The sequence below is a fragment of the Homo sapiens genome, chromosome 1, assembly GCF_000001405.40.
Source record: "Homo sapiens chromosome 1, GRCh38.p14 Primary Assembly".
Lineage (NCBI taxonomy): Eukaryota > Metazoa > Chordata > Mammalia > Primates > Hominidae > Homo > Homo sapiens.
Genome location: NC_000001.11, coordinates 83,422,384 through 84,474,773, shown reverse-complemented (window position 1 = coordinate 84,474,773; position 1,052,390 = coordinate 83,422,384). Strand labels below are relative to the sequence as shown.

Here is a 1,052,390-nt window from a genome sequence, read left to right as displayed (position 1 = left end):
CTGAAACTATAAAGGTTCCAGAAGAAAACCTAGAGAAAAAGCTCCTTGACGTTGATCTTGACAATAGTTTTCTGGATATGATACCAAAACACAGGTAATAAAAGCAAAAATAACTAAATGGGACTATTTCAAACCAAAAACTTCTGCACAGCAAAGGAAAAACAATCAACAAAAAAAGCAACCAATGGAATGGGAGAAAATATTTGCAAATCATATTATTTGATAAGGGGTAAATATCCAAAATATATAAGGAACTCATACAATTCAATAGCAAAAAACCAAATACAGTAGTCCCCTGTTAGCCACAGTTTCCTTAAGTTGCCCTCAGTCAACTACAGTCCAAAATATTAAATGGAAAATTCTGGAAATAAACAATTTATTTTATAAAACAGAGTCTCTCTCTTTCACCCAGGCTGGAGTGCAGTGGCGTGATCTCAGCTCACTGCAAGCTCTGCCTCCCAGGTTCAAGCGATTCTCCTGCCTCAGCCTCCCAAGTAGCTGGGATTACAGGCATGTGCCACCACAACTGGCTAATTTTTATATTTTTAGTAGAGATAGGGTTTCACCATGTTGGCCAGGCTGGTCTCGAACTCCTGACTTCGTGATCCACCCACCTCGGCCTCCCAAAGTGCTGGGATTACAGGCGCGAGCCACTGCGCTCAGCCATAAACAATTTATAAGTTTTAAATTTTGCACCATTTTGAGTAGTATGATGAAATATCATGCCATCCTGCCCTGCCTGATGAAATAGCCATTTCGGTTATTAAATGGATTGGCATAGTGTATATAGGGTTGGATACCATCTGCAGTTTCAGCTATCAAGTGGAAGTCTTGGAAGGTATCCCCTTCAGGTAAGAGGGGACTGTTATAATCTGACTAAAAAGCAGGAAAACTATCTGAAAAGATGTTTTCCTAAAAAAGACATACAGATGGCCACCAGGCATATGAAAAGGTGCTCAGCATCACTAATCATTAAGGAAATGCAATCAAAACCACAATGAGATATCACCTTACACCTATTATACACTATTATTATATTATACTATATTTACTATATACACTATTATATTATACTAATATTATACACTATTATTAAAACAAAAGGTAACAAGTATTGGCGAGGATGTGGAGAAAAGGGAACACTGTTACGCTGTTGGTGGGAAGAAAACTGGTATAGCCATTATGGAAAACAGTATGGAGATTTCTCAAAAAATTAAAAATGAAACTACCATATTATCCAGTAATTCTACTTCTGGGTGTTTATCCAAAGGAACTGAAATCTGGATCTTAAAGAGATAACCACACTCTCATTTATTGCAGCATTATTCACAATAGCCAAGATTTTGGAACAACCTAAATGTCCGTCGATGGATGAATTGACAAACAAAATGTGTTATATACATTCAATGGAATATTATTCAGCCTTAAAAAGAAGGAGACCCTGCCCTTTGGGACAACATGGATTGACCTGGAGCACATTATGCTGAGTAAAATAAGCCAGATACAGAAAGACAAATATTGTATGATTTTACTTCTGTATGGACTCAAAAAAGTCAAATTCATAGAAGCAGCAAGTAGACTGGTGGTTGAGTAGTAGAGGTTGAGGGGAGAGAAAAATGGGGATATTTTGAGCAAGGATATGGATTCTCCATTATGAGATGAATAAGTTCCAAAGATCTAATTATAGCATGATGACTATAAGTAAAAATGCTGTACTGTAAACTTGTAATTGACTAAGAAGGTAGAAGCATTCTTTTTTCCTTTTTTTTTTTTTTTTGAGATGGAGTCTCGCTCTGTCACCCAGGCTGGAGTGCAGTGGCTCGATCTTGGCTCACCACAACCTCCGCCTCCCGGGTTCAAGTGATTCTCCTACTTCAGCCTCCCTAGTAGCTGAGATTACAGGCATATGCCACCATGTCCGGCTCATTTTTGTATTTTTTAGTAGAAATGGGGTTTCACCATATTGGCCAGGCTGGTCTCGAACTCTTGACCACCTGATCCTCCTGTCTGGGCCTCCCTAAGTGCTGGGATTACAGGTGTGAGTCACCTGCCTGGCCAAGAAGGTAGAAGCATTCTTAATGTAGGGGGATAAAAAAGTAGCTGTGTGAGGTGATGGATATGTTAATTAGCTTGATTATGGTGGTTATTTCACTATATATGTATATTAAATCATCAAGGTGCATATATAACCTTCAATATATACAATTTAAGAAGTTAAAGTTGGCTGGGCATGGTGGTTCATGCTTGGCCAGCATAGTGAAACCCCATCTCTACTAAAAATACAAAAATTAGCTGGGCATGGTGGCACATGGCTGTAATCCCAGCTAATCGGGAGTCTGAGGCACCAGAATTGCTTGAACCCAGGAGGCAGAGGTTGCAGTGAGCCTAGATCGTGCCTTGCACTCCAGCCTGGCTGATAAAGTGAGATTCTGTCTCAAAAAAACAAACAAACAAAAAAAGTGAAGTCAACAAGAGTAGAATTAATACAGTTTTATGAGGAGGCATTGGAGTCACACAACCTCCCACCCAAAGCTGAATTGGAGTGCTATTCAGATATTGAAAACCTGGGAAATAATTGTATGCTGAATACAGTTATCTCTATATACTCCATGCTATGAAACAGACATAATACATGTGCTGGCTTTTTAGAAACCAAAATTATATTAGCAAACCAACAGGTCTTCATATTATGTCTTTGGTATAGTTTCCAATCATTTCCTTCAGGCGTTTTACTTTTTTCAGGAGACCCTAAACTTGGCCATGATGGTAAAGGATGCAAGGACAATCCTCCAAATATTTTCCAGGTAGCTTGATTGCTACCAACAAGGTGAGCCATTTAGATAAATGGGAATTTTTATGCCTGTTAATATTTCCAGAAAGTGCATAGTTCCACACGAGTCTTCTCAGTTGATCCAAATTTCTGAGCAGAGAAAGAGCAGGGCAACAATCACATTGCAGTTTCACTAAAATATCATCTCTTAAAAGAATTTCTGGTTGTATGAGTCCATCAAAGGAGCTTCTATTTATATCTTTGGAATGTGTATGGTGCCTCTGGCTGGTGTTTCTGACTATAGGACTATAGATCAACCATAAATATAATTTAAATATCAATCTGGAATGGCTTTTTGGTGTCTAAGTATTTATTTTGTTGATTTATTCATTAAGCAAATATTTCAGTCATTCTTGTCCTCTGGATGTAGCAGTCAAAAAGACACCACTCCCTGCCCCTGAGGAATTCCAGTACACTAGCAAGTGCAAAAAAGAGGTTATTTAACTGCCATCTTGTTGTATAATCAAGAACAAATTTAGAATTACAACTTCCTAGTGCCTTCTTCAAAGAGCCAGAGTAGGTATATTTGTAAGTTCCTTTTTGGTAGTTCAGTTATATATTTTCCACAGAAATTCACCTATGTGTAGTGATTAGATTATCCAGTCCAGAGACACAAATATTTAAAACACAAGGTAATAAAGCATAGTCCTTAGCTTAGTCTAGTAGTCCTCAAATTTTTTGTCTTATAACCTCCGCACATTATTAAAAATTATTGAGGACACCCAAAGAGCTTTTGTTTGTGTGGGTTATATCTGTTAATATTTGCCATGTAGACCTTAAAACTGAGAAAAAATTAAATATGCATTTATTTAAATATAATCAAATAAAACCATTATAAAATGTATATACTTTGTGAAAATTACTGTATTTTCTTTTTCAATTTTTTTCTGCCCTCTGTAAACAAAGAAAATGACTATATTTTCCAAAATAAAAAAATGAGAAAAATAACATTAAAAATATCTCTTCAAGTCTCTTTTATAATTAATAGAAGATAGCTGGATTTATATCTGCCTCTGCATTTAATCTGTTGTGATATACCACTTTGGTTGAAGTATATGAAGAAACTCTGACTTCAAACAAGTATGTGGTAGGACAAAGGAGGAGTATTTAAGAGCTTTTTCAGATAATTGTGAATATTCTTCTTTGATACTGCATCAAAATGTGAGAAGTGGTAAGTTTCTTAGATGTTAGTTGCAATGTGGAATATGAAATAATGTCAATGAGCTTTCCCTGTTCTATTACATTAAAATCTATTGGTCTATCTTGCATTTTGAATGGACCTTTTACCCATGCATAGTTTTATAACAACGTGCATTCATTGGTTATTTGGAAAATATTGGTTCGCAGAGTTTTATGTATCTTCTAAAAGTTGACACGTTCATTATATAGTTTCAAGAAATCACATTAAAAAATTACTACTAATTTTATCAGGGAAGTCTGGAAGTGCTGGTAAATTGTCAAGCTAACAGTGATGGATACAGCTTTTCTTACTTAATCCCTAGGTTGCATAGAGATTTTCACTTGAATAAGGGCTTTCTTGGCTCCAGGTCACTGATAGTGGTTCTCTGCAATGCAGGATGTGGAGGTAGGAATTTAAGGGACTGAGGAGTTTGGGGTGGTAAGGGCCTCTTGTTGATGTAAACTTTCCAGGGCTATTTTTCAGGCTAGGCCATCTCTCAATTATCTTCTTTCATGTGTGGATCCCTGAAAATTGGGATACTTACTTTTCCATTACTACCCATTAGTTAACAAGAGCAACCTTACATAAAGCCTTAATATATTCTGGGAGATTGTTTAGGGAGGCAATCTGAGGAATGTTTTGTGGTGGTCCTTCCACTCTACTCAGTTGTGCAGGATGGAAGCCACCATCTCACTGTATGATAGATCCTAGGGCAGCATCTTGGGAGAGTCAAAGTTTATATACCGTTTGTTGTTTCTGGCCAAGGTTTTTCTTTTTTCCTGGCCCACTATAGAAAATAATGTTTTCTCAAGGCCTCTTCTCTTATCCTTGAGGCAATCAATAAACTTTTTCATTTTTTTCTGAAGTTTTTTTTTTTTCCTGTAAGGCAAACAGATGAAATAAAGTAAAAAGGCTCCTCATCCCTTATCTCTTTATACTCCAACAGTGATAAGGTCCTATAAAATGTGGATCTTTGACTCAACAAAAAAATTGGAAAAAAGTTAAGCTTCATTTAAGGGGAATAATGAAATTTAATAGCTTTCTTGGAATTCCAATCACAAGAGCCAAGAGGGCTTCCTTGGCAAAGGGAAAGGTAAGGAGAGGAAGAGCAGTCTGAGGAACTGAAGATGTGTATGGGATCAGCATTAACAGTGGTGATACCGTCAGAATACAGAATTGGATGACTTTTCCTATTTTTTTTCCCTATGTTACTGTTACTAGACTGATACTAGAGTGAAGAAGTAGGGATTATATAAAGGACTTCTCAGTAAGTGATTAGGTTCTAAAAGTTTCTATTATATTCCAGTACACTCCAGGGAGATTTTGTTGACTTAGTTTCCCTAAAATTGTTCCTTTTTTATTCTAAAGCCTAGAGTTCAGGATAGAGACCAGCATATCCCAAAATCTGCCTTGGTCAAAGGCATTAAATAATGCCCATAACTGAGACATGGTAGAAATTTCCAGACATCACTAGGTGCTAGAAGATCTTGCACTTGCTAAAATCTTGCCAAAGCCCTATAGAGCTGTTTTAAGTATGATCCGTGGACGAACAGTAATGGCATCATCTGGAATTTTAGGAGAAATGCAAAATCTTGGGGCTTATCCCCAGACCAACTGAAAGATCCCCAGGTGGTTCATAAACACATTAAAGTTTGAGAAGCATTATTGAAGAAGATGTGTCTTACATCCCTTATCCCCACTAATTTCTGTTTATCAATCAGAAGCTTTGTTTTGGTCCAAACATTTGTGATTGATTTTAAACTATAGTTATTTTATTGTTGTTAAAAATGGTATTTTATTATTTTAAATATGATTGCATTACCTAAAAGGAAGACAGACTGGTAAAACTATTGTGAGAAACTAATATATTTGTTTTGTTTTCTCATTTACTCCTTGCACAGATTTGGAATGAGATTTAACAGATCCCTGATCTAACTGGTAGGCAACATATCAATTCAGGGACCCATGATTATACGTTGTAAGAAAAATGGCTTTATTTCTCTTTCAGTCAATTATCCATGAAGGTTAACTTAGGGAAGTTCTAGAATAGTGATCCTCAAAGTGTAGTCCTTGGATCAGCAGCATCGGCATCACCTGGGAATTTGCTAGAAATGCAGATGCCTGGGCTCTAAGGAATCAGGCTCTGGGGATGGGACTTATAAATCTGGATTTTAATAAAGCCTCCAGGTGACCTTGATGCATGCTCAATGGTCTTGATCTATTATTATCTTCCGATATCCGTAAGCTGACCATTTAGGGCTTTGTTTCTGTGGTGTCTGTGTTAAGCCTTCCTAATGGGCAGATTTCATAACCAAATCAGCCTCTTTTCATGTACTTATGTAGGAAAATCTAGGTGTTCACACTAGTTCCCACTACTCTAGCAATGGTGGTAGAGCTTGATATAATCAGCACCTTTAACTAAATAAAGTAGACATTAATGACTGATTACAAAATCATGTTAATTTTCCCTGAAGTTAGTTAAAAATCTGACACTATGGTATGCCCAGGTGGCTCTTGGACTGTTATTCATATTTATTCCTGCTCATATTAATATCTAACACTGATTAGCTGCATTGTTCAGAAATAGCTGATTTTTAAATCTCAGCAATAAGACATTAGAGTCTTTTCCTCCCAAATGCAATGTGGTATCCTAGATTAAATCCTGGAACAGAAAAAAAACAACCCAAAAACAGTAGTAGAAAATGGATGAAATCAGAATAAAGTCCAAAGTTTATCTAATAGTAATGTACCAATGTTGATTCTTAGTGTTGAAAAATGTACTTTGGCCATATAAGATGTTAACATTAGGGGAAACTGAGTGAGAGTGTATAGGAATTCTTTGTTTATTTTTGCAACTTTTCTGTAAATGTAAAATTATTCCAAAATAAAAAAATTATTTAAAAAGTCTCTTCCTGATTCTTCACTTAAGAAAGCCCTTGACATATTACCAGGTAAAGGAACTTAAAGAACTGCCTTACATCAACTCAGGCTGCCTATTTGTAGGTAGACCAACAATTGTTTAATTTGTTTTGTTGGAGTGCTTGCAAACCTGTTAACAATCACAAAATGCATTTGCTAAATATATAGGACTGGCAATTAAAGCAGGGTTGGTGCTTTCTTTACCCTTCATTCCTTGTACTTTCATGTATAGAGTTTCTGCTGAAATACTTTGTTCTTGGTGATATGTTGTTTTAATAATAATCCTTAAATCATTTTATGGGTGACTGTTCCCATCCACCCCCATCCTCCTCCAGAGCACTTAATGCAATGTGCTGCAGGAAGTAGGTATTCACAGAGCTCAGATCTCTCTGACTAACTGACTGACTCAATGTGCTACCTGTAATTATATTTTAAAATTTAATCAGGGCAGGTCTAGGAACTCAAGGGGATAAAGTCAAAATCAACTATTCAAGTTAGGTGTGCATAAATTGTCTAGAATGAATAGGCTTCATCAAAACTTGTCAAAATGCAGAGTTTGTCAGTGGAAACCAGAATATAAAAAATTTAAATCATGCTTTTGAAATACACTCAAGACTGAAGGTGAATAGTTCGTGGTGAAGTTAACATTTCTAGAATAAATTTTGGGCTAAACACAAAGTTAGCAGTCTTCTTTCATGCTTGTTATTTTATTTCATTTTGCTTTTTGTGATAATCAAGAATCATAAATATGTCTTGCTGTGGTTGTTGCCATGTCTTGAGAAATTCTGCAAAGAGCTGTAATAGAAAGGACCATGTATCTCTCTTATCTTCCTCTATAGAATTATGTGAACTAAAGCCAAAGCTATGTAAAGATATCCAGAATTGGGACTGAGTTCTGTGTAAAACAGAAAAATAAAAATAAAAAAGATACCAAGAATTTGATACATCTAACATTAGAGATTCTCCAAGTGTTTCTAATTTATCTTCTCAATCTTTCTAAAATTCCTATAAAATAGATGCAAGACAGGAATTATCATCATTTTCCAGTGGGAAAATGGAAATTCAAAGAGATTAAAAATAGTACCCAGATTAAACTACAAATTGTAATTTTTAATCACTGCTTTTTAAACTAATCATGTGGCATATTTTAGATCCGTATTATTTAAATTATTAAATGAATACATCCCCATACATGTGCATATAACTCATTTTCTTAATTCTGTTAAGGAAGAAAGCTGAGCTCTGGGCCATATGGATCCTTTAAAAGAGACAGATGCATGAAGTTTGGAGCAGTGAATGTAAGAGCAATATTTGTTTTTCATTTAATGATTTTGATTTTTTATTGTAGAGACAGTAGAGCTTGATATAGTTTTGGCAAAATGAATTTAATAAAAATTATATATTTGATCTATCATTTCCTATTTCTGTGATTAAACTAGGGAGATTTACTTCAGGGGTTTCCAATTATAAAAAGTGGGAAAATTATCTTTGATTTCCTGTGGGGAAGTAATAAATTGGAAATTATTTGGTTGGCACAATTACAATATTGTTGTTCAGAGGCCAGAAAAATTATTGATTTTTCTTCCAGGTTTCCTTCTCAGGAATAAAATAGTTTTCAAATACCTGAGTAAGATTTTACATTCAAATCATTCACAGGAAGGTTTAATATTTGAGCTGATAAAAGGAGGTTACCAATTTGAGTTACATTGAACTGCCAGAAAACTGTGCCTTCTAGCCTTCTACAAAGTGAAGATGTAACCTAACATACTTTACATATCTGATAAAATATACCATCTATTTTATATTCTGTCTCAAATCTAACGTGAACATTTCTGCATTTGTTGTGAAACCAACATTTAACATAAAGAGGTCATAAGGTTTGTTGTTCCAGATAAGGAGATACAGTGTGTAATCATTTCCATGGGCACATTTAATTATTATATTCCATATTAAAATAGGAGTCACAGTATTGATCCACAGGCATCTTCATTAAAAATAGAAATCTCCCTAAACCTGGAATTGTGTTTAATGAATATAGCATATTTCATCCATATAAACTATTAAGTGAGATTGTTCTGGTACTCATATATTGATTCATACTATAAATATTTTTGAGCACTCAAACCAGAAATGGACCTTATAAGGAAACCAAAGATGCACAGCACAGTAAAGACCCCTCTCTGCAAAGAACTTAGCATCTAATGAAGAACCAAAATATACAAACATTAAATCTTAGATCTCAATCCAGGCATTGAATGGCATTGGAAAAGAACAGTGCTGTAGAAGTCAGAAGATTGTCTCTACCAGTAAATGCTGAGTAAGTGCTGTGATCTTAAGTAAAGAGAGATCCCTGTGTTTTGGAAGCTGTGTTTTATAATGGTTAAGAACACAGGTTTTAGAGTCAGCCAGATTTGGGTTCCAGTACCAGCTCATCCTCAGTAGCTGTGTGATCTTGGGCAAGTCCCTTAACTTCTCTAGGCCCCTGTTTCTTTCTTCTGTAAAAATGTAGATAATAAAATCACCTAGCCTATGGGGTTGTTGTGAGGAATAGATGAGATCAACAATGCACAGAAAAGCTCTTAGCATAATCTATCTAGCACTCATATGCTCTCACTAAATACCTCCAATTATTAGTGTTTATTATTATAATCAGAAGATTTCCCAAAGAAAACAAACACTAAGGTGGACCTGCCTCGTGTTTGAGCTGAGGGAAGGCCCTACCTCATTTGTTGCTGATACTCAGGATAAGAGAAGATCAGTGATGCCTCAGTTGGAGACCTACTCATAACTTTGAGTAAATGCATGTAATTTCACTTATGTATTTATTCATCAAATATTTCTTGTGTGCATTCTCATTGATGGCTCATGTGCTATTTACCAGGAATATAAAGGTAAGTAACAACACTTGGAGTCTTACTTCAGACTGCTGGAAAAGACAGACATCTGAAAAATGATTATATAAAGATATTATTATAATTGGTATTATGAAGGAGACTGCTGTGTCTTCAGAGTCTATAATAAGGAAACACCTGCTTAGTTCAGGGAAGACTTTCCTGAGAAAGTGATTTATGAGCTGAAATCGAATGGACTGGATAGGATGGGAGGAGTAGGAAAGGATGTTTTGGCAGGTGGAACAGCATATATGAAGGCTCAATTTGGTATGCCTGAGGCCCTGAGAAACCAATGTGGATGGAGTACAGAGAGAGTGGAGGCAGATCCATGAGTCTGTAAGCAGAGCTTTGGGGTAGTGGAAGGACTGAGATCTTTATCCTAGGTATGTTAATGGTATACCATTAAAAGGGTTTAAGTAGGGGCATGACATGGTCAGATCTGTGTCTGAAAAAGCACTCTAGCTGTAGTATGGGGAGGACCAATAGTACTATTAGAGAGGTATCTCTGTGATTGATTGTGTAACCAAGTGATTGAAGGGACTGAACTCAGTGGAGTTTAAACATAAAAAGATTCTACTTTTGTTGCTGACCACAATCTTCAAATGTGCTGATAATATTTCCCTTCAAATTCCTTAAAATCTTCAGCAGATTATTGTAGCTTCCATATTACTTTCTGTTATTAAAAGTCCAGTCTGACCTAGTCCAATCTTATATGTCCAACTTAAACCTTTCCCTCACCCTTCCCTCAGTGTCCTTCCAGTCCAATCATGTGTCAAGGACTGAGGGGCATCCTTGGAAGTGGAGTTGGCAGATGGTCTGTGCTCTTACTTTTCTCTATTATAAATAGGTTTTGCTTTGTTCCCTGGCCTGTGGAGCTGAGTGGAGGACTGGGGACAAGTCACAAATGTCTCCCACTTAATGTGAGCTGCTGTTGATATACTTGGTTTGGTAGGCATCCCCATGCTGCCTCTGATGAGGCATTCTTCAGGAAGCCATACAAGGGCCTCTGCACAGTTCCCTTATGCGGGACAGGCCACCTCTTCTGACACCTTCCTTAGCAATGTGCTCCCTAGCCTCTTGGTGTTGGGGTCCCATCACTTGGTGCACAGCCCCCTTGGGCAGGTACCAGCAATTAACTTCAAGCTTGGCTTTCTTCTTCAGTGTCTTCTGGAAAATCCAAGCATCTTGCTCCAATCCAAGTAGCATCTCAACTGGTGCCACTTCTTTTTGTTCTCCAATACTTGTTTTTCTCCTGTTCAGGTTAGTGCTGAGAGCAGATTAGCAACTCCACTGCCTACATAGATGTCCAACCCAACAATGAGACGCTTTTGTCTCCTTCTTATGGGTATATCTAGTCCTTACAAGTAATTTTACTGGGTTCTTTAACTTGGCTTTGAGGGAGAAGAAGAGCCACATTACTTGTCCCCAGTGACTCCCATGTGTTCCTCTAGTCTACGTACAACACATAATATGTAGATAACGCAGTAGGGAGGAGGAAAGGATGGGAGACTGATGCTTGGAGGAGGAACGCCAGTTCTGTTGCCTCTCAGTAGCCCACTGGTTCTCTTTAAATGATGGGGGTTCCTTGATGTATATTGTCTTCAGCTTTGGAGCTTTGATGGCAATTCTGAAAACATGGGAAGAGAACAGTTTACCATCCTGAATTATTAAATGTGGGAGAAGAGAGTCAATGATGATCCCCCATTTCTGAACGAGAAAATGGAAGGATGGTGAGATAGGGAAAAGTCAAGAGGATTAAGTTTTTAGGATAGAAGGGAAGCCCTGAATTTGATTTTGCACATTTCACGTGTGAGGTACCTTTTGAACATATAACTAAAATTATAAATAGGCACTTGGACATGTAGCCTGGAGCTCCAAGAAGTCTGAGCTAGAGGTATAACTGTAGGAGTTATTGGTGTATAGATAATTATCAAGAGCATCAATAGGCATATAACTCCCTAAGGAGGGCATAGAGTAAGAAGAACAGTAGGTCTAGTATTAAGGAATTCCAACAATTAAAGGCTGAAGAGAGGAGGAAAAGTTGGCAAAAGAAACTAAGAAAGAATGGTAGAAGGTAATCAAGGAGGGTGCTGAAAGGTCAGGTAAGCTGAGGACTAAATATCCATGGGATTTAACAACCTGGAGACCATGTGGCCATCTTAGTGACAGTCAGTTCAGGCAAGTGGAAATGGAAGTTAGATCAAAGTGAGTTTAAAAAGAAATGTGGGCCAGGCGCGGTGGCTCACGCCTGTAATCCCAGCACTTTGGGAGGCCAAGGAGGATGGATCACGAGGTCAGAAGTTTGAGATGAGCCTGGCCAACATGGTGAAACCCCGTCTCTACTAAAAATACAAAAATAAGCCGGGTGTGGTGGCACACGCCTGTAATTGCAGTGGTGGTGCATGCCTGTAATTGCAGCTACTTGGGAGGCTGAGGCAGGAGAACTGCTTGAATCCTGGAGGCAGAGATTACAGTGAACTGAGATCACACCACTGCACTCCAGCCTCGGTGGCAGAGCAAGACTCTGTCTCAAAAATAAAAATAAATAAAAAAAAAAAAGTGTAGTGAGAAAAAGAAGGCAGAGAGTAGACACACTCTTTATGTTTGTCTGTGGAGGGGAGGACAGAGATAGGGTGGCAGCAAAAGGAGGAAGTGGGGTTAGGGAGTATCTTTATGGAACTGAATATGTTTGAAAGCTGATAGGAAGGATCCAGTATGGGGGGCCAGGAGGAGCAGGAATTGAACATGCAAGAGAGAAGACAGGTGGGGTGGAATCCAGAGCACAGCAGGAGAAACTGGCCTTAGGGAAAAAGGAAAGCAGGAAAGGGTTGGTACAATTTTATGTAGATGTATACGTTTCAGTTTGTGGAAATTGAGGGAGTTTCTGACCCATTTGTATAGTAGAGGTGAAGTTTTAGGGAGAGATTTTAGCTACACTAAAAACAAAGAGCATTCATTATTACTGCTTTATGGTCATCTTAAAAGCCTTCAGATTTCAAATTCCATTTGACCCATAACATTTTCCAAGGTAACATGTGTCTTTCCCCATGTATTGTTCCAAATTTGCTGAAATAGGCCAGGTGCAGTGGCTCACACCTGCGATCACAGCACTTTGGGAGGCCAAGGCAGGAGGATCACTTGAGGCTGAGAGTGCAAGACCAGCTTCAAGTGAGGCTGTGTCTACCACAATATAGCGAGACCCTGTGTCTACCAAAACAAAACTTTTTTTAGCTGGGTGTGGTGGTTTACACCTGTGGTCCTAGCTACTCAGGAGGTTGAGGCAGGAGAATCGCTTGAGTTTGAGGCTGCAGTGAGCTATGATCACACCACTACACTCCAGCCTGGGCAACAGAGAAATATCCTGTTTTAAACATAAATGAAGATTTAAAACATTTTAAATGCTAAAACAGAGGGTTTTTTTTTTGTAGTCAGTATTAGTTTACTCATTAATACATATCCCAACAAAAGCTAACCGTATGAGATTAAGAAGGAGGGCAAAGTATTTCAGTGATCTCAGTAGTTTAAAGGCTTGGTTCTAAGATCACTTTATCTTTGACCATAGACTTTAGTGCCAGGGCTTATTTTCATGACTACCATAAAATACAATGTCCTTAGTCAACTTGTAATAAGCAAAAACTACAGAATAAGTTTGGATTTCTAAGCATCTTCCCATAGAAATAAAGTTGGAAACTCCTGAATAACTATAACATATCTCGTTATTAAACATCAGAGTGACCAGCATGCCTAGAAAACCAGGACAGTGAGTTTTGTATGGCCCCAATTTCAACTGGACTTACAGACCTAGTGGTGAAAGGACAAATTATTTAAATTTTCTTTAACAGAAGTCAGTTTCTGAGGACAGTAGTCTTCTCTTATCTGTGATTTTGCTTTCTACACTTTCATTTACCTGAAGTCAACCATGGTCTGAAAATGGGTGAATACAGCATAAGATATTTTGAGAGAGAGGGAGACCACATTTTCATTACTTTTATTATAATATATTGTTATAATTGTTCTATCTTATTAGTTATTGTTGTTAGTCTCTTACTGTGCCTAATTTATAATTAAACTTTACCAAAGTTATATATGAATTTAAAAAACCAGTATATATAGGGTTTGGTACTATCTGCAGTTTCAGGCATTCACTGGGGGTCTTGGAACGTATCCCCAATATAAGGGGGGGACTATTATAAATGAGATGGGACTCTCTGTCATATATCTGATTAGTAAACCTTGTAGTTCTGATCCCAAGAAATAAGACTGACTGAGAACATAAATAATAATTCATGAAGTAAGTGGACTCATTAATTAGTTCTAATTCCCCAAGCTATGTGGGGCAAAATTGTTTTTCACAAAGTTCAAGACTCTTTTTTTTTGTGGGGAAGTGGGTGGGGAAGATGGAGTCTCGCTGTGTTGCCCAGGCTGGAGTACAGTGGTGTGATCTCAGCTCAGTGCGGCCTTGACCTTGCAAACTCAAGCAATCCTCCCACCTCAGTGGAGTAGTCAGGACTACAAGTGCATGCCACCATGCCCTGCTAATTTTTTTTCCCCATAGAGACAGGGTTTTGCCATGTTGGCCAGGCTGGTCTTGAACTCCCAAGCTCAAATGATCTGCCCACCTCAACATCCCAGCGTGCTGGGATTACAGGCGTAAGCCATTGCTCCCAGCCGAGACTCTTTTAACTGCTGCTTTCCTCCCAAACTAAAGGGCAGTTCCCTTCCTCTCTCGTTACTTCAGATTAGGTAACCTCTTTTGAATCATATTTAATTATTTCCCCCTTACTAACCTCTTGCACAAAAAGGTATGTTGAAATGTTGCTGGGTAGATGGGTGTTCTCTTTATCCTATTTCCCTCATTCATTTATTGATTCCTTAAGGGTCATTCTCTATTGCAGTGGTTTTGAATTGTTTCTTATGTCCTGAAAATTACTTCACTAAAGAACTTGGATCCTACTATGGTGGCAACAAATAAAACTCCTGCTTACATACATTCTGTTATTATACTTCTCATTTGCTGGATTATTGAAATGATTAAAAAATTGTGATACTATGGTAGGGAGTACATTTTATTGGAATAATAATGGCAGCTAGCATTTATTTAGCTATTTTTAAAGTCAAACAATGTTCTCTGTGCTTTCCATCTATTACTGATTTAATCCTTTCACCAATCTAATGGGTTGGGTACTATTATCGGCCTCATTTTTATAGATTAGGTATCTGAGGCACAGAGAGGTTAAATACCTTGTGGAGTCATGCAACCAGAGCCAGTATCCACACCCAGGCCATCTGGTTCCTGAGCCCATATTCTTAGGGGCTATGCTATGAAATGATTCACTATATAAAACCAAGTATTTCATTAGTAATTAAACATATAATATTTTGGAGTATAGGTTTTATCACTATAGATCTGAAATGAAGATAGATAAAAATTTACAGAAACAATATGGGCAAATAAGGGAGGCAGAGGCATAATGGTACATTTTGCTTGCAAGTGAACATGGGGATTAAGGAGAGTGAATATTTGGAAATTTTAATGAAACCATGTGTCCCTCCCCACTGACGATCTGCCTACCCCTGGCAGTGAACTACTGCTTTAGTAAACATTCTTCCTTATTACACCTGCTATGTATGATTCCAGGCAAAGTGGGCCCTTGGGGAATGTTGGTATCTGCTATAACTTGGTTTATCTGACTCCTTCAAACCTCTGGTTGAAGTTTGATTCTCAGGGTTGGAGGTGGGGCCTGTTGGGAGGTGTTTGGGTCATTGAGATTGATCCCTTATGAATGGCTTGGTGCTATCTTCATGGTAATGAATGAGTCCTCACTCCCTTAGTTTCCAGGAGAGCTGGTTGTTGAACATGGCCTCTCCCTTTCCTCTCTCTTGCTTCCTTTCTTGCTTCTCTCAACATGTGATCTCTGCACAGCTGGCTCCCCTTCACCTTCTACTATGAGTGGAAACAAGCTGAAGCCCTCACCAGAAAGAGACACCATCACCATGCTTCTTGTACAACCTGCAGAACCGTGAGGCAAATCAACTTCTTTTTAAAATAAATTACCCAGGCCGGGTGCAATGGCTCACGCCTATAATGCCAACACTTTGAGAGGCTGAGGTGGGCAGATGACTTGAGGTCAGGAGTTTGAGACCAGCCTGGCCAACCTGGTGAAACCCTGTCTCTGCTAAAAATACAAAAATTAGCTGAGTGTGGTGGTGGATGCCTGTAGTCCCAGCTACTCAGGAGGCTGAGGCAGGAAGATGGCTTGAACCTGGGGGGTGGAGGTTGCAGTGAGCCAAGATCACTGCATTCCAGCCAGGGCAACAGAGCCAGACTCTGTCTCAAAAATAAGTAAATAAAATAAAATAAATTACCCAGCCTCAGATATTCCTTTATAGTAACCCAAATGGTCTAAGACAGTGTCTGATTGGAAAGTTCATTAGTTCTTTCACTCACTTAACACTCTTTTTTTCAGAACCTGTCCCTAAAAGCTCACAGACTTGTAGGGGAGACAAACATATAAACAAATAATTACAACACAGTAAAATAAAAAATAGAGGCATGTGCAAGATATACAGTGGGGAAACTGAGATGAAGAAAAAAAGTGGTGGGGGAAACAGTGTTAGGGAGAAAAGGGTACCCTGGAAGTTTCCCTAAGGAGGAGGTGTTTGGATTGAGTAAGTTCTCCAGGAAGACAAGGAATAGGGAGGGAGATTCGAAACAGAGAGAACAGCATGTGTAAAGAGTCATAGATATGATACAGGATAATGTGTTCAAGGAAATGCAAATCCCTTAATATTATGGGGATATAGGTGCAGGCAAGGAAGAGAATTAAAGTTGAAAAGGGTTGACTAGGAGAGACTAGAAGAATATGAAGGAATTTGGAGCTTTACTGGAGGTAATGGTGAGCCAATAAGTAGTTAGAAGCAGGAATGACACAATGAATTTAGTGTTCAGACAAATTGAACTCCAACTTCTTCCAATTGATTATCACACATAAGCAATGTATTTAAAAGTAATTAAATATATGAGATTTTTATATCTCTAAAGTGGCCGTTTGCAGTGAGCATATGTTTTTATGCCTACCCAGCATCCATTCTTTTTTTTTTTGTAATAGCACCTGATTTTCTTTTGGGGACTTACCCACCCCCAATGCCTACAGTGTCCTATAACTATGAAATAAATTGTTTTACCCTCCTTGGCTGAAGGTTGGGAAAGGGATGTAAGAAAGGGTCCTCCAACTCCTTCAGAAATTTAAATTTTGTGAGCGGTGACTCAAGGATAGGACTCAAGGATACCAGATAGATTTGATCCATCTGGTATCAGCACCCCGAGGGGATGGTGCTGCACTTTTGGTTATCCAGGTTACCAAAGTGATTTCACTTTCTGAAGCTAGGTGTTCCCAGATTGCCTTTGATTTCCTGAACTTCTCCATAATCTTCCAGTAAATTCCATGTTTGCTTGAGGTAACAAATTCTGCTCAAGTCAGGTGCAGTTTGCTTCTAAGCTAAGTACCTTAATTTATATATCACCTGGGAGAATGATCAGCTTACTTTTATCTGCTGAAAATTGCTGGAAAATTTGTACTAAGGTTGTTGTACTCCTATCAGCATAGACAAAGCAGGCAGCCTTTCTCTCTCTGGGTCTTGGTGCTGAACCTGTGTGCTGGCAAGAAATGGGCTCACATTTGCTTTGCTCTCAGAACCTGTAGACCTTCTTCACTCTCCTTCTCTTCTCCCTTAGCCACCAACCTGAAACAGGAAGAATCTCTACTTGTGAAAGTCCTTTTAATTTTATATTTCTGATCATGACACTTTTTTATGTTTAGTATAGAAACATCTCCTTCACAAAAACACCCATGTTATCCCAAGACTTTGGAAGAAGAATGAAAAAGACTTGCAGCCCTCTTCTGCTTCCCATCCTGCCACAAAGCTACTCAGAGGCCATAAACACATAATTATCTATGTGCTTGAATGTTGGGGGATGGGAGGTTCAGGTTGAAGATAGAACAAAAATGAAAAGGCACAAGGAAAGAAAATAAAGCAAGTTAACAATTCACAATACCTCAGTAGCTTAGTAATAAAAATAATGGTGCCTTTCAACATATCTTTATTATCATTCTTTATAATCATTTTGTTTTTATGTTTTGTCTTATATTTTACCCACAGATGGAGAGTATAAATTTACTACTTCATATATTGGGTTGCTTTCCTGGGTACATAGTAGCTCTTTTAGTCACTGTAATATCAGCAATGATGATGCTTGTATCTGAAGATGAACAATAGTCATGCATTTTCCAAATCATCTGAAAGAGCTATTGGAAGCCACACTTCCCATCACACAGCCTGTCCATCTTCAACACTGGCTTTTCAGTCACTGGCTAGGGGTTATTTAGTCAACTTTTTCATGCACACCTTCGACTTCTGGCATGCAAAGCTTTCTGCATGCTTTTATGTAATGTGAATCCAGATGGTGGATTGTATGTGGGTGCAATAAATGACTGAATGTTTTCACATGTTTCTTGGCTGGAATTTATAATGGTGGAGTTTCTTTCCTAAGCCTCCACGACTGCCACATTCTGCAATAATTTTCACCAGATTACATAGATGTTCTGATAGAATCAGGGACCAAGGAAGCTAAAATGGTTCTTCCTCTAATCCTGATCACATCTCTTTCCCTCTCCTTAGCTAATTTATTTCTCTGCTACAGAAACTTGGAACTTTGCTGTACAGAGAAGACTGAGGTAAACAGGGAGAATAAACGCGCTGAAAGGAAGGGAAAGCCAGTAAAGGAAGTTGGAGAGATAATTGAAAATTTGAAAGAGAAGGTGGAATCAATACCCTTAAAATATTTTTAAGTATTCAAAAGCAAACAATTAGAATTAGTGAACGACAACAATAAAATACTAAAAAAGGGGCACTTATGCCTCCTCTCCTCATACACCTGCACCCCCGTTCCCCCATCCATTTCCCCTTCCCAAGCCATACTGATACATGATGTTTCAGCTGCATGTTGTGTTAGAGGCCATTTCACAAAAGTCACAATGGTCTTGAATGTTATTTTAATATGCATCTTAGAGCTATTGCTCATTTTTACAGTATTGGGATTCCTCTAATAAACAGAGAACTGCTTTGTCATTACTAAGCAGTGAAGTTATCCCTCTTACAGGGGACTGCTTGAGAAGATAACCAAAGACGGGAATCGAGATTTGGACCTACCTCTTACCACTATCCTCATGATGGAGGTAACTTATATTCTGGACCCTATAGGACCACTTTGTATTCTTGTTCATGTTTGTAGTTTACTTGCTGTGATTTCTTTTGTGAGATGAGGTCTCACTCTGTCACCCAGGTTGGAGTGGAGTGGTTTGATAATGGCTTACTGCAGCCTTGACCCCTGGGCTCAAGCAATCCTTCTGCCTCAGCCTCCTCCTGAGTAGATGGGACTACAGGCACATGCCACCATGCCTGGCTAAATTTTTTTTTTCTTTAAAGGGCTGGGTTTCCCAGCGTTACCCAGGCTGGTCTCAAACTCCTGGGTTCAAGTCGATCCTCTCACCTTGGCCTCCCAATGTTCTGGGATTACAGGTGCAAGCTACCGCTCCCAGCCTATGATTTCTTTTTACCTGTATATCCTTGGTAGTATTTGAAAACTTGTGTTTGACTTCATCTGTTTTCTTTGGATATGAATGTAGCTAGTAGTAATATAAATGGTAGTTTGCTTGAGTGGTGGCAAAGAAAGCCTATTTCATTCCTTTTATTATAGGTTTGCCTTCTAAGTGGAAGCTACCTTGAGATGAATTTAGCATTATTTTTGCTAGCAAATGCTTGTGTCATTCTGATATTTCTTTTCTCTCTCTCTCTTTTTTTGATTTCCTGATAAAATAATAAATCCCTTTATTCTTTCATCCAGTCGGCTTAGAAGGGGAATGTGAAAGATGACTTCATCCATTTTTTTCTTTGGAGATTTGCTTTACTAATTACCCAGGCTTTGATGTCCACATTTCCACATTTGTTACCATTCCTTGGTGCTATAGTGGATTTCTCTCATAATCTCTTATCCTTTTAACTTTACTTCCCAGAGGCAAAGGATTTGCTCTGTACCTGACTGCATTATGAAACACCTATTTGCCTGACCCACCCCTCCTCAGGCTGCACCACCCAGGACACTATGAAAATGAAGTTGCAACTGACTGGAAGTCAGCAGTACTACACCGGGTCCAGATGAACGTAAACCAACATGGAACCCCAAGGCCATGCTCTAGAGGGTCAGCTCTGAACCTCCTTGAAGTAAGTGTTCAGCCAGGTTATTAATTCGTTTAGTGTTGGTTTTTGAAATGCTACTTTATTGGGTCTTTAAAAATTTGATGCTTGGCATAGAGGACAAGGTCTCTAAATGTAGGACTTCACTGAATGAAGGTGATCACTACCAGGCTGTCTCTCTTTTTTCTGTTTATAAATGCCTTTTTCTCTTTTGTTGGCCTTTTTTTTTTTTTTTTTTTTTTTTTTTGACAGAGTCTCGCCCTGTCACCCAGGCTGGAGTGCAATGGTGTGATCTTGGCTCACTGCAACCTCCGCTTCCCGGGTTCAAACAATTCTCCTGCCTCAGCCTCCTGAGTAGCTGGGATTACAGGTGCCCACCACCACGCCCAGCTAATTTTTGTATCTTTAGTAGAGACAGGATTTCACCATGTTAGCCAGGCTGGTCTGAAACTCCTGACCTTGTGATCTGCCCGCCTTGGCCTCCCAAAGTGCTGGGATTACAGGCGTGAGCCACTGTGACCGGCCTTGTTGATATTTTATACTCTGTGCCTTGGAAGAAATACTTCCTAGGAATTTATTTTATTTTACAGCAGGCTGGCAAAAATGAAAAAGAGACTTGACAGGAAATGGAGGTAAAAATTCAAGGATTAATTAAATTCATACATTTTGTCTTAGATTTTATATGGCTCACAGACAATCTGTATAATTTGTCTGATTCTCACAGATTATCCCAAATGTTATTTATTATTCATTCAACAAGCATTTATTTATTTATTTATTTATTTTTGAGATGGAGTTTTGCTCTTGTTACCCAGGCTGGAGTACAGTGGAGCGATCTCAGCTCACCGCAACCTCTACCTCCCAGGTTCAAGCGATTCTCCTGCCTCAGCCTCCCAAGTAGCTGGGATTAAAGGCGCATGCCACCAAGCCCAGCTAATTTTTTATTTTTAGTAGAGACAGGATTTCTCCATGTTGGTCAGGCTGGTCTCGAACTCCCAACCTCAGGTGGTCTGCCCGCCTCGGCCTCTCAAAGTGCTGGGATTACAGGCGTGAGCCACGGCGCCTGGGCTAACAAGCATTTATGAAATTGAGCACTTTGAAAATAAAGAGGGAGAGATTTGAACTAGAAAGTGAGCTCCATGAGCACAGGATTTTTGTTTATTTTGTTCACTGCTCTATTCCTAGCACTTAGAACAGTGCCTGGCATGTAAGTGATACTCAATAAATATTTGCTGATATATAAATAAATGAATGAACACTACTGTGATTTAAAAATATTCATTTTAGAATAAGAGGTGTATTATGTACATCAGATGTAGGATTGTGAATATAATAAAGCCTATCAATTAGAAAAGGGCCCTAGAAAGACTTGACATGCAAGTGTCAGAGGAGATATGCTCCTTTGTGTTCAGAGTGGGCAGTTATTTGATGGTCCAGATGGTTTTACCTCAAAGGAAGAATGTGGTTAAATTTTTGTTGTTGTTGTCATTGTTGTTGTTTTTGGAGACAGAGTTTTGCTCTTGTTGCCCAGGCTGGAGTGCAATGGCGCGATCTCCACTCACCACAACCTCCGCCTCCCGGGTTCAAGCAATTCTTTTGCCTTAGCATCCCGAGTAGCTGGGATTACAGGCATGTGCCACCATGCCCGGCTACTTTTGTATTTTAGTAGACATGGAGTTTCTCCATGTTGGTCAGGCTGGTCTTGAACTCCCAACCTCAGGTGATTTGCCCGCCTTGGCCTCCCAAAGTGCTGGAATTACAGGCATGAGCCACCGTGCCTGGCCGAATGTGGTTAAATTTATCTTTTTCATTTTTACTCCTATTTAGAAGGTAAAAAGACTCTTATTTATAAAAACAATGAATTAGTTCTATTTATTAGTCTTTCTGTGTTCATTTAATGCCGGTGTCTAAGGAACCTAAGGCATTGACCAGGGGGTCTTATTAAACGTCACAGCTCAGCAAGGAAGTTGTGAGCAGAGCCAGCTCTTGGGGTAGGCAGTGTGTACTTCTGCCTATGGCAGAAGCTCCTACGGCAGTGCCATGCCAACTCTCACTATAGTTTCTGTTTTTGAATTTTGTGTTGGCTGTTCCTCTATTTCTGTATGTTTCTTAGAACCAGAAGTAAAGAGATGGGGAATTAGAGATGGAGATCTGCAATGCTGCTGAAGGGCTTGGCTGGCACCCTCTCTCACCCCCCTTCTTTCCTCTCTACCTAGTTCTGAGCATCTTTTTCCTCCTTTGATCCTCCAGTGGCAAAGTCAAAGTGGGCACCAAATGCAGACTTGGCCAAGTGAGCTACCCAGGTTGGGGGGGCACCATCACCTCTTTTTTGTTGTCTCAGGATTCACAACTTCAGAATAACCTTTTGGAAGTTAGGCTGTGTCTATGGCAGTAAGAACAGAAGTTCTGCCTTAGGCTTTAGCCATTATACTGTGCTATAAAGAGCATGTAACATAGCCTAATACTTTATGTTGCAGTTGAAGTGTTACGGGATTTTATTTTATAAGAACTTAAATCCAACACATAAATCTCTCTCAGATCAGCCAGGCTTTGTGTTTTTTCCTTTTGTAACTCATTCTGAGTTGATCTAAGACAAACATTCCTAAACTAGCTGGGTAGAAAGGACACTGTGGTGTAGCGGGAAAAGCCCAAGAAGGCAAATCAGGGCTCAGTTCTAGATTGGACTTGGTTGCTAACTAGCTTTTTATCCACAGTGAGTCAAGATTCTGGGCCTCACTTTCTTGGTTTATAAACTAAGAGAATTGCATGAAATGAACTATAGCACTGCTTTCAGCTCTCATCTATTTAGGCTCAAGACCTTTTGCCCCTTCTTTCTACCATTTTGAATAATGGAATATAAAGTGTTGGAAAGAATCCTAGCATTGGCTGAGTAAATGTTAGTTAAATCTGAGTTAAATTGAATATAGTCAACCCACTCAAGTTAATAGAGGAGGGAATTACATGAGTACAGAAAAATCAAGTTACTTGCTTAGGTCACACAACTAATTAATGGCAGAAACCTGACGTTCTAATCACAAATCATGAGTTTTTTTTCTCAGAAAAAACTTTGGTGATCACGGTGGGTGTAGAGGAAGCAGTAGTTTTCATAAAGGTGTTAAATTCTTATTTCTGCTAAGTTGGTTAGCATTGCCTATTATGACAATCCATGAATATCTTGTGCCAAAATGCTGCTGGCTGTTGTGCAGAGACACGTGTTGGTTGCTTTAGAATTAAACACAGACCAGAAACTCCTGGAGAAAAAAGGCCACCCCTTTTTTAATCACTCTCTTTAATTTTTCCTTCTGACTTAACTTTTAAAATTGGGCTGATTGTTCAAATAGTAGAAGAGGTTAGAAAAATCTGTTCAGGAAGACAAGAACCAGGAGTTCTAGTCCAGTCTCTACATGGGGTTTGGAGAATCTGGGTGGCCGAGTGGCATAAACTAACATGAAATTGGTAGCTCTCTTCTCCATACACTATTTCCCTGCTTAGAAATGAGTGTTGTCTAAGTATGAATTCATCTTCCTCTCCGAGGCTGGGCTCTTTCTGACCTCCCTGTTTCTTTGAACAGTGTCACTTCTTCAAGTTACTCACCCCTCAAACCTTAGTAATCTCTGACTCCTCCCCTTTCTCTGATACACTGAAACAGTTGCTAAACTTCATGGATTCCTCCTTCACAATGTGTCCTGCATTGGTTTTACTTCTTCATTCCTATTATTGTTCACATATGTCACTTAAAGTCATATCTTGTGAGTAGTTAAGAATGTGAGTTTGGAATCAGGTAGAACTGGGTTTGAGTCCTAGCTCTGCCACTTACTACCTGGTGTCATTGCTTAATCTCTTTGTTCCTTAATTACTTTATCTTTCAAATGGAAATAATAATTGTGTTGATCTCAAAGAATTGTGAGAATTAAAGAACATATGTAAAATACTTAGTACAGTGCCTAACATATAAGTGTTCTAGTTTTTTTTTTTTTTTTTTTGAGATGGAGTCTTGCTCTGTCGCTCAGGCTGGATTGCAGTGGCACCATCTGGGTTCACTGCACCCTCTGCCTCCTGGGTTCAAGCAGTTCTACTCCTCAGCTTCCCACATAGCTGGGATTACAAGCTCCCGCCACCATGCCTGGCTAACTTTTGTATTTTTAGTAGAGATGGGGTTTCACCATGTTGGCCAGGCTGGTCTCAAACTCCTGACCTCAAGAGATCCGCCTGCCTCGGCCTCCCAAAGTGCTGGGATTACACGCATGGGCCACTGCACCCAGCCCTGGATTCTAGTTTCTAGACTAGGCTTGACTAGGGGGAGGATGAGGGGTGAGAGACAGGAGGGCAGGAGAAGGTCAGAGAGAGACTTTGCTCTGAGGCTGCTTCTTAGGCCTTCACTTTGGGGTATTTTTTTTGAACCCCAACATTAGGCAAGAGCATATGGTTAAAGCTATCTTATTTGTGTATAATAGAAAAAAATTATATCTAACTTCAATGAACTTTGAAGTATCTTGAGTTTTCAATTAAAAAGATTCTGCTTTTAATAACAAAGCATGCTCGGGTTACCCTGATATCTGAAAAGTTTCCTGCAATCTACTTTTCATCAAATTCAAATATATGTCAACATTGATTTGATATAGAGGGGAGAATTGAAAAAGAAATGATGTGTAACAGTTGGAAGAGGGATCTTTGGATATACTTATAAGAGTCTAGGGAGAGCTCTGCACACACTCCTGTTCTCCAGAAACTAATTTGTGAAAATGCAACTCATTGGGTCACCCAGCCTCCTGGATTAGGCTTTAGGAGTACACCAAGAGAAATATCATCTATCTTCAAAAAAGATATAATTCTATTAGCAATCAGTTTTTGGTGTCATAAATAGTAGGACTGTGGTGCTAATTATTCAAAACTTTGAACCAGTAGCTTGTTTGGACTTGGGATGCATTGCATTATTGTCCTGTAGCAAATTTTCCCTTCTAATTTTGATCTGTTTTAGGCAGATGGCATTTAAAATGACTTTACTTTGGGGAGCACCCACCATCTGAGAAGAGAGTAAGTGGGTTTGGGAGAAAGCTAATAGCAGAAGAAAGCCAGCTTGTTATTAATGTTCTATGCAGAAAATATACCTAGTAGTAATAATTCAGAGTTAATTTTGCAAGCACAACTCATTACTCCAGCTGATTTCTGAGTTTGTTGAGTTGTAACTCTAATCTCCCTGGCACACGTTGTCAATACCTTTATGTCTAAGGGTGAGTTAATCAGATATTGATAGAATTCCAGAAGGAAGATACTGGGTACTCACAGTGGGCAAAGCCCTGGACACCTGCAGATTCCATTTAAATGAAGTAAAGACTTGAATTACTGCTGAAACAAGTTTAACATTTCAAAAGTTGTAGATTTATTTTTGTAGACATACATTTTTATTTCTTTGTGGTAGACAGGTAGGAGTGAAACTGCTAGGTCATATGGTAAATGTGTTTTTTTTTAAATTATACTTTGAAGTTCTGGGATACATGTGCACAATGTGCAGGTTAGTTACAAAGGTATACACATGCCATGGTGGTGCGCTGCACCCATCAACCCGTCATCTACATTAGGTATTTCTCCTAATGCTATCCCTCCCCTAGCCCCCCAGCCCCTGACAGGCCCTGGTGTGTGATGTTCCCCTCCATGTGTCCATGTGTTCTCATTGTTCAACTCCGACTTATGAGTGAGAACATGCAGTATTTGGTTTTCCATTCCTGTGTTAGTTTGCTGAGAATGATGGTTTCCAGCTTCATCCATGTCCTTGCAAAGGACACGAACTCATCCTTGTTTATGGCTGCGTAATATTCCATGGTATATATGTGCCACATTTTCTTTATCCAGTATATCATTGGTGGGCATTTGGGTTGGTTCCAAGTCTTTGCTATTGTGAACAGTACTGCAATAAACATGTGTCTTTATAGTAATTTATAATCCTTTGGGTATATACCCAGTAATGGGATTGCTGGGTCAAATAGTATTTCTGGTTCTAGATCCTTGAGGAATTGCCACACTGTCTTCCACAATGGTTGAGCTAATTTACACTCCCACCAACAGCGTAAAAGTGTTCCTATTTCTCCACATCCTCTCCAGCATCTGTTGTTTCCTGACTTTTTTTTTTTTTTTTTTGCTATAGTCTTTTTAATGACTGCCATTCTAACTGACGTGAGATGGTATCTCATTGTGGCTTTGATTTGCATTTCTCTAATGACCAGTGATGATGAGCTTTTTTCATATGTTTGTTGGCTGCATAAATGTCTTCTTTTGAGAAGTGTCTGTTGATACTCTTTGCCCACTTTTTGATGGTGTTATTTTTTTTTCTTGTAAATTTGTTTAAGTTCTTTGTAGATTCTGGATATTAGCCCTTTGTCAGATGGATAGATTGCAAAAATTTTCTCCCATTCTGTAGGTTGCCTGTTTACTCTGATGATTGTTTCTTTTGCTGTGCAGAAGCTCTTTGGTTTAATTAGATTCCATTTGTCAATTTTGACTTTTGTTGCCATTGCTTTTGGTGTTTTAGCCATGAAGTCTTTGCCCATGCCTATGTCCTGAATGGTATTGGCTAGGTTTTCTTCTAGGGTTTTTATGGTTTTAGATCTTACATTTAAGTCTTTAATCCATCTTGAGTTAATTTTTCTTTAAGGTGTAAGGAAGGGGTCTAGTTTCAGTTTTTTGAATATGGCTAGCCAGTTTTCCCAACACCATTTATTAAATAGGGAATCCTTTCCCCGTTGCTTGTTTTTGTCAGGTTTGTCAAAGATCAGATGGTTGTAGATGTGTGGTATTATATCTGAGGCCTCTCTTCTGTTCCATTGGTCTATATATCTGTTTTGGTACCAGTACCATGCTGTTCTGGTTACTGTAGACAATTAGTAGAGTTTGAAGTCAGGTAGTGTGATGCCTCCAGCTTTGTTCTTTTCGCTTAGGATTGTCTTGGCTATACGGGCTCTCTTTTGGCTCCATATGAAATTTAAAGTAGTTTTTTTTTCTAATTCTGTGAAGAAAGTTAATGGTAGCTTGATGAGGATAGCACTGAATCTATAAATTACTTTGGGCAGTATGGCCATTTTCACATTATTGCTTCTTCCTATCCATGAGCATGGAATGTTTTTCCATTTGTCTGTGTTCTCTCTTATTTCTTTGAGCAGTAGTTTGTAGTTCTCCTTAAAAAGGTCCTTGCATCCCTTGTAAGTTGTATTCCTAGGTATTTTGTTATCTTTGTAGCAATTGTGAATGGGAGTTCACTCATGATTTGGCTCTCTGTTTGTCTATTATTTGTGTATAGGAATGCTTGTGATTTTTGCACATTGATTTTGTATCCTGAGACTTTGCTGAAGTTGCTTATCAGCTTAAGGAGATTTTGGGCTGAGATGATGGGGTTTTCTAAATATACAGTAATGTCATCTGCAAACAGAGACAATTTGACTTTATCTCTTCCTATTTGAATACCCTTTATTTCTTTCTCTTACGTGATTGCTCTGGCCAGAACTTCGAATACTATGTCTAGTAGGAGTGGTGAGAGAGGACATCCTTGTCTTGTGCCGGTTTTCAAAGGGAATGCTTCCAGCTTTTGCTCATTCAGTACGATATTGGCTGTGGGTTTGTCATAAATAGCTCTTATTATTTTGAGATATGTTCCATCAATATCTAGTTTATTGAGAGATTGTAACATGAAGAGGTGTTGAATTTTATCAAAGGCCTTTTCTGCATCTATTGAGATAATCATGTGGTTTTTGTCATTGGTTGTGTTTGTGTGATGGATTATGTTTATTGATTTGTGTATGTTGAATCAGTCTTGCATCCCAGGGATGAAGCCAACTTGATCATGGCAAATAAGCTTTTTGATGTGCTGTTGGATTCAGTTTGCCAGTATTTTATTGAGGATTTTAGCATCGATATTCATCAGGGATATTGGCCTGAAATTTTCTTTTTGTGTTGTGTCTCTGCCAGGTTTTGGTATCAGGATGATGCTAGCCTCATAAAATGAGTTAGAGAGGATTCCCTCTTTTTCTATTGTTTGGAATAGTTTCAGAAGGAATGGTATCAGCTCCTCTTTTTACCTCTAGTAGAATTCAGCTGTGAATCCATCTGGTCCTGGGCTTTTTTTGGTTAGTAGGCTATTAATTACTGCCTTAATTTCAGAACTTGTTATTGGTCTATTCAGGGATTCGACTTCTTCCTGGTTTAGTCTTGGGAGGGTGTATGTGTCCAGGAATTTATCAGTTTCTTCTAGATTTTCTAGTTTATTTGCATAGTGGTGTTTATTCTCTAAGGGTATTTTGTATTTCTGTGGGATCAGTGGTGATTTCCCCTTTATCATTTTTTATTATGTCTATTTGATTCTTCTCTCTTTTCTTCTTTATTAGTCTGGCTAGTGGTCTATCTATTTTGTTCATCTTTTCAAAAAACCAGCTCCTGGATTCATTGTTTCTTTGAAGGGGTTTTCGTGTCTCTATCTCCTTCAGTTCTGCTCTGATCTTAGTTATTTCTTGTCTTCTGCTAGCTTTTGCATTTGTTTGCTCTTGCTTCTCTAGTTCTTTTAATTGTGATGTTAGGATGTCGATTTTAGATCTTTCCTGCTTTCTCTTGTGGGCATTTAGTGCTATAAATTTCCCTCTAAACACTGCTTTAGCTGTGTCCCAGAGATTCTGGTATGTTGTGTCTTTGTTCTCATTGGTTTCAAAGAGCTTATTTATTTCTGCCTTAATTTTGTTATTTACCCAGTAGTCATTCAGGAGCAGGTTGTTCAGTTTCCATGTAGTTGTGCAGTTTTGAGTGAGTTTCTGAATGCTGAGTGCTAATTTTATTGCACTGTGTTCTTAGAAATTGTTATGATTTCCATTCTTTTGCATTTGCTGAGGAGTGTTTTACTTCCAATTATATGGTCAATTTTAGAATATGTGTGATGTGGTGCTGAGAAGAATGTATATACTGTTGCTTTGGGGTGTAGAGTTCTGTAGATGTCTATTAGGTCCACTTAGTTCAGAGCTGAGTTCAGGTCCTGAATACCTTTGTTAATTTTCTGTCCTGTTGATCTGTCTAATATTGACAATGGGGTGTTAACAGTCTCCCACTATTATTGTGTGGGAGTCTAAGTCTGTTTGTAGGCCTCTAAGAACTTGCTTTATGAATCTGGGTGCTCCTGTATTGGGTATCTATATACATTTATATATTTAGAATACCTAGCTCTTCTTGTTGTGTTGATCCCTTTACCATTATGCAGTGCCCTTCTTTATCTTTTTTGATCTTTGTTGGTTTAAAATCTTTTTTATCAGAGAGTAGGATTGCAACCCCTGCTTTTTTTTGCTTTCCATTTGCTTGGTTAATGTTTCTCCATCCCTTTATTTTGAGCCTATGTGTGTCTTTGCACATGAGATGGATCTCCTGAATACAGCACGCCAATGGGTCTTGACTCTTTATCCCATTTGCCAGTCTGTGTCTTTTAATTGGGACATTTATATTTAAGGTTAATATTGTTATGTGTGAATTTGATCCTGTCATTATGATGCTAGCTCGTTATCTTGCCTGTTAGTTGATGCGGTTTCTTCATAGTGTTGATGGTCTTTACAATTTGGTATGTTTTTGCAGTGGCTGGTACTGGTTTTTCCTTTCCATGTTTAGTGCTTCCTTCAGGAGCTCTTGTAAGGCAGGCCTGGTGGTGACAAACTCTCTCAGCATTTGCTTGTCTGTAAAGGATTTTATTTCTTCTTCACTTATGAAGCTTAGTTTGGCTGGATATGAATTCTGGGTTGAAAATTCTTTTCTTTAAGAATGTTGAATATCGGCCCCCACTCTCTTCTGGCTTGTAGGGTTTCTGCAGAGACCCGCTGTTAGTCTGATGGGCTTCCCTTTGTGGGTAACCCGACCTCTCTCTCTGGCTGCCCTTAACATTTTTTCCTTCATTTCAACCTTGGTGAATCTGATGATTATGTGTATTGGGGTTGCGCTTCTCGAGGAGTATATTTGTGATGTTCTCTGTATTTCCTGAATTTGAATGTTGGCCTGTCTTTCTAGGTTGGGGAAGTTCTCCTGGATAATATCCTGAAGAGTGTTTTCCAACTTGGTTCCATTCTCCTCATCACTTTCAGGTACACCAATCAAATGTAGATTTGGTCTTTTCACATAGTCCTATATTTCTTGGAGGCTTTTTTCATTCCTTTTCATTCTTTCTTCTCTAATCTTGTCTTCACGCTTTATTTCATTAAGTTGATCTTCAATCTCTGATATCCTTTCTTCTGCTTGATTGATTCAGCTGTTGATACTTGTGTATGCTTCACTAAGTTCTCGTGCTGTGTTTTTCAGCTCCATCAGGTCATTTATGTTCTTCTCTAAACTGGTTATTCTAGTTAGCAATTCCTCTAACCTTTTTTCAAGGGTCTTAACTTCCTTGCATTGGGTTAGAACATGCTCCTTTAGCTCGGAGGAGTTTGTTATTACCCACCTTCTGAAGCCTACTTCTGTGAATTCGTCAAACTCACTCTCTGTCCAGGTTTGTTCCCTTGCTGATGAGGAGTTGTGATCCTTTGGAGAAGAGGTGTTCTGGTTTTTGGAATTTTCAGCCTTTTTGTACTGGTTTTTCCTCATATTTATGGATTTATCTACCTTTGGTCTTTGATATTGGCGACCTTTGGATGGGGTTTATGTGTGGACGTCCTTTTTGTTGATGTTGATGCTATTCCTTTCTGTTTGTTAGTTTTCCTTCTAACAGTCAGGCCCCTCTGCTGCAGGTCTGCTAGAGTTTGCTGGAGGTCCACTCCAGACCCTGTGTGCCTGAGTATCACCAGTGGAGGCTGCAGAACAGCAAAGATTGCTGCCTGTTCCTTCCTCTAGAAGCTTCGTCCCAGAGGGGCACCTGCCAGATGCCAGCCAGAGCTCTCCTGTATGAGGTGTCTGTCAACCCAATGCTGGGAGGTGTCTCCCTGTCAGGAGGCACAGGGGCCAGGGACCCACTTGAGGAGGCAGTATGTCCCTTAGCAGAGCGCAAGCACTGTGCTGGGAGATCTGCTTCTGTCTTCAGAACCAGCAGGCAGGAAGGTTTAAGTCTGCTGAAGCTGCACCCACAGCTGCCCCTTCCCCCAGGTGCTCTGTCCCAGGGAGATGGGAGTTTTATCTATAAGACCCTGACTGGGGCTGCTGCCTTTCTTTCAGAGATGCCCTGCCCAGAGAGGAGGAATCTAGAGAGACAGTATGACTATAGTGGCTTTGCCCAGCTGCAGTGGGCTCCACCCAGTTCAAACTTCCTGGTGGCTTTGTTTACACTGTGAGGGGAAAACTGCCTACTCAAGCCTCAGTAATGGCAGATGCTTCTCTGCCTGCCAAGCTCAAGCATCCCAGATTGACTTCAGACTGCTGTGCTGGCAGTGAGAATTTCAAGCTAGTGGATCTTAGCTTGCTGGGCTCCATGGGGGTGGGATCTGCTGAGCTAGACCAGTTGGCTCCCTGGCCTCAGCCCCCTTTCCAGGGGAGCGAACGGTTCTGTCTTGCTGGCGTTCCAGGCACCACTGGGGTATGAAAAACTACTCCTGCAGCTAGCTTGGTGTCTGCCCAAACAGCCGCCCAGTTTTGTGCTTGAAACCCAGGGCCCTGGTGGCATAGGCCCCAAGGGGATCTCCTGGTCTGTGGGTTGTGAAGACCATGGGAAAATAATACTAACTGGGCTGGAGTGCACCATCCCTCATGGCACAGTCCCTCATGGCTTCCCTTGGCTAGGGGAGGGAGTTCCCCCAACCTTTATGCTTCCTGGGTGAGGTAATGCCCCACCCTGCCTTGGCACGCCCTCCATGGGCTACATCCGCTGTCTAACCAGTCCCAATGAGATGAGCCAGGTACTTCAGTTGGAAATGCAGAAATCACCCACCTTCTGCATTGATCTTGCTGGGAGCTGCAGACAGGAGCTGTTACTATTCGGCCATCTTGCCAGCCACCCAAAAGTTGTAGAATTTAAATGGTGATAAGAAACCATCACTTTTTTTACATTTAAAGTTACCTTCTTAAAAGCTTTTGCAAAGAAAATCTTATGGAAGTTCCTACAGAAGGCAAAATCTTGACCTGAAGCAAGATTGCATTCTTAGTGCATATTCACACAGAATACCTTCCAGTGGGGTTTTATAAATGCATCTGTGTTGGGTTTCTTGCAACATCAACTTTCATTGAGAAGATAATTTTGGAGAAGTTGTACCAATAGTCATACGGAAAATTATGCTGTTTTTTTTCTTTAGTGGTTTTGGGTTGATGGTGATGATTCATGTCTGTGACTTAGCTAAGGAAGTAGAATCTTTGGTTTTTCTGCACAACACTGCCTCCTTGTGTAATGAGAATTATCTTCTAGTCCTTGAGTGTGTATATATACGTGTATCTGTGTACATACTTATGTATCTATATATATGTATATCCATTGTAATTCAGTAGCTTCAGCAGCTGAAACCAGATAGGTTGTCTCTTTAAAGAAAATTCGTGTTGTGCCCACACTTGATAATTTCCATTGATAAGACAAAATGTCTTTTTTTCTGAGATTGTTTGCCCAATTTGACATTATCTGTATTTTTTGCTCTTACTCCTAATCTCTCTTACTGTACCTTTAAGTTGGTGTTGAGGAATAGACACAGTGGATGAAAAGCAAAGCACTGCTTTTGCTATTTACTACATCATCTTTGGGAGGTTTTGTGGGATAGAAGATAGAAACCTTTGGATAAATGAAAAAATCCACGAATCAGAGGATGTGATTTATATAAGTGTTTTAATTTTATCAAAAGCAATTGGTTGGCCAGGTGTGGTGGCTCATGCTTGCATTCCTAGCACTTTGGGAGGCCAAGGCAGGAGGACCACTTGAGGCCAGGAGTTTGAGACTAGCCTGGGCAACATAGTGAGAACTCGTCTCTACAAAACTAAAACATTACTAAGGCACAGTGGCATGTTCCTGTAGCCCTAGCTTCTCGGGAGGCTGAGGTGAGAAGATTGCTTGAGCCCAGCAATTCAAGGCTACAGTGAGCTATGATCATGTCAGTGCACTCTTACCTGGGTAACAGAGAGAGACCCTGTTTAAAAAAAAAAAAAAAAAGGCATGGGCAAGGACTTCATGTCTAAAACACCAAAAGCAATGGCAACCAAAGCCAAAATTGACAAATGGGATCTAATTAAACTAAAGAGCTTCTGCACAGCAAAAGAAACTACCGTCAGAATGAGCAGGCAACCTACAGAATGGGAGAAAATTTTTGCAATCTACTCTTCTGACAAAGGGCTAATATCCAGAATCTACAATGAACTCAAACAAATTTACAAGAAAAAATACCAAACAACCCCATCAAAAAGTGGGCGAAGGATATGAACAGACACTTCTCAAAAGAAGACATTTATGCAGCCAAAAAACACATGAAAAAATGCTTGTCATCACTGGCCATCAGAGAAATGCAAATCAAAACCACAATGAGATACCATCTCACACCAGTTAGAATGGTGATCATTAAAAAGTCAGGAAACAACAGGTGCTGGAGAGGATGTGGAGAAATAGGAACACTTTTACACTGTTGGTGGGACTGTAAACTAGTTCAACCATTGTGGAAGTCAGTGTGGCAATTCCTCAGGGATCTAGAACTAGAAATACCATTTGACCCAGCAATCCCATTACTGGGTATATACCCAAAGGATTATAAATCATGCTGCTATAAAGACACATGCACACGTATGTTTATAGCGGCACTATTCACAATAGCAAAGACTTGGAACCAACCCAAATGTCCAACAATGATAGACTGGATTAAGAAAATGTGGCACATATACACCATGGAATACTATGCAGCCGTAAAAAATGGTGAGTTCATGTCCTTTGTAGGGACATGGATGAAGCTGGAAACCATCATTCTCAGCAAACTATCCCAAGGACGAAAAACAAACACCGCATGTTCTCACTCATAGGTGGGAATTGAACAATGAGAACACATGGACACAGTAAGGGGAACATCACACACCAGGGCCTGTTGTGGGGTGGGGGGAGGGGGGAGGGATAGCGTTAGGAGATATACCTAATGTTAAATGACAAGTTAATGGGTGCAGCACACCAACGTGGCACATGTATACATATGTAACTAACCAGCATGTTGTGCACATGTACCCTAAAACTTAAAGTATAATTTTTTTTAAAAAGTAGTTGGTACAAAGTAGTAAAGCTTAATGAATTTGTTACATATTTTTTCACTTTTTCCTATTTATTTTTGGTTCAGGCAGTTGGTGCTATTTGGCTTCATTCAATTCATTCAACAAATATTTGTACCTGTTTAGGAACCAGGCACTCTTTTACTGCAGAGAACAAAATAGAAACACCCTGCCCTCATATAGCTTATTTTCTAGTTGGGAGGACTGACAAAGATACTGAAATAAAATATATATTATGTAAGATGGTGATAAGTGCTAAGGAGAAAAAATAAAACAGAGAAAGGGGAGAGGTAATGTCCATAATGGGGAGTAATACTATAGTGTTAGATAGAGTGGCAGGAAATCCCTTACCTAAGAGGTGAAATATTTGAGTGAAATTGTTGAGGAGTCGGAGAGCAAACCATGGGGATATATGGAAGAAGAATGTTCCATGCACAGTTAATAGCACTTGCAAAGATCCTGACTAGAAAATATGTACTCTACTCCAGCTATGCTATGCAGTACACATGGGGTAGAGTCATAGAAGATGAGGCCAGACAGGATCTAAGAGACTCTATAAAGATTTGGCATTTTAGGTATTGTGCAGTTTTGAGTAAAGAAGTGAAACGTTCTCATTTTTTTTTAAATAGGCTGTAGTGCTAATAATGGAATTAAAGACGGCAAGGGTGAAAATAGAGTGGATGTCTAGAAGACTGGATTTTGATTTTTTTTTTTTTTTTTTTAGACAGAGTCTTGCTGTCACCCAGGCTGGAGTGCAATGGCACGATCTCGGCTCACTGCAACCTCTGCCTCCTGAGTTCAAGCGATTCTCCTGCCTTAGCCTCCTGAGTAGCTGGGATTACAGGTGCCTGGCACCACGCCTGGGGCTAAGTTTTGTATTTTTAGTAGAGCTGGGGTTTCCCCATGTTGGCCAGGCTAGTCTGGAACTCCTGACCTCAGGTAATCCACCCGGCTTAGCCTCCCAAAGTGCTGGGATTACAGACGTGAGCCACTGTGCCCGGCCTGGATTTTGATTTTATAATCACCCCATCATTTATTCTGGAATATGCATGCCCTCATGAACTGAGAATTTGTTACTAATTTCCAGGGGTATTTGTCATGATTAAGGTTTGTTATTAATAATGAGTTACCATATAGTAAAAAAGTTGAACACAAAGTAGGGAATCCTTTCTAGAAATTGAACCATTGGCTGAATAGTAGTCATCAAGGAGATTTTTATTTAAAAAACAAGTGATCAGATTTGGGAATAGAAATACAATCATGATTCTAATTAATATTATGTGTTTTTAAAAACATCCCATGTTACGAAATTGTGACATGTAGAATGAATTTAGGACATTTAGATGGAAAAGAGCAGTTTGTTCCTGACTATTAATGTAGGTTCACACGATTTCAACTAGGAAGATCTGTTGACAAGAAACAATGTTAAAAGATGCTTTCTTTACTTTTATATATAGAAACTCACACCAGTCACACAGCTGGTGTGAAACTTACACCAGCTTTCGCACCAGTCCTACTTTCCAGAAAAATCTTTATTTACATTGCACTGTTTGTGTTTTCCTAGAATTATATTAAATGCACTCGACTGCACTGCATTGCTATCATACTGAATTCACTTTATTTTTTGTAATTAATGCTTGGAAAACTTTAACATTATTACTCCCCAAACTAGTCCCTGACAGCAGACTGCTGTTTCTATATATACTGTAAGAGGTTTAGCATATTTTTTAATTTGCAGAGATTCCTTATGGCACCTTTCCACACAGGTATCATTAGAGTCTTAAAATCTGTAATAGTGTTGAAGATCTTCCACTAACACTGAGATGAGAGCTCCCAAGGATCCACCTTCCCCCACCACCCACCGCCAAGAGACTCTATCCCATGGCTTGATACTCACAAAAATCTTTCATTATTTGTTCATTCAACATACATCTGTTGAACACTTACTACATGCAGGCTGCTGTGGGAGGATGAAGATTTTCAAGAGTCAAAAGAAATAGCCTAGTGAATGTATAGATTGCCTCCCATTTATACTTTTCTACTAATAGCAACTGTCCTTAGGTGTTATTAGCCATAAACTAAAAATGAATCCTAGCTACATAAAATATTACAAATATGTGTAGAACATCACCTTTTCTTTATTGACCATGGATTTGAGTATCACTGTCTTATCTCTTCCTCAGGCTTAGAATAGACAAGGATCTATTTTCATTTATCCTTCTACTTCCCATCCATTTCCAAAGTTCTTAAACATTTATTTCACCTTGTCTTATTATAGATGCTAATTCCCTCTCATTAGCCAAGCTTGTTAGTTTGACACAAACCCAGTATTCAGACCTTGAGGAATAGCTCTGTCAATTCTAGGAAGGATTATCACCTGTGTTTCCTTAATTATGTTTCCCTTGATACCAGAAAGAATCCTAGCTTTTTGCCTACTCTGGGTTTAGGGCCAGTTTTAGTTGCAGTGTGGAATTTTCCTAAGCACTCCATAGTCTTGTTCAAGGCCCTTCTCCTTTACAGGCCCTCAGGGCCCCCCACACTGCCCTTTGACTCCTTGAGTTCCCTCAGGATCACTTGACAGACCCCCTTCATCCCAAGAGCACTCTGGGTCTCTCCTAGCCACCTTCCCTTCTTCAATCCTCCATCTAGAATTTTACAGGATAGATTTTTGAACAAACAGATCTTTATGGATCTCCTTAAACCATGGCAAATATCAGCGTTCCACCTTTAGGGTAGCTGCTTCATAGAATTATGATCATAGCATATTTTTAGAACTAGAAAGAACGTTGGAGCTTATCTGTGTTTTTTTTGTTTGTTTGTTTTGTTTAATTAGCATGATCTTTGCTTAAAAGAAACCTTATTTGGATATCTAGTTTATAAAACAAGTAAGAGTGGAGCTGTGCTGGATGGAGGGGCAGTGTGTCCCCACTGTCCTTCAACTTCTCACCTCTGAATTCCCAGAACAGCCTACACATGCCATCAACATAGTACTCTACAGAAGACCTCCGAAAACTGCCTGATTTGCTAGATGAAGATTGCCAAAGAGTTTCACTTTGTACTTCCTCCTTCCCCTTGGAGGTCTGATCTCTGTTCTCATGAACTTGAGACTATTGTCTGCCTGCCTCCAACCTACTTAGAGGGTCTCACGCCAGCTCCCTGCCAGTCACAGGCTTAACAACACTTTGCAGCAGTGAGTGTCATGAGGCTAGGTTTGGTTGACGAGGGTCCTTGAAAATATTCCAAGAGCCTGTACACAAGTGCTAAGTTTTCTCTTATTATAACATTACACTCTTAAAAATATTTAGCAAAAATAGAGACTTGTGAAAATGTTCTCCCTTCCAGCGACTGTGGTGAGAAAGCACTTCCCTGGGAGTCTGCAAAGACACAAAACATTTCTTGTTCTCACTTCAGCTTTTGACCAGCAAAATCCAGCTGAATTTTCTTTCATATCAATTGTTTCTGTCCTCAGAGACATCTAGATGCATTTGCATTACTTTAGTGGAAGCAGAGGGAGGATTGGCATGAAACTGGTAGTTGTGATAGTTTCTGGAAAGGTCCATGTTAGAGAAGAACAGATTGTTTTATTTACGTGCTCCATATGACAATTTAGGACAGATAGAAGATAACCAGGAAGGCTTGATGTAGAAATCTTAATTTAGCTTAGGCTCTGATTTAAAAATAAAATCTATGTGAATGGTGGGGGAAGAAGAAGGGAGCAATTGGAGGACTTCTTCATGTTTTACAGCTGGTAATTAAATTTTGCCATCCTGTTAGACCATATATTTTGAGAAGGCAAGGGAATATAGAAGAAAGCATGTGGGCTGTCAAGTCCTTCCTTCCTTCCTCTATTCATTTTTTTTGTCAATAATTTATGATTTATTTTTCTTCCTTCTTCCCTTTCTTTCTTGAAAAATTTTTTAGGCTCCTAAAATGTGCTTGGCATTGTTTGCTGCTAAGGACACAAGACTGAACTACACAGTATGGAGCTTACAGCCTGGGGAACATTATCATTCTACCTTTGTCATTTACTAGCTGAGTGACCTTGGGAAAAGAATAACTTAATCTTTCTGAGCTTCAGTTTCATCTTCTGTAAAATGGGAATAATACTGACTTCTCACGTGGGGGCAACAAATAAATGAGAATTGAATGAGTTAATGTGCCGATTACTCCCACAGTATGCCAGGTACATAGTAGGGGCTTAAAAAATTGGAGCCTATTCCCCTCTTACAGTCATTGTAACCTGATATTTAGGTTCATCTTCCCACATTCTACAAGGGTTAGGGCATCAGGCTCTTTATTCACTCTGCCTCAGAGTGCTCCTGAACATCCCCTTCAGCAACCTATAGGCCTTCCTAGCCATCCTGAATTCTCAAAACCCCTTCCAGACTTCAGCTCTTTCAGTCTCCCATTGAATCAGCATTTCAGTCCCTTCAGCCTCTCTGTTCTCTGGATCCCATCTTAGTGTCAAAAACTGTCAACCTCACCCTTCCCCCTTCAGCCCATCCTTTCTCTCCATGATGACTTTATTTCCTTTCATGTTCCTCCTGTATGCCACAGCCAAACATTCACTGCTGCCATCTCACCAGGATACTGCTCTTTTGTCTGCTCCATTGGCCATGGCAATCTATAACTCTGAATCTACCCAATTACTAGTTTTTTTTTTCTCTCACCTTTGGTTTACCTGTTGCTGCTGGAGAAAAGTGCTCAACCACACCAATGTTCATCTCTTTTAGTTTTATATTTCTTGTTTTACTGTTCCCTTTATACTGCCTCGAGAAGCTTTTACACATTTTTAGTTGGTTTGATCTTCCTTTCCTTCAATAACAACTGCTGTAGCATGCAATCTTTGTCTCTCTTTGCCCTCATCTCCATGCTATCTTCCTAAAATCATCCTCCACCATTCAAAAGTCACGTGTACCTCCTTTCCTACTTCCTAGTTGTCCAAGAAGAAAATGTATTCTTACTCTTTTCCAAACTCAATTAGTGCTCTTGTTCCTTTCCTCCCTCCCAGCTTCTCTTGAATCTGGTAGAACCAATAATTTCTTCTCTTGTTTGTCTCTCCCTCTTCATTGGCTCTTCCTCATTAACCTTCAAACATGTTCAAGTCAGTCAGTCTCTCATCGGGGTGCTACCTTGCTTCTCTTGATTATTGCCAAATGTCTTCATTGTGTCGTTTGTCCTCATTACTTTCACTTTCTCATTTATCATTTAAAGAGCCACTAAAATTGGGCTTTCACCCAATTTTCACACTACCATACTGAAACTCTCTTGGGGTGACCAGGGTCCTCTTAACAAAGCCAGTGGTTTCTTGAAGTTCTCATCCTTCTTGGCATGTCTTTGGTTTTTAACACTGTTGACTTCTTTCTTGAAATTTTCTTCTCCTTTGACTTCAATCCAATAATAATTTCTCTTAGTTTTTCTCCAAAATCTCTAAGCTTTCTGTTTCACTTTTCCATTAATGGTTCCTCTTCTGCCTATTCTTCAAGTGCTGGTGATGTTCCCCAAGTTTCTATGCTCAATCGTCTTTTCATTTTCTACATTCTTTCTTAGGATGATCTCATGCATACTCATGATTTCAACTGTAACATATAGGTTGATGACTTAAAAATTGGTAACTCCATGCCCCAGTCTTTCTCCTGAACTCTACTCCCTCTGCTAATAGCTAACTGGATAAATTGCAGGCACCTCACATTCGGTGGGGCTCACCTGCCCCACCACAAGCTGACCAGGCCACTCCTACCACTTCTCAGCTTTAATGTTAGATGCATTCAATAAAACCTGAGGTGCAAGACACTTAAGACCTCTGTGGAATTCTCTCTCTTTCTCCTTTTCCTTCATTACAAGTAACTAGTGCTTAGTAAAAGTCACTAGTTAATATTATAAGCAATTTCCTGTCCTGGGCCTTTACAAAAATTCAGTGGCATCCCAAAATAATTAGTAAGGTGAGAAGGATCTGAGTCACCAGGCCCACCCTGAGTTAGAAAAAACAGGCTGGGCGCGGTGGCTCATGCCTGTAATCTCAGCACTTTGGGAGGCTAAGGTGGGTGGATGACTTGAGGTGAGGAGTTCAAGACAAGCCTGGCCAACGTGGTGAAACCCTGCCTCTACTAAAAATACAAAAATTAGCTGGGCCTGGTGGTGCACACCTGTAGTTCCAGCTACTTGGGAGGCTGAGGCAGGAGAATTGCTTGAACCCGGGAGACTGAGGTTGCAGTAAGCCGAGATCATGCTACCATGCTACTGTACTCCAGCCTGGGCGACAGAGCAAGACTCTTAAAAAAAAAAAAAAAAAAGAGCAGGAGAGAGAGAAGAAACAAAGACAACCTCAAGCAGTGGCACATGGTCAGAATTTGCTTTTTGTCTCATATGTAGCAGGAAAGAACATTTCAGGCATCATTTCAGTAAGTTTCTGATATTCTTGCAATGCAATACAGTTTTGCAGGTAAAGCCCAAAGTTATTTGCTAAAGATGTCTAATTGCCCTTTTCATTTTGTTTTAAACTGAAAAAAAGCAAAACAAAGCAAAACAAGAAAACAATATCCTGGACTTCTTGGTCAGCAGGGGGAGCACTATCACTTTGCTCCGGGAAGATTTTCACCAAGGCAACAACTGTCTTTTAATATAGACCACATCCTAGCAACGAGGAGGAAAAAAATAATGACACGATCGATACATTTGCTCCCTGGTGGTTGCAATTTTTAAACACAGCTTTTTTTTTTTAGCCTTTGTATTTGAAAAATGTTTGCTTAGGAAGGGGTCATCAGCTATCTTTTTTTTTTTTTTTCTGTCCTGCCTTTTAGTCACTTTCTAATTTGAGAGAAAGGTATTTAATTCAGAAGACAGGGTTTTAAATGTGTCGTGGAGGCTGGTGTTACAGCACCTGGTTAGTATATGGGCTATGTCTGTGTGACACAGAAATAAAGACACTGATTTGCTCATTTTATTTAAACTAGTCAATACAGTGAGAGAAATCAGTCAAACTGGATTTCTGTCTAAAGTGACCTTTTGTTTGAGTGAATTGATTCAAGGAAATTGAAATGGGGACATGGTGTCCTTCTCAGACTCAGCTGGAGCAAAGCCTATCAAGCGAGGGTGGCAGCATCGTCAACAGGGAGCATCGGGCAACCGGGCTCTCATCTGGCTTCTGCTCTGTGATCTCGGACAGAACGTTTAACTTAACTCTTTGTACCATGATTTCTTCTCTTATAAACATCTCACACTTTTATGATGAGGAAATTATAAAATGGATTTGGAAGCATCTTGAAATATCAAGAAATGTCTATATAATAATTTACACAAAAGACCTAGCTTAGCTCATATACATTCAGACATATATAAGCTATAGAGGCATATATAGTACATATATACCCTATGTGTACATATGTATATATGTGTGTATGTAGCTAAATCCACATATTTATATATATGTAAGATATATATACACACATATATAAGAGATATTATAATTATACACATAAAGGAGGTGTTTAGGTGAAGACAATTCTTTCTGAAAGTATGACAGTTTATAGTAATTTCCCCACTTACAGAATAATAATAGCTTACAGGCAGAAATAATAAAGAATCCAGGACTCTTTTGATAATCTTTTATTTCCTAAAATTCTTATTTGGTGAAGAGAAGTTTATATCACTTATTTTCCATGAACATTTTAAAAAGAAGGAATTCTAATCTGTAGATGCTGCTTTAACTAAAGCTATCCTTATCTAATAATATACCTGATTAAATACTCTGCCAGAGTATTTTTCTTTCATCTCCTTTGTACCCTGAATGGAAGCATTGCATCAAAATATTTCTACAAGCATTTTAAGAGAAATAGATGAATAAGGGGAAATCTAGTTGGCACCAAAGAAACATGCATTTTATTCACTCAGGATCTAAAATGGCTGACTCGTTCTTTTTAAGTAAATCTTTCTCTTTTTCCAAATGACAACAAATAATTTAACATGTGACATTAGGCCTTTTTTTTAAGTAATGAATTTTTAATAAACAAATGGAATGGCTTTCATTTTTAATAATATATTATTCCATTATAAAGTGCAATTTGATCTATTTGATCTGTGGCTAGTTAACTCAGAGGTTAAGAGTGAGGTGCTAATGAATTCCAAGTAATAAGTTTAATTCCTGTGAGGTTCAGGGTTACTCGATACTATGGCTACAGACATATCCCTAATCCTAAATAATCATCCATCTTAAAAATTATTATTGCTATCCAAATCTGAGACCACGCAATGTAATGTCAGGTAAATAAGGCAAAACTATTTCTACCGTTAAGAGGCAACCAAGTCCATCTGCCCACTTGTAAGTGTTTTCAGTATCATCTTGGGATAGCTCCTTCATAATTATATTTTATATTTTTGGAGTACTTAGGAAAGGTATAAGTTGGGGAATTCCAGGTATTTTAATTAAATCCTACAGGACAACTGTGGTATCATACCTGACAAAAAGCTGAAGTACAGTGAAAAATATCTAGACTGGGAACTAGACATACTGTGTTTGAATCCCAGCTCTTCCATTAATCAGCTTTGAGCACTTAGACAAGTCATTTAACCTTTCCCAGCCTTGATTTCCTCGTGAAAATGAAGACAGAAATACCTATCTTCCAGCTTACTGTAGGGTTTAAATGAATTAATATATGTAAATATATGTAAATGAGTTTTTATATATACTTAGCATGGTGCTTGGCACATAATAAGTACTTAGTAAATAGTAGCTATCTCTAGCCTTCTGATCATTATCGGAACTCCTACATAAGAGGTATTGTAAGAATTAAATGAATATTGAATATGGACCACATTTTTTTTCTTTTTGTTTTTTGAGGTGAGTCTCCCTCTCAACCAGGCTGGAGTGCAGTGGCTCGATCTCAGCTCACTGCAACCTCTGCCGCCTGGGTTCAAGCGATTCTTCTGCCTCAGCCTCCTGAGTAGCTGAAATTACAGGCATGCACCACCACGCCTGCCTCATTTTTTTGTATTTTTAGTAGAGACAGGGTTTCACCATGCTGGCCAGGCCAACTCCTGACCTCAAGTGATCCACCTACCTTGGCCTCCCAAAGTGCTGGGATTACAGGTGTGAGCCACCATGCCCGGCCCACATTCTTTCTTGAACTGAAGGTATTTTGTTTATCGGTGAGCATTAAATTCATAGTAAAATATTACTATCTCACTGGGGGCAATTATCTCTTTATTCATTAATTAAAAACTCGCATGACAAGTTATTGTGTATTATGCACAAAATATTGAGATAGGAATAACAAGGGATTTTTTTTTTAAAGTGTGAGTATGAGACTTTCACTTCTGGGTAAAATGTAGAAGTCCATGGAAGGCCAACACTCTCAGTGCAACAACTTGGGGTAACCTGGATAAATGTAGTCCCAGCTACTCGGGAGGCTGAGGCAGGAGAATGGCGTGAACCCGGGAGGCGGAGCTTGCAGTGAGCCGAGATAGTGCCACTGCACTCCAGCCTGGGCGACAGAGTGAGACTCAGTCTCAAAAAAAAAAAAAATTATGTTTTAAAGGCATCAAGTTTCTGTGGAAGCATGTGGATTAGATGAACCAAAATTCCAGATAGAGTAGAATCCTTGCCAAAGTGAGCTGACACTATCTTATATTTTTTCACCAGATATATGCCAATCCTGAGTGTGGGTTGAAGGATTTGCCTACACAGAGAATCTCTGCTGGGACAAAGAAAAACCAGTAAAGTTCTTGACAGTTATAAAGGGATGACGTGACAAATAGGAAGAAGGCAACTCAAACACATGACTGATTTTCCCGTAACATATTTGCTGAATTCTGGTACTGCACAGAGGGATATGAAACTAGGGCAAGAACTTTTAAAAGAGTGAAATCTATCTCTCATTGTCTTGTGATGCTTAGGAAACAGGTCCCCTGGAGACCTTCCCTTACATACACCTCCAGTTTTTTCTTAAGACATTTGCCAAGTATTGAAGCTATGAGGGACAGAGGGCTAAAGATCTAGGCTGGAACTTCTGAAGGACAGAGCTGGATCTCCTGCAGTCTTTCAGGGCTGAGGAGATGAAGACTCCAGGGCTCACAATCACAAGCCCAGAAGGAACATGCTCTAGAATAGGAGCAAATTAGAGGTAGAGAAAGTCTTAATAAAAATGCAGCTCACACTCAACACAGTTTCTCGTTGTATCAATTTCTCATGTAATCAAAAGGACCAACTCCTTACCCTCTCTGCCTAACAGAGGAAAGGGAGAACCCTCTCTGTAGAAGATAGCATTTGGAATCTTCACATTTTTTTATACCCTATGTCTGACACATAATAAAAAACTAGTAGATATGGGACAAGGCAATAAAATGTGGCCAGTAATAAAGAGAAAAGGCAGGCAATAGAAGCAGACTCATAGATGATCTGGATATTAAAGCCAATAGACAAAAGCTTTAGAGCATAAGGCAGAGGCCAACAAAAGAACCAACACTTCCAATATAGACTAATAATTATTTATGGTTGAGTGATGGTTTGTAGGGGGCTGTCCTCAGTTGGGAGAAATTTTCCTGTTTCTCTTGTCCTTATTGAGGGAGGGGCATTGGTAAGAATAGAGGAGAAGTGGTCCTTGGACTGTACACCAGGACCAGGCCTTGTGGCCTAGACTGTGAGTGAGAGTAAATCTTCCAGAGTTCCAAAAGAGTGGTAGTGAGGCAGATTGGGAGAGCTGGGTAACCAAGTCTCAAATACCAAAGAGGAGCAAAGAAGCAGAGGCAAAACGTCCAGGAATCAAAGAGAACTGATGCATGAAGGTGGAGACTAAAGACATTTCCTGATTCAAAACACAGATAAAGCAGCACATAGGAGGCAAGCTGGAGGGAATAGATTTGAGATGTTAACGAGGCACAATCAAGCGGTGGTGGTGATTGTTTGGATGAATGAATGAATGAATGAATGAAAAAAAAAGTCCATATGTCTCCAAAGCAGGGTTACTGGATTAATGGTTCCCAGAAAGGGAAACTCAAGGAGGGGCTGTTCTGATGAGCAGATAGGAGTCATGGATATGGTATGTTTTCAGTGTCATCTAGGTGGAGGTATTTACTACACGGTTTTTCACATCCACATGCATGTGCATGCAGACACACACACCCCCAGTGAGAACTTTGTCAGAAATATAATATGGGTGCCATCATGATAGTGGATAAGATTGCCCAGGGAAAATATTTCAAGTGAGAAGAGATCCAAAGATAAAACCTAGAGAAGTATTGACATTTAGAGTTCAGACAGAGAAAGAGAAACTTGAAAGGAGACCCAGGTAAGTCAGAGGAAGAAATAAAATAAGGTAAAGCAGAATCTCAGGGATGTGGAGGAGAGTCTGGCTTAAGAAAGGGACACAGGCCAATGGGCAAAGGATACAAACAAATCTTTTTTTTTCTTTTTTTAAAGCACTGGAAATTAGCAAGACAAGAGTCATTGGAGAGGTGGCCACAAGATTGAGAGCTTTTCCTACAAGTTTGATTGTGAAGGGAAAGAGAGGTATAGGTCAGTTCTAGGATAGGGTGTGGTGCTATAGAACCCAGGCAGGTTTTTTGTTTGTTTTCTTTTCAAGGTGGGAGAGCCTTGAACATGTTTATGTGGTAAAGAGAAAGATCTAATAAAGAGCAAGTGGCCGAAGAAGTGGGAGGAGATAAATAATGGTGTCAAGTCCTGGAAGAAGTAGGAAGATATGAGATCTATTTAATAAAATAACCAGTGGTGAGATTCGATTAAAAAATACACACTGTGTGGCCATGTGTGCATGTGTGAATGTATATATGTGTGTATAATATACTTATATATCAATAAGAACATATAAGTAAAAATCAATTCTTTCTGGATGGGGATTTTTAATAATGTAGTCTATCTAATATATTAAGTGGTGGTACTATTAATTGTCAACATATTATAACCTAAACTTAAATGCCAATTTAAAAATTTTATTTTAGAAAGTGATTTTTCCAAAATGTTTTACGTAGTATGTTGCCTTCTTAAATGAAATATTCGGAACACAATTTGACCTTTTCTCGATGACTCACTTTGAACATCAATCATTGTTCAATTCTGTAATACTGCCATGCCCTCAGGAGCCACTAAGGTCCACAGGGCCGTTCACCCAATGTTAAATGGCTCCAGACAGCTGTGCTGTTAAGAGTTCTTCTGTCTTTCCACCCTGTCATTTGTCACTTCTCTGCTGTTGTCATTGTTTGCCAAGGCATCCTGCTGCTTTTTCTTTTTCTGTTTTTTTTTTTTTTTTTTTTTTTTGAGACAGAACTGTGCTTTGTCGCCCAAGATGGGAGTACAATGGCGTGATCATGGCTCACTGTAGCCTCAATGACCTGGACTCCAGTCCTGCCTTAACCTCCCAAGTAACTGGAACTACAGGCATGCACCACCATACCCAGCTGGTTTAAAATTTTTTGGTTTTTTTTTTGTAGAGACAAGGTCTCACTATGTTGCCCAGGCTGATCTTAAACTCCTGGGCTCAAACCATCCTCCTGCCTTGGCTTAAGACTTCCTGCTTCTTATATGTTGCCTTCACTCTGTATAAACCTGCTGAGTGAAGACCAAAGAGCAGCTGCAGCCATTCCTAAAGTGCAGACACAGACACAGGGACAACTTGTTCAGCCACTCGGGTGTCTTTTTGCAGAGCCCTGATGGGAAGATGGTTGGACTGGCCTGCCTCCGTTCCTACTGGGCCGAGGAATGGACTGAGGTTGGCTGCAAGTCTGACTTTTTGGATATAGGGAAACAACTGGCTTGCAGCATGTACCAGTCTCTCCTTGGTCACCAGACACTGCTCCATCTCACAGAGGTGTGTAGACCTGAGTCATCAGGAGACTGGTTAAACCCTTATCTGCATATGGTCGTGAGCTACTGGATATTACAGTAAATTAGTCATGAAATCTGACCAGTGTTTTGTTTTTGTTTTTCTGATGGTGGGGACAAATTATTTTGCCTGTGGCAAAAGTAGCTGGATTTTTATAGCTCCTTTTCCTGCTCTCTAGGACCAGCTACCCCAGAGACAAATTGTCCCATTGTTAAAATCTTTGTCTAACACCTCTGGGAGGAAAAACTACCTCCCTGGCTCATACATCAAAGTGTGGGATTGCCATTTTCTTCCTTTGCCCCTTACCTCTCGCTCATCATTTGGCTGATCCAGAGTGGCCGAGACCAGCTCTATCTCTAAAGTCAGAGCTCACAGCCCACTCATGAATCAGCAATCTTTTCACCCAAAATGAAAACAAAAGGAAGCAGTCCCCTTTCCAGAAGGTTGTAGATATATGACATTGATATCAATCTATTATTTAGGATAACCATTTAAATTATACCTCTCCTTCAATTCTGTTTTTTTTTTTTTTTTTTTTTTTTTTTGAGATGGAGTCTTGTTCTGTTGCCCAGGCTGGAGTGCAGTGTTGCGGTCTCGGCTCACTGCAAGCTCTGCCTCCGGGTTCATGCCGTTCTCCTGCCTCAGCCTCCTGAGTAGGTGGGACTACAGGTGCCCACCACCACGTCCAGCTAATTTTTTGTATTTTTTAGTAGAGACGAGGTTTCACTGTGTTAGCCAGGATGGCCTCGATCTCCTGACCTCGTGATCTGCCCGCCTCAGCCTCCTTCAATTCTGCTTTAAACACCTCTCAGCCATACAGTGATAATTCGAACATAGGGGAAGCTTAAGACAGTCCAGGTATATTGAAAAGATTGTCTTCTGTGGCTAGCTTTCCTGCCAAACCACCAGAAACTTCCTGATATTACAGGAAATGAATAAAAACAGTGGTGAATGGAAGAGATAGGATCTTGGGATTAGATTAGGATACTGCAGACCTAGCAAACTGGTGGCTTCCCTATCTACAAAGGTAATGAAGAAGATCCTGGACTAGCGATTGCATACACAAAGTACTTCCATTAAAGCCAAAACAAATGACCAAATATTTATTGAACACTTGACTGCCTAATACCCAGATACAAAGTCTTCATTTGTACTAAAGCACCATGTACACTTCAGATGTTGCAGCCTAGAAACCCTGATCAGAACACACAATTTTATTCAGCGAACATTGCCCTAAGAGGGTAGGGATGCATTATAATACTGCCTGTTTATCTTGTGTAAGAACCTTATATATATTATTTTTCTTAATTTTCTCCATTTTACAGATGAGGAAATCAAGGCTTTGAGGATTTAAGAAAATTGTCTGAGGCTGTAAAGTGCCAGGACTGTAATTTAAAATTCTAAAACCCTATTCACGTGGTGTCATGTGTGTTTGCTCTGTAAATAATTACAGCAGCACCTGGCCAGGTGCGGTGGTTCACGCCTGTAATCCCAGCACTTTGGGAGGCCGAGATGGGCGGATCACGAGGTCAGGAGATCGAGACCATCCTGGCTAACACGGTGAAACCCCGTCTCTACTAAAAATACAAAAAAATTAGCCAGGCCTAGTGGCAGGCGCCTGTAGTCCCAGCTACCCAGGAGGCTGAGGCGGGAGAATGGCGTGAACCCGGGAGGCGGACCTTACAGTGAGCCGAGATCGCAACCACTGCACTCCAGCCTGGGCGACTGAACAAGACTCAATAATAATAATAATAATAATAATAATAATAATAATAATAATAACAGCAGCACCCTTTAATCTGCTTGTTAATGTTATAGCAGAAACTTTTGTTCATACTGACAGCATTTGCAAAGAACTTCATGGATGTTTATAAGGCATTCGGGCTTGTGTTTGTAGCTTCCTCTTCCTTGAGAAGATTTCTTCTATTTATTTCCTCTTCATTCGTCAAGTATGAGATAAAGTAAGAAAAAGATTGTTTTTTATCTATTTGTCTGTTATTGAGAAAACACTATCACCATGGAGAAAGGGAACAATTTCAATAAATAGCACTCTCAGTTCCTTTATTTCTACCAGTCTCTTAGACTGATTTCTTCATGGAATTGAGTACTTGTTAGAATGTGGTACAGACAGAGCATTTGCTTTCCCTCAACTTCGGAATTAATATGATTAATTAATATAGTTAATATTTATTGTTGTCCTGCCAGTTAAAAATGGAAGATAAAGTTTTTATGTGCTAGGCACTGAACTGTTTTACATAGATTGCCTTAATGCCTATTATTAACATTCTTGTTTTTCAGTTTAGAAACTGGCTTAGAGAGGTTAAGTAATTTGTTCAAGGTCACACAGCTGGTAATTGCTCAAGGTTGACAAAGCTAGGTTTTCACCCACGCTGTGTGATTCCAGAGCTGTTATCTTGTACTCTGCTACCACCCAAATCCAACTGGGTTCTCATGGGATGTCATATTTAATTGATTCAAATAACACTAATATATTTAACATTTCCTTCAAAGAGCTTTGCAAAAAATATGGGGAAACAACGGGAAAACAATCAAGCAATATTAGAAATAAATCGGGCATGTGGAAAGAGAAGAAAAGAGAGGCCAGTTAACAAGGAAGAGAGAGTGTAGTGGGGCTAGGGAAAGCCTGGATGTTGATCTCTAATCATCACTGCTTAAGGCAAGGAGTTGAGTGGATGCTTTAAAGGGTGTTTGGCAGAGAGTTACATGGCAAGAGTTACGTGGCAACACCCTGCCTACAGAGTGATGAGACATTTTTCTTGTTTGGCTGGTATGGGGCTTCTGAAAGCCTTTTCTAAAGAGAACTGTCAGAAAGGGTGGAAAAAAATGAGACTAGGGTATGGGCTTTTAAAGTGATTAACTCAAAAGAACTACATTCATTTGGCTGCATTCAATTTTAAAGTGATTAATTGGAAAAGACGACATTTATGTAAGTGCTGGTGAGATGGATAAGACATTTAAATCTCAATATGGCACTCCCTCGTATATCAGGTTATAGCAACTGGTCTGTATGGAGCGTGATTCTAATAGGGTCATAGTCATAGGTCACAGATGCTGTCTATTTACAGTAGAGGACATCTTTTCCACCTGAACATGATGAGCCAGCTACCTGCAGGACACTGATGACAAAGGAATCTGACTGACAGAGTATATGCAAATTCATTTTCATTCTTACGCAGGCTTGCAGATAGCCTGCCGATGTTCAATAATATGATCATTTTATGATAAATAAGCAAATATTTATTGAGCACCTACTATATATTAGGTTCTTATTATGGAAATAACTATAGATATTATTAATTTAGGCATGAAATCATGGTGTTCATCTATCTCCTCAAGAATTTTCAGTTTGCTCACTGAGTTTAATTCATTGCTTGGTTTTGAGGTCCTACCTGCATTGCAGCCCCACTCTACCTGTCTATCTCATTTTTCTCAATTTCCCAATCCACATTCTCTCCTCTTGTCAAGCCTAGCTCATTACAGTCTTCTCCTTGTATGGTACTTAGGTCTGCCTCTGAGACTTTGCTCACGCCAGTCCTTCCTTCTAGAAATCCTTTCCCTCCCATTCCAGCTGTCCAAATTGTACCCATCCTTGAAGAGCCCTCAATTTCCACCTCTTCATTAAAGGCTTCTTGACTGTTCTGGGTTTTATTAACCATATCTCTCTGAACTGATAGTATAATTATAATGTGTTTCACAATTTAGTACTTAATCATAGAATTTCAGTACTGAAAAAGACTTTAAGATTGTCCTCAATTTATGCATGAATCCCCTCTACACAACCCTCCCAATGAGCTTTTAGTCTGCACTCAAACATTTATCTTGGGAGATATTGCTGTCGTTTATATTCATTCTTTCAACCAATATTTACTAAACAACTATGTTTCAGGCATTACACTAGGGACTGGGGATTCAATAGTGAGCAAGACTCTAAAATCCATATCCCCTCATAAAGATAATATTATATAGTGGTAAATGCTAAAATAAAATAAAGTACTGAGTTGTGTTGGAAAGTGATTGGAGATACTAATTTAAATAGGGTGACCAGGAAAGGCCTCGCATAAACAATTTCTTTGATATCGAGGGCCTTGATGATGAGAAGAGGCCAGCTCTGAGCACATCTGGAAGAAAAGTTTTTTAGACAGTGAGAACAAGTGCATGACTTTGAGGTGGGATTGGATTTGGTGAGTTTGAGGAATAGGAATAAGGACAATGGATGAAGTGTAGCGAGTGGGTAGGTGAGAAGTAGAGATGTAGCTACAGAGAGAGCCCAGGGAAGATCCTGTGGAGCTCATAGGCCGTGGCAAGAGATTTGGACAATATAGTTTGCACTTAATTTGAGCTGAATCTGGCTCACTTGACTTTTTATTCCTTTTTCTTAGCTCTGCTTCTAGGCATCATATAGAACTAGTGTAGACCCTCTGGCACAGAACAGCCTTATATATTTGAAGACACCTATGCTATCCCTAATGAGACTGTTCAGGGATAAATAATTCCATTTCTTTCTGCTGTTCCTTCTGCAATCTCAGGAGCTGTCCCCATTCTGGCTAATTTCTTTTACACATCACCTGTATTACTCATAAGGGTGGCACCTAGACCACAAATACAGGATACAGTCAGCCTATTTCCTCACCCTTTCTAGGATATGTTTTGTTCATACAATTAAAAATTGTATTTTTTTCTTTTTTCAGCCAATTACACTGTTTAGTCATGTTGAGTTTTCTGCCAAAACCTTTGGATAATTTTCTACATCATCTGTTGCTAAACTATATTTCCCTTCAACCTATATATCTGTGGTGAACATTGTGTTTTATTTTGTTTTGTTTAAAGGGAAGAATCTTAACATTTATTCTTATTATACTTAATATTATTTGACTTAATCCATATGCTAGCCTTTCAAGATCCCTTGGGATGCCAATTTCATCATCTGCTGGATCTGTTATTTTTCTTATCTGCATGTCATATACAAATTTAATAAGTGTATTTTCCAAACACTCACAAAAATCATTTAAATGTTTTTGGAAGAGGGCTATGGACAGAGTCAAGTAAAAGATCTATAAGAGCACGAACTATCTGTTTCGTTCCTTCTTCCTTCTGTTCATTACAATGCCTGGTAAAGAGTATGTTTAATGGATTCAATTGGAAAAAGTGCTTGGGATCTGTTATAGTTTGAATATCTTCTCCAAACCTCATGTTGACATTTAATTGTCATTGTGATGATATTAAGAAGTGGGACCTTTAAGAGGTGATTACATCATGAGGGCTCTGCCTTCATAATTGGATTAATGCTATTATCACAAGAGCAGCTTAGTTATTGCAGGAGTTTGACTCCCTTTTTCTCTGTCTTGTGCTCTATGGCCCTCTCACATCATGTAATGCTTTTTGCCATGTTTTGATGTGGCAAGAAGGCCCTCACCCAGTGTGGCCCCTAGATTGTGGACTTCCTAGCCTGCAGAATCATGAGCCAAATAAATATCTTTTCTTTATAAATTACTCAATCTGTGATATTCTGTTATATCTGCAGAAAATAGACCAACACAAGCTCCCTTTTAGCCATACTGATCTCTTTAGTAAATGGTTGTTCAGATACATCCTCAGATTTCTCTCCTGAAAATACTCTTTCATTCTCTAACATATGGCTAGGCAACAAATTTTCCAAATTTTTACCCTCTGTTTCTCTTTTACTTACCCTCTGTTTCAAATTTCACTTGAAGGTCAATCTTTTGCTGCCATAACTGAATGTAAGCTATTAAAATACCCCCGCCACTTCTTGAGTGCTTTACTGCTTAGAAATTTCTTCCACCAGATACCCTGTCACTCCTAACTTTGGCTCTCCAGAATCCAGGGTCATGCCCTAGAACTTCCCTGCCTTCAGAGCCATGATCTAAACAAAAACTCTTTTCTTTATAAATTATCCAGCCTCAAGTATTTTGTTATAGCAACACACACAAAACCAAGACAAATGCCATTCACCTTTACTGAGAAGAAAGAAATAAAAGAGACAAAGATTTTTTTTTGGTATTCATAAACTACTATTAGCTCCATTGTAATCCTGATCCACACATAAATATAAACCATTTTTTTAACTTTAGCACTTTTTTTTTTTTACAATCGGTAGCATTGAGGTGTTAGCCTGCATATAACTCTATGTATAAGTTGATGCCATTCTTTTATTTTTCCTTGTTCATTGATCTCTTTTTTCCATAATATGTACATAGTTAGGTTGTATATATATGAGTTTGTGAGAAGGTAGGCTATGTAGTTACATTGCTTTCTCTAGATTCTTCCTCCCTTTCCTCCTTATGGAGAAATAACATAGAATTTCATTTTAATCTCTTGAGCGTCATTTCCTTCAAGAGTCTTTTGCCACTGAATCACATTTTCTTCTGTAGTTCAATCTCAGACTTTTAAAACTTCAACTGTATTCAGTTTTTCTTTCCCTGCTGATCATCCAGGGACAGTTTTCTCCTAGGACATCATTTTTTCTTTTCTTTTCTTTTCTTTTCTTTTCTTTTCTTTTCTTTTCTTTTCTTTTCTTTTCTTTTCTCTTTCTTTCTTTCTTTCTTTCTTTCTTTCTTTCTTTCTTTCTTTCTTTCTTTCTTTTTGAGACAGGGTCTCATTCGTTGCTCAGGCTGGAGTGTAGTGGTATATTGCTCACTCTAGCCTTGATCACCTCCCAGGGCTCAGGTGATCCTCCTACCTCAGCCCCTCTAGTAGCTGGGACTACAGGCGCACGCTACCATGCCTGGCTAATTTTTGTTGTTTTGTTTGTTTGTTTGTTTTTGGTAAACATGGATTTCGCCATGTTTCCCTGGCTGGTCTTGACCTCCTGGGCTCAAATGATCCACTGCCTCAGCCTCCCAAAGTGCTGGGATTACAGGCATGAGCCGCTGTGCCCAGCCCATTAGTTTCATTTCACCAACAAACCTCTCCTTGTCTGTAAGACTTAGGTTCAGAGTGGAAGTTCCTCTAGTTATTTCATCTCTTTTGAAGATGGCATTGTCAGTGAAGCCAAAGTTAATCAAGAATTATACTAGCTGAATGAAATCCTTAGTAAATGTCTGAATATTTAAAGCCCCATCATTGCTCTTTCTTATTCGTTCCCACCAAGTTCTTTCTGTTGCTTCCTATGAAAGCATGTTCTCCATCCTATGCTACAATCGCAAGTTTACTTCTTTTATAACTCATGTTCTGTGTCAGTCTGTAAAACATCTGAGATTATGAGACTATGAGAATTGTTTATGACCTATGTCTTAATGATTATTTCAATTGAAATGATTTGGATCTGCAATCACAATATCATTCTTGTTTCTATATGACTTAGACAAGAATTGTTTGCTTGCAGAAAACAGGAACCTACTGAGACTAACTTGAACTTAAAATAGGGGCATTTAATGAGAGACTATAGGGGTATGTCATAGACTATATAGCCAAAGAGACTAGTTCAGCTCTGCAAGGAACTCAATTGACATCTGGACAGTTGGGGATTGATTTCATTCTTTCTGTTCTCCTGTGCTTCTTGCAGTGTGTCTGCACCATTCTCCAGCTTCTGCAGCCCCACATTTTCTGCTGTGGCATGCATATAGCAGAAAACAACAATTTTATCTCCAATGCACATGACCTTCAGATCAAGTGTCCAATCCTGGAAGCTCAGTCTTGGTACCTCTACTTTAAACTCTCTCCCACATCTGATTGCCTTGGCTTGGCCTATGATTTACTTTCTTTGGTGTCACAAACCACTCTTGGTCCAGTCATTTGGAGCTGGAGAGAAAAGGGTTGTTGAATACCAACAGACTGTGGAAAATTATTTTTCTAAGGAGGGTGTGAGGGCAGAGCAGAAATGGTTTGGCATTTCCACATTAGAACTGCCATTCTCTACTCTGTTTATTTCTGTTTTTATTTTACTTTCTCCACAATCACATTAAGTAGTTTCCAGCCAAACACAATCTTATACTTTTTTGTAAGATACACTCTCATCTTAGACTTGTCTTTCATTACAATATTTTTTTGTGTGTGAATATAATCAAATTATTTATTTATTTAATTGACACATAATAATTGTACATATTCATGGGGTACAGCGTGATGTTTTGATACATGTATACATTGTGTAATGATCAAATCATGGTAATCAGCATATTCATCACCTTAAACATTTATCATTTCTTTACTGTGAGAGCATTCAAAATCCTCTCTTCTAGCTATTTGAAATATACAATGCATTTTTATTAGCTATAGTCATTCTACTCCACAAACAGAACACCAGAACTTACTCCTCCTAACTGTAACATTGTTCCCATTGACCAACCTCTTCCCATCTCCTCCATTCCCACATTCTTCCCAGTCTCTGGTAACCACTATTCTACTGTCAACTTCTATGAGATCAAGTTTTTTAGATTTCATGTATGAGTGAGATTGTGTAGTATTTGTCTTAATGTGCCTAGCTTATTTCACTTGGAAGACTGAATATCAACATGCAAAAGAATGAAATTTGACCCCTATTTCTTACTATATAAAAATCAACTCAAAATAAATTAAAGATTCAAATGTAAGGCCCAAAACTATGAAATTACTAGAAGAAAATTCAGGAGAAACACTACACAACATCAGTCTGGGCAGGGATGTTTTTACACTAGGCCTCAAAAGCATGAGCAACAGAAACAAAAATAAACAATTGGGACTACATCAAACCAAAAAGCTTCTTTATAGCAAAGGAAACAAATCAGTAAAGTGAACAGACAGCCTGCAGAATAGGAGAAAATATTTGTGAATTATACACCTGACAAGGGATTAATATCCAGTATTTATAAGGAATTCAACTCATTAGTAAAAAACATAATCTGATTTAAAAATGGGCAAAAGACTTGAGTAGTCTTTTCTCCAAAGAAGACATACAGAGGGCCACCAGGTACATGAAAAAATGCTCAATGTCATTGTGTTAGTCTGTTCTCATGCTGCTCATAAAGACATACCAGAGACTGGGCAACTTATAAAGAAAAAGAGGTTTAACGGACTCACAGTTCCACTTGGCTGGCGAGGCCTCATAATGATGGTGGAAGGCAAAGGACGAGCAAAGTCATGTCTCACCTGGCAGCAGGCAAGACAGCGTGTGCAGGGGAACTGCCATTTATAAAACCATCAGATCTCTTAAGACTTATTCACTATCATTAGAACAGCATGGGAAAGACCCACCCTCATGATTATGTTACCTCTCACTGGATCCCTCCCACAACACATGGGAATTATAGGAGCTACAATTCAAGATTTGAGTGGGGATATGGCCAAACCATATCAGTCACTAACCATCAGAAAAATGCAAATCAAAACCACAATGAGATATCATCCTGTTTTTTTTTTTGTGTGTGTTTTTTTTTTTTTGAGATGGAGTTTCGCTCTTGTTGCCCAGGCTGGAGTGCAATGGCACAATCTTGGCTCACCACAACCTCCGTCTCCCAGGTTCAAGCAATTCTCCTGCCTCAGCCTCCTGAGTAGATAGGATTACAGGCATGAGCCACCATACCCACCTAATTTTGTATTTTTAGTAGAGACAGGGTTTCTCCATGTTCATTAGGCTGGTCTCGAACTCCTGACCTCAGGTGATCTGCCCGCCTCAGCCTCCCAAAGTGCTGGGATTACAGGTGTGAGCCACCGCACCCAGTGATATCATCTTACCCCAGTTAAAATGGCTATTATCAAAAAGACAAAAAATAATGAATGCTGGTGATGATGAGGAGAAAGGGAAACTCTTACACACTGTTGGTGGGAATGTAAATCAGTACAGCTATTATGGAAAACAGTATGGAAGTTTCTCAAAAAATTAAAAGTAGCTCTACTGTATGATTCAGCAACCCCACTACTAGGTATATATCCAAAGAAAATGAAATTAGAATATCAAAGAGACATCTACACTCCCATGTTTATTGCAGTACTATTCACAATAGCCAAGATGTGGAATCAACCTAAATGCCCATTAATGGAAGAATGGATAAAGAAAATGTGGTATATATACACAGTGGAATACTATTCAGCTATAAAAAGGGATGAGATCCTGTCATGTGCAACAGCATGTATAAGCCTGGAGGACATTACATTAAGTGAAATACGTCATTCTAGTTTTGGAGGGGGTTTGTTTTTGTTTCTGTTTTGAGACAAGGTCTTGCTCTGTTGCCTAAGCTGGAGTGCAGTGGTGTGATCATAGCTCACTGTAACCTCAAACACCTCGGCTCAAAGGATCCTCCTACCTCAGCCTCCTGAGTAGCTAGGACTACAGGCACTCACCACCATGCCTGGTTAATTTCATTCCGGTATTTAAAATCATGATTTAGAACTTAAATTTCATTCATTAATATCTCCCATATTCTCCTCGTTTTTCCTAAAGGGAATCAATAAAATTATCCCGTTTTCTAAAATATATCAGTTTCCCTCCAATGATATTATTCCCAAAGATAGTTCCTCAGTCTCCCTGCAGGTATCAGCATGACTGGGTAGCCGTCCTGGGCATATGCCTGAGAAAGATTAGCCCTCTTTGGTTTACTGTGGTTGCCTTTAGGTTCTACAACAAGGAGTTACCATCACCAAAATATACCAACACCCCTACCACGGTAAGTATTAGGTATTCTTGAGCTACCAGGACTGTTCAATTCCTTTCCAGCATTTTTTTCTTCCTCAAGGAGAGTCTGGCCACTTCCTATTTCCCCTTCAGCACATCCGTAATGTGTGTCTCCAGTGGGCCAGCATGTTCTTTTTCTTTGTTATACTCCTACACTCTTAATTACACGAATCTAATTATGATTCTCCTCTCCTTCAGATTCAGGGGAGAAGGCTCCTACCTATTATGTATTTTCAGTCCAATAGAATTTCTTCACTTTTGCTTTTTTTTTTTTGCCTTTTCATTCATCTCTCTATTTACCATTGGATCAAGTTTTGGCCCTCTTTACTTTTAAAGTCAGGATCTTGTACTTTAAAATTTTTCTCTTATATTATTTGGATTACTTATGCTTTTTTGGCCTCAGATGCTCTCTCAGAGGCCAAATAATTTTTTTCAGGCCTCTTTATATTTGCAAGAATGTTAGTTAGCTAGATAGCATACAACATAGTTTATGCTTGCTCCTGACAGGAAAACCAAGTTAGTTTTTTCTCTGTTTGTCATTGAACTAGTGCCATGAATTTTGGTTGGTATTGAGATATTAAGATCGATAGCCTCAGAGGTAAGATGGACCTCTATGATACTAGGCAAGTTCCTAAAACTCTGTAGGCCTCAATTTCCTTGTCAGTAAAATGGGGATAATAACAGTTCCTACTACATAGAATTGTTATGAAGATTAAATAAAAATGTAATTAATCGGCCGGGCGCGGTGGCTCACGCCTGTAATCCCAGCACTTTGGGAGGCCGAGGCGGGTGGATCGTGAGGTCAGGAGATTGAGACGATCCTGGCTAACACAGTGAAACCCCGTCTCTACTAAAAATACAAAAAATTAGCCAGGCGTGGTGGCAGGCACCTGTATTCCCAGCTACTCGGGAGGCTGAGGCAGGAGAATGGCGTGAACCCTGGAGGCAGAGCTTGCAGTGAGCCGAGATCGCATCACCGCACTCCAGCCTGGGCAACAGAGCGAGACTCTGTCTCAAAAAAAAAAAAAAAAAAAATTGTAATGAATCCTGAATTACTATGAGTTGAATACTTATTACATAGTAAGTGTTCAGTAAGCGCTAGCTTTATTATTGTTGTGATTACTTTTTCTAGGTTGTAAGCTGCTTGAAATTGTGAACAACACATATGTCAAATATTATTAAGCAATTAGTACTTAACACAAGTTTATTATTATCCATTTATATAACAGTTACAAGTAGTGATAAGAATGCCAGAAAAAGAAACACATTGAAATTAAGATTATTGCATTTGGCTGGGTGCAGTGGCTCATTCCTGTAATCCCAGCACTTTGGGAAGCCAACGTGGGAGGATTGCTTGAGCCCAGTTCAAGACCAGCCTGGGCAACAAAGCAAGACCTCATCTCTATTATTAAAAAAAAAAAAGACTATTGCATTTGATTCTGGTTTCATTATGTTACACTTCTTTATTTCCTTCAAGTTGATGAGTCACACTTATGCAGTTTTTTTTCTCCTAATGTGACTTTAACATTCTTCTTGTAAAATATCACTCATTTCTGAAACTTATTTGTTTTTTTTTTTGCTGGAATTCAAACTCAAATGCCACCATTATTTTTAAGTGTCATCTATGTGCCGGGCTCTGTGCTAGGTACTTGAACATACCTAGCTATTATCTCCCTTTCATAGATTAAAAAAAACAAGGTTCAGAGAATCCAAGTGAATGGCTCAAGATCATCCAATTAGTAAGTAGTAGCTGAAAGAATGACAAATAAGTCTTAACCATAAACCAGTGAGAAAGAACTTTAGGAGCAATATGATCAAATAGTATGGAAGAATACGCAGAGAGAGTTATTTGCTTTTCTTCAAAAAAGGGTGGGGAAGAGAGTCAGGGAAGTCTTTGTGAAGGAGAGGAAATGTAATCTACTAGGTGGCCAGTCAATCCATAAACAATTGGAGTTGACTAATGTGGAAAAATATTTTTCTTTTTATTTCTTCTATTCTCAGTTGTGTATAATGGTTTATGTCTATGATATATAGTGCAAAGTAAATAAATTACCATTAAATAGAAGATTAAATGGTAAACATGAGAGAAAAATGTTTTATTTTGTGATATGCAGGTTATAAGTATATTCACAGGCCTTTAAAATATAAAGAAGGTGTAATGGAAGAAGACCCATTGTCAAGGTTTTCAATGATAGTACCTGTGTCCTTTCACCAAGTTTACTTACAGCTTTCATAGTATAATACTAATCCTTGAAATGCTTGGTAAATTTGCCAATTCTGGGTACAAATGAATCCTCCACTTCTGAAGGCTTGGTGTGGACTCCGATTTAGGTCTCCAATACATGTCCAGCGATTTTTGGTGCCCTTTTGGGAAATACACCACTTGGCATGATCTTGATAAGAACTGAAATAAGAGTGTCGTGATAATTTAATTGCTTTTATATTGTAGACATGGTAAGGAAGGGAGCAGTTTGAAGGAAGCTCTTGTCTTTTTCGCTGCCAGGTTTCTGTTAACAAGTGTGTCTTCAGCCGTTGAGCCATCCAGGCTGCAAAGATGTCTAGGGTTTAGGAGGAGAAAGATAGTGAGGTTGGTATTTACACTTAGATTAGTCCCTGAAAATATACTCTGGAATGGAAATCATCTTTCACCCCTGATATGTGGATGTCACGAGCACAATAATAACAACATAATTGAGATAGTGGATGAGAAAACATTTTGTAAATGCTAAAGTGATGTGCAAATGTAAGTTATTATCATCATTACTATGATGATGTTGGTGTTTGCAAACATCTTCTGTTCTATAAAACGAATGAAGCAATATATGTCTTTGTCCTGGAAAGACCTTTGGAAAAAATTAGTCTAGAGAAGGAATTAGGGCCAGTTTCTAGGGAACTTTGTAAATCATGCCAAAGTGTTTGGATTTTCCTGAAATCAGTGGAGAGTTTTTAAAGGAATGTTAGTAAAGAATTAATAGAAACTGGTTTATGATCATAAATATCAGTTGAGAGGCAATGGGCAGGATGAATTGGGAAGGACAGGTTAGAAAGAAGAAAGGAAAAACATAAGGCTGTCATAATAACTGTGTCAATAAACACAGGTGTGACCCATGGCAGTGGCAAAGAGTTTGGAGAAGATACAATACATGTGAGTGTTATTAAGGATCTGGAACTGACTGAATTTGATGGTTTGATAGAAGGGTCAGAAAAAGAAGAGATGGGGAGTGACTGGGTAACTATGCAGAATACAAGAAAAAGTAGATTTGTAGGGGATGATGACGCAGTGAGTTTGGCATGTTGAACTTGATGTGGCTGTACCACCTTCAAGTAGAAATGTCTCACTTGCTGTTAAATACATCAGTCAGTATAGAGGTCTGGGGTAGAGATCAAGACTTGAGAATCATTGGAGGGCTTGCTGGAATTGCCCAGCATGGGTATGTAGAATGAGATAAGGAAGGGTAGGGGCCACATGGCAACCCAGTCACCTAAAGAGTAGTCAGAGGAAAAGGACCTGGCAGAAGAAACTTAGAAGTGGGAGAAAGACCAGGGGACTGCGTGTTCCCCAAAATCAGTGAAGGTGAGAGTTTCAAAAAGGAAAGAATTTCAACAGTGCCACATTCTGCAGAGACTGTCTCTGTCCTGTCAAGTTTAAGATCTCTAGTGCCTAACACAGGGCTTGGCTAGTAGTAGGCATTCAGTAAATTTTATTCAACGTATAAAGGAAGGAAGCAAATAAGCAAGGAAGACAGTGAGGTCATCTAAGACAGCCATTGGTGACTGGGGAGAGATTCAAGTGTCTACAGACAGAAGCAAGACTGCAGTGAAGGAACATTGAGCAAGTGAAGGCCCTGATGAGTTTTAAAAAAATAAATCTGAAAGAAAAGGAAAAATAGAGCTATAGATGCTTTAGAGTTGAGGGAGGGTTTTTAGGCATGTTTGTATGTTATGAGAAAGTAGCCTGGGGAGTGGGAGAACTGAAATGGAACACAGAGAACAGATCAGGTGGACAAATCAAGGTATGCTGAGGCTGAGATAGGTTTCAGAGCATAGGGGGTGCATCACTTCTTTGGGGGTGGGAGAAACCCTGCAAAAAGGAAGGAGAACAGATAAGATTGTTGGAGGGGTGGGGGGGGGGTAGCATATAGAAGTGGTTTCTCCCTAGTGAACATTGTTCTATTTATGAAGGAAAAAAGGAAGCCATGAGTGAGGGTGCAGAGTAGTGTAAAGGGCTTGAGAGTAAAGAAGGCTTAAAATAACCACTCAGGGAATGGAAGAAATGGAGATGGCTATGGCCCCTTGCCAAGCAGAGGATGGAGACTGAGTTTTCACTGGCCCGTGGCTGGATGGTTGTGAGATACTTTTGTGGTTGACTCATATAGCCGGCTGATGTTTGAACTGATCCGTGACTTTCCTTTTTCCTTTTCTTTTGCTCCCTTTTTTCATCTCTCTTTCTCTGAATACTCAAAATATTTCTCTAAGCTATCCCTAGTCAGTTCAACAGCAGAATTATACAGCATGTTGTTTGATGATGGTCTTTCATACCGTCAAGAAAAGAATCCGACTTTGCAAAATGGAGGAATTTTTGTCCCTGGGCCGACTGAAGTGTGGTGAGGAGCCTGCCAGGAATCTCTGATGAGCTGGCCCTGGTGCACAGCTGGGGCATGTGAATGAGCTCCTGGTGAAAGGTGGCTGGGATGGAGCAGCTATAGACGTTGGGGTTGCAGACCAAGAGCTGAGAATCTGAATCAAGAAACAGTAAAGAAAAGTTGAGAATTAAGACACAAATGGAAATACCTGCTGTTATTATAGATCTTTTTGTGGATTTAAAAACAAAACAACACAAAAACAAAGGCATTTCTTTCTTTAAACCAATAGCCTTCAAATAACTTTTTGTTTAAATAACTAACACCTGTTAAGCACTTCCTAGTTTCCAGACATGGTCCTACAAGTTTTACATGGGTTTATTCATTTAATCCTCACAGCAAACATGTTATCAGGCAAATTCTGTTGTTATCATTATCTTTACTTTATAGATGAATTAACTGAGAATTTACATCACACACCCAAGATTATGAAGTTTGTAATTGATGAAATTGATATTCGAACCCAGGTAATTTGGCCTTGGAGACCATATATTTTTTCTTCTAAATGTACATATACATATACAAAAGTTGAGAACTCCATGTACCAAAAAGCTTTAAGAATCATCATCTCCTCAGTGTGCATGCCTAATCTCTGTGATATTCGGCATCATTACATGATTTCAACTAGTGAGACTAGAGCTTGACTTGGGTGAGGAGCTCAGTGATCCTTGCCATAAGATGGAAATTTGATGAGAAACATTTTCTAAATCTCCTGTTTCTATAGGCAAGTTGCTTTTCACTACTATTTAGCTACCAACCTGTCCCTACTTCTCCTTTCCCACCACAGTTTGCCAAATCTAAGAATTTTTCGCTGAGCTTGAAATCTTAAAAGGAGATTATCTGGCTCAGAGGTGTCATGTTTGTGGCCTACAAGGAACATGTGGCCTGGAAAACTTCAAAAACAAAATTAAGATTGAACTCATATTTGGAAATCAGTTTCTCTCTCTCTCTCTCTCTCTCTGACACACACACACACACACACACACACACACACACACACACACACACACACACACACACCCTAGGTTTCTGGTACTTCATGAGAAATAAGGAGATCTGTAATCATTAGGCTTGTATTCCTGTAGAGCCACAGTATGATGGAACTGAGGCTTTAAGGGAAGCTAGGTGAGTCAACACCCCAGTTCATCACTATCCTCACTTCCCATGTAACATGTCTGTTTCACTCATATATGTTATCTACCAGGCCCCTGAATACATTTGAAACTACTGCCCTGATCAAGTTCAACAACTGCACTGGTAGATTAAGAGCCAAAGCCCAGTAAGCGAGCCTGCCCAAGACCTCACCATGGCAAAGCCAGTATTAGAATCTAGGTATCAGAGGGTCTATGAATAGATTAACAAATGAAGTGACACATTTATGAATATATTTCCAAATCATTTCTTCAACATAGTTATCGTTTTTTTTCTCACATACTTTAGTTTTACCTATTGCCTCATACTGGTTGTACTTGAAAGTTATGCAGATGCCACTTTGTCCATTTCGTCTCCCTGTGGGTGGATAATCATAGCCTTCTTCCGGAATTGGAGGAAACTGAGGGATGGAATGAATCAGCCAGAACCCTTGAACTCTGTTCCACAGCAGTAAACCTACCAAAGACACATTTAACAAAGATAAATCAGAAAAACAAAGCTTCTTTTATAATAGGGTTCACAGTGGCAACATTTAAGCCCATTTATGCTTCAGACTAGTGTTTTATTAGGCTAATAATCACAAGGATCATGCTTATTTTTCAAAGATTTCAAATACAATTCTGGCACATATCACATTGCCTGATTACTGATAAAAAGCCACCACGAAAAGGGAACCAAGGTAGCCATCCTGTGAAGAGTTAAGAGGAATTTCATTTTGAAATCACAAGGAAAATTTGTTTTGGCAGAATGCAAATTTGCTAAATTGGAATTGGACCTTGTTAAACTATACAGTCACCTAGCAAGATTTAGATAGTGTCTTCACTGCTAAGCAGCTAGGCTCTTTTCAAAAGCTGACTAAAAAACAGAGTTGAAAGAGAAAATATCAAATGAAGAAATGTACTCACAATAATTTGTTATAAAAAACTGCTGCCCATTTATTGGCAGAAGAGTCACTATTTCTACAAGCCCAATAAAAGAAGCAAAGAGACAAAAAGGAAGCTGTGCTAAAGCATCCTAGTTAATTACGTTTGTAAAAATCTCTAGAGCAAAATAAACAACTTGAAAGCCAATAAGGAAGAAAATAGAAAGATTTTTATCATTTTGTGACATACCAAAAAGAACTTTGTAAAACAGACATCTGACTATTTTTGTGTTTAGAAATTTATCATGGTAGGTTTGGTATGATAGCTAGACTTTCCAGTTTGCATATGACTATGCAAACATAAGATTCACTCGTGTTTGCCTAAGTGTTAGATTAAAAACCAAATGCCTTCTAGTTATTTTTTTTTCAAAGTGCCTATTTTAAGAAAGCATACTGTTGTTCTTTGGGTGGAAATAGAATCAATACCTGTGTCAAGGTGGAAAATATTGAAAGTTCTGTGTGTAACAGAACTGGATAACCTTCAAGAGTTATCCTCTGTGCAGATGAGTGTGCCAATTTGCTGGAATCCTATCCTCCTGGTACAAATGCCATAGGATATTAGGGCATCTGTTGGCCAAGAGAACCCCTCCACTTGATATTGTGCCCTACTTCTTTAGAGCCATTTCCCCAAAGCCTTGTGGCAGTTAGCAGGGTAGAGCAGGAATAGTGTGGGAGATTGTTGGAGGAGAGGTTGAAGAATGTAGCATGTTATGAAAATTGTTGGGTTCCCAGTAAATAGGGTATTCAGGAGAGCAACTTTGCTAAATAAAAAGCTTTCAAAGTTCATGACCTTTGTCAGCCATTACAAACTATATTCTAAATCAGAGGCTGCAAACTGACATCCTCTGAGCCAAATCCAGCCTGTGGATACATTTTATTGCGCTTGCAGAGTATTTTTTAAACTTTGAATTTAGTGCCAACATTTAAAAACTGGGGAGTTTTTCCACAAATATTAATTTTCAACATCTCCTGGAAAATTGTGTCCGTATCAGGCAAGTTGAATAGTAACTGCCTCCTTTCACTTGCTGACATCATTTGCCTGCTCCCTTGAAGGCATTTGAATTTGGAATCTTCTGAATACTTGTTGCCATGGAAAGTTATTTATGATATATGAAATTGAAAAAAGGTTGAAAAATAGTCATTACAGTAGTTTTGTAAAAATGTTTTAAAATATGTATTTTAGAAAAAGTAGAAAGGATTAAATATGGTTTATCTAATGGGCATTAGGATTATAGATTTTTTTGTTTACCTGTATTTTGAATTTTTCTGTAGTTCACAAACACATATGCAAAGTTTAGAAATAAAAAAATTGTGAAAGGATAATAAAAATTATATGTGATAATGTAAATAACATGATAAAAATTAATATAAAAAGCTATTTAAAATACTTTTTCAAAAATGTATATTTCCAAGGGAACTGTATGTTAAGAAGAGCTCGTTTTACTCTCTATAAATCATACTTCAATAAATCTGACTAAAATGTGTTTGTACATATATACTACATGCACATATACATATATACATATTCATGTGCATATATATATATATATATATAAAATTGCTGGTGTGTGTGTGTGTCCTCAGTATCAGTACCTGGATTCCTGCTGCTGCAAAGCAAATATTTTAAAATATGTTAAGAAATAAAATGGGATTTCTAAAAATGAGATTGCCAAGTCAAATCATATAATTATATTATAACCAGTGATATAGAAGTCATACATTTCAATAACTCAAATAAACTATTAAGAAGAAAGGCTATCTATTTAGTATGGAATATAAGGATACTCAAGATGAAATATTTAAGAAATTGTTGATTTCCAGTAGGAAAGAGAAACCAAGAATCTTTGTCATACCTTTGGTGTGTCCATACTTTCTGCTGTAATTCACAGGTTTAGGGACTCCATCATTGTATATTAGATAGGCTGTGTTGTTACTCTGCAGGAATATATTAGGGTTATAATGGCGTAAATCTTCCACTTACAAACGCCCACAACATTTCTACCAGCTACCCAGCCTGCAATACATTGCTTTCATTAATACACATGAGAAGTCATCTATTCCCCTAATAGGCAGCTTCCCCATCAATATGAAGCCTGTGACATGAAAGACAGGGGAAAGAAAGTCCATTTTTAACTGTGCATGATTTTTACTCATGTGACAGGAGCCCTGTGCATTGTGATCTGTGTGTGAGGGCAATGTTCCTATTTCTCTTGGTTGTTTTGGAACCAAGTTTCTGATTAAGCAACCAGTGTATAATAAAGGAGTACTGAATTATTTGTTCAGGAAATGAAGTAGGAACAACCAACCAAGGATTACATCTGAGGTTTTTTCCATTGATATTATAGGCACAGTGCAGAACTGGCTGTCAGGATCTGATTTTCTCTGCACACTTTGTGCTTCACTTCACTGCTGGGTAGTAGCGTTGTGTTTAATCAGGATCCCTCATTATCTGCTCTCCCTTCCTCCCATTATGAGAGGATTTTTCTGCAATCCATTTTTCAGTGTCACTTCACCTTTCCAACTTGATATTTTCCTGCTTAAAAAAAGTGGTGAAATTTACTGTGTGATATTGGATTTCCTCTGGTAAGGCCAAATATGAGTCAATTTTCAAACAGCCAAATCTTAGAGCCAAAATAAAGCTATTATTTCGATAGTATCTATTTTTCATGTTTTAGAAACTTGCTAATATTTGTTCTAGGTGGTTCCATTTAATTTGTGTGATGATACAACTTTAATTGAAGCCAATAATGTCAATATTAAAAAAATCTGAGTGACATAATTAAAAGCAGGAAAGGATAACCTATGTCCTTAAAAAAGGCCCTTGCTTTTTTCTTAGAAAACAAATTCAATGAAGAAGCCTCTCACAGTTGCTTAATTATATGATGTGATAAAATTTTTTTTTCAATGCACAACATAGTCTGTTGGAGCATTCTTGTCTACTGTGCTTAGGAATGCCCCGAAAAGTAAGCTGTTTTCTTACCTTCATTTTCCATAATTGATCATAGCTACTGAATGGCATTCATATCATCATTTGGAGAACTCTGAAGAGTTAGTTACTCTGTGAACCTGCATTGAATGTGGTAAGGAGGCCATTTGTGTGCCTTTGGGGTACAACATGGAGGAATTCTGGGATGATCCAGTGAGGAATTTATTTTTTATGATAAATGAAGTTTATTGTTCTAACTGAGTGTAACTGCCAGCTGAGGTTAAGTGGATTGTAGCCTTAGTTGGAAGAGAGGCTATTGATAAAGGGAAAAGATCATGGACTTAAGAGTAGGTAGATGTAGGCATGTGCCTTTGAATAGCTTTATTCCTTTAACACATATGTTCAGTATTGTTTTGACTATTGAGTGTTGAACAAGAGGGGTACAGTCTCTGCCCCCTGTCTAGCAGAAAATATAGTCACACAAGTGCAGGCAATATAGTTTGATAAATGTTTATGAAGGTACACGGAAGATTCTTATTTGTAAAGGCAAGAGAAGGGAAACAATTCCAAATGTAACCCAGCTATTGGCCTTGGTCACCTTCACATTTGAGATTTAAACCAGTTGGTCTAATCTTGCATTTCACTCTCTGTCAGAGGTTCAATTCCAGGTCAGGGGGTGGAGGAGTAATATTCTCACAGTCACTTCTGGCACATAATTCCAGCTTCCAAAGAACACTGAGTCATACCTGGATATCACCAACTGCTGTTGCTCTCTTCTTTTGGCTCTATGCCAATCAGGCATGGAAATCAGTCCCTTTCCTGTCATTTTCCCCCCAGAACCAATCACTCAAGACATTGCATGTGGCAGGTTTTACTAAAGGTAAGAAATATTGAATGGTTTTACATCACCATAAGGCCTTACCCCAGTCTTTCTCCATGTTTCTTATGCTTTTTAATCCCTGGCTTCTTTCTGTCCCTTTTTTGTTTAGCAGAGCAGTTTAACTGTGTCTCCCTGCTAGGGTGTGGGGCTACCTTTGCACCTTCAAAGATCATTATTGTATTCCGGCAAGTGAAGGCCTATCTACTCCAACTAAGGCAAATGATAGAGGCTTTACAATGTTGCTCTTTCCTTCTTCCTCCCCTAGCAGTCTCGTTGATGTGGAAAGGAACAATGTAGGCATTATTTTCCCACTAATAGATATGCTTCTGGTCCCCATCCCCAACCTGGAAAGCAGAAGCAGCTGCAGGCGTTTTCATTTTATATAATACGGTTGGCCCTTGGGTTTGAACTGCATGGGTCTATATGTATGCAGGCCTTTAAAAACATATGTTGGAAAATTTAGGGGGAGATTTTTGACAATTTGAAAAAAAAAACTCACAGATGAACCACATAGCCTAGAAATATTTTTAAAAATTAAGAAAAAGTTAGATACATTATGAATGCATACAATATATGTAGATACTAGTCTATTTTTTCATTTGCTGCCCTAAACTATGCACAAATCTATTATAAAAAGTTAAAATTCATCAAAATTTACATATACAAACATAGACCAAACATGGTGCCATTCACAGTCAAGAAATATAAACAAACATAAATATGCAGTACTAAGTCATAACTGCATTAAATTAACTGTAGTAATACTGTACTACTGTAATAATTTTATAGCCACCTTTTGTCACCATTGAGGTGAGCTCAAGTCTTGTGAATATCTGCTGAAAATGCCACATGACACTAACAACCTCCACGTGAGCAGTTCTCTCCAGTAAATTGCATACTGTAGTCAAAAGTGATCTCTCACAGCTCTTGCATATTTTTCATCATGTTTGGGGCAATATCAGAAACCTTGAATAAAACCGTAGGACCTATACTGAGTGCCACTGCTGATGCTGGAAATGCTTCTAACAAGCAAAGACAAGTCATGACATTATAAGAAGATGTTGAATTGCTTGATATGTACTGCGGATTGAGGTCTGCAGCTTCAGTTGCCTGCCATTTCAAGTTAAGTGAATCCAGCATAAGAGCCATTGTGAAAAAAGAAAAGGAAATTTGTGAAGCCCTCACTGCAGCTATGCCAGTAGGCATGAAAACCTTGCACTTTTTACAAAATACTTTTATAGCTCATACTTAAAATTAAAATGCAGCTTTTATATGGGTGCAAGATTGCTATAAGAAAGGAATACTATAGACTCTAATATGATTGGAGAAAAAGTGAAGTCACTATATGACAAAGCAGAAGGAAGGTAGATCATCTAAAGCTGGAGAATTTAATACCAGCAAAGGATGGTTTGACAATTTTAGAAAGAGGTTTGGCCTAAAAAAAAAAAAATTAAGATAACAGGAGAAGCAGCTTTTGCTGACCAAGAGGCAGCAGATGAATTCCCAGATGCCATCAAGAAAATCATTGAGGGGAAATAATTTCTTCCTGAGCAGGTTTTTAATGCAGATGAAAATTCCTTATTCTGGAAAAAAGTGCCACAAAGGACACTTATTGGTAAGAAAGAGAAGCAAGCATCAGGATTTAAGGCAGGAAGGGACAGACTAACTGTACTGTTTTGTGCAAATGCAGTTGGGTTGATAATCAGGACTACACCTATCTATAAAGCTGCTAACTCTTGAGCCTTGAAGGGAAAAGATACATACCAGCTGCCAGTTGTACAATAAGAAGGCCTGGGCAACAAAACCCTTTTTCTAAATTGGTTCCAGTGATGCTTTGTCTCTAAAGTTAGAAGGTACCTTGCCAGTAAGGAACTGCCTTTTAAAGTTCTTTTGGTATTGGATAGTGCCACCGGGCACTAAAAGTCCCATGAGTTCAACACCAAAGGTGTCAAAGTTGTCCACCTGCCCCCAAACATAATGTCTCTGATTCAGCCTCTAAATCAGGTTCATAAGAACCTTTAAGACTCATTACATATGATGCTCTCTGGAAAGGATTGTCAGTGCTATGGAACACATGATAGAACACATGAAAGGATTACAGCGTTGAAGATGCCATTTCTGTTATAGGAAAAGCCATGAAAGCCATCAAGCCCAAAACAATACATTCCTGCTGGAAAAATCTGTGTTCAGATGTTGAGCATGACTTCACAGGATTTATGACAGAGTCAATCAAGAAAGTCATGAAAGAGATTGTGGATATGGCAAGAAAGGTTGGGGGTGATGGATTTCAAGATATGATTCCTGGAGAAATTCAAAAGCTAATAGACACCACACTAGAGAAATTAACAGAACATAACTCAATGGAACCAGAGCCAGATGATGAGCAAGAAGACATAGAAGAGGTGGTGCAAGAACACAGATCAATATTAGACGCAGTCTGATCATTCAAGGCTGCTTTTAGGCTGGGTGCAGTGTCTCATGTGTATAATCCCAGCACTTCAGAGGCCAATATGGGTGGATTGCTTGAGTCCAGGAGTTTGAGACTAGCCTGGGTAACATCATGAAACCCTATCTTTACCCACCCCCTCCGCCAAAAAAAAAAAAAAAAAAAATTAGCCAGGCATGGTGGTGCATGCCTGTAGTCCCAGCTACTCCAGAGGCTGAGGTGGGAGGGTCACCTGGGCCTGGGAGGTCGAGGCAACAGATAGCTCTTATGGTGCCACTGCACTGCAGCCTGGGTGTCGAATGAGATCCTGTCTCAAAAGAAAAAAATATAAAGATTGCTTTTAACTTCTTTTACAACATGAACCCTTCTGTGATACGGGCACTGAAACTAAAGCAAATGGTGAAAAAATGATTACTACTGTATAGAAACATTTTTGGAGAAATGAAAAAGCAAATAGATAGAATTCATTATGTATTTTCATGTGAAAGTTACACTGAGTATGCCTGCCTCTCTTGCTTCCCCTTCCACCTTCCCCACCTCTCCCATCTCTGCCACCCCCGAGATAGCAAGACCAGCCCTTCCCCTTCTTCCTTCTGCTCAGCTGACTCAACAGGAAGATGACAAGGATGAAGACACTTATGATGATCCATTTCCACTTAATGAAGAGTGAATATATTCTCTCTTCCTTAATGATTCTCTTAATAACATTTTCCTTTCTCTAGCTTACTTTATTGTAAGAATATAGTATATAAGATATATAACATAAAAATTACATGTTATTCGACTATTGATGTTATCAGTAAGGCATCCAGTCAAACTGATGTTATCAGTAAGGCATCCAATAGGCTGTTAGTAGATAAATTTTTAGGAAGTCAAAAGTTGTACATAAATTTTTGACGGCATGAGGGCCGGCACCCCTACCCCAGCATGGTTCAAGGGTCAGCTGTCGTCTGTTTATTCAAAGCAGGTTTGTTGAGACAAATAATTTTGAAAAGCATCTAGAAAAGTGCTTGGCACATCACATGTTCTCAAATAGCCTACAGATAAGCTTTAACTTTGTAGCTTGGCTCTGAAGGCTAGTCTTAATGGCAGGTAAATAACATGAATATTACCACACACCATGACAGTTCCGTGTGTATTTTGAGTAAATACTCAGATACACATGTGCAGTGCCAGAGGCTAAAACAGGATTGTTGTGGGCATTAAATTACTTGACATATGTAAAGGCCCAGCATACAGTCCAGCATATTATAGGAGCAGAGTCATGTTATATATTTACTTGTCTATAAGTTATTGTTAGGAAATGCATACATGAGTATAATTGGATGTTAATCATGGCTTGATTTTACTTGCCACTCCTGGTTGGAAAGCAGTATCTTGAAACTAAGCAACAGATGATGCCTAGAATATTGGGAGCATGCCCATAATAAGCCAGCAGGCCTACTTACCTGTGTCTCTTTGGCTGATTAGCTCATTGCCTGATAAAGTCCAGATATAGCAGGGATAATCTCCATCCAGACAAGTTAGTTCTAGGGCCTTGAACTAGAGTCCTAGTTTTCAACATATCATTTTGAAAACAATTAATGAAAAGGAAGATCAAGTAGAACCCTTTACTGAGCTCACCACCACTGATCAACACCATGATATAAACAATCCATAACTCATAGCATGTTAATCACAGTTCTGTATTGCCCTGTAACAGCAGAGGCTCCTCTCCCTATTTCTATTAGATGAATAAGCAAACTGACAGACATTTTGGCAGCCAGAAGACTTCAATATACAATTAATTCACACCTTGCCTAGTGACACCACTGGACATGGTGCCAAGTAAATTTGGCATTGCTGTAGAGTATGATGACATGTTTCCTCAGGTCTTAGTCAGATTGACTCAGATAGTTGTCTTGAGCTGGTCCTGAGCTAGCTCACTTCAAGGTGCTAGGATTGGGGGTTGGGTGGGTGAACAGAAAACTCTGGTGAAGGCTTTGGATTCAGTTTTATGCATTTTATATTATTCAAGTGAACAATTAACTATATAACATACCTTAGAGGCATATGCTTCATATAGCTGTTGTAATGTCCTTCCCAAAACACTCTTGGTGTCATTCATTAGTTGCTCACTCTTCCTCCAGCTTCTAGTTGTAGAGTCTAGGTACAGGTACTCTAACCCAGTCTCTCCACTTTCCTTGTTTTGTCTTTTAGGTAACTTATAAAAAGTAAACCTAACAGACAAAATGATTATGAATTACTAACATTTATTGACTGTTTTCCTGTGGCAGTAACTGTATTACACACTTTAATATATCTCTCATTTCTGTTTCATGGAAGGCCTCTAAGGAAAGGGATTTGCTCAAGCTCTTTGCCTCTTTCTTCACTCTTATCTTTGCTCCTCCCCAGAGAAGAAAATAAAAATCTGATTGGATATGTTCTAAGACCTTGGTTATACTGGTGGGTGGAGTCCCTGAAGTGGAAGTCCATATACATTGAGAGTGGCTCTTTCTGTTGCTTCCATGATCCATGTGGCTACAGTGGAGAGAAGGCCAAGGCCCAGACCATGCAGTTGGCTGACTGGATATGAGATTTGGGTTTGGGCTTCAGGAGAGGTGGAAGGTACTTTGAGCCCCTGTCATAAGCTGCATTCCTCAGCTCAGTTTATCCGAATACTCTGCCTTGAAGATTCAGGGCTAAAACCAAGTAATTAAGTAGGCCCTTTCCTTCCTTTACTGTTGTTTTCCATTTGTATATCTCCCTTGGATATCTCACAGGGAGGAGAGGTAGCTCAGCCAAGACAGCATTAAGGCATTATTGGATTACCTAGCTCAGCGTTTCTCAGTGTGCTCTATTCACATTTTCAGCCGATCATTCTTTGTTGTGGGAGCTGTCCTGTGCATTGTAAGATCCCTGCCCTCTACCTATTAGATGCCAGTAGCACTGCCAAGTTGTGACAATCAAAATTATCTCCAGACATTATCAAAAATCCTCTGAGGGCAAAATTACCCTCGGTTGAGAACCACTGATCTAGCCAAATACTTTCTAATAGCATGAACCCCACCATTAACCCCTAAACACTCACAGTGCACCAAACATTATAATATATACACTATTACCATACAACAGTGTCACAAACCCGTAAAAGCTGCACACTCTTCACTTGGTCCCCTTCGGTCTTATACTTAATTTAAGTGAACTCTTTCCTGCCCTGCTTATGCTTTCTTACAGGGTCAGGTCCTCACATGTGGCAGGAAACATGAAATTATTCTTTGGTGCTGACTTGATGGTCTCTTTCCTTACCTTTCTCAATAAATGTTAGCAGCTTGGCAACAAGTTGCTTATATTCTCTCTAACAGACATTGCTAAGTAATATGTCCATTCACTTGTGGCAAAAATGATTTTCCATATCAATCACAATTTGGTGGCCCACCAGTGAAGGGTTTGTGAACTATCAGTGTGCCGTGGCACACCAGTTGAGAGCTAGTACTTTTAAACATTTTTCCTGGGTGACTGTCTCTAATTATGTACTCAAGAGTCCTCAGTCTGTTTCTAGCCCAGACCTTTCTGCTGAGGTCCAGAGAAACCTAAACTCAAAGATGTCCCATTAACCCCCAACTCCGTATTTTTGAAACCAAATTTATAATATTTTGCTCCAAATCTGCTCATCCCACACTATTAGGGAACATATTCATGCAGTCTCAGAAGCAGAAGCCTAAAATTATTTCTTTCTTTTTCTTTCTTGTTTTGTTTTTTGTTTTTTTTTGAGACGGAGTCTCATTCTTGTTATTCAGGCTGGAGTGCAATGGCACGATCTTGGTTCACCACAACCTCCGCCTCCTGGGTTCAAGCAATTCTCCTGCCTCAGCCTCCCATGTAGCTGGGATTACAGGCATGCGTCACCATGCCTGGCTAATTTTGTATTTTTAGTAAAGATGGGGTTTCTCCATGTTGGTCAGGCTGGTCTTGAACTCCTGACCTCAGGTGATCTGTCTGCCTAGGCCTCCTAAAGTGCTGGGCTTACAGGCGTGAGCCACCACGCCTGGCCAACCTAAAATTATTTCTTAACATCTCCCTTTCTCCTACTGGCTGCAGCCCATCCATCACCAAGTCTTCTCAGCATGTCCTTCTTTCTATTTCCATGACCGCTTCTTTAACTCAGGTCTACACCTCTTCTCACCTGTAATGCTGCAAAAGTGCTCCTGGTCTCAGTGATTCTAGGCTGCTCCCCATCCATCCAGCCCTCATAGTACTGCCAATGGGTTTCCTAAAGTGCAAATCTGACCATTCACACCCCTGCGTGAAGTCCTCCAATAGCTCCCTTTCAATGTCAAGTTCAAACCTTGTAGCTCAGCACACAGACCCCTTGGCTGTCCCCACCTCTCTAACCTCACCTCCGGTCATCTTCCTGTATTCTCCTGAAGTTCCAGCAATACCAAACTACTTTGCAACTCCCAAATTTCCATGTTGCTTCTTGCCTCTCTACCTCCTCATTGCTCCTTCATTGGCCTGAGATGCTCTTGCACATCCCTTCTTTTTCCAGCTACTTCTTAATTGTTCTTAAAACTTAGCTCAAAAATTACATCCTTAGAGAAGTTTTCTGGGCTCTCTGTTCCCCAGTGTTCCACCTATGCCCTTACCACATAACTGTGAGGTCCTTGAGGGTAGGAACCATGTTTCGTTCATATTTATATTTTCAAAACTCCACACAGACCTCTGTTGAGCTCAGTAACTGAGGAAAGACTGACTACTGCCTTGAGTATATCTGTGTTCTGTAGCCTGAAGTTTACACAAAAAGCTTGACACCAACCATTATGGCAAACCTAAATATCCCAATTAAAGGGTGAAAAAGTAGTTAAAGCTTTAGGAGAACCCATGACTATAATGCAACACAGCATTTAATGTCTTTGACACTGTACAACAGGCCAGTGGCCTACGTACCAATCATGGCAACAGCTGCCTCTGCTTCCAAACAAACCGATGTTAGGCAAACAGTGCTGTGTGTGACCAGGTCCCCCTTCTCTTTCTCATAAGGAGCAGCACATGCTCCATTTTCAGAAAAAAATAATCTGCCTTCTTTACTCTGTCAGTCTTTCAAAGGATGTTGGAAGTGTTCTGTTAGGAAAAGCCATGATGTAATTAAAAGAAATTGCCAGCTCACAGAAGCTGTCAGCTCAATCCCACTTCTGTGGCTACCAGCCTTGCCCCGCTGAGAACAGTGAATCAGGCCCAAGAGGGGCTGCTCAGCTCTTTTTCAGGGGGAAACTCCGTCACTCAGAAGCCTACCCCTGCCTGGGAGTTTGGCCGATTTGCACACTTTAACTTCCTTTATTTGTAAAGGGAGGAAAGAGAATGGACATTCCCCTTAGGAACTTCGCAGTGAGCCAGGCCAACTCTGTACCGAGGCTGTTTGCATGCAGCAGTCCTTCCATTTCATTTACCTACCAGTCCACAGCTTTCCCTTCTTCATTTCTGCATGAAATTGTTGCTGCCCCCAGCACCCCAAAGAGGCCAAGGAAGAGCAAAGCAAAGGATGTTCTTAGCAGTCTTGCCATCATTTTCTGTTTCATTTATTTCATGCCACAGCAGGACACTTTCCCCATAGATTGTGGAGTCTGAGTTTCAAGGCGCTCTCAGGCTGTGCTGGCTCTGACGTTTGATTTGATTTACCTGTGCTGTTCGCTGTTCGGGGCATTTTCAGAGTGGGATGGATCCCATGTAATTGTGCGATTCTGTCACAACATGCCAGCGTGACTCTGGATGCCTTTGTGCTGAATTGTTGACTGGTTTGCAAAGTCATCAAAAAGTTCTGCAGAAAAATAGGGAAAGATAGTTCACTCTTTGGAGTGAACATTGTTGTATGAAATTCATTGGGCAGGGGGACTTCATTTTAATAAGTAGATGTTAAATATATTTCATGTCTTCTCCTGTTTGACTCAATGAATGAGAGCAAATGCAGGTGGTTCGTACATTAAACAGAAATGATAAAACCTTATGTCTTAGTAATAATTAGGATCTGTCACTTAATAATCTCTGTCTTAAGGAACCAGTTGCTAAGGGATACTTCAAAGGGTTGCTTCAAAGTAACAGTAAATTTAACTGTATTTTACCAAAGATGTTTACATATTCTCTCCATCTTCCTGGTTTTAGCCACTCAATGTGGTGCTTCAGGCTGCTATGCAATAGGTAAACATATTGATCACCCACTCTTCAGGTTAATAAAAAATGTTACAAACATCTATTTTGCCCAAACTATGCTTTCTCATTCTCGAAGCTGAATCTGAAGTAGAAAACCAAAATAAAATGGCCCACTACCATAACAACTATAAAAAGGTGAGACCAATTTCTTTGTGAATCAGGGAAGGAGTAGATAGACATATGAAAATAATTTCTTTAATGCATACTTTTGCATCAATTATTAAAGCTGCCATCATAATAAATAGCAGTTTACATCATGCCTGGAAATAATGCTGCCCCTAATCTGTCTCTCTGATAATCACAATGATAACTATAATAGTTCCAGATCAGAGGATCCAGACCAAACTGAACCCTTGTAAATCAGATTACCTCTGTGGTTGCACTAGAACTGTTCACAATTCTCAGGATTCATAGAAAAGGGGAAGGCTTGTGTCTCTATCCTAAGACAGAGTTTTGGGAGGAGGACTCTGTACCACCTGCCCAATTACCTGTGGTGCCTGCAAAAAAGGCAGAATTCTAGGACTTATTCCAAACCTGCTACATCAGAATTCTTCCAGTTGGGCTCAAGAATCTATATTTTTAATAAGCTTATTGGTGATGCTGGTGTACCCTAAAGTTTGAAACTCACTGCCCTGAGGCCAAGACTATGCTGTATTTGGTAGATTCACAGCTTTCTGCAGGTTAAATGAAGAAATATTTTTCTTACCCATTCCTCCATTGGTATTATTATTATTATTATTTTGAGATGAAGTTTTGCTCTTGTTGCCCAGGCTGGAGTGTACCCACCTCGGCCTGGGAATCCATCCACCTCGGCCTCCCAAAGTGCTGGGATTACAGGCATGAACCACTGTGCCTGTTCTCATTTTGTTTTATATATTTTCTTCCTGTGTTCAGAAAAAAGGATTTCAACAACCCCAACCTTTTTGTCAATTTTTAAAAGTTTTTTTAAAAATTATCAGCTGGACGCAGTGGCTTATGCCTGTAATCCCAAAACTTTGGGAGGCTAAGGCAGGAGGATTGCTTGAGCCTGGGAGTTCAAGACCAGCCGGGGCAACATAGCAAGAATGTATCTCTACAAACAATAAAAAAAAAATTAGTCGGGCATAGTGGCACATGCCTGTAGTCCCAGCTGTTCAGGAGGCTGAGGTGGGAGGATTGCTTGAGCCCAGGAAGTGGAGGCTGCAGTGAGCCATGATGGTACCACTGCACTTTTGCCTGGGTGACAGAGTGAGATTGTCTCAAATATATATATATATGTATGTATGTATGTATGTATGTATACTGAGAGAGAGAGAGAGAGAGAGAGAGAGAGAGAGAGAGAGAGAGAGAGAGATTACTCTTCTCTGTTAAAGTAAACACAGAGTCTTGCTGTGTCGCCCAGGCTGGAGTGCGGTGGTGCAATCTCAGCTCACTGCAACCTCCACCTCCCACGTTCAAGTGGTTCTCCCACCTCAGCCTCCTGGGTAGCTGGGATTACAGGTGCCCACCACCAGGCCCGGCTAATTTTTGTATTTTTAGTAGAGATGGGGTTTCACCTTTGGCCAGGCTGGTCTCAAATTCCTGACCTCAGATGATCTACCCGCCTCAGCTTCCCAAAGTGCTGGGATTACTGGTGTGAGCCACTGCACCAGGCCAAAATAATTTTATTTATTTACTTATTTATTTACCTGTGAGACTTTTTGGTATTACAACTAATAATAGAAACATACCAGTAGGATTCACTGATGCATTTAGAGAATGTAAGCAAATTGTTTTCAGTTATGTAGGGCTAAAGACAGTTTGTTGAGTAGGATTTAAAATCATTCCTTTTTTCTTCTCCTTATTACACTTAGCACAGTGCCTGGTAATAGTAAGTGATTCATAAATGTTAGCTAAGATTATTCTTACTACAACCTGAGCTTTTCCTGTAAGGTGGTTGGGGGACATCTGTATTAGAATGATATTTGCTAAATCCAATTTTATTTCAAGGTCTGGGAAGACACTGTTAGGTTGGTTTCTTTCAGATGTCACTTTCAATAAACTTCCTTATCTCCCATTATTGCTAACCTGATCATGCTGGTTGTCAGTCAACAACCTTTCTTATGCCATCACTACTGTGTCTAATATTGTACCAGACACTGAAGATCTCCAGGGATTTCAACATTACCTAAAACCTAGAGTCCAGTCTGTTTCAGTTTTTACTAAAAACAGTGAAGTAATTTGGAAAAAAACCTATGAATTTGGTGAGTGAGGAAAATGCAAACTGTGCAGAATGTTTTTCATAATATTATCTGCTTTTGAAGCCCAAGAAATATAATGTTATGTAAGTGCCATAGTTCCTTCATAACCTGATTGCCTCTAAAAACAGTAGAAAACGCCTTCATTGTAACTTGGCCAAGTACTATATAGTGTACAAGTAAGAATTCTTTCTAGGTAATGGGCTTTTAATTTCATGATTGAAGTTTTGTAGTCACCCAATTATTCTGGAAAATCTCAGTCTTGAGCTCTTCAAATAGTGCCTTTTCCACATTCTCTTTATTATATCTTTCTAGTACATTTTATGTGTTGTTCATATATTCTAGCTCCTTGTATGTCTGCATTAATCCTTATGATTATTTATTTAGATCTGTCTTCCAGTTCTCTAATTCGCTCTTTGGCAGCATTAATCTGTTACCTAATCTATCTCTTCCAAATAACTAATTCTTTTAAAAAATATTTTCTTGAAAAATCTTACTTTTTATTTGTACATTGACAAACTATACTTACATATATTTTAATTCTTTTTTTGAGTTATGTTTAATGTGTTTCTTAATCCACTTATTAATGCATTTTTACAAGTTCTATTTTTTTTTTTCAAATTCGCTTGGTCTTTCTTATGGTCTTGTTTCTTGCTCGTACACCCAATCTTTTCTTTTATTTCTGTAAAAATATTAAATATATTATTTTATATTTTTGTATCTTATTCAAATACCTGAAGTCTTTGCAGGTCAGACTTTGCTATTTGTTATTTCTGAAGCTCTTTGTTATAATACCTTGCTATTGTATGTACTTTTGATTTTTGGCTATGAGTTCACATTCTGTGAGGATTTTTGAGGGTTGAGATAAAGTTGGGTTTCTCAAGAACCTGGTCTCTACTGGCTTCATCAAAGTTCAGTTGTCCTTTGAGGACTCCTGGGAGTCAGGATGCTGGCTTTATTTATTTATTTCCAATAGCTTTTTGAAGTATTATTTACACACCATAAAATTTATCTGTTAAAGTTCAGCTTATTTTTGTTCAGATTTTTAGAAGACTGTTGATGGATTGAGTAAAATCTAGAAGTTGACATACTGAAGGAAAAAGCTGATGTACTTGTTGTGGGAGGATGGGGAGAGGACTTGAATTATTTTGATGAAAAGGAATGAGACAAGCAAATGATTCAAGTATTTATAGATTAAAGAATTTGAAGATTAAAAGAATTGTTACCGAGAAATGCAGTTAAAGGAAAACATAAATACAGTAAGTGGAAGAGGACCAGAAAATTACGTTTGGTTAATTCCTACTCATCCTTCAGGTTGCTTTGAGGATGCCAATTCTTCCTGGAAGCCATCCTTGATCTCTCCCAATCTGACTTAGGTGTCCCTCCAATATATTCCCAGATCTCACTATTTTCTCAATTAGAGTAATTATCACAATGTGTTGTTAATTACTTGCTTACCTTTCTGAGTCTTCCTCTAGAGAGCAGGGGTCAGAAAACTCCTGTGCCTATTTTTGTAAAGTTTTATTGGAATACATCCACACCCATTCATTTATGTATTACTTATAGATGCTTTTATGCTACAATGGCAGAGTTTAGTTGCAACAGAGACCCCACAACCTAAAAAGCATACAAATTAACTTCTGATTCTTTACAGAAGAAGTTTATTCTAGTCTATGAAGGCAAAACAGTGCTTGGCTTGTTTACTGTTGCATCTCCAGCACATACCACAGTGCTTGTCACCTAGAAGGAGCTAAATAAATACAAGTGAATATATTGATTGAATGAAAAAGTTTTCAGATCCTGCTGTAATTGAGTTGGGGAAAAAAACAAGAAAAAGTTTTCAGAGACATCTATTTTGGGGTTATATGGAACTTAGAATGAATTTAATCAGAAGATATATAAAAGTGGGTATATAGTAGGTAAAAATCCCATTAGAAAGAATTTTAATACAATGTTTATAAGTCAGAGAGGCAGCTAAGCATAGTAAGAAGAATCAGCCAGACCTGGGGTCCATGGCTGCCTCTCACTCGCCACGTGGTTTCCATCAAATAATCAACCATGTTGAGCTTCAGCTTCCTTTTCTAAGGGTGGGGCTTATGATTTCTACCTTCATAGAGTGCTCTCAGGATTCAGTGAGAGGCTATGTGCACAGTCCCTGTCACATAACTGACTCTCATAAATGCTGGTTCCTTCTCACTTGTTTCCTTTCCTTCCATGACAAAGTAACTTTCTTTTCCTTGCAGATAGACTGGAATCAGTCCTTTGGTGAGGTTTTAAATGACCTCAAGCCCATGTTATTTGTGTTTTCAATGCTCTTTATCAGATAAAAGTCTGTGTTCCACTCAAATGAGTGCCATGTTGTTGAAGGCATGAAGCCAAAGGGGCAACCACCCTAAGATTTTCCTCCTGTTTCACAGCTTAAACCTTCCCACCATAAACACAGAATTCATCTGAGTTCAGGATCCTCTGTAACTAAAAAAAAAAAAATGACTGAAGTGCTAGAAAAAGGGATGGTTTGTGCAGGGGCAGCTCTTGGTGTGGGGTAAGTTCTGCCTAGCACAGTGTCTTTTCCATCTCAGCAGGACTTTTTCCACTGTATCAGTCTGCCTGTCATCTGTGTGACTTTGGGTAGCTCACTTAACATCTCTGGGCTAGTTTCTTTCTTCCTTTTTTTTTTTTTTTTGGAGATAGAGTCTCTCTCTGTTGGCCAGGCTGGAGAGCAATGGTGCTATCTCGGCTCACTGCAACATCCACCTCCTGGGTTCAAGTGATTCTCCTGCCTCAGCCTCCCAAGTAGCTGGGATTACAGGCATGCGCCACCACATCTGGCTAATTTTTTTTTTTTTTTTTATTTGAGACAGTCTCGTTTTGTTGCCAGGCTGGAGTGCAGTGGCGCAATCTCGGCCCACTGCAACCTCCAGCTCCTGGGTTCAAGCGATTCTCCTGCCTCAGCCTCCTGAGTAGTTGGGACTACAGGTGTGTGCCACCATGCCCAGCCAATTTTTGTGTTTTTAGTAGAGACGGGGTTTTGCCACGTTGGCCAGGCTGGTCTCCTGGCCTCAAGTGATCTACCCGCCTTGGCCTCCCAAAGTGCTGGGATTACAGGAGTGAACCACTGTGCCTGACCTCTCTGGGCTAGTTTATTTTCAAATAGAGTCTCTCTACCAAATCACAGGGTGCTTGTGAGGTAGATAAGGTAATATCGATCCCAGAGGGTGGAAATTTTAAAAATGGTTAAGTGGTATAGAAATGCAACTTTCTACAGCAGCATGGCCAATTCCCTGCTTTGCTGGAATCAGAATAAATGCTTCCTTTCTTTCCCTAATGAACGCAGGAGCCAGCCATCAAAGTGGGTGTAGGGCCTATGATGTAGTGGGAAAGAACATGTCGTCTAGGGGCACATGGGCTGAGCTCTCATCCTGTCTCTGTCACCTAGTAACTATGTGACCTTGGGATATTACCTAACCCTACTGTCTTTTTTGGTCAAAGTTGGATAATAATACATATTTTACAGGGCTTGTCAAGAAGTAGAGGAAATAATATATGCTAATTTCTTGACATATCAAACTCTTAATAAATGGTTGTTGCTATTTTATTTTCAAGACATACATTAGGAAACAGACATCTTTCAATGTATGAATTTCAGCAAAATGTTCTTTCAGCTGCGTTTTTGGTGGTCTCCATCAATTCTTTATTGTGGGATCTTCTGCCCCTAATCCTAGAAGCTCCTGTGGGCCTTGTTCCAGGTTCAGTGCCCTAAGCCTGTTGATGCTGTGGAAAGGCTGGCAAGAAAATTAGTATTTCTCCTGGCAATTAGCGATGAGTTTCTCTTTCTTGGTAGTAGGTGAAAGAATGAAAAGAAGACTCCTGTAAATGGAGTCTTTGTTAGGTAACAGGTTACCGTTTCTGCCATAGTTATGCAGATGAGTTGTTATACTGTTTTTGAAACATCTGCTTGACAAATCCCTTTAGAGTCACTCTTTGAACATAACATATATCTTCCCCCATGATAGCAATAATAGGCCACTCTGCAGGTTAAAGCAACATGCCTTTCCCTACTGGATATCAGTATTTTCCCATCAACATTTAGTAGATCCTAGGCAATCAAAAAGATACCAGCTGTCACTAAGATTAGCCACCATTATTGTTCTTATCATTATTGTGTATTGTTAAAATCTACCAAAGTGATATTAAGATTGTCCACATGAGTGCTCATTTTTCTCATGTTAGCTCAGCATTTTTCTCTGAAGTCTTTTTGTTCGTGAATGCCCAAAAAATAGCAGGCAAAGGAGAAACCTGGGAAAATAATTGGAAGAACTTCTCTACCACATTCCAAAGACAAAAGAGGCTGTCACCATGAATAATTTTTCCTTCTATCATGGCACACTGCAACTGAATTGATATTTATCTATATGTGATGGGTCCTACATAGCTAGTATTTTTGTATTTCTCTCTATTATATAGAAGAGAGATGATGCTTTAGAAGCTCTTCTAAGACTTGAGAGAAAATTCTAGTCATTTTAAAATTTATATTTATAAGTTTCCCCTTATCTTTCCTAATATTTTCCAGTCATTTTTCTCTAATTAAAACTACATACATAAACACACATTTGGTGAACATACACATACACCAAATGAAAATTCATATGTAAGTATTGGGAAAAGCTAAAATTAAACACAACAATAACCTTTAATACCTGCCTTTGCCAGCAGAGTAGAGAAATTTGATGTTGAAGAATGACATGCTAGAATCAAAAACATAAGACTATAGCTAAAAGAAGCCTCTAAAATGAGGCAGTTCTGTGTAAAAAATAAATGAATATGTGCCAAAGGTTTAGGTAGTTGGAAACTGTGTTATAATATTACTACCTCTGCTAATATTTAATAATATAGAGGCCCATGGGTAGTTTCACAAGGATTTTTATTTTCTGAGAATGATTTTGAGCTCACAAGCCACAAAAATCAACCTTATTTCTTTTCCCTATAAGAGTTCTTGTAGGAAAATATGTACTGATATAGGCTGAATCTCCTTATACCCCTCCACCTCATCCTGTAACTTGAAAATATGAACCTGAGGCTCCATTGATGAGTGACTTAGAGCTGAAAACTATGTTTTTCCTGCCAAAATAAAAATGACCTAAATTTTCTGAACTAATCTGCAAAATGAGGAAGCTTGTTTCTTGGACAAATAATTTATGACAATTTTCAAAGCACTGTCAAGTGCTATGGGCAAATATAAAGATGACTCAATCTGGCCTTCAAGACATTGATATTGGGAATACTAAGACATGTACACACATGAGAATAATAAAGAGTGACCTCAGCAGCTAGTAACTCTTCACCTAAAGTGCACTGGAAGTTCAAAGGCAAGAGGTGTCATTTCCTCTTGGGGGCATTGGGAAAGTTTTATGGAGAAGGTCCAATGTGGAATGAACCATGCTCTGTGGAGAGAGGGCATTCTAGGCTGAGGGTAAGAGTGTTGATTGGTGGTTAAAATCACAGAGACTTGAAGTCAAATCTTGGTAGTTTGGCCAGAGAAATGTACTTCTTTCTGCCTCAGTGTTTAACTAGAAAATGGAGAAATTCATTTGGTACCTGGTGCATGTAAGTACAAATATGTGAGTGCTATTATTAAAAGGAAGCATGCATAAATACTCACAGAGCTAAAAAGTATGGCCCATGGGTGGAGAAGAATATTAGCTTTATATAACGATTTGCCCTCAATGTGTATAAGCAGCTAGGATTCATGTAAAATACAATTAGTATTGACAAGGATTTGTTTTATTAGTTGTACATCTATAGCACAAAACAGTGTGCACCTGTGTGGGATCCTCAGTCTTCTTTATCAAAAAGAGATGAAACTCCTGTACTGATCAGTAGTGGGATCACGCCTGTGAATAACCACTATGCTCCAGCCTGGGCAACATAGTGAGATCCTGTTTCTAAAAATGAAAAAAAGAAAGAGATAAACAAGGATGTCTCCCTACCACTTACTGATGGAACTGATTTGAAGTATCCTTTTTTTTTTTTTTTTTTGGTCAAATTGGCAGGTCAGATAATAATAAGAGCTAACATTTACTGACACCATGTGCAAGTCACTTTCAACCTCATGACAATTGTGGGAAACAGCTGCTGTCATTACCATATTTTACAGATCCAAAGGGGAGGGAACAAAAAAAATTAAGTAACTTGCCTAGGGCCATACAGCTAGCAGGTGGTGGAGGCAGAAATTAAACTCAGGCAATCAGACATTAGAGCCTTCACTTTTACAATACTGTTCCATTGCAGTTGTACACTGAAATGACCAAGTCTTCTCCCTCCTGCCGCCTCGTGGCTAGTTGTCAGACCGTGGCAAAGTCAGTTTGATCAAAGTGATCCTAACAATTTGGACACCAATTACACAGAGCAATGGTTCTTAAACTTTTATAAGTCATGAGGCCTTTTGGAATCTAATGAAATTCTACGAATGCTCTCCCCAGAAAGATTCACCTCTCCCCTCCCCTAAACAAATAAACTTTTAGTTACAACTTCATGGAGTACACAGTTCCAACCCAAATCCATCCACTGAGACTTCTGGAGGCTAAAAGACTCTAAGGTAAGAACCCCTAGACCTGTAGTGACATCTATATCACTTTCATTATGGCCTGAAAATAAGAGAACACTTACTATCTTATTGCAGAAGTGAAAATACATGAGTCATTTAAAATCCCTGAGAGCTCTCCCCAACATTACTTGCAGACAAGTAATCCCTTTACATTTTAAGACATGTGTAGAAAGGGGATTTTTCTTATGTAGAGCCAGGTAAAGATTTATTCCTGGCTGGGCATGGTGGCTCACGCCTATAATTCCAGCACTTTGGGAGGCCAAGGTGGGAGGATCGCTTGAGCCCAGGAGTTTGAGACCAGCCTAAGCAACATAGTGAAATCCCATCTCTAAAAAAAAACTACAAAAGTTAGCCAGATACGGTGGTGTACACCTGTAGTTCCAGCTTCTTGGGAGGCTGATGTGAGAGGATCACTCAAGTCCTGGAGGTTGAGGCTGCAGTGAGCTGTGATTATGCTACTGCACTCTGGCTTGGGTGACAGAGCAAGACCCTGAAAAAAAAGAAAGAAAGAAAGAAAGAAAAGAAAAAAGAAAGAAAGAAAGGGAAAGAAACAACAAAGAAACAAAGAGAAAGAATGAAATTATTCCTGCTAATATTTTTTCCAGAGTATTATTCTAAGAAATCGATTCACTTTTATAACTTCTCAAACCATACAAGCCTGAGGAAGGACAACCAAAGGGGTGAGTGTCAGTAATCATGAACATTTAAAGAAGGCCAATGTACCTGAGGGTAGGCAGGCAGAAGTAGGCCTTATCATAGCAGCAGCCCTTTGATTTGACCACTCCAGCTCTCGATTGGTGTGCATTCTAGGTATTTATCTCTGTCAGTAACTTTATCCTTTAATGCAAAATTTGACGAGTGATTATTATTTATCAATGATAATTATGGCTAATAAGTGCTGATTAATCGAGTGCTGATTATTGGTAAAACACTTTTCTAAGTTCTTTATATTTTTTCTCATCCTCACATCAATCCTCAGAGATGGACACTACTATTATTCCCATTTTATAGATGGAGAAATTTGCCTCTGTTCAGAGCTAATATGTGGCAGAACAAGGATTCCGCCTGGGCTGCCTGACTGCAGAGCCCAAAGCCTGTCCTTTCAGCCACCTGCCCACTCTCCAGAAGAGAGCACCCTTTGTATTTTACCGTATGAGATCTCTGCACCATTCCCTACATTCTACACAATGGGGCTCTGACACCTACTTCTGATTTATCTGATTAGAGAACTGGGGGAGAACAGCCTCGGTTATGGTCCAGGCCATTATCTGCTCTTTGGGTGCAGGGATGCTTTTGGGTGTCCCATGCCAGGCTTGTTCCACCTGCTCCAGGATCAGATGATTGGTTCCCTTCATACAGACTCATTGCCAGTAAACTTGATTACTCAAACTTTGCTCAAGGGCCAACTCTGCTTAGTCCAGTCAGGGTCCTGCAAAGGAGCGCCGACCTGTCCCGCACATGTCTTGCATGATCTCCAGTCTGGGATGGCTGTGCTGCACTGGAAGGCTGTCTTATTAGCCATATGAACACTTTGTGCTGCCTTACCGACTCTATACTCAATTCTGCCCTTCCTCGGCTTTTTGTTCTTTGGTCAGCTGTGCCTGTGATCTCCAGGCTGTGGTGATCATTGGGCATAAATTCCTTGCCCCACTTTCCCCGGAAAAGGACTTCCTAATTGGGGTCTGAGCTGAAGTGGCTCTTCCTGTATTGAAATCCTTTGTGTGTTTTCATTAACTATGCTGTGTCATCACACAAGCAGTGGAGGTGGTGGTGGCACCATCCATTCATTCATGACACATTTATTAAGCACCTACTTATGTTCCAGGCATTGTGCTGAGTGCTGAGGTTGCCATGGTGACCAAGATCAAACTTGTTCCTGCTTTCATAGTTTACTGTTTTTGAATGAATCAGACACATAAAGAGGCAGGTGCAATACAATTTGATAAATATTCTGATAAGGCAATAACAAATATTTTGAGAGCACCTAAAAGGGGCAGCTATTCCAGACTTGAAGGGCTGGGGTGGACCCTGGGAGAAGTGGCATCTGAGACCTGAAGGGTATCTAGAAGAAGCTAGGCAGGCAAAGAGGTTGGTAGTTGGGTAGTAAGGAGGAGAAAGTGTTCAAGAAAGACGGAATAGCAAATCCAAAGGCCAACACACAGAAAAAGCATGTAACACCTGGGCAGCCGTGATTAGATCAGCATAGCTAAAGCAGAGTTTGCAATGACGTGTGGCCAGATATTATGCTGGTGAGCTGAACAGGAATGGGGATAAGAAGGGTGGCTATCATTTAATCTTTCTATGTACCATGTAGGTACCACTTGTCTTCATAGGCTAAACTACTGTTTCTTGAATATATAGGGGCAGGGATGAAGCTAAGGAGTAACATTTGTCGAGTCCTGGTACATGTTGGGGATGATGGATGATCTCAGAGACCTTTCATTCCAGACTCCAGCCCATACCACTCAAGGGCCCCAACCCAGCCAAATGCCTTCCTCCTTCAGGTAGAGTCCCTTGTGGCTCAATATACACCAGAGTCTTCCACCTGTTACTGCTCCCAGTGCTGTTCACTCTGAAAACTGGCGCCCTTAATCACAGTCCCCTCTGCTACCTCTGCTGCTGCTGCTTCCACAGCCAGGCCTGGCCTCTATTGCTGGGATTAACCTCAGTGTACCACTAGCTGCTGGGAACTAAGCCAGGCCTTTGACATTCACCAGCAGCCCTACAAGGTAGAGGTGCTTCTTTCCATTTGCACAAATGGGGAAACTGAGGCTCAGAAACATTAAATTACTTGTTGCAAGCCACAAAGCTTTAAGTGGCAGGGTTGAATTTGAACTTCGTTTAATCCCAAAGCCACTACCACACAACAGTTTCTCTTTCCCCGACAGTCTTGTAGTTCTTACTGAGATCCCTTGAGTCTGCTCCTTTGGTTTTCTTATTGACCCTTTTCTTCAGCATGAGTCCCCAAATGTTGGGCCAGAGGCTTTTCAGAGGCCTCTCCAAGAGTTTTCCTTAACCTCTCACAAGAAAGAACTGAATTCAGATATCTCAACCCCCGAGGGCATGTTCAATGACCAACAATAGCCTGCCCTGCCCAGCTCTATCTCCAAGATTGGAGGCAGCCTCCCACCCCCTACTTTAAGAACAGCAGTACTTTCTGACTTTGGCTAGTATTCTTAAATTCCCCTCAGAGGGTCTGGTGATTTTTTATTCAAATAGATATTTAGGCAGCCCTTAGTACACCTGAACATCCTAAGTGTGATTTGCAGATGAGGTTCCTTCTTTGTCTCCTACCCAGACTCTCACTGCATGCTGTTTTTCATTTACTTTTATTTTTGTCACCTTCTTTCATTATCATTTTAATGTTCAATTTCTGTGCTAAATAAAATAAGGTTTTTCTGTTCTTCTGCTCCCTCCTGCCTCTTTCCTCAAACACCAGTAAAGCCCAGGGACAAATCTTATGGATTCTACCAGTGGAGATGAATGTGTTCACTAGCCAAGGCTCCAGCTTCAGACAAGGGTAGTAATGAATCAATCACTAGGCTTTTATTAAGTGTCTCTTCACTAAAAGCATAGCTCTTCCTGCAGCCAGACAGCCTTGGCTCTGCACTCCTGAAGGTAATCTGGACCCTGTCACTAATTACTGTTCTTCCCGGCAGCAAGTAGAAAAGGCAATTTTCAAATTGTTTCTATTGATCACAGGGCATTTTCTCCAGAATGTCACTCTCTATAAAAAGGGCATGCAATTATTTCCAGGTAACATAGTGAAGATATTTTATAGAAGAAAAGCAGTTCACCTACTGGCCATTCTACAATTTAGAGTCAATAGACTTGAGTGCAAATCCTGGCTCTGTCCTTTACTAGCCGTATGAACTAGGGCAAATCACTTAATATCTTTGAAACTCACCTCCTCCCTCCATAAATGGGAATATTAATTCCCATTTTACACTGGGATTATAAAGATTTTACAGTGCTATTACAAGGATTAGGTTAGTGGGGATTAAATAAAACAGTACAGTTTTGACCCAGGAGGTCCTATTAATGTATTTATTATTATTATCAAAAAAGCCCTGTACCTGTCAGTCTTCAGAACAATCTGATATATTTTCATTTGCTGCATGGGATTCTCTTTTTCCTATACAAGTTCTCATTCTTCTTCAAAAGTAGAATGTGATATTGCTTCCATATATACTCTGAATCTCATCTTTTACAATTGTATGATATAATGAAGGTTTAAGTAAATTTCACCTAACTTTTGGCTTTCATTGAGCCTTCTTCAATAAGATGCCTGTGTTTTCATTGCAGAATGATGAGGTGGAGTTTGTCCGAACTGGCTATGGGAAGGAAATGGTAAAAGTTCTCCATATTCAGTGAGATGGAAAATATCACAGCATTAAAGAGGTGGCAACTTCAGTGCAACTTACTCTAAGTTCCAAAAAAGATTACCTGCATGGAGATAATTCAGACATCATCCCTACAGACACCATCAAGAACACAGTTCATGTCTTGGCAAAGTTTAAAGAAGTATGTGTCATTCTTCTTAGATGCCGCCTATCTTGATGCAGAATTTGCCATAAAACAGCATGAAGTGTTACTTGCTTATTTCCAGTTCCCTTTGCATTTTAATCTATTTTTACATTTAAGCCATTTTTTAAAAAAATGTTCTTTTCTAGCCTAAAGGTCTCAGGATTGAAGAAAACTTTGCAGAAAAGCAAACAAACACACAAACCTCACATCTTTGTTTCCTTGGCTCTTATCTCACTGCAATCTTTTAGGCAGAGAATCTTATTGGACAAAATACATGTTATCTCTAATTAGAATCAAAGGAAAATCAAGGTCCTGAAAGAATTTCAGAATAGAATTTTACACATTTTTGTCATGCATTTCTTTGAGTCTTACCATTTAGTTTTTATTTTTTTAGAATGGTGTGCATTTATAGAAGAAAATATCATTTCACTTCTTGTTATTAATACAGAAGAATATCTTGAGTATGAGATACATTTATTTTTATTGTTGAAATCTATTTTCCAAATTTTAATGCCATTCTAACTTTCCCAACTCTATTACCACTTACTGTTCATATACAGTGGTTATTAGGACTTTTCAAGAGAGACTTAGATCTGATAGAACTGATATTTTAGCATTTCCAGCTCTGGTTTCTTTTTTCTTTTTTTTTTTGAGACAGAGTCTCGCTCTGTCACTAGGCTGGAGTGCAGTGGCGTGATCTCGGCTCACTGCAACCTCCGCCTCCTGGGTTCAAGTGATTCTCCTGTCTCAGCCTCCCAAGTAACTGGGACTACAGGCGCCTGCCACCATGCCCAGCTAATTTTTTTTTTTTTTTTGCATTTTTAGTAGAGATGGGGTTTCACCATGTTGGCCAAGATGGTCTCAATCTCCTGACCTTGTGATCCACCTGCCTCGGCGTCCCAAAGTGCTGGGATTACAGGCATGAGCCACCGTGCCCGACCCCACTTATGGTTTCTTTAAGTGTGAGTGAAGCTATGCTGGGTCACCCAGATTTCTGGGCAATTCAAGCTGATTTTTTTTTTTTTTTACTTGCCATGAAGTCTAAAAAGACAAGAAATGTAGACTGGAAAGCTTCTTTTCTCATGTTTTCTCATGAAATCCATACCCATAATTCATTAAATGAACAAACATTGCAATATAATTTCTGCAACTCCTATTTTTACCCTGAACCTTTCTCTTGCTAATCAGAATGACCCAGCAAACATAGATGGGGCTATGGAAAAAGGTACTGCATTCTTTAAAAAAATCGTTTGAAAGTAGACCTGTGCTGTGATATGGACAAGGGCCAGGTACAACAGATTCTTGTATTTCCTGTACTGTGTAGGAGTTTGCAGAAAAGTGAAGAATGGACCTGAATGTTAAAAACTACTTAAAGTCATTCATTATGGATAGAGTGATTGTATAGCTTCTTATCCAAACCAGGACACTTTTGAGCTCAAAATAGGATGCTATTCGTAATTATTCTGGGCCAACAGGTATAAAACAGAACTATACTGGGGAAGCCTGTACAAATACTTCACTTTAATTATAGGCAAAGCCATTAATAATTTCCAGACTGTGCTAAGACCATAAAATATTACCTAGGGATTAATATGGAAGCTGCATTATGGGGGTGGAGAGCTGGGATCAATAGAAGGACTGTATGCAAGGTAAGGAGTGAGGTGGCCCTTCATTAACATTTTTCCTTGGGAAAATGGGAAGCCTCATAGAGTTTAGAGTGTTGTGGTGTGCTGTGGTTGATACAAGTGATGACTGAACGCACTGTGAGAAGAATCTGAATGTTAAGTTATTTTTTGCTCATCCACTGACACATCCTCTCCTGCAAAATGGGTTTCTTTTAAAAACGAGAGTCTCACCTGGTGATGGTGATTATTAACTTCATTTGGGAGCTCTAATAAAAAAGTGAGATAAACACCTTTTTCTCTTGAGGTAGACTCTATTCTCTGCTTGTCTAGTTCTAAAAAGCAATTCATCAGGAAAGAGAACATCATGAGTAATATCAAAAGACAAAATTACAACAAGTTTAGTTATAGAGTGAATTGGTTTTTATTTACCATTGGGGCAGCTTCTGTTCTACAAAAAAGAGTAAGAGCTTCCACTGGGCATTGGGTTTTGTAAGGTGGGAACAAGAAACAGAACAATGGAAAAAAAAACTGATTGGTTAACATCGGGTTTCAGATTACTTTTTTAGTAAGAGTTAAAGCAGAGGGGACTTCCTTATCGCACTGACTCAGATAGACTGGAATCTCCTGTTTTCAGGAAAAACTGGTCTGTTTTGGTATCTATCTGCTTCCTTAAAGCTTCAATTTGATTATGTGGAATTTAGCATAAGTGACTCCATTTTGGTCTGGTCTGTTGGGGTCTAATGCAGGAGCTTAGTCCAAAGCAATGACCTCCCATCGTTTCATTTAACAGTATTTATAAATTATTTTTAAATGGGACAATTATTTCTGCTTTGAAGCATTTTGTTTCTTTTTACAAATCAAAAGCATAGAAGCCTTTGGTGTGAATATTTGTGAGCATTTTCTTTCTTCTTTTAACCATGTAATCCGAGCTCAAGTCTACATGGAAGAAATCCCTTGGAAGCATCTTGGAAAGGTTAACTCACTTATTTGTGCTCTCAGTTTAATTAAAGAAATTGGCTTTATGGCATGAACTGAAATTTTCCTGGAAATAATTTGTTTCCCTAATTTTCAGAATGGAGTTAAGCATGTCCATGCATTTATTCACACTCCCACTGGAACACACTTCTGTGAAGTTGAACAGCTGAGAAGTGGTAAGAAACTATTTTTCATGCTTTGATTATATAGTAGCAACTTCAGGGTGGCTTTGTTTTCTTTTTTCTTCATTTCTTCTAAACAATGCTGTTTACTAACATGGAGGAAAACTGTAGAGACTTTTTAAGGCTTTTAAATCTGAGATAGAAATGAATATTGTGACTTTGAATTATATTAAAGAATTATCTACTTTTTGTCTTAAAAATATAAAAATGAAATAATTCATTTTGCAACAACCCTGGGGATTGAGTCAGGCAAATCATTTTTATTACCAGATTTTGAGGTAAGGCAAAATAAAAAAAGGCCCAGCCTGAAAAGAACGCAAATCTCTGGATTTTCTGACCAATATTTTTTGTGCCACATCATGTTACAATTATAGTAACCTTCATAGGAAATATTTACTAAATAATAGTCAAGTTTTCCTGAAATTTTATTTTGTGTAATAAAACCACTAATATTGTAATTCCTATAAAATGCATCTCATTTAAGATAGCAATGGCAATTATATAATTCTATTTCCTAAGAAATTTCCAAATTAATTATGAAACATAATTATATCATAGGTGTTATTAGTACTGATAACTGAACTTAGCAAATATTAAAATTTCCACAGCTTGTATTCCACAGATTTGTTGAGCTTGTCAGAGCAGAGTTCAATAATTGGCTAAGAGTTAGGCTAGAGGACCTCTAAGAACCATGGAGACAAAGCTGGTAATAATGTCTTTATCCCAGTAAAAAAATAAACTTTACTGATTGTTATAAAATGAAAGGGTGGACTCTAAAATTTTTCTATTTTCTTTCCCTCCCCTCCTTTACTCTTCCCTTTTCTTCTTTGCTGTTGCCTTCCCTTCCCTTCCCTTCCCTTCCCTTCCTCCTTAGTAGGAATTTGAAGTGGCATCTAATGAATATCAGATTTATTATAAGGTTAATAAAATATAAGATCCCTTCTCATTCTGAGTTCTTTTGGATAATGCCCTCCTTAGAAAGTTCTAGTGTATTAGCTATTTTTAAATATTTTCCACTATGTGAATTAAAGTCTATACATAACTAGGGCCTTCTCAACGTTTGATAAACAGTTATAAAGTTAATGTTATATAAAAGAGACTAAATAGCTGTTGTATTTGGTTAAAAAGATGATCTTTATCACCCAGATGTGTAGTCATATGCTATATTAGCTTTCTGAGCTATTTGTTAAGTTAAATTGGAACTAACTTCTTTCTTTCCTTCCCTCCTTTCCTTAGCCCTTCCTTCCTTCCTTTCTGTCTCTCTGGTTCCTTCCTTCTTTCCCTCTCCTTTCTCTTCCTCCCTCCCTCCCTTCTTCCTTCTTTTCTTTCTTCCTTCCTTCTTGTCTTAGATATGTGGCTTTGGAGGAGAAAGAAAAGTTTCCTGACTCAATGTTATCCTACCCAAGCCTCATTAACTACCCTCATAAAACTAGAAACTCGAAATCAGCTCTGCCCAACTGAAATATAATGCAAGCCATATATATAATTTAAAATTTTTTTCATAACCACATTAGAAAAGCAAAAAGAAATTAGGGAAATTAATTTTAATAATATATTTTATTTAAATAACATCAAAAATATTTCAGTATGTAATAAGTATAAAAATTACTAATGAAGTATTTTACATTCTTTTTACAAAATTGTCTTTAAAATTCTGTATTTTATATGTGTAGCTTATCTCAAGTTATGCTAGCCATAATTCAAGTGCTTAATAGCCACATGTGGCTTAGTGGCTACTGTATAGATCAGCATAACTTAAAACTGCTTTTCAGTGACGTTTGGGATGCTTTTTTACATTTTTTACATTTTTCAATAATGTAAAATAACAACAGCAGCTAGGATTAGGCCTCAAGAGAGCTAATTAACAATGAGAGCATTTATGAAAAGTGCTTATGTCATTCATTCATATACTATTCATTCAACAACTAGATTTCGAGGCCCTATTATGTATGCAAAGGGCTGTAGGTAAAGAGGGGAATAAGATGCTCCCTGACCCTAGTGAGACAGATTGACTGCAGTATGAGAGGCTAGAGACTATGATGAAGGGATAAAAGGCATGCTATGGGAACTGAGAAGTGAAGAAACTCTTTCCAGAGCAGTCTGTCTGGAAGGCTTGACAAAGGAGGAAAAAATATTCCATTTGACTTTTGAAAAATGATTCAGAATATGCTGCGCATTAAAGGAGGAAAGGGAATTACACGCAGAAGAAACAGGATACATATGAGTACAGTCCATGAGGAGTGAAAGAGGGGAAGTAAAATATTTTGAGCACTTGCTTCATGCTGAAGACTATGCCGGGGAAGTAATTTATTTAACTGTGGAAAGGGCAAAGCATTTGGGGGACAGTAACAAATTCAGTGGGTCTGATTTCTAGAATGTAAGAAGGGAGATGAAGATAAATAAGTTGGTGGTTTGGGCTGGAATCTGAAGGGCCTCATGTGTTATACACAAGTTTAGTATAAGATGAAGGCAGTTTTGCACAGTGGTTAAGCAAGAGGCCTTGAGGTCAGAATGAATCATTTGAATTTGAGCTCCACTACTTAATAACTTTGTGATTAAGAGCAAGGTTACTTATACTACACTGGTGGGTTTTAATTTGTAAAACAAGGATACCAGTGCCCACTTCAACAACTATCCAGAGAAACAAAGGAGATAAATGCTAATTTATTTTATTAAGGCATTTAGCATAGTACTTAGCATAGTACTTGGCACACTAAGCTCTCCTTAACTAATAGCTATAGTTATTGTTTAGAATGACAACAGAGAACCAGAGAAAGCCTCTAATGGTCAGATTACTATGTGCATGTTTTTGTTCAGAAACTCTGAACAAGGTATGGTGACAGATTAAAGAAACAGGCAGTAGTGAGACATTTGGAGACTTGCAAAGATGAAGTGATGGGGTCTAAACTAAAGCAGTAGAAATAGAGCTGGAGAGACTGAGAGGTTGTGGGAAGCATTATGTGAGACATTTTTGAAGTGTAATCAATAGGTCTTAGTGGTTGATTAGAGATGGAAGATTGGAGAGAAAGAGGAGTTAAAATTGACCCTAATCTGGGAGGACTGGGCAACTGACTAAGGAGATTACACACAAGGGGAAGTTTTCAGGTGGGAAGCTGGTGAATGTGGGACTATGTGATGGAGATAGATTTGGGGCCCATCAGCAGATTGGTGGTAGGTGAAGCTACAGCAGATTGGTGTTAGGTAAAGCCACAGGGAAGAAGGACCATTCCAGAAAAACACACAAAGTGAGAAGAGTTTGAAAGAGGAGATGGCCTGGGAAAAATTCCCCACTGTAAGGGTTGGGCAGTTTAAAAACTGAGACAGAAGAATGTTTAGAGAGATAGAAGGAAGACGAGGGATGATAGTGTCATGGAAGCAGAAGAAAAAGACATTTCAAGAAATTAGGGATTTCTGAATTACTGGGGAACAAAGATGCATAAAAAATAGGCCCATGTGCAGTGGCTCAGCACTAGAAGTTTACTTCTTTTTGCAGAAGTCCAGTTCAGTGTCTGTGTGGGGGGCTAGGGGGGTCAGGGGGATGCTGTGCTCCATGAAGTTCTTCAGGAACCCAGGTTGATGGCAACTTTATATTTGTAATCCTTACTTTTTGGTGTCACCTTGAAAGTAGACCCTCATACCAGACAACCAAAGAAAGAGCTTAGAGGGGCAAAGTCCTTGAAGCGTAAGCTCCCGGCCTGGAAACAGCATGGATCATTTCTTCTGGAGAGAGCTCAGTCACATAGTCACACCTCACTGCAAGGGACACTGTGAAATGTCATCTAGCTGAGTGCCAGGAGGAAGAGCAAGTAGATTTAGCCTCTGCCATAGGAGAGTTAAGAAGTTGGGGTTCCGAGAGGACTGATGAGAAACTATGTAGTCAGTAAATAGGCGTCATTGGTGACTTCCCAGAATACTTTTAGCAGAGCCAGGGAGGTGGAAGTCAAGTGGCCAAGTATAGGGCTGTGCTGATCATGAAAAGAAAACGGACTTCTCTTTATATCCTGTTCTTTCCAGGAATGACCAAGAGTTGCTATCAGCTTGAATTCTAATCACCTGGCTGCAGCTGAGTGGAAAAACTAGCCACCATAATCAGGTTAAAACTTTTTCTTTCTGCAGAAAGCTGCAAAGCTTCAGGGTATTGAGATCATTGTGGCAGTGTTCCCAGAAGCTCCAGCTTGACTCATCTAGAGTCCAGCCCCCAACTCCCCCTCTGATTTCATGCAGGGCTGGCAGGGATTGGGGTAGCAGAAGAGATATCTGTTGCCTTAAGTGTATACAGGTATGTGTGTGCACATGTTTATGGGTGTGTGTATCTTTCAGTGTTGTGTATATGAAGATGACATTTCTACTCTGTCCCTCTTTGGAGAGTAGGGATGTATGCTCTTTTGGTAGCAAAGTTTAATTCTTTATTTGCTTATTATCCAAGAGCTGAAACTGTAGGAATCGTAATGTGAGAGAATGTTACAATCATTGTCATAAGAAATGCCCTTGTAAAGGCTTAACTAAAGAAAATAGTAATTATATTATACACACACCACTCACAAATTCACATGGGGAAGGCTATTGTTACAAACACCTGAGTAGTGCCTTTGGTGGGGGACCGGCTAGAATGGTAAGACTTTTGCCCCCTCAAACACATGTGCTTATTCACACGTTCAGTCACGCCACTCCCAAAAGGACTCTTCCCAGGAGGAGGTGTGACTGAGTTTCTCCCGATGGACTATATTCATTCTTACTTAGCAAATGAACAAACATTTCTAGAAATGCTGCTGAACCTCAAGCACCACTTTAACCCCTGGGAATTGCTCTAAAACTCCCATTACACTGTTTCTTCCTAGTGGATCTTTTACAGCTACATCACTAGGCTGTATTTTAGTTGTTTCAAAGCCTACTGATTCCACAGGAGAATCTGGAAGAGAGAAAGAAATTTGTTTGCCCAAAGGAATGAGGGCTGGTTTTATGTTTGTGACTTCTCAAGCCCTGAGAGGAGAACTAGGCCCTATGTGTATGAAGCAGGCTGTTGGTTTAGGTATCATATGGCATTGAATCTTCAGAACTCTTTCTATCAAGTATCAGTGAGAAACTACAAGCTTAACGGAGCTGTAAGTCATTGGTATGATTGAGTCACTAATTTGAACTAAACTGACCCCCAAACCTCTGCACTATTTGAATTATAACTCACAATTTCTTCAGCATCAAATTTCTCCCATTTGACACTAATTATGAAATTCAGCTAAAGCATAGCTAAATAGAGGAATGGAAGATGGAGAAGAGGCCTCAAATACTAGATTGTGTCTTCTGATAGTGAAAAATACTTCCTATATTTCTATTGACATGAAGGGTAGTGAGGGTAGGGGGATGGTTGTAAGGAAGGCAACTGATGAAATCCGACCTGGAGGAGAACAGATTTAAGAGGTGACAAGATGGGCAGATGGAAGAAGTGAAATGGGAGAAGTGGGAGATCCAGGACAGAGATGGCTACTGCCAAGAAGTCTGTTTATGTCGTTTTGATATCAAGACTAAAGTGCTCTTCGGTTCCTCTGTAAGAAAAGTTCTTGGCAGATTCGTGGTCTTTTAAAATGTTCTTGGTCATCACCTGGTTGTACAAAAGCCCAGTTAATTTCCTACCATCTGGATGATGTCATCTCTTTCCATCCACAGTTGCGCAGAGGGAGCTTTCGCTCTTCCTGCATGAGCTAAATGGACTCTCCAAGGCAAATATTTAATTGATCTTTACTTTTTCTGGCACTTTACAAGTTTGAGATTTTCTACTAGAATGATTTAATATGGTTTTAAAATATCTGCCTTTCAGCTATTTGTGTCCTTTTTGGAGGTGTTAAATGTGGAAGCAATTATCCTCTTATGACAAGATCTTTTTCTTGGCTCAATAAAGCTTTGTGCTTTGTGACACCTGATGCGTAGGTAAGGAATTGGGCTTATTTTCTATTAATTCGCAGTGAGTTTCTTTCCCTTAGATAGCTAAAGGGTAGGATGTATGATTCTCTGAGAGATAAGCCACAATCTGCTAAGTGTGTAGGAGGACACTAAAAGCTGGAAAAGATTATGTTCTAGCAAAGTGAAATGTGAAAAATCTTTCTTTTGCATTACTCCATAACCAAGGCAGAAAAACAAAACAAAACAAAGCTGATTAAGTGATTTCATGGGGTGTAACCTAGAAAAGGACAGTTTTTGAATTACTTCTTGTTGGTCTAAATGGGAATCTTTTTTAGAGTGTGTTAGGCATCATATTTTTAGTTGATGGGCCCATGATTTTGAAAGCCTCAGGTTCTTACCAATGTTCAGAAAGCTGGGGCACCGCCAACAGAGAAGATAAAATAAGCTCTCTGATTTCATCCAGCATGTCTAATGTGTGCCAGGGAAAAATTCTTTTAACATTCAGAGAATAGTTTTTGTTGTTGTTGTTGTTGTTTTTAATAGAATGATGAGAGCACCAGAGTAGATGGTGTGTGTTCTGCCAAAACTGTGGCAATAGTTAATTGTCTTGGGGAACATGAGACATTTTATTCTGTGTGAAACTGATGCCAAGACACATTTTAAAAATACAACTGCTGTCTCCGTTTTTAGATTCCAGTGAGAAAGCAGATCATTTCAAAGTGGCCTAGTAGGACTGACATTCGCTTAAGGTCAATAAATCTTATCCCAGGGCTGGAGATGGATAGGACGGCACATTAGAAGTAGTTTTCAGAACCCAGTAAGACTTTGTGAAACATGGGAAATATTTATAAGTTGTTGAAGTCATTGGGAAAAAGTCAATTATGGCAAAATCATCATCATCACATTTGTAGAGCACTTTCGTAGGTCAGCAATTCTACTAAGTTCTTTATGTGCATCCTCTTAGACATGTGGCAACTCTAGGAAATATGTATGATTATCGTCTCCATTTTACAGATGACAAAATCAAGGTAGAGAGGGGTTAAATAATTCCCTCAGGAGCATAGAGCTCATAAAAATGGGGGTTGAGGATGCAGGGAGAGCACTGGGATTTGAGTTCTAGGAATCTGAGTCTCAAAGCTGTAGATTCAACCACTATGCAACATTGCATCCAGGAATCCTTTTATGGTTAACACCTTTGGAGGAGCCAAAGTTTGACTGGCTTACATGGATGCCAGCAGTCAAGGCCAGATGAATAGGAAGAAAACAATGTAGATAAAGTTTGTCTTTGGTTCTTTTTCACCTTCTTTTCATTCTCCTGCAAGGGTTTCTGCTACTCATTTTAACCCCACTCCTGATTGCAAACCCATGTTTCATTTCTATAGGATTTTGTTTTCTAGAAAGGCTTACCATGGGAAGTAGATTATCATAGTACCTTACAAAGGCTTAAGGAGTCACTTCTTTAAGGGATATTTATTTGCATTTCAATAGGAAATGTTTAAGGAATACAAAGGTTTTTAGATACATAGGAGCCAACTCTAAAAATGATTATTCAATCTCTGTTTCTGACCAATGGAGATGGTATTTTTCAGGCAGGGGGCTCTATCTGAGGTCCTTAAAGCACGCTGTGAATAGAAGGTGGCAACCTTGTCTCCTGGAAAGGCCACGTATAGAACACAAATGGGGAAAGGGTCAAAGGAAGGAGGAACCATTGCATAGATGGGAAGTGATCCAAAAAGCAGGAAGAAAAGCATGGGATCTCATAATGTGGTGCTGAGTTTAAATTCCACCTGTGACAGTTTCTAGCCATGTGACTATGGGCAAATGATTAAAAGTCACCTACATTAAAATAACTGCTTTATAGAGTGTTGAGAACTAAGTAAGATAAAGACTGAAAACTGCAGCAACCAAAGTCATGTCTACAGAGAGGAGGTTCTTAGCCAAGGTTAACACCCTTCCTTTCACCCCCTGCCACACTATGTGTGAGTTGGAGGGGACCAGAAAGGGAAATGGTAAAGACTGATGGGGCTGAACTGTCTAGAAAAGAAAGATACTAAATTGTGCAATGCTTATTCCTTGACATGAATCAATCTTGCTAAACTCATTCATTCATTCATTCAACAGATACTTATTGATTGTTTCTGTAGTTCTGCTGGGTTTGAGGCTTCCACTCACTGCATGTAGCAATGCTGATTTTGTGAGATCATGACTTCATACATTTAGAATCTGATAAACCCAGCCAGCTGAAGGCTTTAAGGCATTGTTGGTATCTTTCTCTTGCTCCTTCTTCAGATGTAGCTTCCAGTAAGTACTTCGGAAAGTTAAACAAGGATCATTTCCAGTTTCACCGCATTATCCTGGGACACTCTGCACAGAATATCTTCTTTAATCAGGACATATTTAATCAGCAGATCTACCACTAACCACTGGCTATTGTTCTCTCTGATAGGAGTATACTGAAGCATGGAAAAACAGAAATACAGACTTTATTTACCTACTTTTGAAACTCCACAGCTCCTGAGTTAACTGTAGCAATAGAAACCACATAGGTGATGTAAACCATTGGATTTTTAAGAGCTTCCTTGGATTTTAATTGAGGATCATGAGTTATATTCTTGTTCTTCAACTAAGACCATGTGTGTGGTGATACCTGACATCTCTGGCCCTTGATTTTTAGACTGAACAGTCCAAGAAGCATAGATATTGGTTGGAACTAACAAAGAGACTGAAAAGAGGTGATCTTAATAATCGTGCCATGGCACTTTGCTATTAGGGTTTGCCAAGTGCTCCCGGAATGTCCCCAATCCTTGCCAGCCTGTGCAGACAAATAAAGTCATAGTGATGTTAATATTGTTCTTTTTTAGATGATGCCTGTCACCCTTCCACCTGCCCCATTACCTTATGAAAGCACAGCAGAGACAGAAGGAGAGCCATATCATTCCCTCCATTGTTTTCAACTCTCCCTTCTCTCCCCCCAGGTACCCATGAACCAAGTTCGTCCCTTCTCCTTCAGCAGAAAAAACAAAAGCCTTTATAGATATCAACTTAGGCAGATCTATCCCTTGTGAGTCACCAACTCCATCTTCCCTGTCTTATTTAGGCTCAGCCAGGCCCACGCTGCTACCCATTTATGAAGTTGCCTGGTTTTGCTGAGCTGATAACCGTAAGGGAACTGGGATGCTGGGATGCCATCAGGGCTTACTGGAGATTGGGATCATCAGCTACTGTAGATGATCAGCATGAGGACTACCCCCAGTAAAGGGGTCACAGTAGCAGGTAGAGGAATGGCTCTTAAGGGCCGTATTAACACATTTCAGCATGATCACCTGTTGGAGGAGATGGAGCTCAAAATACATAAGGTGAGTTGGCCAAGAAGACACTCCCGCTTGTAGTTGAGAGGAATGTATTCATTTCTGTGGCCTTCAATACGGAATGGAGGTTATTCTTAGACCTTCAGATTTTCGAGGGCAAGACAGGGCAGGGAGTCTTGGAATCCAGATGGAAGCAAAGGCACACCATCCTCTTCACTTGGACTTCAGAGGAAATAGGATGACAGAAAACACGGGCGGTGATGTAGTTTTTGTACAGAATGTGTCATGTTTTAATGACCAGGATCCTCTGTGCTAGGTATCAGCAACAAGACACTGTTTATGACCTCAGCCACTCTTGACTTTCTACTTGAAACAGGACCCCAAGTCATTCATTCTGGAATCAAAGACCTCAAGGTCTTGAAAACAACACAGTCTGGATTTGAAGGTTTCATCAAGGACCAGTTCACTACCCTCCCTGAGGTGAAGGACTGATGCTTTGCCACCCAAGTGTACTGCAAGTGGCGCTACCACCAGTGCAGGGATGTGGACTTCAAGGCTACCTGGTATGAACACGTGCATGTAGTGTCTACTCTTGTCCCAGGGGCCCAGACTTCATAGAATCTTAGATGTAAAAGAGAAACTTAGAGGCCATTCAACTCAACTTCCCACTATTCAGAAATCCCTTCTGTTTATTCAATTTATTAAATTGGTGGTTCTCAAACATGCATGTGCATCAGAATCACACAGAACCAGAAAATGAAGCTTGCTGGGCCCATCCCCAGAGATTCTGATTCTGTAGGACTGAGGTGGGGCCCAAGAACATGCATTTCTTGCAAACTCCCAGGGGATGCAGATGATGCCACTGGACCAGGGACCACAGTTGAAGAAACACGGCATCAAATGAAGAGAATATCTGGCCTTACTACCTCATAGTGATGCAGAGAGGGCTAAACGAGGGTGACCAACTTGTTGTAGTTTGTCACGGACTTCCTGGTTTTAACACTGAAAGTCCCATGTCTCAGGAAACCTCTTGGTTCCAGGCAAACTGGGATAATTGGTCAATCTAGGCTAAACTCAAAATGATATGATGTTCACAAAAGCATTTTATAAGTTATAAATGCCTTAAAAATATTGTTAACTGAAATAACAGAGAGAGATTCTACAAAGATAATGAATTTATTTAGGAAAACACGGAATCTGCAAATTTGTGGGCTGCAGGAACCATAGGCATATCCTAAGAGGTTGAAGCAAGGGGAAGCTTTTAAAAGCAAAAGGAAAAAGTGTATGTAATTTGTTTTCAGACAAAGAGAACACTGGTTATAGTGGCTATCGCAGGAATTGACGCCAGCTCATTAGTGAAGACTGTGGCAGGCAAATGTTCTTGTACATCTGGCTAGCTGTCCTTGTGACTCACGTCACGAGCCACTGTTTGAAAAGTCCTTTGCAAAATTGTTGTTACAGGCATATGTACATAAGAGCCCTTCAGAGAGTCTTTGCAATAGTTCTTACAGGCATCTGTGCCTGAGGGCCCTCCCTCAGCTTCCTGGCTTTATTTATTTATTTCATTAGCATCTGACACAAGTGACTCCATTTTGATTCTGACAACTCACAATATAAAGGTATGATTATTGTTATATCCTGACAGGGAGTAATTAGGCCTCTGAACTTTCAGAACTTGCTTTTTGATTAGGTATCTCATTCCTTTGCTAAAGCTCTTTTAGAAATTTCTACCCTACCATAAGCTAGAATCTGCATGCATACCCTTCCCCCACCACCCACTCCCACAGCTGTCCCTCCCACTAGTGTAGTTTTTCTCTGCTTCTTTTATTATGTGATAGGTTTTTAAATGCATGATGAGAACGTTACCTCAGTCTTCTTTCCCTTTTATTTCAAGTGCTCTCCATGGGCAGCAGCCTGATGTATTTATGTTGAAAAGAGCTTGAAATTGAACATGCCAGAGGCAGGATAGTACTGTAGGCTGGGCCTCCTTCTAAAGAGAGGGACTTAGAGCATATCATGTAACTTTTAAGCTCAGGTTCTTCTTCTCTAATTGGGGATAATAATAGTACCTACTTCAGCTATATTGAGAGAATTCAATGACATCATCACATAAAATGCTTAGCACAGAAAAATCTGTCTAACCTAAAAAACACAGAGTCTGGCACAGAGCAAACCCCCAAATGTAACAATTCAATGAGCCAGCCAAGCAGAGCAGCAAGATGGTGAGAATACTTGGGAGTCTTCTTCTTAGGTTCTTCAAACATGACGGGAAATTTACCCTAAAATGCCCACTGGGCCCTGGTGCCAAACTATGAAGACAGTCTAGTGATGCTCAATATGTTTGTTGAATGGTGTATGTGTGTGTGTGTGTGTGTGTGTGTGTGTGTGTGTGTGTGTGTGTGTGTGTAGGGGAATGGGAAGTGAGGTGTTTTGTTTTTGGCATTGCAAGATACTAATATCTTCTAAAAACATCAATAACATTGTTTTCTGGGGGACAGACAGGTCACTGCTTCTTAGCTTCCTAACACATTACTAAAATTCCTTTCAGTATCCTCAGTGACCTTCTTTGTGTTTTAGGGACACCATTCGGGACCTTGTCATGGAGAAATCTGCTGGGCCCTATGACAAAGGTGAATACTTGACCTCTGTGCAGAAGACCCTCTGTGATATCCAGGTGCTCTCCCTGAGCCGAGTTCCTGCGGTAAGTTCTGTCAGTTGCCATTCTGAGGACTGGGAGAACGTGTGTCTTCTGTCAGCTCTGAGAAAGAGTTGAGAGTTAAAATAAGAAAGTGGAAGACACATGAAAAATGACATCTGTTGTTGTTCAAAAGCTTGTTATAGCAAGTGAAAAGAGAGCAAAAATGGAAAAATCTGTCTAACCTGAAAACACAGGCCCCTGTTGTAGTCCTTGAGTTTTGTTGAAAATTCTTTGAGTCCCTTCAACCTGCCACTGATTTAAGCCTCATAGTCAGGACACTTGAATGCCTTGAGGGAGAGGGGTAATTAGACAAAGGTTCTGTGTTTCAGAAGAACCAGACAATGAAAGATAGATGTAGAGAGATTTCATCCATCCATCCATCCATCCATCTGTCCATCTACCCACGTCCCCACCCATTCATTCATTCATTCATTCATTGAATGGTGATTATGTCTCTGGCAGCATACGAAGGATACAAAGATAAATTAGATAGTCACTACCCTCAAAGAGCTCATCATTCAGTGAATGAACAAAATAAGTAAATGAACAATACAATAGAGAAAAGAGTATTATGAAAGTACAGAGCAAAGCACCTAACTCAGGTAAAGGAGATGGGTTCCGCCAGGTTTTCTAGAGGGAAGGGTGTTTGAGTCTAGAGGTTATCTGAGTTTACTCTCAAGGGTGAGGGAGCAGGGTAGGTATGGAGACAAGAGATAGCATGATACAGTCGTTTACTGTTGAGGGTCTACCACGTGTGACTGAATATATATGAATGAATTATAGTCATTCCATGTGCCTGGAAATGAGGCAGGAACCACAGGAGCCAGTCAAGAGGGCCTTTTTAGGCTTATTTATAGAGTCTGTACCTTATCCTGAAGGCTTCTGGGAGCCACCAAGGGGTTTAAGCTGGATGTTTTGTTTCAGATTTGTACTCTAGAAAAAACACGCTGACAGAAATGTGATGAATGAAAAGGTTGATGGACCATAGGCAAGGAGACATGTTGGGATCTATTTCAGAATCTTGTAAAGAGAGTCTGGGCCATGGTGGGGCTGGAGAGGAGGAGTATCACTCTTAGACCTGGACAAGAGGGACTCTGGCCATGGCTCAGCATTCTACAGGCCCCCTTCAGGCCTTCCTCTGGCTGTGCCTCCCTCCACTAGGTGAAGAATCAGTGGGGCCACAGCAACATACTCTGCAGAGGCCCATGCATTCCCCAGAATTTCCTGTCCAAATAGCCCTGAGACTACTTCGGGAACGTGGGCAAATCTCTTCTCGAGATCTGTCTTCCAGAGGGCGAATCATGCTATTGGTGTTCACCCTTAGGCCTGAGAGTAGGCAAAGGGGCAGATGTTTGCAGGAGGTATGGATGGCACTTGACATGCAAGCTGGAGTGTCTACCCCTGTGAGTCCAAGAGAGAAGGTGGGATGGGCCAGGGGCGAGGGGCTGGCTCTTCCCATGCTGCCATGCCCTGGCATGGTACTCCATGCCAGGCAATGAGGAGAAAAAAAGATTCTATTTTCACTTTCTTCCATCATTCCTACCTTTTGATTAACTAGTCAATTCAGTGGCATAAAATACACACAGGAAAACATGAAAGAGTATTTATGTTTCTAATTGCAATCACAGTTAGAGAATTTTAAATTAATGCTTGGCCTTCCAGGTTGTTATGAAGGGTATATTTGTCAAGTTAGAAGAGTAGAACATATTTCACTTAAAAAAATTTTGGCTTGATTAATAGAACTTTAAAGTTTTTATACCTTTGGTATGTGGGTCTCCAATTATACTCTTACTGCAGGGCCTATAAATGTTAGATACAGGCCTGGAAAGGAAGGAGTGGAATGAGGAGGAATTTAGAAGGTTGACTGACCAGTACCTGGAGGCCAGTTGGATGTTGAAGAGGTCTCCCAGGTTTCTGACCCGAGGAGCCCTTTCTTTTCAGAGAAACAGATTTTGTACACTGAGGGGAGAAGAGCAGACCCACCATCTAATCACAGAACTAGCAGGAGAGAACAGTGTCGGGCAGTGGAGGAACATCAGAGGGTGTCTCCAAGTCAGAGAGAGAACCTGAGTAATGGGTGCGAGGTTAGGGGAGGTGAGGGTAGCTGGAGTGACGGAGATGGAGGCTCGCAGCTCCTAATGTGATGCATACCACTGTGGTTTCCAGATAGAAGATATGGAAATCAGCCTGCCAAACATTCACTACTTCAACATAGACATGTCCAAAATGGGTCTGATCAACAAGGAAGAGGTAAGAGGTAAGAGAACTTTAAATATATTTAAAGCACATCTCTGTCCCACCCCCTTTTGCCCCTTTATGAGCCTGGGATGATAATGTCACTGAATAAAACTCTTAAGCAACTGTTGCTTTGGGGAATATTTATAGTTGCCAGTGATTACAGCCCTCTTCAATTCTGGGCCTTTCAATGCCTGAGGTTGGAGTGCCTTCGAAGTGGATGAGTGATTATAGAAGGTTGGAAGTCCAAGAGAGAAAGACAGAGAAGGAACAGAGTGTGCCCAAGGAAACAGCTTTGAGATCTGCTTCTCTGAAAGTGCCATGCAAGGACACAGCTTCATTATTCTTCCATCATGAGGCAATGAGGAGAAAAAAAGATTCTATTTTCACTTTCTTCCATCATTCCTACCTTTTGATTAACTAGTCAATTCAGTGGCATAAAATACACACAGGAAAACATGGAAGAGTATTTATGTTTCTAATTGCAATTACAGAGGTAAGATGTGGAAATTAATTTTTTGAAAACAACCCTTTGTCTTGGAGAAACACTTCTCCTGTTTTTTTGTTTTTTTGTTTTTTTTTTTTAAGCCATGGCAGAATGTTAAACCACTCAGTGTGTCTGACTAGACAGCCTGAAGTACTGACTGGTGGGTTGGTGTGGTCAGTTCTTGGGAGATCAGAACCATTCTTCCCTCTTGGACCACATTCAAAATAAGATTTCTCAATTTGCTCCAGCTCCCCACACATTCCTATTAACTAGAAAACATTGTTTCGAGTAACTTCTTTTAGTATGTGTTGGGGAGTAAGATAGGGAAGGAGCCATCTATTAGCATGGCTCTGCTCCCATAGACTCATATCCTTTGGCGGATAAGGGATAATGAAGGGGTTAAAGGTCCCACATTCTGCACCTGATGGCCCAGAAGCCTCACAATCCTTCGGGCCAGGTACCTCCTTTCTGTTTTGCAAGTAATGTGAGTGGCCTCTAGCAGGCTTTGACCACCATCAGCTGCAGGTGGAGGCTCGGGAGTCGCATCTGGAAACAAAGGTCATGCTTAGGTGCCTGGCAAAGGTGATCTAGATTCTGAAAACCTCCAGGGATTCAGTTCCAGTTCTCTGGGAAGCAGAGCTGCCCTTACCTTGGTCCCACATGCTGTACATCCAGCCACAAGGAGAGGCAGCAGTATTTACTTTAGAGGAAGGAAAGGACATGGCTACCAGAATGCCATTAATTAGAATCTGAAGCCTTTTTAAAGCCTTCTAACGGGCAGGAGAGCGACCTGAAAGTAATCCTGGCCAAGTCCACCAGAGGCAAAACAAATGGACCCTACATAGAAAAAAGGATCAGGTGTCATGGCTCAAGCAGTGCTTAGCTCAGGACCCCAGGCAGAGAGAGGAGGGCTCCTGAGGGCCCCCGACACCTCAGGTCTGCACTAATCCCAGCATGCTGGGGGGCTGCGCCCACAGGGTTCTTCCCTCTAGGAAGTCAGACTTGCAGCTCCCTCATGGAGCCCAGCTGGGGACTTGGAGTCAGGAAGGCCTAAGTTCCTTTGGGTCAGGGCTCTACATAAAGGCACCTGAGTGGCTGAACAAGCTGTCCTTGCGTCTGTACTTTGAGGATGTCTGGAGCCACTCTTGGACTCTCACCCAGCAGATGTGTACAAAGTGAACATAACACATGAGAAACAGGAAGTTGGACACATTAACACTAGCAGAGAAGTGACAAATGACAGGGTGGGAGGGTGGAAGAACTCTAAAAGCACCGCTATCTGGAGCCATTTAGAATTGAGTGAACAGCCCTGCAGACCTCAGACACTTCTGAGGCCATGGTGATCTTACAGCATTGGACAATGACTCATGGATGAGGTGAGTCACCAAGGAAAGGTCAATTGTGTTCAATACACTGCATTTACAAAGCAGGGATATGGAATGCATCTTAGAAACATTTATATCTCAATGATTAACATTTTTCAAAAGCTTTTAAATTTTCTAGGAAATTGACTCATCTCTCAACTATTGCCAGAATAATAAGGCATTACCATGCTTGAAGTAACTTTAGTGGAGGACATACACATTTTCCTGTTTAGTAAGTTGTTGTTTTTGTTTTTAATATTGAGTCATAGAAAGGAGGAGAGGGCTATTTTAATGTCCTTTAAATTACCATGTGGTTTTTCTACAGGTCTTGCTGCCATTAGACAATCCATATGGAAAAATTACTGGTACAGTCAAGAGGAAGTTGTCTTCAAGACTGTGACATTGTGGCCACCAATAGGAGTCCACTCTCAGCTGAGGAATTCCTTAAGTCATTTGTGATGCTGGAGATGATAGCATGTAGCCATGCAAAATTTCACACTAGTATATTGATTTATAGTGTTCACTTTCCTCCAATATGAAACAGTTTATTTCTTCTACACCTAGCTCAGCAAGGCATTCTGTGGATTACCTTATTAGTAATTATAACAGGCTTTATGGCTATAATTTACTTTAAAAATGCTGAGCAGTATTAGAACAGTTATAAATCAATATTTCTTTTTGGTTATCTTATGCCTTCCTATCTTGGAGAAGCTTTAGAATCAATTCATTAAGAAAATAATCATGAATTAATGAGTGTGTCACATCAATTAATTTGTGCACAGGTTTAAGAAACAAATATTGTTTTCATCCTACTGATGCTTCTAAGTAATGCAGAAAATGAAATAAAATTATATTGAAAAATATCACCATTGTTACTTCATTTGACTGAATATTTGATTTTAAGAATGCTCTAGCATATGTATCATTGATTATTTATTTCCACTCTGATAGTACTTCTGTGATCTTAATGTTTGATTTTAAACTTTTTCAATCCTTAGAGAATATTTAGTACATATGAGGGTACTGAAAAAGAGTAGAAATTTTCTTTGAATAATGCATCCCTTATGTGCACAAAACGTCACATTTAATAAATGTTAAGCCAATATACAGATGGGTGGATGTACATTTAGAAAGAAGACTAGAGAGTATAGATGTGAAAATATCAGCAATGACAATTTCTGGATGATGAGATTATGAGTGATTTTCATTTTTCACCATGTACTTTTCTGAATCTTCCAAATATGAACAATTATTCCTTTTATAGCCAGAGAAACAAATATAGTTGATGATTTAAAGATGTTTACAGATTTGAGGGCTGATTATATCAATTGACTAACACTACCATTGTATACATGTAATAAAGCTTCACAAATTACAGCTTTAGAAACCCATGATGAAAACTTGTCCACGTTAACATTCTGGGTAACCTTTTCCATTTTAAAAAATCTTCATTTAAAAAATAAAATCAAATCTCCATTTTTAAGAATTGCTTTCATATGAGCCCTTAGTATTATTTGTTAATACGGCTTCATTCACCTTTATGATACTGCTACTTAAGGTTGCATGGTATAGTGGTTAATTGCACACTCATTTAAATCCTGGCTCCACCTCTCAGTAAATATAAGACAAGTTTCTTCATCTGTAAAATGGAGGTGAAAAGAGAACCTACCTTATAGGTCTTTTGAGGATTAAATGGGTTAATGCTTGTAAAGTGCTATGGTAGTATTTGGCCTGACACAGAAATTTCAATATACGTGTGTGTTGAATGTAATAAATGTCCTGTCTTCTTTTCGTTTGTTATTAGGCCCACATAGAAAAGCTGTCATTGGCCTCCGGGTCAGGCAAGAGATGGGAGGTGTTCAGAGCAGCAAACCCTACAAGATGTTGGAGGCCATTCACAAGCAAGCGCCTGCTTGGAAAATAACGTGGGATAAGAACAATGAAATAATTTGATGAGGAAAGTGTTGTGCTACATTGAATACTCACGTCACAAAATGTGCTTCTACATTATGTAACTTACATGGTCAAATGACTGGTACATTTTATTCCTGTGCTAATTTGTCAATTCTGTTCCAAGAGGAAAGAGTCTAACATGACTTTTCAAAAACAAAACAAGACAAAACAAAACAAAAACCCCGACTTAATTAGGCCTTTCTTACTTGATGTTCTCTTATTCTTGTAAGTTTTAGAAACACTGTATTTGCTTCAGAGAAGAAACCCATGTTAGAGCAGAATCCTTAGAAATTGTGGCCCATTTATACATATGTGCATTTTGCTTCTCCTTAGCTCTTAGCACATTTACTGCAATAGATTGCAAATGAGCTATTGGATGTTATATCCCAGGTATGTGGCAGGAAAGCCTGTAGTATGTGAAATTTTCAAGGACAAAGTTCCTGTTTTGTGAAGGATGTTTCCTTCTTAGAATTGTGAACGATGGGGCTGAAAACCAGCTTTGGGTTTCACCTGTTCCTTTCAGTTCGGCAGACAGGCAGGCAGAACTGAACTGTAAACACTTGTGAGGCAATTTGTTTTAAAAACACTTCATGATTTTGCTAGGAAGCCTCCAGGGATTCAGTTCCAGTTCTCTGGGAAGCAGAGCTGCCCTTACAACACTCTTCTGTCTCCTCACTCACTCTCTCTGCTTACCCCAACCCTATCTCAAGTACTTTCATGGAGGAATCGTGCAAGTAGTTCCAAGCCCACGTGCTGCCGGGGAGGCAGTTTCCATGGCATTCAATGGAGCAGGCTGTCATGTGGGGCTTGTGGTTTTGGTAGCCAAGATTCTGCCTGAGGTTTGTTTCATATTCTTTAAATTTCATCTCATAATTTTCATAGTGATAGACTCAGAAAATATATCTCCTTCCTTTTCCTTTTCCTTTTTAGAGTCAGACTTAAGTTCATACCATTCCTTATTTTTAGACACCAATGTTTTCCCTTTCTTTTTTCTACCCCAATATAGAAGCGTAATAAGTCTTTTGAGGCAGCATTTTATTGATTTGTCATTGTAACAGAATTTACCTTCTTCAATACCGGCAGATTTTAACTAGAGAAATTTGAAATTTTCCTAACCTCTTTATACTTTGTCCAGAAGGAGCGTTTCCTTTCCTCCGGACTCTGAGCTGTGTGGAGTTGGCCCTTTGCAGTCGCCTTTGCTAGACCTTTACGAGTTCTGCTTTCTTGTCTGAACTCATGAGGAAGGCAAAGCTTCTTTCCCAAAGAGATTGACTTGAAGCCTTCTAACCAGACACACACAGGACCTTCCGGCTTCCGCATACTTGAAACTTATTCTCTGTATGTTTCACAGTCTTAGCACTTGTTTCTCTTAGAGCTTAGCTACCTGTCATTCTTCCATTTGCCCAGGCTCCCTCTCAGAAATTCTTAGTTTTGTGGAGCCTATCAAGACCCTATTGAGAATATGATGGCTATGGACCTTCTTCCCAGAAAAATGCTCATTCATGTCTCTACAGGTGCCTCTACCTCTGCTAAGGAAGTAGTTCACACATTATCTTTAAAGTATAAAGGATTCCAACAGAAATTTGCCACATGAGGAATATATTCAATCAAACTTAGAAAGTATACTGCTCACCTTTACATAAGAAAGAAATAAACGTAGTATTAGTTTCCTGAGGCTGCCATAACAAATTACCATAAACTTGGTGGTGTAAAACAATAGAGATTTATTCCCTCATAGTTCTGGAGGCCAGAGTCCAAAATCAAGGTGTGGGCCGGGTGCTACTTCCAAAGACTCCAGGGGAGATTCTGTTTCTGCCTCTTCCAGCCTCTCATGCCTTCAGGGGTTCCTTGACTCACAGCTGCATCACTCTAGTCTCTGCCTCCATGGCCGCATTGCTTCCTCCTTTTTCTGTCTGGCAGGTTTTCCCTGTATGACTCTTATAAGGACACTGGTCACTAGATTTGGGGCCCACCTGGATAACCTTAAGACAAGATCCTCAAGATCCTTAATGACATCTGCAAAGATCTTTTTTCCACGTAAGGTCACATTTGCAGGTTCTGACAGTGAAGGCATGGTCTCTGTTTTGAGACCCATTCAACCCAATACACAAAGTAAGAGGTCAGTGAGCTGTTTAAGGGCAGCTCTTCTGGTGTATGTGGATCTTAGCTATACATAAGCTCCTCTTCCCTTCAGATCTGGGGGATGGTGCCATACCCCTCCTGGTTTGATCACTTGTCACATAGATTTTTATAAAAGGGTAAAGAGCACGGACTTTGGATGCAGATAGTACTAAGGTTTAGACTGGGCTCCACCAATTTCTAGTTGTGTGATCTCGAGCAAGTAATCTCTAAGCTTAAGCTCTCTTGTTTATGAAATGGGAATAATAATAACCCCTACCTCACAGCACAGGGTAGTGAAGCATTAACTGAGATTAGAGCTAGAATGCCTTTGGCTGCAAGTAACTGAATACCTAAGAGTGTCTTAAACAGAAAGGACATCATGCTTGCTTCAGAAGTTTAAGAAGTAGGCTATCCCAGGATGGGATGGCTAATTCAGTCATGGCATCAGGACTCAGGCTCATTCCACCCTTTGCCCTGCTATCCTCAGTATATGGTAATGTTTTCTCTATGGCCACAAAATGGGGGATAAAGCTCCTGTTAAAGATGCTCTGGTGCCTTCTGCATGACAATCTCAGGGTCTTACTGTATTTTTCATGGGGATGCTGACCTGTGATACTAAGAGTTCCAGGAAGGAGACTCGAAAATGGGATTTTGGAGCTGGATCACCCGCTGGCTCACTAGCAATGAGCCTTTGTAATACTGTAATCACACAATTGTTAAAACCGTCTGCAGAGGTGAATTGGGATAAGATACTGGAGAAAGGAATACATTGGCAGGGGCAAAATCTCAAATGCTTGAGAGGTGTGGGGGAAACGGTTATTATAAGCACTATGGAATTTGAATGGGTGTCACTGGGGACCATTAGTAAAGAAAGGCAATGAAAAATTGAGGATGATTAATAACTAATATAAAGTGAGCATGAAAGCAAGAGGGCCTCCTTGGCAACATATAAAGACAGTATACATCTAGATGGCAGAAAAAGCTTAGGAGACCCAGGTCTTAATTATTAGAATAGCAGAGCTCCAAGGAAAATTGAATTCTCCACCCTTGACAGGTCTGTCACACTAAGGTCAGGGTCCAGATTGATGCACTTGAAATCTTGAATCCTCAGCTTTACCTGAATTCTCTGTGCCTGCAGAACTGGCCTATTTCTCCTTGTTAAAAGCTAGCACTGCCCCTCTTGCTTGAAGACAATGCAGAAGCTTCTGCCTACAAGGAAACACATGCCTCCTTGTGATATATCCCCACCTCCTGACCACCAGATCTATAAATAGGGTAAGTCACATCGTACACCAGCTAGACATATGCTGGGCTTGTTAAGGAAAGAAGGAGACCACAGGCCAAAAGAGTGGCAAAGGCCCAGCTAATATATATAAAAGCTGGAAGATTATACATGGGTGCTGGATAAAGCCCATCTAATTTTCAAATCAAGAAGCAAGAAGAGAAGCAGTTTCCATTCACATGGATGGACAGTTGCATACATTTATGGTCTTGCCCCAGGATGACATTAAATTTTCTAGCCTTTGTATATGGGACCACGATCATCAGGACATTCCCTGGGACATTAAATTGGTCCATTATACCCATGAGACTATGTTAATTGGACTGAATGACCAAGAAGTGACACTTGTACTCTGGAGAATGGTAGATAAACCCATCAAAGGCCCACCACATTAGTGACATTTTTAGCAGTCTGGTGGTCTAGGACAAGGATTGGTGAAATCTGTCCCACCACTTGTTTTTGTAAATAAAGTTTTATTGGAATACAGCCATGCACATTTGCTTATATATTGCCTATGACTGTTTTCATGTTATAATGGCAAAGTTAGTAGTTGAAACAAAGACTATTTGGTACACAAAGCCTAAAATTTTTTACCCTTTGACCCTTTATAGGAAAAGTTTGATGAGGGTATTATAGGACATCCCTTCCCAAATAAAGGACACATTATTGCATCTCAAGTTTTCTACCACTAGGAAGAAAGCACAGTGCTTGGTATTCTCTTTGGTTTTGGAAGACTCATATTCCACACATGGTAATACTGCTCCAACACATTTACTGGGTGGCAAGGAAGGCTTCCAACTTTGTGTGGGGCCCAGAGAAGTAAAAGGCACTGGAGTAGGTCCAGACTGGATACAAATATTCCTTCTGCTTGAACCACGTGAATCAGCAAATTCTATGCTATTAGAGATGTCTCTGATTGGGGAAGATGCTGTGTGGGTCCGTGAATGGACAAAAACACACTCACAAGTATTTATTCTCTCAGTCAACAATAACAATCAACATAGAACACTTCTGTGACCAAATGTTTGGGGATTTCTCTCCACCAACAAGCAAGCAATCAATTCTGCAGCAGGCACCCTTTAAGTATCCTCTAATTCCATTCTATTCTTACTCTATCTACCTAGAGATAGCATCAGATCCCACAGGTTAAGGAATTAATGCCCAAGACTGCCACCACCGCCCCACTCCATGCAGCTTTCAGACACCAATCTCAAGCTCCAGGTTGTTTTACCTGTGCTTCTGACCAACTGGCTATAAATCAGGGATCCCACACACACCCCTCCTTGGGTTAGATTAATTTGCTAGAGCAGCTCCTGAAACTCAGGGAAACACCTACTTACATTCAGCAATCTATTATAAAGGATATTACAAAGGGTTCAGATGAAAAGATGCATACGGTTAGGTATGGGGGAAGAGGCACAGAGTTTCCATGCTCCCTCCAACCCCCAGGTGCACCATCCTCTAAGAGCCTCCATAGGTTCAGCTATTTGAAAGCTTTTCGAACCATGCCCTTTTGGGTTTTTATGGAGGCCCCACTACATAGGATTGATTGATTACGTCATTGGCCATTGGTGATCAACTTAACCTTCAGTCCCTTTCTCTTTCCCAGTGGTTGAGAGTGGACTGAAAGTCCAAACCCTCTAATCAAACCTCAGTCTTTCCAGTGACCAGACCTCATCCTGAAGCTACCTAGGGACTGCTTGCCATCAGTCAATTATTAGCATACAAAAAGACATCGTTTTAGAGATTCTAAGGATTTGAGGAGTTGTATGCCAGGAAGTTGGGTGAAGACCAAATATATGTTTTACATATATCTGCCAAGACCCAATGGGAAATTTACAACATAAACTCCCAGGGTTCTGGAGTAAGGCTGTGCTATCGGTAGCAGGGAATCATTCACCATTTGAAAAATAGCTCCTGGTGTGTTACTGGGTTTTAGTAAACACTAAAGTCTGACCATGGAACTTCAACAGATTTTGTGGCCAGAGCTGCTCATCATAAGCTGGTTTCTATCAAACCCACCAAGTATTAGGGTCTGGCAGGCCCAGCAGCAATCCATAGCAATATGGAAATGAGAGAGCCAGGAGTAGGTAGAGGTAGGGCTAGAGGGCACAAGAAAGGCACATGAGCAGGTGGCCCAGATCCCCATGTTACCCACTGCTGTTTCTCCAGTGCCTCTCACACTATGGCCATTAAGGAGAAGGTGGTTCTTATGACAGTGGTGAAGGAAAATCCTCCCAATGAATACAGTTTTAGGAAATACACCAAAGAATCATCTACTTTGTGTGTAATGTGTTTCTAGGTAATAATATATACAAACTTGTGGGCAGTGGCAATTGGCTTGGTTGGTTGGTTAGACACTTGGAATGAGAAAGATTAGGAGATTGGTCAGAGGAAAGGAGCTTGTAAAGGGACCTGTGTGGGTGGACATGAAATGTGAAGATTTTTGCTTTGCATCTTAATGTCCACCGAAGAGCATCAACCATGGATGAGACACTAAACAATCAAGCAGACAGATTGATTTTGCCAGTGGATGTCAGTCGGCCTTTGTCATTGGCAATCCCAGCGCTGGTACAAGGAACTCATGAATAGCCATGGTGGCAGAGGTAGAGGACATACACGGGCCCAAAAGCCAGGGATCTGGCTTTCCATTACTAATATTAACGGTTGCTAACAAATATCCAAACTTCCAGCAGTAGAGACCAATAATGAGGGAGACCTTGATATGGCACCTACTTGGCAGCAAGTTAAACACATTGGGCCCCTTTTACTTTGAAAAGGTTAGTGATTAATCCTGACTAAAATGGATACATATTTTGGATACGGCTTTGTCTTTCCTGCCCGCAGGGTCTCAGTCAGCACCACTATCCAAGGGCTTACAGAATTCCACATAACGTCACTCAGACCAAGGGACAAAGAGACCCTCTTTAAAGTAAAGGCAAGCTGTAAGTGATCATATAGTCCTATCACATACTTTACTATCCCAAAGCTGCTGGCCTGAGAGAGCGATGGAATAATCTCTTAAAGGCACAACTGAGATGTCAGCTTGGAGATAATACCCTGTGATGATGGGTTACTGTCCTCCAGGATGCAGTGCATTCCCTAAATACTTGGCTCTTGTATTGTGTTATGTCCCCAATAGGTAGAACATGTGGATCTGGTAACCAAGATGTAGAAATAAGAATGGTCCCACTTGCTATCACTCCCAGTGATCTACCAAGGAAATCTGTGCTTCCCCTACCCCCTGAACTCTAAGATCTGATTGTGTAGAGGGCCTATTCCTGGGGGATGCTTCTACCATGGAACACAGTGAGAGTGATTTAAACTTAAAGCTATAGGGTTATGCAATCAGCCAACTTGACAATTCTCAAGATAAAACAGCTGTTCCAGCTTACTTCACAGAGAGAACCATAATCAGACCAAAACTTTAGAACATTTATGAAAGGGAAATGACGTTGTAGAATGTGACAGTGCTGTGAGTTTTAATTGAATGGTGGAGGGGGCCAGTGACACATATAACTCAGATCATTGCATTTTTAGAAAATCATAGAAATTGAGTGCTGAAATAAACCTCTAATTGGACATGTTTATTTTAGTAGCAACTGAAGCAAGAGAGGTTAAGACTTGTACAAAGTCTTGTGGATATGTTAACGGGAGATCTGGGACCAGAACCCAGGTCTTCTGACCCCTAGTCCAGGATTCCCTGCATCCACCACTGTGGATGCATAGCTCCACAGTTTTCCTTTTTAACTATGTGTGGATTAGGCCAATGTTAACTTACTTTGCATTCTGTATACACACCATACGGAAGGCTGATTAATAACCTGTAGACATTCTGGTGGCAAGAAGTCACCTTAGTATTAAAAATTCTTAATAGAAATTTGCCCAAATAGACAATTTAGCAGACTAGTGTCAACCTAATTGGCTCAAATTAATGAATGCAGCTCCACTCAGGTTTTTTCAATTTTATTAAAATTTTTTTCTGTTTGTTTATGACCCACATATACCTTCATTTAAATCACAACAGTATCAGGACCTCCCTTTCATTAGTCTCACAAAACCATTTTGAATGTCATTGAACACTCATTTTGGATTGGGGACAGGATCCATTTGGAATTCACCAATGCCTCAAACCAACTTCTCTAAGTCTTTGGGGACCAATAAAAATGTATATGCATTTTGCTTAGCACATTTCCCTTAACTCAACATAACAATTTTTCAGGGAGCTTAAATGATGCAAGTTTTTTGTTTTTTTTTTTTTGTTTTTGTTTTTTTGTTTATGTGGCCTTTTGAAAACAAAGCATCTAGAACCACCCAATATCCATTTTCATCCACCTATAAAAATAATTTTGTTTTTTAGCGGTATTAGGATGCATCCAATCAGCAGTATTTAGGTTCAGCATACATTAATTCTGTGACAGTACTGAGCTTGAAATGGAATGAGATCATAGTAATAAAACTATATTTTAATGCACTTTTAATGTAATACAAACAACTGTACAGTGTACTCTCATTCAGTCCTCCATCACCTTATGAGACTGGTACTATAGAAGAACTGCCGGCTTCTCCAAAGTATCCACCCTCCTGTCCTTGTTTATCTGGATACTTGGCTTCCTGAAATAAAGACTACAGTTCCAACCTCCGCTACAGCTAGGTATCACCAAATGACTAAGTTCTTGTTAAAGGGATGTCAGGGAAAGAGATAAGCACAGTTTCTCATATGAGGTGTCCTTCTTTATCTCTTTTTCTTGGCTGGAATGCAGTTGTGATAGCTGAAGCCCAAGCAGCCACGTTGGACTACATAGGGAACTATGTGTTGAGGATGGTGGAGCCACACAAGAGGAATGAGACCCAATCATTATGTAGCAGCCCTGCCATCCCTGAACTGCTCACCTTCAACTCATATGCATCATAGAGAATTTCTATCTTAAGTCACTGTTGTTTTTATCAACTAAAACTAACCCTGAATGATACACTTGAGCTACATTGTCCTAATTGAGGTGTGCAGTAAGTATGAAATACACACTGGATTTCAAAGGCAAATGAAAAGATTTTATAAAATATATGATCAATAATTTTTGCATTGATTATATATTAAAACTATAATATTTGGATAAATTGGCTTAAAATTATATTATTTAAATTATTTTTTCCTGGGTCACCTTTCCAAATGTGACTACTGGAAAATTTTAATTTATATAAATGGCTCACATTCTGTTTCTTTTGGGCACTGCTAGGCTGGTGCTGCTCCACTCTGTTTCTGCATCTGCACTAGAGAATAGATGAAGTTCCTGAGGCTAAGAGGAGCCATAGGACTTACCCAAGTTCCCATGTCAAGTAAATGTCGGGACTGGATTCAAGCTCAAGTCTATCTGGTGCAACCTCAGTGACTTCACCCACTACCTACTGTGTATCTCAACTGGTGTCGTTGGGTTCAGGTATAGCAGACAGAATACTATCCCAAACACTAATTATTATAGGCAGAAACTGCTGGTGGCTTGGAGTTTTACTGACTTTCACTCAAAATGTGCTTATAATCTGATGAATTCTATAGTATTATTCCCAAATCACATATTCCCCAGCACATAAAAATAGAATGTAATCATTGAAAAAGGCTATGAAACACAATTTGCTGAATGCTTCTGCTGAATGCTTCTGCTGCCTTTGATTCAGAAAGAAGACATTTAATTTGGAAAACTTTGCCACAGATATCCAGTGACAGAGCTGGAGGCCCTCATGGCAAAACTTTCCTTGGTTGCTTTATCTCACTTTGCTGGAAGCTTAAGGCCTCTAACCCCTCTGACCAAAGATGCCCCATGGATGGTGCCTGGGTAATAACATCAAACATTTTGCAGCATATTTCCCTTTATCTGGTTGAGTGAGGCATCCTCTGCAGGTAACGAGTATGTTCAGTATTATTTACACCTTTACTTACCCTTTTCCCACTTCTTTAAAAAAGGTGGTAGTTTGGCTCGTGTACTTGTCCTGTGGAAGAGGGGCACAGTTTCTATTTGGAAATGGCCTGGCATCCCCAGCTTTCTTGATTTCTCCCTGAAGACAGTTGTGGACAGGAACACTCTGACTTAACTGAAGTGCAGGGACATCAACTTGCTTTAGCCACAAGATCCTCCATTATTATGCTCCAGTGCTAGGCTAGACACAATTCTTCCTTGGGGTTCACCACCTCCAAGGGATTCTAAGATGTAAGACAGCCACACTCACCAAATGAACTTGGATGTGATCATTTTAATCTTCTTGCTGTATAGTACTGCCATGACTGGCTAGAAATGGTACCCAGACTCCTTAATTTCCCATGGAGCTACAGCATGAAACTAACGAGCTGTTCATTAATGCATCCATTGCTCGCTCTCTCCTTCCTGTGGCTTCTGTTCCTGGTTTAGAAGCAGAATTAACAAGTTTTCTCCTAAGAGGCATATCTGTCCTGCAGCAGTCAGCTCTTTGAACATTTAACTTCATCTTCCAAATCATTCCAAAAAACACTTAATGGCTCTGGGCCCAGACCTGACCCCTGCAGATCCCATTTACAAGGACTGTCAAAGACAGATGAATCACCACCAGTAAGTCCTTTTTGCATTTGGCTTCCAAATATGGGAGTGGCTGGGCAACTGTGGGTCATTAGACTTTTGCAAATTAAATTCCCCCAAAGATATATTTCACTAATGCAACTGAAGGACAGTGTGTGTCCCTGACTGCAGATGCTAATCTCAGAGGGACAAAAACCTGTATTTGGCCGGTGCGGTGGCTCACGCCTATAATCCCAGCACTTTGGGAGGCCGAGGCAGGTGGATCACGAGGTCAGGAATTCAAGACCAGCCTGGCCAACATGGTAAAACCCTGTCTCTAATAAAAATACAAAAATCAGCCGGGTGTGGTAGCGGGTGCCTGTAATCCCAGCTACTCGGGAGGCTGAGGCAGAGAATTGCTTGAACCCGGGAGGCGGAGGTTACAGTGAGCTGAGATCGTGCCACTGCACTCCAGCCTGGGCAACAGAGGGAGATTCCGTCTCAAACAAACAAACAACAACAAAAACAAACAAACAAAAAAACCACCCTGTATTCACGTAGGATATTTGTTGAGGACAGAAAGAAAAGACTGCTACCAATTGGCCTTTTTTTCCTCATATTCATCAGGCCCACTAGGTATAAAAAATGATGCTCAAATCTGCTGCACATTCTAATGTGATATGCTAGCTTGTTTTCTTTTCAGTTGAATCTATTTGCAATTTTCAATTCCTGAATGAACTCACTGTTTTTCTGTTTTTTGTTTTAGATCGGGTTGGGTGTGTGTTTGGCGGGGGGGTGTCTAAAACTGATGTCTCAATTGCCTTCAGAGGCCCATTAACTTAAGTGTGAAGTTGCTGGTTTTAAGAAATTAGGGAATGGAAGAGTAACAAATTGGAGTTTTCAGCCTCACTAGAAGTGTGTAAATGTGGTTTTTAAAACACACACATACTGCATTGGCCAAAGTAAAACATGTTGGCTTAGATTCCACTGAAAAGTGGCCAGTTTGTGACCTCACCTTTAAATCAATTCATTCAATCTCCTCTGCAGAGTCTGAATCAGAGGTTCAAATGTGGGGGCGGCGGGGAGTAGCAATTACTTTCTTAAATTCCTTCTGATTCTGATATCCTGTCTGCTTCTCTGGTTGAGAATAATCAAATTCAACATTAGCCAATTCTCATATAAACCTTCACCATTATGGGCACATCACAGCCATGAAGTGCTTCCCCTCACAGCACATGTGTCTGCTACTCATTGCAGATCTAGATCACATGAATAGAAATCCAGTGTGATCTGAAAAGAAATCAGACGTTTCTGGTTTTTACAGCTGTCTGGAGACAAAGGCTGCCTACCTGCTGAATTTCAAGTACTTCCAGCCTCTCTTTTTGGCCTATTTTGATCACATTGGTTTTCCCCTAAACAGAGGAAGATGAAATCACCTTGAGCTATTGCCAAGGTGTGCAGGCCTGCCTGTCCTAGGCCTTTATGCTGACTGTAGGAGAGGCAGATTATCTTTAAATTGCTAATTTTGCCTGAAAGCTCTTATCAGAGACTGAGGGATGATTTTATACTTTTCTGTTTGCTTTTCAATTCCCCTCACCCCCAAGTACTCCTAGAGCAGTCCAAATCTGAGGTTTAGTTGACTTAGTTGAACGCGAGTTCAAATCTCAAGAAAAATACCACCAAAGAAACCCTTTTAGTGTCATTTGCTATGAGTGTTTAGTGGTCAGCTGACATCGGTAACAGCAAGTTGTCCCTCAATATCCACTTTCCTTTATCTACAGAATAATGGAACTTTGAGTTTTGATTGGGCTCATGGTTTCCAATAAAAACATGAAATATTTCAAGTAATGTGATTGACTTCCAGTCCACAAGATATGAAAGGAAGTAGTATGAACAACTTCTTGGAAGTATCCTTAAAGGAAGGTCTGTTCCTTTCCCCTTTCTTCTCCCCACTGGTTGGAATTCAAATGATGATGGCAAAGAAGCAGCATCTATTTATGAAATGATTCTGGGAATGGATGTCATGCATGGTGGAAAAAAAACATAGGCGGAAACTGTGTTCCTACCATCATGTAGGGCCACACCACCTCTGGTCCCCCTATCTGGACATTTCCATGAGAGGGAAGTAGGTGTCTATCTAGTTTATTAATTGGTGGGGGTGGGAGAGACAGTTTCCATCACTCACAACCAAACCTATTCCAAACGACTACAGAAGGTATCAGGTGGGTGCACAAAAGTTAGGGCTCAGAAATACCTCATACTATCCCTTTGAGGTAGAGACGGGTCAAACATCATCAGATTTTACAGCAGGACACTCCTTCACAGAGGTTTTCATCAAGATCCTCATTCCATCTTCCTTCTGCTTGATCCAGGAATCCCTTCTTTCCTATCCAGGTCTCCAGCAGCTGCAGTTGTCACCTTTTGTCTCCATCACTCCTCACAACACTTAACTATATATTTTGCCTTTTACTTGCGTTTTCTGTCTTAGGTAGACTGTGGGAACTTGGAGATTTAAAAAAAAGTCTCTTTTGTAACCACTTTTCCCAGTTACAGTGAAAACAAAGCATTACTTAAATTTCAGATACTCCGTACGCTCTATAATTGAATTAATTTGGAATGCATTTTTAAACCCACCTACTATCTATACCACTTCCTGTGTTTTTTTTCACTGTCATCTTCAGACTTTCTGTTCTTTCAAGAAATTATCTCCACAGGGGACTGAATTATGATATTCTCTAAAATAGGAACTCTTAACTTGAGGAGGAGGAAGAGGGAAATTATGAGTCCACCAACTCTCTGCAAGTTTTGTATGTGGAAATGTGAGCTTTTGTCTGCAGAGAAAGTCAATAGCTTTTATTATTAGAATTTCAAAAAAATCATGACCCCCACTGGCCTACAGCAAACAAAAAAATCTTTGGCTAAAATAATACCTAAAATTGGGGATGAGAGAAGAAATGAGATCTACTCGAATGATTCACTTTAAAAAGAAGATAAATCCACACATAGATTTGTATAATTTCTACCTCTAAAGTTTTTTCCCCAAAAAATGCTTAATTTTCTTTCCCTGGTTTCCAGGAGACCTTAATCCTTAATCCCAACTGAAGAAGCAACCAAACAGAAAAGATCAAAGATACACTGGCAATAAACTGAAGCAATGCTTTATTGCAACCACAAAGCACCAATTCAACAAGGCGTTGACACACAGAGATTGAACAAATGTCTCTTTGAACAGAGATGTAGCAAGCCCACTTTTTCCAAGCTCTTAAAAACAAGTACTTAACCCAGGAACCGAACAAAGCATAGGACAATTAAAAAAAATTACACCATCATGAAGGAATATATATAAAAATATTCTGTACTAGTAACAAGGCTTTTTGACCTGTAACTCTCGGCAAATTTCTTCAGAAACAAATTATTATAAATAAAACCATGAAGTTAAAAAAAATTCTTTCTTCAGAAACAAAGAACCAATTTAAAAGAAAATCTATGCAGAAAATATCGTTACCCCATTTGAAAGCTAGCTGAATATGGATGGATATCCTCAGTACACAACGGAGCTTCTCTTTTCAGAGCTATGATTCTGCTCCTGAAGGGGCCATGATGCATGTTCATTTCAAACACTGCAGCATATCCCAATAAAACCTTAATAAGGTCAAGTGGAGAACCCTCTATAAAAAAGGGTGTTGGCAATTCCGTCCAAGTAACACAAGCTCTAAGGAACAGAGGAATTCAAGGGAGACAGCAATCCCTTTCTTCTTTCTCCCCCTCCCCAAATTTTCTTGTTTTTACTCATCCTAAGTCTGTAACCAAAAGACTGTCATTTAATTAAATTCTTTTTTAAAAGATTTTGGGAAAGCTATAAAGAGATGAGGAAAATCCTTATGATTTCAAAGCCTTTGTGGGGAGGAGTGTCTAATCGTGTCAAAGATCATCTATTTGACAAAATCCATGAGGAAAACCACCCTGTGCGCATCTTGTCCTTGCTCCTCCTGGCTGATTTCAGGTGAGCTGATGAATTGCCTAGTCTATCCAATAGGATAACGTTTCATTTGATTGAAATTCTTTACATATACACATGTATGTATTCTGTTTACAAAGTTTCATTACATGAAACTAAATTATGTCATTATGTATTTTTTGAGGTCGAAGACCCCAATTTGACTGTACTATGAAGAGTTGTTCTTTAAATGCTTTGTCTGCAGAGGTTTTACATGATATTCGTAGATTTTCAGAGCAGGCCCCAATTTTAACTGAAGTCCTGTCAACACATCATTTCTTGTCATCAATAGCAGGGATTTTCCATCAATTTCCTATAATGGAAGCAGAAGGTAAAGCCAACATGTGAGTCCAAAAGCTCAAGGATAATGAAGACAAAAGGAAGTTCAGAGGTAAAAGTCACACCACTTGTGCCCAAGCTAAAAACATTACATTTGTAGTAGTGCCAAAATGGAAAAAATGCAATCCTCTATTTTTATCTTACAGCTTTTAGCTATACTTTGGCATTAAACACAATCTATAGCTGATCTTGCTTTCAAGATCCTATCACAAACATCACATCTTAAAAAACAGATCGCAAGCTTACTGCATGTACCCTTAAGGATCAAAGATGCTGCTTCTGAAAAGAATAATGACACTTTCCATTTATAAAGTCTATTAAAGTTTATGCAGAATTTTCCATGAACTTAATTTCTAAAACAACTCTGTAAATTAGAACAGGCAGAGATGATCATTTCTATTTTACAGGCAAGCGAAGGATCAAGCAAGAAGTTCACCCTCTAAGATCAAGAAGTTAGGAAAGGGGTGCATAGAATTTGAACTCTCATATACCTGCAGCCAAAGCCAATGTTCTTTTTATAATCCCCCTCTGCTTCTCCTGATACTTAAATATATGTTTTTTAGATGGTCCGATGGGGACTAGAGTCTTAGGTTTCCTGGAGTCCTCACAATTGCAACATTGGGCATTAGAAAAATGACTCAACCTCTGGGAGACTTTCCTGCCCTTTAAAGGGGGAACCATCCTGCCTCAACCCAAAAATCAACCTCTCCAAGATAAGTTCCCCTACCACACTCCCTCTCAATGGATCCTCAAACTTCCAAATAAGGTAGTGAGGGGTAGGGCCCTGCCAGCTGAAAATCCCTTCCCTGTTCTGCTCAGAGTCCATTCCCTGCACCCTTAGGCACAGAGTCAGGTACACTGCACTCCAGGTATTCTGGAGAGACTACAAAGCTTTGGGGTGAAATAAAAACAGGCTTCTCACAAAAGAGATGGGGATCCCAAATATACAAAGTGGTTTGAAACTTTTGGAAAGGAAGCACTGAGAAGAATGCTGAATGCCACATTATTTTTGTTATTGTTTGCTATGGGGACCTTACGTCTCTTAAGAACCTGAGCTGGTTCCTAGGTGACTTGGATTCAAGAGTTAAACCAGCTGTGCATGGTCGGTGAGTCACGACATTTCTGTGCATGGTTATAACCACATACTTCTGTACCTACCTCCTCCACTGACCGACAGACATGGGGACACCGTGTGTAGCTGCAACTACGTAAAACGGACTCCCTCCCACACCATCCCCAGGGCGGCTCCTCCAACTCTCATGTGCCTTGCTTGCCAGGCTGGGAAGGAAATGTGCTTTGAGTTCCTGAGAGTGTGGGAGAATTAGCAGCAGGCTAGGCGGCTGAAGAAACACCCACTTTGTGACCTTAGGCAAGTCCCTTCTCTTCTCTTTCCTCCTTGGCGGGGTTTCTGACAAGATTCTGTGAGAAACCGCTCTTGCAAATGCTCCCTGAGCTATGAGTTATACAATCACTTGTCATTATCCCTTCCATCATTCTCGACAGGACCAGGTCCTCATTTTACTTGTCAACCACCTAATATGAACCAGAGCAGAACAAGGAATTACTTCTACCTGGTCTATGGTGGTTTTGAGTTTGGGAAATCTTTATTCTGTCAGCTACCAGAACACAAAATGTCTCATATTAATTTGTGAGAGACTATAACATTAAAAAGCAGCTGATTCATAGTACAAAGAGCAGAAAATTCCTTAAGGACACAGGAATTGACTCAATAATCCTAAAGTACTTTGCTTCTTATTTAGGCAAGTAGTAATCCTAGAGATTGCTGATTAGTGAAACCTGCATGTCTGAGAGTTGGGAGAGGAGCCTCTGGCCCCTGGAAACCACAGTAGCCGTGCTGAAGACACTGTGAGGTCAGAGACCAAATTAGATGTAACCTTAAAGCTCACGCTGTGTCTTGCACACAGGCTCGGAATGTTTTACTGAACGGTAAAGCCCTCCTACCCTCCATCTTTCCTCGGCTGTTGTGTGCTCACACTTCACTTACTACATGTTTTAAACAGGCATCAGGAAGAGATGACACTGCTTTCATTTCTATACACCAAGAAAACTTCCTCGACTAACTCAAAGTGAATTTTTAAAAAATCTTTGCTGGCAAAAAGTCCTTTGACAACTCAGCATTTCTGTCAAAAGCCAAGTATGCCTGTGAAAAATGCTGAAATTTGGATTTTACTTAAGACAAAATGGAAAAATCATGTTTCATGCTCCAATCTGATTTTCCCTTTGTTCAGTAGACACACTGCAGTTCACCTCAGACCAGGGTTGGTAAAAGAAAGCTCCATCTGGAAATCCTCATTTTAGAAATGTTGAAATAAATATAGTTAATTCATACATACAACCAAACATTCCTCTTAAACCCTGACTAGAGCAGCTCAAAGGAATGACAGTGGAATAGAGAATAATGGAAATGAAGCTTACAGTCAGGCAAACCGCAATCTGAATCCTGTCTCCCCAAACTGCTATGTGACCCTGGGTAGGGGACTTAACTGCCCTGAGTCTCAATTTCCTCACCTTAAGATGGAAATAAACCAGTAAAGGACTTTAGGGATTAGAAATGCTGGATGCAAAGCACCGCACACAGTGCCTGACATGTAGGAGGTTCTCAATGACTACTAAGTGGAAATGGATAGGCTTCGAAAGAAATGGGATGTGTTCTGATTCCAAATCCACCTTCTGCTTCCTTTCTGCCAGTGTGCTCCCCTTTGCCAGGAAGATGTAGGCATGTTCCTATTTAGGCTCAGAAAATTTACTGAGATTAAAGAGTTCAAAGACTACATAAAACATTCGTTTCATAAAAATTGTACACACAGGAAAGTTCCTTGATTAAGAAAGCTAATAATTTGATACATAACGTCCATGGGATGCAAGTGAAATCCAAATTCTACCAACAGCATGCTGTGCTACAATGAGCTTGGGACTGGAAACTGGAAGACAGGTTCTTGCAGACTCTATCAGTAACTTTCCGTAAGGAACAACTCCTCTGGATCCCAGTCTGTGTATTAATATAAATGAAGTGATTGGAGTGTGACCAATTCCAGCTAAACAAAACAAAACCAAGATTTTGCATGTACATCATGATGAAGTCCAAAACAAAAAGATATTTCACATCTTGGGAATTGTGTGTTAACTGATAATCATTTGTTAGTGTCAGTAAAACTTTGACATTGATTGTGTCTTTATGTAAAATTAACCTTCAGGTTCCCGTTGGGCAATAAACAATGTTTACATACTTATTAAGTTCCAGCAAGTACTCATGCATGGAAGTAAAGTTCCGAGATGATAGGTTTAAATTTCCAATGAGGGCAAGAATCTAGATTTAAAAATAAATGAGTAGGATTCATAGATATTATAGCTCACTAGCTAAGCATGTGCTTTAGACTAAGACACTACTTTATTGCTTATTAGTGGGGCCTGGGGCACATTACTGAATTTTTCTAAGCCTCATTTTCTTATCTATGTGATGGGGGAAAGTAACTACTGTGTTTCACTGCTGCAAGTATTATTGAGGTAACTTTTGTGAAGTAGAATTCCTGACATGCACTGATCACTCAATAAATGCTAGTTATTGAAAAAAGCATATAAAAGCTGAGTATGGTGGTACATGCCTGTAGTCCCAGCTACTTGAGAGGCTGAGGTGGGAGGATTGCTTGAGCCCAGGAATTCAAGGCCAGCCTGGGCAACATAGTGAGACCCTATCTCTAAAAAATTTAAATTAAAAAATATGTATAAATTTTAAAAGCATATAAAGATCTCAACCCATTTACTTTTCACTCATTCTCTCTGCCAGCATTAATCTATACTAGGTAACTCTGAATTGAAGCTATTTGTGATATGGTCCATGGGAAATGTATAGGAAGAAAGAATAGGTGGGAACAGAAGTAGCAAAGAGAAAAGAGCCTAGGAAGAGACAAAGAGTAGCCATCAAGACAGGCAACTAGGCAATTGCAAGGTAGGGCAGGAAAAACACATTGAAGAGAAGTCAATGGAATTTATGAAGGTCGGGCTCTGCGCTGACTGGGAAGGCCATATTTGTGGTGGTGGCCTCTACTGTCCCAGATGGTGCATAAGGGAAAGAAGGCTCAATTTAGAATCAGAAGACTGGGGATGGATGCTCTGCCTGCTACTTACTAGGTTCTTACACAACATCTGGCACATTCCCCTCCTCTGTGAAATGAGAGGTTTGAACTAAGCTGACCTCTGTCCATCCTAGTTCAAAACATTCTCAAACACCAATTCAGTCTTTCATAAGCATCAGAACACCCCAGCCTCATATGAAAATCTCCCTGTTAAAGAACACAGCAGCAACTTCTTACCAATGATGTGGAGGAATCTCATGAAACAGTCTTTTTCTGCTTCATTCTTCCCCCTCACATCTTCTAGCACTTTCTTTGTAACAACTCTCTTGCCATTTACTGTCTGGCTACAAATGGTGACCAGTCTGAAGTTTCTCAGTCTGCTGCTTACAAAGGGTTCAAATGTCTCAGAGGTAGAGGTACTTGCTCTGGAGCCCAGAGATAAAAAAGTGGAAAATCCTGTGTCCAATATGGGAGCCACATCAAAGATGGAGGAGTGGAATCTCCTGGCTTTACCCACAAGGCCAAGGGAAAAATCATCACCTGAGAATCCTGAGAATGCATAGTTCCTCCTCCAAATGTTTTTTGTCTCTGCCATCTCCTCTGTTTCCCTTTTGGTTCGGTTCCTTCTGGACTTGTCATACTCATTTCATTTCCTGGCATCAGACAAGACCTCATAGGCCTCTTGCTACTTGTTTGAATTTCTCCTCAGATGCCTCTTTGTTCCCTGGGTTCTTGTCTGGGTGTACCTGCAGAGCCAACTGGTGATAAGCCTTCTTAATATCAGGGGAGGAAGCATTTTGAGGCACACCTAGTACTTTGTAGTAATTCACCATGTTTCTTTAAACAGCCTTTCCCCACCAAGACAGGGTTTATTTTTGGAAGAATTTCCATATAAGGTTGGAAAGGAAGATGGTGAACTATTCAAGTTTACACCAAGCCCTTTTGAATACTATCACAAGGCTCTTGGGATGAAGTATCTTCTGGAGAGAAGTTCCTCTTTGTTGTATGGATCCTTCACATGCCTCCACTCCCGCCCACCTTCTGTCAGCAGCTCCTTGTGGGTGGAGTGACTATGAGCTCAACATTCTCAGCCAATGACTCTCAGCTGATGGCTGTGCTTGCCTTGCCTTCCTATTGGTGGGAAATTTAGAGTGGATAATATACACTGTGGGGAGGCTTCACCTTATTTAAAAATCAACACTGAGCAGCTTATTCAGAGAGAAGCTGTTTGTGTGGCTCAAAAGTATTTCATTTGTTGAAGTAACAGTCACAAGCAAAATGGCTTTTGCACTTAAATCGGACACAAAATCCATTTTGGCTCACTGTAAGGGCTAATGCTTTCAGTGACTTCATGAGTATTTCCTAGTGCTATTTAATATTTTCTGCTGGCACAAGGTAGGTGATAAAGGGTCTGTATTACAAAAAAAAAAAAGCCAAAAAAACAAAAAACAAAAACCTGAAACACATTTCTGATGAAGGAAAATACATAAGGCCCATTTTATCAAATGAGAAAACTGGGTCATAGAGATGAAACTAGGCAGGCTTTTCAAAATAGTAGATTTACAAAATATAACTAGAATTGAAGACCTCCCATATATTGTCAAATAAGTCTTCTTCAGCTGATTAAAAATTTTTTTTAATTTAAATTTAAATTTTATTTTAAGTACATGTGCAGGATGTGCAGGTTTGTTACATAGGTAAATGTGTGCCATGGTGGTTTGTTGCACTATCAACCTATCACCTAGGTATTAAGCCCAGCATGCATTAGCTATTTTTCCTAATGCTCTCCTTCTCCCCAACCCACCCCTGACAGGCCCCAGTGTGTGTTGTTCCCCTCCCTGTGTCGATGTGTTCTCATTCTTCAGCTCCCACTTACAAGTAAGAACATGCAGTGTTTGGTTTTCTGTTCTTGCATTAGTTTGCTGAGGATAATGGCTTCCAGCTCCATCCATGTCCCTGCAAATGACATGGTCTCATTCCTTTTCAGGGCTTCACAGCATTCCATGGTGTCTATGTACCACGTTTTCTTTATCCAGTCTATCATTGATGGGCATTTGGGTTAATTCCATGTCTTTGCTATTGTGAATAGTGCTGCAATGAACAGACATGTGCATGTATCTTCATGATAGAATGATTTATATTCCTTTGGGTATATACCCAGTAATGGGACTGCTGAATCAAATGGTATTCCTGATTCTAGATCTTTGAGGAATTGCCACACTGTCTTCCAAAATGGTTGAACTAATTTACATTCACACCAACAGTGTAAAAGCATTCCTATTTCTCCACAACCTTGCCAGCATCTGTTGTTTCTTGACTGTTTAATAATTGCCATTCTGACTGGTGTAAGATGGTATCTCATTGTGGTTTTGATTTGCATTTACCTAATAATCTGTGATGTTGAGTTTTTTTCATGTTTCTTGGCTGCACTAATGTCTTCTTCTGAGAAGTGTTTTTTCATGTCCTTTGCCCAGTTTTTAATGGGGTTGTTTGTTTTTTTCTTGTAAATTTGTTTAAATTCCTTGTAGATTCTGGATATTAGACCTTTGTCAGATGGAGAGATTGCAAAATTTTTCTCCCACGCTATAGGTTACCTGTTCACTCTGATGATAGTTTCTTTTGCGGTACAGAAGCTCTTTTGTTTAATTAGATCCCATTTGTCAATTTTTGCTTTTGTTGCAATTGCTTTTGATGTTTTCGTCATGAAATCTTTGTCCATGCCTATGTCCTGAATAGTATTGCCTAGATTTTCTTCTAGGGTTTTTATAGTTTGGGGTTTTACATTTAAGGTTTTAATCCATCTTGAGTTAATTTTGTATAAGGTGTAAGGAAGGGGTCTAGTTTCAGTTTTCTGCATGTGGCTAGCCAGTTCTCCCAGCACCATTTATTAAATAGAGAATCTTTTCCCCATTGCTTGTTTTTGTCAGGTTTGTCAAAGATCAGATGATTGTAGATGTGTGGTCTTATTTCTGAGTTCTCCATTCTGTTCTATTGGTCTAGGTGTCTGTTTTTATACCAATACCATGCTGTTTTGGTTACTGTGGCCTTACAGTATAGTTTTAAGTCTGGTAGCATGATGCCTCCAACTTTGTTCTTTTTGCTTAGGATTGTTTTGGCTATATGAGCTTTTTTTGATGTTGTTCTTCCATCTGAATTTTAAAATAGTTTCTTGTAATTCTGTGAAGGGTCTTTCAATGTTAGCCTTTTCAAAATTTATCTTTGGACTTAAGAACTAAACTAAGCAGCAGCATCAAAACAACAAATGCTTTTAAAAAGGGAGGTGCTGGTTGCTCTTTTTGCAGGATACGCAACTACAGATTTCCCAGGCTTCTTTGAAACTTAGTGTGGCCATGTGACTAAGCTCTGGCCAATGAGATGGGAAGGGATGATGCATGCGTCTCTCAGGCCCATAAAACTACCTGCACAGTCTTCTTATTCTTTTTCCTTATGCTAACTTATGTCAATGCCCAGATTATCTTGAAAGCTATTTAACTGATAACAAGGCCTCCTTCACCTGGGTCTTTGAATGACAGTGAAGCAGAAAATCCCCACCAGCTACCTTGGACTATCTGTATGAGCAAGAAATAAAATTCTACTATAATTAAGCCATTATATACTACTGGTAATATCTGTTGGTCTACTTTAATACACCAACCATTTCTACAATTTCCCCTTCCTTTTACAACCTCTTCTTATCATGTCATCAACCAAAAGAGTCCTATCTCTGCAACACTGAAAGCCCAATATCCTGATCTGTCTCTCACTCCTCATTCTCATTAAACCCATTTTTTTTATGTCAACTCCACTTTCTCCAGGGTTATCAGTCCCTTTCTGACTCCTCTTTCATACCAAGTCTGAACCCAATGATTGACCAGGGAGCTATTCTTTTATTAGCCCTCTATAAAGTAGCCCTCTTAAGCCATTAGCTTTTTGCAGTGTCCATCCCACAAACCCCCCATCCAGGATGAGTCCAGCAATCCAGCTTCTCTAACTCCTCTACCTAGTGCAGCTGGGGAAAAAAATCAAGGAACCATGAAGATGAAACACATCACATTTGCAGTGTACCAATCTCAGCTGGCCAGTAGAATACCTCAACTGTTCTTTTGTTATCCTTGGTCATTGCCCTCTCCCATTCCCCTTGGTGGCCATTCTTAACCTTCACTGCTGTCCTCCAGTTCCTTATTAAATCTCTACCAATCCCCATCTACCCCAAGCAGAGGAGCTTGACTCTTGTTTAGCAAAGGAAATAGAGGCTGTAAGGAACTCCCTTAATGTCCATGAAGACAAAGTGTATTAGTTAGGGTTCTCCAGAGAAACAGAACCAATGAGATACTGGTTAGATATGACCAACCTGCATGCTGGGAAAACAGGAAAGCTAGTGGTATAATTCAGTCCAAGTCTGAAAGACTGAGAATGGGAGGGTGAGGTGGGGCTGATGATATAAGTCCAGTCAGAGTCTGAAGGCCTGAGAACCAGAAGCTCTGATTTCCAAGGGCAGGAGATGATGGCTGTCTCAGGTCAAACAGAGTGATTTACCGTTTCTCCATATTTTTGTTCTATTAGGGCCATCATGGGATGAGGTGATGTTCACCCACATCAGTTAGGGCCATCTTCTTTATCCAGCCTACTGATTCAAATACTACTCTCCTTCACCAACACTCCCACAGACACCCCCAGAAATAATGCTTTACCAGCCATCTGGGCATCTCTTAGCCCAGTCAAGATGATACATTAACCATCACATAAGGACAATCTTATTTATATCTGTACACAACTTCACCTATGCTCCCAACTCAGAGGAAGAGAACCCTGTCTTGCTTGGTGCTAATTACTTAATATTTTTTAAAATAAAATACTTGAATATTTTATTTACCAAATTGAATCATGACATATATTATGGCTGGCATTACATTTTAAAAACTTTATTGGGATAAAATTCATATAACATGAAATATGCCATTTTGACCATTTTTAAGTATATGGTCACATTGATTACATTTATAGTGTTATGCAATTATTGCCACTATCTATTTTAAAAACACTTCCACCATCTCAAAAAGAAATTATCCACACATTACTTAATAACTCCCTACTCCCCCAAACCTCTGGTAACTTTTAATCTATGTTGTATCTCTATGAATTTGCCTATTTTAGATATTTCATGTAAGTGGAATTATGCAATATTTGTCTGGCTTATTTCATTTAACATGTTTTCAATGTTTATCCATGTCGTAGCACATATCAGAACTTCATTCCTTTTTATGGTTGAATAATATTCCATTATATGTATACAGCACATTTTAAAAATCAATTCATCTGTTCATGGACACTCGGGATATTTCCACCTTTGGTTATTGTGAACAATGCTGTAATAACCACAGCACAAGTACAAGTATCTGTTTAATTCCCTCTTTTCAATTCTTTTGGGTGGAATTGCTGGGTCCTACAGTAAAGCTATGCTTAAGTTTTTGAGAATCTACCAAATTATTTTCCACAACAGATGCACCATTTTATAGTTCTACCAGCAATGTACAAAGAAATTTCTCCACATCCTTGCTCCTCCGTATTCTTTTGATCTCATCCCTTTCTATAACCTCAGGGAGTTTGCTTCACTTAACTTTCCTCAATTTATTTCAATTTTAATCTATCCAATTCTTTTAGCTACTTTCCTGGATGTGAGTAAGTCTGGATGTCTCCTCTCTTAGAAGAGAACTCTCTTGCCTACATGACTCTCCAGTTGCTGCTTCTCCCTTACTGGCCTGCCTCCCACTCACTCCTCAACTTGGAGAGAAAGTTCCTCCCCAGCTGATGTGTGTGCACCCTGACATGCTGCTGTGGCTGCTGGCATGCATGAGCAAGCACAGATCCCGTTGCCACTGCCCCAGTGAAACTCTGTGGCCAGCAACCCCCATTGGAGTGTTGTGGCCAGCAGACAGGGAATACCTCGACCCCTCCAGTAAAGCAGGTTGCTAACCACAAGGGGCCAGAGAACAAAGCTGTGGCCCGGTACCAACCCCCTAGAGTTACAGCATGCAGCCCAGAAGTGCCAAGCTGAGCCTTGTCCCCCTAAAATCTTGCAGAAATGAAGCCAATCACCTTATACCACAATCAAAGCCTGAAGGGCATTAAAGAAGATAAAGGCAAAAAAAACACATCCAAAGGACAGCAATTTCAAAGACTGAAGAAGAATGAGCCCACAGAGATGAAAAAATAAAAAAATAAAAAACACAAAAAACAAAAAACAAAACAAAACAAAAAAACCTAGTGCAATAACTCTGGCAACTCAAAAAGTCAGAGTGTCTTCTTATCTCCAAATGACTGTACTAGTTCCCCAATAATTGTTCTTAACCAGACTGAAATGGCTGAAATGACAGACATATAAGTCAGAATATAGATAGGCATGAAGATCATTGAGGTTCAAGAGAAAGTTAAAGCAAAATCCAAGGAATCTAAGGTATATATGGGAGCTGAAAGATGAAATGGTCATTTTAAGAAGAATCAAACTGATCTGGCAGAGCTGAAAAACTTACTTCAAGAGTTTCATAATACAATCTCAGCAGAATAGATCAAGCTGAGGAAAGATTCTCAGAGCTTGAAGACTGGCTGATATGGTTTGGCTGTGATCCCACCCAGATCTCGTCTTGAATTCCCACATGTTGTGGGAGGGGCCCAGTGGGAGGTAATCTAATCATGGGGGCAGGTCTTTCCCATGCTGTTCTCAGGATAGTGAATAAGTCTCAGGAGATCTAATGGTTTTAAAAAGAGGAGTTCCCAGCCGGGCACGGTGACTCATGCCTGTAATCCCAGCACTTTGGGAGGCCGAGGCAGGTGGCTCACCTGAGGTCAGGAGTTTGAGACCAGCCTGGCTAATGTGGTGAAACCCTGTCTCTACTAAAAATACAAAAATTAGCTGGGTATGATGGAAGGCACATGTAATCCTAGTTACTGAGGAAGCTGAGGCAGGGGAATCACTTGAACCCGGGAGGCAGAGGTTGGAGTGAGCTGAGAGCACGCCATTGCACTCCAGCCTGGGTGACAGAGTGAGACTCCATCTTAAAAAAAAAAAAAAAAAAAAAAAGAGAGATGAGTTCCCCTGTACCAGCTCTCTCTCTTTTTGCCTGCTGCCATCCACATAAGATGTGACTTGCTCCTCCTTGCCTTCCTCCATGGTTGTGAGGCCTCCCCAGCCATGTGGAACTGTAAGTCCAATTAAACCTCTTTTCTTTGGTACATTGCCCAGTCTTGGATATGTCTTTATCAGCAGTGTGAAATAGACTACTACAGTAAGTTGGTACCAGTAGAGTGGGGCATTGCTGAAAAGATACACAAAAATGTGGAAGTGACTTTGAAACTGGGTAACAGGCAGAGGTTGGAGGGCTCAGAAGAAGACAGGAAAATGTGGGAAAGTTTGAAACTTCCTAGAGACTTGTTGAATGACTTTGACAAAAATGCTGATAGTGATATGAACAATAAGGTATAGGCTGAGGTGGTCTCAGATGGAGATGAGGAACTTGTTGGGAACTAGAGCAAAGGTGACTCTTGTTATATTTTAGCAAAGAGACTGGTGGCATTTTGCCCCTGCCCTAGAGATTTGTGGAACTTTGAACTTGAGAGAGATGATTTAGGGTATCTGGTAAAAGAAATTTCTAAGTAGCAAAGCCTTCAAGAGGTGATTTGGGTGTTGTTAAAGGCATTCAGTTTTATAAGGGAAACAGAGCAAAAAAGTTCAGAAAATTTGCACCCTGACAATGTGATAGAAATGAAAATCCCATTTTCTGAGGACAGACTCAAGCCAGTTGCAGAAATCTGCATAAGTAATGAACAGCCAAATGTTAATCCCTAAGACAATGGGGAAAATGTCTCCAGGGCATGTCAGAGGTCTTCATGGCAGCTCCTGCCATCACAGGAGGGCCTAGGAGGAAAAGATGGTTTTGTGGGCCAGACCCAGGGTCCTCATGCTATGTGCAGCATAGGGACTGGTGCCCTGTGTCCCAGCCACTCCAGCCATGGCTGAAAGGGACCAATGTAGAGCTTGGGTCGTGGCTTCAGAGGGTGCAAGCCTCAAGCTTTGGCAGCTTCCATGTGGTGTTGAACCTGCGAGTGCAGAGAAGTCAAGAATTGAGGTTTGGGAATCTCTGCCTAGATTTCAGAAGATGTATGGAAATGCCTGGATGTCCAGGCAGAAGTTTGCTGCAAGGGTGGGGCTTTCATGGAGAATCTCTGCTAGGGCAGTGTGGAGGGAAATGTGGGGTGGGAGCTCCCATATAGAGTCCCTACTGAGGCACCACCTAGTGGAGCTGAGAGAAGAGGGCCACCATCCTCCAGACCCCAGAATGGTAGATCCACTGACAGCTTGCACCGTGCACCCAGAAAAGCCGCAGACACTCAATACCAGCCCATGAAAGCAGCCAGGAGGGAGGCTGTACCCTGCATAGCCACAGGGGCAGAGCTGTCCAAGACCATGGGAACCCACTTCTTGCATCAGCATGACCTGGATTTGAGACATGGAGTCAAAGGAGATCATTTTGGAGCTTAAAGATTTGACTGCCCTGCTGGATTTTGAACTTGCTTGGGGGCCTGTAGCCCCTTTGTTTTGGCCAATTTCTCCCATTTGGAATGGCTGTATTTACATAATGCCTGTACCCCCACTGTATCTAGGAAGTAACTAACTGCTTTTGATTTTACAGGCGCATAGGTAGAAGAGACTTGCCTTGTCTTGGATGAGACTTTGGACTGTGGACTTTTGAGTTAATGCTGAAATGAGTTAAGACTTTGGGGTACTGTTGGGAAGGCATGAATGGTTTTGAAATGTGAGGATGTGAGATTTGGGAGGGGCCAGGGGTGCAGTGATATGGTTTGGCTGTGTCCCCACCCAAATCTCATCTTGAATTCCCACATGTTGTTGGAGGGACCCGGTGGGAGGTAATTGAATCATGAGGGCAGGTCTTTATCATGCTCTTCTCATGATAGTGAATAAGTCTCAGGAGATCTGATGGTTTTAAAAAGAGGAGTTCCCCTCAAAAGCTCTCTCTCTTTTTGCCTGCTGCCATCCACATAAGATGTGACTTGCTCCTGGTTGCCTTCTGCCATGATTGTGAGGCCTCCCTCCCCAGCCATGTGGGACTGTAAGTCCAGTTAAACCTTTTCTTTTGTAAACTGCCCAGTCTTAGCAATTTACATGTCTTTATCAGCAGCGTGAAAATGGACCAATACACTGGCTCTCTCAAATAACTCAGTCAGACAAAAATAAAGAAAAAAATTTAAAAAGAATGAACAAAACTGTTAAGAAATATGGGATTATGTAAAGAGACCAAATCTACAACTCACTGGTGTCCCTGAAAGAGAGGGCAAGAAAGCAAGCAACTTCGAAAATACATTTGAGGATATTGTCCGTGAAAGTTTCCCCAACCTTGCTAGAGAGGGCAACAGTGAAATTCAGGACATGCAGACAGCCCTTGTGAGATACTATACAAAATGACCATCCCCTAGACACATAGTCATCAGATTCACCAAGGTTGAAATGAAATTAAAAATGTAAAAGGCAGATAAAGACAAGGGGCAAGTCACCTACAAATGGAACCCCATCAGGCTAACAGCAGACTTTTCAGCAGAAACCCTGCAAGCCAGAAGATATTGGGGGCCTACACTCAGCATTCTTAAAGAAAAGAAATTACAACTAAGAATTTCATATCCAGCCAAACTAAGTTTCCTAAGTGAAGGAGAAATAAGATCCTTTTCAGACAAGCAAATGCTAAGGGAATTAGTTACCACTAGACCTGCCTTTCGAGAAGTCCTTAAGGGAGTGCTAAATAAGGAGAGGAAAGGCCATTACTGACTGCCACAAAAACACACTTAAGTACATAGACCCACTGACACTATAAGTCAACTACACAATCAAGTCTGCCTAATAACCCCCTAACAATACAATGACAGAATCAAATCCATACATATCAATAGTAACCTTGAATGGAAACAGAGTAAATGTCTCAATTAAAAGTCACAGAGTGGCAAGTTGGATAAAGAAGCAAGACCCAACTGTATGCTGCCCTCAAGAGGCCCATCTTACATGTAATGACACGCACAGGCTCAAAGTAAAGGGATGATGAAAAATCAACCTAACAAATGGAAAACAGAAAAAAAGCAGGGTTTGCTATTCTAATTTCAGACAAAACAGACTTTAAACCAACAACGATTTTAAAAAAAAGACAAGTGCATTACACAATGGTAAAGGGCTCAATTCAACAAGAAGATGTAACTATCCTAAGTATATATGCACCCAAAACAGGAGCACCCAGATTCATAAGATGAGTTCTTAGAGACCTAAGAAGTGACTTAGATGACTACAAAATAATAGTGGGAGACTTCAACATCCTACTACCAGTTTAGACAGACCATCAAGGCAGACAACTAAGATATTCGGGACTTGAACTTAACACTTGACTAAATGGATCTAAAAGACATCTACAGAACTCTCCACCTCTAAGATGGCAGAATATATATTCTTCTCATCTGCACATGCGATATACTCTAAAATCGACCACACAATTAGCATAAAACAATTCTCAGAAAATTAAAAAAAAGGGAAATTATACCAACTGTACTCTCAAACCACAGCACAATAAAAATATATATCAGTAAGAGGAAGGTCACTCAAAACTGTACAGGAAATTAACCTGCTCCTGAATGAGTTTTGGGTAAACAAAGAGATTAAAGGAGAAATCAAGAAATTATGTGAAACTACTGAGAACAAAAATACAACATACCAGAATCTCTGGGACACAGCTAAAGCAGTGTTAAGAGGAAAGTTTATACTGCTAAGTGCCCACATCAAAAAGTTATAAAGATCTCAAATTAACCAACCTAACATTACACATAGAGGAACTAGAAAAACAAGAGCAAACCAACCCCAAGGCTACCAGAAGACAAGAAATAACTAAAATCTGAGCTGAACCGAATGAAACTGAGACATGAAAAACCATATAAAAGATGAACAAATCGAGGGGTTGGTCCTTTGAAAGAATAAATGACATATATAGACCATTAGCTAGACTAATAAAGAAGAAAGGAATGAATATCCAAATAAATACGATCAGAAATGACAAAGGGGACATTACCATCAACCCCATAGAAATATTTTTTAAAAAACCCTCAGAGACTATTACAAACACCTGTATGCATACAAACTAGAAAACCTAGTTGAAATGGATAAATTCCTGGAAACACAGCCTCCCAAGATTGAACAAGGAAGAAACTGAAGCCCTAAACAAACCAATAATGAGTTCTGAAATTGAATCAGGAATAAAAAGCCTACCAACCAGAAGCAGCCCAGGACCAGATGGATTTACAGCTGAATTCTACCAGATTTATAAAGAAGAGCTGGTACCATTCCTACTGAAACTATTCCCAAAAATTTAGGAGGAGGGACTCCTCCTTAACTCATTCTATGAGGCCAAAATCATTTTGATACCAGAACCTGGCAGAGATACAACAAAAAAAGAAAACTTCAGGCCAATATCCTTGATGAACATTGATGCAAAAATCCTCAACAAAATACTAGCAAACTGAATCCAGCAGCATATCAAAAAGCTAATCTCCCACAATCAAGTAGGCTTTATCCCCGGGAAGCAAGGTTGGTTCAACATATGCAGATCAATATATGTGATTCATCACATAAACGGACCCAAAACCCCAAGCCACAAGGTCATCTCAATAGATGCAGAGAAGGCTTTCAATAAAATTCAACATCCCTTCATGTTAAAAATCCTTAACAAACTAGGCATCAAAGTTAAATACCTCAAAATAATAAGAATCCAAATAAGAAGAAAGGAACTCAAACTATTCTTGTTTGCAGATGATATGATTCTATACCTAGAAAACCCCATAGTCTCTGACCAGAAGCTGCCTTGAGCTGATAAACAACTTCAACAAAGTTTCAGTATACAAAATCAATGTGCAAAAATCAGTAGCATTCCTAACAACACCCATACACTGATAGCACCTAAGCTGACAGCCAAATCAGGAATGCAATCCCATTCACAATTGCCACAAAAAGAATAAAATACCTAGAGATACAGCTAACCGGGGAGGTGAAAGATCTTTACAATGAGAACTACAAAACACTACTGAAAGAAATCAGAGATGACACAAACAAATGGAACAACATTCCATGCTCTTGGATAAAAATAATCGATATCATTAAAATGGCCATACTGCCCAAAACAATTTACAGATTCAATGCTATTTCTATAAAACCACCAATGACATTCTTCACAGAACTGGAGAAAACTATTCTAACATTCATATGGAACCAAAAAAGAGCCCAAACAGCGAAGGGAATCCTAAGCAAAAAGAAGCTGGAGGAATCACATTGCCTGACTTCAAACTGCACTACAAGGCTACAGTAACCAAAATAGCATGGTACACATAGACCAATGTAACAGACTAGAGAGTACAGAAATAAAGCTGTACATCTATAACCATCTGAGCTTTGACAAAGTTGACAAAAACAAGTGATGGGGAAAGGACTTCCTATTCAACAAATGGTGCTGGGAGAACTGGCTAGCCATATGCAGAAGATTGAAACTGGACCCATTACTTACACCATATATAAAAATCAATTCAAGATAGTTTAGAGACTTAAATGTAAAGCCTAAAAGTATAAAAATCCTGGAAGATAAACTAGGAAATACCATTCTGGACATACGCCCTGGCAAAGATTTCATGATAAAGACGCCAAAAGCAATTGCAACAAAAACAAAAATTGACAGATAGGACCTAATTAAACTAAAGAGTTTCTGCATAGCAAAATAACTATCAACAGGGCAAACAAACAACCTACAAAATGGGAGAAAATATTTGTAAACTATGAGTCCAACAAAGGTTTAATATTCAGAATCTATAAGAAACTTAAATCAACAAGCAAGAAAACAAACAACCCATTACATATTGGGCAAAGGACATGAACAGACACGTCACAAAAGAAGTCATAAATATGTCTAATAAGCATATGAAAAAATGCTCAACATCGTTGATCATTAGAGAAATGCAAATCAAAACAACGAGACACCATCTTGCACTAGTTAGAATGGCTTTTATTAAAAAATAATAAAAACAGATGCTGGTGAGGTTGCTTAGAAAAGGGAATACTTATACAGCAGTAGTGGTGGGAATGTAAATTAGTTCAGCCATTGTGGAGAGAAGTTTGGTGATTTCTCAAAGAACTTAATACAGAACTACCATTCAACCTGGCAATCCCATTACTGGGTATATTCCCAAAAGAATGTAAGTTGTTCTACCATAAAGACACATGCACCTGTATGTTCACTGCAGTACTATTTGCAATAGGAAAGATATGAAATCAACCTAAGTGCCTATCAACAGTAGACTGGATAAAGAAAATATGGCACATATACACCATGGAATACTACATAGCCATTAAAAAAGAATAAGATCATGTCCTGTGCAGCAACATGGATGGAGCTGGAGGTCATTATCCTATGCGAACTAATGCAGGAACAGAAAACCAAATACCTTATGTTCTCATAAGTGGGAGCTAATCATTGAGCACATACGGACATGAAGAAAGGAACAATAGACACTGGGGCCTACTTGAGGGTGGAGGGTGGGAGGAGGGTAGACTGAAAAACTGCCTATTGGATACTATGCTTATTACTTGGGTGATGAAATAATCTGTACCTCAAACCCCCGTGACACACAATTTACCTATATAACAAACCTGCACCTGTACCCATGAATCTAAAATAAAAGTTTAAAAACTTCAACAAGTTTTTTCCTTATCAGTTTTCAATTTTCTTGGCTGCTTTCTTATTGCTAGCATTACCCACTTATTTGAGATTTCACCTCTTTTCTAAATTTTCATGGGTTGAAAGGACACATCAGCAGAGATTGAGTTGCCACTTCCCCTGTTCATTATGCTACAAAATATTTTAAGCATTTCAGTAACCTTCAATTGTTAAAAATTATCAGGCATCAAAGCACCTCAAATATTTTCAATACTTGGTATTATTAGATGCTGATGAAGTAAATCAAGTTATTCTCAATTTGTGAGGTTTTAATTGGTCTAATTCAAAGCCAGATTTGCCATGAAAGCTAATGATGTTTAAGTTTCACCTTAACAAGTTTGTATCCATAATTTTTTTTTTTTTTTTTTTTTTTTTTTTTTACCAAGGAGGGCTGTTAGAATTGCATAAACTTTAGGCTCCACAGAACCTGGATTTGTCCCTGTTCTAATTAGAAATCTCCATCTAGAATCACTACAAGTGAATTCGATTTGGCCGTGATTAGAACACTATGCTCAGGGTTGCTCTGATTGGCATCCCCACCCTACAATTCCATTTTGAGGTAGTTAGTATTACTTGGCAATATGTAGCCATAAGAAATTTTATTTATTTTTTATTAAGCCAGTGACTTCAGAAACTTATCCAAAGTTAGCAATAAGTCATCTGTAAAGAGATGTCAATCTTTGCATTTCAAATGAATGACTTAAGCAACCAGTTGGGCATTTCAGAGTAAAGATACTATTCTTATTCATGTGGTTTGAGAAAAATGAAGAGATAAGAGAGTAAAATTAATTTGTCACCTTGAGTTGCATATTATTTTGTCATGATTATCTCAGAGATACATATTGTTCTAGAAATAAAACCATGAATGTTGCTTGTAAGTTTGAGAAATCTGAAAAATATGAACTATATGACATTGATTGAATGGCAGATCTGTCTTCCATCTTCTTCTTATATATTCTAAGTATGTGAGTCAAACAGACAAAGACATAGAAATGAAGTGACTACACCACAACAGGCAGAGCTGTCTTTGTGACTTGCAATTAGGGTCCAATTTGAGTGGTGAAGTTACTGTACTAGATTGCCACAGTTCCTTAAATGGCAACTAAAAGCACTGCCCACAGTTGGCTTTACAACAGAGAATGCTGCTCATTTAGCCTTCAGAGTCTGACAAAGCAAACTTTATCCTAAATGTTCTCTGTGAGGAAGGGAAGGATGCTTTTGAACAAGATTAGTCAAAATAGTGTCTTAAAAACCAAAGCTCTTAGCAAAGTAAAATTCTTGAGGTACCTTTGACTCTTGAAAGCTAAGCAGGCCATACCCATGGACAAGTGCCATTAAAAACAAAATATCTATTCACAAAAGTTCAACTGCGTCTCAAGTGGTTTTGTGCCGTGTTGTGCACTGAAAGCATACTTCTTGAGGACCAGTTTTAAGATTACATATTTTGACTCTTAAAGCAGGAGCTTGAGCAGTATTCTGTTTGTTTAACTCAGTATTAACTTTATAGAAATCTGAGTCCTAGAAAGGCAAATTCTCCAGGACCATCCACTAACCATGAGAAAACTGGAAGAAAACATATCAGAAGTCATGACTTTCACTCATTCCCTTCACCACAGCCTAAAATGTTTGTCTGCTAGAAGGTGCTTGGGAAAATAGCCCCCACACCACAGTGTCTGTGGGAAAGAGAGGTGGTACTGACAAGGCTGTAATCACTACCTTCTCCAGGGCTCCCACTGCCTCCTGCTCTCATAGGCCAGTGAACCCTTTGGATTGCTAGCTGAATGAGTGCAGTACGCCAGACTCCCTACATGGTGAGCAACTGCAACCCTGATGACACAGACCACATGCCAACCCAAGGAGTAGCGACATCACTGTCCAAAACATACGTGCTATTGACACTGGGTTATTTGTGATGGGCTAGGCAGGGACTTAGGCCTTCATTCTTGATGATTCTTTTGACTTGTAATTGCTACTAACACAGAAGACTCAAAAGAGGATTGCCAGAAGAGAATTTGATGAAGATAATTGCAGCAGATGAAAACTTAATGGAGATCATTGTTCTGTGGCAGTGGGGTGCCTGCACAGGGAAAAGGAGGTTAGGCAAACACCACCACCTTAATCCAGCTGCTTCTCCATACCACAGGAACACAGGACAAATCTTGCCCTCTGATAAATCTTGCTCAATGGCCTGACATCTTCCAAGAGGTCACGCTGCTAGAAAGCCACATCCAAGTCTAGTTGCCACAGCCATACAGTTTCCAATACTGTGCTATGAGACCACACCACAAAGATAGATACTGTCCTGGAAGTCAGGCCATCTGATGGTGGACATGTTTGCCATCAATACCAGTATTTTAGTCAGTTCAGGCTGCTAGGACAAGATACCATAGATTGGGCAGCATAAACAACAGATATTTCTCACAGTTCTAGAAGCTGGAGGTCCAAGACCAGGGTGCCAGCATGGTTGGGTTCTTGGTGAGGGCTCTCCTGCTGGCTTGTAGAAGGCTGTCTTCTTGCTGTATCCTTACACCTGAGAGTAAGCTCTCTGGTGTCTTGTTCTCTTCTTATAAGAGCATTGATCTCATCATGGGGGTTCCATCCTCATGACCTCATCTAAACCTAATTACCTCCCAAAGATCCCACCTCCTAATATCCTCACTGTGGGTTAGGTTTTCAACATAAGAGTTTTGGGGGCACATAAACATTCAGCTCATAATAGCCATGAAACAATAAGCTCCCCACATCACTGGCAACCGTGCTGCCCTTTCTGGACTTGCCCTTTTCAAAAGTGGTTTAGGGGATGCTCTCCATCCCTGTCCTGCTTCTGTCAAGTGGAAGGGCAAAGCTTTCCTGAGGAGAGTTTAAGGAGGCAGTTGTTCTAATTGTTTCTCAGCGCTGTGACCTTGCATGTACCTGCATGTACCTTGGAAGGGCCATGTGCTTGGGCTGGAGAAGGCCTGCATTTTCTAATCAGGATGATGAGTGGGTGCTAACCAACTAGGTTCATTGCCAGGAAGACTCCAGAGGTAAAATGCTGATGCCCTCTGTAGTGTGATGATGGAAGAGGCAGGTTAACATGGTAGAGGATCCAATCCTCAGTCCTCATGAATATCACAGCAGCGACTTATCTTACCATCCTAAGCCTGGCCAGTGATTCCCTCCCTGCCCTCCAGTCCTTTAATGGGAAAAGGAGAAACGATATTTGAATCACTGCCAGAGACAAATTCAAGGCAGACTCTTCCCTGACCCAATCACCCTTCCATGAGAATGAAGAAACTCAAGCTTCTGGACCATGCTTGCAAAACTCTGATCCTTTGAGAATTCATTTCTCAGGCTTCCGAGTTGGCAGGTTGAACATAGTAGCAAGACGATGCTCACTTCTCCCTTGAAGGATTTCTGAATGAAATGCTTTAGAAGAGTTTATTCCCATTATGGTTCCCAGTGTCCATTGGGACAGAATGAGATCATCCATGGGAGAAAGTGCCTGCTCGTGGGCCAGGCTCAGAGCTGGCAGTCCCATTTCTGAGGTAAGTCACAGAACCTGGAAGGTCCAGAGACCATCGTGTGCCCCCAGTCTGGGATGTCTGCCTCCAAGGAGTCTGAGCAAAAGCTCAACCTGCAAAGGGCTTTTGGTCAGCTGGGAATCTGGCCAAGAGACCTTTTAGCTAAGTATTTTTTTGTTAACCATTTACAATATTATCTACATTTAATTTTAGAAGAGTGCTATTCAATTGCTGTGACACAAATGGACATTGTACCAGTGAAAAACAAAATAAAATATGTTCCAGCTGATCAGCGGCCTTCCACTTTCCAACCTGAGCAGTTTTTTCCATCACAATTCATAAAAGTTTTTCAAACATAAAGAAAACTCATCAGAGTTTTATAGTAAATACCCATATTCTGAACACCTAGATGCTACAATTAACATTTCCTGTACTTGCTTTACCACATATATGTCCACATAGTCACCCTTCTATTTAATTGCCAATGCATATGTTTGATGCATTTTAAATTGACTTGTATATATCAGTATACTTTACCCTAAACACTTCTGTTTTTATACCACTGTTTAGGTGTTTTTCATAGTTCTTTTCTTTTTGAAGTAAAATGTGTATGTTCTGTAATGCACAAACCTGAATCATTTGCATATGCCTGTGTATTAGCAAGCAGTGACCCATGCATACCTGTAACCCAAGCCTGTATCAAGATACAGAATGTTACCATCACCCAGAAATTTCCCTCATACTCCTTCCCAGTCGTTTTCCACCCCCACGCAGCCAGAGGCAACCCCTGTTCTGATTGTTTTTTTACCACTGATTGATTTTCCTGTTCTGAAACCTTATCTAAATGGAACCATTCAGTATGAACTCAGTTATGTAAGGTTTCTCTCAATCAGTAATATGTTTTTGAGACTCATGCAAATGGCTGCACATAACAGTAGTTCATTCCTTTTTATTACTGTGGAGTATTCCACTGTATGAATATATCACGGTTTGTGTATTCATTCTCCTATTGATGTACACCTAGGCTTCAAATTTTTGACCATTGTGATAAAGCTAGTAAGAACAATTTTGTACAAATCTTTTTACAGACATGTGTTTTCATTTCCCTTGGGTAAATACCCAGGAGTAAAACTGCTGCATCAAGGGGTAGATGTCTGAATGTTGATTTCACAGTCTCACCAACAACAAAAGAGTTCCAGTTGCTCCACATCCTCGTGAATGTTTAATATTATCAACCTTTCTCATTTTAGCTCTTCTGGTAGGTATGAAGAAATTTAAGCTGCTATTTTAGCAAGTTTTCCAAATTAGGAAAAAAATACTTATGTACAAAGATCAAGTCTGAAGTAAATATAGGTTGAAGGAAATCTAGAAATTGGCGTGTGCAATTTTAGAAAAGTTTACCTTATCCAAACTCAGGCCATACAGCTAATAGTTTGAGAGAATGAACAATGGCTGAAGGGATATGGAACAAGCAGCCAGACACATTTTTCAGTTTTTAATTCTCCCTACAATATTATGATATTAGAAAAGAAAATGTAATGCTTAGAAAACTGCAGCCTTCGTTGGTAGAGAAATAGGAACTCTGTGTTTACCCACAGAACTGGCCTGGTGTGAACCACACTGTGTTGCCCCCACTTGCCTCCTCAGGTCAAAGCCCCTTGAAGACCAACCCTGCAAACCTAGCACAGCCTGCAACATGGAGCTATGAATCACCTAGACAATTGGGATGGACTCCTGCCACTTTCTCCCTCTTTCTAATACCATCCCTGGACCTGAGGAAAAGGAAATCCCATTTTTTGAGTATCAACACTATGCCAGAACCTATCATAGGCACTGTGTGTATATTGTCCACTAATCCTCACAACAACATCCCTATAAAGTTATTGACAGTCTGATGTTATAGATATGAAACCAAGACTCAGAGAGACATAGTAACGTGCCTAGGGTCACATAGAGATAGAAGAACCAGGATTCGACTATCAATCCTGTGCTTTTTCCACTCTACCTTGCTAAGCACCCAGAAAGCAAACTGCAAAGGGCTTAATAGTCCATTGGGTGCTGAGGCCAGTAGTAGGAGGTGGTGTATGTCTCTCAGTCAGGTTTGTCCCTGCTTTTCCTTTCTTTTCTGTTTCCTGCTTTCTAGTGTGTTTTCATTGAAGGTAGGGCTGATTCACTCCACCCTTGAGTATGATCAGTCTTTCAGAGGACACAGATGTAAATGAGCTTTAGCCTTCTTCTCCACAGCTGCCACTGTCTCCGGCTTTGAGTTTTCCCCTTGCACAAAGGGATAATTCACCTGGTACATCCATTCTCCTTCCCCTCAGTTTCTCAGAGCCTCACTGATTCCTCCCTGCTCTTTGGTCCTCTTCCTCCTCACTCCCTTCTGCCCACTGTTGGGAAGGGAGGTAACTGTGGGTTCATCACATGTTCATCACGTGTTTCTCTAGACCAAGTTACCTGTTCCTGAAAAGCACTAGCTTGCTCCTCAAATCCCACGGTTCGGAAATAATTGACGACATCCATCACGGCCCAGTCTGCAGGATCAGGTGGTCTCCCATTTTCCATGGAACTGCAAAACACAAATCCAGACAGTTGTCATGGCAGTGCCTGCACAAGGGTGTGGCCAGGCTCACAAATGGGTCTTCTGGGACAGGCCTTTCATGTTTTTTGGGTTCAGATGATGATTACTCTCACTGGCTTAGTCACTGCTAATAAACCATTTGACATTTAATGTAAATTATTTCCTCTGGTTTTTAATCCAGAGACATTGAGAGTGGTCCAGTGACTGCTGGCAGCCCAGAGTATGATATTCATACTTCTGAGTTCAGAACACCTGGCCTTTTACGATATGACCTCAACATACCGCTCTCTCTTCCTGTCTTCCTAACACCTTCCCTAGCCCCATCCCCACACATCTAGGGATAAAGCCCTTCCACAATAGGCCAAGTCCTTTCATAGATCTGAGCCTCTGCACATTCTGTCCCAGCCACTTACAATGCCCCCACACCTGTCTCTATTGGACAAAACTCTACCATTTCTACCAATACAAAACTACCTCCTCTTTGAAGCATTTTTTCTGGCTCTTCCAAGGGTGTGTTTTAGTCATAACCTCCTTTGACTTCTAGAACTTCATTCAAACTCCCATTGTAGCACCTTCCACACTGAATTATACCCTCTGTTTATTGAACAGTCTCTCCCACTAGAGTGGGAGATGCAGGTTGGAGAAATGCATTTGAGCCCGGACCACTTCTCATTTTATTATTCCTAGTATCAAGTGTGTACTTAGGAACTTAACCCATATTGTTCAAATAAATAAACAGATGACAAGATAACAATCAAGCATTTGTCTGAGTGGGTCTATGGGTAATGCTCCTCATTGGATTCAGAGAGGAGGGAAAGGAGAAGTAGAATAAAGAAAGACTGGTAATGACCTGCAGTTACTGGGACTCTGCCTCATTTCTGCGTTGGGAGTATTTGTCTGGCTTTCTCTATACCTCATCCAAGATGATTTTCCCAGAGTGTACATCCAATCACATAGCCTAACTTTGCTTTGGAGGTCCCTCAGGACAAAGCCTCTCCTCTCTCCAACTAGGAATACACTGGAGAGCAAAACAGACACCACCCTTATTCTTACGGGCCTTACAGTCCTGTGGGGAGTAGACACTGATCAATAATCATACAAGTAAATGTACAGCGGCAAGTTATGCTAAATGCTAAGAAGGACAAGCATCATTTACTATGATAGTTAAAGGGATAGGGGAAGCTTTCCCGTGGGAGTTTCTTTTCAGGTACGATCTAAAAGACAGCCAGAAATTAACTGTATGAAGAAGTCACATGAAGAATATTCCAGGCCCTGTGACAGAAACACATACAGCCAAGGGAGCCATGCAGGTCTTGGAGGCCACACTGAGGATTCTGGATTTTTGCTAAGAGCAATGAGGAGCTGTTGAATGGTCCTATGTAAAGGGGGTGACCTGATCAGATTCACATTTTGAAAAAGAGGATGCTGGAGAGGAGCCAGTGGGGAAGAAGCCAGTGAGAAGTCTATTGCAGTCATGCAACCCAGAGATCATGCGTAGACTAGGGTGGTGTATGTGAAAAACAAGAGGAGTGTGTGGATTTAAAAGAGAGTTAATGAATAAAATCAGTGTAACTTAGTGCTAGACCAGACATAGAGAATGGAGGGAGTAGAAGTGTCATGGAATTGGATGGATGGTGGTAACATCCATCCAGCTAAACATGCTAAATTTGGTGTACTGTCTATATCCAAGTGGAGATTTAATGTGGGCTATAAGTCTACAGCACAAAGCAGAAGAGTGGGCTAGGTACACCTGTGGGAGACAGAGGCATTTAGACAGTAACTGAAATCTTGAGAGAGGAGGAGAAGAGAGCTGGGCCTAGAACTAAGCTTGAGAGGTTCAATATTTAGTGGAAGTTGAAAACATCCAGGTTACTTTTAGTGGAAACAAAATTGGCTAGATTTGGAGAGATTTCTGAAGGTCTTTAAAGGTCTAAGAGTCAAGGATCCAGCCACCTCATCCCCCAGCATAATGTTTTGCCCATAGCAGGAACCTAAAATATTTGATTTAAGAAAACCAAACCAACTTCTGTACTAGTTAAAGGGAGTCACTGATCGATGGCACATGTGATCGTTAATTTCTCAACAGCACCTAATTTAAAAACACCTAAAGCCAATACTCTAAATGTCTTCTCTTTTGGGCTTAAAGATGGTGAATCTATAACCACTGCATGCCTGTATACACACATACCCATATGCACACATGCACACACACAATCTTCCTACCATTTAACAGGCAATATACATCGAGAAGAAAACTATTTTTCACCCTAATGTTACTAAATATTAACTATGTGTTTTTAAATCAATAGTAAATTTTAAAAAAAATTATCTATGTGCTGGAATTTTCCATACACTAGCAACATAAGCAATCAGCAACTGGCACTGAGGACCCTCTTCAAGCTACCATTTTCCTTCCCTCTCTCTTAAGGTGTCCTTGAAGAATGTTCAGAAAGGAGTTCATTGTTCCAACAAATCTTTTCAGTTTTCTAATTAGCTCACTTCTGGTAGTGAACACAGAGTCCCATCGAACACACTTTTAAGTGCCCCCAGAAAACATCTGAATTCAATCTCCCTGTGGTTGACTTCAGTTAGTCGCCTTTCCTCACCAAGAATAGTTATCAGACCTTCACATGTACCCCCAAACCTAAAATAAAACATTTTAAAAAGAATATTCAATTGTAATAACAAAATAAGCTACATTGTAATTTTAAGATGGGAGGCTTTCCTGATTTTTATTCTAGTGGGATATAACATCATGACTTCCATAATTTTGAAATATTCTTGAGTATAGCAATGCCACAGAGAAGAAAGACTTGTAAAACTGCTGGCAGTGTACCATGAATAGCAGCAACGTGGAACGGGGCACTCTTTCATATGGAGGGTAAGGGAATTCACCCAGAAGAAACAAGGGGTTAGAAACCAACCAATACATTTAATGATTGATCTACCTAAGTTTAAAAGCCTGATATCCCCCCAAAGCCAAAATAACCAGGAAAAAAATCACATTAGACTATCGATATCCTGAGAAGAAAAACCTATCTTCATCTTTGTAGCACCAGCACCTAGCACAGTCTGACTGGTGCACAGTTGATACACAGCAAAGTATTACAATGGACTAACAACCAGAGAGCACTTACAACTTAAAATCTGTTTTTCACACGTTACTCAGTATCAGCCTCCCACCTCTTTGTGAACTGGCTACTGTAACCTGCTTTTGGGAAACGAAGGCTCAGAAAGGTTAAGAAACACACCCCAAATAGCATGGTAGATAAAGCTAGGATTGGATTCCGGATATGCTTGCCTCCAAGTCTCTGCTTTTTTTCCACTATACTTATTCATTGACACAACAGATATTTATTAAAAGCCTGTCTTCTCAGTATTATGCTAGATGCAGGGTTACAAGGACAGGGAATGCATAGTCCCTGCCCTCAAGGAGCCGGCAATCTGGTGAGGGAAACCAGATGTGGAAACAGCTAGCTCTGAGGAATATTCGAATCGAGGGGTGAACAAAGTGCTGTTGAGGACGTATTTACGTAAGGGAGGGCTGGTTAGTTCCGCCTGCCTAGAACACTTGAAGATTTTCAATGGCAGTTTAAAAAGGCATTTATTGCCCTCAACACTCTCTGAGCGGGGCCCCAGAGTGGGGATGGCTTGCAGAGGCACGTCTCCACGGGCATAAACCATCACTTCTAGGTTGCTCGTGTTAATGCACGATGGATGATTTCACTGGGCTCTTCCAGTGGTTTCAGCAACAGTTTTAAGGAGAAAGCTGGTGATGATCCAAAATAACATAACAAGCGTAAGCCAAGTGGAAGGGTGTGCGGGGCAGGAGCCAGAGGGCCAAAGCCAGATAACATTTGACATGGGAAGATACTGGAGGATAGATTTAAGCAGCACCATTCTCTGCTAGGAATACAATATGTCTCCCCAAGGACTGATATTTTGTCCAAATTGAGACACTTAGCTTTAGTTATTTCCTTATAAATGGTCCATTCTCGCCACATCTTTTCTTATGACCTATGCATATCAAATTCCAGAGGGAATTTAAATGTCACTGTTTAAAATACCTGACAGGTGGTGGTTCCATTGTGGCTGCTAATTTTGCATTGATAAAATGAAATGGCAAATACAAAAGTGCCCCTTTCATTTGATATTTATTATTCACTAACGTCATAGCAAAATGTTTCTTAGAATATAATACATGTTAATATGATAAATGTATGAGCATTTTCCAGGCACAGAATCTTTAATATATATATTTATATATAGCTTTATTATTAAAAATTAGCAAGAAATCTCAGCACTTAATCAAATTATCAATGTTTCCATTTAGCCCAGTCACCTTTTAGTCCTTGTGCATATGGTTAGGTACATCAAGTATTGATAAAAATTATATCATGGGTGAATAATTCACACTAGGAAATGATTATACCCTAATTAAACAATCACCTGATTTTTAATGAGCGTTAAAGAGACACAACCACGGGGACAGAAATGCAATAATAACAAATTTGGCAGATACAAGCAGATCAATTGAGCCTTTATGATGAGGTTTTCATGTTGGCACATCATAATTTTAAGTTCTGGCAGCAAAAGTCTCCATTTCCCTTTGTAAGAAGGCAGGCAGAAAATAGTTGAAACTGTTTTTCTAAATCTAGCATCTGTACATTTTATGGTATTTATGACATTATGGATGCTGAGAGTTGTTCAGGCCAAAAGGATACTCTGGGTAAATGCAATCCACATGTAATATCACAACTCCATTATATTCATCAATTGTATTTCCACTTCAAAGTTCAGAGCAAGTTACTTTAGACACTGGTTAACATATTATGATGATATATTTGCCACATTACTTTTTTTATAAGGCTAATTCTGTTACTTATTTTTACACTGAGCAGTGCACTCTAACTTTGTGCTGCCTAGATATTTATAACTTATTTTCAAAATGAAATTAACCTATTCTTTGCTCATGTCTTAAAACAGCCTCTGGCTAAAAGCAATTTAATTCTGATTCTAATAAATTAATATTGATCTCTTTGCCTATGACAAACCTGAGGATGAAGCAACTAAATGAGCATTAGCGTTATTTCCGTTCCTTTCTCCCTCTCCCTTCATGCTAACAAGCAGGGATCTGGCTAAATGGCAGGCCCAAAAAGAGAAAGGATGATTCAAAGATTCTGGACAGAACATTTTTCATTTTTAAATATTCAGATAAATAAGAGTTGACTGACTTAGCTGCATCACATCAAAATGATGAAAGCATTGAAAAGGCAAATAATTCATCAAACCTTCTATATATTCCAAATTCTTTAGCTTAGAGTTCAGATGCTTGATTCAAACCTAACTGGGCAACATCCTAGACTTTCCCATACCCGTGGCTTTGCTTATGTCAGTCAAACCCTTTCTGTTCAACTTCCAGGGATTAGTCCTGCTCATTATAAAGAAACCAGTTTAATTTCTCCTTAATTAATTTTAACCTGTCTACTATGAGCCAGGCACTTAATAAGCATTGGAAACTCATAGTCTAATGAAGACGATAATCTCGGGTCAGTTGTGGGATGAAGAAGGTCATGATGTTTGTTTCCTGCTCTATTCCAAAAAGTGGTTAAGGAAAGGGGGAAATAGATGGTTGAAAGAAGGATGGAAAGTCAACATGGCAATGTGAGTCAGGCTGTGCTAGGTGTGTGGATGAAAGGCTTTGGAGCCCTGGGTCACCAGTAAGACTAGGAGCAGGCACTCCAGACAGATGGAACATCTTCCTGCAAAATTTCTTTCCTCCGTATAGGTATCTTCCCTCAGGCAAATGGTTTTCCTCTGAAATCATACAGCATTCTGTCCTTGGCATACCTCTGCCTGGAATGTCTTCCCAACCCATCTTTCTGAAAACAAAGGATCTTACAAACAGCCTCCTTTCCTTTTCCTCTTTCTATCTGTACATTCTAGTACAAATAAAATCCTCTAGTGTAAATAACAATGCTCCTTTTTTTTTTTTTTTTTCTTTTCCTGTCACCCAGGCTGGAGCGAAGTGGAGGGATCTCAGCTCATTGCAGCCTCTGCCTCCTGGGTTCAAGCGATTCTCCTGCCTCAGTCTCCCAAGTAGCTGGGACTACAGCTACAGCATGCCACCATGCCTGACTAATTTTTTGTATTTTTTGTATTTTTAGTAGAGATGGGGTTTCGCCATGTTGGCCAGGGTGGTCTTGACTTCTGACCTCAGATCCACCTGCCGTGGCCTCCCAAAGTGCTGGGATTACAGGTGTGAGCCACTGCACCTGGCCAAGAACACTCCTTTCAAGCAGACTCAATGAATACTTTTTGTTTACTATCAGATACAATTCATGCCAAACACAAACATAAACATTTCTTATCCTAATCATTAATACTAAACACAACAGTCTAAAGACTACCTGAAGAACTTTTCCTCCCTGCTCTGAGCCACAGCACAATGGTCTCTGTTCCAAAGGATTTGGGTATGGCTTCACTGCTTAGAGAAACTTGGTTTTCCTTCTGTAGGGATCTCAATAGCAAGAAAGAAACTATATAAGAAACAGCAGTCCTTGAGGGCTGACAATGTATAAAAGATATATAGTCAATGTCTGTGAATTCTGCTGGCAATGATTGAAACTCCTTTTGTTTTCATATTTAAAATACGATGTTTTAATATGTTTAACTGACTGTATAGTTTTATACACTTTACTCTTGAAATGTACACTTCAAGGCAGTTATTTGCAATGGAAAAATCAGTATAACTCAAAATAATAAACAGACTCAATTCTTAATCCATTATCATTTAATTGAAGGGAATAATCAAAGACTTATTTATCATGAGACCATATATCAGAATGAACAGATAACTATAACATATCAAGGAATGAATTTTAGTTTCAGTAAGAAAAATAAAATAGTGCCATTTACAAGTATCACTATTAATTCCCGTATATTATCAATATTCAAGAAACCATTCAACAAAGAAACAGTGAACTTGAACAACACTGTAGACCAAGTGAACCTAACAGACATATAAGGAACATTCAACCTAACAACTGCAGAATATACATTTCTTTTCAAGCATACATGGAACATTATCCAGGATAGATCACATATTAGGTTACAAAACAATTTTTAACAAATATAAAAATAATGAAATTATACCAAATATCTTTTTTGATTGAATGAAACTAGAAATCAATGGCAGCAGGAAAACTGAAAAATTCACAAATACATAGAAATTAAACAACACATTTTTGAATAACCAATAGGTCAAATAAATCAAAAGTGAAAGTGGAAAGTATCTTGAGACAAATAAAAACAAAAACACAACATATCAAAACTTATGAAATGAAACAGAAGCAGTATTAAGAGGGAAGTTTATAGTCACAAATACCTACATTAAAAAAAGAAAGATATAAAACAACCTAACTTTCTACCTTAAGAAATTGGACAAAGGAGTAAAATAGAGAATAGAAAAACAGTAAGATAAAATCAACTCAGACTTGGGCTTTTGAAAAGATAAACAAAACTGACAAACCTTTAGCTAGGCTAAGAGAAAAGAGAGTGAAGACTCAAATAAATAAAAGCAGAAATGAAAAAGACATTACAACTGATGCTACAGAAGTAAAAAAGGTCATACAGACTACCATAAATAGTTACAGGTCTACCAACTGGATAGTCTAGAAGAAATAGGTCCCTAGAAGCATACAACCCACCAGACTGAATTATGAAGAAATAGAAAATCCAAGCAGACCTGTCTAGTAAGGAGATTAAATCAGTAGTATAAAATCTTCCATACAAGAAAAGCCCAGGATTAGATGGCTTCATGGAGAATTTTACCAAACATTTAAGGAAGAATTAATGCCAATCCTCAAACTTTTCCAAATAATTGAAGAGGAGGGAACATTTCTGAACTTTTTTTATGAGGTCAGTATTACCCTCATACCAAGCCAGATAAAGACACACAAGAAAAGAAAATTATAGGCCAATATCCCTGATTGAACATAGATGTAAAAATCCTCAACAAAATACCAGCAAACCGAATTCAACAGTATGTTAAAAAGATCATTCACCATGACCTAGTGGGATTTATTCCTAGGACGGTTCAACATATGAAAATCAATTAATGTGACATATCACATTTACAGAATGAAGGATAAAAATCACACGATCGTCTAAGATAAAAAAAGTGTTTGATAAAATTCAAAATCCTTTCATGATAAAAAAAAAATCTCAACAAAGTAGGGATAGAGGGAAATTACCTTAACCTAATAAAGGCTATCTATGAAAAGACCATAGCTAACATCATACTCAAAGGTGAAAAACTGAAAACTTTTCCATTAAGATCAGGAACGAGGCAAGGATGCCCATTCTTGCCACTTCTATTCAACACAGGACTGGAAATCCTAGCCAGAGCAATTAGGCAAGACAAAGAAATAAATAGCCTCCAAATTGAAAAGGAAAAAGTAAAACTGTCCTTACATTTACAGATGATATGATCTTATATAGAGAAAACCCTAAAGATTCCACAAAAAAACCTGTGAGAATGAATAAACAAATTCAGCAAAGTTGCAGGATACAAAAATCAACATAGAAAAATCAGTTGCATTTCTATACAATGATAATGAACTATCTGCAAAGGAAATTAGGAAAACAATCCCATTTACAATAACGTCATACTTAGGAATAGTCTTAACTAAGGAAGTGAAAGACATACATACTAAAAACTATGAAACATTGATGAAAGTAATTAAAGAAGACACAAACAAATGCAAAGACATCTCAAGTTCATGGATGGAAGATTTAATATTGTTATAATTTCCATATGACCCAAAGCAATCCACAGATTCAATGCAATCCCCATCAAAATCCTAATGATATTTTTATAGAAATAGAAAAAAAATTCTAATATTCATATTGAACCAGAAAAGATCTTGAATAGCCAAAACAATTTGAAAAAGAACAGTGTTGGAGGCAACACACTTCCTGATTTCAAAATATATTACAAAGTAACAGTAATTTAAACAGTATGGCAATGGCATAAAGACTGACATATAGATCAATGGAACAGAAGAGAGAGCCCAGAAATACATCCATGGATATGTGGTCAAATGATCTTTGACTGGAATGCCAAGAACACAAAATGGAGAAAGATGAGTCTCTTCAACTAATGGTGTTGGGAAAACTGGATATCCACATGCAAAAGAATAAAACTGGATTATCTTTTACCATACACAAAATATCAACTCAAGATGGATTAAAGACTTAAACATAAGACTTGAAACTGTAAAATTTCTAGAAGAAATCACAGAGGGAAAGCTTCAAGACATTAGTTTTGGCAATAGTTTCATGGATATGACACCAAAAAGCATAGGCAACAAAAGCAAAAATAAACAAGCAGGGCTAAATAAAACTAAAAAGCTTCTATACAGCCAGGGAAATATTCAATAGAGTAAAAAGGAAACCTATGGAATGAGAGAAAATACTTGCAAACTATATATCTGATAAGAGGTTACTTTCTAAAATATATAAGGAATGCTTACAATTCTATAGCAAAAAAACTAATAACTCAATTGAAAAAATGGTCGAAGGACATAATAGATATCTCTGAAAAGAAGACACACAAATAGCCAATATGTATATATATGAAAAGAGGTTCAAAATCACCAATCATCAAGGAAATGCAAATCAATGCCACAATGAGATATCATCTCATACCTCTTAGGATACTATTACCAAAACAACAATGACAAATGTTGGCAAGGATGTGAATAAATCATAACCTTTGTATACTATGGTAGAAATGGTAGAAATGCAGAATGGGGAAGCTGCTATGGAACTGTAGATTCCTCAAGAAATTAAAGATAGAACTACTATGTGACATAGCAATCCCACTTCAGAGTATTTATCCAAAGGAATTGAAATCAGGAACTCAAAGAGATATTAGTACTCCCATATTCACAGCAATGCTATTCACCAAGATATGGAAACAACTGAAATGTCCGTTGACAGATTAATGAATTTTAAAAATAAAATGTACTAGATGGGCTTGGTGGCTCATGCCAATAATTCCAACTACTTGGGAGGCTGAAATGGGAGGATCCCTTGAACCAGGAATTTGAGACCAGCCTAGGCAACATAGGGAGACCCACCGCAAAAAAGACATGCTGTATATACATACAATGAGATATTATTTAACCTTAAAAAAGAAAGAAATCCTGACATTTTCAACAAAATGGATGAACCTTGAGAACATTGTGCTAAGTGAAATAACCAAGTCAAAGAAGGACAAATATTGCATGATTCCACTTATATGAGGTATCTAAAATAAACTCATAGAAGCAAAGAATAGAATGGTGGTTGGCAGAGTCTAAAGGAAGGGGGAAAGGGGGAGTTGATAATCAACAGGTATAAAATTTCTGCCTGGAAGATGGATACGTTTTAGCGATATGCTGTACAACATTGTGCCTACAGATAATAATACTGTATCGTACACTTAAAAAATCTGTTGAGTGTAGAACTCATAGTAAATGTTCTTACCACATTAAAAAAGAAAGAGAAGAAAAAGAAAGAAGGAAGGAAAGAAAAACAAAGAGAGAGAAAGAAAGAGAAAGAAAGAGAGAAGGAGAGAAAGAGAGAGAGGGAGGGAGGGAGGGACAGAAGGAGGGACGGAGGGAGGGAAGGAAGGAAGGAAGGAAAAGAAGAACCATAGCACACTCTAACTTATCATACGTATCTGGAAAACGGTTTACAACATCAGATCCTGGCTAGAAAGGTCACTTTTCAGGTTTGAATTATTGGCTCAGTTTGTTTCTTTCTTTTCATTTTCTGACAGACTGTTAAGAGATATTTAATAATTAGCCACTTACAATGTCTTGGGAGCTAATAGTTTCCCTGGCTTTTAGGATACAACATCTTACCATCATGATCACTGCCACGCCCCCTCCCACCCCTTTCCACATTGCTGTTTTTTTGGGAAGAAGAGCATTCCAGGAACCATCACACACATCACTGCATTCAGGTAGGGTGAGGGCAGTGAGGCTGTGGGGACAGGGAAGAGTGGACAGAACAGACAAGACTGGGCCTGATGGAGAGATCACCCAGAAACTACCTAGCAAGCTAAATAAAATCCCCTCATTGTTTTCAAAGAAGATACATCTGAGGCTTGATAATTATTTATGCTCTATACTACAAGAGGACAGGCTTAGGAGTAAATAAACAAATGCTGAAGTCAGTGATCATGCACATAGTTACTTCAATCGGTTTCCCATTCCTTTTTTTCATGAGAAGCCAGACCAGGCTTCCAGGCAAACAATCAAGTACCCTGTGAGGTTTTTTATTCATTTCTAGATGTGACTGCTTCCCAAGGAGATGGAGACCTGACTGATCTGTAGATTGCTGTACATGTATGCACGGTTGGACTTTTTTTAATGAGCTAAGTAATAGTAGCCATTGTTTTATTATTGTTATATGAAAAGTTCTCTTTTCTACAATGTTTTATACAAGTTCTTTTAATTCTACAATAAAGTCAGAGTTTTGAAACTCTAGCAATACCATAATAATTTCTAAGTCTACCTTAATATTTTACTTCTGTCATTCACTTTCTAATCCTCTAATTCACATGAGCAAAAATAGTAATTTCTTTAACATAATACATAGCTTAACAGGTATACAGTTAGGTTTCAGAGAGGGCTATTTCAAAAGTAATTATTTTAGTTAGTTCAAAACCTTACAACATTCATTACCAAGAAAAAAAAGCATCACATTACTAATTATGAAAGGAATGTTAGTTCCAAAATTTTTTTTATGCCTTTGCTTCAAAATGAAACAACACACTGAACACAAAGGCAGAGGAATATGGTGAAGACACATGTGCAAGAAAAGAAGTGGCATTAATAAGAAATGGCTTGCTTTGAAAGTCCTTGCTAAACTTCATCACTGGGAACTTTCTACTGCAGTAGTTCTCCACTGAGGGGCTCGGGGGCATGGTGGTGGTAGGGAAATAAACTGCTTCCTGTTGAAAAGGAACTTACTACATGCATCTGTCATGTGGGAACATCAGTTCCTTCTCCCATCCCAGGATAAAATGAAATAGGGGGAAAAAGACATTTTTCATCTGAAAAAGGGAGTGAGAAAGACTAAGCAAATGGGGAAAAAAAATTGAATTCTCATGATTTGAATATATATGCACATACATCTTAAATACATGGATTTAAAAAAATTTAGTCAAAATTCTAACATGAATCTAACATGGCCAAACACAGATCAATGATAAGAGTGTGTCACGTACCAAAGTTTATAATTCATCCCAAATCTGTGCATCTGAAATCCACAAAAAAGAGAATACTATGATCCCATTTGTTCAATAAAAGCTTATTTGTATGTGTGCTTTGAATATATGTATACATTTTTGTGTATGCTCCCATATATATGTACATTCTTTAATGCATGTGAATATATGTATATATTCTTGTGTTATGTATACATGTGGATACATAGAGTATGTGCACAAAAACTGTCAAAAAGGATATATCAACTATTCAGATGGCTCCATCTTAGTTATTTAGGTAGCTATTTTTAATAATGAAATAAATACTCATGAACCTACTAGGTAAAATAAAATCTGGAATCTTAATAATAATCATGTCTATCTATATGATTCAGAGCTCCCCATTCATGCTCTCCCCACCTGAGTTAATCATCAACCTCAATCTTATGTTCATATAACATTTCCCCTGATGCAAGAATTTATTTTGGGTACATAACTGTGCTTTTCAATATGGTAGCAGCTAGTACCATGTGTCCACTGAGCATTTGAAGTTTGATTGAGGAACTAAGTTTTAAATTTAATTTAGTTTCAATGTAAAAACTTGAAGTGGTATAAAATATGTTTATGTTAAACACAATTCCATTGTTTTGTTTTGCCTACATTTTACTTGAACTGTTCCATCCTATAGGGTACTATTGTTGAAGTTCTCATGGCAGGTTCATGTGTCCTCTCTGGTAGTACATCCCCCGTTTGATTTGTGTCAGAGATTGATTCAGTTCAAATTAATTTTTTCCTATTCACCCAGGTAACACTGTAATATGTTTGTTGAACGCTTATGGACAGCAGGAGTTATGAGGATCCCTTTGTATATTGTAATTGGAAATTAAATTGACATTTTTGTTATTATCTTAATTATTATATAATTAAATATTTTTAGTTAAAAATAAGCATAGAAAAATTTTAAAATCTAAAAAGAGCAGAATTGAGAGGAGATGCAGAAACTAGTAACACACAATAAAGAAAAAAGGGACCGAAAGAAGGTATGTTGGAAATTTCATGATGAATAGCAATTGCAATTTGTTGGAACATAGCAAGAGAAAAAAATGCTGTTTGTTGTGTAAAAAAAGGTAAAGATAATATGATTTAAAACAGAATCTGAGCTTATAATTTTGCTTAGCTATAAATGGCTTGGATCTTTACATAGACAAAAAAAACAATTTTTCAATGGACATATGGTTGTTTCAGTTATAGAAGTTTTGCTAGAATATTATCAGAAAAGACTAGAGAGGTATGTCACAAAAAGTAAAAGATTTTCCTATCAAGCCACCAAACAATTGCCTGAAGAATACAAGGTCTTTCTAACAAAACCTAAGACCAACTGATTCAAAATGTAAAAGCCATTAAAACTTTATTTATAGATGAAAGTACAACATAAAGATACTGCCTAATCAATGCCTGAGGTATGTTGTATCTCAAAAGACTTCCTAATTCATAAAGAAATGTCTATTTACAATTTGAAAAACTAAATTCATGGTTTAGATATTTTCAAATCTTTTATCTCTGTCAAAGAATTTTAGCTAGATATACAAAAATTAAATTCTATCCAGATGGATGGTGCTTCAGCAATGCTAGTTTTTAAAAAGATCTGAATTTTAAGAATTGGAATTTGTTGTAATTTTAAAACAAAAAGACCAGTGTTTTCTTACTGCTTCATTCCACTGTATGGTATCTATGTTCCGTTTTCTGAAGCAGACTCTTGAAAAGTGTTACAGATACTACTGTTGAATTGTTCAGCATATATTTGCAAATGCTATGGATCAATCCCAGTTAATGGAACTGTTAAAAGAAATAGAAGACAGTGAATGTAATAATCTGTGTTCTTTGCCAATGCACGTTGATTAAGTAATGGAAAAGATTTACAAAGATTTGCTGTACTGTTCAAGATTTTACTGAAACAGAAGGAATGCTTGTCAAATATTAATTTTTTTTTCTTTTTCTTTTCTTTTCTTTTCTTTTTTTTTTTTTTTTTTAGACAGTCTCACTCTGTTGCCCAGGCTGGAGTGCAGTGGCACGATCTCAGCTCAATGTAACCTCTGCCTCCTGGGTTCAAGCGATTCTCCTGCCTCAGCCTCCCAAGTAGCTGGGATTGCAGGTGCCCACTACCATGCCTGGATAATTTTTGTATTTTTAGTAGAGATGGGATTTCACCATGTTGGCCAGGCTTTTCTCGAACTCCTGACCTCAAGTGATCTGCCTGCCTCGGCCTCCCAAAGTGCTGGGATTACAGGCATGGGCCACTGTGCCTGGCCAAATATTCAAAAATTAAAGACAAAAACGACTGAATAACTTTGATATCACACTGCATATGAAACAGCTAAATTTGAAGTTCCAAGGAAATGAAAAGCTGACTTGTGACCTAGCTAAAGAGGAACAAAATTTTAGGCTAAAATTGCAACTTTTCAGAGTGCAATACAATATACAATAATAATTTCATACATTTTCTAACATGAATAAACTTCAAGAAAATTTGCAGATTTATTGAAATTGATAAGCTTATTGTTGCTTATCAATTTATGCAAAACCCCTTTGAATTCAATGTTGGTAATATTGACATGTGTTAGCAAATTGATTTAACTTGAACAGACATAGTTTTGAAATCAATATGCTTTTGCTTCCAAGTTGAATCAAGACAAATCAGTTGTCAATGTGGATGTAAATATTACAAGAAAATAATTTCTTACATAATTCAGTTATCGGAAAACTTTTAAATATGTTTGGAATTATTTGGGTATGTGATCCTACCTTTTGAACTGTAGATTTTAGGAAATACAAATGCAGATTAAATATGCCCAATGAAAATTTTATGTCCAAAATGAGAGATCCTGTAAGTCAAGCTTGTCCAACCTGTGGCTCACGGGTTCCATGCAGCCCAGGATGGCTTTGACTGTGGCCCAACACAAATTCCTGAAGTTTCTTAAAACATTATGAGATTTTTTTTTTTCTCATCAGCTATTGTTAGTAGTAGTGTATTTCATCTGTGGCCAAAGACAATTCTTCTTCCAATGTGGCCCAGAGAAGCTGAAAGTTTGAACCCCCCTACTATAAGTGTAAAGTACACAACAGATTTAGGAAATTTAGCACAAAAATGTAAAATATTTCATTGATGATGTCATGTTGATTACATGTTTAAGTGATATAATGAGTTAAATAAAATATATTATTAAAATTTATTTTACCTATTTAAATATGACCACTAGAAAACTGAAAATTACATATGCGGCTCAGATTTTATTTCTGTTGGACAGCACTGACTGATACATATATCCAGAAATTGAATTGTTAATTTATAAAATATTTGATTGTTTAACACTAGAAAAAATACCAAACCCTTCTGCAAAGCTGCCCTATCAGTTAATATTCCTACTAGCATTATATCCTATCCATATCTCACTAATGATTAGAATTGCCGCATTTTAAATTTTTTGCCAAGTGAATGGGTACGTCATTATAATCTTTACTTGCATTTTCTTGGTCACTAATGGTACTACACACCTCTTCATATGTTAATTGGCCATATATATTTCCTCTTCTGTGAAATGTTTGCTCATGTTTTGGACATTTTTCTCTGGTATTTTTCTGTTTGTGCTTTTCTTATTTATTGGTTATTACTATTGAAGACTCTGAATATAAAATTAAATATAAGGTTCACTTACTCTTCCATTTCAGAATGTGTTCAAGTAGAATCTAGGCCTTGGTGATTGTCATGCCAAAATCATATTGACCCATAATATACAGAATAACAGAGATCTGAACAAGGGTCCACATCAGAGATCTAAGAATTTTGTGGGTCAAGGCTGGGAGACTTTAGAAGGAATAAATGAATTTGAGGAGAGGAGTCCAGCATGACATTTGTTTAAAATTCTCAAGGTAGCATTTATCACAGTCATTTAGGTCAACAAATTTGAAATGAGAAGACCTGACATATGTGTCTCAATTATCCTTTTCCTCCTCTTGCAGCAACGACACAAGAACCAGGATCCAGCCTTGAAATAAGCCTGCCTCAAGACTCCTTAAAACCAAACTCATTCCAGTTTATGGGACTGAGTGAGGATAGTTATAAAACAAAAATTGTATGAAGAAAAAAGAGTTATCTTGGAGTCAGAAGAGCCAGGTTCAAACTTCAGGTTTGCCACTTTCTCATGTCATTTTTAAGTATTCACTTCTCTGAGCTTCTGTTTACTTACTTGAAAAAAAGTTTGCAATATATATAGTTTATCACTGCTGTTTCACTCTGTAATTTATAACTGTTTCCTTTTGATTCCTCACAACAACTCTATATTTTATATTTAAGAGAACTGACGCAGAGAGAAATTAAGAGATTTATTTATTCAATATTATTCTACTATTTAAGAAACAAAAGCAAGGTCAAACCCAAGTGTTCTTAACTTGAGACTTGCCATTGCAATGTCATGCTTAATTCCCCCTGGTCTCCAAATTTGGGTTAGGAGTTGCTTCTTTCCTAAAGGAAGAAAAATTTTCTTTCTCAATTAATAAACTGGCTTTTTTTTAATTAAAAAATTTTCAGATTTACAGAAAAGTTGCAAGAATAGTACAAAAATCCCGTATGCTTTTTGCCCAGATTCTCCAAAATGTTAATATTTTACCTCTCTTCTTCTCTGCCCTTCTCTTCTATGATATATAAAGAAAGAAAGCAGAAGCTTCAAATTGGAATATTTAAAATTCCATGATCTTTAAAGAGTTTTAAGAAGAAATAACCAGTACAAATATGTAAACTTCTTTCTGATGCCCAGAAGCAACCCTGTCACACATTACTCAGGTAAGAGTTAGCCTGTGGTTCTCAATTGAGGAAAATTTTTCCCCTCAGGGAACATTTGGCAATGTCTGGAGACATTTTTGATTGTCAAGGCTGGAGAGGGGTAATGCTGGCATATCATTGGTAGAAGGTGGGGATGCTGAGAAACATCCTACAATGTATAGGGGCAGCCCCCTCCACAACATAGCCTTAAGACTACATGTTATCCCTTTCTGGAGTCTGCATTATAATCTAACTCTGCCCTGTCCAGTGCTAGCCACTAGGAACCTGTGGCTATATAAATTAAATGGAACTTCTACTTCCAGTCAAGATGGAGTAATGGGGGCAATATTTACTCTTCTAACTAAAACAATAATTTAATAAAAAAGATGAAATATATGAGGCAATGGTACACAAGACATTGGTCATTGGGACAGTAATCCTTGAGAGATGGGTAAGCCATTCCACTCACTGCCTGAAGAAGGCTTTTAGGCTGTGCAAAGGTCAGTCCTGAAGAGGAGAGAGCTACAAAAAAAGAGAACTCTGGAGGTCTGCAGAGGGTTCCCTTCAAGTGTTTGGCAGAGTCCTGATCAGCACCTGCATATGAGGAAACTACCTGAGGCAGGGGAACAAACCTTGAAGGTTTAGAGGGAATGAGTCTTGGAGACGATGCAGGGATGGATATAGTGCCTTTTTCACCTGCCAGAGATGAAAATCTCAATTCAGGAGCATAAAAAAGGGTCTTAAAATATAAAAAAGGGTCTTATCACAGTAAAAGGGGAAAAAATACCCTCAGTCTAAATGCGGCTCTGTTCCTAATAAAACTTAAAGGCAAGACTTAAAAGGATCAAACTATTTCTAGTGACTTAATAGCATCCCAGGGCAAAGATCAAGCATATTTACAGAAATACAAAAACAGCCAGCACCCAACAAGGTAAAATTCACAATGTCTGTCATTCAACCAAAAATTACCAGGCATCCAAAGATGCAGAAAAATATGACCACGCAAGAAAATTCAGTTAATTGAAACTGACTGAGAAACAATACAAATAATATGGGACAAGGAGATTGAGAGAGTTATTAAGGCCATATTCTATATGTTCAAGAAGCTAGAGGAAGGATTGGATATGTTAAGTTGTGCCATGGAAGATACTCTTAAAAAGATCCACATTGAACTGCTAGAGATGAAAGCTACATTGTCTGAAATGAAAAATGCATTGGTGGAATTGACAGCAGATTCAACATTTTAAAAGAAAAGATTAGTGAACACGAATGCAAAGCAATAGAAGCTATCAAAAACGAAACACAGAGAAAATGACTTTTAAAATGAACCAATCATCAATGAATTATGGGACAATATCAAGTGGTCAAATCCACATAAAATTGGAGTCCCCAAAGACAAAGGGAGAGAGACCAAAAGTATTTGAAAACGAATGGTTGACAATTTTCCAAACTTGATGAAAACTAGGCCCAGGCACAGATCTTAGAAACCAAACAAACACAAAGCACAAGAAACATGAAGGAAACCACACCAAGTCTCATAACCAAATTGCTTAAGACACCAATGATAAAGAGAATATCTAAAAGTATACAGAAAAAAAGACACATATATACAGAAGAACATAGATATGAAAAAGATGAGGAACAAAAAGATGCCTGTTTTCACTTTTTCTTTACTTTTTCTTATTTTATTTTATTATTATTATTATTATTATTATTTTGAGACGGAGTCTCACTGTCACCCAGGCTGGAGTGCAGTGGCACAATCTTGGCTCATTTCAACCTCTGCTTCCCCAGTTCAAGGGATTCTCCTGCCTCAGCCTCCTGAGTAGCTGGGATTACAGGCATGTAACACCACACCTGGCTAATTTCTCTCTCTCTCTCTCTTTTTTTTTTTTTTTTTTTGGTATTTTTAGTAGAGATGGGGTTTCACATGTTGGCCAGACTAGTCTCGAACTCTTGATCTCAAGTGATCTGCCCACTTTGGCCTCCCAAAGTACTGGGATTACAGGTGTTAGCCACCATACCCAGCTCACCACTTTTTTCAACTTTTCACTGAAGGTTCTACTCAGTGTAATAAAGGAGAAAGAAATACAAGGCATTCAGACTGGGAAGGAAGAATTAAAACTGTCTTTATTCACAAGACATAATTGTCTATGTTACAAAATGTGGTGTAATCTACTAAAAAGCTACTAGAAGTAATAAGTGAGTTTAGCAAGGTTGTGGCATATAACATCAATATAAAAAATCAATTGTATTTGTATATGTTAAGATAATTGAAAATTCAAATTAAAAAAGCAATACCACTTAAAATAGCATCCAAAACATGAAATATTAGGGATGCAACTGGCAAAAAGGTGCAAGATCTTCACAGTGAAAACTACACAACATTGCTGAGAGAAATTAAAGAAGACATAAGCAAATGGAGAAAAATACTGTGTTCATTTGTTGGAAGACACAATATTGTTAAAATACCAACTCTCTTCAAATTGATATATAATTCAATGCAATGCCAGTCAAAATGTCAACAGATTTTCAAAAAAAAATTTGGTGGAAACTGACAAGCTAATTCTAAAATTCATATGGAAATGTACAGAGGCAAAACAACCTTGAAAAAAACAAAGTTGGATTGCTAACACTACCTGATTTCAAGTTATATTTATCAAAACAGTGTTATATTGGCATAAATATATGCAAAAAGATCAATGGAATACAATAGAGAGCCCAGAAATAAGCCTGCACATATGTGATCAATTATTTTTCAGCAAAGTTGCAGAAGTGTTTGAACAGAGGTGGAAAGATTGGATATCCATAGCACCACTACCACCACCACACAAAGCACTTCAACCCTTCAAACCCTTATCTCACACTACAAACAAAAATTAACTCAAAAACCATAGTCCTAAACCCTGAAACCTAAAATTGTGAAACTTCTAAAAGAAAACAGAGGAGACAATAATTGTAACCTTGCATTAGGCCAAGATTTCTTAAATATGACACCAAAAGCACTATCCATAAAAGAAAAAAATTGATAAACTAGACTTCATTAAAATTTAAAAACTTTGATACTTTGAAAGATGCTATGGAGAGAATGAAATGATAGGTCACACACTTAAAGAAAATATTTTCAAATAATATATATGATAAAGGACATATTCATAATATATAAAAACTCTCTATACAATAAATATGAAAAAACCCGATACAAATATGGGCAAAAGATTTGAACAATACTTCATCTAGGAAGATACATGAATGGCAAATAAGCACAGGAAAAGATGCTCAACATCATTAGTCATTAGGGAAATAAAACTGAAAACATAAAACACCTGATATAATGTCTAATATGAAAGTGATTGATCACACTAAGCTCATGAGCATGTGGAACAACTGGAACATGCCACACACTGCTAGTGAAAATGAAAATGGGACAACCAGTTTAGAAAACAGTTTGGCAGTTTCTTAAAAAGTTAAACAGACACCCACCATAGAGCCCAACCAATTCCATTCCTAAGTAATTATGAAAGAGAAATGAAAGCATATGTCCACACAGAGACCTGCACGCAAATGATCAAAGCAGCTTTATTTATAATACCTAAGAAACAGAAACAATTCAAATGTCTATCATCATTTGGATGGTAGTAAACAAATTGTTGTAGATCCAAACAGTGAAATATTACTCAGTAATTAAAAAGTAATGATATATTGATATACACAATAACATGGATAAATCCCAAATTAATTATGCTGAGTGACAGAAACTATATGTGTGTGTGTGGGGGCGGGGGATGTATACACATTCATTTATATAAAATTCTAGAAGAAGCAAACTAATTTATAATGACAGCATAACAGTGGTTGCCAGGGGATATGGGGGCAGAAAAGGACAGGAGGGAGAGATTACAAAAGGTCGTAAGGAAATTTTGGAAGTGATGGAAATATTTGTCATCTTAATTGTGGCAGTAGTTTCAAGAGGGGATAAAAATATCAAAACTTACTTTACACACATGCAATTTATTATGCAAGGATTATACTTCAGTAAAGCTGCTAATTTTAAAACTAATTACAATTAAGTAAAATTAAAAGTTCAGTTTCTTACTTAAACTAGTCACATTTCATATTCTTCGTAGCCACATGTGGCTAGTGGCTACCATTTTAGACAGCACAAATACAGAACATTTCCATCATTGTTGAAAGTACTGTTGGATAACACTGATCTAACTCACACATAAAACAGCATCTGTTTCTTTCATTTCTCCTCCACCTACCTACCCCAAACTTTAGGGATGGTAATCAGCATGGCAGTATGGCACTGATATATAAATTACCCGAGAACTTTAAAAAACAGATTTTATTAAGTTAGTTTTAATGTAACTTTGCTGTGAAGCAAAATATACCTTCTATTCATAAACATATAGCACACTGTTTCCTCATTTAGATATCACAGCTTCTATGGATTATATTTAATTAGTTTCCTCCAAAGCTCAAGTTGACGGCAATTTTAAACTAAATGATATGGAAAGAAATGAAACAGATAACTCCCTCTTGGAACTCACTTTCTCCTTGTAATCAAAGTACTTATTGCTTTGCTATAACTCCTAAGTGAGAATATACATTTTTCATATACTCATAAATATCAAAATATTATGTTACATGTGCAATTGAATTTTCCCATTTAAAATAATCAAATATATAACTCTTACATGACACATATAAACACAAGTTTCAAATGTGAGAACAGACTTTAAAATAAACACCATGTATGCACAGAAATGTTTCACATTCATTAAACAGTTCATAAAATTAGGACGGAGGAGTTGTTAAACTATATTCTTACTGAAGCTTTTTCCCTTCCTGCACTATAGCTCTTAGTTTTCAGAGTTAGAGGTGATTGTATTTCAAAAAAAAAATTTGAACTCTATTTTCTGCCCCCATTCTGTGTTGTCTATGGAAGAGTCTCTGCTTGGAGTTTTTGTTTCAATATACAGAATGCAGGGCTGAAATCCTCAACCATCCTTGTTCCAAAGCCTGATACACAAACCTTTCATATATATTTTGATGTCTGAGTCATCTCTGTCTTAGAAATGCAATACAGAAAAAGGTAACTGGGGTAGGGGGGAGAAGGGAGGCTGCTGGCCAGTGTAGACAAACCAAGGCGACCCCCAAACTGTGTATTGTAGTAGATAAGCAAGAAGTACGAAAATAGAAACTAAGTCCCTCTGTTGTTTGCAGAAGCAGAACTCAGAAGCCAGCTTCACTTACTTTTTTACACCGACAGAGCCATTTTCCTTGTTTTCCATGTCAACAGATAGCATGGGAAGGCTGCAGGGTTCCTTTACTTCAGCAACTAATCAATAAGGGAGAAAAGCTTGTGTTTAATTCTTAGAAAGTGAGAGAAGAATATATATTCTGAATCGGAAACATAATGGTCCCTTTTACAGCTTCACACCAGTTCACGTATGTTTGTTTAAATCTCCAGTTCCCTCGGCGATTGGAGAGATGTGATTAAACCTAAAGAACTGGAGGAGACGGATTGGGGTGCTTTCATCTGTACTGGCACTCCCTGCCTTGACAATAAGCATTTGCAAATGAAATTGAATCCTCGTTGAAAACAAGTGCTGTGTGAACTGGCACAGCTTCTTCTGGGTGCCTAGCTCTCACTTAAGACACTGCAACTCATAAATGAGTCAAAGTAGAGAAAAACAATCCCCCTTTTCCTGCCCCCCTCCCATTATGGGCTTTGATTTGTTTTTTCTTATTGTGTTTGGTTTTTTTTTTGTCCACTCCCCCTTGCTCCTAGATTTTTTCATTGCAATGCAGAAGGACACTTAAAGCTTTTGTCAGCAAGTATTCCCCTACCTCACATTCTCAACGAAAGCCTCAAAAACCCGTCTGTGAGATGGCCATGCTGTGGTAAAGCAGGAAGCTCACAAAAAATGCCAGATAGCCCTTAGCACAGAAAGGTGGTGCTGGTGTGTGTGTGTGTGTGTGTGTGTGTGTGTGTGTGTATGTGTAAGAAAGAGTAGGTAACTCATTAGATTTATGAAAAATCATCAAAACATTTAAGGAGATATTGTAGCATCCATCACTCTGTCTTTTTGTTTAGTAGGATGAGGGCTGTGGAAAATTAAAAGCCTTCCACAATTAATATGCAATTAGCAAAATGAAAAAGCTACGAACAAAACTGCTTTAAGAAAAAAAAAAAAAAAAAAGGAAGAAACAGTCCCGAAACGTGTTTGCTCTTATTCAGCTGAAGCCATAAATTAAATACATTTCCACTCAAATCACTTTATACTTCGGCACTCCTTCTCTAGGGATTACTCTGACATGGCAAGTGCATCATTTAGTATATTCGCAAGATTTTATCACTGTTAGAGAAGTAGATGATTAACAAATAACACTGTAAGTGTGGGATAATTTTCACTCCTGAAACACACACATACACACAAACTTCCAGCTGCAAACCACTTAGATCATTGATAGAGAAATCCAACATTTAATATATATATATAGATATTAGCATACATTCACACACCGTTAGAGAGTAGACAGGAAGATAGTGCTGCTGCTCCATGCTAACAGAATATGATTTCACTTCAGTTGGAAACTGTTACACATTCACCATTTTCTAAGCATCTCAGAAAACAAAACAAAACACTCACAATGATACTCTGCAACACCACACTACATTGTCTTATTATTATTACTATTATTTTCTTTTCTGTGGAAGAGTAAAAAGAAAACCTACCTATAAGCAACTAAAAAATATCATTTTTTATAGGCTTATCAAGAACAGCCAAAGAAACCCCAATGTTTTCTTTCACAAAGTAGGCTGGCAAAGGAATTCAATAAGGAGGTACAATTTGACACAGTGAAATAAAACCAGGCTGGCTCTCAGCCAACATGACGTTAGGAATCACACACAAGCTGCACCAACTGCCTTCTGGTTCATGGCTGACTTTTTAAAGCTACAGTGTGCCTGTTCACTTTTGCTAACTACCTTCAGCACAATTAGTGCAAGAAATGAGTAAGGAGTCCAAAACCTGCAGAATTCTCCCTGCACCTGTCTTGTACAAAGAAAAACAAGCTGTCTCAATAGCTTCTTATTTTCTCCCTCCCCTTCATTGTTGCTGCATGATAGGTCTTAGCTGTTGTTCTGAGCATGAATGTCATGTTTCAAACTATTTCCTTTTCTCCCCAGAGGGAAAAATAAGAGTGAGAAGCCAGTGCTTATGGGCTATAACCAGAGAACACTCGGAAGCTGCAGTCCCATGTTACTCTTTTTTTCCTAATAGAGATTCATGGACAAAGTTCCCAGGGCTGGCTTTTAAGTAATCTCTTTGTGAGAATAAGGAAAGCACTGCCCAGCAGCAAATCCTTTTACTTCATTATGCAGGAAGTAACATATTTCGGAAAGGATGCAAAATAGATGACCAGATCTCCTGAAAACGCCCACATTCTTTTATTTTGGCATTTATCCTGCCAAATGAAGCCAGCAAAAATTCAAACTGAAACAAACAAAACCTTATTCTACAAAACGAAAACAATTAGTTCTGGGAGGTTTAATTTTAACTGTTTATCCCAGTTGGACAAAAAGCATAATTCAAGAAATTTAACCAACACTTACAATCTATGAGTACCCGGTACTATATTAGTTACATATGAATAGAAAGACATTATGCCCACCCCAAAATTCATAGTCTCTCCCGCCATCATCCTAAATACCAAATCAGAAAACTGGGAGGTGGAGCAGAGAGGCTGGGCAAGATCTTTTGTTTAAGTTACCCTGGTCATTCTCACAGTTCCCTTGCTTGGCTTAAACCACTTTTCCAGGAGAATAATCTCATCCCATTAATGTTCTGCACATACACAGAAAACATACATGGTTGCCTCTTCATTGAAATAAACATCAATCAACATTTGGACACTTTTAGGTCAAGATGGTCAACAAAACCACTCAAGACAGGGCACAGAACACAGGTTCCCCAGAAAGATCCTGGAAAAAGTTATCACTTGCTGTAATATCCTGTAGAATTCAGGTAGAATCTGAGGAAAAAGCTGCCTGCTTCCCTTTTTAAAAATAATCTTTTAGGACATTAGGAGATTACCTTTGATCTAAATTTGGAACCTGAATTTCAAGGTCAAAAAATTTGTTCTTTACTTATTCCAGGAATTATATTAGAAATTTTTGACTTCCTTGAAGATCAGTGCCAAGAAAGATTTCAAATATTTGCCATTGCTCCCTTGAAAAGGCAAACAATAGTAATCTAGGAACCAATTAAATATTTTTGAGCAGTATTTTTTGAGCATGGGTCAGGCATGTGGATCTTTCACCAGTGCTGATCTCAAAATGATGGACTTTTATGTAGATAAAGAGCTCTTTCACTAACAGATTCCTTAACGCTTTTGGACTTGATCTGAAATTCCTGAACTATTCTCCCAGTAAATCCAAATTGGAAGCGAGTTGGACTGGGAGTTCTGTGTCTTGGGGAGCTGGGGTTGTCCTGACAGTGCTGCTCAGAACAAAAGCATGTTCAGCTCTCCACTCTTGACGGGGAAAAGGCAAAGAAACTGTAGTTACACCCAGCTCTTCCTTAGACACAGCCACAGGAGAAAGGATTCTGTGAAGTTTTTCCAAGCATCTCTTCCTGCATATACAAAGGGACATCCCCTCCCATCTGGCCTGCTGTGATCAAAAGTTTGCCTGTTACACAAGAGTAAAGTTTCAGAAAGTGTTGTAGGAAGTTAATCCCGTTTTATAAAAAGTGAGCCACAAAGACACTCTAAATTATGACAACAGGTTTCACTTACCAGCTAGTTTCTAACTTTGGTAGTAAACTGACACTTGTGAATATAAATAAATAAATAAATAAATATATATATATATATATACACTAGTACTCACACACTCCCTCCAACAAACTGTTTGCCATCAATCCTCTGCTGATAAAAAGTTGTGTGTGTAGTATGTAGCATAAAGTATGTGAGTGTGATGTGTGCACTATGTGGTGTACTTTGTGTGTGGGTGTGGTACGTATGTGGGGGTGTGTGTGTATGTGGTGTGTGGGGGTGAGGGGGAGAGGCAACCAAACAAGACCTTCCGATCCAGCACATTATGGGATATGCTGAAATAACTTTAGAGATCCTGAAATCTCCAAATTATATGCTGAAATAACTTTGGTGTCAGTATTCTGGAGCAGAACTGTCGACCCACTTGGGAATGCGCTCAGATAGGGAGAGGGGAGGCGGTTAGGAAGGGCGGGAAGCTGTTGACTTTGATTGGCTTCTTTTCTAGATCAGCATTCGTCCCCCAGGCAGAAAGGACTCGCCTAGGGAGCCAGCGCGGTCCCAAAGGAGCCGCCGGCCCTGCCTCCCGGGATCCGACCCCCGGTGCAGCCAGCCTGAAGTCGCCCGAGGGCAGGGCCGACCTCACCGAGCCGGGAATGGCGTCTCAGGGGCAAGTGAGAACTGGCCTGAGAAGGGGACGGTAGGGGCAGAAGACGCCAGGCTGCCTCTTGGACCAGCAGCGCCGGCCCAGAGCCACACGACTCTCTGTGGCACTGGCGACAAAGCGGGGAAAGTTTCTGGCTAAGACTTTCACGGAGAGGCAGTTCGCTGGCGTTTAGTGTGGGGGCTCCCCGGGGAAGCCGGTCTTTGGAAAGTGGAGGGTGGAGGTGTGGCGTTCTCGGGGTCCCCGCCGAGTCGTGCCACCACCCCGTCCCGCTCCCCGAGCACTGCCAGCAGCCCCAGGCGAGCCGGGGCTCTCCGTGGGGCAGGGCACGCTTCTGCCCCCACTCCACTCCACAGTGAGAGCCCACGTCCGTGGGTGCAACGAGCTGCAGGAGCACCGGACACACGGCCAAGATGTGTTTTTGGGAGGGCAGAGCGGTTTTCATTGCGGCATTCTTCGTTTCCTTTCATCCTGGAGAGAGGAGAGGGCGGGCGCCTTCCCACGCCCTGGGCGCACAGGCAGATCACTTACCTCCCCGCATGGCCGCGCCGGGAGGTTTGCCCCGCGCGGAGCTCGGCGGCCGCCACGCGCAAAGCCCCGGTGCAGCCGGCCGGACGCGCGCGGCACGCCGGGAGTTGTAGTCCAGCGCCGGTCGGCGGGGGTCGGAGGGGCGGGGGCCCCCAGGAATGGGGAAGGCCAGTACTAGAAGGGACAAGATCTGGGCAGGACAAGGGAGGATATTTGCAAAAACTTAAAACTTCCAGGAAGATGGGGGGAGGGGAACCCTCCTAGAGAGATTTTTAAAGTGAGGTTTTTTTAGGTTAATGCCATTTTCTTCCTGTCTTACTCGCTTATGACAACCCCAATGAAGTTTTAAGCTGGACTCTGGCAGTAATGTTAAGTAGAGATTTTCTCGGCCAACTTCATATTATTTAGGGTTCTATTCTTCCTTCACCTTGAACACAGATGTGCCATTCTCTGCTTGGATGCACACAGAATATTCTTGCTCACAGAATAACTCAGTTGAAGCCCTGAGCATGTAAAAGGAGGGTGAGTAGTTAGTTGCACCTTACACATGCAGGGTGCTTTATAGCTCTCTTTACAAAGCACTTTGTACTTGATTGATTCATTATATAAGAACCGTAAAGCAACTCTGAGAGTTAGTCAGAGAAAAGCTAAAGATGCAGGGAGTTTTTTGTTTGTTTGTTTGTTTGTTTGTTTTTTGAGACGGGGTCTTGCTCTGTCGCCCAGGCTGGAGTGCAGTAGCGCGATCTCGGCTCAATGCAGGGATTTTTGTGTATCTGCATCTGCAGAGGTTGTTGGAGCCATCCTGTCTATTCGTTTCTTTCTCCAGCCTCTCTTAGCAGCTGGGAAGAGAGAGTGGAGAGAAAGAGGGATCAGGACAGATGTGGACACGGCAGAAGAAGAGGAGCCTGCTGTGACGGACTTCCTTGAAATGACAAACAAGTAAATATTTAAGGGAATAAGTAAAACCAAAAGAAGGACTCATGGGTTGGAAGAATGGAAGGAGAAGGAAAAGGCAGATGGGATAGGGATAGACATTGAAGATTGCAAACAGGCTAGTAGCAAAGAAAGCAAAAACAAACAGGGTTTTTAGAAGCCAGATAAACCTTGGATTCCTGGTGTTGTCACTTCTGAGCTATCTCTGTTACCTTAGGTAAGTTCTTTAACCTCCCCAAACCTCTTTTGCCTCATCTGTAAAATTAAAAAAAAAAAAGTTCTGACTTTATCATGTGGCTGTGCCTATTAAAAAGAGACAGGAAGCACATAGTATAGTGCTGGGCATATGCTAGGCAATTAATGTTATTTACTATTATTATCTGCAGAAATTCTCTTTGTGTTAGTATCAAAAAATAAATTGGAGTGGAAGTACCAGTTAGGAGGCTGTGACAATACTCTAAGCTACTGGCAATGATAGCTTGAACTACATTGACAGAAAGGCAACTATGTTGCCATATGAGATAGGGAAAACAGAGTACAATCAATTGGATGTGGGGAAGGAAGAAAAAGAATCAAATTGGTTGTTATTTCTAGATTAAGTAGATGATGTTGTCATTTTCATAAATAGATACAACTGATGGAAAAACAGGTTTTGGAGGAAGATGACCACTGGCTTTCCTCATTTTATTGTGCTTTGCTTTATTGCAGTTCACAGACAATGTGTTTTTGTTGTTGTTGTTGTTGTTTATTTTACAAATTGACAGTTTTTGGTAACCCTGTGTTGAACAAGTCTATTAGTGCAATTTTTCCAGCAGTATGTGCTCACTTCATGTCTCTGTGTCACATTTTGGGCATTCTCATAATATTTGAAAGTTTTTCATTTTTATTGTATCTGTTGTGGTGATCTGTGATCACTGATCTTTGATGTTACGATTGTAATTGTTTTAGGGTGCCACAGACCATGCCCATTAATCTATAAATGTTGTGTGTGTTCTGACTGCTCCACTTACCAGCTGTTCCCCTCCTCTCTCCCTCTCCTGCTCCTCCCTATTCCCTGAGACACAACAATATTGAAATTCGGCCAATTAATATCCTTACCATGGCCTCTAAGTGTTCAAGTGAAAGGAAGAGTCATACTTCTCTCACTTCAAATCAAAAGCTAGAAATGATAAACTTAGTGAGGAAGGCATGTCAGAAATCCAGATAAGCAAAAGTTAGACGTCCGGTGCCAAACAGTTAGCCAAATTGTGAATGCAAACAAAAAGTTCTTGAAGGAAATTAAAAATGCTGTTCTAACGCATACCTGAATGATAAGAAAGTGAAACAGTCTTATTCCTGATATGGAGAAAGTTTTAGCGGTCTGCATAGAGGATCAAACCAGCCCCAACATTCCTTTAAGCCAAAGCCTAATCCAGAGCAAGGCCCTAACTCAAGGGTGGAGAGGTAAGGAAACTGTAGAAAAGTTTGAAGCTAGCAGAGTTTGATTTCTTAAACGAGGTTTAAGAAAAGAAGCATAACAATGAAGTACAAGGTGAAGAAGCAAGTGCTGATGGAGAAGCTGTAACACGTTATCCGGAAGATCTAGCAAAGGTAGATGGAGGTGGCTACAATAATCAGCAGTTTATCAATGTAGACTTAATAGCCTTCTATTGGAAGAAGATGCCATGTAAGATTTTTCTAGCCAGAGAAAAGTCAAAGCCTAACTTCAAAGCTTCAAAGGACAGGCTTATTAGGGGCTAATGCACCCAGTGATCTTAAGTTGAAGCCAATTTTCATTTACCATTATGAAAATTCTAGGGCCCTCAAGAATTATGCTAAATTGACTTTACTTGTGCTTTATAGATGAGACAAAAAGGCCTGGGTGACAGCATATCTGTTTACAACATGATTTTCTGAAAATTTTAAGCCTACTGTTGAGAACTACTACTCACAAAAAAAGATTCCTTTCAAAATATTAGTGCTCATTGACAATACACCTGTTCAGCCAAGAACTCTGATGGAGATGTACAAGAAGATGAATGTTGTTTTCATGCCAGCTAGTAAAACATCCATTCTGTAGCCCATGGATCAAGCAGCAAATCTGACTCTCAATTCTTATTATTTAAGAAATCCTTTTTATAAGTCTATAGCATCCATAGATAATGATTCCTCTGATGGAGCTGGGCATCATAATTGAAAGCCTTCTGGAAAGGATTCATCATCTTATATGCCATTAAGAACGTTCATAATTCATGAGAGGAGGTCAAAATATAACATTAACATGAGTTTGGAAGAAGCTGATTCCAAGCCTCATGGATAACTTTGAGGGGTTCAAGACTTCAGTGGATGAAGTCCCTGCAGATGTGATAGAAATAGCAAGAGAAATAGAATTGGAAGTGGTGCATGAAGATATGACTGAATTGCTGCAATCTCATGATCAAACTTGAATGGATGAGGAGGTGCTTCTTATGATTGAGCAAATAAAGTGGTTTCTTGAGATGGAAACTATTCCTGGTGAATATGCTATGAACATTGTTCAAGTGACAACAGAGAATTTAGAATATTTCATAAACATAGCTGATAAAGCAGCATCAGGGTTTTAGAGGATTGACTGCAATTCTGAAAGAAGTTTTACTGTGGTTAAAATGCTGTTCAGTAGCATCACATGCTACAGGGAAATCTTTCATTAAGGGAAGAGTCAATTGATGTGGCAAACTTTACTGTTATCTTAAGAAATTGCCACAGCCACGCCAACCATCAGCAACCGACTACCCTAATGAGTTACCAGCCATCAACATTGAAGCAAGACCCTCCACCAGCAAACAGATTACAACTTGCTAAAGGCTTTAAGATCGTTAGCATTTTTTAAGCAATAAAGTATTTTTAAATTAAGATATGCACTTTTTAAAAGATATAATGCCATTGCATACTGAATATACTACAATATAGTGTAAACATTTATATGCACTGGGAAACAAAAAAATGTGTGTGACTTGCTTTATTGCAGTGGTCTAGAACTGAGCCCACAATGTTCCCGAGGGGCCTGCAGTTTGATTTTGGACATGCATAACTTAAGGGTTTATCTGTGTGAATGACCAAGTGGAAGTTGGAAATGTGGATTTGGATTTTTCATGTAGAAATGGGACTTTGAGAGTCAATTACTTAGGAGAGGAAGTTGAAGAGCATGTGAAGAGGAAAAAGGGAGGACAGCAGGCATGGGCATGGGGAGGTGGGAAGTCAGATAATAATACCAGGCAGGAATTGGTTAAGGAGGAAAGGAAAGCTGCAGGGGTGTAGTAACATGGGGTGCAAGGGAGGATGGAGAGATGAGGAGCAGCTTCTTAACAGGTCATATGCTCTAGAGAGGTAGCCAATGACAACAGAAAAGAGGCCTCTGGATTTATAGATCAAGAAACTATTGGGATTGAACTGCTTCCAGGGTTTTTTTTTTGAAATTTACCAGAGTGATTTTGCTTGTCCCAGTGATTGGGGAGTGTATTAGTGCGTTTTCACACTGCTATAAAGAAATACCCAAGACTGAGTAATTTATAAAAAGGTTTAATCGACTCACAGTTCCACATGGCTGGGGAGGCCTCAGGAAACTTACAATCATGGAGGTAGGGGAAGCAGGCACTCTCTTCACAACATGGCAGGAAAGAGAGAAGTGCTGTGAAGGAGGAACTTCCAAAGTTATAAAACCATAAGATCTCATGAGAACTCACTCACTATCATGAGAAGAGCCTGGGGGAAACTGCCTGCATGATCCAATCACCTGCCTCCCTTGACACATGGAGATTACAATTTGAGATGAGATTTGGTTGGAGACACAGAGCCAAACCATATGAGGGAGTGGGGCACTACTGGAATATAGTTGGTGGGGTCAAAGATTCTAGACATCTTCCATTGACCAGGACAGTCGCGCAGAGCGAAGAATTGTCCTGCATCCTGTGTGACTTAGTTGTCCCACTGCTCAGCTCATTTATGTAGGTGAAAAATCTGTTTATAATTATCTGAGCCTAGAATCTATTTTATATATAAACATAAATTGTTTTCCACACAGTTTTAAGTTATATCAAATTTTCCTGGAATGTTGTAAATTGGATGGCAATATCATTTATGGAATTTGAATCACCAATACAGTTCATTTTGTGGCTGTCTCTTTCATGGTGATTCTGCATATGGAACAAGTATCTGACTACTTTATTGTGTCTTTTAGCTTAGGGATGCTTGAGCAGTTGCATGTTGGATCATGCAGTTTTATTATTATTATTATTATTTTTTTTTTTTTTGAGACGAAGTCTCACTCTTGTCATCCAGGCTGGAGTGCAATAACGCTATCTCAGCTCACTGCAACCTCTGCCTCCTGAGTTCAGCAGTTCTCCTGCCTCAGCCTCCCGAGTAGCTGGGATTATGGGTGCCTGCCACCACGCCCACCTAATTTTTGTATTTTGAGTAGAGACGGGGTTTCACCATGTTGGCCAGGCTGGTCTTGAACTCCTGACCTCAGGCAAATCACCTGCCTTGGCCTCCCAAAGTGCTGGGATTACAGGTGTGAGCCACCGCGCCTGGTGGATCATGCAATATTTTATGGTAAATTACTTTATTTTGTACTTTATATTATAGTTAAGGTATTGCTTTAATTTTAGAAAATTACATAGGTAGGTAGCTTATGGCTTCTACTTCACAATGGTAAAAAGCATATTGTTTCATATTTGTTATGAAAAGGGATCATTAAGATTGACAAGATGGAGAGCTATTTATTCCTTCAGTCAATAAACATCTCTGGAGTCCCTACTCATTCTGGGTACTTGAGATACATCAATATATGAAACAGAAAAAGTTTATTGCCCTTTTGGAGTTAATATTGTAATGTGGGAGAGGCAGATGATAAATAATAAACATAAACAAAATAAGTAAATTCTCTATTAGAAAGTTATAAATGCTGTGAAAAATAAAAGGAGGATAAAGGCAGTTGGGAGTGCAGGAGAGGGTGTGGGTTGAAATGTTAAATATAATGATCAGGGTAAACTTCATTGAGAAGGTGATAATCAAGGAAAGATCTGGAGTTGGTAAGAGAATGGCCTTGTGGATTTCTGAGAAAAGAAATAGCAAGGATGCCAGTGTGGTTGGATATGGGCAGGGGTCAAGTAGAAGGAGGACAGGAAAACCCCGGGGCTGGAAACAAATAATGTAGGGCTTGTGGGCATTGCAAGAAATTTCAGCTTTCACTCTGAATGAAATGGGCAGCTGTTGGAGAGTTCAGAGCGGAAGAGTGACATGGTCAGGCATAGGTTTAAAGGATTATTCTGGCTGCTCTATCAAGGATAAATCTTAACAGGCAATGGTGGAAGCAGACTAGGCAAGATGCTATTGTAGTAATCCAGGCAAGAAATATTAGTGGCTTGAACTAGAGTGGTAGCAACGAAAAGTGATGGTGTGGATGTGGAAAAGAAATCAAGAATTCTATAGGGCATATTGGAAGAGTTTCAGGGGTTTGGGAGGGACGGAAGATGGAGATACATTAAAGTATGTTCAGGGCCTTATAGGAATGGGACTTGGGGGATGACCTAGTAGTCTAGGACTTCTTGTGGTGACTCACATAAACAGGGATAAAGGGTATAATGAAATCAGTCCCAGAGAAGGCAAGAAATAAAATGGTGAAGAGGTTGTGAGTGTGGGGGGTATTGATGAATGTTTGAGTTCCCTGACTCTGGATGGAGCTGAGAATCAGGTGGACTCTTGATCCACGTTGATGGAATGTTGAAGGCCTGGGGAGAGGAGGACTCAGTTCCTAGGCCAACGCTTATTCATCACTCCTGTCAGGAGCAGGCTGACTTGTTCAGAGTGAGTAGTCCTCTCTACCTCTGCTCTTGACCTTTTTGATGGACTTAGCCCTTTTGATGCAGTTGAGGATTGGGGCAAGCTGGTAATTACTCTAAGCACAAAGGCCCAGAAACAATGATGATTCAATAAAGTATATTCTAGAACACAGACTGAGGTAGACTTAAAATTCTGGAAATGGAGAAATTTTGAGAAATTTGGCAAATGGGGAATTTTGGCAAAGAAGGGCAGGAGAAGGTTTGGTCCTTAATGTGGAAGGATGCTCTAAGATTGGGGATAGCAGACAACTGTGTTTGTACAGTGAAGTGAAGAAGCCACTAGATGCAGAAATGTGAAAATTCAGAACAGAGGGTGTAACTGATGTAATATTTTCCTAGAGAAGAAGGAACTATTGATTGTTGATCTTTGGAAGAAAAGTGGCATAGTTTCTTCCTATAAGAAAAGAAAGAGGCCAGGCGCAGTGGCTCATGCCTGTAATCCCAGCACTTTAGGAGACTGAGGCAGGCAGATCACTTGAGGCCAGGAGTTCGAGAACAGCCTGGCCAATGTGGTGAAACCCTGTCTCTACTAAAATACAAAAATTAGCCGGGCGTGGTGGCAGGCACCTGTAATCCCAGCTACTCAGGAGGCTGAGGCAGGAGAATTACTTGAACCCAGGAGGTAGAGGTTACAGTGAGCTGGGATCATGCCATTGCACTCCAGCCTGGGCGACAGAGCGAGACTCCAACTCAAAAAAATAAAAAAAGAAAAGAAAGAAAGCAAATGGAATGATTTAGTAATATTGAGGGAAATTCTAAAGAGAAAAGGGGGTATAACATTATTTAAAGATTATTTTTATTTATTGTGAAAATACACTGTATGATAAAAAAAATTAAAGCAATCAGAAACTTAAAATAGAAAGTGAAAATTCCCAATAAACCCATTCCTAAAATAATCCCTGTTAAATGATATATATTGTCTAAATTTTTATCCTGTGCTTGTGACTTCTTTTTGTAAATGTTACATGAGGTATTAATCCATTCTTTCATTGCTGTAAAGAAATACCTGAGACTGAGTAATTTATAAAGGAAAGAGGTTTAATTGGCCCATGGTTCTGCAGGCTTTTTGGAAGCAAAGCATGATGCTGGCATCTGCTTGGCTTCTGGGGATGCCTCTGGAAGTAAAATCACAGCAGAAGGCGAAGGAGCAGCAGGCACCTCACATCGCCAGAGCAGAAGCAAGAGAGAGTGGGTGCCACACTTTTAAACAGCTAGATCTCACCAGGACTCATTCACTATTGTGAGGACAGTACCAAGGGGATGATGTAAAACTATTAAAGAGAAATCCACTCCCATGATTCAATCACCTATCACCAGGCCCCACTTCCAACATTGAGGATTATAATTCAACATGAGATTTGGGCAGGGAAACACATCCAAACCATATCGTGTGAGTACCTAAAATATGAGTATTTTTTCTTTGCAGGCTCTCAGGTTAAATAATAAATAAAAATTTGTTGAGCTTCTATTACATAACAGATATTATTGCATCAATCTTTTCGATAATTGTTATTCACATCTTCCATATAATATCTAATTTTTCTTGATTATTCAAGAATAAAAAGAAATTTGTTAAAGCCTCCTAACATTTATCTTGTTGTTTTCTTATTTCTTGAAGTTTTGCTTTATGTATTTTAATGCTGTTATTTGATACATAAGCATTTATACTAATAATTTATTTATTGTGAGCTGTGTCATTTGCCATTACAAAGTGACTTTCTTTGTTCCATGTATTAAAAAGCTTTGTTCCAAGCTTTTTAATAGCTTATTCTATCCCACTTGAAATTATTTGAATTAGATATGTTTAACCTTATCTCGATCATGTGTTTATTTTTTGAATTCACATTGTTCTTTTTTTCTCTTTGGCTTTACAATCTGTACTTTCTTTGCTTTTGTTTTGTCTTGGTTTTATTTTTATCTTCCTCTATATTTTAGTATCAAAGATTAACAAAGCTGGACTCTAAAGTGGCAAGGACAGACTTTAATCAGTAAGTAATAGAGACAATCTACAATAGAGTAATCAGAGAATAGAGATAAGCATCCAGCATGAACTGAACTCTGATTTGTATAGAGATGACCAACTAAAATAGGAGTAGGACGGGGGTGAATGAGGGCTCAGGAGAGTCAGAGAAGTGAAACATAACAAAGGGTTCACATCACAAAGTGGTAACGCCAGCTGTTTCTGGTAGGTGATAGTTACAAACACTAGGATTCTATCTTCCTACAGACTGGGAGACAGGGGCCCTATTCTTCTTGATTGTATTTCAAATAAATGGCTTTTGGGTCCTTGAGAAAGACACCCCTGAGTTGTAGGAGATACATGTACATCTCAAAGAGACAGAGGAAGGAGTCACAGTTGCAAGCCCTTTTTAGTAAATGTTCTAAGAAAGGGTGGTCAGGGCATACTGCCAGGTGTTGGCTCAAACAAATAGTAAGTTATTTGGCATTCTTGAGCTTTCTTAGTGAGGCACTTTAAAAGGAGCTAATGTCAACCTAGTGATGTGGCCTTGAAATGGTGGAGGAGAGAAAGTTCTTAAAAAAAAAAAAAAAAGAAAGTATGTTAGTTTTTGTACAAGTCTTTATAGGCCAAGACTGATACCTTACCAAGAAGAGGGCTTAGAGGAGAAGAGCTAGTCTGGTCAAGGAAAATATTTGTCATTAGTTATTTATTGCTGTGTAACAAACTACCCCAAAACTTAGCAGCTTCTAACAACACACACTTATTATCTCACACTTTCTGTGGGTCAGGAGTCCTGGTGTGGCTTAGTTGAATCCTCTGCTTCAGGGTCTCTCACACGGCTGCAATCAAGGTAATGGACAGGGCTCTTCTCTCCTGAAGGCTAGATTTGGGGAGGATCTGCTTTCTTACCTATATGGTTGGAGGCAGGATTTGGTTCCTTATGGGCTGCTCAACTGAAGTCCTCAGTTTTTGTCACATGGGCTTCTCCATAGGGTAGCTCACAACATGGCAGCTGGCTTTATCAAAACAAGTGATATGTGGGGAAAAGTCAGAGTAAGAGTGTAAGCAAGACAGAAGTCCTAGCCTTCTATAGCCCAACTTCAGAAGGGAAATCCTATCACTTTTGCCACATTCTTTTTGGTAAGGGCAAGTCATTAGGTCTAGACTAACACAAAGGCATGAATGCCAGGAAGTGGGGACAATTGGGAGCTGTTTAAGAAGGCTACCTGCCACACTCTAGCAATTGGGGAGTTGTAAAGTCTGTTTTAAATAATATGCTTACATTTTTATTTTTCAATTAACTTTAGAAATGCAATGATGATGAAATGATGAAATCAGTCTACTTAACTTCTCTCTTTTCTCTTCCCACCTCTTAGTTTGGAAAGCAAATATGATTCTTGTTCCAGTCTATTGTCATCAAAATATTATGATTTATATTATGTATTTTTTTAGTATTAAAACAACTATATTTAATTTTATGACTTAAAATGCCAATTACTTAAATATGTGTAGTAGACTTAAAGCTCACGGCTTAACCTTTTGTACATCATGACTTTCTCATTCATGAATTTTATTTTATGGTTACTTATCTGTTTATTGTCTTAATTTTTTTTCCTGACAGATTTTTCAGAGGTGCATAAATGCTATTTTTCTTGAATTCTTGCATATTTGAGAATTTATTTCTGTCATGATTACACATGAAGGTGGTTAGACCAGATAAGTATCGGGGGAACCAGCCCCCAATATTTCAATGTAGGTTCTTTTCTATTTTCCCTAAGTGTCGGCCGGTCTAAGAAATAAAGGGAAAGAGCACAAAAGAGAGAAATTTTAAAGCTGGGTGTCCGGGGGTTACATCACAGGTCATCAGGTTCCGTGATGCCCCCAAGCCAAAAAACCAGCAAGTTTTTATTATGGATTTCAAAAGGGGAGCGGGGTACAAATAGAGTATGGGTCACAGAGATCACATGCTTCAAGGGCAATAAAATATCACAAGGCAAATGGGGGCAGAGTGAGATCACAGGACCAGGGAGAAATTAGAATTGCTGATGAAGTTTCATGTCCCACTGGGCACGCATTGTCATTGATAACATCTTATCAGGAGACAAGTTTTGAGAGCAGACAACTGGTCTGACTAAAATTTACTAGGCAGGAATTTCCTAATCCTAATAAGCCTGAGGGCACTGCAGGAGACCGGGGCTTATTTCATCCCTTATCTACAACTGTATAAGACAGACACTCCCAGAGTGGCCATTTTAGAGACCTCCCCCTAGGAATGCATTCTCTTTCTCAGAGCTGTTCCTTGCTGAGAGAAAGAATTCAGACATATTTCTCCTATTCACTTTTGTAAGAAGAGAAATATGACTCTGTTCTGTCTGGCCCAGCAGGCAGTCAGGCCCAGTGGTTATCTCCCTTGTTCCCTGAAAATCGCAGCCATGCTGGTCCTTTTGGATGCCCAGATTTCATATTGTTCAAACACACATGCTCTACAAACAATTTGTGCAGATAACGCAATCATCACAGGATCCTGAGGCGACATACATCCTCAGTTTACGAAGATGACAGCATTAAGAGATTAAAATAAAGACAGGCCTAGGAAATTATAAGAGTATTGACTGGGGAAGTGATAAATGTCCAAGAAATCTTCACAATTTATGTTCAGCGATTGCAGTAAAGACAGGCATAAGAAATTATAAAAGTATTAATTTGGAGAATGAATAAATGTCCATGAAATCTTCACAGTTTATGTTCTTCTGCCATGGCTTCAGCTGGTCCCTTCATTCAGGGTCCCTGACTTCCTGCAACAGATATGGAATGTTTTTTCTTCCTATGTTTGTTAGCCATTGCTCCATTTTCTTCTAACATTTAACATTGCTTAGAATATGCCTGATTCCTTTGTTTATGAAGATGACCTTTTTCCTTCTGCCTAGATGACTATAGGATTCTATTTCTTTTAGTCCTTAAAGTTCTAGAAAGAAAGCTTTTATTAAATTTGATTGGAATATGGTGAGCCTTTTCAAAATTCAATTTGAAAACTTACTTTAGTTCATAACATTCTTCTATTGTGTAATTTTTCATTTCCATTTGCTCATTCACATCTTCAAAGATAAAAGTCACTCATGTTTTAGTTCTCCATTGTCCATGGTCTACAACTTTCATCTTCTTTCTGATCACCTTCATTCCATGTCATTTTCCACCAAATTCCATGTGATTATTTTCTTCAATAGCTTCCTCTTCATGTCCAATTTTCTGCCGTTTAAATTCTCTTCCTTGGTACTTTTAATGTGATTTTCAGTTATTTAATTTCTTCTCATTTGATTCCTCTGCTTTTCTAGATTTCTCTTATTTTTACTGTTGCATGGGTTCTGTGATTTTTTTTTTCTAGATTAAAAAAAAAAACTACCTAAACTCTTTGAAGGAAGTCGATGAGATCTAGTTGATTTGCTTAAGAATAAAGGGAGTGATTTTCCTGCTTTTCCCTCTGTTTACCTGAGTAGTGTTTGAATCATCCACTTATAATGTAAGCTGGAGCACTAATGTTGATGGCTTATAATGTTTGGTTAGTCACTCAGTGATGGATGAGCTGGGTCAGGAGGAAAATTTGCTATGAATGAGGAAGAGACTCAGGAAGAGATTCATACTTTTTTTTTTTCCTACTTATTACCCACTTTTTTCCACAAAGCATTGGGAGGGAATTGTAATAATATAAAAAGCAATTTAAAAAACTAACATCAGAAAGAAAATACCAACACAAGAGGAGAAGAAAAAAATGAAGATATGTAGCTGTAGCATCCTACAAAGTTATTAAAATTAACTTACAGTGAGATGTTTAAGCTTCCTGACAACCAAATCAAGAAGAAACGTGTAATTAGATATATGATTCTCATTGACTCTAAAAGAAAACCTAACAGTTATTCAGGGGGAAAAATTTAACACTTACTTCTAAAAAAAAATCAAATTAGGCATGATTCTTAGTGAATTTTATTTAGTGAATTCAATAGTTCCATTCATTAAGTCATTTCTTCTTGCTCTGCTTGGTAAAAGGTGAAAACATGGCATCAAAACACAGCCCAGAGAAAGTCAATTCCTGTATTTCTAAGACAGTAGGATCCAGGCTTATTTGGAAGATAAAATATCTCTGGAAGAACAGATAGTGTTAATGGATTGAATCATTTTCCTCAAAAAGATATAACCCCCAGAACCTCAGAACGTGACCTTATTTGGAAATAGAGTCATAACATATGTAATTAGTTAAAATTAGTCCATATTGGAGTAGGGTGGACACTAATCCAGCAAGACTGGTGTCCTTGTAAAAAAGGAGAGATAAATAAAAGAATGCCATGTGAAGACAGAGAGACACAGAGGGAAGACAGAAGCAGGAATTGAAGTTGTGCTGCCACAAGGAAAGGAAGACCAGGGGCTACAAGAAGCTGGAAGAGGCAAGGAGAGATCTTCCTCGAGAAGCTTCAGAGGGAGTGCTGCCCTGCCAGCCCCTTTATTTCAGAATTCTGGCCTTCAGACTGGGAGAGAATAAATTTCTGTTGTTTTAAGCCACCCAGTTTGTGGTACTTTATTACAGCAGCCTTAGGAAACTAATACAGATAAACTGCATTTCAGTCAACAATGTTTTATAAATGTTAGCTCTCTCAATCAAGATTTGGTATGTGCTGGACAGTAGAAAGTTTGATAAGTGACTAAAGTAAGTTTTATGTGCTGATATTGAGGATAGATCCATATGCTTTAAATTTTAAACCTGCAAATATTGCTAAGGTTGACATCCTTGAGAACATTGGGACACCTGAGGTTCACACTTGGGCTGTTAGTCATCACACTACATGTGGGGAAGGGCCAAGTGTATACTTTAAAACAAGTCCAGGGTTATTGCTGCTGCTTCTTCTTCCTCTTCTTCTTCTTCTTCTTCCTCTTCTTCCTCCTCCTCCTCTTCCTCCTCCTCCTTCTTCTTCTTCTGACTTCTTCTCCTTCTTCTCCTTCCCCTCCTTCCCCTCCTTCTTCTTCTTCTTTCTTTTCTTCTTCCTCAGTGTGGGATCTGTTTTATCATATGTAATAAATGAACATTACTGAGATGATTTAGTTTAGAAAGTTTACAAAATGGGTGATACCTATACTTACTATAAGAATTGGAGTGACATATATTATTAGCTATAAATCGGTTAGAAATGCATGATAATTTTAGGTAGTTGATATGCCAAGATTTATAGCAAAGTATGGATAAGGAAACCGAATTCTCTGTGGAAACCACCGCTAGTCATTGAAAAGTCATCACTGGAATACAGGATATGTCCTGTATTCCATGCCCTCTTAGATTTACAGATTTTTCCAAAAGTTGTCTTCTTTTCTTCCTTCCTTTATTTCTTCCTATCTAGAGGTTTTTATTCCTAGGCAGATGGTATTAAGAAGCAAAATTTGTACAGCCTCATCCCTTTATCCAAAGGTCAAACTTTTGGACATTCTCCAAAATACAGCAGCAGTCTAGAAATATGGAAAGAGGGGCAGGTCTCTGAGCATTAGAAAGAATCATAAACCTTCTGAATTAAAATAATGAAGTTTTTTGTAGAAGGATGACCAGTTGAAGACAAGCTCACTGACAAGGGAAAGATATATTAAACAGCAAATATAAGGTGATATTGGTTTACTTAAAATAGTGGGTATCCTAAAGGAATCAGGCATCTAGGGACAGGGAAGGACCGAGGGATATGTTCCTTATATCCCAAGGTATAAACAATCTGAAATAATAAAAATACAAGTAAAAATATAGAGAGGGGACTTCTCCTACTCTGAAGAACTTAACATGAGTAATAAAATATATAAATCTTTTAAATGCAAGGATAAATTTAAAAGTAAAATATATAATAGAAATATAAATGCAAGGAAGAAGAAAAAGACCATAAAAATGTCTATCATATCTGAAAAAGAACAAAATAGAACTTATAAATAAAAAATAAACAGATTGGAATTAAAAACTCAGTGGAAGAATTAACAGTAGACAAGACCACAGCCGAAGAGAGAATTAGAGAGTGGCAATTATAGACTGGAAGACCTTACACAGAATGCAGCACAAGGAGACAGAAGCTGGAAAATATGACAGAGAGGCTGAGGGACTTGGAGGATAGAGTGAAACGCTTCAATGTCTGTAACCAAAGTTTTTTAAGAGGCAATAACAGAGGAGAGGATGAGGCAATAACTGAAGAGACAATGAATGAGACATTCTTAGAATTGATGAAAGATAACCTCAAATTCCAAAACCCCAAAAGATTCCTAGTAAGACAGATAAATTGAGACACACACACAGAGACACACACACACACACACACACACACATGCACACACACACCCCAAACACATTGTTAGAAAACTTCAGAATGCCAAAGACAAAGATGACATTAAAATTAACTGAAGAGAAAATAAAATTACCAATAAAGGAATGGAAATTAGATAGTTGACTTCTCAGCAACAAAAACATAAGAAGACAGAAGATTGTGGGAAAATATTTTTAATGTATTGAGAGAGTAACTCTCAAATAGAATTATTTACCCATTAAAATTATTGGTCACAATATGTTACATTATGCTTTGGTAAAAAATTAACTCTGAAACCTCTGTGGCCTCTCACATCAATCAACAATTAACTCTGAAACATTTCAAGTTACACATCCAGCATGGGTTGTATGGAGCTCTGCTCACACCATTACTAGGGACTCAGGCTGAGAGAGTGCTGCCCTCTGTAACTCCAACATCCAGGGCTGTAGGGACATGTGAGATCACTGCAGAAGGGAAAGGGGATGCGCAGGAGCACAGGTCCCAGCTGTCTTTGTCTAGTAGTGAAACCTATCACTTCTAGTCATAGTTCATTGGCCAGAATAAGTCACAAGGTCCCAAACTAACTGCAAGGGAGAGTGGGAAATATAATCACATGGATATTCAGTAATACTGACTTTCTCTGCCACAACTATTTTTCAACATGGGGATGAAATAGAGGCTGTTTAGATAAACACTTAAAAAGTTTAACATTAAAAAACTCTTAATAATGGAACTTCTTAGCATGTCTTCAAGCAGAAGGAAAATGATCTGAAAAGGAAAGTCTGAGATACAAAAAACACACTGAGTAAAGTAAAAGACAAACTGTTGGGTAAACATACTGCTGGTGAAAACCATATAAATAAATAATGAAGCGTAACTTGTGGGGTTCAGAAATAATAGCTGGTAAAGTGGAAGTGCTGATAGGCATTAAAACATTCTTAGCTCTTTGCATATTTGGGAAGATTATAAAGATTGTAAATGTAGAGTTTGTTAGGTTTAAGTATCCATGTTCTGATTTCAAAGGAACTGCTTAACAGAAGAGAAGTAAAGCCTATACCTTCAAAACTAGAGGGGGAAAGTTGGGACTTAAGAAATTTAATCTGCCGGGCGGCGCGGTGTCTCACACCCGTAGTCCCAGCACTTTGAGAGGCCAAGGTGGGCGGATCACCTGAGGTCAAGAGTTCAAGACCAGCCTGGCCAACATTGTGAAGCCGCATCTCTATTAAAAATACAAAAAAAGTTAGCCGGGTATTATGGTGACGGGCGTGCCTCTAGTCCCAGTTACTCGGGAGGCTGAAACAGGAGAATTGTTTGAATCCAGGGGGCGGAGGTTGCAATGAGTCAAGATCACGCCATTGCACCCTAGCCTGGACGACAAGAGAGAAACTCCATTTCGAAAAAAAAAAGAAAAAATTAATTTAATCAATTGAAAAGAGGCAAGAAGGAGAAAAAAGAAACAGGAAAGCCAGAAAAAATAGAAAGTTAAAAAACTGATGACAGGAGTAAATTTATCAATGAAATAAACCCAGTTGAAAGGGAAGCTGTGAGATTGGATTAAAAAAAACAAAATCTATTGGATAAAAGAAACAAAATCTATGTTTGTGCTTTCTATAAGAGACATACCTAAGACATTGAGAAAGAATAGTTGAAAGTAAAAGAATAGAAAAATATATTTTAAGCAAATATTAAGAAAAAAGAGTTGGAATGTCTATATATATAAAATGTAAAATAGATTTTATGGCAAAAAAACCTTATGATAGACAAAAGAGATTATTTAATAATGATAAGAGGTTTAACTCCCCAGGTGGAAAAAATTCTAAAGTTTAAAACTTGATAACCTAACTTCAATAAGATAAAGGGGAATTTGACATACTTACAAGGAGATACTGTTGAATTCTCCACTATTGTGAGTCATTAAATATATATATCTCAATAATTGATAGGTAAAATGGAACTAAAGCATTAAGGATATGATTAATTTAAGCAATACAGAAAGCTAATCTACTGAACATATATATTTCTACACTCCAAATTAAGGTATACAAATTAGTTTTGGTTATGCAAGAAACACTACAATAATTTATCATGAATTAGGCTATAAATCAAGTCTCAACCACTTTTAAGAAACTCATCTTAAACACATTATATTTTTGACCACAATTCAATTAATAAAGATATCTTTAGCTAAAAGGTTATGTTTTAAAAATTTAGAAAATTCAGAAACTTTTGAATAACTCATCAATCAAGGAGTAAATCATAATGCAAAATAGAAAATGTTTAGGATCAAACAATAATAAAATCCACTTTACCAACTTCACTAAAACAAATGGTTAAAAGAGGCTTGGAGGGAATTTTAAGTCATAAATGCTTATACTAGAAACTGAGAAAGGCTGAATATTGCTGAGCTAAGCATTCATGAGAAATTATTTTACAAAATAGAATTAATTTAAAGAGAGCAGAAGAAAGAAAATAATAAGGATAAGCCTAGAAATTAATGTAATAGAAAAAAGTATAAAATAAAAAAGATCAACAATGCCAAAATTAAGGTTTTTGAAGAAGTGAGTAAAATTCATTGATCTGGCCTGGTTGAACTAAAAGAAAGGAGAAAGAGGAAGGAGGAAGAGGAGGAAGAAGAAGACAAAGATGACAACAAAAATGTTAGGAATTAAAAAAATTCAGAGAAGTAAAAAAATGGTAAACTAGTACAAACAACTTGGTATCACATTTGAAGATTTAGACAAAATGGTCAAATTATTAGAAAAAAAAGTAAGTTACCAAAACAAACTCGGGAAGAAATAGAAATTCAGAGTCATTGTAAAGTCCTTAAAGAAATTGGTTCACCAACTTTAAAATCTTACACAAAGACCTGGCCCAGATGACTTTATAGGTGACTATTAATAAACACCTAAAAAACATAATTCCAATGTAAGGCACGCTTTCAAAAACTTGAAACAAGGAAAAACACCCCAATAAAAAATATAATGGCCTCATTCCATGGAAAAAATATGTATTATATATAGCACACTATAGAAGGATGATACAAGAGGTAAAAAATGACAAACCAACTTCACTCATGAATGTAGAAGCAAAACTCTGCAAAAAAGTATAAAAATGTAATCCAGCAATGCACAGAAGATAACATATTATGATTAAATACATTATTTAAACAAATTGAGTTTACTCTCGGAACACAGGACGGTCTAACTTTAGAAAATCAAATGGATACAATTTGCTAAATTACAGATTAATAGAGAACAAACACATGCTAATATGAATGGTTGCAGATAAATTATTCTATACAACTTATTTTTTATCCACGTTAAAACAAGCAAACAAAAACTCTTAGGCAACTATGTAAATTAAAGCAAAGGAAGGATAAACACATAATTTAGCAGGGTGGTTTGCCTGAGGAGGCAGGCTATACAGATTGTGGGGCATACATAGGAAGCTTCTGTGACACTGGCATTTGCTTACCACACAAGGCTTTTCATGTTCTGGCCCCTCACCATCCCTCTAGTGTCACATCCATCCAAACCTTTAAACCCATTCTTTATTTCCATTTGTATGGATCTTCCAAAACCACACGTAATGGCACTTCACACCTCCATGCCTTAGTACACGTTGCTTTCTCTTGGCCAGAAATGCTCTTCCTCCCCTCCCCGTTTAGCCAAATCCTACTCATCCTTCAAATTCTGGAACTTCATTTTACACCTTCGCTAAATATTGATTTAGAAACCTTCCCTTCTTCTGTAACATCCCATGCTTTCTTATGTCGTGGCACTAATTGCACTACACCAAAACCTTCAGTTAGGTCTCCTCCTCTAGTAGTCTTTCATAATAGTAATGTGTTACTTATTGAGCATTCCAGGGAATTTACTTACATTATTTCTAATCCCCAATACAACTGTCAAAAGTACCTATCTTCAGCTACAATTTTAAGCTGAGGAAACTGAGGCTTAGAAAGTGAAGCAATAAGTCCATGGCCCTGTAATTATAATGGCAGCATTACACTCGCATCTGTTTCTATAATGTCTTATTGACTCTGTCTCTTCACCACCAAGCACAGTGCCTGAGAGTTTCCTGGTTAGATGGATGTGGATGGATGCATGGTCTGGGTTGAAATAGATCCTAGTTTAGAAGACAAAAAAAAAAGCCAAATTTGAAGTCAGATGAAGACTTGTGCTCAAGTTCTGCCTCTACCTCTAGCTGCTAGGATAGGAGAGTTTCCAAACAGTTGAGCATGTTCAGATGTGATTAGTATGGCAAGTAGGCTTCCTGGGTTGGGGACGACTTTGTCACTACAGTCTGCAGATCAACAGAGAGGATAGAAAGAGAGTCTGAACTCAGAGGCAAGGCACCTGTTGGTACAAGTTTTCTTTGCGGAAGAGCTATGTTGTCGCGCAATATTTATCTTAGATCCTTAGACGGTAAGATAATGATTTGCTATCTGTGTGTGCAGCTGTTACTAGAGAGATTGATTTGGGACTTGGTCTCAGTGCCGATTGCATACACATTGCCTGCCCTTTGGTTTGTGTCCAAGGCTTCTGTTTTCTGAAAATAGTACCTGATTCTGCCTCTGACGCAGTCCCTTTCTCCTCATATTCCCTCTGGTACATTAGTTCTAAGAAAATCAACTCATCTCTGATTGTTTGCTACATGCCTTTTTTTGTGTGTGTGAAATTTGTGAGTTATTACCAAGATATTTAAACTTTCTTTTATTAATTCCTGGAAGTTGGTGTCATGTGAATCAGTGGAAAGATACACACTTTCTTGTTGCCTCTCTAATGATTTACAAAGTCCTGAGGCATCCTTTACTCTGAATCTTTAAATAATGTAACATAATTCATCAAAACTATCCCCTTGGAATCCATTCCATTGCCATTTGGGGTGGGCTTCTGCCTCTGGATTAGCCTTCTTTTTTTTTTCTTTGAGATGGAGTTTCACTCTTGTTGCCCAGGCTGGAATGCAATGGTGTGATTTTGGCTCACTGCTCCCTAGGTTCAAACGATTCTCCTGCCTCAGCCTCCCAGGTAGCTGAGATTACAAGCGCCTGCCACCACACCCGGCTAATTTTTTGTATTTTTAGTACAGGTGGGGTTTCACCATGTTGGCCAGGCTGGTCTCAAACTCCAGACCTCAGGTGATCCACCGGCCTTGGTCTCCCAAAGTGCTGGGATTACAGGCGTGAACCACTGCGCCCGGCCTGGATTAGCCTTCTTAACTTACATTGACTTGCTAAACCCCTCTTTGCTTCCTCTCCAGGCACTCCTCTCCTTTAATATCTCCCTTTTAAGTGACTGTTTAATGGGGCTTTTCTGCAGCCCACATAACTGGAAGTGGTGATGCTGCACATTCTGAGCACCTGCTAAGCCTCCCTCTAAATTCTAGACAGTTGATGCCAAGTCTCCATTCAGTACCTTGAGTAGGATTCTGCACTCCTCACCCCTAGACTGTGAGGATTCAACATGAATGATTGCTTTTTTAACCCTTTTTGTATTTTTATTGACTGGTTAGACTTTGGGCATTTAATTCCCTGTGATGCAAACTCTCTCAGTTGTACATACTTAAGTCTGTCCATATCTCACTGAATTACTGACTCAGTCAATATAGTTTTGGTTGGCTTAACCATGGAACCTGTTCTGTTTGCTATCTCTAACTATCTTTTCTCCCTAACAAGGAAACCAGGAAGTTGGGGGCAGGCAAGTATCTGGTACATTCAGTGACTAACTTTCTTCTCTTTCCTTTTTTAATTTAGTATTTTATTATGAAAGTAATACATGCTCATCATCAGTAAATGGTTCAGAATTGGGGGATTTCCCAATCCCATCTCCTGCCAGCAGTGTGTTAAGTATTCTTCCAGTTGTTCTCTAGTCATTTACTAAAAACAAAATAAGATGAAATAAAATAAGGCAACATAAAAATCACACAAAACACACTGTATACACAAATAGAATACTACCAAAAACACTATTGCGTAATTTGACCTTTTTCATTTAATAATTATTGTGATCATTTTCTATATCAGTATATTTGTCCATTTTTTTTTCCAGATGTTTATTTCTAATGAATTGGACATTACATTTCCAAAGTTATAAGATGGCCAACAGACCATGAAAAGACAATTATTTAGTCTCCTGCTTGAAACCAACAGCTTCAGCAAACTGCTGGCCTTGAATCAGGACCAACCATTCTTTTTAATACATACGGAATACTTTTACTAGAACATTCTGGCTTCAAGGTATAGCAACCCAACTCATATACTACTTTAAGCAAAAAAGATAATTTATTGGTTCACAAGAGTAGGAGGAAGAGATGTGGGGTTGACCTTGGAAGGTATCAGTCCAGGGAGCCAGTGGTGTCATGGGGATGCCCTTTCTTTCCATTTCCAGATTGGTACTAATGATTTGTTTGGTTTCCTTCTTTTCTACAGCAAAGCATACTTATTTCATGCAATAGGGACAGAGGGTCACTCCTGCTGATATCTTCTTTTGCATCATCTCACATCTACCTACCTACTGGTTGGATGATCCTAAGCTAATTACCTCACTCCTCTAAACTGCAGCTGTCACATAAGCAGGTATTCTTGGGCTCTCTCTCCTTAGCTCTTTCTTGTGGTCCAGCCAGAATCGTGCCAGGTGTGGAAACTGGAAGTCTAGAAAGAAAAGTTTCCCACTGCTCTGATGCAGGTCCTCCTCCTGGGTGAGGAAAACAACAACATCCTTGAACCTAGGGCAGCACCTTGGTGTCCATCTCCTCTTGCCTGTGCCTGGTCTTGGGATATTGGTGCTGGGCCTTCATTTTATTGGGTGCACCTTTGAGAGTAGATGAAGAGCTACCAAATTATAAATCCCTGATTGGGTGTCTCTCTTAATAATGAACAGCTTAGGAACCCTTCTACCTTGTTTCTGGGGCCAAGGCTACTCTTCTCACAGGAGTTTCCAGAGTTATGTTTCATTCTTATAAAATTATGCTTCAGAAGCCATAATACATGGGTGCCCACTGGTGAGGATTTCTTAAGATAAAGATCCTGGGCTCTACCCCTTGAGACTGAATCAGTAGGTCTGGGGTAAGGCCCAGAATTTATACTTTAAAAAAGTAACACACCAACTTTCAGTTCCAGTCTGGCATGTAAGAAGCTTGGAAGTTGTCACTCAGCCCTAACAACAAGTAAAAAGCTGAATAAACCAGGCACAGCGACTCTCATCTGTAATCCCAGCACTTGGGGAGGTTGAGGCGGTTCCAATCACTTGAGCCCAGGAGTTCAAGACAAGCCTGGGAAACATGGTGAAACCCCATCTCTACAAAAAAATACAAAAATTAGCCTGGTATGGTGGCGCACACCTGTAGTCACAGCAACTTCGGAGGCTGAAGTGGAAGGATCACTTGAGCCCAGGAGTTGGAAGTTACAGTGAGCCATGATAGTGCCACTGCACTCCAGCCTGGGTGAGAGGGTAAGACTCTGCAACAACTCTTTTTAGATCTCTAAGAGAGGTTAGATTATAGGGCAAACTGCTGTCCCCCAAATTGGAGAGACCAACAGGGGAATACAGAGAATCACAACTCTGTGAGCAGGAAACCATGAGTAGTAACCTCTGCAGCAACCGGTGCCCATGTAGGAAAATCTTAACTGTAATTGATGAATTGCTGGAGGCTGAGTGTGGGCAAGTCAAAAACTCCAGGGGGACTCAGTCATTAGGAGACCCCCACATTTTTGTGTTTTACCTTTAGAAGCTCTACCACACCCCCACAGTGAATATTGGAGAAAAATCCTGTCATGCTTCTGCCAGGGGAAGGGGAAAAGAACTATTTAAAAATACACCAGAACACTCTGTTCTTCTGAACGTGGTCTGCTCTTAGGAGGAACTGCTTAGCCAGAGCCTAAACTTCAGGGGTTTTACCAACGCCTAACTGACCTGGAAGAAGGGAAATACCCAATTCTAAGTAAACTAGGAATAGAGGGAAATTTCCTCAACTTGATAAAGAATATCTGAAAAAAACAAAAACAAAAACAAAAAAAACCCAAACACCCTACAGTTAACATCATACTTAATGATGAGAAACTTGAAGCTTTCCCATAAAACCAGGAGCAAGGCAAAATGTTTCCTCTCTCCACTGCTTCTGAAGAGCAGATGAAAAATTCTAGATAATACAGCAAGAAAGAAAAAAGAAATAAAAGCTACAGATTGGGAGGGAAATAACAAAACTGTCTTTGTTTGCAGATGACATGATTGTCTATGAAGAAAACCTGAAAAAAATTGGCAGAAAAGTCTCCTGGAGCTAATAAGTAATTATAGGAAGGTTGAGGAATACTAGGTTAATATACAAAAGTCAATTGTTCTCCAATATACCAGTGTCTTAGTCTGTTTTATGCTTCTACAACAGAATACCCAAGACTAGGTAATTTATAAAGAACAGAAATTTATTTCTTACAGTTCTGGAGGCTGAGAAGTCCAAGGTTGAGGGGCTTACATCTGGTGAGGTCCTTCATGTTGTGTCATCCCACGGTTGAAGGCAGAAGGGCAAGAGAGCATGTATATAGAAGGAAAAGGAAGGAGAGGGCAGGGGGGAGGGAAGGAAGAGGAGGTGGGAGGGAAGGAGGGAGGCGGAGGGAAAGGGAGGGGAGGGGAGCCAAATTCATTGTTTTATTAGGAACCCTAACCCACAAGAAGCATGAATCCATTCATTAGAACAGAGCCCTTCATGTCCTAATCACCTCTTATAGATCCCACCTCTCAGCACTGTTGCAATGGGGATTAAATTTCTCTTCATAATATATTCAATCCATGACAACCAGCAATGAACAAATGAAATTTGAAATAAAAAAAAGTATTTCCCCAAAATAAAATATGTATAAATCTACCAAAATAAATACAAGATCCATGTGAGAAACACTGAAAAACTTTAATGAAAGATATCAAAGAGGAACTAAACAAATGGAAAAATACTACGTGTTCGTGGATGGGAAGATTCAATGTTGTCAAGATGTCAGCTGTTGCCAACTTGATCTATAGATTCAGTGTAATCAAAATTAAAATCCCAGCGAGCCATTTTGTGGAGATTAACAGGTTGATTCTAAAGTTCATCTGCAGAGACAAAAGACCCAGAAGTGCCAACACAACATTGAAGAAGAATAAAGTTGGAGGACTGACACTATCTGACTTCAATAGTTAATATAAAGCTATAGTCATCTAGACAGTGTGGTATTGGTAAAAGAATAGACAAATAGATCAGTGGAACAGAATAGAGAGCTCAGAGATAAACCCTGCAGATAGTGTATGTCAAAGGAGCAAAGGCAATACAATGGAACAAAGAGTCTTCAACAAATGATCCCAGAACAACTGGACATCACATACACACAAAAAATGAGTAAGACACGACCCTTACTTTCTTCACAGAAATTAACTCAAAATGGATCGCAGACCTAAATGTAAAATGTAAAACTGTAACACTCCTAGAATGTAATGAGACAGGAGAAAATCTAGATGAGTATGGGTATAGTGATGACTCTTTAGATACAACACCAAAGACATAATCCATGAAAGAAATAATTGATAAACCAGACTTCACTAAAATTAAAAAACTTCTGCTTTACAAAAGACAATGTCAAGATAATGAGAAGATAATCCAAAGACTGGGAGAAAATATTTGCAAAAGACACTTCTGATAATGGACTGTTTTCCAAAATACAAAAAAAACAAAAAACAAAAAACAAAAGAAAACCTCTTAAAACTCAGCAATAAGAAAACAAACAACCCAATTAAAAAAATGGGCCAAAGATCTTAACAGACACCTTACTAAAGAAGATATGCACATGGCAAATAAGCATATGAAGAGATGTTCCATATCATATGTCATCAGGGCAATGCAAATTAAAGCAACAATGAAGTACCACTACATACATATTAGACTGGTCCAAATCTGGAACACTGACAACACCAATTGGTGGTAAGGATGTGGAGCAACAGCAACTCTCATTCATTGCTGGTGGGAATGCAAATTATACAGCCACTTTGGAAGATAGTTTTGTAGTTTCTTACAAAATAAACATTCTCTTACTATATAATCCAGCAATCATGCTCTTTTGGTATTATGTCTACACATAAACACGCATATGGATGTTTATGGCAGCTTTATTCAAAATTGCTAACACTTGGAAGCAACTGAGATGTCCTTCGGTAGGTGAATGGATAAATAAACTGTGGTACATCCAGACAAGGGAATATTATTCAGCACTAAAAAGAAATGAGCTATCACATCATGAAAAGACATGGAGGAAACTTACATGTATATTATTAAGCGAAAGAAGCCAGTCTGAAAAGGCTACATACTGTAGGGTTCCAAGTATCTGAGATCCCGAAAAAGGTAGAACTACTGAGACAGTAAAATGATCAGTGGTTGCCAGGGCTTAAGAGGAAAAGGGAGATGAATAGGTGGAGCACAGAGGATTTTTAGAGCAGTAAAACTATTCTATATGATACTATAATGGTGGATACAGGTCATTATGAATTTGTTCAGACTCAGAGAATGTACAACACAAAGTGAACCCTAATGCAAACTATAGTCTTTGGGTGATAATACTGTGTCAATATAGTTTCGTCAATTGTAACAAATGTACCACTGTGGTGAAGATGTTAAAATTGGGGGATGTTGAAAATGCCTGTGTCAGCACTGGGAATATATGAGAAATCTCTACCTTCTGCTCAGTTTTGTTGCAAACCTAAAACTGCTCTAAAAAAATAAAATCTACTTTTTTAAAAAAAGCAGCACACCTGATTTTATAACTAACCAGGTTGGGAAGGGCAAACATATAAATCTTCTGGATAGTCCTCTTTGTTTAACTTCACCTTTCTAAAGAGCAGCAGCTGGGTAGGTGTTGGCTGCTTTTCCTGCTATGTAAATGACAGGCCCTGGCCAGGAATGCTTAACAGACAGGTGTGTCCCAGCCTCTCCCCTACTTTTACCCGTCAGTTGTTTTTATTCCTAGGCTAGGTCTAAGGTGGAAAGCTTTTCCTAAGTAGGGGGTTGTGTTGGTCTTAAGGCTTATCTAACTTGGACATAGCCTCTTTAAGGAAAAAAAAATCAATGTATGAATATAAAATTAAGTACAAAGGCCCTCAGAAGAGGTCTGTAAAAATGAGGATTCTAAAGCTTAAGCTTTATTACTTTCACAGCAGATTTACCTCTGTACAACTTTCTCATTTTGGAGCAAATCAAAAGACTCTGTTTTACAAATTGTCTATGTTTTCAATATATATTAGTTAAACTGAATTTTTGAAATAAAAAGAAGAAAAAACCCCCATAGAAATGGATCATTTTGGCTGAGAACTGCAAAAACTCTGGGCACAAACACGTTATTCACCCTCTCTTGAGAGACTTAGCCATACTTTAGCATGGCTTTTAGCAGCCTGAGCCTTGTCTCTGGGAAGACTCAAACACTTTTTGAGTTCCTCTCCGGAAGAGTTCAGTCCCTAACCTCCCTTTCTTGCAGCATTTACTAAAAAGGGCTGACAATTGTGAATCTTTCCTCTGTCCCTTCCAGATGTGTATGCATCTCCTGCAACTCAGGAGTGTCTTTCTCAAGGACTTGAAAGCCATTCCTTTGAAATATAATCCTCAGGAAGGTTAGGGCCTCTGTCTCAGTCTCTGTGGGAGGATAGCAGCCTAACTTCAATAACTGCCAGCAAGCATTCACAGTTGGCTTAACTGTATTTGCATTGACCAACCTTTTGTAATTTTTCACTTCCCTGATTCCACTGAGCCTCCGCTCACGCCTCTCCTACTCTCTCATTCTCCTTTAAAAACACCCAGTCACCTCTGTGCAAATCTGAATGGAGCTCAGCCCTTTCCCTTGTTGTCGGTAGCTACTGAACAAAATCAGTTTTCACTGTTTTAACTAACATCTGGGTTTGTTTATCTTTTACATGACCCGGAAGAGTCTGAGGCTGAGTTCTTAACCACAGCCCAGTGGCACAGGCTTCGTTTGTGGGTGACTTTACTCATTATCCCCTGTATACTCTGAATTTGTAGAAAGAGCAACATAATCCCTTTATAAACACCTTCCCATCACCTTTCTGACCCTGTCTCCTACCACTTTGCTCCTTGCTTGCTCCTCTGCAACTATGCTGGCTTCCTTGTCCTTCCTGGAACAGACCTGGCACGTTCTTGCCTCTGCATTTTGCAGAGAAGTATATATGGGCTTGGAAAATTTAAATGTTGTGACCAAGTGATTAAAACCTGAGAAACGCTTCATAATGTTTTTTCCCACTGGCTTCATTCTCAACACCCCACTTCCTCTCATGATCTATTCAGTCAGTCAGGAGACCCTGTTGGCTCCACCTTTGAAATGTGTTCTGAGTTCCACCACTTGTCCCACCTCCACTGTTGCAATGAAGGTGGGACCACTACCACTTCTTGCCTGCATGACTACTGGAGCCTCCCATCTTGTCTCCCTGCTTCTTCCCTTGTCCCTGTAGTCTATCTCAACACAGCAACCAACACGGTCCTTTTAAAATACAAGTTAGGGCCGGGCGCGGTGGCTCACGCCTGTAATCCCAGCACTTTGGGAGGCCGAGGCGGGCGGATCACGAGGTCAGGAGATCGAGACCATCCTGGCTAACACGGTGAAACCCCGTCTCTACTAAAAATACAAAAAAATTAGCCGGGCGTGTGGCTGGGACTCCTGAGTAGTCCCAGCTACTCAGGAGGCTGAGGCAGGAGAATGGCGTGAACCCGGGAGGCGGAGCTTGCAGTGAGCCGAGATCGCGCCACTGCACTCCAGCCTGGGCGACAGAGCGAGACTCCATCTCAAAAAAAAGAAAACAAGTTAGATCATGTTGCTACTCTGCTCAAAACCCTCTGATTGCTTTGTGTTTCCTCCAAGGCAAAAAAACTTTGAAAGGCCTTACAAAAGCCCATCAAGCTCTACAGTAATGCTGTCCAAGGCAGTCACAACAGGCCACATGTGGCTATAGAGCACATGAGATGGGGCCAGTTGGAATTGAGATGCAAAATACACACCGGACTTTGAAAACTTAGTTTGAAATAATGTAAAATAAGTAAGAATGTAAAATATCTCATTAATAATTTTCATAGTAATTATACATGGAAATTATAATATTTTTGGTACATTGGATAAATAAAATATATTATTAAAATCAATTTTACTTGTTTCTTTTTACTTTTTTACTGTGGCTACTAGAAAATTAAAAGTTACATATCTGGTTCATGTTTGTGGCTTGAATTATATTTCCATTGGACAGAGCTGGTCTATAGTAACTGATCCCTCCCTAAAACCGCTCCTGATCTTATCTCCTGCTCACTTCTGTTGCTGCCACATTGGCCTCCTTGCCATTCCTTGAGCATCCAAGCACACGAGACATGCTCCTACCTCAGGGCCTTCACACTTGCTATTTCCACTCCTAGAAAACCTTCCCCTGTTATCTGGATGTTTCTTCATCTTCCCTAGACTTTATTCAAACTTTACCTTCTCAGTGATACCTTCCTGAGAGCCTACTGAAAACTGAATTCCTCACCCACCTCCACTCTCATATCCACTACCCCTTTCCCTGTTTTACTGTTCTCCATAACATTGTCACCATGTAACATACTGTATATCTTTCTTATTTATTTTATTTATTGTCTAACTTCCCCTGTAGAATCCACCAGGCAGGGAGTTTTGTTTAAAGTTGTGCTCCCGAAATCTAGAACTGTACCTGGTAGGTAGTAGATGTTCAATAACTTTGTGGAATGAATTACTGAATGAATCTTAATCAACCACTTCATTATACAGGTGAAGGAACTGAGAATAAGTGGCTTTCCCAGGGTCTCACAGCTTTTTTAGGGGCAGAGTGGTTGTACCCTCCGTAAGATCAGATGCCACCGTCTAGAACCCAGCCCTTTACCTATATTTGAATTTCTTTACTGGACTCTGTGCACATTTTTATGTCTCTTTTAAACTTTGCACTCAAGGAAATAGACTTACTCTAGAAATAATCTACTCAGTCACACCCAGGGGATGACCTCCAACATTCTTTCTTGCTCCAAGGATATGCCTTTGATATTTTTTTTCCCTAGGCAGGAATTCTGGGTCTGTCTGGATCACAGGAAACTAATTATTTCACCAGGGAAAAAAATTTGCTTGAAGGAAGCCATTACATTTGATTGTATAATAAATAAAATATTTAAACTATAGCCTGAAGGATTTAAATAGTTCATTTATTTGACAAAAAGACACATTTTTATTGAGCACTTTGGCATGTTGATATATGCCAGGCATTGCTTTAGGTGCTGGGAATGAACAGAGAGATGTGACAGTCTCTCAGGAGCGAACAGTCTAGTGTGTATGTGAGGGGAAGGAGGGTAAGCAAACAATTACAGGGTGCATTAGTTTCCTATTGCTGCTGTGACAAATTACCACAAGCTTAGTGGCTTAAAACAATGCATATTTATTCTCTTACAGTTCTGGAAGTTAGAAGTCCAAAATGGATCTTATTCTGCTAAAAATCAAGGTGTCAGGAGTCTGTCCCTTACGGAAGCATTATGGGAGCATCTGTTTTCTTGTCCTTTTCAGCTTCTAGAGGCTGCCTGTATTCTTGGCTCATAGCCCTTCCTCCATCATTAAAGGACATCTCTTCAATCTCTGCTTCCATCCTCACTGGCCTTCCACTCTCACTCTGACTCCTCCTGGGTCACTCAAGATCTTTGACTTAAATGTATATAGCTATATATTTTTTAATATATTTATTTATATTTAATATATTTTCATGATCTATATTTTAATTGACAGAAAATAATTATCTATATTTCTGAGGTACAATGTGATGTTTTGATATATGTATACATTGTGGAATGATTGTATCAAGCTAATTAACATATCCATCATTTCACACATAATCATGCATTGCTTAACAAGTGGGATACATTCTGAGAAATGGTATGGCCTATTGCTCCTAGGCTACAAACCTGTTCAGCTGGTTACTGTACTGAATATTGCAGGCAGTTGTAACACAAGCTAGGTATTTATATGTCTAAACATATGTAAACATAGAAAAGGTATAGTAAAAATACAGTATTATAATCTTATGGGACCACAGTCATCCATCGTGGGCTGAAACATTGTGTGTGTGGATGACTGTGCTTATTCTTTTTGTGTAATGAGAACATTTAAAATCCATTCTTTTAGCAATTTTGAAATATACAACTTATGACTATTAACCATAGCCACACTGCTGTGCAATAAATTCAAGATCCTTAACTTAATCACATCTACAAATTCCCTTTTGTCACTTAAAGGAACTTTACCATTCACAGGTTTGGGGATTAGCATGTGGATATTTTGGTGGGGGTAGGGGGGTGGGTGGGCGGCATTACTCCATCACAAGACAATGTGACAAGTGCTACAGTTGAGGTAAATATTAGATGCTATGTAAACAAAAATGACAGATCAGAGAGGATATTGAGGAGAAGCAAGGTAGTTTTGTAGAGCAAGTGGCTGCTCAGCTGAGGCTTGCATGGTGCAGTGAATGGTACCATTCTTAAAGGAATACACGAAAAAAATGAAGTGTAAATGAAGATGAGATTTGCATTCATTGTCTATTGCTAGGTCACAGATTACTGCCCAAACTTAGCAGCTTAAAACAATAAATGTTTAAGAGTTCATCATTTCTGAGGGTCATCAATCTTAACCATCTGATCCTGCCCTATGGTCAATCATGAGATTGCAGCCAAGTTGTTGGCTGGGGCTGCAGTCATCTGAAGGGGCTGAAGAAGCAGTATCTAAGCTCACTCATGTGACTGCTGCAGAAGGCTTCAGTGCCTCACCACATGGGCCTCTCCATAAAGTTGCTTATAGGACACAGCATGGCATTTGGCTTCCCAGAGAGTGAGTAATTGAAGAGAAAGAATCAAAGACAGAAGCCACAGTTATTTATAACCTAATCTCAGAACTGACATATCCTCACTTCTGCCATGCTGTTGGTCATACAGACCAACCCTGGTACAATATGGAGGTGGGAGAGGACCACAAAAAGGGTGAACTCCAGGAGCAGGGATCACTAGGGCCATCTTGGAGTCTGGCTACCACAGTATTCTTGGGATTACAAACAGTTTCCCATTATTGACATGTAGGCAACCAGGAAAGATTGGTGGGGGTGAGGTTGGTGGGGGTGACGTTGGTAGGGGTGAGGTTGGCATGGGAAGGAAGGGCTAGAGCATGTGGAGCCTGTACACTTGCCCAAGAGTTTGTAGATAATTATTTTCTTGATAGGGAGGGATTGCAGGGGCTTAGTCACGGTAGTAACATGACCAAGTTGCTTTTTAGAATGATCACTGCAGTAAGAGTGTATGGAAGGAGGTGGTGCAGAAGGCAAAGAGATTAGAGAGAAAGAACCACTAAGAAGCTATTGCAATAGTGCAGGAGAGAGAAGAAGAGAGTCCTGATATAAGGCAGTAGTGGTCAAGGAGTGGTGAGGATGATGGCTTTAGGGCACATTCAGGAGGTGGAATGGTTCATGGTTCAGGAGGGAGAGTTAGGGAGGCCATAGGGCGCTCTGAAGTTGCTTGTTTGCAGGAGGGATTGGTAACATTAAATGAATATAGAAAGAAGGGCAAGGTCCACATGAGGTGAACAAAAGTTAAGATGCCTAATTTGAATACATTGTGCCTATAGGGCATTCAGGAATAGAGATAACTAATGAGTAGTTTGAGTGAAATAAATTTAGTTTAGACTAACTACAGCAAGAGCTTCTCAGCATTTGTCAAGAGACTCTGTGCACTTGGGCCAGAGAAGAGCTCTTCTCGCTGTGTTAGTGTGATATCAGAGCCTAAGCTGAACAGCATTTTCTAGACACCATCTTTATGTTTTTATTATCCTTGTAACTACCATTGATTAAGTGTCTGCTGCATAGCGCACTCTGTGCTTCACACATTGCATGCCCTTTCATTTCATTTCATCTTCCCACTAACCCAGTGAGTCGTGTAATGTTATTTCTTTTTTACAGGGGCAGAAACTGAAGAAGGTTCTACTGCTAGCCCCATTTTACAGATGAGAAAGCAGGCTTACTTCATGTCAATAACATTGCTCAGGGCTATACAGGGAATCAGTATGCAGCTCTCAGGTCTAGATCTTCCTACTCTAGACCAAGCTTGTCCAACCTGCAGCCTGTGGGCCACATGCAGCCCAGGACAGCTTTGAATGTGGCCCAGCACACATTTGTAAACTTTCTTAAAATGTTATATTTTTTGCAATTTGTTTTCTTAGCTCATCAGCTATCATTAGTGTTAGTGTATTTTACGTGTGGCCCAAGACAATTTTTCTTCCACTGTGGCCCAAGGAAGCCAAAAGTTTGGAAACGCCTGCCTAGATCCTATTCCTTTAATTGAGCAGCCACCTATCGTATGCTTTATAGAATTAGAGAAACTTTCCAGCATGGTTTGGGTGGAGTGATGGTTTATGATCTGATGTGTGAGAGATAGCAAATAGAAAGCAGGAACAAGGTCATGAATCCACATATGCAGTGGTGTGAAAAAAGGGTCAAATGCCCTCTTGCTGGTAAATATAGATGTCTACATATTGGCAATGTTTTCAGTGTTTTTCCTAAAACTCTCTTCTTGTTTTTGCTATTTCTGAAGAAATGTGAGGAAATGCTTTCATTCACTTAAAAAATTAGCAAATTGTTCATTTTCTTGTCACAGAAAAATGCCAGCATCTTGCATTAGCAAGATGGCTTTTGAAGCTTAAGATTGATGCAAAGGGAGTTTTACCGCAGCAGCATTTTTCACTAGAAGGGATAAAAGGGAGGGGAGAGATGAAAGATGTCGACAGATCCTGTCTTTTTTTTTAGGGAAGGTTCCCACAACAGCAGATAGACTGGTCTAGAAATAGCTACCCGTCATTACTATATATATATATATATATATATATATATATATATATATATATACACACCTCTATTTCTTAAAAAAGTTCCCATATCCGAGGTTCTACTGTGGAATTTAAGAGACGATAAAGGGAATAATAGTCATGCACGCTTCATAAATGGCTCCCAGATTATTCACTGTCCTAAAGAAGATGCAGGCTCTGGACTGCAGACTTCCTGTAGGTCAGAGTATGAAAGCACAGGGTCCCACTGAGGCAAGAGCAGCTTTACAGCTTCTCTGCAGTTGTCTAGAATTTCCCAGAGAAAGCAAAAGATGAGGCTAAATGTAGACTTTCACCTTGAAAAGCTGTAAAGGTAATAAAAACAGGGCATAGTGGGTTGGTTTGCAAGACTCCCACTTCACATTTTATGTGCGTTTCCAAGCAACAGAGCTTCCTAAAACTAGAGAAGTGAGGACGTGAGTGATGAGCACAGTAGGCTCAGCCACTGGCTGCACCAGATAACTTTGGACACAAGAGAACTCCTTGCTTCATCTCTGTCCATTGTGGAGTCAGCTCCATCCCTGACTCACTCCTCCTGCCCACCATCCTTCCTCCTCATCTCCACCCCACTATCCTCAGAGCCTTGGGAATCCCTGCACATATTAGCTGTCTAATCAGTACTCATTTTGTTTCTTTCTTTTATTTTTTTTAGACAGAGTCTCACTCTGTCGCCCAGGCTGGAGTGCAGTGGCGCGACCTCGCCTCACTTGAATCCAGGTTCAAGTGATTCTCCTCCCGAGTAGCTGGGATTACAAGCACGCACCACCATGCCCAGCTGTTTTTGTATTTTTAGTAGAGGCAGGGTTTCACCATGTTGGCCAGGCTGGTCTCGAACTCCTGACCTCGGGTGATCCACCCACCTCCGTCTCCCAAAGTGCTTTACAGGCGTGAGCCACCGCGCCTGGCCCAATCGGTACTCATTTTCTGGCTTTCACTGATATCTTTCTATGTTGATTTATCCAGGAACCATCTAATGTTTCCTTAGGTATTTGTTGATTAGGTAAATGAAGCAGCTCAGTATTTGGGGGAGTCCTAAGTTTGGGATGAGGCGTTATTCAACTTTTGGGACACAACTCTTCCTATTGCATGTATCCTGTGGGCCATAACAGAATTTCTGGTTCTGGCTTTACGTTTCAAGGCATTAGCACTTCATTAAAGTTAACTTAAAAAATGCATCGACTGAGTTTTCTTTCTCAACTAATTTTAACACATAATGTTTTTTATTTCTTTAACTTTTCCATTCAGTGAAATGCACATTAAATGAAAGAAATAAAATTATGAAACTTCTGTAGTCTAGGCTTATAATTAATAAGATGCTTAGGTGCCTGTCAATATACTTGTTTGTAGTAACATCACAAAAACATATTATACAACTTCCTGCAAATGGGCTAAGGATAGCAAAGACTGTGGAAAAACTGCCTAACTGGAAATGAATCTTCGTCGCAGGAGGCCCACAATAATAAAGTCAAATGATGAATATATGAAGATTTATATGACATGCCAGCACATTATTACCACATATTCTATTAATTAATAGTTAGCCATAAGAAATCAGCTCAGGGGTAGAAGGAAGTCAGTTTGTGGACAAATTCAGCCTTCAGTCTGAAATTCTTCCACTGCCATAATCACTGAAACCTTCAAGGTTCTGAATGGCCAGCACCTACTAAACGTTAGGATTAGCTCCTTAGCAAATATTGGTTTGACAAGACCTTCGGAATAATTTTCTATTTGCACAACTTGTCCAACTTTTCTGTAATTGTCTTTTTAATTCTACTATTTTTAACTTTGCTTGTGAAGAAGTCATTTTATGATATTAGTGAAATGGATATTGTCTGAGAGGTTTTCAGATAACTGAATTTCCTAAGTGTATTTCAGAGTGGAATCTGTGATGTGTCTGGAATTCGCCCCCTTGTTAGGGACATCTCTGGCCCAGGGAGAGGAAGCACCCCACACCCACGGATGGCAGGATACTCAGGCTGGTGCTCTGTGATTCTGAGGTCCACGTAGAAGCAGCCATAGGAACCCCAGCACCTCATTTGGACTCTACTTCCTCTAGTTTAACTCTTATCTTCTCCCTCCAATTTATCATTTCATTAGTTCTTCCCATTTAGTAACTCTATTCCAACTAATAGACTTCTTCCTTCTTCCTTATCCTTTTACCTTCTTCCATATCCCTTGCCTGTTTGTCTCCTATTCTTTTATCTGATGCTTCTTTCAGACACCGTTCTTGGTAACTGACGTGTCCTGCTTAGTCCAAGACCGCTCCTGCAATATGCCCCTGCGAGCACTGCTGCAGTGGGCTCCTGGCCCTGTTGCTGTGAGGCCCACCTCTGTGTTTCAGGGAGATCTCAGCCAGCTCCTGGGTTTCTTGCTCTGGTTGGAGGAATTTCTGGCTCTCCAGGTGACCTGGGTCCCAAGTGAGACATAGCATGTATGATAAGTGGAGTTCTACCTGAGCAGCGAGGCCCAAACAAAGCACCCCCATGGAGGAGGGTGTTCCCTGCTCAGAAAATATGAGGTCTTACCTGTCTATATCTGTGTGCTATACCTGTGATCCAGATGTTATGATGTACCGCATGGATGCAAGGATATACAGTGTGGTCCAGGTGTGCACCCGGCCAGTTACCAGTCCTCTGAGCCTTGTGGGGGAGCCCACATCCCCAGAAATAACATTGAAGTCTCAAGCTTTGTCATGTGTATTCCCCTTTACTGCACAGGTCTTTTCTTTTTCCTTTTTTTGGCAGAGTCTCACTCTGTCGCCCAGGCTGCAGTGCAGTGGCACGATCTCAGCTCACTGCAACCTCTGCCTCCCAGGTTCAAGTGATTCTCCTGCCTCAGCCTCCGGAGTAGCTGGGATTACAGGCGTGTGTCACAATACCTGGCTAATTTTTGTATTTTAGTAGAGATGGTGTTCTCCATGTTGAACTCCTGAGCTCAGGTGATCCACCTACCTTGGCCTCCCAAAGTGCTGGGATTACAGGCACGAGCCACTGTCTCTGGCCTGCACAGGTCCTTTTAATCCTTCTGGGATTTGACTGCTTATGGGTGGAATTGTAATCTATTCTTGGATAACATAGTAATCTACTGCTTAGATGTGGGCTCATGTGAGCCCTTGTTCATATGCCTCCTTTGTTGTCATGGAAACAACATTGTCAAACCCAATGTCACTGCATAGTCCTATTCTATCTTTTTCAAGAAAAAAAAGGGAAAGTCAATTATTTATTATTATAAAATATACGCCACATAAAATTTACCATTTTCACCATTTTTAAGTATACATTTCACATTATTGTGCAACCATCACCACCATCCACCTCCAGAACTTTTTCGTCTTCCCAAACTGAAACTCCGAGACCACTAAACAACAACTCTTCATGCTCCCCTCCTACCCCACAGCAAACACCATTCCACTTTCTGTCTCTATGATTTTCACCTCATAGAAGTGGAATCACATAAGATTTGCCTCTTATAATTGGCTCATTTCATTTGGTATAATGTCTTCAAGGTTCATCCACGATGTGACATGTATCAGAATTTTCTTCTTTTTTAAGGCTGGATAATATCCATTGTATGCATGTATCATATTTTGTCTATCCATTTATCTGTCAGTGGACACTTGTGTTGCTTACATCTTTTGGCTATTACGAATAATGCTGCTATGAGCCTGGGTGTATAAATACCTGCTTTCAATTATTTTGAGTACATACTCAGAAGTGAAATTATTGTATCATATGTAATTATATTTTTAATTTTTTGATGGAAATATCATGCTGTTTTTCACAAGGGCTGCACCATTTTACATTCTCACCAGCAATGTACAAGGGTTCTAGTTTCTCCAGGTCCTCAGCAATACTTGTTATTTTCTGTTTGGTTTGTTTATTTTATATAGTAGCCATCTTCATGGGTGTAAAGTGGTATCTCATTGTGGTTTTGATTAATATTTCCCTAATGATTAGTGATGTTGAGCATATTTTCATGGGCTTGTCGGCATATCTTCTTTGGAGAAATGTCTATTCATGTCCTTTGCCCATTTTTTAAATCAGGTTGTTGTTTTGTTGTTAAATTGAGTAGAAAATCTGATTTTTTAATGATCTTTCCCAGATGTTAAATATTGACATTAAGATTTCCAAATGTTAAATATTGGGGAAAAAAAAAACAAAACAAAAAACCAACTGTGGAGATCAAACAAATCACATCAGCCAGGTGACTCTGGCCTAAGGGCTGCTGGTTGGTTCACCACCTCTTTCTCAGACAGGCACTGAGGAGTGTTGTCTAGAAAACAAAGAGCAGTGGGAAGGACTGAATGATGGGCACCTGCATTGTGGGGCTTCTGCTGAACACATTTAGTGCTTTCCAAAGTCCCATTTTCCCTCCTTTGTTACAAAAGCCAAAATCCATGTGCCTGACCTGTGTTTACCTTGGCAATGAAAGCAAATGATATATTTGGCTTTATTTAAGGGAGGGCCTCACCTGGTGGTGGGGCGGTCAGAGAAAATTTCCCATCATCTGAATGAGAGACATTGAGCCCTTTGCCCTACTCTACTACTTTTCACCAGCAAATATTCCTTTGTAAGGCATCTGTTGACTCACTCTGTTTACAGAAGGGGAAAATGGCACGTTGATATGGAAGTATATTAACTAGATAACTCAAGAAGACAGCAACTGACCTCCACACTGATCTCTCCAGTTCTGCTGGGAAATGTGCTTTGAGTGGGCTCAGTGATAACGTCCTGAACTGGGAGGTCCTAAGATTGATTTCTGTGGCTGCTACTAGATTGCTGTGTAAACTTACTGCTCTGAGCTCAGTTTCTGCTCCCATAAAATAGGCTTAATAATACCTTCCAGAGGGGCTTTTGCTAAGAGAAAATAAGATTTTTTAAAAGTATAAATTGTTTTTAAACATAATATTTTTCTCAGCCCTGGTTAATTCTCATTTTTCCAGGTAGTCCTAGTCCTGGGGACAAGTAGAGGAGTGGGTAATGCTTGTAATGGTATTTGGTCTGAGCCTCTTGAGTGTTATACTAAAATTCTGAGACCTCTCAACCTTGCTTTTTTAGGGCCAATCATGGTTTTTTTTCTGCCGTAACCATGATTGTCCTTGACATTCTCCACTTGGCAGCCTGCATGCTTCTCCTGGCTCCCCAGCCCACCCCTGGCAAAGGTAATGCTGCCATTAGCCAGGGTGGCCCCTGTCCTTTGTGATCCACACCACAGCAAGCTCAGCACTCATGCCTGAAGCTCCTGTGCACACCTGCTCAGGGCTGAGTGTGGGCATCTCCCCACAGGCAAGCACTGTTCTCCAGGATAAGGTCTCTGGAACTCAACTACAGGCTCTTTAAAGGAGGAAAACATTCTCACAAACCTTGAAGATATTTTTGAGGACCTCCAGGAATATTTGGATCCCAATTTAGGGAATGCTGTTCATTCTAGAACACCGTTCTAGGATGTTCCAGTTATGGGAAGCAGGAGGGGAAGTGACAGACAAAGGCCTGTCTTTACACACACCTCAGCCCCTCTCCTTGCTAGCTGTGTCACCTTGGGCAAGTTTATCAGCATCGTGGGCTTCAATGTCCTCTTCTGCAAAATTAGGCTAATAAGACCCATCTTATCAATGTGATGAGAGGGCTAAATGAGATGTCAAATTTAATGTGCCCTATATTCAGTAGGAACATCACAAAAGACAGTTGAAAGCTAACAGGGAGAAAAGCACAAGGGACAGGGCCATGAAGCATTTGCCAGGCGCCAGCCAAAGGTGCAGCTTGCACAGTCGTCATCTCTAATGTGCCAGGGACCAGAATAGTCCGAGCACTGGGCAATGTGAGGCCACTCAATGAGTTTCCTGTCTACAGTGGGGGGTTTCCTGAGATGTGGTGGGTCATGTCACCTCAACCCTGTGTCACAGAGCTCACCTGCTGTTCCTCTTCATCTTTTCTCTTGGGAGGCTTGAGAGCCCTTGTACAAATACAACTCCTGGGGATCTGCCTGATAGCCTAATTGCTCCAGAATGGGTAGGAAGATTGGGCTCCCCACTGTGCCCTTTCTACACAAATGGCCATAGCTATCATTATTCAGGACTGAGCCTGTGGAGAAAATTGTACAATTGCGCAGATTATGGCTATGACAAATTCATGGTTTTCAAAGTCAGTTAACTCGTAACAATCTTTTTGTCACTATCAGCTCCTTCTCCTATTCCCTCTGCTGCTCTTCTAAACCTTAACTCTTTCCCACCAGTCTCCCAACTGACCTCCACTCCCACCCTCTCTGCACAGGCACCGGCCTCCACTTCTGTGGAGAAACCCAGTGTGCTAGGGCTCATTGTCATGCCTGCATCTTCAAAGTTGTCTACTTTGGCACCAGCCCTTCCCTCCTCCCCTCTAGTCTGAGGAGATAAGAGGCACTTCTTTCTGTTCAAGAGCAATCCTTCTTTAGTAGACTCATATTCTTTCTGCCTTTCTGGTGTCCCTTCTCTGGCCAAGAAGCCCAAACTGCCATTTGGAACCACCCTCTTCTGTTCTCAGCCCATGTGGTTGAGTTGGCATAGACCCCACTCCTCCCCTGCCCCAGAGGTGGACATGTGACCATTCAGGGCCAATCAAGACACTGTTTCCCCCTGGGCAGAGTTTTTGGGTCAGAAGAGATACATACATAAGCCTGGGTCAACCAGAGTCCACCCAGTCTTGACAGAGCCATTGAAAGGCAGGCTACTTATTTTACTGAAACAGTGGGCCTTAAGGACCATATAATGATGGACATAGTGAGCACCATTTTTCTACCACATGGATGCAGACTGCCTGAGAATGAAGTCAATAGAGAGGAAAGTGAAGCCGAGAGAGAGGAAAGAAGCGGGAAGGGGAGAGAGAAGATGTAGAGAAGAGACAGAGGGACAGGGAGACAGAGGGAGAGAGAGAGTCCTGAGGACATTTTGCTGAGTCTTCAGAGGCAGTGTTTCCTGAGTTTTTTCAGTTACATGGGTTGGTCAGTTCTCCTTTTCTCTTAAGCTGGTAGAGTTTATTTTACTTGCAACTAAAGAGGACTGGAAATATACTTTATCTGGACTGTAAATGTCACTAGGAAAGGACTATGTCTGTCTGTGTTGTTTATTCCCAGACTTAAGACTGTGTCTGGCACACAGTAAGTGCTCAATAACTAGTTATTGACTAACCCCATCTATGACTAGTGTTGATCCCATCTCTTCACCTTACCTTCATCTTTGTTGCTTTCATTTTATTTCCTATGTTTTAAGACTCTCCCTTTCTCAGATAATATATTTGCTCAAGTCTCTAATCCTAAAAATAAAAACCAAGTATTCAACTAAACAAACAAAACAGAAATCTTCCTTCATTATGGCATTTCTTCCTAGCACCCTGACCTACTTTCCCATCTTGTCTGAGACTTTCTGAAGCATATTCTTAACCCACTGCCACCTGGTTTCTGTCTCGACTCTTTCACCGTTGTTACAGTTTTCTCTGACATCACTGACATGAACGCATATAGCTCTCCCTTTCACCCACTCATTCAATCCACGCAGTCGTTGAGCCCCCCTTCCTCATAGAAGGCAGGATGTCCCTCATTTTCCCAGACTCTACCCTCTGGATCTCAGTTCATGGGGCTTCCTTTTGCTAAAAGTGTGGCTTGGAATTCTAGCCTTCTATTCACAGACTATTTGGAATTCTTCTCTTGCAGTGGGACTGTGGCAGCACAGCACAGATTCTCCTTAGCCTTGGCAACTTTTCCCATGTGGCAAAGTAGATCAGGCTTTCATCATCTAGCATGTCCGGGGCCCACATGATGTCATGTTTTGACGTTTATAAGTAGGCCAAGCCTCCAAGGAGGATGGCTATTGTGCCTCAGCCTTCTCCCCTTGACCACAAGACTGCTTCTTTTAGCTCAGCAAGTATCAGAGGCCAGTCTCTAATGTTAGATCTTTAGGTGTTGAACTGGGAATATGCTCTGCAACACCCAGGATTAGGATAGAGATGGATTTCATTTTATATGGGCTAGCATATTATTATTAAAGACCATTTCAGGAGTGGGACTGTGAAAGGAGGTGCTCTGTTATCTGGTCCAAGAGCTCCTCTGGGAATTAATCCTGGCTGGTTCTGATGAGCTGGCAAGGAGCAGAGGATTGCAGTCTTTAAGTAGAAAATTAGAACCCCATCCATGTAACAAGTGAACGTGCATTAAATAGCTTGAATTGTTTAATTTATAGGAGCTTACGAGAGAAAAGATCTCTGCTCATTCTGCTAGCTTTAGAAAACAATAGAGTCCTTGAATGGTTACATTCATTTATCTATTCAACAAATATTTAGCAAGCGCCTACAACCTGCAAGGAGTTTATTATCTACATAAGGACAAAAAGTTCAGATAAATGGCTTTAATAGAATGTGCTATTAAATTTTAAATGGGTTTTCTTCTGTTAAAAGGCCACAAGGAGCCTTAAAAGTGGGCATTATTAAGTCAACAGTGTGAAGTGCTCATTTAGCTAATAAAACACCAGCCCATCTCACTGGCTGTATATCAGAGTCTAGAGCAGTAGCCTGCAGTGAACCTGGGAATTGGTCTTTCTGACAATGTCCTTGGGTGATTCTGATGTGCCTCTAGGTTTGATCATTGATACAGTTCATCATTTGCCATCATAACTGGACTTGACATCTCAGTGTCATTTGATGGTATCTCATTCTTGAAAATGGGCCATGTCTTGATTCTCTAACTGCATTCCTGGTTCTCTCCTCTCTTTCTGGTTTTTTGTCAATCTCTTCCCCTGGCTTCTGCTTTCCCACCAGCCATGCATTAGTTTTCTAGGGTTGCTAAACTACCTCAAACTTAGTGGCTTGAAGTCACACAAAGTTGCTATCTTATAATTTGGTAGGTTAGAAGTTCCATCCAGGGCTGACTGGGCTAAAATCTAGGTGTTGGCTGGGCTGCATTCCTTCTGGAGCCTCTAGAGGAGAATGTTTCCTTCCCTTTCCCAGCTTCTAGAGGCTGCCCACATTCTCAGTTCGTGGTCCTCTTCCATCTTCAAAACCCGTAATGGCTGGCCAAGTCTTTCTTGCATCGCACTGCTCTGACTGCGCTTCTGTACTCACAACTCTTTCTCTACCTGCTTTTCTTCCTCCCTTTTTCATTTTTAAGGTTCTTCTATTCTTCCATCTTCAAAGCCAGCAACATCCGGGCCAAGTCCTCCTTAAAGATTTTTGTGATGATATTGGGCCTACTTGGGGAAGCCAGAATACTCTCCCTGTTTTAAGGTCAGCTGATGAGCAGCCTTAATCTCATCTGCTGTCTTCATTTGCTCTTTGCCGTGCCTCATAAGCTATTCACAGATTCTGGGGATTTGGCCATGGACATTTTTGTGGGGGGCCTTCTATTGCTAAAGCCTCTTTATTATTGTTCTTCTGTAGCCCTCTCTTTGCAAACTCAGACCTACAGGGGCCAACAGGCAGTGTAAGTGAGTGAAGCTGGATAGGGAAACACAAGTGTTGAACTGGATGCTCATTTTTGCTATGTGAGAATGTGGGCCCAGCATTGCCAGATCTGATTTTTTTGGAAGAGCTAAAACTTTAGATTTTCTTTAATATGTCCCCCAACTTTTAAATGTTGGCAATGAATTTAAATATTTCAAGGCATTATGCAGGCCAAACCAAACATATCTGCTGCTGTATTTGGCCTTGGGTTGTCCATTTGTAACCTCTGCTCTTTTTGCTCCCCTTGGAAATGATCACATTATGTCTAAGGATAATGTAGTGTGCACAATGACTTGTAAGCCTATCAGTCCAGCCAGACCTCTATGATAAGCTGAGAACAACATCTCCAACTACATGCTGGACAGCCACACTGACTTATTATCTCCCTATACAAACCTGCTGCTCAAGCCTAAAACCTGAGAGTCTCTTGCTTGCTAATCCAATGGTCTCCAACTCCTGCAATCCATTCCCTTCTTTGCACATTACCTAGGGCCTTGATTACCTCTTTACTGGATTATAACAACTCTCTTTTAATTCATCTGTTAGGATCCATTCTTCTTTCTGATTTCAGCCTGCCTTAGTCAGTCAGCTTCAGCTGCTATAATAAGACACTGTAGACTGGGTGGCTTATAAACAAGACATTTATTTCTCACAGTTCTAGAGGCTGGACATCTGAGATCAGAGTGTCCTCACAGTCAGATTCTGGTGAGGGGTCTCTTCCAGGTTACAGACTTGAAGACATGACTATTACTATTTTCACATGGCAGAAGGAAAGCCAGTTAGCTCTCAAGCCTCTTATTATAAGGGCAATGGTCCCATTTATGAGGGCTCCACTCTCATGACCTAATCACCTCCCAAAGGACCCACCTCCAAATACCATCACATTGGGGATTCAATTTCAACCTATGAATTTTTGGGGAACACATTCAGTTCATAAAACAACCTAATCTCTAAAAGGCAGCTCAGATCACATCATGTCTCTCCTCTACTTAACATCCTTCAGTGGTTTCCAACAATGTACAGGATGAAGTCCAAAGTCCTTAGTATGGCATTCCACGCCTCTTATGATATGACTCTGCATTACCCTCCAACCTAATTTCTTACCACTTTCTCATTGCTATCTGGTGTTCCAGTATTACAGAACATTAGTTGCAGCTCCCTATACATAAGGGTATAAGAGAACACTTGCTGTTCTCTCTGACTGGTATGCCCTTCCTCATTGATATGCATGGAGACCTACTCATCCTTAAACAAAAGGCCAGCTCTTTGTGAACTGTTCCCTGACTCTTTCCTTGATGCAACTTCCACAGCCCTTTCTCCAGGCTATCACTGTGTTTTGATTATGAGTTTTTATTGCACCCATCTCATGTGACTTTAATTTTTTGTTCACATGCATGTCTCCCATCTTTGTGTCTTAGCGTCTTTGTATTAGGAGTACTTAGCACAGGGCCCTCACAATGGACATGCCTAGTAATGTTTCTGAATGAACAAGTGAATGAATGAAGTCATACTAGACAGATGGCATCTGTCCTGTTTATGATCAAAATTACCCCCAAGGAGGTGTAATTCTTTGATGAGTTTCTCGTTCCTCTCTTTGAACAAGTTGCTATATTCCACCAGCCGCAGAAGTGCTTCGAGTGATTTCAAATGCAGAATTCAAAATTGGCTGCCAAGAGATGCCACTTCATTTCCTTTCTAGAATAACATGATTTTCCCCATAACCCAGACAAAATAACAACCCTTGGCTAATGTTTCATATAAGGGGATTTTTCAGAAGGGATAAAAGGGTTAACAGGAGTGGAATTTGGCTTTGCTTATTTCCTCCGTGTTTCCTTGGTGTTCCCAGGTGTTCCTGTCCAGGTATGAAGCCTCCTGTGTAGAGTGCACAGGGGAAGGCCACTCCAGGTCAGGCTTTTAATCCCATGGTGATGCCATCTCAGGAAGTGCCAGCACCCTGTGAACCTTGCAGGATTCTGCAATACAGTCATAGATCTGGGCAAGGACCACAGTTTACACAGCATTGCTCTCTCAGACGGAGACAGGATTAGTCATCCGTCTAAAAATGGAAGGAACAGGCATAAAGGGGCACTTGTCTTCACAGGGAGCCCAGCCAGCAAAGCCTGTAGACCGACTAGAAGAGCTGGGCCGAAGATCAGCCTCAAGGGTGCTCCCCCAGGCACTCAGTCTGTCCAACTGTAGGGCAGATGCCAGGTGCAGAAAAGAAAAACCAGATCCTGGACGTACATAGTTACTAAACGCCACATTTTTGATTTTGAAGTTTTATCTTCCCTGTGTCCCTGAGCATATTATCTACCTGTCTTCCTTGAGGGAAAGAGAAAAGAATGAATGTCCACTGGATACCTACTATGAACCAAGACATGTTCTAGATGGTTTTCCTTTCTAAATGTATTTTAATTGTATTAGCATTTTTAATCTCCATTTTACAAATGAGGAGAGTGGGGATCAGAGAGGCTAAGTCACTAGCTCAATTTTACACAACCAGTAGATGATAGAGCCAAGATATGGTTCTAGGGAGATGCTATCTTAAAGTCCATGCTTGTTCCATTTTTGCTACTGCTGATACAGTTGTAAAAATCAAATTTTGGGGTTTGTGTACCAGAATCAACAGCTAATATTACCCACCCACTTATAACCTTATTGGGCCAATGGGTTCAGAGTATTCTCAGCCCAACATTTGGGCAATCAGTCACTATATATTATGTGAAGAAACTGCAGGTTGATCCAAAGAGGCCTAAGACCCAGCCCCTGCCTGCCAGGTTCACACTACCTGATGTGACACAGACAGTGAGGAAAAGGCAATGTGATAATACAGGAGCTGTCTCAAAAAAGCACGTCAGCAATTCCACACATATCTACAATCACGCACACAATGATGGTGATCTCATGTGTGATACACTCCCCTGGGTATTTGTGGGGCCATAGCTATCATTCTTTTTTTGCCCATGCAGGAAAGTGTGTTGTACTAGAATGCAAGTAACTAGGAAAATGCTGTTAAAGGGATTACTCAAATCTGCTTTAATGTTAAATCACAATAAATCAATGAGGATCTTTGGTGTTTTAGTTATTAGTAACTAAATACCAACTGCTGTCTCACAACAGATGACAGTACATTCATGTGCTCAGAGCCATTGTACCTGAGAACCACTGCAGTGGTCAGCCAAATGTCTAGTGTGGACAAAACATGCTGTAAGCTGAGAGGAAGGGGAACTCAAGGGGCCTGAAGCAGACTGGGATAACTTATGGGAAAGTGCAATGACTTAGACCAGTGCCTAGCATAGTGCCTGGCATGTGGAAGAGCTTAACAAAGGAAATGAAAAATGCAGGGCATACATGGGTCTTATGCCAAACAGCTGCAGATGCTGGCCAGTCACTCCCAAAGTCCAGCACAAGGCAAGGCCCCTTTTCCCCCATGCAATGAGGATATACAGATAAACCCTGCCCTCTCCCTACCTGCAAACATGTCATCTTAGTTGAAGAGTCAGGTGGAAGAGGTGTTCTCTGAGAGACTATTTTCTAAGAAGATGCTTGATTTATCAGACTGGATTATGCTTGAAAATGAATAGTATAAACACTAATTATTTCCTCCCTTAGCCAGCTGGTGGGGGCTTGGGAGAAAAGCCAGACTGATAAGGGATAAAGTAAAGGAGCTACATTTTCTCTGCCCTGAGTGAAATGTGAAATAAACTTTGTGACTCAATTACATTCATATTGCTATTTGCTGATTTTTCCTTTCTAGATATTATCTTATATCCCCAAGTCCCCCTCTCCTTCTTCATCCTAATTATTTTTAATAGTCAACACCAATATCTTTAGTTCTTTTGTGGATACCTTTGTGTAACTTCATACCTACTTAAATATCTCTTTCTTGTTCTATTAACGTTCAGTGATGTCTCTGAGCTCTAATTTTGTAAGACAGAGGCCCTCTTCCATCTGTTACGTCTTCCACCTTGTAATTTCTGTCATTTGGATCATTAATGTTTATCTTCTGTTCTGTAACCATATTTTAGTCTTATTTTACATTATATGTAGGTTGATTCTAAAAGGTTGAGAACCAAAAATAAATTTATGCAATTTTAAGTGTGGAAATATTTTTTTACGGCAGGGCTACATGTCAATATCATAACTCCGCTTCTCTCAGACTGCAGCTAGTACACAGCTGCTACTATAAGAACTACTACAGACTTAGTGGCCTAAAACAACACAGATCTACTATAGTTCTTAAGGCATAAATCTGCCATGGGTCTCATTGGGCTAAAAGCAAGGTGTCAGTAGGACTGGTTCTTTTTGGAGGCTCTAGGGAGGAATTCGTTTATTTGCCCTTTCCAGCTGTTAGAGACCACCTGCTCTCTTTGTTTTATGGTCCCCTTCCTCCATCTTGAAAACCAACAAACACAGAATTTCTCTATATCTTCTTCCAGCATCACATCTATCTCTGACCATAGCCTGGAAAGGTTCTCTGTTATTAAGAACTCATAGGATTCAACTGGGCCTACCTGGAAAATCCAGGATAATCTCCCCATCTAAAATTTCATAATCAGGCTATTATCCTAAGTGAATTAAGACAGGAGAAGAAAACCAAATATGGCATGTTCACACTTATAAGCGGGAGCTAAGCACTGGGTAAACGTGACATAAATATGGGAACAATACACACTGGGGACTACTAGAGGGAGGAGAGGAGAAGAGCAAGGGATGAAAAAGTACCTATTGGGTACAGTGCTCACTACCTGAGTGATGGGATCATTCACCCCTAAACCTCAGCATTACACGATATAGCCATGTAACAAACCTACGTGCATATTCCTTAATCTAAAATAAATGTTGAAATTATAAAATAAATTTTGAAATTATAAAATAAAATTTCCTAACTTTAATCACATATGCAAATTCCTTTTTGCCATGTAAAGCAATATATTCACAGATTTCAAGGATTAGGACATGGGCATATTTGAGGAACCATTGTTCTGCTTGTAATACAAAACAAAATGTTTCTAGTGTTAAAAAAAATGAGTTCTCCTTATGTACCATCAATTCAACGCAAGGAAGAGTTCAGTGAGAGATTAATCAAACTATCAAAATTCAAAGACAAAGAAAGAATTCTGAATGCAGCAAGAGAAAAGAAACATACTACATACAAGGGAGCCCTAGTTCAATTATTATGGGATTCCTCAGCAGAAATCTTGCAGGCCAGAAGAGAATAAGATGATATATTCAAAGTGTTGAGGAAAAAACCTGCCAACCAAGAATTCTTTACCTGGCAAACCTGTTCTTCAGAAATGACGGAAAAATAAAGGCTTTTGCAGATAAACAAAAGCTAAAAGCATTCATCACCACTAGATCTGTCTTAAACCATAAATTTAAAATTTATGAAGCAAAATGCTCCACTAACAAAATTTAAAAATAAATAATATTCTGGAAAAAATGTTGCAATATGTACTACAAAAGATTACTCTCTGGTATACATAAAATAGCTCTTGCGAAAGACAACCCAAACACAAATTAGAACAAAGAACATAAACAATTAGTAGAAAAAATGTAAATGGCAAATAAAACCATATTAGGAATCTGAATCAAGGAAAGGCAAGTGAATAGAAGGTGAAACAATGTAAAAAAAATGAGAGAGGTAACTTTTCACACAGTTGCTTGGAGATTGGAGGAAAACAACCAATATAAATATGTGAAAGATGTAGAATGTAAGAAATAGTGGGTTTGAAACAGGAGTTCAAGGACAAGAAATTCAGGTGAAAACATAACAGCAGGACTAGAAAGTATTTTATCCTACAAGTCTCTTAAACTATTATATTTTACACACTTTTAACCTCTCTATGCTGCATTTGAGTTGTTTATTCATTTCTTTCCAGTTTGCAAGATCTGTCTTCATTTGTGTATAGGTAGCTACGCAATAGTCTTCTGTTTTACTTCCCAATGGTTATGTTTTGTTTCTAGAATTTCCATTTGGTTCTTTTCCCAGTCTTCCATCCTTTAAAAATTTAGTAAGATAAATTACTTTGTTTTTTGTTTTATTTCCTCAAATTTTTGGAGTGCTGATTTCCTTTTTTTTTTTTTTATATTTGCCAACTTTCCCTTATGATAGTTGATTTCCTTATGTGATTTGCAAGTTTTTTAACATCAGTTTTTAGGTTTATTTTTTCAGGCGAAATATTGGGTTATGAAAGCATGACCATCATAAGAATTTGCATTTGTATCTGACAAAGGGGTTTAACTAGCCAGACAAGTGTCTATATCAATTGCTCTGCTTGAAGTCTCACACTGTACATTTGATCCCATATTTCTGTAAGTTCCAGGCTTGGAGATGTGATTTCTCGAACTTTTTTTTTTTTTTTCCCTACCTTTACCACCAAATGACAAACTTCTTTTCTGCCATTGGCCAAGGATGAAGGTTGGATACTTCTAGTACCCTTTTCATTGATATTCAGTTTTTAGACTGCAAGTTTAATGCACAAGTATCCATCACCGTTACTCTTTTTGTGTGTGCCTAAGGCAACATCTTTTGACCTAGTGGGCAATAAAACTCCAATGGCCAGTTCCTAGAGCTTCTAGCCACTTCACTATCTCCATGAACCACAAGAGTATCAGCTTTGGCTTGCACCATGGCTTTGAGTACCCCTTTCACTTATAGCACCTGGAAATTTTCTTTATTTTTTTTTTGAAAATTTCTGAGCATTTGAGCTGTTGTTCTGTTTTGCCCAGCATTTCTATGTTTTTATTTATTGATAGAAGCATTTCCACATTGTCTCAGTCCAGAAGTGTCATTTTTTAGATTTAATATGATCATTTGGTTAAGATTTTCCCAGAAATCTCATAGTCCTTGTTGTTTTCAATAATTATTATGAAATATTTAAGGTACACAGAAATGTACACAAATACAATTAACATCCTTATATGTGTCATCCGGGTTAAGAAAGGAAGCACTAATAATAAAATAAAATAGAATAATACACAGGATAATTCCTGTGCCCCCAGCTCCTGAGTTTCATCTCCATTTCTTTTCTTTTCTCCACCCTATAGGTAACCATTACCCTTCATTTGGTGTTTATCATTTCCATGCACTTCTTTTAATTTTTCAATTTACAATATTAGCCAAAGGAGCACTTTAATGTTCCAGGCACTCTTGCAAGAGCTTTAAAAATGCTAACTTCTTATATCTTCTATAAGATAGGTATAATTATTATTATTATTATTATTCCCTTTTTTTTTTTTTGAGACGGAGTTCACTCTCTTCGCCCAGGCTGGAGTGCAATGGTGCGATATCGGCTCACTGCAACCTCCGCCTCCCGGGTTCAAGTGATTCTCCTGTCTCAGCCTCCTGAGTAGCTGGGATTACAGGCATCCACCCCCAGGCCCAGCTAATTTTTGTGGTTTTAGTAGAGACGGAGTTTCACCACGTTGGTTAGGCTGGTCCATTTTGCTGGTGAGAAGAGTCCATAGAGATTAAGTAACTCTTCCACAGACACACAGTTGGTGTTCATGTACAATTTGAACCCAGTTAGTTTGGCTTCATAATCTTTGCAATTAATTAACCACTATGCTGCTACATATATGTATATCCTTAAATATTATAGTAATAATAATAGTCTTATTTCATAAGAAATCAAACTTTACATAAACTGTATATTTAGAAAATTTTCTGCAATTATCTTTTTTCCATTCAGCATTATACTTCTGAAGTTTATCCATATTGATGTTTGTAGGTCTAATTCATTATTTTCTCACCTGTATATAATTTAATCATGTAAATTTACCTCTACTTATTTATTCATTTTCATTTCCATGGCTACTTAGATTGCTTCCAATTTTTTGCTACTACAAATAATTTTGCAAAGAACATTTTAAATACCTATCTCCTAGTAGACAAATGAGTTTTCCTAGGCTATATTTCTATAAGTGAAACATGTGGTCACAGGACATGTGCTTAGGCAATGTTATTAATACTAGATTTTGCCAAGTTTTCCTTTTAAAATGGTTGACCAATTTACATTTCCAATGCAGCGTATGAGAGCTTTTTTTGATTGCTCCACGTCTTTGCTATAGTTATATCATTAGGCTGTTCAGTTTTTGCCCAGCTGATGTGTACACAACAGAATTTTACTGTCATTTTACCCATTACATGCTTAACAGTTCGGCATATCTGTTCCACTTATCTATTGCTGCCTAGCAAATTACTCTAAACTTTAGCCTCTTAAAACAATCAGTTTTTGATGTTTAGAAATTTCATGGATCGCAAATTTAAACAGGTAACAAAAGAAATGGCTTATCTCTGCCCCAGGATGCCTGAGGCCTCAGCTGGGATCACTGACCACTGGGGGTGACTCAACGGATGGGGCTGGTATCATCTGGAGGAATCTTTACATATGCTGGCCATTGGTTCAGATTTCACATGAAGATACTACTGCTGTGAATACTATGTACGGCTTCTACGTTTGGCCTGGGCTTTCTCACAGCATTGTGCTTCACGATAGTTGAACTTCTTTCAGTTTTAGTATATGTGCTGCTGACGTAAGCACGATAGTTGAACTTCTTGTATGGTGACTCAGATCTCCGAATTAGAGTATCTCAGTAAACAAGGTTGAAGCTGTATTATTCTTTTATGACCCAGCTTTTATAAGTCACACTATTGCTTCTCCTGCACTATATGGGTTAGAAGTAAGTCAACAAGGTAAGCACACGTTCAAAGGGAGGGAAAATAGGAGAAATGTCCCCTCTTCTCAATAGGAGGAATGTCAAAGAATCTGCAAACAAGTTTAGAACTGCCATAATGTCCCACAAGTGTTTAGTCATTTTCCCTAAAATAACATTCACTTAACAAAGTATAGTTTGTTTTGAATAATATTTCACATTAATTACGTTATTGTTAAATGTCTTATTGTTAAAAAGTCTTCAAAATTTTTATTAAAAGATAAAAGTGGTGATGAATATAATGAAATTGATACTTTTAACTCATAATAATTTTTAAATCCTAAATTGTGAAGCTGATTCTATTGAGAATATTAATTTTGAATCTATGTATTAGGAGAAACAAATCTTTGAGTTTCATGATTTCTCACAAGTGGTAGAAAAATAAAAGTGGGAGGAGGAGGAAAAAGTCATAAATATTTGAGAGCAAGATCTTGTAGGATTGGGCAATTATTTGCTTCTCATCCATCATGTTGTTTATTAGGATAATTTCTTAACAAGTGGTATGGTATCAGTGAAATGTTACATCTATCACCCTCATCAACCCATAAAGTTTTCCCAAAACAACAGGAAATAATTATTTTATTTTAAAATAATTATTTTCTATACAAAATTGTTGGGTTTTATTTTTAAAGGTGAAGAAGAGATTTTAGTGAACATCGGCTATTTTCTTGTCTGACCAGCACATCTTTCTTTGGAGGACTACCCCTCTCCCAATGCACATAATTCTGATGAGGCTTTCAATCATGTATTTCTCTTTGTCCAGCCACAGAAGCAGGCTCTGACCCAGGCTGGACAATCAGAGTCCCTTTTCGGGCTTGATATAGTGCAGGAGACTTCCTTCTCCTTTAACTGGGACCAAAACTCTTTTGAAAGTGTGAGTCTGGAGTAGCTGGTGGTTTCATTTTCTGCCCCATGGAGAGTGCTTATTGAGGATGAAGTCAATTCTGAGGAAAGCATGGCCCAGAGGTGGAGAGAGAAAGGCAGAGTTCTGATTATATCTTCTGATCTTTTAGATCTTATTGGACAGAAGTCCCTCCTCAGCCTTCCTGGTTATGAGAGTCAGCTGCTGTTCTGTTTTTGCAAAAACGACTTTTCATTGTGTGGTCCGCCACTTGCTAGGGAGAGTGTGTTTGATCACTATCAATTCCAGAAGTACAAAAGCACGATTCAAAGTCTAACTCCTTAGCAAAAATCAGTACTGGACACACTATTATTAGGAAATCTGTAAAACCAGTCCCAAATAACTGACAAGTGATATCTATGGAGGGAAAGCAAAATTAGAAAAAGCTTATCAGTGGCATATAATCTAGAGCAATGTATTTTTACCTTAAAGCTAGGTAAGATGGCTGATGAGTAGATTCTGAATTGGATTTTAGGAGCTGGTGATATATGAAGGAAAAACACTCAGCAGCTTTTTATCACATGGAAAAAAACTTCTGTTTGGTTAGTGATTATTTTCTGAACCATGGTATAAACAGGAATAAGGTTATCAACAGATAAGTAAGTGACAAAGAAGGACATTGCTACTTGAATAAAAGAGGCTTTTTTTTGGATGTCCAATTAACCACATGATTTATTGACAGAAAACAGTCCAACTCAGCCATGTGCTTCCTGACTTTGACTCACTATTTAAAAAATAGTAAAAACTTTAATAAAAAGTTGGTTGTGTTGATTACGTGTTTTTAGCATATTGTGGTGAAGAAATTGGCAGTGAAGATAAGAGGGTTTTTTTTTTCCCTCACATGACGGTGGTCTGGCTGTTAAAAGAAAGGGTTCTCACGAGTTTGAGATATGAAGAATGAGAGGAAACATTTCTTCATGGCAATAATAATGCTAGAGAAGCCATTTTAGTGACATCTGGTGGCTTGCACAAAAGCATATTGATGATGTAGTATCACATTTTCCATCTTGAAATTAAAGGATCAGGCTGGGTGCGGTGGCTCACGCTTGCAACCTTAGCATTTAGGGACGCTGAGGAGGATGGATCACCTGAGGTCAGGAGTTCGAAACCAGCCTGGCCAACATGGTGAAACCCCATCTCTATTAAAAATACAAAAAAATTAGCCAGGAGTGTTGGCATATGCCTGTAATCCCAGCTACTTGGGAGGCTGAGGCAGGAGAATCAATTGATCCTGGGAGTACGAGGTTGCAGTGAGCCGAAATTGTACCACTGCACTCCAGCCTGGGTGACAGAGCGAGACTCTGTCTCAAAAAAAAAAAAAAAAAAAAAAAAAGAAATTAAAGAATCAAGATTTCTTAAGACTGAACTCTGGTGAAAATGGCTTGTTAAGAGTAGGACTCTTACAAGATTGATGATCTAAAAAAAATGTATTAAATCAATGCTCTGTTATTGGGCGTGTTTATTTTTATCTTTGATTAATTACTTTATCATTACAAAGAATGCAAACAACTCAACAAGGTATAAGGGAAGAATTAGGAAATAACCTCAAATCTCATACCATTGATAACATTATTACACTATTCTCGGTGCACATATTGAGACAGAAGGGTAGAGAGGTAGAGAGGTACCTAACTAGATAGCACTAATTTTTTTTTTTTTTCCAGGAGGCCAGGAAATATTTTATTGACAACCAGGGACACAGCCATAAGAGAGAGAAGCACACAGGACTCCAAACTAACATCCAATAGTCAGCAAGGGCCCTCTGGGCCAGGAATACTGAATCCTGGTGTCCTCACAGTCTCCCACCAGTAGACATACATTACTGGGCATCCAAGGGAGGGGGCAGTGGCTCTGGTGTCCCAGAGAGTGAGAGGATATATGATGCCTCATTACGAGCGACAGGGTAGGGAGGTAAAATGGAGGGTCCATCACTGCCTAAGACCACCTCCTCCTCTCAGAGCCAACACCAGGTGAAGGACTGAACCACCTAAAATCTTGTAATCAGCTGCTGTCTTCTCATCATTCATGTTTGCCACTGTAGATGAGCCTCTGCTGTTGTGGAGGGATTCCCTCTTTCTCCTCCACATGCTCCTTGATTCACTCCACCTTGTCTGTAGGTTCAATATCAATCTCAGTCTCCTTTCCAGTTAGTGTCTTCACTTTAATTAGCATCTTCTTTCCAGTTTGGGGCTGCACACGGATAAATTGCTGCTCCTACCACTCCGGTCGCCACTGCTGCTCTTCCAGATAGCACTGATTTTATAAAATTGTATTATACTTTTTTTTTTTGAGACAGAGTCTCACACTGTTGCCCAGGCTGGAGTGCAGTGGCGTGGTCTCAGCTCACTGCAACATCCACTTCCCAGGTACAAGTGATTCTCCTGCCTCAGCCTCTTGAGTAGCTGGGACTACAGGTGCACACCACCAAGCCCAGCTAATTTTTGTATTTTTAGTAGAGACAGGGTTTCACAGTGTTGGCCAGGATGGTCTCGATCTCTTGGCCTTGTGATCCACCCGCCTTGGCTTCCCAACCTGCTGGGATTACAGGCGTGAGCCACTGGCGCCTGGCTTATACTTTTTAATATAAAGTGTTCAGTTTAATTTTGTCTATATTACAAAATCTAATTCACTAGAAAAAACTGAAATGAAAATAAATTTAACGCAAGGAAAAGAAGTTGAAGGGAAAATGAAAACTGTTTATATATGTTCCTTCCTCACAAAAAAATTACAAAACCATAAAGAAAAAATTGAGAGGTTAGAGTTATTATCTTATTTAATCCACTTCAATTTTAGACTCCATTAATTGACATCCTGCTATAAAATGTATGGATGTTAGAAGTTTTCTACCTTCTCTCACTTCTTTCTTTCTCTACCTTCCAACTTTGTTAGTTATATTATTCTAAGTTTGCCAAGGTTTAAAACATTTACATTCAGTTCTATGATTGTAATCATCATAGGTGCTTATAATTAGAACTACATTAAGACAGATTCAGAGTTTACCACAAGCTTTACATCACTGCTTCTATATTACTACATTCTTCATTTGGTTTTCTATAATTTTTCTTTTTGATATTTAAAGGTGTCTGCTTTGTGCCTTTAAATTAAATGCAACTTGGCTGGGTATAATATTCTTGGCTTATACTTTCTTTTCCCTAGAACTTTATAGCCATTATGTAATTATCTTTTGGCATGGAATATTATTGTGGAGACTTCTGAGGCCAGCCTGGTTCCCTCCCCACCCCCACCCCCAGTCTTGGGGGTTGATTTTTATGCATAATATTTTAATTGTTAAAATGCAAAACCTTCACCAGAATATGGTTTGGTGTTGAAAGCAGTATGTCAATTTTTCCTGAAAAACAGGTGTTCTTTCAGCATGTAAATTTAGTTCTTCTTTCATTTTGGAGATGAACTTTCTGTATGATATATTTGAATAATTTTTCTATTGTATTTATTAGCTTCTTATACTAACTGTGGATCATCTTTGTTTTCAATATCCATTACCATCTCTGAATTTTCTTTAATCTTTTTATTTTGCATTTGCTGAAATTATCTCACTATAATAAAAGCCTTTTCTGTATATTAGTGTCTGTGGCTTCAGCCACCACTTAACACCATTTCCATTCTGCGTCTGGTGTCTGGAGACGTTTATCTTGTTCTGAGTGCAATGTATGTCATTAAAGATATTTTAAAACATGCTCTATCATTGTATCAGCGTGTTTGGGGAGGGAGAGTGGAGGGAGGAAAGGATGGGTTTGTGTTTTTAAAGTTTTAACCTGACCACAATTCTCTTCTAAGTTTTACAAGCTATTCTGTAGCTAAATTCTTATTCCTAATGATGTTTATTTGGGGGGTTTGTTTCTCTTTTTTTATTTCTTTCCTTCAGATTTCCCTGAGGCTGTTTCTTCTTTGTGGGACCATTTTCCTAAAGCACAATTTTGGAATTCCTTAATGAGAATCTATTGGTAGTAAATATTCTCTTTCATTTGGAATGGTCTTCATTTTACCATTGTTGTTTCTTTTCATAGAGTGATGGCTAGGATTATTCAGTACAACGTAGAAGGGAGTGGTAACACTGGAAATGTCAATTGGTTGTCCAGTCAGGAAAATAAAAACCATTCTTGGTATTTCAACTGAGAAAATGTATTAATAGAATAATTTTGTTACAGAGGTCATGACGAATAGAGAGCCAAACAAATATACTTCAGATTAAAAAAAAATCAGTACCAGTCATATTATTATTAAGAAGTTTATAAAACCAGTACCAACATGGTAGTGGTATAAAAATAAGCACATAGACCAAGGGAAGAGAATAGAGAACGCAGAAATAAAGCCAAGCATTTACACCCAACTGATCTTCGACAAAGCAAAACAAAAACATAAAGTGAGAGAAAGACACCCTATTTAACAAATGGTGCTGGGATAATTGACAAGCCACATGTAGAAGAATGAAACTGGATCCTCATCTCTCACCTTATACAAAAATCAATTCAAGATGGATCAAAGACTTAAATCTAAGACTTGAAACCATAAAGATTCCAGAAGATAACATCGGTAAAACTCTTCTAGACACTGGCGTAGGCAAAGACTTCATGACCAAGAACCCAAAAGCAAATGTAACAAAAACAAAGATAAGTAGATGGGACTTAATTAAACTAAAAAGCTTCTGCACAGCAAAGGAAATAATCAGCAGAGTTAACAGGCAGCCCACAGAGTGGGAGAAAATCTTCATAATCTATACATCCGACAAAGGACTAATATCCAGAATCTACAAAGAACTCAAATCAGCAAGTAAAAAACAAACAATCCCAGCCAGCCATGGTGGCTCACGCCTGTAATCCCAGCACTTTGGGAGGCTGAGGCAGGTGGATCACTTGAGGTCAGGAGTTCAAGACTAGCCTGGCCAATATGGTGAAATCCCGTCTCTACTAAAAATACAAAAAATTAGCCGGGCGTGCTGGTGCATGCCTGTAATCCCAGCTACTTGGGAGGCTGAAGCAGAAAAATCACTTGAACCTAGAAGGCAGAGGTTGCAGTGAGCCAAGATCGCGCCATTGTACTCCAGCCTGGGAGACAGAGCGAGACTCTGTCTCAAAACAAAACAAAACAAAACAAAATCCCACCAAAAAGTAGCCTAAGGACACATTCAAAAGAATATGTACAAATGGCCAACAAGCATATGGAAAAATGCTCAACATCATTAATTATCAGGGAAATCAAATCAAAACCACAATGCAATGCCACCTCACTCCTGCAAGAATGGCCATAATGGAAAAAAAAAAATAGATGTTGGCGTGGATGCGGTGAAAAGGGAACACTTTTACACTGTTGGTGGGAATGTAAACTAGTACAACCACTATGAAAAACAGTGCGGAGATTCCTTAAAGAACTCAAAGTAGATCTACCATTTGATCCAGCAATCCCATTCCTGGGTATCTACCCAGAGGAAAAGAAGTCATATGAAAAAGATACTTGCACATGCATGTTTACAGCAGCACAATTCGCAATTGCAAAAACACAGAACCAGCCCAAATGCCCAAAAATGAATGAGTAGATAAAGAAAATGTGGTTTATATACACCATGGAATACTGCTCAGCCATAAAAAAGAATGAATTAATGGCATTTGCAGCAACCTGTATGGGATTGGAGACTATTATTCTAAGTGAAGTAACTCAGGAATAGAAAACCAAACATCATATGTTCTCATTCACAATTGGGAGCTAAGCTATGAGGACACAAAGGCATAAGAGTGATACAATAGATTTTGGGGACTCGGGGAAAAGGGTGGGAGGGGTGTGAGGGATAAAAGACTACACACTGGGTACAGTGTACACCGCTTGGGTGATGAGGGCACCAAAATCTCAGAAATCACCACTAAAGAACTTATTCGTGTAACTAAACACCACCTGTTCCCCAAAAACCTATTGAAATAAAAAATAAATTTTTAAAAATAATAAATAGATAAAATAGGGAGATTAACTTGGATTACTGAGGTGGGTCTAATATTATCACAAGGGTCTTTAAAAGTGAAACAGGGAGGCAGAAGAGAAAGTGAGAGTGATGCGGAGAGTGATGCGGCATGAGAAGGACTTGGCCCAATGTTTCTGGCTTTGAAGATGGAGGAATGGCATCATGAGTCAAGGAAAGCAGGTGGCCTCTAGAAGGTGGAAGAGATGTGGAAATGGCTTCTTCCCTAGAGCCTACAGAAAGAAATGCATGCTTGCCAACACCCTGATTTTAACCCAGTGTGGCTTATTTTGGTTGTTAGAACTCCTGAACTGTAAGAAAATAAATTTATGTTGTTTTAAGCTACTAAGTTTGTGGAGACTTGTTAGAGCAGCAGTAGAAAACTAATACATTAAGGTCATCATTTGCTGTGAGCATTACTAACCTCTGATAATCAGGAGAGGAAGAACCAGCTGGGGTATTCTCATTAACCCTTTATTTGCACTCCCACTTTCCTTTTGGCCATTTCATTGTTAGTATCACCACTAAAAGATGAGCAGAGACTGTAAACTCAATGAATCTGGTGTGCTTAATTTTATGTTATATTAGCACTGCTTTGAGAGAAGGGCTATCCTTCCATGGGTAAGTCTGACCTGGAAGTAGTAGTGGTTTGAGTTACTCATGCCTTCCCTTACTCCCAGTATCTCAGTGGCTACTGTTTCCTACTTCCTGCTTGTATTCCAGGAAGAATAGAAACAAGATAGCAGGTGCACTGAGGTTTGTGACCACACTGATTTTTTTTTTTGCCTGTGGTAAATTCAGTTTTGCCCACGTATAAAGCATATGAAGGGAAATCAATGCAAGTCTTTCACCATGAGAATACTTAGCTCAGCGGGTGTATTATAGTTTGTTATGGCTGCCATGATGAAGTATCACAGACTGGGCAGCTTAAACAACTGAAATTTATTTTTCACAATTCTTGAGTCTAGAAGTCCCAAGTCAAGATGTTGGCAAAGTCAGCTTCTTTGGAGGCCTCTGTCCTTGCCCTATAGATGGTCATCTTCTTCCTATGTCTTTACGTGGTCCTCCCTTTGTCTGTGTGCTTCTTATGAGGACATCAGTCATCTTGGATGAAGTCTTCCCATATGACCTCATTTTACTTTAATTACCTCTTCAAAGGCCTTACCTCCTAAAACAATCACATGCTGAGGTACTAGTGGTTAGAATTTCAGTATGAATTTTGTTCACAGTTCACAATCCAGGTCATAACAACAGGCATAAAGGCTATTAAATAAGCATATGGAAAATCTTCAGGAAAGCTTAAATGAAAAGTACTTAACTTCACATCCAGTATTTGTGCACAAGAGAAAATTTACAGCTAAATAGATTTCAAATGATGATAGTTCTTCAGTAAAGACATACCTAGATTTTTGTAATTAGTTTTACAAGGAAATGAGAAAACTGCATTTATATTAAGCCCTGATAATGATAAAATGAAGCGAGCACTGGTATAAAAATAGTAAGCTCCATGTTATAAAATGCATAAATAGAAATGTTTGCAAGAACAATCATACAAAATGGCAAGCCATTAAAATAATTACCTAAAGAAATGATTATTTCTTGAGGTAAAAGACAACTATGGAAATACACACTAATTAACCTGTCTAAAATGAAAAGAGGTAATGTGAAGCTCAAAAACACTCCTGAAGAAAAAATTAGAAATTAATATTTCATTGTTACAATAGAAGGATGAGTGCTCTTGAAGAATCAAATCCTTTAAATATGAATATTTAGAACATTATGTTAGCAGTAATCTGAACCAATATGAGAAATGAGAAAGAAGTAGAAACACTTTTGAGAAACTATTAAATGAATCTAGCAGTTTCTTAGTAAACATCCAGTGTGAGTAGACTGGCGGATATATTCCTCCCCAATGTGCTCTGCTCCCACCACCCAGAAATCAACCCAAACACATAAAAACTAGGAATCTATAAGCATCTCTTGTATCAGCGGAAAATAAATCAGGAGATGAGGGCACCAAGTAGAATTCACGACTCAATCAATTGTCTTATCCATTGAAGGTACTTTAATTTTGCAGTTATTGATTAATTAAAAAACACAGTTGTTTTCAGCATTTCCTAGCTACAGTAGTGCATAGGAAATTCCATTCTAAACAAAGAAGTAATTAATGAAATAACAACACACCTTAACATTTTACATTGATAGGTTACAGTTTACAAGGTGCTTTCACATACATTATTTCATTTGATTCTTACAACAAGCAGAAAAAACAGTGGGAAAGATTTTTTTTTTCAGGCTTACAATGAGTATTTTCAGGCCAATGGGCAGTTAACACAAGAATATACCAAGAATGAGACAGCAATACCCATAAGCCACAATATCGTTTTTGGTAGGTTGACAGTTTGATTCAACTGGGTATTCAGCATCGGTGAGTGAGAAAGGAATTAGGACAGACACCAAGGCTCTTATGATATTCAAATAATTTTAAGAACACTGTCAGAGATAAGAAGAAAGATGCCCTAAAATATATTGCCTTATTGAGACTTACTTCAAAGCAATATACCCTTCAAAATATCAGATAAAAAGACAATCTTGTCATCGACTGTGAAAGTTAGGAGGAATCTTACAAACTGCCTAATCCAGTTCTTCCATTTTACAGACAAGAGAACTGAGGCTGAGATCATACTGATAGTTTTCCAGCCTGAAATTCAGATGTCTTGACTTTCAGTCTAGGGCTCCTTCTTACACAATGCCATCTCTTAATTATTTACTGAGCATAACATAATATCTTCTGTTTCAAATATGTAATTTTAGGTTAAATACTGATTTATGCTACTTACTTCTTATTCAAGTTTTTATCTTATTCTTGGCTAAATTGTGGCTGAAACTGGGAATGTTACATACTTTAAAAATATTCTAATTTAGTGTACTTGATTGGTCAGAAATTGACTCCCTTGACATATTTGCTCATGACAAGCTTGCTCACGGCCTTTAAATAGAGAGTAAAATGGAATGGCTGAATAGCCCTCAAAACCAACGTATGTCTAGGGATCATCTACCTAAGGTAGATTCTACAGCTGGGCACTAGTAATTTCATAGAAAAAAATATTTTTTAGAATTCATAGAAATCTTTTTGATTACTGAAAACTAAATTGTAATAATCAAATTGTCATCCCCATGACTTATTAAAATAATTTTACAATAATATACAACAAAGCTACCATAGAATTTGTAGTTTACATATAGAACACATTGGTCAGCATGTTCTTGGGTCTAAATGAAATACAAGAAAATTAAAATATTTTATACGAATGATGTTTTAAATTTATTAACATGACGATATGCCTTTGTTACACAAAACTTGCTAGAGCAGAGTATTTTATTTTTTTCTTGCACGTTTTAAATATAGATGGACCAGTGAAATCAATATCAGCATTTACATGACATTACCATGCAGAAACACTTGATAACCGAAAGACATATAGATTGGTAGAAAGAACATCTCAGACAGGTTTTTTTTATGTCTTCAAAGGTTTCACCAGGGTGTGGTACAGATGAAAAGAAGTGGTGTTAATGACCTACCTGCACCGATAATAAAGCAAATAGAATGATTATATACATTAAGATCAGCTTGATTAAAAATAAATTTTATATGCAGGTAAATTGATCATTAAAATGAACCCAGTTTAACTCTTCTCGTGTGTTGTTTTAAGGTAGGTCACTGAAACGCAGAGATAAAATCAGATGGGGAAAATTAAAAGCAAAGAAAAAAATAGCAAAACAAGTGGGTTAAGCCATGGATTCTCAACAAACACTGAACTAAATGTGCAAAAGTGCTTGAAATTTCCACCTGACAGCAATGTTGTTAAGTCAGTTGGCAAAAAAAAGTGTAGGAAAAAAACTAACCTCTCAAATACCAACATTGTATCTGCATGATCGATCAGACATTCTGTTTACTGAGAGAACAGAGGTTAGAAATTATGAAATATCTGAAAATATCATACCTCAAAATTAAAATACAATTGTGGCAGTTTTATACACTTTGTTCCCTTTCCTCATTGATGAGGCATGGGATGAAAGCAGAAGTTGCAGCAGTGCCCCTACCCTAGGCTCACAAATATAGTACACCACAATAATTAGCTGGAAACAACTTCTTTTTAACGGTTACAAAACAAAACAAATGTAAACCCTCATTTAAATATGAATACCTCTATATTGTTTCCAAAAATCAAGCCATTTTTGACTTTGCAAAGTATAAGTATTTATCTAAACCAATGTTCTTTTTAGTTTGCTTATTTTCCTTTAAAAAGTTTATGATGAGGACTATTAGAGAAAATTTAAAATTTGTCACTTTCATTAATCATGTTCTATTAAAATACTGGCTAAAATCCTTAAGGAACAGTTAAGGTTTAGAAAACTTAGAACTCTTCTCTAATACCTACAGAAATGCTGGTACCAAGTGAGAGAATCTGGGTGATGATCCATATCATTAGTTTTTCCTGCTGAATGAGACACGTTTGTCACACTACACAGGCTGGTCACTTCATTACTCAAGGAGAGGAGGATATAAAAGGAGGGAAAGGGAACTAGAACCTCTGATCTACAGCCTTCCAAATTTCTGGGTCTAGCTGTACTGTATTAGTCTACCAAAATTTATTGCCAGAATAGTGAATTCCAAGAAAGTTAGTCTTAATTTGTATAAATTTCCTTGGTGATAAGACAGTCTATCTTCAAAAATTACCAAGAGTTTTGGCAAAACCAAGTCTGAGCTACTCAAAGAAATAATAATTATTAGAAAGTTTATCTTCAAGCCATTGACCAACAACAATATTGGCAATAACTACTGAAAGCAACACTTATCCTTCCCTTCAAATATCACGTAGCCATAACACTGCCCATCTGAAACACCAACAAAATAAAATGGAGCACTGTTTAGAGAAAACCAATGAAATTGGAAAAGGAAGAAATGGATATAGGAGAGGAGAAAGACAACCCAAAGAGAAGTAAGAAAGTGGTCTAGTACTGTGTTATGGCACAGACAATGCTTGCTTAGCGGTGCCTTGTTACATAGGTGGATGCAGAGTGCGCACACGGGATGATGGCAATAAAGACCTCACTCAGTCGTTGGAATGAAGGAACTAGGTAACTGCTTCAACAAGGACGGTCTCAGCTCTACCTTATCTCTCAACAGAGTGCAAACACTGAGTGTGAGCTCAGATGTCATCTTGTTCCTCTTTAAAATTCACCAAATTCTTTTGCACATTTTTCTGTTATAGAGACACGGATATCTTCTTCTTCATAGTCATCAAAGTTGCTGGTATCTCCAGAGCCTCTAAACTTTGGTATGAATGGAGCTTCAACCTATAATTGAGAGGGAGAGAAAAATAAGAAAAAGGAAAAAAAAATTCCTGAGAGTTTCCAAACACCAAGAAAAATAAATTCCCACTGTTATTACACGGTGAAATCCTTAGATGCCATTAGGTTCCTAAAATATAATAGTGCTAGAAGAAGCAGCAAGCAGTAGGTTAGCTATTAACCTCAACATTTTGATTCAAGGAAGTATGCAGGTCAACAAAATACTTAAGAAATTTCTGGGATAAGAGGAGAAGCCAAGATGGCCGAATAGGAACAGGTACGGTCTACAGCTCCCAGCGTGAGGGACACAGAAGACGGGTGATTTCTGCATTTCCATCTGAGGTACCAGGTTCATCTCACTAGGGAGTGCCAGACAGTGGGCGCAGGTCAGTGGGTGCACGCACCGTGTGCGAGCCGAAGCAGGGCAAGGCATTGCCTCACTCAGGAAGCGCAAGGGGTCAGGGAGTTCCCTTTCCTAGTCAAAGAAAGGGGTGACAGACGGCACCTGGAAAATCAGGTCACTCCCACCCGAATACTGCGCTTTTCCCACGGGCTTAAAAAACGGCGCACCAGGAGATTATATCCTGCACCTGGCTTGGAGGGACCTACGCCCACGGAGTCTCGCTGATTGCTAGCACAGCAGTCTGAGATCAAACTGCAAGGTGGCAGTGAGGCTGGGGGAGGGGCGCCCGCCATTGCCCAGGCTTGCTTAGGTAAACAAAGCAGCTGGGAAGCTCGAACTGGGTGGAGCCCACCACAGCTCAAGGAGGCCTGCCTGCCTCTGTAAGCTCCACCTCTGGGGGCAGGGCACAGACAAACAAAAAGACAGCAGTAACCTCTGCAGACTTAAATGTCCCTGTCTGACAGCTTTGAAGAGAGCAGTGGTTCTCCCAGCACACAGCTGGAGATCTGAGAACGGGCAGACTGCTTCCTCAAGTGGGTCCCTGACCCCTGACCCCTGAGCAGCCTAACTGGGAGGCACCCCCCAGCAGGGGAACACTGACACCTCATAGGGCCAGGTACTCCAACAGACCTGCAGCTGAGGGTCCTGTCTGTTAGAAGGAAAACTAACAAACAGAAAGGACATCCACACCAAAAACCCATCTGTACATCACCATCATCAAAGACCAAAAGTAGATAAAACCACAAAGATGGGGAAAAAACAGAGCAGAAAAACTGGAAACTCTAAAAAGCAGAGCGCCTCTCCTCCTCCAAAGGAACGCAGTTCCTCACCAGCAACGGAACAAAGCTGGACGGAGAATGACTTTGACGAGCTGAGAGAAGAAGGCTTCAGACGATCAAATTACTCTGAGCTACGGGAGGACATTCAAACCAAAGGCAAAGAAGTTGAAAACTTTGAAAAAAATTTAGAAGAATGTATAACTAGAATAACCAATACAGAGAAGTGCTTAAAGGAGCTGATGGAGCTGAAAACCAAGGCTCGAGAACTACGTGAAGAATGCAGAAGCCTCAGGAGCCGATGCGATCAACTGGAAGAAAGGGTATCAGCAATGGAAGATGAAATGAATGAAATGAAGCGAGAAGGGAAGTTTAGAGAAAAAAGAATAAAAAGAAACGAGCAAAGCCTCCAAGAAATATGGGACTATGTGAAAAGACCAAATCTACGTCTGATTGGTGTACCTGAAAGTGATGGGGAGAATGGAACCAAGTTGGAAAACACTCTGCAGGATATTATCCAGGAGAACTTCCCCAATCTAGCAAGGCAGGCCAACATTCAGATTCAGGAAATACAGAGAACGCCACAAAGATACTCCTCGAGAAGAGCAACTCCAAGACACATAATTGTCAGATTCACCAAAGTTGAAATGAAGGAAAAAATGTTAAGGGCAGCCAGAGAGAAAGGTCAGGTTACCCTCAAAGGGAAGCCCATCAGACTAACAGCGGATCTCTCGGCAGAAACTCTACAAGCCAGAAGAGAGTGGGTGCCAATATTCAACATTCTTAAAGAAGAGAATTTTCAACCCAGAATCTCATATCCAGCCAAACTAAGCTTCATAAGTGAAGGAGAAATAAAATACTTTACAGACAAGCAAATGTTGAGAGACTTTGTCACCACCAGGCCTGCCCTAAAAGAGCTCCTGAAGGAAGTGCTAAACATGGAAAGGAACAACCGGTACCAGTTGCTGCAAAATCATGCCAAAATGTAAAGACCATCGAGACTATGAAGAAACTGCATCAACTAACGAGCAAAATAACAAGCTAACATCATAATGACAGGATCAAATTCACACATAACAATATTAACTTTAAATGTAAATGGACTAAATTCTCCAATTAAAAGACACAGACTTGGCAAATTGGATAAAGAGTCAAGACCCATCAGTATGCTGTATTCAGGAAACCCATCTCACATGCAGAGACACACATAGGCTCAAAATAAAAGGATGGAGGAAGATCTACCAAGCAAATGGAAAACAAAAAAAGGCAGGGGTTGCAATCCTAGTCTCTGATAAAACAGACTTTAAACCAACAAAGATCAAAAGAGTCAAAAAAGGCCATTACATAATGGTAAAGGGATCAATTCAACAAGAAGAGCTAACTATCCTAAATATATATGCACCCAATACAGGAGCACCCAGATTCATAAAGCAAGTCCTGAGTGACCTACAAAAAGACTTAGACTCCCACACATTAATAATGGGAGACTTTAACACCCCACTGTCAACATTAGACAGATCAATGAGACAGAAAGTCAACAAGGAATTGAACTCAGCTCTGCACCAAGTGGACCTAATAGACATCTACAGAACTCTCTACCCCAAATCAACAGAATATACATTTTTTTCAGCACCACACCACACCTATTCCAATATTGACCACAGAGTTGGAAGTAAAGCTCTCCTCAGCAAATGTAAAAGAACAGAAATTATAACAAACTATCTCTCAGACCACAGTGCAATCAAACTAGAACTCAGGATTAAGAATCTCACTCAAAACCGCTCAACTACATGGAAACTGAACAACCTGCTCCTGAATGACTACTGGGTACATAACGAAATGAAGGCAGAAATAAAGATGTTCTTTGAAACCAACGAGAGCAAACACACAACATACCAGAATCTCTGGGACACATTCAAAGCAGTGTGTGGAGGGAAATTTATGGCACTAAATGCCCACAAGAGAAAGCAGGAAAGATCCAAAATTGACACCCTAACATCACAATTAAAAGAACTAGAAAAGCAAGAGCAAACACATTCAAAAGCTAGCAGAAGGCAAGAAATAACTAAAATCAGAGCAGAACTGAAGGAAATAGAGACACAAAAAACCCTTCAAAAAATTAATGAATCCAGGAGCTGGTTTTTTGAAAGGATCAACAAAATTGATAGACTGCTAGCAAGACTAATAAAGAAAAAAGAGAGAAGAATCAAATAGACGCAATAAAAAATGATAAAGGGGATATCACCACCAATCCCACAGAAATACAAACTACCATCAGAGAATACTACAAACACCTCTACGCAAATAAACTAGAAAATCTAGAAGAAATGGATAAATTCCTCGACACATACACTCTCTGAAGACTAAACCAGGAAGAAGTTGAATCTCTGAATAGACCAATAACAGGATCTGAAATTGTGGCAATAATCAATAGCTTACCAACCAAAAAGAGTCCAGGACCAGATGGATTCACAGCCGAATTCTACCAGAGGTACAAGGATGAATTGGTACCATTCCTTCTGAAACTATTCCAATCAATAGAAAAAGAGGGAATCCTCCCTAACTCATTTTATGAGGCCAGCATCATCCTGATACCAAAGCCAGGCAGAGACACAACCAAAAAAGAGAATTTTAGTCCAATATCCTTGATGAACATTGATGCAAAAATCCTCAATAAAATACTGGCAAACCAAATCCAGCAGCACATCCAAAAGCTTATCCACCATGATCAAGTGGGCTTCATCCCTGGGATGCAAGGCTGGTTCAATATATGGAAATCAATAAATGTAATCCAGCATATAAACAGAACCAAAGAAAAAACCACATGATTATCTCAATAGATGCAGAAAAGGCCTTTGACAAAATTCAACACGCTAAAAACTCTCAATAAATTAGGTATTGATGGGACGTATTTCAAAATAATAAGAGCTATCTATGACAAACCCACAGCCAATATCATACTGAATGGGCAAAAACTGGAAGCATTCCCTTTGAAAACTGGCACAAGACAGGGATGCCCTCTCTCACCACTCCTATTCAACATAGTGTTGGAAGTTCTGGCCAGGGCAATTAGGCAGGAGAAGGAAATAAAGGGTATTCAATTAGGAAAAGAGGAAGTCAAATTGTCCCTGTTTGCAGACATGATTGTATATCTAGAAAACCCCATTGTCTCAGCCCAAAATCTCCTTAAGCTGATAAGCAACTTCAGCAAAGTCTCAGGATACAAAATCAATGTACAAAAATCACAGGCATTCTTATACACCAACAACAGACAAACAGAGAGCCAAATCATGAGTGAACTCCCATTCACAATTGCTTCAAAGAGAATAAAATACCTAGGAATCCAACTTACAAGGGATGTGAAGGACCTCTTCAAGGAGAACTACAAACCACTGCTCAAGGAAATAAAAGAAGATACAAACAAATGGAAGAACATTCCATGCTCATGGGTAGGAAGAATCAGTATCATGAAAATGGCCATACTGCCCAAGGTAATTTATAGATTCAATGCCATCCCCATCAAGCTACCAATGACTTTCTTCACAGAATTGGAAAAACTACTTTAAAGTTCATATGGAACCAAAAAAGAGCCCGCATCGCCAAATCAATCCTAAGCCAAAAGAACAAAGCTGGAGGCATCTCACTACCTGACTTCAAACTATACTACATGGCTACAGTAACCAACACAGCATGTTACTGGTACCAAAACAGAGATATAGATCAATGGAACAGAACAGAGCCCTCAGAAATAATGCCACATATCTACAACTATCTGATCTTTGACAAACCTGAGAAAAACAAGCAATGGGGAAAGGATTCCCTATTTAATAAATGGTGCTGGGAAAACTGGCTAGCCATATGTGGAAAGCTGAAACTGGATCCCTTCCTTACACCTTATACAAAAATCAATTCAAGATGGGTTAAAGACTTAAACGTTAGACCTAAAACCATAAAAACCCTAGAAGAAAACCTAGGCATTACCATTCAGGACATAGGCATGGGCAAGGACTTCATGTCTAAAACACCAAAAGCAATGGCAACAAAAGCCAAAATTGACAAATGGGATCTAATTAAACTAAAGAGCTTCTGCACATCAAAAGAAACTACCATCAGAGTGAACAGGCAACCTACAAAATGGGAGAAAATTCTTGCAACCTACTCATCTGACAAAGGGCTAATATCCAGAATCTACAATGAACTCAAACAAATTTACAAGAAAAAAATAAACAACCCCATCAAAAAGTGGGCAAAGGACATGAACAGACACTTCTCAAAAGAAGACATTTATGCAGCCAAAAAACACATGAAAAAATGCTCACCATCACTGGCCATCAGAGAAATGCAAATCAAAACCACAATGAGATATCATCTCACACCAGTTAGAATGGCAAACATTAAAAAGTCAGGAAATAACAGGTGCTGGAGAGGATGTGGAGAAATAGGAACACTTTTACACTGTTGGTGGGACTGTAAACTAGTTCAACCATTGTGGAAGTCAGTGTGGCGATTCCTCAGGGATCTAGAACTAGAAATACCATTTGACCCAGCCATCCCATTACTGGGTATATACCCAAAGGACTATAAATCATGCTGCTATAAAGACACATGCACACGTATGTTTATTGCGGCATTATTCACAATAGCAAAGACTTGGAACCAACCCAAATGTCCAACAAAGATAGACTGAATTAAGAAAATGTGGCACATATACACCATGGAATACTATGCAGCCATAAAAAATGATGAGTTCATGTCCTTCGTAGGGACATGGATGAAATTGGAAATCATCATTCTCAGTAAACTATCGCAAGAACAAAAAACCAAACACTGCATATTCTCACTCATAGGTGGGAACTGAACAATGAGAACACATGGACACAGGAAGGGGAACATCATACTCTGGGGACTGTTACGGGGTGGGGGGAGGGGGGAGGGATAGCATTGGGAGATATACCTAATGCTAGATGACGAGTTAGTGGGTGCAGCGCACCAGCATGGCACATGTATACATATGTAACTAACCTGCACATTGTGCACATGTACCCTAAAACGTAAAGTATAATAATAAAAAAAAAAAGAAATTTCTGGGATAATTAACTGTTGGCATCAAAATCCTGGCTCCTAAGGTTACAAAACTTCAGTCTTAATTTTTAGTTCCTTGTTTTTAAGACCTTATCTTTTCCTATCCCTCTTGTAAAAATTCTTTTCTCCTCAAGTTACAGCTAAATCTCAGACTTACTTTTAATTGCTTTCCTTTTTTAATTCCCAAGTTTATTTTGTTTAAAATATCTGGCCATCAAAACTTTCTGAGAGTTTGGAAAGAAATATAACTCTTTTAGAATTAGAGAATTGTTAAACCTTAAACATTTTTCTCCTTTGATCCTAAAAGTAAAATGTCTTCCCACTACTTCGAATATGGTCTTCTATAAAGATTAAATGTGGGTACTGAATACATTTGAGGAAAAGATTTTAAAAGCTAAAAAAAAAAAATCATAATCTGCACAGCCTTTATAGAATTTACAAACAATTACAGTTGCTTTATTCTGTTCTCAGTACAACACTGTGAGGAAGGAAGGACTGGTGTTCTTACTCCCATTTTACAGATTATAAAAGAGTCGATTGACCAAATTCACATGACTGATAAGCGGCTAAAGCAGGTTTCATATTCATGATTCTCCACTTCTGGCCCAGAGCTCTCCAAGGGTTTTTAATTTATATCCCTTTCATTAAAACATTTTCTAGTACACATAATCAACATATATATAGTTATTTACTTACAATTTATTTAGATGTATGACTATACTATTATAAGATACACACACAAATAAGGTATTGAAAAAGAATAAGGTAAAAATAAGTAGGAATGGGACTTCTAATATTATCTTTTTGTTTGAGAGCTGGTTGCCTTGCACGCCCTGCTTTGGGGACTGCTGTTTTGCACTACCCAGAAGAATGAGCTAAGCAGACAGTTGCTTCACGTCTAGCCAGCCAGCAATTTAGAATAACAAACCTATTGGGGCAATCATGTGTAGAAAATGATTGTACAGTTTGAGTTGTTCAGGCTACTTCTTTCTTCTGCCTTTTTTTTTCCTTGATCATTTGGAGATGCATCAGAGAATAAAGAAGACAATTAAAACTATTCATATTTACTATGATTTTTGCACTGCTGTGCATAGTTATAATACTTGAGAAGATATTAAAACAAATGGTTAAAGTACTCTGCTATTTTTATTTGTAAATTGTCCATGGATCCTTACATCTGTTTCATTGATAATTCAAGATTTGGCTGTCAATCAATTTGTCCATTACTACAATCTGTATGTTACAGTGTGCCACTTGTTGGTAGGTTACCTGTTTACTACCTGGGATAAGTCAAGCCCTCTGAAAAGCACATACACTTTAAATGAGTAGTGGCCTTCCTGTTCTATCCCCTTTTAGGAATAATTATTAAAAATTAAACACATAATAGGAATAGATAAGTAAATGACTGCTATTTGGCAGAAGATTTTATTTCTAAATATAAATATGAAAAGATTCAAATACACCATAAATCTTTAGCATACTAATAAAGTTGACAAGCCTCAAGGCAATCTAAAGAATATACCTCGAAATAGCATTAATTAACAATAAATACAACAATAAAGATAATATAAGCAATGATAATTAGAAAGGGAAATGGATGATTTTATTGGAAATATAAATTTCTTAAATTGAGTCAAAAAGTAAAAACTTGAAGAGACCAATACCCAAGAATTAGTCTGTTAAAATTTATAAGGAATAGATATAAGATGACTCTATGTTCCTAAATTTTCTGCAGAATAAAAGCCTGGAAACTTTCTAAACTCATTTTATGAATCCCATATAATCCCAACTTCAAAAAAACAGAAACTGTAGACTAATAAAACTTATGACTACAGAAGTAAAAACCCTAAATAAAATTTTGGCAAATAGATTTCAGGCAAATATTAAAATGTTAATACCCCATGATTAATGGTATTCATTCCAGGAAAGTGAGGATGTCTCCCTCATATAATTCATCACACTAACATGTCAAAAAAGATAAAATACAGTGTATTAGAAATCAACAATGTTTTGTTAACCTCATAAAGAATACCTATCTCAGCCAAATGGCCAACTTTATATTTGGTGGTAAAACATGAAAGGCAACAAATTATAGAAATGATCCCTGAAAGTATATTCTTGGGCACTTCCATTCAAAGCAGGAACAAGACAAGAAAGCTCAAGGGCCCTACTGCATTAAAATATTGTTTTAGACATTCTAATATATGTACTAAAACAAAAATGGAAATGAGATGTAAATACTGAAAAGGAACAGACAAAATGATATGCCAATCTCCTATGATTGTCAATAAAAATCCAAAGGAATCACTGAAAAATGTGGAAATCAATAACAGAATTTAGTAACATGGTCAATTATAATATAAACATAAAAATGATGTTTTGCCCATATCCTACTATAACGGGAAAGCAAACACATTAATAATAGCAACCAAAATATAAATTTAAGCAATAATTTTAAGACATAAATTCCTTCCTATATGGAGGAAGGGGGGTTCTCTAAAACTTTACTGAATGACGAAAGATATTTGAGTAAATGCAGAAGCAACATGTTCATAATGGTAAATTCTCAAGATTCAGGTTCTCTCCTAATATGCAACTTTACTGTTAATCCCCAAATTCAATAAATCTTTAGAGAGACCAAAAAAAAAAACAAAAAACCCACAAACCATTGGCAAGTCTAATCAAAAAAGGAAGAGAAAACATACAGGAGATAAGGATGATTTTCTAGGAAATATAAATTACCTAACTTGACTCTAAAATAATGCATATGGGGCAAGAGAACAGAACATTTGGAAAGGGTAAACAAGGGTGAAGAAACTGGACCCATCTAATATTAAAATATTTTAAAGCTACATAAAGCAGTGACATATACAGTACAAGAACAGACAAAAAGAACTCCTAAAAAATAAAGGTCAGGGCTTCAAGATGGCTGACTCAGAACTCTCCTCCACAAAGAAGGACCAAAACAGTGAGTAGATAATCACATGTTGAATAAAGCCTCTAAGAGAGAACACTGAAATTTAGCAGGGAAGTGACAGGGAACATCTGAGGCAGATAAGCAAAAGGAAGTGAAGCAGCTGGCCTAGCTGGGACCAGCTGGCAGCCACAAGAGGTTCTCCAGTATGGGGAAAGGGTAACTGAGAGATCCCCAGTGGTCCACATTTCCACCACAGACTCTTGCAATCCTAGCCATGTAAGATCCCCACAACCCTCGTGAATTCTGAGACAAGTATAGGGACCTGCCTGGAGTTCACACAATAGCATTGTTCCAGAGAGGGAGTTTGTTCCAGGTCCCACACCCACCCCCAGGACCCAAGAAGCTGAAGCACAGTGCCATTTTGAGAAGCCAACTACCATTAGAGAGTATGCATCTCTATACACCTGGAGCCCAACTGACAGTGCCCCATGTCTATCAAAGGGGTTCCAGTGGTACAGTGCTGGCTGGACCCAATGGTGCGGCTGGGTCCCCAGCACTCGAGCCCACACAGTGTCTTATACTCCAAAGAACAAGCAGGGCAGCACACTAGGGAAGGCTGTTTCTGGGGCCGGAAGCCAAAGCATACACTCCCCAGAGTCTGAGGGCCTCCTGCCTGGGGCCACTGCCACTGATAGCAATGCCCAGCCCCCACAACAGGACTGCCAGGTACTTGCAGCACCTTCAGTGGACCTGGGAACTGGCCCAACTGGATGCTATTTGGGGGCATGAGGACAGACTCACTCTGCCTACCACCTCTCAAGTATTTTATCCAGGGGCCTAGGAATAGTCCTTCCCTGCCTACCAGAGTCTGTATCTGTGTGCACCAATAGGGGCCTGAGGACAGGCCTGTCCCTTTAAGTGCCACCCCTCCTAGTGCCCTAGCACACCACCTGGGAGGCCTGGGGAGTGCCCCCCTCTGTCTATCACTCTGGGTACACATACATATGATCAAGAAGCATGACGAAAGACTCAGGCTATCAGCCACTGGCATCAAAATATGCTGTCCAGTGGCCCAAAGACTGCCCTGTTCACCACAGCCTGCACCCACAGGTACAACAGAGGAGCCTGGGGACAGGCCTTCCCTGCCTGGTGGCACCTCCCACAGTGATTGAGTGCACTGTCTGGAGGCTTGGGGATCCATCCACCCTGCTTGCTGCTTCTGGCATGCACTGCACCATCAGGGGGTCTAACAACAGACCCAAACCACTGACTGCCTGCACTCAAACACATTGTTTGAGGGTCTGGGGATTGCCTCACTTGGTCCAACACAGCCTGTGCCCACGTGCACCATTGAGGGGCCTGAGTAAATGCCTGCACTGCCTGGCACTGCAACCCCAATGCTCAAGCATGCCATCTGAGGGCCTGGGGATTGCCCTGCCCCACCCACTACTGGCCTGAGGCTGGGCCTGCCCAGTCTGCCACCACTACCACTGCTGGCGCTTACCCACATATGCCACCTGAGGGTTTAGGGTCTGGCTTGCCCAATCTGTTGCTACCATCACTAGCAGCAGTGTGTACTGCCTGGGAGCCTGAGGGTTGGCCTGCCATCACTATTACAATCGCTTATGCCACACATGCTGCACAGGAGACTAAGGTCTCATCCATATGCTCAGCCTACCACTGCCACTGCTGGTACCTGAGCAAGCCACATAGAGGCCTAAGAATTGGCCCTTGCAGACCTGCTAAAATTGATGCCAGTGTATGGCCACCAGGGGCAGGTATGCTTGGCCTGCTGCTACCACCACTGGGGCCTGAGGATCAGGATGCCTGGTGTCCCTGTCCCCAGCAAAGCCTCACCACAGGCTACACCAATAATGCGGCCTAAGCCACTGAGGAAATCGCAGACACCCACTGAGGCTAATTACAGCTGAAGAAATCATAGAGACTACACTACTGCATGCACCCAGAATAAAAGCTAAACTGCCCAACAAACCAACATGATAATACATCCACAGAAAAAAGTCTTACCCTACAAAAGCCAATCCTAAAAACTGGAGGAAATGACTGTTACACCAGATGTGGAGATGTCAATGTAAGTATACAAGAAACATGAAAAAGCAAAGAAACATGACACCTCCAAAAGAACATAATTCTCCACCAACAGATTCCAATTAAACAAAAAATGATGAAATGTCTGAAAAAGAATTCAAACTAATGATATTAAAGAAGCTCAGTGAGATATAAGAGAACACAGACAAACAATACAAAGACATCAGGAAAACAATTCAGGATATGAGTGAGAAATTCAACAGAGAGATAGCATAAAAAAGAACCAAACAGGCCGGGCATGGTGGCTCACGCTTGTAATCCCAGCACTTTGGGAGGCCAAGGTGGGTGGATCATGAGGTCAGGAGATCGAGACCATCCTGGCTAACATGGTGAAACCCTGTCTCTACTAAAAATACAAAAAATTAGCCGGGGCATGGTGGCGGGTGCCTGTCGTCCCAGCTACTCAGGAGGCTGAGGCAGGAGAATGGCGTGAACCCAGGAGGTGGAGCTTGCAGTGAGTTGAGATCACGCCACTGCACTCTTGCCTGGGCGACAGAGCGAGACACCATTTCAAAAAAAACAAAAAAACAAAAAAAAACAACCAAACAGATCCATCCCAGAACTGAAGAATTCAATGAATGAAATGAAAAATACAACTGAGAGCTTTGTCAATAGACTATATCAGGGAGAAGAATTGAGGACAGGTCTTCTGAAATAATTCAGACAGACCCACCAAAAAAGAATAAAAAATAAAAATTAATGAACAAAGCATACATGACATAGGGGACACCTTAAAGCAACGAAATATTCAAATTTGGGGTTTTCCAGAAGGTAAAGTGATGGGTAATGACATAGAAAAACTCATTTAATTTAATAATAGTTGAAAACTTCCTAGTTCTTTTAAGAGATTTAGAAATCCAGATACAGGAAGCTCAAACATCAAATAGATACAATCCAAAAAGGTCTTTTCCAAGACACACTTTACTGAAACTGTCAAAAGTCAAAGACAAGACAGACATCTAAAAACAGCAAGAGAAAAGCATCAAGTCACATATAAGGGAACCTCCATCAGACTAACGTGGATTTCTCAGGGGAGACCCTGCAGGCCAGGAGAGAATTGGATGATATATTCACAGTGCTAAAAGGAAAAAAACAAACCCTGCCACCAACGATAAACTACTAGACTAACCAAGAAACCTTTCTTCAAAAATGAAGGAGAAAAAAAGTCTTTCCCAGATAAGCAAAAACTGAGGGAATTACCACTATTACAGCAGCCCTACAGGAAATGCTTAAGGTAGTCCTACATCTGGAAGTGAAACAATGATATTTACCATCATGAAAACAAGAAAGTATAAAAGTCACTGGTAGGGCAGACACATAAATGAGAAAGAGAAAGGACTCAAATATTACCATTACAGAAAACCACCAAACTATAATGATAAACAATTAGAGAGAAAGAAAGGAATGAAGGATATACAAAGCAACCAGAAAACAATTTTTAAATGATAGGAATAAGTCCTCACCTATCAATAATAACTTTAAATGTAAATAAATCAGATATCTACTTAAAAGATATGGACTGTCTGAATATATAAACATAACATGATCTAACTATATGCTGCTTACAAAAAACCTCACTTCACCTGTAAACACACAGATAGACTGAAAGTGAAGAGACAGAAAAAGATTTCATACAAATGGAAAACAAAAACAAGCAGGAGTATCTAAATTTATATCAGATAAAGGAAACTTTAAGTCAAAACAGTAAAATGAGACAAAGAAGGTCATAATATAATGATAAAGGGATGAATTCAGCAAAAGGATATAACGGATATATATGCATCCAATACTAGAGCACACAGATATAGAAAGCAAATATTATTAGATCTAAAGAGAGAGACAGACTCCAATACAATAATAGTTCAGGACTTCAACACTCCATTCTCAGCATTGTACAGATTATTGAGAGAGAGAATCAACCAAAAAAATTGGACATAAACTGCACTGTAGACAAAATGTACCTAGGAGACATTTACACAACATTTTATCCAATAGTTGCAGAATACACATTCTTCTAATAAGCACATGGAACATTCTCCAGGATAGACCATTTATATTAGGCCACAAAACAAGTCTCAACAAATTTTAAAAACTTGAAATCATATCAAGATTTTCTCAGATCCTGATGGGAAAAACTAGAAATCAGTAACAAGAAGCACTTTGGAAACTGTACAAATAGATGGAAATGAAACAATATGCTCCCGAATGACTATTGGGCTAATGAAGAAATTAAGAAAGAAATAAAAACAATCTTAAAGCAAAGAAAAATGAAAACACAATATACCAAAACCTATGGAATATAAGAAAAGCAGTGCTAAGGGGAGGTTTATAGCAATAAACACCAAAAAGTATAAAGATTTCAAATAACCTAATAACGTACCTCAAGGAACTAGAAAAGCAAGAACAAACCAAACAAAATTAGTAGAAGGAAAGAAATAATAAAAATCAGAGCACAACTAAATGAAATAGAGAAAAAACATACAAAGGATCATAAAAATGAAAGGTTTTTTTTTTAAAAAAATAACCAAAATTGATAAACTGCTAGCTAGACTAACCAAGAAAAAAAGAGAGAAGATCCAAGTTAACAAAATCAGAAAAGAAAAATATTTTACAACTGACACCACAGAAATACAGGAGATCACTGGAGACTATCATGAACAACTATATGCTAACTAACTGGAAAACCTAGAGGAAATAGATAAATTCTTGGACACATACAACCTACAAAGACTGAACCAGATAGAAACAGAAAATCTGAACAGACCAATAATGGGGAACAGATTGAATATGTAATAAAAAGATTCCCATCAAACATTAAAGAAAAGCCCAGGGCTGCATGGCTTTACTGCTCAATTCTATCAACCTTATAAAGAAGAACTAGCATCAATTCATCTCAAACTATTCCAAAAAATTAAAGAAGAGAGAATTCTTCCTAACTTATTCTACGAGGCCAGCAGTACTCTGATACAAAACCAGACAAGCACACAACAAAAAAAGAACACTACAGACCAACATCTCTGAGAAATACAGACACAAAAATTTTTAACAAAACACTAGCTAACAAAAATCCAACAACACAACAAATATATAATACAACATGATCAAGTGGGATTTATCCCAGGGATGCAAGGATGGGTCAATATATGCAAATCAATTAACACGATACATCACTTTAGTAGAATGAACAACAAAAATCATATGATCATCTCAATAGATGCAGAAAAAAGCATTAGATAAAAGCCAACATCCCCTCCTGACAAAAACTCTCAACAAATTAGGCATAGAAGAGGCATTACTCAACATAATAAAGGTCATATATGACAAACTCACAGCTAACATACTGAATGAGGAAAAGTTGAAAGCCTTTCCTCTAAGAATTGGACCAAGACAAGGATGTCCACTTTCACCACTCCTATTCAACATAGTAATGGAAGTCCTAGCCAGATTAATCAGGGAAGAGAAAGAAATACAAGGCATCTAAATGCAAGGCATCTAAATACAATGCCCCTCCTTTCAGATGACATAATCTTACATATAGACTCCACCAGAATATTCTTAGAACTCATAAAAAAATAAGTAAAGGTGCAGAATACAAAATGAACATAAAAAATCAGTGACATTTCGATACACCAATAATGATCAAGCTAAGAAAGAAATCAGTAATATAATTCCATTTATAATAGCTACAAAAAAATAAATAAAATACCTAGGAATAAATTTGACCAAGAAGGTGAAAGACCTCTACAAGAAAAACTACAAAACACTGATGAAAGAAATTAAAAAGGACAGAAACAAATGGAAAGACATCCCATGGTCATGGTCATGAATCAGAAAAATAAATATATTAAAATGATCAACTATGCAAATAAATTTACAGATTCAATGCAATTCCTATCAAAATACCAATGATAGTCTTCACAGAAATAGAAAAAAAAATCCTAAAATTTGTATGGAACCACAAAAGAGCCTGAATAGCCAAAGGAATCCAGAGCAAAAAGAGCAATGCTGGAGGCATCACACTACCTGACTTCAAAATATACTATAAAGCTATAGTAACTAAAACAGCATGGTAGTGGTATAAAAACAGACACAGAGACCCATGGAACAGAATAGAGAACCCATAAATAAATCCACATATTACACCTAAGTGATTTTTGACAAAGGCATCAAGAACATACAGTGGGGAAAGGACACTCTCTTCAATACATGGTGCGGAAAAACTGGATATCCATATGCAGAAGACTGAAACTAGATCCCTCTCTCTCACCATATCCCCAAATCACTCAAAATGAATTAAGTACTTAAAAATAAGGCCCCAAACCATAACAATACTAGAAGAAAACATACGGGAAATGCTCTAGAACATTGGTCTAGTCAAAGATTTTATGGGTGGGGCATGGTGGCTCACGCCTGTAATCCCAGCACTTTGGGAGGCTGAGGCAGGTCAGGAGTTCGAGACCAGCCTGACCAACATGGTGAAACTCTGTCTTTACTAAAAATACAAAAATTAGCTGGGTGTGGTTGTGGGCACCTGTAATCCCAGCTACTCAGGAGGCTGAGGCAGAAGAATCACTTGAACCTGGGAGGTGGAGGGTGCAGCGAGCCGAGATTGTACCGTTGCACTCTAGCCTGGGCAACAAGAGCGAAACTCCAACTCAAAAAAAAAAAAAACCTAATAAACAAACAAAAAAGATTTTATGGCTAAGTCCTGAAAAGTACAAGCAACAAAAACAAAAATAGGCACATTGGGCTATATTAAATTAAAAGCTTTTGCAGAGCAAAGGAGACATTCAAAAGAGTAAAGAGACAACCTGTTGAATGGGAGAAAAAAATATTTGCAAACTATTCATCCAAGAAGGGACTAATATGCAGAATATACAAGGAACTCCAATAATTCAGTAGCCAAAAATAAACAATCTAATTAAAATGGGTAAAGGATATGTGTACACATTTCTCAAAACCAGATTTACAATGGCCAACAGGTACATGAAAAAATGCTCAACACCATTAATCATCAGGGAAATGCAAATCAAAACCACAGTGAGATATCATCGTACCCAGGTGGAATGGCTATTATCAAAAAGGCAAAAAACACCAAGTGCTGGAGGGGATGTGGAGAAAAGGGAATTCTTATACACTGTTGGTAAAAATGTAAGTTAGTACAGCTACTATGGAAAATAGTACAGAGATTTTTCAAAAATCTAAAAATAGAACTATCATACAATTTAGCAATTCCATTAATCCAAAGGAAATCAGTATATCAATGCAATACCTGAATCCTCATGTTTATTGCAGCACTATGCATAATAGCAAAGATATGGAATCAACCTAAGTGTCCTTCAACACATGAATGGGTACAGAAAATGTAATATATATAGGAATACTATTTGGCTGTAAAAAAAAGAATGAAATCTTGTCATTTGTAGCAACATGGATAGAAACAGATCATTCTGTAAAGTGAAATCAGCCAGGCACAGAAAGACAATATCACATGTTCTTACTTACATGTGGAACCTAAAAAAGTTGATCTCTTAGAGGTAACGTATAGAATGACAGCTACCAGAGGCTGAGAAGGATGTGTGTGTGTGGGGGAAGGGATGAAGAGAACTAAGGTACTGAGAACAAACATACAGTTAGACAGAAGGAATAAGTTCTAGCATTTCATAGCACAGCAGGCTGGTTATATTGTATATTTCACAACAATATATTATATATTTCAAAGTAACTGGAACAGAAAATTTGAAATGTTCCCAACACAAAGAAACAATAAACGATCAAGGTAGTGGATATGCTAAATACCCAGCTTTGATCACTACACATACTACGCATATATTAAAATATAACATGTACTTCATGAATATATAAAAATAGTATGCAGCAATAAAAATTTAAAAAGTTCAGAAATAGACAGATGTATATATTAATTTAATATTAGTAAAGGTAGAATTTCAAATAAGAGGCCAAATAAGAATTATTCAATAAATATGGAGGGGACAACTGGTTAATTACAACAACAAAAAATAAGTTAGAGTTCAGAAAGCACTAAAAGAAAATAGAAGTTCGATAGATACACTTATTGTGGAGTAGGGTTTTTTTCTTCTTTCAGAGACAGGGTCTCAGCTCTGTAGCCCAGGCTGGAGTGCAGTGGCATGATCATGGCTCACTGCAGCCTTGACCTCTTGGGCTTAAGTGATCCTCCTGCCTCAGCCTCCAGGGTAGCTGGGACCAAGTGTGTGTTACCACACCTGGCTAATTCTTTTTTATTTTCTGAAGAGATGATGTCTCACTATGTTGCCCATCTAGTCTTGAACTCTTGGCTCAAGTGATCTTCCCACTGTGGACTCCTAAATTGATGGGATTACAGGTGTGAGCCACTGCACCTGGCCTGTTTTAAAACAATTGTATAATATGGCAGTAAGTCACTCAGATGTAATTATGTAGTATGTAGCAACTGTGAGATAAGAGACTGAAGGAAATGGTAAAGTGCAGGGTTGGAGGAGGTAGATTTTAATTGGCTACTGAGATCATAGGACTGAACTGCAGTGATGAAGGGCACAGGGAAAAAAAAAGTAAAAAGACATATATCAAATACTAGGTTCTATTTGGATGGTGGAATTATGATAATTTCAAATTCATTTGCTTAATAAATTACCTGGTTATAAGTATATGAAACATATCTCAACCAGAAAGGAAAATGGAGCCTGGGCCAATCCATCTAATCTTTCTCACCAAACTGCTCTTCCTTTTGTATTCTCTATCCAAATTCAAATTTTAAGGGTGATAAAACTGATGCTTTAGAGAGGTTAAATCGTTTGTTCATGATCATACTGCTAATGATTGGTTGATCAGGGATTCAGATCAATGTCTACCTAACACCACAGTTCATTCTCTTTTTTTGCTGCCTTTTGAGACAGAGTCTTCCTACTCCCAAAATGCTCAAAGCATAAAAGTTAAGAAGATGATACACGTAAAATTCATGAAAATCTTGTGAAACAATTTATTGTTTAGTGGTTTGGAGTTTCATTTTAAGAATCATGTCAAAAGGACTTTAAAGGGATAATGTGACCTGGAATTGAGAATCTGAAGAACCTGGGATCAAATATAGGTATTATTTAGCAGCTGCATGATTATGTTTAAATTAATTAACCTCTCTGAGCTGATTTCCACATCAGTAAAATGGGGAAAATGGTATCACTTATTTCACAGGATTATTTTGAAGACTGAAAAGAGAAGTTATAGGGAGTTGCTTTTATTAATTATACAGTATTGCATTGGTGTTAGCAAATTTAGAAAAAATATAAAAAATAAAGTTTTTTATGAGATCTAAATCTATTTTAAAGTGCTATCAATCTTGTTATTGACTATATAACATATCTATTTGCGATAATAATGCTGACAGCCATGATTCATGAACTTAACAGAGAGTTTCTGGATCCCTCTTGTGAGATAGGCTGTATTGCATTCACATTGTTTTGGTCTGGCTATATGTTCTTTTTGCTGCATTTTAAAATTCTTTAATTGTTTTGTTTTTGTAATCTTTATTTATTTATTTATTTCTTTGAGACGGGGTCTTGTTCTGTCACCCAGGCTGGAGTGCAGTGGCATAATCACAGCTCACCGTAGCCCCAATCTCCCAGGCTCAAGTGATCTTCCTGCCTCAGTCTCCCAAGTAGCTCGGATTACAGGGATGAGCCATCATACCCAGATAATTTTTGTATTTTTTGTAGAGACGGGGTTTTGCCATGTTTGCCAGGCTGGTCTCAAACTCTTGAGTGAGACTCAAGCAATCCACCCACCTTGGCCTCCCAAAGTGTTAGGATTTCAGGTGTGAGCCAGGGCACCCAGCTTGTTACTGTAATCATTTGTAAAATATATAAATTAGAAAAACTGTGCTTTTAATACTTAATTAGAGCATTAAATTTTTTTTTCCTTAAGGAAACTCAATCATGTAGTTGCACAGCATTATTAAAGATGACATGTCTCTAAAACATTAGAAGTTTTGGTTTTATGAAAAAAAAGAAGAAAAAAATTAAATATATTCAAAATGAAAACACTTTATTCATGCAAATCATCTTTAAGCATGTAAGAAGCAAAATGAGAGATAAAGGTAATTCAGTGCAGCAAAATCTTTTCTTAAATGTCTCAAATTATTACAAAAGTGAAATGATAACTGCTATCAATTAATATAGTACTGTTACCACAACTGTCATACTGGCAACTTGTGTAGCAAAAAACAAAACAAAACAAAATACTAGTTTCTTTTAAATATGCTACAGTTTAGCTGGGGTTTCTTCTCTATTTTATTATGGTGGTATAATAATGCCAGCGATTAACTTGATCTATACTTATATTCAAGTCTTCAAGTTGCCTGAATTTCTAACTCTAAGAATCCCTTTAGCGAGCAAAGAGTCAAACAAAAGACCAAACAAAACAAATCTCAAAAACTCAGGTGCAAAGTTATTCTGAATTTCCACATTTCTCACAGTATAGTACTTTTACATTTATTTATACGACCATCTGACTAATCTCCCTGTCCCCTGGAAGTATAAGCTTCATATGGGCAGGAATAAAGGTTGGTTTTGCTCATCATTGTATTCTCAGCACCTTGCAGAATACCTAACATACAAGCAGGGACCTGATAACTATTTGGAAAAAATCTTACGTGAATAAATAATTGTTAAAAGGAAAAAAGTAGTAACTTCAGATAATTTGCTTTGACCTTCCAAAAATGCATGAATTAAAACCCCTAATTTGTATGAATTATGTTCAAATTAGCTTTCAAATGGATAAAGGAAAGCTGTATCTCTAAAGAGAGACCAATATGCCACAAGAAGGTGAAAATGAAGACTAACAAGGAATGAAACTAGCAATTTAATGTTATTATATATCTGGCACATGCCAATTCTGGATGGGCAACTACATTTATTTATATATCTTCCTAATGTGGCTTCACATCAGTTTTGAAAACCCTTAGGACATTGTCTAATATATAATTTCCACAGTTTTGTGAAGCGTAACAAGCATAGATAGGAAAAATTTAACAAAGGAAACATTTCAGGTTGATGGTCAAAATAGCATATATGCTTTCTTTTTAAGCTAGGTAAGGCCAGGTGTGATGACTCATGCCTGTAATCCCAGCTCTTTGGGAGGCCGAGGTGGGCAGATCACTTGAGGTCAGGAGTTCAAGACCAGCCTAGCCAACATAGTGAAACCCTGTCTCTACTAAAAATACAAAAAAATCATCCAGATGTGATGGCATGCACCCATAGTCCCAGCTACTCGAGAGGCTGAAGCAGGAGAATCACTTGAACTGAGGTGGCGGAGGTTGCAGTGAGCAGAGATTGTGCCACTGCACTCCAGCGTGGACTACAGAGTGAGACTCCACCTCAAAAAAAAAAAAAAAAAATTCTAGGGGGAAACTCATTTTTAAGTTATGGGCTGTAAAGTACTTTAGATCCTGCACAAGATTAATTCAAAAGGTAAAAAAATTAAAACTATGTGTTAAGTTGAAAATATCTCCACCACATATAATTTAAACACCAACTTTAAAAAAGCTTTTAAATTAAAAAAGAAAGTCTCACCTTCCTCTGGTAAATAGCAATCCAATCTGTCGTGGCAAACCACTTGTGAGTTTTTATATCACTGACACCATTCTTTAGATTTCCAAATCTCTTGGTCAAATCCACCTGCAGCAGGTTCCGTAGAAGGTCCTTGAGATCTGAACTGAAGTGGGATGGGAATCGGACCTACACAAACACACCATTTGGTAAAACACACATTCTAAGACTCATGATATTTCTGTTTTGATTTCATAAAGTTTTTTTTTCAAGGCAACAAGCCATTATATAAACAAAAATATGGAGCGATGACCTTCACATACTTTTAACTACATGTTACAGTCCCCACAGTAGCCATAAAGAAGAGAATTACTTGGGTGAATGAACTAAACCTGTTCTCTTAGGGCCTTGCTTTGGTTATGATGTCTTTAAGAACATGGAGCAGTCTCCAGAAAAATGTGCACACCTACAGAACTTTTGCAAAATATCAGAAAGTTCACCTATCTTTAAGAGCAATCTCTTTGGATCATACATTACAAACCTGTGTCTCAAAGATACATAAATTTAACTTTGTAATATAAATAGAAGAACCAGCATATGAAGGAAATCAGTATGTACATTTTGAAAAGAGATCTATCAAAAAGGAAGTCTAAAAATGGTTGTAAAAACCCACACTGCCTTTCACAGTATAGGAAAACATTTTTCATTTATCAGAAGTTGGCTTTTAAAAATAATTCTCCTATTATGCAACAGTATAAAAATGATTTAGATTGGTTTAAAAGCATTTTTCTACCTACTAAATTGTGAAGACTTTACAATTACTAGACTGGCCTCTGGCCTTAAAAATAAATGGAAAACCCCCAAATAAGTGAAGATTTTTGGCAATCGATAAGGTTAAAGTAACATTTATAGGAGACCTAAGTCTATTTTTCATTTTGTTTTGTTTAAACACATTCTTCTCCTCTATACCAATCTAACTTCTGGTTATTACTGTTTCATTGATATGGGTACCTAAAAAATTAAAATGGGTACCACCAAAGGATGAAGGAATAGCTGCATCTATGCCTCCTTATTCTTTTTTGTCATCACTACCACCTCTCCACTATCCTTTCCAGCTTGTGTTCAATCCCTTTCATTACCCTCTTCCCTGTCATACATACATATGTATGCACACATGTATGTGTATACATATCTGGATTATTACAGCCTCAACTACAAATTGATCATAGCACTTTGTAGAAAACACTTTAAAGGGTTAAGAGGCGCATCCCCAAACTCTCTGCATTCTTATTTTGTTTCTCTACAAGTGCTACCACTACAAGTACTACCATCACTTCATAACTTACATAGTGCATCATTACATTACCTCAGTTGCTCTTTATAATACATTTATTTATTCAACTATGCTATAGTATTTGTGCATATTTCTGTCTCCCCCAGGCTCTGAGCTTCTGAGGGAAGGTATTGTGCCATTTTTATTCTCAGTATTTATTAGACTATTTCAAATACTGTAGTTCATCCATTTTACAATTATTTATTGAATACCTACTATATGCCAGGCACTATTTTAGGTGCTGGATATATAGCAGTGAGCAAAACCTGGCAAGTCTCTGATTTCATGGAACTTACATTCTAGTTGGATAGGACAAATTCAGTGAATATGGTATTAACTCCAATTTAAAGATGGAGAAACTAAGATTCAGCAATGTTACTGGGTATAGCTTCCCCAGTCATCAGGCCATAAAGTGGCAGAGTTGGGACCAGTAATCTAGTCATGATTTGTAGCTTCATGAATTTTGCTCTTTATTACACTGTCTTCAAATATATAGACTCCTTAATTTATATTCTGACTTTCTAAAAGCTCAACCTACTTGACATACATTCTCATGTTCTCAAAGTAGAAGTTAAATCATGCATGCAAAGATAGGTTTTATAGTAAAGTTAAATTCATAACCATAGCTTTTGACTGCCACTTTTGTGCTAGTCTATAAGTAAATTTTTTCAAAATCTGGTCCTAGGACCCATGCACATCAGAATAAACTGGGAGACAAAAGGATAAAAATGTAGATTCCTGTGGCTTGCCTCAGATGATGGGGGCATTGGGCCTGAAAATCTGAGCTTTTATCTCCAAGGGATTCATATGTACATAAAAGCTTGAAAAGCACTATTCTCAACTCTGTTCACTACTTTATGCAGAGGTTTTATTTTCTATGCTAGTAAAAGATCATAACATTTTAAATGTAAATAATACAGTACTGTAAATTGAAATCATTATCATACCAGAGGAAAACTAATATTCTATCAACAACTAAAGACTATTTAAAGGGTTAATAGTTAATAAATGACCAGGATTTAGGCTCAACTCATATAAATTAGCAACTCAAAATCTCATTTTTGCAAGGCCCTTTATTATCCTAGATTATGAGCAGTTTTATGTTCTAAAATAATAAGATATGTGAACTTCTACCTTCTCTAGTTTTATTCTTGACACAGTGGTTTACTAGAAGCTAGGCATTATGCTAAACACTTTCTGTACTGGCTCATAAAATCCAAAACATAGGTATGATTATTATCCAAATTTCATAGGTAGGGGTGAAGCAATTGAGACCTACAGAAATTATTTTGCCTAAGATTACAGAGCTAATAAATAGTAAAGGTGTAATTCCAAACTGGGTACACTGACTTCAGGGTACTTATTTTTAATTATCTATTCTCCTTCCATGATTCAATAACCTAAAAATAGTCATTATCAGGAACCTTCTAAAAGACTGAAATTTTCTTAAAAATATTTTGCTGCACATTTCCTCATTTACCTAGATGAAGTAATAACTAGAGAATAAGGGGTTTTCAAAAGGCACACTGTCTACTTTAAAAATAACATGACATTTTTCCAGTGGGTATATTAGCTCAGATTTTTCCAGTGATAAATCTAAACTTTATTTAGATTCCAAAGAAATAATTTATTTGAAGTACATCTATATTTAAGATTAAATTTGTGTGAACTGTTCCATGGTAATGTACCAGTTATCTCTTTCATTACATTCAGATGGCAGACAGTAATGTACTACATATAAATTATCTTTGGAATTCAGGTAATATGCAGTGGAATGCATGAAAAATAAAATCATCTAAATAATGTAATTCTTTATTTTGGAATGCAAATAAAGTGATGGTCTTGAACGTGTGTGTGTGTGTGTGTGTGTGTGTGTGTGTGACAGTGGAGTGGTGGTGGGTTGTGACAGCAGATATCAGAACGATTTGGGAACCTTTTCAAATCATAGACATATCCTCCTCACCTCCATATCACACCCTCTTCCCCAGAGATTCTCATAGGTAGCCCACACTCTCATAGTGGTTCATGTTAATAATGGGAATCCATCACATATTTAAAGTATTTTGGGGGAGAAATAATGAAAGTCATTGTGAAAGTATTTTTTCCCATGATTATTCTGAAATTTAACCTGAAATGTAATTTCCTTGTTGACTGAACTTTTCAAAGAGTCATGTTGATTTATCAAACTGGAATTAGTGAAAAACAGAAAATAACTTCAACAAAATTGTTTTAAGTGTACAACCTTTATTTGTAATACATCAACCTGGAGACACTAAAGATTTCTATGATGGGAAGAGCGACTATCTAATTTTTCCTTTAAAACTATATCAAAAGGGTATTACTTTTATCATTATCAATTATAACTACTATAGAAAGTGAAATGAGAATCTTCTAATATTGGAGCTAGAGGGAGCTTAGTTTAATTGAGTCTAAACTCTCATTTTAAAGATAAGGAATCTGAGCTCCTGTGAGGCTACCAACTCCGTTAGTAGAATTATTGGGAAAATAACCTAATCTTCCTGACATATACCTATGAGCTTTCTGCCAGTCCAAGATAGGCAAATAATGTGAAAGTAAATGTAAAGAGTCAGATATTGAAAAGAGAAAGTCTAAAATCATTAAGCCATTAGGTCTGAGAGATAAGGTTATGGGAAACTGGCATCATTTAACATGGAAGAGGTGTTTGTACAACATAAAAGAGGTGTTTGTGATATATACACTTCCCAACGTGTTTTCTTTAATATTTTTTCTTCAATATTATTTATTGTTTAGGATTGTTTTCCAACCATTAGAGACCATATTACTTCTGATTTTTCTAATTATATTTTCTTGAGAATAAATCTAATTCCCCAGTGAGGTACAGATACACAAAACAAGCTCTCAACACATGGTGTTTATCAGAATCACTTGTGATACTTAAAAAAAGTTTTGAATCCACAGAAGGCCTCTTGAGTCAGTATGTCTCTGGAGAGATACCAAAGATAGAGTACACTTCATGAAAGCTTCATGAAGGCAGAGACCACAACTGACTTGCTGTATCCAGCATGTAGAACTGGTCTGGCACATACTAGGAGCTTCATAAATATTTAATGAATGCATGAATTGAAATTCAACAAATATTGATTGAACCTCTACTATGTGTTATGCTTGAATTAAGCAAGTACTATGTGCTTACTAATATATCTCAGGAATTTGTGCTTGGATTATATAAGTAAACAAAATAAGATGAAGATTTCTGCCTTCATGGAGTTTACATTCTAGTGAGGAAGACAATTAAAACTTAGCAACCGAGTGATCCTTTAACAATGTTATCCTATCTTTTTCATGAAACTTTGCATAGTAAGGTCTTCGACTTTTACTCTGAAGAAAACGGGGAATCCTTGCAAGGTTTTGAAAAGAATAATAGGATATTATTTAACATTTTTAAGGAACCACTCTAGTGACTCACTTAAGAGTGACAGCAGTGGATGTGGTAAGAAGTGGCTGAATTCTGTAAATTCTAAAGACAAAGCAAAAATGGTTTCCCTGTGCATTAGATATGAAGTGAGGACTCGAAGGTGTCTTGGCCTGACCAACTGAAAGGGTGGAGTTGCCATCAGTTTAGATGGGGAAGGCTTCGTGGAGGGGGGTGGGTGGAGTGTAGGAAAGAGGACAAAAACTTGTCAGTTTTAGACAGGTTGAATTTGAGGTATCAGATATCCAAGTGAAGATTTCAAGTTAGAAACTAGATACAAGAGTATGGAATTTGGGAATCAGGTATGGACTGGAAAAATGAGTTTGGGAATTGTCCTGAGTCATGAGACTGGATGAAACCACCCATTGAGGAAGTGCATAGAAAGAAGAGAAGGGGATCAAGCCAAGGAGATTGAGAGGGAATGATTAGTGATACAAAGTCACTGAAGCCAAGTGAAGGAATAACAAATGAATCACTGAACTAGATTCTTCTATTTCCTGCTTTGCCACAAACTACCTTTTGTCTTTGGGTAATTCTGAGTTTTGATTTACCTACATATAGGACTAGAGAGTTAAATGAAATAAAAGTGAACATCCTTGCCACCTAAAAAATTCTACCAAGCTATTTCTTTAGTAGAAAGAATTCCTGGGTTCCAATCCCAACTCTACTTACATACATGCTCTGCAATCTAGGGAAAACTTTTCTGAGTCTCAGTTTCCTCATTTATAAAACAATGAGAGTATATCTCATCTGGCAGGTATGAAAAGAAATTATGTGACTTAACATGAAACTGCCTTGTATTATGCCTAGTATTCTGTAGACATTAATTCAACACAGTTTTTATTTTTTAAGCCTTCCCATTAGAATACTATTTTAATGATCTGAAACTGAATTTTTGAATTAAAGAAAGAACGTAGAAGACAGCCATATCTATCATTATTTTTACAGATGCGCCAAGGACAGTCTGTGCTAGAAAAGTCATTGGGAAAGTATAGGAAGTTCCTCCTTTCATCTTGTCTCAGGCTCCACCTGTTAATTTATAGAATAAACACTTTCATCTTTTCTTAAGGTCCTAAGTTTGATAAAGTGAGGGAGAAAATGTCTTACTATAAATTTGTTTTATAAAGACACCATTGTCAATATGGCTGATATCCTAAACTACTGTCAAATTACATTATGTAATATGTTAAACGAACTATAAAATTCACTCTGAATTGAGCAAACTCAACAGAATATTTTTTCTGCTTTCAGCACTGATTATAAAGTCTTGTACATTTGAGTTTTAGAAATAACTATTATCTTCTAAAAGTTCAAGATGAAGTTACAACCAAAAAGTAAATCCATTCATGTTGTTCATGGTATCCATACTGAGTGATTTAAACTCACTATCTAGTTTACTGACTTCAAATTACTACTCCCAGTAATTTGAGACGCCAAGACAGGTGGATCACTTGAGGTCAGGATTTCAAAACCAGCCTGGCCAACATGGTGAAACCCTGTCCCTACTAAAAACACAAAAATTAGCCGGGCGTGGTGGCACATGCCTGTAGTCCCAGCTACTCAGGAGGCTGAGGCAGGAGAATCACTTGAACCCAGGAGGCAGAGGCTGCAGCGGGCCAAGATTGTGCCACTGCACTTCAGCCTGGTCAACAGAGCAAGATTCCATCTCAAAAAAGTAAAAAATAAAAATGAATAAGAAGAAAATGAAATAAAATAAAGCCAAATCAAATTTGTTTACACTAAGCTTAATCACAGAAATTACAAAGTTGATATTCGAAAGGAGGGAAAAATCTTACTGCTATTCTGCAATTATTGGCAGGAGAAATGATCATTTAACTAGTAACATTATCTTTTATGAATCAGGATAAAATTATTAGGCTTACATGACTCAAAAGGGTTTATATACAGCCAAGAAGCAATAATCTACTAACTACTGGCTACGAGCATGTTGAGATAAATTTTAACAAATTATTTATAAATTAGGTACAGTAAGTTCTCAAAATATCTGCAATCCCAGTAAAGAATTGATTGATCAAAAATGAACATACACATTAGACAATTTTTCAACAGGCATAATAACTTTTCATACGCTAGGCATGTTATAGATATGGTGCCGAGTTCCACACTACCTCATAAGACCTGGGCATCTTTAATCAGCCTGGATTCTATATGTGAAAAGAAAGAGCTAAGACATTAAAAATATTTATAAATATTGGTACTGCATCTGTGGGCTCTCTAATCTGTTCCCTTACCTATGCAGAAACAGTGGTAGATATAATGAGTCTACAAGGTTGCAGAGGATTATGATCCACCCCATTCTCCCTCCCCCTGCTCTCACATAAGAAGCCAGTTTTGCAATTATTTGCTCATAGGACCACAAGAGCTGTCAGAAAGAAGGTATTAATAAGAATTTTAAATAGCCACAGTGAAGTGTTTAAAACTGGCCCTGGGTTTTATGAAAAGAGTAAAACTGCTTTTGTGTTTTATGAAAATGATTTCTGAATACTTCTAAGTCTCTTTAACTATGGCCATAGCAAAATAGTAAATGACATTGTAATTTCCCCAAAAGCATTAACAATAGTATCTTAGAAAAAGTATAGTGGAATATCTGCATATGTGTATGTTATTTAGGAAACCGAATGTGTGTAGAAAAGACTTAACATAGTAGGCCTGAGACTGCTACCCTTAGAAAGAACTGCTTACAAGTTTGGCCCTTGAGAGATGTCTGGCAACTTGAATAGTACCAGTGCCCTTATACCAACATGAAACTTTCCCTAAAGGATTAGAGTGGCTCACTGTGCCTACACTGTTGGTACAAACAACATAGTTTATTCTGAACAACTACTTTTGTTCTGGGAGGCTGGGATTTTGGCATGTGCTAGGCAGAGGGTGCATATGTGACCAACCCCCAATGAAAACTTTGGGCATTGAGTATTTAATGAGTGTTGCTGGTAGATAAAATTTCACGCTTGTCACAGCTTGTTGCTGAAGGAATTATGTGCATCCCTTGTGAATGCCCTGGGAGAGGACTCTTGAAAGCTTGTGCCTGGTGTCTTCTGGACTTTTGCTATCTTCACTTTGTACCCTTTTGTTGTAATAAATCTTAGCCTCAAGTACCACTGTATGCTGAATCTTGTTGAGTCCTCCTGGTGAATCATCAAACCTGGAGACAGTCTTGGGGACTCCTGAGACAGAAAGGAATAGCAATTGGGCTGATAATCAATTACCCTTCATGTAAATATTGAATTTCCCTTCAGGAAAAATTAACCAACTCTTTGATCATTCAGTATATACTTATGTTTATACTTCTCTATGTTGCATGTCTCCTTATATATTGTTACTCATTAGGAGTGGAACAATATTTACATTAGATATGTTGAAGCTAAGAATTTTTTTAAATTACATAAGCCAAGGGCTCTAAAGTTATGGTTTCCATAGTAGCTGTTACTTGAGTACCTTATTTGCAAGTATAATTTTTGACTGCAATATAAACTTTCTATATTTCCATGGGTAACGCAGCCAGACAAAGGTGCTATAGAGACCATAACTGATTCTTGTCATGGAGTACATGACACTGAGACATGAAATTTAAAGACTACATACAGAAACTCAGCATATGTATTGTTAGGATGAGGCATAGTTAATGCAGGAATCATAAATCTTTTCTTTCAACTATGAATTTGTAGACTCAAACCTTAACATTGCATGAATAATGTGACATTTAAATACCACCTCCTCTGTTTTTTTAAAGGCAAAATATGTGTAGGAGAGAATCTAACAAGTTGATTGATCATCTTTGTGTGCATTTAAAAATACCAGCTTGAGTTAAAATATTGTAATAGAGAAAGTATTTTACAATCTAATATTCATATATATGTACTTTAGTGAATTTATCACTTAATTAATAAATTTAACTTTGATAAGTCATTGATACCTATAATCTTTATAACGTGACTTCAGAATGGTGGATATAATCAATATAAGATGCTGTTTCATAAAATAATATGCTTCTAAAATCAACAAAAACAATTCTGAATGAAAAGCATATTCTTAAATGATATATCATTAAAACCATTAAAAGTTCAAATGCAAATATAAATATAAGGATCCACAAATATAAGACCAAATTGGATTTTTAATAATTTGCACAATTTAAAAAATTTAAAAAACTAGTTAGTTTCCAATTTGGCTTTTAGCCACTAACCAGAGAGACAATAATATTTTTGCAATGTGAATAGAGACACATTCTAGTTTGAATTTGAGTTTTGAAACAGATGATTTATTGGGAAATGGTTAATACAATCTAACTTCACATAATACAGAGCCTTTTAATGGCAAAAATTCCACTTTCATGACTTCTACTTTAGATGAGTAAAGGGAGTAAGAGATGGGGATAATTTTATATCCCACATGGGGAGAGATAATCTGGTACTTTTAGTTAAAAAACAAAAGTACACCAAATATCCTGTCATATTTCTAAATAAATGAAGGGGAAAACAGAATATTGTGATATAATAAGGTTTTCTGGTGTCATTCTTCTAAGGTGCCCAGGATTTAGACTGTTATGATTTTAGAATATATGCTGATTATTAGATACAAAATTTTAAAGTTTGATATAAAATGAATATATATTCATAAACAGCTGAATATAAAATTTAACCAATAGAGAATGATTGGCAAATCGAGGCCAATGCATAAAAATGAAGACACATTAATTTTAACTAAAGCAGTTTTTCTTAATAAATGTAAATTTAGTTATGACAGTATCCTTGTTAGAAAATTGGATTTCTTATATGAATATAAATAAAAGTAATATAGTAAAGATTCAAGAACTTTATAATTACTGTCAATTAAATGATTTGAAACAATTATTATAACATTTACATTCTTAGTTTTTGTATTAGTAAAATATTCTTCTTCCATTTGTGATTTTAATGTATTTTGGTTCTCTCATCATTCTTCATATGACCTTTAGTCCTCTTGAGAGTCTACACTTCTCAAATTCTTCAAAAATAAATCACTGCCTTGTCTGTTAATTTTTCTCAAAGTTTTGTTTTGTTCATATCAAAAGTTCTGCTGGGAGAAAACAATTACAAAGATAAGAAGTCTGAAGCCAGAGATCTACAAATGTAAGAAGAACAGCAGTGATACTGATACTTGTTTAAATAAGTACTGCATTCTGCTTTTCTGTATTGCCTTTATCAGTGCACAGCATTCAACACCTAGCTAGGTTTATTTATCTGTAAGAGGTATTTATTTTTTTACCTTTGACATAGTTGGAGTATAAATTCTTTAGTCAGTCTCCTAATTTGTGAATACTGATAATAAATAAAACTTTCTACATAAAACGTGGCAAAATACAAGGGAAAATCTCATGACCCAGGTAGAGTGCATATGTACTATGAGATAGGGAACAATACTGTGCTGAAATGTATGTTCTAGGTGATTGGATAGACTAATTCTATTGGCAAATGTCTTGTTGCTACAGCCCAGCTGTGCAGCATCTATGATTTAAATTTGAGTGTTGGCAAAAAAAATAAATTACCACATTAGAGACATTCAGGGTACCTTGTGAATAGTTAACAATGGAAATTGTAAGTTGATAGATGCCAAGGGTAAGCTTTCACACTAAATGTAGAGCTTGAATATGGCTGAGATACAAAGAAATAAAGACCTTCCCTCTACTATCTCCTTCCGGCTTATCTCTGCCTAAGAAGGTCACAAAATACAAAGCAAACAAATAAAAAATAAAACAAAAAAACCTCAACTCTATAACATCTCAGGCTAATGTGATAAAGATTGATGCTCTATTTCCTGATCATATTCTAAATGGGACTATGTGGGAAAGAAAAGAAAAGACAAAGCAGTACCACATGTAGAAATAGAAAGAAGGGAAAATAAGCAAAATATCCCTTCCCATATATTTTGTCATTAATGTATAGAAGGTCTCCTTCTGGGAATGTTTAAAAGCCTATTCTTTCATTGCTGCATGGTAGGAAATTCAAGCTCATTTCTATTGAATTGACAATGGTCTTTTAAAAAAAGATCCGAGGTCTGAGCTAAGGCAACAGCAAATGACTGACCCTAAACAAAACACTCTTGAAAGCAAATTAGAGGTTATAAGTGCAAAAGAAGGAAGGTTTATGAAGAAATTTACAAAATGTAAAATACTACAACACAGTAAGTCTACTCATGTTGAAGAAAAATTAATGTTATTTCCATGTTTGCTAAAAACCAATGACAAGTATAATCACAATCTATATGAACAATTCTGTTAAAATCAATTCTATAAATTTCCATCTGAAAAAGGCTTATTCATTTTATATTTACTTTTACTTCCAATGTTATAGTATTGGACATAATTAAAACAAGAAGTCTCTCCTGAAAATGGAAGGGCATATAAAACAGCCCCTAAAACTTTTCTCCATGAAGATAGACACATGAAATAATAAACTATTTTTATTTATTTGAAGGAATATCGAGAATTATGGCTATGATCCTGTTCTTTGTGATAAAAATACTAAATACAGAAATTGCTTTACTGTTTTGTTAATTTCTTTATAAAACTGCCCTTTTTTTCTTAAGAGACTGAAATGATTCAATTCTTATGATAGTAAGAGCAGCAACTGTAGATTTTTCTATATTTTTCCCAATGTAGAATAATAATTATGACACAATATAGTTTCAATTCATGAAGCTTAAAATTCATATACAGTAATAAGAGAGGAATAATAAAATGTTTTACTTACCTTTCCAGAAACAATCTTTTCATAAATCTGAATTGGTTGGTCTGCAAAGAATGGGGGATAGCCAGCTGCCATTTCATAGATTAGCACTCCTAATGCCCACCAATCCACTGCCTTATTGTAGCCCTGAGATAAACCAACACCAATGTCAATTGTTACTTAAGTTACTCAAAAGAGAATGAAGTCAAAGATAATTTCAAAATGATCTGGAAGCATATAAAAATTTTTTTAAAGCAATTGCTGAGCAGCTATTCAGGACAGAATTTAAAAATGAACCAAATGTATCAGGTCAGATTTAAATTAAACAAAGGAGAGGATTTCCAGATACTGAAATTGGATATTAGGAAAGAGTATTAAATCTTCTTCCTAAAATTATTAAGAATATTATAGACAATGAAATTTTCTTTATTTCACTGGTATAATTTAGTTCTTGCTCAATAACAGGAAGGCAGTTAGACCACATTACTTCTTAAGGCCCACTCTAGGTCCATAATCTTATGAAACAGATTTTCCACAGCATGCCTAGAAAGATCAAAAGTTTTCAAAGAAAATAATAGAAACTGGACTACATAGTAAATAATGAAGTTGACTTCAAAATACTCTATATTTTTGGAGTTAGGAGGGTGAATGTGCTAGGGATAATCCCATCTGCTTCATAGGATTTTGTGAAAGCAAAAAGTTTAATGTAAAATTCAATTCATGTAAATATTTAGGTATACTTTACTTCTGCTATCTACTGTCTTGCTTCCTATATCTAAAAGATATGCAGGAAAAAAATGAATTCACAGAGTTTTGTGAGGACTGTATCAAATGAAAGGGAGTAACGTGTGTAAAAAGTGCTTTGCAAACCAAATGTAAAAATCACAGGTTATGTTTGTTTTTTTCATATTAAGCTTACTAAAATTAAAATTTGTAAGTATTCATAAGAAAATAAATAAGAATAACATCTTCATATTAACATGCTAATATAGTTTATTAACTATGGTCAGTATCAACTGACACAAGAGATTTTTTAACAACCCCAAAAACCTGTCATGAAGAGAAATAAGCTGAATTCTACCCAGATCTATTGCTCTGCCCTCAGAGGTACCCTCTACCATCACGACTCACCACATTCCACCCTTTTGTCAAAATTTTAGCTTTACAAACTACTTAGTTTTCAAAATTCTAGCAAAAATATAATACTTTAGCGCTATAGAGATTTTCTTTTTCTCTTTTTTTTCCTGATACTGTGTATATCTTTTTAAGGGAAGGAGTGGTATAACAGGAATAGCACTTTGTTTTTTAATAGAAATAGGCATTAACTCTCTTTAACTTTTTGATTCATATGTTTAAATTGTGTGCTAATGTTTATAGTAAATATGTCAGACACAAGTTAATACCCAAGGTATAGAAATCAAAACACATCAATAAGAAAAATGTTAAATTACAATAGATAAATGGGCCAAGGAAATGAACTAATAATTTACAGACACATAAAGAAATACCAAATGGCTATTAACCATTTGAAAAATAAATAAAAAACATGAGAATTAAAACAATGAGATACAATTTATTGCCTATGAAATCAGTAAATATTTTAAAAATGAGTATACCCAGTGATAGTGTTATGAAATAGGCACTATAATACACTAATGGTAGAAGTGTAAAATGGCATAATAACTTTGGAAAGCAATTTGGCAATATGTATCAAAAGCCTTAAAAATGTTCCTATTCCTTGACCCAGTAATTCTACTTCTGGGAATATATGCTAAGGAAATAATGTAAAATAAGGAAAAAACTTTTATGTATAAGGATGTTTATCATAGTTATTTATAATAATAAAAAAATCAAAAATAAAACCTGAACACTCAACGATAGAAGAGTGGCTACATATTTTATGGTACATTTACAAACAAGCCATTAGAATGATGTTTGCATGCTTGTTATTATAAAAGTGAAAAAAGTCAGAGACAAGACTATATATATTTACTATGATTTCAACTATGACAACCCAGAAATAAGTCCATACACCTACGACCACCCGATCTTTGACAAAGCTGACAAAACCAAGCAATGGGGAAAAGTTTCCCTACTCAATAAATGGTGCTGGGATAACTGGCTAGCCACATGCAAAAGACTGAAGATAGATCCCTTCCTTATACCATATACAAAAATCAACTCAAAATGGATTAAAGACCTAAATGCAAAACCCCGGAGTATAAAAACCTTGAAAGACAACCTAGGCAATGCCACCCTGGACATAAGAATGGACAAAGGTTTCATGACAAAGACACCAAAAGCAATTCCAACAAAAGCAAACACTGTCAAGTGGGATCTAATTAAACTGAAGAGATTCTGCACAGCAAAAGAAACTATCAACGGTAAACAGACAACCTACAGAATGGGAGAAAATATTTGCAAACCATATGCATCTGCCAAAGGTCTAATATCCAGCATCTATGAGGAACTTAAACAAATTTACAAGAAACAAACAACCCCATGAAAAGGTGGGCAAAGGACATGAACTGACACTTTCTAAAACAAGACATACATGCGGCCAACAAAGATATGAAAAAATGCTCAATATCACCGATCATTAGAGAAATGCAAGCAAGTCAAAACCACAATGAGATACCATTCCACACCAGTCAGAATGGCTATTACTAAAAAGTAAAAAAATGGAAGGGCATAGTGGCTCACCCCTGTAATCCCAGCACTTTGAGAGGCCAAGGAGGGTGCACCACTTGAGGTCGGGAGTTCAAGACCAGCCTGACCAATATGGTGAAACCCTGTCTCTACTAAAAAATACAAAAATTAACCAGGTGTTGTAGTGCATGCCGGTAGTCCCAGCTACTTGGGAGCCTGAAGCACGAGAATCGCTTGAACTCAGGAGGCAGAGGTTGTAGTGAACCGAGATCACGCCACTGCACTGCAGCCTGGGCGACAGAGCAAGACTCCATCTCCAGAAAATAAATAAATAAATAAATAAATAAACAAATAGTCAAAAAATAACAGATGCTGGCAAGGTTGCAGAGAAAAGTGAACACTTAGACACTGTTGGTAGGAGTGTAAATTAGTTCAACCATTGTGGAAAGCAGTATGGAGATTCCTCAAAGAGCTAAAAGCAGAACTACCATTCGACCCAGCAATCCCACTACTGGGTATACACCCAGAGGATTATAAATCATTTCATCATAAAGACACATGCATTTGTTTATTCATTGTGGCACTATTCACAAAAGCAAAGACATGGAATCAACCTACATGTCCACCAATTGTAGACTAGACAAAGAAAATGTGGTACATATACACTACGGAATACTATGCAGCTATAAAAAGGAATGAGATCATGTCTTTTGCATGAACATGGATGGAGCTGGAGGCTATCATCCTCAGCAAACTAATGCAGAACAGAAAACCAAATACCACATGTTTTCACTTGTAAGTGGGAGCTAAATGATGAGAATTTATGAAGACAAAGAAGGAAAAAACAGATACTGGATTCTACTTGAGGGTGGAGGTAGGGAGGAGGGAGAGGATAAGAAAAGATAACTATGGGTACTGGGCTTAATTCCTGAGTGATGAAATAATCTGTATAACAAACCCCCATGACATGAGTTTACGTCTGTAACCAACCTTCACATGTATCCCTGAACCTAAAATGAAAGCTAAAATAAAGCTAAAATGTGTGTGTATATATATATATATATGCATATATATACATATATGCATATATACGCATATATATACATATATGCATATATACGCATATATATATGCATACATATGCGTATATATGTGTATATATACGCATATATGTATATATACACATATACATATATACATATATGCGTATACACATATATATGAATATATATGTATATATACACATATACATATATACACACACACCACACATATGTGTATATATATACACATATATACACATATATGTGGTGTATATATATACACATATACACATATATACATATATGTACATACATATATGAATGTTTTTAAAAAGGCTGCGTCTAGGTTGGTGGGATTACATATAGGTTTTTTTTTGGTTGTTTGTTTATGTTTTTCTGTATTTTCTAAATTTTGTATAATGAGTATTACTTTTACAATATATACACATTTGTAAAAGTTTTAGTGCTCATTTTGTTGTCCCATTATTTGTTAACTGTATTTAAAGAAATGTGTTAACTACAATGATATTTAGATTATAAAATATCAAGAAGTTACATATTATTTAAATTATGAAAGATAATGAGAGAAAAGTTGAAAGAAATCTTTTATTTTAACACTTCTATAAGTTAGCCATATTTCAATGATTCCATTTGGGAACCAGTGAAGCATGTGTCTTATCCCCTTCCTTTTCCTCTCTCCTATTTGTGCCTGGTTATTGTTAGGTTCTCCTTTCTAGATTTCTCCACCAAGTGATGGCAGAGGAAAAGTTAACCATTCTTTTGGATATAGGTACAGTTTCTCTCACCACGTTTCACTATTTAGAAAAGCAGAGCTGCCTTCAATAAGACTAAAACTATTCAATTGCTGTTAATAGTCCTATTTAAAATTTAAAAACACTTCTCATACATTCCTTTTATTTAACTGGTAAATTTGAAACAAAGAAAGAATGGACAACTAGTACATATCATCTCTAGATTTACCTCTTGGTATAATCCAGAGCAAGTCTTCTCTACCCTTCCGTTACTAGGAATAATTAAGAAAAGACTATGTTTTTGGTTGCAAAACATGGATCTAGAGGTCATATTTATTCATATTATATCTCTAAGACCCAGAGTTAAAATTGACAGAGGTTACAGGATTAGTGGTAGATGCTAAATAATAATTCTTTAGTAATCATGCACAAATAGATTTAAATTCATAACTTAGATCAAATTAAAAATGTAAAATTAGATCAATAAACTGTTTTTACAAAAGTCCATAGGGATGCATGTCTCATATTTCTACTTCTTATGTGTTGATATTATGAATATACCTTGCTGAGAATTATTTCTGGAGCCAAATACTCTGGAGTTCCACATAATGTCCAAGTTCTGCCTTTAACTCTTTTGGCAAACCCAAAGTCTGTGACCTATAAAAGAAAAAAAGAATACTAGTGAAAATGTATTACCTCACAATAAATGTATTTATTGCACCTACGTTGAAAGTTTAAAATTCAAATTGAAACTATGAAAGAAATGGAAAAAAAATTAAGTCCACGTAATTGAAATTCATTCATGAATATCTAGTGAATGAAAGTTTAAACAATCCAAGTTGGAAATCCTTCCTCAACTCAAAGAAAAGGAACAAATTAATAACAACAAAACTCTTTTCAGTCATTATTATAAGATCCTAGACCCAAGGAATAAAAAAGTGAAAATAAAAGGTAAAAATAAATAGCATTAATAAAAATGAAACAATGCTAAATGTCTGCCTTACCCCAATGTGTCCTCTGCCATTAGTTGCACCATCAGAAGTGTAAAAACGTCAATGGGAGAATCTATCAATAATTGTGTAAAAAGAAATGCTCCCACTTTATTAGTAGTAGAAGTGGAAAGAAAACGTTGCTACGAGTTCAGTATTGGTAGTCAGGGATTCTTTGGCAGTTATATTGTAGTCGTAAAGGGCATGGACTCTGGGATCAGACTGCCTAGGTTCAAATTCTGACTCTACCATTTATTGGCTAAATGACCTTGCTATGTCTTAGTTTTGTTAATCTTAAAATGAAGATAACAATGGTATTTCCACTTCATAGGTTTATCAGGATTAAAGAAATAATACATGTAAAACAAGTGGAATATGCCTGGCACTAATAACTGCTCATAGATTTAGCTATTAATATCTCCTTATGCAAGAGGCTATACTCAGTTCACAACTATAGATTAATGGAGATATAAACAAGTTCCTTTCATAACAGGATTTTTGCTTCTCTGTAATAGCAGCAAAACTCTGAGCTCTACTTAAACTATTAGGAGAAAGTGTCTTCTTCAAAAAAAATTCCAAGTTGGGGTTACATACATACAATGTCTTGCCTAGTATTTTCTCATATACAGTACACATAATGTGTTAAAGTCATACCTGGATATAGCCTTGATGGTCAATTAAGAGATTTTCAGGTTTTAGATCTCTGTAGATGAGGTCTAGTGAATGGAGGTACTCGAATGTTAGCACTATCTGAGCTGCATAGAACCGTGCATGGGGCTCACTGCAAAGAAATAAAACCATTGATTTTCTGTAAAAATGAGTTAATACATTCTAATTAGTAGATTATGCATAAAAACTAATATGAAGTAGAGGTACTTTGGGAACAAAAAGTATTTTTTTAAAAAGTATGTAAAGAACCTTGTTACTTTTCAAATATTTATTAAATCTCTATATTTTGTTCAAATAACGCTCTGATAAATTTATGGGGAAGCATATGTTGAGGAAAAATATAAACCTAAAATAGTTAGCTCATTGTGAATCATTATTGCCCATATTTAAATATATTGATGTCTTTCTAATTATGTCTGATCTTGAGAATAATTGGAAAGCAAATGTGCCAAATGGAGTGTCTATCGGGGCCACTGCTATAGTTAACAGGCTCCATCTACTTTTCTCACAAATTTCAAGTGTTTATAGAATTTCCCTATGTAGAAGCTCTTTAGCTGCATTTATCTGCAGATTAATGCCATTTTACCCATTTTGTAATAGTTCCTGTTACAAAAATGACATACGCTCGTTATGGAAAAATATCATAAAATATTGATGAAGAATAATGAATACTCATAAACCTATTCAGAAACCATAGATACAATCTTGGCATCAGAATTTCCAAATCTTTTACTATGCTTGTTTACATAGATTCACAGACATAAGTATAATCTCTATGTTAGTGTAAATACGTACAGTTCTTTTTTTTTTTTTTTGAGACACAGTCTTGCTCTGTTGCCCAGGCTGGAGTGCAGTGGCACAATCTTGGCTCACTGCAAACTCCGCCTCCTGGGTTCAAGCGATTCTTCTGCCTCAGCTTCCTGAGTAGCTGGGATTACAAGCGCCCACCACCATGCCCGGCTAATTTTTGTATTTTCAGTAGAGACGGGGTTTCACCATGTTGGCCAGGCTGGTCTCGAATACCTGACCTCAAATGATCCACCCGCCTCAGCCTCCCAAAGTGCTGGGATTACAGGAGTCAGCCACCGCACCCAGCTAGTTCTTTTATGTATATATTAGATTAATAGATCAGTGTAATTTTGATGTCAGAATCTGAAAAATCCAAAAGGATGTACCAATTTTCTGAGTTTCTAATTTATCTTCTAATGTATTACTTGAATTCTACTAATCTGCCTGATAAATAACAATGACTTTCAGATTTGTTTCCTCAGTGAACAACCTTAACTATGAATAGGATTTCCCTCAAGATGGTTGGTATGAATTTGATCTGGTAGCAAGAGAAATACAAATTCCAACAAAAGACTTTATGTGCTGCCTTTTTTTGCTTGTCACTGCATTTCCCAAGTGCTCAGTAAATATTTGTTGAAAGAATGCATATGTAAAGAAAAATGCTTTTGGGGAGCAAAATTTTATAATACCCTTCCAGTTTCAGCTTCATCCCAACACTGTCAATCCACATTGTATGCCAAATGACAAGGAATGAGGAGAACATTGTAAGCAGAGATTAAAATAATCATTCTGGTCATTGCAACATTTATGCTTAAACTGGGAAACATCTGACCTGGGAGGTCCCCTCTTACTTTATCCATGCATCTGTAAACATAAAATGCACGTTTACATGCATCTGTAAATGTAAAATGTCATTAATATGATTACTTTTTACTTATAAAATATTAATTTCCATATGCTGGTGTTTAATTGGAGGAACACATACATTACATAGATCTATAATAAAATTCTTTTTTTTTCTTACTCTGTCACCAGGCTGGAGTGCTGTAGCATGATCACTGCAGCCTCAAACTCTTGGGCTCATGCAATCTTCCCACCTCAGTCTACCGAGTAGCTGGGACTACAGTTGCACACCACCATGCCCAGCTAATTTTTTGTATTTGTATGTGTGTGTGTGTGGAGGGTTTGGTTTGCCATGTTGCCCAGGCTGGTTTTGAATTCCTGAGCTCAAGTGATCCACCTGCCTGAGCCTCCAAAAGTCCTGGGATTACAGGCTTACATGAGCCACTGTGCTCAACCTATAATCGAATTCTTGAAAGGTGAAAGTAAAATGTTCCAAGTGCAAAGTGTTATTGGGTATTTCTACTTAATATTTAATTGAATGTAGGAAGACAATGGTAAGGGCTAATGCTGTAGCAGTTTTAAGTCCAGACAGCTTTAAGTAGAGAATTATAATGCCTCATTTGATTCTGATTAAAGCCATGCTAAACAATAACTCATATTCCTATTGCCTCAAAACTTCTAAGATGGACACTGGCAATTGTTCAAGTGTATATGTAGTACTTGTGAAAGATGAGATAAGGCAAGTGTCTCAGTGTGAATTCCTTCAATCAACTTGCTATCCTTTTAGTACCAAGTCAAGTATTAAAGAGTCAATATCAAAGAGTACTAAGACTGTGAGGAGTTGCAAAGAAAAGAAGTTACCAATTATATAAAGTTAACAAAAACTTTTTTGAGAACAGGTTCAGGTGTGGTACTTTAGTGTAAACTTTAAATAACCATAAGGCAATATGAGGATTCTGCTTGAACAAGGGGCAGTAGGAGAGAGAGGACGATAGGAGAGGAAAGAAAATTCTCAAAGATAAGCAGAAGCTACTTTGCACAGTGCCTGACACTATATTAATTATATTAGTTGCCCTGTGCATAGTAAGTCAATAAATGAATCTTGGCTTAGGCCTCGGGTAATTAAAATGACTCCAATGTTTGCTCATTACTTGATATCATCTTGTGATATTCTGAGTCTGCCACCATCATTTTATGAATCAAATTACCATCATCAGTCCTGTTTCAGTTCATACTTGTGTTTTAGTTATGCCAGTATTTAATTATGAAAGTTAATTGTGTAAGTTGGGTCATTTTTGTCATACCCAACTAAATCAGAGTTGATGGGCCAGGGCAATAAAGCACTCAGAGCACCCAGCACCTGCTCCAAGAATTAAATTTTCCACATGCCTAGCTGCTAAAGCTTCCTGCTGTAACCTGAAGCCAGTTTTATCTAATAGCTACTGAAACAACCTGCTGTGACTCTAAGACTAGTTTGAACCCACCACCATCACTCACCAATCACAGCTTGCCAGCTCCCCAAAACTTTGCTAGTGCCAATGAACTTTGTCCCAAAACGTAAAACTTCTCCTTTTTATAAAACTTTCAACCTTCTTTTTATTCTTCAGTCACACCAAAGACCACCTGGTCTGTGTGGATACCTTGCATTGTAATTCTTGCTTCCCAAATAAAATATCAAATCTAGAGATTCATCTCTATATTTTTATTTTGACTTTGATATACTTGGTGTCAGAAGTGGGATCCTAAAGCTGACATACTTCAGGGAGAATCACTGGCCCTGGGAACTACAGCATGAAGTACCCCCATTGGAGCCCTTTCAGTCCCGCTGCTTCTGGGGAGTCCCCTCTTTTCCCCTTAGTGAGTCTCTTTTGGACTAAACTCTTAATTTTGGTTGAGTTCTGTTTTATTTGGGATTTGGCTGGGAAGGGGTCTTTCTCTTTCCCACTCCTGTTTGAGAGGCGTCTTTTGCCTCCTGGTTAACTGATCTCCTGTTGGGGAGGGTTATTTTCCCCCTGTTGACTTCAGGTGTAAGGTTTAGACCTCAGTTTTGAGGTTTGGATGAGGAGACTTTCCCCTTCATTTGGAGAAGGCTTATTGTTCTTCCTGGTAAGGACATACTTTATTTTCTGTTGGTGCTTGTGTTTATTTGGCCTTGTGTATTCAGCACCTGTGTTTAGTTGGCTCTTACGTATTTGGCATTAAACCGAATCACCTAAATACATTTAGTTAAAAATAGGCTCTCAAAGTTTGAAGGCATGCCAAGATATTTTCTGAGACTCCAGCTGGTAACATGTTCAAACGTTATAGGAATCATTCAAACAGTCTGTTGTTCTTACAACAAAACTAAAAGACCATGGTGACAAAATCATATACTCCAAATAAGACTCATATCTCAACTGATATCTTAAGGCTAATAAAAATTTCAGGACTCAGAGATTGCCTTGTTACAAAATACTGTCTCAAAGCTAGCGGAGACAAGTTCCCTTCTGGAGCTTTTCCCTCCACGTTTACAATTCCTCTTCTTTATCCTAATCTAGACTAAACTCTTTTTTCCCAAAAATCCTCAGCTATTTTGGCATATTATTTAATTAAAAACACTTGAAAATCATCAGATAAAAAAGAAAATCATTGTGATTTTCATGCTGTTTTGTTTTTAAGATAAAATTCCAATGTAAAGGACACTGTCCCTATACTAAAAGAAATGGCAACAATCTTACCTTCAGGGACAAAGAATTGAGACAAGAAAATATTGTACAGACCTAATTAGAATAACTCCTATCATTTGGGTCTCCTCACATAATTCATTCACATTTTCTCAGTTAACAGTTCTTTGTCTATTCCAGTATATTGCTAACTGACTCAAACTACTCTACCTATAATTTAGTTCACATACTTCATAATATTACCTATTAAAAAAAGCTTAAAGTTTAGCCTCATCCCATTTTGTTAGAAAAATAATTTGGATCTAACTCTTTTTATAAACTGATGTGCTTATTGTTTTACTATCTCATGATTAAAGTTCTAAAATAAAAGCTGTAATATTTTTATTTATACATTAGTATAGGTGTTTAGATGCTTTTATGCATATGTACATATATTGTATGCTGTGTCTATATAATAATATCTGACATAGTTGTCTAGAAATCCCTTAAAGAATTCTATTTGGATAAATGGGTGCTTATATAAAATATTTTAGTTCACATGACTTAAGTACATCTTTGATAAATTAATTGGTTTTTTAATTATTTATTTTTTAAAATTTATATTTTAGATTCAGAGAGTACATGTGCAGGTTTGCTACATGGGCATATTGGATGATCCTGAGGTTTGGGGTATGAATGTTCCTATCATCCAGGTGGTGAGCATAGCACCCACTGGGTAATTTTTCAGCCCATATTCTCCTCCCTCCCTCTCCTCTCTAGTAGTCCCTAGTGTCTACTGTTTCCATCTTTATGTCCACGTACACTCAACGTTTAGCTCCCACTTAAAAGTAAAAACATGAAGTATTTGGATTTTTGTTCCTGTGTTAATTCACTTAGGATAATGACCTCCAGCAGCTTCTATGTTGCTGCAAAGGACATGATTTCATTCTTTTTATGGATGCATACTATTCCATGGTGTATATATACCACATTTAACTTGAAGGCAGCTTCAGAGAAATGTCAGGTCACTTACAGAGGGAATTCCATCAGGTGCATCAGCAGGGGACCTCTCAGCTTATACCTTACAATCCAAAAGAGATGGGGGCCTATTTTCAGCATCCTCAAAGAAAAAAAATTCCATCTAAGAATTTAATATCCCACTAAATTAAGCTGCACAAGTGAAGGAGAAATAAAATCTTTCTCAGACACCAAGCAAACACTAAAGGAATTTCATTATCACCAGATCAGCCTTACAAGTGGTCCTTAAGGGAGTCCTAAACATGGAAATGAAAGATCAATATCTGCTACCACAAAAACACACTTAAGCTCATAGCCCACAGACAATATAAAGCAATTACACAATCAAGTCTGCAAAGCAATCAGCTGGTAACATAATAACAGGATCAAAATCTCACATATCACTACTAACCCTGAATGTAAATGGTCTAAATGACCCACTTAAAAGGCAGCTGGATAAAAAGAAAAGTCCCAACTGTCTGCTATCTTCAAGAGACCCATCTCACCTATAAGGACACTCACAAGCTCAAAGTAAAGGGATGGAGAAAGAACTACCATGGAAATGGAAAACAAAAAAGAATAGGAGTCTATTCTTACATACAATAAAACAGAACTTAAATGATCAGGAAAGACAAAGAAGGGCATTACATAAAGATCAAGGGTTCAATTCAACAAGACTTAACTATACTAAAAAGTTACTAACAAAATAAAATGAGAAATGTCTTCAAAATTGTCAACACAGATTTTTGCCTAGATTTCCTGGTCAGAGAGTTTTATATTTGCCTCTGATAAATTTCTTAAGGTCATGAAGCTATAAACCCAGACTAAAACAAAATGATCTTTGTATATGCTATTATTTGATAAATAAGATTTAATATTACTGATTTAATAAACGTGTATCTTCTGAGTTATTGAAAGAATATTCATGTATCTAACTTTAAGTTCTTATTTAGGTAAACATTTGATATTAACAGGCTATAAAATTGGCTAATAAAAATAACTTAAAATAACGACTCTGCCTAATATCTCAATTTTCATAAGTAATCCAGGGATAATTAATAAAAATGAATAAATTAGGTGAATGTTAATTAAATAAACATTTATAAATCAATGTCTCATGTAATTTAAAGTCTTACAGTTATGTTATATTAAATTAAATAATAAGATACTTATTAGATGTCTGGGCCATAACAAATAAGTTTAAAAACTAAAACAAATTGCTAAATAAATATAAATCCCTTATTGGGTTCTTAAGTTCTATAAAAAGTTTAAGTATATTGAGGTCTAGTAGTCAAAATATGAATGTAAGAAAAAAATATGTTGTATGAAAAGTATATTAGGTGGTAAATATTTTTCCTAAAGTAAAATGATTGGCTGTTCCAAAAACGGAGGAAGAAGAAAAGAAAAATTATAAGATTAAGACTGGGGGTTTGGAAAAATGAAAGGATGGACCTTATGAAAAAAGTTTTATGTGTAAATAGTTAGGGAAAGAAATTGGAAAGGAAAATTGTTTACATATTTTTCTAAAAATTAATGATTGGTGTCAAGGGTGCACTGACAAAGGACCAGAATCTTGCTCTCTATATTTAAACAAAACTTTCTTGAAGTATTGATCTGCTCTCAATAATACTGCAAAAGGTTGTGATTTTTAATTATAAAATCTGTTTCTTTGACAGCCATCTTCCAAAGTGCAATTTCTATTTCTGCCACATTTCTTCCTGAGATCTAATTAATTTCCCTAGTTTTAGGTTTGAAATGCTGTCCTCTTCATTAAAAATAGTAATTCCATTTCTTGAGGTAAAGTTTTCCTTTTGAAATTTATATTTCAGAAGTTCGGCTTTTGCTGTGTCACACTACACATGATTTGAAGGTCATACATCCCCTTCTCTTTCTTGAAAGGTATATCTTTTTGCTTGGCTGGGTTGATAACTCCCTCCTTCAACCTTTTTCCTCAACTCCTAGAACTTTTTTTTTTTTTTCAGTTTGAACTTTGTTATGGCCTGATGCAGAAACGTTTATCTTAAAGGCCTAGAAAAACGAAGTTTTCTTTCAGTATAATTTGAATCTGTATTCTTGGCTCTTCTTGGTATGTCTGTATTATTTCATGTAACCAGGAAATTTCTCATGCTGTTACTGAGAGCCATGTATTTCCCTGCTCAAGATAGTCCTCTTCTTGTTCATATTTTTCTATAACACAGTGTACACTCAATAACCCTGGACACATTCTTCCTGTGTCTGATTAAATTCAAGTACTCAATCAACTTTCAGATGATTGGTAATTTTTTTAATGGAAAGCTCTAAATGGGAAAAAGAAATAATGAGCATACTGCAGAAGATTTTTCTTTACCATTTTGGTGATTTGTCTAAAAAACTAGATTTTATATTTTATCAAGATAATATCCTATGTTGTCTTTATCAGGTTTTTCATTACTCAGAAAAACTGAGCTTTAAAAATAATAAAAGTTTTCACATTCATATAACTTTCTGTATTACATCTGATGTCTTTTGATTATCACTCTGGTTAAATAAATGACTATTATTTTACAGTGACCTGTTACTCCGTTTTGACCAAGGGTTTTAAGTCTTTTAAGATGTTTAACAAACTTCCCAAAAATCAAATCCTAAATTAAATGTTCTTAATCTAGAATTAGCTTTGGGATTTTCCAGCTGGGCCCTTGGAAAACATTTGAAGACACAGATCTCATCTTGTAGACGTATTAAATAATTAGATTTATTTTTAAATTATATAAGAGATTGTATAAATGATGTGATACTAGATCTTTTAGTTGCATTTATGGCTATGTTGTTCATATGAATGTTTCAAAAATTATATAAATTCAGAGAAATTAACGTTATTCATAATTCTGGTTATTGTCTTAAAATGCTAGATAAAATAGAAATAACTAATTTTACTTGTTAATTGTAAACTTTCATCAGATTTTTACCCATGGCTATTCTAGATTTTTGTCATCCAGAGTTAATATTTTGAATTCTCAAAATTATTTACAATCAGATTCATAGAAAAGACCCCAACAAGTACCCTTAAATACAGGTTTTTAATAACTTTAAGATCAATAGACTAAATAAAAATTTCCAGAACCCTAATAAAAAAAGATGAGTATATGAAAATACTAATTAAGATCAAGCAGAACAAAAATTACATGAAATTAAATAATTGATAAAAATAATGTTTTCATAACTTTCATTTAAAACATTGTTACATTGTTAGTTCTTAAATATTTTGGTTTCCAGATTTAAAAAAACTTATCTCTTTAGCTATTTATAATTTATAGCAATTTGGTAAAGTATATTTTTGTAAAAAAAGATAAAAGCATTTGCTTTTTTTCTCCTTAATTCAAAAATTAGTTGTAAGTACTTTTATGGGAATATGACTATTTGCACAGGTCCAGTAAAAATCTGCTCTCTCTTTATAGCAGAATATGAAAACACTGATTATATTACTAAGGCTCTAACTGAACTATCGTATTTAAAAAGTGCATAAAATGCCTGACTTCAAGGGTTTCTCAGCATTACAATGAGTAAATAAAAACTGTTACTTCCTGGCAGGACCAGGAACCTCAAGACTGTAAGGAAAATCTAAGACTGCCTTGGTTCGGCTTCCTTGCCTCAAGAGGTTTTTAAATCCAAGATTCCTATGTAATCAATGTAGAGAAAAAAGTTTTTTCTAAAGAATAACTATAATATACCTGTTATTAGACTGTAAGTCTGTACATTATTTTTGAGTCTTGTTATCTACCTATAGACTAGACAAGGTCCTAAATTCTTCTAGGTTCCTCCAATCGAACTTTCTTCCATAAAATTACTAAAATGAGAACCGCTCTGTTCCTGAAGTCCTGTTAGCTGAAACTATATAAATTTTAAGAAACAAGTCTCATGCCTGATGTATGGGCCACACAGAAAGTTCATCAAACTGCCCAAAGCCATAGCCAGAGACATTTACACTGTAAACAAAGCCAAGAAAGTTGATGTTTTCCATGGTGTGAACAGCTTTTCTCAAAACACTAGAACAAGACTCCATATTGTAATGAAACTCTTACCCCTCTTAATGCCTGCTTTTTCACTTAACCAAATAATATTGTAATTTAAAATTCACAATCAGTAACTGCTATAGGTACTGGTGAGACCTGCTAAAGCCATTGACAAAGCCTGACTTAAGAAATTCTTTCAGTTCATCTAGTCACAACATCGACAATATCCTTAACACAATTTTTTGTTTAATTTGTGCTGGTGGTCCCTCTTGCAAAGTTTGGCATTCTCTGCTTTAGTTCAACCCAGTCATAAAATGTTAGTCAATGGCTATAGCAGGTCTCACCAGTTTCCCCTGGTCCTTTGATTTCTTTAGTTTTTTGCCCTTAGGCCTGGGCTTTAGTTCAAAAGCACTGCACAAATACATTTTACTATATTGTTAATTTTTTTGTACTATCATTTGTAAGCTTTGTTCTTAGTGCCTATCTAATCTTTGTAAAGGCAGCTGTCCCAACAGAATAACGTTAGCCCAACACTTAAAGATGACTGCTAATACCTATGGAAGTGATAAGTGGGAACTCGATGCTGGCTGGACTCCAGACAAAAATCTACTTTGAGAAAAATTTTCCTTCTGGCCTCCTCGTTACTTGAATGTGGCCCAGGTCCCTACATAGACACCCCCCAACAGATAACTTCTCTCATATGTGGGACAGAGACAACCAGAACAAGTCCATCCGAGCACCAAGGAATAATTAAGCCTAACTTCAAGATGGTTGACAAGCAATGCTTTCAGAGAAAGATCTTGATCAAAAGGGAAAAATGTGAAAGCTGATTATACAAATTAGTCATTCTCATCATACCTAACTAAATCAGAGTCGAGGGGCCAGGGAATAACGCACTCAGGGCACACAGCACCTGCTCCAAGAATTAAGGCCAGGTGTGGTAGCTCACACCTGTAATCCCAGCACTTTGGGAGGCCAAGGAGGGTGGATCACTTGAGATCAGGAGTTCGAGACCAGCCTGGCCAACACGGTGAAAACCTGTGTCTACCAAAAATAGAAAAATTAGCCGGATGTGGTGGCGGACACCTCTAGTCCCAGCTACTCGGGTGGCTGAGGCAAGAGAATCACTGGAACCCAGGAGGCAGAGGTTGCAGTAAGTCGAAATGGTGCCGCTGTACTCCAGCCTGGGCAACAGAGGGAGACTCAGTCTCAAAAAAAAAACCAAAAACAAACAAAAAAATTATATTTTCCACAAGTCTAGTTGCTGAAACTGCCTATTGTAACCTGAAACCAGTTTTCTCTAACAGCTACTGAGACAACCTACTGCGACTCTTAGACGAGTCTGACCCACCACCATCACTCACCAATCAGAGCTTGCCAGCTCCCCAAAACTTAACTAGTGCTAGTAAACTTTGTTTCAAAACAAATAAACATAAAATTTCTTTTTATAAAACCTCCAACCTTTTCTTTGTTTTCTAGACACATTGAAGACCACCTAGTCTGTGTATATGCCTCAAACTGCAATTCTTGCTTCCTCAATAAAATGTTGAATTTAGAGATTTGTCTCTACATTTTTATTTTGACTTCAACACACTATACTGAATGAAGCTGTACCTGTTTTTTATTTTAGCTTTATTCTATTAGTGATTATTAATGAACGGTAGAAGCTTATAAACTATTAAGTACAGGTAAAACCATCAGATTCTATAACCTATTTTAATAACTCTGAGATCTTATTAGTCATAACCTGATGAGGTACAAACTCCCGTTAAATTATGTGTATATTTTAAAAACTAAACTTAGCAAGAACTTTAAGGAGAATTAAATTTGTGAAAAACAAACTTTTATAATCTTATTACCATAATACTATTATTATTATTTCTCTATATATTTATTTTCCATCTTCATCCTTAAAACAATCCTCTGTCCTGGAGTTGTATTATTAATCTTTGTTTAATAAATATTGATATTTTAAAATTCAATTAATTTTTCCATTTTCTGAAAACTCTTCAAGTAGTGGACCCTCACAATATCTAGCAGTAGTATAACATTTAAATTGGCTTCAAAGTCCTTTTTTTATATTAAATTTTTATATTCTTTATATTAAAACTTGTGTATGATGTGGCCTCTTTGTTTCCACCTAATGCTTCATATGGCCAAAATATTAATCAAACAAAATAAGTTTTTGGCATTGGCATCAACTTAAAAATCTGGTTAAACAACACAAGCATATAAAGATTTGAAGAAAGCAAAACCATTAGTTACCTGAACCTTCCAATTCTTCTTAGATGTGAAAACATTTCACCCCCAGGGACATATTCCATAACCATGTATAAATTAGAATTATCCTATGAACAAATAAAAAGGAAATACAATTATTCAACTTAGGTCAAAATTATTTTAATATTATATAATGCTGAATTAGAAAAATTTAAAATCTCTCTGACAGATTAATAACCTTGAGAAATAAAGAATAAATGGAACATGCTCTAGCTTTTCTATACAGAGACACTCATATTTTTCCCCTCCTAGTTATTTTTGCCACAAACTAGTCTGGGACTTTTGCTCTTCCTTTTCTTGCAGAGAACATCTAGTTCTCAAACAATTAAATACTCAGGCAATGAAGTAACGTTATAATATATGCAAAAGAATAACAAAGGTAAAAAACAATTTAAAAAGTTAATAAGAATATTTACATTTTATGTATAAAAGATTAATGGTTTTAATATTTTAAATACATAGGTCTTCATTTAATTTAAAGAATAAAGGAGAAAAAAGATTAAAATGTTTCATATGATTCAATATTGCAGAGAGATGCCAGTATCATTCCAAAGAGCTCAAAAGTGACCAATTTAAATAATAAATGTGGTACAATTTTTCAGACATTTGAATAGTGGAACAAAAATTTTGCTTTGTATAAGTGAAAAGACTAGAACTCAAATTACTAAGTAAAAGAAGATGAGATAGTGGCAAAAAGGGCTTAATCAAAGTAGAAAATGTGTTGGGTGTATGAATTTGCATAAGAATTGTTATTAAGATATCCCTATGGTTTTTGATAAATTGAAATATTTCTTTTTGTAATACCATCTCATGAGTATCACCTTTGAACAATTTCCCCAGGGAGAATCAAAACCTTTTCAAACGTTACCTAAGTTATAAGCACAATAGGATTTAATTACACAAACTCTAGAGGTATTCGTTTTGTTTATTCATATTCTTCAGGCTTATCATCTGGTTTAGAATCCATTTATAGTTTCATCTTAAAAAAAATTTAGGTTGAAAATATCTTATTTAGATATTACTAAAATTTACCTTAAAAGCATACTCCAGTCGAACAAGGAAAGGAAAATTCACTGCCTGTAATATTCTTTTCTCATTCAAAGTATGCTCTATTTGCTTCAGTTTAACAACCTGTAATTGAGAGATAAATATCTCTTAATGTATTTAAGCAAAATTAAAAAGTTATCATTTAAAAAAATGTTTTCCATATAGTAATAAACTTGGATAAGCAAAATTGTTAGAATTGGATAAGGAAGATAATAACAATTACCAACTTTTAGGTTGGTGCATAAGTAATTGCGGTTTTTGCCATTACTTTTAATAATAGGATTCAAATGAAAACCTAATAGAGGATTTAAAACTTGGTCTTAGGAAGGTCAATTATGGTTTCAATTAAGAAGTGAGAGCTAAGTAGGAATAAGAAACAAACTCATAAGAAATTACTTTAAAAATTAGTTATGTCAATTATGCTTAAATAAATATATAATTACTTAAGGTAATTTAAAAATGAATGTGAAAATACTAAGGTCCTAATGACTTAAAGTCCTCTATAAAAGCTGGCTCAAATCTCTGCAATAAGTAGATAGTGATTTTAAATACTTCAGAAGATGAATAAGAAAATTAAAAATGAAGAGAAAGTCCATAACTGAAAAATAGTGAGTAAAAATGAACAATTTTCATTTTATAATATCTAAATAAATATAGGTATAAATTCTAAAAATTTATTTTATATTGCCATAGAAGAGGACACACAAAATATTGGGGAAAAAACTATCTTTATAACAAAAACTATCTTTGTATCCTAGGTCATTTAGACTTAAGCTTCCTCTAGATTTTCTATTTAATAGAAGGGGAAAGTAATTTATCTTGACTTCACGAAGACTGTGATTCTATTCCATATGTGATTCTATTTTGAATTTAAGAAGTGGTGACTTTAGCAAGACATATAAATAATTTTCTTGTATATGTGTAAATCATTAGAAGGTGGCATTCTTTCTTGCTGGAGTCTAATGGTCAATGTGAGGATAGTCACAGAAGTCAAGAAGTTAAATATAAATAACAAAAGTAATTAAAGATACCAGCCAGGTATTAATATATAAAATTAGGAGTATACTGATAATATTGAGCAAATAAATTGAGTAGGAGTCAGATTTGTGTTTTAATCTAGGCCTTTTATTTAACTAACTTTCTGACTTGAGATGATTTCAAATCTTTGGGCCTCAGGTTTTCAAAATTTGTAACATGAAGTGGTTGGATCACTACTGTACACATTTTAACTTCTGTAATAGTTACAAAACAAATTAGTCCATAATTGTCACAATAAATTATAGTTGTCCATCAGTATCCCTGGGGGTTGGTTCCAGGACCTACAGCAGAAACCAAAATGCCCAGGTGCTCAAGTCCCTTATATAAAATGACAGAGGCTTTGCATAAAGCCTATACACACTGTCCATATACTTTAAATCATCTCTAGATTACTTATAATACCTGATATATTGTAAATGCTATGTAAATAGTTGTTACACTGTATTGTTTAGGGAATAATAACAAGAAACAAAAGTCTGTACATGTTAGGTATAGATGTAATTTTTTTCCCAAATATCTTCAATCTGTGATTGGTTAAATCCATGGACGTGGAACCCATAGATATGGAAGGGCTGACTGTATACTAACTATGTATAATATAGTTACAATAAAAATTTAGTTACAATAAAAATTAAATTTAATAATAAAATTATTTGAAGCTGTCAATGGTAAGTCATTATACTGAATCTGTTTAATAGTCTAGCTGATAAAACTAAAGTTTACCCTGAAGGTAAATAACAACAAATACACTCACCTTCTGCTTATCTAAGATCTTCATGGCATAATACTGTTCAGTGGCTTTGTGTTTTACCAACATGACTCTTCCAAATGAACCTGTTCCAAGGGTTTTTTTCCTTTCAAAATCTTCAAGTCCGGCATTATTCTATATGTAAATACATAAATAAAATTTAAAATTCTCGTAAAAACACTATGGGAATTATAAATGCTTTAATAATACATAATCATAATGGATAATCCCATTTATAACTATCCATTTAAATGCAATACAAAAAAGCTATTGAGATTCCAGTTTATTGGTTCTATTTTTCCCTTTGAATAAGAAAGTATTTAATATCTGAGGAGAGAATGTATTGGAAAACAGAGCATAATAGTAATAGGAGGAAATAAGAGCCTCAGCTGAAATATTAAAGATTATATTCCAGTATGCATTCCTAGTATTGGACTTTAATCTTACTACTGAACTTCCAATAAATTAGTTTCATATTTTAATAATTACAAACTGACCAGAGGCATACTGACAAAGAGTCATAGAAGCCATACAGACTTAATGCACTTGCAAATAACTGTAATGAATAGATAAACTGAGGGATCAGAGCTCTTTCACTAAAGTTACCTGTGAAGAAATCAGTCTTGCTTCATTTCTGTCTTTATATAAGCTTATAGAACTAGATAGTAGCAGCATGAGAGAGCCTAGTGGCTTTCTCTCTTTATATTATAAAAACACAGTATTATCTAAAACAACAACAATAAGGAAAGAAGAGTTCCTCATTCTACAAAGAACCAAAAGCCAGAATCCCAGAACAATAATCAGACTCTTTTTTTCTTGAATAGATGTTTTGTTATAAGGAAACATCTTTGTTTGGCTTTGACTACAGCACAGAAGCAAATAATTGGAGGCATCAATCTATTAAATTTGTTCCTGCCACAACAAAATGAAAATTATTAGGGACAAATTATGTGTTAAATGGCAAGAAGTAGTAATTGCTGACCCATTTGTTTAATAGGTTTCATTGCAAAGAACTCCATGAAAATATCAGAAAAATATTCTGAAGGCCCAGTATGTAGTGTTTAGCTTGAAAAAATGTGATGCAGTATGATTCTTTGTCCAGTGAGGAATTTGTATAGGTATTACAGTTCACTGTAGTTGGATTTTATCTGTATTGCAAATCAAACCTTGCCTTTTGAGACCCATTTTAGCTTTCTGTTGGATCATTACAGACAGCAGGCAATTCTGTTTTACTTATAGCTTGTTTTCATCATAGTTTGATTTCACAGCTTAAAATTTAAAATAATTTTAAGTAGTCATAAGATTTTTTTATCAACACAGAAAGCTCTTATAATTCTGACTGAATTAATTTAATTAATATTTAATCTTAGGTTTTATCAACATGGATGGATTAAAATGTTTACCATAGTACCAACCAAATAATGAAAACAAACTTTATTAATAGACAACAGAATATGTGTTTCTGCTCTTTATGCTTTTTTCATTGCTTTTCTTTGTATTATAAAAATATGTTATCTTCCTTACCTCTCTTATTGTTTCATGTTACACAATGTCTAACATTTTGTAATCACAATGTTTAATCTTTGTGGCTATGTTTTAACTTATAGGTCATACTCTAAATCTTGATAGTAATGGCATCTTTAAGAAACATTTACTTAGAATTCTTTAGTGAGAAAATACTTGAAATAAAAACTTTTGAGCTAGGCAGAAAAGACTTTCAAAATTTAATTTTTTTGGTTATAATATCTTTTATTTTTCTTTTATTTTCCATAAGTTATTGGGGTACAGGTGGTATTTGGTTACATGAGTAAGCTCTTTAATGATGATTTGTGAAATTTTGGTGCATCCATTACTTGAGCAGTATACACTGCACCATATTTGTAGTCTTTTATCCCTTGCCTCCCTCCCATTCTCCCCCACCAAGTGCCAAAAGTCCATTATATCATTCTTATGCCTTTGTGTCCTCATAGCTTAGCTCCCACATATCAGTGAGAACATATGATGTTTGGTTTTCCATTCCTGAGTTACTTTCACTTCACTTTGAATAATAGTCTCCAATCTCATCTAGGTCACTGCAAATGTGTTAATTCATTCTTTTTTATGGCTGCATAGTACTCCATCATACATATATATATATATATATATATATATCACAGTTTCTTTATCCATTCGTTGATTGATGGGCATTTGCATTGGTTCCACTATTTTGCAATTGTGAATTGTGCTACTATAAGCATGCGTGTGCAAGTATCTTTTTCAAATAACGACCTCTTTTTTTTTTTTTTTTTGGTCTTTATGTTCTCACTCATAAGTGGGAGTTGAACAATGAGAACACATGGACACAGGGAGGGGAACATCACACACCGGGGCCTGTCGCGGGGTGGGGGGCTAGGGGAGGGATAGCATTAGGAGAAATACCTAATGTAGATGACGGGTTGATGGATGCAGCAACCACCATGGCATATTTATACCTATGTAACAAACCTGCACATTCTGCACATGCAACCCAGAACTTGAAGTATAACAAAATTTAATTTACTATTAAAATTCATTCATTATTTATAACTCCAAAAATATTATTTTTGTAAAGTATAGATGGTTTTTTATATACAGTTTTTAGATCCTAGTTAAGATCTAAAATACTTTAATTATATAGAACATAACCCATCAAAATGATGATAAAAAAGATGCCTGTGTATCAGGGATGTTGTTGATAGCCAAATTCTCTATGACTGAGAATTTTAAACTGTACGTAAGGACTCTTATTTTTGTAATTAATAAAAATTATAAGTATGCTATCAAAGGCATAATTCAAAATTAATATATTTGAAAATATTAAGATTTTATAGCAACTGGAATCAGTATCAAATTTATAATTAGGTATTATACTGGAAATTATTTCCTGCAATTTAGGCATACATTAAGATTATTAATTAATACATCAAAGTATAACTATGGCAAAATTCCCATTTTAAGCTTCTGTTTACTAACACCACATGAAAATTAAAATTTCTAAAGTAATAAATTTCTTAGGCAAGAATCCTGATTTTATTAATACAAGATTTTTAATTTTAGAAAAATCTAAATATTCCTTACCTGAGTTGGATTCTCCCATTTTTTCAAAAAGTCTTCTTTGGCTTTGGCTAGAAACTCTTTCACTGAAAATATACATATAAAAACAAATTTATCTTGTAAGAATATTTATATTCTGTATAAGAATATTTATATTGCATATGGTTTTCTCACTTAAAAAAAGACATGTCATCTATTGTGATAAAATGTATATTTATCACCATGATACATTAAAGAGCTATTTAGTATCTCTAAGAACCTTCTCAAATCTCTAAGATTCTCTAATATTGTTCTATAAAGAAACCACTTTGATAATTTCAAATGTCATAACAAAAATTCTGTTCCTGAAAACATACTAGAAAGTAATGTAAGAAAGTCAGAAATTAATTTAGGACAAAATAGTGACTGTAAAAAGGCCATCAGTAATATTAACGGAGCCTTTAGATACAAGAATTGAAAACATGTGGAGAACATTAACCTACTGATTCGTGGAATTTCAAAAATAGTTGATCTTGATAAAGAGCTGTTTTCAGGTGTAAGGATTTATGTTATGTATTAGATTTGTGTTCTCTTTACTAATGGCAAAGGGAAAAAATAAAAGCAAAGACTAGCACATAAAGGACACCAACAAAGACTTAAAAACAGAACAAAACATCGACAACAAAAAATCCAGTTTAACAATCTCATTCTAAATTTGCAGCATAAACTAAATGTCTGAATACCCAATTTAAAATGCACTAAAGTAAAGCAATTCAAAACCAAGTGTTTGTATATTGATTAATAATGTGGGTATAAAATAGCCACATTATTTTATAGAGCTATGGTTTGAAGTTTTAAATTTGTAAATTAAATGATGAACCAGTTAAAACTTTCCCCATTTTCAAAAGCTATCTTAGAAAACAACTTCAGATGTTTAAAAACAAATAGGAAAAATATTCCAAAGAGATAAAATAGCATTAACAAAATGTATTGTTGTTCATATCTTTAGGTATAAGAATAAAACCTGACTATACTAGTGAAGGGCTCACAAATTCTTTAAGATTCTCAATGATACAGTAGTATTGAAGTGAGATAGGTACCTATTTTAAAACATACTTTATTTTTCCTCCTTTATAAATGTCATACCAATGTCATACCTTTGGGAAAATACTGTTACTAACCAAAAAGGCTTTTGGCATTTTAAATGTTTTGAGATTTCAAAATGATGATGACAGGCACCAAGAGCAGACATTAGTTTTTAAGTAACATTAGAGTATGAATCTCTGAAGACATTATTTTAGTACTTTCTATAAACTGTCCTTTGTATTTTACTGTAAAATACTCTCAGAATGCCTTTTTTAGAAAAACTGAGAAAAAGAATTTTTAAACTTAGAATTTTCCCATTGTAGGAAAATCTCATGCACTAAAACAATGAATCAAAGAATTTTACCTAATCATCCAAATATAATCTAATTCTTCCTGAGGGGTGGATTAAGGGTGGCAAATTCTTACATTTTCTCTTTTCTTTCTATTACTTTTTTTAAGACTGGGTCTTGCTCTGTCACTCAGGCTGGAGTGCAGTGTCATGATCACAGTCCACTAGAGCCTCAGACTACTAGGCTCAAGCAATCCGTCTGCCTCAGCCTCCTGAGTAGCTGGGACTACAGATGTGCACCACCAAGTCTGGCTAATTTTCTTACTTTTTGTAGAGATGAGGGTCTAACTGTGCTGCCCAGGCTTGTCCTGAACTTTTGAGCTCAAGTGAACTTTCTGGCTCAGCCTCCCAAAGTGCTAGGATTAGAGGTGTGAGCCACTGTGTCCGGCCAAATTGTTATTTTTTCTTGGAATTTAGGATGGTTCAAGTCATCCTTGCTTCTAAAAATGAATGTGCTAGTTACAACAGAAAAAGAGTAATTTTATAGGTAAGATTTTCTTTTTTTGCATGGAGCAGACATATCTGCACATGGCATTCACTTGGACATGATGGCTATAAATTAAATTAAAAACATAATTTATTGCAACATGCACTGTGGCATTTAAGAAAAAACAACTTGTGATTCCCAAAATATACCCCTTGTTTCTTCTGAAAAATATTTTTAGTTATCTTTTATTTATAGAACTTGCACATCAAGTTGCAATATAAACTCTCCAGATGCCTATATGAGTATAAATAATTTAGAGACAAAGAAAAGAGTAAGGGAAGGTAAAAAAAACAACTTTAACATCCTGTTTCAGCTTCTCCTGTCACTTTATGCTAAGTGGATCTGGAGTTAAGAAAAAAGTAACTGATCAAAGGAAGGACTGACAGTATTTGTCAAAGATGGTAAGTTGAAAAAAATTCCTTTTCCCTGCCTGGTGATAAGCTAAAAGAAAAATTTCCGGCATTATTTAATTTTATTCACTAATAGAATATGCAAGAAATTCTTTAAAATACTCTCTGTACTCATCAATATTCCTGAGTTTACTGTCAAATAATACTGTAAAAGTAGGGAAAAGTTTTTATAAAGGTCTTATGTGAAAATTATCAGAAATGAGTATTAATCAAATATATTATTATATTTTGTGAATTACTTCAAAATATAAAGGGATTTTCTTTTCGAGTACATTAAAGGATGGGCACTAAGTATGATGTTATTAAATAGTTCTATGAGGAAAACCTGTTCCTGAAACATTTTTTTTCATATAAAAATATCTACACATATGAAATCTCTAGTTTTTATGTGTACTATGTAGATGCAAAGATAAACATAATTATTTGTAAAAATATAAGTTAATCAAAATATACATCTTTTAATAACAAATCTACCAAAAATAAAATATTTCACAATATATTGGATTATGTGTAACCCTAAAACAATAAGCAATCTAGAACCACATGCATTTGCTTTGAATTTTATTATGTTTAGATATTGGTGGATGTAACTTCTAAATGCCTTTCTCTTCTCTGGTTATTTAAAAAATTTCTATCCACTGAAATAAAGTGTTGGCAGATAATTAATAAAATAAGATGTGACAGAGACAGCCAGATTCAAATACTGCTCCACATTCAACCCAGAATTCCCTATAAAGCATATAGTTTGAAGTTCTCAATTATTTAGTTTACTTATTGTGTTCTAATATATAAGCCATATCTACATTTAACCACTTAAATTATTATGATGGTTTCAGAGCTTGGAACATCTGAGTTAGAATATTAGCTCTAATACTTCCTAGCTGTGTGACCATAGGTACCTATCTCCAAAGCATCTAACAGTGATTAGTAACTCTTCTTAAGAAAAAAATCCTTCAAAGAATGATTTTTCTGAAACACATTTTATTCTCTACTGGTAAATAATTGAACAAAGTAGATACTACAAAAAAGAGGACACACAAAAAATTAATTTATTCCCAAAAGTATACATTTTCAATTATATATTTTTTCTGTTTGTATGATTTAAATAGTCTATCACATTGCATTCTAAAGGAAATGAGCATACCAAAGGAATCTACATGTTCACCCAAGATTTGTTTGCAGGAACATTCACCCACATTCAAGAGATGAAAAAAAAAAGAGAGACAATTTTTATGCATTTTCACAAGTTCATAAAAACACAACTTACTTCTTATCCCCCCTCAAATTTTTCAATGTATTTATACATAGAACATAGTTTAAAAATCAGATTTTAAAGTTTATTTTAAACATTAGGAAAACTGACTGAAAATTCAGGCACAGCATAACTTCATCCCATATAATTCAGGTAATTCCACTATAAGAATGTTTCACTATTAACATTTAACAAATGTATTTATTAGATATTTTTGACTGCTGTGTAAGATAAACTAGGTTACTGCTTATGATAAAAAGAGTATGTTGTTAGTCACAGTATACCATTATCCAATTCTTAAAAGAATATCATTCATATTTTGTATTAAGAGTTTATAAATCTTTCTTCTACTTATTTATCTTTCTTTTACTGTATTAATCTTTCTTCTACTACTTTGTACATCTACTGTTTCATGGTGCTACAGTTATTCTTTCTAAAATACCACACAAGAAATTACAATATAAATCATTTATATAGATAAAACCCAACAAAACTAAACAAACTATTTCCTTCATCAATGAAAATATTTCATTAACTTGATATACTTAAAAATATATAACTTTATAAGGAAAATAAAAACTTGCAAACAATAAATAAAAAATTTTAAAGGTAATATTTGTTTTATTAAAAAGTAATTGCCTACCAGATATTTCTGAAGAGGAGCAAGCTTGTGTCCAAAAAATAAATTAGAAAATGATTAAATTATATGAATAACATATTAGCATGAAGTCACCAATACGCATTTTTTCAGAATACTATATACAGAAATAAAATGTTAATGTAGAAATTCAATTATTTGATTGTATGTATTCAAATAAGTTATCTTCAAATTAAATGGTAAAGAAATAAGTAACTATTGTTTAGTGCCAAAATCAATAACCTTCTTATTTTCCTTAAAACAACAACTAACAAAAACTTTAAGTTCTCACAACAATAGTCCTCATAACAATATTAAGAAGCAAATATTGACATACATATCCTGTAACTATTGCAATACCATCTCTGGAGTTCTGTTATTCAGTCAAAATCTACTGTAGGAAAGACATTACGCATTATAACACCTGGTTTCTTCCTTTTGAAAAACTTTAGTATTTTTCAGTCATTCCACTTCCTCAGTGCTGGTTTAACAATCTTTTCAACAGTATTTATTGAGCACCATTTAGTGGTGTCAGATTCTGAGCTAGACTCTGAATACTACAAAGAATAAACATATTTCCACTGTTAAGGAAATGAGAAGCTTACATGAATCATCATAATGGAATGGGACAAAGACTACAACAAAGGCAATTATAAGGTGCTGTGAGAGCTGGGAGGGGGAAATTCTTGGACAGTAAGGTAAGGCATAATAGAGAATACAGCATTTGTGCTGAATCTTGAAAGATAAGAATTCCTCTGGCAGATAAAGTTGGGGAAAAAGACCTCCTAGGCTGAGACGATCTTACATAAATGGCATGGAAGAAGAGCATGGTTTATCCAGGAAACAGCAACTGACTTGTAATAACTGCAGCATCGGGGACATGTAAAACATCAGTGGGAGATGAAGTGCACAGGCAAGCAGATGCCGAATCAGGGAGGCATTTTTTGGCATAGTGATGCTTTTCAACGCATGGGTAGAAACAGAAGTAAACTGAGTTAGTTCACAGTTGCTAGATTCTATTTCTTCCGGGAACCAGAAGGCAAGATCTTTTGCTAAGGGAGAGGGGAATAGGATAAAATAATGAGGGATGATGAGGATTAGACGTCTCAATATGTTAGATGTTGATGGCTATTTTTGTAGGGAATAAGGAACAGGGCTATTAAAAATTTTCTATTAGAGAAAGATAAAATATTAGGAACCACAAGCAATAATGTTTTTAATAGTGTCATTTTTGTAATAACAGTTTAAAAATTTGTTACTGAAAAGATAATAATTCATGCTCCTTCTACTTTGTCATTAGTTTCATCTCCCTCTTTTACCTTAATAAAAGCATTATTCTATTTAAGAATTATTTAGTGCATGCCAGAAAGAACAAAAGAGGATGGAAACTAAGGTAAGTTACCTATGAAAATACCAAGTTCTATCATTAAATAACAGCAGAAAAATCTCTGGAAAGTGTAAATCTAGGGGAATGCATTAGTCCATCTTCTTCCACCCCTATTCAAATATCTACCTCTTTAGAGCTTTATTTGGTATTTCTAAAAATACTCTCCCCCTCCCCACATACACACACACTAAAAATATTTTCAGTAAACAGAATTGTAAAAACTCAACACAAAATATTCTAATTGCCACAAAATATCTCATAAAAATTTAGCTTACGATAATCAAAGTAACAGAATTATTCTGTAAAAAAAGGGGTTTTCCTACCAGATGCATCTGATGATTTGCGTGCTTGATCAAAAAGAATAAACAGAGATTAAATAACACATAAAATAACATACCTACAAGAAGTTACCCATCTATACATGTTCACTACTGTACTGCACATAGAAATAGAATGATAAAACAATTGAACATACATACCAAAAATGTATTATATAAGGATTACAAGAAATTCTTTGGATATCCTTTTTTTTTAACCAACCAAAACTCTTCTCTGGAAATATGTTAATAAATTATCATCTTCTGTCCTTTGAAACTGAAGAATAATTGTGTTCACTTTGCTGAAGGGGCACTTGCCTCATCATATTAAACATACTGATTCAAACTAAATTCACTATAACCTTAAAAATGATAGCGAGTATAAAAAACAACTTTAATACTTCAGTTGTAATTGTACAGTTTATTGGATTGGACTATGCCTACCTTTGATTTCTAAGATGATTAATTAGTCTTTCTATAAAGACTAAAGCCACATATATATGAGTATTTGGAAGTTTAATAGGCAATGAAAGTTACACTTCCTATTACAAAATTTATTTTACTCTTCTTTCCTCTCTGTGTTTTATTACTTGTTAATTTTTCATCAAGTCTTAGTTACAAGTGAACAGCATAATTGACTGACTCACTGAACTGTGAAAAATAAAAATTTTTACTATAGTTTTATATGGAAAAATATAAACACTTTTAATGAGACATATATTTAAATAATCATTCTAGAAAGAAATACATTAACTTATTTGACTAGCATCTACATGGATAGATGGATACACTATGAATTCACACAGTGTATTCATTCACAACTAATCATATGTACATGCCTTCTCTCCCAACAGCTCTCCATCTGGGGATGCTATGGATTTTGTAGGCCATCCATGCCATGTTTGACTCGTGATGTTTCCTACATAATTTTGTAATGAAAACTCAAAGTAAATTTATAGTCATAAAACTAATGACCCAGGCAATCTTTGAAATGCTCCTTGAAGTATATTTTACTTCCTTAATTGTTCAATGAGGCTTTTTCCTGTAGCAGTATTATATCTACTACAATCATATGTCAAGGATTTTCCAGAAAGGCCTGAATTCAAATATTTTGTCTTGTTTCCCGACAATATGGAGTTAAGAATGGATTCCTAGATGATAAGGAATGCACAGTATCAACTTCGGCAGTAACAAATGACTCAGTAAATGGTAGCATCAATTTATTGTCCCACCATATCCTTGATGCTCTATATCCTCAACAAAATTTGTTAATGTTGGACTTTCCATTTTTTGCTAATCTAATGAGTATAAAAAATCATGTCTGATTGTTAAAGATTAGGTAAATATCCCTCGGTAGAATTTTATACTTTTTCCCTTAAAGGTCTTATTACACTTTTATTAGATTTATACCTAGGTTCTTTAGCACTTTGGTTGCTATTGTAAAAGGGAGATTTTTAAAAATTACCTTTTTTGTTTGTTGCTGATGTATAGAACATAGTCGATGTTTATATATTGATTTTTTTAATATCTGGCAATCTTGCCAGATTCTGTTATCAATTCTGAAATCACATTGGTAGATTCACTTGAGTCTTCTATGTAACCAATCACAAATCATTTGTGAATAATGACAATTTGGTTCTCTCCACGTTTTTCTTGTTTTACTGCTCAGGTTATGACTAACAGTACAATGATGTACAGAAACAATGGCAGTGGACATCCTTTTCCTATTCCCAACTTCAGAGAAAATGTATCTAATTTTCTTTTCCTATACTTGACTTGTAAAACTATTCTAGAATCAGTAAATGCATTTAAGAGTATTTTCTCTTTTTCAATGCTCTGGAAAATTCCATACAAGATTGAAGTTTTTGTTCTTTGAAGGTTTCCTAAAACTTGTATGTAAAACTCTCCAGTCCTAATTTTGTTAAGTTCTGCATAAAGATTCTGTGATTCAATTTTTAAAACAGGTATAGTTCTATTTAGTACTTTAAAATATTTTCCCATAAACTAACCTTTGATTCTCATGTATCTTTATTTTCTATTCCACCCACTGATCTTTGCTCGTCTTTATCAGTTTCTTTCTTCTTTTGATTAACCATGTGGCTTTTTAAACTTGTTTTCTTATATCATGAATGTCTTTCTTTTTCCTAATTTGAGCACTTAAAATTTAACTCTATATCCACTTTTGCTGCACCCCACAAGTTCTGATACATAGTTACACCTTAAATTTACGAGTTAATTATTTGGTAAGTTATTTAAAATGTTTAAATCTCCAAATGTATACATTTGTGTGATTTTTTTAAAGCTTTTTATTACTGATTGAACTTAATTGCCTTGTGGTAGTTAAGTAATTAAGAATTGATATACTGTAGCCTGTATATCAATCATTTGAAATTTGTTGAATACATTTAGTCATATTATTAATTTTGTAAGTGTTCTACATATTCCTATGTATTCTTCAATTACTGGGTAAGAATTCTCTATCTATATCTATAAAATTTCTCCTACATAGGTCAATTTTGTTTTGTATATTTTAAGGCTCTGTTAGAATTACATACATTTTTTCCTCATATTTATTTTTATGTCACTAATTTAATATAGTAGTCATATGTGATAATTTTACTATGTCTAGTGACATTATTGGCAGGTTCTAATCCTGTTGTATCTAAATATCATTTGCAGTATGTGTGTAAGTGTGTGTGTATTTTGTTTTTGGATTGTGAACACAAAGTTCATTGGGGCTTTATCTGCGAGAAACCTGCAGGTCTTGGTCTGAGAATGTGTCCCAGTATAGGATTTTGTATTAGCTGGTGTAGAGTATATGTTACAAGCCTACAACTCTTCTGATAATGTGTTTTATTGGTTGTTCCTAGACCACACAATTAATACAGATTAAAAACTGAAACCTGCTTGAGAGGAGGCACTTGATTAAAAATTCTCAGGAGAGGCATCCTACACATGCACACACATCCCTCCCCTGTTCCCAGGAACCCAAGCCAAGAAACACAAGCTTCCTTATTTTCTCCTTTTGTCAGTGGAGAGGTTTTATTTTCTCATCTATGCTTTCACTGAGGTTATGATCCTTGCAGGATCCTGGCTTTATACAGGGGGCTAAGAAATCCTAAACTGTATGCATTAAACAACCTATCATCCATCTCTGTTAGGCCATTTTAAACGAAAGCCCCACCAAGGTCTAAAAATGTCCTCAGGGCAGTTGAAGTATGCTTCCCCTTACAGCTCTGGTTCTCATTTACCACTTCAATTTTTGCACTTTGGGAATTTATTTAATTTTAATTAAATTAGAATTCACTTAAAGGGTAAATTCAGGTATTCATTTAAAGGGGCACTTGTTACAGTTTATTCAGCATTTCAAGGTGCTGTTGATCTTAAATAATTTCTGCCCTCAAAAGATTTTTAAGTTATCTAGTCTCCAATTTTGCATTTTTTTCTTTATAGGACAAGCTTCATGTTAGATTGTAAGATGCAAAGACATCAGAATGTTTATGGATTTCATTTTTTTATGCTGGAAATTCCAAATGCTCACCAGGATGTATTTAGGCATTGGCATCTTTGTTAATCTTGTCAAAACAAAATGAGGTCTTTCAATTTAAAGATTCAAGTTTTTCTTCAACTAACAAGTTTTCCTGAATCATATTTTTGATTACTGCTTTTCTGTTCTATAAATCATATCTGCTCTGTTCTGTGGAATGCTATCCATTCAATTTGTAAAATGTCCTTTTATTTTCTTTTATAATTTCTTGTCCTGCTTTTATTTAACATACTTTCCATCTTATAATTTTTATCTTGTCCATTTCCTCTACATTCTATTAGGGTCTATCTGGAGAGATCTTCACATTATTAATTTACTTTTCTGCAATGATTATTCTGGTTTTTATTGCCTCTAATGCAGCTTTATATTCTAAAAATGCCAGGTTTATTTCTTACAACTTTTTCCTATCACAACATTATGCTTCTTTTCCATTCCTGCCTCTCAGCCAGTAATCTTTTCATTCTAGGTTCTTGTTTTATCTTTGTTTCATGTCTTAGTTCACTAACTCCATGCTCACTTGAAATTTTAAGAATTAACACAGATGGCATCTATAATTTTTTGTGTTTATACTCTCCTGCACAAATATTTTCTAAATATAAGTTCATTCTCTACCTCTTGGAGACTGTAACTTTATCGTTTTATGGTGTATAACCTCTTTTATAGGTTCCACATTGTTGCTTTTCTTTTTTATTCATTCAAGAACAATTACAAGCTTTTCAAAACTTTACAAATGCCCCAAATAAGGTAAGTGGTTTTTCTTTGGCCCTTCTCATTTCCTGTTTAGATGCTGTTAGACTAAACTCTTCACATCATTTAGCGTACACATATTTACATTATCAGGTAAGTAATCCAGTGACCTTCATAAATGGGAATGTGGCCAGGACTATAGGATTCCTTGCTGGTAGTGATGCCTTCTATGTCAGGAAAGAGCCTTCTATATTTAAAGAGAGGCCACTTTTCAACTTGAAAAGGCCTAATACATTCTTGGTTGTCCCACTATAGCTGTTTTAGAATGAAAGTAATGAGCAGTGTTGGATCTTCCACTTATTTTCCTCATCCCTCCCAGTTAGTGAGGGTGAAACTATTATTTCTTTCTTTTCCATAAAGAAAAGCTACTCAAGTTAAAACTGTTAATTAGACTTTGGAGTCTGATCATCAAAATCCTGTACATATTTGGGCAAATAACCATCTTTAATTTCAGAAATGATGTACTGCTTTCCCAATTTTTTTTCTCACAGTATTTTCAGTCAGAATCTAGAAAGGGAAATTAATGAAGTGTTGGTATTCAAGTCTGTATGGTGCTGTAATTCATAGCAGATTCATGCCTTCTTCTTCAGAGATTTGCCCTCAACTACAGCTGGGCCAGGATTCTCACCCAGGATTTTGATATAATGATGCTAGTTACATCAAAAAGCACATGAACTAGGAGAGCACATAAACTTTGAAGCTTTCAGATGACTAAGCTCCATTTTGCACAAGCATCAGAGAAACCTATTCGCTACACAGTGAGGATAATAAAGCAAATACAAGGAAAAAAGTAAAGACGTCATGTGATCTCAGAGAGAAAAACTGAGAAAGGTACTGTTATGATTCCAGTCAGCTTTCCAAATCAATTCTACTCTTTGGAACAGCTCAACTCTACTTTTGCCTTTGAGCTCCATGACATCCTCTGCATCCCAATAATACCTGTATCTTCTTCTGCTTAAGCTTATTTGAGTGAGTTGCTACAACCTCTAAACATAAGGGCCTTACAATAGTTTGACTGATTTTCAGAGAAGTTCCTTTAGTATTTCTTTATAGACCTTGTTTGCTTAACAAGGGCAAAAACTTCACAAAAAGAGTTATGAGTAAGAAAAACATTTAGAAAGTGAAGGCTCTTTTCACATATAACCAATTTTTTAAATACTAGAAAGATAAAGGTACTGACTGGTACAATTTAGTTTCTTAAGCATTTTATATGACTTCATCCTACAAAGTTGATAAAGGAACAAGTAAATACTATGGTTATTGTATTTTTCTGAACCAAAAAAAGTCAAAACCCACACTGGTATTTTTCACTGGCAATGTAAGGGAACTGTTCAAGTATGTAAAAATGAATTATATTTAGTTTATCATTAATTCTATAAGTATTTATTGGGTACCTTGCTGTGTTTGGGGTACTGGGGTGACTACTAGAAACATACAATGAATAAGGCACTGTCCTTGACTTGAGTTCAACATTTAGAGATTAGAAAGTGACATACAAATTTATAATTTCAATATAATACAATAATTGTTGTAGTTTGTAAGTTTGCTTTGGGAGTACAGAGAAATCACCTAATTCCACAGGGTCAGTGTCGGAGGTAATGACTGGTTCTCTAAATTTTTATGATAAAGACTATAAATATGGAAAGGTAGCAAGGAATTATATGTAATATAGTATGGCTAGATCAAAATTTGTGAGAGAGATTTTGCAAACAAAACCAAAAAGGTAAGTCATTGATTGCATGTGACCTAATAAGGAGTTTAACTTTTATTTTAAAGGCAATAGGGAGTAACTGAAAGTTTTCATGTTAGTTTAAAAAATGGGCATATTTGCATTTTAAAATTTTCAGTGTGGAAAATGGCCTGGAAGGATATAAAACTGGAAGCTGGGAGACCAGTAATGCAGTTATTATAATAGGATTGAGAAGAGATCTAGAAGCCATCCCAGTGTCAGTAAGACTGGAGAATATTGAGTGATTTTTGATGTAGAATCAATAGAACTTAATGACTGAGTACATGTCTGAGGGTAAGAAACAAGTTAGAAATGACCAAGGTTTCTGTTTTCACTTCCTGTATGGGCAGTGAGATCATTAACAGATATCAGAGTCAATGAAAATGGAGCAGATTTAGGGATGATAAAAGAAAATCCACTTTTGAACTGAACGTTCAGGTAATGACTGAAGATGTAGGCATGGATGAGATTTTTTGGAGAAAATGTAGCATCAAAAGAAGGCCAAAAGATAGATTCTCAGAGAAAACCAACATTTAATTGGCAAAGGATAAAAGGAATAGTCTTATAACGAGAAAAGTACCATGTACACATAAATATCACATGTGTAGTTACAGACTTAGATTAAAAGGCCTAGCATTTGCTTATTTTTACAAATAAAACCACACTTCTCTTGTAATTTTCCAAGTTGAAATGGCTAGGACACTTAACCATTTATGACATGATTAAAATCAGTTGAAATTGGGCATTCTCGACAAAGTCAGAACACCTAGTTGTGATTACTATGATTATTTGTGGTATAAAATGGCTAGAAGGGAAAGCCAATATGATCAAATATATCAAATGCTATCTACAATGCATAGCTTTTTAAAGAAAAATAAAGCAATAGTGAAGCAATAACATTTTCCTTCAGCTAAATCCAATCCATCCTGTTGTAAAACCTCCAGAACACCATGGTGGTTACCTAAAGATTCTAGATTATATGCCAAATTTTCAAAGAGAAAATATGCATTGGCCTGATTCAAATAAATATATGTATGACAACCAGGTATATTCAGTTTGATATCCATAGAAATCCTAAGGAATGTTAAGTTGTTTTTGTAATATTCGTTCAAATTTAAAACAGCAGATTATTTAAAACAGATCTATTTCAGTAACAGGAAAATAACAATCCAGTTAATTCTTAGTATTTTGCATGTTAAAATGTCCCTTTAATATCTAATATTATTCTATAAACAAATATATAACAGTGTTTAAGAGGTTTATATTGTACTGTAGCAGGATAAAGAATATTTATTGGTTATAATGAGGTGATCTCCAGTTATGAAAGAAAAGGTTCGTCAATTTTGAATTCTATCATTATACAGCAAAAATCCACCTTTCAGTTTCTAAATTCCAATTCCAAATCTTATAAATGCAAATTATAGGACTGTTATGTTATCAGAGAAACCATATTCTACTTCTCTTAAAAATATCTGAATCAAAGGTTAACTTCCAAGCATCTTATTTAAGCAAAAGATGCTAATGAATTATGCTCTAAGCAAATGTTTTTCACTCTAACAACAGGATATCTATTTTTAGCTGCAGGTTTGGCTTGAAGTGACAGCTTTTACCCTATGATAAACTGCAGTACATACTGTAGTATATTTTTTCAAAAAAACAGTTTTGGAAATATTTAGAAAAAATAAATCACATTATAACAAAAAAGACTAGTTGTCACAAGTGTACTTATTCTAAAAAATTATTTCCCCCAAAAACTGTTTATTAAAAATTTTAACAAACCCTACAAAACCAAAATGCTCTAATTATTTCATCATTAAATCCTTATTTCTCAATAAATTGTAGGTAAAAGCAACCAAGACATCAACAAAATTCTGGCAGCATCTTATTTTCAAAATTACTATTTAAAAAATCTAATAAAAATAATCTAATAAAAATTAGCATTAGGAATGACAAAGCTAATCAAAGGAAAGTTAAACTAATTATCTTCAGGATCAGATACTAAAAGAAAATCCTCTCTTATGGTTAGTCTACTTACTAATTTATAACACAATTAATAACAGTGCCCAACAAATACAATAAATCGAACCATAAAGAAAATTAGAAACTGATTATTGGTATTGATTATTAATAGTGCCATTAATTGTTTACAGTTCTTACTGGTTTTTGAAGGCAATTTACTATAATGCCTAAGTACAAAAGCGTCACCACAAAATATAATTCACAGTAGCTGTGGCTTTATAACTGTCCCTTTAAAAATATTTTTTCCTCTTATAAATATATTTTTTAAATAAACAGCTGCAGAGTCTCAGAGAGCATACTTACCACTCATGATGAAAACCAACCTTTCCAAAACATATTGCTCAAAATAACAATCCAACAGCAAAGGGAGTTATGCTAATCTCTAGAGGGAGAAGAACCGATGGTGTAAACACACACACTGGAGCATGCAGCACACAGAAAACGAAAAGAGCTTTCTTTTGTTTTAAAAAGAGAAGCCCCTAGAAGCAAAGCATAACTGCCTAGCATGAGATATCACTAGTAAACATCAGATTAATGCCAAAGATGTCTATAACTAGACTGAATTTCTTTCAAGCTAGTTATCCCAGCCTCCTTCATATACCACTAGAACAACTCAAAATGGCAGGGAGAAAATGTTCGAACCAGGATGTATAAGATGTTCTCAATTATATCAGCATGAGTTGTTACCACGGCAACATTAGACCAGAATTATCGGTTCACTTGTATCCAAGGCGTAGCTTTTCTAAAGCTTTAATCCACCAGACAAATAAAATACCTTTTTATTTTAGAGCCACATGATTATAAATTACCAGATTTCTTAAATTTAAGCACTAATCTACGCTTTTTACATCTTTCAAAGATATGAAAAAATTGCTGTTTTCTTCAAATACTCACACAATCCCATGTTGAACCTGGCAAGGAGCAAACAGCAGAATGATTGCACCTAAACGTCTTTCAATTACACCAGCTCTTACTGCTAGCTGTGGACCTCACTGATATTAAAATGCTGTGTGCTGTTGCTAGTGACTATTGGCGATGAATCTTATTGCCGAGATCGCTGATAGCTTTCATTTTTCATGAGCCAGAAAGCTATACTGCAGCACAAATGTTAACCATTTAAACATTCTGTGTTATGGAAGAGAATAATATTATATACATATATGTATATCTGCATTTTTAAAGGAGAATCATAGAATAACTTATTTGTAAACTTCCATTAAATTCAGCATTACAAACAGTGTCAGATGCCATCCATGTGGTATTCAAAAGAAAATAATACACAAAAAAGTTACTGGCAATTATTGCAGAAATGTAAAATTCCTCACATGAAACAGGACTAAGATGACAGATTGTATAGCAAGGTGGGCTGACTGGGTAGCATGGTGAACAGATTGTTTTGATTACCAGAGATCCAAAATTTGTACCAAAATGGTACAAAGAATCTATAGAATGGTTCCTTGTTAAGTAGAACTTCAGCACGTGAACTTGCCATTTTAACAGTTGCCATGTGAGGCAGGACTTTTGGTGATGTGGAAGTAAGTCAGGAAATCTTCCTAAGAAACAACTATGAAGCTGAACAGAATTATCAAAAACAATGATTTCATGGCTCTGGAAATCGAGCAGTCATAAACAACAAATTAAGAAACATTTATTTGTGACGAACCACTGAACTCTGCCTAAAAACAGTGGGAGTCAGAGATGTTCTTGCCTGGGGCTGCTCCCACTCCTTTATAGCTCAGTCAGGAGAGTACTTCTACCAGGGTAGGGCTGGTCATGAAAACTAGCAGCTTCACTTCTGGAAGGGGCTGACATGAGAGGGGGCTGATTTGATTTGAAGTGGAGGCCAAAAAACTCATTAGTGATATTGTCAACGAAAAAAGCAAGCTGAAAGAAATTAACAGTCTAAGGCTATGGCCTTGGTAGGGCTAAGCAACACATTGGTGGTATAGCAAGAAACATAGCATGGGGTAAATGAAGATGAGACAGACAGAGGCTACGTAAGTTCACCAGGCCACCCAGTCTGCCCACCTTGCTATGCAATCTGACTAGGAGGTAATGACAAGCACAAAGGACACGAAAGAGGGCCCAGTGGAAAGTTAAAGCTGGTACAGACTTCCGAACTGCCTAAATACTGCATGTGCTCCTCAATTTGCACACAGTTCCATCAGCACTGGCTGGTCCCAGTGTTTGAGTACAACCTCTGATCAATCATTAAATAACAATTAAGCTACAGAGACACAGGGCAATCCCTAGGAAACCAGGTTAAAAAATAAAAATTAGAATAAGAAGAAAAAACTAAGCAGAGAAATCAGTAGTCACATATCATGAGGGATACAGATTCCATAGATTAAGACAAAGGAAGTTTTTAATAAAAAAATAAACAAAACCAACCCTCAGGGAAAAAATAATCAAAACCCAGAGCTACTACCACATGTTATTTTAAAAAACACATTTTTGACAAAAACTTGTGTGATCCACAATGAGGAAAAAAAGCAGTCAATAAAAAATGTCCCTGAATGGGCCCAGGTGTAGAATTTAGCAGACAAAGGCTTTAAAGACTTTAAAATAGCTATTATACATATATGAAAATAATTAAAAGAAAATTGTGTTAAATACCTAAAGGAAAACACGACAGTAATGAACAACATATAGAAACTTTCAATATAGAAAGAAAAACTATTTAAAAATAAAAAGTGCAGATTTGAAAAGTATAATAACCAAAATTTTAAAACTCAGTATAGTAAGCCCAACAGCAGATTTAAAAGAGCAAAAGATCAAATCAGTGAACTGGAAGATAGATCAATGGAAATCATCCAGTCGGAAGAACACAGAAAAAGACAGGAGAAAAGTGGACAGAGCCTGAGAAACTTATGGGATATCAAGGGAACCAACATATATCTCATGGGAATTAGAAAAAAAGGAGAGAGACAAAGGGTGATGAAAAAACATTTGAAGGAATAATGGCTGAAAATGTCCCAATTTGATGGAAAACAGTAACCTATGGATCCAAGAAGCTCAGCCAATGCCAACTAGAATAAAACCCAAAAGATCCACACTGAGACATATCATAGTCAAATTGTTGAAAGGTAAGGAGAAAAGTCATGAAAGCAGCAAGAGAAAAATGATGAATCACGTCCAGGGGAAAAATATGATTAATGACTTCTCATTAGAAATAAGTAGGGCCAGAAGGCAGAGAAATGAAGTGCTAAAAGAAACAAGAAAGCAAACCCATCCACCAACATTTCTCTATCCAGGAAAATTATCCTCCAAAAATAAAGGTGAAATGAAAGATTCCCAGAGAAACAACGGAGGATATTTGTTGTAAGCAGAAATACCTAAGTCCTTAAAGCTGAGAGGAAATAATACTAGACAACAGCTCAAATTGACAGAAAGAAATGAAGAGCACTAAAAATGGTAAATATATAAATAAAAGGCTATATAAATACACATTTTTTCTGTTCTCTCTTAATTTCTTTAAGAGACTTAAAGTTGTATGAGGCAATAATTACAACATTATGTTGCTGGGTTTATAAAATATATAAATATATGTGAAAAAACACAAATTTGGAAAAGAAATGAAGCTATATTGGATCAAAGCAGTTCTATTCCACTAGAATTAAGTCAGTACTATCCTGAAGTAAACTATGATAAGATAAATTATAATCTTGTGTATTATAATCTCTAAAGAAATATTAAGAAAATGCCTTTTAAATTTTATTTTTAAAAATCAAAACCAAATAATTAAAACATACGTAATAGAAAAGAAGGTGGTAGAAAGGGAAAAGAGGAACAACAAAAACTATGAGACAGAAAACAGTAAAATGGAAGCTACAAATCCAACCATATCAATAGTGACATTAACTATGAATGGAAGAAACACAAATCAAAAGGCAGAAATTATCAGATTGGATAAAAATCAAGATCAAACTATATAACATCTATAAGAGACACATTTTAGATTCATAGATATAAATAGGCTAAAGTAAAAACAGGAAAACAAGATTCATCATGCAAACAGTAACCATAAGACAGCTGGAATGCCTATATCAATATTAGACAAAATAGACTTTAAGTCTAGAAAAATTATGAGACAAAAGGGACATTCATAATTATAAAAGGCCAATACATCTGAAAAATGTGACAATTAGAAATGCATATGCATTGAACAGAAGAGCCCCCACAGTACTAAAATAAAAACGGACAGAATTGAAAGGAGAAAAATATTTAATACTAATAGTTGGAAATTTCCATACTTCTCTCTCAATAATTGATGGAAAAACTAGACAGGAAATTGGAAAAGAGACAAACAACTTAAATAACACCATCAAAAAAATCTTGACATTTATAAAATACAGAATTTAACATCAGCAGAATACACATTCTTATCAAGCACACATGGATATTCTACATATTAAGCAAATGCTAGAAAATATAATGTCTCAATTAATTTGAAGGGTTTGCCAAAGCTTTCAAAATATATTCTATAATCACAGCAGAATTAAGTTATAAATAAAAACAGAAAGAAATTTTAGAAATCTCTAAATATTTAGATATTAAATCACAAACAAATTCCAAGGGAAATTAGAAAATATTTTGAGGTAAATGAAAATAAACTACAGCATATCTACATTTATTGGAGGTAGATAAAGCAGGTTTAGAAAAAAAATTCATAGCTTTAACCATTTAGAGTAAAATAGAAAAGTTCCAAATCAGTAACTTAAGCTTTGTATATATTATTATATATTATAGTATTATATTATATATAATATATTCAGTAAAATATATAGAAAAGCAGTAGAGAAAAATGAATTAAACCAAAAGTCTTATGATAAAACTTTCACTAGACTGACCAAATATCAAAACAAAATGAACAAAAAGAAAACAGAAGATATTAATTACAGAAATCAGTAATGAAACTATGATATCACCACTGATGCTAGATAAATTAAAAGGATTATAAAGGAATACTATAAACAACCTTATCCCAATCATATAAGACAACAGATGAAATGGAAAAACTCTTAGGCACAAATTACCAACACTAACTAAAAAAGAAATAGAAAATGTAAATAAACCTGTAACACAAATATTGAATTAGTAATTAAAATTTTTCCCACAAAGAAAAGCTCAAGTCGAGATGGCTTCACTGGTTAATTATATGAAACATTCAAAGATAATACCAACCCTACACAAACTCTTTCAGAATTCAGAAGTGGCAGGAACACTTCCCAACTCATTCTAAGAGGCCTAATACCAAAGTTAGGCAAAGATCAAACGAAAACCACAGACCAATATCCATTGCAAACATTGATGCAAAAACCTTTTATCAAAATGCCAGCAAACTTAATCTAGCAGTATATACAGAGGATCATACACAATGACCATGTGGGATTTATTCCATGAAAGGTAAGGTTGGTTCAACATTGAAAATCAATTAACGAACTATGTTATATTAATAAAGTATAAAACCAAATAATCATCTCAATATATGCAGAAGAAGCACTCCACAAAATCCAACAGCCATGAGAAAACCTCTCAACAACGAGGACTAGAAAGGAACTTCCTCAAACTGATAAAGGACATGTGGGGCAGGGGAAACTCTATACTTATGTCATATTTAATGATGAAAGATGGAACGCTTTCCCCTTAAGATAGGGCATAAGGCATTCACCACTTCTATGCATCTTTGTACTGGGAAATCTAGCCAGTGCAATGAGGCAAGAAAATAGATATTAAAGGATAAAGAAGAAATAAAACTGTCTTTATTTGCAGATGAAATTATTCTATATGTAGAAAATTATAAGGAATCTATAAAGAAACTACTAGAACTAAAAAATGAGTTTAGCAACATCATAGGATGATATAAGATCAATATAAAAATCAATAACATTTGTATATACTAGCAACAAACAATCCAAATGTGAAATTAAGACTTATCCATTCACAATAATATCAACAGAAATAAAACACTTAGAAATCATTTTTACAAGACTGGAACGCTAAAGAAATTAAAGAATATGTAAATAAATGGAGAGACATTTCATGTTCATGGATTCCAAGACTCAAAATTGTTAAAATAACAATTCTCTACAAGTTAATCTATGAACTCAATATATAATCTCTATGAAAATCTAATAAAGCTTTTCTTTAGAAACTGACAAATTGATCCAGAAATTTATATGAAAATGCAAAGGACCCCAAAATAGACAAAACAATTTTGATAAAAGAAGAACAAAGTTGGAGGACTTACACTATGTGATTTCAAAACTTACCTTAAAGTTTTAGTAATCAAGACAGTGTAGTATAGGAATGAGGACAGACATGTAGTTCACTGGGACAGAATTGAGAATTCAGAAGTGAACCCTTTCATTTATGGTCAACTGATTTTTGAGAAAGATGCCAAGATAATTAAATAGAGAAAGGAAATTCTTTTTAACAAGTAGTGCAGTAAAAAATGGATCTACATGTTGAAAAAAGAACTTCAATTCATACTTCACAACATATATAAAAATTAACTCAAAAAATAGACTTTTAGAAGGAAGTACAGATTGAAAATCTTCATTACCTTGCGTTAGATACAAATTTCTTAAGATCTGGTACCAAAAGTACAATCCAAAAAGGAAAAAACGATAAATTGGACTTCACTAAAATTACAAATTTTGCTCTTCAAATACATCATTTTTAAAAATGACAACATAAGACAGACTAGAAGGAAATATTTGATATTTATATTTTTGGAAAAGAACTTAGTTCAGAATATACAAAGAATTATTGAGAATTGATAATAAGAAGAAAAACGACTCAATTTTGAAAGTGGGCAAAAGATTTGAAAATACATTTCTCCAAAGTACATACACAAATGGGTTATAAAAACTTGAAAATATGCTCAACATCATAAAGTTATTAGGAAAATACAAAGTGAAACAACTGTGAACAACGGATTCACACTCACATAATGGCCATAATCAAAATGACTGATAAGACGGGTGCAGTGGCTCATGCCTGTAATCTCAGCACTTGGGAGGCTGAGGCGGGCGGATCACTTGAGGTCAGGAGCTCAAGCCCAGCCTGGCCAACATAGTAAAACCCCATGTCTACTAAAAACACAAAGATTAGCCGGGAGTGATGGCGCATGCCTGTAATGCCAGCTACTCAAGACTGAGACAGGAGAATCACTTGCGCCACTGCACTCCAGCCTGGGTGACAGAGTGAGACTTTGTTTCAGGAGGGGAAAAAAAAAAAAGAAAGAAAGACTGATGATACCAAGCATTGATGAGCATGTGAAAAAACTGGAACCCTCTTACCTTACTGGTGAAAACATAAAATGGTACCACCACTTTGGGAAACAATTTGGCAATTTCTTTAAAACATAAATTTACCATATGACCTAGAAATTCTACTTCTAGATATCTACCCAAGAGAAATAAAAACATATGTCCACACAGACTTCTTTTCAAATATTTATAGCAACATTATCCAAATGGCCAAAAACAAACCAATTCTCATGTGCATCAACTGCAGAATGGATAAACAAAATGTATTATATCCATACAACATAGTATAATTCAACAATAAATCGGAACCAATTATTAATATATTCTATAACATGGATGAACCTAAAAAATATTATTCTAGTGAAAGAAGCCAAAAGTAAAAGATAACATATTATATAATTCAATTTATATAAAACATCCAGAAATGAAAATCTATAGAGACAGAAAGCAGATCAGTGTTTATCTGAGATTGAGGTGAGAGTGGGGATTGACTGGATATGGGTAACAAATGAACTTTGTGGGTGATTAAATGTTCTAAAACTGATTTGTGCTGATGGTTGCGCAAATCCTTAAATTTACTAATTAATACTGAATTATACACTTATAATGAGTGATTTATATGGTTATGAAAACATACCTCAATTAAAAAAAAAGTTGTCAAATGCTTCTCTACCGAGGAGGAAACAGTTGGCTTGAAATAGATCTTTGCTGTGGGAAGAATCATTTCAGTGGACAATTTAATTATGCAAATGTAAGGCTGGTAGGCATCCATTACCTCAGGGGAATGATCTAACAAAATCTTTTGAGGCTTCATAAGGGCCATGCCTTCTCAATACTCTGTGGTAAACAGAGATAATTAAAGTAAAGAAGGTAAATAGATCTGCATAAAAAAATGAAACAGGAATTCTGAAAGGGATCAACTCCTAGACTCCATCCTCCTCAAGGTTCAGAATTACAAAAATCTCTTTCATAGATTTTAGTGATAGGTCTGTGGCTTACAAGTAGGAATATATGCTTAAGGAGGCTTTATCAAAGGGGAAATGATAATCTGGGTTGGTGATTCAGGCTGAAAAGTAGAGACATTGTAGGCTAAATCCAAGTGACTACAGAGGCCAGGCAGGTAAAGCAACAGAAATAGTGAATGCTGGAGCAAATCAGATAGTGTATATCTGATTAAAGAGGACAATTATTCAGTGCAACCCATTTTTTCTCCTGAGAGAATAAGAGGTCACTGAAATCAGTTTCTCCAATGGTTCAAGAATATGAAAGTCCAGATATTTATATGAATCTCTTGATTTAAAATCACGGTATTTTATATTTTTATATAATGATATAAAATTCAACTATTTTTAAAAATACCATGAGAACTAAACAAAACATATCTGCAAGTTGCATCTGGCTCACAGACCACTGGTTTTCTATCCCTGGACTAGATTTCAAGAAAGAAAGGCTAATTTTGGTACAGTGTGGGGATGGGCTGAAAGTACCTTCTCACACATCCAACTTGGCAAGGAAGCCAAGATGACTAAGCATATGAGTATAAATTAAGGAAATGAAATCCTTTGACATAACCTTTGAATGAACATAATACTGAAGAGTGAATCATCCTGTCATTAAGAACCACTGAGGTCTCCGCAAGGATCAGTGGCATCACATCAACAAGACAAGGTACATAAAATTTGTTGGGGCCACTTTTAAATCACGAAACAATGTAGCAGTGGTAAAATCAACAGTGGCTAAAAGTGATATCACTAGCTTATATGTTCATGCTTGTGATCCCAGCACTTTAGGAGGCCAATACAGGAGATTGCTTGACCCCAGGAGTTCAAGAACAGCCCGGGCAACACAGCAAGATCTCATCTCTACAAAAAATAAACTTAAAAAAAATTAGCCTGGCACAGTGGCATGCATCTATATTCCCAGCTACTTGGGAGGCTGAGGTGGGAAAATAGCTTGAGCCCAGGAGAACAAGGCTGCAGTGAGCCATGATCACACCACTACTCTCCAGCCTGGGCAACATAGCAAGACCCTGTCTCCAAAAAATAAAAATCTCCATCTCTTTCTTCAACTAACTTTTGGAGAGCAAATTAGTCTCCTTGGAATGAGTAAACTCCTAGGAGTATAGCAATACTTGAAGCAGCTGAACGAAGACTCTAAGAAAAGACCTCCTTGGAATTCTTGCTAATTTGAATAGATAAGTGTGCCGGTGATTAAACTGAATATTTAAAAGATGACAACTTATTTGTCTCTCAAGTGAGCCATACTTGTTAAATAACAATAATGAAACACCAAAGCTGAAAGCAACCATGGTTTCAGGACATGAAAGTAATATTCAATCTCTCAGACACATATCATTCTTCCTGTTCAACTTATTACTTCTTTCTGAATGACATCTTATTTTCAAAGTTCTTTGTCTCTCAGATCATCTGCTATTACTCACTGACCAATTTTTAACAGTGGAAAAAGTTTTCGTTCAAGATTGCTTAGGATATTAGGGTCTTTTGTGTTTCTATACAAGTTTTAGGATTGTTTTTCCTATTTTTGCGAAACCTGTCATTGAAACTTTGGAAGAGATGGCATTTAATCTGTAGATCGCTTTGGATACTAGAAGCATTTTAACAACATTTATTCTTCAGATCCATAAACATTAGATATCTCCATTCACTGTGTTTTCTTCACTTTTTCATAAATGCCTTACAGTTTCCAGTGTACAAATCTTTCACTGCTTTGGTTAAAGTTATTCCTATGCATTTTTTGTGATATTGTAAAAAGAAGTGCTTTCTTGATTTCTTTTTTCCATAGTTCATTGTTAGTATGCAGAAACACTATTGATTTATGCATTTTAATTTTTTATGCTGCATCTTTATTGAATTTGTTAGTTTTAACAGTTTTTTTGGTAGAGTCTTCAGGGTCTTTAATATACAAGATAATATCATTTGCACATGTAAAAGATTTTACTTCTTCCTTTCCAATTTAGATGCTATTTATTTATTTATTTATTGCCTAAATGCTCTGGATAGGACTTCCAGTATCATATTGAGTAGAAGTTTTAACAGTGGGCATCCTTTCCCTTGTTCATGATCTTACAGGAAAAGCTTTCATCTTTTCACCGCTATTAAGATGTTAGCTGAGGGCTTATCCTATGTAGCCTTTATTATGTTGAAGTACAGCACTTCCATAACTAAAAAGTTTCCATCATAAAAGAATGTTAAAGTTTCTCAAATGCTTTCTCTGCATCTACTGAGATGATTATATATAACTTTTACCCTTCATTCTGTTAATAGTGTATCACATATGTTGATTTGTGTATGTTGAACCATCCTCGATTGTGGTGTATCATCCTTTAATGTGCTGTTGAATTTAATTTGCTAGTATTTTGTTGAGAATTTTTGCATCTATGTTCATCAGGGATATTGGCCTATAATTTTCTTTTGCAGTATCCTTGTCTGGCTTTGGTATCAGAGCAATGCTGCCCTGGTAAATGAGCTTGGAAGTATTTCCCCTTCTTCAGTTATTTTGGGAGAGTTTGAGAAGGACTGGCATTAATTCTTTGTTAAATGATAGAAATTCACCAGTGAAGCCATGAAATACTACTAGGTTTTATTTTGTTTGGGGTTTTTTTGATTACTGATTAAGAGTCTTCATATTCCTTATTGGTTTGTTCATTGCATCAAACTAAAAGCTTTTGTGCAAAAAGAAAACAGTCGACAGAGTGAAGAGACAACCTACAGAATGAGAGAAAATACTTGCAAACCACATATCTAATAAGGAGTTCATATTGAAAATATATAAGGAACTCAAACAACTCAATAGCAAGAAAACAAATACCCAATTTAAAAAATGGGCAGGTGACTTGAATAGGCATTTCTCAAAAGCAGACATAAAAATGGTCAATGGGTATATGAAAAATGCTCAACATCACTACTCATGAGGGTAATGAAAATTAAAATCACAATGAGCTACTACCTCACATCTGTTAGAATGGCTATTATAAAAAAGACAAAAGATAACAAGCACTGGTTAAGACCTGGAGAAAACAGAACCCTTGCACACTGTTGGTGAGAATATACATTAGTACAGCCATTATGGAAAATGATATGAAGGATCCTCAAAAAATTAAAAATGAACTATCATATGATCCAGCTTCTAAGTATGTATCAAAAGAAAGAAATCAGTATGTCTAAGAGATATCTAGATATCTGTACTCCCATGTTCATTACAGCATTATTCACAAGATATGGCATCGACGTATGGTATTCTACACACTGGAATACACTATCAACCTTAAGAAAGAAGGAAATTCTTTCATTTGTGATAGAGTGAATGAACCTGGAAGACATTATATTAAGTGAAATAAGGCAGACACAGAAACACAAATATTGCATAATGTCACACATGTGGAACCTAAAAACATCAAAATCGCAGAAGTAGAGAATAGAATGCTGGTTGTCAGGGGCTGAAGGATGGGAGGGTTCAGGGAAGGAAGATTTAGGAGATGTTGGCTAAAGGGTACAAAATTTCACTTAGACAGGATGAATAAGTCCTGGAGATTCATCGTATAGAATGGTAACTGCAGTTAATAATAATGCATTAATACAGGCACACCCCTCATTTTATTGTGTGTTGCTTTATTGCACTCAGCAGATATTGCACTTTTCACAAATTGAGGGTTGGGGCAACCTTGTGTCAAGCAAATCTGTTGGTGCCATTTTTCTTACAGCATGTGCTCACTTCATGTCTCTGTGTCACATTTTAATAATTTTCACAATATTTCCTTTTTCATTATTATTATATCTGTTATGGCGATCTGTGTTCAGATGTTACTATTTTAACTGTTTTAGGGCACCACAAACTGCACCCAAATAAAATGGTGAGCTTAATTGATAAGGGTTGTGTGTGCTCTGACTGCTCCACTCACCAGCTAGTCCCCCATTTCTCTCCCTCTCCTTGGGCCTTCCTATTCCCTAAGACACAGCAATACTGAAATTACGCCGATCAATAGCCTTACAATGGCCTCTTAGTGTTCAGACGAAAGGAAGAATTGCACATCTCTCACTTCAAATCAAAAGCTAGAAATGATTAAGCTTAGTAAGGATGGTATGTTGAAAGCTGAGACAGGCCAAAAGCTAGGCCTCTTGCACCATACAGCCAAGCTGAGAATGCAAAAGAAAAAAGTTACTGAAGGAAACTAAAAGTGCTGCTCCAGTGAACACACTAATGATAAGAAGGCAAAACAGCCTTATTGTTGATATAGAGAAAGTTGTGTGGTCTGGAAAGATCAAACCAGTCATAGCATTTCCTTAAGCCAAAGCCTAATTAAGAACAAGGCCTTGACACTCTTCAATTCTATAAAGGCTAAGAGTGGTGAGGAAGTTGCAGAAGTCTGAAGCTAGCAGAGGTTGGTTCATGAGGTTTAAAGGAAAGAAGCCCTTTCTATAACATAAAAGTACAAGGTGAAGCAGCAAGTGCTAATGGAGAAGCTGCACCAGGTTATCCAGAAGATCTAGCTAAAATAATTGATGAAGGTGGCTAGACTAAACAACAGATTTTCAATGCAGAATTAACAGTGCTCTATTGGAAGAAGATGCCATCTAGAACTTTCCTAGCTAGAGAGAAGGCAATGCCTGGCTTCAAAGCTTCAAAGGACAGGCTGACTCTCGCTAGGGGCTAATACATCTGGTGACTTCAAATTGAAGCCAATATTCATTTACCATTTAGAAACTCTTAGTGCCCTCAAAAACTATGCTAAATCTACTCTACCTGTACTCTATAAATGGAATGTGAAAGGCTAGATGACACCATATCTGTTTGCAGCATTGTTTACTATTTTAAGCCCACCATTGGGAACCACTCAGAAAAAGATTCCTTTTAAAATATTAGTGCTAATTGACAATGCACCTGATCACCCAAGAGCTCGATGTACAAGGAGATGAACGTTGTTTTCATGCCTGATAACACAACATCCATTCTGCAGGCATGGATCAGGTCTTATTATTTAAGAAATATATTTTATAAGGCTAAAGGTGTCACAGATAGTGATTCCTCTGATGGATCTGGGCAAAGTAAATTGAAAACCTTCTGAAAAGGAGTTACCATTCCAGATGCCGTAAGAACATTGTGATTTATGGGAGGAGGTCAGAATATCAACATCAACAGGAGTTTGGAAGAAGTTGTTTCCAACTCTCATAGATGCGTTTGAGCGGTTTAAAATTTCAGTGGAGAAAGTCACTGCAGATGTGGTAAAAAATTACAAGATAATTAGAATTAAAAGTGGAGCCTGGAGATGTGACTCTATTGCTGCAATCTCCTGATAAAACTATAACGAGTGAGGAGTTGCTTCTTGCAGATGAGCAAAGAAAGTAGTTTCTTGAGATGGAATCTATTTCTGGTGAAGATGCTGTGAAGATTATTGAAATGACACCTGAGAATTTAGAATATTACATCAACTTAGTTGGTAAAGCAGTAACAAGGTTTGAGAGAACTGACTCCAATTTTAAAAGAAGTTCTACTGTGGGTAAAATGCTACCAAAAACATCACATGCTACAGAGAAATCTTTTATGAAAATAAGAGTCAGTCAAGTGTGTCACTTTGTTGTCTTATTTTAAGAAATTGCCACTGCCATCCCAACCTTCAGCGACCATCACCTTGATCAATCAGCAGGCAAACATCAATGCAAGACCCTCCACCAGCAAAAAAATTGGGAAATGCTGAAAGCTGAGATGATCATTAGTATTTTTTTAGCAATAAAATAATTTCAAATTAAGATATGTACTTTTAAAAAGATATAATGTTATTGCACACTGAATAGACTATAGAGTAAACATAACTTAAATGCACTGGGAAACCAAAAAATGTGTGACTTGCTTTACTGTGACTTTAGTTGTATTGTGGTGGTCTGGAACTGGACCTGCAGTATCTCTGAGGTATGACTACATGAAAATTGCTAAGAGATTCAATCTTAAATTTTTTGCCATGAAAAAGTAACTATGTGAGGTGGATATTCATTTGTTTTAGTCATTTCACAATGTATACTTATATTGAACCATCATGTTGTACATTATAAATATACGCAATTTTATTTGTCAAGTATACCTTAATAAAGCTGAGGGGGAGGGAGGAAGAAATAAACTTTCCAGTGTCAACTTATTAAGAATGGAGTTAAATTCTCAAATCCATATTTTTCACATTCAGATTTTTGTTATGGACTGGTCTATTTTGGCATTACTATAAAGAAATACCTAAGGCAGAATAATTTATAAAGAGATTTATTTTGGCTCATGGTTCTGCAGACTGTAGAAGAAGCATACTGCCAACATCTGCTTCTGATGAGGGCCTCAGGAAGCTTTCAATGATGGCAGAAGGCAAAGAGGGAGCAGGCATGTCACAGGCAAAGAGAGGGAGCAAGAGAGAGGGGGAAGTGCCATGTTTGTTTTAAAAAAACAACCAGTTATTGCATGAACTAATAAAGCAAGAACCAGCTCATTACCCATTGGGAGGACACCAAGCCATTCATGAGAGATCCTCCCCCATGACCCAAACGCCTCCCATTAGGCCCCACCTCCAACACTGGGGATCACATTCCAACATGAGATTTGGAGGGGACAAACATATAATGTTCTTACCATGACCCTGGTAGTTGTAACAGAAGGAAGTATAATGGGCCATTATATTTTTAATTTTTAAAAATATCAATATACTGTTTTGAGAATAAATTTTACAATGTTAAATGTGTTTTCTTTATTTTATTTTATTTTAATTTATTTTGAGATAGAGTCTCACTCTGTCACCCAGGCTGGACTGCAGTGGTGCAATCTCACCTCACTGCAGCCTCTGCTTCCTGGGGTCTAGTGATTCTCCTGCCTCAGCCTCCCAAGTAGCTGGGATTACAGGTGTGCGCCACCACACCTGTAGATGGAGCCTGGCTAATTTTTGCATTTTTAGTAGAGACAGGGTTTCACCATGTTGGCCAGGCTGTTGTTGAACTCCTGACTGCAAGGGATCTGCCCACCTCAGCCTCCCAAAGTGCTGGGATTACAGGCGTGAGCCACCACACCTGGCCTTAAATTTGTTTTTAAAAATATCATTAAGGATAGTAGCTATATAATTATTTTCACACATTCTCAAGTGCTATAATCTATGAAAAAATAATTATTATAATAATTAACTCCAAAAAGATATGCATGTTTATCTGGGATTCAATTAATTTAATGCAAAAGCCTTAAAATGGTCATAACTTCTTCAAATTAATCCTATAAAATATAAAAATAATCCTAAATATGTACAAATATTTAGTTATAAAGATGTTTATCATGGCATTTTTTAATAGCAAAACATTAAAAACAGCCTAGATGGCCAATGATTGGTTAAATAAATTATAGTATATCCTTATGATTTAATACAAAATAGTATTGTAGAACAACTCTTTATAAAGAAAAATGTTAACTAAACATTATGTTTTGAAAGATCCAAATTCTGGAGCTGGGCTGGGTGCAGTGGCTCAGGCCTGTATTCCCAGCACTTTGGGAGGCCAAGGCAGGCAGATCACTTGAGTTCAGGAGTTCAAGATCGACCTGGGCAACATGGTGAAACTCCACCTCTACCAAAAATACAAAAAATTAGCCGGGTATGGTGGCACATGCCTATAGTCCCAGCTACTTGGGAAACTGAGATGGGAGGATCGCTTGAGCCTGGGAGGCAGAGGCTGCAGCGAGTCGAAATCCCACCACTGCACTCCAGCCTGGGTGACACGGTAAGACTCTGTTTAAAAAAAAAAAATTGGAGCTGGTAGAAATTTGTGTGTCTATACACAAAATAGAGTATATATACAAAAATTAACAGTCATTACCTTTTGGCAGAATTATGTATACTTTTTTTTACCTTTTTGTTTTTTCCTGTAGTTTCAAAATTTTCTCCAGTGAAGATATACATTTGGAAATCATATTAAAATGTTATTAGGGAAAAAGTGCTTCTCACACCTTAATGTGCATATAAATCAGCTGGGAAATCTTGTTAAAATGCTGATTCTGACTAAGTAGGTCTAGGTGGGACCTGGGATTCTTCCTCCTAACAAGCTCCCAGGAGATGCTAATAATGCTGGACAGGGACCACACTTTGAGTAGCAAGCTGTCTTCTAACTCTGTCATATGGCTATTTTTGCAAAGCACAAGCAAGTAAAAGCTTCTCGTTATGTTAGTACAGTTGATATAGTACTTGCATTGCTAAATGGCTCATGGAATGATTTCCTGATTTCAACATCATTTAATATCCCAACTATTTTAGTTTTACTATAAAGTCTGCTTGTTACTTAAATTTTTATTGGAAATCATGATAAAAATACACAGGTAACACTGAAAATTGGTATTTACTAGAGCCAGGTCAGCATTTGACTGCTTTTGGTTAATGGCCATGGGCTTTTAAAATAAATTGCAAAGATCACAATAGCACAAATTAGTAAGAAGCTCATTTGTGTAATACTGCAGTGATGTTTAATGTTAATTTAACAAATAACTCAAGATTTATTGAAAATTATGCTAGTAATACTGAAATAAACTGACAAGTTATTTGCCTTCAAGGAGTTCAAAATCAAACATGAGAGACAGATACATAAGGATTAATAGTAATGCATTTTAAATATTATAAACTATAATATATATAGTATACAAACTATACCATATAAATACTATAAATAAACCACAATAAAAGTTAAGTATAAGATGATATAAGAACATAAGGAAGAGCACAGACTCTAAGAAGGATGAAGGATAGATGAATAGGATACATTGGTGGTTTTGTTACAGAGATGATACCTGAGAGGATGCCTAAAGTATGGGCAAATCTCACCACTGGTAGAAGTGAAGAAAGAGAATTCCAGACAGAAGCAGCAACTTGAACAAGCACTGTTGTAAAAGGAATCCATTATCTGACTATTCATTGCCATGCTGACTGTCACGTCAAAAGCGTTAGTTCTAATTAAATGCCCAGCAAAAACGGAAGATGTATAGTAGCTATACACATTTCTCTGTAGTAAAGTAAGTTAACTTATCCTGTATTATGCTAGTTAAAATCTTTAGGCTCTTTTAACAAAGGTTGCATTATATTATTTTCCACTTTAAAAAACTGCATTGGCTCCCCACTAATACAGCGTAGTACAAAATTCTGGATGTCTAATAGAAAACTTTTAAAGTTTAAATCCAGAACCTAATTTTCTAGACAGTATCTTACTAAACCTTTTAAGTAAGTTCTAAATGTTCATATTTTCAAATACTTGTGTATGTTATTTTCTTAAAATAACCTTCTTCTCTAGGTCTCAAAATTCTATTCATTCTTTAATATTTTTGAAGTCCCCCATTTTCTCTTTAGTAACAACTTTTTTCTTACACTTAGCTTCCACAGTAAGCTTAGACATTTTAAAGCAACTATTTCATTATGCCTTGAATATTATATTATGTTTGCTCTTCTTTTTGGGGGTAAGAACTAGATCTTATTTTTCCTGGAAACTTGCTTACTTACTATGATATAGTAAATACTCAAAAAAGTTTTACCAAATGAGTAGAAATTGACTATTATCAAGAAGCTTATGGAATAGTTTCAAGTGGAAAAAGCTGATAAAAAGACAAAGGTGGAAAGTCTTTTAGCTGAGAAGTTAAAATGATACAGATTCAATGGGCTAACAAATAGGAGGTAAACTGTCTGAGAGATTGTATAAAATTTGCAAAGGTAAAACTGACTGAAGTGGTCTACTGTAACCACTTTATGATTTTGCTAGAGGACATCCATAATCAAAACTGCTCATTTGTTTAATATATTTAAATCTAAGATTTACTAAAATGGATTTGTATTTACAAGAGAAATAGCCTGTCAATTCATAGGAAAAGGGAAAGAAAAAGTATTTGATGGTATTGACCTATTTGCTTCTTAAAATACTGTAGTTAGACCTTCATTAAGTCAGCATTGTATAACTCTACACATTTATGATCAAAGGAAGATTAAAAAGCTAACTATAATAAATTTGCTAGAAAGAGAACTTAACGCATGTCAATGCTCTCATTCATTCTGAGTTGGAACAAAAAGCAGAATTCCTCCATGCTTTTCTTTGAACTTCATGTATTTATATGTGCATGCAATTAGCTGTTACATATTTATTTAATCAAACAGGAATTTCTGTTACTTAGTTTAATAGTAAAAGATGAAACACCTGAGACCACTATGTGGCCTTTGTTCTGTGTTTCTTCCTATACATAATGTCACTGGACACGAAAGAAACTTGGATTGAAGCATGCTGCATTTCATGTCTCCTAAATTGGTAACTGATCTTTATACAAAGGTTTATGAATTTTTTTTGTAAATTGATGTAGTTTCTATGCTTAGTTTATTTCATTATAAAAACACTTTAGGAACAAACATATTCAGTGTTTATCATCAGGAGACATTACATTCCCTTGTCAAATGAGTCATGCAAGTAAACTGCTTTAAGTAGCTTTGAAGAATGTGGTTCATATGAAACTTTGTACAGTCAGAACTCCTTCTATAACTCATTCGCCAAATAAATAAAAATTGTGTTTTCACCACAAAAATAAACCTTGGAATTTTGAAATGATCGGATTCCTCTATTTCAGCTCTATCAGTGTTTTCTCCTCTACAATAATACATTTCATAATAGGAAATTATAGCTTCATGCTACCATACTCATCCTTAGACATAAAATTATTATCTCTATTATGGTATTCAGGGATATAAAAAGGAGAGTCAAGTAGAGGAATGCTTAATTAATGAACATTCAGTTACTCTTTAAGTATTTCTTACATCATGCATATTATTTGCAGCGCTACATGGTTTGCTCCTAATTTTATTTGTGTACAAGAATCCTATTTGTTTTGACTTCACAATAAAAAAAAAACAAAACAGCATTTTATCCAATAGAAATCATGGCTCATGATACTATTTTCCATTACTAGATTTTAAAATATGTTTTAGAAAGCATCACAGATCCCATACATTTAAAAAGTGGTGAAAGTCTAGTTCAAACATAACTTTTAATTATTAAAAACCCCTAACATTCATTTATTTGAGACACTTTTACTAAACACCCACTATATGAAGAGCAGGTATTAATGAAACAGAAATTAATTCAATTCTGTCTTAATTCCTCATTTAACTTTAAATTAAAACATACTTGAAATGCATAAAAATAATTTCCAAAAGGATTTAAAAGACTGCAATTTAAAAGAATAGGGCAAGGACAATAATTAACAAGCTTTTGTTACATGGTAAAGTTTAATATTATACCACTATTTTAATATTCAACAGTTCATTAACTTGAAGATATATATTCATATTCCTCATCCATCAACTTGCTATACAGTAAAGACTATAAATAACCCAAAACCTTTTAAGTGGAAAAAATGCACAAATACATGTTCTTCCTCAATCTCCCAAAAATAGTTTGAAGAATGTAAAAAAATTTCTGATTTAGTAAAAAATTAATTCAAATAAGCTTCTATAACACTGTCAAGGTGCTGTATAAACCTAGGAGTAAATTTTGTAAGCCATTCTTGATTTTGCTGTTGTGGTTGTTAAGCTGAGTTTTCTTCCTTAACTGCTACCAAATACATAAACAGAAAGAGTCAAACGCTAGTGCTATTTGATGATCAAACAAACACACCAAAGAGGGCAAAAGTTTCAAGGGTAATTCTATTGTTCCTCTAATTGGAGTCACAGAAATACCTTGAGGAGGGTCCAAGGTGAGATGTAGAATGGCGGCACTAGTATTGTTTATATGTGCAATTTATCTTTTAGAGTGTATGGCACCAAAAATGGTTCCCCAGCACCATTTTAGCAAAGCTGCAAGTTCAAACATTTTAACATGCCTGAAAGAATGTGATTCATGCATAACCAACTTTTCCTGCATTTGAGTCATATGTATAAATAACATAAAATATAATTATAAAGTTTTTGATATCCATAATGTTATAAGTGTAAGAATTTAGATAGAATAATTATGTTTTATTTTAGAAATTCCTGTTTGTAAAACTGAAATAACTTTCTCACATGCATTTAAAAATAAAACCATGGCAAACACAATAGAAATGTAATTATAAATTCAAGAGTCTTGTTGCCCCTTTCAAAGTTTAAAGCTTATAAATACAAGACATTTTAAGAAGTAAACAGATGGTTGTTTCTGAAACTTAAGTATTTCATTTTTATGTAAGAACAACAAAAAAAAGTACATTAGAAATGATGTAAGAATTTTATAGAAAATCTTGTCACTGATATTGAACTTAGTCAAAAATAAAACCATACAATGATGAAAGCTGAATGATTCAGCTCAACTTATAATCAAGTTTTTATGGAATTCTTTCAACTTCATCTTGCAAAATGTCCTTGTGAAAATCAGAAAACAACAAACAAAAGAGGGTTCTTTATGTTTGATTGTAAAACTCCAATTACCATTTTAGTTGCTAGTTATAATGTATCATTTAAAAAACAAAACTTACTTGATCTGTCCCATAAGGCAGTATGTTCAGAGAAATGAAGGCTGTCATTTTCCAGAGCTGTTTTCTGATCATGTGCAGTACCTTTAGAGTGTCTATGAAATAACCGGCTAGCAAAACCTTCCAATTTCTGAAGAGCTGTAGTTGTACCTGTATACTGGTTACAAGGTGGTTCTCTATAAGCTGCCATTCATGTGCATTTACACTTTACTTAATGTAACTGCAAATGTTTCCAGAAGGAGCTCACAACTTCTTACACAGAAGCTAAGAGCTATGCATGTGTCAAACTTCCTGTTTGCAGGGTATTCAAACCACTACTGCTGTTCTGTTTCCTGTTAATATAAAACAGCACATTACTGAGCTTTTCTTAGCAAAACACTTTTCAGCTAGAGTTGAGGATTTTAAAAACTTGCAATATCTGCCTAAAAGGCTTTATGTTTGGGTGTTTTAATATTAATATATAGGCTAATGAGAGCATTAAATATAAAGCTTTATATATATAGTAGGCTAAACATTCTTTAAAAAGAAAACTAGTTAAACATGTATGACAAGTCTATGCAAACAACTGAAGGCCAAGCTGTCCTCCAAACACAACATGCTAAAGACAGGTTGTATTTTTTCTAGGAAATCAACTAATATACAGATTTTATGAATCCTTATAAGCAGCTAACTTTTCATAAAAAAAAACTAGTATGAAATGGGTATGAAAAAACTCTTGCAAAACAAATTTATAACACGTATAAATAAAACAATGTGAAATAGCACTTTAAAAAATTGAATGTTTCTAATTCATTGATTTAGGCCTAATACATACAGGAACTACATACACTTAGTATGTCAGTATTGCTTATCAAACTTATAATCTGCTGACATATGTCTATTACCAGGGGTACATTTTAAAACATTCTAAAATTTGAAAAGAACAAAATACAAGATTTAAATTATATAAAATCCACCATAGCAAGAAATTTCAATTGAGAGAAAAAAGTTCCTTCTAGTTGGCTGAGACATGTTAATTTTAAAACCTTACCACTGAAGACTACTACTTACCTAAACCCCTGATTTAGTGATCTCACTTAGAAACACCTCTCTATTTTTTTTTAAACGTTGTTTCACTCTGTCTCCCAGATTGGAGTGCAGTGGTGCGACCTCTGCTCACTGCGACCTCCGCTCCTAGGTTCAAGCGATTCTCGCCCCTCAGACATCCGAGTAGCTGGGATTATAGGCGCGCACCACCATGCCCGGCTAATTTTTGTATTTTCAGTAGAGATGGGGTTTCTCCATGTTGGCCAGGTCAGGAGTTGTCTCAAACTCCTGGCCTCAAGCGATACGCCCGCCTTGGCCTCCCAAAGTGCTGGGATTACAAGTGTGAGCCACCGCGCCTGGCCAAAACATCTCTTTTGATTAAAAGTAAGTAAAACTTGCCTTGTCAATTTTCAGGAAAGAAAGTAACCTGTGGCATTTAACAAAAATTTTGAGTACTTGTTTTTTTGACACTAAAGGATAAGAAATTTCCGTGGTTCTCTTTGGAAGCAGAGGGGAGGGGAGGGAAGGGAAGGAAAGGAAAGAAAGAAAAAGGTCTATCTAAAACAATCTATCTAAAAAAATCTTACTTCAGATTTACTGCCAACTGTTTGACAAACATAAAAAATAGAAACAATACTGATAAGTAAAATAAATAGGAACAATAATGTAATCAAATTAGGACTACATAAAAGGCCAATAAGAAAACACTGATTAGTGAATTTTGCCATTTAACAGTTCATTTGTGTATACTTTGTGTAATGGAATTCATATCAATCTAAACAAGTATGTAACAGTATCTATAAGATAAACTTAAATTTATAGCTTTATGTATAAATATTATGTGTGAATAACAGTTAACAAAACACTGACCAATGAATTTTGCCATGTAACAGCTCATTTCTGTATACTTTGTTTTGTGTAATAAAATTTTTATCAATCTAAACAAATATGCAACAGCATCTATATGACAAAATTCTTAAATTTGTAGCTTTATGTATAAATATTATGTGTGCATAACAATAATTTGTTTCTTAACATCTGGTAGTGCCTTACACAAAACAGACACTTATTAAATGTCTGTAGTCTTCAACAAATATCTACAGAGCATGGACTGATTCTGTAAGGGAAGAAGTGGATAAAATTACTGAATTCCCTTGATTTGCTCTACTGAAGGAAATTCTAATCATCTTCAAGGCTTAGTTCAAATGTCACCTCTTCAGTGAAGTCTGCCACATACTTCCTAGGAAAACAAACTTTGCTGCTTTGTTTTCACTGACCTCATAATATTATGTTAAAAGGTACTGTTTATGAATTTATATGACCCTAAATTGTGAGTTACTTGAATTCATAAATGAAATGCATGTATTACATACTCAATAAACATGTTAAAAGAAAAAAGTATTCACTCATTTTTAACAATTTAAAGGTCTAAGTAGAATCACCGAATACTTGAAAATGTTTGAATTTTATTTATGATGGGACCATATTTATAGATAATCCAAGAAGCACCAAGTTGCTCATATATAGAGACAAGAGTAATAGAACTGTTATCATTGAACTTCTCCTTTTTTCTATTTGTTACTAAATTTTATTCATTCTTTGAATTACATTTTTACTCAGTGCCAATGTGGACTTCTTAACTTCTTGTTTTCCCCGCTTCCAATTACCCCCTTTAATCATTCACCTCTCTGACATATTAACCTCCCCAAAGTATTACACTCATGGTATTCCATTGCCAAATACACAAACTAATCGTAACATTTCAGCTGGACCGTATTCATTTTTAACACATCTAGCCAGATTTTTTATTTATATTCAATGTTGCTCAAGTACAGAAGTTGCAGATTCCTAACTAGAACACTAAGATTACTTTATTTAAAACAATGCATAAGCTTTAAAACAAAATTACTAAAGCAAAAAGAGTAAACTTCACTAGATGAGTATCTTGAAAACACCGTATTTTAAATCTGCACTGTTTTAAAAATAAAATTGTTTCAATTTGTTATCAAGTCCTTCCAGAAAATAGAATATTTAATATTTAAAGCAATGTTTCTATATGTGGTAATGTGACCAGGAAGCTATTGCTATAGAAGTACTTCGGATATTTGATTTTTGATTAAGAAATAAAAATAAAAAGAAGAACTCTACTGGCATCTACTGCTAGAAAGAAACAACTGCAGTTTTAACTAAAACTATGAATTCCTTCATAACTGCAATTAACTTTAAGAAGTATATTGCTTGTTATTCTTCCTAGCGGTGTTTCCACAACTTTAATTCGCACTAAATGTCTCGCCATGCACCGAGAATTTACCAGAATAGCTTATCTTGTAGTTAAATAAGATTTTAAAACTAGAGAGTAATCAACTTCATGAGGTTGATTTTATTCCTCCTTCATTCTGCATTAATTTTTAAAATTATAGAAATTTTCAGAGTTGAACCAGCTTTAATTGCCACAAAATACCACAAAATATTGGTTTCTTTTATTTAATAATAGTGATGACACATTTACCAAGCACTTTACCACATATAAAGTGATTTACTCTGTAAAACCATTGTGAAATTACTGTAATGCACCTGAGATCCTTACAAATAAAGTAAGCAGCACAGGTATTATTATCCTTATTTTAAGATGCAAAAAAATAAACATTAAGTGACTTGCCCAAAGTCACCTAGGTCTTCAAACTCCTAGATCAGGGTTTCTTGTACTGCAAGACACTGATTACCACATGAAGTAAACATTTTATTTTTAAATGCAGTTATTTTCCAAATAAGAGTGAAGAAGTTGGGGTGAAAAAATAGTGGTGGGTAAGATTCATTCTTGGATATATTGTCCCAGGTCTGAAAATCTGCTATGAGAAGGTTTTAATTAAGACGGTCACCTATAGCCATAAAATTTCATTGTCCATGTTTCTTACAATCATCTTGGGGCCAAGCAGAACTATGTACTTTAGAGTTTAAAGGTTAAATAAAAGAAAAACATGAAAACATATTTAATGTGTAAATGATGTATGTGCTCCATGTAGAGGACAAATGACATGACTATAACTCCTGCTATTCAAATAAAGGTTTTAGGGTAATAGTGTTGCTTTTTCCAGAATGTTATATATAAGTGGACTTATAGACTATGCAACATTTTCAGATTGGCTTCTTTCATTTAGTATAGTATGGCAATTGTGATTTATCTATGTTGTGTATCTTAATATTCACTCATTTATATGGCTAAATTCTATTGTATGGAATTACCACAATTTATATATCCATTTACTGTTGAATTGCATTTGCACCTTTGTCAAAAATCAATTGACCATATTTGTGTGAGTCTATTTCTGGACTCTCTATTCTCTTTCACTGACCTATATATGTGTCAATTCTTTCACCAATACTATACTGTCTTGATTACCATAGCTTTCTAGTAAGTCTGAAATCTGATAGTGTAAATCTTCTATTTTTTTTTCCTTTTTTTCTTGAGACGGAGTCTCAGTCTGTCGCCCAGGCTGGAGTGCAGTGGTGTCATTTCGACTCACTGCAACCTCCGCCTCCTGGGTTCAAGCTATTCTCCTGCCTCAGCCTCCCAAGTAGCTGGGACTACAGATGCATGCCACCACACCCAACTAATTTTTTAATTATTTTTAGTAGAGACAAAGTTTCACCGTGTTAGCCAGGATGGTCTCAATCTCCTGACCTCGTGATCCGCCCACCTCAGCCTCCCAAAGTGTTGGGATTACAGGCGTAAGCCACAGTGCCCGGCCCTTTTTCCTTTTTTTCGAAGTTGTTTTGGCTACTACAGTTTCTTCACCTTTCCATATAAATTTTAAGATCAGTTTATCTATGTCTACAAATATAATCTTGCTGGGATTTTATTTGGATTATGCTTATTGGAAGAAATGACATCTTAACCATATTGAGTCTTTCAATCCATAATCATAGCATGTCTCTTCATTTACTTGGGTCTTTTGAATTTCTTTCATCAGTGTTTTACAGTTTTCAACACACAGATCTTGCACATAATTTTGTTAGATTTATACCTAAGTATTTTAAAAATTGGAGCTATTGTAAACAGTTCTTTAAAAATGTTTTATTAGATGGGTACACAGTAATTGTGGTTTTCACCATTACTTTCAATGGCAAAAACCTCTATTACTTTTGTACCAAACTAATACATTGTGCATTGCTACTATATATTATTTTTATATATTATTGTTGCTAAACTCAGTTTTAGGAGACTTTCTTTTTATAGATTTCTTGCAATTTTCTATGTAGGCAGTCATGTCGTCTTTCAACAGGAACTATTTATTTCTAATCTGTATGCCTTTTATTTATTTGTCTTGCCTTATTGCATTGGTCAAGAATTACAGTGCAATGTTGAACAAGGTGGTGACAATGAACATTCTTGCCTTATTCCAAGTCTTAGGAAGAAAGCATTCAGTTTTTCATCATTAACTACTAAAATGTTAGCTGTAGACACTGTTTTGTAGATGCCCCTTATTGAGATAACAAAGTTTCCTTTTTTTTTCCTGGGTTAGTGAAGAGTTATCTTAGGAGGATGCTGAATTTTACCTAATGTGTTTTCAGCATTTGTTGATAAAATCATGTGGTTTTTACCTTTTAGTCTACTAATATGGTGGGTTGCACAGATTAATTTTCAAATATTGAACCAGCTTTGAATTATCAGAATGAACCCCTTTTGGTCTTGGTGTAATATTCCTTGTATATATTGCTGGATTCAACTTACTAATATTTTACTGAGGATTTTTCTGTTTGTGTTCATAAAGATACATTGCTTGGTAGTTTTATTTTCATGTGCCATCTTTGCATGATTTTGGTAGCAGGTTAAGATTGGCTTCACAAAATAAGTTGAGAAGTATTCTGTCTTATATTTTTCCAGAAGAAACTGTGAGAATTGGTATCATTTCTTCTTTAAATGTTTTGTAGAATTTCCCAGAACTATCTGGGACAGTGTTTTGTTTTTCGTTTTTGTTTTTGATTTTTTTTGAAGATTACAAATACTAATACAATGTCTTCAATAAACAGAGTATTACTGAGTTATCAATTTCATCTCGAATGAATATTAGTAGTTTGCATCTTTCAAGAAATGGTCTATTTCAACTAAGTTGTCAACTTTGTGTAATAAAGTTGTTTCTAATGTACACATTACTCTTTTAATGCCTGTAGCATTTATACAACATTACATTATTTATTTTGTTGGTCAAATTATTCCATTTTGACCATGGGAAGCTCCATCAACTTCCTCCTATGTCCCTTTGATATACCTCCATCACTGTGTATGTGTGCATGTGTGTACACCTGTGTATGTGTTTGAGCACATCCTTACTTTCTAGCACTGCAAGATGCCCCATGCTCACTTTGTGTATTTCCTGCCCCAGCCCTTTTAGAATCATCCATTTCTCCAAGGAGCCTTAGTTCCTTTTACTGGAGAATGGTCTTAGAAATCAAGATCTGGCAAGTGGGTACATTCATCTACTGGGGTGTTGTTGCTTCTAGGCCCTCTTTTCTGAGAGCAAGGAAATATACGTGTATACTAACATTTGCCTATTCCCTTATCGATAAGTATTTCCATATGTAACTGTGTCTATAAGCAAAGCATGAGTTCATTCTGGTTTCCAACTCTAATGCATTACTACATGATTTCTTCTAGCTGCCTCCCCTTGCTTATCTGTAAATCCTACTCAAATAGAGAGAAACCTGGCTCCCACCATCCACCATCAACTTATTTACTTGTTCAATTTCAGTATATACATATAGAAATATCAGAATTGTTAACCTGGTAGGTAGGTTAACAACTTTATTCCCATGGAAAATAACTTTATCAACTAGACTACAGTACTCTTTTGCCTCCAGTCTTACGGACTCCACTTATTTTCAAGGTAACTTAAGTCAACACATTTCAACTCCATTTGCTTCAGTAGGTTGTTTCATACATTTGTACTACAGTTATATTATTTTTTCACCTCCTGCATTCCATCCTCAGATCCATCAACCTTCTAAATGAGTTTTTTTAAAGTTTGCGTACATTAAGACTTGTTCTTTGTGCTGTAAGTGCTGTGGATTTGGACAAATGCATAATGCCATGTATCCAATAATTTCACAACCCTAATTAATCCCTTGTGTTTCCCTGAACCTTGGCACCTAATGATATTTTTTACCACTGGTGAGTTTTGCCTTTTCCAGAATGTCATATAATTGCAATTATAAAGTATACAGACTTTTCAGTGTTTTTATCACTTAGTAATATGTATTTAAAATTTATCCATGTCTTTTTACGGCTTTATAGCTCTTTTATATAATTCAATAATATTTGATCATATGGATGTATTAGTCTGTTTTCATGCTGCTATAAGGAACTGTTTGAGGCTGGGTAATTTATAAAGGAAAGGGGTTTGATTGACTCACAGGTCAGCATGGCTGGGTAGGCCTCGGGAAACTTACAATCACCCCAGAAGGTGAAGAGGAACCAAGGCACCTTCTTCACAAGGTGGCAGGAAGAAGTGCCAAGCAAAAAGGGGAAGAGCCCCTTATAAAAAGATCAGATTTTGTGAAAACTCACTATCATGAGTACAGCATGGAGGAAAACACCTCCATGATTCAATTACCTCCACCTGGTTTCTTCTTTGACACATGGCGATTATGGGGATTACAATTCATGATGAGATTTGGGTGGTGACACAAAGCCTAGCCATGTCAATGGATATATCACAGTTTATCCATTCACCTACTGAAGGACATTTTGGTTGCTCCCAGTTTTTGGCAATTATGAAGGAAGCTATAATGTGCAGTTTTCATGTGCAGGTTTTTGTGTGGATATTGTTTTTAAATCGGTTAAATACCTACAAGTGTGATTGCTGGATTGTGTGGTAAAACTATATTTAATTTTTCAAGAAATTGCCAAACTGTCTTCCAAAGTGGTTGTGCCATTTTCATTACCACCAGCAACGAAAAAGAGTTTATGTTGCTCTGCATCTTTGTCACCAATCGGCAGTCAGAGTGAGTGTGTGTGTGTGTGTGTGTGTGTGTGTGGTTTTGGCCGTTCTAGTAAGTGTACAGTGGTATCTCATTGTTTTTAATTTGCAATTTGACAAATAATATTGAATATCTTTTCATATACTTATTTGACATCTATATCTTTAATAAGATGGCTATTCAGATTTTTGCCTACTTTTTAATAGGGTTGTTTGTTATCTTAGAACTGATTTTTATTTTGTATATTTCACCAGTGAATTCATCTGGTCCTGATTCTTTCTTTTTCTGAAAATTATTAATTATAATTTTTAAATAATCGATTCAATTTTTAAAAGCTATAGAAGCATTCAGATTTATTTACACTTGTGTAAGTTTTGATAGTTTGTAGGAATTGGTCCATTTCATTTATCAAATTTTGGGGCATAAAGTTTTTCATAGTATTCCTTTATTATCTTTTTAATGCCCATGGATGCTTCAGTGAAGAAGATCCATCTTTCATTTCTGATATTGGTAATTTCTATCTTCTTTTATTCTTCCTTATCCTGGCTAGAATTTTATCAATTTTATTTATTTTTTTCAAATAACTTTTAGTTTTGTTGAATTTATTGTTTTCCATTTCAATGATTTCTGCTCTAATTTTTATTATTTCTTTTCTTTTGCTTGCATTGGGCTTAAATTGCTCTTCTTTCTCTAGTTTTCTAAGGTAGAACTTTTTATTACTGATTTTAGATCTTTCTTCTTTTCTAGAACCTGCATTTAAGGCTATAAATTTCCCCTAAGCACTGCCTTTACTAAATTGCAAAAAAAAATTGATAAACTGTACTCTGATTATCATTTAGCTTAAAATATTTTAAAATTTCTCTGGAGGCTTCTTTGACCCATGTGTTATTTAGAAATATGTTCTTTAACTAATTTCCAGCTTTCTTCCTGTTACTGATTTCTAGTTTAATTCCACTGTAGTCTAAGAACATACTTTGCATGATTACTATCTTAAAAGATTTGTTAAATGTGGTTTATGGCCAAGAATGTGGTCTATCTTGGTAAATGCTCCTATAAGCTGAAGAAAAAAATGTATATTTTGCTCTTGTTAAATGGAGCATTTAATGAATGCTAATTACATCAAATTGATAGTACTGCTCAGGTCAATTACCTACTTACACTGATTTTCTGCCTGCTTAATCTATATCAATTATTGAAAGAAGAGTGTTGAAGTCTTCAACTATAATAGTGGAGTTGGCTGTTTTTCATTTCACTTCTGTCAGCTTTTGCTTCAAGTATTTTGATACTTTGTTGTTAAGTTCATATATTTAGGATTGATAAGACTTTTTGGAGAATTGACTGCCAAATACGTATGTAATGCTCCCCCAACCTTTTTAAATCCCTGATGTTTATTGCTCTGAAGTTTGTTTTCTCTGAAATGTATACAGCTACTTCAGCTTCCTTTTGGTTAGTGATTATATGGTATATCTTTCTCCATCTCGCTCCTTTTTACCTTACCTATTCTTTATATTTAAAGTGAGTTTCTTACAGACAATGCATAGCTTGCCTTAAAAAATCATAAAAGAAAAGATGAAAGTAAAATAAGAATCTTTTATTTTTCATATTCCCCACTGATCTAAAGGAAACTGTTTAAAGTAACAATAGTAACAACATACTGGGTGATAATTTCAATATGGACAAGGAAAATGAATAACTGCCATGTCATAAGAGATGGGAGGAAGTCTTGCTTTTCTAAACTAAGTTTCGTTTTTTATCCACTCTGAACTGTCTTTTAATGGATGTTTACACCATTCACATTTAAAGTGACTACTGACATAGTTATATTCCACCTTGTTTGTAACTGTTTCTAACTGTTGACTTTATTCTTTCTTCCCCGTCCTATTTTTCTTCTTCTTCTGGTTTTAAATGAACATTTTATGATTCTATTTAATCTTATCTCTTAACATTTCACTTATATCTCTCTTTAGAATCCTTTTTAGTTGTCCCGCAGTTTGCAGTATTCATTTTTAACTAATCTAAGTCCACCTTCAAATAACACTACACTGTTTTCTTTGCAGTACAGGTACTTTGTAATAGAGTATTCCCAAATACTTTCTCCTATCTCTTTTAACATTGCAGTCATTCATTTCCCTTATCCATATGGTATTATTGGTAGGAACAGGAGGCAGAAAAATTCTAGGCAGAAAAGGGCAGGGTCCCCAGCGAAGGCCCCATCCTCAAGCCTGGAAGCACGGCCCAAAGTGAGAACATACATTCCTGTTTTCTCACTTGAATGTTGCCTTTTCCAAAACCACCCATGGCCTGCCCTGCCCCAAATCCTATACCCATAAAAACCCCTGACCCAGCTGGCAGAGAAGGAGAAGCAGCCAAACATGGAGAGGAGAAACAGCAGCTGAACGTTGGAGAGAAGCAGCTTGACTTCAGAGGAATGGCTTGACAGTGGGACTTTGGAGAAGAGTCTAGCCAGAGAGACTTCAAGGGGAGACTACTTTCCCACTCCATCCTCTTTCCAGCTCCCTTTCCCGCTGAGAGCCACTTCCATCAGCAATAAAATCCCCCACACTTACTGTCCTTCAATTCATTCATGCAACCTAATCTTTCCTGTACGCAGGACAAGAGCTCAGGATACACAAGGCTATCACACTCTCTGAACTTGTGAACAGGCAAAGGGTCCACTGAACTGTTAAACACTTAAGCCATCCATGGATGGCAAAGCTAAAAGAGTACTGACTGTAACATTACTTCTGGGGCTTTGAGGGGTTGCAGGTACTCCCTCACTAGGTGTTGCCATGGCCCGCATGGAGTTTGGCTCCTGGCAGTGCCCAGAAGCACTCGTCTTGGCTCCTGCACTGGCTCAGCTGTGCTCCCCCTCCCGCAAGGGGTAGAGGGCAGCAGATCTGAGCGAGTGAAGCCGAGTAAAGCCAAGTGAAGCAGAGTAAAGCCAAGTGAAGCTGACCAAAGCCGCCAACTAGCTCCAGCACCAGCACTCCAATTCCCCCACCACCACGAAGGCATCAGGGAAAACTTCCTGTTTCATTATCACCCAGCATGTTGTTCCTACTGTTACTTTATACAGTTTCTTTTAGATCAATGAGGAATAAGAAAAATAAAAGATCCTTATTTTACCTTCATTTTTTTCCTTTTATCATTATTTTCCTTTCTTTATGTAGATCTGAGTTTCAGGTCTGTTGGCAATGAATAACCTTAGTATTTGTTTGAGAAGGTATTTATTTTATTTGTCCTTCAGTTTTGAAGGTTAATTTCACAGATATATAATTATAGGTCAGTTGGTATTTTTTTTCTTTCAACTTTTAAAATATTTTACTCTACTCTTTTCTTGCTTGCATGGTGATGAGAAGTCTGCCATAATTCTTATTCTGTTCTTCTATAGGTAAGTTTTTATTTTCCCCTCCAAGCTCTTGCTTCTTCCAAGATTTTCTCTTAGTTTTTGGTTTTCTGCAGTTTTTAAATATAATGTGCACGGTTTACTTACTTTATCATTCATTCTGCTTGATATTTTCTGAGGTTCCTGGATCTATATTTTAAAGTCTGTCATTGATTTTGTAACATTCTTGGCCATTATTACTTCACATATTTCTTCTTTTTTCTTCCTTCTTCTTCTGGTATTCCAATGATAGATAAATCATATACCTTTTTAAAATGTCCCACCATTCTTGGATGCTCTGTTTTTGTTTTCTCATTATTTTTTCTCTTTATATTTCACTTTAGGGAGTTCCTATTGACCTATTTTTGCCTCACTGATTCTTTCCCCAGCAGTGCCCATTCTATTGATAAGCCTATCAATGGCATTCTTCATTTCTGTTATAGTGTTTTTTATGCCTAGCATTTCCTTTTGATCTTTTCTTAGTGTCTCTCTGCTTTATGTATCTCCTGTGCTCTTACATGATGTCTATTTTTTCCATTATGGCCCTTAACATATTAATCATGGTTTTTTTATATTCCTTAGCTGATAATTCGCATATCTGTAACATCTGAGTCTGGTTCTGATTCCTGCTTTATCTCTACAGACTGTTTTTTCTTGCCTTTAGGTGTGCCTTCTAATTTTTTTTGTTGAAAGTTCACCATGTTGCATTGAGTAATAAGAACAAAGGTAAACATATGATGTGGATTTGTTAATCTGGCCAGGAGGTAAGCTGTGTTTAATGTTTGCTATAGATGTCAGAAACTTCAAGTTCCTCTAGTATCCTTATGTTTGTCTCATCCATTGACTTTGAGCTTATCTCAGTACTATTCCTCAGAAAAAGAGTCCATTCTTGCAACTCTTCCAGCTGAAATGCATTGTTATTATACCAGAGCTCTGTTGGTATGGTAGTAAGGTATGGGGAATGAAATACAGTCTATAATTTTAGGATTAAACCTTTATTTTTTACTTTGCCTATTTTCTCTGAGCTGTGACCTTCATGGGCTTTTCTCCAGTGGTATACATTTTCCCCCACTGAAACCGACACAGGAAGGCTAGAGTGAGCTGAAGTGGGAGAAATGCCCTCCCCAAACCAGGATAGGGGTCTAATAATATATTTTCCCCTACAGAGTAGACCTTTGTTGGAGAATACTCTGGGTATATTTCATAATGATTACCCTCCCTCTCTCTGCAAGAACTACGAGGGGACCTTTTCCAGGATCTTCATCAGAATATGAAGTACCTGATAAAATACATAGAAGCAAAACCCATGAAAGTGTGGGGGCCTCCCTAAGACTGCTGCTCCCAGAGGTGTCACACTCCCATGTTAGTCCACACTCAGCCTCCAGCAGTTTGTCAAAACTATCATTTAAATGTTCCCACCAATTTATGGCTCCAGTGGCTTTGGCTCTAAGTAAGCAGATCTCGGCCATGAGTCTCTGGATTTGCTTTTCTCTCCAGATTTCAGGCTAGTGGTTGCCCTGCAATCTCAGTTCTCTGATGGGGGGAAGAAAACAACAAAACACTGATTCTCAATTTTTTAGCTTTATCTTGTAAGAATGCTAGTGGTAGATTCTAGGTTCTTTACATGTCACTGCTGAAAATGGAGTCTCTTCTCTCTGTTTTTCACTTCCATTTCTCATTCTCTGCCTTCTTTTGAATTACTTGAACATCTGCAAATTTGCAGAGTTGCTTTTTTCCCTTTTTTTGATGTTGTTCTAGAGATTTCAGTATATGTACTTCATTTTTCAAAGTCTACTTAGAATTAATTTTTTTTTTTTTGAGATGGAGTTTTGCTCTTATTGCCCAGGCTGGAGTGCAGTGGTGCCATCTCGGCTCATTGCAACCCCTGCCTCCCAGGTTCAACCGATTCTCCTGAGTAGCTGGGATTTCAGGCACGCGCCACCACGACTACCTAATTTTGTATTTTTAGTAGAGAGGGAGGTCTCTCCATGTTGGTGAGGCTGTTCTCAAACTCCTGACCTCAGGTGATCCCCCTGCCTCAGCCTCCCAAAATGCTGGGTTTACAGGCGTGAGCCACCGCACCCAGCTAGAATTAAAATTTTATCACTTCATGGGTAACTTATAAACCTTACAGACATTTGGTTCTCTTTAAAGTCTTCTCCTTCATATTATTAGTTGTTTCCGACCTATACACATTGGAAACCCCAACAGACAATATTGTTAACTTTTTATTTCTACCATTATACATATCTTAATGAACTTAAGAGGAGAAAAAACAATTTATTATATTTATCCAGATATTTATTATTTTTGTTGCTTTCCTTTCCTTCATGAAGTTCCAAGTTTCTCTCTGGTATCACTTATTTTCTGTTTAAATAACTTTCCTTAGCATTTCTTTTAAAGCAGCATTGCTGTTGATGAATTATCTCTTTGGTTTCCAGTAATTTGGTTATATCTTTGGATGTTGTTTTCTTGGCATTCACTAAGCTTCTTCAATCTGTAAATTTATGTCAGTTGCGAAATTTGAGAAGTTTTCAGCCATTACATATTCAATTTTTTTAGAAATTTCTGCAGCAATCTCTTTCCTCTTCTACTGTGATTTCAAAGACCTGTAGGGTTAGACATTTTTATATTGTTTTACAGATTCTTAAGGCTCTTTTCCCTTTATTAAACAAATGTTTTCCTGTTGTTTACAATAGACAATTTCTCCTGATCTTCTGTTCTAATTCACTGACTCTTTTCTGGGTTGTCTCCATTCTTTCTCATAATTTGAGGTACTTGTTTGGTCATTGTTGCTACTGCCACTGACACAGGAGTGCAGTTTTAGGAGTATATCTTGTCTCAAAGCAGGACCAGAAAACAAACAAACAAATGGAATTTCATTGATTTTTTTCCTTGTCACCAGGGATTTCCTTACAGGGTCTCTCATTAGAGAAAGAGAGTTTCTCTTTTTTTTTTTTTTTTTTTTTTTTTGAGACGGAGTCTCGCTCTGTTGCCTAGGCTGGAGTGCAATGGCACGATCTTGGCTCACTGCAAGCTCCGCCTCCCAGGTTCATGCCATCAGCCTCCCCAGCAGCTGGGACTACAGGTGCCCGCCACCACACCCAGCTAATTGTTTGTATTTTTAGTAGAGATGGGGTTTCACCCTGTTAGCCAGGATGGTCTCCATCTCCTGACCTCGTGATCTGCCTGCCTGGGCCTCCCAAAGTGCTGGGATTACAGGCGTGAGCCACAGCATTTTCTGTCTGAATCCACTGTACAGTTCTGGAATTCTGACTGCCTTGAGTCTAAGCTGGAGGATGTAGGAAGAAATTGCTAAAAGCAGGAAATTCACTACTGTATTTGTCTCTTTTCAAGTTTTGATTTCCCTTTCCAATCTTCCTGCTATATTTACTTTTCAAAGTCTTTCTACAGCTACTTTATGTATTCTGTTCAGAATCTTTTTTAGGCATAATCAGTGGGAGGAATAGAGTGATGTGCATTTACTTACTCCATCTTAATTGGAACTAGAAGCTAATCTCATCACTTCTGATTTTAATAATTTAATAATAGATTTAGAAATAAAAAATGTAAAAGATAAAAGTTTTACTTTCAACATGCTTCACCTTAATCTCAGTGTGAAATTGACATACATTTTTCTGAGTAAATCCACAGTAAAGTTGTAGTACTTTTGTCACAGTACTTTATGAGACAAAAAGTTACATGCATACATTTCTTTAAAAAATGTAATTTTTATACAAAATTTCATGATTACTACTATCAAGTATGGTGTCATTATTAATATGAAATTGATTCACTCTTGGCAAACTGATATATTTTCAAATACATAAACAAATTTTCACAATTACACTCCATGTTTTTTATCCTTGAACTCACCAGAATACCTAAAATTATAATAGTAATATATATCTCAAAGTATAGTAAACTAAAAAAGTTTATAATTGTGCTGAATATTAAGCAGTAAGTTAATACAATATGCAAAAACAATGATCTTACTATTCAACATAAAAAGAGATATGGAAATTTATTTAATCTCACAATTCTAATGTAAGAATATTCAATTGCTCAAAACATATGCTGTACATTGAAAGGTAAGTATTCTCTAATTTTTCTTCCAGGAATTCAAATTGCTTTTATTCATATGTTTGAGTCTAGGGTACACTGTCCAATATTATAGTCACTAGTGACACATGGTTACGTAAATTAAAATTAAATAAAATTAAAAATTTAGTTCCTCAGTCACATGAGCCATGATTTCAAGTGCTCAACAGCCACATGTAGCTAAATGGCTACATGTGTAGACAGTGCCAACATCAAACATTTCCATAATCACAGAAAATTACATGGGCAAAACTGGGCAATAGGAACACACATAATGCTGACAGATATGCCACTTTTTAAACTAATCAGTTACCTCTATAATCTTTGGTTTCCTCTTCTGCTGAACGAGATCATTAATAACTTCCCTGACTATATCACTAGTTTTGTGTATGGCTCAACTAAGAGAATATACATAAAATTTCTTTGTAAACTGTATTACATTAATACATCTGATTAATAAATATATGACTATTATTTATTTAAATTAAAGAAAATCAAAGTACACTTCAATATCATATTTTTTCAAATCGTTTTTTAAAAGTCTAAACACTGGAAGCATGCAAACAACCAAACTGTTCAAACAAGATTTTTAAAAACTATTCTGTTATAACATATGAGCATGAAAATCGTGGGTATGCCATAACAATCAATTTCTGCAATTTGGACAGAATGCTATAGACCCAAATGAACAATTCCAGTGAAATCAAGACAATATTGTTCTTCAACATGAAAGCTGTCAGTTCTATGTGTCCTATACTGTCTAAAAATCTTGTATGCTAAAACATCTTTTTTTTTTAATTTTGCTTTTTTGCAGCTAAGGTACATACATTAAAGAAATAATTCTAACCAACATGGTGGAACCCAGTCTCCACTAAAAAGACAAAAATTAGCTGGGCGTGGTGGTGGGCGCCTGTAATTCCAGCTACTCAGGAAGCTGAGGCAGGAGAATTGCTTGGACCTGGGAGGTGAAGGTTGCAGTGAGCCGAGATCACACCATTGCACTCCAGCCTGGGTGACAAGAGTGAAACTCTGTCTCAAAAAAAAAAAAAAAAAAGAAAAAAAAAGAAAAGAAATAATTCTAACAAAGAATAGACTGGAATCTGAGGAATCCTGAGCAAAGCCTCTTTATTTTTTACACAATGTAAAATTTGGCAAATTGGCTTACTTTAAACAAAAAATTCCCACTAAGTACATATTTATCCTTAAAATAATTTTATGATTTAAGTATAGGAAATATTATATTTTCTTCAAAACATAAAATATATTCACTAGAAGTAAAATAAAGTAGTAATCAAGTTAGGAAAACAGTAAATATAGTCAATTGAATGTGTTAGCAAAATAACATTTCAAAAGTCAGAGTCCAACAGAAAATAAGAACTAAATTTATTGTCTATAGCTATCAAATATAAGAAAAAGAAAAAAAACCCGCAAAATTCATATTTATCTCACACAGTAAAAATAGCTCAGTAATGTGCCAGGAATAATTAGACTTTTATGGCAGATGATTAATTGTTTTGAACTCATGCTGTTTACCTAATTAAACTATTAGTAATACCAGCAGGTAAATTAACTTCATACTTCTTTTCTGGAAAGATAGATTTTTAATACTGATACAGTTGAATATCCCTCCTGCAGAGCTGAATACACAAGCATTTTTGTTTTCAATTTTTTTTCTTTCCAACAAAGAAATGCTTTAGCTCAATGTCGTATAGGTAATTTTAAGGAGCAGGGGAAAATTAGGATGCTTATTAATGATAAGCTTAAATTACATACAGCTATTTTAAGATTTTATTTGATAGATTACTATTTTGTAATTGTTCAACTTAGCAGATAATTCTACTCTTTGGTCTTCCTCCCTATTTATCTTCATCTCATGTACAAATGTACATTTTCTATAATGTGTTTCAGGTAACATACACAGCTGTCAAGACCTGAAGTACAAAGAAAAGAGGAACTTACAGAAAGATGGAAGAAGAGTATGCCATGCAGATGAAGCTGGGAATTAAAGACCCAGATAGAGGAATAAGGCAAAAAGAGTATGACTACTAGGAAGAGAATGGATTCAGGAATCTTCTGTGTAGGTGGAAGGTAAGAATGGAAACATGAAAAATAGTTAAGGACTACTGCAAAAGTCCAGGCAAGAGATGATGGATACCTGAACTGAGGTTGTGGTGGGAAAGAAAAACAGACAGATTTCATATATATTTTTGAAAAACAAGGAGATTTGATGATTCATTGAACCCAGAAAATTAATAAAAGTAATAAAAGATAATTCCTACTTTTTTTGGCTTGAGCATGTGAATAAGTAGTGATGCCAGTTATTATTAAGCTGGGGAAGGGTGAGGAAGTGATATAGACAGGAGGCGGGGAAATACTGGGTAGAAGAGGGCAGACCCCAACGAGGGCCACACTCTCAAGCCTGGACCTGCAGTCCAAAGTGAGAACATGCATTCCTGTTTTCCTGCCCAAATTTGCCTTTTCCAAAACCATGTTGGCTGTCCCCACCTCCCCATCCTGTACCCATAAAAACCCCAAGCCCCACCAGCAGAGTGGCAGAGTGGCAGAGGAGAGAAGAGAGGCAGCAGAAGGACATCAAAGAGAAGCAGCTTGACTTCAGAGGAACAGCTTGACAGCAGGACTTCGCAGAAGAGTTCCACAGGGGACGGCTGAACTCCAGGAGAAGACCACCTTCCCACTCCATCCGCTTTCCAGCTCCCCATCCTGCCAAGAGCCACTTCTACTGCTCAGTAAAATCCTCCACATTCACCACCCTTCAATTCATTCATATGACCTTATTCTTCCTGGATGCCAGACAAGTACTCGGGTACCAAGAGGGCGGGTGCAAAAGGCTGTCACCCTGACCCTCCACTGATCTGTTAAACACTTAAGTTGTCTGTGGATGGCAAAGCTAAATGAGCACACTGTAACACATGCCCTCTAGGACTCCGGAGGTCACAGGTTCCCCTCCCCTCCCCCCCACCCCCCAGGAAGCTTCCACTGGACTGCACAGGATTCTACTCCTGCGGATGCCCAGAAGCACTTGTCCCAGTCCCTGTACCCACTCACCTGCATGCTCCCCGTCCCGTGAGGGGATGAGAGCTGCGAGCTGAGTAAACAAGTCAATCCCTTTGTGAGTCCCGCGAAGGGGTCAAGGGAACTATCCCATTTCTGAAGGAAGGGGCTGGAGGGGTGTTGTAATAAAAAATTCTATTGGACATATTAAATTTGAGATGCTTACTAGACATACAAATGGAGATTTCAAAAAGATAGCTGAATATGAGTCTGAAACACATCACTGCCTTCTAAATTTTATTTTAATCATATGCATATCTGTTAACAACTAGTTTATACTTCTGGTTGTATTAGGGAAGAAAGATGGTTTAAATTTTCTTTAACTATTAAGTAGATCCTCCTCTTAATTGTGACTGAGTCTTGAAATGCATACCAAAGGTCGTAGGCTCTCTGTACTTCCTCTTCTTTCTAAACTCCCGATGGATTTCTGATAAGCAGAATGCTCCCCCTATTAATTCCATCTACTGCCTGGAAACTGTGGATATGTTTCAATATATGCCTAACTGGACTCTGCGGATGTAATTAAGGCTACTAATTAGTGACTAAATAGATTCCTCTGGATTACTTAGGTGGGCCCGATCTAAAAAAATTTGCTCTTGAAAGCAGAGAACCTTGTCCAGCTAGGAGCAGAAGAGAGCCATGGCAACATGTCATGAAATTTCACGTGTGAGAATGATCAGCACACCATTACTGGCTCTGAGATATTACAGCCTATGTAGAAGCACCAGAGAGAGGGCTCTAAGAGCTAAGGGAGCCCCCTAGATGACAGTCAACCAAGAAACAGAGACCCTAGTCCTATAACCATAAGGTACTGGATTCTGCCAGAAGTATGGATCAGCTTGGAAGTAAATTCTTCCCCAGAAACTCCAGATAAGAGCCTGCCAGAATTCTGACCTACAGAACAGTGAGATAATAAATGGGTGTTATTTTAAGCCACTATTTAAGCCACTATTTAGTTATAGCAATAATAGAAAATTAACACAAGACTTAAATGTAATAAGGTGATGGGGATGAGGAAAGTGGGATTCTATTTCCAGAGTACTAAAATGTATGAAATATGGACATGTGAAACTCCTAGTCATGGTTGATGTGGGCACTGTCTCCCTTTAACACTTAGAGCCCTTCGTGTTGATGAGAAAATTTCATTGATCTACTAACGCCCTAGCCAAGACTATAGCCAGGTAGTCCCATAACTAAATCTCCAGATGGGCTTTCTAAATACCTGAAATGTGAAGATGAAACTTCTTCCCTCAACCACCACTACCACCACAGAAATGGTGCAGGGCATGGGATAGTCACTCCTTTCACTCACATGAGAACCCTCAAGAGCACTGATAGGGCAAACTGCGAACCTCAGGCATTTGACTGCTAGTGTAGTTGCCTGACTCCACAGCATAAAGAGGTGAAGGTAGGGGGCTATAGGCTCAGACAGCAACATTACAAATGTCCAGTTTTAAAAAACACATATTTCCCCTTCACCCATAATTACTACGATAGAAACCCAATTTTCACCATTCAGATAATAACCTGAAAACCTCACTCTTCAGATAATGTGTGTAAAAGCATTCTGGATATGAAAGGCTGTAAAGTTATACTAATACAAAATGTAAGAAACTTCAGGTAAACCAGTAGTCAAAAATCATGCATAGAAGTTCCATTTATGTAAGACGACTTTCTCCTAGCTAATTCCTACTTGTTAATCAAAGTGTAGTTCAATGTTATTTCTTCTCTTCTAGTTCCTAAAATATATTAACACCCACGTTACTGTACTGACCACATTGTAGTAATTGCATGTTTATACTTCTTTTTGTGAGTTTCTCATATCATTTCTTACCAGAATCTAACACACTGATGATCACACAGTATACACTCAATAAATGTTTTTAAATTGATTAATTTCTTCAAGATACCATAGCTTTTTTATGAGATAGCTTTAGGTATCTAAAAGATGAGTCACAGACAGAAATAAAGGCCCTTTATTAGGCCCCAATATATCACATATATTTCTACACTACTTTAGGGAGCTATGCATTTCCAGTCTTCAATTTCTCTCTTTTAATTTAATATTATTGAGTGTAAAAATGTTAAGAAAATACAAAGCTTACTGCCTAGAATATTTTGGAATCCATTTATATTAGACTATGTAACATATTCTAAATGTTGTAAGATTGACTATAACAATGCTAACTTATTATATGTCAGATATCATTCTAAGTGTTTCACATGAAGTAAATAAAGCATTTATTCCTCACAACAATCTACCTTTATATTGGATATTATTATCCCATTTTCCAGAGTGACAAAGAGGTTAAGTGTGCTGCAAAAGGTCACAAATTGCAACATTTTATAGCGTTCTACTTTATTTTCTCTATCCCTCTCCAAAAAGTTTATCAAACCAATTTTAAATGAATTACATTTCCAAAAGTTTTAAGCCTTCCCAAATTCTTTTTTTTAATAAATGGCAATATATAGAAGTGTCACAAAACTAGAGGTTTAAATTACTAAGATTTTGTTAGTACTTTGTTGTTGTACATATGGTTTCTCCTTTTATTTTAGAACTCTAGTAAGTGATTACTGAACCCATTAGTTTCTCTATAAGGAATTGGTGCTGATTTCAGTAACTTTCATTTCTATATCACTCTCCAAGTAACTTTCTTATGATGATTCTGATAAATAGCTTACCATGTTGATACAGTTTTAATTATCAAGTAATATCTGAAGAAACTTTAGTATTGCAGAAAAGTCAAAATTAACTACAACTCCATACCCTGGGAGAAACAATCTCATACATCACTATGTGGTATTCTATTCCAATAAATTCTAACACATTTTAGAACTATGAAATAAAGGTGAGCCTGAGGCACTAGAACTACATTATTGCTTAAACTGACCCTGTTTTAAATCACCCAGGCCCCAAATATATGGTCTGCTGCCAACCATGGCAGAACGGTTAGATGACACTTACCTCACAATATTATAAGCTACGGAGTCAGCCAGAAGGTGGCAGAATGGGGCCATTTAGGCTTCACATACATACCAGAAAAATCTTTTATTGTCATTACCTTAAATTTTAGCAATATAAGATAAACACAAGTTTAGGTTATTATACAAATAAAAGTGTAATGTACCAGAAATATGCAATAACATTATTTTATTTATACAAATCAAACTATAAAATTCTCACATAAACTACCATATCAGAAACTAATATCCATTTTCCCTCTCATAAATCTATTTATACAACCCATGAAAAAATTAAGTCTTCCAAAGATCCCCCATATAATTCCAAAACGTCCTTTTAATTCACTAACAATTTAATGGAAAAATACTAGTAAACGTCACATTACATTTAATTTGGTAAGTTCAATCATAATTACTATATAATGGCAAGGTAAAATCTTTTATAAAATCTCATATAACTTTTAAGAAAACAGTTGTTCTTATATTGAGCTGGTTTAATGCAATTTAGACACTATGACTTAATATATGGCAGATTAGCCATATGATTCTTCTATTACATTTGACTGTTTACAATGGATCTGTTTATCTCTGCATTCCTGGTACCTATCACAGGACTTAGAACACATAAACCCTCAACTGAGAAACATTTGCTCAATTGAGTATAAGATTTCAAAGAGAAAACTGAAGGCCAAAAGCAATTAAGCAGACAGCTAAAACACCAATTTGTCTTAACATGGTTATTTTTATTTTTCTATCAGGTGACCAGCCTTCCCAAATGAAAAATAAAACCACCCACAGAAACTAGATTTTAAAGCCAGATCTGCCAACATTAGCCAATTTACATCAGAGGGAGAGGCTGAAGAGTGCTGGAGAGAATTGTTTTGGAGCAGTTATGAGGTATGCAACACATTCAGGGCAGGAGGTCACCCTTACCTCAAATCAACTGAGGGGCTTCAAGGAAACCACTCAGAGACTTAACATGTACCCTATCTGCTAGGATTTATAAGAGTTAGGGACTGTTTTGGGGGGACTCACCAAATGTACAAAATGTAAAGGTACTAAATGGTAGATAAAACCACCTCTGCTCAGTGGCAGAGTGAAAAGAATTATGTTGAGAGGGGGCTCAACTTGGAATAGCAGGGAAAATACATTTATGTCCTATAGACCCCAGAAAAGAGAGTGTGTGCAAGGGAATCATAAATTGCCAGCCAGAGGAGAGGGCTTCTCTCACAAAGAGAACTGAAATCTGAGGGCCACAGCAGGTTTACTGTGAAGCTAACAGAGATTAAATTTCAGGACCTCTCAAGTGCAGGCAACCCTTCTAATACCCTGGGAGAGATTCTAGCATTGTGTTCACAAGGACACATGCTTTTGTAAGACTTGCAAAAGTAAGATATTTTAATAGCAATTGGTTGAGATTGCTGTCTCTTTTCTCTCCAACTTCCCCTTCTTCACACTTTCCATTATGTCAGGTGCTAATGGAGTGGCACCAGGCATTTTAGAGATCTGAATAAGGGAAAGTTTAGGGGTAATGTACAGTTTTAGCTACGATTGGCAAGAAGTTTGGGGATTTTTCAATTAAAAAGTTAAAAATGACAGACTTGTGATTTGAATGTGTACATATATATGTATATGAATATATATGTATAATACATGAATGTATATGAGGAGTACCTCCTTTTTCATCTTCAAATTTATGTATTAAAAAAACAAGATAAATTTAGAAGAAACATAATGAAATATGAAAGAGATTATAAAGAGGAGACATAAAATCAATAAAAATGTTCCTATATAGAAAAGTGAATTCAAGTTATTTTTTGTAACAAATACACTAAATCATGAAAAAAGGAAAAATTCCAAATAAAAATAATGAATAGGCATGTTGTTTCATAATGTAATTAATCAAGAGAATATGAACATGTTAGAAAAGATGTTTAAGTCTCTTGGCAATTGACACAAAATAGTAACAATAACAAAGATACATAAAACTCGTGATAGCTAGTACAAGAACATTAAAGACAAACTATTAGTGATTATTGTTACTTCAAAAATTACCTAAGATCAAGATTTGAAAAGTCTTGAAATCTTGTAGCTCATACACAAAAGAAACTTCTCAGGGACCATTACCTGGTGTTTCTTCAACCATAAAAAACAAGTATCTGGGAACCAGAAGGTGGAGGTGGGAGTGGTAGATATCACCACCCTATTTCACTGAATCTATGACTATCAATTATAAAAATCACCATTATATCATGTACCACTAAGAAAAAAAAGAAAAATGTACAGCAATTAAACTATGAGATACTTTGTCAGTTATAAATTTTTTCCCTATTAAGAGAGAACTATTTTTGATTTATTTAGACATAACTTTTTAATATCACTCTTGTAAACATATGAAGTGAAAAAAATTTTAAACTTGTTAAGAAATTCCTAAAATGCTTTCATATTCATAGTCTGACTCTTCCAGACTATTTTTTGATGCACAGTCATTATTGTGTGTTTTTACACAATTATTGTTCTTTATATCAAAAATATTGATACAGTATTTTTTGAGGCGCTCTACTACCATCTCCTATATTTTCTTCCAACCTGCTGATACGCATTTTCATGTTTGTGCATGTATAGACAATAACAAGCACATCACAAGAATTGCCTGACTGATGTCATCATTTTAGGAAGCATCCTAATTTCGAATACACTAAAATGTGAGACAAAAGTATGTATGTCAAAATTAATGAACTATAGTATGATAAGTTACCCATTTGAAAATTTTCTACTTCTTGTCTCTGTAACTTTGGACTCTTTAACAGTTGAGACATTTTAATACCCTTGGAAGTACTCTTCAAGAAATATGAATTTAGAAGTACTCTTCAAGTATGGGGAGTACCTGTAACAATTAATCCCTTGAACCAGAAGTTTAGAGTGCCAGCTGGGCATTCTGGTCACATTTCACTGAAAAATACAGGCCGAAAAGGAAAGTTACTTCTGTTTGAGTGATTAATCCTGGTTATTACTGAGACATAAAGTTGTGTTATAGATGGAGGTGGGGTACTTTCTTGTAATTTGCATATTGAGTATAAAAACAGAGAAGACTTCAGTATTCCAATATAGGAAACACTACCAAGGTCTCAATGATTCAAGAATGATGGTCTAAACTACTACCCTGAAAAAGAATCCCTTCTACACTTATATGCTGCAGTGGGAAATTTATAGCAACTTTCAAACAGAACAAGGACTATAGCAGCTACTCATAAATGCCACCTTGCTATGCTATATGTGTGCCTATGTATGTGTGTACATATAAACACATCAATTTCCTTCTTGCCTTTCCCCAGGAATTTTACATAAGGCGTGGTCATTAACTTTATAATTTAGTACTAGGGCTGTGGAAAGTCAAGGTGATATTATGGCTAAATGATATGAGTGAATATCATCTAGAAATTGATATACGGGCTGATGGATTTTTAGATCTCTCTTTTTGGGTAGAAGTTGAGTGTTTTCATTTATATGAAGGACAGTAGCATTAAGTTAGCTGTAGAATAGTGTAATTGCCATTCTTTGAAAGCATCAGTAGAAGGGTATAAATAGGTGATGAACAGCCAAAAGAGTGGACCATGCTGGATATTGTAAATTGGTTCATTCAATGTCCCTTCCATTCTCCTTCTTTAATAGTTGGACAGGTTGGAAAGCTATAAAATATATTTCCTGGACTCCTTGTTCTTAAAGTTTTGGATAAAAATAAAGTTCTCCCCACTAGATGCTCTTCTATGATATTTGAATATGTATTTCTGATGACAAGCATGGTCATGGAAATAAGGTTTCTCAGAAGTATTTCAGTCACTTCCAGCTCCAGCTTCTGAACAATGAAAAAAATCATATTCATACTGTAAGACAGAGAAAGACATGGCAGAGGCAGAGAGACAAACACAGAAAGAGGGAGAAAAATATATAAATCTAATGACATCATTTGAGGTCCTGGATACTGCAATGCCTAAATGCTGTTTCACCACTTGAACTTTGAAGTTACCTTAAAAAATTATTTCCTTTCTGTTTCAATCAGTTTGAATAGGGTCTCTGCTTCTTGCAACTGAAACTCATTAAATATATATTCCAAAAACAAGAGTATTTCTTAGATTATCCTACTTTTGATACATATGTCAACTACTTTTGGTATATAAACTCATCTCTAAGAGCTGCTAGGTAACAACAGAAATGACTTCCCACCTTCCTCAACTGAAGAAGTAAATATTATTATAAGTGATCCTTAAGTCCCCTCTGTTTCCAAGCAGAGTCCTAGGTTTTCCTACTGTAGTCACTGATGCTGTGTTTCAAAGGTCAGTGTCCTTGGTGGGGAGCTGTTATTTCACTCTTTCTGCTGTTCTCAGGTCTGCAATGCCATTTTCCAGGCTTTCTTCTTCACTTTAAGCTTTATATTAGGTAACCAAAGAGAATGATGGCTGTTTTATATTTGTTTCTTAGATTTTTTCTTTTGTCACTCTTATTCCCAGCACCCAGAAATACTATTATTGATATTTTGGAATATTTGCTTCAAGTCCATATTTCTGTCTGTAATGTTAAAATGTATACATTTTGAATATATTATCTATTATCTATTTAGAAAATTACAAATAATGGGATTTTGGTACAAGATGGCTGACTAGAGATGTGAGACACCTGCTCTCTCCAGAAAGAAGAACCACAATTATGAATAGATAATCATACTATAAATAGAACATCTAGGAAAGAACACTAGAGTACAATGGAGAACACACAGGGAACATTTGAGGCACAGAAGGAAAAGGAAGCAAGTGGCCCGCTTGGTCAAGATTGGGTGGGAGCCTAGAAGGGCTCCATATTACAGGGACAGCATAAGTGACAGAACTTTAGCAGTTCACATCTCTACCATGGACTGCTGTGAACTAAACCTCAGTAGAACTCCTTTACCAACAGGAATGCTGAAACTAGCATGGTTGGTGACTTGGAGATTGTGTGAAGGCATTGCATCAGACAAGGAATTCATGCTGGCTCACTCACTCCACCTAAGCATGAACAGCTGCAGCAAGGTGCCATTTTGGGAGCACAGTCATCATGGGAAGTTTTGCAGCAATAAATGCTCATTATCAAAAAAGTAGAAAGATTACAAATTAACATATAACAATATACTTCAAGAAAATAGAAAAGCAAGAACAAATTAAACTCCAAATTAGCTGAAGAAAAGAAACAAAGTCAGAGCAGAATTAAATGAAATAGAGGCTTTAAAAACAACATAAACGATCAACAAAAGTTTAGTTCTTTGAAAAGACAAACAAAATTGATAAACTGCTAGCTATACTAACCAAGAAAAGCGAAGATGCAAATAAAATCAGAAATGAAAAAGCAGACATTACAACTGATATCACAAAAATACAAAAGATCATCAGAGACTATTATGAACAACTAAATGCTGACAAACTGGAAAAGCTAGAGAAAATGGATAAATTCCTGGAAACATACAACTTACTAACATGAAATCAGGAAGAAATAGAAAATCTGAATAGTTCAATAACAAGCAGAGAGATTGAATCAGTAATAAAAAGTATCTCAATAAAGAAAAGACAAAGGCTGGATGGATTTACAGCCGAATTCTACCAAATGTACTAAGGATAACTAATACCAATCTTCCTGAAGCTATTCCAAAAGATCAAAGAGGAAGGAATTCTCCCTAACTCATTCTACAAGGTCAGCACCAATCTGATACCAAAACCTGACAAAGAACAAAAAAAGAAAACTACAGGTCAACATCCCTGCTGAACAGACACAAAAATCCTCAACAAAATACTACTAAACCAAATCCAATAGCACATCAAAAAGATAATAAGCTACAATCAAGTGGGATTCATTCCGGGAATGCAAGAATGGTTCAACATATGCAAATCAATAAATGGGATGCACCACATCAACAGAAAAAATCATTATTATCTCAATGGATGCAGAAAAGACATCTGAAAAAAAAAACTCAACATCCCTTCATAACAAAACTCAACAAACTAGGCATAAAAGGAACATATCTCAAAATAATAAAGGCCATACATGCCAAACCCACAGCTAACAACATACTAAATGGGGAAAAGTTGAAAACCTTTCCTCTAAGAAATAGAACAAGACCAGGATGCCCACTTTAACTACTATTATTCGACACAGTGCAGGAAGTCCTAGCCAGAGGAAACAGGCAAGAGAAAGAAATAAAAGGCATCGAAATTGGAGAAGAGGAAGTCAAATTGTCCCTCTTTGCTGATGATATGATCTTATACCTAGAAAAACCAAAGACTTCACCAAAAACTCCCTGATTTGATGGATGAATTCAGTAGAGTTGCAGGAGACAAAATCAACATACAGAAATCAGTAGCATTTCTATACACCAATAATGATCTAGCTGAGAAAGAAATAAAGCCAATCATATTTAAAATAGCTACAAAAAGAATACCTAGGAATAAATTTATCCAAGAAGGTGAAAGAGCTCTGCATTTAAAACTATAAAGCACAAATAAAAGAAATTGAAGATGAAAAAAGTCCATGCTCATGAATTAGAATTAGTACTGTTAAAAATGACCATACTTCCCAAAGCAATCTACAGACTCAACATAATCATATCAAAATACTAACATCATTCTTCACAGAATTAGAAAAAATAATTCTAAAATTCATGTGCAACCTAAAAGGAGCCCAAATAGCCAAAGCAACTCTGAGCAAAAAGAACGAAGCTGGAGGCATCACATTACCTGATTTCAAAGTATATTAGAAGGCTATAATAACCCAAACAGCACAGTATTGGTATAAAAAAAGACACATAATGGAACTAAATAGAGAACCTAGAAATAAAGCCACATATTTACAGCCAATTGATCTTTGACAAACCTGACAAGAGCTTCCACTGGGGAAAAGACACTCTCTTCAATAAATGGTCCTGGGAAAACTGAATAGCCACATGCAGAATGAAACTAGAACCCTATTTCTCCCCACATAGAAACATCAACTCAAAATGGATTACAGACTATGTAAGACCACAAATTATAAAAATACTAGAAGAAAACCTAGGAAAAACTCTCCTGGACATTGCTCTAGGCAAAGAATTTTTTTTTTTTTTTTTTTTTTTTTTTTTTTTTGAGACAAGAGTTTTTTCTCTCTTGTTGCCCAGGCTGGAGTGCAATGGCACGATCTCGGCTCACCACAACCTCCACCTCCTGGGTTCAAGAGATTGTCCTGCCTCAGCCTCTCAAGTAGCTAGGATTACAGGCATGCACCACCACGCCCAGCTAATTTTATATTTTTAGTAGAGAAAGGGTTTCTCCATGTTGGTCAGGCTGGTCTTGAACTCCCAACCTCAGGTGATCTGCCCACCTTGGCCTCCCAAAGTGCTGAGATTATAGGCGTGAGCCACCGCACCTGGCCTAGGCAAAGAATTTACAACTAAGACCTCAAAAATACAGGCAACAAAAACACCAATAGACAAATGAAACTTAATTAAACTAAAAAGCTTCTGCACAGAAAAAAAAAATAATCAACAGGGTGAAGAGACAACCTTTTCAATAGGAGAAAATACCTGCATGCTACTCATGCAACAGGGGACTAATATCCAGCATATACAAGAAACTCAAAAAACTTAATAGGAAAAACATAATCCCATTAAAAAGCAGGTAAATGACATGAGTAGACATTTTGCAAAAGAAGACAGCCAACAGGTTTATGAAAAATGCTCAACATCACTAATCATCAGAGAAATTCAAATCAAAACCTTAACTAGGTAACACCTTACTCCAGTCAGAATGGCTATCATTAAAAAAAAAAAAAGTAGCAGATATTGGCAAGGATGTGGAGAAAAGGGAATTCTTATACATTTTTGTAAGAATGTAAATTAGTACTGCCACTATGGAAAATGGTATGGAGATTTCTCGAAAACCTAAAATCAGAACTATCATATGATCCAGCAATCCCACTACTGAGTATCTACCCAAAGGAAAAGAAGACAGTGTATCAAAGAATATCTGCACTTGTGTGTTTACTGCAGCACTATTCGCAATAGCAAAGATATGGAATCAAACTAAATGTTCACCAGTTTATAAATGGATAAAGAATATGTGGCATATATGCAGAATGCAATATTACTTGGCCATAAAAAAATGAAATCTTGTCATTTGCAGCAATATGGCTAGAACTGGAGGTCATTATTTAAACTGAAATAAGCCAGACACAAAAAGACAAATATCACATGTTCTCATTTATATGTGGGAGCTAAAATATTTGATCCCATGAAGGAAGAGAATGGAAAGATAGATAGCAGAGACTGGGAAGGCTGACTAGGACGGAGCAGGGAGGGGGACGGTGAGGCTGAAGAGAAGTGAATTAAAGGGTACAACCATACAGTAAAATGGAATATATTCAATGTTTGATAGCAGAATAGGGTAAGTAAGCAAAAGTATATTGTACTTGGGTGACTGACACTCTAAATACCCTAACTTCATCACTATAAATTACATACATGTAATAAAATTCATGTTACACCATACATTTGTAAAAATAAAAAAAAAAGAACACTACAAATAACACTAAAGGCCCTCCTGATTACTATCCACATCCTGATTCTCCTTCTCTGCCCTTAGAAACAACCACTGTTCTGAAATTGCTTATAACCTTCAAATGTCTTTTTTATACTTTTACATACATGTTTATGTGGAAAACATATACAGCTTTACTTTTCTAATTTGCCTGGATGGTATCATGCTCTACATATTTTGAAAATTACTTTTTTCAAATGTACTATATTTTACCTGTTTCTTTACTGATGGGCTTTTAGGTTATTTCTAGTTTCCAGTATTACAAATAATTCAATAATGGACATCATGTTCATGTCTGTTTCTTTCTGTTTCCATTTTGTTTCTCCTAACATGACATGCCTGATTTCTTCCAGCTATCCTTCCTACAAGTGTTGGTCTACCATCCCAGGTTACAGTAATGTTTATAAAGTCCCTAGCTATTAATCATTTTAACAGTTTTCTTGAGATAACTTATGTACCACAAATTTCGCCAGTTTTAAATGTAAAATTCGGTGATTTTTAATAAGTTGTGAAATGGTTGCCATAATTTAATACTGTATCATTTTTCTCATCATCCCAAAAAAGGAGCCTCAGTCCCATTTGTGGTCATTTTCCATTCTCACCCCTATCCCTGAGCAAGCATCAGTCTACTTTCTGTATCTACAGATTTGCCTTTCCTTTTCATATAAATGAAATCACACAATGTGTGGTCTTTTGTGTCTCACCTCTTTCATTAGCATGTTTTTGCGGTTTATCATGTTGCAGCATGTATTGATTCCTTGTTCTTTTTTATTGTTGAATAGTATTGAATTGTATGGATAAACAATATTCTCTTTACTCACCAATTGTTGCCACTGTATAGCAACTAAGAATAATGATGCTATGAATATTCAAGTACAAATTATTGTGTGGAGGAGTGTTTTTAGCTCTCTTGGCTATTTTTCTAGAAGTGCACATTGCTGGGTATGGCAATCTGATGCTTAACATTTTAAGAAACTGAAAAACTGTTTCCAAAGCACCTGTACCATTTTATATTTCCACCAGCAATGTCTGAGGGCTCCCATGCCTTTGCATCCTCACCAGTATGTCTTTTTTTGATACATACTTCCTTTTGAACATGTATAAGTGTTTCTACTCAGAAGATACTTAACAGTGGAATTCCTGGGTCACAGTTTATGCCCATTTTCATTTTAACTGATACAACCAAATTGTCTCAGGAATGGCTATCCCAATTTACATTTGACATGCTTGTCATATGTGATACTACGTGACTTGTTCATCTTTGCTAATCTGGTGAATTAAAAAAGGTACCTCATTTTAAATCATATTTCACTGATCACTAGTGAAATAAAATATTTTCATATGTTAATTGATCATCTAAATTTCATATTTAGTAATTTATCCATTTATATCCTTTGCTATGTTTTTCTATTTCATTTTTAGTCTCTTTATGTTGACTTATAAAATGCTCTTTATTCTGGATATTAATCCTCTGTCAGTTTTATTCTTGGAAAATATTTCCTACTAACCTCCTTAGGGAATTTCTAACACTGTATCTCAGAGTTCTCCCATGTAAAAACATTCCTCTGTCACTCGGTCTTAGGTTCCTTGATTACTGTGCCTAAGACTTTAACTATCAATCCTAAGAGTACCTTCCACTGGTTTCTTGGGAGCCCTATCAGACACATACAAATAAGATACCTTGCTACCTGCCTTTCTTGGGAGGACATGTGAATTAGAGTCCCCTTTAGGACCTGTACTAGTCTGGGTTGTCAGTTGCAAAAATGTAAATTAAAAATTGATGCTAGTCAATTTAAGCAGAAAATGAATTTATTAGATTGAGTACATATGGAATGGATGAGAAGACTGAAAAGCCAGATTTAGCCAGGAACCAAATGAGGCAAGACATAGTTAAAAAGTACGGCCAGGTATGTTGGCTCACGCCTGTAATCCTAGCACTTTGGGAGGCCGAGGCAGGTGGATCACTTGTGGTCAGGAGTTCGAGACCAGCCTGGCCAACATGGTGAAATCCCATCTCTACTGAAAAGAAATACAAAAATCAGCCAGGTGTTGTGGTGCATGCCTGTAATCCTAGCTACTTGGGAGGCTGAGGCAGCAGAATTGCTTGAACCCAGGAAGTGGAGGTTGCAGTGAGCTGAGATTGCACCACTGCACTCCGGCCTGGGAGACAGAGTGAGATTCCGTATCAAACAAAAAAAAAAAAAAAAAAAAAGAAGCAGTCCAACTTAGGACACCATCTATTATGAAATGGACACTTGCCTCCAATGCTAATGGCAATGTCACCAATGGATATACATTACTGCATCACTATATTCTCATTCTGTAAAACTAATCATTTAATCTTGTGTCTTTGAGTTAGGCTCACAAGACTCAATTGCAGTATTGGTTTCTTATTAATATAATAAGTAAACTCTGGCCTGAAGGTGAAGTACACAGTTGTAATTATTTCCAGGGACATAATTAGTCTTCTTGACTACTAAGCAGCTGTATTTTGATGCTATTTTCCCAATCTTATATTAGAAATAAATACTAAATAAAAATTGTAAACAATAGTTGCCACACCATTCTCTGGGGTCAGTAGAGATGCTTTTGCAGTCATATATATATATCAGGTCTTGCATTTAGTTGTTATGTCTTTTACTCTGCCTTTAACCTAGAAAATTTCTACGGTGTTTCTTTGTCTTCTATGGCATGGACATATACTTTTTTTTTTAACTTTTAAGTTCAGGGGTACATGTGCAGGTTTGTAATATAGGTAAACTTGTGTCACGGGGGTTTGTTGCACAGATTATAGGAATTATAGCTTAAAATATACATATACTTACCCAGTAGAATCTGATCAAAATGTTGGAAATTATGTATGGGTAGTATTTTACCCTTGGGTTAATTCCTTTGAGATGTTTCTATAAAATCAAATAATGGAAGGATTATGTACAGTAAATCTTTAATAATCCATACTAATATAAGGTATTACTATAGATTATCTTAAGCAGAAAAGAGAGGAACAATTTTGATTTAGCATTGAACTAACCCCATATTTTTTCCAAACTAATAAAAGAAGTAATTTGTAAGATCTTAGTAAACATTAGCTAGCAGTACAGAAAGACTCATTTTGTGTTTGGGGCACGCTTCTGTATACAAAAATTTTGGGTGTTGAAGTCAGTAGCAATGTTGGTGCAATCATAGTAATAACAAAGTCTTATTGTGCCTTAAAAAGTACTTTAAGAAGTGATAGGGAAAAAATGAAACAAGATAAAGGGGCCAAATCATCTTATATGTCAGGCTAAGAATAGATTTTATCTTATATGCAATGGAGCACCATAAAGATAATTTTAAGCAGGGAGTTAGATTAGATTTGGAAGATCGACTAGGGAAATTGAAGGCAGGGAGAATGGCTAAGAAACTGTTGTAGATATCCTCAAAAAGGGTGATAAAGACCTGAACTAAGCTAGAATCAGTGAAATTAGAAATGAAGGGACAAATTCCTAAGACTCAGTCAACAAGGAGAGGTAGAAGACAAGGAAAATTAAAGAATCTAAGATGACACCCAAAATTCTGGCTTATATGACTAAAGAGGTGCATCATTTTCACCAAAATAGGAAGTGCAGATTCAGGAAACGATAATTTCCCCAATTTGACTTTGCAGGGTTCATATCCAGCAAAAATTACACTCAGAGCACAGAAGAGATATATGTTGTCACAAAGATAGAAAGTAATTGGAACTGACAGAACATGAAGTAATTAGTGAATAAGTCACTTGGGGAAAACACTATAGATTAGGGAAACTCTACTATAGAGTAAGGGAAAAAACTCACAACAAATTATTGATGACTTTTGCCACGGCAGGAAGGAATAGATATCAGCCTCAGAGGATTTGAGGCGTAAACACAAAGTAAGAAAATGGAAGCAGTGTGTTACCCTACTAATTAAAAAGTTTGGTTTTGAAGGGAATTTGAGAATAAGATGATGATACAGCATAGAGGAAGCAAGTTTACATTTTCTTTCCAGAGGAAATTGAACATTATGGGAAAAACTCAAGTATATATATATACTTACATATATATATATGTAAACATACATACACTGTCACACATATAGCCTATGCACATCTTCCCATATACTTTAAATCATCTCTAGATTATTTATAATACCTAATACACTGTAAATGCTATGTAAATAGTTGTTATACTGTATTGTTTTTTATTTGTATTATTTCATATTGTTGTATTGTTATCTTTTACTGTTTTGTTGTTTTAATATTTTTGATACATGGCTGGTTGAATTCTCTTGGTTGTTTGAATCCAAGGATATGGAGGGCTATCTGTATCATGTTTTTATGGGAAAATCTGAATAGACATACATGTATATATGCACACATACACATACACATGCACTTTGGGGAAGAACAGAGCAGAATGAAAAAGCTGAAAGTATGAGTAGGCCTTTTAAAGCATGATACCAAAGGCAAAAGCCATAAAACATATACTTGACTATATAAAAAGTTAATTTTTTATAAAATTGAAAGACAAATAAGGAAAGTTTATAACATATATAATCAGAAAAGGGTTAATAAAAGGGTCTAAGATATTCACATATACTTCAATAGAAATATGAGCATAAAATGAGACTAGGTGATTTATTAAATATATACAAATTACCAATATAAAAATTAGCAATAAACATAATGCTCAACTTTCTCTGGAAATAAAAAAAATTTAAAGTAAAAATATGAGAGGCTATCTTTTGCTTAGTAACTGGATGAAGTTGCAAAAATTGTAACTCATTTTCATAATGTTTCAGGGAAACACACTTGTTATTTTTCAATCGTGTATGGGAACATCTATCACAAGACTTAAAGTACGTCTACAAACCTATTAGTGTAAATACTGTTTGTATTTTTTCAAAGAAAGATTGGAAACAATCTAAATGCACAACAATAGGGACTCCCGTCTATAAAAGACAGTACATATGCATATAATAGAACACTATATAGTCATAAAAATGCTACTCTAACATTCATCAGAATGGCTAAAGCAAAAGTGAAAGGAAAAACCAAAAGTTGATGAGAATGTGAAATAATGAGAACCCTCATGCAATGCTAGTAGTGCAAATTCATACAACCATTTTAGAAAAATATTTGACAGTATCTACTAAAGCTGAATGCCTACTCCTAGATATATATACTCAATAGAAATGCATACATATGTTCGCCAAAATGTGTGTACTGGAATGTTTATAGTAGCATTATTTACAGTAGGCCCAAAAAGGAAACATCACATCCCATCAATAGTAGAACATTTAAACTGTGACATATTCACACAATGGAACATTATACAGCAAAGAAAATGAACAATTTCCAACTATACCTAACAAGAGGAATGAATCCCACAAACAAATTGTCAGGCAAAAAGAAACCAGGGACAAAAGAGTACTTATTGAGTACATGTTGTGTGATTACATTTATAAAAGAGGCAAATGTAATCAATCCTGTCAAAGTAGAGAGAATGGTTACCCTTGAATTGGGGAAATAAAAAATTAGTTCCATACACTTATTTTTTAATACATTTAACATACTGACTGTACGACAAATTCCTTACAGAAGATTATCCAAATGCAAAGAAAAATTCAAAAATGAAAAAAGCAAATTTTGTCAGAATATATAATATGGATAGCAGGTTAGAATAATGGTTACTAGGGCAGGTTCTTAAATCAAGACTATCTGAATGTGAATCCCAGTTATGTGATCTTGGGCACATTACTTAACAACTATGGGCATCAGTTTCTCATCTGCAAATGAGGTTAATAAAAGTACACTCCTTATTGGAGGGTCTTCGGGTGGATTAAATAAACAGATTAAAGCACTTATAATGGTGTCTGGTATACAATAAGCACTATATTATTATTATAATCTCAATTTGTTAAAACTCACTTTTTTTTAGTATTTTAATTTTTATTTTAGGTTCAGGGGTACATGTGCAAGTTGGTTATATAGGGAAACTTGTGACTCAGGGGTTTGGCATACAGATTTTTTCATCACCCAGGTATACCCAATAGTTTTTCTTTTTCTTTTCTTCTTTTTCTTCTGAACCTGTCCCTCCTCCCGCCTTCCACCCTCAAGTATATCCTAGTGTCTATTGTTCCCATCTTTCTGTCCATGTGTTTTCATTATTTAGCTCCCACTTATAAGTGAGAACATGTGATAGTTGGTTTTCTGCTCCTTTGTTAGTTTACTAGAGTTAATGGCCTCCAGTTCCACCCATGTTCCCGCAAAGGACAGGATCTCACTCTTTTTCATGACTGCATAGTATTCCATGGTGTATATGTACATTTTCTTTATCCAGTCTACCATTGATGGACATTTAGGTTGACTCCATGTCTGTGCTATTGTGAATAGTGCTGCAATGAATAAACAAGTGAATGTGTCTTTATGGTAGAATGATTTCTATTCCTCAGGATATATACCTGGTGGGATTGCTGGGTCCAATGGTAGGTCTGTTTTTAGATCTTTGAGGAATTTCCACACTGCTTTCCACAATGGTTGAACTAATTTACACTCCACCAGCTGTGTAAGTGCTCCCTTTTCTCTGCAAGCTTGTCAGCATGTTATTTTTTTACTCTTTAATAATAGCCATTCTGACTGGTGTGAGATGGTATCTTGTGGTTTTGATTTGCATTTCTCTAATGATTAGTCATATTGAGCATTTTTTTCATGTTTGTTGGCCGCATGTATGTCTTCTTTTGAAAAGTGTCTGCTCATGTCCATTGTGCACATTTTAATAGGGCTGTTTGCTTTTTGTTTGTACATTTGTTTAAGTTCCCTGTAGATTCTGGATATTAGACCCAGACTAACTATACATTAGTCAGATGCATAGTTTGAAAATATTTTTGTAGGTTGTTTGTTTATTCTGTTGATAGTTTCTTTTGCTATGCAAAAGCTCTTTAAACAGGTCCCATCTGTCAACTTTTGCTATTGTTGAAATTGCTTGTGCCATTTTCGTTATGAAATTTTTGCCCGTTCTTATGTCCAAAATGGTATTTCCTAGGTTATCTTCCATGGGCTTTACAGTTTTAGGTTCTCCATTTAGGTCTTTAATTCATTTTGGGTTGATTTTTGCATATGGTATAAGGAAGGGGTCCAGTTTCAGTCTTCTGCATACAGCTAGCCAATTATCCCAGAACCATTTATTGAACAGGGAGTCCTTTCTCCATTGCTTGTTTAATCAGCCTTGTCAAACATCAGTTGGTTAAAACTGACACATATATCCATTTTATATATGTTTTAAAATATATTTTAACTTTTATTTTAGGTTCGGGGGCATATCTGTAGGTTTGTTATATAGGTAAACTTGTGACTTGGGGGTGTGGTGTACAGATTATTTTGTCACCCAGGTACTAAGCATACTACTCAACAGGTTTGGTTTTTTTGTTTGTTCATTTGTTTTCCTTTTTATCTTTCTCTTCTGAACCTCTCCCTCCTCCTGGGTGTGTGGCTTCATTTCTGGGCTCTCTATTCTGTTCCATTGGTCCATGTGTCTGTTTTTATACCAGTACTATGCTGTTTTGGTTACTGTAGCCTTATAGTACAGTTTGAAGTCAGGCAATGTGATTCTTCCAGCTTTGTTCTTTTTGCTTAGGATTGCCTTGGCTATTTGGGCTCTTTTTTGGTTTCATATGAATGGTAGAATAGTATTTTCTAGTTCTGTGAAGAATGTAATTGGTAGTTTGATAGAAATAGCATTGAATCTGTAAATTGCTTTAGGCAGTATGGCCATTTTAACCATATTGATTCTTCCTATCTAAGAGCATGGAGTGCTCTTCCACTTGTCTGTGTCATCTCTGATTTCTTTCAGCAGTGTTCTGTAATTTTCATTGTAGAGCTCTTTGACCTTGGTTAGCTGTATTCCTAGCTATTTTAACCTTTTTTGTGGGAATTGGGAATGAGATTATATTCCTGATTCGGCTCTCAGCTTGGGTGCTGTTAGTGTATAGCAATGCTACTGACTTTTGTATATTTATTTGTATCCTGAAACTTCGTTGAAGTTGTGTATCAGATCAGGGAGCTTCTGGGCAGACTATGGAGTTTTCTAGATATAGAATCATGTCATCTGCAAACAGGGATAATGTGACTTCCCCTCTTCCTATTTGAATGCCTTTTATCTTTCTCTTGCCTGATTGTTCTGGCCAGGACTTCCAACACTATGTTGACTAGGAGGAAACTCACCCATATACTTTTAAACAGGATATACAATCACCCCTTGGTATCCATGGGAGATTGGTTCCAGGGCGCCTCTGGATATCAAAATACATGAATGCTCAAGTCCCTTATGTCAAATGGCATAGTATTTGTATATAGCCTATGCACATCTTCCTGTATACTTTAAATAATCTCTAGATTACTTATAATACCTATTATACTGTAATGTAAATAGTTATTATTATTTCTACTTTATTTTTTATTATTGTTTTGTTGATTCAACATTTTTGATTCATGGCTGGTTGAATCCTTGATTGTTTGAATCTGTGGATATAGAAAGCCAACAGTATTCAAAAAATGCTAACAAGCTGGGTGTAGTGGCTTACACCTATAATCCCAGCACTTTGGGAGGCCCAGGCAGGTGGATCTCCTGAGGTCAGGAGTTCGAGATCAGCCTGACCAATACGTCAAAATCCCATCTCTCCTAAAAAGAACAAAAATTAGCTGGGCTGTGGTGGCGTGCACCTGTAATCCCAGCTACTCAAGAGGCTGAGGCAGGAGAATCACTTGAATCCGGGAGGTGGAGGTTGCAGTGAGCTGTGATCGTACCACTGCACTCCAGCCTGGGTGACAGAAGGAGACCCTGTCTCAGTAAATAAATAAATAAATAAATAAATAAATAAATAAATAAATAAATAAATGCTAACAGTGGTTATCTGTAAATGCTAGGATTCTGGTAGATTTTTCTTCTTTTCTTTTTTTCTTACATGTAGGTAATGATGAATGGAAAATTTTCACCTTCTTAATATTTTTCTGTAAATTATTGAGTTGAGAAAAATAGTTTGATATGCTTACTCTAGGTCAAAAGTCGTGGTGCCTCGATGTCAGAATGACTTTTCCATGAAAGAGGAAAGTTTCTCTCCATAACAAGGGGGTGGAAATGAATTGGATGGTCCAGAAAAAAACATCCAGAAGAGAGGAGTGACCGCAGTTGTATTCTGTTCTAGAGAATGGTCAAGAAAGAAGACTTCCAATTAACAGTGCAGTGAGAGATTCAGTTGAAAAAAAATTTTAATGTCTCATGAGGACTACATTGGTTATTTACCTTTTGGTTATTTATACAAACTATCCTGAATTGTATTTAAGAAATTTTCAGTCAGCTGTGCTCTGCTAACTAAATGCCTTTAAGAAAACGATTTTTTTTGTTTTGTTTTTAGAGAACACTCCAAGGAGAGTCCCACTTGAGACTTTTTAAGTAAAGAATGGTTCCCAGCTTTATCTCCAATTATATAATTACTCTAGAATTAAGTCAAAAAGATATGCTCACCATAACTGCCCAACTAGTAGATGCAAGGTACTGAGGAATAAACTTCTATTCCATGGAAAACCTGTAGGTTTAAATAAATTTGTTTACAATAGAAAAAGGGTTCCAGAGGGCTCTCTGGAAAGGACTGGGACATAGGCAGTTTGACATGTGATTAAAAGCATTGGTTCTACATACAAATGGCCACAGGTATATGAAAAAATGCTCAACATCACTAATCATGAGGGAGATGCAAATGAAAGCCATCTCACCTCGGTTTGAATGACTATTGTTAAAAAGACAATAGTCTTTTTGGATGCAGAGAAAGGGAACTCTCATATACTTTTAGTGAGAATGTAAATTAGTACAGCCATTATGGAACAGTATGGAAGCTTCCTCAAAAAACTAAAAATAGAAGATATAATCCAGCAATCCCAATGCTGGCTATTAATGCAAACGGAAGGAAATCAGTATATTGAAGAGACATCTGCACCCCATGTTTATTGCAGCACTATTCACAATAATCAAGATATGGAATCAACCTAAACATCTATCAACAGATTAACAGAAAAAGAAAGTGTATATATATGTATATAAACAATGACCTACTATTTAGACATAACAAAGAATGAAATCCTGTTATTTGTGGCAACATGGATGAGCCTAGAGGATGTTATGTTAAGTGAAATCAGTCAGGTACAGAAAGAAAAATACCATATGTTCTCACCCATATGAGGGAGCTTTTAAAAGTGGAGCTCATACAAGTAGATAGGAGAATTGTGGTTATTAAAAGTTGGGAAGAGAATTAGATAATTGTGGGTTACTACAGATTAGAGAGAGGTTAACTGATAAAAAATCACAGCTAGATAGGAAAAGTAAGGTCTAGTGCTCCATAGCACTGTATGGTGACTATAATTTACAATAATTTACTGTACATTTTCAAGTACAAGAGAGGATTTAAATGTTCCTAACACAAAGAAATGATAAATGTTTATGGTAAGGAAATACTAATTACCCTGATTTGATCATTACACATTACATATGTATCAAAATATTACTCTGTATCCTATAAATATGTACAATTATTATGTGTCAACTAAAAATAAAAGGGAAGGGGAGAACACTAGTTCTTACTGGCTCTGTGAGGTTGGGCAGGTGATAGAATTTTTCTACTTGTGTTTCAGTTATCTGTGTTATGTAACAAACTTAGTTTTCAAACAATCACCATATTTTGCTCACAATTTTCTGGGTCAAGAATTTGGGCAACACACAGTAGGAACTGTTCATCTCTATACCACAATGTCTGGGGTCTAAGCTGGGTGGCTCAACAGCTGCGAGAAGCTGGAACAGCCCAAATGAGGTCATAGGTCTGCTGGCTCACTTCACACTGTTTGCTGAGTCACTCTCTCATCTGTCTTCAGCTGAAGGCTGGGCTGACTAAAAGGCCCATGAAATAATTCACCTTATCTAGTGCTACCAATCTCTCTCTTTCTTTCTCTACCCCCCACCCCCACACCCCATCTCTCTGTCTCTTTCTCTCTAAGTGGCTAGTTGGGCTTTGAACAGCATGTTGGTCTCAGAATAGTCAGACTTCTTGCATAGCAGTTCGCTTAAAAGAGGACAGAGCCTCAACCCTGTAACGGATCTAGCATCACATCCACCATATTATACTGGTTAAAGCAATGAGAAACCCAGCCCAGATTCAGTGGAATGAAGAAATATGCTATGCTTCTAGATGAAAAGGGTGGTTAAGAATTTGTAGCCATCTTCACTTTGTCACAGAATACTCCTCCATTTTCAAAATATACTTTACTCCTTCCAAGACCCCAAGAAGCCTTATCCTAAGGTCCAGGATGTAATCTAAATCAAATGCAGGTATAGATGAGGCCTCTCAGATCCAGTTTCCTGAGTGCAACTCCTCATACTTAGTTTCTCTTAATCTAAAGACTTGTGAACTAAAGAGACAAGTTATCTGCCCAATACACGATGGTGAGATAGGAATAGAAATTGCAATGGATACTCCCATTCAAAAAGAGGGAAAACAAGAGGTATAAACACTCCCTCATCAATAGCAATTCTAAAGTCCAGTTGGGCACATGTCACTCATTCCTTGATTAGTCCTGAGAGTAGTTCTCCTTGTCTCTTAGCTGTACTCTCTGGCTTCTTGGCTGCCCTCTCTCAATCATTCTTTCACATGAAATGGCCTATGTGAAGAGGTGAGTAGCTTTTCAGCCTGCTTCCTTTCCACAGTAGGTGAGGGCCCGTACACTTTTTTCCTTATTAATTATCTCTGACCCTTTCAATCAACATTAATACAATTTCTTTTAAAACTCTGTGGGTTTCTCATATTATCAAATTCTAATATATTCCAAGAGACAAAAAGCCACATCCACATTCCCTTTGGAGAGGGCTTTCTCTACCTTGGGCCTCACATAAGACTGCTATGGGACAAGTCCTTAAGATTTCTAAAAACCCCAACTGTCTAATTTAGAGTAACGTGAGCCACACACAAGATTCTCTTTTTGCATTTTTGTTTTCATTTTTTATTTTTTTTGAGATGGAGTCTCGCTCTGTCGCCTAGGCTGGAGTGCAGTGGCGCAATCTCGGTTGACTACAACCTCCGCCTCCCAGATTCAAGCGATTCTCCTACCTTAGCCTCCCAAGCAGCTGGGACTACAGGTGCCCAACACCACGCCCAGCTAATTTTTGTAGTTTTGTATTTTTTTTTTTTTTTAGTAGAGATGGGGTTTCACCACATTGGCCAGGCTGGTCTTGAACTCCTGACCTCGTGATCTGCCCACCTCGGCCTCCCAAAGTGCTGGGATTACAGGCACACACAAAATTTTTATAAGCCTTTCAGTCTAAATAAAGGTCTGTGAGACATCACTTTAAATTATCTGAGGTCATAGCAAAGGGTCTTACAGTATTTTTTAAAAGGTAGTTATTTTACTTGTTAAGAAAATTTTTAAGTCATGAGATAGTAATAAATAATTATCATAAAAATATAACTGCAGGCAGCTTTGAGGCCCTCCTTCTTGAACACAGGAATCTAGAGAATTCTCTAAATCTTTATTAAATAATAATTATCTCATTTATTATGTAAATCACTGCTCCCTGTATTTAGATAGATTAAATTCCTGTTACAATTTGGCACTAGGAAAGTGGCTTTATACTGTATCCTCACCATGTAGTGCTAAATTTTATGCTCAAATACAGTAACTAGCTTCAACATCGGTTTATTGGTTCAACCATCTTCTTGCCTTTGATTTCAAGGCTCTTGTATTTATAATTTTGCTTTAAAGGTTATATATGCCTTCTATTGAAAAACACCTGAAATCTTTTTTGGCTGTGGTAATGGGAGATGAGGAGGTGATAAGAATGAGTAATAAATGTAAGTTAAAAAGAAAGTAGGAAGTTCCATTTCTGGCTTGGGAAAATGAACCACCAACCCCCAAACCTGTCAGGGCTTAAGGAAAAAATATGCCTACAGGACATTTTTATGTGTCAACTTGGCTAGGGTATAGTCGTTAGTTATTCAACACTGATCTAGGTGTTGCTGTGAAGGTATTTTGTAGATGTGACTAAAGTCCACAGTCAGTTTACTTCAAGTAAAGGAGATTACCATAGATAATTTGGGTGGATCTGACTCAATCAGTTGAAAGCCCTTAAGAGCAGAACTGAAGCTTCCCAGAAGAAGAAACTCAGCCTGTAAAGTACAGCTTCAGCCTGTGATTGAGAGGTCCAGCTTGCCCTTCATTGCAGATTGCCCTATAGATTTTAGACTTACCTAGCCAGCCACCACAATCAATAAGTCAATTTCTTGCAATATATCTCTTCCGATATATCCTACTGGTTCTGTTTCTCTGGTGTAACTCTGACTGGCACATAGCCTTACAGCGTAATGAGTTTCTTATCATTGAAAAGATTATAATAAGGAGAAAACTAAATGAAGTAAAAACTTCACAAATTTTTAGAAAGGCAGTCAATATGGCACGGTTAACAACACTCTAGAGTCACTGTTTGGGTTCAAGTCCTAGCTTGCCTACTTTTTAACTGTGTGGCTTTGGACAAGTTACTTAATCTATGCCTCAGTTACCTCTTGTATAAAATAAGAACAATCATGGTTCCCACCTCAAAGAGTTGTAAAGATTAAATGAGTTGTTATAGGATTGATAACAGTGCCTGACACATAGAAAAAGCTATGTAATACTCTACAAACTTGATAGGTAGGTAGATAGATCTTCTAAGGTCCTTCAGATTTGATGAGTTTTAAGTACATAATTTTTAAAAGAAAATTTTCCTCACTGTGTTAGGGAAATGGTATAATATGGTGCTTATGAGCAGAGGGCCTAGAATCAGACTGATGGAGTTTGCATCATTCAAAATTCTGCCATTAAATGTGTGATCTTATCTTCTCTAAGCCTCAGTATTCTTACTACATAGGGTTATTCTGAGATAAAAGCCACTTTTTATAATTATTAAAGTTTTGGTGAATAACTTTCTAAAATGTCCCCATTCACTTTTATATCTTTTTATTCTTGATGATCCTGAGGATATGAATATAAATATATTTGATATGGTCTGGCTGTGTCCCCACTCAAATCTTGTCTTGAATTGTATTGCCATAATCCCCACGTGTTGAGGGAGGGACCCAGTGGGAAGTGATTGGATCATGGGAGAGGTTTTCCCCATGCTGTTCTCATAACAGTGACTGAGTTCTCACGAGATCTGACAGTTTTATAAGTGTTTGACAGTTCTTCCTTCATGTGCTCACACTCTCTCCTGTCACCTTGTGAAGAAGATGTCTGCTTTCCCTTCTACCATGAATGTAAGTTTCCTGAGGCCTCTCTGGCCATGTGGAACTGTGAGTCAATAAAACCTCTTTCCTTTATTAATTACCCAGTCTCGTATCTTTACAGCAGTGTGAAAATGGACAAATATAAAGTTCCCTACAATCTAATATAAAATTACTCCCAGTGGATGAATTTGTTGTTTCTAGTTGTCCACAGACTGACAATTCAAATAACTTGTTAAAATGAGCCTAATCTATATAGACCATGCTTAAGGATTTCCCTTAAAAACAATAGCTACTATTTATTGAGCATCTTCTCGGTACCAAGAGTAATACATTACATAGGATTTCTAAACCTCACAACTAGAAACTATTTCTATTTTGCAAAAGAGAAAAATCTGAAAGTAACTGCGTGAATTATGATACAAATCCTCTGTTATGTCTATTATTGCTTCTTTGAGAATATTTTTTACTTTCTGGATGTCAATGTGATCCATATACCAGGTTAATAATATTAAGTGCCCAGGTAAGTAGCTTCTGGTCCCCTAAGTAGCTAGCTCCTAAATTCTCAAAGGATATTCATTTAATTAAAAAAGGGGGGGGAACAATTCAATTACTTTCTCAATTAGATATATTTATATTTGCTGTTAATAAAAGCTATATTTCCACAGAAATAAGGGTACATTCTCATTTAACCATTCAAACATGAATATTTTAAATTCAAAAATAAATACATATTTAAACTGAAATATGTTATTCTAGAAAATATATAAACTAACATACTACTATGTCTTCGACTATACAACATTAATTAAAAACTCATGCCATTAAAATGCACTGAATATATTATCCTTTTACCTGAAAATTACATTAAGTTAAAAATTAAAGTTTTAAAAAGTACTTTGCTAAAATATTTTGTAAAATTTTTAAACAGGTATTGTACTTATATTTCTTACTATACTTAACACTACAAATAAAATTGGATTATTTGTAGTTAATTGAAGATATACACATTCATCGAATATGTATATCCTCTAACCTTTCTAATACAATATCTAAATTCATTTAATATGTACATTCCCACCCTACCCTGTCTTAGCCATTGACTCCAAAGATCATACCCTTAGCCCATTTCATTCTACCCTTTCTCTCTAACCATGTTCTATCTTTTTAGCTCACTCTCTTTTAAGATCTCAACTTCAACAATCTTTAAACCTTACCAGGATCTCTAATCCTTTTCAGGATCCTTGATACCCCAAATATTATCTTTTTTCCTCCTTAAAATGCACAAATTCCAAAGCCGAGCATTATAATCACTTCCAGCATACATTTTCAGCCACTTGCCTCTCTCTCGTTTTGTCTATACTTGCTTGGCAAAACCAGAACCCTGGTGAAATCTCTATACCTACACTGTGCCTGCACTTGTGCAGCTGGGTAAGACTGGAGAAAAACAAACTACTCTTAACTTTTTATGATTTGAAGTTCATAACCAGAAACCTCAAGAGTATATTTACTGTTATCTGGCAATCATATTGTACTCCCCTAGTCCATCCAATCTCCCACTCTTCTAGATGACTTTTATACCTTCTCCTCTTTACCAAACTTCCAACACTTTTCCCATAATTCTTCCTCACAACTGATAATATTGCTTTCTACTGCTCTGAGACATGCAAGCAGACCTAAATGTGACAAAGATAATAGGTCTTTTAGAAGAACAAAAGAAACTATCTTCATGAACTTGGAGTAGGCAAAGATTTGTTAAAAGGGAAACAAAATGGGCTATGTAAAAAGTTAGTACTCTCAGTATATTGAGATTAAAAGCTGTGTTCATCAAAATATATAACTAAGAGAATAAAATGCAACCCATAGACTTGGAGAAAATATTTTTATTTATATTCATAAACTATGCGTACGTATAACATTTCTGCAAAATAATAACTCCTATTTTCTTTTCCCAGTAGAAAAATAGGCAAAAGATTTAATTTAAGGTAATAGGCATTACATCTAAAAAAGGATATCTGAATAACCCAATAAGCATATAAAAACGTGTTCAACATGATTAATCATCAGGGAAACAAAAATTAAAAGCATAATTATATCCTGATATACACCCACTATGGTGGTTAATTTTATGTGTCAACTTGACTAGACTAAGGGATGCCCAGATAGCTGGTAAACATTATTTCTGGGCGTGTTTGTGAGAATGTTTCTGTAAGAGATTAGCATTTGAATCAGCAGGCTGAATAAAGAAGACCGACCTTAATAATGTGGATGAGCATTATCCAATGTATTGAGGGCCTGAATATAACAAAAAGGTGGAGAAAGGGCAAATTCGCACGTTTTGTTTTTGTTTTTGTTTTTTCTTTTCTTTTAAGACTGGAATATCTACCTTCTCCTGCTATTGGACGTCAGTGCTCCTGGTTCTTTGGTCTTCAGACTCAGCCCAGGACTTAAACCATTTTCTCTCCCCTTTCCTCAGGTCTTTGGACTTAGACTAAGTTACAGCACCAGGTTTCCTGGTTCCCCAACTTGATTATATGACTTATCAGCCTCCATAATCATGAGTCAATTTCCATAATAAGTATATATGTATGTAAGAGGAGATTTATTATAGAAATAATCTTTCTCCCCACACACACCCCTCCTATTGGTTCTGTTTCTCTGGAGAACCCTTATTAATACACACACCAAAATGGCTAAAACAAAACAATACCTGTCAATACCAAGGATGGTGAAGATGTGGGGCAATGGAAACTCTCCTACACTGCTACTGTGAGTGCAAATTGGTATAACCTCTTTCGAAAACAGTTTGATAGTATCTACTAATGTAGATACTATCTACTAATGTATCTACAGATACATATACTTTATGACAGTATTCCATTTATAGGTATATACCTAACAGAAATGAGTATAGGTGTGTATGAAAATGCACAAAAATGGTCAACAATGTTCACAGAAGTTCTAGTCATAATAGTCCCAAACTGGAAAACAACCCAATTACCATCAAATGTAGAAAGAAAAAATAAATTGTGTATTCACACCATGGAACACTATACATTAACAAAAAGTAAAGAACCCTACCTTCAGCAACAGGACTAAATTTTGCAAACAATGTTGAAATTAAAATCCCAGATATAAAACAGTATAATTGTTATTCTACTTAAGTAAAGCTCAAAAACAGGCGAAACTAATATATGGTGACAGAAATAAGAATAGTGGTTACATCTGAGGGAAGCATGCTTATTGACTCTGGAGGGACAAGGGAACCTTCTAGAATGCTGTTAATTTGCATATATTGATCTAGTCACGATTATATGAGGAATTCATTTGTAAACCCTCTTCAATCTATAAGCTTAAAAATGTGCACACTTTATACTATGATTCATTGCACAGATTTACAAAAAGAAAAAATACTATCAAGGGATTTCTGCTTCAATAAAGTGATATATAAAAAAAACTCTTGTTAAAATAACATAAATATTGGTAGAAATGGGGTAAGAGTTGTTTGAAAGTATTAGCAAAGGAGTCAGCAGGTTTTGAGGAACACCAAGGTCCTGAAAAGATGGGAAATGATTAGAGATCAAGATTCTTTACAGCTTTTGCCCTCAGGGCATTTCCTCAATTGGTAGAAAGGACATGCAAAAAGCTAAGGCTCAAATATTCAACATTACACTTGGCTGACAAGGGAAAAAAATGGAATTCAGAGACTTTAGGGCCAAGAAACCAGAAATAAAAATCCCAACATTCTGTACTACTTTTTCTTCTTGAAGCATTCAGATGTTTAAGATACCTAAGGCATGACACTAAAGAACAGATAGTGAGAAGCACCTTTTTAGGAGATTAGAAAACTAAGCAAATATTTCAGTAATCTCACAGTGAGGAAAGAAAAATTGAAGTTCAGGGCTAGCATGAGGTAGGGCCCTGATAAACACCACCAGGCCTTCAGTCAAAACCACTGAAAGGCTCCATCGATAGGAGTAAGAATAGGAAATAGACCAAGCCTCACAAAGACTGAGAACAGCCAACAAGTCATCTTAATTGTTGATGGATCAACACAATCTGACCCAACTCTAACCATCAGCCAAAATAAGTCCTCTCTTAAGAAATATAACATGATACAAAATACATTCAATTAAAGATTCCTAGGCATGCCAAAAGATAAGACCAAATAACCAAAAATAAGAGAACAAACATACCATAGAAAAACACACTGGTAATAAAAATTGTAAATTCAGACATGAACTTTAATATAGCTATGATTAATTTGTACAAAAATATAAATGAGTAGAAAAATTTACAAGTAGAAACTCAAAAATCAACTGGAAAATCTAGAGATTAAAAATATAATAATTGAAATTATATATCAGAAATTTTACATATACATGTAATTGGTATCTCAGAAGAATAGGAAAGAAAAGACGGGATAGAGGCAACATATTAAGATATGCTTATTGAAAACTGTCTTAAATAAATGAAACATTTTGAGCCATGATTCTAAAAAGTTGCAAACAGAAAGTAGGGGGAATAAAATCACCTAGGCATATTGTGAAACTGCTGAAAACCAAAGGCAAAGAGAAAATCTCAAAGCAACCAAAGAAAAAAAAAGATATACTACCTTCATAAAGCAACACTGAGACTAACAGCTGATTTCTCAACAAAACAATGGAAAACAAAACATGATGAAACATCTTCAAAGTGTTCAAAGAAAGTAATTCTCAACCTAAAATTCCATACTTATAAAATATATCCTGAAAAAGTGAAGGTAAAAAATACACAAATCCAGATAAATAAAAACTGACATAATTCATCACTAGGACACCTTTACACAAGACTTATTTATGGCACAAGTAACTTAGACCAGAGAATGCATGAAGGAATAAGCGCAAAAAAAAAAAAAACAGCAAATATGGGATAAATATAAATATTGAGGGCCCTGAACAATAATAATAATGCATGATGGAGTGTTAAATACAGTCATGTGTCACTTAATGCCAGGGATACATTCTGAGAAATGTGTCATTAGGCAATCTCGTCACTGTACGAACATCATAGAGTGCACTTACATAAACCTAGATCGTATAGCTTACTACATATCTAAGCTATATGGATAGCCTATTGCTCCTAGGCTACAATCCTATACTGCATGTTACTAACTGAATTCTGTAGGCAGTTGTAATACAATGGTATTTGTGTATCTAAACATATAAAAAGTACATTAAAAATGAAGTAGTATAATTTTTGGAACCATGATTGTATATTCAGTATGTTTTTGACTGAAATGTTGTTACATACCACATGACTGCAATTAGTAAAAATAATATTGAATCACACCAGAAGTAAAATAAGTCCTCTCTAAAGAAATATAACATGATACAGAATACCTTGAATTCAGTGTGAATTAATTGTCTTAGTGTGTGTATGTGTATGTGTGTGTGAGAGAGAGTACATGTAGGCAACGAAAGCAGAATAGACAGTCTCTTCAAAAGTCATTGGAACATTTACAAATGACTACTGTATATGGCTATAAAGGTGACCCATAAGGCAAGTATCAACAAACTTCAAAGAACTGAAATCATTCCAAACATGTTCTCTGAACACAGTGAAACTAAGCTAAAAACCCCCAAATATTTGAAAACTAACCAATGTAGCCATTAGTCAAAGAAAAAACAATGGAATAATGATAAAAAGAAAACACACTGAGACATTTTAGCAAACCAAATTCACTATTACATTAAAAAAGGATATGAAATGGACAATATATTGCAACCAGAATGGGTTTATTCCAGGTATGCAATATTAATTTAAGATTCAAAACTCACAGACGCAGAAATAACATTTGATAAAATTAAATACCCATTCTCAAAGGAAAAATAATTAGCAAACCAGGAATAGAAGAAACCTTCCTTAAACAGATAACAGGATATCTTAAAAATTTTCTGCCTGGTTCCAAAATATTGAAAGCTTTCCAGTGACACCAGGAATATGACAAGTGTGGCTGTTATCATGATTTCTATGTACTACTGTATTGCAAGTCCTAATCAGTGCAATAAGGCAAAAAAAATGTATAAGGACTAAAAGGAAAAAACTTACACTGTCAAAATTAAGCAAAAAAGTGATTTGTGTATATGTAAAATCTAAATGTATCTATAAATAACTTACAGTTAATAAAATTAGCAAGATCACTAGATAGGTCAGCATAAAATTTCTAACCCTATGCTTATATACTCACAATGAAAAATTAGAAGATAAAACTTTGACACTGATACCCTTTATAGTAACAAAAAAGCATGTGAAACTAAGAATAAATGTAATTTTTAAAATTATATTTAAAATTTAAACAGCATATTACAAAGCACTACTAAAAGAAGTTACAGAATATTACAAAGATTACTAAAAGAAGTTAAAGTAGATCTAAATAAATGGACTTAAAAATTCAATATCATAAAGATGAAAATTCTTCTCAAACTACTATATATTCAATGCAATCTCAAGATTCCTATAAGGTTCGTGTATATAATTATGTATGTGAAAATTGACAAGCTGATTTAAAAATAAAGAATATTCAAAATTTTTGTAAAATATGAAGTTTTAGGATTTATACTACTGATTATGATGACTTCTATTATAAAGTTATATGAATTCATGCAGTTTTGTACTGACACTAAAATAGACAAAACCAATGGAACAGAAAAGAAGGAAACCAGATATATTCAGCCTTTGATAACAAAGATGTCATTACAGTGCTTTGGGGAAGGGACAATTTCTTTTTCCTTTTAAATGGTGATGTGTCAAATAAATACTGATATTAACAAATGACTCCTACCTCACCACACACACACAGAAGCGCATACACAGAGAGAGAGAGAGAGAGAGAGATGCACACACTTGATTCCAGACAGACTGTAGTTCTAAATATGAAAGGCAAAAGAAAGCTTCTAAACCTAACATAGGAAAATATCTATGACCCTAGGGTAGTGAGAACTTCTTAAAGAAGACCGAGGAAGGCCAAACAAAACACAAATCATAAAGGAAATGATTTGTAAATTATTTGTACGTTTGAAAATTATTAAACAGTATGAAGGAGACATCGTTAAGAAAGTGAAAAGGCAAGCTATGAAACGGAAGAAGACATTTGTAGTACATACGTCTGGGGGGAAAATCCTGTACCCATGTTAAATAACTCTACAAATCAATTTTTTTGAAAAATACAACAGAATACCACAAAAAAAGGGATGGGGAAATACCTGAAAAAAAAAAAAACATTTTATAAAAAGAGGATATCCAAATGACCAATACCAACATGAAAAAGTGATCAACACTATCAGTCATAAGGGATGTACAAATTATAACCAGGAAATGTTTACCAGAATAGGTATAATTAGAAATATGAAAAACATCAAGTTTGGGAAGGATGTGGAGCGACTAAAACCCTAAGCACTGCTGGTTAGAAACAGGTTCAACCAATCTGAAAATTTATTTGGTGGTATTTACCAGAACCACATGATCTGTGACCCAGAAATCCAGCAATTAATTCAACATCATTCTCTCTCACGCACACACAAAGACACATATGCATGTATATATGCATGTATGTATGAGTGTATACATAACACATATTCATCAAATACATATTCACCAAAACATACATATATTTACCAAAAATCATGTACAAGTGTGTTCAAAGCATTATTTATAAGAGCTCCAAACTGGAAACAACCCAAATTTACATCAACCATAGAAAAAATATGTTTTGCTATACTTATACAATGATATATATCTGTGAAAATTAATAAATCACTGCTATGACAAAAACATGGATAAGTGTCACAAATACATAAGTGAAAGAAGGCAGTCACAAAGGAAAACATGATGCAGTATTCCACATTTTAAATCTAGCAATGATTGGGTACAGGCAGGAGGGAAGTTTCTGGGGTTTCAGTAATATTCTATTTCTTGGTATGGGTGAAAATTCACATGGGTGTTCACTTTATCAAATTCATTAGCCTATAAATTAGGATTTGAATACTTTTGAAATGTATGGTATACTTCAATTAAATTTTTACTTGAAAATAGTACTACTGTAACATAGTTTCTCAATTCTACTACACAGAATATTATAAAGTAGATTACGACAAAAACCAATCATAACAAAAACCAAAAAAGTTTCCTTCTGCCCACTCTACCTCCACTATGGCTCCCACTGTTATTGTTACAGATATCACTGCGAAAAAACATTTGAAGATTTTTGGGTCACTGATGCCCCTGAGTACAATAAAGATTAAAGATAAGAAGTCATTAACGTGTTTATTTCTCATGCTAAACTTGTGTGAGTAATAGAACAAGAAGGTTGTGGTGGCTTACGCCTGTAATCCCAGCACTTTGGAAGGCTGAGGTGGGTGGATCGCTTGAACCCAGGAGTTCAAGACCAGGCCGGGCAACATGGCAAAACCCCATCTCTACCAAAAATACGAAAATTAGCCAGGCAGGGCGGCACACACCTGTAGTCCCAGCTACTCAGGAGGCTAAGGCGGGAGGGATCACCTGAGATCAGGAGGCAGCAGTTGCAGGGACTCATGATCACACCACTGCACTCCAGCCTGGGCAACACAGCAAGACCCTGTCTCAAAACAACAACAACAACAAAAACCAAAAAAACAAGAAAGTTAAATCTAATCATAAAGAACCAAGAAATTGTTAGGTCAAAGATTCTAAAGGTATTTAGAAATTAGGTTCTTATATATTAAACCAGGTTGTGCATGTAACCCAGTTTGACATTTTTTATGTTGTTACATACTTCATATAACTTCAAGTTAATACTTAAATATTAATATGCAGACCACAACATTCAAACATGTTATATTCTAAAAGCTGATTAAGTTCTCTGTAACCTGATTGTAAGTAACTATAATACAGCAAGAGCAGAAAAAGAACATTTTTCTCTTTCTTCTTTCTTCTCGTCTCAGGTTTTACCCAAGACACATTAAAATTACCTGCCTGGGCACCAAAGTCAACTGATTTGATCACACATACTGTAAATCACAGGCCAGTTCACTTTAGTAGGTGAGCGATGAGAAAGGGAAAGAGAAAGTAGGGTCAAAGAGAAAACTGAAAGTGAAGGGAAAAGGGGTACACGTTTTTTAAATAAATGAGAAGACATATTATTATACATATAAAAGATAAGAATACAAAGACTCCTGGGAAAGCAGGAGGGGTTGGGATCCAAAGTAATAGTGGAGTGATTGGGCTTGCAGAGAAAGATGTACAATGTGATTTCTACATGTCCCCAAATTTTTCTAACTCCTTCCATCAAAGTGCAGAATCTAATTCAACTTCCCTTGATACAGACTCATTTAAGTGACTCACTTAACAAACAGAATGCAGCTGAAGTGACACTGCTTGACTTTGGAGGCTAGGTCATAAAAGGTGATACAGCTTATACCTGGCTCTCTCCCTCCTTCTTGGAACTTAGCCACATGATATGGGGCCCAAGCCACATGTAGAGGTCATGTGTAGGTGCTTCAGCTGACAGTCCCAGGTAAGGTTCAAATTACCTGTACAGCCAGCATCAACAGGGAAACATGTAAATGAGCAAGGCTTCATGTGTTTCTAGTCCCCATAAACCATAGCAGTGATTTATTAGCAGAGCTAAGATAGCTGATGTCATATAGAGTGCATAGCTGAGCTCTGCCCAAATTACTTACTTTCATAAGTAAAATAAATGTTGTCACTCTTTAAGCTGCTAAATTTAGGAGTCCTGCATGATGGAACAATAGATAAATATAACAGACAACTCCTCTATTATAACAGAATAAGATGGTCAAGTTAAAATACAGTAGGTGTGAACATTTAATAGGAAGAAGTTAAAGGGGTTCCTGTCTGATAGCTTTTATTTTCCTTGTAAAATATGACATAATATCATGACTTAGAATGAGAGAGATAATGGAGAAGTCAGAGGTATAAAGAGAGAGAAATGAAATAGAACTTGTGAAGAATGAGAGACAGAGTTGATCAGAGAAATGTGGTAAAACTGTAAAGTCATGTTGACAGCTCATTTGAGGTTGATGATAGTAAATTTCTAGTGTTCTTCTGTGCAGCTTTCTCTAGCAGTGCTTAGCTCTTGACTGAAAGCACTGAGAAAGCACATAGCTGAGTTTATCATGAGTTACATTTTTGTTAGAGAGATTTGATAAAGAGGCAGATGTGCAAAGGAATTTTGGGACCAAGTAATCTAGAATGGTTAAGAAGAAAAAATGAAAGTGAGAGGACTGATGGATAAATGGATGAGAGGTTCTGATGAAGAATGATCATAATGGGAATATTTAAAAAGCAAGCAAAAAGGAGAGGAAATTGTGATCAAAGAATCACACACATTGGTGATTCTTGAGCAGTTAATGAATATTACAAGGTCTTTGGCAAGACTAGACATCTGAATGAACAAAAGGGGAATAGGAGATAACATGGTCAAAGAACAGAGGTGCAGTGATGATAGATGAGTCATTAACATAGAATTTGAAACCATCCAGGATGAATGCAGAGCTTAGAGTATAGAGAAACATTGTGGGCCAGATGCCAAAATATTTGATGAATAAGAAGTAAGCAAGAGACTGGTAAATGACAGCAACAAGGATGAGAAACACAGTGGCACAGTTGAATGATACATGCCTTGAATAACAAATTTTTCAAAAGGTTGGGAGCATAATACTCTAGTTTTTCCTAGTCCAGTGTCTTCTTCCTACCTGCCTGAGACCAATCTCCCCATACCAACTGTGATATAATTTTGATATGTAAATGTCAAAGAAGTTACTATATACCATAAAAAGGGGGGAAAGAGGTACCCTCTTATCACATTAATCAACTATTATCCCCAAATAGTCAATACATTACTGACAAAGTTCCTGCCAATGGAGGAAAGGGAGGAGGATGTACGCTTCTACAGGAGGTTTGAATTTTTGATCCATTTAACTATCCATGATTTTAGCTTCCACCATGACATGAGCCAAGAACTGTGCCACATTCCAGAGATTAAAACACTAAACAACATAGACACTGCTTTGCCAGATCACACTGTAGTGGGTATAAGAGTTGAAAAAGCAATGTAGTACAAGTGCTACAATTATAGATGTAAATATTTCCAAAATGGACTCAAAGGAAGTTTCCATTTCAGTCAGTTTCAGTCTATTTCCCAAGATGATCTCAGAAATTCTATACTACTCCTCTATAAACTCCTATGCTACATTTTCACCCTAGTATTAATCTCAGGCACCTATGTATCATTGTATGCCTTACTATAAATATCTGTATCTGTCTCCCAATTTAAGGACAGGAACCAAGTCTTATTTTTATTTGCATCTACAGACTAGCATAGTGCCTGGTTTAAAGTAGGCGCTCAATAAGTACTGATTAAGAATGAATGAAAGACAAATAAGTGAATGTTTTGCCTGTCATTCTATGAATTGAACTATGGCTTATTCATGACCTAAAGACTACAGCCTAAAGTGAGGCTCATATTCTTCCACAGTTTAACCTGTCATGGCTCCTACTCAGAGGGAGCTGAGCTAAGATTGAAAGAGCTAAGTTACCAGTAGAGCTAGCCCCTGTAAAAGAAGTAATATCTATACCAACATGTTCTCTCAAGTTTGTGGCTCACATATAACAATGGCCTGCTGATGCTATATGGTCATCTACTTAAGAAGAATACAGTATAGAAATGGAATATTCATTTTACTAAACAGGACTCTAAACTAATATGATCACAAGAATAGTCTCTTTAATTTTCTAAGGACAAAGTCCAGATCGAGAAAACAGGCTTGTCAGAGACCTAAAGGTTTAGATTCCACAGTTATCTTACAACAAAACAAGTTTCAGATGTCCCTGAAAAGTTAACATATGAATAGAAGACAACAGTGAATATAACATTAAACTATGGCCATAGAGCCTGGGACTTTATACCTTGTTACATCAGGCCAGATAAAAAATATGGCATCTACATTGGATTTTCGAAGGCAGAACTAATACCAATTATGCTAGTGTATCAATTTAACTTATAAGAATCCCGAATTTGATTCGGAAAATTTTCTGCATAGATACATAGCATTACTGAATCTAATTCACATTACAAAAAAACACGTCCTATAATCCACTTCCTACAACATTCTCATAATTGTGCTTTTACTTGTCTAAATCTTTTACCAGACTATAAGCTACATGAAGACAACTCTTTACTCCCTATTTCACTGGCTAGGGAATAAAAATGAACTAAATGAATAAATTAATTATAGCCAATTAAAATAAAGAAATCCACTAAAAGCAATTTAAGCTATACCACCATATCGGGGAAACAATTTATTTGCATAATAGTAGTAAACCTTAGTATTAGCAAGAAGAAGACTTATCTTATAAATACTGATGATTCTTTTGGAAAGTGCTGGGGGCTAGAGAGATTATAAAACCTATCAAGAGTAAAAAAACAAGCCTCGATGGTACACACCTGCAGTCCCAGCTACGCAGGACTGCCTGAGCCCAGGAGTTTGAGTCCAGCCTGGGCAACACAGTAAAACTCTGTTTCAAAATAAATAAATAAAAATAAAAAATTATTTTAAAGAGTAAAAAAGCATTATCTAGCTTTTGAAATTGCTAAAAATACTACCTGAATTTGTAAACACATGTTTCACCTTTAAACATAAATGACTAATCAGTTAAATACATTTATTGTCTAAGCCCAGTCTATATCAAGGTTTTACGATAATTCATTTTACTTGTTCTACAGCTAGCTTTTATAAGTTTGGAAGAATAGTCCATGAGTTCTAGTGTTTCAAGTTTAGGTGAGCAATCCCAGATTTTCTGTCTATGCCACTTGATTTTATACACTTTAATCATGTAACTTTAATTTTTCTAGATTAAATGAAATATGTATATATACAGTTTATTCACACAGAATAGACTTCCCATGCTCTTACTCCTGTTAGCTGCCCTGATCTAAACTTTCTCTGGTTCTGCTATACACAAAACACCACAACTACACATAGCACATTAATGGTTTCACATAAGAATAGAATGTTTCATGTTTTATTTCCAAGACTCTGCCCTGATGGCGAACATTTTGATGGCTCCTTTACTTGTAGTAGAACATGAAAATATCTTCAAAGATCAGTACAGTGATTCATAAATTTGTCTTTTTAGGTGCAGACCCTTGCTTTATTGTCTGATTTGTTCACAGTTAAGCCCCCTGCTCAGAGGACCAACAGGCCAGTTAAGGGGCAAAGGAGGTGCCTCGAGCCTTACAGAGTCAAGGCTCTCCAGGGCTCCCCAGCCCACCACTCATTTTCTGTGCCCCCTGCCCGGGAGGCTAGCTGGGAGGGGGCTCCCTGAGGGGTGAGGATGGGCAACTACAGGGGATTTGAGTGTGGGACCCAGGGTCTGCTCTTCACAGTAGGAGGTGGGATGACTAAGTTCTTTATTACAGACCTACAAAAACCGAGAGAGTTATAAATTATTCTCACTAGTTTGGGCTTCTTTTTTCTTTTTCTTTTTACAAAACAGCAGCAAGAAAGAGAAATGCAGGTGGCAGAAGAGCCAGGCACGAGGCTTCAGATCGGAAGGGACCAGAGATGAGGACCAAGGTGTGGCTGCCTGACCAGGAGTGCTGTGGGCTGGCCTGGGCTCTCTCTATGCATCTTGAGAGAACTGCCACAGGCCCTAGAGGGAGGGGACGAAAGGCATGTGGGAGGGAAGAAGGCAGTCCCCGGATCAGCAGCAGCACCATCTTCTGATGGCCCCTGGGCAGTCCGCCAGCTCAGAAGCACTCATGGCTGGAGCCTGGGCCCCAGGGGCCAGACAGGAGGGAGGCAGCAGGAAGGGCCAAGTTCTACTGGGGTCCCATGGGGGCAAGGGAACCAGGACTTGTCCTTGCTTGTCAGCCAATCAGCTTCTTCAGGAAGGCCTCCAGCTGATCCTCATCTTTGATGCCCACAAACTTGTCCACCACATCCCCATTCTTCATGGCCAGCACAGTGGGCACCACCAACACCTCATACTCAATGGCGAGGTCTGTGTGGTCATCAATATACACCTTGGCCATCAGCACTTTCCTATGCTGCTTGACCACCATCTTCTCTAACCTCAGCCCCAGGATCTTGCAGGGTCCACACCACTGTGCGTGGAAATCCACAAGCACTGGCGTCTCACTGTTGGTCTTGAAAGTCAGGTCCATCCTGGATATTAATGGTCATTGAGGAGATGCTGGTGGTGTATATGGTCTGGGCTGAGTTGGGTGTTACAGCCAGGCCACCAGGACTGCACTGTGGGGTCTGCAGGGCTCCAGAAGTGAGAGGTGGCCACCGATCCTGAGAGGGCTTCCTGGAGACGACTGAGGCCAGGAACCTCCTCAGGAAAAGTCACTGAGACATTTCCCTGCAGCGCAAGCAGAGGGATGCACAGCCCAGCCCTCCCTGCCTGACAAGGGCACTCCTGTCCTTTACTATCATTCCTTAAATGTAGATCAAAAGTTTTCCCTAAATACATTACCATATATTTATTTGCTCAATTGAGGATCATTTGCCACTTCTCTGCCCACACATTTTGTGAGCACTTTTTATGATTTATTCCCTCATCTTGCTGCTTCCTGTGTATTTTTTCTTTTAATAAATATAATAGAAGCATTGGATTATAAAGCTGGAAGAAGAGATCACAGTGTCATTATCCAATCCATCCCTCTTGATTTTATACCGTCACTTGGAGATTTTAAAACATTTGTCCAAAGTGAGATATTAGAATGTATTAGAAAAAAGACAATTTAGATTTTTCTTACTCTCAAGTTTATGATTTTACTACTAAATTACATCTGAACTTTTAAACATCTATGTTAAAGGACTCCAGGGGAATAAAACTGACATTTACTCAGTACATAATAGATGTTGGTGCTATATTTTACATGTTCTTTCCACTATCCTGTATAACTACAAAACCGAATAGCTTAGAGGATGCACACTTAAATTATAAAAGTAATATTTTATGATTTTAAATTACTTTGTTTCCTTAAAAGTTACATTGTTCTCATCAGTACTTTGGCTTTCCTCTTTTCAAAACAAAAAGGCTAAACTTTTAGTATATAGAATTCTTAACTTATGTAAGTTATGCCAGATGTTATAGTTTCCATAGTTTCTAAACAGTTGTCTTTGAAAAGAGTAAAATGAGGATAAAATGTAGAAAAGGTCCCTTGACCATCCAAGGGCATTTTCCCCCATGGCTGGGAGATAAAAGACAATCCACACATACAATAACCAATCAGCTATCATTTATCAGAAATGCCACGGGTATCCCGAGTTCAGTAAGTCCCCACCCCAACCCCCAATGTACTCCTGCCCTCTGTATTCATTTCCTGACTCTATTACTGGCGTTACAACCCATCTACCATGGCATTGAAGCTTAAACTTAACGTGTCATCCCCAATCCTCCTTTTCCTCATTTCCCACATGCAATCAGTACAATACATTCTGCTCAATTTTTCAAATTTCTCCCATTTCAGATCCTTTTCTCCATCCCAACCTCTACCACCTTGGTTCAGACCCTCAAAATCCCTCACCCAAATTATCATAGGAGTCTTATAATTGATCTTGCCTCTATTCCACTTGCTCCATAATGATTTATCTTCACATCACCACCAAAGTAACCTCTTTTAAACCCAAATTGTATCATGTTTCTCTCTTATTTCCAAGTGCACGATGGCTCCCTAGTGTCTAAAAGATAAAATTCAAACTCTCTCCATTATGTGGCCCTCTGTCCATTTCTTCAGTTTCATCTATCATTATACAATGTCCCCTCTTCCTATCACCAACCCCACATTCCATCATTTAATCATAATGGGCAACTTACTTCCTTATCCTGAATATGTTACATGGTTTCACTCCTCTGCATCTTCACTTATCAATGCTCGGTCTACTCAGAACACCCTTCCTCCTATAATCCATCTGATGAACATTTATCATTTTCAATGCTCAAGTCATGGTTCAACTCCTCTTTGAAGTCCTTTTTGAACCTCTTCCTCCCCATCCCAGTGGAAATGACCATTCTTTCCCTTGGTTCCCCAGCTGAACTTTAATGAAAGGATTTGTGGCAGGTTTCATGTGTTTGCTGACATGTCTATCTTCCCCCTTCTGGAATATGGGCACCCTGAGCAGGTACTCTGTCCTATTCAATCTTTATTCCCATAGTCTTGTGTAGAGTCTGTCACATTTTAGGAGCTCAATTATGTGTACTGAATAAAGGAATGAATGAAGCAATGAACAAAGAACTATACAGGACATTCTTGAAGGAATACATTTAAAAGTAAGATTAAATACCCAAAATGATAGTGACCTAAGCATATTTACCTTTCATAAATTTCACACTTTTCTATTTAACACAATGTTATTCACTAAGAATTTAGGATTTATTAATCTGAGGAAATTTGATCACCCACGTATACAAACATTTATCACCTAGATATAGAACTTCATAAGTTGTACTAATTTTTAAAAATTAATTTAATGGAATGTCAAAATGAATTATGGTCAACTATTAATTATCTGACAGGATCTTAATAGCTATCCTGGCTTATCTAGGACCTTCTCACGTGCTGCTTCTGTCACTCAGCCATGGCTTACTTTTCTAAGCTGGCTTTCATGCCTCTAATTATCCTGCTGCTGGCAATGAAAAAGCAACAATCTGTCTACAGCCTAAGTGAAGGACACTGAGGAGAATAAGAGGAGGAGAATAAGAAAAATGGTTCCTGAACATGAGATAATTTGATACAGTACACAATCTGCACAAACAGAATCACAGAATCATGGAACTCGATGAGATCATATGTATTTATCATCAAAATTGCATAACTGATTGCTTTGATTTTTTTGTCTTACACCCAAGAAAGACTTCCCCAGTACCTCTGCATTCTACAGAATTGGAACAAATATCTGCTACTGATTTTCCTTTGATAATTGAAAGGTGTAAAGACCTAAGTAAGGTATAAGAAATCACTATATTGCATTTAAATCTACAGAAATTTTTCAATAGAAGATATTCACTGAGATTACTAAAAATCACAAAATTTTATTTCTAGTACAGCCCCAAAAATAATTTAACTTTGTAGTTAATAAATTAAACACAAATTATTGAACTATAATAATTTGCTCACTAAGTTTATAAATGCTTATTCTGAGGAAATAAGTTAATTCTTAAATGAGAAAAAATAAATCCAGCATTCCGTTCATCTACACTCACTTGTAAGGATCCACAAATAACCAAGATGACAGAAAGATGGGTTGGCATTTCTATTAAATGCAAAAACAACTATGTTCTAAACCTGTGTTGTCCAATATACCAAACACTAATTAGCCACATGTAAGTTAAAGATTCAGTTTCTCAGTGGTACTAGTCACATTTCCAGTGCTCAACAGACATGTGGCTAGTAGCTACTACAGTGGACAGCATAGGTGGAGATCACTTCCATTATCACAGAATGTTTGACTGGACAGCGCTACTCTAATCATGGTGAAATGAGAATTTGCCAATACTTTTAAAATGGTAATACAAGTTCAAATAATAATTTTTTTTATCAACTATTGGGCAAGAAGGGAAAAGTATACATTTACAAATGGGAAAAAATAAATATAAGTACTGTAGTAATTAAGGCTTTAAGTACATAAAATTAGTTTTATGTGGTTTAATTTGAAATTCTACTATATTGAATCTGAAAAGATAATGATGATAAAAATCCAGAGAATGGTACAAGAAAAAAATAATCTTTTTCACTTAAGATTTTAATATACCAAATAAAGTCATGTTTGAAAACTGAAATGTGCTATAATTGTCTAAGCTATTCTGTGTGTCTTAGCATCGGCTATTCTATTGGATACAGAGGCTGTTCAGCAAAGTGGTTAGAATTTCAGGTTCTGAGGTTACAGTTGCCTCAACTTAAATGTTGCTTCTTGACTTACTAGCTATGCAACCTTAAGCAAGTCACTTAGGCTCTCTGAGCCTTCATTTCCTCATCCATAAATGAAGGAATAACTCAAGTGCTTTACAGTTTAAAAGAGTAAGTAAAAGTTTATACACGGAAAGCATTAGAGAACCTGGCACGTATTAGTCCTCAAAAAATGTTAGTTGTTAAGAAACTTGCATTTTTGTTGAACCTAGTCTACTGGTGGCTTTCTTTGATTAATTCCTACTGACTTTCAAATCCACAGGACAGAGAGATACTCTGGAAAACATTCAAAGATCATATGCGAACACTAGGTCACATGGTAACTTTACGACTTGCAGTCATGAAAGAATCTACATTCAAACCTCTACCAACACTTTTCACCCATGGGCCTCAACATTTTTGCAATGAATGTATAACACAAAGCCCCATAGGCAACCTGGAGGTATAGTATTTTTTTAAAATGAAATAAATAAAAACCCCTCCCAGGTTAAAAGAAGTAGCGTGTTTTTTTGGTGTGTTGGTGACTGGGGCTGGTGTAAAAGGAAGAGACTGGATAAGTAAAACAAACTTAACTGACAAGAGTTTAAAACTTCTCTGAGAATTTTATCATATTTCTAAAAGTTTATGTTTCTCTGTATTAGCTGACGTTTAAATAACTACGCCCAAATTTTAAAAGGAATATATCTTCAAGAGTAATTTTAAAAACACACACAGAGCAGTTAGGTATGTAATAGTACCAGTTATTCTTTCATTAAGTTTTGAGATACATCAATACAATTTCCTAATTCACTACAGCAGAACAACAGGTACCTAAGTTAATGTTATCTCCAAAACCTGTGGAGATGAAGATGGAATCTCACCTAGCTTTTAGGTCTTACCCCAGAAAATGTTAATTCTAATAGAGGGAAAAGGTTCAGTAGAGTACAATACAGGCACCAGATAGTTAAAGTTAACCAAGACCCTTCTAAATTATCTTTATGCCTAACTTCATTCTTCTGGAATATTTTTAGAAATAAGCTCTGGAATCACCTGCCTTTCTGAAGCTTGGTGCTAACTGAACCTGAAATCTTAACTGACTTGATATTTTTAATCAACTTTTCAAATCAAACATTTTCATACAGCAATTTTCAGAGTTCTAATTCCACTTTCCATAATGTTAGCACTTGTATTTTTGCCTTTCAGGTAACTCTTATATATACATATTTTCTTTCCCATTAGACAGTAACATTTTTCAGCTTTTACTTATAGTCTTTAATTGAAACTAAAACATTTGGTGAATATTTTGAAAATAAACATATTAACTGATTATTTATTGATGCTGAATGGAGTCCAGGCATCAGACTCTATTCCTTACTCTGTTATTACTAACAGTATGATCTCAACTCCAGCTTCTTCGGAGGTCAGGATCTTTGAAAGGGAATGATTGTACAGGCTGATCTCTAACATCATATATTTCTAAAAGTTTTGAAAAACAAATTTTCAAGAATAATTCTTTAAAAAATACACAGAACATTTAGGTACGTAATGATGAGTTCTTTCATTAAGTTTAAAATACAATTTCTTTGTTCACTACAGAACAGCAACATATACCTGATAACACTGCTCCAAATGAAATTACAAACATTAATCAACACGTGACATTTCAAATAATTTTCCCTATGACACATAACATGCTATTTTTTTTGGTCACTTCACAACAGCTTTTTAAACTACTATAATGACCTTCAGTTTCCATAAATAAAGTTACACAAAAAGCTGACTAACATACTTAAGAACTAGATTGTCATTAACACTTAAAACATAGAAAAGAATTTATCCATAGAAATAATTTAAATATGTTCAGATAAACATTTAAAGTTTCCATTCTGTTTTCAGTAAATATTCCAAGGTTATTTCACAGCTATGAGTTGCAAATTAATACTAAGGGAGAATTGTTTTGGTAACTTAATAAAAAATATACAGGTCACAGAAGAGTCTATTATCATTATCCAAAATATAAACATTATACAGGTCAGCACTTGCTAATGAAAACTACTAATATAATCATTCTCCAAGCACACTCTTTTGTAACACAATTAGCATGTTTTAAGTTAATAGAGCTTTAAATTAACACAAAAAATGACAACATATCAGGTAAAAATAATTCTTTATACTTTTTGCATTCTTTATACTTCCTGCACAGTTAGTTACTATATTTGTGCAATTTTAAAAAGACAACATAGGTCACGCACGGTAGCTCACGCCTGTAATCCCAGCACTTTGGGAGGCCGAGGTGGGTGGATTACCTGAGGTCAGGAGTTCGAGACCAGCCTGACCAACATGGTGAAACTCTGTCTCTACTAAAAATACAAAAATTAGCCGGGTGTGGTGGTGGGCACCTGTAATCCCAGCTACTCAGGAGGCTGAGGCAGGAGAATCCCTTGAACCTGGGAGGCAGAGGTTGCAGTGAGCCAAGATTGCACCATTGCACTCCAGCCTGGGCGACAAGAACGAAACTCCATCTCAAAAAATAATAATAAAATAACATACATTCTACCTCTACATTGGCTTCTTTAAATCTCCGTATAACATGCTGTGTGTTCTTGGCTTATATAATAGCTCATCAAACTTTTCTGAAGCTCCTGAAAATGAATACCAAAACCTTACTGATGAAACATAAACCACATAATCTGATATATTTATGTTAAACAAAATGAATGACTAAATCCTTCTAAATGAATTCTACTTTATTAATACAGAAAAAAGCTATTTTCTTCATGCAAAGTTATAAAATTAGCCTAATTCTTATGTTACAACCATGAAAACATTACAAGTAATATTTACACAAACTAAAATCACCAGGCCCACTTTAAGTGCTAACATGTCATTCACTCCTGGTGATATAACAAATACCATCTGTTATTTGGACATTCTGAATTATAAAAATATATGAACTTTACAAAGGCAAACCAACTTTTATTTCACAACCATTCTGACACATATATACACACATATATATGCATGTGTATACATGCACACACAAACACACAGACACACACACACCTTATCGCCATACAGAAATTCCATTTTCATGATTTTTTACTGTTTGATGTAAAGTGTGGAGTACCCGCACCTTCCGCTCTCAGAAGAAATTAACCGTGTTCTGGAAGCACTTCAACTCCGAATGACCTTTAAGTTTTACAGGCATTGGTAGCAGATCCTTGAATGTCTAGAGAAAAGGCAAACCTGCCTGGCTTTTTTCTCTAATGGATAAAGTTGCTGTTGGGTCTCATTATGTTTTCCATTCCTAATCTGAAGAGATGAAGGATCTCTAAGGCAGGGTTGTCCACTCAGGATTAGCCTCACTTGCGTAGAGCCAGACTAGCAGCCCCCGCCTTGTGATAAGGTTGGGTCGGACCCAAGTGATGGAGGGAGAAGAGCCAACCTTACCCACAGCACTACCTGTAGCTCCCAAAGAGTCGGCGAGGGGGGAAAGCAGGGGTGGGATGGCACTAGGGACTTCTTTCCTCGGACCATATTTGGGGAAGTGTTCCAGAACGTGTGCAAGTCCTCCTCGCTAGAGTGAGAAAGGGAATCCCAGGGAACGCTCTTCCCAGGATCCCCACATCCGGCCCTTCGCGTTCAGCTCTCAACGCGGAGCTGGGGGGTCGGAATGGAGGAGAAAGGCAGCTGGTCTCCCGGCCCCCCAGAACGACTCCCGGCGGCCGCTGCTAGGCCTGGCCCGTGCCCGCGGCCTCAGAAGCTGCGACCCGGAGGGCGCTCGGTGCCCCGCGCCGGCCCGCCCAGCGGATACCCAGACCCGGCCTTCAACTCACCGCTCTCCACCTCGCTGCCTTTCTTGGCGGTCGCCGCGTTCCCCATGTCTGGGGCGATGGCAAGAAGGGGTCAGGGAAGGGAAGGGGGGCTGGGGCCGTGCCCGCCACTCCACAGTCTGGGACAACTCCCGCGTCTGCACCCGTCAGAGCGGTGAGTGCGCCTAGCGCTGGCGCCAGGAGTCCGGGCGCGAAGACCGGGCCGGGTCTGAGGAAAGGGCTCCAGCGAACTCCTTAGCACCGGCAGCAGCAGCGGCGGCGGCGGCGGCGGCGGCGACGGCGGTGGCAGCAGCAGTGGCGGCGGCGGGCAGACACTCCCCCTTCGCGCGGTCCGCCCTCTCTGCGCGCCCCCGGGCAGCCGCGCGCCCAGGCCAGGCCCTGGCCCGACTGTATCTTCGCAGGCGGGCGCGCGCGCCGGAAGTGACGCGCAGGCCCGGGACCCCGGGGGCGGGCGGTGGACCCCCAGCTGGCAGAGCCTGGGGCGGGGGCCTGAGGTGGCGTGGACCGCTTCTTCCCCCGCGGTCGCCCGGGCTGGCGCTCGCGTGCCCATCGCTGAGATAGTGGGAGGTGGAGTGGGAACCGCTAGCTTTGCAGAACGCAGAGTCCCTCCTCACCCTGGCGGTCCCGGTGCCCTGGAGTGCAGTCGCGGAATACTGTTCAGCGGCTCGGGTGGTTTTCCTTGCGTCCCGCCACGCGGCGGCTCCTCACTAAAAGGCTGCCTTCTCCCCACAGCTCCAGGTCCGAGAGGAGCCGCACCGTCGGGTTGGAGATCGCGCGCAAGGGTGGCCTCTGGGTCTGCATCTGCCCCGCATCGGCCACAGGAAAAGCCTGGTCCCTAGGCACGGTCGTGGTTCGAGCTTTTCGTTCTCTCGCACATTGAGGTATTCGCTCAGCCCACCACGTTGTCCTCGGGGTTATTAGGCCCCAGTCACAAGCCCTATGATGTTTTCAGACTTCCCAGGTGGAGATAAAGGAAAATTTTACTATTTCTGCAGAACTTCTGTTGATGTACAGCATTGTATTTAGCAACTTCTGTGTAGATCTGAAAATAAATACATTACCAATTGTTAGTTGCGTTTTTATTAATATAAATCTTAGAGTACTTGATTTTGCTGTTAGCTTTACTTAGGTAAATTATGTGGCACTCTAGCATTTTTGTTGTTGCATGTTCCATTGAACTTTGCTCTGTGTTTTCCATTTATTCCAAATTCAAAATAGACTGTAACTTCCCAATTTATTCTATGTTCCCAAGGCACCAGGCATAGTAGGTGTTTTATGAATACCTGTTGACTTGAAATTTCTCAGACTTTTAAAAAATTTTTCATTACTGACAAAAGATGGAGCGATAAAAAGATTCTTAGTACACTTCCTATTATTGCCAATTCTATTAGTAATGTATACTGCATTACAACTTCTATACAAGCAGTAACTCATTTGCTCCTCATAAGAACCCTATGAGAGATGTGGTTTTACTGTCATCATTTTAGGAGCAAATTAAGGCACAAAGAAGTGACTTACCCAAGGTTACACAGCTATTATCTGGTGGAAGCAGGATTTGAACCCTGGCAATTGGGCTCCAAAGTCTGATCCTTTGTCTATAATGTTGACAAAAACTTGTGGATGTTGTGGTAAATTGCTTTCTCTCCATTTGAAATCCCATTGAGTTGAAGAGATAGACGCATAGTGAGTATACGTCCCAAGGAAATGTATTATATTGTTTTCTGGGTTTCAGTTAATTCAAATAAAATAAAAATAGTGAAGCAAAGATTTGGACTAGATGCTGTGAGGTTTTGTGTCAGCATGCAACAGTGTCACAACAGTGTCATCACCACGTTTGGTTCTGTGTTGTGGATGTAATATTTTGCCCCACATACATAGAAAGTTCAATGAATAGCACTGAACCACATATATACCAAATTAAAGACAACTTTTGATATTATGTATTCTAGAGGGAATCTTTCTGGTATCAGAATATTCATACTACTGTCATTGGGATGAGTTTTAAATGTATACCTTTTTAAATAAATCCTCTTTAATAATAAAAGTGGTTGTGTGCATAATTTGGCACTTTAACATAATTTTGAATTCTAGGTCTCTAATAAGAGGGCAGCCATCTACTTAGTAAATCATTAATTTACAAAGGAGACAATTGAGAGCTATTACGAAAATGGATACAATATAACTATACCTGAAAAACTAATAAGTAAAGCAAAAAATCAGCTTTACAAATTGTCTCCCCTTCTTTCTCAATTTAACTTTATTATTGGTTAAGGAAATAAGTTGTTAATGATAGAGAAAAAGTGATCAGCAATTTAAATTTCTTGCTATTTTTCTTTTTTCTGTATACCACTTTTTTCTGCTTCTTATATTAGCTTGCTTTTGCTCTGCTTTAAGGAAGATTATACTTTAAAAGTATAGTTTGGTAAATAGTTTTTAATTAGTTAACATGCACAATCATTTATTTGTAATTACAAACAAGTTGTTTTTCATTATTAGAAGAGTTTTCTATAGGAATTCATTGTTTATGTAGCATCTAGAAGACTATGTTTTATGAACTGGTTTTTTAACATTCTGGAGGGGGCAGAAATTTCAACTGTCCAGTTATTCATGAATAATTGGAGGTTTCATGGGGCAATTTCTATCCTTTGCCACGAATGACTGCTGTACCCTAGACACAAACAGAGATGGAACTGTGTAATTTTGTTTCCCTAGGAAAGCAGATGCAGTAAGAAGGGACTCATTCAGAGAAAAGATTTTGAGTCCCCTTCCATATAATATTTTTGCTAATCTGAGAACATGTAGCGCTGTGTAAAAGGGAAAATTATACCAGTGGTAGCTGCAAACCTACATAAGCCAGATAACTATGTTAGCCCCATTTTACAAATGAGTAGAACAAAGGTTCAAAGAAGTGAAGTAAGTTGGCCAAGGTCACTCAAGTGGTAAGAGGCAGAGCTCTAGATTATATGCTCTCACTCTGAAACAAACATAATCTAATCCTCATTAAGATTAGGTTTTTAAATCCGTATTCTGCAGATAAGAAAACTAAGGTTTATGAACAAAGAACCTTGGCACTCTTCTGTCTAGAGCCACCTCTTTACTCAGGAGTGAGAAAAGGGGAGAAAGTTAGTAAATTTTTATTCGAATTTATTTTGTAGTTTCTACTTATATTGCCAACTTGATTCCAAGTCCTTTTAAAGTAAAGCACCCTCAAAACAATGTATGTCAGAAGTACTTGTTTATCTTAGAGTGACCAATAATGAAAAACAACTTGTATGTAATTACAAATAAATGATCGTGGATGTTAACTAGTTAAAAACTATTTAGCAAACTATACTTTTAAAGTATAATCTTCCTTAAACCAGAGCAGGGGTAAGCTAATTTTGTTTTTATATCATATTTTACATGAAATAAATGCAAGTGAGAATTTAACCATCATAGAATTACAATTTTTTTGAATGATAATTAATCATCCATGTTGTCTAATATTTTATTATTGTATGGTATATACCAAACCAAAAGATACCACATTAAATACCAGGCAAACAGCAAAGTAATATTTCCAAAATGAGGAAGTAATTTTATGGCCAATAAATTACAAATATGATAATTGTTTTAAATCATTCTAATACAGTACAAAGTTTTCTTGTTGGGCGTAATTCTAATCCTTTTGTTCAATGATGAATTTTTTTTTATCTGAGTTTCAGTATTCATCTTTTTGGATATTCCTTTACAGATAGGGAAACTAAAACAATTGACTCTGGTTGAGTAACCAAAATATTAACAAAAATGACCTAGTGCCAAAGTGGAATTATAGCTTCTGTGTTTCACAGAGGGACTGGGATACAAACTGAAAGCTTTAAGGAAAAAAAAAAAAAAAATATATATATATATATATATATATATATATATAGTAGGACGAGGGGCCACAAAACCAACTTTTTTTCTTAATATGAAATTCTCTCTTTCAGAAAAGTTTATGTTTGGGATATTCTAATTATACTAGTGTATTTATCAAAACTATGCCTAAATCTCTGTTATTTCAGTGTTATGCATTTTTTGACATGTACCTGTAAGACAAAAATAACACCCAAATTTACAAAATGTTTGCTGATTTTTGAAATCAAACATGGCACAAAAGCTTTCACAAAATCTCAGCCTTTATAATCACATTATCTTTGATCAAGGTGAAAAGGGGAAAATCTGGTCCACAAAATTAAAATTATTAATACATTTATAGGATTGATAGTGACAAAATAGAATGTTATGTAGTGAAGTAGAAAAGCTTTGAGCATTTTAGTCAGAAATATCTGGGTTCATGTTCTGGTTTGGCCAGTATCTACGACGAAATATCTACGAAATATCTAAATTATTTCATTTCCCTTGACTTAGTTTCCTGTGGTGTGAAGTTATATGAATTAAATCATATAGTCTATGAAAAACACCTAGGATAACTTTTGTTATGTGATAGGCACTCAGTAACTATAACTGTGTCCCCCAGTCCTCAATAACATTCTATTTCCTCATGTTTATGTTTCAACAAAATCATTCAACAAATTTGATTACAACAAATAGAATAATAATGAGTTTGTATTATATGCAAAGTATTATGAAAGGGACAAAAATGAACAAAATCAATTCCTTGTCCTCAAGAAGTTTTTGTGTAAGGCAAGATGAATAAATAAATCAGTAATTATATAAGATAAATTTGTACTATAGCATAAATGTAAACAACTACTCAGGAAACATAAAAGTAAGTGCCATTAAATCATAGATAATTTAGCATTGAATTTTGATGTTTGACAGATGGGGAAGATCATTGAGAACTAAGAACAGCTTGAGCAGAGGTTTCCATGGAAATTATCCCCAGGTCATACTAGACCCGATGTTATGGAAAGATGTAGTAAGAGTTGCGACTTTCCCACTGGAATGTAAGCTATGTATGGAGGAATTTTGATTTTGTCATCACTGTATCTGCTATATCTAGCATTATGCCTCGTATATAGTAGGTACTCAATAAATATTTGCTGAATGAGTGAATAAATGAATAAATAGTAGGTTCAGATCAGATTGTATTTATTTGGGGAAACCTTAAATGCCACTTAAGAAATATAGGCTTGTTTATTATGCAATAGAGAACTTGAAGATATTTAAAGAGAGAAGTAATATAATCCCACATTTTATTAATAAGGTATCTTTAATAGTAATGTGATGGATATGTTGGAGAAACAATAGATTGGCAGCAAGATGACTATTGTAGTAGAAGAATGACAGGAAATCATTCAACAGTATATCAGTGGAAGAAAAAAGAAAGGATCCATGTCAGATACTTGAATGTTAAGATCTATAGAATTTGTTAAGTGTTAAGACTCCTTAGCATAATACAAGTGATAGAAGCCCAATTCAAACTAGCATAAGAAAAAATAAGCAGAACTTACTAGGTCACAGAACTAGAAAATTTAGGTTGGACATGGTTTTAGGATTAGATAGATCCAAGGATGGATATCTCTACATATTAATCCTTATTCTGTTCATATATTTGACTGTATTCTGCCAAACAGGCTCTCTCCACATGACAAGTTTACATCCTCCCATCTTAACAATCTAAACAATAATGCCTTTTCTTTCCCAGCATCTGTGTAGTATAAAGTTAAGTGAATATCCCTTATCCAAAATGCTTAAGACCAAAAATGTTTCCAGATTTTGGATTCTGGATTATTTGCATATACATAATGAGACATCTTGAGGATGGGATCCAAGTGCAAACACAAAATTCATTTACATTTCATGTATTCCTTATACACATCCTGAAGGTAATTTTACACAATATTTTAAATCATTTTGTGCATGAAACAAAGTTTTTAACTGCATTTTGACTTCAACCTGTCACATGAGGTCAGGTATGGGATTTTCCACTCATGGCATCATGTTGGTGCTCAAAAAGTTTGGCTTTTGGAGCATTTTTGATTTTTGGATTAGGGATCCAACCTGTATATTACACATATTGGTTCTGTATGGGTAACATTCACATTCCTATGAAGAGAGGACCCCATGGTTGACATGAAATGAGATAAGTATAATTTTCTAGAAGAAACCATCATATGGAGTAGACAAAAACGGCAGATGCCCAATATAGTGAAAAGAAAAACTTAGAGCTCTCAATCAATTTTCTATCCTGAGTGAGTGGATAATGAGATCAGGAATAAAAGGGAAAAAAACTGTTTTTTAAATTAGTGAGAGACGTGTAACTTGGGTCATACTGAGTTCGAGTTGGTAGTGGGACTTCTATATGGGGATGATGAACAGCAGGAAAATATAAAGTTAGATAAATACATGAGTTGTGGGTCATATGTTCTCAGGGCCTCCTGAGGGCTGTGTCATGGGCCATGGTCACTCATATTTGGCTCAGAATAAATCTCTTCAAAATATTGTACAGTTTGACTTTTTGTTAACAATATTTTGGCACCCAAACATGTTGGGCCTCAGAGAAGACTCAGGACCCCACAGGAGTTGCCCAAACTCAGTGCTAAGGTACCAGCAGGGGCCCACTGAAGCCTCCCTGACTTTGAGCTTCTCCTCTGGTGGAGCTCATGTGTCCTCCTGAGCCCGCACCTCCCTTTGGTTGAGGGTCCTTGATCTATTCTGAGCTGGTTTTTTTTTCTCCTAGGAAGTTGCTGTTTAAGGATCCTAATTCTAGCTCCGATCCTAATTTAATTCTAGCATTCAAAGAGTCTTCTCCATTGCTTTTCTCCCAAAATTAATCTCAATTTGGCCTGGTGCACATTTGAGTGAGGAACTGAATTGTTGTTTTCATAGGTAAATGAGAGACTGCGTTTCTTCAGCTCCAAAGAGAAAGGGTATTTGCTCCTCCCACCTGAAAAGCACCCCTGGGTGGCCAGGGGCCTCATGGGAGTGTCTGGGGTGCGGCAGCCCTACAGGGAACCCCCAACAAAATTAGTTTTAAAAAGGCTTGTCCAGGAAGCACATATAGGAGCTGATCACTCCATACTTTGAGCCCATCTGGAGGGGCTTAGATCTCCAGAGAGAAAAACTGAGACACATAAGACAGTGGCAACGACTCACTGTAGAGTCCTGCTCGCAAGCAGCAAACACTTCAATCCACTCCACAAAAGCCCTAGGCCACAGCTCAATTCCTCCTTTAAAATAAAATAAAATAAAAAGTGTGGGAAACAAATAATCTAAGAATGAGGAGAAAACAAGGAGAATAGCCTCCCTTCAAGCACTCTAGGTTTTGTGGTGCCTCTACTTGCCAGAGTTTGTGTAAAATGGAAGTAATATGGTCTTTGTGCACATTTACATTAAGGAAAAAAAGCCTTAAGATCGACCTGCAAACGACAGAGTTCCTAAGTTCTCTTTTTTTTCTATTTTCGTTTTTTCCTACTTTAAATCTGCTGTTACTTTTCCACTGAGATAAACACTGTTTGGGTCTAAGAGGTGTTTTTTTTTTTTTTTTTTTTTGGCAACCCAAGGAATTTGTATTTATCTCATGGCTAAAGTTCTGAAGTAAAAGCTATAGGGTCTTTGTGTGTGTGTGTGTGTGTGTGTGTGTGTGTGTGTGTGTGTGTGTATGTGTGTGTATTTAAAAGGTCCTTATAATTTCTATAATTTTTTGTTTAATTGGCAATTAAATCTGTTTTAACTTCCCTCTAGCACACCAGACTTTCTCTCTCAGTACCTTGAGATGTAAATTTTGCTATCTGATTTTCCCCTAAGAGTTGTTTCCTTTAATATGCAAATTTAAGGCCACTTAGCTGACAACTGCCTGAATAGTGAAACAGGTTATCAAGAATTTAAAAGCCTAAGATAGGAAAAAAAAAAAAAAAGAAAAAAGGTCTTATGAATCTATAAGATGTATTTCTATTAGCATGCACAAATATGTCTATGTATTTGTGTTGTGTACACAATGTTTCAGTACTAAAAATATATAAAACAGCTCTAGCTAATTGGCTAAAATATAAAAGCACTTAAATCGGATAATCAAAAGAAAAGACTAGTCAAATGCTTTTTCAAGTTAATGTGATTTAAGTAAAATTTTTAATAAAATAATCTGGCTTTAAAATTATTGGTAAAATAATATTAGAGATGTCTTAAAAATTGTTAGCATTTTTGATCTACTGGTTTTGTGCTCACTCCTGCAGAATTCTATAAGCCATAAGGGTTATAAAACTATAGCATTTTTGATCAAGTGGTTTTGTGCTTACTTTGGCAGAATACTATAAGCCATAAGGGTTATAAAACTATAAAATCCAGCTCAAGACAAAATGATCTTTGCTTGTATAATTTTCGACAAGTAAGACATGGAATATTCTTGGTTTAATGAAAACAGCTAAATCCCAAGTTATTGGTAAAAATACCCTTATATTTAACCTTAAGTTTCTTACTTAAGTAAGCACCTAAAATTCACAGCTATAAAAATAGTTAACAGGGAAATAAAGAATGACTATCACAGTTTTTGTAAATAATCTAGGTAAATTATTTAATAAATCAATCGATCAGGTAAATGTAATGGAATAAACAAATGCCTGTAAACAAACATGTTATATAATTTAGGATCTAATGTTATTAATAAATATTAAGTATCTGGGTAATTTCCAATTAAAAATTATAGGAAAAAAATTTTTAATGTTCTTATGAAAAGGTAAATGTATTTGTCTAACTGAAAGCTTATTTAAGGGTTATGTATAAAACAAGATAAAAGGAACCAAAAAATAAGAAATGTAAAAAGGTTAAAAATATAGAGAGGTGCTTTTGATAGAAAGGTAAAAAGGAAAGTCATTTTATACTAGAAAGAATCCTGTTTGGTAAATTTTTGTCCTACAATAAAATGGGTTGTTCAAGAAAAAGGGATATTTAGGACAAAACAGAAAGTCTAAGCATGTTGTAAATGTTCTATGTAAGTCATAATAAGGTTAGTAAAAAGGATTTTTTTAAAAGGGGTTGTATAATTCAGTTGGCTCAGCAAAAGAAATAATCGGCATAGTTAACAGACAAAGTCTTCACAATCTATACATCCAACAAAGGACTAATACCCAGAATCTATGAAGAATTCTAACAAATCAGAAAGAAAAAACAACCCCATCAAAAAGTGGGCAAAGGACGTGAATAGACAATTCTCAAAAGAATATATACAAATGGCCAACAAGCATATGTAAAAATGCTCAACATCACTAATTACCAGGGAAATGCAAATCAAAACCACAATGCAATACCACCTTACCCCTCCTGCAAGAATGGCCATAATCAAAAAATAAAAAGAAATAGATGTTGGCATGGATATGGTGAAAGGGAACACTTTTACACTATTGGTGGGAATGTAAACTAAAACAACCACTATGGAAAACAGTGTGGAGATTCCTTCAAGAACTAAAAGTAGATCTACTGTTTGATCCAACAATTCCACTACTAGGTATCTACCCAGAGGAAAAGAAATAATTATATGAAAAAGATACTTGCACTTGCATGTTTATAGCAGCACAATTTACAATTGCAAAACTATGGAATCACCCCAGAAGCGCATCAATCAACAAGTGGATAAAGAAAATGTGGGATATATATACCATGAAATACTACTCAGCCATAAAAAGGAATGAAATAATGGCATTTGCAGCAACCTGGATGGAATTGGAGACTATTATTCCAAGTGAAGTAACTCAGGAATAGAAAACCAAACATCATTTGTTCTCACTCATAAGTGGGAGCTAAGCCATGAGGACACAAATGCATAAGAATGATACATTGGACTTTGGGGAGTAGGGGGAAAGGGTGGGAGAGGGTGAGGGATAAAAGACTACACATTGGGGGCTGGGCATGGTGGCTCATGCCTGTCATCCCAGCACTTTGGGAGGCCAAGGTGGGCGGATCACGAGGTCAGGAGATCAAGACCATCCTGGCCAACATAGTGAAACTCCATCTCTACTAAAAATACAAAAATTGGCCGGGCGTGGTGGCATGTGCCTGTAATCCCAGCTACTCAGGAAGCTGAAGCAGGAGAATAGCTTGAACCAGGGAGTCGGAGGTTTCAGTGAGCCAAGATCGTGCCACAGCATTCCAGCCTGGCAACAGAGTGAGACTCCGTCTCAAAAAAACAAAAACAAAACAAAACAAAAAAACACTACACATTTCGTACAGTGTACACTGCTCGGGTGATGGATGCACCAAAATCTCAGAAATCACCACTAAAGAACTTATTCATGCAACCAAACACCACCTGCTCCCTGCAAACTTATTGAAATAAAAGTAAATTTAAAAATATACATGAGTTGTGAATTTAGTATAAAGATGAGAGTCAAAACCACAACTATGAATGAAATAGAAAATATAGAGAAAAAAGGCAGCTAAGAATAGATAGCTATGGAACAGAGAAGAAATGGAGTCTGGTATAGTAGGAGCCTGTAGTGATCAGACAAGTTCGGAGAGAACAAGGAAACAGTCATAAAAGTCAAGAAAGAAAGAGGAATATTAATTTGACTGACTGAATGCTAGAAATGGACTCTAACTAATATAAGCAAAACAAATTTATTGGACGAATATATAGCTGCATATAGAAGGGAATGCAAAAACTAAAGAACCAGGCTTGGCACACTCAGGAACTAGGCAGCTCCAAAGAGTTGAAATAGCAGTTGCTGCCTGACATTTTCCCCTAATGTAGCCAACGGAATGCAAACAAAAACAAAGGCTATTCAGTTTTGTTCCTTTTTCCACAATTCACTTTTTAAGGAAACAGTTCAATTGGCCTACCTTGGTTTACATTTCTGCTTCTTACCCAGAGCAAGGCAAATGATTAGCAGTCCCATGGGACTCATCAGTGGTAGAGCAGAAATTTTTCATTACCAAAGAAGATGGAGTAGAAGTTGAACACTTAGGAAAAAAAAATAAACATAAACAAAAAATACACACAACAATGTCCACTACAGAGGATTTATTTAACAGTGTTAGTAAAGAAAATATTTCTTCTCAGTAGAGCTGTTTGGAGTATCCCTTTCCCCCTAAAAAACATGTGGTGAGCTTTATTATGAAGTCGTAGACATTTTGGATTAAACATACTAGAAATATTCTGTCAACCTGATGTGGTAGGCAGAATTATGCCTCTCCCAAAGATGTCCATGTCCTAATTCCTACAGTTTGTGAATATGGTACCTTGCATGAAAAAGGAAAATTAAATTTTTTCTAATTAGTTCATGTGAAAATAGGGAGATTATCCTGGACTATCCCTGTGCACCCACTGTAATCACAAAGGTCCTTAAAAGTGGAAGAGAGAGGCTGAAGAGGAAGTAAGAGTGATGAGCTGTAAGAAGCACTCAATGCCATTGCTGGCTTTGAAGATGGAGGAAGGGGGCCAATAATTGTGGAATATGGGCAGCCTCTAGGAGGTAGAAAGAACAGGGAAACCAATTCTCCTCTAGTCTCCAGAAAGGAACACAACCCTTCTCACATCTTGATTTTAGCCCAGTGAGACCTGTGTTAGGCTTCTAACCTTCTGAACTATAAGACGATTTTGTGTTGTTTTAAGCCACAAACTTTATAGTAATTTGTTACAGCAGCAGTAGAAAATGAATGCTCTCCACTCCATTTTGAAAATAGAGAAAACAGAGAGTTAGGTTAAGTGGATTTGTTAAATCGTCTGAGAAAAAAACAGGACTGAAACCAAGGCTCTAGATTCCCAAGCCAGTGTTTCACTGAACTTCACACAGATGTGTTAGAGGGTCTTACCACTATAACTCATGATTATTTGGAAACACAGAAAGGATAAAGAAGGAAACTCAAGTTTAATTTCTTTTAAAAATTATGTTAAATAATTATTCAGGGTCTAATTAAAGAGAATGAATTCAAATATAATTTCTTAGTTTTTCTGACCTATAAGTTGAAGTTGCTATTTAAATACTATCTGTTGGATATGGCAGAACCACTGCAGAACATTAAGGTGATTTTTACTTTTTTATTTCCAAACATTTTATTATATACTACTTATAACCACATGTATTCTCTAAGAAACAATGACTCTTGCTAAATAAAAGCCATTTGTTTTATCAGTAACTATGCAAGTGTAGGAGTGGCTAGAGAGCTGAAATGGTCTGTTTAATTAAAGGAGAATTCAAAATTAAGAGTAATCTGGAAAGAAGGGAGATAGAAAGGGAAAATTAGTAAGATTGAAGGAGTCAGGAGCAGCTATTGCAGATAAAGGATCTAACAATTGATTCTGAGTTGTTTCCTATGTATCACTTAAGGTAGCCCCCAAATCTTCAATTAAAGTTTTGCTACAAGCAACGGCCCATCTTTGTGGTTACTCTGAAGGAAATGATAAAGTATAAAGGGCATTTTCACCTTTGACTTAAAATTATGACAGAGAAATGAATAGCTGTAAGATATTATCGAACAAAGACCAAAAACTCTTGACAGACAGGAAATCAGAAAACCAGAGAGTCTCAGAAAATATATGACCTGTATATGTAAATATAAACCTATAAGAGGTGTGTATAAAATCATGGGGAAAGTTTTGGATATAAAATCCATGTAATTGGGATTGGAATCAACTTTTTGTAGAGTTAAGTAGCTGAATGGCCCCAGCTGACCTCTGGGCTACAAAATCACAACCTCACCACCAACAATTGTAATTGTAACTAAAATTTACAAAAGCTTATCTTATCTACCAGGCTCTGCACTAAAACCCTTTAAATATATTACTTCACATAATTCGCACAACAATTGACTGTTTTGTGAATTATATGAAGTAATATATCTAAAGACCTGTTATATTCCCATTTCACAAAATGAAGATCAGACAGATACAGGTAATATAACTTGCCCAAATTTTTATACCTAGGAAATCAAGAACCATATATACTTCATTTCAACCCAGATCTGTCTCATTCCAGAACAATAACCAGTAAAACCAGTGTTTCCAAAAGTCTAGTTTAACCAATCTGAAAAGTGGTTTTAATTTGTGTGCTGAAAAAAATGTGTATAAAATTTTATATGTTTGAGAGCCACTTATGTGACATTTCTCTCCATTACTTTTATCCACTTCTGTATTGAGTTGTTAACATTTTTCTTACTGATTCCTAGGGGCTCTGCATATTTGCTAAATCCTAACTTTTTCTAGCCTGTATATGTGGCAATTATCTTCTCCCCATTCATGGTGTATTAATCAGTGTTCTCTAAGAGAAACAGAACCAGTAGGATATATGGAAGGGGATTTATTAAGGGAAATTGGCTCATGGTATCACCAAGGAGAAGAGAATCCAGTAGTGGCTCAGTCCATGTTCAGGAACCCCAGAACCAGGGAAGCTGACAGTCCAGCTTCCCAGTCAGGCACCAGAGCCCTGGGAAACCTCTGGTGCAAGTTGCTGAGTCCAAAAGCTGAAAAACTTGGAGTCTTGTGTCCAAAGGCAGAAGGAGAACAAGTATCCTGCTCCAGGAAAGGAGTGTCGGGGGAGGAGAAAGGGATGGAGGGAAAGAGAGAAGAGGGAGGGAGATAGAGAGAATCACCAATCACCTCTTTTTTCCCCTGTTTTTTCTCATCCCTAGGCCCCCAACTGATCGTACGGTGCCTGCCCACATTGAGAGTGGGTCTTCTTCTGTCAGTCCACTGACTCACAGGTTAATCTCTTCTGGAAACACCCTCACAGACACATCCAGAAGCATCCCCCAGTTCAGTCGAGTTGACACCTGAAATAAACCATCACATATGGTTAGACTTTTTATTTCCTTTCTAGTATTTCTGAAGTATTTAATATTTTATCAGCTTTATTAAAGATAGTTGACATATTTAAGTGTGCAATAATTTTTAAAATTTATGTACACACAAAACCATCAGTACAATTACAATAATGAATATATTCATCACCTTAAAAAGTTTCCTCTTGCTCCTTTGTAATCTTTCCCTCATGCCCCTCCTTGCCCACCAAGTCCTAGTCAATGATGTGCCTGCTTTCTGTCACTATAGTTTAGCTTGCATTTCATTGAATTTAAATGATGGGCTCAAGCAGTATGTATTCTTATTTGGTATGGCTTCTTTCACTCTGCATAATTATTTTTAGATTAATCCATGTTGTTTCACATATCAAGAGTTCACTGGTTTTTATTGTTGAGTAGTATTTCATTGTATGGCTATGTGTACACATTCACCTGCTGATCAATATTTACAATATTTCCAATTTTGGCTATTACAGTAAAGCTACTGTGAGTATTCGTATACAGGTCTTTGTACGATTTTATGCTTTCATTTAACTTGGGTGAATCCTAGGAGTAGAATGGCTGGATCATATGAGACATATATGTTTAATTTTTAAAGAAATTGCCAAGCTGTTTTTCTAAGATAGTCTAACATTTTACATTCCCAACAGTATGAGGGTTCTAATTGTTCCACACTCTCACCAGTACTTTAGTATGATCAATCCTTTTAATTTTTAATTTTAGATATTCTAACAAATGTGTAATAGTATTCTATTATGGTAATAATTTACATTTAGCTAATGATAGTAATCTTGAGCATCTTTTTCTGTGCCTACTTGCCATCCATGCATCTTTTTTTGGTGAAATATCTATTCAAACATTTTGCCCACTTTTATTGGGTTCTCTATTTTTATTATTGCATTTTGAGAGTTCTTTATTCTGAATACAGTTATTTTATCAGATGTTATTTGCAAACATATTCATTTAATCTGTGGTTTATCTTTCATTCTACTAATACTGTCCGTCAAAGAACAGAAGTTCTTAATTTTAACGAAATTCAATTTATCATTTTTTTTCTTTTTTGGATCATGATTTTGCTGTCATATCTAACAAATTTTTGCTTAGCACTAGGGCACAAACTCCAAGTACAGATGGCTTCACTAGTGAATTCTACCAAATATTTAAGAATAAAATAATACCAATTCTACACAAAGTCTTCCCCAAAATTAAAGATGGGGATATACATCTTAACTTATGCTATGGCACCAACATTACTCTGTTACCAACACCAGACAAAGATGTTACAAGAAAGAAATCTACAGGCTGGGCACAGTGGCTGACGCCTGTAATCCCAACACTTTGGGAGGAGAAGGCAGGTGGATCACCTGAGGTCAGGAGTTCAAGACCAGCCTGGCCGACATGGCGAAACCCCATCTCTACTAAAATACAAAAAAAAAAAAAAAATTAGCCAGGCATGGTGGCAGGCACCTGTAATCCCAACAACTCAGGAGGCTGAGGCAGGAGAATCACTTGAACCCGGGAGGCGGAGGTTGCAGTGAGCCAAGATCGCGCCATTGGACTCCAGTCTGGGCGACAAGTGAGACTCTGTCACAAAAAAAAAAAAAAAAAAAAAAAAGAAATCTACAAACCAGTATCAATTACTAGCATACATGCAAAAATTCTAAATGAAATGGTAACACATTAAATCCAATAACATATAAAAGGGATAATACATCATTGCCAAGTGGGGCTTATATCAGAAATGCAAGATTATCTTAACATTTGAAAAGCAATCAGTGTATTATAATTTACCATATTAACAGAGTAAAATGTTGAAATCATAATCATCCCAATAGATGCAGAAAATCATTTCACAAAATCCAATTTCATTTCTGATTTTAAAACAACTTTCATCTAGGAATAGAAGGGAACTTCTTCATCCAAATGTATGACATCTACCTAAACCCTTAGGCTAACAAGTGTTGAAACATCAAATTCTTTCTTCCTGAGATCAGAAACATGATAAGAGTGATTGCTTTCACCACTTCTATTTAACATTTTACTGAAAGTTCTAGTCTGTGCATTAAAATTTTTAAAGTTCAACTTACAGTAGCATCAAGTATATTAAATACTTAGGAATAAATGTGACAAAAGAGGTTCAAGACCTGTAAACGTAAAACTATAAAATATTGCTGTGAGAAGTTAACACGGTGGCGTGGTGCCTCATGCCTGTAATCCCAGAACTTTGAGAGGCCAAGGTGGGTGGATCACCTGAGGTCAGGAGTTTGAGGCCAGCCTGGCCAACATGGTGAAACCCCATCTCTACTAAAAATACAAAAATTAGTTGGGCATGGTGGCACATGCCTGTAATCCCAGTTACTCAGGAGGCTGAGGCAGGAGAATTGCTTGAACCCTGGAGGGGGAGGTTGCAGTGAGCCGAGATCGCGCCATTGCACTCCAGCCTGGCGACAGAGTGAGACTCCGTCTCAAAAAAAAAAAAAAAAAAGTTAAGGAAGAGCTAAGTTAATGAAGTGATAAGCCATGTTCATGCATCAGAAGACTCAATTTTGTTATGATGTCACTTCCTCCTAAAATTTATCTACAGATTCAATGGATTCCCAAGCAAAATTACATCACCTTTTTTTTTTCATTGACAAGCTGATTCTAACATTCACATGGAAGTGCAAAGGATTTAGAAAGAATAGCTAACACAACTCTGAAAAAGAAAAAGCAAGTTGTAACATATACACTGCCTGATTTAAAGACTTATGATAAAGCTTCACTAATTAAGATAGTATGATTTTGGTGTAAAGACAGACATGTAGTCAGAAATAGACCCATACGTATACTTTCAGTTGATTCTTGACAAAGGTGCAAAAGGTTCAAAGGTACATTTTGAGTGAAGAAAGGAATATCTTTGAAACAAACTGCTGTAACAGTGGATATCCATCTTTTAAAAAGAACTTTGATCCATACCTCATGCAAAATACAAAAGTTAACTCAAAATGTATCATATTCCTAATGAAAACCTACAGCTGTAAGAGATTTTTTAGTTAGATTTTGTTATTAATTTCTACCATTGTTGCGCTGTTGTCAGAGTACATTTCCTGTGTTATCTCATTCTTCCAATTTGTTTAGACATGCTCTATGACCAAGTTAAATGGTCAAATCTTATACCTGTCACAAGTCAGCATGAATGAAAAGAATGTGTGTTCTGCAGTTATTTCGTTGTGTTTCATATATGTCTATTAAGTTAAATTTGTTAATCATGTTCAAGTGTTGTATAAGCTTACTGATTTTTGGATACTTAATCTAGCAAATACTGATGGAGGGTAATAAAATCTCCCACTACAGGATGATGGATTTGTTGATTTTTCTTTGTAATTTTCCCAATATTTGCTTTCTATATTTTTAAGATAATGTTACTAGAAGCATCATGTGATAGAGTTGACCTCATTCATTCATTTAGCTACATTTCCTGAGCTTGTGTGATCTGCCAGTTCAGTCTAAGAGAAGAGGCAGATAAGCAAACTCTATCTAATGCAGTGTGTGTTTCTAATGCACAGTGTTATAAGTATACAATGGTTTTTGTGAAATCACTGAGAAGGAGGGTATTTAACTCTGACTTTGGGAAAAACTGCTCAGAAAAAGGATTGCTACACTTGAGCATTGAAGTGGAAGTGGAAGTTGGCCAGAGGGCTTGAGAGATGGGGACAAACATGTGAAGCAGAACATGCATTTGAGCCTATACAGAGGCAGTGAAATGTGAGTGTGGTCACGTCAATCAGGGAAATGTAAATACTCCAATATGGGAGGATCGTTATGGGGAAATGGGAAAAGATGTAGATGCTGAAGTAGAAAATAACTGGATTAAAGGGGGCTTGTACCTATCCTAATGTGTTTTTATTTTATCCTGACGGTGAAAGGGAGCTATTGAAGGATTCTACAGAGGAATGAGTGATTTGTGTTCTAAAAATAACTCAGTACCAGGGTAAACAATGAATTTTAAAAGCTCAAGACTAAAGACACTGCCAGTTGCGTTCCCAAAGTCCATTTTTTCTCTTCCTTCTTACCAACAAAAGCACAGTTTTGTTTGGGTTTATATTGTTTTTAAAAAGTGTTGCTTCCATGGCTCCCTTACAGCTCAGGGTGAATATGTGATCAATTTGAGCAAGAAGATGTAAGCTAAGGATTTATTTAAAAATTTTCAATTTTCTGGTGTAGGTACTTCTCCTTCCTACCTATCTTTCCACTTTTTTTTTTTTTTTTTTTTTTTTGCCTGGATACAAGGACAAAACCACTTTCTCCACATAGGAGATCAGAAAGATAGAGAAGCCTAGTTTTTGATGACATTGTTGAATCTCTGAAATACATAATCCCCTTTTAAGCTTCTGTTGGTTAGGTTTCATGTTATTTTCAGCTACTGAACACAATCCTAAATAATACACAGTAAACATTTGTCTTCCATATTTCAAATTCTACATTGATGATAGCATAGAATGACACATGCTTCCTTAGAAAATCACCCTTCCTTAGATATCCTTAGATATTTTCCCCCATGTTGCTCTTTCCATCATCCGGTCTTATCAATCCTGTCTCCTTAACAATAGTGTCTATTCTTTGTGGACAACATAGAGTCTTACATATTTTATAACACAAAGTAGGTACTCTAAATGTGAACTGTACTATTCCTCCTTTCCCCTCTATTTGTATAATACATTTGGATAACAATTTGGCAACCTGTATAAAGCAATTGTTTTTTCTTCCTGTAAATAAGAAAATAAGTATGTGATAAAATTGAAAGAAAAAAATTCAACTGGAAAAACTGAAAATAGATCAGCTAATACAAAAAATGTGGTATTCTTTTCTTTAATTTTTAAGTAAATTATCAGTTTTTCTGAGATTAAAAGTTCATCTCTAAGAGCCTTCTTGTTTCCAAAACAAGTCTGCTTCACTATACAGCCAAAAGAATAAAAAAGCAGCTATAGTCTCCCTGTTGATTAGACTATTAGATTTAACTAGTCTTGTTACTAATATTCATAAGGCCTGTGAAATACATATTATACTAGCTAACCAGTAAGAAAAAAGTTAGATGATTGTTTCATTTCTTGTACCAAAATTAATTCCAAAAGTATTACAGATATACATGCAATAAGTAAAATCCTGGAAGTGTTGTAAGAAAACATAAGTAAATTTTTTATAATGATAGAGTAGAGAAAAATTTTCTAAAAGTGTAACACAAAACTGGAAACCATAAAATAAAAAAGCATATATATGCCTATGTGGCAAAAAGAAAAAAAAAAAAAAAGGAAGGAAAAAGAAAAGCCAGCCAAAAAATTACAAAAGATTAGTCAAAGATCTAATATTATTTAAATATAAATAACACCTACAAATCTTATTTACAAGTAAGATGAAAAGTGGTAAAGAAAATTAGCAGTCAACCCCAAAACAGCCAAAAAATACTTGAAAAGAAATTCAGATTTATACATGCAAAATAAAATAATAATAGGATAAGATTCTCTACATATCTGATTCATAACTACCATAAAGAATGATAACACTTTATCTAAGACTTGTTAATATATGTGTTAAAAGGTATTTTTATATTGTATGGAAGAGAGGATTAATTTGTATGATTCACTTGGAGAACAATTTGACATCCTATTTCTATCAATGTATTATAAAAAGGTGGAAAGCAAAAATAATGAGTTAATAAATATAACATAGAAAAACAAATCAGGGTGGTCTCTTCACATGGACGCGCGTGAAATTTGGTGCCGTGACTCAGATCGGGGGACCTCCCTTGGGAGATCAATCCCCCGTCCTCCTGCTCTTTGCTCCGTGAGAAAGATCAACCTACGACCTCAGGTCTTCAGACCGACCAGCCCAAGAAACATCTCACCAATTTCAAATCCGCCACATCTCCAGCACACAAGAACTTCCAAACGCCTGAACTGCAGCGGCCAGGCGTTCCTCCAGAAACTCCTCCCCCAGGAGCTCTCTACAAGTGCCAGAAATCTGACCACCAGGCCAAGGAATGCCTGCAGCCCAGGATTCCTCCTAAGCTGTGTCCCATCTGTGCGGGACCCCACTGGAAATTGGACTGTTCAACTCACCTGGCAGCCACTCCCAGAGCCTGTGGAACTCTGGCCCAAGGCTCTCTGACAGACTCCTTCTCGGCTTAGCGGCTGAAGACTGATGCTGCTCGATCGCCTCGGAGGCCCGGTAGACCATCACAGACGCCGAGCTTTGGGTAACTCTCACAGTGGAAGAATTGTAGGGGAGGAGCCAAGATGGCCGAATAGGAACAGCTCCGGTCTACAGCTCCCAGCGTGAGCGACGCAGAAGACGGTGATTTCTGCATTTCCATCTGAGGTACCGGGTTCATCTCACTAGGGAGTGCCAGACAGTGGGCGCAGGCCAGTGTGTGTGCGCACCGTGCGCGAGCCGAAGCAGGGCGAGGCATTGCCTCACCTGGGAAGCGCAAGGGGTCAGGGAGTTCCCTTTCCGAGTCAAAGAAAGGGGTGACGGACGCACCTGGAAAATCGGGTCACTCCCACCCGAATATTGCGCTTTTCAGACCGGCTTAAGAAACGGCGCACCACGAGACTATATCCCACACCTGGCTCGGAGGGTCCTACGCCCACGGAATCTCGCTGATTGCTAGCACAGCAGTCTGAGATCAAACTGCAAGGCGGCAACGAGGCTGGGGGAGGGGCGCCCGCCATTGCCCAGGCTTGCTTAGGTAAACAAAGCAGCCGGGAAGCTCGAACTGGGTGGAGCCCACCACAGCTCAAGGAGGCCTGCCTGCCTCTGTAGGCTCCACCTCTGGGGGCAGGGCACAGACAAACAAAAAGACAGCAGTAACCTCTGCAGACTTAAGTGTCCCTGTCTGACAGCTTTGAAGACACCAGTGGTTCTCCCAGCACGCAGCTGGAGATCTGAGAACGGGCAGACTGCCTCCTCAAGTGGGTCCCTGACTCCTGACCCCCGAGCAGCCTAACTGGGAGGCACCCCCCAGCAGAGGCACACTGACACCTCACACGGCAGGGTATTCCAACAGACCTGCAGCTGAGGGTCCTGTCTGTTAGAAGGAAAACTAACAACCAGAAAGGACATCTACACCGAAAACCCATCTGTACATCACCATCATCAAAGACCAAAAGTAGATAAAACCACAAAGATGGGGAAAAAACAGAACAGAAAAACTGGAAACTCTAAAACGCAGAGCGCCTCTCCTCCTCCAAAGGAACGCAGTTCCTCACCAGCAACAGAACAAAGCTGGATGGAGAATGATTTTGACGAGCTGAGAGAAGAAGGCTTCAGACGATCAAATTACTCTGAGCTACGGGAGGACATTCAAACCAAAGGCAAAGAAGTTGAAAACTTTGAAAAAAATTTAGAAGAATGTATAACTAGAATAACCAATACAGAGAAGTGCTTAAAGGAGCTGATGGAGCTGAAAACCAAGGCTCGAGAACTACGTGAAGAATGCAGAAGCCTCAGGAGCCGATGCGATCAACTGGAAGAAAGGGTATCAGCAATGGAAGATGAAATGAATGAAATGAAGCGAGAAGGGAAGTTTAGAGAAAAAAGAATAAAAAGAAATGAGCAAAGCCTCCAAGAAATATGGGACTATGTGAAAAGACCAAATCTACGTCTGATTGGTGTACCTGAAAGTGATGTGGAGAATGGAACCAAGTTGGAAAACACTCTGCAGGATATTATCCAGGAGAACTTCCCCAATCTAGCAAGGCAGGCCAACGTTCAGATTCAGGAAATACAGAGAACGCCACAAAGATACTCCTCGAGAAGAGCAACTCCAAGACACATAATTGTCAGATTCACCAAAGTTGAAATGAAGGAAAAAATGTTAAGGGCAGCCAGAGAGAAAGGTCGGGTTACCCTCAAAGGAAAGCCCATCAGACTAACAGCGGATCTCTCGGCAGAAACCCTACAAGCCAGAAGAGAGTGGGGGCCAATATTCAACATTCTTAAAGAAAAGAATTTTCAACCCAGAATTTCATATCCAGCCAAACTAAGCTTCATAAGTGAAGGAGAAATAAAATACTTTATAGACAAGCAAATGTTGAGAGATTTTGTCACCACCAGGCCTGCCCTAAAAGAGCTCCTGAAGGAAGCGCTAAACATGGAAAGGAACAACCGGTACCAGCCGCTGCAAAATCATGCCAAAATGTAAAGACCATCGAGACTAGGAAGAAACTGCATCAACTAATGAGCAAAATCACCAGCTAACATCATAATGACAGGATCAAATTCACACATAACAATATTAACTTTAAATATAAATGGACTAAATTCTGCAATTAAAAGACACAGACTGGCAAGTTGGATAAAGAGTCAAGACCCATCAGTGTGCTATATTCAGGAAACCCATCTCACGTGCAGAGACACACATAGGCTCAAAATAAAAGGATGGAGGAAGATCTACCAAGCCAATGGAAAACAAAAAAAGGCAGGGGTTGCAATCTTAGTCTCTGATAAAACAGACTTTAAACCAACAAAGATCAAAAGAGACAAAGAAGGCCATTACATAATGGTAAAGGGATCAATTCAACAAGAGGAGCTAACTATCCTAAATATTTATGCACCCAATACAGGAGCACCCAGATTCATAAAGCAAGTCCTGAGTGACCTACAAAGAGACTTAGACTCCCACACATTAATAATGGGAGACTTTAACACCCCACTGTCAACATTAGACAGATCAACGAGACAGAAAGTCAACAAGGATACCCAGGAATTGAACTCAGCTCTGCACCAAGCAGACCTAATAGACATCTACAGAACTCTCCACCCCAAATCAACAGAATATACATTTTTTTCAGCACCACACCACACCTATTCCAAAATTGACCACATAGTTGGAAGTAAAGCTCTCCTCAGCAAATGTAAAAGAACAGAAATTATAACAAACTATCTCTCAGACCACAGTGCAATCAAACTAGAACTCAGGATTAAGAATCTCACTCAAAGCCGCTCAACTACATGGAAACTGAACAACCTGCTCCTGAATGACTACTGGGTACATAATGAAATGAAGGCAGAAATAAAGATGTTCTTTGAAACCAACGAGAACAAAGACACCACATACCAGAATCTCTGGGACGCACTCAAAGCAGTGTGTAGAGGGAAATTTATAGCACTAAATGCCTACAAGAGAAAGCAGGAAAGATCCAAAATTGACACCCTAACATCACAATTAAAAGAACTAGAAAAGCAAGAGCAAACACATTCAAAAGCTAGCAGAAGGCAAGAAATAACTAAAATCAGAGCAGAACTGAAGGAAATAGAGACACAAAAAACCCTTCAAAAAATCAATGAATCCAGGAGCTGGTTTTTTGAAAGGATCAACAAAATTGATAGACCGCTAGCAAGACTAATAAAGAAAAAAAGAGAGAAGAATCAAATAGACACAATAAAAAATGATAAAGGGGATATCACCACCGATCCCACAGAAATACAAACTACCATCAGAGAATACTACAAACACCTCTACGCAAATAAACTAGAAAATCTAGAAGAAATGGATACATTCCTCGACACATACACTCTCCCAAGACTAAACCAGGAAGAAGTTGAATCTCTGAATCGACCAATAACAGGCTCTGAAATTGTGGCAATAATCAATAGTTTACCAACCAAAAAGAGTCCAGGACCAGATGGATTCACAGCCGAATTCTACCAGAGGTACAAGGAGGAACTGGTACCATTCCTTCTGAAACTATTCCAATCAATAGAAAAAGAGGGAATCCTCCCTAACTCATTTTATGAGGCCAGCATCATACTGATACCAAAGCCGGGCAGAGACACAACCAAAAAAGAGAATTTTAGACCAATATCCTTGATGAACATTGATGCAAAAATCCTCAATAAAATACTGGCAAACCGAATCCAGCAGCACATCAAAAAGCTTATCCACCATGATCAAGTGGGCTTCATCCCTGGGATGCAAGGCTGGTTCAATATACGCAAATCAATAAATGTAATCCAGCATATAAACAGAGCCAAAGACAAAAACCACATGATTATCTCAATAGATGCAGAAAAAGCCTTTGACAAAATTCAACAACCCTTCATGCTAAAAACTCTCAATAAATTAGGTATTGATGGGACGTATTTCAAAATAATAAGAGCTATCTATGACAAACCCACAGCCAATATCATACTGAATGGGCAAAAACTGGAAGCATTCCCTTTGAAAACCGGCACAAGACAGGGATGCCCTCTCTCACCGCTCCTATTCAACATAGTGTTGGAAGTTCTGGCCAGGGCAATCAGGCAGGAGAAGGAAATAAAGGGTATTCAATTAGGAAAAGAGGAAGTCAAATTGTCCCTGTTTGCAGACGACATGATTGTTTATCTAGAAAACCCCATCGTCTCAGCCCAAAATCTCCTTAAGCTGATAAGCAACTTCAGCAAAGTCTCAGGATACAAAATCAATGTACAAAAATCACAAGCATTCTTATACACCAACAACAGACAAACAGAGAGCCAAATCATGGGTGAACTCCCATTCACAATTGCTTCAAAGAGAATAAAATACCTAGGAATCCAACTTACAAGGGATGTGAAGGACCTCTTCAAGGAGAACTACAAACCACTGCTCAAGGAAATAAAAGAGGATACAAACAAATGGAAGAACATTCCATGCTCATGGGTAGGAAGAATCAATATCGTGAAAATGGCCATACTGCCCAAGGTAATTTACAGATTCAATGCCATCCCCATCAAGCTACCAATGACTTTCTTCACAGAATTGGAAAAAACTACTTTAAAGTTCATATGGAACCAAAAAAGAGCCCGCATTGCCAAGTCAATCCTAAGCCAAAAGAACAAAGCTGGAGGCATCACACTACCTGACTTCAAACTATACTACAAGGCTACAGTAACCAAAACAGCATGGTACTGGTACCAAAACAGAGATATAGATCAATGGAACAGAACAGAGCCCTCAGAAATAATGCCGCATATCTACAACTATCTGATCTTTGACAAACCTGAGAAAAACAAGCAATGGGGAAAGGATTCCCTATTTAATAAATGGTGCTGGGAAAACTGGCTAGCCATATGTAGAAAGCTGAAACTGGATCCCTTCCTTACACCTTATACAAAAATCAATTCAAGATGGATTAAAGATTTAAACGTTAAACCTAAAACCATAAAAACCCTAGAAGAAAACCTAGGCATTACCATTCAGGACATAGGCGTGGGCAAGGACTTCATGTCCAAAACACCAAAAGCAATGGCAACAAAAGACAAAATTGACAAATGGGATCTAATTAAACTAAAGAGCTTCTGCACAGCAAAAGAAACTACCATCAGAGTGAACAGGCAACCTACAACATGGGAGAAAATTTTTGCAACCTACTCATCTGACAAAGGGCTAATATCCAGAATCTACAATGAACTCAAACAAATTTACAAGAAAAAAACAAACAACCCCATCAAAAAGTGGGCGAAGGACATGAACAGACACTTCTCAAAAGAAGACATTTATGCAGCCAAAAAACACATGAAGAAATGCTCATCATCACTGGCCATCAGAGAAATGCAAATCAAAACCACTATGAGATATCATCTCACACCAGTTAGAATGGCAATCATTAAAAAGTCAGGAAACAACAGGTGCTGGAGAGGATGCGGAGAAATAGGAACACTTTTACACTGTTGGTGGGACTGTAAACTAGTTCAACCATTGTGGAAGTCAGTGTGGCGATTCCTCAGGGATCTAGAACTAGAAATACCATTTGACCCAGCCATCCCATTACTGGGTATATACCCAAATGAGTATAAATCATGCTGCTATAAAGACACATGCACACGTATGTTTATTGCAGCACTATTCACAATAGCAAAGACTTGGAACCAACCCAAATGCCCAACAATGATAGACTGGATTAAGAAAATGTGGCACATATACACCATGGAATACTATGCAGCCATAAAAAATGATGAGTTCATATCCTTTGTAGGGGCATGGATGAAATTGGAAACCATCATTCTCAGTAAACTATCGCAAGAACAAAAAACCAAACACCGCATATTCTCACTCATAGGTGGGAATTGAACAATGAGATCACATGGACACAGGAAGGGGAATATCACACTCTGGGGACTGTGGTGGGGTCGGGGGAGGGGGGAGGGATAGCATTGGGAGATATACCTAATGCTAGATGACACATTAGTGGGTGCAGTGCACCAGCATGGCACATGTATACATATGTAACTAACCTGCACAATGTGCACATGTACCCTAAAACTTAGAGTATAATAAAAAAAAAAAAAAAAAAAAAAAAAAAAAGAATTGTAAAAAAAAAAATTATAAATAAAACAAAGAAGAATATGTGAGAGGAGCTGAATGTGCCCCATAAAGCCTAAAAAAAAAAAAAAAAAAAAAAAAAAAAAAGAAAAACAAATCAACAAATTAGAAAAAAATTGACTATATAAACAAATCCAACCCTTGTAGCTTCAAAATGAGATACACAATAATTTAGGCAAAGACTTTACCAGCCTAGTCATGATCCAAAAAAGGATGAGACTATCACTAGATCCCCAAAAATGCCAAAATGTTGCGGTCCCAAAGAACTGCATTTTGACAGAATAGAAAAATTAACATAGTTTGGGGTTGCTATGGTTTGAATATTTGTATTTCCTTAAAAATTCATGTGGATATTTAATCCCCAGTATAACAGTATTAAGAGATAGGGCCTTCAGGAGGAGATCTAGTGCCTTATAACAGGGCTGGAGGGAACTAGCTAGGCCCTTTTTTGCCCTTCCCCCTTTCATCATGTGAGGACACAGCAACAAGGTGCCATTTAAAAGCAGAGAGTGGTTTTTACCAGCCACAGAGCCTGTCAGTACCTTGACCTTGGACTTCCCACGCTCCAGAATTATGAAAAATAAATTTATATTATTTAAAAATTACCCAGTCTGTGGTATTTTATTATAGCATCAGACACAGACAAAGACATGGGCCAAGATAGTGAGTGCATAATGCTGTCCTTACCATGTAAATGCTGTTTTTGTTCCTCATCACTTTTATGGATAGAAAAGTTCCCATTCACCAGTTCAGTAGCTACAGAGGCTGTGTTGATTACAGTACAGCATCTGGGATTAGGGCTACCATCTAGTTAAATTTATAGTAGTCCACAGCATATGTTAAAATCCATCTCATTTTTACAGAGGTGAAATAGGCATACTGAACCGGGGGTATGATGAAAAGTACCACCTCTGTGCCCTGTATCCTTTAAATCTCTGATGGTGGTATTATTCTCTGCAATTCCTCCTGGGATATAGATGCTCTGATTTAATATCTTGCATGCTATATGCAAGGGAAGACATTTTTAAGGGCTTCTGCCTAGTCTTTCCCATTACAACAGCTTTTACTCCACAAATCAGAGAACCCATGTGAGGCTTCTGCCTCCTATTGAGTATATCTATCCCTAGTATATATGTGAGGAATAGAGAACTAACCACAGGGAAAGTCATTGACCCATTGAACACAATGTAGGCCAGACTTGGACCAGAACTCCATTTATTACCTAGTTTTTATAAGCCCACCATTCTAAAGAGGACTATAATGTAATTTTTGGTTCCCTTAACTAGAAATCAACTCACATCCCATGTCTAAGAGTTCTAAAAAAATCTGGGTATTACCTCTTTTCCTATCGCACAGTTGCCTTGATAAATGGCCAGACTCTATGAGGAACAATCAAAGGAATGTTTATCATATATACTTGTGGTTTTGTTGCAGGATATTTCCTTAAGGGGGCTTCGCTTCTCTTCAATCAATGGACTCAGTGTGTGAACTGACATAAATATAAAATAGCTGAAGGACTACTATTTTGCATTGCAGCAGCTATGTTGGATATAGTCCAAGTCAAGTAACAACTTTAGTTGGCTATCGATCTGCCTGACTTCTTGGGACACAGTAATCTACTAGCCATTGGAAATGGTCCCCATGAGTTAGAGCACCCCTACTGTTATTCTGGCCTTTCTATCCATTGTTTACATCCACGTTGTCTCTGATGTATAAGTGCCACCACCTGGCCTCTGGCATTCAGAAACTCTTCTACCAACAAGTAGTAAAATTAGTTCCATGGCAGCATCTCCTACCGTCAACTGTAAACTATTGAGTTCCCTCACTCATGGATTCCTCATTGCCTTAATAAAGAAAATGTCCTCTGGCCCTCCCAGGAAATAGAATCAGGTGATGGATTCTCCAGTCTCACATTAAAAATCTAGCAAAATTTCAACATGCAGAGGCTTCTGACTCTTTAATACTATTCCAAAGCATTTCTAATATTCCCATCTCATTTATGTAGGCATCATCATGTCTAAGCTTCAAGATGTTATCTTAAAACCATAGTAGGACTGGCTTTGACAGTCCTTGCTGGAATATTAAATCATAAGGCATGGGAAGATGTTCCGACATCAATAAAATTTCCCCTATTGGTCCCCTTCCCACTAACACCACCAGTCTACTCCCACAAGTGTTCCCTAGTTCCTACAAGCACTTCATAGTCAGCTCCTAAAATTCCTTTTAAGTAGAAGGTGCATTTGACTCATTATTTGCAGTAGTTATGTTCTATAAAGTCATTAAATTAATAAATACTGGACCATTGCTCCTAGGGTAAATAACAGTGTTAGGTTTCTGTGAGCCTCTGGTCACAACATCTTTCTCAACTGATCAACATATAACAATGTTTTATGTATATTTTTGTTTAAAGACACCTTATTTAATATACATTGTGGATGCATTAACATTGAACTCACAGCCAATAGTACTATTCATATGGCTGTACATTCATATGGCTGAATGAAGCTTACCTAACACATATGATGCTTCTCTCCATAAGGCACATCACATCCTTCTTGTGCTTAGGAGCATTAGATAACATTTCATAAGTTTGTCTGGGGGCCATTTTAAAAAGCAAAATTTTGGACACTTATTTTTCAAAAACCAAAATCGCTGACAAAAGGCAGAAAAATGAGAAAAATATGGCATTAAATGGACCAGAAAAAACACATGTTTACAGTATGAGGGCTGAAACAAGTAAGCAGAATGTAGTCTTGTTCAGCCTCAGCTGGGAATGTGCATGATGGTGACTTGAGTTTTTTGCAGCTCTATGTATAACCTTGAATGACCACAAAAGTGCTGTGAATATTGATTTTGGGGCTACCAATAAATTCTAGTGAGTAGGTGGATTTGCAAATACAGAGTCCACAAATAATGAAGAGCAGTTGTATTTCCCCCTAAAGAAGGTACTACATTTCCCCATTCAAGGTAATTGGGGTGAAAAAGGTAGATCTTAAAGACAACAAACATTATCTTTGAAGCGTGTGCCTCATGTCAGTCTCTTGTAAAGATTTTTAGCTAAAGGGAGGCTACTCTCTTCTCATAAGAGGCAGGGATCTGGTCTGCTGTTTAGGGTATTCTAGTGATATTAGTTTCAGTCTTTCCTACAGGTCTAAGGATTCCTTCCTTTTTCTACTAGGGCCTTCTGTGACACTGGAGACCTAGAACGGTTTGGCAATTCTGTCTTTGTCATAACATGGGGAACTCTTATAAAAAGATTCTGAGTCTAATTTTCATACAACCTACAGGAGATAAGAATCGTTTAATAACATTATTGCTGAGTCACAAAAATGTGGAGTTAATAGTTAAAAGACTTGAGCTTGTCTTTTTCCACTTTAAGACTAAGAGTATGCAAAAACCTGCATCCTTATAAAAAAACTCTACAATCCTTATAATTACTCTTGTTCCCATACCTTTCAAATGCCACAGCTATCATATAGTTCAGTGATTTACCTGTCACCTTTACCCCACCCCAATCCTAATGCATAGATAAGAGAGAATAGCCAGGGAAATTCTAAAACAGAAAAAAGTAATGAAAGAGCACTAGTTTTATCTGATATTAAACTATATTTTAAAACCAAAACTATTATAACAGAGTGAAATAACAAGAATTAAATAGGAAATCAATGGAATTGAGTAAAAAAGTATATAGGGAAATGTAGTATATGTTTAAATGTTGCTTTTCAGAGTCATTAAATTTTGGACATACAGTTACATGCTGCATCATGATATTTTGGTCAATGATGGGCTGTGTACACACAATGGTGGTCCCATAAGATTATAGTGGAGCTGAAAAATTCCTATCACCTAGTGACGTCTTGATGATCCTGACCCTGTGTAGGCCTAGGCTAATGTGTGTGTTGTGTATCAATTATTAACAAAAATGTTTAAAAAGTAAAAAAAAATAACATTTAAAATACGAAAAGCTTATAGAATAAGAAATAAAGAATATATTTTGTACAGCTGTACAATGTGTCTGTGTTTTAAGCTACGCTACTATAGAAGTCAAAAAGTTAAAAAAATTTAAAAGTTTATAAAGTAAAAAGTTTATAATGTAAAAAAGTTACAGTAAGCTAAAATGTTAATTTATTATTGAAGAAAGAAAAACATTTTCAATAAATTTAGTGTAGCCTGTGTACAGAGTTTATAAAATCTACCGTAGTGTGCAATGTCTAGGCCTTCACATTCATTTACTGCTTACCCACTGACTTACTCAGAGCAAATTCCAGTCCTGTAAGCTCTATTCATAAGTACCTTATATGAGTGTACCATTTTTTTATCTTTTATGCTGTATATATTTTGACTGTACCTTTTCTACATTTACATATGTTTAAATACACAAATACTAACTAATATATTATAACTGTGTGCAGTATTCAGTACAGTAACTTGCTGTATGGGTTTGGAGCCTAGGAGCAATAGGGTATACCATACAGCCTACGTGTGCAGCAGGCTATACCACCTAGGTTTGTGTAAGTATATTCTATGATGTTTGCACAATGACAAAAATCACCTAACGATACACACTTCTCAGAACATAACTTGCCATTAAGCAATTCATGACTATGTTTGATGGTAGAGGTGAAAGTATTTTCCTGATGGTTCATATGTGGAATATGAAAGTAACAGAAGAGTCAAGGATGATTCCTAAGTGAATGAATAAATGAATGAAACCAGTGTGAAAGAGTAGGTAAGGGAGGGTTTGAATGAGATCCAAAAGGTATTTGTGTGGAGACAGTGCAGATTATGTAGAGTGTTGTGAAGGACGGCAAGAATTTGAATTTTATTCTAAGTGAAATAAGAAGATTTGGCAGAAGATAAACATGATCTTTTGCATATTTTAAAAAATATCTCTGGCCACTAGATGTAGAAGATTCTGTAGGAAGATCAGAATGGAAGCATGGAACACAATCAAGAAGATTTTGTAATCATCCAGGGAGATATAATTGTATATTACAACAGGGAAGTAAGAGTGGAAGTGGTGAAAAGGGGTGGAATTTGAGATAACTTATGAAAATAGAGTTTGTAGGATTTGCTCATGAATTGGTTGTCCAATCTGAAAGAAAGAGAAGAACACATAGTCTTTTACCTAAAGCAACTTAAAGAAGGAAATTTGACATTTACTAAGGTAGAAATGCATGAGGGAGCAAGTTTAGTGGGAATTGAGGACAGTGGAAATCAAGAGTTTGGTTTTGGACATATTAAGTTTGGAGGTGACTATTAAAGGTCCAAGTATTGATATCAAGGAGACAACTATATATATGAGTCTGAAGCTCAGGTGAGAGGTTAGACATATAATTGCCTGTAGTGTACAGGCCAGGTCTTTTAGGGTCTTTGTTCCTTACACCCAAAAACCTGGCACAAGTTCCCTGAAACATTTGTCTAGAAGAAATTTGAAGAGATATCTCAGTACATGCTCCACTTCAAATTAATGTCTCACTCTCAAACTCTGTCCCCAGACTAAAGTTCCTCTCTCTTTCTATCTATTTCTTTCACACACACATACATTCATCTCTCTGTCTCTCTATCCTCTCTCTCCTTCCTTCTCTCTGTTCCTCCTTTCCTCCCTTTTCTCTCTCTCTTTCTTTCATTCCCATCTGGTGCACTCCTTAGATAATACAGAGTTTTCACCCTGCTTTCTGATTGCTTTAAAGGAGGCAACACTAGTTCTAACAACTGAAGTCATGTCTTTTCCATTGACTAATATTTCCTCAGCGGGGGACTGGATCCAAACTAATACTGCACCCAACAAATAGAACAGAACCAAGAAACAGTAAACAGTAATTTTTTAGAAGACTATAAGCCTACCAAAGACCTATACCTAACCTCTGATATATATTATTTGTCCAGTAAAATTAAGTTCTCATGCCTATAGAATTCTACTGACTCCTTTCTCACTAATTGTATTGTGATCCCGTTAAAACTTAACTTTGCCACTTTGGGAGGCCAAGGCAGGTGGAATCACAAGGTCAGGAATTCAAAACCAGCCTGACCAACATGGTGAAATCCTGTCTCTACTAAAAATACAAAAATTAGCCGGGCATGGTGGTGCGTGCCTATAATCCCAGCTACTCAGGAGGCTGAGGCAGGAGAATCGCTTGAGCATGGGAAGGGGAGGTTGCAGTGAGCCAAGATCATGCCACTGCACTCCAGAATGAGACTCCATCTCAAAAAAAAAAAAACAAACAAAAAACTTCACTTTGCTTTGATAAATACTGTCAGAATGTTAGTAGATATTATATCAAGAAATAACCTGTCATAATTAGCAAGAAAAAAATAATCTCATCAAAAATTGGGCAAAGGACATGAATGGACAATTTGCAAAAGAAGTCATACAAACAGCCAACAAACATATGAGAAATTGCTCAACATCACTAATCATCAGGGAAATGCAAATTAAAACCACAATGAGATACCACTTTACTCCTGCAAGAATGGCTATAATTAAAAAGTAAAAAAAAAAAAAAATAGATATTTGCATGGATGTGGTGAAAAAGGAACACTTTGACACAACTGGTGGTAGTATAAATTAGTATAACACTGTGGAAAATAGTATGAGATTCCTTAAAGATAAAAAATGTGTAAGCATATTATGTCACTCCTTTGCTTCATTACTTCATTAGTTTTTTTCTCACTAGCTGTAAAATAAACTTCAAAGTCCACAGCCTTCATTTCAGCTGTACATTCAGCTGAAATTGAATTTGGCCTTTGGTGCCCCATAGAGAAGAAGATTGAAGAATGATATTCTGGGTTGGACACGGTGGCTCATACATGTAATCCCAGAACTTTGGTAGGCCAAGGCAGGAGGATCACCTGAGACCAGAAGTTTGAGACCAAGCTGGGCAACAGAGGAAAACCCTGTCTCTACAAAAAAAAAAAAAAAATGTTTAAAAAATAACCGGGCATCACGGCACACGCCTGTGTTCCCAACTACTTGGGAGGCTGAGGTGGGAGGATTGCTTGAGTTCAGGAAGTTGAAGCTGCAGTGAGCCATGATTGTGCCACTGCGTTCCAGCCTGGGACACAGAATGAGACAGAGTCTTGGTCTGTCGCCAGGGTGGAGTGCAGTGGCACGATCTTGGCTCACTGCAACCTCCACCTCCTGGGTTCAAGCAATTCTCCTGCCTCAGCCTCTGGAGTAGCTGGGACTACAGTTGCATGCCACCACATCCAGCTAATTTTTGTATTTCTAGTAGAGATGAGGTTTTACTATGTTGGCCAGGATGATCTCGATCTCTTGACCTCATGATCTGCCTGCCTCAGCCTCCCAAAGTGCTGGGATTCCAGGAGTGAGCCACTGCGGCCGCTGAAACTAGGTTCTGAGAATAATTAAAAGGTCAAAACAGTTTTTATTTTTTTGGTTTTAGTTAGACTGGAGAGATACTGGTTAAAGGCAACTAGGACAAATGCATTTGAAACTCTCACTACACTATCACATTAGCTAATTTATGACAACTTGCATTTTCATAATACTGTCAAAATTGTTGATATAATCATGAAAAATAAAGTTTCTAAAAGGAACTAAAATTTATATATTCCTTGGGCTCAACAAGGTCAAGAGTCTTCTTCAATTAAAAACATTCAATATTTATAAGAAAAATCTGGTGGGAGGGAAATTTTGTGATTGCTTTGAAATGCTAGGTCTAATTTCTGATTTCTAATTCTATTTTTGTTTCCAGTTTTAGAGAAATAAACTGACAGAGCAAGTGAGTGACTTACATATATAGTTTGTCATGTTCTTCTAAAGGCATCAAGAAATTCAATTTTTATTTTTGGAGAATAAAAATTTGGCCCAAATAATTGCAAAAAAATAGAAAAATAATCCCTGAGCTTCAAATAAGAAGATCTGAATAAATTCAAAATTCATCATTTTTCTCTAGAAATATCAAGGCAAGGAAAAGTATGAAATGCCAACATATCTGAAATGTTATAATTCAATAAAAGGGACGTGCTATGTTTTTAGGAAGGGCACCTTTAGAAAAAGCATGGGGATATTCCTGGGGGACCTGATTAAATAAGGACATGATTATTATGCATAATTTTCTCAGTATAGAATCAGTAACAGCATAAAACATAAAGATAGTTAGGTTTGGTTCATGTGATTTTAGTTCATACACACTCTTTTTTTTTTTTTTTTTTTTTTTTTTTGAGACAGAGTTTCGCTCCTGTTGCCCAGGCTGGAGTGCAATGGTGTGATCTTGGCTCACCACAACCTCCGCCTCCCGGGCTGAAGTGATTCTCCTGCCTCAGCCTCCCAAGTAGCTGGGATTACAGGCATGCACCACCATGCCCAGCTAATTTTGTATTTTCAGCAGAGATGAAAATACAAAATTTGATCATCTTTATCAGGCTTGTCTCGAACTCCTGACCTCAGGTGATCCCCCGCCTCGGCATCCCAAAGTGTTCGGAATACAGGCATGAGCCACTGGTCCTGGCCTATATCCTTAAACATATATTTTGCTAAGACTAGATTTTTGTCTACATCTAACAGACATATTACAATGGAGTAGCACATGAGCCATGACCAAAAGAAGCTTAGTAATGGTACCTGAAAGGCTAGCTAGGTTGAGTATTCTATGACAAAGTAAGCCTTCTAAAACACATAATCATGGACTGCATCTAGTTGTAAATTTCAGAAGTAGTTGGAATCTACTAACAGGCGAAAATGAAGTCAGAAATGCGCAGATGGGTAAAGCACAGGAACAGAGCTGGAGTGCTGGAGACAAAGGTACAGACACTGCTTTCAGAGTCAGTCCTTATGCTGGATAAGATGCTCTGCATTTTTTTTCCAAAACTTTCTAACCCTCATTTCCCTCATCAGTAAAGTGGGGGAAAATAGTGCTTACCTTGTGATATTTCTGCAGAGATTAAAATGGGGTTAGTCATTCAAAATACTTAGCATAGTGTAAGATGTAAAATGAATACTAGATTAAAATGTTGGTTACCTCTTGCCAGCATTGTTGCCTAGCTTCTGTATCAAATGTTCATTCTGAGAATAAAAGTCACTATGAGTTATATAGAATAAAGTGTTTATTATAGGGATTAGACCTTACACAAGTGTGGGAGCTAGTCTTAAAATCTGTGTGGCCTTGCACCTGGAGCTGAGCCTAAAGTTGCTGTAGGTTAGCTAGGCTGGCAGGTGAAGAGTGCTGGATGAGAACTGAGAGAGAACAAGGGCAAATTCAAACTGCAGTGATGGAATCCATCAAAATAAAGTGGAACCTATGAGGACAACTGGAACCTCAATGGTGTGACAAACCTGCTGGAGAATCTAGTGCTCATTGCCATGGAACTTTACATATACCTGTCCTAGGACACTGAGATCTGGAGTGAGCTGAAAAAGCTATAGGTCCTGGTGGCACTCCACACCAAGTTTAACTAGAAGATCAGTAACAAGTGTGAGCTGTCACAGTGTCTGGCACCCTACACCCTACACCAAATTTTAAAACACAAAAATGTCAGCTTAAAAAAATTCTGCTGCCCAAATTTTGCACAAATTTTTCTTCTGGCCAAGCCTAACCTGGGACAACATAGGAAAAAGAATTATGTGAATCACAGATCCAATTTAGCTAAGCTCAAACAGTAAAAAGCCACCACTGCTCATCCCCTTTCAACTTGGCATCCATATACACTTCTTAATGCTTAGTGGCCAAGTAAAGAAAACTGCAAAATCAGGCTTCCATCTGGCATGGTACAAGCATCCCTTATGTAGTCCAAACCACACAGCTACTCTCTCTAAAAAGATACAAATTCCTTTTATACATTTTGGAATATATTTATTCTCTTCTAGGTGAATTACATGCACCTTTGATATCCTATAACTTAAATTCTGAGATATCTACCTAGCTATTATTAATATATCTTATGTTAGACAATAGGGAAATGGGAGAGGGGAAAGACTGGTTAATATATACACAAAGATATTCACATCAATATAATGAAGAAATATTCATAAGTATTATTGTGTTCATTTCTACAACTGCTCACGTAGTTGTAGCTGCTATCTATAATTATCTTCTTCTGTTACACATTTGCCCTCTACAAACCCTGCAACTGTTTCCTTCTTTGATGGTTCACTCGAACTTTAGAACACAAAACTGGCAGCTTAAAAAAAATCCTGCTGTCCAAATTTTGGACAGTAGCAGCCCTGCCTACCTTGAGTTGTTGCAGTTTTCCATTGGCTTATTTAAAACAGCTTTGTTGAGATATAATTCACATGCCATAACATTCATTCATTTTAAGTGTACAATTCAATAATTTTTAGTAAATTTGCAGAATTGTTTAACTATCATTGGAATTCAGTTATAGAAAATTTCCATCATCCCAAAAAGACTTCTTCATGTCCCTATGGAAACAATCCCCATTCCTACCTTTAGAGCTAGGCAACTATTAATTTACTTCCTGACTCTGTAGATTTGCCTTCTGTGGACATTTCATGTAAATGAAATTATACAATATATGATATTTTGCGTTTGACTTCTTTTAATTAGCATAATGTTGAGGGTCATCCAAGTTGTAGCATAACAATAGTTCTTTCCTGTGACTTTTATCACAGTACATGAAAATGTTATGAGTTGCTTCCAGTGATCACCTGAATTTCAGACATCCTCCTCCTTATCCCACTGTATAGGAGCAACCACATGTCCCCTTGGTAGTTAGAATCAATACCTCAGAATACATTAGCTCTTTTCTTTGTTGATTCACAGGCATAGGATCCCCAAGTAGACATGCAGAAATTTCAATTTCTAATTTAATGGAACTACTGCTGTGTCCCCTGATAGAAATATACCACACTTGGGAACTAAAAACTCCAGAATAGCAGAGCCCAAAGCCATGGAGATGGAGACAGGAAGTAAAAATTTTCATAATGGATCACAAAGGACAGTGCCTGCAGAAAAAGGAAAAATATGCACCCGTATATATACTTGTCAAAATATTACCCATATTTCGAAACAAATAAACAAAAGCTATACAATGAAAAAGCATGACTATATGTGTAGCCCTGATTTACCTAATCTGTTTGCATGGCATTGTCAGCTCTCATAGATGCCTGGAGTGAGATGGGATGGCTGCATGGGCCTAGAAACTGGCTGATTGGAAGTGACTTTTTCCCTTGCAAAATAGCAGAGTCATAGGCAAACATACAACAGCCTGCTATTATTTAAAATTTTTGTATATTTTCATCATGATTTTTGTGTTAGTTTTTATTTTTAAAAATATTCCATTAAAATATAATTTGTCTTGATTATTAACTTTTTTGATACTCTCTTAAATTTTGCACCCCAGATGAGTGCCTCATTTATCCAAATCCTAGCCCAAATTAGAGGTAATATTAAAAAGAATCATTCACATTTCAATCCATTGATTCCCAGACCTGTAAATTCTTGAAAATGGGAAAAAGAGCACATATTGGTCACATTCATTTGTGTGTTTACATTGTACACTGCATCCTATAGGACATAACCCCAACTTGTCAAGTTGTTGCCATCTAGCTGGGACTTTAAGGCTAACTCCAAAAGGCTAATCCATCATTTTATCAGGCCAGATAACTTCAGGTGATGGAGTACATGGTAACACTAGTGAATCCTTGTACTCTATTTACTTCACTCTATTTGCTATAAAATGAGCTCTTTGCTGAGATGCAATGCTGTGTGGAAAATGATCAAGGTGAATAAGACATTTTATAAGTTCATAGATAGTAGCTTTGGCAGAACCACTGTAGGGAGGGAAGGCAAATCTGTATTTAGAATAAGTGTCTATTATTGTGAGAACAAAATGCTCCATCTTCCATAATGAAAGTAGGCAATATTATCAACCAGGAGTCTCTTGGACTCCTGTGAATAATGGTACCTTGTTGAGGGCTCAGTGTTAGTCTTTGCTTTTGGTAGGTTGGGCACTTAGTTTTTGTGATTAGAAGTTTGTGTTGCCAAGTAAATACATAACCTCCATTCTTGCTGCCTTGGACATTTTGTCATGATTGCATTAAGCAAGGATGAGGTGGCTAGCTAGGGAGAAAGGGCAACTGATAGACACATAATTTGTCATCATGTCCACTTGATTGTGAAGAACTTTTTCTTCTGAGTTTGTTCCTTGATGAATATTCACCTGGGACACAAATATCTTCACTTTTAGAGAAGCTATCCGAATACCTTTTCTCTAGACCTCTTTGTCACCAGTTTTCCAATTGTGTTCTTAGCAATTCTCTGACCGTCTGGCTAAACCATTAGTCACTGCCCATGACTTACTATACATTTGTACCTCTGACCATCACTTATTCCAGGCAAAATGAGTAACCAGATATGTTTGTTAAAGTTCTTCTCATTGGAAGGATTTTCCTTCAAGGCCAGTCCTGAGTGAGACTATAATGCTGCAGCTGTCCACTTTGGTGTAGTATCAGTGCAGCATGGAGTACCATATATAAATCAAACTTTTTCCTTCTATTTTAACTGGCTATAGGGAATGCCCCATAAGAGGAAGGAGGAAATGTAGCAAGAATAGGAGTCATGGTTATCTGGAATATTTGCTCATGCAACTTACTTATATCCTCAGGACCTTTTCAAGGCCAGTCTCATATATACCATTTCTATTTTGTGATGGGATGATATTGTGCACATCAAATGCTATGACCTGTAGATTAGAAAACAATCCATTCATGATGAGCACTCAGGTTGCATGTTACTTTATGGCCCATGCAAAATGAGTGTTCAGTTTATACTAGGACCTAGCAGCAAACCAGAAGCTGTGTTTTGAAAGAAGCATAGTTACATGCAGAGAGTGGCATAGCTGTACTCCAAATCTTAATTATTGCATTTTCATTCACTTATAGGCACCTATCAAAGGCTCCATACAGCATCCCTGTCTGTTACATGCACTATAAACACCATCATATCTTCTGGGTAACATGACCTAAGTGGTAGAGCAGTTTGCATGGCAACCTAGTCATTTCCAGGGCTTTCATTTCATCTGCACCCTACTCAAAATTGGCAACTTTTACATTTACTCAGTAAATGGGCTGCAATAGCACAGTCAAATGAGAATATCTATTACCTCCCAAATCCAAAGAGGTCTACAAATTTTTATGCTTCTTTCCTTGTAGTGAGAGAGGCCATGTACAACTTGTCCTTAACCTTGGAAGAAATAGCTTAACATGTCCCAGATAATTGGAAAATTAGAAATTTCACTAAGATGTCAGCTCTCTGAATTTGTATGGATTTATTTCCTAATGCCCGACAGTCATTTATTTAACAAATTTCTAATTGTTGCTTACTAGGCCAATCAGCATGGTGTCATCAATGAAATAGAACATAGTAATGCCCTACGGAATTCAGAAGCAATCTAAGTCCCTGAGGAATAGATTTTGGCCTGGGCTAAAAAACATGAGGGGAAAATGGAGGCAGGACTAAATTGCAGCTCCAAGTCAGACAGACAGAGCAGTGTATGGAGACTCACATTGTGAACTTTTGCTTCAGAACTACTGCAGGAATATACCTGGAAAGCTGAGAAAATCCACAGACCCTCTGAAGGAAGTGGATTGCTCCTGCACGATCTGAAGACAGCCCAAATACCGAGTGCCCAAGATGTGAATATGAGAAAAGAGGAATTGTCCATTCCCAAACACACACCCTCACTGGAAAAACTGAAGGTCTAGATCACAGTAGAAGGATTTGACCTTACCTGGAGCTGAGTCAATTTAGAGAGCCTAGCGAAACACAGGGGTAGAGGAAGCAGCGGGAAAAGCCCTGTTGGTTCTCTGGGTCCCCAGCAAAGCCATTTCTGACTTTTCTCACAGGAGTCCTTGGGGAGGGCTGCCAGAGGCACTGGCATAGGACCACAGGGAGAAAGAAACTTCCAGGTGAACTTTGTAACAATTACAACTGGACGCGAAGTTTCCCAGCCAGAATTTGGGGGAGGGTGTGAATCTGGTTGCAGACTCAACAGGCAAGGAGGTGCAAAAGCCCTGCTTGCTTTCTCAGCTGGGAGGCTGGTAGCCTGGGGCAAGTTCTCAGCCCTGCTCACTCACTGCCTGGAAACAGACTCAGTGCTGTTTGAGGGAGACGATGGGAGTGAGACTGGCCTTTCTGGTTGTGTGGGAGCTGGGTGAGACCTTTCCCCCACTTCTGTGACAACCTGCATGACACAGTAGAGGCAGCCATAATCCTCCTGGGAACATAACTCCATTGCCTGGAAACCACATCCCCATCCCCCGCAGCAGCCACAGCGAGCTCTGCCCAAGGAGAATCTGAGCTCAGACATGCCTAACCCTTCTGCCACTTGATGGCCCTTTTCTACTCACCCTGGTAGCTGAAGACAAAGGGCATATTCTCTTGGAAGTTCTAGGGCTCCACTCACCACCTGATCCTTCCTGTACTGCCACAGCTAATGCTCTCTTGAAAGTGCCACCTCCTGGCTGGAGGCCAAACAGCACAAAAATAGTGCATTAAACAACCAAAACTAAGGACCCTCACGGAGTCCATTTCACCCCCTGTCACTTCCACCAGAACAGGTGCTGCTATCCATTGCTGAGAGACCTGAAGACGGTTTATATCACATCACTGGTGCAGACAACCCTCAATACCAGCCTGTAGCCTGGTAGCCCTGCTGGGTGGCTAGATCCAGAAAAGAAATAACAATCGCTACAGCTCAGCTTTCAGGAAGGCACATCCCTAGGAAAAGGGGGAGAGTGCTACATCAAGAGAACACCCTGTGGGACAAAAGAATCTAAACAGCAGCCTTGCGCTCCAGATCTTCCTTCTGACATAGCCTACCCAAATGAGAAGGAACCAGAAAAACAATTCTGGTAATATGAAAAAACAAGGACAGACCATATGATAGGCAACAAAACAAGTCTAAGTAATTTAAGAAAATTGAAATTATATTAAGTACTATCTCAGACCACGTGGAATAAAACTGGGAATACACTTTTATTCCAGGGGATTAAATGGAATCCATTTAATTATATTGCTTAGTCTTGCTTTGGCTATGCAGGCTCTTTTTTGGTTCCATATGAATTTTAGGATAGTTTTTTCTAGTTCTGTGAAAAATGATGGTGGTATTTTGATGGGAATTGCATTGAATCTGTAGACTGTTTTTGGCAGCATGGTCGTTTTCACAATATTAATTCTACCCATCCATGAGCATGGGATGTGTTTCCATTTGCTCGTGTTGCCTATGATTTCTTTCAAAAATCATAGGAATCTTCAAAAGGAACCTTCAAAACCATGCAAATACATGGAAATTAAATAACCTAATCCTGAATGATCTTTGGTTTAACAATGAAATCAAGAGGGAAATTTAAAAATTCTTTGAACTGAATGATAATAGTGACACAACCTATCAAAACCTCTGGGATACAGCAAAGGCAGTGCTAAGAGGAAAGTTCATAGCCTTAAATGCCTACATCAAAAAGTCTGAAAGAGCACAAATGGACAATCTAAGGTCACACCTCAAGCAACTAGAGAAACAAGAAAAAACCAAACCCAGACCCAGCAGAAGAAAGGAAATAACCAAGATTAGAGCAGAACTAAATGAAATTAAAATAAAATATAGAAAAGATAAATGAAACAAAATGTTAGTTCTTCCAAAAGATAAATAAAATCAATAGACCATTAGCAAGATTAACCAGAAAAGAAGATCCAAATAAGCTCAATTAGAAACAAAACAGGAGATATTACAACTGACACCACAGAAATACAAAAGATCATTCAAGGTTATTATGAACACCTTTACATGCACAAACCAGAAAACCTAGAGGAGACTGATAAATTCCTGGAAAGATAGAACCCTCCTAACTTAAATTAGGAAGAATTAGAAACCCTGAACAGACCAACAGCAAGCAGCGAAATTAAAATGGTAAAAAAAAATACCAACAAAAGAAGTCCAGGACCAGATGGAATCACAGCTGAATTCTGCCAGATATTCAAAGATGAATTGCTACCAATCCTATTGACACTATTACACATGACAGAAAAAGAGGGAATCCTCCTCTAAATCAGTCTACGAAGCCAGTATCACCCTAATATCAAACAGGAAAGGACATAACAAAAAAAAGAAAACTACAGACCAATATCCATGATGAACACAGATGCAAAAATCCTCAACAAAATACTAGCTAACTGAATCCAACAGCATATCAAAAAGATAATCCATCATGATCAAGTGGGTTTCATACCAGGATGCAAGGATGGTTTAACATCCAGAAGTCAATAAATGTGATACACCACATAAACAGAATTAAAAACAAAATCACATGATGCAGAAAAAGCATTTTTAAAAAAATCCTGCATCCCTTTATGATTAAAACCCTCAGCAAAATCAACATACAAGGAACATACCTCAATGTAATAAAAGCCATCTATGATAAACACACAGCCAACATAATACTGAATGGGGAAAAGTTGAAAGCATTCCCTCTGAGAACTGGAAAAAGAAAAGGATGCCTAATCTCACCACTTCTATTCAACATAGTACTAGAAATCCTAGCCAGCAGGCATCACAGCATGAAACTAAAGAGTTTTTGATTTGCAAAGCCTAGGGCTTAAGAGAAAAGTTGTGTTGTTTTAATTTCTAAAAAGATTTGGTTTGGACCACTAAAACCAGAGGCTTTAGGACTTAGAGCATAGATAGTATAAAAGATAAATGTTGAATAGGGCAGAATAAGAAGGTGATATTAGCCCCTCTGGAAAAATAATACAGAAAATAGATGGTAATTAAAAGTCAGTGTATTTACCGAGGAATCACTATAGGAGGAGGCAAGGAAACCCTGTAATAAAAGTTACAGGTAGAAGACCTGAAACAGGGAACCAGACGAAGGATTCAACTAAGCCTCAAATCATCAGCCAGCCCATGAGAGCCAAGGTGATGCCTGGAGTAATCACCCAGTCCCACTTATTCCCAGACACCAAAGAACAAGCTACATCCTCAGTGGGAGAAGCAAGTAAGGACCAGCATTGTTTTTAAAAGCCAGAAGCCCCCTGGGCCTCCTCCCTTTATGGAGGCTGAGAAGTCTCATGACCTACTGTTTGCAAGCCTCTCTTCTACTATGACGATGATGGCTAATATATATTGAGCATTTATTGTATGCTAGGACCTGATCTAAGCATTCACATGCTTTATGTCATTTAATTCTGCTAGCAACCTATAAAGTTGGTAGTATTATTATCTCTATTTTAAAGATGAGACAATGAGGTACAGAAAATTTAAGGTCACATAACTATAATTTGGTAGATTCAGGATTTTTCTGCTGTGTCCAGACACTATTGAAGGGAGAAAAATGAGAAGAAAATCCTTGAGAAGGATGGAGAGACTGAGGGGGTTTGAACATGAAAATGAGTCAATTCATATCCTGAAGTGAATGAGAAATTACCCTCAATTTTTGTATTAGTCACAGTTCTCCAGAGATACAAAACCAATGGTGTGTGTGTGTGTGTGTGTCTATGTGTGTGTGTGTGTGTGTGTGTGTGTGTGTGTGTATGTAATGGGTTCATGTGATTATTGAGGCCAAGTCCCATGATCTGCTGTTTGCAAGTTAGGAACCCCAGAAAGTCAGTACAGCTCTAGTCTGAAGGCCCGAGAACTAGGAAAGCTAATGGTATAAGTCCAAGTCTAAAGGCAGAAGACCAGTGTTCCAGCTCAAGCAGACAGGCAGTGAGAGTAAATTCTCCCTTACTCCTCCTTTTGTTCTATACAGACCTCCAATGGATTAGATGAGGTCCACCCAAATTGGGGAGGGCAATCTGCTTTACTCAGTCTATTGATTTAAATGCTAATCTCACCCAGAAACATCCTTTCACAGATACACTCAGAACAATGTTTAACCAAATACCTGGGCACCCTGAGTCCAAGCCAAGTTGACTTTAAAATTAATCACCACAATCCACCAGTTGTCAGTTTGGCACCCATACACATCTCCTTAAATCATACTTTATCTCCAAATAAAGTCAATAACAAGGCCAGAATACCACCTAGCATGATGCAACTATCCTGAGTGCAATTGAAAATGCACTGACCCCTTCCCCAGAAGGGGAGGTAAAATCCTTGAGTGGTGTTTGCTCTTCTCCTTGGTATCCCATAACTTAAACACTATGATGTAAAATTAAGAATACTGAAATATTAAGACAGTAAGTTAATACATCTGTATTACATGAGAAAGGAATAAGTGGTAGAGGAAAACAGATGCACACACATATTCATACAAAAATGAGGAATACTCATGACAATTATATGTGGTCATAGTTTTGGCATATATAACTACCTTCCTCCACTACTCATTCTGTATTCCCTTTGCCAGCACCTCAGGCAGTTGTGGTTCTTTACCTGTAGTGATCCAAATCTTCATTCCTGAAGGGTCCAGGCCATTCATAGTTCTGCCTGAATTGGGCTGTGGTAATTTTCAATTGACATGAATCACAGGACATAATAATACTAAGAGATGCTCTAAGATACCTCCTGTGTCCCAGACATAGTCTTCCTTACCTTCTTTGTGGATTAGCAGTACAATTTCCCCTTGGTAGTTAGAATCAATCATCCCAGACAGCAGAGATAATCCCTTCTTTGCTTGTTGATTCAGAGGCATGAGGAGTCCAAAATATCCAGGTGGCAGTCTTACCTTCCAGCTCAGTGGAATCATTGTTTTGTCTCTTGGTAAAAGCATTTCTGCCTTAGGAACTAAGACCACCAGGCTAGCAGAGCATAAGATTACAAGAACAGAAAGCTAAAATTCTGCTAATGAGTCATTAGGAGTAATAGAGATTGATGCTACTTCCATTTCCACTCCTTGATTCCTGGACCTTAAATCCTGGCTACAGGAGAAGCAGCACCATGTATTGGACACTGATTCAGAGCATACACAACCTTCTGGAGAACCTTGATCCATCCCTGCAAGGCATTGCCACCTAGCTGGTGCTGTAACTGCGTCTTCAAAAGGCCATCTCACAGTTCTGTCAAACCAGCTGTTGAGGATGTTGGGGAATATGGTTAAGACCAGCGAATTCTGTGAGCATGGACCCATTATTGTACTACTTTTGCTATGAAGTGGGTTCTTTGATGAGAAGAAATTCTGTGTGCAATACCATGATGGTTGATAGGTCATTCTATAAGTACATAGATGAATGAATGGATGGATGGTAGTCTTGAGAGAAGCACTGCATCCAGGAAAGGCAAAACTGTATCCAGAGTACATATCGATTTCAGTAAGAACAAACTACTGCCTCTTCTATGATGAAAGTGGTCCAATTGAATCAACTTGCCACCAGGTAGCTGGCTGATTACCATGGGAGAATGGTGCCATATCAGTGACTCAGTGTTGGTACCTGATGCTGGCATATTGGGCACTCAGCAGTGGCTGCAGCCAAGTAGTCTTTGTGGGTGGAAGCCCATGTTGCTGAGTCCATGCATGACCTCCATCTGTGCCACAATAGCTATTTTGTTCATGAATCGATTGGGCAATGACAGTAGTGGCTGGAGAAAGAGACTGACATGTCATCTTCTCCACTCCATCTTCTCCACTGCTGAGTAACACTTGGATTAGCACTCACATGGACACAAATATTGATATGGTTTGGCTTTTAGTCCCCACCGAAATCCCACCTTGAATTGTAATAATCCCCATTTGTCATGGGATGGACTCAGTGGGAGTTAATTGAATCATGGGGGTGGGTTTTTCCTGTGCTGTTCTTATGATAGTAAGTAAGTTTCACAAGATCTCATGGTTTTATAAAGGGGAGTTCCCCTGCAAATGCTCTCTTGCCTGCTGCCATGTGAGATGTGACTTTGCTCCTCATTCACCTTCCACCATGATTGTGAGGCCTCCCCATTCATGTGGAACTGTGAGTCCATTAACCTCTTTCTTTTATAAATTACCCAGTCTTGGGTATATCTTTATTAGCAGCATATGAAGAGACTAATATAGTAAGTTGGTATAGGTAAAGTGGGATGCTGCTGTAAAGATACCCAAAAATGTGGAAGCAGCTTTAGAGCTGGGTAACAAGCAGATGTTGGAACAGTTTGGAGGGCTCAAAAGATGACAGAAAAATGTGGAAAAGTTTGGATCTTCCTAGAGATCTGTGGAATTTTGAATTTGAGAGATATGATTTAGGGTATCTGGTAGAAGAAATTTCTAAGTGGCAAAACATTCAAGAGGAAGCAGAGCATAAAAGTTTGAAAAATTTGCAGCCTGATGATGCAATAGAAAGGAAAAACTCATTTTCTGAGAAGAAATTCAAGCCAGCTGCAAACATTTGTATGTTAATTTCCAAGACAATGTGGAAGATATCTCCAGGGCATGCCAGAGGTCCTCATGGTAGCCCCTCCCATTACAGGCCCAAAGGCCTAGGAAGGAAAAGTGTTTTATTGGGCCCAGCTCAGGGCTGCCCTGCCCTATGCAGCCTCAGGACATGGTGCCCTGCGTCCCAGCTGCTTTAGCTACAGCCTTGACCAAAAGGGAGCAAGGTACAGCTCAGCCTGTGGCTTCAGAGGGTGCAAGCCCCAACCCTTGTCAGCTTCCACCTGGTGTTGAGCCTGTGGGTACACAGAAGTCAAGAATTGAGGTTTGGGAACCTCTGCCTAGATTTCAGAGGATGTGTGGAAATACCTGGATGTCCATCCAAGCAGAAGGGGTAGGGCCCTCATGGAGAACCTCCGCTAGGGCAATGCAGAAGGGAAATGTAGGGTTGGAGCCCCTACTCAGAATCCCCACTGGGGTACTGCCTAGTGGAGCTGTGAGAAAAGGGTCACTGTCCTTCAGACCCCAGAGTGGTACATCCATTGGCAGCTTGCACAGTGCACCAGGAAAAGCCACAGGCACTTAATGCCAGTCTGTGAAAGCAGCCAGAAGCTGGGGTGTACCTTGCAAAGCCACAGGAGTAGAGCTGCTTAAGGCCATGGGAATCCACCTCTTGTATCAGCATGACCTGAATGTGAGACATGGAGTCAAAAGGAGATAATTTTGGAACTTCAAGGTTTAATGACTGCCCTATTGGATTACAGACTTGCATGAGACCTGCAGCCCCTTTGTTTTGGCCAATTTCTCCCATTTGGAACAGATATATTTAGCCAATGCCTGTATCCTCATTGTATCTGGGAAGTAACTAACTTGCTTTTGATTTTACAGGCTCATAGGCAGAAAGAACTTGCCTTGTCTCAGACGAGACTTTGGACTGTGGACTTTTGAGTTAATATTGAAATGAGTTAAGACTTTGGAGGACTGTTGGGAAGGCATGATTGTATTTTGAAATGTGAAAGGGACATGAGATTTGGGAGGGGCCAAATGATATGGCTTCGCTTCCTGTCCCAACCGAAATCTCACCTTGAATTGTAATAATCCCCAACTGCCGTGGGAGGGACCTGGTGGGAGGTAATTGAATCATGGGGGTGGGTTTCTCCCATGCTGTTCTCGTAATAGTGAATAAGTTTCACAAGATCTGATGGTTTTATAAAGGGGCGCTCCCCTGCACACGCTCTCTTACCTGCTGCCATGTAAGACGTGACTTTGCTCCTCATTAGTCTTCTGCCATGATTGTGAGGACTTCCCAGCCATGTGGAATTGTGAGTCAATTAAACCTCTTTCATTTATAAATTACCCAGTCTCAAGTATGTCTTTATTAGCAGAGTGAGGAAAGACTAATGCAAATATCTTCATGTTTTTTGTCCATTTAGAGAAGTCTACCCATATACTTCTTTCTCAAGTTTTCTTGTCAATAACTTTCCACTTATGTTTCTTCAAAGTTTCGGCCTATTCAATCAACCATTGGCAAAAGCCCATGAATCAGTATATAATCACATGTCTGGCCATTTCTTCTTCCAAGCAAAGTGAAAACAAGGTACATTGCTTGATGTTCTGCCCAAGAGTTCCTTTCACCACTGCCCTTTAGGTATGTACCAGAAAGGAGCTGTAGTGCTGTCACTGTCCACTTTGGGGTGGTGCCTGCATATCCCGAAGAACCATCTCTAAACCAGGTTTGCACCTTTTCTGTGTCATCTAGTCATAAGGACCTCCCTGTGAGGTTGTAGTGCAGGTTGGGAGAGAGAAGACAATGTAGCAGGAGTGGAGACAATGGGTATTTAGGACTCTTCTTCATATAACTTACTTGTGCCTTCAGGGCAATCTTGGGCCTCATCACATATACATAACTTCCATTTGATGATGGAGTACTACTGTGTATGCCCAAATACGGCTTGGTGTTAACTCAGTTCATGATGGACAGCTCAGGCTGCACAGTAATTTGGTGACCCATAGTTAAGTATTCAGTCTCTACTAAGGCCTAGTAACAGGCCAAGAGCTGTTTCTCAAAAGTAAATTAGTTATTTGTGAAGGATGGCAGGAATTTTTCCAAAATCCTAAGGGTCTGCATTGAAATTTACCTGTAGTGATCTACTGAATGCTCCAAACTGCATCACTATCTGACACTTCAAGCACCATTGGATCTGCTGGATCATACAGCCTAAGTTTCCCTGAGGCTTGCACAGTGACCTGGACCTATTTTGATCTTCTGTGTTGGGACCCACTCAAAATGAGCAGCTTTTCAAGTCACATGGTAAATGGGCCAGAGTAACACACCGAAATGAGGAACATGTTTGTATTAGTCAGGGTTCTCTAGGGGGCAGAACTAATGGAATAGACATATATATAAAGGGGAATTTATTAAGTATTAACTCACATGATCACAAGGTCCCACAATAGACTGTATGCAGGCTGAGGAGCAAGGATAACCAGTCCAAGTTCCAGAACTGAAGAACTTGGAGTCCAATGTTCAAGGGCAGGAAGCATCCAGCACAGGAGAAATATGTAGGCTGGGAGGCTAGGCCAGTCTCTCTTTTCACTTTTTTCTGCCTGCTTATATTCTAGCTGTGCTGGCAGCTGATTAGATTGCGCCCACCCAGATTAAGGGCTTTCCCAGCCCACTGACTCAAATGTTAATCTCCTTTGGCAACACCCTCACAGACATATACAAGATCAATACTTCATATCCTTCAATCCAATCACGTTGACGCTCAGTATTAACCATCACAATGTTGTCTCTAAAATCCAAAGAGGCCCACTAGGCATTGTGCCCCTTTTTTGGGTTGTAGGAGGGGCTAGATACAAGAACTTATTCTTCATCTTAGAAGAGATGTCTTGACATGTCCCACACCACTGGAGCTCCCCAAATTAGAAGGTCCCTGAATATTTGTCAGATTATTCCCCACTTGCTAGCAAATAACTATCTTACCAATAGAGGAGTTGCTACTTCTTGCTCACTAAGTCCAATCAGCATAATGCCATCAATGTAATGGACCAATGTGATATCTTTTGGAAGGGAAGGGCAATCAACATCCCTGCAAAGTAAATTATGCATAGGGCTGGAGAGTTGAGAAATCCCTGAGGTAGGACAGTGAAGGTGTGTTACTGGCCTTGCCAGCTGAAAGAAAACTGCTTCTAGTGGATGTTAATGACAAGAATAGAGAAAAAGGCATTTGCCAGATGAATACCTGCATACCAGGTACTACCAGGTACCACCAGGTACCAGGGTATGTGTTAATTCATTCATGCTGTAAAACCACACCTGGTATTCAGTTGGTGCAAAAGGAACTGTGGTTTTTCCCATTACTTTTAATTGTGGTTTTTGCCATTAGTTTTATTTATTTTATTTTATTTTATTTTTGAGACAGAGTCTTGCTCTGTCACCCAGGCTGGAGTGCACAATCTCTGCTCACTGCCACCTCTGCCTCCCAGGTTCAAGTGACTCTCCTGCCTCAGCCTCCTGGTAGCTGGGATTACAGGTGCCCACCATCACGCCCAGCTAATTTTTGTATTTTTAGTAGAGACGGGGTTTCACCATGTTGGCCAGGCTGGTCTTGAACTCCTGACATCAGGTGATCCTCCCACCTCAGCCTCCAAAAGTGCTGGGATTACAGGTGTGAGCCACCACGCCCAGCCTAATTTTTGTATTTTTAGTAGAGACGGGGTTTCACCATGTTGGCCAGGCTGGTCTCCAAAGCCTGACTGCAGGTGATCTGCCCGCCTCAGCCTCCCAAAGTGCTGGGATTACAGGTGTGAGCCACCACTCCTGACGGCCATTACTTTTAATGGCAAAAGCCACAATTACTTTTGCACCAACTTAATACAACAGTTGCAACTGCAGTCACCATCTGGTTAACCTTACAATTCACTGTCATTCTCCATGTTCCAATTATCTTCTGCACAGGCCAAATAAGTTAGTTGAATGAATACGTGGGAGGAATTACCATCCCTGCATCCTTCAACTGCTTGATCATGGCACTAATCTCTGCAATCCCTCCAGGGATATGGTGTTGCTTTCGGTTTACTATTTCCCCTGGTAGAGACAGTTCTAGTTGCTTCCATCTGGCCTTTCCCACTGTAATAGCCCACACTTCACATGGCAGGGAACCTATGTGTTATAATACTGGACGTGCTTTTCTCTGCAGAGCATAAATGGGGAGATGATGAGCAAGTTAAGTTCACTTACATAGAAATAATTATGACTTTACTGCTTGTCTGTATTGTGACTATAAATTTCAGACTGCTATACATTAAGTCTCTGGCATGTAAAAAGTAGTCTATAAATGTTTACAATTAAGTAAAGCCCCCACTCCCTGTACTTAAATTGCTTTGGTTCCCTAAGCCCCCACTCCCTGTATGTAAATTGCTTTGGTTCCCTATCTCTTTGGAACAAAGAGGCTTGTTTCCCTATCCCTTTGGAATAAGAGGCTTGGTTCCCTAAACCGCCACTCCCTGTATGTAAATTGCTTTAGTTCCCTAAGCCCCCACTCCCTGTATGTAAATTGCTTTGGTTCCCTAAGCCCCCACTCCCTGTATGTAAATTGCTTTGATTCCCTATCCCTTTGGAATAAGGAGTCTTATTCCAAAATTTTAGGTTTCTGTTTTTTTTCCAGTGGTCTCTACTGACCCTGGAGTTTTCCGGTGAGTCTGGAGTTTTGTGTTACTGATTGCTTGCCTTAGGGTGCACATGTTTGGTCCTTGCTACTACTTCTTGACATTCTCTAGGTCCTCGTATTAGTCAGCAGGGCTGCCATAACAAAATACCATAGATTGCATGGCTAAAGCAACAGAAATTTATTTTCTCACATTTCTGGAGTCTAGAAGTCCAAGATAAAGGTGACTTTATATATACATATATATATATGTAAATAACTACGATACAGTGTGGTAAGTGGGTTTAATAGATGTATCTAAAAGTGCTATAGGAAAACAAAAAAAGAAAAAAGTAATTATATAGGGAAATTAGGAAATACCATAGAAAGTAGATGTTTTTTAGTTAGAATGCAAGGAGGTGTATACCTCTCTAAGGAGAATATGTTGATAAAGGTTATTTAGAAAAAGAAGTAAAAGGTGAGAAGTCCTAAGAATAGTTGAGATTATGAAATGATCATTTAATGTTAGCAAAAGCCATTCAAGTGGTTTATGGCATAATGCAAATATTCTCATCCATATCCAGTATTATAGTCTTATTAATATTTACAACTCTGTTTCTATTTCCCTTTCTAAAATTTAAATTTTACTTTAGGAAAAAACCCTCTCTCCCATAATGTGATGTAATTGTCAAAGAAGTTGATATGGTTTTAGTTTGAATTAACAGAAATACAGAGTCCAGAAAAAGGGAAATGATAGGCTGTCTATTCTCTCCACCAGGTATCAAAGCATACTTCTATTACTCTGATTGGTCCTGAATACACACATTAAGAGGGACGATGTGAACTGCAATTGCTTTTGGATGAAAGCAACCATTATGGTGATGAGGAATTTAAATCATGATGTATGACAAACATTCAAATTCTCCAGAAATGATTATCCCAGAGGCGAGCAAACAAAGGGAGAGGAGACAGAAGCATATGGCCATAGAGTTAGAACTGACTATATGAAATTAAGGGAAAAACAAATTTATCTCTTTAGAAAGAGAAGTAAAAGGTGAGAAGTCCTAAGAATGGTTGAGATTATGAAATGATCATTTAATGCTGGCAAAAGCCATTGAAGTGGTTTTGTGGCATCATACAAATATTCTTATCCATATCCAGCAATGGCCATATGCTTCTCTCCCCCCTCCCTTTGTCTGCTTGCCTCTGGGCTAAATGTAAGGATGAGTTTTCTAACAAGTCAAGCTGCCTCAAATGATATGACTTTTCCTGGGAAGGGAGTGAGTTTCTCACTACCAGAGCTGTTTAAGCAGAAGTTCGTCATGGAAATCATGTAGAATATGCAAGTGCTATATAGGGAACTGGGCAAATGCCATTACGATCCCCTTCAAACCTGAGACTTCGGAGAGTCAATGTTCCCCCTTTGAATTTTGAAGATATGTGCTAAGACTTCATTATAGTGCATTTGAAAGCCAACCAAAGATGCTTAAATGATTACAGATGAGAATGTGTGAATAAATAATCTACATAGTGGAATATGGAGCAGGGAAATATCGAAGCCCCAATTCCATCAGTCTGTTTTTGCTAGATATACTGGAGTTACAAACAATTCCAAAATCTTTGTGGCCTAACAAGAAAGAAGCAAAGGTTTCTTTCCTACTCTCATTCCATGTTAGTTTCAAATTGAGTAAAATTCTGGACCATATCTCATTCTCTTGTAGTCAGGGTGAAAAGGAAGCCTGTACGTAGCCATTGCTGCAACTGTGAAATTGTTAAGATCATATGAGGGCTCATAAAACTTCTGCTGAAAGTTGGCATCATCCCTTCTACTCTATTTCTGGTCACAGCAAGTCATGTAGCTAAGCCTGCCATCAATAGGGCACAAAGGATGGCCCTAAAAGGGAGGGACAGCAACTATTTTGATTACGTTTAATGTATTATATCAAGTCACACAGTCATGGTTTGACATTTGACAATTCCACACGGTGAAATAAATGACTTCTAAGGAGCAAGAAAAAACTTTTTGTATAGCGCTTATTTTGGAAATGCTTCGTCCTACCAAAAGTCAGGGCAATCTAAAAAACCACTACCCACTTCACGCAGAAAGAGAAAATAGAACTCCCAGTCACTCATAGCAGGGTATATTTGGAGAGTTACAGAAAAAAGGCATCTCCATATATTTCATCATTGCCTTTGAAAAAACTTACAGAAACACAAATATTCACAGCTACCTAAATGTAGTTGAGAAAGACTTTGTACTTTAAAAGTAAATTTTTGGATAATTAATCACAGAGATAGAGAATTCTTTGGAAGTCCATGACCAGAGCTGCTTGGTGATGGGAGATGTGACCCTCTTCCAAATGGGGGCTGTACATTGGGTAGAGGAGCTGGTGGTGAGATTGATGAGACTAAGAGCTAAGCAAGAGCAAATTTTCAAGGGTCTGTTATATCAAACAAAGAGTCTAAAATCAATTTAGAGGCCATGGAGCGCCAGTGAAGGCTTTAAGCATCAAGGAGGTAAGATCAGATTTGTGTTATTAGAACAAAACCACTTGGACAATAATATAGAGGATGGAATAGAAGTGGGACCAAATCTAAGGCAAGATTAGGTAATTATTAGAATTAGAGTAATCTTGGAAAAAAATGAAAAGCTCTTGAACTAACTTATGAGCAATAGTAATACAGAAGTGAGAACAAATGGAAAACTATTATAGAGATAAAAAGGATATAGAGATAAAAAGATATCCTCCGAAGCAGGCGGATCACGAAGTCAGGAGTTCAAGACCAGTCTGACCAATATGGTGAAACCCCAACTCCACTAAAAATACAAAAAATTAGCTAGGCATGGTGGCACGCACCTGTAATCCCAGCTACTCAGGAGGCTGAGGCAGGAGAATCGCTTGAATTCGGGAGGTGGAGGTTGCAGCGAGCCAAGATCATGGCCACTGCACTCCAGCCTGGGGGATAGAGAGACTTCACCTCAAAAAAAAAAAAAAGAGGACTTGGTGCCTGACTGGGAGAGAAGGCTGAATGACGAGTACTCTGATGATTACCAAATTTTGAGCTTCATGCAGCTGGGCAAGTATAGTTCAGTGTTTTAGAGATGTAGCCTTAAGTTTAAGCCCTGGTTGCTACTTCCTAGATTTGTGCCCTTGGACAAGTTATTTTTTCTTGTTGAGCCTCTATTTCCACATCTGCAAAATTGAGCTGATAATAATACTCCCAACATAGGACTGGTAGGGAAGTTACACACTGTCATCAGGGACAAATTTTAGAGACCCTCTAAGGTACTTACAAGACTTGGGGATATATTAAAGATAGGCCAGTATGCCATCCACTGTGATTTGTTAATGTTGTATTTCTGGGATGGATAGGCCTTATGAGGAAGAGAGCATGGATGGCTATAGTGTTTCTTCAAAATGGATATTCTGAAAAATGCTTCTATAAGAAAGTTAAAAACCTTTTATTTCATCTTGTCACAGTGCCAGTTCTGGTTTGCAACATTGGGTAGCTCTTATTCTGTCTTTATTTCCTTACTAGATATCTTTGAGTTTGAGCCTTCATCCAACTCCAGGTTCAGTAGCCCAAGTACTCAGAATTAGTCTAGATTTTGCACATCCACTCAGAAGGAATGATGACACATTTTGGGGTTAAACATCAACAGTGGTTTTGTTAATAGACAAGAAAATTGCATAGAAAGTTGGTAGTAAAATTTTGGATTGGCTATGACTATAAGCTCTGATGTGATACTTTAGTTCGGAATCACAGAATGCTTAAGAAATTCCATTAACAACACCCTAATAGTAATTGCCCACATAACTATAAGCAGTGAATAAGTGGTAGCTATTATTTTTGTTATTAGCTATTATTATTATGGATTGATGGCCAACTGAAGTATTGCCAGACTATTAAGATGCATTGAGCTGTATAAAAATCAAAAGGGAAAAGTCAAACTGGAAAATAAGTTTCCATGCATACTGGATACATAAAATGAGAGATATACATTTATATAAATGTATGACTAATATGTGTTCCAAAATTGTGTGAGAGTCCTGTGATTCTGATATGTCTTAAGATAATATTAGTAGTAATTATAATTATTATGTAATGTTGCTGTATGCCACAGATGTAAACAAATTTCCTTGTAAATTGTGTCTTTAGCCATGGCTGTTGTAAAACGTTTTTTATCCACAATTGTTATTTTACTTTGGTCCTTTTATAGGGTGGTTTATAATCAGCTACAGAATTCTGAGGACTCTTAAATACAGGTTTCCAATAATTTTAGAGATTGTGTCATTGGAATAGAGACAAAAACTTCCAGGACTCTCATGGAGAGCTGATGTATTTGTGAGGATTGTTGATCCAACACTGAACAAAACAGGAGATAATTTCATGAACTGAACTAACAGAAGACTGAAATAATATTCTATAATTTTTTGGTTGAAAACATTTGCTGATTGTTTTTGTTTTGTTTTCCATAGTCAAGAAAACTTTCTCTTTTTAAAGCTATTTACAGCTTTTAACGATTGAGTAGTCTACTCTTATGAGAAAAATTTGAAATATAATTTTTTCCCTCAGTTTAATTCCTCCCAAATTTGGAAACTGTTTTGTGAGTATTTGCAATTTATGACAATATACTTCTTTGCATAAAATCAATAGGAATCTTTTTATATATATACAATAGGGCAAAATTGGAGACACTGGTTATTTTGCCACACTTTGACTGGAGTGACATTTTCAGACTGTCTTGAAAAAATGAGGCTGACCTGTAGAGCTGATAAAAAACACTTTAGAAAAACTGGCCCCATACCTTGTCCTTTACAGGGTCCTGATCCACATTAAGTAAACAATGTCATATTCTGACAGGCCTAGGAACTCCAAGTTTTCTTGGGAGCTCAAAAAGAAGGGAATTCACCCAATTCATAAGTATCTGCAGACACAGATAAATCCTTGGTTGGGCTTGAGGCTTTTAAAAAGGTCTCATATAAAGTTTCTTATGAAAAAGTTTCCAGCAAAGCCAATTTGAAAAGGGAGAGAGAGAGAGAGAGAGAGAGACTATGTGGCAAATGATGGTTCTTGCTGCATTTTATGCAAATAATCAAGCCAAGTATAATAGGACTAAAATTTATTTTACAAATAAATTGGTCCTACTATGATTTTGTCATTAATAAAATTGGGGAATTGGAGAGAGAAAATGTATGTTTCAAAATAAACCATAGTACACCTGTGATATGGTTTGACTCTGTGTCCCCACCCAAATCTCATGTTGAACTGTACTCCCATAATTCCCACAAGTTATGGGAGGGACCCGGTGGGAGGTAATTTGAATCATGGGGGCAGTTTCCCCCGTACTGTTCTCATGGTAGTGAACAAGTCTCACCAGATCTGATGGTTTTATCAGGGGTTTCCGCTTTTGCATGTTCATCATTTTTTCTTGCCGCCACCATGTAAGAAGTGCCTTTCTCCTCCCACCATGATTCTGAGGCCTCCCCAGCCATGCGGAACTGTAAATTCAATTAAACCTCTTTTTCTTCCCAGCCTCGGGTATCTCTTTATCAGCAGCATGAAAATGGACTAATACAACCTGTTATTAGATTCTAACCTTGTCCAATCTTTTTTAATTTTTATTATTTTGTACAATTTGGACCAAATCCTTAAATTTTTCCTGGCCACTAGTCTCCAAAATAATGTTTTCAATTTTTTCTTTCTTTCTTTCTTTCTTTTTCTTTCCCCCCATTTTTCCTGATTTGAAACACAGAAGCTAGACAACTTAAACTTCAGAAGAAAAGAACAGTAACCTATTCATATATGTAAGCCACTTTCATATCTACCTACAGATGTATGGACTTTAGAGTAATATGGCCTATATCTGTTTTCTGGGACTTTTTGTTGTTGTTGTTTGTTTTCTTTCTGTTTTCCTTTCCTGTTTTTTTCTTTGTGGGATGTGAGACTTCACAATCTGCTAAAAATGAGCTTTACTAACAATGTGAGACTTATCTGTCTGGAAATAAACTGTCCTAGCCACAAGAGATCAGACAAAACCCAAGACCAGAGACTCATTTTCTTCTAAAATTTTTTCTCCAAAAGATTTTTAAAAGAAAAGGGGGAAGAAATGTGAAAGGAAAATAAAACTGGGGAATCTAATTCACTATGTCAAAAGGAAAAAGTTAAGCTAAAAGCTGAGTCAAGCAAGGAGCTGCCTTTCTTTTTGTTCCTAATCAGATAGCTACAGATAAGAGGTTAAATATCTCCACAGGTAGCTACCTTATGTTCACCTTGTATGTTCGTCTTATGTAAAGTGCCAGTTTACTGAGCACCGCATGAATACATGATTGACTACTCCCCTACCTGCTCCTGCTCTCTTGCAATATGTGGATTTCCACACCCTTCCACTTTCCCCTCCAGCCAACCTTTCCTCATTAAATATTGAATCCCTCAAAATCATCTTTGGAGAAAGGCACAGACCTATCTCCCAGGCACATCCTTAACCTTGACAAAATAAACTTTTAAATTGATTGAGGCCTGTCTCAGATGCTTTTTGGTTTACACTCCAGACAGTTACATGAGAGAGCACAAATTTCTTTTTTTTTTAAGCACTGAATTTTTGAGTCTCTTCATCATAGCAGATCAGCCTAATACATGAAATAAAATGCCTGGTACAATGCCAATCAACTGTGTTAACAAAAGACTATGAGATCTACAGAGGAAAAAAGGACAGCTTTATTTCCTATATATTAAAAAAAATCTTCGGATTGGGGAGGCACAGCCTCCTGTACAAGTTAGAGTGTACTTTCTGAGGAACAAAGGGAGGGTCTGGCTTAAATAGGAAAATTCTTGCCTGGGTTGTCAATCAGGTTCACTTACACAAATGAAGGATTCAAACTTGTTCAATTCTGATTGATCGAAATAGCCAAGCCCTGATTGAATGGTTTCCAAGCCCCAAACCAGGAGTCTCTGTCAAATGTTTCTTTCAACTGCTGGGGGCAGGAGAGGTCCTGTGGCAATTTATCTTGGCAGTGACAAGAACTGGTTTGGCTCGACCATAGATAAACAGGTCCTCTGACACTTTTACAACGTGTTTCCCAGAACATAGATTTTGTGACCACTCCTTGACCCAGCCATGGCCACCTGATTCTATTTTAACTTTTAGCAAATTAGCCACAGGGAGCCCATTTTGTCTGTTAGCCTGGGGTACACTTTAGTAACTGCAAGAGTAAATAACAAAATTTTAAAACATATAAAAATGATAAAACATATCCTTAAAGGTAGATTTTAAAGTGTGATTATAATTAAGTTTGAATTATCTGGATACAGAAACCATTACAATTCTATAACATACATGTCTTGAGTTTCATACATTCAGACATTTTTCGCTTTTTGAGGGAATGCATTGTGATTAAAAGTGGGGGATTCTCAAATACATTTTTTAAAATGCACACTCTCTGTGAGTGTTGTGGCTTTCTCTGCCCTTGGAACACAGGCAGTGGAGTGTTTGTGTTGGTAAAAGTACCAATGAGGCTCCTATTTAGTTGCCGGACAAACCAGGGAGTCTGTTCCCACATCATGTGTCCTGGTTGTGTATGAAAGACTTCAAAGTATATAACATAGTGAAAGGATGGTCACACTGCTAAAGAAACAGGGAAGGTAAATACAAAACAATTGGCAGAAAAAGAAATTGTCTATTTACAAAGAAAGCCATGTTTCCTTTGTTGATTTATTCCTAACACTCCCACCAAGCACCTGGTCCTTTCTACACTATCCTTTGATGTTGAATATATTATATGCACCTAATGACTCAGCCAATATTATTCTGGTATTTTTTTAGTCTTCCAAGTTCTCTAAATGTACACACTATATTAATTTTCCTGAACCTCTACTGCCCACAATCACAAAAACATTGAATTTATATTTCTAGAAATAGAAAGCTGTCAACTAATTAAATGACAGGTGGACTTCAGAAGTTCACTAATCTAGAAGTCAGGCTTTTGATTTCAGCTCTGTTATGCTTAACTATGTGACTTTGTTTTAGTTACATAATTCTTTGAGTCCCAGCCTGTAAAATGAGAGAATTGAACTGGATAGGTTCCTAATGGTCATATTCTGTGACTCTACAAATGTACGTGTTATAAGAAGGATTTTATGCATAGGGAGTCCAATTTCTTGTTTTCTCATATTCAAGTCATGAAGAATGTACCTTTTAAAATACAGAATTCATTACAGAAGGTGTAAGCATCAAATGTTTTCCTGTATGTTAAAGTGGAAATTCTGAAATTATGAGAATTTTGAAATATTTTTAAAACTTCTATTAACTGACTACTAACCACTAGGCCTGAGAGATAGAATGGGGAGCAAGGCAGACATGGTCCTGTCCCCCTCAGAGCTGAGGGGAGGCAAATATCAAATGTGTGATGGGTGTTTTGAGAGAGAAGTACAGAAGGCTCTGGCAGTGTACAATTAGGATAGTTGGTATAAGCTAGAGTGTAGGCATAAAGAGGGGGAGGTAAATTTTGTGGATGACTTTTAGGAAATACAGGACCATTTTCCTTGTGCAGAAGTAGGGTATAGAGGCTACGTGGACCTTGGTTTGAATCTGAGCCCTGCCACACACTGTGTCATTTTGGGTCATCCCTCTCAACCAGTTTTTTAAATCTGTAAAATGGGGAAGATAATAGTACTTACCTCATAAGGTTGTTAGGAGAACTGAATGAGATAGTGCTGTGCCTAGAGCAATAATAATACCAACTATCATTATTATTGCTATTACTAAGTGGTGTTATGTGTCTCTGGACCTAGTCAGGCAATGATCCTGTAATCCCAGCACTTTCGGAATGCTGCAATTGGTGGTGAAGTCCTGATTTGCAGCAGAAAATTTTAAATTTGCAAACTAGCAAGCAATCTGTAGTTTATCTGTGTGGGCTTCATAAAACTTTCCTAGGCTCTTGCTTCTGTGCCACCCTGCCCCCTCCACCAGGTGGGAGGTGGAGAAGGGAAACAGGAAAGGAAGGAGAAAGTGGAAGGAGTGTGACCTCTCCTGGGGTGCTGCAGCACATGTTCAAGGGTCCAGTGTAATGCACTTGGGCCCATGGCAACCCAGTTACCATTCCAGCGGAATGTGGACTTGATTGACAGACTCTGTAGGCAAGATATAACCTTTACACTAATATGATATGTTTAATTTCAGACAGTGATAGAAACATAAGCTGGCAAAAGAGGACAAACTTAAAAAGGAATCACAAAAACAACTCCTTGAGGGCCAAGCAACAATTAGATGAAAAGAAGGATTTAATCCCCCAAGTCAACAAGCTCAGACTATTCTCCCAGCTGATTCTACACCTCTATAGGCAGATATCCCAGTTTGTAAGACTGGAGTGTCTGCAGCCATGCTTCCATTGTTCATTCATGATGTTTGTGCCTCCTCAACAACCTATTCTTGCTTACTCTTAATCTGGTTCAGCCACCTGAAATTTCTGTCTTTCAGTATTGGTTCATAGAGCATAACATGATATCATATGATAATAATACTCATACAGCAGAGGGAGGAGCTATGATCCATTCCATAATTACTGTCTTAATATCCAAAATGACAAACTTGTTGAGACCACCACTGTTCCAAGTCCCGAATCTGAACTGGTTAGAAACTGATGACAATTATCATTTCTACAAAATCAATCTCTTCATTGGAAAAAGAAGTAGGTAATTGTAATATACATTTTCTTAATGCTCCAAAGAGTCATTAGATAGCATCCTCCCCATAGAAAACCTCAACCATGTGGCAGAAAATTCTTAAAATAATACATTTTATTTTAATGTAATTCATTAAATGCATACAATTTAAAATTTTAAGTATTAATATATTTGAATTTATTATAAAAATAATAGTAAAATATTAGGTTCGTGCAAAAGTAATCTCGGTTTTTGTCATTAAAAGTAATGCAAAAATTGCACTTACTTTTGCACCAACTTAATAAAATAAAAATGAATGTGATAAATTTTATTCTGCTTTCATAGGAGAGCCCAGTATAAATAATAGCACACACTCCTTGGCTAACTTCAGTTAATCTCTTTCTAAACTTCTAAATGATATGAACATTGATATTATTATTAATATTGATTAATGTTAATTATGAGCTATCACTTTATAAAGCTCTCAACCAAAACCACCCTGAAAAACAGCACAGTTTCTTAATTCTGACTCCTCACAGAATGGCATCCCAAAAACACTCAGGGACATCCCCAGCTATGGAAAGGTACTGCATGGCTTTAGTGACTTTGAAATGGAAAAGATATGGACAGAGCCCTGGAAGGCTATACCAGACTGGTCCTATGTCCTTTGGGGGGATTTGGAGTATCTTTTCTAACAACCTTGGGGCTAAGTGCTCTTGCGAGTGATGCCAGAAGGCAAACACATGAAAGAAAGAATTGCCTGTACGTCCTGTCACCACACACAAAAAAACCCCACTTATTAGCTGGGTGCGGTGGTTCACACCTGTAATCCCAGCACTTTCGGAGGCTGAGGCAGGTGGATTACCTGAGGTCGGGAGTTCAAGACCAGCCTCACCAACATGGAGAAACCACGTCTCTACTAAAAATACAAAATTAGCCGGGTGTGGTGGTGCATGCCTGTAATCTCAGCTACTTGGGAGGCTGAGGCAGGAGAATCGCTTGAACCCAGGAGATGGAGTTTGCGGTGAGCCGAGATAGCGCCATTGCACTCCAGCCTGGGCAACAAGAGGGAAACACCATCTCAAAAATAAAACAAACAAACAAAACAACAACAAAAAACCATTTATAAAAGCCAAAAATTTAAGCTGCCTGTAATCTCATCTCACAAGAGATGAGCTAAGGGCAAAAGCTCTCTTTATTCCATTCTCTGAAGAAAGATATCATTAATCTCCCCATTAATGACTTCAGTAAAATGATGTCAGAGGAGCAATTCAATAATGTCTCAATTTGCATTAATTTGAGATATATATATATATAAATATATATGTTTATATAGGAGGGGTAAAAATAAAATGGCTTCTTAGAATTGTCAGAAAAGAAATACTAGAAAATACAGTAGAACTAGAGCAAGATCTGAATCATCTCCAAGATGAATTAAAAAATTATTCAGAGGTCAGGTGCAGTGGCTCATGCCTGTAATCCCAGCACTTTGGGAGGCTGAGGTGGGTGGATCACGAGGTCAGGAGATCAAGACCATCCTGGCCAACATGGTGAAACCCTGTCTCTACTAAAAATACAAAAATGAGCAGGGTGTGGTGGCATGCGCCTGCAGTCCCAGATACTCGGGAGGCTGAGGCAGGAGAATCGCTTGAATCTGGGAGGCGGAGGCTTCAGTGAGCCGAGATCGCCCACTGCACTCCAGCCTGGGCAACAGAGCGAGACTCTGTCTAAAAAAAAAAAAAGTTCAGAAAAAAAGGGAAAAACATTTGTGTCCTTAAACCTTAAATCTTTAGGCCTTTGGTACATGGTGAAAATGGAAGGCTTTATTCTCCTAATTAGTGCTCCCTACAGCAAATCAGAGACGACTGTATCATTTGTTCATTAAAGTAAGAAGCCAGACAGACAGTAAGAAAAACTTGAATTGAGGGATTTTTGCCGTTTCTGAGCTGGACATTTAAAAAATTTGGTATTGTTCTAGTAAAACCTCCTACTGTGAGGTGACATTCACAGTATTTTAATCAGGTACCCAGGATTTATTTTAATCAATGGTAAGACACAAAGACACAGAAATCAGGTACTCAGGATTTATTTTAATCAGGTATGGTAAGACACAAAGACACAGAAATGATGGTCATGAAGGAAGAAGTTTACACTCACAGGTCCCTAGACATAGGAGGAATGGCTGTCTCACCACACAGGGCTATATGGGGAAGTACCATGGTTGGTTAGTAAGTTTAGGATTGGCTAGTTTAAATTATTTCCACAGTCTCTGGGGCATAGCGCTGTACTTAGTTGTCTGTTACTTGAATCTGGGTTGACTAGGGTAGGTGAATAGTGGTACTGGGCATAAGATACTGTTACAGGGGGTAGGTGAGGATTGCCTGGTTCTTACATGAGAGATGTGCAGGCAGGTGAGCTGCATGCCATCTAGGAATTAGCTATCCCTGGGAGAGGCTGCCTTTCTAGGGTCAGCAAGGCCCCAGATGTCAAAACATCAAATACAAAAGTTAGAAAACATGATTATTACATGAAGGCACCTCATACTTCACAAATTATGAAAAGATGCAGTCATAATTTGTATTGAAAATATACAAAACTTTGAAAAACATTAAAGTCCTCACCAGTATGCAGAATTTATAGTTTCATTATAACTGCAAATTTATTTTCTTTAGAACCATTTGGCAGTAGTTCCTATACAATTGTAAATACTGCAAAACTTGTTATTTATACTCTTTTTATCTCACTTGTTACATTCATAGATTTATATAATGGTATGTTTGGCTCAAGGCAAATTATTTTAAAAACTAACCACTATATACATTTAAAAATACTCTACTAACAGAAAATGACATAATTCTCATATTAAATTTTCAGTTTGGCAAAAAAAAATTAGCTCAAAAACCTGGCACAAATAAAACAATATTATGATTGCTCATTATTTTTAAAAGTCTATATTTCCAGGTTTTTAAGATGACCCATCAAATAAGACTCATTGACAGCTGCCAGTCTGTCAGGACTATATGACCACTCTATAATCAGGTGTGTCTAGTCTAGGGATAGCAGATGGGTCTCCTTTGTTTTGTTCTCTTCTTCTTCCCAACCTCTTAAGTTTGGAATTCCCTGAGGCTTAGTCTTTGAACCTTTTCTGTTTCTATATACATCCACTCTTATAGTGCCCTCAGCTAGATTCATGGCTTCAAATCCATCTGTAAGTTTTTAATTCCCAATTTTATTTCTCCAGCCCAGATATCTCTCTGAAATTCCAGACTCATACATTCAACTTTATACTTGACAGCTCTACTTGGATGTCCAATAAACAACTTAAGCTTAACATGTCTAAAATGGAACTGTTTATTTCTCCCACTCCCAACAACCTTCTCCAGTAGGCTTCTACAGTTCAGTTAATAAAATTGGATACTTCCAATTAGGATGAATTAGTAGCTTAACTCCTCTCTTTTCATATCCCATATCTAACCCATTAGCAAATCCTTCTGGAAAGGCCCTGCCCAGTGTTCACAGCTCAGTCTTTTCTTTCCTTTTTTAATTTTTATTTTAGGTTCAGGGGTACATGTGCAGGTTTGTCATATAGGTAAACTTATGTCACAGAGGTTTGTTGTACGGATTATTTCATCACCCAGGTACTAAGCCTACTACTCAGCAGTTATTTTTTCTGATCCTCTCCCTCCTCCCACCCTCCACCCTCAAGTAGGCCCCGGTGTCTGTTTTTTCCTCTTTGTCCATGAGTTTTTGTCATTTAGCTTCCACTTTATGAGAACATATGGTATTTGGTTTTCTGTTCCTATGTTAGTTTGCTAAGAATAATGGCCTCTGGCTCCATCCATGTTCTTGTAAAAGACATGATCTCACTCTTTTTCATGGCTGCATAGTATTCCATGGCGTATATGTACATTTTCTTTACCCAGTCTGTCATTGTTGGACATTCAAGTTGCGGAGAAAAGGGAACACTTATACACTGTTGGTGGGAGTGTATATTAACTCAACCCTTGTAGAAAGCAGTGTGGTGATTTCTTAAATAGCTAGAAACAGAACTACCATTCAACTCAGCAACCCCATTACTGGGTATATACCCAAAGGTATATGAATCATTCTACCATACAGACACATGCATGTGAGTGTTCATTGCAGCACTATTGAAAATAGCAATGCCCATTTCTTTCTGGTGCAAATTTGGGGCCTTACAGTTTGTTTTAAATCTCAAATGGTTAAATGCTGTTTTAGTTAGAGCTCACAGTTTGTTTAGCAATATAATTTCCTCAAAAATGTAGAAGGCTCTTGATTTATTTCTCTGATGAAATTTCTCATTGATTCTTGCATGTTGTATACTTTACATGTTTGGTCTTTTAGCACATGAATCATAATTATTTTAAAGATTTCATCTGGTAGTTACAATATCTAGGTCATCTCTAAACTTGGTTCTGAGAATTGCTTTCTATCTTCACAGTAGGTTATTTTTTCTTTCTTTTTAGTTTTGTAATTTTTTTTTTTGAGACAGCATCTTGCTCTGTCACTTGGGCTGGAGTGCAGTGGCATGGTCATTTCTCACTGCAGTCTCAACCTCCCAGGCTCAAGTGATCCTCCCACTTCAGCTTTCAGAGTAGCTGGGACCACAGGCATGTGCTACCACACCTGGCTAATTTTTTAAATTTTTTTTAGAGACAAGGTCTCCCTATGTTGCCCAGGCTGGTCTCTAACTACTGGGTTCAGGCGGTCTTCCTGCCTTGACCTCCCAAAGTGCTGGGATTATAGGTATGAGTCATGGTGCCCAGCCTCAGTGTTATAACTTTTGATTGAATGTTGGATCATTATGTGTACAACAGTAAAGAGGAAGGTAAACAGTATTAACTCCTGCATATGTTCATGCCTCTTCTTCTGTCAGGCCATTAGTGTGGAGCTGGGTCAATCTAGTTAGGTGTTGAGTTGGATTTGGGTATTGTCTTTCATTTGTTGCTTTCAGTGCACCACAGGCTTCAAATTCCTTTAGTAGTTGGGCTACTACTACCTTGTACTCCCTGGGATAGAAAACAGGGTGTTGAAGGGTTTCTTTCATTGTTTTTGCTCCTCTCTCAGCTTTCAGTCATTTCTGCACACCTGTGCTGCAGAGGGAATCACTCCCTACACTCTTGCTTCCCCTTCCTCAACGGTATAATGCTGTTCCAGGGAGGGGCTCCCTGTTGTCCTGTTCCAGCTTCATTCTTAGTCAGGCCTTGTGCAGCTAGGCCTCCAGGGTGGCACTTTCTCACTATTCTTGCACAGCCTCCAAGTGGCAATGAAACTGTCTTGTTCTGGGATTGGTTTTGTGCAGGAGTATCCTGCCTCTCCCCCACTGCCAGCAGACTTCTGATTAGTAGGGGTGTAAGACACAGGGCCCAAGATGGTTTCTTGCCTCCCCCTAAGAGGGAAATGCATTTTGGTTCTATTCTTTCCCCGTGAAATGGGCCTTTGGTTGTAGGAAAGAAGGTTTGCTGCTCCTTTCCCAGTTATTTAAGGTATTTGCTTCATAGAAGGAAAGGAACCAAAAGCAAGTCAGGTCTTGTGCCCATCCCCTAACAGTCACCAATCACTTCCTTCACACTGGAGCCAGTGAGATGAGCCTTTCAGACCTCAGTCTTTTTGTGAGCTGCAGTGGGCTGTGAAAAAAAGTCCAAGTGCGAGTGAAGTCTCTCTTTGTTTCTGAGAAGCTCAATTATCGCAAACTCACATGCTGTCCTATATATGGCTTAATTTTATTTTATATTTATTTTAGACAATTTTTTTGTTACCTACTTACATGATGACCACCGGTTTTTCCCATACTTTGCCAGAGGTCTAAAGGTTCATGTGCTCTGTCTCTTTCTGAAGGAATCTGTCTCACTTTGGAATTCAGGTTAATTAATTCAGCTTCCTAGTGATTGCAGCTTTCTAAAATGCTCGGGGCAGGTTATGCTTTTATAGATTAATCATCTTTTTCCTTGTTTTTAGGATTAGTGTGATAATCCTTATCACACTAACTTTGTATCAAATATCTTAAAAGGAAACTGAAATTTTTCATTCTTCGGTTTTAAGTGATAGAAATCAGTTCTGGATAATGTAAGCAAAAAAGACCCTTATGTTGATATTGGGGCACTAACTGAACCCACAGGTAAGCGAAAGAAAGAGGTTCAGGCCAGGAGCTGTGGCTCACACTTGTAATCTCTGCATTATGAGAGGCTGAGATGGGAGGATCCCTTGAGGCTGGGAGTTTGAGAACATCCTGGTCAACATAGCAAGATCCCATCTCTGTAAAAACATTAAAAAACAATTAGCTAGACACGGTGGCATGTGCCTATAGTCTTAGATACTGGGGAAGCTGAGGTGGGAGGATCGCTTGAGCCTAGGGGTTTGAGGTTACCCTGAACTGTGATTATGCCATTGCACTCCAGTCTGAGCAATACAGTGAGACCTGTCTCTAAAAAAGAAACAAACAATAAACAGAAAAAGGTTAAAAATTACACAAGAACCAGGGTACTTTCAAGGGTCTAGTCAACAAGGATTACTTAACTATCTTGTTAGGGTATCTCGACTAAAAAAAATGAATTCCAGCTCTCCCAGGTACTCCAGATTTAAAGTCTTGGGAGTATTTCTGATAACCAGCTTAGTCCTCATGCTTATCCCTTGGTTTCAGGAAGACAGTATGTTTCAGGAGGACACAATGGAGAGTAGGCAACACACCAAGATAGTTGTTATATAACTGGAGTCATTTGAATGGATTCTGGGCCGGTAAGACAAAACAATTTTGCAGTAGGCCTACAAATTTCAATTTGTTGTAATCCAGATTTCATTCATTCATTCATTCATTCACTCAACAAATATTTATTTGGTATTTGTTATATGAAAGGCAATGTTATTGTTGGAATTACAGACAAATAAACACCAAATAAAGAACACTTACTAATTAAATTATTAATTTTTATGCTTTATTTCTTGGTTTTATTCTTGAATATTTAGGTAATAATGAATGTGTAAAATGCTAATCTCTTGTTTTGGCAGTGAGTAATAAGGGAAGGTAGCGAATAATACTAGGGTAACTATTTTACACACTGAAAATGCAAAATTATCATGTGGACTATTATATGATACTTTAAGGAAAAGAGACAGCTTAGATTTTGGAAAACAAATGCTCTGTATATTGTAAAAATACTTCTTTTTCTTTTCATAATTAGATGAATTTCAGTGATTGTTCTCTATGCCCTGAGAATATTATGAGATCTATATTAGTCTTGGCAGTGACTAAAGGCAAAAGAGCAAGGTCAAAGGTAGTACAGAATTACATTTGATAGGATTATTTATTGTGAGTCAGGATTTCATTCCCTATGCTTCTAAGGAAATTATCTTGGAATCTGAGAGCGAACCAAAATGTTAGCAAGTTTAATGTTGTATTGTTTTCTTGGCAAATGGAATGATTTTCCTAAGAAATTGGCCTGAGGATGAAATATTGTATGTCTGGGATACTTGAGTCCACAGATGTAATGAACTATACTGGTTTCTCTTCCTTAACAAGGAAGAGAGACCAGAAATCAGAAACAACTGGATTTAGACAAATTGAGTTTTGAATCTCACTTTGCTTTGTAACCTGAGGAAGTTGTTTGATAAATTGAAAATTTCACTTCCCTTATCTATAAGATGGATGTAATATGATCTTCTAATGAGAATTAAATGAAGTATTTTGTTCAGAGTATTGTGCTTACGGAAAGCTCAGTAAAAAAAGTAACTATCATTCTTAGCTATTTTACTATAATAATCTACCAAGCCCGTAGCTTCTGTGGGTGATTTAGGTTTAATTGCTTACTTTTTTTATGAAGATAAATTTGATGTACTGAGTCCTTTTATTAACACACATTGACTTACTGTAATTATCAACCAGAAATTTTAGTCTCACTCTTAAAATAATCAGACTTGCAAATTACAGTTATAAAAAGAAGGTATCCATTGCTGGGAGCAACAAACAGAAAGCTTTAAGCCACATCACTGAAAGACTGAAGAAGTGAAGATTGCAATGGATAAGAAGAGCCATGTTCCTTTTTCAGATCATATCAGCTGAGTATGGGAGTCATGCAGAAGACCAAAGATCACTCTTTCCTGAGGGGCTAACAAGTGTGTAGTCCTTACATTGTACCATAAAAATCATAGAGCCGTAATCAGTAGAACAAATATTTAAGGGTTTGCCTTTTTCATGTGCTTTGTTTGTGATTTGAGTCTTTCCTTCCATAAATAACATTATGGGTTATGCGCTAGATGAATTAGTTTAATCCTTGGTCCAATTATTGATTTGTTATGGAACCCAGTTTCCTTCATGGTCAGATTTTGATTATAAAATTATGTTTCCTCAAACTTCAGCTGTTGGAGGTAAATGGAGACACAGTAACAACAAGTAGTTAACCTTGGTTCTTTCTGTATCTTCTGAGATTCCTTGAGTTCCACTTAGCATGTTCTCTAGTTATTTCAGGGAGAGGAATGGGGCTGGTGGGGAGTTGCTCAACTCAGGACGCTCAGTCACCATGGAGGATGATAAGTTTCCCCTCTGCTTGAGATTCCAGGAAATCAGAGTCTGCTGCTGCCTCCTGTGCCACTTCTCCCCTAGTTTGCGGGTACTGCTAATGTCAATGATAAGTTACTGCTCACAGAAATGAGAACAGCTGAAATTAGAACAAATAAACAGCAACAACCCAAAAATTAAACAAAAAGCTCACCCATCTTTGTCACGGAGTTCCCAGGTGTTTTGTGCTTTCCGTGTCTTACTGAGTTTCCAATAAAACAGGCTCTTTCGTGTTGCCGGACTAACGTCTTCCCAGGACTTAAGCCTGGGAGCTGGGTTGGAGGACATTGTGAGCAATAGATATCCAGCTCTATTTGAATCATCCCTCCCTTCTGGCGCAAAGTCATGGTTATTGAAACAAATTTGTGTGCCTGCCCTTTTCTCCCTTAGAATGAATTCTTTTTTACTGGGAAACTCCTCAGACTCTTATTCAGATATATTCTTGGCAGACATTAATCTTCCAGACAAGCCCAAACTTATCTTCAAAGCATGGACTACCTAGAGCTCTGTAAATGCTAGCTTCATTGTTCTTTATGTATCTTTTTTATAAGATGAAAATAGGTGTTAGAGCATACAACATGCAATAATAACTAATACAGACAGCCTGGCTCTATGTAGGTAGTAAAATAGATGATGCAGATTAGATGTCTACTTCTGCCTCTACATCTCAGCATCCATCATGTAAGAACCATAGAACCACGATCCAGGGTAAATATGGGAAGATTTTGAATTGACTGAGACTAAATCTTCATGGCCTGGCGGAGTGGGAGATTCAAATAAAAGTTAATTTGAGTTATAGAAAAACACAGTTAGACCTAAGGGAGATAGGGTCATATCTTGACACAAACACAGCTCCCTTCATCCTCAGCTCTAAGGTGTCTGTCTCTCAGAAGTCTAGTGGCAGCTGGCTTCCATGTGCAACTGGGTAGAAGTGAGTTCTCAGGTTCTGTTGGGGTTCTAGCAGAGGAAACCTAGTCCAGTGCTTTGTCTCCCAAAGGATGGGCAAAGAACAATATCAGGGACTTAGTGAGGACAAAGAGCACTGGAGCCTAGGGAATGCTCGGTGGTTAGAGATCTGTAGATCTTTGGATAGAAGACAATGTTGGCTCAGATCTCCATACCTTCTACACAAGGCCAAGAAAGAACTGTGCAGGAAGACTGGATCTTCCTGTTTCTGAGGCTCTGAGAGTACCAGGAGACTTGAGAGTAGGAGAGTTTCCTTCAAGACCTGGAGCAGGGTCTGGTGGCCTCTCTGCTTTCAACTGTAGGTGGAGAGGGCTTTATCTTTCACTGTCGGTGAGATTATTGTCATTAAGCATCTGAGCTCCAATGAACTGATGTAGAAAAATAACCTGTCCAATGGCTCAGAGGCAGTAATCAGAGCAAACAAAGAACTGTTAGAGTTAAAGGGGATAGTGACAACTTGAATTGTGATTAAAGAGTAGCATAAATAATTCTTTCTGAAACTGAAAACATGGCTTCCCAAATAAAAAATTCACGAAAAGAACTGAAGGACAAGATAGTCTCTATAGAAATCTCAACTAAAGGTCTGAAAGATCAAGGTCTGAGAAATACTTCAAAGCATAAGGCAAAAGAGCATGAACCTCAAAAAGAAATGATAGCATGTTTTAAATTTCAAAAGACAATAATTTAAAATAACCAGAAGAAAATTCCCTAGTTTAAGACCTAAGTGTGGTGAAATTCTTCTCTGTCTCTCCCTCTCTCTCTTTTTAGAGACAGGGTCTCACTATGTTGCCCAGGCTAGTCTTGAACTCCTGGCCTCAAGTGATCCTCCCACCTAGGCCTCCCAAAATGTTGAGTGTACAGGTGTTAGCTATCACACCTGGCCCTTGTGGTAAAATTCTTGAATGTTAAAGATATAGGGAAAAACTCACAAGTTTCAAGCAGTAAGAACAAATTATCTATAATGAGAAAGTATTAGACTTGATCAGATTTCACATTTGTAATAATGGAAGCTAGAAACAAAAATTAACTAGAATCTATAGTTTAAGAATTGGACCCTAACCAAAGGATTCAGTACCTGGACAGGATATCATTCACTTCTCAACATAAAATAAAAATATTCATAGATACACAAGAAAGAGTTTATTACTTAGTACTTCATCACAGGAAAATCCATAAGAAAAGGCCTGAACTAAACAGTAAATAGACCAGAATAGAAATCTTTAGAGATGGAACATGATGAAGAGAGAAGCAGAGCTGAAGGATAGGAGAGAAAGAATGCTGAAAAAGGAAGAAAGTGAAAATATTTTACAAGACTTGTCTTATTCAAATGGAGGAAAGAGGGGAAATATAGGACCTGTAATATGGTTTGGCTTTGTGTCCCCACCCAAATCTCATCTTGTAGTTCCCATAATTTCCATGAGTCATGGGAGGTAACTGAATCATCGGGGCGGTTACCTCCACGCTCTTCTCATGATAGTGGGTGAGTTCTCATGAGATCTGATGGTTTTGTAAGGGGCTTTCCCCCCGCCTTCCCTCAGCACTTTTCCTTGCTGCTGCCATGTGAAGAAGGACGTTTTTGCTTCCCCTTCTGCAATGATTGTAAGTTTCCTGAGGCCTCCCCAGCCATGCTGAACTGTGCGTCAATTAAAACTCTTTCCTTTGTAAATTACCCAGTCTTGGGCAGTTCTCTATAGCAGTATGAAAACTGTATAGCAGTATAAAAACGGACTAATACAACTATTAGGAAAATAATATCTTTCTTTCATATGATGGTCTTGTAGTACTATCTTATTATAAGAGCAAGGGAAGGGAAGATAACAATTTATGAAAAGGAAAAATCCCAGCAAGCTTGCAGATAAATGAGTAGAAAGGGGAATTAATGAAACTTGATCAGACTGGCAATCATAAAAAAATGTAAAAGGGAAAACAACATGATAAAATAAATAAGTACAAAGTAAGATGGGAAGAATAAACTTACACATATCAGGCATTTCACAAAATGTGATTGGACTGACACTCTCTTATTAAAAAAAGACTTTATTTAAAAAGTAGATTTATGTTTTTTGAAAAATGCATACCTAAAATACAGTAATAAAAGAGCCTGAAGATAAAAGAAGAACCAAACCAGACAATGAAAAAGCACAGAAAAGTATGAACAGAGGCAATTTTAACAGCAAACAATGCAGAATAGAAGGTTAAAGCACTAAGAAATATAAGGAAAGATATTATCAAATTGATTATATGTTCTGTTTTTAGCAAACAAAATAAAAAAAACTAAATAAACAAGCCAAACTTTTAGGACTGCAAGGGGACATTTTATTTAAATTAGAAAAAGGAAATTAAAGAACATGATAAAAATAATTGTTCTGGATTTTTCAGTGTATCTCTCCCAGAAATGAAATGATTTTGACAAAAAAGAAAAGCTATGGAGACAACATAGAGTAAGTGAGTAATACAATTATTAAACTTAACATGTTAAACATTGTCATAGTCCATTCAGGCTGCTATAACAAAATACCATAGACACAGTTCTGGGGCTGTAAAGTTCAAGATCAAGGTGCCAGCAGATTTAGTGTCTGGTGAAGGCCTGCTTTCTGGTTCATATATGACGCTTTCTCCCTGGTGTCCTCACATGATGGGCAGGGCAGGGTAGCTGGCTGGGGCCTCTTTTATAAGGCATTAATTTCATTCATGAGGGCTCTGCCCTCATGACCTAATTGTCTTCCAATGGCCCCACCTTCTAATAAAATCACATTGATAATTAGGTTTCAACATATGAATTTTGTGGGAACATAAACTTTCAGACTATGGCACTTTCTTTTTGAGATAGGGTCTCACTCTTTCACCTGGATTGAATGCAGTGGTGCAATCATCGTTCACTGTAATCTCGAACTTCTGGGCTCAAGTGATCCTTCCACCTCAGCCTCCCTAGCAGCTGGGACTACAGGTGTGCCAATTTTTTTGTCGAAACAGGGTCTCACTTTGTTGCTTAGGTTAGTTTTGAACTCCTGGCCTCAAGGGATGCTCCTGCCTTGTCCTCTCAAAGTGTTGGGATTACAGGCATGAGCACATATTAATATAGTACATTTTATTCTTTGAATACACACATACACACGCACACACATATATATACACACCCCCACCCACACACACACACACACACACACATATATACACATATATTTCATAGTTCCCTAAAACTTTTACAAAACAAATCATGTGCTTAGCTGAAAGGAAAACCAAATTCAAAGAAGTAGAAAGCTTACAGGTTACATCCTCTCACCACAGTTCAGTAAAATAAATTGGAAATAAAGAAGCACATAATAAGACAAACCTTGTATGACAGAGGAAATTAAATAATATAGAAATGTCCAGAAACATTGACAAATCAAACACTCTAAAAATAATGGGACACAGCAAAAACTGAACTCAGAGGAAAATGTGTTGCCTTTAATTATGGAAGCAGAAAGGTGAGTACAAAGGCATTAAGTAAGTAATGAGTCCATGTAAGAACAACAACAATAGCAAAAAGAAAACAAAAGAAACTCTGAAGAGGTATCAACAGTGAAATTATTAAAATAGATAAAATGGTAGAAAAGAATGATAAATTCAAAGATTGCTTCTTTAAAAAGACAAATAAAATAAACATCATGTGAACCTGCTAAGGAAAAGATAATAAGATCATAATTAGACATGATCAATTGTGTGAAAGTAGGAAAGAGATTAAAAGAATTCTAAGTAAATACTAAAGATGATCCTAGCAACACATTAGGAAAATAAAACCTAGAAGAAGTGAATACTTTCCTAGGAAAATATACATGATCACAACTGACACAGAAGAAGTGAAAAACTTGAATAGACCAATTATTACAGAAGAGATTGGAGAAGTGATTAATGATCTGCTATTGAAGAAGGCCACAGGCAGATGAATTCACAGCTGAATTTTTAATCTAACTATTAAAGAACGGATAATTCCAATATTATTTAAACTATTGTAAGTCTTAGAAAAAAATGGAAAGTTCCCCAGTTAATTTCATGAAGCCAGACTAACTTGAGTACCAAAGCCTAAGAAGGAGTAAAACAACAATTAAAAGTACAGGCTGATTTCATTTCTGAATATAGCTGCCAAATGTTTAAATAACAGAGAATACAATAGAGGAATGAATCACGTGAATAACATGGTGTGAAAAAATAGGCTTTATTAGAGGAATGAAAAGGCGGTTCAATATCAGGAAGTCTAGCTACATATTGATTACATTAAAAATTAAAGGGAAAAAGCCCAACCATTATCAATAAGTTGTGGAAAGGCATCAGATAAAAGTCAAGTGACTTTAAGCAAAATAGAATCAGAAAAAATTTCTTTTATAATAAAGGAAAGCCCAATAGCGAACATCATCCCAAATCACAAAAATTAAATCTTTCACTTAAAATCTGGAATCAGGCATCACCACAATCACTTACATTAGTGATTCTAACAAATATAAATAAAATAACTGGTATAAATTATAACAAATATACATTTTTATATATTTTATAAACAGTCTCACTCTGTTGCTCGGAGTGGAGCCAGTGGCGTGATCAAGGCTCACTGCAGCCTTGAACTCCTGGACTAAGGGATCTTCCCACATTGGCCTCCTGAGTAGCTGGGACTGTAGGCTGGTGCCACCACGCACAGCTAATTTCTTATTTTTTATAGAGACAGATCTCCTTATGTTGCCCAGGCTGGTCTCAAATTCCTGGGGTCAAGTGTTCCTTTCACGCTGGCCTTCCGAAGTGTTGGGATTACTGGCATAAGCCATTGTGCCCAGCCAGAAACAAAGTTCTTGATATTGCTGATATGCCTGTTTTCTTGGAAAATCCAAGGGACTCATGAAAAAACAAGTAATAAGATAATTTGGTGCACTGAATGAATACAAAATAAATTACAGAAAGCATCATCTCTCTGTTCTGGTAGAAGACCCTACAAAAGGAAATGGAAAGAACATTTCATTCAGAATACAAGTGCTATAAAAAATTTGGTACAACTTTGGTAAGAAAGTTACAGAACATATATAAGCAAAATTATAAAAATATGATTGGGAAATGAAAAAACATAAACTAGAAAAGCTTATTATCTTCTTGGATGAAATGACTTACTGTCATGTAAATTCTCCAAAAATTAAAACAAAAGTCTAATGCAATATGACTTTTTGTCTTATATAAAATGCCGTATAATAATTAAAAAGGGCTTAAAGTCCAATATCTATATATAAAAGTAATTTTGAATGAGTATCATTTTAAATTTGGGGCTTTTTGAAGATTTGTTGAGAATGACAAAAACAACACTGAGAAAAATTCTAAACCCTTTAATAAATACATTTTATATGATAAATGTAAAATTACATAATGTAGGTTTTAAATAACAGCCTCTTATTTCCTTCTTAATAAAAGGTGGGATTAAGGGGTTAAGTCTAGAAGCCTGAATGTTATTTTTTGTAGGCCCCATATTGTTTTTGTCCAGTATGGTCTGGTCAAACTTGGCTGTACATTAGAACCACCTACAGAACTTCATAGGAATCTAGTTTCCAGAGTCTCATGCAGGAGTTCCTGCAATCATAATTTTGCAGCAAGAATTTTAGGCATCACTGGTCAAGTTTATGTTACAAGGTTCACTTCTTATTCTTAAATTCAGGGTCTCTTTTCTGAGCACAGAAACCTAGAAAAGGGTATCCAATGTTTAAATCTTCTGTGGGAAATGACTCATTTCCTCTTAGAAATGAGAGTTGAAAACAGGTTTTTAATAATAAATAAAAAATAGATTCTGCTGCAGAGAAACATGCAATGTACATGTTCTCTATAGCAGGAGACAGTAAAAGTATGCTGATATTCACGTCATGTATTGGTTAGTGTTTGAAATCCAGCTTTGTCTCTTTCCAATTGTGCTACCTTTGACAAATTAATACACCCTTGTAATTCTCAGTTTCTTCATTTATAAAATGGGAGTGATAATAGTACTTACTTCACATAATACTAGTTACTCAAACACTAATGATTTAATAAGTGTTAGCTAAACGCAAAGAGAAACAACACAATTAAGCACTCTCTTCAGCAAGAATAAGTTGAGAGGTTAATGTCACCACATGCTTTGGTAAGAGACCAACACATAGCAGGTACTGGAATATCTTGCATCAAGATTTAACATTTTGTGGCTCACAATGCAGTTTTATCAAAGGCATTAAGTATTCTCTTTCTCTCTAGCTCTCTTCTTATTAGTATCATTTAAAAAGTAATATTGGAATGTTCCCAGATCATGCTAGTTTGTGAATACAAATGAGTTCATGTTAATATCGGTGCCTAAATAAGGTTTAACAATCATCTTGAGTTTAATAATGATTCCCTTGACCCTGCAGTGCCTCCCTAGTCTCCATCATTTGCAGCAAGAAATCCTCAGCAGTGTCTTTCAGGTGCTCAGGAATAATACCACTCCTGCTTTACTGCTCTGGGCTCCTACTTAAGTTACCTTGACCTTGTATCGGCCACCAGTGTTCTTTATGAGAATATACCCTCACTGGGCAGATCAGTTCCTATCGCTGGCAAGGCTGTATGGAGGTCTATTTCAGGTTGGGTGAGAGAATGGCTCTCTTGCCAGCTCCATGCTGTCATTTGTCACCAGGCCTAAAGTAGTACTTCTTAGAACTTAAATTTCACAAAGTCATTTGTGGGGAAGATGATTATTTAGCTTCTGGCCCTAAGTTCTTTACACAGCAGGCTCAAAACCATTTGAGGACTCTGAGGAAAGCAGGGAATGCAGGCATCACACCATTCCTTCCACTTCTTTTGACAATTTCCCAAGGCTGCCAGCACAAAAATTCCCCTTTCTTCATTCAGAAACATATGTTCCAAGAGTGTCAACTTATACAAACAGATTGCTGCAGATGTCACTGGCCCATCCGCACCACAAATCATAAGGCTCTAAATTCCTTTCTATATCCCTATCATCTAACATCTGACATAAAGCACTAACTCAGAAGACGCCTCATCTACATGTGTTCTGTTCCTGTTGTTGCCTTTGAAAGTGAAACAACTGCACATGGAGAGAAGAATCACACATTTCTGAGCCTGAGGCCAGTCTGGCCACTGGGGACCCAATGCTCCTGCTCCTCGGCAACATGCAACTTTGGGGATTTCTGTTTTGCTGCTGCTGACGTGTGAATCTTTACAACAACCATTAACATAGTAACAATATCATATCATACAGAAACAATTTAATTTTATTCCTGATTTCTCAAAAAGCTTTCTTGAGGTGACGTTAAGTGTTGCTAATACCTCTGTTACTTAACATTTTTTTTGATAAGGTATATGAGGACCCATGATAATAGGTTTATTGAAAAATTCTTGCCCCTTCCTAGGAATGGAAGAATGATAACATGTAATGTAGTAATAGTGCATGCATAGTGTAAAGTGTAATACAGTGAAAATAATGATGTAAAGATGATTAACAAGAAGGCAGTGGAGAATTCCTCTTCAACCTCATGTGACCTTGACAGTGTATTGTGACGCTGATGTTCGGCTAGTTCTGGGTGAAGTCCAGCTTCTTCTTTCTGATCACTCTTCTTGCCTCAGGGTGATGCCTACCCTGGACACCTAACTGCCCCCTCTCCATTCTAAAACCCCTTCTCACAAAGGAAGGATAAACAGACTCACATTCAAGTTGCAATCACAGATGTGACACGGTTTAATGTATATCGTTCTCAGAGGCATTCTAGGGGAAAGGAACAAGTCAAAAACTCCAGGTGGCAATGTCTGCTCTGCCGCTTATGATCGTGAGACTAACCCAGCACGACAAACCCTGAGCCCAGTTTCTCACCAGTGTCCTTTATGAGAAGATGCCCTCACTGACCAGATCAGTTCCCAATGCTGGCAAGGCTGTATGGAGGTCTATTGCAGGTTACCAATCTCACAGGAGTTTTTAGAAGAATAAATGAAGAAATGAAAATGAGACTATTCTCAGCACAGTGGTCTATAGAAAGTGCTGAATTTATGTTGATTTACTCAACGAAGGACAAAACTTTAAATTGTGAAATTTTATATTTTTTGGGATGCACTTGGAGGGCCTTTTTTTTTCCTACCTTTAATCACATTTTATAGGTAGTTGCCAATTCTGTTCTATCTTTTCTTTTTTTCTACAGGGAAAACTGTACACTTGTCCTGATCTTCACCATGCTCTGAAATGAACCTGTGTGAACCCAGCGTGACAGAAGCAGGGACCACAAAAGTCTAAGGAATTCATGTGTTAGGACTTCTTCCAGTTCTATACAATTCATTTTATGAGAAGACATGATTGCCTTCCCGTTTTCAAGACACGCAACTCTAAAATGGTGAACAATGAACCTCGAATATTCTTTAATTTCTGCAACAATCTTCTGTAAATCTTTATCTCGAAATGGCTTCCTAAATCTACATTTTTTTACAACTGCCGTGGTTCAACATTTGCTTAGCAGGAACTCTAGGTCAGAGCTGTCCCTCAGCATCTACGGGATGGGGCCCCACCTGATTTTATTTCCTAACTTTCGAGCTGGCCTCAGATACCCGTTTATTCTTTGCTTCACAAAGATGCTTAGATAAAAGATCTGAAGACTCTCTTCAAAGATTCAAAAAGCTCCACTGTTTTGTGGGAAGATGTCTGTGGTCAGATAGGCAGGTGGATCGGGCGCCTAGGGCCCGGAGGTAGAAGGAGGTGGCCGGAGGCGCTCAGGCCAGCGCCTCTCGCATCTCTGAGGAGGGGCGCCGCCCAGGCGCTCGCGTTGCTAAGTCCTCTGTTTGCCGCGTTCTAAAGGAGCCCCGAGCGGGACCAAGGCAAACGGGGGGGGGGTGTGTGTGGCCCGGGAAAGCTCGAGCAGTGTCTTCAGTAAACCCCCAGAAGAGGCAGCGGCCCCTCCGTTGATCCCTCCTGTCCCCAGGACCTCCTGACTCCGAGGGGGCAGAGGATTCCCCGAGTCCTTTGTTCCTCCCAACCGTCGCCGCCCCCGGCGCCCGCGCCTCTCGGCACGTCGTGCACCCCCGGCCGCAGCAGGCGAATGGTCTGGCCCGTCGGTAGCCGCCACCCGCTTGGGCAGCGACAGCTGTTCCAGGCACTCCGCGTCGAGCACCGGAGTCCCGAGCCGTGGCTGCCACGGGCGGTGGGCGGGCGGAGGAGAGCACCGGACCACCAGTGCAGGCTGCCGAGTCGGGGCGGCCGCCCACGGGGAAGCTGCGAGGCGCGGGAGCACCTGGGGGACCGCTTGCAGCGGGGACGCGAGGACCCGGGCTGGGCTTTCCTCACCCGGGTGAGTACCTGCTGCCGCCATCCTCCCCCGACCCCCTTCCATGTCCCCACGTCCCCAAAGGCTCCGCCCTGGCCCTCTTTCCGGGCCCCCATCCCCGGACTGTCACTGCTCTGGGGACACCGTCCCCGCTGGGAGCCGCGGAACGGGGAGCTGCTGCGTTCGTGCAAATGATTCAGCACCATTCGTGCCCTGAGAGGTTTGGGCAGAATGGGGGAGGGAGAGGGCGGAGGGGACGGGGTCAGTTGCTGTGATCTCAGCTCAGTTTTTAGGCTCCAGATGGGAGACTCGGGCGGGCGGGGTCGGGTTGGGTGAACGAGGAGGCTCCCTGCTGGTTTATTCTGTAATTCCGTCGTTTTCCCACATCGTGGTATAAGCCTCCGCGAGTATGCGGGGCATTCTTGAAAGGGTATCAAAATGCCCTTTTCGCACATGCGAGTGAAGTCTAGGGCCCTTGTAGGTACCTCTCACTTTCTCCACATCTTGCTCTGTTGGATGCCTGACTCATGCCATCATCCACTTATATCACATCGCAGCGTTCCCTCGACTGATGTAAAAGATACCCTATGAAAGTTGCCTTGTATTCTGGGTGGGTTTGATTGATCCTGGCATAGAAAGAAAAGATTTAGGAGAGGTAGGAAATAATACCTTCATAGCCTAGGCACTTACTTTTATATATCGTATTTTATTAAATCATCATAATCCAGAACCAAATGTGGAAACTGAGGAGCAGGGAAGTTAAATTACATTCTCAAGGTCACAGAACAGGAATTCGAATATAGGTTTTCCTGACTCTATAGTCCATGGATTTTCCACTGTATTAATGGAGTGTGTCCAAGTGTACATATATATGCTCTATTAGATATTAAACATAGAATTAATTAATTGAGGAGTAATCTCAAACAACAGCAACAACAACCTGTAAACTTTCTGCATAAGGAATTATTGCTCCTTCAATATGAAAGAAAGATGCTTTGAATCATGTGAAAAATAATCTATTTTCTTAGAAAGCTTATGGCAAAAAATATGTGAACAACACTACATAGGAGAGTGAGGTCATAACAGGAGATGTTCAGCACATTTTTGGCAGTGATATTTGGTGGATGCTCAAGTGTTGGAGAAGTCGATTAAAAACGTAAGAAGAACTCTGGAAATCTTTTTCTGTCTTAAATGTTAGGGAGACATTTACAGTAATAATAGTTACTTAGTTCATGAGGTGTGCGACTGAACTGCACCCCACAATAGGGTGACAGGTGAACCCATACTAAGATAATGTTACTTGATTCATTACAACTCTGTGATATTGCATAACAGGTGATAACTCCATTTTACAGACTAAGGAACAAAATTCAGAGAAGGTTCAAGACCACTCAGTAAGCCATGGAATTTGGACAAGCCTTGACTCTTAGTCAGTTTAGAAATATGAGTGTTGTAGTAAAATGTAGTTCTTATATAGTGGGAAACTGAATTAGTTTGTTGTTACCCTGCCGTTAAGAGTCAACAATTATATTGACCTTCTATGCTCCTTCTGTAAAAATAATGGATGCTAGGTCTTTCTTCGCCCGTTGATGGGTCCTTTGACTTGCTTTCATTAGCGACTTACAGATTTTTTCTTAAGAAATGCATCTCTTGTTTATGTCTCAAGAGGCAGGTTGCTATAGTACAGATGCTCATTATCTCTAAATACTCACATAGTATTGATGGTAGGCAGGAACAGAGTCATCTTAGTATGTCATTTCTAAAGTATTGAACCATTTGCATTGGAGAATTCTTTTTCAAGTTAACGGGGGTATTGATAAAGTCCACTGCCTAAATAAGGACATAAAATGGAGGCACAAATTTATATTTGTTGTTCAAACAAGAGTATGAGAAGTGGGGTCTTGTGAAGAGTCTTGAGTTTGATTCCTAAAAGTCATTTCATTTTGTTCTTTACATGGCTATAACCTATATCCTGAACCTTGGCAAGGCATCTTGTAATCCAATCTGTTTAATCCTAAGGGGGACAGCAGAACTGGCATGAATGAATAAGCAAAAATACAATACCACTGCTGTTAAAAAAAAAAAAAGGAAAGTGCATGTCCTGGTGATGGATGGTCAGCAGCAACATTTTAAAACAGAGACAGCACATTTTACTTAGATGACATCACTGAGAGTATGAATATAATACCAACTTGGCTTTAGAACTGCTCTCTCTCCTCTGTCCAATGACTACAGTCTGCAAACCATCTAAATTCCCCACTTCAAGGAACTTAAAGTCTAGCAGGGGAAATTTTACTTACACGTGAGTAATTAACAAATAACTTAGAATTGGCTTAATACCAGAAAAGGGTGGTGCAGACCTACTGCTATAGCGGTACCTTAAGAGAAAAGAGAAATAGTAGAGCCTTGGATGATCAGAGGATCAGGAAAGTCTTCATGGGTTGAAGTGAATTAAATCAGTCTCAGAGACTGGAAGGATTCTGATAGGCAAAGAGAAAGCCACATAAAGGTTCAGCTAAGAAGTGCTCATCTACTGTTTGGATACATGGTGAAAGATCATGAAGAAACTTGAATGTCAGACAGTGAGATCTGTTTCTGATCTGTTAATCATTTCTCTTTCTTACATTCTCCATATCTGTTGCCCCGAGTCCCCTTCCAGGAAATGGTCTGTTTCCTGGGTACTAAAAGGATTGTCAACTAAACTGAGAAAAAGTTTTCTGTGCAAGTACAATTTTTCCTCTTCCAAAGGAATTTGCCTTTTAGCTCCGGCCCCCATTAGATAATTATGAACAATTTGGAAAGTTTAAGAATATAAAAAGGAAAAAAACACCCTCATAATTTGACCAACTAAAGACAATCACTATTCATTTTTGACATGTTTCTTTCCACTTTTTTCATGCGTAGTTTTAATTATGGTATCTATATTACTTTTATATTATTTTTAAATTTAAAATTCTATAACTTTAGTTTTCATTTAATTACAACTGGCTTAATACTAGGTTTAAAATGCCTAATAGCAGGCTTAAAAATGACTACATAATTTTCCATTTGGTAGATGTATTATCATTGCCTAATTGTTCCTCATTGTCACTATTGATGACATCATAATAAACAATTATTGATGATAATAATAGCACTGTGATGAACATCTTTGTGCGTATGCTTTTTTTTGTATTTTGAATATTAGTTCCTTTGCATAGAGTCTCAGAAATAAAATTTCTGGGTTAAAGGGTATGAGGTCTTGAAGTTGCACTATTTTAAGCAAGTTTTGAAACTACTGAGTTCTTATATTAGGCCATTCTTGCATTGCTATAAATAAATACCTGAAACTAGGTAATTTATAAGAAAAGAGGTGTAATTGGCTCACAGTTCTGCAGGCTGTACTGGAAGCATGGCAGCATCTGCTTCTGGGGAGGCCTTAGGAAGCGTCCAATCATGTTGAAGGGGAAGGGGGAGCAGGCACGTCACATAGCAGAAAGCAGGAGCAAGAGAGAGAGTGAGGGGGTGGTGCCACACACTTTAAGTGACCAGATCTTGTGAGAACTCAGAGTGAGCGCTCACTTACCGCCAAAGGGATGCATTAAGCCATTCATGATGGATATGTCCCCAGGATTCAAATATTTCCCACCCCCACCTCCAACACTGGGGAATAAAATTCAACATGAGATTTGGATAGGGACCCATATCCAAACTGTATCAATTCCCAGTGTTCAATTTGGAATACTTACATGTTGATTATAGAATATTTGCATATTAATAATTCATAACACCCAATCTTGTCTGTGGCTCCTCAGATTATAGTCTTTCAAGCAACTTCTTTTGATTAGACTAAAGACTGATTAAATCATGGAGACTGGGAGAAAGGCAGGCAGTTGGTGTTACTGAGGAGAGAAGATACTAAGTTGGAGAACAGGCTTGGTGAGAGTGAGTAAGAGTTGATAGTCAGAGAAGGAGAATATGTGATAGACTACTTTCTGGTTCCAGTGTTGTATTTGTGGACTTCAGCTGTAAACCTCTGCATTCCCTCACCCACAACACACATATCTATCTCCTTCAAATTTCAGTTTATTCTATCCTCTTATATCAGATTCCCAGGTCTCCAGCTTCAGGGTCCTGATATTGCAAGGCACAGCTGTGAGCTCACTTTTGCACTCTAATTTGGGGAATTCACAAAGGTGAGAGCAGGAATTTGGGACCTCTGCTTAGGTCTGAGCAGAAGTCCTGGGCACAAGGTATAAGGTGTAAGGGAGGGACAGTTGACAGACATTAAAGACCTCTCCTGCCTCCCCTGTACATTTGCCAGAGATGACCTTTGAGAACAGTGATTGTCAGATGCATAAAGTTCCCAACATCTCTTCTCAGCATTCAGATGCTCCCCCTCCCCTTGTTCCCAGTATCCTTCCACCAGAGGAAATTCCCCTCATGCAGGAGAGAGACTGTGCTTCAGTTTCCTCTATTCATTGTAGGGATACTTGGCACTACCTTCTTGCAATGAGAAGGGCAGGGGCCCAGTGTTGGACGGGTCCTTTGGGCTCCTGACTTGCTCCTCCAGGTTCTCACCTGAGCTTCCTCACTGTCCTACCTCCACTCTCTTTCAAGGCTGGGAATCCATTGAGGTAGGCAGGCCATTAAGTGTCTATGAGAGCCAGTGGAAGCAGAGCCAAGGCAGATGAATGTGCCTGAGGGCACAACTAGGGAGCAGAGAGGCAGGTTCTTATACTATGCCATCAGTCTTGAGAGACTTGAAACAATGAAAACAAAAGCATCACATTATAAACCAAAAAGAGGATTCCCACCCCACTTTTCAGGTCCTGAAAGAGGATTTCTGATAGAAGCTGGACATTAACATAGGCAGAGTATTTTAGGCAGAATTTGTCCTGTGCTTAGTTGAAACCTATTATTGAAAAGTTTGTAAGCTCTTAGAAGGTGGTAAATCTATCTCCATTTCTCTCAGGCATTATCTGTCAAAGTTGAAGTGAGCTTAGCAAATATTTTTCCTGGAGTTAAGTTAAAGTAGAAAAGTTAAACTTAAATAAGCTTGAGTATTCTCCACTAATCTTTATTTCTGTTATTTCCTATTTGACATTTATCTGTTAACACACTTCTGTCCATAGTACACACAGTAGTTGACAGAGCCAAGATATTGGAATTGTTTTGGCTCTGGGATGGTGAGTGATAAGTAAATTTTCCCCCTTTTTCTTTCACCTTTTATTTGCAAGCAACTAGTTGGCTTATGTTTCCTTTGAAGGTGTAGAGTTAAGTACTCCAGCATTCACTGGGTCTTCTCTGTGGCTGACCCAAAGGTCTCTGATCCTTTCTTTTGAAATTGGTGAGATTGTTGGTCCACTGGGCATATTGAACCATCCACATTGCTTGCTCTTTCTAAATTGTGCTGTAGCACCTGAGCTTTCTAACTTGGTGTTATTTTTGTCTTTCTGCTTAGTTATGTGTAATGGAACAGTATAGTTGACAAAGGATTATTTAGAAAATTTTCATCTCTCTTACCCCCTATTTTGCAGAGTGTGAGCTGGCGCCATGTCTAATTCAACGGTATGGCAGTAGCTGTTTTTATAAACATTTTCCTCCCTCTTCCATTAGTGTATATGTAGTGAAGTTGACTTTTTAAAGTAAATTGAGCATTTTTAGATTTGGAAGGTGGCTCAGCAGTAATCTAGGCAGCAGCTTCAAGATCATTTCAATGCTATTTGTTGGATTGGAATTTTCAGGATGCTTAGATATATCTCTCATGTAAGGTAGGACTATTTTTGTTTTGTAAGTGAAATGACTCCACTTAAACTTTATTGTGTAAAATCTTCTTTAATTGATGTGGTCTTAACACTATGTCATAATGTAAAGTGTTGGTAGAAAAAGTTAGCATCTTTGGGTTTAATTTGAATTATTGCATTTGATGGGAAAATTTTCATGTGTATTTTGTCATTACTATTATTGAAAAATCTATTTTTTCAAAGTACTTAACAAATAAAATCTACGACCATGTGTGATATTCATAATGATTGCTGAAAATCAGGACAGTAATTTTAGCACACATCTTAGTCTATATTTGGAACCAGTCAGTCTGCAGTTAACTAACAAATACATGCTAGTTGTTTTTTGGAGAGAAAAGCTAGAAACTAAACATTTCCAAAAAAAAAAAAAAAAAAAAGAACTTGAATACTTTCTATAACCAGTTTAATATTTATGAAACCAGATGGGGGCATTTTCATTTATGTTTAGGTTTGATCACATCCAAGATGACAATTTTTTTTAGCATCTCTTAAATCTAGAATTTTAAAGATTAGCAGATATTATTTCCACCATTTTTACAATGTGAAAAATGGAGCTAGAGAGAAAAAGCAAGGCAGAATTAGCATGCAGAAGCATAATGAGATTTGAAATTGGTCTATAGCTGCCTGTTTTAGATACTAATTTTGACAGTAGATGCTAGTATTTGCTGTCATATGTAAATAAGAGGACAACCTTTATTGGTTTATTAGTCCTTTTGTTTTTTTTTTCTTTAGAGTATTTGAGGAAAAAGTATCTTCTCAAGTTAACTGAATTTTTTTTAAACTAATCTGTGATGCCTATTTCCAGTTTACATCAGCTTCCCCCTTAGTTAATAGATATACTTTTCAACCCATTATTTTTTTGGAAAATATAAACAAGTTGTTTCTGGAACTTGCCACAATAATGATAGGGAAATAGACAAATAGTAAGGAAAATTTGAAAGGGAGGGATCAGTGCTTCTCAAAATTAAGTGAGCTGTATATATATATGTGCAAAAAGCCTTGTCAAAAATCAGTGCCAAATGAGCATTTTTGGCAGAAAGAAACATTTACTGCTACATATGTTATGGGGTTGACATTTCAGAATAAGAGGCATTTTCTTTTTTAAACATTTATCTTGAGTATATAATATGCATCAAGACCTATTTTCATCCTTGACTTAGGATTAAAAGTGAATATGGTTTTTCATTCTAGTAGGGCATATACTTCCATATTGTGCTTAAGAGAGTATCTGTGAATTTTGTTTTTAGAACCTACAAGGACTTAGAATAATATAAACATAGGATGTGTGAAGGTCCTCAAGTGTAGCTTCTACTGGGAATAAAATTAAGCAAATACACTCAGCAATATCTATAAATAGAGTGATTTAGATCTCCAAGTAAAATTACCTGATAATATAGTTCAAGAGTGTGAACATCTTAGTATTTATATAATTATTTGGGTGATTGTAGGCATTCCACAAAGGCAAATTTTTCTTCCAGTGAATATTTTGTAGCATTATTTTTAATATATATATATTTTCTTTTTTGAGACAAGGTCTCCCTCTGTCACCTAGGCTGGAGTGCAGTGGTGTGATAATGGTTCACTGCAGCCTTAAATTCCTGGGCTCAAGCGATCCTCCCACCTCAGCCCCCTGAGTAGCTGGGACTACAGGTGTACCACCGTGCCCAACTAATTTTTATATTTTTCGTAAAGACAGGGTTTTGCCATATTGCCCAAGCTGGTCTCAAACTCCTGAGCTCAAGTGGTCCACCAGCCTTAGCATCCCAAAATGCAGGGATTACAGGTGTGAACCACCATGCCTGGCTGTATAATTTTTTTTACTGTGATAAAAACATCTTAAACATTTTTAAATGTACAGTGCAGAGGTATACAGTTCACATTATTGTGAAACGACCTTCAGAACATTTTCATCTGGTAAACCTCAAACTCTATACTCATTAAACAACTCTGCTTTTCACCCACCTCCCCCTAGCTTCACCCTCTGCCCCTGGTAACCACTATTCTACTTTATGTTTCTATGAATTTGACCACTTTAGATACCTCATACAAGCGGAATCATACATACTTGTCTTTTGTAACTGGCTTATTTCACTTAATATAATGTCCTCCAAGTTCATCCATGTTGTAGGATATGTCAGAATTTCCTTAGTTTTTAAAGCTGAATACTATTCCGTTATAAGTATGTACCACATTTGTTTATCCATTCATCATCCATGGACAGTTGTGTTGCTTCCACCTGTTGGCTGTTGTGAACACTGCTTCTATGAACATGGGCATGCAAATACCTCTTCAAGACTGTGCTGTTAATTTTTTTCAGATTATACCCTGAAGTGAAATTGCTGGAGTATATGGTAGTTCTATTTTTAATTTTTGAGGAACCTCCATATTGTTTTCCATAGGAGTTGCACCATTTTACTATCACACCAACAGTGCACAGGTGTTACAATTTCTCCTCAACCTTGCCACTTATTTTGTGATATTTTGATTGTAGCTGTCTTAATGGGTGCAATATGATATTTGTTACAGATTTGATTTGTATTTCTCTTATGATTAGTAACATTGGACATCTTTTCATTTGCTTATTGGTCATTTGTATATCCTCTTTCTATTCAAGGCATTAGCCCATTTTTAAATAGGGTTATTGGAAGTCCTAGCCAGAGCAATCAGGCAAGAGAAAGAAATAAAAGGCATCCAGGCCGGGCGCGGTGGCTCACGCCTGTAATCCCAGCACTTTGGGAGGCCGAGGCGGGTGGATCATGAGGTCAGGAGATCGAGACCATCCTGGCTAACAAGGTGAAACCCCATCTCTACTAAAAATACAAAAAATTAGCCGGGCGCAGTGGCGGGCGCCTGTAGTCCCAGCTACTCAGGAGGCTGAGGCAGGAGAATGGCGTGAACCCAGGAAGCGGAGCTTGCAGTGAGCCGAGATTGCGCCACTGCAGTCCGCAGTCCGGCCTGGGCGACAGAGCGAGACTCCGTCTCAAAAAAAAAAAAAAAAAAAGGCATCCAAATAAGAAGTCAAATCATCTCTCCTTATTGATACGATCCAATACCTAGAAAACCCTAAAGACTCTGCCAAAAAGCCCCTGGAACTTATAAACAGCTGTTATACAGTTTCAGGATAAAAGACCAATGCACAAAAACCAGTAACATTTCTATACACCAATAGCATTCAAGCTAAGAGCCAAATCAAGAATGCAATCCCACTTACAGTAGCCACAAAAAAAAATCCCCAACATCAATAATAACAACAACAACCAAAGCCTAAGAATACATCTAATCAAGGAGGTGAAAGATCTCTGCAAGGACAGCTACAAGACACTGCTGAAAGAAATCAGAGAGTACGAAAAAAACATTCCATGCTCATGGATTGGATTAATCAATATTGTTAAAATGGCCATACTGCCCAAAGCAGTCTACAGATTCAGTGCTATACTTATCAAGCTACCAAAGTCATTTTTCACAGAACTAAAAAAACAAAACAAAACAAAAACTATTTGAAAATTCATAGGGAACCAAAAAAGACCCTGCATAGCTAAAGCAATCCTAAGCAAAAAGAACAAAGCTGGAGGCATCACAATACCTGACTTCAAACTATATACTGTAAGGCTGTAGTAAACAAAATAGCCATAGTACTGGTACAAAAACAGACACATAGACCAGGGAAATAGAATAGAGAATCCAGAAATAAAGCCACATGGTTAACAAAGTTGACAAAACTAATATGGAAAAGACTTCCTGTTTCCCTGTTCAATAAAAGATACTGGGATAACTGGCTAGCCATATGCAGAAAAATGAAACTGGACACCTACCCCTCACCGTGTAGAAAAACTAGCTGTTTTAAAGATTTAAATATAAGTCCTCAAACTATAAAAATCCTATAAGAAAACCTAGGAAATACCCTTCCCAACATTGCCTTGATGAAGGATTTATGGCTAAGTCCCCAAAAGCAATTGCAGCAAAAAAATTTATAGGTGGGACCTAGCCAAAGTAAAGAGCTTCTGTACGGCAAAATAAACTAACAGCAGAGTAGACAGACAACCTACAGAATGGGAGAAAATGCCTGCAAACTATGTATGTGACAAAGGTCTAATATCCAGAATCTAAAGAACTTAAACAGTTGAACAAACAAAAAACAACACCATTAAAAGGTGGGCAAAAGGCCAGGCGTGGTGGCTCATGCCTGTAATCCCAGCACTTTGGAGGGCCGAGGAGGGCGGATCACAAAGTCAGGAGACTGAGACCATCCTGGCCAACATGGTGAAACCCCGTCTCTACTAAAAATACAAAAATTAGCTGGGCGTGGTGGGTGCACGCCTCTAGTTCCAGCTACTTGGGAGGCTGAGGCAGGAGAATAGCTTGAATCCGGGAGACGGAGACTGCAGTGAGCTGAGATCGTGCCACCGCACCCCAGCTTGGAGACAGGGCGAGACTCCATCTTAAAAAAAAAAAGGTGGCCAAAGACACGAACAGACACTTCTCAAAAGAAGATGGACAACTGGCTAACAAATATGACAAAGTGCTCAACATCACTAATCACCAGAGACATGCAAATCAAAACCACAATGAGATACCATCTCGCATCAGTCAGAATGGCAACTAACGAAAAGTCAAAAACCAACAGATGCCAGCAAGGCTGCAGAGAAAAGAGAACGCTTATACACTACTGGTGAGAATGTAAATTAGTTCAGTCACTGTGGAAAGCAGTTCAGAGATTTCTCAAATAACTTAAAACAGAACTACTATTCGACCCAGCAATCCCATTACTGGATATATATCCAAAAGAAAATAAGTTGTTCTACCAAAAAGATACATGTACTTGTATAATATGTTCATTGCAGCACTATTCACAATAGCAAAGACATGAAATCAACCGAGGTGCCATCAGCGGTGGATTGGATAAATAAAATGTGGTACATATACACCATAGAATGCTACGCAGCCATAAAAAGAATGAGATATCTTTTGCAGCAACATGGATGCAGCTGGAGGCCATTATCTTAAGCAAATTAACGCAGGAACAGGTAACCAAATACTGCATGTTCTCACTTATAAGTGGCAGCTAAACATTGGGTACTCATGGACGTAAAGATGACAACAATAGACTCTGGGGATTACTATATGGAGGTAGGAGGGTGAAGAATGTGGGCTGAAAAACTACCAATTGGGTACTATGCTCACTACCTGTGTGATGGAATCAATTATACCCCAAACCTCAGCATCATGCAATATACTCAGGTGACAAACCTGTACATGTACCCCCTGAATCTAAAATAAAAGTTGAAATTATAGAATAAATAAACAAATAGGGTTATTTGATTTTTTCTTGTTGAGTTGTAGTTCTTTATATATTCTAGGTATCAACTCCTTGTCAGATAATATGTTTTGCAAACATTTTCTCATTTTGTACATTGCCTTTTCACTCTGTTGATTGTGTCCCTTGGTGCACAAAAAGTTTAAAGTTGATTTAGACCCATTTGTTTATTTTTGCTTTTGTTGCTTGTGTAGCATTTGTTGTTATTAGCAGTTTTAAAAAAAATCGTTAGAATTGTTTCAAATTGCTGTTTACTAATTCCTTTCCTCCTTATTTAAAGTCCACAGTAGTATTCTTGAGACTATGTAATGATGATACATGCCATAATTATTTTACAAATTGAAATTAATTTCAATGGAATTTGTCTCTGTGGAAGAGCCACTTTAAAAAAATCTATCTAATGTAGAATTTTGTTGTTGTAACTTAACCAAATGTTAATTGAAATTGTGTTAAACCTATACGTTGATTTAGGGAGAATTGCCATCATCACTGCGTTGCTTCTTTCAATCCATGGACATGGCATGTCCCCAGGTGTTTAAGTCTTCATTGATTTCTTTCATCAGGATTTTATATTTTTTTAATTTTTTTTTGTTTTTTCTTTTTTTTTTCCATGTAAACCTTCCTGCACAAATTATAATTTTAATTATGTAAATCTTGCACATGTTATCTTAGATTTATACCTATATTTTAAATTTTCTTTGGAAAATTATACCTGTGTTTTAAATTTTCTTTGGAAAATTATACCTATGTTTTAAATTTTCATTTCCATTTCTTCATTGTCAAGATATAGAAATGCAATTGATTTTTGTGTGTTGATCTTGTGTTCTTCACTTTGAGGGTTTTTTTTAAATGTAGACAATCATGTCATCAGAAAATAGAGACAGTTTTATTTCTTTCCAATCCATATGTCTTCATTTTTCTTGCTTTATTGCAATGGCTGGAACTTCCTGTACTATGTTCAATAAAAGTGGTGAGAGTGGACATCCTTGCCTTCTTCTTCTTCTTCTTTTTTTTTGAGATGGAGTCTTGCTTTGTTGCCCAGGATAGTGTGCAGTGGCACGATCTTGGCTCCCTGCAACCTCTGCCTCCCGGATTCAAGCAATTCTGCTGTCTCAGCCTCTTGAGTAGCTGGGACACAGGTGCATGCCACCACTCCTGGCCAATTTTGTGTTTTTAGTAGGGGATTTCACAATTATTGGTCAGGCTGGTCTCGAACTCCTGACCTCAGGTGATACACCGGCCTCGGCCTCCCAAAGAGCTGGGATTACAGGCGTGAGCCACCATGCCTGGCTGCCTTCTTCTTAATCATAGAAGGAAATCAGTCTTTCACTATTAAATGTAATGCTAATTATGTAGGTTTTTTGTACCTGCTCTTTACGGGGTCAAGAAAGTTTCTCTCTGTCCTTAGTATGCTGAGACATTTTATCCTGAATGAATGTTGGATTACATCAAATACTTTTTTTAGTATCAATTGATATGGATGTATGATTTTTCTTTCTTAGCTTATTGATATGGTAGGTTACATTGATTTATTTTTGAATATTGAATCAGCCTTGCATACATGAAATAAATCTCACTTTGTCATGACAGCACATACTTATACATATATTATACATACACACACATTATACATATACACACATTAGGTACACACACAATATATCCACAAATATTGTTAGATTCAGTTTGCAAAATTTTAAGGATTTTTGCATCTAAGTGAATGAAATATATTGGTCTGTAGTTTCTTTTTCTGGTGCTTCTTTGGTTTTGGTTGTCAGAGTACTATTGATCTCATAAAATGAGTTGGAAAGTGTTTCTTCTTCTATTTTCTGAAAGAGTTTGTTTAAAAATGGTGTTAATTCTTCATTGAGTGTTTGGCAAAATCCCATAATAAAACCACCTTGGTCTGGACATTTCTTTTTCAGGATATTTAATGACAAAATCAGAATTATTTCTTTAGTAGTTATAGAACTATTTAGGTGATCTGTTTTATCTTGCCTGAGATTGGGCAGTTTGTGTTTTTTTAAGAAATTGATTAGTTTTGCTAAGTTGTTGAATTCATAACAGTAAAGTTATTCATAATTTTCCCTTATTATCCTTTTATTGTCTTTAGATTCTGTTGAGATAGGTTTTTTAAAATTTTTGTTTATTTATTTATTTATTTATTTTTAAGAGACAGGCCTTGCTATGTTGCCCAGGTTGGTCTCGAACTCCTGGGCTCAAGCAATCGTCCCCCGTCTTTGTTTCATTTTTGATGTTGGTGACTTGAGTCTTATCTTTTAAAAAATCTGTGATGGTTAATATTAGGTGTCAACTTGGTTGGATTGAAGGATGCCTAGATAGCTGGTAAAGTATTATTTCTAGGGGTGTCTGTGAGGGTACTGCCAGAGGAGATTGACATTTGAGTCAGTGGACTGGTAGAGGAAGACCCACCCTCATTGTGCCAGTGTGGCTAGAACAAAGCAGCCAGAAGAAGGTGGGATAAGCTTTGCTTGCTGAGCCTTCTGGCTGCCTTCTTTCTCCAGCCTTGGATGCTTCCTTCTGCTTCTCCTGCCCTTTGGACCTCAAACTGCAGGTTCTTTGGCCTTTGGACTCTGGGACTTGCACCAGGGAATTGCCAGGGGTTTTTGGGCCTCTGGCCACAGACTGAAGGCTATACTGTCGGCTTCCCTGGTTTGAAGCTTTCGGACTCAGACTGAGCCACTACCAGCTTCTGTCTTCCCCAGCTTACAGGCGGCCTATTGTGGGACTTTGTCTTGTAATCCTGTGAGCCAATTCTCCCTAATAAACTCCCTTATATATGTAGTCATATATCCTACTAGTTCTGTTCCTCTGGAGAACCATGACTAATACAAAATCCTTGTCAGTTTTGCTAGATGTTTATCAATTTTATACATTCTTTTAGAAGACTTTATTTTATTTTATTTTATTTTGGATACAAGGGGTACATATGCAGTTTTGTTACCTGGGTATATTGCATGATGCTGAGGTTTGGAATATGGATAGTCCCATAACCCATTTAGTGAGCATAGTACCCAATCAGTAGTTTTTCAGCCCACGTCCCCCTCCCTCTCTCCCCTCTCTAGTAGTCCCCAGAGTCTACTGTTGCCATCTTTATGTCTGTGAGTACCCCATGTTTAGCTGCCACTTATAAGTGAGAACATGCAGTATTTGGTTTCCTGTTCCTGTGTTAATTTGCTTAGGATAATGGCCTCCAGCTGCATCCATGTTGCTGCAAAAGATATAATCTCATTCTTTTTATGGCTGCATAGCATTCCATGTGTATATGTACCACATTGTATTTATCCAGTCCACTGTTGATGGGCACCTCGGTTGATTTCATGTCTTTGCTATTGTGAATAGTGCTGCAGTGAACATATTATACAAGTGCATGTATCTTTTTGGTAGAACAACTTATTTTCTTTTGGATATATATCCAGTAATGGGATTGCTGGGATGAATGGTAGTTCTGTTTTAAGTTATTTTGAGAAATCTCCAAACTGCCTTCCACAGTGACTGAACTAATTCACATTCCCACCAGCAGTGTATAAGTGTTCTCTTTTCTCTGCAGCCTTGCTGGCATCTGTTGGTTTTTGACTTTTTGTTAGTTGCCATTCTGACTGATGCGAGATGGTATCTCATTGTGGTTTTGATTTGCATTTCTCTGATGATTAGTGATGTTGAGCATTTTTTCATGTTTGTTGGCCACTTGTCCATCTTCTTTTGAGAAGTGTCTGTTCATGTCTTTTGCCCATTTTTTTTTTGAAACAGGGTCTCACTCTGTCACCCAGGGTGGAGTGTAGTGGCACAATCTTGGCTCACTGTAGCCTTGACCTCCTGGGCTGAAGCAGTCCTTCTATCTCAGCCTCCTGAGTAGCTAGGACTAAAGGTGCACACCACCATACTCAGCTAATTTTGTTTATAGTTTGTAGAGATGAAGTCTCATTATATTGCCCTGGCCGGTCTCAAACTCTGGGCTCCAGCTCTCTTCCTGCGTCGGCCTTCCAAATTGCAAGATCACAGGTGTGAGCCACTGCACTCAGCCTTTTGCCCATTTTTTAACAAAATTATTTGTTTTTTGATTTTTCAGCTATTTAAGTTCCTTTCAGATTCTGGATATTATAGCTTTGTCAGATACATGGTTTGCAAATATTTTCTCCCATTCTGTAGGTTGTCTGTTTACTCTGTTGATAGTTTCTTTTGCTGTACAAAAGCTCTTTAGTTTGATGAGATCCCACTTGTCAATTTTTGTTATTGTTGCAGTTGCATTTGGGCACTTAGCCATAAACTCTTTGTCAAAGCCAGTGTTTGCTAGGAAGGGTATTTCCTAGGTTTTCTTCTAGGATTTTTATAGTTTGAGGGGTTACATTTAAATCTTTAATCCATCTTGAGTTAATTTTTGCTTGTGGTGAGAGGTAGTTTGTCCAGTTTCTTGCTTCTGCATGTGGCTAGCCAGTTATTCCAGTGTCATTTATTGAATAGACAGTCTTTTTCTTATTGCTTATTTATTTATTTATTTGTTTTTGAGACAGAGTCTCGTTCTGTCACCAGTCTGGAGTGCAGTGGCGTGATCTCGGCTCACTGCAGCCTCCGCCTCCTGGGTTCAAGGGATTCTCATGCCTCAGCCTCTCGAGTAGCTGGGACTACAGTGTGCGCCACCATGCCCAGTTACGTTTTGTATTTTTAGTAGAGATGGGGTTTCACCATGTTGCCCAGACTAGTCTCGAACTCCTGACCTCAACTGCTCCACCTGCTTTTGCCTCCCAAACTGCTGGGATTACAGGTGTGAGCCCTTATTGCCTGGCCCCTTATTGCTTATTTTTGTCGACTTTGTCAAAGATCAGAGAGGTGTCGCTATGCGGCTTTATTTCTGTGTTCTCTGTTCTGTTCCATTGGTCTTTGTATTTGTTTTTCTACCATTACCATGCTATTTTGTTTACTGCAGCCTTGTACAGTTTGAAGTCTGGTAATGTGATGCCTCCAGCTTTGTCCTTTTTGCTTAGGATTGTTTGGGCTATCAGGGCTCTTTTTTGGTTCTATATGAATTTTCAAATAGTTTTTTTCTACTTCTGTGAAAAATAACATTGGTATTTTGATAGGAATAGCATTGAATCTACAAGTTACTTTGGGCAGTGTGGCCATTTAAATGATTCTGATTCTTTCAATCCAAGGGCATGGAATATTTTTCCATTTTTGTGTTATCTCCGATTTCTTTCAGCAGTGTTTCATAGTTCTCCCTGTAGCGATCTTTCAGTTCTTTTGCTAGATATATTTGTACATATCATTTTTTTTGTGTGTGGCTATTGTAAATGGGATTGTGTTGTTGATTTAGCTATCAGCTAGAACAATATTGGTGTATAGAAAAGCTACTGAAGACTCTTTTTTGTTTCATTTATTTTCACTGTTGTTTTCCTGTTTTCAGTTTCATTGATTTCTTATATTTATATAAGTTTTTTTTCTGTCTACTTTGGATTTTTTTTCTCCCTCTTGCAATTTCTTGAAATAGGAACTTAGATTATTAATTTGAGAGTGTTTCTCTTTTCTAATGTAAGCATTTAGGTGTCTAAATTTCCTTCTCAGCCTGGCTTTAGCTGCATTTGACAGATTCTGTTATGTTTTCTTTTCACTTTTACTCAGTTCTATGTGGTTTCAAAAAAATATGATTCATGGACTATTTAGAAATGTATTGTTTAATTCCAAGTGTTTGAAGATTTTGCTGCTGTTTCTGTTATTGGTTTCTAGTTTAATTCAATCTAGTCAGATAACATACTCTGTATGGTTTAAATTCTTTTAAATATGCTAAGACATGTTTTATGAGCTGTGATATGGTGCATCTTGGTGAGTGCTGTATGGGCACTTGAGAAATTCTTGAGTAGAATGTCTAATGTCAATCATAGCCTACTGGTTGATGGTATTGTTCAGTTTTCCTGTATCCTTGCTGATTTTTAATTTAGTAATCTATTAATTGCTGAGAATGGGGTATTGAAATCCCCAGCTAACTTCGTTGATTTTTTTTTTTTTTTTGTGACAGAGTCTCGCTCTGTCGCCCAGGCTGGAGTGCAGTGGTGCGATCTTGGCTCACTGAAAGCTCCGCCCCCGGGTTCACACCATTCTCCTGCCTCAGCCTCCTGAGTAGCGGGGACTACAGGCGCCCGCCACCATGCCTGGCTAATTTTTTTGCTATTTTTCAGTGGAGACGGGGTTTCACCGTGTTAGCCAGGATGGTCTCGATCTCCTGACCTCATGATCTGCCCGCCTCGGCCTCCCAAAGTGCCGGGATTACAGGCATGAGCCACGGCACCTGGCCTACCTTTGTTGATTTTTAAGCTTTTCAGATCTATTAGTTTTTGCCTTGTGTATTTTGAAGCCATCTTGTTTGGTGGATATACACTTATTATTGTTATATCTTCTTGGTGGATTGAGCTTTTTATAATTTTGCAGTAGCCCTCCTTGGCTCTAGTGATTTTTTTTTGCTTTGAAATTTATTTTATCTGATATTGTTATAGCCACTTCTGCTTTTTAAAAATAAATACTTGCATGATATATCTTTTTCCATAGTTTTATTTTCAATCTATATATGTCATTATGTGTGAAAAGAAGTTTTTATAGATATGTATAGTTGGGTTGCATTTTAAAATTTACTGTGCCAATCTCTCTTTTAAATGATGTGTCTGTACCATTTATGTGTGTAGTTGTTGATATATCAAGTCTGCTTTTTTCCTCATTTTTTATTTCCTTTCTTTCTCATTTTTCTATTTCTTTTTCTTGCCTTTCTGTGGATTACTTGGATATTTTTTAGAGCTGCATTTTTATTTATTTATAAGTTTTTGAAACATATAGCTTCGTATAGTTTTCTTAGTGGTTGGCCTAGGTATTACTATTTTTCTTAGTGGTTCCCCTGGTATTACTTTATACATACTTAGTTTATCATAGCTTACTTTTTTACATTTTTCAACTTTGAATTAAGTATAGAAAACTTTACTTCCATTTAGGTCCTTTTACCCTCTCTTCTTTTTAATTATAATTGTTTTAAGTATTTCCCATACATACTTTGAGTAACAGAAGAGATGGTTGCTTTTTCCATAAAATATTATTAAAGAATTGTATGTTAGCAATAGTCTGTTATGTGTACTTGTATTTTTCCCAATTCTGTTATTATTCTTTCCTTTCTGAAGATCTCAGATTTATCATTTTCTTTGTGTTAAGAGAGCTTCCTGAAGCCATTCTTTCATGGGACATCTGGTAGTATCAAATTTTCTTAGTTTTCCTTTGTCCAGAATGTCTTTTTTCACTCCTCATTCCTGAATGATGGTTTGGCCAGATACAGGAAATGGGATTAACAGTTACTTTCTTTCAGCACTTGAAAGAGAAAAGCCTGGCCAAGATGGCAAGATCCTGTTTCTACAGAAAAAAATTAAAAATTAGCCAGGCCCATGGTGGTGTGCGCCTGTAGTCCCAGCTACTTGGGAAGTTGAGGTGGGAGGATTCCTTGAGCCCAGGAGTTCAAGGCGGCAGTGAGCTATGATTGTGCCTCTGTGCTTCAGCCACATTTGGAGAATGTGGCTCCAAATGCCTGTCTCAGCCAGCAGTCTTATGCACAAATATAATAGGCAAGACTACCACCTCCATTTTTACTAGAGGGAAGTGTAATTTTTTTTTTCTTCAGACCAAAATTTTTCCTCTAGAATATTCTTTTGACAGTGAATTCTGTTAAGGGAAAGAGAAGACAAGATTGTTGGGATTTGGTAAATTCTCACTCACTAAAAGATGAATTAAGCCCTAGCCTTTACATATATGTTTTAGTTGAACAGAAGTGTAAAATTAATTTGTAGTAATTGCACAAGCATTCCAGAAGATTGGCTTGATACCTTAGTGGTCTTTTAAAGTCAGCTATCAGAAGAACATGATGCGTATTTGATTTTAAAAAATCTTTCGAGTCTTTTTTAGAGTTGATTTTGTTTTCATTAGTAATCCTTTGAAAATTTGCCATAAGCAAGTCCTGCAAGCCCCATACATTTTTCGCACCATCAAAAGCCTTCTCGGGATTACCCCAAGAGTACTTAGATTCACTGTGGTGTTTGTGAAGCCCCTTTGCAAAATTATGAGAGTAAGAGAACTCTGACATAGTTGACTCCATTTTGCTTCTAACTTCCAAGCTATCTTTGATCATTCCTAGGTGTAGGCCAAGCTAATTTTGGATGGAATTTAGTTTATAGTTTAACCTTAAAGCAAGGATGATAATAGTTCTTTCCCAAATTAAACTGTCTTTTTAAAACTAATGAAAGACTGCAAGGTTAGGATTATGAGAGGGGCCTGCATTGTGCTAAAATGTAGGTGTAGTTAAACAACAACCAGCCATTGATCCGGATATTAAAAGATTTGTGACTTACCCAATTATTTCTCTAAAATCCCTACTCTAGAACCTAAGATTGGCCTTTTGAGATGTTTTTCAGACTTCTGCATTTCTGACTGTTGGGTGACTCCACCTGGACCCTCGACTCCTGACTCAACTGGTCCTGTGGCCTCCACCCGGAGGCAGACTCAGCACACAAGGAACATTTTCCACACCGCTATGATTTCATCCCCAGTCAGTCAACATTCCTCATTCCCTAGCCCCTTGCCTACTAAACTATTCTTGAAAAACCCTAATCTCTGAGGCTTCAGAGAGACTGATTTGAGTGATAGCTCTGTCTTCTGTGTGGCTGGCCTCCCGTTAATTAAACTTTACTTAATGCAATACCATGGTCTTCGTGAACTGGTTGTTTGTGTAACGTTGGGTGATTACATTTGCGGGCTGCTGAAGCTAAGCATGGTCTCCTCTCTGCTTCTGAGAGCTCACAAGAGAAGGGCCTAGATCCTTCCTGTCCAAACTAATTCAGTGGGGAGGAGTCATGGTCATAAGCTTTTCAGGCTTTTAGGTACTTTTAATATGTGTTGAATTAATGAATAAATTAAGAATCAGTTCAGAGTCAAGTTTATTTATCTCACGCTCCATAACTATTTTGAAATTGTAAGCAACTAATTTGATAATAACAGTCAAATGTCTTTTATGTTAGACATTTCCATTTTAATCATTGCTAGACTAGAATTTCAGGGTTTTAACTATATGCTCTGCTATCATTCTCATTTACTTCTCCTTTTCCAAGTGCCAAAGTACCTCTTCCTTTTTTGAAAGCCTTCTGATATAATTCTGATTTAAACTAATTTTTAATAAATGAGTTATAAAAATCAGTTACAAAGATATTAAAATATTAATAATTTTTGCCACCTATTTTAAATCATCCTTTCATGGTTGAGATTTGTAGTTTTTCATAGAAAAACTAGATGACTATGATGTTTGACAAAGATCATTCTTTTCAATATGTAAAATCTCCAGTATGCCATTCTAGAGGATGATTAAAATGAATAATTCTTTTTTTTAACTGACTATAATTTATCTGTCTCATTTGAGCTTTGGATAGGGTTCTGGTTAAGGGTCCCTTGGTTAGGCTGTTTCCTCTAATTAGTGGTTTCTCATCTGTTTGTGAGGAGCTAGCTAAAAAGGATTGGGAAGCTGAGAAAGAAAAGCTTCATCAGTTCATATATTCCCTCGGGCACATTTGTAACTCAATCTCCCTTCCTGACTGGTGTCTGCATCATTTTTATCCTGATGGTCTACCTCAGCAGCTGCCTTAGATTCCATAATGGATGAGTTATTATTTTAACTCTATGATGTTTAGCTTTACATTTGGTAGGTGAGATAGATGATATATAAAACCTAATTTTTATCCCATAAATATATATGTCTACTATGTACCTACAAAAATTGAAAATTAAAAGAAATTCTTATTAAAAAAACCTAATGGACTAAAATGAGGAAAATAGGAAATTCATTGTTTTGTTATAGGCTACCCGGAGATAATTATACTCAAAGTACAAACTAAATATTTAGATGAAATAGTCACATAACTCTTGTTAATAACATTAAACAAATAAGGAAAACATTGTTCTATTCTAAAACCATACCTACATTGTCGGATCTTGCAGTCACAATATGACTTTCCAAATTATTGCTTTTACACTACCCCCACTACACCCCATTTTCTAGCCCAAAAGAGCTAAATTTAAATTTAAATTTAAATAGTAGCATGCTATGAGTTTTTTCCACCTCCAGCCCTTCTGTTTGTGTTCCAAGGGGAAATACTTGGCATATGACCAATTCTTTACCTACTTTGGACATCATCAGAATTGTGGATGCTGCAGCCTGTCTCTTCCTGAGATGAATTAGAGATGTCTGCCAGTCAACTCATGGCTGGCTTTTGACTCTAATAGCTGGGCCCATAGTGTTAAGTCAGGCTGCATAAAGTAAAACATCATAAAGTCATTTGATTTAGGCCCACAATTTGAAACAAAAAAAAGGTATGTGATTTTTTTTTTCCTCCATGTTTTAAGATTGCATAAACTTGTAACTAGAAATATTGAAGGTTAACATTCCAGAAAGACTGGCTGAATTGTTTCACCTGGATTCCTAAAATAGATTTTATGGAGCAGTGTATATGGTCTCCGGAATTCTCCAAAGTTTAATTCTCATTTCTATCCTACTCTAATTTTAAATTACTTTCTTCTAATGCTAAGTAAATTTTAGTTCTGTGTTACTGAAATTTATATATTGTTTACATACTGACTAGTATTTACTAGATGCAGTCGATGATATCAAGTGTCTTAATTATTCAGATCACTGTGATAATACAGAACTTTTGCCTCATCAGCAATATAAGGTATCAAAGCTATATATGTATATATACTATTTATTTTTAAATAAATATTTTTTGAATAATCAAAAGTCCCGGTATTTCAATAAAATTAAGAAATGGGAAAGACACAATAAAATGGCTTAATATAGACGAACATAGGTAATAAAAAGGGTTTGATGGAGTTAAGTTAATGTTAAGAGAGAATCAGTGGTTGTTTCCTTTTGATTAACATTTTTTTTTTGTAAAAATTTTTTTCCATTACCATTCATGAAATGGAAACAAGCCACAACTGATTTAGTGTATTTTATTTCAGTGTTCAATAATGTCTGTGGAATTAAGAGCAAGTAGGGAAACAGGAAATGGAACAGTCTATTTAGTATTGAAATGGGTAAGAGAATAGGCTGGTATAAAACATTGGCTAATCCAGTAAAGCTACTTTCAAAGTTTGTCTTCCTTCTCCTTTGATGTCATCTTTGCAGAGAAGAGTATTGTTGGGACTAGGCATGGATCACTCAGCTATTAAAGTAACTCTAGTGGGAATTTGCAATTATTTAAAAAGATGAAAGATGCAGTTCATTATTAATAATTTATATTTCATATCACAAAAATTTCATGAATACTGAAGAGTTGCTGTACCTAGTGAAAAAAACTAAACTCCATTTTGTATCAAACTCTCTGTTTTGTTTGTTTTGCTCAGAATGAGAGACACTGCCCTTTCCAATAAAAAATTTGAAGCAAACACTTTAAAATATATGATATAATGAGTTTTTAAGATTGGTAATACACTGAAGGACAGTTAATTCTACCTTGTAGAGAAGGAAGGGAGGGGAGAGCTAGGCTGGGTTGATGATGGCTACAGAAGGAAGACAATCCAAGATAAGATAAAAACACAAGTAAGTATATGTAAGTTAGAAAATGAATAACATTTCTGGATTGTCTTTTTATCTTGTGATTTTAATCTCTAGTTCGAATATCTTTCAGACTTACTTTGGTTGCAATCCATGGTAAGAAATACAATTTACTTCTTGACATAGTACACACACAGACACACACACACACACACACACACACACACACACACACACACAGAGAGAGACAAAATTTCAGGACACAGTACTTAGAGTTAATACATTTCTTACTACATGCTGTGCACTCTGGCACTGTAATATTCTCATGTATTCTATTCTATTATTTCAAATAAAATGCTTATTGAGACTCACCAAATTGATTTCATGATCCTCTAGAGGTTATGGTCTGTATTTAAATATGAAACAGAAACAAAAATCTGTAGTAGAAAGTACATTAGAATACTACGTTTTTACTACATCTGTACTAAAAAGAACATTAGAATATATGGGGAGGCCCCTTTGAAATATGCAGATTTGCAAAGTAACTAATTGGCTCTTTTTCAGCACGGTTTCAAGATGGTTGGAAACAGACTGATGACTGGCATATTTGCCATTCAAAAAGCGACATGCTATGGCACAAAGGTTTTGAGAATCAAACAGACCTGTCTTAAGTCTTTGACAAGTTACCAAACCCCTTTGAGTCTCAGTTTTCTCATCTGTAAAATAGAGCTAATAAAGCAATCTGTGAGGACTAAATGAAATAACACATCTGTTTACAAAGGTTCTGAGAATCAAACAGATCTGTCTAAGTCTTTGACAAGTTCCTAAACCCCTTTGAGTCTCAGTTTTCTCATCTGTAAAATAGAACTAATAAAGCAATATGTGAGGAGTAAATGAAATCACACATCTGTTTAAACAGTGGGTCTCGAACTTGACTGCAAATTTAAATCACTTGAGGAGCTTTAACAAATCCCTGTGTCAAGGCTGCACTCCAGACCCATTAGCTTAGAAAGTTTGGGGCTGGGAGCCAGGTATCAGTATTTCTTAAAGCTCCTTTTGTGCAGTCTATATTGAAATGCCTGGTTGTAAAGCCTATAGTGCAATGTATGTAACATGGTAGATATTTGATACATGTCTTGTTCCCTTGAATAAATATCAACTAATGTATAGCTAGCATTTTTATAATGCTCACTATGTAATAGGCACTGTGCAGAGCACTTTTCATATCATGCAGAAAATGTGTGCCTTGTTATTCTGTCAAGTAATGAATTAGCATATGGTTGAGATAAAAAGAGAGAGCACTGCTTATTACAGAGGAAAATGGTTATTTTTTATCATCAGGAGCTAAGTTACATATGTAACTATTTCAGTGAATTATGGAATTGGCCTCCAGAATAGAGATTGTAAACTTAAAAAAATTTTTAGATTGAAAATTTAAACCTTAGATAATGACTTATGGGTAGGTATAATAGGTCAATTTGACAAAGATAAATACTTCAAAGATAAATAGGTCAATTTGACAAAGATAAAAACATGTAACGATACTAATTTTAGCAGGGATGTATTGATATTATGTAGTAGATCATGTCTAATATGTTTTCTGTATGGTACCAAAAAGTGAACATTAACCAACAAATAGCGTCTGCCATATTATAATTCACTTGACACCCAAATTTGTTAGGCTTAATGGCATGAAGACAATACCTTATGTTTATTAACAAGATCCATATTTTTCATTGTATTAAGTAGATACATTTAGTAGTCTGCTGGTATACTTTTTGTTAATTGTTATCGTTTTGGATTTTGGGCTTAGAAAATGTATTGTGATTATTTTTCAATATGATTTTTTCATAATAATGGCTTTAAAAAGAACATTTTAAAGAATGATTTATTTTAATATATAACCCATTCATTTACTTTGCACTTAAATAAGAATTTACTAATTTTGTCGTAGTCTTTGGTTTGCTTCCTAGTTTTCAATGACAGCTTCTATAATGGCACTGAAAAAGCATTCATTTTTTCATAGATATATGTGTTCGTAATACTTAGTATGCATTCAAATAACATTTTTCCCGTGCCCATGAAATGGATTTATAAATTGCTACATCAGCTTTGTTTAGGTGAAATGCCTGTTTATTTGCTTTTTCTTTTGTGTTTTTTCTTTTGACCTATTCAATTATTAAAACATTTGTAGGATACCTATGCTCTTAAATGTAAATGAGTTAGTAAAAAAATTTGAGGTAAAACATATATAGAGTGAACCGCAAAAATCTTCAGGATCCAGCCTGATGGATTTTTACTTAGGCATATGCTTGTATAAGCATAACCCTGGTCAAGATAGAGAACATTTCCAGCACCCCAGAAGTCTCCCTCATGACTCTTCCCAAATAATTATCCCTCATCCTGCCCAGAGGTAACCTTTATTCTAACTTTTTCACTTTAGATTTAGTCTTGCCTGCTTTTTAACCTCGTGTAAATGAAGTCATACAGAATATGTATAAGATCTATATAAGGAAAACTACAAAAACTCTGATGAGCAAAATCAAAGAACTAAATAAATGGAGATATATTCCAAGTTCAGTTATAGGAAGGCTCAACATTGTCAAGATCTCCATTATTCTCAACTTGATCTATAGATTCATTGCATTCCCAAAATTTCAGCAATTTGTTTTGTGGATATTGACAAACTGATTCTAAAATTTTTATGGAAAGGCAAGAGACCCAGAAGAGCCAACACAATATCGAAGGAGAAGAACAAAGTTGGAGGACAGACACTACCCAACTTTAAGACTTACTATAAAACTACAACAATTGAAACAGTATGGTATTGGCAAAAGAATAGACAAATAGATCAATAGGACAAAATAGAGAGCTTGGAAATAGAACCACATAAATATAATGAGCTGATCTTTGACAATGATGCAAAGGCAATACAATGGAGCAAACATATCTTTTCAACAAATCATGCTGGAACAACTAGACATCACATGCAAAAAGATGAATTTATACACAGGCTTTACACTCTTCACAAAAATTAACTCAAAGCAGACCAAATAGCTAAATGTACAATGCAAAAGTATAAAACTCCTAGAAAATAATGTAGGAGAAAACTTAGATGATCTTGGGTATGGCAATGACATTTTAACTATAACACCAAAGGCATGATCCATGAAAGAAATTATTGATAAGCTGGACTTCATTAAAATTAAAAACTTACATTCTGTGAAAAACAGAGTCAAGAGAATGAGAAGACAGGTCATATACTGGGAGAAAATATTTGCAAAAGACACATCTGACAAAGGACTATTATCCAGAATATACAAAGAACTCTTAAAACTCAACAATAAGAAAACAAACAACTCAAACAATGGGCCAAAGACCTTAACAGATATCTCACTAAAGAAGATATATAGAGATGGCAATAAGCATATAAAAAGAGCTCCGCATCTATGTCATTAGGGAAATGAAAGTTAAAACAAGAATGAGATGCCACTACGTACGTCTTGGAATGGCCAAAATCCAAAACACTCACAACACCAAGTACTGATGAGGATACGGAGAAAGAAGAGCTCTCATTCATTGCTGGCAGGAATGAAAAATGGCACAGATACTTTGGAAGACAGTTTAGCAGTTCATACCATGTGATCCAGCTATCACATTCCTTGGTATTTACCCAGAGGAGTTGAAAACTTAATGTCTACCCCAGACCTGCATATGGATGTTTATAGCAGCTTTATTCATAATTGCCAAAACCTGGAAGCAACCAAGATGTACGTCAGCAGATGAATGGATATATCCAGACAACGGAATATTATCTAGCACTGAAAAGAAATGAGCTATTAAGTCATAGAAAGACATGGAACCTTAAATGCATATTACTGTGTGAAAGAAGCCAATCTGATAAGGCTACATATTGTATGATTCCAACCATATGACATTCTAGAAAAGACAAAACTGTGGAGATAGGAAAAAGATCAGTGGTTGCCAGGGGTTGGGAGGGAATGGGGAAGGATGAACAGACAGAGTACAGATAATGTTTAAGGCACTGAAGATAATCTTTTGGATATTGTAATGATGGATACATTGGTCCAAACCCATAGAATGTACAACACTGAGTGAACCCCAATGTAAACCCTATGTAAACTATGTCAGTAATTATGATATATCAATGTAGGTTTGTCAGTTGTTAAAAATGTATCACTCTGGTGGTGGATGTTGATAATGGGGGAGGGTATGTGTGTATGTGGCAGGGAGGGGTACAGAGGAAATCTCTGTACCTTCCTCTTAATTTTTCTGTGAATTTATAACTGCTCTTAAAAATTAAGTATTTAAATAAATCAATATGAAAAATCTTTGGCCCTAGGCTCTGAAAACAGTTAGGAACTGGAGATAGATGATCTAAATCCCTTCTTCCCAATATTCTTCTTTGTCTTACATTCTATTATTAAGATGGCTAGGACTGTTTTTACAGGACAGGGAGACTGAAGTGGGGAGTTTATTACTAGCAATAACAGAGGCATCAAAACGTTAGAAGCAAGGAGAACCAAGAATTATGTGCCAAGAACTAGAAGGTAAGTCTGAATGACCTGCAAAACTACTGGGTTCAAAAGTGATCAATGATGGAGTACAGAACCAAGAGGCTAGCAAACTCCAGCAAGTGCAGTAGAGTTAACCGTGAGTGAAAGATTCCAGCAGTAGGAAACTGAGTGGCATCCTGGGGATGTGAACCATGTATGGATCATTCTCCAACAACTCTATCAAAATCACTCCAAAAAAACTGAGTAAATATGGAATACCTACTATGCAAGTACAACAGATGAACAATATAATCAACTATAGTGTACTTGCTGTGCCTTATCAAAGCATTTAATTACATCCACCAAACAGATTTTAATTCCTAAATCCTCCACATAGAAACTAGATCTTAGGCCTTGCTAAGAATCAGTGCTAATACTTAATATGTGTTTATATAATAGTTGGACCATGGCAGGCTGTGTTGGCTGAATTTAAAGGCCACATCTCAATGGATCTATCATCAGGTAAATGATAGTTGAAGTCTTGGGCACAAATAATATAATTTAGGGATAAGTGTTGAGTAGATGCCTTCAATGTCCTGCCCATATCCCTTGTATCTTACTTCATTATGCTGTGTTTCCAACTGTGTGTTAGTATCTGCATTTCTTTGCTTGAAGGCTTTCAAGAACTCTTCTGGGAGCCTTGAGTCTGCAGGCCTTTGCTTTTCCAGGCGTCCTCCCTACATTCCCTTCCCCCTCCCAGAAGAGCAGGAATTGCCATGGAATTAGTACTCACCCTCACACCCACAGCAGCCTTCAACTGCTGGTTGACCCTAGTTGGGTTAACTCTGAAGCTGTGTGTTTTACACTGGTTCCCAGACTTTCCTAGGGGATTAAGCTCTTGCCACCCACCATGAAGCTGTCATTATCATACACCCTTTATTGGCTGCTTTTCCTACTCTGTCTTGCTTCCCTGCTCCCCTGCCAGTATTTCTAGCACTTCCCAAAATAAACTACTTTTATTTGAATCCTCATATCAAGGTTTATTTCTGGGGGCCTCAAACTAAGAGCTCTTGGATAACACCCTCAATTAAAAGGTAGACAGGAGAAAAACTACATCTTATTTTCTTAATTAGCAATTATCTTTTAATTTTCAAGTACTTCTTGGACTTTCTACTTGGACATGCTGTTGATATCTCAAACCTGACGTGTCCAAATTGAAATCAGAACTTGAAAAACCAACTGCTTCCACACTGATTAGGAAAAAAGATTCTAGGATTTTGTCTGTGTGCTTTCTTTCTGTTCATTTCTAAGGGGAAAATATTTTAAATGAATTCAGTGTGTACTGTATGTTCCTAATTTTCTCTCATTTGGGTGTGAATAGCACCTCATACAAATATAACCTGTACTGTAACTTCACTGCTAGCTATTTTCACATAATGATCTCAGTCTTGGCTTGAATTCCTGGAATCTGGAATCAGTTAGTTTACATTTTTATTTACTCTGGAAGTGTTAACCTCAGAGGTAGTTTAGCAAATATTCTAAGTACTAAAATAAACACAAAATGTAATTCACAATCATAATCCTTGTGTACTAATTAGGAATCAGGGTCTTTTGGAAGTAGCCAATCCTATAGATTATTTTAAGATTTATCAATAATGTATAGTAAAATTTATCCTGGTGTATGATTCATAATTGATTCTTTTCATCATTGCTTTAAAACATCCTGAATTTTCAAAAAACAAATTGTGACATGTGAAGCAGGTAGACAGTGAATATAATATCCTAATTTAGGCATATTTGTTTAGGCTTAGTAAATTAAAGCAAATCTTCAACTTTATCATTCATTCTTTCATGGTAAAATACATATCATTTCATTTATTATGAATCATTCTTATCCTTGTTCAAATAATTACATCTTCCCATACCAGTGAAAGATCTTCATTTTCAATTTTAATGACCATTTAATTATCCATTGTTTGGCTATATCATAATTTATGTAATTTCATTATTGGATACTTTTAGGTTGTTTTCAGTTACAGGTATTATTAATAATGGCTTGACATACATTCTTCTTCACAAATGTGCTTCAACATTTTAGACAATTTTATCAGGATTGATTCCTAAGTGGAATTAACAAATCAAAAGCATAAACACTTTGTATAATTTAGACTTTTGTTATACTTTCTAATTGTTTTCCAGAGTGTTCCCCTTTAGTGATGGTCTAGAGAGACAAACATTATAGGCCACCTTCAAAGAAGGAGACTAATAAATTGCTTTGAGTTTGACTTGAGTAATTTATTCTACTCAGTTTTGTAATTTAATAATATTAAAGTCAGTGAGTTCTTCTTAAAGTGATGATTTATATATACAAAAGTGATATCTAATTTTATGATATATGAGATATTAGTTGTAAATAACATTTTAAGTTTAGTAATGTAACACTGATTGGAATCAATATAATTGAGAGAGTAAACTGAGAAACTTACCATTGTCCATCATGAGTAGCCTATTCTAGTCTACCTGTATTCTCTCTGGAAATCTGAATTTTTTTTTTTACCAAATTACTCTATTACCTACATGGTCACTTTACCAAAAGTAAACTTGAGAAAAGTAATGTAACCACAAAATACTGACATTGAATATCATCAGATGGTGTTCTTGACACATTGCTAATAATATCATGTTTGAGAAAATAACTGTAAATGAAATTGAGTAGTTTTTTGCAGCTATTATTTAAAACTATTAATTTCATTTGAGAAATACTTATGGAGTACCTACTATGTTCAGAAGAAATTTCTGTATTCAAGGGAAAATTACAGTTTTGTGTATAGTTTTCTTATTTCCCATTGTGATAAGTAAGAATGTTCTCATTCTGAGAACATGGAATTTATTTCAACTTTATATTGAAGGGAGACTTCTCTAGACAACTTTAATGCTTATTATTGATATCCTTAAAAGTTACCACCACCTTTGGTGAAGGAAAATTCTATTTGACAATAATACAGATTTAGATCATGAAGTCGGCTTCTCATTTTTCCTTGACAGTATAAGATGAGTACTCCATGTAGGAATAATAACAAGGAACTCATGAGCTGAGAAAGATACCTCAGTTTCCTAGTCTCAATGTTAAAAGAGACCAAGAGAAATGACAGTTTTCCAGGTCAGTATCCTAGGTGACTTTGAGTCTTCCAACACATATATTTTTTTCTATTATGCTTTGTAATTAAATCTCTTCAGCTTGGAATTTAGCTGTTTTAGTTTCATCTAACTGGAACCCAAGTGAGAATCAGAAGGTAAATATACTTCTAGTTAGCCAAAGTAATGTGTCTACTCAAAACATGAATTTAGATATAATTTCTTTGCCTTTGTTTCCCATTGTACAGTTCTTATCTTCTTGGTGGGTCAGTAATTGAGGTTATGAATAAGGAGAGCAGAAAAGATGGCAGGCAACCTCATTTTTGGATTAGGTGAGATGGAGAGCTGGTACTCATGACTCCATTTGTTTTTTGTCCAATAATATTATGGCCCAGTATCACAACAACAGGCAGCTGTGATATTGGCCATCCACTATTATTTGCCACTGAGTTTGTTATTGTTTTTATAAGCCCATGGGTATGGTGCATTTCACACTTTGCTCCAAATTAAGTCAGTCTCCTCCCACAGCAAAGTTGCTGGTTTTCATACCTTGCCAACTGTGGTAGAACTACTGCACCAATGGAGCTGGAGGGTGGTGGTGTGTGGGAACGGCTGCAGGTTAAAATGCCATCCCGACTGTTCTTACCCCAGGTTCAATAGTTTTTCTTGAATAAAAGTGTCTTCCTTTCTTGTATGCCTTTCGTCATTTTCAAGAGTCATGAAATTATTATTCTTGACTCTTTTTTTTTGCTGTTTTATCTTTGTTTTTTGAGAAGAATTGCTGAACTCCTCATTCCAGCGTTTTGGAAATTTTGCCATTTTGGATCCAGTTTTAACTGGAATGTTAAAAGTTATATTTTGAGTGAGGGCTTGAGTTAGAAAACCTATCTAGATTATGAACAACTAAATTATACTATTTTTACGGGGCCAAAAATTTTAGAATTTTAGAGTGAAAAGGGGTCTTAGTTCCACTTTCTCTTTTTTCAGGTTAATAATTGGGAACCTTAGTGCCTTGTGCAGTTACCATGCAGATTGTTGATATTAGAACTGGATTTGGAATTAGCTCATTCCTGAGTCAGTCACTGCATCCCCTACCACAGTGCAGCTGCAGACACTGTGTCCTCCTTCTGCAGGTTCAGCCCTTTCCCCCTGAGCTAATCCTTCCCAGTCAAAGCACATGAAGATTCTCAGCCCTGACCAAAGATGAGGTCTGAATGAATTGTGCTGCCTTGAACCAGAAGTTGGAGATGGGGTCTAGTAATATTCTCCAGGAAATTCTTGTGCACATTCAAGTTTGAGAACTGTTGGCATAGTTGGCAAAAGGTGGTTGTTGTTGTCCTTAGAAATTTTGTTGCACTCCAGAAATTTTGATAGCCAATTAACTTCTTTTTTAAAAATCACATCTAAGATCCTGTTTGTTATAAGACACACCATTATTTTATTTACTTAAAAAAACCTCTTCAAATTCAACTATGCAACAGTGCTTTCTTAGTAGTAAGTACCATTTTATTTTATACATGTTGAAAGAACCCTTTAAAGGTAGTTTAAAAAATATTGCATTACTTTCATCCATACAAAAGAGGGAAAATTTAAGTAAAATAAATTCATTAAGGCATTCTGTAAACTTCTTCACATTGGAAGACAGACTCCTCTGAATCTCTTCTTGATTCAGCCCTCATTGTCTATGTTTTTCCACACAACATCATTCTCTGGCCATCAAGAGTTGATGCCACATTTCTTAAAAGGGTGTTTCACTATTTTCTGGGTTTTTCTTTCAGCTTCTGACATGGATTCTGCAAATTTTGATGTGTATGTACAGCAGTGATAATGGTGTCAGGACTAACCACTTGACAGTGATTATAAGATAATCACAATTTTATAGGTTTTTAAATGTTAAAAAAACAGTATGGATAGAACCAAAGAAATATGATGGTGATTATGGACAATCTCTATTTTCTACCCATTTCCTTACTTCTATTCTAAATACTGTAAATTATTCTTTATACAACTGTCTTCATCCATTTCCTTCTTTTCATAATGATCTGGCATGCTTAGTTTAGGCCGTGGTTATATTTAGGTTGGTATATCATTTCCTCCAGAACCTTCTTGCCTCATAGAGTATTTTAAATCAGGTTTATAGTTTCATGAAATGTAGCTGATCCTATGGAATAATGAATGTATTAGTCGGGGTTATTCATAGAAACAGAATCAATTATATATATGGAGAGGGGTTGGGGGGAGATAGAGAGACAGAGAGACAGAGGGAAGGAGGAGGGAGGGAGAGAGGAATTGGCTCATGCAACTGTAGAGGCTGGCAAGTCAAAAATCTGCAGAGTAGTCTAGCAGCCTGGAGACCCAGGGAAGAACTGATGTTGCAGCTTGAGCCAAAAGATGGTGTGAGGCAGAATCCTCTCTTTCATGTGGGTCTTCAGTCTGCATTCTCTTAACTGATTGAATGAGGCGTACCCACATTATTTATGGAGAGTCATCTGCTTTTGTCAAAGTTTACTGATTTAAATGTTAATTTCGTCTACAAAGTATCTTCAAAGCAACATCCAGACTGGTATTTGAACAAATATCTGAGTACTGTGGCCTAGCCAAGTTGACACATAACAGTAATCATCACAATGAATTTACCTTTATTCATAATCTTAATTATGTGATAGCAAATCTTGATTTGCCATAGACATCATTTTGAGCTTCCTAAATGATGTTAGCATTCTCACCAATTACTACCTACTGATTAGCAGGTGGAAAGTTTCAGTTGTCAGACTCTAGATCTTTGGGGATGTGCATGATGTAGAAGTCAGATCTGCTGATGAGAAAGAAGAGTTTGAAATATTTAATAATTTAAATAAATAATAATTGGGGACTTATAAATGCAGAGCACAATGCCTGCGCTGTAGAGAATGCAGAATGTATACACTGTATATTCCCTTCAAGAAGCTTATATTTTAGTTGTTTAAAGAAGATATTCAAATGAAATATTTAAATAATCAAATAAGGCAAAAAACAATACTGTAGTTACAGAGAGCATTTAAAGTTGCATACCAAGTATTATAATACCAAGTTTTAGCGTATTTTCACACTGCTGTAAGGATACTACCCAAGACTGGGTAATTTATAAACAAAGGAGGTTTAACTGACTCACAGTTCTGCATGGCTTGGGAGGCCTCGGGAAACTTGCAATCATGGTGGCAGGGGAAGCAGGCACCTTCTTCGCAAGGTGGCAGAAGAGACAGAAGAACAAAGGAGGAACTTCTAAACACTTATAAAACCATCAGATTTCGTGAGAACTCACTCACTATCACAAGAACAAGTGTGGAGAAACTGCCCCCATGATACAGTCACCTCCCACCAGGTCCCTCCCTTGACACGTGGGGATTATGGGGATTAAAATTTGAGATGAGATTTGGGTGGGAACACAGAACCAAACCACATCAATATTGTTGTAAGATTCATCTTTTTAATGTTCTTAATATAAGCAAGTCTATTTTAAAAAAAAATAGATTGACTGGGGAGAGATTGATGACCTCTTTCAGAATAATCTATGAGTTCCAGCAACGTGGCATGCTCACCAAAGCCAGTTCAAGGCAGAAATAGATAACAATTTTGTGGTCCATTGATTAAGATTGTTCTAAAGAATGCACATTTTTTTTCTAGTAAGACTTGCATATATGGATAATTTTGAATACTAGGTAGGATTAAAAAATAGTAAATTTAAATCCCATGAGGCACAACTGAAAATCAGCTTTGTTGATTTAGTATAATATTCAATTTATAAAACTAAGATGCATGCTGTGGGTATATGGTTACATGTATAATTTTATCAATACCTAGGGTCAACTGTCATTCTTGAATGTATCTCTCATTGATATGATCAGTGTCAGTATGTTTTAGATGAATTATTAGATTTCAGGTAATTTTGGAGCTGTGAAGCTCTGAAAGCTGCAAAGCTCTGAACTTCTCTGAAAGAAAAGCTCTGAACTTCTCTGAAAGAAAAATGTATACGTTGAAGCCAGGAGGCATACTTTTTTTCTTGCTGGAACACCCAATAAGATGATGAGCATTAAAAACAAGTTTACTGCCTTAACAAGATATAGAATAAAATAATGAAACAATAATTAAAGTTTAAACAGATTGGTGATACATTTCTACAGTGTTTACTCTGTGAGAAGGGAAGGTAGAGGTCAAGAGAAGAAAGAATGAGTGAAAAAACAAATTTGGACATTTGAGAGTATCTATAGAGATTATATTATTGTGCAATGGTTAACTTCAGGCACCAATTCTATTCTGCATTCCATGATTGTTTGTTAGAATGAAGGACAAAAATAGTTCTTTTCCTCTGCATTTCTATAAAAGGACTGGTTTCATGGCAAAGATTGTGGTGCCAGATAGATACACTGTTTTCAAAGATTTGGAGTGGGGTTTGGAAAAGATTCTTATTTTAAAGTGAGCTAAAGTTATTAAAATATAGTTGAATTTAATTAGTTTTCTTTGGAGAGGGCCTTCACGTAAAGTCTATTAGTATTTTGTTTCTTTCCAAAGAAATTAACTCTGTAGCTAGTTTAATAATCTAAAAGCAAAATAACCTTATTATTCCTTCCCTCCTTAAAATCTTTGGTTATACACACAACTGAGGGAAGGTATACAGAACATTTTATGAACTAGGCCTGTACATTTGCTTTTTTCCATATGGATTTTCTAAACTTGCATGATTCTTGTACCATAACTTAATTTTTCTGGGATTTAATTTAATTTAGTGGGATTTGAAAACTGTGACAAATTCTGCCTGATTGTAGAAATTAGTACAATTGCAGTTTTATTATTTTAAATTAAAAAACCTCTAGAGAACTGTATTCCCCTGATATAGTAGCTCAGCAGTTTAGCTCATGTGTTCCAGGCTGTGTGTTTGAGATTGGAGAATATGTAAATTAAAAGACACTTTAAAAGCTGCTACCTAGCAGCCAGTTGTCTCATGGAGGAAACATGTAAGGAAACCTGCTCTTATTTCACGTGAGTTGTGGCATTTTATGCAAGGAAATTTTGAAGTAATTTTCTTTATTTTAAAATAAAAAATGGAATCTAAGTTCCTTATTTGTTTTGGATAGGAACCTGGTTTAAGCAAAAAACATGAATTTTTTTTTTTTTAGTTTGTATTACTGAAAAGTTTAGGAATCTGTTATCTCTCTTTCTGCTCTGCCTCCTTCATGTTGACTTCATCCACAGGCTGTGTGTAGAGGAAGGATGGGGACCAGCAACTGCAGGTAGTGTATCCTCTCAGGTTCAAACACAGCTCACAAAAGAACCTGTCTTCTTCCAGATTCTGAAAATGAGTACTGAGCCTGATTCTCACTGGCATTAGTTGGATCCTGTGTTCATCTCTGAACCAATTCCATGGTCAAGAGGATGGGATCCCATGATTGTTTAGTTCTAAGTCATGTACGCATCCTTGGAGCTGGGATTGGCATCAACTCCACCTAAAGCTTATGCTTTGAGAATGAGGAAGTAGTGCTTCACTGGAGGAAATTCAGATTATGGTTACAAGAAAATAGGTAAAAGCAGGCTATGGCAAAAATGATAAATGTCCAAAGTCATTGTGCCATTGACTTTGTGTTTAGGCTATGTATGTTTTTTAGAAACCAAAATAATAATTTTTATTAGAGAAGCGTTGTCCATTAGGAGATGCATTTAGCTGTTGGTGACAGAAATTTCAAATAACATTGGCTTAAACAAGATGGAGGTTTACTTTCTCTGGAGCTAGGTGGTCCAAAACTAATGGAGCACAACCAATGTCACACTGGATTGCTACAACTCCTGCCATCACGTTTGCATTCCAGGTTGGAAGGAAGAGAAGCAAATGAGTGTCCACTGATTGTCTACTTCCCTTTAGAGGTGTTTTACTAGGAAGTCCTGCTCAACAACTTCTGCTTACACTTCACTGGCCAGGCCACGTATACCTGTAAGGAAGTCTGGGAAATGTAGTTACTTAGTAGGCACAATGCTACCACTAATAATAACAATGGAATAGGTGTTTTATTAGTAAGGAAGAACTAGTGAATGGCTGTTAGGTAAGGAGCTAGTTGTCTTTGTTACTTGTTAAATTTTTAAGTAATATGGATGCCATAGGAGGTTTATTTAAGAATTCAGTGAATGTTACATATTTAAGATTTAAGACATAAAAGTAGATGGAAATATAAATAGTAAACTAATACAAACCGTAAAATTGGCAAGAAGGGCAATAAGGTGTGCATTGAAAAAGTGTCAAAGTAAGAGGTCAAAGGAAAAGTTAAAGATGATTCTGATGTATCTATCTCTTAGATGTTTGGCTATTAGTGATACCCTTTACCAAGATATGGAACATAAGAGGAATATCAAGTTTTCAGGGAAAGTTAAAGAGTTAAGTTTTGGACACTAAAAACTATAAATGCTGGCATCAGATGACATTTGGGTGATGTCATTTGTTCACCAGCTAAGCAGCTGCACATTTTGATAGCTATTGTGCATTTTTTGGCAAAGAATGAACTGACTATTTTAGAAATTCTCTGCTTCCCCTAGTCCCTCTCTTTTAAACCTTGTGATCAAAGTTATTGAAATCTCAGGAGACTTAAGTACAACAGACCCTAAGTTTCAACTCCACAGCTCAGAACAAGAGAAGTCTTTGCATAGTCAAGCACAGGTTGGGTGTTTTGGGGATATGAAGTTCAACTCTCTTAGGTTTGGTATAGTTCTTTGCAGGGTCAGGAAATGGGAGAGGTAAATGGATTGACAAATGTGAGTGAGATATGCAAAAGTTAACTGATTACGTCACATATTATTCATAGGGAGCAAATAAGAGTTTTAGGCTACTGGAGAACTACTTAAAACTGAAATATTATGTTGTAGGAGAAATATGCCCAAAGAGGCTTTTGATTCTACTTAAGTGCTTGATGAATATGTTATGAAATAACCTTGTCTTCTGTCACCTTAGTAACCGAGTTATAGCTGTTATTTGCTTTGAACTTTATTTAATTCACCACTTATTGAGTAAGATTTTCTCCTTTTTCATTATCCTCGGTACTGGAAATACAAATATTAATAAGAGAAAATGCCTTGAAGGTATGCTGTGTTATCATTACCCGTTTATCAGTTCCTGCTTTTTCATGTCATAATAGGCTAAATTCCAAAGACTAGACAGGCCACAGAGTTTTGTAGACATTTGTGTGGTTGCTCTAATTACACATACTATACATTTGCCTTTTTCCATATGGCTTTTCCCAACTTTGCATAATTCTTGGACCATGGCTTAATTTTTATGGGATTAAATTTAATTTAGAGGGATTTGAAAATTGTGACAAATTTGTTTGATTCTAGAAATTAGCACAGTTGAAATTTTTTTATTTTAAATTCAAAAAAACCTTCCAGAGAACTATATTTCCCTGATATGGTAGCTCAGCAGTTTAACTCCTATGTTCCAGGCTCTGGGAATAGGCTACAGCCAATTGGAACAATAAATAAGTATTAAGTGCATTAGTGGGAGTTACTGTTGCTCAAGGTCAAGATTGTTACTAGAATGAATAAATAGTTCTTGTGTTTATTCTTACATAATATCATACTTGGCTGTTATCAGGTTTTTAGAAGTAGTTGATCAAATGGTTCTTTCAGGTCTAGAACACAGGACAGATCCAGCTTTGGGTAATGGGCCCAGCCAGGGAAAGGGAGACAAAAGTTACTATGTTCAAGGAGTAAGTAGCTTCTCTAAATACCCTTTCAATTTGTACACACAATGAGTGGTGGCAATGTTTTATTGTTATGAGAGTTGTTTGGGTGATGTCATTTGTATACCAGTCATGCAGCTGTGCATTTTGAAACCTATTGTCCTTTCTTGGCAGAAAGGACAGAAATAGGAGCAGTTATGCTTTGGAAGGGACCTTTGTGTTTAATTAACACCATTTTACCTATAAAAGTAGAGGATTCCCTTATCTCTTATCTCCACTAATTCTATTGTCTTATTTTCTGTTTATTTTCATCCACCCTTATTGCAAATACAAAGCTGAAATAATCTCACCCCTCAAACTGGCTCTTCTGTCTGCAAGCCTTCTCTTGATGAATTGTGCCATCTTCTACCCAATTCTTTAAGCTAGAAATCTGCAAAATCATCCAGGATTACATTTTCCTTATCAGTCACCAAGTCCTGCTGCTATTCTGCTAATACTGCAATAGCAGAATTCTGTCTCCTTATGTCTGTTGCTTTTATCTGTAATCAAGCTCTTATCTTCTCTCTCTTGGACTTTTGTAATATCCTCTTAAGATTGTCTCCACTACTGCCCCCACAATAACTGCCAGTGTAATCTATCAAAAATAAATCTGGATTATATTACTCCTCTTAGAGTCCTTCAGTGACTTCACATTGCTTATGAGTCAGGATCAGACCTAAGTTTCAGCAGTATGATTTATATCACAATACTTACAAAAAGACACATAATGATTCAAGCAAAAGTATTGTGGTTATTTCATTTCTACCTCTTATTTCAAATGCCTAAACCATGATAATTGCGTATTTATTCTTTATATTAAGAATTACATTCTTTGCATAAGAACACAGGTGCTCACTCTCTGTAGAACTGCCTATTGCATCATCCTTCCTCTCAAGGGGTATCAGACTTGGTGTTTATCATTCCTATGTATTTCTTTATATGCTTATTTCATAATTTATAAGAAATATATTATTTTGTATAATTTTAAACTTTATGTAAATAATATACTGTATGTATTCATCAGCTGTTTTAAATCTTCATTTTGTGATGCAGCATGTATCACTGATGTATAGTATTTTCATTGTATGAGTGTATTGCAGTGTCTTCACTCCCTTGTTGGTGTTGATTTGCATTCCTCCTTTCCCTTCCCTCTACAATTTTTTTACTATCCATAGAGGTTGTATTATTAATCTTTGTGGTTGTTGTTAATCCTTATAAGTTTAATTATTTTTGGTGGATTTCTTTTCTACAAAATGAGTGTGTTGGTTAGTGAGCATCGGTAGCTGGTTTGGGGTCAAACAAGGGGGGTAAACTGTCTAGATTAGCAAACTTCATCCCACTTACCAGAGCTGTTGGCAGTAGCAAGTGAGATCTTTTGTAGCAAACTTCTTCTTTTCCAGATGCTTTCCAAAGCAGATTATGAAAAAAAAGTGAGAGTCCTGCTGGGCAAATGCTTTCTCCTCCAGTCATTACTTGGCCAGGTGATTTCTAAGTCACCCACATTGCTGTGCTTCAAAAGACCAATAGGAGGGAATAGACTCCAGCAGTGGTGTTCTCCCACTTTCCTGGATCTGCCCTGGCCACCAGCTGTTGGCCTTCTAGTGCAGTGGTTCTCAGAGCTTTAGCCTGCATCAGATTCACTTGGAGGACTTGTTAATTGATGGGCCTCACCTCTATATTTCTGATTCAGAAGTTCTGGGGTTGGGCCTGAGAATATGCATTTCTAAGAAGTTTGCAGATGATACTGATGCTCAAGTTCAGCATTTCCAAACCTATTTTATTTTTTGACTCATGGAACTCTTTAGACATTAATATATAATTTCACAATCACCTACATGAATTTTTCAATCATGTTATAATTTCCTAAGTTTTACATGTTTTAAAGAAGGGCTTTAAGTTCAAAAATTTGTATCTGCATAATGATAAACATTGTGGTCATCCAGAGCCTTGCTACTCAAAGTGTGGTCTGTGAACCAGCATACCTAGGAGCTTGTCAGAAATGCAGACTCTCAGGCTCTACCTCAGACCTAATGAGTCAGAATCTGAACTTGAACAGTAGTCCCAGGTGTGCACATTACAATTTAAGAAACACTAATGTAGAACTGACATTAAATCCAATCTGAATAATATTCAAAACAAATAAGCATTTTAAATTTTGATGTTTAAAAGTGGCATGTTTCATTTACTTTTATTCTCTTTCATATGAGAAAAAGCATGATTTCATATAAGAGAAAGCATATATCAAATTTGGTTTGGGAACCAAGTGCTGAAATTTAATGAAATTAATAATACAAAAATGGACAAAATTTCATTCATGACCTGATATTTGGAAATACTACTTTTTGCATATACAACTGCCTTATTTTTATAATTTTTAGGAAGTAATAGATTTCTGACTGTTAATTGTAATGACCTCTCTGCAAATAATGTTAATGTGTGTGGAGAGTGTTTTTGCCTCAAAGTAAAAGCTTACTTGGATATATTTTTTGTTACATTTGTTATTTTTCTCTTTTTTTTGGAAGTGATAGTAGAAATGTCTTTCATCCGATAATTACAATTTAGGGATCTGGAGAAGATTATCTTGAGACATATTTGCAAAATTGTTACTTTAAAATTTTCTTATAACTTGTTTTTCAATATCATTGTTCATTATATCTCTTTTCTTTAAACGATTATCAATGAGGATAATAATCTATCTTTTAGGGTTTTGAAGGTCAGAGTTTTATATGTATAAACCTCAAAAAGTGCCTGGCACATAGGATGTTTTACATAAGTGATGATATCAACCCCATCCTTCTCTTCCTCTTTGTTGTCTTCTTGCTCTTCCTCATTATCATTGTTACAATCCATAGCAAGCTCAGGATAGAGTTTAATTATCTACTCTGTGAAGCCAGGGGCAGACTGGACTCAATGTCTTAGTCTGCTCAGGCTGCTATAATAAAGTATAATAGACTAGGTAGCTTAAACAATAGATATTTATTTCTCACAGTTCTGGAGGCTGGGAAGTCTAAGATAAAAAAGGCTCAAGACAATTAGGTTCCTGGTGAGGGCTATCTTCCTGGCTTTCAGAGGACTGCCTTCTCACTATGTCCTTGGGCTCCAGCTTTTAACGTAGATTCAGTCGAACAAAATCAAGCATCTTTGCGAAATCTTCAATATGTTATATTTAAAGGCTGAATTTTGAAGGTAGCACAAAAAGTGGGAAGGAATATGGGTTTCCTTCCCATACTTCTTCTAATAGGTAGAAGCCACAAACCACTTCAACCTATTAGATGTGTGACTTTGTGCAAGTTTCTTAACCTTGGAGCCTACATTTTCCCATATATAAAATGGGAATAAAAGGTACTGGGTATTTGTTGGGTGGACTAAATAAAGTTATGTGAAAGTAGATACTGGTTTGTACTGGTTCTTTTCTCCTTCCTCTTGTCACAACAAAACAGCTCTTATTATGTTTTTATTTAATATTATTTTACATATTTTTAACTTAACCCTATTTTTGGATCCTCTTGACTTTTTGTTTGATTATTTTAGTAATCTTTGGGTGAGCTAAAAATTAATGTACAAAGACCTCATATATTATGTTTACTGGGGTATGGATTGAGGGTTGCTGGAGAAGGTCTGAGTTTTCTTTGTGTTTCCTTCTTTTACATAAAAGAAGTTTGTCTTCATCTTTTGCCATAAAATATATCAGCAATGTTATCTTCATTGGTTGCCATTTTAGACTTTAGGGGTGGAAAGAATAAATCTTTTACTTTTGCAGCCTAAGAATTTATATCTGCTAAGTGGAAAATTAAAGGATAGGAATTTGATTTGACTCCTTGTTCAGTGCTCTTTCTACCATATTATACTTTCATTTAAATGAAATAAAGGTATTTTCACTTAAATGGAGAACACAGTTTGATGATTTTGGTTATCAACATGATTATATTGATACAAAATTTTATCACATATATTTTACTTTTTTGAACAGGTAATACATATACAGAGTACTAAAGGTAAGTACAAGTAAGTCTCCCTTAGCCCCACCCCTAGCCATAGCAGGCCACAACTGCTCAGTGGATATGTTCCATATATTCCTCTGTTGGTTTGCTCAAGTGGCAGTGTAATATGTAAACTTCTATGTACTTTGCTTTTTCCACTTAAAAATGTGGGTTAGGGCTGGGCACAGTGGCTCACGCCTGCAATCGCAGCACTTTGGGAGGCCGAGGTAGGCGGATCACCTGAGGTCGGGAGTTCGAGACCAGCCTGACCAACATGGAGAAACCTCGTCTCTACTAAAAATACAAAACAATTAGCCAGGTGTGGTGGCGCATGCCTGTAATCCCAGCTACTTGGGAGGCTGAGGCAGGCGAATCACTTGAACCCGGGAGGCGGAGGTTGCAGTGAGCCAAGATTGTGCCATTGCACTCCAGCCTGGGCAGTAAGAGCAAAACTTCGTGTCAAAAAAAAAAAAAAAAAGTGGGCTAGGTGCAGTAGCTCATGCCTGTAATCTCAGCACTTTGGAAGGCTGAGGCGAAAGGATAACTTGAGGCTAGGAGTTTGAGACCAGCCTGGTCAACATAGTGAGACCCCATCTCTAAAATAATAAATAAATAAATACATAAATAAATAAATAAAAATAATAATAAAAGCCTGTTGTGGTGGTGTACACCTGTAGTCCCAGCTACTTGGGAGGTTGAAGCAGGAGGATTGTGGAGCCCAAGAGTTCAAGATTACGGTGAGCTATGATTGTCTCTAAAAAACAATATAAATGAATAAAACAAAATACATAAATAAAATTTTTTTAAAGTGAAAAGTAATATATTGTAAATTACATGTATTTGCTTCTCAGAGCTTGATGACTATTTCTCTTTTCTCTCAGCTCTCATGAATTGATTGGTTGTTTGTTTTTTAAGACACGCTCTGCTGCCAGGCTGTAGTGCAGTGGCATGAACACAGCTCACTGCAGCCTTGACCTCCCTAGCTCAAGCTATCATTCCTTCTTAGCCACCCAGGTATCTGGGACTACAGGCAGGCACCACCATGCCTGGCTAATTTTTAAATTTTTGTGGAGATGTTGCTCAGGCTGGTCTCAAACTCCTGGTCTCAAGTGATCCTCCTGCCTAGGCCTCCCAAAGTATTGGGATTATTTATAGGCATGAGCCATGGTGCCTGGCTAATTAACCGATTTATTAACTCAGTGTCTTAGCCCGTGTGTGCTGCTATAACAAAACGCCACAAATTGGATAACTTATAAACAATAGAAATTTATTTCTCAAATTTCTGAAGGCTGGGAAGTCCACATCAAGGTGGTGGCAGGTTTATTGACGGTGAGGGCTGCTGTTTCTGCTTTTAAGATGGTACTTTGTTGCTGCACCTTCTGAAGGAGATGGATGCTGTGTTCTCATGGTGGAAGGGATGGAAAGGTTGTGTGAAGCCTTGATTATAAAGTCCTTCCCATTCATGAGGAAGGAGCCCTCAGGACCCAATCACCTTCTAAAGGTCCTACCTCATCATACTGTTTCATTGGGGACTATGTTTCAACATGAATTTTGGAGGGACACAAATATTCAAACCATAGCACACATTAACAAGTGCTTATTGAACACTATGGTCAGGCACTATTCTAGGACCTGGGAATGGAGGAGTGAACAAGATAGAAGAAAACCATCTTTTTGGCAGGTGATTATGATAAGGGTAAAAATAAGGCCTGTGATAGCCCAAAAGAGGGAGAAATGAATTTCTTCAGATATAATCAGAGAAAGCTTTCAGGAAAAAGTGGTATTTTATGTGGAATTTAAGTGTGGTAGAAGCTCAACGGAAGAATAGGGAAGAAATGGTACTCTAGCACAAATGTACTGGAATTATTTTGGTTTTGTTTCAATTTCGTGTATCTATTGGTGCTTGACAGTTCTATGTTCAAGGTTAACATTTGCTTGAAATTTTGGAAAATTGATTCCTTTTGTAAATAAATTCTGTTTCTTTATCTTAAAAATCATTTTGTGCTCACCGTCAAATTTTTTTCTGGTTTTTTTTTTTTTTGAACTAGATAGGAAAACAGGATTTTTGTGGGTAATTTTTACCTATTTGGTCTTTTTAAAAAAGTTATGAGTTTTCTTTTACTTTTTTTCTTATAATTTCATGTGTTGTTATAATTAGCTATTATTTGTTGCATTGTCATCGTGTGCTTACAGTAGAGGTTCTCAACCTTAGCTGCACTGGAATCACATGAAGAGCTTTAGAAATGCTGATGGTTGGGCCCCACTTAGTTCTGGGGTGTGGCCTGGACAGCAGGATTTTCAAAAGCTCCTCATTCAGGCAATTCTGCTTTGCAGCCAAGGTTGAGAAGCCATTGGCTTAAAGCATTTCAGAGGTAACTGAAACATGTTTTCTGCTTTTGGAAAGTAGGTAACTATGGTTTCAAATGAGTGGTGGGATAAATCCGTCATCTCAAATCTCTTGCTTAGAATAAAGCTGATTAGAATTGCCATGGTTGAATGAAGTCCTTGAGTTTGTTAAAGCACTTTGACTAAGGCATAAATGGAATTAAGTAAAGCGCATATATGCATAGTATAATTTTAAGAACTTTAAATTCCTGTATGCCTTGGGGAAGGGATAAAAGTTCTTGTTTTGAACTCTGTACAAATCAGCCATTTGACTTATTATTTAAGTCAAAAACTAACAAATTTGTTTTTAGAATCTAGTATAGTTAGGTGAAGCTTGTTTTTAAAGTCTTGTTGACTTTGTCACCTACTTTCAATGTAATAAGTATTCTGTTACTGTAAAGGGGATCTTTGTTTACTCCAGTAACAAGATGTTGGACAAAAAACTTGTAAACTCAAATAGTTACTTCCCTGAGGTTTCAGAGAGCCTCCAGAAAGAAACTGAACTAAACTTTACACTACTCCTTTCTTTTATTCTGAGAAGTGATCCAGTCTGTTTCCAGCTTGGCATTGGGAGCTGAGATCAGTTTAGAGATGTTTTACTGTGAATTCACTGTTTGAAGTATTGCAAATTCCCAGAATATGGCCATATCTTGCGGCATGTACTGCAGTAGGGTTGGAAACTTCTCATATGTCTATATATTATGTTAGCATGGGGTCTGAAAATAGGGGAGCTTAATGAATAGAATAATTAGAATTGGGTTTAAAGTCTAAGTTTTCTATTTCTAAGCCATGTTACCTTGATTTGTTTAACTTATCTAGCCTTAGTTTCTTTTTCTGGAAAATAGGGAGAAATGATACCTAAATTTAAAGTTTGTTAATGAAATAAAATATTTAAAATGCTTAATAAAATGCCTACCTACAGTTGGTCTGTAATAAATAAAAGTTCCCCGTTTTGATATTGAATTATACTAGACAATCATTTTAGTAAAAATGATACCTGAGAACAAATAAAACCCTAAATTTTCTTTAATATTGAAACATTAATAATAATGAATATTTGGAGTGATATAGGACTCACGTTTTATGTAGCTGAATGTTGGATGTTTCTGAATTTCTGATAAACTTGACAATCTAATAAAGGTGTTGATATTATACCTTTGCTTATCATAATAGGTTTTATTTTTCATTGTGTTTATAGATATTTTACAAGAACTGAAGGATTCTTACAATAAGGAGAAATTAGAAAGTTGATAGTACAGACTGAACAATATGGTATTGTTAGGGCATAAATGCCTACGTTCATATATTTACAATGAAAATACAAGCAAAGTGTACTATAGGCCATGTTGAGATGTAGCCAGATCAAATTAATTCATTGATTGTTGCATTCCTCTGTGTGCCTGAATAAAATCATCATAATAATGACCCCACCCATTTTCTGTCCTTCAAAACTGTTCTCATTTTTTAAGGCACAATTCAAGATGTGGTTTACTTTATTAAGTTGTCCCCCATAATCCTTTATATAGGAATCACTTCTCTGCATTCTGTCAACATGTGACCTCTACCCTGCCTGGCACTTTTCACTGTCTCATATTAAAAGCAGTGTTTCAGGCATTGGGTTGAAGGTTGTGTGGGTTTCTAAATAAGACACTCTGGCATTGACATTAGAAGAATCTTCATTTTAATCTCTGTGTTGTAATTTTCTTTGTAAAGATACACAAAATAATTTGTCCTTTCTAAGCTCAACTTATCTGTAAGATGGGGATAAAAGCTTCTACCTTACAGGTTTGTTGAAAGATTAAATGGTATAATATAAATGCCTAAGATAATAAGTGTTCAATAAATAGTAGTGAATATTGTTATTGCTGTTATTGTTTGTGTATAGTATATTATTTATTGAATATACATGTGACACGTGACTTAATAAAACTTCTTCCCCTAGACTATGCATTCTTTCAGGATAGGAAAGCATCACTTGGCATTTTGCGTAAGGTTTAATAAACCGATTTACAATTATTTGTTGATTGAACACATTAACTTTCACCTTGACTTTTAAAAAGAATAGTCTTGGCATATATGAAAAAAAATTCAAAAAAGTTTTTTCTAAATGACCTTGTTTTAAAATCACTGCAGGTACCTTGTTATCCCATAACTTTGGTATCCTGAAATCTGAGGATTCCACCAAGATAATATGATAAGAACTTTCAGTGATTTGGGGCCATATCCTACTTAGACTAATGTGGAATTTCCAGATTTCCTGAGAGCTTGGTACAGCAGCACACACTGCTTGCTAATCAGCACAGGCAATAATGCCATCTCTGCCTCAAGAAGGAGGTAGGGAAATTGACTTAACTATGTTACAAAATATGGAGGTGTTATACATCATTACTGTTAATATTTTTAAAGTATTAAAAATTAATTGGGGACTTTTTAAAGTACCAGGATTTGTAATTTTACCTTGGTGTGGGGTGGGGGTGGTATTTGTGTTGTCTGGTATAGATTTTTGTTTTCAGTGTTATCTGATTATTTTACATTTTTTTAAAGTTATTCAGGGACCCTCTCCCCTGGATTTGAATACAGAATTACCTTATCAAAGCACAATGAAAAGGAAAGTCAGAAAGAAGAAAAAGAAGGGAACCATTACAGCAAATGTTGCCGGGACAAAGTTTGAAATTGGTAGGTTTCCTTAGAAGCAATCATGGGATTCTCATAATTGCTGGAAAAACTGATTTGGTGTTAAAAACAATGTAGAAATCCAAAGAGATAACTTATCTTTTATATAATGGATTTTTAAATGCCTTCTATAAAATTTCTAACATATTAGAAGGATTCTTTTTCTGTGTGGTAGAAGATGATATCCTTAAAAAGATCCCAACTGATTTCTAAAATTTCAGTTCAAACACTTAATATGATTAGACAGCTTAGCTGAAAAAAGGGACTTGGCATTGTATTTTTCTTTGAAGTTTAATTTTGTCAGCTCTTCAAGCTGTGAATTTCATAATAAGATAGGTTTATATGTGACTGACCTGACAAATTTGAATTTATGAATGTAAAGAAAAAATGGATCTTTCCAATGTTCATATATAACCTGAATGTTCCTAGCCTCATGGGTTTGTGTATACATAAATACCCAAATTTAAGTAACACATTACATTCCTTCTTCTTTTTTTTTTTTTGAGGCGGAGTTTCTGTCGCCCAGGCTGGAGTGCAGTGGCGCAATCTCGGCTCACTGCAAGCTCCGTCTCCCGGGTTCACGCCATTCTCCTGCCTCAGTTTCGCGAGTAGCTGGGACTACAGGCGCCCGCCACCACACCTGGCTAATTTTTTGTATTTTTAGTAGGGACGGGGTTTCACTGTGTTAGCCAGGATGGTCTCTATCTCCTGACCTCGTTATCCGCCCACCTTGGACTCCCAAAGTGCTGGGATTACAGGCGTGAGCCACCGTGCCCAGCCTACGTTCCTTCTAAACGTAACTGCCAGGAGTTCCATTTATCTCACTAAAGTCTTCCCAGGTATCTTTGAGATGCTGCAGGCAGTGTCTCTCATATACTCAGGAACAGTTGTGCTCCTGACATGCTCTTCTGAATTTGTTATTGTTTTCTGCTTGTGAGCCAGGTAAGGAATAGTCTGTGTTGCTATTGCCCTTGCTCTCTACATGAGCTGTAGGTGGCACAGCAGCTGCTGAGTCCTCAGGATGCCAAAGCTGCATGGTGGTCTGTGACAGATGAGAGAGGAATATTCCTTTCCCCAACTCTTGGGATTGTACACTGTCACCTGGGACTACACCATTCTGTTAAGACTCAGGATTCTGTTGGAAGCCAAAAATTACCTGAAGTCTTCTGCTTATCTTTATTCCACACTTGAAATTCAGTGGAAGAAAAATGCCAATATGTTAATTGTAAAATCTAGATTGGAGAGGAACACATGAATAGTTTGTACTAAAAAGGAAACGTTCCTCTGAGCATAAACGTTTTCAGTAGGATTAGAGGGTTGGGAGCAGTGGAGAACCAAAACCAAATCTCTCCTGTGAATATTGCTTCATTATTTCACGTCCTAAGTAAACATAGATGAGTTGACTTTAAGTACTAAAAATAATTTGAACTAGGGAGGTGGAAAGTATGGCATAGGTGTGATGATCAGGGGATATTTTTACTTTTGGTCTTTTGTACCTAACCGAAGGTCATAAAAAAAGCTATAAAAAGTACATTTTCCTGAGTAGACGTATTGTCTCAGCTGTGTGTGTTTTCCTTGTGCCATAAATAATCACTAAACCCTTTGGCAGTTTTGTGTACCTGTTAAACCTGAGAAGATCGAAAGGAAGGATTTTTGGGTGCAACCGAAAAACAGTTCTCAGTTACTACTGAGAATAATTTGGCCCTAGATAAAACTGTTGTAACTAAAAATAAGGTTAGGCTGTAACTAATATTTTTCAAATGAAATACTATGAACTAAAGTTTAGATAGAAAAATGTTTCTGCAATGAATATATTTCAGAAGTATTTTAATTTTGGTTTAACTTAACTGTTTACTTGCAGTTCGTTTAGTAATAGATGAAATGGGATTTATGAAAACTCCAGATGAGGATGAAACAAGTAATCTTATATGGTGTGATTCTGCTGTTCAGCAGGAGAAAATTTCAGAGCTGCAAAATTATCAGGTAGGAAATTAATCATGACCAGTTAGTGGTATGAGGAAAGTTATATGGATTCCACATAACTTTTTTAGATAGGTTCTTAATATGTTGCCTTATTACATTTCAGCTCTTACTCACCTGAATAGCCTGTTTTGTTGCTATCCAGTTGTATTGGCTCTTTGCATGAAGCCTGCATCTTTTGCAGACTTAAGTTTTAACCTCTTTCTATCTTTAGGGAAGAATCAATAGAAAAAACCTCTTCTGGTTGGGCGTGGTGGCTGACACCTGTAATCCCAGCATTTTGGGAGGCCAAGGCGGGTGGATCACGAGGTCAAGAGATTGAGACCTTCCCTGGCCAACATAGTGAAACCCCATCTCTACTAAAAATACAAAAATTAGCTGGGTATGGTGGCACACGCCTGTAGTCCCAGCTACTCAGGAGGCTGAGGCAGGAGAATTGCTTAAACCCGGGAGGTGGAGGCTACAGTGAGCTGAGATTGGGCCACTGCACTACAGCTTGGTGACAGCGAGACTCCATCTCAAAAAACAAACAACAACCACCAAAAAAAAAAACAAAACAAAAAAAACACCTCTTCCTAAGATGGTGCTTTAAAGATGTAGAGTAGATTGCATAGGGAGACCAGGATGCAGAAATACTTGTGATGTCAGCTATATGTAATCTGGTTTCATTCTTTTATTTTTAGAACATAATACAAACTTATATTCAGAAGAAAATAGACCTCAAACTAAAAAGCCAAATATAAGGAATTCTAGAGAGTTGACAGTTTGTATAGACCTTATTCATTTATTAGTTTAGAAGGTAATATAAAATTGACTGTAGTGAACAAATAAGTCATTTTTGCCAGTGCTTATGTCTGTGAATATAGTGAATCTAGAATAACAAAAGTAATTTGGATATTGAATTATCACTATTCAACCTAGAAAATTATAACTTTACTATCTATGTAGATATTCTTTTGTGTTTTCTTTAAAATTTTGCAGTTTTATTCTCTGATTACCATACTCTTTAATTCTACAAATTCACTGTAGGTCATTTAACATTAAATCTTTTAGATTAATAATTGGCAGTTTATTAAAACATAAAACTCAAAGGATGGATAGAATTGTATTGTCGTATACATGAATATAATTAATTCGCTGAGAATATTAATATTTACCTTTTTATTTTCCAGAGGATCAACCATTTTCCAGGAATGGGGGAGATCTGTAGGAAGGATTTCTTAGCAAGAAATATGACCAAGTAATCTTTATTTTCTTGTAATGGAGAAGACCTGTTCAAAATTTATACCATAACTACTGTAGTGCTATCTTTCACAAGGTTACATTGATTTGAAATGATATTTAGATGAGAGTGATAGAATTTTGGAGCTAGAGAGGTCTTAGAAGGTCTCTGGTTCCAGTCTTCCATTTTGCAGAGGAGGTAAATGAGGGTCAGAGAAATGAATATCTTGCACAAGCTCAAGCAAATTGTTAATAGCAGAGGTGGATCAGAATCAGTCTCCAGAATCTCAGGCCTCTTTACTGCAACTTGTTGCCTCTTTAGTAACAGAGTTTTTCATTTAAATGTAAGAGGTTATCTGTATATGTCATTTAAGAGATACTTGTTTATTTTCAGTCAAATTTTGCAGGAACTAATTTGTTGCATTATAAGCTGTGTGTGTGTGTGTGTGTGTGTGTGTGTGTTTGTGTGTGTCTTCATATTGGTGATTGAGCATTTAATATGTGCCAGGGATTGTACTAGGTACATGTATGCACACACTTACTCAAAGACACATGTATATATGCTCACCCAGGGATACACATGCACAGATATTTATCTCTGCAACCAATATTTAGAGTAACAATCTACTTTCATGGAAAAGCTGATAATAAGTACCCCGGTCTTTTACTTAATAAACTGAAAAATTTTTAGGCAGTTTATATTCCTGTTGACTAGGGTTTTTTGCCTTTTTCTTAACTTAAGAAAGTTGAGTGATAAACTGATAATTTTTTAAAAAAAGAAGACAATTCACAGAGATTTAGTAAACTTTCTGACTCTAAAAAATGGTAGTATAAAAGGTAATCAAAAACTGTTCCCTATGTGTGATAATTTGTAAAGAAGCAACATAAATAGTATTTGCCTGAATAATTCCCTACTCCCTACTCCCATCCCTGAGGCAGAGTTATTGACTCCTACATGTTACCTTGCCTTATATGCCTTTAGTGTACCTATCACACTGTTTAATATTAATAGCCTATGTATATATTCCTTGGGAGCAGAGATGATACTAATTTATCTTACTATCTCCAGTACCTAGCACAGAGTGTGTACTCTAAAAAAAATGTTTTTGATGTACTAATATGTAAATTAGTACATATTAGGGCAAGGTTGTTTTTTTTTTTCACTGATGAATCCATAGTCCAGAATAGTGTCTAACACTTAATAGGTGCTCAGTAGACATTTGTTGAATGAATGAAATCAATGAATAAGTAAATGAAGGAATGGAGAAAATTTAAATCTTTGTGGCAAATATCAGTAGCCCAGAGAAAGAAAATATATGCTAGTTTGAATAGAAATTATTTTTCCTATTATGTCCAATTTACAGAATGATCAAGTCTCGGCCTCTGGATTATACCTTTGTTCCTCGAACTTGGATCTTTCCTGCTGAATATACTCAATTCCAAAATTATGTGAAAGAATTGAAGAAAAAACGGAAGCAGAAAACTTTTATAGTGAAACCAGCTAATGGTGCAATGGGTCATGGGTAGGTTTGCTTTTATTTGGAATATATAAAAATAAAAAAAAATTTGGGAGTGGGGAGAATAAATGTGCATAATTACTCATGCGTGAGTACCAATATGAAAAAATAACGAAATAGGTTTCTAACTATTGTAGTTTTGGAACCAAATATTTAATGATCTCTATTCTTTTAAACTCTCCCACAGGCTTCAGTAATTCAATTAAAAATTTAATCAGCAGGTTGTGAGGCTTTGAAAGGAGATAACAAAATATAAGGGGAAAAAGCTATTCTCTGTTTTTTTCTAAAACATAAAACTCACATTTATAATAATTTCAATAGGCTTGGAGAGTAAAATCAGTTGCTACAGTAGAGCTAAAACTGACTTGGAGAAAGAAATGAAAAGGGAGTTATTCTTTTCATAGCTAGAAATCTTGAAGGAAAATACATATCTTCTTTGCCTTTAAATAAGTTTTTTCTTTATGTAGCCATGGTAATTGGATTAAAAATGAGTAGAACACATTTTAAACTGAAGTTCCAAGAGCTGGACATGTTAACTGAGAATAGAATGTGTAAGTAATATTGCACTGCCAATCATATAAAAGTATAGCATGTACAATTATACACGGTACATAATACTTAATAATGAAAATAAATGACTGTTACTGGTTTATGTATTTACTATTAAAAAAGAATGTGCAAGTAATACTCTTGTTTCCTTTTGCTTACTTATGTTAGTTTTCTGCAATGTACTTTTTCAAAGAAAATGTGGCTGAGGCTGCTTTTAATAAAATACACTTGGCCGGGCGTGGTGGCTCACACCTATAATCCCAGCACTTTGGGAGGCCGAGGCGGGCGGATCACGAGGACAGGAGATCGAGACCATCCTGGCTAACACAGTGAAGCCCCGTCTCTACTAAAAATACAAAAAATTAGCCGGGCATGGTGGCGGGCGCCTGCAGTCCCAGCTACTCAGGAGGCTGAGGCAGGAGAATGGTGTGAACCTGGGAGGCAGAGCTTGCAGTGAGCCAAGATCGAGCCACTGCACTCCAGCCTGGGCGACAGTGCAAGACTCTGTCAAAAAAAAATACATGAGTCATTTTAATTTAAAATGCTATAGGAAAAAAGATATTTGGAAATATAGCTACCAGGTAAATTATTGTTCAAAATTTTTCTTTTGACTTTTAATCATAACTTAATAATCCAATCATACATTATTTGCAAATGTGGTTTGGTAATTTTAAACTAATAGTATTAGTGGGAATTGTATACCAATTGCTTAATGCTGAGTTGGCTGTCTCTGTGTTAGCATTAAAGGAATGTTTCTGATGGTAAAGAATTGATTTTCACATTTTTCTCAATTTTAATGTTAAAAATTTAATATTAAATATCTATATTTATATACTTATATTTGATATTAAAACATACATAATCTTTTAATTTATTTTGATGGCAATATAAACAAATAGCTGGAAAAGCAGATAACTGAAAGGGCATTATGTGTTCCCATGGTTTATCTCATGTAATGCAGTAGTACCTACGTAAAGAACACCTCTCTCATCTATTGAATTGTATCTGTTTCCTTGCTAATGTGTTTTGTTATTTTGTCCATTATTGAAAGTGGACTATTGAAGAACCCAACTGTTATTGTTGAAGTATTTCTCCCTTCAATTCTACCAGTGTTTGCTTCATGTATTTTGGAACTCCGTTATTAGGCACATAAATGTTTCCAATTGTTACATATTTTTGAGGCATTGACTTTTAAAAAATCATTATATAATATGATTCTTTGTCTCTTGTAACAATTTTGCCACTCCAGGTTACTGTTTTATTGCAATATCTTTTCCATCCTTTCATTTTGAATCTATTTGAGTCTTTGACTTTAAAGGGTGTCTCTTGTAGACAGCATATTGGTGGACCATGTTTTTTAAAAATTCATTCTGCCAAGCTCTGCCTTTTATTGGAGAGTTAATCTATTTACATTTAATGTAATTATTGAAAAAGAAATATTTACTTAGGCCATTTTGCCACTTGATTTATGTGTCTTGTAGCTTTTGTTCCTCAATTTCTCTATATTGTCCTCTTTTGTGTTAAATAGATATTTTCTTCTGTACCATTTTAATTCCCTTGTCATTTCTTTTACTATATATTGTTGAGTTTTAAAAAATGATTGCCCTGGAATTACCATTATCGTCTTAATTTATAATAATCCAGTCTATATTACTACCAACTTAGTTTCAGTAGTGTATAAAAACTTTGTTCCTACATAGATTTACTCCCTTTATGTTGTTATTGTCACAAATTATATCTCTGCACCTTCTGTGTCCATCAGCATAGATTTATAACTATTGTTTTATGCAGTTGTCTTTTAATTCATTAGGAAAAATGAGGAGTTAAAAACTGAAACTACAGTAAGAGAGACTTTTTTGTTTTTTAAGACGGAGTCTCGCTCTGTCACTCAGTCACCCAGGCTGGAGTGCAGTGGCATGATCTTGGCTCACGGCAACCTCTGCCTCCCAGGTTCAAGTGACTCTCCTTCCCCAGCCTCCCGAGCAGCTGGGATTACAGGCGTATGCCACCATGCCTGGCTAACTTTTGTAGTTTTAGTAGAGATGGGGTTTTCTCCATGTTGGCCAGGCTGATCTCGAACTCCTGACTTCAGGTGATCTACACATGTTGGCCTCCCAAAGTGCTGGGATTACAGGTGTAAGCCACTGTGCCCGGCCAGAACTTTTATATTTACCTGAGTAGTCACCTTTCTGGTGTTCTTTGACAATTTGATTATAATGTATATAATGTATCTTGATATGGATCTCTTTGAGTTTATCCTACTTGGAGGTAATTGAGCTTCTTGGATGTGTAGATTAATGTTTTTATCAAATTGGGAAGTTTTCTGCCAGTATTTCTTCAAATATTCTTTGGATTTTTTTTCTTTGTCTTCTCTCCTTCTGAGACTCCTGTTATGTGTGTGTTGCTGTACTTAATGGTATTTCACAGATTTTATAGGCTCTGTTCATTTTTCTTCTTTTTTCTTTCTGTTCCTCAGACTAGATAATGTCAGTTGGCTTATCCTCAAGTTTTCTGATTCTCTTTATGCCTTGTCAAGTATACTGTTTATATCCTTTAGTGAATTTTTTTATCTCAGTTATTATACTTCTCAACTCCAAAATTTCTGTTTGGTTCCTTTATTTTTTCCCAATTTTCTATCACTATTCATATTCCTTATTTAGTGAGACACTGTTCTCATAGTTTCTTTCAGTTCTTTGTACATGGTTTCTGTTAGCTCTTTGAACAAATTTTAAATAGTTGATTATCCAGTAAACCCAATGTCTGGGCTTCCTCGCAACTGTTTCTATTAATTGATAGTTTCCCTGTATTTGGGCTATACTTTCTTTTTCCTTTGCATGCCTCATAATATTTTGTTGAAATCCGAACATTTTCAGTATTATACTATAGCAATTCTAGAAATTAGACTCTCCCCCTCTACGCAATTTGTTGTTGCAGCTCATTGTAGTAGTTGTAGTCTGTGTTCTTTGCTGTGTATGGCCACTGAAGTTCCTGTTCTGTTAGCTCAGTGGTCAGCTAATAATTGGACAGAGATTTCCTTAAACAGAACAAAACAAACAACAAAAAAGCTCCCAATTTTTGTAGATGGCTGTGTGTGCATGATTGTTGGGACATGCCTTTAACATGCAAACAAATAATTTACAACTCTGCCTTAGCCTTAACTTCCTGCTTGTACAGAGTCTGATGGTTAGCCAGAGGGGACAGCTTAGGGCCTTCTCGGGTCTTTCTTGAGCATGCTTCTAACCTTGGGCATGTAACTGGTCGTCTAGATTCCCAGGAATATGTCAGAGCTTTTCAAAGTTTCAAAGATTCTCATTGCTCAGCCCTTCCTCCCAGTCTTTTTAATTGGTCTATTGTCTGCCCAACTGTTGCCCTAGACAACCTAGATAGTAGTGACTAATACATTTGCCTTTAAATGTTTCCAACAATTATCTCTGAAAGTAGTTGCCTCAGCACTGGTAAAGTTCCAAGTTAGGCAAGCTAAAAGCAAGCCCTTTGAGGTCCTCCAGGAAGCCACCAGACAGGTCAAAACAACTAACCGTAAGAATAGCCCATTCTACCCCCTCCAGGACCGTACTGGTATTGAAAATGAGGCTCTTCAAGGCTGCTGCTGAGCTGGGAGTGGATGGCGAGACTAGATTAACTTAAAATGTTACAAAGCTCTTTGACACAGATCCAGCTGTTTTTTTCTTAGTTAAGTATTCCATTTGCTGCAAGCCTTTGCTTAGTTTCTGGGGTTACAAAAAGTTGATTCCTATAATTTCTTTTGCTCTTCATTGCTTTTGTGGAGGGACAGACTTTTGGAGTCCCTTACTCCACTATTTTCCATTTGAGTATATCTATAACTTTTTAAACACCTTGCTCTATGTCAAATCATTCTTTTAATTTTTTTCTTTAAACATAGGATTTCTTTGATAAGAAATGGTGACAAACTTCCATCTCAGGATCATTTGATTGTTCAAGAATACATTGAAAAGCCTTTCCTAATGGAAGGTTACAAGTTTGACTTACGAATTTATATTCTGGTTACATCGTGTGATCCACTAAAAATATTTCTCTACCATGATGGGCTTGTGCGAATGGGTACAGAGAAGTACATTCCACCTAATGAGTCCAATTTGGTAAGTGATACCAGACAGAGCTTATCTTTTCATTCATTTGTCAACATATACTTTTTAAAGCATCCATTAGGCATATAGATTGTATGAATGAAAGTTGCTCCTCTCAGGTTTTTGTGGTCTGGAAGAATTGTGTACATAAATAAGATTGCTTTTAACTTACAGGCAGCTTTGTGGACATTAGAAAATAAAGGCATCTGCTAATTGAAGGCTAATTGGGAAAAATTACCCTCTCTGGATGCTGTGAGCACAAGGCTGGATTTCAAAGCAAACATCTGTGTGCAGTGGTCCTGTATAGAAATGACTATATTATAAATAATACTAACATGCAATGGAGAAGTACAGATTAAGTGTTTTGGAGCTGTGTTGAGACAGTTTGTGTTCAGCTTCTCATGGAGGAGGTGGCATTTGAGCAGGCTTTGTATAACATGTAGGGTGTGAACATGTTGAATGTGGGAGAAAGTATATGAAAAGGAAAAAGCAAAAGTTATCAGAAAGTAGTTATTAATTTCTGTTGCAATAAAAGAGAAGGAAGGCTGTCAACTTACATTGACCAATGTGAAGTTGAGACAAATGAGCAGTTTCAGTGTGCATTTTAAAGCCTATTAAATGGAGCTTTGTGTAGATATGTTTTCATTAAGACTTTTTTTGTGCAGCCATAACATATTTATAAAAGTTCTAGCTATAATTTATCATGAAAATAATTACTATAATTTGTAGCTTATGAAAGTTAAATTATAATTTATTATGCATACTTAAACTTTAGTTAACCTCTAAACCTATTTTTGGAATTACCTAACTATAGTTAAAATTACAATTAATTGTTTCCCAATTTGTCAAATACCTGGTTATTGTTTTCCCCTAATATTATGCACACAATTAACTCCATTAAGTGCGGTCATTTTTTCAACATTAAATAATGGCTGATCATAAATGGTACTATGTTCAATAAAATGAAAAATGTTGTAAACCTGGCAAAGGAAGAATAAGGAAACTGTCAAACTTTTCATAGGAAAAGAAGTTAAAAGAAAGAAACATTATTAAAGGTTATATGGTCTAGATAAAGCCAATCACCAAGTAATGTTTGAACTCTACTACATTCTGGGCACTGTGCTAGTTTTGGAAAAACAATGACCAGACAGATACAGTGCTTGACTTCACAGAAGCAACAGTCTAGTGGGGAGGCAGAAAATAAAATAAGCAATTATAATATCTGATGGTAAGTGTGATGGTTTAAGAAACTGAGGGTGCTGTGGCAGTGCATAGCAGGGGCACATAGCCCAGTTGGAGATAAAGGTTAGAGAGGGAGTGTTGTATAAATTGAAATCTGAATAATGAGGAGTTAGCCAGGTTCAGGCATAGGGTAGTGTTGGATGGAGCTCCAGGCAAAAGAATGGCTCAGAGGTAAGACAGAGTATGGCATGTCTGGAGAAAGCAGACAAGGTCAGTTTGGCTAAAGTATAGAATAAGAAGGAGTGGCTGTTCACAGATGAGGATGGTGAGTCCTAGAAACCAGATCTCTTAAGGCTTTGTAGGCCTTGTCTAGGATTTTAGAATTTAACTTAAGATAAAAGGAAGGATTGAAAGGTTTTACACAAATGAAAGAAGGAATGGTCCCCTGGTCTGGAATGTGAGATGGGGGTGGAGATGGATGGGAATGATTAGAGTAAGAGAGACAAGAAGTTACATATATTTTGAATAATATGTAAAGTTGTATTCTAGTCTGACCATATATGGAAGGAAAAAGGACTTAAATTGAAATAGTAGCAGTGGGTCTGGACCAAGAATAAGAGCATGGATTTGAGATATATTTAAGATAACATGGTTAACATTGATATAATATGGTCACAGGTTGGATTTGTGGAATGAGATCAAGGGAAAGGGAAATCAAGAATAAAACTCAGGTTTCTGACATCTGATGGATGGTGTATTACTCATTGTGATAAGGGAATACAGGAACTATTAAAGGTTTTGTGGAAAGCGGATGTATTCAGTTTAAAGGCCTATGTGACCTCCAAATGTATCTGTTCTGTAGGCATTTGGTTGTACAGTATAAGTTTGAAGTTCAGAAGACATTTCTGAGCTACAAACATAATTTGAGACTTGTCAATACATAGATTATAATTTAAATAATTGGCATGGGTAAGAGTGGATTATATATATGTAAGGTGGGAGTGATCTTTTTATAGTATTGGAAAGAATAAGACTTGGAAGCTCTTTTGGATGATAAAGTGCTTTATTCTAATGTCCTATGTGTATATAATTATCTTAAGTCCAGTGGGATTAATCTCAAAGAGAGATTGAGAGAAAGGAAATGTGGCCTCTAGGTCTCATTTTGCTATGTGCTCTTCAATCACGTAAGCTCCAGGCTTTGGTTTTTACATATATAGAAAAAGGATGTTCTCATACTGCAGTGTCAGTATCACTCATATATCTCTAGAATTTCATGATTGAATTTCTAGGTTGAGATATGAAAATATTAAAAAGTGAAATACAGAAGTGTCTGTAAAGTGAGACCACGGTTATGTAAAAGGTAAGTTTAGAAAAAAGACTGGAAGAATTAAACCAAAGTGCTCTCATTGGGTGTTTCTGGACGGCAGCTTACTACATATTTTTTCCTTCTTCCTATTTCAAATTTTTAAAATAGTGAGCATGTATTTTATATTGAGCTGTATTATTTCTATAAGAATTAAATGTTCATAAACTACATATAAGGAGATTATAAGACAGAATTTCAAACATTGAAATATAATAAACATTTGTTTTTGCTACCAATGTAGTGGTTGGCCAATCCTTGAAAAATTTTGTGTACACCAATTTATTATATCAAGCCTACACGCTGAAAAACAGGGTGGGCTATGGTTATATTATTTTCACTCCTTGCAGATTGCTATATGGTTCATAGCTGCTTTCGCTTCTATTTCTTGCAAATGACTAACTGGCAGTGAACTGCTTAGATGTCTATTTTTGTCAAGGTAAATGTGAAGTTGTGGAATTTCCAATCCATTTACAAAGATACTGTTTAAGAAAAATGCAAAGTTCCCTTACTTAATTTTTCACTAGAATACTAGTGTTTTTATTAGTGTTATTAATTTTAAGAAAGTCATGCCAAGTAAAGACTTCCTTACAAAATTATTTTCCAAACCTCTTTTTTAAAAGTTAAAGAAAATTTGTATTTTGGAAACCAGGAAATGCTTCAGCTTGATTAATTTCCTTTTTCTTTAAATTAAGCACTTAAAATTAGGTAAGCATAAGATTTATGCTTTTTCTTTTAAGTATCATTTAATTTAAAACTTTTCCTGTTTCATAAGGATAGAGACTGTTGTTTATTTTGTTGACTTTGTATCCGCAGTGCCCAGCGGAGATTGCTGCAGATAGGTGTTCCTTAAATATTGTTTAATGAATGAAAAAAATAAATTCTTAATCAGTGGTAGGCACATGGATTAATAAACAACATGTACCTCAAATTATCATTTCTGCCTTCTTGCTTCAAAAATTTCAATACCATAGGCCTAAGGAACTGCAGCAAAAATAAAATATGACATGAATATAGTTGGCTATTAACAAATCAAAATAATAATAATGTGAATGAAGTATATTTTAATTGTGATGTAACATTGCTCTCTCAAGTAATCTTTAGGATCATGAGGAGGGTAGGAATTAAAGATAGATTTTTATGAATGCTTGTGCTAGCTTGATAAAAAGCCATTAGATATATATTAATTGACAATTATGAGGAGTTTTAAATTTTGGATTCTTTTTCAAGTTTATTTAAGGAAAATAGTATCAACAAATGTAAGATCATAAAGAGACAAAAACATAGAACTCCAGTATGGAGGACGATACGGTACTGTACACCTGCACAGTATTATGTGGTGCATTCTGTCTGCTGACTCTAAGTGCACTGTGGTACCGAGCTAAAGGGGCCTCTCAGTCAGTATGGGTGTGCAGAGGTTGTGTTTGGTAGTCCTGCCTCTCGGCTTATGTTACTTACGTGAGTTTTCATTTTTTATTTTTCTTTGAAAAGCCATAGAATGCTCTCTCAGAAAATTCCTTTCCCAAAACAGATTTGAGTGAAAACTCTCAGAGCCAAAAACATTGAAAACAAACAAATTAACAAGAACAAACTCAGATCATTTTTCTTGCTTAGCAATATGTAGTTTCACATTTTAATTACTCTATATTCTTATTAATTTGATACTTTTTAATGGTAGATATATTTCGAATAATATGTAAAGTAACTCTGTAGATGACTACATTCTCAACCCTTTTAAGGGAAGTGTGCCATTCCATTTAATTGGGATATTATCTAAATAATCATGAGATTGTTCATCTATGTAGTTTAAACTTTAAAACTTTCTTTAGTCTTTGAGTGTCTTTTTTTCCTCTGAAACTTCGCAGTTCTAGGATGTCATAGGTGGTAACAACTTTGGTTCTTACTTGTTACAGACCCAGTTATACATGCATCTGACAAACTACTCCGTGAACAAGCATAATGAGCATTTTGAACGGGATGAAACTGAGAACAAAGGCAGCAAACGTTCCATCAAATGGTTTACAGAATTCCTTCAAGCAAATCAACATGATGTTGCTAAGTTTTGGAGTGATATTTCAGTAAGATTATGCCATTCCACAATTATAACAGTCTTTCCTCAGCAATAATTTGAAGCATTGTCAGGCCATGAAAGTTCATTAAGAGTTGATTGAACTTGGTTCCCTATAATTGAGAGGACCAGAGAGAAAAAAATCAGATCATTACACAGCCACACGCTGCCTAACAACAGCGATGCATTCTGAGAAATGCATCCTTGGGTGATTTTGTCATTGTGCAGACATCACAGATTGTACTTACACAAGCCTAGAACAGGAATAGCCCACTACACACCTAGGCTATCATATAGCCTGTATATGGTATAGCCTGTGGCTCCTAGTCTACAAACCTGTACAAAACATTACTGTACTAGGCCGGGCACAGTGGCTCACGCCTGTAATTCCACCACTTTGGGAGGCTGAGGCAGGTGGATCACTTGAGGTCAGGAGTTCGAGACCAGCCTGGCCAACATGGTGAAACCCTGTCTTTACCAAAAATATAAAAAATTAGCCGGATGTGGTGGCGCGCTCCTGTAATCCCAGCTACTCGGGGCTGAGGCAGAAGAATTGCTTGAACCCAGGAGGTGTAGGTTGCAGTGAGCCAAGATTGTGCCACTACACTCCAGCCTGGGCAACAGAGCAAGATTTTGGTCTCAAAAAAAAAAAAAAATTACCGTACTGAATAGTGTAGGCGATTGTAATACAATGGTAAAGATTGTATATCTAAACATAGAAAAGGTACACTAAAATACAGTATTATAATCTTATGTGACCTCTGTTGAATATGCTATGCATTGTACACCAAAATGCTGTTATGTGGCACATGACTCTATCCTTTGTTTATTCTGTTTGTTGACATTTTTATCTTACTTTCTATATATCACAGGCCATAAATCCAAAGGTCCTTAGGTGTCAGACAAGTAAGAAGGAGTGAAGTGGTCTCTGGATAGAAGAAACTAGGATGTTCTGGGAACTGTGATAATTTGAAAGTCAGGAGAGGTCTGAAGGAGGTAGCCACCACTCAGCAGCAGCTTATTGGTGCCAGTGATATTTTAGGCCCAGTGGGGCTCATTCTTCTAATTTGTTGATAAATTATATGTAAATGACATAAATGATTTTAAATGTTGGCAATGGACTCAAAAATTTTAAAAATGTTGGGACTCTAACAAAAATGTCATCTGGATTTGGTCAGATATCCACCAATTTGTTAACTTTCAGTTAGAGCTTCCTGAGAGATGGAATGCATGTAAATGAGAAATTGGATCATAACAATGCTGCATTTATTTGTTTATGCAATTATTTTCTCAAGGCTAATTTTGTGGACATTCCAAAAACCATTCTAATGACAGTTTACTATCATAGTGAGTCAGAAGCATCAAAATGGTAAAATTCATTAATTTTGGACCATAGTTCATTGATGGAAGATCATACTATCTTCCATCTGATGATAATTCCAATGCATTGGTCTATTGCTCAGTGGGACCAAGAAAGTTTTATATACCCTCTGGCATTCTTTTTTTTCTGTACACATTTGTAACCCTCATTTGGATTTGGCTCTTTGGGGACATGTCTGTGAAAACCTGTTGGGCTGCTTTGGTGAGGCATGTATAGAGAGAATCAGGGAGAATAATGAGGGTCATTAGCTTTACGTGTATTGGTTTTAAGTGGTGTTTTTTCCTACACAATTGAATTAAGAGAAGGTAAACGAGCAAGACTAATACTAATGAGAGGATATGGAAATTAACTTTCTGTTAGAACGTTAAGTATAATTTTTAGATATGACCCAAACATAGCCAATGTGGGCCTATTAATCTCTGACACATTTCATGGTCTTGTCTATAGGTGGGTAAATTTTGCATCATTCTTGGCTATGTTAGTTAGAATGCATATTAATCATCTATAAACAATCAGTTAATAAATCTAGCTTTTCAAGTACTTTTATTTTAATTATCTTGTCAAACACCTGTCTGCATTTATGTAATTATTTGAAAATTGGCTGTCTTTATTAAGAATTGGTATACTTTATATAGATAACTGTTTAAGGTGAATCAATGGGATAATATAAAAAGAGAATGACAGGACGAGGTGGAGAAAGCAATTATGCAGTAAATTTTTATCTTGATGTCTTAGTTTACAAATTCCCTGAATTTAATTTATAACTTATTTTTAATAACCCGGGCAATTTCTCTAAAAGGTAACTATCAATATATGAAAAGCAGCATTCATCAATACCTTCCGTGAAGAACAGAGCTCTGTACTTTTGTTCTGGTCAATAATAAAAATCAGTAGAAAATCAAGCCATGGAGATTAAAAATGAGTATAATCATTAAAAAAAAAACTATCCTTACTGCTTTTTGTATACCTAAGGTATAAATCTACAAATCACGTTTTAAAGCAGTGATATTATGTTGTAAATTCTCAAAAACAGTAGTGGAATTTCATTTGTGTTTGTTTATATGACTCCTCATTTTCACATCTACTGAAAACTTGCCTTTACAATCTAAAAGCAGGTTATTTTCTACGTAGCAAAAACACAGATTTGTAATTCAGGGTCTGTTGATTAATAATCAGTCCCCACCCCCTCTCTCAGCCCGTACTGTTCCATACAGATACTTATCAGTCAAAGTTTTAACTTTTTCTGCTCTCAAGTGGTTTCAGTAATATTGGTGAAGATTTATATAAAGTGGCTTTTTGTCTTTTATTTTATATGCTATGGTGCTGTCATGAATTTGTTAACCTTGAACAAAATTTTTTGAAAACAGCCTCTCATGGGACATCTGATACTTATTCCCAAATATAAACTGGATTGTGGTTCTGGGTAACAGTGAGGTTAACTTCTGTCTTCCCTTTTATCACCCATAGAATAAATATTGTTCCACCAGGTAGTGGAATATTTGAGTCTAACCTGATATATAAGGTGGAATTCTAGAGGAATGATAGAGTAACAGTAACAATAATAGTACTCTGGGCTCTATGCTAAGAGTCTTACATGGAATCTCATTTTTTTCTTACATTAACCTTTTGCAGATTATATTTAGGAAAAATGAGACACACAAAGTTTAAGCAACATGACTGAGGTTGCACAGCTAACAAGTTACAAAGCCAGGAAGAAACATAAGAAGCCTATTTTAGAGCCAGGTTCTTAACTGTCTTTTTCTATTGCCTATACCTGTAGAGAGGGAGTTAAAATGACAGTGTCTTCTGAGCAAAAATAAATGAGACAGCTTTTCTCCTACAGCTTATTCTGAAACTTCAGTAAAACAACTTTTTAAAAATTAGGGTTAATAACTCACCCTAGTAGTATTATGTGTTTTCTCTCAGAAAATATTGAGAGCCAGTCTTTTAATTGGTAACAGTCTTCTCAGATAAAACTTATACACTACAAAATCATCACTGAATAAAGAAACTCAACTCTCAAGATTTTGTCTTCCAGCCCTTTCAGCCTTTATCTAAGTGGAGTTTCTCTACTGGTGTTTGTGAAATAATTTACTCTCCTTGGAATTTTTCCTTCCTGTCACCCTCATCTCTTCTGGATGGGGCTAGCGTATGCTCCTACCTTACTTGTTTTTAACATATAGAAACCACATTTATCAGCTTTGTTTTACTTGTTTACAAAGTAGTAGATTTACTTGAATATCTACTAAATGCCAGCTACTATTGTAGGCACTGGGAATGGTGTTATAAATAAGTCAGACAAGGACCCTTCTCTAATGTAAAAAGAAAAATATCAGCTTGTTATATGCTGTGTGTAGTGGTGCAGTAAGAAATGAAGGGTGGCTGCTTTTAACTTGAGGGTTAGGAAGGCCTCTCTGAATGTCTAAGAGCCAGACTTGGGAATATAGGGGAAAGATTATTCCACAAGAGGGAACAGCTAACTCAAAGGACTTAAGATAGGAAGAAGTGTCACTTACTTGAGGAACCCAAAGCAAGTGTGAGGAGTGCAGTGGGCAGGGGTAAGAGTGAAGAATGAAGTCAGAGCAGTGGCAGGGGCTAGATGCCACAGAGCTTTGTAAACTTGGCCAGGCTGCCAGTTTGTGGGCCCCGGTTATATTTGCACATATGAAATGAGATACAAAGGCATTTTCACTTCTTTTATCACAATCTTATAGGAATTGGTGGTAAAGACCCTGATTGTAGCAGAACCTCATGTCCTGCATGCCTATCGAATGTGTAGACCTGGTCAACCTCCAGGAAGCGAAAGTGTCTGCTTTGAAGTCCTGGGATTTGATATTTTGTTGGATAGAAAACTAAAGCCATGGCTTCTGGAGGTAAGGCATTCTTTAAGAAAAAAGAAGAGTTATCACTGTCCTTACGTATTAAAATAAATGCTTTAAAAATGTGTACTTAACACAGTTGTCCCATTAACTGTCCAGAATGAAGGCTGAATGGAATAAGTGGGAAGAAGAGGATAAAAATTCAGGGACTAGAACAGTTCTAAGAATGAATCACAGTGTTTGATATTACTTTTCCCAAATTAGCATCAGCTGAGTTTCTAGGCCAGGTATTTGGGATTGAAGTGTGGAGGTGCTTTTACTGTTTTGTTGCTTACTTGCTCTACTATTTTCTCAGCCTCCTGGCTTCTACCACATCATGAGTTCTGGATAGTGTCTCTCCTCTCTGTGAGTGCCTGGGCTTCAGGATCTTGCCTTCAGTGTGTCTCCCCTTCAGACTCTCCGAGAGGCTCCAATTGGTTCATTAATCAGTATTCAGTATTCGATACCCCAGGTGGTAAATTTCTCCTTTAAGGCCATGTTATATACCTGGGGCTTCCCTCAGGGAGACTGTCAACTGTATGCCTTCAGGTTTGCTGCCAGTCCCTGGTAGGGTGAGAGTTACCATTATTTTTCTTGGATGATAAAAGGTCATGTAACACATACAGAATAGTAAAAAGGAGAAAGTAAAAATTATCTCTGTTGACAATTTTTATATTTTTTCCTGCTAGTTATATTTATATTACCCAGAAGAAACCTTAGAAGTCACGTGGTCCAGAAGATCCCATCCAGCAGTTCCCTTTAAGCTCCTTGATCTGGGTTTACACACCTTCTCGTGGCCGCTTAAATATCATGTTTTGGAAACGTAATCAGGAACATACAGCTGTAGAAGATGTAGTCAACCACTACCTTTCATTTTAAATCAAGTATCTCTCTTTTTGTTAGTGATTTATAAGTTAGAAGTTGTGTGTGTAATATCAAGGTTTGCATAAGCAAATTAAATGAGTGGTAGGTGAGATGATACTAAAAATACATTTCAAAGAAATGACACTTTTCTAATTTGAGGGCCAAAGATTGTGTGTGTGTGTGTGTGTGCGCGCGCCTATGTGTGGTCACATCTACTTTAAACAGTAACATGTATTGTGTCTCCAAGGAAATGCAGTTCTCTCTGTTGGATGTTCATATTTTGCTCCAGCCTGGGTCTTAGAGATAAGATAAATGTGAGGAAGTTTTACTTATCCTTTGCTTCCTCCGTTCCTTGGATATGAAAACACTTGACTATGCACTATGGACCCTTCATCTTGCTAAGGCCTGAAGTTTTCTTTAGATTTCTTACTTTTTCTGCAGCAGTCCTTTCCTGTTCTTAGCTATATTGTCTTCTGCCCCTGTTACTTTTCTTTTGTCATTGATGGAGTGGGGAAAAAGTGAAGGCACATGCATAAGGAGGATAGTAGGAAATAATGACTTTATAGATATCTTAGTTACCTTTTTAGAAGAAACATTTGCTTCACTAGAGCTTTCCATTAGCTTGCTAAATCAGAATTGACTGAATGGTTGAATTCTGGATTTTAAAAGATTCAAAATAACCATTGTTTGCATGAATGTTTCTTCATTCTTTACTCTTTCCTTCGTTGTTTCTAGATCAATCAGAACCATTAAAACACTCCACAATAACCAAGAGCTGTGAATAATGAACATTTGTTATATTAAAACAGTTAAAAGAATCTTCAATCTTGCCTTGTGTTTTGCTCCCTGCTGATATTTTGGTGGGGCTAATATACATTGTTAAAAACCTTTTGGCGCCATCAAGTGGAATAAGGTAGAAGGTGCTTCTGGGTATGTGATAACTTTTAGTTAACCAGAATAATTTCAGGGACTGATTGCTAGTGGCAGAATTGCACAAATTTTCATAAGTAGAAAACATTTTTTTAGGAAAAACATGGAACTTTGGTGGAGTATGAAGATACCACCAATAGTTTTAAGTACTCTTAAATTAAACAGGAACCTACTAAGTTATAGTCATTGTGTTAGGTGGTGGGAATATAAGAAGACAGAATACTTGCCCTGGTGTAGCCATTATTCAGATGTGCATTTTATGGTAATAGTTATAAGTACTAGTAGGTAAAAGGGAAATGACAAAAACAATAGCATGATTAATATCTCTGTGTACCTGTGTGTATCGGAGAGTTAAAAAGAATCTTTACAGAAGAAACACCTGAGCAAAGATTGTAGGGCTACAGAAGGTTGGGGTAGGGGCTGGGGGCTGAGAGAGATAAAGTAGGGGTGGGGAAAGGCTGTGGTGCAGAGGGAACAGCACTAACTTAGGAGCACAGAAGCTATTATGGATACTTTAATTTGTGGAAAAAGTGATTGTTTTGATAAAACTTTTTAGGACAGTTGAAAATAGTGTTTACTAATATATATTTTATAATAATTTTCATTTCTTAATGCATTTACAAGCTGTTGAATTTTGAGACTTTAACATCTATGTTTTGTCTGTTTTAGAATTGGGGTAGGAAATGAGAACCAAATAAATCATCTCATTATAGAGGAGAATTTTGGCTGGGTGGAACACTAATTTTTAGTTTCTTCTGTCAGCCATTTGTGGTTTTTCTTTTATTTTTTTTCTTTACCTTTCTCATAAAACTTAAAAAAAAAAAAACAAGAACAACCCTGAATGAAAACCTAAATTGAAAAAGGTTTCCTGCCTTTCCACATATTATTAATAGTTTATCTTGTGTGGGTATACCTCTTCATAGACCAATTTATCTTATAGTAGAGGGAAAAATTTGAAATAGGTAAGGAGAGAGAGAGAGATTGAGATCTGAGATGGCTTTATACCAAGACCTCAGTACCATCCTGGAGGAGGGATATGCCTGGCACAATTCCACACTGAAATTTGGAATGGAAACTCTGAGGAATTCTACAAAGACAGATAACATGCCAATGGACCACTGACTCATCAGTTCTTTAATGTCTGGTTTAGTTTATAACCATGTCACATATAGTGGCAACACTGTCATTAGTTGTATTATAAACTCCAGAAATTTGAATCAGTATGGTTGAAACTTTTCTCCCATAAAATATATTACTTTACCCTTTCTTTGCACTTGCAAAGGGAAATGCTTAGAGCTTTCGTAATAGATTAATAAACTCCCTTTCTCAAATTGACCTATAATAAATGGATGTTATTGCCGTTTTCAAGCTATTTCCTTCTCCTTGAGACTATATCACAAATAAAGGAATGTGTCCACCACCTTTTAAATCAGAAATCAACAAAGGAATCAAAATACAACATGGCATATCTCTATAAAAGGAGTACCATGCATCCATCAAAATGATGGCATGATGAAAGATTTTCATGATACATTATTAAGAGAAAAGCTTGGAATGTAAAATAAAGTATGGTTAGTATAGACATGCATTTGGAAGGTAAAATGAATATTTTAAATATGTATACATAGAAAATATCTGGAATACTATCTACCAAACGGTTAACACGACACTAAGTGTTAAGTAGTGGGATTACAGGTATCTTTTGTTATTTGTTTTCCTTAGTTTTACTTATTTTTCTGCGGTGAACCTGTGACACATTTCTAATTAAAGATGTTGTATTCCTGGGTAATTTCTTGATTATAATGTGATATTTCTTCAGGTGCAAGTTGTGGAATGAATGCTTTCAATTGTTTTGTCTCTTGTGGTGACAGATGTGTATAACTGTGACTAGTAGCATATATACATATGTTTGAGATAGCCTAAGGGATTAGTTGGTGGTCAAGAAGCTAAGCTGTTGTGTTGAACTCAGCAGTGTTCTAACCAACCGATTTAACTGATTAAGAAATTTTCTTAAACATCAGCTATTCCAGTTATATTTTTATAACAATGACAATAGTAACAAGACTCAACAAAGACAAAAACAAACACTCCAGCTCTTTTATTTTTCATCTTAATGAATTCCTGAAGATCTGAGGCAGTGAAAAGGGAGCACTGATAGTTTCCATATTTTAAATATATAGATGTATATAATTATTATTGTGTTGATATAATTATTACTGTGTTGGTAACATGATGAATATCACTATTTCCTTTTTGTTAGGCTAAATCACTTTTAACTTTCCTAAACTTAAAAAACCTAAATTGCATGGGGTAGTGGAGAGAGTGGAATGGAGGGAGAGGCCAGCCTATACTGACAGTAAAGCTCCTAAACTAAGGCAGCCTTGGGAAGGAGATGGTGCTAATAGTCAATCCCTTGCAATTTGTTGACCTAGGGTGATGCAGAATGGAGATGTGGCAATAACAACTGGGCCATCTGCCATGTAAAGCTTTGAGGTTTAATGTAGAGTTGTTCTACTGGCTAGAGATCCCACATTGGATTAACAAATATGTATTGAATATTTATTTACCTTCCAATATTGTCTTCTTTGTAAATTTCAGATTAACCGAGCCCCAAGCTTTGGAACTGATCAGAAAATAGACTATGATGTAAAAAGGGGAGTGCTGCTAAATGCGTTGAAGCTACTAAACATAAGGTAAAATACTCTCTCTATCTTTTGGACATTTATCTCCACATTTGACATAGATTAATCATTTGTACATAAAATTGGCTTTTCAGAATAGTATATTTATTTTTATATTTTATAATTTTCATTTCTTGATTCCATCCATTTTGTATTTTTCATTTCTTGGTTCCATCCATTTTGTATTTTTCATTTCTTGATTCCATCTATTCTTTAAACTCATATAGTTAAAAAAAAAAATCTGTCCCCCCTACTCCTGTATACTGCTTTTCCTGCTTCCCAGGCAACAGTCTGTACCTGCAGTAAATGAGGTTAAATTTCAATGTAGGTATAATTATTTAATATAGAGTACAAGATTAAATTGGTAAATACTTTAAGAGACCCTCTAGATTATCTTCCTCATCTTATAAGAAGAAACTAAAGCACAAAGAGTTCATTCAGGAAATTAAAAAAAAAACTCAAACATGGATTTCCTAACTTTCTCTCCAGAGGTCTTCCCATTACATCATGCTCCCCATGTAAATAAAAAAGAGAGGCAGTTGTTTAGTGAGAGTTAACTTTTCCATTTAGAGAGGCAAGTAAAATTTGAGAAAAAACTTGGCTGGTAGGGATGTAGGGCTGGTTGCAGTGTACATGATCATGGGATTCAAATATTTGAAATGCTGTTATGTGGGAAAAGCTTTTGGCTCATTACAAAATGAATTTTTTAGATGTTTGACTGAAACACTTCCTGAAATAGTGAGTTACCTGTCATTAGAAATTTTCCAACAGAGCTTAGAGTATTGGATTAAAGGGCCTCTGAGGTGATTTAAGCTCAGTGATTTTATGATTTCAATTTATTTAATTGTCATTCAAGAGTTCTAGCAGAGTTATGGTATGCTTCCAAGCAATTTTTAAATTTAAGATGTTTCCAAACAATATGCCTATACATGTTTTTTGCATGAAAGTTTACTATTATTATTTAAATAAGCCTTGTGTTTAGTTTTTTTGTTGTGTGTGCATGTCTTTTGACGTTGCCATTTATGGTATCAATTCAGGACATTATCTGTGGGTGTTCTGGTGTTTTTAAAAGTGAGGTATGTATAGTTTAAGCAGTCAGAAATTTCTAGACTTAAAACTAAGGGAAAGTAGAAATTCATTTTCTTTATCTTTCTTAGTGTTGTTCCACAGAGAATTTAGCACAGTTCTTAACATTTAGAGCATATGCTAATGAGGCTTATGCTTCAGAAGTGCCTTCTTCCTCCAGCTGGGTGGAGAGCTCCATGGGTGCATGTGTTAGACTTGAGTTTCACTGGGCACATCACAGTATCTTAAGCAGGAACTAAGAACACTGGGAAAATTCTTGTCTATTTATTAAATAGAATTAATTTTCTTATGGAGTGCTTTAATTTTGGACAGAACGAATTGTTCTGTGAATCTAGAAATCCCCTACTTAACATTAATTTTAATCAGACTATTGGGAATGATCTTACTTTCATTATGTTATCTTTCTGCTCAAGAACCTAAATAGAATTCTGTTTACCAACATGTAGCCTAAGCTTCTAATATAACTTAACCTTAGCTGTTCTATCTTATTTCCTGTTTCTCTCCAACCCAAACTGTTTTAGTTAGGCTGATTGCCTCATTATTTTTCCCACATAGCTTGCCCATTCTCACTGATTATTTATTCTGTTCTCTACTCTGAATGCCTTTCCTTATTGCTTGTGACTCAAATCCCATCTTTTATTATGAAGTCTTCCTTTTGACCAAAATGAATCTTTCCTTTCTTGGAGCTCTAGAAGGAACTTTTGTCTGCATAGTATATGGCTTATCACTTTGTTTACTCTCTTATCCTCTGTGGTGTTTTACCTGGGCACAGCTGGTTTTTCTTTTCAATTAGATTTAAGCTCCTTGAAGTTGAAGAGTACATACTTTTACATGCTTCACAGTGCTTAGTACAGTGCTTTGCTTACAGTATGACCTTCAGGTTCAATTTGTAAACATATGCTTTTAGTCTCAAGGAAATTCAGAAGAATATAAATTGTTCAGGATATTCCATCACAACTGCTGTGAAAACAGAATCTCACATGGAGGGCATCAGAATTGATCCTTTTTTTTTACTTGGATGACAGAATGCAATTTGAGTACAGATTCAAATAATTTTTTAAAACATTAGGCTTGGGGTCCTCAGAGACAAGAAAATATAAAAAGGGTTATATGTAGAACAAGTAAAAGTTCTTTTTTCTCTAATAAAAGGAAAATCCAATCATTCTGTGATGGTTTTACTGGGTTAATAAGAAGAATCTTTTTCCTCCATAAGTATTCTATTACAATCATTAAAATAGAACCTAGAAAAGACATTCACAATCCCATGAATCCTTGGGTCTGAAATACTTGTTAATTAGATTAAATTAAATTAAGTTAAATTGCCTGTCTGTCCCTTATTTACAACTAACTCATGGGCTACAGGCTTGCAGCATGAGCATTTAATGCTACCCTACCATTGAACATTTAGCCTCACTGGCCTTCTCTGACACTAGTCTCTGAGTTTACTTAACTTTGAGCATTCCTTAGTCTTCTCTTATGATTTCTCTTACACTCTGCTCCCTACCCATCATTTTCTCACTGTGTTCTTGCCTCAGCCCTCTTTTCTTCTGTGTCAGTCTTACTCCCTTTTGTGGCATCATTTTTGAGTCTGACATGTATGTAGCAATATGGATTGGAGTGCCTCTCGCTAGCTTTGACCCACTCTGGAGCTCTAGTCCAGCATTTGCAGCTCTCTGCTGACCATGTACCCTGGATGCCCTGGTCCGATAGATACTCAATAAACATGTAGTGAGTGAGTGAGCAAGTAAATAAATAAATGAATGAATGGATGGATAGTGTTCTGTTAACACTTAAATTCAATATTGCCCAAGTTGAATTATTTTCTCCTTCGATCATGTTCCTCCTGGGTTTATTATTTTTTTCTCTGCTAACAATATCAAATACCTCCAACCCACAAAGGTTAAACCTAATCACTCATATGTATTTACTGGATTTTTTTTTTTTTTTTGAGACAGAGTCCCAAAAGAGACTGGAGTGCAGTGGCGCGCTCTTGGTTCACTGCAACCTCCATCTCCCAGGTTCAAGCGATTCTCCTGTCTCAGCCTCCCGAGTAGCTGGGATTACAGGCACCTGCCAGCACTCCCGGCTAATTTTTGTATTTTTAGTAGAGACGGGGTTTCGCCATGTTGAGCAGGCTGGTCTTGAACTCCTGACCTCAGGTGATCCACCGCCTCGGCCTCCCAAAGTGCTGAGATTACAGGTGTAAGCCACTGTGCCCAGCCTACTGGACATTTTTAAAGAGCCTATGATTTGCTAGAAGCTAGAGATACAAAAGTGAATAAAATTTCCCCACCTTAAGTAGCTCAGTTGTTAAAAGGGAAATATATATGCTCATAGATAAGTACAATACAATGGTAATTATCCAGTTTGCTTTGCCAAAGTTAATGGCAAAACGATTCACATGAAAGTCCAGGCTAGAAAGCTGGGAGTTATACTTGACTTTATTATGAATCGACTGAATCCTGTCAAATTTCTGACTATCACTTTATTTCTCCATCTCCTCTCCAAGGCTGAAAACTTCTTATCTTTCTCCTGGGCTATTTTATTGGTTTCCTTCCTGCTTCCAGCACTAACCTCCATCCCATTTTGCATCTTCCATTCTGTCATTCTGCAAATCATTCAACAACCATTTATTCCGAGTCCACTACCACTGCAATAGGTACTGGGAATTCAGTGCCTCCTATGATTCCTAGGCTTCTGGGTTGGATGACTTGTCTGATGATGTGCCATTCATTGGGATGAAGATTATAGGTGAGAAAGAGGCTTAGAAAAGTAATGGGGGAAGATAGAAAAAGAAAGATGATTCAGTTTTAAACATGCTAATTTTGGGATGCTTTGAGACAATGTTAACTGGAAAATTTGATATACAGGGCCCCAGGAGATAGAGGTATCTATTTGATTGATATTCATATATAGATTGCCCTTGAATCTAATGGATGAGATCACACAGTTGGACTGTATGTTTTGAGAAGAAGGGCAGCGACAGAACCCTGAGGGATGCCAGTATCAGAAGAGATTTATAAGCTCTGATACTCTGATCAGATTGTTTCCACATTGTCTGATAAAGTTTAAACTCCTTAGAATTATGTACAAGGCACTTTTTGATCTTTATATTATATACAAGGCACTTTTTGAGCTGGCCCTTACATCTCTTTCCAACCTCATCATTTCTTGTTCTTTTTCCTTTGCCTTGGAAATGACTTTTCTAAGAACTCTTTTGTGGTACAGTTTCAAATTTCTGTAGCTTTGCACTTGTTCTCATTTAATATTTGTTCACCTTTGTCTTTTTGGTGAATGCCAACTGACTTTTTTAAATTGTGGTAAAATACCCTTAACATAATATTTACCATTTTAACCATTTTTAAGTGTATAATTCAGTGACATCAAGTACTTCACATTGTTGTGCAACTATCACCACCATCCATCTCTGGAAGTCTAATCCTGCAAAAGTGAAACTGTGTACCCATTAAACACTAATTCCTCATTCCTCCCTCTCCCCAGTCCCTGGAAACCATCACTATATTTTGTGTCTCTATGAATTTGAGTGTCCTACTCTCAGTATCTCATAAGAGTGGAATCATATGTATTTGTCCCTTTGTTACTGGCTTAAAGTAACTGGGATAATGTTTTCAAGTTCTTCAATGTTGCATCATGTGTCAGAATTTCCTCCTTTTTAAGGCGGAATAACATTCTGTTGTATGTATACGAATACCACATATTTTGTCGGCACATTCGTAAAACCTAGCTCAAGTTTGACATTCTATTTGAAGCCTTTGCTGAGACAGAATGGTTTACTAACTCCTTTGTGCTATCATCATACTTCCCCCCACATTTCAAATAGTACTCATCATACCCTGTGTTTTTGTTTATATGCCATTGCTCCCACTTCCTTTATTTGGTCAGCTCCTCGAGGGTAATGGCCCTGTCTGGTTCTTTTTGTATCCCCAGGGCCATATCTGGAATTAACAAATAGAGAGTACTAAATAAAATTTGGGTTGGAAGACAATGGTATGGGGAGGGCATTCCATTCAACTACTTGTAGAAAGATGAGGAAGTGAGACAGAGCAAAACAAGCTCATAGAACTTCTAGTGGTTCCACATTCCTGGAGTATACAGCACGTGAAGCAAGTGATCAGAGAAATCCCTTGGATGGAATTATAAGGTAATAAGTAGTGGAAAAGACTCAAGAAAGTGGTAAACTAAATTGCTTAGGTCAGTATATGGATACAGTTGAATGGAAAATGCTAATTAAATGCTAAATGAATGGTGATCTTTTTGGTCTTTGGTTAAATTTTTATTCTGGCCTGTGGTGTAAGTACTGAGAGTCATTAGTGCTGATTTATGCCTGTGAATATTCATAGAAATGCAAATAGTTTTTAGAATGACAATATTCCTAAGGGCCAGAAAGTGGGAACGTTCCTTTATACAAAACAATGTCTCAGGGTAGTTGGATTTTCTTTGTTTCTTAATGTGTCTGAAGGAACTTCTATGTGCTTATTTTTGTTATTCTTCTTTGTGTGTGTTCAAACTGTTTGTGTATAAGTATCTTTGTCTATGAGTGTTTTGTTTGCTGTAGATATTCATATAGATCTGTGTTTATTTTTTTCATAGAATACTCATCATATCATCTCATCTTTCTTTATTTTCATCTCCTCTTAGTTTTTCATTCCCTTTTTTTGCTTCCTCTATTTTTTTTCTCTTGTGGATTGTTTAGTCTTTGTTCCTCTCTATTCCTCTTTTCATTTCTATTTTCTTTTCCTGTCTTCTTTTTCTTTTAAACTGAATGCTATATAGAAATGATCATTCTAGATAAAATGGACAAATTTTATCCATTTTAAATGGATGTATGATAATATATTCATTGGTATATGATAGAATGATAAAATGATTGCTCTAGATATAATAAAATGAAAAAATTCAAAAGTTAAAGAGTTACCTAAACCATGGCATTTCCTTTACCCTTAATTAGGGGAAACTCAGAGCCAAATTTGTATTCATCATTGAAAATGCCAGTGGACTCACTAAAATCAGAACTCTTGGTGTCATCACAAGTTCATCTCTCTTTCTTATTCTTCATATTGAATTAGTCACCAGAGCATATCCATTCTTCCTCCAAAATATTACTCTAAACTTACCTTTTTTCTCTAATCCCTTTGTTGCTCCCCTGTTCCAAGCCCTCATACTTTATATTTGTTAATGAAATAGCATCTCATCTTAACTTTCTGCTTCTTTTCTCATCTACTTCTAAGCCACTGTATATACTGCCAAGAGCATAATCTTTAACATATACAAATATAATTATGCCCTCTTTTAAAAATTTATGTTCTCCTTCATTGTGTAAAGTTAAATTTGAGGCTCAATAACCTAGTATTCAAGTCCATGTGAGAAGCTGAGTTTCTTGCATTCACCCAGAGCTCCAGTAATCCTGAATGACTTGCAGTTTTCTGGATGCATTTATTTATTTTCTCAAATTATTCCTTTTACCTGACCACCTGTTGACCTCTTGCTACTCAAGCCTGAATGTTGTCATGAAAGAGAATGGATCAGTTTCCTAACATTCCTGCAAGGTCAAGTTGTGATGGTACATACTTGAGGCAAAAGAACTCTCTTTATTGTTTAGGGCCTTCGACTCATATTCTTCATGCAATCTCATGATGAATTAAATGAGGCAATATGTAAACATAAGCACTTCTCTTACCTCTGCACTAGAAGCTAGCCAAATGGCCTTCTTGTCGCCTTTCCTTTGGTTTACACTCTTATCTGGGCCCTACCAGCCTAATGACAATAGAAGCATGGAAATGTAAGCTTAAGGATAGAACTTTCTGTTTTGTTTTTGTTGTTTGTTTGTTTGTTTGTTTCTTCTAAAGGTGGGGTCAGAATTGGCCTTGCTTTTCCTTTTTTCTTGGAGTACACCCTGTTCCTGCTAGGTCTTTCAATGATGGTATGGTAGAGTTTAAGTTGAAGGGGTTGGAGAGAAAAATCCTCAGGCTTGTGTTATTTCACCAGCTACGTGGCAGGGAAGAGAGAGAAAGTGGTTTAGAGGAAAATAATCCCAAAACAGGACTTTTCCTTAAAAATCAGAGAGTTATAAGTAAATTTTCATAATTGAGTAAAAAATGGGAAGGACTATGCAGATGTTTTCAAATAAATGATGATTGTTAGGCTGAGATTTCGGTCAGAAATGAAAATGTATTAAAGAGTGGTCAGTATAAATGGAATTGGGTTGAAGAAGGAGAAGAGAACCATTACATATTAAGTACCTATTAATGTTACCACAAATTAATCTTATAAGAACTCAAGGAGGAAACAGTATTGCTGACATTTTAGACGGGGAAACTATATCCAAACTAGGCAGTTAATTGACCAGCCCAAGATTGTATAGTGGTAAATTGTTGGGGCAAAATGTGAAACTAGGTCTCTCTGATCCTCTAAAACATGCACTATTTCCATTTTGTCTCTGTATCTTCAGAATTTCTGTTTACCATATCTATTGTCAGAGTGCCATATTTGAGGTATGGTTAGATGAATATAATGTAAGTGAATATATAAGTTTAATAAACATTGATTCTGAGCTTCACTATGTCTCCTGTTCTGCAAATTCTCCTCACAGGGATAAGATCAGAACTTGTTCGAGTTCTAGAATATGGTCTTATGTTTTATATTTTAGGACCAGTGACAAAAGAAGAAACTTGGCCAAACAAAAAGCTGAGGCTCAAAGGAGGCTCTATGGTCAAAATTCAATTAAAAGGCTCTTACCAGGCTCCTCAGACTGGGAACAGCAGAGACACCAGTTGGAGAGGCGGAAAGAAGAGTTGGTATGAAAGTTTTAAGAAAGTACCCACAATTTAAATTGCATAATTCACTTGTTGGATTTTATTTGTAAAATTTTTCTCATTTCCAGAAAGAGAGACTCGCTCAAGTACGAAAGCAGATCTCACGAGAAGAACATGAAAATCGACATATGGGGAATTATAGGTAACTGTGCTGCTATTTTTGTATAGATTGAAAAAATGAAGTATCAAAGCAATGATTCTTCATGTTTTAATCTTGTGTGCTTATTTTAAGCATTTTTCTTTCATTCCAAGCAAGTGCTTTTTGCTTACTGTCTTTCAGAAAGAAAGGTAGTCAGCAGGGAGATGGTTCAGCCTTGACAGCGCTCCTGCTAGCCAGCCTCTGGGTGGTTGTAGGAGGTCTTTTTAACCTGCTGTTATCCTGTGACTGTATTTAGTTATAATGTGGTCTTTTAAAAAAAGTCAGAATTCAGGTCTCTTGGTATTCTTCCTGCCAATCCATGGTGGTTACTGTACTTTTTCAGGAACTAGGCAAATAATGAAAATGTTTGAAGGAGTTAGGTATGAGACAGTGGAGAGGGATGTGGGCTGTGTTAAACTGGAACCCTTCCACAATATCACCCTTGACAGATTCAAACCCCCCCACCCCACCCAGCTCATTGTGTTCTTGGACAGATTGCCCACTTTCCAACTTTTGACATTGCCTGAGCAGGATAAAGGAATGTGTGAGGGCGTTCTTGCACTCATGGTAAGATGTTCTTTCATGGCCTTAACACCATCAACAGTAGTGATAAGAACACATTCCTCCCACTCTACCTCTACCCACTTCTCTCTACTAGAGAGGCAAATTCCACCACTACAAAAGAGATCATCAGAACCACTGCTTACATTTTTGTATACTTCAGTAACCACACTAAGTAAAAACACTCCTGCAGTATCCCTTATTACCTGAACACTCTCCTATAAAGTTCAGTATTTCTCCAATTTGCCCAATCACCATTCTTCCCCAACCATTTCCCCCCAACTAAACCCTTATACTGTACCTTCTGGAACTGCATTGTTTAATGCTAATTCTCTAGATAAACTTTGTTTGTGGATTTGTGCCACTATTAATGAATAGACTGAAAACCTTCATAAAGTTCTAAAAATACTCTTGTGCAATCATTAAAGTTTTGAAAGAATTTTATTAATTAGTGCCCAGTCAGCAAATACTCACATTAGAAAGTTACTAAGTGAATCTATTAGGCCAGTTATCAGTTTTCTGTCTGGAGGTTTAATATTTAATATCATTTTGCACTAATCAGTATAGAAATGCTTATACCTGGCAATGTGACTGGTATAGAATAGATGGTCAAGGATTGTCTATGGAGTTGATGTTAACTATTGAGCTACGACAGCTTCTTTTTAAAAAATTGGTTTATCTGATTTTGTTGTAGACGAATTTATCCTCCTGAAGATAAAGCATTACTTGAAAAGTATGAAAATTTGTTAGCTGTTGCCTTTCAGACCTTCCTTTCAGGAAGAGCAGCTTCATTCCAGCGAGAGTTGAATAATCCTTTGAAAAGGATGAAGGTAAGAGAATGAATGTTTATATAGAGAAAAAAGAATAAAGCTAAACAATATGTCTTTACAGACAAGCCACCTTGGTCCGACATATAAAAACATTTTACTTTTAAGATATGCTTTCCCCAAGCTTTCTATTTTAACAGTTGGTAACATTTCATGATGAACCAACTTACTTCATAAGATATCTACCAAGAAAAATTATGGAGTAGAGAATTGTGATATTATGTTGTAATATCAATATATTATAATAACGTATCTTCTTACATAGATGTGTATATGTAACTGGATAAAGAAACCCATGGAATTAACCTAGTGGTTTGTAGCGTTTTTATTTTTTGGATTATAACAAACATTACATAATACTTTTTCTTGATGCTATGTAGATCTAGCATATGAGAGGAAGTAAATGAAACACACACACACACACACACACACACACACACACTCTAATCTGTACACCATAGTAAAAGGTCTAGCAGTTTTCTATTATAGCATAACAAACCACTTCATTTATTTGCTCATTACTCTGCAATCGTGGCTGGGCACAGCTGAGTGGTTCTTCCGCTTGTCTTTCCTGGGGTGAATCATATAGTAGCATGTATCTGAATGCCCAACTGGGGCTAGAAATCCAGGGTAGCTTCACTCACATGTCTGGTGTGTCAGATAAGATAGCTGAAACATCTGGGAGCTGGCTGGTATCTCTTTCTCCCTACACAGTCTCTCAGCAGGGTAGTCAGACCTCTCAATATAGTAGCTCAGGATTCTAAAAGGGAGCATTTCAAGAAGATTCTTTTTATCCTAGTAGGAGCTCTCTATTTTAGACTTGATCTCTGCCTACATATGTCCAGACATGACAGATGACCCCAAAGAAGAAAATGGCCACTCATCTCTGCTCACCTAGGAAGAACTTGTTCCTCTTTGGAATTTAGTTTCTTTACATTACTTTTTACCTAAAGTAAAGCTTTCTGATGTTTTAGAAAATATGATTGTTTAGTTTATCTGGCCTTTTCTGGCTGTTATGATGAAAGTATTATCTGTTATATTTCTCCTAAACAGAAGCAGAACTCCTTGAGTTTCTTTTTGGCTATATTGTACTGCTATCCATGGAATTCATTGTAAGATTATTATTTAATAAAAAATGTATAATAAGAGTATTTTGGGATTTCAATAGCTAAATTTCCTTAGATTGGGACAAAGAGTAACTTACTTTACACATTTCTACTGCACAGTGAGATTTCTAGTTTCTTCAAAAACCTTTTCTAGAATCCTTTCTTAAATAACTAAATGATACAGTTGATTATACCTCTTTCAGTGTAGCTATTATACTCGTATTGTCCTGGCTTGCCTAATATCCACTGGGGTATATGCTTTTACAAAATTTCCTTTTGATTCAGAATATGACTCTAGTAGAACGCAGGAAAGGTGTTAGGGCACTTGTGGCTTTTTGCTACCTTTGATGACTATAGAATGAAAACCTTTATAAAGTTCTAAAAATACTTTGTGCAATCATTAAAATTTTGAAAGAGTTTCATTAAATAGTGCCCAGTCAGCAAATACTCACATTAGAATGTTTCTAAGTGAAACTGTTAGTCCAATTATCAGTTTTCTGTCTGGAGGTTTAATATCATTTTGCACTAATCTGTATAGAAATGATTCATAAACTTGAAATCTGGAAAACAGCATGAACTTTCCAGAAATTTTAGTGTCCAATGGGCTAATTTATTGAAGTATTATACTCTAAGATTTTAATACTATACTGTACTATAAAGATACATTTGTTTAGGATAATTAATACAGAATAGATTTTGGCTATGTATTAATTATAATGCCAGATTTTAGTGAAAGTTTCAAGAGAATTTGCTGTGACCCTTTAATATTTCTCCTTTTTTCTGAGCAATCTTCACTAAATAATTTCAGGAATCCTTGCTCTGCATTATTTTGTGGAGATTAATCAACTTGGAAAAATTCTAGAGTCCATTAGTGGTTGTAATTTTAATTAGAATATTTTTTGAAGGAAGAAGATATTTTGGATCTTCTGGAGCAATGTGAAATTGATGATGAAAAGTTGATGGGAAAAACTACCAAGACTCGAGGACCAAAGGTGCAGTATATCTCTACCTTCCTTACTTATCAAAGTAGATGCTACTAGCCCTTGATACTTCTCACTATAAGAAAGACTGGTGCTGCTTTAAAAAAGGAACCACAGGGACTGTGTGCCCAGTGCAGGTAAAGTTTGGAAGATGATGATACCTTACACTCAGGAGTTTGTTTTGTTTTATTAGTTTCATTCGTCATTTTGGTTATTTTCCTGATGACAGTGAAAAGACCATGAGTCAGGGCCAAAAGGGACCCAAGAGCTAGTACTCTTATTCTAAACTAAGTATTAAGTTTGCCTCATACCTCTAGACAGATAATTATCAAATAAATGGGTAACATTATAAATAAGGCAAATCATGAACTCTAGAGACCCTAATTAGAAGCCCTGTCTTTTGCTGACCTAACAACATTGATTTTGTTTTAGTTAAAATAGGTGTAATTCCTAGAAATAAGTAGAAAGCTGTCATGTAGATGACATCTACATGTTCTCCTTTTTTTTTTTTTTTTTGATAACAGGGTCTCACTCTCATCCAGGTTAAAGTCCAGTGGTATGTTCATACCTCACTGTAGCCTCACACTCCTGGGCTCAAGTGATCCTCCTGCCTCAGCCTCCTGAGTAGCTGGGATTACAGGCACATGCCACCATGCCTGGCTAATTAAAAAAAAATTCTTCTTTTTTTTAAAGAGATGGTGTCTCACTGTGTTGCCAAGGCTGGTCTTGAACCCCTGGTTTCAGGCGATCCTCCTGCCTTGGCCTACCAAAGTGCTGGGATTATAGGCATGAGCCACTGCATCCAGTGCTGTTCTTCTGATATATGTCAAAGTTCTTGCTAGTAGAGTAGGAAAGAGTTAAATTAGAAAAATCTTGGATTTTTTTTTCATTCTATTCCATTTATATTTCAGAATTACTATGCTATCTCTTTGTCCTTAGCCACTTTGTCTTCTATCATATTTTCTTTTTTTTAAAATTATACTTTAAGTTTTAGGGTACATGTGCACAACGTGCAGGTTTGTTACATATGTATACATGTGCCATGTTGGTGTGCTGCACCCATTAACTCGTCATTTACTATTAGGTATTTCTCCTAATGCTATCCCTCCCCCCTCCCCCACTCCACAACAGGCACCAGTGTGTGATGTTCCCCTTCCTGTGTCCATGTGTTCTCATTGTTCAATTCCCACCTATGAGTGAGAACATGCGGTGTTTGGTTTTTTGTCCTTGCAATAGTTTGCTGAGGATGATGGTTTCCAGCTTCATCCATGTCCCTACAAAGGACATGAACTCATCCTTTTTTATGGCTGCATAGTATTCCATGGTGTATATGTGCCACATTTTCTTAATCCAGTCTATCATTGTTGAACATTTGGGTTGGTTCCAAGTCTTTGCTATTGTGAATAGTGCTGCAATAAACATATGTGTGCATGTGTCTTTATAGCAGCATGATTTATAATCCTTTGGGGATATACCCAGTAATGGGATGGCTGGGTCAAATGGTATTTCTAGTTCTAGATCCCTGAGGAATCGCCACACTGACTTCCACAATGGTTGAACTAGTTTACAGTCCCACCAACAGTGTAAAAGTGTTCCTATTTCTCCACATCCTCTCCAGCACCTGTTATTTCCTGACTTTTTACTGATGGCCATTCTAACTGGTGTGAGATGGTATCTCATTGTGGTTTTGATTTGCATTTCTCTGATGGTCAGTGATGATGAGCATTTTTTCATGTGTCTTTTGACTGCATAAATGTCTTCTTTTGAGAAGTGTCTGTTCATATCCTTTGCCCACTTGTTGATGGAGTTGTTTTTTTTTCTTGTAAATTTGTTTGAGTTCATTGTAGATTCTGGATATTAGCCCTTTGTCAGATGAGTAGATTGCAAAAATTTTCTCCCATTCTGTAGGTTGCCTGTTCACTCTGATAGTAGTTTCTTTTGCTGTGCAGAAGCTCTTTAGTTTAATTAGATCCCATTTGTCAATTTTGGCTTTTGTTGCCATTGCTTTTGGTGTTTTAGACATGAAGTCCTTGCCCATGCCTATGTCCTGAATGGTATTGCCTAGGTTTTCTTCTAGGGTTTTTATGGTTTTAGGTCTAACATTTAAATCTTTAATCCATCTTGAATTAATTTTAGTATAAGGTGTAAGGAAGGGGTCCAGTTTCAGCTTTCTACATATGGCTAGCTAGTTTTCCCAGCACCATTTATTAAATAGGGAATCCTTTCCCCATTTCTTGTTTTTGTCAGGTTTGTCAAAGATCAGATAGTTGTAGACCTGCGGCATTATTTCTGAGGGCTCTGTTCTGTTCCATTGGTCTATATCTCTGTTTTGGTACCAGTACCATGCTGTTTTGGTTACTGTAGCCTTGTAGTATAGTTTGAAGTCAGGTAGTGTGATGCCTCCAGCTTTGTTCTATCGTATTTTCATGCTTTTCCATGCTTCTGAAATGTCTTCCTACTAAAAAAAAAAGTCATTGACTTGTTGTTTGAGGCTCCTTCCTATTTCAGCTGAACCGCTGTTGCTTGTGTGAAACCTTCCCTCATTTCCCCAGTTAGGCTTAGACCTTCCCTTCTTTCTTTCTCCTGCTGTTCCATAAATAACACTTTTATAGAGCAGTTGTGACAAGTAATTATTTGCATGTTTGCCTCAGTATGAGGTTGCAAGTTCCTGAGGGTAGCAAGTAGATTTTCATCTTTGTATTCTTAGAACCTAGCCAGTGTGTGACACACAGTAGGTTCTCAAAATCCATTAGTTCAATTTGTTAAATATATGCATAAGAACCTCATTGGCTAGTAGAAGAGCAGACAGGTAAATAAAAAACCAGGGAGTAATGTGGCAAGTACTATAATAAAGGGAGTGTAAAGTGCTACAGCCCCATAGAGAAGAAAGGGATTGGTAGCATGTGGATGGCTTCAGAAAGGTAGTGCTATTAGAACTGGATCTTGAAAAATGAGTAGTGCTCTAAGCATTAAGAGAGGTGGAAGAGGCAGAGCACGGTGGCTCACGCCTCTAATCCCAGCACTTTGGGAGGCCAAGGCAGGCGGATCACGAGGTCAAGAGATTGAGACAATCCTGGCCAACATGGTGAAACCCCGTCTCTACTAAAAATACAAAAATTAGCTGGGTGTGGTGGCATGCGCCTGTAGTCCCAGCTACTCGGGAGGCTGAAGCAGGAGAATTGCTTGAACGTGGGAGGCAGAGGTTGCAATGAGCCAAGATCGCGCCACTGCACTCTGGCTTGGCGACAGAGCAAGACTCTGTCTCACAAAAAAAAAAAAAAAAAAAAAAAAAGAGAGAGAGAGGTGGAAGAACATTTAGGGTAGACGGAACATTAAAGGCAAAGATATGGAGTTATGATACTGTATAGGATGTTGTAGAAACATGAAAAGTTTGGTATGACTCAAGTGGAAGGTTCTTGGATAGTGAAATGATACAGGTGAGCCTGGTTAAGAGATAAGATACTTATCTGGTGGAGATCTTGGATATCAGAGACTGTTCTGAATTATGTGCTCTATATTGAGGCATTGTAGAATATGTCATTGATACTTCCTTTGGAAGAAATATATTTTAGAGTATCTGTAAAAGTGAATACTTGCATGAGTCATGGCATCACTTTGGGAAACACTGGGAAGTTTCTAAGCTTTGTATATTAATTATTGCTATTCAGCAAACCAGACATGAGATATCCTGGAGGCACAATGTTTCTGGCAGAATGGCAAATGCAGAAGCCTTGAGACAGCTTTATATTGTCTTATATTTTCCTGGGTTTCATTTATATAAGGCTTGTCATCCAAACAAAACTATAACCTCTTGGGAGGAAGAAGAATTCACTTTGTCTGATTTGTTCAGTCCCTTTCATTCTAGGCAAGTAGTGGAAACTAACAATGTATTTGTTGAAATGAACTAGATATTTCCTGTAGTTGTTAAAGCCAGCTATATTTCAAAGTTGTTGAAGTCTGCATAATCAGTCTGAAGTAGAAGAATCTTTATAACTTTTAATTTTATGTTGTTTACCAAGGGTTCAAAGTGAGCAAAACTTCAAAACAGCCGTTCCTTTTTAGAGGGATGGTATCACACACCCAACATTGATTTCCAGTGTCTTTACTGGTAGAAGAATAATTGGAGATAATCAAAGTTAAATAAAACTGGTACTTGTAGTAGGAGAAATAATAGCTTTCCACCAATTTGAGAATCTAAGAAACATTAGCTACATAAATAATAAATATCACATGAAGTATTAGGTTGGTGCAAAAGTAATTGCAGTAAAATATTAGCAATGTTCTTTTTATTAAGCTGGGTGATAGGCATGTGGGTGTTTATTCTTCATATATTTATACATTTTTTATATATAGCCTACTTCATAATAAAATTGGACATAAAAAATAAGTAGTATGGTTGTGCCATAACTCAATGCCAGTTTACAAATTCCATTTTGTAGTTAAGACACTATTTAGAGTTTATGTTGCTGTGACTGCTAGTTAATTATTGCTTGAACAGTGTGTTGGTCAAAAAGTCCCAAGTGCATATAAGACACAAAGGCTCAGCTGTACGTTTCCCCTTGTGATTCTTTATAGGGTCGAATAACTCATTATGTAGTCAAGCTCTTTAAGAACACTTAAAGCTGTTTGCTACATGAAGGAAGGCACTACTAGCAAGCCTGATTGTGCCACTCTTTCTTCTGGGTATGCTAAACTTCTGAGGAAACAACCTTCCTCTAGAATTCATATTCCCCAAGATTGTCAAAATGTTTGATGATTGTGTTACTGGTAAATGTTTTTATGCATATCTCTTTGAACATTGTCAGTACTTAGTAAATATTAGACCATCAGAAGGAGCACATGCTTTTAAACACAAGTTGGTACCTTAGTGAATTAAACTACTTTCCTGCTTTGGTTATTTTTCATCCTTTGCAAAGACTGTAAATTTAAGAAGATCATGCTTTTTGGCTCACTCTGTATTCCAGGCACTTCATGAAATGCTATTTCTGTCTTTATTTTTATTCTACACTGTTACACTAGAGGGTATACCTTCTTTCAGTGAAATCCCCATGCTATCCAAGGATTTCATTATAGTGTATGCTAACATCAAAACATTTTTGTTTGATTTAACAGAAAACAAGCAACTAGTATACAACTGAAGGAACCTCTCCCATCAGGAATAGGAGGCATATGGTGTGTGTAATAAATAGTCTCTTAGAATGACTGAGTTATAAAACTGTCTTGTTCTTGGTTATGCACATTCTTTCTGATGTGAAGCTGTCCCACGTCCCTTTCCTTCCATTCCTTCAGCTGGCATCATTGGAAACACATTGATTGGGAGGACTAGAAACAAGTGATTCTAATAGGGATGGTAACACGTAACAGCATGGCATTTTCAGTCTTTACAGATCTTCCATTCTCTATTAGAGAAATTTATCCTTCCTCCATGAAAATTTACCCATACTGATCTTCATATTATATTATTAATTTTTAAAATGTAGCATGGGCAATGAAAAGTTATGTCACTCTATTATGGCCAGAAGCTACGTGCCAGAGTTAGGAATACTCTGAGAAAAGACATCAGTTGTTCTTGAGCAGTTTGGAAAATGGACAGTTAACTAAAAATTTTATTTTTATAAATATCCACAGCCAGTTAGTCTTGTAAGGGATACCTAACTTCTTCCTGCACATTGTCTGAATGGATAGGCTCACAGGCAATGTTTTAGTATTCTTATTCTCTTTATCCTTTTTGTCTCTCTTTCTCCTCCCACCCCCTCACACACACAAACACAGACACACACACACCACACACATACACACACAGATGCACTTGCACGTGCACATGCATACACATTTATTGAGTAACTCTGAACGTTAATGATAAGACAAAGGTAGATCTCTGAGTCTTGATGAGTAATCTCTTATGGAATGAAAAAAGCTGATTATATTTCTTATTTTTATATTTTTATCTCAAATATTTTCCCTTTATTTTGTTATTCTTTGTTTATGGATACTCTGGCCCTTTATTCCAATCATGTAGGAACAACATATTCCTCATCATGACTATATCATTTAAGAAAGAATATTTTGCAGAAACAACAATCAATGCATAGCACTGTAGGCTAAGCAGCATGGCAGCAATAGTATTTGGGGGGATTCTCAACCTTCAGTAAAAAGCAGCAAGCATAGGGGGAAATTAAAAATAGTAACTAATCATATCAATAAACCTTTTTTAAGAATTCTAACAAAATAACACATTTCCATCTTTTTTAGCCTCTGTGTTCTATGCCTGAGAGTACTGAGATAATGAAAAGACCAAAGTACTGCAGCAGTGACAGCAGTTATGATAGTAGCAGCAGCTCTTCAGAATCTGACGAAAATGAAAAAGAAGAGTACCAAAATAAGAAAAGAGAAAAGCAAGTTACATATAATCTTAAACCCTCCAACCACTACAAATTAATTCAACAACCCAGTAAGTCAATTTCTTCTAATTTAGATGTTATATAAAGAATTATGGAACTGAAATTATTAAACTCAGTAAAAGGTCCTTGGGCCAAATGAACCCTGTTGTGTGTGAGGAGACCTGGATTCCATCCCACTTCCTTCCCTAACCAGACTCGGGCACATCCCTTAATTAAGCCCTTTCAAGATCTGCAAATAGAAAACGAAAGGGCTGGATTAAGGATCTATTCTATATTTCATCGTTTTTGTTAGGTGCCAGATTTTTGCCTGGGTTTTGTAAAATGTGCCTCATGGCTGATCTGATGATTATGTGTCTCTTAAGCCAATATATTCTCTCTCATTCAATTTCTGCCTCTCTACTTCCTTCACCCACTTTGTTTTATACTATCACTTATTATATATTTTTCAAAAAGTATGTATATCCCTAGGCATTTGACTTGAATGTATCTGTAAGTTACATAATTGTGAAATAGTTGGAGTTTTGTTCCCTCCCATTTTCATCACGGGTGAGTACTTAAGTCAGGGCTTATGATGCATAGGAACTACTTAGGAGAGCAGCCAACCAGCTGTTCCATCTCCTTCCGTTTCTGCTTCCTTTTCTCTCCTTCTGTCTGTATTTCTTTTTACATTCTCTCTCTCTTCCTTTGGCTCTTCTTTCGTTTGTTCTTCAATTCCAAATGTGCAATATTGTGTCTGTGATTTTTCTTTCATCCCCAAATGTCCAGTGTGGGATTGCTGTTTGCCTAGATTCAGTTGGAAAACCCCTTCCTGATGCTGCCTCCAGTCCAGGACTTTTCTGAACACTTGTCTCTCATATTTCTATTTGCCTCGTGCTCCACTGTCCTAGGGTTCCACTAAAGGAACCAGCTCAATAATGCAGTGAACACAATTGTGAGCCCTTTTTACCGTCAGCAATGTATTTAATATGTTAACTTCCCTGATAATGTGGATATTTTAAAACTGGCCTTAAACACTTACGGCAAAATGCATGAGGAATAAAGAACCAATAGATGAAGCTTTTAGAGGAATGGTCTTTGTTTATACATTATTCTCTAAAGAAATGTGCTACTACTTCATATCTTCCAGGGTTTATGTCTTTGGAGGGGAATTAATGTATTGTGTTCCATTTCATTTATTTATTTATTTACTTATTCATTTAAGAAATGTTTATTGAGCACCTGTTACACAGTTTGTAAGCTATTTCATCATTTGCTTCCTTTTTTCTGAAGGATTCCTTAAATACTTTCAGTGTGTCTTTGTGTAAGTATGGCTCTGTGTTGGTTTTAGAAGCTGAGGTTTTTATGCCCAAATTTGGTCAGTTTTTAATTCCCTTTCCTGTTAGCTGATGTGTACCTCCCTAATGGCATGAACTGATGGGGGATGAGGACAGGTTGGAGTAAAATTTGCTAACATTGTTATAGCTCTGAGATTGTTCTTTGTTCTTAGACCAATAGGTTAACAAATTGATATCAGACAATAGTGCACTAAAATATACAGATTTTTAAAATGTTTTTAAGTATGAATTTTCATTTGAAATCTAGCCTAATTTAATTACATGTCTTTTTTATTAGTTATATTTTATTTTTATATTCACGAGGAATTGTAACAAGTCTTTCACTTTGTGTTTATTCTTTCTTTAATCTTACATTAAGGAACATTTCAGCCAGAAATCCTACTTGAGTTTTGTCTTCAGAGTAGTGCTGATGATCAAGGACAAAATCCAGATTATGTGTAACACTTTGTCTTGTATATAGTTTGAAAAATTCAAACTTATTTCAGCTTCAAAGGGATATGCAAGTTACAAAGATTTTTTGTGAACCTACCCAAACATCATTGGCATGTCTAGCTACTTAGTTTTTCTATCTGAATTTCTAGCATGTGTAGGCAAAAAAAAAAAAAAAAAAAGGAAAAAAAAAAGTAATCTGTGATGATTCAAGACAAAGGATATTTTCCTTCTGCCCAGTGATCAGGTTATATACAACCAAACCATTACCATAACCCCTCAAAGAGAGTAGGACTACAGTGCAGTTACTAGCACATGCCTTGGGTATTTTCTTAGTATAAGTTTGCTCTCGGCGCACATTAAATATGTGCAGTTCTTTGTTAAAAAAAAAAAAAAGATTGACCAGTGGTATGTTCCTCACATAGCCCTTCTCTAGAAATATAGAAGCAGTGTCATTTTGAAAAGTGGTGACAGTTTCAGGTTCACAAGGAAGTTAATCATTGGAACAAAGAGAAGTTTTTTTTAATCTTTTATAGCTTAAATAAGTATACCTTTTTGTACTCTCCAAAATTTAATTTAGAAGTACATCCCTAAATATAAGGCTTATGTCTATTCCCTTTATAAAGGTTTAAATTTTTTTTCAACAGCTAATGAAGAGAAATATTTGGGTATTCAACCTGGCTTCATGTGAATTTTACCAAATTATTTAATGAAGATATATTCCTCAAGCAGAGAAAGAATACAGAACAGAGGATATATAGACCATAGGAACTGAAAAACAATAAAAATATTGATAGTATTGAGTGATGATCTATTTCCCTGTGTCAGGAGTCAAAATTTATCTGGAACAGTTGGTTTTCTTTATTAGGTGTTCTTAGTATGCATTGGGGAAGATATTTTATAGTTTCTCTTAGATATTTGTTCTGATAACAACCCTATAGATCCATACATTTTTTTCTTCACTTGTCTTTTTCTATAGGAATTTAACCTACTTAAAAAATTATTTACTCTTGTGACTTAAAATACTCTCTGTTCAGTACTACTCTTTATAATAACCAATTCTGTATTTAAACTCCGTTAGGATAATCTGCATATTTTTCTTTTGTTTTATTACTGTTTTTTTTCTCATGGCTTCTAAATTCTATAACTTAACCTATTTAGCCTGTATGCCTTTCCAGCCCTCCCTATGAATCTTGCTGTAAAATGTTCAATCTCTAACCTATACACAGATTCTTGTGAGTGACCAGTCAAATCTCAAGGGATAGTGGATAGCATCATGGTATTATAGAAAAAGGGAAGACACTGGAATTAGATAGGGTCAGGATTGAAACCTGATCTTGACCACTTCCTTGCTGTATGACCTTGAAAAAGTTCTTTCTCTAAGCCTCTGGGCAATGGAGATCCCTACTTCAGAGGGTTTCCATGAGGACTAAGATATAAGTGTAGCACTTAGCACAATGCCTGGCTTATAGAATATGCTCCATAAATGTTAATTTTCCTTTCTTCTGGTTCTCTTAGCTCATGTTTTCAGGATATAACATTGAAGGATTGTTGATAGTATTATTCCCACAAGGGCCATTTTTTATACATTACAGGGGTTCTTCTGCAACAAGTTCACTGTTGTTGAAAAGTGTATTCCAAACTCATATTCTCATGATGATGCCTATGCTTTGACATTTATTGCTACTTTACTACTAGCTGCTATAATCTTTAGTTTATATAGACTTCATACAGTGAAAAACTTGTATTAATACTGCTACTGTAGTATCCCTCTTCTCCATCACTGATAGGCTCCATAAGACGTTCAGTCAGCTGCCCTCGGTCCATCTCTGCTCAATCACCTTCCAGTGGGGACACCCGCCCATTTTCTGCTCAACAAATGATATCTGTGTCACGGCCAACTTCTGCATCTCGGTCACATTCCTTAAACCGTGCTTCCTCCTACATGAGGCATCTGCCTCACAGTAATGATGCCTGCTCTACCAACTCTCAAGTGGTAGGTCATCTGTTTTGCTCTTTCAAGATTACAGGGAGCTCTGTACTCAGGCAAAGGGGATCAGATGAGAGGAGGACAGACTGAACCTCAGATCCTTTCCATAATTCAACTCATGACCTCTTGAAATTTGGATTATTCACCTACCTTAGCCTACAATTTAGTATGACTCTTAAAAAGTGCAGACTTCACTCTATCACAGAACTCAAAGATGAGCACTGAGAATAGCATTATTTTATTTTCTATTTGCTGATATAGTAGGATAATATTACTGAAAATTACCTGAGGAAATGTATGGTTTTGCAGTGTATTATGCAGTCTATCTTTAAATTTGAGGAAATTTGGAAAATTTTACTTAATGGGACAGTTGATTAATAGGTTAAAAAATGATAAATTCTCCTTAGAGCACTTAAGTACAATGTTATTTATAATGTGTTCTGTATGTTAAATTAACATATAGTATTCCCTTGTTAGCATGAATCCCAGAGATTTGATATTTAGAAAGTAGTGAATTTAGTTTGTAAGAAGGCTTACTTTTAGATGCTCAAATAGATAGCTCCGACTACCTTCACATAGACTAAGGATTTATTTAATTTGTTTATTTAATATGGATCATGTTTCCAAAGGGAAGTCAGGAAATATAAGTGAGTGAATTTCACTTGGTAACAATGAATTTTTTTTTCTAATCAAGAAAAATTGCCTAAGGTATATGTAGCAAATGAAACTGACCAGGAAGTCCTTTTTAAGTATTTATATTTTTATTTTAGTACTTTGAGCTAAATAAGTATAACCTTGTGGAAGTGTGAAAGACACTCTTGGGATTCATATCCATTTAATCCAAAGAATTCACAAGTGTAAAAGAAAATTTTCTTCCTTTTTCATTGTTATTGTTTTCAGTTAAAAGTGCATCATTTTTACCTAGAAATATCTTTCAGATTATACTGGCACAATGAAATAAGACCCCCTCCAAATATCTGTATTCTTTCAAATTTAAGAGTGAGTCTTTGCGGCAACTGAAAACAAAAGAACAAGAAGATGATCTAACAAGTCAGACCTTATTTGTTCTCAAAGACATGAAGATCCGGTTTCCAGGAAAGTCAGATGCAGAATCAGAACTTCTGATAGAAGATGTGAGTATGTGATGTATCTAAAATGCCAAGGAGCTGGTACCTTTTTATTCTTCTTAAAATATTAAAATTTATTTCCTGAAGGCATTATGCTCAGTGACATAGTAAATTTAATTGATGTTCTTTTCAACCTCTACTAGCTTTAGAAAATACAGGGGTTTATTTTAATTGTTACAATTCATGGACAGTGAGATCAGATTATAATCAGCAGTACAAAGTATCTTTTAGTATATAGTGCTATTTTAATGATAAGTCTGCTTCATCAAGTCAGAATAATTAGTGTTAAATAATTATTGTTCTTAATGATTAATCAAATATCATGTTAAACCTGCTTCTATAAAGATTTAGAAAGAACTAATATGGAATGGGGTATGATGAAAAATGTGGGGCTGTGGCATAAAATGTCAAGAATATTTGAATGTGACACCTTGAATGTCACATTTTTGGGGTCAGATTTTTGAAATGACTTATGCTGAGCTGTGTGTTTTTCTTGTTACACACACATGTGCACCACCCAGTGGAACATTCTAAAATGTCAGAGGGTCCTAAAATTCACATTAAAACCAGTGACTTACTCCTAATTTAGAAAGAGGGTCCAAGTTATTTCAGATAATTTTTGTGAAAGCGCATTTCTTCATGCAAGGTTACATTTCTTCATTCAAACATCCTTTTCGTTCCTTCAGTAATAGAACCTTGTTTTTTGGGGGCCATATGTATATTTATAAATATATAAAAATATATTTTGGGCCATTTTTTTTTTTACAGATATAATTTTATAAATTATGTATATAAAATATATGTTTTTTTTTCCCAGAGGAGAGGGCACCATCTAGTGGCCAGTTATAGGATAAAAACTACAGCCATGCACTTGGCATTTTCGTTTTTTAGCATATACTTTAGACCTGTCTGAAGTAAGTGTGTAGAAACAAAAAGCAAACAAACAACAATAAAAGAGACTTTCTTGCTAAAAAACACCCATAACTAGAATTTATATTATGTACTGATGACACAGTCATAAGCAAAGCCCCCAATTATTATATATTTTGTTGTTATATATATTTTTAAAAAGTGAAAATGGTAACTTGTTTGCAAGCTAGGTGCTACTTAGTTACATTAAAGGAAATGAAAGAAAGCATTGGATGTTAAGTATTATACTAGATGTGCTTTTATTTACCTATGTCATCTTATTTGATAAAATTTTCTATATATAGCCAATGACTTTGTAGCACTTTATTTTATATATTTCTTAGAGATATTAGTTATATCCCATCTTTTTGAATCAGGTAGAAGAAAATTAAACAATCAAAGAGTAAAACTAATATTTCTGACTATCATGATTGTTCTATAAAGAATGTATATAGGCTTATATAATTAATAAAATATAATGAATATTTATAGCAGACATCAAATTGTTTATTGTGTGTTCACTACATGTGGTAAATATTTTAATCTGTTTACTACAGTATATATTACAAGACTATATATTCAGAAGTTTTGCAGACTTGCACAAAAATAAAACAAAGTAGTAGAATTCTCATATAGGCTGCCTTCTAATGCATTATTCAATATTTTATTACTATGAATGATAAATCAGCCTCTAAAATACAAATGAAAAATCTATTTCTTGGATTTCTTGCCAAATCTTATGTGCCTGAAGACATTTGACTTTCATTCATTGGAGATTGTTTTTTGTTTTTGAGACAGAGTCTCATTCTGTTGCCCAGGCTGGAGTGCAGTGGTATAATCTCAGCTCACTGCAACCTCCACCTCCTGGATTCAAGTGATTCTTGTGCCTCAGCCACCCAAATAGCTGGGATTACAGGCATGCACTACCACACCCAGCTAATTTTTACATTTTTCTTAGAGACAGGGTTTTGCCATATTGGCCAGGCTGGTCTTGAACTCCTGGCCTCAAGTGATCTGCCTGCCTCAGCCTCCCAAAGTGCTGGAATTACAGGTGTGGGCCACAGAGATTGTATTCTTAATACAACTAGAATAGAAAGCTTTGGATGTAGATGGTTTCTTTAATTTGTATTAGAAATCTTTGCACATGTGTTTTTATGAAAGTTGGCATTATTTGTTGCAAGTATATTATAGTGCTTTCATTACACAAATTAATTTAAAAAATGGGTTTCAACCTGTAAATTTCTTAATGTTCCTCCTTCCAAACAGATCATTGATAACTGGAAGTATCATAAAACCAAAGTGGCTTCATATTGGCTCATAAAATTGGACTCTGTAAAACAACGAAAAGTGAGTAATGCTCAAAACAAGTTTTTTCCCTCTTGGATTATGTATTAAGCTAGGATCATTAAGCCAAATTCATAGACAGACTGTATATTTGCTCATTTGTTTACTCATTTCTTCAACAAACACTTATTAAGTATCTATTATGTGTCAGGCACTCTTCTAGGTTCTGAGGATACAAAAGTGAATTTTTAAAAATCCATGCTTTCATAGAACTTACATTCTAGTTAAGATGTCTGATAATAAATAAATGCATAATAGAATGTAAGGTAGTACAGTCAGCCTTCTATGTCTGTGGGTTTCGCATCCATGGATGCAACCAACCAGGGATTGAACGTGTTTGGAAAAAAAAGGATGGCTGTGTCTGTACTGAACATATACAGACTTTTTTTCCCTTGTCATTATCCCTAAACAATACAACAGTGTAACAACTATTTACATAAAATTTACATTGTATTAGATATTATAAGTAATTATAAGTAATCTAGAGATGATTTAAAATATACAGGTGGATGTGCATAGGTTATATGCAAATATTCCACCATTTTATATCATGGACTTGAGCATCCATGGATTTTGCTATCTGGGAGTGGGGGTCCTGACGCCAGTCCTCACAGGTGGAGAGGGATGACTGTACTAAGTACTATGAAGAAAAATAAATTGAGATAAAAAAATAGAGGGAAGGTAGTATTTGAGCAGAGACTTAAATGAGAATCATGCTATACAGATATCTTCAGAGACAATGTTTCAGGCAGAGGGAAGAACAAATACAGAGATGCTGAGGTAGAAATTAGTTTGATGGGTATATGAAGCAGAGCAAGGCACCATTTTATTTATATATTTATAGGATAGTCTGTTTTAGCTGGAAAATGGTGAGTGATGGGGTCTTGGTAAGAGATAAGGTTGGACAGATAGGGAGGACCTAGGTCACAACTTTGTAGGCTATGGAAAGATACTGGGTTTTATTTCAGTTGATGAGGAACCACGGGAAATTTTGAGTAAAGAAGTTACATAGCCTGTTAGAATTTAAGAGAATCATGAGAACTACTTGTGAAGAATAGAACCGGGGGAGTGGGAATTTGGCAGAATAGAAATAGGGACCAGCTAGAAGGTTTTTAGGGTAACCGAGGCAAGAGCTAATGGGTGCTTAGCTAGGGTGGTAACTGAATGGATGGATGCTGGAGAAAGAGGGGGAGGGTTTTGCTGTTTCTGTTGTTTCATTTTATTTTTATTTTGACCATGTTGATGTTGATATATTGATTGGACATCCAAGTGAAAATGTTGAGTGTGTAGTTGTATAAGAGTTTTGAGTTTAGGGCTAAGATTGTGTATGGTGAACAAAAATTTAGGAGTCTCTAAGATATTTAAGGTGTCAACTAGATGAAACTACCTCGAGTTTCAAGGACTGAGGCCTGAGCCACTCCTACATGTAGAAATCAGAGAGATGGGGAGAATCTATCAAAGGGGACTGAGAAGGAGCAGCCAGTAAAATGTGAAAAAACCATGAGAACTGGGTGTCCTTGAAGCCAAGAAAAGAAATTATTTTAAGGACAGAGTAATCAATTGTGTCACATATTGCTGACAGAGGTTGTAAGCTGAGCACTAAGAACTGACTGTAATTTTTGGCAATGTGGATGTTAGCGATGACCCCAATCATAAATTTAGAGGGGTGGTGGGGAGTAAAACTTGGAATATGTACAAGAAGAAGAAAAGTGGAAAGCAAAACACCACAGTTACTACAGGCACTTTTTCAAGGAATTTTGCTATAGAGGGGAAAGGGAAATGTGGTGGTGGTAGATGGAGAGAAATGTGGGCCAACAAGAAGGTTTTTGTTTTTTTTTAAGATGAAGATGTTTTCAGTTTGTATGATGATGAGAATGATTTAGAAGAGAGGAATGGCCCAGGAAAGAGAGGTGTTAAAAAGTTCTTGAGTAAGTAAGCTGTGAGAGGGGGAGGGTTTTCCTAATCAAGAGCATTTATTCTAACAGGGGGGAAGGCAGGTGCATGGGAATGTGGTGGGAAGATGGGAAAGTTTTCTTCTGGTGGGGAGGGCTTCTGGAGATTTGGGGAGAGAGTATAAGGTACATAATGGTTGTCTTGGAGAGTGGAAGAGTGGAGTGGCCAGCACCATGAAGGGCCCATCAACTGCACTGTAACATTGTTTTCTGGGAGATAGACTATTTTAGTAGTGGAGTGAAGTTGTCGAATTCCTTCAGTAATACAAACTATCACTTGCCCTTTCTAGGAATTGTCATGAATAAGCTGAAACTTGATGCTGATTACATGATGACTCTTAAATTATATACTTTTATCTGAGTAAGCTGAACTCACTGTTGCACATTAACTCATTCAGCAAATATTTGCTTAGTGTCCTGCCATGTGCCACGTAGAGTACACTGTTGAGGAGGGTGTAGTAAAGCTGGTGACAGAGGCAGATTGCAAAACACATGAGAAGCCCTGAATATGTTTTCAAGTCGCTGACTTTGGCTTCGATTAATGGAAATATGGAATTTTTATTAGAATTGGAACCCTGAATTTCCTTAAGTCCATATAATTTTTGTAATCTAGAAGAGAGAGAAGTGTAGGTAAGTTGCTAATTTAAAAAAGTAGAGAGTACGATATTAATAATACAGGATAAATGTGGTATTTCAAACCAATAGAGAAAAGATGATTTTTCCACTAAGTGGTACTGAAGCAATTATCTATTTGTAAGAAAACTAAGTTGGAGCCTTAATTCTCACTATATAAAAACAAACTTCATATAATTGCAGCTTTCTATGTAAAAAAGAAAATATTAAAAATTTAAAAGAAAATACAGAAGGATAAGTTTATAATCTTAGGAAAAGATCAGCAGATTTGATTACATAAAATCTTATGAAAGGTAAAAGATATCTTAAAAGGCAGAAGTTGAGAGGGCAATTGGGTGGGGGATAGAGGAGGAGTTTGAGGAAGACAGATAAGTGTAGCACATAAAATGACAAGTAACACTAGTGAACCAATACCTTCTGCAAATCAATCAACAAAAGAAACTTGCCTATAAATGTTGACAAATAAAATGGCAAAGCATATAGAAAGACCATGAAAAGACAACTTATGGATTTCAGATAGCCATTTAACATGTAAATAGATCCTTGACCTTACTAATGAAGAGGAAAAAACAAGTAAAAAACATCATATGAGCAAAAATTAGTAAGACACATAATATCCAGTGATGGAAATAGTATGGGTAAAAGGGCCTTTGCTATGCTATTAGACAGAAAGATAGTACATTGGTACAAGTCTTTAGAAAAGTAATTTGTAGTATCTATTAAAATGACATGTTCATAATGTTATGAGTCAGCAAAACCACTTCCAGCATTCCATCCTACAGAATAATTGCCTGAACGTGTAAAAGATTTTTGTACATAAGCATTCATCACAGTGATAAGGCATCTCCATGGAAAGGGCTTGTGAAGTAATGGTGCTGTGCGTTTGTTTTGTGTTGAGGTAGGAATAAGGGAAAGAGGCAGAGAGTGTCTCTCCCTGACCCCAGGACCTTGCTTCGGCTGTCCTTGCTGACTAGAATCCCTTCTTTACAATCTCACACACCACATATTTTGAAGGTCCAGCTCCATCTCCTTCACAAAGCATCTGGAGTCCCCTACAACCAGATATCTTTCTCTACTTGAATCTTCATGGCACTTTGTATTCAGCTATCTTATGATCTCCCTTGAGAAATTTATGGATAATTTTTTCCATCCCTCTAAAAAGCCAAGAGGATGGGTCTCATTTTGTAGTTAACTGCAGGAGGCTTTCTATCAATTTTTGTTAAGTTGATTCCATTCTAGACTCTTTTAATTCTAGACTCAGTAGCAAGCTAGCTGCTTCTTTCTGTAGTCTTCTTTCCTTACTAGTTAGTGATGTTTATTTGAACAGCAATAATAAGACAGTGCTATTCTGTTTTTTACATGTGATGTGAGAAGGCCTGTTAAACATTGATGGGATGATTAAATGACATGTGTGACTAATAATATTTGTGAATTGGAAGAAACAATTTCATATGTTTTAGGGTTATTATGCTCAGTTGACTTTCTACATTTAGAGGAAAAATAAATGCTTGTTTATAAATTTACTAATGAGTACATATACCAGTATATCTACTTCTTTGATACTGATTTATTCTAAGAATATTTGGTGTGAACTATTTTTATGTAATCTCTTCTTCCAGTTCTCAGATGTACAACCACCTTTAAGTATTAATCATACACCGTTATGTGGAGGGAGTGGAAGCACTAATGTGAGGGGAGGAGCTTTATTACAATTTTTATACCCTGCTACTCTTTTTTTTTGAGCTCCTTTGCTGCTGCTTCGCTGCTTCTTCCTTTGGTATAAATCAAAAGTATTGTGTTTCCTTTGTGCTTGCGATGTATTTGTGTAACGATGTATTCAGTCTTCAGGAAAAGCTTGTTAAAGTCCCACAGTTTGCACTACCCAAACGTTTACTGTCATTCTTCTACATAGACAATTTAATAGACAATTCTATAGACAATTCTATTTTTTTCGCAGAAAAATTCATATATTGAATTTTGGCTCTTAAAAGAACAGAAAGGGCTGGTCTTAACTACAGCAAGTTTATCTTGCAAAGATGCCCAATTTTATGGAGCCCTGAAAGTCGCTGAGGAATGCTACTCCTAGGCTGTGAAAGAAGTGGAAGCCCAGGATTTAAACAGGTGCAACTTGTTTGTAGCAATTTTTCTTGCTAGTCTCATGATTATTGGGGCTCCTTTTCTTCCTTCAACAGTTTTGTTCTTTAAGAGGCCTTCCCAAAACAGTCTCAAATTTCTCAGATATATAGTGAAAGGTGAGGCACATCTGGGAAAATAAGCAGAGGACAGCTTTCAGCAGCATTCATTCTGTGATGACATTCTTCCCCTTATTCAGGTAATTTAAGACCCCTTACCCATGAGTAACTACTTTAATATAAGGAGCTTTATATTAAAACTTTACTATAAAGTTTTATAAAACTTTCCATTTTTATAAAGTTAACCCTGCCAAAATTTGTAGGTTCTTTTATCTATATTCACAAAAAGAAGCCTAACAAATATACACATCATGAATACAAATCATCAAGCCAGCCAGCAGTGCAAACCAGCCAGCAACAGAGGTATTGAACTCTAATGTAAACATATTCTCATTGGGATTTTTTAAAAAAAATTTTTTCTACTTAGTAAGTAGCATTAGAATTAATTATGTGAAATACTTAAAATTTACCCCAGACAGGAATAAGAGAAAAATATAGAGGTAATTTTGGAAGTAATCATTGGAACAAATTTAAATGTGTTTAGCTGATTTATTTATATACATATATTTAATATATAATTTTTTTCTCCACCTCTTCCCTACCTGAAGTTTATTTCTGATAAAATCAGAGGTAAAGTGATCAGACAGTGACTGACTGAATTATTTTTTTTTGCCTGACAATATAAGAGCTAATATAATAATGAGTCAAAGTGCGTTGAAAAAATGCTTTATATGGTGAAATTAGAGAGGCAAAAGCATGTAATAGAAAGAGTTACTAGACCTCTTTTCATTACATGACATTGTAGTAGACATCTCATGAGACAGTATGGACTTGAGTTCAGTATTGCCTATGGCCTTTACCTTGGACAGGTGACTTCTCAGAACTTCTTTGAGGTTTACAACATTAAGTATTGAAGGGTCCTTGTGCTTAAGTGAGACATCATAAGGGAATGTACTCTAGCCTTAGAAGGGTTGCAGGCTGAAATTTTTTCTTTTGTACTAAGGTTCCCCATGTCAGACTGTTTCTCTGATGTATTTTATTTTACTAAGAATTCTTCATATGGGGTATTCTTTTGTATAGAATATATAAAAATGATGTATAAAAATTGTCTGTTGGCCTATAACATATTGATCATTTATTTGGCTATCAGTTAGAAACTTGTGCTATTGTCTTATAAAGCTAGAAACTGCATCCAAGAAACTAAAAGAAACCTGGAAATGTAGGTCACCTGTGGAGTGCAGAATTAGATATTACAAAAATGTATCTGTTTAGAAAGCTAAGGACTTAACTAATTTACATTAGATGCATGTTAATCAGATCCATCCTTCTTTTGGCTGTGATGTCAGTCAATAATCATTGAAAGCTTTACCAGCTTAATCTTCTGGGAGGCAGACACTAAGGTGGAATTAACAGTGAAAGTTTTTTTTTTTTTTTTTTTTAATGGAAAACACCCAAGGAAGATAATGGGGAGAGAGAGCGCAAGTAGGCAGGAAGAGCCTTAGGGCTACAATGCAGGTCTGACTCCAGTGAATGCAAGGGAGGAGGACTGGGTAGGAAGAACCTCAGACTTTAGTGGATCTCTGAGAAAGTTGTGGTCAGGCTGATGGGGAGCCCAGAACAAAGACTGGCTGTTGAAGGGATCACAGTGAGCAGAAATAGCTCTTCACTCGTATCCCAGCCATGCTTCATCCTTGGCTGGGAACTATCTTGGGAGAGTGTAAGCATGGTTTGAATATTGCAGTGGATCCCCAGTGGGGAAGCCATCAGCTAACTGCATTCTTTGAAACATGTTAATTTAAGTGGCACATCTCCATGGCTGCCACAAAGGCTGTGCGTGATACATTTTAATTTAACAAACATTTATTGATTGCCAATTTTATACAAATAATATGCTAGACACTGTTAGGGATTTTGAGAGTTGTTTACTCATTCATTTATTTGCTCACTTAATCATGCATTCAACAGATATTTATTGAGGGACTACCATGCCCCAGGCACTATTCAAGGTATGGAAGCACAAGACTCTTATTTAAGTATCTTAATTCCATTTAGAGACCATTATGGAAATATATATACCACTTTTCCTGTTCCAGGATTGAGGCATTTGTGGTTATTAGCCTGTTGTAAAGCTCCAAGATTAGAATGACATACACACAGAGTCTTTCACATGCTTTCCTTTTTTCTGTTCTTGGAAATTAAAAAAAAATTATTTGCCTTCAAATTTTCCTTAATGGATGTAAAATGTAAAGATCAAGGGTATGGGAATTAAATCCTGAAAAGAACCCTCACCAGGTGAAAATGGAAATAGTTAATCTTATTTAATGTCATGTTGTGGTAACTCCATACTTGCATAATTTAGCTTTCTGCCAAGAATGCAGTTGCTTTATATAGTTTGTGAGGAATATATATGAAGTATGAAAATATAGTCATGTTGGTGGGCTGCAAAGAATGCCAGATTTGCTGAAAAGCTTATTATCTGATGTGATACCTAAACATAAACTAAGAGTGGAGGATGAAGAGAAATAACTAATGACATTAAGGTTGTACTGTATTTGCATTTATTTTAGGGTGCTAAGAGGTCCTTGTTTATCAAGTATTACTTCTCTAAATAGCAATTTATTTTTAATACCTACTGTGGCTGCTTCTGCATGCATTTTGATGATACTATTTTCCGTCTCTGTTTTATTCAGGCTGACATAGATGCTGTTCAGAGCTGTTCGTTTTGCATCAGCAAAGATGCCTTTACCCTATAGCCATCGCTGCTGCATGCATCATTAGTACAGCATGTAGTGATTTTAATGTTATTTCTAAACCGCCTTCACCTCGTGCCATTATTTTAATTTAGGACCAACTGTTCGGCCATATGGAGCAGTTTGTCATTCAACATCTGTATGCTTTTGCAAAATATGAATTTGTCTGTGTGCTTTATGCCTTCAAATGTGCTATATTTCACATGGAAAAGACAAATCTTTTCATTTTATTAATGTTGTCATTGACTGAATCTCCCATTTGTTTTTTCCCTTGGAGAGCTTAATGTTGGATTGGGATGCTTTTAAAAGTCATAATGTAAGGAAATGGATACCTATATTCTATAAATTAGCCTCACGTAAGCCCACAGATAACACAAGGGCACCTTGCTGATCATTTATTTTTGTGTTTCACGAATTATTCATCTTCCATCCAATTTCTTCAATCCCCAAAGGACCAGAAATCCAAAAAAGCATCACAGGTAGAACTAGCACTAATTTATCTCATTCCAGTCTGATTTCTTGCCTGCCTGGTCTGTGCTTTCTTAAAATTATTAAGTGAGTATTTGGCTAAAAGTACAGTCATTGTCTCCCCATCTGTATAGCCTTCTAAACAAACTATTCCTTACTCCGTGGCCATAAAGGAGGGGGTGCCTAGGCAACCTTGTTTTTACACAGTGATCCCACTCTCCTCCCAAATACCATTTGACTAGAAATGAATCTGAATCTAAGAAGAGATAATGGGGTTCTCTCTAGGCTTTTGCTGCTGGCATCTGGAAAATCTAAATTGTGAGGCAGTGCTGGATGTAGTTAAGAGCGTAGGTCTGGATACAATGAGCTGGGTAATCTTGGGCAAGTTACTTATCTGCTTTGTGCCTGAGTTTTCTCATCCATAAAATGGGGATCCAAAATGTTTTCACGACCAAAAAAATTTTCATAACCCCTAGGCAGCAAAACCTAACCTACCTGAATTCATTTGGTGACAATGACCTGACAAGAAGTTATGTATTGATTTTGTCTATCTCTTGGTTTGAATATTTACATTTTTTTCCTGCAGAATTAATAATATGTATGATTATGGAATCTAAGCTTGAGATTTTTGGAAAGGGACTGTGGACCAATAGTATCTACCTCATGTTTTTGTTTTGAGGACTAAATGAGTTAATATATGTAAAAGTGCTTAGAACAGTGCTTGGCACATGGTAAGTTCTCTCAATGATTTTTTACCTTGTCTACATAGGTGTGACTTTCTTGCAAGGAATGACTTACTAAGACAGGAACCTACTAAATGATAGACCTTGTCTTAAGCCTTGGGGACCTGGTAACTTTATTATCAAGATGGGCACAGTTTACTCCCTTTATATGCATAACAGTCTCCATTAATTAAACAGGAAATTAAAATAAAATAAGGTGCTTGCTAATAAAGGAAGAACTGGGCATTAAGATATCAAACAATAGTTCAGTGGCAGGTAAAGTTTTCCTTAGAAGTGGCATTTGAAGTGAAACATAGAAGTTTATCAGATGAAGAGATAGGAGAAGACTGTTTCAGGCAGAGGAAGGAGCTTATGTGAAGACTCAGAGGAGAGTTGAAGGATTTGGGTTCCTGTTCCCTCAGTCTGTTGTTCCATGCCCTCCAAATTATAGGGGTGGGTCTCCGAGGACCAAAGCTTGCCTTCTTGCGGAGGCTCCTTGAAAACTGAAAGCAAAGAGAAGCAAAGAGGAATGCGTGTTCCCAGTGGTTTGCTCTGGACAGGAAGGAGAATGTGCCTAGTTTGCCCAGACCATGTCAGTCTCACCAATCTGGGAAATTGCTTCTTAGGTAGAGGTGCCTGATGGGGTGCCATGATGCCTGCAGATTTTTCCATCTCCATATTGAAGAAAACATTAGGAATGGAGCAGAAGCATTCCCCATCCCTAACTCCCCGGCTCCATTCTGAAGGTGCTGCTTTTAGTCATGTATGGGCTAGAATATGGTACTGTCATGCTATTAAAATTCCCTCTAAATTAAGAAAATATATGCAGAGTAGTGGTCAAAAGAATCTCCTCTAAGTAATGTGCCTAGCACAGTGTTTTGCATAGAGCAGGCGGATGATACATGTTAGTTGCCCTTGAAGTGTATTTAAAAAGAAATGAATGAATACTCCATGGTCTCAAATCCTTTATCATTTTAAAGTTGAATAATCATTTTATAATATAATGTGAAAACTGATGAACTTAAGGTAACGTTAAAATTGCCAGTATCAATAACATTTTTCAATTTCAGTTATTTTTATATAACTCATATTTATCCTTGAGACTAATACATGGGTTATCTTGGCTACTTTTTTATTCTTTCCTTTCTGCATTATGACTTTTGGCCTATTATTACTTACTAATATATTGACAGAAAGTAGAAAGGAAAAGTGAGAAGAAAAATGATTTAAATTTATCATTTACAGTTAGTGTTGATTCTTATATCACATTAGTCATGAGCACTGCTTTCTACACTAAAAAATATAAAGAGTTAAACTAATAGCTTAAATTAAAATTGTAAAAACTAAAAGGCATGAATTAATGCCTTGATACTCATATTTCAATATTGTTGTGAAGTTTTAAGATATTCCTCTTTATAATGAAGCATTTGTTACCTGTAATGAGCCTTTTCATGAGGTTTTTCACACACTACTTTATTACAGATTGTGTTTTCCCTCCTCATCCCCTGCCCCTTCCCCTAGGACACACCCTGACCTACAGTAGGATTTGTATTACTGCCCCCATCACAGTGCAGGAAGCTGGAACAGGAAAGGAAGGAATGCTGCTGCTCACACAGTTCCCTGTGAGAAGCTGTAGTTCCTAGTCTTCTATAAATATCACCTTGAAAGCTTTTTACTAAATTTATTTTTAAACAAATGTTTAAATTTGCCTTGATCAGAGATAACAAACATCATTTCTTTAAATATTGCTGTTTTAAAGAGAAATCATTCTTTCATCTGCTTCCAATTCTTCATGTTTATGTCTGTTGAGAGAAATGTCTTTAGTCTTTATGTTTGAAAGTCTTTTTCCCTTTTCATCTTCCACTTTCATTTGTATAGGCAGTTGCCATAATTATAGAGCTAGATAAAACAAAAAGTGAAAAATCCACTTTGATGAATGGAGATCAGAATATTAGTATTTGGTGTTCATTTTTTTTTCTTTTTGTTTTTTTACAAAAGAATTTTGTTGGAAATACCTACATTGCATAAGTATCAAGTACATGTGAATTAGACAAAACAGTTTTTTGGGGTTTACAAATTTTTTAGGACCTCTAGGATTTCAGTGGTCCAGATTAATCATAGTCCTTATTTCATTATACTCTTTCATGATTGGTTTGTGCATGGCCTGCTTTTATTTAGTATTATTTAGTGTTTTTAAGTTTATTATACCACCTGTGAACCCAACACGCAAATCAAAAGCTAGGTTCTTGGAAATAACGTATATAACCAAATGATTCCCTTCCATCCCCCTGGCTCCCCATTTCCCAGGTAGTTATTATATTCTTGAACTCAGTGTTCACTAATCTCATCTCTCCTCTCCTCTCCTCTCCCCTCCCCTCCCCTCTCTTTTTTCTCTTTCTTTCTTTTATTCTTTTCTTTCTTTCTTTCTTTCTTTCTCTTTTTCTTTCTTTTTTCTTTTTCCTTCTTTCTCTTTCTCTCTTTTTGCTCTTTTCTTTATATATATTCATATATATACTCATATATGTGTTCATATATATGTTCACATATGCGTTCATATATATGTTCACATATGCGTTCATATATATGTTCACATATGCGCTCATATATATGTTCACATATGCGCTCATATATATGTGTTCACATATATATGTTCATATGTTCATATATATGTTCATATATATGTTCATATGTTCATATATATGTTCATTCATATGTTCATATATATGTTCATTCATATGTTCATATATATGTTCATATATATGTTCATTCATATGTTCATTTATATGTTCATATATATGTTCATATGTTCATATATATGTTCATTCATATGTTCATATATATGTTCATATATATGTTCATTCATATGTTCATATATATGTTCATTCATATGTTCATATATATGTTCATATATGTTCATTCATATGTTCATATATATGTTCATATATATGTTCATATATATGTTCATATATATTCGTATATATATTCATATATATTCGTATATATATTCATATATATTCGTATATATATTCATATATACATATATATTCATATATATTCGTATATATATTCATATATACATATATATTCATATATATTCGTATATATATTCATATATACATATATATTCATATATATACACATATATATTCATATATATGTGTATATATAATGTTTATGTGTATTCCCCATGTGTTTTTAAAACTTAATTGTTTTTACTTCTATTACAAGCGTATCATGGCCAGGGGTGATGACGCATGCCTGTAATCTCAGCATTTTGGGTGACCATGGTGGGCAGATCGCTTGAGCTCAGGAGTTCAAGACCAGCCTGGGCAATGTGGTGAAACCCTGTCTCTACAACAAAATATAAAAATTAGCCGGGCATGGTGGTGTGTGCCTCTTGTCCCACCTCCTCAGGAGGCTGAGATGGGAGGATAGCTTGATCCTAAGAGGTTGAGGCTACAGTAAGCCGAGATCATGCCCCTGCACTCCAGCCTGGGTGACAGAGCGAGACCTTGCCTCAAAAAAAAGGGTGGTATCATGGTATATATAGTCTCTAGTACATTTTTTACCTTACCATTTATTATGAAGATGTTCTATCTTGTGTGTTATATTTGATTCATTTTGACTACTGTATTAATACTGCACAGTAGTCCAGAGGGGGTGAGTATCCACTGTTTATTTACTGAATCTCCTGTTGTTGAAGAGTTCGATTGTTCCTAGGTGTTTACAATTGTTAACAGCTGCTATGAATGTTCTTGTACATGCTGCCTCCTATTTTTACCTATGAGAAATAATTTCAGGAATGAAACTGCTGGGCCATAGTGATATTAATTTTCAACTTTAGGAGATAATACCAAACTCCAAACTGTTTTCCCGTTTGTGCACCGATCTGTACTCACACTAGCAATGTCTTAAGAGACCCAGTAGATTCCATATCCTCTCTAGCACTTGATATTGTCAGACTTTTAATTTTTGTCAGCTACATGGATATCTTATTATAGCCTTAATTTTTGTTCTTTATGTTTATTGGGCATATTTATTTCCTTTTTTCTGAAATGCCTGTTTGTAATGTTTTGTCCTTTTTTTCTATTAAAAATTTTGGTAAACATTCTTTATATATTCCTGATACTAATGTTTTGCTGGATATATATGTTTTGAATATATTTTTGCAGTTTGTAAGTTTATCTTTTATTTTCCTTAAGGTATATTTAATGACCAGAAGTTCTTAATTTTTATATAATCAAAATCTATTAATCTTTTATGGTCCATAGCTTTTTGTGACTTAAGTAGTATTTTTCTAGCCCATGGTCCAAAAAATACTCACCTATGCTTTCCACTAAGATACAGAATAGTTTATTTTTATTAACATGTATGACCTTAACCCCTCTAGAGTTGATTCTTTTTAATTTAATGAAGGATTCAGCTTTATCTTTTCTTCATCTAATCCATAAAGATTATAATTTTGAAATCTCTACATATTGAACAGTCTCTTCTTATTCCACTGGTCTAAGTTATTGCCTCTGTCATATACTGAAGTTTCATAAATGCATGGGCCTATTTCTAGACTTTTTGTTCTATGCTATTGTTCATGTGTGTGTGTTCCTTTTTGAATTTTATTTTTATTTCTTTTACTTTTGATCATGGCTTACTGCATCCTTGACTACTTGAGCTCAAGCAGTCTTCACATCTTAGCCACCCTCCCAGGTAGCTGGGACTACAGATGTGGGCCATAATGCCAGGCTAATTTTTAAAACAGTTTTGTAGAGACAGGTTCTCACTATATTGCCCAGGCTGGTCTGGAACTCCTGAGCTCAAGCTACATCTTTGAATTTTAGACACAGATATACATTCCTAGATTGTAAGTACTTTGGTTTTTCCACTAGGTTTTGGACATAGTGAAAACAAGTATTCGTACAGTTCTTCCACGCATCTGGAAGGTGCCTGATGTTGAAGAAGTAAATTTATATCGGATTTTCAACCGGGTTTTTAATCGCTTACTCTGGAGTCGTGGCCAAGGGCTGTGGAACTGTTTCTGTGATTCAGGGTAAGCTCTAAGTCATCTTTTATTATCGTCATTTTTAATATTTTACTATTTAGTTATAGAGATATCCTAATAAAATGCTTGAATGATCTTTTAAAATATGGATTTCTTTTACTGCATGTAATGTTTAGTACTCAACTATAATTTATATCAATTAAGCTGATTTAGATAAGATGATGAATATGAACACAACACCACCTAATTAATTTGAATTCGGTGGAGAGAAGGTAGTCCTAATTAAAGAAAATACAAACCAATATCCTTGAAGTTCTTCTGCAGTCGCCTTCTAAAATTATGGCTACACTTCTCCTCCTCCCCAGAATCCTAGTGCTGCTAAAGCTGCTGTGACTCATTGTCATTTTAGCCTCAAGATATCTAAAACCAAACATTCCATGTCCTTTTATTCGGAAATGGCTTCCTTTCTTGGCTTCCCTTAATCCTATTATTATTCTCTCAGTCATACAAGTTGGATATCACAGGGGCATCTGCATCTTCCTTTTCCCTCACTGTCTTTATTCAGTCATTTGCCAAATCCTATTATTTTTCTGTCACATTCCCACATGGCTAAACTAGCTTGTTTCCATTCATACTTTCAACAATCATCAAGTACTTACTTTTGTGCTAATATTTTTGGAGGTACAGTGTTGAATCTGACACAGATAATAACTAACCATATTACTTATTGTGTGAGATGCATTGTTCTAATCACTTTACATGTGTTAAGTGATTTAATCCTCATAACATCAATTTGAGTCAGGTTTTATATTATCTCTATTTTATAGATAAGGAAACTGAGGCACAGATAGGTGCTAAGGACCTAGTGGAACTGGGATTTGAACTCATTTAGCCTTGACTCCAGAGTTTATGCTCTTAACCTATAAACTCTGATGTCTCTAGCAGATAAAGTATGATATATACAAAGCAAATCATTTGATATGGTTTCTCTGTGTCCCCACCCAAACCTCATCTTGAATTGTAGTTCCCATAATCCCCACGTGTCATGGGAGGGACCTGGTGGGAGGTAATTGAATCATGGGGATGGTTACCCCCATGCTGCTGTTCTCTTGATAGTGAGTGAATTCTTATGGGATCTGTTGATTTTATAAGGGGCTTTTCCCCCTTTTACTTGGCACTTCTCCTTGCTGCCGCCATGTGAAGAAGGACATGTTTGCTTCCCCTTCTGCCATGATTGTAAGTTTCTTGAGGCTTCCCCAGCCATGCTGAACTATGAGTCAATTAAACCTCTTTCCTTTGTAAATTACCCAGTCTTGGGTATGTCTTTTTTAGCAGTGCGAGAATGGACTAATACATCATTATAAAAGAGATACAGATAAAGTATGACAGGATTTTAGACAAAGAGAGCCTTTTTTTGGTAAGACAGCTAAGTGAAATGAATAGATTTCTAGGCATTTTTGTTTCCAGTTTTTTGTTTCTCATATCCTTCTTACTGTCAGAATCATTTCCTAAAATCTGTAGTGATTTTCCTCCTTTATAATTTAAGTTTAAACTTCTTATCTACAGATACAAGGCTATCTAATATGCTGTTTTCTTCTTATTTCCCCAGTCTTCCTTCTCATTACTCTCCTACTTGAATTGTGCTCCAGAAAAAACTCATTGTTTTTCAGATCTCTTAAAAATTTGTCGTTTTCTTCCTCTGAACTGTTGATGTCATTTAATATCTGATTAGATGGCTTTCTGCCACCCCAAACTTCTGTACCCTCTGTATTATTTGAATCTAATGTAAAGCCCCATACTATACCTACCTCTTCTGTAAAACCTTAACAGACTGTTCTATTCTGAAATGATCTCAGAATATTCTCCATTTAAATATTCTAGCCATGTGATACAGAATCATTCATATCATTTGGAGACTCAGTCTTTTTACCATTTTTTTTTAGCTGCCATTAACCAACAGGGAGAATTAATAAGGCGCTCTGGGTGTGTTGAAATCTGAGAATAATTTGGGCTATTATTTCTACAGAGACCTAAGTGAAACATTTGAACTCCACAGCCCCTTAGTTGATGGCTCCCTGTAAAAGTTCTCCCAATCTGAATTTATAATGGAAATGTTTTTTTTCTGTTGGTTGATCCATTGGCTTGATGCTATATATGAATCCCAGATACTCTCTACCATGGAGAGCAATGAGAAAATCTGTTAGTGAAATCAATGCTGTGGCTCTGAGTCCATAGATAATCTCCAACACCAGACCCTAAAGATACCCATGAAGTGGTGCTTCCTTGCTTCTAGGGTTCCTCTTTCCTGAACTATTTTGCTAACATACTTTAACTTGATTCAGAATCCTTTTCTCCTATCCTTGGCACAATACTGCCTGCCAGTTTCTCTGGTGGTATCTATTAGTACTAGTAATCATAGGGATAGTAAGTAGTATTTATTGAAGGTTTACTAAATGTCTGACATTGTTTTACATATTAAATATTTGTATAATCTCCACAAAAAGTATTTTGAGTAAATTATTACCGTCATTTACAGATGAGGAATTGAAGCATAAACAGAGTATATAATTTACTCAATTTCCCATAGTAACTGTATGAGCCTGTATTTAAATCCAGGTAATCTGAGTCAGAAGCCCAAGCTCTTAACTCTTTGCTTCATTGACATTCCCCAAAGCAGATTTGCCAATGGTTGCCAAGCTTGTTTTACTGCAAGTCCATAGCATTAGCCAAATCCCTAGCCTACTATGCCTGTGCAGGTGAGGCAGGAGTAGTTTTGAGACCGATTTGACTCCAATCTCATCTACTTCTTTCAATTTAGTAGTTTAAAGAGGTGAGTTTAATATCGGATTTTATTTTGCATTAATGAGTTTTTTAGGCTTCCTCAATTTAGTGAAGTCACATAGTACTGTGTGTGTTTGATTCTCAGTTTGGACCCAGAATAGTTCTTCTTTATCCTTTGAATCATGCCTTCTCAATGTATACTCCTTTAACCTTTGGTCCGAAGGCCTAATGGTCATGGTGAAAATCTACTCTTCTCAGTTTTTAAGGAATGATTTTAATATAAGGTTCAACTTTCTTTCACAGTTACGTGTAAAATCTTAGAAAAATATAATCCAAGTGTTTGATTATATCCAAGAATCCAAGGCCTTGATTCTTGCCTTTGCCTGTCAACATTCCCAATAATAAAACAAAGTAAGTAAACCATCCCCTGTCTACCTCCAGAAACACCAGAGTAATGTAGATCTTTGTGGTAGGTTTCCCTAGAGTTGGCCAAGGGGTTTTGCTGATGTATCAAACAGAAAACACCCTTGTTCCTCTCTTTTCCTCTACCAGTCTGCTGATGCCCATGCCCAGTAACAGTTTTATCACATGCAGCCTCCTGGGAATGTTATGATGCCCACATTTGGAATATGTTTACTTTAGGGAAATAGCTCTTGGAATTTCCATAAATAAAATTATCTACCATGTTTTACTGGGATAGAGGAAGTCTGAGGTTCTATGGGACTCAAACTTAGGCCTGAGAGCTGGAGAATGGTGGCTATGGGAAGTGGCATTTCAGGTGAGAGTTAAAGGAAGAATAGGAGTTTGTGAGGTAAAGCCAAGAGAGGAGCCAGGGTCATATGGGAGAAGGAATGCATGGTTTGGGAAAGCCCCATCTCCACTCAAAATCCAATATGTAAACCCTAAAGAAGAGAATCTGGCCTGGATTCCCCAGCCAAAGTATTTTCCTGTTGGGGTTTGTCATGTAAAAGCTTTTCTTTTAGAATCTTAGGGCAAGAAGAAATTTTAAGGAATATTCTAAGGCGTAGTCTATTTCTAGGCTGGATTATGCCTACTTGAAAAGGTATGCATAATATATAGACTACTTAAAATGATGTGAATCTCCCTGTTTTCATATCACTTTCAATTGGATGTGTTGTTATACTTTTTAGGTCATTAATCTTTCTGTTGGTGATTACTGTGTTGGTATGTATAAACTTCAGCAGCCTGGAAGAGGAAAAGAGAAGGACAAGGGTGTTTTCTGTTTGATGCATCCAGTAAAACCCCTGGGCCAATTCTAGGGACCCCTACCACAACTTTTCCTTTCTCCTTTCTGCTACTTAACTTTGGGCTACTCAGTCAGGACTTGTACCAGTAGAGAAAGGAATGAATCAGTTTCACTCTTTAGATAACTGCTTTATGAAATGTTTTGATGAGAAAGTGGGTGAAAATTATTGGATTACTGGATAATGTGAGGATTTCTAAGTCTCTGGATTTCATGAATAACTCTCCTTTGTTGCCAGAGATATTCAGTATTCTGTCTTAATGTGATATTACTTAAAAAAGTCATTTAAAGTGTTTTCCTTTTATATTGCTGTGAGGATTAGGGAGAGCCAGAAAGAACTTTTTAATCATTTAATTTTTCCTTTTGAATTCATGGATTTTGGTGACCCTATTTCCTTGGAATTTAGGTTCAAAAAGCAGGTAGATGAGACCTGGGGTTCTTTGATAAAAGCACTGGTATTTTAACTATTTTTACCTCCCTTCACCTTTTAAAAAAACTTTGTGTTGCTAGTGTTGAAAGTTGAAATACTGTAGTATTATAGAGGCATTTCACAACTACTCAGCTATGCCAGGTGGCAGGTAGGAGTAGGGGATACAGTTCTGTACTCAGTTTTCCTTTGTGTAGAGGGGGCACCCACTGCCCTAGGGCCAGATGAAGCAGGTTGCTTTCATTTTCTTGAGTATTTTGGTATGCTGACACCTAAATATGGATTAATATATAGAGTAGAATTTACTCTTGGCTAGTAGTGGTAAATATACACACCAGAACTAAATATGTATAGGACCTTGATTCATATATTTATTTTAAATATTTAAGGGAGAATGAGAGAGTGAGAAGCCAAAGCTGGCCATATTATAACTCACATATTATTCAAGAAGTTACATCAGATTAGAGTGTTACAGAAGAAGCCCTTTTAACTTTCTTCCATTTTATTTGTTCTTTCCCTACCTCTAAAGAAAAATTACCATAATATGAGTGATCTGATAGTTGATCTGATCAAATAGCTCCAGAGTATGAAGAAATAAATATATCCAAGTTAAGAGTAGAGGGTGGTGATGGAGGTAGACTTTTATAGACATACCCAAAATCCCAGCAGAAAGAAAAGTGCCAGGCAGACAGTCAAAACACAGGATTTTTTTTGTATATATTCACATGTATATGAAATTTTATAGGGTCTGCTAAATCAAAGTATACTAATTATAAACATATTCCCTAATTAATTTTTCCAGCTTTTTAAAATCAAATTAGGTAAGTAGATTTATATCTCTATCTACATCTATAAATCTTGATAAACACGTATGTGTCATATCTAGTTTTTCTTCCATTTAGCAATAATTTAAATTTTGTTTTTACAGTTAATTTAACCGTCGAATTACTGTTTCTTAAATAAAAATAATTTTCATTCCTTTGCCAATTAAAAAACCCCAGTATTTTATTTTATTTTATTATTATTATACTTTAAGTTTTAGGGTACATGTGCACAATGTGCAGGTTAGTTACACATGTATACATGTGCCATGCTGGTGTGCTGCACCCATTAACTCGTCATTTAGCATTAGGTATATCTCCCAATGCTATCCCTCCCCCCTCCCCCCACCCCACAACAGTCCCCAGAGTGCGATGTTCCCCTTCCTGTGTCCATGTGTTCTCATTGTTCAATTCCCACCTATGAGTGAGAACATGCAGTGTTTGGAAAAAACACCAGTATTTTAAAAGCCTATTATATTTAGTCCTGAACATTTCAGAACACTGAAGAAAATTTGTTTCTTTCAATTAACTCATTTCAGTCTTACTCCCTTTAAGAAAACCTGTCATTCATTGATGGCATGCTGTCTATTTGGGGCCACATTTCTCTGAAAAAATAAACAGTAGCTTTTCTAGAAAAAATACATTTCTATTTCTAAGGCATTTTTTTAAGAATTCAAAATATATCAAATATCCACAGAAGGTTGAAAGTGGAGTCTTTGTGTTTCCCATTGGTAAGTTTACTTCCAGGAAAATATTGTCCTGAATACTTTTTCCTGTGCTTTTCTCTCTGAGGGTTATGTGAATTGGTTTATGCAAAATGAGATGTGAATCATTACCAAGTCTCAAACCAAAATTTCCCCTGGAGGCTTGAAGAGTTTCAAGGAATAAGTCTGAGGAATAAATCTCTCTCTCTCTCTCCCTCTCTCTCTCTCTCTCTCCCTCCCTCCCTACTGGTGGAGTAGTGAGGTGTTTCCTGATATAAACCATGATGCCATGATGGTAAACTTAGGAATTGTTAACACACACACACATACACACACACCCCCCACACAAAATTGAAGTTTACCAAGGAAGTATGCACCATTACCTGCTTTGGAATAAGCTGAGTTCAATGAAGGAGAAGGCATACTGCTTCTGGGATTGCAGTAGGGTAGTACTTGTTAAGATAGCATTACTTCTAGCACACAGAACCTGTGCTCTAGGAATATCATGGATATAGTTATGTCTGAAAGTGTTTTGAAAGGGATGGTCACAATAAGGTATTAACCTAAATTCTCCTAGTGAAGAGAGGTCAACAATTGTTTCAGCAACTTTTTAGTCATTTCAAGGGATCATTCATTCTTAAGGTAAATACAGATTCCGAGAAAGCCTAAATTCCAAGAATACTTAATTTTTGAGAAATTAGCTCAGTATTTTACAAATACCTTAATATAGAGTAACTCCATTTTTTAAGAGGTGTTGGAAGACTATCCTATTAGCCATCCAAAGTTGGCAGCTTTAAAAGCTTTAAGGACTAATAGTGCTGGGCATGGTGGCACATGCCTGTAGTCCCAGCTACTTCAAGGCTAAAATGAGGGAGGATCACTTGAGGCCAGGAGTTCGAGGCTGTAGTGCATCATGATTGTGCCTGTGAATAGCCACTGTACTCCAGTCTGGGCAACATAGTGAGACACACTCTCTCTCTCACATACAAACACACACCCACATGCACAAACACACACACGGACAAATAGTATATGTATTTGATGTTGTATTTCTTTAATATAAAGATTAATTTCCTGATTTGTATTTATTATATATCTTTAAACCATTCATAGTTATTGCAAATGTATGAGACCATTTCTATTTCCCTTATTGGTTTGTTGCTAGGGAAGTGATATATAGCTGGTTGTCATTTTTAACAGCCAACATGAGATCATGTCTGTTTCCATGCCAACAGATCCTCTTGGGAGAGTATATTCAATAAAAGCCCGGAGGTGGTGACTCCTTTGCAGCTCCAGTGTTGCCAGCGCCTAGTGGAGCTTTGTAAACAGTGCCTGCTAGTGGTTTACAAATATGCAACTGACAAAAGAGGATCACTTTCAGGCATTGGTCCTGACTGGGGTAATTCCAGGTACTTGTTCACATTCTCTAACCCTTGAGAGTTTTATGTAAAGTAATGCTAAAACACAGTTTGAAATTGACAGTGTTTTTTTGTTTATGTGACTAGAGAAAAAGCTAAAGACTGAAAGTTCATACATGCTATTATCTGCAAAATATTTTTAATTAGTACAGTATTTACCTTTAAGGGACTGAACAAGGACAGCAATCACGAACCTAAAGGTGATAAAACATACTTGGAAATGAAGTTATTTGACTTATATACCTTCACTTTCAAAAGTCCAGAGCAAGAGCATCCAAAAATGTGGTAATATATTTAACTTCTGTTCTCCAATAGAGATATTTCAACATTTACCCTTGAGCCTACTATACAGTTGGGAAGATACCTTTGGTTTCATTTTTATTGTTCAATTTGCCTCTGCTATTCCTTTCATTACCAAATATGTAGGAGGTAAAGTTTTGTCAAGTTCTATTTGAAAAATGAGTTTCATAAATATCCAGTTAAAATAGTTTTCCAAAAAGCATGAAAAGCAATATTGTTTTTAAGCTGCAGAAACACAGAGTAAAGAAAGTACCTTTTAGCATTTCTCAAGACAACTGTAGTTCTCATTAGAAATAGAGATGAATAATATAACTTTAGTTTTAGTATTTTTTTTTTGACAGAAAGTGAGATTACAGGTAATTATATTTTTATTGTTTTATTTAATTATTATTATTATTATTTTTATTTTATTATTATTATACTTTAAGTTTTAGGGTAAATGTGCACAATGTGCAGGTTAGTTACATATGTATACATGTGCCATGCTGGTGTGTTGCACCCATTAACTCGTCATTTACCATTAGGTGTATCTCCTAATGCTATCCCTCCCCCCTCCCCCCACCCCACAACAGTTCCCAGAGTGTGATGTTCCCCTTCCTGTGTCCATGTGTTCTCATTGTTCATTTCCCACCTATGAGTGAGAATATGCGGTGTTTGGTTTTTTGTTCTTGTGATAGTTTACTGAGAATGATGATTTCCAATTTCATCCATGTCCCTACAAAGGACATGAACTCATCCTTTTTTATGGCTGCATAGTATTCCATGGTGTATATGTGCCACATTTTCTTAATCCAGTCTATCATTGTTGGACATTTGGGTTGGTTCCAAGTCTTTGCTATTGTGAATAGTGCCGCAATAAACATACGTGTGCATGTGTCTTTATAGCAGCATGATTTATAGTCCTTTGGGTATATACCCAGTAATGGGATGGCTGGGTCAAATGGTATTTCTAGGTCTAGATCCCTGAGGAATCGCCACACTGACTTCCACAATGGTTGAACTAGTTTACAGTCCCACCAACAGTGTAAAAGTGTTCCTATTTCTCCACATCCTCTCCAGCACCTGTTATTTCCTGACTTTTTACTGATGGCCATTCTAACTGGTGTGAGATGGTATCTCATTGTGGTTTTGATTTGTATTTCTCTGATGGCCAGTGATGGTGAGCATTTTTTCATGTGTTTTTTGGCTGCATAAATGTCTTCTTTTGAGAAGTGTCTGTTCATGTCCTTTGCCCACTTTTTGATGGGGTTGTTTTTTTCTTGTAAATTTGTTTGAGTTCATTGTAGATTCTGGATATTAGCCCTTTGTCAGATGAGTAGGTTGCGAAAATTTTCTCCCATTTTGTAGGTTGCCTGTTCACTCTGATGGTAGTTTCTTTTGCTCTGCAGAAGCTCTTTAGTTTAATTAGATTCCATTTGTCAATTTTGGCTTTTTTTGCCATTGCTTTTGGTGTTTTAGACATGAAGTCCTTGCCCATGCCTATGTCCTGAATGGTATTGCCTAGGTTTTCTTCTAGGGTTTTTATGGTTTTAGGTCTAACATTTAAGTCTTTAATCCATCTTGAATTAATTTTTGTATAAGGTGTAAGGAAGGGATCCAGTTTCAGCTTTCTACATATGGCTAGCCAGTTTTCCCAGCACCATTTATTAAATAGGGAATCCTTTCCCCATTGCTTATTTTTCTCAGGTTTCTCAAAGATCGGATAGTTGTAGATATGCGGCATTATTTCTGAGGGCTCTGTTCTGTTCCATTGATCTATATCTCTGTTTTGGTACCAGTACCATGCTGTTTTGGTTACTGTAGCCTTGTAGTATAGTTTGAAGTCAGGTAGCGTGATGCCTCCAGCTTTGTTCTTTTGGCTTAGGATTGACTTGGCGATGCGGGCTCTTTTTGGTTCCATATGAACTTTAAAGTAGTTTTTTCCAATTCTGTGAGGAAAGTCATTGGTAGCTTGATGCGGATGGCATTGAATCTAAGTTTTAATATTTGTAAGTTGTAGTACTATTCAGGATAGAAGAAATTAAGCCATGACTTTGAAACACTAAGTGATACTCAAAAAGTCAGTGAATAGTTGAATAAACAATGAGGAAAATGGAACCACGATAGCTCGGATTTTCTTTTGTTAAAAACACCTAGAAATTGATCTGTTTGTTTAAAAAACTTGGGGAGTATAATAAAATGAACTTTATTACAAATGTGTCCTGTAACAGCAGAATGGCTCAGAATATTTTTAATAGAAAGTATTAAGAGAAATATTTTAAATTTTTGTTTGTCTTAGATTCTGTCATTGTAGTGTTGCATGACATTTATGTCATTGCATTGCAAGACATTTAACCTCTTTTAACTCTTCTACAAATAGAAGCTGGTTGATCACAATAATAGCAGTGGTAAAGGTAACCATTAATATTTAAAATATTTAAATATCAAAGTTATATTCTACAGTTTTAATGGTTTCACTGAAGCAAATTATTGAAATAAAACTTTTAATACTTTCATTAATACTTTTATATGATTTAAAAGAATGATAGCCATTTTTTGGACATCATACCATATAAATGAAGAGCCTTCTTGTTAAGGGGTGATACTCTGGGAGCATGGTCAGGAAAATCTTAAATTTCAATCTAAGAAGTAATTCACTGAGACTCTTTAATGTCATTCCCACAATTCTAGATTTCATAAACTAATTTCTGTTGATGGATCTTGTAGCTTTTGTGGGTACACAAAGTAGGACGAGTCTTCTTGGTTACGTTGGAGGAAAAAGGTATGTTTTACAGTTGCTTCAGACTTTTTTATTTTCTTCTGCTGGTGGTCAAAAGAGATTTCCGACCACGGAATCTTGACTTCTGGACTTCTGATAAATGGTCAGGATGGCCCAGTATTGTGATTATAATCATTTTGAGATGTCAGTAAATACATTTTCATTCCTGCCCAAGCTCAGAACCATTTGATAGAGAAATACTAGAGTCAGACATATGGTCATCATCTGTTACTTTGTTACTCTATAGTGCTATTGCTGATAAAAGTTACATTAGGGGACATGGTGTAGCTGTGAGCCAAGTGAGTTTTCTAATACTGAATTATGGAATTCAACTTATCCATCCAGTCAAAGGCAGATCAGAATCAACACAAACCTTCCATGTCACTAGCCCATAAAGTCTTCTTTTAGCATTGGCAGGTGAGCAAGAAAAGATGCATCCTCACTGCAGAAAGGCAGAGCCAGAAAGACAGAGGCTGAGCCAAGCATGCCTGTTTCCTTCTTTTAAATCCTCAAATCAGATAATTTGGTTCTGGTAAGAGGCCAGGAAGTTCACAGTAGTGGAAATTCTTCTACATTGGAACACAAGGAGTGAAGAGAAGTAAACATTTCTCCCTAATATCTAGCTATTAAAACTCAAGTCAATGTCACATTAATTTAACAATATGTAAAAAGTGGCCATATTTCTTTTCCTCATAGGTAAGAAACGGACTCTTTAGCATTTTACTTAAATGTAGAAGTCACTTAATATTTATTAATAGATTGACACATTTTATTTATGAAGTATACTTGGTAATATAAACATGAATATATATTTATAGCATTTATAAATAAATGTAAATGTACCTGATAGAAATAACTTATGAAGTATACCTAAATAATTTATGAGGTGATTCATATTTGGTTAATTTATTTATAAAATTAAAACAGATAGAAAATAGAGCTAACAGCAGACAGGTTTGGGGACCAGGTTTATCTTTACCAAAGATCTACAGGATATTTCTTAAGAGGATTTAAAGAGTATATGGCATCTATCACATGGAAGAGAGTGGCCTTCAACTTTGCACTCTCAGAAAAAAATAATAATATGCATACCAAAGGAAAAGACATTTTTGGGTTTCTACCTTTCATGTACTGAGCTTTCATATAAGCTCATTTCACAAGGGGTTCCATAGCTAAAAAACATTTTAAAAACCACCAAGTTAGCACTTCTGCTTTTGGTAATAGAACATTAAATATTTGGATAAATCCTGCCTCTGATGATAACTAGAAAAGCTGTACAAAATATCACATTTACTCGAAAGTACTTGCTAACCCAGTACCTGTTAGTGAGTATTTGTTAGTGCTGAGCAGTGCTTTTGACAGTTGTGTGGGCCTAGGGGATAAAATAGGAGTTCAGGGCCTGCCAAAGATGCTGGCTGTTGTCAACACTCTAGATTCCTAGGAGTAACAGTGCTCGGGATGGTTTGCAAAGCAAAAGTTGACAGAAACAAAAAGGAAATAAATTTACAACCATAGAGGAAGATTTAATAATCATTTCTCAGAAAAAACTCAGTAAAGATATAAATTTTTTAACAACAAAATTAACAGACTTAACTGTCATATATAGAAGTAAATGTATTAACTTTAGAATTCAGTACACCAGGCACGATGGGAAATTTTAGAAAATCAACCATATAGTGGAATAAAAAAAAAAACAAACCCAAATTTCACAGAATTTCAGAAGATTGAAATTATACAGAGAACTTTTTCTGACCAAATGCCTTTAAGCTGGAAAACAATAGAAAAATATAGTCAAAAAGTATACTTTTAAATAATCCACGAATCAAATAAGAGATTATAATGGACATAAGAAAAGATTTTGAACTAAGTGATAACAAAAATATTAGAAATGAAACTTGTAGAATATGGCTAAATCAGTAATATAGGGATATTTATAGATTTAAATGAATATATTAGGAAAAAGGAAAGGCAAACATTAAATCTAAGCAACCATTTTTAGAGGTAACAAAATAACATTTAAATAAGCCCAAAGAATACAGAAAAAAATAATAAAAATAGAAGAAATTAATGACATAATGAAACAAACATAGAAGAAAGAAGATAAACACAGCCAAAAGCAGATTTTAGAAAATACTAATAAAATTGGTAAATACCGGGTGAGACTGATAAAGAATATAAAATGGAGAAATAGCTAATATCAAGAAGGAAAAGGGAGACGTTACTACAGATTCTACAAATATTTACAACTTGATAAGGAAATGTTACGAACAATTTCATGCTGGTAAATGTAGTAATTTCATTGGTGTTAACAAATTCCTAGAAAAACACATACTACCAAACAAAAGAAGAAATAGAAAGTCCTAAATAGTCATAACTACTGAAAAAATTAAATCAATTATTAAGAGCCCTTCCACAAAGATAACTCCAGCTGTAGATGGCATCACTGGCCAATTCTATCAGACCCACCCAGAGAACAGCAAAGGAGCGAACACTCTTCAACTTGTTCTAGACTACCATACTTTTGATACCAAAACCTGACCAAGACATTATGGCAAAGGAAAATAACAGTTCAATTGCACTCCTAAACATAGATGCAAAACTCCTAAACCAAATATTAGGAAGATGAACCCAGAAAGTTTAAATAGGATAATATATCATGACCAACTTCTGCCTATTGCCTCAATGTAAGGATGGAATAACTTTAAAAAGTGATGAGTGTAATTTGCTACAGTAATAGCATAAAAGGTAATTTCAAAAGATAGAGATAAAAATCTTGATAGAATTCAATATGCATTCATGCTTTAAAAAGTGCTTAGTAGCTAGACAGAAAAGATAAATTTTCCAGTTTGATGAGGATAACTAAGAAAAACTTACAACAAACATACCTAGTGTTGAGACACTGAAGGCTTTCCCTTTCAAATGAGTAACAAGACTGTCTGTGATCACCACTTCTATCCAGCATTGTATTAGCGGTCTTAGCTAGTTTAATGAGACAAAAGAAATAAAAGGCATTAGGTTTGAAAGAAAGAACTAAACTCAGTAAGTGGATATGATTGTATTCATACAAATGTAAATAAATCTATGATAAATTATAAAGTGAATTTAACAATTTTGATGAAATCATATAAATCAAAGTCAATATAGGAAAATCAATTACACTTTTCTTTATCAACAACAAATATCTGAGATATAAAATTTTAAATATTTTTTCAAAAGCATGAAAGAATATCTAATACTTAGGAATAAATGTCGCAAGAAATGTATATGACCTTTATGCAGGAAAATGTAAAAAATGGAAAAGTATGTCTTATTCATCATTGCACTCAATATTATTGATATGTCAGTTCTTCTCAAATAATTTCCTACATCTGTAAATTCAATGTAATTCTACTATAAATCTCAACAAATGTTTATTTTTTATTTTTGGCGGGGAGAAGAATTTGACCAAAGTTTGTTCTATCACTATACACAAAAGCAAAGGACCAAGAATAAGTAAGACAATCTTGAAATAGAGCAATATAACATCATAGGATTTAGTAACTACAGTGTCTCAAGACTTACAATAAAGCTAAAGTAATTTAAGATAGTATAATATTGGCAAAAAGGATAGACAAATAGACCATTGGAACCATTCAGAAAAACCATAAACCAACCCAGGCCTACCTGGAGACTTGATTTATGACAAAAGTGGTGTACACCTGATTTATGACAAATAGGAAAAGGAAGTTTGTTTAAACAATGGTTCTAGGACAATTGTATTTCCAAATAATAAAAAAGAAACTTAACTTTACCTACACCATAAATGAAAACCATTTCCAGATGAAATTAGTATGTAGATGTGAAAGGTAAAACTGCATAAAGATTTCAGAAGATAATACAGGGGAATATTTTCATGACCTTGAGGTATGCAAAGATTAATAGAACCAAAAAATTTTAATAACAAGTGAAAAGATTATATTAAAATTAAAAACATATGTTCATCAGAAGACCCCATTAAGAGGTGGAAAAGCAAGCCACAGGATGGAAGGAAGTGTTTGCAACCCATATAATCTGTAAAAAATTCTTACAAGATTATATAATAACTCCTACCAATTTCAAAGAAAAAAGCAGACCACACAATAGAAAAATGGGGAAGATAATTGAAAAACGAGGACCAATAAACATTTGAAAAAGTGTTTAAGCTAATAATCAGGGAAATGCAAAATGTCAGAATCACTGCATATCCATCACAAGTGTTGATGAGAACATAGAGTAATAGGAACTCTCTTACCCTGCTTGTAAAGTGAAAGTTGGTACCTTTTACAGTTTGGTGTTACATCTAAAGCCTACCCTTTTACAGCTACTCTCCCTGTAAATTCTCAGCAGAGATGTGTGCACATGTGCATAAGACCCTTATTAGAATGATTACAGTAGCATTTACTCATAATAGCTAAAAATTGGAAACAACCCAAATGTCCATGAAAGAATGGGCACATTTTTTCTAGTATTCATACAATGGAATATTATACAACATTGAAAATGAACAAACTGCACCTACACATATAGCAAGATGGGTTAGTTTCAAACATAAAGTTAAGCAAAATAAGCCAGATACAAAGGAATATATATTGTGTCCATTTATTGAAAAATCAAAAACAGGCAAAACTAAATTATGGTGTTTAAGGAATGTATAATTGGGTAGTAAACAAGGAAGTAATTACCATAAAGGTCAGAATAGTGGTTAACTTTATGAGGAGGGAGGGTACTGTAATCCAGGGCTCTGGGATGCTAGGAATGTTCAGTTACTTAACATGGGTGATAATGACACAACTTTATAATACTCATTCAATGGAACATTTATGTTTTATGTACTTTTTAAAATACCTTATACTTTATAATTTAAAGGTTTAAAAAAAGACTACTTAAATATATGGTATTATTTATGTCCTTAGGTTAAGACACTTGGATATATCTATCTAAGAACAGAGAGATTCTTGTTATTGAGGCCAGTGTTCATAATATATAAATTATAAATAATATTTCATTCATGTACGCTATTTCATTGGCTCCATACTCTGTGAGCTATGCATGGCAGAAACTATTGGAATTTTTTACAGCTGAGAAAAGTGAGGCTTATCCAAATCCATATTGGATTTAGATTTGGCAAAGGTAGAATTTGAAACTGGGGCTTTTCCCCCCAAAAAATTGAAGTTAAAACCACAGGATTTAGTGCACATCCACTAGAATTGCTACTATCAAAAAAGTACAAAGTAGTAAGTGTTGGCAAGGATGTGGATGTGGAGAAGTTGGATTTCTCATGCATTGCTGGTAAAAATCTAAAACTGTGTGGCAGTTGTAGAAAGCAGTTTGAGAGTTTCTAAAAAATTAAATATAGAATTACCATATGAACCAGCAATTCTACCCCGAGGTGTTTACTCAAAAGAATGAAAAACAAAGACTCAAACAGATACTTGTATACCAATGTTCACAGAAGCATTATTTATAAGACAATAGCCAAGAGATGGAAACAACCCATGCCCATCAACAGTTGAAGAGATACAATATGGTATACACATATAATAGAATATTATTCAGCCACAGTATGGACTGAAATTCTGATACAGGCTACAATATGGATGACCTTTGAAAACATGCTAAGTTACACAGCCAAACACAAATGGACAAATCTTGTGATTCCATTTATATGAGGCATGTATAATATGCAAACTCATAGAGACAGAAAATAGAATAGATATTACTGGGGTAGGAAGGAAGGGAAAATGGGGCGTTAGTACTTCAAGGGTAAAGAGTTTTCTGTTTGAGATGATGAAAAGTTCTGAAATTAATGGTGATGGTTACACACATTGTGAATGTACTTAATGCACTGAATTGTACAATTAAAAATGGTAAGAAAAACACTATTTAATAGTACACTCATGTTATGTATTTCACTATAATATAAATATTTTAAAAAGACAGGACAGATATTCTGATGAGCTTTATTTATCCTGAGTTTTCCAAACCAGGTCCTAAAATTATTCTGGGGAAATCAGGGGTCCTGGTCTTAACTCCAGGAAGAGGAAAAGGAAGGTGGGTGTAGCTTATGTTTTCAAGGTTAATTTCTATCAGTCTTGAAATGCGTCATGTTCCAGAGATCCTCCTGGTCAGCAATAAATTGGTATATAAAAGACAAACTAATTCTACATCAATCAGGAATTACATAAATGCAGGCTCTATGTTTGTACTTAATATAATGGTTATGTAAAGATGTGCACAACTGCCTTAGGGATGAGGAGGATGAGGAGTGAGGCTATGAAACAAATAGGGTAGTCTGAGGTATTTCTCCTTGGCACGAGTTAGCAATGAGTTAGCCATTTTCATATGTAAAGAATAAGCTAGAAAAATAGGTAAGCTGTAAACTTTTCCCATTTTTTAGTGCTTTACACAAATTCTTTAATCCGTAAACCCACTTCCATGAGATAGTCTTCCTGCTTTAAAAAAATCAAATTGTTTAACTTCATTGCAAGGAACATTTCAAAAACAATCTTAGATGTTTAGCTAGTGTTGGATTTCCCAAGACATATTAATGGAATATTAAGGCAAATAATCCATTGTATTTCCCTGCAACACTTTAAAATCCCACAGCACTTGCATTAGGGAAGAAAAGTGTTTCTTCCAATGTAATTTTATATGCTTTTTTTAGTTCATGCCGAACTTCTTTTCAAGTCTTAATAAAAAGTTTCATCTTTTTCTGCTTCTATGAAAAAGTTTAGGTTTGCGGCATATATAATATCTTTCTACTTTCTAGATTATTTTATACTTCATATTTCTGAAAAAATGAGTATAATAATTGTACCCATTAGTTTTAAAACTGAAATTAGTATACAATGATAATTATGTAGAATTGTCATGACAATATAGTATGGTTGCTAGGAGCTCTGCTGCTGGAGCTAGCCTGTATGGATTTGAATCCTGGCTCTGCCACTTACTAGGTAGGAGACCCTGAGCAAGGCATTTGACCCCTGTATGCTTCATGAAGTTTATTTATCTGTAAAATGGAGCTAACAGTAATATCTGCCATATAGAATTGTTATGAGAACTAAATGAGTTGATATCTGTAAAGCAATTCGAATAGTGCTGGGCACATAGAAAACACTATTTAAATATTTGTTCAGTAAAATAGTGTAAGTTATTTGTGATCCTGGACTTTGTGCTTTTATTTTTTCATGTGCCAACTAGTGATCTTTATCTCAAAAGAATATGTAAATGTTACTGAAATGTCAATAGTAACTATTACTTGGAAATTCTTTGAAAGAAAGTTGGTAGACGTTACTGTTTACTGTGTAATTATCAGTACAATCAGAATGTATTTTCAGTAGAAGGTAGAATAACTCTCAACTACTATGGAATAGTGGATTTTGATAAAACACCTCGTTTTCTTTTGCAACTTTGCCCTAGATAGGAAGGATAGCCTTTTCATGGCAGAGAATACTGGATCAATCATCATGACCCCACCAATTGTTGACATAATAATTAATCCATATAAAGTAACCGAGTGATCTTAAGAAAATAATTTATATAATCTGTGATGTGAGAAATCACTTGTTTCATTATTCATCACCTGTTATACAATATTGATTTAATTTGGTTTGTTTTATGTTATTTTACTGTTCTATTAACTTAATGATTTGAGTAATTATTTATAGTTTGTGATATTAGGTAATAGGTTTAGAAGATATTATTAGATAATTCATGACAAAATGTTTATGGATATTATAGAAAGTTCTGCTATTTTAATCTGAATGCTGCGTATAGTTTGATTATAATGCATTTCTTTCTACATAATTCATATAACACAACTATAATTTTCCATTGACATAGAATTATCATAGTTATCAATATTATTTAACATAGAATAGACAGCTAATTGTGCCCTTGGCCCTCCGTTTTTCATGTATCTGTGGGAATATGGTACTATCCCTGGAGAATTCTATTTTCCTTTTTTTTTTTTTTTTTTTTTGAGATGGAGTCTTGCTCTGTCGCCCAGGCTCAAGTGCAGTGGCACGATCTCGGCTCACTGCAAGCTCTGCCTCCCGGGTTCATGCCATTCTCCTGCCTCAGCCTCTGGAGTAGCTGGGACTACAGGCACTCGCCACCACAACCGGCTAATTTTTTTTGTATTTTTAGTAGAGACAGGGTTTCACCATGTTAGCCAGGATGGTCTCGATCTCCTGACCTCGTGATCCGCCCGTCTCGGCCTCCCAAAGTGCTGGGATTACAGGCGTGAGCCACCGCGCCCGGCCTATCCCTGGAGAATTCTAATGTCAAGTGAAGAAAATAAACGATTTGATACCGTCCCACTGTTTATTTCCCAAGACTAATTACGAATCTCTGTATATTGCTGCTTCTGCTCTTGGAAATTCCTCATAAGTATCTTTATCCTGATTTTATAGCATTTCCTCCTCATCATTACTAGGACTTACACTTTGAATAGTGTTGTTTGCATTTGTTTATGTGGATTTCCTTGACCATTTCTCTCTAGACATATAGATTGGACTGGCCTAATGCTAGTCAAGATTTTTCACAGGAAAACAGATTCTACAGGTGCACAATCTTTCACTTGCAATGTCTAATTTCCAAAGCTTTGAAAAGTTGAAAACAAAACATAACTCATTTGAGACCATCCTGGCTAACACGGTGAAACCCGTCTCTATTAAAAATACAAAGAAAAAAATTAGCTGGGCGTGGTAGCACATGCCTGTAATCCCAGCCACTTGAGAGGCTGAGGCAAGAGAATCGCTTGAACCTGGAGGCAGAGGTTGCAGTGAGTAATATAAATATTACTATATAATATAGTATATATAAATGTATATAAATATGTATACTATATAATATATATAAATCACCATATTGTCTTTCTAAAATCTGAAAAAAAAATCACATATTTTGAAATACATTTGGCTGCAAGGGTTACATGCAACCCGTAATCATGATTTTTTTTTTTTTTGAGATGAAGTCTCACTCTTGTCCCCCAGGCTGGAGTGCAATGGCGCGATCTCAGCTCACCGCAACCTCTGCCCCTGAGTTCAAGTGATTCCCTGGCCTCAGCCTCCCAAGTGGCTGGGATTACAGGCATCTGCCACCATGCCTGGCTAATTTTGTATTTTTAGTAGAGATGGGGTTTCTCCACATTGGTCAGGCTGGTCTTGAACTCCCAACCTCAGATGACCCGCCTGCCTCAGCCTCCCAAAGTGCTGGGATTACAGGCGTGAGCCACTGCGCCTGGCTGATTGTTTTTGATATTCTGTAATCATGAGCACTCTATGGTCAAAGAATATAAAATTTATATTCTAATTAGGAATGTTAATCTTTAACTTTTTCTATTAGGTTACCTATAGTAATAATACGTTAATGATCTATTATTAAATTATAATCAGTGGTTCCGCCTCCCTTGAAACAAACAATTACTGTTAATGTGGCTAGTCAAATTCTCAAATCACGTGTTTTAAAGAAATATTTGACTGGCTCCACATATTACTTACAAGGACTGATAATGAATTCTAAATTAACATTAGCCACATAAACAGTTTCACAGTATTTGAGTACAGTGGCTCTTTATGGGATGTCTTGGGATGCTAACATCATATATTGCATCTATATTTAGCTCTTCTCTCCTTTCCTACAGTCTGGAGGAGGAAATCTTTTTATATGAATTGCATTTTTGTTACAGTAACATTTCTCATATAGACTACGTAAATTGCTAACCACATAACCCTTTAGTGAGTTAGTTATAATTTGCTTGTAAAAATCTAATTTGTTAACCATCATTTTTAGGTATTTACTACCAGGGAGCACCCAATTCTTCTTGAGAACACCAACCTACAACTTGAAGTACAATTCACCTGGAATGACTCGCTCCAATGTTTTGTTTACATCCAGATATGGCCATCTGTGAAACAGAAGGGAAGATCGCCATTGGTTATACATAACAGCAATTCATTTTTTTCCTCTGAAGTTGAACATGCAAAGAACATGACCATTAAGTGCTGTTTTATGTATATAAGACATATATATGTGTGAAAATATATGCACATATGCACCCTAATAACATATATTTATTATATTAAATGATATATGAAAGAAGAATTAGCAGAAAATGGAATATAAGACTTAACCTTTCTGGAAACGTAATAAACCATGTTAAAATTGTTTACACAAATATGTGAATGTCTAGAATCTGCTAGGTTTATAATTAATTCCTTCCTACTAGAAATGTTATTTTTGCTGCAGAGTATATAAAACAAATTGATCTTGAAGATCCAATTACAGTGTTAAATTATTTTCTAGATAACATGCCTTTTGACCTGAAAAAGGGTTTAGTATAATACCTTAAAAATTCTCATATATAGTAGCCATTTTAAATGAAACAAAAAGATTTAGAAGCCTGGTGTTGCTTGATGATAAGATTAAGAAGTTTAAAACGGGTTTATCATTACTATAGCACACTGTAAAGTGCTAGAAAAGTCATAACCTGATTCTCCAATCTTTTTATTCCTCTATGTGGAAATTTAGCTACTTGTAATAAGGTACATTTTCAGTAAGGATCTGGTGAGATCATATTATGATCTAACATGAAAGACAGGCTGGGCGCGGTGGCTCACGCCTGTAATTCCAGCACTTTGGGAGGCCGAGGTGAGTGGATCACCGCTGGTCAGGAGTTTGAGACTAGCCTGGCCAACATGGTGAAACCCCATCTCTACTAAAAATACAAAAATTAGCTGGGCGTGATGGTAAGTGCTTGTAATCCCAGCTACTTGGGCGGCTGAGACAGGAGAATCACTTGAACCTGGGAGGCGGAGGTTGCAGTGAGCCGAGATTGTGCCATTGCATTCTAGCCTGGGTGACAAGAGTGAAACTCTGTCTCAAAAAAAAAAAATAATAATAAAATAAAATAAATAAATAAATAAAAAGAAGATAAAAATAAATAAATAAAATGGAAGACAATCCAATGGGTTAAAAATAAAATGTAAACTAGCTTTCATTTTTACTTTTCATAATCACATAAAGGAACAGAAAATGATGGTAACAAAATCTTTCTATATGGCTTTTATGTCTTATACCACTCATTTTTATTTGGAAAGTATATCTTTGATGGGTTTAACATGTGGTTAAATACAATTTCTCCTGTTTCGCAGAAGTAGAAGAGTTGACACATTTCACTCATTTTAGTGTTACAGGATAATGAGACAAACTTATTTTTATAAATCTCTCAAGGTTGAAATCAACTTATATTGCAAATTCTAATACAGTAGTTTCTCATTGCACCACAGAAACAGTTAAAGGATTGTGAATAGAAGATTTCAATTATCACATATTACAAGTCATCAGTGTACCCTTGAGGGTTTTTAAAAAATCAAAACAGAGAACGAAGTGTTCTTGTCCAAAGTTGTTATGCATAAGTTTCATAGCAGTTTACTTCCTTTTCTTGAATACAGTTTTTAAAACCAAGAGTGAGCTTTCAGTTTTCCATAAAAATATAAGCCGTACTACTTTGACATTGAAATCATCAGTGCAGCCATCACTTCTTAGAATTTATTTAAACTTCTTCTCCCAACAGTTTTATTTTCTTTTAGCTGCTAATTATTTTCGAAATTCATGAATGTTTTACCTCCTTTTACTATTCTGAAAGTTATTTCAAGAAGTGGCCCCAAAGCAGGAGAACTGAGAGGGGCAAATTGGCCTGGTTTAATTCACAGCCTGAAGAATTGGCAACCTAAAGTTATAAGTTAGATGTATTTTGCTTTTCAAGCCATCTTCTGAGCCTTTTTTAGGCTGAAATGATTTGTTTATTTCCCAAATTATTGCTAGCTACTTGATTTTTTATGGCTACCTAACATCCACATTTGGTAGATACTTTTCCTCTCTGCATGCATCCCAAAGAAGAATTTGCTATTTGTGGAAGAAGAGAATAAGGGTATCAGAATGAAGGAAATTACAGTGACTACACTGTTTATGACTCCATTTTGTGAATTCTTAAATATGCTATGGATTTTTTTTTAGAAAAAATAATGCAAAAATTGGGATATTACAGAATCACCATAAAGATGATCAACAAGTAATAAGTCTTTTCATGGAGTTCATTTTTCTTTTAAATTCATGATTTGGCCACAAAAATATATATATAAGTGTCTGATATATGATAACAGCCCAGTTTCTCGGCCACTCATTTGCATTATCTTAAATCACAAATAATTACTTAATTTGCTGGAGTGTGTGCTTTGCAACTTTTGTACCAGAGCAAAATTTGTATTTAAAACAAAAAATAAGAATGCCCATCACTAGGAGAAACACTCCTCACAGAAAACACACACACACACACACACACAATTTAAAAACTGAGTAAATTTAAATGTATGAAAGTACCCCACAAATTGATTTCAACAAATAAATTTCATTTCTCTAGCTACTTATGTCTGGCCTTATTTTGAGCGTTACAATTTTATTGCCTTCATTTGCCTATTTAGACTGATGTAGTTTGATATGATGAAGTTGTGAATAAAAGCCTTGTGTTCATTATTTATATATACTACCTGGTATGCTATGGACTGTGTCTGCTGTAGTGCTATTCCCTAATGAGCAACTAAGAGAAGACACAACAATAAACCATGGAAGTGTTGGGAGGCCATGGAAATGATTTAGAGGTATAAAATATTCCCAAGTTTTTATTATAAATTTTTATTCATAGGTTAAAACATATAAGCATAAGTGATTGTACAGGTGTGACTCCCTTTTCTAGGAGAGAAAATAGCTTTATTTGAAAACTCCAAAAGCTACTTAATCTTACCAGAGGTTTTTAATAGGGGAACTGGGTTTACTTACAATGAAAGCATATTTTCATTCTGCTATAGAAAAACATATCCCTGCTCATTCAGTAAATCTAAGATTGGAATGCTTTCTAGAACTATGCAATATTTGAATAATTTCTAGAAATGTCTAAGAAACAACCTTTTTTATTTTAAATCATCACTTACAAACGTAGTCTGAGACTGCAAACTAGTTTTCACTTGACTAATCCATCATTATAGATTAGTTACCATTTGCTCTATATAATCTATTGAAGAAACTATTGTTATTCATATTTTGATTAATTTTACTAGCAACAAATTTTTATTTTAGTAGCATTGCATTTACCTTAAATATGTAAAAATGAAGTTGTAACAGGATCAAATATGGAAATGGCAATGGTAACTCTGCCTAGAACATAGTTGAATGTCCTTGGTTGTCGGTAAGATGCAAAGATCTATACAAATTTTATCATAGGTCAAAATTATTTCTAAATATACAAACAGTTTCAACTATTTCTTTCTCCCTAAAACTAAAACCAAACCAAACCCAAATGAAGAAACCTAAACTTCTTTTCATCTAATAGTTATACCCAACTAGATAATAGTAGCTTCTAGACATCAATAAAAAGATTTCATTTTAACTGTCTTTTTAATTTGTAAAATATATGAGTATGGAATTTTGTATCTAACTTGAAATTTCAGATGTTTTAATAATCCAAATACGTTCTTCTTTAGCATGTCAAAGTACTAATAGTTAAAAAATTTCTTTAGATTTAAGCATATACATTACTTGACTTTTTCAAAAGTATCAAAAAATTGATAGCTGCAGAAATGCCATTATTTGATTTTCTAAAAAACATTGATTCATTCTTAAATGTGTATTCTTTAAAAAATAGTAAATACCTCAAGAGTGACAGAAAACTTTCCTTTTCTGTTCTGTAATGCTAATTTAAACTTTGAGTCTTAGTTTACATGGTCATAGGGGTTAAATAAAATGTATAACTGTACAATTAATTGTGTTCTTGTGACCTGATGATTTTTTGAAAATTTGCTTTTCTCTTTAAGAAATTTAAGTTTTCAAGGGCCGTATTAGTTATCTAAATATTTTGGGCTAATGTTGACTTATAAATAAATAAAAATTTAGAAATATATTCATGATGACAATTTTGTTACTTACACTGCCTATTCTTTATTTCTTTTTTAGTTCAAAGGTGAAATTTTGACCTTTGTATTAACAAAGCCTCAAGAAAAGAGAAATTCTGCCTTTTAAACATTGGTTTTCCTTGCATTTTATGGTGGTGTGATTTTGCCTCAGCAATAATAAAACATAAAATATGTTGTTGCATCAAGTTCAGTTTGTCTGCTGAGATTATTTTTAAGAACCAGGTTGAAGCCTCTATGCCTAAAAAAGCGTTTATTGTCTGGATACATATAAAGCAAGATATATGGCTACAAATAAGTCTTGCAACCAAAATTGGTATATTAAAATTTACTGCACACTTTGAGATTGCTGCCATTTTTTGGTGCTTTTTGGACCTCGTCATAAAGGGATGTATCGTATATTAGGGAAAATTACTCAAGTTACACATTCTACATTAACTGCGCTGTATTATCTACAGGTACAATCAATGGACCAATAGTTCCTAAATTAGTAATAAGGCTTACCTTACAAAAGTAATGAAATAACACTGATATTTCTCTTTCAAAGGCTAACAGCAATTCTTGGTCCTGAGCTATTCAGTTCATACAATAACTACTGTACATGCTACAACATCTGAATATTAATGGTTTTGCTGCAGATTCTGGGTATGAGGATTAGCTTGAAAGCAATACATTTGCTAACATGAATCATGACTCACATTATCCCCGTGTGCTTTACTACCTGTATATGAATGCAAATGTTGTTACAGAAAATATGCTTGAAATGTCAATACAGTGTGCAATTAGCGTTGCATTGTCATGCTCCAGCATGTGATATCTGTATGGTGAAGTTATTTCAATTACTCTGATACATTACTATAATAAAAAAGTTTAACCTAAGAAAGCTACAATATGTCATCAAATGCTTATTTCTGTTTTACACACACACACACACACACACACACACACACACACACACGGTTTTTGTTATAGAAGACATTGGCTCCCAATTAAGGTTTCAGAGTGAAGAGATATATTTTTACAGTAATTTTTACTGTGTACAGACAGCAATAGCACTATGGGGATAACTTTACCTGCTATTAAAGTCAGGTCAAGTCAACATAATTGGTGTCAACTCTCATAGTTAGCTAGTAGGCCGACTTCTAAAATTTAGAAATGACATTTTTGTATCTAGCATCATGGATTATAGCAAAACTATTACTATCTGATTACAATTATGTCAGCATCTCCGCTATGAAGTTCATTTTTTTCAGTAATTTATAATCTCATTGTTAAAACTTAGAATACTAAGCCTCAAAAATAAGCATATATTGCCATTTATGCCATTGTTCTTTAGGATAATTATGCATAAAGTATCTAGAATAGTTTTCTTTAAAAAAAGATGCACTTTGGATAAAAATTTAGGAAATCGGGATGTTAATGCATGTATGCCTTGCTTTTTGGAACTGACAACCAAATGGTATAATGGTTGACTCTTAAAAATATATTCTTAAAAATTCATTATTTTTATAAAGTTAAAATATTCTATAAAGGCTTTGAAAGTTGAATTGATTTCTTTCAATGACTCCTAAAGATGAGGCCAATGTGGGTAGTTTGCTATCTCCCTATTTTATCAAATAATTTTAATTATATATATAATTTCATTTTTAATTGAATGAAAATCTTTTTTAAATTATAAAAATAATCTTGGAATAATTTCAAGTGTTAGAAAACTATATAGTACCTTAAAAACAAAATAAGCATTTGGTTCTTTTGTAGAGCATAACATAATCTTTAACTGGAAGAGAGTTATCTTTTAATGGTTATTCATCAGGTATGTACACAGCATAGTGACAACGATACCCATCGCCATGGTCAGGCAAATTGGGAAACGGTATACAAATTGGAAGGTGTTTCTCTACTTTCAGTACTTCCAAGAGTCTTTAGTATCCTCAGATGCACTGACATTTTCCAGAAAGGGACAGCAACATGCATCAGTTCCCAAACTAATTTCACCATGGTATCTTTTATTGCAGCGCATCTCCCGGGACTAGACTTCTATTGAGCACACTTTGGAAAACACCAAAATACACAAATTCATTCACTAATAAAGTAATCAAAGCATTTAATCATATATTTATCAAATATAGACTGGTGGTATAAATATGAACACTGACAAATCTGGTGCAAGAAATTTACTTGCACTTGTCACTTGAGAATTTGGTCATTTCCAGGGGAATATTTGAACCAGGGTTTCAAGAGGGATGGCTTGAGGCCAGGAAGGATGGCCAGAGGTAAATAACCCTAATGATAAACATGCATTATATTAGATATTTGCAACATAATCACGACATGTGAAGTAATGCAAAATGCTTGAGAGTGTGGTCAGAATGTGATCCAAGCCTTTATGAATAGATATTAATTATTTATTGGGTCATATATGATAAAAGTTCATCTTTAATAGTCTAAAGTCATCCATCAGCAGATGAGAACTTTGCATAATAACAGGATATATCTAGAAACACTTGCTGGCCATCTGCAAGTATCTTCTTACACAAAACAAAAAGGCCTGTTTGTGGCTGGCTTCCTTCCTTCAAAGCTGGAATTTATTCAGAGTTTGTCATATTTGTGAGAGACAGCATTTATCAAGTCAGATATTTTTTCTGTGTCTAAGTTTTCTTTAAGCAACATGTTAGGCCTTAAGAAATTTTATCATACTCCATTCTGTATGGTTCCATGTGAAATACTGCTAAATTAACCTCCTTCTTTAAAAATGCAATAAATATACCACTATTTGGTATATTTAGGGAGTATATGCTGATGGCACTTAGTGACCTAAATTGTGCTATTTTATACGGTTATCAAAAATACTAAGATTTTTTAGACTGAGTAGTGTTTTGACTATTGCACAGCAATGGACTCTCATTGTTTTTGAAATGTTTTATTAAGGCAGCCTTCAATCTTTGATATTGTAATAGAAACATACGGTGAGAATATGCAAATTCAAACTCTTGTCCTCTCTAAGAATGGGTGCAAACATACAAAAACCCTTTAAGTATTAACTAGACACTGCAGTGAGAAAAATTATCAAGGATAATAAAACTCTATATTAATATATTTAGTCAAGTTCTGTCCTGTTATAGCTATGCTGCTGTTAGTGTTAGAATAACTTGTAAAAGGTCAAGAAACAATAATTTTTTTAAACCTACAGCATGCTGTTAGCAGTAAAAACGTTACCTGTGTGTTCATAATATATTGGATTTAGAGGAAAAGTATATGACACAGTGTATGTGAAAAATCTAGGTATATAAACCTTAATACAATCTAAGAAAATACCATTTCAGCATATTGCCTCATTTTCATTAAAACGATGAAAATGTGAATTCAGAAAACCACTTAGTCCTTAGGCTAAAAATAGGTAGATCATCAAAACCTAATATCATTTTAGTCCAAATTGATATTTGTTTAGTAAATCTTCTACATCATAATGGGAGAAGTACAAAGGGAAACTCAAATTTGGGGGAGAAATTGAGGGGAGTTTTAAAAATAAGCAAATTTAGCTAATTCCATTCTGTTTGACTCTCCCCAAACTGGAGTCAGACTTGTCTTGAAACAAAGAATAAGTAGATACCTCAGAAATTAGCTTGATTTCATATTTTAGCCTCAGGTTTTTCAGTCAAATAATACTTCTATTTGCTTTTTGAATTCTTGTTTTTTCCTGACCATTTCTCAGTTTCTAAATTTCATCTCATTCAGCTTCACTTTTTCCCAGTGAAGCACTGCCACGTTACTTTCATTCTAAAGGTGCTGGGTAAATCTTGTCTATTTTTTGGTTATTTTAATGAAAATATTTTCTTATATTTATAAGAAAAAGCAAAGGCAGATTGTGCTTCTACATTATTTACATTTATTTACATATTATTTAAATTTTTTTCTTAGCAAATTGGCCCACAGACAGTGTCCTGTTTTTCTGAGCAGTAGGTAAATAATGACAACTTCTGTAAGTTCTGTGGCTACTCAGAATCTCTTGAGAATATATGTCCTGCTAAACTGCAAGAGGGCCACTTCCGGACCTGAAATGGTCTAAGAAATGTTGATCATGCTTCTTCCCACACGTGCTAGAAATTTCCACGCAGTTTGCAGATCCAGCCTAGGTACTTGTTAGATGGGTGATTACAAATTTCTTACGGGCTGTGTAGCACCATCACACTTTGCCAAGTAATCTCCAAGCTTTGGGAAAATAAAACAAAGCTCCTTACAAACACTGGATTCTCTCCTTTCCTTACTTCTTTAGCGTCCTACTTATCCTCTACTTTATTGTCTCTTTTTCATATGTAATAGAACATACACTGCAATAGGAAGCTGAAGATGTGGGTTCCCATCATAGTTCCATCCTGGTTCTTTTATCGACTAGCTGAGTGGAATAGGGTTGCCAACTTTGTCTATCTGAGAGTTTTGTTGTGAGGAAAATAACAAGCACTAGTTTTTGGAGTAAAGTATAATTTCCTCATTGCATATTAAACCCAACTCACCCGATTGTCAGAAAGATTCTATCTAGTTTGTGATTCTAAGTCGGGGGGGGGGGGTGGTTAGCGTTGAGTTTCAGGTTCTATAAGAACGGGACTAAGGAAACTCATTACCAGGTGGTAATCATCTTCATCTATTCAATAACACCGTTTGGTGTACACACTAAATTGTGGCACTGGAGACTCACATAGAACTGAAGTAACTCACCAGTTCCTAGAGGCAGGTGGGCACGTAGGGAGAGAGAGGCAGCGGCGCCTTCCAGGCGCTCTCCCTGGTACAGAGGCGGCGGGGGCCAGGGCTGTCAGGACACCCAGGCCCACGTGCCAGGCTCCGGCTCACCTGCCCGAGGGCAGAGCGGGAAGCTCCGCCCCTCGCGGAACCCCGGCCTGTGCGCAGTTCCCGTGCCCTAGGAGTTGGCGGCGGGGCCCAGCCGAGGTATAAGTTCCACAGCTTCACCCTTGTCGGTGTGATATGGGCGTGAAAGAAGACATAAAACAGGCTTCCCGAGTAGAACCTGCCACCCCGGGCTGGTGGGGACGCGGCACCAGGCCGGGCCGGGGGAAGCCGCTCGGACAGTGGTCCTTGGGTGAGCGCCTTCTTCGGGGCCCATGGGCCAGGCCAGTGCGGCCCGGGACGCCCCGGACCACCTGGGGAAGAACCGCCCGGGCCGGCCTTTGGCTGTCCCAGGCAGCGGCTGGAGCCCGAGTGGGCCCTGGCGGGATCTGGGACGGGGAGGGTCTGCGGCGCAGCCAGGAGGCCTGGGAAGTCCCGAGGTGGGTAGAGAAGGGCCGCGAGGGGGCGCTGAGACGGCGAGTGGCCGGGCCTGGGAGTGACAGTTGTCAGGAGAGCAGTCAGGACACCGTTGCTCAGAGTCCAGGCCGGTTAGGACCAGAGCCTACCCCGGGTGGCATGGTGATGATCCAGATTCAGGAGACATGTCTGAGAAAGGATCGTTCAGACTTTTTGACCTATTTTACATGAGGAATAAAGGATAGAGGTCAGGAAAGTTGTCCAAAAATTTTTTTCATTGTTGTTAAAAAGTTCATTTAGTGTAAAACAGGCAATTATCTGTGCGTTTAATATGCAGGCTAAGGTTGTTTCTTTCAGGCTTTCTTTCTTTGTGGCATGTAATTTCTATTTAACAAATGTATGTTGAGTGTCAGCTGTGTGTCAATTGCTATGCTAGATAACAGAGAAACAAATTATTAATAACATCCTCACTTTCCATGAGTTCAAATTCTAGTACAGGAAAAAGTCATCTAAATAATTCTAATGAAATGTCATAAGGCTAAATAACAAAGGTATATGTAAGGAATTCTATCAAATGTTCTATTAACTATTAGCATGGAACAATTAAGGGACTAGCTCTGGTTTCCAGATGGAATGGCCCTTATGGACATCAGGCATAATGGGTCATTTGCTTAACAGAAGGCAGAATTTCATATCTAATATTTTAGGTTATAAATAAGGGCATATAGTAGAAAGAGGCAAAAAGAAAAAAAAAGACAACGTACCTCCAAAACCCAGCTAAAACCTCTCTCTTTAGAAAGGACTCCTGGATTTTCTACAGTTTTATGTTTTATCCAGATGAGAGGTGTGTAATGTAGTCGCTAAGAGGCTGGACTCAGGAGCTAAACTGCCAGAGTTTACATCCCAGCTGCACCACTTACTAATGGGCTGACCTTGTATAAGTTGCTTAATACCTTGTTTCTCATTTTGCTTATCTGTGAAATGGGGATGATAATTATAGTCCCCATAAGATTGTTATGAAGATTTTTGTATTTCTAAAGTTAAGAGATGAAGTCTCATTTTCATTCCCTACGATAGAGCCTTCAGAATGACTGTACCCAGAAGTCAGATTTTTATTTTAGTAAATAAATAACTCGTTGATTTAGTACAGTTTTTCAAAGTTATTTTTTATCTGGTTTTACAGCAGATTCTGATTACATGTTATATTTGAAACTGATACTCATATATCTTCAGCTTAATGATTTGTAACATTGAAAATTGCATTTCCATTGATTGTTCTTTGCAGCATGATTGTTCTTTGTTACTGATATGATGATCTTTCTGTCCTTCTGCCAATAATTGGAAACAATCCTACATCATGAGCTATCTTTTTATTCTGAGGTTTTAGTGTTTGTGTAAACAAATAACACTTGCTGTTCAATGATTATATTTTCTTTAACACCTTTTTGCCTAAAACATGCTTTTGTTATTTGCTTTCATTATAAGGAAATACATGAAAAGATGAATTTAAAAGGCTCTGTTTCTGCCCTCCATGGCTGGTACTGTTTATCAGTTGCTCAGCAGTACCGTCACTGCTGGTGACATTGTTGGGGCTATTTAGCTGAACTATCGCTCAATTAGTCTTTTTCCATTATTTATATGTAATCATTAATTAATTAATATTATGTTCTCTTCAACAGAATAGTCACCTTGAAGTATAATGTCTTCAAGTGGGTCCTGGGGGCATAGACAGAACTGGAGTAATAGTCAATCAAACCTTCCCTTGATAATCCTCCCCACACAGTGCGCTGTACCTAATGCAAGCGCAAGCTACCAGACCGTGCATTACGAGTTTATTTCCATGCTGTTCACATATGTGAGCTGCAGAAGACCGTGATGCTTCAGAAGTTAAACTCTCATGTTTTCTAGATAGGAGGTGCTTCTCTAAGATTTTAAATGCCCTAACAGTTGTTTTCTGAAGTTGTTTCTCTGAACTTATGGGTAAATCTCCCAAGTGAAAGGAAGACCCTAAAACGTTCCCAAGTCTTGCCTTCTTCTAAAGGTGAGGGTAACCCAGTGAGCACACGAGGGGCTTGGCTTATGAAGCATCATTTTCAAGTCTTTGCCAGACTTTTTGCTTCCATTTTTGACATCTTCATTCATGCTATTGAACATCTATGTTACCAGTCTCATATTTAAAATACAGCAGCATACAAAACATTTTTTCACTTTGGTTGAGTGTAGTGTTTTGATAAGTGAACAATTTTCCAAAGGTTACTCAGCTGTTTTTGACTACTGTAGAGAACTGGTTAGAAATTCAACTGCCGTGCCACTCTCTGAAAAGACTCTTGATTTGCAAGAGAGGAAATAGTCATTGTGAATAGTTTCTATTCTGACCATAAAATGCTATATATTGTTTGATTTATCAGTGTACTAAAAGGAGGGACTTCCTCTGAGAAGCCCTTTATTTGGCATTTATATCCTTTGCAATTAAGAAACATTTTTAAATGTCATTAGCCAAAGGGAGAAAGATTTTCTTTTTGGCATGTTCTTTGGCATTTCTAGTGGTATGCTGGTAAATAACAACCAGTCCTCCAAAAAATAAAATTAAAAAAAAGAAACAAGTACAAAAAGAAAGACAAAACCCTTACTTACAATGACTGAAAATTTCTGTAATGTAAAAACTCCCACCATGACAGATTTCAACTGTCAAAATTATGCCACTAAACATGGAGTTGGGAAGATATGTGCACAGTCAGCTCTCACAAACCGGCACCAGCCGGCTACAGCATGCCACTGGTTCTCATCTTAAAATTGGTTATCACAAAATTTTTTTTTTCTGTTACATGTTTGGACTTCTACTAACACTTATGTTTATCCAGTAACTTTTAAAAAAATGAATCATAGTTTGTTTCTGCAAATATATAAATGCATGGAGCACTTAGGAGACTCTACCAATATTTTCACCTTCTTTCAGTGAATCAGGTTTTCACAGCTGAATTCTTACAGAGTTAGTACCCTCTTGCTCTTCATTTTGTTTGGTACTTTGTTTATTACAAGATGAAATCTCCTGGGAGTCCATAAATGAAAACATTTTAGTGTGTGCTCCAACCAGCTTTTAATTCACATCAATTTAGAAACTCGGAATTATTTAAAGTAGTTCTAGCTGTTCTAAGGTTAGCAATTAGCATTTTAATTTGTGCAAATGGCATTGAAAATACTGTATCAAAACAAACTGGTTCTCTTAACATGAAAGCCTTTAAAAAAGTTTTAAAAAATCAGTGGTAATCAATTTGAACAGTACAGCTTTTCCACCAAGAGAGAGCAACATAAGCACACGTAACAAAATATATTGAAGTGGCCATTTTACATTGCAAGCAGTAGGGTCATGTACATGTGTTACTTAGGAATCTATTACTTCATCTGCTTCTGAACTTGATGGATGAAGTGCAGTGATTAGTTAGGGTTATGGCAGTTGATGATGCATTCTATAGAGATCATCTTTTTGTCTTTAGGTATTTCATATGCACAATATGTTACTTCATTATGATTTCACTTATGGTGCACATTTATGAGTGTCTAAAAATTGACATTGCTTTTCCTGTCACAAATGGCTTTCAACAGGATACAGTTTCTCCATCTGTGCTAATAAGGTTAGGAAAAATTGCAATAGTTTTAAATGTGTAAATGGTGGATTTTAAATTTTGTTTTAAGACAGTATATATCCAACTTTAAGAGAACTGGTATGTCTGGAAATTTTCTTTAAGATTTTAGTACTGTTAAATGTAATGGCAGTTGTTTGAATATAAACAACTGACATTTGACCATAAAATGGAAGCCTGAAGATTTCATCACTAAATTTTGAACTTTCAAAGATTAACCTTAATTAGAAACTTTGCTGTATTTTGTGGCTTAAAGTCTTGCCTTAATTATTTTAGGGACACCGTTTCCACTCACAGTTTTCATACTTCAGTAAAACAAAGTGTCCTTAGGTTGCAGTAACTAAATATTAAACTTATATTGCTTCCATATAACAGCAGGAGTACCTGCAAAACATATCAGTTAAAACTCGATAAGGTCAAGTCTTAAAAATAACTGTAACAAATGATTTATTATACTTATTAAAGTCATGATTTACAGATCTTCAGGTACTTTTCAGCCTTGGGAGTGGGAAGCATTTACCAGGATAGGGGAAGAAAAAGAAAAAAAAAGGTAATGGCTACAAATAAATGCAACAGTTCTGTGCTTTCAGTAAAGTTATTTTTATGTGATTGTAAATTAAGAAAAATTCAGAAAAAATGCACATAAATGATTTGTTGTTAAAATATTTATTTTTAGAAGTCTTTATAGGCAAGAGCTTGTGGATTTAAAAAATTCTGTATAAACATTTGTATGATTTCTATAGCTTGCTGTTCAGAATGTTGACAGGCATGTGTTAGGAATGTCAATGCCAAAAGAAGGCATTTGCCTTGTGAACCCTTGTGGTGTGGTACTACTCTTATCTTTTTGTACCAAGGCTTGAAAAAGTAGTAATTATTTCTAGATCCTTGGTCCAATTTTATATTTAACATTGTTATCTCAGACTATAACAAGTTTTATGTATTCAGTGAGCCACCTTTTTTTTTCATAAAAAAGCATGTTCTTAGATCATTTGTATATATGTAGAAATAGATACCTTTCTGTCTCTGTCTTATCTGTTTATCTATCTATCTATCTATCATCTATCTATCTATCTATCCTATATAAGGAGCCAATTACAATTGCCTATATAAAAATGGCAAAAATCCTATTTTTAAAATTGTAACTTAAGAATGATTCTACACATTTAAAAATATTTCACTTCAGGGTTCCTTTACACAGAGAGCACCCCTAGTAATTTAAAATAGAAATTAAATGAATGAAATCTTAACTTTAAAGAACTGTAAATCCATCAATTTGTTAAACAGATACATACTGAGCACATACTATGTGCCAGGCGCTTCTGTAAGTACTAGCAATCAAATATATCTTTGCCAGTGGAAGAACATTCCATGGAAGCTCAAGAGTCCTGGAGTGACACAAGATGGCATGTTTAAGGAACAGAAATTGGCCATTGTGACTGCTGTGTGAGGAGTCAGGGAGGGTGGTACAGAGAGGATGGAAAGGAAGGAGCTATTTACATGGGGCGTTTTAGGTCATGGTGTAGAGTCTGGATGTTAAGTTCAGTGGGAAGCCACTGGAAGGTTTTTAGCAGAGGAGAGATGTGATCTGCTATTCCCTTGAAGAAGATAATTCTTACTTCTATATGGAAAATAGATTGTAGGGTGGCAAGTGTGAATATAAGGTCAGTTTGTTGGCCACTAAAGTTGTCTAAGTAAGAGATGATGGTATTAGGGTTAGAGTGGGAAAGAGGAGATGAAGAAAACTGGAGAGGTTTGAAACATATTTTGGAGGATACATACGTATCAGCAGTTGAGACTTGCTGCTGTTGGGAGTCAATAAAGGGAAAGACTAGAGGATGTGCTTAAATGTTTTGACTTGAGTATCTGAGTTTATGATGATATTTATTTACGTGGGGAGGAACAGGCTTATGAAGGGATGAGAATACAGAATTCAGTTTAGGACACATTAAATTTGATATCTAAGTGAAGCTGTAGGGAAGGTAGCTGTGTATAAAGATAGCTACCATTGTCTTTTCCATTTTTAGGTAAGAGATCTGAGGCACAGAGGGGTTAAGCACCTAACTTAAGTGTTTATAATCAGTGGATTGGGGATTAGAATCCAGGAAGCCTGGATCCAGAGTTTACATTTTTAGCCACTCCTCTGCCATTTGGATATTCAAGGTTAGAGACATTTAAGACCATGATGTTGAAATGAGCTAATTTGGGGGGGGCGGGGGGGAAGTAGAGAGAAGAAAGATGCACAGCCATGACTAGGTATTTCTGTGCTGGAGGTGGTGAAGGGATGAGAAGGTAGTAGGGAGACTGAAAAAGAACAGCCACTGAGGTCAGAGGTCAGAGGTCAGGGGTTTGTGGATTCACAGGGATGAAGGGAGAAATTGTTGCAAGGAGTTGAAAGCTATGTAGAAGTTGGGTAAGATAAGAGAGGTGGATTAGTCAACATGAGGCTGTGTGTCACCTTCATAAGGGCAGTTTCAATGAGTGGGAAGGAAGCCAGTTTAAATTAGATTGAACATATGGGAAGCACAGGTACCAAACAAGGAATTAAGCAAGCATCACATACTGTCTGTATAACACAGACAGTAAATGACGTCTATTCTGAGGCAGTAATGTAGAGAACATGAATTCTGGAGTCAGATAGACCTATGTACTAATTCTGCTTCGAATACTAGTGCTGCTGTCTTCAGCCTTTTACATAAACTCTTTGAGCCGCTCTTTACTTATCCATAGCATGTACTCCGTATACCCCATGCAGACTCTCAGAAGAAGCTCTACTGTTTATTTCCTTGCTTTTCCTTTTGTGAAATACTATTCCTCTGACCTGAAATCTGTCAAAAGTCCCCACCTGCCACTACTGTCCCCATTAAAAAGTACCTCAGTCTTTTATGTCAAGGCTATATAATCCTGATTTCTAATGTTGCATTAAAACTTTCTTGTGATTATTCACGTTTTGCCCTCTTATGAAATTGTGCACTACTTAATCAAAAGAAGGTTCCTGTCTTTCCATTTTGTGTCTCCAGACACCTATCAGATTGTCTAGCACAGAGTATATATTGCCTAAGTTTCAACCGAACTAAATTACTCATGGCCCACTGTGAGAGTTGAGCCTGAAGTCAGTAAGGACTGTTATGGGGATTCGCAGAGGGCAGGGGATGTTTGAGCTACACAGATGCTCTGGGTAGCAGTGCAAGTGGTGCAGTTGACTTTCAATTTAAGCTCCAAATGCAGAAACGCGACCAAAAGATCTTCAAAACTTTCTCCGACCACATAGCATAGAGAGAAGGCAGCCGTCAGAACAAAGGATCATAGGTCCCACAGAGAGAACTCAGACATGTTGTGCAGGTTAGAGACAGGGAGCTGTAGCAATCTACAGCTGTGGATTCATAAATTTCATGAAGTAGATTGGAAGGAGGCAAAGATTTCAGGAAAAATCAGTTGATAATATTTATCACTCAGTACTTTGAGCTAAGTTTGACAAAGGCTAAGGCTTAATAATAAAAAGCCCCAAAATAAGAATGAATAAAGTAAATAATCCAACTGATTTTAGAATAGTAGTGCTTTAGAAAAGGGTGTGATTAATATATTTGTAAAACTTGATTTTTATTTTACACTGGGGAGTTAATTATATGGGATTATGAAATAAAGTAAAATGTTGACTGAGCCAAGTTTGTTGACATGTGGTATTCTAGGTATCACAGAATTTTTCTTCTTGCTTATAATCTGTCCATTTCCTGATTTCTTTTAGAGGTATTTCCTCTTTCTCTTCTTTCTTTCTTTCTTTTTTTGTTTTTGAGACGGAGTCTCACTCTGTTGCCCAGGTTGGAGTGCAGTGGCACGATTTCGGCTCACTGCAACCTCTGCCTCCAGGGTTCAAGCGATTCTCCTACCTGAGCCTCCGGAGTAGCTAGGATTACAGGTGTGTACCACCATGCCCGGCTAATTTTTTGTATTTTTAGTGGAGACGGGGTTTCACCGTGTTAGGCAGGATGGTCTCAATCTCCTGACCTCGTGATCTGCCCTCCTCGGCCTCCCGAAGTGTTGGGATTACAGGCATGAGCCACCATGCCTGGCCCTCCTATTTCTCTGTTTATTATTGCTCTTAAATTGTATTTTCCCGGCCCACATACTATGAGCATAAAAGAAATCAAGTCAAATCCTAATGAAAATCATAATGAGACTTTTGATATCAATGAGTAAAAGTGAGTGATGAATATAATTATCCTTCCATTATGTGTGAGTTTATGTATATGTATCTTATATATCTTACCTGCGAGTAGTTAGTTCAGGAGATTGAGAACTTGTTTTTCTGTCAAGTTCTACTGACATGTACATGGAAAAAAACTACATAAGGGCTACATAAGTAAATAATATGGAAAAATTTGAAGTGCAAAAATTAAAATTTAAGATCGGGGAACACAAAAATCTAACAACTCTAACAAATAAAATATATTCCCACTTAACTCTTTAAAGAAGAGAGAATGAAGGGAGTAAGTTTGAAGTAAAGGGAGGGAGATAATCAGAAAAAGAAATAGACTTCTGGCATTCATATGGAGAGCTACAAAGAGAGGAAGAGAGAATGGGATTTGCCCTCAAACACAGCGACACAGCAACATAGAGTATGAATACAAAGTTCAACATACACGCCCCATTTATCTAGATAAATTGAATAGAAAAAAAAGAATAAGCCACCATATAAACACACTAAATAAAAGAGATTTTGAACTCCCTAAAGGCAAGGATTATTTCTCATTTATCTTTGTATCTTCAACTCCTAGCACACCAAAGTAGATTTTTAGTAAATATTTATTAAAATGTTGAAAATCAGAGAAAACAGTGTTTTATTGAGTAATACCTTGTAGCCGACAAAGGTACTTTGCAGCTATAGGCATGAATAGAGTATGTGAACTGTTTGTAGTCACTCCTCCAAGGACTGTAATAAATTAACTGAACATTAAGGTTTTCTACCCATGCTGCCTCTTGATATGGAAAGCAATAGGAGGGAGGAGTTGTGACTTGGAATTGTTGAGGTCAGCATTGACAGGTTCTGAAATGGTCAATACAAACACATTTTAGGACTTTCTGGAAAATTTCTCTAAGGCTGACTGAAATGCTTGCCTGTGAATATCTAGGAAAATGGAAAATGCACTATGGATGTTTTCTGGTAAATTTTAGGTATTTAATTTTGAAAATTCAATGTTACCAAATTCAATATATAGCATCTCTAAATACTCATGTTTATTTGACTTTGGTATTCCTCATAGCCATATCTCTTCCACATATTCTCCTTGGTTTTCTTTGGATAAGGCAAGGGACCTATTTTACATAATTAAGTTTCTGGAAGACAGCAAAGTATTATTGTTATACTGCTTTTAATATATGATGCTAAGGAAGAAATTGGTTTAAAGCCCAGCTACGCTGGAAAGCCCATTTTCCCACATGTTCAAGTTGAGGAAAGGGTTAGGTGACTGGTATGATTAACTTGTATCTACTCGTAAGTAGAATAGAAACTTGCTTTGCCTTATTCTGCATTTTTCAAATTGCCAGGTTTTATTTCTATTATTGTTGTCATGCTTGTCTTCTAGGTAAGTCTTGGGTTGTTTTATGGTATGTTTGGACCTTATCCTAAGAAAACCAGTATATAATGGTAGTGTTTTGGCATGGGGGCTGCTAAAGGTATTGGGCGAGAGCAATCTATATAGTGCAACACATGTATAGGAGCTAGGAGCTGGGGACCTCTCTTCCCACAGTAATACTACCATGCTAAGATTCCAGGGCACTGTTGGGAACTTTCACGTGTTCTGAGCCACTAAAGGGTCAGGGAGAAAGGGTGGATTGTTCACAAATGGTGATTCAGTTGGAGCTTATACCAAGTGGTAAGTAGACTGCAGTGGATAGTAAGTTCTCCCTGGATGGTGATGAAAAGTAAAGCTGATGTAATTTCTCAGCACAAGTCATATGCAGTGGTTCATTGGCTGCTCTCAGAATGGACTTTGGACAATGAGATAGTTCCCTGAGCCACTCTGGTGCTTGATGCTGACATATAGCTTTTGCTCTGGCAAAGGCTGGGCAGTTTCTGGGTATACCATGTTTTTCTTCCAGGCGTGGGTCCCCAGCAAGGGCCTCGCTGACTTCCCACCCTCATCACATTCTCCTCCATTACTGTCTTTTCCCTCTTCCAGTCCTCTTAATCTTTATCTCTGCTGGAGTGCAGTAGCCTGGCTCTCTTTTGGGCTTTCTCATTAGTGTTTATGGCATAAACCTTATGCCCCGAGCTCCTTCAGTGCTCTGCCTTTTTATTCCTTGCTTAATTCTCCAAACCACACTTTTTAAATTAAAAAAACAACAAAACAATTCTTTCTTGCAAAATAACCTAGTTCTTGCAAGTAAAAGCTTTTGCTTTCACACTTTTGTCTCTGCTATCAGTTTCATAAATGTACTTTAAAACTCAGAACTGAGCACTGACTGTTTCATTTTCCTCTCTTTTCATTCTATTTTAACAAGGCTGATCTTTCCTAGACAAAGAAAAGGCCGTTCATTATTGAGTGTTGGGAAACTCATCAAGATTTTATGGGGCTTATGGAGCCACCTGTGCTGGGAGAAGGGGCAGCAGTTAGACAAGCCCATCCTCCCATCATGTAGCGTCACACAGATACATAGTTTCCATGGAGCAAGTGTTGGAAGTAACCAGGCTCCAGCCGCCTTGATAGGACTCGTGTGTGTGTGTGTGTGTGTGTGTGTGTGTGTGTGTGTGTGCGCGCGCGCGCGCGCGCGCGCGCAAGTGCACGTGCAAGTGAGAGAGAGAGAATATGCGGATCACAGGAGGTTAGCCAGAGAGTGCCCACATCAGGGAGTTAGGGGCTGTGAAGTACCCACAAATAGACCCTGCAAAAAATTAACATTTGGATTTACAGATGCCGTGTAAGAGGCCAAGAATAGTCAATAGAGAAATATAAGGAGCACTGTCTAAGTGAAAATATTTTGTCTCTTTCTCTAGAATCTTCTTCCCTTCTGGTCTGACTAGGAAAGCCAGAGGGAGATGGTGAAGGAGACACAGAGAGAGTAAAAGAACAGACCATGCCCAGCCTCTCCACTGCAGGAGCTTGGAATCAGGTGGGGACTGAGCTTGTCTTAGGGAGAGGGGAGAAGCTTTGAATGAGATATGCGATTAGAATGTCAAAATTTACCAGAGCCTTTTACTACCTAGAAATGACTCATAATTACTGAAATGAGACTGCTTTTTGTTGTTGTTGTTGTTGTTTAAAATGACTGGAAAGCTATGGGAGCTGCCTGAAATATCATTAAGGTATATAGGCAAGGGGAATCTGACATATTGAAAGGCAGTGGTAAGAGGGAAATACAGCTGCTTCCTGTTTGTACTCATTATGTTCAGCCCTTTCAATAAACTGGTTACACTTCTATTGATTCTTATGTAGTCATACAGTGACTAACAGCTACCCACACTGCATCTCAATAGCATAAGAGCTAAAGGAAGAAGAATCATAGGTAAAGCTGGAAATATCCAGACTTCCTAGCCTATAGGAGGGATGAATGAGCTGATCCATACATCTCATGGAAGCTGAGAAGGCTGTGAAATACCCACAAATAGACCCTGCAAAAAAGTTAACATTTGGACCTACAGATGGCGTGTAAGAGGCCAGGAATAGTCAATAGAGAACTATAAGGAGCGCTGTCTGTGTGAAAATATTTCATCTCTTTCTCTAGACACTCCTTCCCCACTCCTCCAACTCTAGGAAAGCCAGAGGGAGATGATAAAGGAGATAGAGAGAGAGTGAATGAACAGGCCATGGTTCTTCCATACCTAGAACTCGGAGGTCTTTTTTGCCTTGTTTTTTTCAAGTCCCAGGCTGAATTTGTCAATGTTCTTTTTTAAACCACTTTCTCATCCTGCGTTGTCTGATTTCTTTTGTCAAGATCATCCTCACCACCACCTGGGCTTGACCTTGCCTTTGACACCTCTCTTCGTTATTCCATACACGTTTAACAATCCCTATAAATTCTACCTCTGCTATAGACTTCCAAACACTCCTGGTTGAAGCTTTCATAATTTTCATTTGAACTGTTCACAAATGTTGGAGGGCTCAATGCTAGCGATAAAGCACGGGGATAGACAAGAAATGCTTCTTGTTCTCCTGGCTCTTGTGGTTTAGAGAGGGATGGACTTCTAAGCCATTATAATTCAATGTGATTAGCGTGATAGTGGAGATGTGTTCAAGGTGCTGTGGAAAACTGGTGAAGGGAATAGCTAAATGCTTAGCAGAATGGAGAAGATTCAACAGAGTACGGATGTTTTAACTGATACTTTTAAGGCTGAAATACAGAAAAAAAAAGCAAGAAGGAAAAAATCTACCAGCAGGAAGCCATCAGGCAGAGGGAACACCCTTTGCAAAGGGGCCCAGAGGCAATGAGAACGCCCAGTACTTTCTTACAACTGGAGCTAGAGTGAGGTGGGAAATCACAAGAGATGAGGCTAAAGAGAGATATTTTAACATTTTAGATTATTTCCTTAGGATGGATTCCCAGGAATGAAATGCTAAATGTTATTAATATTTCTGCTGGGAGACAAGAGGAGCACAAAGCATCCCGACGGAGGCTGAATGGGTTTTAGGGAATGTTTAGAGAGTATGCGTGTATGTGTGCATTTGTGCCGGGGGAATGGTAGGTTTTGCCCAGATTTTGACTAACCTAGTATACCATGTACTTTGTTATGCAACATGGAGCCATTAATGGCTTTGAAGTAGGGCAGTGAAGAAATACATTTTATTATAGAAACATGATTCTAGCAGTAATAAGAAAGCAAGGCAGGAAGCTACTGCAATCATCCAGGTGAGAGATAAGAAGGACCAGAGGTAGGGCACTGGGTATGAAATGAAGTGATAAGTTGAATGACAGAGGATTGCAAGTAGCTGGATAATTACAGCTACATAGATTCACAGGCTAGGGTAGAAGGGCTTTGAATCTATGAAGCCAAAACCAGAATCTCCAGGATTCAGGATCTCTTGGATTAGCCAGATTTGGGAACCATGGCACGAATTGGTCTGCTTTCGCCTTCTCTCCTCCTTCATTTTACATCTAGTTATGTATGACTTAGCTTAAGCATGTAGTAACTGTGAACTACTACCAGATACTGTTTGAGCTCCCCTACCAGCTGCTTCTTTGCCCCTGTGCCTTTACCAGGAATGTCTCATTTTCTCCTTTCCTGTTTGCCCAATCCCTACACAACCTTGGAGAAGCACCTTGGTTGAAATCTGTCCTGTAAAGCCTTCCCATGTTCCCCCTCCTTTCTTACCTGACCCCAGCTTCCGTGAATGAGATGATAATCCTCTCAAGCACTGGACCTTCCCTCAAGCTCCAGGGTAATTTACCTATAATTCGCTATGGAACCATCACCCCATATATTGTAATATAGTTATATGTGAATATATCTTATCTCTTTTATCAGGCTGTGAACTCCTTGGGAAAGAGATTGTGTCTAGCATATAGATGATGCTCAGTATAGAATAAATAAGTGAATATCAGTAATCATTTTTACCAACTCATGATTAAAAAATAGTATGAAAAATGGTTTTTCTCCATTTTCTTCAAGACACAACAACTTTAAAAGATACAAAACATAGCCATTTAATTAAGTCATCCAGTTTGATCAGTATATTTAAACAATTGAGGCAATGTCTCCCTTTAATGTCTAAATGTATCAGTGCTATTTGTTCCTTATTTTAATGGAGATTAATTCCCTTTTAAAAGAAAATGATAATCCCCTCAATTGTAAGACTCACAAAAATAACTCCCATAATTCTGTTCTAAATAGAAGGGAGAATCTCAGAAAAAGAAACGATATCAGGTAACTGCAGCCATGTTATTGTGAGTGTTAGAGCTCCCCTCCTGGGAGCCCATATTAGATAGCTTTGCTGTTTTCCAGTAGACATCTTTATCTTTTGCCCTGTATACTAAGTCACTTGCTTAGAATTTACTGGAATGTTAAATTATTTCTAGCAAATTACAAGCAACACGGATGAATGGGCATGTAGTATTTCATTTTTGCCTCATTATGCTTTAGATTTGGGATCTCCAGTTTTGTAAATGATAGCTGCGATATGTCAGTCCATCTTTACACATCCACATGCTTGAATGCATCCTGCTTCTCCTCCCATATGGAACGGTGTCAATCATGACGTACGACTGCTGTTAAGATACATCCTGTGTCTACAGAAAATAACTCATAAGTGCTCGTTATGGAATAATGTATAAGATTGCAGGAAAACCCAAGAGAATTGGTTTAGGCCTTACACACACACACACACACACACACACACACACACACACACAAGCACACACCTTTGGCATGTTTTTAGGTAGGAGATAGAAGGTATTCCCTCTTCTGAAGGATCCAAGTACTCCTCATAGCTCCTGCCACTCCCTGGGTGACTGAAACATTTGTCACCATCTTCCTGAACCTCAGTTTCTTCATTTGTAGATAATTCTTAGAGTTGACAGCATTTTATGAGGAACAACAAATAAAAATGCTTTCAAAGTGCTTTGCAAGCCTACAGTACTCTGTAAATGCTTAATGATAATAATATACAGTAGGGCATCTTCCCTTGAAAACAGCAGGAGTGTTTCCTTCCATAATGACCTGACAGATGGGTTATGGTATCTAATCCCCTTAAACCCCCAAAGCTCTTTGATAGTGGATGTTGTAAAAGGCCAGATTAGAGCACATGCTGCTCTTTTATTGAGCCCTTTCTTTCAGTATCTATGCCATGTTCAATTGCTTCCTTCTGTAAGTACGTTACATGTTAACCTACTACCTGCAGGAACAATTAGGAGCAAAAATAGAGACTAAAGGACAGTGCACTCCAGTAGGAAAAATTAGTTAATGCTTGTTGTCCCCAATATTAAAAATCCACTTTGGCCTTCACATGTGGTTTTTATGGAAGGTTCCTGCCCTCCTAAATCCTGACTATTAATCTCAAGCTGTGGGTATTTGTCGATGGTGAACACAGGCTTTTTTTGTGAGATAGTCCTGTATGTGGTGAGAATGGAGCTTTAGTGATATTAATTCTAAACCAGTGAGGCTTAGGAAAATCACAGGCAGTTTAGGATATTTGTAGCACTTATGTAAGAGTTGGAGCTTTCAATCAGTTCAAAATGAGGAAAGGATGATTAACAGTTAGTCTACTGTAACTTTTACTCAGCCCTGAACCTCGATTGGACCAAGAAGTTTTTTACATTTCCACTTTTTGCTGTACTTTTCTTTTGAGAATAACTATTAAAGTTATCAGTTTCTAAAATCTTTTGTGACAATCCCTTAATGCACATTCATCATCCTTCCCTAGTACAAAGTTTGCTTTCTGTGCGTGCTTGGAGTGTAAGTTGTTGTGCAATCACCCATGGGATGTAATTTGTGTAATCAAGGGAAAGAGAAAGGAAGAGCAGCTGCCAATAATAATTAGTTTCTTAACTGAATATATACCGCAATAAACATTTTAAGCACACCATCTCTTTGAATTTGGGGTGTTTTAAAGAAACAGGCTGGTTGTTCAAGGGCCTCTCAGAAGAGCCCTTTTTTGTACACTGGATTCTCCCCTTCTCACCTTCACAAAGACATCACTTCCACATGTGTGCCCTCTTTTTCCTGCATCTTCATACGTTCCTTCTTTTCTGAATAATCCTCATGGTACAAAAATGCTTAAATATCTCATGGCTTTATAAAAACTTGAGCCAATTTTGCCTCTGCCTTTCCTTCATGCTCCATTTTTTGGAATCTCTTTATAGCAGAACTTCCCCCAAAGAATTATCCCTACTTTCCAGTTTCATGTTTTAGCTTGTTCACGCTGCTATAACAAAATACCACATACTGGGTAATTTGTAAAGAAGAGAAATTCATTTTTTTTTTTTTTTTTACAGTTCTGGAGGCAGAAGGCTAAGATCAAGGCACCAGCAAGTTTGGTGTCTCGTGAGGGCTGCTGTCTGCTTCCAAGATGGCGCCTTGTTGTTGCATCCTTGGGAGGGGATGGGGAGAAAAAAACAAAAAGAGGCCTAGGCTGGTTGCCCCTAGCCCTTTTATAAGGCACTAATCCATTCATGATGAGGGGAAAGCCCTCATGACTTAATCATCTCGCAAAAGTAACACATTTTAATACCATTACAATGGGGATTAGGTTTCTACATGAATTCTGGAGGGGACATATTCAAACCATAGCACTCCACTTTCTACTTTCCCTTTTCCTATTCTCTGTCTCCCTCTCTCCCCTGCCCCATCTCGGTCACTGGGGTTTGTATGCATGTATACATATATGCAAAATATCTAAGTATTTTGACCGGTGTTAAACACTGACCATGGATTCTCCTGGAACCTTTATTCAACTCAGTTTATTCTTTTGTAAATCACAGTCACCATTCATTCCATAAATTGCCAGTGTACAATTCAATGAATGTGGACAATGTGAACACACATATAACACAACTCACTCAAGATTTAGAGAGTCCCTTGTGCTCCTTTGTAGGCAATCTCCAACCCCATGGCAATTACTGTTCTGATTTTTAACACCTAGATTTGTTCTGCCTTTTTCTGGACTTTATATAAATGGAATAATAAACTATATGGGGATTTTTGCTCAACATTAATGTTTTTTAAGATTTATCCAGTTGTTGCTTATATCAATAATTCATTCTTTTTGTTATTGCTAAATAGCAACCTATTGTATGACTATTCCACAGTTGTTTTTTGTTTTTAATCTATTCTCCTGTTGATAGACATTCAGTTTTTTCCCTGTTTTGGCTACTATGAATAAGGCTGCTATGAACCTTCTTGTTGGCATATGATTTTATTTCTTTTGGGTAACTATTTAGAAGAGGAATTTCTAGGTAACAGGATAGACACATGTTTATAAGAAACTGCCAGTTTTCGAAAGTGGTTGTACCATTATTATACTCCCGCCAGCAGTGTTTAAGTTCTAGCTGCTGCACATTGTCACCAGCATATGGTGGCAGTATTTTAGTTTGGGCCATTCCAGTGTTTGCGTGACATGCCAACCAGATTAAAACACAAAATACGGAAGTGTATTTTACATGTTAAGAACTGATGTTGTATATCAATAGAAAAGAAAAAAAAAAACAGAATTCCTCAATTGTTTTTGCTTCTGTTAACTGTCAAGGAAACTAATCTTCAAACCACATAGACTAGAACTGAAATTATACAAGGAAAATAGAGCCCAGGATGACAGAGATTCTGAGAAGACCTAGACAGTTGAAATGATGTTGGGTCTCCTAGCACAGATGTCTTATACTCTGGAGACTACTCTTCCCATGAACAGGGGACATGCTAGGAATCCAGAGAGAGACTGGCAAAATAGGAGCTACGGAAACTAAACAGAATACATGAGAGCTTACCAGAAATCTACTCCCACATGTGGAGAAATCAGATGGACATTGAAGGCCCCCCAATACAAAGGAGATAGCAAATTCTAATTCCATTCAGACTCTGGTGGTGCCAAGAGGCCCTGTGAATTGGTAGAGCAGGGCATGGCAACAGTATGTAACTGATAGGTCATATTACTGCATAAAGTTAGTAACAGGAATATTACAAGCAAAATTTAATCTCTGGTTGGCAATAAAAAGAAGAGTTCACTACCTCTAGCAGCAGGGATTCATGCCAGGGCTTAGTTCCAGTGAAAAATTATATGCCTAGATTATTTATCACTCAGGTTAAAAGAAATTAGATGCAAGGGTAGTCAGGTGTATACTAGCACATATTCCAACATATATGGTCAGTGTTAGAATAAGGGGCTAAAGGTAAGAGCTCCTTTAGATATTCAGGACACAAAATTTGTTACAGATCACAGGATGTGGGAGCTATGAACTCACTGGTTGGCAGGGATAGGACTCCACTATTATTGCCCCAGGGTCTATTCAAGACTGATCCTTCCCATAACTGGATACCGTTTTGCCACATCTTAGGCAGAGAACTTCTTGAGAAATCATAGAGGAATCAAAAGACTGAGATAAATGCCAGTTTGATTTTTCAAAAATGGAAAAAGTACGTTTATTGAACCAAAGATTCATTCATTGTAACATTTATTGAGTGCCCTCGGGGTGCCAGGCACTGTTGCAGGACTCTCAGGACACAAGACAATTATGGTTCCCTGCTGTCATGGAGTTTTCAATATACTAAACTCAAAGGTAAACTCTGGAAATTGATGTCAATTCCAGGCAAAATTGTAGGATAGCCATTGAATGACTGGATGGATTTACTGAAAACAAGACATATTAATCTATTTTTTTCTTTGCCAAAGCTATTTTACAGGAAGATCTTAGAACTATATTATTTTTATTTTTACTTTTGCCAGCTGTATCATGATAAGCTTGAATTGAAGAAATACAAAGGCTGTATGGAGGTAAAATTTGGTAGTGTAATAACAAGTTGAACAACAATATCCAAGCATTTCTGATTAATTAATCAGTATTAATCTGGTTGCATATCAGATAATAAACATATTGCTATCTTCAAACATGTTCTGTGTAACATTCTGTCAATAGTTTGCTTGAAAATATGAAAGGTGTGATTTTCAAATTTGCTGATGAGACTGGGATGAATATCAAATATTTGACGCATGGAAACATCAAGAGATGAATTGGCAGAACTATCCCCCACATTTCATTAGCTTCCATCAGAAATTTTCTCAGTCTTGTTAATATGTTTGGCAAATGCTTCTTTAAGAACCTGTCTCCAGGTAGATTGCTGCCCACTGTCAAAGACCCTCATGGGTAGAAATTCTGCAGTCACTTTGATTTAGAGGACAAAATTAGTAGTATAGATAAAGATTGACAGACAGGAAGGATAAGCAGAACCTAAGTAAACAAGTTTTTTGAGTTGACTGTAAGGTCATGTGTGTGAGTCCAAATTAAAATTGAACAAGCTATAACAATACAGAATTAGAGAAAGGGGACTTGGGCAGGGGACTAGCTTGGTAATAATGCTTGTTTAACAAAAATAATTGAGAGACCTTTGTTAATGGGCCATGTGAGATATAGCCACCCACAAGCTATGTGATCTTAGCTTGCAAAAGAGAAATTATAATATTTGAACTGATCACAGATCACTTGAAATATCTAAGAGTAATAGAGTGAAATTGAAGAGCATTAGAGAAGGGTAACCTGGAAGGTAAAAAGACTTAAAATCTTGGCATAATGGGAAAGATTGGAAAAGCTTGGAATAACTGGCCTGGAGGTGTCTTGAAAATGAAGTATGTAATGGGACAGAATAGTTGCTTTCAAATTTCTGAACGCTGCTGGGAGAAGAAGGAAGAGTCATTATTCATTTTAGTCCCAAGAATTAAAATATGTACTAATGGGTGTTAATCTACAGTTTAGTATCTTTTGGGGTCAATAGAAGGAAGAAATTTCTAATATTCAGAATAGTTGTAAGGTAGAATGGGCTGTATCACAGTGACTTGGGGAGGTTGTATAAATGTATAGATCCCTAAGCCCACCGCAGAATTCCTTGCAGCACTGGAAATCTGGGAGTTGTATTGTTTGACGTTCTTAGGTGATTCTGATATGAAATCAAGTTTGGAAACTATCAGGTCAAGCAATCTTTTTCAGACATGATGTGTAATAGAATACCAGTAATCGATGGGGAGGTCGAGATGGAGTAAGACTGTATGACCTATAAAAGCTCTTCATTCCAAAACTCATAAAGTGACATTTGTTTTTGTGAATTTGCCTTGGGTCAGACTCTGCCCCTCACCCTTGGAGCCTTAAGAATTTAAATTTGTCTTTGCCCCAAATGTAACCAGACTTTGGACTCTTGAGTCCCATTAAAACACTCATGGGAATGTGTGGTGGCCATTTGGGTTCTGGCTGTCAAACATCTCTTCTTCCTTCCCGCCAGCACTGATTTTTTTGAGAGGAGGAAATAGCTGTGTCTTATTTTGTGTTGTCTTGGTGGCACAGTGAATTCTGGTACCTGCTCTTCTACTACAGATGAAGAGGCTCCTCCTTCCATATACTTTCATTACTCTGTTAGGTCCGGGAGCATTTATGTGAATAAGCTTGGCCAAGCGGATATTCTCTTCTGGGATTTAGATTTTGTGCATATGGCACAATGAAAGGTGAGATGTATGGAAGTCAAGCAGCCTAGAGGCTGTTCCCTGTCCAGGTTGCTCCAGCTCTAAGACAACTTTAGTATTTCCAGCTTCTGGTCTCTGGAGTTGCTTTGGTTCCTGCCTGTTTCTAGGACTGGACTCTCTAGTCTTGCAACTATTTGTTCCTCTAATAGCTTCTCCTTTGATTACATTAGTCAAAGTTAATTTTAATCACTTTTTTCCAGAGAGCCATAAGTGATATAAAACTTATTCATAAAACCTGAAATTTTAATTTATTAATTTACAAAAATACTGAACACGTACTGGACAGGTGAAGTTTCTTCCTATAGAAAAGTTCCATAAGAAGCTAAATATTAGAATATTTCTTGATAAGAATAAAATCAGAACAAGGAAATTTATATATGATTCAGATGTTTAATTGTGGGACCTTACAGTTGCTGTGTTGTCCTTACTGTATAACCTGTCAAAATTATTATATGCATGTTGGCCTGGCAGGGTATCCTGTCTTCCAACAATGTTTGATGAACACCACCTGTGCATTCCTTCTGTGACTCTTCTCTTTCTTTGTTTTGAAATGATTGATCCAATTTAGATGTGCTAATTAATTCTTTCAGTCAGGTTACTGACAATCTATACAAGCCTCAAATCCCATTCGTTTAAGTAAACTATGTATTCATTCCTCTGCTTTGAGAAGAGTAAATTTATTCCATCCTGAGTACTCCCAAAGTGTCCTTGACTCTTCTTTGTATTTCCCCACCTGTACCCAAACTTCCCAGTCACCTAAGCGCAGGGATTTTGTCTTCATTTTGGCATGAAATAGCAACTAACTCAGCACCTTTGACCACCATATAATCTTTACTGCCTTAGCTCACAGCTGACGCTTTTGTTGTTGAACACAGGATTTTCTCTGGATGCATCCAGTTGGCATTTGACTTTTAATTGGAATATACGTAGGACAAAATTAAAAGCTGGCTGCCCTATAAAGGTTTATGAAATCTATGTGTCATTATTCAGGGATATTCCTAGACAGAATGTTAAAATTCACCAGTATTTAGAATGATGTGTTGTACTGGACATGATGCAATTCATAGCTGGAATTGTAACATCTTTAGAGTAAAGCTGAGTCAGATTGATTTTTTGTTTCCCTTGCATGGTGTTTGCTTGGAAGTCCAGATATGCTAGATTTAGTTTCACTAATGACTTTTCCACATTACCTAATTGGTCTGTAATTGGCCTGCTGTTTATTAGAGAATGTACAATATGAGACAGTCTCAAGTAGTAGATATTGATATAAGACTATCATACTTACAGACTCTGCTCTCCTCACACAACAGAGAATGGATTCTCAATTTTACGAAGTCTGTTAGAGAATTAGAATATGAAGAGTCCACTTACAAATAATCGATCTTGTAGATATAGAGGGTTTAGCCATATGTTTAAGTCAATGTCCATTTAATATCTATTTGAGATGCTACGACTATAAAGTTTAGTTTTTAGCAGTGTAAAATATTCAGGCAGGTCAACACATGGATATTGATTTAATTAGATAAAATATTCACTTTAAGGGAAAACAATAGGAGATACTCGTGACAGTCTATTAAATCACAACTATCTCAACACCTTTGACCACCATATAATGTTATTACAGTATATTCAAGAGAGAGCTGGGTTAGAAGTTTGTTGTCATCCCTTATTAGTTGTGTGATCTTGGGCAAGCTGCTTAACCTTTTGTAGCCTCATTTTTGTTACCTATAGAATGAGAATAAAAATAATATTGCTATTATATTTTTATACCAGTAGAATGGCAGTGATATTGTCTTAAGAAAGATTCTGAAACTGCTTCTTTGATTAGCAAGCATTTTTGCTGCGCCATCTAACATCCCCTCTAGTAAGGTGTTTACTGGATGTAACAGGATGTTGAATTGAACCGTTTCTTTGTCTCAGATTTGCAAATAAATCTTTCGAAATGAAGACAGTAATCCTTCTCTTCTGAAGAGAACCTCCAAAAATCCTTGCAGGACCTACTTAAGAGGTGGCAGAACTATCCCTGCTATTATCCTCTCCATTTACATAAGGAAGTCAAGGGGAATAATTAGGGAAGTTATTCGCTTAGTGGACAGCACATTCTTGGGACGCCTACCTGCCCCCACACACCAGATCAAGTGAGAGGAGAGCTAAGACAGCCTTTTACATGTGTAAGGGTGGCTAATAAAAGGATAGACTGGCTTCTTCTGTACAGGTAGATATCTGCATATGAAGCAGACTTGCTGATTTGAGTAAGGGAAACAGGAATTGGCATGAAATGGAAGGAAGAGCGGGGATGGAAATATCGCCAGTGGCCATAGCACTGTTTAGCCTAGCAGGGTTCTATGAATTTCTTTTGGATCTCTAGGCCACTGTGGGAGCCAGCCAGGCTTGAACCATCTGGCCAGGATGCTGCCCCAGTGCTGTCTGAAGGGACATCAACAGCAGGGAGGCTGTGGGGATTCTTGTCAGGGGCAGATAAAGAGAAGGTTGGGAGAAATCATGTCAGAGGGCACCTCCCTTGACAAGAAAGTATGCAGCCGGGACCAAGCCTTGTGGTGCTTAGATTATTTAGTATTTCATTACACTTGCTTTCTTCTGGGATCCTTATCTGCAGCCACAACAGGATCATGATATTGGTGAAAAGCAATAATCTTTGGCTTAGCGAAATCAATGGATTCCTAATTCCCCAAAACCCTTCCTATCAAGTAAAGAAGTATCCTATGGTCTCTCATCAAGTCCTTTGGCTCAGCAGCTTTCCACATATCTCACCTTGCATTTCTGCTCTGTCACTTTCAGCAAAAGCCATGCTGCTCCCAGGTATGTGTGGTATTATCTGTTGCTACTTCCAAGTGGCTTAGTTCCAGTTGTTCTTCAGTCTTGCTCCAGCGGTCTCCACATGGAAGTGGGAAAATGCTCTCTTTTCTCTCTTGCTTTCTTCCTTTTTCATCTCTAGTAGATTGACTCTTCCCTAAGACTTAATATTTTTTATAAGCATTTTCCTTTGAAGGTAATCTGAGTGTCACCAAACTGAGAGGTACTCAAAGTCATTGTCTCCTGTAATTGCCCCTCCGCCAACTGCGTCCCTGGGTTAAGTGTTTGACCTCACCTTCTTAGGATGGCCTGTTTCCCTCATCAGACCATCAGCATCATCTCCATCTTGTACAGTGTCCACCCAGTTACCGTGCTTGGAGCATGTGGGAGGCCTTCCTCCTGGACATTTTAGGGATCTTAGCCCTGGCAGTCAGATGTCAGTTTCAGCAGTTCGAAAGCTTTTCTGAATCCTTGAGTCTTCTTGCAAATAAGACCTGGCTGACTTTTCCTGCCTCTGGGACAAGTGAAGCCCATCAGCTTTTGCAGTGTATATTCAGTTTAAAACTTGGTATTGGCACCCACTCATAGAGCAAATAATTCTTGCAGGTGATGCTAATGGGGGAAAAGATCTGAAGAAGAAGGGGTGTGTTCATAGCATTTCAAAAAAATTCTCTCAGTTTCTTTTCTCTGATGAATCGTATCTTCATAATCCAGCTTTACCATGTTGGCAAATCTCAAGGCTTTGCTTTCTAACTGCTTTCAGAAATGCCGATGGCTACAGGTTATTGCTAACAACCATACACGTTATTTTGCAACATAATGGATAGCTACAGAGTTTAATAAAAGGGAAAGGGCCAAGCAAAAATTTTTGACAAGAATAGCGAAATGGAGCATTTAACAGGATTTGTTTTCAAGCTGTTATTTGAGAGATTTAAATAAATCCTCTTAAGTACTACAATTTTTGAGCCCTAAATGTGCTTTAGTTAGTTTTAAGTATTTTTTGTTTGTTTTTGTTTTTTGTTTTTTGTTTTTTTGTTTTTTTAAACTGGATAAATAGGAATGTAAGGAAAAACCCTCCCAGTTGCTGGGTGTGATGAAATCTTCCCTCTCAGGTTCATGGAAGATTGTGCCATGAAATCTGTGAAAGATGCTTCCACATTAATTATACTACTTAAAAAGCTGTCTCCAGTTCTTGGGGTTTTTTTTCTAAAGACAGTGACAGTATTTTCGGGATTCAACCATTTTGAGATCAAAGTCCACATCCTGGGTCAGGCTAACTTGGTATTGGCAAGTTAGTTTTAGTTTTAGTACTTAACAATCAAAGGTGCACTCCTCAACTGTAAATTTCAGTTTCCTGTCATAGAAGCCCCAAGAGTACATCTGTCAAAAATAGAATATTTAGATTAATTGGGGCTTTGAGATAGCGTCTGGTGCAGGAGGACCTGGTCACCCCAGGTAGGTATGGATTGTCCTTTGAAAGACTTCCAGGTATAGAGGTTTCATAACCTTCTTCAGTCATTCTCAGTATCTAAATGTCCTTCTGCACATTTGAGGGCTTTCTTTCCTAATTTATTTATTTTTTTCTCCCAGTGGAGATAAGGAACAGCTGGTCCATATTTGTATAGAATTTCTTTATTCATGATAGTCCTACCTCTCCCTTACTCTGATTAAAAACTGAAATACTAATTTCTTTAAAATATTTCTTAATTAACTAAAAACTGAAACCCCAAGTCTTTATGAGTATAGTAAAAATTGTACTTACTGAAACCATACAGAATACATTGTTTTGAAAAATATTATTTGTCTCTACACACAGTTTCAAGTTTTTTATAATAAACATTTATTTAGCAGAGTAATTTTCTTATAAGAGGACTGTCTTCATGGAAACTTAGGTAGGTGAAGGTGAATCATGTGATGTTTTTCCAGAAGACTTAACTTCCCAAGGTGGCCTCAGAGGTCTTTGAGGACACGATCCATATAGTCATCTCCACTCTCCCAAATTTATCTAACAATAAACAAAGGTGACCATGTTCATTTTATTAATGCTTTGAAATGACTGATGTGACCAATGCATGAGAATTAAACAACAGTGAAGTACTAAAAGATCAATTGAAAAAATAATAAATTCATGCCTAAGCTTCTCAAACTATCACGTCTCAATAATTTCATAGTTGCTTCATGTATGAATGAAGTTTTCAAAAGCAAAAATTTGGTTTACAATAACTAGATGTTCACAGCTGTGCAAGCTGGTTTTCTTCATATTTCTCAATTTATGACCATTCAATGAGAAGAATGTTATTTCATATCTAGCAACATTTTAATAAAAGCCTTCAGCATTCATGTTCTTTCTTCAAATTTTTAACAGATGACAGTATCATTCTTGATTCTTAAAGAGACAACTTGCTCTAAGTGTATGAAAATCATGAACTTAATGTAAAACAGTAAAGTGTATTTCTTAGCCAAAGGCTGAAGACAGAAAAAATCTGCAGCCATGTGAATGGTAGACTCATGTCCTTTTGCAGAAATTTCCTACTCCTAACAATACAGTGACTGCAATAGTAACCTGCTGAATGGTTCTTATGTGTTTATCATGGTGCTAAACACTTTACAATATTTTACAACCATAAGAGATAGTTATTACCTTCTACTTACAGTTGAACTTTCTTTGAGGGCAGTGACTTGTACAAAGTCATTCTTTTAATAGGTGGCTGAGCTCGGATTTGAACCCAAGCTATCTGAGTCCAAACACAGGCCTCTATGCCATCGAATGCCTTCATTTTCCACTAGAGAAACATATCAGTTATTCACTCCTTAAGGTTTTTAAAATGTTGCAGGTTTTTCATTTGAAAACCACAAAGTCATATGCAAGCAGTTTAAAAGGATGTTGAGCTCAGCATCCTGAATGTCAAGACCTTGTCTTTCTCTGAGATTTAGTCTGGTCCGCCATGTTTCAGAGACACATATTGGTTGCAGCAATTACATTTCTCCACTAGGAGAACCCAGGGAACAATACCTTACTCTAAAGATGTTTTTCCTTTTTGTAACTGTGTGGAAAGAGGCTACCTTCCCCATTTAAATAAATAAATAAATAAGCCTTTACCTAAATTGTGCAGAATTGCCCACACTCACTTTATCTTGTGTTGACCATTGCTCACTAATTCATTTCTCTTATCCTAGGACTACTACTTATCCTTGATTGTGTAATTTGAATGGGCATTATGACACATGGGCACCTCGCATAACTTCGGTGCATTGCACAATCAGAGTTACCTGTAATTTAAATTATCGTGGTATTGGATTTTTAAAGTTAAAACCCTGTAGTTTTCCCTAAATATTAAAGTTTGATTTGTAAGTATTATTATTGTTGAAAACTTACATTTTTTAAGAATTAAGCATCATAACTTTGAGGAGCAATTGATTAAATGTTTGATCAACTTAACTAATTTCTCTTTAAACAATCAGTCTCATTTATGAATGTGGGAATTTGAAACTGCAACCGTAAATGTAATATATTCAGTTTTCTTTTTAAGCTTTTCAGGTAATTGACCAGTGTGACAAGTTCATGTCTCTAATGAGCAAAACTGTCTTGAGAATTTAAATAAGTCATTTAAGTCTAATAAATTATTAAATTTATAAACATAGTAAATCTAGTTCTCTGAAATTATCTAATTCTGTTTACAAACTTAGTCAAAATCTTACACCTTCAACTTTAAATCACGACTCAATTACATATTTTAAATTGGAATCACCAGGCTAATCTGTCAGTCTCCAACATGCCAATCCTAAATCATTACAAATAGTTTAAATACTGAATATACACAAATTGTATCAATGATTAAAAACCCATTCCTGAACTTGACACAAAAATATTAATACCTTATCATCTTTATAATTAATTTGAAACCATCCTGGATTTGGAAAGATACTCACTAAGGGAACAATTTTATCATCTCAGATGTGGAATCTGGGCTGTGCATGTTCAGAGTGGTTCTATCTCAAATACGGACACTTGAAGCACTTTTAAATAGTTGCTATAAAAAGAAGGACTCCAAGCTACATCCTTCAGATGGGGTTTATTTTGCAACTCCCACCTCATAAGTTCAAGATACATTTTTATCTAATTGCTTCAGCTGATTTGAATAGGGATCAGTCTGTAACACCCCCAACCAGGGTATAACTGCCAACAGTTTACTGTTTATTTTCTATATTTTCTAATTAAATTCTGGATCCTTTCTATACTATTGTTGCCATTCTAGGCCATGATACTTATGAATACTTTAATGATATGTTATTGGACTCTGCATATTTTTCATACTTGTTAAGATATTTTAACAACAGATATATTTTTTGGAAATATATTACAAATTAGGAACTAATTTTAGTAAATTCTTAATCAAAGATGAGCGAAGAGAATGTAAGACTTCTATATTTTTTCAGTGTCTTGGCTAACAAATTAGATTTTCTTTTCAATTAGTCTGTGAATGAAACAGTCAAACTTTAAGAGACTGATTTTTCAAAAGGCTTCAAATATGATACCACTGACTCCAGCAACAAAAGAAAAAGTAGATGAATTAGATAGACTTCATCACAATAAAAACCTTTGTGCATCACAGAACACTATCAAGAAAATGAAAACTTGTAGAAAGGAGGAAAATACTTGCAAATTACATACCTGATAAGGGCATAGTATTCAGAATATATAAAGAACTCTTATAACTCCATAACAAAAGACAAAACTCATTTAAAAAAAATGGGCAAAGGACTTGAATAGACATTTCTCCAAAGAAGTTACGCAAATGTTCAACAAGTGCTTGAAAAGACACCCATCATCATTAATCATTAGGGAAATGCAAATCCAAACCATAGTGAGTTACTACTTCACACCCACTAATATGGTTACAATAAAAACATATGGAAAATAACTAGTATTAGCAAGGATGGGGAGAAATTAGAACACCTGGACATTGCTAGTGGGAACGTAAAATGGTGTAGCTTCTGTGGAAAACAGTTTGGCAGTTCCCCCAAAAGTTAAATATAAAAATTACCCTATGACCCAGTAATTCTACTCCTACCTAAAATAATTGAAAACATGTATTCAGGCAAACACTTGAGTGGAATAATTGACATTGGAGACTTGGAAGGGGCTGAAGTGGAGGGGAGTGAGGGATGAGAAATTACTTAATGTGTATAATGTATACTATTTGGGTGATGGCTACACTAAAATATATCCATGTAACAAAACTGCACTTATATCCTCTAAATCTATAAAAATAAAAAAAACCACATAAATGAAGGTTCATAGCATCAGCATTGACAATAGCCAATATGTGGAAACAACTTTGTCCCTCTCCTGAGGAATGGATAAACAAAATGTGGTAAGACTTTACAATGGAATATCATTCAGCTATAAAAAGGAACAAGTGCTACAACATGGAAGAAGCTGAAAACATTATGTCAAGTGAAAGAAGCTAGACACAAGAGGGCACATATGGTATGATTCCTTTTATATGAAATATCCAGATTCAGTAAATCCATAGGGATAGTAAGCAGATTGTTGGTTACCAGTTTCTAGGGGAGGAGGAAATGGGGACTGACTGCTTGCTGGGGTTACCTTTGGGGATGTGAAAATGTTTTAAAAGTAAATAGAAGTGGTGATTGCACAACATTTCAAATGCATTAAATGCTGCTGAATTGTGCACTTTAAAATGGTTAATTCTATACTGTGTGGATTTTACCTCAAATTAAAAAATTTTTACCAAAAAAAAAGCTTTTTCAATAAAGTCTCTCGCTTTTTTTTTTTTTCTCCACTCAGGATGATATTTAGGATTAGATGTTACCTGCATCCTTTTCCTCATTTTTATGGTGAGATTTTGCCACAAATATGGAGGATCTCTCACTTGATAAGGGGTGAACAAAGCTCCATAGAAACAACATAGTCCCAGCTTTGAGGAGCAGGGTGACCTGACTCCCTCTTATAAATGAGATGACTGACAATGATGACATAAATTATGACTTTTTCTTCTCATTTCAGCCACTACACAGCCAGCTTTCTCCATTCTTTAATATAAATTTTATTAAGTACCAAGACACATAATTACTCAGGACTGAGATCAGTAACATTTTCAGAACATTTCATATGTTTGAAACAAGCCCAATTTTTCCTTAGAACTGAAGTTTGAGTAACAGACATTTGTTTTATCTAAGTTCCTTTCTCAGGAACCTGACCATCAGGCCTCCCAGAAAGTATCGAGAAACTGAAACATCTCAGATCATGGCATCTGGACAATGAGACACACCTGCTGCCTGTTGACCAACTCCCCTTGCTTACCCCTTCGTAACTCCCCACTATGTAAACCCTTTATTTTAGTTAGCTTAGACTTGTCTCCCATCTCTCAGCTGACATCATCTGTAATAAAGCCTTTGATCCCTGGCAATACTTGCCATCTCTGTGATTGGCTTTCTTTGCAGCAAGCAACCAGATCTAAGCCAATCCCTTGGTGTTTGGCAACACGTTTCCCTCCCCAATTTTTTTGTTTTAATATTTGTAAATTATCTATTATGAATGGAATGGCCCATTTCTTCTGGAATCATGCTCTAGAAACACATGTAATAAAAACTTATAACACACGTACTCCTCAGAGCAAGCTTATGGGATAGGTAGTACTATTATGCCAATTATGCCCATTTTACAGGAAGAAGACTGACGGACAATGAGATTAGGTAAATTGGCTAAGTATACTTAGCTTGTAAGTAGTGTAGCTAGCTTTCAAACCTGGATAACCTCACTCCAAAGCCCAGATTTTAAAACTAATATGCTTTTCTATTCTGCCTCTCCTAGAAACAGTTTATCAAGCCTATCATGTTCTAGGTGAAGGAGGGCATAGTAAAAGTAGTTTGTGCTCAGCAAATATCCATGAAAACTACATTTGGAATATTTGAAGTATAGAAGAATATTTGTAATATTTCAAATGTAGAAGACTACATTTCTCAGTCTTCTCTGCAGTTGAGTTTTGTTCTCTGTCTTTGCAATGGTAACATCGTTATTTCTTGAATCCCAGTCTCTGACCTGCTTATAAGTAATGGTCAGGTCAGTTTCCATACGTAATGGCTCCCACTCAGGCCATAAAGCTTTAATATACTTAAACTAGTCTTTCACAAAAGTTAGCAGTAAACAACCAGTCTATAAAGCTTTCCAAGGGGCAAGAGAACACTCACTCCGTTGCTATAATTATTACTTCTCTCTTTGTGACGACCCTTGAGGAATATAGTTAAAAAGCAGAGATACCACCTTTCTATTTTTCTCCATCTGTTTATTTTGCACAGTAAATTGCCAGCTTTTTGTTTGACATAGGAGTAAAACACTGTTGTGTCTCTTACCTGTAGTTCTTGAAAGTGCAGCAAAGTATGTACCCTTTAATTCCAACATAATCAAGAATTTACTTTCCACAAACTGCGTTTCATCTCTTTCTCACATGGCTGTTGGTGTTTGGGAGTAGTTTCAAGTTGTTTGAGAACGTGCTTGCATCAACAAAATTGGCAATTTGTTTCTGCTCACAGTGTAAAGACAAAGAATAGGAAATTCCAGTGAGGTTAAGGGGAGATCTACCTGGCAGACTGGTTCTCCTGGCCTGTGACACTGTTATCCAAAGAATACTTAATTAGGCAACACATTCATACTGACAGGTGCCACAATCCTAAATGCGTAGTCCAAGTGGCTAGGCTTTAGTGTCATTTTGTGTGCCTCAAAACCTTCACAGCTGAGGGAAATGGAACTTTTCTCATTATTTGTGACCCAATTTGGCAATATCAGTTAAGCAATCATGCCTCTGAATGGCATGGAGTGGGGTAAGCTTCTCCCCCAGGGGGATTTAGGAACTGGAATAATTGATTGTGCTCTGAGTAGCTGTGCGCTCAGAGATTGTTGAGATGCTAATTAATGCACACATCTGCAACCATCAGTTCAGTTTTATTCAACAAATACTTGTTTTGTTTACCCTCTGTGCCAGACACCATGTTATGGGCTGAAAACCCAAAGCTGAATAAAATATAGCCTTATTCCTCTTCTATGCAGATTTTGTTGGAGGGGGAAGAATTGTTACTAGATAATTCTAATGCAGTGTGGTAAGTTCAGTAATAGAAATGTATTAAGGTGGCCCACGACAAGCGATACCTGACCCAGTCACCAGGAAATAGGGGAAGAGATCATGAAGGGATTCCTGGAGGAGAGGCCACTGGAACCAAGTGTTTAAAAAGGCAGTAGGGCTTAGAGGAACAGTGATGACAAAGTCTGGGAAGCCTGAAAGAGCATGTAGTGTGTGGAACATCAAGCAGTTTGAATTTCCAGTGGCTAAAGTGGAAGATAAAGAGTGGGGGTGGGTGTAGAGAAGTAGGCAGAGACAGATCATGGAGATGCTTGCATGCCACCCTAAAGAGGTAGAACTTGTTCCCACAGGCAGAGGTGGGGTGACAGAGCTTTAAAAGCCATGAAGTGAGTGACTAGTCTGGTTTAATTTGGGTTTAAAAGCCTGGGTAGGGTTGATTTGAGAAGGGCGAGGCTGGAGGTGGAGGACAAGAGACTTTGCAGTAGTCCCAGAGAGAACTGATGAGAGCCTGGGGAAGCGCAGCAGGCAGGACAAAAAGGGGATGTTGGGTGGACACAGGAAATTTTCCAGAGTTGAAGCTCAGGGCAGGGGTCTGGCTGGGGATGGAGATGTGTGCATCATTACCATGTGGGCTGTAGTTAAGGCCAATTAGACAGGATTAGTGTGCTCACGTGAAACGTATGAAGTAAGAAGAACAAGAAGCTATGCTGAGTCAGCTGGGGATACCACCTCTTTGAGAGGATAGGGGAAGAAAATGCCAGCGAAGGAGACTGCGGGGAGAGGAAAGAGGAGACTCAGCAAAGCGTGGTGTGACACAGCCAGGTGAGCAGAGAGTTGAGGACATTTTGACAATGATGTTGAATCTTCCCATCTGGTACCACACTGTGAAAGCTAAGATTAATTAATTCAACAAATATTTACGGAGTACCAAAGATGTATCACATATGTGCTAGTTGACAGTACCTTTAACTTATAATTTTACCAAGATTGACTTCCACATAACTAGCAAAATGTAAGCTACCAAATATATTTGTTGGATTCCATTCTGTCAAGTATTTCTCTGCTCAACATTGTTTTTAGTTTATTTCTACTTCTAATTGTAAGATATTTTTAAACTGTACAGTGAGGCAAAAACTTCCATCTGAGCATGGCATTCAGAAGGGTAGTAGCAGAGATGTTGTTGCCTGCTGGTGAAATAAATGCAGTAGAATGAGAAAAACATTTGTTCATTCCATTCCTCAAAATAAGCAGGCTGGATCGTATGGGAGACTGAGTGCTTCTCACTGTTTAACAGAAAAGATTACTCTCTGTTCTTCAGCTGGAGGAAGTTTATCTCTCTCTGTGCTTCTAGTTCCCATAATGTGAAAATGTTTCACATTCTTTCAACATTGCCATGCACAAACACACATTAGCACTGGCTAAGTATATGATATGGGACACTGGAACCTAGTTCACTTAGGTCAATCTCCTGGTCAGATGAGTGAAATTTGCTTCTTTTAATCATCTCCTAATATGGCAGGAAAGGTCCCCCAGGCTACATATAAGTAGTTACAAATGTTATATGATTTAAATAGATATTCTAGGTTGTCTTTATCTCTTGTTGTGCACAAGCCACACCCTAAAGTAAAAGAAACAGCACAGATCTGTTGATAATGAGACCAGTCATTCTTTGGTCAACAGACATTTGCTGAGCAACTTGTTAGGCCCATATTGGGAGCTGGGGTAACAAAGATGGATTGGTTCTACTCACAGCCTTCGAATTATTCATAGACTAGTAAGGTATTTCATATATGTTGAAGTTCTTGGTGAAAGCCCAAGTTATTTCTCTTTACCACCTGTCCCTTTGGAGTCCTTACATTCTAACGTGCAGACAAAAGTAAGAAGAAAAGATGGCTTTTGTGAAAAGCACAGCATCTGTTGTAGGCAGCTGTTGATCTCTGCCATGGCAGTCTCATTTCAGTAACTTATCTTCAGCTCCCCTCTGACTTCCATTTCTCGCACAGTTCCTGGCTCTATTTTCTGGGTTGGAGGGGTGCCCTGGACCATTAGGCATGAGACATTCTCTGCTCCTGCCTTGTCCTCACAGAAGCCTTCACTGGGAGAAGTGATTGGGAAGATTTGTATTTCTGGGTAAATATAAACATCAGTAATTATACATCAAATCCCAATATAATCACTGCATTTGAGTACTTGTAATTTCAGTATGACCAATATCTTATTAATTAGTAAAAGACGTGTTTAATGTAATATACCCAGCTATGCCCTATTCTCCTTCTAGCTAAGTGTTTATGTATATGGATTTGTTTTTATGGTTAAAAATCTTATAATTACATTATCTTCATGCTCTCAAAATACCATTTGGCTTAAAGAACTGATGTTTTCTCTGGTAACTTCCACATGGCATCTGCTCAAACTACCCTTTAAACTACTGCATTAATTTGCTGAATAGTTATCTCTTTGCACTTGCCTTGTGAAAACCTATCTTTTACTAATTCCCCTTCCCCCAAATCAGCAAAACCTCAGCCTGTTCCATCTGGCAATATCATTGTTTCCCACTTGGCAATATGGTGTAGTGGTTATGAGCCTGGGCTTTAGAGTTCATTAGGCACAGGTCTGAGTCCCAGTTTTAGAACTTGCTAGACATGTGATTTTGAGCAGTTTATATCAACTCTCTGTGCTAGGTTTCTTTATCCGTAAAATGGGTAAACTGATATTAACCATCTTATAGCGTTGTTGTAAAGTGAGTAGCACAGTGTCTTGTCCAGAGTAAAGGCTTAATAAAGTCTTCTTTGTTTCCTTGTTACTGTTACAATTTCCTTGGCTGCAGTGAGAAACGTAAGGCATTGAAATCAGGTGGACTTCTTCAAACTGTGTCCCTGGAGAAGCCAGTTGCCTCTCTTAATCTTAGTTTCCTGATATGCTAAATGAAAATAACAACATATTACAGTGCTGACAAACGATTACAAAGACTAATTAAGATAAAATACATTTAAAAAAATCTGTCATGGTGGTTCGGGCACAGTGCTCATGCCTGTAATCCCAGCAGTTTGGGAGGCCGAGGCAGGTGGATCATTTGAGATAAGGAGTTCGAGACCAGCCTGGCCAACATGGTGAAACCCTATATCTACTAAAAATACAAAAATTAGCTGGGTGTAGTGGCAGGTACCTGGAATCCTAGCTACTTGGGAGGCTGAGGCAGGAGAATCGCTTGAACCCGGGACGCAGAGGTTAGAGTGAACAAAGATTGCACCACTGCACTGCAGTCTGGGCAACAGAGTGAGACTCCATCTCAAAACAAACAAACAGGCAGACAAACAAACAAAAATCTGTTGTGGTGCATCAAATCATGACATGGGCTTACTACGACTCAATTGTCACACCTAAAGCATCCCTCTCATTACCAGTCTTTTGCCCAATCTACAAGTATACTGAGTATAATAGAAGATTTTAGTACATGTAAAAAATATGGTCTCCTGGACAGGAGTTCTATACTATTTACTAATCCTGTAAACCCTTTCATAATTATTTATCCTTAGGAACATATACAAATGTTTTTATAGAAAATAGATTTTAATAGATTCAATGCCATCCCCATCAAGCTACCAATGACTTTCTTCACAGAATTGGAAAAAACTGCTTTAAAGTTCATATGGAACCAAAAAAGAGCCTGCATTTCCAAGACAATCCTAAGCCAAAAGAAGAAAGCCGGAGGCATCATGCTACCTGATTTCAAACTATACTACAAGGCTACAGTAACCAAAACAGCATGGTAGTGGTACCAAAACAGAGATATAGACCAATGGAACAGAACAGAGCCCTCAGAAATAATACGACACATCTACAACCATCTGATCTTTGACAAACCTGACAAAAACAAGAAATGGGGAAAGGATTCCCTATTTAATAAATGGTGCTGGGAAAACTGGCTAGTCACATGTAGAAAGCTGAAACTGGATCCCTTCCTTACACCTTATACAAAAATTAATTCAAGATGGATTAAAGACTTAAATGTTAGACCTAAAACCATAAAAACCCTGGAAGAAAACCTAGGCAATACCATTCGGGACATAGGCATGGGCAAGGACTTCATGTCTAAAACACAAAAAGCAATGGCAACAAAAGCCAAAATTGACAAATGGGATCTAATGAAACTAAAGAGCTTCTGCACAGCAAAAGAAACTACCATCAGAGTGAACAGGCAACCTACAGAATGGGAGAAAATTTTTGCAATCTACTCATCTGACAAAGGGCTAATATCCAGAATCTACAAAGAACTCAAACAAATTTACAAGAAAAAAACAAACAACCCCATCAACAAGTGGGCGAAGGATATGAACAGACACTTCTCAAAAGAAGATATTTATGCAGCCAACAGACACATGAAAAAATGCTCATCATCACTGGCCATCAGAGGAATGCAAATCAAAACCACAATGAGATACCATCTCACACCAGTTAGAATGGCGATCATAAAAAGTCAGGAAACAACAGGTGCTGGAGAGGATGTGGAGAAATAGGAACGCTTTCACACTGTTGGTGGGACTGTAAACTAGTTCAACCATTGTGGAAGACAGTGTGGCGATTCCTTAAGGATCTACAACTAGAAATACTATTTGACCCAGCCATCCCATTACTGGGTATATACCCAAAGGATTAGAAAACATGCTGCTATAAAGGCACATGCACACGTAGGTTTATTGCAGCATTATTCCCAATAGCAAAGACTTGGAACCAACCCAAATGTCCATCAAAGATAGACTGGATTAAGAAAATGTGGCACATATACACCATGGCATACTATGCAGCCATAAAAAAGGATGAGTTCATGTCCTTTGTAGGGACATGGATGAAGATGGAAACCATCATTCTCAGCAAACTATTGCAAGGACAAAAAATGAAACACCGCATGTTCTCACTCACAGGTGGGAATTGAACAATGAGAACACTTGGACACAGGAAGGGGAACATCACACACCGGGGCCTGTTGTGGGCTGGGGGAAGAGGGGAGGAAAAGCATTAGGAGATGTACCTAATGTAAATGATGAGTTAATGGGTGCAGCGCACCAACATGGCCCATGTATACATATGTAACAAACCTGCACATTGTGCACACGTACCCTAGAACTTAAAGTATAATAAAAATAAATAAATAAAAAGAAAATGGATTTTAAGTATCCTTGAAATTGTCTGTAGTTTATACCATATCTTTGCCTAGCTTGAAGCACTGCTAGGATTATGCCAGTGTATGCCTGTGTTCATTAACTCACTCAACAATATTTCTTGTCCATCTACTATGTGTTAGGCAGTACTCAAGGTGTTTGGGATACTCAGTGAACATACGAAAGGTGTCTTTCCTTATGAAGCTTATATTCCAGTGGGGGTAGACAGACAATAAAAAATGATAAAGTAAATTATGTAGAATGTTACTAGTTATGTTGATAGATTTTGTGAAAAAAAAAAAAGAAAAAGGAAGGCTAAGGGGATCAGGAGTCTGGAGTGAAATTGGAATTTTAAATAGGGTGGTTAGGAGTGACCTTATTGAGAAGGTGACATTTAGACAAACATTTTAGATAAAAGCTACTTTACTCTGAAGCAATTAGAAGAATATACTACATTTTTTCTAACTCAATGAACCCTTAATACTTCCAGCTGGTTACTTCATGGAACATAAATATCCTTCCTCAAACACTGCTCTGCTTCTGCTTTATTTGGTTCACTGTATTACCATTGCTTAACTAGGATCTCTTTGTCTGCAGCCCTGGTTCTCTGTAACTGGCATTCCCACATCGACACAAAATGATATTCCAAAAATATAGACTGAATTGTGTAACATTCTTCCTCGAAAGATCCAGTGGCTCTCCATTGCTTTCCAAGTCAAGTCCACACACCTTGGCATGACCTCCATGGCCCTGGGATGCTCCTCTGTCCTCTTTTATGCCACATCCCTCTTTGAGAGCCATACTTCACCCATTCTGGTCTCCCTGCTCTCTACAACTCTTTGCTTTTGCCATTGTTACTACCCACCCTTTCCCACATTTTATGTTTATTGGAAATTGTACTCATCTTTCAAGGCCTAGCTCTAATGCTGCTTCCTTTTTGGATCCTTCCAAGTAAAGTTAATTTTTTCATGCACCCCTCCATTCCCTATGCCCTGAATGATGTGGTGTAGATGACCACCTTCTCTTGAAGTTGTCAATTCTTTCTCTATAGAAGATGGTTCTTATTTATCATAGAGTCTTCTGAGAGAAGATTCTGAGCAAGCAGTATACTAAACTCTGAGAAGATTCCACGATAAATAAGAACCATCTTCTATAGAGACAACTCCGCTTACTTGAATTAATCAAACTGGGCAAGCCACCTTGAATTAGTCAAACTGGGCAAGCCACCTATCATCTTTGAACCTCAGCTTCTTCATTTTCAAATGGGTTAATTACACATTTTTATGAGTAATAGGTAAGGATTAAATGTGATTAAGTGAGATAATATCTCATTATTTAAATGTGTCTTGTGGTGGCTAGCATGTAGTATCCCTTCAGTAATTGTTCTATGAATATAACTCCTTTTTCTAGACTGTCTTTTAATAATAATGGGGTTTCATCATCCCTTTAATTATTCCTTTTTATTGCATAATGGCTTCATAATTGTCACCAATCTTTCTTGATTTCCAGAGGAAAGCTCTCCTTTAGCTTTGTTTCTAAATGATTTACATTGTGTTATTTTATTTTTTAATTAGTAGATTTTATTTTTTAGAGCAGTTTTAGATTCACAGCAAAACTGAGAAGAAAGTGCAGAGTTCCCACATACCTGGTACCTCCTCCCATACACAGCCTCCCCCTCAATCAACATCCTATATCAGTGTGGTACTTTTGTTACAATTGATGAATCAACATTGACACATCATAGTAAACCAAAATCCATAGTTTACATTAGAGTTGCACATTCTATGGATGGTGCATCCTTTGTACATTCTAAGGGTGTCATACATTTTATGGGTTTTGACAAATGTATGATCACATGTATCCACCATTATAGTATCATGTAGAATGGGTTCACTGCCCTGAAGATCCCCTGTGCTTCATGTATTCATCCCTCCTTCCCCACTGGTCCTCTGGTAACCACTGACCTTTTTCCTGTCTCCATCGCTTTGCCTTTCCTAGAACGTCATATAGTTGAAATCATATGGTGTGCAGCCTTTTCAGATTGGCTTCTTTCACTAAACAATATGCATTTAAGATTCCTACTTGTCTTTATGTAGCTTGATAGCTCATTTCTTTTTCACACTGAATAAAATTTCATTGTGTAATATAGTTTTTTGTTTTTTTTTTTTAAATTGAATTGACCCAGTTTTGAGCTCTAGCTAGAGGCAGTCAGTTTCCATTCTTGAGTGGCCCATTAAATACACATTCCTAACTGTCTCCCTTTTTAGGCTCTCATGCATTGAGTCACTCAAACCCCTCCCAGGCCAGGCTATAGACAACCAGGCACAGCCTCTATGCCCAAGAGCTTATGGAAATTATTTGAACTACTCAATCCTAAACTTGCTTACCGTGACTTGCCCATTCTTTCCTGCTGAAATCATGGTCAAGGCGCTTGCTCATAGTTCCCCTCTTTCCTTCCGTCTTGTGAGTGGCCCCAGTGCTTCCCTGAATGACCCTGCATAGCATGCTGTATTCTCCCCCAGGGAACTGTGAGTGTAACAGACTATAAAACCCTTTCCAATTCCTCCCTCTTGGTCTGTGTCTGGACTCACCATCCTCACCCAGGGTAGTATGGGTAAAACACATTATATGGCTGTACCACAGTTTGTTTATACATTTACTTATTGAAAGACATCTTACTTCCAAGTTTCAGCTATTATGAATAAAGCTGCTATAAACATTCATTTGCAGGTTTTGGTGTAGACATAAATTTTTAAATCTTTTGGGTAAATATCAAGGAGTGAGATTGCTGGATCTTATGCTGACAGTATGTTTGGTTTTATAAGAAACTGCCAAAGTATTTTCTAAAATGTCTGTACCATTTTTCATTTCCACTATCAATGAAAGAGAGTTCTTGTTTTTCAACATCTTCACCAGCATTTGGTATTGTCAGTGTTTTTGGATGTTAGCCATTCTAGTAGGTGTGTAGTGATACTTCCTTGTTTTAATTTGAAATTCCCTAATAACATACAATGTTGAGTATCTTTTCAATACTAGCCATCTGTATATCATCTTTGGTGGGGTGTCCGTCCAGATATTTTGTCAAAATTTTAATTAGATTGTTCATTTCCTTATTGTTGAGTTTTAAGAGTTATTTGTCTATTTGGATAACAGTCAGACAGTCAGATATGTCTTTTACACGTATGTTCTTTTTAGAGTACTATCTGGTTCTCTGAGAATTCACAGGTTTACTCTTGTAATAGATGGTTCTCTATAGCCATTTTAGTTTCTATAAAGGAATATTTTTTCTGAGTATTTATTAAAACAATAGGTTCAGGGATACTGACTACTAAAACTTCTATTGCTACTTACCAGATATTAATCAGTCATTGAGTCAATCAAATACTTATTAGGCACTTAATATTTTTCTAGACACTGTTGGAGATAACAGTGGTAAAAGGAGGTAAGAGGCCTGCTACTGTTTTCAGTAGATTTATAGTCTATTTTGAGATAATTTAAATACAATTTAGGACTGGCTTTGTGGAACTAACTATAAGTGCTATTGAAATCCAGAGAGCTCCAGAAGAGTTCAGAGAACTCCAGAGGAGTTTGTGCAGACTAGAATTATTGAGCAAAGATTCATGTATGACATGAGGGCTGACCTAGGCTTGGAAGGTCAGATAACCCATGTATAAGTGGAAAGGAAAAGAATACATGTAATGTGCCAGAGCACCTTGTAGGTGTTTACAATGCGTGTGCCTCAAGCATTACAAACACTTAATGTTTTTATTACATGGGTAACCCCTCAAGAAGGAAAAGCAGACAGATCCCTTCTGACTGATTGATTTGACCCCAATCCCTGTATAAAGATATCACTCCTACCATCTATCTACTTATACAATACCACAGTAGATATTTGTCTTAGTCCATTTGTGTTGCTATAAATGAATACCTGAGGCTGAGTAATTGATAAAGAGAAGGAGTTAATTTGGCTTAAGGTGTTGCAGGCTGTACAAGAAGCACAGCATCAACATTTGCTTCTGGTGAAGGTCTCAGGTTGCTTCCACTCATGGAGGAAGGTGAAAGGGAGTTAGCGTGTGCAAAGGTCACAGAGTGAGGGAGGAAAACAAGAACGTGGGGAAAAGAGTGCCACACTCTTTTTAACAACCAGCTCTTGTGGGAACTAATAGAGTGAGAACTCATTACCACTATGACAGCACCAAGCCATTATTGAGGGATCCACCCTCATGACCTAAACACTTCCCATTAGGTCCCATCTCTAATATTGAGGATCAACTTTCAGATTGAGGTTTGGGGGGATAAGTATCCAAACCATAGCATTCCACCCTTTACCCCTCAAACTTCATGTTCTTCTTACGTTGCAAAATACAATCGTTTCATCCCAATAGTCTCCAAAAGTCTTAACTTGTTCCAGCATCAACTCAAAAGTCCAATGTCCCAAATCTTATCTGAGAGTCAAGATAAATTCCTTACAGCTGGGAGACTGTAAAATCAAAAACAAATTATTTACTTCCAAGATACAATGGTTGTACAAGCATTGGGTAAACATTCCCATTCCAAAAGGGAAAAATTGGCCAAGAGAAAGGGGTAACAGGTTCCACGTAAGTTTGAAATCCAGCAGGGTAGATATTAAATCTTAAAGCCCCAAAATAATCTTTGACTCCATGTCTCATATCCTGAGTGCACTGGTGTGAAGAGTATGCCCCCAGGGGCTCTAGCAGCCCTACCTCCATGACTTTGCTGAGTGTAGCCTACATGGCTGCTCTTATGGGTTGGAGTCCAGTGTCTGCAGCTTTTCCAGATTGAAGTTGCACACTGCTGGTGGCTCTATAATTCTGGTGTCTGGAGGGTTGTGGCCCTATTTTCACAGGTCTACTAGGCAGTGCTCTGGTGGGGACTCTGTACAGGGGGATCCAACTCTACATTTCCCCTCAGTACTACCCTAGTCGAGGCTCTCTGCAGTGGCTCCACCCCTGTGGCAGGCTTCTGCCTGGGTGCCCAGGCTTTCTGATACATTCTCTGAAATCTAGATGCAAGCTGCCAAGCTGCCACCATTCTTGCATTCTGTGCACCTACACACTTAATACTATGTGAAAGCCACCAAGGCTTATGGCTAGTGCCCTCAGGGCAGTGGCCAGATCAATACTTGTGGCCCTTTGACCCACAGCTGCAAACTGAGGGAGGGATGCAGGGAGCAGCCCCCTGAGATGGAGCAGAACAGCTGCACCCTAGGAAATTATTCTGTTTTCCTGGGCCTCTGGGCCTGTGATGGGAGGAGTAGCCTTGAAAATTTCTGAAATACCTTTGGGTATTTCCTCTTTCCCGTTGTCTTGACTATTAGCACCTGGCTACCTTTTAGTGGTACAAATCCCTCTAGTGAGTGGTTGCTCTGTAGTGCCCTTGAATTATTCTTGAAATGCTCCTTCCTTCTCTACCACATGGCCAGGCTACATATTTTCCAAATGTTTATGCTCTGCTTCCTTTTTAATTATAAGTTCCACTTTAGGTCATTCCTTTGCTGCTGTATATGACCATAGCTGTTAAAAGCAGCCATGCCCCTTCTTGAAGCTTTGCTGCTTAGAGATTTCTTCCCTTAGATACTCTAGGTCATCACTCTTAAGTTTGGCCCTAGGGCATGAACACAATGCAGCTAAGTCCTTTGCTATGGCAACAAGGGTGACCTTTGCTCCAGTTCCGAGTAAGTTCCTCATTTCCACTTGAGATTTCATCAGTTTGGACTTTGCTGTCTATATTTCTATCAGCATTTTGGTCACAACCACGCAACTAATCTCTAAGAAGTTCCAGATTTTTCCTTGCTTATTTTTCTTCTTTTGTGCCCTCCAGACTCTTCTAACCTCTGCCCATTATCCAGTTCTGAAGCTGCTTCCACATTTTCAAGTATCTTTATAGCAGTGCCCCACTCCTTGGTACTAATTTTCTGTCAGTCTGTTTGTGTTGCTATATAGGAATACCTGAGGCTGGTCAATTATAAAGAAAGGGGGCTTATTTGGTGATATGGTTTGGCTCTGTGTACTTATGTACTTACCCAAATCTCATCTCAATTTGTAATCCCCATGAGTCAAGGGAGGGACCTGTAATCCCTTGTCAAGGGATGTCAAGGGAGGGGGGTGATTGGATCAGTTTCCGCATGCTGTTCTCTTAATAGTGAGTGAGTTTCCATGAGATATGATGGCTTTATAAGTGTTTAGATGTTCCTCCTTGGCTCTTCTCTCTCCTGTCGCCTTGTGAAGAAGGTGTCTGCTTCCCCTTTGCCTTCTGCCATGATTATAAGTTTCCTGAGGCCTCTCCAGCCATGCAGAACTGTGAGTCAATTAAACCTCCTTTGTTTATAAATTACCTAGTCTCAGGGAAGTTCTTTACAGCAGTGTGAGAAAGGACTAATACATTTTGGCTCATGGTTTGGCAGGCTGTACAAGAAGCATGGCACTGGCATTTGCTTCTGGTGAGGGACTCAGGATGTTTCCACTCATGGTGGACGGGGAAGGGGAAGGGGAGCTGGCATGTGCAGAGATCACATGGTGAGAGAGGAAGCAAGAGAGACATGGGAGGTACCAGGCTCTTTATAACAACTAGCTCTCTCGGGAACTAATAGAGCAAGAACTCACTCATTAACAGGAGGACAGCACCAAGCCATTCATGAGGGATCCACCTCTAGGACTCAAACACCCCCCATTAGGCCCCACCTCCAATGGTGGGGATCCAATCTCAACATAAAATTTGGGGGTACAAACGTCCAAATTACAGCAATATTTATCCATTTAGCTCTAGAAAACATTTAATCATTAAGAGACACTAGTTAAAAGGAAAATGCATCTATGGGATGAGGAGGTGGTTATAACTTAAATGATCATCCATTCATTTATGTAATCTCTATTCAATAAATATATATTGGATCCCTACTCCATGGTAAGCACTATGCTGGACCCTAGCTATGAAAGATAAAGAGGCTACAACAGCTGCCTAAAGTAGCTTAGGGCTAGGGACAATGCATGCACAGATGACCATTATGCAGTGTGATTCACGCCATTTCATAGGTGAGGAGAAAGTGATGGCAGACCATGGAGGCCCTGAGAGTAATGATGAAGCTTAAGGGGTCTAGGAGTTGACCACATAGACAAAAGAGAGAAGAGAATTTTATCGTTTTTTTCTTCATCTTTCTCCTTTTCTCTACTTCCTGAACAATTCTTCACAAAGATTTTAGCAGGGACCAAGCAGAGTGGTGTTTTCCAGGTACAGTGAGGGGAGCCTCCATGGTCTCTCTAACAAGGGGAGGAAGGTGTCTACACAGGAGAGTCAGGGCCCAGCATGGAGTGTTGGAGCCTAAGTGAGGCAAGAAAGGCTGCCACCGAGGAAAGTGTCCAGGTGAGGAGACAGTGGGACAGCCATAGAGATGGACCAAGTAAGGAAATATGTTAGGAATAATGTGGGTCAGATTTTTCACTGTTGGAGAAGGTACTTCCATGTATGGAAATGAGAAAAAAAGAACAACGCTTTAGTGTTGTATTAGAAATGGAGTTATCAGTTTGAATTCATGATTTTCAATACATAGAGAAATATGAGTTTGGGGTGTGTGTGTGTGTGTGTGTGGGTGTGAATGTTTATTTTCTAGCTTTGTAGGCTTAGAGTGCCTGAGATCAGTGACAAACTCCTAGCAGTTAGTACAACCAACATCCACATGTTTGGTTGGTTCCGCAGATGGGCCAGGGCAATTACAAGGTGAGCCTGCACAATCTTGTTCTGGAAAGCAACGAAGCACTCAAAGAATGACGAGAACATGCCAAAAAGACACAGAATCCTGCAGGAAGGTGTTTCCCCATGAACGTAAAAAAGACAACAATGGTAACAGATTAGAACCTTTTGAATAAAATAAGAATCAATGTACTCATATTCATATAAATAATTGAATAAATAAATTGAAAATTTGATGAAGAATAGGATGGCTACATAGGCTAAAAATATTACCCACAAAATATATGTTAATTGCAAAAGGAAAAAAAAAGTTACTATCCAGTGAAGAAACCTGGCAGAAACCACCTTAGTTAAGTGATCAATGTTAATATTAGAAATGGAAAAAATCCAAATCATGTGCTGCCGGTAGGATGCAATGAGGCACACATAGCATCACTTCTGTAATATTTTTGCCAAAAGTACAAAAAGCTAACTCTAATCATGGGGAAACATCAAACAAAGATAAACTCAGTTACATTCCCCAAAAGCTGTCCTGTAATCTTCAAATATGTCAAGGTCATGAAAGTCAAGAGAACATGGAGAAACCATTCTGAGACTATGACAACTAAAAGCATTGTGTGATTCTGGACTGGAACATTTTTGGGAAAATGAGGAAACCTGAATGTGATCTGTGGATTAGATGGTAGTAATGTATAAGTGTTAATTTCCTAATTTTGACAGTAGATAATATAAGAGAAATAGATTTTTTATAATATGGGAGAATTATCATTGTTTATGATACATACACATCAAAGCATTTAGGGGTTTAGGATGTCATGCTAGCAACTTACTCATAAATAGTTTAAGGAAAACAGTTCTTGCTACTATAGGCACAACTTTTCTATAAGTTTGAGATTACTTACTTTAAAAAAGGTAGGGAGAGATAATCTCCTATGGGGAGGCCTGAATATGTTATGAGTTAACACTTTAGAGGGAGCTCCTTTTTATCCCATTGAGAATATAGCTCTAGAAAACACAGCAACAGGGCGGTGCCTACTGTGGCTCTCCATGTACAGCTGGGGCTGGGATTCTAGTCATGGGGACCAGGCCTGGCTTTGCAAGTTAGCAGTGAAATATCTTTAGTTACAGCATCTACTTTTTCTAGATGGCTATTTTGTCCTCTGTAAAATGAACGGTGGACATAGCCTCCTTCCTGCCCTAAAATTCAATACTGTCATTTCATCTTTTAATATATTATAGCTTACCACAGGCTCTGTGGTGCTTTTTGTTGCAAAGTTCTCCATATCCATCTGCCCAAGGGAGACCCCTAGCTCATATAGTGTCACCTAGGTTGTCAGTTTGGCCACCTCTGCCTGGATTAATCTTTGTCTGGCAGGCAGGATTAGTGTCTGATGTGCAGAACTCCAGAAAGGAAGCATACCCTGGCCTAACAACACAGGGATGGCCTTTGAGATAACACTCTCTTCTGTCCCATATAACTCCAGAAGTGTAACTTGAAGCTCAGTTGGGAACTTGCCACAGAGAATGTTCCCTTGGAGGGCCTCCAAATGTTAATTCCAGAGATGATGGTGTAACAAGATGACCAGCCAGATGGGAAGCCCTGGTTCATGATGGGGTTCTCATCTCTCCACACCCAGGCCCATCTGAGTTTCAGAACACATCAGGAAACTTTAACAACCTCCACACATGCACATGCCAACCACACATAAGAAATACTCGTTCTAGTTGACATTTGGCCAATGGAAATTAATATGCTATAGTGTGCTGAGAATTCTCTTTCCTTAATAATAACCAGACTTAAGAGAATGAGAACAAGATGCAAGACTACTGAAAAATGAAGGGCAATCATCTGTATATCATATTTTTTCATCTAATGTAAATATCCAAATTCCAAAGGCAATTGGTTTTATATATAATTTAATTGGGAAGCATTCCATCAGGTATTTGTTATTAAGAATCAGAGATGTATCAGGAGGACTTGATTGTTTCAGGAAGAACACCAACAGGATTTAGAAGTTTCTTTGACCAATTACTGAAGTGCCTGGCACATAATTGATGCTCAGTAAGTATTTGGATGAAGGCATAAAAATATATTCACCTGTGACAATGATGATCCACACTGTCACATGCAGTGGACTCAGTCAGCTAACTATATTTTTAAAATATTGTGTAATTTAGGTTCTCTTAAAATTCCAAACCAGATGGAGATTAAATGAGAATTGGTTAAAATTAATGCATAATGTTTCCTGAATAAAATAGCTCACTCAATCTGAGAGGCCTTTTCCTGTTTGCTGGAATTCTGTTTCCCTTATTATTTTTTCAGTTCCAGGTAAGACTGTTTCGGGGGAGACTTTCTCCTCCAGATCCCACCTCTATAATCTGGCAGGTAAGGGCACCATAAACTGGAATGATGCTTCCTATTTGTACACTGAGATTTCTCTAGTGCAGCTCAACCCTGCCACAGGGATGATGGTTTGCTTGTAAAGCTTGGGTAATGAATAGCCCAAGATTTATTTTCACATTTATTTAGGACAATTTTCTCTCTGTCACTGTGCCAACACTATCAGCACAACTCAATGTTGCATAAAAAAGCACAAGCTTTGGAGAAAAAGAAAAAGGTCTGGGCTTAAATGTCTGCTCTGCCACTCATCAATTGCCTGACCTTGGGCTGGTTATTGGACATATTTGAGCTTCATTTTCTTCACAGGGTTGTTGTTCCAGTTAAACAAGACTACATTTACACAGTTCCTGGCACCTAGGAGGCCTGCAATTTAGTTCTCTTTTAGTTAATTTCCTGTGGGTCCATTTTGCTTTCTATCACCTCAGCTTTCTTGTTTTTCTATGAGCCCTTCCTAGTTCCCTCTTCTCTCTTGACTAGTCTAAAGCAAATCAATAAACACTAGCTCACCCTGCAGTTGGAACACCCCTGTAATGCTGTTACTTGGTCAGCATCTCCTTGTCCATCGTGAAGGGAAGGTAAGCATTTGGGATTCCTAGAGGTGCCCTGGTTGCCTTCCTCCAGAACCGAATTGTCTTACTTTATTCCATGATGGCATCAATAGATGCATGCATAATTTTTCAGCTCATATTCCTGATTTAAGTTCATATTTCTCCTCAATGTATACAGCCCCATCTTAAGATTTTTTCCCTTAGGGATAGGTTCAAATTACCTTGCCTCAATGTCTGTGGGTATTGAAGGTGGAGACACCAGCAATTACTGCAGTTAGCGTTTAGTACTGCAGTTATCTCCAAACCCCTGAGTGGCTGTCACCTATCATTAGGATCATTAGGTATTATGGTGTGTTTTTGGCACAGTAGACAGAGTGATTCTTTAAAACATGCCAGATAATAAATGACATTCTCCTGCTCAGTGCCCTCCAGTGGCTTCCCATCTCACTAGAATAAACCATCAGGCCCTCACATCCCAGGGCCTACGTGACCCTACGCGATGTGACCCTGCCTGCTCTCCAGTCTCCTCTCATTCTCTATCTTATTGGCTATGTTCCAATGCCACAGGCCTCTTTGCTGTTTCCCATGTCAAAGAACTCAAGATCCCACCTCAAGACTTTTGTACCTGTTGTTCCTCATGCCAGAATATTGATCTCCCCATATAGCTATACTATGAGGTTCTGCTCAAATGTCACCTCCTCAGGGAGGTCTTCCTGGACTACCCTGTCTAAATTAGCACTGGCAATCATCACTCTCTAGCCCTTAATCAGCGTTATTTTTCTACATACACAAACACACACTTGTTATTTATTTAAAGCCTAATTCTTCTTCTAGAATGTAGGACTTTGTTTCCTTCACTGGCAGTATTTCCAGTGAATAGAATACAGTAGTGCCCCCTTATTCGAGGTTTTGCTTTCTGTGGTTTCAGTTACCCACGGTCAACTGGTGTCCAAAAGTATTAAGTGGAAATTTCCAGAAATAAGGAATTTGTTAGTTTTAAATTGTGTGCCTTTCTATGTAGTGTGAAGAAATCACATACCATTCCATTTTGTGCTCCCTAGAGTGTATCCTTTTGCCCAGCACGTCCATGCTGTATATACTGCCTGTCTACCAGTCACTTAGCGGCCATCTAGGCTGTTAGATGGACTGTAGCAGCAACATAGTGCTTATGGTCAAGGAACAGTTATTTCACTTAATAATGGCCCCAAAGTGTAAGAGCACTGTGCCTAATTTACACATTAAACTTCCTCATAGGTGTATATGCATAGGAAAAAACCTCGTACTGTATAGGTAGGATTTGGTACTATCTGTAGTTTCAGCAGCCACTGGGGGTCTTGGAATATATGCCCTGTTGTTAAGGGGGAACCACTGTAGTGTTTGGTCCAGCAAAGGCACTCAGTGACTGAATGAAGTAATACATTAATTTAGGAATAGCCCTGAGGTTATTATGTAGTTTGGTAAGAAAAGGGCTGTGAAACCACTTTTGCTCGAAGACATTGTGATGCTATGTCTCCATAATATGAACAAGAACAGCAATGTAATAGCTTCCATTTATTGAACATTATGATGCTTTGCTCAGTAGGAATCTACAAGTTGTTTGTGATCATTCATAAGCTTATAATTTTATCACTTTGGTCTGTGGGAAAAATGTGCAGTGGTTTATTATAAGGTTATTACAAAGGATATGTGCAGTTTTTAAACTACTAAATGCACCATGAAAATTATATTCTCCTCTATTGATGTACACAGAATGTGGTGTCACAAGAGGCCCTCTTACAATTTTAGTCCTTTCTCTGACACATTTCCCGATACTCTACCTTCCCCTTACCATCTCCTGGCAAACAAATACAGACAAAGCCTCCTGGAGCACATGGTTGGGATTTCAAAACGTGAGTGCTAGTTCTGGACAGGTCTGGTTTAAATCGATGTGGACTTGAATGAGTTACTTAAAGTTTCTATGTCTCAGTTACTTCATCCCTTAAATGGGAATAATGATAGCACCTACATTATAGATATGCACTGAGTAAATGAAATAAGACATAATGTGATTAGCGTTAGCTGAGTGTGGTAGCTCATGCCTGTTACCCCAGCACTTTCGGCGGCTGAGGTAGATGGATCATTTGAAGTCAGGAGTTCGATACCAACCTGGACAACATGGTGAAACCCTGTCTCTACTAAAAATACAAAAATTAGCATGGCGTGGTGGTGTGTGCCTGTAATCCCAGTTACTTGGGAGGCTGAGGCCTGAGAATTGCTTAAACTCAGGAGGCGGAGGTTGCAGTGAGCCAAGATGGCACCACTGCACTCCAGCCTGGGTGACAGAGTGAGATTGTTTAAAAAAAAAAAAAAGACATAATGTGATTAGCATTAGCATAAAGCTATCACTGAACAATTATTAACATAGAAAAGGGCCCTAAGCATTTGGGACTTAGGACAGGCAGTCCTTGCCTCCCCAGAGTGTTTTCTTCTAACACGGGACAAATAATTTTCTTTAGAATATATTTTTAAAATTAGTCTGTGGAAATTTGTACAAATTCGCCAAATATGCAATTTGAAATGATGTCATATTTCTGCTGTATAAACACCTTTTGAAGGTGTAATTGTCCTCTCCGTTTTCACTGTGGTCAGCTATTGTACTCAGCAGCTACAAGTCTCGACCCTTGGGTGGAGTAGGTAAGTTTTCAGGATTTGTTTTGTTAAACTATTTTCATTTTTTTAAAATTGTTTATCTGTTTTCAGTTTTAGGACAAGTCGCAGCAATTGCTTTACAGAAAATGTTTTACTCTCTCCTAAATGTTGTGAGAGAAGTGGTTTCAGGAACAGGCCTAGGCTATGTCTGGTTCGCTGTGTGTGGGGTCAGATGGGAATAGAGCTCCACCAGGAGTGGATGGATTCAGGAGTCACGCAGTGGGAGACGAGCTCCTGTCCCTCCCTTACACCACGGCCACTCTATAACTTGGCTCTTTCTCTTTCTCTCTCTTTTTTTTTTCTTCTATTTTTCTTCTTAGCAAAAGCAGGCATTACTGACCTCACCAGGGTGCTAGGGCAATTTTATTAGTATTCCTTTTATTAAGCATCAGCTTTTATGTGGAAGAAGAAATATATATTCTTTTATATGGTTGCACACATGCACGCACACACACGTGCACATCTGAGGCTGGGGAGGACCCACAGAGACCTCCAAAAAGAAGAGAATCCAAGGGCATATCCCTGAAACGATCTTGAGTCAACTTTTAGAAGCAAAAAATTGCTCAAAAACAACTCTTTGTCTCTCTAGGGCAAATCTTATATAGGAAATGTCAGTGCAGAGCTCTGCTACCACGGCCAAGGTGTGTATGTGCAGAGATGGGGGTGTGGGCACTGGGGTAAGAGGGAGAACAAGAAACAGATATTACTCTAACAGAAATCATTTCCTATTTCTTGCATATCTTCCCACTCACAATAAAATATACTTTTCCAAATCACACATCAGCTGTTTGCAGTGTCAGAGGCAGAATGCCTGGGCTGTAATTTTTTTTCCAAAGGAAACTAAGAAATAGGTCATAAAACATTAATACTGCCTTAAAATAACTTAGGGTAGGGTGATCCCAAGATGAACTTGAGTTGAGCACCAGAGGGAAGCCGTACCTCCAGAGGAGAAATTTCATTAAAGAGGACTTGCCCTTTCCACAGAGAGGTCTAGGTCTGACTTCTTGAAGCTGGGAGGGCTTGTGTCACGCTGAGTGGGAATCCCAGCCACTTCACACATCTGTGGAGCACACCTCTCCTCCAAAACAGAAATAACTGGGGAAGTAAGGCAACTTCCTTCTTCTAAACAAAGGGACTCTGACACATCATCTGGGCCCATTATGGGGTGTTTTCAAATTTCCATAAGCTCAGTCAAGTTTAGGATTTCACTAATTTGGACATGTGATCACTTAGGAGGCACTAGACTGAAATACAGAGTAGTGGTTCAGCGCTCAACTTTAGGAGTCAGACCTGGCGAGAATCCTGGCTTTGCCACTTATTAGCTGTGAACTTGAACAATTTATTTATTTGCTCTCAGACTGCTTTCTCTTCTGTAGAACTGAAACAATAATACCTAATTATAATGTAGTTTTGAGGATTAAATGAGATAAGGAATGCACAACAGTTTATGATTTAAAAAGTCACTTTTTCATATTAATATTTACATTATTCTAAGCCCTTATCCTACTGATTATAGAAAGTCCAATTTTCTATTGGATCCCCTTTCTCCAAGATTTTGTTTGTTTATTTTATTTTGGTAGTTTTGGGGGAACAGGTGATTTTTGGTTACATGGATAAGTTTTTTAGTGGTGATTTCTGAGATTTTGATGTACCTGTCACCTGAGCAGTGTACACTGTACCCAGTATGTAGTCTTTTATCTCTCACCCCCCTCTCCTCCTTACCCCAAATCCCCCAAATCTATTATATTATTCTTATGCCTTTGCATCCTCATAGCTTAGCTCCCACTTGTAAGTGAGGACATACAATATTCGGTTTTTCCATTCCTGAGTTACTTAGAATAATGGTCTGCAACTCCATCCCGGATGCTGCGAATGACATTATTTCATTCTTTATATGGCTGAGTAGTATTCCATGGTGTATATATACCACATTTTCTTTATCCACTTGTTGCTTGATGGGCATTTAGGTTGGTTTCACATATTTGCAATTGCGAATTGTGCTGCTATAAACACGCATGTGCAAATGTCTTTTTCATATGATGACTTCTTTTCCTTTGAGTAGATAGCCACTAGTCTCCAAACTACTTTGGGGAACATCAGAGAAAGCAGCTTTTTTTCATTTTTAATTTTTTAGTTTTTTAAGATGGCGTCTCATTCTGTCACCCAGGCTGGAGTGCAGTGGCGCCATCTCAGCTCACTGCAACTTCTGCCTCCTGGGTTCAAGAGATTCTCCTGCCTCAGCCTCCCAAGTAGCTGGGATTCCAGGCATGTGCCACCACACCTGGCTAATTTTTGTATTTTTAGTAGGGATGGGGTTTCACCATGTTGGGCAGGGGTCTCGAACACCTGACCTCAAGTGATCTACCTGCCTCGGCCTCCCAAAGTGCTGGGATTACAGGCATGAGCCACCATACCTGGCCCAGAGAAAGTAGTTTTAAGTTCTACGTGTTAACCGGGTAGTCATTATTCCACTGAACAATTTCTGCTGCTCCAAATGTCTTGTGTAACCTCTTGCTATTGTATAGCTCACTTCTCTGGACTTGAATTAAAATAAAGCTCCAGCTAGCCCATATAGTGCCTTTGTGTCAATCACCAACAGGTGATCCTTCCAAATAGGGCCATGACTTCATGAACAGACTAGGCCTTTAAATGAATTAGAAAATGATGTCCTCTCTTTCTGAGTGGACTCAGCCCCATGTCAGAGTCCACAGTTTGTTGAAGAGAATGCTGGCTGCATTTCAGCCCTCACTCCTCTCCTTAGCCAGATGCTTTTGGATGATTAAAAAACCAATACAACCTTGAATAACAGGCCTAGGTAGTCCCTGGCTGCATGTAACATAAAACCCCAAAACAACACTGGCTTAAACAAAATACAAGTGTATTTCTTGCTCATGTAAAAGGAGGTAGGACTTCCAAGGTTGACCCGATGATACCATTTCATACTATCATCAGAGTCCTGGTTTCTGTTTTTCTGCTCCACCATCCTAAGTATGTGGCTTCCAGTATTAAGGTCATTTAATGGTCCATGATAGCCTTAGAGCTCATGCCATCTTATCCAAGTTCTAAATGGTAGGAAGGAGGAAGGATTGAAGATGAGTGAGCCCTTGTGCACATAAGGATTCTTTTGCATACATCTTGTTGACCAAAACTTCATCATATGACCACACCTGTCTGCAAAGGAAACTGAGATATGTATTAGCTAGGCACATGGTTATAGGTGCTCCTATCATTGAGGAGGTGGGGAAAATGGATATTAGGGGTGGGCCATTGGCAATTTCTCATCTTACAAGGCTTTTCTCATTTGCAACTCTACTCTAGGCGGGGACCTAGAGTACTCCCTTACAATTACCACTCCCTCGCCTGACTCAAAACAGCTAAGAGTCTAATTTAATAAAATTTAATTGAATGCAGAGGACGATAAGAAAATAACACTGCAGAGAGCTGAAGGCAATATTGCATAATGGTTAAGCACATTGGCTCTAGAGTCAGATTGTCTGGGTCAAACACTGGCTCTGTGATAATTTCTTAGCTATGAGACTATGGGCAGCATTTTCCCCTAAACTTTCTGGGCTTCTGGTTTCCCAATCTGCAACATGATAGGGTTGTTATGAGTATTAAATGAAATGATACACATGTAGTCCATTTAGTACAGAGTGGCTGTATTCCTACAAATTAGCACTCTAAAGGATTTGAGGGCAGACAGACAATGATATACCTCTGGCCATGGTTTCTTGTAGATCCCACTTACAAGAATATTGGTTTATCCTTCCACTCTGCAGTGATATTTATGAAGTGATATTTATGAAAGACCAACCAATACCTAAGTGACTGCTGATCTTTACCCTTGGCTTGCTTTATTGTATCCTTGAACAGCCAGAAAACTTGCATTTGAAGAGTTAGCATAATTCTCATTCTTTGTGGCAAGTTGAACACTTCATTTGTTTACCCTTGTCAGCCATTATGCATTAAAACTATTTGCCAGAAATAAATGGCAGAAAGAGAATGCACAGAGGGGTGAAGACTACAGAACGCACTCAGCTCTTTCAGAGTGTTTCCAGCATCTGACTCTGATGCTCATTAGCCACAAGTCAGTGGTCTGGTCTGCCCTGCCAGCTCTCCTGTATTTATCCAAGTGGGAGTGTATAGACTATATGGGATGGCCATATAGAAATACTTACCTTCTTAATTTTTTTTTTATTTTGAGAAAAATATTTTAGAGAAAAATAGAAATATAATGTGTCAGTGCTGTGGCAGGTATCAAACAGGTTAGAGGTGTATATGAAAATCATACTACTTAACTGAGAGAAAGTCCTCAAAGTGTTCAGTGAACAAGCAAAAATGATTATATATACGACTGTCAACAGTGATTCCTTTTAGGGTTTATAGGCTCTGATCCCCATTTGAAAGTCCTTGCTTTGCTCTCTATGGGCTGCCAAGCAGCGGAGGTCCCACTTCTCATGGGAATCTCTGGCTCCCACAGTGCTTCCCCTTGTCAGATACCCCGAGTTTCTCAGTCCACAGCATGTGAGATTGGTGGGGATCCTCCCTTGCCGCTGTCCAAGGCCATGGTGTTTCCTGTCTGAGCATGACTGACAGTGGAAACTTATTTTCTTCAGGGGATGCTCCTAACCCACCCAGAGGTACAGTCTGAACTCTATTGTCCTGACAAGACAATCATGAAAGTTGAGAGTACATTGCTCAAAATGTAGGTTTTCTGCAACTTAACTAATTCTGTATGTGGGCGCCAAATTTCTGTCTAAATCTGTATTTTCAAAAAAAATTTCTTTACATAAGCAAGGATATAGCATAGTTAAAGCTAGCTTTAGTTTATATTGTAACAAATACAACAATATCTTGATCTATAGCATCATCATTAGGACTTGGAGTGACTTCACAGGTTTTTTTTTCCCTCTAGACAACTATGGATAGGAACTAGCTTTTAGCTTTACAGTAGTAATAGTAAACTTTCCTGATAATAATATCAACTCCCTGCTCCCAAAATTATGTCCCAAAGGTCTCCATCTAGAGAAACTGAAAACTCTCAACCACTCCCAAATGGCACTCCAAATGCTTAAAAAGAAAATAAAAATTCTTTTTTCACTGGGGAACCAAATTGCTAGTGTTTAGCACATGATAAGCACTAAAACAGTATCTATTGTTCCTACCTGTTTCTTTCCAAAAAGGACTTTTTGAGTAAAGGACTTATGTAAAATAAGGTTACAATATTGTAAAAACAGGATCATGTGAAAAACAAAAAAGGCCTGTATTCACTGCAAAAGGCAGTATATTACTGTGAGCTTCCTTGCAGCAAGGACAAAGAAAGGAAATTCAGGAAGCTTTTTAACTCGGGGATGAACACGCACATCAATTCTGTAAGGGAGCAAGTTTTTCATGGCAGTGCATCCTATAGAAGACATTGAGAGACATAATAGGCAGTGTCCTTGAAAAAGCTAGAGGCACGGGGTTTTTGTGCAACTTTACACAATTCTAAGGGCATCTAGGCTTATGAGGAGGTCTGCCTGCGCTGATAGGCAGACATCAGAATACTTGGGGGAGCAGAAGAGAGGCGTGTACTTTTTAGGCTTGCTTTTTAAAATATTCCTTCCTCTTAGACATTTGAGGATGAACTGTCATTTTCAGAAGATGTGATAAAGACCAGAGGAATATTTGATAGAGTTGAATTTGAGCTTTGGAGAAATTGTATGTGTGTATGTATGTATGTATGTATTGCTGAGTGCATTGAATGTAATTGCAGACATGTTTATAACTATTTAAATATTAAATACAAGTTTGTTTATTCAAGTTTTTAGTCATAAAAATACAGAAATTTAACTAATAAAGAAAAAATTACCTACACTCTCATAATCTTAATATGATTACTCTGGTAGTTTAAAAAACTTTTTTTTTTAAGTTTTGTTTTTATTTTTATATCAGGGTAGTTGAAACAATTTAAAAATTAAAAAAAATTTTTTGCAGAGACAGGGTCTCACTCTGTCACCCAGGCTGGAGTGCAGTGGTGTGATCATGGCTCACTGCAGCCTCAACCTCCTGTGCTCAACAAATCCTCCCACCTCAGCCTCCCAAGTAGCTGGGACTACAGGCATGCAACACCATGCTTGGCTCATCTTTCAGAGATGAGGTCTTGCTATGTTGCCCAGACTGGTTTTGAACTCCTGACCTCAAGCAATCTTCCCACCTTGGCCTTCCAAATTGCTGGGATTACAGGCATGAGCCACATCCCCCAGCTACTATGGTGATTTAAAAACATCCATAAATTACTTGATAATCTTTCTTTCCAAAGAAGAAAGCTAATTCTCCTCCCTTTGAGTAAGAGCTGTACTTAGTGACTTGATCCCAACAAATAGAATGTGGTAGAAGTGAGAATGTATGACTTTCTAGCCTGGGTCACAGCAAACACTGTGGCTTCCTCCTTGTTCTTGGTTCACTCACTCTGGAGGAAGCCAGCTGCCACTTTGTGAGGACACCTAAGAAGCCTATGTAGGGGCCCATTTAGCAAGGAATTGTGCTTCCTGGCAATAGACAACAAGAAACTGAGCCCCCACTGCCACCAGCCATATGCATGAGCCTTCTTAGAAGCAGATCCAAGAGCCCCAGTCCAGCTCTCACATGACTGCAGCCCTACCCAATAGCTTGACTGCAATCTTCATGGAAGACCTTGAGCCAGAACTACCCAGCTAAGCTACTCCCAAATTCTTAGCATGGAGAAACAGTGAGATAATAAATGCTTGTTGTTTCAAATCGCCGAGTGTTGGGGATAACTTAGTCACCCAGCAACAAGAAGCTAATATAACCAGCATTAATACTCTTCTGTTTATTTACTTCCATTTTAGCCCTCTGCTGTAGAGATGCTTGTGCTTGATAGGTCCAATCAAAATGTACATAAACTTGTCTCCTATGTTTTTCACTGAATGGTGGAGATGCAGTATAGTGGATATAGTGGAATGACTGAAAATGCAAATCATGCAGTTAGCTTACTTGGGTTTGAACCCTGCCTCTTCTCTTTCTGTGTGATTTTTGGTCTGTCATTTTCTTTGTGCTTAATTTTTCTATTTAAACTGGAAATGATAATAGTACATTGGGTTATTGTGAGGATTAATGAGTTTATAAAATGTTTAGAAGAGTATCTGGTGCATAGTAAGCAGTCTAGAGGAGTGAGCGATTTCTATACTGCATAACTTAAAAAAGTTTTTTTTCTTGAAGACAGGGTCTCACTCTGTCATCCAGGCTGGAGTGCAGTGGTGCCATCATAGCTCACTGCAGCCTTCAAATCCTGGGCTCAAGCAATACCCCCATCTCAGCTTCCCATATAGCTAGGACTACAGGTGCATGCCACCATGCCAGGTTAATTATATATATATATTTTTTTAGAGACAGGGTCTTGTTATATTTTCCGGGCTGGTCTTCGACTGGCCTAAAGTGATCCTCCTGCCTTGGCCTCCCACCAAAGTCTTGGGATTATAGGCATGAGCCACTGTATCTGGCCATATAACTATTGATAATTACTTTTAATGACTACATAATACTATCTCTAGAGAGGCACCATGTTTTCCTCATCATTTCTCTAATATTAATAAGTTAGGTTATCTTGAAATTTTTTGCCATTATAAATAATTCCATGATAAACATATTGGGCAAAATACAATTTCATCAGATAATCTCAATATGTAAACATTGAAACTAGCTCAAAAGTGCTCTTGAAAGTGGTAAGACTATGCTTTAAAAAATTCTGTAGTTCAGATTGTCAACTACCCAATCTACACTTCTGTTAATGAATGACTTTGCAGCTTTAAGTGTATTTATATTATGTGTCTCTTCACGAACCTTTGTTGTAGCAGGTCTGCATGTAGTCTGAGTGGAAATAGCTCTTAAATAGAGGCTCAGAGATCTCAGGCACTGACTTCAGTTGAGTTGTGCTGCATCAAAACTCGTAAGTGAGCTAAAGCCCAGGTATTAGGGACCATGGTTTTAGATAGCTGGGGATCAAGAAACTTAAGCTTAAGTTTTGGTGCTGCTGCTTACTAGCTGTATGAGTTTCAGCAAGGTCAAGGCTTATTTTCCTCATCCATAAATGTATAGGATAATAAGTCTTACCTTATATGGGGTGTAATGGGGATATAACAAAGTAGCTTTTGTCCAAGTACAAAGTAAGAATAAAAGACTGTTATTATTTATAGGACTGTGAGCTTCATGGAGACAAGAAACTGTGCTTTTTTTCTCCTTCCTGTGAATGAATCCCATTGCAGCTTTGATTGTGGTTGAATCACCTATGGAAGCCATGCATCTTCAGCATGTAGCACATAATGGACACTCAGCAAATGACAACTGAATGAGCAAACTAATTACTCTGACCTTGAGCAGTGACTTGTGTGACCTCTGGCAATTGGTTCACCATCTGAATCCCTCAGCTAGATACCTCCCTCTAATGCTGCTCCTCCATCGACAGGCATTCCTCAGCGGTCAGTTGTTTCCCAGCCAGAGCCCGCACTGGCACTGATGTCTGCTATTATCACTGGAGAGGCCCCGGGACTTCACTTGATGCTATCCCACTGGGATGACTGAGAAGAAGTAGGAGAAAATCAAGCAAAAGCGTGGGCTCGTCTAAGTGTTTCCTCATCTGTTTCTTGGTATCTTCCTTGCTTCCCTGCTTCTCCCAGCCCCAGACTTCCTTGTCTTCTCTCTTCCATCCAGAAAGACACACATGCCCCTTCTAAGTATCACTTTAGGGCTGAAGTCCAAAGTCTTCTCTTAGCTGAAATTCACTGTGCACTTGCCACTTGGCAGAGACTGCAAACAGCTCAGTGCGTGTTTTCATAGTCAGCATTAAAATAATAATTGCCACAACACTATTAAAGTTTTCCTCATTGTTGTAACTGTTGGCAAAGGCAAATGTCTGGGGAGATTGACTCCCTGGAAAGCTTCATTATGCTGCGAGAATATTTTTGATAAAATTTCAGCAGTTCCTGACTGTCAACTTCACTATGTGGTTTTTTTTAAAGTTGTCCCCCACCCCTCTCTAACAGGTCCTCCAATTCACAAAAACATTCAGGTCAGTTGTTGAGTAACTGAATCTTTCCAAGTAATTAACAGGTAGAATTACCAGGTAGCAGGCAGTGTTTGCTTGTAATCCGTCAATAGTAGTTGCAGTGGGGCTAATTGTCATCTTGAGTGGCCCTGCAACCACATCTAATTAAAAGTGTCAACAGAGAGTTATTTCTGTCTTTTGTTCCCACTGCTAGGTTGTACGTGTTTACTTCAGAAATCCAGGCTCAAAGTAAGACAGATATTTGGAACATGTGAATATACAGGAAAAACATTCCCCAGCAACTCAAAGTACGTAAAAGCATTTAGGCCTCATTCCTCTGTCCACCTGACTTTTTTGGTTTGTATTAGTTTATATATTCAAGGCAGATATACAGTATCTGATAAATGCAAGAGGGACATGATGCCTTTTCCTAAGCAGCAAAGTTATACTTTGCCAACTTGACTGGGAGCTGGGCTGAAGGGACAAAGGCAGGAGTCTTTTAAGACTCACTAACACTTACCTAGTAATGGCAGTGGCTGCCACTACAGCTAGGTTTCTTGCCTTTGATTCATATTCTTTCTTTCTTTCTTTCTTTCTTTCTTTCTTTCTTTCTTTCTTTCTTTCTTTCTTTCTTTCTTTCTTTCATGCTTCACTGAACTGTTTTCCAGTTCAAGGTAGGTAGATCTGCCAAAACTAAAAAGCCTAGATTGCATATAGAACATGCCTGGATTTACAGAGCAAGGATGCAGGAACATATTTTTCCATCAGCAGAGTCTGGGTCTTGGCTAACTTAAAGTTTTGTGACTGTTCTTGGGATCAGCCCTGGGTGAAGCCTCTGTGAGGTCCAGCTGACTACTTCATTCTCATAAATACTTTCTTTGAAATCTCCTTGATTGAATAAAAGCATTTCTTGTTTTATATTTAGAGACAGGATCCCATTTTCTTCCTTTCATTCTTTTTTTGTTGTTTTTTTTCCTCCTGACTCACATATAGAATCAAGATGTTGGGTTCCAGAAGCCCATATGCTAATTCACAGATGGCTTTTAGGGATAAATTTTTTTCTTGCCATTTGAATCATTTAGGTAATGTGCTTTATTTTCCAATACAGAATAAAAAACACTCTAAATAGACATCAGTGTCATATGGTGCCTAATGATTTCTTCAGGTACTGCAATCAATATCATTTGGTGATGGTAGTGAATGAGACACAAATATTACTATGAGGTTTTTCTTGGACTTGCTTTTTTGAAGATTTCATTTAAAGTTGAATTCTAAAATGTTGAGAATACAACAGCCGGTATTCAACATTTGTTTTGAATTTATATCTAATCAAGATAATAGATTCTCTTCATACCTAAGAAGAAACTAAAAAAAAAAAAAAAAAAAGGCAAAACTAGGATGCAAGAAAAAGTGATGTACTTACAACCAATACGTTCTATTGATATATTTTAACTTTAATATTAATTGATTTTTTACTGGAAAGGGAACAAGTGAGCATGCAGAGAACCAGTGCTTTCACGAGGCATTGCCATAGGCATTCAAAATCTATTTGGTTTTAGTAGGTCATCATGCGAAGGGAAAACCAAACATGAGAAAGAAAACTCATTGGAAACTTACCTCTATAACATTCAGATGATTAAAAATCTATTTCCTCCACACCCACATCTTTTATTAGACAGCCACCAGCAAATACACAGGTGATCCCTGTAACTTTAGGTATAAAGAACAGAAAATGTGTTACAAGCCTATCCACGATATAACTAAGCTTCATTGTATAAGTCCCACTCTTACAGGGATTTTTGACAAATTCTGTGGCAACCTGACAGATGTGTCATAATGTCTAATTCCTTTAAAACCCCAAAGCTCTTAGAAAGTAGATGTTTTAAAAGAGCAGATTGGAAAACATGCTGTTCTTGTCTTGAGCTTTTTTCTTCAGTATCTGTACTGCCCCCCAATCCCTTCCTTCTGCGAAGTACTACAGGAGAGGCAAGATGTAAATCTAGCATTGAAATAGTACTAGGGAAACAGGAGCTAAATAGGATTTCCCTGCAGCTGAAACAATAAAAATAGAAAGAGGTGAACCTAAATGAGCTGGCCTTTCCCCAACTAAAACCCCAAAGCTCTACCATTTAATAAGAAGACTGCTTCAACTGAACCACTCCATGGCAGCATGCCTGCATACCTGAGTTAAAGAAATACGTTCCAGATTGGAGTCTGGGAGGGCAAGAGAATAAAAGTAGGGATATTCTCATAATGAAAGAAATAAGAACTGCCTCTCCCCCGTCAAAGATCCTCCCCAACCTGCTCAGTGTTTTTGAGCTCAGGTCCATATTTCTAAATTGTATAAATCCATGCTTAGAGTGCAGCATGGTGCCAGATTCAGTGGAGGCCAGGAGATGCTTTCATGGAGTGAAGTGACACCCTCAGAATTGCACACAGTTGTGAGGTCTGCTTCTGAGACATTTGGACAACTGCCATGAGGAAGGGAGGGAGGAAATTGGGCCAGTTTGCCTTCTGTTACAGACCAGCCTTTTGGATGACAGAATTCTTTCCAATCAAAATGCCATGGATTACTCCCTGCTGTGAGCTAATAGGGTGCTAATTAGCATATTTCATTTATTTACTTAACTGGGATAGAAACCACTGGGCACGTGGCCCACTTAGAATGGTTTCCTGGGGAAGCTATGAACTGTTCTAAGTGTTACCTTCATGCATTAAGGAAACCAGTTCACAGAAGCACAATACCAGGCATTCCCCCTTCCTTCTCCCATCACACCTCCCTCCCCCAACACACACACAGGCAGTACAGACAGGGGCTTGAGTCTAATCTGGTCTCACTTCAATAAGAATCTGAAATGAGAAATGAAATTGCATGGCCATTTCCCATAGTTCATCTCCATAAATGGTTTTTGGCAACTGCATGGACCATTCTTGACTTGCTGCTTCACCTGTAATGATGACTCTGGGGCATCAGCAGAAGCAGAGGCCTCTCCTGATCTCTTTATCACTCTCTCTCTCTCTGACTGGGAGCCAAATTCACACAGCAAGTGAAGACTGTTGCTGGGTCCCAGGGCCCTCTCTGGACTATTAACTTGGGGAATCTTAAAACACCTGTTTGACATAGTTTTCTTTTTACTTTGGGAACAACTCACTATAATTCTCAAGCTGCACTGAAGTACTTTTAGGTTCTTTGGAGTTCCATATCTGTTAATCTCTCTAATGGCATATTTTCAGTTTGTTCAGGGACAAATCATTAACAATGTGCAATGAAAACAAAGCAGCCAAAACCTCCTATGCAAGGAGGAATGGATCCCAATCTCAAATTTCTTCCTGTGGTGAGGGGGCCTGTATGCTAAGCAGGAATACCAAAGGGCTGAAAAATAGGCAGTCAATTGTCTACCAAGAACTCTGCTTGAGTGGGCAAAGAGAGAGAGAGAAAAGAAAAAGGCAACCTTACACAGTAGGGGTGTTTTTCTCCAACCTGGTAGAAATCAATATGTGTAAGGGCTTTTGTGGTATTTCTGCATAATCTTTATTTCTGAGGACTCAGTTAACAGCACCATGATACTCTTAGTTGTCCAAGCCTAAAAATCTTGGTGTCATCGTGAATATTTTCTCTTATTCCAAGCAGTCACTAAGTCTTGTCATTTTTGCTTCCTGATGCTTTTCAGCTGTGTCTTCCCTCCTTTTCCATTGTTACTGCCAAGTTCAGGCTAAGTCACCTGCCACCTAGACCCTTGCTACTTAAAACATGCTCCATGGACTAGAGCATAAGCCTCACTTCGGTGTTGGCTAGAATTTCAATGACTCTCTCACCCTCAGGACAAATCAGACTTCGCCTTTTAACAAGGCCCACACATGATTCATCTGTCCATTAAAATTTGAGGAGCACTGAGCTAGGCCAGCATAGGCTGCCATCTTGCTTGCTTCTGCCGTCTATTTCCTCTCTGCCTCCCATACACATCCTCATGGTCCACAGATCTGTTTATGATATTCTTCTGCTTAAATGCTTCCTGGCTGGGAGTGGTGACTCATGCCTGTAATCCCAGCACTTTGGGAGGCCGAGGCGGGTGGATCACCTGAGGTAGGGAGTTTGAGACCAGCCTGACCAACATGGAGAAACCCTGTCTCTACTAAAAATACAAAAAAATTAGCCAGGCGTGGTGGCACATGCCTGTAATCCCAGCTATGGGGGAGGCTGAGGCAGGAAAATCACTTGAACCCGGGAGGCAGAGGTTGCGGTGAGCAGAGATAGCGCCATTGCACTCCAGCCTGGGCGATAGAGCGAAACTCCGTCTCAAAACAACAACAACAACAAACTTCCCATAGCACTCTATAATCTATAGCAGCTGTGATATTTTCAGTCCACAATATCAGGTAGCCATAAAGCATAGCTTTATTTTTCTATATGGAACATAGCTTCTATGTCAGGTTTTCTATACTGTATGTATGACGGAGAATTTCCTAGTTAATTCTAGATGATCACAGTTACTTCATGTTAGCTCAGCCATTTCAAATTTAAACTTAGTTGATCATGATTTGCTGTTCTTTACTTCTCACCTCATAGTGACATCAAAAATCCAAGGGATCTCTATAGTTTCCTGGTATCATCTGGAAAGTTCATTGGCCATTTGCTGGTGTCTGTCCATGTTGGAGCAGGTCTTCAGGCACCGTCATCACTCCACGCTGATGTTCACCAAGTGGCCAGACCCCCATGTTTCCATATGGTCTCTGAGTTTACCACCTTTTCTGCTTTCTCTTCTGGCATATCTTTGTAATAAACTTTGGGATAATTCTTTTCTTTTTAGTTGATTTATGAACCCATCTTGGGGGATACAGAAAGACTTGACTGTTCTCTGTGGCCAAGAGATGCAGCGGGGCTGCCCAGATCCTCTGTAACCCACACACACCCACAGCTATTATTCTCCAGCATTTGTGTCTGGGCACCTGAAGTTTCTAATATACTTTTCAGCTTTTCTTCTTCTTCTACCACCCCAAATTTTGCACTGTATCCTATCAAATGAAGCACAGATTCCTCTGTATCTTCAGTCTCTTTATAGAACATCTCCTTCACTTTAACCTAAACTTTGTATAGGCTCATAATAAATAAATAAATTAGTAATAATGATATTCTACCAAGTACTTATAATCTTGAGGCCTTCGAACTCTGGGCCTACTGATATTGCCAGCAATATACCATAGAGAAAACTCAACTCACATGGTTTTATGTGGATCACTTAGTGTCTTTGCATCCACATGTAAAATGCTTATAAGAATTATGAAAGGAAAATAATTCTCAGGACCCCCAAATCACTAAGCCAAAGGGAATAGTCAAGCTGGGAACTGCTTAGGGCAAATCTGCTTCCCATTCTATTCCTAGAAAAGATAGCTGGGCACAGTGGCTCATGCCTATAATCCTAGCACTTTGGGAGGCTGAGGTGGGTAGATTCGAGGTCAAGAGATCGAGACCATCCTGGCCAACATGGTGAAACCCTGTCTACTAAAAATGCAAAAATTAGCTGGGTGTGGTGGCACGCGCTTGTAGTCCCAGCCACTCGGGAGGCTGAGGCAGGAGAATCGCTTGAACCCAGGAGGCGGAGGTTGCACTGAGCCAAGATTGCGCCACTGCATTCCAGCCTGGCAACAGAGTGAGACTCTGTCTCAGAAAAAAAAAAAAAAAAAAAAGATAGCTACCAGAATAAAAAAGCTACATACTTTCTTTGTAATTTGACCAAAATGAAATTCCTGTGGATAAAGAACAGATGGAACTCAAAGTCATCCCTTTGCTCACATGACAAATGCCTGTCTGATTGCTTCCTTTGCCCTATTGTTTCACTAAGCCAGACGAAGGCATAAGTGGCTATTCCTGTAAATCGTGTATTCAGTGAAAGAATCAGAAACTCAGAAGAATGCAACTGTTTGTCTTTTATCTACCTGTGACCTGGAAGCCCCCTCCCCTCTTCAAGTTGTCCCACCTTTCTGGACTGAATCAATGTACACCTTACATATATTGATTGATGTCTCATGTCTCCCTAAAGTGTATAAAACCAAGTTGTGTCCTGACCACCTTGGGCACATGTCATCAGGACCTCCTGAGACTGTGTCACAGGCACGTTCTTAACCTTGGTAAAATAAACATTCTAAATTAATTGAGACCCGTCTCAGGTACTCTTGGTTTATAGAATAATACTCTGCCAGATAATTATGATATACTTCGAGACCCCTGGGAGAGCAAAACCATAGGTAGCCTTTGCATTTCTCAGTTTGTCCTATTTTGTCCAGAAATGTTCTCCTATTGTATTTTCACGTGCCTTATTTCACCTATTAAATATTGGGCAACCCATCGGGAAGTAACTATTTCCATACTTTATTTTATATCTTCATAGTAATTAGTACAATATTAAGTAAACAGTCGATATCTATTGAATGCATATCAAATTAATAAATATATAGAATTCTACTCCTGTATTCACTGAAATATGTGAAATGCCCTCTGTTTCTGGGAAGTCTATGATATGGCTTGTTGCTTTATTCAAAAGTGTCTTAATTTTAATATCACAGCTGTTTCTTAATTTAAACCACTAATACATGGCTTCAGAGTTATAGTGGTACTTTGTCAGAGGTTAATACCAAGTGTTCTTATTGAGGGCAACATCCTTAGAAACTAAACAGCACATATTGAACAACAGTGTATTATCCTCTCATTCAGGAATGTATTAGTTCAGTTGTTAATAAATTAATGAATGAATGAATGTACTTACTCCTCACTGATTTATTTAAATCCTCCCAGAGCACTTATTTTGGAATTCTTACCTAATTTCTCAAGTCTTGATTTGAAATCTCCATCTCCATAAAGCCTAACACCTTCTATGTTGATTTCCAAATGGATGTGACTCCCTCTTTTTAAACATTTGCCGTATTCTATCTTGTAGAAATTTACTATTTTCCTGATCAGATTTGAAATTCTCTTCAGAGTAGAAACAGTATGGTCCTTCTTTCTGCGGCATAAAAAATGCCATACAGTAAATGTCCCATAACGATTTGAGTCTGGTCAACTAAAATAGCAGGACATTCCAGTTTTATTTTTGAACATGTGATATTATTTCTTGTGGAAATATTATGGAAACTATCAATAAATATTTTGGTATTATAGCCCACATCTCCTCCTAAGAATTCTTCCTAATAACTGAGCTCTCCAAAACATCAGCAAGTATGTTATTTGCTAGAAACTTCTAGGAAGAAGGGAAAGAAGAGTCTCTGATTTATTTATTTACTTATTTACTTACTTACTTATTGGTTAGTACCAGGCTGCTCTGGGCTCAAAGTGAGGAAGAGAATTTATGACTCATTCAAAATAAATGTATAATAATACAATTATTTATATATCTTTCATTGCCAATGCCTTAAATCATAAATGTATCCACATTTGATATGTATTCTGCTCCTCTGAGCGTCCATGTCGTTTCTACTGGAGAAGTAGCCATGGATCTTATGAACTGGTATGCAGTAAGTTGATTCAAGCCCCAAATCGAGAAGCTTTCCCTAAAGAGAAAGCTACCTTTCCAACTGGGCACCATCAGTTATGAAATACATAACCCTGGTGAAAACACTTAAAAATTAGACTGCAACTAGGTTTTCAATTTTAGGGAACACACTGAATAACAGTTGTGACTGTCTTTCATATATTATAGAAATAAGATAGAACATGTTTAGGGCAAATAAGAGGCAAAATAGTGTCATTATTAAAGGTACCGAGCTAGCTTTCAAGTATCAGTGGGCTGGGGTTTCCCTGGTTTACTCAGAATAAGACCTGATAAAGTATGTGAAAATGCAAGTCAAATTTCTAAGTCTAGCTCTCTGGGCTATGCTCTTTCTAACGGACCAAGTATTAAAGCTGGTCATGAAATCTGCATGAATCTAGCACTTCCTTTCCTTAGTAATTCAGTTTTCTTGGTGAGCAGATTATGAGGGAATGTTTTGGGGGAAAAAGAATACTGTACTTGGAAGACCAAAAGCATTGATGGAAAACTACGCATATCCTTCTCCTGCTTCTTTTGAGGCTCAAGGCTATGTATGGGCTTAGAGGAAAGCCAGACTATCTTTCATGAAACCTCCCACTCAGAAACTTCTGTTAAAGGATAATTTTATTCCTCAGCTTACCCATGAGTTTCCTAGAGGTCATTCTAAGGACATGTTTTTTCTTATTGTATGTAATATAAGACAGAGAAGGTCATATGGCTGTAAGCCATAGTTGCTGTTACAGGGAATGTTGTGGTTTGAGAAGTGTAGTAAGTTATATAAACCAAGGATGTGGCCCAGGTTTGCTGTCTGTGGGAATGTGGAAATGGAGTTATTCTTCAGTTCTCTGGTTAATTAGTTAATTGTTAGAGGATGGTGAGCAATATACAGGTATATCAAAACTTGGAGAATTTTAACCAGTTTTTTTTTTAATGCCATTACTTTTAATGGCAAAAACCACAATTACTTTTGCACCAACCTAATATAAGGTTGGAAACATTCTAGGAGCTGCAGTTGAATATTCTGTAGCATGACAGTCCATGAAAGCAGAAAATCTTTGTTAAACAAGGGTGGCTGGGCAGGTATGTGAAGATGAAGTAGATGAAGTCCCTCTCATATTTTGGTTTCCAAAACAGGGCCTTTATTTATTCTTTTGGAGTACTTGATACTTGTGAAATGGAAAAGTGCTAAAAAAAAAAAAAAATGACCTCTCCCTCTCCCCTGGAATTCCAGGACAATCTCACCTTCTGCGTCTAATAGCCTACAACGGGAGAAACTAAGAAGCAACATGGGATTTGGAGGGATAAAAACAAATATGATCTTTCTCCCCTAGGATGTAGCAATGGTTTATGATCCAAACCAGCAAACATAAAATTATTGGAGAAAAATGTACAAAACAATGGAGAATAAGTGGATGGAAGACAGTGACCTGTGAACTCTGCAGTGATGGGATGTTTTTTTATTGCCCTGAGGTCACTTTCACTAAAGCTGATGATACCTTAGGCAAAACCCCCTCCCCAGACTTTTTGGTGGGCAGATTCTGTTCCAGGTCTCCACCTCAGGATTTTCAAATCCAGTCATGTGTCACTAAAAGATGGAGATATATTCTGAGAAATGCATGGCTAGGGGATTTCATTATTGTGTGCCCATCATAGATGTAGTGTACTTGTGATATACCCTATATGTAGTGTACACAAACGTAGATGGTATAGCCTGCTATACAACTAGGCTAATGGTATAGCCTATTGCCCCCAGGCCAGTTGCTCTTAGGCTACAAACCTGTACAGCATACTCTAGACAATAGTAACACAATGGTACTTGTGTATCTATACATATTCAAACATAGAAGAGGAAATACATTGTGCTATGACATTCCATCACCAGGCAATAGAAAATTTTCAGCTCCGTTATTATGTTATGGGATCACTGTCCTATATGTGCTCTGCCATTGACTGAATGCCATTATGTGATATATGACTGTACCCATATCTTAGAGTTAACCTAGAGGTGGTGGCCTCAGGTAGTTCATAAAGGCTCTGGCTCACGGGATACCAGCTAGACATAGCATGTTGGCATTTCATCAAATTAGGCCATGTCTCCTTGGGTTGAGTGATTAGATGAGATGTTCAGTGAGAGCTGTATGTTGGTAAACTAGAAAGGTCACCTTTTATTCATCACTAGATACAGATGAATTTGTAGGTGCCCTTGGTGTCTCATTTTGTAGACATTATATATCCCCTTAGAGCTGGTGGGTCATCAGAAGCTGGTGAAATGCTCAGACAGATAATGTTCACATTAATAACTGGGGTTTTCATGGCAAAAGCAGAACAACCCACTCTTTAGGAAACACACTGTGATCCCTTTGGGGTAAATGCAAAGCTTGATGAACTCCTGCCTTCAGTTGGTGTCCATATACTGGTTGGAACACCTGACCTTGGGTTTGGAGAGAGATGAGAACATAAAACTGAGATTCCGTATTATTTGTATAATCATATTTGCAGTATGGGGCCAACTCTTCAGATTTATTGCTGAACAGAACTTCCATAAGTTGGCATCAGGACAGTAAGAGTGCAGGACTCATCAGGCAAGGTAAATAATACTGGCAGCAGCTAGCTAGGATCAAGGCAAAGCCTGGGTTTTCCTGAACATGGGTCATAGGAGTCTGACTAATAAAGACCTGGAAACAAGAGTAAATGTGGGCAACAGATAATGAAAAGCACATTTCTTGCCACGCCCAACTTGATGACAGAAGTTTCTTGGGTTACTGATACATAAGGAAAGAAGAAAGGGGCTTAGAATAGGGTAAGAAGCTAGCTAAATTGCCCAGATTTGTTTTTTATAACTGTCTGTAGCCTCTGAGACTATGATCCTAAAGCTCTGACTCAGGACCAGTCAGCTGGTCACTCTGAGCATCATAATTTCCCTTCTTGTGGTTAAGGACTGGAGTGTGGCTGGAGCTAGAGTCAGCAGATATTCGGGTGAGTAGCATTGCCAGGGAGAGGTTGTCTCTGGATGATAGTGGCCTTCCCATTGCTGTAAAGGAATATTCAACTTGCAGGCACATCTCTTCTGTAGGCAACAATGGCTGATGAGTATGTGCAGCAGAGGTTTTTCTGGCTTTAGGTCAGGTTTTGGTAGCCTAGTCTACCAGCTCCTAAAGGTCTTGGGATCACAGCTGGGGTTTTCTGTGTGTTTTATGTTACAGGACTGTGGGGCAAGTGAAGGGAGACTACCCCTTAGAAAGGTGGGCAACAGTCCCATTTCCCCTTGGGTCCTGCCAGTGTATCACTGTCTATCTCTTTCTAGGCAGGTCACAGGATATATTGCTTGGCATTGCCACATGTCAGTGGTCTCTGTGGCCGGAGAAGAGGCCTCATTCTCTTCTCTGCTTCATGAAAGGGCCAGAACTCACTGCTTGCTAAATACACCCACATATACACACACACAAATGGCAGGCACTGCATACCTGGAACTTAGTATCAAAATGGCTAAAAAGTTAAAGGCATTTATTGGCTCAAGTAAGTTAAAAGGGAATAAGTAGAATGTACTAAACAAAGTGTATACAGTGGATCAACCATTTCACCAAACACCTATTTCATTTTGTTTATCCCCCTAACTTCCAATATTGACTTTAGCCCAAAGCTGGCCGACTTGAAATGGCTTTGAACATCTCCTGAGGCAATATGCCTTTTCATTCATATCCATCAGGAAGTGAAAATGTGTCTCCTTTTCCAGAATCTCTAGACACCATCTCCTGTTGACCCATTAGCCCAAACTGGATTATGTGCCTGTTGTTAAACCAATCATGGTAGTCTGGGAGATGAGTTTCACTAACAGGATTATGTTAATCAGGGCCTTTTAGAGGTATTTAAGCCACTAAATTATTTTTGATATTTTAAATAAAGTACATAGTGATACTAAACATAATCATCACTTTTAGAATAGTAGAATTATTCTAAATTAATAAAAGAAATCTTAGTTTCCTATTAATTCCATGAAGGACAGGTAAAACACAAAAGACTTGCCAATCTGGTTAATATTTAAAATACATCGTGGATGAGGTTGGCTAAAGCCACATTTCTTGGAATTTTGAAAAATATCTTATCTTCAAATAGATGCCTGGTCTGCCCTATATGATTTATGTGAAATCCCGCTTTGATGCTGGAGGATGGAATAGATAAAGGCTCTCACAGATCCTTATGTCTCTACAATACTAGAAAAATGCATAGGAAATAGTCTACATTCTTCTTACCACAGAGCAAGCAATAAAGCCATACACTTGAAAAATAACTTTTTTACTGTTAGATGACTTGATAATATAACTGCAGGAGAAAAGTAGGGCATGAGAATCTGGAGGGAAGTGGTTTCTGATTTCTACTCTGCCGCATACAAACTGTGTTAACTTGGTCAAATCATTTCACCTATCCAAGCCTATTTCCTTACCTGTAAAATGTAGATGATGATGCTTACTCTCTTTCTACCTTATTAAGTTGCCACGGGAATCAAATAAGATAATAGGTCTGAAAGTGCGCTCTAAACTATAAAAGGCTTTTACATAGGCCGGGTGCGGTGGCTCACGCCTGTAATCCCAGCACTTTGGCAGGCCGAGGCGGGCGGATCACGAGGTCAGGAGATCCAGACCATCCTGGCTAACACGATGAAACCCCGTCTCTACCAAAAATACAAAAAATTAGCCGGGTGCGGTGGTGGGCGCCTGTAGTCCCAGCTACTCAGCTACTCGGGAGGCTGAGGTAGGAGAATGGCGTGAACCCGGGAGGCGGAGCTTGCAGTGAGCTGAGATCGCGCCACTGCACTCCAGCCTGGGTGGCAAAGCGAGACTCTGTCTCAAAAAAAAAAAAAAAAAAAAAAAAAAAAGAAAAAAAAGAAAATATTCAGAAAAAAATAAAAAAGTCTTTTACATGTAAGATATTCTTATTATTTCCATTATTTGACTGCTAAATTTGCTCAAATAAATTTATGGCCTTGGGAAAGTTATTTAGCATTTCTTATTCTTATTTTCTGTTCTTATAAGGAATTAATCCAGACGACCTCTAATATCTCTTCTAGCTCAGCTTTGGTATCTTTTAATTATATTTTTTTCTGTGGCTACTGAACAACACTTACACACTGGGCAGAATGTTAAGGGGGCGTGGATTCTCAATGACCAGCTTTGACCAGTAATGCTGAGGATCAGCTACAGCTACATCTTTGATGGGGTTTCCTGGAATTTTAGTGGTGACAATTACAACCAATGTAGAATATTTGTTCAGTATTCCAAGTTGGTTTCTGTATATTAAGTGTGTATAAGTTTGCAAGTTAGCTTGTGGACATATTTTTTGAGGAAGAATGTGTACAACTCAGAGAAATGATGATTTCACCAAGGAATCCAATTTACTGGCAATTTCGGGAACAGAACTCACATATTTTAATCTTCATGGGACAGGATTTGCAATTATTATATTTTTAGTTTTAAAGGAATAACTAAATTCGTGAGAAAATGGCCTCCAAAGCTAATGAGGAAGGGTTGCCTTTGATGGTGGGAGATTTTGAACTATCTAGATGGATAGGAAAATGAAAGAGAAGTTCAGAAAATTAGGACCTTGAAACAGGGAAGCATTACGTTTTTGAACTAAAGGAATGCAATTTGAGAATCTTCCCTATGTGTTCATTATAAACAGGGCTTTTATCTGTCAATATTTTCAGGCTATAAATATGAATTCCTTTGGCAGAGATGATGATGATAACCACACCATGGCAACAATAATAGTTAACATTCATTACATACTCACTGTGTCCTGGGTGCTAATCTAAGTGCTATACACATATTCTTTCACTGGATCCTAACTATAACTTCATGCGATGAGTGCTATTATTTCTCTTTGGAGATGAGGAAACTGAGGCACAGAATGGTTAATTAACTTATACAAGATCACATACTAAGTAAGGGGCAGAGCTGAGATTCAAACCCATGTAACACTAAAATCACATTTACCCAGTTGGATATCTTTTAACATTACTACCACCAACATGAACAATTAAGCCTCATGCTGTGTTTGTTATTCTAGGCACATCATCTGTTAACTTATTTGATTCTCATAACAACCCTATGCAATAGATACTATCATCATTGTCATCTTTATGTGAAAACTAAAGAGCAGAGGTCTAGCTCCAGAGTTTGTGTTCTTAGCTATTATACAATAACAATAATACAATTTAAAATTATGAAAAAAACTAAAAATAATAGCAACAAGTACTTGAGAGATTTTTACAGGTCAGCTGCCAAATGCTTTGTGCACATTATTTTTACTATAATTATATCAGGTGCAAATAGTTTTATCCCTGTTTAATAAATGACAAGACTGAGGCTTAGAAAAATTAAGAAATTTGCCCAAAATCTCAAAAATAATAATGATAGAATCCAAGACTCAGACTTTAGAGACTGACCTCAATGCCCATGATCCTATATAATTATAACACTGTTTTGAGCTGTGCTTTCATAATGCTATTTTGAACCATTTGGAGCAAGACATTATGAAATGTTGGCTGTTTATGGCCATAACATTTGTTCATTCATTCATTCAACAAGTGTTTTTTGAACACCTTACTGTGCACCAAGTGGTATATCTCCATGGTTTCCCAGGTAGGTTATAAAATGGTGTACAATATTTTCTTCACCACAGGAAGCCTCTAGAAGGGTGAATGACTTGTGGCAAAGATGCTTTAACAAATGCAAAGATAGTCTGATAATGATCATTCTAGGTTTGATCTCAAAAAATAGTTAAATTAACTAATTCCATTTTAAAACAAAATATTTAAACCTATAAATAGCAAAAAATCCACAAAAATACACATCAAAACTGATGAGGATAACTTAATCAATGCCACATTAGTCCAAAAAGAGTTTTTTCTCCCTCATTGCAATAACTGAATCAGTGAAAATCAAATGAGATGACCCAGCACAGTGTTTTGAAAGTATGTTGAATAGGTTCTCCCACTATTTTACTTGCAAAGTGAGTGCTAATTGGATAAGGTCATGGTCTTTGGGATGGAACACTTGCTGGGAGCAATGAGTGACAACAATTATAAAGTCAGTCACTTTATGGCTAGGAGGGGTCACAGGGTATCCTAGACAAAGGGCCTTTTTGTGATTAACCTTATCCTCCTTCTATTGAATCACCTTGTATTTCCTTCTGATACCTTCTACCTGCTTGAATGCACTGGCTTTGCATTTCAAAGACCTAATGTTTTAGCAGATGTTTACATTTATTCTGTAGGAAGAAGTCTCATTGTTGCTGTTGTGTTTCCACTGAGTTTTAAAAGCAAAAATGTGTACTAATTGCGCACTAGTTGTGAATATATATTTAATAGTTTTATTAAAACCTCTGTAACTAACCAACACTGGCAGACATGGGGCTACCTGGCTAAACGTGTGGATCTATCTGGCCTTCTTCCAATTTAAATAATGTGGCATTTCACAGTATGACACAGTACTTTCTAAATAGTAGATTTTTAATACATGTTTGTTGGATTGCAATTTTTTAAATTAATTAAAATTAAATTTTTTAATTGGTATATAATTAACATACAGTGAAACACATGCATCTTATATATTCATTTGATGCATTCTAACGATATTTTTCAACCTTATAAACATTACACTCACTAAAAAAAACAAAAAATTTCCACTACCCTGAAAATTCTCTCATGCATCTTAATCGATTCCTACCCCCATGCTGGAATTCGGTCACCACTTTTTGTCTCCATAGATTAACTTTACCAGTCATTTGAATCCATGTGAATGAAAACATGCAGTACATTTTTGGGCCAGGATTCTTTTGCTCATCTTAATATTTTTGAAATTCATTTATGTTGTTACTTGGATCTGTGCTTCACTGTTTTTTATTACTAAGAAACATTCCATTTTATAAATATAATACAATTTATTTACCCATTGTTTTGTTGATGAACATTTAAGTTGTTGCCAGGTTTTGGCCTATTAACAGCCCAATACAGTGTTTTTGTGGATGATTTTCATTTTCTCTGGATAAATACCCAGGATCGAATTCCAGGTGTGCAGGGTAAATGTGTATTTAACTTTACAAGAAACTGCAATGAAGTTCTTCCAAGTGGTTGTGAGATTTTACATTACCACCAGTGTGAGAATAGTTCTAGTTGCTCTACCTCCTCATTAACATTTGTGTTTTTAATCTCCTAAATTTTATCCATCGTAGCGGGTGTGAATTGGTACCAGATTATGGGTTTAATTTGGTACCATATTATGGGTTTGACCGTGAGCACTGACATGTCCTTACTAGTCATTTGTTTATCTTTTTTTTTTGAAGTGGTTACGTCTTTGCTCTTTATTTGGTTGTTTGTATTTTTAGTCTCAAATTGTAGGAATTTAAAAAATGTATTCCAGTTATATGCCTTTTTAAAATATACGTGTTCCAAAATTTTTCCCAGTCTGGGGTTTGCCTATTCGGTTTCATAATGGTGTCTTTTGATAAACAGAATATTTTTTTTTTGAGACAGAGTCTCTCTGTCGCCCAGGCTGGAGTGCAGTGGTGGGATCTCGGCTCACTGTAGCCTCCACCTCCCGGGTTCAAGCAATTCTCCTGCCTCAGCCTCCTGAGTAGCTGGGACTACAGGCGTGCGCCACCACGCCCTGCTAATTTTTGTATTTTTAGTAAAGGCGGGGTCTCACCATGCTGGTCAGGATGGTCTGGATCTCCTGACCTTGTGATCTGCTCGCTTCGGCCTCCCAAATGCTGGGATTACAGGCATGAGCCACAGCGCCTGGCTGAAAATGTTATTTTTGATGAAGCCCAATTCATCAGTTTTTTCTTTTTATCATTGTTAAGCTTTTTCTGTCCTGTCCAAAGAATTTTTGCCTACCCCAAGCTCGCAAAGACAGTTTCTTGTGTGCCATATTTCCTTTTAGAAACTTCATAGTTCTGAGTTTTTTATTTAAGTATATGGTACATTTAGAATTATTTGTATATGGAGTGAAACAGCATTAAGGTTTATTATTATTTTTCCATGCAGATATTTAGTTGTTGCAGCGCTGTTTGTTAAACAAACAAACAACAAAAAAAGCCTTTTTTCCATTAACTCAGTGCTGTGGTTTTAAAAAACAATCCATTTTCCTTATATATCAGGGTCTATTTATTGACTCATTTTTTTCATTGATTTGACATCCTATGCCAGTACCATATTGTCTTGATTATTTTGGTTTACAATAAGTCTTAAAATCAAGTAGTGTAAGTCCTTCGACTTATTCTTTTTCAAATTGTTTAGGCTATTCTTTGTCTGTTGCATTTTATATAAGGTTTAGAATTAACTTTCAATTGTTTAAAAAATCCTTGCTGAAATTTTGATAGAGATTGTGTTGAAGATATAGACAAATTTGGAAAGAAGGGGCATTATAATACTACTGAGTTTTATGATTCATATATGTGGCATGTCTTTCCACTTATTTGTCTTTAATTTTTCTCAGTTGTGTTTTATAATATTTTTGTTGAGCTCTTGCACATTTTCATCAAATTTTTTTAAGTATGTGACAGTTTTTGAAACTTCTGGAAATTTTATTTTAAAATTTCATGCTCCGATTGTTCATTGCTAATGCATAGAAATAAAATTGATTTTTAAATATTGACCTTGTATTTTGTAACCTAAGTTCACGTATCGGTTATTTTTTGCAGATTCCATGTGGTTCTCTATGTACGCAATCATACCATCTGTGAATAATCTCAGTTTTACTATTTTTTCAATACTTACATCTTTTATGTATTTATCTTTTTTTATTGTACTTGTTAAGATGTCCAATAGAATGTTGAAAAGTAGTGAGAACAGTAATGTTTAACTTGCTTCCAATTTCAGCCTTTAAGCATTAAATATGATATTAGCTATATGTTTTATACAGATGCCTTTATCAGGGTGAGGGAACTTCCTTTTATTTCTAACTTGATGAGAGTTTTTATCATGGACAGATACTGTCAAGTTTTTTTTTTCTGTTTCTATGGAGACTTTTTTTGTCATTTGCTCTGTTAATGCGGTGAATTACATTGATAGATTTTCTAATGTTGACTGAACTTTGCATTCCTGGGATAAACTCATTTGGTAATGATATATTTTTCTTTTTATATATTTCTGGATTCTATTTGCTAATATATTTTAAATATATTATTTGTATCCATCTTCAGGAATGATATTGATCTGTGTTTTTTTCTCTTGTAATATCTTTGCCAGATCTTGAGTTCAATATTATGCTGCCTTATGAAATCAGTTGCAAAGTAGTCCTTTCTTCTCTGCATTCTGAAATACATTTTTTGTGGGATTAGTATTATTTTTTCCTTGATTGTTTGATGGAATTAACCACTGAAGTCTTCTGGGCCTGAAATTTTATTTGTGAGAACATTTTGTATTGCAAATTAAATAAAAAATAGGTTTTATTATTTACCTTCTTCAGTGTAACTAATTACCACAAATTTAGCAACTTAACACATATTTATTATCTTACTCTTTCTGTGAGTCAAGAATCCAGGCATGGCTTAGCTGAGTCCTCTGCTTCAAGGTCTTTCACAAGGGTGCAATTGAGGTGTTGGTCAGGACTGGAGTCGTATCTATGGCTCAACTGGGGAAAGATTAGCTTCCAAGCTCACCTGGTTATTGATGGGATCCAGTACCCTTTGGGAATATGGGACTCTTTTCCCTGCTGACTGTTGGCTGGAGGTGCCTTCAGTCCCCTCTCATGTGAACATCTCTACAGGGCAACTTCATCAGAGCCAGCAAAGGAGAGGGTCTATAGAGAGGGTCTGCTAGCAAGAAGGAGGTTACAATCATGTGTAACATAATCATGAAAGTGACATCCCATCACTGCCTTATATTATTATTAAAGAAAGTCACAGGTCCCACCTACTCTCAAGGGGAGGGAATTTCTTAAAGGCATGAATAGTGGGAGGTGGGGATAATTGTTAGATAATTGTTAGATTCTGTCTATCATGTAGATATAGGGCTACATACACTTTCTATTTATTTCTATGTCAGTTTTGGTAAGTTGTATCTTTCAAGGACTTTTTCCATGGTGGCTAAAGTTACTCATAGTATCCCCTCATTATCTTCTAAAATATTTGTTGAGTGATATTCCATTTTTCATGCTCAATATTAGTGATTTGCATTTTCTTTCATTTTTAAAATCAGTCTTTTTGTAAATCTTTTCAAAGAACCAGTGATTGACTTTGTTGTTTTCTCCCTGTGGTTTATCTACTTTCTAATTCCCTGATTTTTTTTTTCTTATTGTATTATTTCTTCTTACTTTTAGTTTAATTTGCTCTTATTTTTCTAGCTTCTTAAAATAGAAATTTTCACAACTGCATGACTGTGAGTATACTACTACTCACAGGGCTTTGGAAAGGGCCTATGCAATTGAGAGGCCATGAGGCTCTCTCTTCATTAGGTTCACATTAAATCTACTTCTTATTCTATTCTCATTTATTTGAAAATGCACATTTGTTTTTATATTTTAACATCTCTGAAAATGGAATATGTCCTATAAAATATGACATCTTATCATTGTTGTCAGCCAGGCAGAAGTCATGGCATAGTCATCATTGCCTGTGGATGCATAAAGCTGGTTATGGCTGTTTATACTGTCATCATTTAAGTAATAAGATATTGTAAAATAACTACATTATGATTAAGCACTGAAACCATACAAGAATGTATATTAAGAATGGCAAGAAAAGACAGCAACATTTAACATTAGTGAAGCAAATGTTATAGGAAGAATGATCATAATTTAATATTTTATTTCAAAGCAATAACTGATTAATTTCATTTATATTTTGCTTTTTATGTATGTATCATAGTAATATAGGAGAAAAGCCATGACTAAATCATAGCCAAAATGAAAATGTTAAGTCATGAGAAAGCACTGAGTCATAATTTTATTGGTAGTCTTTTTCTTTTTTCTGATATATCTTATAGCTGATAGTGCCTTTGATTCAATAAAATATGGATAGCACATCTAATTTTTACATAAAATCCCATGAAGCTGCTATTATTACTCATGTTTAGAAATTAGAAAATTGAAGCACAGGAGATGAACTTTTCCAAAGTCACATAGCTAGTAGGTGACAGGGCTAGGATGAGAATGTAGGAGTTTTGGTCTATGCTCTTTATCACAACATTATATGGCCATGGTACATGATGGGAGCAGAGAAGCAGTTTCCTTTCTGAGATCCTCATCAATGGAAAATATTAGATTTTCCAGATAACTGTTGACCTTGTCTCTTTCCTATTTAAAACTGTTCATGAGCTCTTCACCATCCATGTATAAAGCCCAAACTTCTTAAATGCAAAGCCTTCCATCATCTAGCCTCAACCAGCTCCTGAGCCTTACCCAACTCATGCAACACCAAACACCAGCAGCACCAAACTGTTGTCTCATATTTTACCACAGCCATATGTTCATACCCTGGACATTTCTGGTTTACACCTCTCATCCTGGCATAATAGTTAATTGATCCTCCTTTTGCTCTCAAGTGTGCCAGTTTGGAAAATAAGGTCATCCTACCTATCATGCCTCTAGCTGTGTTTTGCTTATTCGAGGTTATTCATGTTAACCCTTATGCAGAAAAGAGTTGACATAGCAGGCCTAACTGCTGTCTTTTGAAAGTCCTGCTTACAAGATTGTCCCTTGGCTATGATCTGAAAACTTGGATGTCAGAAGGTTTTCAGTTCCAACCATTCCTAGGACTGGTAAGAATGACTACACTGTGCTAAAATATGGTTTATGCTAAACACTTGTTCTCCTTCTGAGAGTTGGGAATTTTGGTACATGTTAGGAAAAGATGCCTATGTGACTAGCCCCCCAGTAAAAATCCTGGAGTACCTAACAAGCTTCCCTGGTTGGCAACTATTCATGTGTCTTCACAACTCGTTTTAATTAAGCAAGTCCTGTGTGACTTAGTTGAGAGTGGACTCTTAGAAGTTTGTTGTGATTTCTCCTGGACTTTGCCTCATGTGGCTCTTCCCTTTGCTGATTTTGCTTTGTGTCCTGGCACTGTAATGAATCATAGCTGTGAATATATGGTAAGTCCTGTAAGTCCTTGTGGTAAAACATCAAATCTGGAGGTAGTCTTGGGGGTCCCCGACACACCCCTCTCTTCCTGGAATCACTTTCTATATCCTTCCCCTTCCCTCTTTGCCTGGATGACCTTTTCCTGGAAGTTGCCTCTGAATTGCTTCCCACCCCATCCTGCTGATACTCTTCCTTGGAGCTACTATCCTGGGGCTGTTTCTATTTTTACATTTATCACCCATTTAATAATTGTAGAAACTTTGTCTCATACTCCACTAGACTGTGACTTTCTTGAGGGCTAGAGCTGTGTTATATTTGTCCTTGAATCTGTACACCTGTCACATGGTAATGGTCAGCTAGTATTGAAAATAAACACATTGGCCAATCCAGGATCATCTTCTGACAGCTAGTGGTGTCTATATTTAAAATAACAATTAAAACATAAGTTTGAAATGTGCTTCGAGAACTCTTTTTTTAAGCATACCTTTGCTTACACAGTTAGTTATTAAACTGTTTCCTTATTTAATTGGCACTTAGAAAACACCTACTGTGTTTTATATGCTAAGTGGTGCTTTGAGGTCTAAAAAAGAAAGAAGAGAATTAAAGGGCCGACTTGATGTTAAGATAATTGGGAGAATTAAATATATTCTTCAGCTTCGTTATTCTATAAAACTGTGCCAAGGAAAATGGCTCTTATTAATTCAATACCATGACAAGAAATAAAGTAGTCCAGAGTGATTCTTCAGGAGAAGGTGCTAGGGAATTCCAAGTACAGTATTTATCAATAACTTGCATGCTTCACTAATTTTTTTAAAAAAGCTTATTTTATTTTATTTTATTTTTGATTACTCATTAGCTAGAAACTTAGACTTTTATTCTGGTGTAACTCATTTCTTTATAAATTCATGAAAATGGTATTTAGATTTATTTTTTTCCTTCATTCATTTGTTTGCAAATGCCTCACTTTCCCCTCCCGGAAGTTACATAATCAGCTTGCTATTTTTAATACTGGTTTTCTGACAAAACCAAGTTTAAGCTTTACGAGATATATTTTCATATCTTGGAAGCTGTCTCAATGATAACTTTGTTATGAGCTGAATATATTATATATCATCTTAATTGTTCTTACACTTAAAAAGCAATATTAAGTTTCCTGAGATGTGATTTTTCAAGTTAAAATGAGAACTAGAAAAAGACACCCTCCTTTTAGGGGTTGAGGGTTTTGTACAATAAGGAGTGGAAGTTGTTGGCTATTCCCGATAGCAACAGTTTCAGCTAAGCTCAGCCAACATTGTAATTACATCTCATATTTCTCTTCAGGATGTAGATGAATATGTGGGAATGGCTGGCATGGAATTGATCAATGTCTGGATCATTCCTTTTGTGAGAACTTAAACTGATTTCAGATTGTTCAAAACACCCTCCTTGTATACTATCTTTTACTCATTATTAACAACCATTATCCTATTGAGGAGAAAATAGTGCATAGGACACTGCTCTTGGCCATGTAAGGCTCACAGATCTAAGCCTATTTAGATAATTACTTAGCTCTTCTCTTAATTTTGGGCTCTACACCAATTTTTCCTGAATCACAAACAATTTAAAAATTATTATATGTGATACATGGGAATATTTTAGATTATTGATTATTTTAATATTAACAAAAGCCTCTATTTCATAAATAGAAAGTCCAGACTTGAGGCTGAATAATTCACAAACACTTGTAAAGAAACTCCTGAGAAAATCTTTAAAAAAAATATTCAAATATTTTTGCATTGACCAAACCTAATTTACTTGTTACCAAGTGAAAAAATTTACGTCTAAATCAGGTCTATCAACTATTCAACAGAGGCAAAAATCCACAGAGGTCTGGCTAAATAATAAAATTGTAATTTGGGAAGAATTGAAAGCCTCACCCTCCCAAATACTCTTGCTCTCACTCCTGTCTCCCTCTCCCTCTCTTGCTGAAATATACTATAGAATCCTTAAATTGTCTGCTTTCTAATCATAGGCTTTTTACCTCTTAAAAATGCAAAGTCAACATATTTTTAGTAATGGTTTTCTTTTAAATTTTGAGATAGTTCAGGGTTTTTGTTCTTTCACTAGATCTATGCACTGACCACATTTTGCTTTTATGATTCTAGCTAAACCTATTGCAAGATGCCTAAATATTATAGTTTAGCATAATCCTTGTTAGATTTATTCTGATACAATTTTCATTGCTTACTGCTGTGTTCATTTATAAGTCCTACCTTCAAGATGTTTACTTTTAAAAAAAAGAAACAACTTCATAAAATTCTGATATTGCAACATAAAATTACAGTTTTACACCAGAACAAGAACTAAACCAGACTTACAAGTGGTATGGTGAAGAGAATACAGCATACTAGCCGAAGGATGCCATCCCTCTGCTTCCCCACTTCTACTGTTTCTTTTCACGTTGCTGTTGTCAACTCGCGGAAAGAAACACCAGGAACAAAGACCTATTCTATTAGCATAGTTTCTCTTCTATAGGAAAAACAGCTAAACGTGCAACATCTTGGTGTGAAAACAACTATTGGAGGAACAAAAGAATCAAAATGAGTATCTGACTCACACTTAAAGAAATATTTTAGCAATGAAGTTCAAACTGCATTAATAATAGGAAGCCGATTTCTTTCTGGTCCTAAACCCTGGTGAACTAATAAAGATGATGATGATTATTATTATTTCTGGCCTTTACATTTCTCATTTCTTATCAGAATTCCAGCCCTCTGAGGCAGATTGTGGGCACTGACAGCTCTGGGAAACTGAGCAGCATCTGAACATACAATGATTGATTCTTGCTCTGATTGAGCAGCTTTCAATGAAAAGTTGCTGTATGAGAAAGATAACTTATTTTAAAACAGCAACCCAGATAGTCATATTTTCAAGAACACTCTGGCTTGATAATCAACATTTTTCTATGGTTATAATATATTTGTAAGTGTTGAAAAAAAAGACAGCATGGGCAAAAGACTAATGGAAATGTAAAGATATGTGTCTATTATTAGGGGAGTCAATTCATTATTTTTCACCACTTGTTTTATTAACATACATCTTATGTTACATGTTGCTTTAATCTCCTTTATTAAGACTAGCTGAAAGGTCCTGTCATTATTTATCGTTTCAATGCCTCAGGTTCCGTGTTTTGTTCTGAATTTTCTATGCCAACTTCTTTTGACATGAAAGTGAAATATTGTTGTTTGAGTAGATGTGTGAATGGTTCTAGGGTGGGTGTTTTATATGAAAACAATCAAAGAAAATCAGTTGCGTGAACAAATTCTATCTCCAGGCAAAATAACACTTTTGCTGCAAATGATATCCCACCGTAAATGTTCTTTTATCATAGCTTTCTCTGGGCTAATGTGGTCCTTTCTTATTGCTCCCCTCCCTTTCGTGCCCCCCAACTCTGATAAAACTAGAAATACTATTGTGCAAATGGAGAAATGTGCATACCTCTCTTTTCCAGAGGCGCTTTTACTGAAAAGGGAATACACCACAAACTGTTTTACCACTTTGACTCAGCTTCTGTAAAGAAGAAAGAGTTAACTTCTCGGTCTGCAGCTGATCCGTGCTTAAGCAGTTCACTGGGGCATCATGGTTATAAATGTGATAGAGTATCCCAGGAGGCTTTCATGATTTTATACTATTTTTCATAAATAAGTAAAAATGCATCAGAAGGATACCCACCTCCCAAGGAATGCACAATTAAAGAAAACGGAGAAAAACAAGACCTAGGATATGGGACTCTGGCTTCAGCCCTGTGGAGGAAAATGCGTTTGCTTTTTTTCTTTTTTTTCGCTTTTGCTTTCCTCAGTCCTCTCTGATTGAGTAATGACAATAGTTCAGTAGGAAAGCGTACAGAAAGAAAATAATGCCCCAGAGCACATCAGTAGTAAAAGTAATTAGTTCATTGTTAACATCAGGGTGCTGTTAACAAGCACACAGGCCCTGCTCTCTGGCTAAGCTGCCACATATTATGATAGTCAACTCCAAAATAAAAATTATTTTGTGCAGAATGAAAGAGAATGGGGATTATAAGCTTGGAAAAGACTAAATTTGGGGACTGAGGATATTTTTCAAAAGCATAATCAGAATCCACAAATGCAGCCTTGCCTCCCAAATCTGGTCATTATGCACCACATGTGTATTCAAAGCATGCATGCTTATGAGAAACGGAGAGACACCGAGAGAAAGAGAGAGAGCAAGAGCGAGCTAGCGGGTGCAGGAGGCTGAGCAAAAACCATTATTATACACAGCACCTAGGGAACACAAGATCTAATTGGAGAATCAATAACTGAAACCCCATTTTAAATATTCTGCTCTATTAATTCTTCAGGTTAATAAAAGCTGCCCGCATGATGATATTTTGGGATATAGATATTCAGAGTTGGATTACTTTTGACAAGAGCATAAGGAATCTATTCAAAGCTGATTTTCCCCCCTTTTGTTCACTGAGGACCTGCAGGATCTAAGATAAAAATGGCAGTTGTCCTGAGGGCACCCTGAGGCATGTCATTAAAATCGGAATTTGATCCTCTTTTCATGGTTACTTGGGACAATCAAGCACAGGAAACCTGAAAACTCATCAGTTTTCCAAAATATGACATGTCCTTGACTTTGTCAGTTTGGCTGCCATATAGCAGCCCTGGCTATTTCAAAATCCCTTTAGATGTCACTCTGTCTTCAAGAATGCACGCTGCAGATCTTGTATAAGAGATGAGAGACCCAATGCCCTTGCCCAGTTGAAGCACTTGCTTCTCTGTTTCCCATCAAAAAGAAATTCCATCACAGACTTCCAGTAAAAGGGTGGTGTTTTTGAAGAAATGAAGCAATTTACTAATTGTAATTAATGCCAGTCTGAGAAGTGTTTTCAATCTACTTGTTCAAGCCTTCTAGATAATGGGTTATTTTGGTTTTTAAAGCTGCAGTATTTGTGGTAGATTATGGCAGCACAGAGAATCTTGGAGATAATTCATTGCCATATAAAATTCTATGGCTTGCTATCGTCCATTTGTTTTTGTTTCTTTGCTTTGTTTTTGGATTTTAATTTCAACAGATACAGCCTGTCTTCATTTTATCGTTTGAATTAGCCAAAGTCAGAGACTCCACAAAACTAGAAATACAGCCAACTTGGGTTGCTAGAAAAACGAAAGGTGTATTTCATAAGGCAGTCCCCAGGAACCAAAGTTCTCTTTTAACTAATAAATTCTTAAATGAATTTGTGAACCAAGGTCTCTTCCCACCTCCTACCCTAAATAACACTGGTTTTTCAGGGATGAATGGTAAAGAGAGTCCCCATCTCTGAGCCCTATGTATTACCTTGAACTGAGAGACATTTGAGTATTCCCAGCAGTGAGAATATCTTTTCATGAGGAAAGGGCAAAACTCTAACCCCAGTGCAAACAGGAGGCTTTTCCAAGTAGGCAGCATGTGGGTTTGCTATTTTCCCATTTGCTGTAAAATGAACTTTTCTTTCAATGAAAGGAAAAATAAGAAAAGAGATTTGGCTACTGAACTTTACCTGCCTACTGAAGCCAGCTGCATTTTGATAGATGTTGCCTGTTGCAAGTACTGTCAGTTCAAGACTGTACAAGGGAAAGCCATGGGACCGGCCAGTGTGGACTACAGAAGACAAGTAATTCAGCATTGCTGGCAGGTCTAGGAAATCCTTGTTGTGCTTGGGTCTTATACTTGGGCTATTCCTCTCCTTACCCATAATTTTACTTAAGTAATTTTGGTTGGCTAAAGCTATTGTTTAACAACATGAATGTTCTTTATGAGTTTAACTCATTCATTGCTATTAATCTACTACCTGTTGCATAATAAAATTCATTTCTGGCAGAGGTACATAGTTAGAGTCATTTCCTCAAATCATATCTTTCCATGGGAATCATTTTTGAGAACTTTTGGTCACACTACAATTCCTGTTCTCTAGTTAATAATTTGTACAACAAAAGGACAGACTAAGTGAACAAGGTTTTGTGCAAATCTTTGATATTGTTTCTTGTTATTCACTAACATGATTGTTTCATGTGAGCTAATCAACTTGTCTTTTATTTGCTTTGTTCCATGGCTTTGTATGTGTTTTTCATCCCACCTGGGATGCCTTTTTTTTTCTCTCCACCTCTACTGTTTTGCTGTCTCTTGAAAACCAGCTCCTGATAAAAGCTTTTCTTGATATAATTGACTTGACAAGGATCACTCATGTATCTTTCTTTTCATTTTGTCATTGGTGTGATATTATAGCTCATACTTCATTATGGCAGAAACTTAAATATGCTGTACATTAAGGAATGTGCCCACAAAGCCAGAAGGAATATTCTGTTATAACACTTTCTATTGCCAGGTGTTAGCACTATCAACAGACCACAGTGGACCAATTAGCCCTCCTGGGTGTGTTGCTTGGTAAACTGTTCTCAAACGGGTACGCTATTGAGGCCACCATCTTCTTTTGCTTTCTGTTCTCTAGGATGCATAGTATAGCACCTAGCACAACTAAAAAAATTCTTTCAGTTCAGCAAAGTAGCATCATGCAGTTACTATGTACAAAGCACTTGAAATAACATAATGACTATGAAGATATGCCAGTCTCTGGTGGTCATTTGCATACTAGATCAGGTCTTGGAAAACTATGCAGCCTGTGGGCAAGATCTGCCCGCCATTTGTAAAGTTTTGCTGGCACACAGCAAAGCTCATTCACTTACGTATTGTCTGGCTAATTTTGTGCAACAACAGCAGACTTCAGTAGTTTTGACAGAGACTGTATGAACCACAAGACTGAAATATTTGTCTGGCCCTTTACAGAAAAAATTTGCTGACCCCTATTAAAGTGTAGCAAGGACTAGTGTAAAATCAACCCAAATGAACTATTAATAGATAAATTACACAAATGTACAGCGTTAAGCAACTTAAAAAGGCAGCTTCTTTCTATAAATGGGGGTGGAGGTGTAATTCTCAGAGCCTAGAGAATTACAGTTACCATTCCTCAAATCTACTCAGAACTTCACACATATCAAGCACTTTTATGTAACTGCCTGTGAGGTATCATCTCATTTATTTCTTCATCAAATACTTGTTGAGGACTTGCTATATTCCAGGTACTGTTGCAAGAAATTCATTGGTAAGCCAAAATGAAGGTAGATCATTTAATCCCCATTTCTTATAGAAGAAAACTGAGTCGGGGTAATAAGTGGCACATCCAGGACTGGAACCCCAATCGTCTGGCCTTGCATTCAGTATGTATGCTCAAGTCAATAGTCACCACCATGAGAGACACAGACTAGAAAAAATTATACAAAGTCATTTCAAACATTACTTTTCTTTCCAATGGTAGAGTTATTGTTTAATGGTATTCTGTCTATTTTTCCTCATACGTTTTCACATATGAGTCTAAGAGGTAGTCTAAGTATGACACTGGTACTGACATTTACTAGCTATATGAACATAATTTCTCTTAATCTCAATTTCCTCATCTGTACAATGGGGGTAAATAGTATCCAACTTTTAGCTTATGGAAGATAATTTGGTGTGAGAGTGTGGGCTGAAACTAAAACACATAGTCCTGAGCAGCTTAGAGTTTAAAATCCTGTTCTTCTAAATCCTATACTTAGAGAATCTCAGCCTGGCATCGAGTAGAGCATATTTAGATATGTATTCATTATGTTCGTTAACAAATATTTACTGAGAGCCCACTATACATAATTCAGCCTGGCACTCTCATTTTCTAGTTTGTGATGTAGCTTGCTTAACTCTGAGTCTCAGTTTTCTTCATTGTAAAAATGGAGACAAATAATACTGGTCTAACAGAGTTGTGAGAATTAATTGACATAAACTATGTGAAGGCATCTAGCAATGTGTCTGCTTTGTACTAGGGGCTCAAGAAATGTTAGTCTTCATTCCTCTATCAGTACCCTCTTAAATATTAAGGTCAAACCAGGGTAATATTAGTACAATATTAGGAAGCAAATGAAGTTGTAAAAATATAAGAGAGAAGAGAATGGTTGTATTTCTTACTCTAGCCAGGCACATGGTGAAAGTGATCAAACTCTCCAAGGTGATGATGACATTGTTGAAAATGACAGGAAACTCCATTGGATAAAGATCCATTAGCACATCCCATCAGAAAATCTAGTTTCTTTGCCTTGGTTTGAAATTTGAAGATAGAAGAGAGTCCATTTTATTGCCTTAGTTGCCAGGAGTAATTAGACAAATTACACATAAAAATAATATTTAAGGGTCAGGTAATTGGTCTAGTAACTTGGGGGGAATATTTTAGTAATAAAAGAAGCACTCTCTTATCTCCTCTTAATTCTGAAATCTAAACTTTTATAGTGCCAGTCTGCTTTAAAATCAGATGACACCGCTGCTAGCTGTCGTTCCAACATTTCCAGAAAAAGTGTTGAGCACTTAATAAATTCAGGGGTGTGTTTCCAGTGATGAGAAGTGCTGTCTTGTGTTAACGGTGTCAGTATGAGAGAGACTTGAAGGCACAAAAGACTATGTTTATGTAGGTGTTCTTTCATGTCGGGTGCTACACTTATTGCTTTTGATTAAGATGTATGATTGAGTTACTGAATATGACATTTGTTGAGAGAAGGAAGATTACCATGGGTGAATTGCAAGAGAGTAAAGAATGAGGTGGTGGATGAAGTGTGAATGAAAGGTTACATGCATTGATGTCTTGTTTATTTGATTTAGGAGTTTGAGATAAAATTAATCTATTTCATTTCTTGGCATGTTAGGAGAACTGTCTTAAAAATGTGCTCTCCAATGCGTAATCAAAATATATCAAAATAGACATTGGCAGGTAACTTAAAGTCAGTTTTAGTTATACAAAATGTGTTGGGGGTGGGGATGAGAGTTGGGGAGGCTCGTAGAAAAGCTTAAACAGTTTTCACATATATTATTATGCTGTTTATATCCACAATATTCCAGTGCAATAGGTAAAGCCAGATTTTTTATGAAGTTTAAATGTTTCAAAGGAAAGCCCATTTTATGTTATTTTTCTGAAACACTGTGAGTGCAAACCAAAACTCATCATCTCTGAACACAGGAATTAAAGAATGAAATGGACTATAAACTGAGGCTGAACAATCTAATTTCACTGTTGCAGTTAATATAGTGAGAAAACCCTCAAAACCATGGACATTTACAGGGCAGAAAATAAATGCAATGTTTGAAGTTGAATTCTCTAAATGGCACCTGGATTTGGGCAGCTGAAAATGATAGTAACATTCACAATGAAGAACTGAAATTCTCCCCAAAGTAATCATGCTCTGAATGTACAGTAGTCTTCTCCGACTATTTGCTAATTCTTCTGCTTTGCTAAAGGGTCCTGCTGGGCATATTACTGCCTCCATTTTACAGATGGAGAAAAAGGAAATAATGAAATTCTAAACTGTACCAATTCACGAAGTAAGTCAGTGACACAGGCAGAAACAGAAAACTAGATCTTCTTGCTCCCAGACCAGAGCTCCAGTCATCAAACCAAATTCCTACCGTGTAGTCGATTCTAAATCCAGTTGCTGATTTTTGTCTACAGAATGGAACACAAGTGACCAAATACACCACGGAGTTGAGATTATTAGCCCTCTTCAGATGGTCTGGGCTGGCTTCACACTCCGGAAGGCTGGCTACCACTGATGAGACTTTTTTGCATGCCTCCTTCTCTTTTCTAATCAGGACCAGCCATTACAAAGCAGTCTTCCCCGCCCCAAGGCCTCCCATCTTCATTTTGTTTGGGAATATATTATAAAATGACTAAATATTTCTTACTGAATTTTTATAAATGCTTTAAAGTTGGAGTTTATTTTTCCAACTATGAAAGCAGTATATTTTCATTTTTGAAAATATTAAGCAAGTAGGACCAAAATAAAATTTCGTGGTCCACCACTAGGAAGTATTAACTCCTGTGAAGAACAAAATAAACCAAAAGTATTAATTTCCATTTTTAACTAGTTTAGATGGTTTTCCCTTGGGCTTAAAATGGAAAGCTTTTACTGTGTGTATGTGTGTGTGTGCGCGTGCATGTGTGTGTATCTGTATCTATATCATACAGCATATCAAAGAAAATATTTCTTCCTTCCTACTCTCCATTATGATTACTTTTTCTCTATTTCTCTGTCCATCTACTAGAAAATGGTGTTGCTAGAAATGGAAAAGGGATCACAGTAAGTCGGATAGTGAACGTCTCTGTTCAATCCCAGGTCACAGAGACAAGCGCTATTTTCCCTTTTCTCCCACACAAGGTAATTTAAAATTGCACTCATTTTGTGATTTCTCTTGAAACATACACACAACCAAAGGCCTGACTGAGACTGTCTGTCAGGACAATCTGGAATTTAGCAATGCCAGCCAGGCTCAAATGACTGCCTGACCCACTGGGACCCTGGATCAAGTGATGTGCCAGAGGGCATGGATGGAATATGATATTAAGGCAGCCTATTGATTCTCTAGATTACCTCCTTGAGAAACTAATTATATTTAATCTTTATAAGTGAAGATTTTTGTATTTTAAAATCTACTTTTTTTGTCAACATAAAAATATTAGTTTTGATCCTCAGAAGCTCTTGTCTCTGATTTTAAAGAGATATTACTTAGTTCCCCATCTTTTATGGTATCAGTAAGTTAGTGGAAATAGTGGTGAATAAATCCCACAGAAAATAGTTAGAGAAAATCAAACATAAGCTTCACTGCAGACATAGGGGTGCCTATTCTTCTTCAGTCAAAAAAAAAAACAAAAAAAAAAAACAAAAAAAACCAACCTGACTTGGAGATGCCCTCTTCTTTCACGAAGCCAATATGTTATTTTTTCACTAATATTTATGCTAAAATAAACTGTTCTACTTAAATCACAGACCAGATTGTTTCATTAGTTTATTCCTAACCAGCTATCTTTATAAAAGCCTAAATAATACCATATGTTTGGTGACTAGAAAAAGAATATTAATAAATTATTAACTTTTAATAAATGATGTTGCTAGGAATTTTTTTAACACAACTTCATCTTGCCGCAGTGCATTGAACCAAACTGTGTTGTTAAATTACTTATCCAACTTCGATATTTGGAGGATTATTTCCTTTTTCATATCTAAGAAAGATTCTTTGAAGTATATTTTATTTACCTTTCCTTTAAACATAAAAAATAATTTTTTTCACTTCACCTGTTTGTGACTTTGAAATTTCTGAATGTTTACATTTTATCTGCAATATCACATTATTATTCCAACTAGAGTTTTCATGACAGAAATAACTTAGTACCTTGGCTAGAAATGTTATGAAGAACTTTATGCTAACATGGCAATTAGGTAATGAGGGGTTTGTAAACCAAGACAGAGCATGTAATTCTCCTCATAGGTTGCTCTCTATCTAGATTTTATGACTTTAAGTACTTCATGATCAGTAAATAATAAATTCAATTTACCAGATAGAAGTTTTTCCACTTAGAAATACTCACTTGGAATATATATTTCTTAATTGGCATCAATGGCACATTTCCCAGGAAGCATAACAAAATGGATCATTTAATAGATGCCCAATCTCTCCATCCATCTATCTATCAGCACGGCACATGATGTTTTGACTTTAATATGGTAATTATCTCAGGCTGACTTCAGAGCAGGAAGCTGCCTCCCACACAGCAGTGCTTAATTACTTTAGACTTCAGCTTGCCAAGTGAAAAATTGACTGTTTTTTTGCACATTGCATGGAATTGAAATGATTTCATTGTCATTTCAGTTGAAATACAGCCTGACATCAGCATAGAATCATGGGAAAGATAATGCAAAATTCCTCTGAAATTCTAAAATGGTCTGAAAGCTGCCTTTTTTTTTTTATGAAGCTGCATTTCATTTTCAGAATGTTAATGAAGATCCATTTCATCTTGAGAGAAGCAAACTTTTAGGAATTCACTTCTGTGAATATATTCCAATGACAAATCAATAAAGGGCAACGTTGTTAGGTAGCTACACTTAAATGTGAACTTTGACAGTTGGGGGCAGAAGAGCCATTGGAATTGGTGTCAACATAATTAGTAGTAAAAATTGTTAGCTTGGCACGGAACTAATAAAATAAAAGTGATAATAAACTACCTCATTCAGAAAATTTAAGAAAGTGCACCTTTATGTAGAATATGCATAATAATACCTTTAAAGTGCTGGTGTGCTACATAAACATCTGTACAGTGAAACTGTGAAATAAATCCAGAGTATCTTTGTGTTGAAATTTATCAACATTGCTTTTTTTCTTCAGATTTCAACTGTCAATCACATGCTACTAACTGAATAATTTTTAAGATACTGAGGGCAGGTTTCATGAATAAAATGTCCATATAAATGTGTTATTGGATAGAGGGAAAAGGTAAAATTATGAAGGAAGGCTTTGGTATAATGGAGCAAATCATATCCAAGCTTTCACTTTGGCCAGAAGCACTCCGAAAGTAGTAATGACACCTTTGCCATGTAAACCGCAGGGGAAAGTAATTAAATTTAACAGAAGCTGCCCTTGATTTAAAGCCACAGGGGAAGTAATTAAATTTAATAGAAGCCACTACTTCTAAACAAAGATATATGGTATTTCTATCACCAAATGCTACTTTTTTTTTTTTTTTCTCAAATGTGCCTATAGCTTCTAGTGGTCTGCCTATCGAAAGCAGTTCCCAAACACCAGTGGACAATATGTGACTGAATATTGTGAGCTATATTGGATAGTAATCTAATGTCAGCACATCTAAGCTGCAATTCGAGATATGGCATGGTACTGCCCTGTATGGCTGCCTACTCAAAACCAACACTTGGACTTAGGATGAAGATGGGAAATTTGGAGAATAAAGTAAATTTGTGATTTTTTTCTTCAGTGTTGATGCATTTTTGTACATCTGCTTAAACTGTCTCCCAACTTCAGCCCTGGCTGCTGCCATTGCCTTGTTGAACTGATTCAGTATCTGGGCTCTGGAAGAAGCAAAGTTCTCCTTTCCTAAAATGTGCACTCTTGCCATCAGGGCTCTCCAGGTCTGACCACAGGGTTCATCATGGTTATAGTGATATATCTGTAGGATGCTTACTGCAAATGGCAGTGTTTTCACCAAGCCTTGTATCCTGGCTCTGTCTGCCTGGGAGAAAGGGTGCTTTTAAAAAGTTGTGTGTCAGAATCCCCTACTTGTCAAGTCAAGCATCTTTTGAACTTTGTCCTAAATCTCACAAAGTTTCGGAAGGGCCAGCACAGCTTGAGTTGTTCCTGCCTTCCTTTCAACTTTGTGTCAAGAATACCAACAAAAATGTTTCTTGACCGTTTTGCCAAATTACACTGAAGGTGTAGTATGGATGAAAGATGACAGAATTTGTTTTCTTTGCTTGCTGAATTTAAGATTAAGAAAACCTGAGGGGTCCTGCTTACTCAGAGCATAAGCGGTGAAGAAGCAGTGGAATGGGTGTCCTCCAGAGGAGCAGCCCCAATGAAGACTAGTTGCTCAGACAGTTTCAGTCTTAATGTAACGACGTTTACAGAGGCAGAGTGATGAATAGCCCAACTCTGGCTAGATAACTTGAGTTTGCATCCGGTACAGCCATTCCTAGCTGTATGACATTGGCAAGTTACTTTCCTGAATCATAGTTTTAGTATACGTAAAGTGGGGATAATAATAGTGTCTGCCACACAGAGCTGTAGCAAGGATCAAGTCATTTCACATGTGTAAGTGCCTAGAACAGCACCTGCTGCATAACAAACACTGTCTAAATGTTAAGGCTTATTACACACAATGTATGTTGAAGTTCATTGACGAGTGACAGTGGCAGTCCCACATCATACCCAGGGCCACAGAAGAATATCCCCTATGGGTTTATTTGAATTGCACACTCCAAACTACATCGTGAACATGGATTCTTGTGTATTATTTTTAAATGAAAGCTATGCAGCCACAGTCCCTATTGTTAGGGAGGAGTGGTGATCCTCTAGTTGGAAAGTTGGGGTGGGGATCTAGAGGGTAGGGGTGTTGAGGGGATGGAATAGAAGGTAAAGCTAGCAAGGAGGTATAATGGTGAGAGGGATAGGTCAGTATGTTGTGCTAAATCCCCAACAAAAGCCCAAATCATGCTTCTATTGCCTTTGTGGATTATGCTGGTTTTCCTGGCTAGCCTAGAACTGGCACCACGATAAGTGAAATCAGTCGCTAGAGCTCTTTCAGGACTAGATGCGTAGTCACGATATATTTGTCAGTTGTATATTTTCCTGTCAAATAGCTGTTGGGTGGAGAACCATCAAAAGAGAATTTTTCTTTGTCAGATAAACTTTTTACAATAGAAGAATGTAGTGATGGCTTCTGAAATAAATCTAGTGGCACTGGGGAGTTTACAAATACTAGCATATTAATATACAGCTAAAATAATAATAAAAAAACACCATGCTGCTAAAGATGTTTAGTATTATCAGCTCACTGCAGGAGTTTATTAGAAACTCCCGCTTTCTTTTATTAAAATTTCAATTGGCTTGGTGAATGAGATCCTATGTTAGTGTCATAAAGTGAGAAGGCAGAAGGAGAGGATATTGGCATTTAGGTGCAGATTTCATTTTAAAAACACTTCACATTATAAAAGAAGATTGCCTATTGTAAATATCATGTATAATGTTAGTGGTGTTAAAAGTAGTGTTAGTAATTTTTAAAAATTCATCAAATTTTCTTTGTTTATGATGATATCTAGTAGATTTTATATTTCTGTAGTAAAGCAAAGTTTCAAATTTATCCCAAGATGTTTTTAGCTATAAGCAGCAAACATGGTTTGTAAAAAGTTTTCATAAAATGATGCATAAGCGTAATTTAATGGGAATCCTCTTTGGCAGTAGCATATGACGATTGCTTACTTTTATCATTAGCCTATATTTTCCCTCTGTATTTTGGAAGCTTTTGTTAAACTAACTTGTTTTAGCAAGGCAGCTGGACAGATTACAAACCTTAATTTACTATTGAATGTTTGGGTTGGTGTTATAATAAATTACATGGAGCACCTTCTGAAGTAAGCCCAAGATTTTCTTTCTTGGTATTAAATGGCCACTGCTTCCTTACCTGGTGAAACGCTGAGAAGATGGCGGCATGCAAAGCTCTAAGGTGCAACAGCTGGGGAGCCAAGCTGAAACCTCTCTTCCCTGTCTCAGCATCTGGAGTCTTCATGGAAGTGAGAAGTTTGCAGGTTTGCAGCTGCAGCCCTTTCATGACAAGTTCGGTAAATTTTACACATGGTTGCTTGCTTAGAAAATATTTTCCAGATTTAACATGTTTACAGCATTGACATTTGAAGCTGAAGCCCCTTCCTTCTTGATTAGAGCAGAGAGTACTCACAGACTGCATTCTAACTTTATGGGGTTGGAGAACTGGGAATGGGTCATTTACAATTTTCAAACAAATCAAAATGCACTTTGATCTCTAGTCCAAGTTTCTTTAAATGCAATGAGTAATAATAATAAATTAGCCCAACTTAGCTATTTTTCCCTTAAATATGGTCATTTTTAATGTAATCATTTTATTGCATTCTAAAATTTAACCAACATATTTAATTCATCTTATTCAAAGTATATATTTTCCGAGAAGGAACATTAACTCAGGAAATTAAGTAGAGGAGAGGCCTGTGTGTGTGTGTGTGTGTGTGTGTGTGTGTTTGTGTGTGCATAGTTTTACATTTTAAGCTGCAACATTCTGTGAGAATATGAATTAATAATAAAAGCAGCATTTATCTTTACACATATTTTCCAATTGAAATTTCTCATTTTATCTATAAATCTCTAGGTGCACTGAATATTGTCAAAGCAATGTATGGAATATTTTGGCAATAAGATAAATTCAAAACAAAGAGACTGCTCTTGGATTTTCCAGTGTTTAAATGAAATCCCTAATTTAAAATTTTAGATTAATTTTGCATTAATACTATCAGTTCTGTTTAACATTGATTTAGATCATATTGAAATAAGGTGAGAAATCATTACCTTGTATTGATACAATCTATTTTGGGGAACCATAAATGTCCAATTGGCTGTCTAAATGCCCTTTGGTTTCTAAGAGGCATGTAAAAGGCATTCATATAATGCGATACATTTTACCATACTCATCTCCACAAATGCAAGCCCTATTGCTTTAAACTGGATTTACTGGAATCCAGATGCACAATCCTGAGAATTTTCTTTAACAGTAGTCACATTGTTGAATACAATATTTCTTCTTCATGATTTAAGATAAACTATGGCACATTCCACATGAAAAAGCCATTTGTAGAATAGACTTTAGATTATGATTTTTAAATACAAAACAACAGCCACCTCTGTCCCTCCAACAAAACAAAACAAAACAAAACAAAACACTGTACCATTGTGGAAAAAAAAATTGCATTTGGTAGGTATCAATATTGTGCGTATAATTTGAAAAAACAGAGGACAGTTTGTTCTTTCTCATACTAAGTTTACTTTGCCTTTTCCCCTGCCCCATAAATAAATGCTAGATGTTTGCTCTAAGTAACGTTTAACTCAGCTCAGGAGTGACTTCTACGAGCAGCCAAATGATTTGTATTGATTTTGATTTCTACATTTGTAGAAAGATATTTTAGCAAATCTTTTGGAAAGAATAAAATACTCCAAAATCAAATTCATTTGTGATTAATTGCAGAGTCAAATATTTTAATTTTAGCCAGGAGAAAGATGAGAACAAATGAAGAAATATGAAGATCCGTAATGAAAAGCAATAAAATAATCTAAGTGAATCATTTTATTAAAATGGTTGTTTCACTATAAATAAGGAACCATAAAAAATACAATTTGTATATTCTGTTACAAAAAGCCTCACTGTAGGCAGCCAACTACTAAAATTTTATATGAAAAAAAAAAATGCTCCCCTAAGGAAATGTGCGTATCTGCTGTTTCTTTTTAACAAAGATTGAGATGCTTATAAAGAATTTAGCAAAGACTTCTAAAAATAAAACCTTTTCTGCCATCCTCAGCCCCTTCACACACACTGTGTATGTGAGGGCTTGTTTTTTGGTTTTTGTTTTTGTTTTTTTTCCCTATTCACATTGAATTGCCTGATTCCAGTTTAAATTGCTAGTCAGTGTTTCACAGCTTTGCACAGCACTTTCTAACCCTTTCCTCTTGGGTATCTCTATTTGAAATGAAGCTTTACTGTCTCTTATACACCCGAAACAAACAAGTGTACCTACTTGATGGTTTAATTGTAACTGGCTAAGCTGAAAACAATGAGCAGCAAGTTCAGGAAAAAATGTGTGGGACACAACCAGCTGAAAAAACTAAAACCCTCTGCAGAGATGCAAATGATATTTTATTATTTGAAACAGCTGCCGTGTAGCCTTAGACACTTTTTTTTTTTTTCCTGCAGATTTTTCCTAAATAACTTCATGCTTGTGTGGTATATCCTTTCATGCTTTCCCTGGTGACCAAAGCTCTCATGCCATTTACCTTGCTCCAGGTAATTTGGGGAAATACCACAGACTTGTGTCATTACAGAGTCTGTATAGTTGTTTGGCTGCTAATTGATTCTCAAAGGAAGCAGACTGATGCTGTCACTCCGATGTGATGTTAAAAATTCTTCCATTTCAGCATGCTTATTTTAGCAAAATTAAAACTGCTAGCTGAATGGATATTTGACTGAAAAAGCTTTTACAAAAAAGGTTATCATAAATATTGTCTTTACGAGTCGAAAAAAGAAACCTGTGTAAGTTTTCAGGACTGAGGTGCTCTTTTTTACTTTTTAAATTTTTTACTGTGGTTTTAGCTGTTACATACTTAATACATATATTATGATAAAAATTAGATCTGGGTACTTTTAACCCATGGTTCAAGAGGATTCATGCCCTGTAATCAGAATCTCAGAGGACAGTGTAATAACTAGTTGTTTTAAAAATGGTTTCATGTTTCCTAAGTCTTTACCGGGTAACCCTGTTTTTAATGTCAGTGTTGTCATAAATGCTGGGACATAATAAACTTCCACATAGACATGTCCTTACATTAAAAACAGAGCCTGGTGTCGATTTTTTAAAGGTACATTATTCCTGTGAATGGGTTTATCAGCAGTACAACGACATTACAAGACAAGCTAAGCCATAAAAAGGATTAAGTGGCACTGTATAATACTGATTAAGTAACAGAGCAATACATGCAGTTGTGAGAGTAACTAGTGCTGCCAAGTCTTCTGAAACAACACGGTCATAAAAGTTTACTTTCCTTGCAGACCCAACTTTTTCCTCTGGGGTCTTCTCTAACAATATTCAAACATCAGCTCTTCTACAGTCACTAAATTCTGCCTGCATTGAAAACCGTCTTCAACAACAAAAGCCAATTTTAGGTCTTCCTGTTGTAATAATGCTTCTGTGATAGGTGGACTAACCTCTGTTTAATTCTGCCTCTGCCACGTATCAGCTGAGTATGATTCTTAACCTTTTCAGTTTCCTTATCTGTAAAATGGGGGTCATGAGACTTAAAACGTTGTTATGCAGGTCAAAACAGATAATGCATAAGGTGCTTAATACAGACATTAATTCTTATTAAGGAAGATAATTGTATGTCATTTTCCCCCCAGTGATAAATATGTTTTGAGAAATAGACCTGCTTTTGTTCCTACAGAGATATCCTTATTATTTTATTCTTATGACAACACCCCAAGAATATTCTAAAATATTCTAAAAAGAATACTCTTGGGGTGTTGTCATAAGAATAAAATAATAAGGATGTGGCAAATAACCCCAGAATATGTATAATGCTGTGCCCTAGAAAAGGGGCCCTGCAAATGGTCATTGATTTAGATTACATGAAATTTAATGTAGGTGCAAAAAAGATTTCAGATACATGCACCTTTAAAATGCTTTTTATAAATGACTTGAATTATTTGCCCAAAGGATATGTTTAATGTAAGAATATTCCAAAACTGAAGTTATCTCACTGAAGATTCCTCACCTGTCAGCTGCTTACAAGAAAAGTTCATCCAGTTCAATTTTTATGTGAGAGATTAGTTTTAGGAGATAATTTCACCGATATCAGTTGAAATGCTTTTCATATGGGCCATGGAGTGTTATAAATTCTAACTTAATAAAAGGCGAAGGAAAAAAATTGCCTGTAGATTTCACACATGGAATCTATTCCACGTTGTTTTTGCTAGTTTTTCCAAGACCCCGAGGGGATCCAACAACAATAGGTTATATTGAGTGCAATTAGAACCATAATGCAGAAGCAAGTAAATTAGGGCAGATGTTGATATTTCAAAACTAGTCTGCTTTTCTTACATTTGGACACAATTCACGAGATGCATTGAGAAGTACTGTGATTACTGACAATGTCTCCTCTTCAATATATCAAGACTGTTTACAGAAAACAGAAAAAAGCATCCATTAGTGCAACTCCAAAATCTTACCCTAAACAATGTTATTCTATTATATGGTAAGTGTTGTAATTATGTAACTGCACCCACAATTGGAACCCTAGATTTTGAATGTTTAAATTTAATTCTGCATGTCACCTCTCTGGGTTATGCAGCAGACAGATGTGAGCCGGAATGGGGGGCAGTGGCACTGGAGTTGGGACCAACAGGGTAGATAGGGTGAGGATCGTTGAGCAATGCTTTGTTATTAGACATCAGTGTGTGCTGTCAATGGCTTAGTGAAGCTGCTCGTGATTTGGGAGGGGCTTCTCTGGCCAAGCAGGACAGAAACCAAAGGAAAGAAGGAATCATAGTGGGAGTGAACAGGAGGTGTGGAGGGGGTCAGGGTGGTCAGCGCTAGTCTGCAGAGAAGGAAGGTGCCTTTTAGGAGGAATCAAGCCGGTGGAATGCAAATTCAACTGGGAATAGAAGCCGGAGCCTTGGAGCAGCTTCAGGGAAAACTACTCTCCAGTTTTCTGTCTAAACAGCATAGCAGTAGAGGGAGCCAACCCCAGAGGACTTCTGCAGCCAAAGAAACTCTGAGTTGGGGGGAGTATATTTTATTTTTATTTATTATCACAACACGGACTATAAATTTTAAAACCTATTTGAGTAATTTCCCTGCAGAAGAAATCTGACTCTGTTCCCACAGCCTCCCTTCTCTCAAAGTGCTAAGTGTGCCACAGAGCATTTGGAATTCTTCCTTCAAAGTTCCAGGTTGTCCAGCCCCTCCTACCACTGCAGGTCTCTCTTGGTCCTGCTGATACTGGAGCTTATTTATGAGGGCTGCTGAGGGGTGGGTGGGCAGGGGGACAGCTGCCAGGGCCTGCCCCCCACCATGGGAGATTTGTGGCAGGTGGAGGGGGAGGCGGATATAATGACCATTTGCAGACAACCTATTTAAGCAACTGTTTGTTATACAATAAAAATTACTCGGTGGCTCTGAGCATGAACTCTCCAAGGGAGGGTGCTGTGGGAGGCAGTTGGAGACTTTGTTTTAATCAAATGAGCAAGCAGGAGCTTAGGGCTTTGTTGCGAGAGGGGATGGCTTTGTGGCGGCCTTTCTTGCTTCCTCCTGGCTTCATTTGCTTGTCAGGCAACAGTGTGGCCCCTGGGGGACTCCCCTAGATGAGGCAGCTGCAAAAGAGAAAGTCTCTAGAATTGGGAAGTGGTAAGTGTAACTCAGAATCTATAGGGAGGGAGCTGGGCAGAACAGTTTTGTGAAGCACCTTCCAAACACACAGGTAAAGGTAACTCCTTTCAGTTATACACATTTTCATAAGAACAGGAGCAAATAATATTCATGCCATGTCCTAACACACCCTAACGTACACTGAGTCTAAGCTGTAGTAACTGACAGAAGCAGCAATTTCCAGAGCCAAGGACCCTGAGAACTGAATCTCATGAGCCTCTAGAGGGGAGAACCAGGGGCCAGTGGTAGCAGAGCTCCCCAGGTGAACCCAGGCACCAGGGAGCCTCCAGATTGCTGCACAGGGGACACAGCAGCTCCAGGAGACAATCTCTGAAATTCCACCAGCATCCTTATGTGTCTGCATACTGCAGGAGAATGTTGGTGTCAACACACTCTGACATCAGAGTGTGATGTCACACACTCTGATCCTCATCCCTGGCTCCAGGACCCCATAGCCTGAAATGATTTTTAATACATGCTATTTGCTTATTTCAAGGAAAAGGGTCAATCGCTGAGCAAGAGGAAGGGAAAGAGAGTCTGGAGCATTTGAGCAATAAAAGTGAGGTCAGATAAAACCCTAGCATTGCAGAGCTTGCATACAAGCTGGATTTCTCTATGGGTTTTTACACCAAACAAAAGACAAACAGTTCGTCTACCCATTTGGCCATGGGAGTTGCAGGGAGCACAGTTCTGGCAGCCGAGCTGGGCTGTGGAGAAGCTAAGTTCTCTATCATGCCTAGGGCTGCCATTTGGGGCTGCCCACCAGCTTGTCAATCTCAGTGCATGTAAAGCTAGTGATTAGAGGACTTAGTCTCCGTAGCTCATCTCTTTGAAGCTGATTCCCCACTCAGAGACTCTCCCTGCTGTAGAGAGACTGGAGTCTTCCGCAGGTTCCTCCTGCAAGCTGTTCACCCTGCTTTGTATTATTTCTTGGCGTTTGTATGTACCCTGCTTGCATCTAATGTATATTTATTCTCAAGGACCGAGAGCCTCAGCAGGCAGCTGAAGTTTAAGTGAGTGAATGGCACAGCCGCACTGGGAAAGATTCATTATCGGTACATTTCTAGGTTATTTGACGTGGGAGAGTTTCAGCAGTTTATCTGGTGAGGAGAAGGCAAAGTGACAATGTGGGAACCTCTTCTGATGTGCAAAAATGTGCAGCCGACACAGGATTGCCATTTATTAAATCATAAATGTAATGCCAGATTTTTTCCAGAGAACAGCAGGGAAAATAAATACTTGAGGCGTGGGCCAGTGTCCTAGAACTAGCCCTGGGTCCTGTCCATCACTCAAGCCACCTCCCAGGGACTCCGTTTCTCTAGATGAGCTTTAGCTCTCTTAGCGGCAACATTATGAAGCAGAGTTACTAATATGACTCTTTTGAATATGAAAAATAGAGAGAAAACCCTTTTTAATCTTTGTTTTTATGGCTGCAAACATGATTACATAGAGGAAAATCAATCCCAATGGAACAAAATGGATAATACAAAGTAATTGATTGGCCTTTATCATTTTCCATTATGATATTAAAATAACACCATAATATCAAGCGGCAGCCACTGATACATAAAGGAAAACCGGAGATGATTATGTCTAAGGGTAATCAGGTCACGGAAGTGTGAAGGTAAGATAAATAAGGTAAATACAAAAATGAAAAAAGGCTTAAAAGAAGCAAAAGGGAGTTGGTGGCAAAGAGGCTACATAATAGAAGGGAGATCTAATGTTTGGAATATCATTAAGCAGTAAGCCACGAGAGACAGTCTATTGCAGCTGTGTGATTGCAGTATGTCTCGGTTGGTGTCCCAAGCCATGGGGGCAAAAGCTGAGTGACTTTAACTTCTCAGGAAGTGCAATAATCCTTTCAGAATACAGTGCCTGCAGGCCTACTGCCATCAGGCTATGAAATTTAGAAAATGAAATAGAGGAAGCATTTAGCTCTTCGTATTTCCCAGGCACTAATGCCACCAACATGGCATCATAAGCAGCCACTTAGAAAACCTTCATTTACAGCCAACTTTTCAAACTGCTGGCGACCAGTGTGGCTTTGCAGACCTGGGATGCCATGGTTTGTGTCCTATTGGCAAGCAGTTGATGCGAACCCGTTGATAAAAATTGCATCAATATAATGCCTGGATACATTAATCTGTGTTCTTCCCTATTATATATTTCCATACAGATTTATTTTCTCTCTTTTAACATACATTCATACTTACATGCATAAATGTTACTATTTATACCACTTTATGTAAAAATAGGACAAAATTTTAATTCCTACCAACATTTTTCTTCTTCGGAAATGCTTCATATTAAAAATATGTATATGTGCTTTGTGTCTGATCAATAAATAAATATATGTAGGAGCCAGTTAATTAAAAATAGATAAGATAATTGTTTTGGTATTATTACATAACATGCTTCTGAATTAGACTTCTTAACACGATGTCACACTTGTGTTAAGCAAACATTGCAAATAACTCTGTTGTGGCCGGAAGTCAGCATTCACACTTAAAACATAGTAGAAAAATGTCATGCCCACCAGAGTGATCCTGCTCTTTAGATTAGCAGTAATCAGGAATATAGCTTAAGGTGGCGGAACAAATCACTGTGTGGGTTGAAAGTATTAGTGGACTGGTTAGCTGTGATACCCTCAAGAGGTGTGGGAAGTAGTTGCTCACTTCGCAGAAGGACTCCAGATGTTATAGAATTTGTTTCTGACTTTCTGAAATCCTGGATTGTACTCATTTATTCATTCGTTTGTTTATTTGTTCCAGGAACACTAAGTTCCTATTACGGATGAGTCCAGAACTGAGGCTACAGAGGTGGTCTCAAGAGGCACTGTATTAGTAAATGTCCTCCAGAGAAACAGAACCAATGGGATATATCTATCTCTGTCTGTCTATCTATCTATCTATCTATCTATCTATCTATCTATCTATCTATCTATCTATATCTGTCATCCATCAAAAGTGATCAATTTGTTCGACTTATGGAATTGGCTCACTTAATCGTAGAGGCCAAGAATTCCCACTATCTGCCATCTGCAAGCTGGAGAACCAGGTAAACCAATGACGTAAGTAAGTCCTGGTCCAAGTCCAGAGGCCCAAGAACCAGGAGCATAGATGCTGAGGGTAGAAGAGGGATGTCTGAGCCAAATGGGAAACGAATTTGTCTTCCCTCTGCCTTTTTGTTCTGTCAGGGCCCTCAGTGGTCTAGATGATGCCTGACCACATTGGTGAGGGCAGATCTTCTTTACTCAGTCCACTAATTGAAATGCTCATCTATCCCAGAAACACCCTCACAGAGATACCCAGAAATGATGTTTTACCAGCCACCTGGGCATTCCTTAGCCCAGTCAAGTTGACACATAAAATTAACCATCATAGGTGCACAGGCTAATGGGGAGGACTGGTGCATATAAACAGATATTTAAAAAGGTCCTAGATGATATGACACAAACGCTAAGAAACACACAGAAAAGAGAAGTCAGGGAACAGCTTCCCAGAGACAAGTATAGATGGAAAAGTCTACTTTTCTGTGCAGATAGAATAGATGAGAAAGGGCATTTTAGACAGCACAATGCTTCCACAAATGGTCCAAGAGACACAAACAGCTACTGTGTTGGGAAACAGAGGGAAGGCCAGAATGGCTCATGTTCCAGGTACAGGGCATGGAGTGGCGGGAGATGACAGGATCGCAGGTGAAGCTCAATGCATAAGGGCCTTGTCTGCCATGGAAGACAGTTGCCCCTATGGGAAATCGGAAGCCTGTAGAGGTGTTTAAGCAAAGATACAGTCTGGCGGGGTTGTTTGGGGGTGACAGCACTTTGGTATACGATAGAAAATAGGTAGGACTGGGGAAAAGAGGGGCCATTACACAATGTATTGATCCACTGTTCTGGTTGAAGCTTAATGCACCAACTGTGGCTAGTGTGGAAAGAACACACCAAAACAGTTGTACTTTGTATAGCAAATGGTCTTGGCAGCAAGTCACAGAACACTGGCTTAAGCAATATTGAAACTTATGTAACAAGAAGTGATGGCTCTGTGTGGGCTACACCAGGGTTCCAGCTCCACTTCGCAGCCAATCTCTTAGCTATGCCTCTTCATGTTTTGGCTGCCTCCTTGGGCTGATAGCGATATGGCTGTAGCAGTTCTGGCAGTCCCATCTAGACATACGATGTCCAGAGGAAGAAGGACCACCTCTTTTTTTAATATCTCTTTCTTAGGAGTGAGGAATCCTTTCCCAGAAATTTTCAGCATGCCTCCCATCATTGGCCATATTAGGTCAAATGACCATTTCTAAACACTTGATATTGTTTTACAACAAACTATAGGGAATTAACTACCGTGTGTGTTCGGCCTTCCTCTAAGTATCTTCTCTTTTGATCTTGCACTTTCTCCTACTGAAAAGATAACTTCTAGCTAGTTCTGTAATAGGCAATGGACTCTTCCACACTATCCAGGGTACAAGTACTGCTACATTGCTCTATCAATGTAGGCGTATCCATGAAGATTGGGGGGATGTCTTCTACACTCACTGTACATGACTCCCTTCCCTTTCTTCATGTTGTTAGATGGAAATCCTGGGGTTTACACAGATCCATAAGATATGAGGAGGACCTCATCCCCAGTCCGCGGTGCCTCACTCTTGTTGTCCTTGCCCAGGCCTATAAAGTCTTCTCAGATGTGATTTAAGATTCCTGCAACTCTCTCAGAATCTGCACATCTCATCCCGTTCACAGGCCCTACGGATTCAAGTTCTTCCCAGTATAGATCCTGGCCTTTCTATACAAACCCAGATAAATTCAGCTAAATTGTCTCAGTGGGTGTGCATAGGCTTGATTAGTGATTGTCTGCCTGGGTTTGTTTCTACCTAGCAACTTCCCTCCAGATCTTGAAGACCCAAATGCCTGGTCACCTTGGCAGGGGAGACAGAAGATGTGCATTTGGAGAGTTTATTCAGTTCTTCCTGATGAGTGCATCGTCAGCCAAGTAATCAAATCAGTGACTTATTTGTCCATTCTATAGGATTGAGTGTTGTTCAATGTCCTGATACACAGTGCATCAGTGCATTGAAGGAGGAAGCAGCTATGCTGGGCTGACCTGAGTCTTAATTGGTCTCTTAGAGGAAGTCTGGCTTTGGGGGTTCCCCAATCCCGCAGATCCAATGTTCTCTTCTTCTATTACCCTTGCTCCTCAAGCCCCAAGACACCACCATTTCCTGAGTTTACTGATTGGAGGTGCTTCAGAGGGGAAACGATCAGATTGATCAATTCACACCAAGTAAGAAAAACTAACAATCCTGATTAAGATGGTATTCACATCAGAGCTATTTGAAATTTTAAAAAGATATCTTCCAACTCAGATAGACCAACTTCTAATGGTGGAATTTCAGGCAATATAGAGGAGTATATCTATTGGCAGAGTTGCAGGTGTGACTTCTTAAATTATTATATGTTCTAATAGAATCTTCTATAGACATTTATTGTAGAATATTATATTTTAATTGTCTGCTGAAGGGGATTTTTTTCCCCATAAAACTGTGACTTCCTTGAGGCCAAGACCATGCCTCATTTATTGTCCTGTCTTCAGCCCCTAGCACAATTCCTATCACAGAGCAGTTTAATGTTTTTTGATGGTTGCTTAAAGCATCTCTTTGCAATTAAGCTGTTACATGGTTCTGGGGGAATCAAAGAGAAAATTAAGAAATCATTTTCTCTTTTTCTGTCCACTAAATAATCCATACTTCCCTAACTTTCACTGCATTTATATTTTGTAAATCTCTATTGCACAGTTTGGAACTTTTTGATTGCCCCACAATTCCCTTAAAATGAAATGTCCCCTTCTAGGCCTTGTTATCTGGATGTTTTTGTGACCAGTTAAGAAGTTCCCATATTTGAAGTATTAAGTGTGAAGTATGAAGACCTAACTTGACTTTACCTCTTTTGGATGTTCATATGTGTTTCACAGATATTTCATCCCAGGGGAAATTTCTCTGATTTTCCCGTTAAAAACTCTTATTTCAGTCTGAGCCTGGGGCTTAAGTTTAACTTTTGAGAGGCTCATTCCCTTTGAGCTGGAATATGATTGTAAATACATGCAGGGTCTGTAGATAATTCTCACTCATTCTTTAGCAGAGGTGACACTATTGCAAGGTGAACTAGCAATAAGGCCTCACACACTGAAATGCTCTCCTGGCCTAGCTAAAAAAAGGTATCACAGTTGATCATTTTATGTTATAATGAATAGCTGTTATGTTGTCTTCCTAATATCTTTTTCTTTCAGCAATTGTCCTTTCCAACCTGTTGAAGATGTTGGCTATAAGCAGGTGTCTCCCCTGCCATGATGGCAGGCATGTGACTCAATCTGGCCAACTAGGGCACCCCCTCTCTGCTCTTGTGATTGTTCATAAATGGTCACATGACTCAAATTTAGCCCATTAGAGGCATCTTCAGGAGTTCTGCAGAATTTGTTAGTAAAGAAGCCCTGACTTCTCTCTGTCATAACTAAATCTAACATATGTTTTGAGTTGAGTTGTGGGGATTATTTTTGCCATAATGCGCAAAGAGAAAGCAGAACCAAGAGATAAATGAAGGAAGGGAGGGAGGAAGGGAGAGAGAGAGAAGGAGCACCAATGTAATGTTTGAAGACCTAGATCCACCCATATCTGATAATTTGATAAATTCTCTTTGATTCAGTTTAAGCTAATTTGAGTTAGGTATCTGTAAGTGACATCAAAAAAGATTCCAGGTAAACAAACATGTTCCTAGTTTATTTACACAAGTACAAATTATATGAGCTTTACGAGATAAAGGTGTATATATTTTTAGCCATTTTAAAATTGCATTTTGAAACCTGTCATCTGAATCCATTGAACTGGGTATTATCAAATATTAACTTTGAACACACTAAAAAAAAAAACTAGTACATGCTTTGTTAACATGACATTACTTCACTATAAGAGCAATTCCTACAGCCTACACTTACATGAATGTGCAACTGATTCAGGATCCTGTGACTTCTAGGGAATTCAACAAAATAGCTGTTAGTAACTAATTTTATATGTATCTGAGAAACATTGGGAAAGTAAACAAACTGGTTGTGGACTAAAGATAAGATTATACTCAGCATAAAAATAAGAGAGAGAGAGACTATGACAAGAGCAGAAATTTTGAGTCAAGTTATATGGAAAACAAAGTAGCTGATTTCCTTGGGTATGTATCGGCATTGGTAGCCTTAGGATCATTCATATTCTTCAGGTCACAGCTTGGATACTACTTCCTCTGAGAAATTCTTCATCATGGCACTCAGTACTTCCTTCTCAGCTAGCCGTTACTATACCAAATTTGAATTGCGGGTTTACCTTCTGGTTCCCCAAACAGACAATGAGCCCTTGCTCATTGCCACGTCTTGTTCATTGCCTGTCTTGTTCATTGCCACGTCTCTCTTATTTAGCTCAGTGCTCTGTATCTGGCCCATTCCCAAGGCATATTGAGCAAAGGGACATGTCTGTCAGTGATGTCTCAAGGCTGGCCGCGCAGAGGACCCGTGTTGTGGGAGCTTTCCCCTCTGGGTCCAAACCTGGAGGATACTGTTCTTTCTTGACCACTCAGCATCCCCGTTAGGTTGATTATTATGCTATGGTATTTATTATGTTTAATACTTAGGTGCCTCCGACAGAGTCCAAGGCTCAGCAGAAACATGATCATGCAGTGGAAACTGTATGCAGATTTATCTGACCTTGGTTTCTCTCCTCCCTACATTTTGTACATGTAAAACTGCTAATAATGTACTGTTAGACTTGGTTTCCAGGGTGGAAGAGGAAAAAAAAAGTATTCTGAATTTACCAAGAATGGTTTTAGGTATTTCAGGCTTGATGTCATTTAGTCCTCCTAATTACTGTAAGAATATTATTTCATTTTATAGATGACCAAATTAGACAGAAGGCAACTTCCTCTAAAATAGCTTGTAGTGAGGCCAAATTTGAATCCAGATCTGCCTAACTTTCCAAATGTAGGCTTTTTGCACAATACTAGTTAGAAGGATAATTTCAACCTAGGATATTCAAACCAAGTTTTGAATAAGTCAACTTGTTTATAATTATATATTCCTTGACAAAAAAAGCAATGTATTATAAAGTGAATTCAATTACACTCCTCTTTCAATTGTCAGCAATAAAAAAAAAAACTGTGGGGAGAGCAGATTACCAGCAAATTTTATATGGATAAAACTCATAAATAATATGTGAGTAACTAAAAGTTGCCATCAGACTGTATCCTTGGCTATAAAAAGAGACTGGTTATAAGTGAGGTGTGATGAGTACCATGTTAGGTCAATTTACTCCTCCAGAGTTTATGACAAATAATTATTTAGCAGATGGAATTTTCTGTAGGAAATTTCGTTTACTCGACTTCCTCTTTACTTACTCAGTTTCTTCCTAAGATTGAGTCTACTTAAGAATAACTTCTGGGATACCATTTGGGAGAGAAACACAGACTTACTTTATTCCAGAGGGAAAACAAAAGATTGTCTAAACATCAGCTTAATCCATAGACTGTAGTAGAGGTAGTATGTCTGTTCTCCATGAGGAAGTCTGGGGAGAGCAGAATAAATACTCTGTGTGGAAAATCCAGAAGGGACCTCTGTTGTGGAGTCTAAATTATGAAGTGTTCTCAGGAAACATGTATTTTATCCTGGGCTGAGGCCAGCTGGGGTTGGAAAGGCAGTCTCCAATGATTTGACATTTCCCTGATACCTCCTGGAGGAAATACTCAGGTTCCTAGAGGGGAGTGTGTTCTGGTCTGACAGTTCATGTCTATTTTCAAGGCACCATTACCTATGGCAGGTGATGAAGTACTCTGTAAGTTTTGACATTGTGAAATGTGGAATGATTCAAAAGGGTCTTGCCCTCATAGACTGAGAAGACTGTACTCCTTGTGAGTCTTTACAGGTCTCTACTTCATGTGTACACATGTATAGACATAGAAAACCATGCACATGCATGTACACATGCTCTCTCACACACACAGACACACTGCTGATTTTTTAACTTTGTACTTTTTAAAAAGGCTTTTATTTTGGTGCTTTGTAATAGGGATAAAATTTTGAAAATACTGTGCTACGTATTTTATTACCCCTTAAATCTTATTCTCTTGAAACTTTTTACCTCTAAGGCTGAGCATGAATCATATGACGTCTGGGAAGGTGTGGGCTGGGGGATGCAACACCCAGGGCAAAGAAATCCAAACTATTGTTGCTATGGATGGAATGTTTGTGTTCCTCCAAAATTCATTCTATTGAAACTCTGATCCCCAGTGTGATGCCCTTTGGAGATGGGGTTTTTGGAAGGTAATTAGGACATGAGGGTGGAATCCTCATGAAAGGATTAGTGCCCTCCTAGGGAGAGCTAGAAAGGAGCCTCCTTCCATTCTATTTCTCTGTCTTTGCCATGTGAGTTACAATGAGAAGAGAGCCATCTGCAAACTCCAGGAAGAGGCCCTCACTAGGAATCGAAATGCTGGCTCTTTGATCTTGGACTTTACAGCCTCCAGAACCATGAGAAACAAATGTTTGTTGTCTAAGCCACCCAATGTATGGTAATTTCTTGTGCCAGCCTGAGCTGATTAAGACAATGAAAGGGAAGCCCTAGTTATGAAGGAAGAGAAAATAGAAAGATTGTGCCCTCTGTCATGTGCGATGGTAGAAAGAGAAAAGAAAGATGTAAGGAAATGACATGTTCTGAGCTCTAATCTAGAAAAAAATTTGGGAGGTTACCAAATGGAGGTCACAGACTTCAATGCAGCTTCAAGTTTGAGTATTGAGACCCAATTTTGGAGTCATTCTCCAAGGGAGATGGCCTGGTTCTCCAAGAACTTCATTAATTACAGCTGTTCATTTCAAAGGTGAACACAGTAGGATGTCCAGCTAGGGCACCTTCAAAGCCTAGACCAGTCAGCCTAACATAGACAACTGCCTAGGTACCAGCATGAGACCAAGGGCCTCTCCATCCCCAATCATGAAGACTGTAACTTATCCCCTGCACTCAAACATCATTTAGTGAAAGAAGAGGAGAAAGGAGAAACAGTTCCATTAGGGAGTGAACTGTGAGTTGACTAAAAAATTATCCCAAAGAGGCTATGTAACCCAGAGGAGCTGAAACATCATCAATAGGCAAATTTAAAGTTAAAGCCTGTTGCTCCCCACCCTTTACTCCCATCAGCCACCCAGCAGGGTGGAAGCTTGTGAGAAAGATTTTATCACTTGTAGAAAATAACGAAGCTCCCCTTTCTCTGCACATCTGGTGTGTTAATGGTGACCCTACCAACATAAGTAATACCTGCAGCACAGTTTTGGAATCCCTGCTGGGACAAATGTCATTTCCTGGGTCTGTCATTTTCTGGGCCCAGGAAAAGCATCACTAGGTAAAACTTATTAATGCAACTGGAAGTCTTGCTTCTTTAACTTCAACAGCCTTCCAAGTTTGGTTGATGCTTGTTCAAAGAATGAAAAATGCCTTTTGGCCTATGTTTCCCTGTGCAGCTAAAGATCCTAATTGTGCCATTACAAGCTGATACATAAATCTGTGCCAAGATTCTCATAATATTATATCTGCAAATGAGATCTTGAAGGTATTGTTCTCCCTTTCACCTGATGACAGAACAGAATGCTTCATTTAAAAATGGCAAAGAAGGATGATTGAGTTCAATTCAGCCTGATGTTTGGGTTTGTATATTTTAGGGCAAATGAACTCAGAAGACAGAACAGTTTGAATGCATCAGGAAAACAGGCTGAAACATCTGGAAAAATCCCTTTGAGATTGAAAGCATATGATGCACAACAAAGCCAACAACAAAGTCTCAATCTTAATGCTTTTACTATTTCTTGATTGCAGTGAAGCAGAGTTGCCAGCCATCTATGGATCCTAACTAAATTGGTCCTTGTAATACTCGGTATTATTTGCCAAGATATTGAAAAACCTCTAAACAGTGAGAAGGTAAGATGCTAAATATCTAATATACTCTTTACAAATTTAAGGGAGTCAGAAAAAAAGTAATTGAAGCATCCAGAAGAATTGGATTAGGAGTTAGTAGATTTTACCCAAATCTCACTTTTATTTGTGGCTTTTTTTTTCCTGACAGAATATTTACTAGAGTTAATAAGAAGCCTTTATATTTGTTAGCATATTTATTCCAAGTAGCTCAAAGGCTCCACAGACATTCTTTTATTATTTCTTACAATATCCCTGTAAGGTTTTTGGCAACAGGATAGGTATTATCCTTGTTAAACCTGGTACAGAAAAAGTATCTATTTTCAAATGTAATTTACAAAGAGCACCTCTTAGACAGAAATCTAAATTGCTGTTAAGAAATTCTCTTTCGGGAATGTTTTTCTCCTCTTTCCTCTTTAAAGTATGAAGCTGTCAATTCTGTCATTAGTCATCGCAGTAACTTTTTCCCATTCAGACCAAGGTCAAAAGTCTCCTGCTGTTAGTCTATCCATGAAAGTGCTTGAACATACACAGCCACATGTCATGCATATTTATGTTGCACAGGTATTAGAGTAAACATAAGAGGGATGAATTATTAAGGGCAAAGTAGGACTGATGAAATGCTGTTAGTTTGGATGGTTGACTGATTTGTCCTTTTACGGGCTTACATGAAGCTGTTGAACACAAAGGAAACAAACTTGATCTTGCTGTTAAGCTAACTCCTTAAGAATGATAAGTCTTAGGGGTTGAGAATGGGGAAAATGATAAATATGGATTGCTATAGTTTGAATGTGTCCCCTAAAGTTCATGTATTGAAAACTTAATCCCCAGTGCAACACTGTTGAGAGGTGAGACTTTTAAGAGGTGATTAAGTCATGAGGGTTCTGCCCTCATGAATGGATTAATGCCATTTTTGTGAGAGTGGGTTAGTTATGGCAGGAGTGGGTTTCTCATAAAAGGATGTTTGGCCTCCTCCCCCTCCCTACCCTCTTGCCTTTCCACCTTCCACCATACGATGAAGCAGCAAGAAGGTCTGTACCAGTTGTGAGCCCCCAAACCTTGGACTTCCAAGCCTCCAGAACTGTAAGAAATAAATCTCTGCTTTTTGTAAATTCCCCAGTCTCAGGTATTCTGTTACAGTAGCACAAAACAGACCAAGACATGCATATATACATATGTACACACAGAAAAAGAAATAATTGTGTATGTGTGTGTATATATGAATTTGAAATGTTCATTTCATAGGTGAACATAGTAGGATGTCTGGCCAGGGCACCCTCAAAGCCTAAACCAGTTAAACTATTATGGACACCTGCCTAGGTACCAGCATGAGAACCACGGCCTCTCCATGCTCACATCATGAGGACTGTACACACTCAAATATATATACACACACACACATACACAATTGAGTTATTTCAAGAAATGCACAAAAACCTCTACTTCTTATTTATCAGGGTGTGTAGGCCCCTTGAACAATGTCATGTGGCGGCTTCCATCAGTCCTTGGTTCTCCTGTCCATCTTTAGTTGCACTGGACTTTTTAAACTCAAGGATTAGTATCTATTTCCAAAGCCACTTTACACTCAATTATCAGAGCCTCTGTCTGGAATGAAGGTCTGTTTTCAGATCTTTGGCTCTGACATAGATAGTGGAATATTATTGCAACCCTCAGGTGGGTTTTTAGAGACAATTCTTCTTCCATGTTAAATAAGCACAATTGTCTGGTGTTTAAGGGGCATCATGCTTTACAAAGCCTGAAGTCAATTCTTTATTGGAGACTAAGATTGTGGTAAATGAGCCCCAGAAGGTTTCAAGGGAAAATGCGTCCAGTCTATTTATCTGCTAAACCTATTCTGCCTTTTTTTGTTGGGACTCCTCTCTGATTTCTTCAGGTTGGCTGAGCAAGGAGACTGCTGAGTGCTCCAGTCTCCTGTAGCAGTTTGTTTTAATTGATGCAAAGGAATGCAGAGCTGTAAAGAGTACAGCTAGAGGTGTTTTTCCCTGTTCCTTTTTGAAAGAGTTCTGTGCACGAGGTGCTACAATGAAATTGTGGGCTGGGAAGATGTGGGGATGAGAAGGGTAGATGACAAAGAGTCAGTTAAAAGGCAGGGTCTGGAATATATCTGGAGATCTGAATTTTGTGCTGAGGACGAGAAGGCCAGATTCCAATTTCCAGGGCTGCTAGATTCCTGTTTGTGATGTTATCTCTTGGTTATTTGTTTTTCTGTGGTTGAAGAGGTTGAAAGTTCTCAAAAAGGGAAACAAAAATCTCAAACTAAAACATGCCACCAAAAGTCTTGATGTAAAAAAATCTTTAGTCTTCGTTTTGCCCAAAGGGAATAAAAATCCTCTCTTTAAAAGAATTGTTATTGTCTGAAAAGAGCAGAGATGTCCTCCCACTATGCTCTTAGGTAAATGACAATGACAACCAGTAACTTATTGCCTGACGTGTTTTGGTTATTGTGATTGTTTTTTGTACTTCCTGACCTAAGACATCCAGCATGGTAGAACTATGTACCCATCAAATAGCCACATTTTACAAAGTTACATTTAAATAGAAGATTGTTACATTGACCAGGTAGTGCTTATCATTTAAAAAATAATTATTTCTTCCCTATTACTTATAACAACTACTCTAAAACTCAAAAATGAAATCTATTTTCTCACCTCAATTTTCTCTCCTCCATCAGGTCTGCATACACTGGGGAACTTCCGGTGACTGCTGGGATGCTGGCATTGGTCTTTTCTTTCCCTGGGGGCAAAAACTGACCTTGGATTTTTTATCTTTTGGGGGAAAATATCACACCTTTTACAAATAACCAGGTTTTCTTTTCTTTCTTCTGATTTGGGTTATTTTGTGTTATCAAACAGTCTTGGGCTGGCTTAAAAGTCATTTATCTGTCCATTTATATGTTTATATACTTAAGTATTTATCTAATCATTCATGTAATATTTCGATGCCTCACATGTGCTAGATATTGTGCAAGGTGCCTGGGATGGTGAATTGACTAAAGCAGATGCTGCGTGTACTTTCACAGAACTTTAGGTCTATCGTGTTGCATTAAGTTGAGGAGAAAATTATACTATTTATTGTATAGAGGGTTGTTCTTATTTCCATAAAAAATGATAAAAATATTTTTGCCAAAGATAGTTGGTACAAGGAGCTTATCTTTGTATTCATTAATCTTGACGGTAATCTACTAATCACTTTGTTCAGTTCTTCACTGTGTGATAGGCTTTTAGAGACATTAGATCAATTCTGAAAGGTAGGAAAAAAAAGGAAATCATGGCATATTTGGATTTTCAGAAGTTATGTGGAAGGCTAGGAATTAATATGGTATATTGATTTCTCAGTAATTTTACCTGATTAGTAAAGAGAGTATCAATCATTTTATTGTATATGTTCTCTTAGAGCTGGATAGCAAACAACATCTTAGACCTGGATAGGAAAGTACCACCTTTGATCTGACTAGGAGAGTATTATCTTAGACTGAATAGGACAATTCATAAGCATTGAGGGAAAATTAAGTGTTGTTAATTAAAATGCACACTGATGCCTTTTAATATTGGACTTCCTCAAACACATTTGAATCTCGCATATCAAATCAGAGCCAAGCAGAGGGCTCTGGTCTCGGTGGTAGCCTTAGCTTCTTATGTGTGAGATTTGGTGAGTACAAGTTGACTTAGGTCTGTGGTTTTACCAAATGCAAATTTTGTCTCGGAGTCTGAACTGTAGACAAGAGGAAGGTTCCACTGCCAAGAGAGTGGGGTGCAAAAGGAGGCCAATTTTTGACCTCTCATTTTAAAGCCACTCACCTCTGTTTTATTGCTTTTTCAACACTGCGTGAAAGCAGGAAACTTTCAAAGTCCGGGTGAAGCAAGAGAATGCTACCTTTCCAGGGACTAGGGTAGCTTTAATTAAAATTGGGTTTTATTTTGGAATGATTTGCTTTGAATTTGAACCAAAAAGAAGTGAAAGAGGAAGAGAGAAAAGTAGAGCAATTGATGGTCTCCCTAATGGCAAAAAGATCAATTAATTTACAACGAGAAAAAAACAGAACTGTATTACAGATTTACAAAATGTTCATTATCTATGGACTTTGGATATGACCCATCATTAGCCTAATATGCAAGGCAGAGATCTGACAGTTCCAACCCTGAATTACGGGACCAGTTGATAAATTAAAAATCATTTTAAAATTTAATATTAAAATTGATAATTGCTCTGTGGGAAATAGATTTTTCTGAACTTACACCCTTTTCCTGCACTGCTGAGCAAATGCAAAGCGATAAACTGCCCATTTGTCACAATGATAGATAGACAAATCCTACTTTTACCCTTGTTCCTCAGTACTCATACATTTCAATTAAGGAGAATAAGTGCTACGATTTGTAATGTGTATTCATATTGTCTTATCTAGTTCTTTAGGGCTCAAAGAATTCTCCTTAGAAATAGAAAAAAATGTTCCCCAACACACTCCATATAACTATTGGGTTGTATTATTCAACCCTTCAAGGAACATGGCAGGGGGGCTAGAGAGTTATTGGCTATTAATAGTATCTTAAAGATGTGACATATAAAGTAGTATCTGGAAATAATTGCCAATCGTCTAAATTGATGGAACAGTTAGTTCCATCATGTTAGTCCTGCTGAATTCTCCTCTACGTTGCTAATGTTTGTTTACACTTTAAGTTTTTTGTGCAATTGTCACTTGAGGTATATTAGATTACTTTTTGCTGTTATTCACTTACTCCCTTTGCTATGGAACTTTGCAGAGAACTAGAGTAGGTGGGGTATACTTCCCATCTCATTGATGTTAGGCTTGGTTATATGACTTGCTTGAAGTCATTGAAATATTAGGGCATATGATGTGAATAAAGACCTTAAATGTGCTTGTGAAATGGTATTTGACTACTTGGGCTCCTCTGCTCATTATGAGGAGGGCAAATCCTAGGTATTTGTTGCTCCTTCACCCTAGGCCCCAGAATGAGATACACAGAGTGAACATGCACCTGACCTGAAACCTGTAGCCACGTCCAACCAACCCAGAGTCCAAAGCAGAACTTGCCCCAACAGCCCACAGACCTGTGAAGGAAGTAAGAAATGCTCGCTGTTGAAAGTTACTATGTTTTGGGATAGTTTAGGCCTGGTTTATTATGGAATATTAATTGCAGCGATAGCTTCCTAACATATCATTTCCTAAGGAAAACTTCTCTTCGCCTCAAGACTATGACTCACTATAAGCATTTATTACAATGATAACAAATCTATATCTTGCTCACCACTCTATCTCCAGTGCATGGTATATAGTAAATTCTCAAGTGTGTGTTGAATAAATAAATGAAGAGCTTCTCAGGTCTACTTTCTATGTCACACCATGTCCAACTGTCTTGGCTCAGTTCTGTGGCCATAGATAACATTCTTAGTAAGCCATATTGAAAAATTTGTGACTTTGTTTACAGCTGTGTCTGTTCTCAAGTGTTTTAGAGTCCTGAAAAGGAGATAACACAGATTAATCAGTGCTGTGAAAAATAAGTCTTTAGAGAGCACAAAGTTTGGGAACTGAACTCAGGCTGACAATGATGTCATTAGGGGATGAGAAATTTAGAATATCTCAATAGACATCCAGAGCAAGAAATATTTGAGCCATTTTAGAGATGTTGATGCCAAACTTTGAAGTTAATGGCAATAGTTAAGCATTTTTGCTAAGTACTTTATTTATTACCTTATTTGAGATAGATGTTTACATTTGTGCTAAGTACTTTATCTATTATCTTATTTGAGATAGAAGTTTTTATTATCTCCATTTTAAAAATGTGGAAAGTGAGGGTCAGAGAAAGCAAGTAATTTGCCCGAGTTCACAGAGCTAGCAAGTGGTGAAGACAGGGCTTATATCCTGGGCTGCTTGACTTCAATGACAGCTTGTATACACAAACCAAAAAATACCAACATTATAGTCACTGAGTCCTGAGCCCCTGGACCCAGGATGCTGTCTCCCTAGATTTCTGATTTTATTTTCCTGGGTTTGACCATTGTCTCCTATACTCTTCCTTCCCTTTTCCTGAAACAAATCTATTCATAACTATAGTTGTGGGTAGGGAAGGAGGTGTTCTTTCTCTGTGCTATAGAGAAAAGAGAGTATGCAGGAAGGGGGCCACTAATTAGCTGGTCCCAGCCCTTCACTAAGCTAGCATGGTTTCTTTATTTTTAAGGCTTCAAGGCAGGGGCCAGGCTGGGCAAAGAACAATGAGTAAGTCATGGAGGTGATGCTTTTAATGATATATCCGCTAATGAAATAGCACTCCATGGGTTCACTTATTAGTAACTTAGCTCAAACAGCCATGTCCTACTGTCAGCTTGCCATTGACGACCCAGTGTGACCTCGAATTGTCAGCTCCACCTGCAAAAGAGCAAATGTAGCAGAAAATACAGAAGCAGCAGCATAATTTGGAGTGGGAAGATTAGCAACAACAGGGAAAACTCTCAAATCTCTGTATTTCCAGTTTGCTGTGAAATAATGCCAGAAGTGTAGCTATTTGAAGAACAGGCAAACCTTGCAGTATTTTGGTTTGCATCTGATTTGTAAACAATAGGATGACTTGATTGAATGTTTTCAGAGGCTGGATGACAGTGTTGGTTCTGGAGGAGTGACTAGCACAACTCCATTCTCAACTAATTATATAGCGTAGATATTCTTTACGTTTTCCAGGGCATTTGGGATTTTTAACTTTATGTTCAGAAAATGATTTATGGGGAAACCACTTCTGTACAGATCTTGTTTGACGATTGGGGGATCATAAGTGATATATGGAAGTGAAAGTTTATGATACTTCCCACTTGTATGATCTTATTTATTCAAATAACTCAATGCCCTTTACATCAATGATTGAATTAAATCATTTAATATACCTCTGTCAAATGTGAGGTGTGTATTTACTCTACATTTTGTAGTTGGTTAGACAGGGCTGTGATGATGTGAACTGTTTTTCTTGAGAGATGAACCAAATCTTACACTCATGCTTTGCATCCCTGGATAAAGGCTATTCCCTAAATGTGCACTAATAAATGAAATTTTCCTTTTTCATGCCTATTTACATTCTCATTAACAATTCATGATTCCTATGCATTTGGTACTTTCTTTGTGCAAAGCTAAACAAACACATAGTTTTTTTTAATTTCTGAACTCTGATTGTAAAACTAGAGATTTTCCAAGGTGAAATGAATTCCTAGGAATCTTATAGCATGAAAGCTATAAGGTTTTTATTCTCACTGGTGAGCAAACCATATTTATTAGTGGTAAAATTATGGAAAGGGCAATGCACCTGAAACTGAATCAGCAGCTCGGGTCAGAAAAGCATTCCAGATGTCAGATATATGGTTGAAACCTGTTGGAATAGATCCCTTTTTCATGTTGCCCTCTCAGAGTCTCTTTTTATAACTTTTGAGGTCCGTGTGTCCTTGTACATAACTCTACCAGCTTCTCACTTTGCTTCCTTGTGACTTCTGAGTAATCAGCTCATTTCTCTCAGACTTGGAAACAGCCCCACTCAGCACCAGCTTCTGTTCCCTTACTGCCCTTGGCTATCTAGTCACGAAATCAAGCAGTAATGAAAATGGGTTTCATTAAACAGGAATCCTACTTATTTTCTCAAACCACTATGCTAATAATCTCCCTTCTCAATATAAAGGCTTAAACACATACGTGTATAACTAGGTTTTTTTTCAGATTTTTTTTTCTAAAGAAGATTATTTCCTGAGGATAAAAATACCCCTCTTCAAAATCCCAGACTTTGTTGTTAGAAATGAGGACCTGAAGTATATAGAACTCTTTTTTTTTTTTTGCTCCCAAAGTGAATGGAGCTTGAAACTCCCACCTTTTTAGTCATTCAGTTTTGAAAATGACCACAGAAGAGATATGAAGAGCTAAAACATTTCCTCACTAGAGCATCCATTTTGCAGGCCTTTATGAATAAATCAAGATGAGTATTAGAATACAGATAGATATACTTTATAGGCATATGAATATGGGTAGTAGAAATATAGCTTTTTTCCCCCTAGAACAACTGAAACAAGCACCAGGATGTACACAGTTTAATATTGAAGGAATGGCAAGTCTATGGAAACTCTAATGGGCATTGTGTCTTCCTTAAAGAAAGCCATGCACAGCAGACTGTCACCCTTCTTTCCTGACAGCCTGCTATTGCAGACACTATCTTGATTGGGGTTGAAGTTCTTCAGCTTCTGTCCTCTAATGCCTGTAGTTTCTAGTTGAGTATCTAACTTCCTATTTGTCTAGAGGCCTGTTTTGAAATCATCCTCCTTGGTAGTTATCCTGACATTCTGCATCACAGCCTCAATCTCTCCCCCCCTTTTTTTTCCCTTTTCCCTGTCATGAAGTTTGTGATCATCAGCAAGAAGTCAATTTTGACTCTTTTCACTCTCTGGAGCTTTTAGAGCTCTTTGCAAATACAAGGAGCATGACCCTGGAAATTTCTTTTCCCCCAGAAAAGGAAAAAGCTTCACTTGTCAATCAGTCATTCTGAGCTTACATGCTCACAAAGGAACTCAGAGCAGCCCCTGTCTAAATCCATCAAGGTGGGGGAGGGGAGCAGAGGAGGGGGACTCAAGTTACTGAATAACTGTGATCAGCTTTAAAGTCTAGCTTCAGTTAATTCTTACAATGCCTTTCATACTACTCAAACATAGCATAGATACACAAAAGAATGAAAGAACACTAAATCCTTTGTTAGAGGACAAGTTTGAGGAGCAAGGCATTCTGGTTAATAGAATTTCTGGTTAATCGGTTGTTAACTTGTTTATGGAGAGAGCTTGCCTAGGGCAGGGGTTTTCGTGAAGAGTACAGAAAGATGAATGTTTCTTTTCAGATGTGCACAGTTCGCTGATTCACCCTACACTACTTTGTGTCTTTCTTCTGGTTCTTATATTTGTTTTATATTACAGTGTGTTGTCCATATGTTTCTCTCACCCAGGAGGTTAAACACAACTTTAGAGCAGAAGCGTTTGGAAAAACCTGTAGCGTTTTGTAAAACCTGTAAAAAATATTTCACATTGTCAATGTTCATTAATTATTTGCTAAGTTGAATTGGTGTTGCCTCTCTAATATGTTTTTAGATACATGTTGTTTGACCAACAACAAACGGCCACTATGTATGTTAATGCCTCATATACAAAAAAAAGAGTCCTGAAAAATGTGAGGTGAATGTGTACTTTGATGACTTTCATAAAACTTAAAAGCAAAACTTTTCCTTAGAACTTCAATGGTCACAAGGTAATACCTGAAGTCCTGAAAGGTCAGACACACACACACACACACACACACACACACACACGCACGCAATCTGTTTGAAATACATTCTACTAGAAATGTGAAAACATAAAAATGAATCCTAGAACAATGAAACCCCCTGAAAACACTAGAAATACGGTTAAGGAGACTGAAAGTGATTCAATAACAATTATTTATTCAACACCTCCTAGCTTCACAATCTGGAGCTCCACTTGTCAATCAGTCATTTTGAGCTTACATTCTCACAAAGTCCCTATAACAGGTACTTTGAGGCTACAAAAATTAGGAAGCTAAAAATTGAGCCTCAACTTTGCTTCATTGCACTCTTTTAGGTCCATAAGATACATTAGTTAACAACAAAATATATTCCGGCTCCTTGCCCTCATAGAGCTAGAGGGGAGAGCCCAACAATTAACAATTAACAATTAACATAATTAGTAAATTATATAGTTCTTAGAAGGGGACAACCAACAACAAGAAGAAATAGAGCAGGGATAGTTGAAAGTGGCTGAGTAGCCAAGTTAAATTGTGTGATTAAGGTAGGGCTTCATTGAAAGGGCACTATTTGAACTGGGACTTAAAAGAGGTGAGGGAGTTAGACAAGCAGATATCCAAGGAAGAGCATTCCAGGCAGAGGGAGCAATGAGTGTGAAGGGAGAGCATAAGCCTGGCAATGTGGAGGGACAGCCGGCCGGCCAGTATGGCTGGGACATAACCATCAAGGAGAATAGGAGGAGACCACGTCAGAAGGAGAGTTTTGAAGGGCCAGATAAACGGTTGAGTAAATTAGGGACTCATGGCACAATTTTTAGCAGAAAAATGGGACACAATCAGATGCATATTTTAAAAGGTGCATTCATCTGCTGTGCTAAGATGCGAGGGTAGAAGCAGAGAGGCTAGTTCAGAGGTGTCTCTACAATCCAGGTGAGGCATGGTGATGCCTGATTACCTGTCTGTTTCCCCCACTAGAGTGCAAATTCCCTTAGGGAAGACAAATCTTGTCCAGGGTATCCTTTCTAACACGGGTTCTACCACCAAGTAGGTGCTTAATAAATAAATGTTTATTTGTTGAGTATATGTAACTTCAATGTATCATAGAAAAAGACTAAAATTTCCCCCTAAAGGTTAGAATATAAAGCTATAGACATGGGGAGGAGGGTGAAATCATCTGTAACTTATAAGTTTTGTCATGGGAGAAATATTTCAATAGGATTAGAAGGACTGACAGTGATGATAATGATGGTAATAGTAGTAAAAATGATAGCAGCTACCAGTATTGAGGACATACTGAGAGATAGGACTAGCTGGATTTCCTAGGCCGACTAAAAATCCCTAAGCCTAGTTGGGAAGGTGACCGCATCCACCTTTAAACATGGGGCTTGCAACTTAGCTCACACCCAACCAATCAGAGAGCTCACTAAAATGCTAATTAGGCAAAAACAGGAGGTAGAGAAATAGCCAATCATCTATTGCCTGAGAGCACAGTGGTAGGGACAAGGATCGGGATATAAACCCAGGCATTCGAGCCGGCAACGGCAGCCCCCTTTGGGTCCCCTCCCTTTGTATGGGAGCTCTGTTTTCACTCTATTTCACTCTATTAAATCTTGCAACTGCACTCTTCTGGTCCGTGTTTGTTACAGCTCGAGCAGAGCTTTTGCTTGCCGTCCACCATTGCTGTTTGCCACCGTCCCAGACCCGTCACTGACTTCCATCCCTCTGGATCCGGCAGGGTGTGCGCTGTGCTACTGATCCAGCGAGGCACCCATTGCCGCTCCCGATCGGGCTAAAGGGTTGCCATTGTTCCTGCATGGCTAAGTGCCTGGGTTCATCCTAATGGAGCTGAACACTAGTCACTGAGTTCCACAGTTCTCTTCCGTGACCCACGGCTTGTAATAGAACTGTAACACTCACCGCATGGCCCAAGATTCCATTCCTTGGAATCCATGAGGCCAAGAACCCCAGGTCAGAGAACACGAGGCTTGCCACCATCTTGGAAGTGGCCCGCTGCCATTTTGGAAGTGGCCCGCCACCATCTTGGGAGCTCTGGGAGCAAGGACCCCCAGTAACAATACTATATTCCAGCCTATTTGCTAAATGCTCCATATGTATCATCAGTTGCAAAGACTAGAGACAGGAATCCTTAGCACAGGATATAAGGAAGCAATGTTCTGAGTTTGAATAGGAGTTATTTCATCGTGTTGAAAACCTGATGCAGAATATGTAATAAGACATAAAGTTGGAAAGTTAGGTTGAGGCTGGATTGTTGAAAACCTTAAATTTATACATCACACAAATATGTTGGATATTATTCAAATTTTGAAGTTTGTTTGTTTATTAAGCAGAGGAGTGATAGGTTTAAAGCTGAACCTGGGGAAGATTGGTACAACTCTTAGATTACCTCTGGATCATTTAACTGGAGAAAAAGTAGATGAACAGTTGTTTCTAAGGTCAAAATTACAGTTTTATCCTTCGGAAGCACTGATGTGGAAAACAGAAAAATGACACACCTTCGTATTTGTATGAGTCCGTGCATTTTATAGAGCCCTTGCATAAGTATCAGCCCACTTGATCATCACAGCAACCCTGCTAGGTGGCATTGTTATCACACTTTGCAAATTGAGATGATTTATGCAAAAGAGATCAGTTGCAGTCTGGCCTGTAGTAGGTACTCAAGAAATGTTAGCTAAAGTCAAAAAATAAGGAAGCACAGGCTTAGGAAGCCTAAGCATATTGCCCAAGGTCATATAGCTGAAAATAAATGACAGGGCCAAGACTTAAAGCCAGTTTGTCTGAGTGTGAGTCTAATTCTCTTTGCTCATATCCTAACACCAGAGAGCCTCACAAGTTCTTGAAAAATGACAGGTGAAGAAATCAAGCATAATACCTATTAGCTAACCTAACACAAACTCCCAGTGTAGAAAATATTGTTAACATTTAGTAAAAAATTTTGTTTTGTCTTAAGGGATTCTGACATACACATATGCATATATATTTATATCTATAACATATATATAGACATATGCTTCTATGTTATTCCATATATGTACATGTATATGAATGTTCATGTGTGTTCGCTGGGCTGCCATAACAGAAAACCATAGACTGGGGGACTTAAACAACAGATATTTATTTCCTTTTTTCTTTTTTTTCTTTTTTTTTTTTTTTTGAGACAGGGCCTTACTCTGTCACGCAGGCTGGAGGGCAGTGCTGAGATCATGGCTCACCGTAGCCTCTACCATGTGGGCTCAGTTGATCCTCCCACCTCAGCCTCCTGGGTAGCTGGGACTACAGGCACACACCACCACACCTGGCTAATTTTTTGTAGTTTTTGTAAAGACAGGGTCTCACCATGTTGCCTAGGTTGGACTTGAACTTATGGGCTCAAGCTATCTGCCCACCTCCGCCTCACAAAGTGTTGGGATTATAGGCGTGAACCACTACACCCAGCCCAGAAATTTATGTTCTGGAGGCTGTAATTCCAAAATCAAGGTGTTGGCAGATTTAGATTTTCCTGAAGCTTCTTTCCTTGTCTCGTAGATAGCTGCCTTCTGGCTGTGTCTTCACGGGGTCTTTCCTCTCTGTGTATGTATCCCTACTGTCTCTTTGTGTATCCAAATTTTCTCTTTTTTTGTTTTTTGAGATGGAGTCTTGCTCTGTCACCCAGGCTGAAGTGCAATAGTGTGATCTCAGCTCACTGCAACCTCCGCCTCCTGGGTTCAAGTGATTCTCCTGCCTCAGTCTCCCAAGTAGCTGGGATTACAGGCGGGCGCCACTATGCCCAGCTAATTTTTGTATTTTAGTAGAAACCGGGTTTAACCATGTTGGCCAGGCTGCTCTTGAACTCCTGACCTCAGGTGATCTGCCTGCCTCGGCCTCCCAAAGTGCTGGGGTTACAGGTGTGAGCCACCGTGCCTGGCCCAAATTTTCTCTTTTTATAAGGACACCAGTCATATCAAATTAGAGCTCACCTTAAGGGCATCATTTAACTTAATCACCTCTTTTAGGACCCTATCCCCATGTCTGGTCACAATCTGAGGTTCTAGGGGTTAGGTGTCAACATAAGAATTTTGGGTGATATAATTTAGCCCATAACGTGTACACACAAATTTATTGTTATTATTTTGATTCACAAAACTTTTAGAAATTGGTTGCACATCCAATTTCCTTCAACTTTCCAGAATGTGATATTTGTTCATTAAATATTTCTTTGGAAAAACTAAGGCCCCCACACAATGACATAAGGCATGGATGCAGCATGGTATGCCAGTGGTCATGGCATGGGCTTTGGACCCCCCCATAACCTTGGAAAACCAATCCTGATTCTGCTGCCATCTTCCACCTATGTGGCCATGAGTTAGTTACTTAAATTCACTTTCTTCATCTATAAATTCAGGGGGAGAGGGCCTTCCTGGTGGGTTTGGTGAAGATTAGGATAATCCATGTAAGCATGTCTAGGACAGGGCCCTCCCCTTCTTAGGATCATGGGTGTTAGTTCCCTCTTCTGTCACTGCTCTGCAGGGGCTCATGGGGCCTGCTCCCTCCATAGAGTCAGATGCCCACAGATAAGTCCACTGGAACTTTAGATGTGCCACAGAGGTTACATGCCACAAAAGATCGTGTTTGTTCCAGTGTTTTTAGTATTAGCATAACCAGGATATTTATGTGATAAATACTTTAGGCACCTAATTCATAGTTCTATGGAAAGATCATTAGTGAAGCTAAAAAAAAAAAAAAGGTATATTATATCCCAGCTATGAGGATAAAGAAAAATTTAGTAATTGCAAACCTGGACATCTAACCCTACTGTTAGGCAACTTCTAAAGTATCCCTCAATGATCCCTGTCTCCTGGTACTCATGCCTTTATTCAATCCCTATCCTCCCTTGAATGCAATTCCCTTCTAACAAATAGACTAGAACGAAAATGATAGACGCCACTTCTGATATTTAGTTACAAAAAACCATGGCTTTTGTCTTGAGCGCTCTTTTCTGGTATATTTCTCACCAGCTCCCAGCCCCTTTTCTGTGTCTCTCATCACCAGCTGCTGTGCCCTGAGGACACCCAGGCAGCCTAAGGAGAGGCCCACAGGTGAGAAACTGCATGTGTGAGCTGAGCTTGGAAGTGGATCTTCTATGTTTTGCCAACAGCCACGTGACTAGTTTTGGAAGCAGATTCTCCAGCCCCAGCTGCACCTGTGCCAGAGGCACCCATTAAGCCGCACCTAGTTAAATTCCTGACCCACAAAGACTTTGAAATCATAAATGTTTGTTGTTTTAAGCTGCTAAGTTTTGAAGTAATCTGCCATGTAGCAACATGAAACTACTTGGACCAAATATGTGTTTTTCTAAGCACAGGAATATTCACACTTTATTAAACTTGAGTATTCCAACAATAGGATGGAAGTCCAAGTTTTATTTCTTTGCTGGGACCCTCACATGCATGTATCACATATGTATCATTAAAAAATGAAGGACAAATCTAATCAGGGGATGACTTTATATTGATTTTTTTTTAACTTAGTAGAATCAGTAAGTGAAATGTTGTTAGACTTAGTAAAATAAAAAATAAGCAAAGTTATTGTATTTTTACCCACTAGTAAAGAAGTTAGTCATGGCATTGCTGAAAACACTTTGAGCACCACAGTAATAAGTCACAACACAATTTAGGATCAAGGTTCACAAATGAGATCTGTGCACAGCACTCTGGGTGTCAGAAAAATCCGTAATAATACAGATCTCATGAAAAGGAGTCATATAACTGAAAGCAAACATATTTTGTACTCTACCAGATAAAACTGCAAATATATTCATCATCCATTTTTTAAAGAGTGTGCAAAATATATAATAGTATTGATAGGTTGGACTTATAGGGAGCTTTCATGTCTGTTTTTCATATCTTTCATGTCTATCTGTTTAATATGTCTGTTCATATTAAACATATCTTTCATGTCTGTTCAGTTGTGAAATAGGCCAAAAATTTTTGTCCCATTTTACAGATCAGAAACAGGGATTTAACTCTGTCACCTTCCCATCCACCTATTTTCTGTCCTTATCTAAAGGCCAGCTGCATTACGCCATTCTTGCATTGCTATAAAGAAATACTTGATACTGGGTAATTTACAAAGAAAACAGTCATTGGCTCACTGTTGTGCAGGCTGTATAGGAGGCACGGCGCCAGGCATCTGCTCAGCTTCTGGTGAGGCCTCCAAAAGCCCACAATCACAGAGGAAGCCTAAGGGGAGCCGGTACATCACGTGGGGAGAGCGGGAGTAAGAGAGAGACGGGGAAGATGCCACACACTTTTAAACAACCAGGTCTCACGAGAACTCACTATTGCGAGGACAGCTAAATCACTCACGAGAAATCCGTCCCCATGATCCAACCACCTACCGCCAGGCCCGACTTTCCACACTGGGGATTACGTTTCAACATGAGCTCTAGGGAGGACATCCAAACTATATCACTAGGCATCTGACAATTACAGCCGTCTGGAAGCTTGCAGGGAAGGCAAAACCTCCTCGTAGTCAACATGCATGCCATAGAATACGTGCACAAAAACCTAGGCTCCTAAATGGGAATACTTCATTTTGAAGAAGATCTCAGACTCTCTGTGAAGAACCTATGGACACTTATTTCAATTAAACACAAAGCTAACTAGAGTTTGTTTCCAAGACCAGAAAAGACTAAATGAGAAAAGGCTAAGAAAGGGAGTGAGAGGCTGTAACTCAATTATATGACAACAAGGAGGGATAAAGAAGAAAAATTTAAAAACAACCCATGGAACTAGAGAAAGCAGGCTTTGGACACTTTTAAGGTGGTGATAAACACTGTGACCCATTTCAAAGTGCTATACAATCATTGATACTCAGAATTATCACCCCAGAATCATTAAAATGTCAAAATAAGGTCAGCACATTTAAAGAGACAAACTATTTGTAGCTAGCATGTACTGAGTATTTACTTTGTAGCAAGAACTGTGCCAGGTACTTTACATACATTATGTCTAATCCTCTCAACCCTTAAGGTTTAGGAAATAAGAAATATGAGATTTTGAGAGCTTAAGCCACTTTTTAAGGTCATGCAGATGCTAATAAACCTCTGAGCCAGGATTCAAACTCGGACTTCTCTGATTGAAAACCCTCCCCTCTGTCTACTATCCCATATTACCTGAAAGATGCTTATCAAAAACTGCTTATGATGGGGGAAAAAAAGTGTTTCAGTGCCTAAGGATATAGTTTGCTAATCTAGAAACTGAATCAATCCTGTTTTACCTATTATTCCTCCAAAGTATTATGTAAGTTAATCTTTGTGTACTTTTTTGAGGGGATGGGGAGAGGAGTATATTTTCTTCTTGACATGAACAGGATTTAAACAACAAAGTTAGAATTATACGGCAGCAGAACAGCCTGCTTTGTGAGATGGTGAGTTTCTCATCTATTGAGAATATTGTAGCCATCTCTACTTAACATTTTCCTGGGATGCTGGAGACATTAATTCTATATAGAAAAGGAAATGGATCGCTAAGAACCTGCTTCATTTCTAAGAATCCGTGTCTCTAAAATCCTATTTAATCCTAATATGCAGTATTTCTAACAACTCATAAACGGTGAAGAAAGATTTGCTACTAGATGAATTGTCATTCTTTAGAGCACAAAAATAGTGAGTTCAACCCTCTTGGCAGTTGCATTTAGCTAAGCAATTTTTTGTGTCCTTAATTCTTTGGTGTCAAATGGATCACTGCATGTTTAATGCTTAATTACCGAATCTTCATCATCCCCAAATACTTCCGTGCTTAATATTTATTAAAACCTTTTTTTCACTGAGACAAACCTCATCTACTATCTGAAATCTAATTTTCATGACATTTTGTAGATAGTAGTTATGAGCTAATAATATACAGTGCTGTTTGAAATCATCATTCCTTATGTTATACTCTAAAATTAATTTTTTCCTTTAGATTTTTAATATGTTTCTCTTATTCTATTCAAAGAACAGTAGGGTGTCCTCCTAGTGATAATTTTGACCACCCATTTAAAATCGTTATTCAAAAATGGACTGGATAGTGTTTTACATGAACATTTCTATTAAATTTCCTACGATGGTACTTATGGATTAAAAAATAACTTCTGTTGTAGAAAAAAAGCCAAAGAAATACATAATCAAACATTTTATATCTTACTCATAATAGATGAAATAAACCTTAATCAGCTTACGTAAGTAAAGGTAAATATCTTTTAGAAGACTTCCGTTGATGAATATAGTTGGTCATTCATTCCAGGGTTGGCTTATTCATTAGGCTCAGTAGGCACAGTGTTTAGGATCCAAAGTACTTTCAGGGCACATGAAAGTGTTTTATTTTAAAATCAAAAGGAAAAAATGAACCTTTGAGTAAAAAAGTTTTAATATGTAATATTAATATATTTATCTTTATACTAATGCAATCATAAAATACCATTTTAATTCTCTATATAGAGAAAGTAGCCCATGAAGTCCGAAGTGCCTAGGGATCACACAAGATACAATGCAGTCCTAATTCACTCATCCTATGGAGATCACTGACTACCTGCTATTTGTCAGAGACTGTGCTAGGACTGGTAAATGTTTGGGATAGGAAAAAGTGGGTGCAGTGGTAGACTGGATAAAATGATTAGGACCCAGGTCTTGTCCTCAAGGAATGCATGACCTCCTAATGAGGGGAGAAAGGATGTGAATCTATGATTACAATACACTGTGGTAGGTGTGTTGTATTGACTATAGACAAGGTGCTAGGGAAGTGCTGAGGAGGAGGAAGTAAACAGCTCTGCCTAGTGGGAATGGGTAGAGGGAGGGATTCATATAGGACATGATGGTTACACGGAGTCTTGAGAAATGAGAAAGATTAATAAAGAGCAATGAAGCGGACTGTGTTTTTGGCAAATGTGTGGCATATGCAAAGGCCTTGTGGTATGGTAGGCCTTAGTGTTTTCCAGAAACTGCAGATAGTTCATATGACTGCACAGAGTGCCTGCAGGCACCCTCGGGATTACAGAAAACATAGTCAGGGCCCAGAACAGGAAAAAAGCTTAGGTGCCATCCTTCCCATGCCAATGAAATTGCATTTTATTCCACAGGATAAGGTCTATATTTCTGAACCTTGGCATTAAACACTTTTATCATCTGGCATTAAACACTTTTATCATCTGACGTTCACTACAGTTCCATCTCCCAAGATGCTCTACCAAGGTACTCTAATGACAACCATCCTAGTGAATTTGCTTCCTCACTTTTGCTCTTTTGCACATTTTCCCTTTATCTGGAATGTATTTTCTCAAATCAGCTATTTCAACATTGACTTCCTCCCTAAAGCTACACCAGCCCCAGGCAGACACTCACATGGCCAAAGCAGTTCAAAACTGGGAAAGACCTCTGGGATTTTTTAGACATTAACCATCATCTTACTGATAAAATGGAGGCCCAGAGAGATCAAGCAACTGTTGCCCATTACAGTCAGTAAGAAATAGAAGCAAATTCACTGACTTCTGGTGGAAAGAATTGCTGTAGCAATTATCTTCATAATTCATTTTGTGATTAATCATGTACTGTCTTGATATAGCTAGTGTTATCTTCAACGATTTAAATGTTAGTTTTACTTGTTTATACCTTGTTATATATTTTGCCAACCAAATTTTACCACCATGTGGGCTAGAATCACTTCTTATGGTGATTTCCCACAGGACCTAAGCCAGTGAGTCAACATATCAGGAAGCCCCCTTAAATAGTTAATAATGTGATTTAATGTCCTCATTGTCACTAAATGATTTGCCTACATTATACAGATTATGAAATCTATGACAAGACAGAGAAGGAAACACTACCAGTCTTGAGTCTCCAAGAAGCAGAGCTTGTGACATAGGTCATGTAACCCTTGATTGATTGAGAGCTTGCTATTCTGAAAAATAAAACCAAACAGAACAAACGAAAAACCTGAGAGAGTAAGGAAGCAGGAAGAGGAAAGGGAAAGAGCCAAGTCTAACCTTGGCCTGATTATAGCGACCTTTGGAGCATCAGTCTCACCACAGATTTGCCCTGCGTTGAGCATTTCAAATCCCCTTGCTCAAGGAAAGTCATTGTCTGTGGGCTCCCCCAGAGTGGGGGATCTTGTGGTGAGGGTAATCTCTTTGGTGAGGGGACCCTTGTCTGCTAAAGACAATTCTCTGGAGAGAGTGGCAGCTGTGAATCATTGGTAGACAACAGTCATGGCAGCTTGGGATTGTGTCCTGCTCAGTAAAGGGGATGTGGGCAGAGCACCAACAGCATCTATCCCCACTTTCATCTGGAGGACAAAATAAAATAAAAGAGAGCAAAACTCCCCAAAACCGCCAAACAAGAAAACAAGACCAAACATCCAGAACCAAAGACCTGATCTTCTTTATCGAAAGTCTGGCCTCTTCTGTTAGATAATACATTTTCTTAAGTTATTCCACAGAGTCACCTAAATGAATGTCCACACTAACCCCTATTCTAATAAAAACAGATTTAATATACAAACAAGTTATTCATTTCTTCTAATGGGATGGTTTGCTATCTCAGAGGAATGTAGTTACTGCTGAGAAAAAAAAAAAACACTGGTTGTTGAATTTGAGATCATTTCTAAGGTTTTAAAGAACAAATACTGCCGTTTTCAATTTTGCCTTCAAATAGCCACGATGACTGAGGAAAGCACCAATGAATCTCAAAAAGAAAAAAAACCCACCAATAATTTTCCTTACAGATAACATCAAAACAAATTAAGGCCATATAAATGGAGCTATTTCTTAAAGATTTCATCTGGCATAAAAATGTCTGTTGGGTGCAGAGGCATAGTTCTGAGGTTAAAACACAATCTACCCAGTCGTATGGGGTCTGGCTCTGATAGGTCCTAAAGACACCCCCCCTTTAAGCCACAAAAGTAATTTTGCTAGTTCTAATCTTAGTTTGAGCTCAGCAATTAGAATTCCATCAGGTTTCTGATACTCCAAATGATCCCTGTTCTTGTTCCCATATTCTCACGAAAGGAAGTCCACATTTGACTCAACCCTTGGACACCTGTTTATTCCAGCCAATCTTCATTGCCTCCCATCGAGTGCGTGGGTCTGTATCTGAATTTGGGCTTAGTAACCAAAGGAGGCTTTGTCCTTTCAAAGCTTTACCCAGTGATGCCAGGCAGTAAGCAAAATGCCTGGCCCCATTATATGGTTTCTTTCTCTACAGTGATCTTCATCTGCTGCTCTGGGGTTGATTTTTTTTTATCTTCTTTATTTTATATACCTCTCACAGTGTGAAATTTAGAATAATTCAGCATTCCATTGGAAAGATATGGCAGGAGGTTTGCACAGATATATGTGAGCATCACAAAGCTTAGCTTGGATTCCAGTTCTTACGCTATTTTCATTATTAGCCTCAATTGGACCAGATGCCAGGCAGCCCTTGTGGCTTTGCACAAGATGTTGTGAATATAAATTTGGAGAAAAATAATTAGTAATAATAATTCCTAAGAAAACTGGGGTCAAAACTTCCATAATGTCTACTTTTCTCTTGAATTTATACCTAATTATATTGCATTTAAAATATGACAAATTCTTAATGCATTTGGCATAGAAAGAAAAACCAATTAACAAATGAGCACTCAAAAATGTTTCTCTGAGAAACCATTTTATCGTGCAACTTCTGTAATTAAAATTCCTTAACCCTCAGATTTTGCTTGAACTCATAAGTTAAATAAGCAGTCAAATGCACACAATTTCTCCAAACCTTCCCTAGCTTTCACTTTGCTTGGCACGTTTGTTTAAATAAAAAATAAGCCCGGGCAACATAGGGAGACTCCCATCCTTACAAAAAAAAAGAGAAACTAGCTGGCTGTAGTGATGCATGCCTGTGGTCCTAACTGCTTGGGAGGCTGAGGCAGGAGGATTACTTGAACCCAGGAGTTCTAGGTTGCAGTCAGCTATCATTGTGTCACTGCACTCCAGCCCAGGTGACAGAGCAAGACCCATCTCTAATAATAATAATAATAATAATAATAATAATAATAATAATAATAAAAAGGGTTCTTTAAATTGGGTAGACTTTCTCATGATCTATTACCAGTTACCAAATGAGTTTTAACTGGAAGGTCATGGAGGAGAGAAAAGTCTTGGGTGTCTCCAAATTTTCCAGCCTGGGAAGCCAGGACAATAGGAGCAATATTAATGAGAATTTGGGAAAGAAAAAGAAGATAATATTGATTTTGGATATGGTCTATTTGAAGTGATTTGGGACATCTAAGTGGATCCCACTTGGAACTATGAGAAGTTGATCAGAAATAAAAAATAATGACGAACTTGGGAGTCATAGTCATCTTTTGTACCTGTGGATCTCTCCTAACTGTCATAGATGTATTAGTCCCTGTCCACTTGTGTTTAAGAGAAAGAATGCACTAGGCATTGTGCGGTTGCACAAGAGATGCTGAGTGAAGACAGGCTGGCCTGTGGACCACACAGCCCAAAAGCCCCTATTGGTCCATCCTCAAAAGAAAGAGGACAGCAGCTGAGTGGTTCCTACAAGACCCACTCTATATGTTAATACTTTTAATGGGTTTGTCCTGATGAGAATTCAGAAGCTAGAAACTGGTCTATTCTCATTCCCATTCAACTGATAAGGGGTGGTCAGTGAGACAATTTAAGCCCCAAGAGATTATGGGCTTTGACTTCACTGCCCACATGACTAAGGAGGCCACAATTTCTGATAATTTTTCCTCCCAGAGAGTAGAGAAAGGGAATGAGGAAACTATTAGTCTGGCCCTAATTCTGAACTGCAAGTGGAAATTGGTTGATGAAGTAGAAGTGATTGAAACCTGGGGGGAAAAGTGTCCACACCATGTCATCTTGAAGTGACAACCAAGAGTGAGGAGGCTGGACCTTGTCAGATGTGTCCCCTCGACTTCAAGAGGGCTGGTATTTTAACAGGAGAGGAGAGCAGAGAGGCATAATTTTACAGCAAAATTCTGAAAGGGAAGAAAGTTTAAGAGAAATGGAAAACATTCAAGAATGGGATTCTAACTATGCAGTTTCAAATGATCTTGGAGAGTAAGCAAAGGGAGACGTAATGAAACTCAGGATGAATAAGAGAACAGAAAATGCCTGATAAATTCAGATTTTCAAAGGACATGTACAGCTTTTTAGTCAAAGAGGCACAGTTTATTCAAGTAAATAAAACTTATATTCTCAGGATAACTAAGATTTATTTAGTTAGACTGAGCATTCCAAATTATTTATTCTACTTATGTTAATTCACACAGGGAAGACTGAGGCTCAGGGGTGCTAGATGACTGGTTAAGCTTTCTCAGTGACACAGCCATGACGACAGCCAAGTTTTTCTAATTTTTGGTCCAGGCCTCTCTCTAACACATCAGTGACTTCTAAACAATCATTTGAGAATTCCGAGGTGATCCTTGTTGCACCCCATTCCTCACCATCCAAGCCCACGTTCAGCTGAGTTTGTGTTCTGTTTTACACATATGGCAATAATGTATGATTTAACTTTTAAAATGAATTTTGCTAAAATGTTTGAAAACCTGCACCACCCCATGCCACTTCATTGGGAATGACTTCAAAAATACTGAACCCTAAGAATATTGAACCATATTGTGAGTTAAATGAAAATGGAGGCTCAAATAAATTTACATTAAAAATATTAAATACAGGTGTGAGCCACCATGCCCGGCCTTGGGAAGCTGAGGCAGGCAGATCACTTGAGGTCAGGAGTTCAAGACCAGCCTGGCCAACATGATGAAACCCTGTTTCTACAAAAAATACAAAAAATTAGCTGGGTATGATAGTGCACCCCTGTAATCCCAGCTACTCAGGAGGTTGAGGTTTGAGAATCGCTTGAACCTGGGAGGTGGAGCTTGCAGTGAGGCAAGATCATGCCACTGCATGTGACAGAGTGAGACTCTGACTTGCAAAAAAAAAAAAAAATACAAGTATCATTCTCAAAAAAGCTAGGGCATATAAGCAAAGAGGAGACAGGAAGCCCAGATCTGTAAGAAGCTTCAGAAAGCCTAGAGCTAGGAATTGATGGAAGTTTCTAAAAATAAAAGTGAAAATGCATTTTAAAGATTACATTTAGAAGTTGATGGTCAAGGACCACAGCTTTGCTAGTTTTTTGTTTTGTTTTGTATTTAGCCAATTATGGTAAGTGGACTTAATTGTATCTTGATCTTTACGATATATACAAGTATGTAATGCAATCTTAAAAATATTTTAACACTATTTATTCCAAACCTAATGGATTATAATCTGGCAGTTATTTATCCAAATGCTTTTGGAAAATAAGGTTCAACTTTGAATATCCATGGCTGACTGTTTGGCTAGAAAATGTATGCTTTTGCACATTCACTCAGAGAAGCACCATTCCAACTTCTGTCCTTTGCCTTCCTCTTCTTTTTCCCAGACCTTTATCCTGTGTGCTTGGCTAATAATGATGGCCTCTCAGATTTTTGGACTCCCCTAGTCCTGAGCATCCAGTGAGTCTTGTTAATGGTGAGCCGCAGCCATTTGATTTTTCTTTGGTTCCTGCTGCAGAGAACTCTCTCAGGGCACTTTGTGACCGGCCTGCTTCTTGCTTTCTGCTGAATCTGCGTGTGCAGAGGTTGGATCATGTCAGGTCCTTGTGTTACCTGGCTGCCTTCAAAACTTCTGGCTCAGCACCTCTTGATTTTGCTCATGTTTATTTAGAAAATAAGTCAGGATCAACTGAAGAAAAAAAATATTTTCTGCTACGTATGCAAGAGGACTCTTCATGAGGATAATGGCTGGTCTTTGCCCAGGTTGGAGTCCTGACTTGGCAAGGTGTTTGGATGCTGCTATGGAGCATGAGGGCCGGGGATTTCTGTTTTGGTTTCTTCAAGATTGTCATTCTACCCTTTGCTCTAAACCAGTGCCTACTGTACTCAGAGGCTTGCTTTGTTCCTGTGGAATGCAGCCTGAAGCATTAGCTGGTCTGCCCTGTGCTTTTCCTGTCTTTTTGTATTTTACTGTCCTGGCTCTGACTCTGACCATGGTTTCATGCATTTGACTCCCTAGCTTTCTCCCCTAAAATGTTTAATTTGTGTAGCTCATGACCCTAACCTATATCTTCAGCCTCATCACCTTATGCTTCTACCACACTGAATTAAAAACTGATCACTAAACTTACCAGACCTTTGCATAATTGTGCTCCTTGAGTGCTCTTCTCTCGCTGCAAATATCCTTGAACATTTGTCTCTCTTTTGTGAAGCCTTTCTGAGTTTCTCAGAATGAACCCACATGCATTTTGATCTGTCATGTTTGATATATTATATTTGTTTATTCATTTATTGTTTCAATATGTTTCATTAATCACCTACTATGTAAGGTATGTTATTATTAATCACCTACTATTAATTACTAACCTACACTGTAAGGCACTGGGGATAGAGTGGCAAATAAAGCAGATATGGTCTCCAATAGCAGTGATTGAAAGGACAGATGATTTGAGAAGTACCAGCTATTAACTTAGGGTGAAGAAGTACATCACACATGGGAACATAGAGCAGGAGAATAATGTATTATAATTTGGGGCTTTGAGAAGACTTCATTCAGGGCAAATTTTTCAGCTGTGAGCCTGAACCCTTGGTGAAAGCAGGAACAATGTGTACACCTATGTATTCCCATACATAATGCCTAGAAGTCACTCAACAAAAGCTCATGGAACAAATGAATGACTTAATGTACTACATTCTGTCAGTGGAAGTTTGAGGACCTCATTCAAATTTAATTTCTGCCAACTCATAACATGGTTCTAAGATATAGGGGTAGATTGTGTTCGTGCATATGTATCCATGTATATTCAGAAAGAATTTAATGAACATACACACACACACACATATGGCACATGATCTTGAAAATCTTTTTGCATGTCCTCACAAATAAAGGAATTTTCCAAACTCTAGGCTAGTTGAGAGAAACTCCAGCCATGGAATCTATTGGGGTTCGTAGTGGGCTGTGCCCAAACCAGGCCCTCCTCCAGTTTCTCGGAGAGTTGCCAATAGAAAGCCTTTGGGTCCAGCCCTCTCTGTGAAGTGTCCTCAGGTAAAGGGAACTGTCTTACTTAAGGTCACCCTTCACGCTAGTCCCGAGTATCCAATAACTTGTTCATGAGGTAGCTATAAAGGTATAACTCTCAACTCAGGATGACTCTGAAGGACCATTAGAGGCCCAGAGCTCCTCAGGAAGCTGGCTGAAGGCTTTTTTCTGACTGCCCAGGTCCTCCCTCTCTGCCCAAACCTGCTTCCTTCTATTCTGCACCAGTGATATTCTAAGTCTTCCTTAATAATCTTATACTTCAGTCTCTGTCTCAGAGTCAGCTTCCCAGAGAAACTGACTTGAGAGAGGACTCAATGTGGCCCAATAAGGAAGCATCTGCCTTCCCTGCATAAGCTCTGAGAATACCCCCAAATAAGGCAAAAGAATAAGAGATGGGAAATGAGAACATCACTGTTTTACTGATAAGGCTAATACTGAAAACTGTGGCATCTATCTGTGGGCAGACAAACTTGCCTCATCTCACATAACAGATTTACACACTTTTATTCCCCCAGTAGTGCTAGTCTGGGCAAGACTGACTTCACAGAGACAAAGCCTGATCCTGTAAAGACACTGCAAGTTACAGGTGGAGTTTGAATCCAGCCTGGGTAACGTAACAAGACCATATCTCTAACAATAACAACACAAAAGGTACTACAAGGAAGGACAGAGAGAGGGAAAGTGAGCTAGGCATGCCCAGATCCTGCAATTCACCTGCCCATTAGAGACCTCTCATGGTGCTGTATCAGATCTCTGTTGACTCCGGTAGGGAGGTGATCATATATGAGAAGCTGAAGAAAAGATCCAGAGCTAGCATTCAAGACATAGGATTTACTGGGGGGACTTACATATAGGAGTTCAGTGGCCATGGGCTGGACAGGAAGACAATTATCGTTTGTAAAAACCATGCAGTTTATATAGTATTTTCACTTAACACCCTCACCTAGCAACTTCCATTTAACCTAAAACAAAGGGCCTTGATCCCCTATATGGCCTATATTCCAAGGAATGGGCCAGGGGTTTGAAGGTCTTCATGTATAAAAAATAAATCTTCAGGTGGGCCACTCCCGGATTCCTTAACTTGGAACTCCAAACCAACACTCTTTTTAGACCATAAAGTCATCTCCAGAATATGCTGCAGTTATAACTGTCAGGTGCCTCTGCCATACACATGGTGGGGAGTTAGAAAGTGAGAGAAAGGGCAAGACGGTCACCCCAGTGGCACTCCTACCCCAGGGGAGGAATTCCAGGATTTGGCAGCAGCCAATCCTCTCCTCTCACAGTATACCCAGAGCCGAGCTTCTGGCTACACAAGCAGGAGAGCCAGAGCTCTAGTCTGGCTGGGAGGTCCTCACTACAGGCTAGCTAATGTGCTTTTGACATTTGCCCCTATTGTGGGTGTATTCAAAAGAATAATGAAATGAAAATCACAATCGCAAAAATAAAGAATTTTCAGTGCCTATGTCCAAGGCTCCAGGATGAATCCCTTTGCTACTTATTCTGAGCTGGATTGCTCTTGTCCATTTTGATAGGGACTATTTTCAATATAGAAGACAATTGACATACAAACATACACATGTACACACAAGTATAAAAGAATGCTTATCTCATGTATAAATTAGTCTATAAATTAGTCTACAAATGTACAATGGAGATATATATGAAAAAGAAAAAGAAATAAGGGAAGCTGACTTTTATTTTTTCTTCTAGATTTAGGTTTATTATAAAACAATAATATTACAGGAAATTTCAAGAGAACACAATTCTGTTTTGGCAAAATGTTATTGCTGCAATGTGTTTTGTATTTCCATCATGTTTTGTCCATAAATATTAGTATTTCTGCATGCACACAAATTTGGGTCACTTTTTAATTTTTCTACTTGGTCTTTTTAATGGTCACTTTTAATGTTACATTAATATTCTATCTCATTAATTTACTACAATTTATTTAACTATTCCTTGCTTACTAGATTTTTAGAGTGTTTCTAAATGTTGTAATAATAGATACATCTGCTTTTAAAAATAGCAGACATAAAATGCAACAAGTAATTTTTAAAACTATTCACTTTTATTATTCTTACAAATATATGAATCATAAATACATATGAACTCTTAGAGGAATTGAGTTTTAAGCTGTACTTTGAAGGATGGGTGAGGTCTGGTAGTTTTTTCTGTGCACCGGTTTCTTGTCATATTTAGATTACTGTTTACTGTGGTTGCTGATGAGAATGTGAACTCCTTCATGGCAGTGACCATATTGTCTAAATTTGTGTCTGGAAGGCTTGGAAGGTGTAGTAGGCATTTAAGCAATGTTGGTACAATAACTTAATTTAATTAAAAATGAATGTAGGGAGTGGGGCATTATGACAGACAAATCTAAAAGGTCCAGGAACACACTTCCCTTCTCCTTTTCGTGGCTTAACAGACAGCTGGTGCAAATTGTGCAGCAACAAGGCCTTTGGTTGATGTCAGTGGCCCAGGAAAGCAGAGCTGCTGTCTGGGTACTCAAAATGGAGACCTTGACCCTGATCCATGTGCTCCTTAGCAATGTTTCTGAGCCCGAAGTTCCTTTCTTACTTTCTAGAGATCTTAGAGAAGCCAGGTGTTCTCTAGCTCCCCCAGGCAAGCCTATAAGTAAGTACCATGGTATGGGGCAATTACATACAATTATGGTGGAAGACTAAGGGGAAGCAAGGCACGTCTTCATAAGGTGGCAGCAGAGAGAGAGAGCGAACAGGGGAAACTGACACTTTTAAACCATCCAATCTCGTGAGAACTTCCTCACCATCATGAGAACGGCATGGGGGAAACTGACCCCATGATCTAATCTCCTCCCACCAGGTCTCTCCCTCAACTCTTAGGGATTACAATTTGAGATGAGATTTGGGTGGTGACACAGAGCCAAACCGTATCACTTGCTCTCTTTGCCCTGTGCTCCTGGGAGCAAGTCCAGCCTGCTGGCTGAGACAGGCCCTTTTTGCTGAAATTTTTATAGGTTTTAAATTTTTATAGGTTTTAAAATACCTATACCCAGCCCATGTTATGGAATAATGAGATGCAGGGGGCAGCATACACCCTGCTACTTATCTGCTTCTAAGTCTTTCCAAATAAACCCTGTTTATATCTGTACTATGTGGCACTAGGGACCCCCTTACATAACACACACACAGAGAATAGTCATTGAAGAGAAATAGTTAAGCTTTAGTGATAGCATGAGACAAAAGTCAGATGTAGAGACAAAAAAATCAACAAAGGCGCAGAAAGATAATCATGTATACATACTAAAATTAGTGGAGTTTAAGTTACACTAACAGGTATCAAGACTTTGAGCGTGGTGTTATCCATGCAAGGGTGGACAAATAGGCCAATGAAATTGAATAAAGAATCCAGAAACATACCTGTACATATATGGCCACCTGATCTACAACAAAAGCACCACTGCAATTCAGCGGGGGCAAAGGTGTGTCTTCTGTAAATGGTACAATTGGATATCAACATGGAAACGTAATAGATTTGAGATGGATAGACCTAAACTTGAAAGGTAAAGCAGTAAACTTTCTAGAAGAAAATACAGGAGAATCTCACAACCTTGAGATAGGCAATGGTTTCTTAAAGAAGACATGAAACGCACTAATCATAAAAACAAAAGATTAATAAATTGCACTTTGATAAAATGGAAAACTGCTAATAAAAACACCATAAAGGGAGTGAAAGTGTGGGTCACAAAGAGAAGAAATTGACAATGCATATGCTAAACTAGGACTTGTATCCATGGTATAAACTCCTACAAATACAAAAAAATAAAATAAAATAAAGAAAACACAAAAAAGGAAAGACAATCTGATGAAGAGATGGGCAAGATACTCAAATAGGCACTTCACAAAAGAGAATTTCAAAAAGGCCAACAGGACTATAAAAATGTGGACACATCTGAAAAATGCAAATCAAAACTACAATGAAGATGCTGCTATATACCACAATTGCTACAGTTAAACAGATCAACAATACCAAGTGTTGAAAAGGATATGGAGAAAAGAGTATATATTGGTACCACCACTTACTAAAAATATTTGGCAATATATATCTAAGCAAAATGTACGCCTATCTTGGTTGGGCATGGTGGCTCACACCTGTAATCCTGGCACTTAGGGAGGCCAAGATGGGCAGATCACATGAGGCCAGGAGTTCGAGAGCAGCCTGGCCAACATGGCGAAACCCCCTCTCTGCTAAAAATACAAAAATTAGCTGGGCATGGTGGTGCATGTATGTAATCCCAGGTACTCGGGAGGCTGAGGCACAAGAATTGCTTGAACCTGGGAGGTGGAGGTTGCAGGGAGCCAAGATTGTGCCATTGCATTCCAGCCTGGGCAACAGAGTGAAAAAAAAAAAAAAAAGTACACCTATCTCATGACTCAACAATTCTATTCTTAGTTAAATACTCAGACATGTACATAATGTTTATAGTAGTTCTATTCATAATAAAAACAAGTACATTAGGAAACATCCCAAAACTCTAGTAACAATTGAATGGATACACTATAGTATATTCATATAATGGAATATTACATAGCAATAAAAATATGCCAAGTACAAAAGAATGCATGGTGTATAACATTTATATGAAGTTCAAGAATTGGCAAGACTAACTTCAGAAGTCAGAATAGTGATTATGTCTAGGACTGGAATAATGATTATGAAAGGATATAAGGGAGGTTTTGGTGATGCTGGAAATGTTCTATATCTTGATCTTGGTGGTGAGTACATGATTTATAAGTACACATTTATTGAACTATTACTTAAGATTTTTGCATTTACTGTATATACATTATACCTCAACAATAACAAAAAAGTCAAAGGATTTTTCTTAATCTCATATTACAAATATTCATGAATACACAATACAAAGAATAAAAATTGCCTGCCTTATCTGAACCCCCATCTGATGGTATCACACAAAGTTAGCAGCTGACTTGAGTGCTTGGGTGCAGTACCATGTGATTCAAGGAAAGCCAAATTGTGGGTTGGTCAAGAACTGGATTGTGCTTATAGTAAAATAATAATCCAAACCAGATCACTCACATTGGCAAGCCTCCCAGTAAGTCCAGAGGATGGGGTGTTACTATGCACATGATTTTACTTAATGTCCTACCTGTACTCAATAATTCTTAGCCTCTCCTCCCTCCATCACTGCTAATCCCTGCCAGATCACGGCTACATCCAACTCCAGCCTCAAGTCTATGAGTTCAACCTGTAACTCTACTGAAGAATTATCCAATGGATTTTGTGTACTGTCATTCTACCATCCTCCATCCTTAGTACTAATGTCGTATTCTCTTCTCTTAACAGTGTTTAACCATCTGTTAACCCATCCTTCTGCCCAAGGGGGCTAGTGGGGAGGAATGATTTGAAGGTTCTACCAATGCGCTTTACAGTTGGGGATAGTCCATTAATTGTTGATTTTGTTTGTATTCAGCATTCTGCTTCTATTCATGGTTTTAATTGATGTGAGCATGCCCAGGGGCTTATGCTGGACCCAGCTGTATAAATCAAGTAAATAAATAAATAAACAAATACATAAATGAAGTAAATCTTTCCTGGAATAAATAGATAATATAGTTTTCTTAAGCTTTTTTTTTTCCAACAGTGGTTGTAAATGTGCCCTGAGGCTTATATATGAGGGATGCATCTAAAGTTTTAAGAAATAAATAATAAGCATCCATAGCTAAAGACAAAAATCACATAATTACACCCTTTTGTCTTAGTATGGAAGCTATGGGGGATTTGGAATCTTTCATTCTTTTCATTCCACTTGCCCCTTTATTTCAGATTGGTCTGGGGTTGCCCTTGCCTCTGATAGTTTCTTTTGAAGGTAAAACAGAAGCAAAACAAAATAAACAAGTAAAAGGAAATAAAATCTCCATGGCATATTGTAGCACTGTCCATGGGGCAATGGGGAATTCTGAAGAACTGATGTTCTTCTCTTACAGGGGATAGTTGAAATCTGTCACAGTTCAAATGCAGGCTCTTTAGTAGGCACAGAGCCAGAGAGCAGAGTGTGAGCAAACTCAGTGTTCACACCTGAACAGAGGCTTTAAATGTGCTTCACATCTCTTGCCCTCATGTGTGAACAACTTGCCCAGGTAGGGGCTGCTCGCTGAACTTGCCCTCAGAATAAGAAAGGTGAAGCCAGCCGGAAAGATGACCTGGAGCCATGCCACAGCTAAGACACGGCAGGCCCTCAGACTCAGAGTGAGAAAGAAAGGTTTGTTGTGGTAAGGCACCGAGATTTGGGGTTGTACTTTACTAAGGCAAAAAACCACCTAATAAAGAGACCATGGTTTCTTCAAATTTTCGGAGATAGAACCATAAAGCCTTAGAATTAGCAAAGAGTTTTGCTGATGGCATATGATTTCTTGTATTTCTACCACCCCGTCCTGGAGTTGTCCACACTTCTGTCTCTGATACTGGAAGATGAGCTCTTTCGGAGGAGGGTTCTATTAGCATGGTTTCCCCTTAAGACAACTGGCTTATGATGGGGAGGCAAATGAGTACTACAGTGTGAGAACCCTGGGCTTCTGAAGTCAGACAGACGTGAGTTTGAAATACATGTCAGAGAAAAAACTAAGACAGTTAAATTTAATACAGTTTATTTGTGCAAGAAAAAGTTTCTAAAGATGGGCAGCATTCCAAATGAAGATGGTTCAGAATGCCCCACCTCCACTGTGGTGAGCTATGTTTATAACCAGAAAGCAGAACATGACATACAAGGATTACCTGTTACCTGATTCTTCCCTTATTTGGGCATAAATTAGCCACCTTCAGTCCCAGATTTGCTGAGGTTTGGGCTGCTATGATTGGCTGAGACTGACGAGCTTGCTTCCAAGGATATGCTCCTAGGTTCAGTGACATTTTGTTTACGTATCAAGCTAGGTTACAGTTCACGACCATACAGAGGCCACTTTGGGCCAGACTTTATTACCCAAATATGGAGGCCGCTTTGAGCCAAACTTAGTTTAACTCATGGTTCTTCCACCTGCTAGCTTTCTGATCTTGGGCTTTGAACGCCAGTTTCCTTGTTTGAATGAATAGAAATAATACTGCAAGCTTCCTAGCATTAAATGAGGTGGTATAGATGCCTGGCACACAGTAAAGGCTCAAGAAATGGTTATTATTCTTCTACCCTCGGGCTCCATAAGCTAATCCATCTTCCATAGGGCAATCTTTCAAATATAGGAACACCCTTTTTCAGCTACTGTTCTTGTTCAATTAGCTTTTTGTGCCTTAGTTTGGTCAACTATCCAGATTAAATTTGTTCTGCTTATACACAGCTCATGGGGCCAGCCAGCGGCTAGCTTTACAGATTCTCATTCTGCCGTCTAATGTATTTACTATAACTCTCAGCTTTGCATCAACCACAAGTTTGATCAGTATGTTTCCCATTTCCTCACCCTAACTGTTAATAAATATACTGCAGGTGTTTCATTAGACAGGCTCTTGGAGTCCTTTGGAGTTGTAAGCTCACACGTAATTGTATTCACACAACACTCAGGTGTTCTAAGAATATGTCGTTTCTTTATTTCTAGTTACTTATCTAATCTTCCTCACAACCATCCCATCCAGTGTGTTCAGATAAAAAGAGCTTTATTTTAAACTTCCTAGCCCGCAGTATCTCAGTTTTTGCTGGTTTAAATGGTCTGTTTTTGAACTCTGTCTAAATAGGGGTGAATGCTCAGGATTTGCTTTCTCCCTTTTCTGTTTTTTCCACATGGCACTGGGTAATGTATTAATATGTAACCTTGTGGAATTGAGGTAGGGTAAGGATTGGGGTTGGACCTGCTGAACTCCTGTTGGTCCTTGGGCTGGTCCCCACTGTGGTGGTGAGGGGAGGGTGGGGGAGTGGTCGTTCTTGTCCCACCTTCTGCTGCCGTCTAGGCTGAAGTTTGTGGCTGATGCAACTCGGTGCCTGTTCTCCTGCATGGGTAAGATTCCCACAGACCTTAGTCATCTCCCTAGCTGACTTGGACCCACTTCTTTTCACACCAGCCCTGTGGATCCTCTAAGGTCTGGCTCTGACTCCCCTGGGCCTCAGCTTTGGAGGCCCAGCCTGCACCTCTTGGCCTCAGTTTCACTATGGACTTGTTCAATCCCCAGCCAGATTTTCAGCTAAATTGTAGATATTCTATCACAGAAATTGAAAAAAACTTAAGAGTATAGACTGTGGAGCCAATTTTTCTGAGTTTGATGTCCAACTCTGCTGCTTACCGGCTAAGTGACCGCAGACAAACCGCTTACCATACCTGTGCCTCTGTTAGCTCATCAGTAAAATGGGGTTAATAACAGCACCTGCCTTACAGAGAAGATCCTTGTGAGGTTTATATGAGTTAATTAATACATGTGAAGTTCTTAGAACTGTGCCTGGTAAGCACAGGGTACATGCTTGGTCAGTACTAGCTAGTAGAAAATTAGAAAATCTGTTGTGGCACTTGTAAAGGTTATATTACCTCTCTATGCCTATATTTTCTCATATGCAAAACAAGGGTTATCATAGTAACTCTCTCATAGGTTTCTTGTGAAAATTAAATGACTTACTATGTAAAGAAATTAGGACACTGTTGGGTACAAAATAAGCCCTTGTCACAGTTGTTACTTTATTGTTCCCAGGCCACTGGGGAGCCTAGGGAAGCCAGGAGTGCCAACTCGCATTCATGCTTTGTCTACCTGTCTGTAGCTGTCCAGGTGGCTGGCTGGAACCACCCTTGAAAATGGAACAAAAGCCCCTTCTCTTCCTGAATTCAGCTTTCCCCTCAATCCACTGTCATATCTTTCCCTTCCCAGATGTGAGCCTGCTGCCATGCCTCTCCCAGGGCCAGCTTCTACTCTGTCTCTCATTTTCCTTTCTGCAGTGACCAGATAGGACAAGCTCTCCTCTTCACCCTCTTTCTGGAAAGTGCCTCCCTTGAGTAAGACTCTGTTTCCAGTTGATCATGTCTGACTCTGTTTGTTTGTTAATGGAATCTTAACAGAATTAAGATCGCTTTATCTCTCCCTATAAATTTGATTCTCAAATCTGTCTCCAGCCTGTCAACTCCAAACAAAAGTCAGCTTTGAAATGATGCTGAAACAATGACCATTAAGTGGATAAATACCATTAATCAAATGAGGGAAAGTCACAAAACAACAGGATATATGGGAGATGTAAATATATATATGAAAGGTTTTTTTTTAAGTATCCCTCTAAAACTGACATTTAAGAATCTTTTCTGATACCCTCTTTCCACCTGCTGCTGGATTACCACTTGGGAACATGCCCTAGAGGAGCTGATCAAAGAGGAATGAGTGTTACACTTATGAAACATTTGGGAAACTTAGTTTATTTCCTGCTCTGTGACAAAAACATGGAAAATAATGTGAGTACCTATTTGGAGTCAGGAACTGTACTAAGAGGCTTACATTTGTTCAGTCAGGCAGGATCATTTATTGAGCCTCTTCTATGTCCCAGGCATTTTATAAGGTACAAGAGACATAGTGGTGAGAAAGGCATGTTCTTGTAAAACTAACATCAGCTGTATGTGATGGGTATTTTTATCTTCATGTATAGAATGAAGGAATGAAGTGCTTAGGGAAGTTAAGCAAATTAATGTCATGGAGCCGGTAGGCAGCAGATCCAGGCCTCTAGCTCTGAGGCCCATCCTTTTCCATGTGGTGTGACTGCCAGCTTGATTGTTGCAGAAGGCTGACAGAGATGACAGGGCTTTGGGTTCTGGAGTCCACTGAACAGTTAAGCAAGAATAAAAAGAAAATTCTGATGTTTCATTCAAAATTATGCTTGTGTGTTAAAATGTGCATTTTTCTTAGGAGAAAGGATTTATGGCTTTCCTCAGAGCTCATAAAAGTTCTGTTAATGAAGAGCTGGTGGATATGGTTTGGCTGTGTCCCTACCTAGATCTCATCTTGAATTGTAGCTCCCATAATTCCTATGTGTCATGGGAGGGACCCAGTGGGAGGTAATTGAATCATGGGGGCAGGTCTTTCCTGTGCTGTTCTCCTGATAGTGAAGAAGTCTCATGAGATCTGATGGTTTTATAAAGGGGAGTTGCCCTGCACACGCTTTCTTGGGTGCTGCCATGTATGATGTGCCTTTGCTCCTTTTTTGCCTTCTGCCTTGATTGTGAGGCTTCCCCAGCCATATGGAACTGTGAGTCCATTAAACCTCCTTTTTAAAAAATAAATTACACAGTCTTGGGTATGTCTTTATTAGCAGCATGAGAACAGACTAATACACCGGTTTTTCCTTGAGTGTTTGGAGACAACTTTATCTTGGCATTGCCATTGCCCTAAATATTTATTTTCCCAGGCCCACTGAAGGGTACAATTAGAAGATTTTGGGGAAGTGATGGAGAAAGACAGAAGGTAGGGAGAAAGTGGCTCCAGGAATTGATGCTCAAATAAAGTACTGAGTCTTTTAGATCGTCAACCTCTAACAACCAAAACGGTGGGGGCCTTTTCCTGTCTTCCACATGCCACCTGCTTGAGTGCTGTGCTAAATACTCCCCAAAGCCTGGTCTCCCTACATAAAAAAATGAACATGTGGGTGTGTGCAGATTTGCAGTGATGGTGAAAAGAACAACAGTATGATTTGCTTCACCTCCTATTCAGGCTGGCTCTGGCCCACATCCTAGCACCTTTATGATATGCATGGATGAGAACTCATTGAAAAAAAGAGGCGATGTCTGGGGCAAAGAGACCAGGCTGAATTAGCTGCTGGTCCTCCTCATGTTGCCAGGAGCTGCCTCCTCAGCATCTGAAAGTGATTGACCATACTCTGAAAAATATTATTCTTTCTGTGGACTGGGCATCAGGGGGTAATCAGGGAAGTGAAAGGAGCAATAATTGCTACTCAGAGGTGGGGAGGCCATGTCTGTAAACTTGCAGATGGAAAAAGAAAACCAGAAGTGATTAAATGTTTTGAGGTCTCCCTCACGGTACTTCATGGTGCCTTATTTATTATTATTGTTATTTTTTGTATATCTTCCTATTCATTTCCCAGCATAGGGCTAAATATTTTCAGATAATCTCCACATATTGTGGATTGACTTGAGACATTGCCTATCATGTTTTTTAACTCAAAATACAGCATCCCTTGAATGACGAACATATTAGTTTGGATGGGTAACTTTTAAAAACAATATTATTGTAGTCTTCTCTAAGCACCTCTAAATATAGAGAACAACAATAACAAAACCTTCAGCTCTTTTATTCTTAGAAATACAATTTAACCAAGCCAATGTTTATCATAGCATAAGATCTAGAAGCGATTAGATATGTCACATATATTTGCATTTTTGATAACATTTGCAATGTAAATGATAGGATGATGGAAGACTTTGGGAGAAACATTTGTTTTCCCCTCTGTGCTCCATGTACTTCTTCCCACAGAGGACACTGATTTAAGGAAAGCAACTCCAAAAATGGAATAGATAACAGAGGTGAGAATGTTATTTTAATTTGGGATTTATGCATTTCTTTTATTGGATGAGGTAAGAAAGCATAGAATAAATGTCACCAAAATGGCAGATGTTAAATGATTCTTAGCATGTATATGTGTATTTAGGTGTGTGTCAATAGTGGAGGGATGTGTCTTTGGAGGTGTGTTTCTGTCTCTAGGTGTCTATGGCTGCCCAGGGGTAGGGAGATGGCTCTTGGGGGGTGTCGGGTGAAATTTTTTCTAAGATATATATCTGTATGCTTCTATGGTGATGGCAAATGTATGTGTGTGTCTTTGTTTCCTATGGCTGTACAAGGGGATATTTATTGGGAATGAAGACTTAAAATCCTAATCTCTTCCAATTAGAAAGGGGTTTACAGGTAATTGATTATAACCTCCTAAAATTGCAATCTCTTGTCTACTAGGAGAGTGAAAGACTAAGATGGAATAAAAACTTCAAAGGTGAGAGCTAGTCAGTGAAGGGATATTTGATAAGCACCGAGACTGATACAGATATATCAGACATAATTCTGGACCAGGGGGATGCAACAATGAATGAAGGAGTCCTAGTCCTAGGAAGGCCTATATTATAGGGATGAAGAGAGTCATTCAACAAAAAAATCAATCATTTAATTACGTGTGTTAAGTGCCACAGAGGAAAAGTACAGTGGTCTAAGGAAGCGTATGCAAGACGCTCAACCTGGACAGCGGGATTAGGGAAGCTTGCAAGAGGAAGTGATGCTTAAACAGAAAGCTCAAGTCACCCTGCATGGTAGTGGTGTTCAATGCCCTCCCTCACCCTATGTGAGAGCAGTGGTCAATACTCCACCCACTACCCCACATAAGAGTGGCTTCTGCCCTCACCCACCCTAGCCTTGCATGATAGTGGTGATTATTGGCACCCACCTCCACCTTGCATGATAATGGTGCTCAATGCCACTCCCCCAACACTGTAGGTAGCAGTGTGCTGTGTGCAGACCTCACATGACTTCTGCCTTACACACCCTTCAGATACTCCAGATTTTGTTTATCTAAAGGAGGAGCTTATAAGTCTTAGAGGAGGTCAACTGACACAGCAAAAATGCTAAAATTTCACCCTGGAAATTTGCTTTTTTGTTTATGCAACAATGAAAGAAAGGTGTTCTTGGTTTGGTGTTCTCTGGAAGCAGTGACTTGGGGCCCCAGGCTCCTTCCATATTGAGCCTCTGCTATCCTGCAGATCCTCAGAGTTCTCCACTTTACTTCTAGGCAGAGGAGAAGTAAAGGGAATGAAGGGTGACCAGCAGAGTTATATGGACTGAGGACACCACTGCTGCTCACATTTCTTTGGCTAGAATTCAGACATGTGCCCTGTTTCACTTCAGGGAAGAGCGGGAAATGGAGTCTATCTGTCCATCCAAGAGGAAGAAAAAATGAGTTTTGATGCATACTCGACAGTCTCCAACACACTATAACACACTATGGCTGTCTCTTTGCAATGCCGGAGAGAGACTGTGGCAGTGTCTTAAGCTTGGAAAGGGAGCTGGCTGCCCACTTTTTAGCAGGGGAAATGGATGATACAGGAAATTGCAGATGAATAAAATGACTTGATGCACTAAGACCTGAATTAATTGCTATGACAGTGCAGATGTTATTTAACTTTCAGAGAACTTTTATTCTGTCCTACACTTTGTAAACATTAAAATCTTTGAGAGAAACAAACACAATCATTTGTATTTCAAGACTGTGACATACCTGTAAGCTTGCTTGGAAAAAATCCACTATAAATAAAGGTCCTACACTGATATTCTATGAGTTATATCTAAATCCTATTATCAACCTACATCCTAACCATCTTTCTTCTCGCCTCATCATTGATTATTGGCATATACCCTAACCATTCCATCATGTCTCTGGTTTAAAAGCATTTTGAAGGAATATTGAAATGTTGATAGCATAACCTTAAGAAGAAGGACGCCATGTGCTAATGAGCAACAGAATTTCCTGCACTCAACTATTAGGTAGTGCAGAATTTGTAGTTTGTTGTTTAAAACAATAACAACAATATTACCGGGGAGAAAACAAGTTCCTACTAGTCTACAAGGAAAACAGCACTCATTCTGCAAGAATCAGTTTCTGGTCTCTGTCAAACCTTCTGTGACCCACTTGGGCAGGGTTGAACATTCCCTTCTTTGTGCCCACATTGTTCCTACAGCACACCAAATTATAGTAATTTATCTTTGAGCGTATCTTTGCAAGAGGCATGTGAGCTCTATGATGACAACAAAAGTATCCTTATTCCCCATTTTAAATTTCAAATCCTTCTTTTGAATTCTTATTTTTTCAAATGTTTGGTATAGTAGGGCTAAGGGTTTGCTGAATAAGTGAATGGGCTGATGAATGAAATACAATGGCTTTAATGAGAGAAAATAAGCATGCCTCCAATGTTCAGCCCTCCATTTGACCTTTCCCCAACTTTCTCTTCCTTTGGGTATGAGACCTGGGATCAGGGGATCCGCAGTTTTCTGAGCCAGCTCCTGGGCCTGCATCCCAGCTGGCCTCACCTGTGCAAAGAAACCCAATTAGGGCAGCTCTGTATGCATTTATACTGCCCACTTGGCAACCCACATTCAAGAGTCTTGATTTTGATAGCCAGAAAGCAGAGCAGAGAAAAATGCAGGGATCATAGCCTCTTTTCTACAGATTTTCCTTTCAAAACAGCCTGTGAGGTCTTGTCAGACTTGGATGACCTCTAGAATAAAAATAGTAACCCCCATCATAGGATTGTCATGAGAATGAATACATGGAAAGGGTTTAACATAAAACTTGGCATAAAGCAGGTATTCAGTCAATATCGGCTGGTCTTCTCATGCTGCTGTCACTGCTTGTTTTATTATTTTAACACAGGCATTTTGCCAGAATCCGTTTCTAATCCAGCACACCCTGATTCAGGAGAATGGGGAGAATAAAGTCAGATTGATCCATTGTGTTAAATCAAATTTTGTGAGCATTAGGTGCCAACCAAAATGACATTCATCATCTACTGCAGTGAAATATTTTCAATAACAGGCTGAAAATCTCAACTTTCTGATAGTCATCCATTTGGGCTTCCCAATTTAACATTCTGAAATAAAAAGCTGGCCTTTTCAAAATTCCACAAAATGGTTGTCTCTGGGTAATCTGTGATTTGTGTTGAAATATAGAAATTCTAGCCAGACCCCAAATTAATAAAATTGTGTGACACATAAAGCTCTATGATGGATGGCAACCAATAGTCCAATACTGTTTTACTCTCTCTAATATACTGTTTCTCTGCAAAGGCCAAGAAATTAAAGAACAGTTTTATTCTCCCCTTCCAGCCTGTGCAGGGTAATTATGTATTATTAATAATGCAGCAGCACAAATGATATTAAATGAACTACATTTGTTAATGCAGATCTTATCTAACTGCTTTTTCCATCAGTGGACTGTTTCTCATCAGGGGGTACTAATTAGCTGTAATATGTAGAAAGATGGGACAGAAATCCAATCAGATAAATGGGATCTATTTGGAGAGATCCAGAAAAGAGAAAGAAAAGCATTCATGATTCTGTGAGAATTACTACAAGTAGAAAAGATGAAAATTTCTGCCGTTGCAACTTCATTTACATTTTGTAGTCACAGAAGTTAAAATGCAGTATCACTGGATTGCCCAAACTGCAAAGGCCTGCAAATAATTTTATTTCTCATGACGGTAACACTGTTGTCCTTTGCAGTAATAAAAGTGCATATGGCTCTATAAAAATACCAAATGGTTTACATGGCCCTTGCAAACATTAAACCTAATGTATTAGGGTAAAAACTGATGTTCTCCAGATTTCCCCAACTAATGCAGACTTGCAGGAAACTCACCTTCTAAACTATTTTCTTAGAGAAGAAATCACCTGAACCCCTCAGGTAGGCCCCATGTTGAAGAAGGGATAAATCAGATCCTTTAAAAATCTCCCATCAACTAAATTGGGTGCGTATGTGGCCCAACTTCAAATATTAGAGCAACATTGTTCACCTTGCCTGCCACCTTGCCTGTTCACCCTGAGCACACTAGCCAATGTTAGGGACTCATCAGTGGTTCATTTATAAAGCAAGTGCTTCACTAACCTGACAACATATTTATCACTGCTCTTGTAGGATTATGGTTGCTTTAAGCCACATCGAGTGAGCTGGTGGGGACTCAAAGGGAAGGGACATACATTCTCTTTGTGAAAATGGACACAAAAGTGAATTATTTCATTTTGGCTAGCTCCGTTCCTCAAATGTAAAGAAGGGCTTGCTATGTACTATTCAAAAGCTTGCAAAGAGGTGAGCTGATTATTGAATTTAATTTTTAAATAAAGCCTTTCTTTCTTTTTATTTGCCTGCCTATTGTCAGAGCCAATGACATCTTTTTGCTCCTTTCTAAATCCTAACCCAGTAGGCACTCCAACATTTGATTTCTGTATATTAGGGAAACACTGTAATATTTGGTAATATCTAGCATATAATGAGGGTTATATAAATGTTCACTATTAGTATTTTTCAAATTCTGAAAAATATCTTTTGGGGCCTCAAATTTTGGGGAACTACCATATCACTGTTGGGGCATCCCGATCCAAACCATAGCATACTCGATCAATGCCTGAAATTCCTAGGACAGACATATTACAGTATAACCTTTGAGTATTTGAACTTACTTTAGGAATCTTTAATGGTCATCAATTGAAAACATTTATTCTTCCCATTCTTGGTTTCTCTGCAAAAAGGCACAAAAATATTTGAAAAATTTGGGCTTATGCTTAAATTGCCTTTAAAAGGTGACCTCATGATTAACCAGTCTAAGGTTGGGATGGACACAAAAGATTTTACTAGTTGGGACCCCACTGGTCATTGGAAACTAATGAAATATGACCTGGTCAAATAGAATGAGACCTGGTGCCTCAGCAATCTGCAAATATTCAACACCTTTTTAGCAAAGTAATCATGAAAATTCAGGAGACATCATTATAATATAAAATCATGCAGGCATCTAGGGAAATATATTTGTATACCTCATAACTAAACTTGAGTGGAAGCTCGAGTACTATTTACATTTATATATACTTATATCATGTAATTAAAGCCAACAGATAAACACATCAATATGTTAAAACAGATGTAAAAATATATAGATAGACATATTGCACTGAAACCTTGATATTGCATCCAAATGAAATCCTGTATTCCAAATATGCCCCGTAGGAGTTCTGCTCAAGGCTATGCTTAGGTATACTCAAAAATTCCCGATAGCGAGTCACCGGGGAAAACATGTTCTTTTACAGATAATTGCTACTGGCAGCCAGAGACCTAGAGAATTTGATGTGCAGTAATGTGACCTGACTATGTATTAAACTTTTTTTGAAGGACATGTGTAAAGTAATTTTTATTTCTGTCACACACCTTGCATTTTTTCCCCCACTTGCTAACACATTTTTATTAAATAAATAACTTTTCTATTTTTAATATATCTGTGAGGTTTTGTCCTAATCAATTTCAACCATAAAAGATATTCATATTGTTTTCTTCTTCAAGAAAAAAGCAAACTAGAGAAAAGAAAAAATTTCCACCTGAGTTGTAAGGAATATGTAAACAAAGCAAAGTTATATTATTGGTAATGAACTTTAGGAAAAATGTGAGAAACAATAGTTGCTTGTCCACAGACAAGAGAAATTAGAGATCAGCTAATTTCTCTAAGGTTGGGAGGCATCTCTGCTGCTATTTAATGCAATATTCACTAGCTTTTCATTAAATCTAGGGATGTTTAGGAGATGGTTCCTGAGGTATTTTAAATATACTGCTTCAGAAGTTATAATTAATAACTTGAAAAAAATTATAAATTGGCAAGGACACATATGTGCAATGATACAATTCAATGAACAAGTATCATTGCTGCTAATTACTTTGGTTCTAATTTTTCTGTGTTATTATGCCATCTTCATTTTATTGTTCAATATTAACATGTAAACCTTAATTAAAAATAATGTCAGAAGGTTCCAAGAATATTGCTAAAGATTTTGCAAGGTAGCTCAGAGGTTTGTTTGGAAAGAATCCCTGGATCAAGTGGGGAGTGTAATTTCTAAATAATGTGCTTTTGTGTTGAGCGTTGTACGAATTATTATGGGCTGACAATGGAAATTAGCTTTTAAGAACTTAAATCCAGGAGAAAAATGTAAAATCAAACCAGCATGTAGCAGCACAAAAATCGGATATGGGAATAGGCTGCAAGAGCTGGGAATGTCACATCAGTTTCTCTAATGATAGGCAGCAGTTCACAGGTTTACATGCTTGTATTCTGGTGCCAGGAAGATGAACATGCAAAATGACAAGTTATCAGGAAAGCAATATATTTCTAGTTTCCATTAAGATCATTAAAAGCCCCATTCTCTCTTCTGGTATGCAAATGGATTTTCTATACAAATCCATGAACGAGGGTAAGATTTGGCTTGTGTTCAGAGCTGCAAAGAAAGAAAGTACAGAGACTTCTAGATACTGTATTGGTTATCTAGGCTACATCTTTTCATACCACTTGTCTCTTCTGCTTTAGTTATTTTAGTAACAGTGCTGAGGCAAAGGAAAACAGGGTGAAACCAAAGTGAATCATTTTGCCATGTATTCATTTCTGGTAAATGATATGGTGAGAAAAAATAAAGGTGAAAATGAGATTGTCCTTCAAATTTCAGGGGGCCTTCAAAATTTAGCAGACAAAACCAGGGTGAGTTGTCATCATGAATCATCTATATTATGGCAATGATATAGTGCGGTGGGGAGATTTGAAGCCCAGTCTTGCAGTCAGAATGCTTGTATTGATTATTTGTCCCTCTGCTGATTGGCTGGATGACCTTGGACAATTTATTCAACTACTGTATAGCTCAATTTGCCCTTCTGTAAAATGAGTATAAATATTGTTTCTGTCTCCTAGGATTCTCGAGTATTATGCAAATTCTCAAATGCAAAGCAGTTAGCAATATCTAACTATGTTAGATATTGTGCTATATAAATGTCCACTATTAGTATTTTTCAAACCCTGAAAAATAACTTTTGGGGCCTCACAAATCTGTGATTTGTACCAACAACAGGGTTTCATCCTCAGCAGTGAAGTTGTACTGTTCCTTTTGGTTAAACTGTATTGCAAAAATTACTCTCAAAAATATATGAAACATGATGAAAATGTAACCTGTATCACAGCCCGTTCTTCTTTTCAATTTACAACTTGGTCTATTAAAATTCCATAACCAGAGGAAGTTTGACTGCCCGTTTTTGTTCATTAGAAGTATATTCTTCTTGAGGGTAGGAGTCATATTATTTTATAAATCCTTGTACAAACTGGGAGCACCTCATAAAGGTTGAACTAATCTCAAAACAGATTGAGTTTGTTGGATGAAGAGGCAGTATATAAATAAAAGAAACCAGGCTTTATTAAGAAAAAAACCCAGTACATAAAATTGAAGGCAGCCTTTTTAAAAGATGTTAACCAAATCCATTTAAAATAATATGTGTCTAAATTGTACAAAACTCTCCTTCTGGTGACCTAATGTCATGTCAAATATTTTGAAAAGAACCTAAACAATAGTAATATATCTGTCAATTTTAGTCTTTCAGAATTCCATTCCAGAGGGGTGGAAAAACGGAAATCCCAAGCATCATTCTTTAATCAAGTTCTAGGACAGCAGTGTCCAACAGAAATATAGAAATATAAGCTATGTAATTTTAAATTTTCTATTACTAGTTGTATGGAAAATAAGTAAAAAGAGAAGTAAAAAGAGACATGCCCAATTATTTTTAAATAACGTATTCTACTTAACCCAATATATCCAGAATATTTTCATCTCACATGTCATCAATGTGAAAAAATTATCAGTGAGATTTTTCACATTCATCTGTTTCCATACTAAGTTTTCAAAATCTGGTGTGTTTTTTACAATTACATCACATTTCAACTTGGACTGGCCACATTTCAAGTGCTTCATAGCCTCATGTGGCCAGTGGTTACCAGATTACACAATGCACTTCTTGTATGGTTAGGCTTTGTGTCCCCACCCAAATCTCATCTTGAATTGTAATCCCCAGGTGGTGAGGGAGAGGCCTGGTGGGAAGTGATTAGACTGTGAGAGCAGTTTCCCCCATGTTGTTCTCGTGATAGGGAGTGAATTCTCACAACAGCTGATGGTTTTATAAATAGTGATTTTTCTTGCAGTCTCACACACTGTCTCTCTCCTGCCACCATGTGAAGAAGGTCTTTGCTTTCCCTTCACCTTCTGCTATGATTGTAAGTTTCCTGAGGCCTCCCCAGCCATGTGGAACTGAGAGTCAATTAAATCTCTTTCCTTTATAAATCACCCAATCTTGGGTATTTCTTTATAGCAGTGTGAAAACTGACTAATACACTTCTAGAATGAGAGATGTGGGGAGCTGTACTCTTAGAAAGTGTCAGGATAGTATTTTTTGGTCTCAATAAGAGCTCTGCTTTGAGTCTCTACTTAAAAAAGATTTTACTAGGGTCTTTGGCTTTTGGTGTCATTGATGTTGGACCCATTACCATTCTTGTTTGTTAATGTTTCTTTTAAGTGTGCACAGAGTGCCTGTGTGCCTTTCTGACACTTGGTAGTGAGGTCTGTTTGCTTAGAACAAATGGAAATCAGCTTTGCAATTCACATGTCTGAAGAAAACTCATCTTGATAGCTGCTGGGGCAGATTCCAGCACACAAAAGGTGAAAGAAAGCCACATGGGATTTTTTTTTAAACCACTAGGGGTGGAATAAGGAGATGGAGGGAATGCCTTCTTATAGTGCCAGAAGAGACAAACAGGTGGCACAAGGAAGGAACAAATAAAGGATGAAGGGAAGAGCAGCAGGTTAAGGCCTCAGGCAGAGCAAATACAAGATTCAGCTGCTGCAGGTTCAAGCCTGAGGCAGGATAATGGAGCTGACTGTGGCAGGAAAAAAATCAGATCTGTCAACAGTACAGTTCATCCATGAATGTACATGGGTAGAAGAGTACAGAAAGGACTGCAGGGCCTCTCCGCATTACTTTTCAGCCTCACCACCCATGAAAGCCACACCATCTCAGAAAGAGGCTCAGAACACCTGCATTATTAACTAGATGATACCTACAAACACAATGACACCTACAAATGCATAGGTACCATGACGTCTTCTATTGTTTAATTATTTGTTTTCTAACTTTACACAGAAAAGGGATATAGGCAGTCAACCCCAAAAGCAAGCAAACACACCGCAACTGGAAAAAATATGAAGAGAAATAAAAATGTTCCTAAAAATATTTCCCTGTAAGGGGCCCTACATATAAATGAGGAAAAACCAATAACTTCCCTCTTCCACACAAATAAATCATCACAGAGCAAACCCCAATGCCTTCTGAAATGAAGCCTGACACTAAAAAATACAAATCCCTAAAAAATAGAAAATATGTGCAAAACCTATCATAGATCAGGGAGAAAAACATGTTTTTCTTTTTCTTCCAGTACTTACTGTCTCCACATCCATACACATTCATTTTATTTCCTTGCCTTTTCCAGCTCCTAGGCGCTGCTCCCTTCCTCCATCTTGGAATCTCTCTCTCTCTCTCAGGGAGGTTATATGCAGCCTGAAAAGGTTCTCTGTAAGGATTTGTGTGATTTGATTGGGCCCGCCTATATAATCCAGAATAATCTCACCTCAGATCCTCAACCTTAAGGTTATTTGCAAATCCCTTTGCCATGTAAGGTAACTTATTCACAGGTTCCTAGGATTAGGGCGTGCACACCTTTGCAGGGCATTGTTCTGTCTACCTGAATCTTTTTAGATTCAGGTTACAGGAACATAAACTGCAAAGAACTTTCTGCCAAGGTGCCTTCCAGTGGGCATGAGCAGCTGTGAGGGCTGCAAGGCCCAGTCTCCAACCAGGTAAGTCAACGATGTGGAGTGACACTGACATTCTTTTGAATTGCCTCATCAAATTTCATGGCTAAACAGTTCTTCAAAATGCCCAGAGAAACCACCAGGTCTCTAAGTAAAGAAAAAGTGGTATTTAGTTTTGAACCACATACAGTTAGTTATGTTCTCATTGTTTTTCTACCAAAATAATAATAATAAACATTTGGAGAAAATTTGGCTAACTAGCTGATTCTCCCCTACTCCACTCTCTCTCCTTTTCTCTGAGTCCTTCCCTTGCAAATATGGTCTCTGATGTTGGTCTTCAATGTAACTCATAAGCCCCAAGAAAAGGACTTCTGTCCTAGAAGTTTTTCTATAGCCATTGGAAACTGCACACAACCCTGCAAGAAAAGGGGCCTTGTACCCACACTGCAGGAACAGTGTGAGTGGTGTTTCTGCTCTACTCAGAGGCCAATCAGAATAGGCTGGGAAGAAACTTGAGCAGAAAGCCCTTGGTCTGCGTCTTGGGTGAGAGGGGTGAATACAGTGCTGACATCCATACATCCTCGCCAGTGCCCCAGCAATCAGCCAGCCTACCTTGCTCCCTAACTCTCCTCCCTTAGGATAATTAGAGTGTCTGTCATACCGTTTTCCTGCAATCCTATTACTTTAGATCTAGGTTGTGTTTTTAGTATCAACTTTTCCATATTATAGTTAAGAAAATTGAGCCTCAAGAGAGGTACATGAACTGGCATAAAGTCACCACAAAGATAATTTCACAACCAGGCACTAGATCTCAGGGATTCTGTTTCCATTGCCCCATCAAGGTCAAGGCATGTAAACAGGCTTCTGAGAGTTTGAGCAAAAACACTCACTTGTGGTTAGAGGTGGGGAGTTATGTCAAGTAAGAAAGGAGGAAGATTGGGTGGAATCTAGAAAGACCTAGGTAGACAGAACAATGCCCTGCAAAGGTGTGCACGCCCTAATCCTAGGAACCTGTGAATAAGTTACCTTACATGGCAAAGGGATTTGCAAATAACCTTAAAGTTGAGGATCTGAGGTGAGATTATTCTGGATTATATAGGTGGGCCCAATCAAATCACACAAATCCTTACAGAGAACCTTTTCAGGCTGCATATAACCTCACTGAGAGAGAGAGATTCCAAGATGGAGGAAGGGAGCAGCACCTAGGAGCTGGAAAAGGCAAGGAAATAAAATTCCCCTCCTAGAGCCTCCAGAAGGGAATGCAGCCCTGCCGATACCTTGATTTTAGTCCAGAGACCTGTGTCAGATTTCCATCCTACAGAATGGTAAGATAATAAATCTGTATTGTTTTAAACCACTAAGTGTGTGGTATTTGTTACCACAGCAATAGAAAACTAGTATCACCCTGCTCATAGCAAATATCTTCCCCATTCAGGGCTCTTGTTTCAGCAACTCTAACTTTTGATGGTGTTGTCAAACCAGTGCTGGTTAAGCAAACACCGGGAGTGAGGGGTTGAGGGTCAGCAGGGGTGGTGAGTTCAGGAGGCAGAAGTCTGGGAGTGTGGAAGGATGGTAAAAGCAAACACAGGTAACAACTGCAGGAAAAGGCTTGCATCCTTGGGGCTGGGAGGACAAAGAGGAAATTGGACTGGAAGCTTAGAAGAGGGGTCTGTGGGGACTCAGCCTGGGAGGACAGGGTGCCTCTCCCTCAGAGAGACAGGGTGAGACTGGTCTTGGGAGTGCCAGTGGGAGAGCTGGAACCTGAACACCTGCTGCTGTTGGGTGCAGGGTGCTGCTTACCGGAAGAGCAAGTGCCTTGGAGAGAGTGAGTCTCTTCTGCTTCTGTCTGCCAGTCTCTGTGTCAGTCTGCTCCAGCTGCCATCACAACAGCAACAAAAAGCAACCACAGACTGGGGGGCTTCCACCACAGACATTTATTTCCCACAGTTCTGGCGGCAGGAAGTCTAAGATCAAGGTATAGGCAGGTTTACTGTCTCCTGAGGCCTCTGGCTGTGGCTTATAGATAGATAGATGCCTCCCAAAGTGTCCTCACAGTGTCCTCCCTCCATGGGCAGAAGTGTGCCCCTGCTGTCTCTCTGTGTGTCCAGATTTCCTCTTCTTACAAGGATGCCAGGCAGATTGGATTAGGGCCCAGCCTAATGGCCTCATTTTAACTTAGTCACCTCTTTAAAGGCCCTATTAGAGTCACAATCTAAGGTACTGGGCATTAGCGCTTCAACATATGAATTTTGAGGGGACACAATTCAGCCTCAAACACTATCCCTCTAAAAATTCCCATTGATGGAAGCTTGCAGGGTATCAGCTGACAAGTGAGAAATGTAGTTTTTAGAGTCCCAGTCCCCAGTGTCACAAAAGCAGAGTTATAGAAAGATGGGATCTGTGACTTAGTAACTGGCCAAGGAAGGGGTTAACAATGGAAGGAACACCCTTGGTGGAACCCTGCCTCTGTGGTGAGGTGGCACAGCAGCCATCCAGACCCCCAGGTGGGGTCCATGTGTATCTGGGGAGTAGTGTGTCGTGCCTGACTGTTGAGGGCAGTCATTGTTTCTATCCCAACCTTTTGCCTGAGAGAGGCCTGACTCCCTCTCAGGGCCTGGGTCTGAGATACCAGGTGGAAGTGAGAGCATCCACCCCCTAACTGTGGCTGGTGGAGCCAGAGGATAATTGCTTAGGAGGAGTCCTGGGGGTCATAGTCAGAAAAATGAGCTATCAAAGCAAGGTGTCAGGATCTGAGCCACACAGCAGACTCAGCAGGTGACAGCAACAGTCTCCCAGAGGGCCCAGGCTGGATGTGGGATGTTGGGTATTAGAGATGACCTCCATGGGAGTTAGGGGGAGGCCACCTGGAGGAGGACTGCAGAGTCCCTGGGGATTCACTGTGGCAGAAGGACAGAGAAGAAGGGGGATATATGGAACCAAATCTGTGCTTGTCCAATTGTTTCCTGCTTCATTGGGCAGGCCCTATATAAAGCACAAATGTGACCCTTTATTTGTCTATTATTATTAGTAGTAGTAGTAGTAGTATTACTCTTTGCAAAGAAGGTGAAATTGGAAGAAGAGTGAGGAAAAGCTGAGATTCTGAGAAAATCTCTGAGTGACCCTAAACTTTAGAATCCCATGGAGAACAGACAACAGCTGTCAGTCTGGTACAGGAGACCCCTTTTCCCAAGGCAATTGTTACTACTTCTATATGCACTCCTCACAGATGGTCTGGGGGTTGTAGACAATATTAGGTATAAAAGTGTAGAATAAGCTTATTTTAAAAAAAGAGCCAACTTTGGCTTAATATAATGGGCCTCTCATTTTACAAATGAATGTCCCATTGCAGCCAAAGAAATAAATGTTGAAAAAATTCATTTCAACATTTACTGAGTGACTGCTGTGTGCCAGGCACAGTCAGGTTGCTTCTTTTTTCTCTACTGTGTACATTAAGTGACAGCTATTCTGATGAGATAAAGCTAATAATAGCAGCTACTGTTTGTTGAGATTATGCTATGTACCAGTTACTATGCTAAGCACTTTTCATATATTATCTCATTTAACCCTCAGAATAACCCATGAGGATAGGAATATTTCTCACCCTTTTCAAAATTTGAGCAAACTGGGGCTCAAACCTGTTTGCTCAAAGTCACAGAACAATGAAATATCAGAGCTAGAATCCAAAATAGGCTTGTGTCATTCCAAAATCTATGCTCTTGGGTTACCTATTTTTCTTCCTACCAAGGATTTCCTGCACAATGGGCCCCGTGGTCTTTCAAGGTAGTACATACTAAATCTGAACACAGTACTTACATGTGAACTCAGGATGGTAGAGAATAGTCCACGTGAAAACTGCTAGATGTGGGCTGAAAACAAATAAAGAAATGCAAAATACATTCTAAAGAGTACATTGCCTGGGAGTGGAGGGGGGCCAGGAAAGGAAAGAAAGGCAGAAGCAGGCAATTAGAAAAGGTTAGGAAGAAGTGCCTGGTAGTGATGGGTATGTTCAGTATCTTGATTGTAGGGATGATTTCATGAGTGTTTTGCTGTGTCAAAACTTAACTGTATACTTTAAATATGCACAGTTTATTGTACTTTGATAGAGCTGTAATAAAAATAACACATATGTAACAGTCAGCTATTGCTGCCTAACAAACCACCCCAAAACTCAGTGGCATAAAAGAACAATTTCTATAGCTCATATTGGCATAAAACAACGATCAATTTTTATAGCTCATATCACCATGATTTGGCTGGAGTTCTGTGGATTTAGGCAGGGCTCAGCTGGAATAGCTCTTTTCCAATCTCTCTCATCCTTCTGGCATCCATGGGCTGGCTAGGCATGAATTTCTCATGGTCATGGTAGACATGCAAAGGGGAAAGCAGAAACAGCAGAATATTTAGAGGCTTAGCTTGGAACTGGCTCATTGCCACTTTTACCTACATGTCATTTGTCAAAACAAATCCTATTACTGAGCCCAAAGTTGGAAATGGAGAAGTGCCCTTCCCACAATGAGGCTAAGGCAGGGCTTTAGATGCTGGGAGGGATAAAGAATCTGGGTCAATCGTAAAATCCATCACAAAATGTAAGAAACTAATAGCCACAGGGCTGCTACACATACGGATGTCATCATCCAGATAGCAATCTGCTTTTCTGAAAGGCAGTGTTTGAGGACATCTCTGGGCTCAGAGAAACAAGATCCTAAAAAATCAAAAGACTATGAGCCTGCTTATATTAGGGTATCTCTCTCCAAAGGAGTTAATGGCATTCTCAGAAAAGTGACTGACTCCCCTGAGAGTTGGGACATGATATGGGACCATGGTAGGGACAAAACACAAGTCCATTTGGGGAAAGAACACTAAAGTGTTATTGTCTTAGAAATTTGATGAGTAAAATACATTACCAAAAGTAATTAAAGCAACATGAAGGAATCAACTTTCCTTGCTTAATTTATTCCAAGCAAAGAGAAAATCTTAGGATGAAATTTAGTGTTGGAACCTTTTAAATAAGTTTGCCTTTCTTGAACTGGAGCTAATTTGTATAGTTTGGATTGTCCTGAAAGTTCCCTTTGTCATCAGTGACTTAAAAGTACTGCTACTGGGCAAAAGAAATCAATGATCTCTACATTGCAGGCTGAGTAATTACATCATAATGATTTACATTAATGAAAAGACAAGTTGGTCCAGATCCAGATGTGCCAGTGACCACAGTTCCCTGTGATGTCTAAGCAGAATGCTGAGGTTGGAGAAATTTCAGCATTGGTTGTGAGACAAAATGACTGGTTAAAAAGTCTTTCCTAATCAACATCACTTAATAGCTCTTTAATGACTAACTCATCATTTTTCCCCAAGTAAAAGTAAATTTAAATTTCAAAATAAAGCAAATTTTACTTATATCTGTGGCACAGAAGCAGATGTTTCCCTGACATGTGCACACAAGCTGTTGACTGTGACCTTGCAGGATAAAGCAGTTTTGAAAATTAGCTTTTGTCTCCCAATCTGGGGAAAACAATGCTGCAGTGAAGATTTAATAAAAAGTCATAGCTTCTCACAGAAGCTTATTTCAGCAAAGTAAACTATTAATTAAAATAACAAATGTCAGCTGTTTCAGAGGCTGACAGTTAACACAATGCAGCATTTGCTTACCTTGATGTACAGGATGCATGGGACACTGGATGGATCCATAATTCATTCCAGGTATGGCTCTCTTATGCCCTAATATAGTGATAACACAGTGATAAATTAGCTCTCGTTCAGCAGCTTCATTAGCAAAAGTACTTGGAGACTTGGGGAAAACCCACCTAGAGAGGGCCTTTTGGCAGACTGGAGGAATATACACTTGAACAGCTTGAATGAAAGTTTCATGGAATTCCTGGAAAACTTGAGTACCAAGAGAAAATGTAAAACTAGGTGAGAGAAAGATTAAGAGATACAGTCTGCCAGAGCAGTGCATTACGATCTGCTTTTGGCCACAGGGGGAAAAGATTATTAAGTAGGGGAAGGACCATATCACCCCCAAGAGACCACGGAAGAGAAAGGTTAGGGGAAAATGAGAGGGTCAGGTTTTAAAGAGAGGGGAGAATGAGCAGGCAGGGAAGACAGAGAAATGAACAAACATCTTCTACCTTCTCTAAAGTCAATAATTTAGAAGGGGTTTTGGAGCAGACCAGGCCCAAGTACAACACATGGGGAAATTTATTTTAATCTATTTCCTAATATGACTATGTAGGTGAGAATAATAAGTATAAAAAGCTACATCCACTCTATGAAGCATGCTGGTGGGGAAATCTGTTTTAGGGTTTTTCTATTCAGATAGACAGCTCAGTAACACATCTATTGTAAAATTAAAGAGGGAAGAAAAGTCCCTGGAGTTAGGACAACTGTAAAAGTGTGTATTGAAAGCCTGAAGGAGTGATAGCTGGAAGTGGAGAGGTAACCTGGAGGAAATGTCTGGGCAAAGCAGATTAAAGGGGAGGTGGAAATGGGTATGTTGGGTGGTGCTGAAGGAAAAGCAGTTTACTATCAAGATAGGTGCATTCAGGGAGACGCAGAGCTCTTCAAGGCTGGTTCTGCCTCTTCGCTGGATATATCAGAAGGCAGAACAAAAGCACATATCCCACAGTTCAGGTGTACCATGGTTCTTTTTAAAAGAAAAGAAATGTAAAGAAAAGTAAAGAAATACAAAAACAGAAACCAATTAAATAGGAACTGGCTGCATGAGGTACCAGCTATTCATTTTCTTACAAAACCCATGATGGGCCAAAGAGTTTTTTTTTTTTTTTCAATTTCTGGGACTGTTTTAATCTGTTCTTATGGTGGAGGCATCTACATTTTAAAAGTCATTTATTATCATTTCTACTGGAGTCCAAACTTACTGCATCATTAAGTATGATCCAGTTCACTGGTCCAAAATGAACCAATAACAGAGCCTAGAGCAAGCTTTGTGCACAGTTCCTGTTCCTCATTATTCTCTCTTTCCTCATTGGTCTGGGGACTCCTTCTAAGGTATGGGTTGCAGATAAAAGGTATTTGGGATTCATAAAAATGAAGTACATGAGAGGCATACAAGCAAGACTTTTGGTCACAGACATCGGCTTCAATCAAGCTAAAAAACCTGCCCCAAATTAATAACCAGAATCAAATGCAAGGAAGAAAAGGCAAATAAGTTTGGATGAAGTCCTATCTGACCCTTTATTAAAAATACGAAACAAGCAGAATCTTTTCAAAAGATCCCAGAGTGGGCAACCTTCACCTAGATGTGTTTTTGTCAGATGCCAGTATTCTTAGGTATGTTTCTAAGTATGATAAGGCTGGATCATGAGTAGAAACAAGGAAGGACTTGCCCCTCAGGGGAGGCATCAAATTCTGGAGGGTCTGCAGGGGCACTGGCTAGCCCACATTGGGTCTACCAAACATTGACATCAGCTTTTGTATCCAGGGTGAATCTGGCATGGGCTTCATCATGCCCATTTTCAAAAGAATCTTATCCATGCATATTCCAATGTAAGAAACTCCTTCACAGCACGACCCTAATTTTCTCACCACCATGGGAGTTTTAAGAAAAGTTAGGTCTAGACAATGTTATTGTAAACTCCTCATGTACTAGAGATAATTTACATTTCCATACAAATTTACTGAAAGCAACCTAATCAAGGGCAGCCAGTATTGAATCATTTCTGCTTCCTCCTTTTTTCTCCCCTGCAAATGTTTCTGTGACACTAAGTTGTCCTATTTGATAGGCAATTTGCTTCTGTGCGGTGTTGCCATTAGCACTTGTCTCCATGATTCTTCTTCTCCCTCAAGGGGCTTTTACACCAGAGTTCAAATCTGTGGCAAAGCACAAGCTGCAACTCTAATGCTCAGTAAGATATGCAAAAAAAAAAAAAAGTTGGAATGCCATTGAAAAACTAGGACATGGCTATCTTTGTATTGAGTTTATTTAGGGAGAAAAACTGAATTCTGTCACTGCTGCAGTTTGTGGATGCTTTATCTCATGTAATCGCCAAGGAATTAATGTGATTTAATAGCCACAACAATAAATATAGCCTTGACAAGGTGATTATCCCATAAGACTAAAATCATGGTACAGCATAAATCAATACCAGCCCTAAGTATGTCTCCAAAAGGGGTATATATTTCTACATTCACTGCTAGATGTTGAACTAATTTTGGAATTAGAAGCTGTATGAAATGCAAAAGCTATTTTTCTAAGTGAAAAATTACAGAATATGTATGATGATCACTCAGAATATATATTGCTCATAAAATGAGTAGAAGGAAAGTAGTCAAACTTTTAAAGCTAGTTCAAGTACAAATCTCTGTTCCTAAGGACATGCTTCTCTCCACTCCAAACCTACCTGGCTCAGCCCAAGTCCTCTGATTTTCCTGTCTCTGCCCCATTGTGGCCCATCAGCCCACCTGAGAGACTAACTTGACCTTCTCATGGGGACTAGCCCTTTCAGCCTTCTGTACTAAAGCAACCCAATTGATTCACCTGCTTGAGAGAGCTCTGGCTGGTGCAAAGGCCCCTTAAAATCTCCGTGGCTGGAGTTAAGTCATACAGAAAAAGAAGATATTGATCAGGAACAATTTGGCTTACCTCATCAGGAGAAGTTTCCCCAGAGACATGGGCACATCCAGGTTTTAAAGGGTATTAGCAATTCACAGCCCTCCTTTAACAAAGGTTAATCCTATTTTGAGCTGGCTTTTCTGGAAGTCTGGGTTCTGTGCCTTTCAACCAGTCCCTCCCTCCACAGAATCAGATGGGAACTTCCTTGGAGGTGAACTGCTTCTCAGCCTTCTCTGGTAGCCCTGTGCAGGCACAGGGAGATTCTCCTATGCCTGGCTCCACTGAGCTGAATAGCCCTGTGGATGCTACACCCCTCTCAACCTCCAGAGCAGCTCTTGCTTAGTGAAGAGTGCCCTAAAAAATACCATTTAAAGCCTTAATATATGAAGTGCCTTCTCTCAGAGCTGAGTTTCCCACTGCCAGATAAGTGCCGCCTTAACTACATTTTTGTGAAGTAGCTGCAGTGGCACTCAATAGCTGATTATGTTAATCCTTTAGGAATATTCGAGAAAATATCTGCCTCTTCTTCCTATAGGAGAGGAATCAAGATTTGATGCAGGTATCAAACACCTCACAGGCCTTCTAACTTATATGTTTGCAGTGTGCCAAATATTATATTTTCACTTTTCAATATTGTACATTTTTTCCTGCTTTGCTCCCATCCTCTGTAGTGCACACAAAGATTTCCTTAGTCACGAAGGATTAAGTAATTCACCTCTGAAAAATCCTTTTAAAGCATTGGTGTCTGTCTTGAAAATTGCTTCCCCTCCCTGTCTAAAAAAAAAAAAAAAAACGGAACAAAGAACCGTGTTAATCTTTTGATAACTGACTCTATTTTTTACCGGAATTTCTTTTGTGATTATTTAATACGTCTCTAGTTAATTTCAAACAGTTTCCGTTTTCAGCACACATCCCTAATCAGAGACAAGTTGTCCAAGCAGCAGGGCTGGGGAGGGCTGTTTTGGCGGAAACAAAACCCTAACACAATAATGAATACAGCCCAAGCACACTGTTCAAAAATGAAATTGGCATTATTTATTTTGACAAAGAGACAAATGTACTGGTAGCTTCATTTACCACACAGAGCTCTTACAGAAAGTCTGTTCGAAAGAGACAGATAACTTCCCACTCTGATGGGCATATCAGTAGGAATTTTATTTGTGTCTTCCTGTAAATGCAGGAGAGCTTAGCTATTGATGAGTTTAATTCTACAGGCACCAGCGGTTTGTATTTAGCCTGAGAAATAGCATTAGCGAGTTCATCTGATGGGCCCGATAGGCTTAGCTGTGCTGCGGACAGGCAGGGTACAATGTGATTACACGCTCATTCTGGAATCTCTTCCCCTCCTCACCCCCCCACCCCCCTTCTTTTCACAAATGCAGAGAAATCAACAGATGTACACTACTTCCTTCATTATTCAGGCTAATACTTGCAACTATTGATTCAGTCAGTGCTGTCGAGGTTGTAAAAATCTGTATTAACACATGGGTTAAACGGAAAAATATTTATTTAATGCTTTTGTTTACTCTTCTGCCTGCTTCTGACACTGGGAAACACACAGGGACAGGAGAGGCCCCAGCCGGGCTCTGTGTGGCTTCTCCTTGGGTTAATCACATTTCACACGTCCCCATTTCTGGCAGATGCAGCACCTGACCTCCCCTTTGTCCGTCTCTGGATGAAAGTGTGAGGCTCCATAATTTCCCTCAGGCACAAAAACAGTTTGCTTTCCTGCTGGAGGTGAAAGTGACTCCCAGAGCAGGCACAGCTGGGGCTTTTATCTACCCTTCAGCCAGTGCCGGGTGGCTGAGCTCTTTCACTTTGCATGAAAATAAAGCTGAGATTGGAGCTGCTGAATTTGGCTCTTCACAAAATGGGGGGCAGGGGTGGGGGTGAAAGGAACCTTGGGGGCTTGGTTCACCAAGTAGGAATTAGGTTGGGTGTCAAGCGGGCTGCTTGGGAAGGAGGTGACAAGTGCTCCCGACAGGGACCACGCTGAGCCGCTAAAGCAATTGAAGCCAATGAGACGTTCTTTGCAGGAGTGAAAGTGTGGGCACAGCTGTGAGAGCTGCAGGAACTGCCTTAAGGGTAGGAGGTGGAAGGGACAGGTCTGTGACAGGAACTTGCAGGAGCTCACTTACCACGGGCACTGCTCACCCCAGACAGCTCCGGTGATTTATCTGAGAGGCATTTCCCTCCCCTTTTCCTTCCCCACTGTTTTAAATGCTCAGTAGCTGGCTGACCCTTGCTCTCCATGGGTCTGCCTGCTGTGAAGTCAGTGGCCGTTCTCTGTGGGACTGAAGTCAGCAGATCCATTAGGTTGACTAATGGTGATGGAAAGATCCGTGGCCATTTGGGTTAGGGTAACATTTATGTTTGGACCCTATGATTACTGGCAGGCTACTGGGTTGTTTGGGAAATGTTCTGGGAGCTGGGGCTGTGGAGAACCTGCCTGAAAGAGTGCAGGGATGAGAGGCAAACCATGACAGGGAATGAGCCCAAGTGGCAGCTCATGTTGGAGATGGTGCCGAGTGGCAGCCGCTTGTAGGCACCTGGCAGCAGAAGGCTATGTCCTAAGGTGTTCTACCGACATCTACCAGAGCAGCTGGCGCCTGGTGGAAGGCAGATGGTGTTGGATCCCCCAAGTGTCGCTGTCTAGCAAGATGCCATGTCCACTGATTAAAAATAATTAAACATTCCTTCCTCCGGTGAAGGAGAATGGCACGCACACCAGGCAGGGAGGTTGACAATGGCATTACACAGCAAGACATGGCAGCAGCAGTGAGTGCCCAGGGTAGCAGGTGCGTCTGGCTTGGAGAAGGAGGGGTGGGAGTGGGGGTCCCAGGTTAGCAATGACAGCAGAAAGAGTTAGTGAGGATGCATATGCATGAGAGATGCATGAATGGGATCATGTTGGATGACTTTCTACTGTTCATCCGCGTTTATGGAGAATGTTTTCCAATTTCTGAATGGAAACAATGAATTTTATATTCATGACCCAATCAATATGCACTGATCACCTAATACATGTTTTTATACTAGGTGCCATGGACAGAATACATTAATAGATGGTGTTGTCTATGTCTTCATTGTACTTACTTTAGTTGAATTTAGTCACTTATTTCTCCATACATATGGTTTTTCTTCTGCAGTTTGATGAAAGGTTTGAACATACCTTCAGTTTAACAGTTTGATGGAAAGAGTTTGATGAAAGAGTTGAACGTACTGATATTCCTCAGTGGTACTGTCATAAATGAGACACTGATGAGTGTCATAAGTGCTCCCCATAAGAGTGTTGGCTGTAAGGTCATGCATGAGACTGTTTTCCAAGTGTGCCCAGGCTCATAAATAGCTGTATCCTGCTGCCTTCCCCACACCGGCTTCTCATCCCCCTACACACCCCTTCCCTTTCATAGACCTGAATGTTATCAGGAACTTGATGAAAAGGCAGCCGCATTCCTCCAACTAACTTGACTAATGATTGGAGGAGAGGAATTAGACACTGAGTACAGGTAAATCCTTCAAAGAATTTTTCTGCTATTTATTATTTAATTTTAAAATTAAATTATTTAAACATATAAATTTGCTGTAAGAGGTAGGGAGGTCAAGTACAAATGTTAAAGAGTGAACAAATATATTGGTGAAGAAATTCTCTTATGATTGTTTAATTATAAGCTGAAATTTACTGTGCATTTGTGAAATACTGCAAATTTATAAATAATAAGCCCATTTCCCCAGGTTTCTAAGACATATGGAAGATTTCTATTTGGACTGAATGATTTGATTTCAGGTCAGTGGAAACCTTCTAATTTCCTATTAGTTACAGAAGAGATTTCTCTTCCTTGCTTCAGTTAAAATCAGCCGTATTTATTTGCTAAGTATCTATATTCTATGAGTACTACATGCCACTCCATTGTGGGAGTGATAGCAAAAACAATACAACATGTATGTGAAGGAGGGCAAATTCTCAAAAATCCAATATCACTCTGCATTAGTTTGTTCACACATTGCTATAAAGAACTACCTGAGACTGGGTAATTTATGAAGAAAACAAATTTGATTGACTTATAGTTCCACAGGCTGTACAGGAAGTGTGGCTGAGGAGGCCTCAGGAAACTTACAATCATGTCAGAAGGCGAAGGGAAAACAGGCACATCTTTATGTAGTGGAGCATGAGAGAGAGCTAAAGGGGAAGTGCTACACACTTTTAAACAACCAGATCTCCTGAGAACTCACTCACTATCGTGAGAACAGCAAGGGGGAAATCTGCCCCATGATCAAATCACCTCCCACCTCATCCCTCCCCCAACACTGGGAAGGAATTGCAATTCAGTGTGAGATTTGAGTGGGAACACAGAGCCAAACCGTATCACACTCCTTGAGGGGGAAGACAGTTTTGCACTGAAGATGTGATCACAATATGATAGCATGACTTAGGGAAGGCAGGCACCTTGAAGTCAGTGAGGTATAAGCTGGCTCTTGGAATTTGGGGTTGCATGCATATTTGTGGTGAAGAATAGGAGAGATTTCCAAGAATGGAAGAAAGATTTCAGCAAAAGGATGTAGAAAGAAATAGGTGAACCAGAAGTTTAACTTGGCTGATTGAGAGAGCCCACATTTTTTTAGAAAAAAAACCAGCAAGAGGGTACCTCCGTATTACCCAAATAAGGACAACTGTTTACCCATATATGGCATTCTTCACAGTGTTCTTTAAAGACTGCATGAGAGACATGGGAATGTTAAAATCTCAGAATTCCCCTGTGACAGTCTTTATTTTGGTCCTTTCAGAACCCATTTTGAACGGTTGCCTAGCTTGATTCATAAACCACAAGGGCTAGAAAACAAACTTCACATTTCCCCAAATCCTTTGTAGCTAAAATTTTACACATGATCTAATTTCTGCCGAATAGATGCCATGTTAATCAGTTCAGGCTACTATAATACCACCTACAGGGTGGTTTAAACAACAAACATTTATTTCTCAAAGTTTGGAGGTTGGAAATATAAGATCAGGGTGTCCACACCGTCTTGGTGAGGGTCCTCTCTCTGGTTTAAAGGTAGCCATCTTCTTGCTATGTCCTCACATGGCAGAAAGATAACTAGCTAGCTCTCTGGTCTCTTCTTCTAAGGGCATGAATCCCATTCAGAAGGGCTCCACTCTCATGCCCTAATTACTTCCCAAAGGCCCCTTCTCCAAATGCCATCAATGCCATCTAATCCGAGGGAGGAGCCAAGATGGCCGAATAGGAACAGCTCCAGTCTACAGCTCCCAGCGTGAGCGACGCAGAAGACGCTGCATTTCCAACTGAGGAACGCAGCTCCTCAACTGCAACGGAATAAAGCTGGACGGAGAATGACTTTGACGAGTTGAGAGAAGAAGGCTTCAGACGATCAAACTACCCCGAGCTAAAGGAGGAAGTTCGAACCCATGGCAAAGAAGTTAAAAATCTTGAAAAAAAATTAGACGAATGGCTAACGAGAATAACCAATGCAGAGAAGTCCTTAAAGGACCTGATGGAGCTGAAAACCATGGCACGAGAACTACGTGACGAATGCACAAGCCTCAGTAGCCGATTCAATCAACTGGAAGAAAGGGTATCACTGATGGAAGATCAAATGAATGAAATGAAGTGAGAAGAGAAGTTTAGAGAAAAAAGAATAAAAAGAAATGAACAAAGCCTCCAAGAAATATGGGACTATGTGAAAAGACCAAATCTACGTCTGATTGGTGTACCTGAAAGTGACGGGGAGAATGGAACCAAGCTGGAAAACACTCTGCAGGATATTATCCAGGAGAACTTCCCCAATCTAGCAAGGCAGGCCAACATTCAAATTTGGGAAATACAGAGAACGTCACAAAGATACTCCTTGAGAAGAGCAACTCCAAGACACATAATTGTCAGATTCACAAAAGTTGAAATGAAGGAAAAAATGTTAAGGGCAGCCAGAGAGAAAGGGAAGCCCATCAGACTAACAGCTGATCTCTTGGCAGAAACTCTACAAGCCAGAAGAGAGTGGGGGCCAATATTCGACATTCTTAAAGAAAAGAATTTTCAACCCAGATTTTAATATCCAGCCAAACTAAGCTTCATAAGTGAAGGAGAAATAAAATACTTTACAGACAAACAAAAGGTGAGAGATTTTTTCACCACCAGGCCTGCCCTACAAGAGCTCCTGAAGGAAGCACTAAACGTGGAAAGGAACAACCAGTACCAGCCACTGCAAAAACATGCCAAATTGTAAAGACCATCGAGGCAAGGAAGAAACTGCATCAACTAACGAGCAAAATAACCAGCTAACATCATAATGACAGGATCAAATTCACAAATAACAATATTAACCTTAAATGTAAATGGGCTAAATTCTCCAATTAAAAGACACAGACTGGCAAATTGGATAAAGAGTCAAGACCCATCAGTGTGCTGTATTCAGGAAACCCATCTCATGTGCAGAGACACACATAGGCTCAAAATAAAGGGATGGAGGAAGATCTACCAAGCAAATGGAAAACAAAAAGAGGCAGGGGTTGCAATCCTAGTCTCTGATAAAACAGACTTTAAAGCAACAAATATCAAAAGAGACAAAGAAGGCCATTACATAATGGTAAAGGGATCAATTCAACAAGAAGAGCTAACCATCCTAAATATATATGCACCCAATACAGGAGCACCCAGATTCATAAAGCAAGTCCTTAGAGACCTACAAAGAGACTTAGACTCCCACACAATAATAATGGGAGACTTTAACACCCCACTGTCAGCATTAGACAGATCAACGAGACTGAAAGTTAACAAGGATATCCAGGAATTGAACTCAGCTCTGCACCAAGCAGACATAATAGACATCTACAGAACCCTCCACCCCAAATCAACAGAATATACATTCTTTTCAGCACCACACCACACCTATTCCAAAATTGACCACATACTTGCAAGTAAAGCACTCCTCAGCAAATGTAAAAGAACAGAAATTATAACAAACTGTCTCTTAGACCACAGTGCAATCAAACTAGAGCTCAGGATTAAGAAACTCACTCAAAACCGCTCAACTTCATGGAAACTGAACAACCTGCTCCTGAATGACTACTGGGTACATAACGAAATGAAGGCAGAAATAAAGATGTTCTTTGAAACCAATGAGAACAAAGACACAACATACCAGAATCTCTGGGACACATTCAAAGCAGTGTGTAGAGGGAAATTTATAGCACTAAATGCCCACAAGAGAAAGCAGGAAAGATCTAAAATTGACACCCTAACATCACAATTAAAAGAATTAGAGAAGCAAAGCAAACACATTCAAAAGCTAGCAGAAGGCAAGAAATAACTAAGATCAGAGCAGAACTGTAGGAAATAGAGATACAAAAAACCCTTCAAAAAATCAAGGAATCCAGGAGCTGGTTTTTTAAGATCAACAACATTGATAGACCACTAGAAAGACTAATAAAGAAGAAAAGAGAGAAGAATCAAATAGATGGAATAAAAAATGATAAAGCGGATATCACCACTGATCCCACAGAAATACAAACTACCATCAGAGAATACTACAAACACCTCTATGCAAATAAACTGGAAAATCTAGAAGAAATGGATAAATTCCTCGACACATACACCCTCCCAAGACTAAGCCAGGAAGTTGAATCTCTGAATAGACCAATAACAGGCTCTGAAATTGAGGCAATAATTAATAGCTTACCAACCAAAAAAAGTACAGGACCAGATGGATTCACAGCCAAATTCTACCAGAGGTACAAGGAGGAGCTGGTACCATTCCTTCTGAAACTATTCCAATCAATAGAAAAAGAGGGAATCCTCCCTAACTCATTTTATGAGGCCAGCATCATCCTGATACCAAAGCCCAGCAGAGACACAACAAAAAAAGAGAATTTTAGACCAATATCCATGATGAACATCAATGCAAAAATCCTCAATAAAATACTGGCAAACCAAATCCAGCAGCACATCCAAAAGCTTATCCACCATGATCAAGTGGGCTTCATCCCTGGGATGCAAGGCTGGTTCAACATATGCAAATCAATAAACGTAATCCAGCATATAAACAGAACCAACGACAAAAACCACATGATTATCTCAATAGATGCAGAAAAGGCCTTTGACAAAATTTAACAACCCTTCATGCTAAAAACTCTCAATAAATTAGGTATTGATGGGACGTATCTCAAAATAATAAGAGCTAGCTATAACAAACCCACAGCCAATATCATACTGAATGGGCAAAAACTGGAAGCATTCCCTTTGAAAACTGGCACAAGACAGGGATGCCCTCTCTCACCACTCCTATTCAACATAGTGTTGGAAGTTCTGGCCAGGGCAATCAGGCAGGAGAAGGAAATAAAGGGCATTCAATTAGGAAAAGAGGAAGTCAAATTGTCCCTGTTTGCAGATGACATGATTGTATATCTAGAAAACCCCATCATCTCAGCCCAAAATCTCCTTAAGCTGATAGGCAACTTCAGCAAAGTCTCAGGATACAAAATCAATGTGCAAAAATCACAAGCATTCTTATACACCAATAAAAGACAAACACAGAGTCAAATCATGAGTAAACTCCCATTCACAATTGCTTCAAAGAGAATAAAATACCTAGGAATCCAACTTACAAGGGATGTGAAGGACCTCTTCAAGGAGAACTACAAACTACTGCTCAATGAAATAAAAGAGGATACAAACAAATGGAAGAACATTCCATGCTCATGGGTAGGAAGAATCAATATCATGAAAAAGGCCCTACTGCCCAAGGTAATTTATAGATTCAGTGCCATCCCCATCAAGATACCAATGACTTTCTTCACAGAATTGGAAAAAACTACTTTAAAGTTCATATGGAACCAAAAAAGAGCCCGAATCGCCAAGTCAATCCTAAGCCAAAAGAACAAGGCTGGAGGCATCACTCTACCTGACTTCAAATTATACTACAAGGCTACAGTAACCCAAACAGCAAGGTACTGGTACCAAAACCGAGATATAGACCAATGGAAGAGAACAGAGTCCTCAGAAATAATGCCGCATGTCTACAACTATCTGATCTTTGACAAACCTGACAAAAACAAGAAATGGGGAAAGGATTCCCTATTTAATAAATGGTGCTGGGAAAACTGGCTAGCCATATGTAGAAAGCTGAAACTGGATCTCTTCCTTACACCTTATGCAAAAATTAATTCAAGATGAATTAAAGACTTAAATGTTAGACCTAAAACCATAAAAACCCTGGAAGAAAACCTAGGCAATACCATTCAGGACATAGGCATGGGCAAGGACTTCATGTCTAAAACACCAAAAGCAATGGCAACAAAAGCCAAAATTGACAAATGGGATCTAATTAAACTGAAGAGCTTCTGCACAGCAAAAGGAACTACCATCAGAGCGAACAGGCAACCTACAGAATGGGAGAAAATTTTAGCAACTACTCATCTGACAAAGGGCTAATATCCAGAATCTACAATGAACTCAAACAAATTTACATGAAAAAAACAAACAACCCCATCAACAAGTGGGCGAAGGATATGAACAGACACTTCTCAAAAGAAGACATTTATGCAGTCAAAAGACACAAGAAAAAATGCTCGTCATCACTGGCCATCAGAGAAATGCAAATCAAAACCACAATAAGATACCATCTCACACCAGTTAGAATGGGGATCATTAAAAAGTCAGGAAACTACAGGTGTTGGAGAGGATGTGGAGAAATAGGAACACTTTTACACTGTTGGTGGGACTGTAAACTAGTTCAACCATTGTGGAAGTCAGTGTGGCAATTCCTCAGGGATCTAGAACTGGAAATACCATTTGACCCAGCCATCCCATTACTGGGTATATCCCCAAAGGATTACAAATCATGCTGCTCTAAAGACACATGCACATGTAAGTTTATTGTGGCACTATTCCCAATAGCAAAGACTTGAAACCAACCTAAATGTCCAAAAATGATAGACTGGATTAAGAAAATGTGGCATATATACACCATGGAATTCTATGCAGCCATAAAAAATGATGAGTTCATTTCCTTTGTAGGGACATGGATGAAGCTGGAAACCATCACACTCAGCAAACTATCACAAGGACAAAAAAACCAAACACCGCATGTTCTCACTCATAGGTGGGACTTGAACAATGAGAACACATGGACACAGGAAGGGGAACATCACACACCAGGGCCTGTTGTGGGGTTGGGGGAGGGGGGAGGGGTAGCATTAGGAAATACACCTCATGTTAAATGACGAGTTAATGGGTGCAGCACACCAACATGGCACATGTATACATATGTAACAAACCTGCACGTTGTGCACATGTACCCTAAAACTTAAAGTATAATAAAAAAAATCATCTAATCCTTGGGACTAGAGTCTCAACATATGACTCTACAGATGCTTTGCAATCCATTGCAGATGCTTTCTTATGAGACTTAGAAGAGTAATTGAGTTCTTATGAGACAACAGATGCTGGACATGAGACCTGATCACCAGGTAAACCAGGAATGAAGGTATCTGGTCCTTTAGGGAAGTTAAAGTAGAATTTCTGGAGCTAGCACCAAGTGGCCCAGGTGTCAAGCAGGAGGTTTGGCAGCAATGGTGTTTCTCTAGAACAGTCCTCAGTGATTGGAAATTTTTTTTAGGCTGCTCTGGTCTTGATGGCATATCATCCAAGCCTGGGTTTCTTGGTTCTGCCTGAGATTCTGAAAGCTATCTAATATCTTTTATGAAAACTTTTTCTAAACTTAAACTAGGTATATCTATGATCCACAAATAAGAGCGCTGACTACTATAGCTGCCTTATGAGTGTTCCTTCTATATAGTGCCAGCAAAATGAGAAATCTTAAGGTACACACAGGCGACTGTGTGACAACGTACCCCACCTTCGATACAATTGATTGGATTGGGGAGGACACCTGACCCAAAGGGGCACATTGATTGGTTGACTAGTAACTTAAAGTGTAGCCTTACAAGAGATCTTTGCCAAGTAGGGTCTATAATGACAAGCTAGACCAACCAGATCTTGGTTAAGAGTTTGAACTGTAAATATGAAAAAAAAAATCAATTGACAAGAAAGGAAATATGAAATACTTACAGATAAAAAGGCAGGTAGGCCAAAGAGGCAGTAGTGAACATGACTAATAAGAAACTATAAACATGTACAGAATAGAGTGCTGTTAGTAGTAGTGGGATTTGTAGTAGGTTAGTAGTAGTAGGATTAGTAAAAGAATGTTCATGATTTTAAGGGTGTGTCAAACGTGGTGCCTGCTGTACCCAACTTCTCCTTCTAGATGCAACTATCTCCTTAACAGCCTTCTGCTTCAGGAAGTAGGGCTGGTACATTCTTCATGCAGGGACAAAAGTGAGCCAGGGATCCTATCTGCAGATTCATGAGATCCCTGGTGTGAAGTTCTCAGCCCAATACCAACAGTAATATTAGTCAAACCAATCAGACCATCAGACCAGTCTACTTTTGGTTGGGTTGGCAAGTCAGTTCAGAGAGGACAATAGAGGAGACAAAAGAGAAAGAAGAGACCCATGAGAAAGAGGGAGCTGAAGAGTGAAGCTGATTCCTAAGACAGCCTTGCTTTGGCATGGATTTTCCATCCAGTCCACATATATCTCTAGGATGGACAGTCCCACTTTTCTAGCCCAATGAGGCTTCCAAGCACATGACCACATTCAGAATGAGGCCTGGGGAGACTACCCAATTTCTAGAGCGGTTCTGGATCCTGAGTAACCACCTGGTCCCAAACTCTCCTGGCTTACCAGGGCCAGCTCCTTTATGCTTTCTCTGACGACAATGCCAACTCGTTCTGCTTTTTATGAGTCTTTTATGAGGCCTGGCTACCCAACTTCGTATCTTGTTATCATAAAAATACCTGAAGTTCTGCTCCCACCTTATTCATAACACTTACAATACCTTGAGAATTGTTTCTTGTGTCCTTAAGGATCTAGGTAACATAGTACATTTAATAAATAAACAAACAAAACAAAACAAAACAAAATCATTGTTTCATCTGTCTTAGAAATGTAAGAAGTGGAATAAAGGACAAAGTGCAAACCTTTTTGACTTGGATTTAGAAAAATCTGAAATGAGTTGACTTTAGTTCTTTAGCGTTTAAATGGCAGGGGAATAACCCTTGGAAAGAAAATGTTGACCAACCTATATGTGGGCCAGTATTTAAGTCATCTTTTAAATGTAGTATTTGATTACCACACCTACTGAATAAGAGTTTAAACTACAATTATCATCAATAAAAGCCACATGAACAGATCCCTACACTTGAGTGGTAATATACCCTTAAATTAAACTATTTTGGCCTCTTTGAAAATCAAACCATTTTTAGTAAGTGCTTTCTGAAGCCTCATTATTATTGTTGCGACTACTAATTTATACACACATAATACATTCTGCCTCATGTACTCTGAAAATTATATTTCAGAATCATTTTTACCCACCTGGAGAGAAGCATGACACCTATTCCATAGCACTCAGCAATGTCTCAGGCCTGACAATGAACAGAGGAAATGGCTGTAAATATGCCACTTACCCCAGAGAGGTGGAACATTCTTTCTAAAGGGAGTTTGACTTTGACAGGTGGATCCAGCTATCTGGGAGGCTGTTGGAGGACTGCATATCTTCTTCTCCACCTATCACTCATCCTGGCCTAGTTAGCTGCAGAAAGACACCCATCAGTGATTTTCAAATTTGGCTGAACATCAGAATCTCGGGGGGAACTTAAAAACGTATTTATGCTTAGATCCCACCTTAGACCAACTGAAAGTATCAATGTGGATAAGGCCAGGGCTACCAGGTTTTAAAACTTCACAGGTGACTCCAATAGACAACTAAAGTTGAGAACCACTAACCTACAACACTGGCTTTCAAATTTTAGGTTCCATCATAATCACCTGAGGATGATCCTGCCCAGCCCTACTAAACCAGGTGACTCTGATACACATTAAAGTTTGAAAACCACTAATTTATGAACTACTGGTTGGTTATGTGATTGTTTCTGTCTGCCCCAAGGCTTCTGCTCTCTTATTTCCTCCAATATCCTGCTCCAACCCTGGTAATAGCTACCATTATACATGTCCTGGTTAAAATGCAGCCATATTAATTGGAGTTAAAACATATTAAACTAACCAGCCATCATTAGAATGTTTTCAGAAGAGAGCAGAGCCTTGAATGAATAGACAAAGGATAGGTAAATTTTGCAGGTAAGAGAATTCTGATGCTCTCTGCTTCTGTCTTCATCAGGTTCATAATGCATCCAATGATCACTGTCCACCACAACCAAGCACTAAGCCATGGCTCTTTTTCTCCTGGCAAAAATAGAAAAAAATATTTATTATCTATTAAGGGACTCTCCAATAATGTAACACTGCTGGCATTATCTCATGTTACTCTTATAATAACATTATGAAGTATATATAATTATTTTCAGTCCCCAGATGAGAAATCTGAATTTGAAGAAAGTAAGAACTTGTCTAAGGACCCATAACTGGTGAATGACTTATTGAAGATTGGACCTCAAGCCACTAGACCAAGACTGCTTTCTTAACTTCCATATTTCCTGCATCAGGCAGATATTATAAACAGAGAAGATATCTGGTTTTAATTTTTTGAAGGGCTTTTGTGCAGAAGAAGCAGGCCTAGTCTGTATCGTTACAGAGAGTAGACTTATGGTTCAGTAGGTAGAAATTCAAAAAAGGCATATCTCAGCTTAATCTATTATAATAAATACTGATTAAAATACTAATAGTGATTTCTTGAACATGTTGTGTTCAGCACTAAACTGAGTGCTTAAGTTAGTGCATCTCATCTGATCATCACAACAACACTATGACAGAGGTACTATTATGATATTGTTTTCTAGTTGAGGAAACTGAGTCTCATAGAAATTCAGAAACTTGTCAAAGGTCATAGACCCCCAAACTGGTGGCTGTAGTGGTGGAATCAGAAGTAGTATGCAAGAAACCCAGTGCTCAATCCAAGCTACTCAGGTCAGTCAGGACAGAATTAGCTCTAAAGCTCTAACAAGAGAATTGACAAATAATGGGTTGAACTGCTTTATGAAATCAGAAGTTTCTTGTCGGTCACTGAAAACACTTTAAAAATTCTGAATGACCATGAGCCATTCTGGCTTCAGACCCTTCACCTCTGTACTTCTTTGCTGCCTTGCTCAGGCTGTGATCCCTTGCACACAGGTGATTGGACCAAGGGTAGAGATCTACCCCTACAAGTCATAGTTCATATTGAGATTGAGTCAATCTTTCTGAAATATATGCAGTTAGTTGCTGGGGGTGCTTTCTTCCAATTACTCTATAGACTGAGGATTCCTGTAGTAAATTCTACCTTTTAAAATCTATGGTACTGACATAAAAATGGGCATATAGACCAGTGGAACAGAATAGAGACTCTGGAAATAAATCCAAACATATATGGTCAACTAATTTTTGACAAGAACACCAAAAAAGACACAATGGGGAAAAGGATGATCTATTTAATAAATGGTGAAGGTAAAATTAGATATCCACATGCAAAAGAATGAAATTGGACCCTTATCTTACCCCACACACAAAAATCAACTCAAAATGGGCAAAAGGCCTAAATATAACACTTGAAACCATGAAACTCCTAGAAGAAAACATAGGGGAAGACTCCTTGACATTGGCTTTGGCAATGATTTTTTTGGATGTCACACCAAAAACTCAGGCTACAAAAGCAGAAATAAATAAGTGGGATTATATTGAACTAAAAAGCTTTTGCACAGCAAGTAAATAATCAACAAAATGAAAAAGGCAGTCTACAGAATGGGAGAAATTATTTGCAAATCATGTATCTGATTAGAGATTACTGTCCAAAACGTATCAGGGACTCATACAGCTTGGTAGAAAAAAATCAAATAATCAGATTACAAATAGGCAAAGGACCTGAATAGATATTTTTTCTGAAGAAGGCATACAAATGGTCAACAGGTACGTGCAAATGTGCTCAACGTTACTAATTATCAGGGAAATGGACATCAAAACCACAAGGAGGTATCACCTGACATCTGTTAGGATTGCTATTATCAAAAAGACAAGAAATAAGTATTGGCAGGGATGTGGAAAAGAGGGAACTCTTGTATATTGTTTGTGGGAATGTAAATTGGTAAATCCATTATGAAAAACAGTATGAATATTCTTCAAAAAATTAAAAATAGATTTACCATATGATCCAGCAATTTCACTTCTGAGTATATATCCAAAGGAAACGAAATGCATATCTTGACGTATTCCAGAAGAGATATCTGCACTCCCATGTTCACTGCAGCATTATTCACAATAACCAGCAGATGGAAACAGCCTCAGTGTCCAAGGATGGATGAAAGAATGAAGAAAATGTGGTATATACACACACACATACCTATCCATGCACACAGTGGAGTATTATTCAGCCATATAAAGAAGGAAATCCTGCCATTTGTGACAACATGGATGAATATTGAGGGCATTATGCTAAGTGAAATAAGTCAGACAGGAGAAAGACAAATACTGTATGATATGACTTATATGTGGAATCTAAAAATGTTGAACTCGCAGAAACAGAGAGTAGAATGGTAGTTGCTAGAGGCTGAGAAGTGGTGAAATTGAGATGTTGGTCAAAGGGTACAAACTTTCAGTTATAAAATACGTAAGTGGGGATCTAATATACAACATGGTAACTATAATTAATAATACTGCATTGTACATTTAAAGTAACCATGTGAGGTAACGAATATATTAACTAACTTGATTATGGTAATCCTTTCACAATATATATTTATATCAAAGCATTGCGTTGTATACCTTAAACACATACAACCTCAATAAATTTGGAAAACATAAATCTAGCTATTTCAAACTGATTTCTGTTTGAACTTGTATGTTGGAGTATGGATATCATGAAATATGGAACACAAAACTAAATGTAAAGATGGTAGAGCCTTCACATATGCTCAAATTGGTGTGGCTGCTGGTCTCACAGCAGTATCGGTGTAACCTACTTTTTCTGGTAGCAAGCTCCATTACCCCAAAACCAGGATCAATCATAGTACTTAAGTCTCCTGACCTTGGTTATCAGCCCAAGAAGTGGGCATATTACCTAACTTGAGCTATCTTTCCCCAAGGATTTATAAACAACACTGGTAGTGAGTACCCTTGGCTAAGGTTATGACATTAAAAGATTATAATCCCAGGGTTGCTTTCAAGCATATTTTCTACCACATGGAAAAGTCTATCCACACTAAGGCTTGCACTTGGAGCAGAGCAGAAATGAGAGATGGTGGCAGATAGATGGAGGGTGAGAGAGAAACAGACAGGGAGAGGAGTAACGAGCTGGAAACACTGACTCCATTGGAGAAGGTGACCACCCACATGGAACAGAAAGGTCCCAGCAGAAGTGGGCTCTGTGTTCTGGTCAGCTCCTGGTTTTCCTAGGGTGCCCTTCCTAGTTGCTGACCTGATGCCAGGTCTCTGGTGCCTTCTTCCCAGGCTGCTGAGTCCTTTCCACACCACACCCTGGAGTCTTGATTTTCATATCACTTCCCCAAAGAAAGATTTTCCTTATGATTCAGGTTCCCTGTCATACTGGCAAAGGAAATTCTGCTGCTTTGTTAGTAACCCAGAGCTTTGTGGCTGGGTGGTTATACCATTCACAGGGAGTCCAGCAGCAATTGGAAAATTCAGTAAGTGGGGCATTCCAGAAAGGGTGACCTCTATTTGTGTTCACATTGGAACAGAGGGCATCAATTGTGAACTGCAGAACAGCTAGAGGACGAAACTTGATGGGGGGATCTGCAGGTGCACAGAATATTACCTATTCTCCTCTCCCATTTTAAAATTTGTCTCTAACATCTTGCCACAGGCATTTCCAATCCATTCACTTGGGGATTTGCAAACTTTCCAAAGAGAGTGCATCTAAAAGTAGAGGCAAATGAGCAAACCTTAGTCTAAGCAAGAATTTTTTCCAATATCCAGGATTTCATCTCAAAAACTTTCTCATAAGTTTTTTCAGGTATAACATACTTATATTTTTAAATTATGAAAATAATGTTCTTTCTATTTTTGAATAAGATTGATGGGTGAACATTTATGTCATGTTTATTTTGTGAGCTAAAGCTCAACTTGGAGATAGCATGGCTACTATTTAAGATACCGCATCTCTCTTAAAATGCTAAGATTTTGGAGGAGATGTCACAGTGAGCCCTTAACACCTTGGCCTACATCTGCTTTTATTTTCTAAAATAATTTTTCTATTTATTGAAATACAAAAAACTATGCATTTATATATCTATTGTTAAAAATATTGAATGCTGAGAAAGTCCCCAACACCCCTTTGCCATGGTTTCTCAGGACAGTCCTGTTGGTTTTACTAAAGAAAGAGCTCTTAAAAATATTCCTTTTTAATACAAAAATTAGCAGGGCATGCTGGCACGTGCCTGTAATCCTAGCTACCTGGGAGTCTGAGGCAGCAGAACTGTTTGAACCCGGGAGGTGGAAGTTGCAGTGAGCCGAGATTGCACCACTGCATTCCAGCCTGGGCAAAGAAGCAAGACTCTGTCTCAAATATATATATATTCCTTTTTAACTAGGGAGGTCACACATCCTGGGCATCCTGATTTGTTTGTCCTACTGTAAATTATTATTGCTATTATTTTACTCCAAAGTATCATAGTTGAGATATTAAATTACATGGTCACTATCTGGGATGCCACTTTTGATGCTTTCAATGTTTGTTTTCTAGCAATAACCCCTATGTCTTCAAATTTATGGTTATTGTTTCTTGATATTGTATCTAATTTAGACATTTCCTATTGGCTTCTTGCTATCATGATTACATATTTAGCTTACCTAAATTCCCATCTCTATTCATCACTTCCTCTGAATAAATATATCACTCTTTAGTTCCTCTGTTGGTTACCTTCAAAACTCTATTTCTTATTCCGCTAATTATAGATAATTTTTCTTGACTTTCTACTTCATAAGATAAAGATATTAGTGACTCCATACCTTTCTATATCCATCTCTCTCTTTCACCTGAATCCTGTACTTTTTTACATTATTGAAGTTGATAACATTTGCATTCTGTCCTATAGTCAAACATTAATCTCATGTTGAATATATGGAAAGGAAGATTCTGAATGTTGAAGGTCAGTTGGTGGCATTTATGTTATGATGTCCACATATTTATTCACTGCTGAATAATGCAGCACTTTGCTATGATTTCAGCCCTTTGTTGTAAAATTTTTTGTCCTTTTCAGAGTTTCTGCTCTTACACTCTGTGTTCATCTTCTAAGTTCTTCCAATGTTTCAGATCCCCTACCTATTCTAGAAATAATCTCATTCCCTTTTTCTCATCTCTGGTGCTTCTAAAACCATCCACCTCCTTGCTACAGGCTGGACTTCATGCTTCACTGCTGTAAAGTCATTATCCTGAATCTTGCCTTCATTGCCCTCCTGTCTTGGATGCACCATTTACTGGATTCCACGTCTCCCTCCTTGGTTTGCTCTCTTATTAGTCATTGTGATTGTTGCTCTCTTATTAGTCATTGTGATTGTTGCTCACATATTTATCCTCTTCACCCCCATTGGGTGGCAGCCATGCAGTTTGAGAGGGACTGACTTCAATCCCAGTTTCTGTAGTTGGTCCCGATTGGTTTAAATCAATCTAAATAATCCTGTCCCTCTTAGTCTCTTCGCAGTGTTCTCTACCAAGGTTGTGGAGTGAAGAAGTAACCTTATCCAAAGACATTTGTGCTTGGCCACTGGGGAGCAATCTCTAGGTCCTGGAATGTCCTGCCTGATTGGAGTGTCTTGGTTTGCATGGGGGGTTTGTCCACTGGACAGCCAGTCTAGCAATGTGATTTATGAAAGGGGCTTTAAGCCACTTAATATCGGTTCCAACCTGTGAAGAGACTGAAGATCAGCCTGACCTCTAAAAAGATTGGAAATTAATGTTCAGCCATGCAGGCAGTGTTGGATAGAGCCCCAGTAAAATCTCTGGACACCAAAGGCTTGGGTGAGCTTTCCTGGTTGGCAATACTCTGTGTGTATTGTCACATATCATGGCCAGAGGAGTTAACACTGTCGGTGCCTCCATGGGAAGAGAATGACTGTGAGCTCTAAGTCTGGAGCTCTCTTGGACTTTTCCTGTGGCTAATTTTAATCTATATCTTTTTCCTGTAATAATCATGAATATAACAGCTTTCCTCTAATTCTGTGAGACCTTCTAGAGAATTATTGAAACTGAGGGTAGTCTTGAAAATCTCACAAACTTGCAATTGGTGTCAGATTTGAGGGCATTGTTAGGGACTATGTCCCCAACTCTCTTCAAAGGTCTAACCCAATCAGGCTGTGCATCCCCCTGGACATGAGGGTGGCCTACTCAGTGGAAAGCCTATGACTTTAGGACAATGTTTAAAGCAAGTCATACTCCTCCCCCGGCTGTTACTGAAGTATCATGTAGCCACCAATGCTTATCACAGGCATCTTATAACCAGGAGAGAAGCCAACTCGAGGAGACATCCAGGGAAGACTGACTGAGAGAACCACTGAGGAGCACAGCTGGAACTCTGATTGCATTGCGCCACAATTCTAGCCTACTCCCCGAACCCGACCATTATGCAAAGTAATGAATCGGCTTACTTCTTTTTATGTCAGCTTGTCTTGGGTATTCTGCTCCCCGTTACCAAAAGCATCCTAACAAAATCACTACTTTGACTCATATACATCCTAAAGTAATTTCCTAAGAAAGGGTACAAGTGAAGTAAACCTCTTATGTCCTGGAATGTTTTTTATTTATTTAGCAATGACTTAGGTAGGACTTACTTTGCAACATTTTCTGTTTTAAGTGTTTTTATGAAAATAATCCATTTAGTTCTAATAGCAACATTGAAGTAGGGGTTATTAAAATCTCCCTTTTATAGAGAAGGAAACTAAGGCAAAAAGAAGTTATTTGTTCAAGGTCACATGGCTATTAAGTAGGAACCAGATTTGAGCACGGGCAGCTGGCTGCAGAGTCAGTGCTCACGTTTTTCACTCTGATGTGCTACTGCTCAATGGCAAAAATGTCTTCCCACTTTACTGTTGCTCAGAATCCAATGTTGCTGATGAAAAGCCTGGTATCAGTCTAATTGTTGTTCCTTTAATCAATGTACTTTTCTCTACTCATACCCCATGGGTTGCTTTTAGGCCAGCCTATCTATTTTTAGAATTCTTAAATTTCTAATTCTGGAGGCTGAAAGTTCAAGCTTAGGGTACCGTCATGGCTGGGCTCTGATGAGGGCCCTCTCCCGGGTTTGTAGATGGTTGACTTCTTATATCCTCATGCGTTAGGGAACAGAGAGAGAGAAAGCAAGCCCTCGCTGTCTCTCCTTTTTTTTTTTTTTTTTTTTTTTTTTTTTTTTTTGGGACGGAATCTCACTCTGTTGCCCAGGGTGGAGTGCAGTGGTGCAATCTTCGCTCACTGCAAGCTCCACCTCCCGGGTTCACGCCATTCTCCTGCCTCAGCCTCCCGAGTAGCTGGGACTACAGGCGCCCGCCACCGTGCCCAGCTAATTTTTTTGTATTTTTAGTAGAGACGGGGTTTCACCGTGTTAGCCAGGATGGTCTTGATCTCCTGACCTCGGGATCCGCCCGCCTCGGCCTCCCAAAGTGCTGGGATTACAGGCGTGAGTCACTGCGCCCAGCCAAAAACAGGTATTCTTGAAAAAAGAATAAGAAGGAGCTTTTGGAAACTAAAACTATGATTGCCAACATAAAACATTTTAGAAATTAATGAAAAAGGTATAGGAAATCTCACAGTTGGTAAGACAAAAACCCAAGTGTCCCCAAACACTGTGCTTTGTTTTCTTTATGTAGTTCTCTCTTTCTGAAATCACATTACTTGTTTGTCATTTCAGTCACCCAGTTTATGGTATTCTGTTGTAGCAGCTCAGACTAACACAATTATGATACCAAATCACTGCGGTAAAAATTAAAGTATTGAGAAACTTCCTTGAAGGTCCTAAATTATCTCTGCTGACTCTGTTTTTCTCTTCTTCCTATTTCTATTATCTTGGTAGCTCTCCTTCATATTTCTGGCTTTTCTCAAATGTCTTGCCTTTCTATTTGTATTAAAGAATGAGGCTACAGAGAAGCTGCCTGGGAGTTCTGAATATGTGGTCAGGGATTGCCACCTGGCAGACTACACTGTAAACTAAGCATGAGTGTCAAGATGTCCAATAATTTTATCTGAGACACAAAAACTCACATCAGCCAACATAAGTCTTCTCAGATAATTTGCTCAATTTATTTAGAGAGTGGCCTACAGTTTTGTTATGACTGGATGAAATCTGTGGCTTTGACTCATTCTGTATACGTGGATGAAAAAGTGAGGTCAGAGGTAGCTCCATTCCAAATTAGCTCCCTCTTCTCTTCCCCTCTTCTCACTCCTACCCTCCCTCTTAATAGCCCTCTTTGTGCCTTGCACCACATGAGGATTCTGCTGGGCAGATCATCTGCCTCCTTGGTTGCTGTGCCTCTCACATCAAGGAGGCTGTGGCTTTATTTTAAAGCTTACAGCTTGCCAGGCATGCTGGCTCACTCTTGTAATCCCAGCACTTTGGGAGGCTGAGGTGGGTAGATCACTTGAGGTCAGGAGTTCAAGACCAGCCTGACCAACATGGTGAAACCCCATCTCTACTAAAAATATAAAAATTAGCCAGGTGTGGTGGTGCATGCCTATAATCCCAGCTACTCTGGAGGCTGAGGCAGGAGAATCACCTGAACCTGGGAGGTGGAGGTTGCAGTTAGCTGAGATCACACCATTGCACTCCAGCCTGGGCAACAAGAGCAAAACTCTGTCAAAATAAATAAATAAATAAATAAATAAATAAATAAATAATAAATAAAAGCTTCCAGCTTACAGAATATTTGCAAATTTGCAAAATTTCTCATCTCCTCATGGCCTCCCACCTTTAGTTGTTATTTTTTCCTTGATCATAAGTATATTGGGTTCTCAAGTGGGAAAGGAGAAAAATAGACCTACTCAGCTTACCATGCAAAAATAGTTTTAGAAGATGGTATTCCAAGGGTGGGCTTTATGAATAGAGAAACATGAGGGAATAGTCCCGAGAGAGTAACTTTGATGGGAAAAGGGTTGAAAGCCAGATTTGAAGAAAAAAGTCTGTCCCTGGGAAGTGAAGATGGTTTTAAGGGGCTTAATAGTTCCCAAGGAGCCAATTGCTACAGACTGAATTGTGTCCCCATCCGCTACTCCCAAATTTGTATGTTGAATTCCTCAACCCTAATGTGACCATATCTGGAAACAGGGTCTTTAGAAGGTAACCGAGGTTAAATGAAGTTCTAAGAGTGGGGCTGTAATGCAGTAGTACCCTGGCCTTAGAAGAAGAGAAAGAGAGACACATCTCTCTAGTCTTTCTCCACCACTTGAGGACACAATGAAAAGGCTACTGTTTATAAGCCAGGAAAACAGTCCTCACCAGGAAGAAATCAGCCAGAACCTTGATCTTAGATTTCTCAGCCTGCTGAACTATGAGAAAATTAGTTTCTGTTGTTTAAGCCACTCAGTCTATGGTGCTTTGTTATCACAGCTGAAGCTAAGACACTGATAGTACAAAGTGGCAAGAAGACACAGAAGTTGCTGAAATGTTTGCTGAGGATCAGGGTACTTTCAGTGAAAGCATTCTGAACTTGAGCCAGGAAATCTGCTGAATGATGTTCTGTCTCTGCTATTAGCCCAACAGACTTTGGGCAATCACTTACCCACTGGGGCACAATTTTCTCATCTATAGAATGGAGCTAATAATTCTCATCTCCTGAGTCTTGATGTGAATATCAAATCAGCTATATTATACCATAATCATTTATTTTACCTAGTTATTTATTTACAATTCATCCTCTTGACTAATGTATAACACTGGCAGTTGAGTCTGTGAGCCAGAAAAGATAAACAAATATTAATGAACATGGCCAGCCTGGTACTTGGCACTCAGGAGATACTCACTAAATTTAAATGTAAACTCCATAAGTAACCAGATGGTTATAAAAGTCTACAGCTTTCTGATGTTTGTTTCCCACTAGGGGGGCTCATGGAGATCTTGGCAGCAGCCATTCCTTGAAGAGCTTGAAGTTCCTGTTGCTGATTCACTCTTGGCCAGTCCAAGACAGTGCCCCTATCATCACTACTGCTAAGTGACTTAATTCAACCTTCTGTATTGCTGGGACCCCCTATCTCTATCTGACACTTAGCATGTTTAATAGAAATGATTTGGTAAATATTTCTGTCCTGCCTTCTAGACTGAGATCTTCTCTGAGGCATAAGTTATACTGTATCTGAATTATTCTTATTCCCAGTAGTTAGCCCCATTACTCATCAAACAGTAGGTACTTGTTTTACTGGGAGTTCTTCTTGTGCAGGAGACATAGGACTTCTGCTTTCCCCCAGCTTGCCCTTTAGAACTGTTTGAGGTCCTTCTTACTCATCTATCTTTCTGCATATATTGAGGACAATGGGTCTCATTTCTAGTTGCAGTGACTTAAATGAAATCAGACTGTGTGACTCTAGGGCCACGTTGCTGCCATCTCCAACTTTATATTTGATGTGAATTATGGCACAAAGGGGATTCTGATGAGATTGTTGAAAAAGCTATATGTCTCATCTGTGGCAGCCTCCAGTCCCATTGTCATATACCACACTGAACACATCTTGTATGCTATTGACCTTTAATCTGAGTCTGGAGATGAAAGCATGTTGACACTATGCTTTGTCAGCCATTCTCCCAAAGGACATCCTGGCCTATTGATATAATTTTCCGTTTTGAATGTAACACATAATCTGTCATTGTTCTCTCAAGGAAGTGAGAGCATTAACAATTTCAATTCTCTTATTTCTAACAGTGATGTTGGATTTCTTTAGTGTCAAGTGGTACATGTTTTTAGTTTCTTCAATAATGAGACCATGGCACTTTAGAGAGTCTGCAAGGTGGTTTAGAATTTACCAGCTTGTCTTTCATGTTTATGGTTTCAGAACATTGCAGATAACTAAACTGTTTTCATTGGATTCCTTTATTAATCAAACCTTGATCAAGAACTTTCTCTGTCAGGTAAAATGTTAGCCTTTGACTTGAAGTTGATGATGATGTTCTACAGCTATTAAGCTGAAAAAAATAGAAAACAACATGTGGCTAATTTCAAACATTAGATTTCAGATAGTTTGCTGTATAGTAATTATAACATTTAATATAAGAATATGTATATATGAGTATATGTATATATGTATGTACTATATAAAATATTTATATATTCATATGTATGTATGATTATCTATGTCATCTACATATTTATATACCTGTATTAGTCCATTTTCACCCTGCTGAAAAAGACATACTTGAGACTGGACAATTTACAAAATAAAGAGGTTTAATGGACTTATAGTTCCACGTGCCTGGGGAAGCCTCACAATCACGGAGGAAGGCAAGGAGGAGCAAGTCACATCTTACATGGATGGCAGCAGGCAAAGAGAGAGCTTGTGCAGGGAACCTCCCATTTTTAAAACCATCAGATCTTATGAGACTCATCAGATCTTATGAGACTATCATAAGAACAGCGCAGGAAAGAGCCACCCCCATAATTCAATCACCTCCCATTGGGATCCTCCCACAGCACATGGGAATTGTGGGAGTTACAATTCAAGATGAGATTTGGGTAGGGACACAACCAAACCATATCATTCCCCCCCTGGCCCCTCCCAAATCTCATATCCTCACATTTCAAAATCAGTCATGCTTTCCCAAGAGTCCCACAAAGTCTGAACTTATTTCAGTGTTAACTCAACAGTCCACAGTCCAACATCTTATCTGAGACAAGGCAAGTCCCTTCTGCCTCTCAGCCTGTAAAATCAAAAGCAAGTTAGTTACTTACTAGATACAATGGGGGTACAGGCATTGAGTAAATACAGCCATTCTAAATGGGAGAAATGGCTTGAATTTCTGCTCAGAAAATGGGATTTTCTGTTCTATTGCATTGTCAGGCTGCAATACCTATGTGTACATGTATGTACATATATGAGATATATTAGTATTAGCTATATATATATATATGTATATACACACACATAACAAGCAATCTATATTTGGCTAATACTGATATCTCACAAAAGTACACAATATTTTTTGATTAGTAAAGTACTTTAGCACTTAAAAATTGTTCTGGGTTGGGTGCAGTGGCTCATGCCTGTAATCCCAGCACTTTGCGAGGCCGAGGTGGGCAGATCACAAGGTCAGGAGTTTGAGACCAGCCTGACCAATATGGTGAAACCCTATCTCTACTAAAAATACAAAAATTAGCTGGGTGTAGTGGTGGGTGCCTGTAGTTCCAGCTACTTGGGAAGCTGAGGCAGGAGAATCGCTTGAACCTGGGAGCTGGAGGTTGCAGTGAGCAGAGATTACACCACCGCACTTCAGCCTGGTTGACAGAGTGAGACTGTATCTCAAAAAAAAAAAAAAGAAAAAGAAAAAGAAAAAAATTATTATTCTGATCCTCAACAACTCTGAGAGGTCTTTAGGATATGCATGGTATTTCCACATGACTAAAATAGGTTTCAAATCAATTGCTCAAGGGTACAGCACAAGTTAAGTCACAGAGCTGGTCTAGGCTAATTCTTAATTTGGTGTTCTTAATACTAGATTGCCCTTGCCCTCAAAGAGTTTCTGATTTAGATGTTATTTAAGACATGCATACACACTTAAATCATTGATCAGTTAAACACTACTTGACAGTGTGTAATTATGTGCTCTTTTTCATGTAAGTACAATAGATTTTCAGAGACAAGACAAGAGCAATACTGTCTGAAATTAAAGAGCTTCATGGAGAAGAGACAGATCTTGAAGAAGGGATAGAATCATGGGTGAGGAAATAAAACTGGATGGTTCTAGTGAGAAAAGAAAGTGCACAGTCTTGAGTATTAGGCTGAGAACTATGGGGCTTTATTCTGTAATAAACAGTAATGTGTTAAGCGTATTTTAGTAGTTAACTAGCCTGCTACAGTTTCTCCATGGCAATTTGTAGAAAGGATTAGTGTTAGAAGATTCTGGAGATTTTGGCCGGTTGCAGTGGCTCATGCTTGTAATCCCAGCACTTTGGGAGGCCGAGGCGGGTGGGTCACGAGGTCAGGAGTTCAAGACCATGCAGGCCAACATGGTGAAACCCCGTCTCTACTGAAAATACAAAAATTAGCCAGGCATGGTGGCGTGCACCTGTAATCCCAGCTACTCAGGAGGCTGAGGCAGGAGAATCGTTTGAACCTGGGAGGCAGAGGTTGCAGTGAGCCGAGATCGGGCCATTTCACCCTAGCCTGGGTGACAGAGCGAGACTCAGTCTCAAAAAAAAAAAAAAAAATAAATAAATAAAGAAGATTCTGGAGATTTTAAGTTTTATTATATAGGAGAGTATTGACAATATTGTGCTGGCTAGTCCCAATCTTTTCTGTCTTCCCATTGTCCATAATTAGGCTAATGTGGGGCCTGCTCTCTCTGTTGAGCTCTGCCCAGCTTCAGGGAAAGGCTGTGCCTGGAGTCTCCACCTTTTTGGTGGAGGGCAAGCCTGTCTCTGCCTGACATATGACTATACATGGACCTGGTCTATACATGCCAAGACAGCATCAAGTCTCAAGTGTCTTGATGAGCTGCTTTGAGCATCAGGTTAATTTACTATCTAGCAGTACTGACAAATGCAAAAATATACAAGCTTGAGCATACTTTATGGTGGGTCTTGACAAAAATGAGTCCTAGCAGGATCTTTTAAAATTTTAATACTGCAGGATTTCCCCAATATTACTACAGTCAGCTTAATTTTTTCTTCAAGATAGCAATCTAATATTCTCAACACTGGAGGCATTTGGGCTGCACTCATTTGTTAAAGAAAACTCTAAGCATGTATTTAAGTAATCCCGCCCAGTTTTTCTTGTAAACCTGTCTGCAGGGATCATTTGTACCATAGGGATATGTGGCAAGAAGAGGGGCATTCAAGTAAACAATTATAGTTCTACAATCCTGGGTGATGAGCATTGAACTTGATTCATGTAGGGCCTGTTGAGGGGCCCCAGGAAAAGGAATGAGACTTAGACTTAGTTTACATGGGGAAGGTTAGTGTGACCTGTGGAGCTGGTGGAGGATGACAGGTAGGTACGGTGTGAGGCAACAGTGCTATCAGATTGCATTTAGATACACAATCACTCTGGGTTGTGTGGATAATGGAGTAGATAGGAAGAATAGGGAAGAGGCCTGGAGGTAGGAGACCAGTTGGGGTTCTCCTGAGAAACAGAATAGAACCAAGAGGGTGTGTGTGTGTGTGTGTGTGTGTGTGTGTGTGTGTCTGTGTAGGGAGACAGGGAGAGAGAAAGAGAGATTTACTTTAAAGAATTGGCTCATGTGATGGTGGAGACTGGCAAGTCTAAAATCTGCAGGGTGGGCTGGCAGGCTGAGACCCAGGGAAGACGTGAGTTCAAAGGCAGACTGGAGGCAGAATTCCATTTTCCTTAGGGAACCTCAGTCTTTTGCCTGTTGAGGCCTTCAACTGATGAGATGGGCCCATCCACATGACAGAGAGTAGTCTGCTTTACTCCAAGCCTACTGCTTTAAATATTACTCTCATATTAAAAATGCCTTCACAGTAATATCTAGACTGGTGTTTTTCCATTGTCCAAACAACTGGGTACCATGGCCTAGCCAAGTTGACACATAAAATTAACTATCACAGGGGCCAATGAAATTTTATCCTCCAGGTGTGAGGAGAGGAAGAATTATACCAGAGTGTAATTGCGTAGACTTGTTGAGCATCTGGTTGTAAGTTGTAAAAGGCTGGAGTCTGAGCATCTGGGGCAGGGATCCCTAACACATTTTCCTGTCAATTTATCCATAGGAATGGCCTAACAGCCATTCCCCCTGCATCCTGAGTTCATCGATTCTATCCTTTATTGAGTGGCACGTCCCAGGCACTCTGCTAGGAACTGGGGACAAAAGCAATGTATTGCTAGAATACATTGTTTGCTAGAACATATTCTATTCATAACTCTGTACTTTGCAGAAAAAACTAAGAGCCACTTCATACATTTAGCTGATTTTTTAAAAAAATTAACTTTTAAAATTAAATACAAATTGTATATGTTTATCATGTACAACATGTTGTTTTGAAATACATATACATTGTAAAGTGGAAATTTAGTTGATTCTTCATGTTACTTGGGCTTTCCTGGAAATGAGAACAAGAATGCATGGCAAAAACAAACAAGCAAATAAAAAAATAAAGCCCCCAAACTTGCTTACATTGTTTCTTCCAGGACTGTTGTGAGGGTGGAGCCAGTTTTCTCTGCTCTAGCTCTGCACTTGCTGGTTAGCTCACACACACTCGCAGCCCTGCAGAGAACCCTAGGGTGGTGTCTGACCTTGTTCTCTCCCCCCAACAACAAACAAAAAGGTTTGCTAACTTGAAACAGGGTCCTGGCGCAGGATTCCATAAATTTCCTGTAAAAAGAGAATCTCCACAACTCTTTTGTCTTAGTCCCTAAGAGACTTGCAGAAGTTGCAGTCAGAATGACAAGAATGGGAGCCACAAAAAAAAGGAAGCTTCTTTAGGGAAAGATATACTTTAAAACGTTTAGTTTGATGTTATATGGGATTCCACATCTGGTTTTTCCACATTTATCATGCCAATAAAACATGCACCTGTTAGTTTTTCATCACAAGCCATATTTCTCATCTGTCTTGCCTGACCTTGTCACAAGACATTTCCCTTTTAGCACTCACTTGGATTTTTGTACTGAGTGGAAGTTGGAAATGATTGCAAAGGAAGGCAATTTCTTTTGACATCTCATGTATGACCCATTTATCTCTTTATGGAATATAGTGAAGTATTGGAGGGGAGCATTAGAGAATAAGAAATAGTTCTATAAGTGTATAGGGCTATAGTTTCATCTTAGTGATTATATAAATATATAAATATACACACACATACTATATATATATATATACACAATGTATATGCCAAATAATATAGTATAGGTATAATTATATGAATGTTTATTTGGATATGGAGACCTGGTTTGCCTTGTTAGAGAGACAGAGTAACTGACAAAACATTTCCTAGATACTGGCCTCTTTTTAATCTTTCATTTATTTTTATTATGGAACATTTCCAACACATAGGAGAGCAGAGGGAAGAAGAGTACAATGCACTGTCATACACCCACCCTCTGGCTTCAAGAATCACCAAAAAAGAGACAAACTTGTTTCATCTATACCCTTCTTGTTCCCCCAAGACCTTTTGGATTATTTTGAGACAAATTCTAGACATCATGTCATTTCATATGAAAATACTTCAATGTACATAGCTCTAAAAGGTAAGTCACTTTTCTATTGCATAACATAAAATACCATTATCGCACCTAAAACACAATATCTTAATATCATTAAATATTCAGTCGATACTCAAATTTCCTTGATTTTGTCATTTGTTTAAACCAGAGTCCAAATGGCCCACTAAAGCAACAATTGCATATAGTTTATACTGCTTGAGTAATTTCAAATGTAACCCCACTTCTTTTTTGACATTCCAATTTTTAGGTTAAAGTAGGGGTGTCCAATCTTTTGGCTTCCCCTGGTCACATTGGAAGAAGAAGAATTGTCTTGGGCCACACATAAAATACACTAACACTAATGACAGCTGATGAGCTAAAAAAAAAAAAATTGCAAAAAAAGAGACCTCTTAATAGTTTAAGAAAGTTTACAAATTTATGTTGGGCTGCATGCAAGGCCATCCTGGGCCACATGTGGCCTGCCAGCTGTGGGTTGGACAAGCTTGTGTTAATGAAACTGGGTCATTTGCCCTGCAAAACTATTCATACTCTTGATTGTGCTGCTTGAATCCTATAATGTCACATAACATATTTCCCTGCTTTTCATTCACCACCAATCTTTATTTCCTGTAAACTAGAGATCTAAAAGTGGTCAAATCAGAATGTTTGGCAGGAACCCTCCATAGGTTGTGTGGTGAGCATTCTATTGCATCACATCAGGATGCATCTACAATCTCCCTGCCTCTCTCTAGGTGATGATGTTAAGACTGATCAGTGGGTTTAGGCACTGTCAGGCTGGTCCATCTGTATACATTCCCAATTTAGTAATCAAGGACTATTGCCTAGATCCATTCATTTTTCTTTTTTTTCCCGTTATAATTGCAAAATGGAAATATTCTATGTCTATCATTCCTTCTTTATCAGTGGGAGACTCTGGTTGATTTGTCTTTTTTACATGACCAGAATTTTTAACATTAAAAGAAGGATTAAATATTTGCAAAAGATGAGACATATTCATTGAAGGAACAATAAATGGAACAGAAGATGGAACATATTCATTCATATTCATTGAAAGGGAAATTCAACACCATTGATGATTTCTTTAAAGCAATGGTTTGAATTGCCAGGACTTGAGAAAAAAATTCTAATAGATGAATGTTTAACTCCACAGATAAAACCCAGGACAAAAAATGAGAAATAAGATAGGCATTGACAAGAATTAAGCCTTAGCAATCATACTAAGCTTAAATGCCAAGGAATGTAGCCACTGAATTTAAAAACTCTCCAACTCAAAATGTTTTAACATGGTAACTCAATTTTAAGGTTTGAAGCCGCATTACAAAGATGAATATAAAACTGTCTTACTGCTTTTCTTTTGCTTCACCACAATTTATGTCTGGATAATTTCAAAACAAAGGCAAATTTTATTTTGGATTTTAAAAATTTGAGGGCTGAAAATAATATATTTAAGTGTTGGTATGATATACGTAGTTCACTTAAAAATCACCTCTCTGAGTGGTTTCAGTAACTGTATTTTACAAACATTGAATACTTTCAAGTGATTTCCTAAGGTTTATTTTCTTCATCTTGTAAATTTTCCTTTGAATATGGCAGCTGCTTACAAGGCCTGGCTGTGTCAACTTTTGCTAAAAATGAGCCAAATCTTATCTGAATGATCCTATTCCCACCCGTACTTTGTCAGATGTAGGACAACACTTTGGACTGGCATTTAATGTGTCAGGCACTGGTGTTCATTTGCATCTGTAGTGTTAGGGAACTTGGCTTTTTCACTCTAAGACTGCACTCTTTCTGGGGAAAGAGAGTGAAAGGCAGGAAAGCTATTCCGTACCTTTTAAATTCCATGTCTGTTACACATCTTAATCCATTTAATTTTCTCATATTTGAGTGGTTGGAAGATTATATGGATAACTTTTAATAAATGACACTAGATTCTCACTCTTGGTAGATATTATCACTAGGCTAAGTTTTAAAATGATTATAGAGCCATATTTGGTACCTATCATTATAGTCATTTTGGAAACAGGGACACTGAGACTCAGAGCATTAACCTATCCAAGTTCAAGCAACTAATAAGGGACAGAGTCAGAATTTGAACCCAGACATCTATCTGACACACAAAGTTGACTTTCCCCTTAGATCACCTGCCTGCTAGCCATGTCAAAGACGAGGGTGGCAAGTATTCAGAAAATGTGCTTTATCATCAACATTTAGCATAGATTTCATAAAGACTGGATGTTACCATATGCTTTTTTTCTTTCTGAAGAATCCACTGGATAGGAGATATGATCTGACAAAAAGGGGCACACAGCCTTGTTCATCCCCTCATTGGAAATATTATAGAATGTAGAATTACATAAAATAAGGGTAAACCTTGTATGGTGCTATGTGAAGTGGAATTCTGTAAGCTGTGGCCCAAGCAGAAAGTCAACACATTAAGAGCTAGAAATCACCAAGGAGCAATGTGCTTGGAAATTCAATACAGTAATAAGTAACTCAGTCCTGTATCCATGAAAGATCCCTTATTGTCTACCAAAAAATGTTAATGTGTTGCCCCTTGGTGTCGGTTAGTCTTGAATTTTAAAAAATGGACATAAAAGAAATCAGTGAGGGTTATTTTTTTCTTCCTTGCAGTTTGCTACTCAGTCTTGATGTTATTATCAAGGCAAAAACTCTATGGGATTATTTAACAACCCTGGATGCTTTTGTTGTAAAATTGAAATTAAATTGAGTACATTCAGAATACACATTTTGTGTGAGGCTTATAATTACATACATATAATTTAAAATGAAATGAAATAGACTGGTTCCCTCTATACAAAGTCCTTTGTCTCTGTTATCAAGTCACTGTATTAGTGGTGATTATGAACACAGTCAATGATAATAGACCTTCTGCATTTTTTTTGATTTCATAGCTTCGTATAGACAGAAACCAGACTACCTTGGTTAAGAGTCAGGCTGGATGCAGTGGCTCGCTCCTATAATCCCAGGACTTTGGGAGGCTGAGGTGGGAGGATTGCTTGAGCCCAGGAGTTTGAGACCAGCCTTGGCACCATAGCGAGACCCTGTCTCTTAAAAAAAAAAAAAAAAAAAAAGACTTGATAACACCATGTGTTTGTTGAGTGCCTACTATATGCAAGGCTCTTGTTAGACTCTGAAGAAACAATGAAGAGTAAAGCAAATTAATTCCTTGCCTTGAATCACATATTACTGGTAAGGACAGACACATGAACAATCAAGTATACTGTGTATTAAGTGTTCAAATACTTTTAGTAACATAACAGAGCCATCTTACTTAGCATGGGGCAGGAGTGAGAAGGAGGTTCTGAGAAGGTGTGGAGGAAAAAAATAACATGAAGCTGAGAGAAAGACAACTTGTAGTTAGTCACACTAGAATGTAGGGGTTGAAAGGGTAGAAGCTGTGGGGAGCCATGCATATTCCAAAGTGAAGAGCATCTGGGAAGGCCTCAAAGCTAGAGAAAGCATGGAACACTTGACAAACTCAAGGACAGTGAGGAAGGCGGAAGTGAGGGCCATGGGAAATATAAGGTGGGTTCTGCAATGATAAGTGAAGAGTGAAGCTACAGGAGGAGCCTTGTAAAACACATTCAAATGATCAGACTTAACTCTGAGGGCAATTGAAGGGAAGCAAGCAAGAAGGCGAAATGGTCCAGTTTGTGTTTTAGCTGCTGTGGGGGAATGGATGGGAGCAGGTAAAACCAGCTGGGGAGCTTTCAAATAGTCTAGATAGGTGATGCCAGTGGTCTCACCTGGAGCATTGGCAGTGGCAGAAAGGATGAGCAGAAGTTCACTGGCTGGCTGGGTGGTTACCAGAAATGCTTGATGGGACTCAGCAATTGCTTGGATGAGGGCAGAGAGAGTGAGGACGGAATCCAGGATGATGTCTAGCTTCTGCTTGGCAGCTGCATCGGTGGCAGGCAAAGAATAAAGGAGGAGGAATGGGTGCCCAGGGGGACATAATGAGTTCATTTCTGGACATGTTAGGATTGAAGTGTCAGAAAATCTATCTTCTTCATATTCTAGTATTTGCCAAAGAGCAAGCTGAATTGTTCCTGTGAAATAACAGAGATAGACGAACTCACCCAAGTGTTTGTGTAGATACAATGGCATCCAAAAGTCATAAAAAGCTGACTTTTTGAAAATGATTTTTTATACCAATAACCAATACCTCTAGGATGGGGAGCCCACATGAGCTCCCTGAAGACAGCAATGGTTTGTTTCTTTTTTTAAAAGATCACTTTATTAATATATAATTTACATACCATACAACTCACACATTTAAAGCATAAAATTCAATGATTTTTATTATCTTCACAGATATAGACAACCATCACCACAGTCAATTTTAGAACATTTTCATCACCTCAAAAAGAAGCCCCATATGCTTAGCTATCACCCTTCTATCCCCCACCCCATCCCTAAGCAACCGCTAATCTATTTTCTGTCTCCCTAGATTTCCATATTCTGGACGTTCATATGAATGGAATCGTATAGTATTTCATGTTTTATGACTGGCTTCTTTTACTTAGCATGTTTTCAAGGTTTATATTTTAGCATGTATCAGTACTTCGTTCCTTCTTACAGCCTAATAACATTCGATGGTTTGGATATGCCACATATTGTTTATTCATTTGTCTGTTGGTGATCCTCTGGGTCATTTCCACCTCTTGGCTAGAATGAATAAATATTGCTATAAACATCTGCATATACAGTCACTGCTTTTGATTCATCTGTGTGCCTCCAGGTCTAGCACAAAGAAGCATGAACTTTTCTTCCACTGATATCATCCCAGAATGGATCTCCGAAGGCAACAAAGGATTAGTGGCTCACAGGCAGCCTCCAGGATCTTAGGCACAATTGTAAAGTAAAAAAGTCATTGTATTCACCCTTTTCTTACCCCCTTTCCTTTCTTTCCTCAGTACCCTAAATGTTGGAGTCCTGATCCCTTTCAGGAATGGCTGTGTTTCTGAAAGACTCCAAAACTTCTACCCCTCTAGCTTGCTCTAATACAAGCCATCATTCCTTAAGTATGGCTGAAGGGCTGATAAATTCACAAAAGGTTTGAATGAGGCCCCCAACACAAAGATTCCTTTTCTTTTTCCAAGAGGGGTGTTGTCCTAAATGCATCGTACTGTGAGAGGGAAGGTTTCTTTAAAATTTGAGTTTGGGAAACTTCTGAGTTCTGTGACTCTTTCCAGATAATTGTCTTGCTTCCCTTATCCTGTGTCTCTCACACCTCTTCCTTACTGATCTCTGTAGTAAGTCAGTCAGTCAGTCTAAAACTTTAACCATGAGGCATTAATTGGCATAAGTGCCTAAGTACATAAAAAGTAAGTACTCAAAAGCTGCACACCTTGAGTCTGGGAATGCAACCACTATTTTACATTATTTCAAATAATTAGCAAATTGAAAATGGGACAACCAAGGACTATATGTTTTTCCATTTGCAGTTGTGAAAATTATGATCCATATCACCTGGAAAATGTCCCATTTATGGAAATAGAAGAGCCTATCTGCAAAAATTTCATTAGCTTTTCCTGAATATGAGGGGAAATTTAGAAGGATTCCACATAGTATGGGCTGTGTCCCTGCTGTATCCAGATTCACTCTGGGTGCTGATTCCAGGGGCTCCATTCCAGCTACTGAAGCAACATCTCTTGCAGGATGGGACATAGGGATCTGTCCTTTGAGCAGCTTCCCAGATGATTCTTATGCACAATTGTGTGTCAGGTTCATTCAAAAATATCAGGGCTTCAATTTTGTGCATGCTAGATATGTAGAGGTGACTGTAACATTTCTATTCAAACTTCGGAGAGTGTAAATATTGTAAACCAGTATAAGTAGGTTGAAATCAGGACATCAGCGGGACTGTGTTCCTTCTGAAGGCCATCGGGGAGAATCTGTTCCTTGTCTTTTTTGGTTTTTGGTGGCCGTCATTGTTCCTTGGCTGGTGGTTGCACCACTCAAGGCCAGCATTTTCAAACCTCTCTGCCCTTCCTCTTAACATCACCCACTTTTCTCTGTGTGTGTCTAATCTCCCAGTGCCTTCTGCTTAGAAGGATACATGTGATTGCATTCAGGGCCCGCCCAGGTAATCTAGAATAATCTTCATATCATCATATCTCAAGATTCTTAATTTAATCACATCTTTAAAAAACATTTCTTCACATAAGATAACTGATATAGTTAGGTTTTGTGTCCCCACCTAAATTTCATCTCAAATTATAATCCCCATAATCTCCACATGTCAAGGGAGAGACCAGGTGGAGGTAATTAGATCATGGGGGTGGTTTCCCCTATGCTGTTGCAGTGATGGTGAGTTCTCATGAGATCTGATGGTTTTATAAGGGGCTCTTCCCCCTTTGCTCAGCACTTCTTCTTCCTGCTGCCTTGTGAAGAAGGTGCCTTGCTTCCCTTTCACTTTCCACCATGACTGTAAGTTTTCAGCCATGCTGAACTGTGAGTCAATTAAACCTCTTTTCTTTATAAATTACCCAGTTTCAGACAGTTCTTTACAGCAGTATGAAAATGGACAAATACAGTAACATTTACAGCTTCTAGGATCACAACCTGGTATTTTGGGGCCATTAGCAGCCCACCACAATATTTATTAAACCTTTGGGGATGGTGAGAGCAGGCATGCATCATTATTTTCATTTCATAGTCGAGGAAGTTGAGGTTCAGAGAATTTAAGTGGCTTGTACAAGATCACGAGCCTTTCCCAGTGGCAGACAAGGGACTAGAAATGCAGGGCTATCCCCTTTAAATGGCAGTGTTTCCTCAAGGGAGTCTAGAGGACAGATGGTGTGTGGCCCATCTCTTTACCTTTCTGTGTGTCATTGGGTAGTGTGCTTCCAAAGCATGTAAAAATTGATTCTTGGAGTTGACTTGCTGATGGAAGTGCAGGACTTTCCTGCAATATAAAGAACTCTGCTGACCACGTGGGATAGCCTGGACTAGAGATCTAGCTCCAGCTATGTCATTATGAATTATGAGTTGTGTGAGCTTGGGCAACTTTCTGGACTTTCTGTTCCTCAGATTGCTTATGTTTAAGACAAGAGGATTGGGCAAGAAAATATCATGCTAAAATATAGATACCATTTATTGAATGCCTACAATGTCTGAGACTATCGATGCTGGACTATGAACTTGACTTACATTATTTGCTGCACTCTTCATAAACATCCTAATGAGAGAAGTATAATTATTGTCCCCCTTTTACAGATGAGACTTAGAGACTGTAGAGTTTGACCAAAGCCACACTGTAAACAGTTGGTGGGCTTAAATTAGATCCAGACTCTCTGGATACAGCGGGGACACAGCTCACACTATGAGGAATCCTGCTAAATTTCCCTTCATATTCAGGCAAAGCTAATGAAATTTTTGCAGATGAGCTCTTCTATTTCTATAAATGGGACATTTTCCAGGTGATACGGATCATAGTTTTCACAACTGCAATTGGAAAAACACATAGTCCTTGGTTGTCCCACTTTCATTTTGCTAATTATTTGAAATAATGTAAAATAGTGGTTGCATTCCCAGACTCAAGGTGTGCAGCTTTTGAGTACTTACTTTTTTTGTTTGACATCAAAGTCCTTTTCTGACCTGGCCCTCAATTCTGTCTGTACTACCCATTCACATAGCACTGCGATACCATGATGCTGACATGGCTTAGGGGTCTGGGCCACATACCTAACCAGGCCAGATTTCACATGCCAGGACCCACTTGTGTCTACTGTTTTCTAAGGAGCAGCCAGCTGCACGTTAGTTTTTGGTTGAGATATCCCATGAGAGAGATGCAATCCTGAGTGAAGTCAGGAGTTCCCAGAGAAAATTCCCTCATGGAATGTCTCAAGAAGCAGAACTGTGGAACAGAGGCAAGCAGTGGTCCTATTTTATCAGTTAAACAGCTTGTATTCAGTAAATATTTGTGTCTTTTTGGTCTATAAACCCTAAATTCTTTGTCTCCATGACTATTGAAATAATTTTGCAGAATTCTAGCATATCAGAGCCACACTGCTTTGTAGACAATAGAGTTCCAGCTCTACATTTTGTATTTGAAGAAACAAAGTATAACTAAGTAAAATTCATTTATTCGGTAAACATTTAATGAAACCCTACTATGTTTCATTAAATGTGCTAAGAGCCAAGTTACCAAAATGAAACATCATGATTACTATTTTAAGATGTCTATGCCTAGTGGGTGAGGCAAGCTCGTAAACATGTAATTTCCATAAATATGGTAAACAACATGGTGATTGTGTTGAGAATTTTATGAGAGCCTGAGGGAATCAGTGGAAACTGATATTGGAGGTAGAGAAAGAAAGTGGGAAAAGACAAACTAGGCCAGCGAATCAGAATCCTGGATGGGTCAGGTGTGTTGAGAGAATGGCATGAAGTCAGTGGGGGCTGGAGCATGGGGTGGTGTGGAGAGGCTGCAAAGGCTGGTGTGAGACCTCTCAAAGTAAAATACCTTCTGGCCGGTCAAGACACAAGCATTTCAATTTATGCCTGAAGTAGATTTCAATGACATTTTCCTTTCACTGGGTCTATTTTGTATAACCTGGCCATACTGGGCAAGACTTGCCATCCTTCATCTGGGACATGGGACAGCTTTCATATGCTGCAAAACTTCTCAGGGCAGCCGACAGGCTTGCTGACCACGTGGGATAGTTTTGTGGTGTGTGTGAATCCGCCTGGGTTCTTCTCGTACTTGATTTTGTTTCTCTTTCCAGCCCACAGCAAAGTTGTATCTTCGGCCCAGCATGAAGACCTCTTACACAGTGGTTCTGAGAGTACCTGGTACATACGTGTGTGCACATAGTTGAAAATGCCTTCTGAATAAAGTGATTGTTTTTTAATCACTAAAGGAGAATAACCGAAAATTCAGAGATTTGGGAATGTTCTATCTTCTATGTAAAAGAGAAAAAGAAAGACATACTGCTCCCTCTCTGGATTTCAAGATTAAATCTACTACCCTTTTATCACACTTCCAGGTTTTCCTTCAGAATTCATTAACTGCGAGTTGGTTCCCCATCTCTATGATGCCTATGTATATTTGATGTACTTTTACAGACTGGCTGAACAGTATGATGGAAACAGAGGTGAGGCTCCACTGCTAATAGTGCTCCCACGACATCCCTTGTCCCTTAAAATTGGTGGATCCTGCCAAATTTCTTTCCATTAATTATAATAACAATAATAAGAAAAGCTTCTTTTGAGGTCTCCTCTTTGCTTTTATAATACAGTTATTTCTCTGTTATATTCCCCTTAGGATATTTTCTACTTAATGAGATGCAGTGATACATATTCTTCCTTGCTGTTTCTTTCTTGGCTGAGTTTCTCAAGAAGGCCCCTAAAGTTTTGGTCCTGAGTGCTGAAAAAGAATCCTTAAAGAAGAAGGAAACAAAATACTGAGGCTAAAATTATGAACTCAGGAGAAATATTTATTTTCTTTATTTAGCATTTATTGATGGTCTAATATGTGCTATGCTAGATTTTTGAGGACACAAAGATAAATCAGTGTATGCCCACAAGGAAATGAGTTGACTAATGAGTAAACCAACAATTGCAATACTGTGTGAATAGTGTCAGACACAGAGATAGGAAGAACAGGCATCTCTTAAGAGCTGGGAGAGAATCAGAGGGGAGCCACTTTGCCTGCTGAGGATGGGAGGACAAAGGGAATACATTTCCAGAGATATGTTGATTCTTAAAGAGCAGAATTGAGGCCGAGTGCCCTAGCTCAGGCCTGTAATCCCAGCGCTTTGGGAGGCTGAGGTTGGAGGATTGCTTGAGGCCAGGAATTTGAGACTAACCTCGGCAACACAGTGAGAACCCCAGCTCTACAAAAAGTTAAAAAAAATTAGCCAGGTGTAGTGGCACGTGCCTATGGTCCCAGCTACTCAAGAGGCTGAGGGGCGAGGATGGGTTGAACTTGGGGGTTCAAGGCTGCAGTGAGCCGTGATTGCTCCACTGTGCTCCAGCCTGGGTGACAACGCAAGACTCTGTCTCAAGGAAAATAAAAAAGAAAAAAAAGGAATGAGTATTGGGGTGCAAAATTGTGGAAGAAGGGGAGGAGGGAGAACTAAGGAGGGGGAGAAGACAGAAAGCATGGTGAAATGAAACAGAAAGGAACATCGTTTACAAAGAAATGGAGGTCAGAGATTACGTGACATATAAGAGCACAAGCAAAGTAACATGTTAAGGAGAGGATGAAGATTTTAACTAATATTACAGAGGGCCTACCGAATACCTTTTCATATAATGTTATCTCACACATGTTGCTTGAATAAATGACTATGGTGATATTGTATCTTCAAAAAACTCTAGTTCAAGAATGGTAAGCCATTTTCTCAGGACCTTGCAGCTACTTAATAAGTGAAGGAGCTGGAATTTTGATCCCTTTCTTCTGGCTTTTGGTCTGGGCACTTTTTAGCTGCCTCACATGCATTCGCAGAAGGCCTCATTAGGCTTTTTTTTTTTTTTTTTTTTTAAAGGAAATCTCAGTAGCACTACATGAATTAACAACCACATTCTCTAGGTCTTTGAAGAGACCTCTGTAATGTGTGTGGGGGTGAGTATAAAATCAAGGAAGAAAAAGAGTGGTTCTTTAAAGAAGAGCACTGGATGAGTTAAAAAGAGAAACCAAGAGTGAAGAAGGTTAAGTGACGATGAAGAAAAGAAGGAAAGTAATTAGAGTTCAGTCAGCTAAAGATACAATTTAAAGACTTCTCGTAAAGGAGCCAAGGTAGGAATGAAAAAAAAAAATAGATTGCGAGGTTTCTAAGGGCTGCAGAAGCTTTAGGGCAAATCAAAGAACTGTTACCAATTCAATAGAATTTTATATTATTTTAGGAGATCGACTAACAGTCCATTAGCTGTAAAGCCCAGGATCAAGAAGAGAGCTGAAACAGAGGAAGAATTATGGAAGCCTCATGTATTTAAGGATTTTGATCTAGCAACATGTTGATGCTAGAAGGGTCCCAGAGATAATCTCCTATGACCTCCTCACTTTACAGCTGAGGAAACTGAGGCCAGAAGAATGGTGTTAATTCCACATGTGACTGAATCTACTGCAGAGCAGGATTTGATGGTAAGCTTCCAACACCCAGTCTTGTGCTCTTTGCCAGCAATGTGAATTGCAGATCAGGGTGCGGGTTTCCTAAATTGAGAAGGACACCAGCCCTCTCCACCCAGCAGGCCAATCACGGAGCCTGGGGTATAGAATCAAGGACCTGAATTGCCAAGAACGATGGGGACAGTAAGAGAAGTGTGGCCAGAGAAAGCAAACACTAGGAGGAAATGACATTTTAATAGAAGGTTTGGAGATCAAAAAAGTTCAGGTGGGGGTAAGGGGAGGTGGTGGAAGACAGGGGCAAGAAAAGAGACCAAAATACTATCAGTACATGTATCAAAAAGACTCTTTAGTTTTATGGAGAGTAAGTCCTCATTTATACTTTTATTACAACGTTTTTGAAAGGCTCAAAGTTAGACAGTTTTGCAGGATACACAGCACGGCCTCACGAGGAGGGTGTGGGCTTTGATCCTTAGCAGTCCTGGATTGAAATCCTGATTCTGACTCCATGTCGGTGTTCAGTCAAGAAAACATGACCATTAAGTTATTTTGATAGATAGAATTTATTTTAGGAAAGCTGTTAAATAATTATTGAAAGATGGAAAGACTAAAAGGGAACACTGAGAAAACAAAACCACAGGAAGCAACTGTAACCCCAAGGGCTAGGAGAACCCAGGGAAGAGGTTGGGGGTTTTTGAACCTAGAAGCTTGTAAGAGGGGCCTTCATGGAGACTTCTGAAGATGGGGACTGCTGTGCTGTGCTGATTCCAGTGCCTCGGGGGCTCAGAGGAGGAGCCTGCAAAGCCGGGACTCAGAATACAGAGAAGAGAGTGCCACCTTGATGGTTTGGATATTGGTAAGGGGGCCAATGCTGATGGTTTTAGCAGTAGAGGAAAGAAATAACCACAGAAATTGGAACCAACTGCTGCTCGCAGGAGCCACTATTATCAGCATGAAGAAGCATTGCTGGGGAGCTACTGATGGGAATTATGGAAACAGGAAGGAGCATGGACATTTCCCTTTATTCCAGTCTCCCAGACTCTTCCTAGAGTTCCCTAATGGCAGAAATTACAGAGAGCCAGTCAGAAACAGAAAAATATGTTTGTAGAGTCTTAGTCCTCAGAATTTAAAAAGCAGAGTTGAGAAGGGTGGATTTGGACTGAAAAGTTGTAGCTTAAAACCAACATAGGTCAGGCGCAGTGGCTCACGCCTGTAATCCCAGCACTTTGGGAGGTTGAGACAGGTGGATCTCAAGGTCAGGAGTTCAAGACCAGCCTGGCCAATATGGTGAAACCCTGTCTCTACTAAAAATAAAAAAATTAGCCTAGCACGGTGGCACACACCTGTAGTCCCAGCTACTCAGGAGGCTGAGGCACAAGAATTGCTTGAACCCGGGAGGCTGAGGTTGCAGTGAGCTGAGATTGTGCCACTGCACTCCAGCCTGGGCGAAAGAGCAAGACAACAAAACAAAAAAACAAAAAAACAAAAAAAAAACATAGACTCTCATTAACACTGGGATCCCCCATTTGCATAGACCTCTGATCCTAGAAATGAGTCAACTCTCCCTTGACTTTATAATCCCTTCTGGTTCTGATCCCTTTTCTCTCTCATCTCCTTTCCCTTTTATGGCAAAACTCAAAATGGTTGTCTGGATTCAGACACTCAAAATGGTTGTCTGGATTCAAAATGGTTGTTTGGATTCAGGCATCTCACTTTTTCTTGAACCTTTTCCAATCAGGTCTCATTCCTAACACTCCATGGGAAACCAACCTTGTCAATTCTAGATCATGGCTCCATTGACTTCCATGGTGCCAAATCTAATGGCCAGTTCCCAGTACTCATCTTATCACATTTGTCAGTATTAATTAACAGGGTTGGTTACCACTGTTCTGGGAACATTTTATTTACTTAGTTTTTAGAACCTATATATTCTATCCATTTTCGTCCTACCTCCAAATTTCTTCTGCTCAGTCTCTTTTGTGGGTCCACATCCTCTTCCTAGTTCTAGATTTTAGAGTGTCCCAGGAAGTAGTCCTCCTCTTCTGTTCTTCAGGCCTCCTCTTCTTTTCTTTCTTTGCTCTACCCTCACACCCAATCTCATAGAGGTCTCCCAGATTTTTATCTCTAGCCCAGCCTTCTTTGCTGAACACCAACTCCTTGGTTGACATTTTTACTGATATATTTAATGGAAAACTTAAATTTAACAAATCCTCAAAGCAAATTCTTGAACCCTTACCTCCAATGAACCTCATAGCTGTAAACTGTACCTTTACACATCCAGCTAATCCAGAAACCTGGTTTTTATCATCGAATTACCTCTTTCTCTCAGTTCCACCTACAATCATTATCAAGTCTGTCATTAAATACTGTAAGATCTACTTCAGTCTATGCCCAGCACTCAATGTTGTCTCACCACATCTTCCACAGCTACCCTCATCAGAGTGGTGAGCATTTCTTACATGCAATACTGCAGTACTCTCTGCTTAGGCTCTACCTCCATTCCCCTCTCTTATCAGTCTATTTTCCACATGAAAGTCATGATGATTTTTTTAAGTTATGTAAATATTATATCATTGTCTTAGTTTATTTGTGCTCCTGTAACAAAATACCTGAGACTGGGTAATTTATGAAAAAAACGGAAATTTATTTCTCATAGTTTTGGAGGCTGGAAGTCCAAGATCAAGGTGCCAGCATTTGATGTCTGGTTAGGGACTAGTCTCTACTTCCGAGGTGGTGCCTTGTTGCTGCATCCTCCAGAGGGCATGAACACTGTGTCCTCACATGGCATAAAGGACAGAAGGGCAAAAGGGGGCCTAGCTAGTTCCCTCCACCCCTTTTAAGAGAGCATTAATCCATTCATGAGGTTGGAGCACTCATGACCTGATCACCTCCCAAAGGCCACCTTGCTTAATATTGTTGCATTAGGGATTAAATTTCAACATATCAATTTTGTGATACTCATTCAGACCATAATTATAATTTTGTTCAAAACCCTCCAAAGGCTTCATGCCATATAAAATAAAATCCCAAGCTCTCTCCATGGCATTCAAAGTCCCACATGGTCAAGGCTCTGGCTGCAATGCTACATCTATAATTATCCTCCTCCTTCCTCATTCCTCTCCATCACATGGCCGTCTTGCTATTCCTCAAACAAGGCAAGGACTCTCTGACTCTGGGCCTTTCCACTTGTTGATCTGTCTTTTCCCACAGATGTCAGCATGCTGTATTTTTTTTATTTTTGTATTTTTTTGGGTGGGGGGGTGTCTCTGCAATATGGCAACTTCTGAAAGAGGCTTTCAGTGACCATTGTGTCCGCAATTCTATAATCCTATTACTTCCCAGACCCCTTTCCTGTTTTCTCTTACTTTATAGTCTTTTTCAGTCTCATTATAAGTATATTTCTTTATTATCTGTCTCCCTCTCCAGAATGCACATTCCATGAGGTCATGGGTTTTAACTCTTTGTTCATTGTTGCATACCTGAAGCCATTATAATCTTCAATACATTGCATGTCCTCAATATTTGCTAAAAGAATGGATGAAAGCTCTGATGCAAATTATTTAACTTCTCTGAGACTTCTACAACTATAAAATGAGAGCATAATGCTACCTTCTCTTGGGGGTAACTGAGAATGTGCATAAAGTGCCACGCTCTTAATAGTGACTTAATACATTTTTTGGAAGGAATGGTTTCGAGACTTCATTATCCTATTGTCTTAATTCTATTCACCCAGGGCTGATCACTTCCCAGACACTAAGGGCCGTTAAAAGGAAGAATCTGTGTGTCATTCTGAATCTAAGCCACTCAGGCTTACCTGTTTTCCATTCCCAAAAGCTATTTTTGTTTCTAGTTGTGTTTATGTTTTACCTATAGGATGATAAAACAAAAATCGCATTGCTCTGTAAAGAAGAGATGAAATGGCCAGAAGGAAGGCCTAACCAGAAAACGTTATGAAGGAAAAAATAGAAAACTAATCCCACCCACTTCTTATATCAGACCAAGTTTTCAGATTGGTAAAAAGTAAAATGTGTTTTTCCAATAGAAAAATCTGTTACTCAGAATGTTACCTTGAGGAGAATATTAGCTCCACCTGTAGCTTTTCAAATGGCTCACTTTAGGGGCTGAGTTGGGCCTGAGGGAAATGAAGAAAAATCTTACCTGTTTTTGGAGGGAAAATGTCGACAATGATATCTGTTGCTTTGTTTTCCTCACTTCCTTTGATCGTACTCACCATCTCCTCCTAATCTTCCAAACTATGTATGCAATTTAGGCTGCAGAAAAATCCGAGTTGCCATTTTGATTTAACAAATAATCATTGTTAAGGATAAATCTCTAGTCCAGAATATCCCACCAGATATCAGCAGCTTTGAAGCAACTTTTAATCTATAATTTACACTAAATTGAGCTCTATATCCTTGGAAAGAACATGCGGGCAATCTGAAATTAGAGCTATTTATATTTTCTTTTAAGTAAACAATTTGAATATGAGCTTTGAGAGGTTGGAGGAAGTTTCTTTTGATAGGAGGCTTACAAATATCTTTGCTACTGGAACAATCCTCACTTACCTGCACATGGAAACCCTTTCTTTAAACCTTCTCTTTAACCTTCTTTTCCTGTGTCCTCAAATGAGTATTCAGATATTTGTCTCAAATATGGAAAAGCCTATGTTGATTATCATCATCTCGAAAATAGGATAAGAAATAAAGTTTAATGTGAAAAGTAAGATGCTGTTTGACCGGGGGTCAAACAAAGGGCCGTTACTAGCCCTTTCTGGTTCTATCCAAGGCATTAGATAAGCTGTCAAAGGGTACCATGTCACATTGTGCTTCTAGACCCCCAGACAAGCTGGCTCATGACAGTAAGAGAAACGAGAACGTCTCCCGAAGTTACTGATATCCTCCTGGAGGTACTCATCTGTGATAAGATACAAGGCTGAAAATGAGACAACAGAATAGAAGGAGAAAACGCAGTTAGTTTTCTATATGGCTATACACATGTAAACTTTAATATAGGGTTAAATTTTGGCTTGTGAACCATAATCAGAGCAATGCGAACCAGTTCCTATGAAGAAGTCTGTAGCAAGCAACAACACTCTCACAGATCAAAAAAAAAAAAGGCCCTATATATACAAAATAATACAAAAGATTCATCTATTATTAACTTCATGTCTCAAACATTTCTTTTCTACCATCCAGGCAATTAATACTCCCAATCATTCAACAGTTAACAGAGAAACAATTTAGTTGATATTTTAATTATCATCACCCTTATTTGGGTAGATGAAAATGTCACTTTGACAAGTCCCTTGAAAAAACAATTTGCGATTGAATATAGTTATTTCAAAAGTTCTCTTGAGCAATTTAAACAAAAATTATTTCACAGATATTTTAATCTTGTCATTTTTGCTCAAGGACCAGCAGTGACTTCCTATTTATCCTTAAATCCGATAAAAGTATCTTCACCTACTGCCAATTGCTCAGCCCATCTTCCCAGTCTAATTGTCATTATAACTCTATATTAACACTGTGGTTTGTCATGTTAACTTGCTTCTTCCCCCCCGAAAAAAATACATAATTACGGCCCCCCCAACACCTTTTTTGAAAGACCATATCATTCATCCCTTATTTTCATCTAAAGACAGGTTGAGATAGGCTGGATCCCATGGCTAGTTACTGACAGAGCTGGGCTTAGGCCAGGTCACCTTTCCCTCCACCTAGTTGTCTTTCTGTAGACTGTATTGCTTCTTTTTTTCATTTTCACCTTTGTGCCACCGATCAAGGATGGAACTGCCTGAAATGCCATCAGCTTTCCCTTTAAAATGTATGTCTTTCCATTGCCCTGTGAACATTGCTTCAAAACTCAGTTCCTTCAGCACACTTGGCCTTTAACCCCAGGTAGCTCTAATCTGTCTTCATCTAGTGTCAAAATATCTCTCCAAATCCCACCAGCCCTCTCTCCTTCACATACTCACGAGTGAATTCAAGTAAAACTTACAGGACTTTGGGTTGATTCCACTTCCTGATATTAGGTGCTTTTTGTTTCTCTAGTCATCAGTTCCTTGATAGAATTCCCTGCATCATTTTCCCCTACTTTCTATCCTAGTGCTAAACACAGTAGTTCTTTACATGGATAGTAGGTTAGTATCCATCAACAGATCAGCTGAAGGGGGTCTGAGTTGCTTCATCTTGTCCACATCTTATTGCTTTTAGGACAAACAGAATTCTCTTTCTGTTAGTGCAATGCCTGTTCAAAGCTGAACCCAATTGACCAAACGTATTCTGTATCAGTTTTTGACTTTGGAGTTGTGATTGAGAGGGATATTGTAAGTAAATTGTTACTTACAATAGAGCATTGAATTTGGAAATAATTTACTTTTTATTTAAAGTAGAGGGAATTGAAAGTTATCTCTGTTAGATCACCCTTAACAATTACATTCTTGAGGCCAGGCGTGGTGGCTCACGCCTGTAATCCCAGCACTTTGGGAGGCCGAGGCGGGCGGATCACAAGGTCAGGAGATCGAGACCATCCTGGCTAACACGGTGAAACCCCGTCTCCACTAAAAATACAAAAAATTATCCGGGCGTGGTGGCGGCCACCTGTAGTCCCAGCTATTCCGGAGGCTGAGGCAGGAGAATGGCGTGAGCCCAGGAGGCGGAGCTTGCAGTGAGCCAAGATCACACCACTGCACTCCAGCCTGGGCGACAGAGTGAGACTCCATCTCAAAAACAACAACAACAACAACAACAACAACAACAACAAACCAATTACATTCTTGAGAGGCTAGAAAGGAGTGGAGTCACAACCTTAATTAACCACTCCCTTTAAAGAAAACCTTGCATAGCTCTATAAAGTTTCATGTTCTGATATGCCATAGTTTAATTTCCAGAGATGACTTACTACTCAGTAAAAAAGTTTTTTTTTTTTTATTTTGGTGGAGGTACAGTGTGCCAAGAACGGTGAAGGCTCTGAGCTTTCACCCTGCCCACAAGCTATCAAGTTAGCCTGCCACCGATTCATGGATGCTGGCAGAAGAATGAAGATGCCAAAAAACAGTTTATTACTTACAGCCATAGCAGTAACCAAATAATTATCATTTATGCCAGTTTCCAAGCCCCATTGCCCACAGTGCCATGTGACAAGGGCTAAGAGACAGACACCTGTCTACGCTGTGGATTGTGCTACAGGAGAAGCACACTGAGCTTAAGAAACTTTAATCCTAAGAGTGGGTTGCAAGCAAACCTACCCAACCTTTGTCCTCAAGGAGACATCACTACAAAAATATCCTTGGAAAGTTAGTCTGAAACAAAAGGCTGCCAATGAAGAAACAGAAGAGAACCATGGAGAACTGTCTCCTTGTGACCTTGTACCAAATACATGGCTCTTGTCCGTAGATCAGAGTCATAGTAATGAGTCCAGTTGGCCTTTGTGGAAGGTGTTGTGACTATGGCAAAAAAGGGCCTCTGGCTTCATCTTTGCAGCTGAAGGGAAAGAGACATGTGATACCTTGCTTAGCTAAGGAGGCAAAAGAAAGGCAAGTGTGAATCAATTGCTATGCAGAAAGGATTGTTTGATCATTGAAATGAACAGAACCATGGTCCATGGAGAATAAACATGAGTAGGGAAAAGGAATGGTGGAATAACCCAGCTTGAGACCAAAAAAAAAAAAAAAAAAAAGTTGAAGAGAAATGAGGAAATGCAAAGATAAAGAACAGAAGAGGAGGAAGAGGTTGGGTAAAAGGTAAAGTGTTGATGAATGACAAAGGGAAAGCAAAGCTCATCAGTTTTTACTTTGGCTCCATCTCTCTAAAGGAGAGCAATATTCACAGTAGAACTGATATCAGGGGTCAGCAAACTATTACTTGCAGGCCAAATCCTTTCTTCTGCTATTTTTGTTTTTGTTTTATTTTTGAGACAGGATCTCACTCTGTTGCCTAGGCTGGAGTGCAGAGGCACAATCACAGCTCACTACAGCCTCAACCTCCTGGGCTCAATCGATCCTCTCGCCTCAGCCTCCTGAGTAGCTGGGACCACAGGTGTGTGCCGACATGCCCAGCTAGTATTTGCATTTTTTGTAGAGACGGGGTTTCGCCATGTTGCCCAGGCTAGTCTCCAACTCCTAGGCTCAAGAGATCCATCTGTCTTGACCTCCCAAAGTGCTGGGATTATAGGCGTGAGCCACCATCCTCAGCCTCTTATTTTTATAAATAAAGTTTTATTAGAACACAGCCCTCTACCCCCCTGCCTTTTTTTTTAAGCACATTGTCTATGGCTGCCTTTGCAGTACAAGAGCAGATGTGAATAGTTGTTACAGAGACTATCTGGCTTTGAAGCCCAAAATATTTATCTGTCCCATTACATAAAATTTGGCGACCTGGATTAGATAAGTCTACTCAGATGGATTTGAATTCTGAACCACATGGATAGACTACATGGCAGAAACCAATAACTGACCACCAAAATCCATTCTCTTCTCTTGGGAGCACATAGCCAGGCCACATTTTCCAGCCCCCTTTGCTATTAAGTGAGGCCATGTGATCAAGCGCTCTCCAGCGGAACATCTATAGAAGTGGTATGTGCTATTTTTTAGACTGGCCTATGAAACCCCTTCACACATACTGTTCCTTTATTTTCTCTTTGGCTTCCTGGGATTTGAACATGCAGCATGACCTTAGAAGCCACATGTTGAAGATGACACAGACTGGGTCCCTGAGTTTCACTGTCATCTCTAATACTCACTCTAGACTATTACATAGAAAAGAAGAACCTTCTTGTTTTTTAAGCTGTTGAAATGTGAAGATGCATTCTTACTTCAACCTACCCTCATACATATTGGGAGAGAGAGCCTTAGCAAAATCTATCCTCTATGCACTTGTGAGATTGTTTCTTTTCTAATATTTAAATCTGACCAGGGACTATGGATATTTGTCTTCACTGTCATTCTTCTGCAGCATCCAAACGACCTTCCTATTTGAAGGGAAAATTCCTAAATAGAAGGAATGAAGAACCCTGTCTCCCTCTATGGAAGCCAAAGTGAAGCAGATATTTCCTCTCCTCTTCTCTCTGGCAGCTAGCACAGGCGGGTGACCATGGCTTGGCCAATCAGTTAACTTTATCCCTTTGAGGCTTGAGCAAGTCATCAGAGGTTTTTCATGGTGCAGAAAGCGTCAAGAATCCTGTAGCATTCCTGGCTTTGCTGGAGAGTTGTGAGTAGTGTTGTACCAGCAGTGTCTTTCTCCCTGGGCCTTTCTTCTGGAATATTTTGGATGCATCTCTGTTTCCCCTCTTCTTGACTGTGGAAGTTTATACTGTTAGACTAACCTACACTTATTTAGAGTCTCCTTCTCTGTATGTAATGAGTTAGAGTTGGCAAGAGAGGAATGTGTACAAGACTGTGGACTTGGAAGGCAGAAGTGAAGCAGCAGCCATTGTTCATTGAGAGTCTTTGTAGTTAGATGCAGAGGCAGACAGAATTAAAGGTGCCAACAGGTTCCAGGCTGTCGTCACTCTCCCTCCCCTTTCCCTTCAGCAACTCTTCCCAACTGATCCCTGGACCAACAGCTGCCCTAGGACCACAACCAGTCATTTGAGGGTGACTCCCTGAAGCAGTCACATCAAAGAAGCCCTGCTTCCTTAGATAACCCCTTAAACCTCCCCCCTGAAATCCCACTTTGGTGAATGACTGTGCTTGGTGGATGATCTTTCTGTTCCTCCTACTTCTGCCTGGATGCTCACTTCCCCAGCGACTCCTGCAATTGTATTGGCTCTACTTTTTTATAATAAATCCATCATCACATAGTGCACAATGGTTCTGCCTCTAACATCTCTCCATTTATCTCCAATAAGTCCACACTATTTCCCATGGTGAGCAAGGCCTTCTGTGGCCAACGCTCCAGCTCTCCAGCATCATCTCCCGTGGCTCTGAACTTAAAACATGCTTTACTCTAGAACATTCTAGCCTCTGCACATTTCATGCAAATTCACACCTCTGTGCTTTTTGTTCATTCTGTTTTTCCCCTCAAAATGCATTCCTCTTGCTTTTTGGTGCAGTGAATTTCTGTTGATCCCTCAAGCTTACGTCCATGTATTATTTCCTCTTAATATTTGGCTGTCACCCCTTACCCTCTCTGGATGTCTCCAATATGTTTCATACATTGTGTTGAAACCTTCTGATTTTTCCTCCCTGGACTAGAAGCCTTGTGAAGGCAGGGATTATATCAAATTGGCTTTTATATCCCTAGTGTCAATACAGAGCCTAGCACAGAATAGGCTTTGGAAATATTCATTTAAATGAGCAGAATTGACTGTTCTAAATGAATTTACATTCTCTTGACTTTATAAATGAAATCTTGGTACCCTAAGACAGACTACACATTAAATAGCTGAAATATTATTAGTAGTTAACTAAGACACCATGTGTACAATAAGAACCAGCAAATGGGGGCAAATACAGTTGCAATTTTTGAGGGAGAAAAAAGTATTAATACTCTAAAACTATAGATAAGTGGGTGTTATGGGAAACTTTTAGAATAGACTCTGAAGATAATAGATTTTATGTACTTAGTAGACAAAGAAATAGTGATCACTAGTAACCAGCACAGGATCCCTAAGAGAATACTAGTGGTTCATAGTCATTTATGAGACATATTCTATGGGCCAGGCACTGTACTAGACACTGAGCTTACATCTTAGCGGGACAGCACATCTGAGCCTCTGAATAAGGTATTGTAATAGATATATTTGCAACTTACAGAAAAATTTACTCTAAGGCAGGTGATTAATAGATCAATGTTTACTTAAAAATGTTTAAAGCAACAAGCATGTATATTTCTTACTGTTTTATGTTTTCCTACCTTTTTGTCAGTGACATATATGATGATAATGAAGAGATGATTATTATACTGGTGCTGAATTAACATTGCGAAGGCCAGGCACGGTGGCTCATGCCTGTAAACCTAGCAATTTGGGAGGCTGAGGTTGGAGGATCACTTGAGGCCAGAGACCAGTCTGGGCAATATAGCAAAATCTCATCTCTTCAAAAATTTTATTAAAATTAGCCAGATGTAGTGGTGCATGCCTGTAGTTCCAGCTACTTGGGAGGCTGGGGTGGGAGGATCACTTGAGCCTCAAGGCTGCAGTGAGCTATAATGACACCACTGCATTCCTGCTTGGACAACAGAGAAAGACCCTGTCTTAAATAAATAAATAAATAGGGAAGGATGGTAATATGGTAGACAAGATCTACAAATATCTTTGTGGTTTTAATAACAAACACAATTCAGTAAGATGAATGTAAAGTTCTGTCCATGGGCCTCAAAGCCCAATGTTATGAAGTGGAGGCTATAGCAAGACCACTCCAAATTAACCCAGGAAAGAACTTTCTAAGAATCAGAGCTATTGTCTGGAAACGGAACAGACCATCCTAGGAGAGAATGTATTGTCCTCCCTGGCACTTTCTAGAGGAGGCTGAGCAGCTACCTGGCATGGCTAATGTGAAGGCGCTCTCCCTCCCTCTCCTCCCTGCCCCTGGATGCAGACTGGAAAGGGGAACCTGCCAGAACCTGCCAGTCCAGGCAGTCCATCACTCAAGGATAGAGGATGAGGAAGGTTACAAGGGTGTGGAAATTGCTCAGCCCTGGGGTCAGAAGAAAAGCTGGATTCTCAATAGGCAAGATAAGCGTAGACTCGGAGCACCAGCACACTAGGGGGTGTCTAATGATAGGAGAAACTATTTCTGAAAGCATGTGACATGAAATACTTCCAAAAACATATTTTAAGTTAACCCTAGTGGGAAAAAATCAGTGTTATACTACCTCATTAGACTGTTTAATGTTTTGTACTGAATGACATACTGGTGGACACCACAATCCTTTTAGAGTTTACTAGACTCTCTGAAGGCCTTAACCGGGACCTAATTAGGAAATGGTTCCTTTTGGTTCACTGTGTACTTTGGGCTTCAGTTTCCTTTTCTTAAAAAGTATGAGTTTGGCTAGATAATCATTCAGATGCTATGATGGCTAAGTTGCTTTGCATTATTTTTCCTTCCTTTCTGCATCACCCTGCTGAGGAGATGAGCCTGCCCTCACAAACCCTTCATCTCCATGGTCTGCAGCCACTTCTTAGGCCTGGCCCAGACGCCTCCAGCCTGTGGTGAGAGAGTAGGCTTGCCTGGTTCTGCCAATCCTCTAGGTCACACTAGACATTTTCGTTCATATTAAAAAATAAATCTGGAGTTGTTTAACATTCCCAGGCTGGTCGTGTAAGTGTGTGTGTGTCTGTGTGTGTGTGTTTATGTGTATGTGCACAACACGCAAAACTTGAAAGCAGAGAGTTTCAGCTGGCCCAGAACCTGCCATTTCCATCCAGCTGTTGGCCTTGTGCCTCACAACAAGCTCACAGCCCACATGAACAGTTCCTGTGAAATATGCCCTGTTATTTTACCCAGGCAATAAGATTCCCAACAGCTGTGGGGAACATCTTTTGACCCAACAACAGACAAATAAGATTCTTCATCTGGTTGGAGACTGAAGGCTGGAGTGCGTGAAACAATACTGAGACCTTTTAAGAGAATCAGTGTCACCCAGTTAATTACTAGAAAAAATACAATTCTCCTGCCAAGATTCTGCATAGGATACAAAGGTTTTTATTTTATATATCATTCTTCAGCCACGATGTTCCTTTCTCATGAAAGTCACAAATTTACTGAAGTCATGACTCGAAAGAAAGGAGAGCAGGATTGTAATTACCACTTTTCAGCTTCTGGAATGTCATCTTAAGTAAACAAGCAATATTTTAGGCAGGACTGCCGTTACCAAACTTTCAGTTTCAAATGATTAAGAGGAGGATGTGGGAGGCAGGAGAAAGAGGTGTGGCTTTTGTCTCTGCTTTTGTTCTGCTGCTATCCCTGGGATGTTAGGGAAGACAGTCAGGGGCCCTGTTCATCAGCTTGCCCAAGACAGGCCACGGGATTTATTTTATCAGTGAGCCTTGTTGTATTTGAGCAGCCTCCACCTAAAGAGGAGCATTTACTACTTGGCTCTTTAAACAATGTGTGATAGTGAATATACGGCTTGCAGCTTTTTATCCATATCCATGTTTTCCACCTCGCCCACGTTTTTGAAGATCCAGCTGAGTGAAATGTTTGTACTTGCTGACTGGTTGAACTCAAACAGGGCATCAGGATTTTCTGACTGGGACCAGAGACTGTCAAGCTAATTTGAAAGGGTGCTATTCAAAAAATACAAATACATTTGAACAAGTATTTTTAGATTTTCATTGGAGACTTGTCTCATCTTTCTTCAAGAGTCTTGATTCAATTAAAAAAACAAAAACAAAAAACTCCACCTGGCTCCTATCTGTCAAAACCAGGCTTATTGTTACTTTACAATATTATCATACTTACCAGTTGTTTTTGGCTTTCAAGCTGTTCAGCATCTGAGCACAAAAATTCATTGTATAATCCACATAACCTCTTTATATTTTGAAGACTCAAAGGCAACAAAATGAGCTTATACACTTTTACTCTTAATTGTGTATCAAGTTTTGTCACTTTCAGAATAATGTCACAGTAAATCTGAGATGATATTCTCAGAAGCTTGTTATTTGGAATCACATGGTATTTTTCAGTAATTATGCAAATTAATAAAGTAAGACAATCTTATTTAGAAGCAATTCACAATGATAAATGAAAAATAAAACACAAGCATAGTTAAACTCAATTCTCATTTTTACAAGCCATGTCTTATCGTATTACTGAACTGAAGCACAGGCTTTCATTGTGAAATGCTGTATTTGTAACAAGTAAGATTATCTATTAAAATTAAGCATTAAAGGTTATATTCTTTGCTCTTTCTTTATGCAGCTTGAGAATGTAATGTATTCCTCAAATTGCTACCATATTGTTTCAGAAATGCTTATCAATGTGAAGTGTCATTCAATTTCATGGAGTCTTCTGTTCCCATTCCTTCAACCGTAAACCAAACAAGAAAACAGATGTGTGATTGCAGATCTTTTAAGTACTGTAACAACTTTCAAAAAGATGTGGCTTTCCCCCACATGCCAAATAATTTTGCTTATTATTAATTTTTTTAAACATTACCCTACTTATTGCAGTTAGCTGCTTTCTTTGACTAGAAGAGGCATTAGCCAAAACTGTAGCAAGAAAATTTGTCTTCAGAACTACCCATCTCCTCTTGCCTTTCAGGGACTTTCTCCTCTCCCTCTCTCTTCCATCTTAAGGAGCTCCATGCTATCTCCTCTGCCCTCCTACCTATTGAAGACAGTGTCTAGGAAAAAAGCTTATATTGCTGGTGTACGTGGAGAATTAGAAACTCTACGTTGGAAGGGATTCTAGAGGCTTATGCCATTTGCTTTCATCACTTCAAAGACAGAGGTCACTGTTTTTCCACTATTGTTGCATTCTGTTGGAGTTTTTTGTTGTTTGTTTTGTTGTTGTCGTTTGTTGGTTTTTTAGAATACTCTTTCTTTTGGTGAGCTAAAATCTGCTTCCTTTTACTTTTTAATCATTGACCTTAATTTGCCCTCTGGGGTAATACAGAACAAATCTAACTACCTTTTCCACTTGAGAGCTTTTCAAATATCTGAAGAGAGTAACCATGTCTTTCCTTTGCCTTCTTTCAGTCAAATTAATCATTCCCAGTTCTTCCATTTGACATGGTTTCCAGATTCTGCCAAGCATTTCCCCACTCTGCTACCACCCATCCTATCTCCAACAGTGAACACACTCTAATTTCCCAAATGCTCTAAAATATGGTATCCAGGACTAACCATGACATGCCTAGGTTCTTTAAGTGACATGGGGATGGCAAATGAGCTATAATTTGGTATCTACACTTCTTTAAAGCAGTCTACCAAACTCCTCAGCTTTCTCTCACTTAATGTTTTTAAGATCTACTGTGTGTCCGGTATGGCATTGTAGACACAATAGTGAACAAGATCCAGTCCTTGCCCTTGAAGAATCTGTAATCAGCATCTAGTCATGTAAACAAATAATGACAATGTGGAGTGAACACACAAGATAACCCTATGTGTAAGGTATAGGAGTACAGAGGTAACAATGATTACCTCTGTGTGGGGTTGCTGAGGAAGAAGTACTGAACAGGAGTTTGATTGCTGCTAACCCTGGTCTTTCCTACCAATAGTAGATGTTCAATTGTAAGAGTGCATTTTCTCTGCAGCTGTGCGATGACAGGCTTTATTGATTGTTAATGAAATTTCAGGGCTGCCTCATCAGTGACTCTCAAATTTCAACTCCACCTTCTTTGAGGTTTGACCAGCAATCCTAACAGCCTGTAATTCCAAAGGCAACAGAAACAGATCTGGTAGTTGGTATCATTTTGTTACTTAAAAGGTCTAGAATTTACACTTGAAATAACCTTTTCAGGTGGAACCAGCATTCTGCCAGTGATCATTAGTCTTATTTCTCCAAAAGATGATAACCAGGACTTAAATCCACACGTCTAACCATGTCCTTAAAGATACACAACCAGATGCCACTTCAGGAAAAATGCACACATTAGATTTATAACAAAGACTTTGTTGCCAAATTTTGTCCCAGTTTCTTACCCAGTAAATTAGGTGGCTGTTAATAACTTTCTGACCTTTCTTACCTAAGGCTACAACTGGAGATAAACAGGTAACCTCATCATTCCTTTAGTGGGCTCTTCATAGAAAGCAGAAATCAGTTCTATACATATCTTACTGTATCACTTCTGTTGATTTTCAGTTTCTTCATTCTTCCCATTAAATTTCAAGCCCTTTACATGGTGGTCCATTTTGTTCTCGGTTCATATTATAACTGTTCCTTGTTCATGAATGGTAGGGTATGGGTGTGGAGGGAAGGTTAATGGGAGATTGAGGGTAGAGGGAATGGGTGGTGGGAAGAAGGTGGGGAGGTGTAGAGAGGCCTTAAGACTTTCTTGAGGGTAAATGTCATGTCTAACAACATGATTGCAACTCAGTATATTTCCCAGGAAACGATTCTGGGATTACAACCCAGTTTATTTCCCAGGGAGCAGGAAAATTTTGCTTGCTCTGCTTGAGAAAGACTAGGCTTTATGAGGCACCATGGGAGAAAATCCTGGTTGGCTGGCTTTCAAATGAAACCAGAAGTATGGTTTACTTCTTTTGCAGGTGCTAGGGCTGACAGAATGTAGATGACCATCCGATCAAAAACAAAGAGATAAACACGAACACCACTTACCTCTGCAATCATGATCTTTCCTTAAATAAGGCTGAAATACAACTTCATCACCTTTTGTTAATCTCTGAGAGATTGTAGTTTTATGGCTTCAGAGCTTTTTCTTTAGCTTCCAAGGTGACCTTGGTAGTGCCAAGTTCTTTTTATGATAATGCCTTAAATTTGTGCAACACTTTACAGTTTAATAAAATCTTAATACACATTATCCCACCTTGAGTTAAATAGGAGGGTATTATCTCTATTTTACAGGAGAGGAAAGTGAGGCTCAGAGGAGCTCAGAGTTGTTTCAAGGTCACAGGTAGTAAATCATTGAGTTGGTAGTATATTATTGGGTTGGTAGTATCTTCAGGTCTGTGCATTCTGGCTTCAGGTCTTCCTCTGCTGGACAGCACTGCCTTTTGTTGTATGGAGGTTACAGTTTATCACATCCTAGTGTATTCTTTATTTATGAGAGATCCTTACAATGGCCTCTAAGGTAGGCAAGGCAGGCATTATAAGGCATGTTGTTTCTTTTTCTCAATTATTAGGCTAAACTAGAAGTGAAATATGCTTAATTGAAAGCCAGAGAAACCTTCAGATATCCATGATGTTTTGTTTTGCTTTGGAGTCTCTAACGCTTTTTCACACCATCATTCATGCAGTACACCTACTAGTATTTAGGGAAGCTCTTATTGCTGAGTGAGCTCAACAATTGTGGCTGTTATCAATTTTGATTAAAAGAAAGAGATGTTAATAAATAAGAATTGACACTCACAGCTTCTGGGCATGACTCATGACTGAATGTTGGCAGATAAAGTATAAAGTCACATTGTTAATCTTATTTCTTTCTTCTCTTCATCTTTCACGTCTACACTCTTCTATCTTTAATAACACTTCAACTCAGTCACAGCAGCAGCTTGTGACTTGTCTACACTTTGAACCAGTCACTCATTACCAGACCACACTAGCTACCTCTGCATTCTTCCCACTTGCACTCCCGGTTGCCTCCACCAGATAAAGCTTTCTACAGATCAGCTTCAAGGGCATGTGACCTGTGCAGTTCGTTGTTCAGGACATCATACTTAGAAGAGCCCACGCCGTGTTTAATGCTCTGCCAACAACAGCATGAAATTCTTATTAATTTTTGGACAAGGGCTCCTGCATTTTCATTGTGTCTTAGGCCTCACAAATTATGTAGCTAGTCTTGATCTCCAACCAAACTCATTGCAGCACAATGAAAGGAACATTCTTGTTCCTTTCATTGATTTGATGGGAATGCAGACCTCTATCCAGGGCACCAGATTTAGCCTTTGACCAAATTTTACCTGAAGCTCCAAAAGCTTTCTGAAATACAGAGAGTTCAGGCTACACTTTCTTTAAGAAAAATCAGTTACGCAGCTATCTTAAATTTCTCACAGTACAACTTAGGTCTCTGTTTTACAAGAAAATTCTCCATTAAATAGGGTGGGTTATGGGGAAAGAATGATCTGTAGATAGCAATGAGTAAGTTCCAGACAGACTCCTGGGGTTGGGGGCCGAAAAGCTCAGAAAACTGGAAAGGATAGGATATATTCTTATATGATGAGAAGGGAAATGCTCACCCATCAGGTTGGATAGCAGAAGAAATGGCACTGAGTTTAGAATTCTGTAGAAGGGGTTGCCAAGAATGGAGATACTTAAGGGGTTAAGATATGTGACATTTTATCTCCTTGCTCCATCCCCTTGCTCTGGTACAGATCTCTCCAGAAATCCTCTTACCTTGTTTTTTCTTTTCCTGTTTTCTAGTTCCCTCTCAATTTCTTTTTCCCTTTCCTAGCTTTTCCTTCCTCCACTTTCTTTCCCTCTGTCTATAGTATTTTTGGGGGTTTATTGCCTAAAATGTATGTCCTTGGTTCTTAGTTTTGAAAGCACTGGAAATATTTATACAACCCCAAACTCTTTACTTTTTTTAAGCCACAAGAAGGAGTGGGGTTTGAGGTTGGGGGGAACTAGATTTGAATTAACATTGGAAGGAAATACTTTAAAAGTTGATTAGTTTGATTTTCTTTGATTTCTGTGATTTTCTTTGTTTCCTCTCCAGATTATTACTAAAAACTCCTGAAATTATTAGTAGAATTATTTTGTAAGACCCTTCATTTTTTTCATGTTTAGAGGTTGTCCCTGATTAATTACAAAGTTCTCCAACCCAAATTTATTTAATGACTATAAGAACATATTTTTATACAGTAGACTGTCTTGTCATGAAAGGAATTCGATTACAGAATTAGTTTCAAAGTCCTCAACTTAATGTCTTGTTATCTAGGTTTTATATTCATTTTTTGATTTGAATATATTTCTTTCCTATCTCCACAAAGGCATGAAAAGAGGCATTAGAGTAAAGAGATGAGAAGCATGTTGCCTCCCTCATGAAGTTTACAGGTAGTGGGAGAAGAAACATGCCCAGTACAGTATAGTATGATAATGGTTAGCTGGGAGGTGGATCCATATTGCAGCAACAGAACCTGCAGGAAATGTGGCATCATCCAAGGCTTCAATGAGATCAGAGAAGGCTCTCAACCAGCACAAGTGGCAACTGTGGGCAATTGGGGGCATGACTTTTGCCAATTATCAAAGTTATGAAACATTAAAAAAATACTTGAATACTGATAGGAATGGGTTTTTCCTTTTGCTAGGAGTATGGAGATATTTGATAGGCATTGGTTTACAAGATACCTTTGGGAAAGAGGTGGAGGAAAGCATAGCTGACTGGCTTTCTCCTTAACTTGATGCTAAATATTAGTAAATAAGAGGACCTATGGTAAGTAGTTACCTCACCTTTCTATGTGTTATTTCCTTACCTTTAAAATCAGTGTAAGAACAGTACCTATCTGATGTAGAGTTACTATTAAGAGTTTGCATCCTTAGTACAATGAAAGTGTAGTAAATACTAACATTATTTTATTGACAGCTCAAAGAAATGTCCACACTTGAAGGGATTTTCTTCATAAGCAATCAAGCCAGATACAGATTTTTCCCTCATGCATCTTTTAAAGCTGAATGCCAAGCAGGCAAATTAGAGGACAGTTTCTTAATCAGTGGCATTGATTTTCAATTTCTCAACACATCATTGCTCATTTGTATTGAGACTTAACAGTGAACAATAAAAAATGTTGACCACCAACCTTGCTTACAGAGACTCATAGAAAGAGGCCAATAACTGAGCTTCTTTAGGATGGTGAACTGGGCCATGAAAAGAACATTTTTCCATGGTCTGCACATGGCTGAAAAAGCACGGGTTCAGAGCTGGGAGTACTCTGCTACTTCCTAGCCATGCGACCTTGAGCAAGTCATTGAATAATTCGGAGCCTCAGTTACTGATCTCTAAATGGGAAATATAATTTTTAAAAATGCACACACAAACAAGAAAAACCTACTTTCTTTATAGGGTTATGTTGAGCTTTACATGGAAAAATGTATGTAAAAGTAGTATATAATTTGGTATCCAAATTCTAGTTTTTATGTCTTTCTTTGATCAAGACTAAACCTGTGTAGGTCTGGTAGGATTATGTTTATGTTGTAATTATGGTAATTATTTCACTCTTCTCCTGCTTATTTTATAGTACTGGGTAATCTAGGCCAGCGTTCTGCAACCTTGGCAACACATTAGAGTCACCTGAGGGGCTTTTAAGACAGACAGCAGTGGAAGACCTACCCCTGGGGATCCTGATTTACCTGTTCTGGGTTTGGCTCTGTCATTGGCAATTACAATACAGAAAAAGGAATAAAAGACACATTTGCAAACTGTTTATGAAAGAGGCAGAGTTGCGCCAGGCGCGGTGGCTCACGCCTGTAATCCCAGCACTTTGGGAGGCTGAGGCGGGCAGATCATGAGGTCGGGAGATAGAGACCATCCTGGCTAACACGGGGAAACCCCGTCTCTACTAAAAATACAAAAAATTAGCCGGGTGTGGTGGTGGGCACCTGTAGTCCCAGCTACTCGGGGGGCTGAGGAAGGAGAATGGCATGAACCCGGGAGGCAGAGCTTGCAGTGAGCAGAGCTTGCACCACTGCACTCCAGGCTGGGCGACAGAGTGAGACTCCATCTCAAAAAAAAAAAAAGAAAAAAGAAAAGAGAAAGAGTCAGAGTTGGAAAATGGCAGAAACTTTTGACTAAATGGGAACTAACAATCCATTCTGCCTTAATTTCTAAGGCACCTTTTCCAAAGTATTATATATTAATTAAGTCAGGTTGGTTGTGGACAGTTATACCGCTGTAGCATTGCCTCGGCTTTTCTGGTTTCACTTTTTACAGCTGTACTGAGAAAAATACTCTTTTTTTCCCTATAGAATTAATTTCCACAGATGAATTCCAGGAAGCCTGTATCATCTATTTATTTCGCATGAAATTTTTTCAATTACTTATCACCAATCACTTGTTTGGACTTAAAATCTCTCTGTCTCACTCTCTACTGACAGAAATTTCCCCTGGGATGGCTTCTTGAGCCTTTATTAACCCCTATCAGGCACACACTCCTCGGTGCGCTCTGTCTTCCCCGCTTCTTTGCACCATGCCCTATTATCTACTGTTCAGAGGGTGGAGAACATGAAATTTCCTCTGGGTCCATATATGCTTTACACTGTACATTTATACTTCTTGGAAGAAAGAGAGCACTCATATATATGGTCACAATGAGAAACATATATCAATACTTTATATTTATAAAATAGAAAAAAATCAGGATGTACATATTTATTTATACCTGGTGTCATGCAAAAGACTTTGACAATATCCCTTTTTTGTTATGTAAATGGGTCAATACGTAATATCTCTTTTCCTCACCAGAGTCCTGAATCATTTTAGAACTGGTTAAAAGATTTTTTAAAAAAGAGTAGGCAGATGGAAATCAGAATATCATTTTATTTCTGATAAAGGATGGGTTGGGGAAAGCAGTATAGGCATGAGGCACAATAGGTTTGCTAATGCTGAACCCAAAATGAAACTGACTCAGCCACCAGCCACAGGCAACTGGGCCACTACAACCCTTACTTCTCCCCAGGAGGGCCCCAGACATAATCACAAAGGTTACTGATGCTTTAAACAGAGCAGCCCAGCCCTGTACATAGTGAGGGAGAAGGTGCTGAGCAGTCCTGCCCACCTCACTGATCACCCAAGTCAATCTGCCACCTGAGGGGTTGCGGCAGGAGATCAAGAGCATTAGAGGAAAGATTCTTTCTCATGGAAACTTGATGAGTGGAAAAGATGAGTTTCTTTCTCATCACTCACTGTCTTCATCATTTAGAGAGAAACAATGAGACCAAGAAAAATTTATCTACTTTGTCAGAATCACACAGCTAATTAATGGCAGAGTTGGTATTAGATTTCTCATCTCCTACTTTGATATTCTTTTGCAGAGGAAAGTGAACCAATGAGCTAATTCCTGCTAAGACACCTATTCAGTCATTCCACAAATATTTATTGAACATACACTATATCCCAACCACTGTCTGTTCTCTGGGAATAGTGATGGACAGTATGGAAAAACACCTGCCTTCTTGAAATTTTCCTTCAGTTGGGAAGACAGATAATAAACCACTAGCTAAGAGGAGGCTGATAAGCCCTATGAAGACAGGGAAAACAGAGGAAGGGTGACAGGCTGTCACTGAGGACAGCCTCTTTTATAGAGGGTAACTGGGGAAGGCCTCAGTGAGGACGTGAGATTTGAACAAAGGACGGGCTGGTTATGGGATTTCTGGAGGAAAAGCATTTCAGGCTGATGGAATGCCACTGCAAAGGCTCAAGTCTTGAAGTGTTCGGTTTTTAATGTGAACCTTGCTCATTCAAAGATAGGAAGAAAGTTAGAGGGGGCCACAAGCAAATGAATAGATATTTTGGATCTCACACCGAGGATATCTACTCCCCACTATTCCTAAGGCTAATCTTGCTGGCACGTATCAGTGATTAAAATCCTGGTTGAAATATCCCTGTAAGACCTTGTCAACTCTGTTTTAATTCTCAGATGAGTGGTGTTATTCTAGGTTACTCACCTGGAAGAATGCTTTGGAATGATCTTTACTGTCTTTTGATTCTCTCATGCTAATAAGGTAGCACCATCTCCAAGAAGGGAATGCCATGCACATTAGTGGCGAGAGTGTCTGAAAGTTGCGGAGCCTGTTTTATTGCTTGTTCACTGTCATCCCTTATTAGTGAAGGTGTCACAGACCCGATTTCTATCCTGTTGGGCATTTGGTATGTTTCTGGTGAACGCTTGTATTACATTGATTTTGAATCGCCAACAGTATTAAGAGGGTAAACAGCACAGCTTTAGAAGAAATCCTCTGAGCTTTTGGATATTAGGATATTCTTAACTTCTGCTCTACTTTTGTTAGGGTCGAGTCTCTGGTAAATTCTGAAAGATTGTATAGTCTGGTTCATCATTAGATTCAGAATCCATAAACTTGTGTTTCGAGCTAGTTACTGCGGGTACAGTGTGGCACAATAAAGACCTGCATTGGCATGGGATTTCAGGGAAACTGCACATTAAGAGCCAATCCCTTCAGTTCACCTGGAAGAAAAGTCGTTGCGCAAGAAGTGGGAGGGTAGCAATGCCCAGGAACATTAACTTGCTCAGCATCGTGCTGAGCTAGTGTCTGCCAGGGGGCTACATAATTAAGGCACGTGAACTCTCCTGACTGTGGGAGGGGAGGAAAGGTAATAGGGACTGGAACAGATCTGGAAGAAGCCTAGCTCTGTGTGTGTGTGTGTGTGTGTGTGTGTGTGTGTGTGTGTGTGTGTGTGTATTTAAAAAGCACAGGTGAGGGAAATGCCTCTCAGAAGTAAGGAATGAGAATTGAGGTGGTTAATCACATTTCTTTCTACCTTCCATCTCTCTGGGAAAAGCCAGGGATAGGACAATGGGGGTGGAAATGTGCACTGTGAACTGACAGTGGAGAAGGGGCCAGAGGAAGGATCTGAGTGTGTCTTGCCTATCATTACTTTCTCTCCTATCCCAACATTCTCTAACACAATGCCTGGCACACAACAGAGCAAATACTTCTTATTTGTTGAAATAATTAATAAATGAGTGAATAAATGAATGCAGTGTAGGCTGGGTACCTTGACTCAAAGCCCAGTCCCTTTTTCAAAGCCTACCTGATGAATTGGTTTTTATTTTTAAATGAACTGCATAAAGAGAGGCTATTGAAATGGACTCCATTCAAAGTTACATTGTGCTTGACAGGATGGCCTTGAATGTACTCACCTCATATTTTAGAACATTTAAAGAGGAATGTGGCCATGAGGCAAAAGAAAAAATATGAACCTGTTCCTGGACTTAATATAACAGGAAAACATTTATACAAAGCCTTTCACTGTAAGGTTTGTTATACCAGTAGGTTTACTGTGGCAAAATTTTGCTATTTATGCACACAATTCACTCTCACTGGCTTCAGTCTTACCCTCAGTTCTCTCTGGTCCGCATAATCCTTAGTTGTACTCAATTATCTGGATATCTTCCCTTAATCATTCATATCCATTCGCCCAGCCATTCATCTTTCTACCTATCTGTATTAGTCAATTTTCATACTGCTATGAAGAAATATCTGTGACTGGATAATTTATAAAGAATAAAAGGTTTAATGGACTCATAGTTCCACATGGCTGGGGAGGCCTCGGTATCATGGCAGAAGGTGTAGGAGGAGTAAAGACATGTCTTACATGGCGGCAGGCAAGAAAGCACGTGCAGGGGAACTCCCCTGTATAAAACCATCAGATCACATGACACTTATTCACTGTCATGAGAACAGTACAGGAAAACCTCCCTACCATGATTCAGTTACTTCCCACTGGGTCCCTCCCAAGACACATGGGGATTATGGGAGCTACAGTTCAAGATGAGATTTGGGTAGGGACACAGGCAAACCATATCACTATCCATCCATACACCTCCATCTATTTCCTCACCTAGCTATTCATTTTTCCATCCACACATCCAACTATCCATCTATCCATCCATACAATTTGTATTTTTAAGCCCATGCTATGTGCCAGGTTGTTTGTACTGGGGAGAGATATAAAGAAGACATGGTATTTTTGTCCTGGAAGCTTGTAGCCGTTCAGTTATTAGCCCCATTTTGGGCTGACACAGCACCTCGTGTAAACCCCTGTTGCACTGTAATGTTTGTGTATGTGTTCATTTCCACAATGACAAAATTAGCTCATCAAGGCCATGATTTGTTCTAATGTTCTAATTATGTAGATGAGAACCCTGTGGTGCAGGTAAGGTATGTGCCTTGCCCAACTCCCCCCAACTCTTGTTGGATAAGCAAAAACTTAAGACTTAGGTGTTTTCTCTCACAATCCACGGTTCTTTGTTTTACATCATGTGAATTCTCCCCTTAATTGTCATCTCAGATGGTGTATATCTGGGACTAACACTGAAGCAGAGTATAGACTCAGTGGGTAGTCTGAAGTCCAGGCTCTTCCTATTTTAGTCAAGAAGACCTTCTAAGCCTTGGGGACTCACAGTGACTGGAGAGTCCTCAGGAAGCCAAAAAGAGATCAGTGCTACTTCGTCTTTTTTTTTCTTTTTTTTTTTTTTTGAGACAGAGTCTCACTCTGTTGCCCAGGCTGGAGTGCAGTGGCGTGATCTCAGCTCACTGCAAGCTCCGCCTTCTGGGTTCACGCCATTCTTCTGCCTTAGCCTCCCGAGTAGCTGGGACTACAGGCCCCCGCCACCACGCCCTGCTAATTTTTGTTTTTGTATTTTTAGTAGAGATGGGGTTTCACCGTGTTAGCCAGGATGGTCTTGATCTCCTGACCTCGTGATCTGCCCGCCTCGGCCTCCCAAAGTGCTGGGATTACAGGCATGAGCCACTGCGCCCGGCTGCTACTTTGTCTTTAATTTCTCAAAGAATATTTATGATGTACCGTTAGAGGCCTTCAAGCCTCCAGAAAACACTGCATTTACAGATGACACCCACTTCAGTAAGAGCCTAATGGGGACTCATTAGCAGATAATTAGTTATTCAAGTTGTTAAGCATTAATTCCTCTCATGACTCTCATCTGCCTTGTACAAGAAAAAGGGGAAAGAATAGCAACTAGAGTTTGAGGAAGTTACCCAGTCCTTGCTAGTAGTCCTTCTTTTTCTCTACGGTCCTAAATATTGCTTTGGTATCTCTTAATTACTCTAGGGGATCATGGAGGAGGAGAGCTTTTAAAGAGAGGGGCCAATGTTTCCCCTATTTTTTTTTAACTAACAAGCAGATGATCTTTGACATACAAATAACATGGCTCCACCATGCTCCTACCACAGAGGATAGGCCACAGATGTCTCGGATTCTAAAGCTTTCAAGGTAGTGGACATTGGACATATGAGGCTGTAGGTACCTATAGATGTAATGACCACACTCTGGGAGGAGAGTGGGGCTTTAGTAAAGGAAATGTGGCACAAATAAAGGAGACAGTAACACACCGATTCTAGATTTCCAGCAACTGGGAGTCTTTGGGCAGAAGGAAAGGAGAGCATGTAGGAAAGCAGAAAAACAAGTAGACCAGAGGCCCTGTGTTCTGGAATAAAGAGGTGCAGCACTGCGTCTGGAGGTACCAGTGAGCAAGAGCACAGCCCCTGTGAACCATGGTCCCAGACTGGAGCTGACACAAGTTCTCCAAGGTATGAGTGCTTCGTCCACATGACACAAACTTGGGGCAAGTCTTCAGAATCATGAGTTCCCTGATATCCACACTGACTAGGTTAACATACTAAAGAGAAAGTCAGGAAAGGGGTGGGTAGAGAAAAGCTACAGCTTGACTTGCAGGGCCTGCACATGCCCAGACCTATCCCTGAGTCTCTAGTAGCAAGATGGTCTGCAGGGTGAAGATGCACTGCTCAGAAATGGCCCACACACTAGGTAGTAAGGACAATGCAAGCTGGGCCACCATCTTCTTTGGTCACATTAAAGAAGCCAATAGTTTTGGAACAGGAAAACATTGACACCTAAAGAAGGTAGAGCCAAAAAATGCAGAAAAGGGGACAGCCCTGGTGATCAGTGGAGCCTATGGACTTGGACTCATCTAAAGCCAGCTGCAACCCTGGACCTCCTCACAAATGAGCCAACTCATTCTCTTGTTCTGCTAAGGGACTTCAGTTGACTTTCTAGCATTTGCAACAGAAAGTGTCCTGAACTAGCTAGTTTGGGCTCTATAGGTTAGGGCTCGCCTTAGGCTAAATTTCAAGTAATAATTACTGTCATCCTCTGAGTACCTTTCACCTGTGAGTACATGTCACGCAACTCCTCAAGGTAGAGACAGTTCTCATTTTACAAATGGAAACACTGATACCCAGAAAAGTGGAATCTCTTGCCTAAGGCTACAAACCTGGTAAATTTAAAAACCTGATTTGCCTAACTCTGACGTTCAGACGTTTTCCTCTCTACCATGGTGTCCCCAGCTGGTAAGATTTATTCCCAAGTACTCCCTTAAGCCCCAACCCACAGCTCCCTTAAGGGTCTTTTATTGTCCTCTGCACACCTAGGCTTCTTTTCCACCTTCCTGCCTGCAGCTCTGAGAGCTTTATTCCTTCCCCTTTCTCTATACCCATCAACATATATGGGTCTCTTAATAGGTCCCCAGGATCTTGCTCACCGCCAAGGATGGCTAACTAATTCTCTGTGTAGAGCATACTGATGAGCAAACACACACATAATATCTGTATTTACTGAGCTACTGATCAGTAAATAAATGTTCATGATGTAACTTAGGATGTTATGTATTTTTGCTTTGCAGACATTAGTCTAACCCAAAGGAATGATGCTAATGTGGGGAGCTTGACCAGGTTAAGAGGGTTTGGTTTTGAGGGGACCCCCATTTCTCATTGTCTCCCTTCTCAGACTCTTCTTAGATAGCTGTGCCATGCCCTGCAGGCCTGTCTGCCAGCCTGCCAGGTGGATCTTCCCTGTTAGTGCCAGCCTGCTACTTTATGTGGCATTGCGTGACTGATTTGATGACCTGTGACCTGACTGTCCATCTGGTCACTCAAGAATTTGCTTAGCTGTTTAACTTTTTTTTTTTTTTTTTGCTGTGACTGAATTTCCACTGGCTCTCTCAGCATCTGACTTGCTAACCACTCTGCTCTGTCTGTTAAATGGATGAAAAGAGAGAATGACCTCCTGCTGCCAGTTCTGCCCTGTGCCCTCCTTGTCTTCAGTCAGAATGCCCCAGTGCCTCAGAAGCTTCTTTCTCCTGAACTCCTGTTACTGCCATGGCTGCTACCCCAGGTTGCCATGTGTGTGGTGCTCTGTGAAAAGAGAGACGTTTCATTTTGTACTTGACAGGTGCTGAACTCAACTGGACAGTGAGACCCAGGAAATATGACACCATCTGCTTCCTGCCATGTTCTGGCCCTGGTGCTTGATGCCAGGACATCAGCTGTTACCTGAGTGTGCTGGGTCTTGTGAAGTGAGCCATTCAGGAAACACTTTGCATACACTTTCCTCAATAGCACTGTTCATACTGGTCAGGCAGCAAGGCTGTATATATTTTTTTTCTTGACTCCCAAAGTTAAAAAAAAAAAACTTCTTGCTTCCTAATTCTGTTTTCTAAAGAAAAAACATACATACATAAGCTTATTCATGGACTTCCTTTCCATCCTTTCCTTCTGTGGTCTTTTTTTCTGCTATAAAGTGACCCTTTTTAAATGCCGTTGATTGGTCGCTGACTACCCTGCACTGTATTAAGTGCTCTGTGCCTTGGTTTCCTCTGCGTTCCAAGTGGGTGCAATGTCCTTAACTTGTGGTTAAGTGAGGATTAGATAGCCCAAGGGGAGGATTAAGCAAACAATAGCATCCTAGAAAATAGGAAAGGCAAGTTGGGCCTCCTGTGTGCTGGGAGTGCCTAATCTAGCTGAGAACATTTAGGGCTAGAGGAGGGAACAGGAGCTCCATTTCTCTCCTCCTATAGTTCCTGCAAATCTCAAGTTTCTTTGAACCTATGACCTGCCCCTGTCTAGTTCTAGAAGCTGCCAGGCAGGTGGCATGGAAGTTTAATTGGAGGCTAATTCCTTCCAACTTGCTGGTTGTAATCCTTCTGTGGATAGACAAATCAAGCCACCTGTGTGGGATATTAAAAATGAAACAACACATACACACCAACAACCCTGCAGATTTGTTACTGAATTTTTAGACTCAAAGTGTGCCATCTGGACCAGACACAGTACTTCTGGAGTCTTTGTTGCCTCTTTCCTCTTTTGTATGATGTTGAGATGGTTTTGGTCAGCTACTCCTGTTTTGATGCCTAAATAGTGACGTAAAACAAAATCTGAATCTTAATTGAAAACATGAGCTTTTTTTCATTTAAATTTGTTGGCTCTTTGAAGATTTATGGCATTGCGAAGTTGTGCTGGTGGAGTCTCTGAGAAAATTCTTTTTGGTCACCAGATTGTTTCCTAAATTAGATGAAGCCTTTGTAAGTCCTCAGTCATAACAAAGATGAAACAAGCTGTTAAAATACGGGAATATGGCTTTGGAGCAAATGCTATGATTGAATTGTAAGAGTGATATTGGTTTTAGGGAAAGACTGAGAAAACTGGTGGGCTGCTCAGGCACCCACACTCCAGCACAGGACAGTCTGACCATTACCTGTAAGAACCATGACCAAACCCAGCCAGCCCTGCAATAGACTGACCTCAGTGGCTTTCACTTTGGGTGAGCTGATGAAGTATACATGTATGCACCAGTGCATGCACACACACTGCCATCCATGCCATTGTTGTTACACCTGCTAGAACCTATGGGCAGAATCACTGTCCTTCCTCTGACCAAATTAGGTCAACCCAGAGCTCCTTTCCACCCATCTTCCTCTGCCAGGCTAAGTTCTACCTTATGTGGAGTAGTGAGAAGCATAACCTGGGCCTAGAGGTAGCCTAGAGGTGAGGCTAGAGGTAGAAAAGGCATCATTGAAAACTTGTTTTTGTTTTACATTCAGTGGGTTGTACAGTTATGTGGGTTGAACCATCATGTAGACTAGAATTGGTTTAATTACTAATTTCTGGTGAGTCCATATTATATCATTTAAGATTCCAGCCCTATAGAGGAAAAAGAACCTTTCTTCATCACACCTGTGAACTAGGAAATTGGCAAGAATAAAACAAAAATCAGAAGGCTGTCCTCTAGAAAACTGCCGAAATAGGAAGGGAAGGACCAGGTGCATAGAGACAGGGTGCTTGGCCAACATCCTGGCCCTTTCACTTTTAAAGGAATACCTATATGTAAAACATCGTGTTTTTTCATTCTTCTCATTCTCCCTCTTTCTCAATTGGTATAAGGCTATGTGGATGGCCTGTTGTGCTCTTTAAAGAATCAGTAAGATTTTGTACTCCACTAAGTAAATCTTGGCTTGGACTCGGCTCTGGCCAGTGCTGAACAATCTGAAGCAAAGGCCGTATAGGCTGGACCCTGTGTGGTCATGGCCACTTTGTTGGCCATGAATAATAACAACCCTGGGCATCTTAGAAGATGCTGTGCTCTCTTCAAAGAGTCTACCACCCACAGAGAGTAAAGGATTAGAAGTCCTATAATGGAAATCCATTAAATGTTGCAGTGTTAGTAATAATTAAGTAGTGTTTTATGACAGCACCAGCAGGCTAGTCAAGTGAATAATTCTTTTCAGGGTTTTCTCTCTCTCTCCATAGGTAAAGGATTTAGATGGATTTATGACATTGGCTGAAACAAATCAGTGGATGAGTGATTACAGGATTTGAGTGTGGTTAAACCAAGATTAACGCCACTAATTCCTGAGAATAAAGGAGATGACTGTCACCCGAGTACCTAAACTTGCAGTTCAAGATGTGCAGACTCCTAGCCAGCAGTTGAAAACCTCTGGGCACGCGCACACACACACACACACACACACACACACAGACACACCATCCCAGCCCTAACCCAGCATTCCCATGTCACACTGTGAAGGGTGGTAAGCAAACAACAATAATGATAGAGGGCTTGAGATACGGTAAACAAAATATTCAGTGCGAGTAAACTGCTGCTTACTAACATTCTCAGGCCACCAGGGTACCATTTAGGCCAAGGCCTTAACGAGGTCATTTGCCTTTACCTATACCAGAACCATTACCGTAATTGCTACTCAGCCTTCATGAAAGTGTTTATGGGTAAACAGTTTTCACCAAGGGAGTGATTAACTACCCCCTGGATTACTGTAGGATCAGGAATCATAAAAATCATAGCAATTGTAGTCATAATAACCTATGTTGTGTAAGTATTTGCTCTGAATGTCTTAAATTTCACCATCGTCACCACCACCCAGAGCAGCTTTAGGGTGAAGCACAGCACACGATGCGCAACACTGGTTATTAAGAAACATGGACGGATGAGAGGGCCCTCCTCACTCATCAAGTCTGGAAAGCAGAAAAGAGTGAAAATAACCCACCTATGATCTATAGCGTTTTATACTTTTGCTGAGGAAATAGTAGTGGACATGTGAATTGTTCTCATCCTAATAAACGGAGAAAATGTGCTAAGTAAATATATTGTATATGCATGCCCAAGGTCGAGGTAGAGCAAGTTTTGGTAACAGTGCCACTTTCACCATCTGCATTGGTTCATTCTATGGCTACATGATCTCAAATATAAAAGTATATATTTCAATCCATGCCCGAGAAACTTAACCAAGTTAGAGTTTTGGGCTGCAGAGACCTAGTCATTCCATTTCATGGACTGCTTCTCCACTCCCTAGCGATGTGCCCATCTAACAATGGGTTTGTTGAGCAGTTAAGGTAATGGTTCTGGTATAGGTAAAGGCAAATGAACTTGTTAAGGCCTCAGCCTAAATGGTAATCTGGTGGCATGAGATGGTTAGTAAGCAGCAGTTTACTCACATTGAGTATTTTATTTACCATCTCAGGCTCTGTATCATTATTGTTGTTTGCTTACCCCCTTCACAGTGTGACATGGGAATGCTGGGTTAGGGTTGGGATGGTGTGTGTGTGTGTGTATGTGTATACCCAGACTGAATTCTTGGTTTAGTCTGCCTGGAAATGCCTCCTGCATCAGTCCTTTGGTGTGCTGAGCTGACATTCTCCAACCATGTTGCCTAATAAAGCCCCTCCAGCTTCTGACTATTGCAATGTGCATCATGTTTCTCCTTAGTTGTTTGCATTGTCTACAAAATAAAATTCAGCCTGAAAGATCCACATTTCAGGCACTCTGACCTCTTAGCCCCACCGACCTTTCCAGCTTTTTTGCACAACTTTCCTACACATGTAGTACTGTGGATCAGTCATATCCCACAGTTTATGCCTGTCCTGCAAGCAGAAAGCAGGATGACTTAGTTATAGTATTTGTCAACTTGAGCAACAAACAGATCATCTATAAAGGAAACAGATTATCATAAATATCCACACTGAATTTGAGTTAAATAAAGACAAAGAAAAAACTAAGTATGAACTTCTTCATGGATCTGATAGACTGAATATGACTTCTTTTTCTTGATCAGTAGAGAATAAAATGATTCTTTCTAAAAAAAGTCTTTGAAATATTTGAGAAAATCAATCATATATTAAGTCTTTTCCTTATTAGGGTAGTAGTTCTTGTTTCTTCAGCTGTTACAAGAAATGGTTTAAAATTCTGTCTTCCAATCAGATCACTTCTCAGGTGAGATCCAGTTGGTTAATGTCTCTCTTAAAGTTTAAACAATACAGCACACAGACTCATCATTCTCTTGATCTGGATTCCACACTCTGAGTTGCCACTTCAAATTACTAAAAAAAAAAAAAATTTGTAGCCACATCTTATACTACTGATTCATGTTGAGCTTACTGTCAACTAAAAAGCCTATGTATTTTAAAATCCATGCATGATTATTATTAAACCATCCCTCCCATCCCTCCTTCATTCTATATTTATGCAGCTGGTCTATTGAGCATAAGAGAAGGACTTCAATTTTTTGTTTTATTTTATTTTATTTTTTTACATGGAGTATCACTTTGTTGCCCAGGCTGGAGTGCAGTGGCACAATCTCGGCTCACTGCGACCTCTGCCTCCTGGGTTCAAATGATTCTCCTGCCTCAGCCTCCTGGTAGCTGGGACTACAGGCACCCGCCACCATGTCCAGCTAATTTTTGTATTTTTAGTAGAGGCGGGGTTTCACCATGTTGGCCAGGCTAGTCTCGAACTCCTGACCTCAAATGATCCACCCACCTTGGCCTCCCAAAGTGCTGGGATTAGAGGTGTGAGCCACTGTGCCCAGCCTAGACTTCACATTTTTAATTTTTTTATTGATACATAATTTTATACATATTTATGGGATATATGTGATATTTTGCAGGATATATATGATATTTTGTTACATGCACAGAATGTGTAATGATTGAGTTAGGGTATTTAGGATATTCATAACCTCGAGTATTTATCATTTCTATGTGTTGGGAACATTTCCAGTCCTCTCTTTTAGCTATTCTGAAATACACTGTACGCTGTTGTTAACTATAGTCCCCCTATTCTGCTATCAAATACTAGAACTTATTCCTTCTACCTAAACTGTATGCTTGCACTCATTAACCAATCTTTCTTTATCCCTTCCCTCCCCACCCCCAACACACCCTTCCTAGCCTCTGGTAACCATCATTCTATTCTCTACCTCAATGAAATCAACATTTCTAGCTCCCACATATGAGGAACAGCATGTGATATTTCTTTCTGTGCCTAGCTAATTTCACTTACTGCAATGACCTCCAGTTCCATCTGTGTTGCTGCAAATGATGATTTCATTCCTTTTTATGGCTGAATAGTATTCCATTGTGCATATATACTACATTTTTTTAAATCTATTTGTCCACTGATGGAAACAGGTAGATTCCATATCTTTGCTATTGTGAACAGTGCTGGAATAAACATGACAGTGTAGTAGGGTTTCCTTTTTTTCTGCATCCTTGCCAACATGTTATTTTTTGTCTTTTTAATAACAGCCTTTTTAACTAGGGTAAGATAATGTCTCATTGTGGTTTTAGTTTGTATTTCTCTGATGATGAGTGATGTTGAGCATTTTTTTCATATACCTGTTAAGCATTTGTATGTTTTCTTTTGAGAAATGTCTATTCATGTCCTTTGCCCACTTTTTAATGGGATTACTTGTTTTTTTTGCTAGTGAGTTGTTTGAGTCCCTTGTATTTTCTGGATATTAGCCCCTTGTCAGATGAATAGTTTGCACATATTTTCTTCCATTCACAGGCCTTCACTCTGTTGTGTCCTTTGTTGTGCAGAAGCTTTTTAGTTTAATATAGTCTCATTTGTCTATTTCTGTTTTGGTCACCAATGCGTTTCAGGTCTTATCCATAAAATCTTTGCCTAGACCAATGTCCTGAAGTGTTTCCCTTATGTTTGCTTCTAGTAGTTGTATAGTTTTGGGTCTTATTTAGGACTTCACATTTATCCCTATTAAAATTTATCTTGATTTCAGCCCAACATTATAACCTCACCAGCTTTTCATTCCAGCCTTTGATGTTCCTTATTTAGTCTATTTCAGTCTATTAACTAGTCTTCTCGAATGAAGATCTGATCTGCATACCACTCTTGTACTTGGTAAAATGCTCCTGTCACTGTCCTATGATTTTAACAAAAGGAGACCTGTCTCAGTCTAGGTTATGAGGGTGAAGAGGAGAAGAGGTAGGATAATAAATAGGGAGTAGTGGGGCCTGTGGTGAACCAGAGTATGTTATGGTGTTTCAGTTCACATTAGTTAAAATAATTAATAACAACAGCATGCTGACCAAATAGTACAAACTGAGCCTTGGTAAGTAGTAGGTAGTAACAGTTGTGTTACTAAGTTGGTGTCGTACTGCAGTGGTGTTCAAGTATGTTTAAACTGTCTAAGACTAAATAAGCCCCGCTGCTTTTGAAATTTCAAGCTGCATCAATATGCAGTCTATTTTTCATCTTAAGATAATGCTCAAGATGCAAACCAATCAAAATAGGGCAAAAGAAAACCATCAAATGAATCTTCTTGTAAACCGGGTCACACATCTGCTGTTGCTCTCATGAAATTCTACCCAGCAAAGGAATTATAAGGAAGAGCCCCGCTTTGAGGTCATTGCCAAAATTCCTCTCTGCACTGCTGGGTGGTAAATGCAGGCTGGAGAAGGTGCAGAGAAATTTGCTTATGTATCACCAACTAAGTAAGTGTTCAACACATGAAGCGGAGTGGTTTCTCAGGAAAACAAAACAATTACAACTAATGCACATTTAAAAAATTCCTTCATGACATGTACGTATGTATGTATGTATACATACATATATACACACACACACATATATATATGCCTTTTGCATAATATGAAAACAATAAATATTTGAATGCATGAATGAATAAAGAAAGAGCCTATCCAAAGTGATCTGGGATAAACTCATTGCTATTTTCCCAGGTAATGAAGATGGCTATCTTTGTGCAGAACAGATGCTATGAGATCATGTCTCCAAGAGATGAACTGAGAATGAATTCACTTAAATTATGGTGCTCACAGAGAGGATTTTAGCTTGAACATTTGTTCATATGATTTATGGCACCCTCCATCCGGTGGAGTCAATGCAAAAAAATGAAACGTAATTACAGCATACAGACAGCAGTTTGCTTAAAAGAGAGCTGAAAGTTTGTGGGGATTTTTTTTTTAATGGGACAGGAAACCTATCCTAAAAGGAATAAAAAAAAGCTTTATAAAACATTTGCAACTCATCAGAAGTGTGAGTCTGACCTGCAGCAGATGGGGGAGGGGATGGTACTGGCTGTGACTCCAGAGAACCACCAAAGAAATTACCCCTAACCCCAGGTCCCTACTCTGTTACCACCTCCTCCAAGGCTAGCCTCTTCCAGATTCCCTTTTATTTTAGCCTAGCCTTTCCCTTTAGGGAAGAGAGCATTATTAATGTCCTTTCTCCTTGGCAACTCAAGTCTGGAATTTTAAATTTATAGTCTAAGAACTGTTCTGGTGTTTATATGGCTCAGGAGGTGTTATTATCAAATCCAATTAAAAACAGTCCTTCTGCTAATAAAAAAGTCAACACCTTCCCATTAAACTAGGACCCACCCTTACGTTAATTAATGGCTGTTAGTACCTTATTTGCTTTCAAGGGTCTCTTGGGTACTGGACTTCTGAGACAAAGCAGAATCTATTTGGTCAGTGGCTTTGTTTGATGCACATCCCTGATCCCCAGCTTAATTCTAAATCTGAACCTGCATCTCTTAACCTTTCTATGCCTTGCGACCTTCTCTGGAGATCCCATCCAGAGGGGCCTGGTTAATGGTACTTGTTTGGCAAAGATTTTTAAGATCTGCAGATGAACCTGGCTAATGAATAATAGTAATGCTTATGATACCCATCGAATGATAATTGGCCCTCTTTGGACCATTTAGGATTCAAATGCCTCCACCCAAATCGTTACATAAATGGCAGACAGCCTCTGAGGGTTCGATTTAGCTTTTGCTTTTAAATGTGCAAATTGGCACTGCTTTCATCAAGAAAGAAAATACAACAATGAATTGATATGACCTAACATTAAATGGCATTTTGTATTTTTCAGCATGCTTTTGGGTAATACATTATGTAACTCTCAAGCAAACGGCATTTATCTTTCTCAGGAATTTGAAGACAGTAGGATTCCTGAATCCTCAAAAACTAATCATGATCACCTCTGAGACCCGCTGTTGGGTCTGTTTTCCATAGATTTTGTGGTTAAAGACGTGATTGATGATTCTATTTCCTCTCCGAGAGTCAAGTGAATTTATCAGCCTCTGATTCTTGAATTCACCTAAAATAAGGTGTCTGGTTTGGGCATTTAAGCTCAGATTTGGGGGGCACCCACCCAATTCATCCTCTTTTCCTTATTACTCACCTACCAGTGCTTTCTTGTCGTTGCTGCTCCTGTAACTTTAATGGTGGGCATCAGCGCTGAAGAGCGGCTCTACAAATGAAAGTGTCTTCCGTGAGCGGAGAAAAGGGAATGCTCTATCACGGAAGCCTCACCTACAGACAATTTATCTAACAAACTCCATTTCCTGCATGCCATTTGCTGATATTTATCTTGCGTGTGGGCTCCCATGGAGGCTTGCCATGAAGGATTGTTCCGTTATAACCCAGAGTCATATTTTTTCCATCTAAATAATGAAGAGGCTTCAGCTTCCTTTCTCTTTTGTTTCCTACTGCCTAGATCAGATGTCCAAAATCAGAATGCTTTATTAATAGGAAGGTTGCCACCTGACCTTTTTTTTTTTTTTTTTTTTTGCTTATGAAGGGGCTCTCTTTGTACTTTCTCTACTTAAAAAATGTCTGTTGAATTTGACAAGTGTGGCTCCTTCCTTTCCCTCCGTCTCTTCCTCCCTCCATTCTCCTCCCCTCCTCCTTCCTTCCTTTATTCCTTCCATCTTCTCTTCTTCTTTATTTCTTAGATGTAAATTGCCAGCTTTTTTCTACATCAACTGCATTTACTTAAAGATTTAAAATAGTAATAGTAATAATAATAATAATAATAATAATAATAATAATAATAATGCTGTTCACAGAATCGCTTGACAGGGAAAGTGCTTTGTCTTAAAATATTTTAAATTAACAGTAACCTAAATAGCATAGAGGACTCTCCATTAAGGAAGTTTCTTTTTTCTTCTTTTTAAAAATCATCCAATTGCAAGCCATTCGTTGTTTTACATTTCTATGTTAAAGATATGCACCCTGAAACTGCATTACCTTAATAATCAATAACTCAGTGGGAGGTCCTAATGGGGAGAATTCACTGGAGCTACATTCCAGTTGAAGTAGCAAAGGACCACCATAGGCCTGCGGGCTATAATTAGACAACCATAAAACTAGGAGGTAAAGGGTGGCAGACTACATTAGCAGTAAAATGCTAACTTGCAAGTAATAAGTCTCGAATCTTTCATGTCTACTGGAGTGTCACTTATACTTGAACAAGGAAAATGTTATGTTAAAGAACAAATTTACATTTAGGATCCCTAAAGCTTAAGGACTGGTGAAGGTTAGTGTGGCAATGAGAAAACAAATGAATACAAATCTGCACACTTCACAATTTTCACTCAGTTCTCCCTTTCCTTCTTTCTTTTCTGTATATTCGTGTTTTCATCCCCCTCCAGGGTTTGAGAAACATCACAGAATTTAAACACGGGAAACCAATATAAAAACCCTCTCATGCAAAGAAACAGTGCGGCTGACTGTACATTGTTTCTATTCATGGCTCGCTAGTTTTACATTTTCTGATCAGTTACTGCCACTGAGACCAAGAAACCAGCTTCTTCAAGAGCATCCATAGACTGTCTGAAGGCCTTGCATTATTGATTTTCTGCTCATAGATTCCAGTTGCTGTCAATCATGGGCCAGATATACAAGATGGCAGTTAATAAGCAAAAGGACGGAGCTCCCATGAAGACAACAAAATAATTCAGGAGATCTGACTGAAACAGAAAATGCTAAAATCCTCAAGAGAAAAGAAATCAGATAAGCCTTCCTGGAAAGAAAAGTCCATGGTCAAACAAAATGACATGTTATCTTTGTAAGGGAGTATATTCCTGCCAGGTATGTCTGGAATTTGTTCACCAAATTAATTAATTGATGAAAACATTTATTAAGTTTCTGTTAGGCAACATTATCGGCAGTGAGGACACAGTGAGGAATACTGTTCTGCTTCTATTGGATAGAAACTTATAGTGTAAACATGTAATTACAAGAAAATGTGCTAAGCACTGTAGTACAGGTAAGTACAGATGGCTTTGTGAGTATAGAGGAGGGAGATTCAACAGCCTGGGGTGTGGGTGTCAGGGAAGATTTTACATGTGACAGTTGAGTTGCATCTTGAAGAATGCTTAGGAGCTCTATAAGCAAAGGGAGTGGGGCTACGTCAGGCTGAGGACCTAGCATGTGGTAAAAACCCAACACTTGCGCGTTCTTATTAATTCAAATTTAATGGACATATAAATTATTGAACAAGGCATTCTTTAAACTAGAGATATGAACTGAACACCCTGCTATGTTGGTTTTAAACTATTTGATGATTTTTGCCTCATCCTATATCAGCTGTAATCCCACAGTGTCTAACTCGTGCTTTGGTCAAAGAAACTGCTCAATAAATATTTGTTAATGGATTGATTAGAGAGAGGAAGACTGAACATGAACTGAAGGAAGTCACAAAATACCTTTAAGGAGTTATTAACTGTCTTGAGGACCTCTTAATGTGATCTTCAAAATCTACAAATTATTAAATGATGAGAAAAATAATATGAATTTGGCAGTAATGCATCCATTACAAACTCAACGTTTGGAAAATAGGATTTTCTGCTTGATACAATTTTCTGGTTAAAGAAGAGCTAGCCTAAATTCCTTATTATCATGCATCTTTTAAAGTTGTATTTGTTTGAGTTACTAGCGTTCTTTTTGGATAGCACGCTAAGGTTTCCATTGTTTTCTGAACAATCTGACTGGGCTTCCCCCTTCCTTACTCACTGTGCCCCAGCCATAGTGGCTCTTCCAAACATGGCCAAGTGTCTTCCCACTTCAGGGCCTTCTAACAGTTTATTCTTTCTTCCTGAAACATTTCCTCCCCTATAGGGCATCAAAGGCTTATGCAGCTGCTGGGAGAGCTGGGGGTTCAGTCTGACTGAGCTCAGCCTTTAGCATTAACTTCTAAAAAGTTGCTACCAACCCTTGCAGCTGCCTGTAGTACTGAAGCAAATGATTTGCAGGCCCTCACCCCAAATCCTCTGCAAACTTTCCCTCTGCAGTCTGACCAGGAGTCTGCAACTGTCACTGGAGAATAACACTTTCTTCTCTTCCTTTCTGTCTTTTATTTATTGTGAGACTCTAAACTCAGACCATAAAGAGAAAAGGATTCTGGGAATGTAGTTTCCAGTTCTTCTTCTGATAGACTGAAGAGAGTGCAATAAAAGAGGAGGCAACTAGGTTGAAATGACTGCAGATACCCCAGCACCCCAGATACCCCAACTCTTACACATCTTTTGTTTTCACTCAGCATTTCCTGGCTCCTAGACAAGATTAAGCTCCTGTCATAATGTTTTCTTTATAACACTAAGCACAAATGAAATAGTATAACTATATCAATAATTATGGGTCAAATATTTTTCTCATCCACTAGAAGAGCTAGTTCTTTGTGTTTACCAAAATACTCTGTCACACTAGCATATATTAGGTTCTCAGTAAATATTTACTGAAGAAATAAATGAAGTACCTCAAATTTTCTCCAATGCTTCATGCTCTTGCAATACCCAAAAGTCATCCTTTCTGAATATTGCAGCGATAAGATTGTGATATAGATGTAAGAAGTGGAAAAGATTGAGTTAAATTGATGGTTGCAGGGCAAACTTGCAAATTGTCTTAGAAGTTAACAAAAGTGAGGGCAATTTGGCATTTTTATCAAAGGTTTTGTAAACATGTGTATCTTTCAACCCAGAAATTCTAAGGATGAATTCTAACGACATTTTAAGCTGTGAAAGATTGATATATAAGGATTATTCATTGCATTATTCATTATATCTTCTGGAAAGAGATGTCCTTACTCTGCGTTTATACTTCCTCACCTCCCACTTACTTCTTAAACCACTGTTATATGCTTCAGTCCCCATAAACCCATTGAAAATATCTATCTAAGGCCATTAATGACCCTCTTCTCACCAATGAACTCTAGGGATATTTTAGTTTGTACCTGACTTGACCTCTTAGAGCACTTGACCTGCTGATTGTTTTCTCCCTCTTTAAACATCCTCTCCTTTTGGCTTCTAGTACTTGGCTTTTCTTCTGCCTCTTTGATCACCCTTTCCCAGTTCTTTTGTGAGTGAGCCTCTCTTCCTTCACTTTGTGGTTCTGCCCTAGAATCTCTTTTCTTCTAGCTTTCCCTGGGCAAGTTTATCATCTCCCATTATTTGAAATACCTTCTATATACTGAAAAAGCTCAAGTCTTTACTCAAAATATGCAATTGGCTACTGGACATCTCAACTCAGCAGACCCTGAACTTATCTAAAACCGAATGTGCCATCATCCCAGCAAATGAGCTTCATTTATCTGTTCAACCAAAAGTGTGAGTATGTGTGTGTGCTTGTGAGTGTGTTACAGAAATGAAGTTGAAGAATCTTTTTATTTACTTACAGGAAGGCAAGCTAATCGGTATCGGAGCATATGTGTTCCAGTGATTATTCCTTTAAATCTAGTCCTGTTTTCCTCACAATTAGTAAAATTCATTCCAGATTTTGGCAATAGAATTACTATTAATTTTTTTTTAGTGTTTTGGATTTTAAACCCCCTTCTTTTCTGAAATCTTTTCAGATATGTTTGTATAATACTATTAGACGTTTGTACCATTGGAACCAGAATCCATATACATCATATTTATTGGTTTCAAAATTGTATAATATAGAAATATCAGACATTATTTAACTGTTCTCTTATTCCTCCTTTCTAATAAAAGAGGCGTTTTGAAGTATTCTAGTGGATTGAGGGTCCAGGTAAGTTGGCTGTAGTCAGTGAAGTCTTTATATTAGTGTTCATGAATCTCAAAATATTTGATTTCAAAGAGAAATTCCTAGCAGGAGTATATTTACTTGTATTTCTATGTTCTTTTCCAAGAGATTTGTGTCCATCTTCTGGAAAAATCTGTTAGAAATGAAATAGAGCACCATCTTTTAAGGATTGGGGGATTCTTTTGTGCTCTATGAAGGAAGGGCTTCATATTATATAATTATGGGATGTTTTACTCTGCTTTAGTTGAAGATTAGGGAAGGATAGCTTTCAAGATGCTTTTGTCTTACTGATCTTTCATAATTCAGGTCAAATAAGAATATATCTCTGTTAGTTTGAGGACAAGAGGAAGATGGTAACTTATTTTCCAGAGGAGTATGACTTCAGCTTGATTCATTTGAATAAGTGATGTTTTAGGATGAGTTTTAGTATGCTCAGTAGCTGAACATCCTGTTCTGCAGCTTGCCTTCATGTAGAATGAAAAAAATACCAAACATCTGCATTCGTTTTAAAGCAAAACTAAGCTTTTATTTGCCCCCACAACCTCTGCCTAGCATCCACATTTGCTCCTCAGTGACCTTTTTCTGGCTTGTTATGGTGCCTTATACAATTAACGTGTAAATAGTGAAATGTCTATTCTCTTAATCAGGTTAGGCATTTGTTATGAATACATGAAAGTATAGAATATGAACCATTCTTCAAGATGAAAAGAGTCTTATTGAGAAGAGAACGTACATGTGTGAAATAAATGGAAAATAACTTAAATAAATTGGAGATCTTAAGCCTGGAGAAAAAAACAAGTAGCAGAGAGATGGGAAGGTTTGGCATAATAAATATTGTAATGACAGTCATGTTGAAAGAGTGATTTAACTTGTTCTTTTGACTACCAGAGGTAGAACTAAAAAATGGGTAGAAATTGGAAAAAGGCATCTTGGAATTTTAAATTATAATTGACCTGAGAGCAGAATGATTGGCCTGTGCTGAGAGAGTGTTTCTCGTCACTAACTTCATTCAAGGAGACTCTTGTTAAACACCAGTCAATGCTGTTATGGAAGGGATCCAAGAGTGAGATGGGAAGGTGGACAGGCAAACCTTTAAGATTCATTCTGACTCTGAGAGTCTACGTATATACTATTTTCAAGGTAGAGATGACAGAATTTTCTTATAGTTGGATAATATACTATATAGAAAACGCAGAATGGTAGCATTGTTTTAATGTTTAACAGGGAAATCTATATTTATTTAAAGTCAACTGATTGTAAATGTTAATCACATCTACAAAATACCTTCTTTTTTCTTTTTCTTTCTTTTTTTTTTTTTTTTTTTTTTTTGAGACAGAGTCTTGCTCTGTCACCAGACTGGAGTACAGTGGCGTGATCCCAGCTCACTGCAACCTCGGCCTCCTGGGTTCAAGTGATTCTCCTGCCTCAGCCACCTGAGCAGCTGGGACTACAGGCGCACACCACCAAGTCCAGCTAATTTTTGTATTTTTAGTAGAGACGGGGTTTCATCGTATTGGCCAGGCTGGTCTTGAACTCCTGACCTTGTGATCCACCTGCTTTGGCCTCCCAAAGTGCTGGGATTATAGGCGTGAGCCAGCAACACTGACATTATTGCTTGATTAAATAACTAGGTACTGTAGCCTAGCCAAGCTGACATAAAGCTAACCATTACAGCCACTATACTAATATCTTTCTAACAAGAAAATCTGAAGTTATCATATCTTCTTTCTCACGAAATTTTGTCATGCTGGTATTTAATAATTTAATAATTTTTCTCCAGAGTTGGCTTTGGTAAATGAGGTTGGCAATTGATAAACCATTTGCACCACTTTCCAAGTCATAGCAATGGATGGATTTATTCCTATTCATCCTATTTGTGTGTGTGTGTGTGTGTGTGTGTGTGTGTGTGTGTGTGTGTGTGACATGGCTGGCTTAGATTATGCATAACATTTTTATTTGAGTGACATAGCCCCACTGTAACCCACTGTAAGATGTCTTGGGGGTTGGCAGATATTAGCAAAACCTCAGTATCTTTGTGTCTTTAATATGTTACATTTAATACCATAATAATAATTGCAATAGCCCGTTATTGCCAAATAACGATTTCAAAATCATTATTTTCACTCATGTGTGTCTTGCCTAACTTTGGCTGTAGGTCCTGGGTCACTCCACATCTGCCCTGTGTTCCTACATACTTCTGCTATTAGTGGACTATATGGTTAGGTTTTGTGTCTCCACCCAAATCTCATCTTGAATTATAACCCCCTAATTCCCACATGTCAAGGGAGAGAGCAGGTGGAGGTAATTGGATCATGGGGGTGGTTTCCCCCATACTGTTCTCATGTCAGTGAGTTCTCACAAGATCTGATAGTTTTATAAGTGTTTGATAGTTCCTCCTGTGTTCATTCCCCTTCCTGCTGCCTTGTGAAAAAGGTTCCTTGCTTCCCCTTCGCCTTCTGCCATGATTGTAAGTTTCCTGAGGCCTCCCCAGCCATGCTGAACTGTGAGTCAATTCAACCTCTTTCCTTTATAAATTACCCAGTCTTGGGCAGCTTTTTATAACAGGGTGAAAACTGATTAATACATGGACTGTCTGAGACATGTCTATCTCACAGTTATAGCAGAAGAGCAAGGGAGGAAAGTGAAAAAATGGGATGCTTCTCTAGGCTTGGAGCTGACTGATATACTGTCTCCTTTACTCTTTTTAATTGCTTGTTTGTTTTTTAGAGACAGGGTCTTGCTCTGTCATCCAGGGTAGTGCAATCTTAGCTCACTGCAACCTTGAACTCCTGGGTTCAAGTGATTCTCCCGCCTCAGCATTTTATTGGCAATACAAGTCATGTCAATAGGATGGAGATGTATCTTCTGCTTCTAGTGGGGAAAACTGCAAAGTCACACAGCAAAAATCATGGATACAAGGAGAGGTGAAGGGTTGTACAAACAATTTAATTTACTATATTCTTAATTATGAATAGTTTTCTATGGCTGCCGTAACAAATTATCACAAACTTGGTGGCTTAAAACAACAGCAATGTGTTCTCTTGCCTTTCTAGAGGCCAGAAGTCTGAAATCAGTTTCACTGAGCTGAAATTGAGATGTTGCTGGGTCAAGCTCCTTCTGGAGGATCTGAAGAAAGTGCATTCCTTCCCTCTTCCACCTTCTGGTGGCTGCTGGTATACCTTGAGTTGTGGCCCTCTCTCTCCAATCTTTGCCTCAATGGTCACATTGCCTTCTCTTCTTCTATGTTTGACTTCTCCTCGTCTGTCTATGTGAACTCTCCCTCTGCCTCTCTTTTTAAGGACACATTTGAGTGAATTTAGGTCTCATCTTGATAATCCAAGATATTCTCTCCATCTCAAAACCCTTAATCTTATCTTTTGCATATAAAGTAATGTTCAAAGGTTCCAAGGATTAGGATTTGATGTCTTTGGAAGATATTTTTTCAGTCTACCACAGATAGTAGTAACGTTCATAGAAGGCTTACAGTATATAAGACACTAGTCTAAGCCTTCACATTATAACTCATTTATATTAACTTATTTATATTTCAAAATAACTCATTTACAACTTAACTCGTTTATATTTCAAAATAGCCCTTGATGTTGTTTCAGTCATTATCCTCACTTTTTGGATGAGGAAGCTAAGACAAAGAGAAGTTAACTTGTCCATCTAGTAGTGCCAGGATTTGGCTCCAGAGTCTCTCTTCATTACTGCACTGTACTGTTTCTCAACATTGCTTACAAATCAATAGAAATATAGATAAAAACCATGGCCCCTAACTGTGGAACTTTTAATGGTGAGCTTTTAATACCATTATGCAGTTAGCTTCTTGTACTCAGAAATATAAAATGAGCTCCTGATAATTTCAGGGAATGGCAAAACAGAATATCTTGGACGCTGTCACCGACTGTTTCAAAACTACTGGAGTGAGATTAATGACCATACTGCTGGGTGATAGTCCAGTAACCAAACTCTCAGTAGTGCTAGTGCTTTGCAGTCTAGAACATTTCTGTTTTACAAGGTTTCTTCTCTTCAAAATGACTAAGAAATTCTGACTAGTGCTTGATGAAGTTTGTATTCTTCCTCCCTGCAGAAAGCTGCCTTCAAGGAGCCTTAATACACACAATATAATAGAAAACAAAGTCTGAGTGATAATGATATTTAGGTTATTTTGAACCAGTCATTTAAAAGACTAATGTGTTTCTTTAAACACATACATTTTCTTAATGACTAAAATGCTGAGATTTTTAAGCTTAGCTTCTGATCTACTCTCCAAAAAGGAATGTTAGCTACATAAATCATTATGTTTGCTATTTTGACCTAAATACAACAATATCTAATTTATTATGTTACTAAGAACCCTAACATTGCACATGAAGGGATGACTCCAACGGCACTGAATATGAGCTACATGTCTCCGGTGATTTTTCCAAATATTTTTTACAGGACTTACTGAGACTTTCCTTTTTTCATTCTTTTAGCCCACATGTTTTTTAAGAACATTAATTGGCCGGGCGCAGTGGCTCACACCTGTAATCCCAGCACTTTGGGAGGCTGAGGTGGGCGGATCATGAGGTCAGGAGATTGAGACCATCCTGGCCAACATGGTGAAACTCCGTCTCTACTAAAAATACAAAAAATTTAGCTAGGCGTGGTGGCGCTTTCCTGTAATCCCAGCTACTCAGGAGGCTGAGGCAGGAGAATCCCTTGAACCCGGGAGGCGGAGCTTGCAGTGAGCTGAGATGGCACCACTGCACTCCAGCCTGGGCGACAGAGCAAGACTCTGTCTCAAACAAAAGAAAACAAAACAAAAACAAAAACATTAATTGCTACATATTTTAATCATTTGTCCTCAGTCAATCAAAAATATCTTATGTATAGATATCTTTTTTCCAAATGGCTTTGTTGATTTTTTAGGTACGCCAAAGATTTGCCATTAGATACTAAAAGCCGCTCTTAATTTTTTTCTCCAAGAATAAATACATTTAGATTTATGAGCTTTAAATAGATTCCCAGCTTATCAAAACTAAATTCTTAAGTCTGCTAAATTGATTTAACAGTAAAAACACATTGTCATTTAAGTTTCTGGAAGTTGAGACGAAAGCCAGTTTCTAAAGTACAAATAATAAACTTAAAGCAACACCCTTTCTTCTCATTTTTCACTTTCTACCACTTTGTTAGAGAACTGTCATTTAGATTAATTCTAAAGAAAAGTAGGAAGGAAGATCAAGACTTATAATTAGATTTCTACCATAGATAAAACTGCCAAAAATTAAAGATGGTATTTGAAACATGAAATTATGGGAGTATTATATCTATCTATTCCCTGAATATATTGTAGGCATAGAGAAAAACAAGTAAAATATTAGGAGATTTAGGATGTACATGTGTGTAGTGGAAAGGTAATATTTGAATGTTTCAGGAGCACTGGCTGCCTGCCAATGATGATGACATGAATCCTCAGGACAATATTATAATAAGCTAAGCTTATTTCCATCTTAGGATGCTAGAACCTACTCCCATTCCCTAGCCTGGAATAATCTTATCTCAGATAGTCACATGGCCCTGTCCTTCCATCAGGTTTCTACTCAAATACAATTTCCTCCAAGAGTCTTTCTTTTCTTTATTTTATTTAAATTTTTTAATTGACAAATAATAATTATATAATTTGTGAGGTACAATGTGATGTTTTGATATAATTTGCAATGTGGAATGATTAAAATGGGCTAATTGACCAATCTATCACCTCACATGTTTATCATTTCATGAAAACATTTAAAATCTACTCTTTAGCAATTTTTAAGTATACAATGCGTTATTATGTATTATAGTTAGCATTCTGTGCAATTGATCATTAAAGCATATTTCTAGCCTAACTGAAATTTTGTACCCTTTGATTAATATCTCCCCTTTCCCCATCTTACCCTCTCCTCCAGAGTCTGGTAACCATCATTCTACGTTCTACTTTTATGGTGGAAATGTAAATTAATGTAGTCACTTATGCAAAACAATATGGAGGCTCCTTAGAAAACTAAAAATAGAAAAATGATATAATCCAGTAATCCCACATCTGGGTATATATCCAAAGGAAATAAAATTGGTATGCTGAAGAGATATCTGCACGCCTGTGTTCATTAAAGTAGTATTTACAAAAGATATGGAAGCAACCTAGGTGTCCATCATCTTCAGATGGATGGATACAGAAAATGTGGTATATGTGCACAACTAAATATGATTCAGTCTTTAAAAGGGGAAAAACTCTGTCATTTGCAATAACATGGATGTATTTGGAAGACATTACGCAAAGTGAAATAAGCCAGGCACAAGAAGACAAATACTGTGTAATCTCAGATGAAATCAAGCGTGTTTGGGAGGTATGGCCATAGAAGTGCACAATCTCATATGTGGAATCCAAAAGAGTCCTTTCTTGACAATCCTATCAAAAACAGCAACCCCTGCCACTCTATCTGTCTCTGCTTGTTTTATCTTCTTGACATTTATCACTACTTCATTTTATATTAAGTGTTCATTTGTTAATTGTTTATTTTCTATCTCCTTCCTCCCCTAGACCAGGACTTGGTACGGAATGGGTGTCCAATACATATTTGCTATTCCTACTGTACCCCCATCTCATGCTTTCATTACAAATACAAACTTCATTTGTTTGTTTCTATCAATTGCTTATATATAGACACTTGAAGAAATGTGCATTTGGAAAATTTTTTAAAATTCAAAAATAAATAACCAGGAGTAAAATGAATTGTTCAAGGTCACATCGCTGTCAATAATTGTGGAGGGTCTTTTACCCTAATTGCAAGTTAAGTTAACTGGCCATAGTTTCATGCATGCTGGCAGAAAACATGAGACTCTTGGATCAGAAACAAAGGACTTTGTTTTCACAGCATAGCCAGCAGAATGAGCATCAAGTTTGTATCAGTTCCCTTTGTTCTCTCCCTCAATCCATCAGTCTCATGGAAGTGATGTGGGATTGCCCAACTTGATGTTATATGTACAGAAAGCGAGTCTGTGTCACAGCTTAGGAACTTTGAGCTTAAAGAATTTGAATATTTTATAATGAGTAGTATGCAAACCTGACCTCTATTCCAGAACAGTCACTATCTCTATCATCCAATATTACAAAACATACTTGGAAAGATAAGAATCGATTGTGCCACTGTTCACAAGACATGAAGAAATGCTAGAGATCCATGGAAAATTGTCTCCCAACGTTAGCCAGTTATTAAAAATTGGGGTGACATTCCTAACTCTTAATTATTGATTTACTAAATTACTTAAAACCTGCTCAATATTTAGTACAATGTTTGGAATATAGTAAATACTCAGTGAAAGTTAACTGTTCTCATTTGATATACTGCCTTTTCATCTTTGAGTTTCTCCTTTATTTCTGATGTGTACTATGAATATTGGGATAGGTTTATCTTGGTGAAAGTGTTATACTAGAAAAAATATCAGTCATAATCTAATCAATGTCGAACTCTACTCTGAACACATTGAGAGAGGAAGCCCCATTACAACAAATCACTAAATGAATATAGATACATCATGAGCATTTCATACCTTGTAAAACATAATAAATTTATGTAATTGTACAGTGGAGACTGTCAAGATCCTCTCACCCAGTTTGCCCTCCTTCCCCAGTTTTGCCAATTTACTTGTGAGGAAACGAGTTGAGGGACTAGGTTCCTTGTCCACTGTCATGTTGAGATAATAGCAAAGTGGGGGATATGATAGTCATGATGCAATAATATGCTTGTAACAATAACTTGAGTCTTATCTTCTTATACTGAATTTTTAAAGAGATTCTCAGTATAACTGGTTTGATTTAATTGTCGCTTTATTTATCCAGGAGAGTGAAGGACCGCCCAGACCTGAAGTTGATGAACTTGAGATGAATTGCAAGGAAAGCCAGTGGCTGCATGAGATTAAGAATACAGATTAAAGCTATGGGAAATCTTAACAGCATCAATTAATCAGTATTTATCTATTAAGTGGGAGATAGTACATCATAGTAGGTGTAAACTCTGGAGTCAGATTTGGGTGTGAATTCCTACTTGATTTAGCTTTTCAAAGTTATTTAATAGTGCATTGCCTCAGGTAATATATAGTTTAGACATAATAATTATATCTTTATTATAGGATTAAATGATAAAGTGCATACATACTGCTTAGCAAAGTTCATACGTAGCAAACACTTATTATTATTAGGATCATTTATACAGTTATGTACCCTAGATATTTAAGCAATTTAGGGTAGTTGTCATCTACTCTGCCTCCTAGATCCTTTTCCCAGCCTTCTCTGTCCTGCTTTCTGCACTTAGAGAAATAAGCCATTTTTGTTCTTTCAGTGGGTGACCTTGAGTTCAGCCATGGGGAACTCTGGTAGAGGATTGAGAAAGGGAGGAAAGGCTCACTATAAGCTCACTGTGACATCCATAAAAAGTCTTAGCTTCTGTCAGGCTACCGTTTTCGTATTGTCCTCTGTACTCCAAAGTTCTGGTAACTGCCTCCATCTCCCTGCCCACCACCTATAGGGAGGCCCACTAATACTGGTCACAGGGTATTCCATTGCCCTGTGTGGTCTCCTTAAACCTTGCTCCCACTTTTATGAAGAGTCTTTTTGTTCAACTCTCCTCAAATTATCTTAATCTGAATGTGCTCTCCAATTCTTGCTGATGTATCATTTTCCCATTTGATCTTTAAAACAACTCCATGTGTTACGTATAATTTTCACTGAACATATGAAGCTGCTGAGGCTTAGGTGAATTAAACTAATTTCCCAAAGACAATTGACTAATAAATGACAATGTCAAGACCAGAATCCAGTCTTTCTAGGTCCAAAGCCTGTGACCATTTTAATATGCCATATGTTTTATTAGTCTTTATAATAACATATACTATTAATAGTCATATACATAATATGTAATAATGTATAATAATGTATACATTATTAGTCATATTACATTCCAAGTACATGGCAGATATTCAATAAACATTTTTAAAACTTTCTATCAAATGTAATTTAAATTTGAAGGTTATTTTTAGAGAGGCACAAATACCACCTCAGCAATATTGCATTTCATGTCACATAATTTGAACATACTGTTTTATGGTCTGACAATAATCTTACTACTTAAACATTGTCTGCCAAAGAACAGCACACTCTTCATGAGGAAATGCTGTTGGTGGGTTGCAGGGGAAAGAGGAGGATGACTTATGAGTAAGTCTTGGGAATTGTTCTGTTGATTTCTTTTTTAAAAAATAAATTTTATTGTATATATTTAAAGTAAACAACATGATCTAAGATAAATACACATATACACACACATATACATATATGTTAAAATGGTTACTACAGTGGGACAAATTCATCATCTTACATAGTTACTCATTTTTTTTTTTTTTTGCCCTGTGGCATGCGCAGTTATAGTCCATTCATTCAGCAAAAATTCTGAATACAATTCATTATTATTAACTATAGTTCTCATATTGTATGTTAGATATATTTGATATTCAACTTGTTCATCCTACATATTTGCTACTCTGTATTCTTTGACCTATATATCTCCATTTCCTCCTCCTAACCCTGATCCTGGTAAGCGCTGCTTTTATTCTCTATCTCTATATGTTTGACCTTTTATTTTTTTTAAGATTCTACATATAAGTGAGATCATGTAATACTTTTCTTTTTGTGTCTAGCTTATTTCACTTAGCATAATGCCTCCGGGTCCATCCACTTTGAGGCAAATGGCAAGATCTACCCCCTTTGTGAAGGCAGAATAATAAATACATATACACACATGTCTATATATACACATGCTCACTATTGCTTTTTTATCCATTTGTTCATTGACAGACACCAGATTTTTTTCCATATCTTGACTATTGTAAATAATGCTACAATGAACATGGGAATAGAATGCAGAGGCTTTACTAGGTGGTGATTTTATTGCCTTTGGGTGTATACACAGAAAAGGGATTGCTGGGTTATGTGGCAGCTCTATTTTTAATTTCTTTAGGAGCCTCCATATTGTCTTCCATAATGGCCGCACCAATCTACATTCCCACCAACAATATACGAGAGTTTCCTTTCTTCTGCCTTTGCCAACACTTGTTATCTTTTGTCTTTTTGATAATAATTATCCTAACAGGTATGAGGGGGTATCTCATAGTGATTTTGATTTGCGTTTCCCTGATGACTAGTGATGTTGAGCATTTTTTCTTATACCTTTGACCATTTTATGTCATCTTTGGAGAAATTACTATTCAGGTCCTTTGCTCATTTTTAATAAGGTTATAGGTTTTCTTGCTATTGACTTATATAAGTTCTTTATAAATCTTGGATATTAACCCTTTATCTCATAGATCATTTGCAAATATTTTTTTCCCAGCCTGTAGGATGCCATTTCATTTTGTTTACTATTTCCTTTGCTGTGCGAAAACTTTTTAGCTTGATATAGTCCCATTTATTTATTTTTGCTTGTGTAGCCTGAGGTTTTGGTATGACATCCAAGAAATTATTGCCAAGGCCCATGTAAAAGAATTTTCCCCCTATGTTTCCTTCCAGGAATTGCATGGTTTCAGGTCTTATATTTAGGTATTTTATCCATTTTGAGTTAATTTTTGTATATGTTGTTAAGATAAGAGTCCAGTTTCATTCTTTCCCAGCACCATTTATTGAAGAGACTATTCTTTTTTCATCATGTCTTTCTGGTATTCTTGTCAAAAATTCATTGGCCATATATGTTTGGATGTGTTTCTAGTCCCTCTATACTGTTCCACTTCTCTATGCGTCTGTTTTTCCTCCCATACCATACTGTTTTTATTACTATAGTTTTGTAATATAATTTTAAATCAGGAAGTTTGATGCCCCAAACTTTTTTTCCCCAGAATTGCTTTGACTATTCGGGATCACTTGTAGTTTCACATAAATTTCAGGATTGTTTTTTTCTATTTCTGTGAAAAATGCCATTGGGATTTTGATAAGGATTACATTGAACATATATATTGGTTTAGGCAGTATGGACATTTTAACAATATTAATCCTTCTGATGCATGAACATGGACTATCTTTTTATTTATTTGTGTCCTCTTCAATTTTTTCCTCTATGTTTTGTAGTTTTTAGTATACGGGTCTTTCACCTTCCTGGTTAAATTTATTCCTAAGTTTTGTTTGTTGTTGTTGCTATTGTAAATGGGATTGTTTTCTCAATTTCTCTTTTGGCTAGGCTATTTTTTGTGTCTAGAAATGCCACAGATTTTTGTATGTTGCTTTTATTTAATAATTTAAGATTGAGTCTTGCTTAGTCACCCAGGATGGAGTTCAGTGGTGCCATCTCAGCTCACTGCAACCCCCGCTTCCCAGGCTCAAGCCATTCTCATGCCTCAGCCTCCTGAGCAGCTGGGACTACAGGCACGAGCCACCATGCCTGGCTAATTTTTGTATTTTTAGTAGAGACAAGATTTTGCCATGTTGGCCAGCTGGTCTCAAACTCCTAACCTGAAGTGATCCACCCGCCTCATGCTGGGATTACAAGCATGAGCCACTGTACCTGGCCTGTATGTTGATTTTATATTCTACAGCTTTACTGAATTCATTTATTAGATCTAACAGTTTTTTGTTTTGAGTCTTTGAAAGTTTTTACATACATGATAATGTCATCCACAAATAGCAATAATTTTACTTCTTTCTTTCTGAGCTGGATAATTTTTATATTTCTCTTGTCTAATTTCCTTTGATAGTACTTCCTGTACTATGTTGACTAGAAGTGGTGAAAGCAGGCATACTTGCCTTGTACCAGAACATAGAGGAAAAGCTTTCAATTTCTCCCCATTGATTATGATGTTAGCTCATGGTTTTCTATAAATGGCTTTTATCATATTGAGAAACTTTCCTTCTGTACTAAAACTGTTAAGAGTTTTTCTAAAGAAAGGATGCTGAACTTTGTTCAATGCTTTTTCTGCATCAATTGATGTGATTATGTGGTTGTTGTCTTCCAGTCTGTCAATGTGATGTATTGTACTGATTGATTTACACATGTAAAACCAGCCTTGCCTGCCAGAGATAAAACCCACTTGATGATAATGTATGCTTTTTTTTTTGTATGCTTTTTTGACATGCAGTTGAATTCAATTCGGCTGATATTTTATTGAGGATTTTTGCATCAATATTCATCAGAAATTTTGGCCTGTAGTTTTATTTCTTTGTGGTGTCTTTGCCATAAATTTGTAATGACAGTGGTCTTGTAAATGTGTTAGGAAGTATTCCCTCCAGCTCTATGTTTTTGGAAGAGTTTAAGAAATGTCAATATTAATTATTCTTTGAAAGTTTGGCAGAATTCATCTGTAAGGTCATGTGTTCCTGGGCTTTTCTTTGTTGGGAGGTTTTAATGTACTACTTTAATCTCTTTGTGTGTTATTGGTCCATTCAGGCTTTCTATCTCTTCCTGATTCAACTTTGCTAGGTTGTATTTTACTAGGAATTTATCCACTTCCTTTAGGTTATCAGATTTGTTGACATGTAATTGTTCATAATAGTTCCTTATTATCTTTTCATTTCTTAGGCATCTGTTGTAATGTTTCCACTTTCATTTCTAATTGTATGTATTTGAGTCTTCTCTCTTGCTCGCTCTCTTTCGCCTGACTAAGGGTCTGTTGATTTTGTTTACTTTTACAAAAAAGTAACTCTTAGTTTCATTGATTTTTAATTGTTTTTTCTATTCTCTATTTGATTTATTTCTGTTCTGATATTTATTATTTTCTTCCTTCTACTAAGTTTGGGTTTAACTTGTTCTTTTTCTAGTTCCTTGAGGCAGAGTATCAGGATATTTATTTGGGATCTTTCTTCTTTTTCAATATAGCCATTTATTGCCATAAACTTTGTTCTTAGAACTGCTTTTAAGCTGCATCCCATAGGTTTTGGTATATTGTATTTCCATTGTTGTTTGTCTCAAGATATTTTTAAATTTCCCTTTTGATTTCTTCTTTGATTCATTGGTTGTTCAGAGCATGTTGTTTAATTTCCACATATTTGTGAATTTTCCAAATTTCCTCCTGTTGTTGATTCCATCTAGTTTCATACCATTGTGGGTGGAAAAAATACTTGATATGATTTTAATCTTAAAATTTGTTAAGACTCATTGTGTGGCTTACCATATGGTCTATCCTGGAGAATGTTTCATATGCACTAGAGAAAAATGTATATTCTACTTCTGTTGGATGAAAAGTTTTCTGTATATCTGTTAGGTTCATTTTGTCTAAAGTAAAGCTCAATTTCAGTATTGCCCTACTAACTTTCTGTCTGGTTGATTTGTCCATTGTTGAAACTGGGTGATATGGTTTGGCTCTGTGTCCCCACCCAAATCTTATCTTGAATTGTAATCCCAGCATGTCAAGGGAGGGAGCTAGTGGGAGGTGATTAGATCATGGGGGCGGTTTCCCCCATGCTGTTCTCATGATAGTGAGTGAGTGAGTTCTCATGAAATCTGATGGCTTAAAAGTGTGGCATTTTCCCCGCCCCTTTCTTTCTCTCCTTCCTCCTTGTGAAGAAGGTGCTTGCTTCTCCTTTGCCTTCTGCCATGATTATAGGTGTCCTGAGGCCTCCCCAGCCACACAGAACTGGGAGTCAATTAAACCTCTTCTATTTATAAATTACCCAGTCTCAGGTAATTCTTTATAGCAGTGTAAAAATGGACTAATACAGAATATTGGTACCAAAAAAAGTGGGGCATTGCTATAAAGATACCTGAAAATGTGGAATCGACTTTGGAACTGGGTAATGGGCAGAGCTTGGAATGGTTTGGAGGGCTCAAAAGAAGATAGGAAGATGTTGGAAAGTTTGGAATTTCTTAGACACTTGTTGAATGGTTTTGACCAAAATGCTGATAGTGATATGGACAATGAAGTCTAGACTCAAATGGAGATGAGGAACTTATTGGGAACTGGAGTAAAGCTCATCCTTGCTATGCTTTAGCAAAGAGACTGGCAGCATTTTGCCCTGCCCTAGAGATCTGTGGAACTTTGAACTTGAGAGAGATGACTTAGGGTATAAGACAGAAGAAATTTCTAAGCAGTAAAGCATTCAGAAAGTGACCTGGCTTCTGCTAAAAGCATACAGTCATATGCTGTTGACAAAGAGATTGTCTGAAATTCAAATTTATGTTTAAAAGGGAAGCAGAGCATAAAAGTCTGGAAAATTTGCAGCCTGATCATGTGGTAGAAAAGAAAACCCCATTATCTGGGGAGGCATTCAAGCCAGCTGCAGAAATTTGCATAAGTAATGAGAAGCTGAATGTTAATAGCCAGGGCAATGGGGAAAATGTCTCTAGGGCATGTCAGAGACCTTAGTGGCAGCCCCTCTCATCACAGGCCCAGAGGCCTAGGAGGGATAAATGGTTTCATCTGCTGGGATCAGGGCTCCTGCTGCTCTGTGTAGCCTCAGGACATGGTGCCCTGCATCTCAGCCACTCCAATTCCAGCTATGACTAACAGGGGCCAAGGTACAGCTTGGGCCATGGCTTCAGAGGGTGCAAGCCCCAAGCCTTGGCAGCTTCCATGTTCTGTTGGGCCTGTGGGTGTTTAGAAGATAAGAATTGAAGTTAGGGAAACTCTGCCTAGGTTTCAGAGGATGTATGGTGTGATATTGTGAAATATATATATTTGGTCTTTGACCCCATTTTCTGGCATACAACTCTTAAAATCCTTAGAATCTCCAAAGTGATGTATTTTTGCATGGCAGCCCTTAGGTAGCTTCATTCTGAAGCTGGTCACAAGAAAGATCAAGATATGATTAGAGGTATTAGAGGGTTGGGACTTTCATCCACACCCCACAACTCTGGGAAGGGGAGAGGGACTGAAGGTTAGCTTGATCACTGTATCACGCCATTCTTGCATTGCTATAAAGAAATGCCTGAGATTGAGTAATTTATAAAGAAAAGAGGTTGTAGGCTGTACAGGAAGCATAGCAGCTTCTCCCTCTTGTGAGGCCTCAAGAAGCTTCCAGTCACAGCAGAAGGCAAAGGGGAAGTGAGGTGTCTCACATGGCAGGAGCAGGAGCAACAGAGGGCATAGGTGCTATACTTTTAAACAACTAAATCTCATGAGAACTCACTCAGTATCTCAAGGATAGCCTCAAGAGGATGGTGCTAAACCATTCATGAGAAACTGCCCCCATAATCCAATCACCCCCAACATTGGGGATTACAATTGACCATGAGATTTGGGTGGGGACACAGCTCCAAACCATGTCAATTGCCAATGGACAATGGTTTAATCAATCATGCCTACAAAAAGACCCAAAAGGATGGCTTTGGAGAGCTTCCAAATAGCTGAACACATGGAGGCTTGCAGGAAGGTGAACAAGAACTCATCCATATACTGGGAGGATGGAGCAACCCAGCTCTATGGGAACAGAGGCTGCTATACTCAGGACCCTTCCAGACCTCTCCCCATATATCTCTTCATCTGGCTGTTTATTTGTATTCTTTGAAATATCGTTTGTAATAAACTGGTAAGCATCAGTGCTTCCCTGAGTTCTGTGAGCCACTCTAGCAAATTAATCAAACTTGAGGAGGGGGATGTGGGAACTCCAATTTATAGCTGGTCAGTCAGAAGCACAGGCAAAATAACATGGGGCTTGTGATTGACACTGGATGGGAGAGCAGTCTTGGGGACTGAGCCTCCAATCTGTGAGACTTGATACTTTTTCCAGGAAGACAGTGTCAGAATTGAATTGGAAGACACCCATTTGGTAGCTGCTGCAAAATTGATTGCTTGCTTGGTGGTAGGGAATATTGCCCCGATACGCATACACACATGTGGTCACAGAAATTTTCTGTGTTAATTGTTGCTGAGAGAGAAAATAGATAAAGCACTTTGAATTTGTGTGTGAGTTTTTTCTTCTCAGACTGGGCCTCTCTCTAAAATGTAAAGAACTCTGGGACTCTGGATGCAGATGAAAGAGGTGGATTTTTGTTTTGAAAGAAGCTGAGGGAGGGAGGTGGATGTGTTTTGCTATGTTTTGAATTTAGTTTTTTTCCTGCATTGTAGAATCTGATTTCCTATAGAAAAGTTCAGCATCTGTTTTGTGATTTGATGAATGGTTTTGAGCTGTTAATTTAATTGCTTCCTAGTAAGATACTAATGACCTTTTTGTTCCACTAAATACTAGTGTGTTTAGTTATAAATTAACCATAACTAAACACTTAGAGCTCCAATACTTAACAATTCATATTGCTCAGTTTCAGGCTGTAGCAACCAGGGTTGGTGTTATATATGGCCTGTGGATTTTGCTTCCAAAATCTGTCATAGGTGGAAAGGCCATTAAATTACTCATAACAGCAAATTCAGAAAAAAGCCCACTGCAGTATAAGCAGACAAAGGAGAAGAAAATAGAAAAATATCTCAACACCTCTCTAGGTCTGAGAAGTCTCATTTGATATTTTCAGCGTAGGAGCTGCAGACTGGAGTTTGGATGTTTCCCGTCCCAACTACCTCATAATTGCTTATTCTCTGGGTAGCCACCAAGCACAGGGTAGTGGTAGGGGAATTAAGCTAAAAGTTTGGGCCCCCACATCTATCGATCAGGTTTCAAATTTTCCTTCAAGAGTGAGAACATCTTTATGTATTTCATGGGAATAAATATTAATTCAGCACTTCTCCAGCTCTTCTCGTGTGGCTATTGAGTGTTGATTTGATTGGTTATTGAAATTAGGGCATTAATGCTCCCGCTGAACTTTAATTGGCTTCCTCTTGGAATTCTGCCAAGTAAGATCTTCTCCCAAAGGCCCCCAACTAAACAGGGAGGCCATGGAAGGTCTGGGTCTGCCTTTGGCAACTAGAGTAATGCAATTGCTTGGGATGTCTACATCATCAGGAGATTTATTCCCTGCCTTCTTTGAAATAGCACTTTCTCACTAACTAGGAATTCTCCCAAAGCTCCAAGATAAATATTTTTGGAAATCTAATGATATTTGATTTCCTCAAAATTGAGACAAAGATAAGGTACATATTCAGGAAGGAAAAAGGCAGGAATCTCACCCTCCACTCCTAGCTAAGGCATATTTGGTTTCCAAACTGCCTACAAATGGAACAGCTGCAAGAAATTGAAAGTGAGCTGAAGCTGGAGTGAAAGGATTGCATTGCTCGTTCATTTTCAGGATTCAGGGAGAGCTGTAGCATGGAATTTGGACCTCCCACACATGGACTTGATTTTATAGCAAAGCTGGTATAAGAGCCAAGGGACACCTTCACCAGAAGGAGCAGGGATTTTATAAAATTGAAGATCTGTGATAGCCATGTTAAGGAGGATAAAGGAATAGGTGTGTAAGCCAAATTTTGAGGTTTTTTTTAATCACTCCCACCCTAAACAACAACAAAAAATTGTATTTAGCATTTCAATTACTGTATTATGCTTTAGGTAAAATGATACCTTATTATTGAGATTAAATTTGAATCCTTTACAGGAATCCTGTAAAGATTGATATTGTTAAACCTTGGGCTCTCTATATCTTTAGCTATTAGAAAAGAATACATAAGGACTTTCTAAATTGTGATTTCAATTTTTTATTTTTCTGGAAAGATGTGTTTCTAACCTTATAACTCACTCATAGCTCTTCATGTTAAGCATGGCCACGACGTTCATGTTAAGAATGGGTTTCAGTATCTCTCAAGGTGAAACTCTACGTTGAACATGCAAATCACTGACATCAAATTCATCAGCCAATACTGTTAGCTCAACCTTCAGAATAAACCCAGAATTAGACTGCTTCTCACTACCCTCACTGATGCCATTTTTGTCTGAGCCGCCATTACCTCCTACCAACAGTTCCCAGTTGGTCTCCCTGAATATAATTCTGATTCCCTTCAGTCTTTTTGTCAAACCATATCTCAAGGCAGATGAAGTTACTCTTCTCAATACTTGCTAAGAGCTTTTTATACCACTCAATGTTAAAATCTTATAATGGCTTCCAATGTCCTACATGGTCTTCTCCCTATCCCTTCCTTATTCTTTCTCTTCCATCTCCAGTCAGTTTTTATCCAGATACTCTGGCCTCCTTGCTGAAATGGAGCTGAGAGTCTAGGAAGACTAAGGTGGGTAGTTTGCAGGAGAAAGTAATTCAGACAAGAGAGCTGTGCAAAGAAAAGTGCTGTAAAGAGAGAGGCAGAGCCGGGGATAATTACAGAGGATTCCCCTTGATTACCCACCACAGTACTAATTAGCATATGCATGTGAGGAAACTATCTGAGGCCAGGGAAAGGACTTTTCAAAGAGAATAGAAGGAATAGTACCCAGTGCTCAGAAAAAGCTAGAAATAGCCAGACTGGAAAACTTTGCATTTCATGGAACATTGGTTAGAGCCTTTAGAGGGGTCTTAGTAGTAGAAAATAATTAGCTCTCAACAAAATGCCACTCTTCTCCCACCTAACAGATCTTAAAAGAAAGATCTGAAAAAATTAAATTATTTCAACTAAATTAACTGCATTGCAGAACCAAGTATGAGAATATTTATAGGAATATAAAAATGTCTAGCACTGAAAAAGGTAAAATCACAATATCTAGCATTGCTGAAAGATGAGCAGACATAAAAGAGGCAGAAAAATATGACTTTGAATAAGAAAACTCAATCAATCAAAACTCATTTGGAACTGACACTGGTATTAGAATTGCAGACAAGGACATTTAAACATCTATTATAATTGCATTTCTATTATTCAAAGAGCAAAATAGCACATAAAAGTCATGAGATGGACTCAAATCTAAGTTCAAGAGAAAAAAATATATCTGATGTAGCGATGGAACGTATTTGGGACCGGAGGAAGCAGAGCTAAATGGCTGAATAGAAGCCTCCAGTGATTATAACTTCAAAAAGAATAGCAAATTGAACAACTATCCACACAAAAAAGTACCTTCATAAGAATCAAAAGTAAGGTGGGCAGTCACAGTACCTGGTTGTAACATCATATTAAGGAAAGAGGTACTAACGAAGATAGAAAAGAAAATCTTGAATTGCCTATGCTGCCCCTCCCCACCCCCTGACAGCAGCTGCATGGCATAGAGAGAAAATTTATGAGTTTTGGGGTGGGAAAATTCAGTAATTGTAGGACTTTGTATTGGAACTCAGTGCTGCCTTGTCACAATGGAAAGCAACATGGAGCAGAACTCAGCAGGGCCTATGAAGGAAGCATTTAGACCAGCCTCAATGAGAGGTGAATTGCCCATCCTAGAGGTTGGAACCTGAGTTCTGGCAAGCCCCACCACTGTGGGCTAAAGAACCCTGGGGTCCTAAATTAACTTGAAAGGCAGTCTAAAGCAAAAGGACTGCAATTTCTGGGCAAGTCTTGTTTCCATGCTGGGTTTGGAGCCAGTGGACTTAGAGTACATGTGACTTAGTGACACACCGGCATGGGTGGCCAAGGGAGTGCTTTCCTCACCCCTCCCCTGACCCCAGGTGGTGCAGCTCACAGCTCTGGGAGAGACTCCTTCATTCCGCTTGAGAAGAGGAGAGAGGAAAGAGGATTTTTGTCTTGCAACTTGTATACCAGCTAAACCACAGTAGAACAGGGCACCTGTGAGAGTCCTGAGGCCCCCATTCTAGGACCTTGCTCCTGGATGTCATTTTTAGACACATCCTGAGCCAGAAGGGAACCTGCTGCTTTGAAATGAAGGGTCCAGTCCCAGCAGAACTTGTCACTTGCTGACTGATAAGCCCTTAGGTCCTCAATAATCAGCAGTGGTAGCCAGGTTATACTCATTGTGGACCTTGGTTGAGACTCAGAGCTGGGCTGGCTTCAGATGTGACCTAGCACATTCCCAGATGTGGTGGCTATGGGGAAGGACTCCTTTTTCTTGAGGAAAGGAGAGGGAAGAGTAAAGGGGACTTTGTCTTATAGCTTGGGTGCCAGCATTGTCACAGTGGGATAGAGTACTAAGCTCTTGGGGGTCCCTAATTCCAGGCGTTGGCTCCTGGACAGCATTTCTGGACCTGCCCTGGGGAGTGGGGCGCCCACTGCTCTGAAAGGAGAGACCCAGGCCTGGCAACGTTTACCACAAGCGAACAGAAGAGCCCTTGGGCCTTGAGTGAACATTGATGATAGATAGGCAGTGGTCACTGTGGGCCTTAGGTGAGACTTAGTGCTCTCTTGGCTTTGGGTCTGATTCAGTGCACTTCCAGTGTTGGTGGCCACAGCAGTGCTTGTATTACCCCTACCCCAGCTCCAGGCAGCTCAGCACAGAGAGAGAGACTACATTTGTTTGAGAGAAAGTAAAGGATGAGAACCAACATTTCTGCATCGTATTCCCAAGGAATTCTGGATCTCACCCAAGACCACCAAGGCAGTACCTCTATGAGTCTGCAAGAGCCACAGCATTACTAGGCTTGTGGTGCCCCCTAATGCAGATATGGCTGCAGTCACCAAAGATTTATATCACAACACCTGAGTGAGACCCTTTGAAAACCTGAAAATCTCCCAAGAAGGATGGGTACAAATAAGCTCAGATTTGCAAACACTACAATAAATTCCTAACTCTTCAATGTGCAGACACAGATGAACATTTACAAGCATCAGGACCATCCAGGAAAATGTGACCTCACCAAACAAACTAAATAAGGCACCAGTGGCCAATCCCAGAGAGACAGAGATATGTGACTTTTCAGACAGAAAATTCAAAATAGCTGTTTTGAGGAAGCCCAGCAAAAGGAATTCAGAATCCCATCAGAAAAATTTAACAAGGAGATTAAAATAATTAAAAAGTATGAAGTAGAAATTCTGGAGTTGAAAAATGCAATTGACATACTGAAGTCCCTTAACAGCAGAATTGATCAAGCGGAATAAAGAATTAGTGCACTTGAAGACAGGCTATTTGAAAATACCCAGTTAGAGGAGGCAAAATGAAAAATAATAAAAAAGAATGAAGCATGCCTATAAGATCTAGAAAATGCCTCAGAAGGGCAAATCTAAGAATTATTGGCCTTAAAGAGGAAGTAGAGAGAGAGAGAGAGAGAGATAAGGATACAAAGTTTATTTAAGGGGATAGAGCAGAGAACTTCCTAAGCCTAGAGAAAGATATCAATATTCAAGTACAAGAAGAGTATAGAACACCAAGCAGATTTAACCCAAATAAGACTATCTCAAGACATTTAATAATCAAACTCCCAAAGGTCAAGGAAAAAGAAATGATCCTAAAAGCCACAAGAGAAAAGTAACAAATAATATACAAAAGAGCTCCAATACATCTGACTGTAAACTTCTCAGCAGAAACTGTACAGGCCAGGAGAGAGAGGCATAACATATTTACAGTGCTAAAGGAAAAAACTTCTATCCTAGAATCTATCCAGTGAAAATATCCTTTAAACATGAAGGAGAAACAAAACAAAGACTTTCCCAGACAAACAAAAGCTGAAGGATTTTGTCAATACCAGAGCAGTTCTACAAGAAATGCTAAAGGAAGTTCTTCAATCTGAAACAAAAGAGAACATTAATGAACAACAGGAAATCATCTGAAGGTGAAAAACTCACTGGTAATAGTAATGACACAGAAAAACAAAGAATATTATAATATTGTTATTGTGGTGTGTAAACTCCTCATATCTTGAGTAGAAAGACTAAATGATTAACCTATCAAAAATAATAACTACAACAACTTTTCAAGGTAAAGACAGTATAATAAAATGTAAATAGAAGCAATAGAAAGTTAAAAAGCAGGGGGATGAAGTTAATGTATAGAGTTTTTATTAGTTTTCTCTTTGCTGGTTTGTTCGTTGTTTATACAATCAAGGTTAAGATGCCATCAGCTTAAAGCAATAGGTTATAAAATCTTATTTGCAAGCCTCATGGTAATCTTGAATCAAAAAATATACAACAGATACACATAAAATAAAAAGCAAAACATTAAAACATAGAGAAAATCACCTTCACTAAAAGGAAGACAGGAAGGAACGAAAAAAGGAAGAGGTGACCACAAAACAACCAGGAAACAAATAACAAAAATGGCAGTAGTGAGTCCTTACTTATCAATAATACGTTGAATGTAAATGGAAGAAACCATCTAGTCAAAAAACATAGAGTGTCTGAATGGAATTTAAAAAAAAGAAAAAAACAAGACACAATGATCTTTCACCTGCAGGAAGCACACTTCACCTATAAAGACGGGCGTAGATTGAAAATAAAAAGATGGAAAAATATATTTTATGCAAATGAAAGACAAAAATGTACAGGAGTAGCTCAACTTATATCACACAAAACAGATTTCAAGACAAAAACTGAAAAAAGACAAAGAAGTTTATTATATAATGATAAAGTGATCAATTCAATAAGAGGATATAACAATTATAAATATATATGCATCCAACAATGAAGTACCAGGTATATAAAGCAAATATTATTAGAGCTAAAGAGAGAGATATATTCCAACACAATTAATAGCTGGAGAATCCAATACCCCACTTTCAGCATTGGACCGATCATCCAGACAGAAAATCAACAAAGAAATATCAGACTTACTCTGCACTGTAGACCAAATGGACCTAATAGATATTTACAAAACATTGTATCCAATGGTTGCAGAACACACATTCTTCTCCTCAGTACATGGATCATTCTGAAGGATAGATCATGTGTTAGGCCACAAAACAAGTCTTAACAAATTTAAGAAAATTAAAATTATATTAAGTAACTTATCTGGCCACAATGGAATAAAGCTAGAAATCAATAGCAAGAGGAATTCTGGAAACTATACAAACACATGGAAATTAAACAATATGCTCCTGAATGACCAGTGGGTCAAAAAAGAAATTAAGAAGGAAATTTAAAAATTCCCTGAAAGAAATGAACATAGAAATAAAATATACTAAAACCTATGGGATATAGCAAAAGCAGTATTAACAGGAAAGTTTATATAAATAAGTGCCTACATCACAAAAGAAAAAAAACTTCAAATAAACAACCTAAAGGTACATCTTAAAGAACTAAAAAAATCAAGAGCAAATCAAATCCAAAATTAGTAGAAGAAAAGAAATAATAAAAATCGGAGCAGAAATTAATGAAATAGAAACAAAAAAATACAAAATATGAATGAAATGAAAAGTTGTTTTTTGAAAAGATAAAATGATAAACCGTAAACCAGACTGAGAACAAAAGAGAGAAAACCTAAATAAATAAAAACACAAAAAAGGGGAGATTACAACTGATACCACAGAAATTCTAAGAATCATTAGAGACTACTATGAGCAGCTATATGCCAATAAATTGGAAAACCTAGAAGAGATGGACAAATTCCTAGACACATCCAACCTATGAAGAATGAACCATGAAAAATCCAAAACCTGAACAGGTCAATAACAAGTAATGAGATTGAAGCCATAATAAAAAGTCTCCCAGAAAAGAAAATCCCAGGACCTGATGGCTTCACTGCTGAATTTTACCAAACATTTAAAGAGGAACTAATACCAATCCTATTGAAACCATTCTGAAAAAATAGAGGCATCCAAATTCATTCCATGAGGCCAGTATTGCCCTGATACCAAAAGCAGACAAAGACACATCAAAAAAAGAAAACTACAGGCCAATATCCCTGGTGGACCTTAATGTACAAATCCTCAACAAAATACTAGGAAATGGAATGTATCAATGCACTAAAACGATTATTCATCATGATCAAGTGGGATTTATCCCAGGGGTGCCATGGTGATTCAACATATGCACGTCAATCAGTATGATACATCATATCAATAGAACGAAGGAAAGAAACCATATGATCATTTTAGTTGATGTTGAAAAGACATTTGATAAAATTCTACATCCCTTCATGATAAAAACCCTCAAAAAACTGGGCATAAAAGAAACATACCTCAACCCAATAAGAGCCATAAATGATAGACCCACAGCTAGTATTGTACTGAAGAATGGAAAACTTAAAGAGTTTCCTCTAAGATGTGGAACAAGATAAGGATGCCCACTTTCACTAATGTAATTTAACATGGTACTGGAAGTCCTAGCTAGAGCAATCAGACAAGAGAAAGAAAGGGCATCCAAATTGGAAAGGAAGAAGCCAAATTAGCCGTGTTTGCAGATGATATAATCTTACATTTGTAAAAACTTAAAGACTCCACCAAAAAATATTCTAACTGATGATCAAATTCAGTAAAGTTGCAGGATACAAAAGCAACATACACATATCAGTAGCATCAGTAGTTTCTGCATGCCAACAGTAAACAATCTGAAAAAGAAATCAAGAAAGTAATCCCATTTAGAATGGTTACATGTAAAATAAAATACGTAGGAATTAGCCAAAGAAGTGAAAATCTCTACAATAAAAACTATAAAACATTGATGCAAGAAATAAAAGAAGACACAAAAAATTAAAAGACATTCCACGTTTGAGGGTTTGAAAAATCAGTATTGTTGAAATGTCCATACTATGCAAAGCAATCTATAGATTCAATGCAATCCCTATCAAAATATCAATGACATTCTTCATAGAAATAGAAAAATTAATCCTAAAATTTATATGGAACCACAAAAGAACATAAGTAGTCAAAACCATCCTTAACAAAAAAGAACAAAATTGGAGGAATCACATTGCCTGACTTTAAATTATACTACAGAGCTATAATCAAAACAGCATGACACTGGCATAAAAACGGACATATAGACCAATGGAACAGACTAGAGAACCAAGAAATATATCCATACACCTACAATTAACTCATTTTTGGCAAAAGTGCCAAGAACATACTTAAAGGACAGTATCTTCAATAAAGGGTTCGGGAAAACTGGATATTCACATACAGAAGAATGAAACTAGACTCCTATCTCTCACTATGTACAAAAATCAAATCAAAGTGGGTTAAAGAGTTAAATCTAAGATTTCAAACTATGAAACTATTGGAATAAAACATTAGGGAAACTTCAGGATATTGGTCTGGGTGAAGATTTCTTGAGTAATACCATAAAAGCTCCGTCAACCAAAGCAAAAATAGACAAATGGGATCACATCAAGTTAAAGCATGTCTGTACAGCAAAGAAAACAATAAAAAAAATGAAGAGACAACCCACAGAATGGGGGAAATATTTGCAAACTATCTATTTGTCAAGGGATTAAAAACCAGAATATATAAAGAGCTCAAACAACTCAATAGGAAAAAGTCAAATAATCCAATTTAAAAATGGGCAAAAGATCTGAATAGACATTTTTCAAAAGAAGACAAACACATGGCAAACAGGTATGTGAAAAGGAGCTCAACATCATTGGTCATCAGAGAAATGCAAATAAAAACTATCATTGCATCATCAACTGGGATATAATCTCCTAGTTAAAATGGCTTTTATCCAAAAGGCAGACAATAACAAACACTGGCAAGGATGTTTGGGAAAGGGAACCCTCATACACTGTTGGTGGAAATGTAAATTAGTACAGCCACTATGGAGAGTAGTCTGGAGGTTCCTTAAAAAATGAAAAATAGAACAGTAATATGACTATTACTGAAAATATGACCCAGTAATTCCACTGCTAGGTATATCAAAAGCAAATAAACCAGTATTTTGAAGAGATATCTGCACTCCCATATTTATTGCAGCATTATTCACAATAGCCAAGATTTGGAAGCCATCTAAGTTATCCATCAACAGAGGAATGGATAAAGAAAATGTGGTGTATATATACACAGAGGAGTAGTATTCAGCCATAAAAAAGAGTAAGAGCCTGTCATTTGTAACAGCATGGGTGAAACTGGAGTGTATTATGTTAAACGAAATAAGCCAGGCACAGAAAGACAAACTTCGCATATTCTCACTTATTTGTGGGAGCTAAGAATTAAAACAATTGAACTCCTGGAGAGAGAGAGAGAGTAGAATGATGGTTACCAGAGGCTGGGAAGGGTAGTGGCAGTGGGGGTGTGGGGGATGTGGGGATGGTTAGTGGATACAAAAATACAATTAGAATGAATAAGATCTAGTATTTGATAGCACAACAGGGTGACTATCATCAACAATAATTTATTGTCCATTTAAAAATAACTAAAAGAGTAAAATTAGATTGTTTTAACACAAAGAAAGGATAAATACTTGAAGTGATAGATACTCCATTTATCCTGATGTGATTATTACGCATTGTTCACCTGTATCAAAATGTCTCATGTAGCCCATAAATATATGCACCTACTGTGTATCCACAAAAATAAAAAATAAAATAAAAATAAAACAGTAGTATAAAAAATATACTATATGATATTAACAGCAGATTATACCAGGCTTTCAACCTTTTTTATTATTACCTCCAAGCAGCCTTTTTGGACGTTTATTTTCTAATCTCCTCCATTCCCCATGAAACTTATAACCACACATGTACCATATAATATTTTGTTTTTGTATCTCAAGAGCCAATTTTTGCCTTCTTAGGAGAGAATTTTCTCTGCTGAAAATGTATGAATTATATATTATAGATGGAAAGATGACTGAAGTTGAAGCTATAGCAAAGGAACTGTTCAAAATTAAATACTCAGAAAAAAAAGAACTGTAAAAACTGCAAAGAACATCAGTAAATGATATGGTTTGGCTCTGTGTCCCCACCCAAATTTCATGTTGAATTGTAATCCTCACATGTCGAGGGAGTGGCCTGGTGGGAGGTGATTAAATCATGAAGCAGACTTGTGCCTTGCTATTCTCGTGATAGTGAATGAGTTCTCACAAAATCTGATTAATTAAAAGTGTCTGGCACTTCTCCTTTTTCTCTCTCTCCTGCTGCCTTCCACCATAATTGTAAGTTCTTTGAGGCCTCCCGGGCCATGCGGAACTGTGAGTCAAGTAAATCTCTTTTGTTTATAAATTACCAAGTCTCAGGTGGTATTCTTTAAAGCAGTGTGAAAATGGACTAATACAGTGAACTACGGGACAACTTTAAGTGGCATATTTCAAATGTAATTAGAGTTTTCAAAGTACATAAGAGAAAGGGAAAGAAAAAAGATTGGAAGAAAATGGTTAAAAAGTTTCCATATATAATAAAAACTATAAACCCGAAGATAAGCTTATTAAATTTCAAGTACAAGAAACATGAGGTAAACTTCAGCAAGAGACATCATAATCAAATTGCTCAAAATAATAGATAAGATAATGCATGCAAAGGAGAAAAAAAACCTGGTAAGAACAGAGGAACAAAGATAGGAATGATAGTGAATTGCTCATTGAAACAATACAAGGACTGGGCACAGTGGTGCATGCCTGTATTCCCTGCACTTTGGGAGGCCAAGGCAGGCAGATCATGTTAGGCCAGGAGTTTGAGACAAGCCTGGGCAACATGGTGAAACCCATCTCTTCAAAAAATAAAAAATTAGCTGGGTGTGGTGGCATGCACCTGTAGTCCCAGCTACCAGGGAGGCTGAGGTGGGAGTATCACTTGAGCCGAGGAAGTCAAGGCTGCAGTGAGCTGAGATCATGCCACTGCACTCCAGCCTGAGTGACAGAGAGGCCCCGTCTCAGAAAAATAAAGGAACAATACAAATAAGAAAGCAGTGGGACAACATTTTAAAATTACTGAAAGAAAATTTAGGCATTTAAGTTAAAGTATCCAATGAAAATATTGTTTAAAAAAGAAAGTGAAATAAAGATTTTATTTTTTTGTTTTATATATACAGAAACTGAAGAGCCTTTTCAACAAATGGTGCTGGGAAAACTGGATATTCACATGCAAAGAATGTAGTTTCACCCTTACTGTATTAGCTTGCTGTGGCTGCCAAAACAAAATACCAGAGACTAGGTGGCTTGAACAGTAGAAATTAATTTTCTCACAGTTCTGGAGGTGGAAGTCCAAAATCAAGGGGTTGTGAGGTTTGGTTTCTCCTCAGGCCTCTCTTTGGCTTGCAGATAGCCACTTTTTCACCATGTCCTCATATGGCCTTTTCTCTGTGCATTCACATCCCTGGTGTCTCTCTCTTTATTAATTAATTTTTTTATTTATTTATTATAAGGGCACCAGTCCTACTGGGTTAAGGCCCCACTCCTATCATCTATCATCTCATTTAACCTTAATTACCTTCCTGAAAGTGATACACTTAAATGCAGTCACACTGGGGTTAGGGCTTACAATATGAATTTTGGGGGGACATAATTTAGGCCGTAACACATACCTGAAATCATACATAAAAATTAACCCCAAATGGATTAACCATCTCAATGTAAGAGACTAAAACTATAAAACACAGGGAACAAACTTGATGACATTGAATTGGGCAATGATTTTTTGGATATGACATTAAAAATATAGTCAAAAGAAGCAAAAATAGACAAATGAGACCACTTAAAAACCTCTGTACATCAAAGGAAACAATCAACGGAGTGAAAAGGCAGCCTACAGAATTGAAGAAAATATTTACAAATAATCTATCTGAAAAGAGGTGAATATTCAGAATATAGAAACAACTTCTACAACAACAAAACTCCAAATAATCTGATTAAAAATTGGGCAAAAACCTGGTTGTCAATTGCCTGCTCTCCCACCTGCACTCAGGTGGCGGCCAGAATCCCTTCTTTTGCAAGCTTCTGCAAAGCCTGTGCAACTGCTCTTGGCATGGAAAGTCACACACTAAGTTGCTACTTATTCTGTAGCCTTCTGCAACCCACAGGTTCCCAAGGGTTGCAGCTCCTGCCTGGTCCCAGGTCCCCAAACCTCCCAACATCGGTTGCTGATTGCTCTATCTATATGCACACTAGAGGCTGGGCTCTATTCTTGCAGTTGAAGAAATTTCAGGTGGGCTCTAGGATGGCCAAAGTATCCGAGTTCTTTGCTATTCAGTGGGTGAACCGCATGTTTTCCCAAGAGGTATGAATTCCTCTCAGGTTTGTCTTTTTCTAGGTTCTCAGCTCTAGGGTGCTTTGCAGAGGTTCCTTATATGTTACAGTTACTTTTTATCATAGTTAATGATTCTTTGTATTAAACATCTCCTGTTGAACTTATAAAAAATTAGCCAGAAGACTTGAATAGATATTCCTCCAGAAAAGATATGTACATGCCCCACAAGCAAATAAAAAGATGCTTCATATTGTTAATCATCAGAGGAATGCAAATTAAAACCACAATAAGATATCACCTCATATCCATTAGGATGACCACTATAAAAAATTGGAAAATAGCAAGTATTGGCCAGAATGTGAAGAAATTGATACACTTGTGCACTCTTCGTTGGAATGTAAAATAGTGCAGCTACTGTGAAAAATAGTATGAAAGTTTCTCAAAAAGTTAAAAATAGAATTATGATATGAAGATTAGAATTAGATTAAAAAATTAGAATTATGATATATAGCAATCCCACTGGTATGGACTGAATGTGTTCCTCCAAAATTTATATACTGAATTCCTAATTCCTAATATGATAGTATTTGGAGGTGGAACCTTGGGGAAATAATTAGGTTTAGAGGAGGTCATGAGCATGGAGCCTCTGTGCTGGGATTGTTGGTCTTATTAGAGGAAGAAACAAGAACCCTCTGTCTCTACCATGTGAGAATACGCAAGAAGGTGGCCATCTGCAAATCAGAAAAAGGGCCTTCACCAGACACCAAATCAACTGACACCTTGATCTTGGACCTCTCAGTCTACAGAACCGTGGGAAATAGATGTTTGTTGTTTAAGCCACCAGTATATGGTATTTTGTTATAGCAGCCTGGACTAAGACACCCACTTTTTGGAATATATCCAAAAGAATTGAAAGCAGGATCTCAGAGAGATATTTACATACCCATGTTTATTGCAGCATTATTCACAATAGCCAAGAGGCAGAAGCAACCCAAATGTCTACCCACATGATGGCAGTGGTGGTGCATCTGTAGCAGCCACTGTGAAGATGCCAGCTGCAGCAGGGGAGGTGTGGCCCAGGTTGCGCACTCCATGGAGCCAGCAGGAGCCAGGAACAGGTGGGAGCCCCACCCGCTTCTGAGTTGGCAGGGTGGGAGCTCTGTGCTCCCCAGGCTCAGCTGCAGCTACCCAGCTGCAGCTCCAGATCCCAGCATCTCTCCACTCTTAGGGGCCAGGATCAGTTGGGAACCCCACCTCCTGCTGAGTTGGCAGGGTGGGAGCCCTGCCCTCCCAGGTGCAGCTGCAGCTGTGGACCCAGGCATTCCTGTGCTCTCAGGGCGGGGAACCTGCCCCACCCCTGCAGGCTGGAAAGTGCCTGCTCCTGCTGCCAGGCCTCTTTCCACTCCTCATGTGATCTGACTTTGAAGCAAAGTTGAGGCTGAGCCTGGGTCCTGTCACGACCCAGCTGAGTGTGTGTGCACTCAGGGGTGTGCTGACACACCAGCCTCCTGCTGCCCCAGCCCCCTCCAGACTTTCGGTGCTGACAAGCATGGAAGAGAGGCCCATCAGCTAGAGGCAGACAGGCTTCTGGGTGGAAAGGGGTGGGTCCCCACTGAAGCCTCATGTATTAGTTTGTTTTCATGCTGCTGTTAAAGACATACCCAAAACTGGGAAGAAAAAGAGGTTTAGTTGAACTTATATTTCCATATGGCTGGGGCAGCTTCAGAATCATGGTGGGAGGAAAAAGGCACTTCTTACATGGCAGTGGCAAAAGGAAAAAGAGGAAGAAGCAAAAGAAGAAACCCCTGATAAACCCATCAGATCTCATGAGACTTATTCACTATCACTCGAATAGCATGGGTATTTCCCGGCACCCATGATTCAATTACCTCCCCTGGGTCCCTCCCACAACATGGGAATTCTGGGTGATACAATTTAAGTTAATTTAAGTTGAGATTTGGGTAGGACACAGCCAAACCATATCACCCTGCCTTCAAGCCAGGGCAGCCTGAAGCATGGGGGTGGGGATGTCAGTTCGGAGAGGAGTCCCCTGCTGGGAGTGAGAACTTATAGTGCTTTTTCCAGCCCACCCATGGCCACCCATGGACCAATCAGCAGGCTCTTCCTCCCTTGTTAAGCCCATAAAAATGCTGGACTCATCCAGACTCACAGAAAGATGTCAGGACAACCTGCCTATGGACATAAGTTACCCATGCCAGGTCTCCTTTCTCCTGAGGGCTTCGCAGATGTTGGGATGACCTGCCTGCAGATAGGAGCTACCCACTCTGGATTTTTCTCTCCACTGAGCACTGCATTCATTGGGATGACCTGCCTGTGGAAAGGAGCTACCCACTTTGGGTCTCCTGAGGCTGTATTGTTGCTCAGTAAAGCACCTCTTTGCCTTGCTTGCCCTCCAGTTGTTGACCTACCTCATTCTTCCTGGATGTGGGACAAGAACTTGGGACAAACCAAATGGTAGGATTGAAAGAGCTACAACACAAACAGGGCTGAACATGCCTCCCCTCCCCCTACCACTCGCCACATTGTGGGCAACAAGAACAAGAGAAGAGCTGCGGCCTTTTGGGAGGCCAGACCTAGGGGCTCCCCAAGCCAGGGTAGTGACACCCCCTTTAGGGCTCTGCGGTTTCTGGTGTCTCCAAGCTTCTGGGCATCACCACATTCCTCTCGTCCAGACACAGGTGCCTATAGTGGAAGCTGCTTATGGTGCATCTGATCCAGCTGCAGGATTGCATGGAGCCAGTCAGTGCCTATGCTGGCACTTGGAGCTGGCTGCTCCACCACAGCAGCCAGCATGCCTGGCTTTGTGTAGTGGCTGGACTCCATGCTCGCCTGCTCATGCACTCCTCACTGCTCTGCACCTGGCTCACCCTTGGCAGGCATGGGATCCAGGCCAGTGGCATGAGCTGAGCACAGCCTGCCACGCTGAGCGGGTGGAACGAGCCCAGCAGGCCCGAGCAAAACTCAGGCAAAGGTACCACGGGCCACAGAGGTTTCTGGTTGGCAAAACGACATCCTAAGGATCCTATAACACATGGATGAGTAAATAAAATATGTTATACACGTATAATAGAATATTATTTAGCCATTTTAATCATTTTAAGCGTACAGTTCAGTAGTGTTGATTATATTCATATTGTTGTGCAACATATCTCTAGAAATTTTTCATCTTACGAAACTAAAACTCTATACCAGTTGAAAAACAATTCCCCATTTCCTCCTTTTCTTAGCCTCTAAAAACACCATTTTACTTTCTAAGACTTTGACTACTTTAGATACCTCATAAGTTAAGTCTTATAACATTTGTCTTTTCAAATTACTTTATTTAGCATAATGTCCTCAAGTTTCATTCATATAGTAGCATGTGACAGGATTCTGAATGACTTCTTTGCCAGCAGACCTGCACTATAGCACTATAAGAAATGTTAAAGAATTTCTTGAAGCAGAAGGAATGTTACATCAGATGGAAACATGGATTGACATGAAGAAATAAAGAGAACCAAAGATGGCAACTATATGATGAACTATATGACATTTTCTCATTAGTTAAATTTCTTTAAAAGATAATGAGTTATCTAAACAACAATCATAACAATGTATTGTGGAGTTTATAACATATGAGTAAACAAAATATATGACAATAGCACAAATACCAAGAGGATAGACATGTAATGTGCTACTCTAAGTTTTATTTATTTATTTTTATTTATTTATATTTTTGTTTTCACTAAAAGTTTTATACAATATGTACAGTTGTATAACATCACTTGAAGGTAGACAGTGATGAGTTAATATATGTACTAAAAATGCTGAACAAACCACTAAAGTTGACAAACAATTATAGTTAATCAAAAACAAGAAGATAAAATCATAAAAAGTAATTAAGACAGATGAAGGCAAATCAAGCAGACAAAGGGGACAAAAGAATTTCAAGATGATAAATGTAAATCTAGTCATATCAATAATTATATTAAATGTAAATGGTCTACGACCCCCCATTAAAAGAAGAGAATTTCAGATTGCATAAAAATGTGAGACACAATGTTTTGCTTACAAGAAATGAACTTTAAGGATAAAGACGTAAGTAAATTGAAAGTAAAATAATGGAAAAAAGGTATACCTTAATAACACTAATCAAAAGAAAGTTGGAGGAGCTATAGTAGTTTCAGAAAATGTAGATTTCAGTGCTTGAAATATTACTTCATAATATCATTACGAAATTCATTTCATAATGATAAAGGTGTCAGTCTATCAAGAAAATATAATCATCCTAAATATTTATGCCCCTAATAACAATGATTCAAAATACATGAAGCAGCAGCTGATAGAACTTCAAGGAGAAATAGATAAATTCTCAATTATTTCAACATTGTTCTCTTAAGAAATCATAAAAAGTTAGACAGAAAATCAGTAAGAATGTGGAAGGTTTGAACAACACTATCAACCAACTTGACCTAGTTGACATTGACAGATCACTCTCTCCAACAAGAGCAGATCATACATCCTTTTTAACTGCACACAGAATTTTTACCAAGATAGATAATATGTAATGCTATAAAACAATGTTCCATAAATTTAAAATGAGTCAGGTCACAGAAAGTACTTCTTTCTGACAAAAATTGAGTTAAATTAGAAATTAACAACAAAAATATCTGCAAAAATCCACAGATATTTGGAAACTAATAACATACTTCTAAATAACCAATGACCAGAGAAGAAATCAAAAGAGAAATTAAAAAATGTTTGAACTAAATGAAATGAAAGCACAGCATATCAGAATTTCTGGGGTACCACTAAATGGTACTTTGATAGAAATTATAGCACTAAATCCCCATATTAGACAGTAAGAATGGTATCAAATCAATGATCTCAGCTCCCACTTTAAGGATTAGAAAAGAAAAAAATAAACTCAAAATAAGCAGATGAAAGAAAAGAATTATCAAAGCAGAAACCAAAGAAATAGAAAACAGAAACATTCACTGAAACTAAAAGTGGTTACTCAGAGAAAATCAATAAAATTAATAAACCTCTGCCTAGCTGGGTGCAGTGGCTCACACCTATAATCCCAGCACTTTGAGAGGTGGAGGGGGGTGGATCACCTCAGGTCAGGAGTTTCGAACCAGCCTGGCCAACATGGTAAAACCCTGTCTTTCCTAAAAATACAAAAAAATTAGTTAGACATGGTGGTGCACCCCTATAGTCCCAGCTACTCAGGAGGGTGAGGCAGGAGAATCGCTTGAACCCACGAGTGGGAGTGGGAGGTTGCAGTGAGCCAAGATTGCACTACTGCACTCCAGCCTGGGTGACAGAGTGAGACTCCATCTCAAGAAAAAAAAAAAAAAAAAAAAATTAATAAACCTCTACCCAAATTTATAAGAGAGAAAAGAGAAGTCTCAAATTACAATGTACAAATTACAGAAGTAATCGCTACAGATTACACAGATATTAAAAATATAATAAAGAAATATTATGACCAGTTATATGATAATAAACACCACAATTGAGATGAAAGTGACAAAATTCCTGAAGAACACAAAGCTTGCTCAGAAAAAAGAGATGATCTGAATATTCCTATATTAATTTAAAAATAGATTTCATAGTTTAAAATTTTTCCACAAAGACAAGTCCAAGGAGATATAGCCTCACTAGTGAATACTACAAACCATTTTAATAAAGAAATAATATCAATTCTACTCAAACTCTTTCAGAAAATTGAAAAGGAGTCTCTCCTTTTCAATTTATGAGGCCAGCATTATCTTGATACCAAAACCAGAAAAAGACATTTCAGAAAGAAAAACTGCAAACCAATATTCTTGATGAATATAAGTGCAAAAATTCTGAACAGATTTTTATCAAATTGAGTCCAACAGTATATATAGGCTAACAAACACATCATTACTAAGTGGAGTTTACTTTGAGGCATGCAGCATTGATTTAACATTAGAAAATGAATCAATGCAATTTCCTATATTAACAAACGAAAAAGGAAAACATAATCATCTCAGTAGATGTAGAAAAAGCATTGACAAGTTCCAATATCAATTCCTGATTTTTAAAAACTCTCAGCAAACTAGGAATAGGAGGGAATTTCCGCAACCCGGTTAAAGGACATTTACCAAAAACTTACAGTTGCATCATACATAACTGAGAGACTGAATGTTTTCCCTTAAAATCAGGAAGAAGACAAAGATGACTGCAATTACTGCTTCCATTCCACATTGTACTAGAAGTCTGGCCAGCGATTTAAGGTAAGAAAGAGAAACAAAAGGCAGCTATATTGAAAGAGAAGAAGTAACACTGACTTACTTCAAAGGCAACATAATTATTTATCTAGAAAATCAGATGAAATTTGATCTAGTAAAAACACTACTATAACTAAGAACCTGTTGGCCAGTATACAAGATACTATCTCAGTATACAAAATTAATTTTGCTTCTGTGTAGTAGAAACAATCAGAGACTAAAATAAAAGGTATAGTTTATAATAGGATAAAAATATGAAACCTTTAGGAATAAATTTGACAAAATTATGCAAAACCTGTACATTGAAAACTACTAATGGCGTCCAGGAAATGCTACCCCCAAATATGGCATCTTGTCACTTCAGAAAGTAATAAAACCTAGGAGGATCACTCTCTGACCTTCTCCAGCTCTTCTCCCCTGAAGCAAGTCATAAGGTCTTCATTCAAGAGGAAAGAAAAATCCTTACTCTGAAGACACGGAAACACAGAGAAGACTGAACAAACTGGCCTTTCTAAGTTCCCCCAAGTTTATTACTATTAGATCACACCCTCATTGTCCAATAATATTTCTCCTCTGCTATCCACTTCTTCATCAAACTTAGCATAAAATCCTCTTTCTTTGATTCTTCATTTCTGAAAGCTCCTATGTTATATAAAACTTATATTAAGTAAATTTGTATGCTTTTACCTTCTTAATGTGTCTTTTGTTTTAAGGGCCTTAGCCATGAACCTAGTGATGGGTGAGGAAAAGCTGTTTCTTTTTGCCCATCCTACAAACTATTCCTGAGAGAAATTTAAAAGGACTTAACTAAGTAGAGATACATGCCTTATTCATGTGTTGGAAGACTCAATATTTCTAACATGTCAGTTGTCCAAATAATGGAATTCAAATAAAAATTTCAGTAGGTTATTTTGTAAAAATTGGCAACCAGACTTTAAAATTCATATGGAAATGTAAGGGACCTAGATTAGCCAAAACAAAACCAAAGTTGAAAACAAGAATGAAGATGGTGAACTAACACTACTTGATTTCAAATTATTATAAAGCTATAGTAATCACGGCAGTATTATATTGCATAAATATAGAGAAACAGATCAGAATAGGGAGCTCAGAAATAGACTCACAAATATATGAACAAGTGATTTTTGATGAAGGCACAAGAGCAATTCAGTGGAGAAAAGTCTTTTCAAGAAATAATGTGTAGAAAAATTGGCTAGCCATATGCCAACAAAAAAGAAGAATGAAAAAGAAAAAAAAATGACTTTGATTCATACCTTGCATACTTTGCACCATATACAGATATTAACTCAAAATAGATTCTGGACCTAAATGTAAAACTTCAAACTTAGGAGAAAATCTCTGAAGTCTCTGTGACCTTGGGTTAGGTAGAGTTCTTAGATATAGCACCAAAAGCTTGATTTATGAAACAACAAATTGATAAGTTGAACTTCATTAACATTAAAAAGTTCTGCTCTTAAAAAACAATATAAAGAAAAGAAGAAAGCAAGCCACGTACTGGAAGAAAGTATTTCTAACTCACATATCTGATGAAAGACTTGTATCCCTAATATATATAAACAGTCTCAAAACTCAATAATAAAAAACTCAAACAACAAAATTAAAATATGGGCCGGGCGCAGTGGCTTACACCTGTAATCCCAGCACTTTTGGAGGCTGAGGCAGGCAGATCACTTGAGGTCAGGAGTTCGAGACCAGCCTGGCCAACAAGGTGAAACCCTGTGTCTACCAAAACTACAAAAATTAGCCAGGCGTGGTGGCGGGCACCTGTAATCCCAGCTACTCAGGAGGCTGCGGCAGGAGAATTGCTTGAACCCGGGAGGCAGAGGTGCAGATCACACCACTGCACTCCAGCCTGGGCAACAAGAGCGAGACTGTCTCAAAAAAAAAAAAAAAGTGCACAAAAGATTTGAACAAACATCCCACAAAGGATATAAAAATGACAAATAAGCATAGGAAAAGATGCTCAACACCATTGTTAATTAGGGAAATGCAAATTAAATCCACAATGAATACTTAGAACCAGTTCCTGAGATGGAGATTTGCATACAAGAACTTTATTGGGGAGCACTCTCAGGAACTGCACCAGTAGGGAAGTGAGGAAGCAGAAATGGGTGGAGAGAGTAGTTGAACTCTGGTACGGTTGCAACACACTTATTAGAATAGCCAAAATTTTTAAAAAATTGACAACACCAAGTGTTTGGGAGGATGTGGAGAAACTGGAGCTCTCAGATACTCTTAGTGGTATTATCAAAAGGCACAATCCATTTGCTAAGCAGTTTGGCAGTCTCTTGGAAATTTAAACATACTCCTGTCTACTAGCCTCTTAGAAACTTATAGAAGCTATTTTATGGCGAAAACGAGGAAACAAATGTCCATTAATAGTGAAGGATAGGCAAATTTGTGCATATCCATACAATGGAATATTACCCAGCTGTGAAAAATTATGAACTAGTGATAAATGCAAATACATGAACAAATCTCAAATTAATACTGATTGAAAGAAGCCAGAGACGAAAAAGTACATACTGTATGATTGTATTTATATAAAACTCAAGAAAATGCAAACTAATCTATAGTGAGAAAAAGCAGATCAGTGGTTGCCTCGTAAGAGAAATGGGAGAAAGTGTTGAGGGAGAGGAAGGAGAGATTACAACGGGACTCAAGGACAAGTTTCATGTTTGCAGATGATGGATATGTTTACTGTCTTGACATGTATACATATATCAAAACTTCTCAAATTGCATACTTTAGATTTGTGCAGTTTATCATCTGTCTTTTATACTTCAGTAAAGACGAAAAGAAAAAAAAAACACTGATTTCAGCTATTGGAAGAATGGAATTGCCAGTACCTGAGGTGGAGAGCAGGTTTCGGTAAAGATCAAGAGTTCAGTTTTGAGCATATTGTGTTTGAGAGGTTTAGTAGACATCCAGATGAGATGCCAAGTGAATAGTAGAAAATGCTAGTTTGGTGTTCAAGGAAGAGATCTGGGCTAGAGATACAAATGAGGGTGGTTGGCACAAAAGCAGTAAAGCCTTGGTAGTCACTCAGTAGTTGTTTGTGATTGTCTAGGGAAACATATTCCTGAATCAACCAACATTTACGGATTATCTACTTTACTTATCCAGATACAATTGAGAGACAGTAATACATATGACAGTATTATGTAACATATACTGTTATATAATTGATTCATTAAATGATTCATGCATGATGCTTTGTTTTATTTTTCAGTGAGTACACTTTTTTTTTTTTTTTTAATGTTTGTCTGTTTTGGTTATCTGTTAAAGCTCCTTAGGACTACACTTGCAAAGGCAGCTGAAGGTCTAGCAAAGAGCTTTCTTTAGTAAGGGAGTTTGAAAGCTAGTACTTCAAAGTCTGTGCTAATGACCTGGTAATTGTTTAATGGATTTTCAATGAAGTGTGAAGTTCTCTGCTGACTTCCCAACAAAGTGTAAAGTATGGTAAAGTTTGTGAGAGAGTTATTCTCACTCCTGTGAATTTGTCTCTCTGTTTGTGAAATCATTGCCAAGTACAGCTTTGGCTACTTTATAAATACAAATCCGCTTTAGGGGTGTAAGCATTCAAGCAGTCTTTCTTGGTTTCATTCAGCTAGTGGGATGGGGCAAAGGTCAAGCTGCCTTTAGAAGTGCAATCAGCTCTTTCTACCAAAGGAAAGACCCTAGCAAATCTGAGAACGAGAGTTCTGAAGAGAACAGCCTGGATTTCTAGCAGCTATCTTACACAAGACTTTCTCTTGCCTCTCACCTGGAAAGGAACAAATGCTTCTCTTTGCTTTCTCAGTTTCCATTTCAAATACATTTTGTCTAGAGGACTGAATGTCCCAAGTGTGGCTTCTCAATCTTGGTGAAAGAACATTTCCATGTAATTGACATGAATGCTTTCATCTAGGCTTACCGCTGTGTTAAGCTGCTTTGGGGTGTGCATTATACTGAGAAATGATTCCAGACCAGACACCTTCCCTCACAATGCTGAAAGATAGAGAATATATTGTTTTTCGTGTTATGAAATCTGCTTTTTTTTTTGCCTTTGTTTGGTGGCATCCAATAGATTTGGAGGGCATGGAATGGTCAAATGTTGTTTCTTGTTTGAGTCTCTAAGGCTTGGAGTCTATGCCCTCTATGTTGGCTTTTTAGTAGAAATACTACTAAGAGTACACCGAGGCCACCGAAAACTCTGCCCTAGGGTAGAATTCAGCCCAGGGCAAGGCAGTTGTGCCTTAGGCCCTAGTCAATAAATTTTAAGGTGATAGATGTTATGAATGAATCATTCTCATAGACCTGAACTCCATTGAGGTTCTTAGTGTTATAGTGAATTAACAGAGTATGACTGTCTTGAGACAGGTTCCTTGTAACAAAAGACCATGAGATCTGTGGAAGGAAAAGAGAAAGCTTCATTTTCCATAAGAAACAATTTGCAGATTGGGGAGATGCAGCCCCTGGTGTAAAAAGAAATCATGCTCTCAGGCAGGGTCAGTGAATAGGAGATTATAAAGGCAAAAAAACCTCAGGGCAGAGGAGGGTAGTCAGGGGAGTGAGAAACAGTGTGGATTAGATGACTTTTAAGCCCAAAGTCAATAGTCGCTCTTCCTGGTGGTCAGTCAGTTGGCACCAGGTGATCTGTTGGTCATTTGGGGAATTTCCAGCTGTAGTCTATCTTGGCACCAACAACAGGAACTGGTTTGGCTTGATTGTAGAAAAGGAGGTCCGGTGGTCTCTGGGTGCCAGAAAGGTTGGATATCACTGCTCTACATGATTAATAATGTAGGACAAGATTAGAATATAACTTATAGTGACAACTGTAAAGTTTTGTTTTGTTTTGAAATTCATCAACTATTTATACCAATAATAACAAAAATAAATTTATCAAGACTTATTAACTTAATTTATAAACTATTCTACACTGTCCACTATCGTACACTATAGGTTTTTAAAAAAAATCCTCACAGTGGGGCTTGACTGGCTGTCAAATGAGCTTTCAAACTTTCAAAATGTTAAATGGAACTAGATATCTAACTATGTTTGATAGAATTGGTCTAGGCTTGTTACAACAAAATTAATTTGTATCTTAGTTATTAAACAGCATCTGGGACTGGTTTGGGCAGAACATTAAACTTATTTTGTTGCTAGTTATTGTTTACCAAGTATAATGTTGCTATTTAGCAATGTGCTTGGTTTTAAAGAAATTCTCCTTGGGAAAAAAGTGTCCTCTTTTATGCTTTCTTCCTATAAGCCCAAATGCCTGGACATAGCTATTGTGAAAACTTTAAATGAATCCATTCTGAATATCTTTTGAACCCACAACAAATAATGTTTTAAAGTTATTCCCTTGTTACTTTACTGATACCGTTATCCTTTTTGAGACAGTCTGCTAACTTAAAAGGGTTACATTTCATTTGTATTTATTTCTCTCCCTTGCCAAAAAGGTTTTCTAATACTGCTTGTGCCAGCCAGGGAAATGCTCCAAAACACTGTTCAGCTCTCTTGCACTCAGGAACTTATTTTTTCCTCCATATTGACTTCTGGCCTACATCAGCCAAACTTACCTTGGGGTGGTTTGGATTTGACAGTTGTGTGCTGATTGCACAGAGTTCATATTCAGATGGTCTTTAATAGTCAGCAGATTGTCTTCCTTTATATTGTGTCTTTCTAATGTTGCATGTTGCTTTTCGCATCAGCCTGATTTTTTGCTCAGTATATGATAGTTCTGCTGATGTTTTATTGTTTATTGGGTGAACATAACTTCATTTAGAGTTTTTAGAAATCTCATCAAATTCAATGAATACATTTTCTTCATATCCCATTTGGAATTATTTTTATTACTAATAAAATGATAAAATATTTAAAAAATAAAAAATCCTCACAACAGTCTTGTAAAATAGATATCACATTATATTTTTTTCTTGAAACATATTTTTCAGAGAGAAGAAATGAATTGCCCAAGGTCACACAGCTATATTCGATTCACATTACATGTTCTTTTCTCCAAGTTATACTGTTGTCTCTGTCTAGTCATAGCTATGTTTCCCAAACACATCTTGTGTTTCCTTACTTCTTTGCATTAGTTTGATGTTGTTCACTCTACTTGGGATGTCTTGCCTTGCTTGTCTGACCATCAAACATTCATCCATCCTTAAAGCCTCATTTTGAAGATCATTTTTCACTGTGAAGCTTTCCTAGACTTCCTCACAAATAATAATTTGTTCTTTGTCTATGATCTCAGAACACCTTATATATAGCACCAAATAGGTGATTGATATGTGCTCATTAAATGAATATATGAGTTTATATTTTCAGTCATGTTGCTTTGGCTTTGGAGTTTGCCTGATGCATTTTTTTCCAAGAAGGTGTTCAGTCTCTAAAACCTTTCTATTTTCTGGTAGTTCCCAGTGAAGACTAGGATGTGTACCCAAAGCATTTCTCTTGATTGACTAAGTTGAGCATCACCATAGCAAGTACTGAATACTGTTACCAGATTTTCCACTTTAGGGATTTTTTTTTTGTTGAATTTGTCTTGCATTTATTGTTGAGCCCAAAATGTCACCTCTCTCTCGCTCTTTTTTTTTTTTTTTTTTTTTTGCCTCTGGTGGGATTGATCAAGCAGATATGTGTGATATCTGCAGTCAGTGTAGGTCCCAGACCCTTGAAGCATTTTAGATGCTACTGTTCTATAATATTGGCGTAAATTTGTGAAGAGAGACATGATGTTAGAAGGGACTTTAGGAATTATCTGCTACAGAGCTTGTCACATACCAGAGTTTTGCAAGAGGATTCGGATTCCAGATGTATTTGGTTTTGCAGAGTCAGTATTTTTCTTTAAAATAAAAGTTGAAAATTAATATTAGATTAGTCATTTGTTCTCCAGTCCTGCAAAGCTCCTGTTTTCCCATATTGTCTGGTATCTATGCTTCATTCATTTAAGCTACATGCTTGTCTGCTGAGGACATTCGAGTTTGGGACTCCTGGTTCTGATATAACTTCCAGAATTTGCAAACTGATAAAAAGTGGCCCAGTGAGAGATCACAGAGGGCCCAGTGTGAAACCCATATAACAATACCCAGATTTTATTTACTGCTTACTATTTGATTCCACACTGATGGTATGCTCGGTCTGTTAGTATCTTAAAGTTTATGAATGCTTCTGAGCTGGCAAAGTGGCCAATATCTAGGAGATTTCTTCTATCAGACCAAGTATGAATTTGAAGTAAAAATGGATACTGGCAGGTGACTTTTTACTCAAAATGGTTTCCACTGTTGCCTGTGCTTTGCTGGGACTATCAGGAGTTGTGCAGTGTAGAAAAAGAGTGAGTGCCACCAGCTTGGCTTCTTTATGCTCTGCCTTACACAGTCCTGAATGTTCCTGGAATATTATATCTGTTTCACTAAATGGGCTTCTTCTGGTGACAAAGCATCTTCCAATCTGTAAATTACATATTTATTCACATCCCCTTCAGTGCCTGGTGGTACAATTCATCCTAGTAAAGGGTGATTCTAAGGAAGTGGTTGTTACAGTTTGAATGTTTTTGTCCTTACCAAAATTCATGTTGAAACTTAATCCTCAATGCAATGGTATTAAGAGGTATGGCCTATAGGAGGTGATTGAGTTATGAGAGCTCCACTGTCATGAATGGGATTAGGTGCCCTTATAAAAAGGCATGACAGAGGGAGTTCATTCCTTTTACCCTCTGTCCCTTCTGCCATGTGAAGACATAGCATTCCTCCACTGTGGAGGAGCAGCAAAAAGTCACCATCTTGGAAGCCAGGGGCTTTCATCAGACACCAAACCCACTGGTGCCTTGATCTTAGACTCCCAGACTCTAGAACTGTGAGAAATAAATTTCTATTCTTTATAAATTACCCAATCTTAGGTATTTTGTTATAACAAAACAAAGAGACTGAGGCAGGGGGTCTATTGTGATAATTAATGCAGATCTCAGAAGTGACAATTTAGAACTCAGGAGTGGCTTCAGTATGGGGAAAGGAGAGGCTGATCTTGCATGTCTTTCTTACCACTGACCTTTACAGAACAAAATGAACTAAATCCTCGTTAATGCTGAGCCTTAAATTTTTCTAGTCCTCTCTCTCCCTTTTAGGTGCCCACACTCATAAATACACAGTCCCTTAAATATTGATCCAGCTTTGTTATTTAATCAAAAGCTTCTCTGTTCTCTTCTTATTACCTTAGCCTTTTGTGAAGCATAGCATTAAAAGCACCCAAATACTACATAATTTATATCTACAGCTTCTTCTTTTTCAAATTCCCATTTTCATGAACAAGTGATACTTCTGAGACTCTTTGGAGACTATCATTAAATCATTCCCCAGGGTCAGTTCTCCCTTTAGCAGTCAATAATACAATAAATCAATATTCTAGAGGTTTGTAGAAGACACTGAAGTTATTCTTCAGAAACCTAAAGATTATACTATTATTTTCAAGAATTTTAATTTGTAGTTCTTTGTCATTTGAAAACACTAAATCCTTCCTTACAAAGTATTGCCCTAGTTTTTCTTATGGTTCATTTTATTTTAGAATCCTAGCTGTCCTTATTTACCTGTTTGTATTAGCTATTAACTCCACTTTACCTAAATCCAACATCTGTTCAGGCTTTGTGTCTTTTTATTTGTTGCCTGCAAATGCTTGGGAAATGTACTTACATTCATTTATTCAAGAAATGTTTTTTCAGGGGTCACTATGGTGCCAAATAGCTTGGAAATCATGTAACTTGGAGGATCTTATTTGGGGTTGCCTATACTCATGAGGCTATGCTCTGATTTAAGTGTTCTTCCTGGGATTCAAAGCAGTGTATGGCATAGAAATTACCTGTGAAATGGGGGAAAACAAGCATAGAAACAGGAGAGTGCTCAGATACTAGGGACTACAGGGTGGAAGGGGACACAGAGAAATAAGACATCTAGCCAAGGCTGATCAGGGTCAGAGGGCCTTTTCTGGAGGATCTGAGCTAAATCTTGAAGAAAAAAGTGGGTTATCCAAGCAAAAAAGGAGTAGAAAAGTGCTGCAGGCAGAGGAAATAGCATAAGCACAAGTTTGGTGGTTCCAAATATCATGCTGTGGTTGGAATTAAACATAGTTCAATACCATTAGAATGAAAAGGAGAAGGCAAAAAGTGGGGTAGGGAGTGGGTGGGGAGACAAGGCTCTGGAAGTATGCAGAAGCCAGCTCAGAGAAAACTCTTCATGCCGCGAGAAGGAGCCTGGTTGTTATTCTACAGGCAACAGGGAACCACTGAAAGATTTTTAGCGGAGCACCAAGTAAATTTGAGTTTTAGATCACTTTCTGGGGTGCAAGGAGAACACATTTGAAAGGAGTGAATTCTGGGGTAGGGAAACCAGTTTGAAAGTGGCTGCAGCTGTGTAATGGAGGTGTAAGGGTGGCTGAGACTCAGGTGGAGGTAGAACTGGAAGGAAAGGGAGCAGCCTGGAAAATCTTTAGGAACAACACTTGTTCGTGGAAGGTGAGTGGATTGGCTGTGCTGTCATCTTTCTATGAGCGGGTGTAGGTACAGCCTCTGTGGTGATGCCTGGAGCGAGAAAGGCATCGTCCTTTCCTGAAATGATACCCAACACCTCTGTGCACTGTCAATACATTAGACATCTGATTCCACAGGGTAATGCTCACGAGGCACCAAATTTCCTGCAGTGGGTCCAATACATTACTCAGAAGTTTTCTCTTTTTGCACTTGAACATCTGAAGCTTAATCCCAGTGAGGGGAGCTGTCATTTTCTTCCCAGACAGGAAGCCGAATTGTCTTTTCGAATACCCCGGGGCTTTCTGAACTCACAAACCTTTCATTATAAGTACATGTCTAACTTACGGGGAAGTTACACAGAGTTCTCACCATGTGCCGTGCTTAAGATGCAGTTCACGTGTCTATAGTTTTGCCCTTGGTACATGGGCCCCTCAAAGGAAGCTGTCTCTGCAGAGGTCAAACGAAATGTTCTTTGAATTTGGAGGGTGGGTCTCACTAAAGGATGGGGTGTTGTCAATGCCCAAAAATGCTGGTGGACATGCATTATATCCTCAATCTATAGAAACCTATACAGCTGCCAGAAGAAAAAAATATCGCCAAACATCTTTTTAAATTAATTCATTAAATTATGTAAAATACTTATTAAGAATCTGCTCTGTGTCCTGGTGCTGTGTTAAGTCCTGGCTAATATGCTTTTAGCATATTAGATCATTGGCAGATCAGGGCTAGAAGATGGGCCATGTGAGGCTGGTGGGTGGGAGTGGATAATCACCCAGGACAGCCAGAGTCAGGGTATCTGCGGGGAGAAGGATTATAACAAGGGTCCTGGGCCAGAAGCCGAAGGTCAGGAGCTAAGAGTCCACATGTAAGTGTGATCTCCAAAGGATGAGAAAAGGATGGGGAGATGTGTCAGAGCTAAGAGATGGGGCCAGATGGGGATGGCTCCAAGTGGCAACAGGTTCAGAATGACAGCCAGAGGGTCCAGGGACATTGCTGCAAACAGATGGGAGTGAGAGGCCTACTGTCTAGTATACTGGAGAGTTATGTGTGGGTTCTTCTTGCTGACTTAAATGCAGAGGCTTTTGGCAGACATGACTTTAGAGTGCAAGGAAAGGGCTCTTAAACATTTATTTTCTGCTTGCAGGAGATAAGACTAAAATATATTTAAGTAAGCAGTGAAAGAGGGAAGGAACATCTAAGTGAGTGTATTACCATATGATGTAGGAGCCCAGAGGAAGAATTTAAAGTGGAATGAATTTGTAAAGCTTGATGAGTGAAGGAGAAGTTGGACAATTGTCCTACTCAAGAGCCATATTTCTTTTTAAAACCAAAGTCATCATGACTTTCCTGACTCCACACTATCCACACTCCCTGTGCCAACTTCAGTCTGTGGCATTATGGCTCAAACACTGCTCAGGAGCCACCTCCTTCATGAAAGGCCACCTGGATGACACTAAGTTAGTTTCAATCGCCTCCTTAGGGCTTGTATCCAGCTCCTCATCACTAGTAAGTTATTTGACCAATTGCATCTGCTAGATTATGAGGTTCATAAAATATTTATTATACACTGTTTATTTCTCTATGTGTCCAGTCCGACCAACAACAGAGGATGCTTCACTTTGGCATTTATGGCTCTCCATCACCTAACCCTACACTATCCTTTTTCCTATTTCTATGATTTTGAAAACTTCATCTTTCGTTACTCCTAAGTCAGCCTTTCTGCTCCAGGCAAGCCTGTCCCTCTTCCACCTCCAGCACATGCTGTATTTGTTCTAAAATCTCTCTGCTCCATTTTTCCATCTGCACTTCCTTTTCTTCCTTCCCCCCATCACATTATTCCTTTCCATTTTCTTTGTCCCCTTCAGGAGCTATCTTTGAGATCATGCCCTCATGACTTATTTGTACTATTTATGCTATTATACTTGTAATACTTTATTTGTAACTATTGTCACATCACTTATTAATTAAATACTCATCAATTTTTTAATCAAATAGTTATAAGTTCCAGAAACTGTGTTATGCACTGGAGACATATCAGGGAATATGACACAATTCCAGCCCTCCAAATGTTCACAATGTGGTACATTTGAGTTGTCTCCCTAATTGGATTTTAAAAATACTAAAACACTGCCATTCACGTGTACTTTACAGTTTGCAATGTGCTTTCAAACATTGTATCTCATGCAATTTGATCTTTATCACAATTTTAAGTGTAATTTTAGTGAGGCAGAATTAATGTTAAATTAAATGGACTAGGATGATCTATCTGATAATGAGGGAAGGTGACCCATATATTCTTGCCCCAATTCCAGTGCTCCATCTACCATGTGATACTACATGGAAGATAATTTCTCCTCTAGTTCTTTGATAACTTTTCAACAGTGCAGAGAATAACACTTCTACACAGCAAGCACTCAGTAGACTTAGGTCATCTTCCTGATGAATTTGCTATTGCCTGATTTTCTGACTTACAAAGTAGGAGACATCAAAAGTGGTTGGTCCAAAGTAGGAGACATCAAAAGTGTATTTGGCCCAAGGATGAGTGCTGCCTGAAAAATGTCATGCAGTCAAACTGGCACATCATAAAACTTGGATCCTGGTAGGAAAACAAAATTTAATTTTGGCTCTTCGATCTTTGTATGATATGGTGGTACTGGTGTGTATATGTGTGTGTTTGTATTGTTCTCTATCTCTCTGATTTTTTTCGCAGTCTTTAAGCATTTACAAAATATTTGGTTGAAAGTCCCATGAAGGCTGTTGGGAGACAGAGCCTCATGGGGCAGGCAGGAGAGGTATCAGGCATATTGTGGTGGTGGTGGTCCCCCTGGTTAGTTTTTTTTTTTTTTATTTGGAGTAAGTGGTTGCTTTCTTCTTCTTGGGGTGGAATTTGTGGTTCTCAGAATCCATAATCTCTTAGAGTTCAACACTGGTAGAATTGAAAATTTGAATGCAATATGGAACAGCCATATAAGATTATCCTCAAACAGATTATATCTCAATAATGCCATTGCCATGTAGAACTGCCTCTTTTTTCAATATCTATAATTCAATACAATTTAATTCAATCCCATTAAACTAACATTTATGGATCATTGGCAACCTTTGAGGCACTCAGGGTTCCTGGAAGGATAATGCTCAGACCCTGACCTCTGGCAAACTCAAGTAGTCTTTTTTTCCACTCCCAAAATGACAATTTTTGTCTATTTCTATATGGTCCCTAAGGGATGTGGGAAAAAGATCAATTATCTCTTCTTTTTATAAAGAAAAATTGGTTGACGTGTTTTTCTCTTTTGTCAACAGATTCCTTTCAGTCTTAAGCATGCCCTTTCTCTGGCACCGAGTACATTTGATCACCTTGTCACTGTCCTAGCTCCCCACAGAGAACCAGGAGAGGGCCATAAAGGACACTTTATTTGTTCCAACTCAGCTGAGTTCTTATAGCTCACCTTCCAATTGGACAAACATTATAACAAACTAAAAAGCAAAAAAGTAAAACTTTGAACAGCTTCTCAGAAGAACAACGTACTCTGGAAAGCTAGCTGATTTGCTTTACCTCCTAGTTCTCTGCATGATGGAAACAAGAGCCTAATTGATGTAGCATTGACATGATTTCTCTCAAAATGTACAGAACGGCATCTGCCATGGCCCCTGTCATTCTTCTGAATACTGGCTTCACCTCAGGGGGTGATTCACACTGAGACATTTTGCTCCACAGCAAAACTTCTACTCCGATATCAAAGAAGTAGCAACAGGGGCAGGGATGTGCCCAGGTTTATTAAGATGCATTTGTGGATGTCACAATAAGGGGAACGTAGATTCAGTAGTTGTCTTAGCTTATAGTAGCTGGGAAAACTTTATGTTCTGTGCTAGAGATGAGAGCAACGGGAAGAAAAACAACTTAAGGAAATAAAAAAGTGAGGAGATCAGCTGCCTCCGTTTAAGGTCTCAGAAAACTCACATATTTTGTATATTAATATATTCTGGCAAAAATACGGATATGTTAAAGTGTTTTTTAAACCCCCCAGGTATTTTAGCTCCAATGATCTGATCTGTTTTGAGACCTTTGCCGGCCATGAAAAGATGGACGGGGGGAGCGAGGGGCCCAGAGCGAGGGATAGGACCATTGAGAGTCTAACAAGTTTTTATTAAATGACTCATAAATACCAGGGAGATAATTATAGTGGTTACTTTAAGCTCATTTTAAATTAAAGTGAAAATTGTATATTTTTTGATATGGGACTGTATTCTAAATGCATCACTATAGGGTCTGGATAAATTCAAACACTTAAGAACTAAGCCCTGATAAGAGCAAATGTGCTTTGGGGATGTTACAAATGGGGCCATTGATGGCCCTGCTCAGCTAGGGAATTGCTGTGACCTTGGGTGTGTTCTTTGAATTCCCTCAGCATTAGTTTTTCCATCTGCAAAATGGAAAGGGTTGTTGTAGGTATCTTATGGGAATTGCCTAAACAGTAAAAGTCTTAGAAGAGAGGGCTTTGGGAGAAATGAAGCGAGTTTATGTCTCTCTCCACACTCTGTCTCCCAGCCTGACCAGTTGTCTGTCTTCATAAACTCCCTTGAACTGATTCTGGGGCTCCTGCTCTCCCTTTTACAAGCCTTACACATAGTGGGGCCTGCTTGGGTGGAATTAGCTGATGGCAAATATGGACATCAGGGGCACTTGAAAGAAAATAGCAGAAACATTGACCTATTGTTCACATCCTGTGGTAGGCAGAACAACGTCACCCTCTCCAAATGTCTACATCCTAATTCCTGGAATCTGGTAAATACGGTTACCTTACATGGCTAAAGGGACATTGCAGATGTGAGTAAGTCAAGACTCTTGAGATGGGGAGATCATCCCGGGTTATCCAGGTGTGCTCACAAGGGTCCTTAGAAGTGAAGAGGGAGGCAGGAGAGTGGGTGTCAGAATAAGAGTCAAAGAGAGGTCTGAAGATGTCAGGCTACTGGCTTGGTAGGTGCCGGAAGGAGCCACAAGCCATGGAGTGGGAGTGGCCTAGAGAGGCCGGAAAAGGCAAAGAGTGGAATCTCCTGTCGAGTCTCCAGGAGGAGCAAGCCTTGCCAACACCGTGATTTTAGCCCCGTGAAACCCATTTCAGACCTCTGACTTCCAAAACTTCAAGACAATAATAAATAGGTGTGGTTTTAAGCCACTGACTTTGTAGTAATTTGTCACAGTATTAAGGGAATACTACTACATATCTCAAGGCCATAATTTCATCATTTAAAAATGGCACTGGAGAAAAAAAAACCCAAAAACGTCATCAACTTTTTCCTTTAGGGTAATCTACCAACTGGGAGGAGCAGAGCTGGTGAAAACGGACTGAACCTTCCGGCCCGGCTGCATCGCCTAGTGCGTGGATATAATTTGGCTCTATTTTATCATCATGATATATTTCACTTCTCCCTAGTCATCACCTTACACCCTCCAGAATGATCTTTTGAAACCAGAAATCTGATCACACCACTTTCCTGCTCAAAATTGTCAACACTTTTATATTGCCTTTAGGAGAAAGGGTGAGTTTCTTAGCATAAGAGCCTACAACAGCCTCTGTGATCTGTTCCTGATGAACTCCTGGCTGTATTGCCAGCCACATGTCCCCCGTTTTCCACCAAGACCCTAGGTTATATCCACAGGAAGTAACTGACATGACAGGTTCCTACTTGCTGTGGTTCCTCATAGTTCCTTGCTTTCACTTGGATGTCCTCTCCTTTTAGCTAATATTTGTTGAGCTCTTATTATTGTACTTGACACTTATAAAGGCTTTGCAGGTGTCGACTCATTAAATCCCATGGAGTAGGTGCTGGTATTATCCTTATTTTACCCATCATGCAACTGAGGAATACAGAAGTTAAGTAGCTTGACCAAAGTCACATGCCTGCCTGGTAAGTAGTAGAACCTGGTCCAGGAGCAGGAGTGAGGTGCAAGAGAGAGGGAAAGAGGGAAGGAGGAAGCCAATATGAGGGAATAGTATCAGTTGGTTATGTCCATGGGCACCATGGGTTTGATTCTGCTAGATCCTTTGGAGGAGCAAATAGAATGTCTCTTAGAATTATCCACCTAACCATTGATAGGGGAAATCACTTCCTCACTGGTTTCCATTCCCCATTAAAGGTCACCTGATGGGGATGTTAAGTGCCTTATTCTTTTGGGTGGCACATGGGTATGTGGCAAGTAGACACCTGGACAATACCAGTGTTCTATACAGTGACACTGGAACATTCTTAGAGATGGGAAATTCCATGGCATAAAGCTACAGGCGCTCAGCAGGCACTTGAGATGACACTTTGTCACAGGAATTCTCACAGATTGCCGCAGCTACAGTGGGAATCAGAGGTAAGATCCGGAGACATGAAGTGTGACATAATAAGCTTTCGATTTGTGCTCCAGGTTTTTTTGTCAAGGGTAATATTTCAGGGGTTTGTGGTGTGTGGAATGCTTTTGTAAATTTGTGTAGATCCCAGTGTTTTTCATAAACAGTCTTAGGAAGTATTTTATTGTATTAAAATGGTCACATTACATGACCTTTTATTTATTTATTATTGTTATTATTACAACTTATATTATTAATTTATTCTGCCAGATATTCTACAAATGTATGCTAATTCCTATTCTTTGATGCACATTTTCTTGAGAAAAATCAGTAACAAGCTAAGCAAGAGTCAGTCTACACAAGCACTCACCAGAAAGAATCTAAAAGTTCTGAGACTGGCAGCAACCAGATTAGAAGTCTTGCTTAATGCCATCCATGAAACATAATCTTATGAAAAGGACCCATTGAAGAAGGGGATGAGGTAGGGAGAAGGTAGAACCTTCACTTGCTTTCTTCTTCTGTAAAGGTAGAAAGAAGCACATTCAGATTAAGTAAAGGGAAATATCCTCTCAAGATGCCTAGCTACCTGCCAGTTTAGAGTTGGAAGCAGCAAATCTGAGCAGAGCTCTCAGAGGCCTGGAGAGCACTGAGTGTGGATGACAACCATAGGTGGCAGAGGAAAGGTGCCTAGTGAGTGGGCCTCTGGAGACGAGGCACTCACTTTGCTGCCAGTCTGGCACTGCTGGCTGGGGAAATGACATTTGAGCTTCTGCATATGAGGTGTGTGTGGACAACAGGCCACTGATGTCCTCATGAAGAAAAACAAATTGAAGACTTTTCCAGAAGTCTAACTCAACAGGAATTTTCTCATTCCCCAACCTCTTAAAAAAAAGAAAAAAAAAAAAGAAGAAGATTATTTTCAGAGTCTATTTGTTTCACTGCTGGAGACCAGGGAATAGAGATGTAAGGGCTGTTTGTCAACTCTCAGGCAGAGAAATCACTAATTCATTTCTTTCTTGGGTCAGGGGACCTGATCTCCTTTTATCAAAAGAAAATTACTTCACAGAGAAAGCACTGTCACTATAAGGGGGAAAGGAATTAAGCAGCCCAGAATTTGCAAGCAGCTCATTTGCTTCTGTTCTTTAACTGGTCTTTAAGCTGGAGCTTACTTGCTGTCTGCCTAGAAGTTTAGAATTAGTTTCCTGTATGATCATAAGGAAGTCATTAAGTTACATTTTATTTGTAATGAAAATACCCACAAACACAAATATACACACGGACTCGCACATACTTGTATTCTCACAGGGCAGCTTTGCCTTAAAGTTTGAACCCAAACTCAATCCAGCTAATATGTATTAAATATGCACTATGTGACAGGTTCTGTGAGGGTGTTGGGGGGAAGAAAGACAGGGTTTCTGCCGTAACGAGCCAATAATCTCCTTAGTAAGAAAAAAACTTGGAATGAGAAACCATTCATTCGTTTAGCCATTTACTCAACTGATAATGTATCCTGGGCCTATTGTGGACTGAATTGTGTCTTTCCCCATTCCCTGCCCAAATTCATATGTTAAAGCTCTAACCCCAATGTGACTATACTTGGAGATAGAGCCTTTTGGGAGGTAATTAAGGTTAAAAAGGTCATAAGAGTGGGGTTCTTTGGTAATCCCAGCACTTTGGGAGGCCGAGGTGGGTGGATCACGAGGTCAGGAGATCGAGACCATCCTGGCTAACACAGTGAAACCCCGTCTCTACTAAAAATACAAAAAGTTAGATGGGCGTGGTGGCGGGCACCTGTAGTCCCACCTACTTGGGAGGCTGAGGCAGGAGAATGGTGTGAACCTGGGAGTCGGAGCTTGCAGTGAGTCGAGATCACGCCAACGCACTCCAGCCTGGGCAACAGAGCGAGACTCCGTCTCAAAAAAAAAAAAAGAGAAAAAAAGAGTGGGGTCCTAATCTGATAGGGTTGGTGGCCTCTTAAGAAAAGAAAGAGACAGCAGAGAGCTCTCTGTCTCGCTTCCCCCTGCATGCATACTCAGAGGTAAGGTCACAGGAGGATTCAGGAAGAAGGCTAGTCACAAGGCAGGAAGAGAGGCCTTGCCAGAAACCAACCCTGATGGCACCTTGACCTTGGACTTCTGGCCTCTAGAACTCTGAGAAAATATGTTCTTGTTGTTGAAGCCACCCAGACTATGATATTTTGTTATGGAAGCCATAGGAGACTAATACAGGGCCTATTTGGTGCCATGCACTGAGCTAAGTGCTAAGTACAGCACCGAATGCAACAGACACAGTTCCTGTACTCAGGGGTCTCTTTCTGGAGGAAGAAGGTAAAGTGTGACAAAAGCTACTGGAGCAGAAAGAGAGTTACCTGTGGAGAATTCAGGGAGGAGTCTGCTTTATTTTGGAGTCAGGAAAGGCCTGCTAAAAGTGATTATTTGATCTCCAAGGTAAGTTCAAAGATGGTAGGGGTTGGGAGGAGGGAAGTTCAGCCCAGGCATGGTGATGACCTGTGAGAAGGCTCCGTGGCAGGACAGGCTTGGTTAGTTTAAGACCCTGGAATAAAGCCATGTGGAGAGCTTACTGGCAATGGAGAGAGACAGGCCTAGTCCACATCACACGGATTCCTGAAGCCGCATCCTGAGGATCATCTTGATCCTAAGAGCTCAGGAAGGATTCTAAATGGGGGAAAGGAAGCAAATTGAAGTATTATGAGGGGACTCTCAGGGTGGGTAAGCAAGTTGGGAAGAATAAGGTCCCTCAGACCCTCCTATCACAACAGCCTGAAGCACTGTTTCCCAAGGCTGGATGGAGTGTGTGGGAAAGATGATTTTTTGTGGAGAAATTGTTATTTTTATATGCCTAGGAAGATCTATCCCTTAGGCATGTTTTGTAATTGCACTTTCTGCAGCTTGCTAGGAAGAAAATGCCTAAATTATTTCAAAGAAAAGTACTTCAGGCATTTGTGGTTTTAGGGCCATCAAGTGCCACAAACCCTACTAAAACAGACCATTCAAAACAGAAAGTGTTGAAAGACATGCATAACTGAATCAGTCACTTAGAAACGTCTTTCTTTGCTTGTCAGCTATAGAAATGGTTGGAACTGATAAATGGCCTGCTGGAGAATTCGGTCTGCTGGTGGTGCGTCTATCCTAGGTGTTAGCAGTGACACTGCTCTGACAGGATTCAGGGCCACATCTCAGGCAAGCTTTGCCCAAGGCCCAAAGTGTTGACTGGAAGATGATCAATTATAGCGAAGCTTGGATGTTGTTGCCAGGTAGTCACACATTCAGCATGAATGTCACTCTCCATTCCAGAAAGGAGCTAAAAGGAGATTAGAGGATGTGGGGGTTGAAACTGTGGCTGTAGGAAGGGGTGAGTGTGGGAAGGACAAGGGGAAAAACATGTCAGGCTACCAGACACTTGGTAGAGTTTATGCAATTAGTTCCTCTTTCCCCCATGCAGCTGAGCCAACTCAAACGAAGCACACAAACCATTCTTCTTAATGCCCCGTGAGCTTCACAAGAGTGACTTTCTGGAACAGAATCAGACGTTTGTATGATTTCCTTCAGTTATTTTTCTTTTTCTTGTGGCCCCTATTCCCTTAGTTGCTACTTTGCCTTGCCTCATCCACCACAGAGCACATCAGAGATATGGATGTAATTCCTAGAAGATTTGAAAACCCTGAACTTGCAGAATCAGGGCATTTCTCCCAGTTGTTGATATTATTTTTGCTTTTTTCCCCCCTCAATTTGGAATGCCCAGCTGGGCCTGGACTGAATTCTCCTCTCTGATCTGTAGCCTGGAGTTTTCTGCATATGCACCCTACCAGTGAGCCCTGCCTGGTTATCAGAGGGAACTCACGCCAGAGAGTAAGTGCAGAGCATGCTCCAGAGGGCTACAGTAAAGGCAGGAGATACATTTGCCCTTTGACTGTAGAGAATAGTAAATTACCACAGATCTATTTAGCTCCATCTGTAGCATTTGGCACACTAACCTAGGAGATGGCTGGAAAACCTGGTATCTTGGAAACTGAATATTCTTTAAATGCAAAAATGGAGGACATGGCTAGAGAAATGGTAGAAGAATTGTTTGAAGGTAGATTGTCATTTTTCAGTGTAATATTTAGACAACCTCTCTGCCTCTCATTCTTTTCTCTCATTGACCTAGTTTTAATTATGCCATATGAAACATGTACTTGGTCTTTACAGCCATAAATTAGTTGCTTCTTATAATCGTTTCTAAATTTGGGGAGAAAAAGTCTTGGGGTGGTCTTTGATCATGTACTGCAAAAATGTCAGAAGACCACAAGAAAAATAGACAAGGTTAAATCCCGTCAAACAAAGTTCCATTTTAGAAAATTTCATATTTTGTGTGTTCATGGCTTCTTCAGTTACAAATGTGGTTAGGTTTCTTAAATTAAGATTGACATGAACCTCTTCCAACTCTTCCTCTGGATTTCAAGGTTTCCTTTAGGTTTTCTACACCTATGCATGTCAAAGAATTGTTCAGCTTGTTCAAGTCCCTGTTTCTCAAATCCTAAGATGAAATTCCGGACCACTATGTCATTGGTGCCTGGATTCTGGAAGGAGTTTTATTTTATTTGTGCGATATGAATGGAAGTGTTATGTGCTTTCTTTAATGGTGAATTAGATTTTCTTTGCTCCTTACACTTTCAGGAGATTCCTATCTCCCTGCCACATTCCTTAATGCCTTTGTTTCAAACATGTGTAAAACATATTCTTTGAAGTGTCTTACTTAGCCAAACCAAACTGGTGTATTACAAAAGAGTATTAAGGCTGTGCTTTAAAACCACCAAGAATGGAAATTATAACGAATTAACTTTCTTTCCCAAGCTAGTCTAAATCATAACTGCCTCATTTTCTATGGTCCTGCAACTATAGCTCTACATCTTTTATTTACCTGTGTCCTCAGATAATTCTAGTTGGTGGGAGGCGAGCACCATTATGCATATTTTACAGTTAAGGAAACAGCATCAGAGATGTTAAGTAACTTGCTTAAGGGAAGTCTGTTAGAGGGACTTAGAGTTGGGATTCAAACCCAGGCATGGCAGCCTGCATTTTTCCCACTCTGTCTCCCTGGCTCTCCTGGAGTCTGTGTTGGCTGCTGGTTGGAGAGAAGGAGATCGAGTGCTATGTTTGGGACCAGTGGGAGACAGCTTTGTGAGATGTCTATATACACAGATGCTAGGGTCAGGTTGATATTTGAAGAGTCACCAATATCAACTCTGTGCATTTTTTTTTCTTATCGGTAAAATGGGGATAATAATGCTATCAACCTCATAGGGCTGTAGTTAGAATTGAATTAAGCCACGTAAATAATTTAGTACCTTGTCTGGCACAGAGAAAATTGTTAGCAACTCTTATTTTATTTCTGTGCCTCCCTCCTTTCCTTCTTTCTTTCCAACATCAATCAGTTCTTGAATACTTAATAAATGCTTGCACACTAGTCTAGATATAGTTAGTAGACATGAGCACAAGGTAGTTCTTGAAACTCAAAGTTCTTAAGCTTAGTGGGGGCAGTAAATTATATAATAATGGGATATACATTACTGTAAAGACATGTGTGATAAATAACCGGTTGTGTAGAATATTCCAAGGTGGAAAAATAATAAGGATATTTGGGGTGGAAGGAACATAATATGCAAAAATATGTGGTGGATGGCTGGATGTGGTGAAGGGAGTGAGAAGTGTGGTCAGAAGTGATGGAAGTTGAGGCAGAAAAGTAGAAGAGTAGGCAGAGAGGGGGGCTGAATACCATACATGGAGGAGTTATTTTATTTACATAGGAAAAGGCATATAATGCTCACCATGTATAAGTCACTGTTCTATGCCATTTACCAGTATTAACTCAATCCTTCTAATAAGCCTACAATGTAAGTAACCCATTTTACAGATGGAGAAACTAAGGTGCAGCCCCAAGTCACTCTGCTTATAATTGGCCCAGCTGGTATTTGAATTCAGACAGGTAGGCTCTGGAGCCCTTGCTTTAGCTGCCTTGCTTGCCTGCTTTACAAGTATGAACCTAACCCTGCCGAAAATGGAAATATACTTATTGATCATAGGTAGGCTTGGGATATGATTTTCTTTTGAACTTTAGAAAGATTATTTTGGTGGCATAGTTGGGTGCATTGAAGCAGGGAGACTAAAGGCAGACAGATTGTTTAGGAGGGAATAATGGCCCAGGAGGAAAAGAATAAGGACCAGGGCAATCACTGTGGGTGACAAATGTGAGGGTCAGTTTGGAGGCATGATAGTGGGGTGGCAGGGAGGTGAGGGAGATGAGAGAAAGTAAGGGCCACACTGGTTTCCAAGTTGTGTGCTTGAGTAGAACCATTAATGTTTAGGAATCAGCCATGTGGAAAAAGAGGGATTAAATAAGAAAAAGCAAATTCTCCTAAATCCAGGAAATATAAAATGCATCATTAGATAAGAATAATTCTATGGCTTCTCAGTATATCAGTTTTAAACCTCGAAACACCCACGGAGTTGATAGGAAGGAATGAATGAGAATGTATATTTAAAACTAAAACGAAAAACAAAGGTCAACAAAAACACAGGGAAACTTGTTTGGAATGTTTTTCTGTTACTATGAAAATGAAACCATTTGTAGCATTTCGGCATAGAAAGGGGGGCTGGCAAACGAGGTGGGCAAGGGACGAGAGGGTTGGCAGAGCTGAAGCAGGCCTGAGAGCCAGTGAAAGCATTGCTTGCTTGGAATATGGCCCTTGTTACCTCCCACTGATTACACCGCAGGACCTGCATGGAAGAGAAGAAAATGCACTAAAGGAAACCACTAAAAAGGTCTGCATTTTTCTGTCTTCTGTCTCAGCCCTCTCGTCCTCCCTGGAATCCATCATTATCCTTCTCTCTCCAATTGTACTACTGTATTTTTCTCCAATAAAAACCAGTCTATTTGAGGCTGATCTCCTAACTGTTACATTAGGAGGTGGGAGAACTTTATAGGAGATGCTTCTAAAACGTGGGATGGTGACAAATCAGGATTATCAGAGAAAAGTACACAATCATAACTCAAGAGTGGCTCTTGCCATAGGAATGGTCCCTCAAAGCTCTCTGCTTTTTGCCTTCTGGATCAGCATGTTCACAAAGCTGTCTTAGGCAATTATTAAAAAGCCTTGAAACTTTGCAGACTATTTGGACTATAGATTGGAATATAGGTGCAAAGAAGTAGATTTACTGTGTCCAAATGCAAAACTAATCAACTCAGAATGACAATTTCATATGGTTATGCCCATTACAACTTTGTTTGACTTCTCTCATCTCTTTGAGTATATGGGATGTCATTAATGTTACCAGCTGCATGACTTTCTCTGAATACCAATAACAGAGGAAAAAAAAACAAAAACAAACCCCACACTCAACAGCCATTGGCTCTCCTGTTTTCCACTTAGATAGCTATTATACTGCCAAGGCAAATGTGAAACAGTCTCCCACAGTAACAGCAATTTCCCAAATGCCCTGTTAATTTTCAGTAAACCAAAATAAAATGTGTTATTATTTATTAAGAATATGCACTACATACGGTTTCCAGATGATAAGTATTTCAGTAAAGTACTACATTGAGGACAATTTGAGTTGGCTTGCAAACTGTAACCTTAGAGTAATGGGTATAGCCCAGGGTCAGAATTGTCACTTTTATTGGGTTAATTCAATGCTCATGGTTTACAGGCTATGATATAGGACCAGTGAAAAGTTTTTCCATCCCCAGTATCAGCTGCATTATATATATAATTTTATGTAAAAGAGTAGCATCCCATATATCATTATTTATTCATAATGACTTTTACCAAACAACTGCATGGCACAGGATGATAGTGTAGTCTGGGGGACAGAATATGGAACACACATTCCAAACACTGGGTCTGAGACAACTCCTTCAATTATATCAACTTTAGAAGCACAAAGTAGGAAAATAAAATTTCACAGTTGTGAGACAGCAGGTCATGATTTCACAAATAGAATATGAAAAATGGAAGGATCTCAGGTTTGGGAACGATTTGGGCTCTCTTTAGGGTAGTTAACACATGCTTTAGGAATCTTTGCTATAATACGGGACCCTGAGTCTCCACTTGAATTGTGGGGGCCCTGAGCTAACCTCTGCTTTCTAGAAACTTCCAAGCCCTGAGGAGAGGAGAGCAGCATCTGATCAGGACTCTGGCAGTGACAGGGCACCCTCTGGTTCTGGCCCTGGCCAGATCTCTTGTGAGAGCCGCCTGCTTCGGCTTCATTTCCTCTTCTCTGTGCTTCCAGGTTCTCACAGCTGGGTCTGTGATTTCCTAACCGAATGCTGCCTGGGTTAGGGAAGACTTAGCCTCAGTTCCTGCTCTCCCCTGGTGGCCTGACTGTGAGATGTTCCCCCAGACCAAGGTCTGGCACCCTGCAAAGAGCTCTGGGCTGTGTCATCGCCTCCCACCCGGAGGTCAAACCCTTCTGTTCTCAGGGCTTCAGGTCACTGAATTAGAATTCCAGTTCGGTTTTAGCTATTTGCCTTAAGGAAAAGGAAGTTATGGTGCTTTTTAAAAATTACACATAAAATATGTATTCATTTAGGAAAACCAGAACCCCAGCCCCTCAAGTTACACAATTCCCACTGCCTAGTGATAACTACCACTAACATTATGAGTTTTATTCTTCAAGGAATTTTCTCTGTACATATATACAAAGGCTTACTTTTTTACAAAATGAGATTGTATGTGTGTTGTATGTGTGTATGTATCTATATACTTTTACAATGTAAATATGCATTTTTTCTTGCATATACATACCATATTAAAAATATACTCTATGACATTATTTTTAGTGGTTAGTATTCTAATTTACTTAAAATAAGTTTCAAATTTGAAATTTCAAGAATGTATTTTTGCACATCTACTGCTTTTATCACTTCCTCTGATTTTCCCAGTTCCTCTGCCTGAAGCCTTATGTGTGACTCCAAAGGGGATCCTGGTTCTCACAACATAATGAATGAAAGAATTATCCCTGATAGACACTTGTCTGAAATGTATTTGCCTTGGATTTTTTTTTTTTTTTTTTTTGACTTAGGAACAATTTATTAAAGTGAATAATTTTCAGATTTATTTACCATTTCTTCAATGGCAGATTTCTTTCAGATTCTTAGGGTCCCTGTTACCATTTTAACATACACAGAATGTTAAGATGTTAAAAGTCACTTTTAGACAGATTTTAAAAATAGACGAAAAATCACTCCTGATATATAACACAGGCCCTATTTTACATTGTAGATCTCTTAGTAAAGCTTTAATCAAGACGGAAACTTTTATTTACTTTTTAACCCAAGTCATTTGAAGAATATATTGTTATATTTTTTCTAGTAATTTTAATACATTTACTATAAAGTCAGCTTTCCTTGTATTTTTAATAATTCATTTTTTGATATGTTCAGTGCTCTATTGAGCAATTGCCTTGGATTTTTAAGAGTTCCTGAATGATTTTGCTTCAGTGTTCTTCTGACCATGTTGTAAACAACGCTGCCCCAAAGGAGCATAATAAAGGAGCATAATAAAGTTCAGAAACTTCATTAGCATACATAATAATAGCTAACATTTATAGGGCTTGAGTTAAATTAATTAGCTCATTTAATTTTGACAAAAGAACCCTATGAGGTAAATATGATCATTCACGTCATTTCCAAGTTGAAGAAACAGAGGCACAGAGAGGTTAAATAACTTGCCTAAAGTCACACAGCCAGTAAGTGCACACTTGCAATTTAATCCAAGCACCCTGGCTCCACTACCAAAGTGCTTCATTCCTATGCTGTGCTTCTTTTAATCCTAAAAGCATAGAGTCTTTCTGCCTCATCTAGAGTGAACTCAAGCCTGGAGTTGGTATCACTCAGACATCACTTCCCAAAGCATAGATATTTTCTTGCCTACTAGTAGCTTTTATTTCTCAGAAGTACAGGTGAGTGGGACATTGATGGAGACAGGCCCCAGAGCAACCACCCCATAGCCTGGCATCTCTCTTTGCATTGCTGCGGTGTTCCCTTGAAGTCATCTATAGTCTAGGATGCACTGGAACGGATGGATATGCCTTGATTTTCTCTGCTTCTGGTGCAGCATGGAAAGAGAACAAGGGTGTGAGAGGTGAGCGGGCAAGTGCTCCTTGATCTTTACTCCAGGATATCTTGGGGAGTTCAACTCTTTCCCCAGACCACCCCCTCCTCCCTTCCACTTATCTACTATCCCTCTTGAAGTAGTGAGAACATAGTGGGGAGAGACTACAACTAAATTTGTGAATTTAGTTCTAGTCTCAATCCCACATAAATGTTGTGTGTGTGTGTGCATGTGTTTGCTTGCATATTTTGGCTTTGTTTCTGAGTGCTATGAAAATATAGGAAGAAGGGAAACATGACCCATCCAAAATACTCTATCTTTCACTTGCTGTGCAGCTCTCAGGAATTATGCTAATTTTATGTAAATCTTGATAGTCTCTTATCTACATGTAGAAAATATATATTTAAAGAACGATCATTCTCTCAAACTGTACCTCAGTGAAAGGAAGAAAACAGCAGCTTCAATGAATAATTGAAACTTACATAGCAATGTACAACTGGAAGCCAACTTGCAGTCTTCTGACTTCTACTTCAAGAAGTCAGCACTCTGACATGTGTCTATAACATTTCAAAGGGGCACAACATGCAGATACCACCTGTAGGTAACTGACTGCTGGGGTGGGGGTACTTTCATCTACTGCTCCCCACATCACATACATACTTTGTTGGTTGGAGCACTGAGCACCATCTCATCAGTCAGCCCCCAGAACACAATTGCATTCCAGAGGCTCCACTTTAATGCTGCCAGGTAGCTTCTCTCTTTTTCAGCATGTGCTTGGTGCTCTTCTTGAAATTAAACAGTGACCTCTTACTTACCTTCAGGTCTAACACCAGGCTGGCTGTGATCCTACCCAAAGCTTGTCTCCTGATTCATGCAACCAACAACCGGGGCTCATCAATAGTGAAAAGGAGGTCTTTGCTCCTCTGTACTTGTCATCAAAGCCAAAGGAGCTCATGTTCCTCAGGGCAACATCTGGCTAGAATTTATGTGGTGGGCATGGAAATATTATTTTCTAGATATAATGATTTCTTTGCTTTGGCATGGCTGATAATGGCACCCTGCCACCACCAGAAACTAACCATGTCATTTTCCTCCTGTCAACAAGTTCTTACCAGTGATTTCCTGTCATTCCTGCCCTATTTTAAAAGGGGCAGCTTCTCCCTTGGCAGCATACTTCAGGAAATAATCGCATCAGCTGGGCAGCTGTTGAGGTGGAGAGTTCTATGCCAGAGGAACGACCTCTTTAGGATTCATTGCTACACTGACAACTGTAACTTGTCCTTACTCCATCTGATGTCTTACCAACAGCTCCTTCCGTAATTCCCCACGACGTGGCCTTTGCTCCCTACCCACTGCTGAAATGCTCTGGTCTTCCACTTGTAACTTTGAGCAATTTTGGCTCAGTCGCTGTGCTCATTGTTGTTCCCTTCTTTTGGTTCCTGTTGATGGGTCCCTCCTTCCCAATGCTCTCTCCTGATCTTTGCTTTCTAGGTCATCGAACTTCTTTGAGCCCTTTGATTTTTCTCTTTGGTTTTTTCCTGTTTCTTCTTTGCTTCCTCTTGTTCCTTTGGCTTCCAATCTGTGGGCCATGTAGGGGTCCAAAGAACTCTGTCCTAGGGACCTTTCCTCTCTACTCACTCTGAGAGTTAACCCATACCCATGCATTTAAATGCCAACTTAGTGATACTAACCAAAACCTTCAGCAGTGGCTTAAAACATGAAAATTATCCAAGCACACAATTTACAGTGGGAAATATTTCTAAAAGTCTTGGTAAAATTCATTCCCTGAAGGAAACCTCATATCCTGTCATATCCTATTTGTGGAACCACATTCAATTCTTTTAACTGGTATTTTTGGGCATTATTTAAAAATATCTAAAAATAATACTTATGTTGCTCTTTCTTTCTTTCTATTTTTGTGTGTTCTTAGCTATTGGCTTCCAAGGTAGATGAAGAAGATTTAGCTTCCTTTCACGTATACCACATTATACCTATACATATTCTCTCTTCTCCCTATTCTTTTTAAAGAATCATTTTAAAATTTGAATTAAATGAATAAGCAGTGTTTATGTTTGACTATAAAAATGTTACTTACGGTGAAAGATAGATAACATACTATGATTATTTTAAGAGGTAACATGGAGTAATAGTTAAGAGAACAGCTTCTAGAGTCCAACAACCTGGATTCAAATCCCAAAGACAGTACTCACTATTAGGAGCTAGCTCTGTTTCAATTTCTTCAACTGTAGAATGAGATACTCATAGTATCTACAACAATGAGTTGTGATAATTTATAGTTAATAACTGAATTAATATAAAATTAATAAATATAAAGAATTAGAACAATCCATGTCTTCCAGTAAGCACTAAATATGTGTTAGAAGTTTTTGCTTTTATTATTATCTTTCCCTGTGCAACTTTTATTTTTTCCTGGGATTAACAATAACAATCATAGTCATAATTTATATTTTTATTTGTATAGCTTTCCGTGTACTAGCTATTCTTAATCTGACTTGGTTTTAGCTCTACCTTCTACATTCAGAGGCAATTGGTGCCAAGGATTCCTGAGTCTCTGGGGACTTCCATGGTGTAGATCAAGCTGCTTCTCATCTTTTCCTCCTTCTGGCTCAGGATTCAGTTGCCTTGGGTGCACCAGGTCAGTTGCTACTCATCCATCTGCTTCCTAACTTTTAATGTTTTGTCATGCTTTCTTTAATTTGGACTTATGTCTTCAAAAAGTCTCATTATTATCATTCTAGTGGGACTTCAGGAGGGTACAGAGGGTAATGTGTATTATAACATTAAGGAAGACAGACCTTAAATAAATAAATGCATATAAGCACATCACTCCAAATTATAGGAATAACCTATAAAGGAAAATAGTAGGATAATTTGAGAGAACAGCAAAAAGGGACCTAATCTGGTCCCCTTTGGTCTTCGTGACATGGCTTTTTGAGAAAGCATTATTTAAGCTAAGCCCTAAAGATAAGTGAGAATCAGTCAGGCAAAGATATAGAGAAAAACATTCCCTGCAGATGAGCAGCCTTGAGATAATAGAAGAATCAGGACTCTGGGCTGAAAGTGACAGAGCCCAAGCCTAAGCTAAAAAAAGAGAACTGTTCAGTCCATATAAGTGGGACATCTAAGAGGTGGAGACAGTAAGGCCTGACTGGATCCAAGGATTTATATGAGGCCTCAGGTTTCTGTCTCTCTGTCCATCTCTTGGTTCTATTTGCCTTTGCTTGGCCTCATTCTCAGAGACTTCCTCTATTTGGTGGCAGGTTGTCCACTAGCAATCACAAGTTACATCATCCTTTACAGCTCCTGTCCCAGAGAAAAAGAGAGAGGCTTTCCCACCATTTCTTTAGAATCAGCATCCATGTATGAATTCTCACATTCCTTGGGATAATTACAGTATGGAGCTCTGCATTTGGCCAGACATGGGTCCAACCATACAGGCAGACAATAATTTGGCTCATGCAATGTACTCAAAGATATTTACTGTTAGAAGAATTTTGAGAGATCAGATTATAGAGATGTTAGGGTTATTTAAGGCAGACTCTTATAAGTGATGTTAAGCATTTGGAATTTATACTACATGCAATGAGAAGCTATTGATGGATTTTGATCAGGGAGTAACACAAGCACTGTAATTAGTGTTCATCTCATCCAAACTTTCAAATCCAATTACTTTTCCAGTCCCCTTACTGTGTCAGAGGCACCACCATCTTCCTGGTGTCTTAGGCTTACATTTTAAAGTCATCTTTGCGGTCTCTCTTAAATTTATCACCCATATAAAATTAGTCACTAAGCCCTATAGGTTTTCCCTTCCTGAAGTCTCTTTAATTTATCCTTGCTCCTGCTTCAAGTACATTGTCACATCCTTACAGGTTCTTATCACCTTGGACTTGAGTTTTTGTGAATAGTCTCCTAACTGGCTTCTTTTCTGTTTTCTCTCTGCTTCCAAGTCATCACACATGGCACTGTCAGATAGTCCTTTTGAAAATACCACTATCTTCTTGTCACTCCTCTACCCAGGAGCCTATTGTGGTGTCCTATCACTTAATGAATCATACCCAAATCCCCAGCCCAGAATCTAGAGCCTTCCGTCATCTGGCCCTGCTGTCCTATCTAGTCTTATCTTCCCATTATCCCTCCACCACAATAAGACATGGGCCCTGACTCCCCACTTCTTCCATTCCACAAGTGGGGGAAGATGGGCTGTTATAAATTGCTTTGCAGACAGAAGATGATAGAAACTCAGGGAAGAGAAAGGAGAATGTAAGCCATTGTAATAAACCACAACTGTGTTTGATAAAGAAGGGCTGAGGATGTAGTTGTGTGGCTAACCTGAACTCAGTGGTGTGGTCAAGCGAGCCTGTCTGAGTGAGCATGGTGGGCAGATGTTGATGCCCAGGAGAAAGATCCAACTATACATTTTCAAGATGAGGCATTGGCTGGAAGGAGGATATTTGCTCAGCAAGCCTTTCCAGGGTGTAATACCCACAACCTCTTACACAATGTGTGGGCCGACTCACGGGTTTCTGGTAACTTGCCCAGACTTTTCAGGGTCAATTGGTACTGCGGAGAAATGATGGATTGATTATTAGAGAGGTATGAATAGTGTCAGGAAACAAGATCAAGCCGGGTGGGATCTTATTACTTATTTTTGCTAAAATAGCTTTTAGGTGGGGGTTTGGCGTGGTGTTTGTAATATTCAGGAATAATATGTCATTACAGTGGGAAGGGAATCTGGCAACTTTTAAAAACCTACTAAAGTTCTAGGGGAAGTTGGGTAATATGGTTTGTAGCTAAATCCTAGGAAATAATAGAAAAGTTAAAAAATTTAACACAGGGGCTAGGCGCTGTGGCTCACGCCTGTAATCCCAGCACTTTGGGAGGCCGAGGCAGGCGGATCATGAGGTCAGGAGTTCAAGACCAGCCTGGCCAACATGGTGAAACCCCGTCTCTACTAAAAATACAAAAATTAGCCAGTCATGGTGGCACGCGCCTATAATCCCAGCTACTCAGGAGGCTGAGGCAGGAGAATCACTTGAACCCGGGAGGCAGAGGTTGCAGTGGGCCTGAGATTGTGCTACTGCACTTCAGCCTGGGTGACAGAGCGAGACTCTGTCTCAAAAAGAAAAATAAAAAAAAAAATAAAAAATAGAAACAGAATTGCTATTTTCTCTACCTGGGAATGATTTGGTGAATTGCTAACTACATTATCAATTACTGGGTGCCAGGAATAGACATAATTTGTTCAAATTTTGTAATTTCCATAATACTTGAAGTTATTTTGCAAAATGAGGAGTTTATATTAAGTTTTAAGGGGTAGAAGAGTTTTATTCATCCAAGAGAAAAATTTTTAAAATATGATACAAGGTCACAGTAATTCTGTGATGGAAAGAATGATGGCTCCCTGAAGATGTCCACACCCTGAATCCCTGGAACCTATGAATGCTAGTGTACAGGGCACAAGGAACTTAACAGCTGTGATTGACACTACTGGCCTTGAGATGGGGAGATTAGCCTTTCTTATCCAGATGGGCCCAGTCTAATCACATGGGTCTTTAAAGTTGGAGAAACTTTTCCAGCTGGGGTTAGTCAGCAAGAGATGTGACGATGGAAAAGTGTCAGAGAGATGAAATGCTGCTGGCTTACAAGATGGATGAAAGCCAGGGGAAAGGAGATCACAAGCCAAGGAATGTGGGAGGTTGAAAAAGGCACAGAAACAGATTCTACCCTGAAGCCTCCAGAAAGGAACACTTGCTGACAACACCTTGACTTTAGCCGACTGAGACTGCATTAGACTTCTGACCTGTAAAACTAACATAACACACCTTGTGTTGTTTTAAACCACTAAGTGCTTGGTCATTTGTATGGCTGCCATAGAAAACTAATGCATATAGAAAAATAATGCATATTATTTAGTAAATATATATCAGATGAATGGAATTCATTTAAGAAATTAATAAGAAAATCATGTAAACAGTTTTCGTCTGTTTGGATTAGTACTTATACATATTTTTAATAAATGATTCATTTTAAAACTCACATTGATTGAGCACTTGCTATGTACCAGGCACTTTCCTATGCTCTTGTATTAAATCCTCAAAGTAACTGTCTGAAATCATTACTATTAGTTGGTGAATTAATCTTTCCAAAGTCATCCACTTAGAAAATGGTGAAGCTGAGTTTTGAACTAAGGAGGCTACAGAACTCATTCGTTTAGTCACTATGACAGTGGTTCCCACATCTACCTGCACAATAAAATCACTTGGTGAGTTTTTACAAATCTTAATGTCCAGATTACACCCTAGATCAATTAAATCAGCATGTTTGAGTTTGGAGTGAGGCATCAGTACTTTTTAAAGTTCCCCCATGATTCCAAGTGTACAGCAAAGTTTGAGAACCACTGCATTCAGTGTACTGCCTCTCAAACTACAAGATAAATTTAGTGATTTATTGCATGTAGTAGCAAAAATTAGAACTCGATTTGTGTAAAAATACAATACAAATTACCTCTGACTCTAAGTTGGTGGTTTTGTCTTTCTTAGTACAGCAACTGTCGTTGGCTGGTTAAAAGGGCAGTCGTTAGTTAGTCCAAAGACTACAGTAACATTGATTGTGCCTGTAGACACAATTTGGATTGTCAGTCAAAATAATGGAGGGGCAGCAGTGGGGAAACCTTTCCCAAAATCAGACAAGAAGGAAGGAGAAACAAAGATCTTTATCTGGTATCTAAGCCAGAAGAGAATGGAGACCTGCCAGATGAGATCTGTGATCAAACTGCCTGTCTGGACATCTTGTCACCACTGTTGTTAAGTCTGTGTGCTTTACGTGTCTTCAGCCTTAGTCGGAAGCAGCTCTGCTCCTCCTTTACAGTTGGCACCATGCCTGAGAACCTATATTTCCTCTATTTTGCCATATCCTGGCTTCCTTGTGCTGTAATGGACAGCTTCTCTAGGCTCACCAATCTTGTTAGTAGGGGTAGTGTCCCCCTTCTGGTCAAGGAGCAGATTGGAAGTTGGAGCACTGTTGGAATTTTGGCAGCAATCTCTGTCTGCCATATTGGCAGATGACTGTTTTTCTCTTTAAATGACATTTTTTTTTTTGTGAGGTATATTACCCAACTTCTCCTCTGGCAGGAGAGACCCTTTGTGTTTTTTCATCTGCCGCAAAACTTAACTTTCTCAGTTAGTTTTGAAAACAGGAATTGGTTCAGCAGGTTTCAACTGGAAACAGGTGTTGATGATGATGTCCAAATCTTCAATTGAGGTTCTTCTCTTCCCTTTGCCAGCCTTTGCATGGAGTAATGAACAGACCTGTGTTAGATGTAGCAGATGCACATCTCCTCATGGGCCAGAACTCTTGATTCAAATCACAGGCTTGCCGAGAATTATCACAGAGATGAGAATCCTACATTAAAATGCACTTTTGTCTTACTGGTAATGATCACAGACCTCATTACATCATTTATTTGTATACACTAAGCCATAAACTTGCTTTAGCCAGGATTACCTCAGGATTCCTCGCTAAACACAAGGCAATCTTGTTGGCTTAGATCCTCCCACTTGGCTATATACTCTTTGCAATTTCACCAGAACTTTGCCAACACTCTACTCTGATGTGTGCTGTGTAGAAGTAGAAGGAAAATAGCTAAATCAAGAGAAGGAAAGAAGTAATTTACAAATTTTTCATGATTAGCATTATTGTTTTCTGTTGGACTTGTACTCATCTTGGTAAATTTTACAGATTATAATTCAATTTTATTTTTATCAATTCTTATTTTCTGAGTTTTTAAGTTAGGAAAGAAATTTAGTTAAGAGGGATGATTCCAAATGTGATTGTAGCTCAAGTGGAGTGGAGACCTCATTGTTTATCTAGTGAATTCATATAGCATAAAGATACAGGAGTATCAGCCAAGGAGTCATCTGGGGGCAATTGCATAAAACTCTCTTTTCTCATTGCACAACATCACCTGGAACAAGAACTCTAGGCTTTTCAAGATTTAAAGGTGGCTGAAAAATTCAGTGAAAATCAATGAGAATTGAGATTTTTAATAAATCACAAATTCATTAATACTCTAAAAACTACGCTTCAAGTTGGGAAAATCAGTACTCTTTCCTGATCATTCCTTTATCCTATATTTTCTTTGCAGTTAATTTTACTTTCATTTTCTCAAAGCCAATTTGTCTTCAAGACAGTTGTTAAGTCCTATTCTATGCCTTGCATTTTCAAAGAATTACATGGTTTCCTTCATCCTTAAAGATAATTTAACAAAGCTTACAGACACATTGTGTGTGTGCGCACACACACACACACACACACAAATTTATCAGCTAATATCAGTAAATGATCAAAGCCCCATGGAAACTATTGAAAATTAAACTGGGTTGTAGTACAATGGTATCTGCAATGTATTGGTTATTTATCCATGTTTATAAATAGGACACAAAAGCTTAATTTTATCATAATTGAAGAGCAATTTTGAGAAAGTCATGTAATTTAATGGTTTAGCTGTCTTTTATTGCTCTATGTAAATGGACTAAATAACAGCAGTAAATGTTGAACACAATCTAATGCACTACAATTTCTTTGGAACACAATTTAAATTTCAAATTATGTTTAATGCTTTTGTACATATCACAGGTCTCTTTTTTAAAGCTTATCACATGGAATTGATTTATTCAAGGAAACTAGCATTTGGAAAAAACAGGAGAATGGGTCATTTGGAAATATGATCAAATATGCTGAAAAATATGCGTCATTTACTTTTAAATCATCCTTTCCTTTCATTATTATGAACCTCACCAGTGCCTTCCTGTATTATATATTTAGATAGTCTTTGAATAAGACAACTTTTTCCAACTGTATTGTGTTATGTGGCCTCAAATATTTCCTGTTCCTTTTATGTAATTAGGCTCAACAGGAGAAGGTGATATAGAATAAGACACAATGTGTGTATATGTTGGCCCGTTTTTCCTGTAGAAATGATTCATTAATTGGCATCTGCCCTTGGTGCTATATTCACATCCATGCCAACATATCCTTCTGCATGAAATAATGTTCAATGAAATAGGGGAGAAAATGTTGTTCTCTTTGGATTCCATCTGATTTCAGAATGTTGTGATTAAGATACAGATGTGAAGGTCAGATAAAGAGGCTAAAAATAAAACATTTTTGTGAGAGGCAGTTAGAAGGCTTTAATGAAATTTTAAGATGGGGGTGTTAGAAATAAGCCAGGATGTCTAACTTGCATTCCCTTGGGCCATCACAACAGGGAAGGATTCCTCTAAAAAAAAAACTCATTCATGAAATGTATAAATCTTAGAAGGAAAACACTCAAAATATATCGTGCACACAACAATATGCTTTGGCTCTCATAGAATTTTCCAGTTTAAAAAATAGGGTTGTCTGCTCACAGGAAGACATCAAACAAAATTGAGAAACTATGGAAACACACTTGCTGCTAGGTTGAAAAGAAATCTGGGCTGGGCACGGTGGTTCATGCCTGTAATCCCAGCACTTTGGGAGGCCGAGGTGGGTGGATCGCCTGAGGTCAGGAGTTTCAGACCAGCCTGGTCAACATGGTGAAACCCCATCTCTAGTAAAAATACAAAATTAGCCGGGTGTGGTGGCACATGTCTGTAATCCCAGTTACTTGGGAGGCTGATGCAGGATAATCGCTTAAACCTGGGAGGCGGAGGTTGCAGTGAGCCAAGATGGTGCCATTGCACTCCAGCCTGGGCATTAAGAGCGAAACTCTGTCTCAAAAAAACAAAAACAAAAACAACAAAAAAAGAAGAAATGTGTAAATCTACTATAACAAAATTATTACCAAATATACTGCACAGAATTATTAATTATCAATGGACCAACAGACAAATGATTTTTCCTACATCTCTTGTCTTCTCAGGGTGAAGCCTTTTCATGCCTCCTGACAGTTTCAATTTTCAAGTAGTTGCTTAATTCAATAGGTGTCATTCATTTATTTGTGAATTCCTTCTTACTTTTGACAGACTTTAGGCATTTAATGGTAGACCAACCAGTAATGGAGCTCAAAGACTTATGAAGAGGACACATAGTAAACAAATAATTCTATGATTATAATAAATATATAGATGAAGACTGGAGAGATTTACTTCTTTCTGCTGGTTCCTGGTCCTATCACTATGAATCCAGCTTCTTGACAGTGGCAGCAGCAGTTCGTTCCAGTGGCCACAGATGACATCTATTTGCAGTTTTTCTAATACTCACAGAACAAGTCTCATCTCTTCCTAGTACCAGTGCCTCTCCTCAGAGGACTGAGTCCGTACCCTGTTTACTTTCTCCTGTAAGCTTCTATGTTTTAATAATTCCAACCTCTTCCTTTTGTTCCTGAGAGTGAGAGTTGTTTCCTGGGAGTGAGAGTTGTTTCCTGCAATTCCTATCTCTGTGATACCTTAGTGTTCCTATTTGCCTTTCACTTCCTCAATACCCATTAACAATCTTTACATTAAATTCTTTCTGTTAAAATAATTGGTATGGTGAAATCTGACTGAAATTTAGTAGATATTGTTGGTAAAACCCTAACATTAATCACATGTACATTTTTTTTATCCTAAAGACCTGCCTGGATCCCCTGTAAGCACTGAGAAACACATATTCAGAATATCTAAAGTCATACACAATAATAATTTTTAAAAATGTGATATGACCAAGCCAGGCATTGTGGTAGGCTTTGGGAGATTACTATTGATGAGTTTATAAGTTAATGGAGCAGATGAAAGTATAAACAATTGACTATAAAATCACTCAAGAAATGAACCTATGAAAGGTATTTTTAAGGGCATGCCAGCCTGATGATAGAGACAACTGGATAGATAATGAAAAACTCATCATTCCTTAACTTAGTTGTATTTGCTGGTTCACAGAAACTTTATCTGTTAACTTAGGTCCACTTCTGCCTTTGGCTAAGTGAAGATAAATATAAGTCCTAATGAAAAAACAGGAATCGTACTGTAAGTAGAAAATGAAACAAATGTTAAGTGGACCTGACACAATTAAAGAAAATTAGAGCAAGAACCTAGACTATTGTTGGAGGTACAGAACAACTTTTGTTATGTCTTGGTGTTTGGGCATTTTTGGAATGCTTGGTAACTTCTTTGGCTACCTCAATACCGTTTTTCTACCTTAATGCACCATTATCGCTGCAATACTACATTCTTTAGCATTAGCAACTAGGCCCATAGCCCTTGATATTCCCCTTACAATTCCAGGGTTTTGAGTTTAATGGTAGTTCCTGGCCCCTAATTGTCTTATTAGGTCATAGGTAATTGGATAAAGATAATTAGATAAGCTCTCTGATGCGCTCTGGATTCAAATGTCTATCTTCATGAAATAGCCCTCTATCGTATGTTGCCTAATACACAGTAAAATATTAGTTGGCGACAACCACTGTTTTGAAAAGCAAAGCAGGATAAGGGTGTGGAGAATAACAGGAATGTTATTTCAAATAGAATGGTTACTAAAGATCAAACCGATGACATGACATTTGAGCAGAGACCTAAATGAGGCACAAACCAAGCTGTTGGAAAGATGAAGTGGAAGAGCATTCCAGGCAGATGGAATAGCAAATGCAAAGGCCAAATGTGGACATGGTCTCGGCCTATTTGAGAAAGTGCATGGATGCTATGGAGAGGAAGTAGAGTGAATGAGGGTTAAATGGTAGGAGACTCTATTAACAAGATAGTCAGAGACAGGTCACATTGTAGATCATGGTAAGAATTTTAGATTTACTTATCAGTGTGTGCAAAGCCATTGGACATTGTTGAACAAGGAAGTAATGTGCTCTGATTTAAAATTTTAAAGGATAACTCTGACTTCTATGTGGAGAATAGATGGTTAGTGGCAGGAGCCAAGACCAAGGAGAATGTTATTGTAGTGGACATACTGAAGAAAAAGGATGGTTTGCAATAAGGTGGTTGTGATGCAAATGTTGAGAAGTTGCTGACTGACCTTACTGACGGTTTAGCAGTGAGGCTCCAAGAACCACTGGACAGCTGCTTCAAAGATGTGCCAATTACTGAAATGAAGAAATCTGTTGAGAAAGCAAAGCAGAGACACATACATCCAGCCTCCTGCCCACCCACAGGTTATAAAGGAACAATAAGTTTCATTTGAGATCCAATTTAATATTCAGTTGAAGAGGTCATATATGCATCAAGTTGAATGTCCAGGGGAGAGTTTAGGCTAGAGATATAAATGTAGCCACTATTGTGATACTGGAAGTCTTGTGATTAGATAAGATTATCTATGAGATAAGTGTAGATACAGAAGAAAAGAGGACAGAAGATCATGTCCCAGGGTACTCTAAAATTTAGACATCATGAAAAGGAAGAGGCAATGGAAAATGAAAGGAGGGTCAAATGAGGTAGGAGAGAAATCCAAGAGTCGGGTATGGAAAGGCCTAGTAAAGACAGAGTTTCAAGAAAAAGAAAGTGGTCACCTGTTCCACATTCTTCTGAGGGGTCAAGTAAATTTGTAGTAGTGCACTGACCATTGATTTAGCAATATGGAGTCATCAGCAACCAATATAAGGCAATATATGTGTGGAGACAAAAGCCTGACTGGTGCTTCTGTGAGAAAACAGGAGGTTGAGAAACAGTATAGTTAATTTATTTTTATTTTTATTTTTATTATTATACTTTAAGTTCTGGGATACATATTCAGAACGTGCAGGTTTGTTACATAGGTATACACGTGCCATAATGGGTTGCTGCACCTATCAGCCGGTCATCTACATTAGGTATCGTTAAATTTTTAAAGGGCTTTCTTTAAAAAGAATCAGGTGAATGGAGCAATAGCTGAATAAGATGCTTGATTAAGAGAATTTCTTATATTTTCTGTTGGCAGATATGCATAATTTTATCAATATGAAAATGATTTGGAAAAGGGGAAATTAATGGTGGACAAGAAATGAATAAAGACTCTAGGAACAAAGTCCTTGAATAGGCAGGTGGGGATAAAATGTAATATTATCATGTAGGGGTTTGCCTTTCATCCATGATGGAAAGAAAAGTACAGGAATGAAGATGCAAGTAGTCCAATAGATTTGGTGGTGGGAGACAGAAGAAGTTTTTTTCTGGTTGCTTCTTTTTTTAAAATAGACTGTTTTTAAAAAGCAGTTTTAGGTTCACAACAATATTGAGCAGAAGGTATAGAGATTTCCTATATATCCCTGCCCTCCAAACCTGCACAGGCTTCCTCATTAGCAACATCCCCCACCAGAGTGGTACATTTGTTACAACTGATAAATCTACGTTGACACATCATTATCACCCAGAGTCCATAGTTACATTAGGAATCACTCTTGGTATGTACATTCTATGGGTTTGGACAAATGTATAAGGATAGGTATAATTTTAGTATTTTTTTTTTCTTTGAGACAGAGTTTCGCTCTCTCCCCCAGGCTGGAGTGCAGTGGCATGATCTTGGCTCACTGCAACCTCTGCCTCCTGGGCTCAAGTGATTCTCATGCCTCAGCCTCCTGAGTAGTTGGGATTACAGGTGCGCACCACAGTGCCTGGCTAATTTTTGTATTTTTAGTAGAGACGGGGTTTCACCATGTTGGCCAGGCTGGTCTCGAACTCCTGACCTCAAGTGAGCTGCCCTTCTTGGCCTCCCAGAGTGCTAGGATTGCATGTGTGAGCCACTGCACCCGGCCCATTATAGTATTATACAGGATAGTTCCACTGCCCTGAAAATCCTCTGTGCTTCACCTGTTCATCCTTCCTCCCTCCTTACCCCTGGCAAGCACTGATTTTTTTTTTTACTGTCTCTCTATATTTATACCTTTTCTGGAATATCATATAGTTGAAGTTAGGCAGTGCATAGCCTTTTCAGAGTGGCGTCTTTCACTTAGTAATATGCATTTAAGTTTTCTCCATGTCTCTTCATGGATGATAGCTCATTTCTTTCTTTTTTTCTTTTTTTTTTTTTTGAGACGGAGTCTTGCCCTGTCGCCCAGGCTGGAATGCAGTGGCATGATCGCAGCTCACTGCAACCTCCACCTTCCAGGTTCAAGCCATTCTTCTGCCTCAGCCTCCCAAGTAGCTGGGATTACAGGCGCCTGCCACCCACTTGGCTAATTTTTGTATTTTTAGTAGAGATGAGGTTTCACCATGTTGGCCAGGCTGGTCTGGAACTCCTGACCTCAGGTGATCCACCCACCTCGGCCTCCCAAACTACTGGGATTACAGGCGTGAGCCACTGTGCCCGGCTACCTCATTTCTTTTTAGCATTGAGTCCAATATACAAATTGAATGTTCAGGGGAGCATATAGACTAGAAATCTAGAGGCCTCTTCCTCTTCATAACTTCTAAATATTAGAGTGTCCTGGGACTCAGTCTTCTGTCCTCTTTTCTTCTGTATCTACACTCATCTCATTGATAATCTTATCTAATCACAAGGCTTCCAGTATCACAATAGTGGCTGCATTGTCTGGATGTTTATTTTTCCATTTACCTACTGAAGGACATCTTGATTGCTTTCAAGTTTTGACAATAATGAATAAACCTGTTATAAATATCCAAGTTCAGGCTTTTGTGTGGACATAAGTTTTCAACTCATTTGGGTGAATACCATGGAAAGAAATTGGTGAGTCGTATGCTAAGAGTAGTTTTGTGGCCGGGCGCGGTGGCTTACGCCTGTAATCCCAGCACTTTGGGAGGTCGAGGCTGGTGGATCACGAGGTCAGGAGATTGAGACCATCCTGGCTAACACGGTGAAACCTCGTCTCTACTAAAAAAATACAAAAAAAAAAAAAAAAAAAAAAAATTAGCCGGGCATGGTGGTGGGCGCCTGTAGTCCCAGCTACTCCGGAGGCTGAGGCAAGAGAATGGCATTGACCCGTGAGGCGGAGCTTGCAGTGAGCCCAGATCGTGCACTGCACTCCAGCCTGGGCAACAGAGCAAGACTCCGTCTCAAAAAAAAAAAAAAGAAACTGCCAATTGTCTTCCAAAGTGGTTGTGCCATTTTGCATTCCCACAAGCAATAAACAATGAATGAGGGTTCCTGTTGTTCCACATCCTCCTTGGCATTTGGTGTTGTCAGTGTTTTGGGTTTTAGCCATTCTAATAGGTGTCAGTGGTATCTCATTGTTTTAATTTGCATTTTTCTTGTGCCATATGATGTGGAGTGAGTTTTCATATGCTTATTTGTCATCTGCATGTCTTCTTTGGTGAGGTGTCTGTTAAGGTCTGTTAAGGCCTATTTTAAAAATTGGATTTTTTTTATTGTTGAATTTTAAGAGTTCTTTGTGTATTTTGTGTAACAGTCCTTAATCAGATATGTCCTTTACAAATATTTTCTCCCAGACTATGGGTTTTCATTCTCTTGATAGTGTCTTTCAAAGAGCAGAAATTTTTAATTTTAATGAGGTCCAGCTTAACAATTCTTTCTTTCATGGATCATGCCTTTGGTGCTGTCTCTAAAAAGTCATCACCAAACCTAAGGTCATCTAGATTTTTTTTCTATCTTATCTTCTAGGAGTTTTGTAGTCCCACGTTTTACACTTAGGTTTGTGATCCATTCTGAGTTAGTTTTTGTGAAGGGCAGTGTCTAGATTCTTTTTATTTTTTGTGTATATATGTTCAGTTGTTCTAGCATCATTTGTTAAAAGACTATCTTTTCTTCTTTTTATTGCCTTTGTTCCTTTGTCAGTGATCAATTGACTATAGTTTTGTTGGTCTATTTCTGGGATCTCTATTCCATTCCATTGATCTATTTGTTTATTCTTTTGCCAATACCACACTGTCTCGATTATTGTAGCTATATATTAAGTCTTGAAGTCAAGTAGGGTCAATCCTCCAACTTTATTCCTCTTCAATGTTATGTTGGCTATTTTGGGTCTTTTGCCTCTCTATATACAATTTAGGATCAGTTTGTTGATACCCCCCAAAAAACTTGCTGAGACTTTAATTGGCATTGCATTGAATTTATAGATCAAATTGAAAAGAACTGACATCTTGACAGTATTTAGTCTTCCTATCCATAAATATAACTTTTTTCCATTTATTTAGTTTTTCTTTGATCTTGTTCATCAGAGTTTTGTAGTTTTCCTCTTATAAATCTTATATGTATTTTGTTAGGTTTCTACCTATTTCATTTTTGAGTGATAATTTAAATGGTATTGTGATTTTAAACTCAAATTCCACTTGTTCATTGCTGATTTGTAAAAAAGCAATTTACTCTTGTATATTAATCTTGTATCCTGATATCCTGCTATAATCATTTATTAGTTCCAGTTTTTTTGTTAATTTTTCTGGAATTTTCTACATAAATGAGTATGTCATCTATGAACAAATAAAGTTTTATTACTTCTTCTTTCTTAATCTATATGCATTTGCATTTTATTTCCTTTTCTTGTCTTATTAGCTAGGACTTACAGTTCAGTGTAAAAGCACTGATGAGCGGGTACACCCTTGTCTTATTCTTTATCTTGGTGGGAAAGCTTTGAGTTTCTCACTATCACATATGACATTAGCAGTAAGATTTGTTTTGTAGATATTCTTTATTCAGTTAAGAACTTTCCCGTCTATTCCTACTTTAGTGACAGTTATTATCAAGAGTGGGCATTAGATTTTGTCAAATTATCTTATGCATCTATTAATACAATCCTGTTATTTTTTTCTTTAGCCTCTTGATATGATGGATTAAATTAATTGATTTTCAAATGTTGACCCAGCCTTGCATACATGGGATAAATCCCACTAGTTCATGCTGTGTAATTACTTGTATATATAGTTGTATTCAATTTGCTAATATTTTATTGAGAATTTTGCATTTCTGCTCATAAGAGATATTGGTCTGTAGTTTCTTGTAATGTTTTTGCATTGTTTTGGAATTAGGGTATTGTTAGCCTCACATAATGAATTAGGGAGTATTTCCTCTGCCTTCTGAAAGAGATTGCAGAGAATTGGTATAATTTCTTCCTTAGGCTGGGTTCAGTGTCTCATGCCTGTAGTCCCAGCACTTTGGGAGGCTGAGGCAGGTGGATCACCTGAGGTCAGGAGTTTGAGATGAGCCTGACCAACATAGCGAAACCCTGTCTCAATTAAAAATACAAAAATTAGCTGGGCATGGTGGCATGCGCCTGTAATCCCAGCTACTCGGGAGGCTGAGACAGGAGAATTGCTTGAACCCGGGAGGTGGAGGTTGCAGTGAGCCAAGATTGTGCCACTGCACTGCAGCCTGGGCAACAGAGTGAGACTCCATCTCAAAAAAAAAAAAAAAATTCTTCCTTAAATATTTGATAGAATTCACCAGTGAATAGTACTTTGTTTTAAAAGATTATTAAATATTGATTCAGTTTTTAAAATAGATATAGACCTATTTGGATTACCTATTTCTTCTTGAGTTTTGGCAGATTGTGTCTTTTAAGGAATTGGTTCATTTTTCTTGTTGCTGCTTGAACTGAGAAACAAGATCAACAGCTGAGAGTGACAAGGGGAATAGAGGATATTAGCATTTTGAGAATAAAAGTGAAGGTATGGATGATTTGTCTCAGAAGTAGGAGAGTAAATTAATTAGAGCAATACAGTTGAATTGCTAAGCAGCGCTGAAGCTTTGAGTTTGTGAACATAAATATATGGTGATATGATTCTGCCTCTTCAGATACCTGGACAAAAGCAGAGAGTAGATGGAGAGTCCTATTTAACCAGGAATATAAATTTGGTAAGTAATTACAACAGAATAAAAGACAGGTGGAGGAGCTCAGGTATATGTAAGAGAATAGATATAATGATGGTCCGTTGAATAGAATACAAGTGGGTAAAGAAGTAAGTGAAAATATGACAGGATAATATACAGAGACATGGTGATTTGGTCAATATTTTTAAGGTTCTGGTGGAGTCAAATAATTGCATAAACATAGTATTGACATTTTTGAGGAGATGTAATTATTACTGGTATGAACACGGAGTGGTGGGCCTGATATAGGAAGAAGACAAGGTCACTGGAGATGAGGAGGTAAAGGAATTTCTAGGAATTGAATTTCCATTGAGTTTCTGGTTATTGGACAAAGATGACAAGAGAGTCAGTGGAGAGAAGTACAATAGGCCCGATGCTCCAGTACTCATGGAAGGAGAAAGAGTGACAAGAAAATCAGCAGAAGATCACAACAAGACTGGCTCCAGAAGGATGGTAGATGACTGCAACATGGCACGGGAGTAGAGTCCAATGGCAAATGTTTCAATGGAACAGGGCATTTTTAGGGATGTGGAAGAACAAAAGAAAAAGCAATGGACAAAAGCTCACTGGAGAACAATGAAAAGCAATGGAAAAAGCAATAAAAAATACTTTATTGGACCCAAAGAAACAGAAATAATTCTATTATAAAGACACATGCAACACTACTCACAATAGCAAAGACATGGAATCAACCTAAATCCCCATCAATGATAGACTGGATAAAGAAAATGTGGTATATATACACCATGGAATACTATGCAACCATAAAAAAGAATGAGATCATGTTTTTTGCAGGGACATGGATGAAGCTGGAGGCCATTATCCTTAGCAAACTAACACAGGAATGGAAAACCAAATACTACATGTTCTCACTTATAACTGGAAGCTAAATGATGAGAACGCATGGACACATACAGGGGAACAACACACACTGGGGCCTGTTGGAGGGTGGGAGGAGGGTGAGGATCAGGAAAAATGACTAGTAGGTACTAGGCTTAATACCTGGCTGATGAAATAATCTGTACAACAAACCCCCATGACACAATTTTACCTATGCAACAAACCTGCACATGTGCCCCTGAACTTAAAATAAAAGTTAAAATAATATAGTTCATTGGAAAAAGCAATTAAGAGTAAGAAGTATATACGGTCCTTTTAAACAGACTTAATGGTAAGTGGGGTGAAGTAGAAAAAATAAATCCCCCTTGGATGCACTGCAGAGGTAATAATATCCTCCAGTGGTGGCTGATTTCAGTTAATGCAAGAAGGTGAAGATGAAGGCAACATTCAAAGAAACGATTAAGTGGAATCTATTCAGATAACATAGTAAGATATGGAAACCAAATAAAAATCCATGTCCAGAATAAAGAACTTTTAAGATATTTAGCTAAGAGCAGTTAGAAAGTCCTGACTAATTAGCTTAATTTAAAAGTTATTGTTACAGTATCACCTACAGAGGCAATATTTATTACAGAGAAGAATTTTTTAGGCTGACTCTAGCTACTTTTTAAGTCCCATTGTTTTTTGTTGCTGTGTATGTGTGTGTGTGTGTGTGTGTGTGTGTGTGTGTGTTGCAGGTAGTATGTTATGTAAGATAATTTTTTTAGACAAGGTTATATACAAAGGTGTGCTTTCATGTGCTGTAGAACAGGAATCAATTCATGTGTGGGGTATAAAAGCTAACTGTGAGAAAGTCAGTGTTACACAAATGTAAGTGGGCTTCCTTTCTGAATAACTATTGTTAATTTCCTGTGTCTAATCATAGGTTTTCATTTGGTATTATACTTTTCTATTCCATCTTTGTTGCCTTTTTATACCTTCCAGACATGGTCAGTATTGACCCTGGTGATAGACACATGGCTATGTTTTACAGATAATAGAATCTTTGTTCATTTGTTGGTTGTACAACATACCTTACATGTTACCGCTTATCTTTTTATTGTGCTGGGCATGATTTCCAGCAAAATAGCTAGCAAATATGTTCACATTGAGGTATAAATCTTACTTAAAGTGAAACGTTAATATAACCATAAAAGCTTGGACTTTCCTCAGCCCTTCCTGGATGGACAATTGCTTGAGCTGTCCTTATATCCCATGGCTGGCATGTCAGCTGCTCTTTATTATCCTACTCATGCTGTTATGTAGGCATGTTGTCTCTGTTGCAATTTGGGCATGTCACTAAGATGACAAAAAAAAAAAAAAAAGCAGCCACCTGTTTCCATCATTTGTTCTTGGGCGTGGTGGTTAAGAGCATGTAGTTTCCGGCTGGGTGCAGTGGCTCACACCTGTAATCCCAGCACTTTGGGAGGCCCAAGGCAGGCAGATCACTCAAGGTCAGGAGTTTGAGACCAGCCTGGCCAACACGGTGAAACCCCATCTCTACCAAAAAATACAAACAAAAAAAAAGAAAAATTAGCTTGGCTTGGTGGCACATGTCTGTAGTCCCAGCTGCTCAGGAGGCTGAGGCATGAGAATCGCTTGAACCCAGGAGGCGGAGGTTGCAGTGAGCCGAGATTGCACCACTGCACTCCTGCCTGGGTGACAGAGTGAGACTGTCTGAACAAAAAAAACAAAAATAAAAAACAAAAACAAGAGCATACAGTTTCAAAAGCACACTGGATGGAAATGTCAGATAGTGTCAGAAAAACATGTTTACTTTGTGAAGAAAGAGATTATTTATACTTTGTGGGGACAAGTTAATTATCCCCTGCCTTAGAGGAGATGTCATTCCATTCTAGATATTTTTGGTAGGTCAATATTGAACAAGCAACTGAGCTAGTGGCACACTAAATGTGGGGGCAGTGAGCACCATCTGTCCTGGGTGCAGGGCCTGGAGAGAACTTGGAAAGAATAATAAAGCTTGCTAAAAGTAGAGTGGTTTTCATTATAACCATGTGCTGGCAATTCTAAACAAAGTCGGTAACAGAATAATTCTTCCTCAAAAACTTTGTGTTTGTCTAAGTTCTAAACAATCATAATTGTAAATTTTAATAACATGTATGTAAGCTTCAAATTAGCACATTTTTATTATCCTTTAATGAGCATTGTTTTTTACATGGAAGTTAATTTGGAGAACTCTCAGTTATTCAGCTTGTTCCATTACACATATGGTCTTAACTATATATGTTTTGAGATGAAGCTTGTTAGAGATTAGAATGTTGAATTTTCTTCAGGCATTATTTGTGTCTCCAATCCCTATGGTACTACATATTCCTGTGTTTAATCAGTAGATTTGAAATAAACAGTGAGAAAATGTGATAATGGAGAATTGGAATCTGAGTTATTTCAATTCTATCATCTTATGTGACCACTTTGAGTTTTAAATCTATGTTTAAAATTTGAAACATTAAATACAAAGTTTTTGGTTGGCGAGTACAAATTTTAGTTCATATATAAAATATTTTATTGAGATAAAATAATATCTGTAAGATTTAATTATAAATGATCAGTTGTTTTAATACTAAAGAACAAATAAAAACATAAAATGTGCATCAGTGGTAAAAATTAGTAGTTATCTAAATTGCACTTTTTGCAGATGTTTCAGTTTCATTTAACTTTACTTATTAGTTACTGGCTGTATACGTTTATGATTTTCAATAAGAAAATTTGATCATATAGAGGAGGGAGTGTTAAAAATGGTTTTCTTCAGGTTTCGCTTTTGCTAGATTTGCTGCTGAAGCATTTCCATTACTAGAATAGGATGCACAGTTTGATCATTATGGGGGTATGCTCCCACGGAACATCCAGAATCAGGTTCCTAAAGCACTTCAAATTTTTGGTAGAGAGATGACCTGTAAGTGTAGAATACCTGTGTTTGAAAAACTAGCATGGACATTCATTGGCGGCATAATTATTTTAGTTAGCTGGGAGCATATTGCAATTATTTTATGTCTTCAGCATGCCCTCAAGGACTGACGGTGAAAACAGAGACAAGATTTAGAATAATACAGATCTGTGTTTGATTCTCAGCCCTATCTCTTACTATCTGTGAGGTCTGAGCAGCTCAGCCTCTTTAAGCTCCAGTTTCTCTATCTGCCAACACGTAAGCAAAATACCTATATCTCAGAGGGTCGTGGTGAGAATTCAATGTTATGTAAGTAGAAATACTCAATCCATAGAATCTGCCCAATGAATGTATTTTCTTTGTTCCTACCGCTTTTACAAACTCAGTTTGGTTATTACGTCATTCTTTTTCTTTTCTTCAACTTAAGTTCTAGGGTACATGTGCAGGATGTGCAGGTTTGTTACATAGGTAAACGTGTGCTGCTATGATGGTTGCTGCACAGATCAACCCATCACCCGGGTGTTAAGCCCAGCATCCATTCGCTGTTCTTCCTGATGCTCCCCCTCACCCCTGACAGGCCCAGTGTGCGTAGTCCCCTCCCTGTGTCCATGTGTTCTCATAGTTCAGCTCCCAGTTATAAGTGAGGACATGCAGTGTTTGGTTGTCTATTCTTGTGTTATTTTGCTGAGGAAAATGGCTTCCAGCTCCATCCATGTCCCTGCAAAGGGCATGATCTTGTTCCTTTTTAATGGCTGCATAGTATTTCATGGTGTATTCATATCACATTTTCTTTGTCTATCATTAATGGGCATTTGGGTTGATTCCCTGTCTTTGCTATTGCGAATAGTGCTGCAATGAGCATATGTATGCATGTATCTTTATAATAAGATGGTTTAGATTCCTCTGGGTATATACCCAGCAATGGGATTGCTGACTCAAATGATATTTCTGCTTCTAGGTCTTTGAGGAATGGCTACGCTGTCTTCCACAATGGTTGAACTAATTCACACTCCCACCAACAGTGTAAAAGCGTTCCTTTATCTCTGCAGTCTTGCCAGCATCTGTTGTTTCTGGACTTTTTAAAAATCACCGTACTGATTGGCCTGAGATGGTATCTCATGTGGTTTTGATTTGCATTTCTCTAATGATCAGTGATGTTGAGCTTTTTAAAATATGTTTATTGGCTGCATGAATGGCTTCTTTTGAAAAGTGTCTGTTCATGTCCTTTGCCTACTTTTTAATGGGGTTGTTTGTTTTTTCTTGTAAATTTGTTCAAGTTCCATGCAGACTCTGGATATTAGAACTTTGTCGGATGGATAGATTGCAAAATTTTTCTCTTATTCTGTAGGTTGTGGAAGAGTTGGTACTATTTCTACTGAAACTATTCCAAAAACTGAAAAAGAGGGACTCCTTCCTAACTCATTTTAAGAGGCCAGTATCATACTGATACCAAAACCTGGCAGAGATACAACAACAACAAAAAAACCTTCAGGCCAATATCCCTGACGAACATTGATGCAAAAATCCTCAATAACATACTAGCAAACCAAATTCAGCAACATGTCAAAAAGTTTATCTGCCACGATCAAGTTAGCTTCATCCCTGGGATGCAAGTTTGGTTCAACATACACAAATCAATAAATATAATTCATCACATAAACAGAACTAAGACAAAAACTGCATGATTATTTCAATAGATGCAGAAAAGGCCTTAGATAAAATTCAACATCCCTTCATGTTAAAAACTCTCAATAAACTAGGTATTGAAGGAACATACCTCAAAATAATAAGAGCCACATATGAAAAACTCACAGCCAATATCATACGGAATGGGCAAATCCTGGAAACATTCCCCTTGAAAACGGGCACAAGACAAGGATGCCCTCTCTTGTCACTCTTATTCAACATAGTATTGGAAGTTCTGGCCAGAGCAATCAGGCAACAGAAAGAAATAAAGCGTATTCAAATAGGGAGAGAGGAAGTCAAATTTTCTTTGTTTGCAGATGACACAATCCTATATCTAGAAAACCCCATTGTCTCAGCCAAAAGTTTCTTAAGCTGATAAGCAACTTCAGCTAAGTCTCAGGCTAGAAAATCCATGTGCAAAAATCACTAGTATTTCTATACACCAACAACAAGCAAGCAGAGAGCCAAATCATGAATGAACTCCCATTCACAATTGCTACAAAAAGAATAAAATACCTAGGAATACAGCTAACAAGGGAAGTGAAGGACCTCTTCAAGGAGAACTACAAACCACTCCCCAAGGAAATCAGAGAGGACACAAACAAATGGAAAAACATTCCACCTCACTCTTTGTATAAGGTTTCATTAGATGAACACTGTCCTTGTATTTTATGCTGTTTTTTTTAAGCGCTAAGGAGGTCCATTGAATATTTGCTAATTGGTTGTGATATATGACGTTGGTTTCCTAAGGTCTTTATTAAAGTTTCCAAATTATTTATTAACTGATTTAGTGAGGAAATAAATGAGAAGCATTAATTTTTACTTTATTGAAAATATCTCTATCTTCAATTATCAATGCATCTTTTATCCCCAAGACTGAAGGCCTGTGGAAGGCATGGAGAGTGTGGTGTGCAGGGGTAAATGGCGAAGGGGATTAAACAAAAGTTGATCCATTGTAACAATTTTATATCACTTTCTTCCCAGGGAAGATTTGTATTGGTGGCCCTGAAGCAGAAAGCTCTGTATCCCATTACTAGCAATGAGTCATTCAGTCTCCCACAGATCCAAATAAAGTTTTACAGAATACCCTATGGCATGCCTTTCAAAATATATGAACACCATAAAATATATCATTTATTTTACCATATGAACTGACTCTGTCCCTTATTCACCATTTGGGATAGCAATCTTACCATGTGCTTTTGGCTCTTAGGTTATCATCAGATATATTGGAGTTCTCTGAGCTTTTCCATTCTAAGTCCCCATGGTATTTTCAGGAGTTTTATAACTTGGTTGTAAAAATTCACTCTAAACTGAAACTTGGCAAACAATATATTAATCTGGGAAGTTAATTTCTTTTATAAAGTCCAGAATCTGTTTAGCCCCTCTTTTGAGTTCTCAGAGACCTTGGAAAAATAAAGTCAGCAATTAAAGTTTTTTTGTGTCTTAAAAAAATGCAATTACATTTCTCCAAAATCCTTTCAACCCTATTTTTACAGGTGAATAGCTTATATTTTGGATCAAGTTCTGATATATTTTGAAACAGTTTTTTTTTTTCTTTTGGCACAGTGAAATAGAGTAATTAAGAAAGGAACTAGGCTGATCTTACCCTGTTACATCACTGGAATAACAACGTATCTTTAGAGAGTGGAGCCTGTCTGAATTTACAAAAAGGACTAAGAATTTAATATCATTGGACGTTCACTAATCTACAAATATATCACTGAGAAGTATTTAAAACACATGATATGCCCTCAATCTTGGAAGAATTACTAAGATGCTAAAACTTCTGTTTGCAGTTGGTTTATTGGACTTTGGGAATGACTTTGCCGTCATGTAGTGCCAGCAAATGTAATATACATATGTATAAGAATGTAAAAGAATATGTAATGTACATATTCTTTTCAGGTACCAGAGAATTCTGTCTCCATCTCCTCCCACTTACCAGGGCACAGCTCCAGGGATGAGTTATACAAATAGTTTGATTGACCAGATGCAATCTGCACAAACAACCTTCTCACTTCAGAGACAGGCCCAGCAATAAAAAGTTCAACAACAAATGACAAAATGAAGTAACATTTAAAATGGAGCTTCATGGCTTTACAACACTTTCAGGTATATTTTCCAAAAGGAATGCAAAACAGAATTAAATCATGGTCTTTGGAGTTTCACAGAAGTGATGATCATTAGCTCTGTGGCCTTGGGGAAGCTACTTAATCTTCACAAGTTTCATTTTGCTTTTTCTTCAAAGTAGAGATAATAACAATACATACTTATTTAGGCCCTTATAAGGCTTAAAATCAGAAAATATTTGTAATGCAATTCACAGAATAACTAGAAAGCTATAATCAATATTACTTTTGGTTATTATTAATGATGCTCAATTTTCTGGTGAGTTTTATGAAGTAGATTTCATTATTATTACCATTTTACATATGATAAAAATTTAGGTTCAAAATGGGTTTTAACTTGCGTCAGATCACACAGTTAATAACTGTGTTTAGCTTGGTCTCAAACCTAGGTTTCCTGACAGTAATCCTAGTACTTTTTTTTTTTCCTGGTACTTTTTATCTTTTGGTAACCAGAATGTCAATTTGAGGAAGATTATTTCTTCCTCAAAAAGTGGGATAGAGAACATAAACATTTTTATATTGAAAAAGTTAAAAATTTTAATGCATAAGGATCAACATGTTTACTAGAAGGACTTTTGGGGTCCTTGAAGGTTTCTTTTTTAGATTAAAGTATATTAACTTTGTACTAAAATTATCTGTAATAGATTTGATGTATCTGTTATAGTCTGTTAATAGCAGCTGGGTTTTCCCAGTAGACTAGAAAGGCTTAGAATGAAACAACCATAACAGTTAAATAGCTTATTGATTTCTATATCCATGGACTACACTTGGTAGGTCCTATTCCTGCATACAGTGATCATTATGGCTGCCATGTATACACATACATATTTGAGTAGGGCAGTACTTGAGGAGGAAGGAGAGTCAGGGAAATCTTTTATATGAAGTGAATCTGTATTTATTTGAAACAAAGGATAACTTAGGCTGTATTCATTATATTAGTGCAGATGTGGTAAAGGTAGTGTTGCACCAAATTTCTTTCCAATAGTGAGCACTCATTCCCCCAGCTGCCCTTACTCATGGGTGAGTTCTTCTTCCTGAAATGGCTGTTAGCTGAAAGGACCTCCTTTGCCCAGGGTGTTTTCCTCTTCCTGGAAGTAGCCTATATCCAATGACTGGTTGATATGCGTCTCACAGGCCTTGCCCTTTACCCCAGTTTGGATAACTCAGAAGTGCCATTCCAACTTCAGAGCTCATGTATGATTGGCTGAGGTCCCTGTTATAATGTTATAAGAGCTTCGCAGTTCAATTTCTTCCTCTGCGGTAGCCCAGCCAGCCTTACTTAGTTTACTTCCTTACAAGTGTTGTTCCACAGAGTGCTCCCAATAAACCTCCAGCGTGAAGGTCTCCATCTATGAGGTTTTTTTTCCTGGTAATCCCAACCTAAAGTTGTAGATGGCTATCACAGAGCTAAGGGGGCTTATCAGATGCTACAAGGAGGAGAAGCAACTTTACTGTTATAGGAGAAGCAGGAGACAGAGTCAGATAAAAAGAAATGAGAAGGGGAATTGGAGTAAGCGCTGAGTGTCACAAAGAGAGGCAGAAAAAAAAAACAGCCTGGATAAGCAGGGGGAAGCTGAGCCTGTGTAAACAAAATACCTTAGTACTTTGCTATATGATGATCATAGCTGGGTGAGATATTATCAGTTAGGTCTTTATGTGATAACCAATATATTTCTGGTGTGGCAGCTTGGTGAACATAGAATCAGAGATCAGACAGCTATAGGCCCTAGAGATGGCTTCAAAAGAAGCTCTAGCAAGGATGCCCAGATAGCCAATATGATGCTTACATGAGGCATGATAATCAATAAAATTCTTTGTAGCTGCAAGGGTCAAACAATGCCCACACTGTATTGATGATCAAATATACAAGAAACAAGTATAAAGACTAGTCGTCATCCCACATAGGGCAGAGTTAGCAGAAGTTAGGAAGGGACCAGAAAGAGCAAAACAAGGTGCCCAGTCTTAGAATAAATAAGGTAATAAGGGACCAATAGAGGAGCTGACGTACCATAAACAGATCAGGGATCCAATGCAAGGACTGGAGTATAACCAGGTCTACTGTTTGGTGAATTCGGCAAGGGTAATGAGTTCCTAGGTAAGAGAGAACTGGTCTAGAGTGGTTTTAATTACAATTTATATGCTGATAACTCCTAAAGGTCCAGGCCCAATCAGTTTTTTAAAAAATCTCTGCACTAATTTCTCTACTAGACATCTTCATGTGACTACTCAACCAAAAATTCATATTAAACATGTGCAAAACTCATTTTCTTCTTCAAACTTCACCCTCTAGTTCCTGCTCTTGGTTGATTGCATTACTATTCCCTAGTTATTCTATTTGTCCCTGTCAATATTATACAGAAAGGATAATATTGTGAAAAGGGCCTGGATGAGTGACTTCTGAATTCTAGTGTAGAAGGAGTTAGAAGGTGTAAAAGATGTGGGTGTGCCTAGTTTGGCTCCAGTTCACGCCCAAGCTTTCCAGTTTTGGTTTCTGGTCCCACAGCCATGACCCACTATCACCACAGTCTCCACATCAGTATAGACTGCATGTCTGCCCCTCCTGCGAGCTGGATTGATCCTTAAACCCTTGGGAATGGTATGGGTGAAGGACTTGATCCAGCTAGTTATTCTGTATTTTCAACCCTCTGTTTTAACAAATTCCACTAATTTGTTTTACTTTGGCATATTTGATCACAAAAACTAACAGGAAAGTGCTGGAGGAAAAATGTGTTGGACTTCACTGTATCTCAAACTACTCAAAATCATTTGATGATCTCTTTGAACAGCACTATATTTAACTCAGTGGAATCAAAGATGATACAAATAGTGGATCACCTGGTAATTACTTTTATAGCTTTCATACTGGATGAGAATCACCATTCGTCAGTGTTCCCTAATTGATTAAGGTGCAGGGAAGTACTGACGGCAAGGAGGCTCCTTAGCCTGTCACTTTGCCAGAAAGAGTGTGAGCACAAGAAGAACTAGAGTTCCCAGTGGGCTAAATTCGAGAGGTGCCTCAAGGTTATCTTTTATGTATTCATCTATTTACTAAATGCATATCAGATTCTGTGTTGTTGGTGACACTAGTCTTCCTATTTGGCATCTTTTCTCCTATATCTTTTTTCTCTCAAGTACTCATTGCTCTCATGTTTCTTTTGCCCTTACTATAATCAAAACCTCCTCTCAGGCTTTTTCACCTATAATAACTTTATAAGCACCTACGATATTACCTTTTTCTGGCAACCTTGCAGTTAAACATAGATCCAAATCTTGAGTGAAAAGAATGAAGTATTTATCAACCATTGGGTCAGGGAGAATTTAGGACATCTGGGTCTTCCCAGTCTCCTTGAAATCACATTACCTAATTGATCTGTGCAGTAGGCTGGCCTTGGATCCTTGTTTGCAAGGAAATGGGAAAACCAGAAGTGAATTACTGTAGAATGAAAGATGATCATGGAGACTAGCAAAGAGATCTCACTGAGCAGATGGCTGTATAAGGTAGAGTAGCATGGCCTTCAGAGTTTGACAGAGCAGACTTTGAGATTCAGTTTTGAAATCAGTTGTGAATGTCAGCTATGACATTCAGCATGGTGTAAGCTTTAATTATTTATTTGCACAATGAAAATAATAGTACATACCTTTTAGAGTTGTGAAGACTCTGTGACTTACTCTATGCAAAGTACTGATAGGGCAGTGCTGGCATATATCATCATTGTTCAATAAGTGTTTAGGATGATAGTGAAAAAGACAAGAAGGAGGAAATGAAAGAGGAGGAGGAGGAGGAAGACTTGCATTGGACTGGACTTGAGGAGTTTATATTTATATTTATGTATGCTGAAGCAAGATTGGTTGCCACTGTGCACCTCCTTGTTTTGGCAGCTTAACACTGCTGAGTATGATTGCTCATCTCCATCCCAATCTTCTGTGTGGTTGCAGTGACCATGTCCTGGTTTCGAGGTTCTGCTTTTTCCCCCTTACTCTATCTATCCTGAAGCAAGGAACCTTTGTAGTTTAGGCATTCTTTTCATTTCCTATTATTTTATTTCTGCAATTTTTGTGAAGCCTCCACTAGAAAGACCTGAACTAAAGACTGGTTCCATAACTTCTTCTTGAATGTAATGTTTCTGCCATTCCTGCATTCAACAAGTATTTATTGAAAACCACTAAGTGCTGAAGATTCAGTGTTTAGCATTAACATGGAAGCCTTGTCTTAATGGAGCTTAAAATCAAAAAAAGGTTCACATGAAGAGATATTAAATGTAATTAGTCATTAGGAAAAGCAAATTACATGAGAAAGGTGTACTATTACTTATCTAAAGTTCTGAGGCAACAGGAGCTCTCATAAATTGCTGGAGAGAATGCAGATAGTATAGCCAGTTTGGAAAATAGCTTAGCAGTTTCTTCTAAAGTTAAACATACAACTGACATGCGATACATCAAGACCAATGTCAGGTATTTACCCAAGAAAAATGAACATTTAAATTTACACAAAACATATGAAAACAATTATAGTGGTTTTATTCAAAATCACCAAAACTGGAGACTATTCACATGTCTTTCAATTGGTGAATGGATAAACAAGCTATGGTTCCTCCATAGATTGGATGTTGCTGAGTGATATAAAGGAACACATTACTGATAGATGCAATGCCATGGATGGAGCTCTAGTGCATTGTGTTGTATGAGAAAAAGCCAGAATTCAAAAGCTAAATACTGTGTTAGTCCTTTTATGTGGCATACTGGATCAGAAAACAGAGCAGCAATTTCCTGGGACCTGGGAGTCAGAGAAGAGGTTGGCTACAAAGGGGCAATATGAACTAATTTTTGGGTATTGGAAGTCTAAGAATGGAAAAGAGTAAATCTTACTCTTCATCAATTTAAAAAATTGATTTCAAAAGAAAAAAAGCATATATAGAGAGAGAAAGAGGGGAAAGAAGATCAACAGTATGTTGCTGGATAATATGTTAACCAAATATTTTCAAGAAAAGATCTGAACTGAAAGATTCAATCCCTCATTTCTTGGAGATAAAATTTCAATGTGGCCCTGCTAATTTCAAGGAATATTATAAGGTAAACATACATTTTTGATTATTCTAACAGATCAAGTCACTATTTCGTAATGACAAGTCTAAATAAGTATTTCATTAAAACAGAAAAAGATAGGTTATGTAATGTTCACCAAACAAGACTTATAAATGTATCATTTTAGGTGGAGTATCAAAGTTGCAAGAAACTAAAGCCTATGTGAAGTGTGTGAACTTTCTACTCTTATTGATATATGTAGCAAATATGATTTACTAATAAAAACAAACTAAATTGGGTGACCAGTGGCCTGCGTTTGATTTGCTTTGGGAACAGCAACCTAAATCCAGCCCTGGCCAACAATGAATTCATCTATAATTAAAGTACCTTAACTTGACTGGTCAAAGATGATAATCTTTTTATTTTGGGGCCTGCAATGCTGGAAATAAATGAAAATTAGTAGTTACTCTAGAAAGGTATAATAATAAAAGTAAAGAAATAATTAAGAAATGAGTTAGACCTTTGATGTTGACATTTAAAATAATTAATTGAGTTTATAACTCATATTTGTATATGCTTTGTTATTTCAAATGTTTGCAATATTGAAAAGAATCAACCATGATAGCAGTTAAAATCAAGATAAATTATTTACTAAATTTGTAATAGTTGTTTAAATGCTTGAGAAAGATGTGATTCAAAATTGTGTTCACTAGATGAATGAGTTTATTAAACATTAAACAAATATGCCCAAGAAATCTATTGAAGGTGACAAATATGGGACAAATTAAGAAAGATCAGTGGATGGGTTGAAGCAATGACATAGGGGAGGGAAAGCTTGGACACTCAGGGCTAGGAAAGAAAAACTTATTTTCATGAGCAGAGGAGAAGAGCCCAGACTTAGGAGAAAGGATCACAGTTATTTGAAGATCAAAGTTCTCTGATATATCTGATGAAGACTGACCCTGTGATTTTGCCTGAGGCCCTGATAGTAGCAACTACTTTTGGATGATGTAACATAATCTCTGCCTTCTTTTCTCTTTTGTTACATTGTTTTTGTTTGTTACTTTTGTTTATTTTTACAATAGATTATGATGTGTCCTGGAAGTGTGAAACTGTAGTGTTGGGTAAGCACTATCTAAAGAATGCCCATGCAAGTCAGTGGAGGTGTATTCATGAATTGTCATTTGATTGCTTCATCTCAGGCTGTCCAATGAGAATTTTTTTATCTTATAGCAGACAAATGGACCCATTCTCCCATCGTGTAGGGGGAGCTCTTGGGTTATTCTAAGTTAGGATGGAAAGCACTGGTTGTTAGACTCTTAGAAGATGTTCTTGTCTTTATGGCATTCTCTATACCATGGGAGTCAGGCAATGTCTCAGGCTAAATCTTAATCCAAGAAAAGATTTCACAGAAAATAAGGAGATAAAAAATTAAAACAATACTCCAAAGCTCCTTCCATCAGTTTTACTTTTTTCTCCAAACAAAGTAAGCACCTATAGTAACATATCAGTAGGGGGGAAGGGAAGGGAAATAAAGAAAGGGAGGTGGCTGAGAAGTAGAGGAAAACTCATCAGAAGGATTTTTTTTTTTCATTCTCTACTGTTTTAGTCTGTGAGCTTCATTGTACCTGGGAAATAGCAGGAAATTGTCCGGCTAAACCAAGAGCTCTGAAAGCAGAACCAAAAGCCATGGAGAATGATTCCTGGGCAGATAATACTGAGTCCTAATGAAGGAACTTCTAATATGTTCTTGTCTGATTTCAGAATGTCTATGGATTAGTGACTTCTGTGTGTCTCTCATTTTCCCCCTTTTTGAATGGGAATGCCTACCATAGTTATCTTGTTCTTGTCTTCCTGTTATGGAATAGGCGTTTGGGGGGCAGAATCCCCCCATTTTTTAAGTTTAAAATCTATAGATAAGGGGAAAGATACTTGGGGGAACTAAATCTGTCAAGCCTCATTATTTCCTATGTCTGATTTAGATGAGAAAATTCCAGACTTTGGCCTGATATTATAATGGGATAAGATTTTGGGGGGTTTAGAGTTGGTGAGTATATTTTGCACAAGGGAAAAATGTTAATCCTTGAGGACCAGAGAGAGGGTATACTAGGGTAGCTGGCCTCCAGAAAAGTCCCCAATAATTTCTGCACCCTGGTACACATGCCCTTGTGTGGTCCCCTCCCACATTGTACCGGAGTTGGTCTGTATGACCAACAGAATATGATAGAAGTAATGGCATGTCACTTCCAAGATTAGGTTATAAAAGGTGATGCCTTTTGTCTTGGTCTCTGTCTCTTGGATCACTCTGAGAGATATCATCTGCCATTTATTGGGACCGTCAGGTGGCCTATGGAGAGGCCCACATGGTGAGGAACTGAAGCAGCTGGCCAACAGCCCGCAAGGAACTGATACCTGCCAATAACCCAGTGCATAAGCTCAGAAGTGGTCCTCCTTCAGTCTGGTCTTCAGAAGACTACATCCCTAACCTGCGCCTTGATTGCGTTCTCAGAAGAAGCCCTGATCCAGAACAGAACCACCTTGGATTCTCTACCTACAGAAATGGTGCAACGAAACTTCAGAAAGTGTTGCCAAAACATTACTCCAAAGAAACACTTAAAAACTTTGTTGTCCTGTAATGTCATGCCAGTGCATGTAACTTTCTCAGAAGAACCCGCTAGCCCCCACAGCATTTTACTCATATCATAGTTAGAATGAAAATAATTGGGACCACAGCTCACACTTCCTTTCAGAGGGGATTCTGATATCACCATGCATCCTGATTCTCTTAGTTCCTGCTAGGTGTCTGTTCTCCCTGGCCCCTCATTGTCAGCAGAATCGCACTCCTATCCCATTCTGCCCCAGCCACCTGGCTTGTCCCTCTTTCCTGAACCCTTCTACTCTGCCCTCTGGGACCCCTGCTCTTTGCTCAACTCTTCTCATCCTCTACCTATTCTTGAAACCATCCTTTCTTTGTTCTTTGTTCTGACGCCTGGATTTCTCTGGAGGCCACTACTCTGTAGCCTCCTCAGGGCTAGTCTAATTTTATTCCTTATTACTCACATATCTCTGGGATATGTGAGTTGTGTACTCTCCATTGTCATTGCTTTCTCTCTCTCACATACACAAACACACACACACACACACACACACACAAAGTACACTTTACTCCATTGAGATACGTGGCATTTAGTCATGCTATCATCTTCCTCAGCCCAGTACTTTCATCTATTGACCCCTTGTTCATTTCATTTATCAAAGACCTTATTCCTTGACTCCAAAGAATTTTCTCTTTCCCAGATCCTGTGATTATTCTGGATGACTTGAACATCCATCTAGAGAAACTGCCTCATACCCTCTATTCTCTGTCTGATCTGATCACATGTGATCTCACCTCAGCTACCCAGGACCACAACTGAAAAAATATACCACTTTTGAAAGGTTGACTTTAAAAAATCTCTACTCTCTGATAAAACCTTTCATTCTCCATATCCCTTATACAACTTCCCTCAATTCCAGGATTCTTCAACAGCATTGAGACTTGTAATCTATTGTCCCCTACCATTTTCTTTCTCCTTTCAGTCTGCCCAGTTTCCATAGAGCATTGCTATGGTTGCTCATTGAAAATATCCTACATACACTTGCCATCCTCTTTCTCTGTCATTCTCCTGGCAAAATCCAACATGAGATGAACTCTTCTATCAACTGCCTCAATGCCAACATATGAGAAGGTTAATTTGGCCAGAAAATTCTCACAACTGAACTGAATACTTTAGTTGACATTTATAACTTTTTTTTCAACAAATAACAATGATTCATTTGGCACCTCCTTTATTTATGTGTCAGGAAATATTTTAGACACTGGAGAATCAAAAGAAGCACCAAGCATACAATCCCTCTCACTTATGGAGTTTGCATTTTAGAGTATCACTATTCTCTTTTCTTTACATCCAATTTACTCATTGACTCACTGAAGTAGGGTTTATTGTTTCATCATAATTGCTCTAGTCAGTGATTGACATGTTACTAAATCCATTGGACAATTCTTTGTCTTCATGTTTGTCATCATGGGGATAGCATTTTTTCAACTTCCTTTTTTGTTTCCTCTCTTTTGGCTTCTGTCACCATTTTTCTGCCCTTCGGATCACCCCAAAGCCTGCTTCTTTCCAGCCTCCTTTGTAATTGCCCCTCATCTCTTGTTGTTCTCTCTATCTATGCACTCTCTCAGTGATGACTTCATTCCTTTCCCTGCATGTTAAGGCCATCATTATACTGATGACTTCTAAATGTATGTTTTTAGCTGAGAGTTCTTTCCTGATCTCCAGACCTCCATACTCTACTTGACATTTTCAGCTGGGTAGTTCACAGACATCTCAAACTTGACATGTCTAAAACAGAACCCTTTTCTCTCCTAAAATCTGTGCTGTCTCTCTCTCTCTCTCCCACTCATCTCTACCTTAGAAAATTATACTACAGTTTACTTATTCAAGCCAGAAATCTAAAAATCTGTAAGTAATTTGTAATTCCATAATTATGCTTTTGTCTGATTCCAAGTCTCTTACTCCCCTCCTTTCTCTTTACAATCCAGCCACCCTAGGTTTTTCCAGTTCCTCAAACTCAAACAGTCTTTACCAGGGACTTGACATATATATACTTTTTCCTAAACTTAGAATGTTCTTTCTCCTACTCACAAAACGGCTATTGAATGACCATGAAAAAGATAAATTTTAGATTTAAAATTCTCCACAGGATCTATATAATTCCCTTTTGCCTCAAGTAGTATATGTATTTGCATTTTTTGATTCTGATGCCATATGTAGGTAGTTTTGATGTGACTGCTGTCTCCTTGTAAAACCTGGCCATGGTTACATATGGATTGAGGACACTTGTTTGGGACTATATTAGACAAACATTGAGTTAGATCTTCTCTATTAAATGGAGACAAGGTAAGCTTTTAGCAGTGTTTATAGAATCTCCCCACTTAGTGCAGGCATAAACTGGAGATCAAAAATGATGGGATTCAGTTTTTAATGCTATGGAATTCAAATTAAACACAGCTGATAAATAAAAGGGGGGAATCTCCAGACCAGATAAAAAAATATATGTTTTATATATATATTTTTTTTTAGATGAAGTTTCACTCTTGTTCCCCAGGCTGGAGTGCAGTGGTGTGATCTCAGCTCACTGCAACCTCCGTCTCCCAGGTTCAAACGATTCTCCTGCCTCATACTCCTGAGTAGCTGTGACTACAGGCATGCGCCACCATGCCCGGCTAATTTAGAATTCTTAGTAGAGAAGGGATTTCTCCATGTTCATCAGGCTGGTCTAGAACTGCTGTCCTCAGGTGATCCACCCACCTCGGCGTTCCAAAGTGTTGGGATTACAGGCATTAGCCACTGTGCCTGGCCCAGTTAAAATCCTTAAAATTACCTTTCTGAGAGTCCTGTGTCCCATGTTGTATTCTTTCTTCAGGGAACACCATTGGTTCTTGACAATGCTGATCTGTAATAATGCTCAACGAAACAATAAATTTCTTCAAGTGTGTCACTAAAAGCTGCCTGAAAGGCTTTATACTCATTCAGCCCATCATTCTTCATAAACTTCCGCATTGCAATTCCATTTGTTTCTTTGTTATTTTGTACAGTTTCCCTTTAGTGGATGTCTGCTGACTCCTTCACATCTGGATCCAATTAGAGATCACTCTTTATGTGATTCTAATTATCTGCCTCTACATGTGCTCAGCAGAGACACAATTATTAATAAGAATTTGAATGTGGCTTTCCATTTTCAAATTGCTTTTTCCTTTCACTAGGCATCCTCAATAACTTGAATTCCAGCCCTAATCCTGACTCTGGCTTTTAGAGAGACATTGAGAAAATTGGGGCACCAGAAAGTTAAGTGAATTTGTTCTTATATGTGGGGCAAATCAGGGGCTGTTAAACATGGCTGACTTCTGTGTGGTATAATTTCCAGGATACGAGGCAAGACCTTTGTTGAAAGTGTTCTTTGCCATGATAGTTAATGAGTTCTTGCTGCCCTGCGGCTATCTCACCACCATTATCAATGGGGATAGTAGACTTAAGTTTATACATTGCTGTTGCTGTGGGATTTTGCTAAGTTTTGACTGCCATGTCTCTATTCCCCCTCCTTTTGTTAACAAAATGCTGATTTTCTTTTGGAGAATCATTTCTTTTTCCATTCTCAATCTTTCTGCCTTAGAGGGAGCTCCATACCCACATTGAGAGGCCAGCATGTGTGATCGAAGTCTGGACACTTAACACTTCCTGTCAACTTTGCCGCAGGGCTTGGTTTAGGAATGGGAGCATATCCTGAACTGTTATAGTAAAACAAACAAACAAACAAACAAAAACACAAAAACTCTTCAGACTGGGAGAATTGTTTCCAGGAAACGGTGACTCATTTTTTCACTAGTATTGAATATGGAGAGACATATGCTAAGGTATCAGAGCCCCTTGTTTTTCTCATGAAAAGATGAGTGATGTCAGAGAATGCAGCCACGTGAAAGAAAGCAAAACTGTGAGAAGGAAAGACAGAAACCAGGCCCTAGTGCCATCGCAGGAACTTCTAGATTCCACTGTCATTTTTATTTTTAAGTTATGTGAGTCAAAACTTTCCCTTTGTATTTAAAAAAGTGGAGTTTGGGTTACTGTTGGTTGCAACTAAAGGACTGTTGACACGTTGACTGTTTACATTCTAATTTTCATTGCTTTATTTTCTAAAACTAAGATTCGATACTGGGGAATTGAAGTGGAAGCATAAAAGCAATGGTTGTCTGAGAAAACATGGAAATAAGTCCAGTGAGGAGAAAAGGGGAAAGAATGAAAATTCTAGAGGTTTAGATTTATAATTCAAAGGGGAGATTCTATAAATTTTGATTTTGTGTTGGAGCCCATTAAATTTAGTCTCTCTACTCATAACTTTTGACAAGTGCAACTATTTGGAAATGCAGCAGAAGGTACAATAGAATAAACAATTAAGACCGTTGTATAGTTTATGTTATGAGCTGAATTATGCACCCCTCCTCCACCACCATTGAAGCCCTAATCCTCAGTACCTCAGAATGTGACTATGTTTGGTGATAGGGCTTTTAAATAGGTAATAAAGTTAAAATGAAGCCATTGGGGTGGGCTCTAATCCAATGATTGGTGTCCTTATAAAAAGAAGATATTAATATCTCACCTGAATTCTTCTAACACAAGCCACTAGATGCCAAAAGAGAAGTCTCCCTAAAATAGGCTTTTATCACATCACTTGTCGGCTGAAAATCATCAATGGCCTTCCCTGCCCAATTTTTTTGCCTTCAAGAAAAAGTCTGTCTCTCCCTCTATAGATGAGAGGGACACTATAGATGTATGTTCAGAAAGGAAAGGCCATGTGAGGACTCAGCAAGGAGATGGCCATATGCAAGCTAAGAGAGAGACCTCAGAAGATACCAAATCTTTGGACACCTTGGCGTTGGACTTCTAGCCTTCAGAAGGGTAAGAAAAAAAAATTCTGTTGTTTAAACCACCAGTCCATGGTATTTTGTTACGGCAGCCCTAGCAAACTAATACAGAATACATTTCACATTTATTGTTCACCACAGAAGTGGGCTTTAATTTCAAGAGTAAATGCAACTTTTTGAAACTGTCAGTTACTTAAAAAAGTATATCTATTATGTGAAAGAATACAGAGTGGTTGTGGAAAAGTGGACACAACCCTATCCAAGACAAAATTCTGGACTGCATGAAGTATGCAGTCCATTTAGGTACTTAAGCCATCTGCACATGAAACAAAAAATGGAAACAGATCAAGAAATACGAAATGAATGTAACAAACATGGGTATTCTGGGTAAGCAGGGATGGTCACTTCAAACTGGAATTGTTGGAAACCTTTTGTTAGAGAGATGCCATCTCAGTTGGGCCTTAAAATTGGAAAATATATCAGTTAAGAGTGAAGAGAAGGCCAGGTGCAGTGGCTCACGCCTGTAATCCCAGCACTTTGGAAGGCCAAGGTGGGCGGATCACTGAGGTCAGGAGTTTCAGACCAGCCTGACCAACATGGTGAAACCTGGATTCTACTAAAAATAAAAGAATTAGCTGGGTGTAGTGGCACATGCCTGTAATCCCAGCTACTCGGGAGGCTGAGGCAGGAGAATTGCTTGAGCCTCGAGGAGGAAGTTGCAGTGAGCCGAGATTGTGCCACTATACTCCAGCCTGAGTGACAGAGTGAGACTCTGTCTCAAAAGAAAAATAAATAAATAAATAAATAAATAAATAAATAAATGAAGAGAAGACTTCTGGAGAAGGAAAATATCCCTAAAAGAGGAAAGTACAAAAGGCGTTTGGGGAATAAAGCTAAATAAACAGATTAGGCTAGAATAGAGGATTCCTGTGGGGAACAGTGGAAAAATAAGCCTGGAAAATAGTGTTGAAGCAGATTTTGGAGAGTTTAACTGTCAGATGCATTAATTTGGACTTTTTCTTAAAGGCAAAAAAAAAAAGGGATGGGAAGCCACTGATGATTTTCTGCAGGCAAGTGATGTGATAAAAGACTATTTTAGGGAGACTTCTCTTTTGGCATCCAGTGACTTGTGTTAGAAGACTTCAGGTGAGATACTAGAGATGGGTGACAGACAGAGTTGGTGGTAGTCTACCGAGGAAGAGACTGGGGTCTGAACCAACTTTGTGCCTATAAAATTCCCCTTAACTCTCGCCTAGAAATTTGTGCCGAAGTGTAACTTTTAGTTTGATTTGCCTCAGGCAATGTGAAGAGCACATTAACCCTTTCTAAACATAATCTAGATTCTCTTTTAAATGCTAAGTGGGTCCTTGTTCAGCTAACTTATACATGGGACTTGGCAAATCCTAATAATAATATACTTTCTTGAAATAAGGTCTTTATATTCTTCTGTTACAAATTCCCCCTGGTACTTTTGCATAAAATGCATGAAATCTCCTCATTATTGCCTAAATGCCCTTGCCAGTATAAAACTATTTATTTCATTGTGGGAATTTTCCTTCAAACACCTGTTCCTTTTTAAAAGAATCTGCAAATTCTCTTTAGTTCAAGGTTATCTTTCTTCCTCTCTCTCTCTTTCTCTCTCTAGGTCTGGTAACAAGTATTCAGTCCACTGAATCAGTTTTCTCATAGATTCCACTGAGGAATGTACTGATCTGCTTTCTCTTTCCAGATGTGGTTTAATTGTTTAACATAAAGACATATGCTGAGATTTAGGAAGAACTCCCTCCAGAACTCAGTATTATCATTATGTGCCAATTTAAAACCATCAATGATCAACTAGAGATCTTTTCTGCCCTTCAATTAAAACATACTAGATGGGCAGGATATGGTAAACCAGATGCAATAATTAAGAGAATAGTTTAACTGTTCATATCGCACATTGCTGTTTGCTACAGCATGACCATTAAACAAAAAGTAAAGCCAATAAGGATTGTATGGCCCCATAAAAATTCCATTTGGCTTAGAAATACAGTACCATTTGACATTAATGTTAAACACTCCAAAAGATAATTACACAGCCATGAGTCAAATAATTAAATACAGAAAATGGATCAATGAAAAAAAGTCCCCCTCCTTGACTTTGACCCTTTCCAAATAAATTAAAGAAAAAAATATTCACCACCTGCATAAAAGAATTCTCTTTGGAAGTCCAATCCCTTGGGAACTGCAGGTGGCAGCAGGGAAAACATATTAGCATTTCGTTCCACATACACAGGAAACCATTTCCCCTGGCAACCCCAAGATTTTGTAACAACACCAATTACTAGGAAGAGTAATAGTTTGGCAAATACATTAAGTGATATAAAAGGGATAAATAGCATTTATTAAGTTATATAGTGAGATCAGTTATTACTTTCTATTTAGGTGATAATGGTAAGGCATTCCATAAAAATCTAATGGAAGATTTTCTGATTATACAGCATATAGGAGTATAAATTCTCCAGCTAATTATTTCTGCTGACGATACTCGTATTGCCAAATATTCCATTTTTGAGCATTTATCTTGAAAATATTCATTACTTCACTTTGAAAATTTCCTTCGCTTTCTCTTTTTCTCTTTACTTCTGGTTTCCACTGCAGAAAATATGTATCTTTCTACTGTCTAGTTTGTTAATGACAACTCAGTTTTGGAGTGGATGTGTAGAAGTTGAAACACATTTGTGATATTTCTCTTATGGGGGACAGAATTATCTAACTTCTCTTTGATAGCAGGTAGTTAAGCCTATTAAAATCTCCTTTCTTTGGGATTTTTAAAGGTCCCTGAAATGAGAGTAGCTCAGAATTCCCTTGTCTCCAATTAAGTTGTTGGGGGAGAAGCTAACCAGGGTTCTCCTAAGAGCCAGATGTTCAGGGCAAGAACTAGCAGTTAACTTAATGAACCTATCAAAGGAATTTATAAAAAGGTGGCAGGCATGGGGGAACTAGAAAAGCAACTGAAAAGGGAATTAATCAGTTATGTGAAAATCAAGAAAGCGAGTTTACTAAAATCTACTGAACTTCTAAGAAGTGATAATTTCATTTGAATTAAATCTTGACCTTAGTTTTTGAGGATTTTATAATAAAGAATTATGTGCTCAGCTGCTGTTGGCTTTAGACCAGCAAGCCAAATCCCAAACCTTAGGGGTTAGAAAAAGTCCTTTTCACCTCAATTATGTGTGATTTATACCTGGATATTTGTATTGTCTGTGGACTTTCATTGTTGTCTTTTAGGGAAAGAACGTTTTAATCTAGATCAGCAACTCAACCATATTAATGAGCCACTTGGAGGAAAGCCCAGAATAGTGCAAGATGAAGAGACATTCCTATCAGGAACTTTCCAAGCTAGGGTAATAGGTAGTATAATATACTGATGAGCTGTATATAATGTACAGTCACATATTTATAATACAAATCCATAGGAGCCAACTGGATTATATTCACAGGGTATGGCTTTTTTATAATGCATTGTGATAGTTTCTGGCAGAGATTATAAATTTATAATGTAACCTCATAGCTGGGGTCAGTTGATATTAAGTGTTATCATGAAAAAGACCACCTTGTTGCAGAATAAAATAGAAAATTATTGTGGTTTCCTTCCATTTTTTGGCTCAGTTTATTACCCGTTTTAGTGAGCATATAGTTGCCCAGTCATCCTTCTATAATAATTCTGCTAGCCCACATGGTCACAATGGGACTACTACCCCGAGCCCAGTGTCTCCAGGGGTGGGCATGTGATCCAATACAGGTCAATCAGAATCCTCCCCAGGATTTCTCTGAGCTCTTACTCAAACATCTGCACTATTTATCCATGTATTTGAGCTGTAAGGATGCTGGTGGCCACTACTGTGGCCATCTTATGGCTACATGAAGAGAGCCAGTTGGAAAAAGGAGCCAAGCAGAGTGAAACAAGCACACAAGAAAGGAATAAGAAACAGGACCCCGAAGACGGCATGCTCTTGGAATCATGCTTGAATTCAGCTCCTCATTTCAATTTTTGAGTTATTTGAGCCAATATTTTTTGTTTATTGGTAAGGTTTTTGTCATATGCATCCTAAAGGATCCTGTACAATCTCAAAACAAGGGACATTAATAATAATGTTTGAGACAACATTGTCTGTTTCTAGCTTCCAAATATAAAAATGACTTTGGAGTGTTTCCAAGTTTCCCAGTGAGTACTAAGTGCTAGTGGGTGGACAGATTCAGATTGTAAACCATTCCAGAATATGTATCTTCTGTGACTTCCTGGGAACTTCCCAGAAATTTTGGTTAAGTAGATCTGGGCTGGGCTGGCTCAGGAACCTACAGTTCTAATGACCTCCTGAGATCTAGGCAATGGTACTGATAACTGATAGACTGAGAGAGAATAATTGCTTAATATTATTGTATTTACTATAAATTAGAGATAGTGTGAACAATTCAAATACTCTTCAAAATATAGACATGGTGATGGTGATTAATGCCATGGTAGAGATTTTTCTGAATTACCTACTCATCATTTCATTAGAAGGATAGTATACAGAATTTGAAAGGAGTTTGGGATTCTTTAGTTCTAGCTTCTAAGAGGTACATTAATTTATTGTATATCCCTATCAAGACATTATCTAGCTTGTGCTTGAACTCCTCTATCAATGTTTATGGCCTCCAAAGATATTTCATTCCATTTTTGGAAGGTTTTATTAGTAAGAAAGTTTTCCCTTGTACGGAATAGATTTTTTTTTGCTTACCTTTAACATATTATCTAACCTGAAGATCTACAGAATAAATCAGCTCTCTCCTTCATATAACAGATGTTTAAGTATTTGAAGACATCTAGCAGGACTTGATAGCCTTCTTACCTTTTGGGCACCATTTGTTAGCTCTTTCAACTATACCACTTAGGCCATAGTTTCCTAAAATGTTTCCATCCTTGTGGTTGTTTTTCTGCACGTGCTTCAGTTTATTAGTGCTTCTTGCAACGTATGCTTAGCAAGAAATACTATTCTTGAGGCACAATTCAGAAACACGAAAAGAGATAGCAATATGTTCCTTGGCTCTGGACATTAGAATTCAGTTTGTGCAATTTAAGATAACTTATTAACTTGTTTTGGCATCTCATGACAGAGTTAATTTGTTTTGGGTTTGTACTTAACTACAACTAATTGCTGAAGCACTGTTGGATTCTTCACTCTGGTTGTGTTTTTAAGAAGTTTTGATACAATTAGCCTTACTAGGCTTGTCAGTGACTCCCTAATTATCACATTATAATATATCACTAGAAACCATCTGAAGTCTTGCAAGGCATTGGTCATGGAAAGCATGAACATAAAATTTATCATCCAAACTTGGACTCTTTTGGGAGTAGAAGAGGGTGCTATTAATAATTACTCCAGTGTAAATAGAAACTGACCCAGCCAAGGTCCCAGACTGTGGAAGGATTAGAAGTGGTGTTTATGCATACCTCAATCTAAACTAGAATGGAGTTAAATTTATCGGTTTGAAAACTTCTGTTAACTATGAAGTTAGAAATCACAACTGTTTGACTTTATTTACTTAATTGTCGTTCGTTAATTTAATAGAACTATTTTAGCTTTTTTCCTCTCAATTCTGTCCTTTTCCTATGGGTGGACTTAAAGTATGCTTTATTTGACCCAGATTCCAGGTTGGCTACCACTTATTCTTCAGAGAGAAATACACTCCAAGCTAGCACCTCTGGTTTCTAGCAAGCTTTGCCAGACATCCCTCTTTCCCTGGCAGTTACCTCATGGGGTGTTTTTCCTCTCCTGTGAAATAGTCTGGCCAGTTGAAGTTACTGGGCAAGCATTTAATTAGCAACCATCAGCTGAATGCTGTGCAAGTAGGCTCCACCCATGGTCTCTAAGCTAAAGATCTGAAGAATTCCAAATCTTTCTACAATTCCCTTTGGGTGCAACAAGGAAGAGCCTTCAGGCTAACAGCCAACTTGTCCTCATCTCAACTCAATGCTCATCAGCCATTTGGGAACAGGCAGTTTTAAAACAAAACAAACAAAAAGCGCAATTCAACCTTTCTTCCAAATAAACTTTGTAAAGTATCAGATAAAAAAGAAATGTGTGTGTGCATGTGTGGGCTTTCTTTTTTTTTTGTCTTGTAACTTTCTTCTCTGGATGCTGCATATGAGCTATTTCCTGCCTTGTGGTCAGAGCCAGACTCCAGACTTGCACGAAATCTCAGAGTTTAAAAAGAGACTTGCTTTTGGGTGGAGTTGAGAGTTCGGGGAAGGGAAGTGAGGAGTAAGAATAGCTTTGAAGTCAGATACCTGTCTTCCTGATTCTGCTTGGTATTTTGCAGCAGTCTTACTAATAGTAATTATCTTCTGAAAACGTGTTTATAAGAGGTAAGCTAGATTTGCAGATAACTTTCGAATTAAAATTCATAAAAATGTTGCACAAAAATGTAATTTGTTCCACACCGTGGAAAGTAATATCCTGATTCCCTTTCTCTTCCTTGGCACTCCGAAGACATCAAGGAAACCACATGACCTCCATAATCTCCTCAAATCCTGTTTCTGAGGCCATGGAGACACATATCACAAAAGATTTAAACATTGAACACTAATGCTTTTACGTTAAAAAACATGGACTTCCTATTGAAGAGTCTGAGTAACAGGCAGATGAGCTCAAATTATTTACTTGTTGTTTGATTTACTTTAAGTGTACCAAATGCTTAAGGGCACCTAAGCTCATGTACAAAGGATAAATGCTGCAGCAAAGCTCAAGTCAGAATTCTATCCATCCTGCATGAAGCTGGGCCTAAGAAATTTAATCTTATCTACATTTCCCAAAAAGTGAACACACTGGAACAAAACCTGAGTTTTTGGGAAGTCATAAAAAAAAAAGAGAGAGAGAGAGACAGAGAGGAGACAGATGCATAAATCATAGTAAAACACTCAGCATGGTAACACTGTCCCTCTGGCTCAATTGCAGGCCATATTCTCCTAAATGCCCAGTTGGCAAGAAGGTTCTTGTTATAGCTGCTAAATCTTCCATGTATGCCTCCCTTGATACAAGCAAGACTAAATGTCCCCAACCCACAACAGGGATGATGCTATTATTTCATCATTGGCAAAGCTACCCCTAAGAGATGTATCTTATAAGATAAACTGAATGAATTTTTCAGATTCTGAAAAGACTATCTTCAATGATCAAAGCAGGCAAAGAATGTTTCATATCTCATCCAAGAAAGCTACTGTCTCAGTAGGTCATTTTGAGGCTCAAATTTAACACATTAATGGGTTCAAAGCATTAGTGGGATGGGATGAGTATAGAGATTCAGTATGCTCATCATCACCACTCCCCATATTTACACTGCCCCTCCACCAACCATATATACATAAAGGGAATCTGCATAGACTTGAAAAATGCCTGGTTGCTTTTGGAACAAATTCTTTTGGAACTAGGCTCTAGCTCAACTAGATTTTAAGCAATCCACATCTCATAGAAAAGAACACATTTCTCTGTTAGAGCACTTGCACTCTCTGAGTGGTGACTATAAATTTAGTAAAGTTTAAAATATATTTTAGTTTCTCAATTTTGGCACTATTCTCCATTTCATTATTACTATTTAGTCATCCAGAGATATAGTCAACTGGTATAAAAATTATTATTCCAGAATGTAGAATAATTAATAGAAAAATACATTTTGAGCTCCAGTTGTTTCTTTTTAAACTTGTATGAAGTTTAACTGCTTATTTATTACATTATTTCTAAAGAAAAGAGCATAAAATTTAGTATTAGAAAAATTAGTTTTCCAGTCTCTTAAGAAGAAGACTATCTGGCTGGACACAGTGGCTCATGCCTGTAATCCCAATACTTTGGGAGGCCGAGGTGGGTGGATCACCTGAGGTCAGGAGTTTGAGACCAGCCTGGCCAACATGGTGAAACCCCGTCTCTACTAAAAATAAAAAATTTGCTAGGCATGGTGGCACACGTCCATAATTCCAGCTACTTGGGAGGCTGAGGCAGGAGAATCACTTGAACCTGGGAGGTGGATGTTGCAGTGAGCCAAGACTGTGCCACTGCACTCCAGCGTGAGGCACAAGAGCAAAACTTTGTTTCCAAAAAAAATAAATAAATAAAAAAAAGAAGAAGACCATCTAACTAACTATTTATGTGAAACAGGGAATGTATTTACAAATAAAAAGTAGGGAGAAGTTTTATCTATTTTTTAGGGTTATTTTGATTATCAGCTGTATTGGGGATATATAAAAGTGTTTTGTAAACCATTAAGCATTAAATTATTAAACTCATTACTTTCATTCATCACTTATTTAGTATATGTTATATTTCAGGTATAGTACTTAATGCTACATATAAAAATATGAGTAAAACAGTTTTATTGTGAGCAGCATCTATCTTACTGAAGGAAATAGATGTGGATTAGGACTATCATCATTATTATTCTCATTTATTACATGTCTACTAAGACTCTGGCTGTGTTCCTGGACCAAGGAAAGAGCAAAGAAGCCAAAGTCCCTGCCCTCTTAAGGCTCAGAATAAACAGTAAATAAACAAATAAATAAACATACATTTTCAGATAGTGATAAGTATAGTGAAGAAAATAAAGAAGGATGAGAAGATAGAGAACTCCCCAAAGATATAGCACATAAGTTGAGACATGAACTATTAATATTATATTAATATAATATCTTGAAAAACAAGCCATGCAAAGATCCAGGGTCAGAGCATTGGCATAGAGGATAGTAAGCATAAAAATCCTGAAGATGGGTGAGATTGGTATGCTTGCTGAACACCAACTAGACTAACATAGACAGAACAGATTCAGTGAGGGAAGATTTGTAGATGAGGGTAGGGATGCAGGAATGGCCAATCACTTGTCAGGAGAACAAGCTTACAGGTTTAGTTGGGAGATGGGTTGATGGTATTTGATTTACATTTTGAGTAGATTACTCTGGATATGGTACGGAGTTGAGATGGTAAGATGGCAAAAGCAGGAGAAGGAAATGAGTTAGGAGGCTACTAGAGTAGTCCAGGAAAGAAAAAAGTGGATTGGAGCATGACAATAATATAGAGTTGGTAAGATATTTTTAGATTGGGATATATTCTTAAGGTAGAGGCCACAGAACTTGTTAATGAATCGAATGTGGGGCCTAACAGAAAGAGAAGATGTCTCAGTAACATCTAGGTTTTTGGCTTAAGCGTTAGGGAAAGCTGTGGTGTCATTTGATGAAGTGGGGAAAAGGAGGGAGCAAATTTGGATGATGGGCAGAATAAAAAGTTCTTTTGGAAGCATCTTAGATTTGAGATGCCTTTTAGATATTTAAATGACAATGTCTTGCAGGTGGTAGAGCTGAGAGTTTAGAATGGTTGGAAATAGAAACACTTACAGTTATTGAATGAAGATAGTTGTTGAGGTCCTGGGTTTAGCTAGGATAGAGAATAGAGAAGTGGACCAAAGACTGAGCCCTGAAGCAATGTAAAGTAAACCACAGTCAGAAAGAGAAGGGAGACAGTACTGCAAATAAAATGGCTCTGGAAGGAGGAGGAGGCAGGAGAAAGACCCCGAGGCTGTGGTGAACTAGAGGATGAGTAAATAAAGAAGGAGGGGTCAATCCTTGACTAGTAGAGTGATTAAGATTAGGAGTGAGAATTGATCTCTACATGGATAGAATGGAGGTCATAGATTTCCTGGTAAGAGTAGTTTGGGAGAATTTTGAGGAATAAAATCCCTATTTGACTAAGTTAAAGAAAGATTGGGAGGTAAGAACGTGGAGCCGCTAAATAAAGACAAAATTCTAAAAATTGTGCTTAAAAAATGAGAAACAGACATATAACAGTACTTACTATCTAGATAATATAAAATCAATCTAAAAATTATAAAATTCCTAAGTCAATGGTTGTTAAACTTGTTGGTTTTAAAACTTCATTATATTCTTCAACATTATTAAAAAACGGAAGATTTTTCTGTGAGATACAGCTATTGACATTTACTGTACTGAAAATTAAAATGTAGACATATCTCTTTTATTTTGTTAAGATAATAAACTATCACATGTTAAATAGCATATTTTAATAAAAATATGTTTTCAGAAAAAGTGAGCACAGTGGTATTCTTTTACAGTTTTGCAAATGTCTTTACTGTTTGGCTTAATAGGAAAAGAACGGATTCTCATATATGCCTCTGTATTTAATTTATTGCAATTTGTTGTTTTGGTTAAACAAATGAAGAAATTCAGGCCTCATACAGATATGTATTTTAATAAATATCTTTATCTACCTAGATATGTTCTCTGATAGTTGTGAATATATCATGTAGCCTATTATTAGAGAATGAGGGTGAAAATGCAAATAATGTTTTAGTGTCTTTATGAAAATAGTTTTGACCTCATGGACATACTGAAAGCATCTTGGGACCCTCGGGTTGCTAGACCACACTTAGAGAACCACTGAACATATTTTACATCCAACAACATCTGAGTTTTGTTTTGTGTGAAATATTGCTATGATAACAAAAAGTGAAATGACCACAGTGGCAGAGAGCTTGTGAAAAGCTGAAATGATTTTTATTTTCTTTTGAACGAACACTAGCTACGTTATTAAATAGAGTCTTGGAGGGTATGCCAGCTGTGAGGTTGGCTTTCAGGCAGTCCACCCAAATATTAATCAAAGGTGCCGTGAGTTAGATGGTGGCTATTCTTAAAAGAGTATTTCTGATGAGTAGTACTTTCTTATGATTAGTGATAGATTTCAAAAATTGTTATTTGTCTCTTTCTTTCAGCTATGAATTATTTGGGGGTGATAGATGGATATGTGCTAAAATGCATTAATTTTAATGTGTTTCTTTATTTTTCATGTCTTAAAATTACAGATGGAAGAGACCTCATGAGTTGTGCCGTCCATCACCTTGGCATAACATCATGGCTCTTTCCAGAAAGGCTTTGTCTGGCCCTGTTTTAAATGAGGAAAGCAATTAGACTCTCATTAGTTCCCTTGGGAGACTATTTCATTTACTGGTAGATCTCCATTTTGAAATGTTGCCCAACATCAAGCCCATGTTGGTTGAATACTATTAATCCACAACTGGATAAACCCCATGTGATAATCTTTAAGGGAGAATTTCACCTACATTACTCCTCTGGTGAGCACTCTTCTTCTAGGCATGAAAGCAATCTGGGGTCCATGAACTGTGCAATCCACTGGTTATTGAGCACATTCTGCAGGCTGGCTTGTAGAAGCCCTCCTGTTGAATCATCTGATAAAAAATTTATAATATAATTGTAGGATTTTAAGAAAGGACTTTTACTGAAAGGGCATTGGGGATTATCACAAATAGAAAATAGTTGAAAGGGTGATCTCATCTGGTAAGAAAACTTTTTACACATCAAGAGAAATGAAGTGTTACCGAGTTATTGAGCATGTTACTCGAGCAATAGCCACAAATAAATTTCAGTGTCATTCTAGGAAAATGACTGTCATCTGAATCAGTGAATAAATATCTTAGGTGTTTATAGTAACAAAGATGAAATAATTTCATAAACTTTTAAAAACACAGATTACCTATTTTTATTTCCATATCAGAAAGTCGAGATGTAAGTCCCCAGGGGCATGGTTTAAAAAAAGGATACACTTTTTTTTATGCTTTGAGGATATTCAAATGGCTTATTTAAACATTGTTTTCAGAAAACATAAAGTTTGAATTCCCAGTTTCTTCATGCTTAGCTGATTGGGTGATGGCTTGGGAGACATTATGCTGCCCCCTCTCCCTTCCATTAAAAAATTTATTTCTGTTTACTCTTATAAATCTAAATTATTTTGTCTTCACTTTGAAAGCAATTTCAACAAATCTCTTGATGTAGTCCAGTAAACACACTCATGTAAAATGATCTCCAAGTTATTTTTAAGAGGCAGATATCCCCACTTAATGACATAATTTCATGACTTGTTCAAGTTAAGAAGAGGAAAAAGCAACCAACCAGAAATGGAATTATGCTTATTTTATTATTCCAGTGCTTAGCACTTGGGCAGAATGTGGTTATTTTTATTAATATAGATTTCTTTTTCCTTTTTTTCCCTCTTGCATGGCTTCAGCTGTTTTCTTGTTCTGTTCTTTTTTTTGTTGTTGTTCTTCAAAGAAGACTAGATGAGTCAGTGAAGCAATAATGAAAAACAAGAAGTTGGAAGTTTCCTCTCCTCTCTCCCAGACAAAATGATACAAAGCAAGTGCTCCATATGATATTTTGGAAAGAAATCCAGCTTTTGAGATCTATGTTTAATGTACAAAAATAAAATCAAAACAAAAACAAAAAAAGACAAAGACCTTTCAGTGGCTACTAAAATGGGTCTGTCTTTGTTCAATCTGGCAAAGAAACCATTATTCTTTTAGAAATAGTGCTTCCTCACCTTTAGGATTTTTTTCACAAAAATTTATGGCAAAGCCAGTGCCAATACCCAGTAACTCCATTTCGTACCCACACATATTTATGTTCTTCATCAGGAAATTAATTAGAAATAGATGCTAAGATTACTAATCTATTAGAGAAAAATTCAGAATCTCTTTGCTTTTTTAGAATCTGCAAAGCCCTTGCATTGATCTGAAGGACAGCTATTTGTCTCTTGCTTTGTATAACTATCTCTATTAATTTCAGATAGACTACTGACTACCCTATCCTGTAGCCAGACTGCTGAGCTTGGTTCCCAAATACTACATTAACTAGTAAGTTACTTAAATTCCTCACAAGCTTCTTGTTTTCTCCTGTTTTTCTAATATTTCCTTCTCAGTCTCCTTTGTTAATTCTTCATTACCATCCCAATATTTAAAGGCTGAAATGCACTAGTGTATAGTCTCCAGAACCCTTCTCTAGTTGCACTCACTTCAGTGTAAACTCATCTGGTCTTATGGCTTTAAGTACTGTTTATTTTCTCATTATTCTCAAATTTATATTCTGGGCCTGGACTTCTCCCTTGAACTGTGACATATCCATCCAGCTGCCAACTCAACTTTCCATTAGGTTGTCTAATGGCCGTCTCAACAGAACCTGCTGCAAATCAAACTCCTGATCTTCCTTGCAAAAGCGCTTCTCCCACTGTGTTTTCTTTATTAAGTGAATTGCAACTCCCCATTGCTGAGCTCTCAGGTCCAAATACATTCACCCTTCAATGTTATTTTTTTTTTCTCATACCCCCATTAAATCCACCAACAAAACCTTTTGGCTTTACTTTCAAAATATGTCAGAATTAGACCATTTCTTGCCATTTCTACTACCATCACCCTGGGTGAAGCCAGCATCCCCTCTCTGAATTATTGCAGTGCTGCTGTTCTTCTTGCTTACAGTCTTGTCTCTGGCACTATTCTCTGCCAGCAATAGTGTTGCTTCTCTACTCAGTGGTATCTCATTTCACTCTAAGTAAAAATCAAAGTCCTCATCAAACACTCTATCCAGCCTTAAAATATGACATGGTACCTAACAAATGGCAAAACAGAAAGATCAATGACATAACTCTTTCTTCCTCTTCTGTTCTTATGCCATGTTACTTTATTTAACCTTTGGAGAGCTATTTTGTGACTGTCACAAACTTCTCTGCCAATACAGCTCAGCCTTTGGCACTGATGAAAAGGGTCAAAGAGAAAGACAAACAACAGAAGGTGAAAGGGGACTGAGATATGGTTATGCGATAGGGGAATGTAAGTAATGAGTAATGGGAAAACACCTTGTGCCTATGCTCTCAGGACACAGCCTAAGACAAGGTAATTACTGCTAAAGGCCACTTAGGGTACCTTCTTTCAAATTCTGTTAGGCAGTCTTGACAGTTAACACACTGGCCCTTAAAAAGATTATTGACTAAACTTAATTATTGTTTTCAGGGATAATCAAATAGTGCTAAGTTTGCACTGATAAATATGATTCTACAAATGTGAGATATTAAATATGCTATATAAATATGACATATAAACATGAGATAAAAGAAATGTTTCTTTTTCAAAATAGAAATTTTCTAGCCCTTTTCTGTAGTAATGGGAGAAAGACAGGAGGCAGATGGCTGAGAACACACAAATTGAAGCAGGGCTGCTGAGGGCACAAAAGCTCGAAACAGAAACAGACTATCTGTTAACATCTCATAAGAGTGCTGGGAAATGATTGTGATTGTTTTCTGTAAATATGGGAGACCCTTTCTCCCATTTATCTTCTTAAAATAATTTTGTACAAACCATTTTCTCCTTCAATCTGGTATACTCAAAGCTCACATTGGGAGTAATTCAACAGAGATTTTAAAAAATTGTTGCTGAGCTATTGTGTCTGAAAATTTGTCTAATGTTATAGATGTAACAAATTTGTCCAAAGATTTCAAATGATAAAAGTGACAGCAGAGACTCATCTTTACTGGGCACACATTCTATGCCCAATATGAGGCTAGAAGACTTGAAAACATGATCTCATTTAGTCCAGGCTTGGTGGATGTTCATCCCAGCTAAGCTGTTCCTTTAAGCCTCCCCTAATCATCTCCCTCGCCCTCTCCTCAGCAGTGATTTCAGGACTTCTCTAGTCTGCCCAGACTTCTGACCTTGTCATCTTTCCCCACTTTTGAGAAATGACTTTGCCTTTTACACTACACAGAAAACAGAAATCATGAAGGAGAACTGTCTCAGTTCCCCAAACTAATGACTATGAACACCCCTAACTCACCGTTTCCTTTTTCTATTCTTTTCTAACATAAACATTCTCTAATCTCTACCGATTCCAAAACATCAACACTAAAACTTGCTTATGGTTCTTCCATCCTTATAATGACAAACAAACAAATAAATAATGGAACTCTCCTCCAACTCTCTGTATCTCTTTACTCTCCTTCAGAGCTGAACATTTTTACTCAGTTTTCCCTTCTTCACCTCCCTTTCTGTTGCTGTTTTTTTCCAGGATCTTCCTCCTTTGCTCCCCTTATTACTAAGTCCAGTGAACTCTTCTCCATCCTTGTCGCCCATGACTTTTGGGTGTCATTTGATCCTTGACTCCTCTCCTCTTGAAACATTTTCTTGCCTTGAATCCATGACCACATGTTTTCCTGGGTTTCCTTTGGATTTTCCTTCTCATTCTGCTTTGTGGAATACTTCTCTGCCTAGTTTGATGCCACATTGATATTTTTGAAGGTTCTAGCCTAGAGCTTCCCTTTTCACTATCTGTAATTTTTCTTAGCAGTTTCACTTTAGCAACTCAGTTTGTATTATTACTTATTTTTTTCTTTCCCATTTTGTTACTATAAAATTTTATGTTCGGGGATCCCAACTCCCCTGTGCATTTTGTAAATGTTTCTGGATGCCTTCCTTGTAGTAGGTGGAATTAATATTTCTTTCTGATTATAAGAACAAAAGTAGAATTTTCTTGGATGGATTTCGGTTTAAAGGGCTCTCCTCAATTCCTCTAAATCACTTTTCTTTAGGTCTTATTTTAGGTTCACCGTTTATGTCTCCTCTGTCCTTGGGGCAGGGTTTAGCTCACTGATTTAGTACTTTAACTCTTTCATGCATCCTCTATGTAGATTATAGTGATAAGCAGGCTTCCAACCACAGATCGATTATGCAACATGGCAGACAACTTGTCTTGATGGATTTTCAGAAGCATGAATTAAGGTTCTTGTTAAGGAGGATGGACACAATAGATATGAGGACTCAACATGCTCATAGGAAATGAATGGGCTGGGTGGATACTTGGGCTGCAGTTTGAAATGACTTGTAACTTAATCTATAGGAAATAAAACTATACCTAAACTGGGTCCAAATCTTGAAAGATGAATAAATTTATTGGTAAGATGTTACATACTGTTAATAGCTTTGCAATACTAATACTAAATTTAAAAGTTTATTAGTGGCTCTCAATATATCCACCTATGATGAAATTTAGTAGGTTTCACTCAATATAGAACTTACTCATTACTTAGCTTCCCTTTTGCAAACCCTTGTCACAAGGGACTTATCAATAAAAAAAGCTATTGAAATGGAAATAAATGACTTTTTGAGCACATCATAAACACATAGGTCAGGTCTTCCATATATAGGCTTACATTTTTCACACGTTACCATATGTTCTTTACACATCATACACCTCTTATTCAGAATCTTGGCCACCACTCAATTATACTTACACCTGCCTAAAACTGCATGCATGCATGTTTTATATTTTTATGTACAGTGTATGTATTTAGGCAAGCCAACATCCACCCCTTCCTTTTCAGAGAGATTTATTCACTTAGGGGAGGTCTACCTTTCATTCACTGTGCATGCACAACTCAAATTAATGCTAAGGTGGGTTATGTTTTTATGTCTTGGGAAGAATAAACTTCTTAAATGCTTTACAAGGCTTTTATTTTGGCACTGGGACAGGACCACCTTGTGCTGAGTTGCTAAAATATGAAATTGTTGATCATTCTGGTTTCTGAAGGCAATTTTTTTTTAACGGCAAAGAGAGGTAATCTCGGTATTGTGATATACTCCATGCCACAGTACATTCAAGGTAATGAGCATGTTTGAGATGGAGGCCACTGGTAACAAGAAGATGCTTAAATTGGGGAAAAAATGTCTAGTTCAGAGCCAAAAGCTGTTGTCTTATTACAAGTCAACACCATCTATTGTCTCAAAAAAAATGTTCAAAATGGTAATATGTGAGGGAAGTAGCTGAGTTTTATAAAAGATGAAGTTTAAAGTGCCTCTCTCATGTAGCAAGTGAACCTTAGATGAAAAATCCCACTGGGGTAAAAAGAAAGGTAAGTTTTCCACATGGCTGTACATATTTTTAATAAATAAACTAAGATCATTTATTCTTCCTATGTCCCAGTAGCCACCTTTCTGCCACTGTGCAGTTCAATTTACAGAGATTCTGTGACATGTTATTTTTATCTTTATAGTACAAGCATATAGTAGCACAAGGCAGCAACAGAAATGCAAAATCACAGCTTTTTAAGTCCAGACACTTAAAGCTAAAAAATGTCTGGACCTTGCTTTTGTTAGAGCTACACTACACTTTTTGGCCAGCAGCAGGAGGCATTACTGCATCAGAGTCAGAAGAGGCTGTAGGTCTTCTTATGACTTCTTAGGTGTCCCTTCCCATCTGGGTCAAATAATTCCTCTTCTCTGAAACCACCTTTCCCATCTGCATTGCATTGCTCTGCACGAAGGGAGTAGAGTGAGTCTCACATTAGAAGGCAAATTAATTCCCTCTTATTTTACATCTGCACTGAGAATAAGCAGTCTCCAGGCCCTTCATTATTTTGAAACTTATATATACTGTGTTTATAAGGCATCAGTATAACCCATTCATTTGGTCCAATGCATCAATAGAGTAGGAGGATAAAAAGAAAAAGTCAGATTGAATTTACCATTGAAATCCATTATTTTCAACAACCAGAAGAGTTGAATCTCAGTATCCAGTAATTCCATGTCAACAAACACAGTGAGTCTTCAACACTGACTGGGAAGCTGCCACTCTCAGGAGAAAGGACTTATGTAACATTCGTACACATCAGCAAAGGACAGCTTCATGTCAACCCTATGTCATCTGTGTTGTCCACTTCCTTCTTGCACAGATATATAAATAGCATTTTTCAGTGCACAAATATCATTACAGCCCCAACCAAATTAACCTCGCAAATTACACTGTCTCTGGCTAGGAAGCCTGCTTCTTACAGACTGCAGAAGGTGCCCTGGAAAAATGAGGAGGAATTAGTTTATTTTACTTACTACGAAGATTGGAACATACTCTTTAAAAAAAATGACATAAGCATGTGTACCATGTTTCCTGGCTACATGAAGATTAAATTCCTTTATAATTATGCATTTTATGTAATCATTCCAGGGCATAGCTCAAAATATTTGGATTCACATATCCTGTGCAAAGGGGAGCTTTCCACATAAAGAAATACTCTAATTTTATACAATGCCTGTCTCAGACAGGTGGGATGAAAAGAGGTGGAAAGAAGCTACTGCTTGCTTCCTCAGGAGTTTCTATACCCATTAACCTATTTCATCATGAAACTTCTCTGTGCACAGACCATTAAGGTAAAGAAAAAATACTGTTTCATAGTGTGTATGTCAACTGGTAAAAGGGCATCCTCTACCAAATAAATCTTAAATCAAACCCATCATGCAGCCTCTTGTCAATGCTGGGCTCATAGAACTGTGCTTTTCAGATGGTCAGAGGGTGTCTGTTCCTCTAAAATCACCCTTGACCCAAGCGACTGGGCAATGAGGATGATAGATTCGGACTCCCAAGTTCCCATCTAGCACTTAGCTTTGTGCTTTTCTCCTCTTCTATTGACATTGACCTCAGACTCAGCAAGGTACTTGGATTCAGATTCATCCCTGCAAGGATTTGATGACATATTTTTGCAACTCATATCTTTCCTTGACCACACCCTGAAATGCTCTTTTGCTGCAGGATTAAGTAGTGGCCATTTCCATCTCTGACTTTTGGGTTCATACATAGTCATGTGACACGTATTTACTGACTACCTAGTATATGCCAGGTGCCAACTGTGGAGAGTACAATGATGACGAAAATACAGTCTTAATGGAAATGGCCATCTGCTGGGGGATACAGGTGACTAGAAAGACAGTTTATAATCCTTATGTCATAAATACTGTGGGAGGGAACAATTTGGGTTTCATGACGGGAGAAAGGGAAGAGGCCAAGTCAGAACTGGGGGTGGGGGAGTTAACTGGTAGGTGTCCTTAAGGGAGTCTTCCTGGAGGAAGTAGCATGGCCTCTGTCTAAACAATAGGGCTGAGCAGGGTCACAAGTTAGGGTTCTTGTGCAGTTAGGTGAAATGAATTTTCATGGCCGTGTGCATCCAACTTCTTATCTGCCATACTGGTTTCATTCTCGAAATATTTATTCTCAAACATCTTCTCCTTCTTTCTCTCAGTCCTACGACAGAGAACTTAAATAGTTTATTGAATTCCCATGACTTCACCTAAGTAACAGTGGGCCATGTAACACAAAGGAGAGTAAAACTGTGAGGCTCACTCATGGCCGTGGCTGGTAGTGGATGCCGGCAAAGCATCAGCAGAATTTCCTGCGCGTGGCGGCTGTGTTCCTATCCCATTCGTGATATTGTTCATCTGTGCCTTCTCCACCTGTCTTTTTTCTTTAAACTGTCTCCAAAGTTTTGTCTGGTTTATTATTTTTCTTCAAATAACCAGGTTTGGCTTTGCTGATTCTCTGTTATCTTTGTTTTCTATTTTAGTTCGTTAAAATTTCTCCTCTTTATTATACTATCCAATCTACTTTCCTTGGTTTTATTTTATTCCTCCTCCCCTCTCAAATTGTAAAGTTAGACTCTTAAATAATTCATTTTCACTCACTGGTGATATAATTCAATGCTAGAAATTTCCACTAAATATTGCTTTTATTGTTTCACAGAAGATTTAATGTGTAATGTTTTCCTTGTCTCTCAGTTCTATGTATTTTTAAAAATCCATTTGATTTATTCTTTGAGCCATGTGTTCTCCAGAAGAGTGTTTAAAAACACTGCTATAGCTACCCCAGCTCTCGTTTGGTTGGTATATGACTTGTATTTTTTAACTCTGCTTATTTGTGTCCTTATGTGCTAGGTATGTCTCTATAGTTTATGGGCGGATTATTTTTTAAAGTTTTAAAAAATCCAAACTGATAATCCCTGTATTTCTTTTAAATTATTTCTGCCATTTCAGTTCACTTATTCTTTGCCCCCCATTTCCTGTTTTCTTCTTTTGTATTTCTCGCTTTTGTTTTTATAGATTCTTTTTGCTTGTTTTCATTTTATTTCTTCTCTCACATATTTGGAAGTTATAAACCCCCTTTCTATTATTTTATGGCTAACCTTTGAAGTTTTACCATGCACACCTAAAACTTGAAAGATCTTAAGTTAATAACTTGATATCAACTTGAATAATATGTGCTATGATCTGAATGTTTGCATTTTCTGAAAATTTAAATGTTAAAACCTTCACCCCCACAGTGATAGTATTAAGAAGTGGGGGCTTTGGGGTGTGATTAAGTCAGGAGAGTAGAGCATTCATGAACGGGTGTAGTGCCCTTGTAAAATAGGTCCAAAGAAACTTCTCTGCCCTTCCACCATAGGAGGACACAAGAAGGCCCCATCTATGAGAAGGCAAGCCCTAACCAGACATCACATCTGTTTATGCCTTAATCATGGACTTCCCAGCCTCCAGAACAGTGAGAAATACATTTCTGTTCATAAGCTACCCAGTTTATAGTATTTTTGTTATAATAGCCCAAATGGAGTAAGACAATACAGAATTTAGTACACTTTAATTTCAGTCAACAGTTTCTTACTTTATATGATGAAAAATTCTCAATATTGTAGATCTCTTTTTTTTCCAATCACATAAACTGGACATTATTCATATTTTAATTGAGTATAAGCATAATTTTTTAAAGATTTGTTACATGCTTACCAGAGTTTTGCTTATATCCTCTTTCAGTTTTGGATCTTCTTTCTGGAGTCATTTTCCTGCCACTTGAAGGACTGTGAAGTTTTTAGGGGTTATTTTAATGAAATTCTATTTTTTTATAAACTCTCAATTTTTGTTTGTCAAAAATGTCTTTATTTTTCTTTTTGCTCTTGAGGGATAATTTTGTTGTACACAGTTCTGAGTTGAGAGTTATGTTTCAGCACCATGAAGATGTCATTAAACTGCCTTTTGTTTCCCATTATGGCTTTTGAGACATCAGTTTTCCACTAATTATGTTTCTTTTCTTTTGTACAGATCTGTCTTTTTTTCTCTGGCAGCTTTTAAGATGTTCTCTTGGTTTTTGTTTGAAGTTTCACTAAAACTTCAAACAAATGTTTAGAAGTATTTTTTAGAAATGTATTTGGCTATATTAGTAGGGCAGTACAGATATGGGTCCACTTATTTTCCTTCAACTATCCTGGCTCAGTGGATGAGTTTCAGGTTTGTTCTGGATTTCGTTGTGGCTTGCATTTATGCCAAGGGTAACTCTGGGTTTAACATTCCTAATCAGCGTTTGGTTTCAGCTCACTGTTCTAGAGTTTGTTTGTTTGTTTTTAAAGAACCTTCATTCATTAATTTTATTTTAGGGGTTTCCCTTTCTTTTTCAGAATTCTATCAATGCATTAAAGAAGTACATTTGTTATGTAGATCATCTTTTTCTCTCCATTTCATCTCTCTAACCCTCCTTAGCTGGAAAATGTTCTTCACTTTTAGGAACTCATGATTGGAATTGACCCACCTAGAAAATCCAGAATAATCTCCCCATCTCAAGGTCCATAATCTTGATCAAATATGCAAAATCCCCTTTTCCATGTAAGATAACATTCATGGGTTTTGGGGTTTTGGGGCTTAGGGCCTGGGCATGTTAAGGGGGCTGGGGGGTGGATTATTCTGTCTAAATGATTTCTTTCTATGCTTCAGGTTCCTCATCTGTACAATGAGACTAATACCTTCTCAGTTATATTTTGGTGAAGATCCAGACATTGATTTTTAGTGAGGATCAGCTGATGAGGTATGGGTACTTTGCACATTTTAAAGTAATATGCCAGTATGACATATGAATAAAATTGTTAATAAATAATATGCTTGATAGACTTTCTTATTTGACCTTGGGTCTCCAGTGGCCTGAAAAGGATCTAATATTAGATAAATGTTTGCTGAGTGACAACATGCATAATTATTTCTATTTTTGTCTTTTATCTGGGGAAGATCCCATTTTTGTGAGGCTTTAAGAATATATAATTTGTAGCATTCTCTTTAATAAATAAAATATTAAGTCCTAAACATAAAATTAGGCACAGGGCCTTGGAAGGGGCCTGTGCAAATGAGGGGACCTGAAACTTAAGCTTCTTTATCTTTCCCCCAAATCTACCGCTACCTCATCTTTACTGTTTTTTTTTTTTTTCTTTTCATTTTCTTGCTCCTCACTACCTTATTGACTTGCTCTAGTACTTCATTTCTGGCTTTCCTTTTTTTTAATGTTCCTTATCTTGGAAATAAAACCCCATTTCATTAATGTCCTACTGTCTCTGGTCCAATGTGACAGTAACAATGTAAGCTATAAATACATAATTAATGTATTTATTATATATTTATTGTGTGCCCACGACATGCCAGGCACTGGGTTCAAAGCTGTGGACACTAGGATGATGCCACATATTACATTACACAAGTTGTCTGGTCCTGATTGAGTGAAAGAAATCCTGAGGGCAGAGGGTCCTACCCTGGAGATGTACTCAAAGTAGTCTGAGAAAAGTAACTGGAATGCAATTAGAAGGTATGTTAGAAAAAAGTATATCTCACAACCCAACTAACAGAAGAATAAGCAAACGTAGGAAAAAGGAGCATATTTAAAAGCCTAAAGAGTTGGAAGCAAGACAGGTTTTGTCCACATGAGGAAAGAGTACAGGAGCCCAATTAGAATTCAAGTGCTGAGGCCCCGGAGACACAAAGTTGAATCCAGGGCACCTGATGAACTGGATGTGGTACCTAAAAGAAACTTTATAGGACAACACGCCAGTTCTTAAAATGCTGTTATCAATTCACCTTGAAGTCTTAATTTGGCATCAAATCTCTTTCCAGAGATTTTTTTCCCATCAATCTTCTCTCATGTCAAGAAAAACTTAGGTTATTAATCTCTCATAGACACTGTGATGTTTGACACATATTGTATTACTGGGATAAATGGAATTATTAATAGAAATTCCAGGGAACCTGAAGGCTCCTGGGAAACATATTTAAAATGAAAGAGACAGGATTATTTTATTTTATGGAAAGACTTTTAACAAACTTACAGGAAGCACAAGCCACATAACCTTGGCTTTGTCCAATACCACACATTGTGTGCTTAGTATATGTTGGCGCACAATAAACACTTGCCTGTTAAAGGTTTGCCTGGGGTTTTACATACTCAAGGAATTTTCACATGATTTTATATTTTTTTTTCTATAAAACTCTCAGCATTTGGAGAGATGTTATTACTTATTTTGCTTGGAGTTTGTTCTTACTGTCATTGATTTATTCTCTAAACTCCTGATACTATGTATTTTGTTCCAGAAGCTGTGCTATGTGCTGGGGGTGCTAAGATAAATAGATCATAATCTCTGTCTTTTAGAAGTTTCTGGTCCAGGGGGGAAAAAGACCATCAAACAGAGGAATGTTCATATCTACTGAACCAGACCACAGAGAAGGAAGGGCCCACCTGCCTAGAAAGGCAAGGGAAGACCTCCCAAAGACTGTCGTTTTAAAGCTATGTCCCAAAAGGCAAGTGGAGAATTTGTCAGGCAAAGAGAATTAATGGGAGGAAATAATGAATTAATTAAGGTGAAGGAGGGATGGGGTTGGAGAGTAACCATGTGTAAGAACATTAGGTTAGGATTTTCAAGCAGCTTAGGTGTTTGGAAGGACAGGAGAGGGTGGCTATTTAAGTCAATAAGGTTGCAAGGCCTAAGGTCATCAGATCTCTTGACAGTGGGTTGAAGTCTTCTCTGCCACTGAACTGTGCTTTCTTACTGGCTTATTTAGCATTATGTTCTGGAGCCTCAGTCCCTAACATATCACAGGCACTCAAATACCACTTTTTCATGCTTTCTCTTATACACACATACCCCTACCCCCACCCACATACTATACACCAGTTATGACAGCTAAACATCACTTGACTAAATTCTTTCTTCAGGGGGTTTTACCATTGTGAGAGGTTTGACTTAAAGAGTCCTACATTTCAAAACCTACTATTTTTTTTTCTAGGGCTCTTGTACTTTTAAATTAATTAGTTTTGATTGGCTTTTGTGTACCTAGGTTGTGTCCTCAGTTACCTGGTAGTGTCCTTTGTGACAAATTGCTTATCTTCTCAAATTTAAGTGCATTTAGGAACTTTAAGTCTGGTTAGTTAATACTGTCATAATGAGTTCTGGATATGTGGGCTAGAGAAAAGTTGAACAGAAAATCATAAGTTACAACTTTTGACAAATTTAAACTACCCATGAAATATTTGACTATATTTCAACAATCATTTCTTCTCTGATTGTTCTCAACTAAAGTAGAAGTACTGAGGAAGATAACATAATATCTCCTCTCTGTTTTCCTCCATTTAGAGCTAATTTTCCACTTGGACAAAGCAAGAGAAAGAAGGAATATCTATAAATAAGATATAATAATAGTTCGTTCAACTGCATTGACTTTGATTTAAAGCAGGAAATTTTCTACCATATTGAAGAAAACATAACATAGCACCCTCTTTCCTTGTAATTTATTTGGCTGTGACTCATTTAATGCAATATTTAATTGGACAGCTGGTTTTCAGTAAATTGTTTTAGTTACCATGAGGAACAACTGCTGTTTACCATCTATCCTTTGTATAGAAAGGAGACACTACAAATAGCATTTGAGTGAATATTTTCAGTGCAGATTTGAAGAAGTCCATGACAATTTTCTACCTTCATACTACTTTGTTCACTCTAGTTTTTGATCTGACTTCTCTAGATAGTGTCCCCCTTTTTTTTTTATCTTGTTTGTCTTTTCTGTAGTCATACTTTATTGTCCTGTATCCCATTCCCTCACAGTTTTACTCCCGATGGAGTGAGAGAATTCAATCTGTAAGCCAAAGCATGTTATTGAGTGGTAGCATGTGAACATGGTAGTCATCCATCTGAAAACACAGGATCATGTCTATCACAGTGGAAATTTTACGTGCTATTTGGGCAGGAGGGAGTGCATTTTTTGTTTATGTGCAGAGCAAAGACTTGTCTCCATCTAATGCATGGATGAGAAGAGGAGAGGTTGAATATAGCTGCAATTATAAGGCCAGATGGAGATGCATAGCACACTTTCAGATTGTGGAGCTTCGAACTAAGTATTGTCTTTCTTCATCCCTGATGAGTATCAATTTTTCCTCTTTTCTTCAAAAGACATGTTAGACCTCAGCAAATACCTGTAACCTTGAGATATTGTCATACTGCTAATGATAGTTTAGCTCTATATAGACCATCTGAAAAGATTTCTTTATGATGGTCTTCCCAGCTGCTTCAGCTGCATACACACAAAATAGATGAATCACATTACTAACAAGGATATTTTCTTAACAGCATGGATTGAGTAGGAGGGGTAGAGGGAGATGGCAATGAAAAAAGGAACTTGATTGCTTCTGTTTGAAATAACTATCTGATTAAAACAACAGCAACAATAATAACACCAACAAAGAGGAAAATATACTCTACCACCAAAAAAAAAAAAAAAAACACAACAATTTTCACTTTGGATGGACCATTTCCTTTGAAATGAAAAGAAAAAATGAAGCAGTTACACCATGGGTGTCCCTAGCACAAGATGTATCCAACCTATAACTTCTGATTACTCAGAAATTCACAGAAAGTAAATTCAGATAGGATTAAGAAAGCCCCTAGGGACTAACAAGTGGAAGAATATTTATTTGTTTGCACCAAATAGTTGACTGAATACTGAATAACTATTAGCTTAAATTGCAATAAACTCAGTTATTTAACTGAGATCTAACAGTTTACATTTTTCTTTTTTTTCTCCTAAGCAGCCTCTGAATAACATCTCTAGAGTATCTCACGAACAGAATGACTATGATCTTCATAACTGAATAGCAGCTAGCAGGATTGTTCAGCAATTTTCTAATTTTTTTTGTTTGTTTTCTAAGATGACACTTGTTAGAATTTAGGAATAGACACTCACAGAGATATTTTTCCCCTTTTGGAAAAGAGTAAAGGGTTGCTTTATCTAGAAACATGCATGTATTTTATGATGAAGGGATAAAGTTTGAAACAGAAGACCAGGTTCTGACTCAGAATTTTGTTTCCTAATCACTGGTTAATCTCCACCTGCCCCTTTTTCCACATCCTTTGGTAGCAAATATGTTGATATTAAGGTTTATCAAGTTACATCAATTGACACATTTAATTTTGTTTTCTGTTGTTTCATGTAGACTATCCCATTAGAGAATACATTTGTAGCCAGAAAACCACCTTGGACTTTTAGGGAGCAATTCCTCCCTAAAAGGGGAGCGATGGTCAGGGCCTTCTGGAATTACTCCTACAAGAATAGGAGCAGGGAAAGAGGATATATTTTGGAGAGGAAGTGGGATATAAAGAGGATATTAGTGCACAAGGATTTAGGATATTAGCTTAAGTAGAGTAAGAAGGACAGAGCTAACAACCCCAATGGGATGAAATGGCTATAATTATTTCTTTGTGTTTCTAGGTATATCTGGAGAAATCATTTGTAATATTAATCTAGAATTGTTTTCTCCCTGAATCTCTGATTCTCTTCCTCTCATTCAACTCAGGGAAGGGATGTTAAAAAGCAGAAAGAACAAATGGCATTCCAATATTTCTGGCTTTTTATTAGTTAGTTTATCTGTCCTTTAAAAGCCCCACAGAGAAGAGAGAATTGGCAGGCTGGACAGAGTATCTTGGCCAGAAGCAGTAGGGAGAGCTGGACTAAAGCCTGTAAGACTAGAGAGATGTGTCCCCACTTGCAAGGAGAAAGCAAGATAGTTTGTAAAAGTCCCTGTGTGGTAGAGACCAAGGCCTCAGTCAACAGAAGTAAGGTTGAGTGGTGGAAAACCCCTGAGAGGAAATGACTGTATGGGGTATTTGAGAAGGTGGTTTCCATGGACAAACTCAGAGAAAGGTTTTATGTCCCAAGTGTGCCTGGCAGGAGTGAGCCAGCATGCCAGAGGGGCCGTGTGGAGAAAGACAGAGGGTGTCTCAGTAGCTGTCTGTGTGTGGACAGATGCTTAAGGATAAGAGAGATCCCACTCCTTAATCCCAAGGCACTCTCTGAGAACCCACTAAGGGACAGAAAATCATGAATGGGACTGAGTTTAAGTTTCCCACTACTCATGCGAGAAAGGCGGCTCTTACAACAAAAAATAAAGTTTTATAATGTAAAGACTGTAGATTTCTTGCTCACCTGAATTTGTGGGCTGAGATTCATACCTGTAAATAGAGTTAAAAAGAACAACCAGTGTGATATTGACATGATGGCTCAAGAGATGGGGATAAGAAGCAAAAGAAGGGAAGGAAAAAGAGCACTACTCATACGAAGTGACAGGTGCTTGAACCATTCTGTCCTGCTGCCTGGAACTAAGAACACCCTGAGTTGACTGTGTAGGAGACTGAAAGGACTAAGCACTTACTGCTTCAGTGTGCTTCCTTGAAGAACAGCTGGAAAGCATCTAGAGCAGTGAGATGACCATAGCAGGAGACCAATATTGACTAATAGACTGTGGGGCCACATTCCATTGTCCACCATGCTGCAACAAGACCCAATGGAAGTGCTTACTTGAGATACTGGGTCTTTGCAGGCTTGAGTGTGGAAGTTTGTAAGGTTCTTGTTTTGGTTTATGAAACACTCATGATTATGAACAGTCCAGAGGAGTGAAGAGCCTGAAGAAGGAGAAACTGGACTTCTTGCTTATAAGGCAGGTAGATTTGTCCCACATTGCAGTGCTGGTTCTCTGAATAGCAGGGCATTTATTTAGGCCAGTTGGTCTTTAATTATTTAATATAGCAGATACATAGTCAGTTCAGGTTGAGGATATCTGATTTATTGGGCAAAGTAGATTTTTTAGAGGGCTAGGTTGGAGTTCCACACTCCAACTTTTAGGAATCATGTAATTTCTGGCATGATCTTTCTGACTGTTTCCTGATTTGTTAAATGGAGATTACTGCATTGCATAGTGATACAAAGGTGGAACCATGAGTACAAGTTGAAATCTTAATCTCCAAGGAAGTATTATGGAAGTACAGGAGGAATCATTAATTCTTCCTCAGAAATGGAATCAGAGTGACTTTTGACATTGGGATTAAAGATTGAGTAGAATTTCACTGGAACAGCAACAATGAGAGTTCCTACACAAGTAACAGTTTATGCACAACAATAGTGTATACGTGAGGCTGTGTGGTATGTGCATAAAATCAGTCCTGCATCAATGCCTACCCATGTCATTCTGGCATTCTGCTAGAATCACCTGTAACTCTCTACCTGAGACTTCCTGTTTATTGGGCAGGCTGGAAATGGTAAGTGATGAATGTATGCAGTAGCAGTTCTTGGCCAGTGACAAATGGATTGGAGAATACACACTCTACCTTCCTTGCCCTTGGAGGCAGGAGGGGTTGGGGTTGGATAATAAGGAAGAGTGTTCCTCATTATCTTTTAGGACTCCCCAATGAGATTGAACTCAGTTGCCCTACCTCTAACACCTGCTTGACAAGGCACAAATTATTGGTTCTCTTTCCTTCTCTTTATCTCTCTCCAGACATTTGTTGTTTCCCGGGATCATTTCCCAAATAATATAGCACCGGTACTCAAATCTTTGTCTCAGAATCTGCTTCTGGGGAAACCAACTTAAGACAGAGACATTTGTTGGTCATATAAGGCACAAGGAGAGTCTAGGCAAGAGCTGGTCGGGAGCTGTTATTTAAAGGTAGTAGTGAAGTCCAGTAGGACATGCTGAGCATTTAGATAATACAGAAAATCGGGAGCCATTAAAAATCTAAACAGAGGGGAAACTGGGAGGAAAGCAAAAGCATATCCACTTTTTAGAAAGCAAGCACAACTAGCTTTATAATGAAATAGGTTGGAGAAGGTAGAGAAGGCATTCTATTGGTGACAATGAAAGAGACAAAAGTAATATTTTGATGAGTAATAATGAAAGCTAAATTTGTGTAGTAATAGAGAATTTGCAGAGAATCTGTAGGACTAGGCAAATAATAGGGTAAGAATTTCAAAGGGAGGAGAGTGTACAGCCATTGATGAAGCCAACATTTTTGACCTTAACAAATGGGTAGGTGGTGAAGCAATCAACACAGATAAGTAAGAATGGGAGAATGAAATGCTGAATTTGCAGTGCTTATGGAGGATTCAGATGGCACCATCTAAACTTGTCATTTAACAGTTGTTGAACTTATTTTGAACCGGGCAATGACTATCTGCTAGGTCCTAGTGCTGAGAAGTCACAGTTTCTGCTCTTATGCACCTTAACTGAGTAGCGGAAATGTTGTAAATGTGATATAAATAAGAAGACTATTTACACATAGGTGTTGGTTAAAACTGCAGGAGTTGATTTTTTTATTAGTAGAGAAATATCCTACTGTATTGCTAAGGTAATGTCTGAACTTGGTGGAATTTCTTTTAATAGGCAAATAGTGCTTTGAAAGAATAGATTGCAATATTGTAGCCCTGAAAGTTTTAACATTAATTAAAAAAAAAAGAAAATGTAAAAAGAGGAAGTGCATAGTCAAAAGAATTAGAATTCCCCTGTTTAAGTTGATGTAGAATAATAAAAATCATGGGGCATTGAATGTGGTCTTAGTATGTATTAATGGTCTTCTCTGCTAGTGTTAGTAGATCTTCAGTGGCAGAAAAAGTAAAAAGAAATATATTTTCTTCTCTTGATGCTATTTGCCTAGTTTGTAAATAACAATATTTGTTTGACTTCTTGGAAAGGAAACAATAACTGAATTGTGTTTTGAAACTCAGGGAAAAAGACTCAAAAGTATGTTCCATGCATTGCCTAATTCTTTTAAAAACAATGTTTCAATACAATTTAGTATTTCAATAATATTTTTTTCCTAAAGGAAGGTAGTATAGAATCCTGATGTGATAAGCACCTAACTTTTTCAGCTTGTTGTATAGGTCTTGTGGGCATTTATTTGTTTAATTGAAATAATGCTATTTTTGAATCATTTAATATCATCTTGACTGCCTGGGCTTTTTGTGTCCCAGTCTAAAATAATTCAAGAGATATAGGACATCTGCCTTGTAAATTACATAATCTTTTATATCTTTTACCATTGGGCAGTAGTTTTCAAAATTATTGAAACTATCTTCAATTATTCATTTCTAATATTGCGTATACTTTAAAACCTAACTCACAACCAAATGATCTCTTTTGGGATATTTTCATCCATTGTCACAATAATACATATTTTACATTTCCTCGATTTATAATTATTGTTATTTTTTTCATTTATTTCTTTAGTCAATCAATTAATTACTTAGTAAGTATTTATAGAGCTTCTAAAGCTCAAGCCTGCTGGGGGAATCATTCACATGGGAACAAAAACTCTGATTTACCCACATTTTCCATAAATCCTTCATCAGATTGCTGGTTCCTTGCCTGTGGTGAGCAGGCGTTGCTATAATGAAGTCCCAGAACAGTTTAGACTGGCAAAGGAACACTTTTCAAAGAACCTCGTGGGGCTTCACACTCAGCAGCTGGGGGAACTTGTAGGAATTGAGACCTTGGTAGATTTGTCTATTCTCTGCGTTGCTGTTTCTTCTACGAGGATAAAAATCTAAACCTTACTCACGTTAAAGAGATTCGTGTCTTTTTTTTTTTTTGAGTTGGAGTCTCACTCTGTCACCCAGTCTGGAGTGCAGTGGCATGATCTTGGCTCACTGCAACCTCTGCCTCCTGGGTTCAAGCAATTCTCCTGCCTCAGCCTCCCCAGTAGCTGGGAGTACAGGTGCCTGTCACCATGCCCAGCTATTTTTTTTTTTTGTATTTTTAGTAGAGATGGGGTTTCACTGTGTTAGCCAGGATGGTCTCGATCTCCTGACCTCATGATCTGCCCGCCTCAGCCTCCTGAAGTGTTGGGATTATAGGTGTGGGCCACCGCGCCCAGCTGAGATTCATATCTTTTATCTCGTGGTGCCTTTCTCAGAATCACATCCTCATCAGCCACTTGACAACACATGCTCAGGTTTTGCCAAAACACCATGTAAGTACTGGAAATACAACAGTATGGCAGACTGCAATATGGACCTCTCAGGAACCAGGAGCATGCAAGATTGCGGTGCTTCTCCCCCTTTTGGTGTCAGGACCTCTTTATAGTCTTAAGATGTCATTGAAGACCCCAAACAACTTTTACTGATATGGGTTATATTCATATTTACTGTGTTGAAAAATAAAGCTAAGTACTTTTTGAAACTACATTCATTGCTTAATTTATTAAAACAACAATAGTAATCCCATTACAAGTTAGGCCTTTGTAGGTGAGGCATGTAGGTGATGCTGTGTCCATTTAATTCATTTATGTCATTCAACAAAAATTGAGCATTCTACTCTGTGGTTTGCATTGAACATATAACAACAATTTTATGTTGTTCTATGCACTGGGTATACAACAACGTTAACATTTAACCTATGTTTTGGTTATGTTGCAATAAAACTGTCCTGTCCTATGTGCTGATACAACAATAACGCTACTCTCTGCAAAGCATATACAACACTACTATACTATTGTATGCACTGAGTACACATCAACAATACCACCCTGTTTGCTGTACTGGGTATACAGAAATTATTGGGCAGATGCCCTCTTGAAGTCCTTACATTTGATCCTTATAGATGGATCACAGATGAAAGTTCAAGATGCTATTTTAAGAGTGAAAATACAAGAGAATCAAATTTGACCCACCTAGACTTGAAATGAAGATACTGATTTCCACAATGTCTGTGTAGTTTGAGACGAAGAAACATCCAGAAGAGATTGGAAAAAAGAGAAAGAACTGTAGAGAAATCCTTCTAACCTACGAATTAGGGAAGGTGGGTAGTTGGTGAATTAAAAAAAAGGAAGAAGAAAAATAAAGGGAAGGAAAAGAAAGGGAAAGAAAAGAAAAGAAAGAGAAAACCACAAAACTGTGAGTGAAAAATTATAGGAAATTATAAATATACATCATAAAAATTTTATTTTATCTTAAATACATAAATGCACATTGAAGCACATGGAGGCACTGCTTTCTATTTTCTTTTTTTAAGAGATAGGGTCTCGCTCTGTTGCCTGGATTGAAGTGTACTGGCACAATCATAGCTCACAACAACCTCAAACTCCTGGGGTAAAGGGATCCTCCTGCCTCAGCCTCCCTAGTAGCTAGGATTACAGGCAAGTGACACCATGCCCAGCTCTTTCTTTTTCTGTTCTTTTCTTTTCTTTCTTTTTTCTTTTATTTCTTATTGTAGAGACGGGTCTTGCTGTGTTGCCTGGGCCGGTCTTGAGTTCCTAAGCAATCCTCCTGCCTCAGCCTCCCAAAGTGCTGGGATAACAGGCATGAACCATCACACTCAGCCTGCTTTCTTGATATGTAGTCTGGGTATTTTGATCTGATTGTTCAGATACTTGGAGTTCCACATTGTCTGCTTTATATGAACCACGTACATCATCACTCTGATAATTTCCAGATTTGATTCTATTAAAGTAGAACAAGAATTTAGACACTTGCAAAAGCAAAAACAGTCTTGGTACAGAATTCTTCCAGATTTTTATCATTTTTTTCAATTATCTTACAATTTCCTTATCTGCAACAATTCAGTAGCACCTTTTGGGGGAGTAAGAAAGGGGAAAGTCTTTCTGCTTTTATTTCTACTCCTTACAAGTGTTTCCAAAGCATTCATTTAAGTATCTGTAGAAAATACAACCTCATTTTCATTTTTTTTTTTTAACTAGCTAAAATTTAACATTTCCTTCATTTATGAATATAGGCAAGAAACCATGGTGCTATTAGCAGTACCAGTGACTTTGTTCACAATGGAAATTACAGATACATTCGTATCACATTAGAGTTATTACAGACATCTTGAAATATCATTCATAGACATCAGTACTTCAAAATTATGGTCGTTATTAGAACCACTACCAGATGTTGTCAATTAATGGATAACAAAGTATGTGTATTACTATTAGCTACAAATTTGTTTTATAATTTTAAAAATGTTCTGATAAAATAATTTACTACATTTGTAGTTTATCGATTTTATTTTGTACATTTAAAAATACTAATCTGTGAAGGGGTTCATAGGCTTCGACAGACTGCCAAAGAAGTCCATGGCACAAAAAGTTATGAACCCTTTATCAATGACTATTCCAAAGAATGTTGATTTTGTTCCTGGGGATGTCAGAGACTGATTTCTCCAGTGACTATAAAGTATCATTTTACAGTCACATTCATTTATCATCACATTCATTTATCAAATAATTTGATAAATACTTGGTGAGTTTCCACTGCAAGTTAGATACTGAATTATGTTCTTGGGATACATCAGTGAACCAAACAAAAATCTCAACCTTTGTGGAGTTTACATACTAGCGGGGAAGGCAGATGATAACACAAAAGATACATAGATTATGTAATAGGTCCAAAGCTAGAAAGGAAAGGTGCCAGGAAGGCTTTTGTTGCCATTTTAAAGGTGGGGTGCCAGGAAGGATTTTGCTGCCATTTTAAATTGAGTGGTCAGAGCAGGTCTCATGTACAGACTTGCCTATATAGGTGAGCAAGCCCGGAAGTCTCCAGATGGAATTTCCCAGGCAAAGGAAACAACTCAAAGCTCAGAGGAGGGATCATGTTTACTATGTTCAAGAAATAGCCAGAAAGACTGCGTGGCTGGAGCAGAGTAGGATGAGGAAGAAAAGAAGAAGGGAAGATCAGAGAGCTAACGGAGGGAGGAGGAGAGTACACAGAGGTCTTTAAAGGCCATATAAGAACTTGGACTTTTACTCTGAGGTAGGCGAAGAATTTAGACACTTGCATTTCTTTTTGGGAAAGAAATGCCATGATCTGACTTATGTTTCAAAAGGATCACTTATACTTCTTTGTGGGCAATAGAATGGAAGGAGGCAAGGGTGGGAATGGGAAAACAGTTATAAGACGATTGCTAAAATCTAGCAAGTCTGATGAAAGTGATAGCCATGGAGGTGGTGAGGAGTAATTGGTCTCTGAATTATGTTTAGGGTAAACACAGGAAGACTTCCTGGTGAATCGGATGTACAGTGGGAGTAATAAAGAGAGGAAACAAGGGTGACTCAAAGATTTTTGACCTAAGCACTAGAGGGGTGAATTTTTCATCTACTGAGATGGAAAGCTTTGAGCAGCTCAGATATTTGGGAGAAGATCAGGAGTCACTCTTGAAAAGTTTGAATGATCTAAATGAGAGACTTTGAATATAGTTTTGGAGTCTGAGGCAAAGGAGCATTCAGGGCTGGAGATGTAAATTTGGCAACAAAGGGCATACAGAGGGAGACTGGATGAGATCCCCAAAGGAAGGAGAGTGGATAAAAAAAGAAGCTACAATCTGGGGCAAGTCAGTCCAGGACTAAGAGGTATAAGAAAAGATAAGTCATTCGCAAAGTTCTGAGACTAGCAACCAGTGAATTAGGAAGCCTTACAAGCCAAAAAAATAGAAGTATCAAGGAGTGGTGCCATCTCTGTCAAGGGGGGTAAAATGTGAGAGGACCAAATGTGGGCCATGAGATTTAGCAACCTGAAGTTTATCTGAGACCTCAGTAAGAGCAATTTTGTTGAGAGTTAAGACCTGATTTCAGTGGGTCTGTGAGAGAATGAGAGGAGAGGAACTGGATAGAATTAATACAGACCCCCTTTCTAAATGTTTTTCTGCAAAGGCAAAGAGAAATGGAGTCATACCTGGTAGGGAGAGAGGGTCCAGTAAAAGGTTTTATTTCTGTTTTTTCTTGTTTTTGTTGGTTTAGTCTTTTACTTTTTAAGATAAGTGAGTAACAATCTTTTGTGCTGAGGAGGATGACTCAAAAAGTGGAAAGAGTTGACAAGGTAAGAGATGGGAGAAGACATGCAGGATGCCCTTGAGTGGGCCGCAGGTCTTGGAATCTGGTGCACATGTGAAGAGATTGGCTCTAGAAAGACCACAGACAATTCACCTTTCAAAACAGCAAGAAAAGCACAGTGAGTACACGTGCTTGTGGGAGGGTGAGCAGGTGCAGTAGTGAGAGACTGGGGAAATTCTCTTTTAATTGTTTCACTTCTGTCAGTGAAGGAGAAAAAAAGATTGTGCATTGAGAGTAAACATGAGGGAGCAGGTGCTGGAGATTTAAAAGGGAGGTGAGAAAGGACAGTTGATTGGGAAAGAGATAGAATAGTGGCTCTCAAAGGCAGTCTCCAGATCAGCAGCATTGGTATCACCTGAAGACTTGTTAGTAATGCAAAAATCTCAGGCCTTACTTCAAGCTTGATGAATCAGGAACTCTGAGGTAGGCGCAGCAGTCTGTGTCTTAGCAAGCCTTGCAGGGATTCTGATGCACGCTGAAGTTTGAGTGTCACTGGAATGGATGGTGTCCATATGATTGCTGGGTCACTCCGCCTATCCTGAATGTCAAGAACATGCCAGGTGAGACCAGCCAGTATATTGTAGCTCTTTCTCCAGCCACAACCAGGTATTTCTTATGGGATGGGCAGAGAGTTGGATGTACAGGTTTTGATCATTGGTTTATAAGAGATAAATGGATCTGAACAATTACAATAATAGAGAATGTGATGGACTGAGTTGTGCTCCCCCCAACTCATATGTTAAAATGATAACCCTCAGTACTATAGAACGTGACTGCATTTGGATGTAGGACCTTTATGGAAGCAATGAATGTTAAATGAGGTCATTAAAGTGGGCCCTAATCCAATAGGACTGGTGTCCTTGTAAGAAGAGATTAGGAAGCAGACAGGTACAGAGGGAAGATCATATGAAGACAAAGGAAAAAAACAAGCCAGATAGAGAAGTCTCAGAAGACGCCACCTTGATCTTGGACTTCTAGCCTCTAAAAATGTGAGAAAATAAATTTCTGTTGAATAAGCCACCCAATCTGTGGTACTTTGTTAAGTCAGCCCCAGTGAATGAATACAAACATACCAGAAAAAGGTTAAAAGGTCTGACTTCACTGGGTAGATTAGTACCTTGGCCAGCCACATGCTCTAAGTCCCTCTGTGCCCTTCTGTGAAGGGGGATGATGATAATGATAGCATCTACTCAAGAGCTGATATGGTTAGGGTTTGTGTCAACACCCACATCTCCTCTTGAATTGTAATCCCCAGATATTTAGAGAGACACCTGGTGGGAAGTGATTGGGTTATAGATATGGTTTCCCCATGCTGTTCTTGTGATAGTGAGCAAATTCTCATGAGATCTGATAGTTTTATAAATGGTAGTTTTTCCTGCACTGACATTCACGCTGTCTCTTTTCTTCCACCATGGGAAGAAAGTCTTTGCTTCCTCTTCGCCTTCCGCCATGATTGTAAGTTTCCTGAAGCCTCTCCAGCTGTGCAAAACTGTGAGTCAATTAAACCTCTTTCCTTTATAAATTACCCGGTTTTGGGCAGTTCTTTACAGAAGTGTGAAAACGGACTCATACAGGAGTTATTGTGGAGATTCAGTGAGGCAATGCATGGAAAGCCTCAGCTCAGTCCTGACCCATGATAGGTCCTCAAAAATGTCGGCATGAAAATGGCCACTACCTCAAAAGAGCATATGTGCTTGGTCAGGATGGCTCTCCCTTGTGAATCCACATTTAGAGCCAAAATTGCCAAGTCCCTGGGGGAATTGAGCTCTGCAGCTGGCAATTTGAGGCATGTGTTCCTGAGCCCCACGGCAGTGACCTTTTATCCTTCTCGGGAATTGATTTCTGAAGCAGCCCTAAAGGCCACAAAGCAGGGTTGGGACTCCTGGATTGATTTTCTATGTTGACATAGCAGGCCAAGCCCTGTCTGGTTTATAAACTGATGTTGTATTATTTCCAAGTCTCTTATAAAACTGAGCCAGGAAAATCATTCTTACAGAATTATTGAGTTTTCTCTTGTGTAGTTTGGGGGGCTGTGGAGGCGGGGGATGAGGGGTAGGGAGGAGACTAAGCAATTTCTTTTCTCCTCCCAATTTTGTATTTAGTCATTTCAAAGTGTCATCACACTGAGAAAATACTTGTTAATTGGCAATATGATAGTTTCTTATATAAGACCCAATCTAGGCTAGGGATGCTATTTACTGTGATTATCACTTCCAAGTGTGGTGCTTTGTTGTATATTTCCTCCACAAGCAGTTATTTGTTGGTAATGGATTTCTGTAAGCCAAATTATATCCTCCCTTTAAGGATCATTTTGACTGTGTATCTACAACACCCTTTTCAGAAAGGGCTAATTATTATTGACAGGGATGATAGAGAGATAAATTCTTCCTGTTCTGGGCAATTGAATAATCTCTTGTCCCAGTTTACTTCGTGCAGATTTGTCATTGAACTAGCATCCTTGAATTGTGTTTAAACTACAATAAAAATAAATGTGGGAAGTCTCAGTTTATGTAAAGGGCAGTACTCCCACAATCTCAAAGCTTTTTCAAAATTCTGCAAGTGTGCTGTTTGTGGATTCCACAGACTTTGTTCATAGAGTCACTCTGTATAAAGTAACCATCTGCAAGTGCCTTTTGTCCCATTAAATCAGAGAAACAAACTGGTGGTTTATAGTTGAATCAGTTCTACATACTTAACAGCTTGGTCTATTTACTAGAGTTTTAGTGTTTTTCATTAGTGACCTTAATTTAATAAGGATCTCAACCTAATGTCTTTATGTTTGTTCAAAATTTTTTCTAAGACAATATTGGACTTTAAATTTTATTTATGATGTTTTCTGTGCTGAGTGCTATGTTTCATGTTCACAAATCTACTCATATTTTTATACATAAAGTGAAAATTTACATTGTTTTACCCTGTCTTTCCAAAAGCTAATAGTTATTCCTATATCCTTCTATTTGTCACTGATTTGAAAGGTCTCTTTTGTTATGTGGTACTTTCTTACATATGCTAAGTAATCTATATCAGATATCTGTCTAGTTCCATGATTTGTAGGTCTGTTCTCTTATCAATACCATTCTAATTGAATGATTGGAATCTTACAGTGTATTTTCATGTATGTCAAGGATAGTCCTCATCTATTACTCTTTGTTATCAAAATATTTAACTGTTTTCTGAATGGTTTATTATTCCAAATAAAAATTTTAACATTGCAATGACAAAGACAATACTCTTTAAGTATGAAATTTAGCAGGTAATGGAAAGATATCTGATAAAAGGTAATAGCTGCCTTGATTTTTCAGTCACACCTTCAAATCAAACACTGTTAATAATTTGGTGAGTGTACTGCCAGATCTTTTTCTATACATTTGCATATACTTGTTTCCAAAGTAGCTTGTGGTTTTGTTTTTACATGAATTACCGTAATGCACATACTAATATTTTCAACCTGTAACTACTGAGCACCCACATGTACAGGCACCAAGATACATTGGTCACCAAAGGAAGCAAAAACTACTGGGCTTGTGAAGTTTCCATTCTAGTGGAGAAAAGCAGATGATGAGCAATATGCATCACATATCAAATCATGTAACATCTTAGAAGATGGCAATGCGGTGAAATTGCACAGCAGAGGAAGAGGGGTGAGAAGTTTGTGTGTGTAGTGAGGAGTGCCGCAATTTTAAATAAGATGGCCAGGCAAGCTTCACTGAGAATATTTGGGCAAAGACTTGTAGGAGATGTTCCAAACTTAGTTTAACACTAAACATATGGAAGACTTTTCTTACCAGCATATGAAGAGATCTTCATTCTTTTAATTGCTCTTTAATATTCTATGGCACTTTAATGCTTTTTTCTTGGAAACTAAGAATACGGGAAATTTTTAAAACATGATGAACAACATATATTTACTAAACATAGAAATATGTTACTTAAGCTAAGAATATACATTATTTTTAACATTAATGAAATATCTAAAATAATTTACTAGACATTAGTCATTAATCATCATCTCAAGAAATTAAAAACAAAATACCAAATGGATATAATTTAGACTATATCATTAAACTACATGCATAAATTTAGAAAAGAACAATGAATTAATAGCCAATTAAATCCATTTACCATAGAAATTAAAAAAATGCATAACAGTGACAATAAACAGAGAATCAAAATTGGTGTTAGAAACTTTTTAAAAACAAACAGTGAGAATATTAACCATCAATCCCTCCGAGATACAATAAAAGCAATATTCAGAGTTAATTTCACAATCCCCAAAATGCTTAATTGAAAACAACATAGTTTAATATAAAGTATTGTATTCTAAATCAAGGAAAATAATAAGTAAAATGCAAGTAAATCAGAATTTGCAAAGAAAAAATTATGAATTAAACAACATTGAAAAGTATCTGGTAATCTGTACCAATCTACTTTGTAAGTTACTTGAAGAAAGAAGATAAGGGGATATAATTACAGATAAAGAGAACTTTTTAAAAATAAAAAGAATAACATATATCATTTTTATCATATATGTAATCATTATACATGTAACGAAATATATGTAAAATAGCATATACATTTTTAAAAAATCTAGAATCCAGATGAAATGCATAGTTTCTAGAAAAATGTAAATTACCAACATTGACTCAAGAAAAGTAGATAACCTAAATAGACCAATTACAATACAAGAAACAAAATATAGTTAAAATATTCCCTTAAAGAAACATTAAAAAATTTAGTTTTATGGTGGCTGATTAAAATGACCATTTCTTATTTTTTTCTTTCAATTATTATTAAAAACTAACCAGAAAAATAAAAAGCAAAAACGTTAAATTTTTGGTTGAAACCAGCAGACTACTTAAATCTCTGAATTGCAAAATAAGAAGCGAGCAGCCCAAATCAGTCAAGGTGAAACAGGTGTGAGTGGAGAGAGACACTGGAAAAAAATGGTCATAACTTCAGAGCTCAGAAAATGTTGGCAAAGCATTCCTTTCTAACTTAAGTGGCATAACCTATTGCAAAACAGCACGTTTTTCTTTACAACAGGACCAAGGTCTAGGGACTCTTAGTGGGAAATTCCCTGACTCTGATTCTGAGGAGAAATAGAGAGGGAAATCTGCATGGGCCATGTTCACAGATGAGCTGCATTTGCAGGTAGAGTATCAGTGAGGTAGAGGACATAAGGAAATTTCACATTGTGAGCAGCTCTGCAGAATTGATTTTGGTAGACTGGGGCGAAGTAAAATTGAAATAACATATATAATTCTGTCTTTTTAGACTTGAGCATGACTCTGTTCCCCTGCCACATTTTCTGGAAAGAGCTGGTCAAGGATTTTTAGTCAAATGAAAAAGGTATATTCTTAAAAACAACAAAAACTAGCATAGTATGTATTGTCATTTTTAAAGAGAACATAAAAACCAAATGGCAGTTACAGAATAATCTCTGGAAAACAAACCTGTTTTTCACAGAACAATAAAAGTTTTTCCTAAATGTATCAATGAAATTAAAATAAGACTTAAAGCAACTGCTTTCATAAAATAAAAGCACAAAAAATTCATGTAAGAGTTCAGGAAAGATATGAGAAGACTATGGAAAGAAATATGAGCTTGTAGAGTTTAGAAAAGTGGTGGATGATTCAAATGTATTTGAAAATATAATTCAAGAGGACTTATTTATAAAAGGAGACCTAAGTCTATATATTTAAAGGACATATTCTGTTAACACTACTGGACTTGAAATATAATAAAGGACTCCTCAAGCAGGCAAAAGGTTAAAGACCCTTCTAGGGGAAGAAAAATAAGGTCATCCTTATTAGCTCTACATTAATATAAAATGCTAGAGTGTTTTGAAGCAATAACCACAACCTGTAAAGAATATGATCCCTAAATTTTCTACCCAGATAAACTGTAAATCAAGTAAAAAGCAGTTGAAACTGTAAGGGAATACTACTTTTGCTTTTCAGATTGGCAAAGATCAACAAGTTTGATAATACACTATGTTGGCAAGAATATGGGGACACAGGCCAGGTGCAGTGGCTCATGCCTGAAATCCCAGCACTTTTGGAGCTGAGGCAGGCAGATCACCTGAGGTCAGGAGTTTGAGACCAGCCTGACCAACATGGTGAAACCCTGTGTCTACTAAAAATACGAAATTTGGCCGGTCGTGGTGGCAGGTGCCTGTAATCCAGCTACTGGGGAGGCTGAGGCAGGACAATCACTTGATTCTCTTGATTCTCTGCCTGGGAGGTGGAGGTTGTAGTGAGCCAAGATCGTGCCACTGCACTCTAGCCTGGGTGACAAGAACAAGACTTCGTCTCAAAAAAAAAAAAAAGGAAAAAGAATATGGGGACACAGGTGTTCTATACATTGCAGGTAGGAAGATGCATTGGTGTATCTTCTATGGAGAGCAATATGACAAGACCTTTCAAAATTATATATACAAGTGCCTTTTGACTTGGGATTTTTCTAGGATTTCTAAGATTTTTTTCTTTTAGAAATTCTTGCACAAAATTACAAAGATATAAATACAAGTATTTTCATGTAACATTTTGCTTATAGAAAATGATTGGAAGCAAATCCAGGTGAGGTGGCTTGTGCCTATAATCCTAGCTACTCAGGATGGTGAAGTGGAGTGGGAGGATAGCTTGAGCCCAGAAGTTCGAGACCAGCCTGGGCAATATAGTGAGACCCTATCTCAAAAAAAAAAAAAAAAAGATTAGAAGCAAAGTGATACTTGTCAATATGGGAATATTTAAATACCTTATTGGTATTTACATGCATGACATAAAGAATACTTTAAAACAAGATAAATAAATTTCTATTGTAAAAGACTAGATGAAAACATTTTTGATCAGGAAGGGGCTGTTTGGCTCCTAGCTATACAACCAGATTCCTATAAAGGTCTTCCTTTTAATCTATGAATTAAGCTACTAACCCCTAACCCATGCCATCTTCCCATAAGTACTCTCATTCTTTCTCTGTCTTCCAAACCCAAAAATCTCTATCTTAAGAAAGACTTAAAAATTCATTTCTTTAATGTGTAAATGCCTCATGTGGCTTAATTTGTAAATCTCGGGATTATTTGCTGTTCAAGAGAAGGCCACATTTAAGTCAAAAGTATAAATATGTAGTTGTAGAGTCTCAGTATCAGCTTGCCTGTGGATGAACTGGTTTGTGAGTGGTAGGTGGTGGGGAGATGTAACCTTTCCTTTTGCTTTTCAAATCTTATATTCTGCCTACTTGTAATCCTGTCTTTGCTCAGAAAATACATGTTTGCATACATTGGAAAATGAGATTTTTTTTTCTTTGTTTTCTCTTTTTGAAGTTCTGTGAGGCTGTTCTTCCTTTCCCATGGGTATTTGTGTAGGGAGTTTGTTTGTTTGTTTTATGTCCCTTCTACCACATTAGTGTGCCACATTGCATTCTACAAGTGGCTTGGGAATTCAATATAAGATTTTTTCAAATTCAATATTTTGTGTGCAAATCATGTATAAGCATTCTCCTGAGCGTTGTGAAGATCACTGGAGGTTTCGCCTGAGCTCTTCCCTCAGTTTAAGATTTACTGGTACCCTTCCCAACACATTTCCTCCAAATTCCTCTTTCACTGTCTGCATACTTCTGTCTTTTAAAACACCAACTAATTTGTCCGTTCTCCACGAAGCCTTTTTTTGTTGTTGTTGTTAGGTCTCCCCACACACAGAAATCTTTATCTGGAAACAAATGAACTCATACAGACCTTATTGAATGGGTCTATAATGTGATACTCTATTGAAAAAGAGCATACGTGTTCTCTCCCTCTGGGCTTGCTGACATGAAGTTGGCAAAAAGTTTTAACGTTTTGTGAATATGCTTCTTTGATTACAATGTGTTGTGTTAAGGGATATTTATTTCCTGAAACTCAGCAGTGTGTCTCCCACACACATGTTTTGTAAGCACTATTGGCACAGTATTATATTAACATGTTTAATTCTTTTAAAACATAGATACTTAACCCGATGCTTGCAAATAGGAAGCTACCCTGCTCCATCACAACCACTTTGGGAAATTACTGATTTTGTGAAAATTTATCAAGTGGTTGAAGATGGATCAAAAAGGGGGAAATCTCACTTACACTTTTTTTCATGGAGGCAGGCATTCCCAAGTTCCAGATGAAGTCTGCTCCACTTCCTGTCCTGGGTTGGGTGGTCTCTTCCCTCCTTTCTGACTGTGGCCATCAGCAGCAGGTTGGCCTTATTCATTTAATCTCAAAATTTGGAATGCACATTCAGAAGCCTTCAATTATTTGGAGTGGAAGGAATAGACTGTATGTTTTGCTCTTAAGATACCACTTCCCTACTTTTTTTTCCCTCATACAATAAATGCCTTTCCTCTGTCATTTCACTGCCAGGCACAATGCCTCTTCTAGTCATGTGTGTGTGCATGCACACACACACATTATTAGCTGGCTATACATGTAGAGGGCCAGTAGCTGGCTATGCATTCAGATGTTACTGTTTCCTGTGCTGGCTCCCCGACTGGATTCTAAGCATTTCCAAGTGTCCAACATAACTTTGTATCCCCTTCCCCTAGAACCTACATAACCTACCGCAGGCTTGCTCAGTGGGTGGTAGTTGTTATCAAGGAGGATGGTGCACAGTCAGGCTTTCAGAGAGGGGGAGTCAGGATGGCACAAGCATTCTGCTGCAAGTGGCATGTGAGTTTCTGTTCCCTTCTGCTTTTCTGCCTTTCCACATGGGTTTCTAAAGTGATGCTGATAAATGTCAGAACTGATGGCTGGTCAGCTCATGGTGAATGTCATATTTTCTACTATAAACAGAAGCATTTATGAATAGAAAATGTGTCAGCAGCCCAGTATCTTCTCCTTTCTGTGCCTGAATCTCTTACAGAATGGAGTAGAGTTGTTTTATTTGACCCATCCTGGAAAAGAAAGTGGCACTTTGAAGCTGCTTTTGCAATGTCAGAAAATACCCACTGGTCCACCTTGGCTAATGAAACCTGCTAGTAAAACGTTCTCTCCTGACATATCAAAATAGGACAATTTCCAAAATTCATGTTAGTCATAATTCAGTGGGTGAGATCTGTGTCTTAAAAGAGCTAGGTAAATTTATATTTGATAAAAACAAATATACAGAAGTAGCATTTTTGGGGGAAGTACATTTTAAAATAATGGTTTCAACAGGTAGATCAACAGGTCATGCATAGTAAACCAATAACTATTATGAAATACCACCCACCCATTTTATAAACAATTTAAATAAATGTTTTGGCTATCAGCTGGTTTCCAGAAGACATAATGATTTCAATGTGATTCTGAAGTAAGATTTTTTTAAAAAACTGTTGGATGATCTCACACAAAACACAGTTCAGCTCTCTAATTTTTAGAGAAAACAGAAATCTCACTGGACTTAAAATTTATGGGTATTTTTTTTTTAGTTCATGGGAAGTTTGGTAATATCAGATTAAAATAAGATATAATAGGAGTGAGTTCTGTGCACAGTCCTGAAGCTTGTTTAATACTCCACATAAACAGCCCTTGTTGCCAGGGGATAACTTGGAAATAAAAGAAAGTGAGACCTACAAACCTGTCTTTAAAATGACACTGCACACACCTTAAAATTATATCCTCCTGGAGGAAGATTATTTATTGAAATAATTATAGAAGTTGACACTTTTCTGAGAAAGTTAGAAAAGTTCCTTTGTCTTTTATTCATAGTAAAGGCAGTCTGAGAAAAAGGTCTCTGTTGACCTAGATTTGCTGTTTTCCTGTATGCCAGTAATTCAAAGAACCCAAATTTATGCATCTGACACTATCTCATCACAAATAGCAGTATTCCTGAGTATGTATTCTTCAAGAAGTTCAAATCATTCCACACACATTTTCTCATGAATCCTCCCATACTATCATGTCCAAATTTCAGGGCTGTGGAAATTAAGATTGAGAGAGGTGGAGTTATTTACCCCCAAACATGTACTATGCTAATTAAGGAGCTTAGGCATGGAGTCCCAGAGTACTCTTTGTACTGGGTGGAAGCTCCATTCTTCCACACAGGACCACTGGAAGGTGATCTACATCAAGTGCCACATGTTTTAAATAACTGAGGTTATATTCTTAGGCCAACTACACATCTATTGAATTTATTTACAGTGGCCACAGTGTCTCATTTGGAAGATCAATACCTCACCAACACTGAGCCACAAAACATAAATTCTTTTGGATAAAAGAAAGCTGCTTCCCTATCACTTTATGGAACTTGGCTCTTAGCATCATGGACCTGCCATCTCTCCCATTGGCATGAGCTTTGATAATTTATTTTGCCAAGGGCAAGATTTATACACATGAACCACTTTTATTCCAATAATGAATGCATTACTTTCCCTCAAAGGTACAGGGAAAAATTACTATGAAGTCATTATTCTGGCTCAGCTGATGGGACTGGGGATGAGAAAATAGTCCTTTAAAGCTTGTTCAAAATTTTTTAGCTGTCTCGAAGCCCTCATTCTTTGTCAGGTATGGGAGATACACATGCCAGACATTCTAGGAAGAAGCCTTAGTCAATCTTCTGAAGAGAAGTCTTACCAATCTCCATTTGATCCTCCTATTGGAGAGGTTAAAAAGTATACTTCCCAAACTCCTTTGCAGCTGGAGTCATTTACATGCACTTGTAAGAGATTTGGAAATCAGAAGTGAGGCAGAGGCCATTTTCATGCAGCTGTAGCTACAGGTAAAATTTGACAGTTATGAAGTTTATAGTGGTTCAACATGACATTCTGGGGAGCCATTGGTGTGAGGAGGCTATGGTGGCTACAGTGGTAGGAACTGATAGCAGTAGCCACTGCCTGACTTCTGGATTTCACATATAATGGTATGACCTAGAAACTAAAAATTCAAGGGCAGTCCACTGACATCCATTCCTCCAGCCCTTCAAAAGACTTTCTAAGTGCACACTTCCCTGCATGAAATCATTTTCTGTTTGATAAGCTGGTGGTGGGTTTGGAACTTTACTGAAGCAGCTACTGTTCTTCCACTTTTAAGTGCTGAGGAATAGATAATTGGGAGTTGGGTCATCATAGAGTAGAAGATTAGACATATTTAGGTTCAAATGCTGGTTTTTGAACCAGTATTTTCAAAGACTCTGAAACTTTGGTTCTATTTTCTTATCTTAAGAATGAGTCTACTAATATCAGCTTTATGGGAGTTTTGTGAATATTATGAGTAATAATGTATATAAATGCTGAATTAATTATATTGATTTGGTTTTAGTAATAACATTTAAAAATTCTCTTACTAAAGCCAGTTTAAATCATAAGGAAATTGATCATCTCAAATATTGGGAGTTAATGTGCAGGATAAGCTCAAGGAATGATGAAATATGTGGCTCAATGATGTCAAAAGGGTTCAATGATTTAAACAGCCTGATGACTTTTTTTTTTGAAAACAAAATATTACTGAACCATAGCCATGTCATTCTGGTGACTTTTGCACTATAATGTCTGAGTCGAATAGTTGCTGCAGGAACCAAGGACCATCAGATTGGCAATGCTAAAATATTTACTATATGATTCTTTGCAGAGTTTACTGACCCTTAATATAAATATAGACATTACTATCTTCAGCAGTGATTTCATTCTAAAGATGAATCTCTTTATGGCCACAAGATGGCTACCAGCAGCCATTGGGCTGTAGATCTCCCTGTTTATAACTAGCAGAGGAAAGGGGAAGGTGGGAAGAGAATCATGTCCTCCAGGCATGGCTCATTTCTGTTCCTTCAATTCGATTGGACCGAATTAAATTACGTGGCCACCCCTGGACCAGTGGCTGTTGTAATGGGACCTGCTAAGCATGAATTGACTTAGACTAGACAGAATCTGACTCTGGAGCTACTGATGGGATGCTGACTTTAAAAATTTGGGATTCTGTAAGGAAGAAAGGAAGAAGAAATGGTGCTTGGGTCAGCAACACACATTGTCTACCACAAGCAGTTAACAAAGTGCCTAGAAACGTGTTAGGTACTCAATCATTGTTCATTCCTTTGCCCAGCAATGAAGGTATCTTCTTGGCTCCAGTAAAATGAGCACCAGGCTAGGAGTTCAGAGACGTGGCATTTCATACTGGCTAAAGCTAAGACTAGCTTGTGACCTTGGAAAAAAAAGCCATTTAATTTTAATTTCTCCATTGCTATATATAAAGAGCTGTGAATTAGACAATACCTAAGGGCTATTCTGGTTATTAAATAAAAGTATTCATTAAAAGATCTATATTTGTCTAATGCATTAGAGTTTCAGAGTTTTCAATTGCTCTCTGTATACATTACAAGGAAATTTTTTGCAACAGTCCGAAGAAGAATGTCCCAAAGATGTAATATCGGAGTGTGTGCTTACTTCTTGATAGCTGCACATCCTTGCTGGGACTGAATGTCAACCAGAGGTGGGAGATGAACTCTGCCATGGAACATCTCATTCACTCATTCATTCACCACATGTTATTCAATGTCTAGTATGTGCTAGACACTAAGCTAAATGGAGAAGAGGCTCTGATCTCAGTGTCTACATTCAAATGGGGGATGAGGAATTGTCGGTAACGGTGCAAACAGAACAACTATTTCAGATAGTGACAGAGTGCTGTGAAGACAATAAAGCAGGTGAATATAAGAAATGATTGTGAAGAAAATGACTGTGGAGGTTATGTCATGTCAGGGGGTCAGGGCACACTTCTATCAGAGAAGCTTTCATCAGTTAAGATGTGAATGTATAAATCTGGAGGAATAACATCTCTTTCCCTTTTATGTATTTTGCCTGATTTTTAGGTTTCATTGATATGGCTATAATTTTCCATTTCTTTCCTAAGAGTTTTCTCTGTTGAGAAGCTTTTACAAGCCTTCCCTTGGGAAAATGTTATGTGTTGGAAGAAGGAAGACTGGAGAAGAAGAAATTTTAAAATAGTTTTTGAGTTATTTCAGAATTACAGAGCTATGTCTTCTAAGGTTGTAAACTCTTCTTCAGCTCTTACGAGAGTTAAGCTCATATTTTCTAATTTTGGAAGCATATTTTAGGCAATAGAAACTGAAGTACCCAGAGACCTATAGCAGTATCTTTATATGCCAATCAAGTTGCGTGAAGAGGCACAGAAACAACACCCCAGATTCACCCACTCCTGGGTAAAGTGACTTTTCAAGCTTCAGAGAAAAAGAACGAAGTACTTCAAGAGGCAGCAGCAGTATCTTCCTGCTTGGAGTCTAAACTGAAAATGGATTCCTTATTTGTGCAGGGATATAGCACTTCTGTTATCTCCACTCCTCTGTCCAACCATAGCTGATGATGTTACTGCTCAATTAATCCTTTTGCCTCGATAACAAGTGTCTTATGCTATGTTTACTAAACCCTCATTCATGTTTCCTATCTTTGCTTCCCTAAAACCTTGTTTCTACTTTTGAATGTGTTTTTCAAAGCAGCTTATAAGCATTTAGACTTTTGAATATGTTGCTAATGCCACACTTCTTAAAAAAACAAAACAAAACAAACAAAACAAAACAAAAAACAAAAAACGGGTTAATCTGGGAAATCCGAAATTGGTATAGGAAAGAGTAATCCTGCCTTCAGGTGAAATTGACCCAGTTAATGTTTGTAATGATGGGTTTGCAGGGATTTTATAAAAGTCAGTTTGTCTTATCTGTGTCTGGTATATATAGTGGTGAGGTAAATGATTAATTCAATTGACTTGGTGACTCTCTCCTCTGCCCCAGAAAAAAAGTCAACCAGTTTTGTATCACTGCTTCAATAGCAAAACTCTGAAAAAAGTCACTTTTTTAATATGTGAATGATGAAAATGTGTTTTGAGATCGTAAAGCCCAAAACTTTTGAAGATAAAAATACAAAAGATGAAATTGATTGGGAAATAATATAACTATATAAGTAACATAAACAAGCAGTAATAATACAAGGATATTTTACATAGTTACTTCAGGCTCCACCAGACAAAACATCAGTCATATAAATAAATTCTTTTAAAATTATAAATCCAGTTGATCCTAAATCACACCTTCCTGTCTTGGTGCCTACCGCAATCTCCATATTGACTGGGGGATCTGATAGACAGATTTTAAATAGATATGCCCATAGAAAATGATCGTGATTATGAAATGATGATGTGAAATGATCATGAAAACTGAGGTTTAAGGAGAGTCCAAGTAACTCCTTCAAAGCCACTTAATCCATTCAAGTTGGGTTTCAAGCCCAGGTCTGCAGAGTCCTGAGCTCTCTCCACTATAGCAGGATACCTGCTTTACTAAACTTTTGCATCTCCCATGTTTCCTTGCACATGTCATCACAGTTATTTGCTGATTGAATGAAATAATGACAATACACATCACAACTGAATGGAATTATTGAGTTATCCTTCCAACTCCTAATCCTTAATTATTTTCACTGTAAGTGTAACAGTCTAGATTGGTTCAGTTAACTTTCTTCAAAGGGCCAGAACATTGAATATTTTAGGCTTTTCCAGCCACACAATCTCTATCACAACTTCTGAGCCCTGTCCTGGTAGTGTGGAAGCAGCAACCGGACAATAGCAAATGAGGAGACATGGCCGTGTTCCAGTAAAACTCTACTTGCGGCCAGGTGTGGTGGCTCACACCTGTAATCCCAGCACTTTGGGAGGCTGAGGTGGGCGGATCGCCTGAGGTTGGGTGTTTGAGACCAGCCTGACCAATAGGGAGAATCCCCGTCTCTACTAAAAATACAAAATTAGCCTGGCATGGTGGTGCACACCTGTAATCCCAGCTACTCAGGTGGCTGAGGCAGGAGAATCGCTTGAACCTGGGAAGGAGAGGTTGTGGTGAGCCAAGATCGGGCCATTACACTCCAGCCTGGACAACAGGGCAACAAAAGCCAAAGCCAAACTCCATCTCAACAACAACAACAACAACAACAACAACAACAACAACAACAACAGCTGTGTTTGCAAATCCAGGACCACCCTGTGGGCCTATTTGATGACCCCTGGTGTAGATATTGAAACTAATCCACAGTCTGTTAATAACGAGCACTTTCTCCTGAGTGTAGTTTTGGTGACTTGCGGTACTTACATCCTGTTTATGCGTAGGCTGTGCTCACTTTGATTGGAATTATCTCCGTATGTACCTTTCTTGGTATGTGTGACTGTTCCTCTCATGGCCTGTTAACTGAAATTATGTGCAGCAATTACAAATTACAGACTCCAAAGATTGCAATTGTTCTTAGGACTATTTACTCTGTGTTATTCTTTTTAACAAGGCATCAGTTAGGATAAATCCCTCCCCTCACTTTAAAGTAATGCCTCCTTATTAAAATTTTAATTCTCCAAGTGGTTCTAATCTCAATTGTTCCTCAACAGTTTCTTCATCAAAACCCCCTTCACTACATCCAGCATTCAAACTAGGATGGCATTTTTTACTGGTCTTTTCTATTTTTCTGTATGACTCCCTAAAAGCAATACCCAGTTAATTGTCACCCAGGCAACCAGTACACTTAAATCACCTTCTTTCTTGCCCCAATCCTACCCTCAGATAAAAAGATGCACATCCAAAAGCCTCATTTGAAACTTCCAGACAGAGAGCCCAGCATTTGGAGAGTCTCTTTGGACAGCTTTAAACACAATTACAGAAAAGAAAGCAATGTGAGTAGGGGACAGAAATGGAAGGTAACAAGTAAGTTGAGACACCTGTATTTGCTAGCATTTTTACTCTCCAGAATGCGTTTTTAATGTCTTATTTGATTTGTCCCGTACAGCTCTCTGAAGTTTGAAACCTTTGATATTCAGAAAACATGAAGACTCAGAGAAGAAAAGTGATATGTTAGCATGCTTTGTAAATAGTACAGCCAGGACTCCTTTTATATAAAAATCCATGATACTTTCTATTTTTCCCGTGGGTGAATTTTAGCCAAAGTTTCAATATTAAACCTGAAATCATCAAAAAGACCATGGTAAAATTAGATGTACAGGTGACCCTTGAACAACAAGGGCTTGAACAAAGGGGGTCTGCTTCTATGCAGATTTTTTTTTGCCTCTGCCATCCCTGAGACAGCAAGACCAATTCCTCCTCTTCCTCCCACCTCCTTAGCCTACTCAGTGTGAGGGTGATGAGAATAAAGACCTTTATGATGCTCTACTTCCACTTTATAAATAGTGAGTATATATTGTCTTGTGATTTTAATATTTTTTCCTCTAGCTTACTTTAATGTAATAGTGTAGTATATAATACATATAACATGCAAAATATGTGTTAATTGACTGTTTATGTTATTAGCAAGGCTTCCAAGGAACAGTAGGCTATTAGCAGTTAAGTTTTGGGGGAGTCAAAAATTATACACAGATTTTTGACTGTACTGTAGGTCAGCCTCCCTAACCTTCGCATTGTTCAAGGGTCAACTTTGTATACATATCTAATTTTGAGATAATACACTGTGGTTAGTATATACATCAGTACTAGCCATAGCGTATTATCTCAATATTTGTTGAACAAATAAAACTACATATACTTGTCATGCCTAGTCTTGTTTCTATGGAAAAAAAAAGGTTTTCCTTGTAACTCTAGGCACAAAATATGTCTTGCTATATCACAGGGGGTAGCATCTTACCTAGTGACATTGGAACAGTCGCCAAAAAACAATGCACAGAGGGGTGCAGACAGCCTAAACTGGATAACACATAAGGAAAGACACTGTATACCTCTGAGTAAATGAATGGCACATGTGTTACATTGTCTCCTCCCATGTTCTGGCAGGGATTACACTACTTGCCATGAGCAAAAAAGGAGATGGTATAACGTGAATGCCATTTATTTGCTATTATGAATTTTTTTTTTTTTTTTGAGACAGAGTCTCGCTCTGTCACCCAGGCTGGTGTGCAGTGGGGCGATTTCGGCTCACTGCAAGCTCTGCCTCCCAGGTTCATGCCATTCTCCTGCCTTAGCCTCCCGAGTAACTGGGATTACAGGCGCCCGCCACCATGCCTGGCTAATTTTTTGTATTTTTAGTAGAGACTAGTAGAGACAGGGTTTCACCATGTTAGTCAGGATGGTCTCAATCTCCTGACCTCATGATCTGCCCACCTTGGCCTCCCAAAGTGCTAGGATTACAGGTGTGAGCCACCGCACCTGGCCACTATTATGAATTTTAATACTAGAGAAGTCCTGTGTTAACTATTTACTAAGTGTGTTGACAGCATTCTTTGTGATTTACCACTTCAGAATCCTTAACACAGCACTCAGCTATCAATGCCCAATGAATAAGATTTTGCATCACAGTGGAAATCTGCTCACCACTCCTTTTGTAGATGTTCTAAATTGGGTACCAGAAGTCAATTGTCTCATTATTAAGATGGGTTCTAAAGTGATTCATTTTTTTGACACTTGACTGTTAGTTGAGGTCTAGCTGTATGGTGAAAAATGTTGATGAAAAGTGTTGTCTGCAGAGTGGATAGTCAACTTATATTAACTGTGAGTTATACTAGGAGCAGTGCTTAATTCATTTGGACTTTATTTGGTGATCTGCTTTTTATATTTAATTTCATTTCTTTTGACCGGGATGAAGTAAAAACAACAACCATGAAGTTCAGTCTCATTTATTTGGCTGGACATGGCATCTAGAGATAAAATGAGAATAAATTATTTTCCATTAATCTTATTAATGGCTTATTCAAATGATTCCCTTATTTTTTACAATTTAATTTCTTAAGCAGTATTCTGCAAAAATCTAGTTCCAAATTTATTTTAGAATTATAAGGCATTTCTCAGAGACATTTTCTGTTTGTTACCTGTTTCATGTTTGTGGTTCAATTTCTATTTTTGCTTTCATCTGTGTTCTATTTTGATATAGTCATTAGAGATAACTTGAACATGGAGAGTAAGTAGCCTAGCAAAAATGTGAAGAATCTTGACACTGAAGTCAAATAGAAAAACTGAATTTGAGCTTTGTGACTTAATACAGTTACATAGTACGTCTCCAACTTAGAAATCAGTTATTTTCTAAAAGTTTCCTAGTGAATTAGTTGTTTGAACATTGTAGTTAGATTTTTAAAACAATTTCTAAAGTCTAATTACCATATAATATAGTTTGAGAGTTCATATGTTATGAGAAAAAGGCAATTGCTATGGTCTGAATGTTTGTGTCCTCACCAAATTCATATGTTAAAATCCTAACCCTCAAGGGGATGGTATTAAAAGGTGGTTACTTTGGGAGATAATTAGGTCATGGGGTCAGAGCCCTCAGGAATGAGATTAGTGCTCTTATAAAACCCGCTCAAGAGAGACCCCTCACCCCTTTGACCATGTGAGGACACAATGAGAAGGCACTATGTATGATCCAGAAAGTGGACCCTCACCAGACACCAAATCTGCCAGTGCCTTGACCTTGACCTTCCCAGCCTCCAGAACTGTGTAAAACAAATTTCTGTTCTTTATAAGCCACCCAGTCTGTCATATTTTGTTATAGCTGAATGAACTAAAACAGCAGTAGTATGGTAGCATAATAATTGAATAACATAGTATTTTATTTATTTTGAATATGTATGATAAAATATTCACTTGAAGAGGAAAAGAAATAGCTGAGATAGTTTATAAAACTTCCGAAATGTAATTCAGGATATTTCTAGAAATGTTTGAGCATAAAACTTTTTTAAAATTATATTTAAATTACATTTGAAAACATGACTGTGTTTTTATTAGCATTATTCTTAATATTTTCTGCTCAAATCAGGGCCATTTCTGAAATATGTAGGAAAAAAAACAGGAAAAGGAATAGAAATTTTAGTCAGGCAATTGGAGAAGAGTTGGAAGTGAGAAAGAAAGGTGAAAGATGATTAAAAATATTTGTCAATTTTCCTCAGGTGAAATCAACAAAGTTTTAAGTGATGAAAGTCAGAGGGAAAAGCAGAGCATCTTCAATATCTTAGCTGAGAAGAGAGGAGGTGTTGAGAGAAAGATACTGGATTACAGTTCACAGTACAGCCATGGTTGATATCATTGGCCTAGGATGAGCTGCTATGTCTCAAAAGAGTGATGAGGATAATTTAGAAGCCAACAGAAATGACTACATATTAACTGTTCACATCTAATGAATGTGTCTAGCAGTTAAGCTTCGTAACCCATTAAATGTCTGCATTTCTAAAGACACACAATGAATAGATCAGTTAGTATTTTTGTGCATCTATGGAAGAATTGGGGAGTAGATCACTTAAGGCCCCTAGTGGGGCCTTAAAAGAGTTAGTTTGTCGACACCTAGGAAAATTCAGTTTGTCACCAAACACATTTCCAGGTTAGGTTGATTTACTGCAATGTTGATATCTTCTTAAAATTTTTTTACTCCACCATAGTTTCCTTGGTGATGACTAGTACTGTTCAAAAGCTTTCATCTTTTTCTCCAGAACAAAAATCTGGTGTTTGTTTATGAGTTTATTATCTATGGTCCAGTATAAACTTACTGAGGTGCCCTTTGGTTGTCCCTATGTTTCTGGGGAACACCAGGCAGTTGTCCAGCATGAGTGGCTGCATCTTTCATGTGTGATTTACAGGAAAATTTCTTCTAAAATATCACAGACTTACATCACATCTGCATATTGCAATCATTCTCTGTTGACTTTTACTGCCTCTAATAAGCTATTTATGAATAATCTAATAATTCAGGTAAATATATGATTAAATTTCTATTCATTGCATTCATTTTATTTCATATACTCTATGTTTCATGCAAAAATACATAGAGAGAGATATGATTTATGTGCATAAGTATCTTAAGATAGTGAATATAATCTAAATTAATTTTGTTAAAAAGAATCTATACCTGCTATCTTGGTAGTCATGGTTCATCTTCTAATAATCACCTCCTTATTAAAGCAAAAAGTAAATAATGTGGTTTTGTTCAAGTCTAATTATTTTGAGCCTGTTTTCTGGCTGGGAAGGCTCAACAGTGAAATGGTCTCAACATGCAGAGCACAGCTTCCATATTATATTTTATTTAAAGAATTTTTGAACGGTCAAGAACAGCAAGGTCTTGAGATAGATTATTTCTTTCACATTTTCTGAGCAGAAGCTTCCTTTTAAAAAAAAAAGAACAGCTCTAACAAAATAAACTCAGAGAAGCAATGCCTTCTTATCTCAGTTACAAGTTGTTAACTTAAAGATATAATTGTATTTCTGTATGTTGTAAATAAATGTTCTAAAATGGTGTGATAAAGAAGAAATTTTCCTTGGTATAGTTGGAAGACGGGAATTATTTTTATTAATTAAATATAACTGGATAAAAGTAGAGGCTGTATACACAAAGTAAAATATGGATTGACCAAGCAGGAAATGATTTACTAGTGCTAAACAGATACTGGAACTTTCAAAATTTCTAGGGATAGGCAGGAGTGTCTGTGGGTTGACTCTGTGTGCCTGATGCTTATATCAGGGCAAATGATGGAATTCTCTTTGAATAACATTAGGATAAGAGTTATAGGGGAAGGGTGAAGCCAGTTGGGAGTAAAAGCCAGTCCCAGATGCTGCAGCTTCTGCAGCAGCTAGATAGGGCCACCAGCTTAGCAAGGATTAGCCTACTTTCCCCAGATTTTTCCAGCTGGTGTTAATCCATTCTGTGAGCTGCAGAACAGAGCTTCTGCTTAAAAACTCTTGAGCTTTTCTTCTTTCTTATTTAGCAAGTGAGTAGAAAGAATGAACACATCTTTAAAAAAATACCTGATAGAATTTGGTTTAATAGCTCTTAAGTGATAGTGATCATTTATTTAGTGAACGAGATAGTGTTCTTCCTGTTCTTATTATTCCATGATTTACTTAATAACACAAAGAACCATATTGTTGTCACTAGGAATCATTTTAAAGTCCCTTAATGGTGATGGAATGTCTTAGACATTAGCATAATGCCCTGAGCTTGCAAACCTTTTCTGTGGAAATATGGATGCCAATGAGCAAAGAATGAAAGCTTTGGAATATGTAGGCAACTACATCATGTGATTTGGAGTATGCTAGAACATTTCCTTAATTTTCCTAAATCCTTTTGCCATCAGCTGAGTCAAAAATTCTACTAGTGAAGAAAAATATCCTTAGTTTAAAACTTTATTTTATATTAAAATTCTGTCTTCTTGATTTTGGGGAAACGAATTATTTCTATTAATTATATATAATTATTATTGGTAGAACTAATAATGATAAAAATAGAATCATGTTTCAAGTGCTTTGTCATATGTCAGTCACTGGGCCCAATTTTCCATACACCTAAGTCTTTATGAAGACAACAATAAAGAATGCCCAGGTGGAGGAGAGGTTCTTCTTATCCCCATTGCATAGTTAGGGGTATTACAGAGCATTGTTAATCCCCACAGTTTAGGCCACACCATTAGTGATTAAAGGCAGAATGTTCATCCCCAGAGCCCCTTTCTTTTGATCACTGTGTGCCTTGTTTATTACCTAGTTTAATCATTTAACATTGGTAAAGATAATGTCCTGTGAGAATATGCGAATATAAGAATATAATTAGAATGTAAGAATGTTCCTGCACTGGCTCATGCAGTCTCTTCCACCATTGTTTTTGTCAATTAAAATCCTTTATAATCATCCTTCCAGATCAGTTCAAATGTTACAGGCATCAGGAAGTTTGCCTCAGTCCCTCCCATCCATTCTCCTCTCATTGTTGGAGTTATTTCTTTCTTTGTGCATTAAGAGGATGTGATCTGTGCCCAAATTATAGCACAGCACATGCAGTCTTACTTGATCCTGTCTATCCCATTGCTGAGCTTGTGTATTTGCTTAGGAGCATAAATTGTGTTTGCCATCTTTGAATCCCCAGCCCCTAGCTCTCCTACCTATTGTAGGTACACAACTATTGAACATATTTTAATTTGTTCCACAATATTGGGTGGAGGGAGTGCAATATTTCTTGATCTTCTCTGAGCTACACCCACCTACAAGTGGAAAGTTAAATCAGTTGGAAGTGCAGGGGAGAAAGGGACACACACACACACACACACACACACACACACGAAGCTGGCAACAAACACACTAATGTCTGATGACTCTACATTTTTGCTAAAGAGCACATCAGAAGAAAAACTTGTTAGTTTGGTTCCCTGGGGACAAGTGGCATACCAAAGAGATTAAATGACCAGATCTGGAGTGCTTTTAGGCAGAGGAGGGGGCCACTCTAAATCTCAGTTCTCTAATTTGTTTTAAGAATTAGAATAGAAAATACCTGGCATTTAAAAAGATATTTTAGCTGTAATAGTCATAGTGTATTCTTACTGCACAGATGACTATAGGCAAGATTCTTAGCTTTACTGAGCTTGTTTCCTCATGTCTAATCTCCTCCTGGAGTTTCTCATACTTAATTTTGAAATGTACTGTTTATAACTGACACAAAGTATGTGCCTGATGAATGATTCTGGCTTCCCCTTTCTCTGGTCCCAATTGAATATCCCTCAATGACTATTTTAAGCAGAGAAAAAAAAAACAGTTATCTTAGGAAGAAGTTGCCCTTTTTAAAATAGCCACATTTTACCTTGTGCTGGATTTACAGCCAACCTTTGACAGCTTGCTTTGCTCTGATTTTTTTTTCTGATTATCAATTTGTTTATTTTTTAATGACAGCTTAACTAACTGTATCTTAAACAAAAGAAAAATATTGTTTAACACTGTTTCAACGGCCAAGGAATATATATACCAATGTAACTTGGCTATATTACAGCATGAAATATGGGGTCTTTAGCCATAACATACTTCCACTCATGAAGTCACACTCTGTAACCTTCTTTCAGAAGAAAATCCAATTTGATTTTTAGTAATATGCTTCCAAGGACTAAACAGTAAAGTCGCAGAAAATTTATTACATGAAAACACTATCCAATAGGGTCACTTTCTTTAACAAGTAATGGCAAAAATTTTAAAAAAAGACAGAAAGATTGTAAGAGTTCATTAATTTCAAGCAAGATTGTTTATACATTGTTAAAATCTTTGTAAACCGCTTTTTGGTGGGTGATAATGACCCCTTCATTTGTGGAATTTGGAGATAAAATGGTTGGTGTTTGGTATGTCATAAAGGTTATGAACAGAATGAACATAGATTTGCTCATCAAATATCAGAGTATTTGAAAGTTTATATAACTTTATGGATTCCTAAGATGTTTGTAATAGAAACAAATGAGGTTTGAGGCACATACCTGACCTTTTGAAGTTAACAAAAGGATAAACTCAGTTCTCCCCCAAAACATTGCAGAATGTACTTGTCAAAGTTAAAAATGTACAGGGTAGCCCATCTGTCTGAAAACAATCTCTTTTTAAAAATAGAAATGAAATAATTTTTAAAAAGTGAAAACAATATTTTCTCTTGCATGTATAATTTGCAATTCTTAAGGGAGGGGGACCCCGATGTGAATTATAGCAGACCTTCAATGGAGGCTTGTTGAATAAATGAATGAATGGAAGGAAGAATTGAGGGAAACTTCAGCAATAGGAAAGCAAGGTGATCCTGTGGATTATCATGTAATATTCCAATTCATAAATCTCAAGCAGTGGCAGCAGTTCCAATTAAACCACTTACAGGTATTATTTTATTGCAAACCAGAATGATTGCTGATAAATCAAGAAGGTAAATCTTACAAAATGTTTACAAAAATTACATGAGGTATGTAATTTGGATGGGGAATTGATGCATTTTGACATTTGCTTTTGCTCTTTATTTTTATTCATTTATCTAATTTGTTAATTTTATTTACTTTATTTACCATTGTTTTTACACATGTTTTCTTTGTCTGCCTCTTGGCTGTTATCTATTGTCTTCAGGCAAAGCCCACGTGGCGTGGCTGAGGATGTTGCCCCCACTAAGTTGCTGGTTGCAGCAGCTACTAGAAGAGCCAGTAGACTCGTCATCTGGTCAGACTATTTGCTATGTTCAAATGGACACTGCCTGTCTTTCACTGTCTTTTTCTCTAAAGAAAACATTAAATTTACTGAAAACTTGAGATTTAGAAAGGTTGGAAAGGCTACATAACACAGGACTTTAGATTTGGTGGTTGCATATGGTACATGCAAAAGGCTGCTTAATTATGAAATAATGCCAGAGTGCTACTTGAACCATTTTTTCCTGGAAGGAAACTTCAAATAAATGTCAAAAAGTTATCAATTATTGAATGCAAATTCCATGAGTTCACCTGGGTGTGTGTGGTATCCTTTAAGGAATAATATTCAAAAAAGAAGCAGTGGGCTTTGAAGGTCTCCTTTTACTTTCGTTTTAGTTTACTAAGACACTGTGTCTTTTAGGTTCATTCCTAAGTTTCCTTTGCTGCATTTTTCTTTGTAGCATTATCATCAATCCACCCAGATTGAGGCATGAGGTCTATGTTTACAAAGTACTAATGCCTTCATTTGGGCTCCCAATCTTTCTTTCTGATCTTCATACCTGCTGTTACAGACAAAGTCCAGCTCTTTAAACAATAGAGTTTCAGACAAACATCTGTCTCCCCTCAGAAGCATTTCTTCACAGTCCAGATAGTCAGGAAGCCATTAAATTCCAAATCCAAGGTTTCTTCCCAGGACAAAGCATGAAGCCAGAATCTCAAATCTATAGTCTGTTCACATTTTCAAATGAACATGGTTGCCTTTTAAGGAGAGGCTAGTGCCTCTGAAAAACTTCACTTAAGAATTAATTGCATATATGAATCAAAAACAGACTAATCAACAAGTAAATGTTGAATTTTTCATAGGCTTTTGGCAATTGTTATTATAATAGACATTAAAAGACAAATGCATCTATCAGTCCATTTAAATCAGTGTTATTATCCATATTGACTTACAAATATTAAACACATCTTCCTGTAAAACATAATAACATACCCTGTTTTAGAACTTTTTGAAGGTCCACGTGCAGCTGAAGAAATGTTCGTTAATGCTTCTGGTACTTATCCAGATTTGAGCCAATAAAAGTTAGCTTATTTATAAACAATGGTCCCCAAAACTTGCCTTTCCGGAATTACAAATTCTACAATGAATCATCTGTATTGTCTGATATATTTTCTAAATTTAGGATGCAATTCATTATCTAAATCCTTGCATATTTCAAGACTTCTGCCCTTAGTTCTTTAGTGTGTAAATATAAAATAAAAAGTCCCTAAATGCAAAGCACAATGTAACATGATAGAAACCTCTTTGTGTTAGAAAATTACATGTCAGAACTGGGTAATCTATAATACCAATTAACCAGCAATGATAATTATAAGTTCTTAAGAGCTAGCAGATTTGTTGCTCTTTCTTAGAGATGATTTTTTTCATGTGCTTTTGACATTTTTCCCCTTACCTTATTTTGTAAAGTCCGCTTTGTGAAAGACACAAGACTATTGATAACAATAGATGTTTTAGGAATTGGCAAACTTTTAAATCCTAGATGGAATGGCAGAATAGCCCCTCAAGGAGGGAATGGACTTTATTTATTCTTGGTGAGTTCCGAATGCACAAAAATAAAGGGCTTGCCAGTTGCCAGTGGGAAGTGAACATAATTATGACTTCACAGCTGCTTTTCCTAAAGTAAAAGGAGAGAAAAAAGGAAGAGTCATACTTTTTTTGTACTGTATCTAAAAAGAATATGCACAAAGGGAATATATTTATGCCAGATATAAGAAGCCATAATCAAAGTAATACTGTACTACCAAACTTATGCCAAGAAATTCAGAAATCTTGACTTGGCGGACTGTAAATCAGAGATATGCATCTATAGCACTCTAGTAATTAGAGCAATGTATGGAAAATTGAGGTCCTCAAATATATTCCCAATAGCTTGTTTCCCCTGATGAAAGTGGAGTGATCTTTCAGCAAAATCGTCATCATCTACTATACTGGTTTGACATTTGCAAAGCTCTGTTCAGATAATTCAAAACTTGGTGGATCTGACTCTATAGTGTGTGGTCTTAAGAAATGGCTTTTGGAAAGTTTTGTTTGGGAACTTGAAAATTAAACTGCATACATGCTATGAGATACTCAAGGTAACCAGTTACATCTGCCAGGGCTGATATATTGTTTAATGTAGAACAGTTGTTGACAAATTTTTATGTAAATAGTGAAGTTGTAAATATTTTAGACTTTGCGGGCCATATTGTCTCTATCCCAGCTATTCGACTATGCCATTGTAGCATGAAAGCAGCCTAGACAATATTTAAATGAGCAAGCAAGACTGTATTTGAATAAAACCTTACTTACAAAAACAGACAGCAGTTGGATTTGGTTCTAGACCATCGTTTGCAGACTCTTGATCTAGAAATTTCTAGTCATAAAGCTGGACTTGCAAAAGCCAAATAGTTATCGGAATCTTTATCAAAACGGAGGTCTTTTTTTAATGCCAATAGAGCTTTTAAGGATAATTTAAACATATGGATATTTTCCTCAAGATGTTTTGTCAATTAGTAGTGGAGAGGAGGACACCAGCAAAGAGCAGTCCTTTATCAAAAACACTGCAAAAATACTTTGGTTACTTGCTTCCTTACAAAATCATTATATCAAGCAACTGCATGCAGGAACTTAGATTGAACACAAAGCTCCAAATATTTTTATCTCTATTGATCCCTAGCAGATGTAACAGAAAGAAAAGATGAACAGTCAACCTGATTTCAATATAGATATTTTGTGGCAGCAAGAAAGGAGATGCCAGTTGAATCACAATTAATTGTGAATCTGCTTGAGGCAGCCTCATGAAAAAAAATAATCTTTTAGTCTGCCTCCTACATTCAGAGGCTACCTCAGTCTTCTGAAGAAATGTTAAATTATCTGAGGGATAACTCTAGGTGAGTCAAGGGTGATACCTTTCCCTGGGTCTTCCAGTAATCTGCCATTGACCTCTGTATGCCACTTAACTTCTATTTGATCTATTTCCCAATTTATAAAATAAAGGAGAATAAAGAGATGTCTGTAAAGTGGTTTAAAAGCCCAAGTGAAAGGCCATCTGAAACACAGGATGGCTGAATTTCAAAGAGTCAGGAGGACACTTCGGCTATTGAGAATACATTTTAAATCACATAAGTGGACACAGTAATATTCTTGTGAATGCCACATTACTCAGCAGTATTCCAGAGGGTCAAATAGATAAGGAGGACATGAAAGATTAATATTCAAGTTAAGCCTTTTAATTAAAATAGATATGAGAAAAATATATAGAAGGAATGAGTTTTGAATTGAAAGTTGTTATTTTGTGATGTCAACATAGGTACATAGACAAAAATTCACCTAGACATTTTTCAAAGGCGCTTTTGTATATAATCGAGGTACTCCAGTTTTTTATTTTTATAATATGTTTTAGTTACTTTTAGTCTTACTGTAGTTTTATATAGTTCTCTTTCTATTGTTATAAGACCCAAACTTGAACATTTTTAGCAATCCAGATCATGCTATAAAGTTAATGTCATAGAAACAGCATAAGGTGGTAGACTTGTGCTGGGCTCAGTGTTAGAATCTTTGCTTTCTCTGGCTTTATTTTTTCCACTAGTAGGGGCAATAATAAGAAGCTTGCAATTCTTTTAGGAGATTAAATGAGTATTGAATGACAAAGTAAGTGCTTAACGCTTATAGATGTTGAGCAGTCAAGACTCAAATTTGAGTTTGAAGGATGCTGATTCTGAGATACTCAGGCTTGGCTTGGTTGATTTCTCTAATAGGAGAGAGAAAAGGTATAACTAATTGCAGTTTTCCCAACGAAGGGAGCATTGACATGACAATTTTCACTGTGTGTTAATGTTCTTATTGCAAAGTATTTAACATTTTTGTCCCCATCCCCAAATGCCAGTAGCCCCCTGCTGTGGTCAAAGAATATTCTTTCATTTTTTTAAATATAGTCAGCCCTCTGTATCCCTTGGTTCCACATGACAGGTTCAAACAACCATGGCTTGAAAATATTCAAAAATTTCGCATCTATATGAACATGTATAGACTTCTTGTTTCTTATCATTATTCCATAAACAATACAGTGTAACAGATATTTACATGGAAATTACATTGTATTAGGTATTAAAAGTAATCTAGAGATGCTTTAAAGGAAAGGGGAGAACCTACATACAGGTTATATGCAAATATACACACAGGTTTGTAGGTTATATGCAAATACTACACCTTTTTTATGTTGGGGACTTGAGCAACCATGGATTTTGGTATCCAAGGGAGGTCCTGGAACCATGCCTTGATTGATACCAAGGGATAACTGTTACCTCTTTAGGAGGGGTCAATACAAAAACTGGATGACCATCTAAAACACTTGTGAATTCAGGGGGCAAAATATTATTTTGGCATTGGAAAAACACCAAAACATGCTGGCATACCTGAACTCTCCTCAATGACCTGGGATCTGCTTAGAGACTAGGGCAGAGATTAAGATGGGAAATTTTATAAATTAAAGTCAATACTCAAAAATAACTAATGATCAAAAGGATCCACTTGCCCCACTGCCACTCACACCCCCACCTGGTTCAGCAACATAGAGCCATGGCAAAATGGTCACACGTCCCTATATCTCACCAATGACAGAGACTCAAAGGAAGCCTGGCAGCTTAGGGCTGGTGACAGGCTATCAGAGTTGGAGGGCCCATCATTTGCTGGTTGACTTTAGATAAGCTTCTTTACAAACGAGGTGTACATAGGAAGTTGTGGGCCAGAATCAAAAGGAAGTTCTGTTGCTCTATGCAGAGAGGTGTGTTGTTTATCAAAGGAGAAGAAGAGAAGGAGGGACAATCGGATTTAGAAGATTATTTAATTGTATACAACAACTGTAGAAGTATTGAAGTTTTTGTCCCATTTAATAGATGGTAAAAATAAGATGGTTTTACCATCATTCTCAGCAAACTATCACAGGGACAAAAAACCAAACACCGCATGTTCTCACTTATAGGTGAGAATTAAACAATGAGAACACTTGGACACAGGAAGGGGAACATCACACACCGGGGCCTGTCATGGGGTGGGGGGAGGGGGGAGGGATAGCATTAGGAGATATACCTAATGTAAATGACGAGTTAATGGGTGCAGCACACCAACATGGCACATGTATACATATGTAACAAACCTGCACGTTGTGCACATGTACCCTAGAACTTAAAGTATAATAAAAAGAAATAGGATGGTTTTAGTGCTCATACTGCTTCAGGGTGGGTACGGCGGAAGCTTTGATTAAGAATTTATGAATAAATTTTTCTTTCACCTGATTATTTTGATTCTACTATGAATAAGCTGAGAATTGCTTCGGAGAATCTGTGCAGGCTGCCTTGAAACAGAAATACAAGACTGATTGGTCTAGGGAAAAATATGCCAGCTGCCTATACTAACAGCACCCATTCATTGGGATTTTAGTGTGCACAATGTTATTGTGTAACTGAGTCTTTATTATAAGAATCATAAGATGTTTGTTTTACTTAGTTTTCTCTTTTCCTTGCCTTTTTCTGCCTCCATGCGTGCTTGCTTGCACATAGTCATTTTGGTAGAAGGTAGTCACTAGTAACTTCATATCCTTATACCCCTGGCCTGCAAGATTGATAAACTGTATTTTTTTTGGAGAAGAAAAATGAATCTTAGGTCACACAAACCTTGATGGCATCCAGAAGTTTGATCAGGCCAAGAGACATAAACAGCTTTGGTCTTTGGGGTATCCCATTTCCTGTATACCTACCTGACTCATAGAAGCCCCCAATTATGTGTAAAGGAAGGTTAGACTTTAGAGACTGTCTTTCCTGCCCTCTCACTTTGGCCAAATTGAATAAACATTTATGCTGATGTGTCAGTGTTTGGCTTACTGTGCATCAGGTATGTGAACCTAAATTTTGATGTTAGATAACAATTATCCAAAGCATTTTGTATACTTTGTCCTTTTACTCTGCACAATAAATCCATAAGGTTTGTATTTTCATTATAATCTCCGTCTTCAGATGAAGACATAGAACTTGTGAAGTCAAGTATCTTATTGAAATCACAGAGTCAATAAGAGAAAGAAGCTGGAATCAGACCGGGGCTCCTTACTCGGGGCTCATACCTAGCCTGGTGGGAGTGCTAAGGAAGGAGGGCAGAAAGGCAAGTCCCATGCAAGCAGAGGAGAGTGATTCCAGGATGGATCAATTGGTACCCATAGGACTTCTTGAGTTGCTGAATGCAGAGGCCTTGAGAAGCCCACAGTTTCTAGATTATGTACATGCCCAGACCCAGTGGATATCTATTTAGTTTTAATTAAAACCCTCCCTTCTCCAGAAAGGGAATGTGAGTCTGTGTCACCCACAATAGGACAAATCAACAGATGAGATTATCTGCATGGCCCTTTAAGGAACCTTCCCTACCTCCCTACTCTGTTACACTCTACCTACAAGATGAGACTTTCAAAGGAACATCATTTCCCCTTGACTCAGACTGATAAAAAAAATTTGACTCCTAGTCACCAGGAAACAAGAAGTCTCCTCCACAGTCTTTTGACCTTTTGTTGCTCCAAGAAGGACCACATGTCACTGCTTTGCCACTTGAGGCCATTAAACCCATTTCGCTCCTTTATATAACTGCTAAACATAGACGCTGAAATGAAGAAATACAGCCTAAATAAAGACACCAATAACAGCTTGCAGGAAGTAGTAAAAACAGTTTTGCAGAAGGTTAGGAGCCAAGGCTTTTTCCACTGTCAGCTTTAAAGGTGTTCTCTTTGACCAGCCACAAGGCTACTTCACCACCGGTATGAAATTAGAAATTTTGAAGACTATTGCACACAATTTTCACAGTGGATCAGCCAGAGGTTGTTAAGCAAAGAGAATGCTGAAGCCATAATATACTGAGATGACAGAGGCGGCTCATGAGTATTCCTGCTTCCATGCTCTGTGGGCCAGCCACAGCAGCAGCCACTGTTTATGGCATCCCTGACTTGGATATGTGGTTTGTGCCTGTTGAGGGAGTGCTAAGAGGAGAAATCTACAGAAAAGCCGTGAACTAGGTGGTTGAGCCAAGTGGGCCAAATAGACAAGAGCTTCAGATGCAGGAAATTCCCTTCCAAAGGCAGGTGATAATGGGCTCTGACTTCTTGTCAAATTACCCATCAATCGGGGCTTTAACACCAAGCTAGTACAGCATGGTGGTCAAGCCCAGGACTTCTGCAGATAAGTAGAGCTCAATCTAATCTGACTCTGTATGGACCAATGGTGTGGCCATTGGAAAATCACTTTAGCTCACTAAGGCATAGTTTCCTATTCTGTAAATTGGAATTAACATTAGTACTTACTATCTAGGGTTGCTATGAAGACTAAATACTTAACACAATGTCTAGGCCATAGTAAATGCTTCATTCATGGGAGTCATCGTTATTGAGAAGCTTTCTATGTGCACATCACTGTTCAGAGAACTGGGTACATATTAAAGTAAAAAGCATGTGGTTTAGTCCTAGGATGCATATAATCTAGCTGGATTGACAAGAAGTGTACATGCAGAGAAAAGTTAAATAATATAAAGTAGCATACAACAAAATGTTAATTGTGCAGCATGGATGATAAGTGCTTTATTCATTTATTCATTCATTAGTAAAACACACACCGAAGACTTCCTGTTTTGAAGCAATGTGATAAGTACAGAGAAGGGTAGGAGAGCTTAATCTCATAGGAATTATTGCATGAAAAGTACTATTGTTATCTTATCTTGAAATTTGCTTATGGGAAAACTGAGACTTAGACACAAAAAAGGAGCATACCGAAGTTCTCACTAGTAGTAAGTTAACAAGGTTGGGATTGCAACCCAGACCTGCCTGACCCCAAAGCTCATGATTTTGTAGAGCAGTTGTTAAGAGAATAGAATCTACAGCCAGAGAATCTGGGCTCAATCCTGACACTGCCAATCATTAGTTTTGTGATCTTGGTTAAGTTACTTAAATTCTCTAGACCAGAGTGTCCTCATCTGTAAAGTGAAGGTAGAATATTAGTATCTACTTCATGTGGGTTTTGTGATGATTAAATGAGTTAATCTATTTAAAAACATATCAGTGCCTGGAACACTATCAGCACTGTAAATATAAACTCTTATTATTTTAATAGTGAACACTGTAATTATTACTATCTTAACTGAGCTATGGTATGTGAAATGTTTAGAACATTGGTACATAATAAGCATGCAGTAATTAGCTGTAATAATAATTATAATTATAAAGAGAAGGGTAGTCAAGGCGGGCTACTTTATATCAGGGACTTGAGCAGCCACTGATTTTGGTATCTGCAGGACATCTTGATTCACAGTCGAATCAAAATAAATAATAATAACAATAGTTATTATTATGACCTAATGAGTTACACTGCCCCTGATTGGTTTCCTTGCCTTCAGTCAAAATTGTCCTTTTCTGCTCCTAAACTTCCAAACTATTTCACTCCTGTCAATGGTATCATAATACCCCCATAACACAACATTATTTAAAGAATTACTGTTTTCATTATCTTCAATAGATAACGAAAGAAATCCTAGGATTAGAACGGGCCTTCGTTTAATTCTAAATCGTGGTGCTATTATGATAATTAATCTATGATTACATGTAAACCACTATAGGACACAGTATATGCTCAATAAAGTTAGTTATTGTTGGTATAATCAGTTCATATACTTTATTTCAATATGTCACAGAGAACAAGTCCTATCACTTTTCCTTTAGAACACATAATTCTATCTCTCTACAAACCCTAGCTGAAATCCTTGGGTGCCAGGCTTTCTATTAGGTGTAGTTCATCCTGTGTACCACTGCTGTTATCTTCAACACTGCTTAGACTAAGAAAACCACCAAGATTTTCTATTTTCCAACACCAACATGTCAGACACTTCTCTCCAATGGCTAACTCAATCTTCTCGGACTTCTTTTACTGCTCATAGGGCCACCATTCTGGTCGAAATTGTCCCCTCATTATTACAATGCCTTTTGTCTTATGTTGACGTTGGACTACACTCACATGCTTTCCCATTCCTTACCTGGGAGCCTTTGATTTCACGCTCTACTGACTCAAATCTGCCTCTTCTTCAAAGCTAACGTCATGTATCACCTTTTGCCTAAAGCCTGTCCTAATTAACTCCCTTCAGCCCTTCCCTTCTCTGAAACCCTATAACCCTTGAATCTTCTATGCCTAATGCAGATATGATACAGGGATACGTTATAAAGAGGTTTAATACATGGCCTCCTGAGTGATATTACCTGAATTCTAACATAGCTCTGCCTCATCTTAGGGCTGGGACTTGGGCTTCAGTTTCTTCATCTGTCAAATGGACATAACAAGAGCACCTATCTCATAGTATTATTTGTGATACTTAAATGACATAAACCATGCAAAGCACTTAGCATAGTAGTTGATGTGTGATAATCATTCAACATGTTAGCTATTATGATGTGGTTGTTATGATGAGCACTCACCACCTGTTTGTTGAATGAATGAATTAAACTATTGATTTCCACACAGCTTTATAGTCTCCATGTTTAGAGGAATAAAATAGATTGTACAAGATATCTGAAAATCCCAAAGGGATGCATAGTTACATTTACCTTTAGAATGTTGCCAGTCTTTGATGTCACAGAACACACAGTCTGATGGTTTAAATGCTCTCCTCCTCAAATTCTGTTTTTTTTTCTCTCCCACCCATCCTTATTGCCAACCACCCCTTAGTTGATAAGTGGAGAAAGGAAGAGGGTTATGAAGATTTCAGGTCACTGCAGATGAAACATACAAAGACAAACCCAGGGCTTCCCATATTATATTGAATATAGAGAATGCCTTAGGGGAACTCTAAGAAGCTTGAAGTCATTTTCCCTTTAGAAATCATAAAGAGGTCAGTGATTTATAATTCAGAAGAACAATGGACAGGAAAAGTTCTCTACCTGCCCGTGCAAGCAACGACTGTCTTGCGAGGCTTTCTAATGTAGTCAGAGCTTCAAGGTAGTTAACAGCCCTTTTTCCCTAACTGCCTGCTACGCTTTATCCTAGAGGCACTTCTGCTCTTCTCTGATTCCTTTTGGCTTAAAAAATTATTTTTTCTGCCATTCTCATTTCTCCTCTGCAATCCTGTCTTTCTCTCTTTTTCTCTTTAGTGGTCTGACTTTGGTGCTGACCCCACCGTGCCCTCTCAAGGGCACTTAGCAGAGCTGTTGTCTCAGGCTCGGGTGTGCTCCCCATCCTCTGACTGGTAATAGAACAAAGGACAAAAGGCCATCTCTCCAAGTCACAATATCTCTTTATTGAAGCTTTGTTCTGCTGCTTTGAGCCTTTTCTCTCTGATTCACTGGACTTGCATTTGAGCAACTTTCCCATTTCTCTCTTTTCTATTACCTCCCAATTCTAGAATGACTAGGTTAGACTCACTGTTTTCTTGTTTCTCATTTCCAATAAATTCTTCGACACACTATTAACATTTGAAGGTTATATCAGAAGATGGAAAAATCAAATGAATGCCAATATTCTTTCCTGGGTCCCCTGCTCTCTGGCTTGGCAACTGAAATCCTGGGTCCTGCATTTTCCCTCCTGAACCACCTCCAAGGTTGGCCTTCAGAGCTCTTAGGACTAGACTGGCTGGTGGAGGGACTGGTGCTCTCAAAGGGCCTTTCTTCTTAACAAATCCTCCCTTGCTTGAATGGGATCTAGAAGCAGATTTGGAGGCTTGTGGAAATGGGGCCCATCAACATTCCAGCATGTATCCTATTACCATTTCAGGCATTCTTTGTGGCTCCATCGTTCTGTTTCTAAGTCTCATTACTTCGTTTGTCCTTTAGCAAATATATCCCTGGTCTACCACATACCTCCTCCTCTCCATTTTTACTGCCACTGCCTTAATTCAAGTGCTATTTGTTGAAGAAGTGTTCCACCAATACTTGTGTTAGTTTCCTTGGGCTGTCATATAAAAAGTACCATAAGCTGAAATTTATTCTCTCACAGTTCTGAAGGCTAGAACTCAGAAAAGCTGTTGACAGGGTCTTGCTTCCTCTAAAGGCTCTGCGGGAGAACCTGTTCTGTGCCCTTCTCTTAGCAGTGGTGTTGGTGACAGTCCTTCATGTTCTCTGGTCTGTAGCTGTGTAACCCCATTCTCTACCTTCATTGTTATGTGGCATTCTTCTCCCCGTTTCTCCGTCTTTTCCTTTTTTTATAAGGAAAACAGTCATATTGAATTAGGGCCCACCTTAATGAACCCATCTTAACTAGATTTCATCTGCAAAGATCCTATTTCCAAATGAAGTCATATTCACAGGTACCAAAAATAGGGCTTCAACATATCTCCTGGGAGGACACCATTCAACCCATCACAAAACCCTCATAGATCTCCCTGCCACCCATATTTTCCTTCTCTAATGCACCCTCTTTATACCATCCAGTCAGCTTTCTAAAATACTTATCAGATTATTTACACTTGAATTTAAAAATTATCTGCCAACTTGCCATTTCTTTTAGACGAAATCTTTAGAATTGCATTTCAGGTCCTTTTCATTTTAGGTACTTCCCATGTTCCTTTCCAGCACATCCTGTCATCCACTCTCGTGCATCTGGCAGGGTATGACTTGCTCATTATGTTAGAATGTTCAAGTCCTTGTGTATATTTTTGCTTTTTTTCACCTAAGCCCCATTCTCTTTTAAAATGAATAACCCATCCTAGATTTTTTTATAACCCTTTGTTTATTCCATTTTCTTATTTATTCTGAATTTCTCAATGCCTGGTACCTATTATCTGCAAATAAATGATATTGAATAAATGACTTCAGAAAGGAATAAGCAATTTGATAATATTACAAATAGTTTTTTCTTCATCATGATCTTCATAAGTTCTAAAAACTTCATAGTTATTTGTCAATGTAAATACTTTTTTCAAATATTTATAGCTTAATAGCTAAAAGGCAGGTTTTGGAAACTGCCTGGTTCACTTAGAAGTTACGAGATTTTTTTCAGCCCTTTATTTGACCTTCTTGTCCTTCAATGTCTTAATCTGTTAGATGGGAACATGAATTCCTAATTAACAGAGTTATTAGAATAAAATGTATTAGATAAAAGAACAATCCTTAGGGTAGTGACTGATATAAATTAAATGGTTAATATTTATTTGTCATATTGTCTTTATAACTATTATATTTATAATATAGTTATTATATTTATATTTATATATTATTATATAAATATAAATATATAATATAAATATAACTATTATATAACATATTTATAAATATAAATATAATAGTATATAATATTGTAAATATAGTATAATAGTAATATTTATTATATTTAATAAATATAATTATTAAGACATATAATACTATTATATATCTTTTTAAAAACATTTATTTTAAGTTCTTAAATTAATTGTTATTTTAAACCACATGATCACCTGTTTTTCTAGTTAATTATCTACAGGCTACAAATACATTTTATATCGCCATTCTCAATTATAATTGAGAATATAATATATCATTGTCTCTCTCCAACCACCCCCCGATTAAAGTATTGAATTTATTTTATAACCCAGGTGAATCCTATGAGACACAGGTAGATAAAGTTGGCCTTGATATGTGGCATTGGATTTAAGAATAATAGCTGTGCTGGGCGCGGTGGCTCACTCCTGTAATCCCAGCACTTTGGAAGGCTGCGGTGGGTGGATCATAAGATCAGGAGATTGAGAGCATCCTGACTAATTCTGTGAAACCCCATTTCTACTAAAAATACAAAAAATTAGCCAGGCCTGGTGGCACGTGACTGTAGTCCCAGCTACTCAGGAGGCTGAGGCAGGAGAATCGCTTGAACCCGGGAGGCGGAGCTTGCAGTGAGCCGAGGTGGCACCACCGCACTGTAGCCTGGGCGACAGAGCAAGACTCTGTCTCAAAAAAAAGAAAAAAGAATAATAGCTGTAACATGCTCTTTTTAACAATACTGTTTGGTAACTGTTCTTTTTGGATGGGAAGCTAATAACAGCTACTCATGTTACACTGTCTGGCATATGACTATGAAAGACACTACACCAATAGAGGACAATCTAGGAATGTGTTCTTATGTGACTATAAACTTTCATTCATGAACCACTTTCACTCATGATTGCCATAGAGTGGATTCTCAACAAGTTGTAAATCTCTGTAATAATAATAATAATTCTGAAAGCAACTTGAAAACAAAGTAATAATGGATGATGTTGACTCTCTTCCTAAATAAGCACATGTGCCTTCTGAGGCTGTAAATAGAACTTATAAATTATATGGATGGACTCTATGGAAAAATTGTGCATGACCATATAGGTAGTACTCCTTCTTAGGAGGAAAAAAACAAAAAGCTGCATTCACGTAGAAGATAAGATTCTGTATCTAATTTCAACAGCATTTAACATGGGGCTCATTTTGGTCTTCCCAAAAAAAGAGGAGGCAGGAACTAAAAATTTGATCTTACAGTCTCTCTTTCTCTCTCTTTCTTCTTTGATGTACATTAGTTCCCATGGAAACTACATTGGGATGGCTTGAGAGTGACATCTACAAATGCAGTGTAAGGTCATTTTTATCTAATGCTTTGAAATTTAAACCATGATTTGTGATATATAGTGAAACCTCCTTAACATATTCTGAAAGACTATGAAAAGACAATATTCTGAATGCAAAAACAAGACATGTGACTGCATTATGCCAGGTCTCAGAAAGTTCAGCATTGCGATTTGCATAGAAAAACAGAAAGAGCTTCATTTTTCAGTTTGCCTCCAGGAGAGTCCTGGCAATGCAGTTGGCCTCCTTAATATGGAAGGAAGAAAACCCTTCCTTCTACCTCCTTCCTTGGCGTGATCTCGGCTCACTGCAACCTCTGCCTCCTCGGTTCAAGCGATTCTCCTATCTCAGCCTCCCAACCCAGTAGCTGGGATGATGGGCACGTGCCACCACCATGCTCGGCTAATTTTTGTATCATTAGTAGAGACAGGGTTTCGCCATGTTGGCCAGGCTGGTCTCGAACTGCTGACCTCAGCTGATCCGCCTGCCTAGGCCTCCCAAAGTGCTGGGATTACAGGCGTACCATGCTGGCTTTTTTTTGTTGCTGTTTTTTTGAGATGAAGTCTCATTTTATTGCCCAGTCTGGAGTGCCATGGTGTGATCGCAGCTCACTGCAACCTGTGCCACCCGGGTTCAAGTGATTCTCCTGCCTCAGCCTCCCAAGTAGCTGGAATTACAGCCATGTGCCACCATGCCCAGCTAATTTTTGTATTTTTAGTAGAGATGGAGTTTCACCATGTTGGCCAGGCTGGTCTTGAACTCCTGACCTCAGATGATCCGCCTACCTCGGCCTCCCAAAGTGCTGGGATTGCAGCCGTGAGCCACCATGCCCAGCCTCCTTCCTTGTTGCTGGATCCAGTGAGGCCACCAGGTAAGGGACAAGGGTTTAAGGCTTTAAATGCTGCAATAAGTAACTGCATGTGGACTGTGATAAAGCTGCAGGGGTTTTCTTGCTTCTACGGTTCCTACCAGCACTCTTGGCCTGCCTTTCTTAGATGTGATTTCCTTTATTAATTTGCCAGTGTTTCACCTATAAATTCCAGGTATATTTGAAGGGAGATATATTTCTAAAGGAAGAAACTGAAGCCTTGGGCTCAAAATGACTTGAGGTTTAATGGAATATGATCAGCTTAGGCTTCTAATGTACTCTCCAGCGAAGAAAAGTGTAGATGCTGAGCAGGGAGATATGGATTCAAATCTTGACTCATTTAATTTCTAACTATGTGTCTTTAGCAAGTCAAAACTTTTCTAAGCCTTAATATACTGATCTGAAGAATGCTGTCAAATTTTAAATGGGTGAGCATGTGAAAAGGGAATAATTTATAAGAAGTGTTTAGTACTAGTTACATGCTGGGATCTCAATACAGTTGTGTTGCGTAAATGAACTTTGTTTATATGTAACTTTGTTCTCATCAAAATCCTTTATATGGAAAGCTGTGAAAATAACTATCGCTTATCTTGTATCATAGTTAAATGTGGGTCAAATGGCTATCTCTCCAGTTTACGGTCACCATCTGTAATATGTGGGCTGTAAGATCAGTTTTGGCAGCAAAAGTGAGGGCCGGAGGAGGCACCTGGGTTGCTGCCTCACCTCCATTCTGGCTACATTGGCCTAACTGCAAGTTTAGGCTTCGAGATGCCAGCTAATATGTCAATGATTGGTACACACTAACTCTCTCTTCCCCACTTAAAAAAATGTTTAATAAATCTCATTGTTTAAAACTGATGATTGTAATAACAAAGAGAATCATCAAGCAAGCACATTTGAAAAAATGGCTGATGTTTCTGATGACATTCTTGTGTGATCTGCTGTTCCAACACTGTTAATTTTATCTACCCGAAGAAAAAGAACAATACATTCTTCATTGATATAGTAAGTCACATTGCTTCATGTCTCTTGCCCACAGACTTAATCTTTAAGAGGCGTGTAAATAAGCAACTTAACATATGTGACCTCCTGACCGTGAAGTGTTAAATTCCAGGAACTATATTACTCCACCACTTTTATTTGTCTGTGGGAAATCAGTTGATTTATGCCTGTTCCCAGGATACAATAAAAATGTGCAGGTATGCCAAACTAGAACTATTAGAACCTGTCAAATAAAAATTTTTGTTGCCTTTAAAATCTGCAAATAAAAGTAACCTTTGATTAAGGATAATACGCTTTATATCATAGTTTTATCAGTATTCAGCAAAACATATCCAAACAATTTAATTTCAATATAGTATAATACATCACAGCCTTTGAAGAGAAAGATCCCCTGCCTGATGAGAAGAAAAGTTTCTTATTTACAAAGGAGTTATAGCAAAATGGCAGTTCTACCAGCACAGACAAGGTAGATTAACAGAAACATTCAGCCAAGCAGGGTCTGAAGTTTCTCAAATTTGGCTTATTTACATTGTCCATTCATTCTTATTTTATGGGCTTTAGAACTTCAGATGGGGTCCAGCTAGTATTATAAACCAAAGTGCCGAAATAACCCACAAAACTGTTACAAAGGAATTCCCAGCTCAGTTTTCAGACTCAAGAGTTTGGAATCATTTCAAAAGGATTCTCAGCTCTTACATATTTTAGGCAGGTCTACATTGATATAGAGTGAGACTCAAAAGCAACTTGGAGAATTTCCATCTCATTAACACTTCATTTACAGTACACCTATGTCAAGCCTCAGCCTTGGAGTTCTGGTCTTGGCTTAAATGAGGGAAAGAGAACTTCTCTAGCCAATACTGAGCTGAGTACAGATTCTGTTGTGTATAGTCATGATTGAAGCATGCTCACATCACCTTTGAACTCAGATTTCTCAGTATTCTTCAAAGGATGAAATATTTCTTTAAAAAACTGTATGCCTTTATTTTTTCTCTGTCATTAAATGTTGTATATTTGTATTCTGGTTCATTTTTCAAGCTGGATTTTTGATGGTCAAAATTATTAAACAAAATCACTTGGGTTTGGAACATGTACAATCAATCCCACTCTGAAAACACCCTGTATAAGTTGGGGTTTAAGAAAATGTCACTGTGGAAACCTCAGCAGCAGTTAGACAAGGATTGTGCTTCATTCACTTTTGTGACCCCAATGTTTAGTGCAGTATCTGTAACATTGCAGATGCTCAATGTTTGAGAATGAGGAAATAAATGAATGAACGAGAAGGAAATTTTCCTGAATGCATTCAGTTTATTCCAGACAGACTTTGTTCAACACTCCGCTGTAAATCAGAACAAGACCTCAGTCAAGCTGTGGACTACATAACATGACATAGGTAAATCATCACTGGGGTCCTGTCAGGTTCCAGGGAAGCAGGAAAGCAGGAAAGAGCTGACAGCCACCAGGGTCATTGTGCAGAGTATATCAGAAAGTGGTTTTAGCTGACCAGTGGGTTGGAGGTCTTATGGTGTCGGGAGTGCACAGCTTTATGCTTAGTTTCTAATAACTTTCAATTACCTGTAATTGTGATCAGGTAATGAAAAGTATCGGGGACCTCCAAAATAATTTATATTATATAAACATATGTATATTTGACATGCTATGCTTCAGACTTACATTTTTAATTGAGATTCTCATTAGTCAAGACTAAAATCAGTTATTCTCATTGTTATAACTCACTTTCACTAAAGCTTATTTGAGATTAAAATATAATGTGAAAAATTCAAAGATAAAATGACTATATACATATATGTATACATATACACACGCGTGTATGAAACATACTTTTATATGAGTATACACATACTCACATAGCAACAACACCTATATGATTCTGTATTTTTATAATGATATATAGCCCATTATATAGATGAAAATATGTGTGCATATACATACATATGGATTAGGTATATATAAAACTGTATACATTTATGGAATGGTATGGGTGCTACTATTATGTGAGTATATGTACTTGTGTGTATATGTGTGTTTTGTGATGGCACCATTCTTTTATCCACCAAATATTATTGAACATTTACTGCATTTAGGAACTCTGCTGGGCACTTAGGATATAAAAAGTGAATCCGTCCAGACCCTGCCTTTAAGAATGTCCTGCTATAGTGAGGAAGCCAGATTCATGAACCCATCTGTGCAGTTTAAAGATGATGTAGGAAAATACTTTATAGAGGGGCTTAAGAAAAGAATGTTCCAAATATTCATCAATGCCTTCCACTTACCACATGCAGGCCTTTCCTCTTTCTTTCTAGTCCTATTCATCATCCAAGTCATGAATTTTCAGATATTTTTTTTCTTTAATAAAACCTCAAAATGGTTGTAAGTGTTAGTGGGAAGGTTTTGATTTATGCCTCTAAAAGCTGTAAAACATTTTGCTTTTCCCAACATCACATGAAAATTTGTTGCTTGAACTTTGGAGAGAATTCTTCCCTTTTAAATTTCTTCCCTTTTATCATATTGTAATTTGTTAAATGGAATGAATCATTAATGGATTTCTTGTGATTTTTAACAGTAACCACATTTATATATCTTAGCAACATTCAGAGAGTGTGTGCAACTCTGTAGACACCTTGGAAGTAAATAAACACACACAAATATGCATGATCAGACTGATGAAAAAATAGCATTGTTGTTTATGTCATGATCTATGAGTGCAGGTATGGTTGGAAAATCTGATGAATTATGAACATTCTGTTTCAGGGTTTTCACCTGGTAAATGGAACTAACAATACCTTCTGTCCCTGCTACATAGGATTGCCATGCATTTCAAATAAGATAACATGAGAAAGTGGTTTATGAGATAGAATTTACTGTATAAATACATGTCTGGCCAAGGTGTGAGGGCCATCTGGCTGCATATCAGACTCTCACAGGTTCCTAACTACCAGGATGGCTTCTGCAGGTGACTAGAAGGATATATTTTATATTTGTAGATCTCTTCCTAACCACTTTTCCACCTCTTTCAAAAGCCTAATTCTGTCCTCCTTTCTTGACCATTCTCTGTGCTCTAGCTTCTATCTTTGCCTCTGCCTTTGATTTTGATACTTTCTCTGGTAACAATATCAGTTCCTACTAAGCTACTTTCTGTTGTGCCATCTGTTCCGAGTTGCCTCTCCATTGCCTTCCCCAACTTGATGCAGAATTCTTCTTCCCTAAAGTTGTCCTCTCTTTTTAAGCTCAAGCTCCTGTGATCACATGATGTCCTCATTGGGCTTGCCTGTGCATTTTTACAAGGCAGTGCTAGTAGAAATTTTTAGAGTTATCCAAGCCTATTTAATAATGGCAGAAGTGCTGAGCATTTACTTTCCAAAATGGCTGAGGTATCAGAGAAGGGCTTAGATTTTCTAGGCATACTCACCTGAAGAAAAAAAAAAATCTTGTACTCTAGATGCACTTAGGATAGAAAATATATTGACTCGTTGAATAGTTTTAACATTGCTTCCAGTGCTCATTTGGAATAAAAAGGAAAACAGTTGGGTCTGACTAGAATTAATTAGACACCTCAAATACGTACTTTTGATGAGAAGATTACACAAGATATATTACAGTGTGATGTTTAAGACAATAGGCTTTTATTTCAGAAAAATCTGAGCTTAAATATTGGCCGTAACATTTAATAGATTACGATACACGGCAAGTTACTTGGCCTCTCCAAGTCTCATATTTCTCATATAAAATGATACTGGTTGTCTCCCTTTTTGCTAAAAATGTAGAAAGCTGCAAGAGAATGTCATTTTACTCTACCAACAAAAATAACAACAAAATCTATGAAAACATTACTCTTTTAAAGAGACGGCTGGGCGCAGTGGCTCACGCCTGTATTCCCAGCACTTTGAGAGGCCAAGGCAGGCAGATCACGAGGTCAGGAGATCGGGACCATCCTGGCTAACACGGTGAAACCCTGCCTCTACTAAAAATACAAAAAAGTAGCTGGGCGTGGTGGCGGGCACCTGTAGTCCCAGCTACTTGGGAGGCTGAGGCAGGAGAATGGCATGAACCTGGAAGGCGGAGCTTGCAGTGAGCCGAGATCATGCCACTGCATTCCAGCCTGGGTGACAGAGTGAGACTCCGTCTCAAAAAAAAATAAAAATAAAAAATAAAGAGACGAGGCTTCTAATCACAGAATCTTATTTTCAAAGGCTGAGAAACTCCCTCCAAAAAGAGATTAGTCAAATAAACCATTTCACCTTTGGAAGATTATGAAAGAAAGAGGTGACTGTCAATTACAGCCAGTAAGGAGAAAATAGCCAAAATTTTTAACACGTTTTAAAAGGCCAAGTGTAAAGTTAATATGATAGAGTAGAATCCCCAGGACTTCAGATATGTGTGAAGTCTGTACTTTCTAAATATTTTTTAAATTTACAGGCCCTACTTGTGCCCACAGAAAGTATTTAGGGAAGGGGAGGAAAACTAAGTGAACACCCTCAATGGTGCATCTTCATATTTCTCTCAAATGAATACTGGTTGTCCCCCTTTTTCTGATCCCAGAAAAGGGGCGGGTAACTCCTTCTTCTCCTAGCACCCTGGCAAAGAACTACTGCCTGTGGGAGAAGGTAAAAGCAAAGTAGTTTGCTTCTGGAGGAGGAGTTAAAAACTCAACTACTTCCAGTCCCAGGAAAAGGAAAGGAGGAAGGAATAGAAGCAAAAGCTGCCTGTTCCAACCAGAAGGTTTGTACTGAGTAATAAGCAATAGCAGTGTACTACTGCAGAAGTGCTAAGAAAACCCCTGCCAATAGAAATAGGCAGGGGTAAATTGGAACCAAAAGAGGAATGAAAACAAAATCTATATTCCTTGAGAGAGAGGAAAAAACACTGCTAGGACCCAGGATTTTGAGATGATACAATGCACAGGGGGAAATAACAGTATTCTCTCCCACCCAGCTCCCCCACCCTCCTACAGAAATAAGGGAAACATTTGGCTACCATGAGGATGGGCAGGAACACTGAGAGAGCTCCATTCTCAAGGTCTAGACACCCAGGACTTACGTAAGTGTGAGGCTGGGTCAAGATAATAGAAAACTACCCACTTTACCCATCACACCTTGAACAATGTGCAAAATAATAATTAAGACAGAACAATAGTATAAAGAGATACTCCTAAATGGCATAAGCATACAAGGACTGTTAAAAATTGAGAATAGAGCAAGAACACAGGGGAAAATCCTCCTACGACAAAATCCAATTAAGCACAAGGTATCGACAGTGAAATGCCAGTGGAATGGGAAGTTATTGCTGGAATGAAGGTTACCATGGCAATAACAAAACACAAGCCAAGCTCAAAAACTGATTAGACTGACTAAACCTTCCCAACATGACATGCATATGAATGGCATGAGAAAATAAAAGGCATGCCTATTTTCCAGGATAAAGACTGTTTACCTCAGTCTATATTATTTTAAACACAATGTTCAGCAATAAACCAAAAATTACAAGATACACACATACTCATTGGTCAGGGGTGGGGAGAGAGAGAGAGAGAGAGAGAGAAAGAGATATTGAGGGAGAAACAACCCACTGTCAAGGTATAAAGTAGCCAGCAAAACCAGATTTATAGATGATCCAGACATCATTATCAGATAGAAACGTTAAATAAACTATGTTTAATATTTTAAAGGATTTCGTGGATAGATGTTATACATACATAAGCAAATGAGTAATTTCAGCAGAGATGAAAACTATATGAAGTATGTGTCATGTGCAAAGGGTCAAAATAAAAAAAAATGTCACAAATAAAAAATTCCTTCAGTGGGTGTATGAGCAAACTGGACAGAGCAGAGAATAGACTCAGTTGACTAGAAGGTATATCAATGGAAACGTAAAGAGAAGAAAACATAATGGTGCATCCAGCTGCTATGAAGCAATGTCAAATAGTCTAATATGTGTGTAATTGGAGTCCTAGACAAGAAGAGAGAGAAACTTGGCAGAATAAATTTTGAAGAGACTAGGTAAGAATTTTCTAAAATAATGAAAGTCAACAAATTTTCAATTCCAGAAGCCCAGGTGATCCCAAGCAGTATAAGTATAGATCAATCAATTGATCAATTGATGATGGATAGATAGATAGATAGAGAAAATAGAATATACCTAGTCACATTACACTTACACTACTGCAAACCAAAACAAAGAGAAAATGTTATGGCTGTCAAAAGGAAAAACAACAAAACACATTATACATAAGGTAACAAAACTAAGAACAATAGCAAATATTTTTGCAGAAATCATGCAAATTAAAATACAATGGAGTTACAACTTTAAAGTACTTGGAGGGGAAAAACCTGCCAATTCAGAATTTGCTATCCAGTAAAAATATCTTTATAAAAATAAAGACAAAAAATATACAAAACAAATCTGAGAGGACTCATTGCCTGTAGACCTGTACTATAAGCATTGTCAAAGTAAGTTCTTCAAGCAAGAGTATAACACTAGGTGAAACTTTTGATCTGCATAAGACATACAGAGTTCTAAAAGTGGTAAAAATGAAGATAAATACAAAAGAATTTGATTTAATTTTGAACTGTTTTAATAAAAAAATAAAAAACAAGAAAAAATATCACCATTCAATATGGGGTTTATAACTTATATAGATATGAAATGCATTACAGCAACTTCATAAAGAATGGACTGGATGAAATAAAAGTATACTGTTTCAGGGTTTCTAATGGTATCTAAAGTGGAGAAATATCATTTGAAGATAGACTGGATAAATTTTAAAAATATAATTTAAACGGTACAGTAATCATTAAAAAATTGAAAAAATAAAGATGTTTACCTAATAAACCAAAGTGGGAATAAGATGGAGTCATAAAATAAAATACAGCAGAAGAAAACAGAGAAAAACTAAAAAGAACAGATTAGACAAAGGAAAAATAAAACAAATAACAATATAATAAAGGGTTAAAATACCCCAATTAAAAACCATAGGTATTAAGATAGAATCAAAAAGTAGAAATACATCATATGCTGTCTATAAAACAAAACTTTAAAATATAACAACATAGATGGGTTGAAAGAAAAAGAGTGAAAAATATATTGTAATTGCTAATCAATAATTTCAGAAGTAAAGAGACATATAACATAAAGAAGTGAATTCACCAAGAAAAAATAATAATTTGTAAATTTGTATGCACTTCATAACAGTGCTTCAAAATATGGAAAGCAAAAATCTGATAAAACATAAAAGAGAAATAGGTATATCCCAATTATGGTTGGATATTTTAACTTTGCTATCTAATTGACTGATGGAATCAGTAGACAAAATTTTAGTAAGAATATAGAGGACCTGGATAACAGATTCTAATAACACTAACCTACTTGATAATATGAATCTACTTAACATTTAGAAAGCACTCCACCTAACAGTTGCAGGAAACACATAATTCTTATGTACACATGAAACACTCACCAACATAGACCATATTCTAGTTAACAATGAATTATGCAACTATTGAAAATAGTTTTCAACTATAAAACTCTCAGCAAACTAGGAATAGTAGGAAACTCCCTCAATCTGATGTAGGATATCTACAAAAAGTCCACAGCTAATATTAGATTTAACAGTAAAAGACAGAATACCTTCCTCCCAAGGTCAGGCATAAGGTAAGGGTGTTTACTCTCACTACTTCTTTCCAACATTGCACTGGAGGTTATACCAAGTACATTATAACAAGAGAAATAAATAAATGACATACAGATCAAAAATAAGTAAATGAATGTGTCTCTATTCACAAACAGGATAATTCTTTCTAAAGAAAATCTCAAGGAATTTACAAAAATATCTACTAGGACTAATAAAATGAGGTTAGCAAGGTCACAGTAAATAAATCAATATAAAAATCAATTGTTAGCAGTAAACAATTGAAAATTGGAAATATCATTTAAATATTATCAAAGTCATGAGAGGTTTAGATATACATCTAACAATGTATCCGTAAGATTTGTTTGATAAAAATGTCAAAATGTTGCTGAGACAAATTAAAGACCCAAATAAATGGAGACATATACTATATTCATGGTTAAGAAGATTCAATATTTTTAGGATATCAATTATTCCCAAATTCATCAAAGATTCAATGCAACAATAGTCAAAATTTCAGAAGGCTTTTTAGTAAAACTCATAAGATGATATAACATTTTATATGGAAAAGCTAAAGGCCAAGACTGACCAATAATTTTGAGAAAGAATTACAAACCTAGCAAAATTACACTACCTGATTTCGAGGCTTGCAGTAAAAAGGATAAATAAATTATACCTTAATAAGTCTGACTTTTAAACATGGACATAATAAAGTACTTGCCTCAAAGAATTGTTTTATGACTTAAATGAATTGACAATACTAGCACAGAACAAATGTTCAACACATAGCTGCTGTTGTCATTGGCAGTTGTTGTTGCTAGAGAGTCGTAGAGGAAAATTTCTGCTTTCCACCTGGGCCCTCCCACACTCCCCTTCCCTCACCCCTGCCACTAAATGTTCAATAATTAAAACGTCTTTTTATGTGAGACATCAAGAGCTCTTTCTTTTTCTGGGTGCTCTCTACAGACTCAAGTCATTAATAGGTCTTGTACCCATTAATAATTTGTATTCTGGGGCATCAGCCTCAAGTGTGGGTATCTTTCATTTTACCTGTTCAGGGCAATTGTGAAGACTTGGCTGGAAGCATTTTTGTGCCTGGTGAGATAAGCATGGCAGCTTCTCCAGTTAACAAGAGAGATCCTGTTAACACATAGGCAATTTGAAAGTTGAAGCAGGTTTATTCTAAAGAGCCCTATGCTCCAGGTCCCATGCTTCCTCTGACCTCTTTCAAGATTCCTAAAAGAGGCCCTAGCCATGTATTCATCTGAGCACAGACTGCTATACAATTTATAAATGTAAAATATTTTAACCATAATTGTGTGAGACCACTGTCTCTTTCCACGCTGTATTCCCCTCGGCCATACTTCCTTTCATATCAGGCAGGATTGGAGTGGCAACATAATTTTTTCTTTTTCTTTTCTTTCTTTTAAAAATTAATTAACTTTTGCATTTTACTAAGAGAAAGTTGAGTTGGAGACGAAGTTTGGAATGTTTAAAAACTTCCAAATATAATTCAGTCATTGCTAAACTGAATTTGGATACCTGTAAGGAACATTCCTTTTGCCCACTAAGTTGACTTACTTGGCATCATGTCATGAAGGTGCTGGGGTGGAGGTCATGTTGTGATATGAATGTGAACTACAGAGTTTGGCAATAAAAATAGTTGGGCGGTATTTTCATACCATGGAATACTACTCAGTAATAAAAAGGAACAAATTATTCCTATACACAGCAGCCTGGATGAAGCTCCAGAAAATTCAGGTGACTGAAAATAGGCAGTCACCAAAAGTTGCACATTATATGATTTCATTTATATAAAATCTTTGAAAAAATAAAAACATAGAAATAGAGAACATGTTGGTGGTTGCCAGGGTTAAGGAGGAGGTGGGGGCAGGAGGGAAGTGGGTCTGGCAGGAGGGAAGAAGGACACCATAAGGGGTCTTTGTGGTGATGGTGGTACTTTGAATCTTGACTGTATCAACATCAATATCCTGGTTGCGATGTTATAGAATAGTTTTGCCAGACGTTGCCATATGGAAGAAATGGGTCTCTCTATATTATTTCTTACAATTGCATGTGGATCTGTGATTTACTTAAAAAAAGTTTAATTTAAAAAATTGAAGAAATAGAGAAATACTTGGGTAGTGGCAGAGAAAAGGTGAAATACCTGGAGCTAGAAGATGGTCTGTTGAAAACTCTTCTAAACATTAAACATGAAAAATTGTAAGGGACAGGGGTAGAGTTAAGTTTTTGTAGATGCCTAGTCAAAATGGTGGGTCTCTCCTATTAGGAATATACCTGAAAAGTATAAGTGTAACCATAATCCCACAACATATATTTTTATGGGAATTGTGTAAGATAGAATTTATCAGAATTCCCATGTTTGTAGGCAGAAATCCTGAGCAGCATTACAAACAGCAGGTACACCTCTGGGAGAAATGTACCCCAATGTGTCTGATCACACTGAATGCATCTGATATATCTTATCCTGAGAAAGCCTGGCAGTTCCTGGAAGAACTCTGTGCAAAATTCTGCAGACATGGATAAGCAGCCTGAAGACATAAGTGACCCAGTGACAAAGTATCTACACACATTCATCAATAAGTCAACGTAGGTAATAGATGACAGCATTTTGACCACATAGTTATCTAGCTTATTTTAATAAAGAAATTTTAAAATGCATTTGAATTTTTCCTATGTATGCTAATTCAATTAATTTTACATATTTTGGGGATTATTAATCATATTATTAAGTAATATGAAGATTAAGGACAATGTATACTGTATTGTATGGTGCTAGGCTCATAGGTACTTAATGGATAGCAACTACTAATTACAATTTTAATACTATAAGTTTGGTGAAATAATAGGTCATTAATAAATAACAACTGCTTATTGTGGATAGTGCTGTTTAGTTGTTTACTAAAGATTCCTGTGGGAAGTTTCTTATGGGAGATGGTGTACACTGACTAGGCCTTTGAGCAGCAGACATTTGTTTGTGTAGAAGACTTCTATCTCATTGACAGTGATAATGTTGATCTCAGAATTGTCCTGCTACAAGTTTAGGCCACAAGGAGCCCCTAAGTTCTTATCATTGCAGGCCGGGTCAACCTCCTTGCTCTTGCCAGATTGCTAGGATAATTTCCAAATGCTCATATGGCTGCAAAGGTATTTTCTATTATTTATTTGGAATATAGGAGAAATGCCTGGTGCCACCATCAATGGTAGAAAGAAAAACAATAGCAGAATATGTCTTCATGTTCTTTGCTGGCAATACACTAGGTCAGTAAATGAATGATATTTAATTGTGCATTCTTACAATGCCAGATATTTTGGTATGGCAAGAAAATACAATAGTTATGGAAGTAAATAGCTACTAGGTGTGTTACTTTTTAAAAAGATTTTTTTTTAATTTATTTTATTTTTATTTATTTATTTTTTAAATTTTACTTTAAGTTCTGGCATACATATGCAGAACGTGCAGGTTTGTTACATAGGTATACTTGTGCTATAGTGGTTTGCTTCACCTATGAACCTGTCATCTAGGTTTTAAGCCCCACATGCATTAGATATTTGTCCTAATGCTTTCCCTCCCCTTGCCCCCACACCCTGCAACGGTCCCCGCTGTGTGATGTTCCCTTCCCTGTGTCCATGTGTTCTCATTGTTCAACTCCCACTTATGAGTGAGAACATGCAGTGTTTGGTTTTCTGGTCCTGTGTGAGTTTGCTGAGATTGATGGCTGGTGGGAAAGGAGATATTATATTAAATATCCCTTCAAATTCTTATATAGCTTGACTTTAAAATATCTCAACTTAGCATCCTTTTCTGTAAATAAATTCAATGCTTCATTAAAACACACCAGTAATATAAATGATAATGAAGGCCTTACACTACTATTTACCTTACATTTGTTTTGTGGCACTTTACATATAATTCTGCATTTGGCTACATACAGCTATGTAGCTATGTAGAACACAGCTCCTGTAAGCTGTCCATTCAACTGTTCCAAATATGCAACTTCTCATAGCTACCTCAGGGTCACAGAAGGCTGCCTTTCTTTTAGCATCACATTCATTTTCCAGACAGGGAACAGTAAAGGGAAATACAATGGGTGAGTTTAAGATCTATCTTCTGTTCACATCTCATTAGTATCTCTGTGCTACGTGTGCCATACTTGCCAACTCACTAGCTGCAAGCAGTGGTGAGGTTGTGGGTATATGTGTAGGAATGCATGCATGCATGTAGTTTTAAGGAGAACACATTATGGTCACGAACAAAGTCTGTGTTCTTTTAAAAGGAAAGGGAGACAGGATTTTGAGCAGGAAAAAAGTGAGGACTGCCGTACATAGTAGTCTTCATGAAAGTCCTGTAAGATGGGTGTTACTATTTCTGTGAAGCATGCTATAGGCAAAGTTAAATAGGCTTTTAAATAAGTTGTGAAAATTATGTTTGCACCCAAGAAGTCACATTTGGATGGGAATTATTACAAAGAATTTTTCATCAATATGATTCAAAGAAATATAGAGTAATCACAAGGAACTTTCACAAGCTTAGAATTGTTTGCGCTTAGCAATATTCTCCAGTGTACGAGTATCATTATACTTCCATCCTACTAGGCTTCTTCAGTTCCTCTCACCCACTGGGGGCTTTGTTCTTGTTTTCTATGTTTCAAAACCTGTTTGATCTGGTGTTGAGGCTATCCAGATTCTTTTTTCCTTCAGGTTTCAGTTCAAATGCCATCTGCCCTGGACGGTGTTCCAGCTCCCCATCTGGGTATTACCTATCCCCAAGTCATTCTCTATCACATTATCCTGAGGTGTATTGCCTACAGAGCCTATTACTATCTACAGTTATCTTGTTTATTTACTTATCTTCTGTATTTGTCCCTACCAGGACTTAAAGTCACTGGGAGGCATGGATTTTTATCTTTCTTCCCATTCACTGAACTATGACTGCTAACACCACCAATGCCTGATACATTGTAGCCTCTGAATACATGCTTGTTTAGATTCTGAATAAGAATACTCTGAGGGCATGGTAGCATTAAGTATTAAGAGACAGGATGCCATGCAGGTTTCTACTAGGCTTTGGTCAGTATCTATTCCGCTGTAGGAAGTATATGCAGTGGTAAGTGGCTGGATTTTGGCTGCAGAAAGGTGGTCCTACCAAGCACAATACAGGCAAGGAGTGATTGTGAACAATTAACAGACCAAAAAGTCAAGCCATCAGGGCCTTTGGGCATAAAAATGGTCTGGTTATTCATGGTGTTTACATGGAATGGTGGGAAGAGAAAGCACAGAATGCTCTGTGTCTCTTTGAAGTTTCAGAGCACTTACTGCGTAGATATCCGGCATGTCTGCAAAAAAAATGCACAGCTGAGCAGAAGGCACCAGTTCTTAAGACATGTGGGTGACATGAAGTATAGTTCTGAGAAAGCCTAATTCAACCCAGAAAGCTCAGGAATGAACCCTTCAGAAATATCTAATTCCATGGTTATGAGCATTTACTTGAGTTGAATAATAACTAAAATGTTTTCCTCTTGCATAAAAAGAAAAGGACCTTTATGTTTTTAAGCAACATTTTCTTGCCAAGCTATGAATTATGACCCAGCATGTTGTATTTTGCCTACAGATGTTACAAGGAACAGTAGAAATTAGCGGAGCTTCTGAAATCGTTTAAAAGGTTAAATTTTTGACTTAAAAATCAAGCTGGTAAATTGTATTTTTGTCACTGATAAACATTTTATTTTCCTCAAATTTTGGACCAAAGTACTATTGAAAACTGTCTCTTTGCTCTTAATAGGGGAGATTATTTCGGTGATATTATATGATATTATATTGTCTGTAGCAGGATGTTTTAGGAGAAAAAATATTACCCCTATATTCTGTATGGGGATGTCTCTCTGGCTTGCATTGACAGTAATCTCAAGGTAATCCTTTGAAATAAAAACCTATAAAAAATGTTGTGACAGCACAAAGAGATAACGTGTGGCAGAGGAAATGAAACTAAAGTGTTTATTTTTCTGATAAAATAGGAATGCCTCTTCTTTCCCAGTTGTAGCATAGTGACTCAGTTCAGTGAACTATATCATCCTCTCTGGAGCTTAATTAGAAACCTTGTAAACTGAGTGCAAGAGGCCAGAATATATGTTGGATGAACACAGAAAAGGCTTTTGCTGGAAACAGGAACTCCTATGAACCACCTTATAACGGGGTTTAATGACTTTGTAATTGGATTGCTCCATTTGGGTTCAGAAAAGGGGAGCTTCTGTTTGTTCAGAAGGATGATGAGAACTATGGACATTGCATGTTTATAACTGAAGCACTTTTCCTTTGCTGCCCAAATTTCAGAGGCATAAAACACATTGATACAGATTCTCCCAGTAGTGGCCTCGTGGACTGTAAACTAAGCATCACAGTGATTCTCTAAATGGTATCCTGATGAATTGCCAGCTTCTGCCAGGGTGCAGAGAGACCCTGGTTCAATAAAACAAGAGAGATAATAGGCGATCAGGAAGGAATCAAAACTGTTTCCTTGAGTAATGGCATCCAGCAACCCCTCTGCTGAGGGAGGCAATGAAAGGTGGGTGAACCCCTTGAAAGGGGTCAGTAGATTTCCTATTCTTGAAAAGATAGAGTCCATTTTAAATGTCTGCTGCATTCAGATGACAAACTATGGGTCCTTTCTAAATATCTTTTTCTTTTTCCTTTTCTTTTGATTCATTAAAAAAAAAACCTATGTTTTTAGGGAGTTTACTTTCTTCAGTCATTAAGCTTGGACGTTAAGTATACATTGTTGATCAAAAAAGCTGTGTTCTTTGCCCTGGAGTTTATAGTTCATTGAACTTAATGGTATTGAGAGTCTGGAACGATTGTTCCATAATTTTAGAGGTTCTCAGGACCAGTGATAGAAAATTATTCCCTAAAACCAAGGTGCATTTTGATATTTTTGTGATTAAAAAAACATTAAAAAGATTTTATAACTCTGGCATTTTCATCAGATACATATACTTACATGCTAACATTCATGTTCAGTTATATGATATGCATAAGAGTATATAAATGTTTTATAAGTGGCAACTTGTGACCATAAAGCATATGTAGAGCTGATACCTAGTTAAATTCCTATGGTAAACTCATCTTTTCAACTCACCACATCTTCCATTCTCTAAAATATATTGGAAGATACTTATGTCCAAATAATGTACTTAGAAAATATTTTTCCATCTTTTGAGCTTTTTCACATGATGATGCAAGTAACATTTTACATTTTCCAGGACTGGTTTCGTGGTAATTTCCTTTCTTTTGTTTTCTTTTCTTTTCCTTTCTTTTCTCTTCTCTTCTCTTCTCTTCTCTTCTCTTCTCTTCTCTTCTCTTCTCTTCTCTTCTCTTCTCTTTTCTTCTCTTGTCTCCTCTCTTCTTTCTTTTTTTATGTAACTGATTAGGCCTTGGGAAGAAGAAAGAAGAGTGAGGCCCTGTTATAATTGCCACACACTATATGACATGTTGTACTTCAGCCCCCTTTCGCTAACAAAGTATAAACCTGATGATGATTTATGATGGATAAAAGAGGGCCTTTCTACCCCAGATAAGCTGCCATGTTTTTCCAAGTTGCTTCAAATGCCCCTCAACTCCTCATTCTGGCTAATGCTTTTATTGACAATAATTTAAGGTGTTCAGTTTGCATTTTCCCCCTAAGTCCTTCTACTTGTAAATATTCTATGCTAGAGATTAAGACATTATTTCTGCGCTTAATGGACAGCTTTAATGGACAACAACAAGCATGTCTTTTGTTATGACAAAAGATAACATGTCATAAGAGAAGCACTAATGAAATAACAAATTTAAAGTGCCCAGCACAGAAGAAAGAACTCTGCACAGAAAATACATTCAGTAGGTGCTTTTTCCTTTCTCTTCCCCACTTCTGTGGGAAATGTTGCATCTGGTTGGAAGAATAAATAAAGCGCTTATAGGGGAGATGGAATTTTGGTTTTAAAAATTTGGAGAATTGTCTGTGGAATGTAAACCAATTTAGCTAGACAGGAAAATAGCGTAATTATAGAAAAACAGTTAAAATGATTTTTGGAAAGGTGGGCTGCAGCCTGATACGCAGGGCTTTGCAATTTAGGGTGAGAAATTTTAAGATAATTTCATTGATGATAGGAAGCCATTGAGAATATTTAAAGTAAAGAGAATCATACTAAGACCTGTGCTATAGATAGTTAATCCATAAGCTGTGTGAAGAATGAATCAGGGAGAAAAGGGCAGAAAGATAATTTTAGGAGGTTAGTTACATAAAAAGATCAACAATTATAATCTTTACCATCATTTAATGCGTGTTGGGGCCAGAATTTTTATATACATATTTTTTCATCTTCTCAGCTATCTTAGAATATAGATAAGTTAAGAATATGCTAGTTAAGAATATGAAGCTCAGTGGGTTATTCATGGCATCACTAAGTAGACTATGCCATGACTTATATAAGGCATATTACTAGTTGACCCAGTGTTTAAAACCACATTTTTCTGATGCCACACCCCATAATAGAAAGAGAACCCGCACTAACCTTAATGAAATGTGTGATCTAGGAAATGTCTCTAAATTTTCCTAGGATTCAGTTTCTCCATATGAGGAGACAAATCAAACTTTTAAATTTTACAGTCTACCTATAGACATACATCCAATTCTTATTACAGTCAATGGCATGCCTTTGCATCCCAAGTGGCCGGGGAATCAAATACAGACCAACATGGAATTTCCTGGGGAGCTATTTTCTAACTGAAAAGAACCTTACTCTTCAGGCTGAAGTGTAATGCATTTTAGCAATTTCTAATGATATGATTTTTATAACTAAGATGACATAGAGATTTATACTTAAAAATCATATAAATTCTGCAGGAATAAGATAATATTTAACCATAATTTTATAAAAGACACATTTAGAAAGATCCAATCAATTATATTTCACTTGCAGATATTCTAAGTTAAGAAGAAAAAGTTTGAGGAAAAATATAAAGGCCTTAAACCCCTTATTACTTCAGTTCAACAAGGAATCAAGAGTAAAGTTCTTCAAAGAATTAATTGAAGACACCCTGGGAAGAGGGGACTGAGGTTCTGAAGTTTATCATAAATCATTCAATGCCTTTGGCAAAGCCTTGGTGGAACTTATGAGGCTGAGTATTATAATGTAATTTAAGTTTTCACTTAGGACTTAATTCTGATTCTGATGGGAATTTGATCCATGAAAGGATTGCAGAACTGAATCCCAACAGACAGATTCTGTTGATCATGATAATGTTTTGCTTCCAGCAGAAAGGTGAGCTGCTGTTTTTGAACCCAAATGAGAAACGTTTTTGAAGCACCATATCTATTCCTTTTATACTGATCGGGGTAAACCAAGGAGAGGATATGAAATCTCTGCCTCTTCTGGAAAAAGGATAAATGATAGTACATTTATTTGTATAGAACTGAACTTAGAAATCTCTTCTGAAATCTGTATCAAGTGTTTCTAAATGGTATAGGCATGTGCATCAGTGATGGCTCAGTAGATCTAAACCTGTCTGAAAATCAGAGCAATTGGAAAATGTTTGTGCTCACTCACCTTCTGACAAAGGAAACAATAACTAACGCAGTAGGAAGCTGCAGCTATCTTCTGACACATTATGTTTCCAGCCCCAAAATGTCACATGAAACCCACTGAATGAAGATGAATGAAAACCAGCAGTGGTCCTGAAACACGAAAAGGAGAAAAAGCTCCAGCCGCAAAAACGGCTGAGGTTCTTCAAAGCCCAACAAGCTGTTGACTCAGACGTTTGCAAAGTTGAGAGCGTGTATTCATTCTCTGGTAAGGCCAAGGGTCTTATAATTGACCAGGCAGGGAAACTCAAATCTCTAATTTGAAGTATAATTGCAACATGCAAATTCTTTGCAAGAAGCCCTTAGAGGGAAAAGCTATGGTAAACGTTAGAATGATTTTCTGTTTCTCTGTCAATTGAAAATGTAAGGACTCTGAAGCGTATGATGTTTAAAGGCAAGGGGACCTAGGAGCTTCCAGAATTCAAACTTATTCTGCTAGGGCTGATTCTCTAAATTTAAATTGTGTACCCTGTGGTGCTAACAAAATAATCCTTTATAACTTGTGCGGGTTGAAGACAGTTGATGAGTGAAGATGATTTATTAACTTTATAGCAATATCCTCGGAGCTTTCTTCTATCACCATTTTTGCAGTCAACATGAACTTTTTAAACCATAAACATTTCTTAATGGATGAATTGAGAAATGTATGCTCATTAAACACTGAAGAGGAAAATGAGAAAATGGGAGTCATCTTTTATAACTTTAATTTTGAAAGTTATCTTTGAAAACTTTAAAATAATTTATAACAATAACATACTTTGAGACTCCACTGAGCAAATTTACTTTATCATGCAAAAATATAATTAAGTTTAATATATGTGCTGGACATCAGAATTTCTCCTTTTTTCCTAGTTTCTTACTTGCATTGATTGTTTGCTTTCAATTGGCCTGGATTAAAAACTTGGCTATCTTTTTGATTGGTGCACTAAATAATGAAACCATCTTGCAAAATCCAAGAAAGAGCCATTTTATGAGATTATTGTGGTCCTGAGTTAATATAAATCACCAAGTTTTGTTAGTTTTCCTGTCCCACAAAGAAGGTGCTAGTGCCTTCAATTTTTGCTTTTTGCTATTGTTTCACATTATATTGTCTTTCCAGTAATATTAACAACAAACTCATAGACATGGAGTCACATTTTGAAAATTGTGTAGGTAACTTCATTAATTGGGAAGGCAACACTTGAAGTTAGA

At 37.7% G+C, this 1,052,390-nt stretch overlaps 5 protein-coding genes, 5 long non-coding RNA genes, 1 other non-coding gene and 4 pseudogenes across 61 annotated transcripts, besides 33 other annotated features; 5 read left to right on the top strand and 10 right to left on the bottom strand.

Annotated features, from left to right (window-relative positions):
- Nucleotides 32,229-32,318: an enhancer, noted in NCBI's record as "active region_1250". NCBI's record gives its function as "activates an Ori minimal core promoter by ATAC-STARR-seq in GM12878 lymphoblastoid cells {active_cell/tissue: GM12878}" and the evidence as "EXISTENCE:reporter gene assay evidence [ECO:0000049][PMID:35858748]".
- On the bottom strand, nt 59,756-76,290 carry DNASE2B (deoxyribonuclease 2 beta). Of its 4 annotated transcripts, NM_021233.3 has the most exons (6): nt 76,085-76,290; nt 72,696-72,873; nt 66,256-66,337; nt 63,775-63,936; nt 62,228-62,425; nt 59,756-60,246 (listed from the first exon to the last, which is right to left on the bottom strand). In NM_021233.3, the coding sequence occupies exons 1-6, from the start codon at nt 76,207-76,209 to the stop codon at nt 59,906-59,908; spliced, it is 1,086 nt and encodes a 361-aa protein (NP_067056.2). In that variant the 5' UTR covers nt 76,210-76,290; the 3' UTR covers nt 59,756-59,905. The 4 variants fall into 4 exon arrangements, with proteins under 4 accessions (NP_067056.2, XP_047282581.1, NP_490649.1 ...); XM_047426625.1 differs by lacking the exon at nt 76,085-76,290 and having other exon boundaries at nt 72,696-72,874; NM_058248.2 differs by lacking the exons at nt 72,696-72,873; nt 76,085-76,290 and having other exon boundaries at nt 66,256-66,504.
- Nucleotides 67,834-68,128: a silencer, noted in NCBI's record as "tiled region #5400; HepG2 Repressive non-DNase unmatched - State 24:Quies". NCBI's record gives its function as "represses a minimal TATA promoter and a strong SV40 promoter by Sharpr-MPRA in HepG2 cells {active_cell/tissue: HepG2}" and the evidence as "EXISTENCE:reporter gene assay evidence [ECO:0000049][PMID:27701403]".
- Nucleotides 85,405-85,584: an enhancer, noted in NCBI's record as "active region_1249". NCBI's record gives its function as "activates an Ori minimal core promoter by ATAC-STARR-seq in GM12878 lymphoblastoid cells {active_cell/tissue: GM12878}" and the evidence as "EXISTENCE:reporter gene assay evidence [ECO:0000049][PMID:35858748]".
- UOX (urate oxidase (pseudogene)) lies at nt 89,973-109,816 on the top strand (annotated as a pseudogene). Its single transcript, NR_003927.2, has 7 exons — nt 89,973-90,181; nt 92,882-92,960; nt 102,546-102,732; nt 104,747-104,870; nt 107,034-107,124; nt 109,093-109,185; nt 109,279-109,816. The product of NR_003927.2 is annotated as a urate oxidase (pseudogene) (transcript).
- Nucleotides 108,416-109,615: an enhancer, noted in NCBI's record as "P300/CBP strongly-dependent group 1 enhancer chr1:84830842-84832041 (GRCh37/hg19 assembly coordinates)". NCBI's record gives its function as "activates an origin of replication core promoter dependent on BRD2, BRD4, P300/CBP, MED14 and CDK7 cofactors, with strong dependence on P300/CBP, by STARR-seq in HCT116 cells {active_cell/tissue: HCT116}" and the evidence as "EXISTENCE:reporter gene assay evidence [ECO:0000049][PMID:35650434]".
- A 14,159-nt stretch (nt 109,817-123,975) lies between the features above and the next one.
- SAMD13 (sterile alpha motif domain containing 13) lies at nt 123,976-176,236 on the bottom strand. 4 transcript variants are annotated; one of them, XM_017000377.3, is made up of 4 exons: nt 175,130-176,236; nt 171,487-171,571; nt 149,026-149,137; nt 123,976-125,143 (listed from the first exon to the last, which is right to left on the bottom strand). In XM_017000377.3, the coding sequence occupies exons 1-4, from the start codon at nt 175,155-175,157 to the stop codon at nt 125,000-125,002; spliced, it is 369 nt and encodes a 122-aa protein (XP_016855866.1). In that variant the 5' UTR covers nt 175,158-176,236; the 3' UTR covers nt 123,976-124,999. The 4 variants fall into 4 exon arrangements, with proteins under 4 accessions (XP_016855866.1, NP_001010971.1, NP_001128135.1 ...); NM_001010971.3 differs by having other exon boundaries at nt 176,207-176,236; NM_001134663.2 differs by lacking the exon at nt 175,130-176,236 and adding an exon at nt 172,973-173,066.
- Nucleotides 176,193-176,382: a silencer, noted in NCBI's record as "silent region_1018". NCBI's record gives its function as "represses an Ori minimal core promoter by ATAC-STARR-seq in GM12878 lymphoblastoid cells {active_cell/tissue: GM12878}" and the evidence as "EXISTENCE:reporter gene assay evidence [ECO:0000049][PMID:35858748]".
- Nucleotides 187,041-187,241: a silencer, noted in NCBI's record as "peak299 fragment used in MPRA reporter construct". NCBI's record gives its function as "represses an SCP1 promoter by STARR-seq MPRAs in K562 erythroleukemia cells {active_cell/tissue: K562}" and the evidence as "EXISTENCE:reporter gene assay evidence [ECO:0000049][PMID:32103011]".
- Nucleotides 197,317-197,453, bottom strand: LOC124904808 (small nucleolar RNA SNORA2/SNORA34 family). Its single transcript, XR_007067394.1, has one exon. It is a non-coding gene; the product is annotated as a small nucleolar RNA SNORA2/SNORA34 family (small nucleolar RNA).
- Nucleotides 203,118-203,207: an enhancer, noted in NCBI's record as "active region_1248". NCBI's record gives its function as "activates an Ori minimal core promoter by ATAC-STARR-seq in GM12878 lymphoblastoid cells {active_cell/tissue: GM12878}" and the evidence as "EXISTENCE:reporter gene assay evidence [ECO:0000049][PMID:35858748]".
- Nucleotides 214,987-215,488: an enhancer, noted in NCBI's record as "NANOG hESC enhancer chr1:84724969-84725470 (GRCh37/hg19 assembly coordinates)". NCBI's record gives its function as "activates a minimal SCP1, AML or CMV promoter by ChIP-STARR-seq in naive H9 embryonic stem cells {active_cell/tissue: H9 hESC(naive)}" and the evidence as "EXISTENCE:reporter gene assay evidence [ECO:0000049][PMID:30033119]".
- Nucleotides 219,567-220,165: an enhancer, noted in NCBI's record as "OCT4-NANOG hESC enhancer chr1:84720292-84720890 (GRCh37/hg19 assembly coordinates)". NCBI's record gives its function as "activates a minimal SCP1, AML or CMV promoter by ChIP-STARR-seq in naive H9 embryonic stem cells {active_cell/tissue: H9 hESC(naive)}" and the evidence as "EXISTENCE:reporter gene assay evidence [ECO:0000049][PMID:30033119]".
- Nucleotides 220,534-220,828: an enhancer, noted in NCBI's record as "tiled region #3408; K562 Activating non-DNase unmatched - State 23:Low". NCBI's record gives its function as "activates a minimal TATA promoter and a strong SV40 promoter by Sharpr-MPRA in K562 cells {active_cell/tissue: K562}" and the evidence as "EXISTENCE:reporter gene assay evidence [ECO:0000049][PMID:27701403]".
- Nucleotides 229,927-230,523, bottom strand: NEDD8P1 (NEDD8 pseudogene 1; annotated as a pseudogene).
- On the bottom strand, nt 236,276-396,695 carry PRKACB (protein kinase cAMP-activated catalytic subunit beta). 36 transcript variants are annotated; one of them, NM_001242857.3, is made up of 13 exons: nt 310,352-310,469; nt 301,422-301,445; nt 299,718-299,741; nt 298,967-298,975; nt 295,536-295,597; nt 292,446-292,574; nt 290,639-290,737; nt 289,592-289,674; nt 278,032-278,158; nt 276,950-277,045; nt 271,969-272,091; nt 260,457-260,621; nt 236,276-239,594 (listed from the first exon to the last, which is right to left on the bottom strand). In NM_001242857.3, the coding sequence occupies exons 1-13, from the start codon at nt 310,359-310,361 to the stop codon at nt 239,469-239,471; spliced, it is 1,077 nt and encodes a 358-aa protein (NP_001229786.1). In that variant the 5' UTR covers nt 310,362-310,469; the 3' UTR covers nt 236,276-239,468. The 36 variants fall into 36 exon arrangements, 35 of the variants coding, with proteins under 35 accessions (NP_001229786.1, NP_001229789.1, NP_001229788.1 ...); NM_001242860.3 differs by lacking the exon at nt 310,352-310,469 and adding an exon at nt 309,761-310,080; NM_001242859.3 differs by lacking the exon at nt 298,967-298,975.
- Nucleotides 249,009-249,808: an enhancer, noted in NCBI's record as "H3K27ac-H3K4me1 hESC enhancer chr1:84690649-84691448 (GRCh37/hg19 assembly coordinates)". NCBI's record gives its function as "activates a minimal SCP1, AML or CMV promoter by ChIP-STARR-seq in primed H9 embryonic stem cells {active_cell/tissue: H9 hESC(primed)}" and the evidence as "EXISTENCE:reporter gene assay evidence [ECO:0000049][PMID:30033119]".
- Nucleotides 249,809-250,610: an enhancer, noted in NCBI's record as "H3K27ac-H3K4me1 hESC enhancer chr1:84689847-84690648 (GRCh37/hg19 assembly coordinates)". NCBI's record gives its function as "activates a minimal SCP1, AML or CMV promoter by ChIP-STARR-seq in naive and primed H9 embryonic stem cells {active_cell/tissue: H9 hESC(naive and primed)}" and the evidence as "EXISTENCE:reporter gene assay evidence [ECO:0000049][PMID:30033119]".
- Nucleotides 307,719-307,768: a silencer, noted in NCBI's record as "silent region_1017". NCBI's record gives its function as "represses an Ori minimal core promoter by ATAC-STARR-seq in GM12878 lymphoblastoid cells {active_cell/tissue: GM12878}" and the evidence as "EXISTENCE:reporter gene assay evidence [ECO:0000049][PMID:35858748]".
- Nucleotides 318,071-319,270: an enhancer, noted in NCBI's record as "CDK7 strongly-dependent group 2 enhancer chr1:84621187-84622386 (GRCh37/hg19 assembly coordinates)". NCBI's record gives its function as "activates an origin of replication core promoter dependent on BRD2, BRD4, P300/CBP, MED14 and CDK7 cofactors, with strong dependence on CDK7, by STARR-seq in HCT116 cells {active_cell/tissue: HCT116}" and the evidence as "EXISTENCE:reporter gene assay evidence [ECO:0000049][PMID:35650434]".
- Nucleotides 330,435-330,484: a silencer, noted in NCBI's record as "silent region_1016". NCBI's record gives its function as "represses an Ori minimal core promoter by ATAC-STARR-seq in GM12878 lymphoblastoid cells {active_cell/tissue: GM12878}" and the evidence as "EXISTENCE:reporter gene assay evidence [ECO:0000049][PMID:35858748]".
- Nucleotides 351,710-351,859: an enhancer, noted in NCBI's record as "active region_1247". NCBI's record gives its function as "activates an Ori minimal core promoter by ATAC-STARR-seq in GM12878 lymphoblastoid cells {active_cell/tissue: GM12878}" and the evidence as "EXISTENCE:reporter gene assay evidence [ECO:0000049][PMID:35858748]".
- On the bottom strand, nt 387,807-389,099 carry TXN2P1 (TXN2 pseudogene 1; annotated as a pseudogene).
- Nucleotides 396,255-396,334: a silencer, noted in NCBI's record as "silent region_1015". NCBI's record gives its function as "represses an Ori minimal core promoter by ATAC-STARR-seq in GM12878 lymphoblastoid cells {active_cell/tissue: GM12878}" and the evidence as "EXISTENCE:reporter gene assay evidence [ECO:0000049][PMID:35858748]".
- Nucleotides 396,395-396,444: an enhancer, noted in NCBI's record as "active region_1246". NCBI's record gives its function as "activates an Ori minimal core promoter by ATAC-STARR-seq in GM12878 lymphoblastoid cells {active_cell/tissue: GM12878}" and the evidence as "EXISTENCE:reporter gene assay evidence [ECO:0000049][PMID:35858748]".
- Nucleotides 396,600-397,125: an enhancer, noted in NCBI's record as "NANOG-H3K27ac-H3K4me1 hESC enhancer chr1:84543332-84543857 (GRCh37/hg19 assembly coordinates)". NCBI's record gives its function as "activates a minimal SCP1, AML or CMV promoter by ChIP-STARR-seq in naive H9 embryonic stem cells {active_cell/tissue: H9 hESC(naive)}" and the evidence as "EXISTENCE:reporter gene assay evidence [ECO:0000049][PMID:30033119]".
- Nucleotides 396,635-397,024: a silencer, noted in NCBI's record as "silent region_1014". NCBI's record gives its function as "represses an Ori minimal core promoter by ATAC-STARR-seq in GM12878 lymphoblastoid cells {active_cell/tissue: GM12878}" and the evidence as "EXISTENCE:reporter gene assay evidence [ECO:0000049][PMID:35858748]".
- Nucleotides 470,721-475,486, bottom strand: LOC124904205 (uncharacterized). Its single transcript, XR_007066195.1, has 2 exons — nt 475,068-475,486; nt 470,721-471,498 (listed from the first exon to the last, which is right to left on the bottom strand). It is a non-coding gene; the product is annotated as an uncharacterized LOC124904205 (long non-coding RNA).
- A 155-nt stretch (nt 475,487-475,641) lies between these two features.
- Nucleotides 475,642-609,750, top strand: TTLL7 (tubulin tyrosine ligase like 7). 8 transcript variants are annotated; one of them, NM_001350214.2, is made up of 22 exons: nt 475,642-475,843; nt 517,859-517,883; nt 522,387-522,587; nt 522,798-522,929; nt 524,788-524,909; nt 526,079-526,146; nt 527,492-527,650; nt 532,095-532,311; nt 536,758-536,922; nt 541,008-541,166; nt 545,544-545,638; nt 553,380-553,527; nt 553,614-553,687; nt 554,940-555,075; nt 557,084-557,170; nt 563,411-563,609; nt 567,113-567,318; nt 568,311-568,445; nt 570,615-570,695; nt 584,293-584,453; nt 591,638-591,811; nt 604,692-609,750. In NM_001350214.2, exons 3-22 carry the CDS (start codon nt 522,563-522,565, stop codon nt 604,810-604,812), a joined length of 2,664 nt encoding a protein of 887 aa, NP_001337143.1. In that variant the 5' UTR covers nt 475,642-475,843; nt 517,859-517,883; nt 522,387-522,562; the 3' UTR covers nt 604,813-609,750. The 8 variants fall into 8 exon arrangements, 7 of the variants coding, with proteins under 7 accessions (NP_001337143.1, NP_078962.4, XP_047286636.1 ...); NM_024686.6 differs by lacking the exon at nt 517,859-517,883; XM_047430680.1 differs by lacking the exons at nt 591,638-591,811; nt 604,692-609,750 and adding an exon at nt 587,490-587,592.
- Nucleotides 475,743-475,842: a silencer, noted in NCBI's record as "silent region_1013". NCBI's record gives its function as "represses an Ori minimal core promoter by ATAC-STARR-seq in GM12878 lymphoblastoid cells {active_cell/tissue: GM12878}" and the evidence as "EXISTENCE:reporter gene assay evidence [ECO:0000049][PMID:35858748]".
- Nucleotides 475,853-475,982: a silencer, noted in NCBI's record as "silent region_1012". NCBI's record gives its function as "represses an Ori minimal core promoter by ATAC-STARR-seq in GM12878 lymphoblastoid cells {active_cell/tissue: GM12878}" and the evidence as "EXISTENCE:reporter gene assay evidence [ECO:0000049][PMID:35858748]".
- On the top strand, nt 490,474-495,656 carry TTLL7-IT1 (TTLL7 intronic transcript 1). Its single transcript, NR_046841.1, has 2 exons — nt 490,474-490,942; nt 493,205-495,656. It is a non-coding gene; the product is annotated as a TTLL7 intronic transcript 1 (long non-coding RNA).
- Nucleotides 613,690-613,819: a silencer, noted in NCBI's record as "silent region_1011". NCBI's record gives its function as "represses an Ori minimal core promoter by ATAC-STARR-seq in GM12878 lymphoblastoid cells {active_cell/tissue: GM12878}" and the evidence as "EXISTENCE:reporter gene assay evidence [ECO:0000049][PMID:35858748]".
- LINC01725 (long intergenic non-protein coding RNA 1725) lies at nt 613,778-898,987 on the top strand. The gene is made up of 3 exons (NR_119375.1): nt 613,778-613,955; nt 724,475-724,576; nt 896,102-898,987. It is a non-coding gene; the product is annotated as a long intergenic non-protein coding RNA 1725 (long non-coding RNA).
- Nucleotides 613,920-614,099: a silencer, noted in NCBI's record as "silent region_1010". NCBI's record gives its function as "represses an Ori minimal core promoter by ATAC-STARR-seq in GM12878 lymphoblastoid cells {active_cell/tissue: GM12878}" and the evidence as "EXISTENCE:reporter gene assay evidence [ECO:0000049][PMID:35858748]".
- On the top strand, nt 614,228-673,258 carry LOC101927560 (uncharacterized). The gene is made up of 3 exons (NR_119374.1): nt 614,228-614,366; nt 624,752-624,867; nt 671,523-673,258. It is a non-coding gene; the product is annotated as an uncharacterized LOC101927560 (long non-coding RNA).
- Nucleotides 680,099-680,178: a silencer, noted in NCBI's record as "silent region_1009". NCBI's record gives its function as "represses an Ori minimal core promoter by ATAC-STARR-seq in GM12878 lymphoblastoid cells {active_cell/tissue: GM12878}" and the evidence as "EXISTENCE:reporter gene assay evidence [ECO:0000049][PMID:35858748]".
- Nucleotides 713,724-713,873: an enhancer, noted in NCBI's record as "active region_1245". NCBI's record gives its function as "activates an Ori minimal core promoter by ATAC-STARR-seq in GM12878 lymphoblastoid cells {active_cell/tissue: GM12878}" and the evidence as "EXISTENCE:reporter gene assay evidence [ECO:0000049][PMID:35858748]".
- Nucleotides 728,197-728,366: a silencer, noted in NCBI's record as "silent region_1008". NCBI's record gives its function as "represses an Ori minimal core promoter by ATAC-STARR-seq in GM12878 lymphoblastoid cells {active_cell/tissue: GM12878}" and the evidence as "EXISTENCE:reporter gene assay evidence [ECO:0000049][PMID:35858748]".
- Nucleotides 781,432-781,967: an enhancer, noted in NCBI's record as "OCT4-NANOG-H3K27ac hESC enhancer chr1:84158490-84159025 (GRCh37/hg19 assembly coordinates)". NCBI's record gives its function as "activates a minimal SCP1, AML or CMV promoter by ChIP-STARR-seq in primed H9 embryonic stem cells {active_cell/tissue: H9 hESC(primed)}" and the evidence as "EXISTENCE:reporter gene assay evidence [ECO:0000049][PMID:30033119]".
- Nucleotides 781,968-782,502: an enhancer, noted in NCBI's record as "NANOG-H3K27ac-H3K4me1 hESC enhancer chr1:84157955-84158489 (GRCh37/hg19 assembly coordinates)". NCBI's record gives its function as "activates a minimal SCP1, AML or CMV promoter by ChIP-STARR-seq in primed H9 embryonic stem cells {active_cell/tissue: H9 hESC(primed)}" and the evidence as "EXISTENCE:reporter gene assay evidence [ECO:0000049][PMID:30033119]".
- A 1,693-nt stretch (nt 898,988-900,680) lies between the features above and the next one.
- On the bottom strand, nt 900,681-958,039 carry LOC107985043 (uncharacterized). Of its 2 annotated transcripts, none has more exons than XM_047437626.1 (4): nt 957,927-958,039; nt 934,143-934,224; nt 902,960-903,020; nt 900,681-900,954 (listed from the first exon to the last, which is right to left on the bottom strand). In XM_047437626.1, exons 1-4 carry the CDS (start codon nt 957,976-957,978, stop codon nt 900,808-900,810), a joined length of 342 nt encoding a protein of 113 aa, XP_047293582.1. In that variant the 5' UTR covers nt 957,979-958,039; the 3' UTR covers nt 900,681-900,807. The 2 variants fall into 2 exon arrangements, with proteins under 2 accessions (XP_047293582.1, XP_047293583.1); XM_047437627.1 differs by having other exon boundaries at nt 934,143-934,209.
- Nucleotides 901,158-902,052, bottom strand: ARF4P5 (ARF GTPase 4 pseudogene 5; annotated as a pseudogene).
- Nucleotides 966,112-966,271: an enhancer, noted in NCBI's record as "active region_1244". NCBI's record gives its function as "activates an Ori minimal core promoter by ATAC-STARR-seq in GM12878 lymphoblastoid cells {active_cell/tissue: GM12878}" and the evidence as "EXISTENCE:reporter gene assay evidence [ECO:0000049][PMID:35858748]".
- Nucleotides 977,059-977,108: an enhancer, noted in NCBI's record as "active region_1243". NCBI's record gives its function as "activates an Ori minimal core promoter by ATAC-STARR-seq in GM12878 lymphoblastoid cells {active_cell/tissue: GM12878}" and the evidence as "EXISTENCE:reporter gene assay evidence [ECO:0000049][PMID:35858748]".
- Nucleotides 986,471-986,710: an enhancer, noted in NCBI's record as "active region_1242". NCBI's record gives its function as "activates an Ori minimal core promoter by ATAC-STARR-seq in GM12878 lymphoblastoid cells {active_cell/tissue: GM12878}" and the evidence as "EXISTENCE:reporter gene assay evidence [ECO:0000049][PMID:35858748]".
- LINC01712 (long intergenic non-protein coding RNA 1712) lies at nt 1,020,003-1,028,720 on the bottom strand. The gene is made up of 2 exons (NR_146478.1): nt 1,028,100-1,028,720; nt 1,020,003-1,020,116 (listed from the first exon to the last, which is right to left on the bottom strand). It is a non-coding gene; the product is annotated as a long intergenic non-protein coding RNA 1712 (long non-coding RNA).
- Nucleotides 1,046,538-1,047,061: an enhancer, noted in NCBI's record as "OCT4-NANOG hESC enhancer chr1:83893396-83893919 (GRCh37/hg19 assembly coordinates)". NCBI's record gives its function as "activates a minimal SCP1, AML or CMV promoter by ChIP-STARR-seq in naive H9 embryonic stem cells {active_cell/tissue: H9 hESC(naive)}" and the evidence as "EXISTENCE:reporter gene assay evidence [ECO:0000049][PMID:30033119]".

What these genes read in the sequence shown, in the direction of transcription:
- DNASE2B (NM_021233.3), bottom strand. Translation starts at nt 76,209, where the DNA reads ATGAAACAGAAAATGATGGCAAGACTGCTAAGAACATCCTTTGCTTTG. An exon ending in GAAGGGAAAGCTGTGGACTG is followed by an intron (nt 72,874 to 76,084) that starts GTAGGTAAATGA and finishes TTTGTCTGTTAG; the next exon opens with GTTTACTTTTTATAAGTTAC. An exon ending in GTCGGATTCTTTTCTTGACG is followed by an intron (nt 60,247 to 62,227) that starts GTATGAAAGACC and finishes CCTAAACCCTAG; the next exon opens with ACATCTTTGCAGCCTGGATG.
- SAMD13 (XM_017000377.3), bottom strand. Translation starts at nt 175,157, where the DNA reads ATGGCAAACAGTTTGTTGGAGGGAGTGT. An exon ending in GGCTCTGTCGGTGTAAAAAA is followed by an intron (nt 149,138 to 171,486) that starts GTAAGTGAAGCT and finishes TGTGTTTTGCAG; the next exon opens with TTCCATGGAAAATGGGAGAC. An exon ending in CTAGTGCTTTTCAGGAACAG is followed by an intron (nt 125,144 to 149,025) that starts GTAACTTGGTCT and finishes CTTCCATTATAG; the next exon opens with GAAATTGATGGAAAATCCCT.
- PRKACB (NM_182948.4), bottom strand. Translation starts at nt 330,412, where the DNA reads ATGGCAGCTTATAGAGAACCACCTTGTAACCAGTATACAGGTACAACT. An exon ending in AGATCTTAGATAAGCAGAAG is followed by an intron (nt 290,738 to 292,445) that starts GTGAGTGTATTT and finishes TCTCAATTACAG; the next exon opens with GTTGTTAAACTGAAGCAAAT. An exon ending in CAGAAATAATTCTCAGCAAG is followed by an intron (nt 272,092 to 276,949) that starts GTATATTCATAA and finishes GGTTTATCTCAG; the next exon opens with GGCTACAATAAGGCAGTGGA.
- TTLL7 (NM_024686.6), top strand. Translation starts at nt 522,563, where the DNA reads ATGCCATCTCTGCCTCAAGAAGGAG. An exon ending in TTGAAGCTACTAAACATAAG is followed by an intron (nt 545,639 to 553,379) that starts GTAAAATACTCT and finishes TTTATATTTTAG; the next exon opens with GACCAGTGACAAAAGAAGAA. An exon ending in ATCCTTTGAAAAGGATGAAG is followed by an intron (nt 555,076 to 557,083) that starts GTAAGAGAATGA and finishes TATTTTTTGAAG; the next exon opens with GAAGAAGATATTTTGGATCT.
- LOC107985043 (XM_047437626.1), bottom strand. Translation starts at nt 957,978, where the DNA reads ATGGTGTTCCCTGAAGAAAGAATACAACATGGGACACAGGACTCTCAG. An exon ending in ACTGCTAAACCGTCAGTAAG is followed by an intron (nt 903,021 to 934,142) that starts GTCAGTCAGCAA and finishes TTTATTTTAAAG; the next exon opens with AAAAATACTGACTCTGCAAA. An exon ending in AATCCTCTTGCAAAACTCTG is followed by an intron (nt 900,955 to 902,959) that starts GTATGTGACAAG and finishes TTAATCATGTAG; the next exon opens with AGCAGTGATATCCAACCTTT.